This window comes from Crinia signifera, chromosome 5 (assembly GCF_055691185.1).
Source record: "Crinia signifera chromosome 5, ASM5569118v1, whole genome shotgun sequence".
NCBI lineage: Eukaryota > Metazoa > Chordata > Amphibia > Anura > Myobatrachidae > Crinia > Crinia signifera.
Window position 1 is genome coordinate 162,554,432 of NC_139221.1, and position 1,153,433 is coordinate 163,707,864.

General features: G+C 44.4%; 4 protein-coding genes, 1 long non-coding RNA gene and 1 pseudogene across 10 annotated transcripts; 3 read left to right on the forward strand and 3 right to left on the reverse strand.

The window, feature by feature from the left end:
* Nucleotides 1-12,203: 12,203 nt before the first annotated feature.
* On the reverse strand, nucleotides 12,204-14,460 carry LOC146079586 (uncharacterized). The gene is made up of 3 exons (XR_014474626.1): nucleotides 14,338-14,460; nucleotides 12,415-12,527; nucleotides 12,204-12,251 (listed from the first exon to the last, which is right to left on the reverse strand). It is a non-coding gene; the product is annotated as an uncharacterized LOC146079586 (long non-coding RNA).
* Nucleotides 14,461-152,879: 138,419 nt separating this feature from the next.
* COBL (cordon-bleu WH2 repeat protein) lies at nucleotides 152,880-635,483 on the reverse strand. Of its 5 annotated transcripts, XM_083188208.1 has the most exons (16): nucleotides 635,170-635,483; nucleotides 633,929-634,064; nucleotides 516,827-517,027; nucleotides 490,316-490,526; nucleotides 479,845-480,073; nucleotides 448,897-448,991; nucleotides 440,558-440,641; nucleotides 384,082-384,276; nucleotides 321,610-321,727; nucleotides 313,464-313,637; nucleotides 263,574-263,850; nucleotides 204,217-204,323; nucleotides 180,310-182,441; nucleotides 176,833-176,940; nucleotides 174,168-174,419; nucleotides 152,880-158,163 (listed from the first exon to the last, which is right to left on the reverse strand). In XM_083188208.1, the coding sequence occupies exons 2-16, from the start codon at nucleotides 633,955-633,957 to the stop codon at nucleotides 158,128-158,130; spliced, it is 4,248 nt and encodes a 1,415-aa protein (XP_083044334.1). In that variant the 5' UTR covers nucleotides 633,958-634,064; nucleotides 635,170-635,483; the 3' UTR covers nucleotides 152,880-158,127. The 5 variants fall into 5 exon arrangements, with proteins under 5 accessions (XP_083044334.1, XP_083044335.1, XP_083044333.1 ...); XM_083188209.1 differs by lacking the exon at nucleotides 635,170-635,483 and having other exon boundaries at nucleotides 633,925-634,053; XM_083188207.1 differs by lacking the exons at nucleotides 633,929-634,064; nucleotides 635,170-635,483 and adding an exon at nucleotides 533,156-533,325.
* LOC146006012 (5S ribosomal RNA) lies at nucleotides 387,958-388,076 on the forward strand (annotated as a pseudogene).
* Nucleotides 521,655-524,778, forward strand: LOC146080684 (uncharacterized). The gene is made up of 2 exons (XM_083188206.1): nucleotides 521,655-522,582; nucleotides 522,955-524,778. The coding sequence occupies exons 1-2, from the start codon at nucleotides 521,943-521,945 to the stop codon at nucleotides 523,752-523,754; spliced, it is 1,440 nt and encodes a 479-aa protein (XP_083044332.1). The 5' UTR covers nucleotides 521,655-521,942; the 3' UTR covers nucleotides 523,755-524,778.
* On the forward strand, nucleotides 569,723-571,790 carry LOC146079587 (uncharacterized). Its single transcript, XM_083186301.1, has 3 exons — nucleotides 569,723-570,295; nucleotides 570,788-570,856; nucleotides 571,149-571,790. The coding sequence occupies exons 1-3, from the start codon at nucleotides 569,995-569,997 to the stop codon at nucleotides 571,340-571,342; spliced, it is 564 nt and encodes a 187-aa protein (XP_083042427.1). The 5' UTR covers nucleotides 569,723-569,994; the 3' UTR covers nucleotides 571,343-571,790.
* A 183,449-nt stretch (nucleotides 635,484-818,932) lies between the features above and the next one.
* Nucleotides 818,933-1,061,670, reverse strand: STAC (SH3 and cysteine rich domain). 2 transcript variants are annotated; one of them, XM_083188212.1, is made up of 11 exons: nucleotides 1,061,166-1,061,670; nucleotides 964,490-964,766; nucleotides 912,257-912,357; nucleotides 908,685-908,766; nucleotides 902,717-902,832; nucleotides 876,099-876,177; nucleotides 864,398-864,468; nucleotides 848,711-848,793; nucleotides 843,771-843,822; nucleotides 842,906-843,043; nucleotides 818,935-822,460 (listed from the first exon to the last, which is right to left on the reverse strand). In XM_083188212.1, the coding sequence occupies exons 1-11, from the start codon at nucleotides 1,061,271-1,061,273 to the stop codon at nucleotides 822,362-822,364; spliced, it is 1,206 nt and encodes a 401-aa protein (XP_083044338.1). In that variant the 5' UTR covers nucleotides 1,061,274-1,061,670; the 3' UTR covers nucleotides 818,935-822,361. The 2 variants fall into 2 exon arrangements, with proteins under 2 accessions (XP_083044340.1, XP_083044338.1); XM_083188214.1 differs by lacking the exons at nucleotides 964,490-964,766; nucleotides 1,061,166-1,061,670 and adding an exon at nucleotides 962,327-964,472 and having other exon boundaries at nucleotides 818,933-822,460.
* Nucleotides 1,061,671-1,153,433: the final 91,763 nt, after the last annotated feature.

Consider the following 1,153,433-nt stretch of genomic DNA (forward strand, 5'->3'; position numbering starts at 1 on the left):
CTTTGTACAAACTTCTCCACCATTCCATCCAGGACCTCTGGTAGTTTTTCTTGTTGACTCACTATTCTGGCCGCCCGTAGCATCTGTGACTTAGGCAAGGCCTTCCTCAGTGCCATGGGGTGGAAGCTATTTGCTTTTAAGATATTGTTCTTGTCTGTTGGTTTCGTGTAAAGATCGGTGTTGATTCTTCCACCTTCCAGACAGACCAGGACATCCAAATAGCTGATTGCTTTCTTGGAGGACTGGTAGGTGAATTTGATGTCGGAATTTCTCCCATTAATTTCCGCCATAAGGGTCTCAAACTCGTTTTCACTGCCGCCCCAGATCATAAACAGATCATCTATGTAGCGGGTGAATGTAATGATCTTGTCCCGAGCCAAACAGTTGTTAAAAAACATGGATCGTTCTTCCTTGAACATAAATACATTCGCGAAGGAGGGAGACACATTGCTACCCATAGAGCAGCCAGATAGTTGTTTATAATACTTCCCATTGAACAGGAAGTAGTTTTTAGTTAGTGTCATCCGTAATAGGTCAAGGAACAGATCTAGGTCGAGTGAGTCCATGTGGTTTGTGAGCAGAAAATCATTTATAGCCTGCCATCCCTCTTCATGGGGTATGCTGGTGTAAAGGCTATTTACGTCCATAACACAGAGTAAAGCATCTTTCGGAATCTCTGGTAAGGTCTTTAAGATATTCAAGAAATCCGTTGTGTCCTTGATGTAAAACGGTTGCGCACAGATGATGGGTTGAAGTATAGAATCTAAGAATTGAGAGATTGGCTGAAAAATGGAGCCCTGGGCCGAGATTATTGGTCGCCCAGGTGGGTCCGATAACCTCTTGTGGATTTTCGGGAGGGTGAAGAAGGTTGGAACTGTAGGGTTTTCTTGTGTTAAGGCCCGCAATAGTTGATCTGTAATGTGTCCTTGTCTCAGAGCCTGTAGCAAACAAGAGTCCAATATCTTTTTGAATAAATCTGTTGGATCATGTGCTAGGCATTCATAGACATCTTTATCCCCCAGCTGTCGATCACATTCTTTAATGTAGGAGGTTAGGTCCTGAACGACTAGGCCACCCCCCTTGTCTGCGGCCCTGAAAACTACATCTCTGTATTTACTCATCTGTGAGAGAGCCTTTTGTTCAGACTTGGTTAGGTTGCTGTGGGTCGGATGTGGCGCCATAGCAAATTTCGTGATAGCAGAGTCTAGTAGTCGTGCATAAGTGGGGATCACCGGATTCTGCGATTGCGGGTCGAAAGTTGATTTGCTTTTACTCTTAATGAAGTTTTGATGAGGGACCTCGCTGGTCTTGTCGGCTCGATGTTGAAAGAATTCTTTCAATCTTAAATTTCGGGTGTGCCTGTGCAAATCAATTTTCCATGTCAGATCATCATGGGGGGTGGTGGGGACGAAGGACAGTCCGTGTTCAAGAACTTTAAGTTCAATGTCGCTAAAGGAGCGACTGGACAAATTATAGACTAGACAGCTTACTGTTCTGGTGTCTTTCTTGATGAGGCGCGCTTTCTTCTATTTTCTTCACTGCACACTATCACTGTAAGTAAGGACTGTCACGCTATCACCATCTGTGCTGACATGGCTAAATCCAAGCAGACGCCGTCCAGAAGCGATCTGAGTGACCCCGCAACCTCTTCTAGGAACACCCCAGGGTTCCAAGGTATCACTGTTGACAGGGGTGAACACTTCATATTCTCTGAAGATGATACTGAAAGACTCCTTTTTAAACAGAGGTTACATTTGATGGATGAGCAACCCAGTCTGGAAGTGCTGTACAAACAATGGCATTGCCCAAAGAAAAGGGAAATTGATTTTCTACTGCACGGTGTATCATTGTCAGAATACCATCGGGAGAGAATGATCCCCAGGGGTTTCCGGGTGAGGAACACCCCGACCATCGGACGACATAACCCAGAGTTTTGTCGCCGATGGATCGGCATCTTGAATAAATGCAGCCATGACCTGATACTCCTTGTAATAGAGGAAGCTGGGCATGAGCTTAATGCAGCCAAAGAGGCAAGCAAGGAGTTTGAGCATAAACATAAGGCTGAGTTTACCCAAGATTCCACACAAGACTGGCTTGGGAAACTACACACACAGGTGGCTAACTACCAGAAGGATCTCCTCAAATTCAAGAGGAATAAATACTATACTGTGAAGGAGGAATATGACAGTAATCGTGTTTATCGCTGGTTCGCGGGTGTTGACACTGAGAACCGTACTTACAACAGGACCCAGAAACACCGCCCCTTCAGAAGAGCTACAAGCAACTATCACAGCAAAAATCAAGCATCATCTAATAGTGATAGTGAATTTAATGTTGATTCCGACACCGCCGACCAATTGGCCCCTTTAGGGACCTCCAGGGGGGAAGAAGAGATCCCACCCAGCACCAAGAAAAGAGGAGGCGGTCGACCACCCGCAGGGGCGGGCAAGGGGCTAGCCTCATCAAGAAATACACCAGAACAGTAAGCTCTCTAGTCTATAATTTGTCCAGTCGCTCCTTTAGCGACATTGAACTTAAAGTTCTTGAACACGGACTGTCCTTCGTCCCCACCACCCCCCATGATGATCTGACATGGAAAATTGATTTGCACAGGCACACCCGAAATTTAAGATTGAAAGAATTCTTTCAACATCGAGTCGACAAGACCAGCGAGGTCCCTCATCAAAACTTCATTAAGAGTAAAAGCAAATCAACTTTCGACCCGCAATCGCAGAATCCGGTGATCCCCACTTATGCACGACTACTAGACTCTGCTATCACGAAATTTGCTATGGCGCCACATCCGACCCACAGCAACCTAACCAAGTCTGAACAAAAGGCTCTCTCAAAGATGAGTAAATACAGAGATGTAGTTTTCAGGGCCGCAGACAAGGGGGGTGGCCTAGTCGTTCAGGACCTAACCTCCTACATTAAAGAATGTGATCGACAGCTGGGGGATAAAGATGTCTATGAATGCCTAGCACATGATCCAACAGATTTATTCAAAAAGATATTGGACTCTCGTTTGCTACAGGCTCTGAGACAAGGACACATTGCAGATCAACTATTGCGGGCCTTAACACAAGAAAACCCTACAGTTCCAACCTTCTTCACCCTCCCGAAAATCCACAAGAGGTTATCGGACCCACCTGGGCGACCAATAATCTCGGCCCAGGGCTCCATTTTTCAACCAATCTCTCAATTCTTAGATTCTATACTTCAACCCATCATCTGTGCGCAACCGTCTTACATCAAGGACACGACGGATTTCTTGAATATCTTAAAGACCTTACCAGAGATTCCGAAAGATGCTTTACTCTGTGTTATGGACGTAAATAGCCTTTACACCAGCATACCCCATGAAGAGGGATTGCAGGCTATGAATGATTTTCTGCTCACAAACCACATGGACTCACTCGACCTAGATCTGTTCCTTGACCTATTACGGATGACACTAACTAAAAACTACTTCCTGTTCAATGGGAAGTATTATAAACAACTATTTGGGGGGATAGGGGAAGGGGTTGGCGACCAGTGCACAAGTTTGAATCAAATATGGCAATTATGATACAGTATGTGGATCCACAATAGTCAAGGTTAATTTTTAGGGGGTAAATTCCCTCCGTGTTTTTTTATTTATAGAAGCTGTGGAGGTGCACCCAGGAGAGTAAATGTTGCTGTAAAGAAAGGAAGAAAAAAGACTCTCTCTTTTTTTGGGGCACTCTTTAAGACTGATTACTCAAGGTAATCTGTAAATTTCTAGTGGTAGTTGTTAATCCTAGTTTACATCGGCTATGAGGTACCCACCATCACCCTTGCCCTTAATTAGGCGTGATCGCAGTTTGAGGCGGGCCACTCCCATGTAGGTTGACCCTAGTAGCAGTTATACCGGGGTTAAAAGTGTTTCACTAGTCTTAGACAAAAGTGGGGGGGAGCCGCCCTGAAGTGGGGTTCCCCTGATGAATGTGGTTCCCTAAAATGTAACTTTTAATCGTTTATTAATTAAAATAATAGACTAGACAAAACATTTAAACAATGACACACATTACACATAAACATATATGACAGTGAGATGGTGTACCAGATAGAAACTGTATCACCTTGTAATCCTGAACAAGGATACTGAAAAGATACTGTGTCACAGATTATTACATACAGTTAAATGCTTACCCTGTCCAGTTACACTTATTACCAGGAAACCCTGGATGGGCAAGTTTCAAGTGTATATAGAAAGTCACAGTGCATCAATACCTTTTTCATGCGCCACGAAGGGCGTCAACATCACCATAACATTTTCCAAGTGAAACTTGGAAAATGTTATGGTGATGTTGACGCCCTTCGTGGCGCATGAAAAAGGTATTGATGCACTGTGACTTTCTATATACACTTGAAACTTGCCCATCCAGGGTTTCCTGGTAATAAGTGTAACTGGACAGGGTAAGCATTTAACTGTATGTAATAATCTGTGACACAGTATCTTTTCAGTATCCTTGTTCAGGATTACAAGGTGATACAGTTTCTATCTGGTACACCATCTCACTGTCATATATGTTTATGTGTAATGTGTGTCATTGTTTAAATGTTTTGTCTAGTCTATTATTTTAATTAATAAACGATTAAAAGTTACATTTTAGGGAACCACATTCATCAGGGGAACCCCACTTCAGGGCGGCTCCCCCCCACTTTTGTCTAAGACTAGTGAAACACTTTTAACCCCGGTATAACTGCTACTAGGGTCAACCTACATGGGAGTGGCCCGCCTCAAACTGCGATCACGCCTAATTAAGGGCAAGGGTGATGGTGGGTACCTCATAGCCGATGTAAACTAGGATTAACAACTACCACTAGAAATTTACAGATTACCTTGAGTAATCAGTCTTAAAGAGTGCCCCAAAAAAAGAGAGAGTCTTTTTTCTTCCTTTCTTTATTATAAACAACTATCTGGCTGCTCTATGGGTAGCAATGTGTCTCCCTCCTTCGCGAACGTATTTATGTTCAAGGAAGGACGATCTATGTTTTCATTACATTCACCCGCTACATAGATTATCTGTTTATGATCTGGGGCGCCAGTGAAAACGAGTTTGAGACCCTTATGGCGGAAATTAATGGGAGAAATTCCCCCATCAAATTCACTTACCAGTCCTCCAAGAAAGCAATCAGCTATTTGGATGTCCTGGTCTGTCTGGAAGGTGGAAGAATCAACACCGATCTTTACACGAAACCAACAGACAAGAACAATATCTTAAAAGCAAATAGCTTCCACCCCATGGCACTGAGGAAGGCCTTGCCTAAGTCACAGATGCTACGGGCGGCCAGAATAGTGAGTCAACAAGAAAAACTACCAGAGGTCCTGGATGGAATGGTGGAGAAGTTTGTACAAAGGTGTTATGACAAAAGATCTCTGTTGGAGCAAAAGAAGGAGATTATCAAGATACCAAGAGAGTCTCTGCTGATTCCTAAGAATGACCCGTTGAGGGAAGGAAGGATGCAAAGTGCACTACCATTTGTTACTAAATATAGCACATCAAGCTATGTACTACCAAGAGCCTCCAGGGCTCTGTGGCCAATTATAAAGACTGATGAGAATCTGCCCTCCTTGAGAAACAAGACACCTCTTATCTGCCACACGCGGGGAAGAAACATTAAAGATATGTTGGTCCGAAATGACATCACAGGAAAAGTAATGGATGTTACAAGTGCATTAATTGCACAACGTGCCAACGGGTTGGGATCATTTGGTCTATTGCATTATGGTCGAAAGTCATTAGGTCGAATCCATTAGGTCGACATGCTAAAAGGTCGACATGACTCTAGGTCGACATGGGAAAAGGTCGACATGATTCTAGGTCGAAAGGTCATTAGTTCGACAGGTCATTAGTTCGACAAGGTCATTAGTTCGACATTGTCTATGTCGACATTCACAAGGTCGACATGGGGTTTTTCACTGTTTTTTTACCTGAATGTCAACACAGTCGACATGGACACAGTTTAAAGTGCACTGCATCCCCTCGCATCGCTCGCTGCGCTCGCAATGCGTCGGGCACGGTGCCTCGCTACGCTCGGCACACTATTTTATTCTCCCACCACGCCCTAGTGGATGGTAGGGCATGAAATACCGCCTGTCGGCACATGTTGGCTCAAAAAACAGTGAAAAACTCCATGTCGACCTTGTGAATGTCGACATAGACAATGTTGAACTAATGACCTTGTCGAACTAATGACCTGTCGAACTAATGACCTTTCAAACTAGAATCATGTCGACCTTTTCCCATGTTGACCTTTTAGCATGTCGACCTAATGGATTCGACCTAATGACTGTCGACCATAATGCAGTAGACCAAATGACCGCATCCCCATATATGTTATACAGTGCCCATGTAATTTAATTTATGTGGGTAAAACTGTTAGGTCTCTCAGAACCAGGATGGCTTTACATAGATCAGCGATTGGCAAAGCACTGTCTGGCAAGGACAATGACCAGCCGGTAGCGAGACATTTCGCTGCAAGTTCCCACCGACTCTCTGACCTGAAACATACCATTGTCGACCACATACCAGAGACACAAAGGAGAGGCGACAGAGATGGAGCACTATTAAAAAGAGAAGCTACCTGGATACACCGTCTGAACAGCATTAAACCACATGGGCTCAATGACAAGCTCCCTTTGAACATCTTTTTATAAAGTGTTCTGGAGCAATTGAGAGCCTATATATATGTGTTAGTGCACACATTAGAGTGTCGCCACTTATAGCGAACATTCATGATATATGCTGTTCTTCAGACCAATCACTGCCCTGACAGGCTGATCGTTGTGTGCTTTGTCTTCATCTCCGTCTCATCTTCCTATCCTTTCTTTTCCATTGTCTCATTGTTATAACTATGTGAACTGCTTTCCATCATGTAGCCTCTATAGGCCGATCGCAGTGTGCTTTGTCTTCATCTCTGACTTACTCTCTATCCTATCTTTTCCAAATTTGAGTGTCTTTTTCATGTATGCAGATGTAGTACATCTCGGAATATGGCCTTCCAAGGCCAATCACAGTGTGCTTTGTTTTCATCTCCAACTTGCTCTCTATCCTATCTTTTCCGAATTTTGAGTGTCATTGCCATGTATACCGGTTTGGGACTGACCCCACACATGAGGCCTCTTAAGGCCGATCGCAGTGTGCTTTGTTTTCATCTCTGACTTATCTCTCTATCCTTTCTTTTCTCGTATTTACTGTTATTGATATGTAATGAAAGTGCCCTAATATGGGACTGACCTCACACCTGAGGCCACTTAAGGCCGATCACTGTATCTCTCTATTCTATCTTTTTCCTGTTTTGATCGTAATTACAGTGTCCTAACATCGGGCCCTTGAAGGCCGATCACAGTGTGCTTTGCTTTCTTCTCGGACTCATCTCTCTATCCTATATCTTTCCATATTACTGTGTAATTTGAAAGAATCCCTGATGCCAGTGCCCATACATGATAGTTGTGTTAGAAGACTGAACACTGGATATAAACCCATCTAATGATGCCCAGCAGCCCACAGCGATCAACACCGTCCACAAATGGGGAATGTGTCTGATACTGAACACTGGGTAAAGCCTATTGATGGATGCCCACTAGCTCACAGTGACCAACATCGCATATTTGCGTTTGTGACACCCTCATTTGTTACACCTAGAGCCTGGCAACTTGTTTAATTCCGAATCCCATTTGTCTTATATTGATCCATATATCAACTGACCCAAATCACACTCGCTTAGGCAACAAACCCATTCTTCTGCCCGTGTCAGCGCAGCCATGTACTTTTTTCACTTACCCTTACACACTACACACAGTGTATATATTTTATTTACACAGTTCATTGAGACACAACACAATTTTGACATGTATTCACGGGACCTAGGAGCCCGCGATCCTAGCAATGTTTGTACATAATTTTAGATGATATCTGTAATGGCACTGTGTTGTATATTTTTTATGTAACCAGGATGTCCCCCAGCCGCCGGATGACCGCTCCCGGAGTGTAGTAACCATAACTACACACAGGAGCTTGCGTTCCAGACGCTCCGACGGTAACACTGCACTGACATCCGGCGCCCGGCTTCCGGCGCTGACACATCACACGGTAATTATTGTTATGCACCCCCCTATATAAGTTGGATTTTTTTATTGCACTTGTTTGTTTTCACCTTGACAAAGGGGCTAGTCCCCGAAACGTTGGAGATTCTTTTTCTGCACATTAAAAAATTCCTTGGAGTGCCACCGCTTGCTTGCTGTTCCTCTATATATATATATATATATATATATATATATATATATATATATATATATATATATATATTGGCAGGACCGGCACTCCACGCTGTAGTTGTAGATAACTGTCGCCGGTGCCCTCACAGCTTAATAAAGCAAATGCAGGCTGGAACTTGGTGCGGCACTCGGCTATATAATAATAAACAACAATACAGTATCGATTTAGAACATCATGTACAGCCTATATGGGATGCGGTCATTTGGTCTACTGCATTATGGTCGACAGTCATTAGGTCGAATCCATTAGGTCGACATGCTAAAAGGTCGACATGACTCTAGGTCGACATGGGAAAAGGTCGACATGATTCTAGTTCGAAAGGTCATTAGTTCGACAGGTCATTAGTTCGACAAGGTCATTAGTTCGACATTGTCTATGTCGACATTCACAAGGTCGACATGGAGTTTTTCACTGTTTTTTGAGCCAACATATGCCGACAGGCGGTATTTCATGCCCTACCATCCACTAGGGCGTGGTGGGAGAATAAAATAGTGTGCCGAGCGTAGCGAGGCACCGTGCCCGACGCATTGCGAGCGCAGCGAGCGATGCGAGGGGATGCAGTGCACTTTAAACTGTGTCCATGTCGACTGTGTTGACATTCAGCTAAAAAAACAGTGAAAAACCCCATGTCGACCTTGTGAATGTCGACATAGACAATGTCGAACTAATGACCTTTTCGAACTAATGACCTGTCGAACTAATGACCTTTCAATCTAGAATCATGTCGACCTTTTCCCATGTCGACCTAGAGTCATGTCGACCTTTTAGCATGTCGACCTAATGGATTCGACCTAATGACTTTCGACCATAATGCAATAGACCAAATGATCCCAACCCGCCTATATATATATGCACCATGCTGATCTGTTTCTGCTGAACTGATGCAAATGTTTGACTACTTCTGCCTATGCTCCTTGATAAAGGTCCAGATGTAGGACCGAAACGTCGGGGCTCACAGATTTTGACACAAGCTGTTGATTTCCTCCTATGAAATTAAAGACCAATTGTGAATTTTATCAGAGCGTTTATTTTTGATAGTGTGGCGAGTGCACATTCCCGGATGGGAGAACTTTTCTACATTTGACGGCACGGATTCTTCCTGTACCCTCTATGCGCACCCCACCAATACTCTATTCCACAAGTGAGAGTGCGGTCAACCCACGGAACTATATATATATATATATATATATATATATATATATATATATATATACATTATATTTTATAAAATACCCAAAACTTGAAATTTCCATGTAGCATTGTTTTGAGAAAGTATTTTACATTTCAATTGAGTGTTAATATGTCCATTGCATGTAAAACAAAACTTTTTGCAGCCTACACTCTCATAGGTTGTACAAATGAGCCATGTCTCTAATAATATAAACCTTAGTCAGACTTGGAATGCTTGGAGAGCTGATTTTGGTGTATGGTCATATCCTAAATGTAATATGGCTGCTATGCAGGATAAAAGTCATCAATGATTAATCAGTTGTGTCATACCAGAGATTCTTGTGGCTTTGGCGCATATTCTGCAAAGTTAATCTGTAGTCATATGACTAGTTGGAATACAAAATAACTGTATTTCTTAATAATTCACAATCAAATTTCTCAAATTAACAAAAAAGCATTTAAATCTCCATCAATTATTTACTCACCACATAGACAAAAAAGCACTGTATGGATTTATAAAGGCTTACAATGTGTCAGGCATATACTGTACTTGATTTACAAAACACTTACTGTTGCAGGCCCATGACCCCTTGTAAATGACTGCCGCATGTCAATCATCTACTTTTCTGTCAGTGTGCAGTGCTGGTGTTTTGCATGCCCAGATCAGTAACCACCAGAGATGTATGTCAGTCATCAAGTTTCAATACATCTGTGAATTAGGCCCAAAGTGTACAAATGAATTTAGACATATAGGGCGAGATTTATTGTGTTTACCGTTTTTCAGAAAATATGATTTTTGCTCAAATCGCCCTGTATCGCCGTTTTTTGAAATCGCATTTTTTTCCAGAAATCGCGTATGGAATGGCTGGCGTAATGCCGCATGAAAAGTGCGATAGATGGCGATAGACGGCGATATGGTGCGAATTGAGTCGATGTAATACGCCATAAAAGTGCAATTTCCGGGTTAGGTCATGTGCGTATTTGCGGCCAACCGGAATGCGATTTACACCAATACACCTGATCAACCCATACAACATGCTAACCTATTGGCCCACTTAGTCCCTTGCAATACGCATCACACCCCTATATAAAGGGGCTCAGACGCCATTTTACCCTTTGAAAGGGAGTAAGGCGTTTGAGATGGAGAGGAGAGGAGCAGTGATAAGGTGCAGAGGAGGCAGAGGGACAGCCAGCTTGGGCCCAAATACCCCAACCACTGGGAGAGGTAGGGGAGTGAGAGGCAGTACTGCCAGAAGCAGGACAGGGAGAGCCAGCATGCTCCCAGCAAGAGCTGCGCCAGGGAGAGGCCACATGGTGGAAGCTGAGCAGGTGGCTATGGAGGATAAGGAGGAAGCAGGCACAAGCCATGTGTCCTCACAGGAGGAACAGAGTGCCAGGCACACAGAGGAGGAGCTGCAAGAGGGTGATTTTTCAGAGGTGGACTGGCCTGTGCAGGAGGCAGATGAAGCAGACTTGGAGGTGCTGGGGGAAGAAGCAGGACAGGAGGAGGAGGAGGAGGAGGAGGAAGAAGAGGGTGAGGCTGAAAATGTGGAGGAGGAGGAGGATGATGCAGCTCGTACAGCTAGTGGGAGGAAAGTCAGGTTCTCATATGAGGAGAATATGGCCCTGGTGCGTGCGCTCTTGCCCCTGTATGACAGCCTACTTGGTCCTCACCATCACTGCACAAGTGTGGTAAGAAAGAAGGGGATGTGGGACAATATCACCTCCGCGGTAAATGCAGTTAGCACACACAAGAGGAGTGTGCGCAATGTCAAAAAACGATATAATGACATCAAGCGCCTCCTCAAAGCCAAGCTTGCCCTGGAGAAGAAAGAGGCCTGTCGCACAGGAGGTGGCCCTAGGCAGGAAGTCCGCTTTAAGGCCTATGAGAGGCTGCTACGCCGAATCATCCCACCGGAGGTGCTTCCCGGCATCCACATTGCCGACACAGACAGGCCCCCCACTCCACCGCCAACTGGTAAGTGTCCACACATGTCAATGTAACATTTTGCTATGTCATGTGCGCATGCTATTATGGTGGTATGCTTTATGTGTCCAAAAGATTGCTGTGTGTGGAACTACATATCCCAGCAAAATCACATTTTGCTAGGGTGCATTGCTAAATAATGGACTGTGCATTTTGCTGGGTTATGTAGTTCCACACATTCCAATTAATGTGTGCTGTCCTAATCACTGTAGGGCTGCAGTGTACATGATTGTTAATCCATATCAATCCTCTGGGTAGTTGGAAAAGCACTTTACAGTCACTTTTACATGTGTAATCTGCTGGTCTTTCCTGTTATTAGCAAGTGGATTAAAAATATCGTTCACAGTCATAATACTGAAATAACCACTTCAGTTCAAAGTCATCACATTCTTTATGTAATCGGTACTTATGTAATATCTGGGCTCCCGTTTTTCTTATGAGACCGCGTCCCCTTGCGGGGCTCGCTGCGCTCGCCACGCTTCGGGCACGGTGGCTCGCTGCGCTCGCCACACTATATAAAATCAACTCCATGCGTAGTTGGATAGTAGGGGTATGAAAAAATGGGGTGCATTTAACATGGGAGCCCAGATAATACATAAGTACCATGTAATCATATCAGAGTAAAAATGTTTGATTTTGGTAAAGTTTTTATCAGCATATTTGAAAAAGTGCCAGTTAGGTGCAAATGATCATTATGGAAAATGTCTTCTTCTTTCAAACAGCTCCATCTCTGGAGTCCCAGACTGCTGTTGAGCAACATCAGCCACATCCGATTGTTCACACTGTCCAGTCTGCAGGTGAGATATCATACTGTTACACAAACACATTGCACATTTCACACATGGCTGGCCCCACCACAGTAGCCTGTGCCAATGCATAATGCATGAGCAACACCTCACCATTCCAACTAAGGTAACATGACCCACCATACACCAATCTGCATAGCATACTTACCACTCTTTTCTCATTTGTAGGACCTTCACAACCGATGCCTGAACCTACGGATCCCATGCAAAATATGGACGACATGAGTGAAATCATCCTTGAGACGGTGCCATCGTTGGAACCTGCACAAAACCAAGCACACCCAGTCAATGAGGCCCCCTATACGCAGTCACATAGGCAGAAGTCCCCAATCATTGCAGCCACCAACACCCCCACTAGTGCGGAGGAGTTGGCGCAATCCATCCATCTTTTCAAGGGGAAACAAATAGCTTTTATGGAGGTGCAGACCACCCAACTAGAAACCATTAAGGGGTATGTGCGTAACATAGCTCTGCAAATTAGACGAATTTCTCAAAGTGTGCGTGCTAATGTAGGGACACAAATTCGTCTGGTCTCCACATTAGACACACGCTTATCAGAAATTGGCCAAGCCATTCAGGGCCAAACTACTAATTTTAGAGCACTAAATGCCAATATGGTTGAACAGACCCAAGCTATTAATGGGCAAACAACTGCGTTGATGTCCCTACAAACGCAACTCAGCCTCAGTGCAACTACTTTGTTAGGTCAGCACCAAACCACATCTACCCAAAGTAGTAGTGTGTCCTGGACCAGGACAAGCTGATCCCTATTTGTGACCCTCCATTCAGGACTCTCTATACCCTGGGCCGCTCATCTCCACCCCAAGAGCCCTTCCACTTTTGCACATTGCAGCAGCAGGGCACCATTTCTGGCACAACGCTAACCAGAACTTCCAGCAGGAATCAAGGTTGGCTTAACACGATTGAGATCATGACCAGCCGGTCTTAAGCCACCAACCCTGAGGACACCTGCCTATGGTCATTCCATTCCTTTTGGAGCCTCTAGCGACGTTGGAGACATCTACAGCCACCCATCGGCTACCCACCCCACCACACCTAAGGGGTTTTGGACCCTCAGAGGTCCCACAGTCGCATCTATTTGAGGACCATTACAAAACTTGTGAAATTGATGACAACGGCCACCAGTGGTAACTATCAGCCCACAGGGTTATTTGAACCTCAAATTAATTGAAATTCCTTTCCGAACTGTACTCATTGGGTCGACACGCATCCAGCTTCTGGTCCAGTTAGATCGTTTTATATTATTTTATTTTTACATGTATTTTTTCATTGCACATGTTTTAGGTTAATTTTGTATACAATTGCTACATGCTATGTCGTTTTAAATAACATTAAATTTATTTTTTGATTATTTCATCAATATCAGCGCCACTTCCTTTCTTTTGTATTTTGACATTTTGGGGCTGACTACCCCTATATTAAGTGGCTGCTCTTGGCTCAGCACCCGTGGTAGCGCCTGTCCGTGCCCCTTAGGGAGCACCCCAGCATCCAGTGTGTCCTCCACACCCATGAGTGGGTCCCCCACTACTCCCCCACGGCGTAGTGTCCGTACTAGGGGTGGTGGTGCCACTAGTGGTAAGGGTGCTAATACCCGGCCTGTAGTCAAAAATGATTAATGTTGTTTGCATTTACATGTGTATCATGTTCTTCTTTTTTTTCCTTCACTCATGCAGTGAATGTTCATGTAAAATTTTTATATGGTATGGGCTATGCCTAAATGTTTCAGCAAGTAAAAATTATTTGCATACAGCAAGCTTGTTGTCATTCTTTACAAATGATTACCCACACTGTTCTATAATGTATTGTCAAATAGTGACATTTTAGCAGACACGGGACTTTGGGTTGTGTGTGCTTATTTGTCATGGAATTTTAAGGAAATAGTCACATTTGAAGGGGATAAGCATTGGGAATTGCATACTGTATGTAGGCGCCACTTGTTTTGCTACATTTCAACCACCTCAGATCAATGATCCATGTCACCTCCATCCATTCAGCCTATGTTAATTTGTATTTGCAAACATTTTTACACAGAGAAAACTACAGTACTTACTTGACATTGTTATAGGTGTTATCATGTTGCCAGGCATAAAGTATGCTGTGGTGGGGTAGCTTGCAGGTGTTGGCCATTATTGTTGGTCTGCTTCTGGGCAATTAACATGGACAGGGAAAAATGTAATATTAACAATGTATGTGTGTTACAGGTTCCCCTTTACTTTTCATTGTACACACAAAAATTACCTGTGAAATGCTGAAGGATCATCTGTGTACGAACCACATCCCCCCTCCGTGTACTTCGCACTACAACATCAGTAGTTTGAGCTTCCTGCACGACTGCTGCAGTGGCCACATCTACATAATTTGGTTGACCCAAAGCTATGTTATGCAGCATGCAGCAAGCCTGGACAACCAAAACCACTTTGGCAGGGTGGTATAGCAGTGTACCTGCTGACCTGTCCAAACACCAAAATCTGCTTTTCAGCACCCCAAAGGTGCGTTCCACTACATTGCGGGTAGCAATATGTACAGCATTGTAGCGGTGCTGTGCAGGGCTTTGTGGGTTCCGCAGAGGTGTCATGAGCCACGAATGACACCCATATCCTGAGTCACCTAACGTGTAAAGAGATTTGTGTGGTCACATATCATGTGGGTAATTTGCACATAATAGTAGCAGCCTATACTATATTGTTTGGGCTGGTATAAACAATTACAACAGAAATGACTCTTGAATATAAGGTTACACACATGGATATTAAAGGGAAAGACATAGGTTAGCAGACATCATGTAAACAGTGGTAAGTGACTTACCAAGTAGCCAGCCCTCTGGCATGGTGTGGTTGTGGGAACGGTCCCAGAGAGCTGAGTGCCGCAGGATATAGGCATCATGGCAGTTCCCAGGATAGCCTGCGACCACAATGATAATTCTGAGGTTGGCATCGCAGACCACCTGCACATTGAGGGAATGTCTGCCCCTGCGATTCACATAGACATGCTCCCCCACGTGCGGGACCCGAATCCCAATGTGGGTGCAGTCTATGGCTCCCAGCACATTTGGAAATGCTGAGAGCCGATAGAATGCCACCTTCAGGTCCTGCCACTCGGACTCACAGCGTGGGAATGTGATATATGTGTGCCACAGCTTCTTTAATGCATTTAACACTTGAGAAAAATGTTTAGAGAAAGTGGCTTGTGACACCCCCAAGGCCCATGAGCTCAGACTGAGTGGAGCCTGTGGCAAACAAGTGGAGGGCGCACATTAATTTCTGCAGCCCAGACACTGCATAGTTGGCCACCCCCACAAGGGTCCAAATTATCTCTCACCTGCTCATATAAGTTCAACAGGTTCTGTCGGTTCAACCTAAACATGTCCACCACCTGCTAATCAGAGAGGGAGTCCAGGTACACCCTAACACGGTACCGACGAGAAGCACGGAGTGGTCGGGGTACCTGGATCTGGTGGGCAGCATCATCCCTCCTGCGTAGCTCCTCCAAACGCCCCAGCTCACACACTAGCACCTCCAGTCCACTCTGCAACATCTCCATCTCAAACAGCCTCACAGGTGTCCATAATCATGTGGCGGTATATGTAGGGGAGTTAGTAAGTGCTATGTGGGTCACCTGTGAGAGAATTAACCTTTTCTACGCTCAAACGCTGGCGATTTTGAGCAAATCGCCACCCTCTACTTGGTCTATTTTTTGGGGGGGGGGGGGGGGGAATCGCATTTTGCTGCCGATTTCCAAATGCGGCAGACATTAAATTAGCGATTTGTATATTTTTCAATGGGAAAACATCTGGATGCGATGTTGTAAATCGCCACTTCAGAAAGTGCGAATTAGCGGCAAAAAGTGCGATTTATGCCGCAAATCGCCACCCATTAAGTAGTCGATTTGGGGAAAAAATGAAAAAACGGCCATTTTTGCGCCAAAAACCCAACATCGATCTCTAATAAATGTCACCCATATGGGTAAGATTTAATAGAATGAGATATTCAGAAAGTTAGAGATTTGGTAAGAAATCTCCAGTTTTTTTTAAAGTGGCAATCATTTACACTGCAAAATCAAACTGGTTTTGCAGTGTAAATGATTGCCGCTTTAAAAAAAACTGGAGATTTCTTACCAAATCTCTCACTTTCTGAATATCTCATCCTATTAAATCTCACCCACTCAGTTAGTTTAATTAGTTACAGATTGGTTTGCAATTTATCATACATAAATATGTACCTAATATTTGGTCTGAAGTGTGTAATCGTGTGTGCCAGAGCAGTTTGTGTGTCTGGAGACAAAGATTTGGTGGGTGGCAATACTGCATTTCCTGGGAGTGGCTCGGACAATGCCTGGACCACTCAGTGTGAGCTACAGGAGCGGTGTACCGATCAGCTGCTGTGGCTGGAAACATGTTCGGCCTGCGCTTTGGCTTCGCACCTGGGCTGCACCACGAGGGGGCAGCCAGTAATGTGAAAGGGCTTCGGTGTATAGTGAAGTGCTCACACTTTAGCAATGTACCCTGCAAAACTTTGCAGGCACATCATGGCAAGGGACAGGCTTTCTCTGTGCTGAGTGCCCCCACTTTGTGCTGGCAGTTTAGCATAAATGCTGGCCTGAATCAGGCCTTTTATTTGGAAATGAGGTTGGAGATGTAGAGGTGGGGTGAGTAGCTGAGAATTCTGTAGGTAAGAAAGAGTGAGAATTTGATTCTGTATATTATAAGGTGCCAGTGGAGGGACTGGTAAAGAGAAAGCAGAGCTTTTGTGCTGAGAGAGGGAAATGAGTTGAGCAGTGCTGTTGAGTATGGCTTAAAGAGATCCAAGGAAAACAAGAGATAGACCAGAGAGAAGTAGGTGACATGAGTCAAGGTCAGAGTTATGAGGACATAAACAATAGTTATTTTGGCTTCAAAGGGAAGAAATGATTTGTACTGGAAATATGACTGAGGGAAAAGTGTCAGGAATGAGGATTTGCTGAATTTCTGAGTCAAAAGAAAAGGCAGAGTCAAGGTTGACATCCAAAACAGTGGACATTGGCAGAGGGAGGTGTTGTTGATAGAGAAGGACAGGTGACTTTGATGGGCAGAAATACAATAAATATGTAGCACCCAGGTACTAAGATGTGTTTACGGGCCAGATGACATGAAGCACCTTTGTTTACCAGCAGGTATTCTTTGACTGCAGATACCACATGACAGAGAGGCAAGTGTAGTTTCTCCCCTTATTTAGCAGACACAGACCAACTTGATGCAAAAGGTACAACACAATTTTATTACATTAACAGGTTTTGGGCTATAACGAAGATATAGATATTATATACAAATAACAAAGTAATTTCCTCTAGTTTTTAAGTTTAAGATAAAGACAGAGGATAAAAGTATACAGGAGACAAGCCTTCATAAAATGATAGAACACAATTAGCAAATATATCAGAAATTTTAAATATTTAGCAAACTGGGATGGGATTATATCCCCATCAGAAGGATGATACTTGTAGTGGTGTGCCATAGCCGTAAGGCCCAGATGTGGGAGGGACCAGATGAGGACTATTTGCTTCTGAGACCTCAAGTCTGCATTTCTGAGCATGCACAATAAAGGGGCCATGTGTATGAAATTCTGCAGAGCAAGGGACTATTGGCCTAATTCAGACTTGGTAGCAAAGCACATTTTTTTCTCAAATGGACAAAACCATGTTGGACTGCAGGTGAGGCAAATGTGCAGAGAGAGTTAGATTTGGGTGAGTTATTTTGTTTCTGTGCAGAGTAAATAATATCTGCTTTATTTTTACACTGCAATTTAAATGTCAGTTTGAACACACCCCACCCAAATCTAATGGAGAGAATACTCTTACCACTCAGGAGGTCTGTGCAAGAAGCCAGCATTGCCGGGTCACACCTGCGCATTGGACAGGTATAACAAATTTTGTGTTTCCAGAAGCAGGCAATAAAAATTTAATATTTTGACCAAGATATATACATATATTTATTAACCAATTAACTGCAGATGACAAACAAAACAAAAATATACCTTTTACACCAGTCCTTTGCATTTGCAGCATCCAACAACAATAGTTTAAAATGCCCCTTTATTCTTTCATAAACAGAGCATGGACAAGATGTAATAGGGTGGGAGTTTTTAGTCTGCAATTTATAAACCATGTTCCAACTAATGAAAGAGGTGGCGATCTAGCTAAGAGATTGCTACAGCTGGAGACCTACTGGATCCATAAATTAGGAACTATAAATCCGAGAGGCTTAAATGAGCAATTATCCTACAATATGTTTCTTTAATGTTCTTTCTTCTTCGTGATGTTTATATATTTGTGTAAATGTATTATGTTCCATATATATATATATATATATATATATATATATATATATATATATACACAATTACAGGGACTCAACACTCTCCATAATGAACTAACTCACCTTAGTATACAATTAATCAAATAAATAATGGGGTTTTAGTTCATGAATTGATCAATGCATTTAAGCTTGCAGCCCATCGCCAAGGGACCCCATTTCACTGCAATTTAGTTAGTTCATTATGGAGAGTGTTGAGTCCCTGTATTTGTATTTATTAGAGCATGTGGTCACAGGCCACTTCACCCCAACCTGGGAATGGCGAGTGCTGCTTGCACCCCATTCGCAGGGATGGCGAGTGTTGTGGTACTCTGTATGTGTATATATATATATATATATGTATTGTTTTTATGTGGAGTACTTTGATGTTGTTTTTGTTCCCTCAGCGTTCCATTGTGTACCGGGTGCTAGGCAACCAGTTACAGCTCCGGAGAGACGCCAACGCGGTGACGTCATGCAGAGGCCGTGTGGGAACCCGGTAGTGACAGGCAGGCCGGGCGGACCACGGGCGATGGGCGCATGGAGGTGGAGCAGGACAAACATTTGGTATATAGGTAAGCACTATGGTTGTACACATTTGGCTCTGTGATTTTGACAACAGAATAACATCTGAAACGTTAATCACTGCTCGTGCAGTGTCGTTATTGGAAGTCTGTGTGAGTGCCGCGATCCCACCGCTATCTTACCCCTATGTGAGCCCCCGGCAGGAACTATTCTTCAAAACAGAGTACCAACACAATCGCCATTTCTACGAATGGGGTGCAGACAGCACCCACACTTCCCAGGTTGGGGTGCAGTGGCCTCTGACCACACACTCTAGTAAATACAAAAACAGGGGGCTCAGCATTGGTGAACGAAGTGGTACGCCACGAGCGGCATATGTTTAAAACAGTTGTCATCAGGGGAGATCCCAGTTGAAACAGCTGTCGGGACAGCTGCTGTTGCTTCTCCTGCACATGGAATAGACACCTTTTCTTCAAAAACTCTGAGTGCCGGTCTGAATCCTTCTACAGGGGGGCAAGTGTACAAGTCAGTGAAGAGGAGCCCTCAGCCGAGCAAGCTGGGACTCTGTGGAAGCGTCAGTGTACTGGAAGGTGAGTGGATGGCTGAGGGGAAGAGTGGCGGGGGTTGTGCCGACAATGGATGAGAGAGGAGAGCCTGCTGCATGTCAGTGGTTGCTGCTGGCTGTGCTGCGCTGCGCCTGTCAGTGTATGTTTATGATTCACAGCACAGCAGTACCGGCAGCTTGAAAACCATCTCCTCTCTCTCTTCCACTGCCGGCGCCACCCCCTCTGCCATCCGTGGGCGGCATCTGGAGGGTGGACCGGTGGGCATGGAGTGTGCTGCCGGGTGCCCTGCTAAACTTTGGTGCTCTTGCTCTGCTGGCTCCACCCTCACTACACCCCTGTGTATACATTATGGTAAGGTGGGAAAATGTGTAAGGGGTTATTTATTATTTACAATGTTATAGAACCAATAAATATAATTTCTTATCCCCACTGTTCATGACACTAGGACATTCTTAGTGTATTGAATATCACAGGCAGCCACAAGGTTCCAATAGCAGCTAATCCATGCAATGTCTCATTTAAAGTAATTGTGTCAGTGATGACTTTACTTTGTGCTGTGGGCAGTGGCGTAACTATAAATTTTGCTCCCCCCTGCTAAAAAAATTGTGGCGCCCCCCCCCCCCCCCCCACACAAAAAAAAATATATATATATATATATATATATATATATATACTGGATGGGGAAGGGGGTAATATATTTGCAGGGCACTGGCCTGGATGGGAAGAGGGGCAGTAAAATGGGGATGGAAGGGGCAATCACTAGTCTGGGAACACTGTGCGTGGGGCACTGTAACTGTGGGCTAGAACAGGGCAGTGGGATGGGGTCAGTTATCCCACCGGGAAAAGAAGGAGGGGGCCGGGTGACAGACACTGGGATGGGGGGATTGGGGGGGGGGGTGCTGTGCTAAATAAAGGGCATTGTTAGTTAGATAATGGGACACTGAGGTTGGGGTGACGGGGGATGGCAGCACTGACCTGGCCCATGCACATGCTGCTGCTTGGAGACTGCCGGTCCGTCATCTGTCACTGCTTACTCTCCTGCCCTCTGCGGTGGTACAGATCGAGGGGGAGAAGAAGCAGATGTTGCGAGCCCCAAGCAGCCAGTATTGAATGGAGAGGCTGCTTGAGGAGATGGTCCGTTCCCATGTGGAGGTCTCCTGCTCCCGATCAGCGTGCGGGGGTGGGCGTCGGTGCGGAAGTGGGGATGCAGACAGTAGCGGGACGCAGGTATCTCCAGTCCAGCAGCTGCATCTTCTCCTGCCTCCTCCTGTACTCTGCCGGCTCGGGATGTGACGTGCTGGCATCACACCGCGCTCTCCCCCGCCCTGCGCTGTACTGACTCAGGAGGAGTACAGCGCAGGGCGGGGGAGAGCATGGTGTGACGCCAGCACGTCACATCGTGAGCCGGCCAGACGAGCATTGATATGGGTGGGCTGAGCCAGCCACCAGTTGACGGTCGGTGGGACTGGACCGGAATCTATGCCGGGGATGCGGGGTGGGCAGCGGCAGTATAAAGTGCTGAATGCCGGCGCCCACACAGACAGCGCTGCCACTCGCTCCCCCAAGCATTGGCGGTGGCTGCCTTAGTGTAGTTACGCCCCTGGCTGTGGGACATACAGTGCATGTGCCAATGACATATGTAGAATGGGTGCAGGGTGTGCAGTGCACTCAGGCTCCTGGGTTTCATTCTTGTAAAGGCACCTGGCAGCAGAATGGTTAATAGGTGAACTTGTTTCTTATTTCCTGATTTCTGTAAAAAGAATGACTAATAATTGACAGAATACTCCCCAACAATATTCAATTGCATAAATCAAAAAGAATGAATAAGCAACACGAGGAACTGTTCCCAGCAAGTCACGTGATTTATGATACCAACCACATTAAGCATTGTGCAATAATACACAAGAAGGGGTGGGGGTTATTATATGAACGTGGTTTCTGGAAATTTCTGCGACACTTCCATCTCATGCTCTGCAATCCTGTGTGCTGACTGAATTGGTGTCTGCAGCAATGACTTCAGGTCTCCATTTTACAAGCACTACTCACACACAGATGCACTCTGTGGCTGGGAGCCAACACTCATAAAACATTGATGTCTGTAGTATTAACTGTTCTAGAGCTATCTTAAAAAAAAAAAAAAAAAACTTAACCACCTTTAAGGAAAACATGTTCATTCTTTAAAAAAAAAAAAAACCTTTGCTGTTGTTCACGGGTTCTTTTATTATTTCACTATTTGCAATCTCTAAACATAGTAAAGTAAACACAATTGCTGGATACACACTAATAGATATATCTACAAATGGATTAGGCAGCTTGTTCTCCATATACGCTGCCCGATCCGTCGGGACCGACATCCATGCTGTCAAACATTGGGGGATCTCGGTACGGGTGGTCGATGGATCGCCGGACATACAACGTTATGCGCCGATATAGCTTTAGATATCTCGGGCATCAGCCGGGTACACAGGTGGCGCGATATATCTGTGAACGTTGTCGTTCACAGATATATCGCTCATACACACTGGCCAATGACGCATCTATATATCGTCTACTTAATCAAATGGCCGATATATCGGCCAGTGTGTACGCATCTTAAAACACATTTTAGAAATAGTAATGTTAAGTTCTGTCCAGTCTAAAGGCCGATTAAGCTACTGGAGCTGGATAGTGTTGTCTTATTTTATTAGTAGGTTTGCTTATAAACCTATGCATGTCATTAAAAGCACATCAGCCAAGCTGTAACCTTAAAATAATAATATACTGTAGGTTTTGCAGTATTGTACTAATATTTTCCCCAAAAACTATACCTGTACTTTAAAGTGCTTTCTTCTACGGGGGAGAGATCCACCATCCCCCAAATAAACATGAGAGGAGATAACATGTACGGCCAAATGTAAGTGTTAATAATCTGCAAGTAACGGCAAGTGCCAAGATTTGACAGCTGAAAGTTTTTGAAGGCAAAACCAAGTAACTTTAAGGAATTGCAGCTTTAAATGTAAAGGTTAAATCACTGAAATCTGCTGCAATTCACACACTGTTACATTGGACAAAATATATTATATTCCCATTTTTATTTGGGGGATAAGGGATGTAACCAACCAATAAATCTCTATCATAACTGTTTGAGTGCCAACATTGCGTGAGAGATCCTCAAAGTATGCGCTAAAAATGCCAGGGCCGGTCACAGTCAATTAATTAATTGACTTGGCTGTATTTCAATGTATTTATATTAAATCAACAGTCACTGTGGGCGACGCTGGCATTCTTAATGGATATTTTGAGGATTTCTCACAGCAACGTTGGCACTCAAAGTGTTAAGCTGGGTACACATTCTTGATCCTCAGCTGCTTGAGTTTCAGACTCTTGATGAGCCAAGCGGTGTGTATATAGAGTGACCCCCAGCAGCAGTAGTGATACAAGCATCTTCTCTATTGGATTGGGTGGATGGCTTTGAAGCACCTAAGATACGACCTCCATGTTCTGGCCATTGCATAGACTCATGCTGTGAATCGGTACTGCAGACACACTTATGCAATCGTTGCCCGTTTATGAGATACAGGGAGAATGGCCCAATGATTGTTTAGGAGTGCATCTATGTTTAGATTATACTGCAATAGCATGGGTAGTTTTGTGCAATGTATCCCTACCCCCAAATTGATCATTTTGATAAAACTTTGCCTATGTTTTGTTTAGTATATCAAGTACTTATTTGAAGTTATTGCCCGTTTTGACTCTATTGTATTTAAAAAACACATGCTGCTATATTGTTTTGTATATTCTTAAATTTCCCAGAATTATGTAATGGTCCATGTCAGGACTATCAATAAACAATAAATATCATTCTACATAAGCTGGACACCAGATGATGTGTATCCAGCACAACATCGCGGGCAATGTGGAGACTACAGTTACCTGCATACACACTTGCTGAAGCAGGGAGTGGGTAAGCGACAGAGGCAGACATGCTGCATTCGTCAGCTTGGCATCACTAGCAATGTCTTTTTATTGACCTTGCAGAAGAAGTCACTAACAACCATGGGAGAGCACAGAGAAGGTATACACACTGGACAATTTGAATGGTTTGTCATTCTGATCAATCAGAATTGTGCAAATCAATCATAATATTGTCTTTTGTGCTCCCACTTTATAAAGAAGTGTATTTTTGTAGAGTGTGAAAGGATAAGCACAGACAGCGTTTATGCACGGTTAAAAAGGTGTACAGTATGAAGAAGCAACATATAAAAAGTAAGTGGTATATTGGTTGATGGTGCACCAAGCATTCAGAATACATAACTGAGTATATGGGGGTGGGGGGCATTTGCAGAGACGCATGCAAGACAAATTTTCTTTTATGGTGCAATCTTATTGTAATAAATAATGTTAAGTAAAATTAAAAATGTACTTTTATTAGACCTCCTAAAAAACAAGGCGTCACATACGATTAAACAAACACAATTAGCTCTTCAGTACTGTAAATTTAAAAAGATAGAGCAGTAGTCCTAAAAGGGACTGGGGTGTATAAAACCCCTAATAGATAAGTGAAGATGTTTAAATTCCCCAGATTTGTCTATATGGAGACAATACCCCATGAATGGAATGGAATGAGGGTAGAGGAAAAAGTTAAGGTCCCTTGTTTCTGCTGTTTGTATGTTGAAGAATTCGATTTTACAATAATCAGTATTTCCGGTTGTCTCCAAAACAGGTACTGGCTGATCCTTATACTGATTGGCTGCCAAGATCGGTGGGTTTGGGAAAACCAGTATAGTGTGGTAGTAAAATTCTTGCTTCCCACAAATGAGAGCGAAAGGAGCTTTCTGGAAGATGAGTACCGTTGAGAAAGGTACTCCTGTTTTTCCCTGCTCAATAAGTGTCACCACTGTTACCTGAGCATTGCAGGGGTGAAGTGCAATCCGGCATAGGAATGAGAAGGCAGCCAGTAGTAAGGAGCAAGATAATGAGACCAGCTATGAGTTTCTGTCTGCTATCTGAAGCCATTGGATGGCAGCTGAGAGAGACAGATGTGGATACTCATGCACCCAGCTGGTATCAGGTTAAATGCCAAAGTAAGGACAGGGTGTCATAGAAATGAAAATGAAGGTGTAAAAACTGTAAATGCAAATCATATACAGCCAGAGTGGTGGCAAAGTGTCACAGTAATGAATGAGCAAGTTATTGAATCTGTGAACACAGCTCATACAAAGTTTGATGGAAAAGCGAGTAACACATATTGTGTATCATCATCAGAAACAGTTATATGTCTGTATATTCATGTGTCACTGGGACATACATCAGTCAACAGGACAACATTTCATTCCTTCAATTGCAGGAAGAAAACATGGAAAATAACAGTATATAATGTAACTGTTCACCAAAAGAGACATTTAAGGGGAGACATGCTTTACATGTACAAATATATCAGGGGTCAATATAAGGAACTGAGGAAACATTTTCGCTTTGAGAATGGACTCTAGGACATGTAATATGAGTTTAGACTAGAGGAAAGAAGATTTTACCCTTAGAAGAAAAAACTTTTTTACGGTCAGGGCAGTTAAATTGTGGAACTCTCCTCCTGGAGAGGTGGTGTCGGCAGACACAATAAATTATTTAAAATAAGGTTGGACAATCATCTGTTGGGCAAAAACATCCAGGGTACAAGCAAAAGTCAGAGGGCCAGATGTATCAAGCTTCAAAAGTAATAACATTGAGAGTAATAAAAAAAACAGCCAATCAGCTCCTACCTGTCATTTTTCAAACCCAGCCTGTAACATGACAGACATGAACTGATTGGCTGACTGTTTATCACCCCCCCCCCCCCCCCCCCAATGTATCACTTTTTGAAGCTTGATACATCTGGCCCAAAATCTGTATATAATTAAATCAGATTTCAGTTTATATAAGGGATGTAGCAAATAGATCATGCACTGTAACAAAGGTTGAACTTGATGGATGTAGGTCTTTATTCAGCCTTAACTACTATGTAACTACAGTATGTAACTATGTAACTATCACTTATGCACCATTAAATATAATAAATCATCAATGCTGATTTTCACTGTATTAGTCAATGACTAAGGAACGACAGAACCACAATGAGCTCCCTCTAAATAAACGGGGGCATGAAAGAACATTAACACAGACCTCCCTGCATATTGATTAATGCCAGAAGCTGGCTGCCTTCAGTATAAGTATTTAATCTGTAGAGAAAAATCATAGAGAGGGTGAAGATGGTAACAATTCTGACTTTCACAAAATCAGAAGTGCCTACATTTAAAAGAGCTGTCTAATTTTTTTAAATGATTACACCCCTTAAAATTATTTTGCATATGATCTCTATGTACACATAAGGAGGTACTACTTGCCCTATCAGATCCATAAGGACCACTGTAATTTTATTTATTTATTAACAGTTATTTATATAGTGCACACATATTCCGCAGCATTTTACAGAAAATATTTGAGCATTCACATTTGCAATCAGAATGTCTTTTTATGTTAGGAATCTGCTATTCAATATACATCAGACACCTTGAGTACCAGTGAGGGTATTCTCCATACAACAGATGCAATTGTTCCTTTAGTGTATTACATTCACAAGGGATACTTAGGAGGCAACCAGGTCCTTAATCTTAAGCAGTAGAGGCTGATTACAGTTGCTGTTGACATTAACTACAACTCAGAAAAGCATCTCAATAGTCAGATGAAGCATGAATACACAGTTTTACACCACAACTAAGAATGCATTTGTAATGGTTAATCAAAATGCCTTCTGCTTTTCACAATAGATTTCCACAGTGAGGGAGATATTTATTTATTTATTAACAGTTTCTTATATAGCGCAGCATATTCCATAGCGCTTTACAAAGGAGACAGTGATACAACAAACAGGGTATACACAGCCATCATTTTTTAAGCAACAATAGTAATACAGAGTGAAACATATAAATCACAATTGGAGACTATGGCTGAGTCATATGTCTACTTTGCACAGATATCCAGTAAATATATATATGTAGAAATTAACCAGGAATTCCAGCAGATATCATTGACCAATATTGTAGGTGGGACCCTTGCACGGCAAAAATGCCACTGTGCCCGGCATCAGTCAGTGGGGAAAGTTAAAACCCGGCGAGCGCTTTCACATCGCACATGCGCCGGTTTGGGATGCCGGAGGCAGGGATGCGGCGCCTTGACGTTGATGACGTTGTGACGTCATGGCGCTGCATCCCTCCCTCCGGAGTCCCAAACCGGCGCATGCGCAGTGAGAGCGCTCGCTGGGTTTTAACTTTCCCCACTGAATGATGAGCGGGGGAGCCGGCGGCCCTAGCTATGCCTCTGTTCAAGACTGCAAAGGTCTTTTCACAAGGATATACATGTAAGTTATATCCTGAATGCAAGATTTCGGAGTCTTGAAACATTGATATGTGGCAATAAATTGCTGTTTGCCTTTTGCCACAAAGTACCACCTGATGCATATATATATATATATATATATATATATATATATATATATATATGTATATACACACACACATATATATATATATATATATATATATATATATATATACACACACACAGACACACACACACACACAAAGTTGTGCTCATAAATTTACCCTAGCAGAATATGTGATTTTTCTCGCCATTTGTCAGAGAATATGAATGATAATTCACAAACTTCTTTCACTCATGGTTAGTGGTTGGGTGAAGCCATTTATTGTCAAACAACTGTGTTTACTCTTTTTAAATCATAAAGACAATATAAACTACCCAAATGACCCTGATCAAAAGTTTACATACCCCAGTTTCTAATAACGTGTATTGTCCCCTTTACCATCAATAACAGCTTGAAGTCTTTTGTGGTAGTTGTGGATGAGGCTCTTTATTTTCTCAGATGGTAAAGCTGCCCATTATTCTTGGCAAAAAGCTTCCAGTTCCTATAAATTTTTGAACTGCACGTTTGAGATCTCCCCAAAGTGGCTCAATGATATTGAGGTCAGGAGACTGAGATGGCCACTCCAGAACCTTCACTTTATGCTGCTGTAGCCAATGACAGGTTGACTTGGCCTTGTGTTTTGGATCATTGTCATGTTGGAAAGTCCAAGTATGTCCCATGTGCAGATTCCGGGCTGATGAGTGCAAATTTTCCTCCAGTATTTTCTGATAACATGCTGCATTTGTCTTGTCATCAAATTTGACCAAGTTTCCAGTGCCTTTGTAGCTCACACATCCCCAAAACATCAGAGATCCCCCTCTGTGTTTCACAGTAGGAATGGTGTACCTTTCATCATAGGCCTTGTCGACTCCTATCCAAATGTAACATTTATGGTTGTGGCCAAAAAGTTCAATTTTGGGCTCATCACTCCATGACTTTGTTCCAGAAGCTTTGAGGCTTGTCTCTGTGCTGTTTGGAATATTGTAAGCGGGATGCTTTGTTGCATTTGTGTAGTAATGGCTTTCTTCTGGCGACTCGACCATGCAGCCCATTTCTCTTCAAATGCCTCCTTATTGTGCATCTTGAAACAACCACACCACTTTGTTTCAGAGTCCTGTATTTCAGCTGAAGTTATTTGTGCATTTTTCTTTGCATCCCAAACAATTTTCCTGGCAGTTGTGGCTGAAATGTTTCTTTGTCTACCTGACCGTAATTTGGTTTCCACAGAATCCCTCATTTTACACTTCTTAATTAGTTTGAACACTACTGATATATATATATATAAATATACATTTCGAGGGCTGGTGGCACTCCAAGCACGATTGTAGCCACTTCAATAAGCGGGTACAGGGTCGGCGGCACTCGCGTTTTGAGGTCGGGTGACCTCTTTATCAAGGTGCATTAAAGTGAGTAACCTCACTTACTCACTTTAATGCACCTTGATAAAGAGGTCATCCGACCTCGAAACGTTGATTAATCTGCCTGGTGTGGTCTTTCATTTACTGCGAATGCCGCCGACCCTGTACCCCTATATATATATATATATATATATATATATAAATAAAAGCTGCTAAATGGACAGAGACAGTTATGTGTATAAAGAGCACTTATTGTGAATATTTTGTCTAAGGGTACTACTGCAGTAGGCATTATGTGTATAAGCAATACTACTGTGCGCACTATGTGTAAGCAACACTACTGTGTGGAGTATATGTATAAGGGGCCTATTGTGTAGCATCATTTGAATGTGGGTCACTATGTGTCATAATGCGAATTGCGGATACTATTGTGAGACCACTGCCCCTTTATAAGGTATGGGAGGTATGGCACACATTTTGTAGTTTGCAGGGGTTGTTGAAAGCCCTTACAGCTCCACCTAATGGGGGAGAGATGGAGGATAAAGGCAAGTGAAATTAGTTCCACCTTCTCTCCCTGGTCTCACCCTGGTCTCCATTATGTTTTGTTGAAAAAGTATGTGAAACACTATGATTCAGTAGTTTCTTAATGATGTTGGGTCTATGTTTTCTAAATCTTGATCCTGGTAGCCCTGCATAGGGAGTATGAACATTGTAAAACATAAATAAAATAGGCTGATTCACAATGAATACATTTTTTCATTTGATGGACAGGATAATCAATGTTCTTTTAACCATTGCTGCAAGACAACCAAACAGATTTATTGCAACAAAAAAATCCAAAAGGTTTCCTAATCTACAGTATACTTAATTCAGGAATCCTATTGTATCCTGTTTCGGGATCTAAAAGTTATATAAAATGATCTTCTTCATTTCTCTAGGCTTAACACTGAATTTAGAATTAAACAATATTGAATCTTTAAATGGGGAAGTATTATCTGGAGATATTTCTTTCGGATTATTATTAGGGTTGTTTTGTCTTAATATGATTTTTGGAGTGGTTAATAAAAGTAGAGTTTGTTTGAAGATAGAAGAATCAAGAACATATGCAAATTCTATCAAATTATCCTGATAACCTCTCCTCTTAAATTGTTTTAACATTTTATCCATTTGTGATTTTTTTGATACAGCTTTATATATAGTTATATTACTTTTAACAGAGTTAACAAATTTGAGTACTCCTTACCAAACTCCTTTCCAAACAATAAACAAGCTGTCTATGAAACTGCCATAGAGGACCAGGGTCTCTATCCAGGTGGCTCCAGACAGATATATTTTTAATCAAAACTGCCCTCATAGAGTTTTGCAAAAGTAGGTGCAAACCTGGTCCCATGGCCATTCCATGTAACTAAGAAATATTTATTGTTAAATAAAAAAATATTAAGTGTTAAAATAATCATGAAGTCAATACTACATTCTGATAAAGTTGAATCAGTATTTAAATTAATGCATCACTGCTTCTATACTCCCTTTGTGTGGCATGTTATTATAAAGTGCCTGGACTTCAAGGGTGAGAAACCGGAGGCCAAATTCAGACCAGATCACAGAACAAATATCCTGTTTTTACACAGTAGCTGCATATGGGATCACAGCTCTGAATGCATTAGTGTACAACTTTGAATTAAGCCCTATGTTTCATCAAAGGGGTGCAACACATTTTTATTCTTTGTACATGGAGGGAAAACCCCAACTGCTTTTGCAGAGGCTTCACCCCTTTGCCAAAGACTCAGCTCAATATCCCCTTCCTCCCTCTCAAATAGTTAGAAGTCACTCTCTACCCATATGACCACCCTACAGTATAAAACACTGTGGTGACTGCCATATAACTGAGAAAGAGACTATCACAGTGACATTATACAATTCATATATCATCACAGTGAGCATTGCAGTGACCACAATATAATGAAAATAACTTCAAATGGGACTATTATATACCATACAGACTGCCATATAATGCATCTGTGATTGCCATACATTATTTAAAGTATCAATGACTAACATATAATACAATACAGTGCAACTGCCATACAATACACAGATTTCTGATCTCCTGACAATATCATGCCTTAAACAATAATAAAAATCAATCAATAATCACTCATCCTGAAAAACTATAAACTAATTCAGCATCATCATTACAACTCCATTAAGTGTTAATATAAAATTAGAGACAGCGCTGATTCAAGTTTTTAAACAATATACACAATTTATTAAAAATTCTTAGTATTTAACAATTACACATTAATCACCGGCTGGCAATATATAGAAAATAATTAGTCATAAAATTGAAAATAAATATATTATAAAAAGAGGGGGAAGAGGTTAATTAAGGGACAATCCCTTTAGGGAGTGCTTATTGTATTATCAGCCCAACTTGGATTAGTATGCTCGCATTCTTGTAATAGCCTATTGTCACAACTGAAGGGCTGGATGAAGTCGTGTGGTGTGTAGCAACTGGAGACGGACCAGAGGATGAAGGATTAAATCGTGCAGGTTTAATAATAGAATTCATAAATGGGAACAATACACACTTGAATACTTTCTTAAAGTGGCAGTTAGTGATAAACAATACTTGAGCCAGCAAGGCACTTTAGAAGAAGAAAGTTCATTTGAATAATGACAGTTCAAATAGCATAGGACGGCAGGCTGGGGTCTTGAAGAATAAGAGGATCCGGAAAGAGAATGTACTTGATGGTAAATGAAGGATCCTTGAAGACTGGAAGAAGATGAATGATGAATGAAGATTGAAGAATTGCTTGGAAGCAGGAGACTTGAAGGGCTAGGCCAGGAAGCTCAGGGATACAGGCAGAGACCAGACTGTGGAGAGAACTGGCAGCGATGGGGTTAAGTAGTAACCTAGACCAACACAGAGCACGAGCAAGGCACCAAGGTCAGGAGAGGTGAGTCAGAGAGCCGGAGTCAGCTGGGAGCTGTGAACGCCTCTGGAGACTCTTTGCACTGACGCTGAACAGCCCTAGGCAGATCCCCTATATCCCAAGAGGGCGGCTGCCATTGGCTGTCAGGTCAGTATGGGAGGAAACCTCAGACCTGGGCCAATCTGCTATTTTGCCCTTAACCAAGATGGCGGCACCGGCCTCCCGGCACCATTACAGCACACACTGCTACACCTGTCGGCGTCCCACGCTGCCTGCTGCCCACTAGACTGTCGCTGCCCGTTGCCGCTGACCCGGAGACCACTACACGCTAGCCGACGGCGGGCGCGGACGGGTGAGTAATATGCCCGCCGCGCACCACCGCGGCTGAGTGTGACAGTACCCCCCCTTTTCTGGGTGACCCCAGGACACCTACGCACCTTATGTGGGTTCCTTTGAAAGAATTGCCTCACCAGACGGGGAGCATGGAGATCTGCCGCATCAACCCAGGAGTTCTCCTCAGGACCGAATCCAAGCCACTCCACCAGATACTGCAGATGGGCATTGCGACAACGTGAGTCGATGATGCGTCTCACTTCGAACTCAGTCTCTCTTTCAGAACCAATCTTGGGCGGTTTGGGCACCTTCTTTTGATATAAGTTCAATCTCAAGGGCTTTAGAAGAGACACATGAAAAGAATTTGAGATCTTCAGGGAAGAAGGAAGCTGTAGTCTGTATGCAACAGGATTAATAACTTGCGTGATTGGGAACGGTCTGATGAATCGGGGAGCCAGCTTCATGGATGGTAACCGAAGGCGTATGTGGCGGGTAGACAGCCACACTCGATCTCCAACCTTCAATTTGGGAGCCGCTCTTCTTTTCCTGTCCGCCATCCTTTTGTATCGAGCTGATGCTTTGAGGAGAGCGGTATGAACATCTGACCAGATTTTCGCAAACCGTTGTAAAGAAGCAGCAGCTGCAGGAACATCGGATGAAGATAAGTCTGAGAAATCTGGAGATCGGGGATGTTTGCCAAAAACAGTAAAAAAGGGAGTGGTGCCGGAGGATGAATGATAAGAATTATTGTGCGCATATTCCGCCCAAGGCAGAAGATTCACCCAGTCGTCTTGAGAAGAAGAGATGAATAAACGAATGAAGGCTTCCAAGTCTTGGTTGACCCGTTCCGTCTGCCCGTTGGTTTGTGGGTGGAATGCAGTGGAGAACTTGAGTTTGACTTGTACAGCGGAACAGAGAGCCCTCCAAAACTTCGCAACGAATTGCACTCCACGGTCAGATATAATCTCTTTGGGCAACCCATGAAGTTTGAAGATTGTGGAGATGAAGAGCTGAGCCAGAACTGGAGCGGATGGAAGACCTTTCAATGGGAAGAAGTGCGCCATTTTTGAGAACCGGTCAACCACCACCCAGATTACCGTATGCCCTTTGGAGGGAGGAAGTTCACAGATAAAGTCCATAGACAAGTGGGACCATGGTTCTGTAGGAATGGCTAGAGGTAGAAGAGGACCGGCAGGAGATGTTCTGGAGGACTTATGCTGGGCGCACTTTACACAGGAAGCGACGAAGCTGGTTACATCTTGACGAATGGTGGGCCACCAATATGAACGTAACAGGAACATTAGGGTCTTCTGTGCACCAGTATGTCCTGCAAAACGGGAAGCGTGTGCCCAGGACAGCACTCTTTTGCGAAGATTGAGGGGAACAAAGGTTTTGCCCGGAGGAGGTGAAGGTTGGACCGTAACTTGAGCAAAAACCAGAGGGTCGAGGATTGGTCGAGGAGGAGTCTCTAGGTCGGCCGGAGTCTCGAAGGAGCGTGAAAGGGCATCGGCCTTGGCATTCATCGACCCGGGTCTGAATCTGATCTGGAAATCGAATCGTTCGAAGAACATGGCCCAGCGGGCTTGACGAGCAGTAAGACATTGGGCATGTTTGAGAAATGAGAGATTCTTATGGTCAGAGTATACCGTGATCTTATGTCGTGCCCCCTCCAGGAGGTACCGCCACTCCTCCAACGCTAACTTGACAGCTAGTAACTCTTGCTCCCCAATGGGGTAATTTTTCTCCGCTGGAAGAAACTTCTTAGAGTAGAAAGCACAGGGGTGAAGTTCCTGGTCCTCCCCTTTCTGTGACAAGATTGCCCCGACTCCCTCTGAGGATGCGTCCACCTCGATAATGAAGGGTTTGTCGAGGTTCGGCTGAAGAAGAATTGGAGCAGAGACGAATGCATTCTTTAGTTGTTGGAAAGCTAACGAGGCTTCGGGTGGCCACTGACTTGGATCTACTCCCTTGCGTGTTAGAGCTGTAAGGGGTGCAGCAAGGGTGGAGAAGTCCCGGATGAAGCGACGATAATAATTTGAGAAACCCAGGAACCTCTGGATACCTTTGAGCGTGGTAGGCGCTGTCCAGTCTTGGATGGCTCTTACTTTCTCTGGGTCCATCTCTATCCCAGTGCTGGTGAGGATGTGGCCAAGAAATGGAATGGAAGTGACCTCGAAGACGCATTTGTCTAGCTTGCAGAACAATTGATTTTGGCGTAGACGGCGCAGGACTTCAGATACAGTTTGACGATGGAGATGAAGGTTAGGAGAGAATATGAGGATATCATCGAGATACACCACGACGGAATGATACAGTAAGTCCCGAAATATGTCGTTTACAAACTGTTGGAAGACGGCCGGGGCATTGCAAAGGCCAAATGGCATCACCAGGTATTCGTAGTGGCCATCCCGGGTGTTGAAAGCCGTCTTCCACTCGTCACCGGAACGGATTCGGATCAAGTTGTACGCCCCTCTCAGATCCAGTTTGGTAAAAATAGACGCCCCTCTGATCTTATCGAAGAGTTCGGTGATGAGGGGTAATGGGTAGCGGTTCTTGATTGTGATATCGTTGAGACCCCTATAGTCGATACATGGCCGGAGAGTCCCATCTTTTTTTTTAACGAAGAAAAACCCCGCTCCGGCTGGCGAGGTGGATGGACGAATGAAGCCTTTATTCAAGTTTTCACGAATGTAGTCAGACATAGCCTTGGTCTCGGGTAGAGATAAGGGGTAGATACGACCCCGTGGTGGAAATTTCCCGGGTACCAACTCTATCGGACAGTCCCAAGGACGATGAGGGGGCAGAGAATCGGCACCTCCCTTGCTGAAGACATCAGAAAAAGAATGGTATGGTGGGGGTATAGACAAGGGTGACGCTGGTGAAGACGGAAGACTGGAACCTCCCTCTTCTTGAGGATTCATTTGATTGAGTGGAATGATACGAGTCATGCAAGTGGTTAAACAGTTCGTACCCCAGGCCTTGATCTCCATGCTGGTCCAATCAATATGAGGATTGTGTTTAGCGAGCCATGGTAGACCCAGGACCACCTGGTGTGATGACTGAGGAAGAACTAAGAACTCTAGAGTCTCTTGATGTAGAGCACCCACTAGCACTGTCACTGGATTGGTTTGAAGGGTGATTTGCCCACTACAGATACGACTCCCATCCACTGCAGTGAGAACCAGGGGATGGGTCAAGGGTTGTACTGCCAGGGAGTGTTGAAAGACGAAAGATGAAGAAAGAAAGTTTCCTGCCGCTCCGGAATCCAATAGGGCCTGGACTTTATTTTCCCCTTGAGGGCACACAATGGTAATTGGAATGGTGGAAACAGTTGAGGAGGGAGATGAAAGCAAAACTCCTAACCGGGCCTCCCTCGGGGAGGTTAGGAGCGGCCGTTTCCCGGACGCAATGGACAGGAGGACAGCAAATGGGCAGAAGACCCGCAGTACATGCAGAGATTCTCCCGTCGTCTACGGGACTTTTCTTCCAGTGAGAGCCGAGAACGATTGATCTGCATAGGTTCATCAGGTGGTGTAGTTGTGGAAGGACTTGGTCTAGGAACGGGAACAGCATTTGGAGTGAAGCGAGGGCGAAGGCGATCAGAGCGATTTCTCTCTAGTTGGCGTTCCTGCATCCGTAGATCTACTTTGTTGCACAGAGAGATGAGCTCGACCAAGGTAGCCGGGAAGTCACGAGTAGCTAATTCATCCTTGATACGACCTGCCAGCCCATTCCAGAAGGCGGAGAGGAGAGCCTCTTCGTTCCATTTTAATTCTGAGGCCAGGGTCTGGAACTGCACAACATACTGTCCCACCGATCGGCTACCCTGGCGAATCCTCAGGATTTCAGTAGCGGCAGAGGACACTCTGCCAGGGTCATCGAAGATGCGACGAAAAGAGGTAATAAAAGCTTCATAGTCATTGAGCAGGGGGTCAGAGCGTTCCCAGAGAGGGGACACCCAGTCCAGAGCTGACCCTGCCAGGAGAGACACAATATAGGCCACCTTTGCCTTGGAGGTTGGGAAGTGAGATGACTGCAAGGTGAAGTGGACATCACATTGGTTCAGGAACCCACGGCATGCCTTTGGCGAACCATCATACTTGCTGGGAGTAGGGAGTTGCATGTGATGAGGAACTACGGATCCTGGTGTGGAAACAGGAACTGGAATCTCTGGTGCTGGAGCCACCGACACTGAGGGAGCCGCCTGGGGCGGGGACAAGGCCTGAAGAAATTGAGCCACTTGGCGTTGGGTAGTTTCCACTTGTTCAAGACGAGCCACGATACCTTGAAAGACGTCCGTCATGGAAGCCTGTACTTCACCCGACTCCATCTGGTCAGTGCAAACTGTCACAACTGAAGGGCTGGATGAAGTCGTGTGGTGTGTAGCAACTGGAGACGGACCAGAGGATGAAGGATTAAATCGTGCAGGTTTAATAATAGAATTCATAAATGGGAACAATACACACTTGAATACTTTCTTAAAGTGGCAGTTAGTGATAAACAATACTTGAGCCAGCAAGGCACTTTAGAAGAAGAAAGTTCATTTGAATAATGACAGTTCAAATAGCATAGGACGGCAGGCTGGGGTCTTGAAGAATAAGAGGATCCGGAAAGAGAATGTACTTGATGGTAAATGAAGGATCCTTGAAGACTGGAAGAAGATGAATGATGAATGAAGATTGAAGAATTGCTTGGAAGCAGGAGACTTGAAGGGCTAGGCCAGGAAGCTCAGGGATACAGGCAGAGACCAGACTGTGGAGAGAACTGGCAGCGATGGGGTTAAGCAGTAACCTAGACCAACACAGAGCACGAGCAAGGCACCAAGGTCAGGAGAGGTGAGTCAGAGAGCCGGAGTCAGCTGGGAGCTGTGAACGCCTCTGGAGACTCTTTGCACTGACGCTGAACAGCCCTAGGCAGATCCCCTATATCCCAAGAGGGCGGCTGCCATTGGCTGTCAGGTCAGTATGGGAGGAAACCTCAGACCTGGGCCAATCGGCTATTTTGCCCTTAACCAAGATGGCGGCACCGGCCTCCCGGCACCATTACAGCACACACTGCTACACCTGTCGGCGTCCCACGCTGCCTGCTGCCCACTAGACTGTCGCTGCCCGTTGCCGCTGACCCGGAGACCACTACACGCTAGCCGACGGCGGGCGCGGACGGGTGAGTAATATGCCCGCCGCGCACCACCGCGGCTGAGTGTGACACCTATGTGAGGCAGTTTTAGTCCAGTTAGTATAGGTAGCTCTCTCACAGCTCCTATGAATTAGTAGATGTTAATATACAGTGTCCAAAGAATACTTGCTAGTTAGCAATAGCATTAACCATATTAGTAAGGTTATTTTGGGGGTAACTTGCCAAGCTTCAGTGTAGCTCTCGGGCTTCAGCTGCAGATTCTCTGCAAGTGCAGTGCAGCCAGGCGGACTCGTCCACGCTCCCGGGTTAGTGGCAATATCAAAGAGTGACTTCCAGCAATATATGGTACCGGTACCGATGGGTGGCTTCTTACGCGTTTCTCCGCCTCGGGGTTCAGCGGCTTCCTCAGAAGGATGTATGTAATATATTAACCATTTTATCATATACTTACAAGATCCCCAATATAAATTAGTACCCACATCCAGTTGCAGTTACACAGCATGCAGCTAGTATCAAGCACACCCTCCAACTGTACAGATTTATCCGGTCTGTACCGGCAAAAAATGGATGTACCGATTGTACCAGTTTTTACCAGTCTCAGTGGCGGAACTGCTGGAAGCAATGGAATCACCACTTCTCCATTGTCTCTGGAATCCGGCTCCTGGGGTTGAAGAAAGGAGGAGTGGAGCTCTGCTCTGTGATGCTGACTGCGGGTACTGGTGCTCTAGTTTATGGTTGCATGCATGACGTGTCATCCATCCATGACCACAGAGGTGCTGAACCTATCTGCTGAATGAATAAATGAGCTCCAGGTGTTTTTTTAAAAAGAGCTGACAGGTGAATGAAGCACTCCCCTCATCCCAGACATCCACCGGAAAGCAGTGCATGTGGGGTTGTGTGCGTGTGGTGGATGTGTAGGGTGGGGGGTGCCAAGAGGCATCTTGGAAAAAAATGGGCAGTACACATTCAGAAAGGGGGTGTGGCCACGGCCCCTTTCTTAAAGTGAAACGATGTCTGCCCTTCAGATGTTGGTGGGTATGCAAACAGCTGCCTGTCAGACAGGTTCCACGAAGGCTGTTGCTGTCAGTTACAAGGAGGTGAGGCCATACAATGTCAGGAGCCATCTATTACTCTGGACATGAAGATATGCTGTCCTGCTCTCACTTCATGCTTTCCATGATTGCAAATGTTGAAGCAGGTGGCACAGGGGAGATGGAGCTCCTTACTCTGAATCAACCCAATAGTATTAAGATAAGGTGCATTGAGCTTATATTAGTTAATTGTTGTTCAGTGATCAGCTAATGCATTTCATATCCATGTTTAATATACTTTAGCAGTTAACAGTATATATTAGTATAACTGAAACAAGCTGGTGAATGAGGATCATGCCACTATTGTTAAACTTAAAAGACATTGGCATGATGAAAACATATGCTGGCTAACAGGCTTACGGAAAGTTGGAGAACGTAACAAATGATGTGCTAGAAAACGCAAAGCAAAGGGTGTGTTCATGAAGACAATTTAGCAATATCCAATGAGAACAGATCATTTGTCTTCATTTCAGACATACATTTAGCTTCTTTGCCAATATACATGTTACTAATTATAACGCACATGGTCTGTAAAAGCCAAGGGTCTGTTCCCTTTAGCTCAGCTGGCAGTACACATTTGAAAAACATTGTCAATGAGAAAGTATTAAAAGTAATAAGTGAAATAAAGAAGTTGTAATGCTTTAAAATTAATCAGTGCACAATAACATTTAAAACTTGATAAACAAATCTCTAAAGAAAGTCAAAAAACAAAAGGTTCAGTTTGCTAGGATATCATCGGTCAGAAGACCAAAGTGGGGAGTGGGGTTAACTGGTGGGGATAACCTAGATGGTAAGGCATGTCATAGAGCAGTGATTCCTAAACATTTTTGAATCACGATTCATGGCACCCCTATCAGAAATCGATTCATGGCACCCCTAGGCCAAAATTTTCTAATTGAAAAAATTAAAAATATGCCATTGTAAATTGTGTTTTAAATGTCATACTTAAGGTTGGTGGTGAGGGATTGGATTAGCTGCTGTTTCTTCAAATATTTTATAATATGAAGCCACAAACAGAGGTGGACTGGGCTGGGGGGCAGGGTGCCACGTGCCCCGTGGGCCACTACTTTTTTAGCTCTCCAGGGCAGCAGTCGCAATCAGTGATAAAATATAGAATGCCGGCCGCTCTGTCTGTGCTACAATACAATCAGAGGCTGCATCTCCCTGAGATTCTCCCTCATAGATGCATCTATGTAACAGCAGGACACTGCGGAAGAGAAGGCTGCTGTGAGGAAGAAGCTCAGGGAGGCGGAGCTACAAGCTGCAGCTTCCAATTGTATTGCAGCACAGACAGAGCTCCCATAGCCTGCTGTGCTGAGGCTGCTCCCCCTTTGCCCCCTGCAGCTGCAACTGCCAGTGCCGCAGAGAAAACAGCTGCCGCTTGATGACTAGTGCCCCCCCCCTGCCCGGCGCTGCATCCCACCCACTCCTGCAAGAACACTATTTGCAAGTTCCACTGCCGAATGGTATTAAATTCAGCACTCCTGGGACCATGTCACTGTCTGCTCCTTGTCAGGAGACACAAGTCTTGCAGCCCAGCACAGAGATACTCATCGTGGAAGAGGGGGAGGGATTGCATATAACTGATCTTTATATGCTGTATTAAAGTATATGTGTACAGTTTGTGTCGGTGTGCCCCTGGACTGGTCCCTATACAATACATATGTGTGTGCCACCCCTGGTCCCTATACAATGTATGCTGGTGTCAGTGTGCCCCGGGCCCCTATATAATGTGTGTGTCTCAATTTGCCCCTGGTACATTTACAATATGTGTGCGTGTGTGTCAGTGTGCCCCTGGCCCCTATACAATGTGTGGTGGTGTCAGTGTGCCCCTGGTCCCTATACAATTTGTGTGGGTTTCAGTGTGCCTATGGTCACTATATAATGTGTGTGTCAGTGTGCCCATGGTCCCTATACAATTTGTGTGTGTGTGTGTCAGTGTGCCCCTGGTCCCAATAGAATGATGTGTGTGTGTCAGTGTATCCATGGTCCATGTATAATGTATGTGCTTGTGTGTCCGTGTGCCTGGGTACCCCTAGTCCCTTTGCAATATATCTGTGTGTGTGTTGTAGTGTGGGAGAAGGAAGCAGCCACCCCACGCTGCAGCAAAGTATGCCCCAGCCTTTTTCTCTGATGCTGTTTCTCTTCCTTTCCCTCTTTTTCTTTTTACACTGTCTTGTTCTCTCCCTGATACTGTCTCTCTCTGATTGACTCTCTCCCTGATACCCTCTCTGTATCTACCTGACACTCTCATTTCCCTCCCTTTTTCTCTCCTGCCCCACCTTCTCAACCCTTTCTTTCTCTTTCTGGGGGAGATTCTGTAAACTAAAAATGCGGTAAAAACCCCGTTATCTGGGCTTCTACCGTGTCCCACCGCCGCCCCGCACCAACCCCCGCCACCCCGCACCGACCCCCCCTCACCTGTGTCCGGGCAATACAGAGCTGTGCTGCCCGGACCTGTGACTTCCTCCTCCCTGCACTGTAATCCTCTTCCGGGTGCAGGGAGGAGGAGAGCCTGGCACAGCAGCAGCCCCGGGCAAGGGAGGGAAGGGGGAGCCGCCGGATCCCTGTGGGACCCGCTGTCTCCCACCGCAAAGGACAGCTCTTAACGCAAGAGCTGTCCTTTGCCATAATTATCGCATATGTTAGTGCATATGCGATAATTATGAATGTGATGGGCGGCGAAGGGGGAGCTAAGGTGCGGACGTTAGAACAGCCCCCCCTCTCCCTGTACCTCTTTCTCTCTCATTTCCTCTTTTACCATGAAATCTCTCTTTCCTTCCTCCCTGACCACTTCTCCATATTATTCTCACCCTTCTCTCACCTGTGTCTCTCACTCTCCTCACTTTCTTTTCCTCTCTTACTCCCCTAACGGACATTGTAAAGACAATGGGGTAGGGGGCCCCATCACAATTTTGCTATGGGGTTCAAAGAGTTCTAATTACACCCCTGCACTTATATGTGACTGCAGCTAAAACCATCCATATTGAAGGTGTGTTTGCAGGCGGTGGGAGGTCAGACGGATTGTTGTGAGAAAGGCTGCCTAGGTCTCTTACCTAAGAGGTGGACAGCACTATATGCTGCAGCAGGAACACAGCCTTACTGTTGCTGCATTTTGCCCTTGCACTGGTAGAAATCTAGACCACCAACCCGAGGCACACCTGCACATAGTTTGGGAACCACTTCAGGATTCTGGGGAAACCTTGCTTAAAGGAGAAATGCATTAAAAAGAAAGGAACACCCTCTCAGAGCCAGCCCTAGCCTAAATGACGCCATAGGCAAGATTTTGGCTGGTGCCCCCTAGCACCGCCACTAATTCCGCCTCAGACCCTGCTCCCCTTTCCCAGCACCATCAACCCTCATCATAGCAGTCATCATTTTGGTGCTCCTACCCACAATATTTTAAATAGAAACAGTGCACACATTCGGTGCGCAGCCCAAACAGGGGTGTGTTCTTGCTGGGAAGGGGCATGGCCACCCAACAGTACCCACAATTCAAATTCTGCCACACAGTAGGGAAACTTATTATGCCACACAGTAGTGAAACTTTATTCACATTATATCATGCGATGGTGTCCCTTATTCACATTACATCACACAGTAGTACCACTTTACCTTATGTACATTACTCCTCACATTATTCACATTATAACCTTAGAAAAAATTCCTTAGAAAATATTGTATTTTTAAGCACTTCCATGGCCACACTGCAACCCAGCACAAAGCAGTGTGTGCTGGGCAGAGGAGAAGAGCTGCAGCTGCTGCTGTCACTTAAGGGGAGGGGGCCCGGGGCCCCCACTGGGCCCTTCCATCAAACTTTGGCCTGGGTAATTTGTACCCCCTACCCCTTTCTCTCGGCACCCCTGATAATACCACACAGTAATGCCCCTTGCACATGACACACATTATTAATGTCCTTATAACCATAATGCATTACGCCAACCTTAATTAATGCCCTTCATACACATAATGACACACATAATGCCCCTTACACATATGTTGCACATTCTTAATGCCCTTATACACATGACACACATAATGCCCATTACACATATGTTGCACATTATTAACGCCCTTATACACATGACACACATAATGCCTGTTACACATATGTTGCACAGCCGCTAACACTGTGACCTCTGCCTCTGCTTGGATACAGATGTTTCCTCATACATCTTGACTCAATAGGCCATGCAGCTCCTGACCAGTTCTGCTAACGTTGGGTGCATTTTTTGCTGAAAATTCGTCTTATTTGCATTGTTATGACAGCACACACAAGGAGCTTCCGATGATTAAAATTATATGTGGCATGAATATATTCTGTGTGCGACTGTGGCTGTACCTGCATACATAATGCTATGTTACAGTGATTTCCATGTTACAATGATTTCCATTAACTATTTCATATGCGGATACAGCCTCACTCACACACAGAATATATGCATGCTGCATATCATTTTAATCAGCAGAAGCTGGTGATGCCCCTAGGCATTACAAATGCCCTAGGCAATTGCCTAGTTTGCCTATGCCTATGGCCGGCTGTGCACCCTCTGCTAGCATTGTGATCCAAGCGGTATACCTCCTACACCCACCTTGTATACACTTTTGATACAGATGAGTGCTATTTACCACCATCCATTGCAAAGGACTCCAACTGGAATAATTTGCCGCTGTCCAAATTGGACTTTCATTAAGGAGACAGCTGACAAGTGCCAGAGGCTTTTACCCAGCACAAGTGTTCAGACAGTACAAAAGGGAATGCCGCTGTGACAGCTGGTCCCAGCTGGCGGCAGCGACCGCACATCGTGCATGGTTATACCACAGACCTGCCCTGATATCGTCACCTGATTGTCCTCTCAGTGCTGTATCATCTGCAGTAGTGCTACGCCTACATCTACCCTTCATCAATGGGTCCTGGCCGGAGGCAACATTGATTTCTGAGCTGCTGATCAACTAAGGCCCATCTGGACTCCGTGGTTTATAATTTCCATCACACTCAGTGGCGTAAGTTCGTTCCAGTTGCCCGGAGGCAAGATATATATTGGTGCCCCCCCACACACATACAACCCTATATAACCTTATATCAAATATATATTTCTGTTCAGATAGATAGATATAGATAGATAACACATATATATTTTAGAACTCAGCCACAGAAGCAATATCGTTGGCTTTTAATGACTGATTTAAACTTCCAGGGGGAGGAGAGGTGCCCCCTTGGGAGCAGGAGCCCGGCGGCAGATGACTCCATTGCCTCCCAGAGTTCTGCCTCTGATCACACTGCTAACATCAGCAGTTTGTCTAATGCTGTGTACACACGGTACAATCTAGCATGAGATTTTGACTATATAGTCAAATTCGTATGCAGATCGTATGCAGATCTTATGCAGATCGCTCAGGTTTTTTACCTTTGCGATCCTGATGCGCGCTCCCGTGACAGCACAAATCGAAACCAGATAGACAGGGCAGCAATGACTATATAGTGCAGATTGTATGAATTGTATGTAAAAAGTACAGAGATAGCAAAGATTGTATAGCACTTGAATCTTAAGTCGAATAGCAAGGGAATATCACTGTGTGTATACAGCATTACACTGCATCAATTATATTTGCGATACCTCCCAGCCAGGAACTTTTATATCCATTAAGGCGATTACCCTGCCCATGGACTCATTGGGGTAAGAATAATGAGACCTAATTTTGGTACTATAACTATTATCTATCCATGAATGCTTGGAATTGATTCCAATGTGAATATTAAAGGAGGCTATTTACCGCTGAATTAATGAATGGACATATTCCAATTTACACCTATTAAGAAGATGTTTCATCAGAAATACTAATTGGTGTTTTTATATATATTTTTATTGTTATATATTGTGTTGAATATTAGAGAATTATCAATTTATTGTGTTTATAATGGGTCTTATCACTCATTTGATCACTATGTTATTTTAATAAATTGATATGTTTATCCATCAACACAGTGCGCTCTCTCAATTACCTGTTTATTTCATACAGTAAGGTGTCTCACACACACACACTTGGGATCACACACACTCACACACACACACTCACACTTGGGGTTACACAAACTTACACACACACACACACACTAAAGCTATGTACACACAGGGCGATTTAAGCATTATCGATGACTAAGAAGAAAAATACAGATACACGCGCTAGAAACAATCTATAAAAAATATTTTTTACAATTTATTAGACAAATATATTTCTCACTGGCCAATGGTACTGATACATATTATAAACCAATATGCATATATTAATAGTAGCTAAACATTAATAAAAATAATACAAATAAAAAATGGCCGGTGATTTTGTTAGTGTGTGGCCTCCGTAGGGTGAATTATATCCAGATATTATTGAATATGACTTGTCGACAGTGTGTCGACCATTTTTCGAGACACTGGTTAGTGCACAAGAAAGTTCTATAATGTCCACTGTCTGGCCAGACAACATCAAACCATTGGTTGGTATGCAGTTAAAAAGAAAAAAAACAAGAAAACATTTTTTCCTTTAAAAAAATATATAGAAAGATCCCAGTAATTGCTGGCTGCCGACTGTCAGGCTGCTTATAAGTGCAGTGCTGAATTATAGTTTGACAGTACTTGCTTTTCTTGCAGGCAGGTGGGGGATCACGTTCTGAAGCTCCAGAGGAAATGTTGAGGTAGCATGTAGTCATATGACGCGTTTCTCCGCCTCCTGTAAGGTGTCAGCAGCTTTATCAGATCATTATCGATGACTAAGTGGTTGCTGAGTGACCATATCGCCAGTGTGGTTTTTGTGTTGTGGGAGATAAATCTCTAGGAGCATGCTCCTGCAGCCAGCCCTCAATGGTCGCTGGTCGCAGGAGCATTATGGCGGAAAATTGCTAGTCACTGATGCACAATGCTCTGCGCACCAGCGACCAGCAATTTCTAGTCAAAATGAGACAGAATAGCTTGCAATTTTCAGCCAAAATCGCTGGTCACTGAGGAAAACAATATATTGTTGAGAGACAGTGGTATATTTTGTAGGAAAATAGGTTCAGGAACTGTGGGTGGGGCAGAAGTGGGTGGTGATGTGGGTGGAGCTAACAAAGGGGTGGTGCATAATGCCCTCAGCAGTGCAATATATACATAATGCCCCCCGCAGTGTCATATATACACAATGCCCCCAGCAGTGCCATATATACACAATGCCCCCAATACCCACAGTAATGGCAGATACACAATGCCCCTCAGCCAGTGGTGCAAGTCCAAAAAAAAACTTAGTGCTACTGTGTATGCACACCAAAGGTGTGCACCCCAAAAAATGGGTTTGGCCACATGGGGCATAGCCAATGAAAATGGGAACATAATACACATATGCCCCCAATAGTGCAGTGCCAGATACACATATGCCCCCCAATAGTGCCAGATACACATATGCCCCCCAATAGTGCCAGATACACATATGCCCCCACATTGCCCGATACATATATGCTCCAACAGTGCTAGGTATGCCCCCACAGTGGTGCCAAGTATGCCAACACAGTGGTGCCAAGTATGCCCCCACAGTGCCTCCAGGTATGCCCCCACAGTGACAGAAACACATACAGTATGCCCCCCACAGTGCCAGAATTTCCCAACAGCAGCAACTCACCATTGTTATTGCTTCTACCACCACTATCTGCTGCTGCTTTTTTTTTTTTTTTTTCGGGGGGGGGGGGGGGCAGTCTGGTGTCCGCCTGCTGTCTGTCTCCTCCTCTGCTGCCACTGCTGACCCCGTTGCCACTTCCCTTCAAAGGGGAGGAGAGCACATCGAGCGTCTCTCCTTCCTGTGACTGGGTCATCAGCAGGGCAGGCCGCAGAGATCCCGGAACGCCGTTCCTGATGACGTTATTTTACAAAAGAGCTGCAGATAAGAGCTGTCCCTTGCGATGCGGTGCCGGCACTGGACTTCCAGGTCTGTGGCCCGGGAGTCCGTCTGCGCATGCGCAGAGTGACGGCGGCGGCGGGGGGCATGCCGGAGGGATCCGTGACGGATCCCTCACAGTAGCGCTGCGGTAAGATGCCCATACAGAAATGCGGTAAATACCCTGATAACGGGATTTTTACCACATTTCTGCTTTAGAGAATCTCCCCCAGTATCTCTTTCTCTCCCATAACTAAATAGTGATACACTGCAGCTGTGGGAAAAGCATGCACAGCTGAGTTTTTTTAAATCTCACGCTCTCCATTGAATCGCCTGCTAATGCCATGTTCACACTGCTAGTGTGAAATACCCGGCTTTTACCCAGCATTTTAATGCTGGGGACTGCAGTGCTAGATCCCATTCTCACTGCTAAGGCAAGTTTCCGGGTGAAGCAGTTCTACCCGGTAATTTGCCTTTTAACATGGGTATTTTTGCAGTGTAAATGGGTCAACCCATGTCTGCATACCCAGGTCTCAAACCTGGGTAAAAATTAGGGTTGGACACACTGAAAAAAACCTGTGTTAAAAGGCAATTTACCGGGACGACGCGCTAGATCACAGAATTTGCCTAGCAGTGAGAACTGGGTATAAGTAGTTTTTCCCCTGTAAAACCAATGCTTATGGCACTTTGAAATATAACAACGCTGTAAACACTATGCACCTTACTTCATCAGGAAATGGGTCCTTCATTCACTGCCAGCATTGTCTTCCCAGTGACATTTAGGAAGATGACACTAGAGAGCATAGACTCACTGCAAAGCTGGTGCCAGTCATATCTATACATTGGAGATGGTAATTAGTACTCACCGCTCTCCTCGATGCCATTGCCTGTTACCTTTCCAGCCTCTTCTTCCCTCTCCACTCAATGCCAGTTTTAGGGCGAGATGTATCAAATGGAAAATGCGGTAAAACCCCGGTTTTACCGCATTTTCCAATGTATCAAAAATGATACCGCACTGAAGGGTATCGCCACCTTTGGGTGGCGATACCCTATAGAAGCCTATGGGCTTCTTTTGCCGCCGCCGCCGCAAACCCGCCGCCTCGCCGACCCCCCCTCTGGCTTACCTTCCTGAAGTGTCCTCCTGGACCCCGGAAGGTAAGCCCTGCCTCCCCCTAGTGAAGCAGCCGGACATCCTTCCGGCTGCAGGGGGGAGGAGGAAGCGCCGGGGACAGCATGCATAGCTGTCCCCGGAGTGAGGGGAGAGCGTGGCGGCAGGGAGGTGACGGAGACCCCCCACACACCAGTGTACAGGTATCGCGGGGGGCCTCCGTCGCCGCACCGCGATGCCAGCCGCATATGTTAGTACATATGCGGCAGCATCGCGGCAGGGGGTGGCGAAGGGCGGCAATGTATTTTAATACATACCGCCCTTACACTTCTACTTCCTGCTTTCCTCTTTCATTGCCTGCTGCCTTCTCTCTTTCTTAGCACCTCTCAAGAACTGATTCCTCTCTAACCCATATCCCTTCTTCCCAATACTCTCTCTCTCACCTCTCTATCACCTAGCTACACTCTAGAAATTGGGATAGAGATATCTCTGACTGTGTCACAGGGCAGTTTAAAGAGGACAGAAACAGAGTGCCTTTTCTTGGTGCACCTAGAGAAATAATACTTTAGTAAAACATCACTTTTATTGAGTTCATTTAAAATAGTTGCGAAGATATAAAAGGACTGGACAACACATAAGACAACAAATAGTGATTTTAAAAAGGATAAGAATCCTTACCTAGCAGGACCCCACTACCCGTTATCACCGTTATTATTTATAATAGATATAGTGTGGCACGGAAGACTTGTTTATATTACCAAAGTCATGTAATGTGGATGAGTCAGGTTTGTAACTTAATTATATACAATGTATCACAATAGTCCTGAGGCTCTCTTAATGCAGCCACCAACACGCGCTTGAGCACAGATGTAATGCCGTTTCAGCGCTGCTGTTAGGCTTGCTGGAGCCAGTAGTTCCACGACCTGCGTTCCAACCGCAGAGCTAAGTCTGAGGTGTGCCTGTGTGCACTCCCTCGCTCATGCGGATCTAGAAAAGGCAGGGACACACACGGCTCTGGCGCCAGAGACCGTGTCAGTGTACTGATTGGGGACCGTGTCCAACGGAAACCCCAATGTAGCCAACAACAAATATATATACAGTTTGTAAGTGGGGAGGGGAAAGTGGGGTATTAGACACACTAGGTGTGTAGTTAGTCGAGCGTACGCTTTCGCAAAAAAGCTTCCTCAGGACCACTGGGCAAGCAGCCGGAAGCTCCTTAAATACCGGTTCCTCCATGCATATTCATGATATGCAAATTAGGGTGGGAGTGGATTAACCAACTCCTTTGTGTTTATCGATTGTCTGGGTTGGTAGTCAGGTTTCCATATGTATGCGCATTTGCCTATGGGATAATTCATCAAGGTATATTAGAGACTTGTTGTGAGCACAGAGTTATATTAAGTTTGGCAGTGTCGCCGTAGCGATCATCTCTCTGCACATTTTAATATGCTGCGAGTAATTCCCTAAGTTTCAGAAGGCAGCCAGATGTTTGGTACTGTATGGCAATCATGATAAACATGCATAGAAAAAATGATGAAATTTTATTGGACATTCCATCAAATTGATACATATGTCATATGTATTTCGAATTGCCGATTGCTTATTTGCCAGTATCTAAATGTTTTAAAACACATCCATTAGTTGTGATTGATGTCTGATCACTTGTAAGGGCTTAGCGGTAATTTCGCATGTCCTGTCCAGTTTTTATTGGCGTTCATATTATAATTTTGACAGATCGTCTGATACGATCAGCATGCTATTAGTTGTCTGAGTTGGTGGTCAGATTTCCATGTGTGTGTGCATTCATCTGTACAATATTTTGTCAAAGTATAGTGCAAATTTGTTATGGGCGCAAAGTTTTATTTTATTTGACAGTGTCACTTTGGAGATCATCTCTCTACGCTTTAAATGCACTGTGAGTGGTTTCCTGAGTTTTTGGAAGATAGCCAGAGGTACGATACCATGTGGCAGTCATCATAAGAATACATTGAAGAAATAATGATAATGAATTAAGTTGAACATTCCATCAGATTGATACATATTTCATATGTATTTTAGATTGCCAGATTGGCTTACCTTCCTGAAGTGTCCTCCTGGACCCCGGAAGGTAAGCCCTGCCTCCCCCTAGTGAAGCAGCCGGACATCCTTCCGGCTGCAGGGGGGAGGAGGATGCGCCAGGGACAGCATGCATAGCTGTCCCCGGAGTGAGGGGAGAGCGTGGCGGCAGGGAGGTGACGGAGACCCCCCACACACCAGTGTACAGGTATCGCGGGGGGCCTCCGTCACCGCACCGCGATGCCAGCCGCATATGTTAGTACATATGCGGCAGCATCGCGGCAGGGGGTGGCGAAGGGCGGCGATGTATTTTAATACATACCGCCCTTACACTTCTACTTCCTGCTTTCCTCTTTCATTGCCTGCTGCCTTCTCTCTTTCTTAGCACCTCTCAAGAACTGATTCCTCTCTAACCCATATCCCTTCTTCCCAATACTCTCTCTCTCACCTCTCTATCACCTAGCTACACTCTAGAAATTGGGATAGAGATATCTCTGACTGTGTCACAGGGCAGATGTGGAGGCAGTTTACACTTGACACTATGGGGGAAATTTACTAAAGAAAATTTGTAAAAAATAGGTTTATTTGTATCCAGAAATACACTTATTTTTGACATTTACTATCCCGAAAATACAGCCATTAGTATTTGTATTGATAGAACATCAATACGACTACGAATTGCTGTATTTTCGGGATAGTAAATGTCAAAAATAAGTATTTTTCTGGATACAAATACACCTATTTTTTTTTACAAATTTCCTTCAGTAAATTTCCCCCTATATGTGAGTCTTGGCTCGTAGACTGTCAGGCACTAATGAATCACCCCCTAAGGGGGGTATTCAATGTCAGGGGTACCTGTCCCGTTCTCGCTTTGCTCGACTGGAGCTCGGCGGTCGGGATTCAATGTCCCGGCCGCCAAGCGTCGAGAAAGGGGCGTGGCCGCGAGTTGAGGGTGGAAATAGACGAGCTCCGGCCGGAAGCTCGCCTATTTCTGGCTTTTCTCGGCAGAACGAGCCCGACAGCTTGTGATTTCGGGATCGTTCTGTGGAGAAACCCTGCTCAATGCTGTCGGGGAAGACAGCATTGAATAGGGCCCCACAGCCATCTCCCCCGTCGGGAGATGGCTGCGGGAGCACGACAGTGTTTGAATACCCCCCTTAGTGTAGTACTATTATTTATGATCTGTACTCAAAATGGATTTAAAAAAAATTCTAGCAGTCATGAGTTGTGTGAGTGTCATTTTGGGCCTTATTCTGGTTGGTGTGTTCATTTCCGTATAATTTCGGATGCCGTTTTTTAGCCGTCTGCGCATGTGCGGGGAACACTATGCGCATGTGCTACGCATGGTCTACGTACTTGTACTCACTAATACCGCACAGAAATGTGCACCGCAATCACTCGTGAAATATGGGCGTATTATGGGCGTCATTCGGAATGACACAGGGGCGTACTTTCAAAGTGGGCTAAACTGGGCGGAAACATGGGCGGACACGGGGGAGTGCACTTATTTTGGTAGGCGTGCATTCGGACAGCACACTGAATGCACGCGAACAAAAAGGCAAGAAATATGCGGTGTCCATAAGCAAGTATTGCTTTGCGGACACCACTCGGTCATGCGCTAGGCAATCGGAACGCCTAATCACTACAACCAATGTCAGGTGAACACAAAACAATCCACTCCTTTACTCATTCCTTGTTAATTACACGCTTGTCACTGCTTCAATTGGAACCATTGCAGCTTAAATGGAACATTACTAAACACACACATATATGCTGCACTTTGCACACACTTTTACACTGCAAATAATGAACACCACTTCATACAGATAGGGCAGGCCTTATGCTTGCTGGCGAATCGCCAGCAGCATGCTGCTGGCGATCCGCCAGCAACACGGCGCGCCATCTGACTGAGACGCGCGTGCGTCCCCCACGCACGTGCGTCTCAGTATCCGGGCGGCCGGCGGGCGAGGCGGACGCAATACTGTCCGCCTCCCGCTCGAGGGGGGCTGGGGGGACCCGAGGAGGCTGTAGGGGGGTGCGGGCGCCCGGTGTGGGCACCGGGCGACCGTCGGAAGGGGACGGCAGCACCGTCGGAAGGGGACGCGCGCGCACCTCGTGCGCGCGCGTCCCCTTCCGACACACAGATGGCGCGGGAGCAGGGAATGGCGAATGGTGTCGCCATCGCCATCCCCTGCAAAGATGAGCCCGGCCCCATCTGTATTAATAATACAAATACGGAATGGGATTATATGGTCGACGAGTATTAGATCGACGGAGTTTTGGACAAAGCCGTTAGTCAGACTGTACGGTTTTATCGAAAGTGTATAGATAGACAGTAGCATATGGTCCATCATAGTTAGATCGAAATATGCAAGGTCTTACGGCAGAAAGGTAGACCGCTATTAGGTCGACCTGTATCTAGGTCGACCGTTTTATCGACAAGTACGAGGTCGTTAATCGCTAGGTCGTCCGCTATTAGGTTGACCGGTAAATATGTAGACCGTTTCAAGGTCGAAAATGACAAGGTCGATCAACAATAGGTGGCCCGCTATAAGGTCAACAAGTGCAAAGTCAACTGTTTATGATTTGAGCACATTTAGGATGCCTTACACAAGGTTCACCGTTAATAGGTTGACACATAAACCACGTTGTACAGCAGTATTCTGACGTGGCACCACAAGTGCCACAATGACCTGGCACTGTGCAGCGCTGCAAACACCCATTACACCGTCACCCATGAAGCTCTCCACCCCTGGGATCCCTCCATCTCCCTAGCTTCACCCATTAAATACGGCACACCTATTGCTGGCTAAATGCAGACTCCCCAAGTCTCCCCATAGAGTCACACAGCCTCCCGTCTACATTTAGAAGCTCAACTCCACTCTAGCGCATTGCCGGGCCCTATCATGACTGCGGCGCCCAGTAGGCAGCTGCCCAGGGTGCCGGGATCTCGGGGGGCGCTAAAGTCTGCCTATCAAATATTCGCGGATTTCTGTGGAGGATCCCTGTTGTACTTAATGCAGCTGGCTGCTGTGGAACCTCTGAGACCTCCCCCACACTTTCCCTAGAGGCATACTTCCCTACTTTGGTGCCTAAGAAGACTTATACCGGCCCTTGTGGCACCACAAGTACCACAATGACCTGGCACTGCTCAGCGCTGCACACCCCCATTACACCGTCACCCATGAAGCTCTCCACCCCTGGGATCCCTCCATCTCCCTAGCTTCACCCATTAAATACGGCACACCTATTGCCGGCTAAATGCAGACTCCCCAAGTCTCCCCATAGAGTCACACAGCCTCCCGTCTACATTTAGAAGCTCATTCCACACTAGTTGATAGCGCTTTGCCGGGCTCTATCATTACTGTGGCACTACAAGTGCCAGAATGACCTGGCACTGTGCAGCACTGCAAACACCCATTACACTGTCACCCATGAAGGGCTCCACCACTGGGATCCCTCCATCTCCCTAGCTGCACCCAATAAAGACGTCACCCCTAAGCACCCCTATACCTGACTAAATCCAGACTCCCCAAAGTCACACAGCCTCCTGTCTACATGTAGACCTCAGCTCCACGCTAGTTGATAGCGCTTTGCCGGGCTCTGTTATTACTTGTAGTGCCACGTCAGATGATTAGTGCAGAGTATTGAGAGTGTCAGGGTGTCATTACCGTCATGAATAGGTGCTACAAGATTGCCGATCATGTTAATGTCGAACTTATGTTACAATCGACCTATAAGGTTTCGATGTCATGTAAGTCTCGACCTTTACAGTGTCTGTGAAGTGGTGGCGACCTAAGTTCGTTCGATTTTCCCGTGATCGACCAAATGACCGTATACCACATTAACATATACATTTCATGTCTGACCTCAGTTTTATTTGGTCATTGGTGTACAAATCTACATTTACCTACTAAATCAGACTTACTAAGTGTGGCTGGTTTTTTTTCTATAAATTTCCGCAGCTAGGGGCGTGGACTATGCGCCGCACGGTTGACGCTGCCGTACAGAACGCGGCCGTACGGAACGCAGGGTGTCGCTGATGTACGCCAATTACAGAAATAGGATATAAAGGTGTGTTAGACCAATGCAATGTTGTTGCACACATGTCTGCATCTCTATCTGAGGAAGAGCAGGAGTGGCAGGACCTATTTGCCCGCATGGACTCCAGCACCACCTATGTCCCCATCAACCCAGACCAGCCATTGGGGGAAGAGCAGCCAGATGGGCCATCTACATCAGGCCAATCGGCAGCTGGCCCATCTTCAGCCTTAGCAGAATCATTGGGAACACAGCAGGTGGCTTCCCAACAGAGTAGCCTGGCCAGCACTTCGAGTACAGCGACAGGTGGCCGTGGCAGTGGCCGTGGCAGTGGCGGTGCCAGTGGTCGTTGCCGTGGCCGAAATAGGGCAACAGAGGAACCAACCACCAGAAACATGGCATTCGAACCACAGGAGCTTGCCATCCTGGTGCCCCGCGCACGGGATTGGATCGAGTATCCACAGGACCGGTTGACACACACAAGGAGATGGAAGATCTGGGAGGACATAACGGCGGAGATTAATGCGGTGGCTCCACAAGTTCGTGAGACGGAGCACGTTAAGAAGAGGCAAGTTTATGTGTGTTACATTTGAGCAGTACAAGACCAGTAATGTTTACATTAGATATTAGATGGAGTTGGTCAATGGGCGGTCACGTTGCTTGGAGGCACATACATGTTTGCCATGTCATTCAATTGATAGTTATTGTAGGGTGAGTGTGAGTGTATCTTCTAAGGGTTGGTTTTCAAATTTAATATAATCTAAGTTTGGTGTCATGAGGCACATGTTGTATTATGTTGCAGATTGCACTGGGTGCTACAGCAAACATGAGGAGTGACATGTATTAGGGAAGCGGTCATCTATTGGAATGAACTTAGGTCTACAGTCATTAGGTCGACCCCACTAGGTCGACTGGCAGGAAGGTTGACATGAGGAAGGTCGACTGGTCATAAGTTCGACATGGGGTTTTTCACTGTTTTTTGAGTCGACAGGTGCCGACAGGCGGTATTTCATGCCCTACATCCACTAGGCCCTGGAGGAGGTTATTAAAGCTGTGGCGAGCGAAGCGAGCGATGCGAGGGTCCGAATCTCATTGCCAACTGTGTCCATGTCGACTGTGTCAACATTCGGATCAAAAAACATTGAAAACCCCATCTCGACCTTATGACCAGTCGACCTTCCTCATGTCGACCTTTATGTAAATTCGACCTTAAGTCATGTCGACCTTGGCCCATGTCGACCTTAAATCAGGTCGATCTTCCTGCCAGTCTACCTAATGGGGTCGACCTAATGACTGTAGACCTAAGTTCATTCTGACAGATGTACCGATTGGTATGTAGTACAAATGACAATACCCATTCCATATGTAAATCCAGTCCACCACTTAGGCAATAGTAATCAGTGCTAGCATCCAGAGTAAAGGGTAGAGGGGAAAAAACAGGCTTTCCATGTAGTATGTATGCATGTATGTATAGCTGTATGTGTCATATATATAGTTAGATATGTGTCTATATACATATATATATATATATATATATATATATATATATATATATGGTCGATCTTCCTGCCAGTCTACCTAATGGGGTCGACCTAATGACTGTAGACCTAAGTTCATTCTGACAGATGTACCGATTCCATGTATTAATATGTAAACTTTGATTGCAGGTGGCACGACTTCAAAACCAACCTCAAGAAGAAATTGACCCAGCGGTGGGAACACAGCCACACCTCTGGGGCTGGCCCCATGCCAACAAAGCTGCAGCTCACCCCCCTGGAACAGATGGCCGAGTGCTGCATTGCAGTCGAGGAGGTCCGGGGGGTGAGCACCATGGACAGCGAGGCCCCAGCGGAAGTCATGGCTTCTTTGCTTGAAAGTAATTATTTGCCATGCCATAAGTAGCTGGTTCTAATTTTGCATGCAATGTGTTGTAATTGTAATGTTCTCTTTCACCAGCATCCCCACCGCTTGGTCAAGAAGCTCTTGAGAAGGTTGAGGAGTCTGTGCCACCTGCCACCAGTACCAGGCCCCTGCAGCAGCAGCCACTGACCATGGCTGAATTGGCCACGTGGGGGCAGGTGCTTGGCAATATTCACCAGCAGGGAGAGTCGGCATCAGAGCGGGTGCGTAGGACCAAGGAGGTGTTGCAGGGTTTGGTCAGCAGCCAGCAGACTATCGCTGGGAGCCTGCAGGCTATTGCTGAGGCCCAGCAGGCCATGGCTGGCACCCAGCAGTCAATTGCTGCTAGCCTGCAGGTGCTGTCTGATCAAGCCCTGCGTCAAAATGACCTCCTCCTCCACCATAATGAGCTTATGGTGGAGCTAGTTGCCAGCAATAGGGTCCTAATGTCATCCGTTTCTGGTGCATTCCCACCATCAGCACTCCCTGTTGCCAGAGGGGGAAGACGATCCACCCCCTCCCCAGCATCTGCTCCACCTGGCCCACCATCTGACCGTGGCTGTGGCCGTGGCAGAAGAGCTGCTGCACGTGGCAAGGAGCCTGGCAGGGGCAAACGTGCCCGCAGATGAACTTATGTCCGCATTAATCTCCACCCTTATGTCTTCCCAAATCTTTCATTGAGCTGTGTGTGTCAGCTTCCTGTGTCCAATTCCGTGCAGAGGGTGTTGCCCTCTTTCGGCTACCATTACTGTCTGCTGTACTTGAAGTGTTGGTGCTATACTTTTGTTGTGAAGCCACCTGATGTGTTCCTAATGATTCTGCTGTGGCTATGTATGTCTAGAATACATGTATTTATTATATATTATTTTATTTTCTTCCTGCTATGCTACCTTTTATTTTGTGGCGATTTCTAATTTATTTTATAAGTTAATTTAATAAATGTTTTTTTGTTGCCCCCAAATGTGTGGTTTAATTGATACAAATCCCAGTCAGGGTTGAAGTGGCCTGCAGAGGGAACTAGGTATTAGGCTGTTCACTTGAATTATACATTATATATATATATGTTACCTCATACTGCACAGGACTATGGTGTAGCTAAAAGGCAAATGGTATACGGTCATTTGGTCGATCACGGGAAGATCGAACAAACTTAGGTCGCCACCACTTCACAGACACTGTAAAGGTCGACACTTACATGACATTGAAACCTTACAGGTCGATTGTAACATAAGTTTGACATTAACATGATCGGCAATCTTGTAGCACCTATTCATGACGGTAATGACACCCTGCCACTCTCAATACTCTGCACTAATCATCTGACGTGGCACTACAAGTAATAACAGAGCCCGGTAAAGCGCTATCAACTAGCGTGGGGCTGAGGTCTACATGTAGATGGGAGGCTGTGTGACTTTGGGGAGTCTGGATTTAGTCAGGTATAGGGGTGCTTAGGGGTGACGTCTTTATTGGGTGCAGCTAGGGAGATGGAGGGATCCCAGTGGTGGAGCCCTTCATGGGTGACAGTGTAATGGGTGTTTGCAGCGCTGCACAGTGCCAGGTCATTCTGGCACTTGTAGTGCCACAGTATTAACAGAGCCCGGCAAAGCACTATCAACTAGCGTGGAGAGGTCTACATGTAGACGGGAGGCTGTGTGACTTTGGGGAGTCTGGATTTAGTCAGGTATAGGGGTGCTTAGGGGTGACGTCTTTATTGGGTGCAGCTAGGGAGATGGAGGGATCCCAGTGGTGGAGCCCTTCATGGGTGACAGTGTAATGGGTGTTTGCAGCGATGCACAGTGCCAGGTCATTCTGGCACTTGTATTGCCACAGTAATGATAGAGCCCGGCAAAGCGCTATCAACTAGCGTGGAATGAGCTTCTAAATGTAGACGGGAGGCTGTGTAACTCTATGGGGAGACTTGGGGAGTCTGCATTTAGCCGGCAATAGGTGTGCCGTATTTAATGGGTGAAGCTAGTGAGATGGAGGGATCCCAGGGGTGGAGAGCTTCATGGGTGACGGTGTAATGGGGGTGTGCAGCGCTGAGCAGTGCCAGGTCATTGTGGTACTTGTGGTGCCACAAGGGCCGGTATAAGTCTTCTTAGGCACCAAAGTAGGGAAATATGCCTCTAGGGAAAGTGTGGGGGAGGTCTCAGAGGTTCCACAGCAGCCAGCTGCATTAAGTACAACAGGGATCCTCCACAGAAATCCGCGAATATTTGATAGGCAGACTTTAGCGCCCCCCGAGATCCCGGCACCCTGGGCAGCTGCCTACTGGGCGCCGCAGTCATGATAGGGCCCGGCAATGCGCTAGAGTGGAGTTGAGCTTCTAAATGTAGACGGGAGGCTGTGTGACTCTATGGGGAGACTTGGGGAGTCTGCATTTAGCCGGCAATAGGTGTGCCGTATTTAATGGGTGAAGCTAGGGAGATGGAGGGATCCCAGGGGTGGAGAGCTTCATGGGTGACGGTGTAATGGGTGTTTGCAGCGCTGCACAGTGTCAGGTCATTGTGGCACTTGTGGTGCCACGTCAGAATACTGCTGTACAACGTGGTTTATGTGTCAACCTATTAACGGTGAACCTTGTGTAATGCGTCCTAAATGTGCTCAAATCATAAACAGTTGACTTTGCACTTGTTGACCTTATAGCGGGCCACCTATTGTTGATCGACCTTGTAATTTTCGACCTTGAAACGGTCGACATATTTACCGGTCAACCTAATAGCGGACGACCTAGCAATTAACGACCTCGTACTTGTCGATAAAAATGCGGTCGACCTAGATACAGGTCGACCTAATAGCGGTCTACCTTTCTGCCGTAAGACCTTGCATATTTCGATCTAACTATGATGGACCATATGCTACTGTCTATCTATACACTTTCGATAAAAACGTACAGTCTGACTAACGGCTTGGACCAAAACTCCGTCGATCTAATACTCGTCGACCATATAATCCCATTCCGATGGCGCAAATTAATTTATTTATTTTTTCCAAAAATTCTATGTTTTTTAACCTTAATAAATAGTTAATTACAGTTCGAAGTTGTCTGTGTGTTTTTTTTAAATGGAAAAGTATATGTGTAACTTGTTTATAATCTTTTAAATAAGCAAACTGTACATACTGTATATAGATTATGTTATGTTCACATGCTGTAAGGGTTAATGTGTGTAATGAATATAGTAGTAATGTGTTTCAGTATATATTAGGATTTCATTGATTCAAATAGACAACAATCCCTTTTTAATGAGGTTGTCTAATTGCATAAGTGGGTCATGTGTTCGCTGTGTGTGCTCAGAAAAATAGTGTTGTATTTGAGCGTAAATACTCCGCATCGGTGCCTACGGCCAGGTTCCCGTACGTTCTAAAGCGGTAATACCGTGCTTACGCTGTAAGACCGTGCAGATCTGTACGTGTCCACCGCACACGCAAGGTTTTTAGGTCGTCCGTACACACGCCCTGTTCTTAAAGAGTGAGTCCGTCCGAATGCGGAGGCTCAATGGGCGTTTCGACGGACGATGTCCGCATAGCGTAGTGTGCGGCCCGCTCCGTAAGAAATCGGGAATGTACGCACCGATCAGAATAAGGGCCTTTATAACTCACTACCAGGTTCCTGTAGTAATTATAAAGAAGTTACAAAAGAATTCCAAAGCGATTCTATTGCAACAGGGACAAAATAATGACACATGGCTACAGAAACATTAGAAACATTGCTTTTTAGAACAAGAGGCACTAACATATGTTTTAATGGGTTAAAAATGTGTAAAAATAAAAAAAACAATATCAGTGGTATGAGCCTTAGCCCTGATTTTTTACGAAAATGCTAACTTTTCCTGTATTTGTTAATAAATGTGTCCTAATGTTACAAAATCACTGTCAAAATGCATTTCAGTACTTGACACTCCTGAACTCCTTGTGAACCTGTGAGTTAACTGCTTCTCTTTGAACAACTAAGCATGTGTAAAACAGTGAGATCATCATATACATTCTGCTTTTTGCGTTTTTTCTCCAGTCTGAACCCTCTGTACATATTTAGTTCAGAAATTCACCCATAACAGGTTACTGTTAGGGTCACTAGGAGTTCAGGATTTCCACAGAACAAAAATAGGCAATTTGATTCATTTTCAACAAAGCTCTCTTGTAACATTTCAGCAAAACAGTATGGAAACAGACAAAATCAATAGAAACAGTAGTTAGCAGTCTTACAGCCTTAAGCTGGGTACACATATATACAATTGTCGGGCCGTTCTTCCGTTCTGGGTCGGACAGCCGTTCAATTGTATATGTGTGTACGCTGTCCCGTACGAGCGATAAACGGCAAAAAACTGTCTTGTCCGTCCATACTCGGTCGGTCGATGGTTCTTTGCAGTTTAATTTTCATCCGACAGGACGGCCTCATATCGGAACAAAAGTGCAGTGTGTACGCACGTTCGATCGATATGCTGCCGTCCTTGCGACTATACTGCCAAAGCTGGAACGCCCATGTGGGCGTTCCAAAGCTGCATAATCTCTCCTACAGATATAGTTACAATATAATAAGTACATTGCATTCAGAACGCACACATGAATAAATCATGTGTGGAGGTGACAGGGTTAATGTAGTTCACGGAGCAGCGGCTCCGCTGCTCATGATATATCAGGCTGTCACAACATAAAGGAATTTGAGAGGCACAAGCAGACCGACAATAGCCCTTAAAATGAAGGATAATACAAGGCACAGTTGCTAATATTTCAATATGCATTACATAATGTGACACACGGAGCACCAAACTTCTATAAAGCCGGGTATGCGACTAGTCAGTTTGCGGTAGTCACCCTGCCAAACTTCTATAAAGCCGGGTATGGGAGTATAGTCAGTTTGCGGTAGTCACCCTGTAGTCGCATACCCGGCTTTATAGCAGTTTGGCAGGGTGACTACCGCAAACTGACAAGTCGCATACCCGGCTTTATAGAAATATTGAACTACAATATTTCAAATGGGGATTAGTGCAGCGCTCTGCTCCTAGGTGTATGTGTGTGGGAATAAGTTGAGTGGTACAGTGTTGTTTAAAACTTTTACTTCAAAAATAATTCAGATACAATACAGTGTAGATACAAAGTATAACATATACAAAATTCATACAAATTAACGTTTCTGTGGGGATTGTAGTAAGCAAGAAGTAGCAGAATGAAAATGTCTGTCTGTCACAGAAGGCTGCAACACAGTGCTTCCTTGCTTCCTTGCTCTCTTACTACTGGGATTTCTGGGGGGCACTTTATGGGTTGGTGCTGGGTGGGTTGGGGTATCAGGGTGACAGAGTCCAGTAACGGTGCACGGTGGCGGCGTCCCGCTCGTCCGTGATAATTAGTGCGGTCCTATGCGCTTGATGGTTGATGCGCTCCGGCTGGTAGTTGGTAACTGATTCCTCCACGGGGGGGGGGGGGGGTTTGAGATCGACGTGCTCGTTGGTGTGGTACGGCAGCGAACGGGTTTTCAGTGGTGGCAGTGGGTCTGGTCACTCCTTGTGTCCCGTCGTGGCTGAAGTGCTGCTTAGGTTTCGGGTTAACAGCCCTCTGCCTTTGCAGTCCTGTGCCGCGGTCGGGGACGTGGAGTGTCTGGCAGCGAGCGCGGGTAGGAGGCGGCTTGGGTAACCCCTTCCTTCCCGGTGCCTGTCTTACGGACCCCCGCCTACTCACCCTGGCTTGCTTCTCGTCTCTCTCATACGGCTCTCCCCGTGTGTCTTCTCCGCTTGTTGTTGGTCGCGTCTCGGCCGGTGCTGATGTTCTGCCGTTACCGCTGTCAACCATCAAGCGCATAGGACCGCACTAATTATCACGGACGAGCGGGACGCCGCCACCGTGCACCGTTACTGGACTCTGTCACCCTGATACCCCAACCCACCCAGCACCAACCCATAAAGTACCCCCCAGAAATCCCAGTAGTAAGAGAGCAAGGAAGCAAGGAAGCACTGTGTTGCAGCCTTCTGTGACAGACAGACATTTTCATTCTGCTACTTCTTGCTTACTACAATCCCCACAGAAACGTTAATTTGTATGAATTTTGTATATGTTATACTTTGTATCTACACTGTATTGTATCTGAATTATTTTTGAAGTAAAAGTTTTAAACAACACTGTACCACTCAACTTATTCCCACACACATACACCTAGGAGCAGAGCGCTGCACTAATCCCCATTTGAAATATTGTAGTTCATTATTTCTATAAAGCCGGGTATGCGACTTGTCAGTTTGCGGTAGTCACCCTGCCAAACTGCTATAAAGCCGGGTATGCGACTACAGGGTGACTACCGCAAACTGACTATACTCCCATACCCGGCTTTATAGAAGTTTGCGACTACAGGGTGACTACCGTAAACTGACTATACTCGCATACCCGGCTTTATAGAAGATTGGCAGGGTGACTACCGCAAACTGACTAGTCGCATACCCGGCTTTATAGAAGTTTGGTGCTCCGTGTGTGTCACATTATGTAATGCATATTGAAATATTAGCAACTGTGCCTTGTATTATCCTTGGCCATTTTAAGGGCTATTGTCTGTCTGCTTGTGCCTCTCAAATTTAACTGCGGGACCAGACCGGCATTTCTATACTGAAGTTTAGTAGACGCGTACCCCGTCACTTTTGTTTAGGTTCTGTACTCACGCCTCTTTGTTTTGGTATGGCCTTAACCCAGCCCATTATGATAATTTTGTTCATATATATCGTGTCAAAAGCCCAAATCGAGAGAGTGTGTACGGTGGTACAATCTTTTTCTTGCGACTGTTTGGACGGGAGTACATCGGACGTCGCAAGTAAAATTGTACAGGTGTGTACGCGCGTGATCGGCTGTTGTTTGTGGACGGTCCGACGGGAGTACAGTCGGCCAAACGGTTGGATTGTATATATGTGTACCCAGCTTTACCCACCACGTGTATTGTATATATCCCCAAATGTCGGCTCTGCATTTGTAATAAGCTGGATGGCATGCAAACACACTTCGGTCCCCAGCATGATCGCACCGGGAACCAATGTTTCTGCCCTGCATAAATTCTCACATGCACATGTGCAGGGCTCCTGTGTGGGCGCCTTCCCCGACCTGCACTGCCGGCGTAGCGTTTGCACAGGGGAGGTAGGGGGGGCGGGACGGTTGCAGTGTTGGCTCTCCGTCATGGGAACGCCTAGTGATTCATGGGAGTACCCATTCAAATGCTGGGCATTCTCATGGAAATGCGTCTGTGACGCGGTGTGCCGGGGCAATTGGCTGACGTCACATGGAGTCAGCTGTCCGGACTGTCTTCGTCCCGGAACCCACAAATATAAATCAGTCTCCACTGACATATTTGCCAGCCCAGGAGAAATCATTCGATGGTAGTGACCATCGAATGATTACGCCTGCTGCGGGCAAATTTGAAGGGATGTGTTTTCATAACACATCCCCTCGCATTGTTGCAAGGGGATATAGCCATGGGGGGTGCGTTTATTCAGCGGAGCGGGCACTCTGGGACTCCGTAAACTGCGATCTTGGCAGCTTTCCGAGTCAACCAGAATCAGACCCTGTAGTAGTTAATTGCCAGCAAAAATCCTTGTGGCGTCGGAAAGGCTGCCAAACCTCTGAATACGCCTTTGGATGGAATCCAGGGCTTGGACGTGGCTGACGTTTTCTCTGCAGAATAGAAGCCTATGGGCTTCTATTGTGAGTCCCTGCCGTCAAGGATCACACCAGATCCCTCCCAGCATCCCCCACAGCACCTGCACCACTTGCCGCCTGTACAGATAGGACGCTGGGTACTAAGCCCAAAAATCCTATCATCACAAAGGGGGGCTCTTGCTGCAAGAGCTGCCCTTTGCTAAAATCACCGACTCACAGGAGACAGTTATTAAGGAGGTGGCAGACATTTTGGGACAGACATTTTTATTCGGAGCAGGAGTGTCAGACTCAGTGGCAGTGACAGCTGGTGGGGGTAGAATAACCTGACAATAATCAGAACCACTGTCACAATGAGCAGGACATGAAGGGGACGGGGTCATGAAACTTTTGTGCTGGGGGGGGGCAGGTTTACAGTTACACCGCTGCTAGCATTGATATATGCATTATTGCCATTTTTGCATTCGCCTCCTGTGGTAGAGGGGGGAGCCTGGATGTTATAGTGGGGGCAAGGTCAGTGGGTAGAGGGGCAGATTGGTGCATGGTTGGAGGGTAGGTGAATGGATATGGGTCATGGCCATATGATCGCTTCATCGTGGCTTGGCCCCCTGCAATTTAGCACTGTACAAACAGGTGCTGTATAGCGGAGGAAGAGTTACGATGACCTAATTCGGTGCAAATTGTGTCATCGGGTCCTGACAGCCTATCCACTAATGTTCTGTAAGTGGGAAGCCAAGGGAGTGTGTGTCTGCGTGTGTGTGTGTGGGGGGGGTGTTTAGGGGGATCGCAATGGACTTGCCCACCTTTCCAGAGGGTGGGAGGTACTCCCGATATTGCGGAGCCTCGCGGTCGTTCAGAGAGGGCAGCAAGTATGGATATACAATTATACTTTATACAGTATTTTTTTAATGCTAATATGTATAATGTACACATGATGAACTTTTTTTCCAGAATGTATTAGAAAGTATGCTAGTTAATTGTACAGTACATAATGTATTGGATTCTAAGCATTAGCAGTTGGTGTTATGTCACTAACATGGATTTTCTTATGCAAACTCCTTATCTTACATTATTTTCCTTTGCTGACATTGAAACTACTTACTGAAAGCATGACCTCATCTACTATAGAGATCTTTTAGGACGAACAGTTCCCATGAGAGCTCACAATATGATCAATTGTTTGTATTCTGTGTGTTCTGATTTTTATTTTATTGTAAAGTCTACTACTTTCTTTGTATGTGCTCTTACTAACAATCCTATAGAGGACATACCATGTTTGTTTCCATTAATAAATAGGTACAGTGTACAGTAGCCTTTAACCTCCTACATTAATATACCCAGGCTCCATTTCCTATTTTTTAATTGAATAGAAATGTACTGTATGTTCATGCTTGTTATCACTAGTACCAGTCATCTGCTGTTGTGTGCTGGAACTTGCAGTTTTACAATAGCAAAATAAATAAATGTGACTCCCCTATTTAAATTTTAAACTGTGCTGCAGTCCCACCTCTGGAGATAGCACTGTTGGGAACCCACCTGATTAGATCACCTGGCTGTGGTAGGTGGGCCCATGTTGGGGAGAAAAACAATGTGAAGAACCTCAATTTTACTACACATTAAATTGCAGAGTATTTTTTATAATTGTTCTGATTGCCAGTGTTCTTCGTGTTTAGAGTGTGCATCAGCATTTTTTTTTTATTTTTCTGTGCGACATTACAAGTTTCAGCACGGTAGCACCTCTTATTATGTTTACAATTAGGGTGTGCAGTCTAGCCCCCCCCCACCTCAACCCCCTCCCTCCACATATATTGTAGAGGATGTCATCATACCTGGTGCACCAGTGTAACTCATCATAGTGTGCCTTCACCATGGTAACAGCATCTGTGTAAATAAATATGAAAAACGGCCAATAATCATGCTACAAAGCACAATTCTCGGCCAGTGCACCACAGGTTTCCATCTTGGTGCGTGTTCACCGAGAATGGGACATGCTTGCGTGTGAGAAGCTTACATGCCCCATTTGCAGCAATGGGAGGTGCGAGCGTGTAAGACACTCATGCATCCACAACTCGGTGAACGGGCACGGAGATGCCAAGCTGTGGTGCATCAGCCAAGTGAATGAGCGTGGCTCCATTTGTATACTGTATATAGCCATTAGATGCTACAAATATTGCCACAGCAGGGTATTTTCATAATAAAAAGAACATAATATTGTATTTAAACCATAAACAATGACACAGAAAAGAATATAATAGCTCAACACATCTGTAGCAAGGGAACACAGTATCAGCTATACTCTAAACTACACTCAAAATGATTAAATTATTAAATACAAACACAAAGGAGGTTATTCTGATCGGTGCGGCCAAACGTGCGTACGTTCGCAATTAACGTACGCTAGCCGCACGCGGCCGTTGGGGTTAAGTCCACCCACAACTCTGCCGCATACGTACGGGCATAAACAACGTAGAAGGGGAGTGGCGTACTAATGAGCGTACGCCAACGTACACGGACGGGCCAGCCCTTACACTCCGTCAACTGGCGTACAACTGAGCGTACGCCGCCGTTTACGGACGTCTCTCGTCCGTCTTCCCACCGCCTTCTTGCGGAGATCTGAGCGTACGCCAGCTTGCACGGACGGGTCCCTATTGTTTTCAATAGAAAAGTCAGCTTATGTCACCGCTCGTGAGAGTGAGCGTACGTCCGTGTACGCTGACATACCCTTCATATATATGGACCTGCAAATGTTGCCTTTCAACTATAATTATGAAAATTAATTAATTGATTGAATTAATTAATGTGCAAAATAGTGGCCATGGGATTAAAACATTGCTGAAACATCCTTTGTAGGTGTTAGATGTGGTTTATGGTATTGTATCATAAATACAAAACCTATGTTTGTATTAGAGTGAACACGTCGATTGAGTGTGCTACTGTGTAAAGTCTATGAAAGCACGTAGTGAATGTGTATAACTGTTTAACAAATACCTACCTTAGCATATATAAGCAGGTCTTACAAAGATTCTTACCTTAAATTAAACAAACCTTTAAATGTAGAGAAGTATAGAAAGATAAGCTTCCAATGTGTTAGAGTGATGTGTGTGGCTTGCAGGTAGTGAAATCATGGTTTGGACTTAATAGACTGCAGCATTGCTTATTACATTCAGGTGTATGTGTTTGGTAGTAATCCGCGTAAATTAGCTAACCCAGGCGCACGCTGGCATGCGGTATCTGTAGGGGTGGTTTGAGATGGCGGTTGGCGGCCGCCTGTTTTGTGTCCGAAATGAACGGTGCTTTAGTCGATCGTGCGGTAGTAACACCGCTCATTTTTGGTGCACACCCCCGTGTACGCCCATATTTACGCCCATTTTCCCTCATTATTTCGGCCGCTCCCCTCAACATGCCCCTATGCCGCCCCCATTACCCGTACACTCGCGTACAGGTTTTTTCGCACGTAGAGACCCGTCCGTAAGCGTTATGGAGTGTTCGCGCCTGCGCATTAGCGAATGTACGCATGCGCAGATCATTAAAAACCCCGGGACGTGCGCGTACGGCCCGGCCGCTCCAACCAGAATAAGGCCCTTAGTCCTAATTGTTCATGCAGGTTCCTAGAGACCATTGTACCTAATTGATGTATCCACCTGGTCTCACTTTTTATTATTTTTTGAGACCCATTCCCATTTGAAATGGACATGGGAATATGGTCAATCATTCAGTATAACATGGAAAGGGGGTCTCTGGCTGTCATAATCTTATGGGTGGATTTAGAGGATGCAATCCATACTTGAGGAATTGGTAGATACTCACTTCAGAGGTTCAGAGTCTAACGTGCCAGTGGTGTTCACCAGGGACCCCTGCAAGGAGGATTGGACTTCACTGCACCCCTCATGAAGGTCATGGCCATCTGATTTACTCTGGAGCTGGAATAACTTATTGTAAGATGTTAACAGGGTTATGACTTACACAGGGCCGAACTGGAGGGGTAGGCTAGGAGACAACACAAGAAATTCAGGAATATGGAACGGAGCACTGGGGAGGCAGGTGTAGAGCACTGGGAAGGATAGGCAAGGAGCAGTGGTACAGTGTACAAAGGCAGAGCAATGGTAGCACAAGGCTAATCACTGTGGCAAGATTTATGAGTCTATACTTTGGCACTGTCTTGTGTTCAAAGACTCCTTTTTATAAGGAGGGTATTCAAATCTCGCCCCAAGCGTTAACACTTATTTGGAATATCTATCCATTTTACTAAGGTCGGCACATGCAACCATAGCGGAACCATACCTGCCTGCACAGAAACTCTAGTGCCTGAAAAGGGCTACACTGATGGCTGACCTATTTGCAGCCATAAGTTCTTTAAAAGACCTTTCGGTCTTACCAAACTATGATAATCCACATGCGCACAAAATCTGATAAATTACATAACACTTACAGGTCTGTAAACATCGGTTATAACAAAAGATGTGCAGTTCAATATCTTTGAAATCAGAAACCACCCGAAATCCCCGTTTCCTAGCATTTCCAAGTCTTGGTTCGATATTTCCTGACAGGCTTGGATCCAAAAGTAATGCAAAAAAAATCATCCCGGACTGGAACAGGTATAAAAAGTGGCTAAGACACTGCAAAAATAACATCCAGTAGGTGCCACTATTACTAATCAGTCAATAGAAAGCAGAAGCAGCAGTGTCACGCCTCGGGTTTAAACTTGGTCTGAGGCTAGAACGTAGTGGGAGCTGGAACTTTTGATAAACTTTACTCACATATGTGGGAGGACCTCAGGGAGTTAGGTAGAGCCCAGAACCTGAAGGCGTGGCTGACAAAAAGATGTACGGTAGAGGTAAGTATACATTTATTAGAGAAGAATACAAAGTCTGTGAGTCAGTTAGGACTAAATGATGACTATGACTGGATCAGAACCGGAGGGATACTTGGAATATACTCGTAAAATATACAGTATTTTAAACACTTCTGTTTATTGTCTTTAATTGTGGCAGTTTACTTTAAACATGAATTGGTATGGAAAACAGTTTTGGATCCCCTATGCTGGGAAGATGATTGGGCTGCATCAGAGCATATAATTATGCAAAAGATTAGCCAATATATTAACAGTTAAATATGTTAAAGGCATTATGCTCTAATAAACAAATACATCTAATGTTTAGAAAAATAAAATCAAGAACATTGATTCAAAAATAACAGGTTTAAAAGATGTTGCACATACAGTACTGTCTTCTTATTGTTTTTTTATGTTGTGTTTTTAGTTGTTTTATACAAACCACTTGTGATTTATGCCCACTATTATTAGACTGTTAAATTGGATCAGTAAGCACATAAAAAGGAAATAAAGTATTGCTGATCAATTGTAAGGAATATCCCTCACTATGCCCCCCCCCCCCCTTCCCCCCCGACCACTAGCAGTTTCTGTATTTGGAAGTTTGCCCTTAGTTTCGCAATTTTCCAAGATGGTCCGTTTGGAATCAAAGAGAAGCCATCTTGGATCCTGTTTCCTGTTTAGGCCTATAAAAGGCACTTCCTGGATCTATTCCCTGCTTGAGTATTCTGCTTGCTCAGATCTTGCTACCTGCCACACCTCTCTACATCTGACTACCATCCTGTGTACTGAACTGGCTTACGTCTGACAACCCTCCTGGTTATCGAATCGGCTTATGTCTGACTACCCTCCTTTGTACCGAGCCGGCTTACGTCTGACTACGCTCCTGTGTACCGAACTGGCTCACGTCTGACTTCCCACTTGTGTGCCAAACCAGCTTACATTTGGCTATTCCCTGGTATATCTGCTCGGCCATTGGACTTCAGGTAATACCACCAGTATCGTTACATCAATCCTGCCTTGTAATTAACACAGTGATTGGCATATACTGTATGTATTGCTTGACACCACTGATAGAATAACTCTCAATATCATATCCAGTAAACTTTGTTATTATTTTCAATACACATAATTATCCTATTTTTCGAATTCTTGCTTGACAGTTGCTGTGTCAGATTTTTGCATAGCATATGGGTGTGGTATGACTTGTCGACAGTAACCATATTGACATTCAGGGTGAGATTTAATACGATGAGAGATTCAGAAAGTGAAAGATCTGGTAAGAAATCTCCAGTTTTTTTAAAGCGCCAATCATTTAAACTGCAAAACCTGATTTTGCAGTGTAAATGATTGCCACTTTAAAAAACCTGGAGATTTCTTCCCAAATCTCTCACTTTCTGAATCTCTCATCCTATCAAATCACACCCGCAGTATGGGGGTTATTCTGCTTCACTTCTTCTGGCAAATTCCTTCTTTAAATGGACAAAACCATGTGCACTGCAGGGGGGCAGATGTAAAATGTGCAGAGAGAATTATATTTGGGTGAGTTATTTTGTTTATGTGCAGGGAAAATACTGGCTGCTTTATTGTTACACTGCAATTTAGATATCAGTTTATAGTACAAACCCCACCCAAATCTAACTCTCTCTGCACATATTACATCTGCTTCCCCCTGCAGTGCACATGGTTTTGTCCATTTGAGAAGGAAATTGCCAGGAGTGAACCAGAATAACCACCTATGTCTTCATGGATATGTTGACATGATGAACTGTCAACAAACCATCCCTGGTTGAATAGTGATCTCTTACCATTTCTCAATGGCAGCTCCAGCTTCTCAGTAGAACTGTAATGCTCTTGGATTCCAATGAGTATCTATCCCCCAGTGCCAAATTGACCACTTTGCTCTAAAAACTATACATAGAAGTAAAATATTGTACCTAAATAACAGAGCGTAATGCATTGTTTACTGTAGCATTCAGTAAAGAGTTGGACTATAGAAGACACAGAGGTGCACTATTCTATTAAGGGCAAACAAAAGGGATTTACCCTGATTTTTTGTCCCAAGTTTTTTTTTGGGTCACTTCAATTACAGAGCATCCTCTCCAAAAAAAAAAAAACACTTTTGGGTGAACACACAATATTCATACTTTCGGGTGAAAACACACAACACAGTATAAAAAGCTTGTACTCTTTATACTATGCTAAAGTATATTAATGAACCACTCCTGACATTGGCCCTTATTTTGATCTGAGCGGTACGGACCGCGTGCGGCCGTACCGCCGATGTTTACACTCTGCACATGCGCAGAGGTCACTCTGCGCATGTGCAGGGGAATTCGCCGTGTAAAAAATTTAGACGCCGCAAAGGGGGCGTATAGGGGTGTGAGGGGCTTAATAGCCTCATTACCCTATGTATACGCCCAGCGTTTCATGGGCGTTCCCATGCAAACGCGGGGCGTATGCATGGTAATGAGGCTATGACGCCAGTGATGGGGGCGGAAAGCTGACATCGCCGGATGTCAGCTGCCCGCCCCAATACAAGCTTTCACACGGACGATTGTCCGTGTGCTCTAAGCTTGCGTGAGCGGGGGGAGCGTGCGGCCCTGCCTTCGATGGTCATCGAATGCAGGGGGCAGCTCCCAACATGGTGGAGGCGTACGCCCCGCCATTTTCATGCGGATCGGCAGCCGTCCGTGTACGGACGGCCGTGCCGATCCGTCTTGTAGGCGGGGATTCGTCTGGTGCGGTCGGAGCCGCATATGCGGCTCGACCGCACCAACCAGAATAAGGGCCCTTATTTTAACTAGATCGGAGCATCTTCATACGTTTCGTTATTTTCATCTAAAAAGTGAAACTTCAGGGGCCAAATGTAATAGGGTGAGAGTTTCAGAACGTGAGAGATTTTAAGAGAGTTTTACCCTTTTTTTAAATCAGCAATCAATTACACTGCAAAACCAGGTTGATTTTGCCATGTATTTGATTGCTGCTTTAAAAAACATAGGAAAACTCTCCCAAAATCTCTCACTTTCTGAAACTCTCACCCTATTACATTTGGCCCACGTGTCTTGCCGGAAAAGAAGATATTGACTTGCCGCTTTTGCACGTTTCTTATTCAGGTCAAGTCACTACTTTTCCACACTAGCCGATTCTGAATATCTCAATTTCAACTTTTTCACTCCGCCCTAATGGTTATGCCTTGGAAATTAAACAAAAACGGGTACTTGTGTATTTTGGCGGCGCCCCCGATGTCCATCGTACGATGAACGTATCGCATCACATCGCATGCCATGTACACGATGGCATGCGATGCGATGCGATTTTGACCCCCTATACGATAGAAAATCGTATAAGCACCCTAAAGGGTGCTTTTGAGCACCCTAATGGGTGCTTACAATGTTAAATGCACCCCCACGCCACCCCCCACTATAAACGTGAACCCGAAGCGTGGCGAGCGCAGCGAGCCCCCGAGGGGCGGCGGTACGCATCCTACGACCTTTTCATACCCCCACTATCCACGTCGGCTTGGAGTTGAAAATAGAATAGTGTGGCGAGCGCAGCGAGCCACCGTGCCTGAAGCGTGGCGAGCGCAGCGAGCCCCGCGAGGGGACGCGGATACCCTCACAGGTAAACGCGTCCCTTCGCGGGCTTCACAGGTATCCGCTTCCCCTCGCGGGGCTCGCTGCGCTCGCCACGCTTCGGGTTCGGTGGCTCGCTGTGCTCGCCACACTATTCTATTCTCAACTCCACGCCGACGTGGATAGTGGGGGTATGAAAAGGTCGTAGGACGCATACCGCCGCCCCTCGCGGGCTCGCTGCGCTCGCCACGCTTCGGGTTAACGTTTATAGTGGGGGGGTGGCGTGGGGGTGCATTTAACATTGTAAGCACCCATTAGGGTGCTTAACATTGTATAAGCACCCATTAGGGTGCTTATACAATGTTTAATCGCATCGCATCGTATGGCATTGTATGCCATGTACAATGGCATACAATTTGAAAATTGTATGCCATCGTGCACTATCGTACGATATCGCGTCGCATCGCATACCATCGTATGCGTTATGGTATGCGATGCGATGGGCGCCGCCAAAATACACAAGTACCCAAAAACGCCTCCTCCTGGATGTGGAATTATTTTTTCCCAAATCCTGACATTTGTGAAGGCATCTGTGATGCCAAAGTTTGTGGCAGTAGGGCGTTACCATCTAGGCACCTGTTATATAATTTGCAGTAAGTTCACAATATGTATTTAAAAGAATTTTGAATAATAGTAGAAAACAGGGTACTCTTTACCTAGAACGACGACCATCGCGACCATCGCATGCACTAAAAAACGGGTGCGATGCGATGCCCGCAATGGCCGCGATTTCCCATAGGGATCAATGTTAAAAGTGTGATTGGACGCGATTTTAGTGTTCAATGGCTCAATGGCCGCGATTTTTCCATAGGAAACAATGTTAAATGGGCCACAGAGCCCAAATAGTCACCCTAAAGTCAGAAATGGCCCCCACAATTGTTAACGCCACCCCACGATCAACGTCAACCCGAAGCGTGGCGAGCGCAGCGAGCCCGCGCGGGGCGGCGGTACGCGTCCTCCGACCTTTTCATACCCCCACTATCCACGTCGGCGTGGAGTTGAGAATAGAATAGTGTGGCGAGCGCAGCGAGCCACCGAGCCCGAAGCGTGGCGAGCGCAGCGAGCCCCGCGAGGGGACACGGATACCTTCACAGGTAAACGCATCCCTTCGCGGGCTTCACAGGTATCCGCGTCCCCTCGCGAGGCTCGCTGCGCTCGCTACGCTTCGGGCTCGGTGGCTCGCTGCGCTCGCCACACTATTCTATTCTCAACTCCACGCCGACATGGATAGTGGGGGTATGAAAAGGTCGGAGGACGCATACCGCCGCCCCTCGCGGGCTCGCTGCGCTCGCCACGCTTCGGGTTCACGTTGATCGTGGGGTGGCGTTAAAAATTGTGGGGGCCATTTAAGACTTCAGGGGGACTATTAGGGCTCTGTGGCCCATTTAACATTGTTTCCTATGGAAAAATCGCGGGCATTGAGGCATTTAACACTAAAATCACACTTTTAACATTGATCCCTATGGAAAAATTGCGGGCATCGCGTCGCACCCGTTTTTTTAGTGCATGCGATGCCCGCGATTTTTTACCCCCGATGACCGCGATGGACATCGTGGGTGCCGTTCTAGGTAAAGAGTACCGAAAACAGTGTAGTATCAACTACAAGCAATTGGACCATGACATGCAATCTACACCTCCAACACCCTCATTATTATTAACCGTTTTGTTAGTGAGAGATTGTAGTCCTTCCAAATATATTGTTTTCTGAGACCCTAAACAAACCAAGCACTTCAGCCACAATAGTGTCAGATATATTGCAGTTTATTAGAATTATTGTGATTAGCAGTGTTTAGTATTTGCAGTGTGTTCCTGCACTGTTTTTTTCTGTGTGGGACTACAACTCTCAGCATGGTAACAACTCTCCGTATATTTAGAATTAGGGTATGCAGTCCAAGGCATCCCCCTCAGCATAGAAACATAGGGTGACATTTAATAGGAGTCGATTTGTGTTTTTTTTGCAAAATTTTTGCAAAAAACGTCCGAAAACCCGTTTTCACATATCTAATGAGATGCCAAAAACGTAAAAAATCGCAGATTTTGCCGCGAAATCGCTCTTTTAGACAGTGCGATTTTATTTCGCGCCGGAACTCGCATCCAGATGTTTTCCCATTAAAAAGTATACAATTTGCATATTTAATGAGATGCGAATGTGGGAAATGTGTCTTAAATCCGCCAAAAAATCAGACCAGGTTCTTATATACGAGTTGGCCAGAACCCTGCACAGATCTCTGAGATCTGTGCATGGTCCTGGGGTAAAAAATGTGTTAAAGTGTTTTTTTTGGAAAAAAATTGCGTGGGCATAACCTGAGCATAACCAGCCCCGGTCTCATTGAGCCAGACCCGGTTCCAAAAATACAGGGGACAAAAAATGTGGGGGTCCCCCGTATTTTGAAACCAGCACCAGGCTCCAACAGCCCGCAGTGTCATGCCACAGCCGGGGGACACTTTTTACATAAGGTCCCCGGCTGTACCATGAGCACCGTGGCTGGTCAGCCTTGGACGGGGTACCTGGAGGAGTGGGGACCCCCCCAATATAGGGGTCCCCCCCCCCCCAAGCTTCACCCGTCCAGGGCTGAAGCCCGGGGCTGGCACCGGTGTCCCCGGCCAGTGGACGCCGGCCTGATAGAGTTAAATCTTTTAATCCTAACATTGCTTTATACAGGAGAACTACAAGTGCCACCAGACCTACCCTGCAGGCTGGGACTTGGAGAACCACAAGTCCCAGCATGCGGGGCATTTTACAAACACAAAATCGCACATTACCCCAAATTCGTACATTTTCATGCCTAAAATTTGCAAATTTTCATCCTGAAAATTCGCACATTATCGCACTAAATCGCACTTTTCTTGCCGGAACACGCACCTCATTAAATATGCGAATCCGCTGCAAAAATGCGATTTTAAGAAAGTGCAATAATGGGCGAAAAACTGAAGTGCGAAAAACTCTCATTCCATTAAATGTCACCCCTAGAATTTGATGGCAGATAAGAACCACTTGGCCCCTCTAGTCCACCCCTTTTTTAAACATGTTACCTCAAACCATATTTGATCCTTATTTTTTTGTAAGGATATCAATATGCCTATCCCAAGCATGTTTAAATTGTACTACTGTATTTGCCTCTACCACCTCTGATGGGAGGCTATTCCACTTATCTACTACTCTTTCTGTGAAGTAATTATTCCTCAAATTTACCCTGAATCTTTCTCCCTCTAGTTTCTAGTTTCATTCAGTGTTCTGCTGCTCCTCTTCCTGTGAAGAATGTCTCCCACCTGTACCTTGTTAAAGCCCTTGATATATTTGAAAGTTTCTATCATGTCCCCCTTTCCCTTCTCTGCTCTAAAGTATACATATTAAGACCTTATTAGTCTTTCCTGGTACGTTTTGTGATGTAGGCCATGCACCATTTTAGTGCAAATATTTAGTGCATATATGGTATAGTTTTAAATTATGATCTGACCATTTAATGGGCCATATGTTTCTTAGAAATATTATTGACACAATTGCTATCTTTGGAGGACCGATGAAGCCATGGTATGAATGGGGCATTGTTAACTTTTTCTGATAAATAAGTTGATCTCTCTCTATACACATTACCTGATGCTTAGTATATTGAGATATACAGGGTCATAACAACTGATCACAAATATTTCTGTCATATCATTCACATGGGTTTCAGCCAGTACTGGATCTGAATAATGCACAATTTTAATGTCAATAGATGAATCATACAATAAAATGAATTGTTCAACCTTGAACATATAGATGTTAACAGACAGTATGATGGGGCCACATTAGACCCCAGTGCACAGCTGTTGTCATAAAATCCAAATGAGTTCCTTCATGCTGTGAATAGTGTAACAAAAAAATTCTGAAACCAATAAACCGCCACTGTGTGTAAAAAAAAAAAAAAGTTTATAAACTGATAACATCCATACTACACACTCAAATCTCATATTCCAGTGTAGGTATCTCATGTTGTCGGATACAAGTTGCATAAGAGTACGTACCAAGATTTACAGCAGTGGATTGGTAAAGAGACCCACTAGCAGCTGTAACTGACCATCAAGTTGGGTCAATTAACAACTTGTGTATTTGGGGATCAGTGGGAAGTGTTCAGCAAATGTTACTACTATGGGGGATATTCAATCTCCCGCCACCATTCCCGACGGGTGAAATGGCAGCGGGGCCCTATTTAATGCTGTCTTTCACAAGAAGTCGGACACGTTCTGCTGAGAATGGGCGGGAAGTGTTGAGCTCCCGGCCGCAGCGCGCAGATTTCTGGCCTCTTCCCGCTACCACGCCCCCTTCTTGGTGCTTGGCAGGTGGGACATTGAATCCCGCGTGCAAAATAACTGTCGAGCCAGCTAAGAATGGGACAGGGTAATGGCTGTTGGGCCAGCCCGACAGTCGTGACCCTACAATGAATACCTACTGGGGACATCTGTAACTGGCACTACTGGGGACACCTGTAACTGGCACTTCTGGGGACATCTGGTACTGGGTCTACTGGGGACATCTGTAACTGGAACTACTAGGGACATCTGTAACTTGGGACATGATATGTACCTGCCACTACTGGGGACCTCTGTAACTGGCACTACTGGGTACATCTGTAACTGGTACTGCTGGGGACATCTGTAACTGGCACTGCTGGGGACATGATATGTAATTGGCACTAAATATGTGCAAGAGAATGATTGCTTAGCATTCAAATTCAGTACATGAGATAGTACAAGGTTTTTAACCTTGTTTCATGCAAAAAATAAAATATATTTTGTGTGTTTTTCATGTTTTTGATGTGTTTATACAACATAAATGGATTTTTTGTTCACAGATGGGTCCCATCTTCAAGATACCTCATTGAAATATAAACATATTCCGAAATATGGAATAATCATTATCCAAAATGCTTCTGGTCTCGAGCATTGTGTATAAGAGATACACCTGTACTAATGTTTGTAATGCCATATGTTCATCTTTACTTAAATTGCAGAAAATGTGTGGTAAATGGGTATCTTCAGCATCAACTTCAGTATTAGGGCGAGATGTACTAAAGGGAAATGCGGTAATTATGTCTAGTCACATAAATATTTTAATAGACAAATTAAAAGGTTAAGGATCAAATTGTGATCTAGGCTGTGAATTATGTAACTTTAGAGGTAACTGGTCTATTTAGCTATTAATGTAATGGGGTATTTTAGCAAAATGTTTTTTAAACTTTGGTTGGTATTGTAAGCATTGATTTTGCACTTGCCATTGTAAAGCATTGAATGCAGCCGTGAGTACAAACAAATGTCCTTTTCTCAGTAGCTTAGTGATGGAGAGGACATGCTAACATTTAAGTCTTTTGTCTCAGTGGTGTCTTTCCACCATGTCCTTTTTCTATGCCCTTGTGTATCATCTTGGGTATCATCTTCACATCCTTCTTCCCTTGAATGGGTGGTCAAACCCCAAATAGCGCTGATTAACCTTAGCCCAACCTATGGGTTACTGCTCTCTCAGAGTCACTGCCTGAGGATTTAGACTCATTTGAAGACTCAGTATCCAAAGTGTTTCTACCAGTTCCTCCTAAAACATTGTTTTCTGTTAGTTTTTTTGATGTTATTACAGGTTGAGTATCCCTGATCCAAAATGCTCAGGTAAGAGTAAATAAAAAATGGTAGCTGTAGTAACATTAGCTTACAACTTTTATTAGGGCCCATAGTTCAGTATATAGGGAAGCGCTTCCAACATTTCTGCTCCTCATTCTCTGCAATTTTGCATGAGATCCAGCGGTCAGGCACTTCCACTGAATTTAGGGAAACTCCTGGTGCTATAAACTGATCTTTGTGCATGAAAAATATGCACTAACTATTTTTATGTGAGTGAAAACTTCCATTTATCACTTTCCATGGAATTAGGTGTTCATTTGTTTTGTTTATTGAAGCAAGAGATTCAACTGCTAGTCAAACAATATTGTGGCTTATGTTCCATCCACACCCCCATGACTATTGTTAAAGTGAGAAATGAAAAAGATTTGTGTCTTCTGTTGTACTGTACATGAAATGACATTGTTATATTGCAGAGGCCCAGGACAAAGGTGTTTTTATTTCATGTACAGTGGCAGCCGAAAGACTCCAACTAAAGGGAAGGTAAGTAGGTGGTTATCTAGATGAGTAACAAAAAATACACATTTAACTTGATACATAGGGGGACATTTACCAAAATGGATTCGTAGAAAAAAGGTGTATTCGTAGGGAGAAATACACCTTTTTTTTACGAATTTGTATTTTCGGGATTTACAATCCCAAAAATACAACATTTCGTAGTCCTAAAGATGGAACATTCGTATTTGTAGTTACAAATACGAATGCCCTACACCATCGATAGGATACGACAGAAATCACCATTCAAAAGAATGGTGGTTTCTGATTTACTAAGCAGCCGTACTGATAATACGGCTGCTTAGTGGTGTAAAACACCCACGCAAATGCGACAGGAAAATAGAACACCATTTTCCTGTTCTATTTGCGTTTTAGCCTGCACGGATCAGTCAGATCCGTGCAGGCTACAGTGTAAAAAAATAGAAAAAAAAATAAATAAAAAAAAAAACCGGCGTGGGGTCCCCCCCACAGCCGAAACCAGCACCAGGCTGAAGGAGCCGGGGCCGGTAATTAAAAATCAGGGAACCCGACAAATAGGGGATCCCCGATTTTTAACAACCAGCCCCAGGCTCCAGGTCCGGGGCTGGTTCCCAAAATACGGGGGACAAAATGACTAGGGGTCCCCCGTATTTCAAGAACCAGTCCCAGGCACAACCAGCCGGCAGGGTAATGCCACAGCCGGGGGACACTTATGATATAAGGTCCCGCGGCCAAAACATTAACCCTACCGACCAGTCAGCCTGGCCAGGGGCCCTGGGGGAGTGGGGACCCCCCCAATGAAGGGGTCCCCCCCCTCCAGGACTTACCTGACCAGGCTGAAGCCTGGTACTGGCCCCGATGCCCCTGGGCGGTGGGCATCGGGCTGATAAATGGTGTAAAAATAAGGTTAAACTATTGTTTTTTACTGTGGCACTACAAGTGCCAGCAAGCCTCCCCAGCAAGCTGGGACTTGGAGAACCACAAGTCCCAGCCTGCTGGGCATTAAAGGGCCCGCTGGGTCTTGTAGTGCCACAGTTAAAAAAATAGTGCACAAAACACACTGATACACTTTTACAATAAAACTTTATTACATACAAAGCCCACACATACTGATACTTACCTATCTTCTTTCCGTAGGTAGCCCTGATGTCCTGTGTCGGCGTCTTCTGGTCCTGTGTCGTCTTCTTCCTCCATGTCGACCGTCGCTGTCGCCGTCCGGATCCGACGAAATCCATTTGGGAAGCTGTGGAAGGAAACCATACTCACCTGTCCCAGCGCGACGTAGTCCAGGTAAGGGTCTTGGCAAAAAAACAAAACGAACACCCGAATCCAGCCGGACACGGAGACGCACGGTACTGTGTGTACATCGTGCGGCTCCGCCTCCCGAATGCCGCTATTGGCCGCCTTGCGGCCTAGCGGCTCCTGATTGGCCGCAAGGCGGCCAATAGCGGCATTCGGGAGGCGGAGCCGCATGATGTAAACACCGTGCGGCTCTCAGTCCGGTCTGGATTCGGGGTGTTCGTTTTGTTTTTTTGCAAAGACACTTACCTGGACTACGTCGCGCTGGGACAGGTGAGTATGGTTTCCTTCCACAGCTTCCCAAATGGATTTTGTCGGATCCGGACGGCGACAGCGACGGTCGACATGGAGGAAGAAGACGACACAGGACCAGAAGACGCCGACACAGGACATCAGGGCTACCTACGGAAAGAAGATAGGTAAGTATCAGTATGTGTGGGCTTTGTATGTAATAAAGTTTTATTGTAAAAGTGTATCAGTGTGTTTTGTGCACTATTTTTTTAACTGTGGCACTACAAGACCCAGCGGGCCCTTTAATGCCCAGCAGGCTGGGACTTGTGGTTCTCCAAGTCCCAGCTTGCTGGGGAGGCTTGCTGGCACCTGTAGTGCCACTGTAAAAAACAATAGTTTAACCTTATTTTTACACCATTTATCAGCCCGATGCCCACCGCCCAGGGGCATCGGGGACAGTACCAGGCTTCAGCCTGGTCAGGTAAGTCCTGGAGGGGGGGGACCCCTTCATTGGGGGGGTCCCCACTCCCCCAGGGCCCCTGGCCAGGCTGACTGGTCGGTAGGGTTAATGCTTTGGCCGGGAGGACTTGCATAAAAAGTCTCCCCCCGGCTGTGGCATTACCCTGCCGGCTGGTTGTGCCTGGGACTGGTTCTTGAAATACGGGGGACCCCTAGTCATTTTGTCCCCCGTATTTTGGGAACCAGCCCCGGACCTGGAGCCTGGGGCTGGTTGTTAAAAATCGGGGATCCCCTATTTGTCGGGTTCCCTGATTTTTAATTACCGGCTCCAGGCTCTGTCAGCCTGGTGCTGGTTTCGGCTGTGGGGGGGACCCCACGCCGTTTTTTTTTTATTTATTTATTTTTCTATTTTTTTTTTACACACTGCAGCCTGCACGGATCTGACTGATCCGTGCAGACTGCTAGAAATAATTTGTATTAGCAGCCGTATATACGGCCGCTAATACGAATTGTTACACCATCGGAGGGTTACAAAGCAGTCGTATCTGACTGCTTTGTAACTGATCCTCCGGAACACGAGTTTGCATACGACTTAAACAGTCGTATGCAACCGTAGGGAAAATACGAATACGAAAAACTAGGTTTTTCATATTGGTAAATTTCCCCCATAATGTATATTTGACAATATTTGTAAACCATTTTTACCATATGCCTTTTGAAAATGATAAGGAGTTATCGTAAGGCCCATACACACTGGGGGATTTTGAGCTGCTGTAAAAGTAGATCACTTGTGTGTATGGACGAGTGATGAGCGGTGAGCACTGATGCATGCCTCGCCGGCCACTGCTGTTCATGGCTCAGCATTATAGGACAAGGGAACTACTTTCCATAGTCTCCTTTTCTGGAAAAGGTTTCACCACCTGGAAATATTGCTGGGCCAGGTGAAAATCGCACAGTGTGTATGTACTGAGTCATTTATCGTCCAGCGATTTTCATAACATCATGGGCAAAAATGCCCAGTGTGTGCCAAATGTATTAAGCCTTAACAAGTGATAAAATGGAGAGTCATAAAGCACCAGCCAATCAGCTCCCAACTTCCAAGTTATAGGCTGTTTGAAAAACGGCAGTTTGGAGCTGACTGACTGGTACTTTATCACTTGGTAAGTCTTAGTACATCTGACCCACAGTCCTAATTAAAATTGGAAACTGTTACATTACAGTAAGTTAAAACTTTTATTATATGCAGAAATAAGTTTTATGTGAGAATTATTAACAATCAGAACAAATGTAGGTAGCTTTTACACATTTCAATTAGAGTGCCAGAGCAAGGAGAAATACAGAGATATTTCCCTTGTATGGAACTTATGAATAATAATTAAGTAGAGAGCTGAAGGCAATTCAGGTTCTGCCAATATCTCTGTGTGCCACACATCTCTAAAAATCTGTATTCTATTTCATCTCTTCCCTAGTAAGATTTTAGAAAATATTTCAAAGATGTCATTATTTTTTTCTTCTCAGGGGCCCTGGTTCTTTTCTTTTTATCAGCAATTTCTGACTTTTTCAGATTGTTGGCTGAATAAGTTTTGTCAAACTTTTTGTTTTGACAAACTTTGTTATCACTAATGCTGTGTACACACTGGGTAATATGATTGCTGGGGATATATTGCTAGCAATATATCCCCAGCAATCATATTGCTCAGTGTCTCCTTTTCATCAGCGATGAAAAGGAGACACTGCTACGGGGCGGAGGGGGAGTGCAGCAGCAGCAGACGCTGCTGCTGTCACTTTGATGGGAGGAGGGAGCAGCAGCACGGGGCTGGGGAGATCAACGTTGATCTTGCCGGCGCTGACCTCCCGGCACAGCATTCGCCGGGGAAAGCCGCTGGTCGCAGGAGCATGCTCCTGCGACCAGCGACCATTAGGCAGTGCACACGGGATTTATCGCCAGCTGCGCTCCAAATCACTGGCAATATGGTCGCTCAGCGACCATATTCCCAGCGATTTTACATGAAATTGCACCCGTGTGTACTCACCTTTAGGAATGAGTTGTATTGGCTGGAATTTTTAGGAACAACGATCCTGCAAGTCACCTGTGGGAAGTTAATTTAGACAATATGTGAGTGAGTGAATCAATCTGAATCACAAACTATGAATGCACTCAAGGGAATTTAAAGTGTACATATAGATGTCCACCCAAATTACATCCTCATCAACATATTATCTATCAGTAAATCAGCTGCTGAGGGTGAGCGGGACAGAACACATGTATGATGTGTTTGTTGGAGGTGCCTGGTGAGACCCAGTTCAGCTGCTGAGGTAAACTTTTTCCTCATGTACAGGACTGCTAAAAGGTACAGTTGTCCCCCTTTGCAGTATTATTACAGTTTTTTTTTTTTTGTGTGTAGCCATGCCTTATGGATTTAGCTATGCTCGCCATGCTTTGGGCACGCTATTATAATCTAACTCTATGCCCACTTGGATAGAATAAGTCGGTTTAAATAAAATCACAAAAATACATGTCGACCTTTTCCCACATAGACCTTTTGATGTCAACATAATCCATGTCAACTTTTCAAGAAGCCGTGCCGTACACAGGAGTTTACAATGGTTGGGATAGCCACAGCCCGGCAGCCGTCCTTTTCAGTGGTGACATGTGACTGCAACCGTGACCGTCCCATGTGAATGGACACAATCCTGTCCATTATTAACTACTGTGTACGGCACGGCTTTTGTCTGTGCAGTGTTTTACCGCTGGAGCATGTGAAACAGCCCATAACCGGATATAGCTATAGTCAGATTGGTACTTGTTTCTTAGCATGGTGCCCGTCGTAGGTGATCGCATACCTTAATTTAAGGTATGCGACCGACGCGATTTTAGGGCTATTTTTTAGCCTTTTCCCCGACAATGAAAAAATCAAGTCCATCGCGTCCATCGCATGCCTTAAGTTAAGGCATGCGATGCGACCGATGCGATGGAACCGATCTTACATAGGGAACAATGTTAAATGGGACAATGGACCCGATTTTTCATTGTATACCCACCCATATGGGTATTTTACATGACAAATGCCCCCCCCCCCCCATTGTTAACGCCACTCACGATGAACGCCAACCCAAAGCATGGTGAGCGCAGCAAGCCGCAAGGGACGGCGGTGCGCATCCTCCGACCTTTAATACCCCCACTATCCACGTCGGCGTGGAGTTGATTTTATATAGTGTGGTGAGCGCAGCAAACCACCGAGCCCGAAGCGTGGTGAGCGCATGCATAATATCTGTGAAGTAATGCGCGGCCGCTCGCCACACTTCGGTTTGGCGTTCATCGTGGGGTGGCGTTAACAATGGGGGGCATTTGACCCATCAGGGTTGGGAAACAGTGAAAATTGGGGTCTGGGGGGCATTTAACATTGGGGCCAATGTAAAATCGGGTCTCAGGGACCATTTTACATTGATTCCAATGTAAAAATTGCGATTTGGTTGCATGCGATGCGATCAACGCGATTTTTGGGGTCCTGATGGATAGAATTTTTTTCGCTAGTGCCTTGCTAGGAAACAAGTATCATCAGATTCTGTTTGCTCCATTCCTTCATTTGGAATTTGGATGCAGGAAAGATTCTGTTTATATCTTTTCAGATATTTAGGGCCTGATTCTGGTTCATTTGCAAAGCAAATTCACTCTGTAATGGATAAAACCATGTGCACTGCAGGGGGAAGCATGTGGGGGAAGCATGTGTAGAGAGATGATGTAACATGTGCAGAGAGAGTTAGATTTGGGTGGGGTTTGTACTATAAACTGATATCTATATTGCAGTGTAACAAAAAAGCAGTCAGTATTTGCTCTGCACAGAAACAAAATAACTCACCAAATGTAACTCTCCCTGCACATGTTACATCTGCCCCATCTGCAGTGCAGCATGGTTTTGTCCATTAGTGAGAGCTTTGCTTTTGCAAGTGAGACAGAATCAGGCCCTTAGCTTCATGGCTCACATGCCTTTTATAAAACAAATGATACATTAGAACAGGCATGTCCAAAGTCCAGCCTGGGGGCCAATTGCGGCCCGTGCTGTCATTTTAAGCGGCCCGGAGCCTCCAGCCAGAAGCGGGTGGAGCATCAGATGCGGGACACACAGCACTAAAGGTGGGGTCCCGGCGAGCGTGCCTTTACCTTGCTGTCTGCAGCAATGAGGAGGTGCAGGACGCCACAGTGAGATGTGTTTGCTGTGTTTTAGGTGAGTATGCATCCAACCCCTGCAGCTGCAATTGTATATCACCCTCCTCTGCAATCACAGTGACAGCAGTGTGTGGGGAGGGGGTGCAGCAAGGGGGAAGCTTGCTCCGCTAACATGCAGAGTGGAGGAGGGCGGGAGCCCAAGCATCTCCTCTCCTTGCAGTTCCTGGTTTGCCTCTCTGTCCTCCGGCTCACACAAGGGGCTGGGGAACATACAGAGAAAGGAGGGGGCAGACAGGGGGACATACAGTCAATGGGGGCAGAGTGGGAGACATACAGTGAACGAGGGTCAGGCTGGGGGACATACAGTGAATGGGGCAGTGATGGACATTCAGAGAAGGGGGGCAGGCTGTGGGACATAGAGTGAATGGGGGCAGAGTAGGAGACATAGTGAATGGGAGTCATACAGTGAATGGGAGTCATATAGTGAATGGGGGCAGATTGGGGGACATACAGTGAAGGAGGGTCAGGCTTTGGGACATACAGTGAATGGAGGCAGTGATGGACATTCAGAGAAGGGGGGACAGGCTGGGGGACAGAGTGAATGGGTGCAGAGTGGGGAACATACAGTTTATGGTGGACATACAGTAAAGGAGGAGCAGGCTGGGGGACATACAGAGAAGGATGGTCAGGCAGGGGACCATTCTGATGTGATTAATGATTCAAAGAATGTCAGGCTGAATGGTCGGCCCTCCACATTTTCACCTCACCAAAACTGGCCTTTGTTGCAAAAAGTTTGGACACCCCTGCATTAGACCTATGTATAATAGTAAAGTGACTCTGCATATGCCTGTAGTTATTACCATAGGAGCCAGCTATTTGGGTGCTATGAGAAAATTCTTGAATTTTCATGCATCCATGTAATTTCCAGTCATATGGATTTGGGAATTGTGAGCATGCCAACATATTTTAAAATGTTGGTGACTATGCCTGTTACAAATTGAGTTTCTTTTGCTGCTAGCCAGCTACATTCCACTATGTTTCCACATTTCAGGTGGTTAATTGGGCCGGAAATACCTGAGATAATGTTGTGATTTCATACCTCCCAACATGATCCTCTCCAGGAGGGACACAATGCTCTGCTCCTGGACTTCCCTCTTAAGTAATGATTACACTCACCTGTGATGAAGCGCCTTTCTTATCAATGAACCTGCTCAAAACAGGTGATGGCAATCATATATTAAGAGGGAAGTCCAGAAAAACAGCATACTGTCCCTCCTGGAGAGGGTCATGTTGGGAGGTATGAATCTGATTTGTGAGGAAGATTTTTTAACTAAGCACATAAGAGTTTCAGGCGTTAAGCAAGCGAGGGACTACAGACATTGGGGTTTATTCTGGTTCATTCATTCCTCCCTGTGCGCACGCACGGAGGGCCAATGTTTCAGTTGTGCTCATGCCCATTTATGTGCATGGGCATGCGCCAGGTGCGTGCAGCCACAGCGCACAGAGTGTTCCACTGGCGCACGCACCCAAGACTACGGGCATGTTGGGGGGCTGAGGCGGTGGGCCGGGGGATTCGGCCAGCATTTCATGGGCGTTCTCATGAAAATGCTTGGTGTTCCCATGCAAATTGCTCAGTAACGGGGGGCAGGCATGGATGTCAGATACCCGCCCTGTGTTCCTGTCAAGGGTGCACGTGGATCATACTTGCCTACCTGACCCTCTCCATGAGGGAGAAAATGCTCTGTTCCTGGACTTCCCTGGTCATGTATGATTAATATCACCTGTGGGGAGCTAGGTAATTGATAAGAAAGGTGTTTCACCATAGGTGAAGTGAATCATACATGACCAGGGAAGGCCAGGAACAAAGCATTTTCTCCCTCATGGAAAGGGTCATGTAGGCAAGTATGACGTGGATGGTGGCAGTACGGACAGTGTAATGGTTAGCATTAATGCCTCACAGCACTAAGGTCATGGGTTCGCTTCCCACCATTGCTCTAACTGGGCAGAGTTTGTATATTCTCCCTATGCTAGCGTGCACGTGGAGAATATACATTTCATGGTCGGAGACCATCAAATGATGTGGGTGTCGCCCCTTTGGCTGCAAATGGATGTTTTGCAGAAACGTCCATTCTTAGCCTTGCGGGCAACCTGGTGTGCAAGGGGTGACCTGTGAGTGGCGGCCGGCTTTTAGGCCACACTCAACGCTGTGAAATTCGCATCATTGCGCGTGGACCAGAATAACCCCCATTGTATTTGAGATCCTGGCATGCCTGATAACATAGTACAATAGCATGCATTCAATTTGTCAACAAAAATATTCAAGATTTCTTAATCTTTAGGAATATATTTTGTTGTATTTTCAATTTAATTAAAAATAAAGCTGACATTGCTCTGAAATTTTGCATAACAGAATTACCATTTATAGTTAACATAAATAGTTATCATTTTCACAAAATTTGGAATGTTATTGGAATTTAACATTACAATAGAAATGTTATAAATTCCTTTCTGTATAATGGCTTTCCCTAGCCCTAAAATTGAATTTCAAGTCTACTTGAAAAACATGTTATACATATTTTTTTAAATGAGAACATACTATATTTTACTTAATCTATACTTTGCACTGCATTATGTGCAATTCTTATACAAGTTCCCTGAACAAGTTGTAGGTCAGCAGTGTAACCACAGCATGCTTCATCATTCCCATGAAAACTATGTATTATGGACCAATAACAGCTGAGGGTCAGGGGTCATGTGAAAATTGAGTCAGAAAGTGGCTTGCTAGGTTCAAGTGGTCAAAATACTAATGTGACTGTTTCTATGAAAAAATAGTTTGCGGAGTGTCAGATAAGAACATGTATAACGGTGTTCTTTGCTGGAAATGTTTCCAATTACACTGTAGTTGGTTTATTCTACAAAGCATGGCCCATGAAAGTCCAGCCATATTGTTGTTTTTCTGAGCAATGACTATTCAGCAGTGGCGGCTCTTACTCTTGCGGAGGAGGGGGGCTGCTGCAATGCGGGCCCCCAATCCGCTGCTGCCGGTGTGCTCCCCGCTGCTGCGGGTCGCCTGCACGGGGCCAGCGCATGCACAGAACCTTCATGAATACTGCGCATGCACTGGCCCAAGCCTCCATGGGCTGCCTTTGCACGTTGGCCCTGTACAGTAATTCTCACAGGAAAGCATTCTAGTTTGCAGGGGGATGCCAAAAACCCTTCCACTGGCCCTTCTCTGCCTAATGGGGGGGGGGGGGGGGTAATAAGGTGGCGTAGATATATACATTCCCCCACCTCTGCATGACCACTTTAAACTATGGATAGTTTTTGGTCAGAAGCCAATTAACCTACAATTATGTTATTATAGACTAGTAGAGGAACCTGGAGTACCCTGAAGAAACCCGCGCAAATACCGATGTACTATCAAGAGTGGATTGGGAACTAAACGTTGCCCTGGAAAAAGTTGTAGAAGTGATCTCACATCGGCAACACCAGAGGTGTAGCATGTAGTCATTGCAGAAGTACACCTCTCTCCTTAGGACAATACACAGATATAGAATAACAGAATGAATGGGAACAAGGCACCGTATTAATGTAATGAGTGCTGCTGGTCTGTCTAACGTGAGGGGAGGAACCACATGGCAACAAACAAAACAAGCCCCACAGCACATCAACCCACCAGGACATTTACTTATAAGCCCTATGGCCAATCCTTTCCTGTATACATTTATTTCAGAGGTGTAAGCTCATCACAGACGCCCGGAGGGAAGCTGGAATTTGGTGGACACCCCCCACCCCCCTTAAAAAAAAGGTATGAGCAAGCTATTCTAAAGATTGTGAAATATAAAACATATTGATTGTGGACACAGTCGACATGGACACTAAAAAAGTACACTGCAGAACCTCGCTGCACTCAACATGCTTCCAGCACGGTGCCTCGATATGCTCACCGCACTCATTTTTTCTCCTTGTCACATGTCAGCTCAAAAAAGAAAAGAAAAACCCCATGTCAACCTTTTGACTTTTGACCTAGCCCATGTCAACCTAGTGCATGTATTGAACTAATGACCATGTCAATCTAACCCCATGTCGACCTTCAGACATGTCAACCTTCATGCATGTTGACCTTCAGTGGTCAACTCAATGCATGTCAACCTTCCTCTTGTCGACCTAGTGACCATATACCGTTATTATGGTTCTATTGTTTCCTCATGTCATGCAATGCTTGGGGACATGCATAATTCCAGTGGGGGAGAATGTGGTATGTCAAAACAGTAATTAAAGTCAATTTGTAAACAAACAGTACATTGTGCAATTGTAAATGAACAATTTCTCAGAAGGGGAGAACATAGTCTTTCAAATAGCACCTCATTTATCAATTTTGGTTAAGTATGAAGGAAGAAGTAAGCTGAGTGGGCGCTGTTTAAGGTGTCAGGTGGGGGGACAGAGACTGCACAGTGGTCTGGTAGAAGCAATGGTGATAATGTAGCAGTGCTGCTAGTCTTATTAGCGCATGGAATCCTAAGAAGGATTCCATACACTTATTGGACACAGTGCAGCGGAAAAGTTGAGCGGGTAAACAGGATATTATCAATTTTTAACTTAGATTTGTAAACAAACAGTACAATGTGCAATTGTAAATTATCAATATGTTAGAAGGGGAGAACATAATCTTTCAAATGGTACCTCATTTATTGATTTTGGTTATGTATGAAGGGAGAAAAGGGGAGCCTCACGAAAAATAACCTTTTATAAATAATATATATGGTGATAAAGTTTATATCAATAAACAAAGCTTTACTGGAAAAATAAAAACATTCATGTCCAGAAAGAACATTTGCATATTTCTGTATACAGTAACTGTATTAGTGGTTCCGAAACTGGATGCCATGGCACTCTGGAGTGCTAAATGGCACTTGAAGAGGTTGGTCAAGAGAAAATTAAATGACTTAAGGCCCCCATACACTATGCGATTTTCGGCCGATTTCATCCGATTTCGGCCCTTTGGGCCGATAAATCGGATGAAATCGGCCGAAAATCGCATGTGTTTGACATCTGATCTGATCTGATGCGCGTTCCCGTGCGCATCAGATCGGATCAGGGCGTCGGACCTGCTGAACATCAGATATATCGGAATCTGACCCATCATGGGTGCTTTATAGCACCCACGATGTTTCAGATCCGATATATCTCCGTGTACCTCCTTCCGGCGCTGTGGACCTCCTCCTGCCCCCAGTGTAGAAGCAGCAGCAGCCGGAACTTATGTCACAGAAAGTGACAGGCAGTCAGGCACCACGCGGCAGAGAAGAGTGCAGAGGGCGGCGCGGCAGTGAGAGTCTTCTCTGCTGGCTGCTGCTAGATGACAGCTCACTGAGCTCAGCATGCGCTGCTGCTAGAAGACAGCACGGGCAGCAGATGAAAGCACAGGCAGAAAAGCCCGGACCCCCCCTCCTCTCCTCTTCTAATGCTGGCCACACATCAGACCAACTTTCCTCCAACCATCCAACTAGTTGCTTGGATGGAATAAAAATATGGTACTGGATGGGAGCAAATGTAATATTTACTTCAGAAATTTGCTCCCAAAATCAGAAAAAGGAAAAAAACTGTCGCCCGAACGCGGTACTGTAGTTGAACCTGTTTGATTTAAACGATTTGACTGAATGTTTTTGTCCATTTTCCTGGGTTTGTGAGAACATTTCTGCTTGTCCTTTGCTCACATCCAGTACCATATTTTTATTCCATCCAAGCAACTAGTTGGATGGTTGGAGGAAAGTTGGTCTGATGTGTGGCCAGCGTAAGACAGTACGGGCAGCAGAGCCCGGACCCTCCCCCCTCTCCTCTGCTAATGACAGTACGGTCAGCAGAGCCCCCGGACCCTCTCCTCTGCTCCTAGATAATAGCACAGGCAGCAGAGCCCTCTCCCCTGCTGCTGATTTTCAGCTTGGTCAGCAGAGCCCAGACACTACAGTGGGAATTCTGTGTGTGCTCTACCCCTATTATGTGTGACTGGATGTAACAACACAGGTGTAATCCACACCTGTGTTGTTACATCCAGTCACACATAATAGGGGTAGAGCACACAGAATGGTCAGCTAATGGATGACAGAGAGGGTTGTGTTTAGGGAAGCCAATCCCGGGGCATTTTTTCAATCCCGGAATTCGGGATTGAAAAATGCCCAATCCCGGGATCCCGGGATTGGCTTCCCTACTATCAAAAACCCACCTCGGCCGCCCCGCATATTTACTTACAGATGCGTGGTGCGGCCGGGTGGGTGGGCGAGATGGGGTGATGGAGCCCCGGGCTGGTCTGCAGGTGGCCCGGTGTGCCGGCAGGTCCACTGCTGGGCGGGCGGGCTGGTCCAGGGACAGGATGGCTGGGCAGGCTGATCCGGGGACAGCCCGGGCTGGTCCGCTGGTGCCCCAGTGTGCCGGCAGGTCCGCTGCTGGGCGGGCGGGCTGGTCCGGGGACAGAATGGAGGCAGACAGCCTGTGCGGCCTGAGCAGCGTGACCTCTGACGTCGTCACGCTGCGCAGAGCCGCACTGCCCGGGACGGGAGAAGCCGGGCAGCTGCTGAGCACCCGCTCAGACGCTGCCCGGCATTAGACTGCGCATGCGCAGTCTAATCCCGAAATCCCGGGATTGGAAACTCCAATCCCGGGATTGAAATCCCGGTGTTTTGGGGGCCAAATCCCGGGATCCCGCGGATCCCGATCCCGGGATTGGCCACCCTAGTTGTGTTGGTAATCAGCTTTATTATTCAAACGTGCTGTTAAAGGCCAATCAAATAATAAATACAAGATGCATATATTGGATCAGACCACTATGCAACTAGTGGTGATGATCACAGCAGGGCTTATATTTCTAGTTTTGTTTGAAGGGGGGGGGGGGGGTTTGAGGGGGGAATATATATAATGTATGTCCAATCAATATCGCACCATCAGTCTTTTTATATATGAATAAAGATCACCAGGACTATGCCTTTAAAGCGACGTTTCGGGACTTCTTTATTGTCCCTTATATATATTTATACGGTAGAGGCACTCCTAGGTCTGTATCGCACAAACAACACAGACACAGGGGTCTGAAAGCAATGTTTCGTTTTATTTAATGACCGTTTTCAAGCTCATACAAATAGTAAATGGTACATACCTAAATAATCTCCACCAACACCACGCCCAGGTCGTCAGCTCCCCGCTGCGTGTCAAAGTCCAATGACCTCACCATCCATACCGGCCGGTATGCGTCGCTGGACGGTGACGTCATTGGACTTGGACACACTGCGGGGAGCTGACTACCTGGGAAAAAATTTTAAGAAACAAAACAGTTCCCTCCAGACAGCAGCGCTGTCGCTATGTAGAGTGGGCATCAATGTACAAAAAGACACCAGACATGGAGTATAAGCCAACATTTCAGAGCCAAGTGGCCCCTTTATCAAGGTGCAGAGAGAATCGAACCTCTCTGATATAAATACCCCAGTGGTTTGTTCGTGTCTTCTGCTGCAGCACCATGGGCCTTATTTTGGTTCATTCTTTCTGACAAAATTCTTCTTAGATGGACAAAACCATGTGCACTGCAGGGGGGGGCAGATGTAACATGTGCAGAGAGAATTAGATTTGGGTGAGTAATTTTGTTTCTGTGCAGGGAAAATACTGACTGCTTTATTTTACACTGCAATATAGATCTCACTTTGAAGTAAAACCCCACCCAAATCTAATTCTCTCTGCACATGTTACATCTGCCCCACCTGCAGTGCACATGGTTTTGCCCATCTAAGAAGGATTTTGTCAGAAAGAATGAACCAAAATAAGGCCCCATGTCTGGTGTCTTTTTGTACGAGTGCCAACACCCCCCGAACTATATATACAGGAATCTGCTGCGCTATATAAGAAACTGCAAATAAATAAATAAATATACCACCATTCTCATTTTCTCAGAACAGTAATACCTGCAAGGTATAGCACTGTTCAGGCCACTCCCTAGAGCCATCCCATCAGATAAATCTCATGGCACATCCAATTTGCGTCAGATAAATTGCGTGATTAATCACATGTGATAAATCACATGTGATTTATCTGACGCAAATTGGATGTAAAAAATGGCACATCAAGTGTCAAATTGTATGTAGGCCTCCTGGGAAGTTGCCAGGGAAGTTCAGGGGAAATCAGATGCAATTTTACAGGTCAGATAAATCTCATAGTGTATGGGGGCCTTTAGGGGCAGATTTATTAAGCTTGGAGAAGAGATAAACTGGAGATAAAGCGGAGAAAAGGTAAAAGGAGATAAAGCACCAGCCAATCAGCTGTGTTTGAAAAAGACAGTTGGGAGTTGATTGGCTGCTGCTTTATCTCCTTTTACCTTTTCTCCGCTTTATCTCCAGTCTATGGCCCTTATTTTGATCTGAGCGGTACGGACCGCGTGCGGCCGTACCGCCGATGTTTACACTCTGCACATGCGCAGAGGTCACTCTGCGCATGTGCAGGGGAATTCGCCGAGTAAAAAATTTAGACGCCGCAAAGGGGGCGTATAGGGGTGTGAGGGGCTTAATAGCCTCATTACCCTATGTATACGCCCAGCGTTTCATGGGCGTTCCCATGCAAACGCGGGGCGTATGCATGGTAATGAGGCTATGACGCCAGTGATGGGGGCGGAAAGCTGACATCGCCGGATGTCAGCTGCCCGCCCCAATACAAGCTTTCACACGGACGATTGTCCGTGTGCTCTAAGCTTGCGTGAGCGGGGGGAGCGTGCGGCCCTGCCTTCGATGGTCATCGACCATCGAATGCAGGGGGCAGCTCCCAACATGGTGGAGGCGTACGCCCCGCCATTTTCATGCGGATCGGCAGCCGTCCGTGTACGGACGGCCGTGCCGATCCGTCTTGTAGGCGGGGATTCGTCTGGTGCGGTCGGAGCCGCATATGCGGCTCGACCGCACCAACCAGAATAAGGGCCTATCTCTTCTCCAAGCTTAATAAATCTGCCCCTTAATCACAATCTACATCCTCACACACAATCTGGTGTGTGAGGATGTAGGACCCGTTCCGAATCAGGACCAATAATAGTGGCAGCTGTATTATTCACAAAATCTAAACAATTGTTTGTCAATAAATGGTATAATAAAAATTGCATATTTGCTGCTATTACTGATATACAGTATTTCATAAATAAAGTTCTGTAGAGCATGTTGTTTAGTCATCAATAACTCGTAAAAGCCCTAATTATTATTATGCAATTAATATTGCTATTTTTATAAATCAAAGTTACCAGCACAAAGGACTAGGTTTACAAAGTCAAGCTTACTGTACAACAAGTTAATGCAAAATTCAAGGAAATTCAAGTTGCAGGAGATTGCTTTCTATGGAGGTTGGCTAGATTGAACATCTAAGGATAATTCTAATGTCAGTGATTCAATGTGTCTCCACGCTTTCTTTGGACCCAAACAATGGGCCTTATTCTGGTCTGTGCGGACAGAGCCGAATATGCGGCCGGGACCGTGCGTCCTAAACCCCGCCTTTCGTATGGATCGCTCACTCCGTCCGAATGCGGTAAGAAGCTGTCCGAACGGACCGCATGTGTATTTCTCATGAATACACCTCCTCCATCTCAGGGAACCTCCCCCATCATTCGATGGTCGCAGACCATCGAATGCAGGACCGAGTGGTCAGGCAGCTCCCGCAACCTCAGACCACTCGGGCATTTCTCAGTGCAAAAGCAGGGATCTGGGCGGGCAGCTGACATCCGGCAATGTCATATGTCCGCCCCCTACACGTGCGTCACAACCGCATTACCATACGTACGCCCAGCGTTTTCATGGGAATCTCCCATGAAACGTGGGGTGTAAACATATGGTAATGAGCCCAAACAGCCCTTCACGCCCCTCTCCACCCCCTGTTCGTAGTGTACACATTTCATGCGGAATTTGGACGTGCGTCCTGTTCGCACATGCGCAGAGACGCCTCTGCACATGCGCAGACACAAAACATCGGCGGACAATATGTTGTAGATGCTTCATATACAGATAAACACTGCAGAGACGATTGTTAAGCCACTGGCCAATGTCGAAGAGCTTGACCCACAAATAATTAGTACTTTGTCAAGTTTAAGTTAACTCTTTTTCTTAGAGTTGCTAATATTCTTTTGGTCTTTATCATTTGCTTTCTGATTGTTTTTGATAAAGCAATACAAACTGCTGCAAAGAAACAAGAAATCACCAACCATCTAGCAGACGACACTTCCTTACCACTGTAACGCTGTACACTGTAACACACTGGCTTATTTGTAATACCTGCAGTTAATAATTGCCCTTTTCAGAGTTGTTTCCTATATGGACAGTTATATTTTTGAATTGTATTAAAATATAGTTTCAGGAAATAATTTGAACAACAATGTAACATATTAATAAAATGATAAGTTATATTCTAAACGTAATTATGTTTAAGTTAGATATTTTTATAGTAATGAGATTTCTACCAAGAGAATCTACTATTTGAAAACAACACACTGAATATTAATTTATTGCATTTATTAGAGAACTATATGCTTTTTGGTTGTACTGTTAGAAAAGCAGCGTTAAAATGTAAAGTATAGTTTTACTTTATTGGAAAAGCATTCATCAACATATGTGTCATTGTTAAGGGCCCCATACATCAGCAATTAATTGTGACAATTTTCAGATATGGAGATGATTGCCACAATTAATTTTAGATGTGTGGGCTCCCCCTTTTGGCAATCCCAATCACAATCGCCAATCGATTGCTTAATCAGGTTTTTAAACATGCTTAATAATCTGGTATTATCTGCAGATCGTTTTTAGATGTGTGGGCATTCCCAATTCGTTTTCTTCATCTATTTACATTATGAACAGCTGAAATGACAATCGATTGGGGCAATTTCCAGATATGAAGATGCAATTTCCAGATATGAAGATGCAATAAATCTGCCGATCACTGAAATAAATCTGTAATGTGTGGGCAAAGTCGGATAGATCTGAAAATCCATTTATCTGGCCAAAATATCCCAATATCTGAAAATCCATAAATTGTGATTGCTGATGTATGGGGCCCATTACCTTAGAAGTACAGTATCTGTTGATCAAGTCAATAAATCCTCACTCTGACAGGTCCTAATCTCCATTGTAGCAGATGAGGCATATTTACAGCATCTCTTCCACAAATACTTTCTCTTATGTTTAATAGAATGGATAATCGTGTATTGCCTACTAGAATGTCTCTGTCCTCTTGGTGCACCTAAAATATTGTCAATATTCACTTAAGCAAATACAGAGCAAAATTTATTGTGCCTCAGTAAAATGTATCTTTGGCTGTGTGGCAAGCATTGGGATATACAGCAGCCAGACTATGCCCAGGTATTTATTTTCTAATGGGCTTGAAAAGGTCCACACTAAAAGGGAGAATCCCAGGCTCAGACTCCCCCAGGTATGCTTACACCTATTACCATCAGGCTCAATATGGGTAACTAGAACACAAACACTGGCTGTATGGGAAAGTATTCTTTCTTCCACAGAGATACAGCAAGTCTGGGTTGGGTTTTAGAGCCACTGGTAATCACTTCACCATTTTGGGGACTACCATAGGCGAATCTAGAATTATGGTAATGGGTGGTCCCAGACCTAGACACAATAGCAGGGGGACCTTTGCGCGGCGCAGCCGCGCTGCAAAAGGGGGTGTGGCCTCATGGGAAGGAGGCGTGGCATCACAAAAAGGGGTGTGGTATTACACTTTAGACCATACACAGTAATGCCCATTACACATTTTGGCAAACTCCGTAATACCCATTACACATAAAGCCACACGCCATAATGCCAATTACACATAAGGCCACACACCATAATGCCCATTACACATTGTGCCACACATCATGATGCCCATTACATACTATATAACAAACCGTAATGCCCATTACATATTTGCCACATAAGTGCTGCTTACCTACGTGCTCATTCCTGGGGGTTCTTGCTTGATGGCACCATAGTACCCATTACACATGATGCCGCACACCATAGTACCCATTACACATGATGCCGCACACCATACTACCCATTACACATGATGCCGCGCACCATAGTACCCATTACACATGATGCTGCACACATAATGTCCCTTACACATGATGCTGCACATATAATGCCGCTTACACATGATGCTGAACACCGTAATGCCCCTTACACATTAAGCCACACATTATGCGTAATGCCGCCACATACCGCCACTTGTAGCGTCCCTTAAGCAATGCCCCCAAAAGTGCCACTTACTGTAAATTTTTATATGAGCCTTCGCTGCTGCTGCAGGGAGAGATGGAGAGCGGTGCAGCTGCTTCTATGGGGAGAGGAGCAGAGCACAGCGCAGAGCATGCTCCCACTGCCCTCCTGGTGTCCCCTCTAGCCGAGTGGACATTTGAAATATTGTGCACGCGTTTGTTGTGCATGACGTCGGGGGAGCACGCAGGGCGCCGGCACCACATGATTAAAGGGGGGGCTGGCTGAGGTGAAAGTGGGGAGAAGAATTGGAGCGGAAGCTGCAGGGGTGACAGTCATTGACAGCTGGGAAGAGAGCAGGGGGCTGCCCGGCTGTACTCAGAGCACTGCAGGTCACGGCTGTTTGAAATAATACCCCTTTCACAACAGAAAATGCAGGGATTTTCCCGGGAATATAGTCCCAGGATCATGCAGGGACATTCCCAGGCTGACCCCCTATACACCAGCCTAGTCCTTGCATTTTCTGGTGTGAGGGGGAGAGACAACCACTCCCCTCTCCCTATCCCCCTTTAACCAACCAGCTATATCTTCGGAACCAACTGACTCATTTACATGAGACCAGTATCATATTGAAGAACTTTTGAGTTGGCTTTAAATGATTTTGGACCCGTGAAACTGGGCTGTTTGGTTCCAGAGAAATCTGCCCTCAAAAAACATAAACAGTCATGAAATTACATTTAAGAAATGAAAAAAAAAAAAAAAACGGTTTAACCTCAATATCCCTGGAACTAACCCATATGGATCTAGCCTGGTATCAGATTGAAGGCCCAGTGATTTGGGTTCGACTGAGATCAACCTCGAGCTTCAGTGATGCCGAAGGGGGAACTGGCAGCCGTTGAACTGGGTGGGGGTCGGAATTAGCGGGTCCCATGTTATCCTATAGGGGAAATGTTCCAGCTTTGGCTGGCCGTATCTCCGGTTCCCAGGGGGCTAGAGACACGGGGCTGGGCTCGTTGGAAAGCTAATGGGTGGTCCTGTGCACCCCCGGACCACCCCCTAGATTCGCCTATGGGGACTACATAATTTGAGTCAACAGTAAACTTACCTACCTTTATTAACCCGATTTCACTATAAAGAATACTCTGGCCACTCTTGAAGTTTTCACTGTACGCATATTGTAGGGTTCTGTATGTCTAGCACACTTTTGGGGTTATTCATGTGCAGTGGCACCTGTAATATCAGGCACAAAATACTGATGTATGGTGGGGATGCAGTCAATTTACCTACAGTCAAAATCCTGACGGTCAAAATAATGACCATCATTGATCAAAGGTCAAAATTCCAACACGTTCAAAATACCAAATTCATTATGCAATCATTGCCAAAATGCCAACACGGCCAAAATACCAAGTCAACATGAGTTTTTCATGATTTTTTTATTTTTTGTTCGAAAACAGGTTTTTCATACTTTACCATCAAAGTGGATGTGGAGAGGGAATATAATAGTGTGCCGAGTGCAGCAAAGCAGAACTTATTTGGTGTCCATATCAACCTATGTCGACATAGACACCCAAATAAAAGTTGCAAAAAACAACTGTTTTAACTGTTGACATTTTAAATGTTGGCATTTTGACAATGTCGGTATTTTGACCATTGGCCAAAGGTGGTCGGTATTTTAACCAACAGGATTTTGAGTGTAGGTAAATCATACTGAACTCGCTTGGTGCTTTTCGCATGTAAAGGACCCATTCTGCGTGTGCTCGAATGAGTTCTACGTCTTCAAAAGCAGGAAGGTAGCAGTGATTGAAGCCCAGGACTCAAGGCAGCGGGCTCAGCGCACAAAATTGGCCCACAAGGCCATTGTAGGCCGATGGCCTGTCCACCCCTGTTCTGGTGTCTTCTTAGCTTGTGAAGGTACATGTGTGGTTGGATAATGTAACACCTAGTGCCTCATTGATGGGATTTGTTAACATACCAAGGATATTGATAACCATTATACTGTTTGGGCGAACTTCAGAGAAGTTATTCAAATGGAACTACTGCTGAGGGGAGTAAGGGTATTGAGGACCCAGATAACTTGTATATCTGAACATTGGGATCTGCCAAATAATAACAATAACTTACAGCTCAAGGCATAGTGCCAATTGGTTCCGGAGATTATATGGTCATATGGGCTGGCACACTTCTTCTCCCTTATCACTGATTAATACATTTACCCCTCAGTACGGCTTTGTTATACAGGTAGAACACTAATAATACGGCACCCTGGGTTCCAGCGGGTGCCGGACGGGGTCCCGACAGTCATTTACCCGACGTCGGGATCCCGACTGTTAAAACACCGACAGACAGGTTCCCGACGACCACCGGCTATTCTCCCTCATGGGGGTCCACGAAGGAGAATAGAATAGGTGGCAGCGTAGGGGCTTTGTTGCACTTGCCATGCTGCCTGAGTCCGGCCAGCCGGGATCCACGCGCGACTTAGTTGATATTTATTTCAATCCACTAATTTTATATGTACAGTATACTATTAATAAAGAATGGTTTATTAAATGACTAACCTTGCAATATAGTAACATATAACATTGCTATTTCCCATCAAATTCACCTAAATAATAATTCTATAGAGATATGCATGCAAGAGCAATTTATTCTAAAAAATTGCAACCAATCAACCAATGATAAATATAATCCACAGTGTTCATTAATCTGGTGTGCAAAATTATATCTATGGTATTGGGATTATTAAAGACACACTGCAGGAGGCTTACCACTAGCAATATGCAGTGTGTAGAAAAACATTAGTTATCAAGATAAAAATCATGCAAAACACTTTCCTAATATAGGGGCTAATTCAACAAGCCCCACAGTTTCCCCAAAATTGCAGTAAACTGCGCATGCCCTTAAACTGCTGTCGCGGCGTGACCACAGTTTAATTAGCGACAGGGTGGCAATGGGTGGGGATTTACCATTGTGGGGGGGGGGGGGGGGGGGGGGCGAGGCAGCATTTGTGCACAGTTACATGCAGCCGCTGCGAAAACAAACATGGCCGGCCTGCTCTTGGCTGCGCAGCCAGGGGGCTGCTTCCAGGAGTTGTAATTTTGCTAAACTCCGCAAAATAATAACTCATACTGAATTAGGTCTATAACCCATTTCATTGCAATGTATCCAATTTTGAGTTACATGTTTAATGAAGGAGATCTGTATTTCTAAACCCTATAAGTCTGGTGTAAATCAACTTAAAGATGATGACTGTCACATTGGGGCTAATTCAGGTGTGATTGGAGTTCGTCCGAAGCAGCAGTGATAGCTCTGTGTGGTGATGCAGCAGGAATCATCTATTACAAGCAGATGCTGCAGTAGTGATCCGCCCTAGGGCACAGCATGGGATTATCATCACATGGTGCCACGCAAGCCACACATGACAGGGATCACAACATCTATGTACAATGACAGAGACCCCTGTCCTCTTCCCTCCCTCTGAACATCTGCAACACACTTCCATTATCACAAACAGAGGCCAACAAAACAACCTTGAAACAGCATCAGTCTGCAATCACTGACAGTCTGCTGGCGTGTTATTTGCTACTTTGCTGAACCGATAATATATAGAAACAATAACCGACCTGAATGAGGTCAATTGTGACATTATAGGATTACATTTTTATCATGCTCCCTTCAACATACAGCAATATGCACTATATTATGTAGGAACTTACTTAAAAAAATGGTAAGCATAATAATATGTTTGCTACAGCTAAATAAATTCTACATAAGTTTCGTGTCTATATATACTGTACTTTGGTACCCTCCTTGTGGCTATTTTTTAGCAAACAACTGTAATACAAAGAGATTTGTCTAGGTATTATACTCCTATAGCATATAGTTTGATTAATTCGCTAATGATAAACTAGGGATGTGCACCGGCCACTTTTCCTGTTTTGGGTTTTGGGTTGTGATTACCTTCAGATTTTGGGTTCTAATGGGTTTTGCCAAAACACCCCCAAAACGTTTTGTGTTTGGATTTTCAGGTTTTGGGTTCTGATTTTTTTTTTTTTTTTTTTTGCTCATACGTTATTATTAACCTCAATAACATTTATTTCTACTCCTTTCCTGTCTATTCTGAACACCTCACACCTCACAATATAATGTTTAGGGCAAAAGGTTGCACTGAGGTAGCTGGATAACTATGCTAAGCCACACAAGTGTGCGGCACAAACACGTGGCTCATGTAAGAGTGGCAATGAGGCGGCAGACAGGATGGCAATTTAAAAACTAGGCCCCAAAAAGTCCCCTATCTGGCTTGATCGTGCACTGTTTACCATGTCAGGCAAGGAGCGGTGGGCGTTTTGTGCAGCACAGAGTTTGTCTGCAAGTGTGTAACTGTTTCGATCAGTTTAACATCCAACAAGACCCCTATCTGGCTTGATTGTGTGATTATGATTATTAATTAATTTAATCTGATTGTTTAATTTTGTGATTATTATTCATTTATTAGCAGTCATCTCTTAAATCATTGCCTAATGGGTGGAGGGGAGGGGGCTAATCAATTTTAAGGTGGCAGATGGAAGAGTTCCTCCACCTCTCTAGGACCCCTGGGTTGGAGATGTATCGCTTTTCAGCAAACTTACTACCTAACCATACATGTACGGATAAGCAGCCAACAAGACCCCTATCTGGTATGTGAGGGTTATCTGGCTGCTACTTCTCTCTCACTCAATTGATCGCTAGGGTGGATTCAGCTATCTGGCTCTCTAGGCTGGTGTTTCCTTTCCTCCCTCACCGCTTCACATGCGTCAGGTGCAGCCCCGCTCCTCTGTCTATGTCGTAGGTGGCCGTGTAGGCTTCAATGGCCTTTTGCTGCTTCTCCATCCTCTGCAGCATATAGAGGGTGGAGTTCCAGCACGTCACCACCTCTATTTTAAGCTGATGGCAGGGCAGGGCACGATGGCAGCCCCAGTGGACTATATATAATTTAATTCATTAAATATTAATATAACAGCCTAGTAGGTAGAGAAACTACTAGGTAGGTAGGCAGTAGCACTCAGTGGCACACGTCAGTGCACCAGCAGCATGGAATTATAATTATTTATTACAGTTCCACGCAGCACTGCAGGACAGGTATTTTTTAATTAAATTATATATAGCAGCCTAGTAGGTAGGTAGTACTACTAGGTAGGTACACTTAGGCAGTAGCACTGCCAGTGGCCTGAGTAAATAATACTACCTCTATTCAGTGCAGGCAGCACCAGTGGACTATATATATAATATTAGGTACAGCCCAGCACCAGAGGTAGGCCCCAGCACAGAGGAGACAGTAGTACTACAAGTACACAGTTAGACTGTCCTCCTTGCTAGGATGATCCCACCCTAAGCAGAGAGGAGAACAGAGTACACAGCAGCACTGAGGGAAACAGCTCCAGCGAATAAAATATTGCATTCAAGCTCAAGTTTAAGCCCCAGCAGCAGCACCAACACACCCTTTCCCAACCCACTACTAGACTGGAGTGAAGATGGTGGGCGCGGGAGACACTATTTAAAGCCTCGCAAAATCTGGCGCCGGGCGATGACGTTTTGCCCGCACGGCCGGACCCGAGTCAGGCAGGAATCTCTGAGCGCTGCTCGGAACCGTGCTCGGATTGATGACGTTCGTGGGGGCTCGGATCTCTGGAATCCGAGTCCACGCATCTCTATGATAAACACACCTGAAATTTTGAATATTTCCATACCTCCCAACTTTTGCATCTGTTAAGTCGGCACCTGCCACGCTGAAGGCAGTTGAGCATAGTCTCCAACAGGGTGTGGCCTGGGCAGCCCCCGGCACCATCCCTGCACTGAAGCGATGGTGGGCCCAGCCTAGTGGAAACTGACCCTGTGTCCCAATCAGCCCCTGCGCCCCAATCTCTACAGCACGCAGTGCGGAAGGGGGAGTGGAGGCCACAGCGAAAGGGCGCAGCCGGCTGGCCACACAGGACTCCTGTCTCAAGCTCTGTTAGAGCGCCGTGACCCCCCCCCTTCCCACCACCACTAGTGCTGCTCTTCTTTGGTGTATGTTAGACACCATGATGAGTTTGTGAAGGAAGTGAACATGCTGACTTCGTTGATGTGCCTGGACATTTCACAGAATCTTTAGTGAGAAATTACAGTTCACAACCAGATAGTCAGATTGTGTCTGATCTTCTTATACACGGCACATCTAGATACTTATAGCTAACCACTCTTATTTTAGATCTGATTGTATAGTGTGATAAGTTCTGATAGATCTGATTGAAGCAAGTTTTTATACGGTCAGATAGGTACATACAGTACGGTAGGTTAGATTAGTTAGATCACGTCAACTGCAACAGCTGGCAGCCATATTCTGCATCATCCTCTCACCGTGTTATGTCAAATAAAATGACCTTCTAAGGTTGGTTTTGCCTTTTAAATGATTGTCCCTATAAAAATATTGGAAGACTGGACAGAATCACACCCTTATCTGCATCTTCTAGGCTATTATATATGTTCCTTAGGCCTGCTGACTTTTGTGGGTATAGTTAGTGATATTCAGATGCTATTCTGGTTTCCTCAAAACCTAAGTGGGTTATAAATAAGTATTCCATTTACTCCCGGTGTGATGGAAGTTAGCTAAAGTCTTGTAGCCCACCACATCTAAAGTGGTGGTGTGGGGGAAGGTACATATATTGACAGGCCTAATTGGAGGAGTGCTGTATTCCCAGACATATTTATTATGTACAGTATTTATTCTCCAATGGTCCCAACACTTTGCTACAGTCTATACATTTTCCCATTAAACCTCAGCAGTTTATTCTTAGCATAGTAATGCACCACAAAAATGTATCTGTCACCGATTTTCTTCGTAGATTGTATAGGATTAAACAGAAGCTGAAAATAAAGGCAGCACTATATACAGCTGGACGGTGTTACCTACCAATAATACTAGTTGCTTTGATTCGGTCTCTTTTTAAATTAATTACCACTTTCCAAATATCACCCACAAATAAGGAGAACACACCCACCAGATGAAACAGTCTATTCCAAAATACAGGTACTGTAATATTTGGGTCCTCATTTGAATATCTAACAAAAAAACAGATGTATCTAGTTTCAAAAAGTGATAAAGTGGAGAGTGATAAAGAGCCAACCAATCAGCTCCTACCTGTCATTTTTTGAGCCCAGTCTGTAACATGACAGGTAGGAGCTAATTGGCTGGATACATCTGGCCCTAAATGCCTTGGGAGGAAGGGGAAGGGGGTACCTTACACCCAACATGAGGATTAGCTAAGGGCAGTAACAACAGCATTCTCCATGGTTCTTTGATATCCAGTCAATAGCAACATTTTTTTTAAATCACACAATTCATTATACTCATCTGTATTAAATAATATCTTTGTGGTCACCTGAAAACTGTGTATGTTACTACTTCATTGTTTATAATACTTCATTGCCTGCCATGCAAACAGTAAGTGCAACACTGCATAAAAATTATTTAGTCTCTTATGATTATATCCTACTTTGTGATCTGCTTGGAACACAACAAAAGAAAACTGTCATGTGGATAAGCCCTTAAAGTCCTTTCAAGCCACTGATCGCAAAGCAGCCATGGGCCACAAGTAAGCTGTCTTGGACTGTAAGCAGGGGCGAATTGGGGACTAAAAGTGGCCCTGGAAAATATCTGGAAGTGGCCTCATGTGGGCGGCAGCAAATCATTAATGGGCGGAGCCAGCATAACAGTAGGCGGAGCCACATCCACCAGCACTGGGCCTTATATTTACTGCAGTGTATGGGGAGAAGGATGTGGGGTGGCAGGAGGTGGGGTAGTGGCCAGAAACAGGCAGAGAGGATTACAGCAGGCAGGAGAAGGTGGGGCCACATCCAGCAGCAGGGCACTGCGTGGTGTTGCCGCCGCTGATACATTGCCCGGCAGGATTGGATCCAGAACAAAATGACAGGGGGGCACCATAACAGGGAAAGGAGGGGAGATATTTGAGCATGTTCCCAAAACAGTTGGCGTTGCCTCAAAACAAGGGCATGGCCTCAAAGGGAATGACGAGGAGAGACAGTGGGTAACAGTGAACAGATGATTGAGAGAGGCAGAGGGTGATATCTTGGAAAAGAGATAGTGCCAAAGGGGAGAGGTAGATGGTGATGCAGTGGATGATGGGGAGAGATAGAGAGACAAAAGGTGGCTACAGGGAGAGACATAGGGAGCTAGGGAAGGTGAGAGACAAAGAGAGGGGGTGAGAGTAAGTGAGAGACATAAAAATAGAGGGGAGAGAAGGAATACAGAGAGAATGTAGAGAACGAGGTGGTGCATGAGAGGGGAGAGTAAGTGAGAGGGGGTGAGAGATGTGGCAAGAGAAAGGGGGTAGGTTAGAGGAGGAGTGTGAGAGAGGGGGAGAGAGGGATTCGGTGAGAGGGGAAAATAAGTGACAGGGATAACAGGAGGAGGGGAAGTCAGAGAGAGGAGGGATAGTGAGAAAGGGAAGAGAGAGAGAGAGGGGGCAAGAGTGGTGGCAAAGTAGAGAGTGAGGGGGGAGAGAGGTTGGGTGAGAGGTTAAAGTGAGTGATGGGAGGATAGTAGGGGGAGGGGTGAGTGAGAGATGGGCAGAATGAGAAAGGGAAGAGAGAGAGAGAGGGAGAGTGTTTGAGGGGGAGAGAGAGGGAGATGAGGGTGACAGTGAGTGACAGAGGGAAATAGAGTGGAGGGAAGGGAGAGTGGGTGAGAGACAGAGAAAGAGGGGAAGAGTGAGAGGGAATGGAGATAGAGAGGGGGAGTGAAAGAGAGATGTGAGGAGAGAGGGAGGGGGAGGGAGGGGACGAGAGTGGGGGGTGTGGGTGAAAGAGGGGAGAGTGAGGGAGAGAAAGTGGTGGAAGGAGACCGCCCAAGACCACCAACCTCCAGCTCCTGGCTCCTTTGCGCAAGGCTTCCGGCTCCCTGCTCCTCTGTGCGAGACCTCCAGCTCCCGGCTCCTCTGTGCAAAGCCTCTGGCTCCCTCCTCTGCAGGTATGGGGCTCCCGCAATAAGTATTTTGCAGGTCTCGTCATGTTTCTTGGTGCGCACCTCCCCAGGGGATCCCGGGAAGTGACTATACGGTACCATATGGATAGGAGGAGGCAGGGCAGCGCCGGGAGTGGAGGACAGTGGGTGGGAGGACATTAGCCGGGAGGAGGCTGAGCTGCATCCAGCAGCGGCGCTGCTGCTGAATGATACAAGGGGAGGGGATGGCCGAATGACTTGGAGAGACTCACAGTCCGTGCCATCTTAACAGCATTATAGGCCCCTGGGCAAAGAAGTGCCTTGGGGCCCATACCTACACAACCACTCACAGAAATAAAAATGTAATTTATCAAAACAATGAAGCTCATATTTATAGGTACCAGCAAGAAAATCCATGTTTAAATATATATAAAAAACAACAACATGCTGCACAGTTTAGAATAATCCACATAAATGTTTGGAAAATATAAGACTTATGCCCCTTTCCCACTGCAGCTAAAAAACGGTAAATTGCCGATTTTCAGCGCAATTTACCGTTTTAAGGCTGCAGTGGGAAAGTGACAGAGTTGAAATACTGTTTAAAGTTAAATGGTATTTCAACCCGTTTTTAAAGCAGAGTCCTACATGTTAAAATAACGTTTAAGAGGCAGTGGGAATACCTCTTAAACGTTATTTAGCCTCCAGGCAGTCCCAGTGCCTGATGAGACCTAGTAGTTCTCACTTTGGGCATGTGTAATGAGTGCACGTGCATAATAAAGAGCCGCTCATTACATATGCGCATATGTAATGAGCGGCTCATTAGTATGCACGTGCACTCATTACATATGCGCAAAGTGAGAACTACCAGTTCTCATCAGGCACTGGGACTGCCTGTACCCCGCATGGACCCCCGCTGCCTCCCCACTGCCCTGCATCCCCGTGCAGGTAAGTACAAGGGGAGGGGAGGTGGGGGCACAGGGCAGGTAGAGGGGGTTAGGCACTCTTTACACTTGGGGGGGGGGGGGAATTAGGCACTCTTTACACTGGGGGGGTTAGGCACTCTACATTTTACACGGTTCACTGCAATGGGAATGGTACTTAAATGGTATTTAAAACGGTAATCTGCTGCAGTGGGAATGCTAATACCGTTTTAAATACCATTTAAGATTACTAGTACTTTAAACTGGTCTGCAGTGGGAAAGCAGCATTAAAGTTAAGCCCCATACATACTAGGTGATATTGTTAACAATATTGCTCAAAAAGGGGCTTCTAAGCGATATTGTTCACAATATTGTCTAGTGTGGATACTTAATATCATTAACGATGAATGATATTTAATGAACATGCAGGTAAATTTGGCAATATAGCGAAATGACCTGCATTTTCAGTGGTTCCAGGTGACGTCTCACTCTATTTGTCAACTATGTCACTCTCCTTCTAAAGTCTTAAACAAGCATCCTAAAATGGTCTATGAGGACTTGAGGAGAGAAGCTGCTTGTGCCATGAAAAATAAGCTTTAATTCCAACCATTAGTTTCCTGGTCGTGGAGCAAGCAGCTCCTCTCCTCAAGTCCCAGATACCATTTCAGGATGCTTGTTAAAGACTATAACTTGGTGTTGCATACCTGATAAACTCCACCGACCACTACACTGATGGGACAGCAAGGGAGCAGGATGCCAGACACAGGGACTGACTTATACCCCTTTTCCATCTGCAAGCCGGGTCGCACCCGGGATTTTGTACCCGGCTACAACCTGGGTGCGACCCGACTCGAAAACCGGTTCACACTACAATCCCCACCTGGCATAATGCCTGGCGGGTGACGTCACCGGGAGGTGGGGTCGGGGAGGTGCTGGCAGCATCTCCCAGCACCGGCTTTTGCACTGTAGAGAACGGGACACGGGTTGCATCGACCCCGGTTACCGTTTACACTACACAGTGACCCAGGCTGAACACGTGCTCAACCCTGGTTGCTACCTGGGTAGAAATGTCGGGTCTCACGGCCCGGGTTGTTTCTACAGGGAGCGTTTCCACCTGCCTAAAATCACGGGTTTTCCACGCTCCCGTGCAAAAACCCGGGATATTTAGGCTAGTGGAAAAGGGGTGTAAGGTGGGCTGCCTTCTGCTGACCACTGCCACTCGACTTTCTCAGCAGAGACGCACACTGGGACTTCACTGAGGGCCTGCCGCTGGACTGGCAGGGCATGATGACACGTAGCTGACGCACGACCAGCATCACAGCAGCCCCATTGTACCATGGGACCACACAGTGGCTGGCTGGCAACTTTTAGCCTGGGGGGGGAAATGTATGAAAGTGGCCCAGGTGTTTCTATGAGCTTGCAGTAATAGGAAAATGTGTGTCAACTAAGCATACAAAACTAAAAGACATGCAGAGTTGTACGCATTTGAAGGGCATCTCCACTTATTAATGAAGGGGCATAACCAGTGCTTAAAGTGGTCCTGGGGAGGTGGTGGAACTCACTCCCCCCCCCCCCCCCCCATGTCACAGTCAGGGTGGTGCTAGGGTGTTTGGCGCCCCCCTGCATGCTTTAAAATTTATGGCCTATCCTACACACCAAGAACAATGTGGGCCACATATTAGCACACCTAAATCAAATTATGCAGAACAGTGCGAAACAACCTACAGGCAACACTACGCAAAGAAACGGAACAGTGCGCGGCGTAGGTGTGCTGCAAAAAATTCCCAATTCCCTACATCACGCTGCACATCTCCCATACATCACACCGCACATCTACGTACTCTACATCACACCACCTACATCACGTCATATGTGCTTGTCACCCACATCATGCTGTAACTCCCAGTCTCCCACATCAGGCCACAGGTCCCCATCCCCATACATTACACCACCTATATCATGTTCCCATCCCCTACATCACAAAACACGTCAATGGTCCCTAAATTACGCCGCACATCCCTGCCCCTACATAACGCTGCAAGTCCCTGCCCCTACATCACGCCGCACGCCCCTGCCCCTAAATCAAGCTGCACCTCCCTGTCCCCACATCACACTTCACGTCTACAGACTCTATCAAGCCAACTACATCACGCCACACATCTCCACCACATACATCATACCACACATCCCCATCCCCTAAATCACACCGCACAACCCCACATCACACTGCAAGGTTCCGTTCCCTACATTATGCTGCATGTTATGTACCCTACATCACACCCCAATATGACATAATTTGCAGAATGAGGACACAGTACACAACATTGGCACATGTGAAAAAGTGACGCAATCATAAAACCAATAATATAATGGCTGGCACAGGGCCCCTCACCTTGATCCTCTTCAGGTAGGAGGTCTGCACATAGCTTGTTTCCCTGCTGCAGCTGCTGGACATCCACCAGTGCAGGTTACATTGCTCATGGTCATTCTAGAACAGATGCCGCTGCTTCCCTAGCTCCTGCAGAAGCTCCGCACTGCTCTCCACTCAGCTGTTGGCAAGTAAGGATCTCAGCCCGGGCAGCTACTTCTGCAGTCCCAACCCTGGGCCTCTCATCTATGCTGCAGTCCCTGCTCTTTCTCTGCTGATGTGGTCTGCAGTGACTGGACACTCTGAGCCGGCTGTGCATTACTAGGCGTCATGGTCCAGGTGATGCTGCTCTGCAGAAAGGTCAGCCCTGTGCATACCTGCCAATTCTCAATCCGACACCCCTGCCAGCAACACTAGAGTGCTGGAAAACCCGGCTGTCTCAGAGCACGTCGTCCATCCCTCCGCGGGCGGTGCGACTATTTGAAATGACGCGCAGCCCGGCTGCCAATCTATGTGCAGTCAGAGGAGACGAGGCCACACGGACCTGTTCTATGCAGAGCGCGGGAGGAGGTGGGGCCACACGGGAGAAGGAGAGGCGGCAGAGGTCAATGAATGTGAGCATCTGGAGGGGGCTGGGCCGCCACTCGGGGACATGGGCTGCCGCTGAGCCATATAATGGGCGGCGCCGGCTTAAAGTTAATACACCTGCGCAACATCTTTCGGCCTCACTGACGTCGGCCTCCCGGGAAACCTCCCGGTAAATATAATGGCCAATCCGCCCCTGACTGTAAGGATATTACCTAATTTAATTTTACATTTGTGTAATGCTTAAAAACCAAAGTGTCTGCCCTGCCTTGTAATCAAGGGGTCCTACTCAGCAAGGGCGTAACTAACACAGGTGCAAGGAGTGCAGCTACTATGGGGCCCAGAGCTGAAGGGACCTGATCTTTACTGTCTACGTAATATGTTTTACATACATTTGTCACCACCAGTTGCTAAATAGGGGGCCCTTAAAAACCTTTGCTATGGGGCCTACGAATATCTAGTTATGCCCCCGTCACTCAGTATTGGATAACTAGAATTAGGATATCTAGTACTGTGAAATATACAGTATCAGGAAAGAGATCCCTAGGCAGTAACAACAAAGGCATTGAATGTAACTGAGGTGGTATTATCCTAGTTCTGTGATAAAAGAAAATGAGTAACCTTATCTATTCATTTTACGCACAACATTGTAATTAATGGCATTCTAAAAAGGGCAATTAGGGAGTTTAGATGAAAGCAATATATAAGTGAAAATAAAGAGCACAGTGATACCGATACCATTACGTTACTTGGTTACTAAACGAACCACTGTAGGTAAAGGAAAGCTAAACACACAAATCTATCAGATATGTATTTCTTGATGCTGGCTCAGTGTGGGAGTAATCAGTGACTTAATAAATTATGTCAGTTATATATTGTGTGGTTAAATGTAACCTGGCTTACCTTTGCCCACTGAAAAGAACCTGAATATCTTCACCTGGGCCCTTATTCTGGTCGGTGCGGATATATCTGCGTGCGTTCGACCCGCCGATGTTTTGTGTCTGCGCATGTGCAGAGGCGTCTCTGCGCATGTGCGAGCGGGGCGTACGGCCAAATCCCGCATGATATGTGAACACTCCGAACAGGGGGTGGAGAGGGGCGTGAAGGGCTATTTGGGCTCATTACCATATGCATACGCCCCGCGTTTCATGGGCGTTCCCATGCAAACGCTGGGCGTACGTATGGTAATGCAGCCGTGACGTACGTGTAGGGGGTGGACATATGACATCGCCGGATGTCAGCTGCCCGCCCAGATCCCTGCTTTTGCACGGAAAAATGTCCATGTGGTCTGAGGTTGCGGGAGCTGGTGGACCACTCGGTCCTGCATTCGATGGTCTGCGACCATCGAATGATGGGGGAGGTTCCCTTAGATGGAGGAGGCGTATTCCGTGAAAAATACACGTGCGGTCCGTTCGGCCAGCTTCTTACCGCTTACGGACTGAGTTGGCGATCCGTATGGAAGGCGGGGTTTCGCACGCACGGTCCTGGCCGCATAATCGGATCCGGCCGCACCGATCAGAATAAGGGCCCTGGTTGGACAATAATATATATAAAGACAAATAATCACAGGAACAATTCAATAGAAAAATATGCAAAAGCCGCCAAAGACATCTAAAAAAAAAAACACCGGCCAATACCGGCTTCTCTGATCTGAATCAAATAAGCAGCGTTGGATACACATTGCTGCTATTGGTTGCAACACTGAATTTAATTATTTTTTTTCAAACTCGCAATGCTTAAGCAGTTGAGGTGAAAAAGAAGGTGAAATCTTCAGAGGTTTCTGCAAGTGGTGTCAGTGCTGTATTTTCTGTAGGGAAGCGGTCATCTATTAGAATGAACTTAGGTCTACAGTCATTAGGTCGACCCCACTAGGTCGACTGGCAGGAAGGTCGACCTGACTTAAGGTCGACATGGGCCAAGGTCGACATGACTTAAGGTCGAATTTGCATAAAGGTCGACATGAGGAAGGTCGACTGGTCATAAGGTCGACATGGGTTTTTCACTGTTTTTTGAGCCGACATGTGCCGACAGGCGGTATTTCATGCCCTACCATCCACTAGGGCATGGTGGGAGAATAAAATAGTGTGCCGAGCGCAGCGAGGCACCGTGCCCGAAGCATTGCGAGCGAAGCGAGCGATGCGAGGGTCCGATTCTCATTGCCAACTGTGTCCATGTCGACTATGTCGACATTCGGATCAAAAAACAGTGAAAAACCCATGTCGACCTTATGACCAGTCGACCTTCCTCATGTCGACCTTTATGCAAATTCGACCTTAAGTCATGTCGACCTTGGCCCATGTCGACCTTAAGTCAGGTCGACCTTCCTGCCAGTCGACCTAGTGGGGTCGACCTAATGACTGTAGACCTAAGTTCATTCTGACAGATGTCCCGATTCCTTTCTGTAACAGTGGATCTGAGGTGTTAATGCAGCAGGAGGCATCTATTGTAAAAAGACACCCAATGTACATGAAATGTGCAGTGCATACAGGGCAATGCATGTAGGTGGATATTCACATGCACAATGATGGTCAAATGGCATGTTATGGGAGCAGGCATGTTGCTAAACTGATCGTGTACTCAGACACTTAATCAATTATATACTCTGATGAATAATCTGCACCCACTGTAGCAGGGCTGTAACTAGGGTGTGCTTCCCTCTGGGCAGAACCAGCCGCATCCACCCGCAATTGACAATATTCAGTCTGTGTAATGTAAAGCCTCTGGCAGTTTGCGATGTCATAGTAGTGGTATGACAGGCTCGTTCTCTGCACATGCACTGCTACACTATTATAAACTGCAGAAAGCAGAGTTGCATTTGGGGGGTGAATAATGTGCATATTGTGTACAAGGAGTATGACTGTGTGATGTAATGTGTATAAGGGGTACTATTGTGTGTTGTAATGTGAACAATGGGTACTACTGTGTGATGTAACATATACTAGAGGTACTACAGTGTAGTGTAACATGTACAAGGGGGGCAAACTATTCTGTCATTTTAATTGGGTGTACTATTGTGTAACTGTGATGTGCTGGACCAGTGCTGGGGCAGCCTATCTGTTTCCACACATCTGCGGGTAATGACACGGACAGTGCTACATTCAGATTTGGCACCATTTTGGCAGCCAAATTGGCGTCATTCACCAGTCATTCGCTGCATGTGAATTGGCATTCTCTAGGAAGGGGCAATCAGAGCTTGCCCCTCCATACCATATCCAGTCTGTGGACTGGGTAGGAGCGCGGGAAAGCTCCTGAGAGAAAGATGACGGAGGCGGCCAAAGGAGCTTGTGAAGTCACCGAAGAGACCAGAAGATGCAGGTATCAGGAAAAAATTTACTCTGCGCCACTGGTAGAAGAAAAGAGGAAAAGGCGCCACTGGTCAGGACTGGCCAGCGGAAATAAGGATAGATGGAGTTTCTGTAGCGCAAGCAGCTGAAGTATAAGGTGAATATGAGCAGAAAGGGATCACCAACCCTTTAAGAGATATGTATGTGACAAAAAATTGCCCTTCACCTATTGCAACGCGCTATAAATACATTACTTCCCTGGTTCGAGTTGAGGTCTGGTATGGTCCTTCTAAATTTCTCTTCGTTAGTATATTAAAAACAAGAGAGAGAAGGCTTCCAGCCTTGTGTAATGCTGATATAATTATATGTTCTGTTTCATCACTTCAAATTGTAGGACTAGTAAACAGAGATATGGATTCGGGGGTTTTCCCCTTTCAGGGTACTCACGCTAGTGGTGTGGAAAAGTACATATCAGGAGTTCTCAAAATAAATTTAGGTTTCCACTACAGATATATATAAAAGATGATCCTTTATTATAAATGGGTAATAGTATACAACAAAAAGAGAGCTAGGGTACTCATCTCATAGATTCAGGATTTCCAGCAGTCCAGATGGTATTGGGAAAAAAAACGGGGCCCCGTTTTGTCCTCCTGGCAAATCCTTCAGTCCCACTAGATGAGGTCTGCTTCTCCCCTTGTGCTGCGTCCACCAATGCGTTTCAATCCTATATGAGGATCTTTTTCAAGTTGCTTAAGCTCAGCATTGAATGGGGTTTATATACCCACCTAATGAGTCTATCATCTGCACGTGTCCTAATTATGTAGATTACAACTTCCCCCTTTGGTTTCCTATATAAATATGTCTTATACATGTTCCCAAACAGTGGCGTAGCTAGAAATTTTTCTCCCCCCTGCCAAAAAAGATTTCGACCCTGCCCCCCCCCCCCCCACCTCCCCCCAAAGGAGAAGTGATGCGATGGACTATGGGCACCGTAGTTACATATGCACGGGGCTGGGACCTGCTCATTCAATATGCACCGCACTTGGTCCCCGCTCATTAGATATGTACAGGGCGGGACCAGCTCAGGGCTCACTGCTGCCTGGGTCACCTGTCAGTTCAGCCAGCGGCGCCCACCACAGACCCTGCTGGCGCTGCTCCCCCAAGCCACCGCAGGGTCTGCCACATATGTAGCTACGCCACTGTTCCCAAACACTGGCGTATTCTCTCTATTTCCATCACCGCGGCCATATTGTTTACGCTGGAAGTGACTCGGTGGGATGTGTCGGCCGCCGGAAGTGACCCGGCGCGATGCAGTCACGCGGCCATCTTCTTCCTCCCACATCTAAGTCCTCTTGCGGCCATCATTGTACTCCCGGAAATAGCCCGGCTGGATGATAACATCTCGTGGTCATCATGATCTTCCCGTTCTCCATCCTCTCGCGGCCATCTTTGTACTCCCACATCATATTCCGCTGGCGCCCATCTTTGTACTCTCAGGAAATGGCTTGCTTCTAATCGTCCTTTGCTTTCGGCCATCTTTGTCCTCTCACAATCTTTTCTTTCTACGGCCATATTTATAGTTTGTAAATGACGTTTGTTCTCCGATATTTGAGTCTGAAAAAATATACCTTTTCTTTATGGTTTCACTATAAAGGAAAGGATAAAAGGTAGCAGCGGTTGTTTGGACAAATTAAATTCATTAAAAAAAGTTTTCTAATAAGGGTGGAGTTAAAAATACAGAAAAGTGTAGCATTAAAAAGGGGATTATTTATAAAAAAACATTTAATTTAAAAATCTTTATTTAGACCATTTGGCTCTAAAGTTTTCAAATTAAAAATAAATTCCATTTCTTTCTTGGCCAATCTTTTCGGTAGGTTTTTGTCTCTTTCTGTAGTCTGAACAAGTTTGATTCCCCAAAAACCAATAACATGTTGAGTTGAGCAGCTATGGATTTTTTTTAAATATGCCGCAAGTGGATGAGTCTCAATGCCCTTTTTAACATTTCTAAAGTATCCTGCAATCCTTTTTTAATGGTCGGGTTGTTCGACCTATATACCACTTATGGCACGAGCATTCCACTGCGATTATCACGTTAGCCGTGCTACAAGTAAAAAAACTCAGTGATTTTTATTTGGTGTCCATTAATAACCAATTCCTCTGTTTTTGATGAATACATAAGGAAACTCAAGTTATTTTTAACAAAGGATGCCGGGTACGAAATAGAGGAAGGGTCCACTTCCATATTTCGCCCATAAATCAATACCGATATAAATATAACCATATTCATCTGGTTATATTTATATCGGTATTGATAATAAATAAATGGATTCCGATAGATGATAGCCCATCTATCGGAATCCATTTATTTATATATGCAAAGTATACTTAATTTATTCAGGCTGCACGTGATCAATAAGCGAATGTCCAGAAATATGATCAATGAATATTATTTATGAATGCAAGCGAATGAAAACTGCATCAATGATAGTACAATATGAGGAGACAGATATTACAATTTTTACGTTTATAATACCAGCATCCTTAATACAGTTAAGCTCAGTGTTGTTATATGTGTATACAGTGGTCGAAGTGGAAATTTTGAAGTGGGGGTATGAAAATTTTGAAGTGGGGGTATGGAAAAGTAAAGAGTGAATATAGTGCGCACCTTCGGACACCCCCCTGTCCATCAACGTCCCCTGCCAGACTGCCCCGTTGTACAGGGGTATTACAAAAGCACAATATGCGCTGCTGAGTGATCAGAGAGCATCCTGAGGGGGATTAAAGTGGCGGTATGGCATACCCCCGTATACCGCCCCACTTCAACCACTGTGTGTATATGTATGTACAGTGCTGGAGGCATGGCTATGAACGGCAGCCATTTTAAGATAACTAACAAAGATGTCCACCATTTTGGATTCAGCCTCATGTAACACAAAGGAACCTTATCGCACTGACCCTCACCGTGCCGCATGGCAAGCAAAAATAAACTGACTGCACATTCACTCATCTGTCCACAACATTACTCCAAATTACCACTAACCGGCATTTGAACCTAGCGAGCTCGACCGGACTGACATTCCTTGTGTTTACTTATATTGTTATGGCTGATTGTGTTCTGTATCTGTTTCTTTTTCTTGAGTCACTTCCGGCAGAAACACGGTGTCCGCAGTGCCGGTAGAGAGAAGACGCCGGCATTTGGGAACATGTAAGACATATTCATATAGGAAACCAAAGGGGGAAGTTATAATCTACACATGGTAGAAATAATTAAGACAAATGTGCAGATGATAGACTCATTAGGAAGGTATATAAACCCCATTCAATGCTAGGCTTAAGCACCTTGAAAAAGATCCTCATATAGGATTGAAACGCATTGGTGGACCCAGCACAAGGGGAGTAGCAGACCTCATCAAGTGGGACTGAAGAATTTGCCAGGAGAACAAAACGGGGCCCCGTTTTTTTCCCAATACCATCTGGACTGCTGGAAATCCTGAACCTATGAGATGAGTACCCTTACTCTCTTTTTATTGTATACTATTACCCATTTATAATAAAGGATCATCTTTTATATATATCTGTAGTGGAAACCTACATTTATTTTGACCTGCGGGAGAACAAGAGAACTCCTGATATGCACTTCTCTCTCTTGTTTTTCATATACTAAGAGAAATCCAGAAGGATCATACCAGATCTCAACCCGAACCAGGGAAGGACTGGCCAGCGGCAGAAGAGAGAAGAAGATAACTGAAGATGCCTCTAGGGGAGGAAAACAAAAGTGTTAATAAAGCCCCCCCAAGCATTTCCCAGTGGACAGGTAGACACCTGTCACCTTACCTGCCTAGACCACCATGGATTGGGAATTAGTCCCATGGAGTCAGGCTACGGTCTGTGGCCATAATAGGCAGGCATTATACCTGTGGGGCAAATCCAGGCTACAGCCTGAGCCACAATAGGCAGGGTCCCTTGGCCCTGGGTGCAGGGATCAGGCACTAGGCACATGTCCACATACAGGCATTAGGCCTGGGTACAGTAGGAGGCAGGCCACCCCCTTTCCCATTTCATATAGGAGGAGACTATTGGTGCTAGGCCAAAGTCACATTCTCCAGGGCATTGTTAGGTGAGCACTAGGCCTGAGACCCCAAGTCAGGCATTAGGCCTGTGGGTGATTGGGGCATTAGGCCCACAGTAGAGGTGGGCCTACCCCCCAGGTGAATAGAGTGATCTGGGCACTAGGTCCAGGTCACTCCAACTGGTTGTAGTTACGTAGACTCACAGGCCTGAGCCTATCATACACAAGGTGACCCTGGGCACTAGGCCCATGTCACTGACAGGCCCAAATTAGGCAGAACGACAGGCCTGAGCCCATAATAAGGGGATCCTTAATGCTAGGATTAGTGAATTAATGGATTTCCCATGGGTAGTTAGGTAAAAAGGTGAACAGGCTGTGAACTTTTCCAGTTTCCCCTCTTGAGTTACCAGTGGTAGTGGGAATATTCACAGCTTGCCAGCACTAGCTGAGTAGGTAGGTATGGACTGAAAGGAACGGCACATTATTTAATCTTGTAATGTGGTGTTATGGTGTTTGATGTTGCCGAGCAGTGCAAAGTTTTATTGAACCGTTAGAGACACACCCCTTCCACACAAGGCTACACCCCCTTAGGATGTGCACCGGAGATGCATTTTGTCTCTATTAAAAAAAAATGCTGGGATGGTGGAACCAGTGGTCTTTCTGGCATAGGGCACCAAATGTCTAGTTATGGTACTATGCCGTAGCATGAGGCTGGCTAGCATTAGCATAAAGTAACAGACATGACTACAGCATAATATGCTAAAGTGGTCTTAGCAGCCTGTCTGAATCAGCCCCTGGTGTAAACCTGGCGAATGCACTACTACTCTCGCAAAAAGTTGGTTATCTTATCATAGTGCACGTTCACAGCCCAAAGTCTAACTACAGGCAGCATGCTGGCAGAGCTGCTCTCCGGTCACAAGTCAGAAGTTCCACAGTTACATAAATGTATGTTATAATTGTAGTTGTCACTTTATTAACCATGTGGTGATATTTTAACTACTTAAATTATATGGATAACAAATTGTTTTCTGACCCAAAGCAACTTCTTTACTAGATGTTATATTAATAAAGCAAGCACTTTTAATAAGAAGTTAACTTGGCTTTCAATAAATTAGCAAAGTACATAGGACATGGAAACGTACTGTTCCCTCCTAGTTCCAAAGATAACAGGTATATTGGGACAGGGCAAGTGGAAAAGTAATGGGTAGAATGTAATCCAGGCACAGAAATGAGATGTCACAACTACTGTAGTCACTTTCGACTCATCAATTGGGTGCATAGAAGTGATAAAAAGAAGAGTGATAAAGTACCAGCCAATCAGCTCCGAACAGCCATGTTACAGGCTGCGTTTGAAAAATGACAGAAGCTGGTTGGCTAGTGATTTATCACTCGCCATTTTATCCCTTTCCAAATCTTTGTACATCTCGCCCAATATAAGCAAGGAATAGTTATATATAAACAAAAAGTACATTTGTACAAATCATTTTACAAACTCTTTCCTTCTTTACCAGCAGCCTGCTTCTTATTCTTAGTGAATTTTCCAAGAAAGAAATTTGGGTACTTGTGTAGTTTCACAGCAGCAGTTACGTAGTTAGCGCAGCATACCTGTCAGAATAAGCATAGTGTTCCCCTGGCTTGCTTAAGTAGTTAGCATAGTCAGTCAGGCGTCCCGGTCAGTATCAGCGTCGTCTTCCCGCTTATGTAGTTAGCGGTCAGTCAGCATTACGCAGTTAGCATAGTCAGTCAACGCTTATTACATTGTGGGGGAACCATTGACCATTTTAACCTGCCTGACATAACAGGTGTGAATGTACTCCTGAAACACCCCCACTATCCATGCCAGCCCGAAGCGTGGCGAGCGTAGCGAGGGGACACAGTACGCATCCTCCCGACTTGTTCATTCCCCCACTATCCATGTCAGCATGGAGTTGATTTTATAAAGAGAAGGGGGATACACGCGCTAGAATCAATGTATATAAAGAAATAAAAATTATATATATAATGTAAAAAATTTTATTTTATATATATATATATATTGCACTGGCCAGTGGCAATCAATTAGTAAAAATACAATTACATATAATAAAAATTATAAGTAGGTATAAAACACATTAAGAACTGCACATTTTAAAAACATAGGATAATCATGTCTAGGCAGACTTGTTTTGATGCTCCACAGCAGTTCTTAATAGCTGATATCTGGCCAGACAGAAGTGAGTAAAAAATGAAAAAAAGTTCAAAAATGCAAAAAAAACGGAGTAGAGGAAAAAAAAGAAAATATAAATATATTGGTAGTCAATGATCGATTGAAGTCTCTGGGTCTCTTTTTTTGTTCTCACACTAGGAATTGGCTATTCCTTTCCACGCTGCCTGAACCCTGTGCACACGGGGGATCAACTTTAGACAAAGTGTCTTATAACCTTTTTTCCTCTGAGTGCAACTTGGTATAAAATTAAAATCTGATTACCAAACAGATTGATACAAATAATTTTGGGGCAAATAGAGCAGAGCGCCATTTGTTTTCTTTACTTAGTCGTCTGATTTTATAAAGTGTGGCAAGCGCAGCGAGCCACCAAAGCCGAAGCGAGGGGGATGCGAAATACACGTGAACAAATCGGTGTCCGCTCGCCACGCTTCGGGCTCGGTGGCTCGCCACACTTTGTGAAATCAATATATTGGATATTGGGGGTATGAACAAGTCGGGAGGTCGTGTACCGAGTCCGCTCGCCATGCTTCGGGCTGGCGTGGATAGTAGGGGTTTCAAATGGAGGCATTTGCCAGTATGTAACATGGAGCACTGGCAAATGCGTCCTTTATTGTGCATGAGACGCACTTGCGCACCACACCCCCCACTACGAACCCCTAACCCTGTCCGTAGGGTTGCCGTACCCTGCAGCTATCGTTACTGAGACGCTCCTGCATCTCATAGACGGAGCAACTCTCCGCCGGTGTCCGCCAGCTCAGGGGAACTAGCGGTTATTGGCGCTGTGTAAGTGGCGCTCACTACGCTTGCCAGGGACGCCGGAGACAGAGCTGCAGCTCCCGGTGACAGTACGGTGACTAGCTGCCTGACAGGGACACTAAGCTGACTACCCAGGGCTGCCGCGGAATCACTACGCGGACATCGTAGCTTAGCCTATGCTGAAAACGTAGCGTAGCCTGCCACCGTGAAACTACACAAGTACCGAATTTTGGACCAATACAGTAGTACAATAGCAGGCTTACAGCTTAATTCTAATTGAAAGCTTCGCTTACTTTGCATGTACACTGGTGTAGAATTTGTTTAGAAATGATAGACTCTGGTGAAGTTTGTATAGCTGTTTGTTCATGCCTGTTTTTTTCTATTCTTTTAGAAAACTCAACAAAAAGTATTAGAAGACTTTTCTTGGTTTTTAATTAAACATTGAACTCTTTTCACCAATGCTCCAATACCTCTCTACTTAGCCATTTATTTAGTTAGTTAGCTACCTAGGCTGGCCGGATCGGATTGTGAATAGAGGCTCTGTGTGTGTTTCAGGAGGGGTTCTCAGTTTAGTAACCTGTCCACATAGTACAGCAAATTTCAACCTATTGTTTTCTGATTACTTAGGCATCTTGCCAATTAATGCTGACAAAATGGACTGATTGAACCTGAATCACACAGAGCTAAAGAGGGTTCAAACCAGGCAAAGAGGTCATACTTCCACACGAAAAGATAAAAACGTTATTATTCTTTTTTTCTACAATATGTAAGGAATTTCTGTAAGGTAAAAAATTAACAAATAGAAAAATTAACATTAGTTCAATAATGTTTATCATATCAACTATATTTTTGTTATACTGCAGAAGTATATAATAAAGAAAAAATAAAGTTATACTTTATCTGCTTGTCTATAACAGATCACTAGCGTATAAAAGAGATGAATACAATGGGTGGAATGCATCATCTAGAAAAATGTGGCCAAACCTCTGAAAATGCTGTTTTGTAAAGTTTGTCCGCTTTCCTCATATGCACCAAGCCTCAGAATACAATAAAGTCTGGTGCTTGAACGTGGTGTACAACACCATCTTCAGATGGCATTTAATATAGAAGCTTATGGGGTTCTGTTGCATTTCCCTGCTGAGAGGGATCCATTCTTGATGCATCCCACACAATGGGCCATTTAAATTACAACTGATTTGACCTGCCTCATGATTACTCATTTATTGCATTGTTAATGGTGCTAAATATGTATTTTAGCCATTGGCCTATCTACAAGGGATGCATGGTCGTCCATACTGCACACATACTGCATACTGCACACCATGGGTGACATTTAATAGGATGTGAAAATGTGATTGTGATTTTTTCGCCAAAAACTGCCAAAATCACACTTTTTCCTGAATTCGCATATTTAATAAGATGCGAAAAACGTCAAAAAAACGCTGATTTTGCCACAAAATAGCACATTCTGAAAGTGCGATAATTAGTCGCGCCAGAACTCGCATCCAGAGGTTTTCCCATTCAAAAGTATACAATTCACATATTTAATGAGAAACAAATACAGGAAAATGTGTCTAAAAATCGCCAAACATGTAGATCAGGTACTGACAGGCAAATTGGCCAGAACTCTGCACAGATCATTGAGATCTGTGCATGGTCCTGTATAAAAAAATGTGTGAAAGTGTTTTGTTTTTTAAATGGCGTGGGGTCCCCTCTCCTGAGCATAACCAGCCCCGGGCTCATTGAGCTGGACCTGGTTCCAAAAATACGGGGGACAAAAAGCGTAGGGGTCCCCCGTATTTCTGAAACCAGCCCCGGACTCTTGGACCGGTCCTGGCTCAACAAATCTGGGGGACAAAAAATCTGGGGGACCCCCGTATTTTGAAACCAGCACCGGGCTCCAACAGCCCGCTGTGTCATGCCACAGCCGGGGGATGCTTTTTATATAAGGTCCCATGTCCGAAACATGAGCACCGTGGCTGGTCAGCCTTGGACAGGGTACCTGAATCAACATATTTGTTGATTCAGTTACAGTATGGCCCTGATTCTAATTTTGCGTGTTCACACAGGTGACCGATGTTGAAGCTGTGCATATGCACATGTTCTCAAATGTACAGGGCTTCTGTGCAGGTGCCTTTTGCCGACCTGCACAGTCAGAGTAGTGCTCGCACTGGGGGGTTGACGGGGGCGGTGCTGGGACATGGGAGAGCACAGCGTTTAATGGGTGTCCCCATGCAAATGCTGGGCATTCCCATTCAAATGCGGCCGTGACACAGTGTTCTGGGGTGGGCAGCTGACATCACATGACGTTAGCCACCCGCCCTTTCTTCGTCCTGGAGCCTGCACATATAAGTCAGTCTCCACTGACATATTTACAAGCCCAGGAGAAATTATTTGATGGTTGCTGAACATCGAATGATTTCTTCTGCTTCGGGCACATGTGTGGGGGAAGTGTCTTCATAACACATACCCTCGCATGGGGATACATTGGCGGGGTGGGGGGGGTGTGTGTGTGCATTTTTTAGGACTCAGTAAGCTGAAACCAGAATCAGGCCCTATGTGTGAGTATGCTTGCAATAAAAACACACTGACCATAGCTCTGGTTTCCTGGTCAGATTAAACCTTTGCAGGGCCTGGGTCATTTTATACAGGGGGCCCCCCTCCCACTTGTCATTACTGGCCGCAAACTGCATGGGAAAATATTACAGTGTCAAATGCAGAGTAAAGGCAGTATAAACGTGGTCAATGGGTAACTGCAGGGGGCGGGATTAATATATATATATATATATATATATATATATATATATATATACCACATGAAAAGCCTGTGTTTTTCCCTCTGTGCATTACTCTGTAGGAACCCTGACATGCTCAGCGCTGTCTCTGATTAAAAACCCTCACATGACGAGGCCACTGCTGCTGCCCTCCATGGGCCTGAGAAGCATATGATGAGCTCCACCAAGTAGAGCTCAGCACAAGCCTCTCAGCTTCTGATCTCTTATGCAAAATCTCATGTGACTTAGTCATCTCCCAGTAATGCACTGCAAACTTGTGCAGTCAGTGTGCCTTGGCTTCCGATGCTCAGCACCATTAATCATTGTCACATTGGCAGATAGGTGAAGCTGCAGCACTACCCCACTCCCATGCACAAAACCTTTAGTTACTGTATTTTTTTTTTTTAAATACATGCGAACCACAGGGGGCCCCTAAATAAAGGGGGGCCCAGGGGTACTTAATCCGGCCCCGGACAGCTACTTACATGGACCTTAGACCATGTCCTAAACAATTACAGTGACAATATAATAGCACTTCAATGACTCACTGTCTGCCACGCAATTGAATGCAGAGTGTACCTGGCATTCTATGAAGTGTCCTGTTAGATAGATGACCAGAAACTTCAGCCGCCCTAACCCTGATATAAAGTAGCTGCAAGTGCTTCCAGTCTAAGTTCTCCTCAGCATCTCCCAGCATTGCACACACACATAAACCACATGGTTTATATTTAGCCCACTGGCTGCCCAATACGCTGTGTGGAAAAACATGTGTCACTACAATAGGTGTCAGTAATGAAATTAAAGGTATTCTGTCTGAATCAGTACAACTGTATGCTGAGTGCTGACCCACAAAGGGGGTGATTCAGATTTGATTGGACGGAGGCGAATTCGTCCCAGTTCCAATGGTGGGAGGTCTGCGCATGTGTGTATTTGTGCATGCGCAGACCCCGGGAGCGACCATCGAATGATTTCTCTTCCCTTCGGCCACATTCGGCAGGGCGGCAGACGGGGCTTACCTGTTCACTAATCAGTGAAAGAACGCTGCTTAGCGAGCAGGTCTGAATCAGGCCCTAAAGGGAGATGCTGCAGTGATTCTAGTGACACCGAGCACAAAACATGAGGTAGCATGAAGAAACCACTGACAACAAGCAAGAATTGTAAAAGTAGCCATACTTTAGGGCATAGGGGGTTATTCTGATTCACTTGGCACAATCACTCTGTAATGAACAAAACCATGTGCACTGCAGGTGGGGCTGATGTGCAGAGAGATTTGGATTTGGGTGTTTTATTGTTTCTGTGCAGGGTAAATACTGGCTGCTTTATTTTTACACTGCAACATAGATATCAATTTGAAGTACAAACCAAATATAACTCTCTCTGCACATGTTACATCAGCCCCACCTGCAGTGCACATGGTTTTGCAATATAGATATCAGTTTGAGGTACCCCCTTCACCCCCCCAAATCTAACTCTCTCTGCACAAGTTACATCAGCTCCACCTGCAGTGCATATGGTTTTGTCCATTAGAGAGTGATTGTGCCTTTCCGAGTGAATCAGAATAACCCCGATAATTTGGTATCCTGGGTATTACTGAGTGGGAATTACTGTGTGGGGTATATTCTGTTGTCCTGGGCATTACTGTGTAGGGCATATTCTGGTGTCTTGGGCATTACTGTGTATGACATAATATGGTGTCAGGGCACATAACTGTGCGGGGCAAGATATGGTACTATTTTATGAGGCATAATAAGGTGTAAGGGGTATGTAATGTTATGAGGCATTACAATGTGTGGCATAATGTGTAAGGTTTCCTTCAAGGCCACACCCATTGCGGCAATTTTGCTATTGATGCATGCAGTGAGATTTTATACACAGTGATTTGACAGGGAGTGGCGTAAAAAAAATGTATCATGGCTGCTTCGGGGCATGTATCTGCTTTCACCTGAGATCATATGCAGTATGCAGATAAATATGGCACCAGCATTGCTAATGCCACATTCAGTCTGCAAAAGAATAGGCCCACTCAGAAAGTTGATGTTCCTTCTTATTGTGTTGGTGCTGCATACAGTATATCTATGTAGTGAATAAAGACCAGAGCCGGCCTTAGGCATAGGCAAACTAGGCAATTGCCTAGGGCATTTGGAATGCCTAGGGGCATCAGCAGCTTCTGCTGATTAAAATGATATGCAGTATGCCTATATTCTGTGTGTGAGTGAGGCTGTATCTGCATATGAAATAGTGTAATCATGGAAATCACTGTAACATAGCATTCTGTATGCAGGTACAGCCACAGTCGCACACAGACTATAGGCATGCTGCATATCATTTTAATCATCGGAAGCTCATTGTGTGTCCTGGTCACAAAACAATGCAAATAAGAGGAATTATCAGCAAAAAATGCACCAAATGTTAGCAGAACTGGCCAGGAGCTGCATGGCCTATTGAGTCAAGATGTATGAGGAAACATCTGTATCCAAGCAGTAAGGGGCATTATGTGTGTCATGTATAAATGCATTAATAATGTGCGACATATGTGTAACAGGCATTATGTGTGTCATGTGTATAAGGGCATTAATAATGTGCAACATATGTGTAATGGGCATTATGTGTGTCGTGTATAAGGGCATTAATAATGTGCAACATATGTGTAAGGGGCATTATGTGTGTCATTATGTGTATGAAGGTGCTGGGAAAGGGGAGCAGGGTCAGAGGTGGAACTAGTGGCAGTGGGGCAGATGTATTAAGCCTTAACAAGAGATAAATGCAAGTGTGATAAGGAGAGATAAACGTCCAGCCAATCACCTGCCAACTGTCATGTTACAGGCTGTGTTTGAAAAAAGTCAGTATGGAGCTGATTGGCTGGATGTTTATCTCTCCTTATCAAACTTGAATTTATCTCTTGTTAAGGCTTAATACATCTGCCCCATTGTTTGGGGGCATCAGCCAAAATCTTGCCTAGGGCATCATTTAGGCTAGGGACGGCTCTGATAAAGACTTTGTGATGGCTAGTGGGCATGTATATTCTTTTCTTGGTAGCAGCCGCAATTGTGATGATAATCTCATATCTTAAAAAATTGCAGATATGCAATCCAAAATAAATTACAAATAATGCCTCTTTCAGACCGCACATATTACCCAGCATTTTTCCATTTTTTTACCGTTTCAAAACAGTAATATGTGCGCTCTGAAAGGTCCAGAGTGAATTTACCATTTCCAAAAAAATGGTATTTGGACACAGTAAAAAAGCAGGGTCCTACCCTTTCCTGTGCAGTCTGAACGGGTCTGAAATGGTATTTAGGACCCAGCCAACAAAAAGCACTGAGCTGGTCCCGCTCCATGCATATCTAATGAGCGGGACCCAGTGCAGTGAATATTTAATGAGCGGGTCCCCGCCCCCTGCATATGGAATGAGCGGGACACGCTCCATGCAGTGAATATTTAATGAACGGGTCCCCGCCCCTTGCATATCGAATGAGCTTTTAATTTCTAAAAGTCAAATCTGTTTTGTCAGCTCCACACCTTTTTCGAACAATCTGCAGCCGTTTTTCACCGATCTGCAGACTCTCCCCCCTCTAGACAGTTGGAATATTGAACTCTGTTTTACAAGCAGTGGTTTAGGTAGAAGGACTTCCCTTCCCATCTTCTGGTGTTAGACATGCTTCATTCTTGTTTTTTATCCTTTTTTATGACTGTGGGGTTTTTGTATGTTTCCATTGGATCCTAGAGTTAACCTTTGCCTGATTGAGTACCATTTTTTTTGTACCAATGCTGTATAAGTGTTATGATACACATGAACTGATTACATGAGACCCTTAGAGTCACAATAACTGAGATGTACTGTACTTAGGTGACCAACTGGATTTATGCTCGGAACAGTAATGCCTAATGATCCAGACTGGTGATCACAGAGTAGCAGAAAAGGGGACTTTTGTAAGAACTTATCATTCGAATCCCTTTCTCTGAGTTCATCCTGGTGACACAGCTTACCATGGGATGTAGGAGGGTCTGCAGGAGCAAGGCACCTAGGAAGACTTCTTTGAGAGGCAGGCTCCTCCCTTCTGCATCCCAGAATTCATCAGTTCAACTTCTAAAGCACACTAGGATACATTACTCAGTACAATGCCTGAACATATTAATATGCACAATCAAATAATAACCAAATAACATGATAACACATGAACGGTATAAACTTACTGAACGTACGGGAGGGATTACTGTCTTACCAGGATGGACTCAGAGAAAGGGGTTCGAACGGTAAGTTATTACAAAAATCCCCTTTTCTCTGTCGTCCATCCTGGTGACACAGCAAACCATGGGACGTTCAAGAGCCGGTCCTTTGGGAGGGTACGCTCAGGTTTTCAGTTCTCATCACTGCTCACCCAAATGAAGCGCCCTCTGACGCAAACTCATGAAACCTGTAGAATTTGGTAAAGGTATGGACAGAGGACCAGGTGGCAGCCCTGCATAACTGCTCCGCTGTAGCCCCATGACGCACAGCCCAAGAGAAAGCAACCGACCTGGTGGTATGGGCATTAATCCTGGAGGGAATCGATCTGCCTACCTCAGCGTAAGCAAAGGCAATTACCGACCTTAACCATCTAGCAATGGTCTGCTTAGAAGCAGGCCACCCTCTCTTATGTACGTCATATAGTACCAAAAGCAAATCAGTTTAGCAAATTTCCTTTACTTACATATTTACATGGTAGGTGAGACTGAATAAAGACTTGCGTCCATCGAGTTCAACCTAGTAGTACGTATATTATGTTTTTATATTATAGATTATGTCTCTTATTCATACCCCTGGATGTTATTGGGCAACAAGTGCTTATCCAACCTTGTTTTGAACTAATTTATTGTAGAAGCCAACACCACCTCTCCGGGAAGAGAGTTCCAGAGTTTGACTGCTCTGACTGTAAAGAATTTTTTTCTACTAACTGTACGAAATTTTTTTTCTTCTATTCTGTATTCATGCCCCCACGTCCTTGCTTCCTTTCTAGTACAAAAAGGGTGTTTGACAGTTCCTTATATTGGCCCCTGATATATTTGTACATGTTGAGCATGTCTCCCCGATGTCTCATTTCCAATGTAAATAGTCCCAAATTGGATAATCTCTCCTCATAGGTTACATTTTCCATTCCCCTAATAAGCTTTGTGGCTCTTCTCTGGATTTTTTCCAATTCAGTGATGTCCTTTTTATAGTGTGGGGCCCAGAACTGTACTCCATATTCGAGGTGAGGTCTAACCAATGATTTATAGATGGGCATAATTACTTTTGAGTCCCTAGTTTCCATGCCCCTTTTTATGCATGCTAGAATTTTGCTGGCCATTTTTACTGCTACATTACATTGGGCACTACATCCCAGGTTGCTATCTATTAGGACTCCCAGATCCTTTTCAAGTAAAGACTTACCCAGTTCCTCCCCGCTCAGATTATAGCTTGCACACTGGTTGTGTCTCCCAAGGTGCATGACCTTACATTTATCCACATTGAACTTCATCTTCCACTCTTTAGCCGATTCCTCTAGATTTGCAAGATCCTTTTGCAAAATAGATTCTCTATCAACATAGATGCACAAAGCGTGTACTACCTCCAATTTCCTCAACTTGTCCCTATTTCTGGCCTCCTCTGGAGGGCAAAACATGGGAGCACAATCTCCTGGTTTAAATTAAAATTTGACACTACCTTAGGTAGAAACTTAGGCACTGTTCTAAGCACAGCCCTGTCATCATGGAAAACAAGAAATGGAGACTTGCAAGACAAGGCCCCCAATTCTGAAACCCGCCTAGCCGAGGCTATGGCCAACAAAAAAGAAAGATATTTTAGATCAGCAGACCTTAAAGGCTCAAACGGAGGTTTTTGTAGAACTGACAAAACCAGAGAAAGGTCCCAAGGTGCCACCTGCTGCCTATATGGATGTTTAAGTCTCGAAACTCCCTGCAAAAAAGTCTGTACTTCTGGCAAAAGAAAGAATATGGATAAGGCCAACAGCTGTACCTTTAAGGAATGCAGGCTAAGCCCAGCTGAAAACCCATCCTGGAGGAACTCCGATAGTTTAGTGACCTTGAACCTAAAGGTGTGTACCTTCTGACGTTCACACCACCTGACATAGATTTTCCATAGCAAATAGCTGCTTAAACAGGCTTGCGAGCCCTAAGCATAGTTTGGATAACAGCATCCGAGAAGCCTTTCTTCCTTAATACGGAGGTTTCAAAAGCCAGGCCGTCAAATTGATACGAGCTAGGTAAAGGTGTAGAAATGGTCCTTGTTTGAGTAAGTCTGGCCAAAGAGGAAGACGTCAGGAGCCTGTTGACAACCTCAGTATGTCTGAATACCACAACCTCCTGGGCCAATCTGGAGCAATCAGTATGACTTGCACTTCCTGTGTCCACACTCTCTTTAGGACCCGAGCAATCATAGGAAACGGAGGGATCATATAGGCGAGGGTGAAACGCCATGGAACTGCATTGCATCCACTGCCCACGCGGTCGGATCCCAGGTCCGTGAGCAGAACCTGCGGACCTGACAGTTGTGTCTTGACGCCATCAAGTCTATCTCTGGGAGCCCCCAAAGAGTTACTATTTCCTGAAAGACCTCGATGTAGTGCCCACTCTCCTTCCAGCAGCTCTGCCCTGCTGAGGAAGTCCGCTTCCACATTCCGGATTCCCGGAAGGAACACAGCCGACAGACTAGAAATGTTCACTTCTGCCCACTGAAATATCCGTGAGACTTCCTGCATACCCATCCTGCTGCGAGTACCGCTTGATGATTTAAGTAAGCCATGGCATTTTCTGACTGTATGCATAAAGGGAGACCCGTTCGTGACGACCAGCCAATCCCACTAGCGAAGGAAACGCCCCATTTGCAGAAAGTCTAGATCCGTCCACCAGATCAAGGAGTTCCTTGTCTCCTGAGACAGTAACAGCTTTTCCTGTTTCATAGTTTTTGGATTCCCCGAACAACAGGACAGAATGTTCCACTGAAAAGTCCTTGAGTGAAACCTCGAAAACTGCAGAGTCTCGAAGGTTGCCACCATCTTGCCTAACAGATTCACAGCCTGCCATATTGATGGATTTGGTGACTGGAGAATCAACAGGACCAACTGGCGAATGTCCACCACTTTGGACTCTGGCAGAAATACACAATGTAGATGTGTATAAAAGATCACTCCCAAAAACTGAAGCCTCTGAGTGGGTGTTAAATGACTTGCCAACTCCGCCTTGAACAGGAGGTCATCCAAGTATGGGATAATCACTATTCCATTTAACCTGAAAATCGCTGCCATGACAGCCATCACTTTTATGAAGACTCTCGGCGTTGTGACCAAGGTAGGGCCTATTGTGAAACACAGTAAAGACTGATGTCCCCTGCAGATAGGCACATAAAGATAAGCATCCTGTATATCCACCGATGCTAGAAACCCAACTTCAAATTTAGAATGGGTCTGAAAGACCCGTCTGGTTTGGGGACCAAGAAAATAATGGAGTAAAATCCCTTCTTCCTTTCCTCCTGAGGTACCGGGACCACCACTCCCTTTTCAAGAAGGGACGTTGCCGCCCCCAAGAGGACTTTCCACAAGCGAGCTTCCCGTGGCAGGGGTGTTGGGAGAAATCTCTTTGGGGGAGCACCCCTGAAATTTATCCTGTAACCCTGAGAAATGATGGAGAGAACCCAAGGGTCCAGGGTGGAGCTGTTCCAAATATCTCAAAACTGCAGGAGGGGACCCCCCACTCTGATTCCAGAATTTATCCTCACTCCTGGAAGGGTAGGGGGGTTTGTGTGAGACGGAGTGACACTGAATTTGAGACACTCCGAGACACACCTCCTGGCGCTCGGCAGTTTTATAGTTAAGTTCAAGTGAACTAATCAGCAGTCAAAAATATATATAGGAGTTTCCCTATATATATCAATCCCTCAGCTGCTACACAGAGGAAGCGTAAGCCATTCAAACGCTACCGGCAATTAGCCGCTTCACGCCTCACGCCGCCCGGGCTCATTGCAGCACAAACCCTCCCTCCAGGCTCACCGCCGGTTGTGCACTCATCTTTCAGCTGAAGTGCGGCTCTTCTCCATCCTGAGCTGCCGGCCATCAGCTGTGCACAAACCAACCATCGCCCACGCTACATCAAAGGGACCTGGGTCCACCGCAAAGCGGAATACTTTGCCCATCAAGTCATTCCTTATACCGCCGCAGCCTGAACGGTGATTCTCATCTAACTGCGGGCAGGTCACACCGGCGTGCTGCCGAGAGGAGTGACTATTCCATCTCGAAGGAATCCCAATTTCCAACTACTGGGACCGCTTGTAGGAGACCCCTGTAAACCTGCCTAAAGGGAGCACCATCATTTTGGGTGAGCATATATTATTGTGACTGCTTATTACCTCCACAAATAAAATCGACTGGTCAGTCCATATACAATATACCCTGTATAAACCGGACTTTTCTATTCCCCTCATTTGATACTGCAGACTACCGTCATCTGCAGATCTTTCTGCATAATTCTGCCTAATTCTGCTGAGCTAAAGTGTATTGCTGTGAATTTACTAAAAGCTAATTAGCTAATTAATTGGGATCCCAACTCTCGCTATATTTTATATTGTTTTTATATATTGTATGTTTTTTGTATTATTATATGTTTTTTTCAGATAAAGATTTATATATATAAAAAAGCTACAGTGTGTCCGGAACTCATCTTTATTCAGCCAATCAGCGTGTACTATTGTAAAATTATTTGTAACCAGCAGCGCAATTCACTCCAACCCCCCCTCTCACTCCTAGAAGGGTGTTTCTTAGCAAAGGCCCCGAAACGGGATCTGGGTGCCCTCCCCTTGCTGGAGGGAAACTTTCCGCTTCCTGCTTATCCTCTATTGGATGCACCCCCTCGAAAGGAGGAGCGAAACAATGGCCTAAAAGCCCCAAACTTAGACACTGAGTGCTTAGACGTGGTGGGCAGGTAAGTGCCCTTTCCACCCGTGGTTTCTTTTATAATGGACTCAAGTTCTGCCCCAAAAAGAAGTTCTCCCTTAAAACCCAAAGCCTCTAGAGACTTCTTGGATTTGCTGTCCGCCTCCCAAGCTTTAAGCCAGAGACCTCTCCTCGCTGACACGGAAGTGGCCTACACTTTTGACGCCATCTTGGTGCCTTCTTCCCCAGCTTCACTTGGATACGCAAGCAGAGGCAATAATAGGGCGTAGGGTAAAGCCCACCCCTTCAAACACAGCCTTAAGACAACCCTCAATCTTCTTGTCCACAGGGTCCTTAAACGCAGCACCCCCTTGAACTGGTAAAGCCGTGGATTTAGACAACCTGGAAACAGGCGCATCCACCAGAGGGGTCTTTTCCCATCATTTTACATGCTCCTCTGGCATTGGATAAATGTTTGCAAATCTTTTAGGCATGGGGAGCATCTTATCAGGGGTCTTCCATCCTTCTCCAAGCTATCAGGCCCTCACCAAGGGAAAAGTAACTGCGCATTTTCTTGAATACACAATGAGCTGTCACTTTATCCTCATCTGATAGATTCAAAGTCTGTTTAACTGCAAGGAGCAAAATCCTAAATACCAGGGACAGAAGATTCAACTTCTTCCCTATGGTCCAAAACAACATCCTCAGTGCACACACCTTCCTTATCAGAATCTAAATTCAACAGAGGAGGTGTAGATAAGGGGTGTCTGGGAGAAGTAACTTAGGGGCCTTGGCAAGCTGTTCCATAAATGCATTCATTTTATGAACACTCTGTGCAGTGTAATAGAGCCCACAGACGGTTGAGAGGGGGAAAAAGGGCCAGGAGATTTTACAAGATCATCCCTTTAAAGCCTATTTAAAGCCTACACCAAATCATTCATAGATCTCCCCAAGGCAGCCGCCCATGCGTGTTCAGGCTGCTCAGACCTTTGGGCTTGAGCCCCACCGGGCACAGACTCACATGAGGGGCACAAATCCCCCTGATCCATCTGTTCAATTGTTAATTTAACACCACAAAATCTGCAGTTAATTAACATGACAGGTGCTCCGTCCCCAAGGGCACAAGAGCAGCAGCACTACACCTTTCTGTCATAATTACACACAGTGCACAATGTCAGGCATTTGCACAGAATAATGTAACATTGTACTTATCTGTCTGCGCTGCTGCAATGGTCCCTCAGCGGTCACCAGGGAAAGCATTGCCCTGGAGAAACTTTTCACTCAGTCTCAGAACAGAGGTTGCAGCTGGAGAAATAGGCAATCATGATGGTACATGGCTCCCAGAGAATGCTATTTTGCTGAGTATGTAGCACTCTCAGGGGGCTAGGAGAATGAGAGGGGTGGTATTGGCATACACTCTGGCTGCTAGAGAATCTCAGCCAGTGAGGAACAGAGCAGTGTGGGTGACACTGAGGTATCCTGTCAGAAGGGTTGGAAGGTATATAGTACAGTATGTAACAAGTAGGAGGTACACAGGGCCTCTGGTTTTCACAGACTCCTTAAAATGGTCTCTGGATGAGTGGGGAAGGCTCTGCACAAAACCTCCAATTGACCTGCAAAGGGTTGTATAGCCAAATGTATACCACACGGTCACCGGGGGGGGGGGGGGGGGGGGATGGGTCGCAGGGCCAATTGTAGGCACAGTGCAGCAATCCCTGGGAAGCCCGCAAATACAGTCCAAGGCTTATGGAAGCAAAGGGGGCCACTACTTGTGGGCAGGCGAGAAGAGTCTCTCCAGCCCGTACATTCAGAGTCCCACCCTCCTGGCTAGATGAAGAGGTAGGGGAGAAAGGGCAGAGTGCCTACTGTTCGGGAGGACAATGCTTTTGGGTTCTGGTGAACAATCCCCCTCCCCCTTAGGGCTATATCACAATCTCTGGCTCCTGCTGGGCGGCGAAACCCCGCACGGCCAGGATGCCGTGCCGCACACAGCAGTTTACAATGGTGGGGATGGCCACAGCCCGACAGTTGTCCCTTCCAGTAGTGGGATCCAGCTGCAACCGTGTGAATGGACACATTTGTGTCCATTATTATCTACGGTGTGCGGCGCGGCTTTTTGCCGCGCGGGGTTTTGCCGCCTGGCAGGAGCTGGAGCGTGCAGCACACCGTAGTTAATAATAGACACAAATGTGTCCATTCACATGGGATGCCACGGCCCGGCTGCCCGGTTACAGCCAGATCCCACCACTGGAAGGGATGGCTGCCGGGCTGTGGCCATCCCCACCATTGTAAACTGCTGTGTGCGGCACGGCTTCCTGGCCGTGCGGGGTTTTGCAGCACGGCAGAAGCCGGAGCGTGTGAAATAGCCATTACAGGGCGTCAGAGGAGCCGGTACCCGGAGCAGATGGGCGGGTAAGGTGGGGGAGAAGCAAAGTTTACCTCCGGATACCAGCTCCCAGGCATTTAGCAGCGACAGACCTCCATAATTTGCCGTGATTCGGATCACGGAGCCCAATCACCGGCAGGACAGAAACTTCAGCCCGCGGCTACCCCTGGAGGCAGGGCCACAACCCGCAGGGAGGAAGCACTCCGTCCCCTGGTTCCGCAGTGCCGTGCACCTCGTTCCGGAGGGTCCCGGCTAAGCAGTACAAGGGTGCTCAAGGTACAGTAGGAAAGGGCTCGGGAAGGGTATAAAAGTACTCTGTAGAGCAGACTATAGCGGAGCTCCAAAAGAACAGGTCCTGCAGCTGCTCCGTGTTTAGCTATGCCACGCCCCCACAAATAACCTTTTTTTGATGTACTGTCTGGCTTCTCCCGCTGAGTTCCTGTATAGGATGAATCTGTATCTTCCTTTCTAATAAATGATTGTGGTTCTAGCATCTAATCTGGGATGTTATTTATGTTTGTTACACAGCAGCCTAACTCCCTAATGCATTTTGCTGTTTGTCTACTGTGGATTCAATTGGAACATGCTAAACATTTTGGAAGACCATTCAGACCAAAATGTCTCTGTCTATGATATGTGTACCTTAAAGGGTAAACCAGGTCACCAAGAAGGATATTCCAAACATTCACATTAAAAATACATTGAAGTAGAACAAAGAAATTGACTAATATAACCTTCCCTATTTTCTTTCTGGAAGGGAAATTGATTGATTGTAATTGGTTTATACAGTTATATAATGTGCCAGCGAATGTGCCAGAATATGTACACATTATAAGCCAAAGCCCACAGCCCAGCATGAACACCACTATGAAGGTACACTGCTGAATAATTTCTAGGCATGAACCCTTCATGGTTTTATTGACAAATCTGTCTTTCCATTAAACTGGAGACTATGTGATATTTTTAGATGTACTCAAGTTACCAAAGTCAATAAAGCCATTACTGGAATTATAAAAATAATGGATAACCTTTACCTTATAGTATATTATTAGAATTATATTAAAACCCCTTTTTTGTGGTTCGAAAATACAGTATTAATCTTAACTAGTTCCAAAATATTACTTGGCTAGCAAGTTAAAAACTGAATATTTCGCCTTCTCAAGACACATTGAGAAGAGTGTTGCATTACAATAAGTTTTAAATAAACAGACACTGATATTGTATGCAGGACATACGGATAGCCTGCACAGCAGCCTAGCTAGTACCATGAATTTTTAGTGTGGTATTTCTCTTCTAAACAATGAAATGTTTGGCCCAGGTGTTTTCTTATTTCAGTTACAAATCTGGCTCATAGAGGTATCTGCTAAGTTGATGGAGACCTGAAACATGGGTTATACCCAAATCAAAGTAACCAGATTGAGGAGAAGATTTATTAAGCCTTGGGAAGTGAAAGGGCGCTGGTGAAAACACAACAGCAAATCTGCTTCTAACTGTCAAGTTACTGGCTGGGTTTGAAAAATTACAATAAGGAGTTGATTGGTTTGTGTGTTATCACCAGGGCCACTGACAGGGGGGTGCCAGGGGTACAGCTGTCCCAACCCCCGGCCTCTGGAGGGGCCCAGGCAGCTGCCCACAGTGACACGGCACCATCCCCCCGCACCCACACAAATCCCCCCACCCGGCGCCGGTGGGCAGGCGTGCACAATACATACACAGTGCAGCCTGCAGAGCGCCGAGCCTAGGATACAGAGGGACACCCGGGTTTATGACCCGGGATCCCTTCTGTGCATGCGTCTAGTGACACACGCACCCCTAGCTGTGCTGCAAGGGAGCCGATTGGATCTTTTTGAGAGGGGGGTGCAAAGAAAAACCCACTGACTTCTATTGAGCAATGTGTTGCCCACTACATGCAAGCTCCGCAATCTATCGCATTACAATTATCAATTGCAATGTATGCAATTATCTATACTTATGGCATACGGCAGTGCATATGCCGTAAGTGGCCAAACTCAGAAAATAGAATTTTATGGGGTTTGGCTGCAATTGAAAGCTTCTGAGCTTCAGGGACTCACCATATGCACAGTCTGATTTCCCGGGCTCTGCATCTTAATGAGCTAGTGGCCCCCTTACCACTCATAGCTGACATTACATTTCACATTTCTTGTAATGACAGACGACAGCACTGTCTCCTGCTGGTCCCTTGTTGCTGATAGTTTACACTGGCAGATGCTGCCTCCCATATTAACTTTTGTACTTAAATATTTGAATAGAAGATTAAAGTTCCTAAAGATACATACTATGAGGAAAAGCACACAGTGCAGAACAGAAGTTTCATTCATTTAAGTAAAATTAGATATATAGTTTAAGACTAAAACTGTTATTTTTTACAAAATTAGCAATAAAAAATGTTCCTGGAAATGTTAATGCTCATCTTTCCTAGCAAGTGAAAATATAATTTTATAATGGAAATCCAGTTAAATAAAGTACTTAGCACCTCACTTGTAGTGTAATGAATACATAATGTCCTGCCTTGGCATGGTGTATATGTCCATGTATACTGAATATGTCTACATTCACAACTTTAACAATGTCAGAACTTTGACTTAGCGAATGTTGACAGACACTATTTAGACACATAAGGCCAAATGTAATAGGGTGAGAGTTTCAGAAAGTGAGAGATTATGGGAGAGTTTTCCCATGTTTTTTAAAGCAGCAATCAGTTAAATGGCAAAATCCACCTGGTTTTGAAGTGTAATTGATTGATGCTTTAAAAAAAAGGGGAAAACTCTCCCAAAATCTCTCACTTTCTGAAACTCTCACCCTATCACATTTGACCCATATTCCTTTGAGTGCCGAAATCTCTCATAGAGATGCACAAAATGTCTGCTAAAAATTAGAGATGTGCAGGCTCTGATTTACTGATTTCAAAGCAGGATCTTATTGGCTATCCCAAATCACATGACAGTTGTTGACAGTTGATAGCCAATAGGATCCTGCTTTGAAATCAGAGTAAATCAGAGCCTGCACATTTGCACATCTGTGAGAGATGGTCAAAAAAACATCAACATCTTTGTGAGAGATATGCTGAATATCGGCTAAAATTGCCAGCGTCTCTTACATTTGTTATATAAATTCAAATTAAAAATGTTGTGTGAAAAAAGATTACTGTATATTTCCTTTATAAGATAAACATGACAGGTCATTGTGATGAATAAAAATGTTTGCTTAGCAATTTTCACAATTTTGACAAATTCACTTGACACTCAAAGGGTTAATTTCCCCCCCAGCTTTTACATTTAGGATTTTGGTTGCAGTTAGAGTTAGCTTTACAGTTAGTTAAGAGCCCTATGGGAAACCACATGGTTGACATTCTAGCATGTTGACATAATGTCAATATCAACATTTGACATGTCAACATCCCATCCATGTTTACATACTGAATGTCGACATTCAGACTGTGTATTTAAATAATTCCAAGTTTAGCTAATAACAAGGGGAGAGTTATCAAATCTTGAAGAGAGATAAAGGGAGTTAGTCAAATTTGATGGCACACCCTGGAAATCTCAGGCAGGGTGATAATTAAAGCGCGCATGCTCAAGGCCATCGTGCAATAAAATCTGGATGACAGTCTTTGAGGAGTTCGCATGGGGGGGCGGGCATTGGGCGGAAAGAAGGATGGCGCATTGGGATGCCAAGTGTTTCCTGGGCATGCGCACAAAAACGGTAGGTGCTTCAAGGAATACATTGGGTTTCCCCATGCAAATGCATATGTGGTGAAGCCTGCACGGGATGGGCAAATAGCATTACATGATACCAGCGCCCGTGCCCTGTTCGGCCAACTCCAGCCAAGATAAAAGTCAGTTCAGACTGATGGATGGCGACCATCAAAAGATTTTGCACCTGTAGGGCTGTACCCGCATGGATGTGCCAGTGAACACATCTATTCACATGCAAATGCAGCCATTCGCTTGGGGAAGGGGGGGCAGGAGTTCACTTGCCTGGCGGGCAGCATTTACCCACTCAGAAAGCAGTGAATTTACAGTGGTTTCCGAGCCATGCTGAATCACGCCCATTGTTATAAAGCACTGTATGTGCCATGCTGAATCACCCCCAGTGTTATAAAGCACTGTATGTGCCATGGTTTTCCTACCTTTACTTACCAATACTCCTGCAAATCTGTAGATTATTCCTACCATGTATGCAATTTTGCCAAGTAACCCCTAATAATATGTTCTAGATATCTCATTTCTTTCATAACTGCCTACCCTCCCGCATCCTGCAGCAGGTTCCCATTTGAATTATATATCTCCTGCTGTCCTACATTTACTTCCTAATCTCCTGGATTCTTCGGATTCTGCCAGGATTGCCACAAAAGAGTTTCGTTACAAGAACAGTCATCCATTTTCTGTAATAATCACTGTGATTTGCTGTAGCTGCTCAGGTCAACAGCCTCTGCTGGCAACTTTCATTGGGTGGGATTCTCTAATAACCCCGGCCGTACATCGCCGGCATTCGCGTTGTTAATAATCACATATGCAGTAACATATGCGATTATTAATGCAAAAGCGATGACGGGCGATGTGCAGCGGGTCCCCCCTCCCTCCCTGAACCCTTTACCAGCTGTGAGGGCTCCGCTTCCTCCTCCCTGCACCCGGAAGTGGTTCAGGGTGGAGCAGGTGACTGGTCCGGGCAGCACAGCAGGAGGCTGCCCAGACACAGGTGAGGGGGGCCGGCGCGGATCGGCGGGGCGTGCGGGGTGGCATGGGACGCGAAGGGAAGCCAGTGGGCTTCCATGGGGTTACGCCATCTAGAACTGGTGTAACCCCCCGCAGTGAAGCCCCGGCGGTGGGCTTTTACGGCATTTTTTGTTTGGAGCATCTCGCCCATTATCCCCACTTGCGGGAACCCCTGACAGAAGAGTGAGACAGCAGAACAATAATCATACAGGAACTTTATTATCTGGGCTTGTGTGTACTGATCTTAGTTTGTTGCTGCTGGAAAATAATTTCTGCTAGTAATCTTTCTTTAGTTAAACACATTTGTTTAACTAGAGGATCTGGTGTCCATACTGTTTTGGCTAATGCTATAATGGCATAGAAAACAGCACCTACAATAGATATAGGTAGTGTCTACAAGTTCCATACAGTCCAGTGTTCAGAATAAACATACTTATAGGCTTGTCAATTAATTCACACAAGGTCAAATTGCATTTGAAATTCATTGCATAGGCATCACATTAATCATGTATATTGTGGGAGTGAGAAGAAAAGAGATACCATGGCACATTTATAATCACAAGCATGAACCCCCATATTGCAAGCAGAAATGTTAGTATCAATCCTTCCTAAAATATTTTGGGGCAGATGTATGAAGGTGCATTATGGGGGAGAAGGGGTATCAGCAGATGTTATGTGCACTGACACCACTTTTCCCCCATGTATGAAGCAGCCAGTGAGCGGCGGCGCTAAATGACAGGGGCGCTATGCTACCTGTCCATATCGGTGCTGCTATCTAAAGGACATTGCCGGAGGGGGGACTTCGGCAGACAAGATGTTAATACATCTTGTCGATGTCTCTTTCTGCTTCACCTCATTAAGGAGGTGAAACAGGAAGTATTATAATGGAGTGCTATAATACATCTGCCCCATTGTTACTAATGGTATATAGAAATATCCTTTATGTGAAGCTAGAGCGGAGCGTTCCACACTTCCTGTCACAAACCGCAGATCTCACCATCGGAAACATCGGTCATTACCCTCTCGATGGTCCGTCTTGCGTGAAAGGCCTGTCATCCGCATGGCATCTGATGTGTGGCGTGATGTCCCCAGTGTCCCCGCGGGCCGTTGCCATGGTTCCCTGCCGGGTGCACGCCGTTCCCGGGCAGCATGGGCGCCGCCATGACACTCAAGGTCAGCTGATCATCCAGACCAATCCCCACTGACCATTTGCTTCACCTCTGACCCGCACACCTGTACCTGAATCAAGGTGTGTGCTCCATTTCCCAGTGTTGATTGGTGCTGCAGCCGGCAGCCAATCACAGACAAGCAAGGGGGATAAATCTGTCCTTCCTTCCTTGTCTTGAACAATTGCTTATCTGCTCTCAGTGTTCTCCTGTGTCAGAGAAGTTTCCAAGACTCCGAGATCTCCAGGCTCCCCTGTGTCTCACTCCAGCGTCGCCTGCACCTGCGATACTTACCTGGTTCTGTCCATCTCCAGAAGACTCCTGCCATTCCATCTCTGCAGTCGAGTAACCGGTGCTCCGCTGATTACCATCATTGGCTCCCGAAGCCATCAGTGACATTCTCCATCTTGTCCTGAACTACCGACAGGCTCCGTCGACTCCAGGGTTGACACTCCTCTGCTGTGTATCATAGTGACTTACCATCCACGTCCTATTGCTCCAGCATATTACCTGAGCCTCCCACCAGCTGTCGGCACCACAGTCGACACCATTGGTCGACATCCCTTGCTATCCTCTGCAATCCTCAGATTGCATCTTCTCCGCTGTATTCTCAAACCCCTTTCCAGTCTCAAGTATCATCGCCCTAGCCTGCGTCCAGAGGAACAGGGCAGGGGGCCGCGACCTTCCTGTCAGACGCAGCTAAGTCCAAAGTTCCTTGCGGGGCTCCCTGGTGAATACCGCTGGCAGGTTAGACTCCGCGCCCCTGTTCCTGGTCTCCGCCAACACTCTGGTTCGCTGTGCCCTGATCTTCCTTGTATGTCCTACATTAAGCCTTCTGCCTTTGGCTCTCCAGCGCCCTCCACTGGTCCACCACGGTCACAGCCGGGAACACAAAAACCGCCTGCGCTGACAGTTTGTTCAAGATCGATGGACTCGGTCATCCAAGATGTTACCGCCCGAATAGAGACTCAAGAAGCCACTCAGCAGCGAGTGATAAAGTTCCTTCAAGAGGTATCCAATCGATTGGACACATTGCAGCAATCATTGCCGACTCCTGTGTCAACTGCCCAGGGGAACCTGTCATCACCCGCTGCTTCACCTTCTCGACTTATGCTACCGGTTCCCAGCAAATATGACGGCGATCCAAAACTCTACAGAGGGTTTATCAACCAGTGCCAGATTCAGTTCGAACTCCTACCACACAATTTCCCTACCGCCAGAATCAAGATAGCCTACATTGTTTCCCTGCTAACTGGCGGCGCCCTCAATTGGGTATCACCTCTATGGGAGAGATCTGACCCCCTGTTTTCAGATTATGGCAAGTTCATACAGACTTTTCGCCGTATATTTGACGTACCAGGACGCTCCACTTCAGCATCCACAGATTTACTATGGGTCAGACAAGGGTCCCGATCCATGGGACAATATGTGATCCAGTTCCAGACTTTGGCATCTAAGTTACAATGGAATAATGAAGCTCTGACAGCTGCGTTCTGGCTAGGGGTGTCAGACCGCATTAAAGACGAATTGGCCACCCGCGATCTCCCTGATTCTTTGGAAGACTTAATCTCCTTGTGTGTAAAGATTGATCTCCGCCTCAGAGAAAGAGGTTTAGAGAAACAAAAGAAGTTAATTCCCAAGTTTACTCCTCGAGTACGTTCAGAGTCCCCTGCGAGTGAAGAACCAATGCAAATAGGTAGATCACGCCTGACTCCTGAGGAACGTTCCCGTCGGCAGCGCAATAAACTATGCATCTATTGTGCTGCTCCCAGTCACTTCATCAATGATTGTCCCGAGCGATCGGGAAACTCCAAGGCCTAACCTGTAACGGAGGAGTTAGGTTAGGTCATGTCTCAAAGTCTCCTCCCTGTACTGATTTTACCCTTCCAGTGTCTATTGAGACCCCTGCTGGACTTAGATCAAGCTCCGCCCTGGTCGACTCCGGGTCGGCAGGGAATTTCATTTCTCAACACCTTGTCACCAAGTTACAAATTCCCGTGATGCCTCTACATCCTCATCTCATTGTCACAGCAGTGGATGGCAGTAAAATTCCGGGCAGTGAGGTCCGTTCCTGTACCAGACTGGTTCATCTAAAAGTGGGCACATTACATCAGGAGCAGATTAAATTCTTTGTCATTCCCAAGGCGTCTTATGATATTGTGTTGGGTCTCCCCTGGCTCAGGCTCCACAACCCTAACATCAATTGGTCACTTTTGCAACTAAAGCAATGGAGTCCCCATTGTCATCAGCTATGCATTAATCCTGTGATACCTGTGCCCTCTGCCACCGCCACCTCTTTGCCTGGCCTCCCAGAAGTTTATAGAGACTTTACTGATGTGTTTTGCGAACAATCAGCCGACACACTGCCACCCCACCGCCATTGGGATTGTCCAATTGATCTTCTCCCTGGGAAGACTCCTCCCAAAGGACGTACGTACCCATTATCGGTCCCCGAGACTCAAGCCATGTCAGCATATATTCGTGAGAACTTACAAAAAAGGGTTCATCAGGCCCTCAAAGTCCCCAGCGGGCGCAGGATTCTTTTTTGTAAAAAAAAAAAGATGGAGGTCTGCGACCATGTATTGATTACAGGGGGCTAAATAACATTACAATCAAAAACAGCTATCCGCTCCCCTTGATTACAGAATTATTAGATCGGGTGAAAGGCGCCACCGTCTTTACCAAACTGGACCTCCGTGGGGCGTACAACCTGATACGAATCCGTAAGAGAGACGAGTGGAAGACTGCATTCAATACGAGAGATGGCCACTACGAGTAGTTAGTGATGCCCTTCGGCCTCTGCAATGCCCCAGCAGTCTTTCAACAATTCGTTAATGAAATCTTCCGGGACATGCTGTACGTCTGCCTTGTGGTCTATCTGGACGACATTCTAATATTCTCCAGAGATTTGCATTCCCATCGCTCCCAAGTCAAAGAGGTGCTCCACCGTCTCAGAAAAAATCAACTCTATGGCAAAATCTCCAAATGTACATTTGAGGTTCCCTCTGTCCCATTTCTAGGATACATAATTTCCGGGTCACAACTGAGCATGGATCCCGAGAAATTGGAAGCCATAACTGGGTGGTCTCAACCCACCACGTTGAAAGCCGTGCAACGCTTTATCGGCTTCGCCAACTATTACTGAAAATTCATTCGAGGTTTCTCTACTCTGATCGCTCCTATTACCGCTCTCACCCGCAAGGGAGTTAACCCGTCTGTCTGGTCCCCAGAGACTTTATCTGCATTCCAGTTGCTGAAACAGTCATTCATCTCTGCGCCTATCCTGTCCCAGCCCGATATGGAACGACCTTTCTCCTTAGAGGTCGATGCCTCTAATATGGGGGTAGGAGCAGTACTGTCCCAGACATCCGAGGATGGGAAGCAGCATCCCTGCGGGTTCTTCTCACGTAAATTCTTACTAGCAGAGAGAAATTACTCCATAGGCGATCAGGAGTTACTTGCCATCAAATTAGCACTCGAGGAATGGAGGTATCTCTTGGAAGGAGCCAAGTTTCCAGTTACTATATACACCGATCATAAGAACCTCCTGTACCTACAATCGGCTCAGTGTATGAATCCTCGTCAGGCCCGGTGGTCCTTATTCTTCTCCAGATTTTCTTTCAAGATCCTGTATCGTCCTGGTACCCAGAACGTGAAGGCTGATGCCTTATCCCGCTCCATGGAAGAGGATCCTTTAGTACCAGAAAGTCACCCCATCATTGACCCCATCGCATTTGCTCCTACGCAACTTTCTCCTGTGCCTCCTCCTGGCAAAACTCTTGTGCCCCCTGAGCTTCGCCAAAGACTGCTGTCCTGGGCTCACAAGTCCTTATTCTCCGGACACCCTGGCATCCAGGGTACTCTCGAGATTCTCCAACGGTCTTACTGGTGGCCCCAGATCAGAAAAGACGTCAAAGAATTTGTGGCATCATGTCCTGTATGTACCCAACATAAAACTCCTCGTCAAATCCCTGCTGGGAAACTTTGCCCCTTATCTATCCCGACGCGTCCGTGGACGCACATCTCAATGGACTTTATCACAGAGTTACCAAAGTCCCAAGAATACAACACCGTCTGGGTGGTAGTTGACCGTTTTTCGAAAATGGCCCGATTTATACCCCTCTCCGGGTTACCCTCTGCTCCTAGTCTGGCGCAATTATTCGTACAGCACATCTTCAAGAGCCATGGTCTGCCTACAGAAATCGTCTCTGACCGAGGAGTGCAATTTGTGGCACGCTTTTGGAGGGCACTGTCTTCAGCCCTTCAAATAAAACTGAAGTTTTCGTCTGCCTATCACCCGCAGTCCAATGGCCAGACGGAGAGAGTCAATCAGGACCTTGAGACCTTCCTGCGGCTGTATGTCTCGTCTTCCCAGGATGATTGGGCCAAACTACTCCATTGGGCTGAGTTTGCCCACAACTACAGGTACCATTCTTCTACAGGTCACTCTCCCTTCTACATTGTCTATGGTCAACATCCTAGACCACCCAGCTTTGAGGCTTTAGCCACTACTGAAGTCCCAGCAGCTACTGCAGCCCTAAAACACTTTTCGCAAATCTGGAGAAAAGTGCACTTCAACCTGAAAAAAGCCTCTGTCCATTACAAATTCTTTGCTGATCGTAAGAGGCGTGCAGTGCCGGAATTACGTCCTGGTGACAGAGTGTGGCTTTCTACCCGAAACATGCGGCTGAGGGTACCATCGATGAAGTTTGCGCCCCGATTCATAGGTCCATATGTCATCGAACAAAGGATCAATCCGGTAGCGTACAAATTAAAACTACCCAAGTCCCTGCGCATTCCCAACTCGTTTCATGTCTCCTTGCTACGACCTCTAATCTTAAATCGATTCCAGTCCTCCTCTCCAGTATTACCTCAAGTCAGAACTGAGCGAGGAGTAGAATTTGAAGTAAATAAGATCGTGGACTCCCGCCACCGTTATGGACTCCTTCAGTATCTCATTGACTGGAAGGGATATGGTCCTGAGGAGAGAAGTTGGACTAATGCCGAAGACGTTCATGCTTCCCGCTTGAGAGAGAAATTCCACCAAGAGAATCCTTCCAAACCAAAAGGGTGTTCGGTGCCCACCCTAAAAGGAGGGGGTACTGTCACAAACCGCAGATCTCACCATCGGAAACATCGGTCATTACCCTCTTGATGGTCCGTCTTGCGTGAAAGGCCTGTCATCCGCATGGCATCTGATGTGTGGCGTGATGTCCCCAGTGTCCCCGCGGGCCGTTGCCATGGTTCCCTGCCGGGTGCACGCCGTTCTCGGGCAGCATGGGCGCCACCATGACACTCAAGGTCAGCTGATCATCCAGACCAATCCCCACTGACCATTTGCTTCACCTCTGACCCGCACACCTGTACCTGAATCAAGGTGTGTGCTCCATTTCCCAGTGTTGATTGGTGCTGCAGCCGGCAGCCAATTACAGACAAGCAAGGGGGATAAATCTGTCCTTCCTTCCTTGTCTTGAACAATTGCTTATCTGCTCTCAGTGTTCTCCTGTGTCAGAGAAGTTTCCAAGACTCCGAGATCTCCAGGCTCCCCTGTGTCTCACTCCAGCGTCGCCTGCACCTGCGATACTTACCTGGTTCTGTCCATCTCCAGAAGACTCCTGCCATTCCATCTCTGCAGTCGAGTAAACGGTGATCCGCTGATTACCATCATTGGCTCCCGAAGCCATCAGTGACATTCTCCATCTTGTCCTGAACTACCGACAGGCTCCGTTGACTCCAGGGTTGACACTCCTCTGCTGTGTATCATAGTGACTTACCATCCACGTCCTATTGCTCCAGCATATTACCTGAACCTCCCACCAGCTGTCGGCACCACAGTCGACACCATTGGTCGACATCCCTTGCTATCCTCTGCAATCCCCAGATTGCATCTTCTCCGCTGTATTCTCAAACCCCTTTCCAGTCTCAAGTATCATCGCCCTAGCCTGCGTCCAGAGGACCAGGGCAGGGGGCCGCGACCTGCCTGTCAGACGCAGCTAAGTCCAAAGTTCCTTGCGGGGCTCCCTGGTGAATACCGCTGGCAGGTTAGACTCCGCGCCCCTGTTCCTGGTCTCCGCCAACACTCTGGTTCGCTGTGCCCTGATCTCCCTTGTATGTCCTACATTAAGCCTTCTGCCTTTGGCTCTCCAGCGCCCTCCACTGGTCCACCACGGTCACAGCCGGGAACACAAAAACCGCCTGCGCTGACACTTCCACTGTAATCTCCCTGATTTTAGTTTGGAAAAGTATGGCTTATTTCGCTATTATAGTAAACTTGCATATACAATTACATTTATATAAGTGAACTTGCCTAAGGTTGAACCAGGTTTAGATAAATGCTGTGGTTCCTGGGCTGCCGGGGACCAGAATGCACTTGGAGGGGAGAGTGAAAGTAAATCTCCTGGTCATCCTACCAATTTCTATTTCTCAAAGTACTTATATGTATCTTGAGTTATATTATCTCTTAAGGTCCCATTTTTTATATGTGGCATTGTATAATATGGTGTGAATATGTGAAAATAAAATAATAAATGTAAATGAAAGTTTTCACGCAATACTGTAAGAGCCCATCTCTGTAAAGTTATGGAAGCAGAGGGACAGCTTATGCTATCATGCTATCCTGCCTCCATGTTCGGCATCGGCGCATATAGTGTGCATGTAGGCTGCTATGGACCATTATGCTTTGTGGATATTAGCAAGGTCTAACAGGGAGCTCAGCAAACACTTGTACGAATAACTTGTGGCACAAACATACCAGGAAAAGGGGATAAGTCACATGTTTTAAAAGGCTGCGTCATTTAAAGGCTTGTAATTTGATAAGCAGTGAGCAACCTGATTAGCGATCCAGAGATATCTGCAGCAGGGCCGTAACTAGGTATGTTCCAACGGTGTCTTGCCAACAGCGATTCTGCACTGTGGGCGCACCGCTGTCACACAGCTAGGGCCAGTCAGCAAGGCATGCTTCCCGCTGCTGCAGGCTGCGGCTTTCACACTGTATGACAGGCAGCAGCAGTGCTGGCAACACAATCCCCCTCCCGCTCCTCCCTGCTGCCCCTGACAACCAGGCTGCAGTGTTGCCATGCCACGCCGATCCATCCCTCCCATCAGTGGAAGAGCATACATGCTCCTTCCCCTCTCGGCATCCAGCTTCCTGTTATACACAGGAGGTCAGGTGCTGCAGTGGAGGAGCACCGCAGACAGGAGTAGCTGAGCAGCTTGCAGAGCAGCACTAGCATCCAGCCACCCCACAGGAGTAGAGGCCCAGACAAGTCTTGCTGGGGGAGTCAGTAATGTGTGCTGGAAGGGGGGTGGTCATTAATGTGTGCTTTGAGGGGGGGTGTCAGTAATGTGTGCTGGGAGGGGGATGTTGGTGTCAGTAATATGTGTTAGGAGGGGATGTACTATGTGGTTACACCCCTTCCCAATTAAGCCACGCCCATAAATTTTTGTTGTGCGCCTTTGGTGCACACTGTCCCTATTTTCTCTATGGGTGGGAGTGTGGGCACCAATTAATTTTCTGGCACAGGGCACCAAACTTTCTAGTGATGGCACTGGCAGGAGGTGTCTGCTTGTAATGTGGTCTCATGGTGCATCACCATACAGAGAAAGCATACAAGAAGCACAGTAGCAGTTATAGCAACTCCAACCACATCTGAATTAGGCCCCAATATGCCTATGCCCTACATGTGGCAAAATACGCAACAATGATTATTCTCATTTTGTAATGAAGTCATCCATGAATTGTTACTGTAAAATCTATGTCCTACTCATATTGGAGTTGTTATATGCGTGTTCACAGCGAGAGGATGGTTTTAGAGACTTGTCAGCACTTTTTTCATTCAATTGCTTTTTGATCCTCTAACTTTTGCATTTTACCATGGTATCTCTTGGCAACGCTTATGGGAAATGTTGCATCCAAGCTTATGTCAATTTCCATATGCCCATATGCTTGCAATTACAATACACTTTAATCTGTATTTCGTAATGTTTTCGATTTTTCTATAACTTAACAACTAATTGTTCAGTTTTATGTAGCGATAAATGACACTCGTCTCTCAATATGCAGAATTGCGGTGGTGAATGATTATCGGCCCATGGCGATTACCCTGATTGGTACTCTTTACCTAGAACGGCGCCCATCGCGACCATCGCGACCATCGAATGCACTAAAAAACGTGTGCGATGCGATGCCCGCGATGGCCGCGATTTCCCATAGGGACCAATGTTAAAAGTCAGATTGGACGCGATTTTAGTGTTCAACGCCTCAATGCCCGCGATTTTTCCATAGGAAACAATGTTAAATGGGCCACAGAGCCCTAATAGTCCCCCTGAAGTCTGAAATGGCCCCCACAATTTTTAACGGCACCCCATGATCAACGTCAACCCGAAGCGTGGCGAGCGCAGCGAGCCCGCGAGAGGCGGCGGTACGCGTCCTCCGACCTTTTCATACACCCACTATCCACGTCGGCGTGGAGTTGAGAATAGAATAGTGTGGCGAGCGCAGCGAACCACCGAGCCCGAAGCGTGGCGAGCCCCGCGAGGGGACGCGGATACCTTCACAGGTAAACGCGTCCCCTCGCGGGCTTCACAGGTGTCCGCGTCGCCACGGACACCTGTGAAGCCCGCGAGGGGACGCGTATAACTGTGAAGGTATCCGCGTCCCCTCGCGGGGCTCGCTGCGCTCGCCACGCTTTGGGCTCGGTGGCTCGCTGCGCTCGCCACACTATTCTATTCTCAACTCCACGCCGACGTGGATAGTGGGGGTATGAAAAGGTCGGAGGACGCGTACCGCCGCCCCTCGCGGGCTCGCTGCGCTCACCACGCTTCGGGTTCACGTTGATCGTGGGGTGGCGTTAAAAATTGTGGGGGCCATTTAAGACTTCAGGGGGACTATTAGGGCTCTGTGGCCCATTTAACATTGTTTTCTATGTAAAAATCGCGGGCATTGAGGCATTTAACACTAAAATCGCGACCAATCCGACTTTTAACATTGATCCCTATGGGAAAATCGCGGGCATCGCGGGCATCGCGTCGCACCCGTTTTTTATGTACCCGCGATTTTTTACCCCCGACGCCCGCGATTCTAATCGCGGGCGCCGTTCTAGGTAAAGAGTACCCCCTGATTATTATGAAGTGTTTTGAATGTTTGATTTTAGGGTATTTAAAGGCTAACCTTTCGCCTACTCTAGATCCATACCAGTTTGCACATTGCAAAAATAGAAGCACGGAAGACGCAGTTTCCCTGCTGATACATTCTGCATTAACACATTTGGATATAGGCAATTCATATGTTCGATTACTGTTCATAGATTTTAGTTCTGCCTTTAATACCATTATTCCAGTAAAATGAATTACAAAACTGTTAGATCTAGGAATCCATGATAGTTCTATGTGTAACTGGATCATGAATTTCCTGACTCATTAGTAATAATGATGAGACAGCTTTAAGGGAGGAGATACGCAGAGCCGGCCCTAGGCATAGGTAAACTAGGCAATTGCCTAGGGCGTTTGGAATGCCTAGGGGCATCAGCAGATTCTGCTGATTAAAATGATATGCAGCATGCCTTTATTCTATGTGTGAGTGAGGCTGTATCTGCATATGAAATAGTGTATTCATGGAAACCACTGTAACATAGCATTCCGTATGCAGGTACAGCCACAGTTGCACACAGAATATAGGCATGCCACATATCATTTTAATCATCGGAAGCTCCTTGTGTGTGCTGGTCATAACAATGCAAATAAGATGAATTTTCAGTAAAAAAGGCACCCAACGTTAGCAGAACTGGCCAGGAGCTGCATGGCCTATTGAGGCAAGATATATGCGGAAACATCTGTATCCAAGCAGAGGCAGAGGTCACAGTGTTAGCGGATGTGCAAGTGCTATCTGCGGGTGGGTTGCTTGTGCAAAAGTGTTCGGCATATGTGTAAGGGGCATTATGTGTGTCATGTATAAATGCATTAATAATGTGCGACATATGTGTAACAGGCATTATGTGTGTCATGTGTATAAGGGCATTAACAATGTGCAACATATGTGCAAGGGGCATTATGTGTGTCATGTGTATAAGGGCATTAATAATTTGCAACACATGTGAAAGGGACATTATGTGTGTCATTATGTGTATGAAGGGCATTAATAAAGGTTGGCATAATGTGTAAGGGGAATTATGTTTATAAGGACATTAATAATGTGTGTCATGTGTAAGGGGCATTACTGTGTGGTATTATCAGGGGTGCCGAGAGAAAGGGGTAGGGGGTACAAATTACCCAGGCAAAAGTCTGATGGAAGTGCCCAGGCCCCCTCCCCTTAAGTGACAGCAGCAGCTGCAGCTCTTCTCCTCTGCCCAGCACACACTGCTTTGTGCTGGTCTACAGTGTGGCCATGGAGGTGCTTAAAATACAATATTTTCTCAGGATTTTTTTTCCAAGGGTATAAAGTGAATAATGTGAGGAGTAATGTACATAAGGTAAAGTGGTACTACTGTGTGATGTAACGTGAATAAGGGACACTATAACATGATATAATGTGAATAAAGTTGCACTACTGTGTGGCATAATTTGAATTGGGGGTACTATTGTGTGGCCATGCCCCTTCCCAGGAAGAACACACCCCTGTTTGGGCTGCGCACCGAATGTGTGCACTGTTTCTATTTAAAATATTGCGGGTAGGAGCACCGAAATGACGACTGCTATGATGAGGGTTGATGGTGCTGGGAAAGGGGAGCAGGGTCAGAGGCGGAACTAGTGGCGGTGCTAGGGGGCACCAGCCAAAATCTTGCCTAGGGCGTCATTTAGGCTAGGGCCGGCTCTGGAGATACATCACTTGGCTACTTGGTGTAATGAGAATAATCTGGTTCTTAATGTCAGTAAGACGAAAGAGCTTATCGTAGATTTTAGGAAATCACTGAAAACTCAACATGAACCTGTTCAAATTGATGGAATGGATGTTGAACGGGTCTCTAGTTTTACGTTTTTGGGAACCCACATCTCTGACGACCTGACTTGGTCTGTGAATGTCGGGAGTTTGGTTAAAATGGCTCATCAACGCTTTTTTTCCCTGAGAAAAAGACACCGCTTATCGGTAGATATATTGAAGAACTTCTATCTCTGCACTATGGAAAGCATCTTAACCAGCTGCGCTATGGCATGGCATGGGAGCCCCGGAACCAATGCACCGGAACCAAGGCACCGGAACCAGACCCTGGGACCCACAAGGTAGGTAAGTATCAGTATGTATGGGCTTTGGATGTAGTAAAGTTTTATTTTTATTGTGTGTTTGTGTGTTTATTTGACTATTTTTATTACTGTGGAACTACAAGTGCCAGCGGGCCCTTTAATGCCCCACATGCTGGGACTTGTGGTTCTCCAAGTCCCTGCATGTGGTGCAGGCTTGCTGGGACTCATAGTTCCACATAGGGAAGCCAATCCCGGGGCATTTTTTCAATCCCGGGATTCGGGATTGAAAAATGCTCAATCCCGGGATTCCCGGGATCCCGGGATTGGCTTTCCCAATAAAAAGACTGCCCCAAAATTACTCACATTTTGAGGGGTTGCTGGGTGGGGGACGGGTCGTCAATGCCGCTGGGTGCGGGCTGGCGTGTTGGCTGGGTGGGCGGGTGGATGCGCTGGCTGGTTGGGTAGGCGCGCTCTGGCTGGCTGGGCGGGCGGGCGAGCGGGTGGACGCGTTGGCTGTCTGGGTGGGTGCGCTGGCTGGGCGGGCGGTACGGCATTACAATGCCGGGCGCGACCTCTTCCTGCGCAGCGTGACCTCTGATCTCACGCTGAGAGGTCACGCTGCGCAGTGCTGCCGGGAGAAGTCGGGCAGCGTCTGAGCAATGCTCAGACGCTGCCCGGCATTAGACTGCGCGCATGCGCAGTCTAATCCCGAAATCCCGGGATTGGAAACTCCAATCCCGGGATTGAAATCCCGGCGTTTTGGGGGCCAAATCCTGGGATCCCGCCGATCCCGATCCCGGGATTGGCCACCCTAGTTCCACAGCAATACTCATTTTGTCCCTCATATTTTGGGAACCAGGACCGGCCCTTGAGCCTGATGCTGGTTTAATAAAATCCTGGGGACCTCTATTTGTTCAGCCCCGTGATTATTTGAAACTAGGACCGGCTCTTTGAGCCCGGGGCTGGTTACGCTCATGAGGGGGGACTCCACGCGTTTTTTTTTTACTTTTTAATTTAACTCTTTTTTTTTTAAAACCAGAACCATGCACAGATCACAATGATCTGTGCATATTTCTGACAAATTCGCCAGTCAGAACCTGGTCTATTTTTTTGCCGATTTTTGCACATTTTTGGGGGGCGATTTCCAAATTCGCTCCCCATTAAATTTGCAAATTGTATGTTTTTCAATGGGAAAACATCTGGATGCGCATTGAGAAATCGCCACTTCAGAATGTGCGAATTTGCAGCAAAAAGTGTGATTTTTGCCACAATTCGCATCTCATTAAGTTGTCGATTTCTCAAAAACGTCCGATTTCGGCCGTTTTTGCGCTAAAAATCTCCAAAAGCAGCAAATCACTCCCTATTGAATGTCACCCTAATGTGATCATGGGGGATATTTAAGTGATGCATGGTATCATGCATATCACACTCAATATGCACCAAACTAAAAGTTCCATTTCAGTGCTCAAATGGTTCACTCTCCGTTCAGCTCCCACCCCATGAGGGGTGCAAAATGAAGTTCAGGCACCATCTGCTGGCTCCTGGCACGCACACAATTGAATTCCTCCCTACTTGCTTAAATGATGGCAATTCATTATTTCAGAGGAAGCCTTTCCGTCTTCTGACTGATTATATGGAAATAAATGTAGTTTATCCATTAAGTGCTGTGCAATTTAACAAGAATTCTATTTCAGTGCTCATGCCTTACAGCTAAAGTTCTGCTTATGGTCTAAAGCAGTGGTTCCCAAACTGTGTGCCGTGGCTCCCTGGGGTGCCTCGGGACACTTGCAGGGGTGCCTCGGGTTGGTGGTACAAGACCATCTAAAATTATTTATGGCCAATTATTTATGGACAAAACCAGTTCTGGTGACTGCCAATCATAAAATATGTGTGCAAACAGAACCCTTTACAATATAACTGAACCTAAGGATCACATATAAACACAATTCACTTAATTTTATTTTTCTTTTCTACATTTTTTTGGCCTAGGGGTGCCGTGAAAAAACTTTTGTATTCGAGGGTGCCGTGATTCAAAAAAGATTGGGAACCCCTGGTCTAAAGATTTAAAAAAAAAAAATGTATCTACATTTTAAGGCTTAGATTAGAATATGTAGTTTTTAAATTCTGTAAGACTTTTATTTTTTAAAGTAATGTATTTAATGGCAATTAAGCATTTCACAAATCTTGAGATGATCTAAAAAATGTCATGTATTCTAGACAAATTGGCACAGATCCATTACTAAGGTGTGAACTACCCACTGCATTACTTGGGAGAAAGAAAAGGCCTATATGCTGATTTTCAACAAATGTGCTGTTTGTACTTTACTTGATTTCTTTGGAGGAAAGTCCTTCTGAGGCTATGCAATCTTTCAATATATCAAAGCAATCATCTATAGCAGTGGTTCCCAAACTGGGATCCATTGCTATAGATGAGTCGTGGCACCCTGGAGGTCCTGTATGCACTTTTAGGTGTTCCTTGGGTTAATGGTACAGGACCAATTCAAATTAATAGGCAAAATTAGTGCTTATGGCTTCCTATCATAAAAAAATGTGGACAAAGAAACTAATCCTGTCCCTTACCACATAATTGAACCTCAGGATGACATTTAAACATGTTTTGCTTAATTTAACATTTTATCTGAATTTCTCAGGAAATTTAGGAAACTTTTGAAGGAAATTCGGATACTCTAGAACACAGGTCTTCAACCTGTGGCCCTCCAGATGTTATGGAACTACATGTCCCAGCATGCCCTGACAGTTTTGGCATGCTCTTATAGGAAAAAATGTGGCACTGCATGTTGGAACATGTAGTTTCACAACATCTGGGGGGCCACAGGTTGAAGACCCATGCTCTAGAATGTTCTGATTCAAAATAGTTTGGTAACCGTTGGTCCATAGTAATCACCAATAGCCTAACAGTAATCTGCACTACTAATAACTGTACAGAAATGGTAAAATGTTAATAATTTATTTTAAAAATAATTATAACGATAATAATAATTCTAATACACAGTTTGTCATGATTATTTTAATTTGTGGCACAATACACAAGAAATAATATGAGTCAGTTCCAATATTTGGCTAATATATTGCTTTGCTCCACATTTTATACCTTTCGAATATTACAGTAAATCTAAAAATAATCTGTAAGACATAACTGCAGACAAATATATATATATATAATATATAGATACATTTCCAGACCTCATTTTCTACTATTTTAGTTTAACAAAAATAACTCATTACTTTTTTAACTTTTAAGTTATGCTTTTTAATTTATTGCATTTAAAATATATACATCTCTGTAAGTTGATTAATAAAATTAACAACAGCAAAGAATACTGTTAACACTTTGACTAGTACAAGATACAGCTAACAATAGGAAGAAGTGAACAAACATTAAGGACGCAAAAGTTTAATACACTGTCTGCAAAAATATACAGGTATGGTCAGAAATAAAAGGGAATGTTTGGGAAATAATAGTTCCTGTTCGGTTATGTAATACAGTATAATGAGCAGGGTATGTCACAGGCAGTGTCACAGGCAGTGGTTTACTAGGTACTGCAGGGGGAATGTTTCAGTCCCAGGCATTGTGAGCAGTTGGTCCCATTCCTGTACATGGGAGGTTCTTGACAATTTCTAAAATGTACATTTTATACATAATGTAGCACACAATTTTGTTTCTTTATAAACAGGATATTACAATTACGCTTTTTTTCTTTGTCTGCATGGCATACTCATTACAACGGGATTTAACCTGCTAAATAACTGCTGCTATGGTACATGATCGGGATCATCGATCCCAATGGAAAATGGACAGACACTACTTAATTAGAAGAACACACCTAATGTACTGAATCTGTGCACGCTATTGCATGGGTCATTATCCATTGTTCTTTGTAGCAGTTTTGTTTTCTGAGGATTCATGATTCCCCATACATACCTATATACATGCAAGTCATGTTGTATATATAAGAGAGACTGTGCAGAGAAAATACCCCATTATAACACAGTGTACACCTGCTTTAAGTGGACTGGGAAAATAAAGAGAATGGCAAAGTGAACAAAGTTCCTTCATTGAGATGGCTCTTAGCTCTGGCTAGTGACCCATTATGGGCTCATTCCTTTAAATACTTACATATATTTTAAGAAGTAATTGTACTATATGGCCAGTTATACTGTACATCCCTCTGGAAATGGCACATCGGAAAACACAGCTCTAAACATATTAAAATGATTTTGTTGTAAATGAAAAGTATAGAAATAACTCTAAATTTTGTCTGTTGTCTGAGAACATAAATCATAAAGTAGACATCAATACTTTTAAGTTTACATTAGGAATAATCATCACCTACAATTGTAACCATCATCTAATAATCACTTACAGTGCTAACAATACAAATTGTCTGCGTATTGTCTGTACCCTTACCATTCATTAAGAAGCTCATCAGAATAAGGGGTATGCTAGGATTCAGTCAGTCATATCTTGTGATATGACATACTTCATATTCCTAAAAACTGTTGCTGTGTACATATGTATATTTGTATTTGGTTGAATGTTATCAATGTTTAAATGAGTATTAACCAACTAACATTTTACAAGTACATGTTATTTTTTTATTTACCCTTTAGGCATTTTTTCAGTAACCTAAACAAGGCAGCCATTTTGTAAATGGATCAATTCAATTCACTACAAACCAGTTACATGACTGAAGGAAAGAATGGCTCAGAAGATGCACTGGTTCCCAGTAAGCTGCTAGCTTGCATTCACATTAATATTATCTACAGCTACAAAATGGCTCCTCAATTGTCTGTAGATAACACAATCTAAGTTCATTGGTACAGTAATTGTAAATTGGAGAACTAAATTACAATACAGTTCTCCAACTGGCAACTCTGCCAGGTACATTAGCTGTGCTCTTTAGAGTATTTACAGCAAGATGTATCAAGCATTGGAGAGAGATAAAGTAACAACCCAAAGGAGCTGATTGGTACTTTTTCTCCCAGGCTACAATTAAACTGTATGTTTTAAACCATTCCTATGCAAAATATCAAGTACAGTATATTATGATATAACTAATTCCATTGGGAATTTCCTCCTATACAACTAAGCAGAAATAATTAGTTAAATATAGGTCTACAATAATAATTAATATTATTATTTACATATCATAGCACAATTTTATTGGTCCTAAAATCCTATTTACAACATATACTATGAAAGTGTTGTTTTGTAGACCAAAGTAATACACGTGTATTACATTTATTTTTTTATGTTAATTTAATGCAATATTTTAATTATGGTAAAACATATGTGGGAATGCTTGAATCTAGTTAGTGCATACTGCTTTAAATTAGAGATGTGCAGGCTCTGATTTACTCTGATTTCAAAGCAGGATCTTATTGGCTATCAACTGTCAACAACTGTCATGTGACTTGGGATAGCCAATAAGATCCTGCTTTGAAATCAGAGTAAATCAGAGTAAATCAGAGCCTGCACATCTCTACTTTAAATAACCATTTAGTCATTATCTCCTGAAATCTAATTTTGAAAGTAAGTCAGCAAGATCAAACAGTGCACTCCATGCAATCCCGAGAATAAACTCTACAGTGATTCTTCAAGTAAATAGTCTTATTAGAGAGCCAACTCAATGTCTCAAGCGACACAATGTCACAAACCTGAGTATGTCAAGATTAAATGAAAAACTGTGCTTAAATGGAAAGAAAATATGTCCTTACATGGATATTTATTCCTATTACATCCAGGAACTTCTAAATACCTTGCCTGCTAAGAACTGTATAATGATAGATACTAAAAATGGTTCAAATGATTCAGTGTTTTGTGAAAAATTTTCTAGTAAACAATTATTGAAAATAAGGATAATTATGTCATCCTCTGATAAAGGTGCTATAGGAAGTGATTGCTACTAAATATTTTCTCACTACTCTGATACACCTACAGTATATACACAGTACAGAGCTAAATTCTGTATACTGAATCCGTAACTCTCTAGCTGTTGTTAATGGAAAAATCCCACCATGATTTTTTGGATCTTGTAGTTTACAAGTCATGTCCAAATAAATTTCTAATTGTTTTTTCACATCTAAATATACAAGGCTCCCACCAATGAACACTTGTACTGTTTAGCGATGACATTTCATATGACACCCAATAAATCATAGAAGAATATGTTGGTGCTGGGTGCCTGTAGCTCTTTTTATTTTCAACATCTGAGGCAATATTTCCTGGCCATTGAGGAGTCTTTTACCCTTAACAGACCCCTCCTCCTTACCAACGCATGCCGTACACGTATGTTTGCTATACAACAATATGGTGGAATACTATATTGGGGTGGTTTTTGTAACCAAATACAAAACCTATTTATTTGGAGGCATTTACCAATCCCAGAGAAGAAGGTTTTGTTCTTAAGGGCGACCTTCTCAAATGCAGAATATTTATAATATAGCTCAGCAGGTTCTATATATTTGCTGTGGTTTTCTGCTTTGTACCATGTACAGGCTTCTTGTACTGTACAGTACTCATATGTCTTTTTATTTAAAGTTGAAGATGTCACAAAACAACTAAGAAAGGTCACTTTTCTGTGACATTATGTTGAAGCTACTGTAAGTACTGAGGAGTCTCACTTACTGTAGCAACACAATATGAAAACAGTTGCACCATTTAAAGTTAAAAAAAGTAAATGTTGTATCTTCATATATATATATATATATATATATATATATATATATATATATATATATATATATATATATAATCCTGTTGTTATGCCCTCTTTTTTACAGACCTTCTATACAGTACAGTATTTCCCAAGTCATCTTTGTTCATTTGTTCATATGTGCTAACATTTTCTGAGCCCCCTCTTGGAGAGGTTTTATCATGGGACTGAGACAATGGTCTTTGGCGAGGTGTGACGGAGAGAAGTGCTAATAGCTCACCGTCACAGCTCGCAGGTCAGTATTCAACTGACCCCCTGCACTCGCCATTTCCACCTCACTGGGTTTTTACAGCAAGGTGGAAATGTGAGTACAGCCATCAAAACGGCAAGCAGCGGGCTTGCTGCATTAGTGGACAACCTCGCCATCCTCCGACAGTGAGGAGTCCCCTGGAACGTTGAATAGGGCGCGAGACTGACGCGGGGGTTGAACAACGAGCATGGCTTGTTTTCAGAGATCCTCGCTGAAAACAGGGCCCCCCTCGCCAGCGGCATTGAATACCGCCCAATGGGATGGTGGAATCTTTGGCCTTTGGTAAATCTATTGCCTCTTAGCAATAGGCAAAAAAAAAAAATCACTTATTGCTGCAATTGCTTTCTTGGTTTGTTCCAATTAAAAAGCAAATATAATAAAATATCTAAAAATATATGTTAATCATTTGTAAAATATTTACCATTAAAGAATTTTTTTTTATTCAGGGAACAAATACTCATTCATTCTCTTTCTGTACTGTTTGTTAAATGGGCTTACTATATATAACCTATATCAGGGAAAACACTGAGATGGAGTGCACAGCAACAGAGACAGTTTTCTAGGTACACACTGCAGATGGGAATAAGTATAGATATGAGTATGGATAACATGGATAAGTCACTATGCATATAAATGCCCCGGTCTACATTATCATTGCATAAAAAGATGCCTAATGAAAAACCGTGAGTACTGTTAGGCTTCTAGCACTATAGAGAGCTCTTAATATTTTGCAAATTTCAGGTAAAGTTGTCCTTTAAATAATGTTTCCCCATGCTCTAAATTTGGAAGTGGATCAAAAATTCTAATTTGTATGGATCAAATTTAGTTAAAAAATGAATTTGAAGATGAAGTGCACTACTTTATGGATTAGGTGTGATTACATTTGCCCATGTGTTCCAGTTGTTTGCTGGCATGCATGGTGACAGTCACAGGTCTTGTTAAAGAGAAAAAAAAACATCTAATGAACAGCGCTGTTCTCTGCAAAGGTTGCATTGTTTAAATTCTGGGATTTTCTGCCTATTTCACCTGCCAAAAAGAATCTTTTATTGGCAATCTCTGAATGCATTTCAAGGCAAAACACATTTTTCTTGGCACACACATAGTACAGCATAGCAATACATTATTTTCCCTTTTGAACCATTATTTTGAAACAGAAAATTAGGTGAAAAATATTTGGCCACTTGACTAAACAATCAAGACGGACTGGCTGTTCTGGACTTCTCAAGTGTGTCATTGTCTGGGCATCTCCTGTAGGTAGAGCTGCTTTCCTCAGTATTTTCTCTTACGCTGCACTGGAGCAGGGACCTGTAACAAAGGAAATCTACAGTCAAGCCAAGCGTGTTCAATTTAAGTTATAAACAAGGAACTGAACCTCTTAGTTTCATCATTCAGGTTAACATTAGCAATGATTAACTAACTGCACAATACAGAACTGCTTCCAAAATAAAATTCAACATAGTTTACAGATGTAAGTCCTATATTACAATTATGCAATCATAAATTTATTACAAACAATAATAAGGGGTATGTTTATGAAGGAATATGTGTGGGATACCTGGTGTTAGCATATACAGGTTTAGTATCGCTTATCTGAAGTGCTCAGAACCAGGAACATTTTTGAAAGGGGATCATACCACGGTGACCACCAGGTCCATCTTTTGAGACATCCAAGGTCCCAATGATGCATTGTGCAGGTTCGCCGGTGACATCATGATGTCACCGGCACACCCGTGCTATGCATCCTTGGGACTGGGAATGCCTCTGGAGACGGATGAAAAATAAATAATGTAGGTGCTGGGGGTTAAAAAAAAAACACCAAAACCCTGGGATACTCCAAAAACCTACAGTTATTGATATCTGGATAAGGGATATCTGACCTGTAGTAGCCCATGAGCTATTGTAGTACAAATCCAAGAGCATCCCACCCATCGGCTCCTTCTGGCACATGGACAGGCTGGTGGCCGTACATGTACAGTGTACCCTATGGAGCTAATCTATCACTCTGCTTCCAGCTCTTCCAGGGGACAGGTGCTTATATGGGCCTGGGTCACAGCAAGAACTTTAAGCTAAATATACATGAACTGTTTTATTTTAACATTGCTGATTTAGGTGAAAATATAGTGTCACTTAAAATTGCAAACTGGGATATCTAGGGCCAAAAGTCTTTACAAAACCCCCATTTTTATTTACTGAAGACCAGTAATGTCTTAAAGTATCTACAATGTTCTAGACCACTGCTGCTCAGTATGTACAGTAGATACTTATCCAGGGGCTGTCTAATGACTGAGGAACCTTTTGTGGTGACTTGCCATGGGTCCACAGCACTGATCTGTAAAGAAAAGCTAATTTCAAAGTTCTACATATAAAAGTAATTGTCCAAAGAGGATTGAGTAATTACTATATGGCATTGGTCCTTGGCATCAGAAACCTGACAGTATGGACTGGAGTGATTACTCATAGAGTACATGGAAATGTATTGTAGACAAGTAGAAGCATGGAAGAAATCATATGTGCATGAGTTTCTGAGCATGTGCACTACCTACACATTTACATAAGACACTCTACAGTCTACTTAAATGGACTGATAGTCAACTTCGCACCAATTTTGGCAATTAATTGGTCGCGCCACGAATTAGATTTTGTTCCCACCGAACTTCTGTCAAATGCAACTGAATATTCAAGCCGTTGTCGACAAGGTATTCCCAAATCTAAAAACCAACTACAAAAATCCAGATTCGCTGTGCGAACATGCAATTTTGGCACCAAAAAATGATGATGTCAACAAGCTCAATGAGCAAATTCAATTGAAACTGATCGGCAAAACAGTCAAATACAAATCGTTCGACACAGTAATGGACGAAGAACAAGCCGTCAATTATACGATGGAATTTTTTAATTAATTGGAGCCACCCGTAATGCCACCGCACGTATTAACATTGAAGGTTGAATCACCGGTGATGCTTATTCGCAACTTAAACGCACCAAAGTTGTGCAACAGAACCAGATTGACCATCGGCACTAGGGAAGCCAATCCCGGGGCATTTTTTCAATCCCAGGATTCGGGATTGAAAAATGCTCAATCCCGGGATTCCCGGGATCCCGGGATTGGTTTTCCTAATAAAAAACTGCCCCACAATTACTGCCCCAGTCAGTAATTACAATGTAATTACTTACATTTGATGGTTGCCTGGTGGGGGGACGGGTCGTCCATGCCGCTGGCATGCTGGCTTCGCGCTGGCTGGGTGAGCGGGTGGGCGCTTGGGCTGGGCATGCTGGCTGGGCGCTTGGGCTGGGCACACTGGCTGGGCGAGCGGGCGGCTGGGCACGCTGGCAGGGCGGGCACGCTGGCTGGACGGGAGGGCGCGCTGGCTGGGCGGGTGGCGCGGCATTACAATGCCAGGCGCGACCTCTGCCTGGGCAGCGTAACCTCACGCTGAGAGGTCACTCTGCACACAGTGCTGCCGGGAGAAGTCGGGTAGCGTTTGAGCGATGCTCAGACGCTGCCCGGAATTAGACTGCGCGCAAGCGCAGTCTAATCCCGAAGTCCCGGGATTGGAAACTCCAATCCCGGGATTGAAATCCCGGCGTTTTGGGGGCCAAATCCCGGGATCCCGCCGATCCCGGGATTGGCCACCCTAATCGGCACTGTACTTATAGATATCTGCTAAAACGTTGTCACATGACCGCCCCCAGCCATCCACCAGAAGTCATCTGGCTATAGATAATTAGTGCTTCCTGTGCGAAGCCGGGGCAGGGCGCTAGTTTACCATACTGATTGTTTTATTGCAACAGCAACTTGAATCTGAGTTGTAGCACCTAATTCACAATGGATGACATCGCAGTTTAATGCAATCACAAAGCTGCTTAGCATATGTGATCCTTACTGAATCAGGCCCTTAGGCTCGGAAAAATTATCTATTTTATTTACATCTGCACCAATATTTTTGCATAAACTCTACACTACAAGTTTAATTTTGCTTAATAGGGTGAATGCATGCCTTTATATATAAAACTGCATGCTATTTGTTTCTATATTACCAAGAGCAGAGTATTTTACTTAATTTCAATAGGTAATCATACCTCCCCAGTACGTTCTCCCCTATAGTCCTGATTAGAACAGATGCTGCAAGTTCTGCTACCTGGAAGCTTTGTTGGGCAGACTATTTACAGGGTATGATCTGAAAAGTCATCATTTAGAAGAACCACATTCAGAATATGACATGGTCTTTAGGTCAATAATTAAAATGTTGACATTCAAAAAGGACGACATGGTTAAAATGTGGGCATGTTCATAATGTAGACATTTAGCATGTCAACTTATTTTTTTGCTTATTTTATTCCAACCCTAATCCTAAACTTAAACCTAAGTCTTAAGGTGTGTACACATGGTACGATTCAGGCTAATGGCCAATTTGGACTATCCTATTTCTACTCTATTTCTCTCCTTTTTTAACTATGCGATTTTGGCTAACTGCATGTCCTATTTTGACTATCTTGCTATTTGGCCCTAGATCGAATACATTCTACAGATGACTTAGGGTCTGATTCAGACAGGTCCAAATTCGTCACTGTACCTGATGTTTGGGGTCTGCGCATTGTGCGATTATGCACATGTGTAAAACCCAGCAGCAAGCCTTATTTTTTTGCCATGCGATATCGATGTCACAGGCAGGGCCGTCTTTTCGTATGGGCTTAATGGGCACAGGTGTATAAGGGTCCTATCCTGAGAGCTGAGGATTCCCTTTTTCCAGGGATACCAGAATTTTGAAAATCGGCCCTGGGGAAATGGAGATATCCAACTTCAAAGCAGCAGTCCACATCCTACCTGGTAATTGCCCTTCCCAGTCAGATTTCTCAGGTTCTGTCTGACTTAGAGTTTTTCTGAGAGTACTGTATACTGTATGCCAAAAGCCGTGACTCTTCCCTTTCTGTGGACACTAGTGACTTGTCTCTATCTTGCCCAAAACCAGAGATATCAGCCTTCCAGCAGCCCTGCTCCAGCTCCAAATGTCTGGTGTACAGTTTTATATTTTTGTCAATGGATTGCTCTGGCTCAGTCTTGATCTCTGATCCCCAAGTCCCCAGCACCTCCTGAAAGGTGGGAGACTAGGTTTTTATACTATTGAAGGCTTAGAAATCTTTTTCCAGATAATGGAGATACAGTACGTACAGTATCTGCAGTCAAACAAGCTGTACTTCCACCGGAAAATGACGAATATTAAGCCCACTCCATTATCCAACCCTCCACTGCGTATAAAACACCCCCTACTGTACTGTACCTCCCTGGAAGTCTTTTACAAGGTACCCTTCATTCAGCTCAGTGCCCCCTTCCACACGTTAGTGTTCTCCCTCCCACCACCTTTGCAGTAAAGGAGTAATTAGCAGAAGTTACTGCTCCAGGTCCTACATGTTGAGTGGAAGATAGAGCACCCCCTGCCACCCGTGGGACATCAAAGCTGCTGCTGATAGCACCCCCCACCCCTAGGAGGGGAGAATGGGTAAGGGCCCCAGTGCATTGCTTTGCCCAGGGGCCTACACTGCTGTTAAGACGGCCCTGGTCACAGGGCTGTGCATCGGTATCACAAGCCTCCTAAACATTGTGCGATTTTGGCTAACTTACTATCCTAATTCTATCCTATTTTGGTCAAGATTGTAGCCAAAATTGCACAGTGTGCACACCATTACAATCAACAACAAAAAAAAGTATGTTGACATTGTGGTGTTGACATGGTAAATGTTAACATCATAAATGTGTCGACATGTAAACAATGTTAACCTTTTTATTGTAGACATATTGGTTGTCGACTAAAATTCAATGTTGACATTGAGAACGACGACACTGAAACCAGATTGCGTTTTACAGGATCTTTCCTACTGTCAAAACAAAACTTGGAGACTGCATTTCTCTAAATCACCAAAGAGATCAGGTACCAGAAATTATAATTCTCTACCAAGGGGGGTTTTTTTGGGGGTCAATCGCACAAGACTGAGATGTGAAGAGGACCCCTATGTATTCATCAATTTAATGATCAAGAGTGGGGTGTGCTACCCTTGGACACGTTTGATTAAGGACAAAAACGAAGAAAGAGAAGAGTGTCCTTTGGGTGGGTGCACCTTAAGGAAAATTATGAACCAACTAATAAAATTTAACCTTTATTATAATAACTTTAAAAAGGCTGCGAAATATCTTAAAACCATATAACATACAGGGGTGGGTAGACACACTTTAAAATAAGGTGGCAGGCAGTGGTTGCTGTTTGGGTTTATAATGATAAGGTAAGTGGTTGAGGCGCGACGTGTGAGAAGGAGATAGCTTCAAACAGTGGGTTCTGCAATTATTATATGAGCACGACACCCTCTTCTGTTATGCTAATTCTCTTAAAGGGCTGGATTCACGGTCTGCAGTCCCAGATGTATTTGAGTACGTACTCCTAGAAAAGATCTATTTAGCTCATGTATCAGGTGCCGTGATTAGGTGTATCGTGATTAGCATAAACACGGCACCTGATACATGAGCTAAATAGATCTTTTCTAGGAGTACGTACTCAAATACATCTGGGACTGCAGACCGTGAATCCAGCCCTTTAAGAGAATTAGCATAACAGAAGAGGGTGTCGTGCTCATATATATAATTGCAGAACCCACTGTTTGAAGCTATCTCCTTCTCACACGTCGCGCCTCAACCACTTACCTTATCATTATAAACCCAAACAGCAACCACTGCCTGCCACCTTATTTTAAAGTGTGTCTACCCACCCCTGTATGTTATATGGTTTTAAGATATTTCGCAGCCTTTTTAAAGTTATTATAATAAAGGTTAAATTTTATTAGTTGGTTCATAATTTTCTTTAAGGTGCACCCACCCAAAGGACACTCTTCTCTTTCTTCGTTTTTGTCCTTAATTCTCTACCAAGGGTGGATCCAGGATAAAATGACAGGGGGGCATCATGATAAAAGAGGGTTTAGGTGGGGGAGGGGCAGTGTTAGTGGTGCCAGTGTACATGTTAAGAGAGAGGCAGAGAGAGGATGGGAATGGGATTAAAAATAGGCCCTGGCATTTAAAGTACGCAGGCCCACCATGGCGACAAAAGTGAAAGATGTAGTTCTGCGCGCACCGAAAGCACGCTCCGGAAAAGGGTGTGTGGCCACTCAACAGGGGGCGTGTCCTTGAGTGTAGTGTACAACACCATAAACAACTTCTACACATTATGCAACAAAATACTAGACCCCATTATACTTGCCCCTTACACATGATGCCAAATGGATTGAGCCAAAATTCACATAATGCCACATGGATTGTGTCAAAATTCACATAATGCCACAGGGATTGAGCCAAATTCATAAAACGCGATACGGATTGAGCCAAAATTCACATAATGCCACACGGATTGAGCCAAAATCACATAATGCCACACGGATTGAGCCAAAATCACATAATGCCACACAGATTGAGCCAAAATTCACATAATGCCACATGGATTGAGCCAAAATTCACATAATGCCACACGGATTGAGCCAGAATTCACATAATGCCACACAGATTAAGCCAAAATTCACAATACGCTTCATAAACAGGGACATGGTCCACCAAAGGCGTGCATTAAACATTTACACCATAATGTCCATTACACGTTAAGTTACACGCCATTATGTCCATTATGTATTGTGCCAAACACGATAATGCCTATTAAAAATTATGCTACATAAGTGCTGCTTATCTACATGCTCATTGCCATGGGATCCATGCTCGTTACCAGAGGTTCCATGCTCATTGCCATGTGGGATTACATGCTCATTGCCAAGGGGGAATACATGCTTGCGGTAAATGGGGGACAGCCACCGCCAGGCAGAAGTGATAGCCACTGACAGTGGCAGAGCCTGGCTTTATTCAGAGCACTGCAGGTCCTGGCATTTGAAATAATACCCCTTTCACACCGGAAAATGCATTCCCAGGTTGGCCCCTTTTACACCAGCCTAGTCCTTGCATTATCTGGTGTGAGGGGGAGAGAAAACCACCTCTTCCCCCCTTTAACCAGTTATCTCATTTAACCGGCTATATCTTCGGAACCAACTGACCCATTTACATGACACAAGTATCATATTAAAGAACTTTTGAGTGGGCTTTCAATGCTTTTGGTCCAGTGAAACTGGAATGTTTGGTTCCAGAGTAATCTGCCCTCAAAGAACATGAACAGCCATGAAATTACATTTCAAAAATAAAAAAAATTGGTTTACACGCAATATCTCTGGAATCAATTGACCACAAGCTTCTATGATGCCAGGGGGGAACTGGAAGCTGTCGGAACCGGGTGGGGGTTGGAATTGACGGGTCCCATATTATCCTATGGGGAAAAAACTTTACAGCTTCGCCAGGCGATTTCTCTGGTTCCCGTGGGGCTAGAGACATAGGGCTGGGTGCCCTCCCCCTGAAACCGCCACTGTCTCTACCTCTACTTTGTGTCTTCTCTGAGAACAGCCTGAGAACTCCTACTGGTTGCTAGAGTTGGCTGGTGTATAAACCTCCGGTACAATCAATGACAGCACCAATAGAAGTTACGTAATGGACAAGAACTACATAAACTGCTCCCTATAGGTGACATAAATGTGGTTCTCATGTATTTTTTCAATATACGTTACATACTGGTCATATGTTGTCTGCAGTGCAGGACTAAAATTAAATAAGTGAAATATAAAAAATGTACAACTGTAAAACATTCTCATCCTATTTGTGTTGTGTTGTGTAACTGTACATTTGCACAAGGATATATGACTATATAAATCAGAGATATGAAATAAAAGAACAGCTCTTTCTGCACAATACACCTTTGTCTGCTACAATCAGTGAGTCACCTGATTTTGCAGGTTGCAGAATAGTGAACAGTAGATGCAGATGATAAAATAAGGATAAATTATGATCAAATGCTACAGGGTGTCTTTTAAATATGCATTTTGAAGCTAAAATTATCATTATGTACTGTATCTAGGATAAATGTGTTTTTTTATGTTTGTATAAGCATAATAGCACATGGTCTTATGTTTATTTTTCTGGTCGGTGGCTGAGAAGCGCTTATCTGCAGAATGACGTACGGAGAAGACTGCTCTTTTGGACTCACTATATTACTAACATCACTAACATTCGTAGTCAATAATTACTAAACAGCAACACAAACCAAGACCAAAACATTATGTCTCTGTGAGGATAGAACATGCATATTTATACTGTACACCAAGCTTTTAAACACTAAGTAAGAAAAAGAACCAGAAGGTCAGCTCTGTTAAATTTCTATTAATTAATCCAGGGGTTCCCAATCTTTTTGAAACTCGGCACCCTAGCGTTTTAGAATAATTTCACGGCAGCCCTAGGCAAAAAATAAAAGCAGAATAAATATAACGCTATAAGTAGATAGGGTTCATACAGATGGAGCGGGTCTCTCCCGCCATCTGTATCTGCGAAAGGGGACGCGCGCGCACGATATGCGCGCGCGTCCCCTTTTGCACGGTTCTCCCGGGTCCCCGCCGGCTTGTCGGCAATCCCACAGGGTCCCCATCGCCTCCCCGCACCCCCTCTAACCCTGTCCGTCTCCCTGAAGCGGAGATTGACAGGGTTCCCGTCGCCCCACCGCCCGGAAACTGAGACGCGCGTGCGTCTCAGTCAGATGGACGCCGGGCTGTTGGGGGATCGCCAGCGGTGACGTTCTGGCGATTTGCCAGCAAGAGGGAGCCCGGCTCCATCTGTATGCGAATCTTAGGATCAGTTATGTGGTAAAAGGCAGGGTTTGCTTCTGTTTTTACACATTTTATGATTGGCAGCCACTAGCACTGGTTTTGCCCAGAAATAATTAACCATGAATAATTTGAATTGGTCCGGGACCACCAACTCGGGGCACCCCTGCAAGTGTCCCGAGGCACCCCAGGGAGCCACGGCGCACAGTTTGGGAACGACTGAATGAATCCATTTCTTGCTTTAGTAGATGTGCATGCATGTAACCATTTGACCTGTTTCTCCTCCATTATGTAATTCAACAGGTGGGTAAGAGACCGATACGTACATAAAATCATTGATCTCTATAGACATAAAGATCATTGAACTCTATAGAAAGCTGTGTGTCTAGAAGCATGTCTTTCCTGCCAAAGCAGATAGACAGAGTAGGGGGTAAAGGTTGTGGAACATGACTTAGGGCCTGAGCTAAAGGTGGACTCTGTACCAACATTTGCGTAGTTGAGCGATAATTTGGTACTGCGCTTTCTGCAAGCCAAAGTGTGTGGTAGCAAACACATGTGTATCTGACATCTCTATTACTTGAGATGGCTTTCTGCATTCAATGAGCAGCTCTGGGTGGAGACTGGGAGGTGACATAAAGTCTTTGCAATAATAAGAAGTATCATGGTCATGGGTGTGTCATGGGTAGAGTATGTTATGGGAAAGTCATGGGCGTTTGGCTATAATCTCATATGCAGCATGACTGCCACAGTGGCTATATCTTAAGAAAGTTACAGGGAAGCAGGTTCTGCTACTGGAGTTATGCTGCGAGCGATGGTGTGTCGATGGATCCAACAGCGCACTTTAGCTTAGTGGGCATGGTAGGGGTTTCTCCGCCTGTCACATGGAAGTACACAAGAGGAATGCTTAAAGTGGCATATATTTGCGTTTAAAAATCGGTGACAAATCACAGCCACACATGATCGGCATGCAACTCTGAATTAGCACCATCATTTATTCCTATTCCTATTACATCATCAACTTTTCTAAGAGCAGCCTGTACAATGCTTTACATAAAGACGAGCATGTATTTTTACTATATTCAAATCTCAAAATGCTGCAGAGGAGTAATTGATTAAAAGATGCTGATGTCAGCACTTTGCACTAGCCAATTGCAAGATGGATCCAGAATGCATCTTTTTGTTTTAATACTGTAATATTCCCACACAAACTTTTTTATTCTGTTTACATTTAAGGGCTTATACAGTAATAGAATATTAAATTCATGTAATGCAATCTACAAATTGACGATCTATTGACTGTTGACCCTTTATAACATAATTGTTTCACTTTACACAGTTGTTGTTGGTAATGGCCAAATTTGTAATTTTGATTCCTGTAGACACATGGATTTATAGAACATTGCAGTTATGCTAAAATCTTCAAAACAGAAAATCTTTCTAAAAACAGTTTTTAAATATACAGTACTCATTTAGTTTATTCTGAAAAGAGGGATAAAGCCTTTCCTATCCTGGCCAATTGTTTTTACATGTGTGTTTATGGTCTGCCACTTTAGTCTCCTCAGAGTGGTCATGATGCTCCTGAAGAGATTAGGCTGGCAAAAACCGTATTCTGTAAAGACAATGTTTACTAGAAGCCTGTGACTTCCGATGGCACATTCTGTCCTGTGCAAGTATTTTACAATCCTCATTTATTTAAAAAATAAGAAGGGCAAAAGGACAAGGCTAAACAATGTTATGATCAAGCTTTTAGTGGTGGGAAAATGACCATCTGTGCTTGTAAATAACTTGGGAATTTAATATCTAATATATATAAATGCAGGTTTTTGCATATGAGGACTCCACATTAGACAACAGATTAAAGGGATCAGATGTGGAGCAGGATGCAGGCGAAACGCAAAGATTTTTTCAAAGGGTCAGTCATCCAAAAGGCAAAATCATGCTCTTTTAAGTTTGGGTAGTTATGTAGTAGTTGAGCGCCCACTAAGCAATTTGCTTTGATAGCTATTCTGCGTAAGGAAATCGCATCGCATCACATGACCAGTTTAAGTGGCATACGATGCGTGTGATGCGATATTACTAAGCAATTTATTCACTGCTATATTTCCGCTGGCTTATTGCATTGCATTGGACCTCACGATGTGATGCGATCTTACTAAGTAAATTATTCATTATTAGCCATTTTTAGCCACCCCCCCGCTATCCACACCACTCAAAGCATTGCAAAAGCAGCGCTCCCCCACTATCCACGCCACCCCGAAACGTGGCGAACCGACGGCGGAATGTGTCCTCCTGACCTTTTTATACCCCCACTATCCACGTCGGCGTGGAGATGATTTTATATAGTGTGGTGAGCGCAGAGAGCCACCGAGCCCGAAGCATGGCGAGTGTAGGGAGCCCTGCGAGGGGACGTGGAAAACATGTAAAGTAATCCGCGTCCCCTCGCGGGGCGTGCTGCACTCGCCACGCTTTGGGCTCAGTAGCTCGCCATACTATATAAGATCAACTCCATGCCGACGTGGATAGTGGGTGTATGAAAAGGTCGGGAGGACGCGTTCCGCCGCCACTCGCCATGCTTCGGGGTGGTGTGGATAGTAGGGGTATGAAAAGGTCGGGAGGACGCGTTCCGCCGCCGCTCGCCACGCTTCAGGGTGGTGTGGATAGTGGGATCGCATGGCACTAAAACGGGACATGCGATGTGGTGCTATTTCCTTCCTCAAGCATAAGTATCTAAATTGGGCACCCGGCTACTACATACAGTAAGTACCAAACTTTGTCCTGCATCCTGCGCGGCCGCCCTCTTTACACAAAATTGCAGGAGTTATTCAGACAGATCGCAGGGCTGTGAATTTGCAGCAGGAACGATTATTATCGCTTACAGATTGTAACACGCATGCACGAGGCCATCCTGTGATAAAATCTTGCATATTTTTTAAACGCAAGCCGTGAACTAGTTGACTAACACAAAGCTGGCATTTGGGGGTGGTAACTGGCTGTGTTCTGGGAGTGTCAGTGTTCTGGGAAACTGCAGGCATTCTAGAGCGTTTTCAAGGAAGGCATGTAACGTCAGCTCCGGTGCCGATCAGCTTGTTTCTATCGCAACGGCCAAGTAAGTCCTGTGTTATGCACAGACTGCACACACTGGGAAAATCATTCAGTGGTGAGTGAGTTCAAATGGATTTACAGCTAATCGCTGATCTACAATATTTTCAAAGACAAACACAACCATGCACAGGGCGGGATTTCACTCTGGCGGGACATTGGCTATCTGATTTCAGGGCTTTGCAAATTAGCAGAGAAGCAATCAGGTCTGATGGTCCAGCGACATCTCCATCCTCGGGTAACACATATGCTATTAATGGCAGCCTACCACTGCTGTATCATGTGCGATAGCCAGTCTGCATATGTGTATGACACTTGTAACCAGTGGGGATTCGGCAGTGCCTGAAAGGCAGCAATGAAGCCAAGAAGTTTGTAGCTGGCTCCCCATGGTGACCATAAATGGCCATATACAGATGTACATGTGGTGGACCATGGAACTCAGTTCCAGCCAGTCCTCCCCTACTTTAACCCCATGTTGTGCTCTATATTATCAGACTAAAAACCTTCTCTGTAAAACCAAATCTCACAGGGATGTTGGAATTTTTTTTTTAAATATATCGCCATCATGTGCTTAATAATTAATTCACATATATCCTAACTTTATTAAAATGATGTTCCCTTGTGTAATGGTTTGCTGAATTAGTGACTCCAATAAACACCTACAGTACATTGGATATGAGGTCAGTCCACATTGATAAATTGCTCCTGAAGTCAATGTTTACCAGCAGAATCATGGACTTTGGCTTTGCTCAAAATGAAAAAGGAAATCACTAATCCTATTTATCTACAGTAAGTTAGAATGTACATGAATACCGGTTAATAGGTTATGGAAAATAACTTATCATGAGAGATATAATAGAAACATCTGACCCATGATAAAGGGGAACTAAAATTGTTAAATGAATAATTTTTCTAATGACCATTATTTACAAACATATAAAAGGGTGACTGGGCTATAATTCACCTGTGTGACACATCAGATATTATCTAGAGTAGTTCTAAACTTACAGAATATCAAAGGTATTCCTTGGCCTGTAAAGCTGCTCAGAAAGGTCCAAGTCTCATACTAGAAAGCTTTTGGAATTCTTTAATTGCCTCTCTTTCACTCTTACAGTGCATACACACTTGGTGTTTTTGCCCAGAGTGTATGAACAGCAATCAGGGGTAAAGTGCTGGGCTGAAAATCGCTCAGTGCATATACAGTAATCGATTTTCGACAGTCAAAGCATTTTTTGCAGGAGTGGACAAAAAAAGTCATCCACCCTGTTGATCATCTGCTGTTAATACCAGCAGATGAGTGACATATCAGTAAAACTTGAACCAGCCCAGTGGTACTGTAGCTGCAGTTTCTCCACCGGTACATGGCCACCTATGTGACCAGTTGGACATGCATAGACAAGCCTATGACACAGGAGGCTGCGGAGGGAGCTGCTGCCACCAGTAATTCACCAGGAGGAGGGATGTCTTTAAAAGCCTACACCCACCACCACCACTGAAACCCACCCCCATTACCTCAGTCACTGCCGCCCCTTATTATTTAAATTTAGATATTTCTTGCTTTAGGCAAACTCTGAATACTACTATCCTTATTTATTTGTTACAATTTCTTAGATAGCGCAGCAGATTCCGTTGTACTTTAGCAAAGTTCTTCTTGTTGTTGGCACAAGTTGGCATGTCATATATAAATCATTTAAAACAATATTTTAAAAGGAACTGGTAATAGCAAGAAGCAGAAAAAGGAAAACTACTAATTGTCTTAAGCCCTCGCCCTAAAAGAAAAGTAATTAATTTACTTGTTTTTTTCTGAGTTAGGAAATGCATGCTGAGAAACATTGCTTTCTATTGCCTGCAAGGCGGTGGAAGAAAACTAATCATTATAAAGCAGAATTAATGCACCTGCCGATGAAACAATTGCTGCATATTTACCATTGTCTGACAGTTGTCAGAGCCCATTGCCTTACTTCAAAGGCACTTACATTCTGATTTCACAGACAAAGTGACACTTTTAATAAAACAAATGAATTTGATGTCATATATTAACACTGAAACAAAGTTTTAGGATTACATTTACTAAGCATTGGCTTTGCCATCAATTCAAATCATACAGGCTTCATGGTGGTTTAGTGGGTAAAGTAACAGTATTTATTATAAGAGTGGTGTACAAACCTCCATATTTTGGTTTTGGTTCTAAACCATCATCATATTATAGGTTTTGGTAAAACCACCTAAGTGTTTTGGTTTTGGATCTAGATTTGTTCAGAGATTTAAGAAAAAGAACTCAAATCATGTACCTTGGATGTTAGTATGTATTATTACAGCACAAACTGCAGCCTACATCCACGCCATAAACTCTCCTGTGTGAAATGGCACCTAAACTCACGATCCAGGGACTTACATGAAATCCAAATAACGCAAAATCCGCTTTTAAGATCTGAAATCGGAATCTAGTGGGTGTACCAGAGCTCGGACTCGGTTCTAATCAGAACACCAAAGTAATGTGAGCCAGGACTTAGGCCCTCATTCTGGTTGAATCAGAATAGGGCGAATCGGGCCTCATTACAATGTTTGCGGGTCTATGCATGCATATTTGCGCATGTGCCAAATAAGTGTATATTTGCACATGTGCAAAACCCGGCAATTAATGGCCTCAGCGAGTTACGGGGATCGCCCATGGGAATGCCCGGCATTTAATGGGCATCCCCAAGAAAACGCTGGGCGTTCCCATGGGTATGCGAATGGGCCTATGCCTGGGGGGGGCAGGCAGCTGACAAAACAGGACGTCAGCCGTCCACCCCATCTTCGTCCCTGTGCTTGCAAATTAAAGTCAGTTTTAACTGACTTCTATTTGCGAAGCCAGGAGAAATCAGCGGCAGAGGGGCTGGATATTCGGCGGGTCGGCGCCTCAGGTGCTCGGTAAGCCGAGATGTTCGTAGCTTACCGAGCAAACCTGAATCAGGCCCCTAGACTTGGAAATCCAAAATTCAGGTATGATCAGTTTTCCGCAAAACCAGACTGCTCTCCTCTATTTAATACGTATCGGTTTCCACTACTGTTTAAGATGCACCATTGACGCCCATATGCCCAGTATCAGATTTAGATCTCTGTGATCTGTGTAGGCTTTGCAATGCTCTAATCTCACTGTAAAGTGATGGCTTCTACTTCTTCCGAACAAACTATACATGTGGAGATGATATTCAATTGTGTTCTAAAGTAATATTTGATGGTGGATTCCTTTTTGCCTTTAAAAATCAGATCTTCGCAAAAATGCTAGAAATCTGCCAGTAATCCTAAAACAACACATAAATAAACCCTTTACTATGCAATGCATTTCTCATTTGCAGAAGAGATTTACTACAGTATGAAAATGCAAACCAACAAGTTAGACATGAGAAAAAGAGGCAATGTCACCATGACGATGTTTTAAAAGTACTGCAAAAACATCATAACTACTGTGAGATTATTACATTTCATGATGATCAGTTTGAATAAGGAAGAAGAAAAAGCTTAGCGCTGGCAATACACCCATGTACCACAGTATGAAGAGTATTTTACACACAACCACAATAACTTAAATCTTTCTGATTAAAATAAGCATTTATTAGGGTGGAGGAAATCTTTTATCTTGTTTTGATTGGGTGTGATATAGCTCACAGTCACTATCTAGGTCGACAGCATAAGGTCAATATGCACAAAATGTCAATGTGGAAAATGTAGACACATGAAAAGATCAACAGGAGTTATTCACTTTTTTTGTGTCAAAGTTGACACCTGGACACGTGGACCCCTAGTTAGTGTACTGTGTCCCCTTACATGGCTCCCATCGCTCATCATGTTTTGGTGCAAGGTGCCTTGTTCGACTAATTGGCACAGCACACTTTACCGCTCCCAATCGAAGTCCAAGCAGATGGTTTGAAAATGTAATAAAATAATGGCAAATCCCCCAAAAAACTCATGTCAATGAGTTTGTTACAACTGTTAAGAAACTGATAATAAATAAATAATAAATAAATAAATAAATAAGTATAACTGCTTAGTTACACATTCTTCACTCTAACTCTTTTAATGTTTGCACTATGGTATCCTATAGTATGAGGTCTAATTAATCTGTATGTCAATTATACATGAAATTAAGCAGGCCTTGCTAGATTAACAGTGCAGCTGGGGCTGTTGCTCAAGGGCCCCTCACCACACTAAGTTACACAATCAGTTTAGGGGGGCACTGTGGCATAATGTACACAGGATGATATGTGTGGCATAATGAGAACGGGGGCATACAATGTGTTCAACACATCTGCAGTGCTGGGAGTATGTACACATTATACTTTCTAACACCACCACTATATAGTTTATTTTATTATTAAAGGCCCTCATAAGTTAGTTACCCTGGGGCCCTTTACAAACATTAACTGGGTGTATAGTACTTTGTGTAATGTACATATACTATATATTCAAACTCAAATTATGTGATGCAATGCGTGCATAGATACCTTTTTCAATCCTGAGGCAGCTGCACCAGACCGGATGGCTTCCATTAAGGCTTCTCTTGTATCTACTGAGTTATTTGCAAAGATCGGTGACTGCTTTGGTGCAGCAACTAGTCCAGGAGGTGGTGGAGGAGGAGGAGGCATGAGTGGTGGGGGAGGGATAGATGATGTTTTAGATGTTGCAGGATCATCATCTTCAAATGATGATTCTTTATTTCTTGTGGTCTGGAGTTCATCTGCTGCAGTGGAAGATATCTATCAGAAAAAAAACACATACTCATTTAAAAAAGTTTAGATAATGGATAGTAAAATGCAGTGGGATGACGTGTATTATGTGGGTCATAATCTCATTGACCTCTGTTTACAGATAAATCATTATCGTGAAAGTGAGATAAAACATATCACATGCAACTTTATTTCTGCAATATAACCATAAAACTATATTCATTTTGCTAACAGAATCCAACACTTTATAACATGCATTAATTTAGCCACAGCAACAAGGGTGCAATTATGAATGCTTCTGAATTTGGAAGGTATTCACCTATGTAATGTTGTAACCACTAGAATGGACGACTTCCTCTACAGCTGCAAATAGCTGACATCAAGAGAATTCTCACATGACTCACAATGGGTCAGGTACACCAAGCTTCAAAATGTGGAGAGTGGTAAACAACCAGCCAATCAGCTCCTAGTTGTCATGTGACTGATTGTGTTTGAAAAAAGGACAGTTAGTAGCTGATTGGCTAGTTGTTTATCATTCTCCACTTTATCACTATTAAAGCGTGGTACATGTGGCCCAGTGTGTCCAAAGTAATGATTGGTTATTGTTCTCAAACCAATAAAGGCCATAAAAGTGCCAGAAGAATCATCTAATAGAAAGCCATGTGGATGGTGAGTATCTACTGATATATGCTGTCATTTTATTGTACGTAACTGTTAATATATATATATATATATATATATATGTGTCCTGATTTATTCATGCTCCTATTGCAAACTTAGTTCAGTGCTCTTTGCACCAAGGTCAGTTTCCTATACCACTAAAGAAAGCAATTCTCAGAGATCATTTAAAAAAAAAAATTTGATCCTGACTGCATGACCAGCTGCAGACTGGTATCAAACCTTCATTTTCTAGGAAGGTCACCATGACAGTAGTTACAACTAAAAACCCATCTGTCAACCCATTTTATTTATGATCCAATCCAATCAGGAATTAGGAGAAGACATAGCAATGAAATATCCCTGGTATGTATGCTTAATGGTCTTCTGATGGCAAGAGACAGAGGTGACGGCTCAATCTTATTTCTTTTGGATCTCTGCATAATTTGATACCAAGGGCCATGGGATTCTAGTTGATAGTGGACTGGATAGTACAGCCCTTAGCTGTTTTAATTAATTTCTAACTGACAGGTCACTGAGAGTACAGTATCTTCTGGATTAGGGTTCCATACGATCTCCAATAACATTTGCAGAATACATGCTACCATTGGGTTAAATAATCAAATGTCATGGCAGTAACTTGATGTTGTCTGGGATGGCAACAAAAATCAGGTATCAGCCACTATCAAATCCCCATCTGAGGAACATAGCCAAAAACAACCACTTCATTCCCTCGGAAGACCTGCCAAAAGTCATACATGCATTTGTATCATCAAGCTTAAACTACTGCAGGTTCCTCTACTATAAAACAATTGCACTGATTGCAGCTGGTACAAAATGCATCAGCCAGGCTATATCTACATGATCATGGTGCAGGGTACATAAAGCAGCTCCAGATTTCTTTCTGCCCAACTTGCTTATTGTAATCAGTTGAAGTACTGGTAGCAATACCGAGAGTATCCATTATCTAGTTTGTTGAGCTTTTAGCTTTGTGTCTCTGACTCTCCATAACTGGCTTCCTCGCACAGTTTAGGTGGTCCTAACGCTAGAATCCATCAAAAATAGACTCAAGACCTACTTGTTTAGTCACACATTTCACTAATGTCTCTTTAGTTCCTACAAAAAAATAAACCTCCATGCATTGTTCAGTTTCTGTATCTTGTGTTTTTAAATGAAGGTTCTTCTGATTTACTATTGGATAAATAAAACCACAGGCAAGAAGCTACTTTCATTCCTCTAATTCGGGTTTGTGAACATCTACGATGGTGGGGCTTTTTACGCTAATAACAAATGATTCCTGCACAAAAGCTACAGCAAATGCAAACATCAGTACAGTATATCCATTTACTTTTGACACACTAGTGATGTGAAAAAGATGCATTTTTGTGAAAAAGTCTCTAGCAGGATGTATCGCTAGGCTAAGTGCCAATGTCAGTGGTGAGCCAAATGGGGCTATTTGGTACAATTTGGGTTCGGTTTATGTGTAAACATTTCTATATACAGTATGTAGAGTTTATTATACTACTCCAACTATGTATGCTAGCAAATTCATTATTTATAGACTTCTCTAGTCTTGCTTTCTCTGTGCTTCTGTTCATCAATGTTTGGTTGTGTCTAGTCTGGTGGCCTTGTTTATAAGACATACATATGTTTTTAGGATTTCTTAACTTTCACTACAGAATGACAAAGATGTATTAAATGCCCACAATGTTCATGGACACATTTGTGGATGCTGAATATAGCCTGCTACTGATACAGTTGTTGGACTGAGCGTGTTTCCACTTGCCTTTTTCAGCCTTGAGATGCCATTATGACCCCGAATAGCTGACAGTAATGCAGATCTTTCATTCTCTGGCTCAGCGAACTTCCTGTCTTCTCCATCTGTTGGTGAGCTCTAGTGTAAATATAAAACAGAGTACATCAACATTTCCAACTCCTGGTCATTTAGAAGACCTACAATGAAATGATTAGTGAAGAATACCCTGATGCAGCTTCAGATAACCAGTCTGTAAATTATGAAAAGTTACTTTAAATACACTGTGGCGCAAAACAAATAGAGCTTTCTTATATAAAAAAAAAGGTAATTATTAGCTGGAAAAAATTATTGAATTAATTAATTGAACAAATGAAATAAATATAGGTTATGGAATTCAGTTGTCGTATTTTAAGTTAGAGGAATGAGGACCAGATGTATCAAGCTTCAAAAAGACATTAAGTGGAGAGTGATAAACAACCAGCCAATCAGCTCCTACCTGTCCATTTTCAAACCTGTCCTGTAACATGACAGTAAGGAGCTGATTGATTGGCTATTTATCACTCTCCCTTTAATCACTTTGTGAAGCTGGATACATTTGTCCCTTACTCTCAATTGGATGTGTTCAGTATCCCAGCGTTAGGGATTCCGGCATTAACAATACAGACGCTGGCATCCTGACTACTGTCACAAGACCGGCACCAGAATCCTGACATCCATGAGGTTGCTGGTGCTGGAATCCCAACCGAATACTGAAAGTATGCGGGTAAGATTAGGTAAGGGGGTGGTGTTAGGTGAAGGTGCTAGCTAGGACAGGGTTATGCTGCAGGGGGGAGACTAGGGTTAGGCTGCAGGGAGGGTTAAGGTTAGGCACATTGAAGGTAAGTTTGGCCGCATGGCGGGGGGTTAGGTTTAGGTGGGTGTTTAGGGTTATGCTGTGGGGAGGGAGGGTCTGGGCTAGGGGGAGGCAGGAGGAGCTTAAGTATTTGTGACTTAACACTTTCGGGATTTTCATCCAAGCGGCCGGCGTCAGTATTCTGAAAACCGCCATCCTGACCGCCAGTAATTTCTATTATATGTATTCCATTTTAATACTCAATAACAATCACTAGATAAATTGGTTCTCCAACAATTCAAACGTTTTTATTACGGTTTTTATAGATGAAATAAACTCTCTTGTCCACTGATAAATCCTGATAATGCTCTAGACCAGCAATGGCTTACCTTGATGCTCCAGCTGTTGTTGAACTACACATCCCAGCATGCTCTGCATCAGTTTTGGCATGGCCAAATAGCAAACTGTAGCAAGGCATGCTGGGATGTATAGTTGAACAACAGCTGGAGTGTCAAGGTTAGCCATCAGTGTTCTAGACCCTCTAGTATCTATTAGGTAAACTCATGCATTATATTGAAGAGTGCTCCTCTGCTGTACAATGGATATTAGAAATAGCATGGAAAATCCATAATCTGCATCTCTAAAGATGGTCATGGGCTTTTCCAGTGACTTTATAATCCTTATACTGTATAGTAGGAAGCGAATTATCACATGTGACAAAAAGCCTTTAGCGTTGTCTAATTATTGAGGACTTTTTTAATAATTGACCACACCATTTTATGGAGAAGAAAAGCAAAAAGCCTGCCTCTCAGTCATAAGTCAGGCCAAGCTTCTTCCTGAATTAGTAAAATAGGGTGTTAAATGAATGTTTTATTCCTGACTGGTGTCTTTCTTCTAGGACTGAGGGAAATATCCATCATCCCTATTGGGCCCTTTCCAAATGATGAAATGCTAGCTTCTGCATGTTTTAATGGGCCCATTCATTATAAGGGCCCAAAGGGCTCCTAGTATTCTGCAAACTCTAAAACGGAAACTTTGGAGTTGGCCTGTGGGAACCTATGCCTTTAGTACTAAATCTTCATAATCAATACCAAGGTTCACAAATGCACATTAAAACTTCTGAGTCAGAAGTATTTACTGCTACAGAAGTAGCAGTGATAGAGATTGCAGAGACAACTCATTTTGGATTCGCCATGCCCTCACTGGTGCCATGTTAAATTGCTATCTACCTGGCACCCTGTGATGAATAGGCCCTTAGATAATCATCACCGAAGAATGACCAGGAATGTAAATCTAAAATGTTTTGTAATGAATGCAGTACATGATTTGGATAAGATATTGATAAGTGTTTTACGTTCTCTACCCATGCAACAACAAGATTGATGGGTGCGCTACTATCTGCTGCTGGTACTGGGGTTGTCAGGCCCTGAGAATGTAGGAACAAAGGTGAATGTATGTATAAGCGCAAGCTGTGGGAAAAAAGCTATAATAGAACGGTATCTTTTACAATATATTAATTAATAATAAAAATAGCTGTATTTTAAATTCATGGAATTCCATATAAATAAGAACATAAAATTAGATTGTACAATTAAGATAAATGGACATTCGTTAGCTCAGTTTTTGAACACTTACATAGACATATATTGTATGGATATATTACCAATCGGACATCAATGCAATTGTCTCAGGAAGCTGGGAGGTTAATCCCAGGGAAACGTGTTGAGCTCTATACTGGACATTCACTCCAACCATCACTACAAGGCTTTTATGGACCACGGACAATACCAACCCACTTGCTCCATCTAATCTCCAAACAGTAATTTATCCGGAAGAAATTATCCGAGGCAGCTCCAGACTCATTCCAGTCATCCAGGTTTACCATTACCCTGTCAGAGGAATCCTAATTCCATCTATGGACTCTGTGTTGGGACTTATTGGCCACCTGAGAATCATCTGCTGCTATACTGGGAGACAATTGCATTGATGTCCGATTGGTAATATATCCATACAATATATGTCTATGTAAGTGATGTTCAAAAACTGAGCTAACGAATGTCCATTTATCTTAATTGTACAATCTAATTTTATGTTCTTATTTATATGGAATTCCATGAATTTAAAATACAGCTATTTTTATTATTAATAAATATATTTTAAAAGATACCGTTCTATTATAGCTTTTTTTTCCACAGCCTGGGCTGGTACATACATTCACCTTTCTACCCATGCAACCAATGGTGTACTTAAAATTAGTATTATGTAGCATATGATATAGCAGATATTATTAAACACCTATGACCTATACCAGCGGTTCTCAAACTGTGGGTCCTGACCCCAAAGTGGGTCGCGACCATCTCAGCATGGGGTCGCGACTCCATTTTGCTGACCGTCACACTGATGAATTTCTCAGTCAGTGATACAATCAGTCTGAGAAATCACATTGAATTGGCTGTTACTTCAGAATCCTTGCATTATTTTGTGCCAGCACAATGCTGCCATGCATTTGCCCTTTGCTTACCACAAGTATGTGGTAACCTTCTGGTAACTTGCTGGGGTCCTTTAAATATTATTATTGTCTGATGGGGTCCCAGAGCAAAATAGTTTGATGAACCCTGACCTATACAATCTGGCAATAATCACCAGTTATAATCCCCACAATAAATTCTCTTTACCTGTATTTTGCGAAGCCTCTCTTTTCCTCCCCCAGACTGTATAGCTCCCATTAAGGCACTGTGCAATGAGGTGTTTTGCTGTATCGGCTTCTGGACCACTGGGCGAAAATTTGCTTTTGGTCCGAAACTAATATTGTTGCCAGAACTATCTGGCTCATCTATTACCGTAGAAGGTATAAAATCAATATCATGTTTGTCTTCCTTCTGTGTAACTATTCCAGGTACTGGTGGTGCTTTTATGGGTCCAATTAAGTTGGCCTGTTCTTTTTTTTGAGATTTTTCTTTTACAGCCTTTAAGAAGGCATTGTATGGGATGACAGATGGCGATGGAAGAGGATGGGCGGACTCAGTTGGAGCAGAAGGGTTTATACCAGTAGACTTTACAGAGTTTTCCACTATAGCTACTGTAGTATTTCTCCTTAGACTTTGAGAACCATTGAAAGTCTGTTCCTTAGTAAATGGAGGGTCATTTTTAATATTAATCTGTAGCTGATCATGATCACTAATGCTCTTGGTTATTGTTTCCATTTTGGGATTTCTGTTTATCACTAGGCCATTGCTATTGCCAAGATTTGTTCTCAAATGTGTACTAGTTTCTTGCTTATTGATAGGCTTATTTTCTGCTTTTGGCGCATCTACTGTAAAATTCCTAGGGGTTTTGTATGTGGAGGCCAAAGGAAAATTCCTGTTGATGCAATTTGTCTCCTGTTTGGCCTCTGCAACTTCTACAGATTTTTTATTTAAAGGTTCTGTATACTTGGATATAGCAGATGCAACATATTGGCTTGATGTCCTATTGGATGGTTTTAAAAATGGCAGATCTTTTCGCTCCTTGTTAGTTTGTTCTATGATGAGTCTTTCTTGAGAAACTGTTGGAAGCAGGGCTGGTTTGGTCTGTTGTGATTCTTTAACATTGTCAGGTTGCAGGAAAGGTTTTCCCTTAATTGAGTTTTCTATAATAATCATATTTTCATGCTGACCTTTCACTGCTTTGTTATGTTGTAGTCCAGTAACCCTTTCGTTTAAGACTGGCTTCAAAAATGGCATGTCCTTTTTCACTTTGCTTGTGTTCTCTAAAATAATCATCTGGGGAAGAGCTGCTGGTACTGGCTTGGTCTGCTGTAATCCATTGTCCCTGACATTTATCTTATTGACAGGCAATGGTAGGGTTGAACTTAATGATGAAGGAGAATTTGGTTTGTTCTCTTGATTTGGTTTCTGATTCTTCACAGACATGAACCTCCTAACAGATGACTCCTTTGAGTCTGCAGTTTGTGAATCTATAGAACTTGATCTCCAAAACTCTTTAGCTCTCTCAACAAGTGGCCCTTCTGTTTCATTTTTTACATTTTCTTGTTCCTCTTTCTCAAAAGAAGACTGAGGACTTATTAGATTTCCCAGATCATCTATCTTGATGGCACTAGCTGTAAGGGAAACATTTCTGTCATATTTTTTAACATCTGGTTTTGGTGGAATAACTGTAAATGTGGTCATACCCACTTTTGGTTCATATGTCTGTTGTCGCCACAGAGTTGGTTTAGCGGGCTCCATTGCTTTATTCATGTTGTGTTGTGCACTCCGACTGTCTTTGATTTCCTCTTTCTGTTTATGGTCAGGAATTATGTATGCTTTGTCTTTAATTGGTCTTACTTGATTAGATGCTTTGATAATGGGAGCTGACATGGATTGAGGTGGCAATGGATATTTCTTTATATCATTTTGCTTATAGAATGCATTGGTGCTGTAATCATGTTTAGATGTACCTGATCTGAATTTATTTGTAGACCATTCAGAACTGTCCACACTGGATTTTTCTATGTTTAAACCAGGTGGGAGAGTGTTATTGTATGTTACATTTGTTTTCCTTACTACACTTTCTTCATCCGTAGAGACACAATTATTCTCTGTGTTGCTCACAGCAGGGGTTTGTTGGATCGCATTGTATTCCTTTGCAGGTGGAATGATGTGTGATTTTAAACTGTAGTTGGTAATCTCAGGAACCTCATCTATAATGGTGACAGGAACAGAAGCACCATGTTCTCTGGAGTCTTGATATGGATTGGTTTCTTCGCTTTCATTACTTGACTGAGAGCTGATAAGATTGCTGTCATCATTGTCTCCATCATCTAGATCTGTAAAATAAACATTGACTCTTATACAGGCATCTTATCTGCAGCTAAGTGACATCTGATATGTTCATAAGACTCATTATATATTTATAGCAAAACTCTACAGCAAAGCACAATACACCAAGTCATAGAAATGTGTGGCCAAATACTTGTAGCATTATGAAGGGTTCATCTAATGATATCCAAATTACTGTAGCTCTCAGTGTAATGGGCAGAACCGATGGTGTAATGGTTAGCATTACTGCCTTACAGCACTGAGGTCATGGGTTTTATTCCCACCATGTCCCTAACTGTGGGGTGTTTGTATATTATCCCTGTGCTTGCGTGGGTTTTCTCTGGGTGCTCCGGTTTCCTCCCCAAATCCAAAAATATACTGGTAGGTTAATTGTCCCCAAACAAAATTAACCCATAGAATTAATGTGTGTGAGTAAGGGACTGATATTCTCTGTAAAGCGCTATGTAATATGTATGCACTATATAAATAACTGGTAATAAATAATAATAAATAGGACTCAGTCAGCAAAGGAGGAGGGAGGATCATTTACATTATGCTGCATTGTACTTAGAAAAAAAGGAATCAACATAATACTGTATATATGAAATATTTATTCTGACAGCTCTTTCCTTTTTAGTGGTGTACCTCTTCCTACAGTGCGCTACATTTTTACTGTTATATTATACATTGCAAAATAATAATGTGACTAAACTAAACAGCACTGCTAATAAAGTAATTTAGAGTAAGTGGGTGTAGAATTTTCCTTAAGAAATACTAACCATAAGTCTGTTCAGTGTTTAGTTGTGCCAAACACAAGGAATGTGAATGCCAAGCATAATCCCTCAGGAAACATTTCAAACACATTTTTGCACCCTTGGGTGCCTTGGGGTATGTGCCCTGAATTGGTGGTCCACGACCATTCAAATTATTAATGGTTAAAGTAATGAGCAAATCCAGTGTTTGTGGCTTGCAATCATAACATATGTAAACAAATAAAAGCAAATCTGTCAGGAATGGTGTGTTAGGTGAATCCGAGTCGTGAGCTGTGGGGTCGGTGCTACTTTCAAATAATAACCGACCTGGACTGGTATGAAAGTCCTTTTCATGGGTTTATTAACAACTAGGTGATTCATTGCGCCCTACGGGCGCTCTTCACACCGTCGTAAGGGGCTGCGCTCCCTTAATTTGTGAACGTTTGTATTGTGAGAAATATGGTTAGAATTGTATGAAAGATTGCAACTTTTGGTGAAATGTGTTAAATAGAGAGCATATGATGTGGAAGGGGGTGTGTATTGTTTTGTTAAATTAAAAAGCGGTTACAGAGAAAGATGTACATTGATAGTGTGGATGGTACAGTGACATTTGTGGGTGTGTGTGGGGGGGGGCTGTGTGTGCATGTTGTTTAGGTGTGTGTGTGTGCAATAGTATAGTAGGGTGTTTTTGAGTCAGCGGCTCCCCACTGGCGGAGGTCACGACACAGGAAAACAGGAGGCTGGGTAATGATAGGGGTGTGTGGGAATAAGGGGGACTAAAGAGGAGGGTGGGAGATACTGTGCAGCTTCTGCCAGTGGGTGAGGGTCCAGCGTGGCAGTACAGGATGGTGGCCCTGAGTCAGTGTCTCCTCCTACTGGGTGGGAGTTAGGGTGCATGAGAGCAGGAGGCTGGGCTATGAGGCATGATATGGGCATGTGGGCAAAACAGCGTCAGCGACTCCCCAGTGATGGAAGTTACGGTTCAGGAGAGCAGGAAGCTGGGTAGTGATAGGGGTGTGTGAGTATACGGGGGACTAAAGAGGGGCTTAGGGGTGCCGTGAATTGCGGGAGGGGCACGGGGGTGCCATGAATCAAGGGAGGGAGGGGGCGCAGGTGTCCGCGAATCGCGGGAGAGGGCGGGGGTCCGCAAAGCGCGGGAGGGGGCATGAGGGGGGGTAGCGAATTGCGGGAGGGGGGTGCGCGGGGGTGACTTGAATCGTGGGAGGGGGGCGTGAATCGCGGGAGGGGGGGTGCGCGGGGGGGTCCGCGATTTGCGGGAGGGGGGGCACGGGGCGCGATGAATCAACCTAGTTGGTTATATATTCTTGTAGAAGGATGGTAGGATGTTGCGGTCATTCAGAATACATTCACATAAACAGTAATAGTAGCAGTAAAAGATCTGACTTAAAGCACCTACAGTAAAACAGAACAGGTGTTATATATTATACAAAGAATTGGTTGATGATGTCTAGGTTGACGTGCACATAGTTGTCACTGGAAAAAAATTGCCACAAGAAAAAATCAACACAGAAAGGTCAACACATGTAAATGTTGACATAAGTGTGACACCTCATTGGTGTCCATGTCGACACATGAGAATGAATATGAAAACATTCAAAAAAAGAAAAATAAATCTTTAAAAACTCATGTCAACCTTTTTCATTGTCGCCCATAGCCGTGTCAGTGTTTTGCATGTGCCATTTAATCCTGGGGTTGCCGTGAATCACGCGCCGGGGGGGGGGAGGGAGGAGGTGAGGGGTGTCCGTGAATCACGGGAGGAGGGGTCGTGGGTGGATGCCGTGAATTGCGGGAGGGGGGGTCGCGGGGGGTGTGGTTGCCGCGAATTGTGGGTGGGGGGGCGCGGGGGGTTGCAGTGAATCATGGGAGGGTGGGTCACAGGGGCGGGGGGTTGCCGCAATGACAGGAGGGGGGGTCGGGGGGGGAATCACGGTAGGGGGGTACCACGAACCGTGGGAGGGGGGGCCCGGGGGGTTGGCGCGAATCGTGGGAGGGGGGTTGCAGGGTGCCGCGAATCGCAGGAGGGGGGGTGTCACGGGGGCCGCGAATCGCGGGAGTCGCTGGGGTGCCCCGAATTGTGGGGGGTGTGCTGCGAATCGCGGGAGGGTGCAGCAAATCCCCACAAGAAAAAATCAACACAGAAAGGTCAACACATGTAAATGTTGACATAAGTGTGGCACTTCATTGGTGTCCATGTCGACACATGAGAATGAATATGAAAACATTCAAAAAGTCACCGGAGGGGGGGTCTTGGGGGCTGGGGGTGCCACAAATTGCGGTAGGGGGAGTTCGCGGGGGCGGGGGAGCGCGTGAATCATGGGAGGGGCCCCGCGAATCCCGGGAGGGGGGTCGTGGGGCCAGGGGGTTGCCGCGAATAATCACGGGAGGGGGGGTCAGGGGGGGTGCCGCGAATCACGGGAGGGTTGCGGGGGGGGGGATGGGCGCAGGGGGTTGCAGTGAATCGCAGAAGGGGGGGATGCGGGGGGTGGGGTGCCCCGAATCGCCGGAGGGGGTGTCGTGGGGGCTGGGGTTGCCGCAAATCGTGGGGGGTGCCGCGAATTGCGGTAGGGGGAGCTCGCGGGGGCGGGGGAGCGCGCGAATCGTGGGAGGGGCCCCGCGAATCCCGGGAGGGGGGTCATGGGGCCGGGGGGTTGCCGTGAATCACGGGAGGGGGGGTCAGGGGGGGTGCCGCGAATCACGGGAGGGTTGCGGGGGGGATGGGCGCGGGGGGTTGCAGTGAATTGCAGAAGGGGGGGATGCGGGGGTGGGGTGCCCCGAATCGCCGGAGGGGGGGTCGTGGGGGCTGGGGTTGCCGCAAATCGTGGGGGGGGGGGTGCCGCGAATTGCGGTAGGGGGAGTTCGCGGGGGCGGGGGAGCGCGCGAATCGTGGGAGGGGCCCCGCGAATCCCGGGAGGGGGGGCGCTCACCTGGTGTGTCTGGTGAGTAGCTGTGTCTTTGCTGGGTAACATGGGGAGGCAGAGGGTGTTTGGCATTGTGCATACATCCCAACATGACCCATGCCAGGAGGGACACAATGCTCTGCCGCTGGACTTTCTTCCTAATGTATGATTACCTCCATCTGTGTTGAACAGGTTAATTGATAGGAAAGGTGCTTCAACACAGGTGATGGCAATCATACATTAAAAGGAAAGTGCAGGAGCAGAGCAATGTGTCCCTCCTATGACTGTGGGCTCACTGGGCTGGTTCTCTGTCATGTGAGTCAGAGGCTCCACCCAGCGTTAGAGGGTCAGACACACTTTGAGTGACAGATGTAGCCAAATATATAAGAGATAATTTAGCAATCAGGCAAGACTGAGACAGCTCCCAAAGGCCAACAGGCTGGAGTGCTCATAAGGTCACTGGTAGTGAGGCCAAGTCTGGAACAGAGATCCGGAAGGAGCAAGATGACGTGGCTATCAGGCAGAAAGCAGCAATACACACTAAGCAGATGCTGCAGAAAACCAGATCACTGGCAGAGAATCAGCTGTTGGGTAAACTGTGATACAAAGTACCTAACTGACTAGAACATAGCACTTGGAAAGATGATGTACTAGCAGCTACTGCTTGAGGAGAGGTCAAGAAATACCCCCTGATGCTCCCTGATTGGCTAGAGGCAGCAACAGCAGCAGAAGGAAACAAATAAGTAATCTGCCCAAAACAAAGATGGCGGCTGCAGCACTTCGGGTTTTCAAACGGACGCCCATCTGAGTCCAGAGATCCCTGACGGCCTGCCAGCCACTCCTGCCAGTTGCCAGTACCCGATGCCCCCACTAGAAGGCCTTCGCCAGAGTGCAAGGACTGGTACAGTAAGTGTGGGCGTTCCTGCTGTCCGGACCGTGACAAAATCCTGTCAATCACCACATAATGGAACCTACATATGACATATAAACACAATTTACCTAATTTTATATTTTCTCAATGTGAAACGTTTGGCCTAGGGGTGCCCTGATTCAAAAAATTTGGTGCACTACTGGCCTAATCTGTCATATTTTCAGACCTTTATACATCTGGCTACTCTTCCCAGTGATATGATATCTAATGCCTGATGATGTCAAATATGCCTCAAGTTTAGGCCATGTCATAAAGCTATTGCATACTGTGAGGCTTGCTTTTTCTCTTACACTCCTAGAAAACAGATGGTTACCACCCTCAAACGTTGGCTTTCTGTCAATCAACTTACATACGGCCGATGGGAAACATCAACTGCTCGAGTAGGTCTATAGCGATGCAGACTGACTATACCAGTGGCAATGCAGATGCCATGGTTTTGCAGGCTAGGATTTGTAGCTGATATCAGACACATACCCTAAAAACCACTTCCCACTAAAAAAATGTTGACACTCCCGAACAGTCACTTCCTGTCAATCACTTTGTGGAGGCATCCTCATTGTGTGCAGCTGCATTCTACTACATGGCCCTCATTAGCGATGTGCTCAGTACATGTGCAGAGGAAGGCAGAGGTACCAATGGAAGTGCGCATAGTTCATTGTTTGATGCATACACACTCCTATAAGGGAGACAAACTGTAAAGTTAAGATAAAATAAGACATAGCTTCTATGTCACAATTGAAGGATTAGATGGAGTCCTGTGGGTTTCAGTAACTGCAGACGAACCAGAAGTAGAAGGGTTAAAATGGGCTGGTTTAGTGAATAATGTTTTCATCAATGGGGATAAACAAAGAGGCACTCAAATACTTATTTGAGAGTAAATGAGGGGTTAATTTAAATATGAGGCAAAAAGTTCTTGCGTGGACAATTGAAGAAGATGACGAAATACTGTAAGAAGACAAGGGCTGGCGAGAAAGACAATTGGATCCAATAGTTGAAGAACGGAGAAGACTTAAAGATGAATTGAAGCTGAAGACTCTGGAAATGGAACTGAGAGCTATCAGCTTAACTGGACCAGCAGGAGCGGACCGGTTTGGACTAAGTCGACTGCACATGGAGCTGGATTCCTGCCATGGAGGACGGATAGCTGGACTGAGGACTAGCAGCAGGCACTGAATTAGTCAGGAGTTCTACCAAAGGTACAGCAAGCTCAGAAGACTTTTTGCACTGACATGGCTTTGCCTATGCAGCTTCTCTAAGTACCCAGGGAGTGGCTGCCATTAGCTTAGAAGTCAGGGAGACAGGAAGGACTCCTAACCTGGCCAGAACAGCCTTCTGCCCACATCAAAGATGGGAGACCAGCGCCGCCTGGGACTTCTCCTCCTCCTGACAGCGCGCCCTGCTCCACATGCTGCCAGACTCTGCCTGCCACCCCTGTCACCTAATGCCAGCCCCTGTGACCAGCTGCACACAAAATCTGTTTTATGGTGTTAACAGCTGTTAATTCTATCCATCTATTTGCCCAAAATGGAATTAGTAAGTCAGTCATACAGATGAAATGCAGTCAAAATACGAATCGATATTCTGACAGGAACCCGACAGCTAGATTCATGACAAATCCAGGAGGTAAATAATGGGGGTTGGGGGTAGGGTAAAGCACGAAGCAGATGGTTAGGCTGTGGAAGAAGGCAGTTAGAGTTAGGCTGTGTGTGTGTGTGTGTGTGTGTGTGTGGTTTAGGATTAGGCTGTGGGATGGGTGGGTTAAGGTAAGAATAATGGGTACTGTAAAAATACATATCGGGATGTGTCTGGATCCCGATAGCTGGTATTTCATACCTAACCCATACAGATTTATCCATAAAAAAGTTGCAAGACAGTTTTATAACTTGTTTTATAAGAACATAGACACACTCAGATGGAATTTCTGAGTACCCAGGCTCACACTGGCCTAGTTACATAGGAGAAACCCCAGGTGGTCCCCGCTGCCTGGGGCCGCACATCCTGGCATTCTCTACTAGTTAGGCACATACTAATAAGAGCTGGCCACAATCCCTCTGGAAACTGACCACACCCCTACCACTGCATTCCCTGGGTGGGCCCTATCCTATCCCCATCCATTCTGTAGCCCATAACATTGCTGCTGATGGGCCACACATGGTGGGTGACTTACTATCAGGGGCACTCCTCCTCATGCAGTAACTATTCAGTGGGGATTTAAAAAATTAATGATATGTCATAACATTGTTAAAAAGTACATACAGTATATATCCATACAAAAACTGTAACTCTGAAAAGTATTAATTTAGTTTAGGTAGCCCATGCTAACCCTCAGATGGTGGCTGTACTGCTCCCAATTGTGTGGGGGAGAGGCAAGCCCTTCCCCCTGTTCCAAAAACTATGGATGAATGTTTGAACAACTTTTTGTGCTGAGGAAGAGTTCAGCTTAAGGCCAGAGAAGAAAAAGAGCAATAAAAGTTTAGTTCTCAAGAAAGAGGAAGAAGTATAGAGGTAAGGAAAAATGTATAATAAAAAAAATAAGGCAGGAAGGCTTTGCACAAAATCAAACAGTCTGGTTAATGTAGACCTTATATGCCATCAGAACGACGGTATGTGTGTGGGGATCAATTTGTCACTATAGGGGGAAAGTTAGTAGGTCTGGGGGATTGTGGCAGACCTGATATAAAATATACATATAATATATATATATATATATATATATATATATAAAAAAAATTTTTAAACGATACCATTTGGAAATCCCCCTGGGCCAGCTGCTGGGGAAAGGGGGGGGGGGGGTATTACTCCTTGTGCATCACACGGCACATAGTATTTACTATTATGATTTTTCCAGAGGGCCCTTTCAGTATTCTTAGCATTGTGTACCAGGATGTTCCCGATTTACTATTACTATTATTAACTGCGACTCTTCTTGTTTCTGCTGAAGAATGTGGACTACGCTCCATGTAAATTAGCTGCATGAGCGACACTTTCCATCATGCTGCGGACTTAGTTGTGGTTTCTGTCCTCCACACTTACTGTACCTTGCTCTTTTCTTATCATTTTATTTTAAGTAAAGACAACTAAAGCAAATAAATTAGAGGTCTGTTCATAAAAGACAGTTAGACATACAGTTGCCTACAGTATATATCAATCCCCACATGCAGTGGTGGCCGTTGTCAGCTATTACAGGCTATGGCCTTACAGTGGATCAAATCATGGTAGTTTCCCCAGGAAAGGCATGGGTAAGATATTTTTTAGACAAGGAATAGACCAAAGTACTTAGGCGCTTATCTAGTTTTGTTCTTTGAAAAAAAATTATTTAAAAAGTGGGACGTTTAACCCCTTCAGTGGTGTTTTTTTTTTTGGGGGGGGAGCGCTCCCCACTGGGCGAGTTTTTTATGGGGAGCAGTCCCTTAAAAAAAACACCACTGCCTCCCTGGGTCCGGGCAGCGCCGCTGCACTGTCAATCAGCGGCTGCCCGGACCTGCGCCCGCCACGCAGCGTCCCTGTCCCCGGCAGCCGACTTGTCATAAGCCGTCGCCGGGGACTTCATACAAAACCTGGAGGGGAGAGGGGAGGAGGAGGGAGCCGGAGGCGCCATAGAGGGGAGGGAGCCGGGCAGCGCTGAAGCTGCCTGAGTTCAGTGATTGAACTCAGCAGCGCTGCCCGGCTGTTAACAGTGGCAATCCCGAGAATTTTCCGGGCTTGCCAGAATGGGCACTGAGGCACAGCCCGGAAAATTCTCGGGATTGCCACTGAAGGGTTAAATAATATTCAATACAGCTGCGGGGTTCTGGCAGACTGGTGTCTCCACGCCCAATAATTTTAACTCTGCTCTGTTCACCCTAGGTGAACAGGACAGAGTAAACTAAGATATAGGACAAAGATGGAAGCACTGCACTCATTTCTTATACAAAAAAAAAAAAACTAGTACCATTGGCTGATACACATGTACCAATATATAAAAGATGTTTTATTAAATAAGCAATGCTAATAAATAAACATATAATAATGATGTATATATATATAGTTCTGAGGTGGCCACCTATCAGTTTATAAAAATTATATTAAACGTACATATATCAATTTCATATATTACAAGCAAAAAATAAATATATAAATTAACAATAATGTAAATAAAATAGAATGTCTCAGTATCTAAACATTACTTTGTTTCCAATATAATGTGCCCTCTGCACAAAAATGTCATTCCACTGTGACTATGTGTTACTTGCCAGTCAGCTGAATGAATACTGAATCCTGTACTGTGCAGCTGGTGTCCGCTGTGGTGGCGGGATTCGACACTCCACATCAGGGGTCCAAATAAACAGAGCTGGCAGGGTGTAGGCAGGCAAGTGTACTGGGGGTCAGGGCGGTGTCTCACACCCGCCGCATAACAAGATGATGGTGTCCCCGGTAGACAGGACACAGCGTCTCTCACCCGCCGTGTCACGATACATGTGCTGCTGCACTGGTACGGTAGATGGTGAGTGTAACTTGCCAGAGACAGGTGCTGCTGACGGATTGCGAGAGGCTGTGTCCTTTACCTGCGGTGTGATGATCTCTCCCTTTACTCCAGGTATAAGCAAGTGGACTTCGCTTCCAGCGACTGATTATTACAGGTGTCCCAATAAATGTGATGTCTAAGGTTTGTCAGCAATGCAATAAATGGCAGTAGATTATAGCACAGGTATCAGTAATTGACCAGGAAGTCAAACAAAGCTGCATAAATTCTTTAAATAATTCCTCTATCATGTTTCACTCAAAGGGAGATTTTTCAAAGAGAAAAATTTGAAAAAGAACCCTGTAAGTGAAACATGATAGAGGACTACTTTAAAGAATTTATGCAGCTTTGTTTGACAATTACTGTTCCCTGTGCTATCATCTACTGCTATTTATTGCATTGCTGATTAACCTTAAACACCACATTTATTGGAACACCTGCAATAATCAGCTGCTGGAAGCGAAGTCCACTTGCTTATACCTGGAGTAAAGGGAGAGATCATCACACCGTGGGTTAAGGACACAGCCTCTCTCAAACCATCAGCAGCACTTGTCTCTGGCATGGTACACTCACCATCTACGGTATCTGTGCAGCAGCACATGTATCGTGACACGGCGGGTGAGAGATGTCCCAAAAAAACATGACTGTCCCGCGAAAAATGGCACAGTTGGGAGGTATGGTGTAATAGAAAATAGGGTGAGCGTGGTGGAGAGAATGATTTAGGGATTCTCTCTACGATCCATCTCTCTCTCTGTGATCCCTCTTTTTCCCCTCTCTGTGATCTCTCCTTATCTGCAATCCCCCCTCTTTCTGCGACCCCCCTCCAGTCTCCATAATCCCCCTCTCTCTATGATCCCTCTCTCTTTGCAATCCCTCTCAGCGATCCCTCTATCTCTTTCTATTACTGCAATCCCTCTCTCCCTCTGCAATCCTTCTCCCTCGCTCTGTGAACACCCTCTCTCTGTGATCCCCCCCTCTCTCTCTCTGCAATCCCCCCACTCTCTCTCTGCGATCCGTCTTTCCCTCTGTGCGATCCTCCTCTCTCTCTCTCTGCGATCCCCCTCTCTCTGCGATCCCCCTCTCTCTCTTGCTCTGTCTTTGATCCCTCGCTCTCTCTGCGATTCCTCTCTCTATCTGCGATTACCCCCTCTCTCTCTCTGCGATTACCCCCTCTATCTCTCTCTTTCACTCTGCAATGTTGTTTTTTCTAGGGGGCCGCCTGAGACTTAAATCTGGCACTGACCATAATGCTCACCCCTGTAGCCAGCCTGCACCTGTTCCACCTCTATTACGCCCGACCCTGTTTTTGCTGTCACATTTTCCCCCTATTCCTCCTCCCACGTCTCCTCCCATTCCTCCTCTCACATCTCCCCCTATTCCCCCTCTCACATCTCCCCCTATTCCCCCTCTCACATCTCCTCCTATTCCCCCTCTCACATCTCCCCCTATTCCTCCTCTCACATCTCCCCCTATTACCCCTCTCACATCTCCCCCTATTACCCCTCTCACATCTCCCCTTATTCCTCCACTCATATCTACCCAGGCAGGAGTATATGCCAGGAGCAAGATGCTGAGGCCATGTGGGCCTGTGTGCTTTTAATGGTAGGGACAATTTTTAGGCCCAGCCCTATAATGTGCGGTACAAAGCAGGAGAGGGCTACTACTTTTGAGAAGGGGCTTCCCTACCTTCCTTCCTCCTACATGGCCCACAGAAGGCTTCACCCCCTTTATTGGCCCCACCCATTTTGTAGGACTGCATTCCCAGATTTCCCGGGCTGGTTTTACATCCCAATCCACCCTTGGTTACCAGCCTGTATCACTGAGGCACTGAGCATGTCTAAATAACCAATACTTTCTATCACTACAATAATTAATATGTTCCCAACATTAATGAGGCTCCTGAAACCGTAAAAAAAAGATAACATTTCCATTTAAATTTTAAGAGGATAAAAAAGTTGGACATATAATAATAGTACTCATTACACATTTTGAATCCAGGGATAGTTATAACTAGTTTGCTACCTGAGGCAACAAATACAATTCCACCCTATACCATAAGTTTGCATCGGTGGGATACATGGATGCTATTTTAAGTCAGTGTTAAATGTCTAATAAATAATAAAATACAACCATTGATTTAGATGTTTGAAGAGGTTATATTATTTAATACATTTTCTTGCTACCCTAAACCTTGGCATACAATGTAATACATAATTCCTGTCGAAGGGAAAAAAGTCACTTTTAATTAATTAATTAATTAATTAATATTAATATTATTTAGGGCCATACATCTACAGCCTGATCCACAAACAGGGCTGGATTAAAGCAGGGGCAAAAGGGGTCAGTACCCCCTGGGCGCCCCTCTAACTAGGGGCCCCCTGTGGTTGGCATGTATTTTATTGGGGTAGTGCTGCAGCTTCACCTATCTGCCAATGTGACAATGATTAATGGTGCTGAGCATAGGGTGCCAAGGAACACTGACTGCATAAGTGTGCAGTGCATTACTGGGAGTTGACTAAGTCCCATGACACTTTGCACAAGAGGGCACAGGCTGAGAGGTTTGTGCTGAGCTCAGATTGGTGGAGCTCATGACATGCTTCTCAGGCCCATGGAGGAGAGTAGCAGCAGCCTAGTCATGGGAGGGTTTTTAATCAGAGGCAGCACTGGGACTGTGAGGTCTCCTACACAGTAAGGTGCAGAGGGACAAACACAGGCTTTTCATGTGGTATGTATGTATGTATATTATTATTAATCCCCCCCCCCTCTGCAGTTACCCATTGACTTTGTGTTTTGAAAGTGTAATATTCTCCTATGCAGTTTGTGGCCAGTAATGACAAATGCCCCGGGCCCCCCGAAGGCTTAATCCGGAACTGTCCACAAACAATGATAATAAGCAACAAATCAGTGTGTGGGGGGGGGGGATTAAGGATTTTCAACATATTGGAATTTGCAGATTAGCAGGCCCTCATGTTGGGATAACAGTGGTGCACACTGGGGGGGGGGGGGGAGGGTGTTCTGGTTGCCCAGAAACCCCCCTGACAGGCCAAGTAATTTTATTAATTGGGCAGCCACGTCCAGTCGCTGCAGCTTTCATGTGCCCGCGGCTGCTTATTGCATGCTGTTCCCCTTCAGCGCTGGAGTGCCTGGCTGCTCCTCAGCGCTGAATGAGAACAGCAGGCAATGAGCAGCTGTGGGCACATAGAAGCAGCAGCCGCTGAATGTCAGGAATGGCGGCAGGAGTTCTGCAGGGAGGGGGGTCGCACGCAGGGTCCTGGAGCACTGTGCATGCTCCCTGATGCTTACCAGAGGCGGAACTACCAGAACAGATTCTTCTGGTGGCCTGGAGGAGAGGACGGGACCCGCTGCCGCCGGAGCCGAGAACAGGACCTGCTCTGCCACTGGACAGCAGCCGCAGAGGAGTTTGGACTCCAGGGTTATTCAGCAGCAGGAGGAAGAGGCAAAGGCAGAGCAGTGGTGGGGATGTGCCAGGCCGTCTACTGACCGACGCTGAGGGTGAGTCCAGTTTATGAACTGTGTGTGTGTGTATTGGATCACAATGTGTATGGGGTCAGTGTGTGTATTGGGGCACAGTGCATGTGTTTGTCGCACAGTGTTTTACATATATATATATATATATATATATATATATATATATATGTGTCTCGTAGGAAGGAACAGACAGCGGCAATCCAAGGGTTTTCAACAGCGTGTATTAAAGCAAACCAACGTTTCGGGGGTATCATTCACCCCTTTATCAAGGTTTAAGTGCAGTAACCTTTTGGGTTTTTTGCCACATTTTCATATGCAGTAAAGCCCACTGCCGGGGCTTCGCTGCGGGGGGGGGGGGGTTACACCTCTATGGTCTTCCTTTTGCGACCCATGCCGATACGCGCCGACCCCCTCACCTCTGTCCAAGCAGCATCCTGCTGTGCTGCCCGGACCAGTGACCCTCTCCTCCCTGTACTTCTTCCGGGTGCAGGGAGGAGGAGGCAGAGCCCGTCAGCGGCAGCCCCTGCAGACGTCTGAGCAGGGGGTTGCCGGGAACAGCAGGCAGATGAGAGCCGCAGAGACCAGCTCACCCCCTGCCTGCTGCTTCGCAAAGGGCAGCTCTTATTGCTTAGAGCTGCCCTTTACGATACTAATTGCATTTGTTAATACATATGCAATTAGTATTATTGCTATGTTTGGCGAGACAATACTGCTTGGTACATCCCACCCCATATGTTTATTGGGAATACATCCGAAATCCTGGCGTTCAAAATCCAGACGCTGGAATCCCGACCGCCTAAATCACGACAAGGGGAGGACGTGGATCACCCCCCCCTCCTTGCGGGCTCGCTGCGCCCTTTTATAATATTTTAGATTTTCAACTGTTGCTAGGGGTAAATTACTAAAATGGGAGTTCCTTTGAAGATGGGAAGATGCCCAGAACAACCATCAAATTCTACTTACCGTATATACTCGAGTATAAGTTGACCCGAATATAAGCCGAGGCACCTAATTTTACAACAAAAAAACTGGGAAAACTAATTGACTCAAGTGGGACCCTCACTCGAGTATAAGCCGAGGGGGGGTTTTCAGCATAAAAACTGTTCTGAAAAAGTAGGCTTATACTTGAGTATATATGGTATTTATTTAGCACCTTCACAGCTGTTGTGAAACTACAAGTAAGTAAGTAAGTTTAATTTATATAGCGCACTTTCTCCAACAGGACTCAAGGTGCTTCCCATCATGCCTTGCCACAGCTTTGCTATAGGAAATGCTAACACTATGGCAAGACATGCTGGGATATATAGTTTCACAATAGCTGGAGGGCCACAGTTTGAACATGCTGGCCGTGCTGCTTGATGGACTATAGCTGGGCTGATCCTGGGAGCTAGCAGAGGAGTCAGCACGGAGGTTGCGGAGCTGTTGGACACTGAAAAGTGAGACATTGTCACTGCACCCTGCTGGGGCTGCAAACTCCGATTACCCCTTTTATTGGTAGGAGAAGCCTTGGCTCTCCAAGTGGCAACTGCACAGGAGAAGTCATCTTAGAGACTCCAGCATGAGGGGTGAGCTTACGGTTTTCTCAATCCTGTGCAGCCAGCACTATGTCCTGATTGGGGAGGCCCTGACCGGGGACCCGTTGCAGCAGCCGCTGTTGAAGAGGATTTCCCAGAGCTAAGGAGTAAGTTCTGCAGAGGTCCTCTGATCTGCAGGTAATGGTCTGGCTGCTTAGGGGGGTTGTAGACCAATTTTTGTTGCGTGTCTTTTGCGCACAGCACAGTACCACTAAGACATTTTTTTCTACTTGCACCACTGAGTAATGTATAATATACAGTATGGGCAGATTTAGCACCATGGTAATATACAGCTGTTTGCACTTCCATTTCTTATCTGTAACATTCTGTTACAGCATGTAAAGGCAAAATGCTCCTATCTGACCCTGTATAGAATCGCCCTCATACAGTTTAATATAAACATTTACTGCACAATATCTGTAATGTAAATTTAAAAAAAATATCTATTGATTTAAAAGTGGGAGGAAATATTACCAATGTCTCAATGAGCCTTATTCTAGTTCAGTCTTCCTGACAAAATCCTTCTTAGATGGACAAAACCATGTGCACTGCAGGGGGTCAGATATAACGGGGGAAATTTACTAATATGAAAAACCTAGTTTTTCGTATTAGTATTTTCCCTACGACTGCATACGACTGTTTCAGTCGTATGCAAAGTCGTGTTCCGGAGGGGGATTTACAAAGCAGTCATATACGACTGCTTTGTAACCCTCCGATGTCGTAGGAATTCGTATTAGCAGCCGTATATACGGCTGCTAATACAAATTATTTGTAGGCAGTCTGCACGGATCAGTCAGATCCGTGCAGGCTGCAAGGTGTAAAAAAAAATTAAATAAATAAATAAAAAAAATAAAAAACCGGCGTGGGGTCCCCCCCACAGCCGAAACCAGCACCAGGCTGACAGAGCCTGGAGCCGGTAATTAAAAATCAGGGAACCCGACAAATAGGGGTTCCCCGATTTTTAACAACCAGCCCCAGGCTCCTGCTCTGGGGCTGGTTCCCAAAATACGGGGGACAAAATGAGTAGGGGTCCCCCGTATTTTAAGAACCAGCCCCAGGCAAAACCAGCCAGCAGGGTAATGCCACAGCCGGGGGGAGACTTTTTATGCAAGTCCCCCCGGCCAAAGCATTAACCCTACCGACCAGTCAGCCTGGCCAGGGGCCCTGGGGGAGTGGGGACCCCCCAATAAAGGGGTCCCCCCCTCCAGGACTTACCTGACCAGGCTGAAGCCTGGTGCTGTCCTCGATGCCCCTGGGTGTGGGCATCGAGCTGATAGCGGTGTTAAAAATAGAACAAACTATTGGGGAAGGTTCCCGGAGACCTTACAATATTCTTGCCATTCATCAGCGGTCAATTCCTTTTCTAGAATTGATTTGGCCCTGGTAACTGATGAGGTAATTCCCTATATCCAGGATATCGCTTATTTGGCAAGGGGCATCTCTGATCACTCTCCCCTCCTCCTCAAATTAATAATAGGTGGGAACAAAGGATTCTCTTATTGGAAACTTAATACATTTTGGCTAACGCAGCTTGATGCGGGGGGTAAATTTGAGGCGTCATGGAAGGACTTCTTTGAGTTAAATGATAACTCCGCCACAAAAGGGGTGATCTGGGACACATTTAAAGCGTATATTAGAGGAACATTAATTAGGGAGATAGCGGGCCTAAAAAAATCTTATAAGAAACAGGAGAAGGACCTAGAATTAAAATGTAATAATCTCGAAAGCGGATATCTCCTGACCCTAAATGAGGAAAATAGAATCAGATGGAGTCAAGCGCAAGATGAATGGAAGAAGTGCCTACTAGAGAAAGAACACTATAGGCAGTTATATGCAGGGCACCGCAGATATATGGAAGGCGATAGGCCGGGGAGTTTTTTGTCTAATATAGTTCGCCAGGATAATAACACTAATGTAATATCTGTAATTAGGACAGTGGACGGGCGAACACTCCACTACACCCCAGATATAGCGGAAGAGTTCAGTCAATTCTATGATAAAATATACCAGTCACAGCAAAGTTACCCACCTGCAGAAATTCGTGAATACTTAGCTAGTATCGAACATACACCATTAGCCACAAATCTTAAGGAGATCCTCGACGCCCCGATTTCTGAAAAAGAAATAGAGGAGGCCATTGCCTCTATACCAACGGGCAAAGCTCCCGGTATGGATGGAATTCCACATGATTTATATAAAAAATATAAACAATTCTTTATTCCCAGGTTCCATGCCCTATTCAATGATATATATGAAAATAAGATCCTCCCGGACTCTATGTCCGAGGCGCTAATAACAGTTATCTTGAAGAAGGGCAGGGATCCTGGTGAGGTGGAATCCTACCGCCCAATCTCTCTCTTGAATAACGATGTTAAGGTGTTGGCTAAGGTTCTGGCCGGGAGACTAAATGTGGCATTAGGTGAGATTATCCATGGCGACCAGACGGGGTTTATTCCCGGTCGATCTATAACATCTAATATTAGAAGGCTGTATACACAACTACAGGCTCAACATGATTCCTCAGAGGCTGCTATAATATCACTCGATGCAACAAAAGCCTTTGATACAATTGAGTGGTCATACCTCTGGGAAGCCATGGAATGGGTCGGTATTGGTCCAGTTTTCACTAACTGGATCAAGGTGCTATACGGGTCTCCAGTGGCCAGAACCTCGGTCAATAAATATATATCGCAGAGATTTGAGATTGGTCGGGGCACCCGTCAGGGATGTCCATTGTCCCCGGGCCTCTTCCCTATTGCCATGGAACCTCTGGCTTGTCTTATTAGAAAAAGCGAGGAGATCCAGGGGATTAAAATTGGAAATTCGGAGGATCGTATTGCGTTATACGCCGACGACATTTTGCTTTTTGTAAATAATCATCTGGAGGCAGTACCGGGGCTCATCAAAATGCTGGGAAAATTCGGGGATTTCTCTGGTCTCCGTATAAATTGGGAGAAATCATGTATACTCCCCATAACAGGCCCTTGCCCACCAGAGGTACATGTCCAATCACCCTTAAAATGGGCTACTGACTTCCAATATTTGGGTGTCAGGATCTCAAGTGATATGGCCAAATTCATCTCTTTAAATATTACCCCACAACTAGAGAACCTCAAATCTAAGATAAGTGCATGGGGACGACTCCCACTAATGCTTACAGGCAGAGTTAATTTGGTCAAAATGCTAGTTCAACCTAAAATTGTTTATATACTACAACATTCCCGAATCTATCTCCCGAAGATCATTTTTAAAAAATTGGAGGGATTAATATCCTCTTTGATCTGGGCCAAAAAGAGACCGCGTATTAGACTAAAAACGCTGTTCAGGAGTAGGCGGGTTGGAGGTCTGGCACTCCCAGATCTCCATCTCTACTACTTATCTACACAGTTGGCCTCTATCAGGAGCTTGTTGATCCCGGGAAGAGAAGATGGGTTAACAGAATTAATTAGGTTGAATACTAAGGGCCATACTCCCCTTCAAATGCTATTAGCAGATAATCAGCGGAGGATTTGGCCGCCAATAATACAACAAATGAACCTAATATGGAAGCAAGTAGAAAATATTCTTGGGAGCCGGGGGTTAGATCCTGAAATTCCGTTATCTAACGCTAGTATGTTATCAGAGTTGGGGAATCTACAAATGAAGAACATCTGGGGGGAGAAAGGGATTAATACATTAGGTCAACTGGTGTATAATGGGGAATTCAAATCATTCAACTCACTGAAGGTCACTTATTTTCTTCCTAATAACTATTTTTTTAGATATATTCAGCTTCGTCATGCCTTCTCTGTACAATTCAGGGATCTTAACCTAATGTTAGAACACTCCTTATCTAAAAAACTGCTTCAGAGATGCCCGATCAAGCATGCGATCTCATACATTTTCTCGACCCTCAGCCAAGAACTAAATAAAGGAAACCTCCCTGAGACTAAGTTGAAATGGGAGAGTAACCTAGGCCCATTGACCGATGAGGAATGGTTAGAAGCTTTGGAGAACATTAGATGGGCCACAGCGCAACTCAGATTTCAACAAATTCAGTTATTTATAATTCATAGAACATACATGACCCCAAAACTACTCTTTAGCTGTGGGGGTAGGGTGAACGACTGGTGCCCTAGATGCCCCTCTGTTACAGGCGATTATTGGCATCTCATATGGGAATGTCCAGAGGTGACCAAATTCTGGGAAGAGGTGTTTAAAGATCTCCAGAGATCAGGTATTCCCCAGGAAGTTTGTACAACGAAAGCTAGTATTTTGGCGATATTGGACAAGAATAGGTACGATAAATACCTAAGACAATTTCTTATTATTGCATTTACCCTCGCCAAGGTATGTATTGCCAGGAAGTGGCTGGCTAAAGAAGGTCCTGCAATAGAAAGTTGGAGGGCTTTAATAAAGACAACTAAAGCCAACGAAAAATATACCTTTTTATCCCGAGGTACCCTACACACGTTTGATAGAATCTGGGAAAATTGGATAGCAGATTAAACAAGATAGCGATATAGATATTGCAATTAGTTGAGTGTTCTCTTATGTATTTTATTTTTATTTTGACAGTGCCGGGGGAGGAGGGGGGGGGGACGAAACGGTAGGGGGGTTAGGATAAGGACTAGGCAAAGGTTGGATTTGGAGGTAAGGGGGAGGCAAGAATCACGGCCTGATAGGCTGCGATGTAAGCATAAGGCACCTGTACAGGGAATTAGATTAAAGGGAGATTAATAGTAGGTGAGGAATAGTCCCTTAAAATTAATAGGGGGAAAGACAATTATGTCCACTATACGTAGCTTTCACAATATAATTTACTAATATGTTTCACTTTCCGCTTTCCCCTTCACATTGTATACACTGGGTATTATATAGAAGGTTAAATAATTATGATGCAATCGAGATTCTTATTGTTTGAAAAATCACTTCTAACTAAAGGGATTAGAAAATGTTCTGCTAGGCACGGTATTAATATTTGATGACCTGATATTTCTTAATAGATGCTTTTGAATAGGTAGCATTAAGTTATCACTAGATAGGAATTAGTAATATGCACTTAGATTAATATAAGCTGAAGATAATCTGTTTTCTCTCTTCTCGTAAGTTATTATTTTGCTCTTAAAGAAATGCCACTAGTTTTAACAGGTGGGGGTTAGCCACGTGATATTTTCGATGTCTGGGGACCTTTTCCTGTAAAGAGATTAGTATCTACCCTGAGATAACTAATTAACTTGAATTTGTTCAATATGTACTTACTAGAAATACCTCCCCTTATGTCTGTAACTGTTTTACTGTTCTTATTATTCTATATGCCATGTCCTTGTCTTTTTTATCTATGAACTTAAAATTAAATAAAGTGGAAATTGAAAAAAATAGAACAAACTATTGTTTTTTACTGTGGCACTACAAGTGCCAGCAAGCTGGGACTTGGAGAACCACAAGTCCCAGCCTGCTGGGCATTAAAGGGCCCGCTGGGTCTTGTAGTGCCACAGTATAAAAAATAGTTAAATAAAACACACTGACACCCATTTTAAATAAAAGTTTAATACACACATTACATACATACTGATACTTACCTTTCTTGATCCCGTAGGTAGCCCTGGTCCTGATGTCCTGTGTCGTCCTCCAGGTCCATGTAGGCTGTCTGCGTCGTCCTCCAGGTCCATGTCGACGGTCCGTGTCGTCCTCCAGGTCCATGGCGGTGTCCGGGTCCGAAGAAATCCATGTTGGAGCTGTGGAAGGAAATCCTACTCACCTGGTCCTGGCTGAAGAAGTCTTCTCTTGATCCGACGTAATCCAGGTAATGTTGAAGCTGTCGCCGGTCCCCGTTGTCTCCGCTGTCTCTGCATCTCGCTGAGGAGAGATGCTGAGATGTTTCATATTCGGCGCCTCTCCTCAGACTGAATTCTATTGGCCGCCTAGCAGGCCAATCAGGAGCTGACTGCTAGGCGGCCAAAAGAATTCAGTCTGAGGAGAGGCGCCGAATATGAAACATCTCAGCATCTCTCCTCAGCGCGATGCAGAGACAGCGGAGACAGCGGGGAGCGCCGACAGCTGTGAAGATTACCTGGATTACGTCGGATCAAGAGAAGACTTCTTCCGCGCAGGACCAGGTGAGTAGGATTTCCTTCCACAGCTCCAACATGGATTTCTTCGGACCCGGACACCGCCATGGACCTGGAGGACGACACGGACCGTCGACATGGACCTGGAGGACGACGCAGACAGCCGACATGGACCTGGAGGACGACACAGGACATCAGGACCAGGGCTACCTACGGGATCAAGAAAGGTAAGTATCAGTATGTATGTAATGTGTGTATTAAACTTTTATTTAAAATGGGTGTCAGTGTGTTTTATTTAACTATTTTTTTATACTGTGGCACTACAAGACCCAGCGGGCCCTTTAATGCCCAGCAGGCTGTGACTTGTGGTTCTCCAAGTCCCAGCTTGCTGGGGAGGCTTGCTGGCACTTGTAGTGCCACAGTAAAAAACAATAGTTTGTTCTATTTTTAACACCGCTATCAGCTCGATGCCCACCGCCCAGGGGCATCGAGGACAGCACCAGGCTTCAGCCTGGTCAGGTAAGTCCTGGAGGGGGGGGACCCCTTTATTGGGGGGTCCCCACTCCCCCAGGGCCCCTGGCCAGGCTGACTGGTCGGTAGGGTTAATGCTTTGGCCGGGGGGACTTGCATAAAAAGTCTCCCTCCGGCTGTGGCATTACCCTGCTGGCTGGTTTTGCCTGGGGCTGGTTCTTAAAATACGGGGGACCCCTACTCATTTTGTCCCCCGTATTTTGGGAACCAGCCCCAGAGCAGGAGCCTGGGGCTGGTTGTTAAAAATCGGGGAACCCCTATTTGTCGGGTTCCCTGATTTTTAATTACCGGCTCCAGGCTCTGTCAGCCTGGTGCTGGTTTCGGCTGTGGGGGGGACACCACGCCGGTTTTTTTTTTATATTTAATTTTTTTTCTATTTTTTTACACTGAAGCCTGCACGGATCTGACTGATCCGTGCAGGCTTCAAGCAAATACGACAGGAAAATGGTGTTCTATTTTCCTGTCGTATTTGCGTGGGTGTTTCACACCACTTAGCAGCCGTATTATCCATACGGCTGCTTAGTAAATCAGAAACCACCATTCTTTTGAATGGTGATTTCTGTCGTATCCTATCGATGGTGTAGACATTTGTATTTGTAAATACAAATACAAATGTTCCATCTTTAGGACTACGAATTGTTGTATTTTTGGGATTGTAAATCCCGAAAATACAAATTCGTAAAAAAAAGGTGTATTTCTGCCTACGAATACACCTTTTTTCTACGAATCCATTTTGGTAAATGTCCCCCAACATGTGCAGAGAGAATTAGATTTGGGTGAGTTATTTTGTTTCTGTGCAGGGTAAATACTGGCTGCTTTATTTTTACACTGCAATATAAATCTCACTTTGAAGTAAAACCCCACCCAAATCTAATTCTCTCTGCACATTTTACATCTGCCCCCTGCAGTGCACATGGTTTTGTCCATCTAAGAAGGATTTTGGCAGAAAGAGTGAACTAGAATAACCCCCAATGAGACATTCATTTTTATATTTCATACTTTTCTCTTTACTATTTACAATAAGCATAATCAAATACCTTCTGAATCTTCATCCAGCTCTGCCAGTGTCTGTTGGAACTGTGTGGCAATAAAATGATCTTCTTCTCCATTCCTAACTAAGGTCACTTCATCTGCTGTGATAGGACTGAAAAAAAAGAAGTTTTGGTGTGTTTATTTTTGCTTTCAAACACAAAAATAGGGACTATTTCAGCATGTATTGCTAATTATGGTGCCCATACACTTAAGTGATCAGATGCGATGCGACATTGCATCGCATCTGATCGCATCTTTTGTGGTGAACAGTGTTTTTTCCAGCACCTGATGTCGCATGCCATCTGCGATGAGACATTGGGGGCTGGAAGAGGGGTGGCAGTGAGGTGGGCACCACGGCCAGCTCTGGGCCCCACACCAGCCCGCTCCCCGAACCCGCCGCATTTTTAAGTCGAATGTCGCCTTAAATATGCATGCAATCATTCAATTTACCGACCAGATTGCATGCAATATCTCACATATATATGGGCAGCATTAGAGAAAACGCAGTGAACTGCGAGCAGAAAACTGCTGCCCAGACAGAAATAAAAAATGGCCCTTGGAAAATTACCATGTATTTGCAGATCAATTCGCATGAACTAAACCATCAAAGAGTTTTTTCCATTTGTGCCCGTCTAGGGCTTCCACTAATCTGCTCAAGAATCAGGCTGGAAATGATCATCGTGTACAATACAAAGGGAAAAAACTAGGTAACCAGGTTATTAGCTAACAGGTCAGCGCATATCTTGGATATCAGCACAGTCCTTTCCTTTTCTTCTTTTGGAAATGATCATCACTGGCATCAGGGACCTACCAGAAAAAAATGCCTGGGCTTGCCTGCATTTTTTACAAACACACCCAGAAAACACCATGTTTCTGCTCCTAACTGTTAGCTTCCTGTCAATCAAACAGCGGCTACTCTGCAACTTCTATGCATAAAGATATTTTTTGGCTGATCGCCCCTAAGTATGTGCAATGCAAACACTGCGCAAGCGAAACTGATCGATAATAAAAACCGATTGCGGATTCTCTGATAAGTGAGCCATGCTGAATAAGGTCCATAGTGGCAGATGTATTAAGCCTTAACAAGAGATAAATGCAAGGGTGATAAAGAGAGATAAATGTCCAGCCAATCAGCTCCTTACTGACTTTATTCAAACACAGCCTGTAACATGGCAGTTATCTCTTGTTAAGGCTTAATACATCTGCCCCATAGTGAGATGAGCATGCGCATACCCCCCATTTTTCCATCTATTATTCCACTTTCCACCTACCTCCACTCTGACCTTATCCACATATCCCTCCAAATCCATTGACTCTCTCTTTATTCGTACCTATCTTTCATCTCCATCACCATCACCACCAGGGCTATTTTTCAGCAGGCTCCAGCAGGAACTGAGGCCCTTATTCTAGTTCACTCTTTCTGACAAAATATTTCTTAGATGGACAAAACCATTTGCACTGCAGGTGAGGCAGGTGTAAAACCCCACCCAAATCTAATTATCTCTGCTCAAGTAACACCTGCAGTGCACATGGTTTTGTCCATCTAAGAAATATTTTGTCAGAAAGAGTGAACTAGAATAAGGGCCTCAGTTCCTGCTGGAGCCTACTGAAAAATAGCCCTGATCACCACTAAATACCACCACCTTTAATACATAAAAATACATGCCCGCAAGACTTCATTCATATCCTCATCCACTCCACCCTACCCTACCTTCCATTCCAACCAATATTAAGCTTTAAGAAAATGGTTGGACATGTATGCAAACGATTCTTTTTAACTTTATTTTATTTTATAGTGCAGGAAAAAAAAAGAGAAAATAATCCCAGTATGTTCCAGGATCCACTGTTTGCCACCTACTAAGGAGGCTTCAACTGGCCCCATAAATGAAACCAGCTGATGTCATCCAGCTTCTCCTTTTTCATCATCACCCCTACCTCCTATAAAATAAGACCCACCACTGTCCTAACAGGGAGGATCTTTTGTCTTAATGTAATATGACACCATGCATTCCATGTGTGGTACCTGACTGCTAAACTAATCAACAAAAATGTCCTAATTTCCCTGGTGGGCCCATCATGCTCCAGTCTAATGCTGGCCACACATCAGACCAACTTTCCTCCAACCATTCAACTAGTTGGTTGGATGGAATAAAAACCTTGTACTGGATTGGAGCAAATGTAATTTGTAATTAAGTCATTTGTTTCCCAAATCGGAAAATGGACAACAACTGTCACTCAGACAATGTACTGTAGTTGGACCTATTTGATTCAAACAATTTCACTGAATGTTTTCGTCCATGCTCCTGAGTTTGTGAGCAAATTGCTAATTGGCATTCGCCCCCATACAGTACCAGATTTTCAGTCCAACCAACCAACTAGTTGGATGGTTGGAGGAAAGTTGGTCTGATGTGTGGCCAGCATAACAATGCTACAGTACCTGGAAAATTAATTATATACCTGGCTGCTTAAACTGATAACCTGAAGCTGAGCCAGAGGGAAAGGTGGGTTGGAATACATTGATGATGTCACCATTATTTGCTCCACCATGGAGGAAACACACGGAGGAAGAAGAAGAAGAAGAAGTATGGTCCTGATGCAAAGAATGCGAATGTCTTTGTGATTTAGTATGCAGCAACTGTGCAAAATATCCAAATGTTTCATATTTTGTGTTCAAGATGAGACCATCTGACATACATCAGTCAAACACCATCCTTCTGAGTATCCCTATGGACATACCACGGCAAGTAAGATACCAAAGCCATGTTTGCTGTGCACAGGATCCCAGTCGAAAACTTTGGCATGTAACCAAAACGTTCCGACATACATGTTTCAGTTGACCCCTTACCTCTCACAAACTTTGTGAATGAATCCATGCTGCACTCGCGGTCACAAGTCCATCACCACACAAGTGCATTGAGACTTATGGTGTGTACACACAGGGGCAATATGGCTTCCGATGTTCCCGATATAGTGAACATCGGAAGCCATATCGCATATTAATTGTCGGCTTTTTAGGGCTAACGAGCCCAATGCGCTGCCGATGCGCGCTCCAAAGTGAGCGCAAATCGGCAGCGATACAGTGAGGGCAGGCAAGACTATATAGTGCAGATCTGCACTATATAGTCTAAATTGTCCCTCTGCAGCATGCCGTGCTCTGAGAGTCCCGATACCATCTGATCGTACCGGGACTCGCATAGCACGGCACATCTGCCGTGCGTACACACCATTAGAGACATGCGCAGTGGCACTCCACTGCAAACAACCATTCATCAACATTACATCCAGGGCCTCGTTAAAGCTGGTGGGGCAACAAAAGTGTGAACCCCACCACAGCAACAGAGAGACACGCACACACATTGTGCCTCTGTGAATTGTGGGTGTCCCTAAGCAAGCATATCCCCAATGCAAGTAGTTTCTCATGGAGAAATATCCTCCAGAAGCTGCCGCCATTATGGACAAAACCATGCTGCACTGCAGGTGGAGAAAATGTAACATGTGCAGAGAGAGTTAGATTTGAGTTATTTTACTTCTGTGCAGGCCAGGGTATATATTGGCTGCCTTATTTTTATACCTCTAATTAGATTTCAGTTTGAACACACCCCACTTAAATCTAAATCTATTTGCACGTGTTACATTTGCCCCACCTGCAGTATCACATGGTTTGGTTCATTTGAGAAAAATTTAGCTTTGCGAGCAGTTCTGAATTAGGCTCTAGAGCCACAGCCTGTGAGCATCTCAGTAGACCACTCATGACCTGTAGCATTAGTATAATTTTGCAGCCATTACTGCATTAGCAATCACCTCTGAATCAGCCCCAAAATCATTAGAAATTAAATTCCAGACACCAAATAACTTTCAGGTGTCTCCTGATTCCACTTTTCAGCAGAACTTTACTTTAGGATTGACTGTACATTAAGAATAAAGTTATTTGAATAATATTTAAGAACTTATTTGTCTTCATAAGGGTTATACTTAAAATGTTGAAGTGCCAACCACATTTATTTCTTACGCTAATCCATCCCGCCTCATTATATATTGTAATACTGTAATTATAATAATGATAATTTATCAATAAATAAAAAGTTTGAACAACAGTGCATGTAGGCACTTTGTTTATCCTATTTTTTTTTTGTATAATCATAAATATATCAATAAATAAAAATGTTTTGGTTTATTTTTTCATTTTGTTAACAGGTTTCTAGATTAAAGCATCACACACACTGTCTTGTGCTCAGAGTATTTAGTAAAGTATTTTTCCCTGGTTAATGTTGTTCATTTAACTGGCTGTAAAATTATATTCATTTAAATAAAAAAAAAAATCCTTTAAAATCCTAAAATAGAAATGAGATAAACCATAGTAAGATATTTCACATCAGACTGTACATAAACATGTTATCATGTGTCCGACACATAAGGAAGGATAATGAAGCATTTCTAAGATAATACATTCCTGACATGCTGGCCATTTCTTCTAGTAAAGAGTTTAACACTGGAGTTAATTGTATTGTTGCCAACATCTACAGTTTCACTGCAGGATACAGACTGGATACAAACTTTGGTAAAGTGGTTTGTCGAGGAAGCAGTGGCCATGGTGTGAAAGTATTATGGGCTAGAAGTACATAGCACAATTGTTTTACTTATATCTAGAGATAAGTAGAGATTACCCAAATCATCAATAGTGTTTGCATAATATCTAATTATATACATTCAGGAAAGACATTTTTACGTTTTGTTGCAGATTTTGTTTTTACATGTTCCCAGTCCCTAACAACCGCAAGAAGAAACAAAATAATTTGAGCAGTGTCTTCATAGCCCTATTTCCCTAAAACGGCATCACAAGAATGATGCATCTCTGCTAAATTTCATCAAACATTTTGGACTTCATTCTGGTCCAGATGCAATGCTGCGAAATGGCGTGTGGATGTAATGCCGCCCTATGCCCGCAGGACCACCAACCCACCCTCGCACACTACGATCCCCCGCAGGCACGCAAATGGTTGTTTAGCATAAACTTCCATTCACAGCCTTGGGTGCGGGGGCTAAATCATTCAATGGTGTCTTACATTTGTTAGCACCCTGTGAGGGATGCGTGCTGGCAGCTGACATTCTCTGCCCCCGAAGTTTGCCCTGCCCGCTCGCACCCAGCATCTGCATATGCGCAGGAATGCGCATGCGCAGATGCTGAACATCACTCCCCTGCATGTACACGCAGGGGAACGTGTAAATAATAATCACCCCCTTTATCTCTACTGTGGTCTAATGTAATATTTTTTATTAAAATGACGAAGTTATGAAATTATTTTTCATTATTATAAATTAAAAAAAAACGAATAAAATATGTTTTAGAAATGATATGTGTTGTTGTTGTTGTTAGAGATTAAATCTAAGGACTATTCGGTACTTATGTTAGTTAGTACGCTCATACCCCCACTATCCATGTCCGAGCCCGAAGCGTGGCGAGTGTAGCGAGGCCCTCGAGGGGACGCGTAAAACTAAGCAAATAGCTTAGTGGGCGCCCAACTAACATATAAATACCGACTATTCTTATGAAGTTAAATCAGTTTACTTATATAACTCATATTTGCCAAATACAATTGCCAGATTATGTAATAATTTGTTAGGAAAACTGCCAAAGGACACCGTTTTGATGCTATAACAGGTTTGTTGCTTCATTCAGCAATTAGCAACATTTCAGGCCCACTATGAGCTTTTCTCAAGCTCAAAGTATATCTATCTATACATTCACCAACCAATGGCACAAGACTATAGCAGGACGAAGGAAGCGGCACTGCTGGGAAAAGGGGTGTGGTCTCATGTGTTGGAGCATGGCATTGCTGTAGGCCTGGAGATTGCCTTGGCCAGAGTGTAACATTAATTGCTGAACTCACTTGGTCTCTCACAGTGGACCTCCTCACTCTCCCATGTGAATGGAAGCTCACTTGATCTGGTCTTCACCTACCGTTGTGATATTTCTGATTTCTCCAACGTCCCATTCCCCCTCTCTGACCATCACCTGCTCTCTTTTACCTTATCTCTCTCTGCCTATCAACCTCCACCTCATAAGGCTACCATCACTAAGTGTTACATTGTGGCTACTGACACTGCCTCCTTTTCCTCCTTCTTTGACTCACTTCTCTCTCCTGGTCTCTCTCTTGTCATGAACAAGCCACTTCACCATATGTATCCATCTGTTATATCTGCTCTAAATTCTGTCACTCATTCAACCACTATTCATCGTCACAACTTATACCTCAGCCCTGGCACACCAAATGCACTTGATACCTGCATAAATGCTCACGTACTGCTGAGCGACAGTAGAGGAAATCACACTGCAATACAGACTTCCTCCACTTCAAACTTATGCTCTCATCTCCTCCCAGTCTAAAAAACCCCCAGCACCTCTTTACCACTGTCAACTCCCTTCTCTGTCCACCTCCACCGCCCATCCCCTCAGGCCCTTATCCATTCCCCCTCCTCACCATCTCCCCATTTGACCCTATCCCCCCCACTTCTCCACTACCTCTCTCCCTCTGACTGTTCCCATCTAGCCCACCTCCTCAATCTCTTCCTCTCAACAGGCACTGTCATCTCTACCTTCAAGCATGCTCATCTCCCCAATCCTTAAAAACCCACCCTTGACCCAAACATCCTCCCCAACTACCGACCCATCTCTCTCCTCTATTTTTCCTCCAAACCCCTTGAGCATATTGTCTACAACTGCCTTTCCCTCATCCCACACCCTACTTAACCCATTCCACTCTGGCTTCTGTCATCTCCACTCCACTGAAACTGCACTCACAATGGTCTGCAATGATCTCCATGCTGAAAAATCGAAGGGCCACTAGTCGAGTACTGGTCGCTGGTCGGAGGAGCATGATCCTGCGACCATCGACTTTCTTCTTCAGTGACTCCGTTTTCATCAGCGACCATCGCTGGTCACTGATGAAAATGGGACACTCAGCTATTTGATAGATGAACGATTTATCACTGAGCAATAATAACCCCTTGAGTGGTATGCCCAGAATTTTATGGGCTCTGCTGCGCTGCCGCAGCGGGCTGTCCCAGAAAATGTCCAGGCATACCACTAAGATGAAGGTGTGCGCCAGTAATGCCTGCAGCTGTGCACCACAGGCGCATCACCTGTCCGGGCACTCCCCACAGTGGCCCATCACACCCCCTCACCTCTCAACTCCAGCGAGTGAATGCCGGATCTCCCCTGCCCCCACCACCATTAGTTCTAGTAATAAGCAGGTGGCAGGCTCGGGGTGTGTTATCCACACATTATTTGTTTACATACGTATTGTAATTGACATGTGTACCAAGTTTGGTGTAAATTGCTCCAGCCATTCCAGAGTTATGCTCTATGCTGAAATACTACATGCTGCTGGGTGCAAGGGGTGTGTTACCCCCACAATATTTGTTCACAGATTGTAATTGATATGTGTACCATGTTTGGTGTAAATTGTTCCAGTGATTCCAGATTTATGCTGTCTTCTGAAATACTCTGTGCTGCTGCCTCACCCCATGGAGTGTTAGGGGTGTCTTACCTTCACAGTGTTTGTTCCCAAATTGTAAGTAATATGTGTACAATGTTTGGTGCAAATTGCTGCAGTTATTCCGGAGTTATGCTGGAATATACATTTGAGCATACAGCAAAAATTGTGGGTTTTTTATTAATAAAAAATTTACTGTCATTAATTTTGATTTGGAATTTTTTAAGCTGCCTCTGCTGTGTTTTAATAAGCTCTCTTGTAAATTGTGGATTTGTATAGAAAGACAGAAGGACAGACAAATTTTCACTTTTATATATTATAGACAGTGCCGGTGCAAGGCGCCGGAGCGCCCCAGACGGGGGGGGAGGGCGCCCCGGCGCTCACCCACTCCACGGGTGGGGGGTGGGGAGGAATATGGCCGGCGCGCTGATCTGGGGGGGGGGGGAGGGATACGGCCGCCATGCTGTTCCCTCCAGTGCATATATAATTACTCACCCGGGTCTAGCTCATCGGGCGGGAGGGAGGGAGAGCTGGAGGTCTGGCTTAGCGGGTAGGAGGGAGGCCTCGCAGTTCAGTCCCGGCGCAGTGTGACTGACATCTTCCTCCACCCGCACCGTTTACAGCCGCTCAGCCGGGCAGCACTGAGCACTTGGCTCACCCTCAGACGCTGCCCGGCTGAGCGGCTGTACGCGGTGCGGGTGGAGGAAGATGTCAGTTAACATGCACCGGGACTGAACTACAGCGCAGCGAGCCCTCCCTCCTGCCCGCTAAGCCAGACCTCCAGCTCTCCCTCCTGCCCTGCTCCCAACTACCGCCCCCCAGTGTCAAATGCCTAACACTGGCCCTTATTCTGGTTGGTGCGGCCGGAGCCGCACACGGTGCTCCGGCCGCACAAACCAATCCCCGCCCACGAGACGGATCGCCACGGCCGTCCGTACACGGACGGCTGGCGATCCGCATAAAAATGGTGGGGCGTACGCCTCCACCATGGTGGGAGCTGCCCCCTGCATTCGATGGTCGTCGTCCGTGTGATAGCTTGTATGGGGGCTGAGAGCTGACATCCGGCGACGTCAGCTTTCCGCCCCCATCAGTGGCGTCATACCCTGATTAGCATGCATACGCCCCGCGTTTGCATGGGAACGCCCATGAAACGCGGGGCGTATACATAGGGAAATGAGGGTATGAAGCCCCTCACGCCCCTATACGCCCCCTTTGCGGCGGACGAAATACGTCTGCGGCGAATGGGGCTGCACATGCGCAGATTGACCTCTGCGCATGTGCAGACTAAAAACATCGGCGGTACGGCCGCACGCGGGCCGTACCGTCCGATTCAGAATAAGGGCCACTGCCTGGTGGTGGCGCCGGCCCTGATTATAGAGAGATAGATAGATGCAACCCTGAATCAGAGATTATTGGCAAACAGTGCATCGGTCTGAGTCGCACTGAGCATATATTGTGATGGGCTTGTATCAGTGGGTGTGATCGGTGATCTTAATAATCGGAATGAGTGTAAAACAAAAATTGTGGTTTTTAATTAACTAAAAATTAACTAATTCATTTAGATTTAAAACATTTTTAGTTGCCTCGGTCATGTTTTCATATGTTCATATGTAAAATTTCACGATCTTGGCATGTAAACTGCCGATTTGTATAGAAATACTAACAGAAGGACAAATTTTCGCTTTTATATACAGTAGTAGATATAAACAATTTTGAGTCTCCTGCATGTAAAATTCTGAAATGAAGAATTTTACAAAATACAGATGTTTTTGAGCGCGACTGACATAATGACATCTTTGCTTTCTGTTGGTCCAATGTACACAAACTTGGTTTCCTGCCAAAATAAATTATTTAGGATATTGCATAAATTTACACTCAGGTCTGTTTAAGGTCATTTGTGTATGAAACGTAAATGCATTTTGTGTTTAGAATGGATTCAACAATCCAGTAAAAAGCCACCAATCAGAGACAAAGTAATTAGCAAGAACACAGATGAAGCTGGAAGAAGTGGATTACTAATCTCAAGGAGCTGGACACATGGCTAGGAAAATTAGCTGTCCGTTAGCTAAGATATATTACTTCATCCAGTAGAGCTACAGTCTCTGGTATCATTAGCTTTGAAGGTGTGCAGGGCAGCCAACCGGTTCTGATTCCTGCCTTTAATGATAAGCAGGAATGCTTGGAGTTGCTGTTTAAGAAATGTTATTTTAAGGAAACCAGCCCCAATTAAGGAATGTACATAGTGAGGATAGAAGAGAACAGTGTATGTCTCTTCACGGGCTGACAAAGGACAATGAAAAATGTTCCTGTAGATTTTGGAAGAGATGGAGCTGGTAATTCCAGGCAGCTAAGACTTTATTGGCTTTCAGTAATTCAAATCACCTTCATTCAGGAAAACATTGGAATTACTCATAAAACTTGGTGGAAACTGACTGCTAAAAATAGATTTACTCATTGCTACACTAGCCAACTTGTGCTTAGTATAGGAATCCTCTCAATTTATAATTGTTTACTAAAAGGAGTATTGTTATTTTCTTTTACTATTATTAAAGCACCATAGAACTCTGCAGAACATATATACAATAGGGACATACAGTACAAGTTACACAAAGTAAGTGCTGCCATTACCAGGAAAGCTCGGAAGGGCAATGTTCATGGGAGCTTAAAATCCAGGCCAGAGAAAGAGGAGTATGTTAGGTCTCAGAGTGGGGCCGGTACTAGTTTGAGTAGTAAAAAGGTTAAATTTCACAGAATAGGTAAACATTTAAATACAGAGAAAACATCAAATCAACTTTCTTTAATCAAACTCAGGGGAAACTATTTTTCTACAGCATTCCTCTCTGTCCCAACAATCAAAGTTGAAGAGTTCTTTTACTGCCCCTAATAAGCAAATTACTCAAACTGAATTTAGTGGGGGAGTGATCAAAGCTTGAAAAGACAAAGCGGAGAGTTGAAGTACCAACGAATCAGCTTCTAACTGTCATTATACAGCTTTTAAAAAGTCAGAAGCTGATTGGTTGGTACATAAATTCTCTCCTATTTATCTCTTTCCAAACTTTGACAAATATACCCTTAAATAGGAGCCTTTCACCTGGGCTCGCTTTAACTTCTGACATCAGGTTATAGAAATACTTTATTCAATTAGCAATGTTACATTTGAGAATACTTGAGAGTCTGAAGCAATGAAGCAATTCAACCTTATCCCTTACAATCCCTTAAAGTCTCTTCCAATTTAGTGTGACTGAAAATATTTAGCACTGCTGGGCATATGGATGGCAGTAATATTGATGACATATGCTGGCATAATACTGATGGAAATACTAGTGTCACTGCAACTAAGAGATATGGGGTCTGATTCAGGACTGCTCGCATAAGCAGTTGTGCAGTTTTCTGATGACCAATAATTTGCACATACAGTATACAGGAACCATTCTGCTTATATGCAGGATGGGCAGGGCCACCGAGAGGGTGGGTACAATTTACCTGGGCCCAAGTCCGGGGACACACACACTTCTTTTTGTTGCCGTTGGCGGCGGGTGCATGGGTGATGCGACTGGGCCCCAGGACTGAAGGAGTGCAGGGTCAGCTGTGTAGCAGCTGCTAAGCAGTGGATGGAAGGCAGGGAGTGGCTCTCCCCGCTCTGCATCCCATCTGCTGTGTAGTGTTTGTGAAGACTCCTGGGCTCATGGGTGCACGTAGGGACCTAGCGCTCATATCCGCCTTGAGAAAGGCAGTGTTTACAGCATTGCACAGTCACGGGAGAACTTCGGTTCGCGGATCACACAGTAAGGCCACAACAGCGAAGGTACAAGACGCACCTTTATTTCATATTATCAATGGATATGAAAACCATAACCCCACCACTAATACTACACAATACCAGTAGCCTACAATATACACAGCACACACTAACTAACTATATCAGAACCACACAAAGGTGAACACCTCCCCTTCCCTTCCACAGTCAATAGTCACCTTGGGCAGTCTCTGAGCTGAGGCTGGTGGAGCCTCGGTGAGGGGGGAATGCAAAACCCCGGTGGAGGTACGGGCTCCACTGAGCCAGGGCCGATACCCGCTGCCGGTCCTGCAGGTGATGAATCCCAGCCGCTTGGCCTGTGGGTGCCGTCGGGGTGCTGGCACGCTGGATGCAACCGCTGGCTGTGGTATGGGATCCACTGCGCCAGGGCCGATGCTCGCTGCCGGTCCTGCAGGTGATGAATCCCAGCCGCTTGGCCTGTGGGTGCCGTCGAACCCAGAGCTGCTGTTTCAGCCCCTTTTATCCTTGAGTTCTTCGACCGGATTGGTCGTTGCTTGAATCCTGAGATGTAAATGCCCCTGAGTCCTGTGTAGGGATTGGCTGCGGCTGGAGCCCTGGAAACTGGTTGTTCTCTGGGACTCTCTGGCCTCCTGCTGGTCTGGTGCCGGCCAGTCTATAACAAGTCCCCGGGGAGAACAAAAGGCCAGGAACCATTGCTGATAAGGGGGCGGCCCAGGTGTGAAGTCAAAACAGACCATATTGTAGATTGTAAGGTCTCAGTCTATTCAGCTGGCTGATGCTTCCTGTAGGAGAGAGGGGGGATGAGATAAGGCATCTCCTGCTGGATTCAGACACCCTTAGAGAAATAGTACAGTTCTGCCTCCAGCCTGGCAGTCTCAGGCCTGCAAAGGTCTGGTAGTCACTGGGCGCTGTTTAGGAATAGCTGGGTGCCTGCCCCCCTGTGTTGGGGTGCAAGCACGGTAGGCCTTTAGGGGGGCTACCCACTGACGAACTGGGGTGGGGCATCCGAAGGTTCGTCACATTCCTCCCCCTTCCTAAACCCGGTCGGAGGGGCTGGCTCTTGGATCAGGGCCAGTCGGGAGGATCGGGGCCAGTGGTTTCCTGGGAGCGGGATCCGGCTCCTCCTGTCGGGACAGTCCATCCGCATTGGCGTGGTCCTTCCCCTTTTTGTGAGAAATAGAAAAATTATAAGCTTGGAGGGCAAGGCTCCACCGTAGTAGCCTCCCGTTCTCTCCAGACGTTTTTTGAAGCCAGCTCAGGGGGTTGTGGTCAGTCAGGACAGTGAACTCCTTCCCATAAAGATATGGTTGGAGCTTCTTTAGGGCCCACACATGTCCAGGCATTCCTTTTCGATGGTGGCATAGGCCTTCTCTCGCTCCACCAGTTTCCAGGACAGGTACACTATGGGGTGGTCTCGGCCATCTGCCCCTACTTGGCTTCAGATGGCCCCCAGCCCATGGTCTGAGGCATCGGTCTGAACCAGGAACCGTTTGTCAACGGGGGAGCTGGCTAGGGCCAATTTGAGTTGGGAGAAGGCATGGTCACAGGGGGCTGTCCACGCTATCTGTTTGGCATGTTTCTTTTTAGTCAAGTCGGTCAGGGGCTGGGCTATGGTACTGTATTGGGGTACAAACTTCCGGTAGTACCCAGCAGTCCCCAGGAAGGCGCGGACCTGCTTCTGGGAGGAAGGCCGGGGCCAGTTTAGAATGGCCTCTACTTTAGCGGGCTCCAGGCGCAGCTGCCCGCTTCCCACTCGGTGTCCTAGGTATTGGACCTCAGCCATTCCCATGTGGCACTTGTCGGGGCGTATGGTGAACCCGGCTCGCTGGATCCGGGTCAGCACCTCCCTAACGTGAGTCAGATGCTCCTCCCAGCTGTCACTAAAGATAGCTATGTCGTCCAGGTAGGCGTGGGCAAACTCCTGGCACCCCTCCAGCATGTTATCCACTGTGCGCTGGAAGGTGGCAGGGGCATTCTTCATCCCAAATGGCAGCATCGTGAATTCGAAGAGGCCACAGGGGGTGGTGAATGCAGAGCGCTCCTGTGCTCCGCTGGATAGGGGTATTTGCCAATACCCTTTGCTCAAATCCAGGGTGGACACATAGCGGGCCCCACCTAATCTGTCCAACAGCTCATCCATTCGTGGCATGGGATACGCATCGGTCACCGTTACCTCATTGAGCTTCCGGTAATCCACACAGAACCGGGTGGTACCATCTTTCTTCGGCACCAGCACCACCCCGGCTGCCCAGGGGCTACGGGAGGGAACTATTACTCCAAGTTGCAGCATCTCTTCTATTTCGGCCCGGACCTGTCTCAATACTTCCGGGGTTATTCTGTACGCCGCCTGTCGGCAAGGTTTGGCCTCCCCGGTGTCCACATTGTGGGTGGCCAGTGGGGTGCAGCCCGGACGGCAGGTGAACTGGGCTTCATGCTCCCGGAGCACCTCCCCCAGTTCCTGCTGCTGTTGGGGTTCCAGCTGGGCGCCTATCTGCACTGCCTCAATGCCCTGGTTTTGTCGAGCTACCTCTAGCAGGTCAGGGAGGGGGGCTAGCTCGGTCTCACCCATGGGTGGGCAGCACACCACCATCGCCCCTAGGTGCCTCTCCACGTACCCCTTAAGCCGGTTTATGTGGAAGACGCGGCATTGCCGGCCCCCTTTGTCTAGGGATACTAGGTAAGAGACGGGACCTTTTCTCTCCATGACGGTGTAGGGACCTGCCCACGTGGCCTGGAGCTTGTTATGCTTCACCGGTATTAGGACCATCACTTTCTGCCCCGGGACCATTTCCCGGAGGCGAGCATGCTGGTCATACCATCCTTTTTGTTTGTCCTGGGCCTGGACTAGGTTCTCTCTGGCTAAGCCCATCACCCGCTTCAGTCGCACCTGCAGTTGTTCAACGTACTGCAGAACCGGCTGTTCTGGGTCTCGGAAGGTCCCTTCCCACCCTTCCTTGACTAGGTCGAGGGGTCCCCGTACTGAGTGGCCATACAACAGCTCAAAGGGGGAGTAGCCGGTAGACTCTTGCACCACCTCTCGGTAGGCAAACAGGAGTTGCGGCAGCGCCTTCTCCCAGTCCTTCCCCTCTGAGTGGACGTATGCTTTGAGCAGGGACTTGAGGGTCCCGTTGAACCGTTCGCACAACCCATTGGTTTGGGGGTGGTAAGCGGTGGTCCGGAGAGCCCTCACCCCCCCACTTCTCCCTCAGGGTCTTCACTAGCTCTCCCTGAAATTGGGATCCCTGGTCTGTGAGCACCTCCTGGGGGTACCCCACTCTGCTGAAGATGTCCACAAGGGCCTGTACCACGTGCTCCGCATCTATGGAGGCGAGAGCCACTGCCTCAGGGTAGCGGGTGGCCACATCTACCAGAGTGAGGATGTACTTTTTGCCAGACCGACTGGGCACCTTAAGGGGGCCTACAAGGTCTATCGCTACCCTTCTGAATGGCTCCCCTATGATGGGCATGGGCAACAAGGGGGCTTTGGTTGGGGAGCCGGCTAACGACTGGCAGGTGTCACAAGAGGCGCGGTACTCTTTTACCGCACGTGACACCCCCGGCCAGAAGAAGTTCTTCACTAGCCGGTTCCGTGTTTTACGGGTGCCCAGGTGGCCGGCGGCCGGGATGTCATGGGCCAGGGCTAGGAGCTCGGGTCTATAGGCTGCGGGGACTATCAGTTGTTTGGGTGAGGTGCCGGGCCCCAGGTCAGGCCTTACGGGGACTATCTTATACAGCAGCCCCTTTTCCCAGACTATACGATTCCCTCCCCGGTCCAGGCCCCCCTGTTCGGCGGCCCGGCGCAACTCGGCCAATGAGGGATCCGTAGCCTGGGCCTTCCTAAACTTCTCTCGGTCGCCCTCCCCCAAGTCAGGTACAGTCGGGAGGTCATGGTTACTTGGTTCACTCACCCTCTCAGGACCGGGGCCTTGTTCCAGGGTTGCACGCCAGGACGGCGCCTGGGTTGGTGTCGGGATCCGTAGTCGGGGGCTCGGGTCTCCCCTCCCTACTCCCCGAGTTTGGCTTCTGGTAACGGGTTGCACAAAATGGGTCACGATTCCTTGCCCAAGGTCGTTACCTAAAATGACCTTGGCGGGCAGTCCGCTGAGCACGCCCACTTCTATGGTTCCTTGCCCGGCCTTCCAGTCCATTCGAACCCGGGCTACAGGAATGTCCCGCTCCTGGCCTCCTGCGGTGCGGATGGTCACTCGCTGTTGTTGCAGAAGGAGGCTGGGAGGGATTAGGTCGGGCTCCACCAGGGTTAGAGAAGCTCCAGAGTCTCTGAGTCCAGTTACTTCCCGTCCCTCGACCCATACTGGCTGCATGTGTCCCCGCATGTTTTTCGGGGCAGGTGCCCCCGGGTCGCCTTCCAGGTCAATGGCATAGACTCCCTCATTGTCCTCATCCCCATCGGTATATAGGTCCTCCTCCTCTTCACCGGGCCCCTTTGCCTGCTGCCCGTAGACAAGGGCTACGGGGGTGGGGCGGTCTTGACCCCGGGGGGCAGTTCCTCTGCAGGTGCCCCGGCTGTCCACAGCGGAAGCAGTCCCGAGGTCCAATTGGGGTTCGGGACCTGGGAATGGGTGGTGGGAAGTTGGCTGCCAGGGCTCTCGGGGGCTCCCACCGTGGGACCAAGGGTTTGGTAGGGGGCTTCCCTGGCGGGGAGCCCTGAATGGCTCGCCGTAGCACGGTGGAGGGGGTAGAGAGCGTGTTCCTCCATCCCGAGCGGTTAGCCAGGAATTCTTCGGCTAGGCTGGCGGCCTTCCCCGGGCTGATGGGGTCGCGATCCGCCACCCACTCCCGGAGGTCCACGGGTAATTGGGCCAATAATTGTTCCATTACCATCAGATCCGCAATCTGCCCAGCGCTGGCCGCCTGCTTCCCTTCAGTCCACTTTCGGTAGAGGCTCTGCAGCTGTGAGCCATACTCCATGTAGGAGCTACCTTCCTTCTTCCTAATACTTCGGAAGCGCTGGCGGTAGGTTTCAGCAGTGATCTGGAACCGGGCCAGTAGTGCCTTCTTCAGCTCGGCATAGTTCCCACAGGCCTGTACACTGAGTCCTTGGTAGGCTTCCAGGGCCTTCCCGGTCAGGCTCGGCCCTAGGTACTTGGGCCAGTCCTCTGGACCTACCCGGTGGACTCCCATCAGGTTCTCAAACATCTGGAGGTGCGTGTCAATGTCCGTCTCGGCCTCCCAGAATGGAGGCACATCCCGGAACCCTAGGCGGGGCCCCCGGTGTCCCAGCGTGTCCAACGCTGCAAGGAGTTGGGCCGGGAGGGTATCCATCGCCGGCTGTGCAGAGGTCCCCGTGCCGGAGTCCTCCGCAGGGCTTGTGGCAGTCTCGTCGTCGGGGCCGGCCGGATGTGTGCGTACCCACTCACCGAGCCGACCAATGAGGACTTCCCGGGTGTCCGTATCCACAAAGGCGATGTCTTTGGACTGGCATAATACCTGCAGCTCTGGCTTGCGGGCCCTACGGTAGGGATGTTCGCGCTCCTGTCGAGCCCACTGCTCCTCATTCTCCTGCATTTTAGCCTGCTTAGGGTCTGGCTTACGTGTTCCTCCCTGTGTGGTTCTATACTATCAGGTTATGGGCTATTGTGCCAACAGAACCTGGCCGTATAACGATACGGGCCCCTGGTTCTGCCTGGTGTACAGGACTGTGTGATCCCCACTGCTTGCCACCAATTGTGAAGACTCCCGGGCTCATGTTTGCACGTAGAGACCTAGCGCTCATATCCGCCTTGAGAAAGGCAGTGTTTACAGCATTGCACAGTCCCGGGAGAACTTCGGTTCGCGGATCACACAGTAAGGCCACAACAGCGAAGGTACAAGACGCACCTTTATTTCATATTATCAATGGATATGAAAACCATAACCCCACCACTAATACTACACAATACCAGTAGCCTACAATATACACAGCACACACTAACTAACTATATCAGAACCACACAAAGGTGAACACCTCCCCTTCCCTTCCACAGTCAATAGTCACCTTGGGCAGTCTCTGAGCTGAGGCTGGTGGAGCCTCGGTGAGGGGGGAATGCAAAACCCCGGTGGAGGTACGGGCTCCACTGAGCCAGGGCCGATACCCGCTGCCGGTCCTGCAGGTGATGAATCCCAGCCGCTTGGCCTGTGGGTGCCGTCGGGGTGCTGGCACGCTGGATGCAACCGCTGGCTGTGGTATGGGATCCACTGCGCCAGGGCCGATGCTCGCTGCCGGTCCTGCAGGTGATGAATCCCAGCCGCTTGGCCTGTGGGTGCCGTCGGGGTGCTGGCACGCTGGATGCAACCGCTGGCTGTGGTATGGGGTCCACTGCGCCAGGGCCGACTGCCCACTGCTGGTGTTCTGGTGGGGTCTGGAGGGACCTCAGTTTCCCCCCCTGGGATCCTGCCTCGCCGGGTCAGGGATCCTGGATGGATGCAGAAAGTAGAACCCAGAGCTGCTGTTTCAGCCCCTTTTATCCTTGAGTTCTTCGACCGGATTGGTCGTTGCTTGAATCCTGAGATGTAAATGCCCCTGAGTCCTGTGTAGGGATTGGCTGCGGCGGGAGCCCTGGAAACTGGTTGTTCTCTGGGAATCTCTGGCCCCCTGCTGGTCTGGTGCCGGCCAGTCTATAACAAGTCCCCGGGGAGAACCAAAGGCCAGGAACCATTGCTGATAAGGGGGCGTCCCAGGTGTGAAGTCAAAACAGACCATATTGTGGATTGTAAGGTCTCAGTCTATTCAGCTGGCTGATGCTTCCTGTAGGAGAGAGGGGGGATGAGATAAGGCATCTCCTGCTGGATTCAGAAACCCTTAGAGAAATAGTACAGTTCTGCCTCCAGCGTGGCAGTCTCAGGCCTGCAAAGGTCTGGTAGTCACTGGGCGCTGTTTAGGAATAGCTGGGTGCCTGCCCCCCTGTGTTGGGGTGCAAGCACGGTAGGCCTTTAGGGGGGCTACCCACTGACGAACTGGGGTGGGGCATCCGAAGGTTCGTCACAGTGTTACTGCCAGTGCCAGCTGCCGCAGCCTGAGCCTGACACACCGTGTGTGTAGACTAATGTGCAAGGGGCAAGTATAAGGGGGTCTACTATTGAGTTGCATAATGTGTATAAGGGGTATATGGTGTAGTACACTACATTCAAGGACATGCCCCCTTTTGAGTGGCCACCCCCATTTTCTGAAGCGGCGTACACATGATCATAGCCTTCACTTTTCCATACCCTCACTCCAAAATTTCCTCTTTGACCACTGTATATATGCCCTCCTATGTGTTAAACATGCCTCAAAAAATTATGTGGTCACACCCCCTCCAGGGGGGCCCTGGGAAGTTGTTGTACCGGGGCCCAGGATTTCTCTTGGTGGCCCTGAGGATGGGTCCTGCTATTGCATCTTAATTTTGTGAACCCTTCTACCTGTCAGTCAGAGTCGGAGGCAATTGGGGAGAGTCATAGGAAACACCAGCGCATTGACTGCATTTTATGGGAGTGGCCAGGCCAAGTACTGCGCCATGAGGTACAGTTTTCTTGGTCTCACAAGCCGCCCTTCGACAGGCAGCCTGAGTAAGGTTAAAACTATTGTAACCTTCCACTTAAACTGTGATCGCATCTCCATTTTCAGCCGATCACAAATGCACCTCCTCCTGCACGTGCATTGCTATGAATTGCATATGCTAAGTTGTTGCATGGCCATAGTTCTGATGTAGGTAGTAAGTTGGAGAAAAAAAAGATTCTGGTTCACAATCTAAGCACTAAGAACATTGATAGTCAAAACATATATAACATTTCAAATAACATAGTATACTGTAATTAAGGTTCTTAGTGCATATTTTGCCAAATATATATAGTATGTGGGCAGTTGGTACCTTTACTGATGTTGGCAGTATACTACTACTGGTGGCCATAGAACAAGGCATAACTATATGTATACACCAGTGTCCCATTACAAATAAAGAACCTCATTTAAAGTTAGAAATGAATAATACTAGAAGGTGCAGAGAAAGAACGTGTTAAATGTGAGGCAGTTTAAATGTTGGGAGGTCGACATGTCCTAGCCTAACTAAAACCTTGGAGTCAAAATGAAGTTGTCAAGTACCTTTATCCTACAAAAAAGCAGACAGTACAATATTTTCCTGCACTGCAAAAATGTATAATGGTCTGAAGTCTCGTGATTATGAGTATGTGGCTCAATGTCTTCTTCAGGCCATTTATGTTTCAGCAAGTAAAAATGTTTCAGTTGTAAAAAGCTTACTAGTCATAGTCAGGGATATTTTGATACATTAACTTGCCGGAACATATCTCATTTACAAATGTAATTTACCAAGGTTATTTTGTTTTTTTAATATTTTAGATGGTAATTTACTCTTAAATCTTGGAACGAGAAATTCAATTTAAGTTAATTTTTCTTTAAGGTCAATTCCTGAAAAATATAGTACAACAAAGCATTGTTTTGGCTTCAAAATTCAGCACATTTCATGCAAGTCTGGGCTTAGAGGGAAACCACAGAAAGTATGTTTTTCTTCTTACGAGAACACATCGGCATGGTTATCTTTGTTGACAGTTCGTCTTTGGTTGGCTCTCAGGAATAATGTGTGCTTTATACTTCTATCAAGTTTAACATATGAAGTAATAGAGATGGCATTCTCTCCATTTTTACAAAAACAACTGTATTTTGGAAAAATTAACTCTTTCATATAGGTGTCAAAGTGAATAACAAATGATATGTCAATCTTCACATTAAAACATATGCCCTTATTCAGATCTGATCGCAGTACAAATTTGTTTGGAAAATGGCCAAACCAAGTGCACTGCAGGTGGGGCAGATGTAACATGTGCAGAGAGAGTTCAATTTGGGTGGGGTTTCCATTTTCCAAAAAATTTGAACTGCGATCAGATCTGAATAAAGGCCACAGTTTGGCACAACAGCAAGGTGTATGATACACGTAATCCATACAAGAAGTCACAGGTCTATCAAGGCAGTATATATGTGTGCGCGCATGTGTGTGTGTGTGTGTGTGTGTGTGTGTGTGTGTGTGTGTGTGTGTGTGTGTGTGGGAAATCTTTTGATTTACATATCTAAAAAAATAATAAGAAGGTGGCACTACATAGCACATATAATATTTATTTAGGGCAATATAAAATGGTCAACTATAATGCACAGACTACAAACCTGTGAGGCTGTGACCCATGGAGGGTATTATATATTGCATATTGTTAATTTGGTATGAATGTAACTTGCTCTGACTGTTTTATATTGTTACAAATAAGGTTACCAAGCAATATGCAATGCCCCAATGCTCTGACTACCACCTCCTGCATCTGCCTCCTGCTCCAGTTCTCCAAACGCCACGGCACACACCAGTGCCCGTGGCTTGTAAACGATCCCTGGCAGCTATCTGGTCAGCGTTAGATGCTTATGCCTGGTTATTGTATATACATATCTTGTGGTAACCAGCCCACAGAGTTTTTCAGTTTGGTATGAGCAATTTTATTAATTGTCATGGATATATTGTTAATATCCGAATAAATCTTTTACACACTATGGAGCGCCCCTTCTCTTGTTTCCATTATATTTATATATATATATATATATATATATATATATATATTTATTCTGCATATAACAGCGGCGCACTGTCCCCTTAATATAAGAAGTTTCATATTTACACAACGCTCACTTCCTTGTATTATACGTAACCTTGGACACCTTGGAGCGCAAACTGGCACGCAGCACGTGATCAGTCTGACACCCGGAAATCAGTAACAATAGTTAGACGGATTCACCATACAGCCTTGGAGCCTACCCATACGTGGTGTACGTAAAGTTAGACACACACTCCCTCCCTCACCGTTGCGTCCAGCCGTCTATCGGATTAGAGATCCCACCCACGTGACCAGCTGCTTTGATAGAGGGCTGGCACGTAATATTGGAACGCACAGCGCGCGAGGTGAAGAAACGCCCACCCCTTTTCACTGTAGCGCCCAGCCACCTATCAGAAGGGGCTCTTACACACGTGACCAGCCACTCAAACAGAGGGCTGACGCGCAAAGTGGAACGCACAGAGTTCCCGGATATGTGTTATTTCACTTTACACGGCTTTTAGCTACTTGCGTTAACCTAGAGAGCCGAGGATCTCCTAAGTGGAGATATATTAAGCTATATCACCCTGTGCCCTTCACTTAGTATCCCCCAAAAAACCCGTTTATATCATTACTCACATACCGAAAAACCGGAATTGAGGTCATTTAGAGAGGGGTATTTAAAGCCCCACATAACAGAGGGAAATCATCTCTCCCCACGCTGACTGTGACTGAGGCTAACTGATTCACGTAGGTTGCACCCAATTGGCCCTGTATACCTTTGATTACTGCTTGTTATGGATCTGTTCACTGTACATATTTTGTTGGACATGCATCGTTGTCCACATAGGACATAGGACTATGTATTATTTATATGCACTGGTACCTCAGAAAGTCTGTGCGGGGCATACATAAGACTGTGTGTTACATATACAGGTCGAGTATCCCGTATCCGAATATCCGTTATCCGAATTATTCCGAAATACTGACATTCCAGAAAGTGAAAAAAAAATTATTTTTTTTGCTAAAAACTCACTGGGGACATATGTAACAGCATCACTGGGGACATGATATGTAACTGGCACTATATATGTGCAAGACAATGATTGCTTGGCATTCAAATTCAGCGCTGAGATAGTACACACATTTTGTTTCACGTTTTGAAACCTTGTTTTTTGAACAATTAAAATATGTTTGTGTGTATTTTATGTGGTAATAAAATATATTTGTGTGTATATTATGTGTTTATACAGCATAAATGCAAGATACTTCAAAATACATCATTGAAATATTAAAATATTCCGAAATACGGAATAATCCGTTATCCAAAATTCTCCTGGTCCCGAGCATTTTGGATACGGGATACTCAACCTGTATATATTTTTTCAGTGAATCTCAGTTTTACCATATGCTGATGTTATTTACCACTAGTTGTATAGTGTAAGGATTGTATTGTAACCCATTATTGGGAACCAGCTGGCCTATACCGGTATTTTGTGTACCATTATACGAATGTGTTGACTATTAAGCCAGCGGTCATATCTTCTAGGTTGACATAGTCTAGTCAGCTAGTGTTATCTTCAGGCTTAACGAGTATCACATATATCTATGTATAAACTTGTAACCCACTGTTATCCATCAACATTTAGAATTGACTGTACAGTTGGGAAAATAAGTAATCTGTCGGAGAGGTGTTTTATTGTGCTTCTTTTTCGGTATGTACATTTTTTTTTTTTCTCTATTGTATCTCACTTCAAGTACCTGTATTACTAATCACATACGGAGATGTTGTACCGTACTGTATGTTCTGATATGTACATTTTTGTAACTGTACCCCACTTTAACTATTGGGCCCCTTGTAAAGATGCTTATATGATCGTAGAGACATATTATATGCAATATAGCCTTCATTATGTAATTATCGGAAAACTGGACCCACCAGCAATTAAGTTACACATATTTATTTATTTGCACTGTATCAATTTACAGATTCCATTATAGTCATCACTAAGTGGAGCATCACAGGGTCACCGGAATAACAACAGTGACCACGTCTCCCTTAATAACTCCTAAAAGTGTTACCCAATATATTTACATATATATCGAATCAAGGTATATAAAGTCTATAGGTATATTCATATTTTACCCCTGTCTCTCACTAGGGTGGTTCTGGGAAATCCCGACTTATACTTTTTCTATAGTTCCCTGGGAGGAACTACCCACATTTCTTTCCCCTTGCTCTCCTCATTTCTTTCCTCTTGCTCTCCTCATTTGTCTCTTCCTCTGGTTCCTCATGTTCTGAAATTTCCTTTTAATCAGTTTTTATAAAAATTCCATCTCTTTACGGCATTGTTTCACCACCTCTTTAGATCCTGGTGTATTACCCCTGAAGAAGTCCCTAGTGGACGAAACGCGTAGGGTTCTGCGTGATCTTTCGACACCTATGATCGAAGCTGTATTGAATTACAATGACACACCAAGAAATTTTGTAATTGATTTCAAACAAGAAGTATTTTTAGAAAGTATTTTTAAATTGTCTTACTGTATGGAATAAATGTTTTGTATTCTTCCAATTGTGGACTAGTGAAACTATCTTCTGAGCGCACCTCTACACCTTTTCTCTTTATTCTTTATGTCAGACTCCCAGTAGCGGCGGAGCCTCAAGAGTCGTGCTGCTCACCCAATAGCGCAGGATAGGGTCACAAATCCCCCATTTTTCTTCATATATATATATATATATATATATATATATATATATATATATATATATATATATATATATATATATATATATATATATATATATATATATATATGGAGGATGCGGCCCGGCACTCTCCCTCCAATGAAAATGGTATAGGACGGAAGAAAGGATGGCACTCCAGGGTCTTAGGTCAAACGTGCTGTATTTCAAAGCAAATTAGCCAACATTTCGGGGGTGGTCCCCCTTTGTCAAGGCGTGTGGGTGATAACCATATATATATACACACATACATAGTGGGGCAAAAAAGTATGTGGACAGCCACCGATTGTACAAGTTGACTCACTTAAAAAGATGAGAGAGGTCTGTAATTTCCATCATAGGTACACTTCAACTGTGAGAGACAGAATGTGGAAAAAAAAAACAGGTCATCATTGTTGCATGATTTGTAAACAATTTATTTGTATATTCTTGTGAAAAATATCTTGTAGAACTATTTGGACAATCAAAAAGTTAAACTCAATACTTTTTAATATAGCAATTAGCAATTACAGAGGTCAAACGTTTCCTGTAGTTCTTGACCAGGTTTGCACACACTGTAGCAGGTATTTTGTCCGACTCTTCAATGGAGCTCCTCTCTAGATCTGCCATGTTTTGGGGCTGTTGCCGAGCAACAAGGACTTTCAACTCCCTCCACAGATTTTCGGTTGGGTTGAGGTCTGGAGACTGGCTAGGCCACTGCCGAACCTTGAAATGCTTCTTACGGAGCAACTCCTTAGTTGCCTAAGCAGTGTGTTTGGAGTCATTGTCATGCTGGAAGACAAAGCCACGTTCCATCTTCAATGCTCCTACTGAGGGAAGGAGATTTTTGCCAAAATTTCACGATACATGGCCCCATTCATCCTCTACTTAATATGGATCAGTTGTCCTGCCCCCTTTGCAGAAAAGCAGCCCCATAGCATGATGTTTCCACCTCCATGCTTCACAGTGGTTATGGTGTTTTTCCCTCCAAACACGGCGAGTGGAGTATATAACAAATAGTTCCATTTTGCTCTCATCTGACCATATGACATTTTCCCAATCCTCTGGATCATCCAGATGGTCACTGGCAAACTTTAGACGGTCCTGGACATGTGTGGGTTTAAGAAGGGGGACTTCCGGGCACTGCAGGATTTGAATCCATGACAACCTAGTGTGTTACTAACGGTAACCTTTGTGACTCTGGTCCCAGCTCTCTTGAGATCATTGACCAGGTGCCCCCGTGTAGTTCTGGGCTGATTCCTTACCATTTTCAAGATCATTGATACCCCAGGAGGTGAGTTCTGGGCTTATTCCTTCCATTTTCAAAAATTGCAACAGTTGATCTTCTTGCATATTGTCAAGTAGCTCATCCCGGCCTTTTGCAGCTCTACAATTTTGTCCTTGGAGTCCTTAGACAGCTCTCTGGTCTTGGCCATGGTGGAGAAGTTTCAGTCTGACTGTTTGAGGATGTGGACAGGTATCTTTTATTTAGATAACCAGTTCAAACAGGTGCCATTAATACAGTTAACGAGTGGAGGATAGAAGAGCTTCTTAAAGAAGTACAGTAACAGGTCTGTGAGAGCCAAAAAACTTGGTGGTTGGTAGGTGTCCAAATATTTATTTTCCACAAGAATACACAAAAAAAAATGTTTCAAAATCATGCAATGTGACTTCCTATTCCCCTCCCCCCCCCACATTCTATCTCTTACAGTTGAAGTGTACCTGTGATGTAAAATTACAGACCTCTCTCATATTTTTTAAGTGGGTCAACTTGCACAACTGGTGGCTGTTCAAATACTTTTTTGCCCCACCAGAAATCTTTATTCAGATCTGATCGCAGTACAAATTTGTTTGTAAAATGGGCAAAGCCATGTGCACTGCAGGTAGGGTAGATGTAACATGTGCAGAGAGAGAGTTAGATTTGTGTGAGTTATTTTATTTTTGTGCAGGGTAAATACTGGCTGCGTTATTTTTACCTGCAATTTAGATTTCAGTTTCAACACACCCCACCCAAATTTAACTCTCTCTATGTATGTTACATCTGCCCTGTCAGATCTGGGGTTAGTGATGTTCCCGGTGTTGGTGCTTGTGGGTCAGTGGTGGAAGGAAGGATTAGTCGTGGAGGCGAGATGAAGTTTCTGCGCATGTGCGCTGGTATTTATTATTGAAGATGCAGACAGGCAATATGGCAATTGAAACAAATGGTAGGAGTAATGGAAATAATCAGCGTGGAAGCTGAGAGTCCAAACAGTAAGGCAAGCAGTATAAGTCCAGTAAACAACACAGGAAATGCCAGTAATGCTGCAGCAGTATAAACCAGGTTTGCTTGGCAGGAGACTTACACTGATAATCTTCAGCACCAGATGGGTTAACAGGCTGGATAGCTCAGGTTGTTGCTCAGGTGCTTGCTGGTGATTACACCTGCTGGAAGTCTCTGCTGCACTTGGAAATGGCAGCTTGTACTGCAGCTTGGAACCTGGAGTCTGGTTGCTGGGAGCAGTAGTTCCACGGAGGGTAACTGGAGCAGAGAATCAGGAACTTGGAAAAACCAGCAGGAGATTATTGACTGGAGGAATCACACAGGGAGACGAGCAGGAACAGGTAACTGTGTCAGAACAAGGGAACTGAACTGAGACAGAGCCAGGATACTTGTTGCTGGTAGCGACTTGTAGTCCAAGGCAAGGCTAGCTGGGAATAGCTGATCTTTGTACCAGAGGGTTTGCAGTCATTGGTGGAGCGTATCAAGGGGGGCGTGGCCATGCTCAGCACCTAAGCAACAGGGACACTAGGAAGCAGGTGAACTGGAGTGCTCCAGCGTGAGAGAGGTAACAGTGCTGTATGCCGGTTCATGACAGTACCCCTCCCTTTAGGGGTGGACACCAAACACCCACGCGGCTTGGAAGGATTAGACCTGTGGAATTCTTTCACCAACCTGGGGGCGTGGACATCTGTAGCATCAACCCAACTCCTCTCCTCAGGACCATACCCGGACCAATCAATAAGATACTGAAGGCGACCATACCGGATCCGAGAGTCTACCACCTTCTCGATCTCGAACTCGATGCCCCGTTGAGTTTGAACTTTGGGACCAACAGGAAGAGTTCTTTGGAAGCGGTTGAGTACTAGAGGTCTGAGGAGAGAAATGTGGAAGGCATTGGGTATCTTTAAGTATTGTGGTAACTGAAGCTTGTATGCCACCGGGCTGATTACTCTAACCACTGAAAAAGGCCCAATGTATCTAGGAGCGTACTTCATTGAAGGCACTCGGAGACGAAGGTTATGGGTGGACAACCAGACTCTATCACCGACTTTTAGACTGGAGACTGCACGTCTCTTGCGATCAGCGAATAACTTGTAACGCTGGGAAGCCTTTTTGAGGGAAGTATGAATCTTCTTCCAAATCTGAGAGAAGTGCTGGAGAGCGGAAGAAGCAGCTGGAACATCGATGGCTGGAAGGTCTTGAAAATCAGGAACTCGGGGATGTTGACCATAAACAGCAAAAAAGGGAGTGGTCTCAGTAGCAGAATGATAGCGGAAATTATGTGCGAACTCAGCCCATGGAAGGAGGCTCACCCAGTCATCCTGTGAAGAGGAGATATAGAGTCTTAGAAAAGTCTCAAGATCTTGATTCACTCTCTCTGTCTGCCCATTCGTCTGAGGGTGATACGCAGACGAGAATTTCAACTTAACTTGCAGCGCAGAACAGAGAGCTCTCCAGAATCTTGCCACAAATTGGACTCCGCGGTCAGATATGATTTCTCTGGGTAGACCGTGGAGACGGAAGATCTCTTTAAGGAAGACTTGAGCCAACTGGGGAGCTGAAGGTAGACCTCGGAGAGGGACGAAGTGGGCCATTTTCGTGAATCTATCTACGACTACCCAAATGGTGTTGTAGCCATCGGATGGTGGAAGCTCAGAGATAAAGTCCATAGATAAATGAGACCACGGGCGAGTTGGAATGGACAAAGGTCTTAATTGCCCAGCAGGAGCCTGACGTGAAGTTTTATGCTGAGCACACTTAGGACAGGCAGCAATAAAGTCTTGTACATCTGCCTTCATTTTCGGCCACCAGTAGTTTTGAGACAGGAACTTATAGGTGTTCTGGACCCCGGGATGCCCATTGAACTTGGATGTATGCGCCCAAGAGAGGAGACTGGAACGGAGATCAGGAGAGACAAACGTTTTCCCCGGAGGTGGAACTGGAGATACTTGAGTAGAGGCGAAGACAATTGGATTCAGGATGGGGTGTAGGACTGAATCGGAAGATTCTTCATCTGGAGCCATTGAACGAGATAGAGCATCTGCTTTAACGTTTTGTGAGCCTGGTCGGAACTGAAGCTTGAAATTGAAACGAGAGAAGAATAATGACCAACGAGACTGACGAGGGTTGAGACACTGTGCGGTTTTCAAATAAAGTAGGTTCTTGTGATCGGTGTAAATGGTCACGGGGAATTTAGCTCCTTCCAAGAGATACCTCCATTCCTCTAGAGCTAGTTTGATAGCCAGGAGTTCTTGGTCTCCTATGGCGTAGTTCTTTTCTGCAGGAAGGAACTTGCGTGAATAGAACCCACATGGATGTATCTTGCCATCGGTACCCACTTGTGACAAAACGGCACCAACTCCAACTGTGGAAGCATCCACCTCTAGCTCGAAAGGCTGGTTGACGTTAGGCTGAGCAAGGACCGGAGCCGTAATGAAGGCGTATTTGATCTTTTGGAAAGCAGTAAGGGCCTCCTCCGACCAGTTGGTAGGGTCTGCCCCCTTGCGAGTGAGATTGGAGATGGGAGCGATCAAGGTGGAAAAACCTTTAATGAATTTTCGGTAATAATTGGCGAATCCAAGGAATCGCTGGATGGCTTTCAGGGTATTTGGAAATGACCAGGACTCAATGGCTTTGAGTTTCTCAGGATCCATACGAAGATTTGTACCGGAAATTATGTACCCTAGGAAGGGTATGGATGGAACTTCAAAGACACATTTCGAAAGTTTTCCATACAATTGGTTCTGGCGAAGACGTCGCAGAACTTCTCGGACATGCTGTCGGTGGGACTGGAGATCTTGAGAGAAGATGAGGATGTCATCAAGGTAAACGACTACATACTTATACAGCACATCTCGAAATATTTCATTTACGAAGTGTTGAAACACTGCGGGTGCATTACTCAACCCGAAGGGCATGACCAGGTACTCGTAGTGACCGTCACGGGTGTTGAACGCGGTCTTCCATTCATCACCACTACGGATACGGATCAAATTATAGGCTCCCCGAAGATCTAACTTGGTGAATATACGAGCCCCTTTTACCCTGTCAAAGAGTTCGGTAATGAGCGGCAGTGGATAGCTGTTCTTAATAGTCACATCATTTAGACCCCGATAGTCAATGCAAGGGCGTAATCCTCCATCCTTCTTTTTAACGAAGAAGAATCCCGCTCCGGCAGGAGAAGAAGACGGACGGATAAACCCTTTCTGGAGATTCTCTTTAATATAGGTACTCATAGCCTCAGTCTCTGGTACTGACAAAGGATAAGTTCGTCCACGAGGAGGATTTTTAAGAGGGATGAGATCTATAGGGCAATCCCACTCCCGGTGAGGAGGCAGGTTATCAGCTGCCTTTTCACTGAAGACGTCAGCGAAGTCTTGGTAGGCTTCTGGGAGACCTGATGACAAGGACGTACCGGAAGATCTCACTGGAATAACTTGAGCTAGACAGGTATGGTAACAGGATGGAGACCAGGATACCAGCTGAAGAGTTGACCAATCAAATCGTGGATTATGTCGCTGGAGCCACGGCATCCCCAGAATGACCTCATGTGAAGCTTTAGAGATGATGAGGAACTCAATGAGCTCAGAGTGAAGGATTCCTATACCCAGTACGACAGATTGTGTTTGCTGAGTAATTGGGCCCTCTTGGATGCGACTTCCATCTACCGCAGTTATGTAAATTGGTTGGGACAGTTTTGAAACTGGAAGACGGAGACGGTCTACTGTAGACTGCGTGATGAAGTTGCCGGCAGCACCACAGTCGACTAAGGCCGACACAGAGTAAAGTCCAGAATTGGTCTCAATAATAGCTGGTAGAACAAGATCTGAAGAAGGAGGAGATTGGTGGAGTGAACCTAACTTGACTCCCCCATTACAAGTTAGGCCCGGTCGTTTCCCGAACGTACAGGGCAGGAATTCAACTGATGACCAGGAGCCGCACAATATAGACACAGTCTTCCCTGTAGTCTTCTTGACCGCTCCTCAGGAGTGAGTCGAGACCTATTTATCTGCATAGGCTCATCCGAAGTTAAAGACTGGGACTGTGCCGGAGGCATAGGCCGCAACGGTGTGCGGAGATCACTGCGATTCTTCTCACTGTTCCGTTCACGTATACGGGAATCAATTTTAGTACACAAGGAAATCAAATCGTTCAGCTGCGGAGGAATATCTCGAGTGGCAAGTGCATCCTTAATGCGATCTGAAAGACCATGCCGGAAGACAGTCACCAATGCCTCGTTATTCCACTCAACCTCTGATGCCAACGTCTGGAATTGGATAATGTATTGACACATACTCCGGTTGCCTTGTCTGAGTTGAATCAAATCTGAAGAGGCCGAAGTTGAGCGCCCAGGTTCATCAAAGATGCGCTTGAAAGTTGAGAGGAACTCTGGGTAATTACTAAGCAAAGTGTCTGCACGCTCCCACAAAGGAGAAACCCAAGCCAGGGCAGGACCAGTCAGCAGGGATATTATATAGGCGATCTTAGTCCGTTGTGTTGGGAAGTTGTGGGGTAGCAGTTCAAATTGTATTTCACACTGGTTAATAAACCCTCGACACAGCTTGGGATTGCCATCATACTTGGCGGGTGCAGGAAGATGCAGGTGAGAGACTGGAGTCAGAACTACTGGAGGAACGGACTCGGAAGAACTGAAAGCTGGCACTGGAGTAGGCACTGGAGGCACAGAAGCAGTAGGAAATGATTGTTGCAGACGATCCAGACGCGACGACATTCCTTGCAGAAACTCGATAACTTGTCGTTGGGCGGCCTCCTGACTGTCTAACCGAGAAGACAAGCTCTGGAAGGCCCCTGTACCCACATTCTGACCTCCGTCCGGGTCCATGGGCCTTGGACTAACTGTCAGATCTGGGGTTAGTGATGTTCCCGGTGTTGGTGCTTGTGGGTCAGTGGTGGAAGGAAGGATTAGTCGTGGAGGCGAGATGAAGTTTCTGCGCATGTGCGCTGGTATTTAATATTGAAGATGCAGACAGGCAATATGGCAATTGAAACAAATGGTAGGAGTAATGGAAATAATCAGCGTGGAAGCTGAGAGTCCAAACAGTAAGGCAAGCAGTATAAGTCCAGTAAACAACACAGGAAATGCCAGTAATGCTGCAGCAGTATAAACCAGGTTTGCTTGGCAGGAGACTTACACTGATAATCTTCAGCACCAGATGGGTTAACAGGCTGGATAGCTCAGGTTGTTGCTCAGGTGCTTGCTGGTGATTACACCTGCTGGAAGTCTCTGCTGCACTTGGAAATGGCAGCTTGTACTGCAGCTTGGAACCTGGAGTCTGGTTGCTGGGAGCAGTAGTTCCACGGAGGGTAACTGGAGCAGAGAATCAGGAACTTGGAAAAACCAGCAGGAGATTATTGACTGGAGGAATCACACAGGGAGACGAGCAGGAACAGGTAACTGTGTCAGAACAAGGGAACTGAACTGAGACAGAGCCAGGATACTTGTTGCTGGTAGCGACTTGTAGTCCAAGGCAAGGCTAGCTGGGAATAGCTGATCTTTGTACCAGAGGGTTTGCAGTCATTGGTGGAGCGTATCAAGGGGGGCGTGGCCATGCTCAGCACCTAAGCAACAGGGACACTAGGAAGCAGGTGAACTGGAGTGCTCCAGCGTGAGAGAGGTAACAGTGCTGTATGCCGGTTCATGACATGCCCCACTTGCAGTGAACATGGTTTTGCCCATTTTTCAAACAAATTTGTACTGCAATCAGATCTGAATAAGGGCCAGTATATATTGATAGTGGTACACAATTACATTCTCTTTGACAATACATTTTTCATCCAATTAAGAGGTAGTGCGATGGGATCGCATGTCGCATCTTTCTTATATATACATGTTTCAAGTTGGAAAAGCATTTTCCAAAAACATTTGTTTTTTCTGTCACTACATTGACAATATATTGGTAGTGCGGAAGGGCAGTGCCACTCAATTTGAAAATGCCGTAAGTGAAATCAAATCAGATGAGTCAGACCATTAAATTTACCCACACCTACAGCGACAAACTGAACAACTATCAGATTTTTTCATCAGTTGGGATGGCCTGAAATTGTATACTAGCATCTACTCAAGGACTTGTAAAAGGTCCTGAATTGCACGTATTATAAATTGGTGGTAGATCACAAGAAAGACCGCAAGAAGAAACTCTTCTCTGTATAGTGTCACAAACCGCGGTGCGCAGCCCCGTTTGTGACCGTGTCCCTTACCATCACGATGGTCCGCCCTGCGCTCCAGGTCCAATATCTGTGCTTCCTCCATTGATGGATCATGGTGTAATGTCCCCTGTGCCTCCGTGGGCACTTGGCGATGCCCTCTGCCCATCTCATGCCAGACCCGCGCGGCGTGGGTGCCGCCATAACACCCGTGACCAGCATATGCAAACCAATCACACTGACCGCTGGTCTGAACCCTGACCTGTACACCTGTGTCAGAACCAAAGGTGTACACTGATACTTCCTGGTTCTGATTGATGCTGCGGCTTGCAGCCAATCACGAACAGGCAAGGGGGATATAGATCAGGCCTTGGGCCTAACTTCCTTGCCTTGAACAATTGCTTCTACCTGTTCCCTGAGTGTACTCCTGTGTCAGAGAAGTTTCCAAGGCTCCTGGGTATCCAGTCTCCAGCGATACCATCTCCAAATGTCCTGCTGCTACTGCTGCTACTTACCTGGTTCCGTTCATCTCCAGAGACTCCAGCTAATTCCATTACTGCGGATGAGTGAGCAAGCTATCCCCTGCAGAGGATACCGCTGGCACTGGCTAGCAATCCCCACTAGCTCCCAGGCTAGACCCCTTGGCTCCCAGGCCAAACTACTTTTAAACCATCAGTGACTTTTACCATAACAGTCCTGATCTGTCGGCAGGCATTGTCTACCTCACAGTCGACACTCAGCTTCTGCCATCTCTCCTTGACTAACAACATCTGTGTCACCCCTGACGTCCATCAGTTGCTGCATCCAAGTATTGTCGCATGATCATCTGTTGTCGACATTGTGTCAACTGTTTTCCAAAGTGCCTCCAGAGACTCTGCCATTCTCTCCTGGTTGTCGACATCGTGTACCAACACTTCCCAGGTCGTCACCTCCGGCTTCCAGGCCATCCTGCAGCTCCCAGGCTGCCAACTGTCATCACCGGCTCCCAGGCCGCCTAGCAGCTTCCAGGCTGCCAACTATCACCACTGGCTCCCAGGCCGCCTAGCAACTCCCAGGCTGCCAACTATCAACTCCGGCTCCCAGGCCGTCCCACAGCTTCCAGGCTGTCTACAATCATCCCCGGCTCTCAGGCCGTCTCAAAAGACATTCTCTCATACCTCCTGTGTCCTCACTCCCAGTCGGCGTCCAGAGGACCAGGGCAGGGGGCCGCGACCTGCTTGTCAGACGCAGCCAAGTCCATAGTTCCTTGCTGGACTCCCTGGTGAATACCGCTGGCAAGTTAGACTCCGCGCCCCTGCTTCTGGTCTCCGCCAACCCTCTGGTTCGCTGTGCCCGGGTCCCCAGTCCATGTCATATATAAAGCCTCCTGCTTTCTACTGGTCCACCACGGTCACAGCCAGAAACACAGAATACCTCGGTGCTGACATATAGATTGTAAGCTTTTTTCAATTGTAAAGTGCAACGGAATATGCTGCTCTAAATAGAAAACTGTAAATAAATAAATATCACTGTCTACAATTGTAAAGAGCAACAGAATCTGCTGCGCTATATAAGACACTGTACATAAATAAATACTAGTTCTCACAGTACACAATTCTTCATACAGGAAGACCACTGGAACAGATTTAAGGGAATGTGACTACAGATTCTAGTAGTATTTATTTAAATGTAAACTACTGTAAGACTTCAGCCTAGTACAGAGCATATGGATCTTCAGGATAGCTAGTACAAAGTTTAGTAAGCTCACAAGGGCCAGATAATCGTTCTGTCTAGTGGTGCATACTTGGGTCAGTGCCAGGCTTGGAATGCAGCCACTGACTATGGTCTACTGCAGTGCTTGATAAACTATTCCCTGAAATAGCTACTTCACAAGTGCCCGCGCATAAAGATTATTGTATCATGTACTCAACATGAACAAAAGTATGTGCAGTAGAGTGCATAGAGCAGTGAGTGCACTGCATTGTAGCTTGATGTATGGATCTATTTAGATAGGTATGCTGGCTGGTTCCATTATATAGTTAGTTAAATGTTGGCTTCTGCAACATGCTTATTTATTTCTGCTATCATAATTTAGCACATTACAATCAAGAGATAACAGAGATTAGAGAAGCAGGGCTGCCACTAGAAATCGTGGGCCATGGGACTGTCAAAAATAGACAGGGAATTACTTCAGGGAGACAGCCTGTCCCCAGAAGAGTGGTTAAGCGACCCTCACAGTGTAGACCCGAGCACGGTGTTGCCAAGTACCTGCTTCTCCTGCTGCTGCCCAGTGCTCCACTCAGCTTCACTATCTCCCATCATATGTTGAGCAGTGCACTCTGTCAGAGGTGCTGGCTGCACCGATCATGGCTGAGGGCCAGGCAGCAAAGACACAGGTGCCAGGGTGACTGAGGAAGGAGAGCAGTGGGTGGATTGAGCAGCCTGGGCTCTTCCCTCTCTGCCAGTGGTCAGGTGCCAAGGACCAGGACAACTAGATGCCACCCACTGCCCGCACAAAAATCTGGACTCCAGAGTCTCAAGAAAACATTAAATATCTGGTGGATTGTGATGGGTTTTTGGTCCTGAAGAACTGTTCAGTAAATTTTTAAGATAACCATGCCTCCCAACTTCAAAAATTCAATAAGAAAAGTCCACAAAATCTATTTAAGGTCGTCCAGTGCCCACTCGTACAGGTGATTTTACAGCATGCCAGAACCTGGCATTCTCTTACAGGGTCCAGAGGCTCTAGTCTCCTGGGTATGCAACAGTTGGGGGGTCAGCACAACACCTCCCTGGTGGCTCCACCATCAATGATAACAGTAATTTACAGGTTCAAGCATGCCCAAATGTGACATCACCTTGGTGCCAAGCCACCACCTAATAAGGTTCTGGACACTATCCTTTGACAGAGTGTAGGCTCCTAAACCATTCAGCATTACAACTTCTGTGCATCCTAAAACGTTCCTAGGTGAAACTCTGTCCCTAGATGAAATTTTATCACTGATTCCTGTCATTTCTGAATCTTCTTCCCTGCCTGTTACCTGTGCTTGTGTTTTCCAATCTAGTTTCAATCCAGTCTGATGATTACAGTACTACATCATACCTTACAAATTCATGTCTTATGCGGATGCCGCGGCCGCAGGCCATGCCCTCATTTTTGCCACTATAGGGTTATGGCCAGTGCGGTGTTAGCAGCTGGCCATGCCCCCAGCCCTTCTGCCAGAGCAGTGGTAGGCTGGGGGGACTCCCAACTGCCCAACCCCCACACGTGACAGTCCCCAAAAAATGGGACATATCTCATGGCAAATAATCCGTTTCCATTTCCAGTGTATTCCAGATCCATACTTAGGAACCCAGAAGACTGAAACCTGTGTATAACTGTAAAGGTGTGTGCCCAGTTAAAGTCAGAACTTTCACTGTAAACGCTTTGTGTACAGCCAGCAGATAATTCGTTTTCTATCTGAAGTAATCTATATAATAAGTTGAAGAATCTGTGTGCGTGTGTGTGTGTGTGTGTGCGTGTCCGGCGCATTGCGGACACACCGAGGCACTCAGAGACACCAAATTCAGCAACAAGATACCTCTGGACCCGGTGGTGTGCACCTCGAAGCCGTTTTTGGGAAATTTCACTTAGAAATTTAAAAAACACCAAGTTGTAATTTACCTTCATTGATGTTCTGGGGAAAAGATTGATGATCTGGGAAACCGTTTGCAAAGGAACAACTCCACACCTGATTTCATTGCTGTCATTGAGTATGAATGACACATTCTAACATTATGGTGAAGGCTTTTAACAATTAGGAAATAATTGAGGATATACATAGACCACACAACACACACACATACACATTGTACATGCACACACACACACACACAGTACACCACATACGCACACAACACACACATTTATACGTAGAGCACCTCACACACTTACACATTGGACAGATACACACACACACACACACACAACACACCACATGCAGTACAATACAAATCCATGCACACTACAACACACACCCAAAAACAGTACAACACAAACACACAGAACACACACACTTAAACATTGCCAGGATACGCAAAGAACACTACACACACATATATACGTAGCACAGATCACAAACTTACACATTCGGCAGATACACACAACACTCACAGTACAACACACACCCACATTCACTACAACACACACCCAAAAACAGTACAATACACAAAACACACACTTAAACACAGATACACACAGCACACTACACACACACAGATTTATACATAGCACTCCTTACGCACTTACACATAGGGCAGATACACACAACACACACACATAACATACCTCTAACTGCACAACACACACACACATTCACCACACACACCCAAAAAACAGTACGACACACACTTAAACATTGCACAGATACACAAAGTCACAACAAACACATACTGTATACACGTAGCACACCTCACACACTTACGCATTGGACAGATACATACAATACAACACACACAACCACATACACTACAACACACACACAAAAACAGTACAACACACACAAGCACACAGAACACATAAAAAATAATTTGCCGTTTATTTAACCGTCTGTACCGGCAAATAAAAACTGTACCTAATGTACCGTTTCTACTTTGTTCCCCATATCCGTCTCTCCAGTCCTCCAGCCTGTCACTGCGCTCCCCGGCCAGTTGCACTGAGAAATCTTTGTCCTGGCCAATGCACCCATTGATCAATACAAAGTGGGTACACTGCACTCACCCTGTTAGTCAGTTGGATATCAGGCACAGCTCTGCCTTAAGGGTTTCTCAGACTCTTTTGGTTCATAGATAATGTTTGGTCGATGGGCATGAGCGCTGCATGCATTTGTTTGAATGTTATGAGTGTAAGAAGTTGAAGAATAAGACTGAGATGAAGATTTGTCACGTTATAGTGTACAATTTACTCAATAAATCGTGAAAAAAATATGTGTACATAGAAGTACAGTACAATCAAGAAATGAAAGTAGGATTAAAAAATTAATTCTGATTCAAACTGATAATTATTTGGATGGTAGTGGGTTGCGAAACAAATCTATAGGTGGAGGGGGTATGGAGATTGTGGGCATAATTGGTGTTTGGTACACCTACAGGGGGTCCCCAGTTGATGAGAAATTCTCACTACAGTGTCACCGTAGGGGGATTTCCAATTGGGGTTCAGGTGGTCTTTTAGGGACCCCTTTACAATCCCGTTGGTCTCTTCTCCTGGAGCCTACAGTCTCCCTCAGTGATTGACTATCATTAAGGGAGACTGTAAGCTCAAGGAGAAAAGACCTTCAGGATTGTAAAGGGTCCCAAAAGACCACCTGGACCCCAATTGGGAATCCCCCTATGGTGACACTGTGACCGTGACACTGTAGTGAAAATCTCATCAATTGAGGGCCCCCTGTAGGTGTAACAAACACCAATTATGCCCACAATATCCATACCCTCACCTATAGATTTGTTTCACAACCCAACCCATCCAAACAATTATCAGTTTGAATCAGAACTTATTTTGTAATCCTTCTTTCATTTCTTGATTGTACTTCTATGTACACTTAAATTTTTTTCACGATTTATTGAGTAAATTGTACTCTTTGTAACATGGCAATTCTTTTTCTCAGTCTTATTCTTTAACTTCTTAAACTCCAAACCTTATCAATGCATCCATTGATGATTGTGATGGCTGGATCAGTGGATTGGCCCGGTGGGTGTAGGGAAGAATTTTGCCCATTGCACCCATTCCCAGTGGTGCATTACAGTGGTGCGGATAGTGTGCATCGCGTCATGACATCATTTGGCCAGGCCCGCGGACCTGCTCCCACACTCAGGGGCTGCCCCACTGTTTGGTAGAGATGCTCGGTGCATGTGCTTTACAGATCCCAAGACCTCAGAGACTGCTGCAGGCAGGTTCGGTGAGTGGCAGGGAGCAGTGAATTTTTAATTAATTATGGCGCGGTAAGTAACGCCCACCCCGGACCCCACGCACTCAGCGCCTGTAATTACACACCCTAGAAACTGTACCATTGAAAGTATAGAAATTGAGGTGTGGACATGTCCCTTTCTGATTTTGTATCGATTTCTGACCCTCAGAAGGTAGGTGCTAAATCTCAGGAGTGGATGTGGATGTGGGTGCTAAATCTCAGGAGTGGATGTGGAATTCATCAACACATACAAGTTTTCAACTCAGAAGCGTTGTGTTTCAAACAACAACACCACACCTGATTTCATTGCCATCATTGAGTATCAATGCAAACACATTCTAACATTATGGTGGAATCTATAACAAATTACAATCTTAGGTCTTTGTCACAGCATACTGTAAAATTACATTTTTCAGCAATTTTGGAAATAAAGAAACCCAAAGGTTTTCCCGGGCAACGCCGGGCGGGTCAGCTAGTCTATATAATAAGTTGAAGAGTCTGTGTGCGTGTGTGTGTGTGTGTGCGTGTCCGTCGCATTGCGGACACACCGTGGCACTCAGAGACACCAAATTTGGCAAAAAGATGCCTCTGGACCCGGTGGTGTGCACCTCGAAGCCGTTTTTGGGAAATTTCACTTAGAATTTTAAAAAACACCAAGTTTTAATTTTCCTTCATTGATGATCTGGGGAAAAGATCGACGATCTGGGAAACCGTGGTCGAAGGAACAACTCCACACCTGGGCCCTTATTCTGATCTGTGCGGCCAGATCAGAATATGCGGCCAGGACCGTGCAGGCGAATCCCCGCCTTCCATACGGATCGCCACCTCCGTCCGTACGCGGATATGTGGCGGTCCGCATGAAAGTGGACGGGGATACGCCTCCTCCATCTTGGGAGCAGCCCCTGCATTCGATGGTCGCCGAACATCGAATGCAGGGCCGCACGCTCCACCAGCGCCCGCCACCCTAGACCACACGGACACTTTTCCGTATGAAATCATGTATGGGGGCGGGCAGCGATGTCAGATGCCCGCCCCCTACACATGCGTCACGGCTTCATTACCATGCATACGCCCTGCGTTTTCATGGGAACGCCCATGAAACGTGGGGCGTATGCATAGGGTAATGAGGCAAAGTAGCCCTTCACGCCCCTCTCCGCCCCCTGTGCGGCGTATAAAGAATAGGTACGGCGAAACCGCCTGCACATGCGCAGAGTGACCTCTGCACATGCGCAGTCGGAAACCATCGGCGGTCCGACCGCATGCGGGAAAATCCGCACCGATCAGAATAAGGGCCCTGATTTCATTGCTGTCATTGAGTATGACAGACACATTCTAACATTATGGTGAAGGCTTTAAACAATTAGGAAATAATTGAGGATATACATAGACCACACATAACACACACACACGTACACATTGTACGCGCGCACACACACAGTACACCACATACGCACACATAGCACACAACACACACATTTATACGTAGAGCACCTCACACACTTAAACTGTGTACACACGGGGGAGATAGGGGCTGAAATCGCTGGAAACACACCGCATGCAGTACAATACAAATCCATACACACTACAACACACACCCCAAAACAGTACAACAAACACACAACTCCTGACTTCAATCAATTCTATGGAGACGGACCACGATAAAATGGCCGCCCCATAAAGCAGACAGTTCCCTGAAACTAAAGAACAAGGGGGTGGTTGGGCACTGTGTGGGAGTGTCCACCAAGGGGCGCTGAAATGAGCAAGGCAGCTGCACTAGCGGGTTAGTTAGGCCCGATCAAAGACAAGAAAAAACAGGGTATCAGAACTAAGTTCTGTGGCAGCGCTGGGTGAAATATGTTATGGTACAGCTAATTAAGAGATTGGATGATCTGTACAGATAATTTTATTAAATTGGACAGTCTGTCCATATATAAAATGAATATGCAAGAATTGGCATGTACATACACTATAAAATTACAACAATGAAAATAGAAAATAAAAAATATATATAAAAAACACTCTGCCTGCTGGTTTTCATGTATACATGATTGCAATCGGTATTAAGGGGGAAATTTACTAAAGGAAATGTGTAAAAAATAGGTGTAAAAATAGGTGTATTTGTATCCAGAAATACACTTATTTTTGACATTTTCTATCCCGAAAATACGGCAATTCGTATTGATGTGCTATCAATACGAATTGCCATATTTTCGGGATAGAAAATGTAAAAAATAATTGTATTTCTGGATACAAATACACCTATTTTTACACCTATTTTTTACACATTTCCTTTAGTAAATTTCCCCCTAAGTATCTGGTATAGTTACCAATCCTGGTGACAGGAAAATGTTCCAGATTTCAATATTAAAAGATTTGATCGATGGGGCCCCAGTGGGCTGATGAGATGGCGCAAGTGATGCTGGACCGCACAGCCAGTGATGTTGGATCCTCTCTAGTTGGTGGCCTGGAGTGATGTGAAATGTTCCGTGGCCACTGGAGGTCTTTCCAAGCGGAGTTGTCACTGATGGATATTTTCGGTCATGGATGTACTTGCTAGGCTCCTGTACAATATTGGTGCAGCCTGATGGTGAGCCCGTGGGGCCAGAGGTACCTCCCAAGGGTGGGGAGAAGAAGATTGTTGGGGGATCCTCTCTAAGGATAGCCGTATCGGACAGTTGGAAATGAGTCCACGGTTCCTATGGAGGAATGGATTCCTGGTGGTTCCCAATAAGGACAGGACTGGGAATCAAGTCCTATAGTGGGTTTTGCCAGAAAAGCGGGGTCCAGTGAGTGGTGGAGTCTAAAATGAGACTTGGGGATAAGTCCAATGGTGGACAATACCAGCACGGCAGAGTGCAAAGTCCAATGATAGACAATACCAGCACGGCAGAGTGCAGTGTGTGGTGGGGTCTCCAACACGTTTCGCTGCTTCCCACAGTGCAGCTTTGTCAAGGATAATTTCATAGTAAGGCAAACTGCCTTATATACCCTTATAATTAGTACAATAGATTGCACCTGGGTGCATAGATCATCCAATCTTGTCAAAAACATTTCAAAAGGTATTAAGTTTGAAAAGGAGACAGTGAATTGTATATATATAAATTAATCATGCTAAGTTAAATGAATTATAAGCACAATCAAAGAGATAACTTACATTTTTATCGGTTGGTATGTTTATCCCGATCACATGATCGGAAAAGGGTCCAATCGCGTATCACCGTATGAAAGGTGCACATGTTAATATGCCCCCGTTTCCTCCTGGTGTGTACGGTGTTGTGTCCCCACTTCCGGGGTACACAGGCAGTGGGGACGCGAGATGCCGCCACACGCATCGCGCGTCACCCATGTGCGGTGTCTGGTTGGTGTGCGTCGCGTACTAATGACGCACTCACGCTGCCGTCTTAGGTCTACGGCTCCTATTCTGACTATAGTTGCGGTCACGTGTTACATACACGTGAGCGTGATGAGGACGAATCGGGTGTGTATTTTACCCTGTGTCTTAGTCACATGACCTGTCGCTAGGTTACGTAGTAAACCTTATGGATTGTATTTACCAAGCATTGGCAGATAACCATATATACGCGAATATATGTGTTACAGTCATGTTACAAAGATACATATCAAATAGACACACGGTATGTGGGATATTCGTGATTTATATATAAGAATAATCGCTATAACATATAGGTGGATGGTAAATTCATATATTTATACACACAATTAAGGGTTAAATCAAGAACAGAGGTATGGGAGTTTAACTATTAGAGAGTATATGCGTATTCATGAAACTGGACAAGCTTTAATTAAATGGCCACATATATACAAACATGAACATATATAACATAATAGGTATTTGCATTTAGTATTAGGCTATTAAGCATTCGTATGGAGAATATATGCATATTAGGCCTAACGTCTTTAGAGGAATTGTTTTCTAAAAGGTAGAGGGAAAAGGGGGGGGGGGAGAGGAAGAAGTGAGGAGGGCTAAACCTAGAATACCATATTAAGTTCTACTGCCTCGTTGAGGCCAGAGGGATAGATGGATCCTAGCTGGTGCATCCAGAATATTTCCTGCCTGCAGAGCTTTCTAAATCTATCTCCACCTCTCCTGGTGGTCTCTATGTGTTCTATCCCTATAATTTTGAGGTCCTCTGGGTTTCCTTTGTGAAATTCTGAAAAGTGACGTGATACACTATGAGTGGCCAGCTGTTTTACTACATTTCTTCGGTGTTCTAGAAACCGGATTCGTAATTTGCGGGTGGTGCGGCCAACATAATGTAGACCGCAACTACAAAGTAAAATATAAATAATAAAAGAAGAATTACAATTAATAAATCCATTAATTTTATATTCTTTATCTTTGATTTTTATTGTTTCTGTTTGTGTATGGGAGGTGTGAGAGCAGGTGATACACTTATTTCCACCGCATTTAAAAAAACCTTTTGGTTTCGGGGGGAGCCAGGAAAGTTCACAACTACTTGGGATGGATTCAGAAATAGGTTTTAGAAAACTGGGTGAGGAATTCTGGTAAGGAATTAAGAAGAAGAGGATCCTGTTTAAGGATGTTGTAATTTTTCTTTATAATAGTTTTTATATCTGAACAGTGATTATGGTACGTGGCTATATAAGCTAATTCTCTTTTAGTAGAGCTGTTTGTTTTATTTTTGGATTTTAGTAATTCATTCCTATCTAGTGAATTTACAGTTTCAAGGGCTTGGTCTAGGATGTGTTTGGGGTATCCTCGATCTTCGAAGGATCCCTTCATCCTGCCAGCCTGTTCCTGGAAGGAAGCTGTGTCCGAACAATTACGTTTAAGACGTAGAAATTGTCCCTTGGGGATATTTTTAACCCAAGGGCGATAGTGTGCACTTCGAAAATGCAAGTAGGCATTTGTACCAACTTCTTTTACATGATTAGTGGTAAATATTTGGTTTCCGCGAATTTCGAGGGCTATATCGAGAAACGTGGTCTTGTGAGGGTGAAAAGAATGGGTAAATTTTAAATTAAATTGATTATCATTTAAGTGATTAACAAAGTGTTGTGCTGAAAGTGAGTCCCCATCCCAAATAATAAAAAGGTCATCAATATATCTGCCATAGAGGACCAGGTTCGCCTCCCAGTCGCCCCCCCAGATGTGGCGGTCCTCGACCGCACCCATATAGAGGTTGGCATAACTGGGGGCAAACCTGGTCCCCATGGCAGTACCCATAATCTGTAAATAAAAAGTGTCCAGAAATAAAAAATAATTGTGTTGTAATATAAAAGCAATAGCATCAGTAACAAAGTGTTGGTGGTCCAGACTCAGATCCCCATCCGAGAATAGTCTGTCAGAAATGACCTTTAAACCTGTTTCATGAGGAATGTTAGAGTACAAACTCTGAACATCCAGGGTCAGAAAGTTATAAGATTCTTTCCATATTTGGTTCTGTATAATTTGCAGAAAATGTGTAGTATCTCGGATGTGGGATCTGAGGGTGGGTACTCGGGGTTGCAAATAAGAATCAACATAAAACGAAAGGTTGGACGTGAGTGAATTAATACCAGAAATAATAGGTCTCCCAGGAGGTGCCGTGAGGGATTTGTGTATCTTGGGTAGGTGATAAAAAATAGGGGTAACCGGGTGTTCAAAGAATAAAAATCTGAGCTCGTCTCTCGATATAACCCCCTGTGCTTCCGCTCTGAGCAATAGATCTGACAACTCTGAGATAAAAATATTAGTAGGGTCAGAGGGGAGTTTTCTGTAGCATACAGGATCGTTTAGTTGTCTATATGCCTCGCTAATATATTCTGTTCGATCCTGAAGCACTATCCCTCCCCCTTTGTCTGCCTCTCTTATGACCAGACTTGTGTCCTTTGTTAATTTTTTCAAAGCTTTTAGTTCTTGTTTATTCAAATTATTTTTCTTAAGTTTATTTCCTTGTTTGTGTTCTGTTTGTATTTTTGAACAAAGATTCCTAAAATCATCTAGGGTTGTCTTATAAAAGCTTTCGATATTTTGGCCTTTTGATTTAATCGGAAAAAAATCAGATTTTATACGAAAGTTTTCCCTAGTGATATCAAAGATTTTTTGTTGTGAGGGTGCAAAATTAGATTGGTTTTCAATTAGCAGTTCATTTAATGTATTGATCGCTATCTGGTCACCTGTGTCTAAAACAATTGGCATGGCATTTTCTTGCTTCTTATATAATGTCTGTCGTGCGAAGAATCTTTTTCGACATAATGTTCTAATGAATCTGTTTAATTCTACAAATAGTTCAAAAATATTTGGTTCTGCCGAAGGGGAAAATTTTAGACCACGGCTCAATAATGATTTCTCTGCTTCAGTGAGCTTTTTGGTGGAAAGATTAAAGATACATTTCTGATTGTTATCCTTTCTTGTTTTAGCTAGTTTCTTATAAATCTCTCTTCTTCCTCCTCTTCTTCCTCTATACTGCGTCTTCTTCTTTTGGGTGTGCACTGTCCCTTCTCTTTGTTGGTGAATAGTGAGGTTCTGGGTAGGCGTGACTCTAAAAAAACCCTTTTTTCCTCATGGGTGTTACTACGACCTGTTGCTATTTCATGTTTATCCTTCGGTCTAGCTCCCGAAGGGTCATCCTTATGAGGGGCATATTTTGAGGGATAGGACATGCGTGATTCTATGTATGGTGCTTGCTCCAGTCGTTTTGGTCTATATTCCTCTCTGGATTTCCAATGAGGTCGGAAACCTCTAGTATCCTCCTGATCTGAATATTTTCTGGGTCGATAATTAGATCTGCCTCTCTGATCTTGTGGGGTATTAGTTCTTTCTATATAATTTGTCCCTCCTCCTATTCTATATCGGGGGATATTTCGGGTTTCATTAGTTCTTCCCAGCGGTTCATTGTGTCTAATAGGCTGTTCTTGATTTTTTGATTTTACTCTGTAGGACCTAACTTTCCCTTCTCGATAATCCTCAAGGTCCCTTTTAAATTTTTTACATTTGGAATCTAAGAGTTTGTTCGAATCTATCCAATTTTTCCATCGTTATTTTGTCTCTTTCTTTGAACTCTTTTGTTTGGTGATGTGGTTCTAGTTGTAATTTAATGTTTTCTATTTCTTTCGTTAACTCTTCTGCCTTCTCTTTCCTATACCTTATAACAATTTCCATTAAAGAGATAGAGCAGCGATCCAAAGTGGCTTCCCACTCTGTTTGGTATAGTTCATCAAACTGGAAGACTGATGGTTTGAATAATCGCAAACCCCTTGGTATAATTTTTTTGTCTAGATATTTCTGGAGATTAACTCCATCCAGCCAATGCTTCATTTCTGATTTAAGAGAGTCTTCCAATTTGAAGAACTCATCCTTCAGGTTAGATGAGGTTTTATCCGAAGTGTCATTACTTGGGACCTCCCATTTAGATAGAAAATTCTGTCTCCTTTTCAATCTATCATCAAAATTTGAAAAACAACTCATGATAGCAGCCCCGAAACAACTGGTACAAGGTAAAGAACAAGGGGGTGGTTGGGCACTGTGTGGGAGTGTCCACCAAGGGGCGCTGAAATGAGCAAGGCAGCTGCACTAGCGGGTTAGTTAGGCCCGATCAAAGACAAGAAAAAACAGGGTATCAGAACTAAGTTCTGTGGCAGCGCTGGGTGAAATATGTTATGGTACAGCTAATTAAGAGATTGGATGATCTGTACAGATAATTTTATTAAATTGGACAGTCTGTCCATATATAAAATGAATATGCAAGAATTGGCATGTACATACACTATAAAATTGCAACAATGAAAATAGAAAATAAAAAATATATATAAAAAACACTCTGCCTGCTGGTTTTCATGTATACATGATTGCAATCGGTATTAAGTATCTGGTATAGTTACCAATCCTGGTGACAGGAAAATGTTCCAGATTTCAATATTAAAAGATTTGATCAATAGGGCCCCAGTGGGCTGATGAGATGGCGCAAGTGATGCTGGACCGCACAGCCAGTGATGTTGGATCCTCTCTAGTTGGTGGCCTGGAGTGATGTGAAATGTTCCGTGGCCACTGGAGGTCTTTCCAAGCGGAGTTGTCACTGATGGATATTTTCGGTCTATAAATATATGAATTTACCATCCACCTATATGTTATAGCGATTATTCTTATATATAAATCACGAATATCCCACATACCGTGTGTCTATTTGATATGTATCTTTGTAACATGACTGTAACACATATATTCGCGTATATATGGTTATCTGCCAATGCTTGGTAAATACAATCCATAAGGTTTACTACGTAACCTAGCGACAGGTCATGTGACTAAGACACAGGGTAAAATACACACCCGATTCGTCCTCATCACGCTCACGTGTATGTAACACGTGACCGCAACTATAGTCAGAATAGGAGCCGTAGACCTAAGACGGCAGCGTGAGTGCGTGATTAGTACGCGACGCACACCAACCAGACACCGCACATGGGTGACGCGCGATGCGTGTGGCGGCATCTCGCGTCCCCACTGCCTGTGTACCCCGGAAGTGGGGACACAACACCGTACACACCAGGAGGAAACGGGGGCATATTAACATGTGCACCTTTCATACGGTGATACGCGATTGGACCCTTTTCCGATCATGTGATCGGGATAAACATACCAACCGATAAAAATGTAAGTTATCTCTTTGATTGTGCTTATAATTCATTTAACTTAGCATGATTAATTTATATATATATATACAATTCACTGTCTCCTTTTCAAACTTAATACCTTTTGAAATGTTTTTGACAAGATTGGATGATCTATGCACCCAGGTGCAATCTATTGTACTAATTATAAGGGTATATAAGGCAGTTTGCCTTACTATGAAATTATCCTTGACAAAGCTGCACTGTGGGAAGCAGCGAAACGCGTTGGAGACCCCACCACACACTGCACTCTGCCGTGCTGGTATTGTCTATCATTGGACTTTGCACTCTGCCGTGCTGGTATTGTCCACCATTGGACTTATCCCCAAGTCTCATTTGAGACTCCACCACTCACTGGACCCCGCTTTTCTGGCAAAACCCACTATAGGACTTGATTCCCAGTCCTGTCCTTATTGGGAACCACCAGGAATCCATTCCTCCATAGGAACCGTGGATTCATTTCCAACTGTCCGATACGGCTATCCTTAGAGAGGATCCCCCAACAATCTTCTTCTCCCCACCCTTGGGAGGTACCTCTGGCCCCACGGGCTCACCATCAGGCTGCACCAATATTGTACAGGAGCCTAGCAAGTACATCCATGACCGAAAATATCCATCAGTGACAACTCCGCTTGGAAAGACCTCCAGTGGCCACGGAACATTTCACATCACTCCAGGCCACCAACTAGAGAGGATCCAACATCACTGGCTGTGCGGTCCAGCATCACTTGCGCCATCTCATCAGCCCACTGGGGCCCTATCGATCAAATCTTTTAATATTGAAATCTGGAACATTTTCCTGTCACCAGGATTGGTAACTATACCAGATACTTAATACCGATTGCAATCATGTATACATGAAAACCAGCAGGCAGAGTGTTTTTTATATATATTTTTTATTTTCTATTTTCATTGTTGTAATTTTATAGTGTATGTACATGCCAATTCTTGCATATTCATTTTATATATGGACAGACTGTCCAATTTAATAAAATTATCTGTACAGATCATCCAATCTCTTAATTAGCTGTACCATAACATATTTCACCCAGCGCTGCCACAGAACTTAGTTCTGATACCCTGTTTTTTCTTGTCTTTGATCGGGCCTAACTAACCCGCTAGTGCAGCTGCCTTGCTCATTTCAGCGCCCCTTGGTGGACACTCCCACACAGTGCCCAACCACCCCCTTGTTCTTTACCTTGTACCAGTTGTTTCGGGGCTGCTATCATGAGTTGTTTTTCAAATTTTGATGATAGATTGAAAAGGAGACAGAATTTTCTATCTAAATGGGAGGTCCCAAGTGATGACACTTCGGATAAAACCTCATCTAACCTGAAGGATGAGTTCTTCAAATTGGAAGACTTAAAATCAGAAATGAAGCATTGGCTGGATGGAGTTAATCTCCAGAAATATCTAGACAAAAAAATTATACCAAGGGGTTTGCGATTATTCAAACCATCAGTCTTCCAGTTTGATGAACTATACCAAACAGAGTGGGAAGCCACTTTGGATCGCTGCTCTATCTCTTTAATGGAAATTGTTATAAGGTATAGGAAAGAGAAGGCAGAAGAGTTAACGAAAGAAATAGAAAACATTAAATTACAACTAGAACCACATCACCAAACAAAAGAGTTCAAAGAAAGAGACAAAATAACGATGGAAAAATTGGATAGATTCGAACAAACTCTTTTAGATTCCAAATGTAAAAAATCTAAAAGGGACCTTGAGGATTATCGAGAAGGGAAAGTTAGGTCCTACAGAGTAAAATCAAAAAATCAAGAACAGCCTATTAGACACAATGAACCGCTGGGAAGATATAATGAAACCCGAAATATCCCCCGATATAGAATAGGAGGAGGGACAAATTATATAGAAAGAACTAATACCCCACAAGATCAGAGAGGCAGATCTAATTATCGACCCAGAAAATATTCAGATCAGGAGGATACTAGAGGTTTCCGACCTCATTGGAAATCCAGAGAGGAATATAGACCAAAACGACTGGAGCAAGCACCATACATAGAATCACGCATGTCCTATCCCTCAAAATATGCCCCTCATAAGGATGACCCTTCGGGAGCTAGACCGAAGGATAAACATGAAATAGCAACAGGTCGTAGTAACACCCATGAGGAAAAAAGGGTTTTTTTAGAGTCACGCCTACCCAGAACCTCACTATTCACCAACAAAGAGAAGGGACAGTGCACACCCAAAAGAAGAAGACGCAGTATAGAGGAAGAAGAGGAGGAAGAAGAGAGATTTATAAGAAACTAGCTAAAACAAGAAAGGATAACAATCAGAAATGTATCTTTAATCTTTCCACCAAAAAGCTCACTGAAGCAGAGAAATCATTATTGAGCCGTGGTCTAAAATTTTCCCCTTCGGCAGAACCAAATATTTTTGAACTATTTGTAGAATTAAACAGATTCATTAGAACATTATGTCGAAAAAGATTCTTCGCACGACAGACATTATATAAGAAGCAAGAAAATGCCATGCCAATTGTTTTAGACACAGGTGACCAGATAGCGATCAATACATTAAATGAACTGCTAATTGAAAACCAATCTAATTTTGCACCCTCACAACAAAAAATCTTTGATATCACTAGGGAAAACTTTCGTATAAAATCTGAATTTTTTCCGATTAAATCAAAAGGCCAAAATATCGAAAGCTTTTATAAGACAACCCTAGATGATTTTAGGAATCTTTGTTCAAAAATACAAACAGAACACAAACAAGGAAATAAACTTAAGAAAAATAATTTGAATAAACAAGAACTAAAAGCTTTGAAAAAATTAACAAAGGACACAAGTCTGGTCATAAGAGAGGCAGACAAAGGGGGAGGGATAGTGCTTCAGGATCGAACAGAATATATTAGCGAGGCATATAGACAACTAAACGATCCTGTATGCTACAGAAAACTCCCCTCTGACCCTACTAATATTTTTATCTCAGAGTTGTCAGATCTATTGCTCAGAGCGGAAGCACAGGGGGTTATATCGAGAGACGAGCTCAGATTTTTATTCTTTGAACACCCGGTTACCCCTATTTTTTATCACCTACCCAAGATACACAAATCCCTCACGGCACCTCCTGGGAGACCTATTATTTCTGGTATTAATTCACTCACGTCCAACCTTTCGTTTTATGTTGATTCTTATTTGCAACCCCGAGTACCCACCCTCAGATCCCACATCCGAGATACTACACATTTTCTGCAAATTATACAGAACCAAATATGGAAAGAATCTTATAACTTTCTGACCCTGGATGTTCAGAGTTTGTACTCTAACATTCCTCATGAAACAGGTTTAAAGGTCATTTCTGACAGACTATTCTCGGATGGGGATCTGAGTCTGGACCACCAACACTTTGTTACTGATGCTATTGCTTTTATATTACAACACAATTATTTTTTATTTCTGGACACTTTTTATTTACAGATTATGGGTACTGCCATGGGGACCAGGTTTGCCCCCAGTTATGCCAACCTCTATATGGGTGCGGTCGAGGACCGCCACATCTGGGGGGGCGACTGGGAGGCGAACCTGGTCCTCTATGGCAGATATATTGATGACCTTTTTATTATTTGGGATGGGGACTCACTTTCAGCACAACACTTTGTTAATCACTTAAATGATAATCAATTTAATTTAAAATTTACCCATTCTTTTCACCCTCACGAGACCACGTTTCTCGATATAGCCCTCGAAATTCGCGGAAACCAAATATTTACCACTAATCATGTAAAAGAAGTTGGTACAAATGCCTACTTGCATTTTCGAAGTGCACACTATCGCCCTTGGGTTAAAAATATCCCCAAGGGACAATTTCTACGTCTTAAACGTAATTGTTCGGACACAGCTTCGTTCCAGGAACAGGCTGGCAGGATGAAGGGATCCTTCGAAGATCGAGGATACCCCAAACACATCCTAGACCAAGCCCTTGAAACTGTAAATTCACTAGATAGGAATGAATTACTAAAATCCAAAAATAAAACAAACAGCTCTACTAAAAGAGAATTAGCTTATATAGCCACGTACCATAATCACTGTTCAGATATAAAAACTATTATAAAGAAAAATTACAACATCCCTAAACAGGATCCTCTTCTTCTTAATTCCTTACCAGAAGAACCAATATTTGTTTTCAAAAAGAACACTTCCTTGAAAAATTTACTGGCACCCAGTTTTCTAAAACCTATTTCTGAATCCATCCCAAGTAGTTGTGAACTTTCCTGGCTCCCCCCGAAACCAAAAGGTTTTTTTAAATGCGGTGGAAATAAGTGTATCACCTGCTCTCACACCTCCCATACACAAACAGAAACAATAAAAATCAAAGATAAAGAATATAAAATTAATGGATTTATTAATTGTAATTCTTCTTTTATTATTTATATTTTACTTTGTAGTTGCGGTCTACATTATGTTGGCCGCACCACCCGCAAATTACGAATCCGGTTTCTAGAGCACCGAAGAAATGTAGTAAAACAGCTGGCCACTCATAGTGTATCACGTCACTTTTCAGAATTTCACAAAGGAAACCCAGAGGACCTCAAAATTATAGGGATAGAACACATAGAGACCACCAGGAGAGGTGGAGATAGATTTAGAAAGCTCTGCAGGCAGGAAATATTCTGGATGCACCAGCTAGGATCCATCTATCCCTCTGGCCTCAACGAGGCAGTAGAACTTAATATGGTAATCTAGGTTTAGCCCTCCTCACTTCTTCCTCTCCCCCCCCCCCCTTTTCCCTCTACCTTTTAGAAAACAATTCCTCTAAAGACGTTAGGCCTAATATGCATATATTCTCCATACGAATGCTTAATAGCCTAATACTAAATGCAAATACCTATTATGTTATATATGTTCATGTTTGTATATATGTGGCCATTTAATTAAAGCTTGTCCAGTTTCATGAATACGCATATACTCTCTAATAGTTAAACTCCCATACCTCTGTTCTTGATTTAACCCTTAATTGTGTGTATAAATATATGAATTTACCATCCACCTATATGTTATAGCGATTATTCTTATATATAAATCACGAATATCCCACATACCGTGTGTCTATTTGATATGTATCTTTGAAACATGACTGTAACACATATATTCGCGTATATATGGTTATCTGCCAATGCTTGGTAAATACAATCCATAAGGTTTACTACGTAACCTAGCGACAGGTCATGTGACTAAGACACAGGGTAAAATACACACCCGATTCGTCCTCATCACGCTCACGTGTATGTAACACGTGACCGCAACTATAGTCAGAATAGGAGCCGTAGACCTAAGACGGCAGCGTGAGTGCGTCATTAGTACGCGACGCACACCAACCAGACACCGCACATGGGTGACGCGCGATGCGTGTGGCGGCATCTCGCGTCCCCACTGCCTGTGTACCCCGGAAGTGGGGACACAACACCGTACACACCAGGAGGAAACGGGGGCATATTAACATGTGCACCTTTCATACGGTGATACGCGATTGGACCCTTTTCCGATCATGTGATCGGGATAAACATACCAACCGATAAAAATGTAAGTTATCTCTTTGATTGTGCTTATAATTCATTTAACTTAGCATGATTAATTTATATATATACAATTCACTGTCTCCTTTTCAAACTTAATACCTTTTGAAATGTTTTTGACAAGATTGGATGATCTATGCACCCAGGTGCAATCTATTGTACTAATTATAAGGGTATATAAGACAGTTTGCCTTACTATGAAATTATCCTTGACAAAGCTGCACTGTGGGAAGCAGCGAAACGCGTTGGAGACCCCACCACACACTGCACTCTGCCGTGCTGGTATTGTCTATCATTGGACTTTGCACTCTGCCGTGCTGGTATTGTCCACCATTGGACTTATCCCCAAGTCTCATTTGAGACTCAACCACTCACTGGACCCCGCTTTTCTGGCAAAACCCACTATAGGACTTGATTCCCAGTCCTGTCCTTATTGGGAACCACCAGGAATCCATTCCTCCATAGGAACCGTGGACTCATTTCCAACTGTCCGATACGGCTATCCTTAGAGAGGATCCCCCAACAATCTTCTTCTCCCCACCCTTGGGAGGTACCTCTGGCCCCACGGGCTCACCATCAGGCTGCACCAATATTGTACAGGAGCCTAGCAAGTACATCCATGACCGAAAATATCCATCAGTGACAACTCCGCTTGGAAAGACCTCCAGTGGCCACGGAACATTTCACATCACTCCAGGCCACCAACTAGAGAGGATCCAACATCACTGGCTGTGCGGTCCAGCATCACTTGCGCCATCTCATCAGCCCACTGGGGCCCTATCGATCAAATCTTTTAATATTGAAATCTGGAACATTTTCCTGTCACCAGGATTGGTAACTATACCAGATACTTAATACCGATTGCAATCATGTATACATGAAAACCAGCAGGCAGAGTGTTTTTTATATATATTTTTTATTTTCTATTTTCATTGTTGTAATTTTATAGTGTATGTACATGCCAATTCTTGCATATTCATTTTATATATGGACAGACTGTCCAATTTAATAAAATTATCTGTACAGATCATCCAATCTCTTAATTAGCTGTACCATAACATATTTCACCCAGCGCTGCCACAGAACTTAGTTCTGATACCCTGTTTTTTCAGTTCCCTGAAACTGTTTGCGGTATGGGGGCGGCCATTTTATCGTGGTCCGTCTGCATAGAATTATTAATTGAAGCCAGGAGGGGAGCCGGGACGCTCAGACAGGTAAGCCTGCGGCGAAGGGGGGGGGGGGTTGCACCGGCGGCCGGGGTGGGGAGGGGGGGAGGCGCCCCCCATTAACGGCGGGGGTGGGGAGGCCGGCAGGGAGGGGGGGAGGCGCCCCCCCATTAACGGCGGGGGGGGGGGGGGCCCCAAACCGAGCTACGCCACTGAGAACACACACACTTAAACATTGCCAGGATATGCACAGCACACTACACACACATATATACGGAGCGCACCTCACAAACTTACACATTCGGCAGATATACACACAACACAACACACACACATAACACACAACTCACAGTACAACACACACCAACATTCACTACAACACACACCCAAAAACAGTACAATACACAGAACACACACTTAAACATTGCACAGATACACACACATAACATACCTCTAACAGCACAACACACACCCACATTCACCACACACACCCAAAAGCAGTACAACACACACAAAACACACATTTAAACTTTGCACAGATACACAAAGACACAACACACACATACTGTATATACATAGCACACCTCACACACTTACGCATTGGACAGATACATACAATATAACACACAAAACCACATACATTACAACACACACACAAAAACAGTACAACACACACAAACACACAGAACACATAAAAAATAATTTGCCGTTTATTTAACAGTCTGTACTGGCAAATAAAAACTGTACCTAATGTACCATTTCTACTTTGTTCCCCATATCCGTCTCTCCAGTCCTCCAGTTGCACTGAGAAATCTTTGTCCTGGCCAATGCACCCATTGATCAATACAAAGTGGGTACACTGCACTCACCCTGTTAGTCAGTTGGATATCAGGCACTGCTCTGCCTTAAGGGTTTCCCAGACTCTTTTGGTTCATAGATAATGTTTGGTCGATGGGCATGAGCGCTGCATGCATTTGTTTGAATGTTATGAGTGTTAAAAGTTGAAGAATAAGACTCAGATGAAGATTTGTCATGTTATAGTGTACAATTTACTCAATAAATTGTGAAAAAAATATGTGTACATACAGTAGAAGTACAATCAAGAAATGAAAGTAGGATTAAAAAGTTAATTAAGATTCAAACTGATAATTGTTTGGATGGCAGTGGGTTACGAAACAAATCTATAGGTGGAGGGGGTATGGATATTGTGGGCATAATTGGTGTCTGGTATACCTACAGGGGGTACCCAGATGATGAGAAATTTTCACTACAGTGTCACCGTAGGGGGATTTCCTATTGGGGTTCAGGTGGTCTTTTAGGGACCCCTTTACAATTCCGTTGGTCTCTTCTCCTAGAGCCTATGGTCTCCATCAGTGATTGACTATCATTAAGGGAGACTGTAAGCTCAAGGAGAAGAGACCTACAGGATTGTAAAGGGTCCCTAAAAGACCACCTGGCCCCCAATTGGGAATCCCCCTATGGTGACAATGTGACCGTGACACTGTAGTAAAAATCCCATCAATTGAGGGCCCCATGTAGGTGTAACAAACACTAATATCCATACCCCCACCTATAGATTTGTTTCACAACCCACCCCATCCAAACAATTATCAGTTTGAATCAGAATTTATTTTTTAATCCTACTTTCATTTCTTGATTGTACTTCTATGTACACTTACATTTTTTCACGATTTATTGAGTAAATTGTACACTTTGTAACATGGCAATACATTTTCTCAGTCTTATTCTTCAACTTCTTACACTCAAACCTTATCAATGCACCCATTGATGATTGTGATGGCTGGATCAGTGGATTGGCTCGGCGGGTGTAGGGAAGAATTTGGCCCATTGCACCCATTCCCAGTGGGGCATTACAGTGGTGCGGGTAGCGTGCGTCGCTACATGACATCATGTGGCCAGGCCCGTGGACCTGCTCCCACACTCAGGGGCTGCCCCACTGTTTGGTAGAGATGCCCGGTGCATGTGCTTTACAGATCCCCAGACCTCAGAGACTGCTGCAGGTTCGGTGAGGGGAGTGGCAGTGGCAGGGAGCAGTGAATTTTTAATTAATTATGGCGGGGTAAGTAACGCCCACCCCGGTCCCTTTGCACTCAGCGCCTGTAATTACACACCCTAGAAATTGTACAATTTGAAAGTATAGAAATGGAGGTGTGGCCACGTCCCTTTCTGATTTTGTACCGATTTCTGACCCTCAGATGTTGGAGGATATGTCATACAGTAGGTGCTAAATCTCAGGAGTGGATGTGGAATTCATCAACACATACAAGTTATCAACTCAGGAGCGTTGTGTTTCAAACAACAACACCACACCTGATTTCATTGCCGTCATTGAGTATCAATGCAAACACATTCTAACATTATGGTGGAATCTATAACAAATTACAATCTTAGGTCTTTGGCACAGCATACTGTAAGATGACATTTTTCAGAAATTTTGGAAATAAAGAAACCCCAAGGGTTTCCCGGGCAACGCCGGGCGGGTCAGCTAGTCTATATAATAAGTTGAAGAATCTGTGTGCGTGTGTGTGTGTGTGTGTGCGTGTCCGGCGCATTGCGGACACACCGAGGCACTCAGAGACACCAAATTCAGCAACAAGATACCTCTGGACCCGGTGGTGTGCACCTCGAAGCCGTTTTTGGGAAATTTCACTTAGAAATTTAAAAAACACCAAGTTGTAATTTACCTTCATTGATGTTCTGGGGAAAAGATCGATGATCTGGGAAACCGTTTGCAAAGGAACAACTCCACACCTGATTTCATTGCTGTCATTGAGTATGAATGACACATTCTAACATTATGGTGAAGGCTTTTAACAATTAGGAAATAATTGAGGATATACATAGACCACACAACACACACACATACACATTGTACACGCACACACACACACACACAGTACACCACATACGCACACAACACACACATTTATACGTAGAGCACCTCACACACTTACACATTGGACAGATACACACACACACACAACACACCACATGCAGTACAATACAAATCCATGCACACTACAACACACACCCAAAAACAGTACAACACAAACACACAGAACACACACACTTAAACATTGCCAGGATACGCAAAGAACACTACACACACATATATACGTAGCACAGATCACAAACTTACACATTCGGCAGATACACACAACACTCACAGTACAACACACACCCACATTCACTACAACACACACCCAAAAACAGTACAATACACAAAACACACACTTAAACACAGATACACACAGCACACTACACACACACAGATTTATACATAGCACTCCTTACGCACTTACACATAGGGCAGATACACACAACACACACACATAACATACCTCTAACTGCACAACACACACACACATTCACCACACACACCCAAAAAACAGTACGACACACACTTAAACATTGCACAGATACACAAAGACACAACAAACACATACTGTATACACGTAGCACACCTCACACACTTACGCATTGGACAGATACATACAATACAACACACACAACCACATACACTACAACACACACACAAAAACAGTACAACACACACAAGCACACAGAACACATAAAAAATAATTTGCCGTTTATTTAACCGTCTGTACCGGCAAATAAAAACTGTACCTAATGTACCGTTTCTACTTTGTTCCCCATATCCGTCTCTCCAGTCCTCCAGCCTGTCACTGCGCTCCCCGGCCAGTTGCACTGAGAAATCTTTGTCCTGGCCAATGCACCCATTGATCAATACAAAGTGGGTACACTGCACTCACCCTGTTAGTCAGTTGGATATCAGGCACAGCTCTGCCTTAAGGGTTTCTCAGACTCTTTTGGTTCATAGATAATGTTTGGTCGATGGGCATGAGCGCTGCATGCATTTGTTTGAATGTTATGAGTGTAAGAAGTTGAAGAATAAGACTGAGATGAAGATTTGTCACGTTATAGTGTACAATTTACTCAATAAATCGTGAAAAAAATATGTGTACATAGAAGTACAGTACAATCAAGAAATGAAAGTAGGATTAAAAAATTAATTCTGATTCAAACTGATAATTATTTGGATGGTAGTGGGTTGCGAAACAAATCTATAGGTGGAGGGGGTATGGAGATTGTGGGCATAATTGGTGTTTGGTACACCTACAGGGGGTCCCCAGTTGATGAGAAATTCTCACTACAGTGTCACCGTAGGGGGATTTCCAATTGGGGTTCAGGTGGTCTTTTAGGGACCCCTTTACAATCCCGTTGGTCTCTTCTCCTGGAGCCTACAGTCTCCCTCAGTGATTGACTATCATTAAGGGAGACTGTAAGCTCAAGGAGAAAAGACCTTCAGGATTGTAAAGGGTCCCAAAAGACCACCTGGACCCCAATTGGGAATCCCCCTATGGTGACACTGTGACCGTGACACTGTAGTGAAAATCCCATCAATTGAGGGCCCCCTGTAGGTGTAACAAACACCAATTATGCCCACAATATCCATACCCTCACCTATAGATTTGTTTCACAACCCAACCCATCCAAACAATTATCAGTTTGAATCTGAACTTATTTTGTAATCCTTCTTTCATTTCTTGATTGTACTTCTATGTACACTTAAATTTTTTTCACGATTTATTGAGTAAATTGTACTCTTTGTAACATGGCAATTCTTTTTCTCAGTCTTATTCTTTAACTTCTTAAACTCCAAACCTTATCAATGCATCCATTGATGATTGTGATGGCTGGATCAGTGGATTGGCCCGGTGGGTGTAGGGAAGAATTTTGCCCATTGCACCCATTCCCAGTGGTGCATTACAGTGGTGCGGATAGTGTGCATCGCGTCATGACATCATTTGGCCAGGCCCGCGGACCTGCTCCCACACTCAGGGGCTGCCCCACTGTTTGGTAGAGATGCTCGGTGCATGTGCTTTACAGATCCCCAGACCTCAGAGACTGCTGCAGGCAGGTTCGGTGAGTGGCAGGGAGCAGTGAATTTTTAATTAATTATGGCGCTGTAAGTAACGCCCACCCCGGACCCCACGCACTCAGCGCCTGTAATTACACACCCTAGAAACTGTACCATTGAAAGTATAGAAATTGAGGTGTGGACATGTCCCTTTCTGATTTTGTACCGATTTCTGACCCTCAGAAGGTAGGTGCTAAATCTCAGGAGTGGATGTGGATGTGGGTGCTAAATCTCAGGAGTGGATGTGGAATTCATCAACACATACAAGTTTTCAACTCAGAAGCGTTGTGTTTCAAACAACAACACCACACCTGATTTCATTGCCATCATTGAGTATCAATGCAAACACATTCTAACATTATGGTGGAATCTATAACAAATTACAATCTTAGGTCTTTGTCACAGCATACTGTAAAATTACATTTTTCAGCAATTTTGGAAATAAAGAAACCCAAAGGTTTTCCCGGGCAACGCCGGGCGGGTCAGCTAGTTTTGAATAAAGAAAAAAATAATGAAAACTTCCATGGTATCTTCAGATTCATGGAGCTGCAAGTTAATATCAAGAGCAAACTGTTCAGATTATGAAGATATGATGTTCTCTTTCTTACTGCAGCTCTTACTTACAACCACAGTTCTGACTGCCAGAAACGGGATAGCTGTTTGACGCAGAGGTAAAGTATGTTTGTTCCAGAAACAGGCCTCAGAAAGACAAGTAGATTATGTTCATTGCACTCAGACTGAACAAATACTCCATTACTGCAGTGTACAAACATTAGTAACTAAGCCCTCCTGTTGTGGAACACTTTCTGCCTAGTCAGTGATAGAACAATTGATGAGTCAATCTCTTGATGCAAAACTATGTTATGATTGCATTCTTTGTCTGAGAGGAACAGAATGTTGAAGTGTTCTATGAACCTTACTTAGTCCTTCAGAAAAAGCACGCTAAGTCAATAATACATCAAGATAAGCACTTAAGGGCTAGCGACAAATTCAAGAGACAACGTGATGCATCTGCATGGTGTAATACAAATGCTTCATTGTCAATCAAGATGTAGGGTAGTAAATGGGATAACTACATAGGTAAGGAAAATAATATTTTTAGCTTTAAAATGTATTTAAATATTTTGGGGTCAAATGAAAGTTTCTAAAGTATGTACCTTGTATGTAAGCTCAATGAGTCTTCACTGGTAAAGGAGTCAGCTCTGTTAGGGTGAAGAGTTTCTGTGTAGGTTTCATCTGCTCCAGAACCCTTCTCCTGACTCAGGTCTTTTTCCCTCCTTTTTGTGCCGTCGTTTTGCATATCTATAGAGACAGTGTCCGATGGAGAGCTCACAATGCCCGAATCTTCTGTGTAGCTATTTACAGATCCAGCATCATCAGTCATCGACACTTCATCCGATGAAATTCTGTTCCAGCGACTTAAGCGTTTCTCACCTGCATGGTAGTGATCAGGGGAACAGTATGTTAGTGCTATGAAATACCCCAAACCAAATCTTAAAAATGCTGTAATAATATTAATAGATTATGTAAAGCAGATATCTTTCAGGTAGCAAAAGAAACAATACATTTGCTGTATAGTATATTTACCAACAATAATTGTGATAGCTAAAATGTCAAATTTGACATAGTTTAGATCATGGGTATTCAAACTGTGGCCCTAAAGATGTTCTGAAACTACAAATCCCAGCATGCCTTGCCACAGTTTTGCTATAAGGGAGTGTTAAAACTGTGGCAAGGCACGCTGGGATTTGTAGTTTCACAACATCTGGAGGGCCACAGTTTGAAGACCCATGGTTTACTTTAGATCAACACATTTAGTGGTGAATTTACTAAGGTACAGGTGGAGATGGTGTCCATGCCTTATGACCACACATGCAAATGCAAAAAGCAGTGCTCGAACCGAACCCAAAAGTATAGTGATAGCATTAGCTTTTATGCCTTCAGTGGGACAGTTGGGTTTGGAGTCTGTGTTTCAGCGTCTGCCTCTTGATAAAACTACCCTGAAAATGTTTTGATCATCCCTGTGATATGTGGAGATTAGGGGGAAATGTAATAGGATGAAAGATTCAGAAAGTGAGAGATCTCCAGTTTTTTTAAAGCGGCAATCATTTACACTGCAAAATCAAACTGGTTTTAAAAGTGTAAATGATTGCTGCTTTAAAAAAACCTGGAGATTTCTTACCAAATCTCTCACTTTCCGAATCTCTCATCCTATTAAATTTCCCCCTAGGAATGTTATTTTCGGGAGCAAAATCTTGACAAATAGGCACCAAATAGGCACCCAAGATGAGAGTTCTATTAAAGATAGCAACCAATGAGATTATACATCTTATTTATTTAGCATCTTCTAGAAGATAAAATACAGAATCTGATTGGTTGCTATGGGCAACATCCTATCTTCAATAAAACTCTCATCTTAGTATATTTACTCTTATAAGATATTTCTTACAGATATGTACAATAATGAAATCATTAACTATATTATCATGCATATCATCGACTCTAGTGTGAGCTGACTATATCGTTAACATGCAGTGAATTCTGCCTATGTTATGACTAGGTGCATATCATTCAGTGTGTATAAACAATAACAATGTAATTTCCTAAAACCAGATGGTCACTGGTAAAGCAAACAATATATTCAGTGTGTATACACTTTATCATTAATTCTAGAGTTCGGGGGAAATTGTTAACAATATCATGAAATGGGCATATTACATAGAGTTTACCCAGCTTAGATCCATGTACACACTATCCAACTAACAGTACCCCGATATAGTCAGTGGTGTTGGTGCAATAAAGGCCGTTCAGTTGCGTCGTGCTGACAATATAGTCAGGTTGAGCTGCATGCACAGACGATGGGGGGTGGGGGGGCATTATCGATGCATGGAAGCAAGCATTGTTAGTGATACTGAGCATACACACTATAAAAATCCGGATTATTCACAATGTTTATCTGTGTGTGCAGTAGGGATCCAAAGATCACTTCAGTGCTAATAACACAATGCAAGGGCTGTCCCAGTAAAATATAGAAGTATGACAAAAATGACAGATTGGAAATTGATGATTTGTTTGTGCTTCTGGTCACTTTGCTTTTTAAATAGACCCCTATACATAGATGATAGTCCCATATACATAGATGATTTTTGTAAAATATATTGCTCAATTTGCCTTTCTGAGCAAAATATTTTGTTTGTGCAGGATGCTCAATGACTATGGGCTCAATTCAGACCTTTTTGCGCAGCTGTGAATTTGTATCTGATAAAATCCTGCTACTTTTTTTTATTGCTGGTTGTACACAAGGTGATTGACATGAAGCCAGCATTTGTGACGTTTTCTGGGTGTGACCAGGCATTTGTAGGGAAGGCATGTGATGTCAGTTCCCCGATCTGACTGTTTCTTTCACATCCGCCGAGTACTGTAAATCCTGGGCTACTGTATGCACAGACTGCACATAGTGGAAAAAACATTAGCTGGTGAGCGGGTTGCTAATGGATTTGTAGCTAATGGCTGATCCAGCTAATTTTCACAAGACGTGCTAAGCAATTTGCAGGCTTGTACAGGGTGGAATTTTACACTGGTGGGGTGGTGTATTCCTGATTGCAGGGCTCCCAAAATTAGCACAGTGATCATGTCTGAATTAGCCAATATATCGTCAATTTAGCAGCTGGGGCCATTAACTGCCCCCATAGCCCGTCTGAGTGGCCTGCCCACCCACCGGGCGGCTTTGCCGGGAGTCAATTACAGAGGAGTTCTCGCGAGAGGTCAGTAGTTCTTGCGAGATTCCTCTTAATCAGCAGCAGCCAGAAACTGTGAGTTCTATCCAGCAGCAGCCACCGGAGTGTGGGACGGCTGCAGCTGAACAATTTGTAAGTAACATTTTTACATATGGCCCCCGAAGGATTTTTTCCCCCATACAAACAGTCCTTGGCACTCATTTCCACTGATTTAAAATAAAATAAAAAAAATTCTATAAAAAAATTTAAACATTTCAAAACATTCATTCATGTCATATGGCAAAAAATAGCCAACCTTGCTGTCAGCAAAGTTACTACCATGTGTAGCACTGCCACGGTCAGTGTTATCACTTTGATGTATACGGTGAAAGAAGAAAAAGTCAAGTGACTGTGATCACTGGCAATACAGTCTTTTTGGCCTTCGGTAGATCTGCCGCTAAATCCTTGAACAAATGAATACTATAGTCAGTATCATACTGCTGGCAGAGCTTTTTGCAAGTGAGACCACTGTTATCCCTGGTAGAAACCCTTTCATTTATAGGGCAAGTACAAAGGCAATTTCTGTTTTGCCTGACAATGGATATATCTGCCTCTAAGGGAGGAAAGTTTTCTTTGGTTGATTGCATTAGTCAAAAAGCAGAATACTGTGGATGAGATCAAAGCTATGAATGTCTTATGAACATTTATTGTTAGTATTTTGGCAACCTGAAAAGATCTAAATGTGCATATGTTGCCTGCAATTCTACCTCTTTTCATATAAGAACACTACTTTTGTTATACCTGGGAAGTGTTTTAGAAGACTATGTGCATTATGAAATTATGGGCGACATTTAATAGGATGTTATTTTTTTTTGGCCCCACGTTTTCCGAAAATCGCACATTTTATAGGATGGGAATTGCTGCAAAAAAATCACACTTTTTGCCAGGAATCTGCACTTTCTGAAGCGGCGATTTTTACTCACACTTCAATTCCAATCTAGATGTTTTCCCATTATAACGTATACAATGCGCAAATTTAATGGGGTGCGATTTTTGACAGGCAAATTTGACAGAACCATGCAGAGATCATTGTGATCTGTGCATGGTTCTTTCTAAAAAAAAAGGTAAAATAATAAAAATAAAAAAAATGGGAAAAAAACGGCGTGGGGTCACCACTCCTGAGCATAACCAGCCCCGGGCTCAAAGAACCGGTCCTGGTTTCATTAAATCACGGGGGAAAACAAATAGAGTTCCCCAGGATTTTATAAAACCAGCACCAGATCAAGGGCCGGTCCTGGTTCCCAAAATACGGGGGACAAAATGACTAGGGGTCTCCCGTATTTCAAGAACCAGTACCGTGCCCAACCAGCCACAGGGTCATCCCACAGCCGGGCGAGACTTTTTATACAAGCCCCCCCGGCCAAAGCATCATCCCCCTGACCGGTCAGCATGGGCTCCCCTTCCAGAACTTACCTGTCCATCAGGGCCAGTGCTAGGGGTTTCGGCCCCCTCCTGCAAACTATACATTTGTGCCCACCCAAGCTTTACAAAGGGACAGTGCACACAGAAAGAAAAACGTGTGATCTCACAAGGAAGGGGAATGGCCAAACAATAGTACTCCCACTCTCAATTACACCACACAGTAGCACAATATTATTCACATTACACAGCTGTAACTAGCCATTTTGGTGCCATGAGTTAAAAAACAGGGAGAGTTTGCGCCGTAGGCATGTGCAAAAATGTAGGAGCATGGCTTCATGGGGAAGGGGCGTGGTCACATAAAAGTACCAATTACACCGTAATCCCCATAATACATTATGCTTCACACCTCAATGCCCATTACACATTATACCACACACAGTAATGCAAATGATACATTATGCCACACAACATGATGCCCTTACACAATATGCCACACACCGTAATTCCCCTTACAAAATATCCCATGCACCATAATGCCCATATGACATTGACACACATTATGCTACACATAATGCCCCGAGTACTCCTGCATATGCCCACATTTGTAGCATTGCTTATTCATAATGCACACACCAGTTGCCAAAAGCAGTTGCTCTGCTTATACGTAGTGCTCACACCAGTTGCCAACATTAGTAGCACTGTTTAACCATATGCACACACCAGTTGTCGATATTAGTAGCACTGTGTAACCATACGCCCACACCAGTTGCCGACAGCAGTTGCGCTGCCTATACACCTTGCCCACACCAATTGCCGACAGCAGCAGCACTGCCTACACATGTGCCCACACCAGTTGACAACATTTATAGCGCTGCCTATACAAATACTCACACCAATTGCCGAAATCAGTAGCCCTATGTAACCATATGCCAACACCAGTTGCCAACATTAGTAGCACTGCCTATACAAATATGCCCACACCAGTTCCCGACTGTAGTATACAAGTGCCAACACTATTTTCCGACATTAGTAGCACTGCCTATACAAATATACCCTCACCAGTTGCCAACAGAAGAAGCACTGCCTATACACGTGCCCACACCAGTTGCCGTCATTAGTAGCGCTGCCTATACATAATGCCCACACCAGTTGCAGACACTAGTAGCGCTGCCTATACATAAAGCCCACACCAGTTGCCGACAGTAGCAGCACTGCTTTTACACATGCTCACACCAGTTGCCGACAGTAGAATCACTGCCTATACACGTGCCCACATCAGTTGCCGACATTAGTAGCGCTGCCTATACACGTGCCCACACCAGTTGCCGACATTTATAGGGCTGCCTATACATATACTCACACCAATTGCCGAAATCAGTAGCCCTATGTAACCATATGCCAACACCAGTTGCCAACATTAGTAGCACTGCCTATACAAATATGCCCACACCAGTTCCCGACAGTAGTATACAAGTACAGACAAGGGTTTTTGGATCCGCACAGACTCTACTCGTTGATTGTACTATTTTACAGAAAATCATCCATAAGACCAATATGTTGGACTACTTGTCACGATTGTTGTAGTCTGGGATTGGTGGTGCGCCCAACACATTCAGTATTGTGACTGAATAAGAAGGGGTTTGTTTGCTGAGGGCAAACTAAAAGACAAATGTGCCTTTTTGGGCGCACTCTTGTGTATATCAATTAATTGAAATGGTTATTAATTTAAGACATCACTTTTATTGGACTCAACACATAAAAAATTTGAGGCAATTCATAGCTATTTGGTTGTACGGTCAAATCCGTAATATACCTCTACTATCGAAGAAATGAAAATGAAGACACTAGGTAATTATTCGAGTAGACTCGGATTTGGGTTAGACTTGGCACCTCTCTATGGAAAAATTATTTATTTTCTTATTATCATTTGCTAGCTGCCTTAGTCTGTCCCAAATAAAACCGGTCTATAAATTGCACATACTTTTTTATTTTTTATTTTTATTGTTGTATATGCATCAAATTACATCTTTATAAAAAGAAAAGATATACAAGTGCCAACACTATTTTCCGACATTAGTAGCACTGCCTATACAAATATACCCTCACCAGTTGCCAATAGAAGAAGCACTGCCTATACACGTGCCCACACCAGTTGCCTTTATTAGTAGCGCTGCCTATACATAACGCCCACACCAGTTGCAGACACTAGTAGCGCTGCCTATACATAAAGCCCACACCAATTGCCGACAGTAGTAGCACTGCTTATACACATGCTCACACCAGTTGCCAACAGTAGAATCACTGCCTATACACGTGCCCACACCAGTTGCTGACATTAGTAGCACTGCCTACACACGTGCCCACACCAGTTGCCGACATTAGTAGCGCTGCATATACACGTGCCCACACAAGTTGCCAACGTTTGTAGAGCTGCATGTACACGTGCCCACACAAGTTGCCAACATTAGTAGCGCTGCCTTTACATGTGCCCACACCAGTTGCCGACAGTAGTAGCACTGCCTATACACGTGCCCACACCAGTTGCCGACAGCAGTAGCACTGTCTAACCATATGCGACACCAGTTGCCGACAGTAGTAGCACTGCTTATACATATGGCCACACCAGTTACTGACAGTAGTATCGCTGCCTATACACGTGCTCAAACCAGTTGCTGACATTAGTAGTGCTGCCTATACACGTACCCACACCAGTTGCCAACATTAGTAGCGCTGCCTATACACGTGCCCACACCAGTTGCCAACATTAGTAGCGCTGCCTATACACATGCCCACACCAGTTGCCGACATAGTGCACTCACACTCTCCTGTGTCTTCAGCCTTGCTCCCTCATAACCCTGCCCCTTCTGTTCCGTGTAGCCCCACCCCCTCTGACCATGTAGCCCCGGCCCCCTCCACCTGTTTAGCCATGCCCATTTGTGTCCGTACTGCTGGCCTGATGTTTTGGAGCCTGTTGGGAGCTCTGTGCCTCCGGTGCTGCTGCGTGCCCTGTGGTCCGGGAGAAGACCTGAAGACGTCTAGTTAGTATGTTTTCTTTCAACCGGATACTACTTGACAAAGGGACCGATTCTTTGTGTCAACATAGGTGAGTATTGGATGAATGGGCTCCGTGTGTAATGTCTACTGTGTTATGCAACTATGCCATATATTTCTTCCCTGACCCCCTTTGTGTAGTGGCTGGACCCCTTTTTGTACCCCCGGGACCACCACTGGGTCAGGATTCAGGGTCTTAGTGGCCATGAACCTGATCTGGAACCAACCTTCTTTTTTATCTTAAACCCCATGTCCTTTGACCCCCCTCTATGTTATGTAAATTTGCCATATCTTGCTTCGCTGACCCACTTTGTGTAGTGGCCGGACCCCTTTTAGGTCCCCCGGGACCCCCATGGGGTTGGTATTAGGAGTCTTAGTAGCCATAAACCCAAACAAGCCACCTTGAATTGATTTAGTCCAAATCGGTCCAACAGTGTCCGAATGTATAACTGCCAAACAAATAACAGATGACACATATGTATGACATATATGTGTTGCAATGTATTATGTGTGTATGCTTTGATATGTTGAAGACACTGTACACGATTCATTGTGGCTCAACCTCACAGAAAACACACTATGAAAAATGGATCCGCTGTTATTCCAGCCAACAGACAAATGTTGAGGCATACCGGCGGGAATACAAAACAGCTGTATAATGACTAAGCAGATCTTTTCTTGTGTGAAAGACATGGCCACGATGAGCACATATAAGTAAGGGCAATATCATAATTGATGTAAATAAAATCATAGGCTGTAAATGGAGTCTGTATTCTACTTAGAAAGTAAGAATAATCAGCAGCGATTACGCAATGCTGTTTGGCAGCACAATTCTTTGCTGACAACAGAACCAATATAACTTATTGAGTTACAAATCACTCCTACAACGGCAAATGCTGACAGACACTGATATTAATGGCTGAGAACATTAAACATGTCCCATTGTGACTGATTATAAAAAAAAGGTTATTACACTGGGGTCATTTCAGAACTTTTAAGTGTCACTATGACAAGAATAGAACAGTGTGCATTAATGTTGTTAATCAAAGACTTGTATGAGTTAAAGTGTGAGGAGTCACTGTGTCATAATAATGAATATAATCAAAAGGCAGTCCTAGACCATTCTGCACTCGGAGTAAAAAAAATGCCTATGTAAACAGTTCTATAGCTACATCTAATAGTAAAACTATATTCTTTTTCAGAAGTGTACTGTATATTGCAATGCTGCCTGCTCATAGTGGCAACCCAGAGGAGCTGGTATAGCAGGGATAGGAGAGGCTTGTGCGCTCACTACCCATGAGTTTGCAAGGGGAAGGTGGGAGGGGATACAGCCAATAGGTTTACAAGCATTAGTTCGACACGACTGAAGGTCGTGTGGACCAAGTAGATTTAGTGTAAAGTGCGCCAAGGTGTATCGTACCGGTATTAGTAAAAAAGATTCAGTCCTATGCACGGCAATACCCTAAATTTGTGGGGTGTCAGCTAAGTCCAGAAAACAGTGGTGGGCTGTTTGCAAGGTAGCTTTGTTGAGAGATGTGGTATGGACTTGGATAGCGACTGGTGTGCATGAATTAGATTATCATGGAACAGTATTTGTAAATAATAAGTTCACAATTTATTATACACAGTGGAAAGAATACATAAAAAAGGAGTGTATATATACATACATAAGATTGGGGGGGAGGGGGATGTACCAATTGAAGAGACATCAAAAAGAGAAAAAAACTAATTTTAAAATGCATGGTATGTTACAAAAGGTATATACACCTAATGTATAATAATAAAGGAGAAGGAAAAATATATATATATATATATATATATATATATATATATATATACATATAATATATAATAAAATTTTTTTTAAAGATTGCTTATCTTAGGCAGTGCGGTGAGAGACAAGTGACCAAAGTTTTCCCAACATGTTTGTCCACCCGGACTTCATCAGGGGTGATGTCCGGGTGGACGAAACATGTTGGGAAAGCTTTGGTAACATAGTGGTTGCTGCTTTTCATATACCCATACTGCAAATGTACTAACATGGGAGAAAGTTATCACTGCTTCATAAATCCTTACTATTTGGTTTTACGAGTGAATGCTGTTTTTTAGGTGAGAACTGTAATTGACTTGACACTTTTTACCTTTATGTTAAAATTAATCCTCGTTACTGTCAGTCTAGCAGAGGGTTGTCACCTAAATCAGATTTTACAGTGCAAGGTCTATGCCTTGTATACAGTACATGGAATACATTTTGTAATAACATTGCACGCAGTACATTTTTAACAAGGACATCAAATCTTTTCTTGTTTAAATAGCACTTTAGCAGCTGAATAACCGTAAGCCTCAAACTAACAAACCATTAACTTATCTGTAAATAAGTTGACAGCCTTTTTCCTATATTTACTATTGATATAATCTCCTTTACCAAATATAAAAAATAGCTGCTCCAAAAAAAATATATTCAATGATATCAAAGACAATGACAACTGTCATTAATGGGTATTTTAAGGAACAGGGGCGGATTAGGAATGAAATCAGGCCTGGGAACAGTAGCCCGGGGGGAGGGGGTACTGACTCTACAGCCCGGGGGGGGGGTAAGAGGTGGAACAGGTACTGACCAAGGTGGGGGGGGGGGGGGATCGGACACTAATCACTAAGCTTGCATATATCCCTACATAGGATGATGCCAGCTCTGGAAGCATGGTAGGCGGCCCAGCCAGAGGGAAATCTGGACTGGCCCACCGGGAAATGGCCCGGTTTCCCGCTGGGCCAATCCGCCTCTGTTAAGGAAGTACCAGCAGGGGTGATGCAGTGTGCTATATCAGGTAGGATCGTGAGAGAGGTACAGTATACAGTACCTATGGGCCCTTATTTTTTTTTTTTTACAAATTTGTTCTCAAAATGGGCAAAACCATGTGCACTGCAGGTGGTGCAGATGTAACATGTGCAGAGAGAGTTCTATTTGGGGGGGGGTGTTGAAACTGAACTCTAAATTGCAGTGTAAAAATAATGCAGCCAGTATTTACCCCGCACAGAAACAAAATATTGCACACAAATCTAACTCTCTCACATTCCCCCCCCCCCCTCCTGCAGTGCACATGGTTTTGCTAATTTTAAGAACAAATTTGTACTGCGATCCGATCTGAATAAGAGCCATTATCTATTATATTATGCAGTATATAATAAAAATATTATATTTGTCTGTAGTGGCATTATGCAAAAACTACAGGATGAATTTGGATGGATAGTGACCTAATAAGAAACTGAGGTACATAATGTATTGTGTGGATGTAACATGTGGGAGAGGAGCAATAATATAAAAAAAACTAGATGCTTAACACTCGTAATGTCCAATGTGCAGGCTCCTCAAGACCACAATGACTATATGTATATAAAAAAATATACATCACTGGGGAGAAATGTACTTCTAGGAACTGTTTTTGAACTATGGAGATGGAAAAGATGACAAATGCTAGTCTCTATATTTTTTTTGTCAAAATATTTAAAGATATAGGACCTATTATCCAGCAACCAATAATGTGAATAATGTGTTTAATGTGAATTAGTATGATCATGTGACCACACCCCTTACCTTTAAGCCACACCCCTAATTTTTGTTGCACATGCCTTAGGCACTTACCATCCTTTGCCACCAATTACCTATTTTGCACAGGGCACCAGAAGGTCTAGTTACAGCACCGGTGTGAAGTCTGGGGCACCTCCTCTATATATGAAAAAATACTGACCGAAAACTCACTTATGCTGCTTTCCCACTGCAGACCAGTTTAAAGTACTGGTAATCTTAAACGGTATTAGCATTCCCACTGCAGCAGATTACCGTTTTAAATACCATTTAAGTACCATTCCCATTGCAGTGAACCGTGTAAAATGTAGAGTGCCTAACCCCCCCCCCCCAGTGTAAAGAGTGCCTAATCCCTCCCCCCCCCCAGTGTAAAGAGTGCCTAACCCCCCGTACCTGCCCTGTGCCCCCACCTCCCCTCCCCTTGTACATACCTGCACGGGGATGCAGGGCAGTGGGGAGGCAGCGGGGGTCCGTGCAGGTTCCATGCAGGGTACAGGCAGTCCCAGTGCCTGATGAGAACTAGTAGTTCTCACATTGTGCATATGTAATGAGTGCACTTGCATACTAATGAGCCGCTCATTACATATGCACATATGTAATGAGCGGCTCTTTATTATGCACGTGCACTCATTACACATGCACAAAGTGAGAACTACTAGGTCTCATCAGGCACTGGGACTGCCTGGAGGTTAAATAACGTTTAAGAGGCATTCCCACTGCCTCTTAAACGTTATTTTAATGTGTAGGACTCTGTTTTAAAAACGGGTTGAAATACCATTTAGCCTTAAACGGTATTTCAACTCTGGCACTTTCCCACTGCAGCCTTAAAACGGTAAATTGCGCTGAAAATCTGCAATTTACCGTTTTTTAGCTGCAGTGGGAAAGGGGAATTTGTCAGTAGGTATCATGATTATACATGTTGCTGAGCATGTACAGTATCAATCAATTAGGTGTCACGACTGAAGGGCTGGATGAAGTCGTGTGGTGTGTAGCAACCGGAGACGGACCAGAGGAGGAAGGATTAAATCGTGCAGGTTTAATAATAGAATTCATAAATAGAACAATACACGCTTGAATACTTTGTTAAGTGGCAGTTTAGCAGTAATAAGAATTGAGCCGGCACGGCACTTTGTAAAGAAGAAAAAGTTCATTTAAACAATGACAGTTCAGGCACTGCGGACTGCAGGCTGGGGTCTTGGGAAATGGAGAAATCCGGAAAGAGAATGTACTTGATGGTAATGAGGGATCCTTGAAGACTGAAAGAAGATGGATGATGACAGAAGAATGGGAAGTTGCTTGGAAGCAGACGACTTGAAGAACTTAGGCCAGGAAGCTCAGGGATGCAGGCAGAGACCAGACTGTGGAGAGATCTGGCAGCGATGGGGTTAAGCTGAATCGAGACCAACACAGAGCACTGAAGCAAGGCACCAAGTCAGGAGAGGTGAGTCAGAGAGCCGGAGTCAGCTGGGAGCTGTGAACGCCTCTGGAGACTCTTTGTACTGACACTGAACAGGCCTAGGCAGATCCCCTATATCCCTAGAGGGCGGCTGCCATTGGCTGTCAGGTCAGTATGGGCGGAAACCTCAGACAAGGACCAATCTGCTATTTGCCCTTAATCAAGATGGCGACGCCGGCCTCCCGGTGCCCCTACAGCACATACCGCTACACTTGCTGGCGTCCCACGCTGCCTGCTGCCCACCAGACTGCCGCTGCCTGCTGCCGCTGACCTGGAGACCACTACACGCTAGCCGACGGCGGGCGTGAACGGGTGAGTAGTAAGCCCGCCGCGCACCGCCGCGGCTGCGTGTGACAGTACCCCCCCCTTTCTGGGTGACCCCAGGGCACCTACGCACCTTGTGTGGATTTCTTTGAAAGAACTGTCTCACCAGACGAGGAGCATGAAGATCTGCAGCATCAACCCAGGAATTCTCTTCAGGACCGAATCCAAGCCACTCTACCAGATACTGAAGATGGGTATTGCGGCAACGTGAGTCGATAATGCGCCTCACCTCGAACTCTGTTTCTCTTTCCGAGCCAATCTTGGGCGGTTTAGGCACCTTCTTCTGATATAAGTTCAAACGCAAAGGTTTCAGAAGAGACACATGGAACGAATTTGATATTTTTAAGGAAGGAGGGAGCTGTAGTCTGTAGGCCACCGGATTAATCACCTGAGTGATCGGGTACGGCCCGATGAACCGAGGAGCCAGCTTCATGGACGGTAACCGAAGGCGTATATGGCGGGTAGACAGCCATACTCGATCTCCGACCTTCAACTTAGGAGCCGCTCTTCTTTTCCTGTCCGCCATCCTTTTATATCGAGCGGATGCTTTGAGGAGAGCTGTATGGACGTCTGACCAGATCTTTGCAAACCGTTGTAGGGAAGAAGCAGCTGCAGGGACTTCGGACAATGATAGATCTGAGAACTCCGGAGATCGGGGATGCTTGCCAAAGACAGTGAAAAAGGGAGTGGTGCCAGAGGAAGAATGATAAGAATTGTTGTGCGCAAATTCCGCCCAAGGCAGAAGGTCTACCCAGTCGTCTTGAGAGGAAGAGACGAACAAACGAATGAAAGCCTCCAAGTCTTGGTTGACTCGTTCTGTCTGCCCGTTGGTTTGTGGGTGGAAAGCAGTGGAGAACTTGAGCTTGACTTGAACAGCAGAACAGAGGGCCCTCCAAAACTTTGCGACGAACTGCACGCCACGGTCAGAAATAATCTCTTTGGGCAACCCATGGAGTTTAAAGATGGTGGAAATGAAGAGCTGAGCCAACACTGGAGCAGATGGAAGACCTTTCAATGGGAAGAAGTGCACCATCTTTGAAAAGCGGTCGCCCACCACCCAAATTACTGTATGCCCTTTGGAGGGAGGAAGTTCGCCGATAAAGTCCATAGACAGGTGGGACCATGGTTCTGTTGGTATGGCTAGAGGTAGAAGAGGACCGACAGGAGACGTTCTGGAGGACTTATGCTGAGCGCACTTTACACAGGAAGCGACAAAGGAGTTTACATCGCGACGGATGGTAGGCCACCAGTATGACCGCAACAGGAACATTAAGGTCTTCTGTGCCCCGGTATGCCCTGCGAAACGGGAAGCGTGTGCCCAGGACAGCACTCTCTTCCGGAGATTGAGAGGAACGAAGGTCTTGCCTGGTGGAGGTGAAGGCTGGACTGTTACTTGAGCAAAGACCAGAGGATCGAGGATGGGTCGAGGAGGAGTCTCAAGATCAGCGGAAGTTTCAAAAGAGCGTGAAAGGGCATCGGCCTTGGCATTCATCGTCCCGGGTCTGAATTTGATTTGAAAATCGAAGCGTTCGAAGAACATGGCCCAGCGGGCTTGACGAGCTGTAAGACATTGGGCCTGCTTGAGGAATGAGAGGTTCTTATGGTCGGAGTACACCGTAATTTTATGTCGTGCCCCCTCCAGGAGGTACCGCCACTCCTCCAACGCTGATTTGACTGCCAGTAACTCCTGCTCTCCAATGGGGTAATTCTTCTCCGCTGGAAGAAACTTCTTGGAAAAGAAGGCACAGGGATGAAGCACCTGGTCCTCCCCTCTCTGCGACAAGATTGCCCCTACCCCCTCTGAGGATGCGTCCACCTCAAGAATAAAGGGTTTGTCGAGGTCTGGCTGGAGAAGGATTGGGGCGGAGACAAAAGCATCCTTTAGTTGTTGGAAGGCTTGAGAGGCTTCAGGTGACCACTGACTTGGATCAGAACCCTTACGGGTTAGAGCAGTAAGAGGTGCAGCAAGGGTAGAGAAGTTCCGGATGAAACGACGATAGTAATTTGAAAAGCCCAGGAACCTCTGGATGCCTTTGAGCGTGGTGGGCGCTGTCCAGTCTAAGATGGCTCTTACTTTCTCTGGATCCATCTCTATCCCAGTGCTGGAGAGGATGTGGCCAAGGAATGGAATGGAGGTAACCTCAAAGACGCACTTGTCTAGCTTGCAGAATAATTTATTTTGGCGAAGGCGCCGCAAGACCTCAGCTACTGTTTGCCGATGGAGATGGAGGTTCGATGAGAAGATGAGAATGTCATCGAGGTACACCACAATGGAATGATACAATAAATCTCGAAATATGTCATTTACAAATTGTTGGAAGACGGCTGGAGCGTTGCAAAGACCAAAGGGCATCACCAGGTATTCATAGTGGCCGTCTCGGGTGTTGAACGCCGTCTTCCACTCATCTCCAGATCGTATACGGATCAAGTTGTACGCCCCTCTTAAATCCAGTTTAGTAAATATGGAAGCCCCTCGGATCTTGTCGAATAATTCAGTGATCAGAGGCAAAGGATAGCGGTTCTTGATCGTGATATCGTTCAGGCCCCTGTAGTCGATACACGGGCGGAGGGTTCCATCCTTTTTTTTCACAAAGAAAAACCCCGCTCCGGCTGGCGAAGTGGACGGGCGAATGAACCCCTTATCCAAGTTCTCTCGAATGTAGTCAGACATGACTTTGGTCTCTGGCAAAGACAAGGGGTAGATGCGACCCCGTGGTGGGAACTTCCCAGGTATCAACTCTATCGGACAGTCCCAGGAACGATGAGGCGGCAGGGTATCGGCACCTCCTTTGCTGAAGACGTCAGAAAAAAAAAGATATGGTGTGGGTAACGACAAGGGTGGAGCTGGTGAAGACGAAAGACTGGAACCTCCTACTTCTTGAGGATTAGTTTGATGGAGTGGAATGACACGAGGCATGCAAGTAGTTAGGCAGTTCGTACCCCAGGCTGTGATCTCCATACTGGTCCAATCAATATGAGGGTTGTGCTTAGTAAGCCATGGTAGGCCCAGGACTACCTGGTGTGAGGACTGAGGAAGGACAAAAAATTCTAGAGTCTCTTGATGTAAGGCACCGACGAGAACTGTCACTGGATCGGTTTGAAGGGTGATTTGCCCGCTGCTGATGCGACTCCCATCTACTGCAGTGAGAGCCAACGGATGGGCCAAAGGTTGCACCGTCAAGGAATGTTGAAGAACGAAAGAGGAAGAAAGGAAGTTCCCGGCTGCTCCGGAATCTAGTAGAGCCTGGACCTTGATTTTTCCCTGAGGGCACACAAGAGTAACGGGAATGGTGGGCACAGTTGAAGAGGGAGATGAAAGCAGAACTCCTAACCTGGCCTCCCTCGGGGAGGTTAGGAGCGGTCGTTTCCCGGGCGCAGTGGGCAGGAAGACAACAGATGAACGGAAGAACCGCAGTACATGCAAAGATTCTCACGACGTCTACGGGATTTTTCTTCAGAGGAAAGCCGAGAGCGGTTGATCTGCATGGGTTCGTCTGGTGGTGTGGTTGTGGAGGACCCAGGTCTAGGAACAGGAACAGCGTTGGTGGTGAGACGAGGGCGGAGACGGTCGGAGCGATTTCTCTCTAGTTGACGCTCCTGCATCCGTAGATCTACTTTGTTGCACAAGGAGATGAGTTCAGCCAAAGTAGCAGGAGAGTCACGGGTAGTTAATTCGTCCTTGATACGACCTGCCAGCCCATTCCAGAAGGCGGAGACGAGAGCCTCTTCGTTCCACTTTAGTTCCGAAGCCAGAGTCTGGAACTGCACAGCATATTGTCCCACTGAGCGACTACCCTGGCGAATTCTCAGGATCTCAGTAGCGGCAGACGACACTCTGCCAGGTTCGTCGAAGATGTGACGGAAAGAGGTAATAAAAGCTTCATAGTCATTGAGCAGGGGATCAGCACGTTCCCAGAGAGGGGACACCCAGTCCAAAGCTGACCCTGCTAGGAGAGACACAATATAAGCCACCTTTGCCTTGGAAGTAGGAAAGTGAGAAGACTGTAAGGTGAAATGCACATCGCATTGGTTCAGAAACCCACGGCATCCTTTCGGAGAACCATCATATTTGCTGGGGGTTGGTAATTGCATGTGATGAGGAACTATTGGTCCAGGTGTAGGAACAGGGACTGGAACCTCTGGAGCTGGAGCCACAGAAACTGAGGGAGCCGCCTGGGGCGGAGCCAAGACCTGAAGGAATTGGGCCACTTGACGTTGGGTAGCCTCCACTTGCTCCAGACGAGCCATGATGCTGTGAAGTGCGTCCGCCATGGAAGCCTGTTCTTCACCCGACTCCATCGGGTCAGTACAAACTGTCACGACTGAAGGGCTGGATGAAGTCGTGTGGTGTGTAGCAACCGGAGACGGACCAGAGGAGGAAGGATTAAATCGTGCAGGTTTAATAATAGAATTCATAAATAGAACAATACACGCTTGAATACTTTGTTAAGTGGCAGTTTAGCAGTAATAAGAATTGAGCTGGCACGGCACTTTGTAAAGAAGAAAAAGTTCATTTAAACAATGACAGTTCAGGCACTGCGGACTGCAGGCTGGGGTCTTGGGAAATGGAGAAATCCGGAAAGAGAATGTACTTGATGGTAATGAGGGATCCTTGAAGACTGAAAGAAGATGGATGATGACAGAAGAATGGGAAGTTGCTTGGAAGCAGACGACTTGAAGAACTTAGGCCAGGAAGCTCAGGGATGCAGGCAGAGACCAGACTGTGGAGAGATCTGGCAGCGATGGGGTTAAGCTGAATCGAGACCAACACAGAGCACTGAAGCAAGGCACCAAGTCAGGAGAGGTGAGTCAGAGAGCCGGAGTCAGCTGGGAGCTGTGAACGCCTCTGGAGACTCTTTGTACTGACACTGAACAGGCCTAGGCAGATCCCCTATATCCCTAGAGGGCGGCTGCCATTGGCTGTCAGGTCAGTATGGGCGGAAACCTCAGACAAGGACCAATCTGCTATTTGCCCTTAATCAAGATGGCGACGCCGGCCTCCCGGTGCCCCTACAGCACATACCGCTACACTTGCTGGCGTCCCACGCTGCCTGCTGCCCACCAGACTGCCGCTGCCTGCTGCCGCTGACCTGGAGACCACTACACGCTAGCCGACGGCGGGCGTGAACGGGTGAGTAGTAAGCCCGCCGCGCACCGCCGCGGCTGCGTGTGACATTAGGATTAAAGTTAGCAAAGAGGGGATGAGCTATTACAAACAACTCCTGTATAATAGCTATAGATCAATCACCTATAACACCTCCAGTCCAAGCTGTCACAGTTCTAATTTAGCACAAAATGTGAAACTAGAAAGGGAACTTGCCATATGCTGTGCCGCCTCATTGTGCCACATCCAGCAACACAGCTCTAGCATGCCCCTTTTCCCAGCTTGGTCTTGCCTTACCCCACTGCTCCCATACTTACCAGTTCCTGCCAGCCTCCTATCTCCTCCTGCTAGCTATAACCTGTCCCATCCCCAGCAGTTGGAGCCATTCTGCATGTTGGAGATGGGAGAGACCATAGCACATTATTATATACAGTAGATCATATGGCTTAAGACCTGCAAAATCCAGATTTAGCTGTATTCTGTATTCTGTATTCTGAATATAACTAATGAAAAAATGTAGAACATACTGTAGGCACTCCAGAAGCAACTTTTAGCAATCCCGATACATAGCACTCAGTAAGACCAGACTGGGACGAGAGTGACCAAGAGAGCTTAAAAGAATTAGTGATAAAACAAGATTTTCTATTAAAATGTGTCACGTCTTTTCAGTATAATGAAGAGGACTGTGACAGAAATAAAAGTAATTAATAATGGTAATGGGCCTTCAAATAATGTCCAAAAGTGAGGGACCTGGTGGACAGACACTCACATCAATTATTTGGACCTGGATAGAAGCCTGAACCAGCCCATAGGACACCTCTACAATTTCTCCCCAACCATTTGGACTTTGTGATATCCAACCCTTCTGGCTCAATTACGAAACAACTACACAAAGGCTCAGGTTCCACATCAATCCTACTATGGCCCCAGTGGACATTCGGTGACTCTCCCTGCTTTGGGACGACCACATGGAGTTATAACGGATCAGGACACCTGCCAGTAATCTTGGGGTGGTCACTATTACTATTCATTGCCTATTGGGGCGTATATAGGATTTAGTGGGTACATTACCAATTTTTGTATTGTGATATTATGATATGCTTTTAATTGTTTAATTTAAAAATGATTCATTATTAAAATATTAATATCACTCTATGTAAAGTCAATCCAATCGTTCTATTTTTAACTTTGGAATGTATTAGCGCTGCTAGCTTTCTTCTTTTTTAATGTCCAAAAGTGTCTGCTTGGCTTTATAGGAAGATATTGAGCCAACCTAATTATAGAAATGTCCCCCCCCCCCCCCCCCCCGCCAAAGGAACCCTCTGCTTGAAGGTGATCAACTGAGAATGATAGACTGTGAGTGTACAGTATGAATGAGCTAGGTGTACAGGGCATTATTGGCTTTTTCACATGATAAGTACTACATATTACGGGGCTCTACATTGATTGTTAAGGGATCATCCACTGTGTACCAGTGATATGTTTGTAAACAGCGTCGATCACAGACATATTGCATTAACTGTGCAATACAGCTGATAAGCGATATATCTAAAGATAGATTGGCACAATGTGCTGTGTGTATGTGCAATCCGCAGACCGCCTGTACACCCACACAAGGAGCTGGCAGTGACTGACAGCTCAACTAGGTGAGTGCATGTAAATGTGCCTGCCCTCTTGCGACCTAACTCACAATGGATCAGGCCGTATGTATGGAGAACACTTTGCTCAATCCATCCAGAGATTTATCTGCAGATCAATTGATATCTATCTGCCAGTGTGTACCCAGCTTAAAACTACCACAACTTTTGCAGTGGCAACAAAGTATTACAGCAATACGAAGAGAAGAATGATGATAAATTGGTCTATACTCCTTTTACACAAGTAGTTTTGTCTGAAGTATCTGCATGTGAATACGTATGAATGAACCTGAGATTTCTGCAAGTGTGAAAGGAAACAAAATGGGAGCAAGTCCGAGGTTCATGATCTTGCGCTTCCAACCAGGGACCCAGTAAATTCCCAGGTCACGTGTTTGAAAGCAGCAATAGTGCCGGAATAACCATTTCAGTATATCTAGTTAATATATTGTAGAACAAGCAACTGGAGATGAGGGAGAACTACAGGTATTATTAATAACAACTGGAGTGCCTGAAATGAGAGACATAGGGTGAGATTTAATAGGATGAGAGATTCAGAAAGTGAGAGATTTGGTAAGAAATCTCCAGGTTTTTTTAAAGCGGCAATCATTTACACTTCAAAATCGAACTGGTTTTGCTGTGTAAATGATTGCCGCTTTAAAAAACCAGAAGATTTCTTACCAAATCTCTCACTTTCTGAATCTCTCATCCTATTAAATCTCACCCATACTGTATATTCGGACACAACATCACAAATGATCTACACAAAATGTGCTTTCCCATTAAGCTAAGTTTAAAAAACATATTTATTCTAGCTGTGTGGAAGCCAATTCTTGCATCTTGCCTTATGCACAATTGCATGTAACAGATCATAATATCTTAAATATGTACTTTACCTTCCTTTCTTATAACTCAAGGGAATTATTCATCTATATATATCTATATGTCTAGTGTCCGTGAGTCTCCGAAACACCGCCGTCTGATGGCAGAGAGTGAGACTACATCTCTTTCTCACACATGCACAGAAGGTAGCATACTAGCTTTCGAAGCTTTTGCTTTGAGTGGGCTTTCTAGTTAAAAATATGTATGTAGTCAAAGCAATATAGACTGCACAATAAGTGCAATTCATCCGTATTGACTTGTATGAGATGTTTTCAGATTAATTAATACATTTTCAGCTTAATTATTGCTGCAGATTGTGTGGGCAGGCAGAATTTGGTTTCCTTTAGCATAGGGTAGATGCTAAATTGTAGTGGGCTAAAGGACCTTCAACACCCAGGGGGAGGAGCATGGTCAGGGGGCTTGCTCCTTCACTAACCACACCACCACTGGTTGGTGGACCCTTCTTCCGACCTTGCTTCTCCTCTCTCCTCCCCCTGTGATGTCACATTTTAGACCTAAGTTTTAGCATAGCTCTATAGGGCTCACACAGCTACCATTCATTTCCTGGCTTCAGGGAAGTGTCATCAGCTGGTTGCCTTGATTGAACTGTGTAACAAAAAGGAGAGGTACAATAACAAAGGGTAAGGCTAGCCAGCCTGTTGCTCAGCACCAATTAACAACTGTTTTAACATGTAACCATTAATTAATGTTTCCGTGGTTTTATTTTGTTTTTGGAACAACTTTTAATAATAAATAGTACAAATGAAACTGTAGCATAAAATGTGTTAAGGTCTGTTCTTTTCTTCACAGTACAAATGACTCATTGCCACAAGTATAATACAAAGAAGGCCCGTGGTCATTTTAATGCACTAATAAAATGCAAATGCAGATTCAGATGCTTAGGAGTTGCAGATCTGGGGAAACAAGCTTCATAAGAATTCTCTCCTGCAATCCCTCCCTCTGGGGATAGAAAATCACTCTATACTATGGGCCTGATTCAGACTTGATTTCCAGGCCGCTTTTTTCGGAGCACAGCAATCAGGTAAATGCCGCCAGCCAAATGCATATTTGCAGCTGTGCACCATGTGTACGGCTGCAAATATGATCTCACCGTGCACATGAGGGGAAAACCATTCAATATCACTCACCATCAAATGGTTTTCCCTTCTGTTTGCAGCGCTGAGTAAGCCACGGCTTACACAGTGCTGCACTGGCCGTAGGGAGAAGAAGGTTGTTGCTGATGTCAGCAGCCCTAACTCCCAATGGCCGGAGAATGCCTGCATTTTCTGGGACACACCCAGAAAACACACGGCTACTGCCCCCAAATACAGTAGCCCCAGGTGTCATACACCCTGCGAGCAACCAGAAATTTGCACAGCGATTCACACTACGAGGTAATGCAATGGGAATAAAGAGCACTACAGTGTGCCACAATGTGAATATGGAGCACTACGGGGGTAGTAGGAGCTCTATGCGTCCCAGTCTTTCGGCGGCTGGGCAGTGGCATCCTACCCGTCTCCGCTTCAGGGAGATGGACAGGGTTAGGGGGGGTCGGGGTGGCAGTGGGGACCGACGACGGGGAGCTCCGTCTCCATGGGGCACGCAAGCATCTTGTGCGCGTGCGCGCCCTGGTGAAGGCTGGTGGCTGATGGGGGCTAGCAATGGAAGTGCCAGCCTCTGCAAGAACGAGTGGCGCTCCATCTGTACTGTGTAAATTTAAGTTACCAGTAAAACATATAGGCTCCTTTTTTTTTACGTGCACATTCAATACACACTGCCCCTTTCTAAAAATATGAGGGATGGGGTGCCAATGCTGTTGCCCTCACAGGACACCAAAATGAGGATTCTATGGGTGAATCATGTTGTTGGCTGCTGCTGTGATCTGTGCTGAAGGGTGATGCTTGCTTTGGTGAGAGAGGGCTTAGAAGTGGAAATAGCAGCATTGCTAAGGGGCAGCAGGAAAAATATTGCACAGGACATCAAACTGGTTAGGGCCGCTCTGTTACACTATACAATTATTTGGTGGATACAAAAACATTGATTAGTCAGACCTGCCAGATCATGCAGCAATCCATCCAATGCAATATTTTAAAATTGCAAGGTGGCTGTCTCAGGCAGGGAATGCATTGCAGCGGCCGACCGATTCCACAGGGGATGAATGCAAATATCGGTCAGGAAAGTACTATAAATTTAAAAAGATTATAATTCCTGTCATTCGCTCCCCCTTACTGGGAAAACTGCAGTTAAGGATAATAGTTTGTAGTAGAACATGTTTCAGATCCAAGAAATGTTTAAGCATCTTCAGTTCACTGAACCTGATTCCAAGAATGGTATGACTGCTAATGTAGCAACAGACAAACGAATAGCTGATAAGAAGTAGCTGTCCCATGAAAACTAGGAAAAGATAAACTGATTCTAGTTCTTCATATGTTATTAACGTAGGCTGCTGTAGAGTGTAGAAGCTGGGAAGACGCGGCACAGTATATACTGTAGTAAGGTTATTATAACATATACAATCTCATTGCCTGGCAACAATGCCGCAGCAGGGAAACCTGGATTTAATTGAATACATTTTCTGGCTATAACATAGGATCAGCAGGCATTAGGTCCCACTATTGGTAGACACACATTAGGTCGACACGCATAATAGGTCAACATAAGCAAAATGATGTCATGGTAAAAGGTTGACACATAAAAATTACATCATGAGTTTTTTCGATTCTATTTCATTTTTTATTTTTTACTTATTCACGCTTTACCGTCCATGTGGACTATGACTGGGGGCAGTAAAGTGCAGCGGTAGCAGAGTGCGGCACCTGGCAGAAGTATGGGGAAGCAGTCCTCAAATTTACAAATTAACACCAAAAAAAGTGGAAAACTCATGTTGACCTTTTGATGTGTCAACATTTCCATGACAACCATTTTCCCATGTTGACCTTGTGCATGTCGACCTATTGGGGTCAACCAAATTACTGTCGACCCTATGATCCATACCCCTATAAAATAGCTCTCCTCGCCCATTCTACCTGGCAGCCATGGGTAGCAGCAATGTTCAAAGAAAATCACCATTTTAAATGCATTCATTAGAAGAAGTAATATTTCCCTTAGGGCTTTATAAAAACCATAGCTACACCTCATACCCTAATTGTATACATACTGGACCATAAACCAATAAGGTAAAGGATCTTTTTATGAAAACTGAAACACAAGAGAGCTGTACATGGCGAGACACATTCCCGGACAGTATTAGACATACAGTATGTCACTTTGATATTGCCACCACGGGGCTTGATTCCAGGGACGTGCAGTCAGGGGAGGCAGGGGAGGCAGAGCCTCACCTGTCGTAACTGATAAAAAAAAAAATAATACAAAGATGATATTTATTTCATATATGCTGTTATAAATATCTTATTTGATTTTTTTTTTTAATTAGTTAACTTATGAGGTGGGACTGGACACTGTGGGAGGCTGGGCGGCAGCGGGAGCTGTGCCTCCCGCTGACAATTGAAAACTGCCCTGCAGCGGGGGGCGGGAACAACGAGCAGGGGAGAAAAGATGCGGAGAAGCCCATTGAAATTGAATGGGGAAGCGGCATCTACTCCTCTGCCTCAGTAACAGGGACGCACGCCCCTGTCACTGAGACAGATGTGATAGGACAGCGGAGAAGGCTGTCACTCACTGACAGCCTGTACCCGCTGCCCCTGAGCTGCACAGTGACTGTTTGTCAGTGTCTGCTGCAGGGACCTGATCAGCAGCATGTAAGTGTTTAGTTAATTAACACTGCGTGCATTTACACACAGACATGACACACATTATAATATGATCTATCATATTAAAAATGTATCCCGACCCCCTCCCAATTTCCCACACACTCACACTGGGTTTTATTTATTTCACACTCACACACACACACTGATTTTATTTTATTTTACATTTTTTAACCAAGGGGCTGGCGGGAGAAGGGGCAAAAGCAGCCCTGGCAGGAGCAGGTTTAGGGGGAGCAGCGGCGCTTGCAGGAGACTGGAGTAGCGGGCAACACCAGCAGTGAGTATCGCTAGTACTGCCGTTGCCACTACCAGCCTGCCGCCGCAGGGGTCCGTGCAGCTGATACTGACACAGCTGTAATGTAGGTGGTAGCGGGCGGGCGCCGGCGGTAGTTATGGTAGCGGGCGGGTGGTAGCGGGCGGGCGCCGGCGGTAGTTATGGTAGCGGGCGGGTGCCGGCGGAAGTTATGGTAGCGGGCGGGCGGGTGGGTGCCGGCGGTAGTTATGGTAGCGGGCGGGCGGTAGTTACAGTATGGTAGTGGGCGGGTGGCGGGTATTTCATCTGCGGCTCAAAGCCGCGGGATTCAGCCGCCCACAGCCCAGCGCCTCTGCCAAACTACCCCTTCTCCGGCTGCCCGTGGTCCCTTGTCGGGTTAGGTGCAGCCGGAGCTTTCAGTGCTCTTCCCCGCATGTGAAGCGGGGAAGAGCACAGGCAGGGAAACTATTGGCTGTACAGTGCTGGGCGATATAGATAGTAATTAATAATTTTTGCACTACAAGTCCCAGCATGATTAGTCAATTGCTGGGACTTGTAGTGCAAGAGTAACGCTAACTACTATTTATATATATCTCTATATTGGAGGCGGCAGTGGGTGAAATATTTAAAATTTAAAGATGGCCGCCGGGGGCCAATCAGAGTGCGGCATGTCTTGGCTCCGCCCCCTCACACAGTTTTATAAGAGGGGGCGGAGCCAGTGCCTGACAGTCTGCCTGCAGGAATGGAGCAGAGAAGAGCTCCCAAGAAAGAAGACACTGGGAAGTCCTAGTGGGCGGCAGCCTTGCAAAACAGCTCAAAAAAGGCTGCTGCCCACCAGGTGAAGATGCTGGAAGCCCTGGCAAGGCAGCAGCCGTGCAAAAGAGCTTATTGGCTGCTGCCTGCCAGGTGAAGACACCGGAAGCCCTGGTGCGGCGGCAGCCATGCAAAAGAGCTTTTTGGCTGCCGTCCACCAGGTGAAGAAGCCGGAAGTCCTGGCATGGCGGCAGCCGTGCAAAAGAGCTTATTGGCTGCCGCCCGCCAGGTGAAGACTGCTGTGTTAATAAAACTTTACTTTACACGGTGTGGGTGTTTTATTGGAGTATTGGTTCTGCTGTGGGACTACAAGTCCCAGCGGGCCCATTATTGCCCTGCATGCTGGGACTTGTGGTTCCCCAAGTCCCTGCATACAGGGTAAGGTTTGCTGTGATTTGTAGTTCCGCAGCAAAACCCAATACTTAACTTTTTGTGTACACTTATTTTATCAGCCCGGCGTCCACCGCCCTGGGACGTCGGGAACAGCCCCGGGCTTCAGCCGAGGATGGGTGAAGCCTGGGGGGGGGACCCCTTTATTGGGGGGGGTCCCCACTCCCCCTGGTACCCCGTCCAGGGCTGACCAGCCAGGGTGATCATGCTTTGGCTGGGGAACCTTGCATAAAAAGTGTCCCTCAGCTGTGGCATGACACTGCTGGCTGTTGGAGCCCGGTGCTGGTTCCAAAATTTGGGGGATCCCTATTTTTTTTGTCCCCTATATATTTTGGAACCAGGACCGGTCTAAGAGCCTGGTGCTGGTTTCTTAAATATGGGAGAACCCCACCATTTTTTTCCCCCATATTTGGGGAACCAGGACTGGCTCAATGAGCCCGGGGCTGGTTATGCTCGGGAGGGAGGACCCTACGCATTTTTTTTTTGTTTTTTTTTACTTGTGCACACTTTTCTAGACAGAACCATGCACAGATCTCACTGAACAGTGCATGGTTCTGTCAAACTTGTGTGCGATATTTGGTAATGTTTACCAAAAGTCACACGATATTACGATTTTGATGTTTGCTATTAGAAAACTTCTGGATGCGATTTGTATTTTGCTATTTTTTAAATATCAAAATGTGCGATTTAAATCACAATTTGCACAAAATTGTGATTTTTTTTTTTAAAACGTCTGATTTTTGCCCCCTTCTGTCTAAAAAAACCCTGCAAATGACAAAAAAAAATCGCACCCTATTCCACTTCGTCCTATTTGTGTGATGGAGGAGTCAAGACTGGGAAGGGGAGGAGTTGGGACTGGCAAGGGGAGAAGTCAAGGCTGGAGAGGGGAGGGTCAAGATTAAACAGCAAGCCACCCCCCCTCCCTCCACCCCACGACTTTCATCCCTGGCAATCATCTCTATTGAGACAGAAAGACTTCTAAAACTAAAAGAAAATAGAGAGGATTTCTATAGCAAGGTCACTGAAATATTTGTCCAGAAGGATAGGCGAATGGACTTCATATACAAGTAAGCAGCTACAAGAATGGGCTGTGTCCTCCCCTCTACAGCCTCTGCCAGCACCGGGTAGGCGCCCTTGGCCACCTACCCTCAACCCTCCCTATACCACCAGGGTGTGTGGCTCTCACCACTGACAACATGCTATTGGCTATAAGTACTTATTTTCTGTAAATCCTGTTGAGATGCAGGGAAATGTACTGTACATATGTTATTGTTCAATTTCAATTAAATAGTAAACCGATCTGGTCTATACTGTATGTGTGTAAATCTGGCTCTGATACTAGCCAGTGCCTCACCAGTCACTGACCTCACCGCACGTCACTGCTTGATTCAGATGTGGTTGGAGTAGTTAATGCTGCTGCTTACATGGAAGTGGCAGCGATAGCACTATTATGGCATACTGTCCTTATTACAGTGTGGACACAGTGGACCACAGTATCACACAGGCAGGGAAGGGGATTCATTGATACAGCTGCTCCACTATGCAAAGCAACTGGTGATCACTCATCACATGCTGTTTAGGGAGCACTGGACATGCCCCCAAAATGATGAAAAAGTGTGATCACTTATGCTCCTCCACCACCCCTGTTTGGACGCATAGTTAGTTATTTATTTTTTCAAATGGCTGTTGCCACATTCCCAGGATTTGGTCACTCCTCCCCATCAGATGGGCCACCATTGTTCTCCATAGCTCTGCTTATTGAGTTGTATTGTAATCCAGCTCAATTTGGTGGTTTTATCTACTGGGATAATTCTGATTTTTGAACAGTTTATACATATTAAGATACCAACATAGCTGTGGATATATCCAGATATATAAGTTATGTCCCTATTTAAATAAAAATAAAAAACAATGCCAAACTGAGCAGTAAAATGCAAATGGAGGAAACTGCATTCACAGCCAAAGTTGCCGACTCAAACTTTGTTAGCATCTGGTTTTCCTAGTTGGTGTCCAGAAACTCAGCAGACTTCACAGTAAGTCACCTGGGTTTGGCACTAGCTAATTGGTGATGGTACTGAAAAAAGTAACTTCAGTCAGAGGTCTATGGAAGTGCCTAAAATGATCTAAAGGCCCCATCCACTAGTGCGATATGGCCACTTTTCATCTGATTCCAAGCTTCCGGAATGAGGGACTGAATGAAAAGTGTCCATATCACATGCAGTTTCCTCCAACTCCGATCCAAGGTGCGTTCTCATGCTCCTCGGATCGGAGTCGCAGAGCATCATGGCTGCCATGAATATTTATTGTATTCCACAGCCATGATTGGGACCGCATACAATACATCATATGCAAAAAAGACTGCTGCCTGGGAGTTGCCGAGTGAGATGGCAGGGTATTGCATGTGACGCTTAGCACTTAAGACTGCACTCAGGCAGACACCCAGCCTCTGTTCCTTATGTTTGTCAGTCTACCAAATGTGTTTTTTATTGCATATTTGAGAACTGCTTCTATTGCCAGTCTTGTGCAATTTTATTGCCTCTGATTGAGTGTTTAATCATATTTACACTGTTGCTCACAGATTAGAGAGCAGACTACATGGGCCAAGTGGTTCTTATCTGCCATCAAATATTATGGGTGAGATTTAATAGGATGAGAGATTCAGAAAGTGAGAGATTTGGTGAGAAAATTTTTTAAAGCTGCAATCATTTACACTTCAAAATCAAACTGGTTTTGCAGTGTAAATGATTGCCGCTTTAAAAAAACGGGAGATTTCTTACCAAATCTCTCAATTTCTGAATCTCTCATCCTATTAAATCTCACCCAATGTTTCTAGATTTCTATCATAAATGCCAACTTTTGCACAGCTAATATATACAGTACTAGTGGTAGTAGTAATAGTAGTAGGTGGATTGAGGTCATTGTTATGCTTCTGTGCAGCACCAGAACTGCAATTAAATATTAACTTTGCAGTAAATATACAAAAATGTTGTACGAAATGTGTAGCTACAGATGGATCCCCTCTGATTATTGTCCAGCTCTCGCTAGACCGTCCTGACCGTCCCCGCTGGCACGCACGTGCGTCCCAGTCTCTCGGCAGCCGGGCAGCGGGACCCTGCCCGTCTCCTCTTCAGGAACACGGACAGGGTTGGGGGGGTCGGGCGGCTGTATTGCATATTTAAATTATTTCCTATTTTGCAGAGAAGCATTGATGCACTTAATCACTTCATGGGGGCATGGCCAGACTGCAAATAGCTGCCACTGCCCCAAAATGTTGCACTTCATGTGTCCACAGGTAGAAGGTGGAGCTAAATTACACAAATTTACATCTTTAGCCCCACCCCCTTCATTTGGCTTCCCCTGTTAATCTTTATATCCTGCCCTCTTCACTAGGAAGTAGATGCGGAAGATATGAGCACTCTGGGCTGCCCCAACTTGCGGGAGAGTAGGCAAGCATGATATTCATATATCCATATTGTATAGATAGGGAATACAGAGGACCTGAATTTGAGTTGTGTGCAAAGCAAAAAAGAGCTGTGCGCCTTGGTAAACCCATGTTGCACTGCAGGTGGAGCCGACAAACTGTAACATGTAGAGAAATTTCTATTTGGAAGGAATGTGTCCAAACTAAAGTCTAAATTACAGTGTAAAACTGTAGCTGTCCAGCATTTGTGGGCTACATACAAAAGTAGCCAGTATTACCCTGCACACAAAAACAGTGTGCAGTATGTACAGTATTTGTACCCATTGCATTGCAACATGGTTTGACCAGGTACACTGTTAGTTACTTGCTCTTTCGTTATTCCCAACAGAGCTGCATGAACTGACAAAGCCAAGACAGCGCCGGTAATCGTGGGGAGGAGGAGGCCCACATTGGGGTTTGCAGGGAAAGGGGGCACCGCTTCGGGGATCACAGGGAGGAGGAGGCCATGTTACAGGGATCTTGGGGAGGAGGAGGTCCGGTGCTATGAGGAGAAAGCCTGGTGCCGCGGTTTGTGGGGAGGAGGCCCAACACTGTGGATCGGGAGGAAGCCTCACACTGGGGATCAGAGTAGGAGGCCCAGCGCAGAAGGAGCAACAATTTCAAATCCCTGCTCTCCCTCCACTACAACCTCCCTCCTACAACCCCCCTCTCTTTCTCTATCCCCCACCCTCTCCTCTACACCCCCTCTACTCCTCTTCTCCTCTTTTCTGCTCTACAACCCCCCTCTCCTGCTCTACAATCCTCTCCTCCTCTACAACCCCCCTCTCCTTCTCTAACCCTGTCTCCTCCTCTACAACCCCCTCTCCTCCACTACACCTTCCTCTCCTTCCTACAACCCCCATCTCCTCCTCTACAGACCCCTCTCTCCTCATCTACACCCTTTTCTTACTCAACACCCCCTCTCCTCCTCTAACCCCATCTATTTCTCTAACCCCATCTACTTCTCTACAACTCCCATCTCCTCCTCTACAGCCCCCCTTTTCCTCCACTATACCCCATTTGTTACTCAACACCCCCCTTTCCTCCTCTTCAACCCCTCTCCTCCTCTACAACCCCCTCTCCTCCTCTACAACCCCTCTCCTCCTCTACAACCCCTTTCCTGCTCTAACACCCATCTCCTCCTCTACACCCCCTTTCTTACTCAATACCCCCCTTCTAAGCCTCATCTCCTTCTCTACAGCCCCCCTCTCCTCTTCTGGACCCCCTTTGTTACTCAACACCCCCTCTCCTACTGTACAACCCCCTGTCCTCCTCTACAACCCCTCTCCAGTACAACCCCTCTCTCCTTCTTCTCTAAACCCTGTCTCCTCCTCTACAACACCTTCCCCCCCTATTGTAGTGACAATGGGAGGCGGACTCTTTCAAAATTTTGCTACGGGGCCCACAGAGTACTAGTTACGCCCATCAGGAGGGACTGTATGAGAGCCAATTCATTAACATTCACACTATCAACAGTATATCGCCAACGGTAATTCATTGTGAATAGTTATGATGCCAACATGGTTAAAGAGATGAAAATCAGAACATCCCCCTCCCCTACTCTAACCCCATCTCCTCCTCTACAGCCCCCTCTCTCCTCCTCTACACCCGTTTCGTAATCAACAACCCCCTCTCCTCCTCTGCAACCCCCCTCTCCTACTCTAAGCCCATCTCCTCTACAGCCCCCTCTCTCCTCTTCTAGGCCCCCTTTGTTACTCAACACCCCCCTCTCCTACTGTACAACCCCCTGACCTCCTGTACAACCCCCCCCTCCTCCTCTACAACCCCTATCTCCTCTACAACCCCACTCTTCCTCTACAACCCCCCTCCCCATTGTAGTAACAATGGGAGGGGGACTCTTTCAAAATTTTGCTACAGGGCCCACAGAGTACTAGTTACGCCCCTGTCTAGGGGACTTCATTGTGAATAGTTATGATGCCAACATGGTTTAAAAGATGAAAATCATAACATCCACAGGTTTGTCATGTATCCTATAATTATGCCGAAAATAATGTCAATTGTTACATACTATAGGATTGAAAATGCCAACTTAGACAGTGTCTTCATAATGCATACTATAATACTGTCGAAGAACAGATGCTACTGCTACTGTTGTGTTTTTATTTTGTGGTAAGAAAATGGAGAAGAGATACACAGTATATGATTGCTCTACACCAGTGGTTCCCAAACTGTGTGCCTAGGCACCCTGGGGTGCCTCCGGACACTTGCAGGGGTGCCTTGGGTTGGTGAACCAGGATCAATTCATATTATGAATGGTCAATGTAACAGGCAAAACCAGTGCTGCTGGCTGCCAATCATAATATATGTGCACAAACAGAAGCAAATCCTGTCCCTCACCATATAACTGTGACACTGTGACTCAATGCACTAAATGTAATATATTTTTCTGAAATTTTATCGATGAAAAGCATTTGGGCTAGGGGTGCCTTGAAAATGTTTTGATGCTCTAGGGTGCCGTGATTCAAAAAAGTTTGGGAACCACTGCTCTACACAGTATTATAGTTTATACAAATGTTGCTGATACAGTATATAAATAAAGCTTCTGCGTATGAGACTTGTGTCATACTTTTGTTTTGGGATTGACTGTTTTTGGAGTTGCTCTACCAACATATTGGGAGCAACCCATTTGGAGTTAACCATTGCAGTAGTGTGTAAATACTGGCAAGAGCAGTGCAATTCCTCCCGCGTGCAGCTCGATCTCACCCAGGAACTATGGATTTTTGTACACAGCACTAAGGAGCTGCAAAAAACAATGTGCAAGTGTGGCAGTACTGTTAGTACCGCATACAGCTGCACTTACTCACACTGCAATGAACTTGCGGTTAATTGGATTGACCTTATAGAATGTGCTAAAACACTTTTCTGGATTTCTTAATAGAGCTACACTGAACTGTTTACACAAATGTTTTTAATCCAGCTGCACGTTGCCCAATGCATGCAAGCAAAAGGCACATGTAAAAAGAGAAAAAAGTAGTTTATAGGTCTCACATTTTTCTCAAATATATTCTTAGCGCACATCCAAACAGGATACCTGTGACTTTCAATGATATCCTGTTCCTTCACTTGGAACAAAATATATTCAAAAGGGACACCTACTGTATTGCTGTTATATATGGGAGGTGATATATATTTTCTGGCACAAAAATAAAATAAATAATCCAGTGAATTATGGGTGTGGAAGGAAACAAAAGACGCCTGACAGAGAAATAAATGATCTACCTTGTTTAAATTGCTGGCACCTGTATATCTCCCATAATTCTTTGCTGCAGTATGAAAACTGACATAATTTAATCCTATTTTATGTAAGAGTTATACAGTATGACTTTTTTGAGATTTGAGAGGGATATGAACATCTCATGCACATGTTAATAATACTGTATGAAATAGTACAGATTTTTTTTCCAGGTACTTGTTTCCTAGAACGGCCACAATCGTGAGTGATCGTGGCTCTTAATTAAGGGACACGATCCTCACGATGTGGCCGATTTTTAACAATTTTTTCACTTTGATTGACAGAAATCGGGTCAATCGGTCGGTCGCGACCAATTAAAATCGGCCGCGATGCGACCGACCGATTGACCCGATTTTTCCATAGACTTCAATGTTAAAAAATCTTTTAACATTGAAATCGGTCGGTCTTGTGCCATTATAATGGCACAAGATGAGATGGACTTGATTAAGTCCATCTCACATAGGGAAAAATGATAAAAAAGGTGAAATGGGCCAATATGACCCATTTCACATTTTTTATGTGCCCGCCATGACCCCACGATAGACGTGAACCCGAAGCGTGGCGAGCGCAGCGAGCCCGCGAGGGGCGGCGGTGCGCGTCCTCCGACCTTTTCATTCCCCTACTATCCACTAGGGCGTGGAGTGAGAATATAATAGTGTGGCGAGCGCAGCGAGCCACCGAGCCCGAAGCGTGGCGAGCGCAGCGAGCCCCGCGAGGGGACGCGTATACCTGTGAAGTTAAACGCGTCCCCTCGCGGGGCTCGCTGCGCTCGCCACGCTTCGGGCTCGGTGGCTCGCTGCGCTCGCCACACTATTATATTCTCACTCCACGCCCTAGTGGATAGTAGGGGAATGAAAAGGTCGGAGGACGCGCACCGCCGCCCCTCGCGGGCTCGCTGCGCTCGCCACGCTTCGGGTTCACGTCTATCGTGGGGTCTAGCACACTTATTAACATTTGGGGGGGCAATTTAAAAAAATCTGGTGAAAAAAAAAAAAAAATCGGGTGAAAAATCGGCCGATCGGATCGGTCGCATCGTATGCGACCAAATTGCATGCGATGCGATCGATCCGATTTTTTATCTTACGACCACAACGATCTAAATCGTTGTGGCCGTTCTAGGAAACAAGTACCTTTTTCCATTTTCCATTCTTTCCATTTACTTGAGTTGCGTTACAAAAAACATAGAGATACATTTACTAAAGCTTCTAAAAATGAAAAGAGGTAATGTTGCCCATAGCAACCATTCAGATTATGGAAGTAATTTAGGTTCATACTCACTGTTGCGAATTTGCAACAGTGACCGATGTTTCGCGACTGCGTATGCGCATAAACATTTATGCACATGTGCAGCCGCTTGGTGCGAGCGGCCCCCGGCAAGTTGATTATTCGCAGGCCGCTCACATACAGCAGTGCAGGTGGGGGGGCATGGGGCATCGGGCCATGGTAGCCCCATGGGAACACCCAGCATTTCATTGGCGTTCCCGTGAAAACATTGGGTTTTCCCATGGAATTTTGCCCATGAAGTGGGTGCGGAGGATGGGCAGCAGATGTCTCTTCCCATACAGAGAGTGTCTTAGGTCTGAGAGTGCTGTAAAAAACATTAGTTGGTCTGCGACCATCAAATGATTTCACCCCCCGCACGCAAGCTGCGAATGGCTGTTTATGCTAAACATCCATTTGCATGCGTGTGGGTGCAATCTGTGTGCTGGCGGTGGGGGACCTTTGTGCGGGCGGCATTTAGTTAGCTTGCAAAGCTGTGAAATTTGCAGCTTTGCGAGTCATCCTGAATGACCTCCTATGTCTTATATTTCTCTATTGCATTCTAGAAAATGCTACAATCTGATATGGGCAACAATGCCTCGTTTCCCTTTTTTTAAATGTACTCCTTATTGTGACTAACTTACACTTAAGAGTAAATCTACTTAGAAGGTGCACTTTGTCAGACTGGTTGAACCACATCATGTTGCAGGTGCTGCTATATTTTAAATGTGCAATTTATGGCTTTCCACTTATCAGCATTTTTAGTGTAGAACCTTATGTATTATGTTTAAAGGTGCCCCCAGTAGGTGATGGGCCATCAACTGGTACTCTGAGATGCATGTTGCCTGAAACCCAAAGTGCCATGTGCCCCTGGTCACTCACACCTGGGCCAGGGGTACATGAAAATGCACCGGTGAGGGAGGAGCGCACTTCTGTACTAGAAGGTACTTTGCAATTCTTTTTCAGGAAACACTATTTTTCCTTTGCCCTAGCTTTCTTTACTTACAGCATCTCCAATAAATAAATGGGGTGTAACTTAAAGTTGCGTCAGCCCTACCCATACACATCAACTTTAATAGTGAATTATAGAAATCAGTGGAAACTCACCAATGGAGTATTAAGCAAGTTGGGGGAAAAAAATTAGGGAATCTTGGGTACAAAGGGAAGACAGATTTAATTTGATAAGAATATAGTAATTTTAGCTCCAACAGACCGTCACATAAATCGCATAGTTTTGGAGCAATGGGGCGGGGCATTAATAACGTGGAGAGTCTGACCCAACTACAAAACTATTAACACCTTCTCCCTTTGAGATGATATATTTGGGAAGTATGTACTAGCCTACCCTCCTGGAACTTCAAGGAGACTACTGAATCTTGGGTACCTGACTATTTGTGTGCCCACGACATTTACCTCCCTTGTCCAGTGATGGACCTGATATCCTGGTGGCAGGTGCACCGCTATCTTTTCTTCACCATCAGTTTCATATGCCATTTTTGTTATATTTGTTTCCTCTTTTCTTATTGCATATTCTTAAATACTGAGCTACAGTATGATCCATAATTCTTGTGCCAACTGGTCTGCACACTGTATTTTTCACGTTGCGCATTGTTAAATTATTCTATTTTTATTGTTTATCTGCTTGCAATCTAATTATTACTAAATCATTTCTGTAAGCACTGTTTCCCTTTATTCTTAAAGTCAGATTTACAGTTGGAATAGGACGCACCCGTGCACAATTCTAAATCAGTGTATTTCCATTACTACATACAAAACAAGGCAGTACGCCTTGATTTGCAATAATTAAGCACATAAAGGAGAATACATTTTCTGTGCTGGCTGCAAAGTGCCCCCCAGACCAGTCAGGCGAGGGTTCTTTGCATCCGGAAGCATCACTAAGTTTCTTTCAAATACTACAGAAGTCCCTGCTCAAGAAAAACTGAGCGCTGTTTGGCTGATATAAATAATATACAGTGACCTGCACACAACATTGTGTCTGCACATTGCAGAATATTGTATCGCCATCTTAGTGTGTCTCTTTGCATTCATCTTAAAGAATATCCATCAGTAACGGGACAGTTTCTATCGTGACTCAAGTGAAAGTTTCTACTTTTCTTAGGTGTTAATCCATTTACTTTGACAAATTACAACTAGTCAACAACTGCACTTTCCGGCAGGCCAAACATGCGCAAGACTGGTCTTTTAGGGCTTTGAGCGATGTGGATTAGAATCAGGCCTCTAGGAGTTTGTTATTGCGATCTCATTGTATTGAAATGCCATGGCACCCGGAGGTTGTACCTTTCACATTTAATTGGATTGACCCCTAATACTGATTTTCTAATCAGTAACACTTTGAAATGTACTTAATATCATGACCAATAGAAAGCCCACCAAACTTGCCTTAAGCATAGGTGTATAAGTAGAGGTGAGTGGATTTGCAGTGCAATTCTGCACAAAGTGAATAGCACAGAGGTGCAAAGTTCATGTTATATCATTTTTCACTTTCTGCATATGTTTCTCCACCCTACAGAATGCTGTTGCACACTGTACTTGTATATTGTACATCCCGAAGAAATTCTAGTCTACAAACACAGCTGGGATAACAGCAGTATAATCTTATTGTGCTCTGTCCTGTGCTAGAGCACAATAAGGGACAAGGGCAAAACAGAATAAAGGGGGTTATTCTGGTTGACACGCAGCGCTGCAAAGTTTGCAAAGATCCGTGTCTTGTTAAGGCCGCCCTCCGTGCCGCCTGCCCCCCTTCACACACCCTGCACAGCTGCGAATGGATGATTTGCATAAACATCCATTCGCGGTTCAAGGGGCGACACCCACATCATTCGATGGTCGCTGACCATCGAATGATGTGGTGTGTACACGCAAAACTAAGACAGACACTCTCAAGTGTGTGTTCTTGTGGGGACAGCTGACATGGCTGCCTCCACCGGCCCGCCTTCCCACGCTCCCCACCCACAGTCTGTTCGCCGTGGTCTCTCACACACCGATATGAGCGTCCTATTTGCAGGCACACTTGCTGCACCAAGCGTAGCATGAAGAAAATGCTCAGCAGGATAGATAAGCATGGCTAAATCTGTAGCTGTCACCATTATTATCTGCACTGAACCCATTCTAGATGGGAGAGATCCTGGATTTGTTGTGCATATACACATATGAGAATACCGAGAAACTGGCTACATGATCCTCACATGCCTCAACTCACCCAAAAACAGTTGTATTGCATGCGCTTTCATTGCTGCCACACATCTGCCATTCAGAAATGCCCAATTAATGATCGCACAGAAAAGATAGAGATGTGCAAGCCTCTGAATTAATTGTATCATTATTATTATTTATCATCCCAAAGATGCATTTGCAGCCTGTAACACATGCAAAGTTTGCTAATAAGTGCTAGCTGTGGTCAGGGCTGTAAAGAGCTGTGCTAGACCTCCCGTCTGCAGCTCCTGCCAGCAGCATTCTTCTTCGTGCCCCGCTTGTGTATGCATTTGAAAAAAGTGTGTTTTTTCCAACAACTATACCCCATCACTATAGTTTCAGTCATAGGGGTCCATCCTTTTAAATTAAAGGGCAAGGAACCTGATCTCATGCCATTTGCGGGCTGGTTTCCGCAAAATTGCAAATTCTGGTTGTGATAAAGTGCGGCTTCTGCCACGATGATTTCCACCTGCATAATTTTTCGTTTCATAGAATCAACCCCTATGTGTAAAAATCATAGGGATAAAAATCTCTATTAGCAACACCAGACATTATCAGCTTGGTGCTGACATAATGCCAACTTACCCCCATCCTATGGGAAACTAGTACTCGGTCCCTTTCCGATACCCCTGAGCAATGGGGTTGGGGTAATAAATATAATTAAAGGCTAAAAAATATATCCTTTTACTGTCTCACTATAGTTCCATGAAAGCACTGCCATGTGTAATTTAAATACAAAACAGAAATGTAAACTTGCTGCTGGCACTTTAATCAGTAGCTGCAATGTCTACTTTGAATGTCTGCCAGGGCATTCTGGCACTTAAAGAACCACATTTGTCAACATTCCTTGACATCCAGGTTCTGTTGGAACCTCCAAAAGAAAAAGAAAAAAGACTCAGGACCTTCTCATATACCCATTTATTTTGGACAAATATGCCCTAGAAAGGCAATTTTTTTTACGGGCTGCAGGGCCGACCATGTAGTGCAGGGGGAAAACACTTAGCACATGTACAGTATATAATATGATTGTTGGATGGTTCCTCGGGGGATCTTCAGCACTGTAAACACTGGGTGCCCGGCAGCTGGGGGGGGGGGGGGGGGGGCAAGGCAATCCCCTGCACCCTCTACATTTTTTTAAAATTTTTATATACTTATCCCTGATGATGGGTATCAACAGTGGGAGGAGGGGGAAGCAGAGCCGACAGATTCAGAATCTGGAAGTGGTGCAGGTGGTGTGTGGCTGTTTAATTGAATTTGTAGTCTGTCAGCCGCACACACCCAGCGCCGCTACAGCAGGCGAGGCTGCTGCTGAAGAAGGAGAGGAAGGGGATACAGAGTCTTTTTCACAGGGGAACCACAGGAACAGGGAGAGAAGCTTCTGCGGTTGGGGGGGGGGGGGAAGCTGCGCTGCAGGGGGAAGGCGGTGCCAAAGGAGTGGAGACTGGAGAGAGGCAAGGCTGCTGTGGAAGAAGCCGAAGAATTTGAGGGGGAGAAGCTGCTGCGGGGAGATGGAGGCTGCTCATAGGAGGGGGCCTTTCGGCCTGTAGAAGTGCTGAAGGCTGCTGGTGCAGTGGTGAGGCTGCAGTAATGATACGTATTTGCAGGGTCCTACTCCCCCAGCATATCTATCCACGTCATGGCCAAAGCCCTGCTAGAGTCTGGAGCCTCTGCGAAAACTACCTGGTATATTGCTGTTTAAACTATAGTGCTCTGTCTATTTATATGTCCGTCTGTGCCCCCTCCTGCCCTTCCACCCAAAATATGTCCCCACCCATCTAGGTCCGTCCATCTGTCTGTCTTTCTATGCCCCCTCCCATCCATCTCTCTGTCCATGGTTTGTCATTCCGCCTCTCTATGCCCCCTCCTGCCCCATCCACCTTTCTATGTCCCCTCTAATTTGTCCATCTATGCTACTTCCTTCCATCCGTCTGTCAATCTGTCTATGCCCCTCCCGTATGTCCATCTATGCTCCATATGGTACTCTGTCCATCTATATATCCTTCCATGCCCCCCTTGTCTATCTGCCCGTCTATGCCTCTAACCCCTGCTCACTCTGTATAAATGCGCTTGCCATGCTTCAGGCACTATTTTATGCCCACAGGGGTGATGGTGAAATACAGATGGAGTCGGTCTCTTCGTGTCTGGCGGATGGCAATCCGGCGGATGTGGACGCACCAGTATGGGGCGTGCAAGTGTCTCCGATGTGTGCTAGCCTGCGCTCTCTCCATCGACACGGGGGGAGCCGATTAGAAGAGAGTGGCTCCATCTGTATGAACAAGGTTTTTTTTTAAATGAAAAACTCATGCCGATCTTTTTCCATGCTGACCTTTTTTCATGTCGACTTTTTGCTTGTGTCAGCCATTCAATCATGTCAACTTAATGCATGTCGACCTTTTCCATGTGACAACATTTTGACTGTCGTCCTGACGTCCTTTGATGCATCCCCTGCATATGACAATCATAGATCCTATCATTCCCATTAATTAAATGGTGCACATATTGGTCAGAGCATCAGAACAGCCAATATGCATGCCAGTTTGGGTCTATGACTCTATGTCATTTGCTTTGAGGTTCTCCAGCATTATAATAGTGTTTTTAGGTGTTTTTTTGCCAAGCCAGGACCTAGATGCTACTTGCACCAAAAGGATCTTCCCAGTGGATTATGAAAGTAATGAACCTCCCTAGAGAATACAGCTCTTGGTTGACATTATGGCAGGGACCATTAAAAGGCTCCATGGTGACATTGGTGATTAGCATACTGTGAAGTGCATGAAATCACAGATGAGAAACTGTCAATGGTTTCATATATCGATAAACATCACTGATATGTGACAACCCAGGACACAATCAAATCAGGGGAGAAAGCCAAAACAGTAGCTTAGCAGGACGGCAGAGATTTCAGTAGTTTTGCAAACCTGACATTTAGTATATTTTCTATATTTCACTTAAATAAATTAATGAACAATATACTGTAGATCGACTAGACGATAATTCCAATGTGATGAGGAAAGTGTCCACATGGCACTCGCAATACTGGAGAGACCTGCTAAAAAATTTCCGCACCCAAATACAGAAACAGATGAAGATTCTCTGGAACAGTTTTAAGTATTTCACTCATCTAATTCAAGGCATTATTCTGTAGTTAAATACATTACCAAAAACATTTACTGTATTTTAGCAGAAAACATCACTTGTTGCTGTGAACACAGATCTAATTCACTTCAATCAAGAGGATTTATTGTTTTGTTTTTTAAAGAAAAATCCTGGCAGATAAATGAATCATGCTTTCACCAGTAAATAAAATAATAGCTGGCAGTCATATGTACGTTGGCCATAATTTGACTTAGTCACTGTTACTTTGAAACGTTTATAGAGTGGAGAACAGTCCAAAAATAAATTATATGCACATATTCGATAGTTAAAAAAATACACATTACAGGAAAAATGTGTGTCACGAAAATGAGAGAGAGGAAAAGGCAATACAAATAATGAAGGGACACATTCATTCCATGTGATGCTCTGAAGTCCACCAATCTGAAAGAAAAGGATAGAAACAGCAGAGATCAGGTGAGACGTGAAATGAGTGACAGCCATGTGGAAAGTGTCTGTTCAGGAGCGCTTGGTATGTGAAGGGAATGATGCACAGCAGTAAACTGTAGGAAACAGAAACAGAAAAGAAAAAAGAAAAGAATGCAGAATGAGTAAGCACAACTGCAAGGGTCAGATCAGGCCAATGTTAGCACTCTGCCCTCAGGAAATCACACACATGCAATGCAATCACAAAACAAAAATTTCACAGCAAACCACTGATGGTTAGTTGGGTTTGAGTTCTGAAGTCAGAACATTCCAAAAAACACAGTGGTATGAGTAACAGGAACTGGAACAAAAGAAACAACCTTACACAGGCGTATGGGAGGAAGAAACTGTCAGAGATTAGCAATAAGTCACAGAGGAGAAACATGCAGGAGCTGGGAGCAATCTGATCCTCATAAAAGTCCAGAGAGCAGTGTCCAAGATATTTAGCATAGACTGCGTCATGGGAAGATATGACCTGTGGCTTTCAGAAGGATGGTGACACTTTTTCATTCAGTGTTTTCTCTGGGATTGTGGCCACAGGAACGGTACATTTTGTTCTTACAAATCTACGTGTGTTAACTGAAGTCATAAAAATAAGAATAATGATAAAACAAATACATAACACAAAGTCCTCTCGAATTTTAAACACCAAAATGTTCTTCATTGACACCATTAAAATTCTTGGATGGCACATTACAGTAAATGTACCATACCTCACTGTATTGATTTTTTTGGGACAATCGTGATTTTTTGTGACTGTCCCACGTCACACCCACAGGCAGTGGTGGTGGGGGGACAGCTAGGAGTCCCCCTGTCCCTTGCTGATTTGCAGCAGTGAGTAGACACTGTGCACATGTGCACAGCATCTATTCGCTGGGAGAGGCTATGCACCCACAGTGTTGAAAATGGTGGTGTGGCCTCAAGGTAAGTGCTGCAATCACAGACCACGGTTCCTGGCCTTGAGGTTATGGCATCTATTTTTGCGGCGTGACAAAGGAATGCGCAGTTGTCACTATTTACTGTGATCAAAAGTTGGGCGATATGGGATACAAGTATGTTCGCAAGTCACTGTGCAGGTCTCCCAGATGGTCAGCTTTGTGTAAACCCCCCCCCCCCCCCAATTTCACAGAGCCTGCTGGCATACTGCCCATATCCCCCCTTCTCCTCGCAATGTCACCCTTGCTGCCTCCACAAGGCTTAGGGGGCAGCCTGAAAGTAACCAAGTATGCATCCATATACTATGCTAAGTATACTGTAACCATTTAGTACAGTATTAGTATTATATAAACTATTGGTAGCAGCAGGTCCACAAATATTATTATTCTGCATTACCACATACAGTACCACAGCGGTAAGGAATCCTACTTGAGTGGCTAGTTAAGGAAAATATATGCTGTGACAGTTTCTCTGAAAAGTGCCTGTCCCAGCAAAAAGAATGCAGTAAAATGGTAACCATCACTAGACACTATGCATGTACTGTATATGCTCATAAAGCTGTGTCTGTGCAAAGGAAAATCATGATAGCACACACAGGATCGCGGATGTGACAGTGCGGTCCCAATGGCCCTGCTCCTCCCTCTGGGTGTGAAAAGTCCTTTAGCCCACTAGGTCCTGGACTTACAAACTACAGTCTATAGGGGAGGGTGTAGAAGATTTCTGGCACTATGTCGCTCAGCTCAGCTCATTTTTAGAACTGCCCGTGCCAGGCCGATCCATCCCCACAGCTGCACCAATTATTATTATTATTATTATTTGTGTCTATGCTTATTGTTCCACCCCAGAGCTCTGAACAGCCTGTAATCAGAGCTTCCTTGCATACATTGCCATTCCCTGTATACACTAGTAACCATCACAGGTGACACATGCTTTATATGCCACTACCACTAATTACTATAACTCAGATATAATTATTGTTATTCATTTTTCTGCCCCAGCCTTATATAGTAAAGCAACCCATTGCTACTCGTGCATTGACTGACACTATGGTTGTGTCAGACAGATTGCTTGTGCTGTCTGATACCTTCATAAATGATCACAACTGATTTATATATTAATTAAGCATTAACGAAGTACTGTATAAAGTTTAGAAAATAATAAAAACAATGGTACAATTGTACAGAACCTCAAAACCTCTGGCTGCTGCTTGGTAACTATATTGGATATGTGACCCACATGTAACACATGTAACCCACATTAGGTGGTCAAGTTGCTCTCAAATGTACCAGCTGTGTTTAGTCTTACATCATGTCCTGCGTCAGAATGCCAAGCTGCTGTTACTAGGTGGTACAGCACAATGGGCCTTATTTAGTATCAATTCAATTGTATCGCAGAACCAGAAAATAAGGGTCAACGCCTACTACCTGGCTACAAAGGCAGTCATACCCACACCATATTTGTCTTTGCTCCAAAATAGTCCACACACGCCTGCATTGTCCAGACCATTCATTGGCATCTGTCTCTATCAATCACAGTAAAGGGCCATACACACTGGGCTACTTTGAGCTGAATGCAGCTCACTTTAACCGTTTGAGCTGCATTCAGCTCAAAAGCTGCCCAGTGTGTTGAGCGGTGAGAGCTGAAGTGCGCTCCAACATCATCACCGGCTGCCACTGCTCATCTGCTGGTATTACCAGCAGATGAGCAATGGGGTGTACGGCTTTCCATAGCATCCTGCTATGGCAAGCCATTCATCTCAGGGAAAATCGATTAGACGGGTGAAAATCGCTCAGTGTGTATGGACCGTAAGACGGCATCCCTCTGGGATGCGATCACACTTTGAAAGGTTGTACACGCACGCCGTGGCCCCAGCACATGTGCAGAAGAAGAATAAAAAATGGCTGTGTGTAAGTCTTTGTACTTCTGTGTTTGCTACTGTCTGAGGGCCTATAGCCCCTATGCTACCAACAATCCTCCTCCAAAGTCAACTTGATATTTAAAAATCTGAAATTGTAAGTACTCATTCACACCTATGCCCTCACATACATACATGCTGATTTCAAAGTGCATTATATTTAAACCAGCATTCACATGATAACAGGGAGGAGAGATTGCCTAAAGGATAAATGATCCCCATGCCTGCCAAATATTTTCAGCTGTTTAAAATGTGCGTTGCCTGGAAATGCATAGATGTGGGATGGGCTTGAAATTGAATAATATATTTTTGTTCAGATTCTTCAATATAACATACAGGGTCTGATCAGAGGTGGACGGTTGTCGATCTTTGCACAATGGGCCAATGGCTAGTGACCTGTGCGTGCACAGGAGCCACACTGGTTTTGCCTTTTAAAATATTGTTGCTATAAATCTAGGAACTAAGCCATTGAATTCCTGCATTACTTAACCTGCATAGTTTATAAAATAACTAAAAATGAATAATAGTAATGCATGGTAATTACAGATACCATGCACTCAAGCTCTGAATTGGGTCTTACACAGGGTGCCGGGTGTTAATAATAGCCTAAATTCAGCTGTTATATCGCACGGCTGCTAAACGCGGACGCTAATACATCTGGCCCTCAAACCCTGCAATTGCAGTTCAGGTTTTAAGGAAATCCATGTCAGTCCAGATGGATAAATCAAACTGACTGAGGTGCTACTTAAGTCACCTGTCCTCAGGCATGGATAACCTTAAAATCTGGGTTGTAATGGTGAAGTTGGGAAACTGTTTTAACAAAATAATGATGGTCAGTGCTACAAGTTATCTGTTCCAGAGCCAGGGCCGCTGACAGCTTTGCAGGGCCCCAGTACTTTAAGGGGGCTTGCCTAACATAGGGAGATTTGACTAGGTCCCCTCTGTGCAAACAATATATATATAGACTACAGATGGAGCCACTGTCATCTATCCCTATAATAGGATTAAGTGAGTAATTGGATTACTCTGCTAATTCCCTACTGTATTGTTCTACTGTATGTATTGTATTGCAGCTGAGAACAATAGGATAGCCATAGCTAGCCATGCTGAGCCATGGCCTAAGGAAGATAGATGAGATGGGCTCCTACTGTATATTCACAAAGTGGAGGCAGGTGCCACACAGGCTAATCACCAGGTGAGTATGAACCAAAGCTCTGGTCTTCAAATTATGCTTAAGGATAGGGACTGGATTTAGGACCTTATTTTGGTCCACACGCAAAGTTGTGAATCTCAGAGCTTTGTGTGTGGACGCCGCCGCCTGTTTGCGGATGGATCTGCGAATACGTGGCTATTACATGGCTATGCCTTCACAATATTGCAAGGGGCAGTTATTCTTTCTATCTGGGCGATGGCTTTCTGCTCGCAGTCCACTGCATATTCTATGATTAGCAATCCATGCTGAATTCGGCCCTATGTTCAATAATCCTTATAGATTATGGTGTATTTTCTATAGCATAGCCATGTAACACATACAGTATACAAATGCTATTTGATTTCATGCTTATGTACAAGGTAAAGAAAGCCATACATAATATTTTCTGTAACTGGCTAAGGACAGAGAGCATATCGTGTTCACAACCTAGAAAGAGTTCAAGGTGATAGGAATTAAACACTTCTACGTCAGATGATATCTCGGAGGTTGAGCGAGGTGAAAAGTTTGTATTTATTACAGGAGAATCATTATACAAATTATTTTCCAGTTGTGTTTCGCAATTCAACGTGATCAGTTTCTCAGAGTATCCAGTCAACAATCAGTAATACCTGCTTTGCCATGTAAAGTCATTGCGGAAACATCCTAAACACATTATAGAGAACCGAAAATCAGCCTGAGAGGGAGATATATCAAGTCTTCTAAAGTGTGGAGAAGTTTCTCACAGCAACAAAGTAGCATTAATCAAGTACTTTCTATCAAATAGAACTTGTCCCCTCTTTAGAAGGTCTAATTTACTGTATATACTAGAGTATAAGTCTATCCGAATATAAGCCGAGGCACCTAATTTTACCCCAAAAACATGGGAAAAATGATTGACTCGAGTATAAGCCTAGGGGAGGCAGTGGTGGCCCCTGGAAGGATGGAAAGCTCAGGCTGCAGCTGTCTGAAGGGGACCCAATGGGCCACAGTAACCAGGAACTGCACAGTGAGTGACCACATGGAGGAAGAAGGCATCCAAGCATGTCCAGCACCAGGGACAGAGGACCAGCACCCACTGCTCACCACCGGGGTTAGAGGACCAGTACCCACTAAGGGTCCAGTATCAGGGACAGAGGAGAGGACACCTTACACTTTGAGGGACTAGAGGGGGTACCCAGCACCAGCACTAGAGGCCGACAAACAACACCTAGAAGTAGAGGGGGATACACAGTGAGGGAGCAGCACCACAGTAGACCCCTGGGGCACAGGGCAGGGAGCAGAGCCCAGCTCGGGGAACAGTAGGTGGGTCGGTCCCCTCCATCTCCCTGACATAGGGATCAGCAGCACTAGGGGAACAGACTCCGGCAGCACCCACCTGGCACAGGAGACACCCGCCGGCGGCCATTTCAGGACGGTGTGAAACACAGGCAGTCGGGGCCCCAGGAAGAGAAGGCCAGTGAGAAGATGCTCCAACATCTTTGTCACCCCGACCGGCGTGCAGCGGGAGGTGGGCGAAAGGTAGATGGGAGGCGGGCTCCCACGGACGGTCGCTGCTGGTCTGGGCTGTGTGTTGGCTGTTCTTAATAGTGAGCATGCGGTTTTACGCATCCCTGTCACACATCCCGGCCCCGCACTTCCGGCAGTGGCAGCTGCGTCCTCCCTTCTCTCTGTGGCCCTGCAATGTAACCCTCACTCGAGTATAAGCCAAGGTGGGATTTTTCAGCACAAAAAAATGTGCTGAAAAACTCGGCTTATACTCGAGTATATACGGTAGGTCCCCAGAAGTTTTTAAAACAAAAAAGTAAAATTAATAGAATCAAATTGTTATATAAATGATTAGATAAATCATGTTATAGAGGGTACACACAGTGAGTTATGCACTATTTTTCTATTCCATTTTGTTATGAAGCAAAATCAAATAGAAAATCGAATGGTCATCGAATGGTTTTCTTACATTCAATGCAGATTCGATCCCAATGCGCACTCCCTTGTAGTGTAAATCGAATAGAAAAATAGTATTGACAGGCAGGACTGATTGACAGGCAGTACAGATCTGTACTACAGTCAAATTCTAATGTGAATGCTAACCAACCCATATCTAGATACAGACCCAGATCGAATAGGGTTCGAACAGAAAGTGAAATCTCACTGTATGTATGCACCTTAAGTGTTTGCTTACTATATTTACAGTATGATACATATTTATACTTGTCATATAGCAAACAGAACACTCCATTTCTTTTTTTTTTCACTTTTCACTTTATGGTTCTGTTTTTTATCCTTCCTATTTGATTCCAAATTAAGAACCTTCTTTTACAGCAGTAAAGGAAGTATAAAGACTACATTAATAATCAGTAGCTGGTGGCTAGTCAGCTAAGCTCCATAGAGCAGTTCATTCCGGTGGTCTCTGGACCTTAAAAATAAAAGAATTTAAAAGTTTTTTCTCATATGAAATCATTTAGTGGATATTCACATGTGTACCAAGATAAAATGCAGTGTGCACTGTGTACAGTTAATGCAATTACAGTACTCAAAATGTACAAAAAATATTGTGCCTTAAATAATATTTCACCACTGTCTGACAGAAGTGTCACTGCAACAATGTCTGTGCAATAGCGTTATAACACTATTGAATGAAAGAGGGCCATAGAACCCTAAATAAGGGGTAAAATGCAAGGCAATTTCAACATGGGTGAATTTTCAATAAAACAGCTTATTACTCATTTACCTAGAATTATGTACACTCTGTACATTCATTTACAGTAGATCCCAATGTCCACCAGTGTGATTACATTGTAATAAAATCAATAAACTTTGAGGGATCATTACTAGGGTGACCAACTCATCCCTTTAATCCGGGACACATATTAATTACACAGGTTCTGTGGCAGTTTAAAACCAGGTGAAATGGAGTCTTGAGGTGTGGCAGTTTAAAACCAGGTGAAAGCCAGCCACAGAACCTGTGTAATTAATATGTGTCCCGGATTAAAGGGATGAGTTGGTCACCCTAGTCATTACACAGAAAAACTAAACAAGATAAATAAGATAGTAGTCACCATAGAAACAAAGAATTCAGAGTGGAGATAGTACGGGATGCAGTTACAATCCCGGCGGTCGGGATCCCGGCGTTCAGAATCCCGACGCCGGAATCCCGACCGCCGAAATGCTGACACATTCTCCCTGGAGGGAGAATAAATTAGTGTGCCGAGCGTAGCGAGGCACCGGGCCCGCTGCGTGGCGAGCGCAGCGAGCCCGCAAGGGGGGGCGATCCACGTCCCCCCCTTGTCGGCATTTCGGCTGTCGGGATTCCGGCGTCGGGATTCTGAACGCCGGGATCCCGACCGCCGGGATTCAATACTGAATCCGATAGTACATGCAGTAGAAATCTGCTAATGTTTAGCTAGACAAGGGTATTTTGTTCTATTTTCTATTACAATATTATCACTCTATTTATTATTTATATTTTGAGATCCAATTACCTGGGCCAACTATGTACAACACAGTATGTATAACTCTTGCTATTTCTTTATTTAATAATTAATTAATTCAAAAATGAAATATTTTTATAATGCCAACTATAATACATATAATACTAACTATTGTTAGCTTCATCTTATATTAACACTAAAATCGCTCCTAATATCCTCCAGACTTATTTCACATTTTCTTCTATTTATGCTTTCCACAAACCATTTAAGATTCAGTGGTCTTATAAACAATGCAATCGTGTCGAATGTCACTGAGATCTATGTGCTTGCCCAAATCATCCATCATTCTGTAACAGCAGTTTTACCTGCCAAAGTTAAAATCAGTGTGCGCTATTGTATTTTATTTCTCTCCCTTCCTGGGGACCCATGGAACATATTCCATATTCCAAAGAGATGACATTGTTGCACAGTCAACCAGTGGTAACAATGGTAAAATATTGTCAAGGGTGCATTTACTTTTTTTTAAAGGTGAGGTTATTATTGCACATCTGTATATCATCAGTTGTTTACTCTCAGTGCCCACTATGCATCTTGTCTTCTTTTTACTCAGCACATAATAGTATAGTCACTAATTGAGGCTACCCATTGGACACAAGTAAAACTCCATCACGGATGGCGTAATGTTTAGCATTACTGCCTCACAGCACTGAGGTTATGGGTTCCATTCCCACCATGGCCCTAACTGTGCGGAGTTTGTATATTCTCCCTGTGTTTGCGTGGGTTTACTTCAGGTACTCCGGTTTCCTCCCACAATCCAAAAATATACTGGTAGGTCAATTGGCTTCCAACAAAATTAGCCCTAGAATGTGTGTGTGTGTGTGTGTGTGTGTGTGTGTGTGTGTACATTTATTTATTTATTTACAGTTTCTTATATACAGTTGGAGCCCCTCTAAACTTTGTTCCTTAGATCATGGCACACGGCACACGGCCATGGCTATCCTATTGTTCTCAGCAGCAATACAATGCATAGAACAATACAGTAGGGGATTAGCAGAGTAATCCTATTACTCACTTAATCCTATTAAAGGGCTAAATGAGGAGGGCTCCATCTGTAGCGCAGCATATTCCATTGTGCTTTACAATTGGAAACTTGTGGTAGGGAATATAGATTGTAAGCTCCACTGATGTGAATGTTCAACTATTCTCTGTAAAGCACTGTGGAAAATGTGTGCTCTATATAAGAAACTGTTAATAAATAATAAATAAAACATCCAGAGAGCACCATAATAACCTTCTTTTTTCGCATTCATTATTAACTTACAGATATTCTGAATATAAAGGTACTGTATCATACTGTAGCATACTTGCCAACTATAACGGGAGATACAGGAAAGTCATGAATTTGGTGGGCTCTCTTGACTTCCTGACAGTTGTGATAGATACTGTAAAAACCGGGAATGCTTTTGTGAAGTATGAATGGGAGTAGTGAATAAAACATATGTTAAAATTATATATATTAAAGTATTGCTAGAGTGGTGAAAAAAATAGCATGAGATGTGTATACTAAAAAAATGCTTTAGGTGTGTGTGGTCTTAACCAAATTACAAATGTGTTTATGGTAAATGATATGTGAGTAACCCTGCCTGGGGATATCAGATATGGATAATGTGTTAGCATAGACGTGTAATTGAATAAGCAATACAAACCCATGCACACATTCATATAATGTTTCCAGCTCTTGAGAAAGAGTTTTTGCGTGGGAAACCTTTGTTGATGAGCAACGTAGGTGCGTACTCTCACTCTACCTACTCCATCTCAGGCTTAACTACTAGTTGGATCATGGAAATATGCCCAATAACATTTTCGGTTTGCCCTGCACTTATAATGAGGACTGTGAGTACTGTTAGCGCAGTGTTCATCATATTTTCTGGATAAGTAGTTCTAGTTCCAGTAAATGTAATACTGTGATCTCAGTTTACAAATATTGCCTTTTATATTCCTCAAGGATCCCAGATTTTGACCTTTCAGGGTTATTTCAATGACTGCATCATAAAAGCATACTAAGGAAAGCCTACCAGTATGTTACACTTGGATAAGTGGCAAACAAAGAGCTTTACTCATTGCATCAATAATGTAAGTACATGTTATCTTAACCTAATAGCCATCATAAATACATAGCAATCATCATTATGGAATAAGAAGTCATTTGAAGACTTTAAAGATCACTGTTCCATTTATATGGAAGCATGAGCTAAATAATGCAGTTCTCTTCCAGTGATCTGTTAAGACCCCTATAGCTTAAGTGCATAAGGAAATAGAAAGGAAGAGTGGTCATATAGACTATAGGAAAGGGGAATAATATAGAAGTAAAAGTGGAGCTGACAGGAGCATATATAAGCGTAGTTTGGTTAGAACCTACGTTTAGCAGGTATGGGTCTGGTTGGTCCTGTTACAGTAGCTCCATTTTGAAAGACAGGAGGGTCCATTATATCATTATCAGGTGGAGGGTAAGGAGGTGGTGGGGGAATAATTAACTGGGGTGGACTTCGGGAGCTTCCTCTTGGAGGTTTTTGTGGTACTTGTCGTCCATTACCTATGTGAAGGATGATACATGGGTTATTTCATTTTAAAAAAATTTAGTATTAACTTATCCAATAATGTTTTCTTATTTCTATCACATTTTCTACTTATTTTATTGATTGTTGCATACAGTAAATACAAAAAATGTACTATTATATTTTACATTGGCAAACTACATTATGCTAAAGTACGATTTCAAAAGCAAATCCTTTGGATATTTGATCTCATATGCAAACTTTTTGCAGTAACTTACAGTCAGGCCCAGCTTGATAAACAGCACGCCAGAGACAGATCTCTGCCATCTCTCTGATGCCAGCATTTTCAGCACTGCTTGTTGTGTAAACAGGAAGCTGGCAGTAATGTATGTGGCACTTCCTTTCGTCTCTCATGAGCCCAAACATGAAGTCAAGATAAGGGTGGGACAAAGATTCCAACTTTACCTTCCAGTAAATGTTTTTTTTGTTTGTTTGTGAAACAATGATATATCTTTGCAGTTGTTGCATTGATAAGGTTAAGCTAATACAATAAATACATACTTCTGCACATGTGGCAGGGAAGCCGCTGGATACAGTATGCTTTTCACTTGGTGATAACACTTCTCTGGATTAGAAATAAAACTTCTCTGTTTTAGGAATAATTCACTATAAAATCATCAACATGGCTCTTGGCACAAGGGTGCTTGAGAATAAATATCCAGGTAAATTATATATTCGCTTTCAAATAAGGAAATAATAAAAGTTTTTAAGGTATATAAATGGCTGCCTTTTTACGGGAGCCAACCCTGACCAATGTGGACATAGGCTATAAAGCAACAGTGGAGCAGTACGTTTAAAACTAGCTATGGATCCATTGTAAATGACAGCAATTACCTAAAATGATCATGCTACCACCTGTTTGTTCTTAGGTAGCAAGCTTCGAAATACACTGAGGGGATGAGGCGGTAAAGTATTACTTCCCTGCCGAGCAGACACGTGCATGCTTAATGGACTGCACATGGTACACCAGTTACATTAGCTCATACTTGAGGATAGAAGATGCTGTGTCACTGTGACAGACTACAACTGAACAAAGCCCTAAAAGTGAAGAAGACCACTAAAAGAAAGTAAAGAAATAAACCTGTCAGGCAGGTTTTACTTGCTTCTACCTTAGGCTCTGTGGTTACATATCCCCTTTTGTCTTCTCCCTGCTCTGGGTATTTACAGAGACAGACACAAAAGCACAAGTTAGCAAGTAGATATGCCTTAATATTTCTTTGACCAAGGGATGCTTGCTCAAGTGCACTGTGATCCTACTATGAGCCATGATGAGGAATGCCATCTGTAGATTGTGAGGCTGAGAAGGCAACTAGAACTTTCACTCATCTAAACACCACACACTTCATAAGATTTAAATGACTGATGATGCCTTAGCAGCTAAGACACTACCAGTAAATTACATGGCAGACATTGGACTGTGATCACACGGTGAGATGCAGGAATTGACACAGCCTTCCACTTTCATTGCAAAGATGAGTTAGTGTTATGTACTCACTCAGTGCAACAAGTTAACCCAACATTCTTTACACCAGATATGTAAAGTATGTAGCTGCCATTTCTATTGTCAGTTGCAAAAAATATTGATACTGAGCCAACACTGTCCTAACAAAGCATAGAGGAGAAGGCAAATCTGTTTGCTCTGTGAAATCCCTGTAGCCTCTAAAGTTGCCATGTTCAAAGCTATCAGAAGAGATGCCCTCAGTGTACACCAGACCTTTCATAGAGGGAACAATTTATTGTAGGTTGGTTTCTACTCTTCATTTCCTTAAACTGAATAACCCTAACTACAATATATCACCACAGGCATGTCGCCATTATAGGTCAGACTTAAAACTTCCATCGAAATGGTTTACACAATAGATGGCAGGTCTATTTCTCTAAAACAATCAGGTTTTCTGATTACAGGTCATATATTCCTGAAAAAATGTGCTATAATACTGCAGAGGTGAAAAAAACAGTCCTTGAGATCTACCAACAGTTCACGTTTTCTAGACCACCCAGCTGTTGCACAGGTGTAGTTATTAGTGTTACATTTGGCCTGGAAAGCATGAACTATTGGTAGATCTCAAGGACCGATTTAGCATTTTAAAGCCTTAAGGTGCCCATACACGTTACAATTATTGTATACAATATCGAACTTCAAGAGTTCATATGGTTTTTTGTATTTACTAACAGTATTATAGTCATTAAGGTGAATTGTGAACTACTTTTTTTTTCATTACTTCTAATTCTTCAATTAAATGGAAAATAAGTATTTAAGGTGCCCATACACATTACAATTATTGTATACAATATTGTATACAATATCGCATCTCATCGCATCTTGGTTTTGCGATGAGATGAGATCTAGTACAAAAAGTATGTGCAGCACATACTTTTTGTACTAGATCTCATCTCATCGCAAAACCGAGATGCGATGAGATGCGATATTGTATACAATATTGTATACAATAATTGTAATGTGTATGGGCACCTTATATACTTATTTTCCATTTAGTTGAAGAATTAGAAGTAATGAAAAAAAAAGTAGTTCACAATTCACCTTAATGACTATAATACTGTTAGTAAATACAAAAAAAACATATGAACTCTTGAAGTTCAACTAAGGATAGCATGGATAATGTTATTTAATATCCAGATAATAATTATCTCAATCTACAGTGTAAACGTATGCTTCTAATTGCTGCCGCTTCATTTAACTAAGTAGGTCAGGGTTGTTTAGGGCCATCAGGCTCTACCTACTGTTTCAGTTACACATGACATACAGGTGTATCTCTTGCAGATCCTATGTGTGCTTGGGGGAATTCTTCAAAATGCACCAAAAATGCATGGTAAAAGGAGGGAGGAGATCACCTGGAGCAAAGGTTTTTCCCTTGGAAACAAAATATACCTGTCTGTTGACATCAGTAATAAACACGGAAGATAACATCCCACAGCACGAAAAACTACTGCTATAGTCCCAAAGTTTTACTAGTTTATTATAATCCGTGAATTCAAAATGTTGTGTTCAACATCTGTGACTTCTTAACTGCTATGAGTGCTATATACTGTATTTATTTTATTTACTTTAGAGAGACTCTCATATATACTGTATAGCATTTGAGTATTCAGATAATGTTCTTTTTTTTTTAATACTTGTGTATACAGTAAATGTAGTAAAAGGGAATCCAGAATTAAGACATTTTTAAATAATCTTTCTTTACCATAGCACACTTAGGGGTTTTTAGAAGTAAGATATGTTTCCCATAGCAACCAATCAGTTTCTACTTATAATTTATGTAGCACCTTTTATAGGATAATAGCTAGATTTAGATAGGTTGCTATGGGCAACATCTGTCACTTCTAAAAACTTTTCATTTTGTAAATTCAACCCTTGTAGTTCAGAATATGGGCCTAACTCACAAAGCACATTTTTTTCCTCTAATGGACAAATCCATGGTCACTGCAGGAAGGACGAATGTAAAATCTGCAGAGGGAGTTAGGCTGTGTACACATGGTGTAATTTTGGCTTCTGGTTTATGGACTATGTCAATGTGTACAGTGTATTTGGACATAGGCCAAATAGCCCATAGTCAAAATCGTAAGTGTTTAGCTTCTTGAACCACTTGCGGAGCAATCTAACTAGATATTTACTACATGTGGTCAAGATCTGAGCAGTCGATGGGAGATGCTGGTCCACACATTGCAACCGCTCGTGGCATACACAGGAAGCGGTACATGCTTAGGACCTTATTGTGATTTATTCGGTCCTCCATGTGTTTGGTTGAAGGACCAATGATGTGCATCTGCCCATGTGCAGACGCAGGGTGCGCATACACCCACGGCAAATGTTCTGCCCGCCGGGTGCACGCATCCAACACAGCGGCCGGGGGTCGGGCAGCCGCATTAAGTGGGTGTTCTCAGGCTAATGAGGCTGTGACGCTGGAGCGGGCAGCTGACATCACCAGATGTAAGCTGCCCTCCCTGTCCATATAGGTGTCTCTGAACAGCAAGCGCTGGAGAAATCATTTAATGGTCGCCGACTATCGAATGATTTCTCCCCGCCTGGGAATGGATGATTATGTAAATCATCAATAAGCAGGTGCGTGTGGGGGTCGTGCTTGCGAGGGTGGGCGGCTGGCACGGCGGGCGGCCAGCATTGTCTGAAGGACTCGGAAGGCTGCGAATTTCGCAGCCTTGCGAGTCAATCAGAATAAGGTCCTCAAGCTCTAAACAGATCGCTTACTAAATGGGATAAAATCGCCCCATGTGTATGCCCCCTAACATTTGTTCTACCTTTCATTAGAGAAAAATTCAGGCTCTATATTAGGTTTTTTCAAATGTATTAATTAGCTATACAGAAAGTGTCCTTTTACTTTTGGCAATGCCTTTGCACTCCTCTGCATATAGACATGAAGCTACATTGTGATTTCATTCATTTTAGTTTCCCATATATCAATTGGTGTAAATCTTCCATTATAAACAGATTACATGCAATTAGGGCTTAAATTCTTTAAATCTTACACAAATTGAATCAATTGTTCATTTAGTGAACTTAGCATTTAAAAAAATGCATAATATGCTGTATATTTGAATAATAATACAAGTACAGTAAATCCAGTTTGATTGGCACAAAAACTTTGGCACTGTAAATCCCACTCTATACATTAGCCACACCTCTATTAAATATAACAACATTGCTCTATAGTGTGACTTGCCAAACAATACAATGTACTGTATTATGTCTGTCCTGCACTATTTATTACCTGTTTAATGAAATAATGTATCTCATGTACATATCCTCCCCACTGAGGTTACTTAAAGATCCTAATAACGTTAAATGACTTTTTAGCTAATAAAAATAACTGAAAAAGGAACATGATTACATTATAGTCAAAAAGTAAATAATAATACTGTATCAGAACTATGCCATCAATTATGTAGCTTTCACATCACATAAAACATTTTGAAACGTTTTGAAAAACTGTAATTTTAAATGGTATTTTAAACGGGTCTAGTGTTCATATTGCAGCAGATTACCATTTAAAAATACAGTTTAAGTACCATTCACATCACCAGCCAAGCCGTTTAACCTCTGAACACGTTTCTACCCACAGCTTATTTCCTGGTTCAGGGAAGGGACACAAGACAAGGGACAGCCTATCACAGTGCTCTAACCTTTATTTTTTACTAAATACCATTTCAGTGCCATTCAGACAGCACAAAAAACGGCTCTGAATTGGCTTTAAAACGGGTAGGACTCTGCTCTTTAAACGTGTTGAAATACCAGTTAACTTTAAATGGTATTTCAACTATGACACTTTCACACTGCAGCCTTAAACGTTTTAAAAGGCAAAAAAACGGCAATATACCGTTTTAAAAGTGTGATGTGAAAGCTACATTAGAGTAAGTTCCCAATATGTACTAACTTGTAAATGTAACTTGTTTCAAACTCTCTTATATAAAATCTGCCTATGTTGATGTCTATATTTATAAATGTAATATGCACAGTAGATATCAGCAACACTGTTGTGGACAGTCTGGTGGATGTCTGATGACAGGAAAAGAATCATGCCATTTGGTTCCTGGTTAGTTACTTAATGCAGACTGTATATAAAGTGATTAGCTGTGCAGGAATGTTGGGAAGGATGCGCTCCTGTTGGGGTATCCCATCAAGGATACCATATTTAGTATGACAAATTCATTGTGCTGCATATTTTCACCCTGAATAGCACACACATACACAGACAATCATTTCTTAAATGTTAAAAGTTGCAAACACACTAACTAAAGGTTTGTGTGCAGCCTCCTCCATCTGGGCCACCGCCTCTCTGTCGGCAGCAACAGTGGCGGAACTTGTGGGTTGTGGGCCCAGGTGCAAATATATAATCTGGGCCCCCTCCTCCACCCCAACCCAGGTTCACAATAACTCATTGATGGTTTTATGCAGCAGTGGGCCCCTTAGTTGTCAGGGGCCCGGTGCAATGCACCTGCTGCACCAATGGTAGTTCCGCCTCTGGGCAGCAATGCTGTGCTGTACAGTCTAAGCCCTAGAGAACTCAAACTCTAATGCTGTGTACACACGGGGGAGATATATTGCTCAGCCATATATGGCTGAGCAATATATTGCTCAGTTTCTACTTTACATCAGCGACCAGAGATGGTCGCTGATGAAAAAGAAACTGCCGGGGGGAGCCCGGCAGTGGTAATCAGCTGGTTGCAGGAGCATGTTCCTGCGACCAGCGATCACCACAGGGGCAAAAACGGGAGCGCGCACCCGGCGATATATCGCCGGTGCACACTCCCATTGCGGGCAATATGGTCGCTCAGCGACCATATTTCCCGCGATTTTGCACAAAATCGCCCCTGTGTGTACGCACCTTAATGTGCATGTACAGACCTTTGGAAAAAATGGCTAAGCAGCCACTTTTCCAGTCATTTTCACATTACTGTTGCCATTGTGGGACTCCGGAGGGGTAAATATAAAAAAAATGGGTGCAGCATGTGCATTGTGGGCCCCCTGGACTCAGGAGCCCGTGAGCAACCATTATAAATATGGCAATGTATACGGCCAATGCAACAAAATCTAATAAAAGGGATATTAAGTGAATTGATTAAATAGTATACTCTGTCATTATACAGATAACTAAAAATAAATGAAGCAATAGTGTATAACAACCAGAACATTGATTTATTAAATGTCACGAACCTGGGTATTCCAGCTTACATGGTTTGCATACCTCTCAACATAACCCTCTCCAGGAGGGACAGAATGCTCTATTCCTGGACTTCCCCTTAATTTATGATTGTTATCACATTTGGTGAAGCACCTTTCTTATAAATTAACCTGTTTAAAACTGGTGATGGTAATCATATATTAAGAGGGAAGTCAGAGCATTTTGTCCCTCCTGGAGAGGGTCATGTTGGGATGTATGGGTCATGGTGGAAGGTATGGGTTCTTGATATTGCTCTGTTCAGCTCAGCCCTGCTTTGCTCTGACTGTTTCATGTTGCCAATCAGTCCTGTGTAGCTCTGAGCATTGCTGACGGATAGAAGCTCCCGAGGGAATCCACCCTGCAGCATAGATCTTCTGTATACCTTCACTGTCCTGTACCTTGCCATTCACCTGTCTAGTCCTGCCCAAGATCTCCTGAATCCATGCCTTGTTGATCACCCTTCCTCCTGTCATCCAATCTTTGCAAGACAGGGAGGATAAATATACTCAAAACCTGAATACCTAAATAATTCACGTAGACAAATAGTACATGCCTAGAAGCTTTGGGGTGTAACATTGAACTTTACTCAGTGTTTCAATACATGCCACTGAATTCTACATGATGCTAAAACTTGCATACATGCTTTATATTATGCACACGGCACATAGAATAAATAGCATATTATGTTCATAAAACATGCAGTAACATAAAAAAAGTGTTAGTCTAATGTTACAAACAGTGACTCAATATCTACAGTATATATATATATATATATATATATATATATATATATATATATACATATACACACACAAATCCTGAGACTAAAAGGCACACATAAAATTCAAAACCGGAGTGCAGAGGCTCAAACATGTAATAATACAATGAAGTATTAGAAGCCAGCAAAATCCATTTTTAAGGAAAGTGAAAAAATTATTTTAATGACATATCAAAAGTGCTAAATCAGACATATTAAAAACAGCAACAAGGAAGGACAAGCACTTAGCAAGATAAGCATGACCAACGGCATAAGTGGCCCACAGCAGCCTTCCTGTATGTGGTCAAACAGCCGACAGCTGTTTCGGTGCTAAGGTATGCACCTTCATCATGGAAGGCTGCGTTTGTAGGTGGTAACTGCCCATTTTCTGGGAGTGTCAGGGAAAACACAGATGTGCCCAGGCGTTTTAGGGGAAGTCGTGCAATTTGCAGGGGTGGTATTTTACTTTGGCATGCTCTCTGTGCTCAAAATACTCACCCATCGAGCTTCTCCTGTTCTCCAGGTCTTCAGTTTTCTCATTTGGCATTTGAAGAGTTGGCGGCGGTGGGGCCTTTCTTTTAGTTTTCTGTTTTTCCTTGTTAACTGTGGCATAGATCTGAAATAAATACCAATACCGGGTCATATTTAGTGAATCGCTTTATGAAAGATGAGTCTAAAAAGGTTCTACAAACCAGATTTTTTTTTACTCTCAATACAGGAAGAAGCAATGCATTGGAAAATGATTTATCATTGTAACTACATAGTTTTAAATTCAACACTACAATAGAGTGAGCTTAGAAAGCTAGATTGTACCAGTTACATTCTTGTATTATATATGAAAATCAATATATCAGTGCCAGGAAACAAACATTGTACAGTATGTACCACCAACAGCAGTAGGTTTACATGGGCACAATACACAACATACATCAAGTGCTCTTCAATAGAGCAATTACCTCCCCACATTGTAACATACCACCTTTCCCGCATCACTTGGCCAATATGTCAGAACTGTAAGCAAAATGCTCTTCAATGGCACCCAGGATAAACATGTAGCCCCTATGCCATGTATGTTTTTTTTTTTTTTTTTAATTGTGTAATTTTTATTTGAAATTTATGCAACTTACATAACCATGTTCAAAGGGCATAATAATGGTGGCGGTACATAAATGTAAAGTAGAGATGGGCACAATTAGACATTATCAGCTCTGGGTGCATACAAAGGGGGAATAGACAGCTGAGCAAAGGTCGCAATAGCACATAGAATAACACTCCGTACTTAGGATAGATATAAATATTCGAAATAAACCCGAAGGCGCCATTCAGGTAGACATTCAAGGAGAGGAGTGTCGGAGGTAAGAGCTGTACATATATCAATGCAAGTGCACCCAGACATTTAGGATAAATAAAAAAATAAAAAAAAAAACCACCACAGTAAAGTATCGTAATGACATCAGGATATAGAAAAAGGAAAAGAATAAAGTAAAATTATGCCCCTCCGGATACTTGACTAGATTCTAAATATGAAAACAAACCTCTCCAACCTCCCACTAAACCCAAAATAAACCTCCCCATAACCCCCCACCCTGTATGACCTAACCCCAACTCTAGGTATACCTGGATCCCGACCAACTAACTAAGCTAACTAACTCTAATATCTACCCCTCTAGCTGCAATATACTATAAGGGGGATTAAATCAGTGGCCTTTAGCTAACGCGTGTTAAGCTAATCCTTGCCAAAAAACTAATTTACCCCGACCACCCACCCACCCAATTAACTAACTAACGAGGATTATAGATCGGAGAACTGACAGGGGCTATATTAATGGCTCTTAATCGGATATGAGAAGCCTTGCTAGGATTAATAGACATCCCAATATAAGAGATAATAACATGTATAGAAATATAGTAATATAGCGAGAAAGAGACCTTATAGGAAGGTAAAAAAATGCCATGTTCAACAACTCTTGGAATAGTAAGGACAGATAGATTACTTGGATATACATGTGACAGAATATATATTTCACAAGCGGAAATCAATAACAGATATAAATCAGGACATAATCCAAGATACTGTAGATCAAGTGAAAGTGTCAGTCTGACCAAAGTACATAGATGAAGTTAGCGCTCCCTCCCCCCACCCCCCTCCCCCTCCCCAGGCAGACGAGGTCCTGCAGTAGTCTCGTTGGCACGTGGGTGAGACGTGAAAAAATATACAAAATCAGAACAGGGACACGATCTTTGTGTCGAGTAGCAGAAAACGGCATGCCTGAGGGGCGACAGTCGCGTATTCGTGTCCATAGTGCAGGTCGTCACAAGATGAGACATAAGGAGGGCCCCGGCACTATAATAGGATCTTTGTATGCAGTCCATATTGCCGGTGTCCCCGGCCTGGAGCGTATTAAGATCCGTAGCAACTGGGTAGAATCCCTCAGTGGGATGGCATACAATCTCACACCTGTGGGTAATCTTTGGTGTAGCTAGATGCAAAGGGCAGGCAGGCTCAGGGTATTGTATGGTGTCAACTAAAGCAACAGACGAGGCCCCCTGCGCGGACCCTACAGCTACTTGATGACAGGGAAGTAGAGCAACATCCCCATTGCCAACAAGCACAGGAGCTTTAGGAGATGTATGAGGAGGCAAGGTGACAGCTTGCAAATCAAATCTGTCCATCATCCTTTTTGTAGATGCAGAGATAGCCTGCAGGATGGTTTGTAGTGAATCAGCCATGGCCACTGAAGAACGAGCACAGCAAAAGGTTCAGCCCTCTATTCAGAGTGACGGGGCTAGCACACCGCCACTCAAGAGATGTCTGTAGATTGCAGACAATATGTGGAGCTAGAGCCAGCAGGGTTAACAATGTCTTTGCACAGCAGATTCACCGCATAGGAGGATCCAGACAGATTGCTTTCAAGATGGCCGCCGGAGCTCCAGGCAGAGCACACGAAGCAACCCGGAAATAGCTAGGGTCCAAGATAGGGCTCGACACCGCTCCCCCACGTGCCGGTCACCAGCCGTAGCGGTAGTCCTCAGTTAGGCAGGATAGATGGTCCCAACAGCCCGGTCAGCAGTCACCCCTGCCGCCGCATCCGCCCGGTACCATCACAAGTTCAACAGGCAAGCAGAGAGAAGACCGGAGGCAAGATGGCGCCCGGGATCCCAGAGCGCGGCAGACCCAGCGCGGCGGATCGGCACCTGGAGGATTCACAGGAGATCAGCTGGTGATGCAGGAGACACAGGAGAGGCTCCGGAGGATAAGGGGGTAGGAGGAGATATACCACGGTCCCTGGGGAAGGATCAGTAACAGGATTTCTGCGGAGCTCTCCCCGGACACGTCCTCTCACCGCCATGTATGTTTAATAATGAGTTTTATCCCTTATTGCATCTATATACAGACAAATGTTTTATAGATTGTTTTATAGGGGCTATCTGTCCCCAATATAACTGGCATCGTTAACTTGTCTACATGTCCAAAATGTGCTCATTTGGATGAATCCCTATATGGGACTGTAATGTCATTAAAAGGTTTTGAGGTGATAAGATTTGCGTTAGAGGACCGGGGTACTTATCTTTCATTGACTCGAGAATGGGGGGTGTTAGGATATCTCCCAGGAATTATTCCTATCTCCAAAGGTGGCAGGAAATTGCACAGTAAATTTTTTTTTTTTAACAATGGGTTTAACCAAGCCCCCCCCCCCCCCCACACGCGTCACTATCTTTGTTTAAAGAGAAAATAGGATTGTATAGATCCTTCCATTCATAAAGAAAAGGAAGCAGAACATTTTTTTAAATATGGGAAAGCTTTATTGATAAAAACACAGAAACAAGATTTGGTAAATCATGTGTATTTTTATAAAGATTAAAGATTGATTTGTGAAATCAATCCAATTGCTAGATTTGATTTTATTCACATCGCTGCTATTGGTTAATTTCTTCTTTTTCAAAAGCTTTATTAAAACCTTAAATAAAGATATTAAAAAACAAATTCAACAGCACTTTAAATCAACACAATGGTATGAAACCAGAATGGTGATGCAGCATCCTCCTATAATTTATTCTTGAGATTAGAGAATGTGTTGGGAGCTAGGCGGAGCGACCTGATGCTGGCAGCATCATACCCTCTCATTGCTTAAAGGGTGGAGGTAAGTAACAGGCGGTTACTGATGTTAAGAGTGAAACCCCTATTGGCCAGATACTGTGAGACCCAAACCTAGTCTGTGATTGGCAGGCTTGGCGCGGGCAGCGAGGGCCTGTCCAGTTACACTGGGCTTTGCATAACAGTCCACTCTAAGGGGTAAATTTATAAAGGGCAGAATTCTATTGAATATGGGATGTAGCCCATAGCAACCAATCATATTTTACTTCTTATTTATTTAGCAGCTTCAAGATAATAGTTAGAATCTGATTGGTTGATAAGGTCATCTTCAAGAGAATTCCACCCTTAGTAAATTTACAACTCAGCAAAGTAAAACTGGACAGCATATTGTGAGCAAGAGACAGCACAACGTGGACTTTAAATCAATGACAAGCATTACTAGTGCAGCTAGCAGCATTCAGTGGAGAACATGTCTATCTGCTGACCTTCACAAATGGCCTTTCATCAGAAAATGCAAACCTTCCCGTACTCTGCACATGCCACCCGTGTTACTTTATGCATCTTGTATGCATGTAGGGAGTGCTTAGTGGGCCTATAGTGTACGCCAAACTAAAACACCCTGGAAGCTTAAATCCAGCAACTCATAGGCAGTAACATAAATTTAGGACACAATTCTGTCTGTCCCCAGGTTGGGGTGACTATTTAGGAACAGACAGAATGTCTGCAAATATGCATTACTTTCACAATCATCCTGAAATGTTGTTTTTCAAAAGTAGACAAGTAAAGATGTGTCCACAAACGTTGTGCAGTCAAACAGCCGTACTAGTCGTGCCATGGCATGGCTTGACAAGATAGTGCGAGTGTCTTTGTGTGCAACTTTTTCCATTACAATGTGATATGAATAGGACACACAAGCAGCTTTTGCTGATTAACATGATATGTGGCATTCCTATAGTCTGTGTGCAACTGCAGGTGTATCTGCATACATAATGCTACTTTGCAGTGTTTTTCAGTAAAACTCATGAGTTATGTGTAACACGACTTGTAGCGCATGGAGGATAGATGTTTGTGGACACATCTGTATGTTTTTTTATGTCAAAATTGAAAACAGAAAAACAAACCATTTATTAATTCAGTAATTTAACATTCAGTCCATTAAAAGGTAAGCTTATGGTACATTACAGTACTTGGAACAAGTGCATATGGTAAGGATCCAATTCTATAATGTACACTGTATGAGCATAATAAATATTTTAATAAATGATCTACCTAAAAGTAAACATGCCATGCACTCTTTGACATTTCCCTGTATTTATGTTGTGTTTCATCTAAACGTTTAATGTAGCTTTCACATCACACTTTTAAAACGGTATATTGCCATTTTTTTGCCTTTTAAAACGTTTAAGGCTGCAGTGTGAAAGTGTCATAGTTGAATTACCATTTAAAGTTAACTGGTATTTCAACACGTTTAAAAAGCAGAGTCCTACCCGTTTTAAAGCCAATTCAGAGCCGTTTTTTGTGCTGTCTGAATGGCACTGAAATGGTATTTAGTAAAAAATAAAGGTTAGAGCACTGTGATAGGCTGTCCCTTGTCTTGTGTCCCTTCCCTGAACCAGGAAATAAGCTGTGGGTAGAAACGTGTTCAGAGGTTAAACAGCTTGACTGGTGATGTGAATGGAACTTAAACGGTATTTTTAAATGGTAATCTGCTGCAATATGAACACTAGACCCGTTTAAAATACCATTTAAAATTACAGTTTTTCAAAACGTTTCAAAATGTTTTATGTGATGTGAAAGCTACATAAGAGTGGCACAGAAAATGCATTTCTAACTTGAATGTGATTCTATAAGAAATAATTTATAAAACTCCAGCTACAGGCAAGAAAATGAGGATTGCCTTATATTCCTGGCTCCTGGATTCAGTGTGAGAAGAAATACTAAAACGCCTGAAGCATTTATCATGAAAAATAAAAGAGGTAATAAGTATCAGTCTGGTTGTAGCCTAAAGCTGTTTGTTGAAGGAGAACATGACCAAAGACTGTGAAGTTGCATAGAGTACACTTAAATTGGAACTCGCTGATGCCTGCAAGTTTCAGGTTATTATATAACCGCACAATCTGTTAAAACACATTTTCTTCTTTAGTTTTCTTTGAGGAAACTTTGGGAGAGAACCATACTTGCCGAACTTTGGGCTGCCCTATCCAGAATGCAGCAGCCCGGTTGGCAAGTGGGAGGTGTAGGGAGTGTGGTGATGTGATTGCATCATTGTGGTCATGCCTACTTTTTGACCATATCACATTTACAGAAACTGCAATGTGGGGGTGTAGCCCCGATGACACAATCCTGTTCCCATAACTTCACTTGGGATGTGGTCGGCCACAGTCAAGCAGCTTTGGGAGATTTTGGGTCCAGGAAAGTATAAGGGATTGCATTGCAGCAGCATATGAGATTGACAGTCACTATGTTGATTTTGGAATCTTAGCAGCAACTGCATGCATTTAATAACATTAAACTGCTCAATACTTTAAAACACTACTTACTCTGTAACATGTACTAAGAATACAGGAAGCACTGGTTTATAGGTTGACAGCGTCTAGGTCAACCACAATTGCTCGACAGGCAATATGTCAACACATGAAAAATGTTGACATGGACTAGGTTGACACAAACAAAATGTTGACATGTGATTGATCAACACAGAAAAAGGTTGACACAAGTTTATAATGATTTATCTTTTATAACCAACTTGTTCTTACTTCACAACATCCATTGTGGGGACAATATTAGAAGAAATAATAAGAGATAGTATCCAAAATTTCTTACAACAGGAGAAAGTGATAAGTAAGGCTCAGCATGGGTTCGTCAAAAATAGATCATGTCAGACTAATTTAATTAGCTTTAATGAGGAAGTCAGTAGGGGGCTGAACTTAGGGAAATTTGTTTATTTCACTAAAACTTTTGACATAGTGCCTCATAAAAGGTTATTAATAAAACTAGGTAATTTAGGGTAAGCAGATAAAATTGTAATTGGATTAAAAACTGGTTGCACAATCAGGGACAGAGAGTGGTGGTAAATGGCATACATTTCAGCTGGGGTAAGGTCCAAAGTGGAGTCCTACAAGGATCAATATTGGGACCCACCTTGTTTAATATATAAAATTGCAATATTTGTGGACAACACGAAATTGAGTAAGGAAATTTACTTAGGAGAGGATGTGGATACACTACAAAGTGATTTAATGAAAATGGAAAGGCGGCCAGAAAGGTGGAAAATGCAGGATAACATTGATAAATGTAAAGTAAGTCATTATGGTAACAAAAATGAACAAGCTACGTATAGGCTAAATGGAGTTATTATAGGGAATTCTGCTGTAAAGGAGGACTTTGAGGGGTCATCATAGATGAAACATTGTGTAACAGTGCACACTGCTCAGGTGCAGCAGCAAAAGCAAACAGGACACTGACATTAATTAAAAGCATAGGCAAACGCAGGGGGGGGGGGGGGTGTTCTGGTTGCCCAGAAACCCCCCACCTCTTGCCAAGTGCCTTAAATTATGACCACAATAGCACTGGTATATAACAAGATCAATAGAGCTGCCACCACATCATGCAGTGTAAGGGACAAAGCAGAGCTGCTGCACATGCCTAGTATACCAGCTTCTTCTACCACATTTACTGTATGTGTGAGTCTGAGACCTCGAACATCACAATGGCCCAGAGAGCAGCTGGCAGGAGGAAGAGACAGGAGCCTTACCATGAAGTGGCAGATTGTGAGATTAGAAAGTTCAGTACTGTTTCTGTTATGTTTGTGTATTTATTATATGTTTAACCTTTTCCTGACCACTTACCTTATTTAAATGTTTGAAACAGCCTTTACTGTTAAATATTAATACTGTATTCCATACTGTATCCAGTGTATGAAAAGACCAATTTTCAAGGCTGTTACCAATGCGCTACAGAGTGGGAGATTTTGGATTACATTTGGAAACCCCCCTCTAAAAATCCTGAGTTTGCCACTAAAAAGGGGAATGGATTCAAGGGATGTTAATGTGATAGTGCCTCTTTACAAGGCATTGGTGAGACCACACTTGGAATACGGTGTTCAATTCTGGGCACCGCACCTTAAAAAGGACATAAATTAATTGGACGGGTACAGAGAAGGGCGACTAAGCGTCTCGATTCACTAAAATACTAAGATAGGTTAACCAGGCTGAATACAGTGTCTTTACATTGGAGAAACGGAGGATGAGAGGTGATATGATTAGCATGTTCAAATACAGGATTGGGAATCCTTTAGAACTGGGAGATGATTTTTTCACTTACAGGCCTGTACTTAGGACACGTGGGCATTTACTGAGGCTTGAGAAAAATAAATTCTGTACTGAAGTAAGAAGAGGATTCTTCACCATTAGAGCAGTAAAATTCTGGATATTTTCAGAATGATTATTAGTAATTTTCTTATCACTACTAAGATATTACCCCTCCCCTCTTCCTTCTCTTATCTCATATATATATGATGATAGCCCAAACACATCTAGAATGCAAAATTTTTAGAGCAATATATAATCATATGAGTTCTCTATATACTATCCCTCTTTGTATTGTATGATTCTGTGTTCTTAAAAACTGTTAACTAACTTTGCTGATGTAACATAATAATATCTATACGGCAAAATTTACTAAGGGTATGACTACTATTTTGGATACGACTGAATACAAATGAATTACGACTGCATCGGTAATGAATTTGTATTTGGTAGTTGTATTCTTTTTCCAAATTTACTAACCTGTCGTATTTTTACCATTTGTTTTTTTTTAATGGCATATTTGGTCGCCTGGAGTTGTATTTTTGTTTGCATATTCGTGTTCGTATTTTGGTTTTCGTACATATTTTTTATGTTTTTATGCCTTGTTTGTGTGTGTTTTATACGTACGTATTTTGCTTCACAGAAAGTAACTTTGTGATTGGCCATATTAAAAAAAAACATATACTTCCTAGCTCCTTGGGGGTTAGATAGGCATGGTGTGGAGAGTGTATGAGAGGTTGGAGTTTTCTGAGTTAGCAAGTGATTGTTGAGTGGTTTATTGTTTAAAAGTTGTCTTGTGGTTTGTGTTGTAATTTAATTTTGTTTTAAGTCTTTATTTGTGAGTGAAGTTTATATGTTACTGGATGAATAGGATAAACAATGTCCTGCGCTACCTTCTTGTAAGGCTGCCTTAGGTATTTCACTTAGACCTTAAGATATTTCCCTGATTTTATCTTCTGGCACCCGGTATATTTGTCACACCCACAAATGCCACTGAATTTTATATGTGTGTGTGTGTTTGTGAGACGTAAGGAGCTAAGGGTTTTCTATGTTTGTTTGTCTTTTTATTTTTCAGTGTGTTTTCTGTTCTTGTGTGTGCAATGTCTGTGCCTGACAGTGAGAGTAGTCAGGTGGGGGAGGACTAAATGAGGGATAAGCAGCCTCCGAGGAACCTGCACAAGCTGCTGCTCATATTCTGTTTCAAGACACCGGCGTCTTCTTCGATGCATGTGTCAGGACATCAGGTATCCCACAGCCTACAATGAAAACTTCTCAATGTATAAATAAGTGCCCATCTCTGTTCGTAACAAGCAGAGAAGTGTGTTTGTGTGCTTAATGGGCTTTTATAAGGCTGTGGGCTAATATCTGAGTAATTTAACATGTGAAAATATTGAAAATGTGAAATACGTCTGGAAATCGTGGAGTGTTTTTCAGTCATATTCTTTTACGATTTGTACTTGTTTACACCCAGTATACGTATGTATTTATAGATACGAATTGTTAGTATATTTCAAACTAACTGACCCGCCTGGCGTTGCCCGGGAAAACCTTGTTTTTTTTTAAATTTCCAGAATTGCTGTAAAATGTCATCTTGTGCCAGAGGATTGTAATTTGTGAAAACCTCCACCATAATGTTAGAATGTGTTTGCATTGATACTCAATGCCAGCAATGAAATCAGGAGTGGTGTTGTTGTTGTTGTTGTTTGAAACGCACCACTCCTGACTTGATAGCTTGTGTGTGTTGATGAATTCCACATCCACTCCTGAGATTTAGCACCTATGATGCATTTTTTTGTGTGCGTTTGTGTGTGTTGTACTGTTTTTGTGTGTGTTGTAGTGTATGTGGGTGTGTATCTGTCCAATGTGTAAGTGTGTGAGGTGCGCTATGTACAGTATATATGTGTGTGCAGTGGTCGAGGTGGAAATTTTGAAGTGGGGGTATGGGAAATTGAAAGCTGAAATTATGTGCACACTCCAGAAAAAGAGGGTGCTGCCACTCAAAAGGGGGCATGTCCTTTGGTGCAGTGTACCATGCCATATGCCCCTTATACACATTATGCAAAACAGTAGTAGACCCCCTTACATTTGCCCCTTAAACATTATGCCACGCGGAAAGAGCCAAAATTCCCCTTAAGCGACACAGAATGAACAAAATAATTCACATGGAATGAGCCAAAATTCACATCATGCCACCCAGATTGAGCCAAAATTCACATCATGCCATCTAGAATAAGCCCAAATTCACAGCATGCCTCCCGGATTGAACCAAATTCACATTATGCCACACTGAAAGACAAAATTCACTTTTTGCCACACAGATTGATCCAAAATTCACATTATGCCACATGGCGGGGTGACGCATGGACAGAGATAGTGGGGTGATGCATGGGCAGAGATGCTAGGGTGACACAGGGACATGCACCTCTATGTCACACTACATGTCGCATTCCTCCCACCTGCTACCTGTCACATTCATCTGAACCGAATCCTGTTTACATCAATTGGGGAAGCAGCATCCAGCGGTCAGTATGGAGGTTGGGCAGTGTTCGCACACAGCCTTTGCTGCTGTCTGCTGTACTCTGTAGACAGCAGCGGAGGCAGGGAGGCGGTGAATGGATGCCTGGGTGCAGCATCCATTCACCTCGTGGATCTAGGCTGGGGGAGGGGTGCACAGGGGCTGAGGGCAGCCCAGCAGCTTACCTTGGTGCTGGGCTTGCCCCCAGCGAGATGATTGGCAGTCCCGGCAGGGGTGATCACGGTCCCAGCACTTGGAGATGATGTCATCTTCAAGCACCACCTCCGTCTACACTGCAGGTATGCACCACAGTGTAAACGGTGCAAATCCCGGATCCAACCTGGTTTGGATCAGTATTCCAAATGCTGGGTCAGATCCGAGATTTTTGTTGTAAAAGGGGTATAAGTGTGTGTGTTCTTTGTGTTTGTTTGTTTGTTGTACTGTTTTTGGGTGTGTTGTAGTGTATATGGGTGTGTGTTGTACTGCTTGTGGTGTTTTATGTATGTGTGTTGTTTGTACCTGTCCAATGTATAAGTGTGTGAGGTGTGCTACTGTACGTATATATATATATGTGTGTGTGTAGTGTGCTGTGTGTGCGTATATGGTGTACTGTGTGTGTGATGTGTGTGTGTGTGCAATGTGTATATGTGTGTGTGATGTGTGGTCTATTTCCCCTACAATTATTCCCAGTTGTTGAAAGCCTCCACCATAATGTTAGAATGTGTTTGCATTCATACTCAATGACAGCAACGAAATCTTGAGAAATCTTGAGAAAGGTCTACGACCGAAACGCGTTGATGAATTGGAGAGGAGTGAACAGCCACACAAACCTTGGATGTATGTATCAGACCTAGCTCTGTTTTGTCTTTGTTTTTAAAAATATTTTTTTATATTTTGTTTTTACACCGTTCTGGTGCCATATTGGATTGTTACATTGGACTGTTTTTAACTTTTTTTGAGCCCATAGTGGGCTTTTCTGTTGTTCTTGCATTTTCTGGATTAAAAACCTTTTTGATATTTTTATAAAAATACTCGTTCATCTGGCATTTGTCACTTTGGGAGGATAGAAAGAAACCGCTACAGGCTTGGCGTTGCCACCTAAAGTGGTGAGTAAGGTACGCCAAGATCTCTTGGTTTAATAGATTCCTATATATACTAAGGAGACATCTACATTGGAGATATACCTCTCTCTCTTTATATGTTTCCCGGATGATATGTGGTGAGAAAATCTAATAGTCCCACACCTTGGTGGATTTGAAAGAAACCTTTATAAGTGGACTGCCCAACACACGAAGTGTGAGTCTGGGTACGCCCACCAATAATTACTATATCTTCCTTTCCTGGCTGTTATTGTGGAGTGAGGATTAAGTTCTGATATCTTATCAAACTCTTGTTCCGAGATAAACCGGAAAATATCTACATTACTACTGGAGGAGGAGAGAAAAAGATAGAAAAAAAGATACCTTTATGCGCCTGGACAACTCCTTAAACATCGTGAGTTGGGGTACGCCCGTCTTTTAGTTAAAGAAACCTTTATGTATGTTTTCTTCTTCACTTTTGGGTGAGTGAGGTACGCCAATTAAAGCACCTCACACACAAAAAAAATTTTCTAAAAAATTCTGTTGCCACACAACGGATCTACACATTGCACCTTTTTTTTTGTCTTTTCCTTTTTCCGAGTATATTTTGAATAAAAGAAAAAAGGAAAAGAAAAAGGAGAAAAAAATCACTTGCTTCTAGCGAACACTTTCTGGAGAATCACCAAGAAAGATACCTTTATGAGTTTATATTGTCGTATACAAACGTGAGTTTGGTACGCATATACCACTTTGTTCCAAATACACATATACTTTCCAATGGAATAATTTATTGGGACACTGTACACATTGTAAAAATTGTTTATTTGCTTTTTTTTTTGGGGATCAATATTGATATCGGATAAAAACGACCCCAAGACCACTGAAAAGAATTCTACTAGCAAAAAGGAAGAACAAACCTTGCTATATCTTTAAGTATCATTTGCGCCTCACTCTATATCGATTTCACATTTTTCTGTTTGTACAGGTGTGGTGTTGTTCCTTTGTATTCGGTTTCCCAGATCGTCGATCTTTTTTCCAGATCATCAATTAAGGCAATTTAAACCTTGGTGCTTTTTACATTTCTAAGTGAAATTCTCCAAAAACGGCTTCGAGGTGTAACCCACCAGATCCAGAGGTACCTTGTTGCCGAATTTGGCGGCTCTGAGTGCCATGGTGTGCCCGCAATGCAACAGACACGCACACACACAAACACACACACTCTTCAATTTATTATATAGATTAACATGGGAGTAAATTACAAGTCGCATTCTTTTAAAGGCATATTTATTTGTATAAATACAGGAATATGAATACGACTGGTAGTATCGGCATTAAAAAGGCAAAATACTAACATACCTTTACATTAGTAAATTTCAAAAAAACGAATATGTGCCCGATTACGACTGAATACGACTGAATAGGAATACGCCAATTCCTACCGTACATTTCCCCCATAGTGTTCAGTTTGGGTACATAATAATATTCTATATGTGTCTATAAATCCTCTCTTAAAAAGTACTCTCTAAAAATAACAATGTTAATATATTAACATGGTATTGAATCTGTGTTTTGAGAGGTCTCTGCTTGCAGAGTCTTGCGCTCATCTAGATAAGCCAAGGCTCTAACCTCTTAAGAACTATCCTATCTCTTATTAAGATCAAACTTTATAACTAAAATATGTGTATTATAAAAAAGAAAGTCTGAAAATGCCAGTCTCCTCTATACATATGTTCTTTTACATGTTTTTTTTATATTTATATCTACTTTATAATTAAATGTATTTATTTTTATATGTAGCAATCATTCATAAATAGAATTGTTACATCTATTTATTTATATTATAAAATGTATCCACCACCATTAATTGCATATATCCTGAATAGAAAGGGTTATATCCCCACAACTGAATCCTCTGATTATCAACTAACACGGATTGGCTGACAAGCCCTTTAAATAAAGGTCCACAACTGACCCCCAAAATATCTTCTGAGGAAACCGCTACACCTATATGGAGGAGAAAAGCATTAGAATTGGGGTTTACACCTGCCCATCCATCCGGGATATATGCACAGAGCAACTTTTACTGCAGAGCACTTTACATCCTACAAACTAACTACTAAGCTACCAGAAACTTTCACACAGCTGTCCCAGCAATTACTGTTTCACCAGCATGAGGTCTCGTCATACGGTGGTGAACCTGGTCCTGAGGTGACCGGGAACCCTCAAAATCACTACACCCATTGCCAGGTCAGGCAAATACAGCTATTCCTGGAAGGAGAGGGTCAGGTAGATGCAGTGCAGCTGTACCCAGTTATACAGAAATGCTGATTTGTTGCCATGGGCAAGAAGAACAGTGCTAGTAATATCATCTCTTCATGTCTAATCTGGAAACTGAATGCAGCACCAGCTCGCTACCTACGGCTTTAACACCGAGGAAGCAAGCCCAGTGCAGGGGAAAAAAAGGACCATATCCTAAGCTAAGGGGAGAATTCGAGAAATCCATCCTCGACTCAGAGGCAGAGAAGAGGAATGCCACTTGTCTAGTAGGGACGTATTATTTCTCTACTCGGTGTGCGCCGGTGGAGGGGCCACTTCATTTTTTGTATTTATACACTAACCTTTGATATTCTTCATATGAGGTGTGGGGACACCTAGAAGGGGATCCTACCACTGGCTGCATAAAGCACATTTGCGCTCACTAACGGAAGTTTTTTCAATCCATCCAAGCTCTCAACCAGAACACTGGTCACGCCTCCACATTATTAGGTGCTGGCCACAACCCCAATTATTGCGCATATTAGGCCCTTGATAATTTTCAGCTCCAGGCCCATTTAAACCTTAATCTGGCACTGTCCGGAGGTAACCGGGAATCTGCAACATCACCGCACCCGATGCCAGGTCAGAATCCCTGATTATCCCCGGCAGGGACATCCTGAGGGGATCTATCACGTCAACATAGAGCTATTCAACCCTGCTGTACTGAACAGGAACTTTTCACTCTGGGCAGCATCCTATCTATCATTGTACCCAGATAATATACTGTGGGACCTATAAGTGAATATATCATTTCCACTAACATAAATGGGACTTAACCACTAGGAGGTTGAGTATACAGATGGAGCCCAGCCCATCCAGCCTTCTCTGGATAGCCATGGTGAGCCAAGGCCTATTGTTCTCAGCTGCAATATAATACAAAGAAAAATACAGTAGGGGATTAGCAGAGTAATCCTATTACTCAATTATTCCTATTAAAGGGTAGATGAGGATGGCTCTATCTTTAGTGTTCATCAACCAGTATAATGTGCTTATTCAATTTTGTAGGTGATGCTACAGTATATGCCCTATTGTAGAATTTGGGTTCTCAGTTTAGAGTAAATGTTGTCTGTCAGGATTTCAGGCTTCTTTACAAATGTATTTTGTCAGCTTGCCATCAAATATAAAAACAGCTTTCAAATAAATGATTAAATTGTTTTGGGTGTAGTTTGCATTTATTTAACCTACAAATCTGTTTTGTTGGCCAAATCCGTGAGCCAAACCCCAGCAAAGTTTGACTGCCCTTTTACTGTATAATGGGAGTTTATAGCATTATGATTTATTTCCGAAATACCACCATGCTTGGCAGTACAAAGTAATAATACAACACCCATGTAGGACAGAAATGTGCAGGCTAAAAAGCGGGACAGAAAGGAGCCACAAAAAATATTTTGGCTCGTATTAGTTGCAATCACAACAGACATCGTATTTCCTTTATTACAGTAATCTATTATTCATACACAAACATGTATTCTGGAATTTCAGGGTCTCCACATTCAGACCCATTGGCCTTTACTCTATCTTCTAGCACATACACACTGAACATCTAATTTATCAGTGACGTCACTCCCCGTGCATGCATTGTGACTAAATATACAACATTAACCTACATGTAAAGACAATGGGGGTCGATAAAGATGTGTGGAAGCATGCGTCGTTAACGACATTTAATGTACACACTACTGGATTTGCACTCTCTCGTTAACAATATAGATATTGTCCAGATCAGTAACTATGTATAGCCCAATGTGTACCCAGCATTGTATACCATAAAATTATAAGGACATGATGATGCTTTTAGCACAAGTTAGTCATAACTGTTACCACTTTACTTCGCATGCAGAATTATTTCTTGAAAAAGCTACATATCGAAACGCGTCGGACTTACAGCAGACCTACCCACCCATTGCCACCCTGCCGGCCTATTAATTATTGTGACCGGACCAGCTCCCATATTACTCCAGCAGCCAACGTCCATTGGGACTACAAACAGCCAGCAATTCTAAGGCAGGAGAGCACAGTCTCTCCCTAAATAGAGCCCCTGGATTGGAGAATATCTGCGTCAAATATTGGGACACTAAGGGAAGCACACTAGGAACGGACACTGGAAAGGAGGACAGCTTTGGACTGTGGGTGACTATATATCTTTTAAATGGAACTTGCTCAACAATAGCAGTACCTTTTATTATCTAGCAATTTAATATTGCCTTTTAATACCAAATGTTTTTGATACCACTTTATATTCACATGCAGAATTAATTTGGTGGTTCACTTTTGTCCTGCTTCTTATTTTGTACACTTGTGGGCATTATAGCTTGTACATTTGCATAAGTAACTTTTGTGGTGCACCTGCCCTATATCCAGTTAGTTTAATACTCATCATCATCATCATCATCATCATCAGGGAGCACTTGAACAACCTATACTTGGTAAAAATGGTACACCTGCCCCCCCCCCCCCCCCCCCCCCCCCCAGTATATCCACCACCCAGCTCAGAGCCAGTGAAGCTAGATGTAGTCCATGAGATTAACAATGACTTCCTATTAGCTGTTCTACCTGGCAATCACCCGCATGACAGGCAGAACCATTATGAGGTGTTTCCTCCCTCTGGCATAGCCAGTCCAGGCTGAGATAAACAGACAGCTCTCTACCTGTAGAAAGCCGCACCCTGCCTTTTACACAACCCTAGCCGGATACTATGGGCTGCAGCCCACAGATACCAGCCTTTTGCACATTTGTAATACCGTCACAACTACTGCACATCCATTGGGCCTGGCATCTTTCAATTACATTATACAGGTGCTGTGACCTGGCAGAATAGCAGATGCAAGGCGGCAGGGACTCGGCAGAGTGGCCACGTGGCAGCCCCCTCCTATACCCAGGAAGTGACCGTATACTGTCTTCTCACCCTTGTCAAGAGTTCACCTTGTTTTTTTTTCATTCACCATATCTATTTTTTGGACTCCTAAGCAGGTGACTTTAAGGTTGGATCTCAGTTAGGATTAATTGATGTCTATGGAAAGATGACGGCATCCAGAAAATACTGATGTTGACATTCTATTGTGAAATAACAACTGATTGTACAACACCCACCGCATACTTGCTTACTTCTGAAAATTACCTTCAGGAAGATTATAGTTGGAAGTAGGATTTTTCACAGTACTCCTTTGAGGGGGCGTGTCATTCTCCACTGAAAGGGTGTGACTAGCTCCATATATGGGTGTATATGCCCTTTAACGTTTGTTGTAAGATATTACTATAGAACATTATTAACTATATATTTTTTTAAATGTATTAAGTATTGATAACAACATATAGCATAACATATAATTTTATGTTTACTTCAGAATTTATCCATACTAAATTTTTGACCTAGGGGTGCCGTGAAAAGAATTAAGATACTCTAGGGTGCTGTGATTCAAAAAGTTTGGGAACCACTGGCCTATGCAATCAATTACAAATGCAATTTAACCTTTATGATCATCTCTTGTTAGAAAATGGATTTTAAAACTTTGTATCATCTTTTTTGTATATTTAACTAAAGACCAGATAGGAACAAGTAGTTATCTGCTGTCAAATTCCATGTTTCTATTACTAATAAAGCATTCTTAACCTCAGCAACAGCTTACACTAATTAGCAGACATCGCCATAAGTAGAATGCTGTTCTGGGCCCTACACACTGGCCTACATTGAGGCATTTTCTGAGTGATTTTACTAAATTGCTCAGAAAATTCATGAAAACACATTTAAATCGCTGTGTGTATGTGTAGAGCACACAGTGGTTTAAATGTGCAGCCCCGCCAGTCTGAATCCGGCGGCGATTAATAACCTGCACACAGGTTATTAAATGGTCGGTGCCAGTGTTCTCAGCAGAGAACAATGACATTGATGCTGTGTGCTGAGAGATACTGAGCATTCTGAGCTAAGTAGGTTCGCTCAGAAAGCTTGTTGCCTCTTGTGTAGGGCCCATTACTCAGGTTGTGTTTTCTGCTGCATTGGGAAGATGAGTTTGCTTAGATTCAACATTTGGGACTGCTGTGCACAGATAGATTTCATAGTGACTGCAGCCAATTACTGTCCTTGCAAATGTCTTTGTGGTACCCTAGCAGGAGTAAGCAATCCAGGAGATTTGATTTAGGATGCAGGGCAGCAGGAGATAAGAACTTCAAACAGGACTCTACCGCAGGATCTAGAGGCGGGGCAACTATGACACCCCAGCAACTCTGAAATTCACAATGGAGTTGCGGGTTCTGAAATCAATTATTTAACTGAAATGACTATAAAAGGCCTTAATCATTTATTATTTATTCAAATGAAAATACAATTCCATATATTGGGGAATCAAAAGCCTGTGTTCATACAATCGCACCACAAAGTCCTATAAAGTAAATTACAGAGCCCATACCGATATGCCTCTGGAGTCTGAAAATCAGGAATGTCCCGGCAAAAGTAAGATATATTGATGATAGCTGTATATACAGTATGTCATTTATTTAGGGAACTGTCAACTCTATAAAAAGAGGATTGTTTTTTTTTTTATTTAATTTTTTATTTGTTTTTATTTATCTTTCCTATGCATTTTATGAGCTGAGGCAGTAGGAGCCATGCTTTGTCCCTTGTATTAGCTCTATCACATAGTGATCCCCAGTGACAGTGATGTAGAAATAAGGCACTGAGATTGCTGGAATTGATTGGCTCTGCATACCCATGTCTATCCACAACAACTCCATGATTCACAGCCTGTGGAAGGCAGGCACAGACACTTTCAGGAGCTGGCTGCAACCTGATAACATCTTATGCATGCAGTCAAAACAGAAACTGAAATGAATATGTTTTCACGCTGCCCTTAAAAAACCCCAGACTTAAATCAGCCATGGCATATAATAAATGATGGTCTGACCTCATAGTGCTGTGAATACCTGAGAACAAACGTCATAATAAGTTTTACTATTGTGAGCAGACAGTACAATATTTAAAAAATAATATTCGAATTGTCTTTTCTACTCAGCTGATCTATAGCGGAATACTGGAAACATTCGTAACTATCACATAGCCCCCAACTTCCCACCATTTCCTGGTTTCCATTTTTGATAAGTCCCTGACAATGTCCCTATTTTTAATTATTCACCAACTGTGCAAAGAAGTGCCTTTGTCCCTCATTTATTTCTGTTTTAAAGTCATAGTTACCTACCCTCCTGCATTCTGCAGGAGACTCCCTGAAATAGCAGCAATCTCCATCTCTCCTTGATTAGTCTAGCAATCTCCCTCATTTCACCTAGCCCGCATTACACTGTTACATTTTTGGGCAAAAAAGAAATGAGAGACAGATACATTTACATTGAATCATCAGCACCATTCCAGCATTTGTGATAAAACACAATGATCTCTCTGGCTATATGCATTTATTGTGGCCATTTATATGGAACCACGTGTAAGACACAATAGATGAACAATCCCTGACGTTTCAGTGACTTTTCTGTAGCAAGTATAGTAACTTTTACTAACTGTTTTGGGGCACATCTACAATGGGATATGTAATTTTAAAAGATTCCTCTTAGAAATAACAGTACACACCCATGCGTCTCGGTCTCTCCATATATGGAACTAGACACGCCCTTTGGGTGGAGCATGACATGCCCCCTCAATGGGGCGCTGTGCAATATGTTACTAAAAACTATAATCTCCCTGAAACTAGCTTACAAAAGTAGGCAAATATTAAAGTTAATATTTATTGAAGATTGAGGGCCAGATGCACTAAGCTTTAAAAGTGATAAAATGGAGAGTGATAAACAGCCAGACAATCAGCTCCTACCTGTCATGTCACAGACTGTGTTTGAAAAATGTCAGTCAGGAGCTGATTGGTTGGTTGTTTATCACTCTTCATTTTATCACTTTTGAAGCTTAGTACATCTGGCCCGGAGACTGAGATTGTTATAATGAATCGGAGGAAGCAAGTAAAATAGTGGTTTTGAAAACTCATATACAGTAGTTAAAATATCAGAAAAAGTAACATATATTAAAGAAAGATTTATCTCCTTGTACATTAATAGTTATTGGGAATCAAAGATGTGTGCTATTGAAATACAATTCCATAAAACTGAATAAATTCCCTGAACAACTAAACGCCCTCACCCAGGGGCATATTAAGGGAAGAGGGGTTGAGATCCCTGCACACCTCCACTTAAAAATGACTTCCTGTTTCTACCCAACTTCAGCGAGTGTCCCACTTTCTGCACTATTCCACCCTATTCCCTGAATTATATAATATTGTAATGATAGTCCAGGGATGCACTAAACAGAAGAAGACAAACAGAGACATTAAACATTACAGCAGTACTCATCTTTGGGCAGACATGGCATTATGGATGTATGCATGCCTTCTTTCTTGAATAATCTGGCAGATCATGTAATGCAGGGATGGGGAACCTTCGTCCCTCCAGATGTTGTGGAACTACACATCCCAGCATGCTTTGTTACAGTTTTGCTATGTGGCCATGCTACACCTGTTGCAGGGCATGCTGGGATGTGTAGTTTAACAACAGCTGGCAGGCCGAAAGTTCCCCATCCCTGATGTAATGAAACAGCCCAATTTACAGATATTCAGATTATTATTCAGGAATAACAGAAGGCTAGTAGTACTAGTAGTTTGTTTATTTCTAATGCGCCACAAACTGTCCGCAGCGCCGTGCATAGCAAACAAAAAACAAATTACAAGGTGACGTACAGGGTGTGTTGATAAAATACAGCGGCTAGGCATGCGCGTGCAAACTTCAGAGTAGTAGGACACTTTCAATCCGGATTGGATATTTAAGAACAAAGCCAGGCCATGACACCTTTTTATTAACCACATCCATTATGCACTAGGGCATACTCTTTGGTCTGCCAGAAATCTGGACTTTTCTAAAATGGGAAATCGTTAGGTGGAGGGATAAATTTAAAGCCCTGTATACAGTAGGCGATGGGAGCCAGCGTTGCTGAGCATTTTGCTTAAACAAGATCGCTCAGCACACATTGCTGCACACCCAGTCAGCACCCGCGATGTCTGCTTTGTGATCTGTTCCCACTGGGGTTTTGCCTATGCTTTTAAGGGGCATACACACGGGGAGAGTTTATCCCCATTTCTACTGAGATAGCTTAGAACTGGAGCACGGAGTAACCGTCCGTGTTCTCTCTATTGCTCTGCACAAATCTCCCATTGGCCCTAGTATACAGGGTTTTAGGCAAAGCCCCGCAAACTTAGCAGGGGCCCACTGTCTTTCCCTGTGGGCAATGATGACACGCATCGCCATTGCTGGGGAGGGGGGGGGAGGCATACACATGTATCGATCCATGCATTTCTGGTCAGATTGCTTAGAAATGGGGCTGAAATAGTCCCGTAGGTATGCTCCTTAAGACTGTATAGTTAATTAATTTTCCTTATATAATAACACTTATATTTTCTTGATCTGTTTGAGGTTTGATGGGTTCTAATGAAAGCAGCAGTATTATACATAAAAGCACATTTTGCAGATGATTTTACACATGGTTTTGTATTCAGTTGCAATTCCAGCAACAAATATAACACTACAGAAAGACCCCAGCTTATGCAGACACTCAGCAAGATAACCACAGAGTGCCTGTAGCACGCAGAAAAGCCTGCATTATGATGAATGGTGAAGGACAGTTATGGCTGCCAGCAGCTGACTGTTAAAGATTTCTACAACTGGTTCATGTTTCGTGTCTCTACTTCTGCTGACTATACTCATTTCTTCTGTGCTAAACTATGGATATCTGCACACAAATGCCAGTCCCCAGCCCCTAATTCAAAGGAGACTGACAATACAGCTGCCTAACAATAGCATCGGATACTTTCCCCACCTGCAAATGCAATTGTTATGCCACTACCTTTGTTTCATGTGTTTCCCACTTTTCTATGATTCTAAACCCATTTGGGCAACATCATCATTACCTTGTGTATCATGTCCTTGTATGTGATTTATTTGTGCCATGAAATGTACAGTGCGGCAACAGTAAAGTGCAACAAGCGCAGTGGTATAGGCTCCTGGCCTGCAGCATGGAAAGCAAAGCGACACTGACACAAAAAAAGTGAAAACTGCATGTCGACCTTTTCATGTGTCAACTATTTGCCTGTGTCAACATAGAGTCTATTCACTGCAGAGAGGGGATAGCTCTCACAGCATTGGCCATGTTCCCAACAGCGGCAAAAATTGGGAACTTGGCCTCGCGGGAGCACAGCTGACATGGGCCACACCAGTGGCGTCACTAGGCAGGTGCGGGGGGTGCGGGCAGCCTGAGTGGACTGTCAATCACTGCCGGTGTCTCCCCCTCCTGCTCTGGGGATTGGCCAGCCAAGGATGGAGGAGTTACCCGGATAGCTTGGGTGTGCACTGTGCAGGCTGTCATTTAATGGGGGGGATCATCTTCTTGGCGGGTAATTGAATCGGCAGCCGGCGATGTTTTATGTTGCGCACTGCGCAGCAAGTTCAAGTTGAGTTCTTCTGCTACTCCATCCAGCCTCCTCCACCTCCTGTCCCAGTGACCTGAGTAAGTTAGGACTGGAGGAGTCCTAACCAGCCTGCCTGCTTCTTCTGTGTGGTGGAATGACAAGTCGGACACTGGCACTGCTCCCTAAACCCTGGACTGGTCTCTGGTGCATCTATTTTGTTGGTGAGTGACTAAGTCTGTCTTTGTCTGCACTGCAGCAGATAAGTAAGTTAGTACTGGTTAGTGAGTCAGGGTGTGGGGCCTGGAGGAGCTAGGTATAATAATGTATGCTGCGCTGGAATATTTGGCACTGTGGGCCAGGGGAATATATGACACCATGGGGTATATGTCTGGCACTGTGGGGGCATATCTGTGTCTGGCACTATGGGGGCATATGTGTAATGGGCATCATGGTGTGGGGTGTAATGGGCAGCATTACGGTGTGGGGAGTATTGTGTAATTGCCATCACAGTGTGGGGTGTAATTGGCATCACGGTGTGTGGCGTATTGTGTAATTGGCATCACGGTGTGTGGCATAATGGGCATCATGGTGTGCGGTGCAATGAGCAACACGGTGTGTGGCGTATTGTGTAATTGACATCATGGTGTGTGGCATAATGGGCATCATGGTGTGCGGTGTAATGAGCATCACAGTGTGCGTCATAATGGGCATCATGGTGTGCAGTGTAATGGGCATCACGGTGTGCGGCTTATTGTGTAATTGGCATCACGGTGTGTGGTGTAATGGACATCACGGTAAGTGGTGTAATGGGCATCACGGTGTGCGGCTTACTGTGTAATTGGCATCACGGTGTGCAGCATAATGTGTAATTGGCATTACGGATAAACAGTGTTTAATGATTTAAGTAGTCTGTAAAAATGAAGGGGAGAACTAAGCTGGACTGATCAATCAATTAAGCTATACAGCACTGCTACAATACTGGAAAATTGGAATAGGTGCGCTGACACAATCTGCAGGTACACAATACAATCACGGTACAGGCCACGTGCCCCTTCTGATAGGCCATGCCCCCAATTTTTCGTCGCGCACCAGAGGCACACACAAGCATCCTGTCTCCAGCTTCTGGAAATTTGGGGGGGTGACACCATGAGTTACTACACCGGGTGACACCAACCCTAGTGATGCCACTGGGCCACACCCCCTTATTTTGTGCGATTATGTCCGTCCTCCACTGCCACCAATTTTAAGTGGTATGCTATAGCTCCTTAATCACTGGATCTACTTTCTCAGTCGCCCTGCTCCTTTAGACTGTAAGCTCTCATAGTCATGGCTCCCTTCCCTCATGTGCTGCTTCTTCCCTTATACCATCATATCCTCCCCTCTGAAAACTGGGGTACCGAACCAGTTCAGTTAGTGCTGCTTTTGTGGGCACTCTGATTACTTGTACAGCAATAGATAAATACTTGTATGTAATATACTTGTATGCAATGTTTCGTAATATAAGTCCTTTATGGGTAAATTATTTTTATGTACTGTGTAAGGCAATGTGGTTCCTTTGCACCATAGAAGTATAGTAATTATAGACACAGTTAGCGGCAGCAACACTACTGGGGTTTCTCAAGAAGCCGTTAGACAGCACAACTTGCTTTTATCATAGGACACGGAACCTACATTGATTAAAAAACAAGAGTGCCCAGTCAGGTGACAGCATTGTTAGACATGGTAACAAGAAAACACACTTTACTTTTGTTGGCTACACTGAAATAAGAAGTTATTTCTCCACTGCCTGCTAAATATAGTTGCAGCTTTTAATCACAGACACATGCACAACTTTATGACCTAGAATGACCCAAGCAAACATTACAACAAGCAGCAGCATTATGAAGAAGGTATTGATTTTAAATATATATTAAAAAGTCCTAAAATAAAAGTAATTCAACAGTATAAGAGTGGCTTAGATTGATGTTAATAAGAAATTAAATCATTTGCATATAGTGTATGCCTATGTGATTCAATGTTGTTAGTAATATTGGTACTTGTGTAATATCTGGGCGCCCGATTTTTTCATTGTATTACATTGCATCGCATGCAATATAGTGGCATACAATTCATGCGATGCGATTTTTCATTGTAAAGACCCGATTTTTAAGTGTATACTCACCCATGGGTGATTTTATAACCCCACTATCCAACTATGCAGGGAGTTGATTTTCCATAGTGTGGCGAGCGCATGTAGAATACATGTAAAGTAATCCGGGTCCCCTCACGGGGCTCGCCACGCTTCGTGCTGGGTGGCTCGCCGCGCTCGCCACACTATATAAAATCACCTCCATGCGTAGTTGGATAGTGGGGGCATGAAATCACCCATGGGTGACTATACAATGAAAAATCGGGTCTTTACAATGAAAAATTGCATCGCATCGCATGCCTTAAGTAGTGGCATGCGATGAAAAAATCGGGCGCCCTGATAATACACAAGTACCGTAATATTACTGAATTTCTTTTGTGTCATAGCGTTGTTTAAAATGTAAAGGTCCATACACATTGGGTGATTTCGCCCAGTGTGTATGCTGACTGATAGGGAAAGTCGCTGGGCTGAAAAATGCTCAGTGTCCCCCTGTTTTAGCAATTTTCCCAGAGTGGACGACTTTTCTTAGCAGGACGCTATAGAAAGCCATCCACTCCATCGCTCATCTGCTGGTAATACCAGCAGATGATCGGCCGGCCATCGATGATGCGGGAACCACCCGTACACACTGGGTGGCTTTCGAGCTCAAAGCAACTCAAGGGCCAGATGTACTAAGCTTCAAAAGTGATAAAATGGAGAGTGATAAACAGCCAGCCAAACAGCTCCTACCTGACAATTTTCAAACACAGTCTGTGAAATGGCAGGTAGGAGCTGATTGGTTGGTTGTCTCCCAGTGTATATGGGCCTTAACGTGTGCAAAAAGAGTTAGATTTGTGTGGGGTGTGTTCAAACAGAAATCTAAATTGCAGTGTAAGAATAAAGCAGCCAACATTTACCCTGCACAAAAACAAAATAAACCCCCCAAATCTAACTCTCTCTGCACATGTTACATTTGACCCACGTGCAGTGCATGGTTTTGTCCATTTTGAGAACAAATTTTTCCTGCAATCAGGTCTGAATTAGGCCCAAGGTTCCAGACTGTGCACTAATACTGTACATGTTACATTACATTGGACATGATTATTATAATAGTTCATTGGTCTTTGTTGGAGGGATGGCTAAATGTCATGCACATCCATTACCATGCTACTGGGCTACTGGGCACCATGGATGGTGTAATGGTTAGCATTACTGCCTTACAGCACTGAGGTCATGGGTTTGATTCTCACCATGGCCCTATCTGTGCAGAGCTTATATATTCTCCCCGTACCTGCGTGGGTTTCCTCCCACAGTCCAAAAATATACTGGTAGGTCAATTGGCTCCCAACACAATTAACCCTAGAATGTCTCTGTGTGAACATGTGGTAGAAAATATTGATTGTAAGCTTCACTGAAATGATATTAGCTATGAAAATATGCATAAGATCACTTTGTTTTTAAATTGCCCACTCAGGAGGACCCCACGCAATACTAAATTAGCAGTTGTGCCCCAGCTTGCCCAGATATTCAATGTGTAACAAATGTAGCAAATGGTCCATTGACAATTAAATCAGGCACTTCAGTAAATAAGTTACATAATAAACCTGAATGCTAGAGCACGTTCCTCTATATCCACAGCTGTAAAGAGGTCTATTCATGATTAGCAGCCAGTGGCACCATGTCATGTAGCCAACTTGTGGATACCAATGTACTAGAGCAAATCAGTATTGCACTAGTTGTGGGAGAGCTGATCCAAAAAGCAGCTGCCCACAGTACTTAAAATTCACAAAGATGTGCAATGTTAATAAATTTACCCCAGTGTTACCAATAAAAAGCATGCAAGAACAGTGAGAAAATACACACGATACATCTGCATTCACTTTTGTATTGGCCCCAATTTTTCATTGTTTTCATGAGCACCAAAATGGTACCAAGCTATTAAAAGTAAAAGGCCACTATCTTGTCTTTGGAATCGTCCCCACAAAAAGGGTGATGTGCCTATATTTGTGGATATGTGAACATTTCAGAAAATGAACATTGTATAAAACTTGATGACACAGTCCAGCCTGTTACATGACCGTTGGAAGTTTATTGGCTGGTGCATTATCCCCTTCCACTTTATCTCCAGTTTATCTCTTCCCCAGGCTTAATACATCTGCCCCAGTATTAGGTATGTGATAATCTACCAATATACTCTTGTGCTTCAATATCAGACCCTTATAGCATATCACCAAACAATGGCACCATTTACTCTCCTTCTGTTGTCACTAAACTTCTCCTTACATGTGATCTGCTGGAAACTAAGGGGGTCCATTTACGAAGATGGGAGTTCTATAGATGATGGGATGCTGCCCATGGCAACCAATCAGATTCTACTTGTTATTTATTTAGCACCTTCTAGAAAAAAGAGACATAATCTGATTGGTTGCTATGGGCAACATCCCATTTGCACTAGAACTCCCATCTTCATAAATTTACCCTTAATACTTTATGTATTAGCAAACAGGAACTGTTACTGAAATGAGTGCACATTTCCTAGGTAAAATAACATTTGTTCTTCTTACAATGGATAATGGAAAACAAAATATGGCTCAAAATATGAAACGTGAAGTGTGTTGGTTACTTATTTCTGGTTGTAACCAACACTTTACAAGTGGCTCTCACGTGACAACCTTTATAAATCTTAGATGAAAAACAAAACTAAAGACAAAAAAAAAAGAAAAGCTCAGGGAACATAATATTTACTTTCTGCAAAACTGTCACTCAATACAATAGAACCAACACAAAGTAGTTAGGGGTCACTGCTTCTTTCGCACAGGAGAACAATTTAACTTTAAAGTAGAACTGTAAACAAAACAAAAAAATCTGCTGTCAGCTGCATTGCTTTAGCTGGAAACCAGGGTCGGTCTTACCTAGAGTACAATGTACAGTAGTCAGATCTGGTTCCTGCAGACTCCATCATTTTCCACTCTATAGTCGATGCTCCTCCCCTGGTCAATTCCCAATGTATGCAAATAACCCTAGTGCTAGGTGAGGAGCATCAAATGTAATAGTGCACTCCTATCCATACACTATCACATAGCAGATTCTAACAGGCTGTGCAGTAACAGACTGTTGGAATGGGTGCTTCAAAGACCTGGTGGATCAAGTGATTATAAGCAACAGAAATACATGCAAGTAAAATACAGGATCAATACTAGAATCGCTTATTATTTCATAAAAAGTGAAACATTTATAGTGGTGTGAAATAATAAGTGGTTTCCCATCTTAAACAAATTACTAGTGTCCCCATAATGTAATTATTATATGATGTTGCAGCCCCTTTTAAATACATTGAATCATTTATTTATTATTTAACAGGTTCTTATATAGCGCACACATATTCCGCAGTGCTTTACAGAGAATATTTGAACATTCACATCACATTCACAGTGGAGCTTACAATCTATATTCCCTACTACATGTACACGCACACACATTCATTCTTGGGTTCATTTTATTGTTGCAAAGCCAATTAACCTACATATATATTTTTGAATTGTGGGAGGAAACCAGAGTACTCCGAGTAAACCCACTCAATCACAGGGAGAATATATACGAAAGCTGCACAGTGATGGTGGAGCTATGAGGCAGTAATGCTAACCAATACACTAACCGTTACACTGTCTGTGAACCCATGACCTCAGAACTGTGAGGCAGTATTGCTAACCATTACACTGCCCGTTCTGCCACGGATGGTGCATATTACCCTCTTAATATAATCAGCAGCAGTGACACCATGAGGAGTGGGATCATGTACTCTTTAGTCGGGTCCGATAAAAGGGTTTGGACCCGCTATCGCCTCCCCTGAGAGCCAGGCAGTGCAACACAGCCTCTCTCCCCAGTCCAGCGAATGCTGCTCAGTGCTGTGTACTGAGCAGGTGAGAGAGGCAGCTAAGGCGGCAGCTGAGGCGGCAGTCTGTCCTCTCTCTCCCCGAATGGGTGTGCAATCCCACTGCTGGTTTTAAAGTTATGCTCCAAAGCTCTTCATAGTAAATACAGCGGTTTGGAGATAAATGCCATGGTGCTGTGTGGCTGTTTTAAAAAAAAATGGAAAACATGATTCTAAAGGTCCATACACACTGGGCGACTATGCCCAGCATGTATGGACAGCGATGGTCGCTATCATTGCTGGGGAGAAAGCCGCTCAGTGCATACACACTGAGCGGCTTTCTCCTTGCCTGGTGCCATCAGCAGGGAGAGGACGACTTTGCATAGCACAGTGCCATGCAAAGCCATCCTGAAAGCTGCTCATCTGCTGGTAATACTAGTAGATGATCGGCTTTCCCGGCGATGAAGCGGGAGCACACAGCAGCGCTAACCGTTGATCGCCGTGTCATACACACTGGGCGGCCTTGAGCTGAAAACCGCTCAAACCTGAAACTAGAGGGAGGAAGATTCAGGGGAAATGTGAGGAAGAATTTTTTCACAGAAAGAGTACAGGTTGAGTATCCCTTATCCAAAATGCTCGGGACCAGGAGAATTTTGGATAACGGATTATTCCGTATTTCGGAATATTGATGTATTTTGAAGTATCTTGCATTTATGCTGTATAAACACATAATATACACACAAATATATTTTCTTACCACATAAAATACACACAAATATATTTTAATTGTTCAAAAAACAAGGTTTCAAAACGTGAAACAATGTGTGTACTATCTCATCACTGAATTCGAATGCCAAGCAATCATTGTCTTGCACATATATAGTGCCAGTTACATATCATGTCCCCAGTGATGCTGTTACAAATGTCCCCAGTGAGTTTTTAGCAAAAAAAAAATTTTTTTTTCACTTTCTGGAATGTCCGTATTTCGGAATAATTCGGATAACGGATATTCGGATACGGGATACTCGACCTGTAGTAGATAAGTGGAATAGCCTCCCAACAGAGGTGGTAGATGCAAATACAGTAGTACAATTTAAACATGCTTGGGATAAGCATATTGATATCCTTACAAAAAAATAAGGATCAAATATGGTTTGAGGTAACATGTTTAAAAAAAGGGGCAGACTAGATGGGCCAAGTGGTTCTTATCTGCCATCAAATTCTATGTTTCTATGTTCTATGCTGTTTTGAGCGTCTTTCAGCTCAAAGTCCCCCAGTGTCTATGGGCCTTAAGTACTCTGCAATATCATAGAATACATCATAAAAAAGAAAGTATAACCACATACAGTAGATAAATATTATATTGGTGGTTGCATCTCTAAATATATATAACCTGTGACATTAGAAGAACATGGGAATGTGATCATAATCAAATCAACAATGTAACGGATGCTGAATAAAATGGGTGTAAATTTCTACAAAAAATAAGTGCTTGCAAAAATTGTATATTTAAAACTGAAGTATACTGTATGCCTCTGTGTCACTAACATACGCCTCCATTTTACAAGTCACCATCACTGGTGTGTATTTGCACTTGCCCTATTGCGGGGCCTCCTAACAGGTGTATATATGCATAACTGCTGCTCGGCATAGACTTTAGTCACATGATCACATCCTTTTCAAGAGTGGATTAAGGACCCCATGGACCTGGGACTGAAAAGGTTTAGGCTTATACTGAGAAGAGGAACTGGGGAAGGGGAGCATAGGGGAACATATGCGATGGGTATGGGTCATAAGGTCGATAGTAAAAGGGTCGACAGTCAATAGGTCGATCACTATTGGTCGACATGCCATAGGCGACACATGGGAAATGTTGACATAAATTAGACCGACATGGACAAAAGGTCAACACGCACAATATATCGACATGGGAAATGTCAAAATGAAAATGTCCACATGAATTTTCATTTTCTGTTATTCTCCCTCTAAGTCCACTTGGATGTAAAGTATAAAAACATTTCGGTACTTGTTTCCTATCTGGGCGCCCAGGTTTTCTACGTACGGCACCGTAATGAAATCGGATCGCATCGCATCGTACACATACACGATATTGAACGATGCGATGCGATGCGATCCGATTCGATTTCCCATAGGAAACAATGTGAAATGGCTCAATTTAGCCAAATTCTCATAGGAACAATAGTAAATGGGCCAAAAACACCCCTGAACATTGAAATGTCCCCCCAAAAGTAGTTGACGCCACCCCGCCATCAACGTGAACCCGAAGCGTGGCGAGCGCAGCGAGCCCGCGAGGGGCGGCGGTACGCGTCCTCCGACCTTTTCATGCCCTACTATCCACGTCGGCGTGGAGTGAGAATAGAATAGTGTGGCGAGCGCAGCGAGCCACCGAGCCCGAAGCGTGGCGAGCGCAGCGAGCCCCGCGAGGGGACGCGGATACCTTCACAGTTATACGCGTCCCCTCGCGGGCTTCCCAGGTGTCCATGGCGACGCGGACACCTGGGAAGCCCGCGAAGGGACGCGTTTACCTGTGAAGGTATCCGCGTCCCCTCGCGGGGCTCGCTGCGCTCGCCACGCTTCGGGCTCGGTGGCTCGCTGCGCTCGCCACACTATTCTATTCTCACTCCACGCCGACGTGGATAGTAGGGCATGAAAAGGTCGGAGGACGCGTACCGCCGCCCCTCGCGGGCTCGCTGCGCTCGCCACGCTTCGGGTTCACGTTGATGGCGGGGTGGCGTCAACTACTTTTGGGGGGACATTTCAATGTTCAGGGGTGTTTTTGGCCCATTTACTATTGTTCCTATGAGAATTTGGCTAAATTGAGCCATTTAACATTGTTTCCTATGGGAAATCGAATCGGATCGCATCGCATCGTTCAATATCGTGTATGTGTACGATGCGATGCGATCCGATTTCTCTACGGAGAATAGCATGGTGCGCAATTAACTTAGCGGGCGCCCAGATAGGAAACAAGTACCAACATTTCCTATGCTGACCTTTTTCTTGTGTCGATTATTTGACTATGTTGACCTAAGGTTTGTTGACCTTTTTCATGTGATGACCTATGGCCTGTCTATCAGTAGCAGTCGCCCTATTGACTCAAATAACCTCTCGTAAACCAGGTTCAACATCAGAACAGATGGATAGGACCAGATTCAGACCTCTTCGCATGTCCACAAATTTGCACACTGGCCAATTATGAACTGCGCATGCATATTGACCGCAATGCGAGACCCAGCAGCAAACAAGTCCTGCAACTTTTTCTGTAAGCTGGCCGTAGTGGGCGTGTGGGAGTTGGGAGCAGGTTATTTCATGGAAGTTCCACAAAAAAAAGCTGGGCGTGCTGAAGAAAAAATCCCTGCAGAAATAGTCTCAACAGTCGAGCGGAGTAATATTTGTTTTGCTCGACAGGCAAAATCCAGCTAGCCTGTCCCTTGGCCTGTCTATTCAAAGTGCCGTGCTGCGGAAATGCCTCCTGTTGACCAATGCGGCGAGCTGTAGGCATCTCCCCTTCCCACCTTGGCAGATAGTACATAAACCCCTTCATCACGTAGGTCTGTGTCATTTTGTCTGATCGCATAGTGTGGGTTTTGGTTTGGCAGCGGAGCAGAGCCGCTTTGTGACGCACTTATATTTTTGGCACAGAGCTGTAGCTGAGGAACATTGTGAGCGGGACCAGAGTCAGGACCCTAATCAAGTTGAGGAGTGCAGCCCTTTCTTCTTTGGGACTGTGTAGGAGAGCAGTAACAGGTTTTTTTCAAGTTGTCTTTCCATAAAGGTAAGACACAAGCGTTGTTTTCTAGAATTTGGAGAGCATACTGTATTTCCGCTTATTGTCTTTGTTTTTTTGAGCCACATATTAGGGGAGAGGCGATCAATTTATTTCCATTTCATAGTAGATGTCACAAAAATAGGGAAATAAAATCAAGGGAACATATGAATGCAAAGGGAAAGAAAACATAGCAGAGTGTATATAGAAATCAGAGGATGATTTCTTAATTAATCCTCTATATACAGTATAATTGCACGTTAGAGTATGCTTACAATTATAATGGCCTTGGGATTCAAGAATAATTTGTAATGCTGGAAATGGAAAACTTAGCAAGAAGTGAGGACCCAAAAATAAGATATCCTCCAAAAGGTTTCCCTGCATTTTCAAATAGAGATCCAAACCCAGGGTAACCGCTTCGTACATTAGGGAAGCATGGGTACATGATTTACACAAATAAACAAAAGTGTTGCCCATGAAACAAAGTCAGACTACCCAGCCCACGACAAAGAAAACAGTCTAGTTGAAATCGTTGGAATAGTGACTAAAAGCAGTCGACATCAAGTCGAGAATTCGACATTGAACAGGTTTGAGGAACGAGCTCGACAGTTTCGTCCAAAATCAGCTCAACAATACGAGAAATCTCGACACTCGAGAGAAACAAAAATGAAAATCAGGAAAGCTCAGATAGACAGTCGAGAAAACCAAACAATGAATAGGCGATAGAGATACGATTAGATCACTTGTCGGGAAAGCTCCAAACTTCGACAAAATAAAGATCTCGACCGGGATTGAATACCGCCCTAAGCCTGTGAGGGGAGGGTTTCATATGTCAGCATCTGCCTGTTTTGCATCGCAGCGCCTGCTATGACTTGGCATGGCCAGTGTAATAATCCTTTGATGGTTATGGACATATTGGCATCTGTACACATCCATTCGTAGAGCGAGCACATTACCGGTAATTTGAAAGGTGGAGTTTCCATGGTGCAGGGCAGCGGAGTTACTGAGCGCTGGCCGCTGCAACAGCATACCTCCCAACTTTTGTTGTCGCCGATGCGGGACGCCGTTCCTTCGCGCGGAGGCGCGGCAAAATTTCCGGGGGCGTGGCCTAATTTCGGGGGCGTGGCCTATACTCACGGCTCCCACGCGAGGCCACGCCCCAATTTTGCCGCTATGGGGGCATGACCCAGAGGCTCTGTGAGCCTCTAGCCATGCCCCCAGCCCCCTGGCTGCGGGAATAGACGCTGTGCGCATGCGCACAGCGTTTATTCCCCGCTGCTAAGCAGCTGACAGGGGGGACTCCCAACAGCCCCCCCCACACCGCGGGACACTGCCGCCCGCGGGTGGGACATCGGGACAGGCCCTGACAATCGGGACTGTCCCGATAAAATCGGGACTGTTGGGAGGTATGGCAACAGGCCTGAATCGGGCCCATAGTACTATGGAAATAAGCTTGAAAGAACAACCACAGGAAATTAGTACAAGAAAAATCTTCTCTGTCTGGTCCATAAGGAGCTGTGGTTTAATACTGATCTAGAAGTGCTGCTAGGCTAATAAATCCCTTTTCTGCTCAGCACACTTCATATATTAATTGTGAAAAGCAAGCGTCTAGTCCTCCTCATGAAGAAGTAAAGTGAACATTATGTTTCGGCAGTGTAAGATAGTACATATAGTTTAGTTCTAAATATAACAGCTCATTGCAACAAATGTCGCATGACCAGTCTGTTACTGTATATGAGTTTAGCTATTCAGAGTTCACCTTCAAACATAAGAATGCTCTTAGTGACATGGAAAATCAGTAAGGGCTGAGCCACCCTAATTTAAGGCTATACAAGTGATCCGTACCCGATAACAAGATTTGCTAACATTGTTATTTATTTATTTATTTAGTTGTTGATTTATAATCAGAAACAACATTTCCAGTTATCAACAGTAATATACATCTGACAGATGTAAAGGTCCATACACACTGGGCGACTATCGATATCATCGCTGGGGGGCAAGCCGCTCAGTGCATACAGGCGGAACGTCTTTCCCCTTGCCCGGCGTTGTCAGCAGGGAGAGGACGGCTTTGCATAGCACAGCGCTATGCAAAGCCATCCTCAAAGCAAATCATCTGTTGGTATTACCAGCAGATGAACGGCTTTCCCGGCAATGATGCGGGAGCACACAGCAGCGCTCACCGCTCAAAAATGCTGTTTTGATAGCTTTTCAGCTCAAAATCGCCCAGTGTGTATGGGCCTTAAGTGTGAAATCAACTAAAAGTAGATCATCTATTTGGTATATAAGCATTATAAAGGAACAAAGGCTTGTTGAGCTGCATGCATTTATGACAAGTTTATAACACAGATGCCATGTCTCTAGTCAGCGTTTCTGAGCAAGAACTGTACTTTCAAGCAATTATCTTTCAACTATTTTATTGCTTTCTCACACTCTGAATATATAGTATGTAAAATGCCTGAGGCCAAACATATAGCAATTTTTGACATTATTTCATAATGAAGGATAATGTTGGCTTCTCTCTCAAAAGAAGCCTGATTTACTGCCTTATGTAATGTGAGAATCTGCTGGACTTATGTGGGGGTCTGTGTATGTGCAAGCAGAAACCTGCGCCACCCACTGACTTTACATCATCCATCAATAATGTCATTAGTACAGGGTTGCCTATCTTTTTGTCAGATAATTTATTTATTTATTAACAGTTTCTTATATAGCACAGCATATTCCTTTGTGCTTTACAAAGGAGACAGTAATACAACAAACTGGGTATTTACAGAGGTATAAAGGTATGAGGGCCCTGCTCGCAGGCTTACAATCTATAGATGATGAATGAATATGGTCTTTCTTAACGTGTTTAAAATGTCCCGATGTATAAATCATTCTGAAATTATGTTTAAATTAATCCACGGACATTATCACACTCCAGAAAAAACACAAAATCAGGCCCCAACCCGATGGTTGTGGGACTGTGCATGGTCTTTTATGCAAATGTGCAGGTACCCTTGCGAACGGCTTTGGTGACTTGCATAGTCGCAGAGCCGTTCGCAGGGATTGGGGCAGGCCAGGGCGGTCAATGGCGGGGACAGCGGTCACCCATTAGAACACCGAGCGTTTCATGGGCATCCCCATGAAAACTTTGGGCATTCCCATAGGGGTGTCGGTGGGATGATGTGGACCAGGGGCAGACAGCTGACATCACAGGACATCAGCCGCCTGCCCTGTCTTCATCCCGGCACTCACTAATAATAGTTTTCCATGACTTTTATTTGCAAAGCCAGGAAATATCATTCAATTGTCAGGAACCTTATTTTCCTGTTGCTTATATCGGTCTTCCATTGTGAATTAATTGGATCCTCAATCTATCAATAACTTACTTTTATTGGATTTCGCTATACTAGAAATTTATATATTGGGCCAGATGTATCAAGCATAAAAGTGATAAAATGGAGAGTGATAAATAGCCAGCCAATCAGCTCTTACCTGCCATGTTACAGACAGGGTTTGAAAAATAAAAGGTAGGAGCTGATTGGCTGGCTGTTTATCACTCTAAATGTTATCACTTTTTGAAGCTTGATACTTCTGGCCCACAGTGCTAGTTTTCAAAATTTTAACTAGGTATTTTATGTTTTTTTATTTCATGAAATTAAAATATTGATTGTCAGAGGTTTCATTTAGCATCACCCCTGTCTTGTGTCCCTTTTACTTTTTCTTCTCCCCATCTCTTTATTTATTTCTGTTATTTTTTAATTTTATTTCAATCTAATTTAATTTAGTTTTGTGTGTTTTATGTTAAATGCAGAACTGTTACGTATGTATTATTGTTTTTGCACACTTATCTGCATATTTTGCAATGAAAAATGTATTTAATAAAAATATTCAGTTAAAAAAAAACCACAGGGTTGCCTTCCCCATACTCATGACGGAGAATAACATACACTTCTACAACACTCCCATGGCACTTATACAAGTCCATTCACTTGCACTGTTGCTGCCCCAGAACACCCATAACCAGGCGGATTTGGGCAAATTTTGGGTACTTGTTTCCTAGCACGGCCACACCGATTTGTATCGGGGTGATCGTGTAGGAAAAACTGCGTCGGTCGCATCGCATGCGACCAAATCGCATACGATGCGACTGACGCGATCGACCCGATTTTTACATTGAATCAAATGTGAATAGGGCCCCTGGGACCCTATTATACATTGGATTCAATGTAAAGTAGTCCCCAGACCCACAATTTTACCCCCTCAACGCCACCCCACGATTGACGCCAACCCGAAGCTTGGCGAGCACAGCAAGCCCGTGAGGGGCGGCGGTACACGTCCTCCAACCTTTTCATACCCCTACTATCCACGTCGGCGTGGAGTTGAGAATACAAAGTGTGGCGAGCGCAGCGAGCCACCGAGCCCGAAGCGTGGCGAGCGCTGCGAGCCCCGCGAGGGGACGCGTATAACTTCACAGGTATACGCATCCCCTCGCGGGGCTCACTGCGCTATTCTCAACTCCACACCGACGTGGAAAGTAGGGGTATGAAAAGGTCGGAGGACGCGCACCGCCGCCCCTCGCAGGCTCGCTGCGCTCGCCACGCTTCGGGTTGGGGTCAATCGTGGCCTGACGCTCCCAATGGGGTTGGTTAACTTTTTAACCATGACGGGGCCATATACAATATGAAATGGGTCATATTGGCCCATTTCACATTGTTTGCTATGTAAAATGGACTTAATCAAGTCCATCTCATCTTGTGCCATTATAATGGCTCAAGACCGACCCGATGCTCCCGATTTCAATGTTAAAAATATTTTAACTTGAAGCCTATGGCAAAATCGCGTCCATCGCGTCGGTCGCGTCGCGGGCCATGTTAATGCCCGCGACCGACGCAATGCTCCCGATTTTGCCTTTGCTGGCAAAATGGACCTGATTTCAAAGGAAATCGGGTCCATCGCGTCCATCGTGTACCTTAACTTTAAGGTACACGATGGACAAGATTGTGGCCGTTCTAGGAAACAAGTACCAAATTTTGTTCAAGGAAATAAACAGAAATACCTACATATATGACAGATCTCCCCAAGGTGGCCTGTTGACATCTCTTATAGTATAGGCCAGTGGTCGCCAAACTGTTGCTTGCGAGCGATTGGTAGCTCGCAGTAGCGATCCAGGTGGCTCGTCCACTGCAGCAACTCCCCAAGCCTCCCTCAATTGCCTCCTGCTGCTTTCCTTTTGAGGCGAGGAGAACACATGGCATGTCTCTCCTTCCCCTTATTGTGTATCCCTGTGACTGGGCCATCAGCCAAGCAGAGCTCTGGGGCCGGCAACCAATCAGGAGCCGGCCCGCAAGCTTTGATTTGCTTACGACCCAGTCATAGGGAAGTGAGGGGAAGGAGAGACCCGCGATGTGCTGTGCTCTCCTGCCCTCAAAAGGGAAGTGGTGGCGGCGGCAGAGACAGAGGAGATAGACAACCAGCCAGCAGGGGGACACCGTACTCTCCTCCCCCCAGCAGCACAAATTTATAAGGCGCCACAAGTGTTTCGCAGCGCCGTACAAAGGAACAATACAGGGAGACAAAGCTTGGCATAACATTGAATAAATATCAAAAATACAATACAAATAAACAGCGCCACAGATCAATACACATTACAGCTTAAATGTAAGTAGTGAGGACTCAATCAACATACAACTAGAGGCTTGAGGCCAATGATGGAGATGAGTATGCAGACGAAGATGGTCACTGAGTGTTGGAGTATAGGAGAGCTGTGAGTGAAATGTGAAGAGAAGTGGGCTTTGACAACAGGAGGGAAGAGGGCCCTATTCGGAGGAGTTTACAATCTAGTAGGAAGGGGAGACAGACAGATTACAAGAGGTGCAAGCGAGTGGGTGGTGGTTTGATAGCAGGATGTAAACAGGCAAGGGGTCGGAGAACCAGCTGGTTTATGCAGTGGAAGGGTATGCTTTGATGAATAGGTGAGTTTTCAGTGCCCGTTTGAAGCTTTGCAAGGTCGGGGAGAGTCTAATGGAGCGAGGGAGTGCGTTCCACTGAAGGGGTGCAGCACAGGCAAAGTCCTGTACTCTAGCATGGGAAGCAGTGATCAGGGTGGAGGAGAGACGACAGTCGTCAGCCGACCGTAGAGGGTGGGCAGGTGTATGAATGGAGATGAGGTTAGAGATATATGGAGCAATGGAATTAGAGATGGCCCTGTATGTGAGTGTGAGGTGTTTGAAGAGGATTCTGTAGGGGAATGGAAGCCAGTGCAGATTTTGTTGAAGGGGAGTGGCAGAATTAGAGCGGCGGGAGAGAAAGATAAGCCTGGCTGCAGCATTGAGGACAGATTGAAGAGGAGCCAGTTGGGATTGAGCGAGGCCGGTGAGGAGAGCATTACAGTAGTCAAGCCGTGAGATGACCAATGAGTGGATGATCAGCTTAGATCAGGTGAGTTGTGCTGCTGCTGGCACAGTGGGGGCATATCTGGCACCATGGTGGCATACCTGTTTCTGGCAGAGTGGAGGCATATCTGTTTCTGGCACTGTGGGGGCATACCTGGCACCGTGGGAGCATATGTGTATCTGGCACTATTAGGGGCATATGTGTATCTAGCACTATTTGGCATATGTATAGCTGGCACTGCACTATTGGGGGCATATGTGTATCACACCAACATTTTTATTGTCCGCAGCCCATGTTGAGACACCAATTGTTTGGCGTGCAACATAGGTGCGCGCACACAGTAACGCCAGTGTATTTATTTCAACAGGCACCACAATCGAGCGGGAATTGTTTATCTGGCACAGCTGGGGGGCAGCAGGTATTGGGGGGCATTGTGTAACTGGCACTGCTGGTGGCATGTGTATATATGGCGCAGTGTCTATTCAGAGAGGTTGGGGGCATGGCCAGCAGCTCTCAGAGTGGAAAAAATGGGGGATATGGCCTTGCGGGAGTGCCACGATAGCAGGTCATGCCCCCTAAGTTTGGGCAGGCGAAGATGTCCCTTCTCCTCTGCTTTCAGTGTTGGGAGGTATGTATGCTACATATTGGACATTGTAGTATGTGGCAAATTGTGTCTGGGGCATTGCGGTATGTGGCATAATGTGTCAGGGGCATTACTGTGTGTGGCATAATGTGTAAAGGGCATTTTTCAATTATTATGCAGATTTCTTTTTATTTAATTTTAGTAGCTCTTCATGCGTTTTATTTGTCTTGAGTAGCTCACTCCCCAAAAAAGATTGGAGCAGGGCAGGCGACAGGGGGGGGGGGGGGTGTCAAAGGGGACACCTGTACCAGGCCCCAAGCTTGTTAGGGGCCCCAAGGTTCTGATGGGCTCAGGGGCTGTAAGCATACCTGCGGCAGTGTAGTTCCGAGCAATGGTTCATAAAGGCACCCCCCTGGTTCCTGTAAGGGTACTTACTCGGATCCTCCTCCGGTATTAGTGTAAATTAATTATGTTTCTTTTGTAACAATAAAACACATTCAATATGCAGTATACTAAAAATGTTTTGCTCAAGGGGGCGGGGTTAAAGGGGGCCCATCAGATATATCAATGTACCGGGCCCCAAGATTTCTGTTGCCGTCCCTGGGTTGGAGACCACTGGTATAGGCAGTAAGCTATATAGGCAGGGCATAAACAATTAACCTTGTCAGCGCTGACCAATTAAATTAGCTCCTAATACCCACATTAATTAACAGAGGATGCACATGGTAAAATGTGCCTCTAGTAATTAGAGCACAGGGAAACCCATTAGATACCCCATTTCATTCAGAATCAGGTAGGACCGCACATTAAGTACCAGAGGTTTTACTGTGCTGTGAAAAAAAAACTGAACCGGTAAAACTTCCACCTCATTCGATATTTCCCTAAGGTATTTTTGATGAGGAGCAATAGTACATAGTTGCCTACCCTCCTGCATTCTGCAGGAGACTCCCTGAAACAACAGCAATCTCCCTCTCTCCCTGATTAGTCTACCAATCTCCCTCATGTCACCTTGCCCATATTACACTGGTACATTTTTTGGGGAAAAAGAGATAGATATATTTGCATTGAATCATCAGCACCTTTTCCCAGCACAAGTATAGTAGCTCTTTCTAACTGCTTTGGGGCTCATCTACATTTGTATATAAGTCATTTTAAAAGATTCCTCTCAGATGTAGCAGTAAACACCCACGCTTCTAGGTGCCACGTTCACAACCTCTTTTCACAATCTCTCCATATATGGAACTAGACACACCCTTTAGGTGGAACATGACACGCCCCCTCAATGGGGTGCCTTCCAAAATTCTATTACCTACAGTATATGTACCATACTACAGTATAATCTCCCTAAAAATAATTTTTAAAAGCAGGCAAGTTTGCAATAGTGAATAACATTTTACTTTGCCCTGTTGGAAAACTAAGCACCTTCACAACTTTTTTTGCAGCCACTTTATGTTATAATGGAGTGTTTTATGATTTATACTGTTTTCGGCAATTATTTTTTATGATAGTAGAAGGCTGTAGCACCCGTTACACTCTGCACACAATATAATATATAATACAATTATTATTTTGACACTACAGTGGACCTCGTGGTTATCATGGCTGGTATTCAGCGCTGCCCGGCACTCAGGATGAGTGGACTTTAAGGTGTATAAAAGCATTAATTTATATTAATAATTTTTCTGTGTACAGCTTGGTCGCATGTTAACATATCAGGCCCTGTAAGTTAAGTAATGTACAGTTAAAGCTATGCATAATGGACTTAAACATTTTATACTTTTCACAAGAACACAGAATTTTTTTTATGTTTTAAGCTCTATAATATTTTTTCTTTCTACTAGCCCTGGCCTTTGCTACGATTTTTTTTTCTCTCGCACACAATCAGGCTTAGAAATTAAGGGAAAGGTTAATTTTCTTTCAGTCACAACTGTTCTCATTCCACAGGCTCTTGCTAATATGTCAAGGTCAGTGGCTGTTAAAAATTAACTCTAAATATTAAACTCTAATATTTATCAAACACTTTGCCAAGTTAAACTGGATGTGTCAGGTAGGAAGTTACCCATAAACAAGACAGGGTTATTAAATGACTGAAATATCTGAGATTTCCTATACTTGATGTGTCCCACTATTTCCTTGCCGTCTACATCCAGATGAGGAAGTCCGTCTGTGTGGTGCTTTCACATCCTTGCCGACAACAAGCAAAGAATGTTTGTTTTGACAACTAAACTGACTTCCTCTAGCACTGCCAATACAATAAATCTGGTCTTTTTTCTCCTACCTGTTATTGTGAGCACGTACCTATGCAACAGTATACAGTAACAATAATTTCAGTATACTACAGTATATTTATCATTATTCCACAGAACTTCATAAGAAAGTACAACATTCTTCTAGATCAGCCGTGGCCAACCCGCGGCTCGCGAGCCGCATGCGGCTCTTCTCTTCCCTATGTGCGGCTCCCTCCCTTGCCTCCTGCATCCGGCAGCACAGCGCGATGATGAAATTGGCACAGTAGATCAAATATAATATGCGGTTCAAATGCGCTCCACAGCGCAGTAAAACACTTCCGGACTGTGCCTCCTTGTTATGTCCCCTCCCTTGTACATAGGGTGCCCGAAGCAGATCCCTTGTGCTGCGTCTACCGGTTTTTTACCCTGGTGACGAACGTCCGGTTCCGGTGGCGTGCGTTCCATCTTGCGGTCCACTGGACTAATGGCAATCCGCGCAGCCGGCTATGGTACGTTTTATGCACTGACACTTTCATTGTTTATATATGCTGCTATTGTGTATAATGGATTATAATGTATTTCATTTATACTCATGTATATCACCTTAATGTGTTTATGAGATCCTACAGACTCATATGTATATATATATATATTTGTATACATATATATATATATATATATATAAATAAAAATATATATTTATGTATATTTATATATATAAGCTTAATGAGACCAGTGTACTCTTCATATTACTTTATTTGCTGCACTATAAGACCTGTGAGTGCCTCCCAACTTTTGAGATTTTATTTATATATATATATATATATATATATATGAACACACAGGGGAATACCTAAACCGCGCCCAAGGTAAAAAAATAGCAGCAACTCTAATGGACCACTGTTAGCCGAGTCCAAAATGACAAATAGAGATACAGAAATAGTTTAGAGTGCGCTAAGGAAAACACAACAATTTAAAATTGAACATTTAATAAGTAGTCTTCAAAAAGACTTCAATCTTTAAAATATAACAGGTCTGTTATTGATACAGATGATGTTGCAGGCCCCATTCAGAGATATAAATATATATATTTATCATTTAAAAATGGAGAGTGGCCTTCTGGGCACTAGGCCACGCCCATTTTCAAATGGTCGCGGCTCTTTGTCTTAACAGGACAAATTATTTGGCTCTTTGTCTGGGTAGGCCACCCCTGTTCTAGATAATGTACATCTGCACACTTTTTGAAGGAACTTGGCAGGGAGATTGTTCCAAACATAGGGGCTGATTCATTTGTTATGGGCCCATTTGGCCTCATCCCTGATGTTCAGGCCCGGGAGGCAACGGCTTCGGCGAATTTCACGCTCACTGGGCCATTCGCTCAGGGAAGGGATGGCCGGGGGCAGCAGTTGGAGAACGCCTAGTGTCCCCATAAAAAGACCAATGTGCATTGGTACCACCCCCCCCCCCCTCTCTCACATCACATGACCTTGGGGATAGGATCTACAGGTAATGTACATTTTGTGGGTGCTATTTTCCCTGTGATTTCAGTACACAGATCTTCAGAAAAATGGCACCTGTTTCTTGTTCCTCATTATATCTGCAGCACCAATGTAGAAGAATTTTAAAATGCGTGTTGGACTCAGGGGACCTAGTGCACCTCATACCCTTCATCTATTGTAGACATGCCCATGATCACTTCTCACTTCACAGTGCTACATTAAAATAGAATTATCACCTAGTAAAATATGGTGGTGTAGAGGCACTAGGACCTGGCCCCTTCCCTCCCTTACCCCAAGACTTGACGTTCCTCCTTATCTGCAGCTGAAGGCCCAGTGATATATACAGTTGTCTTCTCAAGTATCTAGTTAATCAGTCCTGTCCGTGATTTTCCCAGCCACCTGACTGCAACTTTTATGTCAGGGTCTGATAGAGTAGTGTATGACCCAACTTGTTCTTATTTGATCTTGTGCAACAGTTTCACACACTGTTATCAGAAATTTGACTGTAAAGTTCAGCCACTTTTTAGGCACAGTTATGTAGCTGACATCTTCCGGTTATGTCTGTGTTAAGTGTTGTTAGAATAACATGTCATAATTGCATTATAGCCTATTTTGAAACTACTAAAAAGACTAAGATAAAAAAGACTGAGTTATCATTTGTGTGGCAAATATCTACAAACCTGCTTCAACATGTCCTGATTCTCAGTCACACGCTGTTCGTGTGCATGTGCATCTTAAGTCAGTATTGCTTCTACAACTTTATGCAAATACTGTTACTCGTTCTTTTCTTGTGTACATCTGGGAAACTGTATGCCTATTTTTAGAGCCCTTAAACACTTGAAAACCGCTAGGTGAGTATATAAATGCCAGCATTAGTCACACCATCAAAACTTGGACCAGCTCCATGCTAGTGCATATTCTCCATCAGAGAAAGATATGAGTGAATATGCATCTGAGTTCGCAACCACTTCAGCAACACACCCACGATAGGATGTTGCTATGGGTAACCAAGCAGATTCTAGTAATTATTTATTATATTCTAGAAGGTGCTAAATAAATAAGTAGATTCTTATTGGTTACTATGGGCAGCATCCCATATTTAATACAACTCCCAATTTAGAAAATAGCCACTTTTGGTCACCTCCCAGGAATGCCCAGCACATTCCAAATACATTTGATATTTTAAAGACATATTGGGTGAGATTTAATAGGATGAGAGATTCAAAAAGTGAGAGATTTGGGAAGAAATCTCCAGTTTTTTTTAAAGTGGCAATCATTTACACTGCAAAACCAGTTTGATTTTGCAGTGTAAATGATTGCCGCTTTAAAAAAAAAGTGGAGATTTCTTCCCAAATCTCTCACTTTCTGAATATCTTAATATCTTAATTGCTTAATCTTTCCTCGTAGCTTAAATTCTCCATTCCCCTAATAAGCTTTGTTGCTCTTCTTTGGATTTTTTTCTAATTCTATGATGTCCTTTTTATAGTGTGGGGCCCAGAATTGTACTCCATATTCGAGGTGCGGTCTAACCAATGATTTGTACAGAGGCATAATTACTTTTGAGTCCCTAGTTTCCATGCCACTAAGTGACACTATTTTAACTAAAGGTTTTTTTTTGGTGTGGGTCTTGCTTAGGGTGCAAATGTGTTACCAATAAATTTGGGAACAAACTCACTGAACTATCAATCAATAGCAACAATGCAATATGAAGGGTTTTTTAACATTCCATTCTATAATTTATATGAGCGAATATTCATGTGGGAAACTTTATATTGGACGTACAAGCAGATCATTGAAAATTAGAATAGATGAACATCTACGTAACATTAAAAAAGGCCTTGAGACTCATGCACTTTCGATGCACTTTAAACAAGAACATAACTGTGATCCGCAACAGATAAAAAAATTTGAAGCAATAAAGAAGATCACTATTGGAGATAGAGGGGGCAACATCTCCACGAAATTAGCTAAAAAGGAAATGAACATGATTTATCAATACAAAACACTAGTCCCAAATGGTCTCAACAAAGACTTTGAATTAAAATGGTTTTTGTAGGTGTTGGTAAATATTATAAGTGTTTCATTGTCCTCCCCTTGTTGAGACTTTTACTGCCGCAATTTTATTGTTAATTTTTCATCTTTTTTTAAGAGAATTTTCCCTGCATTTTTTATCGCATTTAAAAAAATTATATGTGCATATATAAATGTAGATGATATTAATTGTTTCCCTTATGATCTTTCCACATAATAATACCAAATGATGGTCTGTGATCATATCGAATGGACAATAAAGTTATCTTACATCATCCACTGCCGGCAAAATGGCGGTGGAATGCAAGGAACTTCCAGTTACACAGCAATGGAATGCATGCCGTTTCTGGCGCCGCAGAAGTGACGGGACTTCCGGTTGGACAGGAACACGTGCCGCTTCTGGTGGCACGCAGCTCACTTCCGGGAGGGAGATTTGGCGCCGAAATCAAGCAACATATGAGGGAAGGGAAGAAGCCCTCTCACAAATCCAGGAACCGGTATTTATCTTGTATACATGTAATGTGTGTAGGTATTAGAAGGTTAGCGAATCCATGTCTGGAATTAGGCAATGCTTTGTGAAGTGGATAGAGGAGTATAAATACCCTCTTATGGGATTCAGTCTCTATGCCTTGAGGAAGGATAAACTTTGTTTGAAATGCGTTGGCAGCAGGGACTTGCAGACAGCGGACTTATCATCAGGACAAACATCTACACCCAGCATCCAGGGATGCCTGTGGTTTTCCATCTATCGCTGTTTTTGTCTGCAGTTTTGTGGACAAATAATTCTGGTGAGAGTCCATTGTATGCACCCATATTTGTATTTTAACTGAATAAAATGGTATTTCACTATTGGAGGCAAATTTTCATTTTCTCCTCATGGTGATCGCTTTACAAGTGACATATGATCGTGGTCTGGAGTTGATTCCTCCCCCATTGAGCCTAGATTATCTACTTAAAATCAGTGGACAACAGCAGAGGGTATGGTTCCCCACTTGGGGATTTCATGTGTTTAGTCCATATAAAATTAAGATATTACACTATGTATGGTTTTTTCTCTTCTATGTATACTGAGAAGTATCAGTAGAAACCGTATTGGACAAACAAATTGAAAGTGACGAGCGCATGAACAAAACTGTCAGTATTTTTCTTGCATCTATGTTTCTGTATATGTGGTGACATATCAACTGTATAGTGTCAGGCAGCCCCCCAGCGCATTAATTTATTCCTGAAACCAAAACTCCAAAGACACAATGTCTTAGATGACACTTGGCCTGGAGGAGAGACAATATAACTCTACAAGGAATCTCTCACAGAGTGATAGCGAGACACAATGAGGGAAAGGGATTGCACTTATCTCAACCTCCTGGGTAACGCAGGGCTGGGCAGAGGGCACAGGGCTGGCACTGGACTCAGAAACAGGGACCAGCAGCAGACAGCAGATCCAACAGCAAACAAAGGCAATGCAGCTGCACATGGAGTCTGGACAGCAGACCCACAGTCGGGAACTAAGGCTGGAACACTAATAAACAGACAGGGAGCAACTGGTCAGAATCCCTAATGAAGGGTAAGCCATTAATGAGAAACTCAGTTGAGAAACCCAGTTTAGGTTGCTTAGCAACAGCTAAATAACCAAAGCAACAGCAGTACACCTAACAGGGATCAATTTACCAACCTATATCGACTTTTTGGGATGCACATTTAAATCCTTGTGTGCAGCTCGGTTTGAGTCTTGCCTTAAAAATACCAATATGCTAATTGATTGCCTGCAGAAACTGGGGCAGTTACCGGCAAACACTATCATGTGTAGCGCAGATGTAACACGTTTATATATGTGCATCTCGCATCCCGGGCCAGTGACTACACAAGTCACGTGTCTGCTCGCACAGATGGGCTGCACATGCGCATAAGCGTATATATGCATGCGCAGCCCATAGACCTCCTAAGACCACAGCACATTTGCAGTCTGCCAATAATCACCCCACTGCGTGATAATTGGCCATTGCATACAAGCATGAATGAGGCCCTATGTACTAAGCCTTGAAGAGAGACAAAGTGGATTTGGAAGTGGAGATCATGTACCAGCCAATCAGCTCCTAGCTGTCATGTTCAAAAATGACATTAAAGCCTGTCAAATAAACCAAACTCCTAAAATTTCTAAAATGCATTGATGTTATAATAGCAAAATAAACTTAATTTTCTTTCCACCAAATGCTTTAACTGTCTCTTACTAACAACAATGTCTGTCTGCGGGCCACAGACATGTCAGATTAACTGCCTGTCCACTTCACTTTAGTATTATACGTTTGTTACATTAGATAATAATTTAAGATGATAAATGCCTCTCTTGTAGTCTTTTGGATTTGCTACAGAAAATGATCAATACAATTAAAAGATACATAATTGTAGGATTTATTTATTTTCGCTTTTAAAAGTTGGCAATGCTTCCAGTAATCCTTTATCTTATATCAGGATGCTATAAAAAAAGGTTACATCATGGTGGCCCATGGCAGTGATCTCATCGCTGAGTTTAAATACTGTATCTGCGCTTGGAATAAGCTGCACTGAAAGGAAGAATTTAGGAGATGATTCTAGAAACCTGAAGCTCAGAGTAATATGGTGGATAATGTGATATTCAAAAGCAACTGGCGTATTCATAGAAAACAAAAACTAATCAAAACAGACATTTAGAAAAAATATAAAATATTAATATAAAAAAATTAAAATACACCCTTTTGTTTCAAAAACTGCAAGAAATGCGAAAACTGAATTAGATTCAAGATGGGGCACATGTTCGGTACATACCCTAAAAGATAACCCACCTCACCCACACCTTGCAATACCATTCAAGTTTTCCCATTTCCTGCAGTTTTTGAAACAAAAGGGTGTACTGCAACTTTTGAATCATCCTGTACTACAACATCATTAGACATTTGTATTAATAATTGTACACAGTACATGTATGTGAATTAACTAATTATTTTTGCTAATTTATGCAGGCCAAATGCAGAGCGGATCAACCCAAACAATAGGATATTTTTCAAATCTGAGGGCCTGATTCTGGTTCACTCGCAAAAGCAAATTCACTCTCTAAGGTAAAAAAACATGTGCACTGCACATGTTACATGTGCAGAGAGAGTTAGATTTAGGTGGGGTTTGTACTTCAAGCAGCCAGTATTAACACTGCACAGAAACAAAATAACACCAAAATCTCTCACTCTCTCTGCATATGTTACATCTGCCTCTCCCCCTCCCCTTTGCGGTCCACATGATTTTGCTCTTTATAGGGAGAATTTGCTTTTGCGAGTGAAACGGAATCAGGCCCATAATTGGAGCTTCAGATATTGTGCTAAGGGGGAAATTTGCCTATATCAGCATTGAAATAGATGTGTTTTTGTGGACATTATGGGGGAAATTTACTAAAGGAAATTTGTAAAAAAAAAAAAAAAGGTGTATTTGTATCCAGAAATACACTTATTTTTGACATTTACTATCCCGAAAATACGGCAATTCGTAATCGTATTGATAGCACATCAATACGAATACGAATTGCCATATTTCCGGGATAGTAAATGTCAAAAATAAGTGTATTTCTGGATACAAATACACCTATTTCTTATACAAATTTCCTTTAGTAAATTTCCCCCTATGAATCATTTGATACTTGGGAGCTTCTATTGATTTGCTTGGCAGTTGAAAAATAATAATTTGTAAACTTGGTATTCCCGAGAATTTTCTGGCTATGCTTCAGTGCCCAGACGACCAAACCCAAAAAATTATCGGGATTGCTGCTATCTCCGCTGCTTAGTGCTGGGCAGTGCTGCTGAGCTGATCGCTGAACTGAGCTTCAGTGCTGCCCGACTCTGGCTGCACCTCCTCCTCCCCCCCACCCCGGCTGTGTGCGACAAGACCTTGTACCGTCACACCGCTGGGTTGCCGGGGTCAGGGCCAGGCAGCAGGTGATATAGTGCTCAGTGGCGCTGCCCAGCCCCAGTAGAGACAGTGGTGGGGTTTTTTTAGGGGGTGCTCCCCCTAAAAAAACTCACCTAGCGGGGACCGCTACCTAAAAAACACCACTGAAGGGGTTAATGGAGTGTGATTTGCTTACATTATTGCTGATCAGCAATTCACAAAAACACTATCAAACAGGGGCCCTTATTCTGGTTCACTCACAAAGGCATATTCCTTCTCAATCTCAAACTCAAATCTAAATCTCTGCAGATGTTACATCTGCCCCACCTGCACTTCACTTGTCCATTTGAGAAGGAATATGCCTTTGCGAGTGAACCAAAATCAGGGCCATGGTGTATAAAAATGATCAATAATGGTGTTAGGGATGCCACCAAGATGATATAGGTGGCACTGTTGCACTTGCATAGCAGTCCTTAAAGCCTCCTGCAGGCTAAGGCTTCAACTATAACAGCCACATTTGTGAGGGCGAATTAGGCCCACCCCCACTCCGGTGCTGCCAGGTCTTACAGAGGGACAAGGCTGCTATAGGAGGCTGGGCAAGGCAAATGCAGGACTGGTGTCAGACTGGGACACAAAAGAAAGGACCAGATACACAGGACAAACAGTGAACAAAGATATACTACAATGGCATCAGACCACTGTGGTGGATGTTACACACTAGTGATACTGTACTGTAGATGTTGCTGTAAGTACAGAGTAATGAACCGCAATGCGTCTAAGTGTTGTACTAAGAGACAACACACTGGCAGACAAACAGACTGGTTATGGAACCTGTAAAAGCGCAAAAGACACTTAGTGACACACAGCGAGACCAGACTGTGGCACATTACTAGTCTCAAACAGGACACAGGAATAATCGCAGGATACAAACAGAAGCTCCTCTGGAGCAAGCAACAGCTGAGAAAAACAGGACCAAACACAGCACAGACACATGAAGGGTTAAACGAACTTTGGGAAACAGGATCCAGGTAGGTGAACACAGGGTATTCAGGCAAGGACTCAGAATGTTCTGCTGCAATAGCTTGAAACAAGCAGTATATGTAGCACAAAGCTTAGAACAGACTGTTTAATATAGGGAGCCATGTCCAATCAGAACTGCTAGAATGGACAAGCCCCCTTAATGAGGAAAGTCACTGCAGATGAGCAGCCTGACACACTAGGCAGAGTGTTAATTGCCTAATTATATGACAGGTTAAACTGAACACAGAACAAATACAAGACTCACGCTGCATTTGCACAGACCCGCCAGAGGCGGCTCGAAACAGATGGAGGCATGCTGATACTTGAAGTGTCAATCTAATTGGCACCATCATCATATTAATTAATATGACCACAGTTTACAATAAATTGATTATTGGCCCTATTATGTTATTTTTAAGAAATAGTGGCCCCTAAAAGTTTCCGAAATATGATATTGTATGTGTAACTTAAAATTTTGTATTTTTTGAATATATTTTTGTTATTTAGTATTAACAAATAACTAATTCAATAATTGTGCCCAAATCATATATTTTTAAATAGTTTGGACTGGTCAATTAAGTATTAATAAGTAACAAAGACATATTTATGTTTAGTTTGCTCTTTTATTATTCATAGTTAGACAGATAGAAAGGTTTAAACAATCTCACCAGCAAGAATAATTTTTGCCTTCCAATAGAATTGAATTGGCATTCAATTGTAATAACATGCTTGTTCTCCAATCTAAAGTGATGGGAGATCATGGGGCTATATTCAATTGATCTTTTTATATCACGCACATCACGTTCATTATGGTTGGGTTTAGCGACTAAAACTGACCAAACTAACTGATGGGACAAGAAAAGTCATATTTACCGCTCAGATGAGTCAAGCTGAGATACCGGAGCTATTGAACAGCTCTATCAGGCACCATCTAGTGGCGGCCAGCGAAAAAAACCTACTTAACACTACTCAGACTGCTTTACATTTGCCTTTACAGCACAAAATACAAAACAAGCTTTAAAGTACATATATGTGAAATGCTTGGATGAACAGGAAAGTCAAATCTATTTTTGAAGAATTCAAGATTGGAGGCCTCTCGGACTGTCCAGGGAAGAGAGTTCCATAGAGTTGGAACTCCAAACTGAAAACTTGACCTCTAAATTAATTCTGGGAGATTAAGTACTTTTAATAGTCCTTCATTTGCAGATTGCAGTAATCAAGTGGGACAGTAAGGAATCAGAAGCTGCTTCAAGTACTTGAGAGCTGGTTATATAGGGCTTTGAAAGTGAGTAAACTAATCTTGATAGAGATTTGACATCTTACAGGCAAACATTGAAGGCAGTAGGGATATCAGTATACATCTAGCATATCTCCCAACAGTTGAAGTTAGTGGGGCCAAAAAGGGTGTGTGACCTGTCCCTGCGATGCTGCCACGAGTCCACGCCCCGTTTCTGCCTCTGTGGGGGCATGCCCAGCAGCTCCGTGAACTGCTGGCTATGCCCCCAAACCTTCTGCCTGCAAGAATATGAAGTCTATTCACGCTCAACGGGGGGGGGGGGGGGGTAGGAGACGACTGTCAGCCACGGGAGGGATGCGGGAACGTACCAAAAAAAACCGGAATGTTCCCACGATAAGCGGGACAGTTGGGAGGGGTATGCTCCAGTGTATGGGTGCTAAAATCACATTCTATTACATTTTCCCCTAAGAGTGTGCAGTTTCACTTGCATTATAACATAATTCACCTTTCACAACTAATTCTTTATCCTAACATCAAATTACTTGTAAACATTTCTACATACACAAAGCTGAAATCAGCCTTAGAATGTTTTCATTATGTTAGTTTGCTTTAAAAAGAGGAAACAATAATTAAGAATCTTTTGACCTTCACATAGTTATTTTTTCTCATGCGTCACTATAAATATAAACTTGTCGCTCTCTTCCAGGATTTTCCTGTTAGCAACAGTAGCAGAAAAATGTCCCAAACAAACATGTTATCTTCTTAAGGAAGCCCCACTAATAAGGAATTGACGTTTTTCCCTACGATAAAAAAATATTGTCACTTCCCATAAATTAAGAGTCTGTGCTGCCACAATTTATGTGGGCAAACTATGTGGAAAAAGAATAGAATTTGGTTTAACAAGGAATATACTGTACGAGCAGCAGCTGTGCATTAACTACTGTATATATATATATATATATATATATATATATATATATGAGCCAAATCTCCTAAATTAACGCTAGATTCTATTTTATTTCTGCCTCAATAATCCCAATCTCACTAAATTCATTGAGTCATGAGTGGAATGATTCTATTGACACCCCCCCCCCCCCCCACCACCACCACCACCACCACATGCAATCATATCCAGAGCTCTGCCAGCAGCTCCTCTTCCCGTAGGAGTCCTGTCCTATGAAGTTCCTATCCCCTCTCTTTGTGCAGATTACACTGCTACAGGTAGTCATGTCCGGAGCAAGGGGCAGATTGGCCATTGGCCCACCGGGAAACCATCCCATTTCCTGGTGGGCCGGCACATTTTAGTGAAGAAGTGGCCGCCATCCTCCCTGGATGGGCCACAGCGTGCCGAACTACCATCCGTGTGGTTAGCGGCAGTGGCAATACGCCCTAATGGAATATGGCCGCGGCCAGCCTCGGCTGTGCCCAAAGTTAAAATGGCCGCAGGAGGGCTGGTGCGCATGCACGGGCACACACAGCTGTTCCCGCAGCCTGGACTCCAGAGAAAGGATGGCTACTAACATGATGTACCCCAGCGGAAGCTGGGGAGCCGGCTCTCTGATGGGCGGCGGCGGAGGCAGCAACTTAACAGATCTGAGGGTGGCCACAGGCAGGTACACTCAGACTGAGTCAGTCTGCCTCAGTCTATATATATACCTTCCTCAGTATATGTATATATGTGTATATGTATATATATATATATATATACATACTGTATATATATATACATATTCACATATATATACATACATATACATATATATAGACTACACACTAGTGGTACAGTAACCGCACAGGAAATGCATGGCATAAGTACCAGCGGACGATATATCACCATTCCGAGGAGAACCAAGTAGCTATATATTTGTGTGTTTATTAAAGATCCCTTATTTTATTCATGCTAATAACACGTTACATTGGTTCACGTAGATATGCACCTTTATAAGGGTGCATTATTTGCATCATGCACAGTCTGACACAGGTTGTTTATGCATCAAACCATTTTTTTCACAGTATTGAATCACCTTAGATTACCCTAGGTGTCATCCATCACTCAGTTTAATGTTTGGTACTTGTTTCCTAGCACGGCCACCACGATTTCTATCGTGGTGGTCGTGTCGGAAAAAAAATAGCGTCGGTCGCGTCGGGTGCATACCAAAACGCACACGACGCGATGTACCCGATTTCTCCATTGGCTTCAATGTTAAAATAATTTAACATTGAAGCCTATGGAGAAATCGGGTCCATCGCGTCCATGGGATGCGGTCATTTGGTCTACTGCATTATGGTCGACAGTCATTAGGTCGAATCCATTAGGTCGACATGCTAAAAGGTCGACATGACTCTAGGTCGACATGGGAAAAGGTCGACATGATTCTAGTTCGAAAGGTCATTAGTTCGACAGGTCATTAGTTCGACAAGGTCATTAGTTCGACATTGTCTATGTCGACATTCACAAGGTCGACATGGAGTTTTTCACTGTTTTTTTGAGCCAACATGTGCCGACAGGCGGTATTTCATGCCCTACCATCCACTAGGGCGTGGTGGGAGAATAAAATAGTGTGCCGAGCGTAGCGAGGCACCGTGCCCGACGCATAGCGAGCGCAGCGAGCGATGCGAGGGGATGCAGTGCACTTTAAACTGTGTCCATGTCGACTGTGTTGACATTCAGGTAAAAAAACAGTGAAAAACCCCATGTCGACCTTGTGAATGTCGACATAGACAATGTCGAACTAATGACCTTGTCGAACTAATGACCTGTCGAACTAATGACCTTTCGACCTAGAATCATGTCGACCTTTTCCCATGTCGACCTAGAGTCATGTCGACCTTTTAGCATGTCGACCTAATGGATTCGACCTAATGACTTTCTACCATAATGCAATAGACCAAATGATCCCAACCCGCGTCCATGGTGTGCCGACGCGATGGACCCTATTTCTCCATAGGCTTCAATGTTAAATTATTTTAACATTGAAACTGAGTACATTTAACATAAAAAAAAAGGTAAATGGCCCAATATGGGCTATTTCTCATTGGGTATGGCCCCGGCATGTGTGTAAAAAATAATGGCCCCCCATTGTGGCCGCCACCCTCACGATTGACGCAAACCCAAAGCGTGGCGAGCTTAGCGAGCCCGCGCGGGGCGGCAGTGCACGTCCTCCAACCTTTTCATTCCCCTACTATCCACGTCGGCGTGGAGTTCAGAATATATAGTGTGGCGAGCGTAGCGAGCCACCGCGCCCGAAGCGTGGCGAGCGCCCCTCGTGGGCTTGACAGGTATCCGCGTCCCCTCGCGGGGCTCGCTGCGCTAGCCACGCTTCTGGCTTGGTGGCTCGCTACGCTCGCCACACTATATATTCTCAACTCCACGCCGACGTGGATAGTAGGGGAATAAAAAGGTCGGAGGACACGCACCGCCGCCCCTCGTGGGCTCGCTGCGCTCGCCACGCTTCGGGTTCGCGTCAATTGTGGGGGTAGCGGTCACAATGGGGGGCCATTATTTTTTACACACATATTTTTTCCTATGTTAAATGCACTCATTTTCAATGTTAAAATATTTTAACATTGAAGCCTATGGACAAATCGGGTCCATCGCATAGGCTTCAATGTTAAAATATTTTAACATTGAAGCCTATGGAGAAATCGGGGGCATCGCGTCAGACGCGCATAGGCTTCAATGTTAAAATATTTTAACATTGAAGCCTATGGGGAAATCGCGGGCATCGCGGGCATCGTGTGCCTTAAAGTTAAGGCACACGATGCCCGCGATTGTGGCCGTGCTAGGAAACAAGTACCTAATGTTTTTTAGTCTGCAACTATGTTTTAATGTGACCTTTCTCCCCTTTCAAGCTGTACAGAGCTGCCGGGACAGCATTAACCAGGAAGGAGGCACTGGTCGCCATGACAACCTCCTAGCTTGCAATCCATGAGCGTTCCAAAGCAATCCTCCGATTACAGCCGTTCCGGACAGAGACATCTTCCGGTTTCCGTTAACAGCGTGAACGGAACCTGCTTCCCACCCTGCTTCCCCCCTCCCTACCTGAATCTTCCACCACCCCACATCTATGCCACTCTGCATCTCCCCTCTGTCACCCCACATCCTATGCCACCCTGCATCCCCCACCACTTTGCGACTCCCCTCCCTGCATCCTCTGCCACTCTGCGTTCCCCCTCCTACCCTGCACCCTGTGCCACCATGCCCCCTCACACCCTGCGTCCTGTGCCATCCTGCGTACGTCCTCCTTTTGTCCTCAGCCAACCTGCATCTCCCCTCCCAGTATTCTATGCCACCCTGCATCCCCCTCCCTCCCTGCATCCTCTTCCACCCTGCCACTCTACTCTCACCCCTTGTCACCCCCTTGTCACCCTTCATCACCAACCCCTCTCACCCTGCACCAACCTCCTCTCACCCTGTGTATTCTCATTCTGTTGTATAATGTGAACTTTAGCTCATACTGTTTGGCATAATGTGATATTTGTCTCATAGGGTGCTGCATAATGTTATTTTCTGTGTGACATTTTGTGAATTTTGGATCAGTCCATGTGTCATAATGTGAATATTGGCTTATACTGTGTGGCATAAGGTGTACAGGTTTTTCGATAGAAAAAAGGCCCTCTTGTTATGGTGCATAAGGTGTTTAAGGGAGGTGGCCAGGCTCGGACTGGCCTGGGGGGGAACCGGGGAATCCCCCGGTGGGCCCCGGTGATTTTGGAACCCGCCCACTTGTTTAGGGGGGCGGGGCTATCACTCTTTATCCCCCCTCCCCGCCGCCGCAATAGCAAAGGCACGGCGGCTGCAAGCAGGGCTGAGGAGCTGGAACCCTGTCGCGCTGTGTCATGACGTCAGACGCCACAGTGACAGTTGTCCCAACTCCCGCCGGCGCAGCACATCAGGCCACCTGATTCAGGCGGGTCTGCACAGGATGGGAGCAGCCACCGCCGGGGCCCCAAACAACAGCACGATAAGAGCTGCGGGGGTAGAGAGAAAACTGCTTTTGTTCCCCGTCTGCAAACTGGTAGGTAACTAGCCTAACCATTTGCAGTATTAACTTTTTTATATTCTGTGTTGTTGTTTTTTAGGGGTATGCGCTGTATTGTGTATGTGTGTGTGTATGTATGTATATGTGTGTGTGTATGTGTATGTATGTGTGTGTGCGCCATATTATCTGTGTAGGGAGGATCTATGTAATGTACTATATTGGGGGCCTATGTGCTGCATTATTTGAGTGGGGGGACCTATGTAATGTATGTTATTGGGGGGCCTATGTGCTGTACTATTTGAGTGGGGGGACCTATGTAATGTATGTTATTGGGGGCCTATGTGCTGCACTATTTGAGTGGGGGGACCTATATAATGTATGTTATTGGGGGCCTATGTGCTGTACTATTTGAGTGGGGGGACCTATGTAATGTATGTTATTGGGGGCCTATGTGCTGCACTATTTGAGTGGGGGGACCTATGTAATGTATGTTATTGGGGGCCTATGTGCAGCACTATTTGAGTGGGGGGACCTATGTAATGAATGTTATTGGGGGCCTATGTGCTGCACTATTTGAGTGGGGGGACCTATGTAATGTATGTTATTGGGGGCCTATGTGCTGTACTATTTGAGTGGGGGGACCTATGTAATGTATGTTATTGGGGGCCTATGTGCTGTACTATTTGAGTTGGGGGGACCTATGTAATGTATGTTATTGGGGGCCTATGTAATGTATTATATGGGGGGGCCTATGTGCTGTATTATTTGAGTTGGTGGGACCTATGTTATGTGTTTTTATTGGGGGCCTATGTGCTGTACTATTATCTGAGTGGGGGACCTATGTAATGTATTATATGGGAGGGCAAAGGCGAATCTAAGGGGTGCACCGGACCACCTAGTCTTAAGGTGTGTACAGATGGTAGATATGCCGTGCTATGCGAGTCCCGATACGATCAGCTGGTATCCGGACTCGCATCGCACGGCATGCGGCAGGGGCACAATTTAGACTAAATAGTGCAGATTTGTGCTCACTTGGGAGCGTGCATCGGCAGCGCATCGGGCTCGTTAGCCCTAAAAAGCCACCAATCAACATGCGATATGGCTTCTGATGTTCACTAAATCGGGAACATCGGAATCCATATCGCCCCCGTGTGTACACACCATAAGGAATTGCTTGTTGCCAAGGAGGATGTCTCACGCCGCTGAACGCACCTAATTGAAATAAATGACAGCCGGGCAGAGAGCGCTGTGCGCTGCCCGGCTGTAGTCTAAGCAGTGGCATCGATATTTTCAGTTTTCCCTCTGGACCGCCGGCAGCCAATCAGGAGCGGCATTGGTGGCATTGGTGGTATTGGTAGCTGCTCCTGATTGGCTGCCGGACCTCAGTGCAAGAACTGAAAATATCGATGTTACTGCTTAGACTACAGCCGGGCAGCGCACAGCGCTCTCTGCCCGGCTGTCATTTATTTCAATTAGATGAGTCTAGCGGCGTGAGACATCCCCCTTGGCAACAAGCACTTCCTTAGACTAAACAGCCGGCTCTCTGCCCGGCTGTCATTTCTTTAGGTGCATCCAGTAGTATGACATCCTCCTTGGCAATTAGCAATTTCCTCCCCACCTTGGCAACGAGCAATTCCCTCCCCCAATGGGCATTACGTTGTGGTCTAAAGTGTAATACCACGCACAATTTTGTGATGCCACGCCTCCGTCCCATGAGGCCACGTCCCATTTTCGCCGCGCGAAGGTCCCCCTTGCTTGTGAGTTTGGATTTGGGAACAGCCATTACCATATTTCTACATTCACCTATTGGGGGGGGGGGGGGGGGCGCATTGTGCTGTACTATTAACTGAGTGGGGGACCTATGTGCTGTATTATGTGTGGGGACCTACATGCTGTACTATTATCTGTGTGTGGAGGACCTATGTGCTGTATTATATGTGGGGGGACATACGTGCTGTACTATTATCTGTGTGTGGAGGACCTATGTGTTGTAATATCTGGGGGGGTGGTATTTGCTGTATTATCTATGGGACCTATGTGCTTTATTATCAATGTGGGGGATTTATGGATCAAATGTCACACACCTGTGATTTTGGGCCAATTTTGCCTGATTATCGGCCCAAAGTGCAGAAATCGGATGAAATTGGCCCACTCCTCTCTGGTCAGATGGCCACACCCCTTCAAAAAGACCACGCCCCTTGGTGGGCCCCTGTGAGTGCATTTCCCTGGTGGGCCCTTCGTGCCCCAGTCCGACACTGGAGGTGGCCCATACTCAGTGTCCCACAGTGTGGGTGGGGGTTAGTTGGGAGACCCCCTGTCACCCCCCTGTCTTTTGTGGGTTTCCAAGGGAGGAAGAGAGAGAAAGAAACTCCCCCCCCTGTCTCCCCAGCCCCAGCGCGCAACAGGTCCACCCTGCATTAGGGCTGCTTCCAGATATTTCACGGGCTGCTTTTCATTCCCAATCCGCCCCTGTCCGGAGTTCCTGTTAGCCCCCCCCCCCCCACTCCCTACACATAGATTACACTGCCACTGTGGGCAGTCATGTCCTCCGGAGCTCCGGACAGCCGTGCCCCCCCCTCCCTCCATGCAGATTATACTTCCACTGCAGTCATCTTGTCCAAAGCTCCATCAGTTGTGCCCCCACCTCCCTGCCACTGCAGTCACTCATGTCCGAATCCCCGCCAGCCACCCCCCCCCCCACGCAGATTACACTGCCCAGTGACCAGTCGTGTCTGGATTACACTGCTACCTCCCTGCCATCTCTATAGATGATCTTGCTGCCATGCTCCACAGATTCCCCAGAGATGGAGCCGACACAACCATATGGCTTCTACAGAGATCCAGCCTTTGACCCAGGTGCGACTGTGTGAGGGTTGTACTGGGGAAGGGGGGGGGGGGGTGGAGGGAGGAGGAGGAAGGGAATTATGTGTATAATTTTACTACAGTGAGAATTGTCATGTGTTTAAGAGCCACTAGTATGTTTCGGAACCTGAATATGGGTCACTACCACAAGAGTAAGAGTCACTCACATAGTGTATTTGTAATATGGATCAATGTGTGGTACAATGTGAATATGGATCATTACTGGTGTTGTACTGTACTTGTATATTGGTCACTGTGTGGTGCAATGCGAATATGGGTCACTATTGTTGGTGTGACATGAATATGGGTAACTACAGATGGTGTAATGTAAATATGGGTCACTGCATATAGTGTAACGTGAATATGGGTCACTATGGGTGGTGTGAGATGAATATGGGTAACTATGTGTAGTGTGATGTGAATATTGTTAGTATGTGTGGTGTAATATGAAAGTGAGTCACTATGGGTGGTGTGAGATGAATATGGGTCACTATGAGTGGTATGATATGAATATGGGTCACTGCAGGTGGGGTTATGTTTATATGGGTCACTGCGTGTGGTGTAACTTGAATATGGTCACACATGTGGTGTAACGTGAATAAGGGTCACTGTGTGTGGTGTAAAGGGAATATGGGTACTGCGTGTGGTGCAACGTGAATATGCATCACTGCATGGTGTAATGTATATAAAGGTCACAGTGTGGTGCAATGTGAATAGGATTGTTTTCCTCTGTGGCATAATTTGAACAGAGTATACTATTGTGTTCAACTTTGGGTTGCACTGTTCCTCTATAGATTAGTGAGGTAAGACACAAATTTATAGTTTGTAGATGGGCACGAACACTATAACATCAGCCCTGCCTAATAGAAAGTTTGGACACATTGGGGCAGATGTATTAAGCCTTAACAAGAGATAAATGCAAGTGTGATAAGGGCCCTTATTCTGATCGGTGCGGCCCGATCAGAATATGCGGCCGCGACCGTGCAGGCGAATCCCCGCCTTCCATACGGATCGCCACCTGCCGTCCGTACGCGGATATGTGGCGATCCGCATGAAATTGGACGGGGATACGCCTCCTCCATGGTGGGAGCAGCCCCTGCATTCGATGGTCGCCGAACATCGAATGCAGGGCCGCACGCTCCACCAGGTCCCGCAACACAAGACCACACGGACACTTGTCCGTGTGAAATCTTGTATGGGGGCGGGCAGCTGACATCCGGCGATGTCAGATGCCCGCCCCGTACCCACGCGTCACGGCCTCATTACCATGCATACGCCCCGCGTTTGCATGGGAACGCCCATGAAACGCGGGGCGTATGCATAGGGTAATGAGGATAAGTAGCCCCTCACGCCCCTCTACGCCCCCTGTGCGGCGTATAGAGAATCCTTGCGGCGAAATCGCCTGCACATGCGCAGAGTGACCTCTGCACATGCGCAGAGGATAAACATCGGCGGCCCGTACGCAAGCGGGAATATCCGCATCGATCAGAATAAGGGCCGAGAGATAAACGTCCAGCCAATCACCTGCTAACTGCCATGTTACAGGCTGTGTTTGAAAAAAGTCAGCCAGTAGCTGATTGGCTGGACGTTTATCTCGCCTTATCACACTTGAATTTATCTCTTGTTAAGGCTTAATACATCTGCCCCATTTGTTTGAAAAAAGTCAGTAAGGAGCTGATTGCCTGGACGTTTATCTCTCCGTGGGGCAGATGTATTAAGCCTTATCAAGAGATAAATGCAAGGGTGATAAGGAGAGATAAACGACCAGCCAATCATCTTCTTACTGACTTTTTTCAAACACAGCCTGTAACATGGCAGTTATGATGTGATTGGCTGGACGTTTATCTCTCCTTATTACCCTTGGATTTATCTCTTGTTAAGGCTTAATACATCTGCCCCATTATTACTCTATTTGTTGTCTGGCGTTCAGTTAAATGCTCTACACATTGGGGCAGATGTATTAAGCCTTAACAAGAGATAAATGCCAGGGTGATAAACGGGCAGATGTATTATAGCAGCGCTTATCGCGCCGCTATAATACTTCCTGCTTCGCCTCATTAACGAGGCGAAGCAGGAAGGGACATCGGCAACATCTTGTCTGCCGAAGCGGGGGAGCGCTAACTCCCCCCTCCGGCGATGTCCCCTCCTGGAGATAGCGCATCAGTTTACACTGATGCGCTGTCTCCTGTCCCCCGGCCGGCTGCACTGGGCATGCGCGGGATCTCGCTACTCACGCGAGATCCCCAGCGCAGCCCAGAACTAACAGCAGGGACAGCGCTGTCCCTGCTGTTTAGATAGGGCTTCGCCAGCCTGATGCTAGCGAAGCCAAAACCAGCAGCGGGCGGAACGGTCAGCATCGTTCATACATTCGGCCTGCTATCATTTAGATAGCAGCTCTGATATGGACAGGGGCGCATCTCGGCTCCTTCAAACATGGGGGAGAAGCGGTGACGTGCGCTGATACCCCTTCTCCCCCATAACGCCCAGTCATACATCTGCCCCAAAGAGAGATAAACGTCCAGCCAATCAGCTTCTTGAAAAAAGTCAGCAAGTAGCTGATTGGCCGGACGTTTATCTCTCCTTATCACACTTGAATTTATCTCTTGTTAAGGCTTAATACATCTGCCCCATTTGTTTGAAAAAAGAATACTGGTCAGAATACTGATGCCAGCATCCCAATAGCAGTATGGTAAGTATACTTACCTTCCCACTGCCCCCTAACCCTCCTTCCCCACAGCCGAATTCTAACTCTCATACATCCATGCCTAAATGTAACCCTGCGCCCTGCACCCTAACCCCCTCGCCCCTCTAATGCCCCTTTCAGACCACACTTATTACCCAGTATTTTGCCATTTTTTTTACTGTTTCAAAACGGTAATCTGTGCGGTCTGAAAGGTCCAGAGTGAACTTACCTTTTTAAAAAAATGGTATTGCAAAACGGTAAAAAAGCAGGGTCCTACCCGTTTCAGACCCATTTTTTTTTGCAGTCTGAACGGGTCTGAAACGGAATTTAGTACCCAGGCAGCAGTGAAGCACTGAGCTGGTCCCACTCCGTGCATATATAATGCGCGGGGACCCAGCGCAGTGCATATTTAATGAGCGGGTCCCCGCTCATTACATATGCCGGGGGGGGGGGGGGCGGGGATCCGCTCATTAAATATGCACGGGAGCTGTGTCCTGCTCATTATATAGGCACAGAGCGGGGCCTGCTCATTATAAATGCACGGGAGCTGGGTCCCGCTCATTAAGTATGCACAGAGAGGGACCCGCTTATTAAATATGCACGGGAGATGGGTCCCGCTCATTAAATATGCATGGAGCGGGACCTCAGTACTCACTGCTATCTGTCAGAGGGGTGGGGGGTGCACCGAACTATTTCTATAAACTATTTCACCACATCTGTTTTCTATGGGTGAAACGGTTCAATGGTGAAAGGTTCAAAAATTGTGATTAAACAGTAATATACTGTTTACAACATGCGATGTGAAAGGGGTTTAACTAGCTTCGACTCGTTTTAAGAAACTTTGTAAATACCGGGTCTAAGCAGGTTTTGCTATGTGAAAGCAGCATAAGTGCCTAACACCCACCTCAGCCAAACCGCTATTCTTATTCACTGAAATGCTGAAAGGACTGAAGCAACAGACAAAATATATTATTGCAATGTACTATTCATTGAAATTTGCGATTGAACCAGTTAAATGTAAAGGATAACCTACCGGCTCTGCTGTGTGGGCTTCCAGATTTTTCTCAGAATCATTTACTTGGACAGCTGCTTTTGGAGGTGGAGGTGCTTTGCGCTTCTTCATCTCTCTTCCAGCACCAATGCCAGATATATTGCTAAGTGACAGTGATGCACCCAGGGTGACAGAACGTGAATTCACAGTAGGGGAGCTTGGAGCAGTTGAAAAGCCCTGTAAAAAAAAATATATATATATATACTGAGGAAAGTTGAATAAACTGAAAAGTTGATCACAGCTGTGGCGTGCCACGCCTAATTTATTATTCTTCAAAGTCCTGTGAGTGCCACTGACATTCTGGTATATATACTGTGTATATATATATATATATATATATATATATATATATATATATATATATATATATATATATAGCTTACAGGTGAATGAGGCCGGCACTCCGATGGTGACCAAGGGATACTTTCCCCGGTGCCCTCCAAGGTATGAAAATACCAAAATACAAACGTGAGCTGGTAGGGCGGCACTCGAGGGTCCTGGTATGGAAAGAATAAGAGTCCAAACTGTGGGTTCCTTATCGACGTTTCAGTCGGTTAAGACTTTTATCAAGAACAGGATATCCTGTTCTTGATAAAAGTCTTAACCGACTGAAATGTCGATAAGGAACCCACAGTTTGGACTCTTATTCTTTCCATACCAGGACCCTCGAGTGCCGCCCTACCAGCTCACGTTTATATATATATATATATATATATATATATATATATATATTCACCTGTATAGGCCAGCACACCTTATCAGCAGCAGCTGCAGCGTTGCCTTCCCCTGGTTTCCGGCAGGATTCCAGTCTCTACACTGTTATCCCACATGATCAGGGACTGTTGGCTGTCAGGAGACTTGTACATAATAATACTCTATACAAAGGTCCCAATATTGACTTTTTTCTCTTGTTGTTTAAACTGTTTTAACACACAACTATTTTCTGTATAACGGCAAGTTCTTCATACAAACGTCAGGTTGTGCGATGGGGACGAATTTCGCCCCATCGTACGCCAACACGTTTATGCTGCAAATAGAGAATGATCTATTTTTGTCCAACATCGATGTATCTGGCAGGATTGTATTCTATGCCAGGTACATCGATGATCTGTTCTTAATTTGGAGTGGTGGGGCTGATGAATTGGCCGACATCATTCAGAAGCAGAACTCTAGCATCAGCCCAGTAAAGTTGACATATACAGTCGATACTGAAAAAGTTAGCTTTCTTGACGTCCTGATTACAGTAAAAGATGGACATGTCACCACTGGCGTTTTTACCAAACCCACTGATAGAAATGCATTTTTACATGTGACAAGTTTCCATCCTAAAAGCCTAAAATTTGGGCTTCCTTACTCGCAGTTTGTGAGAGCCAAAAGAATTTGCAGTAACGACACATTAGCTGAAGAAGCCATAGATGTGATGCTTAATAAATTTCTGGCTAGGGGGTATAAGCTACCACTGTTATAAGAGGCGAAGGATAAAGTAATGTGCCTTGACAGAGATGAATTACTGAAATATGGCAAAAAACCAGAGGGCCCTAAAAAGTTCCCATGGGTAACACATTATAATACACTGAGCCCTACTATTAGTAGAGTGATTAAGAATCTTTGGCCCATGATTCGATCAGATCCCTCTCTGGGACTTGAGAATGTGAACATTAAGAACTGTTACACTAAGGGTAGAAATATTAGAGATCTCGTCATGAAAACAGATGTGACCAATTTGCACCAAGCTACTAGTGAACAGTTCCTCAGACCCCGAAAGGGATGTTATAGGTGTTTAGACTGCACTGCTTGCCGGTTTATGTCCACAGGTCCTTATTTCTTACACCCAAGATCTGGTAAAAAACTTTTCATACAGCATCGAGTCACTTGCACAACTAAGTTTATCGTCTACATGTTGACATGTCCCTGTTCCCTTAATTACGTGGGTAAAACCGAAAGGACCCTTAGGGAAAGATTAGCAGGACATCGATCAGCCATAAAGGCTGCCTACGAGAAGGGTGGTAGTGACCAGCCCCTTGCTAGACATTTTTTCGAGGCAAAACATAGTGTGGCTTCACTGAAATCGATTATTATTGATCATGTACCCACCTCTTTGAGACGTGGAGATAGAGCTTCCAAATTACTAAAAAGTGAGGCGTGCTGGATTCAACAGCTGAGAACATTGTCTCCCGGTGGGTTGAATGAGGCACATGGACTACACTGCTTTTTATAATAGTGTCTTACAATTGTATATAATTCTTTTCAGTGAGCTCTGTTACTGTTATTTTCTGTTTGATACATATTATCTTTATTTGGTACACTGTATTAGTATAAATGAATTGCGTAAATAATTATCATATAGCTCTATGTGCAGATATGTATTATGTTATATGATATGTGATATGCTCTCTAAACATGTTTCATTCTAGACAGTACAGATTGTTCCTTGTGTACATATGACTGCTTTTGGGCTTGAAATGCTCCTATTTATCATTTATTTTGTAAAGGTAACCTTGGGAACCAGATGCAGGATGGTATTGCGTGACTGACGTATCGCACGCGCGCTGTGTCCAACGGGTGCCGTGGCAACGGGCGCGTGTTGATGAGGTTTGTTCGCGCAACATCCGGCATCAGTGCAACGTTACCGGTGATGTACAGTATGTGACAAGAAAAATACTTATTACACACTAGTTAAAAGCCTGTCAAACTTACAGAATAACATAAATTAACAGTAATGTTTGTGTCGGAAGCGCGGCCAAATGAAGCAACACTTGAATTGCTCTGTCAGGTGCTAACTAGTGAAAATCGGCGCGCAAAACACATGAATTCCTCCCATAGAGGCAGAGGAACTTTTGCTGAGGAGGCCCTTGTACAGACTCTGCCTCGTCCCCCTTATCTATGCTGTAGACTCTGGACACTAGAAGACCCTAGCGCTGTTCCGGGGACTACTGAACAGATCTCCGGGAAAATGGCACTGCTGACATTTTACCAGGGATTTTCTTACTGTGCATGTGAGAAACGACAGGAAAGATCATTTGCCAAAAATTTACTTATCGTGTAGATTGACTTTCCTCATATATATATATATATATATATATATATATATATATATATACCTGGATCTCAAAAACAGCATTTTATTGGCGCTCCACTCTCTTTATACAAAATAAATCTGGAAAGCTAATTTGGGCAAAAAACATCTTTCCTTTATACAGGATGACAGCGGGACGGCTGAAAGACAACTCCGTCTCCGTATGGAGTTGTCAGCCGGCACTGGTGGGGGCGGTGGGCGTGACCACGTGCGTCCTAACACGTGTTTCGCGTGAAGCTTGGTCACAGGGGTGTGTGCGGATGGGAGGGTTAGGAGGTGGTATTAATTGTATGAGTATCCAATGGAAAAGGTAGAGGCGGGTAGTCAGCCTGACGTTTGCGTGACTGCGTGCAGTCATGATGACTGATGGGATGGCTGCGTAGAAGCAAAACAGACCAATGGGACGGAGGTGCCTTGAGAGAAAAAGGACGCCTGCGGGTTGGCATGGAGACCAGCAGTGTAGTTAATTTTTCAAGCACCCAGGGCATCTATTCCTTCATCCCTCCCCTTTTCATTTTAGAGGAGCTGTCGCATGATCCTCTGACTCTCATCAAATCATCCGATGCTAGCATGATATTTGACAGCAGAGATGAGGGTCCTGTTTGTTAGCACCTCCTACCACTAAACTATCCATCTTTCGTGGCTCTCTCATCCACCCAGCCAGCACAAGCACTCCTGCAATGCTATTTGAGTAACAGGTCTGCCTTGATCTGAACGGTTTGGACAGCAGAAGCTCACCTTGGCTCACCTTCCAAATTGACATCGGAAGTAACCAGCAAGGGCTATACAGCCATACTTCACTGGACCGCCTGTAATCCATCCGAACACAGAAGCTAAGCAGTGAGAGGCTGGATAAGTACCTATATGGGGGACCTATAGGGAATATCCAGTGCTGTATTCATCCACTGGGGCAGTACGCCTGTTAATACTGCTGAGGTGCGGCCACAACAATCTTATACCCCTTCCTTCTCTTTTCCTCTCATGCCCCAACTGTCCATACCCATCTTTGCCGACACTGGGGTGGACAACTTAGTGGTGGTGCGCAGTGACCTGTGTCTTGTCCGATTGCCGATACCGTATATTATATATAAAAATTGGTACTAGGCAACATTTTATCTAAACATTTTCGCTCTTGTTGAATTATTATTGTTTGATATTATCACAAAAAAGTGGTCGGGAGTCCATCACGCATGGTGCCCCCCAACAATCACATAAACGGTGTGTGGATATTGTTATATGAACCTATTTTACTATTCAAGCTTTCAATTAAAAGTTAAGTTTTATTGCTATTTCCATTTGTACATCCATCTAATTGTTTATTATATTAAGTGTGCCCCAAAAACCTTGTTGGTTCTTCTTTAGTCTTCTTCTATAGGCTACCTCCATTCTCAGGGTTGGGGAAGGAGGCAGCACTAAGGTCCCATTCACTTCTATGGAGGAGGCAGCAGCGTCACCTTAGTGCTACCTATTCCCCGACTATGACCGTATTTTTTTTAGATTCCAGTGCTTAGTAAAGCCTAGAGAAGATGTATAAAGTAAGTCACTCTACACATAAATTGGAAACTAGGGGTGTGTCACTTTTCGTGTTTCATGTTTTGGGTCTGTATCTCTGGCTGTGTTTTGGGTCTGTATCTGTTCCAAAACACTTTTCATGGTTCCTGTTTTTTGGATCTGGATGAAAAAAAACCACATAAAAAACGCTAAAATCACAGAATTTGTGGGTTTTATTTTTGCTCCTACTCTATTATTAACCTCAATAACATTTCCACTCATTTCCAGTCTATCCTGAATACCTCACAATGTTGTTTTTAGGCCAAAATGTTGCACCGAGGTAGCTGGATGACTATGCTAAGTGACAGAAGTGGGTGACACAAACACATGGCCCATCTAGGAGTGGCACTGCAGCGGTAGACAGGATGGAAGTTTGAAAAACTAGACCCCAAAGAGCACATAATGCCAAAAAAGGGGTGCAAGATGGAATTGTCCTTGGGCATACTCAAACACCCTTATGTTGCGTAAGTAGGACATGCACACTGTCTTTAACAAACCAATAATTTCAGCGTCAGGGTCTGCCAGGATGAGATATTCAGAAAGTGAAAGATTTGGTAAGAAAAAAAAAACTGTTTGATTTTTTTCAAGGCGATGGCAGGGCAAGTTCAGGAGGTTTTGATGATGCTCCAGTCTTCAGCAGGCAGTGTCAGAATGGTGAAAGTGTCCCACAATTTTGCATGCCACCGAAAACATCTCCTGCATGCCCCGTTCACATTTTAGGAAATGCTGCACCACCAAATTTATTGTGTGGGCAAAACATGACACATATTGGAATTTGCCCATATGTAATGCCTGCACAGTGTTACTGGCATTGTCTGATACCACAAATCCCCTGTAGGGTCTAAATGGGGTAAGCCAATGTGCGATTATTTCCTTCAGTTTCTCTAAGGTTGTGCCTCTTAGTGAAACCAGTGATACACAGCATAGTCTGCCTTGGAAGGAGCTGGTGTTTTGGTGATGCTGCTGCTGTTGCTGCAGAAGGCAATGCATCTACCCAGTGGGCTGTCACAGTCATATAGTCCTTAGTTTGCCCTGTACTACTTGTTAACATGTCTGTGGTTAAGTGGACAGTGGGTACAACTGCATTATTCAGGACACTGAGGACACTTTTTTGGACATCTCTGTACATCCAGGGTATCGCCTGCCTAGTGAAGTGGAATCTAGAAGGGATTTATTACCAGGACACAATACCTCCATCAATCGTCTAAATGCCACTCCACTAATGTCAGATAACGGACGTACGACTAACATGATCATAGGTGTCAAGGCCTCAGTTATCCGCTTAGCCATAGGATGACTGCTGTCATACTTCGTCCTCATCGCAAATTACTTTTGGATGGTCAATTGCATTGTGAAAGAATAGTGGTGTTCCGACTTCCCTCTGGGATGATGAACCACCCACAGCAGCAACAGCAGCAGTGGCAGCAGTAGGCATAGCAATGTAGGATCCTCTGGAGGAATACTGGATGGAAGAGGAGTCAGTCATGCCTGTGACATGGCCTGCAGGACTACCTCCTATGATCCGTACTGAGAAGGAAATTGACAAGGAGTGACTTGCTGGTGTGGTTGTCAGGTGCTTGGATACAAGGTGTCACTGGACTGCTTACGGTCATAGCCTTCATTTCTGAACTAAACAGTTACTTATGAATGAGTTTCAGGTGATGCATAAGGGAAGATGACCCTAGGTGGCCGACATCCTTACCCCTGCTTATTGCAGCTTTATATAAGCTACATATGGCTACAAATGTTGTCCGGATTTAGATAAAAATTATGCCAGACCATTTTTTGGTCTTCTGCTCAAGCATGGCGATGGGCTTATTCATCCCATGGACAATAACTGTCTTGCCCCCGATGCCTCATTTAAGCAAACCACATCAACATCAGCAGCATCCTCCTCGTTAACTTCTTTCTCAGTACCAGCTACATCAATATCTTGTTCCAGGTGCACTGTGGGTACTCCTTCCAACATATGCAGAGGGTGTGCAAATGGTGGAAGAAGCCACCTCTTCCTGTACAGTGATGGGAAGGTCAGGCATCACAACCACCCTTGGGGATTTGTGGAACTTGTTTTTAGAAGGTACAGTTGTTTGCTGTGTTTTTGATGACAGCTTAACTCTCTTAAATTTTCTCACGAAGGGAGGAGGAGGGTGTAGATCGTCGTGTGAAGCTGAACCACTAGTCATGAAAATAGGCCCTTGCGGTTCTCTAAGCAGTTCCTTGTCACTCTGTTTTTTAAATGGCATATTGGCAAGCTTTCTTTTCTCCTCAAATGATTTACATTTATTTTTTTTCTTCCTGTTACTGAACTTTTTAGATTTTACATGACCTCTACGATGACATTGGGCATCGGTTTTGGCAGACGACATTGATGGCTTTTTATCGTCTATGTCATGACTAGTGGCAGCAGTTTCAGTGCTAAGAGGATGTGATTCTTGTTATTTCTCTATTTTATCCAAATATTGGTTCTCCATTCTGGAGTATCACTGGACTGGAATTATACAGCTGTATCACTAGACTGGAATTATGCAGCAGTATCTCTAAACTGGAATTATGCAGCTGTATCACTGGACTTTAATGTCAGTATCAGTGGAATGGAATTATGCAGCAGTATCACTGAACTGTTATTATGCAGCTGTATCACTGAACTGGAATTATGCAGCAGTATCAGTGGATTGGAATTATACAGCAGTATCACTGGACTTTAACGGCAGTATCACTAGACTTTAACGACAATACCAATGGACTTTATCGGCAGTACTACTGAACTGAATGTATGCAGCAGCAGTATCACTGGACTGGAATTACAGCTGTATCATTGGACTGGACCTATACATAGTTACATAGTTACATAGTAGATGAGGCCATATCCATAACCATATCCAGCCCAAGGCCCCTTGAGCCGGCCCTGGTTTCCCAAATATGAAGGGGGGTTGTTGGGATCCCTCTGTATTTAGAGAAACCGGCACTGGGCTCTTGGACCGGTCCTGGTTCCAAAAATATGGAGGACAAGAATAATTATTTATAGCAATTGAACTGTTTCAGCATTACTGTATAATTCAATGGTGCCCAAATTTTCTTCAATCAGGACGCCCTAGATTTTCAGCATATATTTCACGGCACCCCTAGGATAAAGGTTTTTTATTGATTCATTTGTAAAAAAAAAAAATATTAACTTAAGTAAATTGTGCCTATCTGTCATCCTTAGGGTCAATTACATAGTAACATAGGGTACTTGTTTCCTAGCACGGCGCCCACGATTTTCAATCGTATGGCATCTTATGCATTGTATCACATCGCGGTACGCGTCCTCCGACCTTTTCATACCCCACTATCCACGTCGGCGTTGAGTTGATTTTAGATAGTAAGGCGAGCGCAGCAAGCCACCGAGCCCAAAGCGTGGCAAGCGCAGCGAGCCCCGTGAGAGGACGCGTATTACTTTACATGTATTCCGCGTCCCCTCGGGGGGTGCTCGATGTGCTCACCACGCCTCGGGCTCGGTGGCTCGCTGCGCTACCTACACTATCTAAAATCAAATCCACGCCGAAATGGATAGTGGAGGCATGAAAAGGTCGGAGGACGCTTACCGCTGCGCTCGCCATTCTTCGGGTTGGCATTGATACTGGGGGTCGCGTGGGGGTGCTTTTAACATTGTAAGCACCCATTACGGGGCTTATACAATTAATAATCTTATAGGGGGGCCATTTAACATTGAAAACACCCATTAGGGTGCTTATAAAATGTAAAATTGTATACCATTGTATATGGCATACAATGGCATATAATGCGATGGTATACGATTTTAAATTGTATAACATCGGGTGCCATCGCGTCACATCGCATCGCATACCATTAAAAGGCTTATGGTATACGATGCGATGGGCGCTGTGCTAGGAAACAAGTACCTAACATAGTAATTAAGGCTAACTTGTAACTATCTAATTTGTAACTACAGCCTTGAGTAAGTCATATCTATAGGATTCCCTTAGTGGCCAAAAATGTATCCAGTTTTGATTTAAATTCATTAACAGTAGTTGCTGTAATCACCCCCACCGGCAAGGAGTTCCAGAATTTTACTGCTCTAATGGTGAAGAATCCTCTTCTTAATTCAGTACAGACTTTTTTTTCCTTGAGCCTCAGTACATGCCTGCATGTCCTAAGTATAGACCTGTAAGTGAACAAATCATCTCCCAGTTCCATATGATTCTCAGTGGTAGATTTATTAAGCTTGGTGAAGTGATAAAGTGTCTGGTTTTTATCACCGGCCAATCAGCTCCTACCTGCCATTTTTCAAACCAAGCCTGTAACTTCAACTTTATCACTTCACCGAGCTTAATAAATCTGCCCCTCAATCCTGTATTTGTACATACTAATCATATCACCTCTACACAATCTATAGATCCATGTGGTTGTGTGGATCTATAAATTGTAAGCTTGCAAGCAGGGCCCTCCTACCTCTTTGTCGGTTTGTTTCTACCACTGTTGCTTTCAATTGTAAAGCGCAATGGAATATGCTACACTAGAAACTGTAAATAACTGTAAATAAATCTGTCCACGTGTTTTATAAATGGCAGAAACTAATACTAGTTTAACTATCCATTTGACCATAAATTATTTTATTTGGTCTTAGACCACAATCCTGAGGCATCTCTGAAAGAATCTCACAGCACCCTAGTGTGCCTAGGCACACAGTTTGGGAACCACTACTGTAACTTAAAATATGAGGTTTAACTTCTGTAACATGTAACTGCATAATGCCAATATGGTTATAATGCTTTTAATAACATTTAAATAACATTAATACCATATCAGCATTCTCATTACACTGTCAAAATTCTGACTGTCATAAATCATACCAAACCCCTAATTTAAGGTTTCTTGATATAGTAAGTATATCCCATAAAGTTATACAGTAAGTACTGTATATATTATTTGTATTGCTGCTTTACATTTGTATGCCCTATCACAATATTTAGCATAATACATAAAGGGACTGCTCAGGACAAAGCAATGGAACGATGTGAGACGTTATATAGAACTAGTTAAAAAGTCTGTCAAAATGAGGGCTTGCGCAATGTACTTTCAGTTTGAACTGTGGCAGTTTTTACTTTAACTTTTGAGCGGTGACAGTTTTTAGCCCAAAAATTCTCCACCCAGTCCATATCCGCTACTACCTCTAATATCTGTCTTCACAGCTCCCTCTCTTCATATCAAGCAAGACTGAAACAGAGCAGTGTCCCCGCAAATATCGCTTTCACTTTCTGTTATGACATATTTTAGTACACAAAAGAGTAATTTGGTCCGTCGAGTGGCCTCTAGTGTTCAGTGGCGGTTATTTACCTCATAGAGGTGAGGAGTAGTTAGCACGGGCCAACATATTGTATTGGAGGTACACACCATAACAAGGTAAGGAATGATGGACCATTTCCATCCATCCTTAAACTGCACTGGGATCTCGCAAGTGATATCTTCTGATAAGCCACGCAGCAGGGCCAGCTGGAAGGTGTTGCATGCGACCTACAGAATGCCCATTTGGGCATATGCACTGCCCAATTTGCACAATATGTCATTCTGTTTCAGCCAAAAACAGCATAATATGCAGATCATCGAAACTGTTTGCAGGATAGAGAAGATGGCCTGCTCTTCCAGACGTCCAGGAGAACTCCCTAGAATTCATCCAGTACTTGGAGAATACAGTCAACTGGTTGCATCATGATAAATGGGGTCAAGGTTTCCTACCAATCTAGTTAGCACTAGGATTTATTTCCTTGTACAATGTACATAACAATGTATGGTTGACGGGGCACATGAAACATTTATTCATTAGCAGTATATGCAGTGGCACAGCAATAGTCCCCACAGACCCTGCAGTGGCTTGAAGGCTCTGGGTTGCTTGTGGAGTCATGCCGGGCCTATTGCTACACCCCTGCCAGGACCTGCAGGTACTGTACTTGTCTATGGTCCCATCACACCTGCCCCAATTAAGAATGTCCCTCTCAATATGGCCACACCTCAGAGGAGACACTTATTTAGGAATGCCAGCAGGAATGCCAGCAGGAATGCCAGCAGGAATGCCAGACCCAACAGCAGCCAGAGGGAGGGGAATCACCCTGCAATGAGCAAAACATGGAGAAGACCTGCGGTGGAAGCCAGGAGGATCCCCTGACAATGAGCAGGTGTAATGGTTAGCATTACTGCCTCACAGTACTGAGGTTGTGGGTTGGATTCCCACCATGGGTCTAACTGTGTGGAGTTTGCTTTTCTCCCATTCTTTGCGTGGGTTTCCTCCAGGTGCTCCTGTTTCCTTGTACATGTGGTAGGGAATATAGATTGTATATTCGTACAGTTTCTTATATAGCACATACATATTCCGCAGCACTTTACAGAGAATATTTGAACATTCCCATAAGTCCCTGCTCCAGTGGAGCTTACAATCTATATTCCCTACAACATATACACGCACACAAACATTCTAGGGTTAATTTTGTTGGGAGCTAATTAGCCTACCAGTATGTTTTTGGTTTGTGGGAGGAAACCAGAGTACCCGGAGGAAGCCCACGTAAGTACAGGGAGAATATACAAACACCACACAGGGCCATGGTGGGAATCAAACCCATGACCTCAGTGCTGTGAGGCAGTAATGCTAACCATTATACCATCCATACTTTTGAAGAAAAGGTCCATACTGTGGCTACCTTGCTGCTTGTCCTATACATACTGAAGAATTGAAATACAGATCAACTATTAGAAAATGCACACAGTGTTTTGTACTTATATTATTATCATAGTGCATGTCTAATTTACAGGGTGGACAGTGCAGACAATGTACGATTGCATTACTAGCCAAGATGTGTTCCTAGCTCATTGTTTACTTAGGCACAAACAGAATCTCCCAGAGCCAAAAGATATTGTACACTACGCAAATTGCTGAAGAGATCTCTCCTGGAACAGACAGTGGGAAGATAAATGTTCCTTATCTACTTCCAGAAGTAATGTTGCAAGAGAAATACATATTCTAGGACATTGCATTATTCAGCCTTTATTGGTGCTGATACGGTACCATTAAACAATGATTGGGGTTACTATGACGGCTACTGTTGCATTATATCATAATATTGTTTATGATGAACGATATGCACAATGTATTTCACAATCTTATAAACTTTTGAATCATGTACAGTATGTGACCACCATGAAGTAGAAATGTGCTGCCCCAATGATAAATGTATTTATCCAAAGAAATCCTTACACAATACAGAACTTGTATAAGTTGCTAGCAGCAGCTTATCATATGCGATCCTTAAGAAATGCAAGTGCAGAGATTTATACTACCATGTCTGCATTCGCGATCATATCGAACTGTGTATCCAGTCGTGACCCCCTGTGAGGAGGCAGCAGCAGCAGCAACAGTAAGGTTAGCATCTCCTCAAAGGAGATTGGAAGGTCTGCTGTGCCACACATAAAATGCTAACTCATGGTCCTGACAAGGGCCAGATTAACAATCACCAGACAAACACACCAGCTTGCCACATGGCAATTACATTTGTATTTTTATTTTCCACACAAAATAATGCATTTTTTGTACTTTCATATATTTACATTGGGCTTTATAGTACATGCCTGGTCAACCCACGGCTCTCCAACTGTTCTGAAACTACAAGTCCCATCATGCCTTGCTACAGTTTTGCTATGGCAAGACATGCTGGGATCAGGGCCGGAGCCACCACTAGGCAGCCATAGGCATTTGCCTAGGGCGCCGGCCACTGGGGGGCGGCACCAGGGGCGGATTTAGGAGTGAGTGCTCCCGTAGGCACAACAATAATGTCCGCCCCCCCCCTGCCTAAGTGTATTATTTGTATTTATTATTTACAAGCCCTCATTTGAGAGAATAGAATAAGTAGGACAGATTACAGGGACAGTATCTGCATTCCCTATCCATGTACACTCTATACAAGATGGAATATGGAACAGTACAGTGGATATTGTGCAGTTACTGGTACATTTCAGGCTGGCAGCACCAACAGAAGCATCCAAGTGCCGCCCCCAAACATGTGCCGCCCCTAGGCACGTGCCTCACGTGCCTAATGGGAAATTCGGCACTGGGCGGCACTTGGGAGCCCCCCTCATGGAGCAAGTTGAGAAGTAGTGCCGCAGTGGCGCCCACACCATCCCCACCCCCCGTGGAGCCGGGTGAGCACAGCGGCGTCCGCACCATCCCCAAACCCCCATGGAGTCTGGTGAGTTAGCAACACCTGCACCATCCCCACACCCCGCCCCTCGTGGAGGGACTTGGCAGCGGCGGCCGCATCCCCTTCCTCGGCTGTAAACTCTCCTTCTTGTGGAGCGTGTGTGTTGGGGAGAGGTGGAGTAACCCGCCGCAACTCTCCTCCTCCCCCCCCTGTTGTGGAGCGACTCAGCGACCACATCAACCCCCCCAGGTGAGCGGCGGGAGGCGGCGGGGAGCTCCCCCCTGCCTGGGGCGCTTCCATACCTGGCACCGGCCCTGGCTGGGATGTGTAGTTGCAACAGCTGGAGAGCCACAGGTTGGCCAGACCTGTTATAGTGTATGGGTTTTGCATGCCTAAATGGCATTGGCCTCATTTGCTCCACTTCTCATAAGAGGACCTTAAACATTTTCAGCTCCAGATCCTTAATCTGGACCTGTCTTGAAGCAGGAGCGCTATAAGCCATTTATGGGCTAATGCTCCTGTATCAGTGCTGCATACACTTTACAATCTGTTCACCCGATATACCAAGAACAGGCAATATGTATATAGGTGTGTACCCAGCTTTATTGGGACTTGTCTGCAAGCACCCACAAACCAAAGATGTTATTGGTGGACAGTGGATCATTTTATATTCCAATTTGGGAAGTCTTTAACTACATCATCTTCAGTTACATGCTAGTATGGTTGTCAACAGGAGGCTTGGCTTGTAAATAGCCATTTTGTCAAGATATTAAAATCATAGTTGCCTACCCTCCTGCATTCTGCAGGAGACTCCCTGATATAGCAGCAATTTCCCTCTCTCCCTCATTAGTCTAGCAATCTCCCTCATTTCACCTAGCCCACATTACACTGTTACATTTTTTGGGGAAAAGGAATGTGAGACAGATACATTTACACTGAATCATCAGCGCCATTTCCCAGCACTTTACCAAGTATAGTATCTCTTACTAACTGCTTTGGGGCTCATCTACATTTGGATATAAGTAATTTAAAAAAAATCCTCTCCGATGTAGTAGTACACACCCACGCTTCTAGGTGCCACATTCAAAATCCTTAGGGTCAATTACATAGTAACATAGGGTACTTGTTTCCTAGCACGGCGCCCACGATTTTCAATCGTATGGCCTCTTATGCATTGTATCGCATCGCATGCCATATAGCTGCATGCGATGCGATGCAATTTTGGCCCTCCTATACAATTTTTAGTTGTATAAGCACCCTAATGGGTGCTTACAATGTTAAATGCACCCCCATGCCACCCCCACAATGAACGCCAACCCGAAGCGAGGTGAACGCAGTGAGCCTGCGAGGGGCGGCGGTACGCGTCCTCCGACCTTTTCATACCCCCACTATCCACATCGTGTATGGACACCTTAACACTGACTTATCAGGTATCAGGTCTATAGATGCGATTGTTGCCTCCACCAGAACATTTAATTTGCTATGGTTATAGACCAGAAGCTGGCTTGGACCATGAACTAATTTGCATGGCTAGCACTTCCTCAAATACTAGTATTCATATATACTGTTAACAGCAATATTACAGTGAAATAATTTTATGAATCTGCAGTCCAAAGCAGAAATGGATCATAACCGGTGGGGATATTTATAATAAATTAATAATACATTGACTTGAACAATTAAGGTCCAAAATAATACTTGTGTAATTAACAACACTAATTAGTGGCACAATGTCTTCTACACCAGGCATTGCCCACCTCGGTCCTCAAGGCACCTAAGGGGAAAATGTACTAAAGCTTATAAAAATGAAAAGAGGTGGTGTTGCCCATAGCAAACAATCAGCAACCAATCAGATTCTGACTATCATTTCTATATTCTGTCCTAGAAATTGATAGACAACATCTTTTCATTTTTAGAAGCTTTATTTAATGTATCAGTAGCAGTCCATGTTTTACTGATAACCATGCTTGACCACAGGTAACTTAATTAGTATCTCAGTTAGTTTTATTTAAGCATCTGTGCTGAAGCCTGGATAACACTAAAACCTGCACTGTTAGTGTGCCTTGAGGACCGAAGTTGGGAATGCCTGCAGGGCCGCCAACAGGGGGGTGCCGTGGGTGCAGCTGTCCCGGGCCCCGAGAGGGAAGGGCCCGTGGCCCAATACTACACATTCTGCCCACTGCATATCCCCCTCCCTCCATGTGCTTCTTGCACTAAGTGCAAAGCAGGATTACTGGGGATGAGTACCCCAGGCACCCTCTCCCCACCACAGATCGGATGTATTACCGATCCGCTATGCAGTGCTGCGCACATGAAAGCTGCCGGCGCCAGAGTGCAGGACTTGGGATGCCGAGCGACGGTAGCCCAATCAGACAGTGCATCTGCAGCCTGCGGCTCAGCTATTGGCTGCGCGCTGAGTTTGACTGCAGTGGACAAAGAAGCAGGATCCCTGAGGTGGCTGAGGCTCCTTGTCAAGACTGGTGTTGTGCTCAGTGGAGCACGAAACAGCACAAATGTAATCACTGTGCTTTACCGAGTGACACAGCCTGTCTTCACAAGCAGTTCATGAAAGGTAAAACAGGCTGTGTTTAAACTTTTTTTGTTGTAACAATTATTTATAGTCTATATACAGTCTATAACTGTGGAGGGAGATATATATATATATATATATATATATATATAGGGAGGGGGGGGGGGGCTGGACTGGAAATCTGTCCTGGACCCCACAATCCCTAGTGGCAGCCCTGAATGCCTGCTCTACAGTTTGGCAGCTCCTCTTATTACAGGTCGAGTATCCCGTATCCGAATATCCGTTATCCGAATTATTCCGAAAACCAGACATTCCAGAAAGTGAAATTTTTTTTTTTTTTTTTGCTAAAAACTCACTGGGGACATTTGTAACAGAATCACTGGGGACATGATATGTAAATGGCACAATATATGTGCAAGACAATGATTGCTTGGCATTCAAATTCAGTGCTGAGATAGTACACACATTTTGTTTCATGTTTTGAAACCTTGTTTTTTGAACAAATAAAATATATTTGTGTGTATTTTATGTGGTAATAAAATATATTTGTGTGTATATTATGTGTTTATACAGCATAAATGCAAGATACTTCAAAATACATCATTGAAATATTAAAATATTCCGAAATACGGAATAATCCGTTATCCAAAATTCTGCTGGTCCCGAGCATTTTGCATAAGGGATACTCAACCTGTAATAATAAGGCTCCTTCAACTCTCAAGCATTGCCGACGTCCTTCCTTTTATATAATCTCTTGCTGGTGCTACTGCTCAATTCAATACCTCAGTCTCAGACATACGCCAGATGTACCAAGCTTCAAAAAGGGATAAAATGGAGAGTGATAAACAGATAGCCAATCGGCTCCTAACTTCCATGTTACGGGCCAGGTTTGAAAAATTACAGATTGTAGCTGATTGGCTGGTTGTTTATCACTATCCACTTTATCACTTTTTGAAGCCTGATACATCTGTCCCAAGGCATGTAGGGCTTATACTATTTTTGAATAAATTGATATATTTGAGTGTAATTCTGTAATATGCCTGATTTGTCATTTACATAAAATCCAGAAACATTTCATAACGATATATTTTTTACTTTCTCAGAATATTTTTAAAATTAGCATCATTTTTTTAAAATTTCCATCTAAAATGAAACACGATAAAAAAAAAGTGATTTAAGGTTGGCAATGCCATTACTGCTGTATCCCATTAGTGGCATTATGTACAGTAACTGCATGCGTCACAGCAGGAAAGGTCAGGGATATAGTTATTAGTTGGATGTGTAAATAACACGAGTAAGTGAAATGAATATAAATCTCTCCTAACATTTATTAGAATACAGGGAAAACATACATTTACAGATTAATTCATTAATATGAGAAGGTGAAACCAACAATTAATGAATACAAGTTATTCACGTTTCAGTATTTTGTATAGTAGTGTACATAGCTTATAATATGTTAGCTGGATAATATAACAAAAATAATAAATTCATTGGTTGCCAACACTGCTCTGTATCTAAAAATCTTTAGAATACTATAGCACCTTGTGTATATGGGTTACTGGCTTTTGCAAATTACATTAGAAATGAGCGAGTTTAGTTGTACTCGGAATTTACTCAGATCTTAAAGTGGGATCTTATTGGCTACTGAAAACACGTGACAGCCGATAACCAGAAAAATCTGAAATTGCAATAATTTAGCAATAAGAACAGAACAGAGTAAATCTAAGCAAAACCAAACCCGCTCATCTCTAAATTATAGCCACAGCATCCATAATCTTTACTACAGCAGGTACTTTTCAGACTTGCGGCCTAATTGCTGGAGGCATGGCCAGACGCCATACACAAATTTATGAAGATAAGGTAATTTCAGTGCCACAAAGCGCAGGACTGGGGGTGCCATTGTGCCCCTCAGCATACACCCCAACTGTCCCGATTACAGCAGAACAGTCCTGCTAATTAGAGACTGTCCCGCTGTCCATGGCCACCGACAGGGGGGTGCCAGGGGCACAGCTGTCCTGGGCTCCGGCCTCTGGAGGGGCCCGGGCAGCTGCCCACAGTGGCACGGCACCCCCCCCCCCCAGCACAATGCCACCCGGCACCAGCGGCAGGCACGCACAATACACAGTGCAGCCTGCAGAGCGCCGAGCCTAGGATACAGAGGGGCTCGGCGCTCTGCAGGCTGCACTGTGCAGTGAGTGCTCCGTCCGAGTCCCGATGCCGGGAGGGAAAAGATGCTGCGCTGCCGCCGCCACCGCAGGTAAGTAAACGTAATTGGCTGGGTGCCGGCACGTGAGGGGGGGGGGGTGCCAGCGTGCGCGAGGGGGGGTGCCGCTGGGGGCCTGGGCTGAAGGTCAGTCCCGGGCCCCAACATTACTAACTGCGGCCCCGCTGTCCCTCCTTGGGTACCAGTGTGCTGCTGGCAGGGGGGGGGGGGAGTTGGGGGGCTGCATTTGCATGAATGCAGTCTGAAAGCCCCATAGACACTAGTCGATATGCTGCATGAGAGATGTTAGCAGTGTTTTCCTTTGAACTCCCAGCTAAATGACATTGAGCATATCCACTGAACGATACAGGTAAACAATATCAACAGTGATGTCACACACACACACACCCATCCTACTGCTAGCATGCCTTGTTGATGATATAGGGCCTAATTCAGCATGGATCGCTATTCAGAGAATCTGCAGTGAACTGCGAGAAGAAAGCTGCCGCCCAGAGAGAAAAAAATTGGAAGGAATAGTGAATGGATCGCTAATTGCTATGTAGTTGCAATTCTGATGCTTCCACTAATCTGTGACTGAGACAAAGTGGTGAGCGTTGATGACACAGACCCTGAAAAACATGTGGGCACGCATGTGTTTTTTCAACCACACCCAGAATATGCTAGGTTTCCACCCCCAAATGCCGGCTGCCTGTGAATCATGCTTGGGCGACATTGTGTTTACGAATCATACGCATTTTCAGTCACTATGCATATGGTACGCATGAGCAGTCGTTCAGTGATTTGCAAATCCTCTAATTAGCAATCCATGCTGAATTAGGCCCATAGTCAACATTGGGCATACACACTTAGCGATAGCGCTTAGAATGGCAGAAATAGCGATATCTTAAAAAAATTGTTTAGTGTGTATGGGTTTACTGAAAGTTGCCTATGTGAGTGCACACCATTTACTGTACCTCTTGGTTAAGATAAAGTGGTTCACTGTGCATTTACAGCGCAATCATGCAATATATTTATTTTAATCATCATTTAAAAAAAAAAAAATCATTTTGGGAAAGCAGGTTCACTGAGATAAATCTGGCACTGGTCCAAATGTATCACTGAGCAGGAAATACTAAGTAAAGACAAAGAGATTGGTCAAATATTTCAAAGATCTAATGTTGTCTGGAACTGAATAGAAGCCCTGACAAGTCAAAACACAGATCTATTTCAGTCTTCAGCTATACCTCAAGGTGAGCGATCACTGATGTTTCTTTTGTGGGAAAAGTGTGCATTTTCTCGAAGTTAAATTCTTATATTTCACTTCTATGCAGGTGATAAGTAAATGAACAGGACTGTCAGTGAATGGCATTGGGTATTTTAGTACAAAATAGCATAACTTATGCGCAGACACACACACATACACAAAAAAACACATACACACTTGTACATAATCCTTGTTTCTGTACAAAGCCAATTTTCACAACCGGCAAAAAACAATTGAAGAATCTAAACTTATTTGTTATCAAAATACTTGTCCTCTCATAGCTCTAGTTACCTTGATCCTTTGTGTGTTTACATCAGAAGGGAACAACACCTATTGCTTACACTGGCCTTACGACACCACAGAAATCAATAAAATATTTTCCAAATGTCAAGTCCTCTGTAAGGGGGCACTGGGTGTAGGACTTTCCTCTGCGGCTGCCAGCCAAACTTTTACAAACCATGTTAAGCTATTACTTGGTGGTTTGCCCTTTACAAACCTTTCCATGGAGGAAAGGTCATAATGTGGCTGCTTTATGTTAACTGTTGTAATACAAAGCACAAAAGTGCCTCATGGTATCTATAAAGGAAAAACATCATGTAGTCAGAATGAACATAACAATGTGTACGCATTTATATGCTGTGCCTGTAAAATAAATAAGCTTTGCTTAAAATCACAATAAAGAAGGGAGATACAAGTGATTGAGAAAGAAGAAATAGAACCTATTGGGATAAAATATGCGGTTAGAATAATTTATATGGAGTATAAATCTACAGGCCTATCTCCTTGTGATGATCTGATCCGGCATTCCGGTCCACTGATGGGTGGACAATGTTTATTGGTATCCCTTCGAGGAATTGTCAAAAACTAGCATGTTAAAATCCATGATTTACTGATCCGTTTTATTTTATTTATTAGGGAAGGGGGAAGGGTTGTTTGTTCAGAATTGCGATTTAAGGATTTCCAACATGTTCATAGGCGTGCGCAGCCCATTTCCTTAGGGGGTGCACCATTGGAGGCATGTGTTCATCACGCCTACTGGGCGTTCCCATTACACATGTTCGTAATGATCCATATTCACAGCACAAACCCTATTCACATTATACAGGGGTTTCACTTGCTAAGCAGCAAAAGATTGCTACTTAGTGAACGATCCTGAATCAGGCCCCTTGTTCCCCTCACTTCATTCTCACACACAGCGCACTACTCCCTCACAGTATACAGTATGTCACACACAACCTTATTCACTTGTCCCCAGTCTCTGCACACATTACCTGTCTCCACCCGAGCACAGGACATGTCAGGGGCGTGGCCTAATCACGGACCTCCGTGGCCACGCCCCCTTTTAAAAAACTTGTGCTGAAGGAGCCCAGCCACTGCAGCCAGGCCATCGCAGGTACTGCTAGCCAGTCGGGGGAGGGGGCACTGTCGCTGACCGTCATTAGAGGTGCTTCAATTGTGCGGGGGTGCCGGTCATTAGGAGGTGCCTGTGCACCCCTGGCACCCCCTGTGCGCACGCCTATGAACATGTTGGATTTCACCAATCTCCAAACTCAGGCATCAGAAGAGCAAGGATTGACCTAATGTCTGCCTCATGTGTGGGCCCCTTAAGGCTGTATGAGAGAAATACCTGTAAGCATGAAAGACACACATACAAGTCCTTATAGAAAAAACTGAGATACTGGATGATGCTTTAATAAGAAAGAAAAAATACTGTATGCTCATAAAGATTTGTGGCAAATCTCTACATTTCAGCTATTCTATTACAGAACCATATGCAAGTTCCACCATAATAATATTTGAATACATCAACAGAGTGGGGCAGATGTATTAAGCCTTAACAGGAGATAAATGCAAGGTTAATAAAGAGAGATAAACGTCCAGCCAATCACCTGCTAACTGCCATGTTTGAAAAAAGTCAGGAAGGAGCTGATTGGCTGGACATTTGTCTCTCTTTATCACTCTTGTATTTATCTCTTGTTAAGGCTTAATACATATGCCCCAATGTAACTTACAATGAAGATAGTAGAAAAAGTAAAATCATCATTATCTAAATACTTATGGACATATAGGATGTCATGTGACTGTTCTGCTGTAGCTAGTCAACAATTAAAGGGCCTCTATGAGTCTACGCCCATACTGAACAGAACATTTTGAGAATGTTCCTGCTGTGTTGTATGACACTGTGGGCACAGTGTAACTTTATTTCTATGGCAGAGACTATTTCATTTTATTCTGGCAGAACAGCCATTACCACATATGTGTGTAAATTTTAATATGCTTGAATAAAAATGTTGTATCCGCGGTACCTTATGCTTATATCATTTACAGAATTTTTTTTTAGAAAATTATAGTGGAAGTAAATATTGGCTGTGTTTCCAAAGTTGGCAGCAGTAAAACACAGTATCTGATTTGGCAGTTAAATGCCCGATCCCATGTAGAAATGAAGTTTCAAGTTAGCAACAAAATTTATCTTAGCAGTCATTGCAGGAAGTATTACAAGGATGCTACTGAACAAACAAAACCTGGGAGTAAATGAAGTCTGAGAATATAGAGGAGACCTTAAATGACCCACAACTAAGGTTACTCAAGTATTTTTCAGTTCTCAAGCACATTTCTAGCTGCCATAACCAATTTTATCCTTTAATTTGGGTTATGATAAGCTCTTAATCTCATGACAAACTGAGTTTACTGTCATCTATTAAAGTCACCACCTAAAATCCTGAGACATTTCTGCTCTTTTAATACACCCAACTGTGTTAATACTCTAGCTGTTTTTAACATACTGATCTAAAAACCACCACACTTTTAATCTACTGATGAAATCACTTCATCATGATACTGCTGCTGTCACTTACATTACAGTGACATTTAAGACATAATAGTGTTTGCAGAATTTACAGAGAATATGGTCACACTTCCCAGTTAGGATTATAAGAATAAAGTATTCGATGAAATGGTTTATCTTTGACGTGGATATTCCTATGAACATACAGTACGCTCCATCTTCTATCTACAGCTTTGTGTTATATGAGTAAAGGTAACATTGTATAATATTCAGCATAGTAGAGGTTAAATGTTATCATTTTACTGTGCACTTAAAAATGAAAGTGAATAATAATGACACTTACCTATTATGACACTATATATTATGGCATTTATGAGTCTAGTGGGGAGGTAGGTGTGGGAGGCTACAGAGATAGAAAGCATTGTACAGCAATGTACAGCATTAGAATGCAAGGTGGGTCAATGATTTCAGCAATTGACGTGGGCATTATCATCAAGACCCCAAGACTGCCCAGTTTACTTGTAAAGTGGACAGCATCTGGGAGGCTGGATTGCTCTCTTGGGAGTCTGGGGACATTCTAGAGGAGTACATAAGTATGACCAACAAAAACATCATCCAATGTGAGAGAACTTGGATTTCTACACCGTTGCACTAATTCCTCTACACCCTTGTGCTTTAATATGGTCACAAAAAAAAACATAACTGTGTGGCTGTGAATGACTCTCAATTTTTAAATACCCGACATGAATAATATTTTGTATCATGGTGTATACTTAAACCACCTTCATTTTAGCATACTAACCAGAAAGTGGCTTGATAATAGCAGTTGTACACCTGGAAAAGAGTTTTGTATAACTAAAATAGCTGTTAGAACTCCTCCCCATCCCCCACACATTGACTTTTGTCCATGTAGTGCGGAGCCGCCATAAGGGGGGTGCTATGGGTACAAATGTCTGGCAGAGAGGAGAGGGCCCGGGCCATTTTTTTTGCACAGTCACTGCCAAGCCGACAATCGGTCACAGCCCGCTTCCCATCAGGCTCCTTCACTTAACAGTGCAGGCCGCTGCAGTAGCCCGCTGCACACTGCCAGCCAGCCTCCTTCATTTACCAGTGCCAGAGCGCAGGTCATTTGCTGCCCACTGCTCAAGCAGGCAGTCAAGCCGCCAGCCACAGTAAAGCCTCCGCATAAAGCTCCTACTACTGTGTGATGTGACGTAATACCGCCAAGCCGCGACAGGACAGCCCTAAGAGGAAACGCCATTCTGAGGAGCAGGGAGCTGAGCAGGCTCTCTCAGTGTGAGGCTACGATGCTGTCTACAAGGAGGAAGGAGCACAGCACACAGCAATGAGGGGGGATCGGGGAGGGGGGGGGGTGTTGCTCTCTAAGCAGGCTTATGTTGTATGAATATTGCCTGCTGATTTCTGTGACTGTGTGCAGGCTCAAGCAGGGCTGTAACAAATTGTAAGTAATTACCTAAATTGAAAAAAAAAAAATATTTACAGTGTTTCACCCTAACAAAATAAAAACCTGTAGCAGCATAACGCTGCAATGCCTGGAGCAATATACACCAAACTTGGTAAACATAGGATTTATCATCTGGGAAAAAAATATTGTGGGGTAAGACACCCCTAGCACACCCATGGGGCTCCCGGGGGCCAAAAAAGGGGTCCAGCTATTACATAAAGTGGGCCAGGGAAGCAAGGTATGGCAAGGTTGCATAACATAGAGGGGACATTGGTTCAGATTAGGTTCACAGCCACTTAGACCCCCAATCCCGACCCGCTGGGGGCCCATAAAGGGGTCCAGCCACTACACAAAGTGGGTCAGATAAACAACATATGGCAAAGTTGCATAACCTAGAGGCGGGTTAAAACATTGATTGGGTACAGTTTAGGTTCACAGCCACTAACACCCGCATTCCAGACACTGCTGGGGTCCTGGGGCCCAAAAAGAGGTCTGGCCACTACACAAAGTATAGATGGTAGAGTTGCATAACATGGAGGGGAAGAGGACATTGAGTTTAAGTAACAAAAATGTGCTCAGATCCGTTAGCCCACCACAGACAGATGTGTGCCGGTCTCACCATGGGCATGCCAAGCGGTTAAGCGTAAAAAAAACAAGTAATGCTTATTGTACAACCAAACCCGAGCACCGCCGGGTACCTCAGCTAGTAAATAAATAAATATGCATCTCAATGCTTTTGGTAATGGCAGGACAACAGTAATAACAATGATGTACATTTTGCTGAGAAATAAACAGCAGCAAGACATTTTACTGAAAGCTGCAAATGTTAAAGGGTGATCTGTTCCAACACAGTACAAGTTAATAGTATTGCCAAATGCAGTGCTTTTGATTGTGTGTTTCTTTTGTAAGTGAACTGGTTTTCCCTGACTATTAAATGCAAGTCATAAAATTCATATGACTCCTGACCTATGACAAAATAGAACGCAGACCTTCACAACTAAAAGCACAGTGCAATTAGCAGGCACAACACCCCTGGCGCCTTATCTCTTCCATTAACGAGCAGGACAGTAATGAGCCTGCTCTTTCTCAAGACCTGCCGAACTCTGCATTCAATTGCTATGATATCACAGGAAGCTGAATAAGACTGGTTTGCGGGAAAAGGGTATTTTAGATTTGCTGACATATTTAAAACATTATCATAAATTAATTAACACAGTCATCACATTTAACCAGGATTTTGTAATTATGTTTGTTAATTTAAGATTTGTGGATCCTGCTGTTATTATGATTAATACATTTACAATGTCCTCCTGCAAGGAATATGTGAAATTATATTGTTTTTTTCCCAACATAAACTGTCATCTACCATACTGTAATATGGTTAAAGGAGACCTATTATAAAAAATAACCATTTTGGGCCTGATTCAGAGGAAGGACGTGGTGTCAGTGTTTGTGCAAATGAGCAATTATTTGCTACTGTACATGTGCAAAAAGTTACTACAGCAAATGCGTTACCCTGACTGTACAGATCCGTATGCTGCTATGTACAGGAGCGCTGGCATTGCTGGGTGGCGACTGAAGTGAACTCTTACAAGGGCTGTCACATGAGCGTTTTATGGGAATGCTGTGGGTATGTCAGTGCAAGTGGCTGCTTTCTCAGTACTGAAGCTACAGATGATGGAGTTCAGAGGGAGACAATGTGGCTGCTATAGGACATATTGCCTACTTTAAGTGTCTCCTGTCTGGGAGAAGCCCGGGTGGTAGACTATATGCAGCTTTTCCAGGGGTGTAGCTTTCTGTCATTAAGCCCCACCCCCTTTCCAGTAAATGCCATGATTCGCGACTCGTCTAGAAGGGGGTGGTACTAAATGGCGTGATTTGCGTCATTTTAGCCCCGCCACTTCCCCATATTTGACCGGCAGAGGGAGGGGCTGTGGGGCGGCCTGCTAAATACGGGAGGCTAAAAAGTGATTAAGGGGAGTATATAAAAGTGCATGCTTCTAACAGATACCCGCATCTGCAAGCAGGGCCATCTTACCATATATGCCCACTAAGCAGCTGACAGGAGCCCACAATTTTATGGGCCTTTGAGCAGAATAGTGTTCTCACAGCCTGCAGCCAGCATGGCGGATGATTGAAGCAATCTACAAATGCACCTCATTGCATATTTTTTTCTTTAGAAAGATCCTCAAGATGCAGTAAAGCTAGAGCTATGTAAGCCCCACTGAGGCAAGTGACCCATTGGCCACTTTTGAGGATAAAGTTTATAATGTACTGTAAGATTAATAATGTACAGATGGAGCCTTCTTCAACTATCCTTCTCTGGAGAGCCATGGTGAGCCATGGATCAAAAAGGATTATTATCATATATTGTTCTCAGCTGCAATACATAGGACAATACAGTAGGGGATTAGCAGAGGATTAACTCTGACAGCTATGGCTCACGTAATCCTATTAAAGGGTTAGATGAGGATGGCTTTATCTGTATGTGTGTGACTAATTATTCTCTGTAAGGGCTACACTATAAAAAGAGAAACAAACAGTGATGTTATTTGCAGTGTCTAGTACAGTGGTTCCCAACCTTTTTTCTCTCCCGTACCCCTTGTTTAGGCTTTTCATTGATAAGTACCCCCTCCTCTCATTTGGAAATATGGACAGTACTTAGCGGTATGCAGATCCTTTTGCATGTCCTTATATTAAGGAGGAGCGGAGGAGTAGTATACAGCCAGGAATCATGCCCTTCTGTGTCTAGACACTGGTTGTGTATTATTTCCAGGATTCCCGCTAATACCGGTAGGATTAATGCCACTGCTTCCTCCACCTTTGTCAGTGCTGGGCAGATGACTGCTGATGTCTGAGGGCAGCATGGGAGGCTCCCAGTGGATTGCTGTTCAGGCATATGACACAACATGGTTTGTCTCCATGGCAATGGGTCTTCTTCAGCCATCAAAAGACCTTTTCATCGTCCGCCATTACCAATATTATTTTCAAGTACCCCCAACTGGTCTGCAGAGTACCCCCAGGGGTACTGGTACCCCAGGTTGGGAACCACTGGTCTAGTACATCAGAGTCATACTAAGGTCCTAATTCAGGATGTTTTCAAAAGCAAACTCTTTTTTTAATGGACAAAACCATGTGCACTGCAGGTGGGGCAGATGTAACATGTGCAGAGAGAGATACATTTAGGTGGGGTGTGTTCAAACTAAAATCTAAATTGCAGTGTAAAAATAAAGCAGCCCGTATTTACCCTTCACAGAAATAACATAAATTACCCAAATCGAACTCTCTTTGCACAAGTTACATCTGCCCCACCTGCAGTGCACATGGTTTTGTCCATCTAAGAAGGATTTTGTCAGAAAGAGTGAACTACAATAACCCCCATAGTTTTGTCCATTAAAGAAGGAGTTCGATTTTGTTAACCAACCTCCTAAGATATTATTTTAGTATTTGCTAGCAATCAGTAGGAGAATTGCATTATTAATTTTTATATAAGCCACTTAATACTCTATTTTCTGTGACATTGACAAACCACTATTCAATCAGATCTAGGGCAGCAAAGTGTTGCCGTAGAGTGCCAGTGTCCTATTTGTGCTGAGTTTGTATGTTCTCCCCACATTTGTGTGGTGGTGCTCCAGGTTCCTCCCACAATCCACAGAATTAGCCTACTGTGTATGGGTGATAGGGAATTTAAATTGTAAGTGCCTAGGACTACATATCGTCTGCACAGGGCTACAGAATTTCATTAGTGATATATAAAAACAAATATAAAAAAACTAATATAAAACAGAACATTTTTATTTTAGGTACTGTAACATATAGTGTTAATAAAAAAATAATAATAATGATCCAGTGCTAAGAAATGCGTTAGTTGATATCACTAGATAAATGTATTTCTACATACATTTATTGAATTGTAAATATGAGTTTTGGATTGTGGCCAATTATCTAGTTTATCTGCTGTAGCTACACTGAAAAGCTGCATGCCTGTTCATACATGTTAGTGCCACAGTATCGCAATAAGACACGTGTCTCTGCAAGAATGCAAAAAAATATATATTTTTGGTAACATTTACAAATTCCCACTGAGATTATCAAACAATCATTATCATTCACAGTAAATCATACAGTTTTCTACCATTTAAAAAGCCGTTGCGAGAAATTTACTAAGACTACGAATACGACTCATATTCATATTCTTAATATTCATTCATTAATTTTCCTAATATGAATGAATGAAAACGACCGCCAACAGAAGTATTTTTCCCAAAATATGAATAGTAATTAGGGCCAATTTACTAATCTGTCATATTTACTGATTCATATTTGGCCAATGGCATAGACGGGCTTATTCTGACAGTTTTGTATTCGTATTTAGCGGGCGTATATACGGCCGCTTAATAAAAAGACGAGTCGGCAGCCTGCACGGTTCAGTCAGATCTGTGCAGGCTGCAGTGTAAAAAAAAACAACAACAGGCCCAACCAGAGTAATGCTACAGCCCCGGCCAAAGCATTTACCCCCTGACCGGTCAGCCTGGGCAGGGATCCTGGGAAAGTGGGGACCCCCTCAATCAGGGCCCTCCCTTCAGAATTTATCTGCTCAGGCTGAAGTCTGGGGCTGTCCCCGGTGCTCCAGGGCGGTGAGTACCGGGATGATGGTGGTGTAAAAAATATAAAAAACTATTGTGTATTGTTGGGGAACTATGAGTCCCAGTAAGCCTGCACCGCATGCAGGGACTTGGAGAATCACAAGACCCAGCATGCGGGGCATTAAAGGGCCCACTGGAACTTGTAGTTCCACAACAGTACAAATAGTTAAATAAACACACACACACACATACACACCAGTAAAGTATAACTTTATTATATACATCACATACATATTGATACTCACCTACTTTGACATTTAGGTATTCATCCGTCCGCTGGATAATCCAATTGGGTACCTGTGGAAGGAAACCATACTCACTAGGGTCCTCCGACATAGATCGCATCCTCTTCAATCCATGTAGGCATCCACGTACTTGGCAAAACAAAAAAAACACCATGTACACTATCCCTACACACACTGAAGAGAAGCCGCAGAAGGTTTGTTTACTTTCTGTGGCTCCTCCTCCCAAATAGTGTTATTGGCCACCTAGCGGCTCCTGACTGGCTGCTAGTTGGACAATAGCACTATTCGGAATCACCACTTGAATGAATAGTGATTCCTACTCATATTCATTCGCTGGTGTATACATTCCTATTCGTAAATACAAATACAAATATGCCATGAATACGAATTCATGTACTTTCGGCATAGTAAATGCATATGACTTCCTACGAATACGCCTAAAATAGGCGTATATGGCTTAGTAAATTTTCCCCATAGAACACTGACTTTTTACAGTTTTTAATATTGGATTTAAGAAAAACAGTGTGAGTTATATTACTGATGCATGTTGACACTAAAAAGATATATCCTTTTTAATATCAATTTTACATCATGGACATACTGTATATATACTATTTTCAGTTTTATAACTTTATCTGTAACAGAAAATGATGAACAAAACAACATGGTATGCGGTCAGAATGGCAGCTGTCAGAATGTCAAAATGGACATTAGGTCGTCAATTAAAATGTTGACATGGTCGAAATGTCGGTATGTTCACTTCGACAGATTGTTGAGTTTAGTTTAAGGTCTAGGGCCTTGATGGCTAACCTCGACACTCCAGCTGTTGTTGAACTACACATGCCAGCATGCTCTGCATCAGATTTAGAATGGCCAAATAGCAAAAGTAGAGCATGCTCGGATGTGTAGTTCAACAGCTGGAGTGTCAAAGTTAGCCATCAAGGGTCTAGGGGGTCTTACTTTGGATTTGCAAAGCCGATGGTTTACATACAACGTTCGAAGGGGAGGATCTTCATCTCTTTTTTGTAGCTTTGCCGACCCCATGGTCTTGGTTGGTGGATGCGCCAGTTCCCATGGCCTGCAGGGATGCGGGGGAACTTTATAGCGTATCTAGTAAAAGTATGGTTTTTAATACCAGTGGTTAAGTGGACTTAACATTAATGAAGACTGAGCTATCAGCAAGTTGATGAATACTGAGAATGATGATACATATGTTATTTCCAAACTTTACATCTTTACATTGATAGGAATCTAAAGGAATCATAATTCTAAATTGTTCTTAACATGCTTGGGTTATGATTATTACATTTCCACAGTACTTGAGACATGTTCGCTATTTCTTAATAACAAAGCGACTACCCTTTTCACCTTTACTTATGCAATAAGATGGTAATACTAGAAGAAAGGGTGCAATAATGCCAATTGCTGATCTTTAAGAATGTAAAGTAAACGATATAAACCACAGGGCAGAAACATACAGATCTGTTTATCTTAAATCCCTGAAGCCAAGACACAAGAGTAAACGAAGGCGAGACGGGTTATTGAGCAGCTGACGATGACATCATTCTTGACCTGACTGCAAACATCTCAATTTTCAAAGCTGTAAAACTTTACTGTATATCATTACTATAATACCTGCAGAATACATTTACATTTTAATCATGATGGGACACATTATATGATACTTTATATACAAGTCATGGGTCTCCTGATCGCATAAATGTGACAACAAATTGTACTAACAATAAATCTCAGGGTATTTTAGATAAAGAGCCTTTACAACTTACAAACTCATGAACCTGATCTTTAACAGTAGAACGCCAAAACCCATTTTGATTCCAAAGATGTTTTTGGTTAATTATATTTGTATTTATGCTGTATTGTGAAAGCAGTTATTTTACAGTTATCCTGTATTATATATAATTTATTGTACCCTACTGTAAATTATCAATGATTAGCTAAGTTTCCTAGTATCCTATGTTTGCAAATAGTTTTCCTCTTTAAAAAAAAATAAGAAACGTTAAGCTTCATATGCTTTATACATAACTTCCAACTGTCCTGATTTTTGTGGGACAATCCTGATTTTTGGGACTGTCCTGCATGTATTCACTGTAATGGGGGCTGGGGGCATGGCCAGCATCTCCCAGAGCATTGGCCATGCCATGTCAGAAACAAAAAATTGGGAATGAACTCGCGGGCAAATTTCGGGTACGCGCATACCAGCAGGTGAAAGTTGGGAGGTATGTTGACGTATAGCACATTTCCACAATTCATATTGATGGGAACGCTATTTTAACATTAGTTTACACTTTAGACCAGGGGTCCTCAAACTACGGCCCGCGGGCCAGATGCGGCCCGCTGAAGACTTTTATGTGGCCCGCCTGGTTTGCCGCTGCCCAAGCGCTTGCGCGGCAATCACTCTCACTTTCTCACTTGCCGAGAGCCGGGAGGATGGACGGGCAGGCTGGCTGGCGAATGGACGGGCGGGGGCGTGGCCTGGGATGACAGGGGAAGCAGCAGTGTCTGCTGGCCTGACTCGGCTCCCTGCTTAAGCTTATCCTATGCGTGTGACGTCATCACGCCACACGCTGCGACTGAGAGGAGGGTAGCTGAATCCGGAGAGAGGAGCCGGACGAGGGAGGGAGCAGTGAAGTCGGGAGTGCATATTATCTTTCGGGTGAGAGGAGGCCGTGACTGGTTGAGGGTATGTGGAGATATTACATGGCAACACATCAATTATGAAGGTGTAACGCCAGCACCATGTGGCTGTGGCCCACCATCCCCCCACATCATGGCAAGGACTCCTATACAATGGATGCACATCTCCCACATCATCATATACAGTATATATCAATATTTTTAAAATGATATATATATATATATATGTACACTGCGCAGCATGCACTGTACATCCCCCGCCCCTGTCTGTTGTGGTGGCTGCCGTTACTGTGTACAATTATACACAGTAAAGGCAGCCACCACAACAGACAGGGGCGGGGGATGTACAGTGCATGCTGCGCAGTGTGTGTGTGTATATATATATATATATACATACATACATATATATATATATATATATATATATATATATTTATATACATACACACACATTTTAAATTTTTTTTACTATAGTCTGGCCCTCCAACAGTCTGAGGGACAGTGAACTGGCCCCTGATTTAAAAAGTTTGAGGACCCCTGCTTTAGACCTATACATATTTTTTCATTGTCTTCTTGTTCCTATAATAACATATTTTCATACAAGGATAACTGCTAACTTATTATTGTTGCTATAGTATAACAAATAAATTGCACAGAAACAATTATCTTCCTAAATGACTCAATACAGGTAATCAGGGTTATTCAGACTTGATCTCATGTCTGTGAATTTTCAGGTAGAGCGATTATTGTTAAACTGTGCCTGTGCACATATCATAGTACGCATCAGTGAGGCCATCCTGCAATAAAATCCTGCCGATTTTTTGATCATTGGCTGCTTGTAAGTTGATTGACAGGATGCCAGCATTTGATGGTGGTAACCAGCTGTTTTCTGGGAGTGTCAGGGACAATGCTGGCATGCCCTGGCATTTGAGATGAAGTCTTGTGACATCACCTCTGGCTCCAATCCATCTGCTTCTATCACAGGTGCAGAGAAAGACCTCGGCTACACACAGACTGCACACAGTGGAAAAACCATTAATTGGTGAGTGTCTTGGATTTGCAATGAATTACCGATCCAATCACAAGCCTTGCTAAGCAACCTGATCACAGAGCTCTGCAATGTAGCAGAGCAGCAATCAGGTCTGAATAACCCCCAACAAGGACATTGGGGGTTATTACATGTGCACAGCATCTATTCACAGGAGACAGAGGGACAGGGGGCATGGACAGGAGCTCTCTTCATGATCACAGACATTTCTGCAAAGTCAAGCCCACTATACACCGCGTAAGTGTCCCAATCCTCGTTTGCTTAAAGTTTTGAGGTATGCAAATGTGTGTATGCTGGTGTATTTCGTGTAGGCTTTGTGTGGTGACGGAGCATGCTGGGGGGTTAGTTATTTTTAGCTGCTACCAAAATATAAAAGTCAACTTTTTTTCCAGTGCTATTTTTCAGCAGGAACCAGCAGGAACTTAAGGCCTTATTCTAGTTTACTCTTTCGGACAAAATCCTTCTTAGATGGACTAAACCATGTACTGCAGGTGGGGCAGATGTAACATGTGCAGAGAGAATTAGATTTGGGTGAGGTATTTTGTTTCTGTGCAGGGTAAATACTGGCTGCTTTATTTTTACACTGCAATATAGATCTCACTTTGAAGTAAAACCTCACCCAAATCTAATTCTCTCTGCACATGTTACATCTACCCCACCTGCAGTGCACATGGTTTAATTAAATATCAGGAACTGGGTTCCTGAACCAGTTGTGGGCCAAAATGTACTTTTCATAAGATCATTTTTATTGTAAAGTCACCTGTGAGTGCCTTAGTACATAAATATATATATATATATATATATATATATATATCTTCCTCTCTCTCTCCATAGGCAAATGCAGGGGGAGGGTGTGTGGTTGCCCGGAAATCCACTGATATATGATATGATCTGTAGAGCTACCGCCACATCATGCAGTGTAAGGGACAGAGCGGAGCTTGCGCCACATGCCTAGTGTACCAGCTTCTTATACCACATTTGCTGTATGTGTGAATCTGAGCCCTCAAACATCACAATGGACCAGAGTAGCTGCCAGGAGGAAGAGACAGGAGCTTTACCATGAAGTGGGAGATTTAAAGTTTAGAATGTGCAGTACTGGTTCTATTATGTTTGTTTGTGTATTTATTTGTTACATGTTTAACCTTTTCCTGACCACTTATCTTATTTAAATGTTTGAAACAGCCAATATTATAGACCATCTGTACTGTTAAATATTAATACTGTATTCCGTACAGTATCCAGTGTATAAAAAGATTAATTTTCTAGGCTGTTACCACTCACCCAGACCATACTTGCCTACTTTAAAATTCTCCTCTCCATGAGAAGCCCGGAGAGGAGTCTGTCAGCATCATGTTTGGGGGCAGGGGCCTGATGTAGATGTCATCAAGCCCCGCCCCCAGCACTGTAAATCTTCCCGATTTGCGGGGCCTCATGGAGGGGTGGGGCTTAATGATGCTATTTGCATATTTAGTCCAGCCCCTCCCAGCGAATAGCCTCGAATCGCGGTAATTAAATGATTCGGCCAGGAGGGTGAGGCACAATCCGGGAGGATTTCCCACCTTTCCGGGGGCCCGGGAGGGGGACCTGATTTCCGGGACCCTCCCTGACCCAGACCCTCCTATTACTACAATGCGCTGCAAAGTGGGAGATTTTGGATTACAGTACATTTGGAAACCTCCCTCTAAAAATCCTGCATTTGCCACTGCTCTCTCTATTTTTATTTAAATCGATCCACCCCCAGACCCGGAGTTCCTGGAAAAATAGTACTGATTATATTATATGTTATGTTTTATAAAGTATTTTTATTAACAAATGTGGAATAGATTACATTACTATTGAAGCATGCACAAATGTTATTCTTTGCAGAAGCAATGATATCTATTCAACATTGCATTACATGACAGCCCCTGTAAAAGTCAAATAGAAGCAGAATTACACATTGTTGGACCACACTCTGAAAGGTTCATATGTTCAGAGGAGGCTCTACAGAAAACATCACATTTCTTCACAGAGCACAGCTTTGGGGGCTGCTTATCAACAAGTGTTAAAGGCCGTATTCAGAGTGTGAATTTGCAATCCTATCCATATTCAAATGACTGCTCATGCGTATGGATTGTAAAGCGCATGTACGAGCCAAAATAGGGACAGAAATAGCAAAAATATCTAGTCGCAATCCCTCCGCAATTTGACAGATAGGGAATTACCCTTTGGGTGTGGACAGCTGGCATTTTTATAGAGTGTCTTAAAAAATGCAGGCATGCCCAGGCATTTTCAGGCATTGTTTTTGCCATCAGCGCCTATCTCGATAAACCGGTCTCTGTTGAGTTGCGGAAGGGTCAGACTTTCTCACATTTGCACAGACTGGGAAAACCAATTTATGGTGATTGAATTGTGTATGGACGTCCATAATGAGGACCCTTGATTTCATATGAATAAATCACCACCTTGACATACCTACTATTGGCTGCTGATGTAATGTAACATAACAAAAAATCTATTCAAATTATATAAAGCAATTTACAGGATATGTATGCATTTTTTGATGTATGTATGTGACACCCACAATTCATGCTGGGTGGTGTACTGGTTAGTACCATGGCCCTAAATGTGCAGTTTGTATATTGGTTCCTGACAAAAATGATCCCTAGAATGTGCATGTACATGTGTGTTGGGCAGACTAGATTGGACAAATGGTTTTCATCTACCATCAATTTGTATAAAATGCCGCCCAAGTTTGGTGGCAGTGCAGGATGCCGGACAAATTCAGACTTTTTTTTTAAGGGGCAATCACTTACAAGGCATAGTTATAATATTGAATATGTTAAAGTGTGTTTGTCCACATGCAAGCCATTGCTAAATTATGATCATAAAAACTAATGTATACATCAACACGACAAGAGCTATTGTGTTCGCAAATTCCTGCAAACAGAGAGTTCTTATTAAACTTTATTTCCAATTTTTTATATGTCTGATCTTAAAGATCACAAGCCAATGACATCTGACACAATATTAATGAAGAAAGTTCATTAAGGCTGTGCAATCCCAGCTGCTCAATATGTTATGATCCTTTAGTGCCCTCTGATGGCTAGTCTGTGTCAAGCATCAAAAATCCTTTATTCAGACAATTACTACAAAAACTATATTCACCAATAAATTGAATGAAATCTCATCACTGCTCAGCAGAGAGGGGAAGGGGGGTACTTTTTTCCCGGGCGTGTGAAGGGGGCCCGGATCCACAAACCTAGAGGTCCTAAGGTCCTAATGGACCTCTAGTGTCTGACAGGTGAGCACAACCTCTATGTACAGCACAACCAGGAGTTTCTGGATTTTGGGAGCGGTAGCAAGCTGTTAACTCCCTGAGAAAAAGCATGTAACCCCCTGCAAACGAGCAAGAAACCCCTGGCAACCAGCAAGAAACCCCTGGCAACTAGCATGTAAACCACCTGGCAATAGGCATGTATATTCTATAAAGAGCAATTAACCCTTGGACATTAGCAAGAAACCCCTTCGGCAACACGTAGGTAAAAATATATACAGATGGAGCGGGTCCTGCACCAAACAGCAGATGCTGTTTGGTGCAGGAGATGTGAGCATAGCCATGACTAAATACTGCTTCAGGTCCGAAACGCTGGCATTTGGCATCAATGTACAATGGATATAAATAAATAATCATCTAATTTGCAATGTGGTGAGTGCTCTGGATTATTGCAGTATATATATATATATATATATATATATATATATATATATATATATATATATATATAGTTTTTTTGTAGGAGGGCACTCACCAATTCGCAGATAAAAACTTCAATTTTATTCAATCCATTAAAATATTGAACTTTTTAGATTGTCAACGTTTCGGTCCGCATTTCAGACCTTCTTCAGGACAGGCAGTAGGCAACAAGAGATCTTACTCCAACAGAGACCTCTTGCGGACCGAAACATTGACAATCTAAAAAGTTCAATATTTTAATGGATTGAATAAAATTGAAGTTTTTATTTGCGAATTGGTGAGTGCCCTCCTTCAAAAATACTATATTATGGTCTTGTGCCTTGGAGTGAGCACAACCTGGATGAACCAGTGAACTGTGTGCGGATTCCCTTTTTTATTGGTACATAAAAGGAGTTTTTATTATAAATTTCATCACAGTATCAGTAATACGGTTTATACAAAGTTTAGTTCACTTTTCAATACAGATCACAATATTGTTCAAATAAATAGTGTCAGATCCAACTTCATGACGTGTGTCACTTCTTAGGATGCGAAACCCTACGCGTTTCGTCCCTTTAGGACTTCATCAGGGGTAAAATAAGGATCCAATCTGAATTATATCGTGAAAATTAATTATTTCCGGAAATGAGGATAGTTTTGTAAAGGGTTACTGACCACTTTCAGATAAAATCTCTGTCCTGCAGAGATATGGGACTTCAAAAAGTCCAATTTTCGCTGATAATAGTGAAACTGTTCTGCAGAAATATGGGACTTCAAAAAGTCCAATTTTCGCTGATAATAGAGAAACTGCTCTACCACAGAGGTCACTTCCACATATGTGTGGATAGAAAACGAATAGTAGTGAACATCCAACTTCTGTGGGTAAGCTGCTCGCTGCTTACCCACAGAAGTTGGATGTTCACTACTATTCGTTTTCTATCCACGCATATGTGGAAGTGACCTCTGTGGTAGAGCAGTTTCTCTATTATCAGCGAAAATTGGACTTTTTGAAGTCCCATATTTCTGCAGAACAGTTTCACTATTATCAGCGAAAATTGGACTTTTTGAAGTCCCATATCTCTGCAGGACAGAGATTTTATCTGAAAGTGGTCAGTAACCCTTTACAAAACTATCCTCATTTCCGGAAATAATTAATTTTCACGATATAATTCAGATTGGATCCTTATTTTACCCCTGATGAAGTCCTAAAGGGACGAAACGCGTAGTGTTTCGCATCCTAAGAAGTGACACACGTCATGAAGTTGGATCTGACACTATTTATTTGAACAATATTGTGATCTGTATTGAAAAGTGAACTAAACTTTGTATAAACCGTATTACTGATACTGTGATGAAATTTATAATAAAAACTCCTTTTATGTACCAATGCATGATTGTTAATGCACTAAAGTGGTGAAACACACAGAGCGCACATCTATCTCTTCTTCTTATATATATATATATATATATTTATATATATATATAATCACTTTTATGTATACGTTTACATTTTCAGAAGAAGTGTAACCCTACTTTAGGTTATACATGTATAGTGATGTATATGTATGTATATAGAATATATTTAATGGTGTACATATATTATATGTATTGTATACTGGCATGCTGGCTTAAAGACTTGTAGAGCAACAAGCACAGCACTGGAAATTTCCAGAGCCCCATGAGACTCCTTAGGCTGTCAATCAGTGAGAACAAGGACTGTCCTTGAGCCAGGCAGTTGACCAGGCAGTTGACCAGTGAGCTGACTCTGTGAAGGGCTGCCAGAAACGCTGCTGGCTTTAGACTGACAGTCTCCCTTATACAGCACTTACCTTCTCCGCATAGCTGTGAACATTGAGAGCTGTAGATATTTAGGCGCTATACTATGTGGCTGGGGAAGTGAGCCAGGAAGGAGTTACTACTTAGCAGAGCACCCCGCTCCCTGTCCAACTAAAACGCAAGCTGCAGCATCTATCATCCGGTGCAGGCAGGAGGACTGTGGCCTAGTGCTATAAGTTGGGGAAGACAGAGGAGGCAGAGCGGTGACTGACAGTATTGCTCTGCCAAAGCTCGGAGGGAGTGTCAGTCCCTAAAGCAGGAGGTACTAACATCATCACAGCAGCAGAGCCGCCCAGCCAGCAGAGGAGCCACTGAGCCGCAAAAATAAAATGTCATCATATCCCACTCAAGTGCAGCAGAGAAAGAGTTAAGGAGCCAGCAGACAGAAGGGTGAGATAAGACTAGTTCACACTTCACTTAAGAGATTCGACTGCAGCTTAATTGTAAGGAAAGAGGAAACTACAGAGCTAAGGAGAGTATAATTAAAGGACACCTTGTCTTACTCTCACATGCCACTCAAAATCCAGATTTAAGTAACTGGAAACATTGTATATAAAAGAACTCTCAGAGACAGAGAAAAGGTTTGATTAGATTGGATACATACATTAGTATCCAATACTAATACTTTTCAACTTCTACATTCAGATAAATACACTTTTATTAGTTCAAAGGAAGACTGAACTGTATGCTTACATTGGGCCCCAACATGCGCATATATTATTCCTTTAATGCTGGCCAGCTAAGGTGTTTTTTTGTAATGCATGCAAGTATTTCTGTATAGGATTTGGGAGGATTAGAGGGTACTGTATTGTATTGTATTGTATTAAGAGCATGAAAATGTATTGTATGTTATTATTGATATGTTCCTGTATGCTTATGTATTGATAAATAGAAATTGTATTAAACTTACTTATTCTATTGACGGGTTAGCCAGGTTCATTAGGGAATAACATTATAGGATAGGCATATACTTAATTAGATGAGTGTTTCCCAGACGACACTAATTAAATAAAGTTTGGGTGGAGGCACTTAGTTACTTAGTTCTAACCTTTATATAGTAAAAGATTAAAGGGGTTACAAAGTGGAGGCACTGCTGAGATGGAAGGACACATGGAAGAAGCCTTATCTGGGAAAGATATCTATGAGTGGTGTTTAAGGAAAGGAAGGGATACAAAGCGATGTCTAGCTGTAGGAGGAAATTTTGCTGAATTCCTAGACAGATATATTGTAGAGCAGATAAGCAAGTTGTGTGGAGTTATTAGACCTAAGATAATAGATCGATGGAGAGGAGACTTGTCTAATATCATAGCATATTTATTAGAGACTGATGAGGATTTAGATACCAGTTTAATACCTGCAATGATAATTGCAAACAGGGAGACTGGGAGGCGATGGCACATCATGTGGCCATTAGCCCCTGTTGAGGAAGCCACCAGTGCCCCTATACCATCAGTTCCTGATACAGGTGATGGTGAGAGAGGAGGCTCTGGAAAGGGAGCAAATGTAGGAGGAGGACAATTTGAAACCATAATAGATAGAGTAGTGTCGCAAATAGAAAGATGGCACTATGAAGGTAGCTACAGAAGGTTGAGAATTTTTTCAGGGATAATCCCTGTGCCGGTAGGAGAGGAAACATATGAAGCTTGGAAGGAAGCAGCAGTGCAGCAAGCAGAGGAATGGCAGTGCCCAGAAAAAATAAAAAGGCAGAGGGTGGTAGAAAGCTTACGGGGGCCAGCTATGGGAGTTATTCAGGCGGCTAGGAGGAGTAATCCCCAAGCTACATTAGAGACCTATTTGGAAGCTTTAGATTATGCTTACGGCACATTAGAGGATGTAGGGGAGTTGTTGTCCCGACTCCATCATACCTTCCAAGAGATGGGTGAGAAATTGAGCACTTATATAATAAGGCTGGACAAATTAATTTACAAAGTAGTTGAAAAGGGAGGTATCCCAAACGAGGAAGTGGATAAGAGCAGGGTAAAGCAGTTGTTACGGGGAGCTTTGACTACGGATTATGTAGCGCAGAAGTTAAGGTGTACCGGGTTAAGAGAACCTTTCCCTACTTTTAATGAATTGTTAAAAGAAATCAAGCAAGAGGAGGTACTGATAGAGATGAGGGAAAAGTCAGTGAAAAAGGTGGTAAAGGTGATACAACCGACAGTTGAGACCAATGTTTTTGAAGAAAAAATATTAAAAATGATAGAGGAGCAAAATAAAAAAATAGATCAAGTAGTAGCTACTCAAAACAGTACTGTGCGACCTACTAATAATGCAAGATTTAATTCCAGTGTGGCGGTTAGAGGCATGGGAAGAGGCATTAGTAATACCAATAGAGGATGCTTTAAATGTGGCAAATTGGGACACAAGGCTTTTGAGTGCAGTAATAATCGACCTATGAACAGGGCTAATAATGCAAATGCCAACCCAAATTCAGCAATGGGGAGATTTTGGTGGAATGGTAGGATGATACCAGATGGACTTATGGGACCTGTTCCCCTGGTATCAGCCACTATAAATGGGCGAGAATGTAATGTGTTGTTAGACAGCGGCTCACAGGTGTCTATTATATTTGAACCATGGTACCATGACAACATACCTGATGTACCCATACAGCCTATTAGTGGATTGGTCATATGGGGATTAAGTGTGGATAAATATCCCTATCTGGGCTATGTGGAGGTAGATATAGAGTTCAGTACGGGTGATATGAACTCATTAAAAGTTCCCTTTGTCGCTTTGGTTTGCCCTGAGATAAAAGGGGAAAAGGAGGAATTACCCATAATTGTGGGGACTAACACCCAATTGTATCAGAGTTTATCAAATTGGTGCCTGAAAGAAAAAGGGAAAATTTCAAATCTTAGTTATTCCTTTAATGTAGATGCAGGGAAAGGAGTCGTCGCTGAGTCAGAGAACAAGTTTGAACTGTGTTTTCAAGGAAGTGATATTTCTGATGAAGAAAAGGGGAAGTTGATAGAGGCTTTAGAGTCTAAGGGGCCAGCATTTTCCATTGGAGAATGGGACTTAGGAGTTGCAAAAGGGGTGGAACATCAGATAAATCTTACGGATAATAGTCCTTTCCGAGAGCGTTCTCGTAGAATTGCTCCTGCAGATTTCGAAGATGTGAGACTACATTTAAAGGGGTTACTGGAAAATCAGATGATCAAAGAATCCCGAAGTCAGTATGCGTCACCTATAGTTATTGCTAGGAAAAAGACCGGGAAAATTAGAATGTGTGTGGACTATAGAACCTTAAATGCCCGCACAATATCTGACCAATACACAGTGCCCCGAATAGATGAAGCGTTGGATTGTTTACTAGGGAGCAATTGGTTTTCAGTCCTTGATCTGCGTAATGGATTCTATCAAATCCCCATGAGGCGTGCAGATCAAGAAAAGACCGCTTTCATTTGTCCCCTGGGGTTCTTTGAGTTCTTGAAGATGCCACAGGGAATCAAAGGAGCCCCAGCCACATTTCAAAGGACCATGGAAAAAACCATCGGGGATATGAATTATAGAGAAGTATTAGTATACCTCGACGACATAATTGTCTTTGGCACTACACTGGAGGAACATAACAGCCGTCTCCTGAAAGTTTTAGACCGACTCATTGACGGAGGGTTGAAATTGTCTCTAGACAAATGTATCCTTTGCAGATCTTCAGTTAAATATCTTGGACATATAGTAAGCAGAGAGGGGATAGCTACAGATCCTGCCAAGGTAGAGGCCGTTAAGACTTGGCCTAGGCCCACAAAACTCAAAGAGCTAAGATCTTTTCTGGGATTCTGTGGGTATTACAGACGATTTGTCTCCAATTATTCTCAGATTGCAAAACCACTAACTGATTTGACAAACGGGTATCCTCCCGCAAACAAGAAGAGAGTTACAACCAGTGATGCTGCTCATAAAAGTTGGTACAAAACAGGGGAGTTATTTGGTGAAAGGTGGGATCATAAATGTGAGATGGCTTTCCAAATGCTTAAAGAAAAATTGACTGATGCTCCGGTGTTAGCATATGCTGACCCCACTATTCCATATATACTTCATATAGACGCTTCTCAAGAGGGGATAGGGGGTGTACTATATCAGCGTCACTCAGCTACCAAAGAGTTGAAACCACTGTCTTTCTCAAGTAGAGGCTTGACTGCTAGCGAAAAAAACTATCCCACTCACAAATTGGAATTTCTGGCGTTAAAGTGGTGTGTAGTAGAGAAATTCCATGATTACCTATATGGGGTGAATTTTGAGGTACACACGGATAACAACCCCTTAACTTATATTCTCACTACAGCTAAACTAAACGCAACAGGACATCGTTGGCTAGCGGCGTTAGCCTTATATGATTTTTCATTAAAATACCGCCCAGGGGTAAACAATATTGATGCGGACTCATTATCTAGGATACCTGGTCAAAAGACTACAGAAAGAGAAGAAGAATGGATTGAAATTCCTATGGGGGACGTAAAAGGAATGTGTCACCAAATGCAGATAAGAGAATCTTTATGTGGAGAACGGATAAGTGCTTTGGGGGCTACATCTAATGCTTTACCCCTATCCTATTGCTGGTTGGGCAGACTAGAATTAGAGGGATTGCCTAAACTCAAACCTATGCAAATAAAAAAAGACCAATTATCTGATAAGGACATTAAAGACATTCATTACTTGGTAAGCCGAGGAAAGTGGGATGATCCGAAGATACCATTGGTTACTGAAAAGGCAAAAATCTTGAAAAAACAAAGAAAACTGTTACAAGTTCGGAATGGGATACTATATAGAGTCACTCAACAAAAGGATGGTAGAGTCCTGCATCAAATTGTCTTGCCTGAAAAACACAGGATTACAGCATTGCAGGCACTACATGATGATCATGGACATCTAGGGTTTGAGAAAACGTTAGGTTTAATAGCCCCTAGGTTTTACTGGCCTGGGATGAGGCGAGAGATAGAAAGTTACTGTCAAAATTGTGGGAGTTGTGTGGTGAGAAAAACAGTAACCAAACAGTGCGCACCTTTAGTGTCCTTTAAAAGTAACGGTCCTATGGATGTGATTTGTATGGACTTCTTAACACTTGAAGTAAAAGAGGGAAAAAAATGTCATATACTGGTAGTTACTGATCATTTTACAAGGTATGCGCAGGCATACGTGACCCCGAATCAGAAAGCGTTAACAGTAGCAAATACCCTTTGGAGTAAATTTTTCATTCATTATGGGCTGCCCAATAGGTTACACTCTGATCAGGGAAGGGAATTTGAGAGTAGGTTAATTAAAGAGCTATGTTCTTTATGTGGGATTGTAAAATCTAAAACCACTCCCTACCACCCTCAAGGGGACCCTCAGCCCGAACGATTCAATCGGACCTTACTTAATATGTTGGGAACCTTAAGTCCTTTGGATAAGCAGAACTGGAAAAGACATATTGATCGCCTAATTCACGCTTATAATTGTACTCTAAATGAGTCCACAGGATTTTCTCCTTACTTTTTAATGTTTGGAAGAGAGGCAAGACTCCCAATAGATATTAGTATGGGTGCTCCAACTAGTCATATCTCTCCAGTATCACACAGCAAATACGTTGAAAAACTAAGAGAAGATCTGCAGGAGGCATACGCAATTGCTACTAAGGCTGCAGAAAAGTTAGGGCTGAAAAACAAGAGAATATACGATAGGAAAGTCCGGGAACAAGATCTTGCCCCGGGTGATCGAGTACTGTTAAGGAAATTTGGGATACCAAAAAAGTTCAAAATCTCTAATAAATGGAGGGAAGATCCTTTTGTAATCATTGAAAAGTTTCATGACCTGCCTGTGTATAAGATCAAGCCAGAGTCAGGGGAGGGAGTTGTCTTAACATATCATAGACAGCATTTGTTACCGATAGGTCAAGAAATACGGTTGGAAAACCTTACTGAAAGTCCTAGCACTAGTGTAAGTGTGGAAGGAAATAAAGACAGGGTCACTGAAGTTAATAAGCTGCCCGATTTAAATGAATTAGAAGGAGACATTGAAAGTCCAGGGTGTTATTATAAAGATGCCGATATGAGTATTCCTGAACTTAAGTGTGGTAGAAGTAACCAGGATAAACAGAGGGAAGATGAAGGGAGTTATGAACCTCTAAATAGAGCAGGAATTGAGATGTCTGACGATTCCAACACAAATAGCACTAATAGCTCTCAAGACGGTAGTGAAATGTGTAATGAGGAGGGTGATGTACAATATGCTGGAAGGCCAAAAAGGACATGTGGGCCCCCTTCTATTCTCACTTATGATAGAATGGGAGAGCCTAGTATAGTACCCCAAATAGTCTATCCCACCATGTGTACTTGGCCATATTTTCAATGCTCAGCTATATATACATAGATATGGGATGATGGCGATCTAAGATGATGAATTACTTAGACCGCCAGGGGAAGAGAATGTAACCCTACTTTAGGTTATACATGTATAGTGATGTATATGTATGTATGTATATAGAATATATTTAATGGTGTACATATATTATATGTATTGTATACTGGCATGCTGGCTTAAAGACTTGTAGAGCAACAAGCACAGCACTGGAAATTTCCAGAGCCCCATGAGACTCCTTAGGCTGTCAATCAGTGAGAACAAGGACTGTCCTTGAGCCAGGCAGTTGACCAGGCAGTTGACCAGTGAGCTGACTCTGTGAAGGGCTGCCAGAAACGCTGCTGGCTTTAGACTGACAGTCTCCCTTATACAGCACTTACCTTCTCCGCATAGCTGTGAACATTGAGAGCTGTAGATATTTAGGCGCTATACTATGTGGCTGGGGAAGTGAGCCAGGAAGGAGTTACTACTTAGCAGAGCACCCCGCTCCCTGTCCAACTAAAACGCAAGCTGCAGCATCTATCATCCGGTGCAGGCAGGAGGACTGTGGCCTAGTGCTATAAGTTGGGGAAGACAGAGGAGGCAGAGCGGTGACTGACAGTATTGCTCTGCCAAAGCTCGGAGGGAGTGTCAGTCCCTAAAGCAGGAGGTACTAACATCATCACAGCAGCAGAGCCGCCCAGCCAGCAGAGGAGCCACTGAGCCGCAAAAATAAAATGTCATCATATCCCACTCAAGTGCAGCAGAGAAAGAGTTAAGGAGCCAGCAGACAGAAGGGTGAGATAAGACTAGTTCACACTTCACTTAAGAGATTCGACTGCAGCTTAATTGTAAGGAAAGAGGAAACTACAGAGCTAAGGAGAGTATAATTAAAGGACACCTTGTCTTACTCTCACATGCCACTCAAAATCCAGATTTAAGTAACTGGAAACATTGTATATAAAAGAACTCTCAGAGACAGAGAAAAGGTTTGATTAGATTGGATACATACATTAGTATCCAATACTAATACTTTTCAACTTCTACATTCAGATAAATACACTTTTATTAGTTCAAAGGAAGACTGAACTGTATGCTTACATTGGGCCCCAACATGCGCATATATTATTCCTTTAATGCTGGCCAGCTAAGGTGTTTTTTTGTAATGCATGCAAGTATTTCTGTATAGGATTTGGGAGGATTAGAGGGTACTGTATTGTATTGTATTGTATTAAGAGCATGAAAATGTATTGTATGTTATTATTGATATGTTCCTGTATGCTTATGTATTGATAAATAGAAATTGTATTAAACTTACTTATTCTATTGACGGGTTAGCCAGGTTCATTAGGGAATAACATTATAGGATAGGCATATACTTAATTAGATGAGTGTTTCCCAGACGACACTAATTAAATAAAGTTTGGGTGGAGGCACTTAGTTACTTAGTTCTAACCTTTATATAGTAAAAGATTAAAGGGGTTACAGAAGCATAGTGAATGTTACCTCTTCCTCAGTTCCAGCTAGCCTCATTGTGATGTAGTTTTCCAGCAATGGCATGCCAAACCCCTAAAGATACCCCTCACTACAATTTCTTACTACATGGCAATTGTCACTGTGGTATGTCTGCCAAAAAATTTTAAGGCCAGTGTAGCCAAAAGCGGTGTAGATAATTGACTATGCGATTTGTAACCCATTTCATACATGTTCAAAAATTATATTTAGGTCATATTGCACATATTTTTATGGGTTGGGAGCTTTTTATAAGCGTATGCATTCACCCCATAGGCTTTGGTTCTCAATAAAACAGTAGCATAGGTGAATCTAGAAATATGGTAATATGGTTCCCAGAATTAAGTACAGCATGAATCTGCATGCGGCGAAGCTGCACCCGGTCCAAAAAGGAGTGTGGCCTCGTGTGAAGGGGCATGGCTGGCACTTCTACAAGACATTCCCCCATTTGTTTCGTCCCTGTAAGGACATGCCCAGGACTCTGTGAGCTGCTGGGCATGCCCCCAGATGAAGTTATTATATATGCCTCTGTCCCCCATGCACCTTTCCTTCACCCTTTCACCTCTCTGTTAACCCAACTCCCCTGTACCTCTTCATTCCCCTGGCGGGCAGTGCAGTGAGCGTCAGGCAGCAGCACCAGCAGCTGCTAGTGTCACAACCCACGTCGCAGCGCCACCTACCACCCCCTCCCCCTGTGGAGGCACCTTTCTTTTCTATAGGTAGAGGAGGAGAAAGAGAGAGAGAGAGAAGTAGGGGGAGAGAGTACTATCTGACTCCAGCAGCAAAAGAGGGCTCATTAAGTCACCTCCCCGAAATACCAAGGAATTGCGGCACTCAGTGACGTAGCCGTCGCTCTCACTATAACCCTTCCATACAGCTGCAGCCTTGCTGGGAACTGGATGGGGGGTGAGGTTTATGTTGTGGCCTGTTGGAGGCAAACTGTGACTGGTTGCAGAGGAAAAAGCAAGCCCCCAAAGCAGTCAGGGCCCTATAATAGCTGCACCATCAGAAGTTACACTACTCAGTTGGGCAGACCGATACAAGACACACAGATAGGAGTGCACAATATAAGAACACAGATATCGGCGGTGTTATACACTATTGTACAGGACAGACAGATGAGGGGATGGGAAGGGCACATAACTGGCCACACAAAAACCCCACCTCCTCAGCATTAGTGAAGAAAGTGGCTTCACTGTGACTGGCAGTGTCTACCTATTGGATGTCCTACCTGCGAGTCACCTGCATGACAGGGAGTCCCATTGGGAGATGTTTCCTCCCTCCAGGACTACCATTCTGGGCTGCGATAGGCAGAGAGCTGGCTTCCTGTAGGAATCCGTGCTCTGCCTCACCATAGGGGATGGAATATAAGATTACATGTAGTACAGTTGGAGGGATATTTGGGGGATCTGATAGGCCTTACAAGGGCAAGTGGGAAATACCTTTGCCTGGTTTCTAGTTAAAATTTACTTTTATCTTTGGAGTACAAAATCACTCAGTTCAAGCTTGCTATTACCTAGTCAAATGAGCTCCCATGGACCTTTTCCTTTGTGCTCATCATCTATATATATGCCTAGTGTCCGTTTGGGTGTCAAAACATTGCCCTCTGTTGGCAGCGAGTGAAGCTACATCTCTTTCTCTCTCACACATGCACAAACACAGAGGCAATCACAATATAGCAGACTAGCTTTCAAAGCATTTGCTTCAAGCGGGCTTACTAGTGTAAAAATATGTTGCCAAATGTCTTAAGTATTGTAATTAGTTTCTCACCTCTAAAATGTTTGCAGCACTGACCAGCTTTCCATACAACTATACAAGTGTTGCTACTAAAATTACAATTATACAAATTCATTTTTTATCTCTTCTCCAACAACCCTTAAATAATAATATACGAAGATCACTTATATAGAAGGAAAGTACATTTTTTCTGATATATTCCTTTGTAAGAATGTGAGCTTTGTCTTACAATTTAAGCTATTCACATTTAATTAGAAAGTAAATAATTTGTGGACATATAAAGGTATCAAAGTCAATGTGTGCAGGAATCTAGAAAAAAAAGTACACATAACAAATAAATATCTCCAATACAGTATAAATGTAACATTTTATAAAATGAACCACCAGATGGCTCCAAAGTACCATAGTGGTTGATGTGGGAACAGCATGCCAAATGCATACCACATAGGGGGTTATTCTAGTTCATTCTTTCTGACAAAATCCTTCTTAGATGGACAAAACCATGTGCACTGCGGGTGGGGCAGATGTAACTTGTGCAGAGAGAATTAGATTTGGGTGGGGTTTTTCTTCAAAGTGAGATCTATATTGCAGTGTAAAATCATGCAGTCAGTATTTTCCCTGCACAGAAACAAAAAAACTCACCCAAATCTAATTCTCTCTGCACATGTTACATCTGCCCCCCTGCAGTGCACATGGTTTTGTCCATCTAAGAAGGATTTTGTCAGAAAGAATGAACTAGAATAAACCCCATAGTATTTACTTACAGTTTCTTATATAGCGCAGAATATTCCGTTGAGTTTATAAAAGCAATAATCTGTATAATATGTCAGCTTTTTATAAATAAGCGATGAAGATGATAAAAATTACAGTCATTTTGAAAATGATATAGTTTCTAGTACAAATTTTATTCTAACTGTCCAACAGCTTACATTAAATAGAATGAATTTTTTTTTCTATTCAATTCATCTCCCACCTAAGATTGGAAAATTAGAAGTTACAGTATTGGACCTCTGTCTTTTGCATTTTACTCAGATCACATATTTTTGCCCCCATATTTTTAAGCCTAATTAGCTGTTGGTGGGCCTGTCATATTTGTACCCAATCCTTATAGTTTATGTGCAAATACAATGTTTGGGAGTCCGCACAGGTGTAGAAGGGATGCGGTCATTTGGTCTACTGCATTATGGTCGACAGTCATTAGGTCGAATCCATTAGGTCGACATGCTAAAAGGTCGACATGACTCTAGGTCGACATGGGAAAAGGTCGACATGATTCTAGTTCGAAAGGTCATTAGTTCGACAGGTCATTAGTTCGACAAGGTCATTAGTTCGACATTGTCTATGTCGACATTCACAAGGTCGACATGGATTTTTTCACTGTTTTTTGAGCCAACATGTGCCGACAGGCGGTATTTCATGCCCTACCATCCACTAGGGCGTGGTGGGAGAATAAAATAGTGTGCCGAGCGTAGCGAGGCACCGTGCCCGACGCATAGCGAGCGCAACGAGCGATGCGAGGGGATGCAGTGCACTTTAAACTGTGTCCATGTCGACTGTGTTGACATTCAGGTAAAAAAACTGTGAAAAACCCCATGTCGACCTTGTGAATGTCGACATAGACAATGTCGAACTAATGACCTTGTCGAACTAATGACCTGTCGAACTAATGACCTTTCGACCTAGAATCATGTCGACCTTTTCCCATGTCGACCTACAGTCATGTCGACCTTTTAGCATGTCGACCTAATGGATTCGACCTAATGACTTTCGACCATAATGCAATAGACCAAATGATCCCAACCCGTGTAGAACAGGCCTTGCAATATTGCTTGTAGCCCTCTGTCAGTCACAGCATGACTAACATGCTGCAGGATTCAGAGGGCAGAGTGGGGGCAGCACATAGCGCCATTCTTGAAAATGGGGGCATGTCACTGTGTGTTGAAGGTGTGACTTGTCCGAGGTCTGTGTTGTTGCACCATCAGCCATACCATCTCCTTATGCAGAATGTTCACAATTACTATGGCAACAGACATACAGTAAGAGCAACAATGCCACAACTGTTGCTGCTTGCTACCACCCAACGAGAAACACCCTTCAAAATTACATGGATCCTCATGCAATTTCTATCACTGACTGTGGTAATTCAGCTTGGATCACTCATGTGAGAATTTGCAAATCGAGCAATTATGGAATGACTGCGCATGCGTACCGTACACATCATGCAATTAGCGACAGAAAATATGTATGGATCATAAATATAATCCTCTCGTAGTTTGACTGATAGAAAGCCGGCAATTAGGGGTGGTAACCTGCCATTTTATGGGTGTGTTTGAATAAACACATGCATGTCCAGTTGTTTTCTAAGGAGGGTATGTGACATCAGCAATGACCACTTCCACCCAGAGGCGTAAGTTAATATAAAACTCCCGCAGGTGAAATACACTGGGGTTTAGGCTGTCGGGGGGAGGGGGATCAGGGGTTAAGATTAGGCATGTGCAGATCCAGATTTACCTGGGTCTCAAAACAGGATCTTATTGGCTATCAGTTGTCACATGTTTTGTCTCCATCAAATGTAACCTACAGTATTGCAGCACTAATTCACTTATAAGTCCAAGGAACCCGTCCTATCATGCACTCCTGTGTGCTGCCTGCAGTACTAAATCACAGTATAAAGGAGCAGGTCATACTTTGCACTCCTATAACAGGCTTGCCTACCCTCTCAGAATTGCCGGGAGGCTCCCGAAAATTGGGTCCCCCTCCCAGCCCCCTGGGAAGGTGGGCAATCCTCTCACAATGCTCTGGCAGCCCCTCGCAGCCCCCTTCATTGCTGCACAAAATGCCGGTTTCCGCGGGTCCGCGGCGAGAGGTGGGGCAAAAATGACACAAATCTCGTCACTTTGCGTCATTTTAGCCCCTTTCCCAATTTGCGGACCAGCAAATTGCATTGTTTGATGACCATGGGGGCGGGGCTTGATGACATCTGTCCGCCCCGCCCCCCTGACATGCTAATATCGGGTCCCCTCTCCGGGCTTCTCTGGAAAGGAGTAGACAAAAATTGGCAAGTATGTCCTATAAGCTGCAGCAATAAATCACAGTATAATGGGCAGGTCATACTCTGCACCCGATAGTGCATACATACCTCCCAACTGTCCCTCTTTCCGCGGGAATGTGCCAGTTTTTGGGGACATTCCCGCCTCTCGCCTGGGGCCTGCAGTGTCCCACGGCAGGGGGGCAGTTAGGAGTCCCCCCATGCGCACAGCATCTATTCCCGCAAGCAGAGGGGCTGGCCAGCAGCTTACAGAGCTGCTAGCCATGCCCCTGCAGCCGTGAAAAACGGGGGCATGGCCTCGCAAAATGACGCGATTTGTTGGCCACCTAATTTTGGCAGCGCACCTTCAGCGTGCAATGATGTCCCTCCCTGGCTACAATCAAAGTTGGGAGGTATGCTGTATATACTGCAGCACTGGTTTAATATATAGACCACCATGTGAAAGGAGCAGTCCCCTATACAGCAGCAAATTATATACACACGCACACACACAGTTTTGAGGACTTTTTCTTCTCTCTGTGCTGGGGCTTGAGTACTAGGAGCTGGAAGCTTATCGAAACACTGACACACTTGGTTGCTCTACAAGCTGAGCAATGACAGCAGTGGCTGCATACAATGTATCAGCTCATTTCATTAGTGATCACTGTTATTGGGTTCTCAGTAGCCCCCCTGACACTCCCCCCTCATAGTGACTGCACCGTCCTCCTGCTTCTACAACCTGATCTTGTGACTCCCGTCCAGTGACAATTAAGCCCTGTACACACGGTGTGATTCATTTTCTGTTCAATCCTGATTTGATCAGATCTACACTATGTAGTCTTGCCTGCACCGTCTATTTTTCTATTTGATTTCAGTGCCGTGGGGCCACACATCAGGATCAAACCATAATCGAATGCGGCTGAAAACCATTTGTTGTCTTTTCGATTTCGACTATATATTCAAAATCAAATCGAAACCTAACCCTAATCCCACTTACCACTGTGTGTAAGGGGCATTACATCTCAATGATCTATTACAGTGGAGAGAACATGGAACGGGGGGACAATGGATGAGGTTCCCCCTCCAGGACAGGTAGTCTCCATTGTCTCCCACAGTTCCTCCAGGGTTGCCGACCCTCCCGGAATTACCGGGAGTATCCCGAAAATCGGGTCCACCTCCCGGCCCCCCGGAAAGGTGGGCAACCCTCCCGGATATCGGGGGACCCCCACGCCACCCCCCGATTGCGGCGTCTTCCCCCATACCTTTGGATTGAAATGCATCAATCCGTGGGTCTCAGAGGAGGGGGCGGAGCTAAAATCGTGTCATTTTAGCCCCGCCCCCTCCACTGAGATCTGTGAATTGGGGTATTTAAAATCCGGGGGGCGGGGCTTAATGATATAAAGCTCAAGCCCTGCCCTGCAGCTGGAAGTCTCCTCTCCGGGCTTCTCCCGGAGAGGAGACAGAAAAAGTCGTCAACCCTGAGTTCCTCCCATGCTTCCTCCCTATCTCAGTCACAGATTAGTGGAAGCCTCAGTGCTACTCACATCTGCACAGACAGTAAAATCTTTTTGATGGTTCAGGAGTTGCGTATAAAGATGGAGCCACGCTCATCCATTGCGCCAGTATGCCTAGGCAAGGGCTTTGGCAGGCACACTGGCGCTGAGGTGCACAATATGCATGCAATACACTTCACCACCGCTGGGTGCATAATGCTCCACTAATCCAGTGGCAGATTGATATACAGTACAGTACAGATGGAGCCGCATCATTTGCCAAGAATGGGGTACGCTTGCGTCTGAGATACTTGTGCATCTCATTCTAGGTGAACGGTGGAGCGTTCGGGTCACCTAGGCAAATAATTTCATAAACATGTCCTACAGCAGTGGTTCTGAAACTGTGGATCCTGACCCCAAATTGGGTCCCGACCTTCTCAGCATGGGGTTGCGACTCCATGTTGCTGACCATCAGGCTGATGACTTTTCTCAGTCAGTGATACAAGGAGTCTGAAAGATCTGTTGAATTGTCTGTTATTTTAGACTCCTCCCATCATTTTGTGCCTCCATAATGCTGCCATGTATGTGCTGTCTGATGACTGCACATGTGATGTGATGACTTTCTGCAGTAACTTGCTGGGGTCCTGTAATTATTTGTATTGTCTGATGGGGTCCAAGCGCAAAATAGTTTGAGGACCCCTGTCCTACAGTTCTCTTAGCCTATGAAGTATAACGTAAGCATAAATGATGGCATGAGATCCGTCTGTACATAGACTCATAAACTCAGGTCGCTATCAAGAGGTGTCGTAGGCTAGTGGATAAGTGTGCCACTCACCATGCTTGGAGACCCAGGTTTGATTCACTAAGTGGCAATTTTTTTTTCTCTCTCTATGTTTTTAGTCTAGCAGTCATATATTTATATACTACTTTACTGTACAATACTGTATGTTAAATAGACATTTTTCATCTCAGAAAATACTATTGCATAGGTAATGCATGTACTGTATATGAGTACTTCTGTACGTACATCTCATTACGCTATTTAAAACACATAGGTGCTAGGGGGATAGAGCAAACATACAGTCACCATACTTTCAGTAGCAGGCCAGAGTCAGGCACCGAGTGGGTTAACAAAATGGCTGCCAAGCCTGAACCACGGCTTTTTTGAAAGCAACATCTATGGAGCGAGCAACGGCATAGGTTTTACATGTCTAAGAGGAATGCTGAATTTGCGTCTCATAAAGCTAACACACAGGGGCTGCTGACAAAGGCATAGGCGCTGCAATGATCAACCCCCTGCTCTGATCCCCTACCCGCACCACTATTTAGGTTTGTGCGCACCTGCTGTGCAACAGGGAGCTGAGGACCTGGCAGCAGCTGAACCACCTGAGCCAGGATTACTCACTGTCACCTCCCTGCAGTCCGGCAATGGTGCCCTGGCTGCAGAGGAAGCCAGAAGCCCCTGCAAGCTGGGCAGACAATTGGAGGGGACCCCGCCCGTGGTTGCTTGCTGCTTCCCTTGCCAGTGTCAATAGTAGTTAGTCTGCACCAAAAGCCAAGAGTCTCCTCTTTCATATGGTACACTTATAATTTTGGGTGTTACCCCACTGCTGTGACCACTGTTTAGGATGGCCTAGATCCTTTAAGAACAGTCAAAAAGTGAAACTGATTAACAGGGGCCTGACTGTGAAAGACACTAACTAATGGCTCCTGAGTCAATTCCAGGGCAATGAATAAACAAAACATATAAGTGACCTCGTCGCAAACCAAGGACGACCTAGTCGCACAAGCACAATATTACACCACAAAACAAGACACAGCAAGCAACACAAAGGTATGGGAAGTATCGTAAAAAAAAAGAACCCCATTGGGTCCATGAACGGAAGGACCATCCAACCAGAAGCAGAGGAAGACTGCAGGAAAGCCCAGAATGAGACAGCCTGGGAACCCAGCAATGAAGCAAGGAGAAGGCGTGTGCCTGCAAGTGGGAACTATCACCAGGAAGAGAAGCAGCAAGTGTGACGACACAGCCGGCACCTCGTGTCGCACAGTGTTAGATGACTGCGGTTACTTTCATAGCCCTGGTCCTGCTCATGGACTCCACTTAATTATAATATGTTATTAGTTATATTCTGTATAATATTATATTGTATAGCTATATTTTACCTGTTATATTTGGAATATGTACTTTAATTGGTTATACTGTGCTTAATGTAATTGTTAATATGATTAAGTCTAGGCCAGAGTGTTATTTACTATAGGTTAAGTTGCCCATTGTTCTAAGTCCCCTGATTATCAGATGTGATTAACATAAGTAGTAACCAGTGTATGTTTGGAGCTACAGGTAATCTGATCATGTACACCCCATTGTATACAGGAACTCAGACAGTTCGTCTCTGCATCTCATCAAACTCTCTAACATCCTGAATGAACTGGCTGGGTTATGAATAGACAGGGCTGGGTATAACAAGAGTGAGCTTTACTGGGGGAGATCAGCACAGGAGGTGCAGAGAGAGGAGTTGGACTTCTGACGTACAGAAGAGGACTAGGCATTGCGGTGCCATCAGTGCGGACAATTCATGGCGAAGGGCACTGTGTGAGCTGGTATCCCAAGCCAGGGGACACAGAAATACTGCCAGCTTGTAGTAGCAAAGGAACACAAGCATCGGTAATCTTATACTATGTGGGGACTTAGTAAGTAAGATACCTTCCTGGCTGGTAATTGTTACTGTGCACTGTGTGTATATATTTACAATAAAGAGCTTTTGCCATGTTACTAAACTGTTTACCTGAGTGATCAGAGAATCCATAACTTCACAAATGGTGGCAGCAGTGGGATCACTCAGTCCCAGTTTACCCTGGGTAAGGTTGTGAGAGGTGTCAGCGGAGGACACCTAAGAGCCTTGTAAACATTTTGGCACACAGTAGCCAGGTATCTTGCTGAAAAGTTGTTGTGAGAAATGTCACAGTACGTTTGGAAAGCCAGCATTATGGAGGCAGGAACAGAAGCCTACAAAAGCCTGAATAAGCGTGCCCTACAGGTAATCTGTTGAGTAAGAGGCATTAAGCAGAAGGCAATGGATGTAAAGGAATCCCTAATTGCAAGATTGGTGATGAGGGCTCTGAGGAGTCGGACGAAGAGGAGTACGTTACAGAATGGTTGAGACCTGCAGCCGGGACATGCGATGCCAAGAACCGCAGCAAGAGCGGAGGATCGGAGGTGAGATCCAGAGGGTCAGTGCAACCCCGCCTGAAAGCCCTTGGAGTGAGAAATGTTGGGAACAGTTTGAAAGGACTCCAGAGGTATTACAGGCCCATCTAGAGGCGCTGGGAGATGACGCAACACCTGATGATCTGATGATCGGATGTGGGTAATACAAGAGGTCCTGGTAATACCAGACAACATTTACAAACTCTGGCACCAGAAGCTTCCATTCTTCAGACCCCCCTGGTCCATCACAAGGTACCTCAGGGAAGGTGCCAGCAACACAACATGACATTTGAAGGTTAGGGTCCCCTCCAATTCTCTGTCCAGCTTGCAGGGGTTTCTGGCTTACCCTAAAGCAAGGGCGACATCGCCGGACTGTGGGGAGGTGATGTTGAGAAGTACTGCGCTGAGGTGGGTCATCTCATGCCAGGTGCTCAGCTCCCTTTTGCACAGCAGGTGCTGAAACCTTTACAGGGACTGTGGTGCAGGTAGGGGATCAGAGCTGCAGGCTGGCTGATCATTGCAGCATCTGTTCTTTTGTCAGCATCCCCTGTGTGTTTTAACTAGCGTAATAAGACGCAAAACCTATGCTGTTGATAGCTCCATAGATGTGGGCTCCCATGAAGCCCTGGCTAAAGCCCGGTAGCCATTTTATTAACCCCCTTGTTGCTCGAATCTGGCCTGCTCGTACTGTATGACATTCCTAGTGTAGTGTAAATCTGTGTTTAACCAGTGTAGTATAATGAGACGTACAGACAGCAGTGCCCTTACACAAGTGGAACCTGCAGTATGGACAGTTGTCTTTGTTGCTTTCGCGACGCAGCGCCCTGCCTTGGTGTGCCGTTTGATGAGAATTGGATGCACGAGTGTCTCACATGCACCAGCACAGCATTCTTGTCGAAAGTACTGTATAATAGCTCATTTATGCCTCTAGCCCATTATAAATAGCGTAATGCAAAAGTATTTTAGGAAAAAATCCTAACATACTGAACAGTACAGTAATGTACAGTAAAGTAGTTCTTGTGCTACAATGTGTTTCAATGGACAATGCATGCACAGGCAGTCCAGGTTTTTTTGCTATAGCTTTGCATTAGACACCTGACGCATGCGCAGTGGTTATTTTCAAAATCGATATCGGGTGGACTATCACTGGTATTGCACTCATCCGGTAACGGACCTAATTAGGCCCTACAGATGGCCTATGCCCCATGCGCCATCCTCCACCTGCACCGTCTCCCTGAAGTGGAGATGGGCAGGGAAGCACCCGGCCCCCGCACCACACCACCTTGCTGATGGGACGCGTGAGTGAGTTAGCCGCTAGCGCATCCCCATCCGCCGGCCATACCCCCTACCAGCCTCCACCAGAGCTATGGATATGTCACATTGGTAGGCTGGCTCTATCTGTATGTTATTTGATACAGATAGCACAGTTATACTATTGTTATACTGTGTACCAATATCACTACTACTTCTGAACTGTGGAAATGGAAAATAAATCTAGATCACCAACTTTAAATGCCAGATGAGGGCACTATTGTATCAGATGTAATAAATGAGGACAGACACTGCATGCTAGTTTCAAGTAGCCATGTTAAACAGGAACAGCAGTAACCGCAAACTGCACCCCCAACTCCCATGGCAACACTAGGTGTGGCCAACTACATAAGATTGACATTACACAAACAACTATGAGGACCAATCACAAAAAAGAAAAGAGATTGTGCCTTTTCATTGGCCCTCCCTATCTTTCCTTTCCACTCCAGTCAAAACTAAAATAACTGAATTAGAGGAAGTATAATGTACTTTAATGTAAATTCCATATGACAACCATTTTTCTGTAAACTTGTCCAAATGTGCTTGAATGGAATGACCAGCAATATGGCTAAGGACTGCTTATGTGTTATATTAAGTTATGTTTCCTTATAGTGTTTCAGTTTGCATTTGCACTTACCTCACACCTGTTTCCACTTGTAGATGCACTTTTGAAAACCTCCTCATAATCATCATTATCCAAATTTGCTACGCTTCCTTCATTCTGTTGAAAACAAAAAAATTATAGTAACAGACTTCATTATTTTAACACAACTATACATTATTTACAATACAATACTGAAGGGGTAGAAGAAGAAGCAAAGAAAAGAGAAAATTTGCGTAACGGCATAATGGTTGGCAGGGTATACATGGTTGGGGAGGAAAATTAGTTTTGTTATTGCATTCAAGAAGGAAAATCTTAGGACTAAAAAGCATTTAGCAAGAAGTAATAACGATTACTAGGCTTTATTATATAGCACTAACATATTACACACCATACAGAGAGAAGCTGCACGGATGTTTCTGAGGGTGAAGATTAGGGAATGATCTTGGTGATGAACAATTACAACAATTTCCAATTAATTTTTGTGGTACAAAAACAGATCATGGTTGAATATGCAAATCAAGGGAGATAGACATGTCATAGAAAACCCTGGCATTTACCTTAGTGCAGTGGTAGCCAACTCCAGTCCTCGAGAGCTGCCAACAGTTCACATTTTCCTGGCAACCTAGCTGCTGCAAAGGTGTAATCTTTACTGACTGACACATTTTAAAAGATCCTCAGGTGGAGCTAATTACTTCACTTGTGATTCTGTGAGGAGATCTGGAAAACATGCACTGTTGGTAGCTCTCAAGGACTGGAGTTGGCTACCCCAGCCTTAGTGTAATAACAAATCCTATAATGCAGATTTTGGAACAAATTCTGTTGTAGTTTTGTTGCTTGTCCAGACCTGTTCTTCACAAGATATCTCCCAGTAGTCTCTTCCTAACTTAGATACATAACACAGGACCTAATTCACAGATTACGCCAATGTGGCTGTTTACCTACAGTGTCAATGTTTGTCAGTCTGCTTATAATGCTACATTGCCTACTGCACATTGGACAGGGAATTCGTTTATCAGTTGACATTTGATCATGTACACATTCAAGGGAGTGCCTGCAGTGTAAGAGAAAGCAAGAAACACGCCTTACATGCTCTATAAATACCCTTTACAAAGCAATTACCTTACCTTATCTGCCGTACTAATAAACAAGTGATTTCCATATAGGGTCAAATATTCTGATCAGCTAATACTAAATGCTTATTAGCAATGACCTTTCATTCACTTTTGTGCTTGAAATACGCCAACTTCCCAGAATTACACGGTACTGTTTAGCGTGTGTCCTAATTGTAACTGTAATAAATAAACGCAGTATGTTTGCGAATGGATCTGCAAATACATGGCTATTTGTGGCGCATTCACAATATTGCAAGGGGTGGAGACTTTTTGATTGTAGGCAACAGCTTTGTCTCTAATTACCCATCCATGCTGCATTAGGCCCAAAAGTCACTTTGTAACTGTATATGAATTAGGCCAATTGTCATTTTAGAATTTTGATGGATTATTTTATAGAAATGTAGTACATTTTAATGTTTTAATGGTGCACATGGCTCACTAGAGTGTATTATTGGAATACTTTTTTTTTTCTTGGATACAATAACTATATCTGTCTGTCAGATGGAGGCAGGTATTCAATGTAATTTCTAGCGCTGTGCAGCAAATCCTGTTTAGTATTCGCTGCACACTTGCAGGGTTCCGGAGGGCTGCAGCATTCGCTGCAGCCCTCCCTGTCACCCTATCCAACGCTGCAGGGGCTCGCTGCCCCTGACAGCGATTTTTAATCCCTGTGGCGAATGCCGCAGGGAGCCGGGGGACGGCGGCTGGCAGGGAGATGGAAGCCTCCCTGCCTGCCCCAGAATGTGTGGGGGAGAAGGAGGGCTCCCAGGGACACAGGCAGCAGAAGCTGCCCCCCCACCCAGGAGAGCTGGCAGGGGACACGGATTAGGGAGCCGCTTCACTGGTCCCACTCCTGCATATGTAATGAGCGGGACCAGTGTGAAGTGAATATATAATGAGCGGCTCCCGGCCCCCTGCTGGCAAATGTGTAAAAAAAAAATGAACAAAAAAATAAATACAAATTAAATATATATTCGTGTGCTGCAAGCGAATCCCAGTGAAAACCCTATTGAAATACACCAGCGAATTGCAGCGACCATGAAACGGAGAACTGGTCGTCATTCACTTTTCACTTTCGGCGAACAGTGAACATTGAATAGGGTGAATCAGATTTTCAGTGAAAAAGATTCACCGTAAGGAATGAAAACAGCCCGATTCCCCGAAAAAAAAAAATTTGGTGAATCGGGAGCATTGAATACTGCCCTGAGAGTAACCAGTTAAATCCCTAAAACACCAGCCACAAGTCATATACACAGAAGAATGTCTACCCTCTGTCATCGCTTTTTCTACCACAATTTTAGAGGCACTGCTTGAAAGCTCAAAAAAAATCTAAAGTAAAGGCCATCATTCAGGGCTCTTCATACGCTGTCCTGACAAAGTGTATGAAGGGCTTCATCCACAAGAGCTACATGCTTTGTGGAATCTCAACGCTTTAGCTCCTCATTCACTTTCTCCATCTGCTTCTGCAACAGCCTGATTAAGGGAATGACATGATTCAAGCTGGCAGTGTCGGAACTAACTTCACGTGTGGCAAGTTCAAATGGCTGGAGAACCTTGCACAACATGGAAAGCTGTCTCCACTGTGCTTGATTCAGGTGCATCCCTGCTCCTTTGCCTATGTCGTAGGTGGCTGTGTAGGCTTGAATGGCCTTTTGCTGCTCCTCCATCCTCTGCAGCATTTAGAGGGTGGAGTTCCAGTGCTTCACAACCTTTTGTTTGAGGTAACGGCAGGGCAGGTTCAGGAGTTTTTAATGGAGCTCCAGTCTTAGGCAGGCAGTGGCAGAATGGCGAAAGTGTCCCACAATTTTGCGGTCCACTGTAAACATCTCCTGCATGACTGTCACTTTTAAGAAAATGTTGCACCACCAAATTTATTGTGTGGACAAAACATGGCACATGTTAGAAATTGCCCATATATAATGCCCTCACAATGTTACTGGCATTGTGCGATACCACAAATTCCAAGGATAGTCTAAGTGGGGTAAGCCACTTTGCAATGATTTCCCTCAGTTTCTCTAAGAGGTTGTCGGCATTGTGCCTCTCACTGATACACAGCATAGCCTGCCTTGGAAGAGCTGGCATTTTGGAGATGCTGCTGTTGCTGTGGAAGGTGATGCATCTACCCAGTGGGAGGTCACAGTCATATAGTTCTTAGTTTGCAGTGAACCACTTGTCCTCATGTCCGCAGTGAACCACTTGTCCATACAACCGCACTTTTTTCAGGGCACTGAGGACACTTTTTCAGACGTCTCTGTACATCCTGGGTATCATCTGCCTAATGAAGTGGAATTTAGATATGATTTGGTACCGGGGACACAATACCTCCATCAATCGTCTAAATCCCACTACACTGATGGCGGCTACCAGAGGCAACGTCTAACACCAACATAGCTGTCAAGGCCACAGTTATCCGCTTTGCCATAGGATGACCACTCTTGTACTTCCTCTTTATCGCTAACGAATGTTGGACGGTCAATTGCTTAGTGAAAGACGTAGCGGTGTTCCGACTTCGTCTCTGGGGTGATGAATGACTCCCATCAGTGAAGATGGTGTCTGGCTGCCCACCCCTTTATAGGGTCCGGATCTTGCGAGATCCGATGGCGGGATCTCACGAGGTTTGGAGACCCGCGTTCCGAGTCTGGGTGGGAATTTACAAACAGGCACATCCTTATTCAGTACTGGAGTCAAGTGGCCAGATTTGCACCATAAGTCCAACTTCAATTAGATAACAAAGAACACACAGCTGCATAGTAAGTATATTTTAAAAAAAAATATCTAAAGTTTTGTATGTTAAATCTGCAATACCACCAAGAAAAGGTAAAAGTGCCAAGCTTCTCTCTATGGCAAGTTTCTCTCTATTGTGATCAGATTCTACTTTTTATTTGTTTAGCTCCTTCAGATAATAGATAGAATCATATTGGTTGCTATGGGCAACATCCCATCTTTAACAGAACTCCATCTTAGTAAATTTTCTCCCATAGCAGTTACTTTAGCAAGTCTTTTTTCCATGGGCTTCTACACCCAACTGAAAATCCTCAAAAGGCAAAGGTGAGAGCAGAAGGGCCAATCTCAATCTATAACACTTTTTCCACCACCATGTCAGCAAACAGCATTAATTTGTTCTTTATTTATTTCAGAACCAACAGAGCCCCCAAAAATGTACCAGCCCTCATGATAGTACGTTAAAAGAAATAATTTGAATATTACATCAGTTATTTTATATTTTTAAGTATCGCTTTAAAATAACAATAGAAAACACAGCAAAAAAAAATGGGCCTCTGACCTTATCAGAGGGCTACGAATGCTCAGGCTGGGCGATTATCGATAGACTGAGCATGCATACGGATTGTAGGAAGCATGCGTGAGGCCATCTTGTGATAAAATCTTGCTACTGCCCGCAGAGCCGGCCTTAGCCTAAATGATGCCCTAGGCAAGATTTTGACTGGTGCCCCCTAGGACCGCCACTAGTTCCACCTCTGACCCTGCTCCCCTTTCCCAGCACCATCAACCCTCATCATAGCAGTCATAATTTTGGTGCTCCTACCCGCAATATATTATTTATTTTTTTCCATTCAAATTTTTATTGAAAGGTATTGTGTAACAAGAATAAATCACAAGTTACAAATTAGCATATACAACTGAATCTTTCAATCAGGTAACTTGCATAAGATCAATGGTTGCCATAACAATCAAATGTAAAGAATTATGGTAGAAGCGTTGGCATACATTCATATCTTTTTTAGACAAACTTACTTCACAGTACCAGAAAAATTCGGAACAAAACAACGTACGTATCTGATAATGTCGTAAGAAAAAGGTTATAAGAGGTATGAGGTGATAGGGGGAAAAAGGGAGGAAAAGGGAAGGGATACTACCCGGGTATGTTGTGGCAGGCTAACCACATATCTACTATGTTACATTTATGTCCTAATATGATTTAAGTAGGAAATTTAGTCTTTGAAGGTAAGCCACGGTGTCAAAATTTCCTGGAACACCTTGGAAGCAGAGGGGCCAGCTAGAGATAAGTCATCCATGGACATGTAGAACTCAAGTCGTGTGAACCACTCTAGTATGGTTGGGGGGATGTGGACCTCCAGTGTACCGGAATGACTGCTTTAGCTGCACTGTTTAGGTGTTTCAATAGTGATTTTTTTATATGTGGAAATAGAGCAGTCTATTTTGTTAAGAAGCCAGAATGTAGGGTCGGAGCTAACATCTTGACCCATAATTTCTTTAGTTAGAGAGAGTACTGAGCTCCAAAAAGGACAGAAGATAGGACAATCCCACCATATGTGTAGAGGTGAGCCTAAGGCTGTGTTGCACCTCCAGCATGTCGGAGATACGCCAGGGTACATCTTAGCTAATATTGAGGGACATCTATACCATCTGGATAGTACCTTGTATTGTGCCTCTATTACTGAATAGCTCAATGAGCACGACAAAGTGACCTGGAAAACTTTTCCCCAGTCTTCTGGGTCTAACTGTATATCTAGGTCCCTTTCCCAGTCCGAGGTGAAGCGTGGTAATGTAGGAAATGTGTCCTCTATGAGGAGTTTATAGCCTACTGAGAGAAAGTGATGGGGGGAGGATTCAGCCTGACATGAGGCCTCAAAGGATGTGGGGGCTCTACGACTTGCCTTGCGGTATGGTTGTTTGGAAAGGAAGTGTTTGATAGGTAAGTATCTCCAGATTTCCGAGGGTGGCAGGTTCCAAGTCTCGCTAATTTCTGGGAAGGGCAGCACCCCCGTAGGAGAAACCAGTTGGCTGGTGTGCAGCTCCCCCGCCCGCATTCAGCGGCGATAAGAGGAGGGGTTCAGCCCCGGAGCAAAGTCTGGATTATTTAAAAGTAGAGTCAGCGGAGAGAGGGGGGAAGAAATGCATGGTCTCTTCCGCAGGGACCTCCAAGTTGCCATTGTTTGGCCTACTGTAGGGTGAATGACCAGGGGGAGGGTCCTAAGCCATGCTGCCATCCCGAGTCGGATCGGCATTCCACAGCTCTCCAGCGTCACCCACTGCTTGTCAGGTTCTTGTCTGGTCTATTCCAGTACTCTATAAAGTGACACTGCCTCGAAATATGATATGAGATGTGGAAGCTGTATGCCACCTAGGTGTCTACGGCGGAAGAGCACATCATGGCGAAACCGCGGTCTATTGGTACCCCACACAAAATTCCTGGATCAAACCTTGGATTGTTAGGAACCATTTCCTTGGTATGTGTATTGGGATAGTTTGAAACAAGTATAGTATTCTAGGAAGTACATTCACTTAAATTATACTTGCCCTCCCTAGCCACGAAAGTGTGCCTCTACGCCATGTACGGAGTTCCCCTTTGAGTTTTGTTAAAAGCGGTGTAAAGTTATCTGCAAATAGTTGAGATAAGACTCTGTTTATCCACACACCTAAGTATTTGATTCTGCATGGGTGCCATGAAAAGGGGAAGGAGCTTTTACAATTGTCTACTGAGGAGAGAGGGGCAGTGAGGTTGAGTGCAGTGGATTTGGAAAAATTATGTATGATAGTGTCCCGAATGTGTGGAATTCAGAGATAAGGTTAGGAATTGAGATGGAGGGATTGGTCAGGACAATCAACAGGTCATCTGCAAACAGTGACAATTTGTATTCCCGTCCAGCAAAAGCCAGGCCGTAAATATCAGGGTTTAGCCGAATTGCCCCAGCCAAGGCCTTCATGCACAAGACAAAAATGAGGGGTGACAGGGGGATCCCTGTCGAGTGCCGTTGGAAATCTTAACCGGGTCCGAGAGGGTGCCATTTATTTTGATGCGGGCTGTAGGGATGGCATACAAAGCCAGAATTCTATTTAGGGAAGCTGTGCCCAACCCCATGTGTGTCAACACCCCCCTCATGAACATCCAATTTATTCTTTCGAATGCTTTCTCTGCGTCAGTCCCGCAATATTTTAAATAGAAACAGTGCACACATTCGGTGTGCAGCCCAAACAGGGGTGTGTTCTTGCTGGGAAGGGGCATGGCCACACAATAGTACCCCCAATTCAAATGATGCCACACAGCAGTGCAACTTTACTCACATTATATTATGCGATGGTGTCCTTTATTCACATTACATCACACACTTTACCTTATATACATTGCTCCTCACATTATTCAAATTATACCCTTAGAAAAAAATCCTGAGAAAATATTGAATTTAAGCACCTCCACTGGGCCCTTCCATCAGGCTTTGGCCTGGATAATTTGTACCTCCTACCCCTTTCTCTCTGCACCCCTGATAATACCACACAGTAATGCCCCTTACACAATACACACATGTATTACTGTCCTTATGAACATAATGCCCCTTACACATTATGCCAACCTTTATTAATGCCCTTCATACACATAATGACACACATAATGCCCCTTACATATATGTTGCACATTATTAATGCCCTTATACACATGACACACATAATGCCTGTCACACATGTCGCACATTATTAATGCATTTATAAATGACACACATAATGCCCCTTACACATATGCCGAACACTATTGCGCAACCAACCCACCCACAGACAGCACTTACACAGCCGCTAACACTGTGACCTCTGCCTCTGCTTGGATACAGATGTTTCCTCATACATCTTGCCTCAATAGGCCATGCAGCTCCTGGCCAGTTCTGCTAATGTTGGGTGCCTTTTTTGCTGGAAATTCATCTTATTTTCATTGTTATGTGATCAGGACACACAAGGAGCTTCTAAGTATTAAAATGATATGCAGCATGCCTATATTCTGTGTGCGACTGTGGCTGTACCTGCATACAGAATGCTATGTTACAGTGATTTCCATGAATACACTATTTCATATGCAGATACAGCCTCACTCACACACAGAATATAGGCATGCTGCATATCATTTTAATCAGCAGAAGCTGTTGGTGCCCCTAGGCATTCCAAAGTCCTAGGCATTTGCCTAGTTTGCATATGCCAGGGAAAATTGACAGACAGCCGATGTTTGGGGGTGGTAGCTGGCCGTTTTCAAGGAGTGGCAGGGAAAATGCAAGAGTGCATAGGCTTTTCAGGAGAAGTCATGTGATGCCAGCTATGGCCCCGATGCGAATGCTTCTATCACAGCCCCCGAGTAAGTTCTGGGTTACACGCAGCTATCTAATTGCAGGGTGATCACAGAGTGCTGCTAAATCACGCGGCAGCAATGCGGTTTGAATAACCCCCAATGTCATTTAGCTCCCTGACAAATAACTGAACATTGCTATTGCTATATACACCAGTGATTGTTAAACTCACCTTGTTTCCTTTCTTAAAGCTCCTAAAAAACCCAAATATTCCTTTTTTCTCTTTGTCTGTTGTATCACTACCAGATGAAAGATTCCGATTATTTTCTGTAAAAAAAAATATAAATGTAAGTATAACAAAACAACATACATGCTAAATCTATTTTTCCAAATCTGTGAAAACAAATTTGATTTAAATAGAGAAACTGATTACCGACTACAAAGAGAAGCATACCTGGGAGCTCTAGTTTGCTTCCACACTGCCTAACAGTATGAGCACCTTTTACTGTACTCTTGCTACAGAGAAACTAAAATAAATCAGGTATAAAGCAAGATCCCATTGGAAATGTGTGCCTGCAGTTTTGCAAGCTGGACTTTGCTATGTTATATTGGTGCACATGCTAAGTGCAAGGTCATCAAGCAATAAGTTTATTGCCAATGCTATAGTTTTGTCATATTACGTCAACCTTTCTGTAAATGCTTTAAGACATCTAACAATGTTACATACTTTTAAATTCAAGCATTTGTCAGTTAGTTAATGTTTAATCATAAGCAAATAGTTATATATTTGGGCGTTAAAGTCACTATTTTTTTACAAAGACAACTCTAATAATACTGTATATATGTAACTAACTATACAGGAAATACCAACTAAGGGGGATGTTCAATCCTGGACAAATTTTTTACCAGGAAAAAAAAACGGCAAAGATTCACCCAGTAGTATTCAATAATGGGCATTTTCCTCTGTTTTTTAGTACATTTTTCCTCATGATATTTTACTTTTTCTTGGCACACGCATGGGAGAAAACGGCCACAAAAACAGCATTGTAGGTCCCGAGCAAAGCAATGCACTTGCGACCCCTCCACACCCATTCATGCGAAAAAAGGAAACAAAAAAATATCATAATACACCCCTCCTGTGGTCCAGCGCCTTCTCTCCCTTTTCCTCCATACAGAGAATGGCTGTCAGCACTCTGATTGGTAGATAGCTCTAGCCTTCTACCAATCAGCATGCTAGCAGCCATTCACTGTTTTGCTGTAGGCTGGGAGGCAGGTAGAGAATGTTGGTGGATAGCTCCATCAATCATCCAATCAGCATGCTTACAGCCATTCACTGTCTAGCTGTGGGCCAGGAGACAGGAAGAGAATGCTGCCTGGCTGCTCTCATTGTGTATAAATCACAATCAGAGCAACCAGGCAGCATTCTCTACTGCCTCCCAAGAAGCTCAGAAGGCAGATGCCCACAACCAAATCTGCCCCAGCTTGAAGGCCCCTAGAATTGGTGGGCCCTTGTGCGGCTGCCCATTGCGCTCATTTTTTTTTTTTGGGGGGGGGGGGGGGGTGAAGGGGGAGGTATTGACTTCCTCATAAACATCCAAAATTAAAGATGTCTATTGGGAAGACATCCTGGTTGTACTTAATGCAGGCGGCGGGTGTGGAAAGTGGGTATTAGTGGCAGTGTGGGGTTGGGGGGGGCAGTAGAATTTCAGTTTGCCTAGGGTACAGCAGCCATGGTGATGCAGAGTGCATACCTATTTAAAATGTACTCATTCTAACCCAATGCTACTGCAGACCACATTGAACAAACATCATAAACAGTAACTGGTTCCGGTTTAAGATCTACAGTGTCTAGAAAGAAGGTCAATAGGTCAAAACCAAAATGTCGACATGCAATAGGTCTACATGATCAGAAGGTTTTTGGTCCATATTCGACATGGACACCATGAAATGGCTAAGGTTGGAGGTTTTGCAGCAGTCCCTACTGCAGTTACAAAACCTCTTAGCCAAAAGTTTCCTGGTCCTCTCTGTGGTTATTGATGCTCTATCTACTCCAAATGAGACCCTGGCTAAAAAAGTTGTAAAAGTAAGTCCTCATAGAAGTTTTCTACGGCCGATGCTCTCACAGGATGAGCGAAGAGACTTCAATCTGCGTCTTTATTGTGGGGGTTCAATTATGTCCAGGTTTGTGAATTACATAAATCTGGTGGTGGCAACAAGTTTTTTCCTCAGGCCAAGTTGAGCCAGGTTATAAGATCTGTGCCTGTCTCCACTGTGGCAGAGAAACTTGCCCTTAAACCACCCATACAAAGCACTCAGACCTATAATCAGAGTCATAGGATTAGGGAGCCCCATTGTAGTTTCTGGAATCGGAAGAGAGACATCTCTCTTCTACTAAGATTCCTGACAAAAAAGACATTGGATGTTATATTCCCAGAGGGAACTCAATGTTCTTTCATTCTAATGTTCTTTCTATGTTAGAGTTGTTAACCCCAGTAGGGGAGTCTCAGGAGTTACCCTAGAAGGGGACTCAAGTGGCCTAACCCCAGAGGGGGTCCCAGAAGCCATTACTCAGAAAGGGCTTCAAGTGGCTTAACCCGAGAGGTTGCAGCTCTATTCTGTGTAATTATTCTGCACAAGACTGTCCCTTAATTATCTCATTACCTTAGGTCTCAGCTGCAGTAATTTGTGCTTTAGGAGGCCTGTGCCTTTCCAGCAATCCTGAGTGGTTCTTGCTCCCTTGATATTCTCTGCAGACCCAGACCCTGAAGCCACTTATAGCTTCAGCTTCATGTGACTGCAGCCAGCATGCAGTCAGCATCCAGCTTCCATCCTAGCTAAATCTCCTGCCTCTCTTCAGATTCCACTTGCTCCTGGCTTCTTCTGCTACTGGTATAATTCATTGCCAGTCCTGGTCCGGTTCCGGGTAATCGTAAGTTCTCCACGCTGGAGACCCGGTTTCATTTCTATACTATTTGTCCTCTTTTTATTTGGTGGACCGTATTTTTCTTTATTCAGATAGTCCCTGCTGGTCTCTAGCCCTCTGGGATCTCCTGAGTTCACTGCAGGTCTGCGCCATTTGTTTATATTTACCCCAGTGAGGTGATTTACTGCTTACGGTATTTCTCCATATCTTTGTGTGGTTTTGCTGTGCTTTTGTGTGGTGTAAAATTGTGTTTTGTGTGGTGTCATCTTCTTATGTGTGCAACAAGGTCGCACATATATGTGTGTGTGTGTGTATATATATATATATATATATATTGTGGTAAGTGGGGCACTCTGCTCTTTCAGAAAAAATAGACAGTACAGTGTCCGTATTATCAATGTTTCAGTGCTTTATTGTATGCACTATCTTCAGGATCTGTATCCTGAAGATAGTGCATACAATAAAGCACTGAAACGTTGATAATTCAGACACTGTACTGTCTATTTTGTCTGAAAGAGCCGAGTGCCGCACTTACCACAATATATACCTGCTTCCTTCCAAGCTGCGAGGGCACCGGCGGCTGATACCCCACGGCAATAGGAGTGCCGGTCCACCTGCAAATATATATAAATATATATATACACACACACGTGTGTGTGAATATATATATATATATATATAGATAGATAGATAGATAAACTTTATTGAAAATAGCGGCGGACAGGGCAGCCGCAGCTAAGCCGGGTAGAGCAGGGAGCAAGCGGGTTAGGGCGAAGATCGGGTGGCGGGTGCAGGCTTAAGACCCCTTGGCAACAAGCTTTTTAGCCCCCTTGGCAATGAGCTATTTTAGTCCCCCTTGGCAACAAGCACTTTCAGTCCCCCTTGGCAACGAGCAATTTCAGTTCCCCTTGGCATTGAGCAATTTCAGTCCCACTTGGCATCGAGCAATTTCAGTCCCCCTTGGCATCGAGCATGAAGCCCCTGGCATTGAGCATGAAGTTCCTAGCAATGAGCATGTAGGTAAGTGGCACTATGTGTCAAATGTGTAATGGGCATTACGGTTTGTTATTTAGTATGTAATGGACATTACGGTGTGTTGTATAGTATGTAATGGGCATTACGTGTGTTATATAGTATGTAATGGGCATTACGGGTTGTTATATAGTATGTAATGGGCATTACGGTTTGTTATTTAGTATGTAATGGGCATTACGGTGTGTTGTATAGTATGTAATGGGCATTATGTGTGTTATATAGTATGTAATGGGCATTACGGGTTGTTATATAGTATGTAATGGGCATTACGGTTTGTAATATAGTATGTAATGGGCATCATGTGTGGCCTTATGTGTAATTGACATTACATCATGTGGCTTTATGTGTAATGGGTATTACAAAGTTAGCTAAAATGTGTGTGGGGGGCGCAAAACATGCCCTTGCTTCGGGCACCGTGGCACCTAGCTACACCAATGATTATAATATGTTTGTACCCCCTAAAGCCAACTCCATTATATTCAACTACATGTTGCTGTTTCTATGTGCTATATTCATTAAATGTGGTGATGGAAATTAAAAAAAAAATAGTTGTTTGTACCTCTTATATGTCATTTCAGATATTTACTATTTGCATTTGTCTATGTATGTAATATATAAGGTTCAATAAAATATATATTGGAAAGAAATTAGCATCTTATTCATTTTCCAAATTAACTAAGTCCTTGACGCCAGGGCTCCGACACAGAGGGCAATGCCAGCAAATTTAAGCTTTTGAGCTTTTTTTTGCCTTTATAGAGAGGGATCCCATTGGATCCATCCCAGCATTCCCTGAATCTACCGTTTCCTTATGCGAATATGCAGACAGACTCCCAGGTCATAAACCTAGAAATCCATTGAGTGGGGCTGATCTCAAAGAGCAGCTCTTATCAGGAGAGCTTCCCTTGTCGTTGCTAATGGCATATGCTAGTACATAAGCGACTAGTATAAGAGCAATATGTAGCTGGATGTACCGCAAGAGGTTAGGACATCTTGGTAATATTTTCACCAACAACAGCAATACCCCGCTCTATGCACACACTCACACTTGTCAATCATAGACAACAGAACATTCTTCCCATGACCCTATACATACTGTACATCTTTGAATATCAAAGGTACAGTATTTCTGGACAAACAAACAAAGAATAACTAAATATGTTAGTACACAAATGAGCATTTAATTTAATTGAGGAAAATACAATATGCATTTATCGAGATCAAAGCCCCATGACTTGCTGTGATATGATTCATGAATGACTACAAACCTTGGTTACATCAAACAGGTATCAAAGAAATACCTTCAAAAGAAAAAAAATGAAATAATTTGTATAATTTATTTTCATTATGATATTCTGTATTACTATTTATAATATCCATTACTCATCTATTACCGTATGTGGGATAACCATTACAGTCTAAAAATGGATGTTTGCTTGCGAAAGCCCTGCACTTCCTGGGCGTACCCACGAAAATGCTGGGTTTCCCCATGCGAAGGGGAGTGGTTTCCTGCCTTTCGGGGAGCATTTAAAAATCATTCAGGCCCACATGCAAGCCTGCGAATCGATGTTTATGCAAATGACGACCGATGATGATGGCCTGCATATACGCATGTGCCGAAAAGTCGCTGTGACTTTTATAGTCACTGGGCTGTTAGCACGTAGCAGTGCAGGTGGGAAGAGTGGGGCAGCACACATGGGTCGTGCCCATGGGAACGCCCAGGGTTTCATGGGCGTTCGAATGCAAATGCTGGGCGTTCCCATCCTAATGGCCTTGTGAGGCCATCACCAGATGTCAGCTGCCCGCCCTCTTCATGTACCAGGGTGCCACAAATCTGAGATTAGATTTGTGAGTGCTGTAGAAATCACTTGATGGTCTGCGTTTAGTTGACTCAAAAAGCTGCAAATTTCGACAGTTCGACCCATTTTAGACAGTTTCATTTTTACACTGCAATTTAGATTTCAGCTTTGACACACCCTGCCAAAATCTCTTTGTACATTATATGTACAGTACCTACCTACAATGCAACATGATTTTGCCCAGATGTGTAGTTACTTTTTATTTGTTTGATTAACTTCCATATAAGGATGGATATCACTGTGTTCAACATCAATGTTTATTATCTACAGTGAACCTGTGAGTGACCATAGATGGTAGCAAGCTACGCTATGGAGGACCATCAAAGATTTCACCTAACAATGGTCATCACTGCTCTTTCTCTGAATGGCCCAAAATAATTTGGGGTGTAGCCTCATGGATGAAGCTAGGCTCCATGTCCCAGAACCAACTATGAGAGCTGGGGAAAGGACCATCGGAAAGAAGGGGTCGGTTAGAGGGGCTTTCATAGATGGTGAAAAACCATTGGTTATCCACCATCAATGGCACAGTTATCTAACACTGGCATTAAATCATCAATGGTTTGTGGCTCTATTTCCAAATCAGAATCAGGCCAAATACTGTACATACTACACATTGGGCTTGATTTTGAGCACAATACAAGCAAATAATCCCATTTTGCACTGCAGGCAGAGCCGGCCCTAGGCATAGGCAAACTAGGCAATTGCCTAGGGTGTCTGCAATGCCTAGGGGCGGTTCATGTAACATTGGTGGTTTGTGGGGCACCCGCTGGCGCTGACTGTCTGAACTGAGATCAGCGGGCAGCCAGCAGTGCAGCGCACACAGCTGTGCACCTTTCCTCCCGCGATCCCTGGTGACCACCCTGCTCTGAGCGACATGATTATTACTGATAGAGTGGAGCCTCTGCACTAAGATCTCCCAGAGCTAGTGCCGAGGCACCACTTGCTACAGTAATAAACATGTCATTCTGAGTGGAACGGCAGCCAGTAGTATACACTCCCTGGACCCAGCAGGAGGCCCCTGGGGAGCAGTAGATGCCCGGCGGCAGGGCAGTAAGAGCAACCCACAGAGCAGCAGAACACTAGTGGCCTGGCGAGCAGGGGCAGCCTGGGAATCAGCAGATGCTCATAAATAGAAAAAAGAAGAAAAAAAGATAACTCTCTTTTAGGGGCACTAACTTTTGCTGTTAAAATTATTTAAATTTTATTCATATATGTTAAAAGATAGTACACTGTACAGCAAAAATATGGCCTGGCAAGGAAGGGGGAGCGGGAAGAGAAGGTGCACCCTCCGGACTACATGGCAGCCAGTGACAAGTATTATCTCAGGACCTTATCCCCCCTAATTGTCTGGCAGCAAGCGGCACTGATCTCGCTGCCCGAGACATGTCCGGTTCCCATGGAAACCGCATGCGCCCCAAGCAGCGGAAGTCGGGCGGCGCTATGCGTTCCAAGGACCGGAAACTCAGACATAGACAGACGCCGCTGACAGCCACACACCCCGTGGGGAGGTTCATTCATAAATTTGGCTCACTCTGAGGGTATTTAAATCCGGGACCCGGCGGCAAGCCAGTAGGTCACTGGTAGCTGTTGTGGACGGACCTATTCACCGGATTCTCTGTTGCCTTTTTTGAAGCCTTTTACTTGCTGACTACCTCCTTGATAAAGATCCAGGTTATTGGATCGAAACGTCTGAGCTTTTTTCTTTGGCTTACAGCTACACTTGGTTTGTGTTTTTTTCTTTCTATTTTTTGCAAAATAAAGCATAATTATAATTTTTACCAATAGTGGAGAGTGCTCCTTTGTCCCCTTCCAGGGACGCTGGTGGTATATTTGACACACTCAGGTGTGTCTTTGGGGCACCTCACCTCGCTGACAAGGTTGTGTACGAGTGCAGGTACACCAAATATTATATACATACATATATATACATACAGGGGCGTCAACAGCAGTGTAGACCCCTGGGCATAGCAATGTATTGGGGCCCCTACCGATCCTCCAGCGGTAGGGGTGGGGGAAGCTTTGATGTCCCGCGGGTGGTAGGGGGTATTATATCAACCGCTCAGCATGTAGGGCCTGGATCAGTAATTTCCACTAATTACCCCTTTACTGCACAGATGGTGGGAGATGGGGTGGGAGAAGGGGGCATTGGGCTGAATGAAGGGGCCGTGATACATAACTTCCAGGGTGGTAGAGAATGTTTCATATGCAGAGGAGCGGTGTATAGTGGAGTGGGCTTATTATTCATAAGTTTCTGGTGGGAGGACAACTTGCTTGACTGCAAATATCTCCAGTTCCCGGAAATAGATTTCTTAGCTTTTAATGGAATTAAAAACAAGAGAATCCCACCTACCAAATGGTATTAGGGACTAGGGGATCAGAGTTCAGGAGGCAGAGCAATCTGCCAACGAGTATATAATACTACATACCAGGTGTGTGGAGCTGGAGCAGTAACCAGCTGCTGGAAGGCTGGTATCTCTGGTTCTGGGAACAGTAGAGACAAGTTACTAGTGTCCTTCAAAGGGGAGAGTCCCAGCTTTTGGAATATACCCTCAGAAAAACTCTAAGTCAGACAGAACCTGAAATATCTGACTGGGAATAGCAATTAACAGGCTTGGATGGGGACCACTGATTTGAAGTCAGATATCTCCGGTTCCCAAGGGCCGATTTTTAAAATTCTTATACCTATTGAAAGAGGGGACCCTCAGCTTTCAGCCTAGGGCCCTTAGACTCCTAGGGGGTTTCTGGGTACTCAGAAACCCCCCTGCGTGCGCTATTGCCTACCCCCCTTTAACCAACCAGCTATATCTTTGGAACCAACTAACCCATTTACATGAGACCAGTATCATATTGAAGAACTTTTGAGTTGGCTTCGAATGATTTTGGTCCCGTGAAACTGGAATGTTTGGTTCCAGAGAAATCTGTCCTCAAAGAACATAAACAGTCATGAAATTACATTTAAGAAATGAAAAAAACTTTTTAACCTCAATCTCCCTGGAATCAATTAACCCATATGGATCCAGCCTGGTATCAGATTGAAGGCCCAGCAATTTGGGTTTGACTGAGATCAACCTCGAGCTTCAGTGATGCAGTAGGGGGAACTGGCAGTCGTTGAACTGGGTGGGGGTCGGAATTAGCGGGTCCCATGTTATCCTATAGGGAAAACGTTCCAGCTTTGCCTGGCAGTATCTCCGGTTCCCAGGGGGCTAGAGACACAGGGCTGGGCTCGTTGGAAAGCCCCATCTCTAAGCTACAAAATGGACTAATGGGTGGTCCTGTGCACCCCCGGACCACCCCCTAGATTCGCCTATGGAAGAGAGATATTGTATTATGGCGATGTTTCCAAGCTCAAATCTAAATTCAGTGTAAATAATAACAGTCCAGCATTGTGGGTTACATGCATAAGCAGCCAGTTGAATGCCAATATATATATATAAATGTATTTGCAATCCTTTAATTGCAACATGGTTGGTCCAGATGCAGTTATTTGCTCTTATTTCCTTACTACCATCTTAGAATCAAGCCAGACTGGTCTAGTCTCCTAGGAAAGGTCAGGTAGTTCTCGAATCTCGAGTGGTGCTCTCAACCACCAGGAAAAGTTTTCAAGTGAAGCTGAGGGTATGGGCCATAGTTACCTCCCCTCCTGCATTCTGCAGGAGACTCCCTGAAATAGCAGCAATCTCCCTCTCTCCCTCATTAGTCTAGCAATCTCCCTCATTTCACTGAGCTCACATTACACTGTTACATTTTGGGGGAAAAGAGGAATGAGAGACAGATACATTTACATTCAATCATCTGCACTATTTCCCCAGCGTTTTAGCAAGTCTAGTATCTCTTACTAACTGATCTGGGGCTCATCTACATTTGGATACAAATCATTTAAAAATATATCTTTTCACAGTCTCTCCATATATGGAACTAGACACACCCTTTGGGAGGAGCATGACACGCCCCCTCAATGGGGTGCTGTGCAAAATTCTATTTCCAACTATAATCTCCCTAAAACTAGTTTTCAAAAGTAGGCAAGTATGGTATTGGCGGCAATACCATAATTCATGTTGTACTTGGTGGTAGCGCCATGATGCCACGATCATGCAATCATGGCCCCCACCACAGCGGTGCCAGGTGTCCTTTTCCAGAGGGGCTGCCATAAAGCCGACAGGTACAAATTATGCCCCCTTGGGTATGGGTGGGTAATATGTAATCATTTACACAAACCCCTTCTAATGTTTTTGGAATGTAGGAGGGAACAGGTTCACATGTATATATACATCCTCCATAGGTTAAATCCATCACTGCATATATATGAAACCCATGCAAAACGCAGAACATACACACTTCATAAAGACAACACTGCTAACCACTATGTTGTGCTGCAGTAATGGCAGGTTTCCTTTAGTTTCCATTTAAAATAATATTTACATTAGCTTTACTATTCACATAGAGGAACCCATATACTGTACAGCCCAAAAACAGAAAGCATTACATGTACACATGAGAAATTTTGCACACAAATAAGGAACAAGGCAAACATTTTGCCAACAATTTTCAGTGAATGCACAGGAATTTTTTGTTCACATGTATATTAAAAGAGGACAGCAGAGGGCAATATTGCTATGACTTTGAAACTACTGTTACAAATGTGACACAATGGAGTAAATTTGTAAACTGAGTGCATGTTTTTGGCAGTATTTGTAGGTCAACACTGGTTATGTAATGCAATCTTAAGGTGCCCATACACTTATCCAACTTGGACTGATTTCACCTGATCTCGAAGAATCGGGATGACAAATCGGCCCAAATTGGATGCGATTAATATCCCATCCGACCCGATGCATGGTTTTTAGCACCCATGATGTGTTGGTCAGATCCGTAGGTGTGTGCCAGCGGTGAAACACTGCTGGCACACACCTATGTGCAGGGGCAGGCAGCGACAGGGTCCCGGCTGAGCTAAACGCCTGTGCTGTGGTGGGACGGGCAATATCCGGGAATCGCTGAGCAAAGTTTACATGTGATAAATCGCATGCGATTTGGCACATCAAGTGCCAAATCGTTAGTGAGCTTTCCCGGGGAGCTGCCAGGGGAGCTCAGGGGAAGTTGGGTCCGACTTGTCCTCAGGACAAGTCGGACTAATGTATTAGGTTACAGGTATCTTCAATATGTTACTTACAGAGCATAGACAAGTGCAGGGGATGTACCTTGCAGTAGCCTATCACCAGAACACTCAGCACTGTACTATGTACTGTACAGGTTGAGCATTACAGATAAGGGATTTTTCTGTTTTTTGGAATATTTTTTTTTTCACATACAGATGTAGCGGGATTCATCTTTGCAGGTGATGGCGATGGCGTCGCCATCGCCATCTCCTGCCCCGCCGCCATCTGTATGCCGGAAGGGGACGCGCGCGGACGAGGTGCGCGCGCGTCCCCTTCTGACGGTGCTGCCCTCGGTCGCCCGGTGCCCACACCGGGCGACCGCACCCCCTTCGCAGTGCCTCGGGTCCCCCCCAGCCCCCTCGAGCGGAAGGCGAACAGTATTGCGTCCGCCTCGCCGCCCCGCCGCCCGGATACTGAGACGCGCGTGCGTGGGGGACGCACGCGCGTCTCAGTCAGATAGAGGCGCCGTGTTGCTGGCGGATCGCCAGCAGGATGTTGCTGGTGGTTCGCCAGCAACAACGAGGCCAGATTCATCTGTACTTACCTGTCCCCTGGTGGGTCCCCGATGGTCCCTCGGCGTCCATGGAGTCCTCCGGCATCCATGGCAGAGCTTCATCTCCAGCGTCTCCAGCGGTCCCAGGAGTGCATTGCGCGAGTTCCCAGGCGTGCCGGTGACCGGCGCGCCTGGGAACTCGTGCAATGCACTCCTGGAAGAAAAAATCAAACTATTAAAAAAAAAAAAACGTTTCGGATAATGGATATGCGGATACGGGATACTCAACCTGTATGAGGCTGCACACTGCAGGGATCTGGTTGATAGGTCGATAGTGTACTGGTGAATAGTCAATAGGTTGACACCAAAAGGTCAACATGCACAGAATCAACACTGACAAAAAGGCAAAATGCAGTAGGTCACCGTTTGCAAAGGGTCAACACAATCAAAGGTCAACCTGGCAATGGTCGACACACGAAAAGATTGTCAGTAGCTTTTCAAGATTTTCCTCTTTTTTGGACTTTTTCATATTTTAACATCCACGTGGACTCCAACTGGACCCAAATTACTAAAAATACAGCTTTGAATAAGCAAGCTTCCCAGATGTACTGCCTGTGCCCAAAAATGCAGCATAGAGTATTCAATTGCTTTGTTTTTAAAGCCGCTCCCCAGCTCCTCCCCAATACGCTTGAAGCCTGTCATGTGTGATCAGCAGATCACATGTGTGAAGTAGTACGCCCATGTCCCAAAGGACCACATGGTATCCACCGACTTTTGGCCTTGTGGGGGTCGAACTTTTACACCACACACGATAATTTTATTGGGTGTCGGAGGACTCACCGGCAGTCGGGATTCCGACAGTCATTACCCCGACGTCTGAATCCCGACTGCTAATAGCCTGATACACGAGCAGTGGATATTCTCCCTCGTGGGGGTCCATGACCCCATAGAGGGAGAATAAAATAGGTGGCGAGCATAGAGAGCCACTGTGCCCGCAGCGAGCCCGCAAGGGGCTTCGTTGCGCTTGCCCCGCTGTCTGTGTCCCCACAGCCAGGATTCCGAGGTCGAGCTTATGACTGTCAAAATCCTGACTGTCGGGGTGTTATACCAGACCCTAATTTAACTCCCCCCCCCCCTTGGGTTTTGCTTTGCTATTATATGTAATGCCATTCTACACCATACTGTATATTTATGTTTTAGCTCTTTGCTCTTGTTCTCTACTCTATCCATACCATCTTGTATTTTGTCTCCAAGGCTATTCAGAAACGTTGATACTGTATGGTCACCCTTATCTTGCATACAGGATAAACTAGCACTAGGCTGCCTCCATTAGTTTCAAGTTACCACCACTTGTCATACATATAGCCTTGTCCTACCTAGTCAGTAGTTTAACTCTAGTTTTTCCCTAGATATGTCAACTTGTTACTATGAATTTTTCTAGGGGCATTGAGATGTTGTGGAATTGGTAAAAATTTCCTATGCTCTATTGGGTCATGGGAGTGTAGGGAGATTTCTAGAATGTCCCCTGCAATGCTGTGATCATATTTACCCTTGTGCGCACACCACAGCGGTGTACATCATAGGCATAAAAACCATGATGGAGTGGAATGCGTTCAGCATCCTGGCATATGGGATAACGGCTGACACTATGACAAATTCCATGAGATTAGTATCGGAATGCTGACACTAGAATACAGACTACTAGCATCCCAAATGTAAGTGTGCTGGGAGCGGTAGTGTTAGGGTGGGGGGGAGGCATAGCCGGCCCTAGCCTAAATGACGCCCTAGGCAAGATTTTGGCTGGTGCCCCCTAGCACCACCACTAGTTCCGCCTCTGACCCTGCTCCCATTTCCCAGCACCATCAACCCTCATCATAGCAGTCATAATTTTGGTGCTCCTACCCGCAATATTTTAAATAGAAACAGTGCACACATTCGGTGCGCCAGCCCAAACAGGGGTGTGTTCTTGCTGGGAAAGGGCATGGCCACACAATAGTACCCCCAATTCAAATTATGCCACAAGTAGTGCAACTTTATTCACATTATATCATGCGATGGTGTCCCTTATTCACGAGACATCACACAGTAGTACCACTTTACCTTATGTACATTACTCCTCACATTATTCACATTATACCCTTGTACCCTTGAAAATATTGTATTTTAAGCACCTCCATGGCCACACTGCAACCCAGTACAAAGCAGTGTGTGCTGGGCAGAGGAGAAGAGCTGCTGTTGTCACTTAAGGGGATGGGGCCCGGGGCCCCCACTGGGCATTTCCATCAGACTTTAGCCTGGGTAATTTGTACCCCCTACCCCTTTCTCTCTGCACACACATTATTAATGTCCTTATAACCTTAATGCCCCTTACACATTATGCCAACCTTTATTAATGCCCTTCATACACATAATGCCACTTACACATATGTTGCACATTATTAATGCCCTTATACACGACACACATAATGCCAGTTACACATATGTCGCACATTATTAATGCATTTATACATGACACACATAATGCCCCTTACACATATGCCGAACACTATTGCACAACCAACCCAACCACAGACAGCACTCGCGCAGCCGCTAACACTGTGACCTCTGCCTCTGCTTGGATACAGATGTTTCCCCATACATCTTGACTCAATAAGCCATGCAGCTCCTGGCCAGTTCTGCTAACGTTGGGTGCCTTTTTTGCTGAAAATTCATCTTATTTGCATTGTTATTACCAGCACACAAGGAGCTTCCAATTATTAAAATAATATGTGGCATGAATATATTCTGTGTGCGACTGTGGCTGTACCTGCATACAGAATGCTAGAATGCTATGTTACAGTGATTTCCATGAATACACTATTTCATATGCAAATACAGCCTCACTCACACACAGAATATAGGCATGCTGCATATCATTTTAATCAGCAGAAGCTGCTGATGCCCCTAGGCATTCCAAATGCCCTAGGCAATTTCCTAGTTTGCCTATGCCTAAGGCTGGCTCTGGGGGGAGGGATGGATGAGGTTTAGGCTCTAGTAAGGGGGACTTGGGGTTAGGATGCAAGGGAGGAAGAGTATGCACTTATAAAAAGGGGGCTAGGAACCTCCTAAAGGGGGCAGGGTGAAAATAAGTATACTTACATGACCCAGTGGGATTCCGTTTATTGAGATGTCGATGTCCATATTCTAACCACTGGCATCCCCACTGCTGATCAGCCATACTGTATGTATCCTGATGGAGAATAGCCACACCCCTCCAATGGCAAAGTACCCCAGTACACAGATGTTTCTAATGTCTCAGTGGTCCTGTGTATGCCATCTGCTAAACATCAAAAACAATGTATCTAAAAATAAAAGATACTAATGAACCCTTTGACATAGCTGTAAGGATTATAGGTAGTTCCTTCAGCAGTATGATACAGTTGAGATAGTTCCGGCTCTACTTAAGGCCACATGAATTTTTTTTTAAAAGTTTGTTTCCAAATATCTAATGAGCTGAATAGTTACAAAATTGTTTTGAAAACTTCATTAATCCATACTACAAACTCGGAATTTTCAGTGGCTACTACGGATACTGTAGTTTGTATACTGCTTTCCAATTATTCACTTAAAGAAATGATCATAGATATGCAACATGCAGTAGTTACTTACAACACATTGTTCTTCAACAAACTAATAAAACAAAGATTCCTGGGGACTAAAAGTAATATGGCGAGAGGTCGGTTGTAACAGGTGGGGCAACACCAACCTGATTTTGCCTTGTAAATGATTGACGCTTTAAAAATATGGTCACTCTCAGTCAAACTCCCACACCTCTCTATTCTTGCACCCTATTACTTTTACCCCCTGGTGTCCACAGCATTTTCATCACCTTCTGGATGGTGGCGGGTAGTAAATATGCTATACTGTACTGTCACCCACTATTATCCAGAATGCACACATTCCTTTAATATATATATAAATCATCAGTAAAAGTATTGCATAACTTATATAAACTAACCAATTTTGATCAAGGACAATAGTACCTTAATTATTCTGGAAATTTGTATATTAGCTTTAGTTGTCCTTTAGTATCCAAATGCATCAGCCAAGCACCAACAGTAGTCCTTGAAATTATTTTTGGCAGTCATTTAATGTTCCTCACAGGGAAATGGCACACATTCTAGCAGCCGGTGTGGCGCGTGCACGATAAATAACTGATTATCATACATATAATGAACACAGCTTAAAAAGGAATGCATGTGAAGTAAACTACACCCACAAAGTAATTCTTTTGCAATTGATGCTGGCTATAATACATTTTAGTTATGCTACATGTACAGCAGAATCCTAAGCAGTGTTTTTTACTGTACATCATTTGAATATAATAAAATAAATACAATACAATGTGAGAAATGTCACAAAAGAGAGTATTCTGGTCACACCATCACCCAAGCCATAGAGAAAGTGAACGATATTCCTAGAGAGGTGGCCTTACAGAAGAAACAAACATCATCAGATAAAACAGAGGGTTGGATAATACAGCCGATTATTCAATTAAAAAAATAATAATAATCTTTGTTCTATTTTGCAACAAAGAGTTGAAGAACTTAAAACATACTCTGATAATGCCCTGTTACACACGGGCATGTTCCATCAGGTATATGCTTGTCAGGACAGACATTTTCAAGAGAAAAACCCAGAAAGTGCAATCAAAGTCAGGAGGATGTTATAAATGTCTGGGTTGCACTACTTGTAGTTACATGACCACTGGAAGGTCCTTTTTTCATCCACATACAGGACAAATATACAACATATAATTTCCATTGACCTCTACAAGTTTTTATGTCATCTATTTAATCAAGTGTCCTTGCAGACTTTGTTATGTGGACAAAATAATTAGATAATTTAATGAAAGAATGTCCCTTCAAACCTCGGCAATAAGAGCTGCTTTGATCAATAAGCTCAAAGCAGCTTGCAATGGCCAAACATACGCTTGCTTTACTTAGATATACTAGTCTATTATTGATCACATGCCTAAAGACATATGGGCAATCATGGAAAATATATTCTAACTACCAAGCCCACTCAAAGCAAATTCTTCGAAAGCTAGTCTGCCACCTTGTGATTGCCTCTGTGTTTGTGCATGTGTGAGAGAGAAAGATATGTAGTTTAACTGATGGCAGTGTTTGCGAGACTCATGGACACTAGACATATATATAGAGAGAGAGAGAGAGAGAGAGAGAGAGAGAGAGAGAGAGAGAGAGAGAGAGAGAGAGAGAGAGAGAGAGAGAGAGAGAGAGAGGAAACAAAGAAGCCAGCACATCCAGTCCAAAGGAAAAAATAGTTTTTTATATGAGGCAAAAAGAAAAACGATGGGACACACCATGAAGGATATAGTTCAACAGCATAATTGCAGTCCATGTATAAGGTGACCACAGTCCAGTAATGCAAGCATGGTGGTCCACTTTCAAGCCAATAGGGTGTATTCCCTATTATTGATAGAGGATTCTAAATATTTTTTCTGAGGACACAGGGGGGAGAAAAAGAAACTCGGGTGGGGTGCACTCTGAGTCCCCTATAAATATTCAGCGCTATTACTGGTAACCGGACCCCCCGCCAGAATCCGCGGCTAGCAACCACATAGGCTGCCGCTGGCTCTGAGTGGGACAACGGTCCCCCACTGTCCTATGGTCCTCCTTATCTGTTCCAAAACCCCTCTTCCATGTATAAATATTGAATGTAATGCTAACCAAATACCAATTGCGGCATTGAAGCAGTGGGAGAGGTGCTGCCCTAATTATTGATTTGTTTCTCTGTGCAGTTTTCTCCATGTGATTCTGTGTAAACTTGCAGCCGTGGGCTGGTTACTTATTGTAGGGATCAGTCTTCATTAATCCTTGGTAGATAGCTGTTGATTTGGCAACATACAGATATTTGCTTGCTATCCTACAACAATTGGTCCAAATTTCTGTGTATGGACGTATGTATTTGGCAAAATTATAATGTTATTGGAGCAGCATGCTAGGGTTTGATAGCAGTAAGTTGACTATAATTATTAGCTATCTATCTGGCATCTTCCTCATACATATTTAAACAATTACCTCACCTATTCTGTATCTGGGTACGTACCAGACTATTTACCTAAGGGTGAAAGTCTATGTCCTTTTTGAATTAGTGAGTACACACCATCCAATCACTATTTTAAATAGTTAACAGTGATTACCCAATTACATCTATAATAGAATCTGAATGGGGCATATATTGATAGAATATCTATGTTTAACATGCGCTAATATTCCAAAAACATATCAAGGGCACTAGTATAATAATTTTTGTATATTGGACATAAGGAGGCTCAGATTGAGGCAGATATTGTACAGTGTGTATATATGTAAATACTTTGTTTGTCTATTTTTGTCATTTTTTGCTTTGACCAATGATTAGACCCCTATCACTTATCTAAGTGACACCCATAACATCAATGGTGTATGATTGATGGGGAATATGATGGTCATCATTTTTTTGCAAAAAATCTGGCAGACAAACAAGTGCTGACTATACCAGTACGCAATGGGCATGAAATATTTTCGCAGGAAATATGAATAAAAGCACACAACTAAGTGTTTCATTTTAAAGAACTATTTATTTATATATTTTTCTCACAAATGATATAATTTATGCACAAGCAGACAAAAAAACATAAAAAAATAAAAAACAATTTTTTTTTATTCTTTCAGAATAACTTTATAGGGGACTCAGAGTGCCCCCCACCCGATTTTCTTTTTCTCCCCCCGTGTTCCTTAGACAAACTTGTTATAACTCAGGGTGCACCACTGAGCATCACTTATAGAACATAGAACCCAACAGGGTCAAGGTCACTAGGTGATGTTAATTACAAAAATTAAAGTATAATTATTATCAGATGAGTCCCCTTATCATAAACTAATACCTAAATTGTAGTACCCTTATCAACTAGTGCAGTTCCCCATTCCCATTCGCAAAAAAATAGTATCCTCAATCAGAAGATACATTCTGCTGTCAGACACCTTTTTACTGTAGCCAGTCCCTGCTGTCACAGACATCTATCTGCTGCAGCCAGACCCTGAATTTACAATATCAGGTACTCCGCCGAGGGAACTTTACCCTCAGAAAAAAATATTTAGAATCCTCTATCAATAATAGGGAATACACCCCTCAAACTACCTAATACAGGATTCTAATAATAAACTTTTGCCTCCATAACGATCCCCAGACTACAGAGCTTCAGGCCACACTGGGTGTACATTGTTTATTTAAGACCCCCAGAGGGGGAATCATCCTTCCTATCAATTAAATACATCCCCCAGTGCATAGCATATATTGTAAAGGCTCACTGCAAAAGGGACGTTTTCTACTTATTTAATCTTATTTTATACGGAAGGCATATTTGTCCCATTGATCTTAAAGGAACATTTAATAAAAGTTACGTTTTAAAACTTCCATTTGACATATTAAGAGTGCCCCACAAAGAGAGTCCTCTTTTCTCCCTTCCACTGCTATTGTACATTTGGACTCAGGGGAGCACCACCAACTCTTCAAAATAGCTGCACCCAACTTGGGAAAAAGACACTGTTTTTTGAGACTTGGTTATAGGCTACCCAGGCCGCCCCCCACCACAGGCGAGACTAGATCTCTCTTGATCTCTCTCACCCTAGGTGCGGAATCCAAAAACCATACCCCTATCCATTAATTATTTGTTGTCAGCTATTTCAGGTAGTATGTTTTATGCTTTTTGCATATTTACTTTTTCATATATTTATTTTTTCACTTAATATAATCATTTGTGATTTCTTAAAACTTCAATTTTATAATTCTTATTATAGAGTTTTTTTGCACACTGTCACCTTATGGTTGCCCCAGCAATGGAGATGTTGTCTGGACCAGACGGCTCCTAGTGTTACCCAGCATAGGAGACAGGAAAAAAGATGTGACATTAGGTCACTGAGCCGAACTTCTGTGTATCCCCGGCCAGGAGCGGTAGGCCGTCGGAAGACAGCATATTGACGTGGAGGGTGGACCCTTCTTTAAATGCTATTTAGGTAAGACTGTTATGCTTTGTACATTTGAGTGCACTTTTTGTTTGATAAAGGGGGTAAAACCCATAAACGTAGGCACAATTACCACTGTGTTGGCTATTCGATATTGGAGTATGAGGAATGCCACTGTTTATGGAGAATTTAAAATAAATTATAATAAAAAAAGAAAAAAAAAAAAATATATATATATATATATATATATATATATATATATTAAACCACCCATTTGTTTTGTTAGTGTTATATATATATATATATATATATATATATATATATATATATACACATACATACATACAGTGCCGTCAGTGTTCTAAGATGGCAAAAATTGCTGTAAAAATGCACAGCTGCTGCTCCTTAGGGAAACACCCGTGCAGACTCACTTTGTTGGCTGGGTTACACTGACACACCTCTTATACAAAGTCCAGGGCACATTTTACTGACAGCTGTTCGCCTACACTGGCCGCATGCCTGACAAGTCAAGTTTATTTGCAAACAAAAAAGTATTACAGCTGCCAGCATGTATAATATTCTGTGGTTAGAAAATGTGTGATTCTCTTTCTGTGTATTACATTAATGGAGAAACCAGGTCATATTTTATATTTCCTATGATTCTTAAGTTAGGTTTCTGGACATATAAAATATAACTTCATATCATTATGTAGTTTTCCGTGTGATATCAGCCAAACAGCTGGTTGTTTCATTCTACTGCCGAATATATAGAACCATAAAAGGTAGAAGGTCATACCTCGCAATTGCCTTCTCTCATGAAATAGAGTACAACTGCTTATACAATGGAAATACACACTTTTTTCCTAGAATCAACTGTGTGTGGTAAATGTACTAAGATGGGAGTTCTATTGAAGATGGGATGTTGCCCATAGCAGGGTTTCTGGTGCCCGGGGCAAGACATACATTTAGTGCCCCCCCCCCCCCCCCCCCCCCAAAAAAAAATAAAAATAAATTATATATATATATATATATATATATATTTTATTTTTATTTTTTCAGAAGCAGGCACACATTTGGCATTTGGTTTTGCACAGAAAGAAAAACATTAATCAGAAGCCATTTATGTGCTTACAGACAGCAGAAGGGTGACATTAAACAGGGACAGTGCGCGACGAGGGCGCGCGCTAAAAATTTAGGGCATTTTTTGGGGGGAGGGGGGGGGGGAAGTGGTGTGGTCACATAGTAGTATCAATTCACATTATAGAACACACCGTAATGCCCAGTACACATTACAGCACACACCGTAATGCCCAGAGCACATTACAGCACACACCGTAATGCCCAGTACACATTCCAGCACACACCGTAATGCCCAGAGCACATTACAGCACACACCGTAATGCCCAGTACACATTCCAGCACACACCGTAATGCCCAGTACACATTCCAGCACACACCGTAATGCCCAGTACACATTCCAGCACACACCGTAATGCCCAGAGCACATTACACCACAAACCGTAACGCCCAGTACACATTATAGCACACACCATAATGCCCAGTACACATTATAGCACACACCGTTATGCCCAGTACACATTATAGCACAAACCGTTATGCCCAGTACACAATATAGCACACCATAATGCCCAGTACACATTATAGCACACACCGTTATGCCCAGTACACATTATAGCACACACCGTTATGCCCAGTACACATTATAGCACACACCGTTATGCCCAGTATATATTATAGCACATAAGTGCTGCTTACCTACATGCTTGATGCCAGGGGTTATATGCTCCTTGCAGGGGTTACATGCTTGATGCCAGGGGTTACATGCTTGATGCCAGGGGTTACATGATTGATGCCAGGGGTTACATGCTTGATGCCAGGGGTTATATGCTTGATGCCAGGGGTTACATGCTTGATGCCAGGGGTTATATGCTTGATGCCAGGGGTTACATGCTTGATGCCAGGGGTTATATGCTTGATGCCAGGGGTTACATGCTTGATGCCAGGGGTTACATGCTTGATGTAGGGGTTAGATGCTGGTTGGTGGTGCTTGGGGATCACCATAAGGGGCGGGGGCATTTTATGGCCGTTGCTGGGGGGAAGGGAAGCATTTTGTGCTCGTTGCCCAGGGGTTGGAGAAGCTGGCATGTTGCTCAGCAGGCTGTCAGTGCGGCGGGGGACTGGATGTGGCTGTAAGAGCTGACAAGCTGCTCTTCTAGCCACATCCAGGCCCCCGCTGCGCTGAGAGCGCGCTCACCTCTTCTTCTGAGAGCGGCTGTCAGATTTCATAGCCGCATCGCGTCCCGTCCCCCCGCGCTCAGCAGTGGCATAGACTTACATTGTGGGGGGCGGGCGGCCAAAGGACACACGCACGAGTCTGTGTGCGACTGTGACAAAACCTGCAGTGATTGGCTGCCGGGCGGCCACTGAGCAATGATTGGGTCCCCGGTGGCCGCTGCAGTGATTGGTTCAGGTGCAGCACAGCGCGTCCTCGGGGACCCCTTCAGTTTTAAAAACTGAGTCCCCGGGGAGAGTGACAGTATTGCGCCCCCCCCCCCCACCAGCGCCCGGTGCTCGTGACCCCCTAGCCCCCCCTAGTTACGGCCCTGCCCATAGCAACCAATCAGATTATATCTATTACCTTCTAGAAGGTGCTAAATAAATAAAAAGTGGAATCTGATTAGTTGCTATGAGCAACATCTGATCTTCAATAGAACTCCCATCTTAGTAAATTGACCCCTGTGTGAGTGAAATAACCATAATTATACTGTCAGTAATTCCCTTCCCCTCTTCCCAATCTTTTAGACAATAAGATTCAATACAGAGCGAAGATATGTCATACATAAACTGTGGCATTATAAAGCGTGTCCTGGGACAGTGATGACATGATTTACTCAGTACTCACTGACACCAGGGCCCGGATTAAGGGAGGGCACAGGGGGTCAGTGCCCCTGGCCCCCCTCTATCTAGGGGCCCCTTGGTGTTGCCATGTATTTATATATATATATAAATATATATATATATATATATATATATATATATATATAAATATATATTTTTTTATCTAAAGTGCAGGCTAAAGCCAAACACGACAGGAAAATGAAGTGTATTTTCCTGCCGTATATGGCAGGCCATTCGCGGCCATTTTACATCAATTAGCGGGCGTTTTTTTAATACGGCCGCTTAGTAAATCAGGAATCACTCCTGGTCCCGAGTATTTTGGATAAGGGATACTCAACCTGTAGAGAGATTCTATGGGCTACAGTAGGTGCAGTCCATAGAAACTGGGGTTTGCATATCCTCAGTCTCCTGCGGGATCCGTTGCACAAATGACGGGGCTGGCAGCTGTCTCCTCTCTGGGCACAGGGGTAGCGGCAGCGCACCTGCCAAACGTAAGTAATAGCTGCCACGGTTAGGATATTTTTTTTCAAAGCCACCTCTGGTCAATTTTTTCAAAAGGCAAAAGTAATTAATGCTAAATAAGCTGTTTAAGCGTGAATTACTTTTATCCTTTGGAATCCAATTGTCAAAACACCATGTAATTGTCAGGTTTTAAAAGCTGCATCTTATTAAATCTGCCCCATGGTGCATCAATTCATGCAGTCATGGCCTTCGCAGAATTGCCGAGCCATGGACAACAGTGTCATCATGACACAATATACAGCGAAATGACCCTGGCAGCTCCCGCTTCTACAAAGATTTACAAATAGGAGAGTATGGTATTAACTGTTCTCTTACATTGTTACATAGGGGGTTATTCTAGTCCATTCTTTCTGACAAAATCCTTCTTAGATGGACAAAACCATGTGCACTGCGGGTGGGGCAGATGTAACTTGTGCAGAGAGAATTAGATTTGGGTGGGGTTTTTCTTCAAAGTGAGATCTATATTGAAGTGTAAAATCATGCAGTCAGTATTTTCCCTGCACAGAAACAATATAACTCACCCAAATCTAATTCTCTCTGCACACGTTACATCTGCCCCCCTGCAGTGCACATGGTTTTGTCCATCTAAGAAGAATTTTGTCAGAAAGAATGAACTAGAATAAACCCCATAGATAGGTAAGAGGGAAGAGAGAGGTTTGGGGCGCATACAATTAATAATAAGTGATAAAGCAAAAAATGAAGACTATCAGAAGAAATCAATGAGTGTGTTACTATAAATCCATAAGTAGTAATTGGAGAGTCTGGTTATGTACTACCTCCCTTATGTAAGAGCTAGTGTGGGAGAAAATGTTACAGATTCTAAATATGAATTAGTAACAAAAATAAGTAAGCAAGAACTTAATACAAAGGGCAGTATTCAATGAGAAAATGTTTCCATGTTTTATGGCGAGTTTGTGCTTTTCTCACGTTGGACGGAGACTTTTGCTCTCAAAAAGCGAGCAACCCTATTCAACGTGCACTTCTCGCCGTCTTTCTGAGTGATTTTCGCCGTGTCTCTCCGTGTAGCAATTCTCCAAGTGGAAAGTGGACTTTTAAAATAAAAGTTTTTTTGTTTTAATTTTGGTGTCAAAAAATCAGGAATTTTATTCTGTGAAGGGGCATGCTATTTTTATTCATGTGCTTATAGCACATGAATATATATTTAATTTGCAAAAAAATATTATTATTTTTTTTACACAGAGTAGCCAGCAGGGGGCCGGGAGCCGCTCATTAGATATTCATATATTCACTGCACCCGATCATTACATATGCACGATCGGGTGCAGTGAATACCTGCTCCCCTGCTGGCTCACCCGGGGGGCAGCCTGTGCTGCCTGGCTCCCGGGGAGCCCACCTCGCCTCCACATACATTCTGGGGCAGGCAGGGAGACTTCGATCTCCCTGCCTGCCACCGTCCTCAGGCTCCCTGCGGCGTCACCTCATACGCCGGATTGGCTGAGACTCGCCGCAAATACAGTCACATTGAATACTCTCTAAAGTGCCGTGACGGAGAATCTCCAAACATGGAGAATCTCCGCAAAAACACGGCGTGTGCATGGCGAGAGAAAAAACCTCTCGCCATGCACAGAGAATATTCTCATTGAATACTGCCCAAAGTCACAATTGTGACTCTGGCTTCATATCTGTATTGTTTTCTTTGCTCAAATGTAATAGGGTGTGAGAATCATATATATTACAGAATCATTTACAGTGCCAGCGATTTACCTGGCAATAGTGTAGAAATATGCCAGCAATGCTTCTCCACTACTTCCAATGCTATTTCTCTGGTTTCCTGATTTAAGATTGTGTTATCACTAGGCAGGGTGACAGCCTATTACCTCTTGTGGCACAGTCTTGTGTTCAAAATACCGGGTCTGAGGCTTTCACACTGCAAAATGGATTGGCTTTGAACTGTGTAGGATCTATCTTTTTAAATGGGTCCAATTACCGGGTTTTTTGACCCAGAACATTGACTCTGGAGCTTGCACACTGCACCTAGAACCGAACTGACACGCTTAAAAATCGGCAATATACCGTGTCACAGCTGTGTTGTGAAAGGGTAGGAGAGATTTTGGGAGAGTTTCCCATTTTTTTTTAAAGCAACAATCATTTACACTGTAAAACCAGGTTGATTTGCCATGTAATTGATTGTCACTTAAAAAAAGGGGGAAACTCTTCCCAAATCTCTCACTTTCTGATTCTCACAACCTATAACATTTGGCCCTGAGTCTCCCATATCAAAAATGCTTGAGACCACAGGTGATACTGTAGGTAATAGGGTGCGATTTTTAGGTAAAAAACTGCAGAAATTGCACATTTTCTGAAAACTGCACATGTAATAGCGTGCAAATTGCAGTCAAATGTGCATGTTTTGACCTGTTTAAAAAATTGCAGGGTACTTGAGGGAGTGTAGACACAGGGTATCCCGCTGACCTCTGTGCCAGGGACTCTGCTCAGCCATGTTTGGCTGAAAGCTTCTCCATGGAGCTATAGGATAGAAATAGTATAGACACAGTGCGCCTCAGGCGGAGTCAGCAAATACGTCAGTGGTGATAAAGGGGTATTCCCAAATTACCCCAGCAGAGTACACGTGAAAAAGAAAAGGTTTAACACCAAAACGTTGTCTGCGCCTCCACCTTTACATGTATAAATAAAATAATTATACAACCCTTTTCTTCACAGCTGCGCTGTGGAAGGTACCTCCAGTACACAAATCACAATGGTGTTCTCATCAAACGGATACCATATTCATATGGAAATAAAACAGAGAGTGGATCATAGCGTAACACAATTTAATACAATATAATAAAATCCAGTATGATGCTTCAAGCTCCCTCCTGGGATAACAAAACTTAAAGCTCAATTACCAGAATAAAATGAGAACCTTAATGAAAAGAGTTCTCAAACAAGCATAAAATAAATGACAGCCTTGGAATCAACACAAATCCTGAGGTAGGAGAAAAGTCTGCAATTACCCAAAGGTGTGGAGAACTAGATGGAATTAGTTCTCAACAAAGCATTTCAGGAAAGAACAGCTTGGTGTTCAAGTTACCAGTCCTGGACCGCTGCAGCAGGTTCCTGGCTGATGTCTTCCTCCCCAGAAGGTGTGGAGCTCCTCTTGTGGCTGTAGTATCGCTGCCAACGCGTTTCAACCACTACTGTGGTCTTTTTCAAGGCTGATGTAAAAACGCTAATGTCCACTGGTTTAAAAAGGCTAATAATCAAGTTCTGAGCTAAAACAGCTGATTCCATTGCCGTATAAAACGGCCTGCCATTGGTGCTCCCAGCGGTCACGTGACCCGATGCATGGGAGTGTTTCATTCACTACTGGCGTCATAGCGCCCTTATCCAAAATGGCGGAAACCATACTTCCGGTCCGCACACAGCGCTGTTCATAGCAGGTTATTATGATGATGTGTATTCCTGGCGTGGCACCCTTAGTAAAGATGGCGGAATCTATACTTCCGCATACAGCGCTATAGATCACAGTAACAGCTCCCTCTCATCGTGATCACGTGATCGCTCGGTGCTCTAAACAATAACAATGCACATCTGACAGTTGTATCCATAGAATCTATTGGAAAAGAGAAAAAACGGGTTTTATTTACAGATAAACTTTTCTACAATAAACACTCTATCCCCATACCTTAGTGCAGGAAAGAAATGAGACATATATAAGGAAGGGAGTTTTCACATACAGTGCAGGATTACAAGAACCATTTAATTTCGAAGTCAGAGTTTAACCCCTTCGGGATCAGGGTGTCAAACTCATAAATCATCTCCATCTCCTTTTTAGCCAGAAGGGTGGAGATGTTTTTCTGTCTTATATTAGTTTTGACCATCTTTAATCCTACAAATTTTTTAATTGCAAGTGTGGAGCAATTATGTACTATTCTGAAGTGATTAGATAAGGAGTGTGTTTCCAGGCCTTTCCGTATGTTCCTGAGATGTTCTCCCAGACGGACTTTTAATGGCCTGGATGTGCGACCTATATAATTGAGGCCACACGAGCACTCAATCATATAGATGATGTTACTGGTATGACATGTAATAAATTCTCGCACAGTGTGTTCCTTATCATTAATCATGATTTTCTCAACTTTTTTAGTACCGTCACTTTTTACTCCCCGGCACCCTAAACACGTTCCACATCGATGGAAACCCTTAGTTCTAATGTTGCCATCTCTTTGTGGTGGAAGAAAGGCACTCTTAACCAACGCGTCCCTCAAATTGGGTGCTTTTTTATATATGAAGGATGGTTTAAGTGGAAGGGCCTCACCTAACACTGGATCCTTTTTCAGGATATTCCAGTGTTTATGAAAGGATTTTTCTATCTTTTTATGTTGTATGTTATATCCTGTTATAAAAGCCCACTCAAATTTATTATTCTTTATGGTGGAATTACTTCTTTTTGTTAAGAGGCTTTCTCTATCAGTTGTTTCTACTTGTGTGATGGCTTTCCTTATAGTATCTTTCTTATATCCACATTTCTCAAATTTGTCCACCATCTTTTTGGCCTGTAACTGATAGTTCTCATTTTCAGTACAATTGCGTTTTATCCGTTTTAGTTGGCCGCTGGGTATTGAGTCCAACCAATTATGGTGATGGCAACTATCATAATGGATGTACGTCCCTGAATCGGTTGGTTTAGAGTATGATCTAGTACATAATTTGCCATTCTCTACAAATATTGTTAAATCTAAAAAATCAACACTTATCGTACTGATATTGTATGTGAGTTCGATGTTCCAATCGTTCACATTAAGTGCTGAGCAAAAAAGATCCAATGATTCTCTATCACCCTGCCAGATAAACAATATGTCATCTATATATCGTTTCCAAGACACCAGGTTCACCCCATGCCGATCTTGTGGCCATACATGTTGTAGCTCCCAGCTGCCCATAAACAAGTTGGCATAGCTGGGGGCGAACCTGGTGCCCATAGCTGTCCCCGTCTGTTGGATATAATAGCCATCACCAAATAAAAAATAATTGTTTGATAAAATGAAGCGGACACCATCTTTTATAAATTCCTGTGCTCCAGCTATGGGCACCAGGTTCGCCCCCAGCTATGCCAACTTGTTTATGGGCAGCTGGGAGCTACAACATGTATGGCCACAAGATCGGCATGGGGTGAACCTGGTGTCTTTGAAACGATATATAGATGACATATTGTTTATCTGGTAGGGTGATAGAGAATCATTGGATCTTTTTTGCTCAGCACTTAATGTGAACGATTGGAACATCGAACTCACATACAATATCAGTACCAGTACGATAAGTGTTGATTTTTTAGATTTAACAATATTTGTAGAGAATGGCAAATTATGTACTAGATCATACTCTAAACCAACCGATTCAGGGACGTACATCCATTATGATAGTTGCCATCACCATAATTGGTTGGACTCAATACCCAGCGGCCAACTAAAACGGGTAAAACGCAATTGTACTGAAAATGAGAACTATCAGTTACAGGCCAAAAAGATGGTGGACAAATTTGAGAAATGTGGATATAAGAAAGATACTATAAGGAAAGCCATCACACAAGTAGAAACAACTGATAGAGAAAGCCTCTTAACAAAAAGAAGTAATTCCACCATAAAGAATAATAAATTTGAGTGGGCTTTTATAACAGGATATAACATACAACATAAAAAGATAGAAAAATCCTTTCATAAACACTGGAATATCCTGAAAAAGGATCCAGTGTTAGGTGAGGCCCTTCCACTTAAACCATCCTTCATATATAAAAAAGCACCCAATTTGAGGGACGCGTTGGTTAAGAGTGCCTTTCTTCCACCACAAAGAGATGGCAACATTAGAACTAAGGGTTTCCATCGATGTGGAACGTGTTTAGGGTGCCGGGGAGTAAAAAGTGACGGTACTAAAAAAGTTGAGAAAATCATGATTAATGATAAGGAACACACTGTGCGAGAATTTATTACATGTCATACCAGTAACATCATCTATATGATTGAGTGCTCGTGTGGCCTCAATTATATAGGTCGCACATCCAGGCCATTAAAAGTCCGTCTGGGAGAACATCTCAGGAACATACGGAAAGGCCTGGAAACACACTCCTTATCTAATCACTTCAGAATAGTACATAATTGCTCCACACTTGCAATTAAAAAATTTGTAGGATTAAAGATGGTCAAAACTAATATAAGACAGAAAAACATCTCCACCCTTCTGGCTAAAAAGGAGATGGAGATGATTTATGAGTTTGACACCCTGATCCCGAAGGGGTTAAACTCTGACTTCGAAATTAAATGGTTCTTGTAATCCTGCACTGTATGTGAAAACTCCCTTCCTTATATATGTCTCATTTCTTTCCTGCACTAAGGTATGGGGATAGAGTGTTTATTGTAGAAAAGTTTATCTGTAAATAAAACCCGTTTTTTCTCTTTTCCAATAAATTCTATGGATACAACTGTCAGATGTGCATTGTTATTGTTTAGAGCACCGAGCGATCACGTGATCACGATGAGAGGGAGCTGTTACTGTGATCTATAGCGCTGTATGCGGAAGTATAGATTCCGCCATCTTTACTAAGGGCGCCACGCCAGGAATACACATCATCATAATAACCTGCTATGAACAGCGCTGTGTGCGGACCGGAAGTACGGTTTCCGCCATTTTGGATAAGGGCGCTATGACGCCAGTAGTGAATGAAACACTCCCATGCATCGGGTCACGTGACCGCTGGGAGCACCAATGGCAGGCCGTTTTATACGGCAATGGAATCAGCTGTTTTAGCTCAGAACTTGATTATTAGCCTTTTTAAACCAGTGGACATTAGCGTTTTTACATCAGCCTTGAAAAAGACCACAGTAGTGGTTGAAACGCGTTGGCAGCGATACTACAGCCACAAGAGGAGCTCCACACCTTCTGGGGAGGAAGACATCAGCCAGGAACCTGCTGCAGCGGTCCAGGACTGGTAACTTGAACACCAAGCTGTTCTTTCCTGAAATGCTTTGTTGAGAACTAATTCCATCTAGTTCTCCACACCTTTGGGTAATTGCAGACTTTTCTCCTACCTCAGGATTTGTGTTGATTCCAAGGCTGTCATTTATTTTATGCTTGTTTGAGAACTCTTTTCATTAAGGTTCTCATTTTATTCTGGTAATTGAGCTTTAAGTTTTGTTATCCCAGGAGGGAGCTTGAAGCATCATACTGGATTTTATTATATTGTATTAAATTGTGTTACGCTATGATCCACTCTCTGTTTTATTTCCATATGAATATGGTATCCGTTTGATGAGAACACCATTGTGATTTGTGTACTGGAGGTACCTTCCACAGCGCAGCTGTGAAGAAAAGGGTTGTATAATTATTTTATTTATACATGTAAAGGTGGAGGCGCAGACAACGTTTTGGTGTTAAACCTTTTCTTTTTCACGTGTTCTCCATGGAGATGCCTACAGCCAATCAGGCTTTAGCTAATCCCTGATTGGCTGTGGCGTCTCCATTGAGCCACCCAAGGGCTGAGTGGGTTCTCCAGCATGGAGGTCAACAGCATTCCCTGTGATGTCAGTCAGAGGGTCTCCGCTTACAGTGCCGCAGACATCTCTGGAACCTGGAATGGTGAGTATGTGACATGAGGGTGTGGGAGTGTATATAAAACTTTTACTGTACTATGTGTGGCTGTTTTTTTCTACACTGTTCTCACAGTAGAACTACAAGAACCAGCGGGCTTATTAACGCCCTGCATGCTGGGACTTATAGTTCACCAAGTCCCAGCATGCGGGAGAGGCCTGCTGGGACTTGCAGTTCATCTAACAATTGCACATTTCTGTTACTAAAAAATCACCGGAAATCTCATGTTCTAAAAAAATCATACCCACATTTGCAAATTTTGGCCAAAAATCGCAAATGTGACATTTGCAATATGGCACGATATTTTTAGCTGTCTAAAAGATCACACCCTATTACATTTCGCCCCCACGAGTATTTTGAGTATTTCATTTGTCCTATTTCGGAATATTCACATATACATAATGAGGTATCTTGGGGACGGGACACAAGTCTAAATACAACATGCATTTAAGATTAATATACAGTACACCCTACACAATATTCATACAATATTTTAATAATTTTATGTGTGAAATAAAGTTTGTGTACAGTGAACCTTCAGAAAACCAGGGTGTCACTGTCTCAGTCACGTTAAAAAAATTCAATTTTTAGGAATATTCCATATATTTTGGATATTGGAAACACAAACTCTATAATTTAAATGTAAACAACATTGTGTTTTGACCACTTACCTATTTTGCTGTTCCAGGCATAAAGCTCTCTAATACCCAAGTCATTCAATGACTGAGACATGTCAAGTTCTTCTTTGCTGTTTGCGTCTCGTAATAAAGTGACGTTATCATGATTAAATTCACACTTTTCGCACACAGCTGGAAGGATGTTCCGCAAAGGCACTGCAGGATTCACTCTCACAACTGCTTTCTGAGTACCGAGGAAGTTCACAACAAGTCGGACAGTTTTCTGGGAAAACAAAAGCCAAAGTCCAAATGATTGGAATCCGTCCTCCCTGCCAGGTCTTGGCTATCGTGCAGTGTGTTGGAATGTACAATGGGCTTTCTCATTTTCACCTGATACCTTTCATGTGGATCCAGTGACTCATTAGCATTTAGCTTCAAAAAGGTGGGTGGACTAAGTCAATTGGAAAAGAAGCACGCTTGTTCAGCACACAAAGCTGTGAGGTGCTCAGCAAACAGATGAAAACTATCACACCTGAATTTTTGACATTTCCTATAACTGACAAGTTGACAAAGGGTTTAGTGAAAGGATTCACATGAGTGCAAGTACAGCTTGGTAAGCCTATAGGTTACAAAGTCACAGCACAAAATTAAGTAGCACAAATAAGGATTACAGTGCCTAATGTTATTACTGTTTGTGATACGCATGTAGAAATGTATGCCATTGTTGCTGATTCCATCAAAAGGCCTTTGACAGATGATAGAATGCTACAGTAGAGCGGTATGGTTCTCAAACTATGCCTATATCAGGGGCGATACAAAGACTGACTACTTCTTTAATGTTTTCACAATAAAAAATAAAAATATAGAAAAGTTTTTTGCCAACATCCCCTCCAAGAGAAAAGCAGCTGAACCAGCACACCACTTTAAAGATTCAATAAACTTTTAATCCATGCTAAAACAGGAGCTTAAAGATACAGACATATAATCACCCATCCATATCCATAAGCAGGGGCTTATCTCTAACGCAGGGCCGGATTATAATGGGGGCACAAGGGGTCAGTACCCCTGGCCCCCCCTCTAGCTAGGAGCCCCCCTGTGGTTGGCATGTATTTAAAAAAAAAAATAGCTAAAGATTTTGTGCATGGGAGTGGGGTAGTGCTGCAGCTTGACCTATCTGCCAATGTGACAATGATTAATGGTGCTGAGCATCAGGAGTCAAGGCACACTGATTGCACAAGTGCAGTGCATTACTGGGAGTTGACTAAGTCCCATGAAACTTTGCACCAGAGGGCAGAGGCTGAGAATTTTGTGCTGAGATCTGATTGGTGGAGCTCATTACATGCTTCTCAGGCCCATGAAGAACAGCAGCAGCAACCTAGTCATGGGAGGGTTTTTAATCAGAGGCAGCACTGGGACTGTGAGGTCTCCTACAGAGTAAATTGCAGCGGGACAAACACAGGCTTTTCATGTGGTATGTATGTATGTATACAGTATATATATATATATATATATATATATATATATATATATATCCCCTGCAGTTACCCATTGACCTAGTTTATACTGCCTTTACTCTGTGTTTTGACAGTGTAATATTTTCCTTGCAGTTTGCAGCCAGTAATGACAAGTGCAAGGGGGCCCCCCTGTCTAAAGTGCCCTGGGCCCCCAAGGCTTAATCTGGCACTGCTCTAACTATGTGTCATAACAAATGATCCGGTGAGGGCCCACTACGCATGCGCCAGTTCGTGCTTCGTGGATTTCAGGCAGCGCACAATTGAGTATGCACATTGAGCGCTCTCCCCCTCTTGATCTAAAAGACTGTACCAGAGAAGACCCCAGAGAGCAGCTTTGCTTCTTTGAAGCAGCAGTACTGATGTCTCTGGTGGCCTGTCAGCTGCCTCTTCCATGCTACCTGCCGGCCGGGCTGTGTGTTTGATGGCTGCTGTGTGTGACCACTCGGTGAGTGAAAGTGATGTAATTGAGTGCTGGGGAATGTGCGGGGGAATGTGATCTGCCTCCAAGCTCCAAATGGGAGCCGACGAAGGGCTGGAAATGATGTACTGCAGGGAGCAGATGCTCTATTGAATGTGAGTGCCAGCCAGCTGCTATGTCCCAACTGGGTGGGGAGGTGGACATTGGTTCCGGTGGCTGCCAGTACTGAGTCATGTTGGGAGGTATGGGGTAAGCTGCAGGTACTGTAACAGTTATGTACTCCATTATGGCATACAGGGTAAGCTGCTGGTGGATAACAGCTATGTACACTAATATCACATACAGGGTGCTGCCATAACAGAGTAAGCTACAGGTAATAGTTATGTACTCCATGGCATACAGGGTACTGGCATACAGGGTAAACTGCAGGTAACAGTTATGTACTCCATGGCATACAGGGTACTGGCATACAGAGTAAGCTGCAGGTAACAGTTATGTACTCCATGGCATACAGGGTACTGGCATACAGGGTAAACTGCAGGTAACAGTTATGTACTCCATGGCATACAGGGTACTGGCATACAGAGTAAGCTGCAGGTAACAGTTATGTACTCCATGGCATACAGGGTACTGGCATACAAGGTAAACTGCAGGTACTGTAACAGTTATGTACTCCAATATGGCATACAGGGTAAGCTGCTGGTGGATAACAGCTATGTACACTAATATCACATACAGGGTACTGCCATACCGAGTAAGCTGCAGGTAATAGTTATGTACTCCATGGCATACAGGGTACTGGCATACAGGGAAAACTGCAGGTAACCATTAAGTACTCCAATATGGCATTCAGGATAAGCTGTGGGTTGATAACAGCTTATGTACTCCAATATCGCACACTGGGTACTGGCATACAGGGTAAACTGCGGGTGGATACCAGTTACAGTATGTACTCCAATATTGCATACAGATTAAGCTGCAGGTAGATACCAGTTATGCACTCCAATTTTGCATACAGGGTAATGGCATACATTAAGCTGCAAAATATTGATAACAGCATCCCGACAGGAGATGGCGCCTGATTGTCATCATTATGACAATGATACGGATGCTGGAGTCGGAATCACAACTGCTGGCATGTTGAATTCAAGTATGCAGCGAGTGGTAGCGAGGGTGATAGGTTTAGGCACCAGGCAGGACTTAAGGTTAGGTTGCGGGGAAGGGAGGGGAGAGAGGTTAGGGTAAGGCTAAGGGGTGGGAGGGTTAGGGTTGGCACTTGGAAGGGGGATTAGGGAGAGGAGAGGGAGAGTTAGGTTTGGGCGGAGAGGTATGAGGGTTAGGCACTAGCGGGGAAGATTAGGCTGCAGGGGGAGAATTAGGCTGTGAGAGGGGAGGGTTTGGAGAGGGCAGGGAGAAGGTAAGTATACTCAGGGCTATTTTTCCGCCAGAACGCAGTTCCTGAAGAACTTCAGGATGAAAAATGATGTCATCAGTAACGGTGGGGTCTGTGGCGGGCACCTGCGAAGTGCAAACTCTGCAGGCAGGAGATGCCCGGTGTGCATCTTGATACGTATGCTGTACAGGGGCATGGCCTTGCTAGGGCCCGGAAAAGACATGATGTGCTGTATCTTCATTGTGCTCCTTGAGTAGAGATGGGCAGAGTGACTCACTAAAGAGAGCGGCGACCACTCGATCACTCAGTGAAAAGATCTAGTTCTTTTGGAAGGCTCACTAGCTCACTTTGGAGAAAATGAATGGGTATTTACGGTTTCAGTGTACTAAGTGTAGTATTGTTCATTTTATTTACCTTTCAATTGATTCTAGTAATGTAAAGCGAATTTCGTACATAAATCTCACAGGTGGTTATTTTCACTTATCTTTCTATTTATCCTGCTGAACACCGATAAGATCCCATATGCCGCCGGACCCACTTGTACAATAAAGCAGCTAAAATGATTATCTCCACAGCGTCAAGCCTCAATGTGTTCAACATCGCACACACAAGTGTGTAAATGAAGCCAGACAGGGGGGACCATTTGATACCAGAAAATGATGTAGCACACAGCTGTTAGTGGACCACTGGTGTAATAGAGGTGTCATACACCCGATCAGGAAGAAAAGCAAGTGGGAGACACAAACAGATGGAGCCCACACAGCAGGGGCAAACGCAGGATTTTCAGAAGGGGGTTTCCAGAGCGGCGGAGATGGACACTTAGGTGACCCAGTATGTGCAGCGTCAGTTAAAGTATTATAGATAGACCAAATGTATATAAATAATAATAATAATAAAAAATTGGGGCCCCTACCGATCCTCCAGTGGTTGGGGTGGGGGAAGCTTTGATGTACCGCGGGTGGCCTGGATCAGTTGGGCTGAATGAAGGGGCCCTGATACATAACTTCCAGGGTGGTAGAGGATGTTTAATATGCAGAGGAGGGATGTATAGTGGAGTGGGCTTATTATTCATAATTTTCTGGGGGGAGGACAGCTTGCTTGACTGCAGATATCTCCAGTTTCCGGAAATAGATTTCTTAGATTTTAATGGAATTAAACACTAGAGAATCCCACCTACCAAATGGTATTGGGGACTAGGCGATCAGAGTTCAGGAGGGAGAGCAATCTGCCAACGAGTATATAAAACTGCATACCAGGTGTGTGGAGCTGGAGCAGTAACCAGCTGCTGGAAGGCTGATATCTCTGGTTCTGGGAACAGTAGAGACAAGCTACTAGTGTTCCTCAAAGGGGGAGAGTCTCAACTTTTGGAATATACCCTCAGAAAAACTCTAAGTCAGACAGAACCTGAAATATCTGACTAGGAAGAGCAATTAACAGGCTTGGATGGGGACCACTGCTTTGAAGTCAGATATCTCTGGTTCCCAAGGGCCGATTTTTAAAATTCTTGTACCTATGGAAAGAGGGGACCCTCAGCTTTCAGCCTAGGGCCCTTAGACTCCTGGGGGGGTTTCTGGGTACTCAGAAACCCCCCCTGCGTGCGCTACTGCACAGCACAGCAAACACAGATGTAATAAATAAAGAAAAACACTTGCACTGCCTAGCCAAGTGTGTGAGTCATGCTACTCACCTTTCTGTGATACTATGCTGCTTCTGGTACCGGGTACACTCATGTGATCAGCATACAGCTGCATCAAATCCTCTGCTGGGACCTGTGGTGCTTCAAGTTCTGCAGCAGCCCTATTATTCGGGACTCAGCAGCTCCAAAGCAATAATATCCGGAGTTAGTACATCTCAGCTGCCGCAGGTGGCAGTGCTGAGCTCAGACATGGGGTGGATTGGACTCTGCAGAGCTGGATGAACTACAGCCCTGAGTCAGTTAGTACAGTTCCTCTAAGCTACCATGTGTGGCACTGCTGTGTATTGAAAAATAAACTGAACTGAAGAATGACCATTCACCTTTTAATGAGCAATGGCTCACTGTCTCTTTAAAAGGAACCATTCAAAAGATCCATTTCACTCACGGCCGACCCATCTCTATCCTGGAGTGCGCCCTATATTTTAGTCTCTATAACCCACATAAGACTCATTCAGCCCTCAGCACTGTCCTCTTACCCAGTGAGGACCATTTGTGCCAGGGTGGTCAGCACTCCGGAGCCGGGGGGAGAGAGTAATCTCACCCTGCGGGTTGTGGCCTGTCCTTACCTCCCCGCCAGCTGGACGTGCGCCAGGATCTGATCCTCTTGCTGCTGTCTGCACTACCCTCCTTGTTGCATAGGCTCCTGAAAAAGACCCCGTTGCCTACCTAAATTAGCGGACCTCAGATACCCCTCTATTCAGACATAGCAGCCATCAGCACAGATAAGCCTATACTATTCTTCACCTACTTATCAAGTACCTGGCAGGTCCAGGATTTGGGGTACCTCAAAGGCTCCTCAACTTTGTCACTTCTGCCCAGGATTCTCTCCATCAGATGACCGGCAGTGGAGATGACAGCCATCAGAATACTGACACCATCATCCCCACCGCTGGTCATCAGTATGTATCCTGTTTAAAGGGATGCTGAATCCTGTATAAAATCCAGGAATGCTCTAGCACCAGTCCATTCCTCCAGAGTGGTAGTTAAGGTGCAAGAGAAAGCTCAGTGTTCAGGTTCAGTAGAGCCTCTTTAATTTCACTTCTATTCTTGTTAAGTTTAACAAGAAAATGAATGATCATTTGTTGCTCTAATTAAAGCTCCATCATTCTGGAGATTGCACACCAAAACACACACACGGTAAAACACTACATTTTATCATTTCTTAGGACCACTGCTTTTCAATGCAGCATGAGGAGAGGGCACATTAATAGGACATATTCAGACCTGATCGCAAAGCTGCTTTTTTAGCAACATGGACATGCTGCACTGCAGGGGGTAAATTTACTAAGATGGGAGTTATTTAGCACCTTCTAAAAGTTAATGGATAGAATATGATTGGTCGCTAATGACAACCTCCCATCTTCAATAGAACTTCCATCTAAATTTACCCCATGGGAGGAAAATGTAACATGTGCAGACAGAGTTAGATTTGGGTGAGTTATTTTGCTTCTGTGAAAGGTAAATACTGGCTTGTCACGCCTGTGGTTAGATCTTGGCTGGAGGTAACCACAGGCATAGGGGCTGGCTGGTACTGGAACCTAGGAGCCTTGATAAGTGTACTGTGTATGCCAGAAACCCTCAGACAGTAGCTAGACGTGACCACAGACTAAAAGATAAAATCTTTACTGACCACAGAAGACAATGGGCCATATTCTCTAAGCTTTAAAAGTGATAAAATGGAGAGTGATAAACAGCCAGCCAATCAGATCCTACCTGCCATGTCACAGACTGTGTTTGAAAAATGTCAAGCAGGAGCTGATTGGCTGGCTGTTTATCACTCTCCATTTTATCACTTTTGATGCTTAGGGAATCTGGCCCAAAATCATAAATGGTACATTTTGGATAATGGTAAGGTATTGCAGGTAATCACAAGCAGTGGAAGATACAGTAAGCATTAATAGAAATAGCTTAGATGGTAATAGCTGCAGTGTAGGAACACTGATGAAGTACAACATATACAGTAGCATAGATGGTAACAGTAGCTGGTGCAGTGTAGGAACACTGAAGTAGTCCAGAATGTAATAACAAGAATGCAGATGGTAAGTCAGTGATGGAATACTGACCACTGTGGACCTGAAGACTACCATGGAAGCTGGGTCATGATATGGAAGCACTGATGGTGGGAAACATCGACCAGATGATCACCAGAGAAGGGGAGAGTCACTGATGCAGCACCGATGGTGATGGATATTGATGGAGAACACCAATGGTGGTAGATTTCGATGAAGGATGCACCTTTAGAGATCAGTCGTAATGAAGAAACATTGATGTTGAGGAGGGTAGATGAAGAACACACCGATGGAGTTGAAGTGTTGATGACGGAGCACTAATGGTGAGAAGTACCGATTGTGGAGTACCAATGATAAGACTTACCAATGGCAGAGCACCGATGGTGAGAGTACCAATGGTGAGAAGTACCAATGGCGGAGTACCAATGGCAGAGCACCGATGGTGAGAGTACCAATGGTGAGAAGTACCGATGGAGGAGCACTGATGGTGAGTAGTACCGATGGCAGAGAACAGATGATGAGTAGTGTTGATGCCAGAGCACCAAGGGAGCTAGGCAGCTGCTTGCTGGAGATGACACAGGGCCTGGAAGGAGTGGAATCCTCAGGAACTTGAAAAGCAGCTTAGAACACAGAGAGACACCATGAAGGTAATACACTCAGGTTCAGATCAGTAGCACTGGCAACTAGCCTTACTTACCCAGCATAGATATAGGGAGGTGTGGAAGGAGACTGGCTGGGTAAGTAGCCAGACTGTGGAATTGAGAGGATTGGCTGTGAACAGGCCATGTGACAGGGAAAGACATGGCTGCTCCCATGTCTGGGAAAGGCTATTTGTTTGGCACATGGTCTGAGGCCTACAGTAATAAAGGTGGTCTGGAAGCTGTAGGAGACTGAAGCTGGGCATCAGAGATGACATACAGGGAGCGGAGTGCAGCCGCGGGGATAGCGGCACCAGGAGACTGCTGGTGACCCCTGCGGGCTAAGCGCACGCATCGCTAATAGAAACTATATCTGGAGCACCGCGTCAGTCTTCTCAGGCAACTGGATGGTAAATATGTCTACAGTAATACCTGCTTTAATACCAGGAGGACACAGACACAGGGCAATTTTTCCTTATTTGCTAAACGATCTGGCTAGATCATTTAAAATTTACGCACACATCGACCCATGTGTATGCCCAAAATCGACGGCGATGCAAGGTCTCCCTCATCACCATAACCCCCTCAGATCTTTAGCAAATGCAGTAAAGATGTAGATAGGTCACCTGCAGGTGCTAAAGAAGCACTGGTTAGCACAGATTGTTCAGCAAACATTGCTATGTACATGTATGGGTGCAGGGGCATAACTAGTGCTTTAAGGGCCCCATAGCAAAATCTTGAACAGGGCACCCTCCCCCATTGTCACTACAATACCCCTTAGGGTTTCACAGAGTGAGGGAAATGAGCAACAAAGTAGTCTATATAATTCAGTGTGCTGTGAATAATGATGGGAGGGAGCTTCTGGGGCTATTGAAATCAGTGCACTGTTATGTCGGAGAATTTCTTCACTCTAAGGTGTTTAGTCACAAGTACCGTTATTGTCCAACTAAAGTGCCCTACCACAATGCTGTTTGTGCCGCACTAGGGCACACACAGCATTACCAAGATAGTTTTGTCAGATTTGGACTTACTAACGTGCTTATTTGAATTGCACCAGGGAGTTCTCTCGAACCCAGTGTCAGAGAGTGGTGCGAGCAAGTAAAAGAGAGAGAGAGAGAGAGAGAGAGAGGGTAGTTATAAAAAGAGAGAGTGCTTCATAGAAAAAAAAAGGAATGAGAGAAAGAGGGTGTCAGAGAAAAAGGGGAAGGAGCAAGAAATAAAGAGAGTTGCGAGCTGTAGTGAGAAAGTCGAAGGGAGGGAAAGAGAAAGATCGGTGAGAGAGGGGTGAGAGAAAGAGAGTGGGCAGGGATAAGAGAAATAGAGGAAATAGGGTGAGCGGGGTGAAGGACAAGAGAGATGGGTAAAGGATGAGAGAGGGGAAGAGAAGATGAGAGGGGGTGGAAGTAGAGGATTCCATAGGTATAGAGAAGGAGAGGAAGGGGAGTGAGAAGGGAGAGCAGGGGACTGAAAGCTTGTGACAGCCATCACTTCCCATCCCTATTGCAAAGCCATTTAAAAAATGGCGCTGGCTAATTACATGAACCAATCACAGCTCAAAGTCAGGCAGCCAATCACTAATCTCAGCTGCCGAACCGTGAGCTCTGAATGTGTTGCCCTGGAGCCAGCTCTGCTTGCAATTGTTCGCCACTGCACTCAGACTGGGCAGTGGGGGGAGAGGGCCGTGGCAGCAAGAGCTGCTATGGATGCCACTTTAGGTGGGAGGGGAGTGGAGGAAGAGGCTGTCACTGTAGCAAGGGTGGCAGGGAGAGGAGTGACTGCTGCTGAGGCAGAGAACAGAGTTAGTGCATTGGAGAGAAGAGAGGCTACTGCTGTGGCAGCCTCTTTGGCTGGGCGTTGGGGAGAGGAGAGGCTGCTGCTGCAGGGGGAGATGAAAGACTGTTGCAAAAGGCAGACTAGTGCCAGAGTGGCTGGGCGGCAGGGAGAGTAGAGGCTCTTGCTTCTCTTATCTCAAAATATCATCCAACACGACCTCTACGCTCCTCCCAAGATCTGCGTCTCTCATCCACACTCATTACTCGCTCCCATTCCCGACTGCAGGACTTTCTGCGGGCTGCACCCACTCTGTGGAATGCCCTCCCAAGCCCAACAAGACTCTCCTCCAGTCTCCAAACCTATAAGCGTTCCCTAAAAACTCATCTCTTCAGGCAAGCTTATCAAATTCCAGTAATAGAACCTTGCGTTCTGTGGAATCGATGCAATAAAGAATACAGTATCTATCCTTATGTATCAATGCCTATTTCCCTATAGATTGTAAGCTTGCGAGCAGGGCCCTCCTACATTTTGACTGTCTGTAAATACCCTGTTTTGTTGTATCACTGTCCCCTATGTAAAGCGCAATGGAATATGCTGCGCTATATAAGAAACTGTTAATAAATAAATAAATAATAATGACAAAGAGTGGAACCAGATGCTGATGCAGGGCACCCTCTACAGGTTTTGGCTCCTGGACCTCACCCTCCACTGGAGCCACCATCCCTACACCCCTGCCCACATGTAATGCAGCATGGCTTTGTCCATTTGATAACAAAGCAGCTTTGCTATTAGATCTGAATAACCCGCATAGATTCTGAAATGATGTATAGTGTACTCATATGAATTGTAGAGAGTGGAATGGAAAGATAAGCTTCAAACCTTCAAAAAAACATTGTTGTTAAGACAATTTCTTTGTCTTCACTGATTGCTATGTAAACCCCTTACATTAATCTTTAAAATCACTGATTTAAAAGTGGTCAAGTCGGCATACAAGGAGGTACCGCAGTGTATGGTTGTTATATTGTTAGCAACAATTCTTCACCAACGTTTTCACGTTCATTGAAAAACTGTTAGTATTACTGACCTCAGGAATCTTGGGGGGTGGTTTTCGGACTTTAACCTCTGTGACTTTCTCCTTCAGAAACACTGCTTGTACATCCAAAGTTCCAATGAGAGTGTTTGGCCTTAATGTAAAGGGTTGCTGTGATGCTCCGGAGCGTGCCTCTAATGTATACTGAGCAGGATTTAAGTGGTGTTGGCTGCACAGGTCCACCAAGAAGTCCATCACCGCTTTACTAAAAACAAAGAATGATGCAAATGTGTTATTGTTTATGGCAATCAGTGGGGTGTTCTAAGAATAGCAAAAGCTTTTGGTTTGGTAATAATGCCCCTACATCAATAAAAGAGCACCAATATGAAAGGGTATGGAAGGGTATAAAATTTGGACCTGCGGAATTAAAAGCATATGCTGATGATCTATTCTTATATTTTTCCAATCCTCAAATACCTTTTCCTAGTTCTGTTGTCTGATTTGAGAGTATAATGTGCAAGTGGGAAAATGTGAGCGTCTTGTTTTGTATACATGTTGCTAAGCAACATGGCCGGCAAGTAGCTGTGACGTCACTAATTATGAGACACTGAGAAGCCGCGCGGATGGGACGGATGGCTGCAGCGTGCTCCACACACATGTTGTGAGTAAGCATTTTAATTGTATCTGCGATTTTATTGGTTGGTGTGCTGTATATATGTGTGTTTGTTCTATGCATTATTGTTGTAATATTCATATGTCATGCCCAAACCAGTGTTAGGCAAGGCAAAATACATGAGGGTCATATGCAATGGTCTTAAGTGTCATATTTTTTGTCCAAGACTCATTAACTCTTGCAAAACTGCAGCTACAGTACATATTCAAAATAGTAAATCATAATATGGTGTATGTGCCCACTTTGCCAGCGTATTTCATGCCCAAACCAGTGTTTGGCAAGGCAAAATACATGTGTGTCATATGCAAGAGACCCCCATCTGTTGATTTCAGGTGTCAAATTTGTTGCCCAAGTCTCATTTACTCTTGTAAAACGGAATGTTCTGAATAAGAAGCTGGCCGAATAAGAAGATAACTTCAGCCTTGTAGTCCTATGTGGGTATATATTGCTCCTGCTTACTGCTGTTTCTGACTGTCAGCCTCACAGCCTAACTCACCCGTCTGCCTCCCAGGTCCTCAGGCTCCCTCTCACTGGCTCGGGTTGCAGGCGGACTTCACGTGACTTCCGCAGAGCAGTAAGTCCAGCCAGGTGACAGTAGCGGAGCAGAGCTGCATATGACAGCCGGGAAGCTCCTCAGATCAGAAACTTCAGTAGCAGAGAAATGGCAGGATGGGAGCCAATGGAACATCACAGACCCCATCGACACTGGCTCCCCAAGCCACCGCGGGGTCTGCGGCACCATTGTTACGCCACTAGCAGAACCTTTTAAGGGATGGGATAGAATATCTTTAGGGATGGGCTTCAAACAGTGATAGGTAGATGCAAGGATAGAGGGGTTTTGAAGGGTTAATAAGTGCTACACTCGGGGTTCGGCCAGTCTATGTATGTGGAGAACTACCCATAGATCTCCTTAATGGTACAGTAAAAAAGAAGGGTTTTGATACTCAGACCAAGGCGCTCCCCTTTGTGGACACATGTGAATATGGATAATAAATGTGTTATACTCTGCTTTCTGGGTGTGTCTTCCTTTTCTTTCCTCTCCAGGTCCGTAATGTACGTCGAAGAAATCACGATTTATATATGTGAATAAAACTCAAGGTATATGTACAATAGGTGAATCTGTATAAAACTCTCAGGTTTTCAAAGATATCTCTCTTTTGAGGCGAGATGCGTACCAAAACTCACATGAGTGATGGTGCGATTACGTTCATAAAGGTATCTTCACTGAAATCAATGGCGTACCGGTACTCACGATATGCGGTGCAATGATACTCCCATCAAGGTTTCTTTTGATTTCCCAAGTAGGAACTTTTTATTATAAAATGTGTGGTGTGAGGGATGTAGCAGCGTTACCCTGGGAAACCAAAGATCCGGATCTGGAATTCCTAGGCACACTACAGTAGCGCACGCAGGGGGGGGGGGGGGGTTCTGAGTACCCAGAACCCCCCCCAGGAATCTAGTTTGAAAGCTGAGGGTCTCCTCTTTCCATGGGTACAAGAATCTTAAAAATCGGCCCTGGGGAACCGGAGATATCTGACTTCAAAGCAGTGGTCCCCATCCAAGCCTGTTAATTGCTCTTCCCAGTCAGATATTTCAGGTTCTGTCTGACTTAGAGTTTGTCTGAGGGTATATTCCAAAATCTAGGACTCTCCCCCTTTGAGGGACACTAGTAGCTTGTCTCTACTGTACCCAGAACCAGAGATATCAGCCTTCCAGCAGCTGGTTACTGCTCCAGCTCCACACACCTGGTATGTAGTTTAATATACTCGTTGGCAGATTGCTCTGCCTCCTGAACTCTGATCCCCTAGTCCCCAATACTATTTGGTAGGTGGGATTCTCTAGTTTTTAATTCCATTCAAAGCTAAGAAATCTAGTTCCAGGAACTGGAGATATCTGCAGTCAAGCAATCTGTCCTCCCACCAGAAAATTATGAATTATAAGCCCACTCCACTATACTGTACACACCTCCTCTGCATATTAAACATCCTCTACCACCCTGGAAGTTATGTATCAGGGCCCCTTAATTCAGCCCAGTGCCCCCTTCTCCCACAATCTGTGCAGTAAAGGGGTAATTAGTGGAAATTACTGATCCAGGCCCTACATGCTGAGCGGTTGATATAATACCCCCTACCACCTGCGGGACATCAAAGCTTCCGCTCGTAGCACCCCCCACCCCTACTGCTGGAGGATAGGTAGGGGCCCCAATACACTGCTATGCCCAGGGGTCTACACTGCTTTTATGTGTGTGTATATATATATATATATATGTATATTATTATTTATATACATTTGGTCTATCTATAATACTTTAACTGACCCGGCATATACTGGGTCACCTAAGTTCCCATCTCTGTGCTTTGCTCCGCTCCTCTCTGGAAACCCCCTTCTGAAAATCCTGCGTTTGCCCCGGCACTAAACCTCTACTCACCCAGAAGCTTCAGCCTATTTCTAGATCTAAGAACTGAGTATGGTCATCAACATGTTTTTGAGATGTCTCCAATCTTCTTCCTCTTCCTCAGGATGCCTGATCTTTGGTTTCCCAGGGTAACGCTGCTACATCTCTCACACCACACTGAAGCCTTCACTAGATTTTTATTTTATCTTTGTTATTTGATTTTACACATTTTATAATAAAAAGTTCCTACTTGGGAAATCAAAAGAAACCTTGATGGGAGTATCATTGCACCGCATATCGTGAGTACTGGTACGCCATTGATTTCAGTAAAGATACCTTTATGAACGTAATCGCACCATCACTCATGTGAGTTTTGGTACGCATCTCGCCTCAAAAGAGAGATATCTTTGAAAACCTGAGAGTTTTATGCAGATTCACCCATTGTACATATACCTTGTGTTTTATTCACATATATAAACTGTGATTTGTTCGACGTACATTACGGACCTGGAGAGGAAAGAAAAGGAAGACACACCCAGAAAGGAGAGTATAACACATGTATTATCCATATTCATGTGTGTCCACAAAGGGGAGCGCCTTGGTCTGAGTATCAAAACCCTTCTTTTTTAGTGATAGGTAGATGCTCTGCCCACTACTGGGCCAGGCTCTTATTGGAATAACTGAATAAGATTACTAATTATTTTGCCCGGGAAATCATTTATCACTGTAATATGTGGTGATAAAAGTTATGTTTTATGGGGATGAATTTATATATTTATTTACTACAACAATATGTAGTGCAAGAGAGATTTTTAGTCAATGCTTCTTGGGAATATAATTAAAATGATATGCAGCATGCCTATATTCTGTGTGTGAGTGAGGCTGTATCTGCATATCATATTAATCATCAGAAGCTCCTTGTGTGTGCTGGTCATAACAATGCAAATAAGACAAATTTTCAGCAAAAAAGGCACCCAACGTTAGCAGAACTGGCCAGAAGCTGCATGGCCTATTGAGTCAAGATGTATGAGGAAATATCTGTATCTAAGCAGAGGCAGAGGTCACAGTGTTAGCAGCTGTGCGAGTGCTGCCTGCGGGTGGGTTGGTTGTGCAATAGTGTTTGGCATATGTGTAAGGGGCATTATGTGTGTCATGTATAAATGCATTAATAATGTGCGACATATGTGTAACAGGCATTATGTGTGTCATGTGTATAAGGGCATTAATAATGTGCAACATATGTGTAAGGGGCATTATGTGTGTCATTATGTGTATGAAGGGCATTAATAAAGGTTGGCATAATGTGTAAGGGGCATTATGGTTATAAGTACATTAATAATGTGTGTTATGTGTAAGGGGCATTACTGTGTGGTATTATCAGGGGTGCCGAGAGAAAGGGGTAGGGGGTACAAATTACCCAGGCCAAAGTCTGATGGAAGGGCCCAGTGGGGGCCCCGGGCCCCCTCCCCTTAAGTGACAGCAGCAGCTGCAGCTCTTCTCCTCTGCCCAGCACCCACACTGCTTTGTGCTGGGTTGCAGTGTGGCCATAGAGGTGCTTAAAATACAATATTTTCTCAGGATTTATTTCTAAGGGTATAATGTGAATAATGTGAGGAGTAATGTACATAAGGTAAAGTGGTACTACTACGTGATGTAACATGAATAAGGGACACCATCGCATGATATAATGTGAATAAAGTTGCACTACTGTGTGGCATAATTTGAATTGGGGGTACTATTGGGTAGCCATGCCCCTTCCCAGCAAGAACACACCCCTGTTTTGGCTGTGCACCGAATGTGTGCATTGTTTCTATTTAAAATATTGCGGGTAGGAGCACCAAAATGATGACTGCTATGATAAGGGTTGATGGTGCTGGGAAAGGGGAGCAGGGTCAGAGGCGGAACTAGTGGCGGTGCTAGGGAGCACCAGCCAAAATCTTGCCTAGGGCGTCATTTAGGCTAGGGCTGGCTCTGGGTCCCTGCCTGGGCTGACCAATCAGAGGATAAATGTTTTGGCCGCGGAACCTTATATAATAAGTATCCCCCGGCTGTGGCATTAATTACCCTGTAGGCTGGTTGGGCCTGGTGCTGGTTCTCTACGAGGGACCCTTAATCCCTTTGTCCCCTGTATTTTGTGAGTCTGGTGCTGTTTTTTTTTTTTTTTAAGAGAGTGGGGGAAGCCACACTCCTTATAACTCTGGTTCTGTTCAATAAAATTAAATGAAATAATTTATAGGATATTATTACAACTAGACTCAGCTGCTGCAAGTGTAAAAAGGGGCTTGCTGGGCTCCAAATTAAGACAATGAAAAGGTTAAAAGAATGAATTAAACTGCACTATTTTAGTAGTATATACTGTAAGTGTATAAAATTTACATAAATATTGTAAGCGTGTCCTGTGTCATTGTACTCAGCGTGGTATGTCTATTATTTTTGAATTTACTACTCAAACAGCGCAGTGTAATTCATTCTTTTAATCTGGTTCTGGTTTTAAAATTTCTGAGGAACCTCTACTTGGATTGTTCCATGAATTTCTAGAACCAGGACCGGGGCTGGTTATGGCCATGAGAAAGGACCCCAGGGGCAAACGCAGGATTTTCAGAAGGGGGTTTCCAGAGGGGCGGAGCAAAGCACGGAGATGGACACTTAGGTGACCCAGTATATGCCGGGTCAGTTAAAGTATTATAGATAGACCAAATGTATATAAATAATAATAATAATAATAATAATAAATATATATAGTGGAGTGGGCTTATTATTCATAATTTTCTGGTGGGAGGACAGCTTGCTTGACTGCAGATATCTCCAGTTCCCGGAACTAGATTTCTTAGATTTTAATGGAATTAAAAACTAGAGAATCCCACCTACCAAATGGTACTGGGGACTAGGGGATCAGAGTTCAGGAAGCAGAGTAATCCGCCAACGAGTATATAAAACTACATACCAGGTGTGTGGAGCTGGAGCAGTAACCAGCTGCTGGAAGGCTAATATCTCTGGTTGTGGGAAAAGCAGAGAAAAGCTACTAGTGTCCCTCAAAGGGGGAGAGTCCCAGCTTTTGGAATCTACCCTCAGAAAAACTCAAGTCAGACAGAACCTGAAACATCTGACTGGGAAATGCAATTAACAGGCTTGGACGGGGACCACTGCTTTGAAGTCAGATATCTCCGGTTCCCAAGGGCCGATTTTTAAAATTCTTGTACCCATGGAAAGAGGGGACCCTCAGCTTTCAGCCTAGGGCCCTTAGACTCCTGGGGGGGTTTCTGGGTACTCAGAAACCCCCCATGCGTGTGCTACTGGACCCCATGCCATTTTTTTTATTTATTATTGTTTTATTTCTTTTTACTCTTTTTTATTATACTGAAGCCTGCACGGATCTGACTGATCCGTGCAAGCTAATGGCAGATGCACCTAAAAAATGAGTTGGATTTTCCAGGTGTATTTTTGCCGCAATTAGTTTCCCTTGTTTGGCTCCATTAGTGCAGGGTTGGTTACAGGGGTGTAACCAGAACTTTCAGGGGAGACATAACAATATACTGAATGGTCCCCTGTCCCAATGATTGTTGAGAGAGACCTTTCAGCAGTAGTTATTGACTTCTTGTTCATGTTCTGAACTACAGTTGTGCCATATTTAATGTTGTGCCCAGGGTAAGTGCTACGGTGTTAACACCCCCCAGCAAACTATAAATTTGCACCGTCCTGCAAATATGTTTTCTTGACATGTCTCTTTACAATGCTTTATATGTTGAAATGTAAAGTGCAATATGTTGGAGGGGGTGACAAGGCCCAGACGCAAGTCTGTCAGTATTCAGACATGTTCTTACTGTGCATTACTCATATTCCTGACTATGATATGGTACAGACTATGCAGAATTATTATATATGTGCTGTATAGCTTCACGGTGTTCTAGTAGCAGAAACCAATGTTGTTATCTTAAAAAAAGCTGTTAGTGTTGCACTACTGTAACTCACAGGGCTGGAATGTAAATGGCATTTTCCAAAAATATCTCTTCTACTTTTGGAGACACTTATTTGTGCACTTATTTATGAAAGACACACAATTTGTTTTGCCTTTGACAGTGCAGTAGAATTATAGAATCTGCATGATGATTAAAATCTTCATATGTCTGCCAGTTATTCTCAGCAGCATTCTGTAATCAGCCTCTGAGCCCTCTATCCATTATTTAGAGGCTGATACTTAAAACTCAGGCTTTAAAAGTAAAGAACTGGCTGTTAAGTTCATACAGTAAGCCCAGGTACTGTAGCTGATAATACATAAATATATATTGTGTGTGTTATACTGTAACAATTTCATTTTCTATTGCATTATCCATCCAACTATGTGTACTATGAAGTCTTGTGAAAATAAAGAGAATACAAAAATCAAAAATGAATTAAAAGGAACAAAAAACTCTGTTCTTTAACTGATACAACTGGGAAGAAGGCCATAAATTCTGAATAAATGAGGATGTACTAGTAGCTTTGTGCCAAGGCTGCATGCAAATTAAAATGGAAATAATCCTGATTTCGTTTTTAGTTGTAAGCCAAACTTGCAAAATAAATGAATGGGTGCAGAGGCAGATTTTGACCTCATGGGGCCCTAGGCAAGATACCAGTTTGGGGCCATTTCCCTTAACAATCCATAACACTATATTCTTGCTGCTGATTGCAGACAGCATCAATAGAGAACCTTCGCTCGTGCACAGTCTAAAAATAAATGCTCAGTTGTGTAACATCAGCATTAGTAGAAATCTGAATCAGGCACTAGGTATTTTGGAAGTAGAATTAATACCAGTGTCACATGTAAAGAAAACTGACTGCCCACATAAAATGTAAATGAAACCATTTTGTGGCCCAAACTATTTTTATCCAATCAAAGTTCATCAAAGGGGCGTTGGGAGTGTGTGCAGGTCTGTGTGATGTTATGACATCACGGGCCAAATGTAATAGGGTGAGAGTTTCAGAAAGTGAGGGATTTGGGAGAGTTTCCCCATGTTTTTTAAAGCAGCAATCAATTACATGGCAAAATCAACCTGGTTTTGCAGAGTAATTGATTGCTGCTTTAAAAAAAAGGGAAAAACTCTCCCAAATCTCTCACTTTCTGAAACTCTCACCCTATTACATTTGGCCCCACATGTTATTCACATAATCCTTCTCTGGAAACTTTTTGAATGTCCAGGATATCTTTATGGGGCCCCTTGGGACCTATTGGGCCCCCCCAGCCTAGAGACGAGCTGCTCCATCACCACATGACAAGAGGAGGACGGAGGTGAGGGAAGTGGATGATCCAGGCACGGTTAGCAACAGGCGGCAGAGCAGCGGCCAGGGCCCCCAGCCTCAGTGGCAGTGACGGATGCCCTCGGCATGGACCCCCCTCCACCCACCTGTGGCCAGAGCCCCCCCAGCCTCAATGTAAGTAACTGACGCCTCTGGCCTGCAGCCAAAGGAGGACAGAGGTGAGGAGGGAAGTGGATGATCCCAGCATGACAGGCGGTGAAACAGCAGCCATGGCCCTCAGCCCCCCTCCCTCTTACTCCTGGGTACAACCACGTGGGGAGCCCCCCAGGGAGGTGAGGGCCCAAAACTCCTAAACAAACCGCCAAGTCTTGCCCCTGGCCTCACTGACTGACTCTACCCCCTCTCCCTGCACGCTGGCTCCCCCCCAGCTACAGCTCCAGCCAGGGCCCTGACACACGGCCCACCCAAGCCTACAGCCTTATGTCCATCCTGTGGAGGGCTGTAGGAAGATGGACTGTTGAGCCCTTCTGCTGCTGCCCGCGAGCAGCATGATCAAGATGGTGCCGCTAATGGCTACCTAGGAACTGTGCACTCAGCCATATGTACTCCCATGTCTCTGCTTATATTGGGGCAGATGTATTAAGCCTTAACAAGAGATAAATGCAAGTGTGATAAGGAGAGATAAACGTCCAGCCAATCACCTCCTTTCTGACTTTTTTCAAACACAGGCTGTAACATGGCAGTTAGCAGGTGATTGGCTGGATGTTTGTCTCTCCTTATCACCCTCGGATTTATCTCTTGTTAAAGCTTAATACATCTGCCCCACTGTTACCTACCTGGCTGTTGCGGCGACCAGTGGCGCCACTGATGGCTGCCTAGGCGCTGTGCAGCTCAGCGGGTATATGTTCCCTGTGTGATAACTGTACTGTCTCTGCTTGTAGTGTTACCTACCTGGCTTAGCTGTCTAGGCGCTGTGCAGCTCGGCAGGTATATGTTCCTGTGTAGTGTCCCCGCCTGTACATGTCCATCACCCTTCTAAGGGTACATGTAGTGTATACCTGTATGTGTTCATGTATATCTGTACTACATCTGTTACCTACCCGGCTGTTACACAGATAAAATTCCTAGTATATGCAAATATACCTGGTCAATAAAGCTGATTTGGATTCTGATTAAAAACATTAGAGTTCCCTGTAATGTCTTTGATATAGCATTGTAATGGGTAACACAGACGCCATAGGTTGTACTGCACTGAATGATATTGTAAATAATACATGTAAATATCTCATAAATGCATTACGTCACTATTGTCATCTCAGTTTTAGCCTCACAGTTAAACAATAGATAGCTATGCACAGGAAGGGTGTCACGGCAACCTGCAGCTCACTAATAAGGCACAGCTATACTGCATGTACAATGAGCAAGGATCTACACACAATGCTGTAATACTGTATGTCATTACATCCTAGGGGTAACTATTACCATAATACAGTAAGTAAGTCTGAGCTACAAAATTAGCATTAGGTTTACATAATAAACAAATAGTGAAGGGAAATATAATGCACATAACCATTACAGCAGGCATCTGAATGTTATTTGTGCTTGTGTGTAACTGGAATACATTAAATTAAGTAACAAGGTGTGGTGCCGTATGAAGTGTAGCACCCATGATTTGATTTGCATAAGCAAAATTGTTTGTTGCCATTTGTTTCAAAGGAACAAGCCTGAGTAATCGGAAACAATTTGTGAAACGTGAAATTCATGAAACTTTATAACTCACAAGGGCCTCCCACTTCAATTACATCCATAAACAACACCCACATACTGTCCTTTTTATATGTGATGTATTGCATGCGACCTGTTGCTCCTCAGCTAGGAGGGGGGCCAAGTCGGAGGTCACACAGGAAACAGGAAGCAGATCCAACATCCGGTTCAGGTCCGATGCGCATCGGACCGAGGGGATGTCAAATACTTCAGATTTGATCCAATTTCTCTCGGACTAGTGTATGAGAACCTTTAAGCTAATGAGTACGCCTTTTCACAACTGCTACTTCTTTCAGCTTACAAGGGAAAAAAAGACTATGCAGAAACTAGGACAAAAAATTCTGCAAACCAATCCCCACCCCAATACAATAAATGAATATATCTTAGTTTATGATAGGTGTAGCAAGACATATATACCATATATACTCGAGTATAAGCCTACTTTTTCAGAACATTTTTTATGCTGAAAAAGCCCCCCTCGGCTTATACTCGAGTGAGGGTCCCACTTCAGTCAATAGGTTTTCCCAGTTTTTTTGTTGTAAAATTAGGTGCCACGTCTTATATTCGGGTCGACTAATACTCGAGTATATACGGTAGTATTTCTACTGACCCCTCTACACCCTATATGGCATTACTGACCCTTCTATATCCTATACTACATCACTGACCTCTCTATATCCTACACTACATTATGCATACCCTCTAACATGACACATTCCATTAGGTACAAATTGCTCTCTTCCTGGACGTCCCTGCCAGTGGCAGTTACAGAGGTTGGACTCCAGCACAGTCCAAAATTCAAAGAGGGGAGTCACATCAGCTGTCAGTGAGTCCAGGACAGAGATGTTTGAGGTGGCAGTAGGTGTGGCTCCCCTTTTTGAATATTGGACTGTGCTGCAAGCTCACATCTGTAACTGAAACTGGTAGGGAAGTCCAGAAACAGATCCCTTTTGTACCTAATGGAATGGGTCATGTTGGAGGGTATGCATTATGTATCCCTTATATCCTACACTACATCATTGACCCCATTATTCCCTACACTACATCACTGACCGCCCTATACCCTACACCAGTGCTATTTTTCTGGAAAAAATATGTTCAGAAACTTCAGGGCTGGAGGTGGGTGCCCTGCCACCACTGCAAGGTAGTGTTCAATAAAGTATCAGCGGGTCCAGATTTATTTGTAGAATAATAGCCTGCCCCAATGCTTCGGGCCACTAGGAACCTTTGTCAACCTTCATCTTAATAAATATAAATATATATATATATATATATCAAAAAAGGGGGGTTGTGTCCCTATCCTGCGCCTATAGGTGAGCAGCACTTCTCTAAAGGCTCCGCTGCTATTGGGAGTCTGATGTGTAGGATAGAGAGAAAAAGGAGTAGAGGTGCGCTCAGAAGGTGATATCACCAATCAACAATTGTAAAAATACAAAATTTATTAAATTTATTTCGTACAGTAAAACGATTTAAAATACATTTATGAATGGTTTACAGAAATAATTGATGAATCGTTGTACTTCATAATGATTCCAAACAAAGGTGTAGAGTGAGCATGCGAGATAACCCTACGCGTTTCGTCCACTAGGGACTTCCTCAGGGGTAGTACACCAAGATCTAAAAAAAAAGGGGGTAATGGGACAATGCCGTGAAGAAAGAACTTAAGTGGATATAAAAGATAATTTAGGGCTTAAAAAGCTAGAAGGAAGAACAAATGCGAGGAACAGAAGGAAGAGAGAGGAGGTGGGCGGTTCTTTATAAGGAACTAGTAGTGGAAATGCAGACCAGAATTTCCCAGGTCAACCTTAATGTGGCAAAAGTAGAGAACAAGTAATACACATACCTATGGAATCTTTATATATTAACATACAAGTATATAGAAGCAAACTCTTTACGAGTTTTATACGGAAGGTGTGGTCACCGTGGTGAGTCAGAAGACCCTGTAGTGCTTCCACTATAACAAGCAACGGTATCTGCAGGTTTAATATAATATAAGTAAAAAATCGGATGTGTATAAACCAATCGCATATCAAAAGGTCAATTTTTTCACTGTTACAAACCGGGGCAAATAAGCTTTACAATGTAGATACAATACAGTATGAGTACACCAATGGATCACAAAAGGTCAAGATGAAATAATAAACTGCTAGAATGGTTCTAATTAGGAAGATAATCAATGGGAGCATATATACTTATCAGAAACAGGTGAGTCTCATCTGCACACAATAGTGTCATAGTAACGGATTTACAGAACAATACATTTCTTGAACACAGATATTATGGATAAAATACAGCAATGGATGGTACATACCAGAATAAAAGGCGAAATGGCACACCTCTCCGACTGATGTCTATTTCAGATATATAGTTGATTCTAAATGTCAACACATATGTCTGTTAGACAATTTACAGGTGTACAAATAGTGCTGTTTAGCACGACAGATGGAGGTTGAGATGTAATACTCTCTAAGGGTAATGGTGGTTGGAGCAATTAGGTAACTGATATATATCGGTCTCAAACAGATAATCTAAGCCTACCGGTAAAAATATAAAACAAAAAAAGGCTGTACATAATAAAACAAAAAAGGCTATACATAACGCCTAGGTATATGGTGGCCAAACAAGTGCCTCTGTGTACTGATTTACATAAATAAAGATTACAGCGCTCTTACAATCAACACACCTTTAAAATAGCAAGTTTTATTCCCATGAATATTCACTTGTTAAAGTGCCCCATTACAAAGATGTGTAACACACTGGAAGTGTGTGACCACTAGGTGGGTCCAGTATCACAGCAGAGCTTCTCTTTTAGAAAATGCAGTTCATACTATATAAACAACGCTTTTACAATAAGACACAGTTAAGGTTAGATGTATATACATGAAAAAATGCCTTGACATACATAAGTAGTAATTATACAGGACCAACGTCATTCTAGAAGCACTATTAGCCCCAGCCCCAGTAACCCAGGTAACCAGGGAACGCTGGCAGCGCCATTAGCCCAGTCCACGTTACCTTGGTAACCCTGTTACATACTCCACGTAGCGCTTAGACATAGACGCTAATGGAACGCACGGCGCTCTAATTAGCCTGTACTCCCGGACGTCCGCCCTCCCAGAGCGAGGGTTGAGACGCAGTTGGAACGCACAGCGTTCCCGGAAGTAACGACTTCCCGGAGCTATTTCTATAGTATAGGCGGACGCCGCTTATCTCACACTACGCTCATTATCATCTCCTAATGCCCGGCTTACCATTATTCTATCCATATCCCCGCTAGAGGCCCTTCTACTGTATAAAAAGGTTTTTTTCCTATAGCCGAATACCGGAAGTGAGGTCACGCTATGACCTGTATATATAACACCACAGAGTAGAGGTTAATTATCTCTCTCCCTGCTTGTCCATACTGCGATAGCTGATTCGGGTAGGTTGCACTCTATTGGTCCTGTATAATTACTACTTATGTATGTCAAGGCATTTTTTCATGTATATACATCTAACCTTAACTGTGTCTTATTGTAAAAGCGTTGTTTATATAGTATGAACTGCATTTTCTAAAAGAGAAGCTCTGCTGTGATACTGGACCCACCTAGTGGTCACACACTTCCAGTGTGTTACACATCTTTGTAATGGGGCACTTTAACAAGTGAATATTCATGGGAATAAAACTTGCTATTTTAAAGGTGTGTTGATTGTAAGAGCGCTGTAATCTTTATTTATGTAAATCAGTACACAGAGGCACTTGTTTGGCCACCATATACCTAGGCGTTATGTATAGCCTTTTTTGTTTTATTATGTACAGCCTTTTTTTGTTTTATATTTTTACCGGTAGGCTTAGATTATCTGTTTGAGACCGATATATATCAGTTACCTAATTGCTCCAACCACCATTACCCTTAGAGAGTATTACATCTCAACCTCCATCTGTCGTGCTAAACAGCACTATTTGTACACCTGTAAATTGTCTAACAGACATATGTGTTGACATTTAGAATCAACTATATACAGGTCGAGTATCCCGTATCCGAATATCCGTTATCCGAATTATTCCGAAATACGGACATTCCAGAAAGTGAAAAAAAATTTTTTTTTTTGCTAAAAACTCACTGGGGACATATGTAACAGCATCACTGGGGACATGATATGTAACTGGCACTATATATGTGCAAGACAATGATTGCTTGGCATTCAAATTCAGTGCTGAGATAGTACACACATTTTGTTTCACGTTTTGAAACCTTGTTTTTTGAACAATTAAAATATGTTTGTGTGTATTTTATGTGGTAATAAAATATATTTGTGTGTATATTATGTGTTTATACAGCATAAATGCAAGATACTTCAAAATACATCATTGAAATATTAAAATATTCCGAAATACGGAATAATCCGTTATCCAAAATTCTCCTGGTCCCGAGCATTTTGGATACGGGATACTCAACCTGTATCTGAAATAGACATCAGTCGGAGAGGTGTGCCATTTCGCCTTTTATTCTGGTATGTACCATCCATTGCTGTATTTTATCCATAATATCTGTGTTCAAGAAATGTATTGTTCTGTAAATCCGTTACTATGACACTATTGTGTGCAGATGAGACTCACCTGTTTCTGATAAGTATATATGCTCCCATTGATTATCTTCCTAATTAGAACCATTCTAGCAGTTTATTATTTCATCTTGACCTTTTGTGATCCATTGGTGTACTCATACTGTATTGTATCTACATTGTAAAGCTTATTTGCCCCGGTTTGTAACAGTGAAAAAATTGACCTTTTGATATGCGATTGGTTTATACACATCCGATTTTTTACTTATATTATATTAAACCTGCAGATACCGTTGCTTGTTATAGTGGAAGCACTACAGGGTCTTCTGACTCACCACGGTGACCACACCTTCCGTATAAAACTCGTAAAGAGTTTGCTTCTATATACTTGTATGTTAATATATAAAGATTCCATAGGTATGTGTATTACTTGTTCTCTACTTTTGCCACATTAAGGTTGACCTGGGAAATTCTGGTCTGCATTTCCACTACTAGTTCCTTATAAAGAACCGCCCACCTCCTCTCTCTTCCTTCTGTTCCTCGCATTTGTTCTTCCTTCTAGCTTTTTAAGCCCTAAATTATCTTTTATATCCACTTAAGTTCTTTCTTCACGGCATTGTCCCATTACCCCCTTTTTTTTTAGATCTTGGTGTACTACCCCTGAGGAAGTCCCTAGTGGACGAAACGCGTAGGGTTATCTCGCATGCTCACTCTACACCTTTGTTTGGAATCATTATGAAGTACAACGATTCATCAATTATTTCTGTAAACCATTCATAAATGTATTTTAAATCGTTTTACTGTACGAAATAAATTTAATAAATTTTGTATTTTTACAATTGTTGATTGGTGATATCACCTTCTGAGCGCACCTCTACTCCTTTTTCTCTCTATCCTACACATCAGACTCCCAATAGCAGCGGAGCCTTTAGAGAAGTGCTGCTCACCTATAGGCGCAGGATAGGGACACAACCCCCCTTTTTTGCTCTATTTTGTGGACCCAGGTCCAGCTGCTAAGTGTACCCCACCTGCTGCCAATTAAACATGCCGTTCTACGATAGATCAAAAAGATCCAATAGAGTTAAAAATATCTGGTACTCTTTACCTAGAACGGCGCCCACGATTGAAATCGCGGGCATCGCGGGTAAAATCGCGGTAATCGCGGGCATCGCGGGTAAATCGCGGGTAAATCGCGGGTACATCAAAATCGGGTACCCGCGATTACCGCGATTTTCCCATAGAGAACAATGTTAAAAAGCCTGATTGACCGCGATTTTAGCGTTAAATGCCTCAATGCCCGCGATTTTCCCATAGGAATCAATGTTAAATGGGCTACAGAGCCCAAATAGCCCCAATTAACCCTTAAATGTCCGCCCAAATTTTTAACGCCACCCCACGATCAACGCCAACCCGAAGCGTGGCGAGCGCAGCGAGCCCGCGAGGGGCGGCGGTACGCGTCCTACGACCTTTTCATGCCCTACTATCCACGTCGGCGTGGAGTTGAGAATAGAATAGTGTGGCGAGCGCAGCGAGCCACCGAGCCCGAAGCGTGGCGAGCGCAGCGAGCCCCGCGAGGGGACGCGGATACCTTCACAGTTATACGCGTCCCCTCGCGGGCTTCACAGGTGTCCGCGTGGCCACGGACACCTGTGAAGCCCGCGAGGGGACGTGCTTACCTGTGAAGGTATCCGCGTCCCCTCGCGGGGCTCGCTGCGCTCGCCACGCTTCGGGCTCGGTGGCTCGCTGCGCTCGCCACACTATTCTATTCTCACACCACGCCGACGTGGATAGTAGGGCATGAAAAGGTCGGAGGACGCGTACCGCCGCCCCTCGCGGGCTCGCTGCGCTCGCCACGCTTCGGGTTGGCGTTGATCGTGGGGTGGCGTTAAAAATTTGGGGGGACATTTAAGGGTTAATGGGCTCTGTAGCCCATTTAACATTGATTCCTATGGCCAAATCGGGTGGATTGAGGCATTTAACACTAAAATCGGGTCCATCGCGGCTTTTAACATTGCTTCCTATGGGAAATCGGGAGCATCGCGTCGCGGGCATCGCGGGTACGTTTATGGCCGGCCGCGACGCGACCGACGCGATTTTTCAGGTTTAACATGGTTTTCAATGGGAAAATCGCGGGCATCGCGTCGGTCGCGTCGCGGGCAGGCATAAATGTACCCGCGATGCCCGCGACGGGCGCCGTTCTAGGTAAAGAGTACCAAATATCTTTCTGGAGGAAGAACAGATGATCGAAACGGAGGAGGACGATTACTACAACTATCTGAATACAGTGGAAAAACTCACCCTAAGGGAGCTAAGGAATTGGTACGATATCAATACCTTAGAAAAATACCTGGAAGTTGGACGTATCCCAAGAGGGTTAAGAATCAACAAAACGCCCACAATGGGTAACAATAATGAAAACTTCCTGACACATTGGAATGCTATTTTGGACGAATGTTCATCTAAACTTATAGCACTAATTGTAGATGAAAGAAAGAGGGAAATCCTCAAAACGGAAGAGGAGCTAAATAGAATTGAGAAACTACTGGAGAAATTCGGTGAGAGCGAGGAATTTAAACGAGATGTCGCGGACATCCAGAGTAAATTAGATGAAGAAGAAAATGACATCATTCGTAGAAAACAGAAAAAATTCATACGCGACAAAAACGACTACACCAATGGGAAGATAAGAAATTGGTCGAACTTTGATAAAAGGACAGAACAAAACCAACTATATACCAGACCCAAAAACCCCGAAGGGTATAGATATTCCAATTACCATCAAAGGGATTCCCGATATATTGATGAACCCAAATATCGCAGGAATACAAGAAGAGACTTTTATAATGGTTGGCAACAACCAGTGTTCAATCAAGAAACCCGAGGTTCTAAATATATACACCCTCGAGATCGATCAGGTCCGAGAAACCCCAGAGATCATTCTGGCCATAGGAATTATAGGGGTAGATCAGACCCCAGAAGACCGCAAATCCATCGCAATCGAATCCCGTCTGAGCACAATTACTACAGAAGCCAGCTAAGATCGCCTTCCCCCGCCCTCCAACACTCCAAACGTTTTTTAGGAGGGAATATGGATCTCCAACGACCCATTTTCCAAAGAGAAGAAGAACTTCATCGTTTGATAGACTCCCCTCAGGGCACAAAGAGAAACCTCAATGGAGAAGACGAGGATGTAGAGGCGGAAGAAAGAAGCCCCAAAAAAAGAAAAGCAACACAGGGTGCAACATCACTGAAACAGGGGTTATTGACCTCACTGCGCGGCAATTACCTGCAACGCAGATCGCAGTTCTAAACAAGGGCCTGAAATTTGCTCCGAACTCCCATGTCAAAAAATTCGATCTGTTTATAGATTTAAATAAATTTATAAGGAACTTAACACTACAGCGACATTTCATCAAAAATCCGACTGTTGAGATGGAAGAAGGTAATAAAATTCAATCCAGAGTGGCCCCCACGTCCAAGTTCTATCCAGTAGAGTCTAGAGGGAGCCACATTGATATTTTTTTCGACTCTGTGAATGATGATTTTCGGAGAATTAAAATAACAGATCATAAATATGATAACAACTTGAACACCCAAGAAGAAAAGGCCATTAAAACCCTGAAAAAAGACAAGGAAATTATTATTAAAGGGGCGGACAAAGGAGGAGCAGTGGTTCTATTAACCACTGAGGCATACTTAAAAGAAGCGTCAAATATTCTTGATGATCAATCCACATATATAAAACTCCAGGAAGACCCTACAGCCAAATTTCAGGAAGAATTATACATCTTACTGACAAATGCATTAAGGAATTTATTGATCACGAAAAAAGAATTTGACTACTTATACGTCAAACATCCTATTATGCCTATATTCTATCACCTCCCTAAAGTCCATAAGGACAAAAACAAACCCCCCGGAAGACCCATCGTGGCGGGTGTAGATTCTCTTAGTGCTAATCTTTCACATTTCGTGGAACTCCTTCTTCAACCATATGTAACCCTCAATAAATCCCATCTAAAGGATTCGACAAGTATTCTACAGAAAGTCCAAACCATCTATTGGCAAGAAGACTATCATTGGCTCACTGTGGATGTGCAGGCATTGTATTCATCCATTCCACACTCAAAAGGAATGGAAGCTGTGAGATGGACTCTCTCCAAAGATCCAAAAATGTCCAAAAATGAAGTGGATTTTATCATTGAGTGTATTAGCTACATACTTACACACAATTACTTCGAATTTAACGGCACATATTACCTCCAACAGAATGGGACAGCAATGGGGACAAAATTTGCCCCCTCTTATGCAAACCTCCTAATGGGGAGATGGGAAGAGCTATACATCTACGGCTCTAGATTTGAACAGCACATCAAATTCTTCTATAGATATATTGATGATTTGATTTTCATCTGGCAAGGGGATGCTTTAAGTATTGAGGAATTTAATTCCTACCTCCAGGTTAATGACCACAATCTAAAATTCACCTCTAAGGCTAACAACAATGAAATAGATTTCCTAGACCTTACTCTCAAGGGAATACCTGGCGAGTTAATCAACACAAAAACTTACTTCAAGGACGTCGACGCAAATAGCTTCATTCCCTACAACAGTTGCCATCACCCAAAATGGAAGGACGGAGTCCCTTATGCACAGTTCTTAAGACTTAGGAGGAACTGTACGGAAATTCAAGACTACACACAACAATCAGAAATTCTCAAAAACAGGTTCATCGAACGGGGCTACGATAAAGTAAAACTTGAAGAAGCTAGAGCAAGGGCAGAAAGATCGGATAGACAAATTATGCTGCGTGATAGAGTAAAGAAGGTCCAAAAAACACCTTATCGCCCATTTATCACCCAGTTTAATAAGGAAAATCGCCAGATTAAAAAAGTCCTTACCAAGCATTGGCATATTCTTCTGAAAGACCCGATCTTGGGCCCAACATTACCACGCTCACCTAATGTGGTCTATAGACGAGCCCCGAACTTGAGAAGCCTGATAGCCCCCAGTCATTTCTGCTCAGAAAAAACCACGCCTAAACCGGGGAAACATTTTCTGAACGACACCATCAGATGTACTCCATGCACCAAGTGCAATTGTTGCAAATACATGGAAAAACAACCATTCATGTGGAAAACAGCGGAAAACAAATCTTACACTTTAAACCAACCTTGTACATGCACCTCCAACTACGTGGTATACAGAATCACATGCGGGTGTGGCCTATATTATATAGGCAAGACCAAGAGGATGTTAAAGTTGAGAGTTCAAGAACACCTGAGAAATGTTAAAAACAAATTGACCTCACACAACCTGCCCCGTCACTATCTGCACAAACATGGGTCCAACCCCGAAAAAAACTTTTCATTTACCGTCCTTGAACACATCCCTCTGAACCCCAGAGGAGGTAATAGAGATCTTACTCTATCCAAACGGGAAACCTTCTGGATATACACCCTGGGGTCCCTTTCACCCAATGGCCTCAACGAAAATATTGACATAGTCTCCTTCTTGTAGTCATTATCCTTCTTTTTCTGAATCTTCTTGTGCTTCTTTCTCTATTTGTGTTTCATTTTATCCACCCTAAATTGGAGCACTCACATTGGTAGTCCTCCAAAAAACTTTTGTACATACAGGACCATTGGAGTTATAAACCTTGCTGTTTGAACATTGATCAATTTTGATTGATCAATGTTCACCATCTAAATTGAAGTAGGCCAGATTCACCTAATATAAATTTATTTTTCCCCTTTTTTTTTTTTTTTTTTTTTTTTTGTCACAGCTTTAGGATATATGTTTATTCGAGGTGGTTATCCGCACCATTGGACTGATCCTCTTTCCCTTTATCCATATTATCTTCACACACGGTACCTATGTTTAAGTATATGCTTCTCTAAGACCACATATTTAGTATTGGCTCTGTTTACTTTACACTATGGCTATATCCCTTAAGGGGTTTGCCACACCCCACCTCCAAAGGTGACACACACCTCACATCATTATCTCCCTTAGTTTGATATTTTGTTTTCATACCCTTAAGTACTGTATATGGCCCACCATATTCTACACATTATTCTTCCACAGTTTTACCACTATTATTGGTAAGGAAATTGTGGCCCTTAGGCTATTCTGCACTTATTAATATTTCCCACCTTGCATTCAAGGGTGTACACTGACTCACTCTGTCATAGTATTACCATCTCTTTCCTTTTTTATATTATCATTTATTAATGATAGAGCATTCTGCACTGATTAATTCTTCCCACCCCTTGGAATTATGGGACTACACGGATTCACTATATTATCATCACTTTTGAATATATAGGCTTCTAGCTAGTTATTCCTATTAATGTTGGCCAATCCCCTCTTATGCACTTAGTTTTGAGGGTTCCCCCCGTTTATATTAATTAGTTACCATATCTCCATAGCGTTGTTTCTCCCATATATATTGGCAGGACATACGCCTACATTCTTAGCGTGTTACTATAGTGATCCAAAAGCTGCCACCCTTTATTAAGCCACACGTCATTCTAGAAGCACTATTAGCCCCAGCCCCAGTAACCCAGGTAACCAGGGAACGCTGGCAGCGCCATTAGCCCAGTCCACGTTACCTTGGTAACCCTGTTACATACTCCACGTAGCGCTTAGACATAGACGCTAATGGAACGCACGGCGCTCTAATTAGCCTGTACTCCCGGACGTCCGCCCTCCCAGAGCGAGGGTTGAGACGCAGTTGGAACGCACAGCGTTCCCGGAAGTAACGACTTCCCGGAGCTATTTCTATAGTATAGGCGGACGCCGCTTATCTCACACTACGCTCATTATCATCTCCTAATGCCCGGCTTACCATTATTCTATCCATATCCCCGCTAGAGGCCCTTCTACTGTATAAAAAGGTTTTTTTCCTATAGCCGAATACCGTAAGTGATGTCACGCTATGACCGGTATATATAACACCACAGAGTAGAGGTTAATTATCTCTCTCCCTGCTTGTCCATACTGCGATAGCTGATTCGGGTAGGTTGCACTCTATTGGTCCTGTATAATTACTACTTATGTATGTCAAGGCATTTTTTCATGTATATACATCTAACCTTAACTGTGTCTTATTGTAAAAGCGTTGTTTATATAGTATGAACTGCATTTTCTAAAAGAGAAGCTCTGCTGTGATACTGGACCCACCTAGTGGTCACACACTTCCAGTGTGTTACACATCTTTGTAATGGGGCACTTTAACAAGTGAATATTCATGGGAATAAAACTTGCTATTTTAAAGGTGTGTTGATTGTAAGAGCGCTGTAATCTTTATTTATGTAAATCAGTACACAGAGGCACTTGTTTGGCCACCATATACCTAGGCGTTATGTATAGCCTTTTTTGTTTTATTATGTACAGCCTTTTTTTGTTTTATATTTTTACCGGTAGGCTTAGATTATCTGTTTGAGACCGATATATATCAGTTACCTAATTGCTCCAACCACCATTACCCTTAGAGAGTATTACATCTCAACCTCCATCTGTCGTGCTAAACAGCACTATTTGTACACCTGTAAATTGTCTAACAGACATATGTGTTGACATTTAGAATCAACTATATATCTGAAATAGACATCAGTCGGAGAGGTGTGCCATTTCGCCTTTTATTCTGGTATGTACCATCCATTGCTGTATTTTATCCATAATATCTGTGTTCAAGAAATGTATTGTTCTGTAAATCCGTTACTATGACACTATTGTGTGCAGATGAGACTCACCTGTTTCTGATAAGTATATATGCTCCCATTGATTATCTTCCTAATTAGAACCATTCTAGCAGTTTATTATTTCATCTTGACCTTTTGTGATCCATTGGTGTACTCATACTGTATTGTATCTACATTGTAAAGCTTATTTGCCCCGGTTTGTAACAGTGAAAAAATTGACCTTTTGATATGCGATTGGTTTATACACATCTGATTTTTTACTTATATTATATTAAACCTGCAGATACCGTTGCTTGTTATAGTGGAAGCACTACAGGGTCTTCTGACTCACCACGGTGACCACACCTTCCGTATAAAACTCGTAAAGAGTTTGCTTCTATATACTTGTATGTTAATATATAAAGATTCCATAGGTATGTGTATTACTTGTTCTCTACTTTTGCCACATTAAGGTTGACCTGGGAAATTCTGGTCTGCATTTCCACTACTAGTTCCTTATAAAGAACCGCCCACCTCCTCTCTCTTCCTTCTGTTCCTCGCATTTGTTCTTCCTTCTAGCTTTTTAAGCCCTAAATTATCTTTTATATCCACTTAAGTTCTTTCTTCACGGCATTGTCCCATTACCCCCTTTTTTTTTAGATCTTGGTGTACTACCCCTGAGGAAGTCCCTAGTGGACGAAACGCGTAGGGTTATCTCGCATGCTCACTCTACACCTTTGTTTGGAATCATTATGAAGTACAACGATTCATCAATTATTTCTGTAAACCATTCATAAATGTATTTTAAATCGTTTTACTGTACGAAATAAATTTAATAAATTTTGTATTTTTACAATTGTTGATATCACCTTCTGAGCGCACCTCTACTCCTTTTTCTCTCTCTCTCTATATATATATATATATATATATATATATATATATATATATATATATATATACATACAATACTGTAATTGCGCAAATTCCAAACTCTTATGCAGACTCATCCTGATTATAACCATCTGTATGGTGAAGCTCACTCCAATTAAGGGCTTACCCCAGAAGCAGAATTCATGTGGAAACCAGAAGCAGAAGGAGTGCACAATGAGCAGTAGTTCAAAATTTTTACTAAGTGTAAAATGCTCACATACATGTAAATAAAGAAATATCAGCATGAAGTGCAGTCACCGATAAGATTGTAGTAACGACTTTCCAGAATGTTAGATCAGCACCCGAAGGAATGTGGCAGGACATCGATGGCAGCATGCTGTCTCAGCACACAGGAGCATCAACACCAGACGGACAGAAAGCGGCTCGGCAGGACTGGAAACCACATCCCAGCGCGTTTCACGCAGACTTAGAAATATATATATATATTTCTACTATATATTTCTATATATAAAATTTGTATTATTATTTAGAAAAGAAGGCACTCAAAAAGAACTTTAAAATAAAACTTATTTTACGGAAAGTACATTCTGTCCCAGGACACGTTTAGCAGCCCAGTTCCTGATGATTTCATATTTAATGAGGAGAGTAAGAGAAAAGAGGGTGTCAGGGAGAGAGAGAGAGGGAGGTGCCAGGGAGAAAGATAGAAAGTATTATGAACATGAGGTAATTAGGGATAGAGGGTGTCATAAAGTGAGTGGAGCACAAGGTAGGGGTGCGAGCATTAGTTTGAGACGGTGTCAAGGAGGGAGGGAGATGGAAAGAGAGAGAGACTGTCGGGGGGAGAGTGTGTGTTCATTGGGAAGGTCAGAAAGACACAGAAGAGAGAGGGAGAGCAAGAGACAATGGGCAAGACGTAATAAAATGGAGAGTGATAAACAACCAACTAATCAGATTCAGAAAGTCTGAGATTTGGTAAGAAATCTCCAGGTTTTTTTAAAGCGGCAATCATTTACACTGCAAAACCACACTGGTTTTGCAGTGTAAATGATTGCCGCTTTAAAAAACTGGAGATTTCTTACCGAATCTGTCACTTTCTGAATCTCTCATCCTATTAAATCTCACCCACAGTCTGGGACATGGTTGTTTTTCACTCTCAGTTTTATGACTTTTGAAGCTTAATGCATCTGACCCGTCAGGAAGAGTGTCAGAGAGCAGGGGGGAGAAAAGAGTGTGTATCAGGGAGACGGGGGAGGGAGGGGTAGCGAGTGGAAGGACAATACATATATTCACTGGTAGATTGGGTACTTAATGTGCTCCAGGACAAATATCACTGAAGGTGGGATTGTATTTAGGAGAACGAGGGAAACACAGAGGAGGGTGCGGGGACACATACACAAAGATAGAAGCTCAATAGAGAATAGTCTATGTCCCAATACACAGATGTGAACTATCCACAGAATACAAATCATATAACCATATATAAGTATCCACACAAATATTAAGTACAGGTTGAGTATCCCTTATCCAAATATCCGATATCCAAATTATTCCAAAAACTATAGTTTCCAGAATGTGATTTTTTTGTGTGTGATAAAAGCACCACTGGGGACATCTGTAACTGGCACTACTGGGGACATCTTTAGCTGGCACTACTGGGGACATCTGTAGCTGGCACTGCTGGGGACATCTGTAACTGATGCTCCTGGGGGCATGGTATGTAACTGGCACTACTGGGGACATCTGTAACTGGCACTACTGGGGACATCTGTAACTGGCACTGCTGGGGATATTTCTGTAACTGGCACTACTGGGGACATCTGTAGCTGGCACTACTGGGGACATCTGTAGCTGGCACTGCTGGGGACATCTGTAACTGGCACTACTGGGGACATCTGTAACTGGCACTGCTGGGGATATTTCTGTAACTGGCACTACTGGTGACATCTGTAGCTGGCACTACTGGGGACATCTGTAGCTGGCACTGCTGGGGACATCTGTAACTGGCACTACTGGGGACATCTGTAACTGGCACCGCTGGGGATATTTCTGTAACTGGCACTACTGGGGACATCTGAAGCTGGCACTACTGGGGACATCTATAACTGACACTACTGGGGACATCTATAGCTGGAACTGCTGGGGACATCTGTAACTGGCACTACTGGGGACATCTGTAACTGACCCTCCTGGGGGCATGGTATGTAACTGGCACTAATGGGGACATCTGTAACTGGCACTACTGGGGACATCTCTAACTGGCACTGCTGTGGACATCTGTAACTGGCACTACTGGGGACATCTGTAACTGGCATTACTGGGGACATCTGTAGCTGGCACTGCTGGGGACATCTGTAACTGGCACTACTGGGGGCATGGTATGTAACTGGCACTACTGGGAACATCTGTAACTGGCACTGCTGGGGATACCTGTAAGTGGCACTACTGGGGACATCTATAACTGACGCTCCTGGGGGCATGGTATGTAACTTGCACCACTGAGGGCATCTGTAAGTGGCACTACTGAGGACATGATATGTAGCTGGCACTAAATACTGTGTGTGCAAGAAAAAGATTGCTTACCATTCAGTACACAGACTTAAGGGGTTATTCAAGCTTGTTCAGTCCTGCATGCACGCAGTACCGATGTTGCGCGTCTGCGCATGCGGGTTTCTGCGTATGTGCAGACGTATGGTGTGTGCACCATAGGGCGTGTGGGGGGCGTGCACCATGTCGGCGTGTGGGGGGCGGAGAAGGGCGGCGGGCTGCCTCATTACCATATGAGAATGCCTAGCGTTCTCATGGTAATGAGGCCGTGATGCAGGAGCTGCAGGAGATGCAGGAGCAGGGGGCGGGCATCTCCTGCAGCTCCGTGCCATATCCGTGCCAGAGTGCACGCATATATAAGTGACTTAAAAGTCACTTATATATGCGTGTACCTTCCACATCTTTCGATGGTCGCCGACCATCGAAAGATGTGGGAGGTTACCCGCAGGCATACGAATGGATGTTTATGCTAAACATCAATTCGCAGCCTGTGCGGGCGAACCCACACTGCGAGAGGGGGCGGGTGGGTGTTCATTCGCCAGGCAGGGTTTGGTGGATTTGCAAGGCTGCAAATTCGCAGCCTTGCGAATCAACCAGAATAACCCCCTTAGTTTCATGCATAAATAAGTTATATTTATGTGTACAAGATGTGTTCGATGTGTTTGTACAACATACATGCAAGATAAATCATTGAAATATAAAAATAATCCAAAAATATGGAATAATCCGTTATAAAAAATGCTTCTGGTCCTGAGCATTTTGGAAAAGGGATATTCCAACCTGTTTAATTTAATGACATAGCAAGCATATGGACATACAGTACATTCATTTACCTTCCATCCGCAGTGACTGCTTTTTGCTGACCATCTGGGAAACATACTGTAAGATCCACCTTTCTATGCAGAAGATTTTCTTTCGATTCCTCCATACTTTGGTTTCCCATGCCATCGGATTCTGAAGATGACATATGTTCCATCCCTGGTTTGGAATTAGAGTGTACTGGTGGCGGAGGGGCACGGGCTTTCATTTTCTTACTAAAATAAGAAGTATAGACAGATTACTATGATACTAGCAAATGTATTTATTTTATTTACTTTTTATAACAAGTACATTTCTGTATGGTGGGCCTGATTCAGACCTGACCGCACGGCTGCACAGCAGTTGATTATTTGCACAGCAGTTGATTATCGATGTGTTACACATGGGTACGGGCCGCATTGCATGTGTGATCAAGGGCGGGATGTACCAAGCAATTGTGGTAAATCCCGCTGCACATCGCATTGATACTATTTACATATGCACTAATGTGCAATTAGTATCACAAGGGGCAGCTCTTGCGATAAGAGCTGCCCTTTGAGAAGCAGGGGGAGGGGGTGAGCGGGTCTCCCTCTCCTCCTGTGCCCAGCAGTCTCCTGCTCAGATGGCTGCAGGCACTGCCAGGCTCCACCTTCCTATACCAGGAAGGTGCTAGGGAGGAGGAGGTGACGGGTCTGGGCAGCACAGCAGGAGGCTGACCGGACATCAGGTGAGGGGGCCGCGGGCATTGCAGGCTTTTTACCACATTTTCCGATAACTGGTTTTTACCGCATTTTCAGTTTAGTACATCCCACCCCAGAGTCTGTTCGCTGGCTGTGCGCACGTTGAGTAACAGGGAGCAAATTTATTCGCAAGGTGTGATTGCACTGCAGTGGGGCGGAGGCTAAACTGATCGCTGGCCGTGCTAATCTGTGTGGTACGATCAGGTCTTAGTCAGGTCCGGTATGTAATAAATGTTCTAATACTACATTTTAACCTAAGACATATACAGACCTCAGGCTAGATGCACTAAGCTTCAAAAGTGATAAAATGGAGAGTTATAAACAGCCAGCCAATCAGCTCCTGCCTGAAATTTTTCAAACACAGCCTGTAACATGGCAAGTCGGAGCTGATTGGCTGGCTGTTTATCACTCTCCATTTTATCACTTTTGAAGCTTAGCGCATCTGGCCATTCATCAGTTAGGCATAAATACACCTAGAAAGTGCAATTGTACATGGTAAAACTACTGTATGTTGCACTGCTGCTGATGAGCAAATGTACAATTGGCCTAATTTATGTCTGTATGCAAGGGCTGATTATCACGCAATGGAGTAATTATTGGCAGACTGAGTATATGCAGTTTTAGGACACATCAAGGATCACTAATGCAAGCAGGAGGCATCTGCTTACCATACTGGTGCATCATTGTTGTTTATAAGAAAGCAGAAACAATGCCACCTCCAACCACATCTGATATCTGATTGAGGCTAGGAATGATCATTTACCATCAATGATTTATGGACGATGAAGAATAGTTTTGCCATCGATCGAGGACAACCAGATAGTTCCTCTCTATCGATAACACAGCAGAACTGAATATTTATTTTTCCCCAAGGTGCAAGGACACAGAGCATAACTTTGCCCCTGACACCTGTGAAGCCCTGCCCCTAAGTTCTGATTGGTCCATGGGCCACTCATTTATACAGTTCCAGATCATAAATGATGTTTAATACCGGAGGCTTATAAATCAGTGTTTTTTGGGGGGGGAAATACTGTACAAAGCAATCCAAATACATAATATGTATTGCTTGCTCAATTCCAGGTACAACATATATATCCCTTGTGTAATCTTACTAAATTTATAACTAATTTACAAAATTACTTGTAATTGGTCCCAAATGTGTCAATTAAAATAAACCATCTTTCTTGCAGATGTGGCACATATTATCTGAATATACTAGCAGCACATATTTGTAGCATATGTTTTACTGCTACCTTGTTATGACTCAATAAAAATGCATGGGGTATTCAACTTTTTTCAAATAGCCCCAAAATATGGACAGTTTTTAGTAATTTTTTGGCATGGATTAGCGAGTAATTTGCTGATCCACGCGTTTTTTTACTGTGCCAAATTTTTTGACAAATTGGAAAATCAGCACTTAATTTGAATAGGTCAAATCTAAATTTGACTTAAAACACCATAAAGTGTTTATTTGACTAGTCAAAAAAAAGTCCCTTAATTAAATACCCCCCACTGTATGTTATACAAAGGGGCTGATGCAAAGCAGAAACTATCTTACAATATTTGCTGGTTGGCAATGTTACTGTAGCATATACTGTAGTCCATGCCAGGCGTTATTCATATACACTTACTATGTCACTTATTACACACGAGTACACAAGAGCAATGAAGAAATCACCAATAAGCTCTAGCAGAGATTTGCCAATAGCCAATCACAATTGCTTTTCCAGTGATGCAGAATGTCATAACCATCATTTACTATTGGCAATAACTTCTGCTAGTATATAGCTGAGACCCAGGAACACCAATGCAGGAGTCAACAAAAGTGAGATTTGATGGGCATCCAAAGTACAACTGTTAACATGATGCATGGGTTAAGAATTTTTGAAAAATATAAATCCTACATATAACAATTGCCAATGCTATATCAGGAAAAAATGTGTCCTATGCCAAGCACTAAGGAGAAACGGAGTCCCTGGAAAGGAACAAGTTCAGCGCCCAGTGCATCCTAAGAATGTCCCAGGTCCAGTGGCTTGTGTCTTTCTAGGCTGTAGGATGCAGTTCCTAGCACCCTTCATTCCATATCAGGCTTGCAAAAAAGTGATACACCAACAAGCTGATGAACAACCTCTGAGCCAACAACCCCGTGGCAGTCTGAAAAGGCATGTAAACCATTAATAGCTATAAGAAAGCCCAAATACTGACTGCAATGCACCAGGAACTGGCTGAAAAGCTTAACAAGTTCTAGTGTAAATTCGAGAAGGAAGTCCCATGCATCAGCCCTCTCCCTGATCATGGCAAAGTTGCTTCACCTCCCCATCACCCTGGCCATCACTCCCAGGTCCTTTAGGTGAACCAAGGTGGGGTAGAAGCATTGTTCAAAAGGGTCAAACTAAAGAAGGCTGCGGGCCCAGATCGAGTGTCGCCATCTACTCTAAAGACTTGTGCTGCGCAGCTTTCCCCATCTTTACTGAGATCTTCAAATGCTCAATTATTGTCCCGGGCCCCAAGAAGTCACCTGTGAAGGACCCAAATGACTACAGGCCAACATCAGGCTAACATCAGTGGCCATGAAAGCATCTAAGAGAAGCAACTTACACCCATCTCCATTCCACTGAGCGATCAGATGCATCAACGATGCAGTCAAGCTAGGGCTGCACTATATTCTACAACACCTGGATCACCCAGGCACCTACAGGGTCCTATTCATCGACTTCAGCATTGCATATAACACAATCATCCTCTGTATCCTGCAGCCCAAACTTCTCTCCCTAGGAGTCCCAGAATCAACATGCTCCTGAATTGTGGAATTTCTGATGGCAAGGTTTCACGTCCAGCATACGTACGATCAGCACTGGTGCCCCCCAAGGATGTATCCTCTCCCCACTGCTCTTCTCTTCTAACAACTGCACCTTGACTGAGCAGTAAGTAAAAAAAATAATGAAATTTGCAGATGACGCCTCCGTCATCGGCCTAAACAAGGATAGAGATGAGTCTGTATACAGATATGAAGTGAACAGGCTAACACTTCACCCTCGCCCAGGAACCCCCCCTGCATGCACCACTGGTTTAGGCTATGGGGGGATTGGTGTTAGGGTCTGGATGCAGGAAGGGAGGGCAAAGGCCTCCATAAACTAGTCAGATTTGGCCACTTTGTACCCGATTCCGACGAATCGAGCCAAGAATTTGGGTGAAAAGTGGCCAAATGGAATTGTGATTGGCATTTGATCGGATGCACGGCTCTGTGCGCATCAGATTGGAGCGAGATCACATGCAATACGTCAGGTGCAGAAGGACCTTATACGATACATTCTGCCGCATGGAATGTACTCAAAGATGATCAGATGGCCATATAATGCTGTAAAAAATCACAGTAGTGCATGGCCATACCTTCAGGATTCGGGTGTTGGGGGCAGGGAGTAGGTAAATATAGTTAACGACTTCTGTCCGGATTACACCATCAGGATGCTGGCATCAGTATTCTGACTGCTGGCATCCCATTCACCGGTCATAATAGGATTCCATTTTTCTTCAAATAAATAATATCCTCTAATAGCACAAGGTACCTCAACATGAATTTGCACACCTCAGTATTACATTAGCAAATTATTTGTAATGTGCAATAAATGACATCTATCTTGTGTCCTCAATAACACATCAAATAAGTAAAAGACAACCTTACTGTATACTGCTAGCACAGAAAATCAGCCACAGGTGTGGCTAAATAACTCATTTTATCGTGGAAGATCAAGAAATAACTATAGTTGAATATACTTCAGGTCCTGTAAACACTGTATTTATATGTAATGTTTCACTGGTTTATAAATAGACCATGCATAATTTCAATTTCTCAATGGTAGTAAATTACTCCCTGCCCTGTTGATACACCCTTTTTTACATTATTGCTGTTTTAAGTTACGGATTACTCATTTACAGTGGTAAATGCTCCATGCTTTGTTGAGAAAATGCAATATCACCTACCCATTAGCTTTAGTGAAGCAAGTCCTGGTGAACAGGGTGCAAGAACTCTAGAAGTTTAAATCATAGATGATGCAATGTAAAGGTCTATGAACTCTCATGTTACCTGGGCAGACAGTAAAGACTTATACCCCATTCTCATTGCCTAAAAAACCCGGGTATTTGGCAGGGCGAGCGGTAATTTCCCGTGTCGTGTCTCAGTGTGAACGCGTCCTTTTGAAATTCCCGGGTGTTATGCCCCGGGAATTACACACGGGTTTTTTGCAGGGTTTTTCCTGGGTAAAACACGGGTGTACTTCAGTCTGAACAGCGCAGACACGGGTTTTTCAAACATGATGGAAAAAAAGAAGCTCATTGGCGGATGTGATCAGGTGACGTGACGTCCATTTCATGCTGCGTCTGACGTCCATATGCTGCGTCGAGGAGAGCAGACATGTCGCACTGGAGGGATGAGGAAGTGCTCGAGCTGCTAGCAGTGAGAGGAGAGGAGGAGATAAAAAAGCAAGTGACCGGCACAGTGAAGGACTCCGTTGTTTACTACAACATCGCCAAAATCCTGTCTGCCCGTGGCATCGTCAAAACGCAGCAACAGGTAGTGAATAAACTCAAAGCCCTGCGGAAGCAGTATGCTAAGGTCCATGACCTAAACAGGAGGAAGAGTGGTGGTGCCCGTATGGACTGGCCATTTTATGACCAGTGTAATGTCATCTTTGGGAACTCTGCACTGGCTAATCCCATATCACTGTCCTCCTCCAGCAGTTTTGCTGGCAGTGCAGCAAGTGTCTGTGAAGAAAACGCAGTAGCAGCAGCAGCGTCACCCATTGACCTTGAGGCCACAGACAGTGAAATGGATTCCCGCTCTGTCCATGGTGAAGCCCAATGTGAAGTTCTGGATTCATCATTTAACTCCCACAATTCAGCTGTAGGCCCCACGGCATTCTCTTCACCTGTGCAGCATCCGCCATCACCTTTGCAGCGACCACCATCAACGCCTGCATCATCACTACCTGCTGAAGGAAGTCCAGCCTTTGAAGCATTGCCACAGAGTGCACGTCCAAAGTTGCGGACCAACAGTAAGTTTATAACTTTTTACACACACCATTATTACACAGTACTATATTTTTGTTTATTAAAGAAATATGTCGCAGCATGTAGCAAGAGTGCAGGAGGGAAAAGGCCTCAAGCATGCATGTGCCAACACTGCTTTTTTATTTAAGTATTTTTGAAATTTAACATCCACATGCATCTGTGCAGAGGGGATCTGATTCAGGCCTGTCAGCAACATTGCTAACACGTCTGAATGAGAAGTTAAGGTTTTACTGATATCTAGCCTTCAGCACAGATGGTTTTCCAAGTGCATGGGCACCAACAATGTCTTTTGGGTAGAAGGAGAAGTAACATTATTATAGTCTTGTATAGTAATGTGTTGTTTGTTTTTCCCATAGTTTATAATGTGCCACTGAGAAGAAAGAGGTCCACTAAGATGGAACAAGCCACAAAAGCAATGACCACCGTAATGCTTGAACACCTGAAGGAAATGGATAATTCGATGCAAGTTCATGAAGATGCTCGTCTGCAGCGATTTATGGACAATGAGCGTGACCTACAGAACACGTTCATTACTGCCATTGTTGGTATGCATGAGCGTATCAATCGAGAGAACCGAGATACGCAGATGGAGTTCCTTAATAGTCTATTTAGGGCACAAGGCCATGCACTGCCCCAGCCACCACACAATAATTTTCAGTATGGTTATCCAATGTATAGCGCAGGCCAACCAAATTTTGTAGGCCCAACCCAGGGGAACATGGTGCCATACAGCACACCTCACCCACCACCAATGTCACACCTTTTCCCTGAGTATGCTGCTGGGACTCCTCAGCCTCAAGCAAATGACCTCCATTTCCCTGAGCGTACAGCAGGTCCACCTCAGCCTCCCCCAGTTCCACCGCACTCCTCAGAGTATGCGTCTGGGACACCACAGCCTCCAGCAAATCCTCGACATTTCCAAGAGCGTACAGCTGGTGCACCTCAGCCTCCACCAGTTCCTCCGCAGTGCCCCGAGTATGCTGCTGGGACACCTCAGCCTCCAGCAAATCACTGCCATTTCCCTGAGCGTACACCGGGTGCAACTCAGCCTCCCACAGTTCCACCACACTGCCTTGATTATGCGGCTGGTCCACATAGTCATGCGGAGAATCGAACGGCTCCAAGAAAGGAAAACCCCCGCTACCATGTGCTGTAGAGGTGTTTATTGACTTTTTGTTTATTTGTCTGCCCACCCGGCCTGTACAGAAGTTATGTAAGGCATTTGGGTATTGTCATTACAGTTTTATTATATTTTTCTATGTGCATTTTTGGTACACTTTATGCTATTTAACTAAAAAAATATATGTTGTACATATGAATAAAATATGTACAAACAAACAGAAATGTTTTTGAAGTTTATTGAAAATTAAAAACTATAGTACACTAGTGGGTTAAAGCAAATATGTTATTGGTAATGGTGTTGCGAATGTCTTCTGCACATGTGTTTGTCCCCTCATACATCTCAGAATCTGCAGAGTGATCTGATTCCTCAGGCTCCAGTACGGTCCATTCTGGTAGAAACTGTTCTTTCTTAAACTCACATATGTTGTGCAACACACAGCAGGCAGCAACTACATGAGGCATGAAGCTGGTATCAATGTCATTGCGCTTCATTAAACAACGCCAACGGCCTTTTAGACGGCCAAAGGCATTTTCTACCACCATTCGTGCAGAACTGAGGGTGTGGGTGAAATCAATTTGTTCCGGGGTAAGTTGATGGCGCTGGGTGAACCCCTTCATTAACCATCGTCGTAATGGGTATGCTGCATCCCCGATTATATGTACTGGGATCTCCACCCCATCGATGATCTTCGATTTCTGCAAAGTAAAATAAGAGTTACAATATGGAATTCTTGGAGTACAAGTATGCTATTCAGATTGCCACTTTTCTCTACCGGTGTAAAGAGAGACATTGAAAAACAACAATACATGTGGTACGTTGGTTATACATACATGCATACATAACACTAAAAATATCCCAACTGCAACATGCAAAAACATATCTTTACCTCTCTAGGGAACAACCAGCCATCCTGCTTCTCCTCAGCAATAAGGTATAGGTCCGAATTTGCTAGAACCCTTGCATCATGGGAACGGCCAGGCCAGCCAATGAAGACATCAGTGAAGCTGAAAATATAAAGTGTTAAGATTTCTGTTTAGTTACCCTAGCAATACGCAAAGTACAGTTTAATTTTATCATAAAAAAATGTACTTACCAATATTTGTGGTCCACTACAGCCTGTAGAATTATGGAGTGCCAGCCTTTGCGATTAAAGTAATCCGCATGGTTTTCTGTGGGGGCAATAATAGGAATGTGTGTACCGTCTATAGCTCCAGCACACTGTGGATATCCACGATGCAGGAAACCAGCGATGATGTCGTCCAACCTTTGTCCTTGAGGTAAGGTGATGAAACGACGGTAAAGTCCTTCCAGCAAAGCCTGCGTCACCTCATGGACTATAGTGCATACAGTGGATCTCCCCACTCCAAACAAGCAGGCGACTGTGCGGTATTCTCCCGGTGTAGCATACCACCATAGCGCTATCGCTAGTCTCTTTCTAGGTGAGATGGGTATTCTGCAGTTTGTGGTCTGTCTGGAAAGTGCAGGGGTTAGAAGGTCCAGCACATACTGAAAGGTCCCACGTGACATGCGAAAATGCTCCATCCACTGGTCTTCCTCATAACCCTCCACTGTAGACCAAAATACCTCGCCATGAGAGCAGTCTCTGGTCCACATTCGCCGGGTACTGGATGTGCTGAACCTCAATATGGAGGTAACGCTGGAGGTGATGAAAGCTCTTCTCCTTCGCACATAATGAAGGCGAGCACTGTCTCTCTCAGCAAGAAATTGCGCTCTCCTCCTCTTCAAAGTGCATTGTGCAAGGTAGCACAATGTAAGCAGCTGCAGCAAGCTCTCATTTGCTGCATGAAACAGCAAAATGGTGCAAAACAAAAGCATCTCATCAGCCATGATTCCAGCAATGCAGTGTGCTTGGAAAAAACAGGCCACTTTATATGACATCATCCTCAGCCAGCCAATAACAGCTGCTTTCTAAAACAGCCAATCACAGCTACTTTTTCAACAGCCAATCAAAGCTGCTTTTATATTCACACACTTGTTGGCAGGGCAGACCAGGGGAAGCAGTGTGAACGCGTCATACACGGGAATTTCCCGGGTTTAAGGTGCTGTATGAACGGGGTAGAAAAGTATCCATTCTCTGTGCCCCGCCAAAAACCCGGCAAGAAAAACCCGGGATTTTGCAGGGGCGGCAATGAGAACATGGTATTAGTCAGTATACACACAACACAGAATCACTGGGGGCAGTGGCGGATCCACCAAGGGGCGACAAGAGGTGGTCGTCCCGGGGCCCCCACACATCAGGGGCCCCCACACTTCCACTGGGTGGGTGGCAGGCAGTGAGGTACAGGCAGCGCATCCCTGGTGTCCGGGCAGCGCAGGGCGACCAGGGGGTCACTGCAGCACCTGGACAGTCAGCGACCTGCTCCCTTGTCACACTGTCTCCGGGGGGACCTACCCCGCTCTACCTGCCTGATCACCCCGTGTCCCGGGCGACATGAAGCGGCCGTGCCTGTGCAGCAGCTCCGACTCCGATAGGCAGCGAGAATAACTACTCTGGTGAGTGCTCCGGGTGAAGGGGGGGTTGAGAGGAGAGGATGGGGGGGTGGGGGTGAGAGGAGGGGGCACCCCACAAATTGTGTTGTCCAGGGCCCCCACATACCTTAATCCGGCACTGACTGGGGGTGATTCTATGGTGACTCCTTCTTTGGACAAAACCATGTGCACTGCAGGGAATGGGATCATTCGTCAGACTGCATTTAGGTCTACAAGCATTAGGTCTACAGCATTAGGTCGACTTGCATTTAGGTCGACCTGACTGAAGGTCGACATGGGTTAGGTCGACAGGGTCATTAGGTCGACATGTGTTAGGTCATCAGGTGTTAGGTTGACAGGGTCATTAGGTCGACAGGTATAAGGTCGACAGTGAAAAAGTCGACATGTTTTTTTTTATTTTTTTGCAAAAACAAATTTTTTTCATTATTTCAAGCGTTGACAGAGTCAGCATAGCACCGCGTCCCCTCGCATGGCTCGCTGCACTCGCCATGCTTCGGTTACGGTGCCTCGCTAAGCTCGGCACACTATTTTATTCTCCCACCACGCCCTAGTGGATGGTAGGGAATGAATTACCGCCTCTCGGTACATGTCGACTCATAAAACAGTCAAATGACCCCATGTCGACCTTTTGCCTGTCGACTTTCCCTATGTCGACCTAATGACCCTGTCGACCTTATAAAAGTCGACCTAATGACCCTATCTACCTAATGACCCTGTCGATCTTCAGTCATGTCGACCTTCAGTCATGTCGACCTAAATGCAGGTCGACCTAGTGGTGTAGACCTAATGCTTGTAGACCTAAATGCTGTAGACAATATGACCGTATCCCCACTGCAGTTAGGGAAGATTTAACATGTGCAGAGAGAGTTAGATTTGGGTGAGTTATTTCTGTGCAGAGTAAATACTGGCTGCTTTAGTCTTACACTGCAATTTAGATTTCAGTTTGAAAACACACCACCCAAATATAACTCTCTCTGCACTTGTTACATCTGCCTAACCTGCAGTGTACATGGTTTTGTCCTTTAAAGACCAAACCAACCTGAATCACCCCCAATGTTTACAGTGTTTCTATTTTAATTTGGTTATTTTGATTTATTTTTGTCTGTTATTATTTATCTATGTAGTTTATATTACTGTTAACATTGTGACCCCATACTTTACATGTATATATCATTTCTGTCTCTTTTTGTAAGCTATTGCAATAATTTGGCAGTGGCAAACGCAGGATTTTTAGAGAGGGGTTTCCAAATGTAATCCAAAATCTCCCTCTGTGCAGCACATTAGAGGGTACTTGTGTATTATAGCGGAGCCCCCGATGTACATCGTATGATGAATGTATCGCATCGCATCGCATGCCATGTACCCGATGGCATGCGATGCAACGTGATTTTGACCCCCTATACGATTAAAAATCGTATAAGCACCCTAAAGGGTGCTTTTGAGCACCCTAATGGGTGCTTACAATGTTAAATGCACCCCCACGCCACCCCCCCCCCCCCCCCCACTATAAACGTGAACCGGAAGCGTGGCGAGCGCAGCGAGCCCGCGAGGGGCGGCGGTACGCGTCCTACGACCTTTTCATACCCCCACTATCCACGTCGGCGTGGAGTTGAGAATAGATTAGTGTGGCGAGCGCAGCGAGCCACCGAGCCCGAAGCGTGGCGAGCGCAGCGTGCCCCGCGAGGGGACGCGGATACCTTCACAGGTAAACGCGTCCCTTCGCAGGCTTCACAGGTATCCGCGTCCCCTCGCGGGGCTCGCTGCGCTCGCCACGCTTCGGGCTCGGTGGCTCGCTGCGCTCGGGGTGCATTTAACATTGTATGCACCCATTAGGGTGCTTAACATTGTATAAGCACCCATTAGGGTGCTTATACAATGTTTAATCGCATTGCATCGCATCGTATGGCATTGTATGCCATGTACAATGGCATACAATTTGAAAATTGTATGCCATCGTTCACTAATGCAGCCCACACACGCACCGATGCCGGCGGTGCGATGCTGTACGATGGGGTGCGCGCTCCCGCGGCACCTCATCGTACAGTACAAAAAGTATGTGCTGCACATACTTTTTGTACTAGCTTTTTCAAGCACAGAATCGCATCGCATGCACATCGTATGCACAAGGCATACGATGCGATGCTGTGTGTGCTAGTTAAGCCCACAACGCACGCTGGAATCGGTGCGTGTGTGGGCTGCATAACCAACGAAATCGCCTCGCATCGCATACCATCGCATGCGTCATGGTATACGATGCGATGGGCGCCGCCAAAATACACAAGTACCCATTAGAGTAATGGTCCATACACACTGGGCGACTATGAACAGCGTGTATGGACAGCGATGATCGCATTCATCACTGGGTGGAAAACCGCTCAGTGCATACACACTGAGCGGCTTTCCCCCTGCCCGGCACCGACAGAGGAGGGAGGATGGCTTTGCATAGCGCAGTGCTATGCTATGCCATCCGCAAAGCCGCTCATCTGCTGGTATAACCAGCTGATGAGCGGCTTTCCCGGTGATGATGCGGGAGCGCGCAGCAGCGCTGGGAGGCTTTGAGCAGAAAGACACTCAAACCTGCTGTTTTGAGTGACCTTCAGCTCAAAGTCGCTCAGTGTGTATGGGCCTTAAGTGCAGGAGTCTGGGGGAGTTGTAACAGCCCTGAAAATCAATATTTTTATACACTGGATACTGCATGGAATACAGTATTAATATTTAGCAGTATATAGTATAGGCTATTTCAAACATTTAAATAAGATAAGTAGTCAGGAAAAGGTTCAACATGTAATAATAAATAAATACATAAACATAATAGAGCCAATACTGCACTTTCTAAGCTCACAATCTACCACTTCATAGTAAGGCTCCTGACTCTTCCTCCTGTCAGCTGCTCTCTGGTCCAGTGCAATCAGAGGCGTAGCGAGGGCGGTGCCGGTGGAGCACCAGCTCCGGGCGCAGGAAGGTATCATGGCGCCGGAGCTGTGCCGGCACCGCCAACTCGCCCGCTCCCCTGCCGCGGCCATCTCCCTCGCTGGCTCCCGGCTAGTCCCCGCTGTGGGAGACCGTGACGTGGTGCTATTTAAAATTCACCTCTCCCGCTGGACCGCTAGCCAATAGGCGCTTGCGGTCCAGCAGCCAATCAACTGGTGTCTGCTGGACCGCGAGCGCCTATTGGCTAGCGCGGTCCAGCGGGAGATGTTAATTTTAAATAGCAGTGCATGTCTCCTAGCCAGGCATCCCAGGCATAGGCGTGCGCACGGAGGGAGGGGGAGGGGGGGGAGACTAGCTGCAGCCCGGAGCCGCGCGGTGTGTGGGGTGGGGACTAGCCGCACTTCTGACGTCACAGCCAGCTGTCAATCAAAGGGGGCACCTGCTGGGAATGTGCTTAAAGGGGGCACCTGCTGGGAATGTGCTTGTCCACCTGGCAGAGTGGTGACAGACTCGCCCCGATACCCTAAATCACTTCACCTGAGAAGTAGCTGGTGGGGGATAAGCATTCTGCCCACACTTCTGCCCACAGCCTCACCATGAAGGGGGGAGAAGAGGGAGAGGACACACTGCTGACGCCTTTGCTTCGCACAGGGAGGAGGAGCCACTGCCATTGTCTGGTGAAGGAGAGAAAGTAATGGTGAGCATCCTAGCATCTGTTTGTCTTTGCCCCCCCCCAACTCTTCCATCTGTCTATGCTGCCCCTCCATCCATCTGTCAGTCTGTCCCCCAACATGGTACTTTGTCCCCATCTGTCTATGCTCCCCTTGATCCATCCATCTGTGCTCCCCCTCCCCTCGTCCATCTTTCTATCTATGTTCTATCTGTCCATCTTTGCCCCTGTCTGTCCTGTGCCATATAATATGTAATGGGCATTACAGTGTGTCAAATAGTATGTAATGGGCATCACGTTGTGAGGCATAATGTGTAATGGGCATCATGGTGTAAGGCGCAATGTGTAATTGGCATCACAGTGTGGGGCGCAGCATTTAATAGGCATTATGGTGTGTGGCATAATGTATAATGGGCATTATACTATGTAATGTCTGTGTGACGTTTAATAGGCATTACGGTTTGTTATATAGTATGTAATGGGCATCATGTGTGACCTTATGTGTAATTGGCATCACAGCATATGGCTTTAAGTGCAATGGGAATTACGGTGTGTGGTATAATGTTAGGCCGCATCCCCTTTTTGCAAGAGCCCTGCCTACTACAAATCGGGAAAGGGGGGCGCGAAACATGCCCTTGCTCCAGGCACCGTGGCACCTAGCTACACCGCTGAGTGCAATGTTTGAGGGCTCAGATCCTCACATACAGTAAATGTGGTATAACAAGCTGGTACACTAGGCATGTGCAGCAGCTCTGCTGTGTCCCTTACACTGCATGTGGTGTAAACTGCATGTGGTGGCAGCTCTATTGATCATATTATATACCAGTCCTATGTTGTCATAATTTTGGGCACTTGCCAATAGGAGGGGGGTTTCCAGGCAACCAGAATGCTGACCCCCTGCGCTTGCCTATGAATGTGTATATTACACAAAGACACTAAATGGGGGTTTCATTGCATACATGAAGTCTGTCAACCTAATTAAGATTCATGTAAAGTAGTTCAGTCCTGCTACCAAACTAGCATGAGCACCTAAAAACTAAGCCTACATACACTTATGCCACATACTGTACTTAGAGGCATATTTACCATAATCCATACTTCAATTGTGGTCGTAGTATGAAATTATGGTTCCTGACAACATTGCAGTCATGTACATTAAACAGTGTATATAGAATACCAAATGTCTCTCTCTCACACACACGCACACACATACACACACACACACACACACATTGCCAGCATAATATGTTACATCCGTATATATGTTGTTCCTATAAAAATACTTGGATAAACACCCTTGTACAATATCACACAATGGCTATTGTAGTAATCCTTAGTATGTATAAAGAGGTATGCACACGTTGCACGCTGGCATCTAACAATAACTGTTTCTTGTTGGCACAAGCAAGTGCTCCCTGATATGTATGTGTTACAAGGGCTTCCCCATCAGACTGTCGTCTGTCTGCCCCTGCTGCCCAAAGTGATAACAACTCCAGGCTGCAGGTAAGATGATATCCTTCTCAGTAACAATAAGTAGTTCATACTGTACGTGGTCATGGACAGAATTTCATCAACCTAGTCGACTTTCACAGGTTATATGTGTTCAAGCATATCTCTGCGTCTATTAAATCTCATCTAGACTTTATATTTCTAGTCTTTGTTTTACTTAATACAAATAAAGTAATCAATCAACAAATCATTTGTCAATGAATCACTTTTCATAATTGGACACTAGCCATGGATTGAAGCTGCTTGTTTCTGTTAATCCCCGGTGCAAACATTTTGGTTTTTAATCTATAAACCCCCTTTAACAAAACGTCATCCTAATTTCCTATATATAGAACTCCTATACTCCAATTCAATCTAATGGTGTGTACACATGGTGAGATTCGGGATAATGTAAAATTATGACTATCTGGTTTTGGCTAAATGCACTTAAAAGTGGGTACACACGACTCGATCCTAGCGGCCATCGATACCGATACGATATCGACGGCTGCCAGGATCCGGCGGGTTGCCTGAACAGGAGAGTGGGAGGGAAGAGAGTGGGGAGAGGGAGGGACGAATGCTGCATAGAGCATCTTCCAGATCGAAGCAGAAATAGACTTGCCAGGCAAGTCTATTTCTGCTATTGATCCTAATGCCACGTGGCCTCGCATCAGGATTGAATTTGCATTGAAGGACTTAACACACTTCGATACAAGGTCATTTTTCAATTAGATTTTGCTTCTATAAGCAAAATCGAATAGGAAGATAGTGGAAATCTCACAGTGTGTACCCACCATAACATTTACTTTAGATTTACACTATCTCTATTTGGCCCTAGAGGTGCCCACACATGGTGCAATGTGTGTGGTATGCGTTTTGTACTAGATCGCATCGCATCTAGTTCAAATTGCATGCGATATTCTAAAACTGCTTCCTCATACTTTATGTACTTTGCAATATGTGATGCATGGGTGCGAGCATCGCATCACAAGCCATATAGAAACATTGTGCGATTTGAACTACATGCAATGTGTTTGTTTGGAACTAAACAGTTAAAAAACGCATGCGACCATAGGCCAAATACAGTGCATTCTGCAGGCTTGCCTGCACAGTCTTTTTAGCCCTGTGATAATGATGCCACGGGACTCCGCATCGGGATCACATGCAGCTGAACTTTTGACTAATGCCCCTTTCAGACTTAGTTACTACCCGAGATTTCACTTCCAGGTTCGATCCACGGATTTTAGTGACCCGGGTCCAGTGGCGTAACTAGATACATGTGGGCCCCATAGCAAAAGTTTGGAAGGGCCCCTATTTATCACCTAATGCTGAAAAATGTATACAGCACATGTAACTTTAACAAGCAAAGTGGGCCCCTCTCAGCTCTGGGCCCCATAGCAGCTGCACCCCCTGCACCTATGGTAGTTACGCCCTTGCCCGGGTCTATTGCAGGTGTTTAGGATTTGGGAGTGTAATCCCAGGTAGACCCTTTCAGATATACGCTAGTCCCGAGTTTATGCGCGTTCATGTGAAAAAACCCTGGATTTTCGCGTATGTCTGAAAGGGGTATAACTTGCTATGCCATTTTGACTATAGAGTCAAAATCAACAATCAACTTATCAATGATCAGTAACAAAAATACTGCAATACTGTTCTAATGTTATATACATTGATGTAAGCATAAATTATTACAGTGATTAAAAAAATATTTATCCTTTTTTTATTTTGAATCATTAGATTTATTCAGGAATTCTTTCCATTGATGAACAAAAATACTCTATAATGTCAGATAAATATAAAACTATAAAGCTGTTTTTTATGATATTAGAAGTACCTGGAAGTAATGATATAAGTTCCCAGAGAAACTCCTATGTTCCGAGCCTTCATCTTTTCCTTTGTCAGATCTCCAAGTGATTGGGAGAGTTTTTTTGCTCCAGATAATCTGGGCACAGCAAGCTCTGGAAGTACATCGTTTGCTGGTTGCCACCGCACAACACATGACATTGCAGCACACGGCTGTCAGAAAGTCAAAGTCCTCAGAGTGGTCGTTTCAGATAGTTACTCATTAATGTCGGTATAAAGCGATCTGACTGCAGTCCTCCTTATCCTAAGGCAGCAGCAGGATTCTTATGTAACACCTACTGTATGAGTAACTTGTTTCATCCTAATAATTATAATTACACTACAGCGCATAATTTCCCAGCCCATCATTTCTCAAGAGTCATGACATTAAAAAGTTTGTTAGGGTACAAAGTCACGGTTAAGTACTTGGTGGCTGACATTACGTTTTTTAAACTTTCTCACAGCCCTTTGTTTAGTATGTTTCAAATAAAACTGCAAAAGCTGGAATCCACGTAGTGCACAGTCGGAAGACTTTCCTTGGGGACATTGCAACCCTCTATTACGCAATGGTTCCCAGGACATTGTCTTACAAGAGTGCCAGGGGCTGGTGGTCCAGAAAGAAATCTATTTATTGTCAACGTGCTGGCCAAAACCATTTATGTTGGCTGCCAATCATAAAATCTGTGGACCAACAGAAGTGCAATGCTGTCCACCAGCATGGAACTGAGCATAAGGAGAACAATTAGCAAAAAATTTTTATAAAAAACTTTTGACGTGTGAGTGCCGTGACAAAAATGTTGATTTTTTTTGACTGTTTGAGTGCACTCTATTGCAGTATAATGGTATACGGTCGTTAGGTCGACAGCACTAAGGTCGACATGCATTGAGTTGAACAATGAAGGTCGACATTAGTCAAGGTCAGCACATGGGAAGGACGACATGTCATTAGGTCGACACAAGCATTAAATCGACATCAGCTAGGCCAACAGTCAAAATTGGGGTTTTCCCTTTTTTTTTGAGCCAACATGTGCCGACAGGCGGTATTTCATGCCCTGCCATCCACTAAGGCATGGTGGAAGAATAAAATAGTGTGCCAAGTGCAGTGAGGCACCGTGCCCAAAGTATGGCGAGTGCTGCGAGCGATGCAAGGGGAAGCAGTGCACTGATACGGTGTCCATGTCAACTGTGTTTACATTCGGGTAGAAAAAGTGAAAAACTCAATGTCGACCTTTTGACTGTCGACTTAATGCTTGTGTCAACCTAATGACATGTCGACCTAAGCCCAAGTCCACCTTCCCATGTGTCAACCTTGGCTCAAGTCATCCTTCAGTGGTCAAACCGACCCAATGTATGTCGACCTTAGTGCTGTCGACCCTATATCCCAGTATAACAGGGTTGTTATGGAAATGATGTATTATAAACAAGCAATACAGTTATGTAAGTGGTAGCTGTAAAATGAAGGGTAAAGTTTTATTTGAATGCAGGACACAGATACTGGACAGATTTATTTTTACACTGCAATTTAGAGTTTGGCTGGGACACACCCCTTCCCATCTGGAAATCTGCCCAATTGCTAGATGTATTTGATGTACTACTAATAAAAGCATTGTATAAAACAAAACAGCAAAGCGTGGGGAACTTCTGGCCCTGCCAAGGCAATCGCAGGTGAAACTTGAAATTCAGTGGACCAATTTTTTTTCTCTTATTATTAAATGTAGCAGAGTGCAGACACAATGCACTAGAGCTGGGCTGCTTCCTTATATTTACAGTATACTGCAAGTCTGCTGGCTGAAGATAAGAGAAAGCTGCAGCTGGGCTGTCAGGGCGTAGCCGTGACTGTGATTGACACTGCAGGCACGTGTCAGGGAATTTGGAGGGGGCGGGGGGGTTGGTTTGGTGTGGGGGTGTTAATAAATGGAGCTGGCTGGATGAGCACTCCCTGACCTGGCAGTCATGGCATTTCTACACTGTCACTGCATCTTGCACACCACGCGGCCTAGTACAAGCTAGACAGGATCCCAACCGTTTTTTGCTTAATATAGGGATTCTCACAGTTTAACACCTTCTCAGGGGTAGTGACTTGAAATTTGTGGTAAAATTACTGAGAATCTGTTTTTGTGGATAACTGAATAGGCAATAAGTATACTTACCGAACTGAACACAGTATTTCAAGTGTGGTCTCGCCAATGCCTAGTAAAGAGGCACCATCAGCTAGGGTTACCACCCGTCCGGGATTACTCCGGACAGTCCGGTAATTGAGACCGGCGTCCGGAGTCCGGACAGGTGGCTGACCCGGACTATACAATGTCCGGGATTTGCTTCCCCGCCCGGCGCCGCCTGACATTTGGACGCTGCATCTCACTCACTTTTACAATCTGCCGCGGCACGGAGGAGGGAGAGACTGTCATATCTTCAGTTCATCATGTGCTTTCCGGCTCCTCCTCCTGCGGCGCTGCGTGACGGCGGGCGCGCCCCAGCGTGAGCCAATGTCGTATTGAAGTTGTGCAGTAAGTTATCTTTCCGGGCAGCCAGCAGTCCACCTGCCGCAGTCTTATATATGCTTAGAAGGGGTGTTCCTCATGTGTGTGTGTGTGGTCCACTGGTGGGTTGCTTCTGGCAGTAGGTGCATTGCTCCAGTGTCAGCATGGCAATCTTCATACAGTGTAGCTTCGGAGATCGCTTACTGCCAGCCCCCGCACCCCAGACTGAGGAGGGCACAGCATTCATCATCTGCGAGGGACTGACAAACCTACGTGGGACGCAGGGAACAGTCCTGTCAAAAGGTAAACCAGGGGTGTGTGCACTGCAGGGAGTAGGGACGCCAGCTCCCTGCAACACACCCCCTGGCATTATTACACAACAGCCCAATACTTTATACATTAAAGAGGGACTCCCCTGGAGATATATTGAACTATTGCATGCATGCCAACCCCCCCCCCCCCTTTTTTTTTTTCTTATATCCCCTTTTTTTGTTTTAATTAATTTGTGAATACATATTGTCACCTCAATTGCAATATTAAAATGTATGCTTTTCCCATATATTGCTTCAAGTTAATATATCATTTCAGTGACACAGAACCACCTAGTGGTGAGCAATACATTGTCATAGATATTAGAACACACATCTCTATACATATAGGGGGAGCACAGCACCCATGTAATTAAGATAGTGGCAGCGCCAACCTTCTAAGCATATATAAGTTATCCACAGAGGATTGGGGAAATCCTTTTGGTTGAGCAGCACCGGCTTAGATATACATGTAAGGTGAGCGCAGTACAGTCCCTTTTCTGTCAAAACACCTGCCGCAGTCTGTCTGCAGTGGGAGTCACACTCCCCTTCTGTAGTCAGTGATAGTCCCCTTCCGCGCCGCAGGCCACAGTCAGAAGATTTGTTTTTCTTGCAAGTAAATAAATTATTAATGCCTGGCCTTACCGCTCCCCTTGCCTGGCCTTACCACTTACCCTGCCAGTACATGGCCTCACCTCTCACTCCCCCCATGGCAATGAGCATGTAACCCTTGGGAGAGCATATAACCCCTGGCATAGTGTATGTACTCCCCTGGCACAGAGCATGCAATCCCTGACATTGAGCATGAAATATGAAAGCCGTAGCAATGAGCATATAGCACTTATATGTAATAGGCTTTATGGCGTGTGGTATTATATATAATGGGCATTACAGTGTGTGGCATAATGTGTAATGAGCATTACGGTGTTTGCTATAACGTAGAATGGGCATTATGGTGTTTGCTATAATGCATAATGGGCATTATGGTGTTTGGTATAATGTGTAATGGGCATTACGGTGTGTGGCATAACATAATGGGCATTATGGAATGTGGTATACTATGTATTGGGTGTGTGACATAATCGGCATTACAGTGAATTTTTTTGCTGCGCGCCTTCGGCGCACACTGTCGATGTTTTCCCTACTTTAGAAAAAATTTCAGTCCTGGTATAACAAGTAATGGGCATAATGTGTAATGGGCATCACAGTGTATGACATAACATGTAATGGTCATTATGGCATGTGGTATACTATGTAATGGGTGTGTGACATTTAATCGGCATTTCAGTGAATTTTTTTGCTGCGCGCCTTCGGCGCACACTGTTGATGTTTTCCCTACTTTAGAAAATTTTTTAGTCCTGGCATAACACGTAATGGGCATAATGTGTAATGGGCATCACAGTGTATGACATAACATGTAATGGGCATTATGGCATGTGGTATACTATGTAATGGGTGTGTGTTATTTAATCGGCATTACAGTAAATTTTTTTGCTGCACGCCTTCGGCGCACACTGATGTTTTCCCTACTTTAGAAAAAATGTCAGTCCTGGCATAACAAGTAATGGGCATAATGTGTAATGGGCATCACAGTGCATGGCATAACATGTAATGGGCATTATGGCATGTGGTATACTATGTAATGGGTGTGTGACATGTAATCGGCATTACAGTGAATTTTTTTGCTGCGCGCCTTCGGCGCCCACTGTCCATGTTGTCTCTACTTTACAAAATATTTGAGTCCTGGCATAACGAGTAATGGACATAATGTATAATGGGCATCATGGTGTGTGGCATAACATGTAATGGCCATTATGGCATGTGGTATACTATGTAATGGGTGTGTGGTGTGTCGGCATTATGTTGAAAATTTTGACGTGCGCCTTCGGCAAGCATTGTTCATATTGCCCCTCATTTGCAAAAAAATTTGTTGAGTCCTGGCATAATGTGTTATGGCCATTGCGGTGGCGTAACATGTAATGGGCATCACGATGTGTGGCATAACTTGTAATGGCCATTAATGTGTGTGGTGTAACATGTAACTTGCATTATGGTATGAAAAATCAAGAATGAAATAGAAGCAAAGGTTAAAAAAATCAACATAAGGCAGGTCAAAGGGCGGGGCTGGGGGCGGGACTGGGACGGGTCAGTGGGTGTGTCAAGGGGTGGGCCAATGTCCGGGAATCTCTCAACAAAAAGGTGGTAACCCTAACCATCACGTTGGCATCCCTTGAATCCATTCTCCTTTTAATCCATGCCAGTGTCCTGTTTGTTTTCGCTGCTGTACTTGAGCAGAGTGCACAATTTATCATCTATGATGACCCCATTTAGCCTATAAGTATCTTGTTCATTTTTATTCCCATAATGAATTACTTTACATTTTCCAACGATAAATTGCATTTTCAAACTTTGCGCCCACCTTTCCAGTTTAATTAAGTTGCTTTGTAGTGTATCCACATCCTCTCCTGAGTTAATTACCTTACTCAATTACCTTATTGCAATCTTATGTGGGGTACACACCACGACGACCTGCTCACGATGCACATTGTGATCGGGTCGTCAGTGTTTCTTCAGACCCGCTCAGGATGATGTGGGGGGGCACGACCCACTCACGATGTGCACTGTGAGCAGGTCCGATTCGATGGCGACCCGCACCCGGCAGTATGGTCGTTATTCAGATCCTACCTGCAGCAGGTAGGATCTGAATAACGACCGACCCGCGGGACCGCGCATCGGATCGGTATCGGTCCACACCAGGACAGAAAAGGGCCCAATCACCACACAATCTACATCCAATTGGTCGGATCTAGATTGAGGGGATCGGTCCCTAGTCGGGCTGTGGCTATTACATGATGCCACATAAGTGTTGCTTACCTACATGTTAATTGCTAGGGCCTTCATGCTTGATGCCATGGAGGATTACATGCCTGGAGGGCCCAGGAGGACTCTGGAACAGGGCTGGAGCCTGGAGCACAGTAGCACTGCAATTGCCATTGACTTAATGGAGCTGCAGACTGGGCACACTGGGACGGGCTGGACACATCCCATAACTGCCTCCCTGCCCCCCTCCTCATTTCCCACATCACCCATCTTTGCTGGTCCCCTTCTGATTTGTACATTGCGGTAGCCGGGCGGGATGAGGTGACTATTTTCTGCAGCCTGCGCAGGTTGCACAATCACTATCACAGACAGCATTAAAGTCAGCTGTCCCCTACCCCTGATCACTTATGGTTTGAAGCCCCATAAAGGGATGTGTTAGAAATAATAATAATTTTAAGGGCTACCATGTGTACGACATACTCATACTGTGATGGTACAGCTTATTTCATAATAAGCTGTACCACTACCAGAACAGACATCAATGTGCAGTTTGTTGCACAGATAAAATCCTCCCCTCTATAAATTAGTTGTTTTCCCCTGATTTTTGTCATTATGACAGTCATGTGGGCAGCAGCAACAGGAGGACTCCTGTTACTATCGTACATACGGCAGCAGCAGTGGTGGGGATGGTGCAGCTGCAGACTTGAAGAGTCAGGTGGTAGCAGTGTCAGGAAGTGTTGCCATGGAGACCCAACAGCAGGCCCAGCATCAGCCGCTGACGCCGCAGCTACCGTCCCCGCGCACGTCACGTCCCCCTTACTACCTCTGTACTTTTGTGTGCACTGTGCAACTCCGGTGCCGGCTCTGTTTCATAGATGCCGCAGCCGGTGTGTGAGGGGCCGGGTTGTGATGGTGTAGCCGCATCCATAGCCCTGCGCGACAAACTTTAATATAAAAAAAAGACAGAAACGTCGGCAATCGTGCAGGGGGTGCCGGTCATTAGGAGGTGCCTGTGCACGCCTGGCACCCCCTGTGCGCACGCCTATGCCTGGCATAATGTGTATAAGCTATGCTACCTGGCATCATGTGTATATGCAAATTTACCTGGCATCATGTCTATAAGTGACTCTATCTGTCATCATGTCTACAAGTGATTCTACCTGGCATCATGTCTATAAGCATCTCTACCTGGCATAACGTATGTTATGGGCTCTACCAGGCATAATGTGTATAAGCAACTCTACCTGGCATAATGTTTATAAGTGATTCTACCTGGCATAATGTGTATAGGTAAAGGTACCTGGTATAATGTGTGTTTTGTGTTCTACCTGGCATAATATGTATAAACAACTCTACCTGGCTTAAGGTGTATAAGTAACAGTACCTGGTATAATATGTGTTATGGGCTCAAACTGGCATAATGTGTATAAGTGACTCTACCAGGCATAATGTGTATATGCAACGCTACCTGTAATAATGTGTTATGATCTCTACCTGGCATAATGTGCATAAGTGACTACATGGCTTAATGTGTGTTAAGGGGCTTTACCTGGCACAATGTGTGAAAGGGGCTTCACTTGGCATAATGGGTATAAGTGGCTCTACCTGGCATAATGTTTGTACTGGGCTCTATCAGACGTAATGTGTACAAGGGGTGTTAACTGGCATAATGTGAATACGCGTAGCTACCTGGCATAATGTGTACAGGGGGCAACTCACTACTCCTTAGAGTTCCGTTGAGATACAAGTGACTGGTCAAAGATGCTAGGGGTAAAAGTGTAAAAAAGGCTGCAACTGCGTCCAACTCAGAATCAGGCCCTATAAGGAAGGCTCCTGTCACCCTTGACTGACCCTACCCCCTCAACTGACACCGCCCCTATTAGGGCTGCATCCATCAATTTCCCCGGCTGGTTTTCCATCCCAATCCGCCTTTGGCGCAGCATATCCCGATTTGGCACCCAGGAAAGGAGGTATGCATTTCACTACTCTACATATTATAAAGTACAGTTAGAGAAGACAATTTATGCCAGCTAACTGTAATAATCACATTATCACGCAGTTTTTCACTCTTAAGGTGCCCACACCCGCACCGATCCCGGCGGTGCGATGCTGTACGATGGGGTGCGCGCTCCCGCGGCACCTCATCGTACAGTACAAAAAGTATGTGCTGCACATACTTTTTGTACTAGCTTTTTCTAGCATAGCATCGCATCGCATCGCATGCACATCGTATGCACAAGGCATACGATGCGATGCTATGTGTGCTAGTTAAGCCCACAACGCATGCCGGGAACGGTGCGTGTGCGGGCACCTTTAGGTTTTTTCATTTGCTTTTGTCTGAAATATCACTACAATACACTGCTACATCCACTGCTCAGACTTTTTTTTTTTAATTGGGCTGTGGCACATACAAAAGCTTCCCAGCCATTCTGCCTCATAAAGGAGTCTGACAAATGATGAAACAATACATATATTATAGAGGAGAATGCTGCTGTAATGCTTATTGAGGTCACATTGTTTAATCAGTAACCAAGGCAGACTTTTTACTATTTTCATAGCAGTCAAATATGACACATTTTATTATGATTTTATAACGTCAGCCTTTATAGTGTAAAACATCTTTGTGTTGCAGTCGACTTAAATACCCAGTGCATTTATATTGCCATAAATGTCTTACTTCTATACCTCTATAATCAAACACAGAGGGGGAAAATGTAAATGTTTTATCGTGTCTGATTGACGAGAGATCACAGGGCGATATTCAAATGGTGAATTTTATCAGCCATTTGATGCCCATTAACTTTGGGTTTAGGCGTGCAAAGCTCCGAAACCAACCCAAACTAATGAGCGCAATGAGAAAAGTCCTGTTTGGCCCCCCCCAATGCATCACGGTGCAAAGCTGTACCCTTATAACAACTGCTGGCTGCTCTGTGTAAAAAATATATATATATATATATATATATATTTTTTTTTTATTAAATATATATTCAAGTGCTATAAGCACATGAATGAAAATAGCATGCCCTTTCACAGATTAAAATTCCTGAACTTTGTGAACAAATCTCTGTGGGTATGTGCGATCAAACATAGCGACAGAAATACAAAAAAAAAAGGGTACTTGTTTCCTAGCACGGCGCCCACGATTTTAATCTTATTACATCGTTTTTATCGCATCGAGGATGTGGAGGATGTGTACCACTGCCCCTCGCATGCTCACTGCGCTCGCCACGCTTCGGGTTGGCGTTAATAGTGGTGGTGGCGTTAACAATGGGGGTGCATATAACATACTAATCACCCATCAGGGTGCATGTACAATGAAATAATCTTTTTGATCGCATTTTAATGGCATGCGATGCGATGCGATTTTAAAATTGTAAAGTGCGGCTCTTAGGACCCGAAAATCGGGTCCCATCGCATATCATCGCATACCACTAATTAAGGCATGTGATGGTATGTGATGGGCGCCGTATAAGGAAACAAGTACCAAAAAAAATCTAATGCCAATCCTTTTGCAATTTGACGGACAGAAAGCCACTATTTGTGGGTGGTAACTGGCTTTTTCAGAGAGTGTTTGAAAAAATGCAGGCATGCCCAGGAGTTTTAAGGGAGTGTGGGCAACATCAGTGCTGGCCTTCATAAACCTGAATCTGTCACAGAATTGTGGAAGAGCCACACTTTGGCCCTCATTCTAATCCCCTCGCTCCCTCCGCATGGGGGACCATTGGTTATGGCATGCGCATAATTAGTTATGCGCATGTGCAGGCCTCCTGTATGAGCACCCTCGCCGACCTGCACTGTTGGCGTGGCGCTCGCATAGTGGGGGGTGGGATGAGGGTGATGGTGGGCGGACCAGGGTGGTGTTGGCGAGGGGGCATGGGAACGCCCAACGTTTCTTAGGCATTCCCATGCAAACGCTGGGCATTCCCATGCTAATGATGGCGTGACATGGGGTGCTGCGGGCGGCTGACATCACATGATGTCAGCGGCCCGCCCTGTCTTCGGCCAGGCCCATACAAATATAGTCTCCACCATTGAATGATTTCTCCGTCAGCAGTACATGCGAGGGGATGTGTCTTCATGACGCATCCCATTGCATGATTACAAGGGCATATGGTGGCGTGGTGTGCCCTCTGGGACCCGGTAAGCTGCAAGCTTCCCAGATACAAAGTCAACCAGAATGAGGGCCTACATTTGCCTACATTGTCACATTTACAAAGACTGGATCATTCAATGATGAGTGAATTGAGTATGTGCATCAGGATAGCGGATTACGTACGTTTTGCTATTCACTTGCAGATATACAGAGAGCAGGTTTTCTTTCTGCCTGGGCTGCGAACAGTTGCGTCAATAGGGGGTGCAACACGCACCCGGATTTCACACTGGTGAAACCAAACAGAGCGGCACTCACCCCAGCAGTCCAGGATATGGACCAATATTAGAACCACTGTATGTTTAATCCCCTGCCACACTGACTTCGTATCACCAGATTCCCTAAAATGACATTCAATTATTTTCCAAATAGGCCACCTTAGCCAATCGAATGCCCTTCTTAAATTTGAGCGAGCAATCGTATATGCTACTGTACACTTATCTTTGGATCTTAACAGGGAACGAACCTCACTATTCATCCAAGGCTTCTCATTACAGAATAATTATATTTTAATTTCCCAAGTTACTGTATGAGATGTAGAGATTAAACAAGGTTTAAGGTACATCAAACCCATGAACTAATGAATCTACGTTAATGCTAGAATCAACTGTTGCTTCCGTAACAAACAAGTTCCAGTCCTACAAACTTAATAAAGCCCCATCAGGCCAAACCGGTATATTCCTAATAATTTGCCTAGATTCTTTAACCACTGGAAGATAGTTCAGGATTAGAACCAAAGAAGAATGATCCAATTGCCCAAAATTAGGGCACAAGATAAGCATCTCTGATATCCATATATACATGGTCCAGAATTTAATTACCACGTATGGGGATGACCATAATCTATTTACATTTTGGAAGAACAGTTTTCAAGTTGGCCAGGAGAAGATACCTTGCAATCATGAAGGCAAACTCTGGATTTGCAGTCTGAAATTTGTAAACTGCAGCCATAAAAACCATAAAAAACTCCTGAGGTAGTTAGAAGGGCCGACACCTTAACAAGATATACTGTATTCCAAATCGGCCAAGCAATAGATCTCAATCAATCCCACATGCGAACACCAGTTGTTATGGGTGTATACACAAAAGCCTCCACCTTTTTTCTTGCCGAACTCTAATGTTCTCTCAGCTCTAATGACTGGTAGCAATCTATCCTGAGCCTAATCTCACCCCTTTTGTTAGGAAGGGATCTAACATTAGCTAAATAAACACAGGAAGCCGTGTCGCACACAGTAGTTTACAATGGAGGGGATGGCCGGCTGCAACCAGGCGGCCGGGCCGTGGCCGTTCCGTGTGAATGGACACATTTGTGTCCATTATTAACTGCTGTGTGTGGCACGGCTTCCTGGCCATGTGGGGTTTCGCCGTTCGGAGCATCTGAAATAGCCCTTAGGGGTGCTGGTCCAGTAAGTCTCTTAAAATCCCTGTTACCAACGCCTTGATGTTTTAGTCGGCACTTTTATTGTGGACCTTTCCAAAGGGTGAGAGTCTGGTTTACCTCTTCAGTTTAAATAGTTTTTATATCTGTCTGACGTTACTACACTATGGAGATGTGGCTTCTTCCTCGTATGGTACTGAGTTGATATGGGAGATCGAGAATTGCATGCATTTAAAGGCCGGGTTCTTCTCCCTACATATGTGATTTCTGTCTACCTTGTATGTAGACCAACAGCTGTGGCATGAGTTGTGGAATACCAGTTCTTATTGGATACTTATTATAAACTGTGTAGTAGCAATATTACTCTATTGTGTGTTTTTATTTTTAAGTTTTAATCTCATGGGTATTTGTCTATGGATGTAAATTTTGGAAGACCCCAAGGAAATTTGTGAATCTCTAGTGCCCGTGGATCCCTTTGGTGAAACCCTTTTTTTGCTATTTGCACTTGGGTGTTTGGTGGCACCTTAACCAAAGGAACCACTTGATGGCTGCTGCTTAGCATGAGATTAGGTACCAAGAATCCCCATTCTGCTGTTCGCAGATTATTGAAAGCCTCAGAGCTACTCAAATGTGCACATACTGCCAAATCCTATCAATGGTTCACGAATTGCGTATGGATTTGGGAGTCAATGCCAGTTAGCAATCTATTCACAATTCATTTGCTAATTTACAAGGGTGGTTTTCTTATTGCCTGGGTGGCAGCTATCTACACGCAAAGAACTACAATTTTAGCGATCCAAGATGAATTAGGCCCTTAGTTTGCCTGCAAATATATTTAAAAAACAGTAAAATTATGTAATGTCAAAGTTAGTTTGATATGTGTTTTAAGATCATATGTATGCTGCTTATAAAACATTCTTTGAATAGCTGGTATCAGATTCCTCTGAAATAATACATGGCCTGTACTTTATTAGCTGCACATAGTGGTGCGATGAGAGATTTCAGATGGTTCTGCTATGAATCAGAAGGCTTCAGTCACTTGGCAGATTAGTTTACAGCTGCGGGTGTGACTGCAACAGAGTGTAATCCAGCAGCTGACTCCAGGTAGCTCAGCAATTATAGTAATAGCAATAAGAATACAGAAACATAAACTATGATGACTGGGTACAAAAGTAAAATACTATTTTTATGGCAGGTAATAAATAATTCCTAGTATATATTCAGTTTTGTGTCTATTCCACTGCCTAAAGTTTGGAAATTCTAGTTGTGATACGACCAATTGATATTGCATGCAAACTCTTAAAATAAAATACATTGTCCCCCCTCTCCCCTTTGAACCCCCTTCCCCTCATTACGATTTAGGGGTAAATTTACTAAGATGGAAATTCTATTGAAGATGGGATGTTGCCCATAGCAACCAATCAGATTCTATCTATTGTCTTCTAGAACAACGGTTCCCAACCTTTTTTTCTTTCCTGTACCCCTTGATTAATCAATTCATTTATAAATACCCCCTTCTCTCAATTTGATATATCCACAGTACTTATGAGTGGAGTGAAAGTGAGCCATTCTTCTACCATTACCAGGAATAATTTCAAGTACCCCCTACCGGTCCGCTGTGTACCCCCAGAAGGTGCTAAGTAAATAAGACGTAGAATCTGATTCCGTCAATAGAACTCTCATCTTAGTAAATTAGACTTCATTTTCACTCTCTTTCCTACTACAATCACATATATTTTCCCTGTGTCCTTGTACCTGTAGCAATTTCTTGATTTGCTTAATTTACTGTTTTCTTTTTTTTTCTTCAGTATTTCATTACCGTGTTATGTTGCTTATTTGCACCCTAATTAGTTAGACATTGACAAAAGTTGGATATGCAAACTAACATCAATATCCCAACAACCAAATTTTTTTTAAATACTGACTTGTTCATACTTTACCATTCCAGTGGGCATAGAGGGAGAATAGACTAGTGTGCCGAGCGCAGTGAGACACTATGCCTGAAGCATGGTGAGTGCAGCAATTATACAGTATCCATGTACACAGTACACATATTGATTTTCCATATCAACATTTTACTTGTGTTGTTACTTTGTCACTGTCGGACTAATGCATGTCTAACTTTTGTCAATGTCTAACAAATGCATGTCTAATTTGTTTTATCCTCCTATTGACTCCCTGACTAGACAATGGCCATTATTCAGATCTGATCGCAGTACAAATTTGTTTTCAAAATGGGCAAAACCATGTGCACTGCAGGTGGGGCAGATGTAACAAGTATAGAGAGAGTTAGATTTGTGTGAGTTATTTTTTTTCTGTGCAGGGTAAATACTGGCTGCATTATTTTTACACTGCAATTTAGATTTCAGTTCAACACACCCCACCCAAATTTAACTCTCTCTGCACACGTTGCATCTGCCCCACCTGCAATGCACATGGTTTTGCCCATTTTGAGAACAATTTTGTTCTGCGATCAGATCTGAATAAGGGCCATTGTGCGTGAGCAATACCACACCCATTTTTATCGTGTGAATAAGTATCTAATTGGATTCTGGCCTAGGTGTGTGCTTTTATTTTTTAATAAACTTCCTTTGCATAAAAAAGTATTTTACAAAATGAAATATAAACTTCAACATAATTTTATTAATGTTTCAACACATAAAACTATTAACCCCTTCCTGACACAGCCAGTTTTTGCCTTCCTGACAGAGCCCTTTTTTTCAAATCTGACATGTATCACTTAAGTGGGGATAACTTTTTTTTGCTTTTACTTATCCCAGTGATTTTGAGATTGTTTTCTCGTGACACATTGTACTTCAAGTTAGTGGTAAATTTGGGTCGATACAGTCTGTGTTTTTTTGTGAAAAATACCAAAATGTCGTAAAAAAATGGAAAATTTAGCAATTTGCAAAATGTTAAATTTTCTGCTTGTGAGACAAATAATCATACCACTCAAAATAGTTAATAACTAACATAGACCATATGTCTACTTTATGTTTCCATCATTATTTCAACTTCCTTTTAATTTTTTTGGACACTAGGAGGCTTACAATATGAATAGCAAATTCTCAAATTTTCAAGAAAATTTCAAACACTGATTTTTTTAGGGACCAGTTCCGTTCTGATGTGACTTTGAGGGACTTGTATGTGAGACACCCCCATAAATGATGCCATTTCAAAAACTGCACCCCTCACAGTATTCAAAACAGCATTTTGGAAGTTTGTTAACCCTTTAGGTGTTTCACAGGAATTAAAACAAAGTGTAGGTGAAATTTCAAAATTTATTTCTTTTTGCAGATTTGCAATTTTAATACATTTTTCTAAGGAACACAGTAGATTTTACTAGAGAAATGTGACTAAAAATTGATTCCCCCAATTCTTTTGTTTTCATAAATATCCTATATGTGGCCCTAGTGTGCACGTTGACCAAACCACAGGCTTCATAATAGAAGGAGCACCTACTTGATTTTGGAGCCTCCTTTTTATGAGATTATTTTTAGGCACCATGTAGGTTTCTAGGCACCATAAGATGCTAAAATTTAGGAACCCCCCCACAAGTGACCCCATTTTGAAAACTACACCCCTCAGGGAATTCATCTAGGGGTATAGTGTACATTTCAAACCCCCAGGGGTTTCACCAATTGTGGTACAACTGGGCAGTGAAAATGAAAAATTAAATTTTTTACACAAAAATGCAGTTCTGGCTCAAAATTTTTCATTTTCACAAGGAATGAAGGAGACAAAGCACCCCAAAATCTGTGCCCCAATTTCTCCCGAGTACGGCAATGCCTCACATGTGACCAAAAAATACCAGTTGGGTGCATGGCAGGACTCAGAAAGGAAGGAGTGATTTTTGGATTTTGCAGCTCAGATTCTGGTGGAATGTTGGTGGGTGCTATGTCACATTAGCAAGACCCCCCAAGCACCAATACAGTGGAACCCCCCCAGAAGTGACCCCATTTTGCAAACTACACCCCTCAGGGAATTCATCTAGGGGTATAGTGTACATTTCAAACCCCCAGGGGTTTCACCAATTGTGGTACAACTGGGCAGTGAAAATGAAAAATTAAATTTTTTACACAAAAATGCAGTTCTGGCTCAAAATTTTTCATTTTCACAAGGAATGAAGGAGACAAAGCACCCCAAAATCTGTGCCCCAATTTCTCCCGAGTACGGCAATGCCTCACATGTGACCAAAAAATACCAGTTGGGTGCATGGCAGGACTCAGAAAGGAAGGAGTGATTTTTGGATTTTGCAGCTCAGATTCTGGTGGAATGTTGGTGGGTGCTATGTCGCATTAGCAAGACCCCCCAAGCACCAATACAGTGGAACCCCCCCAGAAGTGACCCCATTTTGCAAACTACACCCCTCAGGGAATTCATCTAGGGGTATAGTGTACATTTCAAACCCCCAGGGGTTTCACCAATTGTGGTACAACTGGGCAGTGAAAATGAAAAATTAAATTTTTTACACAAAAATGCTGTTCTGGCTCAAAATTTTTCATTTTCACAAGGAATGAAGGAGACAAAGCACCCCAAAATCTGTGCCCCAATTTCTCCCGAGTACGGCAATGCCTCACATGTGACCAAAAAATACCAGTTGGGTGCATGGCAGGACTCAGAAAGGAAGGAGTGATTTTTGGATTTTGCAGCTCAGATTCTGGTGGAATGTTGGTGGGTGCTATGTCGCATTAGCAAGACCCCCCAAGCACCAATACAGTGGAACCCCCCCAGAAGTGACCCCATTTTGCAAACTACACCCCTCAGGGAATTCATCTAGGGGTATAGTGTACATTTCAAACCCCCAGGGGTTTCACCAATTTTGATACAACTGGGCTGTGCAAATGAAAAATTACATTTTTTACACAAAAATGCAGTTCTGGCTCAAAATTTTTCATTTTCACAAGGAATGAAGGAGACAAAGCACCCCAAAATCTGTGCCCCAATTTCTCCCCAGTACGGCAATGCCTCACATGTGACCAAAAAATACCAGTTGGGTGCATGGCAGGACTCAGAAGGGAAGGAGTGATTTTTGGATTTTGCAGCTCAGATTCTGGTGGAATGTTGGAGGGTGCTATGTCGCATTAGCAAGACCCCCCAAGCACCAATACAGTGGAACCCCCCCACAAGTGACCCCATTTTGCAAACTACACCCCTCAGGGAATTCATCTAGGGGTATAGTGTACATTTCAAACCCCCAGGGGTTTCACCAATTTTGATACAACTGGGCTGTGCAAATGAAAAATTACATTTTTTACACAAAAATGCAGTTCTGGCTCAAAATTTTTCATTTTCACAAGGAATGAAGGAGACAAAGCACCCCAAAATCTGTGCCCCAATTTCTCCCCAGTACGGCAATGCCTCACATGTGACCAAAAAATACCATTTGGGTGCATGGCAGGACTCAGAAGGGAAGGAGTGATTTTTGGATTTTGCAGCTCAGATTCTGGTGGAATGTTGGTGGGTGCTATGTCGCATTAGCAAGACCCCCAAAGCACCAATACAGTGGAACCCGCCCACAAGTGACCCCATTTTGCAAACTACACCCCTCAGGGAATTCATCTAGGGGTATAGTGTACATTTCAAACCCCCAGGGGTTTCACCAATTGTGGTACAACTGGGCAGTGAAAATGAAAAATTAAATTTTTTTACACAAAAATGCAGTTCTGGCTCAAAATTTTTCATTTTCAGAAGGTATGAAGGAGAAAAAGCACCCCAAAATCTGTGCCCCAATTTCTCCCGAGTACGGCAATGCCTCATGTGTGACCAAAAAGTGGCAGGACTCAGAAGGGAAGGAGTGATATTTGGATTTTGCAGCACAAATTCTGGTGGAATGTTGGTGGGTGCTATGTCGCATTAGCAAGACCCCCAAAGCACCAATACAGTGGAACCCCCCCACAAGTGACCCTATTTTGCAAACTACACCCCTCAGGGAATTCATCTAGGGGTATAGTGTACATTTCAAACCCCCAGGGGTTTCACCAATTTTGATACAACTGGGCAGTGAAAATGAAAAATTACATTTTTTTACACAAAAATGCAGTTCTGGCTCAAAATTTTTCATTTTCAGAAGGTATGAAGGAGAAAAAGCACCCCAAAATCTGTGCCCCAATTTCTCCCAAGTACGGCAATGCCTCATGTGTGACCAAAAAGTGGCAGGACTCAGAAGGGAAGGAGTGATATTTGGATTTTGCAGCACAAATTCTGGTGGAATGTTGGTGGGTGCTATGTTGCATTAGCAAGACCCCCAAAGCACCAATACAGTGGAACCCCCCCACAAGTGACCCCATTTTGCAAACTACACCCCTCAGGGAATTCATCTAGGGGTATAGTGTACATTTCAAACCCCCAGGGGTTTCACCAATTTTGATACAACTGGGCTGTGCAAATGAAAAATTACATTTTTTACACAAAAATGCAGTTCTGGCTCAAAATTTTTCATTTTCACAAGGAATGAAGGAGACAAAGCACCCCAAAATCTGTGCCCCAATTTCTCCCCAGTACGGCAATGCCTCACATGTGACCAAAAAATACCAGTTGGGTGCATGGCAGGACTCAGAAGGGAAGGAGTGATTTTTGGATTTTGCGGCTCAGATTCTGGTGGAATGAATGGTGGGTGCTATGTGGCATTAGCAAGACCCCCGAAGCACGGTGAAATGATGAACCTAATAATCCATAGATGTGTGGTATATTTTAAAACACTCCTTTATACATAGGCCGGGTTTGTCGGGGCAAGTGTCACACTGGAAAATAGTTTGCTTTCTTATTCCCTTTTTATAGCAAACTTTGCACCTTTTTTGTGTCCTGCCCTTTTTTCCAGTGGAGGGGATTTCATCAGGAAAATGCTGCCCTGGTACAATACGGGGGCCAGTACTAGAAGTACTGGGGCCCTCTGCCTGCTGGTTCCCAAATATTAGGCCCTTTATGACTTCCTCTTGAAAGTGCATAAATGTCCCCCTCTGGCCGGTAGAACGGAATAGCACGTAAGCGTTATAAAGTGCCATCTGGATGATATACACGGCCAGCTTCTTGTACCAGATTTTTGTTTTCCGCAGGGCACTGTACGGCTTCAGTACCTGATCTGAAAGATCCACTCCGCCCATGTACCTATTGTAATCCAGGATACAATTAGGTTTTGAGGTGTGGGTACTGGTACCTCGTACAGGGACGGAGGTGGTACTGTCTCCGTGAATTGTTGTCAGTATAAGGACATCCCTCTTGTCCTTATATTTGACCAACAACATATTTTCGGTGCATATTCCCCTGCTTTCACCCCTTCTCATTACTTGGGCAATGTGCGTTTTTGGGAGGCCTCTTTGGTTCTTGCGCACAGTACCATAAGCTGCTGTACCTCTTGAACCAAGGGCCTTAAACAGGGGGATGCTAGTGTAAAAGTTATCCACATAGAGGTGATAACCTTTATCCAGGAAGGGGTGCACTAAATCCCAGACAATTTTTCCACTAACACCTACGAGGGAGGGGGGGCATTCTGGCGGTTCAATTCTTGAATCCTTCCCTTCATATACCCTAAACATGTGGGTGTACCCTGAGGTGCTTTCACACAGCTTATATATTTTTATGCCATACCTTGCCCTCTTACTGGGAAGGTACTGGCGGAATTTAACCCTTCCTTTAAAATGTATAAGGGACTCGTCAATACAAATAAATTTTTCAGGGATGTACATCTCTGCAAATTTGGCACTGAAATGATCAATGACCGGCCTGACTTTGAATAGCCGGTCAAAGGTGGGATCATCTCTGGGTGGGCACTGTGCATTATCGTTGTAATGCAAAAATTTAAGGATCATCTCAAAACGAGCCCGAGTCATGGCCATACGGTAAAATGGGGTGCTGTACAGAACATCTGTACTCCAATATTGCCTAATTTCTGGCTTTTTTACTATGCCCATATGAAACACCAGACCCCAAAACGTCATCATCTCTACTGCATCTACAGGGGTCCACCTAGCAAATGATGACGTGGGGTTTTGAGCAATAAACTGCTGGGCATATAAATTAGTTTGGTCCACCATTAAATTTATAAAATCATCAGAGAAAAATAATTTGAAAAAGTCAATTTCTCTGAGACCTGTGGAATCAAATTGGATTCCTGGCATGGCCAAAAACTCAGGAACCTGGGGCTCAAAATTGTCTGGTGGTGGGGTCCATACGAGATCAATTATTGGGGGGGGGTCTCAGCTGCTCTACGGGGGCGTCTTTGAGGGGGTCCCTCATCACCAGAGGAGGAAGAGGAGCTTAAGACGAAGCCTTCAAATTCCCCGCTTGCATCACTGGCTGTGTCAGAGTCAGAGGCAAGCAAAAAAAAAAAGGTCCTGCGCCAAAAATTGAGCACAGATGTTGGTCAGTAACGTCTGTCACTGAACAGCGCTCAAAGGCAACAGGAATTTGATCAAAAAAAAAAAAAAATAGATCAACCCTGTGCCGAAAAAGCTGATCAGTGATGTACGTCACTGATCAGCGCACAGTGGCCACAGGACACCCACAAAATCACAGTGTGTGTAAAAAAAAAATTAAAAAAAGACCCCACAGCACCCTCAAAAAAAAAAAAAGGTGATCACTGATGCGACACTGATTACCAGTGAGGGGCAGCAGGTGCACAACCTTTGGTGCAACTGACAGTGCAACTGGCAGCAACTGACAGGTATATATATAAAAAAAAACTCTGCACCCCCAAAAAGTTGCTGATCACCTCAGATATAGTGATCAGCACAAAAGGCGGGGGCAGCAGACACAAAATATAGCACTCTCTATCACTCTCTGTCACTATCTCTCTCTATCTCTCTATCTATCACTCTATGACACTGCAGCAGCAGCACTGACAGTTATATATATAAAAAATAACCCCTGCACCCCCAAAAAGTTGCTGGGGGTGCACAAAAGGGGGGCAGCAGACACAAAATATAGCACTCTCTATCACTCTCTGTCACTATCTCTCTCTATCTCTCTATCTCTCACTATCTATCACTCTATGACACTGCAGCAGCAGCACTGACAGGTATATATATTAAAAAAAAAACCTGCGCCCCCAAAAAGTTGCTGATCAGTTAATTTATACTGATCAGCACAAAAGGGGGGGCAGCAGTCAGTTATATAAAAAATATATAGCACAATCTGTCACTATCTCTCTATCTCTCTCTATCTCTCTATCTATAACTCTATCACACTGCAGCAGCACAAAATATAGCACTCTCTGTCACTATCTCTATCTCTCTCTATCTCTCTCTATCTCTCTCTATCTATAACGCTATCACACTGCAGCAGCACAACACAGAAAGTCACAAGTAGTAACAGGATCCAGGAAGCATCCAGCACACTACAAGCAGTGATCAGGTAAGTATTTGCAAGGATCAGGTCAGTATACTACGGCAGATAGGCACGGTGACCGCACTGCACGCAATTCCAGACCGGAATGGCGTCTGCAGTGCAGTCACCGTTAGTTTAAATCCCCCTCCATGGCTGTGATTGGTTCGTCGGTCCGACGAACCAATCACGGCCTTTGGGGGCGGGCGGGGTGAGGTGGGGTGACACCAGTGTCACCCTTACACCCCGTGGTGATTGGTGCTGTACTTTACAGCACCAATCACCTCCGATCCCTGTGTCACCGGCGAACGTTATTCGCCGGTGACACAGAAAACGCTGTAATTGGCTGTTCACACTGAACAGCCAATCACAGCGATCGCCGACGGGGGGGCGGCATCGCAGCCCCCCCTGGGCATGCAGGGACATGTCTGCTGTCAGGGACAGCAGACATGTTTAAACTGTCACCGCGTCTATAGACGCGGTGACAGTTTAAAGCCATGACGTACATTTACGCCATGTGTCGGGAAGTACTTCCCGACCATGACGTAAATGTACGTCAAATGTCGGGAAGGGGTTAATATAATAAAACTGTAGGGGCTGTGCCTGTACATATAATTTTTTTTTTTTTTTTTTTAGAAACATTCTAGGGACTTTAGGGACTGTTTGTTCATCCCGGCATCATGCAAAAACTACTAGAAGAGTTTGGATTGCGTTTTCACTACTGTTCAGCTTATACCCCTTTCAGACCACACTCTAAACCTGGGTTATTGCCAGGGCATTACATCACCAATCTATGTCGAGGTGCAATGTGAAAGGGCTAACCGAGGTCGAGCAACCCGGGAGTTAAACCCTTGTCAGGACCCCGTCCACCGATGACGCACTGTCACTCAGCTCCGCGTGACATCAGCGGACGCAGAGCTTTCAGGACCGCAAATGACGGGTTGCTTCTGGGACGGTATTAGTGACCAGTGCCAGATTAAGGTCTATATGGGCCTGGAGCTGAAATTTGTGAAGGGCCTATTGTGTGCCAGTGTGGTGTCTGTTCTATGCAGGGGGTGTGGCCTGTACAGTGGGTGTGCCAACTGTGGAGGGCATAGATGATGTCCAAATATAACCATTTTATAGTGTAGTCATAACAAGAAAATGTTAAATGATAAAAAAAAACTACGATGGCAATGCTTTTTAATATCTTTATTGGTGATATTGAGGGTAAAATGTGCCTTTTTGGAAATTAAACAAAGGTATGCAACAGGGTAGACACACCAGGAGGGGTAAAACAAATGATTGATTATCTAGGTAGATTAGAGGAATGGTCAAGTGCATGAAAACTACAGTTTAATGCCAAAAAAATGCAAAATCATGCACTTGGGTCTCAAAAATCCAAACACTAAATATAGTATAAATTGCACTATAATGGAAACTACTGAGGAAGAGAGGAATCTAGGTGTCACTATTTCAGGGGACTTAAAGGCAGGTAGGCAATGTAACAAAGCAATGAAGAAGGCAAGTCAGATGCTTGGTTGCATAGGAAGAGGTCTAGGTCGATAGTCAAAGGTCGACATGGGGTTTTCCACAGGTTTTTACCCAAATGTCGACACGGTCGACATGAACACAGTTTCCAGTGCACTGCATCCCCTTGCATCACTCACTATACTTCGGGCATGCTGCGCTCTGCGCACTATTTTATTCTCCCACCACACCCTAGTGGTTGGTAGGGCATGAAATACCGCCTGTCGGCACATGTCGGCTCAAAAAACAGTGAAAAACCCCATGTCGATCTTTTGACTGTCGACCTAGACCATGTCGACCTAATGCTTGTGTCGGCCTTATGACCTGTCGACCTAAACCCATGTCAACCTAGACCCATGTCGACCAAGAACCAATGTTAACCCCTATCATGGGGTGACAGGTGTACATGTCCCATCTGGAGGGTCGGGAGTGCTGGTCTCACCTTGGGTGGTGGGGTGCCTGTCTCGTCTGGGGTGGCAAGGATGTCTTCTCCCATGGGATGGTGGGGGCACCTGTCTTGCCCAGGGTTGACCCAATTAAAGGGTTGACAGTGTCTAGATAAACAGTCAATAGGTGGACACCAAAAGGTTGACATGCACAAGGTCGACATTGACAAAAGTTTGACTTGCACAAGATGAACATTGACAAATGGTCCACATGGAAATGGTCAACACATGAAACTGTCGACATGTGTTTTTCGTGATTTTTGGGTGGCAAGATGGGAACCTGAGCAGATGGATCCCCAATTACTGTAGTGCGTACCATTGCATGGCTCAACTTTTTCCATGTGTCTACCTTTCCATGTGTTTAACTTTTATCAATGTCAACCTAGTGCTGGGGTAGCCAACCCTAGTCCTCGAGAGCTACCAACAGTGCATGTTTTGCAGGTCTCCTCACAGAATCACAAGTGAGCTAATTAGCTCCATCTGTGTATCTTTTAAAATGTGTCAGTGATTAATGAGTGCAGCTGTGCAGCAGCTAGGTTGTCTGGAAAATGTGAACTGTTGGTAGCTCTCGAGGGCTAGGGTTGGCTACCACTGACCTAGTGTATGTTGACCTTTTGTCAATGTCAACACTGTACATGTCAACCTATTGACTGTTTATCTACAATAGATATTGTCGACCTATCATCCAGATACTACTGAGGCATCTGTCTCCAAGGGTACCTGGGGTGCTTGCCTTTCTAAGGGTAATGGTGGCATCTGCCTCTCCAGGGGGGTATGGCCTTGTGCCTCTCCCATTGTGGTAGAGTCACTTGAATCCTAACGGCAATATTTTAACCAAACTAGGTGGAGCTTTGCAGAATGAGGTGGGCTTATTTTGTTATACTGTATGCATACTTGCCTACCTCACCCTCTCCATGAGGGAGAAAATGCTCTGCTCCTGGGCTTCCCTGGTAATGTATGATTGCCATCACCTGTGGTGAAACACCTTTACCTAGCTCCCCACAGGTGATGGCAATCATGCATTACCAGGGTAGTACAGAAACAGAGCATTTTCTCCCGCATGGAGAGGGTCAGGTAGGCAAGTATGACAGTATGTCATATGTCTGAATGCTGTGTAACATTTTTTCGGTAAGGACCTGGCTATGCTGCTCCAGATTTCAGGGGTGACCTTGATAAAGCCACAAAAGTGACATGTGCACTGGCTGGAACACCCACTGTGTATTGTTATGGTAACAGTGAAATGTTACTGTGTGTGACTTCACTGCGAGCCATAGAATAGATTACTGCTAAATGCTGATTGGATATACTGACACTAAATAAGGGAATGGATCCTCTGGTCTAAACAATTATATACTGACTAAAGGAATAAAGAGACAGTTACAATTAAAGCTGATTAGGGTGGGATGTACTTAGCATCGCATCCACCACTTACAGCTGACATACTAATTGCATATGTACTTACATCAGTAAGCTCTCCCAATAAGAGTAGCCCTTTATGATGTCGGGACTCTGGGATTCAGGACATGGGAGTTCTTCTGCGCATGCACAGAGGGATGTGGTGGCTGTGGGTGGTGCTGGCAGGGATACAATTGGAAATCATAGGCTACTATTGGGTAACGCCACCCAAAGACGGCTTTAACCACGGGCTCCAAGCTCCGGAATGCAGCACATTTTGGAGCTTAGTTATAGAATCACAATCGGGCGCAATTATTAGACTAATACTATTAACAATACTGTTCCACCAATTCAGTGTTTAGGTCAAAGGATCTTTTTAATTGATACTCTTATCACAACATTATTAGGCTGCTCCCATCTGCAATACGGAGATTGCCAGATAGCTAGAAACACAATATATACTTAACTATACACTTTAATTTAATATATTTAGAGGTATAATAAGAGAGCGCCACACATTGGAACTACCAATTACACTTTTTTAATAATAAAAAAATAATAAATAATAATTTTATAAACCACACAATCAATAAAGATAAAAAACACAATATTAAAATACACAATAGTATGTGATTCTCCCTAGTATAATCTCTTCGAGTTTTGGGCAATAATGTCCAGCTTGGTACTTACAGTATGTGGAAATTTGGTTAAAGACCTGAAAATGTGAATTTACTGATTTTTACCTCATTTTAGACTTTAGTGCACCCTATTGTTGTTAGATCTTACAGCAATCCTGAAAAACTTATGCTTAGAATTAGTGTATAGTTATCCTAGTTTGTATTACTTTTACAGTGTTTTTTGTATGTCAGATGCAGCCTTTCATACAAACAACTTATTCTGATATTGGAATTCAAATGATCTCACACTATAGTATAAATGTTCCATGCCCTGATAGGATTACCATCTTTGTGTTGAGAGATTCCCGGACAGTGGTCTGCCCCTTGACCCACCCACAGCCCACCCACTGACCAGCTCCAAACCTCGCCTCTTCACCCGCCTTATACTGTTGTGTTTTTTTTTTACATTTGCTTTAATTCTATTCTTTATTTTGCAATCGTAGTGTCACTTACACATTGGCAGGTATTCAATGCCGGTGCAAGCGGCCGGCGAGGCAGTTAAACTGCGAGGATCACAGAAAACCAGTGATCCTCGCAGTTTAACCCCCGAGCCGGCCGCTCGCACTATGCAACGTTCCGGGGGAATCCTCGCAGTCACAGAACAGCGAGGATTCCCCTAAACTGCGAGAGCCGAGGCTAGTGCAGCAAACTCGCTGTAATTAGCCTCGATTCTCGCAGTTTTTGGAGGCACATTCGCAAATTCCCCCTCGCTCAAAAAACGGAGCGAGGGGGAATTTGCGTATGAGGGGAGTCAGTTGAATACTGACAGGGTGAGTGGTGACAGCGAGCAGGAAGCCCTGCTCGCAGTCACCGCTCGCCCACGGCATTGAATATATGCCATTATGTCACACATCGTAATGCCCATTACAAATTTGGACCTTATTTTGATCCATACACAGCGCTGCGAATTTCGCAGACCTTTTCTGATACAGCCAGCTGACCACCACCACAACATCATAGTGTGTGCCCTAATGTGTAAAGGGCATCATGGTGTGTGGCATAATGTGTAATGTGCATCACAGTGTGTGACGTAACGTGTGTCATTGCCGTGTAAAACTCAAGAATAGGATTGAACCAAAGGTTGAAAAAGCGGTATAAGAAGGAACAAGAGGTAGGACTGGAGTGGGTCAATGAGTGGGCTTTCGGTGGGTCAAGAAGGCGGGCCACTGTTAGGTGATCTCTCAACACAAAGGCTTTAACCCTAGCTGCCTATAATGCATTGTAGTTTATTTATGCCGAGATACTGTATATTTACTGGTTTCAAGATGGGAGGTCAGAATTTAAGGGGGGGGGGGGGGGGGCAGAGAGAGCAGCCTCTGTTTTCCCAGCCTTCCCCAACCACCAGCCAGCTGGTCATTCATCTGTAGTGTCCCCTCCTCTACATGATCTGTATGTGTATGACACAATTCATACATGCATGCTTTCAATGTCAGAAGAATCACATTGATGTTGTAAATTGCAGCAAGATGCCATGCATACCTCAGCACTATGCAATGAAATTATTAGGTTTAATGGTCCATATCACATATTCAATCTAATGCACAAAGCATAGCTGACAGAAATAATAACTCTAGAAAGTCTAGTCTATGTCAGTAACAATGCTGTCTAAACCATTCAATCATATAAAGACTCAAGTTTGATTAATTGAATTTCAAGTAATTAAAATATTACCACAGTAGGTCCTATATACTGCATGTTGTGTTACTGCAGTGGCGTAACTACGCAGGGTGCAGGGGATGCAATTGATATGGGGCCCGGCAGGAGCTGGCTGGCAACTTTTAGCCTGGGGGGCAAGTCCAGAGCACCGGCCCATAAGTAACAGCGTATCGTTAAATGGAGGTTTTTCGTATATGTATTAATAAAAAATAAAAAAAATAGGATACCACAGGCTGCTCCCCTGTATAATATCAGGAGCCCCACAGGATGCTCCCCCTGGCTAGTTATGCCAGAACCAGTGGCATAACTAGCCACTTTGGTACCCTGTGCCAGAAATTGGTGCATGCCCCACCACCACACTAAAAATAGGATAGTGCAAAATGTAGGAGCGATACTTCATGGGGAAGAGGTGTGGCCATATAAAAGTACTAATAACATCATAATGCCCATAACACATTATTCCACACACAGTAATGCCCATTATGTATTATGCCACACAGCGTAATGCCCCTTACACAATATGCCGCACACTATAATGCCCATATGATATTACGACCCACAATATGCTCCACGCAATGCCCCGAGTACACCTGTATATGACTACATAATGGCCCAGCATTACCGACAGTAGTAGCGCTGCATATATATATATATATATATATATATACTAGGTGATTCATCGCGCCCTACGGGCGCTCTTCACACCGGCGTAAGGGGCTACGCCCCTTAATTTGTGAACATTTGTATTGTGAGAAATATGGTTAGAATTGTATGAAAGATGCCCTGTATTGCAGCTTCTGGCAGTGGGTGAGGGTCCAGCGTGGCAGCACAGGAGTACCGGACGGTGGCCCTGAGTCAGTGTCTCCTCCTACTGGGTGGGAGTTAGGGTGCATGAGAGCAGGAGGCTGGGATATGAGGCATGATAGGGGTATGTGGGCAACACAGCGTCAGCGATTACCCAGTGGTGGAAGTTACGGTTCAGGAGAGCAGGAAGCTGGGTAGTGATAGGGGTGTGTGGGCATACGGGGGACTAAAGAGGGTGGTGGACACTGTGCAGCTTCTGCCAGTGGGTGAGGGTCCAGCGTGGCAGCACAGAAATACAGGAGTCAGTGTCTCCTCCGACTGGGTGGGAGTTAGGGTGCATGAGAGCAGGAGGCTGGGCGGTAAAGCATGATAGGGGAATGTGGGCAACACAGGGTGAGCGGGTCTCCACTGGCGGAAGTTACGGGGCAGGAGAACAGGAGGCAGGGCAGTGTCCTCCCACATTGATGGCAAAAGTATTCAACATCGGCCATAAACCATCGATTATTTGAAAATCATTGATGGTCGATGGGCATCCCTAGAACTGGAGGAGGGTGGGGGACAGTATGCAGCTCCCGGCAGTGGGTGAGCGTCTACTCCCACTGGGAGGGAGTGAGCGTGCATGAGAGCAGGAGGCTGTATAATAGTGGTATGTGGGCAAGACATTGATAAAAGTTGTGGCGCTGGTGCAGAGGGCAGTGGGGAAACCTGCAGTGCGGCAGCCAGGGCCGGATTTCCCACCTAGGGGCGGTACCTGCTTGTGGTGGTACAGGATCCCCCATTGTCACGGGGGTACGTGAAACGCGGGAGCAGGGGCCGCGGTGATCCGCTGGGGGGTGGAATTGCCGGAAGGGGGTCTGGGGGGTCTGCAAATTGCGGGAGGGGGGGTGGTGTGTGGGGATCCGCGGTTAGCGGGAGGGGGCGGGGGTCCGCAAATCGTGGACAGGGGCGCGGGGGGGCTTGAATCGTGGGAAGGGGGGTCCGCAAATTGCGGGAGGGGGGTTGTCGGGGTTAGTGAATTGCGGGAGGGGGGTTGCGGAGGTCCGTGAATTGCGGGAGGGGCGCGTGGGGTGCCGTGAGTCAAGGGGGGGTGGTGCGGGGGTCCGTGAATCACGGGAGGGGTCATGAATCGGGGGAGGGGGGGTCGTGGGGGGTTGCGAATCGCAGGAAGGGGTGTGTGGGGGGGTGCCGTGAATTGCGTGAGGGGGGCATGAATCGCGGGAGGTGGGGTCCCCGAATGTGTGAATTAGGGGGCGGTCGCAAATCGCGAGAAGTGCCGAGGGGGCCCGCAAATCGCGGGAGGGGGGCGCTACGGGGGGTTCTGGAATCGCGGGAGGGGGCGGCGCGAATTGCGGGAGGGGGGTCGCAAATCACAGTAGGGGGGGGGGTGCCGTAAATCGCGGGAGGGGGGGTCGCGGGGGGCCCTTTTAATGCCGGGAGGGGGGGTCGCAGGGGTCCGGCGAATCGCGGGAGGGGAGGATGCAGGGGTCCTGCGAATCGCGGGAGGGGGCTCGCGGGAGGGAGGGGTCGCTGGGGTCCCACGATTTGCGGGAGGGTCGCGGGGGTCCCGCGTTTCGCGGGAGGGGGTGGTTGCGGAGGTCCAGCGAATCGCGGGAGGGGGTGGTCGGGTCTGGGACGGATATTAGACAGCACTTACATCGACAGCCATTACATCGACACCATTAGTTCGACAGCTCAATAGGTCGACATGGTTTTAGGTCGACATACCATTAGGTCGACATGTCATTATGTCGACAGCTCATTAGGTCGACAGCTCATTAGGTCGACAGCTCATTAGGTCGACATGTTTTTAGGTCGACACTGCCATTAGGTCGACAGAGTCTATGTCGCCAGTCAAAAGGTCGACATGGGTTTTTTCACTGTTTTTTTTGGCCGAAATGTCGACACAGTCGACATGGACACAGTTTGAAGTGTACCGCAGCCGCTCGCTATGCTTCGGGCACGGTGCCTCGCTGCGCTCGGCACACTATTTTATTCTCCCACCACGCCCTAGTGGATAGTAGGGCATGAAATACCGCCTGTCGGCACATGTCGGCTCAATAAACAGTGAAAAAACCCATGTCGACCTTTTGACTGTCGACATAGACACTGTCGACCTAATGGCAGTGTCGACCTAAAAACTTGTCGACCTAATGAGCTGTTGACCTAATGAGCTGTCGACATAATGACATGTCGACCTAATGGTATGTCGACCTAAAACCATGTTGACCTATTGAGCTGTCGAACTAATGGTGTCGATGTAATGGCTGTCGATGTAAGTGCTGTCTAACAATAGTCCGGATACCGGGGTGGTCGCGGGGGTCCCGCGAATCGCGGGAGGGGGGGTTCGCGGGGGTCCCGCGAACCACGGGAGGGGGGGTCGCGGGGGTCCCGCGACTCGCGGGAGGGTGGAAAGCGGGGGTCCCGCGAATGGCGGGAGGGGGGGTGCGGGGGTCCATCAAATCGCGGGAGGGGGGGTCGCGGGGGTCCCGCGAATTGCGGGAGGGGGGGGTCGCGGGGGTCCCGCGAATCGCGGGAGGGGGGGTCGCGGGGGTCCCGCGAATCGCGGGAGGGGGGGTCGCGGGGTCCCGCGAATCGCGGGAGGGGGGTCACGGGGGTCCCGCGATTCGCGGGAGGGGGGGGCGCGGGGGTCCCGCGATTCGCGGGAGGGGGGGGGCGCGGGGGTCCCGCGATTCGCGGGAGGGGGGGTCGCGGGGGGGCCCGCGGATCGCGGGAGGGGGGGTCGCGGGGGGGGGGCGCAAATCGCGGGGGGTCCCGCGAATCGCGGGAGGGGGGTCGCGGGGGTCCTGGCAGAGGGTAGGGATGTGCAGGAGTAATGGTGGATGGTGGCTGTGGAGTAATGGTGGATGGTGGGCGTGTACTGTAGCCCTGGCTGGGCGGGGGGAGGTGATGTCAAGGGGGTGGAACGTCATACACATGAAAGTGAAACTGTTTTACACAGGAACGTCATACACATGAAAGTGAAACTGTTTTACACAGGAACGTTCTCCACAGGGGTTGAGTGACAGATCTGGCTAAATATATAAGAGATAAAACGCACACAGTTACCAACAGTAGCAGCGCAACTTATACTTATACTGTCAGTTGCCGACAGTAGTAGTATCACAACTTATACATAATGCCCACACCAGTTGCTGACAGTAGTAGCGCTGCTTATACGTAACACCCACACCAGTTGCCGACAATACATAACACCCGCACCAGTTTCTGACAGTAGTAGTGCTGCTTATACGTAACGCCCACACCAACACCAGTAAGCGTCCTCCGACCTTTTCATACCCCCACTATCCACGTCGGTGTGAAGTTGAATTCATATAGTGTGGCGAGCGGACGCATAATACTAGTGAAGTAATGCGCGTTCCCTCGCAGGGCTCGCTGCGCTCGCCACGCTTCAGGCTCGGTGGCTCGCTGCGCTCGCCACACTATATATAATGAACTCCACGCCGACGTGGATAGTGGGGGTATGAAAAGTTCGGTGGGCGCATACCGCCGCTCCCCCCTCGCTGGCTTGCTGCGCTCGCCACGCTTTGGGTTGGCGTTGATGGTGGGGTGGCGTTAACAATGAGGGGGCATACAAACAATGGGAGGGCCTGGGGGGCATTTCACATTGACCCTAATGGTCTCAGGGACCATTTGGGACCATTTAACATTGATTCCTATGGAAAAATTGCGTCGATCGCTTTGCATGCGATGCGATTTGGTTGCAAGCGATGCGATTGACGCGATTTTATTGGCCCAATGAAAAAATCTGGCGCCCAGATAATACACAAGTACCGTGGGTATTTTTTTAGACTTATGGTGACATTTAATGGAATGCGATTTTTAGTAAAATTTTGAAATCGCACCTTATTGCACTTTTTAAATCACATTTTTTCCTTCAAAACCGATTATTTAATGGGATGCGAAAATGCTCCCAAAAAAGCGAGATAAAGTGCGAAGAGATGCGATGTGGTGCGATGTGATGCGAATTTATGATTTATAAATGTGCGATTTTCCCCACCGGTCATGTGCGACTTTAGGACCAGCCGGAATGCGAATTACAATACTGCCTCCACATGCCAAATAACCCCCAAACCTATTGGGCCACCTAAGTCCCCTACAATATGCATCACACCCAGGCGCCATTTTGACCTTTGAAAGGTAGTAAGGAGCATGGAGAGGAGAGGAGTGATGTTTGGTAGAGGAGTGGCAGTCAGTGCAGGTGGCAGAGGGAGCAGTGGCCCACTCACAGGCAGCAGCAGCGCCAGAGGAGCCAGGGGGAGAGGCAGCAGAGGCATGCTGAGAGGCAGCACATTGAGAGGGAGAGGCAACAGTGTGCCAGGCAGCATGGCCACAGCAAGGCCTGGCCCAGCCCGGACCCTAGAGGAGCAGGCACAGCAGGAGGAGGTGGAGGACCCTCATGCATCCCCATCTCATCCACTCACACAGGACCTGTTCAGCACACAGTCCGAGGAGGAGCAGCAGGAGGCAAACATGGTTACCGGACAGTTTCCCGACAGTCGGGATCCCGACAGTCATTACCCCGACGTCGGGATCCCGACAGTCAAAACCCAGACACTCGGGGACCTGATGGCCACCGGCTATTCTCCCTCGTGTGGGTCCACGACCCCCATAGAGGGAGAATAGAATAGGTGGCTCGCCACCGCGCCCATAGCGTGGTGAGCGCAAGGAGCTTTGTTGCGCTCGCTATGCTGTCTGAGATCCCGACGTCGGGCTAATGACTGTCGGGACCATATTCCACACCCTCCCCACATGTCTGATGCTGACTGGCCTGAGGTGGATGAAGATGGAGGTGAGGAGGAGGAGGGTGAGACTGCCCTGAAGGAGGAGGGGGACATGGGCGCAGAGGAGGTGGAGGAGGATTCAAAAAGTGGTTGTACCAAAAGTGGCCGTAAGGTGTGGTTCTCATATTAGGAAAATGCTGCACTAGTCTGTGCTATAGTCCCTGTATATGACCGGCTGCTGGGCAAACATAATAACAGGTCCACTGCGCAGCGGAAGAAGGCCATGTGGGACTTTATTACAGGGGCCGTGAACGCAGTAAGCAGCCACAAAAGGACAGTGAGAAATGTCAAGAGATTTAACGACATAAAGAGGCAACTTAAAACCAAAATGGCCACCTAGGTCAAAGAGGCCATCCGTACTGGAGGAGGAAGCCCCAAACCCGTGTCTTAAGGCCCCCATACACTATGAGATTTATCTGACCTGTGAAATTGCATCTGATTTCCCTTGAACTTCCCTGGCAGCTTTCCAGGAGGCCTACATAAAATTTGACACTTGATGTGCCATTTTTTACATCCAATTTGCGTCAGATAAATCACATGTGATTTATCACATGTGATTTATCGCGTGATAAATCACTTGTGATTTATCTGAAGCAAATTGGATGTGCCATGAGATTTATCTGATGGGATGGCCCTAGGGAGTGGCCTGAACAGTGCTATATAAAGCAGGGGCCCTTTTAACTTTCTGCACACTCTGCTTTGTAACTAGTGAGGCACTCTTGTGTACTTGCACATGCGCAGAGGAAGAACGGGTGGCCGCCGCCGCCGCCGCCAGGATGTGCACGCATGCGCAATAGAGCTATACCTGATGCAATTAATAATAATGTTTCTTCTGCGCATGCGCGCGCCGTGCATGTACCCGGGATGGGTGCGTGTGCTGCGCGCGCATGCGCAGAAGAAATATTATTATCCAGCACGTCAGGTTAGTTCTGTCACACATGCTCGCACCTCCCGGCCGGGCACATTCTTCCTCCTCTGCGCATGCGTAAGACTCCCGGCTCCCACTATGCCGTGGTGGGTAAAAAAAAAAAAATATTTATATATATATATATATATATATATATATATATATATATATACTAGGTGATTCATCGCGCCCTACGGGCGCTCTTCACACCGGCGTAAGGGGCTACGCCCCTTAATTTGTGAACATTTGTATTGTGAGAAATATGGTTAGAATTGTATGAAAGATGCCCTGTATTGCAGCTTCTGGCAGTGGGTGAGGGTCCAGCGTGGCAGCACAGGAGTACCGGACGGTGGCCCTGAGTCAGTGTCTCCTCCTACTGGGTGGGAGTTAGGGTGCATGAGAGCAGGAGGCTGGGATATGAGGCATGATAGGGGTATGTGGGCAACACAGCGTCAGCGATTACCCAGTGGTGGAAGTTACGGTTCAGGAGAGCAGGAAGCTGGGTAGTGATAGGGGTGTGTGGGCATACGGGGGACTAAAGAGGGTGGTGGACACTGTGCAGCTTCTGCCAGTGGGTGAGGGTCCAGCGTGGCAGCACAGAAATACAGGAGTCAGTGTCTCCTCCGACTGGGTGGGAGTTAGGGTGCATGAGAGCAGGAGGCTGGGCGGTAAAGCATGATAGGGGAATGTGGGCAACACAGGGTGAGCGGGTCTCCACTGGCGGAAGTTACGGGGCAGGAGAACAGGAGGCAGGGCAGTGTCCTCCCACATTGATGGCAAAAGTATTCAACATCGGCCATAAACCATCGATTATTTGAAAATCATTGATGGTCGATGGGCATCCCTAGAACTGGAGGAGGGTGGGGGACAGTATGCAGCTCCCGGCAGTGGGTGAGCGTCTACTCCCACTGGGAGGGAGTGAGCGTGCATGAGAGCAGGAGGCTGTATAATAGTGGTATGTGGGCAAGACATTGATAAAAGTTGTGGCGCTGGTGCAGAGGGCAGTGGGGAAACCTGCAGTGCGGCAGCCAGGGCCGGATTTCCCACCTAGGGGCGGTACCTGCTTGTGGTGGTACAGGATCCCCCATTGTCACGGGGGTACGTGAAACGCGGGAGCAGGGGCCGCGGTGATCCGCTGGGGGGTGGAATTGCCGGAAGGGGGTCTGGGGGGTCTGCAAATTGCGGGAGGGGGGGTGGTGTGTGGGGATCCGCGGTTAGCGGGAGGGGGCGGGGGTCCGCAAATCGTGGACAGGGGCGCGGGGGGGCTTGAATCGTGGGAAGGGGGGTCCGCAAATTGCGGGAGGGGGGTTGTCGGGGTTAGTGAATTGCGGGAGGGGGGTTGCGGAGGTCCGTGAATTGCGGGAGGGGCGCGTGGGGTGCCGTGAGTCAAGGGGGGGTGGTGCGGGGGTCCGTGAATCACGGGAGGGGTCATGAATCGGGGGAGGGGGGGTCGTGGGGGGTTGCGAATCGCAGGAAGGGGTGTGTGGGGGGGTGCCGTGAATTGCGTGAGGGGGGCATGAATCGCGGGAGGTGGGGTCCCCGAATGTGTGAATTAGGGGGCGGTCGCAAATCGCGAGAAGTGCCGAGGGGGCCCGCAAACCGCGGGAGGGGGGCGCTACGGGGGGTTCTGGAATCGCGGGAGGGGGCGGCGCGAATTGCGGGAGGGGGGTCGCAAATCACAGTAGGGGGGGGGGGTGCCGTAAATCGCGGGAGGGGGGGTCGCGGGGGGCCCTTTTAATGCCGGGAGGGGGGGTCGCAGGGGTCCGGCGAATCGCGGGAGGGGAGGATGCAGGGGTCCTGCGAATCGCGGGAGGGGGCTCGCGGGAGGGAGGGGTCGCTGGGGTCCCACGATTTGCGGGAGGGTCGCGGGGGTCCCGCGTTTCGCGGGAGGGGGTGGTTGCGGAGGTCCAGCGAATCGCGGGAGGGGGTGGTCGGGTCTGGGACGGATATTAGACAGCACTTACATCGACAGCCATTACATCGACACCATTCGTTCGACAGCTCAATAGGTCGACATGGTTTTAGGTCGACATACCATTAGGTCGACATGTCATTATGTCGACAGCTCATTAGGTCGACAGCTCATTAGGTCGACAGCTCATTAGGTCGACATGTTTTTAGGTCGACACTGCCATTAGGTCGACAGAGTCTATGTCGCCAGTCAAAAGGTCGACATGGGTTTTTTCACTGTTTTTTTTGGCCGAAATGTCGACACAGTCGACATGGACACAGTTTGAAGTGTACCGCAGCCGCTCGCTATGCTTCGGGCACGGTGCCTCGCTGCGCTCGGCACACTATTTTATTCTCCCACCACGCCCTAGTGGATAGTAGGGCATGAAATACCGCCTGTCGGCACATGTCGGCTCAATAAACAGTGAAAAAACCCATGTCGACCTTTTGACTGTCGACATAGACACTGTCGACCTAATGGCAGTGTCGACCTAAAAACTTGTCGACCTAATGAGCTGTTGACCTAATGAGCTGTCGACATAATGACATGTCGACCTAATGGTATGTCGACCTAAAACCATGTTGACCTATTGAGCTGTCGAACTAATGGTGTCGATGTAATGGCTGTCGATGTAAGTGCTGTCTAACAATAGTCCGGATACCGGGGTGGTCGCGGGGGTCCCGCGAATCGCGGGAGGGGGGGTTCGCGGGGGTCCCGCGAACCACGGGAGGGGGGGTCGCGGGGGTCCCGCGACTCGCGGGAGGGTGGAAAGCGGGGGTCCCGCGAATGGCGGGAGGGGGGGTGCGGGGGTCCATCAAATCGCGGGAGGGGGGGTCGCGGGGGTCCCGCGAATTGCGGGAGGGGGGGTCGCGGGGGTCCCGCGAATCGCGGGAGGGGGGGTCGCGGGGGTCCCGCGAATCGCGGGAGGGGGGGTCGCGGGGTCCCGCGAATCGCGGGAGGGGGGTCACGGGGGTCCCGCGATTCGCGGGAGGGGGGGGCGCGGGGGTCCCGCGATTCGCGGGAGGGGGGGGCGCGGGGGTCCCCGCGATTCGCGGGGAGGGGGGTCGCGGGGGGGCCCGCGGATCGCGGGAGGGGGGGTCGCGGGGGGGGGGCGCAAATCGCGGGGGGTCCCGCGAATCGCGGGAGGGGGGTCGCGGGGGTCCTGGCAGAGGGTAGGGATGTGCAGGAGTAATGGTGGATGGTGGCTGTGGAGTAATGGTGGATGGTGGGCGTGTACTGTAGCCCTGGCTGGGCGGGGGGAGGTGATGTCAAGGGGGTGGAACGTCATACACATGAAAGTGAAACTGTTTTACACAGGAACGTCATACACATGAAAGTGAAACTGTTTTACACAGGAACGTTCTCCACAGGGGTTGAGTGACAGATCTGGCTAAATATATAAGAGATATATATATATATATATATATATATATATATATAGCGAAATCGGATGCCATCCATCGATGGCATCATACTATTTGGCTCTCGACTATCGATGTCCAAAACTTCGGGCACTAGGTCCTGACCATCGATGTTTGTCCCGACCATCGATGTTTGTCCCGACCATCGATGTTTTGGAAACATCGATAGCCGATGGCCATCCCTACACAGAACACTCACCCTCCCCCAGTAAACAGTATGCTCACTTCTGCCGGGACTGACAAACTCCTGCAGCACGAAGAAGGGAAGCTTGGAAGAGGAGGGAGGAGGGGGCCCTGCTGCCCACAGCAGCAGGGGAGATGTACGGGGAGACTAGGTCTCTGCAGCACAGGCTGAAAATAAACTGCAGCAGGACGGGGGAGGGGGGGAGGGGCTGGCTTCGGGCTGCTGCCGGAGCTGAACATAACACCCAGCAGAAGGGGAGAGGTAGGGGAGTCGGGCTTCTGCTGCACAGGCGGAAAACTGCAGCAGGATGGGGCAAAGCTGGCTAGTGTTACCATGACACCCAGGATCAGGGGAGAGGGGGAGTCGGGCAGTGATGCTCGCGCTGACAGTTCTGCCCACAACCATATTTGGGTCTTCCCTCCTCTGTCACTGGCTCTTGAATGTGGGACGGACGCTGCTGCTGTCTCCTCTACCCCTGTCACTGGCTTTTCTCCCCCATTGCGCCTGCCCCCTCCGGTGACGTGTGTTCCGGATGTAGCTACTGTGGAAGCGCCGAACAGGTACACACAGATATATCGGATCTGAAGCATCGTGGGTGCTAAAAAGCACCCACGATGTGCCCATGATGGGTCAGATTCCGATATATCTGATATGCAGCAGGTCCGACGCCCTGATCCGATCTGATGCGCTCGTGAACGCGCATCAGATCAGATCAGATGTCAAACACATGCGATTTTTGTCCGATTTCATCCGATTTATCGGCCCAAAGGGCCGAAATCGGGTGAAATCGGCCGAAAATCGCATAGTGTATGGGGGCCTTTACACCTCCTTCGAGAGAAAACTGAAGCGTATCATCCCACTAGAGGTTCTTCCTGGGCTCCATGTGGCGGACACAGATAGGCCACCAACGCCACCCCAAGCTGGTAAGTGTTCACACATTTTCATGTACATCATACATTGCAATGTTTTTTAACTAATGCTCTCTTTTAATGTTAGCATAACAATAGTGCTGCTGTGGAACTACATATCCCAGCCAGGTGAACTTAGGTAAAAGTCATGGTCACAGATAGAAATTTTTGCTGATGCTGGGCCATGTAGTTCCATAACTGCTGGTTTGGGACAAATGTATATCATATTATGTTACAGTTTTAAATGGCTCTGCTCCCAAACATACTTGTCATGTTCTCAAAGCTAAAACGCCTCCATACTGCATTAATCCAGGCATTTTGGAGACAAAAACATTTTTGTAGATTTGTTTTAATAATATATAAAAGATTGCAAAATAATATCCATAAGTAATTGGTCCCCATGACCCATGTGTGTCACAGGGGGTGAAAGGAGAAAACATCATGCATGCTGGTAATAAATGCTGTCCATGCAAGGTCTGTAACGCCTGTCCACCATTTTGTTTGCAGATAAGCAAGGGCGAAGTGCTCACGCACCACAACGATCCAGACGCATTGGTCCTGATGCAGAGCCTGCAGGTAAGCAAAATGAATGTGACACCATTACACCTACAGTACACACACCCATGTAACATCCACAATAGCCTACATTACATTCCTCTCCTGCCACTACATACCAACGGAAATGAATGTAATGTGAAACACCCATCACTGTTATTAGCACTCTAAGCATTAAATAAAGTCCAGGGGTACATGTGTAACTGAACAGTACCCATTGTTATGTGGCATAACCCACAACACACATTTAAAGCAAAAGGACACATACTGCACTATTATGGTGGAATACTTACCCATGTGTTTGTTTACCCAGGATCACAGCTACTGCAGCAACCCACAGAATCAGTGCAAATGATGGGACACAGATATGGATATCATACTCCAGCCCGTGGACTCGTTTTACCTGATGAAGAAACCAGTGCCACATCAGTGACTGAAAGGCCAACAACTGTGGTGACTCCCCGCAAAACCCCACCCAAATCACCCCAACACACCAACCACCCCTGAACAGGTTGCACAGTCATTACACACATTTAAAAGCAAACAGATAATAATATTGGCAGCTTAACTGAAAGTGTACATGGCCAAACACAAGCTACTGTATATCAGCACAGACCAATGCCTTGATTGCCATGTAGGGTCAGTTAAATCATCTTGAGTTACATTTATTAGGGACAGCTACATCCACTATTAGTAGTGTGTTCAGCACACCAGTTAATGGATCACCCACTCCACCCCCACATCGGAGTGTGCGAACCAGGGAATGGGCTGGGGTCAGGGGCAAAAGGGGATGTGCACGTTCACAAGCATCTAAAAAATGACTAAGTTGAACATGTATATTGTTTTTCTTGTACATTTGTATGATGCAGTTTTTTGGGGGGCAGAAATGTATGGCCCAGTAAAAGGAGCCTATTTATTTTCCTTACATGAGTAAAGACGTTATTTTACATTCAAATGTGTCTGTAGTTTATTATATCCTAATATATATTTCTTAAAACTGAAATGGTGTAAGGCACTATGGTTATGTGCAGTTAGGGAGGTGATTAAAAATTGTGGGTTTGGTAATTACTTCAAATGGCATTCAGCATTGTAATAATGTACTTACCAGCATGTAATCAGCAAGGGATACCTCAGGTGACGCAGCTTCTGCCATTGGCCTCTGACTACTCCCCTAAATATTGGTGATAATGTATGGGAAATGCTTTATGGTATGTAAACACACTTACACCAAAGGTACATGGTTAGTTTACACATGCAATTACCTGAGAAATAGCACCTGGCACTATAGTACAGGGTACACTTACTGTTGATAATTACTGGTTTAAAAACAAGCAGAGACATATTTTAGGCAGACTGACTGCACCTTTAAAAAGGTAATGAAGATTTCATAGAGTTGTGGGTACAGTTTACACACTATTGGGACACTACACAGGAGTGTAACAATTGTTTAGTATGTAAACTAACACATTGTAGCACTATACATAATGGCCAAAACAGTTCTATATATTGAAATGTACTTACCAAGTAGCCAGCCCTCTGGCATTTGGTGGTCCAGGAATCGATCCCAGAGGGATGAGTGCCGCAGAATATAGGCGTCATGGCAGTTCCCTGGGTAGCCTGCAACTACACTACGGATTTTCAGGTTGGCATCACATACCACCTGCACGTTCAGAGAGTGATGCCCACGCCGTGTGACGTAGACGTGTCCCCTCACATGCAGTGCCCGAAGCCCCATGTGGGTGCAATCTATAGCTCCCAGCACGGTTGGGAATGCTGAGAGCCGATAGAAAGCCACCTTAAGGTCCTGCCACTCGGATTCACAACGTGGGAATCTGATATATGTGCACCACAACTTCTTGAAAGCAAGTAACACTTGAGTGAAATGTTTAGAGAAAGTGGCTTGTGAGACCCCCAACGACCATGACGTCACAGACTGAGTGGAGACTGTGGCCAAAAAGTAGAGGGCACACATTAATTTCTGCAGCCCACTCACTACATAGTTGGCACCCCCATAAGGGTCCAAATCATCTCTCACCTGCTCATATAAGTTCAACAGGTTATTGCGGTTCAGCCGAAACAGCCCCACAACCTGTTGATCAGAGACGAAGTCCAGGTACAGCCTAGCACGATACCTACGTGAAGCACGCAGTACTCGGGGTACCTGGATCTGGTGCACAGCTTTCTCCTTTCTCCTGCGCAACTCCTCCAAACGGACAAAATCACAAAGAGCCAACTCCACACCACTCTGCACAATCTCCATCTCTCAAACCCTCACAGGTGTCCTTAATGATGTTGGGGTATATGTAGGGGAGTTTATGAGTAAAATGAGGACACCTGTGTGAAAATTAACCATTTCTGCACTTGACCAAAGTTGCTTCTGGGTCAATTTGCCCCTCAGACCTGGTCTGAAACATTGGTGATTTTTAGACACTTTAAAAATGCGAATTCCTTTTGCGCATCCCAATAAATAAGCGATTTGTATACCTTTGTATGGGAAAACATTTGGATGCGATAAAAATGCGAATTAAAACCGGCAAGTTAGAAAGTGTGAGTTATCGCATAAAATGTGCGAATTACGGCACTTAATGCACCCTATTAAGTGAGCTACTTACCATTTGTTAAGAAAATAAACATACATTTGCATTCAGCTAGCTGTCATATGTAAAGGTCACCTACTCATAGTGATCCGTTCCTGCCTCCCCTAACATACGTTTTGCTAACGCTTAATCATACTGTAGGTAAAAAAAAACAACTAGGATTTAGTGAAGGGATAACTATGAGTAGGTGACCGACCTGACCTCAGTTTCTCCTGTCAGCAATGTGTGTATAGCATTATGCAGGGATAGTTTCAGTGGCGTAACTATGGACCCGCAGACCCCGCCATGGCTTGGAGGAGCCAGCGTCATTAGGGTCTGCGGTAGGTGCCGCTGTAATGATGCTGCTGAGCTGGGCGCAGTCTGACACATCACTGGACTAGCGGGGTGCAGTGCCGGTGAATAACTGTAAGCCAGCATTGTGCTCTGGCTCCGTGCTCCCTCCCCGTCCCCCACAGTGCTGACTGACAGCTGAGCCGCCACCAGTGGCCTGTAGCAGTACAGGGCACCCGAGTGATGGCTCAGCTGTCCAGTAAGGCTGCCTGCGGCTCAGTCACACTGGCTGGGCTCACAGGCTGTGACTGTGTATGAGGAGGGACATTAACCCTGATAGCACAGCGCCGAGCATATGGAGTGAAGTCGACTGTGTGGAGGCAGTGACCTCTGTGTGACTTCTCCAGTACTACTGCTGGCTGCAAGTATAAAAACAAGTAAGGCAGCCAGCTTCAAAGTAGTAGAACTTTTAGGCAAACTCTGGGTTGTATATGTATATATACAGTATATATGTATGTGTTCCCAGGAATCGGTATGTGTTTATGCACTTGCCAATGCCAGCACGCCATTGGGTCATGTCCCATCATGAAGTGTGTACCCAGCTTTAGGCCCATGCTGTCTCTTATATATCCGGATATTCTTGTGCCTCTGCCCATAATGTTCTGCTCATCTACTGGCTATCTGGTTCTTCCTTCTGCTGCTGTACAAGAGGGAGAGCCGATAATATCAGTTTGATCTGAAAAAGTAGTACAGAGTACAGTGTGCCCTTTAGCAAAAACCGAGATTCGATGAGATGTGATATTGTATAAAATATTGTATACAATAATTGTAACGTGTATAGGCGCCTTAACTCCTTGTGGCTGCAAGCCCCTCCCCTAACATGTTTCTGCAAAATAGCCATTAAGTAAATGGTAATAATTAGACTATTGCACAATAAAAGTTGTAGAATCAATAGTTACTTTTTGTATGGTTGCTTATGTGATTGTTTATAACTAGGCCATAGAATATCTATTAATCCAGCTTCACTGCCCCAAGACAAAGGGACTTTTGTTTGTAAGCAACATGATGAGCAGAAATAGACTCAAGAAAAATGCAGCACACTATTGAAACGTGAATGTGTCTCATTTGCATGAAGGAAATAAAGTGGCATTTTGTCTTTCACTCTCAGCTGCTCACTGGAAAATCTGTATTTTATTACAGAATTATTAGTATGTTCTTTGCCAATGATACATAAAGGGTGCACACGAACAGAAGTATTAATATATTCAGTTATTACATACAACACTAGAGTTTGCTACAATGTAAGGTATTAAAGTAAACGTATCCTAACAATATCCTCTTTCACATCACGGCATTTAAATAAAGTATACTGTGATGTGTGTGTTTTGGATCTAAGATCAGACACACGTAGACATGCAATATGATGCTATGTAAAATGATGTCAGACACACATGCAAGCACATGTCTTGTTAATTTGAAGACTTGTTATTTATGGATTTTACTTTAAAAATATATATGTGTATATTATTAGATCTGTTAAATCACACAACTCAGCACAGCAGTGTCCGAAGTAAATCAGTAAAGGCCACAAGTCAGATTTTAAAGTCCTATGCTTAAAATAAAGTGCATGGCTTAAATCTCATGTTATTATAGAAGAAAGGGATAAAGGTAAATGTAGTGGCTGCCAGTACTTTTGCTTAATAAGCAACAATAAACTTCTATGACATACTTGTCTGTTCTGCTGAAATGTCTTGGAAGTGGTTGAATGATTTTCAGGGGTTTTGATCAGGCCACACCGAGGGGGCTTAGGAGGTATCCCCCTAGCTACAGATGCTGGAGGCACCCAATGCTTACGGCAGGGGTTCCCAATCTTTTTTGAATCAAGGCACCCTAGAATATCAGAATATTTTAACGGCACGCCTAGGCCAAAAAAAAGGCAGAATAAATATATTAAGTAGATTGGGTTAATATGCAATTCTTATGGTCAGTTATGTGGTAAAGGGCAGGATTTGCTTCTGTTTGTACACAAATTTTATGACTGCCAGTCACAAGCACTGCTTCTGCCTATAAATAATTAACAATAAATCATTTGACTTGGTCCTGAACCACCAACCGTGGGCACCCCTGCTAGTGTCCCGAGGCACCCCAGGGAGCCACGGCACACAATTTGGGAACCACTGGCTTACGGTAATACAGCAAATTTAAGAAAATAAATTATTATAACTCAGTGGCGGCATTGCCACACCCCTGCTGGCATAGTCACTCCCCCAGACAGTCACAGCCATGCCTCATTGCCAGATTCTACAATCCTAAATGTTAAGAGATAGGGGGTGAAATTGAATAGGATGAGAGATTCGGAAAGTGAGAGATTTGGTAAGAAATCTTTGGTGTAAATGATTGCCACTTAAAAAAAAACAAATTTACTGGTTCGGGCACCTTGACACAGAGTTGTGGAAGTGTCAGAGTTAAGCACAGACAGCACAGACTGAAAAAATCATTCAATGGTGGTGAGAATCAGTGTTTAGGTCCATACACACTGGGCGATTTTGCCCAGCGTGTATGGACAGTGATGATTGCTGTCATCGCTGGGGGGGAAAGCCCCCTGCTCTGCACTGTCAGCGGAAGCTGATTGCTTTGCATAGCGTAGCACTATGCAAAGCCATCCATAAAGCCACTGGTTATACCAGCAGATGAACGGCTTTCCTGGCAATGATGAGGGTGTATGCTTTACTGCTCACCAAGTTTGAGTGGCTTTCAGCTCAAAATCACTCAGTGTGTGTGGTCCTTTAGCCTTTTATAATATACTAGGTGATTCATCGCGCCCTACGGGCGCTCTTCACACCGGCGTAAGGGGCTACGCCCCTTAATTTGTGAACATTTGTATTGTGAGAAATATGGTTAGAATTGTATGAAAGATGCCCTGTATTGCAGCTTCTGGCAGTGGGTGAGGGTCCAGCGTGGCAGCACAGGAGTACCGGACGGTGGCCCTGAGTCAGTGTCTCCTCCTACTGGGTGGGAGTTAGGGTGCATGAGAGCAGGAGGCTGGGATATGAGGCATGATAGGGGTATGTGGGCAACACAGCGTCAGCGATTACCCAGTGGTGGAAGTTACGGTTCAGGAGAGCAGGAAGCTGGGTAGTGATAGGGGTGTGTGGGCATACGGGGGACTAAAGAGGGTGGTGGACACTGTGCAGCTTCTGCCAGTGGGTGAGGGTCCAGCGTGGCAGCACAGAAATACAGGAGTCAGTGTCTCCTCCGACTGGGTGGGAGTTAGGGTGCATGAGAGCAGGAGGCTGGGCGGTAAAGCATGATAGGGGAATGTGGGCAACACAGGGTGAGCGGGTCTCCACTGGCGGAAGTTACGGGGCAGGAGAACAGGAGGCAGGGCAGTGTCCTCCCACATTGATGGCAAAAGTATTCAACATCGGCCATAAACCATCGATTATTTGAAAATCATTGATGGTCGATGGGCATCCCTAGAACTGGAGGAGGGTGGGGGACAGTATGCAGCTCCCGGCAGTGGGTGAGCGTCTACTCCCACTGGGAGGGAGTGAGCGTGCATGAGAGCAGGAGGCTGTATAATAGTGGTATGTGGGCAAGACATTGATAAAAGTTGTGGCGCTGGTGCAGAGGGCAGTGGGGAAACCTGCAGTGCGGCAGCCAGGGCCGGATTTCCCACCTAGGGGCGGTACCTGCTTGTGGTGGTACAGGATCCCCCATTGTCACGGGGGTACGTGAAACGCGGGAGCAGGGGCCGCGGTGATCCGCTGGGGGGTGGAATTGCCGGAAGGGGGTCTGGGGGGTCTGCAAATTGCGGGAGGGGGGGTGGTGTGTGGGGATCCGCGGTTAGCGGGAGGGGGCGGGGGTCCGCAAATCGTGGACAGGGGCGCGGGGGGGCTTGAATCGTGGGAAGGGGGGTCCGCAAATTGCGGGAGGGGGGTTGTCGGGGTTAGTGAATTGCGGGAGGGGGGTTGCGGAGGTCCGTGAATTGCGGGAGGGGCGCGTGGGGTGCCGTGAGTCAAGGGGGGGTGGTGCGGGGGTCCGTGAATCACGGGAGGGGTCATGAATCGGGGGAGGGGGGGTCGTGGGGGGTTGCGAATCGCAGGAAGGGGTGTGTGGGGGGGTGCCGTGAATTGCGTGAGGGGGGCATGAATCGCGGGAGGTGGGGTCCCCGAATGTGTGAATTAGGGGGCGGTCGCAAATCGCGAGAAGTGCCGAGGGGGCCCGCAAATCGCGGGAGGGGGGCGCTACGGGGGGTTCTGGAATCGCGGGAGGGGGCGGCGCGAATTGCGGGAGGGGGGTCGCAAATCACAGTAGGGGGGGGGGTGCCGTAAATCGCGGGAGGGGGGGTCGCGGGGGGCCCTTTTAATGCCGGGAGGGGGGGTCGCAGGGGTCCGGCGAATCGCGGGAGGGGAGGATGCAGGGGTCCTGCGAATCGCGGGAGGGGGCTCGCGGGAGGGAGGGGTCGCTGGGGTCCCACGATTTGCGGGAGGGTCGCGGGGGTCCCGCGTTTCGCGGGAGGGGGTGGTTGCGGAGGTCCAGCGAATCGCGGGAGGGGGTGGTCGGGTCTGGGACGGATATTAGACAGCACTTACATCGACAGCCATTACATCGACACCATTAGTTCGACAGCTCAATAGGTCGACATGGTTTTAGGTCGACATACCATTAGGTCGACATGTCATTATGTCGACAGCTCATTAGGTCGACAGCTCATTAGGTCGACAGCTCATTAGGTCGACATGTTTTTAGGTCGACACTGCCATTAGGTCGACAGAGTCTATGTCGCCAGTCAAAAGGTCGACATGGGTTTTTTCACTGTTTTTTTTGGCCGAAATGTCGACACAGTCGACATGGACACAGTTTGAAGTGTACCGCAGCCGCTCGCTATGCTTCGGGCACGGTGCCTCGCTGCGCTCGGCACACTATTTTATTCTCCCACCACGCCCTAGTGGATAGTAGGGCATGAAATACCGCCTGTCGGCACATGTCGGCTCAATAAACAGTGAAAAAACCCATGTCGACCTTTTGACTGTCGACATAGACACTGTCGACCTAATGGCAGTGTCGACCTAAAAACTTGTCGACCTAATGAGCTGTTGACCTAATGAGCTGTCGACATAATGACATGTCGACCTAATGGTATGTCGACCTAAAACCATGTTGACCTATTGAGCTGTCGAACTAATGGTGTCGATGTAATGGCTGTCGATGTAAGTGCTGTCTAACAATAGTCCGGATACCGGGGTGGTCGCGGGGGTCCCGCGAATCGCGGGAGGGGGGGTTCGCGGGGGTCCCGCGAACCACGGGAGGGGGGGTCGCGGGGGTCCCGCGACTCGCGGGAGGGTGGAAAGCGGGGGTCCCGCGAATGGCGGGAGGGGGGGTGCGGGGGTCCATCAAATCGCGGGAGGGGGGGTCGCGGGGGTCCCGCGAATTGCGGGAGGGGGGGGTCGCGGGGGTCCCGCGAATCGCGGGAGGGGGGGTCGCGGGGGTCCCGCGAATCGCGGGAGGGGGGGTCGCGGGGTCCCGCGAATCGCGGGAGGGGGGTCACGGGGGTCCCGCGATTCGCGGGAGGGGGGGGCGCGGGGGTCCCGCGATTCGCGGGAGGGGGGGGGCGCGGGGGTCCCGCGATTCGCGGGAGGGGGGGTCGCGGGGGGGCCCGCGGATCGCGGGAGGGGGGGTCGCGGGGGGGGGGCGCAAATCGCGGGGGGTCCCGCGAATCGCGGGAGGGGGGTCGCGGGGGTCCTGGCAGAGGGTAGGGATGTGCAGGAGTAATGGTGGATGGTGGCTGTGGAGTAATGGTGGATGGTGGGCGTGTACTGTAGCCCTGGCTGGGCGGGGGGAGGTGATGTCAAGGGGGTGGAACGTCATACACATGAAAGTGAAACTGTTTTACACAGGAACGTCATACACATGAAAGTGAAACTGTTTTACACAGGAACGTTCTCCACAGGGGTTGAGTGACAGATCTGGCTAAATATATAAGAGATAAAGATGAATTATACTAAGCGTATAATCAGGCGCAACAGATCTTAGTAATAATAATAAAAAATATATATTATTTATGAATAAAAAGACCACAGCTTCTATAATGCTGCACCCAAAAGATAACAATCTACCAAGAAAAAAATATTTAAACAATAAGAGAGCGCACTGTGTTGATCTAATTATAAGTTTATTAAATAAAGAGTATAGAATTAATCAATTAAAGACATACACACAAAATATATCTATATTCAAAGAACCAGTTCATGGAACAATTAGGTAGTTAAAAAAACAATTAATTAAAACAGTCCAACAGTATCCAGTTTTAATCCTATAAATTGATTAGTCTCCTTTGGATATTTTTAACTATTTTAGCCTTGAACAGATTTATGTTTTTGCTGGTGGGTGCTCAAGCCAAAAATATAGAGGAGTGGCTTCATGGGGAAGGGGTGTGGCCACAAAATAATACCAATATATTATTATGGAGCACAGTTGTCTCCAATATTCAAATTATGGCAACAGAGTTCCACATACATAAATGCCCCCACAGTGCAGGTACATAAATGCCCCCACAGTGCAGGTACTCCGTGACAGAATACACTTCCTGGCATACTGTTTCCCAGGTGGCGGGTCTGGCGATGTGGGTGCTGCAGCCGTAAATTAGCAAGTTAATATGGTGGCCCAGCAGCGGGACTCGGGCCCGTTAGTGCTCATCAATTTCCGTAGGTGCTCGGGCCCTTGAGCACCCACAGAATCGGCACCTATGTAAGGGGCTCCCAATTGATTCTGTCGATTTCGGAAATATGCTTAAATATTGTGGGAGCAGACACAGTGGTGTCAGAGGTGGTGATGAGTCCTGCTGACAACCAGCGTAGCTCCGGTGGATTGGGAGCCAGAGCTGGGAGCTGACTTGGTCACACGATGTAAGTTACCTCGCACCGTCTGGATTAAAGCAGACGCCAATCACCGCAATTTGCCGGCCGCCTTTTGCTCACAAAGCCACCACAGAATTTTCCTTTTTTGTGCCGCTGGTCAGGCAGGAGTTATCGGGCAAAGTGGATGGTCCAAACCAAAGGAAGGATTTGGTAGAGGAATAGTGGATTTCCTGGATACAAATAAGACCTTGACGCATTTCTCCATCCCAACTATACTGACGGTTTTCTAAGAAGACACAACATACGCTTTAAACCAAGGATCGAGCACGGTGGCCAGAATGTATTCGTCTGACTTTAACAGACTTACCACCCTCGTATCCTGGCAAAGCGTATGGAGGGCTTCATCCACAAGAGCGACATGCTCTGCGGAATCGCAACGCTTTAGCTCCTCCTTCACTTTCTCCAGCTGCTTCTGCACAGCCTGATCAGGGGAATCACCTGACTAATGCTGGCAGTGTCGGAACTGACTTCACGTGTGGCTAGTTCAAACGGCTGGAGAACCTTGCACAACATGGAAATCAGCCTCCACTGCGCTTGAGTAGGGTACAGCCCCACTCCTCTGCCTATGTCTTAGGTGGCCTTTTGCTGCTCCTCCATCCTCTGCAGCATATATAGGATGGAGTTCCAGCGCGTCACCACCTCTTGTTTAAGCTGATGGCAGGGCAGGTTGAGGAGTTTTTGCTGCCACTCCAGCCTTCGGCAGGCAGTGGCAGAATGCCGAAAGTGTCAGCAAATTTTGTGGGCCACCGCAAGTATATCCTGCACGCTCCTGTCACTTCTGATGAAATGCTGCACCACCAAATTTATTGTTAGGGCAAAACATGGCACCTGCTGGAAATTGCCCATGTTTAATGCCCGCACAATGTTACTTGCGTTGTCTGATACCACAAATCCCCAGGAGAGTCTAAGGGGGGTAAGCCACTGGGAGATGATTTTTCAGTTTCTCTAAGAGGTTGTCGGCGTTGTGCCTCTTCCTGGAACCGGTGATACACAACGTAGCCTGCCTTAGAAGGAGCTGGCGTGCAGGAGATCCTGCTGCTGCGGAAGGCGATGTATCTACCCTGTCACAGTCATATAGTTCTTAGTTTGGCCTGATCCACTTGTCCACATGTTCGTAGTTAAGTGGACAGTGGGTACAGCTACATTTTTCAGGGCACAGAGGACACTTTTTCTGACGTCACTGTACATCGCAGGTATTGCCTGCCTAGTGAAATGGAATCTAGATGGGATTTGGTAACAGGGACACAATACCTCCATCAACCATCTAAATCCCACTCCACTGATGGCAGACACCGGATGCACGTCTAACACCAACATAGCTGTCACGGCGGCTGTTATCCGCATTGCCATGAGGAGGGAGTTGGTGGTGTGCTTTTCAGGCGCTTGGCTCCAACAGGAGGACCAAGGGATTTAGGTGTCCCTGGACTGCTAGCCACAGTTCCTAAACTAAACACTGATTTATGTAGGGTCTTCAGGTGACGTATAAGGGAGGATGTTCCTAGGTGGGCAATATCCTTACCCCTGCTTATTGGAGCTTTACATAAGCTACATATGGCAATACATTTGTTGTCCGGATTTGGAAAAAAAAATTCCGGACCATAGAGGTTGATTTATTTGTCCTCTGCATGACGATGTGCTTTTTTATCCCATGGACAACTACTGTTTCCCCCCAGGTGCCTCATTTAAGCAAACCACCTCAGCATCCTCCTCGTCAACTTCCTCCTCAGCGCCAGCTACATCAATATCCTCCTCTTGGTCTACAACATTGATACCTTCATTATCTATATCAGGAACTGCACTGTGGGTGATCTTTCCAGCACATGCAGAGGGAGTGCTGAAAATGGTGGAAGGAGCCGCCTCTTCCCATACAGCGATGGGAAGGTCCGGCATAGCAACCACAAACATCCTTGGACTCTCCTTGGGGGTTTGTGATAACATGTCTTCTTTAGTAGGTAGAGATGTTTGCTGTGTTTTTGATGAAAGTTAAAATCTCTTTAAATTTCTAAAGGGGGGAGTAGGAGGGCTTGCATGATCATGTGTAGTTGAACCACCAGTCATGAATACAGGCCAGGGCCTTAACCGTTCCTTGCCACTCAGTGTTGTACATGGCACATTGCCAATTTTAGATTCTCCTCCAATGATTTGAATTTATATTTTTTGTTCCTCCTTTTAGCTTTGGCTTTTTGGATTTTACGTGCCCCGTACTTTGACACTGGACATCGGCCTTGGCAGACGACGTTGATGGCATATCATCATCTTTGTCATCATTACTACTTGCATTTGCAGCACATTCAGAAGTAAGAGGAAGCGGCCCTTCATCTTTCCTTAATTGATTCTCCATATTTTGCATCTCCATTATTTTTGTGGAGTTATGCAATATAATATTAAACCACAGGACAGCACCACTGGAGTGCAAGTATATATGGCAGTAGATGCACCAATAGAGAGGTATTATATATACGATTATATGGTACTCAATCAATTAGGCCCCACCTAATATACGGTAGTCAAATAATTACGCACCACCAGAAAAATATACGGTAGTCAATTAATAATTATGCACCACCAGAAAGATATTCGGTAGTCAATTAATAATTACACACCACCAGAAAAATATACGGTAGTCAATTAATAATTACACACCACCAGAAAGATATACGGTAGTCAATTAATAATTACGCACCACCAGTAAAATATATGGCAGTCAATTAATAATTACACACCACCAGAAAGATGTATGGTAGTCAATTAATAATTACGCACCACTAGAAAGATGTACGGTAGTTAATTAATAATTACACACCACCAGAAAGATATACGGTAGTCAATTAATAATTACGTGCCACCAGAAAAATATATGGTAGTCAATTAACAATTACGCACCACCAGAAAAATGTACGGTAGTCAATTAAAAATTATGCACCACCAGAAAGATATGCGGTAGTCAATTAATAATTACGTGCCACCAGAAAAATATATGGTAGTCAATTAATAATTATGCACCACCAGAAAGATGTACGGTAGTCAATTAATAATTACGTGCCACCAGAAAAATATATGGTAGTCAATTAACAATTACGCACCACCAGAAAGATGTACGGTAGTCAATTAAAAATTATGCACCACCAGAAAGATATGCGGTAGTCAATTAATAATTACGTGCCACCAGAAAAATATACGGTAGTCAATTAATAATTACGCACCACCAGAAAAATGTACGGTAGTCAATTAAAAATTATGCACCACCAGAAAGATATGCGGTAGTCAATTAATAATTACGTGCCACCAGAAAAATATATGGTAGTCAATTAATAATTATGCACCACCAGAAAGATGTACGGTAGTCAATTAATAATTACGTGCCACCAGAAAAATATATGGTAGTCAATTAACAATTACGCACCACCAGAAAGATGTACGGTAGTCAATTAATAATTACACACCACCAGAAAAATATACGGTAGTCAATTAATAATTACACACCACCAGAAAGATATACGGTAGTCAATTAATAATTACGCACCACCAGTAAAATATATGGCAGTCAATTAATAATTACACACCACCAGAAAGATGTATGGTAGTCAATTAATAATTACGCACCACTAGAAAGATGTACGGTAGTTAATTAATAATTACACACCACCAGAAAGATATACGGTAGTCAATTAATAATTACGTGCCACCAGAAAAATATATGGTAGTCAATTAACAATTACGCACCACCAGAAAAATGTACGGTAGTCAATTAAAAATTATGCACCACCAGAAAGATATGCGGTAGTCAATTAATAATTACGTGCCACCAGAAAAATATATGGTAGTCAATTAATAATTATGCACCACCAGAAAGATGTACGGTAGTCAATTAATAATTACGTGCCACCAGAAAAATATATGGTAGTCAATTAACAATTACGCACCACCAGAAAGATGTACGGTAGTCAATTAAAAATTATGCACCACCAGAAAGATATGCGGTAGTCAATTAATAATTACGTGCCACCAGAAAAATATACGGTAGTCAATTAATAATTACGCACCACCAGAAAGATATACGGTGGTCAATTGATAATTACGCACCACCAGAAAAATATACGGTAGTCAATTAATAATTATGCTCCACCAGAAAAATATATGGTAGTCAATTAACAATTACGCACCACCAGAAATATGTACGGTAGTCAATTAAAAATTACGCACCACCAGAAAGATATGCGGTAGTCAATTAATAATTACGTGCCACCAGAAAAATATACCCTAGTCAATTAATAATTACGCACCACCAGAAAGATGTACGGTAGTCACTTAATAATTACACACTACCAGAAAAATATACGGTAGTCAATTAATAATTACACACCACCAGAAAGATATACGGTAGTCACTTAATAATTACACACTACCAGAAAAATATACGGTAGTCAATTAATAATTACACACCACCAGAAAGATATACGGTAGTCAATTAATAATTACGCACCACCAGAAAAATATATGGCAGTCAATTAATAATTACGCACCACCAGAAAGATGTACGGTAGTCAATTAATAATTACGCACCACTAGAAAGATGTACGGTAGTCAATTAATTACGCACCACGCATATTATATATACGGTAGTATAATTAATATGCACCAGAGATATTATTTTATTTAGTAGATACACCAGTACACTGTTCATTTATTAATATTTATTTATGTCAGACTCAGTAGTACAATAGATGAGCCAGCAGAGAATATGTACTAGTTATGTAAGGCTGTAAAAAATACACCAGCAGGGGGGATATTATTAATTATACAGCAGATGCACAAGCAGACTGGTATACAAGTGGTTAATAAGTTTAACAACAGTGCTGCACACTGCAGTCAAATACACATGCCTGATGTATAAGCCAAGGCTGTAAAAAATACACCAGCAGGTGGGTATTATTAATTAACTACACAGTAGATGCACAAGCAGACACAAGTGGTTAAATACTTTTACAACAGAGTGCATGTACGATTGAAGTGGCCAGTTAGAGGTACTGATGGGCTGGCAGCCAGACAGACACACACCACCAGAGAGCAGACAGTGGCACTAGTAGGCACTGGCAGTAAACACAGCTCATAAGCCTAACGTAACTAACTAAGCTCCGCACACAGACTATCCTACTCTCTCTAACCAGCTCAAATCACAAGTGAAAAATGGCGCCGGATACTTGCTCTTTATATAGCGTTCCGGATCTAGTGAGAATCCAGCGCCGGGCAATGACATTTTGCCCACGCGCCCTAATCCAAGTCAGGCGGGAAGCTCCGAGCTCGGATTGATGATGTTCGTGCGGGCTCGGATCTGGGAAATCCAAGCCTGCACATCTCTAATATCTACCCACACACATTTATATATATATATCTCTTATATATTTAGCCAGATCTGTCACTCAACCCCTGTGGAGAACGTTCCTGTGTAAAACAGTTTCACTTTCATGTGTATGACGTTCCTGTGTAAAACAGTTTCACTTTCATGTGTATGACGTTCCACCCCCTTGACATCACCTCCCCCCGCCCAGCCAGGGCTACAGTACACGCCCACCATCCACCATTACTCCACAGCCACCATCCACCATTACTCCTGCACATCCCTACCCTCTGCCAGGACCCCCGCGACCCCCCTCCCGCGATTCGCGGGACCCCCCGCGATTTGCGCCCCCCCCCCGCGACCCCCCCTCCCGCGATCCGCGGGCCCCCCCGCGACCCCCCCTCCCGCGAATCGCGGGACCCCCGCGCCCCCCCCCTCCCGCGAATCGCGGGACCCCCGCGCCCCCCCCTCCCGCGAATCGCGGGACCCCCGTGACCCCCCTCCCGCGATTCGCGGGACCCCGCGACCCCCCCTCCCGCGATTCGCGGGACCCCCGCGACCCCCCCTCCCGCGATTCGCGGGACCCCCGCGACCCCCCCCTCCCGCAATTCGCGGGACCCCCGCGACCCCCCCTCCCGCGATTTGATGGACCCCCGCACCCCCCCTCCCGCCATTCGCGGGACCCCCGCTTTCCACCCTCCCGCGAGTCGCGGGACCCCCGCGACCCCCCCTCCCGTGGTTCGCGGGACCCCCGCGAACCCCCCCTCCCGCGATTCGCGGGACCCCCGCGACCACCCCGGTATCCGGACTATTGTTAGACAGCACTTACATCGACAGCCATTACATCGACACCATTAGTTCGACAGCTCAATAGGTCAACATGGTTTTAGGTCGACATACCATTAGGTCGACATGTCATTATGTCGACAGCTCATTAGGTCAACAGCTCATTAGGTCGACAAGTTTTTAGGTCGACACTGCCATTAGGTCGACAGTGTCTATGTCGACAGTCAAAAGGTCGACATGGGTTTTTTCACTGTTTATTGAGCCGACATGTGCCGACAGGCGGTATTTCATGCCCTACTATCCACTAGGGCGTGGTGGGAGAATAAAATAGTGTGCCGAGCGCAGCGAGGCACCGTGCCCGAAGCATAGCGAGCGGCTGCGGTACACTTCAAACTGTGTCCATGTCGACTGTGTCGACATTTCGGCCAAAAAAAACAGTGAAAAAACCCATGTCGACCTTTTGACTGGCGACATAGACTCTGTCGACCTAATGGCAGTGTCGACCTAAAAACATGTCGACCTAATGAGCTGTCGACCTAATGAGCTGTCGACCTAATGAGCTGTCGACATAATGACATGTCGACCTAATGGTATGTCGACCTAAAACCATGTCGACCTATTGAGCTGTCGAACTAATGGTGTCGATGTAATGGCTGTCGATGTAAGTGCTGTCTAATATCCGTCCCAGACCCGACCACCCCCTCCCGCGATTCGCTGGACCTCCGCAACCACCCCCTCCCGCGAAACGCGGGACCCCCGCGACCCTCCCGCAAATCGTGGGACCCCAGCGACCCCTCCCTCCCGCGAGCCCCCTCCCGCGATTCGCAGGACCCCTGCATCCTCCCCTCCCGCGATTCGCCGGACCCCTGCGACCCCCCCTCCCGGCATTAAAAGGGCCCCCCGCGACCCCCCCTCCCGCGATTTACGGCACCCCCCCCCCTACTGTGATTTGCGACCCCCCTCCCGCAATTCGCGCCGCCCCCTCCCGCGATTCCAGAACCCCCCGTAGCGCCCCCCTCCCGCGATTTGCGGGCCCCCTCGGCACTTCTCGCGATTTGCGACCGCCCCCTAATTCACACATTCGGGGACCCCACCTCCCGCGATTCATGCCCCCCTCACGCAATTCACGGCACCCCCCCACACACCCCTTCCTGCGATTCGCAACCCCCCACGACCCCCCCTCCCCCGATTCATGACCCCTCCCGTGATTCACGGACCCCCGCACCACCCCCCCTTGACTCACGGCACCCCACGCGCCCCTCCCGCAATTCACGGACCTCCGCAACCCCCCTCCCGCAATTCACTAACCCCGACAACCCCCCTCCCGCAATTTGCGGACCCCCCTTCCCACGATTCAAGCCCCCCCGCGCCCCTGTCCACGATTTGCGGACCCCCGCCCCCTCCCGCTAACCGCGGATCCCCACACACCACCCCCCCTCCCGCAATTTGCAGACCCCCCAGACCCCCTTCCGGCAATTCCACCCCCCAGCGGATCACCGCGGCCCCTGCTCCCGCGTTTCACGTACCCCCGTGACAATGGGGGATCCTGTACCACCACAAGCAGGTACCGCCCCTAGGTGGGAAATCCGGCCCTGGCTGCCGCACTGCAGGTTTCCCCACTGCCCTCTGCACCAGCGCCACAACTTTTATCAATGTCTTGCCCACATACCACTATTATACAGCCTCCTGCTCTCATGCACGCTCACTCCCTCCCAGTGGGAGTAGACGCTCACCCACTGCCGGGAGCTGCATACTGTCCCCCACCCTCCTCCAGTTCTAGGGATGCCCATCGACCATCAATGATTTTCAAATAATCGATGGTTTATGGCCGATGTTGAATACTTTTGCCATCAATGTGGGAGGACACTGCCCTGCCTCCTGTTCTCCTGCCCCGTAACTTCCGCCAGTGGAGACCCGCTCACCCTGTGTTGCCCACATTCCCCTATCATGCTTTACCGCCCAGCCTCCTGCTCTCATGCACCCTAACTCCCACCCAGTCGGAGGAGACACTGACTCCTGTATTTCTGTGCTGCCACGCTGGACCCTCACCCACTGGCAGAAGCTGCACAGTGTCCACCACCCTCTTTAGTCCCCCGTATGCCCACACACCCCTATCACTACCCAGCTTCCTGCTCTCCTGAACCGTAACTTCCACCACTGGGTAATCGCTGACGCTGTGTTGCCCACATACCCCTATCATGCCTCATATCCCAGCCTCCTGCTCTCATGCACCCTAACTCCCACCCAGTAGGAGGAGACACTGACTCAGGGCCACCGTCCGGTACTCCTGTGCTGCCACGCTGGACCCTCACCCACTGCCAGAAGCTGCAATACAGGGCATCTTTCATACAATTCTAACCATATTTCTCACAATACAAATGTTCACAAATTAAGGGGCGTAGCCCCTTACGCCGGTGTGAAGAGCGCCCGTAGGGCGCGATGAATCACCTAGTATATATATATATATATATATATATACATACCTCCCAGCAGTCCCGATTTCCGATTTCAGCGGGACAGTCCCGATTATCAGGGCCTGTCCCGCTGTCCCACCCGCGGGCGGCAGTGTCCCGCGGTGAGGGGGGGCTGTTGGGAGTCCCCCCTGTTGGCTGCTAAGCAGCGGGGAATAAACGCTGTGCGCATGCGCACAGCGTCTATTCCCGCAGCCAGGGGGCTGGGGGCATGGCTAGAGGCTCACAGAGCCTCTGGGTCATGCCCCCATAGCGGCAAAATGGGGGCGTGGCCTCGCGGGTGAGCCGCGAGTATAGGCCACGCCCCCGAAATTAGCCCCCCCCCCACAAATTTCCGGCGCGGCAGCAGTGTCCCGCATCGCGCATGTCAGAAGTTGGAAGGTATGTATATATATGGGTGTGTGGGCATAATATATATATTATATCCTGGCTCCCCGCTCTATATATGTGTGTATATATATAAAATATATTTATTATTTGTGTGCGGCCCTCGAATATTTACTGGAAGTGTTAAGCGGCCCCCCAGCCAAAATAATTGCCCACTCCTTTTTTAGAAGGTGCTAAATAAGAGGTAAAATCTGATAGGTTGCTATGGGCAACATCGTATCTTCAATAGAACTCCCATCTTAGTAAATTTACACCCTAGTGTTTAGTTTTTAAATATGGGAAGACTACCAAATATAAAATGATGATAGAGGCTGAAGACATGTAGACTAAAAATAATCAATGAATGTCACATAATACAGCAAAGCAGTACACAGTTTTGGAAGCTGAGTCTACACCCAGAGATCATATATCTGAGCCATGACCTGCAAGTGAATGACCTCAGTTTACACTTTGATGATTGTTAGAACCAGATACCGAACACATTCCAAAATCAGTAATGTTTTAGGCAAATAGTTTGAAGGAACTACAGCAAAATGTTTCCCTTATTTATTATTTTGTATTCTTTGTTGTAATAACAAACTTAATGAAAAGCTGTATCTCTATAGATCAGGGATGGGCAGTTAATTTCTGTAGGGGGCCACATAAAAAATCTGACCTGTGTGAATAATTATTTTCTCCCATTATAAAAAGCAGCAAATGATATATTTGGATCAGATGCTACTGGGAATCAGAAGTTTAAAATGTATAAAACAAGGGGGGAAATTTACTAAGAATCCGAAAAATCATATTTGTATTCTTAATACGAATGGATATGACTGCATACGGCTGTTTTAACTATATGCAAATTCGTATTTTGGAGGAAAATGTATTAATCAGTCATATTTGACTGATTCGTATTTTTCAATGTCATATCCATTCGTATTGTAGCTGATAAGAATTCGTATTTTAAATACAAATTCATATTTTGAAATACGAATTTGTATTGGCTTGAGTGTAATTTTTTTTTTTAAAATCAATAAATTATTATTTTTTTAAACGTTGTGGAGTCCCCCCCACTCCCCAACAGCCGTGATCAGCACAGGCTCAAAGAGCCGGTCCTGGTTGTAAAAAATCAGAAAACAATTTGAGTAGGGTTTCACTGATTATATACAACCAGCACCAGGCCCCAGAGCCGGTCCTGGTTTCCATAATACGGGGGATAATACGAGTAGGGGTCCCCCGTATTTTGAAAACCAGCCCCAAGCCCAACCAGCCAGCAGGGTAATGCCACAGCCGGGGGGAGACTTTTTATACAAGTCCCCCCCGGCCAAAGCATTCATCCCTACCGACCAGTTAGCCTGGGCAGGGGTCCTGGGGGAGTAGGGACCCCCCAATTAAGGGGTCGCCCCCTCCAGAACTTAACTACCCAGGCCAAAGCCTGATGCTGTCCCTGGTATCCATGGGCTGTAGGTACTGGGCTGCTTGAAGTGTCAAATATATAATAAACCATTGGGTTTTGCTGTGGAACTATGAGTCTGGAATGCGTACTGGGACTTGGAGAACCACAAGTCCCAGCATGCTGCCCATTAATGGGCTTGCTGGGACTCTTAGTTCCAAAGCAAAACCAATAGTTAAATAAAAGCACACTGACACATGAAAAATAAAACTTTATTTCATACAGAGCCCATTCATACATACTTACCTATGAAGATCTGATTGAAGATTGTCCAGTAGAATTCCATTAAGGGTACCTGTACAGGCAAACCATACATACCTACATACTACTTGGTGTGGATCTGGTCCTCTTCGTTCCATGTAGGCTCCAGGGGGACTTGGCAAAAAAACAAACCGAGAACGCCAACCATGACAAACTGAGTAGGAGCCGCATGCTGTCTTGGTTTACATCGTGCGGCTCTGCCCACGAATAGCGCTATTGGCTGGCTTGCGTCCTATCGGCTTCTGACTGGACGCTAGGCCGCAAGCTGGCCAAAAGCGATATTCGGGGGGGCGGAGCCACACAATGTAAACAATGACAGCGTTCGGCTCCTGCTCAGTTATCCATGGTTTGCGTTCTCTGTTTGTTTTTCTGGCAAGTCCCCTGGAGCCTACATGGAACAAAGAGGACCAGATCTATGCCGGAGGAGACTTGTAAGTATAATTTGCTTCCACAGGTACCCCTATGGATTTCTTCAGGACCGGCCCACGATGGACGGACGGAGGGTGACCTATCTACGATCTCAACATAGGTAAGTATCTGTATGAAAGGGCTCAGTATGTAATAAAGTTTTCTTTTTATCGGGTTTATTTAACTATTTGTATTGCTGTGGAACTACAAGTTCCAGCGGGCCCTTTAATGCCCCGCATGCTGGGACTTGTTGTTCTCGAAGTCCCTGCATGTGAACGAGGATTGCTGGGACTCATAGTTCCACAGCAATATACAATAGTTTCATTCTACTTTTTACACACTTTATTCAGCCCACGGGCCGTAGTTTGCCACTCCTGCTAAAGATGTTGAGTCTCACCATGACTTAATACTGCAAGTTTAATAAATACATATGCATGGCTGCTATAAAAAAATGCACTCTCCCTCCTCTGTATTAAAATCACAAAAACATAATTACTTTTAAAGTAATGAGGATGGCAGCGCCGGCTCATTGTGACTCGTGAGACACCACTGATCACCTCCCAGCCACCCGCATTTGGCAAGGTCCTCACTTCCCACCACACTGTCAGCCAGGAGTCAACAGTAATGGAATGGCCTCTGCTGCTAATCTATGGCCACTGCCTCCCCGTCCATTGGTGGACAAGAGTAAGTCGGACCGTGGTAGGAGCGCACAGCGTATTTATCCTGGCAGCAAGAGGGGGCTTGTGAAGGCTAATCGAATGTTCACCGTCACCTGCCCTCCTCCACCCATCAAAATATCCACTCGCACCCCTCAGGCCAGAGTTGGCTGTCTCTCTCGGTTAAATACTGTCAGTCACGAGGTCATGAGCCTGAATCTGTCAGCTCCATGTTGGGAGTTTGATATGAGGTTCCCTATTTGGATCGTCCCTGCTGGTGGGGGTCTGCACATGCACATAGTTGCTCATGCACAAACCCCTGGAGCAAACGCCTTTGGCGGGTTTTACACTTGCTGGGGCATTAGCTAAATTATGGGTAGGCAGGGGAGTGGTCGCTGGGGTCCAGCCACTGTTTTATGGGAGTGCCCATGAAGGGAGGATGCTGAGTGACCATCAAATTATTTTTCCTCTGTGTGACAGCATGCAAGCGGACATGTAAGCGTACACATGAGCTCGCATGGTAGCTTGGGAATTCGGGCGGCGGCTGGGGGAAGGGGGGGTGTGCATTCCTAGCAAGCAGGTCTGTATTACCCATTAGTCACTTTTTACTACAAAAGTGCACTTCCTTCCTGGCCACTGTATGTGGATCATCATCCGATGAACTTGTGCCAGGAGGGCACAAGGAGAATTAGAGGGGGAAATATACTGCTACAAGCTGTCATTCATCATATGTCCTAGTAGCCTAGGAACAATGTTATATGCATGGGCGTGTGCAGCACATTGTATTAGCGTGTGCACCACTGGAGGGGAGTGTCTACTCTCTAGCACCACCCATGGACATGTCTAGCACTGCTGTTGTGGAGGTTCATTCCCATTTCCGAATGGGGACCTAAAATTTCAGGGTCAGGCTCCACCAAAAGCAGAGACCGGAGATATTGGGTACTCAAAGGGACCCCAATTTACCCATAGGCTATAATGGGAAAACAATGGAGGGGGACCCAAGTCTGCGGTTTGTTGCTTTTTCTCGAGAAATGCAACTCTTCAAAGCCAAGTGTCTCTAGCTCCCCAAAAACCAGAGATATCGGGGACTTAATAGAACCCCATTTTCCCTTAGACTATAATGGACCCGCTAACTAGCTGTTTCCCTTTGAGAGGCCACATGGGCATTGGCTTAGTATCCCCCATAACCTAAGAGCCCCCTCTTCCCAGGTCAGTGAGGATCAGACCAATTAGAATTAAGCCCAGAGTCTCCCCTTTCAGAAATCATCTATTCAAAATTACAGACGCAGGATGTTATACCAGCAAGGGCTAGACTAATGGCCACATCTAAAAATGATCAAGGACGTACCAGGGCCGTAACTCGGAGTGTGGCAGTGGTGCATTGCACACAGCACATATTCACTGTGGGCGCTATCTGCTCATGGAGCTCAGCAAAGAAGGTAGGCGCCAGCCTGGAGAGGCGCTCCCCCATCTTTGCTGCTTACTGCACCTGTCAGCTGAAGGCAGCGGCAAGCTGAAGCCGAGCAGGATCAGTGCGATCCCCCTGTCCTGGTCTTCCCTCAGAGGGGGACAGTGCTAGGTGAGAGGAAGGTGGATGGTAACTAAGGGGTTTATTCTAGTTCATTCTTTCTGACAAAATCCTTCTTAGATGGACAAAACCATGTGCACTGCAGGGGGGCAGATGTAACATGTGCAGAGAGAATTAGATTTGGGTGAGTTATTTTTTTTCTGTGCAGGGAAAATACTGACTGCATGATTTTACACTGCAATATAGATCTCACTTTGAAGAAAAACCCCACCCAAATCTAATTATCTCTGCACAAGTTACATCTGCCCCACCCGCAGTGCACATGGTTTTGTCCATCTAAGAAGGATTTTGTCAGAAAGAATGGACTAGAATAACCCCCTATGTTATTCAGCTGAGAGCCTGAGGGATATGGCTGATTAAAGGTGTAGTAAAGAGGGCTTTACAGGATGTAATCTCAAACACAGGGGCCCCTCTTTCCCTTTATCACAGTAGTGAAACCTGGTGGTTGGGCCCCCCTCCTCCACCCCAACCCAAGTTCATAATAATATGCAACAAAGAAGTGGGTGACAGGGAAACACAGAGAGTGACAGGTAGGTCGTGACAGGGGCAAGAGTGGGCCCCAATGCACCTGCTGCACCAATGGTAGTTCTGCCTCTGCTATATCGACTTGTTTGCCTCTATTCCCTATATCCCCCTGTGTGCCTCTAATCCCTATAACCCATGCATGCCTCTTTCCCTTAAATCTCCATGTGTGCCTCTAATCCCTACAACCCATGTGTGCCTCTTTCCCCTATATCCCCATCTGCCTCTTTTCCTATATCCCCATGTGTGCCTCTATTACCTTATCCCCATGTGTTGCTCTTTTCCTATTTCCCCATGTGTACCTCTATTACCTTATCCCCATGTGTGCCTCTTTCCCTATATCCCCATGTGTGCCTCTTTCTCTATATCCCCATGTGTGCCTCTTTCTCTATATCCCCATGTGTGCCTCTATTCCCTATATCCCCATGTGTGCCTCTATTCCATATATCCCCATGTGTGCCTATATTCCCTATATCCCCATGAGAGCCTATGTTCCCTATATCCCCATGTGAGCCTATATTCCCTATATCCCCATGTGTGCCTCTATTCCCTATATCCCCATGTGGCCAACTGGGCAGCTCAGGGCCGGCCTTAGGCATAGGCACACTAGGCAATTGATTTTTTTCTAAGGGTATAATTTGATGAGTAATGTATATAAGGTAAAGTGGTACTACAATGTGATGTAACATGAATAAGGGACACTCTCATGATATAATGTGAATAAAGTTGCACTACTGTGTGGCATAATTTGAATTTGGGGTAAAATTGTGTGGCCATGCCCCTTCCCAGCAAGAACGCACCCCTATTTGGGCTGCGCACCAAATGTGTGCACTGTTTCTATTTAAAATATTGCAGGTAGGAGCACCAAAATGATGACTGCTATGATGAGGGTTGATGGTGCTGGGAAAGGGGAGCAGTGTCAGAGGCGGAACTAGTGGCGGTGCTAGGGGGCACCAGCCAAAATCTTGCCTAGGGCATCATTTAGGCTAGGGCCGGCTCTGGGGCAGCTTATTATCATCATCATACTGTCACAATGATGAGCCAATTTTGATGTGGAGGCCTGGAGCTGTAGTCTGACTGCTACATCGCATCGCATCAGTTTTGTAGTACATGTGATGCGATGTCCATTAGGTAAATATGAACTAAAAAAAAAAACAGGCTAAAATTGCATCGCACCCGCACATTACAGCAAATCGCATCACATCCCCCTACAAAAGCAAAAATCATACGGCACAAATGAAGTTCAAAATGCACAGCACACATATCGCACCTTTAGAGTCACAAGCAGCAAACAGTAAATCAGTAGCAGACACAGGGCAGGATGTACCAACCTCTTATGGTACATCCCGCCACATAATTGCACCAATACTAATGCAATGAGGGCTGCTTCCTGGACTTTCAGGTTCATGACCTTGGAGTCCATCTGCTCATGGTTTATTAGGATGGAGCAGCCACGGTGGGTGCTGGTAAGGATCCAATCTGATCCCTCTGGCAGCATGGATGCAGAAAGAAGCCCATAGATTTCTATAGGTCAAAGCTACCAATAGCCAGTGTCACGCTCTGCACTGTAGCCTTGGTGTCTGGAGCTCAGTACATATGAGAAATGCGGCCATAGCCCGATAACAGGCTTTTGCCTGCATTTTCCAGTTAGCATATTCCACCCACAATGAGCACATAAACACTAAAAACACTATTACAGGCAAAATAATCCAGATATTTCTTTAAATCAGTTTGCATTAATAAGAAAACAGAATGAGACCATCACCAGACAGCAATCGTCTGGCTTGTCCACATAACAAACGCGTTTAGCTGGTTTTGCCACCTTACCTTTTAAATACAGAATTGCCCTGTATTGTTTCTTATACAGGGTGCAGTCTGATACCGAGATGCGCCACTGTGTGTGGTGACACCTGGTGCACACTCTGCACTGTCACCCACATCATACCTGAAAAGGGCTTGGACTCATCCTTGGAGATGCTGGTCGACCCTGGAGGGCTGTCTTCAATGGTACCCAAGTGACACCCAGGTTCAGGGGGTGCAGACCGCACCCAGTTGTCACCACTAGTCTGACCCATATTTGGTTTGTGGAGTTGAGAAGCTCGCAGGCTACACAATTGTAATTTGCGGTACAGTGCCACTGGTGACTGTGGGGCAGATTTATTAAGCCTGGTGAATTGATAAAGTGGCCGTTGACAATGAACCAGCCAATCATGTTACAGTCTGAGTTTGCAAAATGACAGATTGGTTCTGATTGGCTGCTGCTTTATCACTGGCCACTTTATCACTTCACCATGCTTAATACATTTGCCCCCCCCCCTCCCCTGCCTGTGTGAGGTTGAGCTCCGGAGTGACAGGCTCAATCTCTGCACACTGCTTAAAACATGAAAGTGCACTTTGCATCAGGTTGGGCTTGTTGGAGGGGCCCAGGTCAGTAACTGAGGGGAACTTTGTTCCCTCTGCTGATGGGACAAAATCTATATTTTTGGATTTTTGGGAGGTCCCCATACTCTCTTGTATTTTACCACAACAAATTTGGCAACCTTGTCTACATTTCTGAAAACTGCTCTAAAAGCCCTTTAATACATTCAGGTGATACTAAAATAATGTGAATGGGGTATGAAAGCACCCTTTTCACAATATTTTAGTAAAAATATTGGGTACTTGTGTATTATCTGGGCGCCCGATTTTTTCATCTCATGCCATGTGGGGGCGCCGGGGGCTGCGGTGCTATAGTTACCCCCCCCCCCCAATCCCCCGCAGACTTACGTATCTCGCTGGTCCCGGCGGCTCCGTTCTTCTGATGAGGACTACCACAAAATGGCCCCCCCATATAGCACACTGTTCTCTGAAACTGTCTGCTGTATGGGGGCGGCCATTTTGTGGTGGTCCTCAGCAGAAGAACGGAGCCGCCGGGACCAGCGCAGCGCGATAGGTAAGACTGCCGGGGAGGGGGAGGGGGTTAGCATAGGCGATGGGGCGGCCGGTGGGGGGGGGTGCTTGACGGGGCGGCAGGGGGGTGGGTATGGGCGCCCCCCCCCTAACGGCGGGGGGGCGCCCAAAACGTAGCTACGCCACTGGGGTGATGTCATACCCCCACTATCCAACTACGCACGGAGTTGATCTTATATAGTGTGGCGAGCGCAGCGAGCCACCCAGACCGAAGCGTGGCGAGCGCAGCGAGCCCCGAGCGGGGCCGCGGATTACTTTACATGTATTCTGTGTCCCCTCGCCACGAGTCGGGGTCGGTGGCTCGCTGCGCTCGCCACACTATATAAAATCAACTCCATGCATAGTTGGATAGTGGGGGTATGAAATCACCCATGGGTGACTATACAATTAAAAATCTGGTCTTTACAATGAAAAATCACATCGCATGAATTGTATGCCACTATATTGCATGCGATGCGATGCAATACAATGAAAAAATTTGGGTGCCCAGATATTACACAAGTACCAAATATTGCTAATAAATACATTTGTGTATATTACATACTGCACTTTTTGGCACATTCTACATATGAGAAAACACAAGACAAAGCACTGAGCAGAGAGCAGCAGGGATAATGGGTGTGCTGAATCTCTACTGGCAGCATTCTCTTTTATTCATGTATGAATAACCTAACTGAAATGAGAGATGAGTAGCAGAACATAGCCATGATTTGTGTTATGTGATCTCAGGCAGATTTGTTAACAATTTCTTGCACTGCTCATTTATTCATCTTAATCCTCTTGAGTTAGAAGTGCCTGAAAATTGTACTTCTTGTTACCTAATTCTCCTGTGGGAATTTCTGCATTTCACGCAAGATCAGGTTGTTCTCAGTGGAATGAACAGAGGGACGTAAATCAGGAAGGATTTCTAAAAAAGTACCTTGATCGGTAATTACATTGCAACAATGTGATACCTTTCCCTACTTAACAATAGCAAGCAAGAAATGCAGAATTACATGTAAACTAGAGATCCCATGTGTTTCCATTTATTTAAGACAATTCCCATCCAAAATCTTTACTTAATGATTATTATTATTACATATATAATTATTACTACATATTATTACATATATAAATATAATTAACTTAAATGAATAAATATAATATGGTAAAAGAAGTGGGAACAGGTTCTTATATCTGATTACACCTCTGTTTAGAGAATATATATATATATATATATATATATATATATATATATATATATATATACTATATATGAAGTAGATAGGGTTATCCTGGCTTCTAAATTCAAAATGTGTCAGTATTCTCTACTATTACAGTATCATTAATCCGGTACTTATGTATTATCTGGGCTGCCATGTTAAATGCACCCCATTTTTCCATACCCCTACTATCCAACTACGCATGGAGTTGATTTTATATAGTGTGGCGAGCACAGCGAGCCACCGTGCCCGAAGTGTGGCGAGCGCAGCGAGCCACCGTGCCCGAAGCGTGGCGAGCGCAGCGAGCCCCACAGGGGGACGCGGTCTCATAAGAAAAACGGGAGCCCAGATATTACATAAGTACCATTAATCCTTCTCTCTCTCTAAAATAAATATTTAGCACATATGTGTAGTATATTCTTGTGAACCACTGGTTGTTATTATTTTTATAACAGCTCCTCGGGATAGCTTGTTTAAGATATGGTACTTGATTTGCCAATTTTACATGCAATAAATCACATGTAATTTGCTCCCTGGGAGCAGCATGTGGGGGCAGTGGCGTAACTATTTTTTGCACGCCACCCCAGTGGAAATTTTGGCTGCCACCCCCTTAAAATAAAGCTCACCTCCCGCCTCCAACCCCGCTACTTACCACTGGAACCGCTGCCGCCTGGACCCGCATATCTACTTTTCTTTTGTCTGTGGTCCCGGAAGGCTCTCCTCCTGGCAGACTTGTTAATGAATATGACCCACAAAAAAATGGCCACCCCCTAACAGCAGACCGTTTTTGAGGATGCTAGAGGAGGCGTCGGCCTCCTCAAAAAGTGTCTGCTGTAAGGGGTGGCTATTTTTTGAGGGTCATTTTCATTAACAAGCCTGCCAGGAGGAGAGCCTCCCAGGACCGCAGACAAGAGAAAAGTAGATCTGCAGGTTCAGGCGACGGCGAACAGAGGGGCCCCAGCAACAGTGTAGCACATGATAGCCCTGCAAACCCCCAGCGCCCACACTTAATCAGCGCCTCCCGCGACCACAGGGTCTGTGGGGCTATTGTTACACCACTGTGTGGGGGACAGGTGAATAAAAAACATCAAAAAGAATGAGTGGCTGCTTATTGGCTGAGAGAACGCTGCACAATTGGGATGCTGAGCTGGGGGAGGTGTGTGCCAGCAGTGCGGAACCGCTGGAACTTGTACTGACAAGTTCCTATATGTGAATATGAGTGCATACTTAACTACCCTTTCGAAAATCGGGTCCCCCTCCTGGCCCCCTGGGAGGGTGGCCAATACTCCCTCATTTAGCAGGCCTACATGCATATGCTGCTCTTTGGGGGAGGGGTGGGGTTAATATAACGCAAATCGTGTAATTTAGTACCACCCCTCCCCAAAGAACCGTGAATCACGACATTTACCGGGATAGGGATGGGGCTTAAAGGGGGCAGGGCTTAATGATGGCAAGCCCCACCCCCGTAAAAGCTGCAGAGCTGGGTGACAGCATTGGGCCCCTTAGTTCTTATAGTTAGGGGACTAAGTGCAATACACCAAAAATGGTAGTTCCACCTCTGCATAGACGTTTGCTGCACTTAGATGTCGATATTTATTTTTAAAAAAAAATAGTTTTTGTCTATTGCATTTTTACAGAAAAAAATCTAAAAATATATTTGTTAATAAAGGCTCTTTGTTGATATATACAGAAAATCTACTTAAAATGTGAACAGCAAACAATTACGCTATTAAAAACATTGCTGCTATTACAGAGCCTAAACCACACTGCTCTTTCTTGCATTAATGGGATTTATTGAGCACTGCTTAATGACATATGATTGTCAACCAAAGGCACAGAGCTTTTAGGAGGGATTTATGCAGACTGGCTGACTGTCACAACTACAATGTATTACATCTTCTATCTTGACTCTAAGGTTTTCTTTCCATAGTCTTGTTTATTTAAAAAAGAGAGAGAGAGAGAGATTTATCAACCCTTGGGGAGCAATACATTGGAGAGGTAAAGTACCAGCCAGCCATCACTAGCAGGTCCTGCGTAATTGTCTTGCCATGGGCTATTCTATTAGCTGCAAACTTGTTTCACTTGCCCCCAGCAAGTGAAGCAAATTCCCCCAAAACAGCCACATTTTTGGAAGAAAGCAGGTTTTTTTCTAGGCGAAAACACACAGGTTTGAACTGAACCGGGCAAACATTTTTTTATTCCTGCACACAATGTTTTTTTTCGGGCCACATTGAATACACCCTAACAATTATAAATTAATGAGTTATACAATAACACTTAAGGTGCCCATACACAATACACTTGCTCCCAGGGGCGGATTGGCCCGCCGGGAAACCGGGCCATTTCCCAGTGGTCCGGTCCAGATTGCCACCTGGCCGGGCCACCGTAGTGCCGTCCCTCCCACCCCCCGGCAGCAGCGGTGGCGGACTGCTCACACTCCCCCCCGGCAGTAGGCGAGCAACCCCCGGCCCGGGAACAATTTGCAAGCAGCACCCGCTGTAATCATTTGCACTGCATAAAGCGGTAATCATTTACACTGCAGAATCAAACTGCTTTTGCAGTGTAAATGTGAATGATTGTTGCTTTAAAAACACGGGAGATTTCTTGCCAAATCTCTCACTTTCTGATCTCTCACCCTATATTTTCTATACAAGGTAAACATTACAGGTCATTATAATTAATAAAAATGTGTGCTTGGCCATTTTCACACAGGAGATGCCAATCATATATTAAGATGGAAGTCCAGATAAAGAAAATGTTGTCCCTCCTGGAATGGATCATGTTGAGAGATATGTACAAGGTATCATGCAGCTCCCCTAACGTCCCCCCCTCGCTTTACCCTGACCCACTGTCTTAAGTCCCCCTGACGCCCCCAAGCCAAAATATGGCCCTGGATTCACAGACCAAACTCATCCTCTGCTTGACAATACCTGCCAACCGTCAAGATTTCAACAGACAGTCATGCTATTTAGGGTGTCGGGAGAGGCTGAGGCAGACTATATGCATCTGAAGTGCTGGGCTGCCCCATAGCATGATGAGAATGGGTGCATGTCCCTAAAACGGCACACCAGGGGGGGGCCCTTGTAGATGTGAGAAGACTGCGTTGGATATCAGAATTAGAAGTTACCGTATATACTCAAGTATAAGTCGACCCGAATATAAGCCGAGGCACCTAATTTTACAACAAAAAAACTGGGGAAAATGATTGACTCAAGTGGGACCCTCACTCGAGTACAAGCCGAGGGGGTCCTTTTCAGCATAAAAAATGTTTTGAAAAAGTAGGCTTATACTCGAGTATATATGGTATGCTATCATTTTAAGTAAACTTTTATTGCATATTAATAAATGCAGCTTTAGAACTTACTTATTATAGTATCATAGTTATAGACTGAAATTATTAAATTAGTATTAACATTGTGCTTTATAACTATACTGTTTGGATAATGTCAGTCAGACAGAGGACTAAAGGTGCCCATACACGTTACAATTATTGTATACAATATTGTATACAATATCGCCTCTCGGTTTTGCGATGAGATGAGATCTAGTACAAAAAGTATGTGCAGCACATACTTTTTGTACTAGATCTCATCTCATCGCAAAACTGAGATGCGATATTGTATATTGTATACAATAATTGTAACGGCAACTTTAGGGCTAGATAAGCCACATTCTGGAAAGCTTATGAGGTGTATAATTGTGTGTGCTGTTCCCCTTTAACAGTATAACAAATGTTCCCTAAGATAAATTGTTTGCTATTTTCCACTCTGAAACTGTCAGCTGGTCCTTTGCCAATGAAACTCTAAAGACGTTTCATGCATTTATGAAAGGGACTCCAGGAAGAATCTGGCTGCTGCGCTATAACAACAAAATTATACTTAAAATGGTTTTTCCTTTTGCAGAAAGGAAGATAGAGCAACACACCTTTCCACCTGTTGTATTAAACAAGGCTCCTTTATTCTTCTACACATTTATTATCCTCACGGTATACATAGCCAGTGTGTATTCAAACAGTAACTTACTTTGTGTGTAATCTCTGCTGTCATAAGGCTATGCAACCATAGGTTACTAAAAGAAATACCACTGGGCTGCTCACGCACATAGAACAATGTAGCAACTAGAACTCACTGACAATGCTGGGTTCAGACCATCTTGGGCTCAGATCGGTAAAGTATTCTAGAAAAGGGCTAACTTCAGCATTATGTATTTTTAAAGTACAGTTTGTACTGTTACCAACTGTCACCACAGGTCAATCATTAACTGCGTCATGCAGGCAGCAGTGATCTGACAGGTATATTGCTAGATCACGCATGAGTAGAGATGAGAAATAACTGCAGGGAAATGTATCTTTTGCCTAGTTTCAAACAGGCTGTTCTGTAGATGAACTGTTGTTTGAAGCTGGGTAGACGATGGACAATGCGCTCCATGAGCAACATCAAAGAACGATTTCCCTTGAACTTCCCGGGGTCCTAGAAAAATGATATTGTGTTACACACTGAATATATATATATATATATATATATATAGATAATTGAAAGACTGCGCTTAGCTGTTAGACCCTCAGGGTGCCAGTATGGAAAGTCCCTTATGTATGTCACGAAGGGATGGGGTACACCAAAGTCCAGTTTTCTAAGGACCTGCAAGCTCTTCTCTCTCAGGAGGCACAATACTCTGGAATCCACAGAGCCAAAGATATCTAGAAATGGGCAGAAAGAAGGCGCTTCATGGTGTAATATTTCAAAGTATGAAATTTATTAAAAATGTTTTCCCGGATGTAGGCAAGATAAAACTCGTACCACATATAAAAACACTGTGGACTGGGTACCACAAGGCATGGGTTTTAAAACCAATGGCATAAGCTGCTCACACAGTACCAGGACCAGGACCTCGCTTGGACTCAAAACGCCGCAGAGCTGGGTTGCAGGGAAGCGTAGAGATTCACAGCACGTCGGGGACACCAGTAACCAGGGCAGCTAGAGCGTCGTAGGCCACGCCCTGACGCGTTTCGTCACTTGCGGACTTCGTCAGAGGGCGTGGCTACAACGTACGCTCATAATGTTTATATAGGGATAATCCTGTCATAAAGAGCGGGTAAATTGGAGGTAATGAGAATCAAGTGTAAGGGGGCGGGTAGGTGGCGTGCGCGTAATAGCGTTGGACGCAGGTGGGAGGTATCTAAACCACCAGCGTGCCACACTACAGGACAGGGAAAGGTACAGAGCGGCAACGTCATAGCATGACGCGTAGCTGTAGCGTGATAGGCCTAACGGTCATCACGTGGTAGATGCTGTCCTATAGAGCAGGGAAAGAACGGACGCGTCAGCGTAATGACGCGTGACTGTTACGTGATAAGCCGTTCGGCATCACATGATCGCCGGGTCAGCACCCCATAGGGCAATGCTGATGGCGGCTAAGCGTAAGCATAAGGGGCAATACACAGTTATTAAAGTAATACGTTGCCATAACAACAATATAAACAATGGGGAGCGCAACTTGGTAATCGGCATCCACTCCCCACTGTCTAGTTCTAACATTGAAATAAATATGCACTACGTACAAAATGGGCTATATAATTAAGGAAAAACTGTAACAAGTGAATATAGAAAATAATATATAAACCGCTCGTTATCCAACTATAGGGCTACAGAGAGCCTCGTTGCCATGGTGACAGCATGTCCAGTGACATGCGTCAAGTGGGAGCTAAAAATCTATAAGTAGCTTTTAAATGAAAATTAGACTTAATAATTAAATTAGAGGCCGGGCAGTACAGTTAACAGAGCCACCGGAAAAAATACATAAATATAAAAAATATATAGAAAAAAATGTGTGTGCACAAATTTAATACATGGGGGGACACAGGAAATTTTTTTTATATAAAAAGTCCTTATATGTGCCAGCAGCATATCTCACTGGTGTACATAATAAATTAAAAACATATATATCGAATCCCAGTACATGAAAATATAAATATACATCAATTTCATCTAGGGAATACAAATATCAACAGGTACATATATCCAGTATATAATATACTACGTATGATCACATATACACCATATAGGACATTTTAATGTCCATACTGAGTTCTACAACTCTTAATCTCGTATTGGATCACCTTAAAAACGGTACAAGAAACACGGTACAAAGAGCATGATACAAAGAACACCGGAAGGGAAATCCATTTTTTAGTCCTATTTTTCTAGACCCTAAGGTAAATTCGAACAAACATATAAAGAAACATATATATGAAAAAATATATATATAAAAAAATATATATATATATACAAGAATACAGGGAACAATGAATCCATAAGATAAATATACAAACATATGCAGATGCGGGAAACACTAATTTCGAAAGGGAACATTTGTGAGAGAACTGACCATTTTAGTTAATGAACGGGGTAATTTCATACCCTTCGTTCAACCCATTGGGTACCAATGTATTCAGCCTCAGTATCCAAATGGTTTCCCGTTTGAGCAAAAATTTGTCGTGGTCACCCCCTCTTTTGCTGTGTTGAACTAATTCGATACCTTTACAGGTTAACGATTTGGGGTCACAACCATGACTCTCTTTGAAATGCAGAGGCACGCTGTGGTTCATGACCCCATGTTTAATATTCCGGAGGTGCTCCAATACTCTCACCTTGAAGCACCTCTTAGTTTTGCCAACATACTTCAACCCACACCCACATGTGAGTAGATATACCACCGAAGTGGAATTACAATTTATAAAGCTATTGACCTTTATATTAGTACCTTCAATTTCAGGGCCTTTTTGCATATATTGGCAAATTTTACAGCGGTTACACGGGTAACTACCCTTTAAACTGAGAAATGTCTGCGAAGGTGGATTCACATTTTCCAGTTGGCTTTTGGAAATCAAAGTTTTAAGGGTTTTGGCTCGACGGAAGACCATTTTGGGGTTCTCTGAAATATGGTCACCTAAAATGGGGTCCAACTTCAGGACACCCCAATGCTTCCTAAAGATGTGTTTAAGTTCTTTTTCGTGTGAATTATATTGAGTTACAAACATAATGTCATTACCAGTACTGGACTCAGGTGCAGTAGTTAGGATAGGATTTTTTGGTTGGAACAATTTGTTCCTATCCAACAGACGTGCCCTTTTAAGGGCCCCATCAACAACACTATGTGGATATCCCTTCTCGTTGAACCTGTTGACGTATACTGCTGCTTGTTCATCAAACCGTGCGATGCTAGAACAGTTCCTCCTTAGTCTCAAGAACTGTGAGTAAGGGATGTTCTTCTTCCAAGCGCCCAAATGGCAGCTTGAATATTCAAGGTAGCTGTTCGCATCAACACATTTGAAGAACGTGGAGGTTTGGATAGACTTCTCCACAGGGAAATTGCAAACATCGAGAACAATATCCAAGAATTCAATACGGGTGCGATGAAATACTGATGTGAACTTCAAGTTATATTCATTAACATTAAGGCAATCAACAAATTCATCAAAGGAGGATTTCTCTCCCTTCCAAACAATAATAATATCGTCAATATACCTTTTTATGAAAATGACATTGGTACTAAACTCATCTTTAATGGTGGCAGTTTCCCACTCAGCCATATACACATTGGCAAGGCTAGGGGCACAAATCGTGCCCATAGCCGTGCCACATGTCTGCAGGTACCAGTCACCCAGGAATTCGAAATAGTTAAATTGAAGTACAAATCTAAGACAATCACAGATGAATTTTTGTCTGGGGGCAGATATTTCAGGGTCCAGGCTCAGGCGGTTAGCAACAGCCTGAATCCCCTTCTCATGGGGAATACTTGTATAAAGAGCCTGCACATCTATCGTGGCAAAGGCAAAGCTCTCTTCCCACTCAATATCTGCAATCATTTCCAAGAGATGGGAAGAATCACGTACATAGGTGTTGATAAGGGGTACATATTTTTTTATATACGTATCCACGTATTCAGAGACACGAGAGGTTAGTGACCCCACCCCGGCCACAATAGGGCGACCAGGAGGCGGCACCAACCCTTTGTGCATCTTGGGCAAGTGGTAAAACGTTGCCAGGTTGGGGGTGTTGTTAAACAGATATTTGAATTCATTCTGACAGAGAATTCTCTCTGACAGACCCCTCCTAAGAATAACCTCCAGATGGACAAGGTATTCACTGGTGGGATCAGCTCCCAACTTAGCATAAGATTTATCATCCAGCAACAGTTTATATGCCTCGGATATATAAACATCCCTATCGAGCACAACAACTCCCCCGCCTTTGTCGGCGCTCTTAATAACTATTGAGCTATCAGTTTGTAAGCTTTTGATAGCTTGACTTTCCTTAAAGGTAACATTTGATTCATTGTTATTTTTTACATTTAGTTTGTGAAGGTCTTTTTTGACCAATTCAGTAAATAAGTCGACATATGGTCCACGGGATTCTAGTGGATAGTATGTCGACTTTAATTTCAAATTCGAATTTAGAGGGTCTGAAAGTACATCCAACGTGGCCTCGGGAAGCGGTTTCCTAAGGAAGTGGCGCTTCAATGTTAAACGCCTAGCAAATAAATTGAGGTCAATTTGTAAATCCTCTTTGTTTGCTCCACTAGTAGGTGCAAACGATAGTCCTTTCTGTAGGACCGACATTTCAGTGTCATTCAACACCCTTTTTGAAAGGTTAAATACTCCTCTAATATTGTTGAGGGGGTCGGGGTTAATTCTCTCTGAGGCACTAGATGAAGGGTTAACTATTGGACCATCCTCTGTTTGGCCTCCCTTCTTGGAATTTCCTTTTCCTCGCCTTCCCCTAGTCTTCTTTTTAACCTTAGGGGAGTGCGATTCGGTGTCGACACCTGTATGGCGTCGTACTGGCCCACATCTAAAAAACGCCCATTCTCATATTCAGGGCGCAGGGCATCAAATCTATTCCTAAAGGGGCCTTTCTCCTGGGCATTCCTTTGGAATACTGGCTCATCCCACCTATTTTTCGGGTGCCTATTTTGTCGGTGGTAAGTATTTCTATTATTACGGGATTTAAGAGGCACTTGCTGCCAGTGCTCATGTCTCTCGTCATTATGGTCCTCCTGAAACCTCTCGGAGCGGCCATCCCGCCTGTAACCGGTCCTAACTGGTGTTATGAAGGAACCACGTCTTTGTCTAGAATTTTGCCAATTTTGTTTTGAATTTTGTTTTGGAGGGTGTCTATCAATGGGGACATTTGAATGATTAGTTACACCAACCTTTGTCGGCTGCCAAGATCTTACTTTATTATTTTCATAATCACCCCTATCCCTGGCAAACTTTCTTTGTTTGGTATCTACAATTTTAGATTCAATATTTGATACCTTTTTATCAATCTCTGATTTTGCCTCAGATAATGAATCTTTGGAGTGGGAGGCTTCAAGTATGGGAACAAGAGCTGCCAACTGTTGTTCTATATCATTAAACATTTTTTTCTTTTCACTAATGAGCAGTCTCATCAGGGACATGGAGCACTCATCCAGAATGCCGTTCCATTCCCGGATGAACTGCTCATTCTCAATGTTTACAGTGGGATTTTTTACTAGCCTCAGGCCCCTAGGGATCCTACCGCAGTTGACATAACTGTCCAGGCTTTTTATGTCCCACCATGTCTTTGCCTCCTTGATCAGAAGACGCTCTAAATCAAGGAGGTTACTATTATTCTCATTACCAGCCATTTGTGTTTATATTGTTGTTATGGCAACGTATTACTTTAATAACTGTGTATTGCCCCTTATGCTTACGCTTAGCCGCCATCAGCATTGCCCTATGGGGTGCTGACCCGGCGATCATGTGATGCCGAACGGCCTATCACGTAACAGTCACGCGTCATTACGCTGACGCGTCCGTTCTTTCCCTGCTCTATAGGACAGCATCTACCACGTGATGACCGTTAGGCCTATCACGCTACAGCTACGCGTCATGCTATGACGCTGCCGCTCTGTACCTTTCCCTGTCCTGTAGTGTGGCACGCTGGTGGTTTAGATACCTCCCACCTGCGTCCAACGCTATTACGCGCACGCCACCTACCCGCCCCCTTACACTTGATTCTCATTACCTCCAATTTACCCGCTCTTTATGACAGGATTATCCCTATATAAACATTATGAGTGTACGTTGTAGCCACGCCCTCTGACGAAGTCCGCAAGTGACGAAACGCGTCAGGGCGTGGCCTACGACGCTCTAGCTGCCCTGGTTACTGGTGTCCCCGACGTGCTGTGAATCTCTACGCTTCCCTGCAACCCAGCTCTGCGGCGTTTTGAGTCCAAGCGAGGTCCTGGTCCTGGTACTGTGTGAGCAGCTTATGCCATTGGTTTTAAAACCCATGCCTTGTGGTACCCAGTCCACAGTGTTTTTATATGTGGTACGAGTTTTATCTTGCCTACATCCGGGAAAACATTTTTAATAAATTTCATACTTTGAAATATTACACCATGAAGCGCCTTCTTTCTGCCCATTTCTAGATATATATATATATATATATATATATATATATATATATATATATATATATATATATATATAGTTCAGTGATGTCATCCTGTCCCCATGCAGTTGTTGATAATATAGTCAAAATTGTTCATACAAAATTGTTAACGATATTGCAAACGATATCGCTCAGAAGGGCCAAAATGAGCAATATTGTTTCAAATATTGGTGAAGCTGCATACACACTGGGTTTTTGCCCAGAATGTATGTACAGCGATGATGGGGAAAAAAATCGCTGGGCTGAAAATCGTTCAGTGCATAAACACTGTCGACCACTAGGGGTCAACAGTGACTAGGTCGACACCTTGAAATGGTCGACATATTCAATGTCGATATTGACAAAAGGTCAACGCAAGCTTATGGTCGAAATAGATATGGTGCTAGGAGGTAATAATGCTACTCACTATAACAACAGTGGTGCTTATTACGGACCTTATTCTGGTCCACACGCAAATCTGCAAAATTTGTTGCGTGTGGATGTAACACCTCCCGTAGGGCCGCCTGCCTGCCCTCGCATGCAGCGATCCCGCGCACGGCTGCAAATGGTTGTTTAGCATTACAAATCATTTGACGGTCAGCGACCATTGAATGATTTCTCCAGCGCTCACAGAGCTAAGATACCTCTCTGGTGTCTTACCTTTGCGAGCGCCCTGTGCGGGAAGACGGTGGGCAGCTGACATCCGCTGACTTCAGCTGCCCGCCCCTCGCCCCCCTGTCACCAGCCCATTTGCATTGGAACGCCCAGTATTTTCATGGGAATACCCATGAAATGCTGGGCTTTCCCATGGGCTCTGCCAACCCCCCCCCCCCCCCCCACACACACACACACACACCCCTTGCCACCTCCCCACACCGCTAGGTGCAAGCGGGATGGGGTACAGGCAGTTTGCCGCGCCTGCTCACACCAAGCGTCTGTACATGGGCTTACGCTAAAAACCGGTCCCCTGTGCAAATGCGCGGAGGAACGATTACACCAGAATAACCCCCTAAATGTAAAGTTTGACTCTTCCGATATAAATGGTAGACAATGTCTAGGTCGACAATCACTAGGTCGACAATGACTGAAGGACAACACAAGCAAAAGTTCGACAATGAAAGGTCAACAAAAGTTACCTAGTTGGACACAGATTGTTACCTTTGTTATACAAAACAAATCTGCCCTTGAAAGAACAGAATAACCAAAATATACAGTATGGTAGCTACAGACAGCTTTACATTACAACCTGGGGCAATAAACCAACTATACACCCACTGAGAACAATTCATGTTGCTTTTGGAGAAAGATTTCAAAAGAAACCCACACAAGCTCTCTGGGACAGAATCACTAACTGGCAAAATGTCAATGGTAAACAGTAATAGAAAATCAGGGTACTTATGTAGTATCTGGGCGCCCGATTTTTTTATTGTATGCCTTAAGTTAAGGCATACAATCAGATGCGATGCGATGCGATATTGCATCGCATCGCATGCGACCATCGGATGCGATGCGATGACCCGATTTTTCCATAGGAATCAATGTTAAAATGGTCTGAGTCCATTTTAACATGGAATTCAATGGGAAAAAGGGGTCCTTTTCATACCCCTAATATCCAAGTGGGCACGGAGTTGGATATAAACCTGTGGCGAGCGTAGCGAGCCACCGAGCCCGAAGCGTGGCGAGCGAAGCGTGGCGAGCGGACGGTAGTCTCTGTCCCCTCGCGGGGCTCGCTACGCTCGCCACGCTTCGGGCTCGGTGGCTTGCCACAGGTTTATATCCAACTCCATGCCCACTTGGATAGTAGGGGTATGAAAAGGACCCCTTTTTCCCATTGAATTCCATGTTAAAATGGACTCAGACCATTTTAACATTGATTCCTATGGAAAAATCGGGTCATCGCATCGCATCCGATGGTCGCATGCGATGCGATGCGATGTGCCCGATCCGACCCGATTTCTAAATCGGGCGCCCAGATACTACATAAGTACCAAAATCAGTCTTCAGGGGCATACAAACAGGGCAATTTCAGTGCCATATCTAAGTGTTCTGACTAGATTGCTTAGAAATGGAGCATGGATTGCTCCGTGTGTATGCCTCCCAGCGATGGTGATGCGTGTCCCACTGCTAAGATTGCAGCATTTTGCCTATTAGCATAGGCAAAACGCTGCTCCACACAGATCGCTCAGCACACATTGTGGGTGCGCAATGATGTGTTCTAAGCTATCCATGCTTAAGCACATAGCTCAGCACCGGCTCCCCCGTCGGTGTACGGGGCTTTAGTATTGCTGAATTTTAATTAAAAACTCCTTAAGACCAGATAATGAAAACTAGCTCACAAATGTAAATAAATGATTTTTTTTCAACTCTTTCACACATATTACATTTGGATTCACATCTACACAGAAATAAATTCCAAAAAGTGCACATGAAATACTAGAAATCCCATAAACAGTGAAGCACGATAAACAGAACTGATGAGAGAACGCCCCATACTGAAGAGAAACCAAACAGGATCAGCACAACAATAAAGAAGATAACATAAAGGACATGTTTTAATTTCACATGAAGCAGAATAAACTGACAGAACACAATCAAATTATCACTGCAAATTATCACTGCACAGGAAGTCTTCTCAAACCCTGGTAAATCCAATTAGCCCCAATAAGTATTTGGACACAAAAAATTTACTTTTCTGCATTTTGGGACTGGTTCAGACCCGCTCACTAGGCAGTTTACACTCGCTGTCTTTCGAGCGGTTAAAGCCTGAGGAGCTGATTCTCCCTGTTCCAATGAAATCTGAATCAGGCCCTTTGTTTCTTTGGACAATTCAATTAGAGGTAGTTTTTTTTTGCGCTTGCAAAATTAGCTGTTATAGGTAAAAAAAAAAAAAAAAGTCAGAGCACATGTAATAGGGTCTGAGTTTTTTTAAAGTGGCAATCATTTACAGGGCGAAACTTGCTGTGTAAATGTTTGCCGTTTTTAAAAACGTCTGAGATGGGCCGGCATTCCATACCTCCGGAAAACTCAGACATTGCCTTCTAATCGATTGCCACTTTAAAAAAAAAAAAACAGTCGGCCGTTATCCCGCATCGATCGTCATCTGGCAAACTTCGATCCTACCACGAATGCCCCATAGAGTCCATGAATAGTGCAATAGTGTTTTTTTCACTGCCCGATGTGCGAAAACAGGCCAATTATATGGGATTTCTTTTGCAAAGCTTGCTGGGGTCCCGACATCTGTGCTTCGGGGTTAATCCATAAACTACAGCATGACTTTAGAAGCACAAATTAAATTTTATGTGGAAATTAAGTCATCTTCAAAAGTTGAATATATAAATTTTGACTTTCACTGGGGAAACTTTCAAATTAAATATGTTATAGCAAATTGCTATTTAGAAAACATATTTTGTTGCACACATTGGGCCTATTAGACATAATTTAAGTATTAGTAAAAAGTACATTGTACAAAATGAAAGCCTTTTTCTAAATATGCAGAGCTGGACGTAAATGTGAAATGCAACCAATTCTATATAGGCAGCAACAATGCCTGTCTCTCTCAGCGAATCATAAGAGCAGGGGAGGAAGGAATGTGACGGGAGGTGTGGCTACACTATGGCTCATATTCTGGTTGACTCGCATGGGGAATTTCGCAGCCTTGCAAGTCCGCCAGACGCCACCCGCACAGCGGACACTCCTGCACCCGCGATCCCCCGCACGGCTGTGAATGGATGATTTGCATAATCAGCGACCATCAAATGGTTTCTCCAGTGCTTGCAGATCTGGGACACCTCTGTGGTGTCTCTGAACTGCGGGTGCCCTGTGCTCTGCTGACATCAGCTGCCCGCCCCCCACACCATCAGGGAATTTCCATGGGAACAACCAGCATTTTCATGGGATTGCTCATGGGTGAATCCCCCGTGCCCGACTTCAGTGTGCAAGCGCTGTTGGCGCTTGCACACAGTGACTACATATGCGCATAAATAACAATGCGCAGTCGCCAAAAATCGGTTTGCACAGGGGGACCGATTCAATCAGAATCACCCCATGTGTTCAATCTGCTGCTAGAATCAAAAAAAATATACTGTAGTGCTATGGATTGTTTGAGCACTAGGTAAACCACTAATGGTTGACACCTAAGAATGGATGGCATAAACTAGGTCGACAATGACAGAAGGTTGACACAAGCAAAAGACTGACAAGAACATGGTCGACACCGGAAAAGGTTGAAGCAATTCTTCATGTTTTTGGTGTCTATGTCGACATGGACACCATATAAGTGTATTCTCAGGTGTCAACCTAATCACCATTAGTATTTGACCTAGTTAAAGTCGACCCAGACATTGTCAAACTGTTGACGGATACCCTTGCTAGGGCGCCTTGGGATGGTGGTTCAGATGCGCTGCTGCTGCTGCTCAGAGTCTGTTCTCTTCTCTTTGTGGCCAGAATTCCATGTGCAACAATGTCACTCAACGTGACATTGTGCCTGCTTCAGACCCGTTCGCTGGGCTGTAAATTCTCAAACCCGATCGATTATCGGACTACAGCACATGCGCGTGGTACACAGTGCAGATGCGAGAACCGTCTGAGCGAAGGCTAGCCTTCGCTCGCTGCTTATAGGATGATTGACATACCCTGCGGGCGTTTGGGGCCAGTAAAGCAGCGTTTTCTGAGAGTGCCCCAGGAAATCAGACAGAAGCCGGCAGGGTGACTGTGCCTCACCCCCAGGCAAAAACACCCAGGCAATTGCCCTGCTTACCCACCACTAACACTAACACTGTCACTAATTCATTATACATCTAAATGAAGTTCTCATGTGCTATTCTGGCAGGGCCGGCGCCACCACTAGGCAAATCTAGGCATTTGCCTAGGGCGCCGGCCACTGGAGGGCGGCATTTTGCCCCCCCCCCCCCTGCCGCCCGGGTACCTGTCCTACGGCGCTGTGTATTTAAATCTGGCGGCGGAGGCAGTGGGGGTCCCTGCAGTCCATTAGAAATAATGAGCGCTATCCACTGGGCTATACGGAAGCGCTTCTGTTGTGAAAACACTGGCAGCACGGCGCACGCTGATCTCAGCCAATCAGCGTGCTGCCAGTGTTTTCACAACAGACGCGCTTCCGTATAGCCCAGCGGATAGCGCTCGTTATTTCTAATGGACTGCAGGGACCCCCGCTGCCTCCGCCGCCAGATTTAAATGCCAGATTTAAATACACAGCGCCGCAGGACAGGTACACCCCCCCCCCCCCCCCCCCGCACCGGGGCGCCCCAACCCCGACTCGCCTGGGGCGCTCCGGTGCCTTGCACCGGCCCTGTATTCTGGCCATGCAAATATCCAGTATAAATATAAAAGGGGGAATTCAATTGCAGGTGAAGCATCAGTGCGGCAATAGTCACGCTTTACAGCAGCCAAATATGCATTGTGATACCCCATAGACCATCTTTTGTAATATAAACATATGTTTTATAAATAATTTGCAATGTTTATACTAACATATTCTCAAACAGCTGTTCTAATAACAAAGCACTGGGACATATTACAGCAGTGATTTTCAACCTTTTTACCTTGCAGCACACTAAATAAGATTTTTACATTTCCAAGGCACACCATGAGATTCCCACAGGGCAAAACACATTGGCCCACACAGGAAAAAAAAAAAACTTATTGGCCCCATATAAAAAACAATCACACTAGTCCCCACAGGTAACACAAATAAAATACATGGGCCCTTTACATGAAAATAAGAGACCAGTAAATAACAGTTGCACTGGTGTTGGCTGTAAACTTGTTTGAGCATCTCTAGACCTGGGGGCACACTTGAGAACAGCTCAAGGCACACTAGTGTGCCACGGCACAGTGGTTGAAAAACACTGTATTACAGTCTACACCCCATGTCCTTATGTGGAATCTCTGACATATCTGTTCTAATTTTGGGGGAGGCTTAAGAACTCAACAACTGAGGAGAACAGGTGCAACTACTACATATGTCTGCTGTATTCCACACAATGTCTTCTTTGTTTCTTAAATAGGTTTAAGTTATTTCTGTATCTGTTAGACAATATGCACTTCAAGCACTCGCAACCGTTACAGCTTTTTTAGTAAGCCTGGTGATAATGTGGAAGGTTATAAATCAGCTCTTAACTGTAATTTTTCAAACCCAACCTAGGAGCTGTTTGGTTGGTACATAATCGCCTTACTTCATCATTTCACCAGGCTTAATACATCTGCACCAATGTGCATAAAAAAGAAAAACTATTGACTGATCAACAGTGAACAATACAATGCTATGTACAGTATGATTTATTGTCATTTGTTTATTAAAGTTGTCATGTGTTTTAAACTAAACCTTGTTTCTGTAGATCTTCAATTTCTGGTTATTGTGGAAACAAATATTTGAATAGAACATTGTTGTTTTAACCCTTTGAGTGCCAAGGGAATTTGTCAAAATAGGTGTGAAAATTGCCAAGCAAACCTTTTAACTAGCCCTTTGAGTGCCAATATTGGGTGCAATACTAAATTCAGTGCTTAAAGTGGTCCTGGAGAGGAGGTGGAACCTACCCCCCCCCCTGCAAGCTTTACATGTATGGCATATCCCAAAAACCCATTAAAAGTTTAATGCACAGTGTAAAGCAACCCAACACCAGAACAAAACAGAACAGGCATGCCGCAAAATATAGGGCATGGCTTTGTGGGACTGAGGATTATGTACACTGTAATGCCCATTACACATAAGTCCCGCTTACCTACATGCTCATTGATAGGGTTTTCTTGCTCAATGACAGAAGTTTCATGCACCGTGCCAGGGGTTTCCTGCACAGTGCCAGGGTTTCATGCACAGTGCCAGGAGTTTCATGCATGGTGATGGGTTATATGCACAGTGGAAGGGGTCTTATCTGGCTGGCCACAGAATTAAGGGGAAGGATCTGGCTGCTCTGTGAACACCATTACTAGAAATTCAAGAACCACAGTGCTTGTAGCAAGCAATCCCCCAGGATAGGGTAGTTATAGGCCAGGAGGGTGGGAGGGTGTCAAAGTCTTGTTGTTTGTTGCAGCCAGCAATCCCCCAGGAGAGGTTAGATTACCTATCCTCTCCTGGAGGATTAGTGCTGGCTGCAAGCAGTGCAGTTCTGTAGTTATTATACAATGAACAAACAAACCTCTGACACCCCCCAGGAGTATAATAACTACAGAACTGCACTGCTTGCAGCCAGCACTAATCCCCCAGAAGAGGATGCATCATCTAGTACTGTGAAAGACAGCCCCTGAGTGCGGGAGCATGTCCGGGGGCCTGGCCGCGTGATGTCATGATGCGACGCACACTGCCGGATCCGCAATGCACTACTGGGAACAGGTGTACTGCCAGGCAAGAATTTCATCGCTACACCCAGCGGGCCCCATCCCAATGCATAGCAAGCTAGCCAGAGTGTTGAACAGCGGGGCAAGGTGAGCACATTGAGGTGGAACCGTTCCACCTCCAAAATGGAACCGCCGAAATGCAGTTCTGCCCTGTTCCGGCTCACTTTAACCCCTGACTAAACTTCAATTAATTGACTTGGCTGTATCTGTATTTATTTATTTATACTGAAAGAAGTCGCTGTGATCGATGTTGGCATTTTTTGTGGATATTTTAAGGATCGCTCACAGCAATGTTGGCACTCAAATGGTTAAATAAAACTCAAAGAGAAATAAAGTACAGGTTGAGTATCCCGTATCCGTGTATCCATTATCCGAATTATTCCAAAAACCGTGGGGTTTTTTTGTTTTGTTTTTTTTACCCCCCTAACCCTCTTTTCATACTTACCAAGTCCCAGGGCGTCCACAGCAGGCCTCCGGCATCTTCTCCAGGGCTTCCAGCGGTCCCAGGAATGCATTGCGCGAGTGTGCACGCGCGCCGGTGACGTCACCGGTGCGCGCGCACACCCGTGCAATGCATTCCTGGGACCGCTGGAGACCCAGAGAAGATGCCGGAGGCCTGCTGTGGATGCCCGGGGACTGCGTGGACACCGAGGGACCACCAGACACCATCAGGGGACAGGTAAGTAAGCCTAAAAAAAATATTCTAAACACCGAAAAAATTCCCTATCCGGAATGCTCATGGTCCCGAGCATTTCGGATAAGGGATACTCAACCTGTACCAACCAATCACCTTTATTTCCTTGCATTTTTATTCTCAGAAAATATAGCTACAGTAGTGAGAACGGATCTAATGTACTGGTTTTTACAACTAAAATAAAAGCAGGGAAGATTTGTTGCCAGGGCTGACTTCACATACATGCCTGGGTTTTCTGTTTCAAACATTCTTGCAGTGCTGCAGACTGGTTATTGTGATTTGAATATGCAAATAAATGTTCTTAAAACTTATGATGAAACAGCATGGATCACTAATACATAGGCTGCTATTTCACAACTACATACGAAGACTACACTTCCAGTCCACAAGTATTAGTGGTATACTATATTGTCGATTTTCTCCACATGTACAGTGGCTGACAAAAAAAAAATGCAATTGTAAAGGCCCTCATCTAGTTGTGCGATTTGGGCCCTTCCATCTGATTCCTTAGCATCGGGCTGAGGTATCGGCTGAAAAGGACCCAAACAGCACGTGCTAACCCTCCAAACACGCTGTGATGTTGTCTAGCAGCGGCAGCACAGAGTACGTTTATTATGTCCGTCATTAAGACGTTTAGACATTAAGTACTCTGCAAAAACGTTTTTTAATTTGTTTTTAGTTGCACTTTTTGTTTGTATAATAGCCCTGTAATGCCTTGGTATGTGATTATTACCGTTATTAATGTGTGCCTTATTGTCCACACACTGCTAGGCAACATCACAGCGTGTTTGTATGGGCAGAGTGATGTCACCATCCGGCGCCGCCAGCTCGCACTAGTGAGCTAAGATGCAGAGCAGGAGAAAGCTACTTCCGGGTTTTTCGGCAGCGCTGGACAGGTAAGCTCACTCATTTTTTTTTAATCTGTGTCACTGTTTTGGCTATATATTGTGTGTTATGACAGTTGTATTTTATCCTTGAGCTCCTGAAGACAGGGGATCTTTCCCCGAAACGCGTAGGGCGTAATAAAGGAATTTTACTTGAATTACAAGCCTGCTGAGTGCCGCTGATTTATCCATCCCATATCTGGACTGATACAAAGCCCACGGAGGGCACCTGCAGCAAGGTACACTGGATATAATAGGAGTGCCGGGTCTACCCATATCTGTTTAACTTTGGTCCACCAAGTAACACAGTGGACACTGATTCACCAAGGCACCCAGATCCAAGTTTCTTTTGGCCGTCCAAAAGTGGATTACAGTTTGTTAGCACTGGTATAGTGCTTATTGCAGTACAAGGTACGCGAATACTGTGGACTTTATTGCAAACTGGACTATTGGGCGATTTAAGGTACTTGTCTTTACACACAATGGCTTAAATTAAAGCAAAAATAATGTGGCTTTCAGTATAATAGCATCTTAGTAATCAGATCCCACTGGGATTTCGGATCCACAACATGCCCACCATCGCCAGATTTAATGTCAACTTCTGTCGACGGTGGGTATGGAAAACACCTATGGAAACTCGAGTCTTATCCTATGGACTATCATTTGTGCCTACAACTTCAGTGCACAGTTTTTAACAGAAAGTGGAGGTATATAAGTTTACCACCACAATTGAAGAAAATCCAGCCTCGTTCAAAATTTTATCCCGTGAGTAACAATACAACCATCAAGGCATTTACTAAACTTATGGAACATCCTTCCATTACATGCCCACCATCCATTAATACTAAAATACATTCCAATCTGAATCGGATATAATATAGCATTAAATTAATTGGCGGATAGGACAGATATTATAATCAGGGGGGCTGATAAGGGGGGTTCGGTAGGGGTGCAGGACGTCTCCGAATACCATCAGGAGTGCATGAGTGCATGAGACAACTCTCCGACTGCACCACATACCACCCTCTGACAGGTGACCCCACTAATTTATATAAAAAAGAATTAGAAACTGTCCTACATGCAGCTCGCGACCAGGGATTTATTACAGCAGACTTGTGAACAGCCTTGAAAGTAGACTATCCACGAGTTTTACACCGTGCCGAAAGTGCACAAGACATTGGATAAACCCCCAGGAAGACCTATCGTGTCTGCAGTTGAATCTTTGTTTCAGCCGATGGCTATATATCTAGACACCATTCTTAATCCGTGTATCCAGCATATTCCTTTATATGTTAAGGATACCACGGCAGTACTCCAAGCTTTGGACAGCAAGGGCCCAGTGCCCAAAGATCTCAAGATGTGCAGTGCGGATGTCACTAGCCTCTACACCTGCATCCCACATCGGGCAGGTGTGGAGGCAGTGCGCCGTCTGGTCACAGATAATGTACATTATGTCATCTTGATTTACTGATGATGGTTCTGATGCATAATTATTTTATTTACAATGGTAAATATTATTTACAGGTGGCAGGTTGTGCGATGGGGTCCTCAGTGGCCCCATCGTACGCTAATGCCTTTATGTATGCGATTGAACAGGACTTATTTTACTGTAACAACATCCTTATGTCAGAAGTGTATCTTTATTTAAGATTTATTGATGATTTGGTTATTTTTGTACAGGCTCTAAACAACAACTTTGTGCATTGTTAGATAATCATAACCACACAGATAGTGTGGTCAAACTAACTTGTCATTAGTGACCAGCACATCCACTTTTTAGACATCAATATTAAACTACAGGATGGCAATATTAGCACATCTATCTATGTAAAACCTACAGATCGAAATACCATTCTCAAATTAAACAGTTTCCATCCGGTTTCCCTCAAAAAGGGACTCCCTTACTCGCAGCTATTGAGGTCCGACGCATCCCTTCGGAGCCCATAGAAACGGTAACAGCATTAGACCAAATGGTCACTAAATTTGTGGAAAGGGGTTATGACCATCAGGAACTTAATAAGATGAAAGCTAAAGTATTGGCCATCCCTAGACAGTACACCATGATAGCTCGTCTAAAGAAAAATATGGGTACTTCCATTCCATGGGTAAATAAATATACCACCATCACGGACACAGTTGTTCGTCATGCTAAAAGATGGTGGCCCATGGTCAACACCGATAACGATTTACCCTCCCTTAAAAACTTTAAGCTTTTACCCAGCTATACCAGGGGTAGCAATATCCGCGATAAAGTAGTAAAACTTGATGTAACATCATTACTTAAAAAACAACACACTCATTTCCTAACTCATAGGATAGGCTGTTACCGATGTCTGGGATGCACAACTTGCAATACCCTTATTCCAAGAAAAACTTTCAACCATCCCCATACAGGTAGTAGCATCACTATTAAAACAGCAGTAACTTGTACCACCTCGTACGTTATATATACAGATGGAGCAGGGCTCCCTCTTGCTGGCGAATCGCCAGACTGTCTCCGCTGGCGATCCGCCAGCAGCGAGGCGCTCCATCTGACTGAGACGCGCATTTGAGATGCACGTCTCAGTTTCCGGACGGCAGGGCGACGGGAACCCTGTCGTCTCGGCTTCAGGGAGACGGACAGGGTTAGGGGGGGGGGTGCAGAGAGGCGGTGGGGACCCCGGGTGACCGCCGACAAGCCGGCGTGGACCCGGGGGAAGCGGCGGGGACCCGGGGGAAGCGCGGTCGGAAGGGGACGCACGCGCACGAGATTCCCATATCAGATGGCGGCTGGCGGGGGATGGCGGCTGGCGATTCTGCCGCCATCCCCTGCAAAGACCGGGCCGGCTCCATCTGTATGCTCACATGATAGTGTGGGCTATCATATGTGGGAAAAACCTTCGGGAACGCATGGCACAGCACCGTAGTGCCATTAAACAAGTGCTGAGCACGGGACATAGTGACCAGCCAGTGGCCAGGCACTGTACCCATCAAAAACATAGCATTCCCAGTATAAGGGTAATTATCATAGATCATGTTCCTCCCACAGCACGAGGTGGCAATAGAGCAAGGATCCTATTACAGAAGGAGAGTAAGTGGATATTCACTTTGAATACCATCGTACCACGCGGGCTAAATGAAACACTAGGATTACAATGGCCCTTATTCTGGTTGGTGCGGTCAGAGCCGCACACGGGGCTCCGACCGCACAAACCAAGGGCCGCCCACCGGACGGATCGCCACGGCCGTCCGTACACGGACGGCTGGCGATCCGCACAAAAATGGTGGAGGCTACGCCTCCACCATGGTGGGAGCTGCCCCCTGCCTTCGATGGTCGACGACCATCGAAGGCAGGCCCGCACGCCGCGGCAGCTCCCGCAAGCTCAGACCACACGGACAATCGTCCGTGTGGGAGCTTTTAAGGGGGCTGAAAGCTGACATCCGGCGACGTCAGCTTTCCGCCCCCATGTCATGGTAATGAGGGCGTCATGCCCTCATTACCATGCATACGCCCCGCGTTTTCATGGGAACGCCCATGAAACGCGGGGCGTACACATAGGGAAATGAGGGGCTGAAGCCCCTCACGCCCCTATACGCCCCCTTTGCGGCGGACGAAATCCGTCTGCGGCGAAGGGGGCTGCACATGCGCAGAATGACCTCTGCGCATGTGCAGACAAAAAACATCGGCGGTACGGCCGCACGCGGGCCGTACCGCACGATTCTGAATAAGGGCCAATGTTTTTTGTAAACTAGCCTACGTATTCATATTTCTACTAAATTCATATTTGTATATTTCATAAGCCTTAATTTCCAGTATGTTAACATCAGGCACCAGCCAAGGTGGTCTGCCCATGTGCAAACCCTGGCACCGAACGGCTTCACACTCGCCAGGCCATTTGTTTGGGGAGGGAGGGCCTGGGGTGGAAATGGGGATGGCAGATCACACACCGCATTACGATAAATCGCATGTGTTTTCAAACTACATGCAATCGCACATGCAATGTGATTTTATATGCAGCACATAATATCTTGAGACGCGAGAATCGACCAATGTGCCCATGCGTCGCTTCGGATGACACATGCGATTGGCACGTGATCCATGCGATTTGTTGCTGCAATTTATCAAAATGTCATAATTGTACCCCATACAGTATCTCACAAGTGTATGGGTTGCATAAGTGTGAGTATGTGAGTGCGCATGTATGCTTTATTAGAGCTGATTACTATGCATATTTCTTTATTTTAATATTTCTTTAACAATAGAACTACAGGTACCAGAAGGCCCTTTAATAATCCACATGCTGATACTTGTAGATACTTGTAGTTCTCCAAGTACCAATATGAGACAATATAATTTCTATTTTATTAAATGCGTTGAACTTGGCAAACACCGACCAGTGGTGCCAAGCATAGCACCAGGCTTCAGCTCTTGCCTTGGATGCCCAGGAGTGTGGGTCCTTTTTTGGGGAGGTCACCACTTCCCCAGGAATCCCCAGCCAGGGCTGACTTGTTTTGGGGGTTTGCTATGACTGCAAAGACCAATATAAATGTGTCTCCTGTACAGGGTATGGATCATTAGGTACCAGCATTATGGTCAACAAGCATTAGGTCAACACCATTAGGTCAACATGCATTTAGGTCCACAGGACTTAAGGTCAACACGACTTTAGGTTGACAGGGTCCTTAGGTCAACATGGGTAAGGGCGACATAGAAAAAGTCGACTTATTTTTTTTTTTTTACACTGGAATGTCAACAGTCAACATAAGCACTAATACGTAGCACCCCGTCCCCTCACATGGGTCGCTGCGTTCGTCATGCTTCGGGCACTATTTTATTCTCCCACCACGCCCTACTGGATGGTAGGGCATGAAATACCGCCTGTTGACATGGTCACCGAAACGTACCACCGCGTCCCCTCGCAAGGCTTGCTGTGCTCACCATGCTGTCGACCTAATGACCCTGTCGACCTTACCCATGTCTACCTAATGACCCTGTCGGCCTTCCTGCATGTCGACCTTAAGTCATGTCAACCTAAATGCATGTCCAGCTAATGCTTGTCGACCATCATGCTGGTGACCCAATGCTCCCCAGCTAGTAGGATCAAAAAAATCGTCTTTTTCCCTGGTATATGGGAACCAGGACCAGTGTTGGTTGTTAAAATAGGTCCCACTCTCATTTCTTTTCTCCTGTTTTTTTTTTAAGAGCCCAGGGTTGGTTATGCTTTAGTGGGATGGGACCGCACATCATTTATGGAATTTGGAACTATTTGTTATCTTTCACAAATAGAAGCATGTATGGATCTCACTGACCTGTGCATGCTTCTGTGAAAATGCGCGCAATGTAATGAAACTCACATTACAAGGTGCAAGTTTACTGGCAACAAAAAAAAACAACTTGCCCTACTTTCACAATGTACAGTAATAGCATTGAGCTTACAAACTCGCAGGCTAATACATTGTGCGAGATAAGCTTGCACCTTTAATGTGCGAGAAGGTGCAAGTTTGTCCCACATAATACACTTGGACGGACCCTATGATATCCTGCCACTATACTCGAGTCTATACAAATGCTGCTGACCCCAGGCATTGCTGTGACTGGATCATGCAGCCCACCAAGCAACACTGCAATCTGTCTGGACCAATTTGTAATACGTAAACATATTCACATATGTCAAATACCTATTTCCCTACAGAGTATAAGCTTGCAGTCAAACCTTTTTACTTTTTTTGGCTACTATTACTTGGTTTTGCTTTATTTCCAATTGTACAAAACAATAGAAAATAAATGTTAATTTAAAAAAATAATAATACATAATAGCATCCCCAGAAATACAGTAGTTCAAGGGTTAATACCGATAAATCCACACTTTTATATACACATAGTTATTCAACTCCTTGCTGAGGTTATACTGTGTATATACAGTATGAATCACATGCAGTTAGTTCATTGAATGCATTTGTGTGTAACCACATCAAATTGGAGTTTACTTAATTTATAGACGAATTCCATATTTTAAAAATATATACATTTTCAAATATTTAGGGCCCATCCTTCATTCCCTAAAGTAAGTGAAAAGATTATTCTGCACCTAATGTTGTATGATGTTGTGTACAGGGCTGTACCTTTGGAGAGGAACGCCACTGTGTATGGTTGCACTAGTTGAGTAAATTAACAAGGCGATGTATTAAATATTTAATGCAGGGGATATCACTGGCAAATTCTGCTTACTAGCAGCCACAATGCTGCAAAGTATTCGGACAGGATCAGGGCTGGGACCTTCATTCATCAAACTCCTACACTTTGACTGTAATTTACTCCATGTTCATATGGTGTTGGTTCCCAAAGTGCCTTCTGGCCCTGCATCCCTACGGTCACTGCACATGCATGAATTCAGTACACACGTGTACAGTAGCTCTGTTGGGTCAAATCTAGCAGTGTAATGTGCCCTAACTAATAAGTGGCGGAGTCAGTAGTTGTAGGGACTGGAGCAATACCAAAAATGTTCTGTGCGTTTAGTATGTGTTGCTACAACTCCCAGCTAAATGAATTCATAACTAGTGAGGGCATAGGCGAATCTAGAATTATGGTAATGGGTGGTCCCAAATCTAGACACAAAAGTAGGGGACCTTTGCGCGGCGTAGCCGCGTGGCAAAAAGGGGCGTGGCCCCATGGGAAGGAGGCGTGGCATCACAAAAAGTGGTGTGGTGTTACACTTAAGACCATACACAGTAATGCCCATAACACATTTTAGCAAACTCCGTAATACCCATTACACATAAAGCTAAACGCCGTAATGCCACTTAAACATAAGGCCACACACCATTATGCCCATTACACATTGTGCCACACATCATGATGCCCATTACATACTATATAACAAACCGTTATGCCCATTACATATTTGCCACATAAGTGCTGCTTACCTACGTGCTCATTGCTAGAGGGTTCTTGCTTGATGGCACCATAGTACCCATTACACATGATGCCGCACACCATAGTACCCATTACACATGATGCCGCACACCATAGTACCCATTACACATGATGCCGCGCACCATAGTACCCATTACACATGATGCTGCACACATAATGTCCCTTACACATGATGCTGCACACATAATGCCGCTTACACATGATGCTGCACACCGTAATGCCCCTTACACATTAAGCCACACATTATGCATAATGCCCCCACATACCGCCACTTGTAGCGTCCCTTAAGCAATGCCCCCAAAAGTGCCACTTAGGGCTGTTTCACACAGTACGGTTCCTGCCGCACGGTGAAATCCCGTACGGCCAGGGAGCCGTGCCGCACTCAGCAGTTGTGAATGGACACTATTGTGTCCATTCACACGGGACGGCCACGGCCCGGCCGCACGGCTGCAGCCGGATCCCCCCACTGGAAGGGACGGCTGCCGGGCTGTGGCCATCCCTGCCATTATAAAATTCTGAGTGCGGCGCGGCTCCCTGACCGTACGGGATTTCACCGTGCGGCAGGAACCGTACTGTGTGAAACAGCCCTTACTGTAAATTTTTATATGAGCCTTCGCTGCTGATGCAGGGAGAGATGGAGAGCGGTGCAGCTGCTTCTATGGGGAGAGGAGCAGAGCACAGCACAGAGCACGCTCCCTCTCCCCTCCTGGTGTCCCCTCTGGTGTCCGAGTGGACATTTGAAATATTGTGCGCGCTGTTGTTGTGCGTGACGTCGGGGGAGCACGCCGGGCGCCGGCACCACATAATTAAGGGGGAGGGGGAGGCTGAGGTGAAAGCGGGAAGAAGAATTGGAGTGGAAGCTGCAGGGGTGACACTCATTGACAGCTGGGCAGAGAGCAGGGGGCTGCCCAGAGCACTGCAGGTCACGGCTGTTTGAAATAATACCCCTTTCACAACAGAAAATTCAGGGATTTACCCGGGAATATGGTCCCAGGATCATGCAGGGACATTCCCAGGCTGACCTCTTATACACCAGCCTAGTCCCTGCATTTTCTGGTGTGAGGGGGAGAGACAACCACTCCCCTCTCCCTACCCCCCTTTAACCAACCAGCTATATCTTCGGAACCAACTGACCCATTTACATGAGACCACTATCATATTGAAGAACTTTTGAGTTGGCTTCAAATGATTTTGGTCCCATGAAACTGGGCTGTTTGGTTCCTGAGAATTCTGCCCTCAAAGAACATAAACAGTCATGAAATTACATTTAAGAAATGAAAAAAAAAAAAAAAAACGGTTTAACCTCAATATCCCTGGAACCAATTAACCCATATGGATCCAGCCTGGTATCAGATTGAAGGCCCAGCGATTTGGGTTCGACTGAGATCAACCTCGAGCTTCAGTGATGCCGAAGGGGGAACTGGCAGCCGTTGAACTGGGTGGGGGTCGGAATTAGCGGGTCCCATGTTATCCTGAAGGGAAAACGTTCCAGCTTTGCCTGGTCGTATCTCCGGTTCTCAGGGAGCTAGAGACACGGGGCTGGGCTCGTTGGAAAGCCCTATCCCTCAGCTACAAAATGGGCTAATGGGTGGTCCTGTGCACCCCCGGACCACCCCCTAGATTCGCCTATGAGTGAGGGGCTTTATGCACATAATGATGAATATGCCCTTTAGCAATAAGTATAAGCTATTTCCATGTGACACTCCGACCTAGTATAAAGCCTTGGACAAATAACTTAATAGAGCTACTATTACATTAAACTATTCCAACTGTATAGCAGCATGAAATGTTAGAGCAGTAATACCTTGCAAGGCTTTACCTACCATAATAAGGTAGTACACAAGGACACATTTCAGCATATTACTTTGTATGAAAATGCACAAAAAACATTATATTGTCACAGAACACTATTTCCAACAGACAATCTCGGGTCCTTATTCAGACTTGTATGCAGACCAAATGATGGGCATGTGCAGAACGGGTCCTATAAGCTCTCATGGAGTGTCATGCTGTGGGAGTTATAGAGTGGGTGTGCAGGGCAGCATTCTTTAAAATGGGGGTGTGGACAAGCTGGGGTTATTTTCTTTCCATGCAAACTTCCTTACCCAGGCTAAGCAGTTCCATCTGTCACTTTAAGAAAGTTGGGGATTACTCAGATGACCAGGGCTGCAGCCATCATGGCCGATGCTGCTTCTTCCGGCACAGAACTCAGATCGCAGATGCTGACAGGAGGCAACTTTTTCCTATGCCTCTTAATGCATTAGCATTTTTACAAATCACTACTGCTTCCATCTATTAATCAGACCATCAAATATGTCAAACTGAATGTGACACTTATAGGGGTATATTCAATTAGTGTCGATCCATTCCGACATTCATTTGCTGAAATGGATCCGACACTACCTATACAATGCAGCGGCCAAATTCAAAAGCCAGATTTGCCCGCTGATTGATGATCACCCTGCTAGTGCCGGGACCAGGTGGGCGACTGGAGGCCTAGGAGCCCATGCGCCCGTGAGCCAGCTGTATGCAGCAGGGATGGCACCGGGTGAGCTGCTGTCATCTGGGCTGGCGACTGGATAGTAAGAGAGGTGGGACGGTGAGACGATGGCAGATGGGAGGACGGCGCTGCTGCACACCCGTGCCGTCCTCCTTGCCTCAATCCGACACCTTTTCAAGTTGCCTGGAACGGGGTAAAAACCTGTTGGATTTGGTTGTGTTTCCGTCTAAATCATGGGAACTGCAGCACCTTCCCAAGCTGACTACACAGGTGCAGAGAATCTTGATTGCAGTCAAGATTCTCTGCACCTGTGTAGTCAGCTTGGGAAGGTGCTGCAGTTTGGAGAGTGGTGTGCACAGCAAACTCTAGAATCCCTAGAAAGCCTGCAAAGGATCATTTTTATTTGCCAAGCGCTGGAGCCCTCCTGTCAGAGGACGCGACGGACCCCTGCCACACCTACAGTGATACTGGTTTATCCCATTTGGAAAAATCCCTAAACCCTGGGAGAACTTCACCACCCTTTGGATTTACACCGCATCCATCATTGAGGCCCATTCCAATTATTGGGTAAACATTGCCCTAATTTGAACAAGGATTTGAACACCTCCAGCGGTCCTCCAGCCAAGTGGTTTCCCCAAGGACTGAACTTAAGGGACACATGCCCGGTCCAGTGCAGGTTATACCAATTTGATAAGTCCAATATCAGCCATCATTGTTTACTTTTTTAACCATATCCGGATTAATTGCGTTTTATGTTTATATTGTGCCATTAAATTGTTACTTCTTTTAAATTGATTCACTTGTGAGAACCAAATTCATTTTTATTTTTAGCGCAGCTAATACCCTCTTTTTTCTTGTTTTTTTCACAGCATACCTAGGCCAAAAATGTCTTATTGTGAAATTTTTTTTTCTTTTAATCAGTTATGCAGCACTCAGTAGCGCACGCAGGGGGGGTTTCCAAGTACCCAGAAACCCCCCCAGGAATATAAGGGCCACTGTCTGAAAGCTGAGGGTCACCTCTTTCCAAGAATACAAGAATTTTTAAAATCGGACCTTGGAAACCGGAGATATCTGACTTCAAAGCAGTGGTCCCCATCCAAGCCTGTTAATTGCTGTTCCCAGTCAGCTATTTCAGGTTCTGTCTGACGTAGAGTTTTTCTGAGGATATATTCCAAAATCTGTGACTCTCTACCTTTGAATTACACTAGAAACTTGTCTCTACTGTTCCCAGAACCAGAGATATCAGCCTTCAAGCAGCTGGTTACTGCTCCAGCTCCACACACCTGGTATGTAGTTTTATATACTCGTTGGCGGATTGCTCTTCCTCCTGAACTCTGATCCCCTAGTCCCCAGTACCATTTGGTAGGTGGGATTCTCTAGTTTTTAATTCCATTAAAATCTAAGAAATCTATTTCTGGGAACTGGAGATATCTGCAGTCAAGCAAGTTGTCCTCACACCAGAAAATGATGAATAATAAGCCCACTCCACTATACACCCCTCCTCTGCATATTAAACATCCCCTACCACCCTGGAAGTTATGTATCAGGGCCCCTTCATTCAGCCCAATGCCCCCTTCTCCCACCATCTGTGCAGTAATGGGGTAGTGGAAATTACTGATCCAGGCCCTACATGCTGAGCGGTTGATAGCGGTTTGATGTCCGCGGGACATCAAAACATTTACTGGGTCACCTAAGTGTCCATCTCCGTACTTTGCTCCGCACCTCTGAAAACCCCCTTCTGAAAATCCTGCGTTTGCCCCTGAGCACTGGTTTTGCCTATTACATTTACCATGAATAATTCAAATTGGTCATGAACAACCAATCTGTGCCTTGAGGCACCTCAGTTTGGGAATCTCTATCATAGTCAATTAATAGAGAACAGCTTGGTGAATAGCTAACATAACTCTGAGAACACAGGTTTGGCTGTAGCTAGTACAACATTTTTACCACAAACAGCAATACATGGTAATCATCATCATCAATGGCTGCCAGGCTGTGTGCGGGGAATCGGTACATCTATTAGAATGAACTTAGGTCTACAGTCATTAGGTCGACCCCACTAGGTCGACTGGCAGGAAGGTCGACCTGATTTAAGGTCGACATGGGGCAAGGTCGACATGACTTAATGTCGAATTTGCATAAAGGTCGACATGAGGAAGGTCGACTGGTCATAAGGTCAACATGGGTTTTTCACTGTTTTTTGATCCGAATGTCAACACAGTCGACATGGACACAGTTGGCAATGAGAATCGGACCCTCGCATTGCTCGCTTCGCTCGCAATGCTTCGGGCACGGTGACTCGCTTCGCTCGCCACAGCTTTAATAACCTCCTCCACACCCTAGTGGATGGTAGGGCATGAAATACCGCCTGCCGGCACATGTCGGCTCAAAAAACAGTGAAAAACCCCATGTCGACCTTATGACCAGTCGACCTTCCTCATGTCGACCTTTATGCAAATTCGACCTTAAGTCATGTCGACCTTTGCCCATGTCGACCTTAAATTAGGTCAACCTTCCTGCCAGTCGACCTAGTGGGGTTGACCTAATGACTGTAGACCTAAGTTCATTCTAATAGATGACGTCCAGGCAACTATTAGTATCAGTATTTCAAGATGATATAGTGACAGTCTGTGCAATTTTTTTTTCCTAGACTAGTCATATATAGGTATACCTAGACAGGAGCCTATAACCAGGCAAAGAAACTAAGGACCGCAGCGGCAGTACAGATTGCGCGCTGCTGAGATGGCCTGATGCACTGCACTTCGTCAGGTCCTTGTATACTACAGTACTGCCACACCCACAGCCAGGCATGCATATAGTATATATATATATATATATATATATATATAGATTCTATATGCAATGAAATAAAATTCCTGGGGGTAATGGACGGTCGCACTGGCGAGACACAGCCGGACATGCGTATAGATTCATAGGCATGCCCAGCTGTGTCTCGGCAGAGCGACCTTCCATTACCCCTGTTCCCTGACCACTGTTCTATATCCACATGGATAGCTAAGTATGTAAAACCACCTTAAAAAAAAAAACATGAAAAATGCATGGCAACATTTTCCATGTTGACCTATTGCTTGCATCAACCTTTTAACCATGTCGAACTTTTTCATATGTCGACCTAGTGACTGTCAACCTAATTACTGTCAACCAATCAACCGCATCCCCGTTAGAGAGAGAAGTAGCTAAACAGAAACCAAACATTCAAATCAACAAGAATAAAATCTTTTTTTTTTGTCACTTTATAACTGTACGAGTTTTCAGTTCCATAACACAGCAATTCTATATGCAATGAAATAAAATTCAGGCAAGCCTATCATATTTAAGTTCTACATGCCTAACCTTTCGAGGCACTTATGTATTATATAGCTTCCCTTCTGGACTTGTAACTGCTATGCTATTACTGGTGCCTGTCCTTGTGTTTCCCCGTTGCCCAGTTTGTCTTATCACTGTCTACTATTGTAAAGCGCAACGGAATCTGCTGCGCTATATAAGAAACTGTAAATAAATAAATAAATAATTGTTATAATACTCAGTTTACACCAAAGTACCAGGTCTGATCCGGGATTTATTACTCCGTTCCAAACCAGGTCAGAATCAGGACAGACCCCTTTCACACTGTGGCATCATCCAGTGTTATTCCCAGGTTGGCACTATTCACACTGCACACGGGTGTATTGTGGGCACTTGGAGGTGACATCATCTCCTTGCATTGTGAGTGTGGCTCTCTTGATGCTGTGAACGGGACACAAGTCGGATGACCCAGGTTACCTGTTCACTCTGCCACCTAGCCGTGTACTGTACTTCCTCGGACCAACCCTGCAAGCTACCCAAGTTGGACTCCTGGGTTACTAGACCTGGGTTAACCTTTCTACATGAAGCCATGACCCAAGTTAATCTGGCAAGAACCTGTGTGGAAAGTTTGGTGTAAAAAGGGTTTAAAAAATTTATCACATGTCCCAAAAGACTAGCACAGTGCATGAAATAAAAATGATGATCTCTATAACAAATTTTAACCCACAGACTTCATATTATTTTTACATATAAAAAGTATTTTTTATACATAGAATTTATAAAAAAAACACACAAGCAAAAAAACGTGATAGCCAGAGGAATAACATGTAATCACAGTACCCCATAGCAATGTTTTTGGGAGCAAGTCAATATTAGCTTTTCTAAAACTGTGTGGGGGTTGGCCCTTTTGCAGAGTTGCAGAACCATTTCTAGAACTGAGAAGCCCAAACCAGCCACACTACATTTCACCAGCTCAAAACAAACAGAGGCCACTGAAACTGAAGCATAACTTGCTCAAGCAGCAATTACACCGATGCTTATAGAAAAGCATGTTAGAAGGTCATCAATACAGCTGTACAAAACAAATCAAATATTCTACAATAAAGGAGTAGAAATTGAATCATGTGCTCTTTTACATTTATTTAAAGCAGCAAAAAACTTCAAAGGCACATACAGGCAAATGCACATTATGGGGTTCCAGCTGCCCGGCAACCCCCCTTCACCGTCCTGCCAGAGTAAAAACCCACCCTGTCCAAGGCTTTGAAATGCTTGCGAAAATATTGCAGATCGGCGATTAGCTGTTAATCCATTTGCAACTCAATCACCATCTAATGATTTTTCCAGTGTGTTCAGTCTATTCGTAACCCAGGACCGACTCGTCCAGTATGGTAGAAACTGGCTGATCAGGGCCAGAGCTGATGTCACACACCTTCCCCGAAAATGTTCTGACACTCCCAGAAAACGGGTGGTTACCACCCCCAAACGCCGGCTTCCTATCAATCAACTTGCAATTCAAAAAGTTTGGGGGTTTAGGAGGTTTTGACAATTGGGAGTAATGCAAAATTTAGTCTGGATGCGTTTTTTTGTGTCATTCAAACATATATTATAATGGTAACAGTGTTTATTTTTCCTTAATACATATGTTTGATGTTCAAACATAAGAGTGCCACTTACAGTATAGTAAAGATAGCCTCCATGTCCGTCCACACACTCTGAGTTTAAAACATTAATTATGCTGGAATGTTCCTACATGTATAGTAGTAGGCGGTACTAAGTGAACCATGTACGTTTCCAGAAACATTTCGATAAGCATGGGAGAGATAAATAGATGCATATTAGAATAGCGCATCACATGACCACGTTATAAATGAGCCATTAAGAAGAGCCAATCTTTGGTGATATTTATGGGGCATTAGTGGTTATAATAAGTATCATCAAGTTCAGCAGATTTAAATGACAACAACAACCTTATGACATCCAGACTCAAGACTTTAGACAAGGGGCGAATTTCAGCAGGGATCTCTAATTAGAGAAAAGGCTGTTGCCTGTGATCAAAAAAATCACCACTCTAGAATAAGCACCCATTGCAAATATTCCATTGGCTCCAGTCTAAGGCTTCCACTAACCTGCTAAAGAACCAGGGTGGAAGTTGTCATTGCTGTGGTCATCAACCAGAAAAATGTCTGGACACACCTGCGTTTTCACAAAACACACAGAAAATGCCATGTTTTCACCCCTAAACGCTTGATTCCGGTTAATAAAACTGCAACCACAATGCAACTGCTGTACGTATGGATATTTATTCACAATATGCGTACATGCAACATTGCGAATGCTATTCATTCCTTTAATAATCGACCAGAATGGAAAATCTCTTATTAGGGATCCATGCTGAATAACCCTCAAGGTTAAGTATAAAAGAAAAACCATGATCACAACTAGCAAGACCCCTTGGGTTCCTCAGCCTTACCCACTGTGGCACACAAAGAACAGCTCTTCCTTGTTACTTCTATGACTATAATCTGTATTCAGTCCCAATAACATAGCCGGCAATGTGTGCTGGGTTATAGGCAAGTTGAATGCATCCGATAGCATGGCTGCAGCAGCCACATTTGAATTTACATTTCTCTACACTTTTGGTATTTAGATTAGATTAGATTAGATAGATTAGATACCTCTTTATTGTCATCACCCCAATTAGGGTGACAAAATTCAGTTTAGCATCCAACCAGATACAACAGCAATAAAATACATGGTAATTCCACAACATTTACATAAAAACTACTACCACGCCCAACCCCTACCCCATGTCGGAATTTAATTCTAAAACTACTTTAGAACAGAGACATAGAGGATATAAGATTTCTTGAGAATTTCATTCATTTAGAACACATTATATACCGTACATCTGTTTTTTTTTTTTTTTATTTTATGGTCAATTAAAACATAAACATCCATAACGTAACCACTTTTAAATAAACATTTCAGCTTATTTTGGAAATATAAGAATATATTAAAAATATATATATTTTGCTAAAGTGTATTTGATTCATGTAGAACACCATTTATAACTCTAGAGTAATAAAATATGGTATCATTAATTTTATAGTTATCCAGAGTTTAATATCAAATTATATTAATCACAAGCATTGGAGCATAATAGTTATTTGCAGTGATAACTGATGAGGTACTTACGTACCCAATAGGTGGCTTCTGGGGGATTTCCATGGATACTTCTAGTAAAATCCTTTACTTAAATTCTGTCGTAAACAATCACCATAACATTCCTTTCTTTTCAACTGGTCTGCTCCGTTACCAGATAGTTCATCCCTGAGCTAAGAAAAGGACAAATGAACTGTTATAAATCAGAGATGTTACATAAGATGAATGTAATGGATAATGATAACGCAAAACTGTCTTTGTGCAATAACTTAATCACTTATTATAGTTTACTATACTGTAGACAATTGAAACAATCTGATATCTGAAGCTGAAACAGTATGAAACAATCACTGATATACAGTAAGAAGTTGAAATAATATATTGGTGGTATACTACACAAGGAGGTGTATAATAACATAAAGATCTCTCTCTGCTTATATAAACTCTAATAATATCAGTCATTCTTTCCAAGGGTACCACAAATGTGACATTTCTGAGAAGTGTATGACAATGGTCACAACTAGTTTAGATAACAGCAAATGTAGCAGCACATTATTTCTTAAATGAATCAGCGAAGCAGTCTTAAGCTGGCCATACACCTAAAGATTTGACAATAAGAACATATTTTCTTATTGCCCAAAAACTCAATGTTTAAAAAAAAAAACTATTTTATTAAACATGTATTATCATTCTTGACTTTACATGCAATAATTTTTAGATGTCTATGTCACAAGAATACAATAAAAAAAAATATAAATTAATCAATCAAGTAGTATATCAGTGTGCAATTTAGAGTCATTCAGTTTTTTCTTGTCAAGTCTAAAATATTGTATCCTAAGCTTTGCTATTACACAGAACAATGGTCCACTGGTGCATAAAAAATGTATATTTGAATTTCATATGGGAAGCGTTTTGCAGTAATAAATACTACGTTATTGTTTTATTTTCATTCCACTTTCTGTACATGTACTATAGCCACGCATGGTATACTGTATATTTCCTCTGATCACTTCTACAGCTGCTGTCATGCAGAACTCCATCCTAGTCAGCAGCACACAAGAAGAGAGACTACAGTACTACCTGCCCCCAGCAACCCTGGTGCCAGAGACAACACAAGCACATGGTAACAGGACACCCAACACACACACACACCCCCTTGCACAGCCAGTGGACACACAACACACCAGCAGCGGCTACATGAGCAACAGGCTTCTGATGTGCTCTGTATTAACTTTTCCTGCACACACAGTACATGATATGGAGCCCCATGGCACCTACCTGTGAGCAGGATACAGACAGAGCAGCACTGTGGGGTGGAAGCAGTTACTGGTGATTCCCGGGGGTCAGTAGCAGGAATCCCCTCAGCTGTCAGTGGTCAGGGACTAGTCAGTGGTGGTTGGGTGCTGGTAACAGCCCGGGTCCCCCCTCCCTACTCGTACTGTTGTCTCCCTGTAATCTCAAGGGACTGTGTGTCCCATCCCCCGCCCCTTGGCAGCAGCTGCCAGCCCTGTGTAAGAGCAGCTTACTTTCCCAAGCCCTCCCCTCCAGGCTGAGCTCCGTGTGTTGCCCGCTAGCAGGGTGTCATGGGAGGGATCTGCGGGCTGCTGCATGCTTTGCATTGGAGCCGGTAACCATACTGTATGCAAATTGCAAACGCTGTCCAAGCTGCCGGGGCCGGCTACACGCGGACTCCGGGGCACTGTGCTATTCTGGACAGTAGGAAGACGCCTGGGAAAGTGATAGCGACCTCACAGACTAATGTCTTACTGAGCCAGGAGTTCCACACATCACAGTTTATAGTATGTGTCATTGTGTATGTAGCATATGCTGTAGCCTGTTTCTAAATACCAAAAGCACAGTCAATAAAAAAACATGGAGAAACAGACTGAGTATAACACACTGGTCATAATAAACCCTTCTATACCATAAGGTCCTGTACAGTTGCCAACCTTTTAAAATATACTTTTCCGGTCATTTTAGCCCCTAAATAGGTGCTTGATTGCATCTGACCCTATGATGATCTGTATTGTCTGGAGGGACCTGTCACCTTGGGAACCTAAAATCCCCATTCAGGGCTTAAAAATATAATCATTTGCACTTAAATTATGCATTTCATATAGTGTTCTCCACTGAAAATGTATGTAATCCAGTAAACGGAATATGAGGAGTATGTGATCAGTGTAAATACATAAATAAATAAATGGACATGTCATTCAAGGGACAAATATTTAAAATTATAAATGTTTAAAACTTATGTAGGGTATACACCAGAACGACCATGATCGTGCAATGATTTCCTTGAAATTGTACAATGGTCGCACGACCCATTGGAGCACACGATCTGCCCACGATTTGTACCCAATACAGTGTAGATGACGAATCTTTAGTGCAGTAGGTAAAATCTTCAAAACAACCATACAATCGGCTGGGACGAGCATAAGATCGGAATCGCATTGAAAACATGCCCAATTCTGCTCTTTTTACATACAATTGGTCGAACTTGCATCAAAATTGGGGTAATCAAGCCAAAATTGTTCTGGTGTGTACCCAGCATAAGGACTGCAGCTATAAAAGCAGGACAGGGGGGAGTCAGGACCATAGGAAAACATTTTATGGTACTTATGTAGTATCTGGGCTGCCGATTTCTAAATCGGGTACATCGCATCGCATCGCATGCGACCATCGGATGCGATGCGATGCGATGCGATGACCCGATTTTTCCATAGGAATCAATGTTAAAATGGACTGAGTCCATTTTAACATGGAATTCAATGGGAAAAAGGGGTCCTTTTCATACCCCTACTATCCAAGTGGGCATGGAGTTGGATATAAACCTGTGGCGAGCGTAGCGAGCCACCGAGCCCGAAGCGTGGCGAGCGTAGCGAGCCCCGCGAGGGGACACAGAATACCGTCCCCTCGCGGGGCTCGCTTCGCTCGCCACGCTTCGGGCTCGGTGGCTCGCTGCGCTCGCCACAGGTTTATATCCAACTCCATGCCCACTTGGATAGTAGGGGTATGAAAAGGACCCCTTTTTCCCATTGAATTCCATGTTAAAATGGACTCAGTCCATTTTAACATTGATTCCTATGGAAAAATCGGGTCATCGCATCCGATGGTCGCATGCGATGCGATGCGATGCGATGCGATATCGCATCGCATCGCATCTGATTGTATGCCTTAACTTAAGGCATACAATCAAAAAATCGGCAGCCCAGATACTACATAAGTACCCATTTTATATATGCTGCTCTCCGCCACTGCATCTCTCTCCCTATTTGCCCATCCCTTTTCCACTATACAAGCTGGGTCGTGGGGCCAGGGCGGCGCTGGGTGATGAGAGCATCTCCCAAAGGCGACATTTACATTGCAGTGAACAGGACCCGGGTCATATTGACCGAGTTAACCATTTCGACTGCCCCTGGACAAGGGAGCATCACTAGTCCAACCCAGATAATTATATCCCGGGACACTTGGATATTTCCTGGGGACACGTTTCGACTAGGAAAATTAAACAGGTCAATGCGCTTCCCTGTGAAAAATCCTGGGTTATTTTTGCTAGTGGAAAAGAGTATAAGTCACAAGTCTGGATGCAGTCATTAGTCGACAGTGTCTAGGTCGAGAGTCAAAAGGTCGACTATTATTGGTCGACACATCAAAAAGGTCAACATGCATTAGGCTGACATGGTGCAAAATGTCGACATGGGAAAAAAGGTCAACATGAGTTTTCAGGATTTTTTTTAAACCATATTGTTCATACTTTACCATCCCAGTGGGCCTAGAGGGAGAATAAAATAGTGCCTGAAGCATGACGAGTGCAGCGGGACATAGTACACACCCTTACAGTGTCCATGTCGACTAATGTTAACATAGGCACCAAATAAACATGAAATGTATGTTGTTCTTTCCCATCTAGAAATTTTGCTTGTGACGACCTTTTGACTATGTTGACCTTTATGATGTGTGGACCTTTTGACTGTCACCATTTTTACTGTCAACCTAGACACTTTGGACCTAGGGACCTATACCCCACTAACCTCCTGTATCTCCCATGTCTGCCTGCCCCTCACCTGTAGGTTGTAAACAATTACAAGCAGGGCCCTCAACCCGTATGAGCTCTTTCTTTCTATAGGCTTACTATCACCCCCTCTCCCTTGTCAACAGCGGTACTGGACTTTCTGATTCAGATAATGCACCTTTTGTGGGTACAGTGTGAGAAGTGTATGTGCAGTAATGTTAGTATGGATTGTATTCTATTTTTGTATTGTTAAAACTGTAAAGGTACCCATATACTGCTACGATTTGGGGAATTTTCACCTGATTCCGATGCATCGGGCAAAGATATTGGGTGAAATGTGCAATCGTATGTACCTAAACTCCGATTCCAATCAATGCACACAGGGCTTGGAGAGTGGGAGATCACATGGGTGGCATTAAGGATTTTCTGGATCCTGCAGCCTTTGCTGGGATCGCATAGGATACATTGTATGCAAAAGGAGCACATACAATGTATAATGTGTGATCCTGCTGCCAGGGAGCCTCAGGGCCGCCAATAGGGGGTGCTGTGGGTACAAATGTCCTGGGCCCCAGCCTCTGGAAGGGCCCGGACAGCTCATTTTGCGCGCTGCAAACCCCCCCCCCCCCCGACTGCCTCCGCTGCGCTGCACTCAGTGTGCTGAACAGAACAGGTCCCGGAGCGCAGGCTTATTCAACCCAGGACGCCGGCAGCCAATTAAAATGCTGCACCAGCTTTTGAGCCAATTCGAGCTCGCGTAGCGTCAGCCAATCAGAGCGGCTGCTGGTATGTGAGTTCTTATTGGCTCACCAGCCGGTGCTGCATTGTAATTGTCTGCCAGCACCAGTTGAACAAGCCTGTGCTCCCGGACCTCCGGGCTGCAGTTTAGCAGAAGAGGAGATGGGGGAGCAGGAGCCAGGTTCCGGTACAGTATGTCAAGTGAGGAGGGAGGGGGCCCGGACTGGAAATGAGTCCTAGGCCCCAAAATTCCTGATGGCATCTCTGGGGAGCCTTGCATCTTCCAGGCGGGCAGTTGACAGGGAATCACATGCAAGGCAGGCATGCGATATTTCACATACTGTAAGTGTATGGGCACCTTAAATATTCACACTTTATATCTTACTAGTCCGTCAAAAATACAGAACAACATAACAGTAATGTCAGAGCTGTCAGCTGTGCATACTTGAACACTTAAATTGCTCTGTCAACCACTATCTAGTAACTACTGGCACGCAAAACATTTGAATTCCCCCCTCAGAGGTGAGGAGCAATGTTGGATGGCTTTTCCACCCCCTGGGAAAATTTCCCCATCATCGCTGTCCATACATGATGGGCAAAAATTTCCAGTGTAAACTAGATGGAACATTGGCAACTTGACAATACCCTTCACCATACCATCCAGCATATCACACTTAGGGCCTTATTCTGCTTGTTGCGGTCCGTTCCGAATTCTTTCTTTGAAATGTGCACCGAATTGGCTCAGGAAATATGGGCGTAATATGGGCGTAATATGGGCGTCATGTGGGCGCACACAAGGGAGCGGTTTCAAAGTGGGTAAAACTGGGCGTAAATCTGGGCGTACACATGGGAGTGCAGGAACTGTGGTAGGCGTGCATTCGGACAGGACACTGACTGCAAGCGAACCAACACGCATGAAATATGCGGTGTCCATAAGCAAGTTTCAGTTTGCGGAGAGCACTTGTTCATGCGCTAGGCATTCGGTTCGCCCAATTAGTACGCCCGCACCTGAAGCACTCTCAGCTGACCACAATAGAATCCACTCCTCTACTCATTAGTGATTAATTACACTCTTTTCACAGGTTCAATTGGAACCACTAAGACAGGTAAAGGGGCAACAATGAAGTAATACCACTTAACATGATGTAAGGGTTAATCTAAAGTGCTAGTAATGTGTTTAATTATCTATTAGGAATTAATTGATTACATTTACAAATAAACCATTTTGGTACTTATGTAGTATCTGGGCTGCCGATTTTGTGATTGTATGCCTTACCTTAAGGCATACAATCAGATGCGATGCGATGCGATTCGATGCGATTTTGCATAGGATTCAATGTTAAGAAGGTCCTGTTCATTTCCCCACTATCCAAGTGGGCATAGAGTTGATTTTATATAGCGTGGCGAGCGCAGCGAGCCACCGAGCCCGAAGCGTGGCGAGCGAAGCGAGCCCCGCGAGGGGACGCATATTTCTTAAAAAGTATTCTGTGTCCCCTCGCGGGGCTCGCTACGCTCGCCACGCTTCGGGCTCGGTGGCTCGCTACGCTCGCCACAGGTTTATATCCAACTCCATGCCCACTTGGATAGTGGGGAAAGGAAAAGGACCCCTTTTTCCCATTGAATTCTATGTTAAAATGGACTCAGACCATTTTAACATTGAATCCTATGGAAAAATCTTGACCATCGCATCGCATACGATTTGGTCGCATGCGATGCGATACGATGCGATGCGATCCGATTTCTAAATCGGCAGCCCAGATACTACATAAGTACCACCATTTTTTATGAGGTTTTCTAATTGCATAAGTGTGTCATGTTGCAGATGCATGAGTTCCGAATAGAGTAGTGAGAAGTCCCTGGTGTGCTGGTTGTTCAACGTGTTTCAGCATCTTTTTTAGCATCCACAAATAATAAAAGACCTTATACACCACAGGATAAGACGCATGAGTGACCATGTTATTTATATCATTGAGAAATCCCTCAGGGCCATAAGACAGAAGATACAGTATTGTGTGTATTGATTTTAAATATTGTCAAGTAAAAAAATAAAATACAATCCATTTTATGAAAGGTGCTATATTTTGTAGTGTACAAAATATAAGTACGGAGGAGAGGTATCCGGACTATTTGTAGACAACAAGTAGATAGACAGCCATTAGGTCGACACCATTAGTTCGACAACTCAATAGGTCGACCTGCTTTTAGGTCGACATACCATTAGGTCGACATGTCATTAGGTTGACATACCATTAGGTCGACATGTCATTAGGTCGACACTGCCATTAGGTCGACACTGCCATTAGGTCGACAGTGTCTAGGTCGACAGTCAAAAGGTCGACATGGTTTTTTCACTGTTTTTTGAGCCGACATGTGCCGACAGGCGGTATTTCATGCCCTACTATCCACTAGGGCGTGGTGGGAGAATAAAATAGTGTGCCGAGCGCAGCGAGGCACCGTGTCCGAAGCATTGCGAGCGAAGCGAGCGATGCGAAGGGCTGCGGTTCACTTCAAACTGTGTCCATGTCGACTGTGTCGACATTTCGGCCAAAAAACAGTGAAAAAATCCATGTCGACCTTTTGACTGTCGACCAGGACACTGTTGACCTAATGGCAGTGTCGACCTAATGACATGTCGACCTAATGACATGTCGACCTAATGATATGTCGACCTAATGACATGTCGACCTAAAAGCATGTCGACCTAAAAGCATGTCGACCTATTGAGTTGGCGAACTAATGGTGTCGACCTAATGGCTGTCTATCTACTTGTTGTCTACAAATGATCCCACATCCCGGAGGAGATGAGGACTGAGTTGAGTGATGCTTTGCTACTGTGTGTGTGAAACTATTACCACGCTTGCGTTAAACAGAGCGTAAACACAATGGCGCTGTTGCAATTGAGACATACAGTATAAAAGGTGTCTTGGAAAATTGCTGAGTAGGACCGGGAGGTGGCTAAACAGATGCACGGAAATGGTTTTTCTCAGGGGTGTGGATCATTAGGTCACCAGTATGTTGGTCGACAGTCATTAGGTCGACACCATAAGGTCAACATGCATTTAGGTCGACATGAGTCTAGGTCTATATGAAGGAAGGTCAACATGAGTTTAGGTCGACAGGGTCATTAGGTCGACAGGGTCAAAATGTCAACATGGGTTAGATCGACAGTCAAAAGGTCGACATGGGGTTTTTCTAATTTTTTGTCCCGAATGTCGACATGAACATTGAGACGCAGCACCATTTCTGCTCGCCATGCTTTGGGCATGGTGCGTCGCTACCCTCGGCACACTATTTTGTTCTCCCATAAAACCCTAGTGGATGGTAGGGCAAGAAATATCGCCTTTCGGCAAATGTCGGCTCAAGAAAAATATGAAAAACCCCATGTCGACCTTTTGACTGTCGACGTAGCCCATGTCTCCCTTATGACCCTGTCAACCTAATTACCCTGTTGACCTAACCCATGTTGACCTAGACTCGTGTCGAATTAGACTCACGTTGATCTAAATGCATGTCGACCTAATAGTGTCGACCTAATGACTGTCGACCAACATGCTGGGGACCCAATGATCGTATCCCCTTCTGAGCATTATGGGAGATTTACAGGTGTCTAAAATGCTCAGGGGACTATCCAATTAGCTGTGAAAGCAATACCTTGGAAAGCAAAAAAGGCATCTTTTCCGCAACCTGCTTTATTGCGGCTATATAATTACTCGCATGCAATAATTCTCCATAGGGTTTACCAGGAATTTCTCTTAACCTACTCTGGGCGTGTGAAAATCCTTTTTTTTTTATGTTGGAATTTTGGGGGTTATTCAGCCTGCTTGTTGCAGGCCAAATTCGTGCCTGCCCCCCCCCCCCCCCCCCCCCCGTCTGATGTTAGATATGCACATGTGCAAACCCTCAGAGCGTTACACATTCGCCAGGGCGTTTGCTCGAGGGTGGGAGGGCAGGGTGCAGAAAGATGGGAAACCGCTCAACGTTTCATGGGCATGCCCACACAAGCGGTGGGGGCACCCATAGAAATGCTGGGCGGACCCTGTGAGTGCAGCCGTGTCATTGCCTGCTTGGGGTGGGCAGCTGACATCACATGACATCAGCGCCTGTCCCAAATTCGGCCATCTGTGGGCATGGGCATAATTAAAGTCAGTCTAGACTGCCTTTTATATTAGCGATGGGGGAAAAAATACTTTATAGTGAGGGACCATGGAATGATTTTTCTTCCGTTTGGCCGCATGCGAGCGGATGTGTATGTGAATTCATCTGCTTGCATGCTAGTGAGCAGATTTGGGCTGCAGAGTGCTAGACATTTGGTGGGGCGGCGTTTACCTGCTTGCTAGGCTGCGAAAATATGCAGCCAAGCGAACAGGTCTGAATCACCCCTTTTTCATTAAGGGGTGTAATCAAGGGGTTCTGAATCATTAGGGACTTTGAAAATTGTAATTATTTTAGATGTCGGTTTTGGAGTAAAAAAGTGCAAAGTGAAGGAAGCAAGCTAATTACCATAGGTGCAAGGCAGTGGTGTAAGATTGTTGCCCGGAGGCAAGATGAATAGGGGAAAACTCTCCCAAAATCTCTCACTTTCTGAAACTCTCCCCCTATTACATTTGGCCCACAATGTTATTCAAAATATATATATAGTCTGTTATAAAATATATATTATATACTGTATATATATACAGAGAGAGAGAGAGAACACATATATATTTCAAAACTCAGCCACATAAGCGATTATGTTGGCTTTCAATTAATGGTTTTAAACTGGCAGTGGTAGAGAGGTGCCCCCTTGAGAGCAGGAGCCCGGTGGCCGATAACTCCCAGAGTTCTGCCACTGGTGCAAGGGGTTCAGCTGCTATGGGGTCCAGAGCTGAGGGGGCCATCTTTACTGTCTAAGTAATCTGTTTTACATACCCCCCCGTCCCGCCCGTCCCGCAGTGATCTCATTCAGCAGCTCTCGTCATTGCTTTACTCAATCTGAGCCTATCCATACTTACCTGTTATTCCCTGGCTCATCTAGTTTACCAAAGTCTCCATCTTCCCCTGTGAGGGGTTCCTCCACAGACTTTTAGTTCTCTCTATGCAATCTAAGTTTATTAAAGAACCCAGCTTCCGTTATAATCCAGCTCCAGTCCAGAGTCACCCCTCAGATGTGACACTCATAGGCGCGCACAGCACATTTTATTAGGGGGTGCACCACCTATTGTGCATGTCTAACAGCACCCATTGGGTGAGTCTACCACCATCTATTGGCACTCACTACAATATAAAAGTCTCTCAGCCACAACATAATCTCCTGCCTATTTCAGTCAGTTTTTAATCTTCTTATTACTCTCTGTAACAGTTCATGCAAATAAAGTCAAAAACATACAGTATATGGATGACACAGGTACAGTATGTAGTGATATGACAATGGTCTAGTACAATTAACAATGCAAACACACATTATTGAATGATGGGTGCTTCTTTTAATAGAATACAGTTCTAAAAAGCAAAAGTCTTTGGTAAAAGGTATTGCTGGTTGCTAGCGGCAGGGAGGTGTTTATAAGGGCAGGCACAGCATTAGGGGGTGCTGTGCACCCCTAACACTCTATGAGCGCACGCCTATGGTGACACTACTGATGTGAGGATCTTCTTGCTGCATCGCATGCATCTCTTCGCTTTATTTTTAGGGACATTCCTTTATAGATTAAGCAACATATACGCATCAGTGCTAAAAATATTTGAAATTGGTTTGATACAACTTTTATGAGATCTATTGATTTAAATAAACAAATATTCCCATTGTTTCTAATGTAAATATTTGTGTAAGGTCTCAGCGGATATAATATCAAGTGAGTATAGATATATGTTTTATTCCAGCCTTCCACATTTACCTTCATTCCATATAAACTGCAATAAAACTTAGCAGATAACCAATTTTGTTATCTCTAACTTCATACATTAAACGTAATTATAGCCAAAAGGATACACAGGCCAATGCAACCAAATCATTACTCTTCTTAAACACTTGTACAGACAGAACCATGTACATATCTCACTGATCTGTGCATGGTTCTAGCAAGCTTGCGAGGCTGAACCATGTCTATTGTTCTGGCGATTTTTGGTAGTTTAGGGTGGGAATTGAAAAACGTATTGGTCACGGAAAAACGTGCGATATTTATTTACCACAATTCGCACACTATTACATGTGTAATTTGCGATTTTGTATGTTTTGGACCAAAAAACTTACACAGGTCTAAAATTCGCACCCTATTACATTCCGCCAATAGCCTTTTACATAAATGTTTGTAATATAGGGTGACATTCTATGCTTTGCGCTAAATGCGCATGTTTTTATCGCGCACCACATCGCCGCAAATCGCCTTTTTTCAATTCGCACTTTTCAGTCAAAATGCGCATATTTAATGTGATGCGCATTGGAGGCTGAAAAGTGCGAAGAGGGGCGATTTTCGGCAAAGTGGTGCGCTGTCTTTAGTCCTAAAAATGTGCGATTTTCATGTCTGAAAATCGCACGTTTGCAGGACAGCGCAAAGTAACCAAAAAAAAAAAACGAGCGCGGGGTCCCCCGCCCGAGCATAACCAGCCCCGGGCTCACTGAGCCGGTGCTGGTGACATAAAATCAGGGTCCCCGACAAATAGGGGTCCCCTTGATTTCATGAAACCAGCACCAGGCTCAAGGTCCGGCGCTGGTTCCCAAAATACGGGGGACAAAATGACTAGGGGTCCCCCGTATTTTAAGAACCAGCACCGGACACAACCAGCCAGCAGGGTAATGCCACAGCCGGGGGAAACTTATTATATAAGCTCCCGCGGCCAAAGCATTAACCCCCTGGCTGGTCAGCATGGGCAGGGGTCCTGGGGAAGTGGGGACCCCCCCAAATGAAGGGGTCCCCCCCTCCAGGACTTACCAGCCCATGCTGATAGTCCGGGGCTGTCCCCGATGCCCCTGGGCGGTGGGCATCGGGCTGATGGCTTGTGTAAAAAAAAGAATTAAAACTATTGTTTTATACTGGCGAACTATGAGTCTCAGCAAGCCTACCCCGCATGCTGGGACTTGGAGAACCACAAGTCCCAGCATGCGGGGCATTAAAGGGCCCGCTGGCACTTGTAGTTCAGCGGTACAAAAAAATAGTCAACAAAAACACACTGACACACTGTAAAATAAAAGTTTAATACACACAAAACACACACACACTGATACTTACCTACCTTGAGCCCGTAGGTCGGTCCCTGGATCCTGGGTCTGGGCTCCGGGGCTCCAGGGCAGAAGAGTCCGGTTCCGGGGCCTTGGTCCTGGTTCCGGGGCTGGTCCTGGGGTTCCGGGGCTCCTGGGCTGCAGAATCCGGGGTCCGGGATCCGAGGTAGTCCCCAGGGGTACCTAAGGAAGCAAATCCAACTCACCTGGTCCCCGGCGACGACCTCGGAATCCTCTCCGGTGACAGCGCTGCTCCCATCTGGTACCCGGCTCGCAGGACTTTCACAGGCGCAGAGATGTTTCCTCCTCGGCGTCTCTGCACAGAATGATTTCTTGGCCAATCAGGAGCCGAGAAAGTCGGCTCCTGATTGGCCAGAAATCATTCTGAATACAGACGCCGAGGAAGTAACATCTCTGCGCATCTAGAGCAGAGATGTTTCCTCCTCGGCGTCTCTAGTTAGAATGATTTCTGGCCAATCAGGAGCTGACTTTCTCGGCTCCTGATTGGCCAAGAAATCATTCTGTGCAGAGACGCCGAGGAGGAAACATCTCTGCGCCTGTCAAAGTCCTGCGAGCCAGGTACCAGATGGGAGCAGCGCTGTCACCAGAAAAGGATTCCGAGGTCGTCGCCGGGGACCAGGTGAGTTGGATTTGCTTCCTTAGGTACCCCTGGGGACTACCTCGGATCCCGGACCCCGGATTCTGCAGCCCAGGAGCCCCGGAACCCCAGGACCAGCCCCGGAACCAGGACCAAGGCCCCGGAACCGGACTCTTCTGCCCTGGAGCCCCGGAGCCCGGACCCAGGACCCAGGGACCGACCTACGGGCTCAAGGTAGGTAAGTATCAGTGTGTGTGTGTTTTGTGTGTATTAAACTTTTATTTTACAGTATGTCAGTGTGTTTTTGTTAACTATTTTTTGTACTGCTGAACTACAAGTGCCAGCGGGCCCTTTAATGCCCCGCATGCTGGGACTTGTGGTTCTCCAAGTCCCAGCATGCGGGGTAAGCTTGCTGGGACTCATAGTTCGCCAGTATAAAACAATAGTTTTAATTCTTTTTTTTACACAAGCCATCAGCCCGATGCCCACCGCCCAGGGGCATCGGGGACAGCCCCGGACTATCAGCATGGGCTGGTAAGTCCTGGAGGGGGGGGACCCCTTCATTTGGGGGGGGTCCCCACTTCCCCAGGACCCCTGCCCATGCTGACCAGCCAGGGGGTTAATGCTTTGGCCGCGGGAGCTTATATAATAAGTTTCCCCCGGCTGTGGCATTACCCTGCTGGCTGGTTGTGTCCGGTGCTGGTTCTTAAAATACGGGGGACCGTATGACTAGGGGTCCCCCTAGTCATTTTGTCCCCCGTATTTTGGGAACCAGCGCCGGACCTTGAGCCTGGTGCTGGTTTCATGAAATCAAGGAGACCCCTATTTGTCGGGGACCCTGATTTTATGTCACCAGCACCGGCTCAGTGTGCCCGGGGCTGGTTATGCTGGGGCGGGGGACCCCGCGCTCTTTTTTTTTTTTTTTTAACCCTTTGTTTTATTTTTTACAGCAGAACCCTGCACAGAACATTGCGATCTGTGCAGGGTTCTGGCTAATTCGCCAAACAGACCCTGGTCTGAAATAAGTGCGATAATTAGGCACCGAAAAAATGCGATGTGCAAATGCGCATTGCATTAAATAAGCGACTTCTATACTTTTGTATTGGAAAACATCTGGATGCGATAAAAATGCGAATTAATCTCGCACTTTTACTCAGCATACCTTAACGCACATAATATGCGATTTCAGTCCCTTAACGCATCACATTAAATTGGCGATTTTATGGAAAAATGCGATATCGCCATTTTCTGCTCTAATTAAAGCAAAAAAAGCCAAATCGCAGTCCATAGAATGTCACCCATAGACTGAAAGGAATTAGATTACAGGGTATATACTGAAAACATTGCTGCATACTGTAGGTCTCAGACATAACAGACTGTGCTGTATATACAGTATCTCCCTAAATCATTTCAGCCATGAGATTTCATTGTTCTGTATGTATAGTTATAGATAAATCATTTTTTTGCATTCCAAGGGTCTTTCTGTCCTACAGATAATAGTATCCAACCTGTCTATAATAATATCAGTGCTGTAAGTAGGCATTATAGTGCCCTGTGCCAGAAAGTGAATTGGTGGCCGACCCCCCCTTCCCCATACTCAACATAAGAACAGTGCATGCCAAAGAAGCGCACCAAAAGTAGGGGTGTGGCCACATAATAGTACCAATCCACAGTACACCACGTAGTAGAGTCTGTTAGTCACATTACACGACACAGTAGTGTGAAAGATATGTGAATACAGATGGAGACGCTCTCATTTCAGCGGCTCCCTTCACGACGACCACAAGCCTGCGCTGGCAAATTGGGCACGCACACGCCGGAGACGCTCGTGCAACCCACTCTCGACAATAGACTCTCAAACGTGTGAGGTGCTTGCGTGTCCACATCCACCGGACCGCCATCCACCAGATACCAGCGGATGGCGTGCCGATGGACATACCGAAGGCGTCTCCATCTGTACTTGGGTTTAATTATAATAAGAAGTAGATTAATGACTAAAATACTGCTAGAATGACACCCTGACTGGATCTAGAGTGTGTGTTGGAGGCTGCACTTTAGAGTCTGAGGATTGTAAAAATCTGTCTTTTATTAGTGTATGTGGATCTGGATTAATGTAGGGGAGCCAATTGATACTCCACCCACATAGTAGCTCCACCCACAATATCCACAGTGAGGGATGCTAAAATCTACTCTACAGTATGTTTGCTTTCCAAATACTTTAGCCTTGGGCTGGCCCTGGGTGTATATTTCACTTGAATATGCTGCGCTATATAAGAAACTGTAAATAAATAAATATGTCACCAGGATTATGGTGAGATGTACTAAGCCTTGAAAAGTGATAAAATGAAGAGTGATAAACCAGTAACCAATCAGCTCCTACCTGTCATTTTTCAAATACAGCCAGTGACATGGCAGGTAGGAGCTGATTGGCTGGTGGTTTATCACTCTCCATTTTATCACTTTTCAAGCTTAGTACATCTGGCCCTATGTAAGAATCAGAAAGTGAGAGATGTTGGGACAGTTATCACATTTTTTTTTTAAACGGCAATCAATTACATGGCAAAATCAACCTGGTTTTCAGAGTAAATGATTGCTGCTTTAAAAAAAAATAGGAAAACTCTCCCAAAAACTCACTTTCTGATTATCACACCCTATTACATTTGGCCCATGGACTAAAATATAAATTAGAATATTAATTGCTGACAATGACAGCCTTGTTAGTATAAAGAATGATATTTTAGCTGTCAGGGTCGCAGCCATTGCTTACAAGACAATTGCTCTAAGTATAGTTGGGGACATGGCTGTGATACTAACCATTCCCCCATTCTATCTCCTTGTATTGTCACACGTCCACCTCATCACCTGTGATTGGCCACACCCCTGCACTGACCCTCAGCTGAGCCGACCCGGCTGCTCTCTCTGGGGGCCAGATGCACTCAGCTTCAAAAGTGATAAAATGGAGAGTGGTATCAGCCAGCCAATCAGCTCCTACCTGCCATGTCACAGACTGTGTTTGAAAAATGTCAGGCAGGAGCTGAATGGTTGGTTGTTTATCACTCTCCATTTTATCACTTTTGAAGCTTAGTGCATCTGTCCCCCAGAGAGAACAGCCATATGTACTAAGCCTGAAGAAAGATAAAGAGGAGAGAGTTAAACTACCAACCAATCAGCTGTCATTTTTCAAACACAGCCTGCAATAACATGACAGTAAGGAGCTTATCGGATCTGCGGTTATCTTTATTCACTTTATCACTCTCAGCACAACTCACAGTGGGGCAGATATATTAAGCCTGGGGTAGAGAAAAACTGGAGATAAACTGGAAGGAGAGAACATACCAGCCAATCAGCTGTGTTTGAAACATAACAGTTGGTAGTTGATTGGGTGGTGCATTATCTCCTTCCACTTTATCTCCAGTTTATCTCTCCGCCAGTGCTGTCTTTCCCATTGGGCATAATGGGCAGTTGCCCAGGTGCCCAACTGTTCTAGGGGCCCACCCCAATGGGAAAGATGGCACTGTCTTCCCCAGGGAGCATTTGCGGAGGCGGGTTGCGGGCAGCGGCAGCTGGGAGCTTGTTTCAGCCCCAGCAAATACTGATACAAGCTCCCAGCGGCATTGACGGACAGTCCTGTCGCACAGCAGCTGCTTCATGGACTTGCTGTCCAGGCACACACGGCAGCTCATCAGCACCTTATGTTTGCCCGCATCGGCCAGGCTGCTGATCAGGAAGGGGAACAGCTCCAGACTGGGAGGGCTAAGAGGGAGCTCTCCCGTCCCCCACTGGGAGCTGGTATCAGGCAGCCTGTGCTGTTTCCCCGGGTATAAGGGTGGCAGCTCACCCATCAGCTCGCACTCCACGTAGTACACGGGCAAAAGCACGCTGCACCTCATCTTGGGCTTGTGCCCCCCAGAGCTGCCCATCACCGAGTACCTTTAGGGCGCCCTCTCCTCGCTTTCTGTGGCCCTGGTCTGTAGGGGGGGTCCCCGCTGTACTCTCCCCTCGGGACACTGCTCCAAGCTGCCCACTGTCTGCAATCTGGCACACCGATCATAGTGTGCAGACACAGGGGCTCAAGCTGTAGCGCCCGCCGCCATCATCCTCCCAACCCAGTCCTGCTCCTCCTCTCTGCCGGCGGAGTGCACGTCCAGCTGGTCCCCCATCCCCAGCACCATGACCCGCACACAGCTGCATTAACAGCCGCCATTGACTCGCTATTGTGCTACCGAGTGGCCTGTGGCGCCCCAGCTGTGGATATTAGGGGGGGCAGGTGCAGGGAATGATGCCCATACCCCACGCTGCCCAGGTATCACCTTGCTTCCCCCTGTATCCTTCCTGGACTGGGATGGGGGGGCAGTGAATTTTTTGCCCGGGGGCCCAAGATTATGTTAAGACGGCCCTGCTCTCCGCCAGGCTTAATACATCTGCCCTAGTGACTGTTAAAGGTGAAACATTAGGATGTGTTGTTTTCTAGAGCAGATTAAGCGAGGGCTGTGTAAGCATGAGGGCATTTAAGAGCCTGGGAATTTTTGTGATTGTTTAATAAAGTTAGTTGAAGAGTTCTCTTACCCCAGAATCCATGGTCGTTGCGTGTAGCCAATCAGGTGTAGAAAGGGTAGTAGCTTGAGCAGGGGTATTTAAAGGGTAGTCAGGTGAGCCTACTTCCTCTTTGAGTCTGGATTTTGCTGGGGCTGATCGGCTGGCAGCGTGCAGAACAGTTAAGTGCCTTACAGTCCCCCACCTAGTTGGCTGGCAGAGTCAGCCCGCACTATGTCAGTTGCCGCTGCACGCGGTGGCGGGCGGCAGGCGGGACACTTGTCCTCATACACGGTCCTGTCTCCTGCCTGCCCCGCTCAGCCTCCTGTCACCGCCGGCGCATCTGCGTCGCCGGCGGCAGACTTCATCAGCGGGTCTCTCCCCAGCCTCACTCATCCCGGCAGCTCATGGCGGGGGACGGGCAGCACACACGGTTGCGCCTATCCATTCCCCTCCCCAGCCCCGCTGCGGCCCGTGATATGCGGGACCCGGCGGTAGCTGCTGTACACCAAGGCTCCAGGGGCTCCGGGCCTTCCGGCCCCACAGGTGGCTCCCCTGTGCCGGCCCTCAGGTCTTCCACCCCTGGGGGGAGGGCGGCATGTTGGTCATTCAAGGGGGGTCCAGGATGCCCCGATACCAGGGTTTACTGGACCCCATCCAGGTCATATTTCCCACCAGCTTGGGGGTGCTGCCATCTGCTGGTGGGTTTTCTACAGGTGTCCCACAGGGCTCTGCACCTGTAGACAGGTGATCTCAGCACCTTGTACACAGCCCCCGCATCTCAGACACAAGGGGAAGTGGGTTTGTCATATGTACCAAGTGCGTCACTAACCTTTGCTGCTTCTCTCGAGGTCTCAACGATTCAGCGGCCAGCGGCCACGTAGGCGGAATATCCAGCAAGTGAAGACAGGGCATCCAATGAGACCAGCACAAGAGCAAGGTCGGAGGGCCGAAGGACGGTCGCGGCACCCGCTTCACCTGCCAACGTGGGCTTGCGGGCCATACCAGCTGCTGCAGGGACGTCCCAGGAGGCCGGGTCTCTGGAGGCGGTTGATCTTCTGGGAGATGGTGAGCACGATGATGATAACGAGGATGATACCTCTGGGTCTTCTTCTGGTCATTCCTCTGATTGCAGCGATGAGTCAGGGACCACTAGGTGCCCCCGTAAATTTGCCAGGCTTGTAGCGCGCGCGGTCGCAAAGAAAGTGGGGGAGGGTAAGCGGGCTGGTAAATCTAAGCCCCCTGCTAAGTCGCAGCCTCCCTCTTAAAAAGGTCCACTGCAGTAACACCGCAGTATCCCGGGGCCTGAGGAAAGGTATTAAGGGTAAAATCGCAAAGGGGAAGTTTTTAGATGTTTTCACATTAACCAGTGACATAAAAACAGACTTCGATAAGGCCAAGAAAGCTGCCGGTACAGGTGATAACTCCTACCGGAGTTTTCACCACTGGCTCAAGGGGTTCCTTATATTTGCCTCTTGTTATTTAGACACCAGACCCTAGGAACACAGCAATGTCCTCCGGTATATCTTCCTCGTAAACAAGACTTTTCTTGCTTACAAGGGCACCGCGTGGAGGGATTATGACAAAAGTTTTGTTTAACCCATGACGGCACCCGGGTCATGCCCATGGGGCTCAAACATGTGGAGATATGGTTGGAAGTCATTGGCAAAGGCCAAGTGTGTGAGCCCCCGCTGTGGATCTTGCTGCTGTCATCCTCTCCAAGGTGGTGCATCCTGAGCCGGCATCTGGATTCGACCAACCCCTGCTCCCTGGTAACATCGTGGGTGAGGAGGGATACTTGGATAAGCCCAGCAGCATTTGCCCAGTGGGATCATTTTATGGTTTATATACTGTATCTCTCTTGTTTGTGAGTGTATTTTTAGGAATAAATTATTTTGTGTTTACATCAGACGTATTGCACCAATTATTGTCTGTATTGTCTCCAATCACCAATATCTCTTGGTTGAGGGTGTTTGGAGACGATTTTGTATTGTTTCAGGTCTGAAACCAATTGTCCTGTGGACTACTGATATTCTGGAAAACCTATGTATTAGGTCATGTATCATGTATTGTGGTGTGCACCTTAAGAAAACTAGTGGTAGCGCTAATGGTTGGACAATACTTTTTCCCAAATAAAGGCCATGCCGCCACCGAGGCCCATCCCAAAAAGCCATGTCCCCCAGGGAAAAAGGGATCTAAACCAGCAGCAAAAGGCAAGTGTTTTGCCTTTAACGATTCAAAGTGCGATAGAGGCGTCAAAATGCCATTTTCGCCACAAATGCCGTAATTGTGGGGTCAACCACCCAGCTAAGGCCTGTAAAGCCGCCGGCACTGGCGACGCCAGCGCCGGCTCTAAATAAGGCACCATCCCCCATAGTCCTGGCCGAGTTGGAACTTTGTTTGCGTTCCTACCCTAACAGGGAGGATGCCCTGTTTTTGTTACAAGGTTTTAGTTACGGTTTTAGTTTACCCATCCCCGACGACGTTAGGGTAGTTTCTCGCAGGAATTTGAAATCGGCGGCGGATTTTCCCGAGTTGGTGAGACAGAAGGTGCAAGCCGAGATAGCACTGGGAAGAATGGCTGGCCCATTTGCTGCAGAGCCTTTGCCCGGCATGTGCTTTTCTCCCTAAGGAGCGGTTCCCAAGAAGGCGCAGAGTAAATACCGGTTGATTCAGCATCTGTTTTACCCTCACGGGGAATCCATCAACGATGCTATTCCTGATGAGGTTTGCAGCATGAGGTATCAGCTGTTTGATGAGGTACTAGGCTTAGTCCGCAGTTTTGGGCGGGACGCTCTCATAGCGAAGTTGGACATTGAGTCCGCTTTCATCCTCCTCCCGTTACACCACAACTCATTCCGCTTTATGGGCTTTCGTTTGGACGGGGGTATTTTCTTCGACAGATGCTTGCCCATGGGTTGCTCGGTCTCTTGCTCCTATTTCGAGAAGTTTAGCACATTCTTACATTGGTGCATCCAAGACGTCACGAGGTGCCAGGGCGTGGCACACTACCTGGACGATTTTCTCTTTGTGGAACCAAGAGACAGCAGCACCTGCTCCTTCATATTGTCCTCGGCAACCAGGGTATTTCAGGCGCTAGGGGTACCGGTTGCCGACGACAAGACAGAGGGTCCCACTTGTGTCATATCCTACCTGGGGATAGAGATTGACACGGTGGCCGGCTGCTGTCGCCTACCGGCTGACAAGGTCGACAAGGACTGCTTGCCCAGGAGGAAAGCTAAGCTTCGTCAGGTAGAGTCATTACTAGGGTCCCTTAACTTTGCGTGTCGGGTCATCCCTATGGGCAGGTTTTTTTTTTTTGCAAGCTAGAACAGGCTACAGTGGGGGCACGGGATCCCCATCATATGGTTAGGCTGTCCCGGGAGATACGCGACGACCTTGTCGTCTGGTCCTCTTTCCTGGTGGACTTTAACAGGGAGCTTCTTTGGCCCTCAGAGCCTTCCCCCAATGCTAGGCTTCAGGTATTTACGGATGCCGCTGGGTCCACCAGTTTCAGGGCATTTTTCCAGAGCGAACGGTGCGCAGCCCCATGGCCTCAGTCATGGGTAGAGAGGGGTTTCACGGCCAATTTACTGCTACTGGAGCTTTTCCCCATTATTGTAGCTGTGGAATTATTGGCTCATAGATTATCAAACTGGACGACAGTGTTCTGGTGCGATAAACTAGGAGTGGTGCACACCATTAACAACCAGCGCACCTCTTCCCCCACGGCCCTGCATTTGCTGATGCTCTGTCGCGGTTCAACTTTGTGAAGTTTTGTGAACTGGTACTGAGGGCATCGCCCCTGGGGCTCACTTGTCCATGTTCTGTATGGCAGATCATAGAGCAGACATGATGGGACTAGCCTTGCGATCCCTGGCCCCTTCCACCCGTAGGGCATATGCAGCTGTGCAGCAGGACTGGGCGGCCTTTCAGGAGTCCCCGGTGAACAGCGGTAAGTCGGTTGATGACCGTTTGCTGGCTTTCGTGTGGGGGCACTATAGCGCGGGACTGTCGAAATCTGTCATGGCAGCAGCTTTGGCCGGGATAGCATTCCACGCTTAGTTATGTGGAGAACGGGAACCCACCAAATCCTTTGTGCGAGCAAAGGCTTTGCGTGGTTGGGCGAGAGAGCGGCCAGTGGCAGCGGATTCTTGCAAGCCAATTGATTAGCAAATGCTGCGAAACTTGATAGCCTGTGTTCAGGGTGTAGCGGAGAACGCAGAAGAGACGTCGCTCTTTCGGGTGGTGTTCTCTTTTGCGTTCTTTGGGGCTTTTAGGGTCTGCCACTGATTCAGGTTTGCGGTTCAAAGACATGGTCTTCCAGGACGGGCTCGTCCTTTGTAAGCTCCACCCGTCTAAGACAGATCAGTTAGGCAAAGGCCGCTTGATATCCCTAAAGTCCCAGCCGGAGGGGGATGTATGCCCCGTACGACTGGCCGGGGCGTATCTGCCTTAGAGGCCGGCTGCGCCGGTTCAGTTCCTTGCGCATGCTGATGCATCGCCATTAACGCGTTTTCAGTTCACTGCTGTATTTAAGCATTGTGTAGCTGCGTTGGGTTTGGAGGTCTCCGACTACGGGACGCATTCGTTCCATATTGGTGCGGCCACCAGCGCAGCTGCGGCTGGACTTCTGGTGAATGCCATACAAGAGCTCGGCCACTGGAAGTCCTCCGCATATAAATCTTACATACGTTTAGATAAGGTTTAGCACGCGCCTGTTGCGCGGGATCCAAAAATGTTGTTTAAACTTGGTTTTGGAATGGCAGCGTTCCGGAATCAAGGGTGTGAAGGGAATTTTTTACTTTTTCCTCCGATTGTGGGCTAATTTACAATTGGCTTTCCCCCCCCTCAATTGTAAAGGTTTTCACCTTCACTGGGGTCCTAGTTATACTAATTCATGTTGTGCATTACATGTCCTAACCTTAAGTTGTGTTAACTTACAGTTTAAGTTTTCGATGCTAACTGGTTAGGTTTTTATTTTTTCAGCCCCTTCCCCTCCCTCAATGACTCATGCCACTGTCTGGTTCGTCGGGCATTCCTTCATTTTCTGGGCATCCAAACATCAGTTAGCTGCCAGGGCTCACTTAACGTTAGGGGCAAGGGCAGTTCATTGGTTTGGTGTTAGGGGGCTCCGGTGGGACGGTTTGTTAGCATTGCTGTTTGAAAAGAAACACAGGTGGGGCCGCCCTGATGCGCTAGTGATCCACCTTGGTGGTAACGACTTAGGCCAGAAGACCAGCTTTGGCCTCATTTTGAGGATTGAGGCGGATCTCAGGGCACTGGTTAGCCATTGGCCGGAGTTGTGGATTGTTTGGTCCGACATAGTGCCTCGATTTACTTGGAGAGGTTGCTGGGATTCCAAGTAAGGTGAATTTTGCAGTCTCCAAGGTTGTCACGTCATTAGGCCGCATTGCGATCAGGCACCCCTCTTTAGTCCGGGAGTCCCCATCTTTCTACAGGAAGGATGGCGTACATTTGTCAGACACAGGCATGACGGTTCTTCTCCAGGACCTGTTTAGTGGTTTCAGTTAGGGTTTTTGTTCTTCATTTTGGTTTACCATAGGCTATTGTTAGGGTTGGCGGGTGGCGGTTCTGCAGTAATTACCTTTAGTGGTAATTTTGAACCTAGCTGTGGCGGGAGGGTGCTCTTGACCAGTGGTCCAGTTTGAGGTGCAGGAGGTCACTGTGCGGTATTGCCACCCTCTGCCAGAACAGCTGGTGAGTCCTGCCTCCCGAGGGGGGATGATGGCCACTTCCTTGAACTGTCCTCACCATGCAATAGGAGGGGCGGTAAGACCGTCACAGTGTGGGCTGTGCCTTGAATTCAATGGGGGCGGTTCATCACCCTGGTTACAAGTTGGGGCGTTGTAGTCGCCGTCATTGTTAACATTTGTGACTTAGCTGGTCTCCAAGCGCTCTCCTGGCCATCCCTTTCAATAGGGTCATGCCAACAATAAATACTGTTGACCTTTTAAACTTATGCAGTTGTTGTCCGTGTGTTTATTTTTAGTATAAGGTGTCCGTGTGATTTACTGTATTTCTAGGGGTAATCAGAGTTAAGTTAAGGTAAATGTCAATCGCAATAATTCAATAGGCGCCTTATTGGCTTCTGTCTTTGTTGGTCATAATTAGTCCGCATGCTCAGGATCCAGATCTTGATGCTGGCTGCAGCAGCCTTGTTATGGCCATTTTCTAAAGTAAAGTGGACAAGTCACAATACGTTTTTGTTTCCTGATATGCATAATGCTATCATCAACAACAAGACTGCACAATCTTGGAATTACCCTCTGCACAATCACTGCAGATCACTACTTCCAGTTTGCTGCCTTTCTATATATTTTTTAAAAGGAATGGATGGCAGTGTTAAGTGGCCAGTTAATCAACTAGACCAGTGATGGCTAAAGGCCCCCATACATTAGGTCGACTTGTCCTAAGGACAAGTCGGACCCAATTCTCCTGTGAGCTGCCCGGCAGCTCCCCGGGATGCTCACATACAATTTTGCACTTGATGAGCCAATTCTACATGTGATAAATCGCTTGCGATTTATCACATGTACGGGGAGCTTCAGCGGGCGGTGAGGAGCAGGGGGCGGGCGGTGATCCTCATCAGGGGGACGCCAGAGCGGGCAGCGGGTCCTGACGCTTTAACTAGCTGGTGGCGCCGGCAAGTGCTGACCTGGCCGGGCGGTGTGATCAGCAGCGCTGCGGGACGGGCAGTGCAGTGGCGGGTATTAGATTTTTAAAATACCTGTCAAATGACTGGTCGTTCTCTGATTGGCTGAGAGCTCTCAGCCAATCAGAGAACGGCCAGTCATTTGACAGGTATTTTAAAAATCTAATACCCGCCAGTCCGCCACTGCACTGCCCGTCCCGCAGCGCTGCTGATCACACCGCCCGGCCAGGTCAGCACTCGCTACTGTCACCAAAATAAAACTGGATACTGGAGCTATAGTCACCTCTGCTCCAGAAATAACAGCAACATTCCGTGACCATTTCTCTCAGGTATACGACTCTAAGTTGGTCCATGATGACAGTGATATTGAAAGGTACCTAAATGACATCACTCTTCCAACTCTCTCCGACGACGATAGGTGCTTATTGGATGCGCCTGTCTCAGCCGAAGAAGTGGTAGCAGCAATCAAGTCCCTCCCGAAGGGAAAAGCTCCCGGAGTAGACGGGTTACCCAGCGAGTTTTACAAACAGTTTGCTGAAACCCTTGCCCCAAAGCTTTTACAATTTTTTGCGGAAATGGAACAGGAAGGTAGACTATCTAGCTCTATGACAGAGGCCATTATTACTGTCATCCCTAAGAGTGGAAAGGACCTGGGGTTGGTAGACTCGTATCGCCCAATTTCCCTGATCACGACAGACGCTAAAATCTTTGCTAAGATTCTTGTTGGCAGATTGAACACCGTGATCAGGAAAATTATCCACCCAGATCAGGTCGGATTTATGAGCGGGAAATCCACTGTCATCAATCTTAGAAGACTGATTATGTTTATGCAAACAGCAGATGCATATGGACTTAATGTAGCCGTGGCGTCATTCGACGCCAATAAGGCGTTCGATTCGATTGAATGGCCATATTTAAGAAGAGTACTGATGGCTTTCGGTATAGGCCCTAGGTTCATTAAATGGGTTTTTTTTACTATATCAGTCTCCTAAAGCTAGGGTTTTAGTCAATGGCTTTCTGTCGGATCCATTTCCACTCTTTAGGGGTACGCGTCAAGGCTGTCCCCTCTCTCCCCTACTGTTCGCCATGGCGATCGAACCAATAGCATGTAAGTTGAGAGCTGTGTTGGGAATAGAGGGAGGGACACGAGGGCGGCTTAAGAATATTATATCTTTATACGCGGACGACTTATTGGTAGGGATGACTGATCACCATGGTCAACTTTCGATGGTTATTGATAACATGAGAGAATTTGGGGAGTATTCCGGACTGACGATCAACTATAATAAATCACAATTGCTATTCACTAACAAGGCAAACATGGGTAGTCTGGAGGATAGCTATAGCCTTCCCCAGGTTGAAAGGTTTAAATACCTGGGCATAGTCGTATCAAGTGACCCTGCGGAGTTTGTTAGACTTAATTTAGACCCAGTTATTGAGGAAATTAGGACTAGATGCAAAAATTGGCAGAGTCTTCCACTAACCTTATTGGGAAGGGTTAACTTAGTAAAAATGGTAATTCTTCCCAAACTGCTCTACATATTTATGCATTCCCCTATCCTAATTACTGAAGTTAGTTTTCGTAGAATTAACCAACAGATTTCGTCCTTTGTTTGGAGGAACAAAGCCCCGCGCATTAAAATGGCAACTCTGTGTAGAGAGCGTAGCACTGGGGGTCTTGCCATGCCCAATTTTAAAATGTACTATTATGCAGCCCAGATGGTCCACCTCTCATCCTGGTTGCGCGAAGATGAATATTATGAGGAATTAAAAGGATATATTAGTAACATGCTCCCTGGCAGTACCCCGTTGCAGGTTATTCTCATGCAGGGAGGAAATTCCAAGTTACCTCCATTCTTTAAACAGCTCCGCTCGGTTTGGAGATGGGTTAGCAGCAGGATTGGTTACATAGGTACGGACCCCGATACATTTATTTTCACTATGCCTGCCTTGGCTGGCCTAAACTCGTGCCAGGGTGGGAGAATATGGGGACAATATGGGGTCACGTCTATTGGGCAAATCTTTAATGATGGTGAGGTGAAGCAATATTCACAGCTCCAAATGGAATTTACACTCCCAAAGGGCATGTTTTTTAGGTACCTACAACTGAGGAGTGCTTTACACCAGCAGAACAGCCAAAATCGCATTTCATTAATAGAATCCCCCTTGAAAAAGTTTATGAAAACATTGTCTGAGCACAAACGGTTGTCAAAGTGTTATAAATATCTTATGCTAAACACCCAAATTGACGACACGGAAGCGCGTATGGAAAAGTGGGTGATCAACATCCCAGAACTTACAACTGAGAACTGGAGGTCGGCTGTAGGTGTCCCGCGACTAGCTACTAACTCTCTGAGAATTCAGCAGATCCAATTAAATATCCTTTATCAAATATATCTAACTCCCGATAAAATCTGCAGGTTTTCGCGGGATAACTGCAGCCGATGTCCAAGATGCCAGCTACAGGGGTGTGATTTTTGGCACCTAATTTGGAATTGTGAGACCCTACAGAAATTCTGGCAAGGAGTAAGGGATGTATTAGTCAACATAGGGCTGAGAGCCCAAAACTTTTCTCCCTTGGGAGCGATATTGGGGGTGTGGCCTAGTGACATCTCGGCGGATTTAAAGCAACTTCTTATTAACCTTTGTGCTATTGCCAAGGTCATTATTGCCCGAGGCTGGATGGCTAAGAAGGCCCCATACACCCGGGAGTGGATTGCCCTGGTAAATACCAACATGATCCACGAGAGGTATGTGCACTTCTCCAGGAACTCGATTGATAGGTTTTTTGCAGTATGGGAGAAATGGTACTATTCGGAGTATAATAGCACCAATAATTATTGAATTTTTAATATCTAATTGCGTCTTTTTTAATTGTTTTAGTTATCTTTTTTTGTCTTTTTTCTTTTTGCAAACACATTAACACAGACAGGATATGCAACAGGCACGAGTAATATTCCCTTTTCAGTTAGTAGCCGGCACTAGGGAGTCACCAGCAAAGCACGGCAATAATAGATTTGTAATACTAAGTGGCATAACCGCTGGTTCTCTCAATACCCTATTTACACGCATAGGACACGCGTCACATGCACAAATAAGTTTCCTGTTTATCCAACACGTAGGTAGAGTGCACTATTGAGTTGTTAGCAACGTGAGAGTAATAAAAGACTTGAAACCACAATGAGCACAATCACCGGTACTTAATGACCGTGAGGCACCAACAATAGCATAGTAATAAAAAGATTTGAAACCTTAACTGGCACAAATGTTGACACCTTGGGGGTCGCAATCGGGGTACTATACCCAATCAAGTGCCGACACATACACATTTTTTACACATTTTTCCATTCTCGTACTTATCTTATGTCTTTTGACTTTTTTTTTTCTTTTTTTTTTTTTTAATTTTTTTTTTTTTTTTTTTTTGGTTCTCCCCTCCCATATTCTCTCGAGTTAGAGGTAACATATACGAGCAGTGACCAATAAGGGTCATCGTAGAGTTCCTGGAGTAGCGCCCCTGCCTTTAATATAATAGATTATAAACTGTTCTTGTATTCCCCGTCAATGTACCTTCCTGGAAGAAGTATATAACCAGTCTATAATATTCTGCAATAGAAATGACTAGTTTACGACTGTAACTCACTCTGTACGCACAGAACTGTATATGTATGTTGTCTTGTCTTGTTGTTGTGTTGATATGAAAACCTCAATAAAGATCATATTAAAAAAAAAAAAAAAATCTAATACCCGCCAGTCCGCCACTGCACTGCCCGTCCCGCAGCGCTGCTGATCACACCGCCCGGCCAGGTCAGCACTCGCCAGTGCCGCCAGCTAGTTAAAGCGTCATTACCCGCTGACCCCACTGCTCCCCAGGTCAGTCTGTATGCATATGCCTGTCATGAGGGCAGGCATATGCATACAAGGAGGTCGGACGTGATCATATGTGCTGACCGTCCGACCTCCCTGATCCGATGCGATGCGCATGGGACCGCGCATCGGATCAGATCAGATGTCACACACCTGCAATTTCACCCGGTTATCGGTCCAAAGCGCCTTTACCTTGATACTCCAGATATTGTTGAACTACACATCCCAGCATGCCCTGCTACAGTTTTGCTATTTAGCCATGCTAAAACTGATGCAGGGCATGCTGGGGTGTGTAGTTCAAAAACAGAGTGTCAAGATTAGCCATCACTGAACTAGACTATTTCTCAACTAGTCTTCAGGGGAAGGTGCATATGTTCCAGTTCAATTCACATAATCACAAGTGAATAATTAACACATTTACATCTTTTAGAATGTGGAAGTCAATAATGAATACACCTGCTCTCTCATGAAGATGAGGAAAGGAGTAGGAAAATCTACATTCAATAACATTCAATAACATACCTCTCAAACTTGGCCATCAGAGAAGCGGGACCTGCCTTGCCAGAGGTGTATCTGCACTCAAAAGGAGGGGTGGACATGGCCTCTGGTGGAGGGTCATTGCCTAGTGCAGCGGTTCTTAAACTGTGGGTCCTGACCCCAAAGTGAGTCCCGACCTTCTCAGCTTGGGGTCACGACTCCATGTTGCTGACCATCAGGCTGATGACTTTTCTAATCTCGGTTAACGATTCAAGGAGTCTAATAGATCTGTTGATTTGTCTGTTATTTTAGACTCCTCCCATCATGTTGTGCCTCCACAATGCTGCCATGCATGTGCTGCCTGCTGACTACACATGTGGTCTGATGACCTTCTGCACTGACTTGCTGGGGTCCTGTCATTATTTTTTTGTCTGATGGGGTCCCAGAGCAAAATAGTTTGAGGACCCCTGGCCTAGTGCCATGACCTCCAAAATTCATAATTTTGAGGGCATGCGCAGCAGCTGCCTAGGGTACCGGGATCTGCCTATCAAAAAATGGACAATGTCTCTGAGGAAGACATTCTCGTTGTACTTAATGCTGGTGGCATCCGTGGAACTTGTAAGATGAATTCCTTTTTTTTTTAGGCTGGAAAGTGAGCACTGGTGACAGTGTGGAGTTGGGGGGGGGGGGTAGTAGGTTGCAGCTTTGTCTAGGGTTCCTAAAAGCATTACACCAGCCCTGCCTGCTTGCAAGATTTCTTTGGTTAAGGTAAAGTGGGTTGGCTTTAAATACAACCATAGAATGGTCTCATTCACATCAATGGCACTTGGTATTTCCCAGCTCACTACTACTAAATAATAATAATAGCACTGCACTATTGACTAACTCACCTGGAGCAAGTACCTCTGGCACAAGGTTGTCCATAGTGCTGCTTAGAAGTGTTAACTAGTTTACTGGGAATCAATACAGACACTTGTTCTTATAATCCAGTGGTTCCCAAACTTTTTTGAATCACGGCACCCTAGAGCATCAAAATATTTTCAAGGCACCCCTAGGCCAAATGCTTCTTATCGAGAAATTCAGAAAGAAATATTAAATGAAGTGCATTGTGTTTATATGTTACAGTTATCTGGCGAGGGACAGGATTTGCTTCTGTTTGTCCACATATATTATGAGCACTGGTTTTGCCTATTACATTGGCCATAAATAATATGAATTCATCTTGGTCCACCAACCCAAGGCACCCCTGCAAGTGTCCTGAGGCACCCCAGGGTGCCTAGGCACACAGTTTGGGAATAACTGTTATAATCTATTATAATGCATCAGACAGACCTGCCCACAAGGGACACATACAATTGATAGTCACCAGGGTCATTCTGATCAACTTGATGGTCTTGTCACTGCACATAGACACAGACAGAATATAGAAAACTATTATTTAGGCAAAATACATATCAACTTCCTACCTTTAATGGTAAAATGACTGCTAGAAGGACTAGTGACTGGGTGGCAGAGATGACTGCTGGTTCGCTATGACTGTGGACCTGGTCAGCACTACCTCACCTTACTTACAACTGCTATTTTGGACTGAACCACCTCTGGATCTTTCACTGTATATAAACATGCTCCCTCTGATTTGGCCACCCCCCTTCCCCTGAACATGTGCCTATTGCTGCTTTAGGTGGTTAGAATAATGTTTGCCTATATGGATATTTGGTTCACGGCCACTAACACCCCCAATCCCGACCCAGTGGCGGTCTGGCCACAACACAAAGTGGGTCAGGGAAGCAAGATATGGCAAAGTTGCACATGGCAACCACAGAAAGGTGTATGCCAGGCACACCATGGTCATGGCCTTCCGCTGGATGGATATGGATGAGAACTTCAGAAGGTATGCTTCAGAGAGGGATGGCAAAAGGTCTGGGATGCCTATTGGAGTGGCCAAGACCTCTGCCCGAGGTCAAGTTGTGTTCTCCGGGCAGACCTTTGACTTGGGGAGCGCATTCTCGGCCTTCCAATGGATTTTGATGGAAATGTCACAAACAGTTGATAAATGGTCTGGCCTGCCTAATTAAGTGGGTTCCTGGTGTGGCTTCTAACAAAAATATTTACAGAATGCAAAGAATACCCCCCCCCACAAAAAAAGACTCCAAAAATAATACAAATGACATTGTTAAAGACATGCAAAAAAAAACTTAAAACAAGAGAAGGATAAAGTTCAAGTAATGCTAATTGCACAACCAAACCCGAGCATAACCGGGTACCTCAGCTATTATTACATATATAATTTACAGTAGACAAGACTGTGGGAAATATTCCTCAAACAAGAATGAACATGCAAAAGAACCGATTTTTCAGTGTGACATTAAATCAATATGTGTGAGTCAACAATTTCCTGTGAGAAAATTCCTCCATAGGAAGTAGTTTGCTTGGATACAAATCTAATGGGAAGTATGCTGACCTGAACTTGCAGCATAAATGGGGCAAAATTGCAATGAACAAATAAAAATAGGCCACCAATAAACACAAATGCAAACTTTTACATATCTTGTTCTTGCGTGAGTATTTGCAGCAGATCCCCAGGAATAAAAACATTTTTTTTAGGGGTATTCGCAAATATTAAGTATCACCCTAATATACCATTGAGGTGCTACACTGGATATCTACTTATGTGCCGCAGTCCATCTATTTTGGACAGAAGCTGCAGACCCCATAGATTTATATGGGCGATATAAATATAAAGCTGTCAGATTTACCAAGCTCCAGAAAGCAAAGATGGCGTTGACGCATTAGCCTGCTTGTGACATTCCATAAAAGTTACCAGGAGAAGGTCAGGAGACCAGGTATGAATACACCCAGGGGAAAGCTTATTTGTTATTGGCATAAATAGCGGTGGTGGAAAACTACATTTATTGGGTCTTAAACCCAATAATTGATAAATATGCCAGTTAGTCATTTATTGCCATTTTAGCTATGTATCAGCCCCACTGATTCTGGGATAGGGTGGCATCTTTATTTTGTGTTATTTACCTAATAAAAACTGCTGAACGTATTTTCATTACTGAAATAATTGTAACTTTTATAGTGCAGTAATAAAAAGCTGCTTACACATAGCAGAAGCAACTCAGAAAAGATGTATGTGAAGGAAAGAATGGCATATTTTGAATGCCTGCAAATGTACAGTAAATCATTTATAGAAGCAAAGAGTACAAAGAAAAAAACTGTGGTCATTAGCCAAGCTTCCATGCAAGATAAGCTATGGAATGTGTGAGTGATAACATGAAAAGCAACACAAATCTCTAATAGAAAGTATTAATCAAGAAGTAATGCAAGGCGTTAGAAGATGAAGGGCAACAACTGGCCTCCTTCACATTAACTAAATTTAACATAAAATAAAAAAAGGAGTATACTTCTTGCATTAGCTTTCTTTTATCTTCAGTAACCTGTTCATGTTTCAGGTTTACGCCATTTCATGATGAAGATAACTAATGTTGGTACTTGTGTAGTTTCCGATATATCGGATGTGATATCGGCCGATACATCGGATGCGATATCAGCCGATATATCGATGTTCATAACGCCACTATCCACTACGCATGGAGTTGATTTTATATAGAGTGGCAAGTGCAGTAATCCACCCCCTTGTGGGGCTCGGTGGCTCGCTGCGCTCGCCACACTATATAAAGTCAAGTCCATGCGTAGTGGATAGTGGGGTTACGAACAGGTAAATAATCACATAGGATCGCATCCGATATATCGGCCAATATCGCATCCGATATATCGGCCGCCATGAAACTACACAAGTACCCTAATGTTTTCTTTAAACATCCTTGCATCTCATGTGCGACCTCTAGTATATATATACATTCGCATTTCTTAAACTTACAAACTAAACCTGAAATAAAGACTCGGAGACTTAGGTTCGGCAAAATTTTTTGCTGATTTATTCAAAGCACTTTAAGCTAGATTAATTTATTAATAATTCATTAATTAATGGTGGCCCAGAAAGAATGGCCAATTAACTAAGCTCCACCCCACAATCTGCATACGTAATCAAAACCTACCCTAACAAGCGGTATCCACTCGACCTGCTGCATTTACTACCCACCCCTCTGGGTGGGGTCGCTGCCCCCGAGCGGGTGATCCAGTGAAGGGCTAAGCCAATGAGAGGCGAGCGCACCGAAAACAAAACATATATGTTGCATCATCAATTAAAGAAGAACTAATTCCATTAACCTGCCGTTCTTTCCCGCCTATCAGCCAACGCAATTAACACCCACCCGCCACAGGCCTTTAAGGGAGGGAGGGGGGTAAAACCTTCAGGAAAGATAGGAAGACTCTTCCTGTACTCATATCCCAGCTAACACTGCCATCTCTGAATCCTTATTGGGCAACCGAGTCACATGCTTTCCAAGGTACACACAGCCTTTGATGTTTAACCCACTCCATGCCTATTGCAGACATTACATTAATCTAAACATTCTAGCATCTGATGTGCAACCTCTAACATGTATATGCAGGGGGAGGGCAAGGTAATGGAAGGGAGTAAGGGAAACGGGGTGTACTCGGCTGGAGAAAAAATGACTGGACCTGTTGAGGAACTCTTAATTGGGGCCTAAAGCCGAATCAGAATAGTCAAATTCAGTCCGTCAGTTCAGATAAAAAGCAAGAAAACTCCGTAAGCTGGCCCAAGAGCAGAGCATAGTTAATCCCCAAGAAGGATGGACATAAGGGCAAGGTGAACAGAGGACATCAATCAAACACAAGAACACACAAGCACAAGGACCCTCAGGGCAGGAGGTGGGGCCTAATGTACTTTTGTTAACTCGCTGAATGCCATCTCCCTATGGATTTAATGTCTGCGATCGGCCATCCTGCAGCTGCGGCAGACGTGGCGGCCCCAATGCAAAACAAATGGGTTCCAAATTCCCGAGGGGAAAAGCCCAGTCCCGCTAGGCAATGGGGGAGGAGAGACCCCCGCATCAGGAGTACCCACGGACCCTGTCATGTATCCGGAGTGCCCCCCCACTCGCCGGAACCCTCTGATGTCCCCCCAGCTACTCCTACATGCTGACAAGCAAACGCTTGTTCCTCCTGAGGCAGGGCCTCCCTGTGGTCCCAGCTGGGCCTATAGTCGTCTCAGGCCTGAGACCCACTAGCCACTGCAGCTCCATGGTGCCCCTAAGCTGCTGCACCCCCGCAGCACCGGATTCCCCAGGCTGTGCTGTCCCACGCTGTCCCACGCTGTCCCCTAGCTTCCAACACCCGATGCCTGGCTCCAGAAGCAGGCCACGCAGCTGGGACCTCCAAGGCCTCTCCAGCTGCTGACTGCCCATGACCGACCGACCGACACGTGAGTGGGGACCGGAGACGGGGATGCAGTGTCACGGTGGGAGAGCCCTGATGCTCTGTGGCCGCCGTGTGACATCACCCCGCCCGCTGACACTACAGGCCGGGAAGCGCTGCAAATGACCGCCATGGTCTGTGGACCGGGACCAGCCGGCAAAGCCCTCTGAGCCAGCATGCTGGGGTAGGAGGTGAGGGAGCCACGGTAGCCGCCGTGATAGGTTCGGATGACGTGCCGCCGTCGTCATCAATTGCCGCAAAGCAGGCAGGAGGCCGGGGCGCGCAGCACAGGCGGGGGGTAGCCACAGAAGGAGAGCGGGACATGCTGTTAGCAGGCAAGACTAAGATTAACCACAGTTAAGAAAGGCTCACTAGCTAAGGCCAGAGTGTAGGAGAACAGGTCCACTCACCTCAAAACTTTTAGGAAAGAGAGGAAGACTCCTCCCCTTCCTGTACCCATATTCCAGCTAATACTGCCATCCCTGAATCCTTATTGGGCAACTGAGTCACATGTTTTCCAAGGTACACACAGCCTTGGATGTTTAACCCACTCTATGCCTATTGCAGACATTAAGTTAATCTTAGCAGCACATATTATATTATCACTGTGTGAGGAAAACATACGATTTTCCTTAATTTCATCTGCATAGATAGATACTGCTATTATTAAATATATTTCACCAGCGCCATTCTCACTGCATGATGTATTTGCAGAGCCTTTGGAGTACCAGGACATTAAAAAACATACTCTCCAAAATGTACAATAAATCTACAAAAGGAAACCCTGAAAGTTCATGAGGGAGAGACTTTGGTACTGCTGGGTACCATCCAACTTTAAGTCCCATAACTGCTGCACCCCTTATACCCATGGTAGTTATGCACTTTTGTTATTTCCCATAATTCCTCAAATACCTCATGATGACAACAAAGACACTTCTAAGAATCAACCAGTTAACAATATCACAACATAATCCATATCCAAAAATGTAAAGGAATATAGAAATAAAGAAAAAAGGGCAGAGACAGATGTAGGAACATTCCAAAATGTATAAATGGCATAGATGGAAAGGAAAAAGTAATGCTAAAGATAACCAATATCAGGGATTCTCAAAATGTATTGCTCTGGGACCCTGTTAGATAATAAAAATGATTACAACTTCCCAGGATGGTCGTCACACGTGTAGTCAACACACCGCATATGAATGACATCACTGTGGAAGCACAAAATAATGCGCGGAGCTTGAAACAGACATGTCAACATATTTTTGAGACCCCTTGGATCATTGACTGAGAGATTAGAGAAGTCAGCAGCCTGATGGTCAGTAACATAGAGTTGTTATCTCATACTGACACTGTCGGGACTCGCTTTGAGGTCAGAACCCACAATTTGAGAACTGCTAATCTATATGATAAAATCGGGTGCTGATAAAAATGTCATCACGTTGAAGAACGTATTAATGTTGGATCCTAACACACATTGCACATACCTACCTGCTGAGTTTTGTCAAATATAATCTGAACACTTTGAGAACCTCCCAATCATGCACTTATCCCCCTAATAAAATACTTCATATTTGTACACTAGCCCTCTGTAACAATTAGCCAGGTTTTATTTAAGGACGAATGAGTTCAGATCCTAGAGATCCGAATACACCTGAATTTACCGGATCCGAAGCGTTTCTGATCAGCTTGCTGCCATCCCGCCAATAATCCAAGTAAAAAACGAGGCTGAACATCATCTTCCTGCTGTTGGATTCTTGCAAGACCCAGACTCTATATAACTTCCAGTCATAAACGCCATCTTCATTCCCGTACTTGATTGCAGACAGCACGGATGTGTCCCGAGCTGTCTGCTACATAGGGCTGTGTAATGGAGGCTGAGAGGGGGCTGCTACAATGGGACTCATATGAGGGACAAATACTATGGGGGAAACTAGTATACTATGGAGGAACTACTATGCCATGTGTCATGTATAACTCCAGGGGTGATTCAAGTGTACCATATCATTTATGGGGTGCTGCTAGGTTTGTCGTATCAGTCCAGGGGAGATGCCCTTTTTTAAAAAAAGAATAAAAAATGTTTTTGATATTTTTTAACATTTGTGCAGTATAATTCCATGTGTACTGTGTCAGTCCAGAGGTGCCGCTATGTGTCATGTATAATAACAGAGGAGCTGCCCTTTTTGTTATAAAAAAAAAAGGTTTATCGCTTCGGGTTCGGTGGCTCGCTGCGCTTGCCACACTTTATAAAATCAACTCCACGCTGTTGTGGATAGTGGAGGTATGAACAAGTCCGGAGGACACGTAACACGCCCCCTCTCGGGGCTCACGGCACTCGCCACTCTTTGGGCTAGCGTGGATAGTGGTTGTTTGAAAAGAAGGCATTTTCCAGTATGTAACATAGAGCACTGGCAAATGCCTCCTTTATTGTGCATAAGATGCACTTGTGGACACGGGCAGGGTTGCTGTACCCTGCCGCAATAATTACTGAGACGCAGGATCGTCTGAGACGCACCTGCGTCTCAAACAGCTGGAGCTCCTCTCCGCCGGCGCCAGCATGATCCCCTGTCCGCCGGCATCCGCCAGTGCAGGTGATCTGGCGGTTACTGGCGCTGTGCAAGAGGCGCTCATTAGGCTTGCCATGGACGCCGGGACAGAGCCATGGACGCCAGGGACAGAGCTGGGCTGCCGCGGAGTCTCTACGCTAACTACGCTAGGCAGCAGTTGGGCTGCCGCGGAGTCACTATGCTAACTGCGCTAGGCAGCCGTTGGCCTACATTGACAGCGTAGCTTAGGCTATGCTGAAAACATAGCATAGCCAGGCACCATGCTAATACACAAGTACCCTCTGTTTATACAAATCAGTTCCAGGTCATCCTGCTCTCCTGTCCTGTCCCTCCATCACTCAGCAAAGTGCCCCACCACTGCTGGATGCGGCCTGTCCTCCTCTCTCACCCACTGACCACTGCTCCTCCTCCTCCTCTCTGACTCTCCATATCCATACAGTTAGTGGCATCACTAGGGGGTGTGGCCTGCACCTGGATCACCGGGTGTCACCCTTCAAGGGCGTCACACAAAAAGAGCCGCACAATACCCACGCTGGCAGATTCCGCACATCCTGGATCTGTGTTAATCTTCTGCATACAACAGCTACAGGCAGCTCGGGCAGCAGTGAGGACTCAGAGGAGGCCAGGGAGACAGACAAGGCGGAGCCAGGGAAGCCATCCAAGGCTTGTTTCCGATCACAGGCTGCACTGGCGGTCAAGCTCTTCGAGCCTGGGACCCAATACAATAAACTGAGACAAGCAGCTCCTGTGGGCCCCCATCAAGGAGGTAATGCCCCACTAAGGCCAGAGCTGGTGCCACTTACTATTGATGACACTAGGGCACTTACTGCGGGTGATCTGAGGCACACCTGAAATGTAAACACAAACATATTTATAATCATGTGCATTATAGTGCATTATAAAACATCAATCGTGTATAGACCATCCAAACTGATGGTAACAGTATATATAAAAATTGCTTAGATCGTGAATGTGTTACATAATTGTGTGTCCAAATGCCTGGACAATTTCTCCACACTATCTAGAGCCTTACTGAATAAAAACAGAAGGCGCTTCTTTTTTTACACTCTTGTGTTACCAGAATCTGTGGTCTGGTGATTACTGGCGTGCTCCCCTACTTATAAGTGCATCTATAATTTTTGCGAAAAACCTATTATACCACATGTTGACATTAGTGAATTTAAATAAGGTGCTTAATGCTGAGAACAATTTCTCTAAAGTGCTTAAGTGCTAAAGAAAAGAAGGGGCCGGGGTGTTGCCGGGAAAACCCAGCATCCCAGGCCCTGTGCAAAATAGATTAATACTAATATTAAAAAGCTGATTTGAGCTATTCCCATCGACCCATGTCAAAAGATGTAATAAATGACTGGTGGGAAACCTTTTCACTAATATCTTTATGGGTAACACGGTAGGCTAAGATGTCTCATCTGCCCACCCCCCTTGAGTGGACACCTCAACACCCCAACATATCCAGTCCAAACCAGTGGTTACTATTTAAACCGTAAACATAATGAATAGGTCTATTGTTCTAAAGAAAATTAATCAACCCCAGGGACTCATTGAGTCCTTTGGGCTTCAAAGTTTCCAACCTGAAAATCCAGCGGGACTCCAATTGAAGCAGAGCTTTGCCTCTGTTGCCCCCCCGGAGGCTGTCAGGCACTTGGTCTATTATTTTGTATCTCAACGTGGCCATGCTATGTTTCATGGCCACGAAGTGCCGTGCCACCGGTTGCTCGCTGGTCCCTGTGTTCAGGGCCATGCGGATGGCTTGGCGGTGCTGCGCCATGCGGACCTTAAACTGGCACTCGGTCTTGCCAATGTAATAAAGCCCGCATGGACACATCACCGCGTATACCACGAATTGGGACGTACACGTGAGGGGCCAGTTGATTTTAAACCTTTTCCCTGAATGGGGATGGAGGATATCCTCACCTGTGGCCATGTAACTGCATGTACGACAGCCTAGACATCTGTAGCAGCCATTTCGTCTGCTAAGGAAGCCAGCCCTAGGGGCTGTTTTGCTGAATTGTGAAATGTCAGTCTTGACAACGTAATCCTTGATGTTCCTGCTTCTGGTGTGGCATGGCATCAGCCGTGTATCTCTGAGGAACTGTAATTCAGGATCCGTTGTCAAGATTGGCCACAACTCCTTAGCCTTTTTATTTGCCTTGGGGCTGTTTGTATTGAACTGATTAACCCACGGGTATACCGATGTTTTTTGTTTTTTCTCCCGCCTGGTTATCAGATCTACCCTGTTTTGTTTACGGGCCTTGAGTTGGGCTTCCTCTAATTCCTTAGCAGGGTACCCCCGTTCTCTAAATTTGTTAAACATTTTGGTGAGTTGATTTTCCAATTCAGCTGGGTCGCTGGTGACACGGCAGACCCTTATGAACTGGGAATAAGGCAGTCCACGGACTGCTGAGCGGGGGTGATGGCTATCACCCCCGCTCAGCAGTTGGTTTGGAATAAAGTGAGGTGACAAATTTTCCTGCCTCAACTTTCAATAAGATGTCTAGGAAGCAAATTTCTTTTTTTGTTGCTGGTAAGGGTTAATTTAATAGGGCTCTGTGACCTGTTTTGTGATTCCACAATGTTGTGTAATGTCTGCTCTTCTCCGGTCTACAGTACGATCAAATCATCTATTTACCGGAAATACATGAAAACCTTGTCTGTAATTTCAGGTTTCTCAAAAAAGATCCCTCTTTCGGTCTCCCACATATAAGAATTGGCAAACGACGGGGCCACTGGGGACCCCATCGCACACCCTGTCTTCTGGTGATAAAAATGGCCATCATATAAAAAATAGTTGTGGGATAAAGTAAATTCCAATAGACAGATAAAAACATCAACATCAGGACCACAATAATGTCCATTCCCTGTGACCAGCCTCCGCACCGCTGCTAACCCCTCCACGTGTGGGATGCAGGTGTAGAGACTGGTCACATCCAGTGTAGCCAACACTAATTCCTCAGGGATATGTCTTATGTCCATGAGTCTCTGTAACAGCATACCTGAGTCCCATAAATGAGTAAAAGTATTCTGGACACATGGTTGTAGGTATGCATCCAGAAAGATGGCAACTGGTTCGCACAGTGACCCCCTCGCCGAGATGATAGGGCGGCCTGGGGGGCACTGTGCGTCCTTATGGATCTTGGGTATGCTGTAAAAAATGGGCACTTTAGGGAATTCAACATATACCGTACCTTCAAGGACCGCCTCATCCAGAATTTGCTTTAATTCATATTGGTAACGGGCAGAGGGGTCATGCAATAACTCTTCATAGGTACTTACGTCCCCCAATAGCCGTAGGCATTCCTTGGAGAAGTCCGGGGTGCTCTGGATCACAATAGAGCCCCCCTTGTCTGCTCCTCTGATTATAATATCCTGGCGTTTGCTCAATGACTTGAGGGCGTCCATTTGTTCACGGGTTAGATTGGAATTCCCATCAGCGTGGTCTGGTAGGGGCCCTCTTGTTCCAGCAACCGGGAAAATGTCATGATCGATGAATTGTGGGACTGGGGGTCAAATCTGGATCTGGGTCCTAACTTCTGGATACGCTCTGGCAGGTTGGATTCTTGGTTTGGTGCGGGATTCTTATGGAAGTGTTCTTTAATCTTAAGTGAACGATGCAGCTTAAATGTGTCTATCTTCCATTGGAAGGGGTTACCCCGACATGTGGGGATAAAGAAAGGCCCTTGCTCAAGACCTGCTCCTCTGCCTCCGTCAACGGTACTGTAGACAAGTTGAATATCAGGCTGTGGGTGCTCGCGGGGTCTGCCGCCCTTTCTACCGCTTTGTCTGACCCCCCCTGCGGGTCTGCCTCTTCCTCGGCCCCGGGTTGTTGTAACGACCCGGGTGTCGACCCCTAAAGGGAGGGAACCAGGGAGAGTGCTCCAGATGCCTGGTCTTCTGTTTCACATGCTGATGTGCTTGACTTGTGATAACCAAACTGTTGTCTCCGAAATCTCGGGCCTGGAGTCTTCTTTTGATTGAACTGGGTGTTATTAAGCCAGTTGTAGACTCGATGGGTGGCATAGTCTTGCTGTACTTTATGAAACTTTTCACGTTTATAGCACAATAATTCAATGCAATATTGTTCCAACTGCTTCTCCAATTTAGGCATCCAATTAGGCTGCTGGGCTGCCTCCATGGAGATCTTGTGTTCATTTTGGAACAGAATTATTTTCTCACGTGTAGCCTCTTGCTCCTTGGTAGCCTCCTCTACCACCAGTACTATCAGGTCCATTGCGCATTTATTAAGGATAGCGATCCAACGTTTACAAAATGATGCGTTATACCTGCCGATGGTCGGCATATTGTGGACTCTAAACCCCCTCGGGATTTGCTTTGCACGGTGGTAGTCAGAAAGCGTTCGGCTGTGGTACAGATAATCCAGCTCCCGTTTTCTTAACTTGAGCATTTCCTTGTACAGGTCATCCTGCGTCAAGTCCTCAATGGCGTCAAATACTAGTTCTTTGTGTAAAATGGACACTATTTCTGCATCTGAGAACGTGAGGGTGTCATAGGTGTCGCACTGCTGTAGAAAGGACATGACGTCCTGATCACCCTGTGATTGTGACGCCATGTTTGTCATGTTCTCCTTTGGCGTGGATAAAAAAAGTCACAAAATCAGCTCGGAAGGCGTGTGGTGGAATTGGCCTTCACTTGGTCCACTGAGGCTAGGATGAGCTGTATGAAGAATGCAGAAAGGATGTCTGGTGCCCTGGTGTCTCCTGGCAGTCTCGTAGAGTACCACAGGATCACAATAGCAGTCTTGGTTAGCCCGGCACTCAGACCCCCCCACGGGGTAACTTGCTCAGTTGCCCTCCTGTGCTGGCTAAGGAGCCAGGAATATGCAAATACTGGAAGAAAGCAGCGGCACTCTGAGTCTTCAAAACGGTGCAAAAAAGTGAAAACTTTACTCGTCTACAGTTTCGGGGATATCATCCCTTGATCAGGACAAATACATGGTGCAAATACAATCAATAAATACACTCCAAACAACTCACCCACGCCCCCCGGCGTTCCCGCGTCTCCGTGGTCCTGCCCCATACTTCCGGCCGTCTCCAGGTGTGTCATGCTGCGGGGCGGACGTGCGTCAGTTGTTTACTGCCGTCGTCCGGACGACCAGAGGACTCTCACACCTCTGACGTCTCCGGCTTCCGCCTTCCACACTAGCCCGCCCCTCCGTGACGCTGGTGGTTACCCTGGCAACCCGTAGTCTCTCACTCTACTGGCTAGCCCGGCCCCCATCCTGCGTCACCGCTCCTATACGCTGGCTGCATCCCACACGTGGAGGGGTTAGCAGCGGTGCGGAGGCTGGTCACAGGGAATGGACATTATTGTGGTCCTGATGTTGATGTTTTTATCTGTCTATTGGAATTTACTTTATCCCACAACTATTTTTTATATGATGGCCGTTTTTATCGCCAGAAAACAGGGTGTGCGATGGGGTCCCCAGTGGCCCCGTCGTTTGCCAATTCTTATATGTGGGAGACCGAAAGAGGGATCTTTTTTGAGAAACCTGAAATTACAGACAAGGTTTTCATGTATTTCCGGTACATAGACGATTTGATCGTACTATGGACCAGAGAAGAGCAGACATTACACAACATTGTGGAATCACAAAACAGGTCACAGAGCCCTATTAAATTAACCCTTACCAGCAACAAAAAAGAAATTTGCTTCATAGACATCTTATTGAAAGTTGAGGCAGGAAAATTTGTCACCTCACTTTATTCCAAACCAACGGACCGCAACACACTGTTGCGGTTTGATAGCCATCACCCCCGCTCAGCAGTCCGTGGACTGCCTTATTCCCAGTTCATAAGGGTCTGCTGTGTCACCAGCGACCCAGCTGAATTGGAAAATCAACTCACCAAAATGTTTAACAAATTTAGAGAACGGGGGTACCCTGCTAAGGAATTAGAGGAAGCCCAACTCAAGGCCCGTAAACAAAACAGGGTAGATCTGATAACCAGGCGGGAGAAAAAACAAAAAACATCGGTATAGCCGTGGGTTAATCAGTTCAATACAAACAGCCCCAAGGCAAATAAAAAGGCTAAGGAGTTGTGGCCAATCTTGACAACGGATCCTGAATTACAGTTCCTCAGAGATACACGGCTGATGCCATGCCACACCAGAAGCAGGAACATCAAGGATTACGTTGTCAAGACTGACATTTCACAATTCAGCAAAACAGCCCCTAGGGCTGGCTTCCTTAGCAGACGAAATGGCTGCTACAGATGTCTAGGCTGTCGTACATGCAGTTACATGGCCACAGGTGAGGATATCCTCCATCCCCATTCAGGGAAAAGGTTTAAGATCAACTGGCCCCTCACGTGTACGTTCAAATTCGTGGTATACGCGGTGATGTGTCCATACGGGCTTTATTACATTGGCAAGACCGAGTGCCAGGTTGCGCAGCACCGCCAAGCCATCCGAATGGCCCTGAACACAGGGACCAGCGAGCAACCGGTGGCATGGCACTTCGTGGCCATGAAACATAGCATGGCCACGTTGAGATACAAAATAATAGACCAAGTGCCTGACAGCCTCCGGGGGGGCAACAGAGGCAAAGCTCTGCTTCAATTGGAGTCCCGCTGGATTTTTAGGTTGGAAACTTTGAAGCCCAAAGGACTCAATGAGTCCCTGGGGTTGATTAATTTTCTTTAGAACAATAGACCTATTCATTATGTTTACGGTTTAAATAGTAACCACTGGTTTGGACTGGATATGTTGGGGTGTTGAGGTGTCCACTCAAGGGGGGTGGGCAGATGAGACATCTTAGCCTACCGTGTTACCCATAAAGATATTAGTGAAAAGGTTTCCCACCAGTCATTTATTACATCTTTTGACATGGGTCGATGGGAATAGCTCAAATCAGCTTTTTAATATTAGTATTAATCTATTTTGCACAGGGCATGGGATGCTGGGTTTTCCCGGCAACACCCCGGCCCCTTCTTTTCTTTAGCACTTAAGCACTTTAGAGAAATTGTTCTCAGCATTAAGCACCTTATTTAAATTCACTAATGTCAACATGTGGTATAATAGGTTTTTCGCAAAAATTATAGATGCACTTATGAGTAGGGGAGCACGCCAGTAATCACCAGACCACAGATTCTGGTATCACAAGAGTGTAAAAAAAGAAGCGCCTCCTGTTTTTATTCAGTAAGGCTCTAGATAGTGTGGAGAAATTGTCCAGGCATTTGGACACACAATTATGTAACACATTCACGATCTAAGCAATTTTTATATATACTGTTACCATCCGTTTGGATGGTCTATACACGATTGATGTTTTATAATGCACTATAATGCACATGATTATAAATATGTTTGTGTTTACATTTCAGGGGCGCCTCAGATCACCGTGGCAACCAGCCCTGCAACCTACGGGCAGCCAGCGTATAGGATGCTGCGGGAGCGGTGACGCAGGATGGGGGCAGGGCTAGCCAGTAGAGTGAGAGACTACGGGTTGCCAGGGTAACCACCAGCGTCACGGAGGGGCGGGCTAGTGTGGAAGGCGGAAGCCGGAGACGTCAGAGGGGTGAGAGTCCTCTGGTCGTCCGGACGACGGCAGTAAACAACTGACGCACGTCCGCCCCGCAGCATGACACACCTGGAGACGGCCAGAAGTACGGGGCAGGACCACGGAGACGCGGGAACGCCGGGGGACGTGGGTGAGTTGTTTGGAGTGTATTTATTGATTGTATTTGCACCATGTATTTGTCCTGATCAAGGGGTGATATCCCCGAAACTGTAGACGAGTAAAGTTTTCACTTTTTTGCACCGTTTTGAAGACTCAGAGTGCCGCTGCTTTCTTCCAGTATTTGCATATTCCTGGCTCCTTAGCCAGCACAGGAGGGCAACTGAGCAAGTTACCCCGTGGGGGGGTCTGAGTGCCGGGCTAACCAAGACTGCTATATATATATATATATATATATATATATATATATATATATATATATATATATATATATATATATAGATACAGAAGTACCAACACACTCGCCATTCCTAGGAATGGGGTGCAAACAGCACCCACATCCCAGGGTGGGATGCGGTGGCCTGTGACCACACACTCTAGTAAATACAAACACAGGGGGCCCAGCACTCACTATAACAAACTAACTCACCTTAACATTCAAATAATCAATAAATAAATAATGGGGTTTTAGTTTATGAATTGATCAATGCATTTAAGCTTGCAGCCAAGGGACCCCATTTCACTGCAAGTCCTACACTAGCAACTGGTTTTCTTAGAAAGCTGGCACCTGCTTACACATCATAGCTAAAATGAACATGTGTTTTTTTCCTGGGTTAATGCTCAACTGCCAAGTACCTTTTGGCTTTTAAAGGTGAGACAATCCCAAACACAGCACCTGAATTAGTATTAAGGGGGCAGCTGTCACAGATTTCAGGTAAATGAGCTTATCTAGGGTGCATGAGAAAGCTATGATCACAGTAACAGAGGTTAATTAAAAATCAACCAAAATATATAGATACAGAAGTACCAACACACTCACCATTCCTAGGAATGGGGTGCAAACAGCACCAACATCCCAGGGTGGAGTGCGGTGGCCTGTAACCAAACACTCTAGTAAATACAAACACAGGGGGCCCAGCACTCACTATAGCAAACTAACTCACCTTAACATTCAAATAATCAATAAATAAATAATGGGGTTTTAGTTCATGAATTGATCAATGCATTTAAGCTTGCAGCCCATCGCCAAGGGACCCCATTTCACTAGCAACTGGTTTTCTTAGAAACCTGGCACCTGCTTACACATCATAGCTAAAATGAACATGTGTTTTTTTTCCTGGGTTAATGCTCAATATATATATATATATATATATATATATATATATATATATATATATATATATATATATATATATATATATATATATATATATATATATATATGGAAAGGAGTTGAAGGAGCGCACAAATGAGCCAAATATTTAGATTTTACTGTAAAGCATAAATGCAAGCTCATACATAACAATAGACAATAGCCGGCAAGAGAAATAGTCACCAACAGTATTGCACGCTACAGGTACGGGATCTGGGGACTCCAGCCACTCCGACCAAGTTGTAACAGCGGCAGCAGCGTTCTTAGTACAGCAAGCTTGAGGTACGGGATCTGGGGACTCCAGCAACTTCCGACCAAGATGGAACAGCAGTGACAGCGTTCTCAACACACCACGCTGAAGGTACGGGATCTGGGGACTCCAGCCACTCCGACCAAGTTGTAACAGCGGCAGCAGCGTTCTCAGTACAGCAAGCTTGAGGTACGGGATCTGGGGACTCCAGCAACTTCCGACCAAGATGGAACAGCGGTGACAGCGTTCTCAACACACCACGCTGAAGGTACGGGATCTGGGGACTCCAGCCACTCCGACCAAGGTAAATCAGCGGCGGCGGCGTTCTCAGCGCGGCAAAACAGCAGACGGACGATAACCAGCACAGGTGATCAGATACGTCAGAAGGACACACCCCAACGCGTTTCATCGTGGGACTTCGTCAGGAGGCGTGTCTTAGGTAAGTATGGTCTCGGTTATATAGCCGGCTCATTAGTGTCAACATAAAACAGCTTGTGCATACTAAGTGCTTAATCGACTCAGTTAAAATACATAGAATGGAGATACAGAGACTGCAAGGAATTTAACATATTCAGACCAGTGGACAATAAACTTCACTGGCTGAAGTTACAAAATATGAAATATTATAATAGCAGCTATCTAGCTTTAATATGCATGAATATAATAATATACATAAACAAAAACAATATTAAAAACTATTTTAGTTTCATGGGTGTTCGCATGTATAGTAATGTGGCCGTAACGCACGTGTGGGGGTGGACAACTGACGTAGCCGGATGTCAGCTGCCCGCCCATATCCCTGCTTTCATATAGAAAAATGGGTACTTGTTTCCTAGCACGGCCACAATCGGGAGTAATCGTGTACCTTAACTTAAGGTACACGATTACCCCCGATGGACCCGATTTCCTTTGAAATCAGGTCCATTTGGCCGGCTAGGACAAAATATCGGGGGCATCGCGTCGGTCGGGACCATTAACAATGGTCCCGACGCGATGCCCGCGATTTCCCCATAGGATTCAATGTTAAAAAATATTTTAACATTGAAATCGTGTTGGGAAAGGTAAAATATCGGGGGCATCGCGTCGGTCGGGACCATTAACAATGGTCACGACGCGATGCCCCCGATTTTTCCATCGGGTTCAATGTAAAAATATTTTTTTACATTGAAATAGTGAAAAAATGTGAAAAATGTGAAATGGGCCAATATGACCCATTTCACATTATAGATGTCCCCGTCGTCACCCCACGATAGACGCCAACCCGAAGCGTGGCGAGCGCAGCGAGCCCGCGAGGGGCGGCGGTGCGCGTCCTCCGACCTTTTCATTCCCCTACTATCCACGTCGGCGTGGAGTTGAGAATAGAATAGTGTGGCGAGCGCAGCGAGCCACGGAGCCCGAAGCGTGGCGAGCACAGCGAGCCCCGCGAGGGGACGCGGATACCTTCACAGTTATACGCGTCCCTTCGCGGCCTTCGCAGGTGTCCGTGGCGACGCGGACACCTGTGAAGTCCGCGAAGGGACGCGTTTACCTGTGAAGGTATCCGCGTCCCCTCGCGGGGCTCGCTGCGCTCGCCACGCTTCGGGCTCGGTGGCTCGCTGCGCTCGCCACACTATTCTATTCTCAACTCCACGCCGACGTGGATAGTAGGGGAATGAAAAGGTCATAGGACGCGCACCGCCGCCCCTCGCGGGCTCGCTGCGCTCGCCACGCTTCGGGTTGGCGTCTATCGTGGGGTGCGCTGTACGCCGTTACATTTGGGGGGGTTGGGAATATTTTTACATTGAATACAATGTAAAATCGGGTCCCAGGGACCCGATTTACATTTCATTAAAAAAAAAAATCGGGTCCAAAATCGGTCGGTCGCGTCGATCGCATCGCATGCGACCAAATCGCATGCGATGCGATCGACCCGATTTTTCCGACACGACCACCCCGATGTAAATCGGTGTGGCCGTGCTAGGAAACAAGTACCGAAAAATGTCTGGAGCACTCGGTGCTGCCTGACCGCTCAGCGACCATCGGAGGATGGGGGAGGTTCCCACAGATGGAGGAGGTGTTCACATGAAACATCCACTCGCGGTCTGTACGCTCTGCGTCTTACCGCATTCGGACGGAGTGAGCGATCCGTACGCTAGGTGGGGCTAACAACACTCGGTTCCTGTCCGAGTCAACTAGAATAAGGGCCAATGCGTAACAGGTATTACTGGTAGGCATAATGTGTAATGGGCATTATGGAGTGTGGCATAATGTGTAATGGCCATTACTATGTTATTATGATTGTTATGTGGCGACGCCTCTTACCCAAGAAGCCACGCCCCAACTTTTTGGCGCGCGTCTACGATGCGCACTCTCCCTGCTTTCGGGGAGACTGCTTGGTGGTAGGGGGGTCACTGATTCCCTTTCTGGCACAAGGACACCAAAATGGCTAGTTACAGCACTGGTGCTGTGTAATGTGAATATGCAATGTCCCCAGCCATCCCCGCGTATCAACAGCAGCACTGCACAGTGACCTGCTACTGGATGCGCCCCCTCCCCTCGCCCGCTGTCCTCCTCTCTCCCCACTGTCCTGCCTCCTCTCGGCCATCTCTATATATCATGAGCAAGTCTCCATACAGTAAATACATTGACTCCCCGAGTCAGTCCCCAGCCGTCCCCGTGTATCAGCGGCAGCACCACACAGTGCCCAGCTGCTGTATGTGGCCCCTCCTCTCTCCCCACTGCTGGCCGCTGCCACGCCTCCACCTTCCGATAGAGTAAATATAAGTCCCCTACCGATAGCTCGTGAGCGACGGGTTGACGACCACTGAAATAGAGTATTCATATTTAACAGTACAGATGGTCTATAGCAGTGGTTCCCAACCTGGGGTACTAGTACCCCTGGGGGTACTTTGCAGACCTGTTGGGGTACTTGAAAATAATATTAGTAATGGTGGAAGAAATCTCCCATTGCCATAGACAAACCACATTGCGTCACTTCAGGTTCCGTCAGCAGCATCATCATTATTTATTTATTTAACAGTTTCTTATATAGCGCATACATATTATGCAGCGCTTTACAGAGAATATTTGAACATTCACATGAGACCCTGCCCCAGTGGAGCTTACAATCTATATTCCGTACCACATATAAACACAGACATTCTAGGGTTAATTTTGTTTGGAGCCAATTAGCCTACCAGTATATTTTTGGATTGTGGGAGGAAACTGGAGTACCCGGAGGAAACCCACGCAAGTATGGGGAGAATATACAAACTTCGTACAGTTTGAGGGGAATGGAACTCATGACCTCAGCGCTGTGAGGCAGTAATGCTAACCATTACACCATCCGTTCTGCCCATCATTAGCATCTCCTCCTGCTTTTGCCTGACCTGCAATCCACTGGGAGCTACCCGCGGCTGCCCTCAGACCTCAGCGATCTGACCTGGGTGGAGGAAACAGTGGCTTTAATCCTACAAGCCTTAGGGGAAACCCGGACACAGCCAGGGGCCAGACACAGAGGGAACAGATTCCTGACTGCACACTGCTTCTGTAGAAAATAATTCAATGGTGAATGAGTTGTGAATGCATTTGCAGCTAATCGCCAATCTGCGATACTTCCATGGACCTTTTACAGCCATGCATAGGGCGGAATTTCACTCTGGCTGTGTGCCGGCTTTCTGATAGTAGGGCTCTGCAAATTAGCAGAGAAGCGATCGTGTCTGTATAACCCCCCCCCCAATAAATTATATTCTAAACGTGTTGTATTGTACTGTTTTAAATCCTCTTTGTATTTAATTGAATGTGTAGAAAGGTTACAGAGAATATGCTTTTATTTGGGATATTATGGATTAGGATTTCACACAGAAAACAGGCTGTTTACTTTCAAGAAAGGTTGCAAAATTCTATATAATAAAACATTGCTTCCTCACCTTTAGAAGATAAATTCATAGTGCCCGACAGAGAAATTAAAGCATTGCTACGTTTGGGTGCCCACAGACAAATGATATTCTTACTTAACGTTGTACCTGAATCCTTTTTTTATTTCAATTCTTCTCACAGAAACGACACAACAAGGTATTGTTACACCTTACCACTGTGTCAGGTTGACCTACGCACCCATATAATAATCTATTATTATAAATCTGTCACTTTTCTTATATCATTCCCAGGTGCAAGGGTAACTCAAACATATTTGCAGTGTTAAAGCACTTGAGGTTACAGCTGTAAATGAGCCCCAAGTAATAAGAATGAATGGGCTTAGCTATATTTGCTTGTTAAGCCGTACAATAGCATTAAGAAAGCTTTCACAAAAGGACTTCCGGTGGGCGGACCAAGCTAGTGGCCGCATTTTAGAGAGCTCTCCAGCCCCGGGCCCTAACTACTAAAAAAAGGAAGAGAATACCAACCCAGGAAGACCCAGGACCCTGTGGGCACACGCAGAGGAGACAGAGGTGGGCAAGAGACTTAGCTCCGGCTCCCCACCGAACCAAATACCCCGGAATCAGCGCCAGAGATCGGGCGCTACACAGGAGCGGGCGCCATCTTGGAAGCGCACCGCTCGTTCCCCTGGCTGAAAGGATCGGCGACTCCCGCTCAGGGGCAGAGCTTACCCCCAGACAGACATCAGCAGCAGCCCCAGGTGCCTGGCGCCGAGCCGCGAGAGATCACAGCGGCGGCGGGGACCGGAGACCGGAGGATCGTCAGGTCCCGGACGCCATCTTGGAGGTGGCAGGCGGCGACGGAGAACTCGGCGGCAGACAGAAACCAGGTAACAGGCAGAGGAGTGAAGGGGCTAGAGTGCTGGCAGGAGTCCTCAATACACCCTGCGGCTCACTGCGGAGTACACGCAGCCTCCTAAGGTCAGCGAGCCTAAATTAAGCACAAACGGGCGCCATCTTGGAGCCTGAAGCGCATACAAACAGCCCCTGCCACAAGTACCCAACAAATCCCTGCATGAGAGAGTGGGGTCTTACTACACCTGCCCTCATCGCGGTGAGAGTCACCCAGACAATACCTGCTGCACTGATCGATAATTACCACACACCCCCGGCCGCCATATTGGAGGAGGCAGGCCCTGAGAAGACAGGGTATCAGCTAATAAGACTCTGAGACTGCTGACCCTGAGAGAGACCTCTGGGGGACTCTACTGCTTCGTATACCAATACCCCCCGACACAGGGACACAGCAGCAGCAAGGCTTATCTAGAACAAGGCTAACTAATCTGGGAGCCATACTCACGTTGCCCCCTGGTGGATGGTGACAGAACTCCACCCTGACAGCATAAAATATTGCTTACTAGCTGCATTACCTGGACTGACACTGAGATACTGCACGGCTGCAGTGAATAAGATACTTTTTGGAGAAACTGGGTGGGACACTAACACCGCGCCAATTTAACACCGTGACCCAACACAGAACAACCAAGCTCATAGGTCGCCGCTGAATGCTCAGTCCAGCGATGGACAAATATGTAGGAAAACCGCCCAGGGGAGGACGGAGCGGAACTGCTGCTAAAAACAGGGATACAAAAATCTCATCCACACTTGCAGCCAGCCCCTCAGCATCACCAGCTGACAAACAAACATCTCAAGTGATGAGTCCTTCAACTGAAGATTCCTCCTCCGCAGCACGAGCCAAAGAAATAGCTGCAATACTTTCGCCCTTGGTAGATGAAAAATTATCTGGAATAAAAAAGGCCATAGAGTCCGTGGTCTCACAACTGGGCGAATACGGCTCACGATTTGAAGAAGCAGAGCAACGTATATCCAATGTTGAAGATGACCTCCTGGCTGCCAAAAACACAATAGCATCACAAGAAGCCACCATCCTAGCCATCCATGACAAATTAGAAGATATGGAAAACAGGAATCGTAGGAATAATTTACGACTCATTGGCCTGCCGGAATCGGTAAAACACCGGGAACTGATGCAGTTGGTCTCTAAATGGCTACCGGAAGAACTCAAGTGTTTACCACCTACTGGCATAATGCAAATTGAAAGGGCACACCGAATAGGCCCAGATAACCGAGACAAGAGGCGTCGACCACGGCCGGTCATCTTTAGATTCCTTAACTATCTGGATAAGACAGCAGTGCTGGAGGCCTATCGCAAAATGGGAGATCTACAATATCAAGGTGAACGTTTGTTACTGTTTCAAGACTTTTCATACCAAGTAGCGATGAAGAGAAGAGAATTTGCCCCCATCTGCAAGTCATTATTTGAGGCAGGAATTCGGTTTGCCCTACTTTATCCTGCGAAATTGCGCATCCACCGGGATGGAAGACAACACTTCTTTGCCACGGTCAACTCAGCACAGAACTTTCTGGACTCTGTTACGAATGATCCTTCACCTATGTCAGACGCTGATTGATCACCTCTACCAGGAATTTGCAAGTATATAGCCATAATAGCGATGTTATAATGTTGACATGGTTGGTTTATTGTTTGATCCAGTATACTATGTTTAATAATGCGGCCCTCCTAAGGGGCATTGACCAGCTGGTGCCAAAAAGGCACAAAGTTTCCCCCCTCCTAAACTTTATTCTAGCCACTTATTATAGCACTAGTTACAACAGGCCCAGTTGGCCTGACAATTGGGTTCCAAAATATATAAAAAATGATAGAACTGTTAAGATCCTTATAAAGGTATTTAGTGGGTCACATACAGGAATTAGGTACGGCACACATAACGTGGTTAAGCCCCGGCTTGCTGGGACTGGGGTTCCCACAAATCAGTTGCTCGTTTCACTCGAAGTGTTTCCTCAAGCTGGTATAGGTTGAAATGAGCACAAGAGATACTGAAGCACTTGTTACACGCACACGTATAAGATTTCTGTCATGGAATATTGAGGGTCTGAATACTCCACTTAAAAGGAGAAAGATCTTGCAACACTTGAAACGGTTAAAACCAGATGTAGCCGTGTTACAAGAAACACATTGGAGAGAGAGTGATCCCAATACTCTGAGAGATAATTGGTTCACAGAATTTCATGCAGCCTCCTACACAAACAAACAACGGGGAGTCCTTATTATTATTAATAAGTCCTTACGATATGAAGTGATAGACACCTTAAAGGATCCTGAGGGCCGTTATCTATTTTTAAAACTCAAACTGGAGGGGGAACTATTCACACTCGCTACACTGTATGCACCTAATGGCCCTAATGCGAAGTTCTTTACAGATCTGTTTGTACAGCTACAAAGTTGGGCGGAGGGTCACATAGTCTTAGGGGGAGATTTTAATACTACCCAAAAACAATCGTTGGATAGAAGTAATAATGCACATGGGGACACGCCACCCCCTGCCCTAGACTTACTGATACGCTCTCTAGACCTCTCAGACCCATGGCGTTTCTTACACCCGGTTGAGAGAGACTATACCTTTTATTCACACCCCCATCATACCTCTTCGAGGATAGATTTTTGGCTACTCCCCACGGCACTACTCAATAGGGTCACAAGATCAAAAATTGAATCCATACTGGTCTCGGATCATGCTCCCACATGGTTCGAGTTAACATTGCCCACCCCTTTACAACACTCATACAACTGGAGGTTTCCATCTTACCTAGCAGACTCCCCAGATTTTCAGCTTGAACTAAAACAGCATTTCTTGAATTATGTTGATGACAACTTTCAACACATAGATAATATTAACCTGTTCTGGGCCGCATCCAAACCCGTGGTGCGTGGACATGTCATAGCATACACTGCAACCAAAAAGAAAAGATTGAACTCCCGACTCCTAGAATTAAGTGCAACTGTCTCAGACTCCTATGCAGCCATGCTGAGAAATGATACCCCAGCCAATAGGGAAAGTTACACAGACGCTAAAGCATTGTACGACACTTTATGCACGGAAAAAGCACAGTGTTCAATAGACTTCCAAAAACAACGTTATTTCAGGTGGGGAAATAAATCAGGCAAATTACTGGCCTCCATAGCCCGAGGACAACGCCCACAACCACATGTAAATAGGATCATTGTAAACCAGAGACAACACACCACCACGGCAGAAATTGCTGATTCCTTCCTAAACTATTATACAGATCTTTATTCCTCCCCTGCTGATCACCCAGCATTAGGGATGGAGTTTCTGAGGAAAGCAGCACTCCCAACCTTGACCCAACCAGAAAGAGATGCTTTAACAACGCCCATAACGGAACAAGAACTAGAACAGGTCATAAAAGGCCTCCCAAAAGGGAAATCACCGGGACCAGACGGACTAGGAGCAGACTATTACAAAATAGTATTACCACACCTTAAAACACACTTATTGTCCCTATATAACTCTATATTAGCCGGTAATGCTTCACCTCCTGATTTTAACCAGGCTCGAATTATAATATTGCCAAAACCAGGCAAGGACCCAAATCTAGTCAGCTCCTACCGTCCAATATCCTTGTTGAACCAGGACCTAAAAATACTAACCACCATCATAGCCCATAGGTTACAGGTGATATTACCAAAGCTGCTCCATACATCCCAGACCGGCTTTGTGAAAGGAAGGTCGTCAGTGCACAACATTAGACAAGTGGTAGCAGCCATAACCAAATCCCAGATGATGAAACATGGAAGTTCATTGCTAGTAAGTTGTGACGCTGATAAAGCTTTTGATAGGGTGTCCTGGTCTCATCTCCTACGGGTGTTACACACTCAACAATTTGGAGTAGGCTTCATCTCCTTTTTCCGTAGACTCTATGACAACCCCAAAGCAGTCCTTACTATAAATGGTCTGAACACCGCCAGCTTCACGCTAGCTCGTGGCACCAGACAGGGGTGCCCACTTTCCCCGTTGCTATTTGACCTCGCCATTGACCCACTAATTAGATTGTTTCATCTACAAGAGGACTGGCATGGAATACAGCATGGGGGGGCAGAGCTGAAGGTATCGGCATACGCAGATGACCTGCTACTTTATTTTACCAATCCACAGGAAGCGTTTCCTAGTTTCTTAAAAACGTTAAAAGAATTTGAGGACATCTCTGGTTTTTTGATAAACAAAACAAAAACTAAGGCTCTGGCATTACATAGGGGGGCTACAACTGGTTGGCATGATGGAACCCATTCCTATGGGCTGATGGCTCTTTAACATATCTAGGTCTAGAGATACCGGTGAACCCGACCCAGTTGTATGCAGTGAATTACCCACCACTGATAGCAAAACTGCTGGCAGATCTTCGATCTTGGCGGTCTCTACCTTTGTCCTATTTAGGAAGATGCCACATGATTAAAATGATTTCCTTCCCACGATTGCTGTACGCCATTCAGATGCTCCCTCTTTTAATATCTGAACCTGATCTACGTATAATAAACACAGCATTCAGTAAATTTATTTGGGACGGGAAAAAACCCAGGATCTCCATGTTTAAATTATCACAACACACGACATTGGGAGGTATTAATCTACCTTGCGTTAAGAGCTACATGCTAGCGGCAAATTTCAGGTATGCAATTGACTGGATACACTCCACCAATCATTATGCCAACACGGTGCTTGAGCAAACCATGAGCCCGAATGTGCCATTGCCGAGTCTTCTTCACATGAGACCAACGGACTTTCCTTCTGAAGTCGCAGGGAATTTATTACTAACTACCACATGTAAAGCATGGCGAATGACACGCTCTAGACTTAAATTATCTACACATAATACGATATTCAATAACATTTATTACAATACTAACACTAAGAGACAGATAATCCAAAATAATAGATTAATCAGGCACTGTGAGGCAGGGGGTCTTAGATTGATATGTCATTTTATGGGTGATGGAGATGATCCAATCTTGTCCTACCAACAAATCAGTGATAAATTCCCAGATGTGAACATACCCATATATGTATACTACCAAATGAAAAGCTATGTATCTAGCCAAGCCAAACAGATTCCGATAACTGACAAGTCTGCAGGCATAGATATTATGATCAAACATGCTCAGAACAGACCATGTACTACCTCCCTGTTATACTTACATATAAAGAGACGTATTGATGTGGACACTCTAGACTCGGGGATGGCGAAGTGGGCTGTAGACCTGCCCAATGTATCATTGTCCTCTCTTTTATCTGCATTTGTAAAACTTAACAAAACAATGGTGTCCGCCTCGTACATGGAAATGCAGTACAAACTGCTACATAGAGCATACTATACCCCGAAACGAATGTTACTAATGGGGACTGCGGACAATTCATGTTGTTTTAAATGTAAAGCACCTAATGCAGATATACTGCACTGCATGTGGAGTTGTCCAGAAGTGAAGACCTTTTGGGACACAGTGTGTAATCATGTCAGCTCACAATATAACATCACATTCACAGCCACTCCTGAGTGGGCACTGTGGGATATATATCCAATACCTAACACGATCCGCCAATCAGCAGGGCAAAGAATATTTTTATCAAAAATAGCTGCTGCAACACGAAAAACCATTTTATCCCAATGGAAAAACTCCAATACATTATCCATATCTTTACTGATACCCCGGGTGTCACATCTATTCCAGATGGACTGGCTTGAGATGTCACTCAACAAAGATGCTAAGGCTAAAAGGTTTTTTGCTATTTGGCTACCACATGTGAAATCCCTGCCAGAATCCACAAAAGCTAATCTTAGAAAGGCTGTCCAATTAACGTCCTGGTATAATCTAATGCTACTACAACATAATATACCTCCCTTTTAACAAAACCCTCAATTGCCTATCGAAATGTATACCGGTGTGCCTATACTGTACTTTGCCAAGAGACTGTATGAAATGACCCACTGTAACAGGAATTGTCTGTATTGCAAAATGAATCAATTGACAAGTTATTGTGTTATTGAATTTCCGTTTATTCATTGATCTTACATTACGTATATAATGATTGTGACAGTGTTTTATGCACAAATCTATACTACAGATATGCAATGTTTTGTACTGTACAGTTCTTCAATAAAAATTATAAAAAAAAAAAAAAAAAAAAAAAGCTTTCACATTAGCCTTTATCTGTACAACATAATAATATATGGAAGTGTCATGTATACAATAGAGAATGGTGTTTTAAAAACTTTTTACAAATGCAAAAGTAACATTTACTATATAAAATGTGTTTAAATAATAACATTTATTTTTCCCCTTTTGAAAATAATTTGTTTCACACAACACTGTCCAAACAAAAATACTGTAAAATATAATTTATACATAATATTGCAATTACGCTGACAACATATGTACAATAAGCTAGAGGGGTCAAGCTGTGGTCAACAAACAGAAGTACCATTAGTATCAATACAGTAGTAGTACAGTCATGAGGTACCATTATACCAGCCCTCCAGTACCATCAATTTATATACAGTACCTAATCACAGGTATATCTGCTTTTTACACTTACTCTCTTCCTTGACCTTATTTACACCCTCGCTCCAGCTGCTGTGTCTAAATTGACTCGAGTCAGTAATATATCTGTAAACAGAATTCTATATAACATTAACCATGATGATTATTTTGATAAATATAATTGTTGTTTGCACAAGCAGACAATTTGAACAAAATTGAATCTACCCCCCAAAAGTGTCCTATTCAGATAATTAGTAAAACAGATTCATAGCAGAAAACAATTCTATTATAAGGTATTGGACACTGTTGTGCTTCTATCTGTCAATGGGCCAAATGCACTAAGCTTCAAAAGTGATAAAATGGAGAGTGATAAACAGCCAGCCAATCAGCTCCTACTTGACATGTTTTAAACACAGTCTGTGACATGGCAGGAAGGAGCTGATTGGCTGGCTGTTTATCACTCTCCATTGGAATCCACCATTACAGGTCCCTCTTTAGTCTCTAAGAATGTCGATAACAAGTTATTGTGTAAGGTGCCTATCAAATAAATTGCTTTAACCAGCTGCAGCACTGCAACAAATAAGGGGTGTCAAGCCCCTGCCAGAATACAATAAAAAAAAAAAATGGGCTGCGCTAAATACTTACAATACAGTGGATTAGATATAATAAATATTAAATAAACATACAGTAATAATAACAATAAAAATCATACCACTATGATCATAATTCGGTTTTATTTTCGGATCACGTGACAAGCCTGTACACGTGACACGGAATATTAATGACAACAAACACAATTCCTTCTATTTAACAATAAATATTATGTATACAGATGGAGCACCTCTCAGCCAGCGCCGGGGCTCGCCAGAATGCCCCCCGCTGGCGAGTGCTGCTCCATCTAAGCTAGGGCGCTTGAGTGTCTCTCATGTGCATCCCAGCTTCTGGGCATCAGGGGCAGCGATCCCTGCCCGTCTCAGCTGCAGGGAGACGGGCATGGTTAGGGGGCTGCGGATAGGCGGCGGCAATCGGCGGGGAGCTCCGTCGTAAGGGGACACGCGAGCATCTTGTGTGCACATGTCCCCTTCCTGCAGGTAGCGGGGGATGGCGGTTGCCGATCCAACCACCAGAGCCCCGCTGAATGAGCCTGGCTCCATCTGTATGTTATCTTCCCCTGTGCATGCATTTTTTATAAGAATATTTAAGATTTGATGTTATTTTGTTGTGTATTTATTAAAATTACCTTTCTTAATCAAATCTGGGATTAATCCCCTAATAACCTGAGGGTATATCTACCCTGCAAGGATCAGTCATTCCAGCTCCTGATGAAGATGCGTGAACATGTTGAAATGCGTTGAGCCCCTTGCATCTTCATTTGTACATCTCTGCACTTTTTGGAAATATGAGACTGCCTTCTTCCAATATTCCGGACCAGTCTTTACATCACCAGAGGACCAACCCATCTCAGATCCTCATGCAGCCAACAAGCCACATATTTTTATGCCAACAAGACTGCTCATTTCTATCCTGGTATTTCTGAGAGATCCTCTACTGGACATTTATACGGGACTCTGCAATACCTTCATTTCCACCATAAGGAAACATCTTCAGCAATTCTGCATATACAACTCATCAGTCTGGCAACCATAATATACCCATGTGCATTGAACTGTTGCATTTCTTTCATCAATTGAAGCAATATGCTAGCTATTTTTTGTTATCAATTTCCTCTATTTTTTTTCTACTAAGAATTCGTAATTTTAGTATCCATACGTATACTTATGTCATTATTGTTTAATAAATGTGTATAATTTTATTCATTGATTCATTTATTTATTCAGTCAAACCCAAGCACTGTATATATGGTGTTTTTTTTTTAGCCCTGCTGCGGCATGTCAGCGCCGCGGGGTTGCACAAAAAAGGTAGGTGCATTTATAAGCTTAAACACCAGGCTGGGCGCAGTACCCTGCAAAAGAAGCCTAGGGAAGGGAGGGAAATCCAGGTGTGAATGCTAAGTGCAGAAATTATATTATAATAATAATTTGTTTGTCTCTGTACAATGAAATCTGTTCTAACAAAAGCCCCTGGTTAAAAAAGAGTGATTTTGCACATTAAAGAGCGATATTGCTCGGCACCCATTGAAGCAGGAGGACATGCTGCTGCCTTAGGTAATGGCTTAGGTTCCGATACTGGACTCAAACATGCTCTAATATGAATGTTTCTGCACATAACTTTGCTTGTGTGTATATATATTCATATGTTGTGCCTCTTTTTAATTCATTATTTTATATTATTTTATGTATCTTTATGATCTTAGCTGAGACTGGTTGGTCATGTCACCTACAGTATACAACTTGGGTATATATATCCAGTCTCTGAACAGGCCGCTACCCTCCTTTGATAAAGTTACCTAGCATAGCGAAACGCGTCAGTGGGCTGCTTGGACACCCACAATCTGCACAGAACCCCAGATTGTAGCCCAAACCAACCTCTTGGGACTCATACCACCTGGATCCTCCAACAGCTATTAAAACCAGCTACAACTTTATTCCTGGATATTACGCCCAGCTTGGAAAAAGGCAGATCCGCTATTCCATCTGCAGACCATTGCTGTAAATACATTTCCGGTGGACCTACGGTTATTCATAGCAGCTTTTGGGCCGACCACACGGATACAAGCGTACGTTTTTTATACTCAATCCAGGGTGGTAACTATTCCTCCATACCAGGGTTTTTACCGCATGTTCAGATGCACTAAGGCACCACCACCGGGGCTTTGCTGTGGGGGAGCGGGTATGGTTTTTTCCTGACCCCCGCCACCACACACCGCTCCCATCTGCCTCGCACTGCCCATGTTGCCTACACTTCACTGCCTGGACCAGTGACCTCCTCCTCCCTAGCAACAGAACATCCTGCTTCAGTGGTCCCCGCTCACCTCCCTTGCCGGCTGCATCACCAAGGGCAGTTCATTTTACAAGAGCTTCCCTTTGCGATACTAACTGCATATGTTAGTACATGCATTTAGTGTCTATGTGATGTGTGGCGGGATGTAACGCAGTTGCTGTCAGGAGCCAGGAAGTTGTGGGGTTAACAGGTGACTCAGTTTGGCTGCTGCAGCTAGCAGCTGCGTTTAACTACTCAATCAGTCAAATTGTTGCAGTGGTTGGTGGACTCACACATTTAAGGAACTTTATTTGAGCCCTTTTATGCTGGGTATAGCTTCTTTTAGCCTGTTATTTTGCCTCCTGTGGTTTCTGCTCCAGTGGATTCCATGGTCAGTTTCCAGTTTCTCCAGACCTTGTTCCATGGATTTTATTGCTGATCTTCCTGTCTCCTCAGGGTGCCAGGTTATATGGGTGGTAGTAGACTGGATTAGCAAATTGGCTCATTTTGTTGCTTTAGTGATTTGTCACTTCCAGGAAGTTTCTACGAAGAGTCATCAGGGGTGAAGCTCCTGTGGATGTTTGGGGCCAGCAACAATTCCTGGTGGAGAAGGTGTTGGATTCAAAGTGTTCTCAGGGGCAGCTCTATTTTCTGGATCATTGGTATGGACCAGTACAGAGGTCCTGGGTCTTGGTTAAGGATTTACATGCCACCTTTTTTCAAGAATTTCCTCATAAGCCCGGGTTTAGGGGTTTCTTAACCCCTCCTCAAGGGGGGTGGTAATGTCAGGAGCTGGGCAGTTGTGGGGTTACCAGGAGACTGATACCTCTTTCACACTGCAGATCGTAACTGGTATATTGCCGATTTGTAAGCCTTTTAAAACGGTTAGAGCTGCAGTGTGAAAGCACCAGTCTGCAATTACCGGTACAAAGCAGAGTCCTTCACAGTTCAGAGCTGTATTTCATGCAGTGTGAATAGCTCTGAACCGGTATATAGGACTCAGGCAGTAGTTAAGAGTGTGCAGTGCATATGTAATGAGCCGCTCATTACATATGTACATATGTAATGAGCAGCTCATTCGTATGCACTGCTATCATTACATATGCGCATATGTAATAAGCCGATCATTACCGGGGCAGCCGAAAGGTATGCCGGGCCCCGGTAAAATGTATGGCCTAATTGCAGGAGGCCATGCCCGAAATGTTTAAGGTGGGTGAAAAAAACTGTCTAAAGTTGTCCCTCACCCCCCCTCCCCCCTCCGCAGCTACAGTGTGTGCTGTGCTGACAGCAGGCTCAGCATGCTGTAGGTGTGTGCTGCTGCTGCTGTCTGGGAGGGACAGCGGGGGAAGGTATGGTGGGGGTTGGACCAGGGCCCCCGCCGGGCCCCTCCAGTAAGCCTGGGCCCAGGTCCCCCCCTCTCAGCTGCCCTGATCATTAGATATGACATATGTAATGAGGAGCTCATTCGTATGCACTGCGCTCATAACATATGTGTATATGTAATGAGCGGCTCATTACATATTCACTGCACTCTCATAGCTACTGTCTGTCCTGCTTTTACACTGCAAACATGCTTGAGACACGGTATTTAGGTGCGGTGTGAAAGGGGTCTCAAACGTTTTGGCAATGTGAAAGCAGCATCACTCAATCAGGCAAAATGCTGCAGTGGTTGGTGGACTCACACATTTAAGGAACTTCCTTTGAGCTGTTCCCTGCTGGTAATAGCTTCTTGTAGACTGTTCTCCAGCCGCCTGTGTTTTCTGCTCCAGTGGATTCTCTGGTCGGTTTCCAGTTTCTCCTGACCTTGTTCCCATTGACGGATTCAAGGGGGTGAAGCACCCGGACACATGCCTCCTCTGTCATTTCATTTTATAGCTGAGGACCAGGGCTTTCCAACGAGCCCAGCCCTGTGTCACTAGCCCTCCGGGAACCGGAGATATCGCCTGGCAAATCTGTAACGTTTTTCCCCATAGGATAATATGGGACCCGTTAATTCCGACCCCCACTCGGTTCCGACGGCTGGGGGGGTCGGAATTGTGGTTGATCTCATTCAATTCCAAATCGCTGGGCCTTCAATATGATGCCAGCTCTTGCATTAAACCAAATTTTTTTTGCCAGTCTCCCCCACTTATATTTTCCCTTCATGTCCCAGTGAACCCTTTCAGCCCAATTTACCCCCTGTACTCCCTCATATAGAGACCAGATACCCTCTGCTCTCACACACTGCCACTTACTACCTCTCCCTTTCATCCACTGTCCACCCTCTGCCTCTCCATGTCACCCTCTGCTTCTTCCTGTCACCCACTAGTTATGACCCTCTCTGTCACCCACTATTGTTCACCCTCTCCCTATTTCCCACTGCTTCTTTCTTTCACATCTCCGTCTGCCTGTTACCCTCTCTTTGTCCTCCACTGCTTGTCATTCACTCCCCGCTTGTCCTCCTTTGTTTCTCTCTCTCTCTCTCGCTCTCTCTCTATTACCCATTGCTTGCTCACGGCATCTAACATGGTAGGGAGTTGATCCAGGGGGTGCTGCACAGCTCTCAGGGAGTGGTGCTCATGCTCCAAAATGACTATAATGTGGGTCGTGCCACAAGGCCCCACCCTCCACACAAGGCCTTCACATGAGGCCCTGTTCTCTTTCCGCCTGCAGGCACATCAGGACCCACATTGCTACCTTCTAAAGTTCGGAGGTATCCATAGCAGCTAACTCTGTCTGAAAGTAACATTAAAGGGCTACGCTCCAAAAAGTTCAGCTATTCGTAGCTTTGTAACTTGCCCAGAAAAAAATGGGATTTCTATAGTCTGCATTACTTAGTTACATTGCATTGGAGACATCTATTCCTGTGCTCAGCATTTGGTACTGTAAAAAGCAGGCATAGATATGATTTCTTAGGAAAAAGCTTTAACAAATCCCTATAATTAAAGGCTAAATAGATAACTTGCCCGGAGCTAAAAAGAAATATAAATGTACTTCGCCACCTAGTGACTAAGTGTATAAAGTGCATAATAATTAGTAAATTTGTTAATACAGATGGTTTAACCATAAATATATTTACAAATTGCAATAGAACTTTACCATGCTTCATTTCACACTATTCAAGTTTGTCTGCAAGAAATACATCAATTTTATTCAGTCCTTGACTAAGAGCCTCTAACACAAATCATACGTTCACAAAAACTGGGAAATTTACAGGATCCCAATACTTTAAATGAGATAAATGGACTTTTCCTACTTAGTCTTTTTTTAATGTAAAAGGAATAGTATTTTCCACCACCTCTGAGCCAGAGACGGATTTAGACCTCATAGGTCCCTAAGCAAGACCGCATTTTGGGGCCCCATATCCTCATTTAATTCATAGCACTGTATCCTGTCATTAATGCCCCTGCCTGTGCCTGCTGCCTTTGTGCCTCCTCCCCTCTTCATACCTCCATAAGGTGGCAGTAGCAGTGCAGGTCTTGCAGTGGGGGCAGATTCCAGTGCCCCCTCTTGAGCACATTGGTGATTTATTCTGCACATCTCCATCCTCTGCCAGCAGCTCTCCTACAGCCAGGCCTCTGCTGGTGGCGGAGGCTGGAGACATGTAGAATAGCCCCTGAACAACAACAGCAGCGGTAATCAACACTTTTATTTTAGGGGAGCTGTCTATGGATAGCACCAACTGTGAAAGGTTTGTGTTGTAGAAATAAGGGCGCCAAAGGGGGCCAATAAATGTGATTTAGGAGGTAGCAGTAAACACTTAAGAAGAGGAACAGAGTAAGGTGTAAATTTGCTTAAGAATCTAAAAATAAAGAGGTTATGTTGTCCCTAGGATCCAATCAGATTCTGTCTATTGTTTTTTAGGATGCAGTAGAGAAATTGTATGCAGAATTTGATTGGTCGCTATGGGCAAAGTCATCTTTTAGTTTGTAGAGGCTTTAGTCAATTTAGCCTTAAAGGTGCCCAAACACTTTTACTATTTGGGCACTTTTCATCCGATTCCGACAGATCCGGTCGATGAATCGGATGCAAAGTGGGCAAATCGTATGTGCTAAGCTCGGATCCGTGTGCATCAGATCAGAGCCGAACATGGGCTGCACGTAGGATCTGAGATTGCATATGATACATCATATCCAAAAGGATTGAATTGCTAAGTACGGCTTGTAAAAATGAGTGTTTTCGTCAATTAGCCGGAAATCCATACGTAAACCACTCAAATGATTTTTCCAGTGTGTGCACATAACCCAGGACTCACTCAGCTGGTGTGATGGAAACTGGATGATCAGGGGTGGAATTGACGTCACATAACAATAATCATCCGGCCTGCGAATTCACAGCCCTGCTATCTTGTGTGAATAACCCCTTGAGTGCAGATTGTCTTTCTCCTAACACATGATTACAGCCCACTCGTATTGGAGGGTGACTCATCACTGCCACTGCAGGGAGGAGAGGGAGACTGGAAGCTCTGCAATGATATAGATGGAGCTGCTGCAACTGGAGTGCAATTAAGCTCCCTGTCGGCCATCTTCCTTCATCCGATGCACTTTAGGCTCTGACGGATGAACAGAACTTTTTGAGGAGCTGCTGCACATGAGCGGTAGCTCCGGTTCATGTTGCCACTGTAAAAAAATTGGGATGGGTGGGGGTTGTTTGAGCAGAGTGTGTAGACTTCACTGCTACACTGCTTACTGGATGATGCGGTGAAGCTGAGCTCCGCAGCAATGTGGAGACTAGCCACAGTGGCTGCTGGAGAACAATCTAGTATTCTGATCGGCAGTGGAAAGGAGACACTCAGAAAAGGCTGCCTGGGAAGCTGGGCCCAGAGGCAGTCACAGGGAAATCAGCCTTGCAGCAGTAAACTATGTTCAGAAGTATAGACACTGGGGACAGGGGGAAGATGGGATCCAGAGGCTTCCAGAGGATAGGGGCTCTACTCATCCATCCTGATTCTTGTGTCAGCTAGGGACCACTCTCCCTTGTCGGCATTCCACGGTCATGACATTAGCAGCCCGGGCTCCGTGGTCATTAAGTTGGTGGGTTGGGCATCTGCATCTCCTCATGTGGTCAGCACATTAGGGGCCCTAGCTTCTGCATCACACGTTCTCCCCTCTCCGTGATCAGTACTTTAGCGGACCATGCTCCCGCACACCCCCTCCCAGGCCGGAACATTAATACACACACACACCCCACCGCAGGCGGCAGCAGCCGGGCCCCTGGGACCCATCGGGCCCTAGGCACCTGTCTGGGTTGCCTAGCAGCAAATCTGTATCTGCTCTGAGCTACTGGAGAAAGGGGGTTTGATTCTGAGGTGGGAGTAAATCCAAATAGATAAAGTACTGTAACTGCACCTAAAGGTGCCCATACACGCACCTATCCTGGCGGTGCGATCTGTGCTTTGAGGTGTGTGCTCTCGTGGTACCTCATCGCACATACTTTTTGTACTTGCTTTTCATCGCATTGCATGCACAATGCATGCACAAGGCATGCAATGCGATGCAATGCTATTTTAGCCCAGAACGCACGCTGGGATTGGTGCGTGTATGGGCACCTTTAGTAAAACTATATAGCAAAAGGCATATGGGGATGATTTAAATTATTCAGATTTAGAATTTAAATTTAGAATTGGAGCCACTTTGGGAAGGGGGCAGGACTAAAGTAATGGGAATCGTGTCATTTTGCATCAGCTAAGCCCATCTCCTGTCCGTGGACCCACAAGAGTTTGTGTCTGGTGGGGTTTGGTGATGCCATCGTCGTCACCACTCCCCCTCAAGGTGTGGTATCTGGTCTCCTCTTCGGGAAACAATCAAACGTAAGCAATTGTGATCTGTGTATATATTTAAAAACTGCTATTTTAAAGAAGTGTACTTTAAACTGTATATATTATATGCTTTCTACAGTATTTCCTACAACTGAAGTATCCCTGGCATAAGTAGACAATGATCTAGTGACAGTTCAGTATGATGAAACAATATATCCAGGGTGAAAATTAATAAGATGAGAGATTCAGAAAGTGAGAAATCTCGGGCAAGATCTAATGGGATGCGATTTTATTGCATTTCACAAAATCTGACCAGATCGCACCTTTTAAAATCGCATTTTTGCCGGAGTTTCACATATTTAATGAGATGCGAATTCGTGGCAAAAAAGGTGTGATTTTTAGTTAAGAAAATGTGCGAATTTGAGGACATGTGCGATTTTGTGTTAAAATATGTGGGGACCCCCCCCCCAATAAAGTTGGGGTGAGCTGCTGCAGGAGTCAGAGGGAGACAGCACTGAAGCATGTATTTTGTGAGTATAGGTGTAAAATTAGGTGTGTGTGAAACAAAGTTTTACTTTTCTCTGTGTGTTTTTTTTTAACATTCTTTTTACAGGTGGACTACAAGGGGGGCCATTAATGCCCCGCATGCTGGGACTTATAGTTCACCTGTAAAAAGCAATGATTTATTTTACACTTTAACGCATCATCCTGGCATCCACCAGCCCCGGCGTCCACCAGCCCTGGGCTTCACTAGCCACAGTGAGCATAATACGCCCGGGGGACCTTATGTAAAAAGTATCCCCCAGCTGTGGCATGACACCGCTGGCTGTTGAAGCCTTGTGCTGATTCCAAAATAGGGTGCAACCCCACTTTTTTTTGTCCCCCGTATATTTGGAACCAGCACCAGTCCAGGGCTGGTTTCAGAAATACGAAGGAATCCTACGCTTTTTGTCCTCCATATTTTTGGAACCAGGTCCGGCTCAGTGAGCCCTGGGCTGGTTATGCCCAGGAGGGGGACCCCACACCATTTTTTTACACATTTTTCATGAAAGAACCATGCACAGATCTCAATTATCTGTGCATGGTTCTGTCAAATTCGCCTGTCAAAAAATGGTCTATTTGTTTTGTGATTTTTTAGTAACGTTTACCAAAAATCACATCCCATTAACCCCTTCAGTGGTAATCCCAAGAATTTTCTGGGCTATGCTTCAGTGCCTAGACTGGCAAGCCTGGAAAATTCTCGGGATTGCCACTGCTTAGCGCCGGGTAGCACCGCTGAGCTGATCACTGAAATCAGCTAGCTTCAGCGCTGCCCGTCTCCTTCTGCTCGGCCGTACCTTCTCCCCTCCCTCGGCTGTTGTGTTACAGTCTGCGACGGGACTGTAAGTACACACTCGGGGGCAGGGCCAGGTTGCCGGGGGCAGCGGTGTAGCTAGGTGTCACAGTGCCCGGAGCATGGGCATGCTTCGCGCCCCCCCCCCCCCCCCCCCGATTTGTAGCAGGACGACACCTCCCTGTGTATTATAATAATAATAATACCCCACAGGCTGCTCCCCCTGTATAACAATAAAACCCCACAGGCTGCTCCCCCTGTATAACAATAATACCCCACAGGCTGCTCCCCCTGCATAGTCTTAACTGATTGCTGGATGCCAGACACCGGCCAGTGGCAAACGCAGGATTTTAAAGGAGGGGTTTCCAAAATACCACCTCTTCATACATTTTCGCCCAAGTCACTATAGATGAGCGGCACCATCTGTGACTTGCTAACACACATCTCCCTCTTTTTTTATATATTATCCGCAGTTTATAAATTTATTGCTGACCTCACAGGTACATGTAGGACGGGATTAATCCTTAACTGTAAAAGAGAACATTGTTCTCTTTTCTTCCAAGTCAAGTTCCAGGTGCATGTAGAGTTAAACACAAGCTCGGTCCTCAGGACCCCACACAGTTCACGTTTTCCAGGTCACCTGGCAGGTGCATTCATCATGTACTGACTGATTTCACTCGTGATTCTGTGAGACCTGCAAAACATACACTATGTGGGGTCCTGAGGACCGAGTTTGTGAACTTGTGCACTAGAGACTCAAACTATACCCCAGAAAACCTGTGATCACCCTTTAATTTATTTAAGCAGTATGGTTACTTTCAAAACTATTTAAGTCAGGGGTGGATCCAGAAGTAAATCACAGGGGGACACTTTGATAGGGAAGGGGTTAGCAGTCACAGGAATATTTTTGTGTATCTCAGGTACGTACGCTCCCATGAGAAGGGCATGGCATTGATACAGTGTGGGGAAAGTACTGCTAAGGGTATGCCCACCTGGGTTTGTCATAAGTACAAGGGATACACACAAATAGGATAAGTGACACCCCACACAATCCATTCCACCCATAAAAGTTACCAGGAAGGCTGCTGCTGCCAGCCAGATCTCACAAGTCACGCTGAAAGTAAGGGACAGTCTGCAAACTACTTCCCACAATAAAGTGTAGTCATCAGTGTTTGAATGCACTTAAAAAGTGGCAAACGTTTTGCAGACTATCCCTTACTCCTAATGTGAGCTTATTGTAGGGGCCTGACTGTCGGACTCGTTCATGCGGGCATTAATAAAAATAATGATGCAGCTGGTGTAAAACTTTAATTTAAAGCTTTGTATTGGACTGCAGTACAATCCACACACACACACTTCTCCCAGTGGGACATTACTTTTTGTTAGCCCACTGGCCCCCAAGTCAGACAAACGATGCAGTTAGAAATAGTGTAGCCCACACACACCTCACACCTGACTACAATAAACTTCTGAGGCTATCAGGAGTCAGGGCTGTTTGTCCCCTTGTCTGCCCGACCAGCACAATATAACTACCCCTACATGAGACACTCACACTACTCTACTGTTATTACTCACTGTCCCACGACACCCAGCCAGCCCAGCACTGTCAGAAAGACGAAGAGATGGGAGAACTGAGAGGAGCTGCACACTGTGCACTAACGCTGCAGCCCCCCCACTGGCAGACAGTGGCTGACCAGTCTCTCTCACGGAGAGAGAGATGCTGCTGTCAGCCAGCAGCAGAACAATACGAGGCAGGCTTTCATAAAGAAAAAAAACCATTGATCATCACCTCAGCAGTTGTATCGGCGGGCAGGGGGGTTTCTATGTATTCGGAAACCCCCTTGTGTGAACGAGGCGGGTAGCGGGCTGCAGTGAACTGTAGGTAGATAGAGAGCTCACAGCAGGCAGCGCAGCAGCCTGTGATCATCACAGACTCCAGCTACCTCTCCCTATGTACCGGCCTCCTGCACTAGACATGTCCTCAGTGCAGGAGGCCGGCGGCCATTTTTCTGTAGACTGACTACTACTGTACTGAGAGAAGACAGCGGACGGCATAAATGGCAGGGGGATGCGGTGTGCGGATCAGGCGCCAAGTCAACTTTCTGCGCCCGGAGCGGGTGCTCCGCCCGCTCCGCCCTAGCTACGCCACTGGCCGGGGGCAGGGCCGGGCAGCGGCTGACATAGTTCTCAGACAGCGTGGTGGGTTTTTGTTTGGGAGGGATTACTGATTACTGGAGGGATTACATTTGCAAATTGTATACTTTATAATGAGAAAACATCTGGATGTGAATTAAATCGCCAGGTCAGAATGTGTGAATTTAAGGCAAAGTGCGATTTCCCCCACAAATCACATCCTATAAAATGTACGATCCCCCCCCACCCCCGATAAATCACACCCTACTAAATGTCACACCTACAGGTTTTTTTGAAGCTGCATTCATTTACATTTCAAAAATCAAGCTGGTTTTGCAGTGTAAATGATTGCTGCTTTAAAAAAACCTGGAGATTTATTTCCAAATCTCTCACTTTCTGAATCTCTCATCCTATTAAATCTTACCCCCTATTGTGAACACGTTACAGTGTCCACCATAACACATACATGCCTACCCTCCCGCATTTAGCGGGAGGCTCCAGACTTTTACATCAGCCTCCCACTGCCCCGCAAACCTAGCGGCACTTCCCGATTTTTTATGTCAATCCGGGCTGCGAATGCGCGCGAGGGGGCGGGGCCTGCCCGCTAACATCAAAGCCTGCCACCGCAGGGTTGTGGATAGTGCTGCTGCCACAGTCAGGAAGTGTGTGGAAGGGAGGAGCAGTGGAGTAAGCAGCAGTCAGGGCTTCCGAGGTTGGCCACGCCCACCACCACTGCTGCTCTCCCTGCTTTGTCCTCCTGTCTCCGGCTGCCCTATGCTGCCTCCCCCGTCACTCACCACACAGACTGCTCCCTCACCACCCTGCAGGCTGCCCTATGCTGCTTCCCCCTCACTACACAGACTGTTCCCATCACCCTGCACGGTCCCTGCACTCCCCTGGAAGGAGCAATACAGCCAGGTGAGTGCTGGGGAGTGGGGCTGTAATATGGGGGAATAAGTGTGTGCACATTGTGTAATGTGTTTGTGTGTGTGTGTGGGGTGTATTAATGTACATTAATAATGTAATATGGTGCTATGTGCTATATGTGGTGGCTGTGAATAATGCAATATGGGCCCAATTCAGACCTGTTCACTACGGTGCGTATATTCGCAGCCTAGCGAGCGAGCTGGGCACCCGTCGCCATGCCACCCCCACCCCCCCTACAAATCCCCACATTAGCATGAAAGTGGATGTGTACTCTCAGACATCCGCTCACATGCGGCCGCACCATCAAATGATTTATTTTCCTCTTCGCAGATATAACAGTGCACTGATTGACTTTTATCTTGGGTGGAGATAGCCGAATTCAGGATGGGAGCCTAGCGGCCAATCAGGAGCCGCTAGGCCGCAAGGCGGCCAATAGCGGCATTCGGGGGCGGAGCCGCACGATGTAAACAAACACTGTGCGTCTCCCTGTCCGGCTGGTTTCGGGGTGTTCGGTTTGTTTTTTTGCCAAGACACTTACCTGGACTACGTCGCGCTGGGACAGGTGAGTATGGTTTCCTTCCACAGCTTCCTCCATGGATTTCGTCGGACTCCGGACTGCCGACAGCGAGGACGACATGGATCCAGAAGACGTCGACATGGACCAGAAGACGACACAGGACCAGGGATACCTACGGAAAGAAGATAGGTAAGTATTAGTATGTGTGGGCTTTGTATGTATTAAAGTTTTATTTTAAAAGTGTGTCAGTGTGTTTTGTGTACTATTTTTTTAACTGTGGAACTACAAGTGCCAGCGGGCCCTTTAATGCCCAGCAGGCTGGGACTTGTGGTTCTCCAAGTCCCAGCTTGCTGGGGAGGCTTGCTGGCACTTGTAGTGCCACAGTAAAAAACAATAGATTAGTCTTTTTTTTACACCATGATCAGCCCGATGCCCACCGCCCAGGGGCATCGGGGACAGTACCAGGCTTCAGCCTGGTCAGGTAAGTCCTGGAGGGGGGGGACCCCTTCATTGGGGGGGTCCCCACTCCCCCAGGGCCCCTGGCCAGGCTGACCGGTCAGGGGGTTAATGTTAATGTTTTGGCTGCGGGACCTTATATTATAAGTGTCCCCCGGCTGTGACATTACCCTGCTGGCTGGTTGTGCCTGGGACTGGTTCTTGAAATACGGGGGACCCCTAGTCATTTTGTCCCCCGTATTTTGGGAACCAGCCCCGGACCTGGAGCCTGGGGCTGGTTGTTAAAAATCGGGGAACCCCTATTTGTCGGGTTCCCTGATTTATAATTACCGGCCCCGGCTCCTTCAGCCTGGTGCCGGTTTTTTTTTTTATTTATTTAATTTTTCTATTTTTTTACACTGAAGCCTTCACGGATCTGACTGATCCGTGCAGGCTTAAAGCAGATAGAACAGGAAAATGGTGTTCTATTTTCCGGTCGTATTTGCATGCCTGTTTTACACCACTAAGCAGCCGTATTATTAGTACGGCTGCTTAGTAAATCAGAAACCACCATTCTTTTGAATGGTGATTTCTGTCGTATCCTATCGATGGTGTAGACATTCATATTTGTAAATACAAATACGAATGTTCCATCTTTAGGAATACGAATTGTTGTATTTTTGGGATTGTAAATCCCGAAAATACAAATTCGTAAAAAAAAGGTGTATTTCTCCCTACGAATACACCTTTTTTCTACGAATCCACTTTGGTAAATGTCCCCCTAAATGTCAAAAATAATTGTATTTCTGGATACAAATACACCTATTTTTTTTACAAATTTCCTTTAGTAAATTTCCCCCAATATATCACTACAGGGGTAATGTTATGGCTGGCATTGTCCCACCTGACATACAGCACATCACATAGGGAGATACATCCAGATACTGTAATTTATCATACAATGAATACTATACAACAGTCATTAAGGGGGAAATTTACTAAAGGAAATTTGTAAAACAAATAGGTGTATTTGTATCCAGAAAAACACTTATTTTTGACATTTACTATCCCGAAAATACGGCAATTCGTAGTCGTATTGATGTGCTATCAATACGACTACGAATTGCCGTATTTTCGGGATAGTGAATGTCAAAAATAAGTGTATTTCTGGATACAAATACACCTATTTTTTACAAATTTCCTTTAGTAAATTTCCCCCTAAGATCCCAATATAAGTAACATAGTTTTACCAACTTTACTTTTCACTTCTCCCCACAAGATGGCAGTATAAGACTTGTAGAATTGATCTCAACAACACTCATTTCTATAGCACTTGTATTGAATATTTAATACTTGTAGAATCTGAGCTCAGAAAAAAACAAAATTTCTCATTGCTCTGGAGCCATTGTAAATGTTTAAATCCTTCGGAGGTTAAACAGTACACATCTCATCACGGTCACCAGAATGTTTTCAACTTGAGTGGGCGTAGAAATAATTTAATTTTGGTGCCCCTATGATGTCAGCTTTCTCCAATAATTCATCTGTGAAGAGAAAGCTAGTACAGAAGGGACACAGTACCCTGCAGCAGCACATTGCTTTTAAAGAAGATGCCATTGTGGGGATTTGGAGGTAAGCACTCTCTCATGACCGTGTCTCTGTCATGTTTAGGGGGGTAGGCAAGCTGAAAGTTCCTAGACATCAGCAGAATTCTGTTTTCACATATGTGAAACCTTTGCCTGTTTACATCCTGCTATGTTTACATCCTGCTATCTAACCACCACCCACTCGCTTGCACCTCTTGTAATCTGTCTGTCTCCCCTTCCTACTAGATTGTAAGCTCCTCTGAGCAGGGCCCTCTTCCCTCCTGTTGTCAAAGCCCACTTCTCTTCACATGTCACTCACAGCTCTCCTATATTCCAACACTAAGTGACCACCTTATATGGGATCCAGAGAGGGGGAAACAGCATGCTCCTCTGGCGCACTGAGAAGGGAATGAAGAAACCGCCACTGGTATTTAGCGGAGAAACGCGTCAAGGTATAAACAGGGCACAGACCACCTTGCTTGATATCTGCCCGGATCGCCTGACACCCCTCACGAGCAGCCGCTCTACCACTACCACAGTATTTCGTCGCTGACGGATCCCCACCTGCTAATTCTTGGAAGCTGCAAAACGGAGCACCTGTAACAACATCTCAGGTTAGTGTGGCTAACTCCCTGCTGAATCAACATCGGCGGCCAGCCAATCATAGCTGACTGCCCGGCGGGTTGTAGTTAGAGCCGCACTGAAAAACATCCTCCTGGCGACCGCAGGCTCTTGGAGTCCGTTAAAAAACCAAGGTATTGCTGCAAAAATCATTTGAGGGTCCCTCATTATCCACCCATTGACTGGAAATGTCTTTCTTTTTATCGGATGAATAGTGGCTTATAATTCTTGCTGTTATAAAAAAACTGACACACAAAAAATTGGTTCAATTTAATGCCACAATTACAAAGACTTTCTGATATATCAATTTACCGGCAGGCACCAATCTGGAGCTGATTCAGCTTTTTAAAAATTCATGAATATCCTTTCATGAAATATTAATAAGGAGTTTATTATGCTATATTGTTGTTTTTATGTGTATTGATTTTTTTATTATAGTAACATTTATAATAACGAAATTCCTCTCTTTTCATTCACTCATATATATATAGTTGTGAATATTTTTCCTTTTACATGAATATATAAGTGACTTTTAAGTCCGCTGGCTCGGATATGGGCGGGCAATGGACATCCGGTGATATCATCTGCCCGCCCCCCGCTCCTGCGTCACGGGCTCATTACCATGAGAACACCCAGTGTTCTCATGGGAACGCCCATGGAATGCTGGGCATTCTCATATTGTAATGAGGCAGCCTGGCACCCCCCATCCTTATCCGCCCCCCACACTACGACATGGTTGCATACACCCGGCGAACCAAAACTTCAAGCGGCGGGACTCAGCAGTGGCAGCTTATGACTTTGAAACACTGGATGGCCCTCTGATTGGCTGAGGCCGCTGAGAGAGAGCTCTCTCAGCCAATCAGCATCCGCCTGAATGTGAGGCCGCTGATTGGCTGAGAAAGCTCTCAGTCTCAGCAGCCTCGGCCAATTAGAGGGCCGTCCAGTGTTAAGGGGTATATAGCCAGCTATTTGGGTATAAGCGGGTTATATCTGTAGCAACCCACTAACCCTGACACACTAATGTTGACACACGGACAGATGTGGACACAGTGATGCCTACACACAGACAGATGCTGAAACATGGGCATTAACACAGTAACCCTGACATTTTGACACACTGATGCCGACATACAGACAGATGCTAACAAATGGACACAATTATGCTGACACATAGACAGAAGCCGACACGCTGATGCCAACACACAGGAGCTCACACAGCCAAAAGACACTGACACATTAACCCCAAACACGCTGACACACTGATTCTGACACACAGACAGATACTGTACTAACAATAATAACATACCGACACACCAATGATGACACATAGACAGATGCAGACATACTGATGCCGACACACAGACATATGCAGATACATGGACACTGACACAGTAACCCTGACACATGATGACACATGGATGCCGACACGCATACATATGGTAACACACTAACACAATGATGCCGACACACAGACATCTGTATTACACATACAATATACTCAGTGATATCACCAACATATCACTGATCTGCTCTATTTTATTTTTAAGTAGTACATAAGATATTACATTACACATCATATTCATATTATTTCATGTACAGGCAGAAAGTGGAATATCTAGTGTATGTGTTGTACATATAATATGTAGACAATCTATTTCCTAACATACACATCTAGTACCATGATAGCAGCAGGGATCTGCATGGGGAACTCGCTGTGTGAGAGATTTGACATCCAGATTGAAGCAGGGAGGAAAGTCTTGTCACTGCTGCCCTCCCATCGCGCCTGCCCCTTCCTGTGACGCTGGCTGCTGCTTCTACACTGGGGGTTGAAGGAGGTCCACAGCGCCGGAAGGAGGTACCCGGAGCTCTATAGATATATCGGATCTGAAACATCTTGGGTGCTAAAAAGTGCCCATGATGGCTCAGATTCCGATATATCTTATGTTCAGCAGGTCCGACCACCTGATCCAATCTGATGAGCACGGGAACCCGCATCAGATTGGATCAGATGTCACAAATATGCGATTTGGGGCAGATTTCACCCGATTTATCGGGCCAAAGTGCCGAAATCGGGTGAAATCGGCCCAAAATCGCATAGTGTATGGGGGCCTTTACCCAGACCCACTGGTCATTTATATGTGGACATGGAGACCGTCATCACAGTCCGACTCCCCACTATGCAATACCCACATCATTGATTTAGCGTGAATCACATCAACAGCCTGCCCTTATTTTGTCTCTGAGTGTACAGATGGAGCCCCTCTCTGTCATTGCCGGCATTTGCCAGAATCTCCCTGCTGGCAAGCGCTGGCACAGAGGGACTCCATTAGACTGGGACACGTGAAGGTCTCACACCCACGTGAGTACCATTCAGTCTGCGGCTGGGCGATGGGACCCTGCCTGTCTCTGCTTCAGGGAGATGGACAGGGTTAGGGGGGGGGGGGGGAACGGGGAAGTGGGGGCAAGTGTTGGGGACCGGCAGCTAGGTGGCAGGGACCCAGAAGGAGCTTTGTCATAACAGGGCATGCAAGCGTCTCGTGCATGCGTGCCCCCTTTCAACGGCTGGCTGGGCCTGGGGGCTGGTGATGGATTCGCCAGCTCCTGCAAGCATGAGCCACGCTCCATCTATATGTGTTGGGGGGCTACAGGGAATGTTGGGGCAACAGTAGATTTTCCCACTGTTCTGTGGGGCACAGGAGTGCAGGAGCCTCTCAACCAGTCCAGGAGTCCAATAAGAGTTCCCGATGGATCGCTGGAGGTGTCCCAGTCTACGAGAGACTTTGCTGTTGTTAAGGATCCCCTCTAAAAGTGCGCATTCCTTAAGCGTGGGGTAGGTACTCCAATTGATAATGCCAGTTTGTAAACCCCAGTCCAAGAGCTTGTATGAGGCTCTTTTTAAAGTGCACTGTGCCAGGTATTCAAGAATTCCAGGAGATTTTAAAGTCCAGAAGATTAAGCAGGTGGTGGATGGAATATCCACTGCAGGTCCTATTAGATCACCAACGCGTTTCGCTGTCACTAGGGGCAGCTTTTTCAAGGTGACTGGCATTGGATTAGGGCCTGGTATAAATACCCCTGTCAATTAAATCTGGTTGACCTCATGATACAATCACATTGCATATAATAAATCAAATATTGAATAAATACCGTGTTTCCCCGATAATAAGACACTGTCTTATTTTTGTGGGGGGACAAAAAACACCATAGGGCTTATTTTCGGGGTAGGGCTTATTTTACAGCCACCATGCTCCCAGTCCTGCTTTTACAGCCACCATGCCCCCAGTCCTGCTTTTACAGCCACCATGCCCCCAGTCCTGCTCCTCACCTACAGCACTTTCCTTTTTCTTAGGCTTTCCGCCGGCGCCGCTGCGATTTACTCCGCTACCGCCGTGTTCAGAAGCCGCTTGGGTGTGCGTGATGACATCATGCGCAATGCGCAATGCATCCCTGGGACCGGGAGGTGGAGTCTTCAGTGGTACACCGGCTGATACAGTACTACAGCAGCATCCCTCAAGCAGGGAGGCGGTGAGGGGGATAGCGGGGGTGGAGCTCGGGGCATTGTACCGGTAATTTAGTGCACAAACTCGGGTAATGGGGATTTTGATAGGGCTTATATTCAGGGTAGGGCTTATTTTGGACTAGCTTCCAAAAGCAAGGGTAGGGCTTATTTTCAGGGTAGGGCTTATTATCGGGGAAACACGGTACTAATAAAAATACTCGGAGACAGACTTGGGACTTCACTATTAGTAACTAATACACGTTTGTAAATGGTAAAACTCATAATTTTGAGCAGAAACATCCAAAAGACCTTTGTATCTGGAAGTGTATTAAATCACTTCCGGGACGGATAGGGGTAATAATATACGGCTATATGTATATATATAAATGACACTTGTGTTTTAAATGAACTTTTTGTAAACACCTGGATTAGATCTCAATAATATAAGCCAATGCTGTCTTATTTTGATCACAATTGCATTGCGATCAATTCCGGCATATTGATAGTCTTATTTCTGCCGATACGTCACTTCCGTCCTTTTGACACACAAAAGGCGGAAGTGTCATGATGGACAAAAGGCTGATATAACCCCCATGAAATACAATCTGGGGAATTCGGTGCCGCATTAAAGCGTGCTCGCTGGACCGCGAGTACATGCTTGAGAGGCATCCCAAATGGCAGCTAGTAGCCGCAATGCAATATGTGATGTGTTATATAGAGTCACGTCACTTCCGCCCTTCTGGTACGCAAAGGGCGGAAGTGTCGGGACAGACCCAGCCTCGATATATGGTGTATATTAACCTGCAAAATGAATGCGTTACATCACTTCCGGTGCCCCTATATTTTGGTCCCTGGCACTTATGTATCTGAAACGGGATCTACTGATTGGTTCCTATTATATAAGGGGCAAAGATGGATATTGGTGATAAAAGTTATATACATGATAGTAATCTATTATATTCATATATATGAAGGGATTCATTGTTTGGGGGAAATGTATACATATATAAACTTAAAGCAAATAGAGAATATGATAAGGGGGAGAGACATATGAAAATAAAGGTCATTGACCCATTAGCATATACACATAAAAAATCAGGAAAAATACAAAATGAAAAATGATGATATGATGATAATACACATGATGAAGAATACATAATGGAAAATACAGAATACAAAAAAAATGTATGAAAAATTACAAAAAAAAAATATAAAAATATATGTATAAATATATAATGATGAATAATTTGAAAAGCCTTGGTTCGCAAAATATGATATGGTTAAAGAACCGTATTTAATTCCAGCGATTCATTCAGACCTCTGGGGAATAGACAGTCTAGTTTGAAGATCCAATAAACCTCCTGTCGGCAAAGTATTTTAAACCTGTCTCCCCCAGGTTTGGTAACATCAATGTGTTCGAGGCCTACTACTATGAGATTCTTGGGATTACTATCGTGACATTCCATATGGTGTCGTGAGACGCTATGCAGCAAATTTTTCTTAATTGTATTTCTCCTATGTTCCAAGAATCAGACACGAAGAGGTCTCGTGGTCCTCCCCACGTATTTGAGGCCACAACCGCAAGTAAGGAGATAAATGACATAATTTGGGTCACAATTAATAAACCCTTTTATAGGTTTGGACAGACCTTCACAAGAAATTTCTAATGTTCTATTTTGGATATGTCTGCAGGTTATACATGATCCCCTACCACATCGAAAACAGCCTTGGGTTTTGGGGGGGTAGCCACGTGGCCTGGGACACCTGGTTTCTACTCCTGGTTTCTTCTCTCAGAACACTGGGAGCTAGAATTGATTTTAGGGATTTGTTCTTTCTAAAGATAAATGATGGTCGGGGGGGCAAGAGGTCACATAAAACAGGGTCCTGTTTAAGGATACTGAAATTTTTTTTAACAATTTTTCTTCTCTCATTTGATTGTTTATTGTATACTGAAATAAACGATAGATTATTAGAAACCTGTCCAATGGTTTTCTTCTTTTTGTTATTAATGCCACCATTTTTTAGCAAATCTTCCCTATTGGTGCCTCGAGCTTGTTGTATAGCTTTGTTTATAAGTTTTGTTGGATAACCTCATTCCTGAAAAGTTTGAGAAAGTTCTAGAGATTTTCTATCAAAAGAGTCTAGGTCCGAACAGTTGTGCCTAATTCTCAACACTTGGCCCTTAGGATATTCCTCACCCATGATGGATGATGGGCACTGTCATATCTCAAGTATGAGTTGGTGTTAACCTCTTTCTGGAAGGTGCTGGTTATAATATGATTATCATGAATGGACAAACTGATGTCCAGGAAGTCAATCTTGGTCGGATGAAAATTAAAAGTAAATTTCAAATTAAAAGTATTAGCATTAAGGTGTGAATCAAAAGCTTGTGCAGAAAGGTGATCCCCATTCCAAATAATAAATAGATCATCGATGTAACGGCCATAGAGGACCAGGTTCGCACCCCAGCCGCCTCCCCACACGAGGTGGTCTTCGACCTCCCCCATGTAGAGGTTGACATAACTGGGCACAAACCTGGTCCCCATGGCCGTCCCCATCTGTTGTAAGTAAAAAGTGTCTGAAAAAGAAAAATAATTGTGCTGAAGGATAAAACGAATAGATTTGAGTAGAAAATCAATATGTCCCACATTGAGATCCTTATCGTTCTCTAAACGTTTACCAATTGAGTCCACACCCAGATTGTGTGGGATGTTGGAATATAGGCTCTGGACATCCAGAGTCAAAAATTTGTATTTTGTTGACCATTCAATATTGTGAACCAGATTTAAAAAATGAGTTGTGTCTTTGATATGGGATCTCAATGTGGGAACCCGTGGCTGTAAAAAAAGTGTCTACATAGTGTGATAAATTAGAGGTAAGAGAATCCACTCCCGAAATAATAGGATGACCAGGGGGTGAAGTGAGGGTCTTGTGAATTTTGGGGAGGTGGTAGTACACCGGGATTGTGGGGTGTTCCTCAAAAAGAAAACGAAACTCATCCTTTGAGATAATCCCTGCTGTCAAAGCTTCTGTTAAAAATACTTTAAGTTCAGTAACAAAAGAAGAGGTGGGGTCTTTTAGTAATTTTTGATACACATTGGCATCATTCAGTAATTCAGTAATTCAAGACCGTACGCATTATGTTCAGGAGGCCCTCAGACAGTTCAACTGTCTGAGGGCCTCCTGAACATAATGCGTACGGTCTTGAATTACTGAATTACTGAATGATGCCAGTGTGTATCAAAAATTACTAAAAGACCCCACCTCTTTACTGAATTTAAAGTATTATTAACAGAAGCTTTGACAGCAGGGATTATCTCAAAGGATGAGTTTCGTTTTCTTTTTGTTGAAATTTCGTTTTCTTTTTGCATGCGCACATCGTCTATTCACGGATGACAGGGGGGACTCCCAAATGCTCCCCCCCACTGTGGGACACTGCTGGCGGCGGGAGGCACGTGGCAATGTCCCAAAATACCGGGACATTCCCGCGATAAGCTGGACAGTTGGGAGGTATGGAGATCAGGAGCCAGAGCAATCCATTGACAAAAATATAAAACTGTACACCAGGGGCGAAATGTAATAGGGTGCGATTTTTTAGACATGTGCGATTTTTGGTCAAAAACGGCCGAAATCGCACATTTTCCGAAAATCGCACATTTAATAGGTTGAAAATCGCGGTAAAAAATCGCACTTTTTACCGCGAAATCGCACTTTTAGAAGTGCGATTTTTAGTCACATTTCAATTCGCATCCAGATGTTTTCCCATTATAAAGTATACAACTCGCAAATGTAATAGGGTGCGATTTTTGGTAAATGTTACCAAAAATCGCAAAAAAAATAGACCAGGTTCTGACAGGCGAATTTGACAGAACCATGCACAGATCATTGAGATCTGTGCATGGTTCTGTTAATAAAAAAGTGTAAAAGTGTTTTTATAAAAAAAAAACGGCGTGGGGTCCCCCCTCCTAAGCATAACCAGCCCCGGGCTCATTGAGCCGGACCTGGTTCCAAAAATACGGGGGGACAAAAAGCATAGGGGTCCCCCGTATTTCTGAAACCAGCCCCGGACTCTTGGACCGGTCCTGGTTCCAAAAATACAGGGGACAAAAAATCTGGGGGTCCCCCGTATTTTGAAACCAGCACCGGGCTCCAACAGCCCGCGGTGTCATGCCACAGCCGGGGGACACTTTTTATACAAGGTCCCCCGGCCAAAACATGAGCACCGTGGCTGGTCAGCCTTGGACGGGGTACCTGGAGGAGTGGGGACCCCCCCAATAAAGGGGTCGTCCCCCCCCAGGCTTCACCCGTCCAGGGCTGAAGCCCGGGGCTGTCACCGGCGTCCCTGGCCAGTGGACGCCGGCCTGATAGGGTTAAATCCATCATACATATCATTACATTGCTTTTTACCGGCGAACTACAAGTGCCAGCAGACCTCCCCCGCATGCTGGGACTTGGAGAACCACAAGTCCCAGCATGCGGGGCATTAATGGGCCCGCTGGGACTTGTAGTCCACCTGTAAAAAGAATGTTTATAAAAAACACACACACAGAGAAGTACAAGTTTATTACACACACACACCTCACTTTTACACCAGCGTTACTTACCATTCCTGGATCCAGCGCTGGTCTGGCTGCTTCACAGCCGGCTCCCCCCGCACTGACAGGCAGCGGGGAGAACCGGCTTTCTCCGTTGCTTCTAACAGCTTCTGTAGCGCTGTCCGAGTGCTACAGAGGCTGAGAGCGTGATTGGCTGAGCTACAGTATGCGTCTCCATGGAGACGCATAGCTCAGTCCTGATTGGCTGAGCTATGCGTCTCCATAGAGACGCATACTGTAGCTCAGCCAATCACGCTCTCAGCCTCTGTAGCACTCGGACAGCGCTACAGAAGCTGTTAGAAGCAACGGAGAAAGCCGGTTCTCCCCGCTGCCTGTCAGTGCGGGGGGAGCCGGCTGTGAAGCAGCCAGACCAGCGCTGGATCCAGGAATGGTAAGTAACGCTGGTGTAAAAGTGAGGTGTGTGTGTGTAATAAACTTGTACTTCTCTGTGTGTGTGTTTTTTATAAACATTCTTTTTACAGGTGGACTACAAGTCCCAGCGGGCCCATTAATGCCCCGCATGCTGGGACTTGTGGTTCTCCAAGTCCCAGCATGCGGGGGAGGTCTGCTGGCACTTGTAGTTCGCCGGTAAAAAGCAATGTAATGATATGTATGATGGATTTAACCCTATCAGGCCGGCGTCCACTGGCCAGGGACGCCGGTGACAGCCCCGGGCTTCAGCCCTGGACGGGTGAAGCCTGGGGGGGGACGACCCCTTTATTGGGGGGGTCCCCACTCCTCCAGGTACCCCGTCCAAGGCTGACCAGCCACGGTGCTCATGTTTTGGCCGGGGGACCTTGTATAAAAAGTGTCCCCCGGCTGTGGCATGACACCGCGGGCTGTTGGAGCCCGGTGCTGGTTTCAAAATACGGGGGACCCCCAGATTTTTTGTCCCCCGTATTTTTGGAACCAGGTCCGGATCAATGAGCCCGGGGCTGGTTATGCTTAGGAGGGGGGACCCCACGCCGTTTTTTTTTAAACTTTTTTTTTAGCACAAAATCGCATTTATGAAAATGCGCACATTTTCATGACTGAAAATGCGCACATTTTCATGACTAAAAATCGCCCGAAATCGCGGCAAATCGCATTTTTTTGCCGCAAATTCGCATCTCATTACATATGCGAATTCGCGGCAAAAAATGTGATTTTTAAAGGTGCGATTTGGTGCGATTTTTTTTTAGTCTAAAAAATCGCACCCTATTACATTTCGCCCCAGATGTTTGGAGCTGAGCTGGAGCAGGGACCGGCTGCTGGAAGGCTGATATCTCTGGTTCTGGGCATGATAGAGACAAGCTGCTAGTGTCGACAGAAAGGGGAGACTTCCAGGTTTTGGAATATACTCTCACAAAAACTCTAAGTCAGAGAAATCCTGAGATATATGACTGGGAATTGCAATTAACAAGTCAGGTGTGGACTGCTGCTTTGAAGTTGGATATCTCCAAAATTCTGGTATAAGAATTTGGCCCTTATACACCTGGAGCCCCTGGGCAAGTGCCAATTAAGCCCATACGAAAAGACGGCCCTGACCTGAGTGACAACACAATCTGATTGAGCATCTTTCCAACAAATGTGTTGTATGTATGTATGTATGTATGTATGTATGTATGTATGTATGTATGAGGGAGGCAGTGAATGTATGTTTGTACAGTATTTATGAGGGAGTCAGTGGATGTATGTATGTATGCATGTATGAGGAAGGCAGTATATGTATGTATTGTGAGACTTCATTCTCACCCATCTCTCCGTCTGTTTGTATGTCTGTCCATCTATGTCTCCATATCGTGCTTTGTTGGACCATCTATGCCTGACTGATTCTCTCTCTTTCTTCATGACTTTTTGTGTCTCCCCGACTCTCCCTCCCTGTCTCTCTCTTTCTGCCCATCTCTCTCTCCCTCCTCGACACTGTCTCTCTCCCTCCTAGACTCGCACTGTCTGTGTCACTGACATCCTCTCTCTCTCTCTCCTTCTCTCTTGCTCCCCTCTCTTTCTCTCTCCCTCCGTTATGCACTCTCTCTCACTCCCCACATTTCCCCCTCTCTCTGACACCCTCTCTCTCTCCTTGATGTCCTCTCGCTGTCTCATCCCAAGGCGATTGGGGCCTTGAAAGATTTTGCTATGGGGCCCTTAATGCTGTAGTTACGCCCCTGCATTGTAGTGATAAAGCTGAATCATGAGGTGTCACATTTATATATTTAACTTTCTAACAATATTTGTTGCATTCTTGCATGAAAAGTTTCCTGAGATATTTGGTAGGATAACTTAAAGGCAACATCTGCTTTTAAACAGCAGTATGTTCTCGTCATCATTTTGCCCCAAGATATAACTATAATCTTATGGTAACATAAGGCAATGCCAGATGTCATTGCCTTCAGTAAAGGACACAGATTACTGGAAAAAAATCTGAAGGAATAGCTAATAATAAACCAAATATCATTTGTTCATACCTTTTTAAATACAATTTTATTAGAATTAAACATTAAACTTTTTATGTAATCAGAGAGCATTACTTCTGTACAGTAGATGGAAGTTTTACTAGATTTTTGCTCAGCTAGAATAGATTATAACTGAGATAACACTCAGATGTCAGGGTGGAAGAGAATTACTTGATGTCTGTTGCTGCGTAGTGGTGAACTCCTAGCTAGGGCCGATTCTACCATTGGCAAGCTTTAGGCATCTGCCCAGGGCACCAGAATTGGGTGGTAGGGTGGGGCAACACCAAGTCTGTCTTTGAGTGCCAAGGGAATTTGTCAAAATAGGTGTGAGAATTGGCCAGCAAACTGTTTTATTTAAATCCTTTGAGCGCCAGCGTCGCTTTGAGAGATCCTCAAAATAGCCATTAAAAATACCAGCATCGCTCACAGCTTTTTTGGGTCAGTATTTAACTTCGGTGATGGTCCCTAGGACCAGGGGAATGCTGGTAAGTGGGTGGTCCTGAGGCTGAATTGCTACACTAATATAGTGCACAGCACAAATTCACTAGCGGCACAAGCAATACATGCACTGTAGACATTTTTAAATTAAAGTTTTTCCGTATGATTATTGATAAGACTAGCAGTAGCCTGTTATGTCCATTTAAAACAGGTTGTCACATTTATATTTTTTTTACGGTTTTTGTTTTGCAGTGTATTGTATTTATGTAACTCCCAGCTTGTACTCCAGCCTCACCCGGAGTTGCGACATGTCACTTCCGACAAGATACCGGAAGTTGACACAGACGGCGCCAGACGGAGGATGGAGTTGCAGGCGGTTTTGTTATTTTCACCTAAAAAGTGAAACTGTGACATCAAAGGTTTATTGGGTGAACCGACGTTTCAGGGCTCCAAACGCCCTTTTTTCAAGGTGTCACCTTGAAAAAGGGGCGTTTGGAGCCCCGAAACGTCGGTTCACCCAATAAACCTTTGATTTATGCACCAAGACCGCTGGAGTGACAGTGCCTGTTTGAGCTAAGGACTATATATATATATATATATTTTATATTTTTTTTTATCCTTTTATTTAAGAAATGTAAATAATTGTATTGGGGGGATGCTTTAAGGTTATATAGTGCTGAATAATAACGCTGAAAGCATACCGCAATTTCCGGTGTTTTAAAGCAGAGTGAATTTGTGTCGTTCTTTATCTTGCTTATAAAAGAAGCCGCTCTTTGAGCTTTAATAGCCTGGGCAAGGAGACGGCCTTGTTTGTTTCCCCATTGGTAAAATTTCCTATTGCATTTGCGTATGTCTAATCTAGTACGTTCAGAAAGCAGTTTGTTCAGGGTGGCTCGGGCTTCAGTCAGGTCAGCCAGTATCTCAGGTGAAGCGTTGGATTTGTGTAAGTTTTCTAAAGTGTGAATCTTGTGTAGTAGTGTGAGTATTCGCTCTGACTTTTGTTTTTTTTATAAAGGTACCAAGCTGAATGAATTTTCCCTTTATGACACATTTATGAGCTTCCCACAGAGTTATTGCGGATGTGTCTGCTGTGTCATTAATGCTGAAGAAGTTAGATAAGGCTCTGTCTATTTCAGCTTTGCAATATGTATCTTGTAGTAGGGACTCGTTTAGACGCCATGTCCATTGGCCTGGTTGGTGTTGGGATGTCGCTATAGTCATTGAGATTGGGGCATGGTCTGACCATGTAATAGAACCTATAGATGTATCAAGAAGCAAAGGGAGGTGTTTGTGGCTTAAAAACAGGTAATCTAAGCGGGAATAGGATTGATGGGGATGTGAGTAGAATGAGTCTCTGCCAGAAGGGTTTAGTATTCTCCAGGAGTCTGCTAGTTGGAGCTCATGGAAGATTTTCCTAACTTTTTGGTATTTGCGATTAGGGAATCGGTGGGATTTGGTGGATGTGTCCAGTGTTGGGTCAATAGTCCAATGTGTCCAGTGTTGGGTCAATAGTCCAATTTAGGTCCCCTCCCATTATCACCGTACCCTCAAAAGAGGAGTCTAAATGAGCTAGATGCGTTTGGAAAAATGTGTGTTGGTCTTGGTTAGGAGCATATATTACCACAAAAGTGTAGGGTTGTGTGAAAATTTTTCATTTGACAAGGAGAATTCTACCAGGGACTATCTTTTTTATTGACACATTGGATAATTGGAGATTTTTGGAGAACATAATTGCCACCCCCTTGGTTTTACTATTAGGAGTATTGCAGTAGTAAGCGAAGGGGAAGTGGCGGTTGGAGATAGATGGGTTACGAGCAGAGATTTTGAAATGTGTTTTTTGGATTATAGCCAGGGCTATTTTTCAGCAGGCTCCAGCAGGAACTGAGGCCCTTATTCTAGTTCACTCTTTCTGACAAAATATTTCTTAGATGGACAAAACCATGTGCACTGCAGGTGAGGCAGGTGTTACTTGTGCAGAGATAATTCGATTTGGGTGGGGTTTTACACCTGCCTCACCTGCAGTGCACATGGTTTTGTCCATCTAAGAAATATTTTGTCAGAAAGAGTGAACTAGAATAAGGGCCTCAGTTCCTGCTGGAGCCTGCTGAAAAATAGCCCTGATTATAGCGATGTCTGCTTTTTCAGCTCTAAGGGTTCTGAGTAGGTTGGAGCGTTTTTCTGGGATGTTAAGACCTTTTACATTAATTGAAAGATTTTTAAGTTTACCCGGTGTGGACATATTTCTTTATGGGTGGGTTATAGGTCAGAGTCTTGGGAAAGGTCAGGGAAGAAGAGGATAGGAAAGGAGGTATGGGGACATAGAATAGTGTGGCACCCGCAGTGTACGCTGGGTTGCTAGGCAACCGCAGCGTGGAAGAACCCCGACGCGGCACTCAAGGGGTTAACGACGGGGACAGGAGGCAGGAGCCAATGAGGAGAGGGCAGGAAGGCGGAAGAAGGGGAGAGAGCGGGGCGGAAGCAGGAGGACGGCGTGGAGAAGACAGGGGAGCGCGTGTATGCAGCGGAGGACGGAGAGAGACGCCGCCATGCTGAGGACGGCACCACACCCCGGGAAAGCGGTGAAAGGAGCCGAAGACGCCGGAGAGACACGCCGGCGCAGAGGTCCTCCCCACTGAAAAGCGGCCCAGAGCAGGAGCGGCGCGTCTGGGTGCGGCAACGCTGCAGTAGCAGCGCCCGCACTGGAGTGCCCCTGCACAAGAGAGGAAGCCAGCGCCAGCCTGACAGATGGCCAGAGGACCAGTCGAGATGGGCAGGAGCCTGCACCTTGGTCCAGGATACAGGTACTTTTCTTTACAAAGACCCCAGGCTGGTTCCCCACGCTCCACTCCCTGCCACCAACGTCGCGCTGTGTTAAATACTAGGAGCCCACTCTTCAATCCCTGTCACTAACCTGATTCATGGCTGGAGCCTCAGGGACTCCCTGAAAGACCCTCTTTGCCCCCCTCAGCGTCTGCCTGCCTGCCGCTCCATGGAAGCGGGTATAAAGTACTTTTGATTTGAACATTCAGCTGACTGTCAGGGAAAACCCATTCAGGAAAACTTCACAAGTTCCTGCATTACTTTGTCAGCTTTGGAAACACTGCCATCTTGTGGTGAAAAGTGATTATTACTGTGACTCGACTTTCCTTTGACTTTCCTTGCTGGATTACCTTTACTCATCAGGAACCCTTTTCTGATATTCCCTCTGTGTTACATTAAATGTATCTGGTTGAATGTTATGCGATAGGTTATAATGTGTCTGTCGCCTGTAACAGTGAACACCCTGTATATGTACGTACTTGTTTCTAGAGTATATCAACACTATTAGAGTATTAATCTGCTAGGCGGCTATGAAGTGTTATTCGCTAAACGCGGATGGTAGATCTGCATTAAATAAAACGCAAACCGTTGTACCTGCTGAACGCCTTGTTGAGTTCTTAGGGTGGTGTAGTCCCTGCAGCCAACGAAGAGAAGAATAGGTGCGGAACCACGAGTATCCAGCAACTCAAGGTAACACATACACCCCTGCCGTTGGCGTGTCACACTTGGCGTCAGACCGAACAGGATAAGAGTCGGCTGAGAGAACAGTCAAGCAAGGAAGATGGAGCAACAAGCCGCACAACCGGCGGTACAAGCACCGGCGCAACCAGCTGCGCCAGCACAAGGCGGAGAGATACCAGCGCCCGGGGGTGAACAACAGGGGCAAGCCGTTGCTGCACCAACCACCCCAATCACACTCCCGTACTATTTTGGGGCGTCATGGTTACCCAGCTACAGTGGAGACAAGAGGAAGGTGCCGGGAACCACATTCGAGGAATTCAAGAGGGGGATGGAGTCAACAAGCTTATTGTACACCCTACAAGAACAACAGAAGGTTCAGATACTGATAGGACAACTTACAGGATCTGCCCTCCGGGAGGTCAGGTCATGGGCACCCGAACACAGGATGACGGTAGCACAGATACTGAAGAAGCTATCCACCAGACGCGAAGTCTCCCAGAATTAAAATTGAAGTTGTACGGAAGGAAGCAACGAGTGGGCGAGACGTTACGGGATTATGCCCTCAGCCTAATAGAATTAAGTAAGGCAATACAAGCCATCGACCCGGAAGAAATGAGGAACGTGGACGAGACACTGATAGTTCAGCTGATCGAAGGGGCCAGACAAGAGAACATACGGGCACAACTGAGGTTGTTGCGAAGACAGATGGTGGGCGTAACCTTCGCCGACTTCAAAGACGCTGCTCTTGGGGTAGTCGGGGCGCAAGAGGAAGAGGAGGAGGAATACACCGAACTGTTAGGATTCCGTGAGCAACAGTACCCACGGAGAGCCTCCCCTACAAACCCAGAAGGCGCAAAGAAGAACAGAGACACGGTCATACAGGCTGCACAGAACCTGCCAGATGACCAGTTCAAAATGCTACAAAAACAAATCGAGAACCTCACAGTCGGCATGGCCGACATACAGAGGGAAATGCGGCAGCGACCCAGAACACCAACGTACAATGAGAGAGAACCCGGGTGGCGGGCCGAAAACCGCAGGGAAGCGGGTAACCGGTGGGACACCCCCAGAGAAAACGGCCGTTGGAGCACCGACCAATTTGATGGGCAAGGGCGCCCCATCTGCAGACGGTGCCAGGAACCGGGGCACGTGGAGCGAAATTGCTACCGTCCGGAGTCTTTAAACTTCAACGCCCCGAGGCCAGGGCCCGAACCTCGGGGAGAACACCGGGAGTAGACCCAGACCCGGAGGACTGGTGGGCCCAATATGTAGGACAGTGCCCGAGGACCAAGGTGTTGATCAACGGGATAGAGACGGTAGCCATGATCGACACCGGGTCGCAAGTATCGATTATACAATTACCCACTCTCCAAAAATATTGGGGAAAAGAAGTACCATTTAGACCACCCCCCACGCAGGTGAAAGTCGTTGCTGCCAACGGCCGAGAGGTCACCTGCAACGGGTACTGGGAAGCCGACCTGAAGATCGGACGAACGCACTTATCCAAACAGGGATATCTGGTGATCACCTGTGGGGAAGGAAAGGTTTCCCCCATCATCCTGGGCATGAACATCTTAAGACATTGCCCCGAAGAGCTGATGGCGACACTTAAGCAGGAACAGGTTAACCTGGATCAGGATGAGGAGGTAACCCTGCAACACATCATCTGTGTCCAGAGGAGTCAGGGGTGAAGAAAGTGCTGGCCACACGGGCACAAGGAACTGTCAAGTGGTTTAACGTCCGAAGGGGATATGGCTTCATTAACCGAAATGACACAAAAGATGATGTTTTTGTCCACCGGACGGCCATAAAGAGAAACCACCCGCAGAAGTTCCTACAACGTGTCAAGGATGGCGAGACGGTGGAATTCGATGTGGTAGAAGGAGAAAAGGGTGCTCAAGCGATAGACATGACGGGCCCAGGTGGGGTACCAGTAAGAGGAAGCCGGTTTGATTCCGACAGGCGTCGTGCCCGCAGGCACTACCACCGGAGCCGAAGTGGGCGCTGCCACAGTAACGCCGATGCCCCCTCCCGCTTGCCTCTACACACAGAGGGAGAGGTGGAGGATAACAGAGAGCAGATAGAGACACCCACTTTCATTAATCCAGTACCGTCCCGCTGGGAACCATGTGCACCCTGGGTGCAAGAACATCAGCCCAGATTGACTAACACGAGAGCCTTGGGCGACCAAAAGTTGGCGCAAAGTAGAGACCGCCAGAAGATTCACCCTGACCAGAAGGCCCACGCTGACCGCATACCTGTTGGTACCCCGGTGTTCAAAAGAAACAATCGTCACAAGAGTAAATTTGATGCGAAGTGGGAGGGTACCCACTCACAGCGGACCCATCTTAACCGGATCAAACCGTATCCGACTCAACCCCTAGTTCTTTTCAAGTCAAGCAGCAAAGAAAGCCTGGACAACGATTATCCTGCCGCAAGATGGTCCATGCCATTCTCTCCGGATGTACCGCCGCAGACCAGTCTGAGGATCGATGAACCTGCTCCGGAACTCGTTGAGATTGCGCCCCCGGGGACTGGAGCGAGGCGTTCAGTTACAGACACGAGGGGTTTGCTACCCTTGCGGTACAGGGAATAGATATGTTGTACATAATGTCCCAATGTTGTGTACTGTACATTTTGGGATATAGAACTGTAAATGTGACTTGCGTATGTGGCCTCTTCCCGAGGACAGTGAAAATTTGGGCCAAACCCAAGAGACTTTTCTCCAGGAGAGTCTGTTACCTAGTTCGATGCCCGAGGACGAGCATCCTTTAAGTGGGTGGATATGTGGCACCCGCAGTGCACGCTGGGTTGCTAGGCAACCGCAGCGTGGAAGAACCCCGACGCGGCACTCAAGGGGTTAACGACGGGCAGCAGAGGGCACGAAAAGGAGCCCTCGGTTTGAGGGACAGGAGGCAGGAGCCAATGAGGAGAGGGCTGGAAGGCGGAAGAAGGGGAGAGAGCGGGGCAGAAGCAGGGGGACGGCGTGGAGAAGATGGGGGAGCGCATGTATGCAGCGGAGAACGGAGAGAGACGCCGCCATGCTGAGGATGGCACCACACCCCGGGAAAGCGGTGAAAGGAGTCGAAGACGCCGGAGAGACACGCCGGCGCAGAGGTCCTCCCCACTGAGAAGCGGCCCAGAGCAGGAGCGGCGCGTCTGGGTGCGGCAACGCTGCAGTAGCAGCGCCCGCACTGGAGTGCCCCTGCACAAGAGAGGAAGCCAGCGCCAGCCTGACAGACGGCCAGAGGACCAGTCGAGACGGGCAGGAGCCTGCACCTTGGTCCAGGATACAGGTACTTTTCTTTACAAAGGCCCCAGGCTGGTTCCCCACGCTCCACTCCCTGCCACCAACGTTGCGCTGTGTTAAATACTAGGAGCCCACTCTTCAATCCCTGTCACTAACCTGATTCATGGCTGGAGCCCTCAGGGACTCCCTGAAAGACCCTCTTTGCCCCCCTCACGTCTGCCTGCCGCTCCATGGAAGCGGGTATAAAGTACTTTTGATTTGAACATTCAGCTGATAGTCAGGGAAAACCCATTCAGGAAAACTTCACAAGTTCCTGCATTACTTTGTCAGCTTTGGAAACACTGCCATCTTGTGGTGAAAAGTGATTATTACTGTGACTCGACTTTCCTTTGACTTTCCTTGCTGGATTACCTTTACTCATCAGGAACCCTTTTCTGATATTCCCTCTGTGTTACATTAAATGTATCTGGTTGAATGTTATGCGATAGGTTATAATGTGTCTGTCGCCTGTAACAGTGAACACCCTGTATATGTACGTACTTGTTTCTAGAGTCTATTGACACTATTAGAGTATTAATCTGCTAGGCGGCTATGAAGTGTTATTCGCTAAACGCGGATGGTAGATCTGCATTAAATAAAACGCAAACCATTGTACCTGCTGAACGCCTTGCTTGAGTTCTTAGGGCCGTGTAGTCCCTGCAGCCGACGAGGAGAAGAATCGGTGCGGAACCACGAGTATCCAGCAACTCAAGGTAACACATACACCCCTGCCGTTGGCGTGTCACAATAGGTGTATGAAGACATATAGTAACAACAACTGTATTGAAATTCCAGCAGTGGGGTAACTGGTGTCTAAGCGCGCCAGTGACCCAAATGGCATATTAGCCTTAAGCGGGTTGGGGTTAAGGGAGTCACCACTTTTGAGCAGTATATTATAAACATAAAAAAATGCACAACAAGAGAGGGGTGCAGCCGAGACAAATAGCAAAGGTGAGAAAACCTATAAAAAGAAAAGAAAACATTCCTAAAAGGTACCAATAAAGAACATAATAATCTACTTTCAGTTTGGACGGGGAAAGGGTGGAGAGGATACTTGGGAAAATTGTATAACATTATTATCACAGTGTCCCAGTAAATTAGAATATTCACCAATCCTTCCGAGTGGTCAAACCGGGGTCTGACAGGCAGCCTTCTGTTGAGGGGTTTCGGATGTTCACGGAGGATCAGCGGCGTGGGATGCAGAGTCAGAGCCCGGCTTCTTTTTTGAATGGCGAACGTCCTGCCAAGGCTGATCGTGTCTAGGTTGGCGGGTAGGGGGTGGGTCAGGGTGTGTTGGGGATGTCGAGAGGAGGGAGGCCCAGGTTGGTGCAGAATGAGGAGAGGTCGGAAAAGGAGTTCAAGAAGTGAGTTTTCCCAGCGAAGGATACTTGTAGGTTAAAGGGAAAGCCTCATTTATACTTCAGTTGGCGTTTACGGAGTTCTGAGGTCAGAGGTTGAAGCATTTTCCGTTGTTGGAGGGTGTGCCAAGATAGATCTTGATAAATCTGGATAGTCGAGCCATTAAAGTCCACTCCCTCTAATTGGCGTACTTTGCGAACAATTTTCACCTTCTGTGAGTAGTAATGGAGACGGCATATCACGTCGCGTGGGTGATCTGAGGGTGCGCCTCTTGGTTTAAGAGCGCGGTGAGCTCTGTCGAAGGTTATGGTGTCAGGTGGGTCATTTCCCAGTATCTCGTTGAAGATCTTAGTGAGAGCGTCTGTCAGTGCGTCCTGGGTGATGTCTTCGGGTAGACCTCTTACTCAGAGGTTTTTTCTCCTCCCTCTGTTGTCGAGGTCTGTCAGGCGTGTTTGAAGTGAGTGAATTTCTGCCGTCTGAGCAGTGAGTATTTCAGACAGGGAGTTACAGAAAGCATTCGTCTCGTCTTGGCGAGCTTCCAGGGCATTCGTGCGGTGAGAAAGCTAGGCAATGTCCTGTCGAACGAGGGCTATTTCCTGTCGGATGGTGTCTTGCATATCCCGCTTAGTAGGGAGGGTTTTAATGTAGGAGAGGGCCTCCTTCAATTATGATAACTCCGAAGTGAACAAGGAGATCTGGGCTTTAGATGGGAGAGTAGATGGTGAAGGTGGGAGGGGCGAGGAAGGGTTAGATTCTGGTGAATCATCCATTTGTCAGGACGGGGTGGGTTGTAGAAACTGTCTCATGTCTGTTTGGGACATGCTTTCTTTGGGAAGAGGAGTGGTACCTTTTTGAGAAGCCTTCCTTCCCTTGACACATAGATGGTGAGTAAAGAGGTTTTTCTTCCATGGAATGTGTATTCACAGTGAAATGCCTATGTTTAGTTATGTTTAGTGCACAGTTAATATCCTCGAGTGCAGCAATAATATAGTAGAGGGGGTGATCTTTTCAGTGTCACTTTATCTCTGTTCACTATTCAATATTCAATATCCCCGGCAAGGAGAAGGGGGTCTGAGCCCTCCAGCGCAGCAGTACCGCTTTCAGGCAGGGGAGGATGTTGTCTCAGGCGTCAGCCTGCACTAGATTACGCCGGCTGACTCACTGTGTGCTGTGGCCGGGAATCCAAGATGGCGGGTGCGGCACTCACCGATCGTCCTGTGGATCAGTGGGATTCTCCTTGTAGCCAGGCAGGTGAGAGCTGGGTGGATTGGGGTTGGGCTCCGGCTGTAGGGGCTGTGCGGGTGGTTTTCCAGCCGCAGCACTGCAAGGCGGCGGAGGAGTCCGTCCCCGCTGGATTCGGCCGGCCTCACTAATTGAGGTCCTGGCTTGGGTGACGGAGCAGGCCGCAATCCGCGGAGGGGCCTAGAGCCTCTCCCGATTCTGCGGGGTCTGTCTCCTGTGGCAGAGCAGGTGCCCGGGCACGTGGAGGTGTCTCCGGTCTAGATACTGAGGCAGCAGATGGGATTTTAGGGGTGATTCAGGGTGAAAGGGACAGGAGCCACGGGAAGATGTGTGTTCCATTAATGTCCGCCAGGCCACGCCCCTGAAATGTAAATAATTGTTTGTCTGCTTATATGTATTGATTTTCATGCTCTCCTACCCATAAAATAAATGTATATTTTTTGACCATTTCATATCGCTCTCATTTGAATGAATAATAGAGGACAATTAAACATTTTTAAAATTGTGGTACTTGTGTATTTTGGCGGCGCCCCCGATCTCATCGCGCGATGTTTACATCGCATCGCATGCCATGCACCCGATGGCATGTGATGCGATACGACGCAATTTTTGCCCCCTATGCGATGAAAGATTGTATAAGCACCCTAAAGGGTGCTTTTAAGCACCCTAATGAGTGCTTACAATGTTAAATGCACCCCCACGCCACCCCCTCCCACTATAAACGTGAACCCGAAGTGTGGCAAGCGCAGCGAGCCGTCGAGGGGCAGCGGTACGCGTCCTCCGACCTTTTCATACCCCCACTATCCACGCCGGCGTGGAGTCGAGAATAGAAAGTGTGGCGAGCGCAGCGAGCCACCGAGCCCGAAGCGTGGCGAGCGGACACGGATACCTTCACAGGTATACGCGTCCCCTCTCGGGCTTCACAGGTGTCTCTCTCTCTCTCTGATACTGTTTCTCTCTCTTCCTCTCCCTCCCCCAGTCATTGTTGTTCGCTCTCTTTGAGAGTGTCTCTCCACTAACTCTTCTGCCTCTTTCTTAAACTTTCTCTCTCCATCTCTTTCCCTTCACTCCCTTTCGTTTCCTCTGTATCCCCCTCTCTCCCTGGGTACTCTCACTCAATTAATTATATCTCCCTGACATTGTCTCTCTCCTCTCTTACTGAATCTGCCCCTCTCTTCCTGTTCCTGACACTGCCTCTCTCCCCACAAAACCCCTCTATTTCACTCACTATCTCTCTTTCTCTTTGTCTTTCAATCCCCTAACATGGTCTCTTACTCCCCTAAGGGACATTTTAGTGACATTGGGAGGTGTCCCTTTCACAATTCATTCATGAAGTTCTGGTTCAGCCCCTGCTATCACGCACAGCTTGCGGAGTTGCTATATTCAATATACGGTACTTGTGTATTATCACGGCACCTGATTTCATCTAAAACGCATACGATTTAGCGACCAATTTTTGGCTGATTTTCCGCGAATTCCTGCCGATTTGCATGGTATTCCATCCTTGCACATCTCCACTATGCGTGGCGAGCGGACGCGGTATGCATACTTGCGACCTGTTCATACCCCCACTATCCACATCGGCGTGGAGTTGATTTTATAAAGCGTTGCGAGCGCAGGGAGCCCCGCGTAATACACGGCAAGTAATCCGTGTCCACTCGCGGGGCTCGCTGCGCTCGCCACACTTTGGGATCGTTTTCCGCACCCGCTCGCCATGCTTCGGGGGTATAAAATCAACTCCACACAGACGTGGATAGCTGGGGTATGAACAGGTCGGGAGGACACGTACCGTGTCCGCTCGCCATGTTACGGGCTCACTTGTATAGTGGTGGTGTGCAAGGATGGAATAGCATGCAAATCGGCAGATAATCGCTGAAAATCGGCCAAAAATCTGAGGCAAAATCGTATCCAATTTTTGCATGCGATTTGCGGCAGATTTCGCAGGCGCCGTGATAATACACAAGTACCCAATATACTGTATACCTTATCCACATATGCTTTGTAATATTACAAATACAGTACATGTTAAATGTTTTGTGAATGTGAATTTTAGCATTTTTACTGGTAGTATCTGTACTCATTTTATTTACACGCATACAAATGTCATCTATACCAACCAATAATCAGAAACAAAGTGCACATTTATTCAGTTATCACATACCTTTGTGCTCTATTTTATTATGTTTAAGTCATGTCAATTTGGGTACAGAACACTCCCGGAATAAGAGCAGCAATGATTCTACAACTCATATTATCTGGATACTCATATTAAACATAGTTCTACTTGTTTTATAGATCTGTTTGTGCTAGAAATAGAAGAGACTCATATTAATATATTGTGATTATTAAAATTGATTTGAAGGGTCAAGTCGTGCCTGTTACCCAGAGGGAGGTTATTTAGGTTACTTTAGGTCTTATTTACGTCTTGGCCTTTTTCTAGTGCAGGTACTTAAGTTTCAAGTGTAATTTCTCCCATAATGGAAACCACTCAAATGCTCATTGCCAGCTGCTAAACAAGAAATAAAAAACATCAAATGTACCCTAGTCAAGAAAACTCATCTTCTCAGGACTGCAAAGGGGCCTTGAATTGGAGAGGATTCTCTTCAGAGGCAGAATTTCAATAAGGATGTTTAATAAAGATTTTGAAGAAAGTGGCTTAGCTGCCGATATATTTAATGAAGTATATTTGAACTCAAGCACTTTAGCTCTAATGTTTAGCTGCATTTCAAGTTAGTCGTGATTGCTCAGAGATTGTAAATGAGGAGGCAAAGTATAGTATTCTGATCTCATTTATTTGATTTTAAGAGGAATTGGCAAAGTATAGCCTTTTTTTCTTGCCGAAAATAAAATTATATTCTGTTTCTCTTGCATGTATATGTCTTGTTGTGTATTAACAATGATAAAACATGGTTTGCGTTTCATGGCAAAACTATGTGCCGTGGCACCCTGGGGTGCCTTGGGACACTTGCAAAGGTGCCTTGGGTTGGTGGTCCTGGACTACTTTAAATTATTTATGGTAAATGTAACAGGCATCACCCCCCAACACCCCTACCCCCTGTGGGACAGTCACACAAATTTGTCGTGCAAAAAACTAGACAGTTACGAGGTATGCTACACTACAGTTGCTGAAACATGGGCTTCAGAAGAGCATTCCTAGCAATGTAAAGTGATTATTTTAGCTGTAAATGAAATTAGACATTATTCTAATATTCTTATCAATCTCAATGTATTTGGTGTGATCTTTTGTTGGATAAATAAAACTCATTCATTTTCATGCAAGTGTACTGTTCTGTGTTAATAACCTGAACAGGGTTCCAAGTCTTTCTCCTAAGGCCCCCCCTTTCAGACAGTTCACATTTAAAATACAAAGGTGATTTGATAACATTGAGTACTTATGCATTGCATTATTATATAGTATCAAAAGGATTTTTGAAGTTGCAGAGATCGAGCTTTCAAGAACCTCTGTTCTGTTAAATAAGAAATGGAGGGCTTACTGCATCTGCAATGTCTTTATTTGCTGATGGATCAGTGTGCACATGTGCAGTTAAGTGAATACAATTACTTTAATCCATGTTCTGCTGCCATAGTACAGCTACTCTTGTAGCCGACATTGGAGATGTTGGCTCCAGGATCAGCTGTGCTGGAAGGCAGAGAAAGAAGGATCACAGAAAGGTCAATGCAGCACAGACATCAGCACAGTCATAGACAGGTAGACACAGCACTGGGATCAGCTGTGTTGGAATTCAGGACAGAAAAGAAGAATGGGGCCGGGGCTTCCAAATATCTCCTCCTTTCTCTCTGAAAAAAAATGGACCAAAGCCTATATAACACCATCTGAAGATAGCGCTATATACAGTAGGTCCAAAAGATTTAACAATTGAAGCTTGTTAAATCTGGGTCAGCCAGGTATAGGAAATGCAATCAGCATGTTGGAATGGATACGAATTTTAGGCATGGATGAGATTTAGCAATTTTTTCCCAAAAGCCCATTGATAAATATATGAGAAACCATACTATACATATCCTGCGATCGCGACAGGGGGCTGGGAACGGCAGCGGGAACTGGAGTCAGGGACCAGCAGTGGTGGCAGTGGAGGGGGGGGGGGGGTGGCATTGCGGTAAAAGTCGCCACTGTTAACAGATTATGGAGGACACTGTCAAAAAAATGTATCATATCCTTGGGTACACTGTAAATACAGTATGATGCCTAGAAACTCTGTTGCTATACTGTATAGAACTGGCAGAACCTCAGGTTTTTATAAACTATTGCATTAACATAGTTGTATATGTACTGTAGCAATATTTAGAAATGCGCAAGGCTGCGCACTTTGTACTTAGGGCCTGATTCAGACCTGATGGCTGCTGGGCGATTTAAAAATGGCTGAGTGACACTCACAAATGGAGGTTTCCTGTCAATCAACTTGCAAACAGTTATGCTGCTTTCACACCGCAAAACCTGCCTTAGACCAGGTATTTAAAACGTTTTTTAAAACGGGTCAGAAGCAGTTTACCCCCTTTCACACCGCACCTAAATACCTGGTCTAAAGCAGGTTTGCGGTGTGAAAGCGATGTTGATAACGGTAAATTCGGGGGGGGGGGGGGGGGAGGTGGGCAGCCCCCGGGCAGCCTCCCCTCCAGACAGATGACAGTGACAGATGATTTGGATGACACCTGGGCAGCCTCTCGCCCCCCCCCCCCCCCCCAATACATTAATCATTTGTGCGGGAGGACCCGCGGGCAGCCTCTCCCCCACCCCAATACATTAATCATTTGTGCGGGAGGACCCGCAGGCAGCCTCTCGCCCCCCCTCCCCCAGAGATCGGAGCACGGACCGGCCACAGTGCACGGGGAGCAGAACAGAATGAGAGCCCCCGAAACACTCACCGCAGGAGCCGGCTATCTGCAGCACTCCGGTCTCCGACGATACAGGCGAGAGGACGCACAGTATGGACACGGGGGGGGGGGGGGTGGTGGCGGCGAGGGGGAGAGAGGCTGGACGGGGGTCCTCCAGCCCGCAGCACGGATCCTACCTGGGCAGCGCAGCGCAGGGGGTCCCTACAGTGTATGTTATATCAGTGGCGGGGTCCCTGCAGTGTATGGGAACTAGTAACTGCAGGGACCCCGCCACTGATATAACATACACTGTAGGGACCCCCAGCGCGATTATTCCCCTCCCTGCGCTGCCCAGGGGGGGCGGTGGGGGGGGGGTAGGAATCCCGTTTCAGATCCGTTTTGACACCAAAAAAAACGGGTAGGACCCTGCTTTTTTACCGTTTCCAAAAATCGTTTTTTTGGAAACGGTAAAATCACTCAGCACCTTTCAGACCGCACAGAATACCGTTTCAAAACGGTTAAAAATCGGCAATATACCGTTTTTTTAGTGCGGTCTGAAAGGGGCATTAGTGACCAGAATAGAGGCTGAACTTTGATGCTGTTCGGCCTCACACATGAGCACTATGATCATTATGCGTGCGTAGTCATTTGCAAATTCACACAGCAGTGAGCAGGTCTGATTAACCCCATTAGCCAGGCATCTACCTATGTAAAAAAAAAGAAGTAGAGCACAATAAAGTCAGCCAAAGATTAGCCAGTACCGGCAAGTACTATTTCTACTCCCTTTGTTTTTCTATATTTTCTTAAACCTACTGTACCATCACCTGTCAATCAAGTTTAGAAGCGGAAACACAACTGGGTGTAATTAGTATTCATCTCCAGATTGCAGAATTAAATCCTTTGCTAGAATATATTCAAATTGTGTTATTTATAGATTGTAGGAAGCCTGATGATGCTGCTGATTAGCATAGTTACCAGAAATAGCTGGCATGCCGCAAGATAAGAGTGTCATTCTATGAATGGATCTAACACCTGCAGTATATTGCAAATTGGGTGAATTGTTCTTTTTTTAGACTATGCTCTAGGCATATTGCATATTTCATTTGCACATCATTTTCTTCTTTGAATGTGTAGAAACATAACACAGCTTCTGGTGCAAAGACATTCTGAAACACACATTTTCTAGATATCACCGAGATGATGTAGTAGAAGCAAAGCTGTTTTAATTAAAACAGGTTTTTATAAATCATTTCATTTGGAGGATTTATCTGTAATGGATTATGGAGATTATTATTTGACACTATATAAATGTAGTGTCTCTGTTATGATATACTCAGGAACCACGTCAGTTAGCCAGACACAAGCAGTGTGCAATGACATCTGCAGTTTCCAGTTTTGCATAGTCTTAAAGATATTGTAAGCCTTTTGGCAGACACGGTAAAGGCCTAGGTTGTTGGTGTACTCCAGGGTCTTAGGGGTGAACAGGTAATTAACAAGGATTGCTGGGGAGTTTTGTTTATAATTTGCATCCATTCTAGAAATGAGGTTATATATGGGGCCACTGAGAGCAGAAAGAGGTATGGGTGCTTGGGGACTGCGTAGCAACAACCCCTCCTATACAGCAGCCCTGAAAAGGAGGATGTCTGCCCAACCTTAGTAGTTGGCCCAGGCCTCGGCCAGGCCCTTCATACAACCCCCGTCTTTGTGCCCCTTTATATTTTCAATGAGACTTTTCTTCCTATTGCTTGTCTGTGTGGATACCACAGACTACTTTGGTGTCTGTTTTTCCTGCCTGGCTTTGCCCTGATTTCTGTTTAGTTCTTTGTGTTTCTCATTCGTCTGCTTCTGCTCCATAATGTTCCTTTTGTTTACATTTATTTCTTTGTCTCTCCCCATTCTGTTTTTATCTTTCTTTTTCACCTCTTGTATGTTTTTTCTCTTTATTCCCCATTTCCCCTTTTGTATCTTTTTATCCATCCCTATTTCCATCACTCCCCATCTGTTCCCCAGAGCAATGTTATCACTGACCAGCCCTCCAAAAGGATGATACAACATTTTATCTTAAAAGGAATATCAAACGTGTATAAATAAACTATCACATAACAATTAAAAAATGGAAAATGAAAGACTTACTGGCATATGTATGAAGCCTTGGAATTTTATAAAAGGGAACGAGATAAAGTACCTACCAACCAGTTCCTAGCTGATATTTTTCAAATATAGCCAGTTAGAAACCGATTGGCTGGTAATTTATCTCTTCCCAACTCTTGAAAGCTTAGTACTAGTACTAGTACCACTTGCTGGTGGAGCCCCCAGGAGTTGCCACTAAGAATATATTTACACTGGGATTATCTCTTGCTATTGGAAGGTGTGGAGCAATGGGGGGGGGGGCGGCTAAGTGCACATGTGGTCGTGTGTGTGTGTGTGTGTGGGGGGGGGGGGTATGCATAATGTTTTTCAATTATCAATATATCAATACAATTTGAAAAATATGTTCTAAACTAAAAATATAACCAGTTAGGTGGTTTGTCCTCACAGATGCCTGTATAATTTAACTGTTCTCTTTTCTACTTTATTCATGAATTAATGTTATTCAGTAGAGAATGTTGAATCTGACCATTCCAACATGATTGTAAATACATAATTATGAGGGCAGACAAAAATAGGTCTGTATAAGTGCAAGTTTCTTCTGCACTACAGAGATCAGCTAGTATACATGTATTTAATAGACTTGCAGATCCTCTGACCCATCACACTCAGTTCCTGGCGGGATGTACCAAGCATGGCAGTTTCTGTTAAGGAAGTCCAACTGCGCAAGAGAAGCTGGATCCCTCACACAGCATCTCTGCAAAGAGAACTGCATCTTATATCAGTCATACTGCCCCAACATCAGTTGTAAGGTGGCCGGCTGGGGAAACATGGTCAAACATTGAGGTGGGTAGTGTGATCAAATTTATGCACCTAAAGAGCACATCATCACCTGAAGTGAATCGCCGACTTGTTGATGTGCGCAGTGAAAACATCAATGATAAAGTATTGTAAGCTCCAAACTCAGGACCCGCGCATGCGCTAAAGTTGGGGATGTGGCCTATGATTGCAATGCTTCCATGTGGCCACAAACCTGTTTTCGCATGGGGGCATGGCCAGTGGCTCTGTGAGCTGCTGGCCATGTTCCAAACCCTCTGTCTCGAGGAGTAGAAGCAGTGTGCCCCTCCCCCAACTACCCCCCCTCACTGGGGGCCAGCAGTGTCCTGCAGTGTGTGTGTTGGGGGGGAGGCAGTTGGGAATACACACTGCTTCTACTCCTGGAGACAAAGAGTTTGGGACATGAATGCGGGACTGGAAAATTGGGAATGTGGGGAGCAATGGAAGAACTTGTGGGAGGTGAGCCCAGGTGAGTGTGACAGGGAAAAACAGTGGGAGTCAGGAAGAGAGTGACAGGGGCATCAGTGGGCCTCTTAGTCCTCAGGAGCCACGGTGCACTGCCCCAGCTGAACCAATGGTAGTTCTGCCTCTGGTTAGGAGGTACGGGTTTGGCCCACTGCCTTTGATAACAGCAGAACAGATGTTCAAGATAAGCAGCAATCCTGCCAGCCGAGCACATTCACCATAGGCAGTGCACCAATCCTGTTTTCTGTGACGGTACTATCACCATACATCCTGACAAGTTGGCAATGAATTTCAGCTGCTGATGTGCCTTTTAGACAGAGAAATATCAAACACATCTCTAGGTTTGACTATATTTCTGCTGGTTCGACCACCTTACAACTGATGTCAAGACATGGGGAAAATTTAATAGGATGAAAGATTCAAAAAGTGAGAGATTTGGTAAGAAATCTCCAGCTTTTTTAAAGCGCAATCATTTACACTGCAAAACCAGTTTGATTTTGCAGTGTAAATGATTGCCGCTTTAAAAAACCTGGAGATTTCTTACTAAATCTCTCACTTTCTGAATCTCTAATTCTATTAAATTTCACCCATCCTGTCTAATATTAGAAGAAAACGGTACAATGTTTGGGCTGGAGAGAAATTGTTATCTGCTAGGAAACTTAAGTTTCAGTCACTGATCTTTAATCTGTCATTTAAAATGTATGTAGCATCCAGCTACTGATCAATAAGCAATTACATTCCAAATGTATTAATCCATTACTAAAAATGAATAGCTAACCATGGAAGTACCAATTATAGTACCAAGAATATTTAATGTAAAGTGCACTGGTTGTATTTTAGAAAATATTTTGGGACAATCTGTGGAAAACATGCAACAGAAGAAACCCCAAAAAATCTTAGTAACACCTATGCATTTAAAGCAACTCTGTGTCTATAAAGTAAAGATACATTTAAAATGTGTCCTTTATTTTATATATGATCAGCGGCAGTTCCTATCTTATTGATACCAGCACCCCCTGCCGCCAACACTGCCCCCCCCAGCCCCAACTAGTTGCGGCGCTGTTTTAACTATTTTTGTCAATTTACAAAAAAAAAATTGTTTTGGTAAAACCAAAATTAAAACCAAAACACAAAGTCGATAAAGATTTAAAACCAAAACACAGGGGATGATGTGCTATATGGGTGCAACATATAGCACTTAAGGAAAAATCAATAGATAAAGAATAAATGGTGAAATACAGATTTGGACCTGGACAAATATGCATTTTCGTTACAAGTCTTGTGTGCAGCCTAAAGCCTTCCCCAGAGAGCATTCATGTACAGTCTAAAAATAACTACACTGATAATTCCTTTCTTTCAGCAATTCAATCACTGTTGTATAACTATGAGGACGGCATTCAGTCAAAATAATTGCTTAGCACATCCCCTGTTTTAAAAATAGCATTGGACTACATTTATGTAAAGATCCTCCTTTGCAATTAAGAAGTGTCAAGGGACTGTGCTCGTTATAAAAAGCAGCACTTTATATATCTCCCCTGCAATTACCTCCGTACATTACAGTATTTTACCATTTTAACATTTATAATTAGTGTCAGAATCTTGGTTATGAAAGAAATTTGGAATGGAATTAAGCATCTAATGATATGGAAAGGTGCTCAGAGAAAAGCCTGGCTTTTGATTCATGCATTTTATATAATGCTAATTCCAGCTTAGTCTGCCATTTAGGAGTGTAGTATAATAAATGTGCTACACGATTCTGTCATTATATATACTGTTATTTATATACCTGGCATCGTGTTCTGATTTTATTTAAGCAAATGCTAACATAGATAATATTATTATTTTGTTAATTTCATAAGAAAAACAGAAGGTCAAATATGTCATATCAATGTACTGTACATCCCATGTTCCTTTTTTTAAAATATTTCATCAGTTAATCAGCTGATAGGTTGACCGTGTCTAAATCAACAGCCAATAGGTCAACACAATATGGTTGACATTGGCAAGATCGACATAGATAAAACGTCAACACAAGCAAATAGTAGACATTGTAATGGTCGACACATGGGAGGTTATTCTGGTTGGATCGGTTCTGTTCGCATTTCGTACAGAACACGGGTTTTTTCATCTGCGCATGCGTATCATGTGCGACGACAGCACACCGCTTGCGAACGGACCTCGCCGATCAAAAAGTCCTGTCTGCTCACAGATGGACAAAGTGGGCGTAATGTGGACGTTTTTAGGGGAGAGGCCAGAAAATAGGGCAAAACTGGGCGTATACCTGGGCGTAAACGGGGGGGTGTACTCAAACTGCATGGAGGTGCATCCGCCTCAGTCGGAGAGTGGTCGGGACGCTTCTGGGCCAAAACCATGAGTACGCCAAAGAGTGTTCCATACCACTCTTAGACCATCCGCCTGAGTACGGCTGCACTCAGTCGGTTAATTAACGCGAAACACACCTAAAATACTTACACCTGAAGGCAATATTAAGCAATGCTGCAGGCAATTTAGATAACTAGCTCTTTTGAGTACCTGCAATCCATATATATATAGAGTTTACTTGTGTTCGATGCGCACAAATTGTAAATGGCTGCCTGCTATTTTCCCATGGGAGGGATACCGTCCTCCTTTAACTGTATACTGATATAAATGGATATGGGATAGCTTGGCGCACATTCACAAATAAAATGTGAGTGCGTCCTTTCATAAAGTGTCCAGGTGCAAATAAAGTGCAAGTGCACTGGCAGATAGTTCAGCAACGCTTTTCGGAGAAAGCTTCTCCTTCCTCAGGCTGTATACAAATTGTGTTGGTGAACCTTTTCACTGATAGCTTAGTATTCATTAAAAAGTGACCAATAATCTGTTTCATTTATAAAAATCTAATTTCATTTTTTTGGTTCCCAACAGATTTTCACCAGGAGGACTTGGCGAACACAGTGGCAGAGCTGCAGTGGGCATGCCTGTACATTGCCATGATCCTTGGCTGCCTGCATGGCCTAATTTTATTTTTCTTATAATATATTATTAATATTATTTTGTTTTTCATAAAAAAGTTAATGAAAAGTTAGAAGTTGTCTGTGGTTTTTAAAGTAACATGTTAGAGTGTTTCTGAGGGCAGATGGACATAGGTACATATACACATGTGTAATGTAACTTATATATGTAATTTAAAGTAAAGGGTAAGGAATGAATGTTGTGTGAATGTGTGGCTTGTAGGGTTAAATAACACATAATGTAATGGCATGAATGTTAGTTGTTGTTAGAATAAGAAAACACACATATCATTAGGGTAGGGAGACATGTAAATAAATCTGAACTTAATAATTATTCACATTACTTACAGCATGCACACAAACACCCACATCAATTTAATAAAAACAAAACATTGGGGAGACACATAGTTAGTGAGGAAAGTATCACATTAGAACAGAAGAAATATATATGTAATGAGGGTTCAATTGTAGATTTATGAAGGTAGACAAATGAGGTAATAGAAATCAATCAAACAATCACACTTAAGCTGGGCATACATCAAGGCGATTTGGTCTGATTTTGGCCGATTGCGACCAATCGGCCCGTTAAATCGGACCAAATCGCCTCTCCCTGACATGTAGTCGGGTCCGATGCGCGGTCCCGTCCGACCACCCGTTCTGGGAAGGGCGCTAAGCAGTGACGCATGCAATCCATCACAACGAATCGCATGTGTCCCTGCCACCGGAAGGTCCCGGCGGTTTGCAGTCCATCGGGTGTCCGTACACTGCAGCGAGGCGTCCTTTAGAGCAATTGGGTCATTGTCAAAGGTTAACTTAAAAGGGAATATTTGCTAGAGCATATATGTCAAGCGTATGCCACTGTGCTCGGATGGACGCTTCCTCTTACGATCGGGGAAACATGCTCAGTCTCCATGCGAATAGACTGAGATCCGTCCGAGCACGGTGGCGTACGCTCATATGCACGCCATTTTCCATTGTCGGTTTATCCCACTGTCTGTGTGGGGATGTTCTGTGGGTGGACTCGCGCTTACCGAAAGAATGCGGTCACCCGATCCGACCAGAATAAGGCCCCTGAATTGGTTGACATGAGGTTTTAGGCTTTTTCATACTTTGCCATCCACAGGAACGCGATAAACTAAGTAGGGGTCCATGTGATGAAATCTACAATTTGACACAAAAAGACTGAAAAAATTATGTAATCAGTTTCATGCGCTGACTATTTTCATGTCAATATTTTGCTTTTATAAATCTTTTGTCTATGTCAATATTGTGCATGTCGACTATATGGAGTCAACTTAAACAGTATTGACTTTATACCATAAGCATTTAATCAGGAAAAAAAATGGTTTACTATGTTACAGTGCATTGTGAATGCCTACAAGTCAGGGATTGCCAAATCTAGTGCTGAAATATAAATAACAGGTCAAGGTTTCAAGATTTATGCCTCTGGATACAAGTGGGATAATTACCGATCAACCAAAATGCAAGTAGATTAACACACCTGAGTTTCCAAACCCGGGATTAGACTGGAAAATTTACTAAAATGGGAGTTCTATTTCACATTGGTTGTTGCTAGAATGTGGTGTAGTTTCTGATTGGTTGCCCAGATCAACTTCCCATTTTACATAGAACTCTCATCTAAGTAATTTCTCCCCCTAGTGCCAAATATTATTCAGAAGCTGTTTGCAAAATGATAGTTCACTAGATGGTTTTAAAGAGGAATGACACCCCATACGGTATGATAGCATTACAGATAGTACGTTTGGGAGAAGAGGCACTATCAAGTGGTTGATACACAAATATACAGTATATAAAATATAACAGCATGACAAAAAATGGGGGGTGTGTGGGGGTGGGTAGGGTTGGGGGATGAACTGAGATTGTCCAAAGAAAACACACAATTATACAAGCAAGAACTGCAAGTTAAAGTATGGCGTCAAAAGAAAGTTACTCCCATTGGACCTCTACTCTATAAAATATATTAAGGTAGGAGAGAATCCCCAAGTAATACCGTATGGATATCTTCTTTCATTGTATTTCTATTGAATACCGTAGTTATAGGAGGAACTTTTTTTCCACCAACGTTTCTAGTTATTTCAGGGATTATGGACAGTTGTTACATTTTAATTACAGCATTAGTTTGTCATGTTATGTTTATTTTGAACAATCTCTCCAATCATTATCACTAATTAATGCTTGGAGTGGCTCCAGTGATGCCATTGCTCCTAAATTACTTCTCATGCATATGTGTATAGAATATTACACTGGGGATTATAATTAAACGATAAATCAGTGTCATATATGATTGAGAATTTAGTGCATTGTCTGTAATGAATATAGCACATCTTTAATTGTTAGTTTAATAGGGTATTGAGGCTGTTGTTTTGCTGTTCAAAAGTTGTTTATCACGTTATTATATTATATCATATTACAGTAATGATAGACAATGCTATGTTAAGCTTCACTGTGTCCTTAAATAAGATGGGGAGTACATGTTAAATAAATGTAAAAGTGTTCCTGAGGTTATAAAATTTCTGAAGCAAGCACAACAGTAAGCAATTACAACGTCTGCAAAATAGTATGCTTTAAACATTTCCAAATGCTAAATTTGGAAAAAAGCTAAATGTGTCATATTATAACATGTATGTATGTTGTGATTTGTCTAGAGGTGAAATCATGTGCATAGCACATATTCCCAGCTGCTCACTGAGCAGAGTAGCAAGTGACAGGAGGACTCCCAGCTTCCCCTATACTGCGGGACACTGCTGGCCATGGGTAGGACAGTGGGACTGACCCCTTATACTAAAAACGCTACATTACTGAACCCTCTATACCCTACCCTACATCACAGACATCTCTATACCCCACACTACATCACTGACCCCTTTACACCCTACACTACATCACCAACCCCTCTTACCCTACACTACAACACTGACCCCTCTATACACTACACTACATCACTAACCCCACTATACCCTATACTACATCACTAATCCCTCTATACACTACACTACATCACTGATCCATATATACCCACCAATACAAATTTTGGTTATACCTGCGCACTGAAAAATTCTGGGTGATGAGCTGCAAAAGCACTGTCGGATCTGACTGTATCCCAAGGGTTAAATTCTATAGTCTGGGGGTAGTGCTGCGCTAAATCTTTGGATAAAAGTGTATGTAATGCAGACGGATCTGAACTGTAATTCAATGGATCTGACACAATGTTTAATCTACCAAATTTTACTTAAAATATTGTCAGGTATTGAAAAAATACAGGCATGCAGTACTGTCGTCTTAATACTCAAAAAATGCACTAGTTGTCAGCCACTGTGCACAATCTGTAGTGATTATCTCCCAGTCTGTATGCTTGAAAAAGGTCTCAATGTCCCAATGTCAATAAACCTGCACAATTTGCAGTACAAAGGTCTCAGTTTATATCTAAACTATGTTTGCGGTGTCCCGTCAAACAGTAGTCTAGGTTTGCAAGGTATAACAAGTCTTCGGGTACCCCTTTTGAAACGTGATTTTTCAACGGGTTTTCGGAGGGGGGACGGGGACTGGTGCAGCTTAGGGTGCCGGTGTCTGGACCGCTGCTGTGCGGGATAGCGGCAGTGATGTATGAGTGCTGTGGCACTCAGTACCTCACATGCCGCTCTCACTCGTTCGCTGCGGTGACTAAGGGCAGCGGGGTACGGTGTTTGGGGCAGCTGTTCGCCGCCGTCGACACCGCCTCAGCCGCCGTCGACACCGGGCGGTTAAGCGAGGCGGTGTCGATGGCGGCGAACAGCTGCCCCAAACACCGTACCCCGCTGCCCTTAGTCACCGCAGCGAACGAGTGAGAGTGGCGTGTGAGGTACTGAGTGCCACAGCACTCATACATCACTGCCGCTATCCCGCACAGCAGCAGTCCAGACACCGGCACCCTAAGCTGCACCAGTCCCCCCCCCTCCGAAAACCCGTTGAAAATCACGTTTCAAAAGGGGTACCCGAAGACTTGTTATACCTTGCAAACCTAGACTACTGTTTGACGGGACACCGCAAACATAGTTTAGATATAAACTGAGACCTTTGTACTGCAAATTGTGCAGGTTTATTGACATTGGGACATTGAGACCTTTTTCAAGCATACAGACTGGGAGATAATCACTACAGATTGTGCACAGTGGCTGACAACTAGAGCATTTTTTGAGTATTAAGACCACAGTACTGCATGCCTGTATTTTTTCAATACCTGACAATATTTTAAGTAAAATTTGGTAGATTAAACATTGTGTCAGATCCATTGAATTACAGTTCAGATCCGTCTGAATTACATACGCTTTTATCCAAAGATTGAGCGCAGCACTACCCCCATACCCACCAATACATCAATGACCCCTCTATACCTTACACTACATCACTGACCTCACTACAGCCAACATAAAATCACTGACCCCTCAATACCCCAAATTACATCACTGACTCCTCTAAACACTACACTACAGCACTGATCTGTCTATACCCACCAATACTTCACTGACCCCTATATAGCCTACACTATATCACTGACTTTTCTATAACCTACACTACATCACTGACTCCTCTATACCCTACACCACACCACTGACCACTCTATACCCACCACTACATTACTGATCCCTCTATACTCTACACTACATCAAGGGCATCTCTATAATCTACACTACATAACTGATACTTCTATACACTACACTACATTTCTGATCCCTATATACCCTACACCACACCGCTGACCACTCTATACCCTACACTACATCACTGATTCCTCTATATATTTTACTAGATTACTGATAGCCCTATACCCTATGGGGGAAAGGCTGGCTTGGAGTTGGGGATGTGTGGGGTAAAGACTGGCATGGAGTTGGATGTGTGGGGGAAAGGCTGGCATGGGTGGCAGAAAGCAGGAAGGAAGTGGTTTTGTTACATGCAGACAGGAGAGGCAGCTGCAAGCGCTGTCAACTGAGAAGAGTACCTGCTATGAGAATTGGGGAGAGGCAGGAATCTCGGAGAAGCGTCTGCTGTGCGGCCTGGAGGATGCCTGTGCTTGCAGAGCTGTGGAGGAGGCTGCTGCTGGCTATCAGGTGAGACCCCCAGCAAAAGTCGCGGCATGTGTAAAGACTTCTTAACTTTGTGTCTATGCCAGGATCCAACTCTAGCACTCCAACTCTGCGGTCGAGCAGCGGTGAATAGACGGTGTGCACTTGCAAATATGAAAAGGTCAGGCGGATGCGTAACATCCTAACGGGGATCGCTGCGCTCCCCAGCGCTTTAGGCTGGCGTGGATAGTGGGGGTGTTTCAGGAACACATTCATACATATCATACACCTGAGACAATAATGATGACATGTTACCTGGTAACTGGATTTTAGTTAAGATTAAGAAAAATGATGAAATGACAATACAATGAATAATAAGAATAAAAAAGACACAAAAAAATGAGAAAGTACCCGGTTGCATGTGCCTCTCAATGGCAGCCATGAGGGTGCTGGCATCACGTCTCTCGACTGCCGTAACAAAGCACTCTCCGGTCTCCCTGGAGATGCCCATGAAGATCCACTGCTGGGGCAGCATGCGCCCAACGTGGTTCTTTCATTGTACGAAGAGGCTTTTGTCGACTTCCACGATGGTGCATGGGCCACCAATGCCTCGGAGAGGCTGCGACATGAGGTCGACGATGCAGGCCTCCCTCATCAAATTGTTGTAGAGGACGGTGATCTTCTACGAGATGGACAGCTGTCGCTCACAGAAGCGGATGCTGGTCAGCTCCTCTGCCCAACAGAACACGAAACGGATCAGGGTGACAAAGGTCAGATGGCTCCCTCTGAATCATTGCGCTGACCTTCTTTCTGCAGCTGCGGATGTAGCAGTGCCACATCCGCTCCCTGACATTTAGCCTCATAGGGTGGTCATTGGGGCAGGTCTGGGTGTCAGGAAGAAATTTGTGGCTTTGTAAAAAAGCCAACGACTCCTCCATCTGTGGTAGGTTGAAAAGAGTGAGCTTTTCAGCACCCATGACTGAAATGGGTCTGAATCTAACAGGTGAATGACAACGCTAACTGCATACCGCTCAATCTACCAGCTGACTGACTATCCTACGCTGTCCTCTAGAACAAGACGCTGTTTCTGACAGTGAAGCTACGCTCACTACGTAGCTTCCTACGCTGACTATGCTGGTCGCGAGAACACAGCACGCTACTTCTGACTGACTATGTTGGTCGCGAGAACAAGATGCTGTTTCTGACAGGAACGCTACGCTAATTACGTAGTTGCCTACGCTGACTATGCTGGTCGCGAGAACACAGCACGTTACTTCTGACTGACTACGCTGGTCGCGAGAACAAGACAATGTTTCTGACAGGGACGCTACGCTAACTACGTAGTTGCCTACGCTGACTATGCTGGTCGCGAGAACACAGCACGCTACTTCTGACTGACTATGTTGGTCACGAGAACAAGATGCTGTTTCTGACAGGGACGCTGCGCTAACCACGTAGTTGCCTACGCTGACTATGCTGGTCGTGAGAACACAGCACGTTACTTCTGACTGACTACGCTGGTCGCGAGAACAAGACAATGTTTCTGACAGGGACGCTACCCTAACTACGTAGTTGCCTACGCTGAGTATGCTGGTCGCGAGAACACAGCACGCTACTTCTGACTGACTACGCCTGCTGCGAGAACAAGACGATGTTTGTGACACATAAATGTGTTCTTTGACTACATTGGCTAAAGTATTTATAGATAGGGGGTAGTTTTCCCCAGATCCCCCTAGCAGAGGCGTAGCGAGGGTGGCTCTGGCGGAGCACCAGCTCCGGGCGCAGGAAGATCAAATGGCGCCGGAGCCGTGCCTGCATCGCGTCCTAGCCCTGCACCGCCAGCCGCCCTACCTGCTCCCCCAGCCGCTCCCGCCTCCCCGCTCACCACTGTGTCGGCCGGGTGACAAGCAGGGCGCCGCCAGCCCTACCTGCTCTGCCGCCCGCTCAGCATTTACCGCTGTGCCGGGGCCCGGGTGACATGCAGGGCGCCGCCAGCCTTGCACTTCCCTGTACCGCGAGTCAGTGAAGGAACCGCCGAGTTCCGTGGAGGACCTCACCCCGGCGTCTGCAGCAGAAGGACAGCCCTGGACAAAGTGCGCAGCCTGGAGCGGTGCTTGGCATCCCGGGCAGCGCTGAAGATCACAGCAGCTGGAGATCGAAGGGGGCAGATGCGCCACAACAGAGGGTAAGACTCCACATGCCCTTCTGCTGCACCACTCTGCCCTTGTTACCCCTTCCGCTGCAATACTCTGCAAATTCAGGACACATTATACGGGCTGGGCTCCCCTCTTTATCCTCCCTGCCCCGCTGTTAGTTTAATAAAAGAACTCGGAGTGGCAAACATAGGGGGTGGGCTCCCCTTCTTCTGCTGGCCTGTAATAAGGTGAATATGAGTGTATACCTGTCTGCCCTGCTGCTGCCAAGGGGGAAATGGGGGTAACAACCACAACCATAATGGGGTTATTACAGCAGTGATACCCCCACAAGTGTGTAAAAGGAGTATCTACTATGGGGCTATTACACATATAACCCTCTGGGCAAGGAGCATGTGAGTCCCAATGGCAACGAGCATGAATTTCCCATGGCAACGAGCATGAAACCCCTGGCATCGAGCATGTAACTCCTGGCAACAAGCATTTAGGTAAGCCGCATTTGTCTGGCATAATATATAATAGGCATTACAGTGTGTGGCATAATGTGTAATGGGCATGATGGTGTGTGGTATAATATGTAATAAGCATTACGGTGTGTGGCATAAGGTGTAATTGGCATAAGAGTGTGTGGTATTATATGTAATGGGCATCACGGTGTGTGGTATTATATATAATGGACATTACAGTGTGTGGCATAACGTGTAATGGGCATTACGGAGTTTGGTATAACGTGTAATGGGCATTATAGCGTGTTGTGTAATGTTAGGCCACACCCCCTTTTCACTGCGCAGGAGCCTCACCTACTACAAATTGGGGGGGGGGGCGCAAAACATCCCCTTGCTCCGGGCGCCGTGGCACCTAGCTACACCGCTGCCCCCTAGTATATATACTGTAAGTGGAGGGCATTACTTAATGAGATTGCTCATCATGAGAGATTGATGTTTAAAAGCCGAGGATCTACAGTATGTATAAATTCTTTGAAAAATGGGATAGTGTAAAGTACTTCTTAATTGGGTAGGGATGAAGAGAATTGGTTGAATAATGTATCTTTATAAGAGACTGGATTCACATGGAATTTTGATATATGGTATAAACTTGAGGTGTATATAATATTATGATGATGTATGAAATGAAGACGTTGCATAAAAAAATAATACTCAGTACCAACTAGATGTGAAGGAATGGGAAAACATCAAGACAGTACGAACTATGAATATGTATCGTAGATGTACAATACCAAACACGATTATTGGATAACTCCCAAGGCGCTAGATGTGGGTTAAATTCACTTTCTTTCCAGGATATTGGATATTGGATATAGCAAGGGCCTCTGAATTGTCCTCTGTCACCTCTCAAGCCGACCGGTTTCAATACATATAGTATATTTCTCACGATGCCTTGAGAAAGATACTATATGTATTGAAACCGGTCGGCTTGAGAGGTGACAGAGGACGATTCGGAGGACCTTGCTATGTACCAGCATCCTGTTATATTTGTACATCACGGTGTAATGGTTAGCATTAATGCCTCACAGTGCTAAAACGCTTGTGTCTGCTCTCACACAGCAGACACAAAATTTTGGTACAGATACATTTTACCCTCATTGTAATAGAAAGATCCTGAATGTCCACAGTGTTGCACTATTTTTCTCTCTTTCTTTTTTTGGGGTCCAATACCCTGGAAAGAAAGTGAATTTAACCCACATCTAGCGCCTTGGGAGTTATCCAATAATCATGTTTGGTATTGTATGTCTTTATTGAAGTGGTTCTTCAATTTATTGGTATAGCACCCATCAGGGGCATAACTTGATATTCATAGGCACCATAGCAAAAGTTTTTAAGGGCCCCCTAGATAGCAACTGATGGTGGTACCTGTATGTAAAACATATTACTTAGACAGTAAAGATAGGCCCCTTTCAGCACTGGGCCCCATAGCAGCTGCACCCCTTGCACTTATGGTAGTTACGCCCTTGGCACCCATAGCTGCTTTTAAGCGCATGGTATATTTGTCTAAATCTTTTTGCATGTACCGTAGATGGTTTATAGATGGCATGTATTTATTTAATTATGGCTTTAAATCTTTTGTTGTTGTCTGTTTCCTTTTTTTCTTAGTGTTTTTGTGGGTTCTCTTTTTTTGTATTGTAAAGCATTTATTGTATTGATGTAAAATAATAAGAATGAAAAATATGTGATTTTTAAAAAATAAATTATAATATATGAAATATAAATTGGGTCCCATCATCAAGTTTCTATGGTAGAAAAATAGGTACTTGTGTATTATCACAGAGCCCATCGCATTGCATACCACTAAATAAAGTATGCAATAGTATGCGATTTTCCCGTCTAAACTGAGAAATGTACAATTAAATATCACATCGCATGCCAGCAAATGGCATGCGATGCGATCGCATGTGATTTTTATTTGTACTAGCACCCTGATGGGTGCATACAATGTCAAATGCCCCCAGAATGTTAAATGCCCCCCCCCCCCATTGTCAACGCGACCCCCACTATGAACGCCAACCCAAAGCGTGGCGAGAGGAGCGAGCCTGCGTGGGGCGGTGGTACGTGTCCTCCGACCTTTTCATACCCCCACTATCCACATCGGCGTGGAGTTGACTTTAGATAGTGTGGCGAGCGCAGCGAGCCACCAAGCCAGAAGTGTGGCGAGCGCAGCATGCCCTGCGAGGGGACGCGGAATACGAGCCCGAAGTGTGGCGAGCGCAGCAAGCCGCGTGAGGGGACATGGAATACATATGAAGTCCTCCGACCTTTTCATACCCCCACTATCCACGTCGGCGTCGAGTTGATTTGAGATAGTGTGACGAGCCACCGAGCCCGAAACATGGCGAGCGGCCGTACAATATGAGCCCGAAGCATGGCGAGCGGCCGCGCAATACATGTGAAGTCATCCGCGTGCCCTCGCAGGGCTCGCCACGCTTCGGGCTCGGTGGTTCGCTACGCTCCCCACACTATCTAAAGTCAACTCAACGCCGTCGTGGATAGTGGGGGTATGAAAAGTTTGGAGGACGCGTACCGCTGCCCCTTGCCCGCTCGCTGCGCTCGCCACGCTTCGGGTTGGCGTTGATAGTGGGGGTGGCATTGACAATGGGGGTGCATTTAACATTGAAAGCACCAATTAGGGTGCTTGTACAATTAAAAATCGTATTGCATCGCGTCCATGACTACGGGGTGCACATGCTTATGCACATGCACTCCATAGAAATACATGGGGCTGTGGCTAGAAACAGTCTGCTGTATTAAGCCACACCTGTGGCACAAGCACCCATGCCATGGGATAGGTGTGGCTCCATCTGTAAATGTTTGGAAATGGAACCTTAGGTGACATCTAATGATATTGTCACTGTGTGCAGTCTTTGCTTTGCCCAGGACTTACTCGGCCAGTACGATACAATCAGCGTGATGGAGGCCGGAGTTGACATCACACACCATCCCTGAAAATGCCTGTAAAAAGCTACAAAATACTAATAATTGTCATGAGTATGATTCTAACATTTACATTTTATTACCAGATGTACCAGAAGTACATTAGCTTGATAGTCTTTTAGTGTATTCCTCTGAGACTTTTGTGACTGCACAGAACATTAACAAATAATGATTTGTGGAGTTCCCCTATTCTTCCCTTGCAGACAAAATGTTGACTTGTTTACTCGCTGCTGCCATGTTGCAGTACATTACTTGCCAATTAACATGACAGTATTGCCAGGGGGCTTTTTTTGCGCTGTCTCATTTGAATTAAAGTTCATGTATCTGAACCTTACTAAAACTAAGAGGAAGTGATAAACAGTTCTGATTGTTACATTATTATCTAGGCTAAATTAATATGTTACACAGTATGAATTTGACATATCACGAAAGCTTATCATTTTTCTTGCACTGTAATTCATTTGTTGGTTTCAGAATTCAATGGATAAATCAGAATAATATTGCTTTAAATTCTGTATCTTATGACTTTTTGGTGATTTTACGTAAATATCTCCCTTAATAGATAAAAGGAAAAACTGTAACACCATCATGTTTGTTGCTCTCCTACAATGGGATAACATCATTTTTTTTAAGAACTATCACTTGGAAGGGCCCTTCTGAGGAATATTTTTAAAAACACATCTAGGCCCTTATTCTGGTGGACTCGCAAGGCTGCGAATTTACATTTATGTTTAACATAAACATCCATTCGCAGCCCATGGGGAAACACCCACATCATTTGATGGTCGCCGACCATCGAATGATGTGGAGGGTGCACGCACTTAGATTTGCTTGCACACTCAACAGGAACTTCACACCTTGAAAAAGCCTCTTTTACAGGCGAAACGCGTTGATGGAGGAGAGGGAACCAACAGTCCCATACAAATTGCTGCAAGCATTGGGAGATTTGTTTTGAGTCCGAACCAGCCTATCTCGAACTACATCTTTGTCCTTCCCTTAAGTTTTGGAGGATTGGTCCTGAGTCCACTGAAGCGGACTCCTTACCATCTGGCCGGGGATTGCTACCCCACAAATACATCGCCATCCTTATCAGGAACAGGACCCCCCATATAACGGGAATACATAAAGGACATCCCAGAAGGCGTCACAGGAACGGATCTCATACTTTGCTCCCTAAAGAAATACGATACCGTATGGACTGACCATATACATTTTTTTCCTCCCAGAAGCTTCATTAATTCAAGTACCCATTGCCACCTATTGCTGTTATTCATGTTTACCCATTTTTATTGATTATATTCATTTTTATTGTGCAATAATACATTGTTTTTATCTGATCAATATTGGCACCTACCTATTAATTCAACTGTAATCTATATCTACTAGCGCAGTGTACACCTTCCAATCGCTTTGTCCATTTTTACGGGTTGGACCACCCATTTTCAGTACACAGCAGCTTTTATAAGGCAGCTCATTTTTTGCGCCCCCCACCCTGTGATAACTTGTTATCCCCCACCACCATTGTACATATGGGGCAGATGTATTAAGCCTTAACAAGAGATAAATGCAAGGGTGATAAGGAGAGATAAACATCCAGCCAATCAGCTCCTTACTGACTTTTTTCAAACATAGGCTGTAACTTGGCAGTTAGCAGGTGATTGGCTGGATGTTTATCTCTCCTTATCATCCTTGGATTTATCTCTTGTTAAAGCTTAATACATCTGCCCCACTGTGATCAACATCGGTGAGAGGGGCGGCGATGTATTTTAATGCCCTATGAGTGTGATACTGGCTGCGTAATATGGTATTAATACTAGCTACATTATTAGGAATGATACTGATAGCATTACAAGTTTTGTAGCATTAATATACTGTATATGGGTATAATACTGGTATTGATATTTTGAAATGTTAGATCTGGCTGCATTATGGGAGTTTAATATAGCATTGGTTAGAATGTTGAGGTTTGATACTGGGTGAATTTTATAGATATTATCCTTATTTAGGCTTGACACTGGCTACACTATGGGCCTTATTCTGATTGAGTCACACAGTTGCGTATTTCGGACGTGCACCGAGTGTTCTTAACCTCGCCTTTCGTAAGGATTGCTCACACCGCCCAAATGTGGTGGGACACCAAGCGAATGGACGTTTCATGTAAACACCCACACAGACCATCGAATGACAGACCGAGCGGTCAGGCAGCCAGGGGTGCTCCAGACCACTCTGACAGTTATCTGTGTGAAAGCAGGGATATTGGCGGCCAGCTGACATCCAGCTATATCAGCTGTCCACCCCCCACAAGTGCGTCATGACCAGATTTCCATACACACAGAATGCCCATGAAACGCAGGGCGTACGCATATGGTAATGAGCCCAAACAGCCCTTCATGCCCCTCTCCATTTCCTGCTCGGATGGTCCCGTATGATAGTTTTCCGCATGGAATTCACGCCGAGTTCAGATGTGCAAGACGTACACACATGCGCAGAAGCGCCTCTGCACGTGCGCAAACACAAAACATCAGCCATCCGACCGCACACGCAGTTGTCTGACTCAATCAGAATAACCCAATTTATATGGAAATTATTCCAAATTAATTTAACCCCTTCAGTGGCAATCCCGAGAATTTTCCGGGCTGTGACTCAGTGCCAAGTCTGGCAAGCCTGAAAAATTCTAAGGATTGCCACTGTTTAGAGCTGGGCAGCGCTGCTGATTTCAATCACTGAACTCAGGCAGCTTCAGCGGCCCCGCTCCCTCCCCTCTGCCGCACCTCCTCCTCCCCCCTCCCCTCTAGGTTTTCTATTGAAGTCCCCGGCGCCGGCTTATGACAAGCTGGCTGCCGGGGACAGGGATGGGGTGCGGGTCGCAGGTCCGGGCAGTGGCTGATTGACAGTTCAGCGGCGCTGCCCGGACCCAGGGAGGCAGTGATGGCTTTTTTTAAGGGAGCTCTCCCCATAAAAAACTCACCCAGTGGGAAGCACTCTCAAAAAAAAAAACACCACTGAAGGGGTTAATGCAGCCAGTATCAACCTTATATAGTGCAGCTATTGTCTAACACCTGTAATGCAGTAAGTATCATATATAATTACAGTATAGCATATAATGCAGCCACTGTCTAACACCTGTAATACAGAAAGTGTCATATATAATTACAGTATAGCATATAATGCAGCCACTGTCTAACATTTGTAATGCAGTAAGTATCATGTATTATTACAGTATAGCATATAATGCAGCCACTGTCTAACACCTGTAATACAGAAAGTGTCATATATAATTACAGTATAGCATATAATGCAGCCACTGTCTAACACCTGTAATACAGAAAGTGTCATATATAATTACAGTATAGCATATAATGCAGCCACTGTCTAACACCTGTAATACAGAAAGTGTCATATATAATTACAGTATAGCATATAATGCAGCCACTGTCTAACACTTGTAATGCAGTAAGTATCATGTATTATTACAGTATAGCATATAATGCACCCCCTGTCTAACACCTGTAATGCAGTAAGTATCATGTATTATTACAGTATAGCATATAATGTAGCCACTGTCTAATGCAGTATCATATATAAATACAGTATAGCATATAATGCAGCCACTTTTGAACTCACATAATTAAGCCAATGTCAAACCCATATTATGCTACTACAGTAGTTTTATACAGATGTATTAGCACCAGTATCAAACCTATATAATACTACAAGTGTTATTCATTTATTTACAGTTTCTTTTATAGCGCAGCAGATTCCGTTGTACTTTACAATTGTAAACAGAGATAAAACCAACTGGGTAACAACATACAGTCTTAGAGGTAAGAGGGCCCTGCTGTAAGCTTACAATCTATAGGGATATAGGAGGGAAACACAAGGGCAGGCACCAGTAATAGAATAGCTTGTAGGTCCAGAAGGGAAGCTATATAATACATAAGTGCCTCCGAGGGTTATGCGTATGGAACTTAAATATGATAGGCTTGCCTGAAGATGTGAGTTTTCAGGGAACGCTTGAAAGTTTGGAGGCTAGTGGAGAGTCTTATTGTGCGTGGAAGGGCATTCCATAGGGTGGGAGCAGCCCGATGAAAGTCCTGTAATAGTGAATGGGAGCTGGTGATCCGTGCAGAAGAGAGACGCAGATCTTGTACAGAGCAGAGTGGTTGAGATGGGAGATATTTTGAGATAAGTAAAGAGATATAAGCTGGTACAGTATGGTTAATAGCTTATATGCTAGCATTTTAAATTGAATACAGTAAAACACAGGTAACCAATGGAGGGACTGGCAGAGTGGATCAGCGGATGATAAGTGTCTTGCTAGGAAGATCAGCCTAGCAGTAGCATATAGAATGGATTGCAGTGGCGAGAGTCTGTTCTTGGGAAGACCAGTTAGGAGACCATTGCAGTAATCAATGCTGGATATAATGAGTGCATGGATAAGAGATTTAGTAGTGTCTTGTGTGAGATAGGGTCGTATTTTGGATATGTTTTTTAGATGCATGTAACATGATTTGGTGACAGATTGAATGTGGGGAACAAAGGACAGTTCAGAGTTGAGGATGACCCCTAGGCAACGAGCTTGTGGGGTAGGTTAGATTGTCGAGTTGTCAACAGTGATGGAGATATCAGGATGGTAACTGTTCTTAGCTGGTGGGAATATAAGTAATTCCATTTGGGATATTTTGAGTTTGAGGTGGCGAGAAGACATCCAAGATAAGATGGCAGAGAGGCATTCAGAGACTCGGCCCAAAACCACTGGTGACCACTCTGGGGTTGATAGATAGATTTGAGTATCATCCACATATAAATGATACTGAAATCTGAAAGAGTTGATGAGTTTGCCAAGAGATGAGGTATAGATTGAGAAAATCAGGGAACCTAAGACTGAGCCTTGCGGAACACCAACTGACAGAGGTAGTGAAGAGGAAGTAGAGTTAGAAAAGCGAACACTGAAAGAGCGATCAGATAGGTAAGATGTGAACCAGGAAAGGGCTGTATCATTAAAACCTAGTTAGTGCAGTGTTTGTATGAGAAGAGTATGATCAACAGTGTCAAACGCAGCAGAAAGGTCTAGAAAAATAAGTAGTGAGTAATGGCCTTTAGACTTGGCAGTTACCAGATCATTCACCACTTTAGTCAGTGCTGTCTAATAGGGCGTGAGAGTTAAGAAAATGTGTGCGGCGAGAGTTGACAAGTCTCCCCAGAAGCTTGGAGAGGCGTGGCAGCTGAGAGATAGGATGGTAGTTAGAGAGAGAGTGTTAGGGTCAGAATTGTGTTTTTACAGAATGGGAGTAATCACTGCATGTTTCAGCAAAGAAGGAAATGTACCAGTAGCAAGACAGAGATTGCAGATTTTACTTAAGGTTGCGATAAGAACAGGAGACAGAGTTTTAATGACTTTTTCAGGTATAGGATCAAGAGGAGAGTTAGTAGAGTAGAAGGATAATAAGAGTGTGGAAACTTCCTTTTCATTTGTGAGCTCAAAAGAAGAGAAAGTGCCAAAGGGTTCAAGTGGTGAAAAAAGTGGGTTAGAGGTTGTGGAAGAGCATACCATTTCATTTCGGATGTTATCAATCTTGTCCTTAAAGTGGGATGCAAGATCTTTTGCACTGATGGTAGCCGGTGTTGGAGGAGAGGGAGGGTACAGAAGAGACTTAAATGTGTTAAAAAGTCACTTAGGGTTGGTGGCATGCGAAGAGATGAGAGATTGGAAGTATGTTTGTTTAGCAGTGTCCAAAGTGGAGTGGAGGATAGACTTAGGTGTGAGGAAATCAGTCAGATTACGAGATTTACGCCATTGGCGTTCTACTTTACGTGACTGAGTTCATAGTTGTCTTGTCATTTTGGTGTGCCAAAAGCCTGGGGGGGGGGGGGGTTAATGGGTAGCTGTAGCCACTTCATCAAGGGCTGTTTCAAGAGTCTGGTACAGGTGGGAAACAGCAGTGTCGGCAGAGGCAAAGTTAGGAATAAAGGAGTCGGACCACTGGGAGAGGCCGGGAGAGGAGGTTAGAGAGTGGAGTTTGGAAGCCTGCAGAGATTGTGGACTAGCAATATTGAAGTCACCCAGGATGATGGTGGAGATGTCAGAGGATAAGAAGTTGGGGGGCCAGGCAGAGAAATCTTCCAGAGATTTGGAAAGCTCAAGTGGGCGACAGATAGCAGCAACACGCAGAGAGAAAGGGGAAAAAATCCTAATAGAGTGTACTTCAAACGATGAGAAAGTGAGTGAAGGAACTGGTGGTAGAACTGAGTAATTGAAGGATTGTGACAGTAATATACCAACCCCACCTCCTTTGCGGTTACCAGGCCTGGAGGTGTGGGTGAATTGGAAACCACCATGTGACAGTGCTGCAGGCGAGGCCGTGTCAGAGTGTGCAAGCCAGGTTTCTGTAATGGCCAGCAGGTTGAAGTTGTGAGATATGAAGTGATCTTGGATGGATGTTAATTTATTGCAAACAGAGCGTGCATTCAATAGGGCACATTTAAGTTGCTTGGTGTGTGGTGGGAGGCATATCATATATATGAGGTTAGCTGAGTTTCTATAAAGTTTGGAGACAGTTACTGTAAATCTGAGTGGTACAGGTGGTTGGTGCCTGGGTTTGGTGATATGTCACCAGCTAATAAGATTAGAAAGGAGAGATAGATATAGGTGGATGTTTGTGTTTTTTTATATTGGTGGTGAGATGTGTATGTGAAAGTAGAGAAGTAAGTTATGAGCTCATGTGTGTTTAGAAGAGGGGAGTGATTAATAGAAGAGGCAATATGGGGCCATGGCCCTACCTGTGCGGAATTTGTATATTCTCCCCATACTTGCGTGGGTTTACTCCGGGTGCTCCTGTTTCCACCCACAATCCAAAAATATACTGGTAGGTTAATCGTCTCCTAACAAAATTAACCCTAGAATGTCTGTGTGTGCATGTACATGTGGTAGGGAATATAGATTGTAAGCTCAACTGGGGCAGAGGGTCTGATGTGAATGTTTGAATATACTCTTTAAAGCACTGCAGAATGTGTGCGCTATATAAGAAACTGTAAATAAAAAAATAAATAAATAAATATGCACAGAGTGGTGAGTGTCAGGGAGATTATAGGATGGGTGAAGTTTGGTGAGAATTCCATGTAATGAAATGAGAAGTAGAAGTTTGGTGAGCATGATGTGATTGTGTGTATGGTAGAGGTAGTGTTAGGTAGAAAGGATATCTTCTATATAATAAGTTGAAGAATCTGTGTGCGTGTGTGTGTGTGTGTGTGTGTGTGTGTGCATGTCCGGCGCATTGCGGACACACCGTGGCACTCAGAGACACCAAATTCAGCAACAAGATACCTCTGGACCCGGTGGTGTGCACCTCGAAGCCGTTTTTGGGAAATTTCACTTAGAAATTTAAAAAACACCAAGTTGTAATTTACCTTTATTGATGTTCTGGGGAAAAGATCGATGATCTGGGAAACCGTTTGCAAAGGAACAACTCCACACCTGATTTAATTGCTGTCATTGAGTATGAATGACACATTCTAACATTATGGTGAAGGCTTTTAACAATTAGGAAATAATTGAGGATATACATAGACCACACAACACACACACATACACATTGTACACGCACACACACACAGTACACCACATACGCACACATAGCACACAACACACACATTTATACGTAGAGCACCTCACACACTTACACATTGGACAGATACACACACACACCACATGCAGTACAATACAAATCCATACACACTACAACACACACCCAAAAACAGTACAACACAAACACACAGAACACACACACTTAAACATTGCCAGGATACGCAAAGCACACTACACACACATATATACGTAGCACACATCACAAACTTACACATTCGGCAGATACACACAACACTCACAGTACAACACACACCCACATTCACTACAACACACACCCAAAAACAGTACAATACACAAAACACACACTTAAACATTGCACAGATACACACAGCACACTACACACACAGATTTATACATAGCACACCTTACGCACTTACACATAGGGCAGATACACACATCAATACAAAGTGGGTACACTGCACTCACCCTGTTAGTCAGTTGGATATCAGGCACAGCTCTGCCTTAAGGGTTTCTCAGACTCTTTTGGTTCATAGATAATGTTTGGTCGATGGGCATGAGCGCTGCATGCATTTGTTTGAATGTTATGAGTGTAAGAAGTTGAAGAATAAGACTGAGATGAAGATTTGTCACGTTATAGTGTACAATTTACTCAATAAATCGTGAAAAAATATGTGTACATAGAAGTACAGTACAATCAAGAAATGAAAGTAAGATAAAAAAAATTAATTCTGATTCAAACTGATAATTATTTGGATGGCGGTGGGTTGCGAAACAAATCTATAGGTGGAGGGGGTATGGATATTGTGGGCATAATTGGTGTTTGGTACACCTACAGGGGGTCCCCAGTTGATGAGAAATTCTCACTACAGTGTCACCGTAGGGGGATTTCCAATTGGGGTTCAGGTGGTCTTTTAGGGACCCCTTTACAATCCCGTTGGTCTCTTCTCCTGGAGCCTACAGTCTCCCTCAGTGATTGACTATCATTAAGGGAGACTGTAAGCTCAAGGAGAAAAGACCTACAGGATTGTAAAGGGTCCCAAAAGACCACCTGGACCCCAATTGGGAATCCCCCTATGGTGACACTGTGACGTGACACTGTAGTGAAAATCCCATCAATTGAGGGCCCCCTGTAGGTGTAACAAACACCAATTATGCCCACAATATCCATACCCTCACCTATAGATTTGTTTCACAACCTAACCCATCCAAACAATTATCAGTTTGAATCAGAACTTATTTTTTAATCCTACTTTCATTTCTTGATTGTACTTCTATGTACACTTACATTTTTTTCACGATTTATTGAGTAAATTGTACACTTTGTAACATGGCAATTCTTTTTCTCAGTCTTATTCTTCAACTTCTTAAACTCCAAAATTTATCAATGCATCCATTGATGATTGTGATGGCTGGATCAGTGGATTGGCCCGGTGGGTGTAGGGAAGAATTTGGCCCATTGCACGCATTCCCAGTGGTGCATTACAGTGGTGCGGATAGTGTGCATCGCGTCATGACATCATTTGGCCAGGCCCACGGACCTGCTCCCACACTCAGGGGCTGCCCCACTGTTTGGTAGAGATGCTCGGTGCATGTGCTTTACAGATCCCCAGACCTCAGAGACTGCTGGAGGCAGGTTCGGTGAGGGGAGTGGCAGGGAGCAGTGAATTTTTAATTAATTATGGTGCGGTAAGTAACGCCCACCCCGGACCCCACGCACTCAGCGCCTGTAATTACACACCCTAGAAACTGTACCATTGAAAGTATAGAAATTGAGGTGTGGACATGTCCCTTTCTGATTTTGTACCGATTTCTGACCCTCAGAAGGTATGTGCTAAATCTCAGGAGTGGATGTGGATGTGGGTGCTAAATCTCAGGAGTGGATGTGGAATTCATCAACACATACAAGTTTTCAACTCAGGAGCGTTGTGTTTCAAACAACAACACCACACCTGATTTCATTACCATCAATGAGTATCAATGCAAACACATTCTAACATTATGGTGGAATCTATAACAAATTACAATCTTAGGTCTTTGTCACAGCATACTGTAAGATGACATTTTTCAGCAATTTTGGAAATAAAGAAACCCCAAGGTTTTCCCGGGCAACGCCGGGCGGGTCAGCTAGTATATAATATAAGAAAGATGTGTAATAAGTATTGTTTTTACCTTGCTTGATGTTGTTCAATGTTTTTCAACTGTTTTTTTAACTGTTCTTTTAAAAGTAATTTTACTACTTTGTGATTTCTACTTCGTATCTTTTCTAACTAGACAACTGCCATGGCAGACAACTGCCCTGACTGTGCCAATGAAACCGCATAGTGCAGCCAGTGTCAAATCCAGATATTTTAACCAATGTGTATATATTACTACCAATATTATACCCATACATTGCAACCAGTATCATGACCAAACGTTGCAGCCAGTATCAAAGTCATACAGATGATTTCTGCAGTATCAAACACTTCTAATGCAGCCAGTATAAAACTCAAATCCTTTGGCCAATACCAAACAATGGCATTTGTGTGTGCAAGAGTGCTTGTCTGTTAGTGAATTTCTACTGTAAGCTCCTATATGGTAGAAACTGTATATAGTAAATTCTCTGTATAGCACTTTATAAATTGGTGATGATATATAATGAAACATTACTAAAAATAAGAATAAATATGCATGTAAAGCAGGAACAAAATGTGAGGTCAAATGTCCCTTAGTCTACATCTCTGGACAATTCATTATTAATAATAATTACTGGTAATTCCCAGGCAAGACTCTAGTTATAGACCTGTTGAGGTGTGTTAATGCATTCGGTATGAAATCCCGACAGTCAAAATCCTGACAGGGTCAAAATCTCGAACGGGTCATAATACCGATAACAGGTCGCGAGGTCGACATGGGTTTTTTCACTGTTTTTTGACCTGAATGTCGACACAGTCGTGATGGACACAGTTGGAAGTGAACCGCATCCCCCCGCATCACTCGCTTCACTTGCAATGCTTCGGGCACACTATTTTATTCTCCCACCATGCCCTAGTGGATGGTAGGGCATGAAATACCGTCTGTCGGCACATGTCGGGTCAAAAAACAGTGAAAAAAACCCATGTCGACCTCGCGACCTGCATTCTATATGTCGATATTTTGACGTTGTCGGGATTTTAAATGTCGGGATTTTGTCCTTGTCAGGATTTTAAATGTCGGGATTTTGACCTTGTTGGGATTTCGTCCTTGTCGGTATTATGACCCATTCGGAATTTCGACCCTGTCGGGATTTTGACCGTCTGGATTTTGACTGCATCCCGTGTTAATACCTACCTGGTATACATTCATATTCCATAATGTGTATGAATACTATGGATTTTTGTAAATTGCTTGTGGCATGGCCTTTGTGATTATACACAACTAGCAAGAGAGAGAAAAGTATGTCTCTTGCTAGTTGTTTATATCTCTGTGTCCAGTGGTAGCACACCCCCGTGAGAAACACATCCTATGTGTATATACACATATTAGGGGTCCACCAATTCTCCTCAATGTATTTGAGGGTCCTGTGCGAATAGCAAACCCACCTCTGTTTTCCTTTGTGATTATACTGTTTGTCTCATTTTTATTTACACGTGTGTTTTTATGCACCAATACTTTTTTAAACCCTATATCCGTGCTGTGTACTTTCTCACAGTTTTGCTACTTTGTCTCAGTTTTTCTCCTCTTTCATTGAGTTTGTATCTTACTGGTAGTGTACTAGGTCCTTTGGATTAGTATTTATGTAGCAATGGAATTGGTATGAAGTTGCAAATTAAGCATAACAGTGCATGGCTTGTGTCACATTATCAGATCGGTCATTTGCCATTTTACTCCAGATTGTGTACTTTTACCTCAGTTTGGCAGTTTTTTCCTAAATTATTAACATTAGCTTGCTTAGAGTATACTAGATGCCCAGGATTATACATTTGACACTGCAACATATGTAATGTGCTAATAGGGGATATTTGGCCCAATTTAAGGATAGGTATATGTGGACACATCTCTAATGCATTTATTTTTTAACCAGTTTTAACCTCACAGAGTATAATGAAGCAGTATCAAACTGTTATAATGAAGGCAGTGTGATATCCCTATAATACAGCCTCTATCAAACTACTATAATTCAGGAGATATCAATCCAATTTAACCCCTTCCCGACATTTGACGTACATTTACGTCATGGCCGGGATGTACTTCCCGACGCATGGCATAAATGTACGTCATGGCTTTAAACTGTCACCGCGTCTATAGACGCGGTGACAGTTTGGAGATGTCTGCTGTCCCTGACAGCAAACATGTCCCAGCATGTCCAGGGGGGGCGGCGATGCCTCCCCCCCGTCGGCGATCGCTGTGATTGGCTGTTCAAATGTGAACAGCCAATTACAGCGTTTTCTGTGTACCGGCGAATAACGTTCGCCGGTGACACAGGGATCGGTGGTGATTGGTGCTGTAAAGTACAGCACCAATCACCACGGGGTGTAAGGGTGACACTGGTGTCACCCCACCTCACCCCACCCGCCCCCAAAGGCCGTGATTGGTTGGTCGGACCGGCGGACCAATCACAGCCATGGAGGGTGATTTAAACTAACGGTGACTGCACTGCAGACGCCATTCCGGTCTGGAATTGCGTGCAGTGCGGTCACCGTGCCTATCTGCCGTGATATACTGACCTGGTCCTTGCAAATACTTACCTGATCACTGCTTGTAGCGTGCTGGATGCTTCCTGGATCTTGTGACTTCTTGTGACTTCCTGTGTTGTGCTGCTGCAGTGTGATAGAGTTATAGATAGAGAGATAGAGAGAGATAGAGAGAGATAGAGAGAGATAGAGAGAGATAGAGAGAGATAGAGAGAGATAGTGACAGAGAGTGCTATATTTTGTGTCTGCTGCCCCCCCCCCTGTTGTGCTGATCAGTATATCTGTGCTGATCAGCAACTTTTTGGGGGTGCTGTTTTTTTTTTTATATATATACAGCTGTGCTGCGTGTGCAACTGACTGCTGCCCCCCCTTTTGTGCTGATCAGTATAAATTAACTGATCAGCAACTTTTTGGGGGTGCAGAGTTTTTTTTTATATATATACCTGTCAGTGCTGCTGCTGCAGTGTCATAGAGTGATAGATAGTGAGAGATAGAGAGATAGAGAGAGATAGTGACAGAGAGTGATAGAGAGTGCTATATTTTGTGTCTGCTGCCCCCCCTTTTGTGCTGATCAGTATATCTGTACTGATCAGCAAGTTTTTGGGGGTGCAGAGTTTTTTTTTTATATATATACCTGTCAGTGCTGCTGCTGCAGTGTCATAGAGTGATAGATAGTGAGAGATAGAGAGATAGAGAGAGATAGTGACAGAGAGTGATAGAGAGTGCTATATTTTGTGTCTGCTGCACCCCCTTTTGTGCTGATCAGTATATCTGTGCTGATCAGCAACTTTTTGGGGGTGCAGGGGGTTTTTTTTTCTATATATACCTGTCAGTTGCTGCCAGTTGCACTGTCAGTTGCACCAAAGGTTGTGCACCTGCTGCCCCTCACTGGTAATCAGTGTCGCATCAGTGATCACCTTTTTTTTTTTTTGAGGGTGCTGTGGGGTCTTTTTAAAAAAAATTTTTTACACACACTGTGATTTTGTGGGTGTCCTGTGGCCACTGTGCGCTGATCAGTGACGTACATCACTGATCAGCTTTTTCGGCACAGGGTTGATCTATTTTTTTTTGGATCAAATTCCTGTTGCCTTTGAGCGCTGTTCAGTGACGGACGTTACTGACCAACATCTGTGCTCAATTTTTGGCGCAGGACCTTTTTTTTTTTTTTTTTTCTGCACTACATACACACTACACACTACATACTCCCCCGGGTTGAAATAAAGTTTGTACCCCCCTACACTATACACGTGTTGAAACATTTCACTACCAGAAACACAAAAATAAAAATGGCATCCCAAATGTCATAATGTCCCTTAGCGCTTTCAAATGGACTTACACTCAAAATAGACGGGTAAGTGTCCTTCACATAAAAAGTCTGTCATACACCTTCACACTGAATGTAAGGGTTAAAATCCTCCAATGTGCGCCACGGTGTGTCCACAGTCAGTACATGGAGGAAAATATATCCTTAATGAGTGGTTCTAGAAAAGAACAAGAAATAGTGCAATACCGCTTTGCTAGAAAGGGATAACAATTTTATTATTGCACTCACAATTTAAAACTCATAAAAGACATATAGTCACCAGCCGGTGAAGTGATGGGGAGGTTACACCCAAATTCTCTCCTGGATGAACATAAAGGCTCCGGAACCTCTTCAGTCATATAAGGGATTTAGGGCGAAAAGTAGGTTTTTTCTCTCCTCCTCCAATGGAATAACAACGTAATTCAGCCAGCCACGGGAACCACTTGCTTAATGCATTTCGGACCTTTGGGTCCTTCCTCAGAAGCATAATGCCTCCCATGGCTGGCCAGGTTTAAATAGCTAAAAAAGGCGCCAAAGGAAACTCACGTTTCCAGGCGCAGCGATCAAACAGGGAGTATACGCGGCTACGGGTGGTATGCGTTCCACCGCGACTTCCTGTTTGCGTTCCATCCAAACGGAACGTCATTTCCGGGCGGGTCTCCGACATAGCAGCAGGGAGGAGCGGGAGGCAGATCTCATTGCGCTCCACCGCTTGTACTTCCTGCGTGTCAGCGCCCGGAAATAGCAGCATAGTATTAACATTGCACATCTCCCAAATATTGCACATTATTTACAGAAATACAGAAATTCATATAAATTCTGGTACAACGCTTTCTTTCAGATTTTTGCCATCCTCATGGAATTGATTCTTCCTTATTCCTCTTGCAAACGTCCATTCATTTTAATAGGATGAAAAAAGTCCATATAAAAAGCAAGTAGAAAACAGAGGGGAAATAGGGATATCAGTATCGATTAGGTGCAAATACATACATAATAAAAAATGGATAAAAATTCATTAAAATACACAAAGGATTATAAAAATTATAAAAACCATTTCAGCTCGAATTCACTATTGAGGCCGTTTGGCACTAAAGTGTTCAGTTTAAAAATCCATCTCATTTCACACTGTGCCAAGCGTGTGTCAACAGTTTTGTTGCGCCAGGTGGCTGTGATCACTTCCAGACCACCAAAAGACTTAATACAACATTCCTTCGAATTATGAGTCTTCTTAAAGTGGGCCGGAACCGTGTGGGTTTCCAAACCCTTCCTAATATTGTACACGTGTTCCGCCAGACGCGTTTTTAAATTTCTGGTGGTTTTGCCCACATAAAAAAGGCCACACTCACATTGTAAAAAATAAATAACATTTTTAGAATTACATGTTATAAAATCATTTACTTTAAAACTGTTGCCATTAAAAGTGAATTCTTTGGTTTTGCTAGTGCCTTTGACTGTTCTACACATGAGGCACATACCGCAGCGATGGAACCCCTTTGTGCGGTCACTAGTGCGGGGTATAACATCTAAACTGCTCTTCACGAGTTTATCTTTCAGTGAAGGGGCCCTTCTGTAGATAAAACCTGGACGACACGGAATGGTTGGGCCTATTACTGGATCACTTTTTAAAAGATACCAATGTTTTCTAAAAATAGCCTCAACCTTTTTAAAATCTGAATTAAAATCTGTAATAAAAGACCATTCGTTACTATTTTTGGGTTTCTCTTGTGTATCACCCAGAAGGTCTTGTCTATTTACAGAGTCTGCTTTTTGTTTTGCAATTGCCAGTTCCTTTTTCTCGTATCCTTTTGCAAGGAAACGATTTGACATCGCCATTACTTGGGTTTCATATGTGTCATTCTCTGTGCAATTACGTTTTACCCGTAGGAATTGCCCATACGGTATACCTTCAAGCCAATTTTTATGGTGCTGACTGTTCCTTTCTATGTAGCTATTGGAATCAGTAGCCTTTGTATGGTTTGAGGTGCAGATCTTATTACTCTTAATATATATATTCAGATCTAAAAACACAATTTGTTCCATGCTCCAGATAAAAGTCAAGTTCAAATTAAAATCATTCAAATTCAATTTGTTAAAAAATGATAAAAGAGCAGCTTCATCACCCTTCCATACCATAAAAACATCATCAATGTAACGTTGCCAGGAGACCAGACTTGCCCCCAGCTCTGGGCCCGACCAGATCATAAGCTCCTCCCAGTATGCCATATATAAATTAGCATAGCTGGGGGCAAATCTGGTCCCCATTGCAGTGCCCACCATCTGCAAATAAAAGCTACCATTAAAATAGAAAAAAATATTTTCTAAAATAAAAGTTATGCTTTCCAGGATGAAATTCTTTAATTTTTCTGACATGCCTGTTTTATCAAGAAAGACTTTGACTGCCATGATCCCTTTTATGGGGTCAATAATAGTATATAATGTGGAGACATCACCACTAACCAAAAAATGGTCAGTTTCCCATTTAATTTTATCAATTTTTTGTAACACGTCTTTGGTGTCTTTTAAATAGGCTTTGGTTTCTCTCACTATAGGTTGTAAGTGGTAATCTACTAAAGCAGACAAGTTGGAAGTCAGGCTGTTTGTCCCCGACACGATGGGCCTGCCGGGGGGTTCCGTCTGACTTTTATGAACCTTCGGTAATATGTACATTGTAGGTACCGAAGGTTCTTTGATCACTACAAAATCATGTTCAGCTTTTGTGATCACTTCATCTTGTAATGCTTTGTTGACAAAAACATCAAACGATTTTTTAATACGTATTGACGGATCTGACTTCAATTTTTTATAGGTGTTACCACTTTCTAATTGACGGTTTATTTCTTTAATATAATCATCTTTATTAAGAATAACCACCCCACCCCCCTTATCGGCGGGCTTGATAATAATTTCTTTATCTTCTTTCAGGGATTTGATGGCGTTGATTTCTTTTGATGTTAGATTAAGGTTTTTCTTTTTTTCCTTTTTATTTTTTGTCATCATGCTCAATTCCTCCGTGACAATTTTGTTAAAGCTGTCAATAAAGCAGCCCTTGACATGGGAAGGGTAAAAAGTGGATTTACCTCTGAATCCTGATCCGGATGGTACTCCGGTTTCAGGTTCAGGTTCCACATTTTTTTCACCAAAAAATTTCTTTATGGTAATTTTACGTGTGAACTTTTGTAAGTCTACATAAAGTTTAAAAGGGTCTGTTTCATTAGTCGGAGCGAATTTCAAACCTTTTTTCAAAATTCGATCCTCTTCGGAGGTTAACGTTCTTTTACTGAGATTAAAAATCTTTCCTTGTTCTCTTTCTAAAGTCTGTATCGGAGATTTAATCTTATTCTTTTTGGGTCTGGTTTTTTTGATACCACCCCTTTTCCCCCTTTTAGTTTTTTTATCTATCAATTTCGGTAACGGCCCCTCATCTTTCCTCCTCTTTCTAAAAAAGGAGTGGACTGGGCTTCTTCCCGAGTTAATGGGTCAAACCTGTTTCTTGTGTGATACCTGTGAAAGGGAGTTCTTTCAGAAGGTGGAGAATTTTCCCTATATAATTCTCTGGTATCCATATGATGGTTAATCCCCCTTTTGCGCTTTGGCGGTATCACATATGTATTATCAGGTAAAAAATTATTTCTTTGAATATATTGATTTTTATTTTGACCTATTTTCTCTTTATTTATTCTTTTTTTAGTTTGTTTCCTCCATCTGGGTGTCTCAGTTTTTTGTTGTACTGGGAGGGGTTTTTTAGGAGTTTTGGGGATTTCTTCTACTTTTTTGAAAAGATTATCTTTGATTTTTAGATCTCTTTGATACTTTTTTAATTTTTTATCCTTGAGGTCTTTAGTTTCCTTTGTTATTTTTCTAAGGATTTTTTCCTCACTTTGTTTATAATCTTCAAGGTTCATGAAGGGTTTAACTAGTATTTGTAGATTGTTAATTTCTTCATTTATGGTTTTTAAAAAATGACGTCTCTCTTTGAGAATTAGTTCAACTAGACCCAATGAACAATGGTCAAGAATTTTCTGCCATTCTTTGCGAAATTCGACACTCTCAGTGGTAAACGATGGAATTTTTTCTATCTTTAAACCTTTGGGTATTAAGGCTTCTACTTGATATTTTTCGAGTGTGATGACCTCCCACCACACCCGATTTTCTTTAAGGATTAGTGTCTCTAATTTTTGTAATACTGAAGTTAAATCCTCATCATTACAATTGATTTCATTGGTATCTGTATTAAAGAGGAAGCCGCCGACAGATACGCAAGGCGGAGAAACGCGTTTTTGAGCTCCACACTGCTTCACACACCTTTGTCATTTCCAGCCGAGCCGAGTCACATCCACAGTGGACAGCTGTTATCCAGTCAATATACTGGTAAGGGAGGACCCGTGACGTGCCATCTACAGAATTTCATCTGTTCCAAGAGGCATCCCCATGCACATATTCACTGCTGGAGAACACTGACTGTGACCTGGACTGGTAATTATACCATGGATTACAAATTCTAAAACAAAATGAATATCTCATGCCATAAAGCCTGCTAAATTGCCTCTTAAACATCCAGCCAGCCATTTGTGTTATTTGTTGTTTGTTATGTCTGTGGATTTTATGTATTATTAATTGAAATTGTTGAAGTGCACTTCATAATAACTTGTAAACTTTTTTAAATAAATACAAATTTATTAATACAATGATTGTGTATACTTATACTGGTAAATAAGGCAGTTCTGCGCTTCTTAAAGTGACAGCGTCCCGGTTTCTGGGATTAAGTCACTCCTTGTTTATCTGTATTAAAGAGATCTTTCAGGAGTTCCCTCCTAGAATCTCTATATGTGAACATCTTGCAGCAAAAATTACAAACTGGTGAAACAACAAAATACAGTAAAACAATTGGTTAGTTTGATATTCTTGCGCTGACAAATGAATGCAGCTGGGGATTTTGAAAAAAGAAGGTTCCACCCCCTTCCAAAGTAACACAAAGTACAAAGAAAGTTCAAAATGTCCCTTAGCGCTTTCAAATGGACTTACACTCAAAATAGACGGGTAAGTGTCCTTCACATAAAAAGTCTGTCATACACCTTCACACTGAATGTAAGGGTTAAAATCCTCCAATGTGCGCCACGGTGTGTCCACAGTCAGTACATGGAGGAAAATATATCCTTAATGAGTGGTTCTAGAAAAGAACAAGAAATAGTGCAATACCGCTTTGCTAGAAAGGGATAACAATTTTATTATTGCACTCACAATTTAAAACTCATAAAAGACATATAGTCACCAGCCGGTGAAGTGATGGGGAGGTTACACCCAAATTCTCTCCTGGATGAACATAAAGGCTCCGGAACCTCTTCAGTCATATAAGGGATTTAGGGCGAAAAGTAGGTTTTTTCTCTCCTCCTCCAATGGAATAACAACGTAATTCAGCCAGCCACGGGAACCACTTGCTTAATGCATTTCGGACCTTTGGGTCCTTCCTCAGAAGCATAATGCCTCCCATGGCTGGCCAGGTTTAAATAGCTAAAAAAGGCGCCAAAGGAAACTCACGTTTCCAGGCGCAGCGATCAAACAGGGAGTATACGCGGCTACGCGTGGTATGCGTTCCACCGCGACTTCCTGTTTGCGTTCCATCCAAACGGAACGTCATTTCCGGGCGGGTCTCCGACATAGCAGCAGGGAGGAGCGGGAGGCAGATCTCATTGCGCTCCACCGCTTGTACTTCCTGCGTGTCAGCGCCCGGAAATAGCAGCATAGTATTAACATTGCACATCTCCCAAATATTGCACATTATTTACAGAAATACAGAAATTCATATAAATTCTGGTACAACGCTTTCTTTCAGATTTTTGCCATCCTCATGGAATTGATTCTTCCTTATTCCTCTTGCAAACGTCCATTCATTTTAATAGGATGAAAAAAGTCCATATAAAAAGCAAGTAGAAAACAGAGGGGAAATAGGGATATCAGTATCGATTAGGTGCAAATACATACATAATAAAAAATGGATAAAAATTCATTAAAATACACAAAGGATTATAAAAATTATAAAAACCATTTCAGCTCGAATTCACTATTGAGGCCGTTTGGCACTAAAGTGTTCAGTTTAAAAATCCATCTCATTTTCACACTGTGTCACACTGTATGGTTATTCTTAATAAAGATGATTATATTAAAGAAATAAACCGTCAATTAGAAAGTGGTAACACCTATAAAAAATTGAAGTCAGATCCGTCAATACGTATTAAAAAATCGTTTGATGTTTTTGTCAACAAAGCATTACAAGATGAAGTGATCACAAAAGCTTAACATGATTTTGTAGTGATCAAAGAACCTTCGGTACCTACAATGTACATATTACCGAAGGTTCATAAAAGTCAGACGGAACCCCCCGGCAGGCCCATCGTGTCGGGGACAAACAGCCTGACTTCCAACTTGTCTGCTTTAGTAGATTACCACTTACAACCTATAGTGAGAGAAACCAAAGCCTATTTAAAAGACACCAAAGACGTGTTACAAAAAATTGATAAAATTAAATGGGAAACTGACCATTTTTTGGTTAGTGGTGATGTCTCCACATTATATACTATTATTGACCCCATAAAAGGGATCATGGCAGTCAAAGTCTTTCTTGATAAAACAGGCATGTCAGAAAAATTAAAGAATTTCATCCTGGAAAGCATAACTTTTATTTTAGAAAATAATTTTTTCTATTTTAATGGTAGCTTTTATTTGCAGATGGTGGGCACTGCAATGGGGACCAGATTTGCCCCCAGCTATGCTAATTTATATATGGCATACTGGGAGGAGCTTATGATCTGGTCGGGCCCAGAGCTGGGGGCAAGTCTGGTCTCCTGGCAACGTTACATTGATGATGTTTTTATGGTATGGAAGGGTGATGAAGCTGCTCTTTTATCATTTTTTAACAAATTAAATTTGAATGATTTTAATTTGAACTTGACTTTTATCTGGAGCATGGAACAAATTGTGTTTTTAGATCTGAATATATATATTAAGAGTAATAAGATCTGCACCTCAAACCATACAAAGGCTACTGATTCCAATAGCTACATAGAAAGGAACAGTCAGCACCATAAAAATTGGCTTGAAGGTATACCGTATGGGCAATTCCTACGGGTAAAACGTAATTGCACAGAGAATGACACATATGAAACCCAAGTAATGGCGATGTCAAATCGTTTCCTTGCAAAAGGATACGAGAAAAAGGAACTGGCAATTGCAAAACAAAAAGCAGACTCTGTAAATAGACAAGACCTTCTGGGTGATACACAAGAGAAACCCAAAAATAGTAACGAATGGTCTTTTATTACAGATTTTAATTCAGATTTTAAAAAGGTTGAGGCTATTTTTAGAAAACATTGGTATCTTTTAAAAAGTGATCCAGTAATAGGCCCAACCATTCCGTGTCGTCCAGGTTTTATCTACAGAAGGGCCCCTTCACTGAAAGATAAACTCGTGAAGAGCAGTTTAGATGTTATACCCCGCACTAGTGACCGCACAAAGGGGTTCCATCGCTGCGGTATGTGCCTCATGTGTAGAACAGTCAAAGGCACTAGCAAAACCAAAGAATTCACTTTTAATGGCAACAGTTTTAAAGTAAATGATTTTATAACATGTAATTCTAAAAATGTTATTTATTTTTTACAATGTGAGTGTGGCCTTTTTTATGTGGGCAAAACCACCAGAAATTTAAAAACGCGTCTGGCGGAACACGTGTACAATATTAGGAAGGGTTTGGAAACCCACACGGTTCCGGCCCACTTTAAGAAGACTCATAATTCGAAGGAATGTTGTATTAAGTCTTTTGGTGGTCTGGAAGTGATCACAGCCACCTGGCGCAACAAAACTGTTGACACACGCTTGGCACAGTGTGAAATGAGATGGATTTTTAAACTGAACACTTTAGTGCCAAACGGCCTCAATAGTGAATTCGAGCTGAAATGGTTTTTATAATTTTTATAATCCTTTGTGTATTTTAATGAATTTTTATCCATTTTTTATTATGTATGTATTTGCACCTAATCGATACTGATATCCCTATTTCCCCTCTGTTTTCTACTTGCTTTTTATATGGACTTTTTTCATCCTATTAAAATGAATGGACGTTTGCAAGAGGAATAAGGAAGAATCAATTCCATGAGGATGGCAAAAATCTGAAAGAAAGCGTTGTACCAGAATTTATATGAATTTCTGTATTTCTGTAAATAATGTGCAATATTTGGGAGATGTGCAATGTTAATACTATGCTGCTATTTCCGGGCGCTGACACGCAGGAAGTACAAGCGGTGGAGCGCAATGAGATCTGCCTCCCGCTCCTCCCTGCTGCTATGTCGGAGACCCGCCCGGAAATGACGTTCCGTTTGGATGGAACGCAAACAGGAAGTCGCGGTGGAACGCATACCACGCGTAGCCGCGTATACTCCCTGTTTGATCGCTGCGCCTGGAAACGTGAGTTTCCTTTGGCGCCTTTTTTAGCTATTTAAACCTGGCCAGCCATGGGAGGCATTATGCTTCTGAGGAAGGACCCAAAGGTCCGAAATGCATTAAGCAAGTGGTTCCCGTGGCTGGCTGAATTACGTTGTTATTCCATTGGAGGAGGAGAGAAAAAACCTACTTTTCGCCCTAAATCCCTTATATGACTGAAGAGGTTCCGGAGCCTTTATGTTCATCCAGGAGAGAATTTGGGTGTAACCTCCCCATCACTTCACCGGCTGGTGACTATATGTCTTTTATGAGTTTTAAATTGTGAGTGCAATAATAAAATTGTTATCCCTTTCTAGCAAAGCGGTATTGCACTATTTCTTGTTCTTTTCTAGAACCACTCATTAAGGATATATTTTCCTCCATGTACTGACTGTGGACACACCGTGGCGCACATTGGAGGATTTTAACCCTTACATTCAGTGTGAAGGTGTATGACAGACTTTTTATGTGAAGGACACTTACCCGTCTATTTTGAGTGTAAGTCCATTTGAAAGCGCTAAGGGACATTTTGAACTTTCTTTGTACTTTGTGTTACTTTGGAAGGGGGTGGAACCTTCTTTTTTCAAAATCCCCAGCTGCATTCATTTGTCAGCGCAAGAATATCAAACTAACCAATTGTTTTACTATCCCAAATGTCATCCCAAATGTCATCCCAGTCATCCAGAAGAATGTATTCAGCGGAGGAGGCATATGCCATGCTTGCCTCTGACTCTGACACAGCCAGTGATGCAAGCGGGGAATTTGAAGGATTCATCTTAAGCTCCTCTTCCTCCTCTAGTGATGAGGGACCCCCTCAAAGACGCCCCCGTAGAGCAGCTGAGACCCCCCCCCCCCCAATAATTGATCTCGTATGGACCCCACCACCAGACAATTTTGAGCCCCAGGTTCCTGAGTTTTTGGCCATCCCAGGAATCCAATTTGATTCCACAGGTCTCAGAGAAATTGACTTTTTCAAATTATTTTTCTCTGATGATTTTATAAATTTAATGGTGGACCAAACTAATTTATATGCCCAGCAGTTTATTGCTCAAAACCCCACGTCATCATTTGCTAGGTGGACCCCTGTAGATGCAGTAGAGATGATGACGTTTTGGGGTCTGGTGTTTCATATGGGCATAGTAAAAAAGCCAGAAATTAGGCAATATTGGAGTACAGATGTTCTGTACAGCACCCCACTTTACCGTATGGCCATGACCCGGACTCGTTTTGAGTTAATCCTTAAATTTTTGCATTACAACGATAATGCACAGTGCCCACCCAGAGATGATCCCACCTTTGACCGGCTATTCAAAGTCAGGCCGGTCATTGATCATTTCAGTGCCAAATTTGCAGAGATGTACATCCCAGATAAATTCATTTGCATAGACGAGTCCCTTATACATTTTAAAGGAAGGGTTAAATTCCGCCAGTACCTTCCCAATAAGAGGGCAAGGTATTGCATAAAAATGTATAAGCTGTGTGAAAGCACCTCAGGGTACACCCACAGGTTTAGGGTATATGAAGGGAAGGATTCAAGAATTGAACCGCCAGAATGCCCCCCCTCCCTCGTAGGTGTTAGTGGAAAAATTGTCTGGGATTTAGTGCACCCCTTCCTGGATAAAGGTTATCACCTCTATGTGGATAACTTTTACACTAGCATCCCCCTGTTTAAGGCCCTTGGTTCAAGAGGTACAGCAGCTTGCGGTACTGTGCGCAAGAACCAAAGAGGCCTCCCAAAAACGCACATTGCCCAAGTAATGAGAAGGGGTGAAAGCAGGGCACAATCCACCGAAAATATGTTGTTGGTCAAATATAAGGACAAGAGGGATGTCCTTATACTGACAACAATTCACGGAGACAGTACCACCTCCGTCCCTGTACGAGGTACCAGTACCCACACCTCAAAACCTAATTGTATCCTGGATTACAATAAGTACATGGGCGGAGTGGATCTTTCAGATCAGGTACTGAAGCCGTACAGTGCCCTGCGGAAAACAAAAATCTGGTACAAGAAGCTGGCCGTGTATATCATCCAGATGGCACTGTATAACGCTTACGTGCTATTCCGTTCTACCAGCCAGAGGGGGACATTTATGCACTTTCAAGAGGAAGTCATAAAGGGCCTAATATTTGGGAACCAGCAGGCAGAGGGCCCCAGTACTTCTAGTACTGGCCCCCGTATTGTACCAGGGCAGCATTTTCCTGATGAAATTCCCTCCACTGGAAAAAAGGGCAGGACACAAAAAAGGTGCAAAGTTTGCTATAAAAAGGGAATAAGAAAGCAAACTATTTTCCAGTGTGACACTTGCCCCGACAAACCCGGCCTATGTATAAAGGAGTGTTTTAAAATATACCACACATCTATGGATTATTAGGTTCATCATTTCACCGTGCTTCGGGGGTCTTGCTAATGCCACATAGCACCCACCATTCATTCCACCAGAATCTGAGCCGCAAAATCCAAAAATCACTCCTTCCCTTCTGAGTCCTGCCATGCACCCAACTGGTATTTTTTGGTCACATGTGAGGCATTGCCGTACTCGGGAGAAATTGGGGCATAGATTTTGGGGTGCTTTTTCTCCTTCATACCTTATGAAAATGAAAAATTTTGAGCCAGAACTGCATTTTTGTGTAAAAAAATGTAATTTTTCATTTGCACAGCCCAGTTGTATCAAAATTGGTGAAACCCCTGGGGGTTTGAAATGTACACTATACCCCTAGATGAATTCCCCGAGGGGTGTAGTTTGCAAAATGGGGTCACTTGTGGGGGGGTTCCACTGTATTGGTGCTTTGGGGGTCTTGCTAATGCGACATAGCACCCACCAACATTCCACCAGAATCTGTGCTGCAAAATCCAAATATCACTCCTTCCCTTCTGAGTCCTGCCATTTTTTGGTCACACATGAAGCATTGCCGTACTCGGGAGAAATTGGTGCACAGATTTTGGGGTGCTTTTTCTCCTTCATACCTTATGAAAATGAAAAATTTTGAGCCAGAACTGCATTTTTGTGTAAAAAATTTAATTTTTCATTTTCACTGCCCAGTTGTACCACAATTGGTGAAACCCCGGGGGGTTTGAAATGTACATTATACCCCTAGATGAATTCCCTGAGGGGTGTAGTTTGCAAAATGGGGTCACTTGTGGGGGGCTTCCACTGTATTGGTGCTTCGGGGGTCTTGCTAATGCGACATAGCACCCACCAAAATTCCACCAGAATCTGAGCTGCAAAATACAAAAATCACTCCTTCCCTTCTGAGTCCTGCCATGCACCCAAATGGTATTTTTTGGTCACATGTGAGGCATTGCCATACTCGGGAGAAATTGGTGCACAGATTTTGGGTGCTTTTTCTCCTTCATACCTTATGAAAATTAAAAATTTTGAGCCAGAACTGCATTTTTGTGTAAAAAATTTAATTTTTCATTTTCACTGCCCAGTTGTACCACAATTGGTGAAACCCCTGGGGGTTTGAAATGTACATTATACCCCTAGATGAATTCCCTGAGGGGTGTAGTTTGCAAAATGGGGTCACTTGTGGGGGGTTCCTAACTTTTAGCATCTTATGGTGCCTAGAAACCTACATGGTGCCTAAAAAATAATCTCATAAAAAGGAGGCTCCAAAATCAAGTAGGTGCTCCTTCTATTATGAAGCCTGTGGTTTGGTCAACGTGCACACTAGGGCCACATATAGGATATTTATGAAAACAAAAGAATTGGGGGAATCAATTTTTAGTCACATTTCTCTAGTAAAATGTACTGTGTTCCTTAGAAAAATGTATTAAAATTGAAAATCTGCAAAAAAAATGAAATTTTGAAATTTCACCTACACTTTGTTTTAATTCCTGTGAAACATCTCAAGGGTTAACTAACTTCCAAAATGCTGTTTTGAATACTGTGAGGGGTGCAGTTTTTGAAATGGCATCATTTATGGGGGTGTCTCACATACAAGTCCCTCAAAGTCACATCAGAACTGAACTGGTCTCTAAAAGAATCAGTGTTTGAAATTTTCTTGAAAATTTGAGAATTTGCTATTCATATTTTAAGCCTCCTAGTGTCCAAAAAAATTAAAAGAAGGTTGAAATTATGATGGCAACATAAAGTAGACATATGGTCTATGTTAGTTATTAACTATTTTGAGTGGTATGATTATTTGTCTCACAAGCAGAAAATTTAACATTTTGAAAATTGCAAAATTTTCCATTTTTTTACGACATTTTGGTATTTTTCACAAAAAAACACAGACTGTATCGATGAAAATTTACCACTAACTTGAAGTACAACGTGTCACGAGAAAAAAATCTCAAAATCACTGGGATAAGTAAAAGCAAAAAAAAGTTATCCCCACTTAAGTGATACATGTCAGATTTGAAAAAAAGGGCTCTGTCAGGAAGGCAAAAACAGGCTGCGGCCGGAAGGGGTTAATGCAAGTAACAAGGTCATATAATGCAGCAAGTCTTAAACCAATATAAAGCAGGTTTTATCAACCCAGAGGCGTAACTACAATTTTGTGGGCCACATAGCAAAATTTTTTAGGGGCCCCCAACGAATGACTTCACCAGTCACCAGAGTGGGTATGGCTAGTACAAGAACCATTGTTAGTGTTACCTATGAATTTAACACTAGCCCACAAAGCAACTTACTGCAGACTTTTTTTAACTGTAATTTTGTATTAAAACATACATCGCTCTCATGCATACACCTCCACTCTCATACATAGATACACCACTCTCATACATATACCACCACCCTCATACAGACACCTACAGTATCTCATACAAACACTGCCAATCTCATACATACATACACCACCACTCATACATACATACATACATAAATACACAGCCACTGTGGTACATACACCACTCAAAGACCTACATACACCCAGGGCCGGCAACAGGAATCTTGGGGCCCTGTACAATGATATTTATGGGGCCCCCCACCTAATCCCAAATCCACACAAGCCTCATTTAACCTTTCGCTGCTCCAGTTCCTGCTTTCAGGTGCAGACTTCTGTTGTTCTCAGTCCTGCTGGCCTCGCATGCTCAGTAAAAGTACAGGATTCAGAGACTGAGGCTACAGTGCCAGCGGCAGGTACGTCTGTGTGCCTGGGGCCCCAGGCCGTACGCACACACAGAGTAGATGGCTCTGAGCGTTTAGCGGCAGAGCGCACACACAGTAGTCGGCAGTGGCACACAGTGAGTCAGTCAGACTCAGCCACACACACAGATGGTGCACAGTAGATGGCTGAGCCGCGAGGATCACTGACAGGCCAGCTAGTACATGTGACGGCCATGCTGAGGCATGGAAGCTCTGGGGCCCTTTAGATTGCTAGGGCCCATCAAACTTGTCACCCTTGACCCCCCCTGTCGCCGGCCCTGCATACACCGTTCTAATGCACACTCCTGCCACCCTCATGCATACACCTACAGTGCTCCTTGGCTAGGAACTGGGCAGCAGATCTGAGGGCGCAGTAGAGTTGGGAAATTCTGTTTTTCATACATACACCACCCATCATACATAAATACATACGTACATACATAGCCACTCTGGTACATACATACATACATACATACATACTGTACATACATACATACATACACCACTCACATATATACATACACACACCGTTCTAATACATACTCCTCCACTCTCATACATAGATACACTGCTCTCATACATACACCGCTACCCTCATACATACGCCAATCTCATACATACAAACACTGCTGCTCTCATACATACATACATACACCATCACTCATACATACATAACCCTCCTGGTACATACATACACCGCTCTCATACATACATTAAGGTGACCAACCATTCTCCTTTAGGGAGGACAGTCATTCTTTGGTAAGTTATGCCCTCTCTTGAAAAGTGCTCTCCTTTATGTCCTCTTTTATTGCCTTTAATAACATTGCTGCGGTAGCGGCTTCTGTAATCAGACCTCTCTGATAACGCAGTGCTTGGAGATGGGGGCAGCAGAGAATGGGGAAGGTGAGGTGGGGGGAAAGATGTCAGCCCTAATGGGGTTGGCTTTTATTTTTCTCTGACTTTGCCACCAGGCTATGCCCCCAAATTTCACCACACTACAGCACCCATTGATGTCCCTCCTGGATTAGATGTGTATTAGAAGTTTGGAGTTATCAGTTGCTGGGGGCCCAAAGCATGTGCTTGCACCTGGGCCTACGAGTTTGTTCCGCCACTGCCAGCCCTGCTAGTCTAGTTAGGTTTGCTCCTTGTTTCTTTTATTTACAATATTTTTCTTTCCAATTTGTTTGTGTCCTCCTTTTCATTGTAAAAAAGTTGGTCACCATACATACATACATACACTGCCACTTTCACACACACATACATACATACATACATACATACATAAATTCATACATACACTGCTGCCACTCTCATACATACATACACTGGCACTCTCATACATACAGTACATACACTGCCACTCTCATACTGTACATACATACACTGGCACTCTCATACATACACTGACACTCTCATACATACATACACCTCTCTTTAACATACGTACATGCATACACTGTCTCCATTCATCCCAATCCTCTCCCATGCTAGAGCACACACCAGACAGCCACTTCTGCAGACATCCACCACCCTGACAATTAATATGGATCTTACTGCTGGCCCGGAGTGACACTGCTGCAGATCCAAGGTGCTCCTGGCGAGTAGGTGGGGGAGAAGGAGTGAGGAGCTCTGCTGGAGGTGATGCCGTCTCCCTACATATGGGGGTGTTTTCTGGGTCTGCGGGCCCCTGGAACGGCCAGGCCCCGTATCAAGTGCACCCCTGTACTCTTTATAGTTACATCACTGGTTATGATACATCAATTATAACTTTTTATTATTTGATAAAAAGATTTACTGGCAGATTTATTAAGCTTGGAGAAGAGATAAACTGGAGATAAAGTGGAGAAAAGGTAAAAGGAGATAAAGCACCAGCCAATCAACTCCCAACTGTCTTTTTCAAACACAGCTGATTGGCTGGTGCTTTATCTCCTTTTACATTTTCTCCGCTTTATCTCCAGTTTATCTCTTCTCCAGGCTTAATAAATCTGCCCCTCAATGGATTTGAGAACCCAATGCCTAAGTTCTAAAATATTTAACAGTGTACAGTTATAAATACGTCTACATTTTCCTTTTAAGATTAGATTATTGATACAGCACACTTTGGGCTGTTTGATTATATATGAAAATGTTTAATGGAAATAGTCGGATTAGTAACATAATGAACAGGGTAGAAGTTAAGAAATAGCACTGTGTGGATACACAAGAATAACTTGATCCCTAAGGCGACTTGTGTCTGCATTAAGTACTAAGTACTAATGTATAACAATTTGCAGTGGTGTCCTAATTTCCATTCTGTGACACATCATTGATGTGTCCCACTTTTAAAATGAATGTTACCTAAGGAAAGCAATTAATTATTGGGTGTATAATATACACTCGGGTATAGTCTTCTTATAATACAGGTTTTGACAATGAATATACTGTACGCCTAAATAAAGTGCATTTCCATGGCAACTGCTGTGTTTTTCAACTAATGGAAAAATGTAGGGCATGAAAAAAACCTTTGCCCTCATTTAAATGTACAGTAACTGCTTATTTTGCCGACCAAAGTGAAACGTATAACTTGCTGAACTTTACATTTAGCCCATTTCATTATAAGCAGGGGTATAGTTATGTACAGTGCTATTTTTCAGCAGGAACCAGCAGGAACTCAGTTCCTGAACCTCTAATTAAATATGACATCATCAGGAACTAAAAATGTACTTTTCATCAGATAAGTTTTATTTTAAAGTCACATGTGAGTGCCTTTGTTTCTAAATACAATATATACATCTATCTCTCCCTCCCTCTCTTTGTATATATTATTTTTTATTTAATTGGTCCACCCCCCAGACCTGGAGTTCCTGGACCTATTTTTCCAGAAAAATAGTACTGGTTATGTATAATATGTGCCTAAGTCAGGCGTAGGCAACCTGTGACTCTACAGCTGTTGTAAAACTTCAAGTCCCATCATGCCTTGCCACAGTTTTGCTATTAGGCATACTTGCCTAATTTTAAAGTCTCCTACCCCCGCTATCCACGTCGGCGTGGAGTTGATTTTATATATTGTGTGCGAGCGCAGCGAGCCCCGCGAGGGGACGCGCATTACTTCACAGATATTATGCGTCCCCTCACGGGGCTTGCTGCGCTCGCCACGCTTCAGGCTCGGTGGCTCGCTGCGCTCTCCACACTATATAAAATCAACTCCACGCCAACGTGGATAGTGGGGGTTTGAAAAGGTCGGAGGACGCGTACTGCCGCCCCTCGAGGGCTCACTGCGCTCGCCACGCTTCGGGTTGGCGTTCATTGTGGGGTGCCTTAACTTATGGCATGCGATGGACGCGATGGACGCAATTTTTTCATTGTCGAGGAAAAGGCTAAAAATAGCCCCATCGCATACCTTATCGCATACCTTATCGCGTCCATCGCATACCTTAAGTTAAGGTATGCAATCACCTACGACGAGCGCCGTGCTAGTAAACGGATCCGATACGTAATCCCGGCGGTCGGGATCCCGGCGGTCGGAATCCCGACACTGGAATCCCGACCGCCGAAATCCCGACATGGGGGGGACGTGGATCGCCCCCCCCTTGCGGGCTCGCTGCGCTCGGCACGCTATTTTATTCTCCCTCTATGGGTGTCGTGGACACCCACGGAGGGAGAAAGTTTCGGGATTTCGGCGGTCGGAATTCCAGTGTCGGGATTCTGAACGCCGGGATCCCTACCGCCGGCAAATTGACCGCATCCCTAGGAAACAAGTACCGTCAATTGCATATGACCCACATGTTTTTAACATGGCCGTCTATGATGGGAACCGCCAGGTTAAATTTTAACATGGGCTTCTATGGAGTTGCGAAAAGCCAATCAGTCATAGAGCTCCCCCAGAGATCGCTGCTGATTTTCTGGGGAAGGACCCAGTGCCTAATGTCACCAACTAATCCCCCAATTCAGGGGTGGAGCCCCAATTGTAAACTCACTTGGCGCTTATCCAGTTCGTAGTGGTATTGGGACAGTGTTTTTTGTTTTTTTTTTTACCCCTGGATGATATATGTAATGAAGAGGATTGGATTGTGAGTACAATTTTGTGGTGGATACGCCTGTGACGCGCATGTTGTATGGTGTGTATGATATAAAGAAGAATAATTGTCTTCCATCTTGTGCTACAGCAAGCCATAACTTTCTTATGCAGGATGGGTTATTAAAGTTCAAACCTACAAGAGGCAAAAGCTGTTAAAACTAGTTTAAACCAACAGTACAGTATGATGCGTGGTCGCAAGATGTTTGCTCGAGGCGACACTAGTTAGTTAATAGTTCGTTAACTAAAAGTTAGATATATAAGATTGGCTAGTTAGTTAATAGTTCGTTAGCTAAAAGTTAGGTATATAAGGTTGGGGATTTCTACGGGGAATTTGGAATTCATCTTGGACGCAGCAGACGTGCTACGTGAGTCCCGGTATTTCCCCGTGCTGATTGCTGGAATTCCCCAATCAAGGACAAAGCTTCGGGTGATGTTACAATATCCGGTGATGTATTGATGCTTTTAACTGAAAACTTGTACCAATAATCTCTAGACTGTTAGATCATAAGAATTATATTGTATGATGTTTTAGCTTGATACTTGTATAATAAACTAAGGAGTATTGAGTTAATTCATGTCTTGACTCTCTTTAAATTGAGTGCCTGTTCAGTGAAACAGTGAGCGTTGTATGTAGTGACTTAGTGTCACAATTCTATTCTGTTGAGGCAAGACATAAATTGGCGACGAGGATGGGATGTATCTTGTAAATGTATTGATGTATTGAATGCCAACAGACTAGCGGTCTTATGCTTCCCAATCTCCTGGGATAACGCTACGTGAGGCTTCATATTTAATACATCAAATTCAGCGATTAGACTCTGTCTGCTGCACGTGGCAGCCTATCGCAAGTGTGTTGATAAAACAATATTGCCACCATAGTTTTAAAATATGTTTAGAAAAGCAAAAAAGGTAGAAAAGTCCGAGGTAGAAGTGCCCGGCTGGACCGAGGCACCCTACCACCAATTAGGACAGGAATTTTTAAACGCAGGGCTAGCAGAGAATTGGGATAGGCAGTTAAAAGAGTCAGAACCTCTCGATGTTGTTAAAGTACTCGAGAGTCTCCCTGTTAAGACAGGTGATGCAGTTGCTTTAGGCAGACGCTGCTGGATATTGTTGTCCGCATATCGGCAGAATTGGGATAGGCAGTTAAAAGACTCAGAACCTCTCGATGTTGTTAAAGTACTCGAGAGTGTCCCTGTTAAGACAGGTGATGCAGTTGCTATAGGCAGACACTGCTGGATATTGCTGTCCGCATATCGGCAGATACATAGGGAAATACACCCCAAAGCTAGACAAAAGATCTTAGATTTTGCAACACCCAGGGATAAAACAGAGACACAATCTTACATAGGATTGTTCGCATTTTGGAAACAGCATATACCTCATTTAGGACAGTTGTTGGCTCCCCTGTACAAGGTAACTCGGAAGAAGTTTGAGTTTACCTGGGGAGAGGAACAGCAAGAAGCTTTTGATCAGACTAAATTGGCAGTACAACAGGCAGTAAACCTGTGGCCCCTTAAGGAAGGCCCAGTAGAGCTTCATGTGACTGTACAGGACATGTATGCTACATGGTCCTTGTGGCAAAAACAGGAGGGAAAACGAGTGCCGTTAGGATTCTGGAGCAAAAAACTGCCAGAAGCAGGTGACAAATATACCCCCTTAGAACAGCAATTGTTGGGGTGTTATTAGGCACTAGTTGACACAGAACAGTTAACCCTAGGACATGAGGTACTGATGAGACCTAGGATCCCAATAATGAATTGGGTAATGTCAAATCCAAAATCAAACAGGATAGGACATGCACAGGAACAGAGTATTATAAAATGGAAATGGTACATATCCCAAAGAAGTAAAGCAGGAGAGGGAGGAGTTGCTACACTACATGAAAAGGTAGCAGATGCACTTGCATATGACAGTCAACCCAAGGGTAAGACACAATTAGAAGAGTCACCTGTGAGATGGGGAATACCATATTCCCAGTTAACAGAAAAAGAACAAACACATACATGGTTTACGGATGGTTCAGCCAGGTACGTTGCAGGATCCAGAAAGTGGAAGTCAGTAGCTTTAAATCCTAAGTTACAAAAGACTTTGGTGATGAAAGGAGATGGCAAGAGTAGCCAGTATGCTGAATTGTATGCTGTATTCTTGGCATTAAGACAGGAAAAAGGAGGACAGTGTTATGTGTATACAGACTCATGGTCAGTGGCAAATGGTTTGGCTACTTGGATGATGAGCTGGAAAAGTCATGATTGGAAAATTCATGGGAAAGAGATTTGGGGTTCAGAGATATGGAAGGAAATTGAAGATATTGTGAAAAGTACTAAAGTGACTGTATTTCATGTAGATGCTCACATGCCTCTGGACTCATTGGAACGTTTATTTAATTCCCAAGCAGATGCCCAGGCAGCCATTAAACCCAAAACTGCTACAGTGGCTGAAACGCAAAATAGCGAAGAAACACAAATGTTGACCCCTGATCTAACTATCAATACTGTCAAAATAGACAGTTTGATATATTGTAAAACAGACAAACAGGCAAAAGAACCATTTAGAGCTACCCCTTACTCAGCAGGGGCAGATTTGCATGCACTACATTCAGAAGTTATAGTACCATCAGCCACTAAGGTGATTCCCACAGGGATAGGATGCAAAATACCAGAAGGGTATTATGGTCAATTATCAACCAGATCAGGCATGGCCAGTAAAGTACTTATGGTTGTAGGAGGAGTTATTGACCAAGATTACCAAGGAGAGTTGAAGGTAATCTTACATAACTCTGGAAAAGAGCCTTTTATAGTAGCAACCGGGGACCGTATAGCCCAGTTGCTATTGATCCCAATATTAATACAAAATTTGATGGAGGGAGAAGCCCCCACAACCTTGACTGTAAGAGGAGACAAAGGTTTTGGGTCCTCTGACACTGTCAATGTAGGAGCCAAAATTTGGGTCCAGAAGACTCACGGTCCGCCTGAGCAAGCTGAAGTCATTGCAGTAGCAAGGACCGAGTCTTATTGGTAATGAAGCCAGGTCAGGAAAAGTGGGAGTACGTTCCACAAGAAAAATGTTACTTACGTGAATAATCAGACCTGTTTACATTACAGATACCTACATCCATCTTTATACCCCTTGGAATCCTTGATATGCTGTTACTGGCTGTAAACGTTGGCGAAGCTTGGACGCCCGGAGTTCCGGTGGAACAAGACAACGCTTCTGTGACCCATTGGGGATGGAAGAATGATTCCAAACCACGAAAGCAGGACAACTTTACCTGTGCCAGCAATACAATGTGCTTTATTGCCAATTTAACTTTCGGAGGAACTCGATGGAGTGGATCGGTGGCTGATAATACAGGATACCGTCCCACATATGCTTTGCATAATACAACAGGGACTATCAACATAACATCCAGTGTAAATATTAGTTGTTGCTCACGAGGGTCAACCTTTCCATATTGGCCCCTGCAGGATCGAGTAAGAAGTGTAAGAAATTGTTCCCTAGAACATAAAGGACAATATGAATGGAAATTTAATATTACAGAAATTGATACTTTGGTGTGTACTAATGCTACAGTAATTGATAATCGCACATCTTGGGGACAATATCTGGTGTTTATAAGCATTGACTCTGCTAAAATAGATCCAGGCCAAGTCAAAAGACTGCCAGATACTTGTGAACGTGTTGGAATCAATGCACAAAAGACTGTAATATTAGCCCAAATTGTGTTTCCACCCTCCAATGTAGAATGTTTAGCTAGGAGAAAACGAGCATGGTATGACACTTTGTTGGAAGGGGTGGGAACAGTAACTGGAGTACTCAATAGTTGGGACATTGAAACTTTAGCTAATAGAATGCATAATGCTGGAAGTAACATCAATAATGGACTGACTTTACAGGCACAATGGATGCCAACTATTTTTGAACCAGCAAAAATATCAGCTGGTGTACATACATTGACTAACCAATTGATTTCTGCCTCATTGTATTTTGATCAAGGTTTTGACACCAATGTTACTAAGTTTGTTAATTGGACAATATGTACTCTGAAGACTATGATTGAACAGTCACAAAAGGTGTCAATGCAAAGCATGTTGATGACCGGTAATGAACAGATTTGGAGACAAATGTTTAACAAGACTATCATGAGCAGTTTTTGGGTACATATTGACGCTCAGAAAATGCAATGTAATGATACAATGTGTATGGGAACAGTGGTAATGTATAATGTAACAAAACAATCAGTAATGTGTAAGTATATAGTCCTGCCATTGCTTTTGGGCCCTCCAGGTCATCAGTGGTACTGGATGCCTAAAATGAATGGTATGTATTTAGATGAGAAAAATAGAACACATAATTTAGATATATGCACACCATCTTTAGAGGGTAAGATTTGTAATATACAATCAGCAGCATATGAACCATGTTTATTGCAGCAAGGAATTAATGTTTGTCAATGGACTATATTACCTCTTGCTTATAGAATGATGATTGAGATTGCTCCACAGCAGGTATGTTTGGTAACTGACCAAGTGGCTGTTCCAGGAATGAAAGTTCCTTTTGTAGGATGTTTAGCAAATATATCATCCCTAATTTGGGAGAATCAAACATATATGTTGTTTGAAGAACAACATGAGAAAGTAATTAAGTTTTGGAGGCCACAAGATACTCACATACCTACTTGGGATTTTAATCTAAACAAACTGAAATCTTTGCTTAATGAATCAGAACATATTCAGGCACATATAAAATTATTAAATACTAGTATTAAGGAACATCAAGTGACCACGACAATCATTGCTGGAAAACTGATCAAAATCGGATCTGACATTCAAGATGCAACTTCGCATCATTGGTGGGATGCATTTACTGGCCTCTCACCCTCTGCCTCAAAGCTGTTTGAAGTTTTAATACACCCTATCTTAGTTATATGTATTTTGATGTTGGTAATCACCATCTGGAACTGTGTGGTTTTTTACAAAATATGTTGTAAAGGGCCAAAATCAGTTATGACATCGTACGTCACATGATGGAAACAATTAAGGACCGATTGTGGTGGATACGCCTGTGACGCGCATGTTGTATGGTGTGTATGATATAAAGAAGAATAATTGTCTTCCATCTTGTGCTACAGCAAGCCATAACTTTCTTATGCAGGATGGGTTATTAAAGTTCAAACCTACAAGAGGCAAAAGCTGTTAAAACTAGTTTAAACCAACAGTACAGTATGATGCGTGGTCGCAAGATGTTTGCTCGAGGCGACACTAGTTAGTTAATAGTTCGTTAACTAAAAGTTAGATATATAAGATTGGCTAGTTAGTTAATAGTTCGTTAGCTAAAAGTTAGGTATATAAGGTTGGGGATTTCTACGGGGAATTTGGAATTCATCTTGGACGCAGCAGACGTGCTACGTGAGTCCCGGTATTTCCCCGTGCTGATTGCTGGAATTCCCCAATCAAGGACAAAGCTTCGGGTGATGTTACAATATCCGGTGATGTATTGATGCTTTTAACTGAAAACTTGTACCAATAATCTCTAGACTGTTAGATCATAAGAATTATATTGTATGATGTTTTAGCTTGATACTTGTATAATAAACTAAGGAGTATTGAGTTAATTCATGTCTTGACTCTCTTTAAATTGAGTGCCTGTTCAGTGAAACAGTGAGCGTTGTATGTAGTGACTTAGTGTCACAATTCTATTCTGTTGAGGCAAGACAAATTTCCTTTCAGGTACTGTACCCTATGAATTCTACAGGAGAAGAGGACTGGCTGGAAGAGGACTGTGTGCTATATGGGGGTGGCCATTTTGTAGTGGTCCTCAGCAGAAGAACGGAGCCGCCGGGACCAGCGAGATAGGTAAGTCTGCGTGGGATTGGGGGGGGGGGGGTGTGTGTGTGTGTGTAAATATAGCACCGCAGCCCCCGGAGCCCCCACATGCACAGCGCCCCCCACGGTGGCGGGGGCTGCGGTGCTATAGTTACGCCGCTGCAGTCAGGGGTTAATGCTTTAGCTGGGAGAACTTATATAAAAACATTCCCCCGGCTGTGGCATTAGCTTGATGACTGTTTGGGCCCGGTGCTGGTTGTCAAGCGGGGGGAGCACTTACTGGTTGTCCCCTGTACTTTGGGAACCAGGAACCAGGACTGGCCCATGAGCCTGTTACTGGTTATAGAAATATGGGAGGGTCAACATTTTACCCTGTATTTCTGGAGCCCGGGGCTGGAAATTGCCGGGCGGGGGGATCGCACACTGTTATTTAATTTTTTTATTTTTTTTTACACTTAAAAGCCTGCACAGATCTGACTGATCCATGCAGGCTTCAGCCAAATAAGCCTGGAAAATGAGTAGTATTTTCCAGGTGTATTTTCAAGACTATTACCAGCCATATTTTACATAGGCCTGGTAGTAAATTTGGAATCACCATTTAAATGAATGGATTAATTCCATTTATAATCTTTCTATGGCATATGCATTTGTTTTCCCAAATGCAAATATATCTAGAAAAAGAATATGACTAGCCATATAGTGGCCTTTGTAAATGTGATTTGATTTTATAGCCATATTCGGCTACGAATGGGTACGCATATGGGCATTCTTACCCATTCCTATATTAGTCAATTTCCCCCTTATTGTCTTCCTCTGAATTAACCTGAAAGCATATATTAATAGAGAGCAGTTTGCCTGTCACTAAGGCCCTTATTCTGATCGGTGCGGCCGAATCCGATTATGCGGCCAGGACCGTGCGTGCGAAACCCCGCCTTCCATACGGATCGCCAACTCCGTCCGTATGCGGTAAGAAGCTGGCCGAACGGACCGCACGTGTATTTTTCACGGAATACGCCTCCCCCATCTAAGGGAACCTCCCCCATCATTCGATGGTCGCAGACCATCGAATGCAGGACTGAGTGCTCCACCAGCTCCCGCAACCTCAGACCACACGGACATTTTTCCGTGCAAAAGCAGGGATCTGGGCGGGCAGCTGACATCCGGCGATGTCATATGTCCGTCCCCTACACGTGCGTCACGACTGCATTACCAAATGTACGCCCAGCGTTTGCATGGGAACGCCCATGAAACACGGGGCGTATGCATATGGTAATGAGCCCAAATAGCCCTTCACGCCCCTCTCCACCCCCTGTTCGGAGTGTTCACATATCATGCGGGATTTGGCCGTACGCCCCGCTCGCACATGCGCAGAGACGCCTCTGCACATGCGCAGACACAAAACATCGGCGGGCCGAACGCACGCGGATATATCCGCACCGACCAGAATAAGGGCCTAAATGACATTGTACAATAGACACACTGACAAAAATGCAAAAAAAGGGTTTGTTTCCTATTCATACATCTGTCCTTAAGTCACCTGTGCATGGTATTAAATAAATCTTGAAAACATGAGCTGTGAAGGACATGAGGTCTGGATTTTGGAAACATTGATCTATAACCTTACATTTTTTTAGAATGTTGCTATACCATACATTCATGTTATTCTAACTCTCTAATGTGTTAATGAATGTATGATATTTAAAACAAAAACATGATTTTTTTAGGCATGTGTTATTTTAATTAGACAGGTGTTATTGGGAGCAATTAGCTTTTGCATAAGAAGGATTGGTCTGTTGGCAGAAAGCCATTCAGTTCTAGCTGAGACTGTATCAGTGTGTTTTCTGCTTTATAACTGCTGTAGCGCAGTAACTTTTCCTCACACGGAATTAGGCAGCTTTTGTATTACTGAAGTGGGCTTTGGAAAGAATCTCTCTGGTTAATTACAATGTAGTCATTTTCTTAATCACATTTTTTTGGACTGATTAAATAGAGTATGCAAATGATAATGATATATCAATAAACTATAGTACAGAAAAATACTGTATAAATCAGCACACTGTAAAAAGCATATCATTAAAACATTATGGATCTTCTTGTGTGTGTCATGTCAAACTTAAGTACTCTAACCCTCTATTATTTATTTTATTTTTCTTTAGTACTGGTCTATACAGGTTCCATTGTTTCCTTATCTTATCTGGTGCATGTTGCAAATTACAGGGAGAGTGCGCAACATATGCATGGGCGCACCTCCCCTGAACTCCCTAATGGCTGCAGACTTTCAACAAAGAAATGAAAGCCATGCCAATCAATTGGAAGACCTGGATTGAAAATAACATAGCAGCTTTAACTGTTCAGAACAATCACATGCAGAAAGGTTCCAGAAGGTCTATCTAAAACTGGTGCAGAACAAAAAAATAGAGTGGGTGAGGGCTGCATAAGCCAGAAACCATATAAGAGCCCTGACTTAGGTTCATAGAAAGTTCAGCAAGAGAGAAAAAACTTAGGGCCTTATTCTGGTTGGTGCGGCCGGGCCGTACGCGTACGTTCCGGGGTTTTTTATGATCTGCGCATGCGTACATTCGCTAATGCGCAGGCGCGAACACTCCACAACGCTTACGGACGGGTCTCTACGTGCGAAAAAACCTGTACGCGAGTGTACGGGCATTGGGGGCGGCATAGGGGCGTGTTGAGGGGAGCGGCCGAAATAATGAGGGAAAATGGGCGTAAACATGGGCGTACACGGGGGTGTGCACCAAAAATGAGCGGTGCTACTACCGCACGATCGACTAAAGCACCGTTCATTTCGGACACAAAACAGGCGGCCGCCAACCGCCATCTCAGACCACCCCTACAGATACCGCATGCCAGCGTGCGCCTGGGTTTGCTAATTTACGCTGATTACTACTCAAACACATACACCTGAATGTAATAACCAATGCTGCAGTCTATTAAGTCCAAACCATGATTTCACTACCTGCAAGCCACACACAGCACTCAAACACATTGGAAGCTTATCTTTCTATACTTCTCTACATTTAAAGGTTTGTTTAATTTAAGGTAAGAATCTTTTTAAGACCTGCTTATATATGCTAAGGTAGGTATTTGCTAAACAGTTATACACATTCACTACGTGCTTTCATAGACTTTACACAGTAGCACACTCAATCTACACAAGTCGACATGTGTCAACGTGTTCACTCTAATACAAACATAGGTTTTGTATTTATGATACAATAACATAAACCACATCTAACACCTACAAAGGATGTTTCAGCAATGTTTTAAGCCCATGCCCACTATTTTGCACACAATCTTTGTATAGTACCCAAAATACAGAACTGTACCACTATCTGATCTGCTATGAATTGGATTTTACTACACTCTGGATGTAAGATGCCACCAATCACATTATTGCACTCACATCTCTCTAACAAAGGATTCCTACATCTGCTTATGACACTGTAAAATCATATATATTTAAAAAGTTATACATGTTTGTTCACAAGCAATTTTCTCATGTTTGGCCGATTCACACATCTTTTTTTAGGGAGGACACATATGCATTCCTACACAAATGTACCTTTTGACCCTTGTTTGTCTGCCTCACCCACTCCATGAGGAAAGCATTGTTCTGGACCTGCTTTTACCTACTACTGTAGGAGCTACCTCACCTGCACACAAACTGCTTTCTCACCTATTAAGTTGCTCTGCACATGTGCTGACACAAACTAATTAGCAGGGAAAAGTTGGATAGGAACATGGGAATGGCCATGGAGAGGGTTACACATGGGAAACTTCGACCACACTTCAACAAATGTTCAAAAATACCCTGGTCAGTAAGTACACATAAATGTAGTATTTGTTTCACACAAGAAATTACACATACAACAATTTTGTTTTAATTGGTAAAATAAATTTATTTGCTGTTCAGCATCACAGCTTATTTGACACTTTCATGTCATAAATCAAATAAACAAATAAAATAGACACAAAAATAAAAAAACAGCCAGAACAAGAGGTTGCATATCTCCAAACATGTGTTACCCTGCAAATGCAATGGTGAAAGAAATGGGGACACCAGAATACGTACTGCAACAACCAGGGTGAATACTAAGCAAAATACACACCACCAAAAATTTATCCTGCATTTGTAGAGGTCAAAATAAGAACTTTAATGCCCATGGCACGAAAATGGATCGATGGCCAACTCAGGAAGTGGATGTCCAGTGCAATTTAAACATTTGGGGTCCAACCACAGAGGAAGTGAACCAGGTCTCATTATTTGGGCCCTTTTTTCCCCCTTTTAGATGGGGCCTTGGGGACAGGGGCCTTTGGCTCAGATGGCTTGCGGCGTCTTCCCCTAGTGGACACAGGAGGGTCAGCAGAGGTGGAAGGTTGGGGAGCAGCTTGGGGTGGGCCAGCAGATGGGGGATTGTCCCTTAGGGACCTGGCGGTGGTCAGCAGCTCCGCAAGAATGTCATTCTGGCGGCTGAGGTGTTGGCCAATGCTTTGCATGCCAGCCGCCAGAGTGTCATTCATGCGGTTGAAGGCCTCACACTGCTGCCTGTTTGTGGCCTTCCAATCCTCCAAAAATTCCCCAATCTGCTGCTGACGGAGCGCAGCATCCACCCCTTGCTGCTCGATCCTCTCCAGCATCACCATCACGCTCTCATCCCATGTCTCCTGTGGCTGGGGCTGGGGGTGTCGTCTTGGTGGAGGCTGGACCACTTGCTCCACCTGTGGCTCTGCAGAGGAAGATGCTGCCGGTTCATCCTGGGTTTCTGCTTCTGCTAGGATAATAATTGAAAACAATGTCACCATCACATACGCACTAAAAAATATCTTTCAAAATACAATGCATTACTGTGACTTACCATCAAAAGCAGCATCAAAGACCTCCGCCGGGAGCTCACTGTCCATATTGGAGATCCCCCTGACCTCGGCCACATCAATGACGTCCAAGGCGTCCTGCTCCAGGGGGGTATACTCCAAATTATCGGGCATAGGACCTCTCCCGGTGGACATGCTGTGGTTGTACCGGTCAGTCATCTTCCTCTTCAGTGTCGTTTTGAAGTCTGTCCACCTACAAGTTTAAAAATACAAATATCACCATGAGATATGTGCACCACTGTGCTAGTGAACATCATGACTACGTTACATTTCCTAGTGTGGGTGATCTTATGTTTTTTAGCCATATGTGTCCCACACACACATTAATGTCTCCATTAGGAGGCATTTCAGTGTCTCATCTCATTCATTAGGCCACTAAATGCACATACATAGATCACTATGCAGAAATGACATCATCCATGGCCAAATTAGGCACCTCCACCTGTTGTGAAACTACACATTCCACCATAGCTTGACAGTGTGGTTATTATGGAGTCATTTAACTATGGGATGGCATACTGGGATGTGTAGTTTCTCACCAGCTACATGTGCACAGTTTGCTCATTCTTGTTTCAGTTGCATCATATGGAACATGTAAAGGTGCCCATACACGTTACAATTATTGTATACAATATTGCATCTCATAGCATATCGGTTTTGCGATGAGATCAGATGAGATGAGATCTAGTACAAAAAGTATGTGCTGCACATACTTTTTGTACTCATCGCTAAACCGATATGCTATGAGATGCGATATTGTATACAATATTGTATACAATAATTGTAACGTGTATGGGCACCTTTACAACAACTCTTTCCAAAACACACTTTCTCTTGTCCCATCACATACTTCACATACTTCACATGAGCAGAACTGTGCCCATAACCTCACATCACACCAATGGTGCATGTTTCATATATCAATGTGGGTTATTAGACATGGTTGTGTTCACATGTGACATTGAAGTGTAGCACTATCTACAAACACACCTTTCTATTATTCTCAAAACATACATGTAACATATGTACACACATATGACATTATCAGGGGGACAAACACACTTGCCTTTTCTTCACCGCTAGCCAATCTCTGACCACTGGTGACACCTGGTTCACTTCCTCTGTGATCTTGTCCCAAAGGTTTCTCCTTGCACTGGCACCCGGCTTCCTGGTTGGCAATTCTATCCATTCGCGTGCTCTGGGCACTAAAATTCTTAATTCTGCCTCTACAAATGCAGGGTTTCTCTTTTTGGTGGTGGTATCCTGCTCAGTCCTCACCCTAGATGTTGCAGCTCGTTTTCTGGTGGCCCCAGTTCTCTCAACATGCACCTGCTGGGTCACACCTGTTTGGAGAGATGCAACCTCTTGTTCTGGCTGGTTGCTTGGCCCTTGTGGAGCTGGTGGAGGTTGAACAGGGCCTGTTAGTGAGGGGCCCGCTTGGTCTTGCAGGCTACTTCTCTCTTGAGCCCTCCTTCTCCGCTCCTGTTCCCTCTTCTGTAAAGCTTCAAGCAGGGATTCTGCTTGTGCTCTCTGTAGAGCGTCCTCAGCTGCGGAATCGTCTGAGTTAGACATGTTTGCAGCAATTCTGGCCTGCATCTGACTGAATATTTATATGTTAATCTCCCGCCATGAACAAGGGGGCGTATATTTTTCCCCGCAATGTAGTTGCTAATTTACGCCGATATTTCCCGACGATAATTGCCGCTTAAATTACGCAGGTCTCCACGCACCTGATCAATCACCTGTATATGCACATACACAGGTTGTGGAGCATTGTGTGCTACATCGTGAAATGTGTGCACCTGTCATTCCAATGATGAGTGTTGTCAGCTGGTATCTGTTGGAGTTCGTGTATGCTTTGTGAGTCACATTTCAAAACATCACGTTATAATGCTTTCCTTACATATGTAATGAGTATGAAATTGTCATACACCAACATGTTGCATTGTGCCCCTTTTAGCAGCGTATTTATTAGTAGACGGTTGCGTGTATTCTTTTACGCACACTGTATATACAGTACGTCTCTCCATGGAAATGGGTGTATTGTGTCCCTTTTAGCAGCGTATTTATTAGTAGACGGTTGCGTGTATTATTTTACGCACACTGTATATACAGTTCCTCTCTATACATTGAATGCATGCTGTTGGTTATGGTGTGTGTATATCGGAACGGTCCGCGTAAGTTTCTATTCGCATCCAGTTTGTTCATGTAAGAAGGATTAATAAAGTTAATACTAAACAAACAATTTTTTACACCAATCAGCAAGCACCAAAAGTGATATATGTACCTGCAATTAATAACTGCGCCATTGCCACTATGACTTCAACCAGGGCTAGGGCGTTTTCTACCCAGGAGCTGTTGGCCTTGGTTGAGGTCATGGACCGGCGCCTGGGGCCCAGGGGCCCATATGTGTCCAATATGGACAAGCGGCGGGCGTATAATGCTGCCCGCCGGCTAATCTTCGCCCGGACCGGCGTCCGCAGGAGCCTGGCCCAAGTTGAGCGGCGTTGGTCTGACCTGCGCCGGCGGCAGCCAGTGTTGCTTTCGACACTTCGCCGCCATATTGCCCGATGTAAGTTTTTATTTACTAGTATGTCTGCGTTTTTTTGCAATGTTTTCTGTACTTTTTATAAATATGTTCCTGAGTATGTGGGTGTATATGGGGTGTATATGGGTGTATATGGGGTGTATATGGGGTGTATATGGGTGTATATGGGGTGTATATGGGTGTATAGGGGGTGTATATGGGGTGTATAGGGGGTGTATATGGGGTGTATATGGGGTGTATATGGGGTGTATAGGGGGTGTATATGGGGTGTATAGGGGGTGTATAGGGGGTGTATATGGGGTGTATAGGGGGTGTATATGGGGTGTATAGGGGGTGTATAGGGGGTGTATATGGGGTGTATAGGGGGGGTTTAAGTAGTTGCTCAGTTTTTGGGTGTAGCATATCAATTAGTTTGCATGATAAATGTCTGAAATATAACAGCAATGATAATTTGGAAGGTTATGAGCATGACTAATGTGAATTTTTCTTTCCCCCTTTTTATGAACCCCAATCTTCGATTTCTATACCATCAACATGAACATTTCAGCACGGGCAAGGGCACGCATAGAAGCCCGGGAGCAGGCAGCCCGGGAGCAGGCAGCCCGGGAGCAGGCATCCCGGGAGCAGGCGGAAGAGGAGGAGGAAGAGGAGGAGGAAGAGGAAGAGGAGGAGGAAGAGGAGGAGGAAGAGGAGGAGGAAGAGGAGGAGACAATGGGTCAAGCTGGGGCCCACCAAATTTCCCCATCCCCTTCCACCAGCCACTCCCCAACCCCCACCCCCTCCCCCACCCCCACCCCCTCCCCAACCCCCACCCACACCCCTTCCCCAACCCCCACCCCCACCCCAACCCCCACCCACACCCCTATCCCCACCCACACCCCTACCCCCACCCCCTCCCCAACCCCCACCCCCTCCCCTACCCCCACCCCCTCCCCACCCCATTTCCAACCCCCCTACACCTCTCCACCACCCACCCCCAAACCTCTCCAATCCCCACTCACACCCACTACCAGTATCCAAAGTCCTATCCCATCCCCCTTGCTCCTGACCCCCCCAACCACCGCACACCCAACCAGCGGCGAGCAGGATGGCTCAACTAGCCGTAAGTAAATAATGTGTCTAATGTTTACCTACACATTTCTACACATAAACAATCACAACAACCACATATGTGTATCCAACATCAACATTAGTTGCAACATATCACTGCAGGGCGACCATGAGGTGTGGCCTGTCCTTCTCCAGGAACAAGGGTCCCCTTGGTGGTTTTTTGGAGTGTGGCCATGCCTCACCCCTTGAATAATTGACATAACAGTACATCCAATGAGATATCCGACATTAGTGGTGTTGTAGTTATGTGGCTCCAGGTGTTGGGTAACTCCACTTCCCAGCATGATGTGCAACATAAATTTATCGATTGTTTTGTTAATAGTGTGTGAGGCCATGCGGATGCATGCTTTACAAACATAGCTTTAGGCCTATAATTTGTAGAGCAATGTCCTAAATTTAAAATAGTAAGGAGTGCTTAAGCCGCAACAATGTCATAACCCTTAAATAGCACAGCCTAATTGTGAGGTTAGAGGAGAGTCCCCCAAAACCAAACTACCAATTGGGATACAGCATACATTCATCCAAGAAGGAGTAATTTAATTAATGTTATTTACTATGTACAGTATGTGTGTGTTAACATATTATTTTTTAGTACTGTGTTTACAGCAGACCCATCTTCAATGTAGTTTAAAAATGTATGTGCCCTTCACACATAACTCACAACTTTTTATTATGTACAAATACAACAAACATTTGTGTATGTTATATATTAATTTTTTTTTTTTTATCCCTTCACTACAGACACTGAACAGCACCAGGAGGAGGTGGCAGCGATTATTCGGGAGATCTTCCTGACCCTCCTGTATTTGCAGATCCTTTTTGCCCAACTGGAGGCCCGCATTTAATTTATTTTTATCCCCCCCCCCCCTTATTATGTTTGTTCAAAATAAAAGTTTATATTCTGTTAGAAATTGCCTGTGTTGTTAATAATAAATATGTTAGAGGGCTTGTAAGGGTAGGTACATACAGATGTGTAATGTAAGTTATATTTGTAATTTGAGGTGAGGGGTAATGATTGATGTGTGAATGTGTGTGTTTTTGAGTCAAATAACACATAGTGAAAATGCATGAATGTTTAATGTTGTTAGATTAAAACATCACATCAGGGTAGGTATACATGTTACACATTTTGGACAAACTAATTATGGACATAATTTAGTACATATACAGAAACACCAACATAACTTGATTTAAAAGTAACAGCAATATGGGGACACATAGATAGTGATTAAAATGCCACATTAGAACATAACAAATATACATGTAATGAGGGTTAAAATGTTGTTTTATTAGGGTCTTTATTAAGGTAGACAATTGAGTTAATAGAAAACAATAATTGAATAACAATTAGAATAATTAATTAATTGTCTGATTTGTAGTTGAAAGGCAAGATTTGCAGGTCCATATATGTGAAGGGTATGCCAGCGTGCACGGACGTACGCTCACTCTCACGAGCGGTGACATAAGCTGAGTTTTCTATTGAAAACAATAGGGACCCGTCCGTGCAAGCTGGCGTACGCTCAGATAGCCGCAAGAAGTCGGTGGGAAGACGGACGAGAGACGTCCGTAAACGGTGGCGTACGCTCTGTTGTACGCCAGTTGTCGGAGTGTAAGGGCTGGGCCGTCCGTGTACGTTGGCGTACGCTCAATTGTACGCCACTCCCCTTCGACGTTGTTTCTGGCCGTACGTATGCGGCTGAGTTGTGGGTGGACTTAACCCCAACGGCCGCGTACGGAGAGCGTACGTTAATTTGGAACGTACGCACGTTTGGCCGCTACGATCAGAATAACCTCCTTAGTCTGGCTGTTCTGCCTGGATACAAGCTGGTGATCAGGCAGGGACCTATCAGGGATCTAGGGGGAGTAGCCAGTCAAAGGTTATATAAGTTAGATGATCATGTGACCTCATCCTTCTTTTGCCATTTTTGAAGTGCTGCAGTCCTGCGCGGATCTGAGGTAAGAGATTTTTATCCTTGTCAATTCTAATTGTCATAAGGTCATGCCCCGTCCGAGACGCTCTGCGCCCCCTCCCCGCCGCCTTGTGGATGCGGCCCGGCCGTTATCTGCGGCGGGGTAACGCCGCCCACGGGTGAGGGTGATTGGGGCGCAGGAAGCCTCTTTAATCGCTGGGTCTCCTGAGGAGAGCCTGGCGGCGGGGCTCATACTGCCTGCGGGCAGTCAGGTTTCCCCGGTGAGCGTGGTCAGCGCTACACCGGGGGTTGGGCTTGTGGCTGCCTCCGGGGGTGAGCCGGCAGGGGGTGAGACCGTCGAGGTCCGGGCCTTGCCGGGTCCCTCGGCGGGAGTGATTGTAGCCCCGCTGCCTCAGGTCGAGTCCGTCATGGACGCGACGCTGGAGGCCTCCGGTCCGGCACCTGAGGTCCTCACTGACTCTCAGGCGGCGGACGGGTCGCAGTGGACGGCGCGGGCCTCAGCGCCGGCTGGCGCGAGACCCGTTCCGGAGTCCCAGGCAGAGGGCGGGCTGGTAGTAGCGTCGCGGGCCCTGGCACCGGCTGGCGCGGGGCTCGCGACATCGTTGGCGGGGTCAGGCGGGTCTCCGGGATGGGAGCAGGCCCCGGCGCCGGCTGACGCGAGCACAGCGTCATCAGTGCCGGACCCGGGGATCCAGGCGGCTCCCGTCCCGGCAATACAGGCCGCAGCGTCGGAGGGCGCGCGGCCTGTTATATCATCAGGCATTGGAGGTAGTGTGGTTTCCTCCCTTGCGGGGGGAAGCCTGAGTGGTGGTGCTGCTCGGGGACTGTTTAGTAATGATGTGTCAGGAGGCAGGGGGGGGGAGAGGGGGGATGATGCGCTGGGAGCTCCCAGTGCCTGCAGTGGGTTGGGAGGGGTTCTGTTTACAGGGATGACAGGGGAGCCTGCAGCAGCAGCTGCTGCCGGCTCTGGTAATTTTGTACCCAGGCCAGCAGTCAATACTGGCCTGGAGGGTTTTAACATGCCGCCCCCAGCTTAAGGGCCAAATTCCATGGGCCCCGTGGGGAGGGGTTTAGGGGTCAATCCGGCCTGGAACCCATTGGTTTTATCAGCAGGCATGCCTATTGGCGCGGGGGGTCTGGGGCAGATGGTATACTCCAGGAGCACAGTAGCGACGTCCGTGCAGTTGCAGGGTCCCTCCCTAGCGGCGCAGCCCACATCATCTTGGGGGGGGGGCTTGTCCACACCTTCATGGCAGGGGGCTCATCCAGGTTTTTTGGGACAGGTTTCCCCCGGCGGGGGCTTCCCCAGGCAGTGGCCCCCTGTGGGGTCCCTGTATTTTCAGGCCCCTTTGGGGGGGGGGTTATGGGGCGTGGCCGCAAATTGCACCTTGGAGGCACCAGGCGGTCCCTGCAGTGGTGCCGCAATTCTCTTCAGGTTTTCAGGGTGTCCCTACCAGTCAGCCACTTCTGTGGTCCACGGGGGTATGGTTGGGATCAGAGTTTTGGCCCTCAGGGGCTCTGGTCATCCCCAAGGGGACAGGGGGGAACCTTGCCTCATGTTGGTGGTAATGCTTTGGGAGCTCAAAGTGTTTTTTCTCCAATGGGAGTTCCCCCGTTGCCAAGGGGACCTCCACCCAGTGCCACAGTGTCAGCTCCACCTCCCCCACCATTGGATTCACAGGTGGGGACAGGAGGTGGGGGCAATTTGTTGTCTTCTTCCCCCCTCCCAGTTGTGTGTTCACAGGAAGCGAGCGGTGCTGGTGAGTGTGCAGTTACTTATTCAACATGTGATTCCTCTGATAGCGATAGCACCAGCGTGGGGTCGGATTCCCCGCGTCGCCCGCGTAAGCTGGCTAGGCTCATTGCGCGTCATGTAGCAAAGGCAACTAGTAAGGACAAGGTTGCGAGTTCTGCGCCACCTCCCACGGACCCCTCTTTGTTTACCGAAATGGTGCATTGCGCGAATACCGCGGTGACTAGGGGGCTCCGTAAGAGGATGAGGGAGAAGATTAAAAAAGGGAAGTACGTTGACATGTTCACCCTTACGGAGGACATGAGGCAGGCATTTGATAAGGCGAAGAAGGTTGACGGCATTGGGGAAAATGCTTTCAGAAATTTCCATCAGTGGTTAAGGGGTTTCTTAGTTTTTGCAGCCTGTTATGCGGAAACCAGGCCTGCCGAGTATCCCAATGTTGTGAAGTATTTGTTTTTGGTACATGAAATGTACTTAAAAACAAAGGGTTACTCCTGGAGGGATTACGACGAAAAGTTTCGTCGTAAGCAGGATGGGAATGCGGTGTTGTCCATGGGGTTTAAGGATGTTGAGGTCTGGTTGGAGGTTACACAGCAGACCAAGCCCCCGGGGGAGGGTGCGGCCAAGAAAGCGGTGGTGGCGGCATCTCCGGCCGCCAAGATAGCGGGGAAGGGCAAATGCTTTGCTTTCAATGACGGCAAGTGCGCAAGGGGGGTGAACTGTCGTTTTCGTCACTCATGCAGAGTCTGTGGGGTAACCATTCAGCAAAGGACTGCTCCGCAGCCCCAGCGGGTAAGTCAACTGACGCCGGGGAGGCCGGAGGAAGTCACAAGTAAGGCGTATTCGCCGGTGGTGGTTTCTGAGCTTGTTAAGTGGCTCAGGGGGTACCCTGATGCCGTGGTGGCTTGTTTTTTATGGGAGGGTTTCAGTTCGGGGTTTCGGTTGCCCATTAGGGGTTCAGTTCATGTGGTGGCATCCAGGAATTTGAAATCTGCTAGGGATTTCCCCCACATTGTTAGGGAGAAAGTTGTTGCGGAGATTAGATTGGGGCGCATGTGTGGCCCTTTTAGTGTTCCTCCTTTGCAGGGTTTGTGTATTTCCCCAGTGGGGGTGGTTCCCAAAAGCACCCCTGGGAAGTTTAGATTAATACAGCATCTTTCACACCCACATGGGGGCTCAGTTAATGATGCCATACCTGAGGAGCTCTGTAAGGTCAGGTACCAGTTGTTTGAGGAGGCACTTAGTTTGGTTCAGGAGTGTGGGCGGAATGCATTAATGGCAAAGGTGGATATTGAGTCAGCTTTCAGGTTACTTCCGATCCACCCAGATTCTTTGCGGTTTCTGGGTGTTAAATTTAAGGGGGAGTTCTTTGTTGATAGGTGCTTGCCTATGGGATGCTCAATATCCTGTGCGTATTTTGAAAAGTTTAGCTGTTTTCTTCATTGGTGCATTCAGAGAGCGTCGGGTTGTCAGGGTATTGCGCACTATCTTGACGATTTCCTCTTTGTAGGCCCCGAGGGTAGTCCAGTCTGCAAGAGTTTGTTGGAAACTACGGAACAGGTTTTAGGGGTGTTGGGGGACCCTATTGCAGAGGGTAAGACCGAGGGGCCCACGCACTGTCTGTGTTACCTTGGGATTGAAATTGATACGAGGGAAGGTTGTTGTCGTTTGCCAGCTAGCAAGGTGCATAAATGGTTGGGCCTTATACAGGACTGTCTGTCAAAAAGGAGGGTGAGGCTGAAGCAAGTTCAGTCCTTGCTGGGTTGTTTTAACTTTGCATGCAGGGTTATCCCCATGGGTCGAGCCTTCAGTAGGAAGTTGGAACGGGCGACCGCCGGAGTCGCTAGGCAGCATCATTCGGTGTATTTGTCCAAGGAGATCAGGGACGATTTGCGGACTTGGTCTTCTTTTTTGGAGTCATTTAACAGGGTGGTGTTGTGGCCAGCCCCTCCTTGCTATAATAGCGCGTTGCAGCTTTTCACTGACGCATCAGGCAGTGTGGGCTTTGGAGCATTCTTTGGGGTGGAATGGTGCGCCGAGGGGTGGCCCGACTCATGGGTGGAAAGGGGTTTCACCAGGAATTTATTGCTGTTGGAATTGTTCCCAATTGTGGTAGCCTTGGAGTTGTGGGCCCGGGATTTAGCAGACAAGCAGGTTGTTTTTCGATGTGACAACATGGGCGTTGTGCACACCATCAACAATCAAAGGACTTCGTGCCCTTTGGCCTTGCGGTTACTTAGGCATTTGGTCTTGCAGTGTCTGCGTTTTAATGTGGTTTTCTCAGCCTGTCACGTTCCTGGCATTGACAACAAGATAGCAGATGCCCTGTCCCGTTTCCAGTGGGGTAGGTTTAGAGAGTTGGTGCCGGATGCATCGGACGTAGGTTTACCTTGCCCACCTTATATCTGGCAGATTATCGAGCCGGTATAGTGGGATTGGCCAGAAATGCCTTGGCGCCTTCCACGCAGAAGGCTTATGACGCGGCTTGGAGGGATTGGCAGGCTTTTCTGAGCAGGTATGGTCAGGAAGGTGAGTCCTTGGAGGATAGGTTATGTGATTTTGCTTGGGAGCATTTCAAGGCAGGGAGAGCAAAAGGGGCCATGTCCGCTGCCCTTGCGGGCATTGCTTTCCATTCGCAGATACGGGGTCAGGAAGACCCCACGCGGTCTTTTGTCCTAAGAAAGGCAATGAAAGGTTGGGCTAAGGCTGTTCCGGTGGGTAAAGATGCAAGGCGGCCTATTGATTTGGCATTATTAAGGGATTTAGTGAGGGTCTTGGCAGAAGTTGGCGAGTCCGATTTTGAGATACTGCTTTTTCGCACTGCTTTTGTTTTGGCATTTTTTGGGGCTTTTAGGGTCAGTGAGCTGGTGGCCAAGAGTAAGACGGATGGTAAGTCTGGGTTGCTTTTCAGCGAGGTGCAACTTTGCAGCGACAGTGTGTGCTGCAAGATAGCTAGATCCAAGACGGATCAAGCTGGGAGAGGTAAGTTGGTTATTTTGCAAGCGCAGAGCGAGGCGGAGATTTGCCCAGTTCAGTTGGCGCAGTCTTATTTGGGGATCCGACCAGTAGGGGTTGGGGGGCAGTTTTTGTTGCATAATGATAAGTCTGCACTTTCTAAATTTCAATTTGCGGCTGTGTTAAAGCGTTGTTTGAGTGTGTTGGGGCTCCCGCCTCAAGAGTATGGTACCCATTCCTTTCGGATAGGGTCAGCTACACAGGCTGCGGCAGCTGGGTTGTCCCCAGGGGCGATCCAGGCGCTAGGCCGGTGGAAGTCTGATTCATATAAGAGTTATGTTAGATTGGATAAATTGTAGTTGCGCCTGTTGCGCCAACCCTAAAACGTAGTTTACTCCCGGTTTTTGAACGACAGCGTTCAGAAATCGTGGGTGTGAAGGTTGCTTTTACTTTTTCCTCCGAGGGGGCCTTAATTCAATTGGCAAACCAAGGTCCACGGGAGGTTTTTTAAGTTTTCTCCTTCACATGGGTTGAATATTTAAGTTTTGTAATATTGATAAGTTACTGACGGTTAGGATTCTTCTTTTTTCAGTTTCAATGGAATCCTCGGGGCAGATATGGCTCATTGGCCATTCCTTCATTTATTGGGCAGGGAGACACCCAATGGGAAGGAGGTCACATGATTATTTAGGAGACAGGACAGTCAGGTGGATAGGTGTGAGGGGCATGCGCTGGGGTGAGTTCTTGAGCGAGCTTTTCTGGCATGAGAGGAATTGGGGCCGTCCCCAGTGGTTGGTCATCCACCTGGGTGGCAACGACATGGGTATGGTCAAGGGAATCGACTTGATTTTAAGTATCAAGTCCGATTTGGTGGCCGTACGGGCGCATTGGCCCGAGGTGAGGATAGTTTGGTCGGAAATTATCCCTCGGTTCCATTGGCGGGGTGCTGTCCGGACCTCAGCCATTGAGAAGGCAAGGAAAAAGGTGAACTCTGCCATAGGAGTTTTTGTTAGAGCTATGGGGGGTAGTGTTGTAAGACATCCTTCATTGGTGCTGGATAACGTGAGGTACTATAGAGAGGATGGGGTGCATCTTTCCCCTGCGGGAAACTGCATGTTTCTGGAGGACATCTACCTTTTGTGGGCCTGAATAGTTGCATAGGTTTTTCCCGGTTTGTTATATTTTTCTTTTTGGGATGGCGGCTGTGGTTAGTTAACCTTGTGGTGGCGGGAAGTCGCTACCAGCCAGCGGTCAAAGGGGGGCACAAGCGGTCATCGTGGGGAACCATCCCCTTCGTAGGACGGCGGGTGGTCCTTCCCGTGCGGGTGGACAGGGGGCGTTCCCCTGCGGGACCGTCCGCTAAGGGCTCAGCCAGGTTAGGGGGTGGTGAGACCTTCACGATGCAGGTTGTGCCATTAGGAGGCGGTGGTGAACCCCTCCTGCAGTTTTCTGTTTTTTACGTATATCAAGTTGACTGGGCTGGCGGGTTGGTAGCGGCTTAGTCTTTGCCATCCTCCAACCTTTAGTTTAAAAGTTAGGGACTCAAAACCCAAATTCAAATCCAAATTTTCTAGTTAGCTTACAAGGTCTTCAATAAATATTTCTCTGACCTTTTTAAACTTAACTCTCGGTGTCAGTGTGGTTATTTCTTGTCCGCGTGAGTTATTTGGTGTCGTCTCAATTATTTTAGATAAGGGTTTTTGGTTAAATAATGTAAAGGTATTTTAAGTTATGGGCTACTTAGAGTGGGTGAGGGCTGCATAAGCCAGAAACCATATAAGAGCCCTGACTTAGGTTCATAGAAAGTTCAGCAAGAGAGAAAAAACTTAGTCTGGCTGTTCTGCCTGGATACAAGCTGGTGATCAGGCAGGGACCTATCAGGGATCTAGGGGGAGTAGCCAGTAAAAGGTTATATAAGTTAGATGATCATGTGACCTCATCCTTCTTTTGCCATTTTTGAAGCCCTCCCTCCCTTCCTCCCTCCCCATGAACGGGCTCACTAGAGTGATGGTTTATCCCGGTGAGTATTTTTGGTGGTCTTTGCAGAAGCGTTTCTGCAAAGAATTTTATTTTGTGGCTTTCCAGCCAGCATGGCGGGAAGTCGCTACCAGCCAGCGGTCAAAGGGGGGCACAAGCGGTCATCGTGGGGCACCATCCCCTTCGTAGGACGGCGGGTGGTCCTTCCCGTGCGGGACCGTCCGCTAAGGGCTCAGCCAGGTTAGGGGGTGGTGAGACCTTCACGATGCAGGTTGTGCCATTAGGAGGCGGTGGTGAACCCCTCCTGCAGTTTTCTGTTTTTTACGTATATCAAGTTGACTGGGCTGGCGGGTTGGTAGCGGCTTAGTCTTTGCCATCCTCCAACCTTTAGTTTAAAAGTTAGGGACTCAAAACCCAAATTCAAATCCAAATTTTCTAGTTAGCTTACAAGGTCTTCAATAAATATTCCTCTGACCTTTTTAAACTTAACTCTCGGTGTCAGTGTGGTTATTTCTTGTCCGCGTGAGTTATTTGGTGTCGTCTCAATTATTTTAGATAAGGGTTTTTGGTTAAATAATGTAAAGGTATTTTAAGTTATGGGCTACTTATTGATTACTGAAGTGCCCCATCCCAGGGACCAAAAGTATCTCTATCTGATACTAGCACTGTGCTAGGAAAATAGCGGTCAATTCTCCGATCTGTGTCTATGTCTGCTGGGGAGGGGGAAATTGGGGGACACAGGGCAGACTATAGATAGAGTTACAGCTACTTTATGTAATTGTGAAAAGAATAGAAAGAGGCTGGATGTTTTTGAACATGTTGGAGGTTAGGATAAATGAGTCCTTCCCATCTCACATAGGGAATTCAAGGATTAGAAAAGGACAGGGACGGGGGCGTGGCCTGGCACGCAAGCGGTGAAGACGTGTCCCTCTGGAGCTCCTGCTGAGCCCCAGGGTTTTTGCCTTATACCCTGCCCTAACCCTATCTACACTCTCTCCCTACATCCACTGCAGCTCACCCTAGACCTCTGCCTACCTCGGACCACGGCTGCGGAGCCGGGCAGCACTTTTCAGAGCTGCCGCGGGTTGCGGCCTGGTCCGGGAACGGAAGCCGGGGCCTCTATTTTGGAGCCGGAAGCTGGACGGCGGTTCAGCGTGCACCGCCGCGGACGTACCTGGGAGCTGGATATCTCCCTGCTTCTCCCCCGCCGGACTCGGACTCCTGCCGCAGCCGCCCTCTCGCACTACAGACGGCCAGAAGCGGCCGCGACGAGGACGCGCATCCCCTAAGGCGGCCATTGTCACGGCCCGGCACCCCCCGCAGCGGCGCCCTGCACGGCCCGGCACCTCCCGCATCGGAGCCTTACACTAATACCACCAACGCAGTGAGTAGGTCGGGTAGCGGGGCTATACTCACCCGCCCGCATACCCCTAATTACTGGCTGTGGCTGGTCCCAGCCATACATACCCCCCGCACGTGGCCACCGCCATTTTCCCTGATACCCCTACAAGCCTGCAGCCCACAGTGAAATCTGCCCTGGGGACCCCATAGACCCTCTGTTGCACCTGCCTACATATACCAGAGGCTGGGTCCCAGAGCAACAGCTAGATTAACAACAGGTCTGGCTTACTTGTTGGCCCCCAGTCCCTGTTGTGACACCCAGGGCCTGCCCCCCTCCCTCCAGAACCCCAGCTTACAAGACCCCCTGGGGTTAGAGCTCGTACCAACCAGCAGATCCACCATCAAGCAAGTGGGGTTACTCCCCCCCCCTGGCTACTACAGCTGCTTGGGCACAGCTTAATTTCAGACACCCACTGCTCTGACGCAGTACAGACTAGGGTGTCTCTGCATACAGTTCCTCCCTTACTAATCCAAATGTGATAATTCACCTCACATGGCGGCCACTCAGTGACGACCTTAACCTGACCCTACACATGTAGGACTGCCCCACTGCATATACCCCCACGGTGCCTTACTCCATTACACGTCTGCTTTATAGAACGTGCCTGATCTGATTATGCCCCCAAAGAAGCCCAAGGACGCAGCCCCTGCTAAAATAACCATGCCAGTCAAGAAATCCCCTCAGATCCCCTCATCTCAAATAAGCCCCGCGAAACAGGGGTCCAGTCCCCTGGGAACGCATGCAGAGATAAATCCCCTTTCCGGGATGACGGGAATAGATGCAGACTCAAATGAGCCTGTGACGGTGAAGTCCCTCTGCCAGGTTTTCTCTGCTTTCCAAGCAGAGTTAACCAAGGATCTAAAGCTGGCCATCCGTGAGGTCAAAACCGAGTTGGTGGCGATTGGCGATAGAACGGACCACCTAGAGAGGAAAATGGAGGAGCTGGTCACCTCTCATAATGACCTTATATCGTCTTATGACCGACAGCAACTCGAGATTACACAATTTAAAACCAAACTTGCTGACCTGGAGGACAGGTCTAGACGGAATAATATCAAGATCAGAGGCATTCCCGACTCCGTGTCGAACTCTGAACTTGAGGACTTTGCCACCTCCCTGTTCCGCAGGCTCCTCCCCTCTACTGACCCCAAAGATCTCCTCATTGACCGAATTCATCGCCTACCAAGACCCAAAACCATCCCTGCTGACCTCCCCAAGGACACCCTCCTCCGGGTCCACTTCTTTACAGTTAAAGAACAGCTCCTGAAGGCAGCCCGGGAGGCAAAGAATTCCGGCACACTAGGCGGCCTCCAGCTATTCCAGGACTTCTCCCCTGCCACCCTGGCTAGCAGAAGAGCGTTTGCTCCCATCACCCTGGCACTGCGCTCTCATGATATAAGGTACCGCTGGGGGTTTCCAGTAAAGCTGATCATCCACCATGACGACACCACCTACAGCGTCTCTTCCCTAGAAGCAGGAATGAAGCTGCTACTAGACTGGGACATTTCGATTTCGGGATCCCAGGGGCAGAAGCGCCCGCCGCCCATCCGTCAGGAATGGGCCGTTGCCTGATCACCTATGTGTCGTCACAGCCATCCTTACTCCTCGATTGACTGCCCAGACCTCCCCGCCTTGCTCACCTCCCCAAAGCGGGTAGAGGTTATAGCGATAAGTATCTGTTTTGTTATTTGATAGATACTGCGGGGTTCTGGGTTTGGATAAAGGAACTATGTTACCAGATGTTAAGAGTTGTTTATAGTTAATCTACCAGAGGTTTCTGTTTCCCTGAGTTAAAGTTTGCCTATTTACCTAGAAACCTACATACTTATTCTGACAAGTTACTCATAATAGTATGGTTCTTTTTTCTTATGTTTGTTTTCTCCCTCCTGGGCTCCACAGGTGGAATGTTAGTTCAAATTGTTATGTCTTATTTAAAAATTGTCGTTACTAGAGAGGCAGCCTCCCCTTCTCTCTTTCTCTAGAGATACCAGGCCACCAACCCCACACTTTCCCACACTACTGCATGAAAATCCCATTCCTTTCCCCTGCAGTAGTCATGCGGGTCCAAGTTGACGGACCCTTTTGTTTTGCCTTTCCCTTTACCTCCCTTTTTTTCTTTTCTTCTCTCTACCTGTCCTTCTCCCCCCCTCCTCCCCTCCCCCCCCTGGACCGCATTACCCATTACCAACCCATCCCTACCAATACCCCCCCTTTGGATTTACTCAGTGTACCCCCAGCACTTCCTAAACCTGTTTCATGCCCAAGCTAATCTCATTAAATGTTAAGGGGTTGAACTCCCCAAACAAGCGTAGGTTGGCCTTGTCATACTTCCACAAACAGAAGGCGGACATAGTAGCCCTCCAAGAGACGCACTTTGCCTCCCCTAACCCCCCCACATTTAAAGATACGAATTACCCAACGGTTTACTATGCTAATGGCCCCTTTAAGCGTAACGGAGTTGCTATCCTGTTTAATCGCCATACCCCCTTTTCCTGCCACTCCCAAACTGCTGACAAGAATGGCAGATACCTGATCCTCACTGGCCTTCTGGAAGACAGATTGACTACTATTGTTTCTTTATATGCCCCCAACACAAATCAAGTAACATTCCTCCGCAAACTTTTCTCTCTCGTACAAAAAACCTCAAAGGGCTCCCTGATACTAATGGGCGATTTTAACCTAACGCTAGACCCCATGCTCGATAAATCCCGACTCCCCTCTAGTCACCAATCCCACTCAGACAACCAATCTACAGCTTTACGTAATCTTCTTTTAGAATTTGATTTGTATGATACTTGGAGAACAACCTACCCAACTGGCCGAGAATATACTTTCCACTCCCCAGTCCATAACACCTATTCTAGAATTGATTTCATCTTATGTGACAAATGGTCCCTGCAACACTCTACTGGAGTTGATATCCTTCCCATTACATGGTCGGACCACGCCCCCGTTGTGTGGCTCTGGAACTTTCTCCCATCTAAAATTCCCCCCAGACCATGGCGTCTGTTAGCCCACCTCCTTTCAGACCCAATAGCTAAAGACATCATCTCTAAAGCAATAAATGAATATATGTCTAATAACCAGGTAGCGGATACCTCTGTAATCAACCACTGGTGCGCATTCAAAGCAGTCACCAGGGGGGCGGCCATACAAGCAGGCGCCAACCTGAAGCGTATGGCCACCGCAACCCAAAAATCCCTCGAATCCAAACTAATAGAACTCGAAAATAAGAACAAAAAGTCCCCTTCCAACTCCCTAAAGACTGAGCTGGCCTCAATACGTAGTCAACTACAAAAACTGCTTTCAGCACGCACCCAATCAGCCCTAAACAGGCTGAGACACAGATTCTATCTCGCTAGTTACAGATCAGGCAGAATGCTGTCCCGAAAACTGCGGGCTCAACAAGCCAGAAATAGGATCAAACATATAATTTCCCCCAATAAAGAGAAAATTAGCAATCCTAAAGACATCGCAAATCAATTCGCCGACTACTATTCTAAACTCTATAACCTCTCCCTAGACTCCTCCATAGTCCACCCCACTAATGCCACTATCCGTGATTTCTTAGAAAGTTTACACTTTCCATCCCTTACCCAAGAGCAGCTAGACTCCTTAAACGCCCCTTGGTCACAGTTAGAAATCATGGCGACTATTGGTTCACTCCCTCGCAACAAAGCCCCAGGCCCCGACGGGTTCATAACAGACTTTTACATCTCCTATAGTGAACTGTTATCTCCTTACTTAAAGGATTTGTTCAATGAACTATCCTCTACGGGACACGCTCCCCCGGAATTATTAGAAGCCCGAATAGTGACCATCCCGAAACCCGGTAAAAACCCTGCCTTGTGCCAAAACTATCGCCCGATAGCCTTACTGAACAGCGACATCAAGATTTTCGCCAAACTAATGGCGTCCCGAATTAACCAGTTCCTGCCCTTGCTGGTGCACCCGGACCAGACGGGGTTCGTCCCGAGGCGACAGGCCCCGGATAACACTAGGAGGGTGTTCAACTTAATTGACTCTCTATCCGAGGAGCAAGGCCTCCTGCTCCTATCTCTCGATGCTGAAAAAGCATTTGACTGTCTGAACTGGCAATATATGAGAGAGGTCTTAACACGCTTCGGTTTTAAGGACCGGATTCTGTCGTCAATCATGTCACTTTATAGCGCCCCGTCGGCCCGGGTGTTTAGCAACGGCTTCCTCTCTTCCCCATTTTCAATCTCCAATGGCACAAGGCAGGGCTGCCCCCTCTCGCCCTTAATATTTGTCCTTTCCATAGAACCATTAGCTATGTCAATTCGAAATAACCCTAACATTCCGGGTCTCCGGGTAGGTCCCACCAACCATAAACTCAGTCTATTTGCGGATGATGTTCTGCTCTTCGTGACGGACCCCACCAATACCCTCCCGTTTATCCACACAACACTAGCCTCCTACAGCGCTGCATCTTATTATAAGCTCAATACGTCCAAGACCGATGCCCTCCCGATTAACCTCTCAACCTCTCTCCCCACATTGAAGGCCACATATCATTATAACTGGCAGGCAAACTCTATAAAATATCTGGGTATCCACATCCCCCCTAATATGAGATCTGTTTTTGATGTCAACCTATCCCCCCTCTTAACCTCCCTTGCATCTCTCTCCAGGTCTTGGCTAACATTTGAGGTTTCCTGGATGGGTCGGATGGCAGCATTTAAGATGTCGCTGTTCCCCAAGTTAATGTACCTATTTCGCACCATCCCCTATACCTTCCCTAAAAAGTCCCTCCAACTAGCTACCTCCATCCTGATGAAGTATGTCTGGTCAACTAAACCTCCAGCTATGGCCCGTTCTAAAATGTCAATACCAAAGGCATTCGGGGGACTTGACCTGCCTGACCTATCCCAATATCAAGCAGCCTGCCTTCTTGCTTCGACTAAATACTATTTCGAAAGAGATGCACCCGTGGCGTGGGTGTGCGTTGAGCAGGTTTACTCCCCTCAAATTCCTCTCCCTGACCTACTTAAGATCCCAAAACACATTAGACCCCCACTAACTGGCCTCCTCCCTGCAACTGTCGCCACTCTCCATATGTGGGACCAATTACTAACCACCCTCCGTGCCCCTACAGCCCTTATTAATACTCTGACCATTACCACAGTGGCAAAACTGATACCAAATCTCAACCTGAACCGCTGGAAAAACTGTGGGATTAATTCTTTAGGAGACGTATTGGACGCCCACTCAATCCTTCCCTTCGCCTCCCTGCGAGAAACATACTCCCTCCCCCCCCAGGAATATCACCACTACCTACAACTGTCCCATTGGTGGAGTGCCCACTTCTCCATCCGCTCTGCCCCAGAACCACATTGCCAGGCAGCCCTCTCCCGACCCACCCAGACGACATCCAGGGGGGACATCTCCTTTTGGTATGGCACCCTGACTACTCCCCTTGAGTTCACTAAGACCTCCGCCCATAGAAAATGGGAAGCAGACTTAGGCATACAGCTATCTGCCCCTCAGTGGCGTAAGATCTTTTTAACCTCCTACACTATGTCTCGCTGCATCAACCACTCGGAGATGCACATCAAACTAATCAATCGACTTTACTTGACGCCAGATCGCCTCCACACCTTTTGGCCTACATGTTCTAATATGTGCTGGCGGCGGTGTGGGAATGTGGGCAATATATATCACATCTTCTGGTCCTGCCCCAAGCTCAGGGAATACTGGGGAGAGGTCTTTAAGTTAATCTCCACGGTGCTCCAGATATCCCTTCTCCCTGACCCACTCATAGCCTTGCTCCATATGTACCCCCAGGATCTCCCTGCAAGGAACACATATGTCCTCGGTCATATCTTGATTGCGGCACGAGCAAATTTAGCCCAACTAAGGAAACAACCCTCCCCCCCGTCCCTCCTTCAGGTCATTTTAAAAACAAACCATCATTATTATATGGAAACTGGCTTTACCTCCTATTCGTCTAAACCCTCCTCACCCCACTCCAGATGGGCCTCTTGGTGTAGCTATATGACAGATGGAGCAGGTGCCGGCCCTTCTACCGACAGCCTCCCTGGACAGACGTCACTGTTTAGCCTGAATGAACCCCCAGACCCAGACCCACCCACGCCCCAAGTACCTGATCAGTGACCACCCCCTCTCTCTAGGGGTGATAGCCGGATCAAGGCGGAGGCCAACAGAAGTGCTACCCTTAGACACAAGTTCCCAGTTACCAACACCAGCTTGCTGGTCATATCTCGATGCTTTATGTTATACTGTATGTAATATGTCTTATGTTCACCTCGCTCTGCGTAGCGACAGGTTCTCGCTTTGACACATTTGATACGCTTGCTTTATTTACTGTATTTACTATATTGTTCTCACTATTGAATGTAGTCCACCCCTCCCCCCCCCCTAAGTACCCCCTTTCTCTTTTGTACCCCTTATAAAACTTGTGCTAATAAAAATTTATTGATGGAAAAAAAAAAGAAAAGGACAGGGACAGATTAACAATGGGGCAGATGGAGCTGCAGTTCCAGGCATCCATATAAAATTAGGCCCATTGCTATGATAGAATGATGATCAACAGACAGACACCAGCAGGCCACATGGTTGGTCATAAATCATGTGTATCAGAATTGCATTCCTAGCTTACATATTTATGCAACTTTTGTTCTGTTATATATTTAGAGAGGCACTGGGGAAAATTTTACTGAAGGAAATTTGTAAAAAATAGGTGTATTGAAATACACTTATTTTTGACATTTACTATCCCGCAAATACGGCAATTCGAATTCGTATTGATAGCACATCAATACGACTACGAATTGCCATATTTTCAGGACAGTAAATGTCAAAAATAAGTGTATTTCTGGATACAAATACACCTATTTTTTTTTACAAATTTCCTTTAGTAAATTTTCCCCATAGTGTATGGGTTCTACACATGCCTACATGGCATTGGCCTCTCCTCCATTTTCCACTCATTTTCAGTTGGTAGGTCCAAAAGCCATCGGGATCACATTGCAAGGTAATAGCACTGCGTGTAGACACTTATGACTGATTAAAAATCAATATCCAGAAAAATGCAAATATTGCAGATAAACTGTTATATTCCTTTGGAATCATGTTTTAGATCTCTTTTACATATTTAGGTCAAATAGCAGACTGATACTACCAACTAGACTATGGGCCTGATTCTGGTTCACTTGCAAAATCAAATTCACTCTGTAGTGGGCAAAACCATGTGCACTGCAGGTGGGGCAGATATAACATGTGCAGAGAGAGTAAGATTATGGTGTTATTTTGTTTCTGTGCAGGGTAAATACTGTCTGCTTTCTTTTTACACTGTAATATATATATATATATATATATATATATATATCAGTTTGAGGTAAAAACCCCACCCAAATCTAACTCCCTCTACACATTTTACATCCTCCCCTCCTGCAGTGCACATGGTTTTGTTCCTAGGCCCCCACCCACTAGTCAGTTCTGGCCTGTTTTCTTCAAATTCAAATGGATCTGGCAGACCCATCTGACGAAAAAAGGCCAAATCTGAGCTCCCTCAGATCAAAATTGCTGCTGAGTCTCAGATCTATCTGACCAGTGGCCATACACCTACACATTTATCTTCAGATCAGGCTGGTTGGAACAAAAACATGGTTACGGATGAGAGCAAATGACAGTTGAGCATTTGCTTGTAAATGCTGGAAAACTGACAAACTGCCATTTAGAAAATACCAGATTTTTGTTCCAACCAGCCAGATGTGAAGATAAATCTGTAGGTTTATGACAGGGGTCTATCGAACTGTAGGTCTGATCAAATGTATCTGAAATGAACAGAGTGAAAATTTAGCCCAGGGTCAGATCAGAAAACCGGGAGAAGTCAAGGGAAATCTGAAGAGATCAGTAGCTTCAGATATGTCTGTGTAGTGGATGGGGGGTTTAAGAGAGATCATTTGCTTTTGCGAGTGAACTGGAATTAGGCCTTTATTCATGAAAATGTCATTTTAAATTTTAAAGAAAATCTAACTGTAGTAAATATAACCTTTACTCTGTTGATACAGTTATGCAGATCAGTTGTGTTTTCTTGATGCTTTCAGCTGTATTGATTGGACAAAAAAATGTATATTTAAAAAGCTTTATTTATAAAGCAACCACTGTATACATCAAAGTGAAGAACGTCTTTATCATGTGTTATGTTAATATTACCTTATCAGCAAGTTTCTAAAAGAAAAAAAAAAAAATAACTATAGACAATACTGTAGTATACTCCCAAGTCAAGAAAAAGATATTAAGAACCATTGTGCATCTGTGAACAATTGGGAAACAGAATCTGATTGGTTGGTATGGGCAACATCACCTCTTTTCATTTTATGAAGCTTTAGTAAATTTATCATAAATCTGAATGCTCATTATAAATTCCTGATGTCGTCTGCAACGCAACAGCATGGTTGAGCCAAGGTGTAGATTTGTTCTGCTTTGCTCCTTATAAGCAAGATGTTCTTGGGACCAGGTAAAGTGGTTCTACAATTCAGATTGTGATTCAGGTCAGTGCCCAAAAGGTCCATGGATATGTGAAGATGGCGGCCCAGCAGCTATAATCAGGGCAGCAGGGACAGTTTTTGCTAAAAGTCTCTATTGGCTAACTCTTAATCACAGGCTACACATCAGATGTCAGAGGAGTGTGTGAGCCCTTACTGGAAAGAATCTGCAGATGTACATTAAGCATGGTGTTCTTTAACTTTAATTGGGTTTTACAACTGCACAATTATTTTAGAACTGCTGACACGATGTACACCTGCACACTAGGTTATATCATGTCCTTTCCAATTGCATGAATGTCAGAGCTATGGATTAGTACATGCTAGTCAGCTCTTCCTGTAAATAGATTTATCATATGCAACTCCCAGGGAGCTGCAAGATGGAGGGAGCAGGGGGGCAGCGGACATCGAGGTGGCAGGCAGGAGATGCTGCGAGGCGGCTGGCGGGGGACACTGCAAGGCGGCTGGCAAGGATGCTACGAGTAGGGCATGGGACGCTGTGGGGTGGGGGACACAAAGGGCTTTTTTTCCCCCTTGCAGCAGTGGCAGCTCCCTGCTATGGCTCCCCCTGCCCGGCTCTCCGATGCCCTTACCAGCATCCGCCACCTCTGTGTGCCCCACGCCTGCCCTCCTCGCAGCCTCCCCCGCCGCCTCTGCCCGCCTCGCAGCATCTCCTGCCTGGCTGCACATAAGTTTTACAACAGGTCGGACGGGGTGTCTAGACATGCGAATTGGTCCGATTTCACTGCCCGATCCATCTGAATTGGGTGAAATCGGGACCAAATCGCAGTACACCACGCACTTACAGCCTCTTGTTACACTTATATATCTATAATTTAAATAAGTAAGGGGCCCATTTACTAACATTATTTTTACTAAAACAATGTGATAAAGGGTGTTTTCACATCCTTTTCACATTATTTTATATTCACCTAATGTACTAAAGGGCTTTTGGAGCAGTTTTAATGGCAGTGGCACATGCACAATACTGCATTTTTTTTTTTTTATGATAAATACCCAGATGGTGCTGCGGAGACCCATTGCAGGGACAGAGCTTTATCGCAAGCTGTCCCCTGGCATGTGATAATTGATACATCCGTACAATGTATCCAATTATCACATTGCGAGTTTGCCCCATATTATCACATCACATTCGCATCCGGATGGTTATAAATGGGCCCCTAAATATGATGTTCTCTACAGATGACAATACATCCTGTATTTTACAGATGCTATAGAGGACGATTCCAGCAGCAATTCACATAATGTAGCATAGCAGGACAGGTGTATTCATTACCTTCACCTCACATGTGAGCAGCACAAATGGTGTAATGGTTACTGCCTCACAGCACTGAGGTCAAGGGTCACATCCCCAAAAAGTATACAGATGTAGCACCCCTCACGCTTGCGGGGGCTGGCTACAGAATCCCGAGTCCCCGCCAGCCGTCGGAAGGGAACGCGTGCGCATGAGATGCTCGTAAAACCCCATTCCGATGGAGCTCCCCGCTGCCTCCTGGCCCCCATCGCCTCCTCGCACCCCTCCCTAACCTAACTAGAGATGGTAGAAAGAGAACTGATAACAAGATATCAGGTAGGGGCGCAATTCCTAGACCTGGTTAGCAAAAGAAAAAGCTGCAGTACAAAAAAAGGGGGTTGTCACTCCCCTACAAGAAGATACCAGAAAGAAATACAATAGACTGCGCTAATTATGAATAAAAGATAATTAAAAAATGCCAGTAACCTAAAATTTAAACATGATTTAATGTAGAGATGAACATATATAGCAGCTCAAGTTAAAAACAAAGATAATTACATATATTGTGCACATAAAAAACAATGGGTATATTGCATTGAAAAAATAGGGGGAATTGATTTTTCCTAAAGTGACTGAAAAATGTGTCCATACGGTACCGTATATTTTGGCAATGAGTCCAGCTGAATGGGGGCAGAGAGTGATGTGCCCGCTTGGATCCGTTCCTATTATGCCTCAAATATGAGGGACCTGGATGGCTGGGGGAGGGAATCGCAGCTTGATGTTATGGAGTGAATATAACTCCTGCTGTTCCTTGGGTGCCAGGGAAATAGCCTGGTTGTAGGTCTTCTCCCCAAATTGGGGCCAAAACAAGGTTTGGAGGCTGGTCCGGTCTCTCGGGTGATAAAAGCTGTAGGGGTCTTGTGATGGAGGTCAGTCACTTAGGTAGAGATGGGCATGGTCATGTCGCCCAGCCGCCGAGTGACTGGGACGCGCGTGTGTGTGAGATGCTCGGGCATCCCAGTCTGATGAAGTTCCTCTCCGCCAGCGCTCACCAGCGGGGACATTCTGGCGAGCACTGGCAGTGAATGAGAGGGGCTCTATCTGTACTGGTAGATTAATTGGCTCTGAACAAAAAATTTACTCTGGCATTATTGTGAGTGCATGTATATGTGGTAGGGAATATATATATATTGTAAGCTCCACTGGGGCAGGGCCTGATGGCAGAGCCGGATTAAGGGGGGTTATAAGGGGCACGTACCCCCGGGCCTCTGTCTGCAAACTCTCTCCCGTAATCCCTCCAGCAGCAGATCTGATTTTAAAAATATTGTCCACCCCGTCTCCATATACCTGTGTAGGTGCTCAGAGCCTGTGCTACAAGGTATGCAACTCATGCAGAGCAGGGAGGCCCAGACTAGACAGGCGCTCTTCCTGCATTGTTCATGCTACTGCTGTGCTGTTGCCCGGAGCATGAAGCGCGGCCTGGACAATCCTAAAGGCCCATCCAGAATAGTTCTGAATGCCCCTGCCGCTGCACCATGAGGCGGATCTACCCCAGGCCCAGCCACTGCAATTGGTAAGTGGCTATAGTGCATAGCAGCCTCTGAAAAGCCTCCAATGAGTGGTCGGAGCTCTCGGTAGAATGTTTGTGCTCCGGTGCCTTCTACTGAAATAATTATAGATCATATAGAACATTTCTGCACCTTGAAAAAGGTGGGTAATACAGACCCCAAAATGTCAGTAATCATGCACTTTATTGACGGATAAAATTATTTGAACCTAACCAGCCTCTGAGTGCCGCTATTACTATGGGTCTATGTATATATATATATATACACAGTCAGGTCCATAAATATTGGGACCTCGACACAATTGTCATATTTTGGGCTTTATACACCCCCACAAATGGATTTAAAATTAAACAAACAAGATTTGCTTTAACTGCAGACTTTCAGCTTTAATTTGAGGGTATTTAAATTCAAATCAAGTGAACAGTGTAGGAATTACAATGGTTTCTATACGTTTCTCCCACTTTTTCAGGGACCAAAAGTAATGGGACAAACTAAACAATGCTAAATCAAACGGTAATTGTGTATTATCACGGCGCCCGATTTGATCTAAATCGTATACGATATCGCATACGATTTAGCGGCCGATTTGCGATCAATTCAATCCGCGATACAGTTTCGTGGCCGATTTCCTGCCGATTTGCATGCTATTCCATCCTTGCACACCCCCACTATCCAAGTCAGCCCGAAGCGTGGCGAGCAGACGCGGTACGCGTCCTCCCGACCTGTTCATACCCCCACTATCCACGACGTCGTGGAGTTGATTTTATAAAGCATGGCGAGCAGACACGGATTGCTTGACATGTATTCCGCGTCCGCTCGCCACGCTTCGGGATCATTTTCCACGGCCCCTCGCGGGGCTCACTGCGCTCGCCACGCTTCGGGCTTGGTGGCTCGGTGGCTTTAGCATTCTTTCCCTGCAAATTACACTATGTCGGGAAGACCATCAGGACCATCCGGGAGCGGATGGCCCTGCACCTCTCTGCAATCAAAGCAGCCCTGACCACGGGTAAAGCCGACCAGCCTTTGGCACGGCACTTCAGGAATCATAAACACTCCCTGCAAGACTTGAAATTCATGCTCATAGATCACGTCCCTGCGTCCCACCGAGGTGGAGACAGGGGGGACGCATTACTGAGAATGGAGAGCAAGTGGATCTATCGCTTACAAACGGGCGCAACGGGCGGCCTGAATGAGCGAATGAACTGGACTGTTTGTTTATAACACTTAGTTTCACCACACGCCACATTGCTAATCTGCTGTAATGATGTCTTAATGCTAACTTTATCTTTATGAGGCACATTTATTCTTATTGTCTATATATTTTTGCTCCATAGATTCTCTCCTATTGAGTCTGGTATTGGTTGCCGGGGACGCCTCCGGGCTAATGCAGTGAGTGACTATGGCAACGCGTCTGGTTGCCAGGCACACCTGTCCAGCAAGGATGACGTCAGAGGACGGGGACGCAACCGCGTGCGGGAGCGGAGACCGAGCCACACTCGGCAGCCAGCCATGACTCTGCAGGACTGTAAGTATAAAAGTTACCCGCTTGCAAGCGGGCTGTTATATGGTTTTTATGTGCTAGGCGCCTTGAGGAAAATACCCGCCGTGGTTTTGAAACGTCGGCTATGCCGCACATGCTGTACCTATCTTTGACCGATTAAACCTTTGAACACAAGACCCAGGAGTGACACTTATTCTCCCACAGTACCTATTTAAGTAGTGGGCACCCGGGCAACTTACATCACTTTGAGAGTGCCGGTTCAACACCACCTCTATATATATATATATATATATATATATATATATATATATATATATATATATATGTTGGTAAGCTGCTCAATCAGAGGTCTGTCACTCAGGTGCCAAAAGGGAGGGGTAATTCTGGTTAGGAAAACAACATTTTGTATCCCAATTGCACACTGAGTGAGAGATATCTACATAATAATCAGATAATACAGAGTTCTTGGTTGCATATATCTGCAGATATAGGGCTAAGCCCCCAAGCCGTACGTCAAGGCATCTCTATCACTGGGGATCCCTAATACTGGATATGGGTCTGAGGTGTGGGCCCAGAACATGCCGACACAGGCTGAGTACTCTAGGGCTGCACACAAATGAAAATTAGTAGGGGTTTATTAACACTTATTTTTTCCTATCACATTGTATATATTTTGTATTTTAATCACACCTTCACTTCCCTATATAGCACTTATGTGCCTATTATTTACCCCTACTAATTTTCATTTGTGTGCTGCCCTGGAGTACTCAGCCTGTGTCGGCATGTTGGGGGCCCACACCCCAGACCCATACCCAGTATTAGGGACCCCCAGTGACAGAGATGCCTTGACGTATGGCCTGGGGGCTGAGCCCTATATCTGCAGATATATGCAACCAAGATCTCTGTATTATCTGATTATTATGTAGATATCTCTCACTCACTAGTCCATTCTTTCTGACAAAATCCTTCTTAGATGGACAAAACCATGTGCACTGCGGGTGGGGCAGATGTAACTTGTGCAGAGAGAATTAGATTTGGGTGGGGTTTTTCTTCAAAGTGAGATCTATATTGAAGTGTAAAATCATGCAGTCAGTATTTTCCCTGCACAGAAACAAAATAACTCACCCAAATCTAATTCTCTCTGCACATGTTACATCTGCCCCCCTGCAGTGCACATGGTTTTGTCCATCTAAGAAGGATTTTGTCAGAAAGAATGAACTAGAATAAACCCCTCAGTGTGCAATTGGGATACAAAATGTTGTTTTCCATATATATATATATATATATATAAATATGTATATACATATATATATATATATATATATATATATATATTTTCATGTATGTGTCTATATATTTATCTAGAAATGCCACAGATGAGATGCTGAGAGTCAGAATGCCAGTTTCCTGACTAGCGGCCAGAAGACCAGCGCTGGAATGATAACATTGAAAAGGATGGTATGCCAGAATCCCAACAGCGGGTATTCCGCACGTACATATGTAGGGTAGGTTAGCGTTTGGCCAGGGAGGGAGGCTTATTGTAGGATATTTCGGTACTTGTGTAGTTTCACGTGCTACTTCCGGGTTCTACGCTCGCCACAAACTATTTTTAAAAAAGTAACTTACCTCCATGCCAACATGGATAGTTCATACCTCCACTATCCATGTTGGCATGGAGTTCATTTTAAATAGTGTGGCGAGCGTAGCGAGCCATCGAGCCCGCAGCGTGGGCAAGCAAAGCGAGCCCCGCAAGGGGACTCAGACGCATGGCGCCATGCTGGCGCTGTGAAACTACACAAGTACCGATATTTCTATATTTACCCCTGTTTTAAGTGCCCCGGGCTCCCCATAATCCATCTGCCTGTTAGGAATGTCAAATATTCTGCGCTGCAAAATATGTGTGCCCTATATAAATAACTGGTATTAAATAAATAAATAAATAAATAAATAAAAAATGTCTATTAACTATTTCATTGCTCGGGTTATATGGTGTAGAATCACTACTTCATACCATGGAAGGCTATTTGTGAAATACACGTTTTATTGCTTACTGCAGAATATCTTTGTCTATTGATTAGATATGTTACATTTGCAGAATAGACAGAAAAATAACATTATAAAATGGAAGCAATACACAATGATTTGGTGTGTAGCATAACAACAAGAGTAAATGACTGGCTTTATATAGAAAGCAGCGTGGTTTATACTGACTGAGTGCGGCTTTCGCATTTTTACCTCTATCCTGCTGGGAAGACCTAGCCTGCTTTGTAAATAAAGCCTGAAGTCAGAGAGACAAAGCATAGGCAGAAAGATGTGAAAAATGTACAGTGAAGCAAAGAAAATAAAACAATAATATAAGCTAAGCAGTCAATAAAGAACAGAAATTGAATATACTATATGACATTGACATTTGTTAAATAAGGATGACCGTTATATAATATACAGTAAATAAGAAATATAGGGAGCATAAACTGTACAACTATTTATCAATATGTTTCCCAAAACTCTAATACATAGGGGGAAATTTACTAAGATAAATTCCTTTTAAAAAATTGTATTTTCATAGTAAAATACGATTCTTTTTTGGGGCGTATTCGTATTTTCGGCATTTACTATGCCAAAAATACAATCATTCGTATTTGTATTGATGGGACATTCATATTTATATTTTCAAATACGAATGAATACACCATCAACAGAATACGAACAGGAAACACAGCATATTATTTATTTATTTTTCTATATTTTTTTTACACACTGCAGCCTGCACGGATCTGACTGATCCGTGCAGACTGCTATATGAATTCGTATTAGCGGCCATATATACGGCCACTAATACGAATGAATACGCCTTCGGGGTTTACAAGCAGTCGTATTTGACTGCTTTGTAAATGAGTGTCAGGAAAAATGCAGGAATGCCCAAGTGTTTGGAGAGAAGGTTTGTGATGTCAGCTACGGCCCCCCGATCCAACTGCTTATATCACAGCTGCCGAGTAAGTCATGGGGCGGTATTCAATGAGCCAGAATCGCCAAGTTTTATGGCGATTCTGTGTTTTTTTCATGTGTGCCGGCGATTTTATGAGCTGTATAAGCGAATCACCCTATTCAATGACCTATAATCGCCGTTGAGGACCGGTGAATGAAGCACCAATCGCCAAATGTAATTCTCTAAAAATCGCCGTTTTTAGTCTATAGGATTTTGCATGGGGAATCGACGGTAGTCGAGGGGAATCGCCAAAAGTGTATTCAATGTGAAGTTGGCGATTCCTTTTTCTTGTTACATATCGCCGTTCCTCACCGAGTGTCCCTCGTCATTTTTTTCTGGTGAACTTTGATAGGAACATGTCAAATAATTGGTTTTAAGTGTTCTATTTAACTGTGCAAGTGTAATGTATTATTATTTGCTGCCCTTGTGTGATGTGATGGTCGTAGAAGTGCTATACAAATATATATTTAATTTTTTGAGGTATTTTTTTTTTCTCCCACAAAGCACTGTTCTTACCCATGGTGCACCTCACTTACCCATGATTCTCCTCCCCACCTCACTCCTTCGTTTGCCCTTTGTGCAGATTACCCCGATTTTGCCGTCTGCAGTATTGGAAGCGTTTATTCAGGGTAATTTGCATTTCTCTTGCATTTCACTGCATTTTTTTAAACACTGACGACATTACTGACGCTGTTTTGGGAAACGCAGGGTTGGCTGAGAATCACCGTTAGGGCCGGCGATTCTCAGCCACGTTGAATAGGGTGACTCGGCGACTCCACACGAATCCCCATGCATGGCGATTGGCAGCAAAAAAACGGCGATTGGCAGGCGAATGAAAAAACTGAATCGCTGTGACAAACGATTCAGCTCATTGAATACCGCCCATGGACTACACCTACAGACTGCACACACTGGAAAAATCATGTGATGGTGAGCGGCCAATAACCAATCCAGCTAATTTTCGCAAGCTGTGCTAAGCAAATCACAGGCTTGCATGGGGCGGGATTTCCCTCTGCCTCTGTAATTTAACAGTCATGGCATCATGTCTGAATAACTCAGACAGACAGACAGACAGACAGATAATATTTCTATAGTAGATGATCTGACTGAACTTATGTGAATGATAAGCTCTACTAGCTGAACTTATTAAGCTAATATTAATAAAGTTTTTGTCACATGGCTCAAAAATAAATTATGTGCATGCAATATAGCTAGTAACAGAATTGATTACAGCTGTAATGTAATGTATATCATTGTAATACTGACATATAATTATAAAAATAATAATACAAATAATAATAATGATTCCATCGTGTGGTGGAATGAATTCTGGAATGGAAGGTACAGTAACTTAACAATTTCCAATTGCATACACTTATAAAAGTATCTAGACATATTTGTAAACTGGTGCCAGGTTGTAATTGGATATTTTTCATAAAGAAAATATAACATGACTTGTTATAAGAAGTATAGAAAAATCTGGCATATAAAGCACATTTTCAACTCTTTCACATTCACATGGTATATGCAATAATAATGTCACATTACCTTTGTAAAAGTTATCACTAATTTACTCCATGATTTTGGTGTAGGAAAAAGTTTTTTAATAAATTAATAACTGCACACAAAGTAAATATCTCAATGGTAAATGCTATAGAAGGAAAGAGACGGTGGTACATATAATGTAAGACCTGTACATTAACATTACATTTTCTATTAGATTTTTTTCAATATATCAATGAATCAATCATATGTTACACAGCACTGTACAAGAAATGTTTGCAGGCACAATTTCTGCCCCTTGGAGCTTACAGTCTACTGTGTGGGTAGAGGGAGGTAAATTGATTCATCTCAAAATTACAAAATAAGTTGTGGGTTTCCAACCAGGTTCAACCCAGTAAAGGCAATGGTATAAGCTGTTAGAATGTCCTTGAAAGCTGTCCTTTATTACACAAACACTGGGTTTAACAGTTTATAAGACATAAAGAGAGGCTGGATCTCCAATACTAATCTTTATTATCACTACTGCAGCGTTTTTATTATCCCTCTTGAGAGGATTCAAAATCATTTATGCTTAACTACTTAGTTGATCATTATCTCTGGTCAATACTAATAACATTCCAATACTTCTCCTTCATTTCTCACACACCTGCGCACCCATTTCATAGTGGCACACCTTGGTCACATGATACCATCCGATGCACACCTGCATCCTCACAAAAGTTGGATTGTAGTAACATGCATATCCTCAAGTCAGATGTTCTCCAAAACATTTATAGGTACAGAGCCGGTTTTCTTTCCACTGATCACTTTGAGAAAACCATTGTGTTCCTTCTCAGAACTTGCACATATCTAAAATGGAAACAAAGTGATATAATAAACACTAACACATTAAACTAATTTACTGTTAATATTTATACATTGACAAACATTACTATTTTTGAACAGTTATCTTAACACCGCAAATGCTTGCACATAACACTGTACAGAGCAAAATGTACAAAATCATTTTTGTAAGATTAAGGGAAGATTTATTAAAGTTTCGATAAACCCGAATTGTTATTCTAATCACAATCAGATTCTATAAATTCTGTACTGCATCATAGAATATGGTAGACATAATCTAATTGGTTGCTATGGGCTACATCACCACATTTTTATAAGCTTTAGTAAATCTACAGTACTCCTTAATGTCTAACTGACTAGTTCTATTAAGCAAAAAATTAAGAATATAGTTTATATGTGACATGAAGAATTCAAATAGTCTATTACTATATGTACTACAATATGGGGTGATTCAGAGGTGGACACAATATCAGTGGTTCCACAGGTGAGTGATTATTTGCTCCTGTGCATGAGAACAAAGTCCTTGCAGTAGAGTTGTCATTGGAATGTCCCATAAAGTATGCAGCTCCAAAGTCATGTTCAGCGGAAATCGAGATGACAACACTGAGCAGACCATAGGCTGTTAACATAGGGCCTTATTCAGATCTGATCGCAGTATAAATGTGTTCTCAAAATGGGCAAAACCATGTGCACTGCAGGTAGGGCAAATGTAACATGTGCAGAGAGAGTTAGATTTGTGTGAGTTATTTTGTTTCTGTGCAGGGTAAATACTGGCTGCATTATTTTTACACTGCAATTTAGATTTCAGTTTTAACACATCCGATCAGATCTGAATAAGGCCCAGAGTGCGCATTGCTGCACCAAAGGTGGAGTGTTCAGAAGCACCAACACAGTTGCACTGTCCATATACACCAGGGACTTGCAGTAAGGGGAGGCAGTTATGACCATAAAAAATATTAAATAAATGCAAAGAAGATATTTAGAACTTTTAAACATCTTGAATGTATTATTCTACTAAGTTTCATAGTCATATGTCACCAAATGTGTTGTGTTACCCTGTGTCTCTCCATTCTGTGTATTTTCCTGTGCTATGTGCTACTGTGTGCCCCTGTTGCACATATACCGTATATACTCGAGTATAAGTTGACCCGAATATAAGCCGAGGCACCTAATTTTACAACAAAAAAATGGAAAAACGTATTGACCCAAGTGGGACCCTCACTCGAGTAAAAGCCGAGGGGGGCTTTTTCAGCATAAAAAATGTTCTGAAAAATTAGGCTTATACTCGAGTATATATGGTAAATTTACATGTAATGCCAGGGATCTGGCAGTCCCACTGTGTTTCACCGAGTTGCTGTGTCTAGTACTCAGCATTTAGCTTCACCTCTCCCTCCGCTATAAGAGCCCTCAGACGCTTATGAAACTAACCAATAGGAGTCTGGGAGTGAGTATATAGAGAACGGAGAAGCAAAGCTGAATGCTGAGTTCCAGGTGTATCCAAATCTCAGTGGGTGCTAGGTTTAGGAATCAGATAGGAAGAGTAAGGGTTAGGGGTATGGGCCCTACAGGGGTGCATGAAAGTTTGTGATACCTTCAGAATTTTCTATATTTCTGCTGAAATTTGGCCTAACACTAACACAAAATTTTCACGCAAGTCCTAAAAGTAGATAAAGAGAACCAAATCAAACATATGAGACAACTTTTATTATTGAGGAAAATGATCTACTGTATTGTGCATTTGGAATATTTCAATTATGTCCTACCTCATTTAACAAAATGAGTAATCTGTCAACTGTATATCACCAAAATTATTTTGTCTATTAATTTTAGATTTAACCGCTTTGGTGGTATGGCCGGAAATTCTCCAGGCTCAGCTGCGCTGCTGCAGCAGGCTTTCCTGGAATATTTCCAGGTATACCACAATACAGTATGTAGGTGCATGCCAGTGGTGCCTCCAGCACTGGCGCGCACACACATACTGTCCACCTGCCCTCCCCCGCTCACCTATCACGTGACCTGCCACCGCCACAGCCGGGTACTACCCATCTACCCATCGCCGCTGCCACTGATCACTCCCCTTCACCGCCGCCGAGCCCTGGGGGCCGCTGGGAGCACTCCGGTGCTCTTGTGTTCAGGCGCCTGAACACACGAGCGCCCGAACACCCGAGCACACTTCTGGCTGCCGAACAATCTATCCCTCCTGAGTGGCCCCGAACTTTTCCAGAAAGTAATAGCTGCAGCTTGAGCAGTGGGTTTCCCTGGGACAGGACAAACCCACCACTCAAGGGGTTAAAGGAGATACTATAGGTGGGATGCACTAACTGTCATTTTAGGAGCTTCCCCAAACTGTGCAAAACTTTCTAGAGCATGTAGTCAATAGGCAACACTTGCCTATAGATGCCTATAGGCTTCTATCTGAAAGATCCCTCTCTGTGCCGGCCTTCTGTGCATGAGTAATCTGAAGTCACACATGCACACGGCCACAGAACAGTCAGAGCAGAGGCTTTGGAGGGATCCACTTGGATCTTTCTTCACAACCTTGGACTTCCTTCCCATAGGAAAGTGTTGGGCTCCAGGAATCAACGCAATCTGAAGATGGCATTGATTCCACAAGCAAACTCCAAATACTTTCATTTTCAGAGCTTACCTAATACTATACTGCCCCATCAGCCCACTACTAATGATTGGGCCCATTAATGAAAACATGCAGAAGTTAGTGTTTTCCCATGGACCATTAGTGATTTTGACTATTCCCCTATAAGAGAAATAGGTACTTGTGAGTTATCTGGACGCCCGATTTTTTGATTGTATGCCTTAAGTTAAGGCATACAATCAGATACGATGCGATGCGATATCGCATCGCATCGCATCGCATCGCATGCGACCATCGGATGCGATGACCCGATTTTTCCATAGGAATCAATGTTAAAATGATTCCTATGGAAAAAGGGGTCCTTTTCATACCCCTACTATCCAAGTGGGCATGGAGTTGGATATAAACCTGTGGCGAGCGTAGCGAGCCACCGAGCCCGAAGCGTGGCGAGCGAAGCGAGCCCCGCGAGGGGACGGTATTCCGTGTCCCCTCGCGGGGCTCGCTACGCTCGCCACGCTTCGGGCTCGGTGCCTCGCTACGCTCGCCACAGGTTTATATCCAACTCCATGCCCACTTGGATAGTAGGGGTATGAAAAGGACCCCTTTTTCCCATTGAATTCCATGTTAAAATGGACTCAGTCCATTTTAACATTGATTCCTATGGAAAAATCGGGTCATCGCATCGCATCGCATCGCATCGCATCCGATGGTCGCATGCGATGCGATGCGATGTGCCCGATCCGACCCGATTTTGAAATCGGGCGTCCGGATAACTCACAAGTACCGAGAAATATGATACACTTACTGTATATTCTTGCTACGTCACAAATCACAGCATCTGATATAGCTGCTTTTGTATTATCACTATAAATTGTGGCTTTTTCAGTCTGGTTTATTGGCTTTTTCCAAATCAGGACTACAGTATGCATAAAGCAAATGCATTTTTAATTCACTACAAGTAGTTTGCAATAAATTTAAAAAATGATACCTTACAGCTTGACAAAAATAATTAGTGATTGTCAGTAATAAAATAAACATTTTATTATCTCAAAACTCATATTGTCCGTTTAGTATGTAACATGTAAAAAGAGTGACATGCAGTTATGCTGATCTAGTGTTCCTTATTGCAAAAATGACTTTAAACCTGACAATGCCCCATTGCTATTCTTCCGACAGTACTGTAGCTTGTGTCCCAGACTCCTAATAGCTGTCACAATGAATGAAGAGCTTAAGCAGCAAGAATCTCAGCTGTGCTATAGTAATGCCACAGCTGCCTTGAAAATATAATGCGAGTAAAATAGATGGCAGGTAATAATCCAGTGATGAAAAATAATAACGTGCGCGGTTTAAAAAAAAATGAAACTTGACACATTTTTCCCAAATTGGAACTACAGACACAGATACTCCAGACTTGTTGGATGGATGTTAGAAGATGTCAAATTGAGAAGGATATTAGACATCTATGAACTGAGTCACAGCTGAATAGCTGCCAGGGGTTTACACTTATATATGCCCATGGCATTGTATTTTGAAGGGAAAAAAATTTATAAAATAATTTTGAAAGTTTTTATATTTTTACACTTTTAGTGCAGGTGACTATCTTGAACATTGAAGCATAGTTAAAAAACAAACAAACAAATATAAGTAAAAATATAAACAGACAAAAAGGCCATACAGTACTTATAAGTCCATATTTAAATTTGAATACAAATATATTTTGTATTAATTCTGCTACTGTTGAGAAACCTAGATCATGCAAAGACTCTAAAGGTGCCCATACCATACACGGTACAGTTTAACAGATGTGATGCAATGTGTGTTCCCATGCACGTGATGTGCACGGGAACGAACATCGCATCACATTGTACAGCACAAAAAGTATGTGCTGCACATACTTTTTGTGCTATATTGAATCTCATTGCATTGCAAAATGTATGCGATGCAATGTGATCTAGTCCAAATTGCATACAATAATTGTACCGTGTGTGGGCACCTGGTTTGGAAGCATATACAGTAGAATAGCATATAGAATTAAAAATTAAACTATACTTGTAATGTGTGATTTTGGGGCAAGAAGGGATACCATGTGATAAAAAACATTTTAGAGAGAATCAGATGCCATAAAGTAACTTTCCGTTACTGCCAAGTTTAGTACACTATGATTGTGTTTAAATTGTCTGTAGGTTTTAAAGATATATATATATGTATATATACACACACACACATATATATCAGTGGCGTTTTTTACCTATAGGCTGCAGGGCTGCAGCCCCCCCCCAGGTAAAATCCGCCACTGTAGTGTGCACTAGCTTCACTGTGACCGGCAGGTGTTCCCTCCCTCCCTCCGGGACACCTTTCTGCAGGCTGCTGTGCAAAACCGCCAATTGGGCATGCGCAAAACCCATCGCGGTACTGCACACGTTGGTCCTGGTGCCTGTCATTTGTATTGTACAGGCGCCGGGACCAAGATTTCTTCTATTGGCTGTTGTCGAAGCAGCCCATAAACGCTGGCAGCATGCGCAGTATATATGTTTGTACTGCGCATGCGTCAGTCCCGGCACCTGCAATCATAGGACAGGCCCCAGGAAACAGAGGAGAGAGGCAGCGGCGGTGGTGACAGGGGGAGGGGGGTGCCTGTGGTCACTGATTATTTTTCAAGACCACCTTGAGAAGTAGAAGCATACACCATATTGCCAACTGCGTGTTTACATACCCCTCCAGCTGATCATCTCACACACCACACCATGGAAGTCATCTCACATGTAAATAAATCATATTAGCACTAGAGATGTGCGGCGGCCACTTTTTCGGGTTTTGGTTTTGGTTTTGGATCTGGATCTCCCTTCGTGTTTTGGATCTGGATTGGTTTTGGCAAAACCACCCTTGCGGGTTTTGGTTTTGGATCTGGATTTATTTGGAAAAATGCTAAAAATTGCTAAAATAATAGTTTTCGGGCCTGTTTTTGCCCCTAAAGTGTTATTAAGCTCAATAACATTAGTTTCCACTCATTTCTAGACAATTTTGATCACTTCACAGCTCACAAAATCGTTTTCATATACTGTAGTAGGGCCATAAGGTTATCCCAAGGTAGCTGGATGACTAAGCTAGGCGACAGCAGTGGGCATCACATACATGTGGACCTTACACTTCCAACCTGGCACATGTTGGAAGCAGAGCAGCACTACAGGGGCAGACAGGGTGGCAGTTTAATAACCCCCCCCCCCCCTTGTAGCTGCGCTCCTCTTTTAGAACCTCCACACCATTAGCAAGAGAAGAGAACATTTGATTAGTTTAATATCTAACAAGACCCCTATCTGGCGTGAGGTCACGTGGTTTGTGAAGTTACCTCCTTATCAAACTTGATCAGACAGGCTAGGCGTGCGTTCCATTTCCTCCCTCACCACTTCACCACATTACATGTGTTCCTCCCGAAGCCACGCACTTGGTTTAGTACGCTGACCATCAGCAGCTGTTGGGACTACTTCTTCCCAAACATTTATCAATCCATCCATACTATCCCAAAAGGAGGATAAATACTCTAGATGACACAGGATATATGTCGTCACAGTGGACACAGGATATATGTCGTCACACTGGACAATGGATATAGGTCACGCTGGACACAGGATATATGCTGGCACACATTACATGTCACACTGGACACAGGATATATGTTGTGACTTGTGACACTGGACACAGGATATATTGTCGTCACACTGGCCACTGGATATATGTCGTCACACTGGACACAGGATATATGTCGTCACACTGGACACAGGATATATTTTGTCACACTGGACACAGGATATATGTCGTCACACTGGATATAGGATATATGTCGTCACACTGGATATATGTCGTCACACTGGACACAGGATATATGTCGTCACACTGGACAATGGATATATGTCACGCTGGACACAGGATATATGTCGTCACACTGGACACAGGATATATGTCGTCACACTGGACACAGGATATATGTCGTCACACTGGACACAGGATATGTCGTCAGTCGTCACACAGGACAGGACACAGGATATATGTCGTGAGTGACTCGTGACACTGGACAATGGATAAGATATAGGCCGTCACACTGGACACAGCCCCTTAATGCTGCCCCTGTACACAGTGTACTACTCAGCAGCACTGCAGCCCCTGCGTGTGAGCACTGCAGCACTGAGTTAGTTAAATCACAAAAAAAACACAGGGTTCAGGGCTAAATAAAATAAATCACAACACAGGGCTTAGGGCTAAATAAATCACAACAGGGCACGGGCGACAGGACAGCCCCTGGACAGTGGACACTGCAGCCCCTGCGTGTGAGCACTGCAGCACGACACAGGATATATGTCGTCACACTGGACACAGGATATATGTCGTCACACTGGACACAGGATATGTCGTCAGTCGTCACACAGGACAGGACACAGGATATATGTCGTGAGTGACTTGTGACACTGGACAATGGATAAGATATAGGCCGTCACACTGGACACAGCCCCTTGTATTAATGCTGCCCCTGTACACAGTGTACTACTCAGCAGCACTGCAGCCCCTGTGTGTGAGCACTGCAGCACTGAGTTAGTTAAATCACAAAAAAAACACAGGGTTCAGGGCTAAATAAAATAAATCACAACACAGGGCTTAGGGCTAAATAAATCACATCAGGGCACGGGCCACAGGACAGCCCCTGGACAGTGGACACTGCAGCCCCTGCGTGTGAGCACTGCAGCACCTAGTTAGTTAAATCACACTACAGGGCTCAGGCCACAAGTCTACAACACAGGGCAGTGAGGGCAGGTCACGGAGCACAGCACAGCACGGAGCACATGGCACGGAGCACAGCACAGGGCAGTGAGGGCAGGTCACGGAGCACAGCACGGAGCACATGGCACGGAGCACAGCACAGGGCAGTGAGGGCACAGGTCAGGTCACGGAGCACATGGCACAGAGCACAGCATGGAGCACACGGAGCTTCCCAACCACCCTCTTCCCTCTCCAAGATTGGAGTGAAGATGGCGGGCGCGCGTGCGTCTTTTATAAGATCCCGCTCCCGCGAGAATCCGACAGCGCGATGATGACGTTCGGCCTCGTTATTGGTCCGGAATTCAGGCGGGAACACCCGAGCCGGCTCGGATCTGGCCCGGATCCCCGATATTCGGATCTGTCGGATCTCGGGGATCCGGACCCGCTCATCTCTAATTAGCACTCTAATCCATCTCCTATACATGCATATCATACTACCACAGTAGAAACGCTGAGCTTATTTCATATTACAAATCAATTCTTTACTTACAGACTGAAGAATCAAGAACTTAGCTACATGTCCGTGATGTGCGTTCCACAGCGCTGACACGCACGCCAGCGGAACCGCATCATTAGCGTACACCATTACAAAACTCGGCCAGAACTATATCATCACTCATCAAGCGTTATATGAATGCAAAACACCTTTTGTACTCTGTTAATCACTCCAGCTACAAGGAGCCGTGTCAAAATACATTTTTAATAAATGTTTTTTATGTGAACAAATGAAGTGTTTTATGTGAGACTGTTATTGGGCGCTTAGAAAACACTATTGGTAGTGGAGATTTAGTGGTAGTCCTTACTAGTAGAGGGCGAAGTGTTGGAAGCGACCACCATAACAGTTTAGTGCAATTTTAGAGATATTGTTGTTGATATATATATATATATATATATATATATATATATATATATATATATATATATATATATTACTCCTTTACTGTTTATGTGATGTACACCGACTAGCTCCACTTTTACAGTTATTTGATATGTTTTCCGGTGGATTGAATTGAGTGGCACAATAAAGAAACCTTTATGTGCTGTTTTCTTGTTCTAAGTGAGTAGGATTTGCATTTTTTTTGTATTCATCAACAACAAAATTATGCCCCCTACAATATACCCAAATCTACATTATTTTATTTTACAAACCTTAAATGTTGTAGATATTGGGGTTCTTTAGATTCATCTAAAAACTGAACTTTCAGAAATTATGTTTTCATAATGGGACAAAATAAGAACAAATATGACCAACAGAAGGTCAAATGTAATTTTCATTATGTATGAATTCATTTATGTGTCTAAGGAATAGCATATGGGTTGCAGTCCTGCAAATGTGGCTTAGAAAATACAAAAATGTCTATATATGATACCATACAGAGGAAAGATTGGCCTACATGGTGGCTTTATAAGGCTAATGACATGGGATGGTCCGTATCTCTGGACACTACACTTGATGTGTATTGTAATGCCCATTTACCATGTGTTCTGGATATTTTTTTAAAGGGTAATCACTTGTCCATGCCTTGTAAGTGATTGCCCCTTTAAAAAAGTCCAGCTCATGCACTACCGATATCAGTGTGGCATTATATCCCACCCATGACTGTTATTCCTCATGTAAGCCTGGGTTATACCACACTGATGCACATTTAGGCTATTCACACACTATATAACTGTATGTCATTCCGATAAACGCTCCAATGCAATGGAGCAATTATCAGATTGGTGTGCACCCTACACATGAGCAATTTCAATGTGTGCTTCCTTCTGATCTCTAAGGGCCAGATGTATCAAGCTTCAAAAGTGATAAAATGGAGAGTGATAAACAACCAGCCAATCAGCTCCTACCTGTCATGTTACAGGCTGGGCTTGAAAAATTACAGGTAGGAGTTGATTGGCTGGTTGATTTTCACTCTTCATTTTATCCATTTTGAAGCTTGATACATCTGGCCCTAAAACTGGTTCTGGAGCATTTTCTAGTTAAGGGACGGGGCTTTACAATGAGCCCAGCCCCACGTTGCTATCCCCCTGGGTACCGGAGATACCACCAGGCAAAGCTGGAACATTTTCCCCATAGGATAACATGGGACCCACTAATTCTGACCCCCACCCGGTTCCAACAGCTGCCAGTTCCCCCTCCAGCATCACAGAAGCTTGAGGTTGAACCCAAAGTCGAACTCAAATTGCTGGGCCAGAGATATTGCGGGTAAACCAATTTCTGAAATGTAATTTCATGGCTGTTCATGTTGTTTGAGTGCAGATTTCTCTGGAACAAAACGGTCCAGTTTCACTGGACCAAAATCATTCAAAGTCCACTCAAAAGTTCTTCAATATGATACTGGTCATATATAAATGGGTCAGTTGGTTCTGAAGATATAGCCTGTTGGTTAAAGGGAGGGGGTAGTTCTCTCTCCCTTACACCAGAAAATGCAGGGACTACTAGACATTTTCTGGTGTGAAAGGGGTATTATTTCAAATAGCCAGGACCTGCAGTCCTCTGAATACAGCTGGCCAGCCCCCTGCTTTCTGCCCGGCTGTCAATGGCTGTCAATGGCTGTCACATCTGCCGGGCGGCTGTCCCCCAGTTACTGCGAGCGTGTATTTCCCCTTGGCAATGAGCATGTAATTCCACATGACATGAAGCATGGAGCCACTGGCAATGAGCATGGAACCCCTGGCCATGATCATGTAGGTAAGCAGCACTTATGTAGCATACTTTTTAATAGGCACTATGGTGTTTGGCATAATACGTAATGGACATTATGGTGTGTGGCTAGGGTGACCAACTCATCCCTTTAATCCGGGACACATATTAATTACACAGGTTCTGTGGCAGTTTAAAACCAGGTAAAATGGAGTCTTGAGGTGTGGCAGTTTAAAACCAGGTGAAAGTCAGCCACAGAACCTGTGTAATTAATATGTGTCCCAGATTAAAGGGATGAGTTGGTCACCCTATGTGTGGCTTAACATGTAATGAACATTAAGGTGTAAATTTTTAATACACGCCTTTGGCGTGCAATGCCCCTGTTTATGAAGCATATTGTGAATTTTTGCTCAATCCGTTTGGTATAGTGTATATTTTGGCTCAATCCATGTGTCAAAATTTGAATTTTGCCTTAAACTGTGTGGTATAATGTGAATTTTGAATTAATCCATGTGCCATAGTGTGAAGTTTGGCTCAGTCAATGTGAATTTCCATTCCATTTGGCATAATGTGTAAGAGGCAAGGGGGTTACTATTGTGTTGCATGATTTGTATAAGGGGTATATGGTGGGTAAACTTAGATGACCACATAAAAGGTGCGGTACTCTGAAGTTTTGTATCCAAACCAAACAGAGGTTTAATTGTGCAAGTGGCAACATTTCGGGGCAGCGCCCATTTATCAAGCCAAAAAAAACAACAAGTGCCGACAAAGATATTGGGGGAAATTTACTAAGATGTGTATTCTACTTCACAAGTGTTGTTGCTATGGGCAACAAATCAAATCATGTCTACTATCTTCTAGAGGGTGCTAAATAAATAAGAAGTAGATTCTGATTGGTTGCCCATAGCAACATTACATGTGAAGTAGAATACACATCTTAGTAAATTTACCCTGTTGTGTGTGTGCGCGCGTGTGTGTGTGTAATTATGTATGTATATATGTGTATATGTGTGTATATATGTGACTTGAAAACAGTTAATAAACTAAAACATCGTCAGAGGGAGTAGTCATCACCTGTATTCGACCCGTTTTGTTAGTCTGAGTGCCGCACTTCTACCTTGACTATATATATATGCCATTGCACTCTTTGGCTGGAGGGAGTGTGCATATATATTGTCCGATGCTCTCAGTGCTGGCGATACATGGTCGGCACTGCAACCCAAAGTCTGCAGCTGCCACTGGAAGCTAAGTATACCTGCAGCTTCTATTTTCCCTCTTTTCTGGCCCATGTATATGCCAACCGCTTTGCCATTTTTCACTCTATACTAAACCCTTTGCATTTTTCCTATGCCAGACCCCTGCCTTTTCCAGGCATATATAATATATAATTAGTTGAAAGTATTTACACAAATAGAGACACACCCATGAGCAGACCACCCAAACAGAACACTGGTCATGCCCCCCACATTATTAGGGTGCTGGCCACAACCCCTATTATTGCACATAATAGGCCCTTGATCATTTTCAGCTCCAGGCCCATTTAGACCTTTATCTGGCACTGTTCTGGAGGCTGGGAACAATATAATGTGTGCACATGATAGATTGTTCTCTCACTAGCATTTTGAGAATGTTATCAACTAAAAAGTTTTAATGCTCTTGCATACACAATATCCAATTATAATTGGCTTAGCATATCCAACTTTAGTTACATTTCGGGATGTGTCTGGTTGAATATTTGTTGCGATCATAGGCGTGCGCACGGGGGGTGCCGGGGGTGCACAGGCACCTCCTAATGACCGGCATTCCCTCATGCGATTGCAGCGCCTCCTAGTGACAAACAGACGCAGCCTACACACCTCGCTCCAGTCCCCGCTGCCCTGACTTGCTGAGTGACAGCTGAGCCGCCCCGGGCCGCATAGCAAGGCAGCCAGCAGTGTTGTAACTACCATACAGCAGCCACCGTGGTGGCTTGGAGGAGCCAGTACGGGGTCTGTGGGGAGCGCCGACAATAAATGAAGTGCTGCTCTTCACATCCCCTGATGCCGTTCGTTGTGTGCGGTGTGTGAGGTATGCACTACCTGGGGCGGAGCTGTACTGTTGTGCTGTGCTGCTGGCACCAGCAGCTGCCCAGCTCTGTAAGAACAAAAAGTCTAATGCGGTAAGCTCGGGTGGTTGGGGCGAGGGGAGAAGAGGAGGAGACAGGCTGGTGCGGATTTACTACAGGGCTGTCTCGCTCCTCTGCCCTGTCACTCACAGCTAACGTCTTTATTAGTGCGCTGGCCTATGCTGATCGGAAGTCAGCTCCGGCCTCATCACATACAGGCTGGAGAGAGACCTTGGCCTCCTATACTTACAGTGATTCCTCTCCTGACTGACATTGGGGCTGGCCACATCGTCTCTTCTCTCAATGAACCTGCCGGTGTGCACAGCGTGGCAGTGTGACTGGCAGGCATATGATCAGCCTGCCAGACCCCCCCAGCAGCAGACAGACTTGCTCAGGAGGCTGTGTAAGTGTGCAGTGCTGCTGCAGGCATGCCAAGAAAAAAAATACCAACAGCAAACACAGGTCAGTGCTCCTATCACATTGTCTATCATTGTTCCATTCCAGGGTCTCCCACCAATGCCACCATTACTGTCCTCTCCATGCCAGCCCAGTGTCTTCCCTCCCCAACCACCTCAAGGCACCTACCCAGTCCAGTCACAATGCCCCCCCCATCCTTTCATTCAGCTCATTGTCCCCTTTCTTAGGCCAGTTGTCCCCTCTCCCACCCCATCTCACTGCCCCTCCTTTCTTACTAGCCCATTGTCACCCACAACCTCACCGACCCCCTATCTCATTGTCTCCATTTCCATCCAGTTCAGTGTCTCCCCTTTCCCCTCCACTGACTTTGCTGCCCAATAGGCAGTGATGGACACACCCAGTAGGCGGTGATGGACACGCCCAGTAGGCGGTGATGGACACGCCCCTCAAATAGTGCACCCCCTAAGAAAATGGGCTGCGCACGCCTATGGTTGCGATTATTCATGTATGTCTTTCCTTGATTATATTTAGTTGGCACATGCATTCAATAGTTTACAGTTGTTTCAGTAAGACAGTAAGACCGACATTCAGGTTTGTAAGGGGTAATTTGCTAGCTGTAAGGCAACATAAAGCCTTATACAGTATGTTATCTTTTTTTCACAACTTTCACAACAGATTTAGATACTTCGGGGGACATTTACCAAAATGGATTCGTAGAAAAAAGGTGTATTCGTAGGGAGAAATACACCTTTTTTTTACGAATTTGTATTTTCGGGATTTACAATCCCAAAAATACAACAATTCGTAGTCCTAAAGATGGAACATTCGTATTTGTAGTTACAAATACGAATGCCCTACACCATCGATAGGATACGACAGAAATCACCATTCAAAAGAATGGTGGTTTCTGATTTACTAAGCAGCCGTACTGACAATACGGCTGCTAAGTGGTGTGAAACACCCATGCAAATACGACAGGAAAATAGAACACCATTTTCATGTCGTATTTGCGTTTTTGCCTGCACGGATCAGTCAGATCCGTGCAGGCTTCGGTGTAAAAAAATAGAAAAATTAAATAAATAAAAAAAAAAACGGCGTGGGGTCCCCCCCACAGCCATAACCAGCACCAGGCTGACGGAGCCTGGAGCCGGTAATTAAAAATCAGGGAACCCGACAAATAGGGTTTCCCCGATTTTTAACAACCAGCCCCAGGCTCCTGCTCTGGGGCTGGTTCCCAAAATACGGGGGACAAAATGACTAGGGGTCCCCCGTATTTTAAGAACCAGCCCCAGGCAAAACCAGCCAGCGGGTAATGCCACAGCCGGGGGGAGACTTTTTATACAAGTCCCCCCGGCCAAAGCATTCATCCCTACCGACCAGTCAGCCTGGCCAGGGGCCCTGGGGGAGTGGGGACCCCCCCAATAAAGGGGTCCCCCCCCTCCAGGACTTACCTGACCAGGCTGAAGCCTGGTGCTGTCCTCGATGCCCCTGGGCGGTGGGCATCGAGCTGATGGTTTTGTGTAAAAAATAGAATAAAAACCATTGTTTTTTACTGTGGCACTACAAGTGCCAGCAAGCCTCCCCAGCAAGCTGGGACTTGGATAACCACAAGTCCCAGCCTGCTGGGCATTAAAGGGCCCGCTGGGTCTTGTAGTGCCACCGTAAAAAAAATAGTTAAATAAAACACACTGACACCCGTTTTAAATAAAAGTTTAATACACACATTACATACATACTGATACTTACCTTTCTTGATCCCGTAGGTAGCCCTGGTCCTGATGTCCTGTGTCGTCCTCCAGGTCCATGTCGGCTGTCTGCGTCGTCCTCCAGGTCCATGTCGACGGTCCGTGTCGTCCTCCAGGTCCATGGCGGTGTCCGGGTCCGAAGAAATCCATGTTGGAGCTGTGGAAGGAAATCCTACTCACCTGTTCCTGCGCTGAAGAAGTCTTGTCTTGATCCGACGTAGTCCAGGTAATCTTCCTGCTGTCGCCGGTCCCCGCTGTCTGCGCTGTCCGTGCATCGCGCTGAGGAGAGATGCTGAAGTTTCATATTCGGCGCCTCTGCTCAGACTGAATTCTATTGGCCGCCTAGCAGGCCAATCAGGAGCCGAGAAAGTCGGCTCTTGATTGGCCTGCTAGGCGGCCAATAGAATTCAGTCTGAGGAGAGGCGCCGAATATGAAACTTCAGCATCTCTCCTCAGCGCGATGCACGGACAGCGCAGACAGCGGGGACCGGCGACAGCAGGAAGATTACCTGGACTACGTCGGATCAAGACAAGACTTCTTCAGCGCAGGAACAGGTGAGTAGGATTTCCTTCCACAGCTCCAACATGGATTTCTTCGGACCCGGACACCGCCATGGACCTGGAGGACGACACGGACCGTCGACATGGACCTGGAGGACGACGCAGACAGCCGACATGGACCTGGAGGACGACACAGGACATCAGGACCAGGGCTACCTACGGGATCAAGAAAGGTAAGTATCAGTATGTATGTAATGTGTGTATTAAACTTTTATTTAAAACGGGTGTCAGTGTGTTTTATTTAACTATTTTTTTACGGTGGCACTACAAGACCCAGCGGGCCCTTTAATGCCCAGCAGGCTGGGACTTGTGGTTATCCAAGTCCCAGCTTGCTGGGGAGGCTTGCTGGCACTTGTAGTGCCACAGTAAAAAACAATGGTTTTTATTCTATTTTTTACACAAAACCATCAGCTCGATGCCCACCGCCCAGGGGCATCGAGGACAGCACCAGGCTTCAGCCTGGTCAGGTAAGTCCTGGAGGGGGGGGACCCCTTTATTGGGGGGGTCCCCACTCCCCCAGGGCCCCTGGCCAGGCTGACTGGTCGGTAGGGATGAATGCTTTGGCCGGGGGGACTTGTATAAAAAGTCTCCCCCCGGCTGTGGCATTACCCGCTGGCTGGTTTTGCCTGGGGCTGGTTCTTAAAATACGGGGGACCCCTAGTCATTTTGTCCCCCGTATTTTGGGAACCAGCCCCAGAGCAGGAGCCTGGGGCTGGTTGTTAAAAATCGGGGAAACCCTATTTGTCGGGTTCCCTGATTTTTAATTACCGGCTCCAGGCTCCGTCAGCCTGGTGCTGGTTATGGCTGTGGGGGGGACCCCACGCCGTTTTTTTTTTTAATTTATTTTTTTTTCTATTTTTTTTACACCATGCAGCCTGCACGGATCTGACTGATCCGTGCAGACTGCTAGAAATAATTCGTATTAGCAGCCGTATATACGGCCGCTAATACGAATCATTACACCATCGGAGGGTTACAAAGCAGTCGTATATGACTGCTTTGTAACTGATCCTCCGGAACACGACTTTGCATACGACTTAAACAGTCGTATGCAGTCGTAGGGAAAATACCAATACGAAAAACTAGGTTTTTCATATTGGTAAATTTCCCCCTTCATTCCAAGGAAAAGGATATCATAGTGATTATTAATTAGCACATGCAGTGTTCAATTAACAGATACATTCTCACCTACTTACATCAGTTGAACATACTGAAAGTCAATACAATACTGTATGTGTTATTGAAAAATCAGCAGCAATTAAATGTATGCTTTATATTGAGAGACCATGGGCCAGATGCACTAAGCTTGAAAAGTGATAAAATGCAGAGTGATAAACAGCCAGCCAATCAGCTCCTACCTGCCATGTCACAGGCTGTGTTTGAAAAAATGTCAGGTAGTAGCTGGTTGCTTATCACTCTCCATTTTATCACTTATCTAGCTTAGTACATCTCGTCCAATGTGCTGTAATAGTTTATTACAAAATTGTAGTTGATTCGCTTTTTTCCAACACTAAATTAATTTAAGATGTGGGGAAAGAGAAAAATGATCAGCAGGAAGACTCACATCTGTACGAGAGAGAGAGAGAGAGAGAGAGAGAGAGAGAGAGAGAGAGAGAGAGAGAAAATCAAAAAGGTAAAATAATCTTAAATGACTACATAAATAGTACCCATATCCCACATATAGCATTGCACATGTGGGGTGTACTGTATATAGTGTGATGGTGGGTGCAGCTGGGGTCATCTTCTGAAGAAACCGCCAAAATATATGATGGAGAAACGCGTCAAGGACCCTCTATTTGACTATTGATTTGCCAGTGGGTATGGACTTTTAAATTGCACAACTTCAAAGCTCCAAATCACCGCTTTTATTGGACCCGCCTCACAGTCAGCCCGATATAGGAGAGGTCCTCAAACCGCATTGACACAGAGAAGTGGGAGATCCCCATGCAGCAGTGGCGGATTCAGGGGGGGGGCACCTGGGCACGTGCCCCCCTGTCATTTCATTTTGTAGTTGAGGACCATGGCTTCCCAATGAGCCCAGCCCCGTGTCTCTAGCCCCCGGGAACCGGAGATATCGCATGGTAAAGCTGTAACGTTTTTTCCCCATAGGATAATATGGGACCCGTCAATTCCGACCCCCACCCGGTTCCGATGGCTGCCAATTCCCCCCCCTGGCATCACAGAAGCTTGTGGTTGATCTCATTCAATTCCAAATCGCTGGTCCATATCGGGCAATCAGTTCCAGAGATGTGTGTAAACCGATTTTTCTATAATTTGAAATGTCATTTCATGGCTGTTCATGTTCTTTGAGGGCAGATTACTCTAGAACCAAATGTTCCAGTTTCACTGGACCAAAATCATTCAAAGGCCACTCAAAAGTTCTTCAATATGATACTTGTCTCATGTAAATGGGTCAGTTGGTTCCAAATATATAGCCGGTTAAATAGATAACTGGTTAAAGGGGGGGAGGGGTGGTTTTCTCTCCCCCTCACACCAGAAAATGCAGGGACTAGGCTGGTGTAAAAGGAGCCAACCTGGGAATGCATTTTCTGGTGTGAAGGGGGTATTATTTCAAATAGCCGGGACCTGCAGTGCTCTGAATACAGCCAGGCTCTGCCACTGTCAGTGGCTATCACTTCTGCCTGGCGGCGCCTGTCCCCCATTTACCGCGAGCATGTATTCCCCCTTGGCAATGAGCATGTAATCCCACATGGCAACGAGCATGAAATCTCTGACAATGAGCATGGAACCCTTGGCAATGAGCATGTAGATAAGCAGCACTTATGTAGCATAATTTTTAATAGGCATTATGGTGTTTGGCATAATACATAATGGAAATAATGGTGTGTAACTTAACGTGTAATGGACATTATGGTGTAAATGTTTAATGCGTGCCTTTGGTGGACAATGTCCCTGTTTATGAAGCGTATTGTGAATTTTGGCTTAATCTGTGTGGCATTATGTGAATTCTGGCTCAATCCGTGTGGCATTATGTGAATTTTGGCTATATTCATGTGGCATTATGTGACTTTTGGCTCATTCCATTTGGCATCATGTGTAAGGGGCAAGTATAATGGGGTCTAGTATTTTGTTGCATAATGTGTAGAAGTTGTATATGGTGTTGTACACTACACACCAAAGACACGCCCTCTGTTGAGTGGCCACACACCCTTTTCCGGAGCGCGCCTTCGGCGAGCGCACAACTACATCCTTCACTTTTGTCGCCATGGTGGGCCTGCATACTTTAAATGCCAGGGATTATTTTTAATCCCATTCCCACCCTCTCTCTGCCGCTCTCTTAGCATGTACACTTGCACCACTAACACCGCTCCTCCCCCACCTAAACCCTCTTTTATCATGGTGCCCCCCCTGTCATTTTATCCTGAATCCGGCCCTGCCATGCAGCAGTGGCATTAAGACTGCCATCATACGAGTGTCTGCCCCCAGCTGAGCGTGAGTGGACTACTTGCAGATGCAGTTGGAGTGAGCTGGTCTCACGCTGCGGTCTGTCGCTCTATGCAGCAGCCACCATCATCACACTGTTCTCTGCGACTACCCATCAAATTGGTATGTAAAAATCTATTTCAGGACAGTAACTTTCGGGCAATCCTTTCAAAAAAGTTACATTCTGCTACCAATTGTAACAATTCATCATAAGACTGTGAAGTGAGGACCTGTGGTTCTATACCGGAGCATCAGTTCAGTGATCACATTAATGGGAGTAATTTGCTTTATGAAATATTTGATTGCTGGATACAAAAATCAAATTATCAACAACCAAAGGTCCTATAAAAGAGGCCATACTCTCAATTACAATCCTAATAACGGATACAAAAGGGCTGATACCATTTCCCACAGCTTTCATTGTCTTTTTATATGATTTTTTATTACTATGAATATTATGACTGTTCATTATGTGTTATATCAATAAATTGAGAATACTGGTTAAAATCCAATAGTGTCACATGAGAGACACAGATTTCCTCATTTGAGAGCTGCAGGTGACACTCTGATTAATTGATACCTGTTCTTAATTACATTGTGCACCCGATTTAGTGGTTCTTTCTCCCCTCTCTTTCTGTGGGTCGTGAGACTGTGTGTCTAAATATATCACACATTTCTTGTGACGCACAGTGACAGGGGAATTGGGAACACTAGTTCTGTTTTTTCTTGTACTGCATATAGATCTGTACAAGGGTGTGACTTCCATGGCAGCACAATCAGCACATCTACAGGGCTCCACATGGGTTGTCACCCATGCTCCTTAGGCTCCTTGTTGAATTTAATTTTAATAAACAAGTGCTTCTTGCAAGTATATTTTACAACATTTGTCAAACATCAGCCCGGCAGGTGAGATTCAATGTCCCACCTGCTGAGCGTCAAAAAGGGGCGTGGCCATTAGCTGCGGCCAGAAATCATCGAGCTGCAGCCGGGAGCTCGTCAATTCCCGACCGTTCTCGGCAGAACGTGCCCGACTGCTTGTAAAGTCGGGCATGTTCTGCCGAGATCCCTGTTTAATGCTGTCAGGGAAGACAGCATTGCATAGGGCCCCGCCGCTATATTCCCCGTCGGGATCAGTGGTGGGAGATTGAATACCCCCCCCCCCCCATAGTTATTGATTTTTTGTTTAATTATAATTATATTATGTGTGAACAAATAAAAGAGGAGGAGGATGTATAAAACTTGAAATATTGGACAAGTGGGCAAGTTGCCATAGCAACCAATCAGCTTTTACCTATTATTTTATAGAATACACTTGACTTCTCCATTCTCTGGAAGTGCAGATACTAGGGTCTGTGTCTTCTGATGCTGATTCCCTGCCCTAGGCTACTGAGCTGTGACAGCCGGTGTGACCTCAGACTAAATCACACAGTCAATGTGATCCTTGGGTGCAGCAGTGGGTTAAAGAAGATGTCAGGAGACGTCTATTTACAATAGACGCCTCTTGGTGCTTTAGCATTTTTTACATCACCGCTGGGTTAAAAAATGCAGCAGCATTCATCTCTGAATCAGGGCCTTACTGCACATGTAAAGCCAGCTCATTCATCATTGTTGGTGCCGGAGATGGTGAATTGCAGTAGCCCAGCTACTATAGGCTAAAGCTGGCCAGTCTACAGATTGATTGTCAGATCTGGCTGGATGGAACAAAAACCTAGTAATATCTGAATGACAGTTTTTGGCCGTTTTACAGCATTTCAAAGCAAATGGTCAATTGTCATTCTCTCCCATAAATTACCAGATTTTTGTTCCAGCCAGCCAGACAGGACAATACATCTGTAGAAGCAGCCAGCTTTGCACCATCTACAGATAGTGTGATCATTTGCATCCCAGTGCTTGGTGAATCCATCACCAGAGCTCTGGGGGCAATAGAAGCTATGGGGGCTGCTTTGTAGTCGGAAATTGAGGGTCTGTGGCAGATATTGTACCATGGTACATCCATGGAAAGCTGAATATTGCGGACAACCCCACAAAAATGGGTGTATTTAGAGGATCTTCGGCAAATACGTTTTAATAAATTTGTCCATAATAGTGATATCAATCATATTAGTTTGTTCATAGATGCCATAGACAGATTATATACCTGATTTTCTTTCAGTGTTATCTGCCCTTGTTCTTTGTTCCCAATGAATGTTCTTGTACAGCGAAAAAGTCTTTCATTGACCTGGACCTTTTGTACAAAATTAGCAGGGAAGAACCCGATTCTTTCTTCTATTTTACCCTGTGGGAAACAGCTGGTGTGACTTAACACATTTTTAATTGCAATTTTTATTGAAGTCATGACTACAAACAAAATAAAAGGATGTACTCAACTGTATTTAATTATTCACAATTGCTACACATTGAATATAAAGCTGCCATAGTAACTAAGATTACAGCCTTAAATAGTTCTATATAGATGCAAGGGAAATGAAAAGAAAATTTAAAGCATGAATCTATCTTGTGTTTTGAAACTTGCAAAACGTGACATTTTTCAGTTTTGTACACTGGGCATGGGGGGGGATAAGAGGTGGCCCATGTACAACTTCCATACTAGATATTCAATAATCATCATCATCATCATCATAAAAATAATATTTTTATTATTAATATACAATATTATACGTAATAATAATAATAATAATAATAATAATAATAATAATAATAATAATGTAATAATGTAGTTTCCATGCACTAGACTAGATATTCAATAATATACTTGCATGGCATCATACCAGTCTTCACTATAGTTTTGGGTTATACACTTTAATAACCCATTTCAGCAAATGAATGAAGAAGAAACTATACATCAAAAAGTCAGCTGTATCAACTTGGCTTTTAGAGATAAACTGATAGGAGCATAGAACGCGTAAAATACTACATCTATAACCAAATGCAGATGAAACTGCTGAATGCATTTCTAAGTATGGCAACGTTACAGGTGTTGACATATTTATAACATACAGTACCTTCCACCAGTCTTCATTGGAATCATCTAGTATAGTTATTCTATCACCCGGTCTGCAAAATATAAAATAAAACAGAATAAAAAGCTTAAGAGCCAGATGCACAACTAATCAGCTCCAGCCTGACATTTTTCATTTGATTGGCTGGCTTTTTCTCACTCTCCATTTTATCACTTTTGAAGAATAGTGAATTTGGGCCTAAATATTTTAAGTAATTTAAATTATTGTTTGCACTGTAAAAGGAGCCAAAAATGTTTTTACTGGGGGATTTTCCAATGACATCATACACGGGTCCGCCGCCAGTCAATCAGGAGCGGGTTCCGGGGAAGCTCCGCAGCTGATTGGCGGTTTGCAGCTCCTCCAGTTTGTTTTGGTGCTGGGACTGTTGGTTTGTTAGTTTTTAACCCATGGATGCCTACATGGAACGAAGAGGATGCGATCTTCATCAGATGACATGTTGAGTATCATTTCCTTTCCCAAGTACCCTAATGGATTACTACTGGAGTAGAGGACTAACCTATGGTGGAACCTCTAGGTAAGTATGTACTGTATAGATGAATGTAGTGTGTATTAAACTTTTATTTTCTATGGTGTCTGTGATTTATTTCACTATTGGTTAAGTTGTAGAACTACAAGACCCAGCGGGCCCTTTAATTCCCCACATGCTGGGACTTGTGGTTCCCCAAGACCATGCATGCGGGGTAGGCTTGCTGGTACTTGTAGTTCCACAACTTAACACAATAGATTTTATTCTATTTTTTACACATTTATGGCTATCAGCCCAGTGCCCACTGCCCACTGCCCAGGGGCACCAAGGACAGCCCTGGGGTTCAGCCTATGGCAGTGGGTGCCCTGGAGGGGGAACCCCCACTCCCCCAGGGTCCTGGCCCAGGCTGACCAGTCAGGAGTTAATGCTTTGACGGGGGGAGCTTATGTAAAAAGTATCCCCTAGCTGTGGCATTAGCCTGCTGGCTGTTTGGGCACGGTGCTGGTTTACAAAATACGGGGGAATCCTACTCATGTTTACCCCCATACTTAGGGAACCAGGACTGACTCATGAGCCTGGTGCTGGTTAAATAAATACAGGAGGACCCCAACTTTTTTCCCTCCTGTATTTCTGCAACCAGGACTGGCTCAGTGAGCCCAGGGGGTTGGTTACTGCCGGGCGGGGGGGACTTCACGCCATTTTTTGTAATTAATTTTTTATTTCTATTTTTACCCAGGGCAGCCTTGTATGGAGCCGTTAAATACAGCTGCCAAATACAAATGGCAACGCCATCAGAAAATATGATTCCAGTGAATACGGCAGATTAGTAAATTTGCCCTATTCACAATTCATATTTTCGTCAGAAAATGGACAATCCTGGTCGTATCCATTCATACCGGGGACCGGCCGTATTCCGCGGTTCATAGTAAATTTCTCCCATATTCTTATGTAGAAGTTGCTAAATGAAGCATGCCTCATGACTAGCTGTAAATCACATACAGTGACTGGTTATTAAGTGGATTCTCAAAGAGCACTGACGTCACAACAGTTGTATCTTTAAAGTTTACCGGGAGAACATAAATAGTAATTTAAAGTAATATTGATGAGGCCTGTGTATTATAGTCAGTATGTAATATCAGTGTAACGTGTATATAGGGATCAGTATGTATCAGGCAAGTGATATCTGTGTGACCTTTGTATAGTGATGATTACTGTATGTGCCAGTTGTATGGATATAGACAGGGGTTGATTGGCAAAAAAAAAAACACAGGGAAGATTTCCGGTGGGCCGAGAGAGAACACTGGTGGTGTGGCTGTATTACGGGGTAGAGGGTGGTATATTCAGGTGTGCGTGTAATTGAGTAGAAGTTTGCAGGCTGGCACTGTGGGCATATAAGAGGGACACTTTTAGGGAATTTTTCCTTGGCCACTTTAAATTTTCAATCTGCCCATGACACCAGGGAGGGGCATTGGGTACTTGTGAGTTATCTGGACGCCCGATTTTTTGATTGTATGCCTTAAGTTAAGGCATACAATCAGATGCGATGCGATGCGATATCGCATCGCATCGCATCGCATGCGACCATCGGATGCGATGACCCGATTTTTCCATAGGAATCAATGTTAAAATGGACTGAGTCCATTTTAACATGGAATTCAATTGGAAAAAGGGGTCCTTTTCATACCCCTACTATCCAAGTGGGCATGGAGTTGGATATAAACCTGTGGCGAGCGTAGCGAGCCACCGAGCCCGAAGCGTGGCGAGCGAAGCGAGCCCCGCGAGGGGACGGTATTCCGTGTCCCCTCGCGGGGCTCGCTACGCTCGCCACGCTTCGGGCTCGGTGGCTCGCTACGCTCGCCACAGGTTTATATCCAACTCCATGCCCACTTGGATAGTAGGGGTATGAAAAGGACCCCTTTTTCCCATTGAATTCCATGTTAAAATGGACTCAGTCCATTTTAACATTGATTCCTATGGAAAAATCGGGTCATCGCATCGCATCGCATCCGATGGTCGCATGCGATGCGATGCGATGTCCCGATCCGACCCGATTTAGAAATCGGGCGTCCGGATAACTCACAAGTACCGGGCATTGTAGTGGTAATCATAAAGTCACAGATACATCTGCAGGAAAAGACACCAGGGTGGCTGCAACTGTGTCCATCTCAGAATAAGGCCAGATGCACTAAACTTCAAAAGTGATAAAATGGAGAGTGATAAACTGCCAGTCAATCAGCTCCTATCTGCCATGTAACATTATGTGTTTGAAAATGTCAGACAGGAGCTAATTGGTTGATTGTTTATCACTCTCTATTTTATCACCTTTGAAGCTTAGTGCATCTGGCCCTTAATGAGGAAGGATCCCACCCCTTCAATAGGCCACACCCCCTCAAAAGATGAGAGCTCCTTCTGGGGCTGGTGTTCCATCCCAATCAACCCCTGGATATAGGTGTGATCTGTGTATAATGATCAGTATGTATCATGTTTGTTTAATCAGTGTGACCTGTGTATAGTGATCAGTTTGTATCAGGTGCGTAAGATATGTGATCAGAGTTAGCTGATGAGTGTGTTTCAGTTGTGTGATATATAGTATATGTAACCTGTGAATAGTGATCATTGAATATCAGGTGTGTGGTATCAGCAAGGGCAGATTTAGGGGTCAGGTCAGCCCACAAATGTATTATTTTTATTTTATGATTTTAAACATTCCTTTGGCAATTGGTAGTTTAATGTTTCGTGCACCTAATGAAAAATTAACTACTGGATGTCAGGGTGGTCTATGTATAGTAATCATTAAATATCAGGTGTGTGATATCAGTGCGGCCAGCATGTATCAGATGATGTCAGCGTGACCTACAGTAAGAGGCATCCCCTGGTCAGGTGACACCTGATCCTCACTCTGTATCTCCTTCATGTGGCTGGAAAGGGGGCGTGGCCTAAGCTAAAGGGGTCGTGACATCAGCAGTCATCCCAATTACATCACTCCAGTGGCAGCTCAGCATATCCTCAGAGAGGTTGTTCTTCTGCGGAGACTAGCACCAGCACTGTTGGCTACTTCTCTATGACAGGAGCTGGGTGCTTCTGGAGAATATCACACTACAGCTGCTGTCAATATGGATAAGCCAACATTTTGGTATCACCCCTCCAAGGGTGACATCTGGGTGTGGACCGTATCCCCACACCCTGTTGATGCCACTGCCTACTGTATGTGCCCTGGGCAAGTCAGTAGTTCTCAACTCCTGTCCTCAAGCATCCCAAACAAGTCATGTTTTCAGGATGTATAAAATAATATTTTATGTTTCACTGTATTTAATGGCTTATTACATATCTAGCCATACTCACCTATCCTGTTGTCCCATCATACTGCACTATACATCTGTATTTTTGTATTTAGTAGGCTAAATAACTTTTATTACATAATAATATCATATTATACGCCAATACAAAAGTGACATTAAAACATACCTCCCAACTGTCCCGCAGTGGTGGTGGTAGTGGTGTGGGGGGGTGCAGTTAGGATTCCCCTGGTCTGTGCTGATTTGCTTAGCAGAGCAGCAGGGAATAGATGCATGGCATGCGCATAGCGTCTATTCACAGAGACAGAGGGGTTGGGGGCATGGACAGCAGCTCTTAGGGCACTGGCCATGCCCCAACAGTGACAAAAAGGGTGTGTGATTGCAGCATTGCTGTGAAGCAATGTCTCCTTTCCAGAAGGCAATGTCCCCTTCCCAGGAGCATGCAGCGGGGCCATGCATGGGGGTCCCACCAGGAGATGGTGAAATGTTGGGAGGTGTGTTAATATAGGTATATATGCTATAAAATAATATTTCCATATATGCTTAATTATTTGACTTCATTACTTTTGATCAGTAAGATATGATGTAATAACTTTGAACTAGGGTTAATTAGAAAAACCTGTTTAGTTAAATCATAATGAACACTGCACTGTAAAACATTCTGGATATTACAGTAGAAGGGAACTCAGAAGCTTCAGTGTCTTCTAATAAAAAATATAGTTTGCAATGACGGTATGTTATCCTGCATACAGTATAATACACTCTACAGTGTAAAGAGTTTTACCCTTTGAGTGCCAACATCTCTATGAGAGATGTGCAAAAAATCTGCTAAAACTGCCAGCGTCGCTCACATTTGTTATATAAATTTAAAGAAAAAAAAGTTGTGTAAAAATAGATTATATTTCCTATATAAGGTAAACATTACAGGTCATTATGTTGGCTAAGAATGTTTGCTTGGCAATTTTCACACCTATTTCAACAAATTCACTTGGCACTCAAAGGGTTAAAGTGCCTCTGTACCTGTCTTGCAGCTTACTGCATGCACAAAGTCACTGGTGCCAACATAAATAGTAACTGACAAATACTGTTACAAAGAAAATTGCCAGACATGCAGAGCTCAGTGGATCTTTTGAAGTGACATTTTATGGAACTTGTTTTACCTCATTGCTAAGTCTTGTTGTTCTTGTGGTACAAATTTGTACAAGGCAACAAAATTGTCTACTGTATCCTGAAATAGAGTCACCTGCAGAAAAAAAAAACATATACATCATAAAACAATTGCACATACTTAAAAGTATTTATTAATTTTATTTATTTATTTACAGTTTCTTATATAGCGCAGCCGATTCTGTTGCACTTTACAATTGTAGACAATGATATAACACACTGGGTAACAACCTACAGACTTGGAGGTAAGAAGGCCCTGCTGCAAGCTTACAATCTATAGGGACATAGGAGGGAAACACAAAGACAGGCACCAGTAATAACATAGCAGTCCCACCAAGTTGAAAAGACAGAAGAAAAGCTATATAATACATAAGTGCCTCATTATGCATGTTATGCATGTCAAATTTAAATACGCTTTCCTGAAGAAGTGAGTTTTCAGGGAACGCTTGAAAGTTTGGAGGCTAGTGGAGAGTCTTATAGTGCTTGGAAGGGCATTCCATAGGATGGGAGCAGCCCAATGAAAGTCCTGTAGTAGTGAATGGGAGCAAGTGATCCGTGCAGAAGAGAGACACAGATCTTGTGCAGAGTGGAGTGGTCGAATTGGGAGATATTTTGAGATAAGTAAAGAGATATATGCTGGTGTAGAATGGTTAATAGCTTTATATGCGAGTATAAGTATTTTATATTGATTACGGTAAAATACAGGCAACCAATGGAGGGACTGGCAGAGCGGATCAGCAGACAATGAGCGTCTTGCTAGGAAGATCAGCCTAGCAGCAGCATATAAAATAAATTGCAGTGGCTGGAGTCAATGCGGGATATAATGAGTGCATGGATAAGAGATTTAGTAGTGTCTTGTGTAAGATAGGGTCATATTTTGGAAATATTTTTTAGATGCATGTAACAATATTTGGAGTCATATAGAATGCGGGGAAGAAAGGACAGTTCTGAGTTGAGGATGACCCCTAGGAAACAAGTGTGTGGGGTAGGGTAGATTGTCGAGTTGTCAACAGTTATGGAGATATAAGAATAGTAACTGTTCTTGTCTGGAGGAAATATAATGAATTCCATTTTGGAAATATTGAGTTTGAAGTGGCGAGAAGACATTCAAGATGAGATAGCAGAGAGGCATTCAGAGACTCGGCCCCCAACCACTGGTGACAACTCTGGGGTTGATAAATAGATTTGAGTATCACCAGCATAGAAGTGATACTGAAATCCCAAAGAGCTGATTAGTTTGCCAAAGATGAGGTACAGCTTGAGAAAAGCAGAGGACCTAAGACTGAGCCTTGTGGAACTCTAACTGACAGAGGTAGTGAAGAGGAGGTAGAGTCAAAGAAGTGAACACTGAAAGAGTGATCAGGTAAGTGATCAGGTAAGATGAGAGCCAGGAGAGGGCTTTATTATTAAGACCTAGGGAGTGTAGTGTTTGTATGAGAAGAGGGTGATCAACAGTGTCAAATGCAGAAGAATGATCTAGAAAAATGAGTAGTGAGTAATGGCCATTAGACTTAGCAGTGATCAGATCATACACCACTTTAGTCAGTGCTGTCTCAGTGGAGTGTTGGGAACTAAAGCCTGACTGAAGTGGGTCTAATAGGTTGTGAGAGTTAAGAAAGTGTGTGAGGTGAGAGTAGACAAGTCTCTTGAGCAGCTTGGATAGGCATGGGAGCTGAGTGATGGTAAAGAGAGAGAGTTATGGTAAGAATTGAGTTTTTTCAGAATGGGAGTAAGCACTGCATTTTTGAACAGAGAAGGAAAAGTACCAGTAGCAAGAGAGAGATTACAGATTTTAGTTAAGGTTGAGATAAGCACAGGAGATAGATTTTTAATGAATTGTACAGGTATGAAATCAAGAGGAGAGGTACAGCACACAGTTTGGGAACCACTGTAGTACAGTATGTAGGAATTAAATAGCTCCAGCAGCTGCTTTCCGGCATTATTCAACTGGCTTTGAATTTAATCGACCCCTATATGAAAACTTCAATGCTACATTGAGGAAAACGTAGTCAAAAGTGCACAACACAGGAATGCATACCTCCCAACATGAACCATTCCAGGATTCCAGTTATCTATTGATGTAGCAGTGAAAAATGTTTCATTCCCTTTAACAGGGCTTTTCACTGCTATCTTCATTTCACAGAAGGAGTTATCGTGGAGAAATCTCAGACTTATCCAGCAGTGTCCCTGCTTTGTATCAAGATCACTTCCCTGTAAACTAGTATGGGGGCAGCTTTCTGTTTTGCGTAGACAGCCTCCTCCCTGTTCTCTTTGCCCCCGTCTCTGCTGCTGGCCAATCAGGGGACTCCATGGCAAATGCATATGCCGTGTCTTCTTCTCCTGACTTCCTGCTGCCCCAGTGCACTCTCACTGTGATGACCTGACATATGTATAAGTATATGTTAGCAAGGTGACCCCACTTGTGCCGGCGGGTCTTCTGTTGACTGCCTGTTATCTCTTCACTCAGTCTCCACCTTGCTCTGCCTGCTGTTGTATCACTCACCCCATCACAGCTCTGAACTGTGCCATGCTGCCATGAAGAAGAAGATGGGATTGTCAAAGTGCCAGATACCATCTTAATTTATAATTTCCCTCACATGTGAAGCAATTAATTAAGTAGCTCAACACAGGTGGCATCAATCATAAATTAAGAGGGAAGTACAGGAATAGAGCATGTTATCCCTCCTCTAATGGGTCATGTTGGGAATGTATGAGGATGCATCTGTAACTCTGCATGGAAGGATATTTATTAAAGCATATTTAATAAATATGTTAATAAATATTAGGCATCTCCTAGATTAGTGGCCCCCAAACTCAGTGGTAAATGTATTAAATGTCATTATAGGGGCAAGTAGTATCAATTCACATCATGTGCCCTAATACTGCTTTACCTAAATATGCGAGATCTTGTATGGAGACACAGCTGATGTGCTGTGTGTTCTGGTGGGGTTTGCCAGAGGAGTGAGTTTTCAAATCCCTGCTCCGTTAGACAAGGTGATCACACATCTTGTTGATGCAGCGATTCTGCCTTATATTGTGTTGGGATCTTTGGTCTACAGCAAAACGGTTGACAAGCATTAGATCGACACCGTTAGGTCGACATGGTTCTAGGTCGACATGAGTCAAGGTCGACATAGGTCTAGGTCAACATGGGTTTAGGTCGACATGTCAATCAGTCGACACAAGCAATAGATCGACAGTGTCGAGGTCGACAGGCAAAAGGTCGAAATGGTTTTTTTCACTGTTATTTTACCCGAATGTCGACACAGTTTACAATGCACCGCATCCCTTCGCATCACTCGCTTCACTTGCTATTCTTCAGGCACAGTGCCTTGCTTCGCTCGGCACACTATTTTATTCTCCCACCATGCCCTAGGGCATGAAATCCCACTTGTCGGCACATGGCGTCTCAAAAAACTCAGAAAAACCCCATGTCGACCTTTTGACTGTCGACCTAGACAATGTCGACCTAATGCTTCTGTCCACCTAATGACCTGTCGACCTAGACCCATGTCGACCTAGAACCATGTTGACATATCCCTACGGTGTCAACCCGATGCTTGTCGACCAACTTGCTGTAGACCCAATAATCGTATACCATTATATTACACCTTCCCCTCTGTCCTCAAGGACTCCTAATAGTCCAGGCTCTATAGGTCCACATTCTACATCAGGTGTACTGTGTATCACCAACCGTCACATTTAAAAATTCACATGGCCTTTTGGCAAAATTCAGGGCTATGGTTGAGAATCACTGCTGTAGCTGGATATGTATGTAAATAGATGGGTCATACACAGGATCAGGGCAGCCGAGACGTATGCCAGGCCCTGGTAAAATGTCGGGGCGTGGCCTAATGTGGGAGGTGTAGCCACCCGCACACATAGGCCACCCCCCCCCCCAAAAAAAAAATGTTTAGAGGGAGGTGGAAAAAAACTCTCAACTCAGCAGCAGCACACACCTACATAATGGGCCTTATTCTGGTTGGAGCGGCCGGGCCGTACGCGCACGTCCCGGGGTTTTTAATGATCTGCGCATGCGTACATTCGCTAATGCGCAGGCGCGAACACTCCACAACGCTCACGGACGGGTCTCTACGTGCGAAAAAACCTGTACGCGAGTGTACGGGCATTGGGGGCGGCATAGGGGCGTGATGAGGGGAGCGGCCGAAATAATGAGGGAAAATGGGCGTAAATATGGGCGTACACGGGGGTGTGCACCAAAAATGAGCGGTGCTACTACCGCACGATCGACTAAAGCACCGTTCATTTCGGACACAAAACAGGCGGCCGCCAACCGCCATCTCAAACCACCCCTACAGATACCGCATGCCAGCGTGCGCCTGGGTTAGCTAATTTACGCGGATTACTACCAAAACCTTTCACCTGAATGTAATAACCAATGCTGCAGTCTATTAAGTCCAAACCATGATTTCACTACCTGCAAGCCACACACAGCACTCTAACACATTGGAAGCTTATCTTTCTATACTTCTCTACATTTAAAGGTTTGTTTAATTTAAGGTAAGAATCTTTGTAAGACCTGCTTATATATGCAAAGGTAGGTATTTGTTAAACAGTTATACACATTCACTACGTGCTTTCATAGACTTTACACAGTAGCACACTCAATCGACACAAGTCGACATGTGTCAACGTGTTCACTCTAATACAAACATAGGTTTTGTATTTAGGATACAATAACATAAACCACATCTAACACCTACAAAGGATGTTTCAGCAATGTTTTAATCCCATGGCCACTATTTTGCACATTAATTAATTCAATTAATTAATTAATTTTCATAATTATAGTTGAAAGGGAAGATATGCTGGTCCATATATGTGAAGGGTATGTCAGCGTACACGGACGTACGCTCACTCTCACGAGCGGTGCCATAAGCTGACTTTTCTATTGAAAACAATAGGGACCCGTCCGTGCAAGCTGGCGTACGCTCAGATAGCCGCAAGAAGTCGGTGGGAAGACGGCCGAGAGACGTCCGTAAACGGTGGTGTACGCTCAATTGTACGCCAGTTGTCGGAGTGTAAGGGCTGGCCCGTCCGTGTACGTTGGCGTACGCACATTTGTACGCCACTCCCCTTCGACGTTGTTTCTGGCCGTACGTATGCGGCTGAGTTGTGGGTGGACTTAACCCCAACGGCCGCGTGCGGATAGCGTACGTTAATAGCGAACGTACGCACGTTTGGCCGCTCCAACCAGAATAAGGCCCTATGTGCTTTGCTGAAAGCTCTCACGCTGTCAGTGAGATGCTCATGCTAAGCCTTCTGTCAGCACAGCACATGCTGTAGAAGTGTGTTCTGCTGCCCAGAAGGGACGAAGGGGGAAGAGGGGGAGGGGTTAGACTAGGGCCACCGCTGAGCCCCTCCAGCAAGCGCCCCCCCCCCCCCGGCTGCCCTGCACACAATGTTATTTAGTCCATATGGGTAGAAAACATAGAACATATTGCACCATACGTATACAGCTTACGATACCGATGCAGGCCCCTGCAGGCTCGATTACGCAAGAAAAAACAGACTGTGCAAGCAGCACAATTTTGACTACAAAGTATACAATCTCTAGTACAGTATAGTCAAAATTGTACACAGTCGAAATCGTATATAATTAAAATTGTACGTTCAGTAGTCAAAATCACAGTGTGTGTAGACAATATCGGTGGTTCTGTTCTCCAGGGAGTTCCAGGGAAATTGTACATAGTTAAAATCGCACTGTGTTTGTAATTTAAGATGTGGAAGAAAAATACATTATACTGTATACAGTAGTACATAACCTTACATCATACTGATGAAAACTATTGTTTTATTTATAGTAACATTACAGCTTCCTTTACTAATTCAAACAAATAAATGACAAATTCAATAAAATTAGCACATGGCATGTCCAAACAGATCACTACTCTGCATGGTTTAATTACAAATGATGGTATTTCATGTCTGTCTAGTCTAAGCCGTTGATAGGAAGGCTGAGTAATTCGTCCCTTGATTTCACTCTGAAAGAGTGATTGCATTGTAGATGACAATACTCAGATGTGACATACATGTCAACTTAAATATCCGATTTAGCCTTCCTGACACTGCCTACAAGAATAGGTTAGCTATGACCAATGTGAATGTAGCCTGCAGACAAACTCCTTGTCATACAGTCACACAGTGTTAACTGCTGCATTAATTCTAAGCAAAATAAAATTTGCAGGTTCATGCTGTAACATAACAGTAAATGCACCATGGTCTTTATTCAGATCTGATCGCAGTACAAATTTGTTTGGAAAATGGGCAAAACCATGTGCACGGCAGGTGGGGCAGATTTAACATGTGCAGAGAGAGTTCGATTTGGGTGAGTTATTTTGTTTCTGTGCAGGGTAAATACTGGCTGCATTATATTTACACTGCAATTTAGATTTCAGTTTCAACACACCCCACCCAAATTTAACTCTGCACATGTTACATCTGCCCCACCTACAGTGCACATGGTTTTGCTTATTTTCCAAACAAAATGTACTGCAATCAGATCTGAATAAGGGCCAATATCTTTTGGCTGATTAGTACAGTTTATAAAAAATACTCATAGAACAGCATATAGTATACTTGCCTACTTTTGAAAAATAGTTTCAGGGAGATTATAGTTGGTAGTAGAATTTTGCACAGTGCCCCATTGAGGGGCCGTGTCATGCTCCACCCAAAGGGTGTGTCTACTTCCATATATGGAAAGATTGTGAAAAGAGATTGTGAACGTGGCACCTAGAAGTGTGTGGGTGTGCTGCTACAGGAATTTTAAAAATTACATATAAATATGTAGATAAGCATCAAAGCAGTTAGTAAGAGCTAATATACTTGCTAAAGAAAAGTCACTGATACGTGTCAGGGATTGTTCAACTATTGTGATTAACACGTGGCTCCATATCAATGGCCACAAAAAAAGCATGTAGCCATAGGGATCATTGTGTTTTTTTTTCCAATGCTGGGAAATGGTGCTGATGATTTGAAGTTTTTTTCCCCCAAATATGTAATAGCTACATAATGTGGGCTAGGTGAAATGAGGGAGATTGGTAGTCTAATCAGAAAGAGAGGGAGATTGCTGCTTTTTCAGGGAGTATCCTGCAGAATACAGGAGGGTAGGCAACTGTGGCATATAGTATTATTTTATAGTTATAGTACCATCACCATACATAGTGTATTCTTATTTCTATAGTTTTTTGCTGTTGTTTTCTATAGTATACAGTAGGTATAGTATATCACAAATGAAATAGTATCTGTGTTGTTTTGAGTTAGGTTTTTTTTTAATTATATGCTTGTTTATACTTAAAAGACTAGAAAATTGAAGTACTCATTGGTAAGAAAGTCCTTAAAGCTGGCCATACACTTAAGCGATTTGGCCCAATTCCACTTATTATATTCCAAGTATTATATACAATAAGGGAATTAAGTATGTAAAAATGTAGCCCCAACGTGGCTTTACAGTCTACTGTAGTTTCAAATGCAGGTGGAACGTATAATTAATAAACCAAAGAATTTGGTTTAAGATTTTTTTGATTTTAGGACAATTCCAGAAACAGTGTATGAATAATGCATTTGGAGTTCCACATTTCAGGCATTTGCCTGATGCGGTGGGAACAAGGGCCCTCATTCCAATCCATTCAGCCCCCCGTCATTCGCACAGGGGACCGATGGTTGGGACCAGCGCATGCGCGTAATTAAATCATTCAATGATCGGCGACCATCAAATAATTTCCCAAGCAGCGGAGACATGCGAGGTAATGTGTCTTCGTGACATATCCCCTCGCATGGTTGGGAAGGGATACGGTGGTGGGGGCAGCGATTCGACGGGGCAGGCTCTCTTCGATTTTGTAAGCTGTGCGCATTGCAGCTTACAGAGTCAACCAGAACTTAACCGCTCTCACGGTGAAGAAACCTCTTTTTAATTCCGAGCACCCTACACCAGCGCTTCAATAACCATAAAAAGCAAAGTACTTCCCTTATAATTTGTAACCAGGGAAGATTTCCTCAGATATTAAACGTGGTTTTAAATCCATATGTAAAAGAAAGCATGGTCATAGCATAATACAGTTAATGACACATGAATCTTAATACATACAATTAATAAAAAATCCAACAATACACAGAATAGCACACAACATAAAGTATACCCGATGGTACAAGAGAAAAGAGAAAAAGTATGTCCTTGATATGGTGCACCTAAATTCTTAAAATGTAACTTTTATTAAGTAATTGTAAATTTAGCTGCGAAATATAAAAAGAAAACACATTCAGCATCAAGTGATATGAAGACAAAGACAATAACGTGTTTAAAATAAGGTGGTGAGCAGGTGGCACACTAAAATAAACACTTTTAGCTTACATTGTTGTTTGTTGGTTGTGAATTTGCTTAGCTGTGACGAACAATATATTTTACTGTGTTCAAACGTATTCCCTTTAATAAAGGCTACATAGCCTGGGACTTGTCTGCAACATTTTGAAACATTTTATTTCTTTTCTCTTGCATTTTTGTCACACTTTAATAGAAGGTCCAGTTTTCTATCCTAATAACCAATTAAAAATATTTTTGTGTCCTGTGCGATTGGCAAACCCCCCCTTTTTTATGCTTTTTATACCCGATGGTAGAAAGATAGCTGAAAAACTTTTACCGGAGATGGTGGAACTGAGTGGTTAAAAACAGTTCAAATAGAAATTGAAACATAGGATAGCAGCCCGGGCAGCCAGCAACTGGAAACAATCCCCTGGTATGGTAGTCTGCAGTCTGGCATTCCCTGATAGACTGGCGCTGGTGGAGGGTTCTCTGAATGTTTGTTTGCTTTCATTTTGTTTCTGAGTGCAAAAGAACACTCTATCTTTAGAGCACACATCTCAGCTGCCTCATTTGCGCAGTACCTGATATACCCACCCTTGTTTTTATCACTCTTTAATTCCATATGAAATTTTGTCTCTTTAATTCTTAGTGCATGCCCCCGCGTCCTGATTATGGTCCCAGGTTCCCAGGTTCAGCATTCCACCACTTCCGGTCAGCAGCCATCGTACTTCCGCAAGAAGTGACGTCCCACAATTCCCGACTATTTACAAATGTTCCACAGTCACTTTCTGTTGGCGACCATTTTGTTTCCGTGATTTCTGGCCCTCCACATGCGTTCCAGGCTTGTGTTTCATCTGGCAGACCAGTGGCGTAACTATAAATTTTGCTCCCCCCAGCCAAAATATTTTCTGGCCGTGAGGAGTGGAGTCGGACTGTGAGGAGAGAGGAAGTTAATCATGAGGAGGAGGTGAGGTCGTGACACAGGAGGGGAGGGGTCACCCGGGACTGCAGCTCCATTGGTGGCTGGTCCCAGGGGAGGGGCTGGCCACAACAGGATTGTTGCTACGCTGTGTCTCTGTTCCGACTAGTCCGACTTCTTTCTGCAGGGGGGGTATTTGCGGAGGGGGCTGCGAGGCTCCTGCGCCCCTGTGGAACTGGCTCCCCCCCCCCGCGGCCGCTGGGGCTGCAGAGGCTTATTTACGCCACTGTGGCAGACATCTTTTCTTTCATCTTTTACTTCCCAAAGTGTCTTTCCTTTGGTTAGCACAAACTATGTTGGTATTCTTTAATGGTATTATTGTATTATTAATTCTAAGGAGAAAAAGTTACATTTAGTAGCATCGGATGTAGCTGGAGGTAAATTTAGCAGCAGATACTGTATAAGCAATTCCATAAAATATAAATTATAACAATTATTTAAAAAAAATTGTGAAATTTAAAACGATAAAAAATATTGAAAGATCTGATATTGATCTCAAATAATATAAATAAGTGTTCTATTAATTAGATTACAGGCTTCTTGGGAATAAAGAGGGTTAGCATGACAGAAAGGAATAAAGATATTATGAAGTTACTGACTCAGGCCGAAATGAAATGCATTTTCAATTACAAAACCCTCTCACCTAGAGGAAAGCAGGATTTTGAGACTAAGTGGTTCTTATAAATCCGGGTGGTTATTGTCTATTTAGAACTTCCCATTTATATTATTTGTATACGGATCACTGGGGGTTTTAATTTTTTTTTATAATTTTTTATAATATTTTATGAAATTGCTCATACTGTATCTGCTGCTATATTTATCTCCACCCAAGGCCGATGCTCCTAAATGTAACTTTTTCTCCTTAGAATTTATAACAGAAAACTACCATTAAAGAATACCAACAGAGCTTGAGCTAAATAAATGAAAGACTCTTTGAAAGATGAAAGAAAAGATGTCTGTCAGATGGAACGCATGTGGATGGCCAGAAATCTCGGGCCATCACTTCCGGCGCAAACAAGATGGCCACCAACCAGAAGTGACTGTGGAACACATGGATTTAGCAGGGAATCACAGGACATCACTTCCGGCGCAAAAAAGATGGCCGCCAACCGCAAGTCACTGAGGAACGCATGGAATTAGCCAGAAATCACAGGATGTCACTTCTGGCTGAAGTCTCTGATGATCTCCGAACGGAAGCGGTGGGACGCTGAATGAAACTTTGCGGGGGGATATGCACAAACAGAGACTAATATGCTTGGGGACCTAATTGTAGACACCTTTGAAGAATCTTCTAATCAAGAGGGTATTTTAACTGTTTCAGTCCCTGGGTCCACTACACCTTGAAAAAGATCTATTAAGAGATTGAAATGCATTGGTGTGGACCAGTGACTGGGAGGAGGGAACTTACCTTGGATACGGGACCTTATTCATGTCCGTTCGCTGTGGGTATGCGGTTCTCCGATGTTTTTGCAATGTGCATTTCTGCGCCTTTGCATATGCTGGATGTGTGTGGCCACGGCAAACAGACTGTATGTCCGGTGCACGCAACCAACAATGCAGGCGGGGGGGTGTATGGGATGTTAGGCCAGGGTTCTCGTCCATGGGAATGCCCAGAATTTCATGGGCATTCCCATAGAAATCGCTGGGTGACGGGGCGCCGGGGGTGGGCAGCTGACATCACCAGATGTCAGCTGCCCGACGATTTGTTCCCGAATGTGCACGCATATATAAGTGACCTGAGAGTCCTTTTATATATGTGTGCACGCATTGAATCTTTCGATGGTCGGGGATCATCGAAAGATGTGGGAGTTTCCCCACTGGCCTGCGAATGGATGTTTATGTAAAACATCCATTCGCAGGCCATGCGAACATGCACGGCGTGCGATTGGGGGATGGGCAGACGGCCTGCCATTCACAAGGCAGGTTCTGGTGGATTTCCAAGGGTGCAATTTCACAACCGAGCGAGTCGACCAGAATGACCATTCCAGTAATGGATCCCCGGTTTTGTGAACACCATGTGATACCTTGACTGTTATTCATAGATGAGAATCCCTCCTCATTTTTACTTTTAACCGCTATTATTGATGTCCAGTTCTGGAATAAAGAAATACCATTCATGTCTAACCTCAGTGTCCACGGAGTCATCTATCACTGTCTATCACTGTTAGAAAAGGTCTCTGGACACCTAAGAGAGTTGCAGACAAATATGCTTGCGATTCACCATAATATTGTAAGTAATTGGAGGAGGGGTTTGTACCCCAGAATCCTGAGAGAGCATCACGTTCGTCATATATATTTTTTTATGCCTGTTTACATTTTTCACATTGTGAGTATTTGAAGGAGGGGTTTGTACCCCAGAACTAAAAGAGAACATATATTGAACAGAATTGTGTGTGCACTACCTTTTATTGTTTATAAGAACACCTTATCACACGATGATCTGTATATCTCTTCTCTCCCTAATATGCTCATTAACTGGACGAAAGAAAGACGACACCTCAGACGGTTTCCATACTAGGGAAGTACTATTCTTTGGTTAACACCTTTACATGTAGCGCCTGGAGGTCTATTTTTCACACTTTTTTAATACATGTTATGCATTGTTGGTGTTTGGTGTTTAACTTCTGTGCAAAAAAGGACAAAGGGCTGCTTCCATTTGCACAGACTTTATTCCACACTGCATCTTGCTACTTAAATTTTAGTGGCATCAGAAGGGGAGGATGCATAATTTTGGTAAGCATCAGTTGGTTGATGCTGGAGTAATTTACAGTATATGATGCAGAATATTCCTTTTTCCTTTGAGTGACATATTGAATAATACAGCACCTAGTCACTGCTTCGGAAGATTTCCAAAAAAGGAGGGGATCTAAATCTACAATAAATAAATGATCAAATCTGAACTCCTCCCAAAACAAATCTATTTTGCTGTGAAATCCCAAAGAAGAAGAAAAAGGAATATGAAAGCACCATCATTTAGAACAGCCAATATATATATAGAGGAATAAAAAGACACCCATATAAGGGAGTGGTCTGAGAGGAACATAGGTTCAATTTGTGCATCAATAACATTTGGAAAGATAGAGTCAGAGAAGATACTGTAAGCGATCCAGGAGCAGTTATCAGTCCCGTATATTCCTGGTCAGTAGGGTATAAGGACCTTAAAGCATCAGTCAATGAAAGCTGGTCTGTGATAAACAGTACACCTAACCTAGGAGGTAGCCTATTGTGTGAGAAATAATACTAAAGTCACCTAAAATTAAATTACAAGATCTATAGAGGCTTAACTTTATCAATAGTGTACAAAAAAAATCTGTTGGAGTAGGTATTGAGGGCATAGACAATACAGATAACATAAAAAGATGGTGAATAAATGTAAATCTATTATTAAATATCTGCCCTCTGGATCTATACCTGTATGTAGTGCTTTTAATTAAATCTGGGATTTTTTGACAGCAATACCACACAACGTTCTGTATAGGTATATGGAGCAGCAGTCACAACTTTCCACCCAAGAGTGGATAAATTAGCTATTTAGCTATTTAGCCCACTAATTGCATTCCATACAAAAGAACTACAGGTAGGTGTTAATTATGTTTTTTATAGAGAGCAGTGATTTATTTTGTTTAATAGGGGAGTGGATTCCGCCTACATTCCAGGAGCCAATGCTAACAGAAGACATGCATCACATAGTAATATATAATATCCCTGAACTAGAATCTGTAAGCACTACAAAAACAAGCAACATAAGGGGAAAGAGGGGGCAAACGTAAACAAAAATAGAATAATGAAAAGTAGAGACCAGTAAACATACTCTACAGACATAGGGCCTGATTCAGATGTGTTCGCTAGACATATATATACTCACAGCCTATAAAACAGGTCAGCACCGCCCCACCAAACATTCCTTGTGGACATAAATAAGGCACTTGAGCAAGGCCATACGTGGTCTGGTAGAGGGAGAACTGCACATCTGCCCGGTTCTATGGGCTATTTCTATGACAAGGTGAGAGCACGCGTCTTGGATTTACAACAATTCAGGATGGGTTTGCTTTAAGAAATGATACAATGCGGACCCTTAAAGAGTCTCTGGGAGACCAGGTTATTTCTGAGCGATCTGTTCTCTAAATCGTCTAACTTTGCCCAGACTTGCACATCTAAATTGTGTAATTGTGACTTGTAGTGCAGAGATAGCTTAAACATTTCCTCAGCCGTATGTTCAATGAATGCTTATATTGGCTCTTAGTCAGGGTTTAAAGTGCTCCTGGAGAAGTGGGGGAATTTATTTTCCTCTGCCACAGAATTACCCCCCTTTACCTCCCCCCCATTAGGCAGAGCCAGGTAAAGTGGTAGGGTTTTTAGCACCCACCTGCAAACTATATGTTTTTGTGTTAGAATTACTGTGCAGGGCCAAGGTGGAGGTTGAATTCGTTTCTATTCACCATTAGAAATGGTGGAACTCAGTTCCACCCCGTTCCCCCCACTTTAACCCTTGCTCTTAGTATTAGTGAGTGCCTGTTAGCAGCAGTACTTTTCAATTTTTTCAGGGATTTTTGTGGATACCTTTATCTAGATTACCATTGCATTAACATAACAGTACATGTGTTTATATACACTTTATTTGCTTTATACTGCTCAATAAAATCCTAGATTCATGGCAAACATTGGTATGAGTTATAGACAGCAGACAGTGTTACTATACTTTAGGAAACTTGCTATATAAACACACCATACTGTATATAAGAGCTTGTATTCCAGTACTGTTCTACTGCAATGGCGATTCATTTGAAAATATGTTAGTTGCTGTATGCTGGTAATGTAACGAAGTATATGCTGAAACAAATAGCTGAACAATAAAATGCTACATCTGTACTCGAATAAATTTCACACACACACACACACACACTCACACACACATAAAACTGCAGTTTCAATGGCAATAATTTTTTTTACCATACACTGATTTAAGAACATTTTCATAAAGCTTTAACATTTTATTACATGTGCTATTTCTACTATTTTAATAGTTAACCACAGTATACACTACTTTCATTTTAGGGTGTGTTTGTATTAAATACACCCTAACGGTCGTATACTTGATTGACTTAGCTGCAATCTGGAGTACAAATGATATGTAATACACGTTTCCCATTATTATAATGCTATATCACAAAATAAAGCACAGATCATACATCTACTCTTTTCGAAATGAATATACAGATGATTAAGAATAACTTTTAATAGAAGTTACCTAATTAATATATTGTTCAAAGAGAATGCCACATGCAAACATCACACACTTTAACTGTAGAAGATGAATGGTGAATTGACTATATCTTATGGTAGTCATTCAGCGTCATGGCTGAACAAACTTGTACCATGCATGTGAAATGATGCAAGTAAAATCTTATTGCAATTACATGATTTTTTTCTATAAATGTACTATATATATTAATTCCAACCTACACATAGATGAAATATACCATATGCCTCTCTATTAAATACATAAATTATTATTATTATTATTATTATTGTTATTATTATTATTATTAGTAGTAGTAGTAGTACTATTATTATTACTAACATCATAATTAAAATGAGAAGAATCGTTAAACCAGCAAGCATTACAGTATAAAAGAAATATACAGATAGACGGCGCTAATGGACAGAATTACAATAATTCAGTCTTGATTTAAAATACAATATATATTTTTTATTTTTGCGATATCTAAAAAACAGGGCACCGGCCGGTGGGACCAAATATCAATACATTAATTATGCATAACACAGACAGTGCAGTGCATAACACTTCTGCATAAACTATATGCTAATTGTGTGCATGACTGAGCCACTAACAAAAGTTATTCACTAACCAATAACCTCAAAACGGATATTTCTGCTTATGCTTGCTTGCCTACCAACTAACTGTCATTTATTCCTGCTGGACAGGATGAAGTATTAACCCCATGTATGCAAAAACCAAGCTAACAGCTTTTATAGCTCTTTTCTGCTGTAATTAAACCTACAGCAAGTCTGCTCAGTGAGCAAGTGATATTATTCTTTTTGTGAATGTCGGAATTAGTGTGCCATTTTCATTGTATTTGTCTGTGTTATGCATAATTAATGTATTGATATTTGGTCCCACCGGCCGGTGCCCTGTTTTTTAGATATCGCAAAAATAAAAAATATATATTGTATTTTAAATCAAGACTGAATTATTGTAATTCTGTCCATTAGCGCCGTCTATCTGTATATTTCTTTTTTTCTGACTTTGAGAAGGGTTGAGTATCCCTTCTAAGACGGCAGCTGGGACAAATTTTTGGTTTCCTGCGCTTAGTTATACAAACCAGTGCTCTTACAGTATAAAAGATAAAACATTTGTACCGTTGAATCAAGGCCCTCTTGTTCCTGATCTTCACTAACGACTTCTGTGCCATTTTCTAAGTAGCTGAAAACTGTAAAAGAAAAGGACATTTCAGGAGTTGAGGAGTAGGCCATAGACTAATGTGAGGAAGCTCCTTTATTAATAGATAAACAGGCACTATAGCATATAAACACACAAAAAACAATTAAGATAAGATGTCAGAACGTATCGATCATTCAATAGTTTATCAGCACAAATATAGTCATTTTTTCAGACTACATTACTGTACAGTTCCTTGTTAGACAAGCACCAAATGATTTGAACATCTTACCTCTTTAATCACTTTATTTTGGCAAGCAAAGTTGCCAAAGTTAAAATTAAGGTGTAGACTGTTTCGTAATGGAAATATGAAATGTTCCTGGCAAACAAGACCTTTATTGACATAAGTAGACAGTAAGTAGATTCTCTAGAGCCTTATGTGAAACTTGTGAATGGAAAAAACATTAATTAAATTGCTTGGCATGTGCAACATCTTTCAGATGAGCTGTGAGTAGAGATCTTGAAGTAGCAAAGACTATGAACGGATAAACACTGTTTTTTGCTACAGATGTGTCAAATAGCCCCGTTTGGTAACACACTGCTTATTCGCATCCCCAATACAAGAAAAAATACTACCATGACTGCTAAGGCTGCCATTCCATGTACTTCTGTAAACAAGTCATTTGCTAATCTGGGTAAAAAGGCAAAGGTCTAATTGTCACACGCAGCCGCGGCGGTGCGCGGCGGGCATATTACTCACCCGTTCGCGCCCGCCGTCGGCTAGCGTGTAGTGGTCTCCGGGTCAGCGGCAGCGGGCAGCGGCAGTCTGGTGGGCAGCAGGCAGCGTGGGACGCTGACAGGTGTAGCAGAGTGTGCTGTAATGGTGCCGGGAGGCCGGCGTCGCCATCTTGGTTAAGGGCAAATAGCAGATTGGCCCAGGTCTGAGGTTTCCGCCCCTACTGACCTGACAGCCAATGGCAGCCGCCCTCTTGGGATATAGGGGATCTGCCTAGGGCTGTTCAGTGTCAGTACAAAGAGTCTCCCGAGGCGTTCACAGCTCCCAGCTGACTCCGGCTCTCTGACTCACCTCTCCTGACCTTGGTGCCTTGCTCGTGCTCTGTGGCTGGTCTAGGTTACTGCTTAACCCCATCGCTGCCAGGCCTCTCCACAGTCTGGCCTCTTCCTGTATCCCTGAGCTTCCTGGCCTAGCTCTTCAAGTCTCCTGCTTCCAAGCAATTCTGCAATCCTCATTTCATCATTCATCTTCTTCCAGTCTTCAAGGATCCTTCATTTACCATCAAGTACATTCTCTTTCCGGATCCTCTTATTCTTCAAGACCCCTGCCTGTCGTCCTGTGCTATTGAACTGTCATTATTCAAATGAACTTTCTTCTTCTAAAAGTGCCTTGCTGGCTCAAGTATTATTTACCACTAACTGCCACTTAAAGAAAGTATTCAAGTGTGTATTGTTTCCATTGATGAATTCTATTATTAAACCTGCACGATTTAATCCTTCCTCCTCTGGTCCGCCTCCGGTTGCTACACACCACACGACTTCATCCAGCCCTTCAGTTGTGACAGTTTGTACTGACCCGATGGAGTCGGGTGTTGAACAGGCTTCCATGGTGGACGTCTTTCAAAGCATCGTGGCTCGTCTTGAACAAGTGGAAACTACCCAACGCCAAGTGGCTCAGTTTCTTCAGGCCTTGTCCCCGCCCCAGGCGGCTCCCTCAGTGTCGGTGGCTCCCGCACCAGTGATTCCAGTTCCTGTTTCCACACCAGGATCCGTAGTTCCTCATCACATGCAACTGCCAACTCCCAGCAAGTTTGATGGTTCACCAAAGGGATGCCGTGGGTTCCTGAACCAATGCGATGTTCATTTCACCCTGCAGTCGTCTCACTTCCCAACCTCCAAGGCAAAGGTGGCATATATTGTGTCTCTCCTGGCAGGGTCAGCTCTGGACTGGGTGTCCCCTCTCTGGGAACGCTCTGACCCCCTGCTCAATGACTATGAAGCTTTCATTACCTCTTTCCGTCGCATCTTCGACGAACCTGGCAGAGTGGCTTCTGCCGCCACTGAAATCCTGAGGATTCGCCAGGGTAGCCGATCTGTGGGACAGTATGTTGTGCAGTTCCAGACCCTGTCCTCTGAATTAAAATGGAACGAAGAGGCTCTCGTCTCCGCCTTCTGGAATGGGCTGGCAGGTCGTATCAAGGATGAATTAGCTACTCGTGACTTTCCTGCTACCTTGGCCGAGCTCATCTCCCTGTGCAACAAAGTAGATCTACGGATGCAGGAGCGCCAACTAGAGAGAAACCGCTCCGATCGCCTCCGCCCTCGCTTTACCACCAATGTTGTTCCCGTTCCTAGATCAGGTTCTTCCACAACTACACCTCCTGATGAACCCATGCAGATCAATCGCTCTCGGCTCTCCTTGGAAGAAAAGTCCCGTAGACGACGGGAGAATCTTTGCATGTACTGCGGTTCTTCCGCCCATTTGCTGTCCTCTTGTCCATTGCGTCCGGGAAACGGACGCTCCTAACCTCCCAGAGGGAGGCCCGGTTAGGAGTTCTGCTTTCATCTCCCTCCTCAACTGTTTCCACCATTCCAGTTACCCTTGTGTGTCCTCAAGGGAAAATCAAAGTCCAGGCCCTATTGGATTCCGGAGCGGCAGGAAATTTTCTTTCTTCTTCCTTCGTCTTTCAACACTCCTTGACAGTACAACCCTTGGTCCATCCCCTGGTTCTCACTGCAGTGGATGGGAGTCGTATTTGTAGTGGGCAAATCACCCTTCAAACCAATCCAGTGACAGTGCTAGTCGGTGCTTTACATCAAGAGACTCTAGAGTTTTTAGTCCTTCCTCAGTCATCACACCAGATGGTCCTGGGCCTACCATGGCTCGCTAAACACAATCCTCATATTGATTGGACCAGCATGGAGATCAAAGCATGGGGTACGAACTGTCTAACCACTTGCATGCCTCGTATCCTTCCACTCAATCAAATTAATCCTCAAGAAGGAGGTCCCAGTCTTCCAGCTTCACCTGTGTCTATACCCACACCATACCATTCTTTTTCTGATGTATTCAGCAAGGGAGGTGCCGATACTCTGCCACCTCATCGTCCTTGGGACTGTCCGATAGAGCTGATACCCGGGAAGTTCCCACCGCGGGGCCGTATCTACCCCTTATCTCTACCCGAGACCAAGGCTATGTCTGACTACATTCGTGAGAACTTGAATAAAGGCTTCATTCGTCCATCCACTTCGCCAGCTGGAGCGGGGTTTTTCTTCGTAAAAAAGAAAGATGGAACTCTCCGGCCATGTATAGACTATAGGGGCCTAAACGATATCACTGTCAAGAACCGCTACCCATTACCCCTCATCACCGAACTCTTCGATAAGATCAGAGGGGCTTCTATTTTTACCAAACTGGATCTGAGAGGAGCATACAACTTGATCCGAATTCGTTCCGGTGACGAGTGGAAAACGGCTTTCAACACCCGAGATGGCCACTACGAATACCTGGTGATGCCATTTGGTCTTTGCAATGCCCCGGCCGTCTTCCAACAGTTTGTAAACGACATATTTCGGGACTTACTGTATCATTCCATCGTGGTGTATCTCGATGATATCCTCATCTTCTCCCCTAACCTCCATCTCCATCGTCAAACCGTCTCTGAGGTCCTCCGGCGTCTACGCCAAAATCAATTATTCTGCAAGCTAGACAAGTGCGTTTTCGAGGTCACTTCCATTCCATTCCTTGGCCACATCCTCACCAGCACCGGGATAGAGATGGACCCAGAGAAAGTAAGAGCCATCCTAGACTGGACAGCGCCTACCACACTCAAAGGCATCCAGAGGTTCCTGGGCTTCTCAAATTATTATCGTCGCTTCATCCGGGACTTCTCCACCCTTGCTGCACCCCTTACTGCTCTAACCCGTAAGGGAGTAGATCCAAGTCAGTGGCCACCCGAAGCCTCTCTAGCCTTCCAACAACTAAAGAATGCGTTTGTCTCCGCTCCAATCCTTCTTCAGCCAAATCTCGACAAACCCTTCATTCTCGAGGTGGACGCATCCTCAGAGGGAGTCGGGGCAATCTTGTCGCAGAAAGGGGAGGACCAGGAACTTCACCCTTGTGCCTTCTACTCCAAGAAGTTTCTTCCAGCAGAGAAGAATTACCCCATTGGGGAGCAAGAGTTACTGGCAGTCAAGTCAGCGTTGGAGGAGTGGCGGTACCTCCTGGAGGGGGCACGACATAAGATCACTGTATACTCTGACCATAAGAATCTCTCTTTTCTCAAGCACGCCCAATGCCTTACTGCTCGTCAAGCCCGCTGGGCCATGTTCTTCGAACGATTTGATTTCCAGATCAGATTCAGACCCGGGTCGATGAATGCCAAGGCCGATGCTCTTTCACGCTCTTTCGAGACTCCAGCAGACCTTGAGACTCCTCCTCGACCAATCCTCGATCCTCTGGTTTTTGCTCAAGTTACGGTCCAACCTTCACCTCCTCCGGGCAAAACCTTTGTTCCCCTCAATCTTCGCAAGAGAGTGCTGTCCTGGGCACACGCTTCCCGTTTCGCAGGACATACTGGTGCACAGAAGACCCTAATGTTTCTATTACGTTCATATTGGTGGCCCACCATTCGTCGAGATGTAACCAGCTTTGTCGCCTCCTGTGTAAAGTGCGCCCAGCATAAGTCCTCCAGAACGTCTCCTGCCGGTCCTCTTCTACCTCTAGCCATACCCACAGAACCATGGTCCCACTTGTCTATGGACTTTATCTGCGAACTTCCTCCCTCCAAAGGGCATACGGTAATCTGGGTGGTAGTTGACCGGTTCTCAAAAATGGTGCACTTCTTCCCATTGAAAGGCCTCCCATCCGCTCCAGTTTTGGCTCAGCTCTTCATTTCCACAATCTTCAAACTCCATGGGTTGCCCAAAGAGATTATATCTGACCGTGGAGTGCAGTTTGTTGCAAAGTTTTGGAGGGCCCTCTGTTCCGCTGTACAAGTTAAACTCAAGTTCTCCACCGCTTTCCACCCACAAACCAACGGGCAGACGGAACGCGTCAACCAAGACTTGGAAGCCTTCATTCGCTTATTCGTCTCTTCTTCACAAGACGACTGGGTAGACCTTCTGCCTTGGGCGGAATATGCGCACAATAACTCTTATCATTCATCCTCCGGCACCACTCCCTTTTTTACTGTTTTTGGCAAACATCCCCGATCTCCAGATTTCTCAGACTTATCTTCTTCCGATGTTCCTGCAGCTGCTGCTTCCTTACAACGGTTTGCGAAAATCTGGTCAGACGTTCATACAGCTCTCCTCAAAGCATCCGCTCGATACAAAAGGATGGCGGACAGGAAAAGAAGAGCGGCTCCCAAATTGAAGGTTGGAGATCGAGTGTGGCTGTCTACCCGCCACATACGCCTTCGGTTACCATCTATGAAGCTGGCTCCCCGGTTCATCGGGCCATTCCCAATTACTCAAGTTATTAACCCTGTCGCCTACAGACTACAGCTTCCTTCTTCCCTGAAGATCTCAAATTCTTTTCATGTGTCTCTTCTAAAGCCCTTGAGATTGAACTTATATCAGAAGAAGGTGCCCAAACCGCCCAAGATTGGCTCAGAGAAAGAGACAGAGTTCGAGGTGAGGCGCATCATCGAATCACGTTGTCGCAATGCCCATCTGCAGTTTCTGGTAGAATGGCTTGGATTCGGTCCTGAAGAGAACTCCTGGGTTGATGCTGCAGATCTTCATGCTCCCCGTCTGGTGAGGCAATTCTTCCAAAGGAACCCACACAAGGTGCGTAGGTGCCCTGGGGTCACCCAGAAAAGGGGGGGTACTGTCACACGCAGCCGCGGCGGTGCGCGGCGGGCATATTACTCACCCGTTCGCGCCCGCCGTCGGCTAGCGTGTAGTGGTCTCCGGGTCAGCGGCAGCGGGCAGCGGCAGTCTGGTGGGCAGCAGGCAGCGTGGGACGCTGACAGGTGTAGCAGAGTGTGCTGTAATGGTGCCGGGAGGCCGGCGTCGCCATCTTGGTTAAGGGCAAATAGCAGATTGGCCCAGGTCTGAGGTTTCCGCCCCTACTGACCTGACAGCCAATGGCAGCCGCCCTCTTGGGATATAGGGGATCTGCCTAGGGCTGTTCAGTGTCAGTACAAAGAGTCTCCCGAGGCGTTCACAGCTCCCAGCTGACTCCGGCTCTCTGACTCACCTCTCCTGACCTTGGTGCCTTGCTCGTGCTCTGTGGCTGGTCTAGGTTACTGCTTAACCCCATCGCTGCCAGGCCTCTCCACAGTCTGGCCTCTTCCTGTATCCCTGAGCTTCCTGGCCTAGCTCTTCAAGTCTCCTGCTTCCAAGCAATTCTGCAATCCTCATTTCATCATTCATCTTCTTCCAGTCTTCAAGGATCCTTCATTTACCATCAAGTACATTCTCTTTCCGGATCCTCTTATTCTTCAAGACCCCTGCCTGTCGTCCTGTGCTATTGAACTGTCATTATTCAAATGAACTTTCTTCTTCTAAAAGTGCCTTGCTGGCTCAAGTATTATTTACCACTAACTGCCACTTAAAGAAAGTATTCAAGTGTGTATTGTTTCCATTGATGAATTCTATTATTAAACCTGCACGATTTAATCCTTCCTCCTCTGGTCCGCCTCCGGTTGCTACACACCACACGACTTCATCCAGCCCTTCAGTTGTGACACTAATGTGTCTTGTGCCACACATTGATGCGCTTAATCTGTGACTTTATGCTAGGTGTAGTATAGGTCACAGAGGAGAGCACCAAGCTGATGCTGATCGGCGCTCCTTCACCTCTACATGGAAGGCAATGGAGCAGGCAGCACTGACTGAGGAGCTCCAAGCTAGCCGGGAAGCAGACAGGGAGTCAGTGCACTCTATCACTGAACACAGATGACGGAGTCAGGAGAGCAACATATTAGGTGACCCACCAAAGCTGTCACTTACACAGGGCAGGGCTCACACATGGGGACTGAGGACAGGGCTGACACTGGGGAAAGGGGCATGGCTGACACAGGGTGGAGAGGACAGGAATGACACTGGGGAAGGAGGATATGGCTGACACAGGGTGGAGAAGACAGGAGTGACACTGGGGAAGGGGATATGGCTGACACACGGGAAGGGGACAATAGGGAGGGGGCCTGCCTATTTTGTCAGTCCCGGGCCCCACAATTTCTGATGGCAGCCCTGGACGCAGCTGCATCTTTATGCTAATGCTGCAACTGATTCTGAGCATACTGAATTGCACGATATCTGTGTGCATCTTTAGACAACCATTGCTACACCATCGGTCGCAACATGGGAACTTGTTCCAGCCCTAATGGCAATTTCTCCATCTGAACATGGCCTTCAGTGTCAGTGCTGCTGCATCCTTAGAGGTGGCATGCCTACATCTGACTAGCCATCTCATTGTTACCTTCCAGCAACGCCGACTGAAATCCAGGGCTCTTGCATGCATATCTGTTTCCCAATGGACACATGCGCAGAGTGACTCAGATACACGCACAGACTGCAAAAAAGTATTTGCTTGCACCTCTCAATCAGGACCTTAATGAGGTTGCGTAAAGATAAACTTCAGACTTTTATAAATAAATTTTTTTATCCGGAGAAAGAATATATGAACCCCCCCAGGAGCATCAACCAGCCTAATCTGTGGGGGATATTCAATCCTGACTCAGTAACACAATGTTATATATAATTACATCCATCCAATGGTTCTGTCAGTAGCAGTAGCTTCTCCAGGCAATAACATTGAATTGTTCTACCTCGTAGAGAAAAATCCTATTCATAGCTGTACAAACCATAGTGTCATCTGCACATAGAACACTTTACTTCTAAAAGATTATTAATAAAAGTACTGAACAGGGCCGGTACTGATCTCTGATTCACCTTTCTCAATATGTTCCATTGATTACAAGCTTCTGCTTTCAGTTCCTCAGCCTGTTATCTTCCTATGTTCATTTCCCCCCTGTTCCAGTACTTTTGTCCTATGACAGATTTTCCCACATGACAGATGTTACCAATCTGTTATATGGAACTGTATCAAACGCTTTTACACAATCCAAATAAATCATAACAATTACAATGCCAAAATACATTTTGCTGCTGGTCTGTATAACAACTGATCAGTTTGATTTGATAAAGCCATGTTGAAGCTCTTGTCTCCTCCCCATGCACATACATACTGGAGCCACAATAGACTGTCCCAGGACCATTCTGCCAGTGTTTTAGCAGTCACCTGGAGTATAGGTTTAAGCAGCCACCTATTGTTCTTAAACAGGGCCAGGTGTGATATTTTATTCTGGGATTTAGAGCCACATGGGCTGGGGATTGACAATGATCAAAGGCCTAGTGTGAGAAGTGGATGACACTATCAGTCCCAAAGTTCCCCGAATACAGTATGTACAAGCAAAAATATGCATTATTATGTGAGGAAAATGGACATACAACTTGAAAACACTTATGGTTTATGGACAAACATGTGGATAGGTGGTGGCAGTTCATTATCATGCTTCCCTGATGATTGGACTACTTTTATGTGGAAGCCTGTGTCCCACCCATCCATTGAAAATCATATTCTTTCTGTAAAGACAATAATGATGGTTACACGCTAGACAATCAGGTGACATAGTCGACGGTAAGATATGTCAGTCGTCAATAAACACTAAATGATATAGTGCACGATCATTCATGGCCACATTCAGCAGCATGATGTCGCCCATCAGGTCTTCCCATTCTCCATGCACCAGAGCCGATGGGATGTCCCAGATGTTGGCAAGCGGGAGAGCATGATGATGAGTACACACTATCCAATGAACATGATATGTTGGTCCAATCCACTTGATCAGACAGCCTATCGCCTAGCATGTACAGTGCTTAATGAAGCTGGAAGCAGTGGGTGTGGTATACAGTAGCTCACGAACAATGAAAAGTCAGACAGTCAATAGTTTGACATAAATTAGATGTGCATTAGTCCAACAGTGCCAGAAATAGCAAGTGAAATGTCGACATGAAAAACCAATATGTGTACATGGACTCCGCATCCCCTCGCATGCTCGGACACTATTCTCTTTTCCTTTGCATGTACAGTAAAGTCGGTTTAAAAAAAAAATCAGTTGTTGGGTTATTAAGGCATTGGCGTATCATACTAATGCATGTCTCACTAATGCATGTCTAACTTTTGTCAATGTCTAACTAATGCATGTCTAACATTTGGTGTCAACCTATTGCCTGTCTGACTAAACATTGTCTGTCAGATATCTGGAACCCAGAGGGGGTTAATCAGGGAGTAACTGGTTATCCCCCACCATCGCCATGAGATAAATTACATCAACATTTCATTGTTCTCTCCTAGTATTGTCTGACATTGTTGCACACAACAGCAGGAGGTAGCTCATCTAAACCAGGGCTTGACAATTTTTTTAGATCTAGGAGTAAGGATGAAAGTGTAGGAGCCAAACAAACTAAGGATACGATGCGCACTGTGTGTTTTGATTTAGATCACAAATAGGGACATTGCGCTCCAAAAATGTAGGGCTTGGCCAAATAATAGTACCAATTCACATTACACCACACAGTAGTGTCTCTTAGACACACTGCGCCATTACACATTGTTCCACACACTGTAATGCCCATTGCACATTGTTCCACACCATGATGCCCCTTACATATTATGCCACATAAGTGCTGCTTACTTAAATGCTTTTTGCTATAGGTTTCTTGCTCAATGCTAGGGGCTTCATGCTTGTTGCCACAGGAGATTACATGCTCATTGCCACTGGAGATTACATGCTCATTGCCATGGGAGATTACATGCTCAGTGCCCACGGGGGGGAGTGAAATGCTTGTTGCCACATGGGGAGTGAAATGCTCATTGCCATGTGGGGAGTGAAATGCTCATTGCCAGAGGGCAAGTTAAATTATCATTGCCACTGGGGAGGGGGGAGTGAAATGCTCATTGCCTGGGGGAGGGGAGTGAAATGCTGCCGCTCGCAGTAATGAAGAAAGCCACCAGCTGGGCATAATTGATAGTGGTTATTTTGAAATCTCGTGAGCCAATCGGAACTTGCGGTCCGATAGCCAATCAGGAGCGACAGTGGTGGCTCCTGATTGGCTGCTGGACCGCAAGCTTCAATTGGCTTGCGAGCCAGCACAAATTTTGAAAATAGCTGCAGACCTGCTTTGAGTCTGTATACAGACAGGCAGGGCACCACTGTCTGCACTACTGCTGGTCTATCAGGAGGGGTCGGGAACTGCTGCGCGTGCTGCCGCTGATCTGCACACGACCAGATTCTGCTTCCTCCCTCCCTGCAAAAAAATCTGGTTGCCAGGAAGCAGATTCTGGTAGCCATGGTGACCTGGCCCCCGGGATAAGTCGAGCCCTCATCTAAACCATGGGACTACTCTTTTTTATAGCCCCTTATTGAACTTTACCAATTACACAAGACCTTTTTCTAAAACCTCCTTTTGCCGGATGGGAGTTGATGCAAGGTGTGTATGTTTGTATGTATGTATGTATGTATGTATGTATGTACAGTATGTATGTATGTATGTATGTATGTGTGTTTGCTTGCTTATGAAAGATACAGGTTTTATGGTCTTAGCTTTCACTAGTGAGAATTTCCCTCTGTGTATTATGGCTACTGGATTACCAGCTTTTCTTAGAATTGCAGATTTGTTTCCTCTGGTTGGCTTATGTTATAATGGAAGACTTGCAAACTTGTTGTTCTGAACGGAATCTCCAGCAGACTCCCATGGTCTTAAATAATTACACTGTATTCGGATATTAATTCCAGACAGTGTGGGAAACTTCTTGGGAGTCTATAGGTAAACAGTTTTTTATTGGAAACTGTCGTCCACAATTCCAACGTTAGGCGATTTTGTTTTGCTACTCTGTGTGCGTGCAATTCCCAATTCTATGGCACACACTTTATACAGCGTGTACGCATAAATGAGCTGTAGTGATTGAGACAATGGTATAAGGAATGTCCTAAAACAGAGATGGGTGGTTACTGAGAGGTGGCTTAGTCAAAACATGGATATGAGCTTATGAGCCAATTCCGTAGCATTATAGACAGCTATGTGACTGCACCCACTCAGGGTCAGTGTAATGCTTCTTGGCACCCTATGCAAAACTTCAACTTACGCCCCCAACACCCCCCCCCCCCCACCACCACCACCACCACCACCACCACCACCCCAACACTGCCACCAATACATATTTTCTAGCCCCTCAAGTAAAAGTGTGGATTTGATGTGACGTCTTAAATGTTTAACAGCTCGGCTGTGCTCCCCTAGGTCCCGGTGCCCGAAGCAGCTGCATAATGATAGAGCTAGCCCTGCACCCACTTTACACCAAGTATTTTAGAACCTTGGGGCACTGAAGGGCTTTGTAGTAGCATTTTTGGGGGAATTGTTGATCGGCAGGTACCAACGGACTGTAGCTCCGTCCACTTCTGAATCAACCTCATGGAAAACTCATGTCGTCCTTTTCACATCGACCTTTTCTGCATCGACCTATTGTTTGTGTTGAGTGAAAATACTCTGCACAAACTGGTGTCCAATTACTCTGCACCAACACAGATATGCCTCTCCCTGAGGAGGTTTCCCATTGTCCAATAACAGCATCCATTTAAAGAAAACCCCAAAACTCACCACTGTCACTGCGTTGTCTGTTTATATCCAATAGATAGGATGCATCACCTTCCTCTGGTACTTCCGCCAAATCTGTTGTCTGGAAAAGATTCAAAATAGAAACACCTTTATTATACATTTCTAAAATGTGTTTTGATAAAAACAAAGCATTGTAAAAAATACACAGTGACACTCAATATACTGTACAACTCCATAATAGTAATTGATTGTAGGGACCTGTTATGGTTTAGTAAAAGGCATACTGTAGTTTCTCATTACTTTGTGATTAGAAAAGTTTTCTTGAGTAGCATTTAATATGGTTTTCAGCTGAAATTTGAGGCACTTTGCACAACCGTGTTCGCTACCCCATAGAGCTTCCGGCTGGCCGAGTGAAGGTTGCAAGAAGGGTTGCCACTACTGATGTTTAAATGTAGCGGAAACAGCTATTTGCATTCGTCATCCGGAATTGAATCCCCACTAAATCTTTTTTTTTTGGGGGGGGGGGGGGACGGGGACGCATAGGTCCACACAAGGGGATGATGCTGGGGGATGTAGTGCAGCCAACTGGAATGTGAGAGGATGTGGTGTCATGATGATCAACATTGTAAAATGACTATACAGAAGTGAGTGCCCTGTATAAGATATGCATACTCTATCGGGCATCTTGGAGAGCCAAATGAGATTATGTCCAGGGTACCAAACTAAACGCAGATGTATTAAGCCTTGTATTGTGATAAAGTGATGAGAAAGTGTTAAGGTGCCCACAGACGCTACAATTGTACTGTGCTATGCGTTTTTGACTGTACAATGGTTCTATACAATTTTTCTTCCAGCTTGCTATGAGATGTGCACTTGGATGCATGTGATGAACCCATGTTTGTAATGTTAAATTTCAGATGTAGTCTAAAAAGTACGTGCAGCACGTACTTTTTTAGACATACAATATCGGGCTCCCGGGAACGCGCATCGCATCGCACAAGCTTATAAACACCATCCAATAATTGTACATAAGATGCAATTTGTGCTTAAAAAGTACAAAACGCATTCGATAATTGATGCGTCTGTGGGCACCTTTAGGTGATAATAATGCATCAGCTTTGTTTGAAAAATGACAGTTAGCAGTTTATTAGCTGGTGCATTATCACCATTCACTTCATCACTTCACATGGCTTAATACATCTGCCGCTGGGTTTATTTAATGCCCTAATTCTGCTTTCACAGCATAGAACTGTATTAATGTATCACCTAAAACAATAAAATGTATGGCTGTGGTTCTTGTATGTTATTTTGAAGTTACATTACCACATAAGTGATAGAACAGCGCGATTCTCTATCACAGAAATGCGGTAAAAACCCTGTTATCAGGGTTTTTACCGCATTTCTGTATTCTCTAACCTCCCTCCGCAGTGTCACCGCTGCGGAGGGAATCGCCAGAAAAAGCTGGCGGTTCCCTGCAGAAGCCTATGGGCTTCTTACCGCAGCGGTGTGTGAGGGATCCGTCACAGATCCCTCCCAGCATGCCCTGCGGCCGGCGCGTCAGTCTGCGATGCGCAGACGGACTCCCGGGTTATAGTCCAGCAACGGCGCCGCATCGCAAGGGACAGCTCTTACCGCAAGAGCTGTCCCTTGCGTTAATGACCGCATATTTTAGAGAATATGCGGTCATTAGAAATGCGATGCCGGGCGAAGAGGGCTGCGGATTTTAGAGAATCCCGCCCTAAGTTTGAGGAAAGAGTGGGAAGGGGATGACCACTTTAGCTTCAAGATTACTTGATTTCAACTTAGATCTGTCTCCACCAGGATTTTTTATGCTTTTTAGAAATGTTGATTAAATATTGAAAGTAGCCTATAACAAGTGTGCATTACTAATTGGAAAACAGTGAATGCATGTTTTGAGGGCCATAATTAGCCAAATTAGGGTATAAGAGCATTCTGCCGGTGCCTCTTGGCTTTTGTTTCTTGCATGATATGGCACCCTGCCATTTATTTATCTGCAGCAGTGCAGCCAGAGCTCATAGAGTCCCCAGAATGCATTGGACTCTGCTGCACTTCCCAGTACTGGTGGCCATGTCCCCTCTGCCGGATATTATGATGTCATGCACTTAGGGAGTGAGGCCGGCACAGGGTTCTTGTAATGGCACTGCATGCGTGTCTCCTCTCCCACCCACACCACAAAAACACAACACACTACAGATTGTTCTCTGTGAGGTTGAGGGAGCTTAAAGTACAAAATAGTGTCAATGGCACTGTAAGCCATTTTTTAAAATGACACCTAGACACCAAAGGGTCTATACCAGGGTTGCCTACCCTCCCGGAATGGCCGGTAGGGTCCCGGAAATCGGGTCCCCCTCCTGGCCCCTGGAAAGGGGGGCAACCCTCCCGCATTAACCCCAATCCCCCGTGATCCGCCCCTCGGCGTGGGGGTCCGTGAGTAAAGTGACGCGATCGCATCATTTTAACCCCACCCCCCGCCGTGCAATGCCTGAAATACCGGCATTGCACGGCGGGGGGCGTGCCTAAAATGACGCGATCACTGTAGGCACGCCCCCCAACAGGGAAGCCCGTATGTGGCTCCGCCCCCAATCTGCCTCTTTTAAGCTCCCGTTGATAGCCCCGCCCCCCTGTATAACAGAGCTGTCTGCCCTCTCCCGGAAGGCAGCCAGCAAAAGTCGGCAAGTATGGTCTATACACACTGATTTCAATGCGCCAGATAAAGAGCTGGAAGTAAAACAGGCATGTAGTGCTCAAAGGAAGTGTGCATGGAAGAAATGTGCATAATCTCCGATATATACGCACATCTAGTCTACATGCACACCTATCATACTGGTCATTATCAACAGTGCAGTATTGTACCTGACTTACGGTGCAATAGATATACTGTAGGTATTGTTTCACTTAAATCAAATGTAGCTCTGAATTTGAAAGAACATGTTCTCATTCAGCTTTGCTTACAGCAGGGGAGGATTGGCAATAGAAGTCACAGGGAAGATTCCTGGTGGGTCGATGTACCAGTGGATCCACATGTGGCTGCAGGGGCAAACGCAGGATTTTCAGAAGGGGGTTTCCAGAGGGGCGGAGCAAAGCTGGGTCAGTTAAAGTATTATAGATAGACCAAATGTATATAAATAATAATAATAATAATAATAATAAATATATACTGTATAGTGGAGTGGGCTTATTATTCATAATTTTCAGGTGGGAGGACAGCTTGCTTGACTGCAGATATCTCCAGTTTCCGAAAATAGATTTCTTAGATTTTAATGGAATTAAAAACTAGAGAATCCCACCTACTAAATGGTATAGGGGACTAGGTGATCAGATTTCAGGAGGCAGAGCAATCTGCCAACGAGTATATAACACTACATACCAGGTGTGTGGAGCTGGAGCAGTAACCAGCTGCTGGAAGGCTGATATCTCTGGTTCTGGGAACAGGAGAGACAAGCTACTAGTGTCCATCAAAGGGGGAGAGTCTCAGCTTTTGGAATATATAAGATATCAGATATCTCCGGTTCCCAAGGGCCGATTTTTAAAATTCTTGTACCCATGGAAAGAGGGGACCCTCAGCTTTCAGCCTAGGGCTGGTTGACTCCTGGGGGGGTTTCTGGGTACTCAGAAACCCCCCTGCACGCACTACTGGGCTGAGAGAGGGTAGAGGGTGACAGGCTAGTAGTGTGGGTGTATTAAGAGGTAGAGGGTGGCAGGCTGGAGTTGTGGGTGTGTTAGTAAGTAGAGTGGCATGTAGGTGGGGGGGTGTTAGGGAATAGAAGTGTGTGCAGGGCAACTTCATGCAGGTGGGCTGCATTTCCCTCTGCAGGTGGGCATGGGTCTAAATTAAATACATTGATATGAATGCACTTACATATCTAAATGACTAGTGGCTTAATTATTTAATTATTAACATGTAAATCCACAAAAAAAAGCAAATAACTGTGCACCTTGGTAAAACCATGCTACAGGTGGGGCAAATGATACGTGCAGAGAGACTTTTGCTGGTCATACATTAGACCATGTGCCTGATTCAGACCTGTTCGCTGGACATGTGAATTTGCAGTTTACTTGATTACTGGATGACCACACATGCGCACGGTATGCACGAGCCATCCGCCTGAAGGCAGTGAGTGATTGACACCTTGCGGGCATTTGAGCGCATGCTTCCTGTCCACAGCTGCCACAGCATTGCAGACACAATCGGCATCCGCAATGCCGACACAACTGTCTCCCTCGAACTGTATACTGTATCCAACACACACTATATCCCGCACTGTATCCAACCTATCCTATATCCTGCACTGTATCCAACCCGCACTGTATCAACACACGCTATATCCCTCACTGTATCCATCCTGCTCTATATGCGACCCACACCATATCCCACATTGTATCCGACGGACACTGTATCCAACCTGCACTGTATCCGACCCACAATGTAGCCCGCACTGTATCAGATCCACAGAGCAGCTGCAGTGGAATGTGGACAAGTGGCACAGTGTGGAATAATGTGAATAACAGACTCTACTGTGTGGTCTAATGTGAATTGATACTAATATTTGGCCACACCCCTACATTTCCGGTGCGCATTATCCATTTTTTTGAGTATTAGGGTGAGGGCACCAATTCTGTTACTGGCACGTGGCAACAAAATATCTAGTTATGGCACTGTTCCCTGTGAACAGTGTGCTCCCTATGCAGAGTGTATTATACATGCTCCTTATCATAAATTCAGTACGATGCATTGGAAAAGTGTGTACTGTGCAACACTGGACTTTCAGGCTTGTGCACCAAGAAGCATTTCAGATGTGCAAGGAATGATTGATCAATAATAAAAATAAATTAATGGCTTCATGATTCAGAATTATAGGTGTAAAATGTAAAAGTAATATAACGGAAAAATAGCACATTGCTTTGACAGTATTGGTGTCACGTATTCCCAGGAAGGATGGAGGTAACACACAAAGCTAAATAAACATTAAGGGGCTGATGCAGAGCTTTGGCACTGTATGCACCAAAGTTGAGCATTCTGTATGCAAGTATGACTGCTTCAGAACCATACAGATTTTATCTTCATCTCCGCTTGCTCGTTATTGGATTTTCTCATGTACACAAAGTTCAATGATAGCGCCAAGGATAGGGTGGTGCAAAGTGTATGCACTAATGAAGATAACTATGAGCCCAAATAGGGGCAGTGGTTGAGTATGCTCTTATTATTTCTCTGACAGCAATGTGGAAGTAATTGCTACCAACTTGCATGCAACCCTGCACCGGCTCCATAATCATCACTTATCCCATACCTCCTAACTGTCACGGGACCATCCCAGTTTTTTTGTGGGACCATCCCATTTTTTTGGGACGGTCCTGCATCTCACTTGGGGCCCGCAGTGTCCCGTGGTGGGAGAAGGGGCAGTTGGGAGTCCCCCTTCCTACCCTCTGCAATAGATGCCGTGCGCATACCGACACAGTGGTAAAAACAGGGCATGGCCTCGTAGGAGTGATGTGATTACAGACCTCCTGCTAGACCACGCCCCCACATTTCAAAAGGCGCATGCAGGGGTCCCACCGGCCTTGTTCCAAATGTTGGGAGGTTTGCTTTTCCTTACAGGTACTGCTATATGGTGAATTGCAATTTCTAGTGGTAATAAAATATCTACTCTTATAAAATCATTACAGTTCTGACACATCATAGTAATGGTGACATTTTGGCTGTGTTCCTGCCCATTTGTGACAGATGGTGTCATTTATGTTAGTAAGGGGGAATCTACACAAACTGCTTGTTTTGATGAAAAAACTGTTTCATAACACTGACGTGTAAGCAGCATATAAATGAATCGTGTTCAGCTATCACTGTACTCCCTCTTGCATAACTATCAGCCGTGCGTGTTTTTATGATGTCAGTACATTATTAGTTATCGGTAAAATGAATCATTTATGAAACCAAACACTCTACTAATAAAAACCTTTTTTTGAATGTTGTCATTTCGTGCTATGGGGCATATTAATCACAATCCGCAAATGTGTTACATATTTTTAAAATTACTATTTTCAAGCAAATTTTCTAAAAAGCTTTTGGCAGGAGTCAGGCTCTGGTGAGAGCTCATCCTGGTGATGACCAGAACTACCGCCAGCGCCTGATTAACCAATAGGCTGATTAGGCTGCAGCCTAGGGCGCCAGGACTGGGTAGGTGGCACCTTGCAAATGACAGCCGAGGAATAAAAGGTCTCATTTATTCCATGCTTCTTAGCTTTCATTTGTCCTGGCGTACTGTGGGGGTAAAGGGGGTTATTGTATTTGATTTGGTCCCCCCGTGCATGTGCACACAGTACCGATGGTTTGCATCTGCGCATACGAGATGCATTTCTGCACATGTGCAAATGCAGGGTGCGAGCGGGCACAGCGCCTGCATGGCCAAAGGTGGGCAGCCATGCAGGCGGCTTTTGGTGGACTCGCAAGGCTGTGAAATTCACAGCTTTGCGAGTCAACCAGAATAAGGTCTAAAGTTCTTAAGGTGAGTGCCAGATGGCTGTGCTAATGTAACTCTCTGAAAAAAAACCCATTAGTTTATGTTCATTATGATACAGCGCCAGCTGGACTGCCTAAAGCCAAAGCCTTCACAAGCATTAGATCCTACATACTGTACCAGTTGTATAACCTTTGTTACATGCACATAGGCAGTATGACTGGTGAGTCCCTGAGCGTTTAAGCATGTTTGTTTAGCAGCATTACAAGGGGAGCGACATGTGTATTAGCCTAGGGCACCTTGAACCTTTTATCAGGCCCTGACTACTGTATTCAGTAATGCTGTCATAAACCCTATTTATGTTTTTCCAGTTTCAGAATTAATTAAAAGGTATATACACATGGTACAATTTGGTTGCTCAGCAATTTTGGCTTAATATCTCTTAGCAATATATTGCTCAGTGTATCGTTTCCTCAGCGACCAGCGATTTTGGCTGAAAATTGCAAGCTATTCTGTCTCATTCTGTCTCTAACTCATTTTGACTAGAAATCGCTGGAGAATGCTCCTGCGACCAGCGACCATTCAGGGCTGGCTTTGTGAGTGCGCTCCTAGCGATTTATCGCCCACAACACATACAAAGCACGGGCAATATGGTTGCTCTGCGACTATTTAGCCAGCGATATTGTGTTTTCAGGGCTTTAATGTGGTTAAATGTGTGCTAAAAGAACCCTAAGCGTAGATATTGCCTGTAGCCGCGCATGCTTTACCTTGGCTACCTTGTCTAAATGGCATGTGCTTCATTTGAGTACAATGCATTTGTACGTGATGCCATTGACTGCGACAGGATCCAACAAATTCTTTTTGCAGCCATGGCAATCTCTGCATCTGATCCGACGTACCTGGGAGCACTCATCGGATAGGATTTGGAGCAACACACATACTATATGGCACTTTTCACATTATTTATTTATTGGCCTGATGGGTCAAAATCGTTTGAAAGAGGCCATATGGTATAAGTGTATGGGCACCTTTAGATTCCTGCTTTCTAGATTTCATATGTCCTGTAAGCAATATCAGAAGTGAAATAAATATTTCTAACAGGTTCAAAAAAATATATGAATGACTATGCTATGGTGTGTGCACATGGGCTGATGAGGCGGCCGTGAGCATTGGCCAGCAGGGAGGGAAAGGAGGGACAGCGAGGGCCAGTCTGCATTCATCAGCCTGGCCCTCATTCCAAGATAGAGGCTTCTGGAATTTCTCTGACCCAATGAACCCAGATGTCTGTAAGAGCAGGGCCGGCTCTACCATTAAGCAGCTTTGGGCAGCTTCCTAGGGCGCCAGGCTCTGGGGGGGGGGGGGGGGGGGGGCACCAAGTCTGCCGATCAAAAATTAAGGATGTCTGAGGATTCTTGTTGTACTTAATGCAGGTGGCTGCTGCAAAACTTCTAAGACCTCAACCCCATACTTTCCCTTGAGGCTTACTTCCCTACTTTGTTGCCCCCTCCCCTTTGTACTCTGTTGTGGGTGGCAAAGGGCGGCCTCCAGGAAAAGCAGGAAACTTGCCCACCTTCCCAAGGTGGGGCTGGGAGGACCATCTAATTTTTTGGGAGCCTAAAAAGCCTTTCCAAAATGTTTGTCAATTATGGGGTTGGAAAGTGTGTATCGGTGGCAGTATGGGTGAGAGAGGGGTGCAGTAATGAAGTTTTGCCTAGGGTGCTGTGAAGCCTTAAGCCTCTGTAAGAGTGCAGAGGTACTGAACAGTCCTTCAGGTTGATGTCACTACATGAACTTCCCATACGCTGCCTGAAACATACAAGTGTTACAAGCAGTGAGGAGAGAGTCGCTGTGCTCTTACAGATATTGGGTGACATGTTGGGCATAATGGTAGACTTCAGGTAATATTAAGTATTATTCTTCTGTGACTCCTTTATCTGTCTTTTTTTACTATTCTTTGTATGACAAATGTGAATGATTATGTGATTCCAGCACTTAGTGTTATAAGTACAGCAGAAGCTGCACTCCCATGTACAGTGTGTGCGCTTATTCCATCTCATATTCCTCTCTTGGGATTGCCTGATGAATATGGAATCAAGTTAGTACTACTGTATAATAGTATAACAACCTGGAAGGATAGTTATGGTGCCAAAATTGGACAATGTGAAAATGTACTTGTCTTATGCGAGTTCTCATTTTGTGTTCGTAGGAGTCAGAACTTTACAAAAGTGCAAACCCAGCAATTCATTCTCAAGGAAATATTGTCAGCTAGATCAAGAAAGCAAGTGTCTGCGTTAACTGCATGATGGGGGTTATTCATGTCACGTTCGCAGTTTGCCTGTGTTGTTATATGCAGGTTGCGTGTACACTACACAGTGGGCGGGGGGGGGGGGGGGCAGAGAGGGGCTTGTGCGCTGGCCAGCCCCATTAGCATATTGGAACGCCCATCAACGAATGCGGCAGGATGGACAGGTGGGGGGCGGCCAGTTGAAATCATGTGTCAGCTTCCTCTGAACGTGCACGCATACAGTATGTAAGGTTGCTCAGAGCAACCTTACATATGTGTGCACCTTCCACATCTTTCGATGTGCGTAACAGCCATTCACATGCCCTGGGCCATGGATGCCCTGCGCCAGCCAACCATTAGCAAGGCGGAGTTTGGTGGACTAAATAAACCACAATAACCCCTGATATGTATATAGTAGTGCTTAGCATATCAGCACATTGTAATAAGATACCCTCATTGCATCATTTTCATTCTGTGTATTGATCTGATTACAGGTTCAAGTGGAAATATCTTAATATATTAGTCACTATCTCTCTGGATGTCCCTTGTTAATGTGCCTAACTGTTGTGTGACTTTTATACAGTATATGATTTGCCACCCATCTTTACCTAGTATTGCACCCCCCAGCTATACAAGTATCCCCAATGCCATTTTTTTTATACTATTATTATTTCTATAGTGTACAATTTTAAAATCGCATTGCATGCCATTACAATGGCATGTGATGCGATGCGATTTCTAATTGTACAAGCACCCTGATGGGTGAATACTATGTTAAATGCACCCCCATTGTTAACGCCACCCCCACTATCAACGCCAACCCAAATCGTGGTAAGCGCAGCGAGCCCGCGAGAGGCCGCGGTACGCATCCTCCGACCTTTTCATACCCCCACTATTCATGTCAGCTTGGAGCTGATTTTATATATTGTGGCGAGCGCAGCGAGCCACTGAGCCCAAAGCATGGCGAGCGCAGCGAGCCCCGCGAGGGGACGCGAAATACATGTGAAGTTATCCGCGTCCCCTCGCGGGGCTCGCTGAGCTCGCCACGCTTCAGGCCCGGTGACTCGCTGCGCTCGCCACACTATCTAAAATCAACTCCACGCTGACGTGGATAGTGGGGGTATGAAAAGGTCGGAGGACGCGCACCGCCGCCCCTCGCGGGCTCGCTGCGCTTACCACGCTTCGGGTTGGCGTTAATAGTGGTGGTGGCGTTAACAATGGGGGGGCATATGACATACTAATCGCCCATCAGGGTGCATGTACAATGAAATCATCATTTTGATCGCATCGATCGCATCGCATGCGATGTGATGCGATCGATGCGATCATAACAATGTATCAAGATTAAAATCGTAGGTGCCATGCTTGGAAACAAGTACCGAGAAATATATTGGCTACCAAACCCATCAGCCTTCCTACTATGAATACACTGTCTGAAGTCAGAGTTGTATTAAACTAGGTGTAAATCAACAATGTTACGGTCAATAGTCTTAAGGGTAACATCAAATGTTCGTCATGCATTAGGATGACAAGTAAAAAGGGTCAACAGTACTTAAGGTCAATATGTACAGAAGGTCAACATGGTCAAAAGATTGACAAATGATCAACACTTTTTGTGGGGGTTTGATTAGGACAAATCTTGTATATTTCATGTTATGTGACTATCATTAGTACAAAAGTGTACCCTTACGGGTTCGCTTCGCTTGCCATGCTTTGGGCAAGTGTTACTATTCCCAATAGATGTGCACGTGTGTACTAAATGAAGCATAGGAATACATGAAAAATGTAATAAAACATATAGCATATACCTTTACACACCATGGCCTTATGCACTGTGAGCTTTTTTTACCTGTTGGCCTAATGCTATCCATCTATTGCCTGTCAACAAGTATATTATTGATCTATTATTTGCATATCATTAAACAAATATCAGAAGAACAGACAGTGGTATTTATAATGCTTTATAAAATGCATATTAGACAAAAAAAAGCAATTCAGGCTGGTAACTACGGTTGGGTAAGCGGTGCCACCCACAGGGTGTAGGGTACTGTTGCTGGCCTATGGCATCTGTATTTGGCATGCAGTGCCAACCTAAAAAACTGCAGCCTGGACTGGTTTTAGGATGCTGCGGGTGCCCAGCTTCTCCCTGGGGTCACACCTCCTCTTGATGTGCTGGGGCAGAGTAAGGCTGCACAGGAGATACTTTTCCCATGCTGCAGTACAATCATATCTTAAAGTTGGGTTCAGCTATTTTATAGGAGGAGCCCATATTTGCCGATACCAGTCTCAGCAGTTACACTTTTTTTGTGGGGGATATTTCTATTCTATTTTCTATTTCATTTTGTTTTTAGTGGCAGTGCAGGGTATGGGCGGGATGTATTAACATACATCGCCGCCTTTCGCCGCCTGGCCGCCGCGATGCCAGCGCATATGTACTGGCAAATGTGACCGAGGCCCCCGCGATACCTGTACTGTGGTGTGCGGGGGTCTCTGTCATCTCCTAGCCACCTACTGATCCCCTCACGCCAGGGACAGCTCAGTGTGGCTGTCCCCAGCACCTCCTCCCCCTGCAGCCGGAAGGATGTCCGGCTTCCTTGCTAGGGGAAGGAGGGGTCTACCTTCCGGGGTCCACGAGGACGGCGAGGCATCGGGTTTGCGGCAGAGGTGGCAAAAAAAAGCCCATAGGCTTCTATAGGGTATTGCCACCCCAAGGTGGCGATACCCTGCCCGGAAGTAATGGTGCGGCCGGGTGTTAGTACATATGAAAATGCGGTAAAACAGGGGGTTTTCAGCTTAATACATGCCGTCCAATGTGTTCAAAAGTAGCGAAAAAGCAGCCACAAAGAGTATGGCATATGACAGACCAGGCATGGTATTAAGCTGAAAATGCGGTAAAACACCCATTTTACGGCATTTTCATATGTACTAACACCGTGCAGGGTTACCGCCGGGCAGGGTATCGCCACCCTTGGATGGCAACACCCTATAGAAGCCTATATGCTTCTTTTCGCCGCCCCCCTCCTCCGCCGCAAATCCGCCGCCTCGCCGCCCCCCTCCTCCCCCTGGCTTACCTTCCTGCTGCAGGTCCTCCTGGACCCCGGAAGGTAAACCCCTCCTCCCCCTAGCAAGGCAGCCGGACATCCTTCCGGCTGCAGGGGGGAGGAGGAGGTGCCAGGGACAGCCACACTGAGCTGTCCTCAGCATGAGGGGAGCAGTAGGCGGCTGGGAGGTGACAGAGACCCCGCGATACCTGTACTGTGGTGTACGTGGGGTCCGTGATGCCAGCCACATATGTTAGTACATACAGTATGTGCTGGCGACGCAGCGGCCGTGCGGCGATGTATGTTAATACATCCCACCTTATGCCTTCTACCATGCCCTTACTTCACTTGGGCCACACCAATTTGGCCCATCCCTTTACAAATCTGCATCTGCCTGAGACCTGCTGTAATACTGTATAAAAAAGTACATTCTCACTTCCATGTTATATTTACTGTACAAGCCCATGTGGTACTTTTTCATGCCATTGAACATATGCTCCTCCCCAACAGGATTGAAATAGATCTGCAGCCAATGACAACAAAATTATTTCAGCTTGAAACCAGCATCTCTCCCCACCACCCAATGGTATACAATTATTAGGTCGACACCACTAAGGTCGACATGCATTGGGTCGCTCACTAAAGGTCGAAATGGGCCAAGGTCGACACCTGAAAAGGTAGACATGGGCTTAGGTCGACAGGTCATTAGGTATACACATAAACTAGGTCAACATGAGCAAGGTCGAAAGTCAAAAGGTCTACATGGGGTTTTTCACTCTTTTTTGAGCTGACATGTGCTGACAGCCGGTAATTCATGCCCTATCATCCACTAGGGCACGGTGGGAGAATAAAATAGTGTGCCAAGCCATGCGAGGGGAAGCGCTGCACCCAGGGCCGGATTAACAATGGGCCTGATGGAGCTACAGCTCCAGGCCCACTCTCCAAATTTTGTAGCTGTGGGCCAGGGCTTTCCAACGAGCCCAGCCCTGCGTTGCTAGCCACCTGGGAACCGGAGATACCGTCAGGCAAACCTGGAAAGTTTCCACATAGGATAACATGGGACCCGCTAATTCTGATTCCCGCTAATTGAGGTTGATCTCAGTCGAACCCAAATCGCTGGGCCTTCAATCTGATACCTGGTCCATATGGGTTTATTGGTTCTAGAGACATTGCAGGTAAACCAATTTTTTTTTTCATTTCTGAAATGTAATTTCATGGCTGTTCATGTTGTTTCACGGGACCAAAATCATTTGAAGCCTACATGTAAATGGGTCAGTTGGTTCCAAAGATATAGCTGGTTGTTTAAAAGGGGGCGGGGGTGGTTTTCTCTCCCCCTCACACCAGAAAATGCAGGGACTAGGCTGGTGTAAAAGGGGCCAGTCCGGGAATGTCCCTGCATGATCCTGGGACCATATTCCCGGGTAAATCCCTGCATTTTTTGGTGTGAAAGGGGTATTATTTTAAATAGCCATGTCATGCAGTGCACTGAATACAGCCGGGCAGCCCCCTGCTCTCTGCCCGGCTGTCAATGGCTGTCATTTCTGCCCGGCAGCAGCTGTCCCCCAGTTACCGCGAGCATGTATTCCCCCTTGGCAATGAGCATGTAATCCCACATGGCAACGAGCATGGAACCCCTGGCAATGTACATGTAGGTAAGCAACACTTATGTAGCATAATTTTTAATAGGCATTATGGTGTTTGGCATAATATGTAATGGAGATTATGGTGTGAGGCTTAACATGTAATGGGCATTATGGTGTAAATTTTTAATGCGCGCGCAATGCCCCTATTTGTGAAGCGTATTGTGCATTATTGCTCAATCTGTTTGGTATAGTGCAGGCATGTCCAAACTGGGATGCAGTTACAATCCCGGCGGTCGGGATCCCGGCGTTCAGAATCCCGACGCCGGAATCCCGACCGCCGAAATGCCGACACTTTCTCCCTCCTGGGGTGTCCACGACACCCCTGGAGGGAGAATAAAATAGCGTGCCGAGCGTAGCGAGGCACCGGGCCCGCTGCGTGGCGAGCGCAGCGAGCCCGCAAGGGGGGGCGATCCACGTCCCCCCCTTGTCGGCATTTCGGCTGTCCGGATTCCGGCGTCGGGATTCTGAACGCCGGGATCCCGACCGCCGGGATTCAATACTGAATCCGTCCAAACTATGGCCCTTCAGCTGTTGTAAAACTACAAGTCTCATCATTGCCACAGTTTTATGGGGGAATGCTAAAACTATGTCAAGGCATGCTGGGACGTGTAGTTACACAACAGCTGGAGGGCCACTGTTTGGACATGCCTGGTATAGTGTGTATTTTGACTCAATCCATGTGGCAAAATGTGAATTTTGCCTTAATCTGTGGGGCATAGTGTGAATTTTGGCTCATTACATGTGGTATAATGTGTAAGAGGCAAGTACAGTATAAGGGGGTTACTATTGTGTTGCATGATTTGTATAAGGGGTATATGGTGTGGTAAACTTAGGTGACCACATAAAAGGTGCTGAAATGTTGTCTACCAAGTTCCGGCTTTCAGTATTTTTTTATGACTGGAGTGCCACCTCACCCGCAAGTATTTTAGGACATCGGCATCCTGCGGGTGCACCTTTGGAGTGCACCCAGCAATATATATCCCTGCATTTTTCCTATGCCAGCCCCCTGCCTTTTCCAGGCATATATAATTAGTTGAAAGTATTTACACAAATAGAGACACACCCATGAGCAGACCACCCAAACAGAACACTGGTCACGCCACCCACATTATTAGGTCCTGGCCACAACTCCTATTATTGCGCATACTAGGCCCTTGATAATTTTCAGCTCCAGGCCCATTTAGGCCTTAATCTGGCTCTGGCTGCACCGATAAGTTATCCATGTCGACTGTGTCGGCTTTTGGGGGCAAAAAAGTGTGGGGGGGGAAAAACCATGTCCACCTTTTGACTGTGGATAGGTCTAGATCCTTGTTGGAACAAGGGCCTTTGATTTCATAGGCAGAGGAGCAAGGTCCAAACATGGGAGTACAAATGAAGTCCAAACACGGGAGTACAAATGGCCCTTTGCAGGCTATGCTAGCCACCTGACTACTATAGGCAGCAGATGGTGGTGTGGATAGTGACAATGCAAGGCCACGGTCATTACTTGGTGGAGATGCAGCCATGCTGAGCCACGACTCCTCCCAGTCTGCACCTCTGTCAAGCTGATCCGTGATACTAAACACCCCCCCCCCCCCCCAGTCTGACGCACCTGTCTGCAGCTCCAAAGACTGTTCACAATAAAGGTGCACCATGATGCAGACAGACCAGCCATGGAAGGCCAGTTGAAACCAGAAAAGTGGTCTGTGGACTGAAAGCTGGTGCCACTTTAACATGTAAAAAATGTTTTTGCATGTCTGCATAAGCTGCAATTCAATAAACATGTCTTTGCTGTTCTCAGTAAAATATGCCATACATAATTGTACTGTATATAGGCCCTTATTCAGATCTGATTGCAGTACAAATTTGTTTGGAAAATGGGCAAAACCATTTGCGCTGCAGGTGGGGCAGATGTAACATGTGCAGAAAGAGTTAGCTTTGTTTGGGTGTGTTGAAACTGAAATTTAAATTGCAGTGTAAAAATAATGCAGCCAGTATTTACCCTGCACAGAAACAAAATAACTCACACAAATCTAACTCTCTCTGCACATGTTACATCTGCCCCACCTGCAGTACACATGGTTTTGCCCATTTTCCAAACAAATTTGTACTGTGATCAGATCTGAATAAAGGCCATAGTTTGTTCCATGGACATCAGGCCCTAAATTTGTAAATTTGAATTTTGTGAAAGTAATCTATGAATAGAGCTGTATTATTGTTAATTAATTGTTGTGTGGAGCACTTGAAGTAAACTTGGGAACTAACCGTAAAATTCTGTTAGCCAAATATGAAAAAAGAAATTGCAGAAGGTAGAACTGCGCACTCGAGTTGATTAAAAATATCAAAAAACTGTGCCAAAATGAAGAATGAAGTGAATATTTCACAAAAATGTTTTTTTTTGTAAGAGGTCATTCATCTCTTGGCAGATATTTTTGGAGATAGTACTGTAGCTCTAGACAGATTGCTAATACCCCTTTCACACCGGCCACCCGGCAATTACCTGGTATTTTTGAGTGCTGGGTCATTTTGCCTGGTGCAGCCTGACCTCAATTCACACCACCCGCAAATTCCTGAGTTAAAGCTTTTAAAACCTGTGAATTTGCTGAAAAACCCGGGTTTTTCTGTGGTGTGAAAGGGTCAACACGAGTCTTAAATCCAGGCACTCCGACCCTGCTCTTGACCAGGGTCGGTGAGCCGGGATTTAAGACCCATATTGACCCTTTCACACCAAAGAAAAAACAGTGTTTTTCAGCAAATTACCAGTTTGAAAAGCTTTAATCCAGTAATATGTGTGAAAGGGGTATTAGAAAAGTGCCCAAACTCACCCCATGTGTATGTACCTTTAGTGCATTGCACTTTAAAGAAATATGGTATATTATAATTATTATAGTACAGTATGTTTATGTGTTAGCTACATTTAAATGAGATTGGATTGCAAGTTTGTGTTTGTGCTAAGTTTTGTGTTCAAAGCTAAAGTGACATATAACCCTTACTAATCAAACACTTCACACTAAATATATAAAGAAGAATTCTGGATTTGATAGAGTGTATAATGCTGCGTTCTCATTGCCGCCCTTGCAAAATCACAGGTTTTTCTTGCCGGATTTTTGGCGGGGCACAGAGCTTCTCAGCTCAACAGACCCCCTTCATACTGCACCTCAGACCCGGGAATTTTCTGTGCCTGCCCCTTTCACACTGCTTTCCATTGTCTGCCTTTCAACAAGTGTGTGGAATTTGATTGGGTGTTGGGAAATTTGTACAAATTGCTGTGAGTGGCTGCTTAGAAACCATGGGGATTTACAAAGCAGTCATATACGACTGCTTTTTAACCCTCCAATGTCGTATTAATTTGTATTAGCTGGCCGTATATACGGCTGCTAATACGAATTCCTACAGGCAGTCTGCACGGATCAGTCAGATCCGTGCAGGCTGCAGTGTGTAAAAAAAAAATAGAAATAAAAATAAATAAATAAAAAAAACGGCGTGGGGTCCCCCCCCCCACAGCCATAACCAGCACCAGGCTGAAAGAGCCGGGGCCGGTAATTAAAAATCAGGGAACCCGACAAATAGGGGTTCCCCGACTTTTAACAACCAGCCCCAGGCTCCAGGTCCGGGGCTGGTTCCCAAAATACGGGGGACAAAATGACTAGGGGTCCCCCGTATTTTAAGAACCAGCCCCAGGCCAATCCAGCCAGCAGGGTAATGCCACAGCCGGGGGGAGACTTTTTATACAAGTCCCCCCGGCCAAAGCATTAACCCTCTGAGCTCTGACTCAGCCTGGCCAGGGGTCCTGGGGGAGTGGGGACCCCCCCAATAAAGCCCCCCCCCCCCTCCAGAACTTACCTGACCAGGCTGAAGCCTGGTGCTGTCCTCGATGCCCCTGGGCTGTGGGCATCGAGCTGATCTTTGAGTAAAAAAATAGATTAAAAACTATTGTCTTATACCGTGGAACTATGAGTCCCAGCAAGCCTCCCCTGCATGCTGGGACTTGGAGAACCACAAGTCCCAGCATGCGGGGCATTAAAGGGCCCGCTGGGTCTTGTAGTTCCACAGTACAAGAAATAGTTAAATAAACACACTAAAAAGCCAGAAAAATAAAAGTTTAATACATACATTACACAAACACACTGATACTTACCTATCTTGAGCCCATCGGTAGGTCCCTGGGTCCGGTCCGGTGGCTTGGTTCCGGGGCCTTGGTTCTGGGGCTGGTCCGGGTCCGGGGGCTCCAGGGCTGAAGAGTCCAGGGTCCAGGATCCGTAGTTATCCAAAGGGGTACCTGTGGAAGGAAATCCTACTCAATCCTACTCAGAATGATTTCTATTGGCCGCCTAGCGGCCAATCAGGAACCGAGAAAGTCGGCTCCTGATTGGCCGCTAGGCGGCCAATAGAAATCATTCTATTGTAGAAGCGGGGAAAGATGAATATCTCTGCGTCTCTCCAGTGTCCGAGCGGAGCGGGTACCAGCAGCCGGGAGAAGCGCGACTTGAAGAGAAGATGCCGGGATGGTCGCCAGAGGACCAGGTAAATAGGATTTCCTTCCACAGGTACCCCTTTGGATTACTACGGATCCTGGACTCTTCAGCCCTGGAGCCCCCGGACCAGCTCTGGAACCAAGGCCCCGGAACCAAGCCACCGGACCGGACCAAGGGACCTACCGACGGGCTCAAGATAGGTAAGTATCAGTGTGTTTGTGTAATGTATGTATTAAACTTTTATTTTTCTGGCTTGCCAGTGTGTTTATTTAACTATTTCTTGTACTGTGGAACTACAAGACCCAGCGGGCCCTTTAATGCCTTGCATGCTGGGTCTTGTGGTTCAGCAAGTCCCAGCATGCGGGGGAGGCTTGCTGGGACTCATAGTTCCACGGTATAAGACAATAGTTTTTAATCTATTTTTTTACACAAAGATCAGCTCGATGCCCACAGCCCAGGGGCATCAAGGACAGCACCAGGCTTCAGCCTGGTCAGGTAAGTTCTGGAGGGGGGGGGGGGGCCTTTATTGGGGGGGTCCCCACTCCCCCAGGACCCCTGGCCAGGCTGACTGGTCAGAGGGTTAATGCTTTGGCCGGGGGGACTTGTATAAAAAGTCTCCCCCCCCGGCTGTGGCATTACCCTGCTGGATGGTTTGGCCTGGGGATGGTTCTTAAAATACGGGGGACCCCTAGTCATTTTGTCCCCCGTATTTTGGGAACCAGCCCCGGACCTGGAGCCTGGGGCTGGTTGTTAAAAATCGGGGAACCCCTATTTGTCGGGTTCCCTGACTTTTAATTACTGGCCCGGCTCTTTCAGCCTGGTGCAATTACAGCTGTGGGGGGGACCCCACACTGATTTTTTTATTTATTTATTTATTTTACAATTTTTTTTAACACTAAAGCCTGCACGAATCTGACTGCAGGCTTCTGCCAAATACGACAGGAAAATAAAGTGTATTTTCCTGCCGTATATTCGTGGCAGTTTTACACTAATTAGCAGCCGTATTTTCAATACGGCGGCTTAGTAAATCAGGAACCACCATTCTTTTGAATGATGATTCCTGTCGTATTCTATCGATGGTGTAGACATTCGTATTTGTAAATACAAATACGAATGTCCCATCAATATGAATACGAATATATGTATTTTGGGCATAGTAAATGCCAAAAATTCGTAGGAAAATACGATTTTTTTCTACTAAATCATCTTTGTAAATTTCCCCCAATATGTACACAAATTATGCAAATGACTTAATGAACAAAATAGTGTTGTTTATTAAAAATAATGTGCAAAATATTCCTGCACTAGGCCAAAGCGTAAAATCGGAATTTGGTACATTCAAAGAAAAATGTAATTGGAAAAACAGAATTTAATTGTCTTCAGTAAATATATTAAGTAAACACCATCTTTATTAATATTATTATCAACATACACTTTTGTTTCCTTGAAACACATTTTATTATGTAAGTATACAGTTAGATACAAATATATAAATACATTAAGGCGACCAGAAAACAGCTATGTCCATCCCCTTTGCTAAAAGCACATACTGCTGTGTGAATCTGGAGGTGCAGTAGGTTTCTCAGTACACAAATGGAGCGGATCTACTACATACAAACAAATACAAATATCTGCTAGAAATTAAATATTCAAATGTCATAAGAAAATATTGTGACAGCTGCCAAACCTGTGTTGTGTTTTTCATCTAAAAAAGTATACCAATCACATAAAAAAGAAAGTTGGAAAGGGAAACATAGATAAATATATATATATATATAAAACAAAACAACAGTATGCTAAATCCACAAAAGATAACACTAACTGAACTAATGTAGTGAATATGATATTAGTCAAAGTGTTAATAATTCCCTAGTGCTTACTCTCCTACACATTTTCTGTCATAGAACTCCATGATTACTGTAGCAGTAGGATATAACATTATGCAATATAAAGGGCAGAACTGAGCAGCTGCACATACTGAATACAGTGGCATCTAACAAGTCTGCCGTGTGAGGGGATCTGAGGCCCCCATACACTACGCGATGTGGCCCCAATTTCACCCGATTCTGGGGGATTGGGCCGAGAAATCTGGTGAAATTGGCCAAATTGCGTAGGGTATGACATCTGATCTGATGCGCGGTCCCATGCGCGGTCCCATGCGCATCGGATCAGATCCGGATGTCGGACGGTCTGCACATAAGATAAATCATGTGCAGCCATCTGGGGGAGCGACAAGAGCAGGCTGGGAGTGGGGACCGGTGCGGGGGAGCGGCACGAGATGTAGCGGCCGGCAGGGAGCGGGGACCGCAGATGCAGATCAGAGACCGGGGGTGTGGTGGGAGAATAGAAAAAAATCCTGTTCAAAAGACTGGACGGCCGCTGATTGGCTGGGAACTCAGCCAATCAGGGGCCACCCAGTCTTTTGAATAGGATGGTTTCTATTCTCCCGCTGCTCTGCGGTCCCCACGGCGAGCCGGAGAATAAAAACCCTCCTATTCAAAAGACTGGGCGGCCACTGATTGACTAAATTCCCATCAGCGGCCAATCAAGTCTTTTGAATAGGATTACTTTCTATTCTCCAGCCGCACCCCCAGTCTCTGCTCTGCACCTGCCTGCCGCTACATCTCGTGCTGCTCCCCCAGACCGGTCCCCACTCCCAGTCTGCTCCTGCCGCCCCCCCCCCCCCCCCCTCGGACCGCTCCCACGGACCGCTAGCTCTCCCGCAGGTCCCCGGATTTTTACATGTGATAAATCGCATCCGATTTATCACATGTAAAAAATAGCACATCAAGTGCCAAATCTTATCAAGCTCCCTTGGGGAGCTGCCGGGGAAGCTCAGGGGAAATCGGGACTGACTTGTCCTTAGGACAAGTCGCCCTAGTGTATGGGGGCCTTTAATCAGTGCACTGGACCTACAGTACTCAATCTTGGTCTGACAACTTGTTTTATTTAAAGGAGATAAATATGTTTGATATAGAAAGTTTGTTTTTAGACTCTCTCCCATACATCCTATAACAGTGATGGCTAACCTTGACACTCCAGCTGTTGTTGAACTACATGTCCCAGCATGCCCTGCATCAATTTAGTGTGGCCAAATAGCAAAACTGTAGCAGGGCATGCTGGGATTTGTAGTTCAACAACATCTGGCGTGTCAAGGTTAGCCATCACTGACCTATTATGTAGACCACCTACAGTATATTGTTTATTATTAATAATCATGCAATACCCAGTACATAAGGAGAACAATAGTAACATATATGTTCTGATCTGGTGCTAGGTTCTTCTGCTGTTCCCCTAGACCAGGCATGGGATACCTGTGGCTCTCCAGCTGTTGTAAAACTACAGGTCCCAGCATGCCTTGCCACAGTTTTGCTATTAGGCAATGCATGCTGGGATGTGTAGTTTCACAACAGATGGAGAGCCAGAGGTAGCCTATGCCTGGGTAAACTCACAGACTTGCTCTAATGCTCTGCATTAAACTGGTCTGTCTCACTGTTATGTCACATCTAACTACTTAATGTTATTGTTTACTGATTTATTTGTTTATTGACAGTTTCTTATATAGCGCACACATATTCCGCAGCCAATAAACCTACTAGTATATTTTTGGATTGTGGAAGGAAACCAGAGTACCCAGAGGAAACCCAAGCACGGGGAGAATATACAAACTCCACACAGTTAGGGCCATTGTGGGAATCGAACCCATGTCCTCAGCGCTGTGAGGCAGTAATGCTAGCCATTACACCATCCGTACTGATGTCTAATCGCTGTTTTAATTAATATTTGTAGCCATTCTGTTTGGATGTATAAACCCCACTGATTGAGGTAGACCTGCATGTTTTTGTTGGTACTCTTTACTTAGCACGGCGCCCATCGCGGCCATCGCGGGCATTGAATGCACTAAAATATCGGGTGCGACGCGACCGACGCGATGCCCGCGATTTCCCATTGGGAACAATGTTAAATGTCTCAATTGACCCGATTTTCCTGTTCAATGCCTCAATTGACCCGATTTTTCTATAGGAAACAATGTTAAATGGCCCACAGAGGCCAAATAGGCACCCTGAAGTGTGAAATGGCCCCCACAATTGTTAACGCCACCCCACGATCAATGTCAACCCGAAGCGTGGCGAGCGGCGGCAGTACGCGTCCTACGATCTTTTCATACCCCCACTATCCACGTCGGCGTGGAGTTGAGAATATAATAGTGTGGCGAGCGCAGCGAGCCACCGAGCCCGAAGCGTGGCGAGGGGACGCGGATACCTGTGAAGCCCGCGAAGGGACGCGTTTACCTGTGAAGGTATCCGCGTCCCCTCGCGGGGCTCGCTGCGCTCGCCACGCTTCGGGCTCGGTGGCTCGCTGCGCTCGCCACACTATTCTATTCTCAACTCCACGCCGACGTGGATAGTGGGGGTATGAATAGGTCGTAGGACGCGTACCGCCGCCCCTCGCGGGCTCGCTGCGCTCGCCACGCTTCGGGTTGACGTTGATCGTGGGGTGGCGTTAACAATTGTGGGGGCCATTTCACACTTCAGGGTGCCTATTTGGCCTCTGTGGGCCATTTAACATTGTTTCCTATGGAAAAATCGGGTCAATTGAGGCATTGAACATGAAAATCGGGTCAATTGAGACATTTAACATTGTTCCCTATGGGAAATCGCGGGCATCGCGTCGGTCGCGTCGCACCAGATTTTTAGTGCATTCAATGCCTGCGATGCCCGCAATTTTTTTACCTGCGATGCCCACGATCAAAATCGTGGGCGCCGTGCTAAGTAAAGAGTACCTTTTTATTTTGTGAGCCCAACTCCTCTGGAAAATTCTACTGAAGCTTGTCTAATATTAGTGTTGGCGTGACTGGTTTGCAGGGCAGGACATATGATTTTATTAATTTCTTCTTCAAACAGTTAGGATACATTACAATCATTATCATTATATATCTGTACACAGGAATTAAAAAGATGCAAAAGATAATCCTGTGGCTAATGGCCATGCAGCCTAAGCTAAATACATACACCAGGGGTTCCCAATCTTTTTTTAATCACGGCACCCTAGAGTATAAGATTTTTTTTTCACGGCACCCCTAGGCCAAATTTATTTTAATTAGATTGGGTTTATATGTGATTCTTAGGGTCAGTTATGTGGAAAAGGGCAGGGGTTGCTTCTGTTTGTACACATTGTATGATTGGCAGCCACCAGCACTGGTTTTGCTTATAAATAATTAACCATTAATAATTTGAGTTGGTCCTGGACTACCAACCCAGGGCACCCCTACATGTGTCCCGAGGCACCCCAGGGAGCCACGGCGCACAGTTTCGGAACCACTGACATATACAGTAAGTGTAGCAAGACCCCACTGTACATAATTCCTGCAATCTGTTTCTTCAAGTATAGGGGGTGACAGGTTCACATTACATTAAAGATAAAATCCCACTTTGACATACTGCACACACTATTAAACAAGGCTGATTTCTCTGCAGTTGGAGTTTGAATAGAAATTAGGCCCAATGTGAAACAGTTAAACAATGAATGTAGGGACTGTAAGCCAAGCTAGTGCATTACCATTCAGTCACGATCCTATTGACGTACTATATAGAAAGTGAAAATGACAGCAGAATAACAGGACATTATCCTGATAAGAGCTCTCGTCAGAAAACTGCACTACTCAAGACATACAGTAAAAGAAAACAAAGAAATATACTGTAATCAAAGCTACAGTGATTGTATCAGGGAACTATTTTGTTACAAAAATTCTATTTATCTTTTGCAAGAAAATAGTAATTACTCTTTTGAAGATGATGATCAGTATTCAGTATCTATTTAAATGAAAACTGATTAACTGTGCAGGCTTTTATGTATTTTGTATACACAGTAACTGAAAAAGAGTAATTGAATTACAATGCAAAGAATAGGTGTGCCTTCTTTAGGTTCCATATTAGAGGAAAAATGAGCGCCTGTGCTTTGAATTAAATTTGGACCCTTTTTCAGAGCATTGCATCAGTCATCGTGTTGTTTTATTGATCTTTTTAAGTACATGCCATGAATTAATTAGTGGGTTATACACACACAAAATAAAAATGGCTTCAGTAAAACAGTACTGGAGCTATATTGCACTGTATGTATTTTATGTATTTTTTTTTTTTGGGGTGGGGGGGGGGGGGGGGCACCTTTCTTAGTCATTTATTCTAATAGGTATGGTATAGCTCACAGGCAATGTATAATCAGATAGTCAAAAGGTTGACAACACATGTTAGACCTTGAAAAAAGTTAGACATGCATTAGTTAGACATTGCCAAAAGTTAGACATGCATTAGTTAGACATTGCCAAAAGATAGACATGCATTAGTCAGACATTGACAAAAGTTAAACATGCGTTAGTTAGACATGAATAAAAGTTAGACATGCATTTGTTAGACATTGACACAGGTTACACATGCATTAGTTAAACATTGACAAAATTTAGACGTGCATTAGTTAGACATTGATAAAGTAAGACGTGCATTATTTAGACATTACCAAAAGTTAGACATGTTTGGTTAGACATTGACACAAGTTACACATGCATTAGTTAAACATTGACAAAAGATAAGCGTGCATTAGATAAACATTGACAAAACACATGCACATGCATTCGGGCATGCTTCGGGCATGGTGCCACACTGTGCTCGGCACACTATTCTATTCTAACTGTATGTCCACTGGGATGGTAAAGTATGAACAAGTCAGTTTAAAGAAAAGTCGGTTGCCGGGATATTGAGTGTGTTGGCATGTCTCACTAATACATGTCTAATGTATGCAGGTCTAACTTATGTCAATGTCTAACTAATGCATGTCTTACTTTTTTCAATGTTTAACTAATGCATGTCTAACTAATGCATGTCAATGTCTAACTTATGTCAATGTCTAGCTAATGCATCTCTAAATTTTGGTGTTGACCTATTGACTGTCTGACTAGACGTTGTCTGTCAGCCGTCTGAAACCCTGTGCTAATATGATGCATTGGCTTTAATAGATGTCGGCATCAACATAGTTCCAAAACAAAAGCACATTCACGCAGTATTAGCTTTTGTTTATTTTTTTTATTCAAATACTGTACTATGCATTTTCCCTTTGGTAGAAAGCAATCAACAACAAAAACACTAATAATTAAAATATAAACTAGCTTTCACGTGCACAAGAAGGGCAGCTAAACTGAGTCAGCCATTCAAATCTAAAACCACATCAGGACCGCTAAAGAACCATGGCCCTTATTCTGATCTAAGCGGTAACGGCCGCATGCGGCCGTTCCGCCGATGTTTTCGCTCTGCGCATGTGCAGAGGGCACTCTGCGCATGTGCAGGCGAAATCGCCGCACAATTTTTTTTAACGCCGCAAAGGGGGTGGATAGGGGCGTGAGGGGCTACTTAGCCTCATTTCCCTATGCATACACCCCGCGTTTCATGGGCGTTCCCATGCAAACGCGGGGCGTACGCATGGTAATGAGGCTGTGACGCATGTGTTGGGGGCGGGCATCTGACATCGCCGGATGTCAGCTGCCCGCCCCCATACATGCTTTCACACGGACAAGTTTCCGTGAGGTCTATGGGTGCGGGAGCTGGTGGAGCGTGCGGCCCTGCCTTCGATGGTCGGTGACCATCGAATGCAGGGGGCTGCTCCAAGATGGTGGAGGCGTATCCCCCGCCATTTTCATGCGGACCGCCACATGTCCGCGTACGGACGGCCGTGGCGATCCGTATGGAAGGCGGGGATTCGCCTGCACGGTCGGAGCCGCATATGCGGCTCCGGCCGTTCCAAGCAGAATAAGGGCCCATGTGTGGAATATTCTAATGGATGGATTTTTGAAAAATACATTTTCACTTCTCTACACAAGCTAGAAATAGATTTCCTGCTGAAGCCCTCTCCCACAAATATTTAAGATGTAGTATTATTTAAAAGCTTAAAAAGTTTTAGTGTGAGAAACGGATAGTACAAGTAAAGAGCGGAAAGTACCTGTAAAAAAAGACGTTAATAGGTTTAAAGGGTTTACACTCTCTTATGAGTGGATGGAAAGTCTGTGAGTCTAAGCTTACCCTACCTCTAAACACTCATGGGCTGTTTGGGTGACTGGACGGTGGTAAGGGAATCCAGCCGCTGTTTTCTTCACGTGGCCCAGCTCTCTTAAGCGGTGGCATGCGCCGGCCAATGACATCACCACACCCGTCCTCAATCTCCACTAACAGCATCAGTGAAGCTTCAGTGCCCACACAGCCCATGAGTGTTTAGAGGTAGGATAAGCTTAGACCCACAGATTCATAAGAGTGTAAACATTTTCAACCTCTTTTTTTACAGGTGCTTTCCGCTTTTTTCTCTTACTATCCTTTTCTCACACTAAAACTTTTTTAGTGCTCATTTTATAAATATTATTGTATCTTTAATCACTGAGTAGCTTTCACACATAGCGCAGTGTGTAATCCCTATTATTATTTAAAAGCTGACTACCTTGTCATTGCACAATTAAGACCAAACTATAATCCTCATGGCAAAAAAATAAAATATTTTCTTGTATATCCTGCTTGCATAAATTCAAGTGTATCAGTATAATAGCAAATATAGAATGCATTCAGAAATTGTAAAGATCATCTACAAAATCAGCAACATTTCTGTATATAAAGATAATTTATCTAAAAGTACACTGGTTATAGTTTAAAATATTAATAGCTTAATCAAAAGATAACAGATGTCAAGATGCAGCATTAAAAACCGTATCATTAATTAAAACAAACTATTACAGAGCTCCTATTGGGCGATTCGGACCCACTTCCAGAGCTGCTCTTCTTGGTTTTCTGTGCCAAAGAGGTTCCAAACCTGAGGGTTTCATACACAGGATCAACTTTGTTACCACAAGCTGAAAAATACAATATTCATTTTCATAATTATTACATTTATAAGAAAAATGTTAGATACAAGTTAGTTTAATTTATGTATAGTAGTTATAAAAACAAACTTCTAAGCAGGCACATTATACTGTATATCGGTTGATTTATCAAGTGATGAAAAGAGTGGAGTAGAATACCAGTTTAAAAGTTACCCGCAGCAACCAATCAGCTTTCAGTAAGCAGTATCAAGTACAGGCCCAGATGTATTAAGCCTTAGAAAAAGATAAACACTAGGGTGATAAATGTGCAGCCAATCAGCTTCTAACTGTCATGTTATAGGCTGTGTTTGAAAAATGGTAGATACGAGCTGATTGGCTGGGCGCTTATAACTATCACGTTTAACTCTTTTTAAGGCTTAATACATCTACCCCAGTCTATAAAATGATAGGTAGATGCTGATTGGTTGCTATGGACAAGTTCTCCACTGATCCACTTCTCCACTGTTTTCACTCATGGATATATCAACCCCTTAGTACTGTGTATGACATTTATGAAGTTACTGTAAATGAGGTAACTACCACAAAGGTGTTGAAGTTTAGAAAATGAAAACAAGCTACTACAGTAATTGGGTGCTCTGCATTGCAGAAGTTTCCTTCACATTTACCCAAGTAAGTATTTTATTTTAATAGAACAAAAAAACAAAGGAAATAAAGTACAACAAATAAGGTTACATCAGGTGCCTATATATATATACAAACACTGTTGTACTGCAAAGAGTAAATCAATGCATACCACATGGATCAATAACAGAAAGATGTGTACAGGTTATCGTATAATCAAATTACAAACAATACAACAACAATAACAGCAGCACTAATTATATAAGAAAATAAAGTAAATGGTGGGAAGATGTGAATATTCACATAACAGTAATATTCGGGATCCTTAAGGAAGGAAATACAGGGTGGGAGGGGGGAGGCAAGGCGGGTTGTGTCAAGTCGGAGATTACAATACACGCCAGTACAGTCATTACAGCAAGTCTCAAGACAGATGAAGAATATTTGTTTTCGGCCAATAGTCTATGTAAATATCATGTTGTATTCTCCAAGAACTTATACACTTTGGACTCGGTTTCCGGTTTAAGGTAAGATATATACATTTCCCATTTCCTATGAAATTTAACAATCCATTTATTCACTTCTTGAACGGTGGCAAGGCTATAAAAGTACAACAATTGCAAAACCCAAAACAATCTCTTTATCATAAATAACATAAGGGTGGGGGGGGGGGGGGGGGGCTATGTACTGGAATTCCACTGGAGTAGGAAAGGTTTTTTTTTTTCACACACTGTCACCACTGCTGTTAGTAAAGTTAGGGCATCCTTCTTATGAGGACCCAATACCCAAGCACCCATGTTAGTTATTTTATAAATGTCTCCCATGTGTATTAATGTCAGACCAGTGTAAAATTGAATCTTTAGAAGTTTATACATTAAGATTACAATTGGGATTCAGGTCTATTTTTATTAAAGGGGCGAATGCATAGTTGTCTACCTGAGCACACCCTTTTTGAGACTAGTTTAATATAGAGTTTCCTGCTGCCTCAGAAAGTTAAATGTATCTCAGGAATCCGGACTCTCAGACATCTGGGTACTTAAGAGTTTGGTAAATGCACAGAAATAAGCATTGCCAGATCAAGCCTTCGGGGGGTCCGGGGCACTTTAGACAGGGGGGCCCCCTTGCACTTGTCATTACTGGCCGCAAACTGCATGGGGGAATATTACACTGTCAAAACAAAGAGTAAAGGCAGTATAAACTTGGTCAATGGGTAACTTCAGGGGATATATATATATATATATATACATACATACATACACACACATACATACATACATACATACATACATACCACATGAAAAGCCTGTGTTTGTCCCTCTGCACCTTACTCTGTAGGAGACCTCACAGTCCCAGTGCTGCCTCTGATTAAAAACCCTTCCATGACTAGGCTGCTGCTGCTGTTATCCATGGGCCTGAGAAGCATGTAATGAGCTCCACCAATCAGAGCTCAGCACAAACGTCTCAGTCTCTGCCCTCTGGTGCAAAGTGTCATGGGACTTAGTCAACTCCCAGTAATGCACTGCACACTTTGCTCCCAATGCTCAGCACCATTAATTATTGTCACATTGGCAGATAGCTGAAGCTGCAGCAATACCCCACTCCAATGCACAAAACCTTTAGCTAAAATTTTTTTTTTTTTAAAGACATGCCAACCACAGGGGGCCCCTAGCTAGAGGGGGGCCCAGGGGCACTGACCCCTTGTGCCCCCATTATAATCCGGCCCTGGAAATAAGGTTGCTGCCTATTTCGAGCAGTGCCAAAGTCAAAAAGTCAGTGGCTTGCAGCAGTCAGGCAGTGTCCTCTTCTCCCCCATGAATTCTGAACTGTATGGAAACGAGGCAGTCCATCAAAAGGTGCTGAAAATAAAAAAAACAGATCCAGATCTGACATAGCCCCATTCGCCCATCTGAGTGTAATATTTATATGCTTTGGGTGCACTATGGCACTTCTGCATTATGACTAAGGAGAGAGTGCCACAATGTACTAAGCAAGGATAAGATGAGAGATGGACGCAGAAGGGTGGTATTACTTTTGTGCTGCATCAATGTGATTCCAGATTGGTGGCTGGGTAGGTGTTGCATGTCAATCTGTAGGATGTGCTGACTGTAAGCTCCATCTGCCTGCTATTATGAGGGATACGTTTGTTAGTTGTTTCATTTTGTAGACACCCTGAATTTATTTATTTTTACAATACTTACAGAGATGCGGGCACTCAAAGGGTTAACAGAAGTTAATAGGGTAAACAGAAAAACAATGTGTAGTTTATTTTTTCTCCAGCTCCTCTACTGTATAACGCAAATAGTGCAGGTTTTGAGAGTGATTTGAGAAATGACTCATTTTGCTAGATTTTTAGTCACACACAATAATGCCAGTGGTAATATCAATTAGCTATTTTTTGGCAACTGCACATCTAAATCTCTAAAAAGTGCATTTAGCACAACTTTTTTCAGATCCAGAGAGAGAGAGAGAGAGAGAGAGAGAGAGAGAGGGGAGAGAGGGAGGTTATTTTTCTGTAAAAAGCCTCCTCTGTGTTATGGTCCATTAGTGGCTATATGTGTATGTTCTCTTTTTGAGCCTTGAGAAATGTGTCACAGATGTTCTCCCGAACCTCAAACGTTTTACAAACATAAAAAAAGAAATGTCAAAATTTGTTTTTTAAAAACGCTCCTTTTCAGTTACACAGCTGTTGCAACTTGTGTGTGACATTAGTGGGACATTTTTACCAGCGATATACTGTATATTTCATAAATGTCATCACGCATCTGCAGGAGCAACAATCAAAATGATTTTTTTAGAAATTGTCTTGCATTGTTTTCTGGTGTTGAAAACATTGGCACAAAAAACCTTTATTTTTTTATGTTCAACTTGACAAATTTGTATTTCACCCACAACCAGAATCCGTATGTTCTCTAGGATATATAAGCACAGAAAAAATGTTAGAGGTAAATTTGGAAGGGGAATGATCACATAATAAATATCTAATATAAAAACATTGTTGATAATTAATAAAACAGATTTTTTTTATAAATCAGACTTTGCAATAATAGGCCTGTTTCAGAGATGGACGAAATGCAGTAGCGCCTGCTACTTTTCATGCAGCTGCTACTGTGAAATTACCAGTGGCGGTTCTTACATATGGGCTGCAGGGCTGCAGCCCCTCCATGGCGCGGGTGTTGGAGCATAGGGAATAGGAGGGACAGCAATGCAGTCCAATGGGGAGCCGCAGGCATGACGAAAAGATCACAAATGCGGAAGTGCGGCGATGAACCTTAAGGAGAGGAAGAATAGAGAATATGCGACCAGCGGAACGGCGCTGATAAGGGGATGACAGCGCTGCGGAGAAGGTTAGAAAATCCCCCCCCCCCAGTCTGTGAGACTGCACTGACTTCACTGTGACTGGCAGTGACTTGGAAGTCCGACCTGCCAGTCACCAAGGCAGTCCCATTGGGAGGTGTTCCCTGCCTCCGGGAAGTCTTTCTGTGGGCGGCTGTGTAAATTCGGCAATTGCGCATGCGCAGTACCTTTATCAGTACTGCGCACACGCTGGTCCCGGTGCCTGTCATTTATATTGTACAGACACCGGGACCAAGATTCCTTCTATGGGCTGTTGCCGAAGCAGCCCATAGAAGCTGGCCGCATGCACTTTACAGAGGTTTGTATTGCGTATGTGCCAGTCCCGGTGCCTGTCATCGTAGGACAGGAGCCGGGGACAGGAAGAGAGCAGCGGCAACAGGGGGAGGGGGGTGCCTGTGGCAAAAAGGTAGGAGCTGCCACTGGAAATTACTGTATGTCAATGTTGCAGCCAATACGTCCCACACACCCATCACTCCCAACACATTACCAACACAGGTAAGAAGTTGATAGTTGTTGCATCTGCTTACCAGTGGCCAGAGCTCAAGGGGGAGTTCAATTACAGCAGGTGTGATGTCAATGATTAGTGTGCACTTCTTGTGGTAAGCCCCAAAACTGCGTATTTTAATACGCACTCCATTGAGTGGAAAAGCAAAATGCATGATTTAGTAGCAAATTTGGGGCAATATAGAATGCCACTGCAAAACCACATTTCCCACAAATTGTCCATCATTAAGTTGACACAAATGAATAGGAAGTTCCCTTAAACTAGCACCAGCCCAGTTTGCCTCCTGATAGGCATAATTCATACGCATTCGCAGTCTATCAATACTTGCCTGGCCTGCAAATTTGCAGCTCTGCAATCAGGTATGAATAATCCTCATTGTCCCTAGATTTGATAGCACTTGTAAGTACCTGGTACAAATGTGCTGTACTACAGAGCAGCCACTGAGGGATGGCTTTATTAAAGGACTTGTAAGCCATCAGTTCATTTTTATTTATTGACTTTTTCACACTGGGCAGAAATTTGACATGATTGTTTACCTTTCTAACTTATTTTATACTTTCTACCTATGTCTTTATATTATCAGATAGAGCTATTTATATTTGCCGCTCCTACATAAAGCATATCTCTGTGCTGGATTTGGGAAAGAAGGGACCACTGGGGAAGGCTGTGGTAGGGGCCTTATCTTAAGGGGTGTGGACAACAACCAGAGGGCGTGAGGCCAGCCACTATAAAAACGTAGCTAACCCTTAGGCAAATCTTGGTGTAGTTTCTATAGAGGAGAACCAAGCATACACGTTTATTTGTGGTACTACTCCAACGAGTAAAAGACCCTTTAATGGAGTAACAATTAATAATTTGAGTGCACAAGTTGAACCGGACCCCTACAGGAGGGTTGTGCCCTCAGGCCATGGGGCTCATCTGGGAATTCCCCAGTACCCCAATGGGCCAGTCTGACCCTGGTTTTCAGCATTAGGTAACGTTTTATCAATAAGCACCTTGGGCTACATTTATACACAGGGTTATACAAAGCTGCTGCATCCTTACCTTAGAAGTTTTGTCACTGAATTATATTTAATACAAAATTTGAATGTTATAACGTCTGATACAGTTGAAAATGTGGTGATTTAGAAAAGCAGCACAGAGCAAACAAAGACCAGGAGAACAAAATATAAGCACCTTGCCTGGTTATATACTGTATATAGATGACGAAAAAGCATGGGAGAGAGCAACACGGATAAAGCAATGTGTCTCGTAAACATCACAAGGAGGGAATGACACCTCATTAAATTGAATGTCAGCTGGTGGTGAATAACTTGCCTTCTTCTATAGGAAGAAAACATTCATAGCAAACTCTCATGATCACATGTTAGAAATATAAAGAGGATTATATTGAATGAATACTCACCAATAGGCATTACTTCTTTAATGCATCCAAACTGCTCATGAATAAGTAATGGAGAGCTATAGTACCGTCGAAAACCTTTTGGCTAGATAGTATCATTGATAGAAAAAAAAGAAAAGAATTGTAAATAAATAATAATGTTATTTATATAGTGCTTTTCTCCAGCAGTACTCACAGCCGCTGTACAGACATCAAACACTCATATTCAGGGTTGTATAATATTGCTTATCTGCACAGAAGCAGCTGTGCAATACTGTATAGCTATTACACTAATGCAGCCACTGGATCACTCTGCGGGACTACTAGTCATCTGAGTAACCTCAGGTGATTGCGATTTATGGCTCAGATTCAAAGCCCAGGTCAGTCAATCTGCACTGGCGCAGACACTAACCGTGACACTCCCTTAAAACAGGGGTAACATGCCTCCATTCTGAGGAATGGACCTGGTCGCTGCCCCTGCCCTACCCCAAATGCTCTTAGCCCAGGCAGGGGTTTAGTGGACTCAGGACTGCTCCGCAGATGCACAAAAAGCTCCTGCCCATGTGCATTGTAAGTAAGATATATTTATAGTATATAGTGCACTTTCTCCAACAGGGCTCAAGGTGCTTGTCCCCATCATCGGATGTGTCTGCTAATTATCGGGTCTGATTCAGGCCCATAGTACAGAGTACAGACAATTAGTAGTACAGGAAGTAGAAAACCATAGAGATTTAAAAGAAAAGAAACACCTAGATAGCACAACAAACATAATGCAGGGTTGCTGCAGTCATGTTGAGTAATACATTCTACAGGTTATACATTGCACCTATGAAAGGAACCAGACAAGGAAAACATCTTGTGTATTCTATGTAGGATTACCATGGGTGGAACAGGTCTCTAATATTAGAAGAAGTGATACAAAATGGGGTGTTTGCAATGGTCTAACGCAGGGGTCCTCAAACTTTTTAAATCGGGGGCCAGTTCACTGTCCCTGAGACTGTTGGAGGGCCGGACTTGGGTGTGTATGGCCATTTTTTTTAAACAGAAAGGCGAACGCAGGAGGGTTGTATCAAATCAATACAATTGTACACAGTAACGGCAGCCACCACAACAGACAGGGGCGGGGGATGTACAGTGCGTGCTGAGTGGTGTACATATATATATATCATTTTAAATATGTTAGTATAAAAAAAAAACGCACCTCTAACAATAAGAACACAGTCAAGAGTAGACTGTGTGCGGACTGGGACACTGTCAGTGTCTGCTCAGTCAGTGCCACTGCTCCCTCCCTGCTGGCTTCTCGTCCGGCTCCTCTCTCCGGATTCTGTAAGCTACTCTCCTCTCTGCAGCCGCAGTGTGTGACGTGATGACGTCACACGCATATGAGAAGCTTATGCAGGGAGACAGGACGGACCAGCAGACACTGCTGCTTCCCCTGACGTCCCAGGCCACTCCCCCGCCCGTCCATTTGCCAGCCAGCCTGCCCGGCGTCCATCCTCCCAGCAAGTGAGGCAAGTGAGAGTGATTGCCGCTTGGGCAGCGGCAAACCAGGCGGGCCGGATAAAAATCCTCAGCGGGCCGCATCTGGCCCGCGGGCCGTAGTTTGAGGACCCCTGGTCTAACGCATAGCAGCAGGGTCCCAAACTATTTTTGCAGGGACACTGCTTTATTTCAAATTTGCTGTATATGCAGAGAAGGAGCTGTGAAGATAAGAGATTGGAGGTAGGAGCAGATAGGGACTTGGGGTGGGGTGGAGAGTTTGTGGCCTAAAATCGGTCACAGCTCAAAGTGAAAGTCTGTGACAGGATCCACATAGCATTGCCATCGACTACTATTGCTATATTACTATTAACACCCTCAATTATGCTATCAATATTGATGGGTAATCGTTCTCAGCATCTCACAGAGCTCTGGCCATACCCCCAAGGTGGAGAAATGGCCTTGGGGGCCTTGTGGCGCCCGGACTCCCACTCTGCATGTCTTCAAATTTGGGAAGTACACTGACAACCTATCTCAAGTACAACTCATGTACATGTGAAATAATGAAATGCAAATGTATTTTATATGTAAAATACAAGGTAATATAAAAGATATACATTAACATTTAAAAAGTAGCGCATTGAGCAAATACATGATTGTGATGTGGGTTATATGAAAATAGATATAAAAAGGTCAAAGCACTAGCGGGTAGGCCCATTTAACTTCCTGTTTCATTATGTGTTATCCTATTGTTTCCTGTCATAGGTTCAATTCATTCTTCCAATAGTACAACTCTTTGGAATATGTTGGTTTATAAATAAAAGATGATAAAATAACCTACTTGCCCCCTCCTCCTAACCTCCACAAGACTCCCAAATTATGGGGACCCAGAAAAATGAGCAAATCTCTTGTAAGACACATCATGGTGGTACCTATTCTGCCACCTAGCCAGTTCTCTCCAGAGAATTCCTAGACAGGAACTTACCAGAAACAGCAATTATGATTAATAATACTATACTATTAACCGCAGCACATGGAAAACAGGGATTTCAATGATTTTATCATAGCCACAATGTTTGTTCTATACACTTTTTACAGTAGACAGATTGGCTTTATGGGTGTATTTTTCCTCACAGGAAAAGTCTGCATAAAAATATACACTATGGATGTGGTGCGAAACCCATAGATTATGCATTTTTATGTGGAATGTATGGTTTTCTGAAGTTACCTGAGGGTTTCCTAAGCTTTCTTCCATGTTTTGATCCCAGAGGCAATTTTTTTTTTTTGGGGGGGGGGGGGGGGGGGGGGGGGGGATGGGAAAAAAATGGGCTACAATTGAAAACTACATCAGACAAAAAATCTTGGTGAAAGTCTGTTTTTTTTTCATCAGAAAATTTGGAAATCTACTCCCAATCTTTTAATCTTTTAATCTTAATTACATAATTAAAAAGTATATATATATTTTCATGAAAATGAATGTGACTTGTGGGGTTACTGTATCTGTGACAAGATGCTGCATCAAAGGGATTGTAAAACTACAGTAATTCTGTTTGTATTTGTTATCAGTCTAAAGCTGGGTACAAACTAAAGTTGTGTACCTAGTGTGACAACAGGGGTGACCGACCTGGCTGTGAAGCATTTCCATGTCTCTTAGTACACACTAGATGATATTTAAATACTGTCATTCTGACCCATTGGAATCCACACAATTGATAGAAATATCTTCTAGTGTGTGCGCAGCTTAACTGAGGTAAATTTGAAAGAGTAAGGAATGAGAGATTGTTAAATAATATTTTAACAAATGTAAAGTATATTATCTTCATCACTTTCAAATTTAACCCTTTGAGTGCCAAGAGAATTTGTCAAAATAGGGGTAAAAATTGCCAAGTAAACATTTTTATTCATCATAATGACCTGTTATGTTTACCTTATATAGGAAATATAATCTATTTTTACACAACATTTTTTTAATTTGAATTTCTATAACAAATGTGAGCGATGCTGGCATTTTTAGCAGATATATCAAGCATCTCTTACAGAGATGTTGGTACTCAAAGGGTTAAAGATGAAATATCTCTGAGGAGACAATCACAATAAGAATCCAATTTTTTACTCACCAATTTTCCCATGCAGCGTTGGGAGCTGATGGTTTCTGTACATTTGTGATGAATGCTCATCTTGCAGGCTTTACATCGCAGGCCATGTTTTGTATTAGTCCCTGTCAACGAACACAGATTTTAATTAAACCAGATCAATAGTTTCCATGTATCTGACAACAGATCTGTTTTAAAAGCAGTTTTACGCAGCCTACTATAGTGTTTTTTTAAAAGCAGATTTGATACACATAAAGCTTTTTGGGAGATTCTATTCAACATACAGTACAGTTGTATTGTTTGATATGTTAAAAATGACTGCTGTTTTTATGCAATTAAGTGAACAACTGGGATACATCAGATTTATACATTGCTTTGCATTGTCTCTTCAAATATTGGACTGTAGAACAAACATAAACTAATGCTGTTAACAATTGCCCAATGATCAACAGAGTGTTTAGTCCAGGGGTGGGGAACCTTTTTACTGGCAAGGGCCATTTGTAATGTAAAAAAATCCTTTCGGGGGCCATATATAAAATATCCACTTACAAATTCCGTCGGCTCACCCGTCCCATGCTGCTACGGCAGAATGACTCCACCCCACTCTCCACTGCCAGCGCTGCCGCCGCTAATTAATGGACTACCGGAGAAGCAGTCGGGCACGTGGGCGGGCCAGTCGGACTGACTACAGGGGCCGTTTACGGGGTTCCCCGCCCCTGGTTTAGTCCTTGTGGAATGCTCTAATCAATGCATATTTAATTGTATTCGTCCCGGCTCCCCTCCACTGCGGTCCCGGCTCCCCTCTTGGCTTGTTCTAATGCTTTGGAGACGGACCATCATAAAATGTCCGCCCCCATATAGCAGAACTTTCTGCTGTATAGGGGCGGACATTTTGTTATGTTCCGTTTTTCACTGCAGAAGCCAGGAGGGGAGCCGGGACTGCACAGATGAAAAGTTCTGCGAGTCCCTGCTGCGCGGAGAGGTAAGGCAGGGGGGGGGGGGGGTTTGCAGCTTTAATGAGGGGCAGCAACGTGGTACATTGCTCCCTGTTGCTGGCCATTGTCCCGCCAACACAATTTATTAATTTAGTAACAGTTTCTTATGTAGCACACACATATTCTGAAGCGCTGTACAAAGAATATTTGAACATTCACATCAGTCCCTGCCCCAGTGTAGCTTAAAATCTATTTTCAATACCATATGCACACACATTCACTCTAGGGTTAATTTTGTTGGGAGCCAATTAACCTACCAGTATATTTTTGGAATGTGGGATTAACCTCTTGAGTGGTGGGTTTTGCTGGGGCAGGACAAACCTACCAGGGCAGGTTTGTCCTGCCCCTGCAAAACCCACCACAGGACGTTGGAAGCCTCCCCCCCCTCAACTCCACTCTGGCGTTGGTACGCCGGAGCTTCATGCCGCCACTGCCCCCACTGCCTTATCCGCCTGTCACATTCAGCAGTGACATCGGCGGCAGGCTGGGGGATGTTCGCAGCGGCCCGGGAGGATTCGGGTGCCTGAGCGCTTCTGAGTCCCCCCGAGCCGCGCCGAACCTACCCCAGCCTGCCACCGACGTCACTGCTGAAATGAGTGGCAGCTGGCAGCTGGTTCAGGGGAACTCTGGCCCACGCCGGAGCAAAGGTGATGGGGGGGAAACGGGGGGGGGGTGGGGGTTGTGATGGGGGGGGGGGCTCTAGAGGTGCTGCGTCAGTGGTGCACACCACTGGCGCGCACCTATTCTATATTAGTGGTATGCCGGGAAATTGATGTAGACTGTGACTACATTCGGGTAAAAAAACTGTGAAAAAGCCCATGTTGACCTTTTGACTGTCAACCTAATGAAATGTCAACCTACACCCATGTCGGCCTAAACCCAGACCTTTCTGCCTGTCGACCTAATGGTGTCGACCCAATGCATGTTGACCTAACCGTTGGAGACGTAATGATCCATACCCTAGTAGACAGTGTAATAACAATCTTAATCTCTAATAAATGACCAAACTGACAACAAGGGGAAAGTGAGCAGAAATCAATCTGAGGCCCTGCAATACAGCAGTAGGTATACGGTTGTTGGGCCAACACAGTTGAGTCCGACATGCATTGGGTCGACCACTGAAGGTCAACATGCCTTAGGGCAACACCTGTAATAGGTCCACATTCCTGAGGTCGACATGGATGGAATGCAGACACAAGCATTAGGTCGACAATGGCTAGATTGACAGTTAAATGGTCGACATGGGTTTTTCGCTTTGTTTGAGCCGGTATGTGCCGACAGGCGGTATTTCACTATGGCGTGGAGGGAGAATAGAATAGTGTGCTGAGCGTAGCAAAGCACCGTGCCCGAAGCATGGCAAGTGCAGCAACCTTTTGACTGTCTCCCTGATCTTTGCCCTAACTATCGAACCCCTTGTAGCCTACATCAGTCAGTCCGTGACGATAAAAGGGATACAAGTAGGCCCGAACGACTACAAAACTTTGCTGTTTGCTGACAATGTACTGCTCCCCTAATTTTCACCCCTTACATTACTCCCTAACCTATTTAATATTCTTAACATATACGCTAATTTATCTGGATATAAGGTTAATCGTACAAAAACAGAGGCTCTTCCTTTTTACTTGCCCCATGATCAATTTTACCTCCTCCAAATAAAATATGACTTTGCATGGAAGCCAGTACTTATAATTCTCTGTACAGTGCCAATTTCCCCAGAATTGTCTCTTCTATAAAACTGTACCTGCTTTGATGGCAGTCCTACTATATCGCCTGGTTTGGAAGAATAATCGCTATTAAAATGAATATTATAACACACCGTCTCTACTTATTTCAAACGCTTCCAGTTCGTGTCCCAATTCAAGTCCTCTCCCAACTTCACAAATGGTTCATACAATTTGTCTGGAAGGGAAAAATCCCCAGAACCATTTTTTTTTACTTTACGAAAGGAGACTTCCTGTGGTGGCCGTGGGTTTCATGATATTAAACTATATTATACAGCTACACATCTCAGTCAGGCGGTGGTCTGGTTTGCACCTTCTTCAGCTCCAAGTTGGGTCGACCTCAAACTTACTGCCTGTAGAACTATATCTCTCCCTTTCATATAAAGCCCTGTACACACACATCGATTTTCTTTTGATTCGATGTTAGATTCTATTTTCTATTATATCTTTCCATTAGATCTGTTCATTCGATTTGGCATTAGTTCTGTACTTTTGCATTAGATATCGAATTCGATATACATTCATGGTACATTGTACACATTCTATTTACCAGATCAAATTCGATATTTCCTTGGCTGCACAGTAGATTTTTCTGTTCGATTTTGTGAAAACGGGAGCGTGCATCTAATTCATGGGTCCTCAAACTGCGGCCCTCCAGATGTTGTGAAACTACAAATCCCAGCATGCCTTGCCACAGTTTTGCTATAAGGGAGTGTTAAAACTGTGGCAAGGCATGCTGGGATATGTAGTTTCCCAACATCTGGAGGGCCGCAGTTTGAGGACCCATGATCTAATTGAATGTAGATCGAAAGTGACACAAAAACCATTCGATTTCATTTAGGATTCGATTCGATTTTGCTTCTATAAGCAAAATCTAATTAAATATCGGGAAAAATCGATGCATGTGTACAGGGCTTTAATGATACCCTCGAAGAGCAGTCCACCAGAGGTCTCCTCCTACCCTGTAATTAATTTCACCTACTCAATATGGAATCAGGGGATTCTGAAATTTAAGTTGCACATAACTCCCTCTCCCCTTACCCCTTTATGGAACAATCCTTTTTTTGTTCATTGGTAGTTTACCTCACTTGCAGCAAAGTGGATTGCCAAAGGAATAAGTTTTGCCGCATATATTCTCCAAGTGGGTATTTGCATGAGTTTAGGTGATCTGCCAGATACATTTTTCTTTCTGGAATTGAACACTTTCACATATCTACAACTAAAACACTTTGATTCCTACACTGCCCTGCTGAATTTCCCTTTAGATCTCCTCTGGAGCGGTTCTGTTTAGATGATTCCCTAGTGAAAGAAATGATCTCTTCTATTTACTGTATCATTTATTAATACATTCAACAGATCCCCCTACCCCCAAATTTGAGCGACAATGGGAAATGGATTTGGGAGCCCCTTCAGAGGAAGATTCTTGGTCCCTAATTCGTGAAAGAGTATCTAAAACTTCAATCTCTACTCTGGGTAAAGAGAGCACCTATAAACTTTATTATCGCTGGTACTTGGTACCTGTTAGACTAAATTGAATATATAGCTCTGCTTCTCCCTTATGCTGGAGAGGATGGTACTCGTATACACATATGGTGGACATAACTTTGATGTATAAACAAACAATGCAATTGTAAATGAACAATTCTTCAGAAATGGAGAACGTTATCTTTGAAATAGTATCTCATTTATTGATTTTGGTTAAGTATGAAGGGAAAAAAAGGATCATCGCCAAAATCACCTTCTAGAAGTAATATATATGATGATTATATAACAAATGTAACAGTTTATACAATAGTTTTGCAAGAAAGTGTAATTGATAGAAATGTTTACGACCGTGCCCTTACCCTTATAATATATAATCTAATTATATGTGATATATGACTGTTTATTGCTTAAATAGGAATAATAAAAATAAAAGCTATTTTATAGAGTTATACTGTAATTCATCTGCAAAGACTGCCATTTCCAAGTATGCTGACGTCCTTAAAGTATTACCAAGACACACAAAAGCGATGTACTTTAAAGCATGATTTCCATGATAGTAATAAAGTAAAAACATACACCAGATGAACACTAAAAAAAGCCTGTATATAGAAGATGACAGTTTTTCCACTCACTTAAATGGCTTGCAAAACTATTAGATTATTTATTGCTTGTCAAGTAATAATCTTGCTGGAATGCAAGTGTTGTCTTTGTAAACATGAAATGCTAATAAATTAAACTGCACTGCCAGCAATCACTCATTTTCCACCCTTTGTAATTTGCCTTTTATTTAATAATTTATTGAATGGCTGTGCAGCTACATAAAGAAGGCACTGAAATGTTTGGCCTATAGCGTAACAAGATAACTTCAGGAGAAACAAAGGCTATTACTGAACTGCAATGGAAAACAAATGATTCTTTATTAGCAATCAATGTTTGGCTTTCTTGTATCGGGTGCCGAACGGGGCCCCGACAGTCGGGATCCCGCCAGAAGGGATCCCGCCGCAGCGTGGCGAGCGCAGTGAGTCCAGCCAGTCGGGATCCCAAAGTCAGGCTACTGACTGTCAGGATGCTGACTGTTGGAACCCTGTACCACACCCCTTGGGGGTTATTCTTATTCGTTCGTTCCTCCATGCATTTGCATGGAGGACCGCTGTTTCTGCGCATTTGCGCATTTGTTTCTGTGAACATTCTGCTCACCAGGTGCACGCATCCTAAAAGGCGAGCGGAGGGGGTGGGGCTTAGAAGGGTGGGGGCGCCGGGCGGCCCCATTACCATATTGGAATGCCCAGCGTTTCATGGGTGTTCCCATAAGAACGCTGGGCGTTCTCATGGTAATAAAGCAGTGACGCGGGTGTGTGGGGCTGGCAGCTGACATCACCGGATGTCAGCTGCCCGCCCATATCCGTCCCAGCGTACACGCATATGGAAGTGACTTGAAAGCCACTTTTATATGCGTGTACCTTCCACATCTTTCGATGGTCATCGACCATCGAAAGATGTGGGAGGTTACCCGAGGTATACGAATGGATGTTTAGGCTAAACTTCCAATTGCAGCCAGTGCGGGAAAACCCACGCTGCGAGGGGGGACGGGCTGCCGGACATTCGCAGGGTGGGGTTTGGTGGATTTGCAAGGCTGCGAAGCAGCCTTGCGAATCAACCAGAATAACCCCCTATATGGACAAAAATATTTGGCCACATCTCTTAATTACTGAATTCAGGTATTTCAATAAGAACGGTTGTCACAAGTGTATAAATCTAGCACATAGCCATGCAGTCTCCATTTTTTAAAACATTTTTGATACTGAAGAACTCGATGATTTCAAGTGTGGTACTGTGAATGGATGCCACCTTTGCAATAGCACGAAGAAGTAACGCGACCCGGCTGGGCGGACATGGCATTTCTGGAGCTGGCGCCGCCGGGCGGAAGTACCTGGGCCGCCCTGCTCAGTGCCGCAGCAGCACAGACGTCAGTGCTGCTTACAGTTTATGTATTTAAATATAATGTTATTACATTCCATGATAGTGTAATGGTCAGACATCTTTGGTACTTTTGGCCATACAGTGTACATTATATACTATCCAGGTTTTTATATGTATAGTTTTTTTTACTTTTTATTTTTAAATTTTTCATATGCACACTTAAAAAAGTACAACAGCGTATATACATTTTGCATTATTAATGTTAATTACATTTGACTGTAATTGCATGGCTGAATAAGTATACACACATCATTACTAACATTACAATACTTTACAGGACAAGACAACAGAAAAGGAAGACACTGCGATGGAATTATTATTACTACATGTATATACCCTTTAGCAAATGAGGAGACAAGGCTTTAGATAGGATAAATTTTTAACCCTTGCTTTAAGGTGCACATGTCAAGCAGTACATAGGTGCTGTACCCTGCTGCATGGCTTGGTTCGATCAACAAGATCCGATTGAGTTACATGATACAACTATTCAAGTTTAGGAAAAGGGAGAAAAAGAAAAACAAAATTTGTATATATATAAATACATGTTTTAAGAAAAAAAGGTAAAAAAGTGAAGGAGTAGTGAGTGAGAGAGAGGAGAGAGAAGGAGAAAAAAGGAGAAAAAAAAAAAAAAAAAAAGGGGGGGGGTGGAGAAAAAAAAGGGAAGTGAAGATGAGGGGGAAACAAAATCCCCCAATTATAAATGTTGTGTTTTAATTGTTATAATAACGTGTTAAAGTTTTGCACCCTTGGTGATACAGGCTGTAAAGGTATGGCGTGAAGCTAACAGTCTAATTAACTTCTCAGATACTGAAATTGACCATCCGCTATCAGACTATGGGAAATTTGGTGAGTTAATACTCTTGCAGCCTGATACCGTTTGGGGCCCATATGGGGTGGTAGCGATTAGCCAACTCTATGAATGTGGGGTTCTAAAGTCCTATACAAACTTAGCGGCAGAATTTCTACTCCCAAAATCTTTTTTTTTTAGGTTCCTACAATTGAGATGTGCACTCGAAGCCCAATTTAAAAATAACATCCCAACCTTCTCCATATCCCCAACCCCAATAAAAAGGGAATTATTAAAGGAGGGGAAAAAAAAAATGGTATCTAGATTGTATAATATTATTGTAGACTCATTTAATGCAGGTGGACTGGATTCACTAACCCAGAAATGGGTAGAGAATGTTGGTGAACTATCGATTGGCGAATGGGAGATGGCTCTAGCCTCTGTTCAGTACGCTACCAATACAATAAGAGTACAACAGGTGCAGCTGTATGTTCTACATAGATCTTATATGTCTATGACCAGGTTGGTCAAGATGAAGGCTAGAACTTCTCCCCTTTGTCCAAAATGTAATAGAGTGCCCGGTACGTTTTGGCATTTATTATGGGAATGTGATGTAGTAAAGGACTTTTGGTATAAAGTGTTGCAAACCCTGGTGCAAACCGGTATTCCGGAAACTTCTCTTAATCCAAAAAGTTGTATTTTATCCATTTGCACGGACAGTGCCTTGAGTAAATACGATAAGCTATACATATATAATATTTGTGCATTGGCCAAAATGATGATAGCAAGAACGTGGTTATCAAAAGATGGCCCTGACCTTGCTGCATGGCTCGCATTGGTTAACTATACGAGTACACAAGAGAGATATATATACCTGGGTAGGAAAAAGTTAAACACATATCTTAATATATGGCACAGATGGTTGGAGTCAACCTTTGCAAAACTTTAACACGTTATTATAACAATTATATGTATAGTTTTAACTTCCCAAGCAAGTTTTACTTTCTTTAAATCTTGGAAGCAGTTGAAGGACATGTTTTATTATTCACTGTTGTTTCACATGTGCATTATATAAACTGCTTTCAATAATTTCCAGTGATAAAAAATGAGTGTAGCCAAAAAGTTTAAGGGTATGCTATTTACAGAGCAGTTGAATTTGCAGTTTGTGATGCCATTATTTTACCCCCACCACCATGTCACCATTGGCCACATTAAGCAGTGTAGGCTTCAGCACCATTATACATTTTACAGTGAATTACATTATCAAGCTTAAGGACTGCACATTCAATCAATGAACCTAGTCTACTACTCTCCCTGAAGTACTGTATGGGAGTTATTCACAAAATTCAGGAGTGTCCTGGACATTCTAGGACAAATATGTCTGATGTGCCTGTTATTAGCAAACTGCTGTTTCAATGAGCTATCATCAGGTAAAGCAAATCCTCATCCAATCAGGAAAGAATACATACAGCATACTATTGTTGTGGCCAATATACTGTACAATACAGAGGACCGTCTAGCTTTCCACTATACAATGTCTATCTCAGCGATTCTCAAACTGTGGGTCCTGACCCCAAAGTGGGTCCCGACCTTCTCAGCATGGGGTCGCGACTCCATGTTGCTGACTATCAGGCTGATAACTTTTCTAATCTCAGTCAGTGATTCAAGGAACCTGAGAAATCTGTTGAATTGTCTGTTATTTTAGACCAGTGGTTCCCAACCTGGGGTACTAGTACCCCTGGGGGTACTCTGCAGACCAGTTAGGGGTACTTGAAAATAATATTGGTAATGGCGGAATATGAAAAAAAGAATTTTGATGGCAGAAGAAGAAGAAGACCCATTGCTATGGAGAAGACCCATGTTGTGTCACGTATGGTTCTGTCTTCAGCTTCATCAGCGTCTCCTTGTGCTTTTGCCTGACCAGCAATCCACTGGGAGCTACCCATGCTGCCCTCAGACATCAGGGATCATCTGCCCTGCACTGACACGGGTGGAGGAAGCAGCGGCATTAATCCTACAGGTGTAAGTGGGAACCCTGGAGACAATACACAACCAGCGGCCAGACATGGAAGGGCAGGATTCCTGTCCGCTACTACTTAATATAAGGACATGCATAAGGATACGCATACTGCTCACATCCACTCCACTCATCTAGTACTGTCTATATTTTAAATTGAGAGGAGGGGGTACTCATCAATGAAAAGCCTAATCAAGGGGTACGGGAGAGAAAAAAGGTTGGGAACCACTGCTTTAGACTCCTCACATCATTTTTGCCTCCACGATGGTGCCATGTATGTGCTGTCTGCTGACTACACATGTGATGTGATAACCCTATGCAGTAACTTGCTGGGGTCCTGTAATTATTTTTACTGTCTGCTGGGGTTCCAGAGCAAAATAGTTTGATGACCCCTGGTCTATCCCAATCTTTTCTGGGCAGTAAACAATACAGATGCCAGTACCACTTTCCCTGTTGTCTTCTCAATGCCCTCCATTTTCCTACTCTATAAGCCCTGCTTCTAAGGATATAATTGAGAGAATACCATAAGAACTAATTATAGACCTGTTTTATTTGGCAAATTCTTTCATGTAGCATCCTGGCTGTAAGAGTCAGTGGCATCCCAGGAGCTCTTCGCTATAAGACAGGGGCAGTCTATTGGGATCAGAGTATTGGAAAAGATTTAGCTACAGTATGTACAGGAAATAGTAGATGTAGAATGATGCACTAAAATACAGATTCACTGTAAAATGACCAAATGTGATGGTCAGTATTTACAGGATTAGGACAGAGGGGCGGGGAAGGGTTTGTCACTTAAAGGTCTACTGCCGGATGAATGCAAATAATGGTGCAGTAGTATCAGGCCAGTACCATTAGGGCTGCTGTATAATATAACTATGTCACACGTATCTCTGTCACCAGGAGACCAGCAATAAGTAGGGTCCCTATGAGTGTACTCAATTATTTATTTACCTGTACACCATAAATTCTATTTCTCCCGAAAATTGTTAGGAGACTCCTGAATTTGTAGGAATTCTCCCAAGCTCATAATGATTAGACAACCCTCACAGATAACACTTTTAAGGTAAAATGGGCAGGGAGGGCCAGTGTCAGTGATGATGCGATTAGCTTTGAATCATGGCCTACCTGCAGCAATACTCCCTAGAGGAGGGCACAGGGGTGCGATGATACAATTCACTGTGCCATTCCCTCAAACTACCACCTGGGCATCTGTGCATTTGAATAACAATTAGCAATTGTTTTTTTCACCTTGAATTAATCAGATATAAAAATATATTTTAATGCAAATGTCACATAATTAATCATAAACAATACTAAATTATACTGTATGTTGTGTAAAGTAATTTGACATTAAATTAGTTCCACTGGTCTTTTACTGTACATTGTACAACGTGTAGAACGTATCATATCAAGTGACCTGAATTCCTGTCCTTGTAACACTATACGGTTGCAGCCTGTGGCAAGCACAGGAAAAGAGCTGGATGTATACCATTTTATCATTGTGAGCGTAAAAAACCTGTCAGGTGGAAATGAACATTCCGCATCGGTGGCCTTAACCTAAATCAGGGAGAGGTTATACAAAGCTTATATAAATGAATGTGCTTTTTACTTATACGTATACCCTTGACAAGATCAGTGTTTATAAGAAAAATACCACCAATCACCTACAAGCAGGACTGCATTTAGTAAATAACTAAAGATAATGTAGGGATCCCATGTATCCTGCAGATACATGGGATCCCTGGGATTTCAGTTCTACCAAGTGTGAGTGTATTGGATTAAATCCAGCACTCAATGATCTGAGATGCCTTAAGTATGTGACCATAATTTAAAACAAACATAGTGTACGTGCTCTGTACTCAATTAATAACACTCCGCACTGTATATAATTTAAATCCAGGGAATGTTTGCTCAAAAATATTGCAATAAATTGTATAGCCAGACAGTTCTGTCAAAGCCTTACCTCCTGGTCTGTCCCTGCACTGTCTCACAAAGACATAAGAATTGTACTGCATTCAGTGCCACCTGGCTGGAATCACACAGATTCTATACACACGCTATGCTTTTTTCATGTGTTGAGGTCTGAGAGAGAGTGTGAACCATTCCTCTGGTTCTACTGTTCTTCTGTCATGCACTAGGGACTTAAAGCTGTGCTGCTTAGTTGGCTCCTGGTATCCCATGGGCAGCTGCTTCATGGACTCCCCACAATCCTTCCCGCATTCCTCCCACACTGGTCACTGCCATGTTGGCTCTGGTCAGACGACTTCTGATCCACTAATCGTTGGTCCTCAGTCAGGTCACCGTTTCCCAATCGCTGTACAACAAGGTGGGATATAAGGATTATCCAACAGCCATAGCAATTGCTCACAACAATTTTGTTGTCTCTGCTGAATTTAGGCTCCAGACTCCTTCATACAGTTCTCTGTTCCAAGTAGACCTGGTACCTTATCACACATTTCGCAAGTTCTAACATGTGATTTCTTTCTGCTATTGCACAATGGCCCTTATTCTGGTTGAAGCGGTAACGGCCGCTTGCGGCCGTTCCGCCGATGTTTTCGGTCTGCGCATGTGCAGAGGCTACTCTGCGCATGTGCAGCCGAAATCGCCGTACACGTATTTTGTCCGCCGCAAAGGGGGTGGATAGGGGCGTGAGGGGCTACGAAGCCTCATTTGCATATGCATACGCCCCGCGTTTCATGGGCGTTCCCATGCAAACGCGGGGCGTACGCATGCTAATGAGGCTATGACGCGTGGGTACAGGGCGGGCATCTGACATCGCCGGATGTCAGCTGCCCGCCCCCATACAAGATTTCACACGGACAAGTGTCCGTGTGGTCTTGTGTTGCGGGACCTGGTGGAGCGTGCGGCCCTGCATTCGATGTTCGGCGACCATCGAATGCAGGGGCTGCTCCCCCCATGGAGGAGGCGTATCCCCGTCCACAATCATGCGGATCGCCACATGGCCGCGTACGGACGGCCGTGGCGATCCGTATGGAAGGCGGGGATTCGTCTGGTGCGGTCGGAGCCGCATATGCGGCTCCGGCCGCACCGATCAGAATAAGGGCCAATATGACTTTGCAGCCAGTATTCTATCCTGACTACAGAACCTGAATCCTGTTCCACCTTTTTAAGTCGGTTAGTGCTAGTTATACAATTCAGTGCAAGATTGGCTCCTGTTCCTGGTACTAATGATTCCAGTTTTGCCAGCGCAAATTAACCAAGTCAGTGCAAGTCTGAATCCTGATTCGGTTCCCACCGGTTCCGATCTGGCCAGCTCTAAGTCTTTTTCAGCACCTAATGGCATGTTACACGCTGTGTTTGAAAATTTACAGGAACTGGTTGGTTGGTGGTTTATTACTCTCCATTATATCATGATCATGTCAGACTAATTTAATTAACTTCTGTGAGGAAGTCAGTAGGGGGCTGGACAATGGAAATCTGTTGATGTGATACTGCTATATTTCGCTAAAGTTAATTTAGGGTTAGGAGATCAAATTTGTAATTGGATTAAAAACTGGTTGCACAATCGGGGACAGAGAGTGGTGGTAAATGGCATACATTCCAACTGGGGTAAGGATCAAAGTTTCATTATTGGGACCCACCTTGTTTAATATATTCATTAATGATATGTAAAGTGACTTAGGGTGGGATGTACTAAAGGGAAAATGTGGTAAAACGGGGGTTTTACCACATTTTCCTATGTACCAATACCCGTCCACCCCGTCTTCACCTGTCAGGGTATTGCCACCCTCTGGGGCTATGGGCTTCTATCGCCGCCCGCCGTCTGCCGTCCGTGCCCCCCCCCCCCCTCCCGTCCTCCTTTGATCTCCTCCCCCAGCAGGTGTCACAGCCGGGAGGACATCCGGCTGCAGGGGGAGGAGAAGACGCAGGGGGACACTGGCAGCCGCCGGGATGTGACGGAGACCCCCGCAGACCACATCACAGGTATCGCGGGGGTCTCCGTCACCACAACCCTATGCTAGCCGCATATGTTAGTACATATGCGGCAGCATCGCGGCGGCTGTCAGGCGAAGGGCGGCGATGTATATTACTACATCCCGCCCATAGTGAGTAAGATTGCAATATTTTGCGGATGACACAAAATTGAGTAAGGAAATTAACTCAGGAGAGGATATGGATACACTACAAAGTGACTTAAATACACTGGAAAGCTGGGCGGAAAGGTGAAAAATGCCGTTTAACATTGATAAATGTAAAGTAATTAATTATGGAAACAAAAATTAACAAGCTACTTATAGGCTAAATGGAGTTAGTATAGGGAATTCTGCTGTAGATAAGGACTTGGGGGTCATCATAGATGAAAAATTGGGTAATAGTGCACACTACTCAAGTGCAGCAGCAAAACCAAACCTGGCATGCTTTAAAAGGGGTATGGATTCAAGGGATCCAAATGTGGTAGGGCCTCTTTACAAGGCATTGGTGAGACCAAACTTGGAATATTGTGTTTAGTTCTGGGGACCGTACCTTAAAAAGGACATGAATTGGAACAGGTACAGAGAAGGGCAACTAAGCTAGTAAAAGGTCTTGAATCACTAGAATACAATGATAGGTTAACCAAGCTGAATATGTTTTCACTGTAGAAACCGAGGTTGAGAGGTGATATGATTAGCATGTTCAAATACAGGATTGGGAATCATATGGAACTGGGTGATGATGTGTTCACTAAGAGGCCTATACTTAGGAGACTTAGGAGCATGTACTGAAGCTCAATGAAAATAAATTCCGTACTGAATTGAGTACCACCCCCTCCTTGCCGGTGGGGGTGGTTACACCAACTACTGTTAATGAATTTAAATCAAAACTGGATGCATTTTTGGCCACTAAGGGAATCCCATAGATATGACTTAGTCGTCAGTAGTTACAAGTCAGATAGGTTGAACTCGATGGCCTAACGTCTTTTTTCAGCCTTAATTACTATGTTACTATGTTAATATATCACTTTTCAAAGCTTAGTACAGCTTGCCAATATTGGATCTTTGTCACAATGTAGTGTCACATGCAAGGAGACTTTGCTGATGCATATGATATGTTACTTATATATTTGTGTGGGACTGAATGCGAAGTTCTAAGTTGCTTTGTAGACAGATCATTAGTCAGCACAGTCTTCTTTTGCATCCTAGTAGCATTATGTTGACATTAAAACACCAACAAATAAAAAAAGACACCCAACAGTAATGGTGTTACATGGCACCTGTCAGCTCACTCACACTAGGCATCTTCCACTACCTGATGTATTGAGGCTAGATATACTGTGTGTGGACCATTTTTTTTTCTTTGTCATGATTTTATGTTATTTGTTATCTCTGGTCATTCCACTGTGTTTTTTTTTTATTATTATTATTTTTCATATATTAACTTTGTAAATGTTTTGTTGTGCTATATGCATTTGATATGATACTATATGCATATACATTGTATTGTTATTACATTATTGCTCATTATTTTTGTTATATTTAACAACTTTTTTCAAATAAGATGCCAGCATGGAAGAAACTCTGCCTTCATTTTTTGTGATTTTCTCATTTTTGGAATGTATAGGGAAAGCTATTAATTAGAAAAAAACGTAATGATGTGCCATCATTTTAGATTCTAATAATGTGTGTTTGAAGGTGAACGGGATGTCAAGAGAAGTATTGTATTAAGTTTTTAAATAAGAAGTTGTAAGGGAAAAGTGCTCATTTCAGGAAATTATATGACTGCAGTGCTATGAGGTGTATTCTATCACATAGTGGATGTTATGGATAATGGAAATAATGGATAAAAGGATATTATAGCACTGACGTAATATTCAACTATTATAATATACACAAATTGTTCTGCAAAGTATATTTCGAATGTCGTCTTTCACTCTTTATGTACTGTATGTGGGTATAAATAGAGACATTCACTCTTTTGTTAACTTCAATTTTATGCAGATGATATGTATATTTTAAATGTGTTCTTTCTTGTTTTTGTTTGTGAACGAACATCATTATCAAAGTTAAGATGGTGATTATTATATTATTTCATTAATTACATCATAACATTTTCTCATTCATTGTTTGTGCTAGCATGTCAGGATTGTAATATTGGTAAATTATCTCTTGGATAATTAAACTTTCATGAAGAGATCATACACAACATTCAGGAGTTAAAAATAAATAAGTACAAGCAAGCAAAACAAAAATATAAACATAATAAAACTATCAAGCTTCTCAAAAGGTATCCAGGTTGAGTATCCCTTATCCAAAATACTTGAGACCAGAAGAATTTTGGATAACGGATAATTATGTATTTTGGAATATTTTTATATTTGAATGAGGTATCTTGCATTTACGTTGTATCAACACATCAAACACATGAACTAGATAACAAATAGATTTTATTTTGTGTATGAAACAAGGTTTTAAAACATGAAGCAATGTTCGTGTACAAGATCAGGCACTGAATTTGAATGCCAAGCAATCACGTCCTTGCACATATTTAGTGCCAGTTACATGTTATTTCCCCAGTAGTGCCAGTTACAGATGTACCCAGTAGGTTTTTAGCAAAAAATAAAAAATAAAAGTAAATTTTGGAGACTATGGTTTTCGGAATAATTTGGATAACGGATATCTGGAGGGATACTCAAGCGGTATTACCTATTATCTTTAATTTAAAAAATGCATAACAAAATTATTAGCACAGTAACACAAGAGTAGGTAAAATACTGAAAATAATTTAATTACAAATGATTGGCCTATAGAAAAAAAACAATAATTTGTGTGTTGGTCATTAGACAATGCCTACTTAGTGGGTGAATCAAATTAGTGATTTCTAAGAGCCAATAGAGGAGAAAATCTGGCTATTACAATACCGATTACCCATCTCTGGGTAATGTTTGTGTGCAGTTATGAGTACTATGAGTTATGTTACTGTTTGGTAATCACATATTGTATGATCTCTAAACAGTCCTAAAGAAACGCACTATTTGTAAGTGGGAGTCCCCCCTTTTTTAAATGAAAGTACATGCACGTTATTTCATACTACTCTCCCAGAACCTGCATAGACTCACAATTTTTTTGGGATAGGCCCATGTACCCCAAAGAGTGGACATCCCTCCTATATAACGTTCACTTCGATTTTTAGGTGATAATTGTACATAACACACACACACATATATACACAGATACAACACTAATAATCCTGCACCCTCTGTTCTGGCACTGTGCTGGATTATCTGCTTTCCGGAGTGTCAGTGGTATCACCTGACATCCACAGCAGAGCCCCGGTAGAGCTTACAATCTATATTCTCTACCACATATACATGCTCACACATTTATTCTAGAAGAGAATATACAAACTCTGCACAGTTAGGGCCATGGTGGGACTTGAACCCATAACCTCAGTGCTGTGAAGCAGTAATGCTGCCCAAGTTGTAATACTGTCAAATGTCCATCACTTTCATTATCCATGAAACCACCTCTATATATACTGTATATAAAGTTGTTCAGTAACAAGTAAGAAACGACTTGCATAAACAAAGTAGTGTGTATATTGGCAAACTCACTCACTATAAAAATAATAAAAAAAAACTTACAAGATGTATGGTGGATGTAATGAGCTAATATGAAATGACATTTTACTCACGTCCAGTGCTGAGAAAATAGATTCAAAATATTCTGTGCCCAGAAGGCTCTGTATTGTACAACCTGTTCATCCATATGCAGTAAAATGCTGCTTTTGCAAACATCTGCTACACGATTCTTCTATCAAGCAATGTATGCACGTAAAACATCAAATAGAGTCAAATGAAATATATTGAATGTAATAGGGTTATCAAATTTACATCTGCCATCTGCATGTTCCCTAAAACATGGCAAGAACTGATGATGTGCAGAGGTGTTTCTCCTTGAATAATTATTCTAATGTAATGAGTGAGCAGGTACTTGACCGTTTATTTTAATACTTCACGATTAGGGTGGCCAATCCTGGGATCGGCGGGATCCCGGGATTTGGCACCCAAAACGCCGGGATTTCAATCCCATGATTGGAGTTTCCAATCCCTGGATTTTGGGATTAGACTGCGCATGCACAGTCTAATGCCGGGCAGCATCTGAGCCCTCGCTCAGAGGCTGCCAGGCTTCTCCCGTACCTGGCAGTGCAGCACTGCGCAGTGTGACCTCTCAGCATGACGAGATCAGAGGTCACGCTGTGCAGGCAGCCAGAGCTCACAGTATGAAGCCGCCTGTCCACCCACCCAGCCAGCAAGCAACCCAGCAGTATGAAGCTTTCCGCCCCCCACCCTGCAACCCGGCCATACGAAGCTGCCCACCCGGCAGTATGAAACTGAAGCAACCCAGCCCCTGGCCACAGCTACAAATGTAATTAAATGTGGGGCGGTCAGGGCATTTCTTTTAATTAGGAAAGCCAATCCCGGGATCCCAGGAATCCCGGGATTGAGCATTTTTCAATCCCGAATCCCAATTCACGATCATGCGGCAGACCAGTTGATAGGGACAGGAGAACCAACTGACCAGTAGATGAAGCACCTCATTTTGCTTTAGCCAGTGACTTTGTCTTTGCCTTGTGTTTTGGATCATTTTCATGTTGGAACGTCCAAGTACGTCCCATGCGAAGCTTCTGGGCTGATGAGTGGAAATTTTCCTCCAGTATTTTCTGATAACATGCTGCATTCATCTTGCCATAAATTTTGACCAAGTTTCCAGTGCCTTTGTAGCTCACACATCCCCAAAACATCAGCGATCCACCTCTATGTTTCACAGAAGAATGGTGTACCTTTCATCATAGGCCTTGTTGACCCCACTTCAAATGTAACATTTATGGTTGTGGCAAAAAAGTTCTATTTTGGTCTTATCACTCTAAATGACTTTGTTTCAGAAGTTTTGAGGCTTGTCTCTGTGCTGTTTGGAGTATTGTAAGTGGGATGCTTTGTGGTATTTGCGTAGTAATGGCTTTCTTCTGGCGACTCGACCATGCAGCCCATTTTTCTTCAAATGCCTCCTTATTGTGCATCTTGAAACAAGTCCTGTATATCAACTGAAGTTACTTGTGGATTTTTCTTTGCATCCCGAACAATTTTCCTGGCAGTTGTGGCTGAAATTTTTGTTGGTTTACCTGACTGTGATTTGGTTTACACAGATTCCCTCATTTTCCACATCTTAATTAGAGTTTGAACACTGCTGATTGGCATTCTCAATTGCTTGGATATCTATTTATATTCCTTTACTTTTTTATACAGTTCAATTAACTTTACCCACAGATCCTTTGACAATTCTTTTGCTTTGCCCATTACTCAGAATCCAGACAAGTCTGTGCAGCACTAGATTAAAGATACAATGGTCTTTCAGGAGATCAGAAAATCACTGACCTTTTCTACACTTACACACACACACTGATTACAAACAGATCACAGATGAGGATGGTTACCTTTAGTAGCCATTCAAACCTGTTTGTGTCAACTTGTGTGCATGTTATCAGGCCAAAATCTCCAGGGTATGTAAACTTTTGATCAGGGTCATTTGGGTAGTTTCTCTTGTCATTATAATTTAAAAAGAGTAAACACAGTTGTTTGACAATAAATGGCTTCACCCAACCTCTAACCATGAGTGAAAGAAAAGTTTGTGAGTTATCATTCATACTCTATAACAAATGGCCAGAAAATCACACATTCTTCTAGGGCATGTAAACTTATGAGCACAACTGTACATTAAAGGTCATTATGATGAATAAAAATATTTGCTTTGCCATTTTCACACCTATTTTGACAAATTCACTTGGCACTCAAAGGGTTCAACAGTGGGGCCACAATTACAAGCATACCGGCTATACTAAATATGGGTACTTATACTGTATGTTAGTTGGGCGTCCACTATAGCTATTAGGCTCATACCCCCACTATCCATGTCGGCCCGAATCGAGCCGAGCGTAGCGAGCCCCGTGAGGGGACGCGCACAACTAAACAAATAGCTTAGTGGGCGCCCAACTAACATACGTACCTAAAGATGGCCACCAATGGCCATACGTAGGCCATACCACCATCCATCTGCTCTTGGACTAGGCCAGAGAGGCCTAGTTTAATAGACAGCATGTTTGCTCCCTACTTTGCATAATGTACACGTGTCCATATATATGTAGTCACCTACTATGGCGTGACTTGGTAAAACAGCGTTTTGCATGAGACTTTACATTATAATTGTACAAGCAGCTTCTGATGATTAAAATGATACACACCATGCCTAGATTCTTTGTGTGACTATGGATGTATCTGCATAAGAAAGTTGGGTACTTATGTACTAACTGGTCTGCCGATTTTGAAATCGGGTCCATTTTGGACTGAGTCCATTTTAACATGGAATTCAATGGGAAAAGGGGTCCTTTTCATATCCCTACTATCCAAGTGGGCATGGAGTTGGATATAAACCTGTGGCGAGCGTAGCGAGCCACCGAGCCCGAAGTGTGGTGAGCGTAGCGAGCCCCGCGAGGGGACACAGAATACCGTCCCCGCTTCGGGCTCGGTGGCTCGCTACGCTCGCCACAGGTTTATATCCAGCTCCATGCCCACTTGGATAGTAGGGGTATGAAAAGGACCCCTTTTTCCCATTAAATTCCATGTTAAAATGGACTCAGTCCATTTTAACATTGAATCCTATGGAAAAATCGGGTCATCGCATCGCATCGCATGCGATATGGTCGTATGTGATGCAAAGCGATATCGCATCGCATCGCATCTGATTGTATGCCTTAAGTTAAGGCATACAATCAAAAAATCGGCAGCCCAGATAATACATAAGTACCGAAAGTTGCTAAATAGAGAATGTCCAATCACAGCCAGAAGTTGGATGAATGATGGTGTGTGGATTGGACAGATTTAAAAGCCAAACTGAATGATGACTCTGTCAGCTGCTTTCAAGCTGTGTGTGGAGATCGTACAGTACCATACTGTAAAACTAATTGTTTAGACCAGTCAGTTAGTTGTTTTGCATGATGATCATGCAGTGTATTTTTTTTCTTCAGTAAAAAAAATAATATTGTATGACATTATTATAAATTAATATTGTTATTATTCACTATTAAAAGAGTATAATATAAATAGTGGTTTCATTTTCTAATATTGACATAGAAATTATATTACAAACCTGGCTCAAAAGACTGAAGGGGATCATGCTTGTGACAATTTCTACAGACAAAGTGCACACTGAGTAGGACAAGTAGGTGGAAACGATTCTATGTATTAAGTATGAAGTGAGACAACAAAAATTGTCAAAGAAAAAAAAACATACCAGAGGGAGTGTTGTAAATATAACACCATCTTCAGATAGCATTATGCAGGCTTTTTAGCATCTTATCATGTACATTCATTTAGTTTTTATTACGTCAAAATAATTGTAAAAAAAAATGGTTTGGGTTAGTTTGTGCTTTTTCCTGCTTTACTAAAAAAAGCTGCAAATCACCATACCATCCAGTACGTCTGCGCAGATTATATTATTAGATCAGCCATGAAAATATCAAATATCACAAATGATCAGAGAGTTGAAAGTGAAATTGACATAACCTACAAACATTTATAAACAAAATAGATAGTTAGATAGATAGATAGATAGATAGATAGATAACTTTATATACAGATGCGTGTACTTTAAAGCTATTCTTTATTCTCCCCCACAAAATAGAAAACAATGCAGTCAGAGCTGACAGTGACTGGTACACCTATTAGTCATCATGAAATATACATGTTCTTATGATTCAGAATCAGCTTTCACTCTATAAATAAATCATCATTTGAATGTAATAATGGATGAATCCTTTTATCTACCAGAAATAGTAAAAGAAAGGAATCTATAGCATTATGTAGAGGGCTACATAATAAAGCATAAAAAGGACTACTGGTAGGTATGATGGATTTAAATTTTAACCATTTGAGTGCCAACATCTGTGAGAGATGTGCAAAATATCAGCTAAAAATGCCAGCATCCCTCAAATAAGGTATATAAACTCAAATAACATACTGTATGTTGTATATATAAAAAAAGGGTACTCTTTACCTAGAAGGGCGCCCGTCGCGGGCATCGCGGGTACATTTATGTATGGCCGCGACGCGACCGACGCGATGCCCGCGATTTCCCATTGAAACCAATGTTAAACATGAAAATCGTGTCGGTCGCGTCGCGGCCGGCCATAAATGTACCCGCGATGCCCGCGACGCGATGCTCCCGATTTCCCATAGGAATCAATGTTAAAAGGCGCGATGGACCCGATTTTACTGTTAAATGCCTCAATCCACCCGATTTGGCCATAGGAATCAATGTTAAATGGGCCACAGAGCCCATTAACCCTTAAATGTCCCCCCCAATTTTTAACGCCACCCCACGATCCACGCCAACCCGAAGCGTGGCGAGCGCAGCGAGCCCGCGAGGGGCGGCGGTACGCGTCCTCCGACCTTTTCATGCCCTACTATCCACTAGGGCGTGGTGTGAGAATATAATAGTGTGGCGAGCACAGCGAGCCACCGAGCCCGAAGCGTGGCGAGCGCAGCGAGCCCCGCGAGGGGACGCGGATACCTTCACAGTTATGCGCGTCCCCTCGCGGGCTTCACAGGTGTCCGTGGCGACGCGGACACCTGTGAAGCCCGCGAGGGGACGCGTCTACCTGTGAAGGTATCCGCGTCCCCTCGCGGGGCTCGCTGCGCTCGCCACGCTTCGGGCTCGGTGGCTCGCTGCGCTCGCCACACTATTATATTCTCACACCACGCCCTAGTGGATAGTAGGGCATGAAAAGGTCGGAGGACGCGTACCGCCGCCCCTCGCGGGCTCGCTGCGCTCGCCACGCTTCGGGTTGGCGTGGATCGTGGGGTGGCGTTAAAAATTGGGGGGGACATTTAACGGTTAATTGGCCCTATTTGGGCTGTGTGGCCCATTTTACATTGATTTCTATGCCCAAATCGGGTCCATTGAGGCATTTAAGTGTAAAATCGCGGTCAATCAGGCTTTTTAACATTGTTCCCTATGGGAAAATCGCGGTAATCGCGGTCATCGCGGGCATCGCGGCCATCCCGATTTACCCGCGATGCCCGCGATGACCGCGATTTTTACCCACGACGACCGCGATTTCAATCGCTGGCGCCGTTCTAGGTAAAGAGTACCAAAAAAAGATTATATTTCCTATATAAGGTAAACATTACAGGTCATTACGATGAATACTAATGTTTGCTTGCCAATTTTCACACCTATTTTGAAAGCTTAACTTGGCACTTATAGGGTAAATCAATTAAAATATTTGATCATTACAAAACTGCTATGAGGGGTTATCTCTTAAACTACAACCAGCCAAATCTGGCAGTTTTCTCTAGAGAGACAAAAGTAATTTAATTTAAGCTGGTAGGCTGAGCCCAGTGAAATGCTTTGAGCGTGTTTATTTACTCTGCACAAAATACCCTTAAGCAAGATCATTTATGGACTGTATGGACATTTGAACTCTCCTAAAAGGTTTCTTACCATCAGCAGTGTAACTATAGCCCTGCATACCGCGCAGTGGCGAAAGTGTGGGTGCCGGGGTCTGCGGGGGCTATCGCTGACCTGACCTGCCTTACCCAACCCCCCCCCCACAAGGAAAGTTAAACCACCTTACCCTCCACTTGCTGCCGCGTCTGTTGCCGGGACCAACAGATCTACCTGTCTGCGGTCCTGGTGGTCCTCCTGGCTCCTGCTGCTAATGAAAAGTCTCCCTCACAAAAGTTCAGCCCACTTACAGCAGACAGCGGCCCCCTCTAGCATCCTTAAAAATGGTCTGCTGTTGGGAGCAGCCATTTTTCATTAGCAGGAGCCAGCAGGAGGGCCGGGGACCGCAGACCGGTAGATCCTGTTTACAGACACAGCAGCAAGTGGAGGGTAAAGCAGGCTTGGGGTGGTTTCACTTTTCTGGGGGGCGCTGCCAAAATGTTCGGGGGGGGGGGGGGGGCGCAGATTTTCTAGTTACACCACTGCTTACCATCCAAATCCAGAAGCTTTTCTGAGCCAGCAACACACATGCACAATCATCTAGGTTTACCTTATACCCATCTACAGTATGTGAACTTGCTGGAATTCCATTCCTTATCTCTGAATTCTACATTGGGACTTTGCTGGCTACCTGGTAATAATTTGTTGCATTTTGTTATCGGAGATGTCCTAGTCCAGCCAATATAGATTCATGGTATTGTGCTTTAAGTGATTTTAATTATCATTATTCCATATATATTTATTTGAACCGTATCATTAACATTTGTTACTTGCGTAGTTTCACCGCAGCACCTCCCAGCGGATCACATGCAAATCGTATGCAAATCTCATGCAATATTTGTATACCATTTGCATATGATTTGCATACTATTCGATCTGCGATGCGGTTTAGCACACCCCCACTATCCACGTCAGCCTGAAGCGTGACAAGGGGACACAGTAGGCGTCCTCCCGACCTGTTCATACCCCCACTATCCACGTCAGCGTGGAGTTCATTTTATAAAGTGTGGCGAGTGCAGCGAGCCACCGAGCCTAAAGCATGGCGAGTGCAGTGAGACCTGTGAGGGGCCGCGGAAAACGAGCCCGAAGTGTGGCGAGCGCAGCTAGCCTTGTGAAGAGACGTAGAATACACGGCAAATAATCCGTGTCCGCTCGCCTACGCTTCGGGCTCGTTTTCCGCATCTGCTCGCCACGCTTCAGGCTCGGTGGCTTGCTGCTCTCGCCACACTTTATAAAATCAACTCCACACCAACGTGGATAGTGGGGGTATGAACAGGTCATGAGGATGCGTGCCGCATCCCCTTGCAGGGCACGCTGCACTCGCCATGCTTTGGGATAACGTGGGGGTGTGCTAAATAGCATTTTGGATCAAATCAGATGCAAATCAGATGCAAAGCATATGCAAATTTGCAATATTGCATACGATACGATCCGCAGGGGAGTGCATCCTTGAAACTACACAAGTACCTAAAATTTGTTTAATTATAAAAGAAACCATTCCTATTGTATATAATTACATATAGTCTACCAGCCAGCGCTGGTACATTTTTGCTTTTCTCTTGTGATGTAATATTCGGGGCTGACAACCTCTGTACCAGCTGCATATAGTAGCGCACCCATCTCCTCCCTCTTTCTTAATGGTATTTACAATTCTGCTTTTGTCCCCCAAAGTTTATAAGTAAGATTTAGATATAATGCTCAAATAAAATATGTTCAGCAATATACAGCACCTTATTGAATGTTAAAATAAATATCAGTTCAGATAAAGCATTAATATATGGGCAGTATGTACTTTCTGTATGCCCCACATATTTTGGAATGTAATATACACCACTGTCAAGAGGGCTGCAAATAAGAATTCCATCACACGGGGAAAGGCAGTAATCTTGCTCTGCTCCATCTGCACCTATCCCCCCCCCATGAATCTTAAAACAATGGGTCCTCTTGGTACAACAGAAGGACAGGCAGACACACAGCAACCAGGAGCAGGCAACACACCAACCCTTTGAGATTCTGTAGAGTTTCCCATGTAGTTCATACCTCCCAACCTTTTGTCACTTTGGCAGTGTGCAGCGAGCAGCTGGACATCCCTCGGCTCCCTCCCCGCACTTAAAAGTTGCCATGCACATGAGCAGTGCAGTGGTGATTATCGGTTCCCACAACTTGCCCCCCCCCCCACTAGCACCACTTGCGGGACACTGTGATGCACAAGACTGTCTGCTGTAATCAGGACAGTTGGGAGGTATATATTGTTATTGGAAGCTGTTCCTGCTCATTATACACAGAAGCCATTCAGTGATAAATTGCCATACCGACAGTGCTTCCATGGGCTGCTGTCTGTGCAGACCAGAAGCCAGCTCACTGCAGTAAGCATGTTTTAAACTTCAGTGAGTCACTCAGTGTGATACAGCTAAAGCTAAAGCGGGCGCTTGAACAACTGTCTTTTAATCATCGTTTGAATCAGAGTTTTTTCTCTAGAAAATAGATTATTGTTTGGAACTTTTGCTGTATAATCTGATGTCGCTCGTTGATATCTTGAGCAGCTTACAAAGTGTTGGCCATGCCTCCATAGTGAAAAAAAACAGAGGCATGGATAGTGATTGCAGCATTACGTCAAAGCCATGCAGCGGCAGAGGAGCGCATGGTGGCAAAATTGTATTTTCAAAATTGTGGAGTTGCTGGGATGTGGCTTGTCACAGAGATGCACTGTATTATGTGAGTGTTGCTGGTGTGTCACAGAACTGATTGTGAACAGCGTGGCTTAGGGCCTGTTTCAGAGACGCACGCAATGCCGATGGTCAAAGAGTTTACTGATTTTTTTTTTGATACTTTGCATGTGCAAAAATCCATTAAAACTCCTCTGATGCTTGTGTTACACTGAGTGTACACACAGAGGCGCTGTTGGGGTTGGGACACACAGCATCAGAAATGTATTGGAAAAGAGAGGGTTCTGCTAGTTATTGGTGGTATAAAGTGTGCAACCAGCAGTAGCTAGGCATCTGGCATGACACATGTTACAATAGAACGACATAAGAAGTGAGGGTTTTCAAACCTGCTCTTGGAATTATTTTTACAATATGATTGTTATACTATAAACTAATAAGAAACTAAATTTATGATTGACTTACAAACAATAAAATTAATTTTAACCAAACTACTTATAATCAATTTTGACATGTGACATATTATATATGAATGTGACTCACGTTACATTTCTATCCCCAGAAATAAATAAATGGTACTTGTGAGTTATCCGGGCTGCCGATGTTTCCATCGCGCCCGAAAAATCGCGGGCATCGCGTTGGTCGCGGCCATTATAAGGGGCCGCGACGCGACCGATGCGATGCCCGCGATTTCCCATAGACAGTAATGTTAAAAGACCCTATGGACCTGATTTCCCATAGACAGCAATGTTAAAATTATTACAGTAATGTTAAATGATGTGCAAAATAAAATGACAATGTGAAATGTGCCAATATGGCCATTTCACATTGGATATGTTTTAAAAAAAAAAATGTTTCATGGCCCCGTTAACGCCACCCCGCTATTGACGCCAACCCGAAGCGTGGCGAGCGAAGCGAGCCCGCGAAGGGCTGCGGTACGCGTCCTCCGACCTTTTCATACCCCTACTATCAATGTCGGTGTGGAGTTGAGAATAGAAAGTGTGGCGGGTGCAGCGAGCCACCGAGCCCGAAGCGTGGCGAGCCCCGCGAGGGGACGCGGACACCTGTGAAGCCCGCGAGGGGACGCGGATACCACGCGTCGCCACGCTTCGGGCGCGGTGGCTCGCTGCGCTCGCCACACTTTCTATTCTCAACTCCACTCCGCCGTGGATAGTAGGGGTATGAAAAGGTCGGAGGACGCGTACTGCTGCCCCTCGCGGGCTCGCTGCGCTCACCACGCTTCGGGTTGGCGTCAATAGCGGGGTGGCGTTAACGGTGGTGGGGGGCCATGAAACATTTTTTTTTAAAACATATCCAATGTGAAATGGCCATATTGGCCCATTTCACATTGTCATTTTATTTTGCACATCATTTAACATTACTGTAATAATTTTAACATTGCTGTCTATGGGAAATCGGGTCCATCGCGTCTTTTAACATTACTGTCTATGGGAAATCGCGGGCATCGCGTCGGTCGCATCGCGGCCCCTTATAACGGCCGCGACCGACGCGATGCCCGCGATTTGGGGGTAAAACGCGGGCATCGCGTCGGTCGGGTGTCCTTAAGTTAACTAAACTTAAGGACAAAATCGGCAGCCCGGATAATTCACATGTACCAAATAAATATATACAGATTTTCAATTATCATACAAAAGGCCTGATTCACCTTCAGTCAGTTTTATTAGATTAAGTCATTTTTATTCATTTTAAATAGAAAAGCAGCACAAGAACAAGATGGATAAAAAAAAGAAACATAGTTATGAATATTCACAGAATTCAACATCAGATAATAAATACAGATAACAATGGCACAACTCATATTAGACATCATTGTCATTAACAATATGGAGACAAAAAAGGTATGAAAAGTAGTCACAACAACATACTAACAATAATAATATTATACACAGAATTATAATCTATTAGATGGAACCAGTAGCTACAGTAGGGAGGTGTTCCTCCTTATTGCTGACTGTGCAAATCTGGATTCCAGCCAGCGATCCCATGTATGAAATTTGGACTCCACCCTCCTAACCACGTAGATGTATCTTTCATGTTGGATTGTAAAGCGAACCAAATATAGCCAAGCAGCCACTTCTGGTTTGTCAGAGGCCATCCACGACATAGCAATTATTACTTAGCCAATGCACAGACATAAAAAAATAATCACTTTGCTGTACTTATCGATGGAATCATCAATAAATATTCCTAAACAGCAGCCCTGTGAGGTAAGTATAGACCTGGGAACATCTCACTCAGAGAGGACTGATCGCACCTGATCCACAAAAGCAGAGGTGTAACTAGATATTCACAGGCCCCATTGCAAAAGTTTGTAAGGGCCCCCTATTTAGCAACTGATGGTGATAAATATATATAAACCTATTACTTAAACAGCAAAGCTCTGGGCCCCATAGCAGCTGCACCCCTTGCACCAATGGTAGTTACGCCCTTGCACAAAAGTACTAGAGGACAATCCCATAGCAAATGACAAAATAAGCCTACCCTGTACTACATTTGGGACACATATTAGAAGCTCAGCCCCCAGCCCCTCCACATTGCTCTAAATTTCCCCATTATCTCCCCATCCTGTCCAGTTCACAAGGAAGCAAGAGTTCTGTATACTATTGCAGGAGTGCATGGAACTACCCCAAAAAATTGTGAGTCTGCTACTTCCAGGAGGGTAGACTTGTTTGGTACAACCTGCTAACACACTAGCACACACATCTCACAGCCCCATCTTAAACACATTGGGGGTTTGTGTGGGGAAGGATGGTTTGCACCACTCTCCACTTGCTCTTTTAAATTGGTGCCCTAGGGCTCTAACTGGAGTGATAAGCAGCATCTGAAATATTATAGTACAGTACATGTAGTGCAGCTTTAATTCTGAAAGCAATTTGTTGTCATTCATTTTACAAACTCGCATAATTTAATGCTATGCCAATATATAACAGGTTTATCCCTGTTGCAATTCAACGTAATATGTGGAGGAAATACTTTCATATAAACTTCTGCAATTTCTTATTTTGGGAATCTTCAACTCTATTGGGAAATAGCAGGATCCATTTAGTTTATCTCATCTAAATGTAATTCTCCCTGGATACCTACAGACAGAAGTGTAGACAATAATGTTTTCCTTTGACTAAATATAACCTTCCCAAGATACCTAAGGATAATCTAACTTGCCTGCCCTATATATGTGTATTTGTAGATACCTTAGGAAGTAACATATTAGCATTGGCTTCCATCCAGAAATATATCCTCTCAGAGATAACGTAAAGCCTTGAGGAGTTTGAATAAGTGGCAATGTCAGCATGAGTAAAGGAAGATAAATATTACCAAAGAAATGCAACCTAATTATAGGCCAATATACAGGATCTTGTTGTCCTGATACAGCACTTGTTTGAGCACATATCACATTGGCAGTTTATTTGTACTAACAAGAACCTTTTAGGAGTATATTCAAGAAGCAGTGAAAAGTATGGAGCCAGTTTAGAAGTTGCCCATGGCAACCAATCAACTGCTATAAATACCTTTATAGAATGCACTTGATAAATGCCAAGGTATAGAATAATGGAGGCAGATTTCTGACAGTCGAAATTTAATACTATCATTTATAGACACTGGCCTTGGTTTACCCTTTGAATGTCAAGGGAATGTGTCAAAATAGGTGCGAAAATTGCCAAGCAAGTATTTTTATTCATCATAATGACCTGTAATGTTTATCTTATATAGGAAATATAATATTTTTTTTTTTTTACACAACATTTGTTAGTTGAATTTATACAACATGTGAATTTTTTAGCAGATCTCACAGAGATGTTGGCACTCAAATGGTTAAAAAAAATAAATTGAATAATTATTTATGGTTTGCATACACTAATATTAATTAATGAGTGTTTATGGTATAGGTCAGTGGTTCCCAAGCTGTTTGCCATGACACCCTGGGGTGCCTTGGGGCACTAGCAGGAGAGCCCTGGGTTGATGGTCCTTGGTGGTCCAAGTTTCTTATGTCCATTATAATAGTCAAATTGTGAACAAACAGAAGGGAATCTTGTCAATTACCCCATAACTGATCCTAAGGATAAGATATAACTTAACTTAATATTTGTTTCTAACTCTCTCTGGGCCAGATTCATCAAGCTTCCAAAAGTGATAAAATGGAGAGTGATAAACAGCCAGCCAATCAGCTCCTAATTGCCATGTAACAGGCTGGGTTTTGAAAAATGATAGGTAGGAGGTGATTGGCTGGTTGTTTCTCACTCTTCACTTTATCACTTTTTGAACTGACCCTCAATGAGAAACCTTTAGCCTAAGGGTGCCGTAAAAACATTTTTGATGCTTTGGGGTGCCGTGATTCAAACTTTGGGAACCCATGGTATATGTTCTTAGCATTTAACATCTTATTCAATTCCTTGACTTCATTATCCATAACACAGATAGGTAAAAATCAGTTTACATATGGCTCTTCGGAGCAAGGTGCACCTAAACCCTTGTGACGGGTTTCACGGGCAAACTGCCAAATTCCTTAGTCTGCGTTCATATCAATATCTGTTTGTGTTTCACCTCTACCTAATGAAATCCATGTTCTTATATTACCTACAAATCAGGATCTATATACCTGTTCCTGTGCTGTTGAAGCATCTGGTGTACATCTATGGTTACTAATAAAATATGTAAAATGATTAGAACACTAATTTGTATTAGTTAATAATATAAATTAATAATAATATAAATGAATAATATAAACAGAATATTTGTTTTTGTGGTTACTAATACCATTCTAAATAATCAATGAATAAAATTACCATGACTGTAACTTTGTGTTAGTAGCTGAGATCTACACATTGTAATTTATTTTTTTAATTACTGTGTTTATTCCACTTTGCTAATTGTTTCAAAGGAAACATAGATCTTGTGCATTTACTTGGAATACATAAGTAATTAGGTAAACGTTAAAAGAGAGTCGATAATCCTGGAAGTTACAGTAATGAGAAACCTATAAAATACTGTAGGAGTCAAGATATTTTATCTATTGCCCAATATAATCTAAAAAATCATTCTATTGAAAAAATGCTCAACATACTAGAATATGCTAGCCTTTCCTGTAACTCAATTAGTTTTTTAGCCTAGCAGATAAAAAATTGTCAAAAACATCATTCATTTACTTTTTACATCAGTGACCAACCACAGTTGCAATGTACAGGTATTTAGTAAATTTCAACTTTGAAGAAGGAATTGTATGAGATAACTACTTTGGGTTAAATTTACCAGATGGCAGTTTAGTAAATTTCCCGATTTGCATCAAAAGCTTTAAAAAACATGTTTAAAAGGCGCATTGTTGTCCTGGTTTTTTTTATCATTAAAACTATACAAACCACCAGACTTAGAGTCTGATTCACTTGCAAAAGCAAATTATCTCTCTAATGGACAAAACAATGTGCACTACGGGGGGGGGGGGGGGGGGGGGGGGGTGGCAGATGTACAAAGACAAGAATTAGATTTGGGTGGGGTTTGTACTTCAAACTGATTTCTATATTGCAGTATAAAAATAAAGCAGCCAGGGTACTTGTTTCCTAGCAGGGCGCCCACTAAGCAAATAGCTTAGTGTGCTATTCCGTGTAGGAAAAATCTATAGTGCTGTGCGATGCGATGTGATGTCCATGTTAACTGCACAGGAGTGTTTATACAATGAAATATCACATAGGATCGCATGGCACCAAATGCGATGCGATATTTCATTGTACAAGCACCCATGCCATGAGATGTGATGGGTGCTTACAATGAGATGTGATGGGTACTTACAATGAGATGTGATGGGTGCTTACAATGAGATGTGATGCTATGTGATGTGTGCATAGTATGTGATGTGATGGGTGCTTACAATTGTAAGCACCTGCTCCTACGCCATTGTTTAGCGCCAACCCACTATCCACGCCACCCCGAAGCGTGGCGAGCGGCGGCGGAACGCGTCCTCCGACCTTTTCATACCCCCACTATCCACGTCGGTGTGGAGTTGATTTTACATAGTGTGACAAGCGCAGCGAGCCACCGAGCCTGAATACATGTAATGTAATCCGCGTCCCCTCGTGGGGCTCGCTGCGCTCGCCACGCTTCGGGCACGGTGACTCGCTGCACTTGCCAAACTATCTAAAATCAACTCCATGTCGACGTGGATAGTGGGGGTATGAAAAGGTCGGAGGACGCGTTCAGCTGCGCTCGCCACGTTTCAGGGTGGCGTGGATACTGGGGTTGATGCTAAACAATGGCGTAGGTGCAGGTGCTTACAATTGTAAGCACCCATCACATCACATACTATGCACACATCACATAGCATCACATCTCATTGTAAGCACCCATAACATCTCATTGTAAGCACCCATCACATTTCATGGCATGGGTGCTTGTACAATGAAATATCGCATTGCATCGCACACATCGCACGGTTAAAACGTACCATGCGATGAGATGCGATTTCACTATGTTTGCGTACGTAAGAAATCTGGGCGCCCTGCTAGGAAACAAGTACCGCAGCCAGTATTTACCCTGCACTGAAACAAAATAACTCACCCAAATGTCTCTGCACAAGTTACATCTGCCCCACCTGCAGTGCACATGGTTTTGTCCAAGAGAGAGAATTTGCTATTGCCCCAATTCTAACCCTTACCCCACTATCATACCTTCAGGATTCATTGTGATTCTGACCAGCAGGATCCAGCTTTGTATTCTGACTGAATCTGACCATACTGTAGGTAAGACCTTACTAAAGGTAAGTAGATGGGTAAGTAATCTATGGCAAATGTGACAAGAAACAGTGTACCACTCTTTTTTTTGTTTTTTTCCCTTTTTTTGCAACATTGTCAGCAGAGATGCAGCTGGTCTGTCCAGGGGTGGTACTGGACTCCTATGTCAAAATGTTGTGTTAGTAAGTCCACAGGAAGAGGGTAGGGCTACAAAATGCATTATGTCATTTCGCCACGCCCCCTTCATACTTGATTGTGAAACTAGGAAGTGGGCAGGATGCGGGATGATAGATGCACAACATCCATTCGCAGCCGTGTGGGGAACTCAGTGAGCAAGGGGGGAGGGTGGGCGGCGTTTTATCCACATTGCTGCGAATTTCAGTGTTGCTTGTGGACCAGAATAAGGTCCTATATCTGATTTTACTAATGTATAAAAAAATCATACTGTCAAATAATATAATATAATGCCCTTTAATTATTTTAATAAAATAGATTTCTTTTCTTTTGTTACATTTGGGTAACCTGAAATTCAAACACTTTAATTGAGACAAAAGATTAGCTTACATAGAGTAAACATTAGATTTGTGTTGCTTAAACTGCTTTATAAATATGCTTAAACCAGAACTAATGTTTATTAAAATTTCACTTGATTGTTTAGCTAAAGTTATTCTCATTGAGACAAGCTTCTAAAATCACTACTCATCCAACACTATTAGCAAAGCATCCTAAACAGAGATGGTCACTGGTAGATCGAATAATACAGGTAGAGTCTACCGTATCCGGAGGGCTCTTATCTGAAATATTCAAAAAACCTTGATTTTTTTCCACCCCTGCCCCTTTTTCATACTTACCAAGTCCCCCGATGCCCACGGCGGCCTTCAGGATCTTCTTCAGCATCTTCAGCGGTTCCAGGTGTGCATTGTGCTGGTGCACGTGTGTGCGCCAGTGACGTCACTGGTGCACCTGCAAACTCGCGCAATGCACCCCTGGGACCACTGAAGAAGTTCCTGAAGGTCGCTGTGAATGCTGGGGGACGCCAAGGTCGCCAGGGGATGCTGTGGGGCCAGGTAAGTATGTAAAAAAAAAAATCTAAAAACCGTAAATATCCCTTATTACCATGAGCATTTCAGATAAGGGATACTCAACCTGTAATGAAAATCAAAATATTTTGTCCTTTACATTTTTTTCCACAAAAATGTTTATTGTGGCTTGTTACAGAGATTAAGAATTGTGTGATGAGATTCAGTAAAATGTAAAATTATTCACAAGGTACAGTATGTACACACGAGTCGATTTGCTTTAGATTCGATGTTCCATTAGATTTCACTTTAGTTCTATCCATTCAATTTGGCATTAGATCTGTACTTTTGCATTCAATTCTATATTGAGTTCAGGGTGTACTCAGTGTGCACATTTGATTTACTAGATTGCATTCGATATAGGCTTACCTGCAGTCTATTTTTCTATTCGATTTAGATAAAACGGAAGCGCGTATCGCACCAAATGCTGAATCAAAATTTGATTTCGATTCGATATTGCTTCTAGAACCAAAATCGAATCAAAAACATGTCAAAATATAAGCATGTGTACAGTACACACACTTCAATTTTGACAAGTTTTCTATCTGAAATGGATAGAAAAGGATAGAACTAAAGCCAAATCTAATGGAACATCGAATCTAAAGCAAATCAAAGCGTGTCTACATACTTTGTGAATAGTTTTTTCATTTTGCTGATCTGAGGTGCTGAGATTACATATTGCACCCAGTGAAGTGTTTCTCGGGGTTAAAGGAAATGTTCTTGTTGGCTATTACTGACAACAATATAGAACTGTGAGTGCTACAATAAATGGAGCATGCCCAGGTTGAACCACCCACACACCTGAAAACATTTGCATAGTGGGTCTTATTCGGATGAGTGCGCAAACCCAATAGTTCACATACACATCTGACAATGGGGGATTCCTGCGATCACGCTTGCAGTACTCAACAACCGCAGCCTGATTGACAGCCTGTGGCCATTTGGGGGTGGCGTGGAAGTGATGCTGGCCAGCGTGATGCCTCTGTGATCAGAGAGTAATGAGGACAGGGTATGCATCTGCCGACACATATTTCCTGGCCTCATTTATGGAGCTGCGGTGACCGGTCTGTGCAACCTGAAGATTACTCCTCAGATGCAGCAGCGGGTCACACTTGCTATTTACACCAGACATGTCCTGTTGCATTAGCAAATATTAGTATCACTGTAGCATTGAAGGACACAGCAGCAATGCTAACAGTGGCCACACTGGAATCAGGCCCAGTGCTCCTATCACTCAGCATGAAATTAGTATGCGCAGCAGATGGATAGCACATATATCAATGGGAGAGACAGAGAGGGAACTGGCGGATTCTGTCCAAAAGAGCAGTTATGGCCTAAAATCATCTTCAGATGCAGAGGTGTAACTATATACTGTCAAAAGTACTTACACCCTTGTTGAGATGTATGAACAGCTGGGGCCAAGCTCTGGAATGTTTTGCATTCTGGAGCTTGGTGAATTCCACAGCCCATGTGAAGACTTATTTGTGGAAATGAAGGACTGTGGCAGACATCATCTTCCTTCTTAAATCCTGGGGATCTTTAATAATTGTGTGTACCCCTATTTATCATCCTTTATGGGTCCCTTTATGGATCGTGGAAATGCAGGAGGTAATAATGCAGAGAAGTATTACCATCCCAGCCAAAAGCACAGTGCTTCAGCCTAGTGCTGTACTATGTCTTATCTCCACTGCATGCACAAGATGTTTGCAAGGTCTCTCATGTGCAATTGGCCTCTAGTAGGCACCGCAGCTTAGTACTCCTGTAATCCTGTCAATATGTGAAATAAACATTAAACAAAAATGTGCTTATTTTTTTTCAATAAAATCTGATGTTGGTACATATTGGCAGATAACGTAAAAAAGGTGATTTTTCTGTCATCTGCTTTCATACACATTAAGGTTCAATGTAAGCGTCAAATAGTGCTGAATATAGTGCATTAGACATTTACCACTTCTTACATCTCATACTAAGTGATAGCCAGCTAAGAGAGTAGAGTGTTTCGTTATTGTACCATCACTGCACATCAAAGTTTGAATTATTATTACTATAATTATGTAATCTCGCTTCTTCAAGGTTCAAGTGAATTCATATTATGCTGCAGCTAATCTTCTTACAAGTGCCTTCTCTAATTGTAACTGTTAATCTGTGTGAATCATTGACCTATCACACACTGCAAATGTTACTACATTTCTTGAATTACTTTCTATGCCATTCAGGGACCGGAATGCATGTTTTGCAAAGGATCTAACTGAAGGGAAGACCATTCAGTCTAGTAGAATTAGGACGGTTCCACCTCAATTGGGATAGTATGGATGTTGATTTATTATCTAGCACATTGCAATAAACATGTGAATTCCTTGACAATCTTACTGTAGTCTAAGTAAAAGTTGCTGTTGTTAAAGCTCCATAACTTCAATTACAACTGTGGTTAATACAAATGCACACAACAATGACCTCTTGTATTTTGTAAATAATTTTGGCACGCTGTATATTATTCTATAATACGATTATACTGTCTTCAAATTTTGCATCTACTCCCTGCTCACCTATTCCAAATGCCAATGTTCTTTTGTTCTGCAATTTAGCCCTTTGAGTGCCAAAATCTCTGTGATAGATGTTCAAAATATCTGCTAAAATTGCCAGCGTCGCTCACATTTGCTATATAAATTCAAATAACAAATGTTGTGTAAAAATATTAGTACTTGTGTAGTTTCACGGTGCCGCTGCCCCGCGGATCGCATCACACGCAGATTGCATGTAAATTGCTTGTGATTTGATCGTGTGCGATCCAGCGCGATGCGATTTAGCACACCCCCAGTATCCACGTCAGCCCGAAGCGTGGCAAGCGGACGCGGTATGCAATACGCGCCCTCCAGACCTGTGCATACCCCCACTATCTACGTCATTGATTTAATAAAGTGTGGCGAGTGCAGCAAGCCACTTAGCCGGAAGCATGGTGAGTGGCCATGTAAAACGAGCCCGAAGCGTGGCAAGCGCAACGAGCCCTGCGAGGGAACGCAGAATACACGTCAAGTAATCCGCGTCCGCTTGGCACGCTTCCGGCTCGTTTTCTGTGGCCACTCGGCATGATTCAGGCTCGCTGGCTTGCTGCGCTCGCCACACTTTATAAAATTAACTCCACGCCGAAGTGGATAGTGGGGGTATGAACAGTTGGGGAGGACGGGTAATGCAACCGCTCACCTCGCTTCAGGCTGACATGGATAGTGGGGTGTGCTAATCGCATTGCATCGGATTGCACGCGATCAAATCGCTTGCGATTTGCATACAATGCGATAGCGGGGGTGTGCTAAACCATATCGCAAAATAACTTATATTTCCTATATAAGGTAAACATTACAGGTCATTATGATGAATAAAAATGTTTGCTTGGCAATTTTTACACCTATTTTGACAAATTCACTTGGCACTGAAATGGTTAAATCTGGAAACCACTGTATTCCTAAACCTTGTTCATATTTTAAATGTATTGACATGTTGAAATCATGTAATTAAAGTTACACAAGCCAGTTAAAAGGGCCTTGCAAAAAAATCTGAGAGCTATCTAATATAGTAGGGACCAAATAAAGGCAAGGTATCATACAGAGAGATGGAGAAACATACAGAGGTGCATAGGCGTGCGCAGAACATTCAATTAGAGTGTGTAATGCAACAAAAAATATTTCTAGCCCTGCATGGGGGTGTCTGAAACCAGTAAGGGTCAGATTCTAGAATTATCTTAACATAATTAAACCCCTGACAATTACAGTAAGCTTAATGTTCTTGACACTTCGGGGTAACACTATACACGCAGTGGTGTAACTATAAAGTTTGCACCCACCTACCCTCCATTGGCATATTAGTGCGGCTTTCACATAATGCCACAGTAGTGCCATTTACACACAGAATGCCCCCAGTAGTGTCAGTTACACATAGAATTCACCCAGTATTGCCATTAACAGATAGAATGCCACCAGTAGTGACATTTACATAATGGCACACACACACAAACATTGTAAGGGCACACTGACACGCAGATAAAGGGACCAGGGGCCCACTGCCTACACTGCTGCCAAGCCTCTCTCTCCCTGACAAACAGTACCTATGTGCAGCGCTGCCCTGTGGGTGTTCCAGCCTTGGTTTGTTGCTGTACGCAGACTTTGCCTAATGGGTGGCCCAGACAGTCTTGTGCACGGGAATGAGGGTAGGGTGGCTATGGTAGCCAGCATCAACTCTCCACAGTGGGCAGGGAGGGAGGGGCGCTGGCAAGCTGTGAGGGAAGGCAGTGAATGTGGATGGGTGGCAGACATTAGGGTGTGCTTGGGCACACCAGGCACACCCCGTGCACACACCTATGCAAAGGTGTAACTATGGTTGAAGGCACTGATGGCCAGGACTATTTTTCAGCAGGCTCCAGCAGGAACTGAGGCCCTTATTCTAGTTCACTCTTTCTGACAAAATATTTCTTAAGGTGCGTACACACAGGGGCGATTTTGTGCAAAATCGCAGGAAATATGGTCACTGAGCGACCATATTGCCCGCAATGGGAGTGTGCACTGGCGATATATCGCCGGGTGCGCGCTCCCGTTTTTGCCCCTGTGGTGATCGCTGGTCGCAGGAACATGCTCCTGCGACCAGCTGATTACCACTGCCGGGCCCCCCCCGGCAGTTTCTTTTTCATCAGCGACCATCTCTGGTCACTGATGTAAAGTAGAAACTGAGCAATATATTGATCAGCCATATATTGCTCATCAATATATGGTTGAGCAATATATCTCCCCCGCGTGTACACAGCATTAGATGGACAAAACCATGTGCACTGCAGGTGAGGCAGGTGTTACTTGTACAGAGATAATTAGATTTGGGTGGGGTTTTACACCTGCCTCACCTGCAGTGCACATGGGAGGTTATTCTGGTTGGTGCGTACATTTCCGAAATCTTTTGCAGCGGTCCGCACGCCACGCTGTGCGGACATCGTCCGAAGAAACGCCCACCGGACCTCCACATACGGACGGACTCACACTAGAAGAACAGGGCGTGTTTACGGACGACATCCAAACCTTGCGTGTGCGGTGGACACACACATATTCTGCACGGTCTTACAGCGTTTGCACGGTCTTACCGCGTCAGAACGGACGGGAACCTGGCCGTACGCACCGATGCGGTGTATTTTCGCAAAAATCACCACTCTTATCTGAACTCCGAAATCGGTCACATGACACACTTATGCAATTATGTAACCTCATTAAAAAATGTTTGTTTGGAATTGGAATCAATTAAATCCTAATACATACTTAAACACATTACTACCACATTCATTACAGACATTAACCGTTACATCATGTGAAGTTCTATTTATTCATTGTCACCCCTTTATCACCCCTTTATCTAGCTGCCAGTCTGCAGGTGCTGGCAGATCAAGCCCTGCGCCAAAATTACCTCCTCCTCCACCATAATGAGCTTATGGTGGAGCTAGTTACCACCAATAGGGCCCTATTGTCATTCGTTTCTGGTGCATTTCCAACACCAGCACTCCCTGCTGGCAGAGGGGGAACACCATCATCTGCTCCACCTGGGCCACCATCCCAACGTGGCCGTGGCCGAGGAGCTGCTGCACGTGGCAAGGGCCCTACCACGGCCAAAAAGTCCCGCAAATGAACTTGTGTCCGCATTAATCTCCACCCTTATGTCTTGCTTGCAGTGTAAATGTGTGTCAAAAATGCAGCATATATTTGTGTGTTTACTAATGGTCCATTTAAGCTGCAATGGTTCCAATTGAAGCAGTGACAAGAGAGTAATTAATGAGTAATGAGTAGAGGAGTGGATTGTATTGTGTTCAGCTGACATTGGTTGCGGTGCGCCTGTACTGATTGGGCGTTCCGAATGCCTAGCGCATGACCGAGTGGTGTCCGCAAAGCAATACTTGCTTTTGAAGACCGCATGTTTCCTGACTTTTTGTGTGTGCTGTCCGAATGCACGCGTACCAGAATTAGTGCACTCCCTCGTGTATGCCCATGTTTACGCCCAGTTTAGCCCACTTTGAAACTACGCCCCTGTGTAGTTCCGAATGACGCCCATAATACGCCCATATCTCCCGAGTGAATGCGGTGCACATTTCTGTACGGTATTAGTGCAAACAAGTACGGAGACCATGCGTGGCACATGCGCATAGCGTTGCCCACGCATGCGCAGACGGCTAAAAAACGCCATCCGAAAGAATTTGGGAAAGTACGCATCGACCAGAATAAGGCCCATGGTTTTGTCCATCTAAGAAATATTTTGTCAGAAAGAGTGAACTAGATTAAGGGCCTCAGTTCCTGCTGGAGCCTGCTGAAAAATAGCCCTGCTGATGGCAAATAAAGGAATGTGAAAGCTTCTCTCTAAAAATCGAATAATTGGTATAAAAAAAAAAATACACACTGGGAATGGGTTGGGATCATTTGGTCTACAGCATGATGGTCGACAGTCATTAGGTCGACACCATTATGTCGACGTGGGAAAAGGTCGACATGGGAAAATGTCGACATGGTTCTAGGTCGACATGGTTCTAAGTCAAAATGTCATTAGTTCGACAGTTCGTTAGTTCGACAGGTCATTAGTCATTAGTAAAAAGATCGACATGGGGTTTTTCCCTGTTTTTTTTAACCTGAATGTCAACACCGTCGACATGGATACAGTTAAAAGTGCACCGCATTCCCTCGCGTCGCTCGCTGCGCTCGCAATGCATCGGGCACACTATTTTATTCTCTCACCACGCCCTAGTGGCTAGTGGATGGTAGGGCATGAAATACCGCCTGTCGGCACATGTCGGCCCAAAAAACAGTGAAAAACCTCATGTCGACCTTTTGACTGTCGACCTAGACACTGTCGAACTAATGACCCGTCGAACTGATGACCTGTCGACCTAGAACCATATCAACCTAGACCCATGTCAACCTATTCCCATGTCAACCTAATGGTGTCGACCTAATGACTCTCTACCATAATGCTGTAGACCAAATTACCGTATCCCCTGGGAATTAGGGAAGTGGAAGAGCTAGAGCAAAACATCAATATGATATAGAATACAGGTTGAGTATCCCTTATCCGTGCATCCATTATCCGAATTATTCCAAAAACCGTGGTTTTTGGAATAATTCTTTTTTTTTTTTTTTTACCCCCCCCTAACCCTCTTTTCATACTTAGCAAGTCCCAGGGCGTCCACAGCAGGCCTCCGGCATCTTCTCCAGGGCCTTCAGCGGTCCAAGGAATGCATTGCGCGAGCGTGCGCGCGTGCCGGTGACGTCACCGTTGCGCGCACACCCGTGCAATGCATTCCTGGGACCGCTGGAGACCCAGAGAAGATTCCGGAGGCCTGCTGTGGACGCCAGGGGACTGCGTGGACACCGAGGGACCACCGGACACCACCAGGGGACAGGTAAGTATGCCTAAAAAAAAATATTCTAAAAAACGAAAAAATCCCCTATCCGGAATGCTCGTGGTCCCGAGCATTATGGATAAGGGATACTCAACCTGTACCATGTGCCCCAAAACAGGAAACCACTTAATATACAATACAATACAAATAGAATTTGATTTTGTCTTGTCAGAAGGTAAGTCCTACACCACTCCTCTACACAAAAAAAAAACAATGAACTTTTCAGCACAGGTTGGGTACATGAATCTATACTGAGTACCAATGATCCTTAAAATACACAGTACTGAACAATACAGAGAAAATCCCAGGGTCCACAAACAATACAGACAGCTTTCAAGATTTGCCAGTGAAGTGACCATTATAAAAAAAAACTCAGCATCCTAGTATCCACCACATGATACAGAAAGCAACATTGTGACCAATAACTAAAGACCACAAGATAATACAAGGAGCATGCAATATCAACAGCATTGTGGCTCGTTGCCATTAAAATACCACCATAGAATACAGAGAGCATCCTAGTGACCACCATACAATAAGGTGAGTATCCTAGTGTCAGAAATACAAAGCAGAGTGCATTTTATTATAAATATTCAATATAGACAATACACTAGTGATACATATGTATGCATAAAGCATGCAGTAATGAGAATTGTGGGACGATACTGTATGTCAACATGTAAGGTACTCCCCAGCTGCGGGAAATCCAGTGTTAGCTGAAACCTGTAGTCCTACAAGCCACGGTTACCTGCAACTTGCATACTTGTTTTCCTGTTTGCTGACCTTTGTTGGATGAACTGGGCCTTGCTACGTTCAGATCATGGGGGTTATTCTGGTTCACCCGCAAAGGCACAATCACTCTCTAATGGACAAAACCATGTGCACTGCAGGTGGGGCTGATGTAACATGTGCAGAGAGAATTAGATTTGGGTGTGTTATTGTTTCTGTGCAGGGTAAATGCTGGCTGCTTTATTTGCATACTGTAATATAGATATCAGTTTGAAGCATACTTGCCTACTTTTGAAAATCAGTTTCAGGGAGATTATAGTTGGTAATTGAATTTTGCAATGTTCCCCCCATTGAGGGGGAGTGCCATGCTCCACCCAAAGGGCGTGTCTAGTTCCATATATGTTCCATGTACAAGGATCACACTCTCCACTAATAGTCCAGCAGCTGCCGGGTGTCAGCTCAGGAGCACCAGATTACTCTGACAGTCCAATATAGCTTGCAGAAAAAATTGAGGACACTCACCGGACTTTCAATTCGGATGTTCAATTCTTTTTAATCCATCTCAATCCATCAAAGTATAAAGTGCAATGTGCATGACAGGGGGCCACGGGCCAATGTTTCGGTCCACCTTTGGACCTTTCTCAAGGCCCCACTCTCACCTCCTAAAGTGCATATATGGAGATTGTGCCTTTGAGGGTGAACCAGAATAACCCCCTATATCTTGTGGACTTTTCAGTGAGTGTGTAATCTGAAGCCCTTATTGGCCTTTCTCCCTGAGTACTGCATCATTCTTTGACATGAGTGACAGACCTGTCAAGGGTTGAATCAAATGGGAGGGACAAGCTTTATCCACATGGCACATATAACAAGTAGAGTGGCCATGGACAGTAAGCCAGGAAGTAGATTTAAGTCTGGGTTGGTCACTGATAGGCCTGGCCAGCCCTGACAAACTTATTTCAAATCTAGAAATAATAATAGGGGGGGAAAGTGCAGGTCCTTAGTTTTTTTGTTTTAACAAAACTAATAGTTTGCATCGTATTATACTGTATGTCACTTGTCTAATAGGAATTAATGCTACTTGGTCATTATGAATGAGGGAGGGAAGCCAACATTTTCAAGAAAATATAACATTATTTATTGGGAACAATAGTAGTAATAATAGTAGCTAGCACAGGAACTAGGATCTCTAACTGGTCTTATTTTCAAAGTCTTATAACGAGTTTATCATTAATAAGTTAATTCTTACTATTGCAAGTGGGAAGCAATAATGGGTGGAAAATTTAATAATAAGTAGCCAAGAAGCCGTCTGGACCTGAGACTACTTATATACTGAGTACTTTTACATAGTGAGCATTTAAGTGCTATTTATAGTTCTTTCAACTGTCTTGCCAGATTTGGATTTTTTGGAATACGTTCTCTTGGCAATGATCTAAAGCAAAATATTCCTCACGTTTTAAGTAAAGTACAGTATGGTTAATACACTTGCATTAGGTTCTTGAAGTAGACATTCATTTTAAATGCCATGAAAATGAAGGATGACAAGCCCACCAGATCCACTGACATAGAAGCATAGTCCAACCAATTCATTTGAGAAACATGAATATAAGTTTGCTGATACCAAATAAGCCTACTAAAATCATGGCAATCCTTATATATAGATTATGCACTTCAGAGAAAAGGTGAAAACATATTTATTCAGATTTACCACACACCACAAACCAGGTAAACAACAGTTTCTGAGTAGGGTGAGTGGTTTGGATGATCATCCATGAACTGCAGATGGAAATGGAAATGGCGAATTATTCAATGTTTAATATTGGTTCTGGTTGTTGGGTCCACAGCCAATAGGTCTTCCATTATTGGTAGACAGGTAAAAGGTCAACATGGTCAAAAAGTCGACATGCAATAGGTCAACCTTGACAAAAGGTCATCACCAGCAATAGGTTGCCATGACAATGGTAGACATGAGTTTTTCAAGTTTTTATTCATTCACATAATTTGTTCATACTTTACCATCCACATGGTCTACAAATGGGAACCATAAATTTGTCAAGCGTGGAGAGCAGTAGGGGGTCATGTTGACAATCGTCAACATCATAATTGTCTATAGATAGTTCGCAAACAGAGGCAATAATATCGGTATTTTCCATTAAATATTCCGTTTGGAGTAAAACTTGTAAAATAAAAATAAAAACACACAAAATCTTTTGCTGTATTTATTTATAAAAAATGCTTGTGCAGCATAAATTAATATATTCATTGAAAAATTTATTAATTTTCTGCACATTATGACTTTAAGTACATAACATAAATAAAAAACAAATAAAAATTATTTCACTTGGCATATATAAAAAACATTCATAAAAATTAAAAAAACTTTTTTTCGAGCAGCTGAGCAATCTTAGATTGGGGAATAAGAGTGCACCCCACCCGAGTTTCTTTTTCCTTTTTTGTTTATTAAATTAATCGTCAGATGTCGACATAGACCCAAAAAAGGTTAAAAACTTACAGTATATTGACCCTTTTCCTGTCAAACAAAGCTGTGATAATTAGCAATGGGAATAAATAACCCCTCTACCAGATCAAGCATTATATCTGGTGTTCTTACTGCTATTACTTTACCAACCTGAGTCTAGAAATGTGCACTGAATAATTACATTCAATATGAAGCTACTTTCAAAACTCCTTTTCCATTCTACAGTAGCAGATACAACATGCAACACAGAGGATAAGTGCCCAAATAAAATCAGAGTGTGAAATGTACATGACCCTATAATCAAAAGTAATCATACCATCTGACCTTAACTAAGCAATGCTAGTAACTTGTCAGTTTCTCAATACAAACATTATCAGTATGGGAAATAATTGATGAACTTTTTGTTTTGCAAAGAAAACTGTTGAATTGGACATTAGTGAACAATCTGGGCTCAAGTTATTGATACAATGAATTGACAAACACTGTCAGGGGTGAATGTGGGGTAAGCCATTTTTACATCCACCCTGAAGATAAATCCAATTTTCATTTGACAAGCTGAATGCTTATTCTGTTGCAGTACATGTTGTTCTGAGCTTGTAAATTCCTTCAGCTTGACAGTTAAATCATGATACCTTTCTAAATGGCAATAACAGCTTCAGTTTCATGGCTTCACTTGTATGTAGGCAATACCAGATGGCTCATACATACTGGCCTTTGTTTCTATATCTAGCTTGTAATGTATCTGTCATCAGAATCAAAAATACTTTATGTACGTTCCTCAGCATTCCAATGATATTATTTTAGTCTTCTGTCCAGAAATAAAATCAATAATTACGATGTCTTAGGGCTTTGCATGAGCTGCAGTCATAGTGATCGCTTGTCACATGACAGTGAAACACATTCAGCACACCGTCTTCCAGGAGCATTATAGTATAAACAGGCAGCACTGTAATCACTAGGATCAAGCCCTCAGATACTCTAAAGAGTTTGTTTAGGCGTACTTCACTTAATAAGATATGTAACAAATGGAGGTACTCGGTATACTATATGGAAATGAGTTACCTTAAGTTCAGAGTCTTTAGTGCTCAGGACAAGTCTGACTCATGCTCAGCATGTATAGCAAAGCATGCTAAATACAGTGCTGCATGTACGTTACTCAAGTACTTATCAGGCACCCGCCCGTCATTGGTTCCGGTGGGTGATAGATCTACAGTGTCTACATAGTCATAAGGTTTACCCCAAAAGGTCAACAGAGTCAAAAGGACAACATGCAATAGGTCGATCTGCCATAGGTGGACAGGGTCAAAATGTCAGCAGGGTTGACATTAAAAAGGTAGACATGAGTTTTTCATATATTTTTTTTTAACTGCCTTGTCATACTTGCCTACCTCACCCTCTCCATGAGGGAGAAAATGCTCTGCTCCAGGGCTTCCCTGGTAATGTATGATTGCCATCACCGGTGGGGAGCTAGGTAAAGGTGTTTCACCACAGGTGCTGGCAATCATACATTACCAGCGAAGCCCAGGAGCAGAGCATTTTCTCCCACATGGAGAGGGTGAGGTAGGCAAGTATGTGCCTTGTTCTTATTTTATCATCCATGTCAGCATAGAGGACGTTATGGAAACCCATACACTCCACTGCGTGAAACGTGATGATGCGGGAGTACGCATCAGCACTCACCGCACATTGCCGGGCCATACACATTTGGCGGCTTTTCAGCTCAAAGCAGCTCAAATTGTAAAAGTGAGCTGCTTACAGCACAATGTGTATGGGCCTTTAGTTGCAATTCTATAAGATTAGTATGCATCAGGAGACTGGGTTGATTCATTTGATATGAAACACCTGTATATTTGGGTGCGTTCAGTCTATGGAAAATGTGCTAAAAACCCCTTCATCTGTGTTTTTACCACATTTGCCACATCGCAAAGGACAGCTCTTGTCGCAAGTGCTGTCATTTGCCTTAATAATTGCATATGTTAGTGTATATGTGATTATTAAGAATGCAGTAGCCAACTATGTTGGAGGGGGTGTTAGTGCACCCCCCTATTTATGAATCACCCTAGAACAATAGCATGGAAAACCCCCATTGCTGCTGCATTGTAGTATTGTGTATACAGATTATACTTGCCAATATTTAATTTCTCCTCGGGGGTGGGGGAGGAGGGAGGGGAATGGAGCCCTGCATCATCAAGCCCCTCCCCTATTACAAAAGATACTGCGATTCCCAAGTGTCTGTGGAGGGGACGGCCCTTTCTGTGTACACCCACAAATGCCGGTATTTGACTGGCGGAGTAGGGGGGGAATCCAGGGGCATGCGGCAGGCTTGCCCACCCTTCCAGGGGGCCAGGGAAGGGGACCCAATTTTCGTGAGCTTCCCGGCCATTCCTGGTGGGTGGGCAAGTATGAGACAGATTGAAAGACTCAGTTGCACAAGTGTCACATATAAAATGGATCAGCACACCCTCCTGGTGCATCTAAGATGCCTTTTCAGCAGAAAAAGACACCTGAGGCTAGCAGAGTTGTACAAGACCTAGCTTGCTAAGAGGGCCTCATTGCTGTCACTGCAAAAAGTTGTATGAGGACACATCTTTAGTATGCACAGTGTTTTTTAAAGGTATACATAGGTAAAAGAGCAGATCATCTATATGGAGAGAGAGAGAGAGAGAGAGAGAGAGACAGAGAGAGAGAGCAAGAAAGAGAAAGAGAGATTATATTCTTCTTATACAGTACCCTTTCATCACTGTCATGCTCCAGCAGTGATAACACAGCCTATAGATACAGTATCACCAATGGCACTCTCTCAACAGGTTACCTAATGATCAGCTTTTTTTCTTCACCTTTTATTTGCTAGAAAAACAAATATTTAAAATATTACAATACAGCAGCTGCAGTACAATGTAGGACCCATTGCCTTATGGTATCATGAACATTTTCAATAGTCCATAACCTTCTTTGCACCATCTAAAGCTGTGTAAACAATAAACATTAGACCGGTGGTTCCCATACTGCCTAGGCACCCATGCGATGACACAAGGCTCTTGCAGGGGTGTCTCATGTTGGTGGTCTAGGACCTAATCAAACTATATATGGTAGGCAAAACGGTACTTGTGTATTGTCACGGTGCCCACTTTTACTATGTACGCAAATGTAGTGAAATCGCATTGCATGCCGTTATGGTATGGCATGCGATGCAATGTGATTTTGACGCTTATAATGGCATTTAATGTACTATAGCATTAAATGACATATAAAATCATTTATTAATGCCCCCTCCCCCCAGTATCGATGTGATCCCGAAGCATGGCGAGCGGCGGAGGTACGCGTCCGACCGACCTTTCCATACCCCCAGTATCCACGTCGGCGTGGAGTTGATCTTATATAGTGTGGCGAGTGCAGCGAGACACCGAGCCTGAAGCGTGTCGAGCGCAGCGAGCCCCGCGAGGACGTGTATTATGTTATGCATCCGCTCGCCACACTATATAAATTCAACTTCACGCCGACATGGATAGTGGGGGTATGAAAGGGTCGTTTGGACACGTACCGCCGCCCAGCTCGCCACGCTTCGGGATGACGTGGATAGTGGGGGGGGGAGGGGCAAAATAAATGACATTATGGGTGAGATTTAATAGGATGAGATATTCAGAAAGTGAGAAATTTGGGAAGAAATCTCCAGTTTTTTTAAAGCGGCAATCATTTACACTGCAAAACCAGTTTGATTTTGAAGTGTAGATGATTGCCGCTTTAAAAAAACTGGAGATTTCTTCCAAAATCTCTCACTTTCTGAATATCTCATCCCTTTTAAATCTCACCCTATATGTCATTTTACCATTAAATGGCATTATTCTAGGTTCCATCAGAACCGATATCTCATTGCATCGCATGCCATACAATAATGGCATGCGATGCGATTTTTTATCGCATCCTATCTTTTTAATGGATTCACTGACACAGAGCAGTGAATACATTACATAGGAAAATCACATCGCATGCCATATAATATGGCATGCAATGCGATGTGATGCGATTTCACTACCCTGAATAGCCCTCTACGCAAATGGAGTAGTGGGCGCCGTGATAATATACAAGTACCGGCAAAACTAATGCTAGTCAGAGTCGTCTTTTCCATTGGGCTCAATGGTCAGTTTCCCAAGGGCCTCAGAATTCCAAGGGCCAAAGACCTGTTGTAGAGGTGCAATCTGCACCTGTCTCCTAGCAACCTCAGCTATGTGGTCTCTTTCGCTCCCCTTCATAGTGTGTGGGCGGTACCCAGCTTCCAGCGCGCTGTGTCCGTTAGTGAGAGCGCACCTTCAGCCTGTGTGTCAGCATGCCTTTTATCTTGAGAGAGTGTGCCCCGTGCAGTGCCACCCTGACAAGAAGAGAGGAGATCCTGAGCTGTACAGCCTCGCCATTACCCGCAACGCGTCCTGAGCCCCAGCACAACTACCCGGAGAGTGGAGCTGTTAATCACCGCCGATGGCTAGTTCCCTTCATATAGCACAGCAGCACTAGAGCCGCTGTCAGCCCTCAGAGACTTCAGCTACAAGTCTGCACTGCTGTGTAGACTTCATCCACTGCACAGAGAAACCTTCATCCAGCATTCCATCCAGCTACAGGATGATAATTACTTGCACCATACCTGTGTACACCTGCCTGTTATACACTGCTGTATTGTCCATTATGGGCTGTCCTACATTTTTGTATTAATGGTGGGGAGGAGTGAATTGTTTTGCCCAGGGGCCTGCACTGCTGTTAAGACGGCTCTGATGCTAGTGGCTTCCAATCATAAAACAGAAGCACACCTGTACACCAACCACTGACCTAGGCTAAGACTAACAGGTAGGCCCACTTTTCTCTATTACTTATTTTATTTTCATACTTATTTTTTCTAAGCATATACCGTATTTTTCGCACCATAAGACACACTTTTTCTCCCAGAAAAAGTGGGGGGAAAAGTGTGTGCGTCTTATGGAGCGAATACTGAAAAAAACTCCTGGATGCTGGTGCCGCTGCACCAGAATTTCAGGAGCTGCAGCAGAGCCCGATCCCCCCCCTCCCCTGGTACTTGGCAGCAGCGGTCTGGGCAGCAGGGATTATGCAGTGTGCTGTGGGGTGGTGTTACTAGTTCCCATTTGCCGCAGGGACCCCGCCGATGATATCCCATTCGCCGAACGGACCACACAGCACACTGCATCAGTGGCATAACTTGGCTTTCTTAAAGCATCGCGCACGGGCAGGGGGTTGTCACTTCCCAGGTCCTGATGCCGCCAGGAGAAATGGTGTGTGCACTGTTTGCACATTTAAGGGGCTCGGACGTTGCTCGGACTAGACATCACTGTCTAGTGACCACTGGCCAGCCCCGGTGAGAAAAACGGAAGCTCTGCCCTGCTGCTGCTGCTACTGCTGTGCACCGACTCTGGAGAGACAAAGACCCGGAGCCGCTGCACTGACAGAGACGCAGAGCTGCCTGCGCACAGGTGAGTGGAATACTGGGCACACACTGCCAGTGTTGGAGGTACCCACCCACTTCAACTAAAGGGGGAAGTGACACACGCACAGTCCGACCATACCTGTCCTGATGGGGGGGAGGGTGGATGGGGGACAGTGCTACCTGTCCTGATGGGAGGGAGGAGGGACACAGTGCTAGCTTTTCTGTACTCGCACCCCCATCTCCCTTCTCGTTTTACTTATCTCCACCTGTCCCCTTCTTTTCCTATCCCCCATACCTTTCTCACCCCCCTTTCCACCCTTTTATATCACCTTTCTCCTCCTCAGATTCAGAATATTTTTTTTCTTGTTTTCCTCCTCTAAAACTAAGTGCGTCTTATGGTCAGGTGCGTCTTATAGAGTGAAAAATACGGAAGTTAAATAAATGTTTATCCTAGGGGTGTGTGAAATAATGCTGATATTCTATGGCACCGTGATTCAAGAAAGTTTGAGGACCACTGTATTAGACAATTTTGTGGATCATTCGCATTGCGTGATCCCATAAGTCATTCACCGTGCCTTTAGGTCGAGCTGCAGCTCAATCTGATCATATCGACAACGACAGCATACTCCTAGATGTGTCCACTGATAATATATTGTTTGGTCATTTGTAATATTGAATAGTGTGTCTGCGCTATATCATTTGTCCAGGGGCTCCAAGGAAATCATAGATGACATTGGTGTTGTTTGCACATTGTCTTATGCGTACTCACCGTCACATGCAGAACCCTAGTGCAGGGCTGTGGGGTAACCATATATGTACAACATGCAGGGCTCTGTCATGTAATGCCTATCAATTTGCACAACAGTCAATAGGTCGACACCAAAACATCGTTATGCACTTGGTCGACTTTGACAAAAGGACGACATGCACTAGGCTCTAGACTGACAAAATGTCAACACAAGCAAATGTTCCACGTGGCAAAGCTCGAAATGAGATTTTCGTGTTTTTTGGTGTCAATGTCAATCTAAACATGTGTACCCCCAATTAGTGTAGTGCGTACCCTCGCATGGCTTGCTTAACTCACCATACTTCAGGCCTGGTGCCTTGGTGGGCTCAGCACACTTTGCCATTCCCAGTCGTAGTCCACATGAAGCGTAAAGTACAAATAAAGTCCAAAAATTGAAGAAGAAAAAATAGAGAAAAATGGATGTTGACCTTTTGCAGACACAGTGCATGTCAATCTTTTGCCAATGTCGACCTATATCATGTCAACCTTTTGTATTTTAATGTTCAGTGGCCTTTTCTCTTACTTTCCCTATGATTAGTTGATCTTAAATTAAGAAAATAAAACTTTTCTAGTGCGATCTTTTGTTTATTTTCTTCATATTTGTATGTATTTTAATAAGCAATAACAATGTAATCTGCTCCTCTAATGTTTAGCTGCATCTCTCTGTACAACAATTACAGTTGAGAGTCTGAAATAACAGATAATTGACAACTAGAGTAACATCTAATTGAAACCATTATCCACCAACATTTCTGCAGTTCCTTACTCCATTCAATCATATTTTATGGATATTTGCAAAACGCTGAATTCAAAAGTCCCAAATCACAGACAATAAACCAATTAACCACATTTAGCCATCTAGCGTGACATAATCCAAATCTGTTCTACTGGTATCCAGCACCATTAACTATGAGCACAATAAAGTAAAGAAGGCTTCAGTAAATATTAAAAAAGCATATACTATTAATATTTTAGCAGTATATCTTATATCTGACTAATAAGACATAAAAACTGGGCATTCCAATGTAAAAGAATCAGCAGCTTTGAAAATAAAACCGCACTGTACTGTAAATACACAGGATTTAACACCCCCCCCCCCCCACACACACACACACACACACATTCAATTACGAGTGTGACGCCCGGAGCGGAGCGGGAGGCAGGACTGTGTAGCAGGGCTGGGGTGCCGCAGAAATCGGGTGACCCGGTGCGCGATACACGTGGGGATGGCGGAAGTGGGCGGCCGGTAGTGATGTGGCCTGCGCAAAGTGACCTCTGACTGTCACGCTGCATAGAGCCGCAGGCTGGGCATCGGGAACAGCATGGGCAGTGTTTGAGCAGGTGCTCAGATGCTGCCCGGCATTTGACTGCGCATGCGCATGTCTAATCCTGAAATTCCATGAATGGATAGTCCAATCCTGGGATTAAAATCCCGGCAGTTTTGGTGCCAAATCCCAGGATCCCACCATTCCCGGGATTGGCCACCCTAGCACTGAGCCAGTCTGGTTTGACAAACTAACTTGAACATTTTTGGTTGAACCAACCTACAGCATAAATGTCGAAATTGTGCAGTTAGTTCCGTTTGCTTAATCTACAGTGTCTAGATAGAAACTAAGTAGGTTGACATGCAATGGGTTGACATGGTGAAAAGGTAGACACAAGAAAAAGTTGACATTTTTCACAACTGTTTTCACTTTTTTAACTTTTTCATTCTTCACCATCTACGAAGTTAATTACAGTTGCCCGGAAACAAGGTGAAATTAGGTGTCCCCCTAAAAAGCACCGGCGATGTACCACTGATGGGTTTGATCTGATAAATCCTATGTGCAGGAGGTTCGATCTAAACCAACATTGGATATTAAACACATGCAATTTGGTCCGATTTATTGGACAGATTCTTTGTAAATGGGTGAAATCGGACAAAATCGCAGTAGTGTGTGGGGGCCTTTACTCTGCTTGTAGATATTGAATACTTTTACTGCTCACATAAGGTCCAAATTCAATTAGCAGTGGTAATTTGCAGTGAAAAGAATAGAGAAGCCAGCCAGTGGACAAGTTGCCCATGGAAACCATCAGCTTTCGAAGTAGCATTTATCAAAATTATACACACACAGGTTATTGGTTGCAATGTACAACTTGTATACTGCACACTTCACCACTCTTCCATGCTTCATAAATCTACTCCATCTAGCTTCCTCAGGCATCAATAGAAATCTGCATTGTCTGTAGCCTGCAGACTGCCGCAGGCTATAATTGAATAGCCTCTGCAGATCAATTAGTGTGCAGTCATTAACCACAGCTAATTGGAGTCGACCTACTGTATAATCTATTACTTAAATATCAAATTGAGAAAATGCACATCTAAGTATACTCCCATTTTCAATGCCAGGGACTAAAATGTACAAACAGTGCACCCAAGATATATACTACTTCTTACATTAACCATTGTAGAAGCCTTACCTACGATCATGTGGTTACATACATCACAGAAAGTGGGCTTTTTAAAGACATGTTCCTGGAAAACGTGTGCCTTGCTGTCAGGCGGATGTGTTACTTTGGTAGGGGATGATGACTGAGTCTCTGAACTTTGGATCTGTCCGACATTGACTGGACTGTCTTCTGGCTCCAAATCTACTTGGAGTTTCATGTCGCTATTAGTTCTTTGGAAGAAGTTGTCAGCACTTTTACTCCGTACACTCTTGGTCTTGAATGAGAGGGATTTCTTTAGTTTCTGGAGCTGCAAACAATAAAATGATTTAGTTGTGACACATCTGGCAATTATATTTTGAATTATTTGAAGTACTTTCATAAGCTATTACATTAAATGTGCTTGCTTACCCTCCCAGAATAGCCTGAGAGGGTCCCGCAAATCGAGGAAGGAGCGCAAGTCTCCCACATCACTCCCAAAGCCCCCGTGTCCCCTTCCCCACTGCATGAAATCCAGAATTTCACGGGTCTGCGAGAAGAGGGTGGGGCTAAAATGTTGTGAATCATTTTAGCCACTCTCCAATCAGTGGACCCACAAATTAACGCTGCTGACTATCATGAGGCAGAGCTTGGTGACAGCAGCCTCGTCCCCCCCTGACACATTGCCTCGCCTTGCCTCCCTTTCACTCCTCTCTGGGCGAGTGATAAAAAGTAGGCAGGTATGACATTGCAGTATATAGTAAGCCTCTCTTACACTTTATAAAATTAGGGTACTTGTGTAATAGCACGGCGCCCATTACGTAGTTAGCGTAGCGTCCCTCTCAGAAACTGCGTAGTGTTCGGGCGGTCAGAGTAGTCAGTCAGAAGTAGCGTAGTGTTTCTGCGGCCAGTATAGTCAGCGTCCCTGTCAGATTCAGCGTAGTGTTCCTGTGGCCAACGTAGTCAGTCAGCATTACGCAGTTACCCTAGTCAGTCAGAGGTGAAGTGACTGCATTATTTCTGCCGCTGATAATTAGGAATGGCTGCAGAAACTCTCAGCATATTTAACCTGACGCAGACAGAGGAGGAGTCGGTGGCTTTTTCTCAGCAGCACCATTTGCTGCCACTGACACAATCCTGTGTTAATGGACACCCCAAGCGCTTGAGTATGAAGGAGTGCATGTGGCACTGCCACATTAAAACCTGCTGTAAGAAGGTCCGTCTCTGTGCGGCACATTGGTTCCCAGGGTGTCGTATACCATTTCTTCCCCTTAATTCGTTTTATTTATTCATGGGCAGAGGAGCTCACAAGCATATCTTTTTGTGAGCGACAACTAAAGTTGTCGAATAAAACCACTGTGCTGTACAATACCCTTATCCGGCAGCCCCAAAGCCGGATTGGTGGTCCGGGAAAATAGTGGAGGTGGATGTGGATGAGAGTCTGTTTGTACAGAGGAAAAGTCATGTCGGATGACTGCTGCCACAACAGGGGCTGTTTGGAGGCATTTCCAGAGACACCGGTGACTGTTTCATAATGCCTGTGGAAAGACAGGACGCCAGCACCCTGATGGCCGACATCAACAAATATATAGAACCAGGGACGACTATATATTCGGATTGCTGGCGTGCATATAACACCGAACAGCTGGAGCAGGCAGGGTACCACCATGCACGGGTGAGCCACCGCTATAATTTTGTTGATCTGAACACTGGGGTTCACACCCAAAACATTGAACGCCTTTGGGGATTGTGTAAGTTGCATAACAAACGTCAAAGGGGCACTGCGCACCAGAATCTGGACTCCTACCTGCAGGAATTCATTTGGCGAAAGACTGTTGGCGCAGAAAACGCTTTCCAGCGTATACTTTATGCCTTAACTCACAGGCTGACATAGTAGACGACACAGATGCAGACACAACTGCATCATCTTCAGCTGCAGTTTCTGTCAATGCTGAATCAGAAGAATAACCGTTTAATTTTTTTCAAATTCCGATATTATTGTACTTTGTTAAGTTGCTTTCTTCTTCTTCTTCTTCTTCTTCTTCTTCTTCTTCTTCTTCTTCTTCTTCTTCTTAACTAAATCCCAGTTACCAGTTAACACATGTTGTCATTACTGTCTCAGATGTATGATATGGCAGGTTTGAATGTGTTCCTGAAACACCCCCATTATGCACGCCAGCCCGAAGCATGACAAGCGCAGCCAGCCCCACAAGGGGACGCGTTATGCGTCCTCCCAACTTTTTTATACCCCCACTATCCACGTCGGCGTAGAGTTGATTTTAAAAAGTGTGGCGAGCACAGCGAGGGGACGCAGATTAATTTACATGTATTCCATGTCCCCTCGCGGGGCTCGCTGCGCTCGCCACACGTTATAAATTCATCCGCACACGATGTGGAAAGTGGGGGTATGAAAAGGTCGGAGGACGTGTAACGCGTCCCCTCATGGTGGTCGCTGCGCTCGCCATGCTTCGGGCTGGCGTGGATAGTGTGGATTTCAAATGGAGGCATTTGCCAGTATGTAACATGGAGCCCTGGCAAATGCCTCCTTAATTGTGCATCAAACGCACTTGCACTCGCATAACCCCCTTTGTGCAGAAGACGCACGTGCTACTGAACCCCTTAACCCCGTCTCCCTGAAGCAAACACGGGCAGGGTTGCCGCACCCTGCCACAATAATTACTAAGACGCAGGAGCCTGTCCGCCGGCGCCCGCATGATCCCCTCTCCGCTGGCGTCTGCCAGCGCAGAGGATCTGGTGGTTATCGGCGCTGTGTGAGAGGCGCTCACTAGGCTTGCCATGGATGCCGGGGACAGAGCCATGGATGCCGGGGACAGAGCCATGGACGCCAGGGACAGAGCCATGGATGCCGGGGTCAGAACAGACAGACAGAGGCGGGCTGCCGCGGAGTCACTATGCTAAGTACGCTAACTACGCTAGGCAGCCGTTGGCCTGCCGCGGAGTCACTATGCTAAGTACGCTAACTACTCTAGGCAGCCGTTGGCCTGCCGTGGAGTCACTGCGCTAACTATGCTAGGCAGCAGTTGGGCTACGCTTACAGCGTAGCTTAGCCTACGCTGAAAACGTAGCGTAGCCGTGCGCCCTGCTATTACACAAGTACCAAAATCAGCAATGACCAGCAATGTCCTGCCAGCTGCTATCTAGCACAGCAAGTACTTGTATTCACCTAAGTAACATACTGGGGGGAACTCAACCTGATCGCACAGCCGTGAATTTGCGCGGCAGCCAATTATCATTACACTGCACATGCTTATGGCCTGTAGTATGGATAAACAAAAGTTTGTAAATTAAAATGGGCAGTCAGTTTACTTTAAATGTGGCACAGAAATTAATTCTATTTCCAAAAGACCTAGAGCCTGATACAGATTTGTACACAATGCAAATGTTCACGCAGCTCAGCATTTATCGGTAGGCTGTGCACATGCCAAGGTACTTAATCGATGCCATCTGCATTCAGCAGCAATAATATAGTGCTATGGATTGTTGGAAGGAGGAGAGACCCAAATCGATACCTTTCCTAGTGCCCCACGAGTTCTAAATCCATCTCTGATTATGCATGCAAGGCATCTTACTATCTTTTCTATTTGCAAGCCATTCGCAATGTGATTGACAGGAAGTAGGCGTCTTGAGGTGGAAACCAGACATTTCATGGGAATCTTAACAAAAATGCAGGCGTACCTAGGAAACCACTGGGAGTGTCCAGTGAAAATGCTATGTGTGCCTGTTGGTTATAGGGCAGCGTGTGTGATGTCAGCTCCAGACCGGATTTTCTTTTTTTCCACTGCACCGCAGAGTAAGTCTCTAGCGACTCTGAGCCTGCTATGACTTGAACCCAGTGTTGAGCTTGTTACAATGTATATTCGCTCAGCTGCAAAAAGATTTGTAGCCATATACATCCATTTGCACAGGGAACACATTCATTTGGGAGGCTGGATTTCACTTGCTAGACACTGGAAATCTCCCTAATTGTTCAACCTAAATTTGAAATTGTGTTTTTTTTCTAGTTGACGTGTCACCTACATTTTGTGGGAGTGTCGAGACCAGCATCTTCATTTTCCAGCGCAGCTTCACTGGCCCCATACTGAGTAACGTGAGTGGCCAATGTCCATGCAAAATATCTGATGCTAAGATTTTGGAAACAGCAGCAGATAGCATTAGTATAATTTATCAGTAGTTATGCTAAGCGTATTAAAAGGAGTCAGGCCAGAAGTGTTTTGAAGAGTTTTAGGGTCTAAAACAGCTAACTAGAGAATTGCAAATTGCAAATTGAACAATTATTGAATGGGTGTGCATGCCTACCCTTCACATCACACATGCGCCAGGGGAAATGGTGCAGAAACCTGCCTTTTTCTGAGTGTGGTGGACAAATCTAAGGCATGACCAGGCATTTATGAGAAGGGTCTGTGATGTCAACAATGACCACTTCCAGGGTGTCTGATTCGCAGATTAGTGGAAGCCTCAAACCTACTTACATTTGCACAGATGACAAAAACTGTTCTATGTTTCTGGAATTGTGTATGGATTTGTGAGTAAGTAGCAATTGTTGTTCCATTTGAAATTCTCTCGCAATATAGGTGGTCTTGGCAGTGCCTTTCTCATCGCAGTCCACTGACGCCCTTAGATCTATGGCCCATATTCAATGCGGCTGGCGAGACGGTTAAACAGCGGGGATTGCAGAAAACAAGCGATCTTCGCTGTTTAACCCCCGCACCAGCCACTCACTCTATTTAACGTTCTGGGGAATCCTTGCTGTCACAGGACGGCGAGGACTCCCCCTAACGGCAAGGCTCGTGGCTAATGCAGGGAGCCCGCTGCATTTAGCCATGAGTCTCGCTGTTTTAGCAGGCACATATGCCGATTCCCCCTCGCTGCAAAAATGGAGCGAGGGGGAAACAGCATATGCAGGGGGATCAGTTGAATACTGACCCTGCAAGCTGTGACAGCGAGCAGGCAGCATTGCTCACTGTCACAGCTTGCCCGCAGCATTGAATACTGGCCTTTGAGTTTATTTTGTCCTGATGAGTTTCATTATTTGGCAAGGCTGATTCCCCTAGGAAATACAGCTTCTTGCTGAACAGTATGGAAATGTATCTCACTGTAATAGGGAACGCCACGCTGAGTCACTGTTGACAGGAGTTTATTTAGATGTTTCCACCTATGGTTTATTTGCAATTACGCTCAACCAATAGTTGGCCACCCCTTTTCCTCCACTGCTTTTTTTTATCTCCACATGTAAGGAGTTTAAGTAAAAGAAGTAGCCAAATCTGGATATATATGATGGTATATACTATATATATCTATAATATGAAGACACGAAACATAAATTAGTATTGTCAGGGCTGTAACTAGGCACAAAAGGTCTGTCCATGCTATACTGACAGTGACTGCTGAAGGGATAGTGAACAGTAAAGTTGCTCCGTGGCCCAGGGAACAGGGAAAGTACTGTAAAATGCACAGCATCTCCCAGAGGAACAAGAGGGCAAGAGGAGTTGTGGAAGGAGCATTTATGAGGATTCAAGGAAGGTATTTGTGTGTGTGCGTGTGGGGGGGGGTGTATTGGGGAGGAGTAGAAATGATATGTACAAATGAGGGGCTGGAATGTTGAGGAGGAGAAGCAATGAGGAGAAGGTATGATATGCATAGCACCAGCGGAGGGATAATGGGGAATGCAGAGAAGTATGAATGAGGAGGACTATCTCTACTGTTGAATAATGTGTATAAGAGAATCTACTGTGTTGAGTAATGTGTATAATGGGTACTACTGTGCGGTGTAACTAGGGCTGGATCTACCATTAGGGAACTGTCTAGGGGCTCCAGAAGACGAAGGTGCCCATGAGTCAGACACACAAAATAAAGTATAACTCTGAGCAAGGCATCCTTATTGAACTTTAAGCAAACGTTACCTTCACACTTTCTCCTGAGGTTCTGGAAACTGTATTAGCGTGTGGGTGGTGGAAGTAGTAAGCAGAGGTCTTGCCTAGGGTGCTAAAAAACCTTGCACAGGCCCTAGGTGTGACATGAACAACAAACACACTGTGTGGGATAATGTGCATAATGTACACTACTGCACTATGTAATGTGTATAAGGAATACAACTTTGCAGTGTAATGTGAATAATAGACCATACTTTGTGGTCTAATATGAATTGATACTATTTTGTAGCCATGCCCTTTCCCCATGAGGCCATTCCCCTTTATTTTTAGTGTGACCGAAGGGGCCTCCTCCATCTTCCCAGTGATTTTTCAGGAAAATGATGCATGCACACAAGGGAGCAAAGGCCTGAGTCTCTGCTTTCAATGCAAAGCACTACTTTCCTTAAGATGTCATTGGGGAGATGGTGCCACAGAGGAAGAGAGTCCTACGAGCACAAGAATAAATATACTCTGGTTGCGCGGTGTGCTGTGCAGGGTCTTCCTGGACTCCAAGGCTGCACTTATTATAAATATGCCTATGGCCCTTGGCATCCACTAGGCATCAGAGATCTGCAAAATCAATTGAGACCACTGAGTGTGGAAGTGATACTGACTGCTCAGTGCAGACAAGGAAAGGTATAAAATGGTATACAGTATGAGGGTGGATCCAAAAGTCTGTGTCCTGGCATATTAGTAGATGTTGCGCTGTATTGATTTTCTGTATGTATATACTAAAAGTCTTTATAGAAATAACACTGTGGAAAATTAAATCACAATTCTTTTTCTTCTTTGAAAACCAGACTTTTTCCTGAAGTTTTGCTCTTTTAATATATTTATTTCCAAATGATGTGCAGATTAAAGGTGGTCATACATCAGAAAGACCGGTCTGGCCCCCTTATTTTGTCAGAGTTGAGCCAATTCAGATGGATTGGGCCAATTTATCTGACAAAATCTGATGTGCCTGTCTGACAAAATCGGATGCTGTAGGACCCGATGCAATTTCCCGTGTGCATTGGGTCTAACCAAGAGATTGATCCTCCTACACATAGCATAAATCTCAAATCAATCAGGTCCCTCAGACAAGTTGGACAAGTGTAAAGGGGCCTTAAATCATGATTGTGTCCAATTTCCCTTCAACTCTTCGGCAGTCCTTGGTGGTTTTTGGACACACAATGTACTCACAATCTGTCATACAATCCCTCATACAGTCCATCTGCTGTATGATTGTACAATTGAAGCTTCATTTAAATAGGGGGCTGGCCTACTAGGATCAAAAGTATAGGAGTACCAAAAATCTTTTTTTTTTAATTTACAGGTTGCCAGCAACTACCTATCTGCTCACATCTGCTGCGTTATGCCATTATTAAATAGCCATAATGCAGCAATCCTCTGAAAACTGTTTTCAGAGTAGTAACAGAATTGTGCAAAAGGACGTCCACCGCTCTCTTCAGCCGCCCACACGTCTACCGCTTGGAAACTTCTACGGCTCCCAGCATCTTCACTGCCACGAGTCGCCCAGAAGCTGCACCTCACTTCTCTGCTAGTCAGGAAGGGAGTGTCACATGACTCTGGTTGTATGAGCCATCTAAAGACAAATTGCATGTGCTTAAAAGCACATGCAGTCTGCTCCCAGTCCCAACTGATCTGGCATGCAGCACGTCAGATCAAAGGACCAATCCTCCAATCTCCCAGGGTCGGCATTGTATGATTGTGTGCACACGATGTGCACACAATCTGCATACAATCCATTTTACAATCCTTTGAGATTGTATGATTGGGTGCAATGTCTTTCTGATGTATGGCCACCTATACTCAGTACAAAAATAAATGTTTACATTTTAAATGTATCAGAAATGTATTTTATATGTTTGAGCGAGTGAATAGATCTGCTACAAATGTTTCAAAGAAATAGATCAAATTAAATATTTTCTATACAGTCTATACGCAGCTCTTCATTTTCTCTTCTAGAATACTTGTTGTCTCTTTCCGCAAGGGTTAGCACTCCTTTTTTAAATGAAGCTTCAGCTCACACATAGTGGATAATATATATAAGGTATTTATATTGCATAATTTACATTTTCCTTTTAGATTATGTACACATCACAACCAGCGCCAACACAGATTGGAGCAGTATATTTAGAGGGAATTCAAGCTGTGACGATGTTTCCAGCACTTTTTAGACAATATTTGGTCAAATTTACATTCAACCTATTCAAGCCAAGTACCATTCGGAAAAACAGGGTTAGAAAATACGTGAATTAACAAATTTCTCGCTGATACACATTTTTCAGTGATTTAACTATTTAACCATTTAACTATTTTACGTGGATGCAGATCTGACTTTAAACAAAGTTTAACCTGCATTGGCAGAAAAGCTAGCCAAAATATCCAGACAACATTGAATAACCCACTTTGTTGAACTTACATTTACACTCGGTTATTCATGGTCAGGACACCAAGTTTTGGATCCACCTTTGTATATAATGGGTATCTAAGGGGCTCAGTATGAAATAATATCATACTTGCCTACATGTCCTTCTCCATGCGGGAGAAAATGCTCTGTTTCTGTACCACCCTGGTAATGTATGATTGCCATCACCTGTGGGAAGCTAGGTAAAAGTGTTTCACCATAGGTGCTGGCAATCCTACATTACCAGGGAAGTCCAGGAGCAGAGCATTTTCTCCTGCATGGAGAGGGTCAGGTAGGCAAGTATGAATAATATCAATGCTGTGATCATTTGCTCTTCATAGAAAACAAAAGATACTCAAGCAGATATAGTTAACTGTAAATAAGTTCTGTAAGTGCAACCCTAAATGCCCCCATATACTAGTCCGACTTGTCTGAGGCACAAGTCAAGTGGCGTAGCAATAGCAAGGCAGCCACCGTGGTGGCTTGGGGGAGCCAGCCGACGGTGACTGCGTGCAGGGCGAAATATAAAAGAGGCTGCAGGGACAGGCATTGCGGCACGGCGCTCCCGGTTCCCTGCTGCCGTGTGATTGACAGCTTCCGTCCCCGACAGTCCCGACTCCGGCCTAACTAGAGGGGAAGCGCCGATCAGCAGCAGCTCGGCGATCCCCTCTGTGACCTAGACTCAGGGCTCAGTACTAGGCTGCCGCTGCACTGTGCCTGACTGAGGAGCTGCTGGCAGACATAGGGCAGTATTCAACGTGAAAAATTCTCTGTGCATGGCGAGAGATTTTTTCTCTCGCCATGCACTCGCCCTGTTCCGGAGGGCTCGCTGCCACTCCTGCTCCCACTATTCAATGTGGTTAAGACTCGCCGCCACTCGCGGCGAGTCTTAACCCCTGCAGCGGACGTCCGCGGCAGGGAGCTGGCAGGGAGCCGGGGGACGGTGGCAGCCAGGGAGATTAAAGTCTCCCTGGCTGCCCCAGAACATATGTGGAGGGGAGGTGGGCTCCCCGGGACCCAGGCAGCACAAGCTGCCCCCCCCCCCTATAGCCAGCGGGGGACCCAGTATTCACTGCACCCGATCGTGCATATGTAATAATCGGATGCAGTGAATATATGAATATCTAATGAGCGGCTCGATCGCTCCGGCCCCCTGCTGGCTGCTCTGTGTAAAAAAATTAAATATATATTCATGTGTTATAAGCACATGAATAAAAATAACATGCACCTTCACAGAAAAAAAATCCAGATATTTTGACACCAAAATTAAAAAAAAAAACCTTTTAGTTTAAAAGTTCACATTCCAGTTCTCCATGAAAAGATGGAGAATTGCTACACGAAGAGACACGGCGAAAATCACTTAAAAAGATGGCGAAAATATCACATTGAATAGGGTGGTTCACTTTTGGAGAGCAAAATGCTCCTTCCAACGCGAAAACAGCACAAACTCGCCATAAAACAAGGCAAATTTTTCTCTTTGAATACTGCTCATAGAGCAGCAGGGAAGAGGGAGCTGCGGATGTCAGTGCGGGACTGAGGAGAGCAGCAGGGAGGAGGGAGCTACGGATGTCATTGTGGGACTGTGGAGAGCAGCAGGTCCCGGAGCAATAGTGGATGCTGCCAATCCAGAGTAAAACGGTATGTGACCCAAGGTGAGGGGCTATCACTTTCCCCTATCACTTACTCAGGGGAAAGGAGGTTTTGATTTTCCTATCGGCGCCAATGTGTTTGACTATTTTCATGTGGTGGCCTATATACATATTATTTTTCTATCAGTGCTGATGTGTTTTATTAATTTCATGTTGGGGCCTTTTTGTGGTGGCATATGTGTTTTATTATTTTTCAATCTGTGCCAATATATGTGTTTTCAGAGATGCAGTCTAGGGTGTAGAGGGGTCAGCTGTTCAATCAGGTTTCACAAAGCAGCCTGCGGCTCAGTGATGGGCTGGGCGCGCAGGCTGCAGGGATATATTTAATATGTGTGTGTGTAATGTGCATTACAGTGTGTGGCCTATAGTGTAAGGGGCTCTACGGTGTGTGGCGTAATGTGTAAGTGGCATTGGGGCAGATTTATTAAGCTTGGAGAAGAGATAAACTGGAGATAAAGCGGAGAAAAGGTAAAAGGATATAAAGCACCAGCAAATCAACTCCCAACTGTCTTTTTCAAACACAGCTGATTGGCTGGTGCTTTATCTCCTTTTACCTTTTCTCCACTTTATCTCCAGTTTATCTCTCCTCCAAGCTTAATAAATCAGCCCCATTATGATGTGTAGTATAATGTGTAAGTGGGATTACAGTGTGTGGCATATAGTGTAGGGGGCTGTGACAAAATGTATAAGGGGCATTACGGTGTGTGGCGTAATGTGTAAGTGGTGTTACTATGTGTGCCGTATAGTGTAAGTTGCATTACACTGTGTGGTGTAATGTGTAATTTGCATTATGGTGTGTAGCGTAAGTTGTAAGAGGCATAAAGGGGGGGGAGGGGGCGCGCCGGAAACTATTTTGGCAGGGGGGAGCAATATTTAAAGATGCCACTGCACAAGTCGGAACTGAGTTACTGTGAACTTCACCAGAAACTCCCTGGAGGTGCTTCCAACTGAATTGGCAGTTGATATGCCAATTTTACATGTGATTTATTGCATGTGCTTTATCGCATGTAAAAGGACTCCCAGGGAGCTGCAGGAATGTGATGCATCAGATGTGATGCATTGCTGGTGCTAAAAAGCACCCAGGATGTGCACTGATGACTACAGATCCGATTTATCTTATGTGCAGCATGTCCAACCTCCAACTCTGAGCGAATGAGCATGGGCCGCGCAAGGGATTGGATGGGATGTCAAACGCATGCAATTTTGCCATTTTTGACATGATTTCTCATCCTGAAACGGGTGAAAAGTGGGAAAATCGCACTAATGTATGGGCACCTTAAGTTTCACTTACAGTACATTACATGTGGACTAGCTGTATACAGCCCTATAGGCCTGCATCCAAAAATCCACAAGTCTGGAACAGGCAAGATAAATTGAGCTTCTAGTATATTATATTAAAAATATAATGTGCTATTTCCATCACACAAACCCAAAAGGTCAAGAGTTCCATCTAGAACATTTGCAGAGAAAACACATGTGTTTGGGATATTAAGATGAGCCTATTAAAACACGCTACTAAATAAAAAATGATTTGTCAGTTCATGTGTGCTATAGAAACTTCTTATGACATTTTACTTAGATAAAGCCATAAATGATTTACTGCTGAGAAATTCAAGTGAAGGTTACAGCCAAATCCAGATGAATCCAGTGAGTAATATGTTAAAATATTTTACAGTTGGCTGTCAAATAAATATACAGTATGGAACACAGAGGGTAACCCTTTGAGCACCAACACCTCTGTGAGAGATGTGAAAAATACCTTCTAAAAATGCCAAGTTCGCTCATATTTGTTATACAAATTCAAATAAAAAATGTATAAAAAAGATTATATTTCATATATAAGGTAAACATTACAGGTCATTATGAAGAATAAAAATGTTTGATTGGCAATTTTCACACCTATTTTGACAAATTCACTTGGCACAACAAAAAGTTAAAAGTACATTTGTGAGCCATATTGCTTTAAACAAAAACCAAACCTTCTTAAGAAAATAAACATTAAAAAAAAGTACACACAGTGGTGCTGGTAGCTGTGTCGGGCCCAGCTACTAGAGGTGGGTGTAGACAATCTGGGGAAGTGTGGCCAGCCCCCCTCTTTAGGAAAAGTTAAACATGGGAATTTTTTTACAGACCAGGAGGCACCAGCTTTGGGGGGGGGGGGGGGGGGGTGTCGCAGTGTCATGCAGGTGGAGGGCAGGTTGAGGGAACTGGTGATCACTGTTGCTGTGCAGGGAAAGGAGCAGCTCAGCTTGACGGGGAGTTCTGGGCATGCCCCCAAAATTATGAAAATGGGTGTCGCAATGCAAAGCCATGGTTACTATACATGAGGCCCTGTCTGCTTGTGGATCTGTCCCCTTTTCAGGCAGGTCGCACCTCTGGCACTGAAGGTCACGATAATAAAAAGTCAAAAGATGTGAAGTACGGCTTGGTGTATGCATATCCTCACCCGCACATCACCCAGGGATAGAAAGACTGATTGCTCTTATAGCTGCCTCTTGCCCCAGCCCAGGACACAGCATTTTGCAACGGATAAGAAGGGGAGGGGGGGGGGGGGGGAGGCAGCCATCTCGGCATCACTGTATATACAAATGTACTTATTAACATTTTATTACTGCAAGATTTTCTCACTGGGAATCCAAATATATTGCACATAAACTAGTTAGGCTCAGTGGTAATTCTTACAAAATGTAAATAATACAGCCATTATTATTATTATTTATTTATATGGTGCCACAGAATATATAAATGAGCAAAAAAATAACGGCTTACATTACATGCCAATTTAGGACACGTACATGATTAATAGATTCAGGGGATATTTAATTGAAGTAATTATTAGGGTGTCGGAGAACTACAGTTGTTGAACGGAGTAAGGAGTAAAATATATATACTGTATATTTATATTCCAAGGAGGGCCCTGCTTGTCAGAGATTACATTGGAAATTGGAGGGGCAGACAGACAGAAGTGACACGGATGGGGTAGAATTGAGCATAAACAGAAGAATAAGATGAGAGATGGCTGGGTGTAATGTAGAAGTGGGTCTTTAGAGACAGTTTAATGTTTTGTAGAAAGGTGAAGACCCAGCTGGTTCCCTCAGAAGATTCCTCCGCAGGCAGAATGTGCTTTGTGTTGAGGTTTCCATACACTGTATATCATTCTTCTACTACACAAGTATCCGCTTTCCCATATCTGCATTGGGCCCTGGTATGACTCACCTCCCACAGTCTATAAGTAGTGCGAGAAAGAGAACCAAGTTGGTCCCGGGCGCCAATAATGGGCTGATTTTCACTAAAGCAGCTGCTGGAAATGGGGCAAAGTCAGTCCCCACAATTGATTGTAGTGCACCCAAGATGGCTGCCTCACCTGGTACCTTGTTAGGTGGAATACACAACCCGCAGAAGTTATTTTACAAAACGCACCAACACTGCAAATTGCTTACTGTGCTCCCAAGGCTTTCTTTTTGTCTGCGTGACTTGTCTATTACTGTACTACCTTAATCCTATGTACAGTACAGTATTACGTATATTGTTTTTGATGTCTGTAAAGCACCTTGGCCTTTATTCTGATCGGTGCGGATATTCCCGAATTCTTACGGTGCGGTCCGCACGCCACGCTGTGCTGCCGCGTGCGGCCATCGTCCGTAGAAACGCCCACGTGTCCTCCGCATTCGGACGGACTCACTCTTTAAGAACAGGGCGTGTTTACGGACGACATACAAACCATGCGTGTGCGGGGGAAACACTCCGATTCTGCACGGTATTACAGAGTATGCACGGGAATCCCGCATCCAAACGGATGGCAAGCGGTGCTTCCGCACGGAAGCGGTGTATTTACGCAAAACTACTCACTATTATGTCTATTCTGCAATACATCACATGACCCACTTATTCAATTACCTATCCTCATAAAAAAATGTTTATTTGGAATTGGAATCAATTAGATGCCAATATATCCTTACAAGCATGCCTAACACATGCATTGCACACATTAACCCTTCCAGCAATTGAAGTGCAATGGTTTCAATTAAAGCACTGACAAGCGTCCTATTAGTGAGTAATGAGTAAAGGAGTCGATTGTATTGGGTTCAGGTGTTAATGCTTGTAGTCATTAGGCGTTCCGTTCGCCTACCGCAAGACCGAGTGGTTTCCGCAAAGCAATACTTGAGTTATGGACACCGCACATTTCTATCGGTTTTGGTCGCGTGCATTCGGAGTGCTATCCGAATGCACGCCCCCCAACATAAGTGTACTCCCCCGTGTCCGCCCATGTTTCCTCCCAGTTTTTCCCACTTTGAAACTACGCCCATGTCTCATCCTGCATGACGCCCATAATACGCCCATATTTCCAGACTGATTGCGGTGCACAGTTTTGTACGGGATTTGCCCGAACAGGTACGGAGTCAATGCGTGGCACATGCGCATTGCGTTCTCCACGCATGCGCAGACGCCGTAAAGACGCTATCCGAAAGTATGCGGAAAAGTACGCATCAATCAGAATAAGGGCCCTTGTGCTATATAAATAAAACCTGTTTACTTACTTCATAATTGGAACATAAGATTCCACCAGTATTATGAGAGGTGTAATGGAAAAAAGTTGGGAAACTGATAAAACCAATACCGGTACATGGTGTTAAGGGGAGGCCATCCTAGGTACAAGGGAAAGTTGATGTAAGCATTCTGGGAAACAAGATACCAATGGATGTATACTTTATAGGAATGCTCCTTGATGTAGACACTTATAGAGCATTTAAGTATGCATAAACGATCTGCCTCCCAGGTGTCCTCCCCCAAAGTTGTGCCTAGATCCTTTTTCCACATAAATTTATATGTGGCCAGAGGTGGGTGAGTTACTGTATATTGGCATGGTAACACTGGGAAATGAAGCCCCTGTCCATGATACAGAGATACAGAGGTGTTCCAGCACCATGATGTTATGGAGGGAAACAGACGATGATTCGAACCTCTGAATTTGAAGGGACTGTAAACAACAAGCACGTGTTACAGTAGGTGATGTCTTTCCTGTATCTCCAAAAATGATTGTGGGGGAAATCAGCCATGCACATCACAGAAGTGAATGATACCAGCTGCAGTCCATTTTGAGACCATGTTGGATGATAGGCCGAGGGGAGGAAAGAGAGTATGCACACTGTTACATTTACCCCAATTGCAGTGCACATGGTGTTGCCTATTTTAGGAACAAATTTGTCCAGCAATCAGGTCTGAATTATGCCCAAAATTTAGCAGAGGTGATAGCGTTGATTAATGGTAGGGCACATAAAGACAGATGTGACAGAGATTGCTATGGCAGTCTGTTGGGAAGTACGATCCCGGCATTCTAAAGGTGAAGGGAGTTCTTTTTATTTGTGTAAAATATAAAAGTTCTTAGTCTATGGGGGAAATTTACTAGCACCCGCAAATACGATCGGTGCTGAATACGAATTCATACAACCGGAATCAGTCATATTTTCGGGAATAGTATTTACCGATTCATATTCTCCCAATGGCGTAGGCGTCCGTATGCCGCCGTATTGTATTTAGCGTCCATATATACATATATATTTGTATATATATATATATATATATATATAGAGAGAGAGAGAGAGAGAGAGAGAGAGAGAGAGAGAGAGAGACTGTGGTGGTAGCTGCGACACTTCAGAGACTATATATATATATATATCTTACATAGACCTCTGTGGGACTGATTCACACCTGCACGTTAAGCTGTCAGTTTTTGTAGAGCAGCCAGAAGGTAAAGTCCACCTCATGCCACCCCGCCTGAGTGAAATCCCACCCATGTGCTCAGCTGCAAATGCATTTACAGCCATGCGTACGAGGAAAAACCATTCGTAATCACCATCAAATGGATTCCCCCCTTTCACAAGCACTGAGTAGGTCTAGACTTCTCAGCGCTGCGAAGGCCATGGGGAGAAGGAGGACGTTGATGACCTCAGTGCCCCCCCCCCCTCCCTCCAAATGGCCGGGGAACGTCCACGTTTTTGGGGCACTCCCAGAAAGCACATGTTACCGCCCCCAAATGGCCACAGGATGTCTTCGTACGGACGACTTGAGCATGCACACAGTGTACCGTTTGCATGCACGGTTGTCTGATAATCGCCTTGCTGCGAATTAGCAGCAAAGCAAACAGGTCTGAATCAGGCCCTGCGTCTCATCTAAACCTGGACACAAACATATACATATTTCAGGAGATTTATATCTTGTGAGAGCTGGAGGGTTGGTGCTTTGCGAAACAACTATGATGATGATGCAGCACTACCAAGCCACTTGTGATTGGCTGATTGTGGGTCCACCTCACTTAAATCATTAGTGTGGCTGCGTTGCAATAGTAAACCACTGCAGTCTTTTCAGATTAATTCTACTCTGCCTGGGACTGGGAAGAATATTCCAAATGGATATTTGGATGTATAAAATTGCAATTGTATTTCTGTGTACCATTACATATTATATGCTAAATCTGGTTTTCATATTAAATGATGGTATTCAATGACATACAGTATCATCATATACGTATTATTTTCTACAATATGGCATTCAATGTCACATTTGGTACTAACAATGTTAAGGCACATCTCTATACTTTCTCTACACTATTGTGTGGCATTACAGACACTTGTTACTGAAAGGTTGCTTGGCTGTAATAATGCCTCATTGTTGCACTTAATCATCCAGCATTACCCAGGTACACTCATACTCATACATTACACAGCACAATTACATACATTGTACACCTCATATGCATATGCATTCGACACAATGTTGTTAACCCAGCACTGTAACTGAGTGTCCTGGTGCCTTACACTGTGCATATCCCCTGAGCGCATTGCATCATTGCATTATGTGCCGCGGTGTGAATGTCAGAAAAAAAACATCCTAATAATGCTCCAGGCGACTCTGCAGTGCCATTCCAGTTACCCACCTAGCCATGGGGCAGTGGCGATGCAGCACACACACAGATGGTACCACTCACATACCTTTAGCTGCAGTACAACTCTGGTTTAATATGAGGTTGGATCAGTGACAACGCTGTGAAATGTGTGCCACTGCTGCTGGGTCTAGTAAGTGATTATTTTTTAAAACATTTATTCAGCATCTGTTCAATTCTTAAAAGTTCCTCTATGTAAGATGTACTGCAATTAAATATTTTAAAGATTTTCTCCCCAACATAATGTTTGATAAATAAATGATAAAAGTATTTGCCCAGAACCCACAGCAATGAGTCACCTTCTCTTTGCTCCTAAAAGGGTTTTCTAATGGCTTAGCAGGGGATGTAGCAATCAAACCTCATTAGTGCATCTAAGGAAGGAAAATTATAGAATCATGAAGTGTCAAGAACGACATTCATTATTGATTTGACGTGTAATTTAGAAGAGTTGCTCTAAGCCAATTAAATCACATATATTATGTTATTTTAACCTGACACTTAAAATAAGTTTAAAGTATTCTCATAACCAGATTTTAATATTTATATTAATCTATAGCGAAGAATAAATGGTTACTTATTAAGCTATTATTATAGCTATAAAATGCATTTTGAGTCTCTGTTTGCCAGAGGAGCCATCATGGTAGTGAGATAATTAAATCAATTTGATGTTTAATACTGAAGCTCAGGGAATTTACTATATATAGTATAGTTATAACAGTGCATGAAAATGTGAACTGTCCTTTAGTTTTCTTGATTCTTAGAAAAGCCTGATTTTCACTCAGTAAATAGTTAAACAAGTACATGTTAGACACTAGGGGTGACATTTAATAGGATAAGAGATTCAGAAAGTGAGAGATTTGGGAAGAAATTTCCAGTTTTTTTAAAGCGGCAATCATTTACAAAATCAAACTGGTTTTGCAGTGTCAATGATTGCCTCTTTGAAAACAATGGAGATTTCTTATCAAATCTCTCTGTTTTTGAATCTCTCATCCTATGACATTTCACCCCCTCTCTCTCTTGTGTGCATGGAACCTGATTTTGAGGGGTAAATTTACTAAGGTGGTAGTTCTATCTGTCCCACCTACATTGCAACCTGGCTTGCAAAGGTGCAGTTACTTACTCTTTTTTTGCTTTACTCCCAACTCAGAATCAGGTGTTATATCCAGTTACCAGTTTTTTTTTTACGGGCGATCTACAGTAGTTGGAAAAATAGGATTAGAGACACAATTTTGAAAAATCATCTGTTTTTCGCTTCCAATGTTTCTTTGGGAATAATTAGAGACCCACCATAATTCAGACCCGATCCTTAATCTGCAAAGTTACAGATGACTGCGAGTAGATAGTCACCACCCAGACAGAAAGAAAATCCACCACGTGTAAATTTGCAAGTGAAGTGTGAATGGATAACTAATCTCTATCCACATGCAAATCCATACGCCAGTAGTTGCCAAACATTTTTCATTCACGGCACCCTTGAATATCAGAATTTTTTTCATGGCACCATAGGCCAAAACATTCCTATTAAGAAATAAGGAAGTAAAATCAAATGCAGTAAATGGTGTTTATCCAGTATCTTATCCTTAGGTGAAATTATATGCTGAAGGATAAGATTTGCTTCTGTTTGTCTACATAGTTTATAATTGGTAGCCACCAGCACTAGTTTTGCCTGTTATATTAAATAAAACCACCAAGTCAAGGCACCACTGCAAGTTTCCCGAAGTACCCCAGGGTGCCACGGCATAGTTTGGGAACCACTGCCATATGCAATTCCAAAACGGTTTTGCAGTCTGTTTAAATGTGAGTAGCTCTGACCCTTCCTCTAATCTGTGACTGACAGAGCCGGATTAACAATGGGGCTGACGGAGCTACAGCTCCAGGCCCACAGTGAAAATAGGCCCGCAGCCTCTGCAGTGATTTTCTGCTGCAGATGATAGGGCATTTTTCTCCCTTCTTCTGCAGCCTCCTAAGTCCGGCCCCCGTCCCCTCCGGTCTCAACAAAACTGCCCCTGCAATCACCTGTGTGTCAGTGTGGCTTTATACATAGTGTGTCTGTGCGCTGGCTAGGCTGTCATGGCGGCCGCGGCGCAGCAGCACAGTGTAAGGCTCTTCTAGTCCGCCTCCTCCCTGCGCCGTGGCCTTAGCTCCTCCTTGAACATGGTGACGTCGTTGCGTATGACGTTGCCATGGAGGCCCCGTCCCGACGCCGCAGTCAGCCGCTCCCAGGCACGTGAAGCAGGGCAGCGCCGTCACGCACTTAAGCTCCGTGAAGGCGGCCTGCTCTGAAGACTGGCTGGGTCACTCACCGTATGAAAGATTGTCCTCCTCTCCTCCTCATCCTCCTTTCTAATAATAAGGTGAGGGGCCAGGGCGGTCAAATGAGTGCCTTTGTCATGTAGCTACTAGCTGTGACTGTCTTGCTAGTGGTAAAGATGCCTGCATCCTGGCCATCGGACTGTCCTGTAATCTGGAGGGACTGCCATGATATATATATATATATATTATTATATATATATATATATATATATTATATATATATATATATATATATATATATATTAATATATATATATTATATATATATATATATATATATATATAAATATATTATATATATTGTATATATATAAATATATTATATATATATATATATATAAATATATTATATATATAATTTATATATATATATATATATGTGTGTGTGTATATGTATATATATATATATATATATATATATATATATGATTGATGAGATGATGCCGGCACTCTGATCCTGAACGGTGTATCTGTGCCCAGTGCCCTCACTTTAGCGTGCTTCGGCAGTGCTATAATACAGAGTTATGCGATGTGCGGCACTTGGGTCTTATTATGAAATAAATCAACATGTAGCCACCTCCATTAGGTAGTGAGAATAGCCCTCCACCGCGGCCACCGCACATGGCGGCTTACGGCTTCTCCCCGTTGTTCAGCGGCCGTGGTGACCATGGTGGAGGGCTATTCGCACTAGCTTATTTAAGACTCCTGAGTGCTATTGCATTTTTCTTGCATTTTATATATAAATATATATATAAAAACAAATAAAATCGGTACTTGTTTTCTAGCACGGCGCCCATCGGGTCCCATCGCATACCATTAGTTAAGGTAGGCGATGCGACCCGATATTAGGGTTTTAAGAGCTTTCTGTACAATTTTTAAATCGCATCGCATGCCATTACAATGGCATGCGATGTGACGAGATCAGACCCGATTTTACATTGTACAGCCAACCTGATGGGTACGTGTCCTCCGACCTTTTCATACCCCCACTATCCACGTTGCCGTGTAGTTGATCTTAGATAGTGTGTCGAGCGCAGCGAGCCACCGAGCCCGAAGCGTGGCGAGCGCAGTGGATTACATGTGAAGTCATCCGCGTCACCTTGTGGGGCTCGCTGCGCTCGCCACGCTTCGGGCTCTGTGGCTTGCTGCGTCTTGATCTCTTTCGCTCTCTCTCTCTCTCTTCAATTGCATGCCTACTATTTGACCGTTAAGGCACTATACTTTGGCTTGATATCAAACCAGCCTAGAAAATATTATAGAAAGTAAACCAGCCCATCAAACAGTATGTCAGGCTCTCTTTAAGTTGATATCATGCTATATAGTTCACTTTTACCCATTTTATTTATTAAGATGTTATTATATTGATGCATGTATCTGTATGTTTAAAAGCATTCTTTTACCATCACAGTGATACTGCCCTTGAGGGACGGCTATCCGTCTGCCATAGCGGGCCGGCATCCTCGTGGCCGGAAGCGCAGCCAGACGTGGCAGAGCTGCCTCCCGAATGGGACCTTGTACACCGTACTTGTTCAGTACTTAAGGTAGGACACTCTGTTTTATATTTAGACTTGCACATTTTTACAAATGGTTCACCAGGCAACTTCTTCGAGCGTTATTACTAGTGTATATATATATAGATATCTATATATCTATATCTATATCTATATCTATATATATATATATATATATATATAGAAAGCACTTACCCCCCCTCCCCCCCCCCCTTAATTGCAAAAGGATAGGGACCGGCACATGGAGGATGATGAAGAAAAAGTTGCTTTATTGTACAAACATAATTGCACACGACAGCTGCACACCTGACAGCCGTTTCAACCGTATTGGACGGTTTTCATCAGAGTACGTATTCATCCAATACGGTTGAAACGGCTGTCAGGTGTGCAGCTGTCGTTGTGTGCAATTATGTTTGTGCAATAAAGCAACTTTTTCTTCATCATCATCCTCCGTGTGCCAGTCCCTATCCTTCTGCAACTAAGGGGGGTAAGTGCTTTCTCTGTTCTAAACCTTATGTTCCTGGCACCGGAATTCCTATTGTATAGAGTGCCATCCTGCAAACCAAACATATATATATATATATATATACACACACGTTGTAGTCGGCGGCACTCCACCAGCGTGCAAAATATTGTGTGCAAGACGGCGGTTCCTTCCAAAATTTTGGGTGTCGGCGAAAGCTATTGTAGTCGGCGGCACTCCACCAGAAAACAACGTTTCAAAGCTTCAATTAAAGCTTTGAAACGTTGGTTTAAAAGACCTTAGTGGGACTATTTTTTTCTGGTGGAGTGCCGCCGACTACAACATATCTCTAACTTGGGTCCACCGAAAGTTTTGGAAGGCACCGCCGTCTTGCATACAATATTTCGCACAAGGACTGGAGCTGAGTGCTGCTCACCACTGTTTCCTACACATATATATATATATGCTTATTCTGCAACTGACGACGGAGCCTGCGAGCTCCGAAACGTTTTGACTGCTGCACATGGAATAAAGATTCCAAGAGGTTTACACCATTTACAACAGTCTCTGAGTGCCGCTTATTCCTGTGCTATATATATATATATATATATATATATATATATATATATATATATATATATATATATATATATATACATACATGCGTGTGTGTGTATATTAAGTTGAATACAAATCCATTCAGTATGGTCAATTAGCAGTGTGCCTTTGCTCAAAAGTATAATCCCCAAAGGTAAAGACAGAAATCCAATCACCAAGATTTTAGGGCCACATGTACTAAGCTTTAAAAGGGATAAAATAGAAAGTGATAAACCATCTGCCAATCAGCTCCTAACTGCCATGTTACAGGCATTGTTTGAAAAATTTAAGTTAGGAGCTGCTTGGTTGGAGGTTTATCACTTTCCATTTTATCACTTTTCAAGACTTAGTACATTAGTATGCTGTGTGTAAGGAGTAAAAAGTAAAAAAGGGGATAAATTGAATGGAAAGTATCTAATTTGCATCACCTCTGCTGCGATGCGCAGTCCTGTGCGCATTGCAACAGAGCCTGAGAGCCACATTAGCTGCATGAGAGAAATGTTGGACCGCAGCTAAGCCAGGCAAGCTTTTCTTGGATCGCATGCAATATATGGGACAGTACGGACAGTGTAATGGTTAGCATTACTGCCTCACAGCACTGTGGTCAAGGGTTCGATTCCCACCATGGCCCTAACTGCAGAGTTTGTATTTTCCCCCCGTAATGGTGTGGGTTTCCTACCACAATCCAAAAATATACTGGTAGGCTAATTGGCTCCCAACAAAAATTAATCCTAGAATGTGTGTGTGCGTGTACATGTGGTAGGGAATTTAGATTGTAAGCTCCACTGGGGCAGGGACTGATGCGAATGTTAAAATATTCTCTGTAAAGCGCTGCGGAATATGTGTGCGATATGTGAGAAACTGTTAATAAAATAATAATAAATAATAAACGCAAGAAAGGTACCAGGCAGCTTAAGGGGGGTTGTGCGACTTCTGCAAGGGGAGACGTTGCACAAGTGTATGCCCAGCTATACCTTATAGCCCCATCTCTTCATTCTACTCACAGCATCCTGTGGATGGGCCTTATGCTGATGTTCATTTTTGCTTACAAAAACTAAAAAAAAAAAAATAGTCTGAAGTGCCGTGCATGGATTAGATCAATTCCATTGCCACTGTGAACTATATAAAATATAGGTGTGTGTAGTTAGATGGTGTGTAAGATTTGTGGGCTGTAACAATAGCCTCTTTGTTTCGGTATGCCCACCCACCTTTGCTTATTAGTCACGTCTGTGTGTTTTTTTACATCAGCTATTTTCAGCAGGAAAGAACAGCAAGTATCTGCTTCGGATGCAGATTTGGTTGTTGATTAATGTTATGGTTTATGGTGCTTACCGTCATTGACTTGTTTGGTCGTCGGACCACCCTGACAGGGATGGTGTTATTGAGCCTACCGGGTGGGTAGTCATGTTAGAGGGTAGAGTGGATACCAATTGTTGGTAGCTTTTGAGATTTATTGGTTTGTGTGCACCTTGGGCAATATCAGATGAAATTTGCAGGTTGCTAATTGTTTAGCGTATGATTTGAATGGAATACGTAGAGCCGTCCTTTTTCTGCCACCATACTTCAGCTGAATTAAGCGGATTTAAATATATGCTCCTAATAAATTCAAATTTTACTGCCAAATCTACAGCTGAGTCTTTATTTACATTATGGTTTTAATTTAGGAATGTTATAATCATATGGTGTATCAGCGGGAGACCACTGAGGCGACTGAAGGATTATGATGTTTCTTGGACTATTAGGGATGATAGTCAACTATTAGAAGAAAGTGTTGTAATTTTTCTATTTAATCTGTATATTTAATTAATTGATTTTTTTGGAAAAATATTTGTTCATTTTAAACAATAAGGTTTACCTATTTTTAAAGCACACACATAAAATACTTGTGATAGAGTTGAAAACTATATTTATTTTGCTATATGTGTAATACATTGTAATAAACTCCTCTATGTATATTCCCTCAGCCGTTAAATCCTTTGGGAATCTGTACAGTTTCGGAGGCTGATACCCTTTTCTGTCTATCCTACTAAACAATACAAAAGTATTTGTCAAGCAGCTGTAAGTAGAGATCACACATATATCCATACAGATGTAGCCATCCTCATCTATGCTGCTGTGCACATGCATGGGCATATGCATCGCTGCATACAGTACCACACTATTTTTCAAGCTGCGACTAGTCGCAGTCTGGCAGTAACTGATAAAAGTGGGCACACTAATTTACAATTCACTGACACATTAGTTGCACCATCCATGGCGATGGATAAGCATGGTTACATCTGTATACTGTATATTGTAATGTTATATATATATATATATATATATATATATATATATATATATATATATATATGTGTGTGTGTGTGTTTGTGTATATTATTATTTATATAGTCATAGTTTCATATTCTAAGTAATATCAATGACAGCAGGGAATAGGTCTTCTCTATGCAGAGCCTAGTTTAATTGAAGATGAAGTAGTAGTTCTGATTTGGATATAAAGTATCTGTAGTTACCGGTAGTTGTTAAAGTCTAATTTACTACCTTATGCTAATGTGAGTTTAGTTTCCATTCAACTAATGCAAAAATCTGCTACCCCCTATTTATTTGTTTAGAGCAGGGGTGGGCAATAAGCGGCCCTTCAGCTGTTGATGAACTACACAGTCCAGCATGCCTTGCCTTAGTTTTGCTATTTGGCCATGCTGATTCTGATGAAAGGCATGCTGGGATATGTAGTTCATCAACAGCTGGAGGGCCGCTTATTGCCCAGCCCTGGTTTAGAGCAAAAAGCGTCACCATTAGTATCAGTATTGGCACAGTAGGTGCAAGGGATCATCTAGAACAGTCTTTACTTTCTTCATATGCACGACTCAGAATAACATAGACCTCTAGCTACTGTACTGTATACTAACATGTGAGAGAACAGTAGTGTTCATTCTAGCACCCGCTAGCTTTGAAAATCCATGCAGTTCCTCTTCCCTGCCTGGGGTGTCGCTGTTTGCTGTGGTGTTTCTAGCATAGGTCTGGTTTGCATATCAGTGCTGATATACAGACCACACTGTGCTAGAAGCACCTCAGCAGACAGTGACACCCCAGGCAGGGAAGAGGAACTGCATGGATTTTCAAAGATGGCGGGTGCTAGAATAAACACTAGATCAGTTCAGTGAGATCACATTGCCACTGTAATGATCTGACCCGACAGACATAGAATAGAGCTGAGAATAGCAAAAAAAAAAAAAACAGTTTTGCGCATGCATTGCTTGGTAAAAGGTGTTATTTTCATCTGTGCAAAGAGATTTGTCCATCTCCAAACCACTTCCAAAGTGTTTTACACAGTTAAATCATAGCTTAGTATAGAATAAGTTAGATAACTACGTTACGAGTAACAATTTACTTGTCATTCAGGTTAACATGAAAAAACAACAGAGTGGATGGGATAAACTAAAAGCCAAGAAAGAGGAACAGAAAAACCTAGAGAAAGTATTGGCTAAGACCAAAAAAATTACTGAATTTTGTTCAAGAAAAACTCCATCTGGTTCCTCTATAGTAAGTCAAAGTACATCCACTGCCAGAGAGTTTACAGCTGGTACAAGTGAAGCTGGTGCAAGTGAAACCAGTCCCAGTGCATCTGCTGAGCATGCAGACATAATAGATCTCCAGACTGAAACCAGTGAAACAGTTGAATATGACACAGAAATTGTGGATGTGCATCCAATAACAACATCATTTTCAACTGATGTAGGAGAGTGGCAGGTTTCAGAAACTTTGCGGGAATATGTGTGTCATAAGGGGGTTGCTGATTGCCACTTCATGGACAGTGATTTTACAAATACCCAAAAAATATTCCCTGGTGAACATTTTGTGCGCCATTGTACTAAATCATTGTTTTATCGGGAACAAATGAATGGTGAGAAAGTTCAGCGTGATTGGCTTTGCTATTCGCCAAAAACGCTTAAACTCTTTTGTGCTCACTGCAAATTATTTTCATCAGATGCCACAACACTGTTGGCAAATGATGGATATTCAGACTGGCGACATGCAAAAAGAGATTTAAGCAGCCATGAAAGTAGCAAAACTCATGCCGTTTCTCTTGAGAAACTTATTCGAAGAAAGTTGACTGGAGAACGTGTAGACAAATCTCTTGTGATTCAATACGAGGCTCAAAAACAGTACTGGCATGAAATTCTTCGCAGAATTTTAAGTACTATTAAACTCCTTTCATCAAGAGGTCTTGCCTTTCGTGGAAATGATGAAATCATTGGCTCGGTGCACAATGGTAATTTTTTAGGGTCTCTAGAGTATTTGTCAGAGTATGATCCCTTCCTTACTCAACATTTTCGGATGCATGCAAACAAGGGGCGAGGACACGTATCATACCTGTCCTCAACAATTTGCGATGAGTTTGTTGAGGTAATTGGACAACAATTACTGCGGCATATCATGACAGAAATAAAAAAATGTAAGTACTATTCTGTAAGTGTGGACTCAACACCCGACATTTCAAACACTGATCAGCTAACACTTATAATTCGTTATGTGCTTCCAAGTGGACCTATTGAGCGTTTTATCAAATTTATTCCAGTACGTGGACATACTGGAGAACACTTGGCAAACACCCTTCTTCTTTTTCTTAAGGAAAATGGGATTTCCATTCTAGATTGCCGGGGCCAATCATACGATAATGCATCAAATATGAGTGGAAAATACAATGGAATGCAGGCCTTGATTTGTCAGAAGAACAAGCTAGCTGAATATATTCCATGCTTTGGGCATTCTTTGAACCTTATTGGACAAAGTGCTGTAAAATGTTGCCCTGAGGCAGTTTTGTTTTTTCGCTTTGTTCAGAAGTTGTATGTGTTTTTTTCTGCCTCACCATATCGTTGGAGTCTTCTGATAGATGTCTTCAAGCCCCTAGGTGTACCTACACTGAAAAGCCTTTCAGATACACGTTGGTCTGCTCACCATGATGCACTTCATTCCTTAAAGAAAGGCTATCCAGCTATCAAAGGTTTACTACACGATATGTCAAATGATACAGCAGAAAGGGAAGAAACGTGCTCGGAAGCGAAGGGACTTTATGCAAAAATGTGTCAATTGGAAACTGGAATTATGGTGCAACTCTGGTCCACAATACTGAGTCAGTTTAATAAAACCAGTAAGTATTTACAAGATTCAAGGATGGATCTGAACACAGCAACTGACCTTTTGGAATCCTTAAAAATGTTTGTGGAAAGCCTCCGTTCACAGTTTCCAGAGTTTGAAAGTCAAAGTAAAATTGTTTACTCCTGCAATGATTACAAACAGACAAGACACATTAAAAGAAATAAAAAATGGGACTTTGGTGGTGCTGCAGATGCAGCTGCTGAATTTACACCGTCAGACAACTTGAGAGTAGACACTTTTCTTCCCATAATTGATCAGCTATTGTCATCACTGCATCAAAGGAAAGCAGCATACAGTGTGATTCGAGACAGATTTGGATTCCTTTCAGAACTATGCTCTTTACCATCAGATGACCTACGTGCTAAGGCCACTGCATTGGTAGGAGTATACCCAGGAGATCTTGGCCCAGAGTATGCAGATGAAGTAGTACAGTTTGCTGCTTTATTTCGGATCTTTATTTCATCCGATGCAAACAAAAATACACATGAGAGCCAAGAAATCAAAATGTATACATTTTTAATTAGAGAGGCACTGGTTGGTAACTTTCCAAATGTTGCCGTTTCACTCCGCATGTACCTTTGTATGATGGTTACCAACTGCAGTGGAGAGCGCAGCTTTTCTGCACTAAAGAGGGTAAAAAGTGCACTGAGGTCCTCCATGGCACAACAGTGCTTAAATGCTCTTTCTCTTTTGTGCATTGAAAATGAACTATTAAGAGAAATTGACGTGGAATATCTAATTAAAGAATTTTCTATTCAAAAAGCAAGAAAAGTTAATGTTTAGTAATATTTGTTCACTATCCTCAGTTTTTTAGTTGTCTGGTTGCTGTTTACCATTTACATTTTTATAAGCTGAAATTTAATATCAGAGTTAAAGAGTGCTATACATGATTAAGCAAAAAGTTTTTGCATTTCTTTCATTATCGGTTTAAAAGTTTTAGTGTTTGCATACTATACAGTTCTTTATTGAGCCCAATGGATGGTACCTGTCTGCTATAACAGTCTATAAGGGACTATATTATCTCTGTCTCATTAATCATAGGCTATAGTATCTCCGGTGAAAGGGGGTCTATACAATTAATAGTGAGGTCCCTTGAGAATTACTTTATTATGGAGCAAAATAGCCTATAGTACCCATGATTTTGCATGCAGCAAGGTCTTAAAAAATGAGCAGGTCACTTATTTGCAGTAACAGTTCACATATTTTAGTGTTATTTAATATTTATTTTGTATTCTTTATTCTGTTTTCATGTTCTGCACCTTGTAATTTAAATATTGGAAAATGAGCAATTTTCAGGTATTTTTCAGTAAAGCACTTTATAAATAAAAATTGTTGCATTTTATTCATAAACCATAGTTTGTGTTTTTTTATGTATTTATATATTCAGTGGTCAATGACATGGTGTATGCTTTTTATAAAGCGAAGAGAGGAGGGAGATTGAGGTGGTTAAAGGTAGGTGGGTAGCTAGCTATGCCCTCCATGGTGCCAGCTACACCCCAAGGCATAGACCACACCCTTATATCTGTAGCCACACCCCCACCATGCTGGTCACGCCCCTTGTGGCGGCACACAATAGGCCCTTCATAAATCTCAGCTCCAGGCCCTTGAAGGCCTTAATCTGGCTCTGGTGACTGAGCTATCAGAGACCCTCTGGTATCAGTAAGATGCCTCATTAAGAGGGTATAAATACCTAATCAGGTACAATTCAATTCTACCTTTAATAAAGCTGCTTGATGCAGTGAAACACATCAAGGAGAGATTGCACTGCCTCCTACTGTGACCCTTCAGGTGGATGACTGCCCGAACTAGCCCTGGGTTCATTCCATTAAGAAATCTGGATTACAAGGTATTTAAAGCTGCATAGCAATTACTGCAGGTGGCGTAAAGGCAAAGTCTGTTCATGCTTGATCTGCAAGTGGCACACTGGACATCATCCCTATTGCCAGCGATTGACACCTCCATGCCAGAGGAACAGAGTAAGCAAGCCCCAAGAAGAATGGTAACTACTGCATCGTCTAACCTTCACAGGCTTCCAGAGACTGCTTTTTGGTAAGTACAGTACGCAGGTACAGATGGAGCCGGCCTCTTTCTTGCAAGGGCTGGCGATTCTATCGCCAGCCCCCGCCAGCGGACGGCTCTTGCCAGGGGTGCATGCACCCCGTGGCTACGGAGCTTTCTCTGCCACCTCCTCCAGTGCCCCTTGCCGCCCGAGCCCTGCCTGTCTCCCTGAAGTGGAGACGGGCAGGGACCTGCAAAGCCGCTGTCAAGAGACTGAGACATGCGTGTGAGACACACGCACGTCCCAGTTCAGTGTAGCCCCTGTCCGCCAGCGCTCGCCAGAGGGGAGGATCTGGCAACCCCCGGCCAAGGATGGCAGGGGCTACATCTGTATGATAGGAACAGACAATTTGGACAACAAAGTTTTAAGGGGTTCACCTACAGTGCTTGAGGGTGTATTTATTATCTGCATCTGGTTCAGTGTTTGATTTTATTATTTTGTATTTAATTTATTGTAAAGTAATCCAATCCTTTTTATATGTTTATATTTTAATGGTATCATCTAAGGATATTAGTGCTGCCCTATTGTGTTTTCTCTTTGAATTACAGGTTGAGTATCCCTTATCCAAAATGTTGTGACCAGGAGAATTTTGTATAACGGATTATTCTGTATTTTGGAATATTTTTATATTTGAATAAGGTATCATGATGTATTTTGCATTTATGTTGTATAAACACATCAAACACATGAAATACACACAACGATATCTTATTTGTGCCTGAAACAATGTTTTAAATCATGAAACAAAGTTTGTGTACAATCTCAGGCACCAGAGGCAGAACTCTGGGAGGCAATGGAGTCATCTGCCGCCGGGCTCCTGCTCCCAAGGGGGCACCTCTCTTCCACAGCAAGTTTGAATCAGTTAACTAAAGGCCATTAATATTGTTTCTGTGGCTGATTCCTTCTCCTAATATTTTGCAAGTGTCACACCCTGTATTAGAAGCCATAACCTGTCTTATGGGAGACAATCCCCCTTATGGAGTATGCTATTTGGGGGGCATCAATATATATGTCTTGCCTCCGGGCAACTGGGGCGAACTTACGCCACTGTCAGGCACTGAATTTAAATGCCAAGCAATCATGTCCTTGCACATATTTAGTGCCAATTACATGTTGTTTCCCCAGTAGTGGCAGTTACAGATATATCCAGTAGGTTTTTAGCAAACAAAAAGAAAAATACAAGTACATTTTGGAGACTATGGTTTTCGGATAACGGATATTTGGATAAAGGATACTCAACCTGTAATAGTTTACTTAAAGAAGGACAGTTCAGAATCAGGCCTGAATTTCAGGATACAGTGTTGCTGAATACTTATAGGATTGGAAACTTATGCAGGTATTCAATGCTGTTTGCGAGTGGTGACAGCGAGCAGGGCTTCCTCGCAGTCATCTCACGATTTCCCTGGCAGCTTTCCAGACACACGATATATCTTATGTATGTAAGTTAATTTCCCATAAGATCTATTGTAGGATCTGCAACTTCCAGCATAATGGTCGTTAGCAGCATCTTCAGATCATTATGTGCAGCACACATGATCTTAAGGCCCCCATACATTAGGCCGACTTGTCCTTAGGACAAGTCGAACCCAATTCGCCTGTGAGCCGCCCGGCAGCTCCCCGGGAGGCTCACATACAATTTGGCACTTGATGAGCCAATTCACATGTGATAAATCGCTTGCGATTTATCACATGTAACAGGGAGCTGCAGCGGGCGGTGAGGAGCAGGGGGCGGGCGGTGACTGTGAGGGGCAGGGGCGGGCGGCGATACTCAGCAGTGGGACGCCGGAGCGGGCAGCGGGTCCTGACACTTTAACTAGCTGGCGGTGGCGAGTGCTGACCTGGCCAGCCGCTGTGTGATCACAGACATCAGCAGCGGGGACAGGCAGTGCAGTCACAGTAGATTTTTAAAATACCTGTCAAATGACTGCCCGTTCACTGATTGGCTAAGAGCTCTCAGCCAATCAGAGAACGGCCAGTCATTCGACAGGTATTTTAAAAATCTAACACCCGCCACTGTGACTGCACTGCCCATCCCCGCTGCTGATGTCTGTGATCACACACCGGCCGGCCAGGTCAGCACACGCCGCCGCCGGCTAGTTAAAGTGTCAGGACACGATGTCCGCTCCGGCATCCCACTGCTGAGTATCGCCACCCCCCCCCCCCCACTGCTGAGTATCGCCGCCCGTCCCCGCTGCTGATGTCTGTGATCACACACCGGCCGGCCAGGTCAGCACTTGCTGGCGTCGCCAGCTATTTAAAGCATCAGGACCCGCTGCCCGCTCCGGTGTCCCCCTTATGAGAACTGCTGATCCCACTGCTCCCCCAGTCAATCATGAGGTCGGACGTGATCTTATGTGCAGACCATCCAACCTCCCTGATCCGATCCGATGCGCACGGGACCAAGCATCGGATCGGATCAGATGTCACACATCTGCGATTTTGGGACGATTTCACCCGGTTATCGGCCCAAAGTGCTGAAATCGGATGAAATCGTCCCAAAATCGCATAGTGTATGGGGGCCTTTAGGATCCACCTCATGACTCTCGGGACCTCACATCTTATCTATACACCTCACAATGTGCACAAATAAAACACATACAATGCATCACATGGCCCATCAGTCAGGTTATGCATTCGGCATGAAATCTTTCTGATGTATGGCCAGCTTAAGAGACAATAAAGTCAACTGAGCAGAAAAATGTCTATCCAGGTGTTAGAATCTCTTCTGTGGGAAATGTTAATGTCATTTGAATTGATACAGTTGTGCTGCATTCCACACTTCCTGTTCAACTGCTAGTGTTTACCGCAGTCCCAGGTCATGGCTAATGGTGGACACTTACTGTGCGGTTTCTCCAGTTCCTGCCAAAGGTGGTCTGGCTGCGGAATGTGTGTTATAAGCTGAGGTAAGTCTGATGTTAAGACAGGGGAGTATGCAGTTTTGTGGTCCTTGCTGACCTTAGGTTGTGGATGATTCAAATGTGGACCCTCATGGCAATCAATATGTGGCCATCAAATCTATCGATCGTTCGGTACCTCTCTTAGGCCCTTATTCTGATCGGTGCGGCCGGATCTGAATTTGCGGCCAGGACCGTGCGTGCGAAACCCCGCCTTCCATACGGATCGCCAACTCCGTCCGTACGCGTAAGAAGCTGGCAGAACGGACCGCACGTGTATTTTTCATGGAATACGCCTCCTCCATTTCAGGGAACCTCCCCCATCATTCGATGGTCGCAGACCATCGAATGCAGGACCGAGTGGTCCACCAGCTCCCGCAACCTCAGACCACACGGACATTTTTCCGTGCAAAAGCAGGGATCTGGGCGGGCAGCTGACATCCGGCGATGTCATATGTCCGCCCCCTACACGTGCGTCACGGCCGCATTACCATACGTACGCCCAGCATTTGCATGGAAACGCCCATGAAACGCGGAGCGTATGCATATGGTTATGAGCCCAAATAGCCCTTCACGCCCCTCTCCACCCCCTGTTCGGAGTGTTCACATTTCATGCGGGATTTGGCCGTACGCCCTGCTCGCACATGCGCAGAGACGCCTCTGCACATGCGCAGACACAAAACATCGGCGGCACAAACGCACGCGGATATTACCGCACCAACCAGAATAAGGGCCTTAATGCTGAAGGTCCCAGTATATATGTGTGGAACCCAAAAGAAGAAATTAAAGGCAAGGTCGACAACAGAAATATTTCCCCCTCCCCCCAACCTTGTTACCCTTGAGCAGTGGACTTTTATTACATTTCATATTGAATGTGATTTTTTTTTTTTTTTACAAATATTCACTATGCAGTGTAAGGGGTAGGGCAGATGTTATTGTGCAGCATTGTGTGTCGTACAGTTCAGTGCATTGCCTGATTGCACTACATTTATTAGTATGGGTAGCTGGACAGGTGACCAAGTCCAGGTGTTTTACCAAAGAGGGGTCTGAATAAGTTCCCTCTCAGGAAACCAGGCATGCGGGCAGACAGGTGGCTTGCCAGCCATCACATTTATAAACCATAGCGCTGCATGCTTACAGACCCTCAGAACCTTGAAGCCCCTCACAAGGTAAGGGCACCGTACGGGTGTCCACATTGACCCCGTCACTAATCCTGGTTACGAGAGTGGGCCACTCCTGAGAGGAACAGCTGGATCAGTACTTATGCTACATGCACTGCTGACAGGACATATCTGAGGCCCCCTGTGGAAATTTATAAGAAGGGGGAACCACGGATCATTTGAGTGGGCCCTGGGAAATAACAGTCAGCAGGAGCTGAACAGCGCAGAGATGGTAATCTCTGACTGCAGTTGATGCCTCTGCAAGGACAGTGGCTGCGTTAGTGAGTAAGTATGGAGGAGACTGAAGGGCAAACACAGCATATAACATGGGAGTTAGGAGTTTATTGGAACTTTATCACATTCCACTTTATCACTTTTCAATGCTTAGTAAATATGTTTGCCAATGGCTGTAACTAGCTCCAGGAGCCATGTCTGTGCATGCCAATGGTCTTAGGTGACGGGCCCCTTCTTCTCCTCCAGTCTGACAATGGAGAACTATAATGAGTCAATCTGACTCATTGTTAGTACCTGCCTGATCTGTTTAATGCACCCTTAATTGTGGCAGACCCTGGTGCAATGCACTGACACTAATTCTTCCCCTGCTCGGGGACCTCAATACACACTGTGAAATGATAATAAATGGATATTAGAATACCATGCTTACAGACTCGTCATTTTTCAGGCACTCCCCTAAATCCCAGAAAGAGTGGGACACTCTCCTGCATCCTGCCCACTTTCTAGTGGAATCTCAGTGTCTGCCAACACCTATCGTCTGTTGAAGCATCTCCTAAGTTAAAGCAGGTAAGTATGCCACATACTTTGCTTACCTGCTTTAACTTATGAGATGCTTTGACAGTAATTGGTGATTAAGGCAATATACCTCCCAACATGACCCTCTCCAAGAGGGGCATAATACTCTATTCCTAGATTTTCCTCTTAATTTATGATTGCAATCACCTGTGTTGAAGCACTTTTCTTGTCTGTTAACCTGTTTAAAACAGGCGAGGGCAATCACACATTAATCGGTAAGTCCAGACACAGAGCATTGCGTCCCTCCTGGAATGGTTCATGTTGCGAGGTATGTGTTTGCATACTCAATGACAGCAATGAAATCAGGTATGTTCCTTCGTCATCTGTTTCCCAGATTGTCAATCTTTTTTCCAGATCATCAATAAAGGTAAATTGAACCTTGGCGTTTTTTACATTTCTTAGTGAAATTTTCCAAAAGCGGCTTCAATGTGCACACCATCAGGTCCAGAAGTACCTTGTTGCCGAATTTGGCGGCTCTGAGTGCCACAGTGTCTTCAACTTATTCTATAGATGTTAGAAAGTTATGATAGTATTATCAGTCATTGTCTAGTTTAAATCTAAGACATAACTGCATGGGACAGCACCAAGGGCTTCAGCTAAGGAGGGAAGCCACCCTGAATCAATATTTTCCTACATTATAAATGATCTTTCAGGAACTCTTACAGATGAGTACTAAAAGGTGCCCATACACGGGGCGATGTTCTCCATACTTCGCATCGCATCTAGTATAATAAGCATGTAATGTGCTACACAGTGGTGTAAGTTTGTCCCAGGCAATATAAATATTGGTTCCCCTAAATAGATCAATGAGTAAGGTGTCTGTCTCCAGTAAGACAGGTCATGGGTGTGGCACTTGCAAAAATGATGTTAGGAGGGGGAGTCAGCAACAGAAGAGATATCAACAGCTTTCAATTAACTGATTCAAACTCTCAGGGGAGGAGCAGTGCCCCCATTTGAGCAGGAGCTCGGCGGCAGATGACTCCCTTGCCTCCCAGAGTTACGCCTCTGGTGCTACAGCAGCATGCTTTTTGTACTAGATACGATGAGATCTAGTACAGAAAGTACTGACTGCACATACTTTTTGTGCTTCTCACGGGGGAAAACGTGTAGGGGCATCTTAATCAAACGTCTGTGTGATTTTATGCTTCAGTGATAAAAGTACATTTTTTTTAGTTGACTCGCATTTAATCTTTGGCAATGTATTTTTAATGTCTTCATTGTGTCTGCAGTTGTACATCATTACCACATGCATTAATTTGCTACACCTGTAGAAAATATACAGTATACAGCAATTACTACTTGTTACAGCTGAGTGCTTCTACTTAAAGCCACTTCTACTATTTTGTTGACTAAATAATTGCCTTTTTTATTAGATACCAATATAATCCCCCATATATATATATATATATATATATATATATATATATATATATATATATAAATATATATATATATATATAAATATATATATATATATATAAGTATATATTGCAGCCAACCTTACTATGGTGTTGCTTAGCGACCTACATAGAAATTTGCCATGTGAGGAAGGACAATGGATTACAATCACCTTTCCCAGCTGAGTATATTTGCAATGTGACATAGCTATACCTAAAATATACCATCAGAGGCACACGCTATAGAAAGATTGATTTGGATTAACATTTTATTTTACAGTGTAATGGGCCCCATACATCAGCAATCACAATTTATGGATTTCCAGATACAGGGATTTTTTGGCCAGATAAATGGATTTTACAATCTATCTGACTTTGCCCACACATTACAGATTTATTTCAGTGATCGGCAGATTTTCCCATCTAAAGATTGTATCTTCATATCTGGAAATTGCCCCAATCGATTGTCATTTCAGCTGTTCATAATGTAAATAGATGAAGAAGACGAATTGAGAATGCCCACACATATAAAAAAAGATCTGCAGATAATACCAGATTATTAAACATGTTTAAAAACCTGATTAAGCAATCGATTGGCGATTTTGATTGGGATTGCCAAAAGAGGGAGCCCACACATCTAAAATAAATTGTGGCAATCATCTCCATATCTGAAAATTGTCACAATTAATTGCTGATGTATGGGGCCCTTATGTTACATAAGTGCAAGAAAAATGTTAACTATATGCATTCATATTTAGTTTTGATGGTTTATAGGGACATTAGTTATCAATTAACAAATCCTGTTACAAGTTTTAATGTTTAGGGACCTGTTAAAGTATATTTTCCTAAAAGATCCACAAAGTATTACATCTTATCAATGCAATTTATCATGATGTCATGTAAAGGCAGCGCCTCTGCTAAAAGACCATCCCAGCAATGACTGAATACAATTGTGAGTTCGTTAACGAAAGAATTAACTTCTGGGTCCTGACCTGGTAGCGGCCATCGGTCAACGTATGTGCACAGTCCAGACAAGCTCCAAAAAATTACTTTTCTCAGAGCCTGATAAATTGCTTTATATTACAGTGCTGGTGTAAAGGGACTTCAGTGTTACCTTGCTGAACACGCTAGATATCTCTGAGTAATGCTGCCGCTAAATAACCCTGATGGTTAAGATTACTGTAACTATCGCCACCTGTTTCCCTATTCAATCATCATCACCACTGTTTTGTGCTTTATTTAAGGCTATAGGTCCCTTATATTTTACAGTATGTGGAACGTTTGAAAAACTTCTGACCCCAAGGGCGTATTAATAGGGCCTGTGTGCAATCTCCATCCGGGCCCCTCCTTTCTGGCTGCAGTGCCATAGACTTTATCAGCACTAGGGCTATTAGTGCATGTCTAGGTTTCTGGGGAAATGGTGGACATCTTCCCCTGGTATTTGTTTTTGCACATGCATGTAACACAAGGAAAGTGGCAGCTACGCTGTTTTCCTGGTTAAATTGTGGGACTCCCGAGCAGTTAGTGTTGAAGAAATGGGAAGGTGCAGTGGCGGAACTCCCGGAGGCAATGGAGTCATCTGCCGCCGGGCGCCAGCCTTAAAGGGGGCACTGGCTCCATTGCCTCCCTACATCATTATTAAGAAGGCCAACCAGCGCATGTATTTCCTGAGGAAACTGCGACTGGCTGGTCTGAGTGAGAAGACCCTGACCAATTTTTACTCTTGTGTCATTGAGAGTATCCTCACTTATGGGTTATTGGCCTGGTTTGGTCCCTGCTCGGCCGTGAATCGAAAGTCCCTTCAGAGGGTTGTGTCAACTGCGGGTAAGGCAGTGGGTGTTGTTCTGCCAAACCTGCACGACATCTTCCTGAGTCGACTGTCTCTGAAGACAAAATGTATTTTGAGTGATTTTACCCACCCATATAATGACTTTTTCTCCTTATTACCATCTCATAGGCGTTATCGATCAGTTTTATGTAGGACAAAGAGATTTAGAGAGAGTTTTTTTCCAATAGCTGTTCGGATTTTAAATAACTGTAAATCTTAGGGGTGAATAATGTAGGCATGTACAATGTGGTTGTCTGTTATCACTGTCTTTTTATGCCTTTGTTGTATATATGTGCTGTATGCTCTTTTATTTTCATTTAATGTTCACTGCATGTGGACATTTTATGACAATAAAGATTCTGATTCTGATGTTCCGTGCCAGCAGGGCGGGAGACTCTGGAGAATTGCCCCGGCCCCAAAACAAGCAGACCCATGCTGCGCTGGGTCCCCGCGAGGTAGATATGCACGGGGCGTGGACCCGCTAAGCAGTGATGTAACTACAGGGGGTGCAGCTGCAATGGGAGCCTTGCTGATCAAGGGTCCGCAGCTCCCCCTGCCCCCAATCACTGGCTGCCTCCATGTCACTGCATCTCCCGGCAAGATACTAGGATTTGCGCTCCACTTCCCTGTCAGCCGCTTACAGCGTCGCCGTCCAGAGCTGTGTGCGGATGATGTGGCCAGCCCAGCACTGTGCAGCGTGTGCTGAAGGAAGAGCGTCCGAGGCTGTAATACCTAGCCTGCTGCTGATAGCGTAATGAGATGCACGTCTATGCAATAGTATTTTTGGAAAAAAGTGTCTATTTAACGAACTGAACAGTACAGTCATGTACAGTAAAGTAGTTCTTACACTACAGTGCATTTCAATGGACACTTCACACACAGGCATGCATATTATTCTTATAAAACACCTTTAACATGACTTAAATATTACAAAATGTATTTAAAAAGTAACAGAGCGCACTTCCAGCAAACTACATACAATTATACTTGATATTCCATGCTTGTAAATTATCCAGTCTCTTCAAATTCTTGCAATGAAGAAAAAAGCATCAAAATGTGACCAACGATAATAATACAGGCCAAAGGGACTAGTCTACTGTCAAAATATACATTTACCTCAATAGTAGAATAGTTGTACAAATTAGCGAATAATGGGGGTTATTCAGACCTGAAGTTGCAGGCCCGGCGATAATCATACGACTGCACATGTGTAAGGAACCTCTTTTTATAGAAAAAATAGTACTGATAGCAAAAAAACATTAATCGCCCAATTCATGTGAATACGGGTACTATATAACTATATATCAGTTAGAAAATCTATAATAAAGGTAATTTTATTTCTTCTCTTTCTCATATTCTAAACTAGCATTGGTGGATTAAGTATCACATGGGTATGAAAAAAGTGGAATTTTAATGTATCAGTACATAGAAGAATGCAGGGGGATGAGATACGTGTAGGCTGCTGCCTTCAGCTTTTTACTATGTACAGTGATTGGGTGATCAAGATTCAATTGTTTGTCACAGACAGGTACCTGATATTGGCCCTTATTCTGATCGGTGCGGCCCGATCAGAATATGCGGCCAGGACCGTGCAGGCGAATCCCCGCCTTCCATACGGATCGCCACCTCCGTCCGTACGCGGATATGTGGCGGTCCGCATGAAAGTGGACGGGGATACGCCTCCGACATCTTGGGAGCAGCCCCTGCATTCGATGGTCGCCGACCATCGAATGCAGGGCCGCACGCCCCACCAGCTCCCGCCACCCAAGACCACACGGACACTTGTCCGTATGAAATCATGTATGGGGGCGGGCAGCTGACATCCGGCGATGTCAGATGCCCGCCCCCTACATGTGTGTCACGGCTTCATTACCATGCATACGCCCTGCGTTTGCATGGGAACGCCCATGAAACGCGGGGCGTATGCATAGGGTAATGAGGCTAAGTAGCCCCTCACGCCCCTCTCCGCCCCCTGTGCGGCGTCTGAAGAATACGTGCAGCGAAATCGCCTGCACATGCGCAGAGTGACCTCTGCACATGCGCAGACGATAACCATCGGCGGGACGACCGCATGCGGTAAAATCCGCACCGATCAGAATAAGGGCCATTGAGATACGTTCTGCCATATAGAATCGCTGTTTATGCATATGCTTAGTACTTACTGTAGCTTCCTTAGTCACCAGTGTTTTACAGGTTTATTGCAAGTAAAATATCTATTTAATTAATACAGCCTTTGATATATGTTAGAAAAAATATAAATATATATATATATATATATATGATATATATATGCAACGGAAGTAGTGGTACTAGAGCTATGAAAAATCCCCTCTATTTTGGGTTACAATTATGAGTTCTGTCCTGTTAGAAGTAGCACACTGCTCTCTACAAATGAATGCACAGTTCCTCCTTCCTTCAGAGTGGCAGCTCCTCTCCTGATGGTTCCTGTTCAAGGGAACCTCTCGGTAGAGATCTGGAAAAAAGATGAGATGGGCGCCTCCTAGTGCAATATGTTTATATATTACAGTGAACCCCTTCACCGTCCATGAGAAAAGCACCCCAAGAAATTCAGGTGTACCGTTAATAGTGGTCTCCAACCACTATAATATGGGCAAGGCCTCGACTCTCAGGAATACTTGCTTCCCTTAGATCATCCAGAGTATTTCTCAAAATATTCACCTTGCTGAATGACTAGCACCAGAGGACCAGGTCCATTGCTAGTCACTCAGCAAGGTGAATATTTTGAAAAATACTCTGGATGATCTAAGGGAAGCAAGTATTCCTGAGAGTCGAGGCCTTGCCCATATTATAGTGGTTGGAGACCACTTTTAACGGTACACCTGAATTTCTTGGGGTGCTTTTCTCATGGACGGTGAAGGGGTTCACTGTAATATATAAACATATTGCATTAAGAGGCGCCCATCTCATCTTTTTTCCATATATATATATATATATATATATATATATATATATATATATATATATATGCAACAATAGTGTCTTCAGCACCCTATAGATGTAATGTCTTAAATAAAAACAGTTAAATATACATATGTATATCAAGAAATATGCTTGTGGCTTCTTTTCTGAAGAATATTTTTATTTTCAGATAGCATCACTCAATACCCGACGCGTTTCGTCTCCCTCAGAGACCCCATCAGGGTTTTTTAGTTTACAATCTAAAAAATGCAACATAATTTACATACAATTGAAGGAAAGAATTAATCAACATCGTAAAATGGAGCTTTATATTTACATGAAAAAGGATGGAGGGACCACAGAAGAAAAGAATGTATAAAAGTCACATTAAATTCTAATAAAATATAAGTTTTTTTAATATAAGCACATATTGTCCTTTTGTTGTTCTTAATTGTAAGTTCCACAAGGTACATACCTCGAATATTAATACTTGTGCTCAGGGCTATTTTTCAGCAGGCTCCAGCAAGAACTGAGGCCCTTATTCTAGTTCACTCTTTCTGACAAAATATTTCTTAGATGGACAAAACCATGTGCACTGCAGGTAAGGCAGTGCAGAGATAATTAGATTTGGGTGGGGTTTTAAACCTGCCTCACCTGCAGTGCACATGGTTTTGTCCATCTAAGAAATATTTTGTCAGAAAGAGTGAACTAGAATAAGGGCCTCAGTTCCTGCTGGAGCCTGCTGAAAAATAGCCCTGCCTGTGCTAATTCTGAATCGGACACTTTTCTGGTCTTACCAATTGGGAGTCTCAATATATATGACCAGAAAACTGTCAGATTCAGGATTAGCACAAGTATTAATATTCGAGGTATGTACCTTGTGGAACTTACAATTAAGAACAACAAAAGGACAATATGTGCTTATATTAAAAAAAACATATATTTTATTAGAATTTAATGTGACTTTTATACGTTCTTTTCTTCTGTGGTCCCTCCATCCTTTTTCATGTAAATATAAAGCTCCATTTTACGATGTTGATGAATTCTTTCAGTCAATTGTATGTAAAGTCATTTTGTGATGAATATATTGTAAAGAAAATCTTTGTATGTTGCATTTTTCAGATTTAAAACTAAAAAACCCTGATGAAGTCTCTGGGGTAGACGAAACGCGTTGGGTATTGAGTGATGCTATCTGAAAATAAAAATAAAAATATTCTTCAGAAAAGAAGCCACAAGCGTATTTCTTGATATACATATGTATATTTAACTGTTTTTATTTAAGACATTACATCTATAGGGCGCTGAAGACACTATCGTTGTTGCATCTTTTGTGTGGGTTCTTGCTAGTAGGGAACCAAGTGTCCACAGCGACCGCCTACTTTTAATAACGCAACTTCAGAGATTGTGCCATATATATATATATATATATATAGGGGGATGTGATCGTGGCACACTCCGGACTGGACACAAAGGCAAGGTACACCAGGTACTGTGCAACGTTTCGGGGATTTATTCCATCTTCAAGGCATAAGAACAGTTGTTCTTATGCCTTGAAGACGGAATAAACCCCGAAACGTTGCACAGTACCTGGTGTACCTTGCCTTTGTGTCCAGTCCGGAGTGTGCCACGATTACATCCCCCTGCATACCATACCTGCATGCAGCACCCCGGCAAATTATCTTTTGGTTTACTTGGAGTGCCTTCATTCAAATCTCTCTCTCTCTCTCTCTCTCTCTCTCTCTCTCTCTCTCTATATATATATATATATCATATATTACAGATACAAGGAAGCCAAAACATTCTGTTACTAATATATTTATTGCATTCTGCTCTAAACCCCTAGCTGTCAGCCAATGACTAATTGGAAATACTTTAGGATATCTGCCACTATTTTTGGCTTTTAACAAAAACTATTTTTAAATTTTTTTGATATGTTTGGGGAGCCAGTTGCATTTTCCAAATACATAGGGCAGTGGTTCCCAACCTGGGGTACTCATACCTCTAGGGGTACTCTGCAGACCGGTTGGGTGAACTTCAAAATAATATTGGTAATGGAGGAAGAAGTGTCCCGATGGAGACAAACCACGTCGGCAGCGTCATCAGCGTTTCCTAATGCTTTTGCCCCGACCAGCAATCCACTTGGAGCTACCTGCACTGCCCTCAGACATCAATGTTCATCTGCCCTGCGCTGACACAGGAAGCAGCAGCATTATTCCTACATTAGCGGGAACCCTGGAGACAGTACAAAGCCAGACACAGAGGGACCAGATTCCTAATATTTGGATATTTCAAATTGAGAGGGGGTACACATAAATAAAAAGCCTAATCAAGGGGTACGAGAGAGAAAAAAAAGTTTGGAAACCACTGCATTAGGGCAATCTCTCCCCTTAGGGAAATTGCCTGCAATCCCCTCTTGAGCCATCCAGGAAAGTCCTGGATGGCAGGATCTATCGCATGCGGTCATTTTGCCTGTGATATAATGCATGCGATCCAAGTCAGGCCTGCCCAGTTTGCAAGAAATCCAAGATATTGCTTGCGCAGCTGGTGTGACTCACGGGCTCTGGTGCGATGTGCACAGGACCGTGCATCATATCGGACCTGCTGTAATTCAATTGCATTTTTTGCTCTATACTGCAATTGATTACTGAAATCGCAGGAAAAGATCCCAAATTGCAGGTCAATTGCCTAGGGTATGGGGGCATTTCATTAGAGAAAGGTTCTTCTGCCTATTTCTATTATACATATAGTTTTTTTGTGTCAATCTACAAATTTGGAATTCCATAAGGAAACTAAGAGGGATATCCTATTAGCTGCGGCAAATAACTGAATGAAATGGAATCCCCCCCAGGCTATCCTCTTAGCCCCATTATAGGCACTTACCAGGGATTATATAACCTAGCAGGCTCTGAAAAAAAAAAAAAACATATTTGCGGCGGTAGCACATGGGTCTGGAAGCATAACCCGGGCCTCATTTGTTATCGACTGATATCAGGTAGCTTAAGGCTGTCTACAATAGGATAGCCTGATAATACCATAAGACTAAAATTGTGAAATTAGCCAGTTTTTTGCCATGGGGTAAACTACCCACTAAGCGTTTAGCTTTCTGGGAATTGGTTGTTTTCTCAGGGATTTTCAGTATAATTTTATAAATTATGGCACTTTCTTCTGGATAGCATACATCCCCCAATACCCCTCTGTGGGCATTATAGTTGCAGGTATTCCCTTGTAAATGGAACAATTTATTAATATATACACTGCTCAAAAAAATAAAGGGAACACTAACATAACACATCCTAGATCTGAATGAATTAAATATTCTTATTAAATACTTTTTTCTTTACATAGCTGAATGTGCTTTTGTGTGAACAAAATCACACAAAAATTATCAATGGAAATGTATTAACCCATGGAGGTCTGGATTTGGAGTCACACTCAAAATTAAAGTGGAAAAACACACTACAGGCTGATCCAACTTTGATGATGTCCTTAAAACAAGTCAAAATGAGGCTCAGTAGTGTGTGTGGCCTCCATGTACCTGTACGACCTCCCTACAATGCCTGGGTATGCTCTTGATGAGGTGGCGGATGGTGTCCTGAAGGATCTCATCCCAGACCTGGACTAAAGCATCTGCCAACTCCTGGACAGTCTGTGGTGCAACGTGGCATTGGTGGATGGAGCGAAACATGATGTCCCAGATGTGCTCAATTGGATTCAGGTCTGGGGAACGGGCGGGCCAATCCATAGCATCAATGCCTTTGTCTTACAGGAACTGCTTACACACTCCAGCCACATGAGGTCTAGCATTGTCTTGTATTAGGAGGAACCCATTGCTCCATATATCTCTAACCTCATCTCCATTCATACACCCTCCCGCCCTCTACAGTCGGCTGACGACTGTCATCTCTCCTCCACCCTGATCATTGCTTCCCATGCTAGAGTACAGGACTTTGCCCGTGCTGCACCCCTTCAGTGGAACGCACTCCATCGCTCCATTAGACTCTCCCCGACCTTGCAAAGCTTCAAACGGGCACTGAAAACTCACCTATTCATCAAAGCATACCCTTCCACTGCATAAACCAGCTGGTTCTCCGACCCCTTGCCTGTTTACATCCTGCTATCTAACCACCACCCACTCACTTGCACCTCTTGTAATCTGTCTGTCTCCCCTTCCTACTAGATTGTAAGCTCCTCCGAGTAGGGCCCTCTTCCCTCCTGTTGTCAAAGCCCACTTCTCTTCACATTTCACTCAGCTCTCCTATACTCCAACACTCAGTGACCATCTTCGTCTGCATACTCATCTCCAACATTGGCCTCAAGCCTCTAGTTGTATGTTGATTGAGTCCTCACTACTTACATTTAAGCTGTAATGTGTATTGATCTGTGGCGCTGTTTATTTGTACTGTATTTTTGTTATTTATTCAATGTTATGCCAAGCTTTGTCTCCCTGTATTGCTCCTTTGTACGGTGCTGCGAAACACTTGTGGCACCTTATAAATAAAATTATAATAAAATTATAATAATAATAACCCAGGGCCAACCGCACCAGCATATGGTCTCACAAGGGGCCTGAGGATCTCATCTTGGTACCTAATGGCAGTCAGGCTACCTCTGGCGAGCACATGGAGGGCTGTGCGTCCCCCCCCAAAGAAATGCCACCCCACACCATAACTGACCCACCATCAAACCGGTCATGCTGGAGGATGTTGCAGGCAGCAGAATATTCTCCTTGGCGTCTCCAGACTCTGTCACAACTGTCACGTGCTCAGTGTGAACCTGCTTTCATCTGTGAAGAGCACAGGGCGCCAGTGGCGAATTTGCCAATCTTGGTGTTCTCTGGCAAATGCCAAATGTCCTGCACAGTGTTGAGCTGTAAGCACAACCCCCACCTGTGGACGTCGGGCCCTTATACCACCCTCATGGAGTCTGTTTCTGACCGTTTGAGTAGACACATGCACATTTGTGGCCTGCTGGAGGTCATTCTGCAGGGCTCTGGCAGTGCTCCTCCTGTTCCTCCTTGCATAAAGGCAGAGGTAGCTGCTGGGTTGTTGCCCTCCTACAGCCTCCTCCACGTCTCCTGTTCTGGCCTGTCTCCTGGTAGCACCTCCATTCTCTGAACACTACCCTGACAGACACAGCAAACCTTCTTGCCACAGCTCACATTGATGTGCCATCCTGGATGAGCTGCACTACCTGAGCCACTTGTGTGGGTTGTAGACACCGTCTCATGCTACCACTAGAGTGAAAGCACCGCCAGCTTTCAAAAGGGACCAAAACAGCAGCCAGAAAGCATAGGATCTGAGAAGTGGTCTGTGATCACCACCTGCAGAACAACTCCTTTATTGGGGGTGTCTTGCTAATTGCCTATAAGTTCCACCTGTTGTCTATTCCATTTGCCAACAGCATGCAAAATTGATTGTCAATCAGTGTTGCTTCCTAAGTGGACAGTTTGATTTCACAGAAGTGTGATTGACTTGGAGTTACATTGTGTTGTTTAAGTATTCCCTTAATTTTTTTGAGCAGTGTACATTTTATGTACTTAACCAATAAATAATACACTATGGGGCAGATGTATTAAGCCTTAACAAGAGATAAATGCAAGGGTGATAAAGAGAGACAAACGTCCAGCCAATCAGCTCCTTACTGACTTTTTTCAAACACCGCCATCTCTCTTTATCAACCTTGCATTTATCTCTTGTTAACAGGGCCGGCGCCACCACTAGGCAGCTTTAGGAATTTGCCTAGGGTGCCGGCCACTAGAGGGCGGTAAAGAGCTGCAGGAGAGCAGGAAGAAGAAAGCTCTGCGCTGCCAAGTACGGCACCTGACCTAGGAGTTCGTACCAGCAGGGAGCAGGTGAGCCGTATGCCACCCGCCCTCGCCCCTGCCTGCATCACGCCCGTGGAGCAGTGTTAAGCCCGCTGCCCCCCCCCTGTGCTGGTCGACAGAGTAAAGTAAATCTTCGGCGGGGGAAGCGCCCGCACACATCTCCCTCCCCTGGAGCTAGTTGGCAATCAGCGGCAGGCGCCGCTGCACCCCCTTCCCTGCTAGACAGCAGCAATGTGCTGCAGGCGCCCGCTGCCCCCCCCCTTGCTAGTCAGCCGCAGAGAGGCACACACCCCCCCTGTGGTCCGGGTCAGAGCGGGTGAGGGGGGGGGGGCGCTGGGACGGCAGGTCGCCTGGGGCGATTACAGGGCTTGCACCGACCCTGCTTGTTAAGGCTTAATACATCTGCCCCTATGTTAGATAATCAAGGAACACAGCAAATCTGCACTTTTTTTTTGAATAAAATTATGTAAATAATAGCTAATAAAACTAGAGATTTCCAGTTTGGATTCACTCGGAATTTCTCTGTTTTACTTGGGTATGACTGTCGATTCAGCTTCACATGCTGAAACCGCGATTTTTCACACTTCTTCACATGCGTTGAAGCATGCATGCACGAATCCTGAAACTGTGATTGCATGCGGCGATGGACCCTTGCGTTAGCATTTTGTGGATGCAGTCTGAACCATAGGGGGCTGTGTGATGTTTCACAGTCGCTGCAACCCTAAACATGGCGGCCCAGCATCTGCCTTAGCTGCTAGGCTGTGTATGCAGGGGCTGTCCTTAAAATGCGAGAGATCCACATTTTAGCAGGGGGGAGGTTTAGGTGCACATTGGCCGCTGTGCCCAGGGGGGTCCACACAGCACATGCTGTGCCCATTTTTTAATACTTACCCGGAGTCCCCGGAAGATGGCAGCAGCACTGTGGAAATCACTGGAAAAATGGCTGCTGAGCCATTTTTATGAAGATCTGCACATGCGCATTACAGTCTGAATTGAATCTTAAAACGCACCTGAAGCCTCCCTCGATCTTAAAAAGTCCATGGGTTCTCCCTTTAAAACTATTATATAAGTTCACAACACTATCGGGAGTGAACAGAACTTTATAATTGCTTCACTGACCACCTGCAATGAATCTTTTTTTAAATAAAAAATTCAGTAGATTATTTACATACCATTGACTACTGTACTTCCCAGTAATTCAATTTATACACCTGTATATATTATCAACTAAATACACTGACAGATGTTTTCTAAAACTGCCAATATTTGACATCTTCAAGATTACTTCATAATACATCTTTATACATGAAGGCGCACACCATGTGATACTGGCTCATAATGTTGACTGCCAAAGCTACTGTCATACATCACAGGACAGTGTTATTTTCTCACTCTGGCATTAATTATTCCTTTGAACATCAGATCAAACACCTTTACCATTGGTTCATTTAAATTATATGTAGATTTGTTTAGGCTAGAACAATTGCAAGTTTTAAATAAAATGCACATAATATTAAAGTTAACATTGATTTACAGCAGCAAAATACTGCTCGTTTGCAGTTCTTTTATACTTTTTCTTCATCTTTTGATACAATTTATTTATATACAGTATATAAAAAAAAAAAAAAAAATTTATGAGGAAGAAATGAGAATAAGCTCATGCTTTCAATTATGTTCTGGAGATTCCAGATGATTGGTATGTAGTTTTCAAACCACCAATTTTTAGCAAATCAATTACTTTTTGATACAGAGCTAATGTCATAAAACAGACACAAAATATAAAAGATAATTTCTAATGTAATAATATGTAATTATTTATTTACACTTCTTCTAGAAATTATTAATTCAAAGAGTCCTATTTATCAATCCCATTTTTTCTAATATATTGCAGAAACAGCAATTTCTGCATTATATTATGAATTCTATATAATCTATCATCCTAATGAAGAAATGTTCATCGAATTCTCCTGTAAACCACAGTCCCCAGTATTATCAATGGGGACTACTGTCGAATCCCTATGTACACAATTCCCAAAACAAAATTTGGCCTCATAAATGTACTTTATCCTCAAATAGTCTGTTAATAATCACGGCAGGGCTGAGATTATTAATACATAGACCCAAAAATAATTACAATATATATTTAAATTTATATATATATATTTTTCCTGCATATCCCACTAAGAAATCTGTTACATATGTATATCACCAAGCAGACAACCCTGTGATATACCATACACAATATACCGTATATACTCGAGTATAAATCGACCCGATTATAAGCCGAGGCACCTAATTTTACAACAAAAAAACTGGGAAAACTTATTGACTCAAGTGGGACCCTCACTCGAGTATAGACCGAGGGGGGCTTTTTCAGCATAAAAATTTTTCTGAAAAAGTAGGCTTATACTCGAGTATATATGGTATATTTAAAGTTCCCACTAATCCAATCTTTCCTAATAAGGAAACTTCCTGCATTTTTTTCTAGTTTATTTAAAACTTCTGAACTTGCCAAAAAGCTGTTAAATGTTATATTGTGCCAAACCATTTCACACATCACTACTGCTGGCCAATACTGCCTAGGGATGAACTTTAAAAAAATTTTTTTTCTAAACTATGGAGATGTAGGCATATACTGTACAAGGGAAACAATAGACTGCCATGAGATGGGCCAATCTCCTTTATGCATACATAAGAAGGTAGAATTACATAAAACAGCCTAGAAGTATTTGTGGATAAACAGAATTATAACAATTGAAGTTACAAATACATAGGAAATGCAACAATTGTAATATAAGCTAGGGGCTATAGAGTCTTGAACCCACGGGTTGGGATCGTTGGGTCTACAACAACTAGGTCGACAAGCATTGGGTCAACACCACTAGGTCGACATGCAGCAAGGTTGGCATGGGTTAAGGTCGACATGGGCCAAGGTCGACATGGATCAATGTTGACATGGGTCTAGGTCGACATGGAATTAGGTCGACACAAGCATTTGGGTCGACAGTCAAAATGTCACAGTCGACATGGACACAGTTTGAAGTGCACCGCATCCCCTCGCAACGCTCGCAATGCTTCGGGCATGGTGCCTCGCGCACTATTTTATTCTCCCACCACGCCCAAGTGGTTGGTAGGTCATGAAATACCACATGTCGGCTCAAAAAACAGTGAAAAACCCGTGTCGACCTTTTTGACTGTCGACCTAGCCCATGCCGACCTAATGCTTGTGTCGACCTAATGTCATGTCGACCTAAACTCATGTAGACATTGACCCACGTCAACCTTAACCCATGTCGACCTTACTGCATGTCGACCTAGTGGTGTTGACCCAATGCTTGTCAACCTAGTTGTTGTAGACCTAATGACCATATCCCAAACCCACCAGAGCCTCTATCATTAAATAGTTTTTAATATGTCTAGCTTCAGCCTGTAATGAAGCCAAATAGTGGTGCCCTTACATGCCCACATTACCACCCTACCACCTTTTAACCACTAACACACCCACACCAACATGTCACTCTCTGCCCTCTAGCACACCCACATAACCAGTAGGTCACTCTCTATCCTTTTCAGACACAGCAGTCCCCATAGGTATGTTGGCCCACCGAGAACCTTTGCTTTGGTTTCTATTGCCAATCAGCCACTGGATAAATAATAGCCAACTGATCCAATTTAGATTAGACTTAACTAATCAGAGAGGACTAGACATGTTTCCAAAGGTCAGAGCATTTGTCCTAAGGTTACAGCTCTTCATAGTGATGGGGTGCCACCTGGTCCGCTGGTACATGTGAAAATACAAAGGTCTCTTTCGCAAAAGGTAGAACTTTTGGAAGAGGGCTAAAACTTTGAAAGGGCTCGTTATAACATTGGTGATGTGACACTACCCTTATTGTGTAACAAAGCCCCAACATGACCACCCCCTTTTTAATATTAAATTTAAACTGGAACCAAAAGTGGGATGTATGGATATTCATATTAATATCAGATTTACATTACAGTCTTTACATTCTCTCCTGTGAATGATATTTGCGAATGATGATTCTATCAGAACATAAATTGAATTACATTTCTCATAATATTCTTCACAAACTAATCCCAAATAATTGGTGGTTTGCATCTTTCAATATGTGCATTGCGTAAATTATTGGGGATTTTGCCAAATGGTTTATGGAGGTCATTCTGATGTGATTGCTCCCCCGTGCGATGTTGAGCGACTGCGCATGCGAATAAACTTTTATGCACATCTTGCACTTGGTGCAAGAGGGTGTGGAGGACTGCTTGTTCACGGTTCCGTCCCCACCTAGCAGTGCGGGCAGGGGGCATGGTGTTGCAAACTCGGCCATTCCCATGAAAACACTTGGCGTTCCCATGACACCGGATGTCAGCTGCCCATCATGTTCCTGTACAAGGTAGCCGCAAATCTAAGACACTCTCTGGTGTCTTGCATGCACCTTAGAAATCATTCGATGGTCGTGACCATCAAATGATTTCCTCCCCGCACGCAAGCTGCGAATGTTTATGCTAAACAACCATTCGCACGCATGCGGGGGAACTCGGTATGCGAGGGGGGGCAGCGTTCATGTGGGCGGCGTTTAAAGCACACGCACGCTGCTGATTTCACAGCTTTGCGTGTGAAGTAGAATGACCTCCTATATGTAATAGGTTTTGAAACCTCATAACTGGCATGGTTTATCGAACAATGTATTGCAAGGCAAAACCGGCCTTATAACAGATTAACACCTTAAATGTAATCTTCACAGTAGAGCCTGTTGTTTTATTAGCCCTCACAGAAAATGAAACAATAGGAATTTCAATCATCTTATACACCTTTTCTACCATAAACCCAGACTCGGGGATGTTGGCAGCGGCTCAGGGTGACTCGGCGCCTGAACTCCTGAGAGCTCCCAAGTCCCCCGAGCCGCCCGAACATCACTGAGCCTACCGCCTTCATCACTGCTGTGATTGGTGGCTGGGGAAGCGACAGGTACGATCGCCGGAGCGGAGGTGATGGGGGGAGGGGGAGCAACAGGGGGTGCCCTAGAGGTGGTGCGCCAGTGATGCACAGCAGGATGCACCACTGGCGCGCACCTACTGTATAGTGGTATGCGCGGAAATTTTCCAGGACAGCCCGCTGCTGCACCCAAGAGGTTATTTCTGTTGGCATACTGTGCAGCTGGAAATATTATACCCCTAGCTTCCAGAACTATCACTCACTCATTCTGGTGACTGGCCAATAAATGCGTCCCAATATTACCTGTGCACCTCTCATACACTGTCATTGAGATCTACACAATGGACCTTATTCAGGTCTGTTCGCAGTGGCCGCTCATTCGCACGGGGCACGATATTTTGTTAGTGTGCATTGCATGTAAAGGGGAGGGGGGCGGCAGGCTGGGACATTAGCATATGAGAATGCCCAGTGTTTCATGGGTGCTCCCATGTAAACACTGGGCATTCTCATGCTACAAGTCGATGACGTGGGTGCGGGGATGGGCAGCTGACATCACCTGATGTCAGCTGCCCGCCCACTTCCCCCTGAGCGTCCATGCATATAACAAGTTACTTTAGAGTCACTTTTATTTTGCGTGCCCCTTCGCCATCATTCAACAGTTGACGACCATCGATCAATGGGGACGGATACCATAAGGATGCGAATGGAAGTTACTGTGTAACTTCCATTCGCCAGCCCTGCATGCAAATCCACCTTGAAAATGGGTGGCACAGTGGTGCAAGTTCATCCCAGTTGCCTGGAGGCAAGATAAATATTGGTGCCCCCCCCCTCCCCCCCCCCCCACACACACACACTGTACCACCTTATATAAATAGATGTTACAGTATGTATATTATGTTTAAAATTAAGAGAGTGTCACATATATGGTCCTGCTAGGAGGGGGAGTCAGCCACAGAACTGTTATCGATGGATTTAAATTAAGTGATTCAAACTTGCAGGGGAGGAAAAGGTGCCCGCTTGGGAAAAAGAGCCCCGGGGGCAGATGACTCCATTGCCGCCCAGAGTTCTGCCTCTGGGGTGGCGGCCAGCCACCATTTGCAAGGTGGGGTGGCTGGGCGAATTTGCATCCGAATGAGTCAACCAGAATAATCCCCAATGATCAGGTCACCAATCTGGCAAACTCTTTCCATTAGCATAAACAAAGTGTTGCAACCTGGAGGATACAGCCATATAGGCCAGTAAATCTTTAAGCAAATAGTGAGTAGTTGTTACAAACTCCAGGTTTTGTCAGGCTCTCACATATGTATACTAATACAGCAGTAACTCAAATATTTCACCATGCTCTAAAAACCCTTTTTTATTTCTTGTATTGTTATTGTTTCACAGGTGCTTTAAATCTGAAGTGTCGCATCTCAAAGGGAATCAGCCAACCCTGCAGAATGTGTGATTGCATTTACTGTTTTTATATCAGACTTTGAACAGATATGCTTCTTTGAAATTGGAAACATATTTTGAACCAATCTATTATTACTGGCTTTAGAAATCATGGCGAGGAAAGACTCATTTATACACTCAGGCAGTCACCATTGCACAGAAAGGTTACTTGATCTAATGCGCTCAGATCATTAGTCATAACAGCAACAACTAGTTTCTTTGTCAGCCATTCATCACCTTTCCCTTTTTCATGGGAAGAAGAATGAGGTGCACTCTTACTGAACCATGAACTTTCATAGGTATCTGTTGTTGTTTGCTTGTTGAGAATAGTCTCACACATGGGACAAATGTACTGTTTCATATTAAATGGCACCTTTTAAATGCACTGTAACTGTGTCTGGCTAGCTCATCTTTCGTAATATAAACACTAGCAGCATGAGTCACAAAGGACTGAAACTGATATTGTCCAGAATAGATCTATTACATAAGGATGCTGGCAGTAGGACAATGTTGATGATTCCAGTCTATGTCGCAGTCACTGATATTCATTGATACACAAAATTGCGCAGATTACCTTCATGGGCACTTTCCAATTTAATTTGCTTCCACGGCTGCAATACACCAATAACAAAGGTATATCAAAGGATAAAATCCAGGTGCTTAATAAACCAAGGCATACAATGGTCTATTCCCAATAGGAAAAAAGCCTTTGGGAACTATGCATGCAAGTAGCAATAAGATCTGCCAGGTTTTGTTGCCCATGTCCTAGACCTATGCAATGGAGATAGCAATGAGCTCCTTCTTAATCACCCTCCTTGTGACACATGCATAGTGGGCTTGATTCAGACTTTGTTGGGGTTGCTTACACGGAAGAAGTAGTGATAGCCTCCTGCATACATTACTGATCTGAGCTACATCCTAACATGTAGCATGGTATCAAATGCAACACCGTTAGCTAGCTGCTTGACCCATGTGGTTGCGTAAGCCAGCTCAGCAGATACAACAGAGAGGACAGGAAATTTCGGTCCTCCCATTGAGATTCTGGCCTTGTCCTTTCCCCACAACAGCGGCTAAAACAACTCAGTTTTGGGGACCGATGGCCCTCCTCTCCCCCAAAACCAAGCAATGTATCAATCACTGACAGTCCTCTAAGGCCCAAACTAAAAATGAGCACTATGTGCCTGGTGCATATGCACAGTACTAGAAACCAGTACCTTCCAGCATGCGCCACTACTCCATGCACATCTGAATTCCAATAGGGCCTGCGTACCTCAGGAAGCAGTTTCACTATCACACTGCTACCAGCTCTTTGCAAGGACCTGCTCTCATCGGAGACTGAAAATGTACTTGAAAATAGGAATTTTTACTTTGCAAATTCATTGGCAAAATACTGATCGCATCAGCAATAAAAATGCTGATTGTGATAAATATATATATTCATGTTGCACTTGTCTGTATGTATTTGCAAACCGTGCAAGTTGTCATACTACCCCAAAACATCTGCAGCAGTCACAAAAAGAACCTGCAATATAACTGGAGAAAGGCTTGCAAGGGCTGTAAGGAGGGGTATGTGGGTGCCCTGCTACAAGTGTGTTGTGATTTAAAATTAGGGATGTGCACCGGACGCTTTTCGGGTTTTGGGTTTTGGTTCCTGATTATATTTGGGTTCTAATGGGTTTTGGCAAAACACCTCCTAAGTGTTTTGTGTTTGGATTTTTTGGGTTCTGATTTTTTTGTTAAAAAAAGCATAAAAACGGCTAAAATCGCAGCATTTTGGTTTTTTTTTTGCTCCTACGCTATATTAACCTCAATAACATTCATTTCCACTAATTTCCAGTCTATTCTGAACACCTCACACCTCACAATTAGGGAAAAAGGTTGCACGAGGTAGCTGGATAACTATGCAAAGCCACACAAGTGTGCGGCACAAACACGTGGCTCATGTAAGAGTGGCACTGCAGCGGTAGATATGGCAGTACTAGGCACCAGACAGGTAGATACGGCAGTACTAGGCACCAGACAGGTAGATAAGGCAGTACTAGGCACAAGACAGGTAGATACGTCAGCAATACTAGTATATGTGCTCCAGCAGATTTTATAATAATTTATTTAATTATTAGGTACTGCTTGGCAGTGGCACATGTCAGTGCACCAGCAGCATGGAATTATTTTTCACAGTGCCACGCAGCACAAGTATTAGTTTTTAAATTAAATTAGATATAGCAGCCTAGAATGTAGTTGTACTACTTGGTAGGTACACTTAGGCAGTAACACTGCCAGTGGCAACAGTGGACTGAGTAAATAATACTGGCAACCTCTATTCACAGTATTCAGTGCAGGCAGCACCAGTGATAATTCAATCAATTAAGTATTAATAATATAGCAGCCTAGTAGGTAGAGCAAATAAACTACTAGGTAGGTAGGCAGTAGCACTGCCAGTGGTCAACACAAATTGTAGTTTCACATCACCAGTAGCTTTACGCAGTGCACCAGCAGAATTTATAATTATAATTATTTTTATTATTAGGTACTGCTTGGCAGTGGCACTCAGTGGCACACATCAGTGCACCAGCAGCATGTAATTATTTTTTACAGTCCCACGCAGCACAAGTATTATTTTTTAATTAAATTATATATAGCAGCCTAGTATGTACTAGGTAGGTACACTAGGTAGGTAGTAGCACTGCCAGTGGCAACAGTGGACTGAGTAACTAAATAATACTGGCAGATTCAGTGCAGGCAGCACCAGTGGACTATATATATAATATAATTAATTATTCATATAATATATATTACAGCACAGCACCAGAGGTAGGACCCAGCACAGAGGAGACAGTAGTACTACAGGTACACAGTTAGACTGTCCTCCTTGCTAGGGAGAGCCCACCTTAAGCAGAGAGGAGAACAGAGTACACAGCAGCACTGAGGGAGACAAAATAATTACAGCACAGCACACCAGAGGTAGACCGCACAGAGGAGACAGTAGTACTACAAGTACACAGTTAGACTACACAGCAGCACTTAGAGACAGCCCCAGCGAATAAAAAATATTGCGTTCAAGGTCAAGCTCAAGTTTAAGCCCCAGCAGCAGCACCAACACACCCTCTCCCAACCCACTACTAGACTGGAGTGAAGATGGCGGGCGCAGCTGCCGCTATTTAAAGCCTCGCAAAATCCGGCGCCGGGAGATGATGTTCTGACCACGCGGACGGACCCGAGTCAGGCGGGAATCTCTGAGCGATGCTCGGAACCGGGCTCGGAATGATGACGTCCGTGGGGGCTCGGATCTCTGGAATCCGAGTCTGCACATCTCTATTTAAAATAAATAAATAAAACTTGTTTTTAATTCATGATCCATGTCAGAGTAGAGTGAGATTATACTAGTTTGTCCAAAGCATGACGAGCGAAGTGAGCCATGCAAGGGATGTGTTACACTATTTGGGGGTCCATGTCTGCACAGAAACAAAAAAAAGGCGAAAAACTGGTGTTACCCTTTTCCTGTATAGACAATTTTCATGTTAACCTTTTGCCAATGTTGTCCTATTGCATGTCGACTTTTTACATGTGTCGACCTATTGCCTGTTGACAATTAGTGGTTGACCAAGACACTGTCGAACTAACAACCCACACCCCGAATAGCTATACCCTAGAATAACACATTAATCTGAAAATAAGAATGACATTGTGTTCTGACGTAACCCTATTACTAAACATAACTGGTAGAAATCAATTTTCTATTTTTAAATACAAAAAAAACCTAAATGAATTAGCTCCATTGTCATTGTGCTTATTGTAAATTCTTATATTCCTAAATGGAGACTTTCAGTAGCACTCTCCGTAGGTATAATGCATTATAGTTATTTATGTCTCCCACGCTTCACAAGTCCTTTGAATCTCATGCGTTTCAGGGGTTCAAAAAGCAAATCATAATGCAAAGTTCTCGAGTGCTCTTTTGCTTAAAGTGCATTATATTTTCTGCCTTATTTTTAATTGGATTAAGCTTAAAAGGAAATGTGTGTCCTTTATGTATACTTGTAACGCTATTACTTCACAGGTGACTTGTTTTTTTGTTAATTGATTCCCCAGCACTGTAGCTCATCATACAGCAAGCGCCATCACTGGGACTAAAAGATTGTTCTGGCAATTTGTGAAGTCAAAGTACGGGTATAACAAGGATTCTGTGGTGCCAGAAGTGCTACTGTCATGTGGTCAGCTGCCTAGTGACACCACAGCCTTTAGCTAAAATGTACGCTAGCTTTTTTTGTGGTTGTTGTTTGTAGGGGATGGGTCCAGACACAAATATACCCAAATATAATGTGTCCATTAAAGATCATCTGATCCTTTACGATATTGTAAATAAACTTAAACCAGATTTAAGACTTATGTTATATACTAGAAAGGAGGGGTGTGTGGGTGTCCTGTTATAGAACTGGGTGAATTATATCAACATTTTGAAGTTGATGGGTAATCAATTATAGTCCCATGTCCCCTTACTTTTTCTCTTCACCATCCGTGTCACTCAGAATATGTGATAGCCATCCATGGACACTCATCTGTGTCTCTACATTGTGATTATTTACTACTAAGAATGTAAAGTCAATTATCTATCTTTCATTTATGGAAATATTCACACCAGGCACACTGATAAATCATGCACAAAATCATAGAGCTGTGTGTTTACTAAAGGCCTGATTCTGATCTGCTTAGTAAGCTTCACCTGCCCTCACAAATAGAAGTCAGTGGAGACTGACTTATATTTGTGGGCAGCAGGACGAAGAGAGGGCGGACGGCTGACATCATGTGACACACTGACACACTGTCCCACCTGCATTTGCATGGGAACGCCCATGAAACGCTGGGCATCCCCATGCCCCACTGCCCCCGTCCAGCCCCGGCCGCCATCCGCCCCTCATGCGAGCCCCATATCGACTGTACAGGTCAGCAAAGCTGTCCCCACAGAAACCCTGCATATGAGAATATGCACATGCGCTGAGGCATACCATCGGTCCACCGTGCGAACACGCGGGGGACCGATTAAACCAGAATCAGGACATATGTATTCATATTAAGAGGTTCTAGAATTATATAACAAGATTTTTTTTCTTCATGCACTGCAGAAAACCAACAGAATTTGGTATTAGAAATGTTCATCAACATATTTAAAATGTTTTCTTTTTGCCCATTACAAAATAATTTCAGTGGATTAATCTATTGCCACTGTGTTCCATGTCACTAAGGGCCTTATTTTAGTTCACTCTTTCTGACAAAATCCTTCTTAGATGGACAAAACCATGTGCACTGCAGGTGGGGCAGATGTAACTTGTGCAGAGAAAATTAGATTTGGGTGGGGTTTTACTTCAAAGTAAGATCTATATTGCAGTGTAAAAATAGAGCAGCCAGTATTTACCCTGCACAGAAACAAAATAACTCACCCAAATCTAATTCTCTCTTCACAAGTTACATCTGCCCCCCTGCAGTGCACATGGTTTTGTCCATCTAAGAAGGATTTTATCAGAAAGAGTGAACTAGAATAAGGCCCTAAATGACAAAGGTCCTGCATTACTGTAATAGCTAATATTTCTTGCTCTCCTTTAATACTGACAATTCACAGGCTTCCAAAAACGTTTAGTTGAAGGATACTGTAAATTGTGATATTAGGAACACATGTTCTTAAAAATATTGATTTCTTTCATGCTCAATATAACTAGCTAATCCAGGACCCTGTGTCACTGCACAAAACTGCTGGGAGAATTTATAACTATAAAGCATCCAATATCTCAGTGATTTTCAACCTTTTTCAGCTCGCAGCACACTGGACAAGACTTTAAAATTGCCAAGGCACACCATCAGTCCCCCACAGGGATAAACAAAAAAAACACATTAACCCCAATGGGAAAAATGCAACACATACACTGGCCCCCACAGTAATAAAACATACAGGCCCCCCATACATTGGCAAGTAATTTCACATATTGCCCCACAGTGATTTTTTTTTTTTTAGTTACCTACATGGTTTTTTGTATTTTTTTTGTATTTTTTTTCAATGCCAGGGGTTACATGCTAATTGTCAAGGATTTGTTGCTTGTTGCCAAAGGTTACATGCTCGTTAGCAGGGCTTACATGCTGTTACATGCTTGTTGCGGGGGGTTACAAATCTGTACTTTTGAAGAAAGCACTCCAGCTAGGGTCACAGGCTCAGTCACTTCTACTTACTGCTTCCCGAATTGCTCCCTAGTCCACACAGTGCATCTCCCTCTTCCATTATTCGGCTCCTCAGTCAGGCCAGGGTCGAGGACGGCGGGACGCTATGTAATGTCACGTTCACGACCAGAGCAGGCCACCAGGCAGACCACCAAATAGGAGTGCCGCTGATGCTGATCGGCACTCTACTCTGCAATTGAGGCAGCTAGATCCCCTTTAATTGGAGGGCCGTGACGACCATCAGCAACAGTGCAGGACGGAGCTGCGGAGCGCTCTGCCTCACACTGTCGGCAGACCCCACTGCACACCACTGATGGTAGCCTGTTTTTTTTTTTTTTTTTTCAAGTGCCCCCCACAGACCAATGCTGGCAACCAGGCAGCGCATCTCTTGCGGCACACCAGACCACCGAAAAGTAGATGTAATGACTGATGCAAGAGGTATCAATAACAATACCCAAAGTCAATCAGCTGCCAACTGTCTATGGCCAAGCATATGGAGCCCTAGCCATAAAGCAGCCTCATGGAGAGACAGCAAAATATTGGTTTCACCATCTGTAACCACTATTAACTTGGACAGGAACAACATAACGTAGTTGAGGTCACTGGAAGGTGGAAATTTTGACAAATTTTTCAAGACTTCCTTTGCAAAATTAGGAAACACAAATATGATTACGTTTCAGGCCACTTAGTGCCGGTCATTCACAGTATCTGCTGCATTTTAGCAAAGGAGACCATTTTGTATAGTCATGTTAGTTTATCCTTAATCTATTTATTGCAGATTGTTTTAATCAATAAAAAGAATGATAATAGTCATTTTGTGTAATGAAATGGAAATAATTACTGACAGTAAGGGTTATTTAATAAAGTTAAAATATGTGATTATGCAGGACTTTTAGTTTTGTGCAAGCATAAGAATATGAGGGTTGATGTTCACATTCCGCTTTTAGGAACTACCCCTTAGATTGATTATACTGTATGTGCTTATTTTGGTAACAAAAATGTGTTTGAGTTTCAAATGTCAAAATCCTGCCGTCATCTGTGTGAACTACCAACAGTATATAAGTAGCAAAATTACTTGGAACCTGTCCTTATACATAGCAAATACATTAGAGTGTTTTGGGGGGGGGGGATACACAATTGTGATGGCTTGTGCACATTTGGAGCTATATCGCTACAATTGCGATATGATGTGTAGGTCCGCAGGACTTGAGATGGATTCTATGATCTTACGTTCTGTTCATATGATCTGCCTTGACCTGTTACATTGTAAGTACATAGTTAGCACATCGTGTGTCAAAATACAAAAAATTGTGAGGAAGGGAGTTCCAGGGAAATCATTAGTTAATTTCAACAGTTGCTGGTCTTCCTAATAGCACAGCACCCTTTTACCTAAAAGTGCAACAGAATGGCTGCATAGACATGGAGTGTATTAAACAGACAAGGCTGGGTGTGTACCTCTGGTCAGCATGTGACTCGGTGTAGCCAATAAGGGGCATCAGGTTTGGCCTGTTAGCTGAGATAATAGTGCAGGAGTGGGAGGAGTTTTCCTCTTTCTCCTGTGAAGTTTCTGTGAGTAGCTGTGTGCCCCTGCGCTCTGCTCCCCCTTTAGCTTTGCTGTGTTTTTTGAGGTAAAAGTTTCTGTTAAACCACTGTAGGCTGTTAACAGGTTATTGTACTGTGCAGTTATAGTTTTACCAACATTGCTGCGATGCCCAGAAGTGCTCCCCGCCGCCCTGCCCGCTCCATTAGGCCTCCTGCCCGTTATGCCTCAGAGGAAGGCCCAGGCTTAGCAGGCGCTGACGCACCTGAACTCCCCAGTAGGACTCAGGCGCTGGCTTCTGGCTCCGGGACCCGTCGGGCTGCCGGGGCTGCTCCTAGAGCCGGCCGCTCTACCCGTGCTGGCCTGGCTCGGGGGGTGGCTTCCGTGAGGCCTGCGGCGTCGGAGCAGAGTGCCGGGCGCCGGGGTGTGACGTCGCGCGGCGGGCGTTCGTCCTCTGGACGCGCTCGCCGTGGGGATGGCGGTGCTGTCGGCGGCGGCTCTGGGACAGTGCTGGGGGGTAGCGGGCGGCCTCCAGTTGGTGCTGGGACTGCAAGAGGCGCTACACGCCGCCCACCAATGGCGGACAGGCCCGGACGCGCGAGGGGGCGGGGGTACCTGCAAACTGGTCTGCAGCGTGGACGAGGTGTAAGCAGAGCCCAGGACAGGATTGTCACTGAGGCTCCTGCGGTGGTTGCGCCTGCGCCTGACCCTGAGACACCATTTTACGGGTACAGACCCTCCTGGGAGCAACAGGCCACTGACTCAGAGGCCATTCATGGTGATGTTGATGCAGGTGGGGAGGGGTCACGTGGGAGACGGCCGTCGGCCCGCGGTGGTCGCCATGGGGCTAATACAGCACCCCGGGGGGCCAGGGGGTCTGGTTTTGCTGCTCCTGCATTCGACCCTGCACTGCTCTCAGCAGCCCTGTCATCCATGGCCGGGGCTCTGGCTCCACTGGTTGAAGGGGTACCTGGCGGATCTGGTGTTGCGGGCGGTAGTGGGCGTACCACTAGGGGACAGAGCAGGGAGCCCATACCTGGCTGCTCTGAATTTGTTAGAGCATTTGGGGGGCGTAGGCCCAATGATGAGCAGTATCCCGGAGGCAGCAGTGAGGGGCCGGCAGCTAGGCCCAGGCGTTTGCCCACGCGGTCCCCAGGTCCCCCTCCCTATGTTTCCACAGGTGCTGATGAGCAGGATGTCATATGGGACGAGGAGAAAGCGGGTATTGATGATGATGATGTTGATGACGACACCTGGGAGGAGGAGTTAGACTCGTCAGGTGAGGCCTCATCAGATGGGGACGATACAACTAAGGATGATTCTGGTTCTGGGGATTCTGATTCCACACATCACTCTTCCTCCTCATCCTCCTCTTCTGCTGGGGGGTCTGATACGGGTAGTAAGGCCAAAGCCCGTAAGAGGGCGGCTAAGTATGCAAAGAAGGAGGCCGGCAGACTCTCCAGCAGTAAGAAGCGCAGGAGAGCAGCGTCTTTATCTAAGAGGGAGCGTAAGAGGAGAAATCTCCCGGGTATGGTACACTGTGACTATACTGCTGTCCTGAGAGGATTGAGGGAGAGCTGCAGAAAAAAAATTGAGAAAGGTGACTTTGTGGACCTTTTCAGCCTGACGGATGAGGCCAAGAAGGCTTTCAAGGTAGCCAAAGGGAAAGGAGGCATTGGTGCTGAAGCCTTCAGGTCATATGATAACTGGCTGTCAGGTTTTTGTGTCTTTGCCGCATGCTATCTTGAGGATAGGCCTGATGAACATATGAACATCATCAGGTATATCCACATGATACACGACATGTATAGAAAGTATGGAGGAGTGGCGTGGCGAACATATGACGAGCAGTTCAGGCGCAAGCAGGACTGCTTGCATATTATTGATTTTGGTTGCAAGGATGTGGAAGTATGGATGGATGTGGGGAGGACGCACACGGTTGGGATTGAAGGTGCTCATCCGGCTCCTCCTCCCGCTTCTTTGCCCCCAACATCTCAGCGGGCCATTACAGATGTTACATCGGCTAAGCGCTTTCCCCAGGGGAATAGGTTTTTTGCACCAGGGTCTGCAAGAGGGAAGTGTTATGCATTTAACAACTCCTCTTGCAACCTAGGGCAACGCTGCAGGTACAAGCATATTTGTATTAATTGCTCTGGGAATCACCCGTCCTCGGGTTGCTTTCGGGGAGGCCGCCCCGGTAGAGGGGCCATCACCCCGGCGGCCGCACGTGGCACCCCAGCTCGTTAGAGCACCAACCCCGGTTCAGGTTGGTGCCATGGGCCCATGGCTCCGGCTGTATCCGGACAGGGAGGCTGCTGATTTCCTGTTTAAGGGTTTTAAGGAAGGTTTTCACCTACCTATACAAGGTGATGTGTTGGGCGGTTCTTTTAGAAATTTGCAGTCGGCTCGTTCATTGGCCGCAGTTTTAAGAGAGAAAGTGGAGAGGAAAGTGCAGTTGGGAAGGATGGCTGGTCCTTTCCGGGCTCCTCCATTGGCGAATTTGATCATCTCGCCGGTGGGGGTGGTACCCAAAAAGGTTCCTGGAAAGTACAGGTTGATCCAGCATTTGTCTTATCCTGCGGGGTTTTCTGTGAACGACGCCATCCCAGTCGAATGTTGCTCCGTGAATTATCAGTCATTTGAGGATGCATTGGAAATGGTACAAGCTTACGGGAGGGGGGCTCTGATGGCGAAAATCGACGTCGAGTCCGCCTTCCGGCTTTTGCCTCTGCACCCTGATGCATTCAGGTACATGGGCTTCCGCATTGGTGAGGAATACTTCATCGACAAGTGTTTGCCGATGGGGTGTTCTGTATCCTGTGCCTTCTTTGAGAGGTTCAGTACCTTTTTGCATTGGTGTGTAGAGAGGCATACAGGGGTGAGCGGGATCGCTCATTACCTGGATGACTTCCTCTGTGTAGGCCCAGCAGACAGCGAACAGTGTGCAGATCTTCTGTCTGCTGTGCGTAGTCTGTTTTTGCAATTTGGTGTCCCAATTGCAGAGGAAAAGACGGAAGGTCCTGCTACCTGCTTGTCTTTTCTGGGGATTCAGATTGACTCGGGGCTAGGACATTGCAGTCTCCCGCAGGATAAGGTGACTAAGTTGAAGGAGACAATCGCATGTTGTCACTCGGCGCGCAAGGTAACGCTACGCCAGGCCCAGTCACTTTTGGGTCAGCTGAACTTTGCGTGTCGAGTGATTCCCATGGGCCGGCTTTTTTGCCGCAGAATGGAGCGGGCAACCGCTGGGGTAGCCAGACCTCATCACTTTGTGCGTTTGTCCGCCGAAATTAGGCGTGACCTAGCTGTCTGGTCTTCCTTTTTGGAGGATTTTAACGGTATACGCATATGGCTGGCCCCGGTGGTTGACAGCTCCAGGCTCCAGCTATATATACCGATGCAGCCGGTTCCACCGGTTTCGGTTGCTTCTTGAATGGTAGCTGGTGTGCTCAGGCCTGGCCTGAAAGTTGGGTGAATGAAGGCCTCAACAGGGACATGCTTCTTTTAGAACTCTTCCCAATCATGGTTGCTATGGAGGTTTGGGGCACGCGTTTGGCTAACCGCAATGTGCTATTCTGGTGTGACAACTACAGCGCAGTGCATGCAATTAATAACCAGAAGGCCAAATCGCTTCTTGTGTTGCGAGTTCTGTCACAACTAACCTTGCAATGCTTGCGTTATAACATCCTGTTTAAAGCTAAGCATGTTCCTGGCGTGCAAAACGAGGTGGCTGATGCGCTGTCGCGCTTCCAATGGGAGCGCTTTAGATCCCTGGCGCCCAATGCTGATGCTGTTGGGGTCTCATGCCCGCTTTATGTTTGGCAGGTCATCGGGCCGGACTGGAGGGGCTAGCGGAGTTGTCGGTGGCTCCGGGTACTCTTAAAACCTACCGGCAGGCTTGGTCGGAATGGGAAACCTTTTCCGGAGGGTCTGCACACTCAGGTAGGCGGAGCCAGCGGCTCTTGCTGTCTTTTCTATGGGGCTTATACAGCGCTGGCAAATCTAGGGCATTAGCTTCGCGGTACTTGGCAGGTATAGCATTTTTTGCGCAGCTTAAAGGGCTCCCCGATTTTACAAAGGGATTTCTGGTGCGCAAGGCTATGAAAGGTTGGTTGCGGGCGGCCCCTGCCGCTCCCGATCATAGGCGCCCCATAGTAGTTTCCATGCTTCCTTCTCTGTTAGAAATGGTTTATAGTTACGCAGAGTCCGCGTTCGAGGCTCTTTTATTTCGTTTAGCCTTTTCTATGGCGTTTTATGGAGCTTTGAGAATTTTGGAATTAGTTGCCCAGTCTAAACACAAAGATGCAGCGCTGCTGGATACCGATGTTCGCATAGAGGAACAGGTGCTATGGTGCAGGATCAGGTGCTCCAAAACAGATCAGCTAGCAAGAGGAACTTGGGTGTCAATGCCCCCCGTGTTGCCCGCATCTGTTTGCCCTGTGGCTTTGGCAAGGCAGTATGCCCAGGTTAGACCGGTTGTGAGAGGGTCATGGCTGCTGCATTATGATAAACTGCCATTAACTAGGTACCAGTTTAATTGGATGATGAGGCATTGCTTGAGCGGGTTGGGCCTTTCACCGGGGGACTTTGGCACCCATTCCTTTAGGATAGGCGCAGCAACATCAGCGGCTGGAGCAGGTTGGCCGGTGCAAGATATCAAGGCTTTAGGTAGATGGCGCTCGGCTAGCTATAGGAAGTACATTCGTCCGCATTTAATGCTATGTTAATTCTGCGAATGTATGGTTTCCAGCTAAGTGGTTGTACTCCTGTGTTACCCCCCCTCCTTTCAGTCATCCTACTCGGGGATTAGCTACGCTCTGTTGTTGGGCCAGCGTCCGGAGTTTTCACGCTTTTTTACCTGATCTGACGGACTGAATTCGGCTTATCACTAATTCGGCTAATTCGGCTCCAATTAAGAGTCCCTCAGCAGGTTCAGACGTTTTTTCCTCCGGCCGAGTAATTCCCTGTTTTCCTTCATCCCCGTCCATTACCTTTCCCTCCCCCTGTTCGTCATCATACCTTTTGTGTCTAGGAGTGGCTTCAATGTGATTGAATTAGTTCTACCGCACCAAATTTGTGCACCAATTCAGAAATTTTTTCTTTTTGGCAGATCCTCATAATAAAATGCATTTACCTGTCCTTTAAAACAATATTAACAGTCTTTATACAATTCTTTCCTCCAGGTGTGGGCAATGACAATCGTAAAGTCTGGGTGGTAGGTCATTCCTTCATCTACTGGTCGGGTAGGCTCGTGGCTTCAGGGGATAGTCCTTTGTTAGATCGTTGTCACCTGGTGCGATGGCTTGGTGTGAGGGGAATGTCCTGGCGCAAGCTAAGGTCTTTCCTTCTGGAGAATGTGAGGCTGTATGGTTTGCCAGAAATCTTGGTGCTGCACTTAGGTGGCAATGACCTTGGGAAAGTGTCCCAGTTGGAGTTGCGGGCCTTGATCCTGAGTGATCTGGCCGCAATTAAAGCAGCATGGCCCAGGTGCACGTTGGTGTGGTCATATATTGTCCCTCGCCTGTGTTGGAGAGGAGCTAGGGACTGTAGGGCTGTTGATGAGTCCAGAAAAAAGTTGAATGCTGCCATTGCACGTTGGGTCCTGCAGGCTGGTGGTTATGTAGTCCCACATGAGCGTATTCGGTTTAGACATCACCAGCTTTTCAGGCCCGACGGGGTTCACTTTGTGAGGGCAGGTTTATTCCGGTTTGTTGAGGATCTGCTAGAAGTAATCGCTGGGTTGCTTTAGTTTGGTGGCGGGGCGAGGACTCCGGGACCGGTGTCCTCGCTTTGGCGGGAAAGAACGGCAATTCCATAGATTTTAAGGCTTGATTAAGTTAGGTTTCCTGCATATTTGCCTTGTTTTAGGTGCGCTCACCTCTCATTGGCTTAGGCCTTCGCTGGACTACCCGCCCGGGGGCAGCGACCCCCACCCGGATGGGTGGGGTTGTCAATGTAGTAGGTAGAGTGGAGACCACTGTTGATGAGTTAGGCTGAATTATGCAGGATTAGTTTTGGGGTGGAGCTTAGAGTTAGAGCCGTTCTTTCTGGCCACCAAATTAAATCAAATTAATTAAATAATAAAACAAAACAAAAATTAGCTTAAATGATTTCAAATAAAATTCAGCTAACAAATTCTGCCAAACCTATGTCTCCGAGTCTTTATTTCTGGTTCTGAGTGTTTTATTTGTTAACTTATCATCTACACATGCCAGGGGTCACACATCTGCCGTTAGAATGTTTAGTGCAACAGAATGGCTGCATAGACATGGAGTGTATTAAACAGACAAGGCTGGGTGTGTACCTCTGGTCAGCATGTGACTCGGTGTAGCCAATAAGGGGCATCAGGTTTGGCCTGTTAGCTGAGATAATAGTGCAGGAGTGGGAGGAGTTTTCCTCTTTCTCCTGTGAAGTTTCCCCGCCCTCCCTCCCTATAAAAAGTTGTTTTTCTCTATTTTGGGGTGGGGTGTTTTAAGCGCGTTAGCTGACAATCGGGAAAGAACGGCAATTCCATAGATTTTAAGGCTTGATTAAGTTAGGTTTCCTGCATATTTGCCTTGTTTTAGGTGCGCTCACCTCTCATTGGCTTAGGCCTTCGCTGGACTACCCGCCCGGGGGCAGCGACCCCCACCCGGATGGGTGGGGTTGTCAATGTAGTAGGTAGAGTGGAGACCACTGTTGATGAGTTAGGCTGAATTATGCAGGATTAGTTTTGGGGTGGAGCTTAGAGTTAGAGCCGTTCTTTCTGGCCACCAAATTAAATCAAATTAATTAAATAATAAAACAAAACAAAAATTAGCTTAAATGATTTCAAATAAAATTCAGCTAACAAATTCTGCCAAACCTATGTCTCCGAGTCTTTATTTCTGGTTCTGAGTGTTTTATTTGTTAACTTATCATCTACACATGCCAGGGGTCACACATCTGCCGTTAGAATGTTTATGTGAACAAAGGTAACTCTGGCATATCTAGTTTGTTTCAATAAATTTGGGCTAAAAAAAATTCTAGATTTACATTAGAAAAGAGGGTCAAGGGTTATGGTAAGACTGAAGTTTGCATTGATTTAAATTACAGTTTTTATTTGCCATATGAGAATGCAAATTTTTACACAAGGGCCTACTTGTCACATTAAACTAATATAATTTGGATACGAGTCTCTTTTAGGACAATATCCTATTACCAGCAATTGCTTATCGCGAGTAATAATCTCTTTTGGGCCTATCCTAATAGACCAACAAGCTGGAAGGAACCGCAGCCTATCGGGGATTTGTTTCTTCTGCTTTAGCATGTTCATAGTGGGGTTGCCGTGGGGGTGCATTTAACATTGTAAGCCCCCATTAGGGTGCTTATACAATTTAACATCGCATTGCATTGTATGGCATTGTATGCCATATACAATGGTATACAATTTTAAATTGTATACCATCGGTTGCCAATCGCATCGCATCGTATACCATCGCATGCCTTATGGTCTGCCATGCGATGGGTGCCGTGATAGTACACAAGTACCAAATGGCTGTTTTTCACTCCGGATGTTTTAGCAGGGGTAATAGGATAACCCCTGGGAGTTTGACATGGGATGTTGCTATGGGCAACCCATCCGAATCTACTTATTTATTTAGCATCTTCTACAAGATAATAGTATGTGATAGGTTACCCATTGCAATATGCCATCTGAAATAGAACTCCCATTTTAGTACATTTCCCCCTTCAATATACATCCTAAAATACATTCTTCTATCTCTGTACTTTGGTTGAAGACAATTATGTTAAAAGAGGAATTATCCTTATTTAGGTCAAATAAAAACTGATGGAAAAAATATATACGTTAACCCCCACATAGTTTAATCTGAACCCTTAGACTTTGTTTGGTCTGACGACGGCTCCCTGTCTTCATAGTCCCCGGGTGAATATAAATTTGCTCTATTGCAGTGGTTCTCAAACTGTGGGCCCTGACCCCAAAGTGGGTCCTGACCTTCTCTGCATGGGGTCACGACTCCATGTTGCTGTCCATCAGGCTGATGACTTTCTAATCTCAGCAGTGATTCAAGGAGTCTGAATAATCTGTTGGATCGTCTATTATTTTATACTCCTCACATCATTGTGTGCCTCCACAATACTGCCATGTATGTGCTGTCTGTTGACTACACATGTGATGTGATGACCTTCTGCAGTAACTTGCTGGGGTCCTGAAATATTTTTTTATTGTCTGATGGGGTCCCAAAGCAAAATAGTTTGAGGACCCCTGCTCTATAGCATCCAATAAAAGTCACTGTTCTGGGGACCGTGACTCAACTTTGGCAATAGTTTACATGGTTCAAGGCAAATCTCTGTAAGTTTAAGAATGTTCCTATTTGTAAAATAAGGAATGGCAGGAGCGTAACTTTATTAAAGTTTCTTGGAACTAGGAAAAGTTTACCAACAACAAATATAAATAAACTTAGACCACTTTCAAACAGATCTAACAGAGCTTGTTAATCAAATTATACCCCATTTTACCGCAAATGCCGGGGTCGCTCCTGGGATTAGTACACGGGTCCATTCCAGAGGCAACTCAGAATTTGCAGTCTCCAAGCTCCCTGTGTGTCCTGCTTATTGCTGGGTCAGTAATGTCACACGGCAGCGGGGCAGTGTTTGGAGCTGACAATGCCTATTCCTCCATACTTTGAATGGGACCCGGGTCGCTCATCCCTTGTTACCCATTCACACCGCACCATACCCTGGGAACATTCCAGGAGCAACCCTGGTAGCCAGTGGTGTAGCTAGGTGCCACAGTGCCCGGAGCAAGGGCATGTTTCGTGCCCCCCTCTTCCCCAATTTGTAGTATGCTCTTGCACTGCAAAAAGGGGACGTGGCCTAACATTATACCACACACCATAATGCCCATTGCACATTTTCGCAAACTTTGTAAAACCCATTACACATAAAGCCACATGCATCAATTTAGCATCAATAGGGTTATCCATGTGAGGGCTGATTAAAAGTTATTAACTCAGTTACTAGAGGAGGATGAAGAGTAACACATGCACTGTCCCTTTGAGCTAAAAGAAATCTGATGTCCAGATCAGAACTTTTTAGTCAGATATATATATATATATATATATTAGGCCTGACACCTCTGGTAACCATTGTGCCCACAGTCCGGTATTGGCAGGACTTATGATCTGTGGATGGTGGTTAATTACCTGCTGTATGCCAGCGAATTCTGTGGTGCTGGCCAAGTATTATTAAATTAAATTATTGCACTGGGTGCTAGTAAATACTGAGTAAGAGATGGTTATTAAAAGAACCGAACAGTGCCATGAGGACAGTAAAGAAGCAGAGAGTGCTTTGCAATGGACTTTGAAGTGTGACGTGCTGCGAGGTGGACTGTGAGTGATGTAAAATCGGCAGATGAGCAGAAGGCTCTCCGGGGTGTGTGCGCTTACCGCTCTGGAGAGTTCCTGAGGCTGGGTTACTCACGTCCCGGCATCTATAGCAGTGCGGGCGGCAGTGCTAGCAGGGTTTTGGGTGCTAGGAGCGCTAGATGACAGAGAACAAAACTAAATAAAAGTAAATAATAAAAAAGTAAATAAATAAAAAATAAATATAAAAAATAAAAAATATATAAATAAAAATGATTATTGTTATAAATAATAAAATAAAAATACCAGGATACAAAAGAATGTGACCTGTGAAACTAAAAGTTAGTTTGCAATGTTTACACTCCTCTGGAGTGGTGGAGTGTCCGTCCCCTAACTTTCCCTGCTATGCGGCTAAGTTACCTTCAGCCGCGTGTCCGTTCTCCAGTCCTAGAGATTGACAGCGGAGATTCAAGAGTGTCTTCTGCCAGAGACTGTATTCGCGGCAATCTGCTTGCGCTGCAGCTCCTGGGGGCAGGGGTGTAACTAGAACTTTGTGGGCCCCCCAACTCAGGTCCCCACTAAAGTCAGCATGTCTATTGCTGCACAAGAAGTGTGATAAGGGTTGCCAGCATTTTAATGTTGGCACAGAAAACAACCCACTCCATCGTGAATATATATATTTTTTAATAGTTATTCTTTATTAAAACGCTCTCATATATACAGTCATACATACACTGCTTCTCACATACATACATACATACATACATACATACTGTACATTCATCCACCCACCTTCTTTCTTATATATACAGTACATCCATCTACTGTATATATCTATACACTGCCTCCCACATACATACATACAAACATACATAAATACATACATACAGTCAGCATCCTAGTGGTCCTGATGCCAACGTTGGCATCAGGACTGTATTCAGATGGAACTGCATACTGACAGACGGCATCCTGAATGGTAGTATACGGAAAGCGGAAGGCTGGGAAAAGGGGGGACTGGTTTAGCTACTAGTGGGGCAACTTAGGCTGTGGGGGAACGTTATGGATAGGCTGCGGGTGTAGGGGAAGGCCAGGGTTAGGCTGTGGGACTAGGTTAAGACACTTCAAAGGGGGGGGGGGGGTAGGTTTTGAAAGTGTGGTGCATGGGTTAGGTTTATGCACTAGTGGGGAGGGGAAGGGTTAGGCTGATGCATGGGAGGGTTAGAAGGGGTAGGGGAAGATGTTAAGGGTGCTACAGAACCCGTGTCATGATTCTCAGTTTCGGGATGCCGGGGTCAGTCTTTTGACCGCCAGCATTCTAAAAGCCAGGATATCATAGGTATCCCGTCATACACTGCCTTCCACATACGTACACTGCCTTCCTCATACATACATACATACGCCACCCACATACACTGCCTTCCTTATACATACAACATACATACACTGCACTGCCTTCAACATACATACATACATACATACAGTGCCTCCCACATACATCAATCCATATATACATAAATATACTGACTCCATACATATACTGTATACCCCCAAAGTACCCCCACTGCCATCCCTTTGGGGAGTTACTTCAGGGAACCACGGGTCACAAAATGATAAAAAACAACAAAGGTCAGCTTTCCGCTGGTTGCAGGTGCTTATGCTGCTGCCAGCTCCGGGCTCACAATGCTGCTGGCCTGGTGGTTGGTGCTGCTGCCGGGCGGGGACCCTGAGACTATCGTTGACACTGTAGTCCGCTCCTATTAGCGGGCAGCACACTGCTGCTGTGTGGGGGGTTGTGCATCTCCGTTCACATGTTCCGTTATGCACCGTGCTGCTGCTGGGACTTGGCCCTGTCACTTCCGCTGGTACTATGGTCCTGCTGCTGGGCGGGTGCGGGGGGGGAGGCGTGTCTCCTGTCACATCCTCCTTTGGCGGTATGCACTGCGCTGCTGCCGGGTGGGGGCCCTGTCACTGCAGCCCGTGCTATAGTCAGCTGCTGGCAGTCGGCTTCTGCCTCATCTTGCCAAAAGAAAAACTTCAGTCTGGGTGGGCGCTGCTGATGGCAGGGGGCTTCTCCAACTGCTCCAACCGCTAGCAGGATGGTTGGTCAGTCTGTGCTCCAGCGAACTTCCTGGGGTAGAGCAGGGCGGGGGGAGCCGGCGGCAGAGTGCACAGCTCCGGCGCCAGGTGACATTTCGGCGCCTGGAGCATGTGCTCCGCCGGCTCCACCGTAGCTACGCCTCTGCTGGTAGCTAGCAGGGGTGAAATGCCAGGGCATTTCTCCCAGGATATTGGATCGGGAACCCATTCACACCAGCACTATGCCCAGGTTGTTGCCGGAGCTAACTCAGGCAAAAAGGTTGGTGTTAATGGGTATTAATAAAAATAAATGGATATAGATAAAAAAAATAGTTTGTGTTCATAAAACACCTGTTAAATTACTTTTTGGATTATTGTCTATTGAGAGGTGGGTTTTCCTGAGGCAGACCTTACAGGACCCCAGAAATACTCACCACAGAAGGAGCAGCAACTGGTGCCCCGGCGTATGATCTTTGAGGTAAGTGACGGGTGGGGGGAAGTGCTGGAACTGCCAAATGGTGTGCCAGTGGTGAACCGCTGGAGGTACAACTGCTTATCCGTGGCATGCCCTGAAACTTTCCCGGAGAGCCCGCTAATGCAGAGCATCTCAGCATGGACAATTTATGGGAAAAAATACTAAAGTGGTTAATGTCTTACACAGCTCTTTTAAGGTTCTTGTTGGCTCCTAGCTTCTGGACTCTACATTATTTTGAACTTCCAAATCCTAAAATAATCTGCAGGTGTATTTAAAACTTAAGTACAGTATTTGAAACAACTTGAAGGGATAATTTGTTTAAATGAGAAGGTTAGTCTGCATAATTGTCATAATAGTGCCATGGACAGAGCATACCAGAGATAGTGAACACTGCAAAGCATATAAATTGACAATAGCCAGGCTACACTAGAAGTGGTAGGTTTAAAAGGAAGACATATTAAATCATTAACAGCCACATACATTTTCCTTTTTCCACCAGGGATACTAATACGGTATACATAAAAAGCCCTTAGACTGACACCAGCAGTTTATCATGTGCTGAGGTAGGCAGGAGTGCAGAGAGCCTTGGCGGTACCCGGGTATGGTTTAAGGGGCGTGGCATAATTCCAGGAGGTGTGGCCATGTCCCCTTATACAATTTGTTGGGGGTAGATTTGAGGTTGCCATCCAGAGAGGCGATTGATCAGTGTGATAGGGCGGAATGCACAAACATCCGCAACCCATTACCAACCCCCTCCGCCAGCTATAGCAATGATACTAATCGCATATGCTCTGACATATGTGATTAGTATTGCAAAGGGCAGCTCGTGCGATAAGAGCCACCCTTTGTGAAGCAGCCAGCGGGGGTTGAGCGGGTCCCCGCACCTCTCCCTCTCTGAGTCTGCCCATCTTCTTCTGGAAGAGGTGCAAAGAGGACGTCACTGGTCTGGCCAGGTATGGGGGGATGGCGGGGGTCGTGCAGGGTGGTGTGGCATGCGGTAAGAAGCCCATAGGCTTCTATGGGGTATCGCAAGTATTCTGCTGGCGATACCTCCCCACAGCGGAGACCCAGTGTTCGGGTTTTCTTGCATACCAAAATGTGGTAAGAACCCTGATAACGGGGTTTTTACTGCATTTCCCAACCGGTACTTATATGTTAGTTGGGTGCCACTAAGCTATTTGCTTAGTATTCCGCGTCCCCTTGTGGGGCGCCCAACTAACATATAAGTATCAATAATAATGTATAACTGTTTTTCCTAAGTAAGTTATTAAACAAAATGTTTGCTTACTATTACTATATTGTTTTTGTTTTTTCTATTATTATTATTATTATTATAGAAAGTACAACAGGAAGCGAAAAGTGGTTCTGTAGTACAGGTTGAATATCCCTTATCCGAACTACTCGGGACCACGGGTAAGTATAAAGAAAGGTGCGGGGGGAGGGGAAAAAAAACCCGAAACCCCCAAATATTCTGAAAACCTACGGTTTTCGGAATATTTTGGATATTGCATATCCGAATAAGGGATACCCAACCTGTACTTTGAAAGGTTGGTGTTTTTAGATGTAAATGTGCACCTACAAAAACATGTGCAGTGTAGCTGCCTGTTAACATTTCATATTCAGATGATTAATAATAAAATGTTAAATGAAAATATATATATATATATATATATATATATATATACACACATATACAATCCAGCTGGTTGGCGGCAAAATCAAAGAAAAAAATCGCTTAAGGTACATAGGGCAAAAAACGTGTATTGAAGCGCCAAGTGCTATATATATTTATATATATATATAGGTACAGGTAAGGAACAAGCAGTGGCACTCCGCGGGGTAAACTTGTAGTGAATTTAATCAGGTTTATCAAGGTGTATCCATCCCCCGAAACGTTGGTCACCTGATTAAATTCACTACAAGTTTACCCCGCGGAGTGCCACTGCTTGTTCCTTACCTGTACCTGCATCACCCCACCGGGAGGCACCCGTGGCTGCTGCAACATTAGAGGAGTGCCAGGCTGAAACTGTCTCTCTATATATATATACACACACATATACAATCCAGCTGGTTGGTGGCAAAATCAAAGAAAAAAATCGCTCAAGGGACATAGGGCAAAAAACGTGTATTGAAGCGGCAAGTGCTTTCGGGGGTACATGGGAGATCATGCCCTGAGGACTGGGGTAACCCTGAAAGCGCTTGGCGCTTGTGTATGTAAATTTAGGGAATGCACCCTTTTGTGGCTTGTTTTGGCGAGTGCCAGCATACTGTGGATATATATATATATATATATATATATATATATATATATATATATATAATTTTATTTTTTTCTAAGGATAAAGCATATTTAAACAGTAATAACCTGTATTCTGAGATGGTGGACATGATACAAGGCATGCTGCTCATGCTGCAGTCTTCGACTGCATTACATCCTGTCCGATGTTTCTGTGGTAGCAGATCTTGTTCTTTTTTGTCTCCTCTATGGAAGCAGCCCAGCGAGAAGATGCAGCAAGCTATTTTAGGAGGAGAAATGGCTGCGATCTGCAATTTTTCTGGTAGAGGTGGGGCTAGGTGGTGCAATCATGTATTTTAGCCCTGCCCCCTTTGCAATGTTGCTTCATGTCCAGTGCGTTTATCTTCATCTTCTCAGCTTCACTAGGAAGCAGCAGGATGAGGGTACTGCACAGGGCAGGCAACAGAAATGTTGGGGCCTGTTACACTGATATCTCTTGGACCCCCTAACCCAGCCCTCCTGCCCTGCTGATTTCTATCACACTGCATATCGAATGTGTTTTCTATTATTATTCACTATTCATTGTTATAAATTGACTATGCAATAAAAATCATGTGCTTTGATATTACATTTACATTGCATAGTCAATATTTAACTATCTGTTTGTGGTTGGTTGGTTGGGTGGGTGGGGAGGGGTGGTCTATAAATAATAACTGCCTATTGCTAAATGAAACATGAATGACAGCCCTTCCACAATGCCACTTTTACCAAAGCACCTCCCTGGTACCATCAGCGACGCTATCCAGGTTCCATTCCATGCTGCCTGAGTTTCTCATGTAGTCCTGCTCAGCCTAGGTGGATTGACCATCAGCATGGGCAGATGGGAGGGCACATAGAGTGGTGCGTGGAGAGGTTCATCGCATCATGTGATGTCACTAAGCTCATTAGGACGGGTAACCGGACAGGTGACCAAGCCCATGGGGGATCCAGGCAAGCGGGTAGCTTGCTGGCGCCTTTATAAACATTGCTAGGCTCTGCACGTGCACAGCCATGCTTACAGGGGAGCCACAGGTCGAAATTAGTTGCATGTGGCTCAAGAGCCCCGGGTTGGCCACCCCTGCTCTACCAACTAGGGAACTACATCATTAGTGGAGGATGAGGTTACAAAGACATCAAGGGCCAGATGTATCAAGCTTCAAAAAGTAATAAAGTGGAGAGTGATAAAGAGCCAGACAACCAGCCCCTAACTGCCATATTACAGGCTGAGTTTGAAAAATTACAGGTAAAAGGGGATTGGCTGGTTGATTATCACTTTCCACTATATCACTTTGTGAAGCTTGATACATCTGGCCCCAAATCAGATTGTGGTGGTAGGGGACTCTATCATTAGGAAGACATAAAGAGCAATCTGCTACCAGGACCAAGATCGCCATACAGTCTGTTATCATCCGGGTGCTCAGGTATGGAATATTGTGGATCGGGTAGAAAGATTACTGGGTGGTGCTGGGAAAGACCCAGTGGTCATGGTGCACATGACCGAGATAGAGGCAGGTTGGGTGTCCTTAAAAATGATTTCAGTGTTCTAGGACGTAAACTAAAGGCAAGGACATCCCGGTAATTTTTTTTACAAAATATTCCTGATGCCACATGCTAGGCCAGGGAAAGAGGGAACTTGGGGAGATAAATGCGTAGCTAAGGGAGTGATGCAGGAAGGAGGGGTACAGGATCATAGAGCACTGGACAGACTTCAGAGATGGACTGCACCTGAACGAGGGGGAATGGATGGTAAGAAGTTTGGATGAATCTTTTTAAACTACTGGAAATGATGGGGGGAATAGTAAGAAAATATCGGTTAGTACTAAAGAGTAGTTAGAAGGGATAGAAAGAGACTGGGGGGGAGGTTAAGGGGGGTTGGGGAACAAAACTAGAATAAGAACAAATATAAAACAGTTACAGAAAAAAATATACCAGAGCCAAGAAGAAGGGGGACACAAACCAGAGTTACTTGATTGCCAACGCAAGAAGCCTCTCAGGCAAAATGGGTGAACTAGAACTTCTATCTACAAAGGACCATTTTGTCATAATAGGCATCATGGAGACATGGGGCCTGATTCACACCAGATCGCTAGGCAGCATATATTCGCTGCCCAGCAAGAGGGTAAGCGCTGCCCCCTACCACCAAATCCCTGGTCAAACAATAAATATAAAAGACAGTGTTTAGAACAGAGGTAGCCAACTCCAGTCCTCGGGAGCTACCAACAGTTAATGATTTCCAGATCTCCTCACAGAATCAAGTAATTAGCTCCACCTGTGGATCCTAAAAAATGTGTTAGTCAGTAATGAGTGCACCTGTCCACCAGCGACGTGGTATGGAAAACAAGAACTGTTGATAGCTCTCGAGGACTGGAGTTAGCTACCCCTGGTTTAAACTATATAAGGCCAATGGGGACAAGCAGGCATCTCCTGATGTGGGCACAAGCAATGGGAATGTGTCTTCGTGACACATCCCCTTGTATGGTTGCGAGGGGATATGGGTGCGGTGATTCGGCAGGGCAGGCCCTTTTCAACTCGTTAAGCTGTGAGCTTCGCAGCGTACTGTGTCAACCAGAATCAGGGCCTAAGTTAGGCGCATACCCTTTGCATTCCATATGTGAGCAATCATTTTCATCAGGTATGGTACCAAGGGACTGCAGATTAGCGGAAGTAGTACAGATTTTTTTTTTTAAAGCTAATAGAGCAGGCCCGACAATTTTAAACTAGTAAACCAACATCGGTCGTAGGAAAAAAATATTTGAGGGAATATTAAGAGATGGTATCCAGGAATATTTAGTGCTAATTAATATAATCAGCAGGAATCAAATGGGTTTGAAAGAGACAACTTGTGCCAAACTAACCTGATTGGATTCTATGAGGAAGTCAGTATGCACCTTGACAAAGGCACTGCAGCAGACGTGGTATACCTGGATTTTGCAATCCAGATCAGCCACATAAGAGGGCTTATTCTAAAAATGGAGGAATGGAGACTAAGAGGGAAAAAAATTGCATCTGGGTAAAAAAAACTGAATGCTATACAGAGAACAGAGAGTGGCTATAAATGGAACTTTTTCAAATTGGATACCTGTACTAAGTGGTGTACCCCAGAGTTTGGTGCCAGGACCTCTTCTATTTAACATATTTATCACGATATAGAGCATAGACTACTAAGGTGTCCATCTTTGTGGATGATACTGAATTGTTCAGGGTCATTAAGACAAGTTAGGATGTAGCCATACTACAGAGGGACCTTAACAAACTGAGGAGTGGGCAAATAAATGGAAAATGCCTTTCAACATTGCTAAATACAGTATAAGGTCATGCACCTTGGTAGAGATAACCAGGGTGCTAACTACACACTAAATAGGGTAGAGTTAGGTAAATCGGAAATGGAAAAGGACCTAGGAGTACAAATGGATAATAAACTTGGGTGCAGTGCCCAGTACCAGCGAGCACCAATTAAAACCAATAGGATACTGGCCTGTATAAAAAAGGGCATGAAAACAAGATTACACTGGAATTGTGCCACTCTCTAACGCACTAGTTAGGCCTCATGTAGAATACGGAGTAGAATTCTGGGCACCACACTACAAAAAGACATTGTAGAATTGGAAAGGGTTCAGAGAAGGCAACTAAACTAATAAAAGGGATGGATAACGTGTTATGATGACCGATTAGCCAAACTAGGAATGCTTACACTTGAAAAACGACATTTATGAGGTGATATGCTTTCCCTTTGAGTGCCAACATCTCTGTGAGAAATCCGCAAAATATGAGTGCCAACAGCTCTATGAGAGATATGCAAAGTAAACGGCTAAAAATGCCAGCGTCGCTCACATTTATTATATAGATTCAAATATAACATGTTTGCTTGGCAATACTTCACACCAAATTTTACAAATTCACTTGACACTCATACAATGTTCCCTCTAATTTCGCGAAGGCTGTGTGCGGCTTAAGATTTTGGCTGTGCCCCTTTGGAAGGAAATTACAATTTTTGTGCGTCACATGTTGTTCAGCATTTGTGTTAACTTTACTTCTAAATTATACTAAACATTTAAACATTCAAAACACAGCACACAATGTAGGTAATGGGTGAGACACACATTAATTGAGTTCACAACTGCAAAAAGGGTCCACTGCTGATTTGTGCACTCTGTTGTAATGCCTGTGCGCACACTCGTCGAGTTGTGTGGGCGCGCACGCGCGCACAGCTTAGTGGGAACACTGCACTCATAGGGTTAACATGTATAAATATATCAAGAGGCAATATAAGGAACTATCAAGCACTCTCTCTAACTCGGGGCAGCATGGACAGTGTAATGGTTAGCACTACTGCCTCACAGCACTGAGGTCATGGGTTCAATCCCCACCAGGGCTCTAACTGTGCAGAGTTTGTATATTCTCCCCGTGTTTGCGTGCGTACTCCGGGTGCTCTGGTTTCCTCCCACAATCCAAAAATATGCTAGTAGGTCTATTGGCTTCCAACAAATATTAACCCTAGAATGTCTGTGTGTGTGTGTGTGTGTACAGGTGGTAGGGAATATAGATTGTAAGCTCCACTGGGGCAGGGGCTGGTGTGAATGAGCAACTATACTCTGTAAAGCGCTGCGGAATATGTATGCGCTATATAAGAAACCGTAAATAAATAATAAAATAACTTAAGGTCAGTGACCAGGACAGGTGGGCATCTGCTTAGACTGGAGGAGAGGTGGTTTTGTACCCACAAAGGAAGTTTTTTTTACTGTGAGGGCACATCTTCACTGCAGACACAATAAATCCATTTAATAAAAGGTTGGACAAGTACTTGATTGATAATAACATCCAAAGCAATAATCAACCCGTTATGGTTTAGTGAAGAGAGCAGTGGGCATAATCAAGTCAACACAACTCACTAACAAACCGGTTAAACTTTATTCAACATTACCTACAATGTTATTACTATGGATGTATCAATGTTATTACTGTTATATTAGTATTATATTTGTCTAGTACAGTGGTTCCCAAACTGTGCGCCTAGGCTCCCTGGGGTGCCTCGGAACACTTGCAGGGGTGCCTCGGGTTGGTCGTCCAGGACCAATTCAAATTATTTATGATCAATTATTTCTGGACAAAACCAGTGCTGGTGGCTGCCAATCATAAAATGTGTACAATCAGAAGCAAATGCTGCCCTTTACCACATAACTGAACCTAAGAAGCACATATAAACACAATGTACTTCATTTGATATACATTTTTTGGGACCTAGGGGTGCCGTGGAAAAATTCTGATACTCTAGGGTGCCGTGATTAGAAAAAGATTGGGAACCCCTGGTCTAGTATATAAACTATAGCTTGTTAGCAAGTTTTATTATACTGTAACTTACTGTATATAGGCAGAATTCTATTAACTGCGGTAAATTTTTCAGTTAAAAAAATAGTCTCTTTGCAATTTTAGGCACAATTTTTTTTTTTATGGCCAGTCCAATAAATGCCTGTTTTTTTGTTGCGAAAAAAACTTTACACTTTCACATGAGAAAAACGGCGGTACTTGTGAGTTATCCGGGCGCCCGATTTTAGATCGGGTACCATCGGATCTGATCGCGTCGCATCGCGTGTTAACCAAATGGCATGCGATGCGACGCGACGAGATCAGCACCCGATTTTAGCAGTGTACCCGATTTTAACATTGGAATTAATGTAAAATGGTCCCTGAGACCCGATTTTACATTAATTTCAATGTAAAAATGGCCAAAACCCCCAAAAAGTAACAAAACTTAAATCCCATCCCCATTGTTAATGCCACTCCACTATTGACGCCAACCCGAAGCGTGGCGAGCGCAGCGAGCCCGCGAGGGGCGGCAGTACGCGTCCTCCGACCTTTTCATGCCCTACTATCCACTAGGGCGTGGAGTGAGAATAGAATAGTGTGGCGAGCGCAGCGAGCCACCGAGGCCCGAAGCGTGGCGAGCGCAGCGAGCCCCGCGAGGGGACGCGGATACCTGTGAAGCCCGCGAAGGGACGCGCTTACCTGTGAAGGTATCCGCGTCCCCTCGCCACGCTTCGGGCCTCGGTGGCTCGCTGCGCTCGCCACACTATTCTATTCTCACTCCACGCCCTAGTGGATAGTAGGGCATGAAAAGGTCAGAGGACACGTACCGCCGCCCCTCGCGGGCTCGCTGCGCTCGCCACGCTTCGGGTTCACGTTGATAGTGGCCTGGTTGTGAACATCCAATATCATTCATCAATATCATTCATATCTGACACATTAAGGACAACAGAATTTAAGGAATAACTGTAATCGCGTCGCGTCGCATCGCGTGGCATTGTATACCATACAATGCGACGCGATTACGACGCGATTTTGGATACGATGAAATTTCAAGGGAAATCGCGTCGCATCGCGTCGCATCGTACTCTTATTGTACTGACATTCAATTTCAACATCGGGCGCCCGGATAACTCACAAGTACCAAAACGGCATCCAGGATACCGAACAAATGGTACTTACTATATTACTATACCAAAGATTTTGTTTCTCCTGTATAAAACAAAATCTCTCTGCATCAACTGAATCAGCCCTGCAACAACAACAGTATAACCACGATAATTTACTGAGGCTAATTGAATTCCCCCCTTAATCTCAAAATAATAGTGCTAGTGACTTTTTAGTACTGTTTGTTGATAAATGAAGGAGCGATTTTGTCAAACTGCATGCAATTGTAAGCTACTACACAGCACTGTAGTGATGTCACTATGCAGCAGGCTACTGCATATTGGGCCTTATTCTGGTTCACTCCTTCTGGCAAATTCCTTCTTAGATGGACAAAATTTGGGCCTTATTTTAGTTCACTCTTTCTGACAAAATCCTTCTTAGATGGACAAAATCATGTGCACTGCAGGGGGGCAGATGTAAAATGTGCAGAGAATTAGATTTGGGTGAGTTATTTTGTTTCTGTGCAGCGAATATGCAGACTGCTTTATTTTTACACTGCAATATAGATCTCACTTTGAAGTAAAACCCCACCCAAATCTAACTCTCTCTGCACAAGTAACATCTACCCCACCTGCAGTGCACATGGATTTGTCCATCTAAGAAGGAATTTGCCAGAAGGAGTGAACCAGAATAAGGCGCATAGTTTTGTTTCTATTGTAAACTCTGTTGCTAAATAATAAGAAACACAATTGAGCTGTATCATAATAAAATCATTCTTTACTATACAGCTGGAAGCCAGGAACTGTTGCTTTAGATTACTTATGCATAGTATTAGTATATAGGCAGCATCCCCTGGAATCCATCTGTTCTTCTTATCCTCTTACAATGTGACATCATAAGGGTAACCATAGCAATCACAGACAACATCAAAGAAAGAGGATTTCTCCTGTTTTCAGGTGTCAATAGAAATTAGACTGTACTGTCATTGTCAATTTAATAAGACCATTTTCAGCTACCAGACTTCATAAAACGTAATTGAAAACCATTATTCTCTGATGCACACGTAGAATATGTGTCATCTACTTAATAGATGACACAGACCCTTATTTGCATCAGAGATAGGAAAAATACATTTGTGATGCAAGAGGATACAATCTATAAATAAAACTATGCTGTATAGATTTTACAAATTAATTTAGGAAGTTATTGTGGAAAAAATTCCTCTCTTGAAAAGATACCTTGGGCCAAATGTAATAGGGTGAGAGTTTCAGAAAGTGAGAGATTTTGGGAGAGTTTTCCCATGTTTTTTAAAGCAGCAATCAATTACACTGCAAAACCAGGCTGATTTTGCCATGTAATTGATTGCTGCTTTAAAAAACATGGAAAAACTCTCCCAAAATCTCTTTTCTGAAACTCTCACCCTATTACATTTGGCCCCTTGTGTGCAATCTAAATAAAATGCTAGATATTATACAAAAATGGTGGATGCAATAGTAGGAAAAGCATCTGACTGTGATGCTGTAGCTTTATGCCTAGTCTGATGGTGCCCTCTCACCTAATCACCTCCTCCCACTCCCGTGTCCAAGACTTCTCTCGCGCTGCCCCCCTGCACTGGAACAACCTCCCGCCACCCATCAGGCTTTCTGATTCCCTTACCTCCTTCAAGCGCTCCCTCAAAACCCACTTTTTTCGACTAGCCTATCCCTCCTCCTAACCTCTTTTGATCCTCTTATCCTGCCTCCGTTCCCCTCCGTTCCTACTTATCCTATTGTTTTTCGTTCGTCCACCCACCTATTTTTAGTATGTTAACTCTTATGAGTAGGGCCCTCCTTCCTCACGTACTCACCCTACCTCTTTACCTCACCTGTGCTCCTGTCCTGTTCTTCCCTTCCTCTACTTCATCTTTAGTCTCCTTGACAATTTTGACACCTACTTCTGAACTGATGCTGATTTTAGTTCTACCAGCTATACCCCCATTTATACTGTATTTTTCAACACACCCTGTACGTTACCTCGTCATTTTTTTTTGTTTGCTATGTACGGCGCTGCGGACACTTTGCGGCGCCATATAAATAAACGTACTACTACTACTACTAGGTGCCATGCCATTTTGCCAGGTACATTAATTGATATCACTGGTTTGTCTTGTAGAATAACACTTGTCAGAGCTGTGTTATCAGTTATATAGCACACACACATTCAGGCCTTATTCAGATCTGAGCTCAGTACAAATTTGTTCGGAAAATGGGCAAAACCATGTGCACTGCAGGTGGGGCAGATGTAACATGTATAGAGAGAGAGAGTTAGATTTGCGTGAATTATTTTGTTTCTGTGCAGGGTAAATACTGGCTGCATTATTTTTACACTGCAATTTAGTTTTCAGTTTCAGCACATCCCACCCAAATTTAACTCTCTTTGCACAGGTTACATCTGCCCCACCTGCAGTGCACATGGTTTTGCCCATTTTCCAAACAAATTTGTACTGAGCTCAGATCTGAATAAGGCCCATTATACAGCGAGAAATATTTAGTCATTCACATAGTTCTCATCAGGGAATGCCAATGTGATAGTGCCTCTTTACAAGGCATTGGTAAGACCACACTTGGAATACTGTGTTCGGTTCTTGGCACCGCACCTTAAAAAGGACATAAATGAATTGGAACAGGTACAGAGAAGGGCAAGCTAGTAAAAGGTCTCAAATCACTAGATTACAAAGATAGGTTAACCAGGCTGAATATGTTTTTTTACTGGAGAAACAGAGGTTGAGAGATGATATGATTAGTATGTTCAAATACAGGATTGGGAATCATATGGAACTTGGAGATGATTTGTTCACTAACAGGCCTATATTTAGGACACGCGGGCATGTACTGAGGATCCGATACGTAATGCCGGCGGTCGGAATCCCGACACTGGCATCCCGACCGCCGAAATCCCGACATGGGGGGGACGTGGATCGCCCCCCCTTGCGGGCTCGCTGCGCTCGCCACGCAGCGGGCCCGGTGCCTCACTATGCTCGGCACGCTATTTTATTCTCCCTCTATGGGTGTCGTGGACACCCACAAAGGGAGAAAGTTTCGGGATTTCGGCGGTCGGGATTCCAGACCGCCGGCAAATTGACCGCATCCCTGTACTGAGGCTCAAGGAAAATAAATTCCGCACTGAATTGAGAAGAGGATTCTTCACCATTAGAGCAGTAAAATTCTGGAACTCCTTGCCGGGGGGTGATTACAGCAACTACTGTGAAAGAATTTATATCAAAACACATTTTTTGGCCACTAAGGGAATCCTATAGGGATATGGTCATTGGGTCCCCAGCATGATGGTAGACAAGCATTAGGTAGACATGCATTTAGGTTGACATGACTTAAGGTAGACATGCAGGAAGGTTGACATGACTTAAAGTCGACATGTGTTAGGTCGATAGGGTCATTAGGTGGACAGGGTGATTAGGTTTACATGGGTAAGGTCGACAGGGTGAATAGGTCGACATGGTTTTTTTACTGTTTTTAGACCCAAAAATGTGCCGACAGGCGGTATTTCATGCCTTACCATCCACTAGGGTGTGGTGGGAGAATAAAATAGTGTGCCAAGCATATTGGGGCACCATGCCCGAAACATGGCGAGCATAGCGAGCCATGCGAGGGGATGCAGTACTACATTTTAGTGTTTATGTTGACTGTGTTGACAATCCCAGTAAAAAAAAAAACATGTAGACTTTTTCAATGTCGACCATACCCATGTCGACCTAATGACCCTGTCAAACTTACTCATGTTGACCTAATGACCCTGTCGACCTAAAGTCATGTCTACCTTCCTGCATGTCGACCTTAACTCATGTTGACCTAAATGAGTGTCGACCTAATGACTTGATCCACACCCATCCTATAGATATTACTTACTCAAGTCAGTGGTTACAAGGCAGATAGGTTGAACTTGATGGACTAACGTCTTTTTTCAGCCTTAATTACTATGTTACTATGTTCTCTGCCCCAGTGGAATCTATACTCTCTATCACATGTACACACATATACACTAGGATTCATTTATGTGACACAGCAAAGTAACATAGCAGTATGTTTTTGGCGTGTGTAAGGAAAGCCATACAAACAGGGAAATCACACAAACGCCACACAGATTGGCCATGACTGGGAATTGCACTGATGAACTAAGGCCCTCATTCTAATTATATCGGCCCCCCTTGTGTTCGCATGGGGGTCCAATGTTTGTGCCATGCGCATAATTGTTTATGCTCATGTGCAGGGCTTCTGTGCAAGTGCCTACTCCTACCTGCACTGTTGGGGGGTGGGATGGGGTTGGTGGCAGCCGTCCTACATGGGAATGTCCAGTGTTTCATGGACGTCCCCATGCAAACGCTGGGCATTCCCATGTAAATCCAGTCGTGGCTGCTTACAGCCCCTCTGTAGACTGGCCACACCCCTAAACATGGGCCCCTACCACAGCATTCACCATGGTGGGCCCTTCATGCCCCAGTCTGACACTGTCCAGAGTACTCTCAGAACAAGGGTTTTAGCTAGTCATCTCTCTATTCAGGTTGGACATTCCATGGTAACTCACATTGTATATGTACAGTTCTGGTCAACATTATTGGTACCCTTTGATTTTAAGCACAACCTGTTAAGGTACCAAATTGATATATATTTTTTTTCTTTTCTCTGCTTTGTACATCTGGCCCTTAGTGTGCTATTTTTAAGCACATTTGGCAGTGAATGTTCTCGCAACCCTCCATTTTGTGAGTGGATTAAGGGCCTAATTCATGTTTGTATGCACATTCCTACACAGCTGCCATTTTGTTAGGTTATGGAACTGCTAAATCATCACCAGTGAAGCTGCTTCCCAGGAAAGGCAACAAACACCCACCAGAGCCATCACAAAGTACTCTGCAATTATGTTCATTGAAACATTGAATCCTCGAGTGTGTCTATGGTCAGACAGACTGGCTGTGGCAGTAGCAGCTCTGGTGCCATGTTTCTCTATGTACATGGTAGCAGCTGAATGCAGGTACATGCTTCCAAAACGATCATGACACACCGAAATGGTCTTCTTCTGTTAATTACTCTGTGTGTATAACATGCCAGTTCCAGCACGATAGCAATGCACTCTGGCACGCAGGCAGTGCAATCACAGCATATACACAGTATGCTGATAATCATTGTGAGAATATCATCATTGCATACAAACATGAATTAGGCCCTGAGACAATACCAATTTACTGCCCTTTGGCGGGATGTACTAAAGGTAAAATGCGGTAAAACACCCGTTTTACCGCATTTTCCTATGTATCAATACCCGTCCACCCCGTTTTCGCTAGGCAGGGTATCACCTCTGGGTGGCGATACCCTATAGAAGCCTATGGGCTTCTTTCGGCGTCCGCCGTCCGCGCGCCCCCCCCCCCTCCTTTGATCTCCTCCTCCCCCTGGTGTCACAGCCAGGAGGACATCCGGCTTCAGGGGGGAGGAGGAGACGCAGGGGGACGCTGGCAGCCGCCGGGAGGTGACGGAAACCCCCGCAGACCACATCACAGGTATCGCGGGGGTCTCCGTCACCGCAACCCGATGCTAGCCGCATTTGTTAGTACATATGCGGCAGCATCGCGGCGGCTGCCATGCGAAGGGCGGCGATGTATATTAATACATGCCGCCCCTTTTGAGAATGATTAGCAGGCAATGAACTAAAGAGGTATTTTTGAATCCATCCTGTAATTTTTATCACAGGCAGATTTTGAGATAATGCTGGAAATAGGCAAAATCCTATTTCTGCTGTATCCATTATTCAATTACTGTTGGCTTTGCCATCTTTATATCAAGGCCAGTCACCAGGCAACCAAAGCAGCCCCAACCTCAAGCACAACAATCCACTGCCAGCTACTTTTTACTTCACTGGTGGCAAAATAAAAAATACTTTGTACTGCCAAAAAAAAAAGGAATCATACAGCTTCCAGGCAGCTACAGTACTACCCCTGTGGTTTTCAGGCAGCTCTATAGGTGCTTACACATGGGGCAATATGATCGCTGGCAATATATTGCTAGCAATATATTGGTCAGCAATCATATTGCTCAGTGTCCCATTTTCATCTGCGACCAGAGTAGGTCGCAGATGAAAAGGTCTCACTGCAGGGAGAAGAGGCAGGGGAAGTCGCGACCATTCAGGGGCTGAAAACGGGAGCGTGCATCCGGCTATTTATCACTGGTGCACACTCCAATCACTGGTAATATGGTTGCTCAGCTACCATATTTCCAGCGATATTTGCTATAATCGCCCCCATGTGTACGCACCCTATCTGTCCTTTACTATTTATAGGTTTATACTTTAATGACAGGTTATGCCTCCTATGCCTGCATCTGTGAATCTGTATACGCAGCTGCTTCCACTAACACGACCATGACAAACCATAACACACCCACTGAATGGACAAGATTTGTGTATAAAGCACCTCACAGTCACCATCCAGGAGCGCCCATCACTTTCTGATACCGTCCACCTTGATCGCGCCAGCATGCGCAGGCTGTGTAATGTATGTTTTATAGATATTTACAATTTTATAAACATTTTCTCAGTTTCAGTTTCAAAAAGTCGCTGAACTATGTGAATATCAGGATTGCATGCAGCAGTGGCGTAACTAGATACATGTGGGCCCCATAGCAAAAGTTTGTAAGTGCCCCTATTTATCACCTAATGCTGAAAAATGTATACAGCACATAATACTTTGACAGGCTAAGTGGGCCCCTCTCAGTTCTGGGCCCCATAGCAGCTGCACCCCCTGCCCCTATTGTAGTTACGCCATTGGCATGCAGATTTAATGTGACTTGGGCCTTTAATATTTTTTCAGATTTATAGTTGTGTTGCAAATAAATTCAATATGGCTCATTTATCAATGGAGGGGGTAACAAGGAAGGTGCTATTTTTTCACACTTCATGTGGCAATAAACATCAGTGTACAGGTCTAAATGTTGATTGTGGGATGAACACATTTCATATAGAATATGGGATAAACATTGAGGCAAAAACTAGATATGGATTTGTAGGATGAAAGACTACTGAGTAGTGTAATACTAATAACATGTTGCTAGTTATCCTGTAAGTCATCAGGTCAACATGATCGTTCTGTCAATATGCAGCATGTTATCATGTTGACGTTCATCATGTGTACCCAAGTTATATGTCAGCATGGTAGACTGCTTACAAACTGTCCCTGGTTGTCTAGTGGCTTCTTACACTCACCTGGTGGCATTTCTCCACCTTTCCCTAACCCTAATTATCCCCCTGGTGCCTAACTTTAACCTCACCCTGCAGTCTAACCCTAGCCATCCTGGAAGTGTCCGACCCAAATAAATGTTGGCACCCTAAAAACTGAATTTAGCAGGAATGCACAGAGACATCTTAGCCCCAAAAACCAGGCAGTTAAACACTACCTCCGCTCCGAGGGCATCTTTATAGGAGCTTGGTCACTATTTCCTACAGCAAGCCAGTCTAACTTCATTTTATGGAGGCAACTCTTAAGCAGATGCACATAAGAAAATCTAACCAGAAAGAAACATTTTAAACTGATTACATGTGAAATGGGTGTGGATTATAACTTCAACAGTACCTAGGTCTACAAATGGCCGACAGCAAAAATGTAACAAAGGTCGGCATGCACTAGGAAAAAATGCCCTAGGACAAAATATGGTTAATGGGGGGGAATTCTTGTTTACTTGCAATACAGCGAGTTCAGCCCCATCCCGATATTTTGGGGACTGCGCATGGTCTATTATGCGCATGTGCAGCCCCCCTTTGCAAATGGCTTTAGCGACTTGCATAGTTGCCAAGATATTCAGGGCAGACTAGGGGCAGGTGCATGGGGATGCTTAGCATTTCCTGGGCGTACCCACAAAAGCGGTGGGTGCGCCCAGGAAAACACTGTGCATCCCATATGAATGCAGGCAGCCATTGCTTGCCGGGGGCGGGCTGCTGACGTCACCGCCCAATCTTCCTCCAGGCATGCTCAAATAAAACTCAGTTTTCACAGAAGGCAGGAGATATCAGTTGCTGGTCGTGACCATCAAATGATTTCTCCTGCAGTGGAGGCATGCGAGGGATGACTTCTTGTTACGCATCCTCTAAAATGTTACTGAGGAGATTCAGCGGTGTCAGGTGTTCAGACGGGAGGCAGGAGGCGTCTCAGGTGCCGCAGCTCACCGAAGCAACCTGAATCAGGCCCCAAATGTCCACACAAGCAAAAGTGTCAACATGAAAAAGTTTGCAAGATAAAAAGGTCGACATGAGTTTTTCTCAATTTTGGTGTCTCTGTTGACTCCAATTAGTGTAACGCATACCCTTGCTTCTGTTCTCAATTGTAGTGGATCATAAAGTATGAACAAGTTATCTGAATGAAAAAAAAAAAACTGTGAAAAATTTGACCTTTTCATGTGTAGACAATTTCTATGTCAACCTTTTGTCAATGCAGACCTACAGTAGTGTATGTTGACCCATAGTGGTCAACCTTATTATTGTCAGCCTAACAACCAAAACCAATTTGAAATAACTCCAGTCGCCAAAATTTCATGTACCACATACCGTATAAATGATGATTCGAGCAGTATTTTAGCAGAAATAAAAATGATCTAAGATAATTAAGTGTAGGATTAACTGTGAGACAATAAGATGCTACATGTGTGTTCAACCAAGTAGACCATGGCAATATTTTACTGTGCTGAATAAATATATAAATGCAGCTGCACACATTTGTGGTCCATAGCTGATCACTACAGTACAGTATGTCTGTGTCTTCTTCTTCATACTGTACTTGTACTGGAAGGATGAGACACACGCTATGACACAGCCCATCTAATCTACCTTAGGTACATACAAATATCATTCAAGCAGATATTGTTCTAGATCCTTATATTGCCAAATTATGATGTATGTTGTATGTACAGTAGGAGCAATTCAAAACACTGAAAGATTTTGATAGATTCTGTTAAAGGTTTAGTATCTGTGGCCCTCAGCAGGCAGATATTTATGCTTCCTTAGAATTCTTATCATCTCAATTCCTCTCAAGTCATTAAATCAAAGGTTAAACGGATACACCTTATTTGCATCCTAATTGCTTTCTCTAAAAGCACAAACATAAAGATCCCCAGAACTGCTATTGCCTTCATGTTGACAACATAATGCAGGTCTACTCATTGGTTATTCCTCCTTTATCAGGACATGGGCACGTTTACCCCATTAAACAGGCTTGATATTTTCATACTGGCTTAGTGTCACCTGTTACATATTAATCTATCCCATATATAATATGTACCTGTATCTATGAAATTGACATTTACTGAACATAAGAATACTGTATATCTCCAATAAGCACACTTTAATAAAAATATACACATACAAGAATTACATGCAATTTGCAGCAGCTGGCCACATCACAGATAGCAACGCAGGCAATGAGCCACTGAAATAGCAAAGGACTGCTTGTAATGGTGGCACAAATACATTGCACATCACTTAGAAATGATACAGTGATCAGGTAAATGCTGCCCCATGCTGCCCTGCATGAGTTAAATCCCGCACATGTGCATGGCTGCTAATGCATTTGCAGCCTTGCACACAGTGAGAAATCCATTTGTAATCACTCACCAGCGAATTGACCCCTTGTGTTCTCAGCTATTGAGTAAGTAAAGACTTACTCTGTACGGTGAAGGCCCCCCCAATGGTCAGGTGCCGTCTGCGCTTTCTGGGGCACTCACAGAAAATGCTGGCATGTTGCCCACAGACGGCCGCCGGCTGTCAATCATGCGTACAGACAGCGAAGGGAAGTGAAAAGGGGTGGGGAGGGGGAGGAGCCACATGGGTGGCTATTTACTTGTGGGCGTGACCAGAACGATCGTGCTGTTTTAGCCAAGCCCCCGACGTGCAATGCCATTTGTAAGGCATTGCACTGCGGTGGGCAGGGCTAAAACGGCGTGATTCACGTAATTTGAGACCCGCGGACATACAAACACCCCCCCCCCCCCCGCTGAGGGGGGTTCGCCTGTGCCAGCGGGGGGGAGCCGTCGGTTTTGCGGGAGGGTTGCCCCGTCTTTCCGGGGGGCCGGGAGGGGGACCCTATTTCCGGGACCCTGCCGGCCATTCCGGGAGGGTAGGCAACCCTGATCTGATTGCAGAACAAATTTGTTCTCAAAATGGGCAAAACCATGTGCACTGCAGGTGGGGCAGATGTAACGGGAGACATTTACTAAGATGTGTATTCTACTTCACATGTGATGTTGCTATGGGCAACCAATCAGATCCTGTCTACTATCTTCTAGAGGGTGCTAAATACATAAGAAGTAGATTGTGATTGGTTGCCCGTAGCCAGTGGCGTAACTATGAATTGGGTGCCCCCCCGCTGTTAATGGGGGGTGCCCCCCGCCGCACCCCCCACCCGCAGCCTTACCTGTCTTGCTGGTCCCGTCCCGGCTCCCTTGCTGGCTTCATTCTTCTGCTAGTGAGACGGACCAACACAAAATGTCCGCCCCCATACAGCAGACAGTTTCAGAGAACTGTCTGCTATATGGGGCGGACATTTTATTGTGGTCCGTCTCACTAGCAGAACAATGAAGCCAGCAAGGGAGCCGGGACGGGACCAGTGAAGTCAGGTAATGCTGCGGGCGGCGGATGGGCGGACGGGAGGGGGCTAACTATAGCACCACAGCCCCCCCGGCGCCCACACATGCACAGCGCCCCCCCCCCCCCTGTGGCCGCGGGGGTTGCGGTGCTATAGTTACGCCTCTGTCCGTAGCAACATCACATGTGAAGTAGAATACACATCTTAGTAAATTTCCCCCAACATGTGCAGAGAGAGAGTTAAATTTGGGTGGGGTGTGTTGAAACTGAAATCTAAATTGAAGTGTAAAAAAAATGCAGCCAGTATTTACTCTGAACAGAAAGAAAATAGCTCACCCAAATCTAACTCTCTCTATACATGTTACATCTGCCCCACCTGCAGTGCACATGGTTTTGCCCATTTTGAGAACAAATTTGAACTGCGATCAGATCTGAATGAGGGCCTACTGTATATGTAAAACAGTGTAGCCCTCGGAGAAGAGGAAATTAAATCTGTATATTAGACAATGGTGTACAGGATATTAAGCAGGTGTATACTATTGGTCTACATGCTGTCAGAGCCAAAATAATATTAATAAAAAATAAAAAATGGCAAGCCAAGCAGATGGTTCAGGCTACCCGATTCTGTAAAGCTACTAGCTTTTAAGAGCAATGGATTAAAGAATAAGCTCCTGTCTATTTATCCTCACTTTAAAATGCCTTGATTGCCATTAAGTAACCATTATTAATCTTAATTAAACTTCCATTCCTCCTAATTAAACCTCTGCAGTTTGTAATGTTTTGTCCACTGACTGTCATAGTAGCTACATGTGTAATACGGTTGGTAGGTTGATAGTCAATGTCAATACCATATGGTCGACATGCTTATGGTCGATGTGTTCAAAAGGTCGATTTATATAAAAAGTTTGACTTTTTTGTTTTAATTTCCTGTATTATACATTACCCGCCCTCTGGACTGCGACTGGGAATGTTAAAATGCGCCAAGCGCAGCAGCAGTGGAGGGAAGCACCTGGCCTGAACCATGGCGGTCGAAGCAACCCATGCCAGTTCACTAATTGGGGGCCAATGCGCTCAGGTGTTGACATTGACATCTAATAAAGGGAAAAACTCATCTCAACCTTTTCCTCACCTTCCATGAGTTGCAGTCAACCTTGTGGGTGCTGAACTTTTGGTGTTGACCTAAAACTGCAACCTCTACATGTAACTTTAAGTTTTATTTTTGACAAATAAAAATCCCTAAAGGTACCCATGCACTGCTGGAGTATGGATCATTAGGTCACCAGCATTATGGTCAACAAGCATTAGGTTGACACCATTAGGTCGACATGCATTTAGGTCGACCTGTAGGAAGTTGGACATGACTTTAGGTCGACAGGGTCATAAGGTCGACATGGGTAAGGTCTACAGGGTCATTAGGTCGACATGGGTAAGGTCGACATTGAAAAAGTTAACTTTTACCGGAATGTCATCACAGTCAACATAAACACTAAAATGTAGCGCTGCGCTCGCCATACTTTGGGCATGGTGTCTCGCTATGCTCAGCACACTATTTTATTCTCCCACCACGCATGACCGTATACCCACTGCTGCAGTGTACAGCCACCCGATACACCGCGAGACCTTCCCAGACGGCAGTGATGGATCACATGCGTCCCAGCTCACCACCGGGAGGGAGGTCCCAGGTCAGGTGGTCAGACAGCCAGCAGATCCGACCACTGACTCGGGTCTGATGCACACAGAGGGACATCAGAGGGACATCAAACTGACCCAATTTGGTCCGATTTGATGGAATCGGACGAAATGGGCTCAGTGTATGGGCACCTTTAGAAGAGTTGATTCAGTATGTGCAGTAAGCAGGTTTGTTCATATGTACTATGTTTCAGAAAGGAACAAATAAGGTTCGTAATGTCCTGTACAACTTTACTATTACTATATAATTCTATACTGCTGTCTGCAAACTAGCCCTAACCTTCGTGGACTGTTTTAAAAGGTTCCCATACACTAGGGTGATTCCACAGCAATTTGGTCATCGATCATCTAATTCCGGCAAAAAATAGAATGAAAAGTGTCAAAATCGCATTGGAGTCTTAAAATCGCAAGTGCTTCACTATAAATAAATTGCATAGCCAAGCATCTGGCAGGCTTGGCTGTAATTGCATAGCATGAAGTCAATCATATGCGATTTTCACATCTTGTACAAAAGAACTGCATAAGGTGTATGGTATGCAGTCCTGCTGCCCGGGAGGTGCCCAGGTGTTTCAGGGGGGATCGCGGGCAACAGCTCCTGGAGAGATATCTCCAGAGTGTATGTTCACCAATAGTTTTGTTCTTCTGGATGTTCATTATTCTTCAGTATTAGCCAGCTAGCAGCATATTTTTGTTATTGTGTATATGCTGTAATATAGATTTTTCACAATACTTTCCTGTTCCTTACACTATATTAAATATAATTTACTAAAGAGACATGATACAATAAAACCACAATCACTAAACATTTCCTGGGGATTAATGTGCACCAATGTCTGCCAAAACTGATCTGAGCTCTATGCACCTACCAACAGCCCTTTTCTTTGGAAATGATGTATAGAAAGTACCGGAATAAACATTTTACAAATACAGTACATTGCTATTCATTATTTGATGTTGTTGTGCTCACAGATCTAAATCCACATACTGTATTCCTCATCTGGCCATATCACTATGCTTGCTTTCATAGCTGTTATCATTGTCAGAAAGAGCTGTCTCACAACAGGTGTAATAATGCATACAGTATACACACAACTCAACATGCAACATACACAACACAAACAGACATGCCTTCAAATATGCAACAATGGAGCATACTCAAGTAGCTGCAGCTTTAACTACAGCTTCTTCCAATTCAATCAGTGGGAATTAAGCCACGTGTTATTTCCCGAGGGTTTACTTGTCCTCACAGCTTCAGGAGCTGCAAGAAAAAATGGGAATAACATACAGGGACACCCCATTGGGGTAAATTTACTAAGATGGGAGTTCTATTAAGGATGCGACATTGCCCATAGCAACCAACCAGATTCCATTTCTTATTTATTTAGGACCTTCTATAAGATTATAGATTAAATCTGATTGGTTGGTTGCTATGTGCAAAATCCCATCTTCAGTAGAACTCCATCTTAGTAAATTTACCACATTGATTCCACAGTTCATGCAGAATCAGAATAGAAGAATAGAATAGGTGGCGAGCGTAGCAAGCCACCGTGCCCGCAAAGGGCTTTGTTGCACTTGCCCCCCTGTCTGCGTCCGGCCAGTCGGGATCCTGCCGTCAAGCTAATGACTGTTGGGATCCCAACTGTCGGGTCCATATACCACACTCGAAAAGTCCTGGCTGCTGCATAGTAGCACTTCATATACAGAGTCAGACTCAGACACACACAAATGTATAAGAGAAGCTTCCACTCTGGAAACATTTCAAAAATAGACTCAAGACTTTCCTGTTCACCCAAGCATTTCACTAATGTTCTTTGTTAAGTTGTTAGTTTGTTTGGATTTTGTGCCGTAAAAGGCTAATACAAGCACTTCGAGTCCTATTAGGAGAAAAGTGCTATACTGTATAAATAACATTATTATTTTTTATTATTAGGGTATGGGTGAAAACCGGACCATGACAAAACCCCCGGACCGCCGGGTGTCCTGTCCGGGAGTGTCCTGTCCGGGGGGCTGCCTGTGACACCTGTCACCAGGGAGAGGAGTAGGGATAGAATAAAGCCTCCCTGTATGGTCCGGGCATGTAGAAAACCGGGCGGTCCGGACCACACGGGGAGGCTGTAATCTCCCCTCCCCCATGTCCCTAGTGATAGCTATCACAGGGACCCCCCCGGACAGGACACCCCCTGGACCGGACCCTACAAGCTCCGGACTGCAGATTTTGATGTCCTCTCCGGCACTCCGGAGTGTAGTCCGGTCTGGTTTTTACATAGTCCCTTAGTATTATTATTATTATTATTAGTTGTGCACATTAAGTTAATCTGCTGCAATGTAGTTGTGTGCTTCCAAGTTTTTTTTCTTATGTGAATACGATGCATATTTTAACCCTTTCAAGTCCAACGTCTAGTCAGGCTCAAAAGCCCTAGTGCTAGTAGCAGATCCAATGGTGAGCCACTTTAAAATAAGAATATTAACATGGTTCAACATTCAATGTAGACCATTTTTTTTTCATTAAAAAAAAAGACAATTAATTTAAACATTTAAACCAGACTGTTTGAATTGCAAAAAAGAATTTGGACTGCAAAAGGTAAAGGTGCGTACACACGGGGCAATATGATCACTAGTAATATATTGCTCAGCAATCATATTGCCCCGTGTCCCGTTTTCATCTGCGACCAGAGATGGTCACAGATGAAAATTTAAACACTGTTGGGTGAAGAGGCAGGGGATGTCGCTGGTTGGAGGAGCATGTTCCTCCGACCAGCGACCATTCATGGGCTGAACACGGGAGCGCGCACCCGGCGATTTATCGCTGGGGCACACTCCAATCACTGGCAATATGCTCGCTCAGCGACCATATTCCCAGCGATTTCTGCCCCTATCGCCCCCGTGTGTACACAGCATTAATGTAAAATGATGCTCGGTGCAGCTGAGTCTTGCTGTACCTGGTGCACAGAGTAGGGACTATTTGACGCGACAGTGTAAAAGGACACATCTGTTGTTCTAAGTTTTCATTTTTTTTTTTTTTTAGGCTGGTTGTTTAGGGACATAATTTATCTTGGGGTTTGTGCATATCATCTTTTAAATATTCAGTGAATTCAGTAAGCTATGTAACTGTATATGTTGCAGAATTTGATTTCCTTCCATCAGGTTTCCACACACTGCCCCATTAGTGCATAGAAGTCTGCTGTATAAATTCTCTTGGCTGCATAAAGATAGACTGCTGTTTGGATGGAATCGTGCTATATATCATAATGCACAGCACAGCATCTGGATTATAAAGCAGGGCTAGGCTGCTGTGCACAGAGGCTGACCTAAGTGCACACATCACTGGCATCCAGACATCACTGGCATACAGTACATTCCATGCCCACCCTCTACCTTGCATTGTGCGTGCACACATAATAACATTTCAAAGCTGAATCCAGCCTGACAGGATAACCTGAATATCTGGATTGTATCTCCAAAATTGGTAAGGTATGCTTTTCAAGAACATTAAGCCCTCGTTTAATCTAATGGCACAGCAGATGTATATTAAACATGTTATACATTATTCTATCTTTCAATGAAGTCACGGAGTGTATATTAACACAGTCCTATGATCCGAGTGTAATACTGTGTATAGCTTGCAGACAATCCATAGAACAAATACATCACAATAACAAGTAGCTGACAGTACCAGGAGGTAAGGATAAAATAAATAGTAATTTCATCAGCAGCAGTCTAACAGGAGCCCTTGCACCGGGGCAGCTTAGCTGCTCACACAAGAGCTGTCATGCTTCTGTTGGTGTATGTAACAACCTGTAGTAACAAGCTGTAGTAACAACCCATAGTAACAGTCTGTAGTAACATCACAAAGCAAATACAGTACCTTTGATTCTTGGCTACTGGTGGAAGCTGGCGATTGAGGCTGTTCAGTATTACCAAGTTCATCCTCCCTGTCTACACTGTCTCCCATGGTGCTGCTTGGAGGTATCATTCTCTGCTGTGTAAGAGCTGATTACTATGTCAATTAAAGTGGGGGAAAGTACAGTAGCATTGCATGGAACACTGGCTGCTACTCGCTTCTCCAGTTAGCAAAGGTCTTCATGTTGGGGCTACTGTATCTCCTGCAGACAGCAGCCTCCCCCCCCGGATCAATCTCTCCCAGGCAAGTTGTCTCCTGAGTAGAACGGCTTCTGTAGGGCTGCGCAGCGTGTGAGTGAATTGTCTTCTCCCTTTATAGTAAAAAGCCTGGAGGTATGGGACATGGAGCTGTGGCTGTCAGACCTGGTGATCGGGATAGAAGTGAGCTGAAGCAGAAATCCTGGGCTGCTTACACATGAGGCATGGGAGGGAGGAGCTGGCTACAGCCACACTTACTGTAGGAAGGATAATAGCTTGTATAGGCATGTGCTGCTGCTGTCATCTACTACTATTGCACAGGGAAACTCAGCTGAATGGACCAGAATTGAAAAGCATTTATTTCATTGGTTAAACGAAATGGATTAACAATGTCTAAGGAAGAGCAGGTTTAGTGTGAAAAAAAAGATGCTTACTGGAAACAAAGGGTGAGATTTAATAGGATGAGAGATTCAGAAAGTGAGAGATTTGGTGAGAAATCTCCTATTTTTTTAAAGCGGCAATCATTTACACTGCAAAACCAGGCAGTGTAAATGATTGCCGCTTTAAAAAAACTGGAGATTTCTCACCAAATCTCTCACTTTCTGAATCTCTCATCCTATTAAATCTCACCCAATAAATCTATCAGTTTTAAATATTTTACAAAGTGTTTTAAATGACTCCCTTGTAAAAAAAATAACCAATGTTTAAAATGTGATCCATAAAATTTGATTATTACAGTATGTGGATTCCTAGACAACAGGTGCAGTTCTCAGGAACTTTCGCTCCTTGAACCGCAGCAGGTTTCTGACAAGGCATCTGCTTTTGCATTGAACCCGGTCTGTGGATAATAATACGTTTGAATTGAGCAATAAACAAAGCCCGGTGAGCTTTTCTGTAATTCAACCTATTGGCAGATTCAAAATAGGTTATGTACTTATGGGCCATAAGGACGATCACCCAAAACCCTCCAGCCAATGCCTCCACTCCTCCAAAAGTAATTTAATAGCCAAACGTTCACAATTTCCCACATCATAAATAGCCTCTGCTGTAGAGAACTTATGGGAGTAGAATGCACAAGGATGAAGCTTCCCGTCCTGCATGTTCTCCTGAGAAATAACTTCTCCAACTCCCCCCTTGGAAGTATCCACCTCAACAATAAAAGGCTGGGCCCGCAGAGATCAACAAGCAGTGTCAGATTCTTTTTTAGGAATAAATAAGGTTTTTATCTCAAAGGTTTTTATTTGCAAAGCCTGAAAACCTTTGGATGGCTTTTAGACTGGTGGGCTGCAAGAAATGTTTTGAACCTCAAATTCACACTTCTTGAGTTTATCAAACAGAGCTAACATACCTGCGATGTTCCTCAGTAGATCTGAAGTAAATTAGAATATCATAAGTATACCACAACAAATACCCCCAGAAACTCATGAAGAAAATAATGTATACAATACTGAAATACTGCAGAAGCATACAACAACCCAAAAGGCATTACCATAATATTCATAATGGCCTGAGTATTGGCAGAGTGTATATAAGTACGTGCAGTGTGGTTGTTAGACCTCACACTTAGAAGATATAACCAGTTTGAAGGGTTTATTCAAGTGGCAGGCTTGTAGGTTACAACAGTACTTTAGTAGTTAACTTCAAGCAGTAATACAACTTGTACATTTGGTAGCGACAGTCTCTGGTTGTTACTTAGCTGTAGCGTTTTGGCGCGTGCAGGGTAAATGACAGTCTGCTGGTTTACGCTGCGGTATCTCTCCCAGTCTCGCTGCTGCCAATGATGACTGATCTCCCTGTGCAAAAAGGTCAAGCTGGTAACGGGATTACAGCGGGGACTTGCTCCTATGCGCTCCGGTGCACGTGGAGCTACAAACAGCATGGACGGAGTCACATACGCTCTGAGGCACACACCAACGCGGGGACTTCCTCACAATAAAGAGGAACGCTGCCAGCAGGGTCAGGGGTCTCTGCCCTGCTATTCGCTTAAGCGAGCTGTCACTCAGGGTGACGCTTAACTACGTTGGCTGCAAGGGGAAAAGGAAGACTGTAAGTCTTACACTAAACAGTGTATGCGGAGACAGGCGCTGAGCGCTGCAATCTAACACTCCCCCTCGCTCAAGGCTGTCTTCGGCTACATAAAAGAACTCAATACAGTGCTTTGTCCTTTTGTGATACCTGTAACCGAAAACATGGTTAGAGAGAAGAGACATTTAGAACATCAAAAACTTCAAATCAACATTTTGAACTTAGACAAGTCCACAGTCCTTCACGAACTTAATAAGCAAGTTTCTCGACAGTCCTTTAGTAAGCATGTCAGCGACATTCTGTTCACTTGCAATGTGTTCAACATCGATGGACTTGCTCTCTACTAGTTCTCTGATGAAGTGGTGTCTTATCGCGATGTGCTTCGACCTTCCATGGTGCTTGGTAGTACAGGAAAGATCTATTGCTCCCCTGTTGTCACATGCGATACTGATAGTCTCTTCTTCATAAAGTAGACCTAACTCACACAAAGTCTCTTTGATCCAGAGTGCTTCTTTCGATGTCTCTGTAAGAGCCATGTATTCGGCCTCGGTTGTTGAGAGAGCAACTGTTGGTTGTTTTCTACTCGCCCAACTAACTGCTGCTCCGGCCAGTGTGAACAGGTAACCGGTGTGGGAACGACGATCATCTTCATCTGCTCCCCAGTCGGCATCGCAGAAGACTTTCAAATTTGAATTGCTTGTCTTGGCGAATTTTAATTTCAAGGAACTTGTACCTTTTAGGTATCTCAGAATCCTCTTCACCGCAATCCAATGTTGTCTTCCAGGATTTATTGCAAATTGGCTCACCCGACTGACTGCATGAGTGATGTCTGGACGGGTTCCAATACTTGCATACATAAGACTTCCAACCACGTTCTTGTAAGGAACATCTTGCATTTCCTCTGCTTCTTCTTGTGTGGTTGGTGACATACCTTTTGTAATCTTGATGCTTTTGTCAATTGGTGTATTCACTGACTTGGAGTCTGCCATCCCATACTTCAAGATTGTTGCCTCGATGTACATTCGTTGGTCGACTGTGACTGTTCCCTTTTGCAAGTCTTGAACAATTCTCATGCCCAACAGATGATTGGCTGGACCTAAGTCTTTCAACTTGAATCTCTGTTTCAGTTGATCTCTCACACTTGTGATGTGATCTTCGTGACCTGCTATAAGTATATCATCCACATAGACTGCTATGATGAACAACTTTTCTCCCAGAGTTTTGTGATAAAGGCAGTGGTCAGTCTCTGATCTAATAAAGTTCATTTCAAGTAGTACTGTGTCCAATTTTATGTACCAGCAACGACCACTCTGCTTTAGGCCATATATGGATTTCTTCAGAAGACACACCTTTTCTGTCTGAAGTTCATTCTCATCATAATGATCTGGTGATTCCATATAGATCTCTTCAAGTAGTTCTCCATTTAGGAATGCTGAATCGAAGTCTAGTTGGTATAGCAGTAAGTCTTGTAAGGTGGCGACTGCAATTACTAATCTGAGAGTGTTATACCTCGCAACAGGTGAGTATATCTCCCCATAGTCAATTCCGGATCTCTGTGTGTATCCCTTAGCAACAAGACGGGCTTTGTAACGGGCAACTTCTCCGTCTGAATTTAACTTCTTGCAGAAGACCCATTTGTTCTTGACTGTCTTGCGGTTGCTTGGCCTATTTACTATGGTCCAAGTATCGTTCTCTCTCAGTGCTGATAACTCTGTGTCTATTGCAGATTTCCATTTCGCCCAATCACTGCACGCTTTCGCTTCTTGAATACTCTGAGGTTCACTGAAAGCAATATTCGCATATTCTTCCTCATATCTTCTGGCTGGTATGCCCTTGTTCCTTCTTACAGAAGCTCTGTTTGTTGGTTCGCTTCCTTCTTCACTATTTTCTGTTTCAGGTATGCTTTCTATTTCACACACCTCTACTAGTGCTTGCTTTTCTTGCTCTTTTGCTTTTGTGGGTGATGCTGTTTCTTGAAATATCACATCTCTTGATTTCAGAAGACGTCTGTTCTCTGCATCCCAGAGCCTGTACCCTTTGCTCTCCTCACAATAGCCTAGCAATATGCACTGTCTTGATTTTGGGTCAAGTTTCTTCCTTCTCTCTTTTGGTATATGCGCATAAGCTCTGCTCCCAAAGACACGAAGATGACTGATGTCTGGCTTCTTCCCAGACCAGGCCTCTAAGGGGGTTTTTCCCTTCACGGCCACTGTAGGTGTTCTGTTTTTCAGGTATACTGCAGTAGATACAGCTTCTGCCCAAAAACTCTTCTCCAGGCCAGCATCGTTCACCATCGCTCGTGCTCTTTCAACGATTGTTCTGTTCGCCCTTTCACTTACGCCATTCTGTTCAGGCGTGTAGGCCATCGTCAGCTGATGTTTTATGCCATGTCCTTTTAGGAAGTCGGTTAGTACTTCATTTTCGTAATCTCCCCCATTGTCGGATCTCAGGACCTTTAGTTTTAGGCCCGTCTGAGTTTCCACTAGGTTCTTGTACTCCACAATTTTCTTGACCACCTCACTTTTCTTCCTTATGAAGTATACGTGTGTCATTCTTGTGGCGTCATCGATGAGAGTTATGAAGTACTTGTAACCACTGGTTGACTCCTCTTCCATTGGTCCGCACACATCTGTGTGCACCAGAGCTAATTGTGTTTCTGCTCTGCCTGCTGACTTGGGAAATGGGTTGCGGGTCTGCTTGCCTTTTATGCAACTCTCGCACACAGGTCTTCCGGTGTCTTTCACTGTGATCCCTGTTGCCATCCCATCAGCTAATTTCTGGACATTATCATATCCTAAGTGTCCCAAACGTCTGTGCCAGAGCTCCATTGACTCATTTTCAGCAGAGGCTGCCAAAGCTACACATTCATCTGTATCTAGGACGTATAGTTGGTTGCATCGGGTTGCTGAAGCAATTACAGTCCCTTTTTCATTATGCACCATACACTTGCCCTTTGCAAACTGGACTCTGTAGCCTTTTGCCTCGAGTACGCTGATAGCGATGAGGTTACTTCCCAATTCTGGTACATACAGGACGTCTTGGATATCTGTGACTACTGTCTGTCCCTCAATTCTTAGTCTCACTGTGATTGTCCCAACATTTGAAGCAGTAAGGACCTTTTCACCAATCCCGGTAACTGTTGTGGGTGTACACTGTGTTAAAGAATTGAACCACTCCTTGTTGCAGCTGAAGTGCCTAGAGGCTCCCGAGTCCATGTACCAGAGATCCCTCCTTGGCTTGTCTGTTACATTCAGTGCTGACTCGTTCTTCTTGTCATGCCGCTTGTGCATGCCACTAGTGTTCTTCAGCCTGCATTCTGAAGCCTTGTGCCCTACTTTGTGGCACACATAACATTTGAATGTGCATTTCTTGGGTTTTGCACCCTTTGCTACTAAGGCAGAACCCTCAGCTATGGCATCCTTGTGGATTCTCTCTTGGAACTGTAGTAGCTTGGCTCTCACAACTTCAGTTGTAAGCTTGGTTTCATTTGACTCTAGTGCGACAACCAGAAAGTCAAATTCTTCTGTCAAGTTCTGCAGCATTACCATCGCCACTTCTTCCTCATCCACTTTTGCTCCTACACATGCCAATTGCTGAGCTATCGATAGTATCTTATCAATATAGTCGTTCATGTCCTTGCATGCATTCAGCTTTGTTCCATACAGTGTGCGTCTCAGACTTATCCTTCTCATTAAGCCTTTATTTTCATAAGCACCTTGTAGAGTTGTCCACATGTCCTTAGCGGACTCCTTCCCACAGATAGTAGAATAAACATGCTGCTCCACAGCCAGGCCTATTGTGCCAATGGCCTTGTCTACCTCTTCTGGGTTTGGACTATCTCCTGGGGCTATTGTGACTTTCCATAGCTTCTCCCTCTTAAGCTGCATTTCCATAGCGAACTTCCATGTAGTATAATTCTCTGAGCCTTTGAGCTTTGGAAAGTTCATGCTATGCCCTGTACTGTGCATTCTCGTTAACTCTTCCACAAATGGCAATTTAGAAATAATTCCTTTGTGTTCTTTTATGTACTGCGCTAGCACTTTGTCTTCAGGGGGTTAATCTTCGCGCACGTGACGTGCTGGGCCCATAACCTATTGGCAGAGTGTATATAAGTACGTGCAGTGTGGTTGTTAGACCTCACACTTAGAAGATATAACCAGTTTGAAGGGTTTATTCAAGTGGCAGGCTTGTAGGTTACAACAGTACTTTAGTAGTTAACTTCAAGCAGTAATACAACTTGTACATTTGGTAGCGACAGTCTCTGGTTGTTACTTAGCTGTAGCGTTTTGGCGCGTGCAGGGTAAATGACAGTCTGCTGGTTTACGCTGCGGTATCTCTCCCAGTCTCGCTGCTGCCAATGATGACTGATCTCCCTGTGCAAAAAGGTCACGCTGGTAACGGGATTACAGCGGGGACTTGCTCCTATGCGCTCCGGTGCACGTGGAGCTACAAACAGCATGGACGGAGTCACATACGCTCTGAGGCACACACCAACGCGGGGACTTCCTCACAGGAAAGAGGAACGCTGCCAGCAGGGTCAGGGGTCTCTGCCCTGCTATTCGCTTAAGCGAGCTGTCACTCAGGGTGACGCTTAACTACGTTGGCTGCAAGGGGAAAAGGAAGACTGTAAGTCTTACACTAAACAGTGTATGCGGAGACAGGCGCTGAGCGCTGCAATCTAACACTGAGTAGGTATTAAAGGCCGTCACTCTCTCTTATATGAACCAAGTTATAAGCTCCTCGAAAATCAATCTTATTTGATATATTGGACGGCAATAATACGCTGGTATGGATGTCTGGTCAATGTTTCAGGGCTTTTTTCTTATTGCCTGATAAAAGGACTCACTAGACCATGAAACATTGACCAGAGAACTCCAGTGACATATGATTATTGTGTTTAAATCTCTTGAAAGGCATCCAGTATATCGAAAAATATTAACTTGGATGATGAGCACCAAAGACAGTTGCTTTATTGAATGGGGTATTTTCTTGCAATTTTAATTTGTTTGCCTGCCTCATTAATAGACCCCCTCCTCATTGTCTTAATCTGGCCTTGCCCCCAGTTTTCTCCACCCCCTTTGCTTGCTGGTTCTTACAGCTCCCTTTTACTTTAGAGGCCGTGTCAGTGTTCATGTTACACTCATCTGTACACTCCAGTAGCCTTATTCAACTTGGATCTTTTCTGTCGCTGCGGCTGCATGTGACATCTTGTGTCTGCCAATGCCCCTCCCCCAACCGATCCAGACGTAAGTGCATTGCCTGTACTGTACCCCAGCAATGCTTAATTGCAGCCCAACAAATGTTAAGTCATTGCCACTACACCGCCCTCCGTCCTTAGACTGCAGTTTGCACATTGGCAAAAATCTAAATCTTAATAAGGCCCTAGGAACCCAAGCTCGTCCCAGTCACCTGGAAGCAGGGGAACCAATCCACACACCACACACCCTGCATGAATTTATACATTCCTCTCCATCATCCTGGCACCAGCAGAACAGTGGAGAAAAATCATGGAAAATTGCTGTTTCTGCCAGTTTCTGGTGTTTTGCACATGAGCATTAGATGTGTCCTCAGGAACATGTTGTGGGTGCCATGTTCCCAGGGATCTGCGCATGTGCAGTAGATTCTGACACAATGGCGTGGGCCCAATCAGAGACTGCACATGGGCCCTCTCCTCTATTAAGGCGTACCTGGTAAGTACACTTTTTGGTTCATCCGTTAAAACGTATACAGAAACTTTTAACATTACAGTAAATGAGGTACAAATAGCAAGAAGAAATTAAATGTATTTGAAAATTTTGCAAACGCTGACATACTTTCTACATTAGAAATATTATTATAGTATCACCTTTAGAAAGAGAAATATGATCATTTGTACTAAACAGGGACCAAGACTAGAGTCTCAAATTCTGTGCTACAAGCCTTTTTCAGAATATATGATTCTACATGCCAGCTGTAGGGGGGCACATGACAAATGAAAAGAGTTTGTTGCCCATAGCAACCAATCAGATTCTGTCTATCATTGTCTTGGATGCAATAAAGAAATGATAGACAGAAGCTAGAGCATTATAAAATACTGTATACCCCCTAGATCTTGGCTGGGTGAGTTATTTTATCTTTTATTTAGCCATCCACACACAATAGGTTGGATTAGTTATTGATTTTTATTGTTTCTGATATTTCAATAGCAAATACTGAAGTAGCATGTGGCAGACTATTGCGGGGCATAGCAGCTTATTAAACAGGCTTGAGATTGAGAGGGGTCTCTGTGATAAAATTGGAAAAAGCTTATCTCTTAAGTCTAATTTAATACTGACAGAAACAGCAACAGCAGCACAAACTAATAGAGCTGTCTTCTGTGTCCTCACTGACAGTTTATACAAGCACAGACTGTGTCCCTTAAATTCACTGTTTCAGCTTTACACTTAAATAGCTTAGTTAATAAATAGAATAATCTTCACTTATAAAATCAAGGAGTTCATTAAGAATAACTGCCATGTCTACCTGTCTTCCCTGATTCTTTCTGTTCTCAATGGTCTTTATACTCCTTTATCTCCACGAGGGCTAGCTTTCTCCTCCACCTCTCACATGCACATGTGGAAAAGGCGCAGAGTGATGGTCGGCTGATCAGCTTATTTACGTAGTTGGAGAAATGAAAGCTGTTGGTGAGTTAATGATAAAATAGTGAGTATATTAATAAAATAGGTATTAACAAAAAGCAGTAGAGGCTATTTAAGCAGGGGCTTAGTGACCACTGGGGGTTATTCATATTAATTGGTTGCATCAATGTTCAGTGTGATTGGTGGTAGTTATTCATTTTTGTTTTTAAATATGTTTATTGTGTTTTTCAATAATACATTTTACAGACAGAGATATGTTTAAAGTTATTTCAACAGGTAACAGTTGCTGGATATGTGTCGTTCAAGCATCTATGAAGATATACTGTAGGTACATCCATAGGCGAATCTAGGGGGTGGTCCGGGGGTGCACAGGACCACCCATTAGCCCATGTTGTAGCTGAGGGATGGAGCTTTCCAACGAGCCTAGCCCCGTGTCTCTAGCCCCCTGGGAACCGGAGATACGGCCAGGCAAACCTGGAACGTTTTCCCTATAGGATAACATGGGACCCACTAATTCCGACCCCCACCCAGTTCAACGGCTGCCAATTCCCCCTTCGTCATCACTGAAGGTTGATCTTAGTCGAACCCAAATCGCTGGGCCTTCAATCTAATACCAGGCTGGATCCATATGGGTTAATTGGTTCCAGGGATATTGAGGTTAAACCGTTGTTTCTTAAATGTAATTTCATGACTGTTTATGTTCTTTGAGGGCAGATTTCTCTTGAACCAAACAGCCCAGTTTCACAGGACCAAAATCATTTGAAGCCAACTCAAAAGTTCTTCAATATGATACTGGTCTCATGTAAATAGGTCAGTTGGTTCCGAAGATATAGCTGGTTAGTTAAAGGGGGTAGGGAGAGGGGAGTGGTTGTCTCTCACCCTCACACCAGAAAATGCAGGGACTAGGCTGGTGTATTAGGGGTCAGCCTGGGAATGTCCCTGCATGATCCTGGGACCATATTCCTGGGTAAATCCCTGCATTTTCTGTTGTGAAAGGGGTATTATTTCAAACAGCAGTGACCTGCAGTGCTCTGAATACAGCCGGGCAGCCCCCTGCTCTCTGCCCAGCTGTCAATGACTGTCACCCCTGCAGCTTCCGCTCCAATTCTTCTCCCTGCTTTTACCTCAGCCCGCCCCCCTTTAATCGTGTGGTGCCGGCGCCCGGCGTGCTCCCCCGACGTCTTGTACAACAACAGCGCACACAATATTTCAAATGTCCACTCGGCTAGAGGGGACAACAGGAGTGGAGTGGGCGCGTGCTCTGCGCTGCGCTCTGCTCCTCTCCCCATAGAAGCAGCTGCACCGCTCTCCATCTCTCCCTGCAGCAGCAGCGAAGGCTCATATAAAAATTTACAGTAAGTGGCACTTTTGGGCGCATTGCTTAAGGGATGCTACAAGTGGTGTATGTGGGGGCATTACGCATAATGTGTGGCTTAATGTGTAAGGGGCATTACGGTGTGCAGCATCATGTGTAAGCGGCATTATGTTTGGAGCATCATGTGTAAGGGACATTATGTGCGCGGCATCATGTGTAATGGGTACTATGGTGTGCGGCATCATGTGTAATGGGTACTATGGTGTGCGGCATCATGTGTAATGGGTACTATGGTGTGCGGCATCATGTGTAATGGGTACTATGGTGCCATCAAGCAAGAACCCCCTAGCAATGAGCACGTAGGTAAGCAGCACTTATGTAGCAAATATGTAATGGGCATTACGGTTTGTTTTATAGTATGTAATGGGCATCATGATGTGTGGCACAATGTGTAATGTGCATTATGGTGTGTGGCCTTATGTGTAATTGGCATTACGGCATGTGGCTTTATGTGTAATGGGTATTACGGAGTTTGCTAAAATGTGTAATGGGCATTACTGTGTATGGTCTAAAGTGTAATATTACACCCCTTTTTGTGATGCCACGCCTCCTTCCCATGAGGCCACGCCCCCTATTTGCCGCGCGGCTACGCCGCGCAAAGGTCCCCCTGCTATTATGTCTAGATCTGGGACCACCCATTACCATAATTCTAGATTCGCCTATGGGTACATCTTGTATCATTTCTGAGTCAGAAAATAAAAGAAAGCTCATGCAATAAAACAGATTAAATAAACAATATGGCAAAACATGAGAGCCTGTTGAAGGAGCACGGCACCAAATGTGTATGTATATATCTATATAATAAGTTGAAGAATCTGTGTGCGTGTGTGTGTGTGTGCGTGTCCGTCGCATTGCGGACACACCGTGGCACTCAGAGACACCAAATTCAGCAACAAGATACCTCTGGACCCGGTGGTGTGCACCTCGAAGCCGTTTTTGGGAAATTTCACTTAGAAATGTAAAAAACACCAAGTTGTAATTTACCTTCATTGATGTTCTGGGGACAAGATCGATGATCTGGGAAACCGTTTGCAAAGGAACAACTCCACACCTGATTTCATTGCTGTCATTGAGTATGAATGACACATATTCTAACATTATGGTGAAGGCTTTAAACAATTAGGAAATAATTGAGGATATACATAGACCACACAACACACACACATACACATTGTACACGCACACACACACACACAGTACACCACATACGCACACATAGCACACAACACACACATTTATACGTAGAGCACCTCACACACTTACACATTGGACAGATACACACACACACAACACACCACATGCAGTACAATACAAATCCATACACACTACAACACACACCCAAAAACAGTACAACAAACACACAGAACATACACACTTAAACATTGCCAGGATACGCAAAGCACACTACACACACATATATACGTAGCACACATAACAAACTTACACATTCGGCAGATACACACAACACTCACAGTACAACACACACCCACATTCACTAAAACACACACCCAAAAACAGTACAATACACAAAACACACACTTAAACATTGCACAGATACACACAGCACACTACACACACACAGATTTATACATAGCACACCTTACGCACTTACACATAGGGCAGATACACACAACACACACACATAACATACCTCTAACAGCACAACACACACCCACATTCACCACACACACCCAAAAAAACAGTACGACACACACAAAACACACACTTAAACATTGCACAGATACACAAAGACACAACAAACACATACTGTATATACGTAGCACACCTCACACACTTACGCATTGGACAGATACATACAATACAACACACACAACCACATACACTACAACACACACACAAAAACAGTACAACACACACAAACACACAGAACACATAAAAAATAATTTGCCGTTTATTTAACCATCTGTACCGGCAAATAAAAACTGTACCTAATGTACCGTTTCTACTTTGTTCCCCATATCCGTCTCTCCAGTCCTCCAGCCTGTCACTGCGCTCCTCGGCCAGTTGCACTGAGAAATCTTTGTCCTGGCCAATGCACCCATTGATCAATACAAAGTGGGTACACTGCACTCACCCTGTTAGTCAGTTGGATATCAGGCACAGCTCTGCCTTAAGGGTTTCCCAGACTCTTTTGGTTCATAGATAATGTTTGGTCGATGGGCATGAGCGCTCCATGCATTTGTTTGAATGTTATGAGTGTAAGAAGTTGAAGAATAAGACTGAGATGAAGATTTGTCACGTTATAGTGTACAATTTACTCAATAAATTGTGAAAAAAATATGTGTACATAGAAGTACAGTACAATCAAGAAATGAAAGTAGGATTAAAAAATTAATTCTGATTCAAACTGATAATTATTTGGATGGCGGTGGGTTGCGAAACAAATCTATAGGTGGAGGGGGTATTGATATTGTGGGCATAATTGGTGTTTGGTACACCTACAGGGGGTCCCCAGTTGATGAGAAATTCTCACTACAGTGTCACCGTAGGGGGATTTCCAATTGGGGTCAGGTGGTCTTTTAGGGACCCCTTTACAATCCCGTTGGTCTCTTCTCCTGGAGCCTACGGTCTCCCTCAGTGATTGACTAACATTAAGGGAGACTTTAAGCTCAAGGAGAAAAGACCTACAGGATTGTAAAGGATCCCTAAAAGACCACCTGGACCCCAATTGGGAATCCCCCTATGGTGACACTGTGACCGTGACACTGTAGTGAAAATCCCATCAATTGAGGGCCCCCTGTAGGTGTAACAAACACCAATTATGCCCACAATATCCATACCCTCACCTATAGATTTGTTGCACAACCCACCCCATCCAAACAATTATCAGTTTGAATCAGAACTTATTTTTTAATCCTAATTAATTTCTTGATTGTACTTCTATGTACACTTACATTTTTTTCACGATTTATTGAGTAAATTGTACACTTTGGAACATGGCAATTCTTTTTCTCAGTCTTATTCTTCAACTTCTTAAACTCCAAAACGTATCAATGCATCCATTGATGATTGTGATGGCTGGATCAGTGGATTGGCCCGGCGGGTGTAGGGAAGAATTTGGCCCATTGCACCCATTCCCAGTGGTGCATTACAGTGGTGCGGATAGTGTGCGTCGCGTCATGACATCATGTGGCCAGGCCCGCGGACCTGCTCCCACACTCAGGGGTTTCCCCACTGTTTGGTAGAGATGCTCGGTGCATGTGCTTTACAGATCCCCAGACCTCAGAGACTGCTGCAGGCAGGTTCGGTGAGGGCAGTGGCAGCGAGCAGTGAATTTTTAATTAATTATGGTGCGGTAAGTAACGCCCACCCCGGACCCCACGCACTCAGCGCCTGTAATTACACACCCTAGAAACTGTACCATTGAAAGTATAGAAATTGAGGTGTGGACATGTCCCTTTCTGATTTTGTACCGATTTCTGACCCTCAGAAGGTAGGTGCTAAATCTCAGGAGTGGATGTGGATGTGGGTGCTAAATCTCAGGAGTGGATGTGGAATTCATCAACACATACAAGTTTTCAACTCAGAAGCGTTGTGTTTCAAACAACAACACCACACCTGATTTTATTGCCATCATTGAGTATCAATGCAAACACATTCTAACATTATGGTGGAATCTATAACAAATTACAATCTTAGGTCTTTGTCACAGCATACTGTAAAATGACATTTTTCAGCAATTTTGGAAATAAAGAAACCCAAAGGTTTTCCCGGGCAACGCCGGGCGGGTCAGCTAGTCTATATAATAAGTTGAAGAGTCTGTGTGCGTGTGTGTGTGTGTGCGTGTCCGTCGCATTGCGGACACACCGTGGCACTCAGAGACCCCAAATTTGGCAACAAGATACCTCTGGACCCGGTGGTGTGCACCTCGAAGCCGTTTTTGGAAAATTTCACTTAGAATTTTAAAAAACACCAAGTTTTAATTTTCCGTCATTGATGATATGGGGAAAAAGATCGACGATCTGGGAAACCGTGGACGAAGGAACAACTCCACACCTGATTTCATTGCTGTCATTGAGTATGACAGACACATTCTAACATTATGGTGAAGGCTTTAAACAATTAGGAAATAATTGAGGATATACATAGACCACACATAACACACACACGTACACATTGTACACGCGCGCACACACACACACACACACACACACACACTACACCACACCACATACGCACACATAGCACACAACACACACATTTATACGTAGAGCACCTCACACACTTAAGCTGTGTACACACGGGGGAGATAGGGGCTGAAATCGCTGGAAACACACTGCATGCAGTACAATACAAATCCATACACACTACAACACACACCCAAAAACAGTACAACAAACACACAACTCCTGGCTTCAATCAATTCTATGGAGACGGACCACGATAAAACGGCCGCCCCATAAACCAGACAGTTCTCTGAAACTGTTTGCGCTATGGGGGCGGCCATTTTATCGTGGTCCGTCTGCATAGAATTATTAATTGAAGCCAGGAGGGGAGCCGGGACGCGCAGACAGGTAAGCCTGCGGCGATGGGGGTGGGGGGGTGTGGCACCGGCGGCCGGGGTGGGGGGGAGGCGCCCCCCATTAACGGCGGGGGTGGGGAGGCCGGCGGGGAGGGGGGAGGCGCCCCAAACCAAGCTACGCCACTGAGAACACACACACTTAAACATTGCCAGTATATGCACAGCACACTACACACACATATATACGTAGCGCACCTCACAAACTTACACATTCGGCAGATATACACACAACTCACAGTACAACACACACCAACATTCACTACAACACACACCCAAAAACAGTACAATACACAGAACACACACTTAAACATTGCACAGCTACACACACATAACATACCCGTAACAGGACAACACACACCCACATTCACCACACACACCCAAAAAACAGTACAACACACACAAAACACACATTTAAACATTGCACAGATACACAAAGACACAACACACACATACTGTATATACATAGCACACCTCACACACTTACGCATTGGACAGATACATACAATATAAAACACAAAACCACATACATTACAACACACACAAAAACAGTACAACACACACAGAACATGGATAATTAGCAGATGCGATAGTATCCTCCAAGCAAATTTAGTAAATGCAGGAGCAGTCACACGCAGCAGAGGTTCACCAATGTGAATGCATTCACATTGGTGAACCTCACACTAAATTTGCTTGGAGGATACTATCGCATCTGCTAATTATCCTGAATTGGCTAAAGCAAATTAGGAATAATTTTCATTTATTCATTTTTTCTGATTGCCGGAAGCATTTTTTGGACTGTCTCTGAGACACGTGATTCCTATGGTATTTATTATATTGAATTTCCATAGTGACTACTGCCCCTGATGAAGTCTTGTCTAGACGAAACGCGTTGGGCCTTGTATCTGCGTTTATGAATTCTCTGAATTGAGCAAATCCTATCGAAGTTCACCAATTGTTGTATTGTACATGTTTGCTTATTTGCATGATTGTAATACCCCTGAGAAGGGTGTTTTATTGTACATAATGTATATGTGTACTTTTTATATTTTGTATTAAATATACAACCTTTTAAGTGACATTTATTGTTCTTCAGCGCACTCTGATCCCCCCCCCCTTTTTTTATGTCTATTTGATTGGGTCTTGTCTAGCAGAAGACTCTTCAGAGGTGCTGCTCTTGTTCTATAAGCGCAGGAAAGGGTCTCTCCTTTGTATATATATATATATATATATATATATATATATATATATCCAGGTAAGTATGTGATACAACGGGGCTGCACTCGAACGGATTTCTCACAAGAAATGATTGCAGACCGACAACTGCTTAGGTCTGACATTTCGGTAATTTTATTACCTTTCTCAAAGAAAAAGAAAATTACCGAAACGTCAGACCTAAGCAGTTGTCGGTCTGCAATCATTTCTTGTGAGAAATCCGTTTGAGTGCCGCCCCGTTGTATCACATACTTACCTGGCTATATTCTTAAGGAAGGCACCGCGGTAGCTGTATTATCTTGTTTTGAGTGCCGGATTCCTGCCCTATCTATATATATATATATATATATATATATATATATATATATATATATAGCAAAGGAACTGTAGATGGCACTCTCAAGGTTGTACAAATTCTGCGCGGCGGCAGCAATGATGAAATAAAAGAATCAACACAGGCTTGTGTGTCATGTTCGACACACAAGCCTGTGTTGATTCTTTTATTTCATCATTGCTGCCGCCGCGCAGAATTTGTACAACCTTGAGAGTGCCATCTACAGTTCCTTTGCTACATCTTTTCTTCTGAAAATTGAAAGGCACCTCAAGTATTTGCACCTACAAGGACGAGTGCCGGGACCCCCTTGTCCTATATATATATATACTAGCTGACCCGCCCGGCGTTGCCCGGGAAACCCTTGGGGTTTCTTTACTTCCAAAATTGCTGAAAAATGTCATCTTACAATATGCTGTGCCAAAGACCTAAGATTGTAATTTGTTATAGATTCCACCATAATGTTAGAATGTGTTTGCATTGATACTCAATGATGGCAATGAAATCAGGTGTGGTGTTGTTGTTTGAAACACAACGCTCCTGAGTTGATAACTTGTATGTGTTGATGAATTCCACATCCACTCCTGAGATTTAGCACCTACTGTATGACATATCCTCCAACATCTGAGGGCCAGAAATCAGTACAAAATCAGAAAGGGACGTGGCCACACCTCCATTTCTATACTTTCAAATTGTACAGTTTCTAGGGTGTGTAATTACAGGCGCTGAGTGCGAAGGGACCGGGGTGGGCGTTACTTACCCCGCCATAATTAATAAAAAATGCACTGCTCCCTGCCACTGCCACTCCCCTCACCGAACCTGCAGCAGTCTCTGAGGTCTGGGGATCTGTAAAGCACATGCACCGGGCATCTCTACCAAACAGTGGGGCAGCCCCTGAGTGTGGGAGCAGGTCCACGGGCCTGGCCACATGATGTCATGACGCGACGCACGCTACCCGCACCACTGTAATGCCCCACTGGGAATGGGTGCAATGGGCCAAATTCTTCCCTACACCCGCCGAGCCAATCCACTGATCCAGCCATCACAATCATCAATGGGTGCATTGATAAGGTTTGAGTGTAAGAAGTTGAAGAATAAGACTGAGAAAAAGAATTGCCATGTTACAAAGTGTACAATTTACTCAATAATTGTAAAAAAATGTAAGTGTACATAGAAGTACAATCAAGAAATGAAAGTAGGATTAAAAAATAAGTTCTGATTCAAACTGATAATTGTTTGGATGGGGTGGGTTGTGAAACAAATCTATAGGTGGGGGTATGGATATTGTGGGCCTAATTGGCGTTTGTTACACCTACAGGGGGCCCTCAATTGATGGGATTTTCACTACAGTGTCACGGTCACATTGTCACCATAGGGGATTCCCAATTGGGGTCCAGGTGGTCTTTTAGGGACCCTTTACAATCCTGTAGGTCTCTTCTCCTTGAGCTTACCTTAATGATAGTCAATCACTGAGGGAGACCATAGGCTCCAGGAGAAGAGACCAACGGGATTGTAAAGGGGTCCCTAAAAGACCACCTGAACCCCAATTGGAAATCCCCCTACGGTGACACTGTAGTGAAAATTTCTCATCATCTGGGTACCAAACACCAATTATGCCCACAATATCCATATCCCCTCCACCTATAGATTTGTTTCGCAACCCACCGCCATCCAAACAATTATCAGTTTGAATCATAATTTATTTTTTAATCCTACTTTCATTTCTTGATTGTACTTCTATGTACACATATTTTTTTCACGATTTATTAAGTAAATTGTACACTATAACATGACAAATCTTCATCTCAGTCTTATTCTTCAACTTCTTACACTCATAACATTCAAACAAATGCATGCAGCGCTCATGCCCATCGACCAAACATTATCTATGAACCAAAAGAGTCTGGGAAACCCTTAAGGCAGAGCAGTGCCTGATATCCAACTGACTAACAGGGTGAGTGCAGTGTACCCACTTTGTATTGATCAATGGGTGCATTGGCCAGGACAAAGATTTCTCAGTGCAACTGGAGGACTGGAGAGACGGATATGGGGAACAAAGTAGAAATGGTACATTAGGTACAGTTTTTATTTGCCAGTACAGACTGTTAAATAAACTGCAAATTATTTTTTATGTGTTCTGTGTGTGTTGTACTGTTTTTGTGTGTGTTGTAATGTATGTGGTTTTGTGTTTTATATTGTATGTATCTGTCCAATGCGTAAGTGTGTGAGGTGTGCTATGTATATACAGTATGTGTGTGTTGTGTCTTTGTGTATCTGTGCAATGTTTAAATGTGTGTTTTGTGTGTGTTGTACTGTTTTTTGGGTGTGTGTGGTGAATGTGGGTGTGTGTTGTCCTGTTACGGGTATGTTATGTGTGTGTAGCTGTGCAATGTTTAAGTGTGTGTTCTGTGTATTGTACTGTTTTTGGGTGTGTGTTGTAGTGAATGTTGGTGTGTGTTGTACTGTGAGTTGTGTGTATATCTGCCGAATGTGTAAGTTTGTGAGGTGCGCTACGTATATATGTGTGCTGTGCATATACTGGCAATGTTTAAGTGTGTGTGTTCTCAGTGGCGTAGCTTGGTTTGGGGCGCCTCCCCCCCTCCCCGCCGGCCTCCCCACCCCCGCCGTTAATGGGGGGCGCCTCCCCCCCACCCCGGCCGCCGGTGCCACACCCCCCTCCCCCATCGCCGCAGGCTTACCTGTCTGCGCGTCCCGGCTCCCCTCCTGGCTTCAATTAATAATTCTATGCAGACGGACCACGATAAAATGGCCGCCCCCATAGCGCAAACAGTTTCAGAGAACTGTCTGGTTTATGGGGCGGCCGTTTTATCGTGGTCCGTCTCCATAGAATTGATTGAAGCCAGGAGTTGTGTGTTTGTTGTACTGTTTTTGGGTGTGTGTTGTAGTGTGTATGGATTTGTATTGTACTGCATGCAGTGTGTTTCCAGCGATTTCAGCCCCTATCTCCCCCGTGTGTACACAGCTTAAGTGTGTGAGGTGCTCTACGTATAAATGTGTGTGTTGTGTGCTATGTGTGCGTATGTGGTGTGGTGTAGTGTGTGTGTGTGTGTGTGTGTGCGCGCGTGTACAATGTGTACGTGTGTGTGTTATGTGTGGTCTATGTATATCCTCAATTATTTCCTAATTGTTTAAAGCCTTCACCATAATGTTAGAATGTGTCTGTCATACTCAATGACAGCAATGAAATCAGGTGTGGAGTTGTTCCTTCGTCCACGGTTTCCCAGATCGTCGATCTTTTTCCCCATATCATCAATGAAGGAAAATTAAAACTTGGTGTTTTTTAAAATTCTAAGTGAAATTTTCCAAAAACGGCTTCGAGGTGCACACCACCGGGTCCAGAGGTATCTTGTTGCCAAATTTGGGGTCTCTGAGTGCCACGGTGTGTCCGCAATGCGACGGACACACACACACACGCACACAGACTCTTCAACTTATTATATAGACTAGCTGACCCGCCCGGCGTTGCCCGGGAAAACCTTTGGGTTTCTTTATTTCCAAAATTGCTGAAAAATGTCATTTTACAGTATGCTGTGACAAAGACCTAAGATTGTAATTTGTTATAGATTCCACCATAATGTTAGAATGTGTTTGCATTGATACTCAATGATGGCAATAAAATCAGGTGTGGTGTTGTTGTTTGAAACACAACGCTTCTGAGTTGAAAACTTGTATGTGTTGATGAATTCCACATCCACTCCTGAGATTTAGCACCCACATCCACATCCACTCCTGAGATTTAGCACCTACCTTCTGAGGGTCAGAAATCGGTACAAAATCAGAAAGGGACATGTCCACACCTCAATTTCTATACTTTCAATGGTACAGTTTCTAGGGTGTGTAATTACAGGCGCTGAGTGCGTGGGGTCCGGGGTGGGCGTTACTTACCGCACCATAATTAATTAAAAATTCACTGCTCGCTGCCACTGCCCTCACCGAACCTGCCTGCAGCAGTCTCTGAGGTCTGGGGATCTGTAAAGCACATGCACCGAGCATCTCTACCAAACAGTGGGGAAACCCCTGAGTGTGGGAGCAGGTCCGCGGGCCTGGCCACATGATGTCATGACGCGACGCACACTATCCGCACCACTGTAATGCACCACTGGGAATGGGTGCAATGGGCCAAATTCTTCCCTACACCCGCCGGGCCAATCCACTGATCCAGCCATCACAATCATCAATGGATGCATTGATACGTTTTGGAGTTTAAGAAGTTGAAGAATAAGACTGAGAAAAAGAATTGCCATGTTCCAAAGTGTACAATTTACTCAATAAATCGTGAAAAAAATGTAAGTGTACATAGAAGTACAATCAAGAAATTAATTAGGATTAAAAAATAAGTTCTGATTCAAACTGATAATTGTTTGGATGGGGTGGGTTGTGCAACAAATCTATAGGTGAGGGTATGGATATTGTGGGCATAATTGGTGTTTGTTACACCTACAGGGGGCCCTCAATTGATGGGATTTTCACTACAGTGTCACGGTCACAGTGTCACCATAGGGGGATTCCCAATTGGGGTCCAGGTGGTCTTTTAGGGATCCTTTACAATCCTGTAGGTCTTTTCTCCTTGAGCTTAAAGTCTCCCTTAATGTTAGTCAATCACTGAGGGAGACCGTAGGCTCCAGGAGAAGAGACCAACGGGATTGTAAAGGGGTCCCTAAAAGACCACCTGACCCCAATTGGAAATCCCCCTACGGTGACACTGTAGTGAGAATTTCTCATCAACTGGGGACCCCCTGTAGGTGTACCAAACACCAATTATGCCCACAATATCAATACCCCCTCCACCTATAGATTTGTTTCGCAACCCACCGCCATCCAAATAATTATCAGTTTGAATCAGAATTAATTTTTTAATCCTACTTTCATTTCTTGATTGTACTGTACTTCTATGTACACATATTTTTTTCACAATTTATTGAGTAAATTGTACACTATAACGTGACAAATCTTCATCTCAGTCTTATTCTTCAACTTCTTACACTCATAACATTCAAACAAATGCATGGAGCGCTCATGCCCATCGACCAAACATTATCTATGAACCAAAAGAGTCTGGGAAACCCTTAAGGCAGAGCTGTGCCTGATATCCAACTGACTAACAGGGTGAGTGCAGTGTACCCACTTTGTATTGATCAATGGGTGCATTGGCCAGGACAAAGATTTCTCAGTGCAACTGGCCGAGGAGCGCAGTGACAGGCTGGAGGACTGGAGAGACGGATATGGGGAACAAAGTAGAAACGGTACATTAGGTACAGTTTTTATTTGCCGGTACAGATGGTTAAATAAACGGCAAATTATTTTTTATGTGTTCTGTGTGTTTGTGTGTGTTGTACTGTTTTTGTGTGTGTGTTGTAGTGTATGTGGTTGTGTGTGTTGTATTGTATGTATCTGTCCAATGCGTAAGTGTGTGAGGTGTGCTACGTATATACAGTATGTGTTTGTTGTGTCTTTGTGTATCTGTGCAATGTTTAAGTGTGTGTTTTGTGTGTGTCGTACTGTTTTTTTGGGTGTGTGTGGTGAATGTGGGTGTGTGTTGTGCTGTTAGAGGTATGTTATGTGTGTGTGTTGTGTGTATCTGCCCTATGTGTAAGTGCGTAAGGTGTGCTATGTATAAATCTGTGTGTGTGTAGTGTGCTGTGTGTATCTGTGCAATGTTTAAGTGTGTGTTTTGTGTATTGTACTGTTTTTGGGTGTGTGTTTTAGTGAATGTGGGTGTGTGTTGTACTGTGAGTGTTGTGTGTATCTGCCGAATGTGTAAGTTTGTTATGTGTGCTACGTATATATGTGTGTGTAGTGTGCTTTGCGTATCCTGGCAATGTTTAAGTGTGTATGTTCTGTGTGTTTGTTGTACTGTTTTTGGGTGTGTGTTGTAGTGTGTATGGATTTGTATTGTACTGCATGTGGTGTGTTGTGTGTGTGTGTATCTGTCCAATGTGTAAGTGTGTGAGGTGCTCTACGTATAAATGTGTGTGTTGTGTGCTATGTGTGCGTATGTGGTGTACTGTGTGTGTGTGTGTGCGTGTACAATGTGTATGTGTGTGTGTTGTGTGGTCTATGTATATCCTCAATTATTTCCTAATTGTTTAAAGCCTTCACCATAATGTTAGAATATGTGTCATTCATACTCAATGACAGCAATGAAATCAGGTGTGGAGTTGTTCCTTTGCAAACGGTTTCCCAGATCATCGATCTTGTCCCCAGAACATCAATGAAGGTAAATTACAACTTGGTGTTTTTTACATTTCTAAGTGAAATTTCCCAAAAACGGCTTCGAGGTGCACACCACCGGGTCCAGAGGTATCTTGTTGCTGAATTTGGTGTCTCTGAGTGCCACGGTGTGTCCGCAATGCGACGGACACGCACACACACACACACGCACACAGATTCTTCAACTTATTATATAGATGTATTGTATAATCCGGTGCTATACTGGTCTGATTGCTGCATTTTGTCATTTTTTACATTTGTGTTGGAAGTAGGTAGGGGAGGGATTCCCGGGGGCTGACCCGTGTGTAGCGGCTCAGCTGTTGGAAATCCTTCCTATCACTGGTGCGCAGTGTCGGACTGGCCCACAGGGGTACAGGGGAAACCCCCGGTGGGCCCCACTGCCTGGGGGCCCCACCTCCAATTATAGGGATCAGATTCCAGACTGTGCACATGAATTATACATTATACAAATGTTACATTATACTGCAAAGGACTATGGTATATCTTCTACCGAGCACTGTTGTTACTAATGTGGTACATTATCATGCATGCACAAGCAAAATTTACTAAACTATTTACTTTACAGGTTTGCCAAACTTCTTTGACAGCTGGCCACACCTCTCTGGAGACTGGCCCCTATAACAAAATTCCCCGGTGGGCCCTTTATGCCCCAGTCCGACACTGCTGGTGCGTCAGGGGCCGGTACTTTGTTGCCATCTGATGCACGCACCTTACACCTGTCTGCTATTTATAGGAGGTATTTTGTACCTCACTTTTGTATTGAGCCTGAAGATAATACACATGTTTTAAAAGGTTGCTGAGCACAATAAATTTATTGAAGTTTGAAATCTGGTCTGGAGTGCCGCGTCAATCTCTCGTCTGTATACCCTGTGGATGAAGGCACCCGACAAGGAATTGTATCCAGGTGGTGTGCCCGGCGCCAAACAAAGTCTATATATATATATATATATATATATATATATATATATATATATATATATATACTGTATATATATATATATATATATATATATATATATATAGTGCTTGCAGAGAGAAACGCACACCAATCCTTAGACTGTCGAGTGCCAGGTCAAAAACAATAGTATAATCATATATCACGGTACCCAGCAGAGCATCAATGATAGGACCGGCACCTCAATTGAATGAAAAAATGTCACAAGTTTATTTCATGGATAAAAGGCCATATTACCTCCTCCACGGGCAGCACGCATATAGGCAGACATATAAGCAGACCTGTTACGTAGGCATGGACCAATAAATGCAGCTATAAATGGCCGTGGAGCTGATTCACCCTGACGGGCCGTTTCGGCGTGTGAACGCCTTTCTCAAAGGGTGCAACACAGTAAGGTGGACTGAGGTCAGCCTTAAAAGAGAGCAGAATGCACCATACTTACCTACAGGAGGGGTGCACCCGACGCCATCCCGTCGCGAGTTGCCGCCATCACCTCTCAGCGCTGCGATCCCATTCACTCGCTCCAGCTTCCGGACATACGTCACCGGAAGCGGAACTAAAGTCAAGGGATCACTTAGCCGGGGAACAGATTAGCCGCACACCCGCCGGATGTTGTCATAGAAGCACTCCGTCACCATGGTAACCTGGCGCTGCCTTCATTTATACATTCCAAAATAATAAAAATGCACACATAAATAAAGAAAATCGAATGGATACACGTCCCCCTGCGAACGATCACTCCCCAGGGATTTCAACATAAGGATATATATTATATTTCATGCGCTGAATCATGGGCGCTATATCATAACTGCAATCCCGATAAGTCCAATATCATAGGTGATCATCACACAGGGAACGTGTTATCAAACAACTAAATATAACTACAAAGCATATATAATAAAGAAAAATAAATAAAGGAAACCTATGGAGCTAGCATAGTACAGGAGGTACAACGTATTACATTTAGCTGGAAGGATCACATTTGGTCAGACCGAGACCAAATTCTTAAGGTCCATCAAGTATTACCCACATGCTTTAGATGAAGACGGACATATTTAGTTCCTCATTGAGGCCATGAGGGGCAAGTGTCTGCAGGTCATATATCCATTGGCTTTCCCTTTGGAGCAATTTCTTATGTCTGTCTCCTCCCCTCCTTAAAGGGGGAATATGATCTATTGGCATGAACTTGAAGTCACACATGCGATGCTTCTTGCTTGCAAAGTGTCTTGCGACAGGGGGGGTGGTGTTATCCACTTTTATCAGCACTTTTTTGACCGAGGAGCGATGAACTGCAATCCTCTCTTTTAATGTCCTGACTGTTTTGCCTACGTAAACCTTCAGACACGGACAGATGACAATATAAACGACAAATTTCGTGTCACAGTCCATCCGATGTTTTAATTCATATGTGCGGCCTGTGGTCTTATGCTGCCAGCTGCTGCCCGTGATAATATGTTTACAGTTGACGCACCCAGAGCATCTGAATGCACCCTTCCGCATGCTCAACCAACTACCCACTCTGTCCACTCTAGGACTTATGTCCGAGTATACAATCTGTTGCTTGATGTTCCTGCTGCGTTTATAGCAGAAAAGTGGGGGTCTTTTGCATTGTTCACCAAGGATCGGGTCAGAGCTCAGGATGTGCCAGTGGTTAAGTATCGTAGACCTCAACTTCCCCGAAGTGATGGAGAACGTATTGGACAATACCATCCTCTCAATTTTGTTATCCTTTCTGCTCACATTCTTTAAGAGGTCAGATCGGTTCAAAGTCAAACATTTTTGTTTAGCATCATAGATCTCCTTAGGGCCATAGCCCCTATCAAGAAAGCATTTGCCCATTTGCTCCAACACCCTTGGAAGGTTTTTGAACCTTATTTATGCCACTGGCCCCAGTGGTATAGGAGAGTGGTTGATTTACCTATGGAGGATCTAACTGGAACAAAGAGGTTCACTGACAAGGATGTGTCTAAAATCCTCTTTAGTGATACTGCAACTTTGGCCTTTGATCAGGACAGTCCAGGAGAGATCTATGCGGACTTACTGAAATTACGCAAACGGCTAGTGGAGCTGGAATTACATGGCTTAACGTTGTCTCAGTATCACAAGGACAATCTGATACCAAGAGGATTCCGAGTTCGGAACCAACCCACATTGGGCCGATCGAATAAGGAGTTCTGTACCCAGTGGTGTCAGATTCTCAATCAGTGTAGTAAAGATCTGATGGTTCTTGTCATACAACAAGTGAATAAAGATATCTCCCATGTACAACAGGAGATAAATGTATGTGAGAGTAATGGTATTACATGCCTTAATGCGGATGCTTCTGGGGAATGGCTCACCAGGCTCGAGGAGGCTGTATTGAAATTTAGAACTGAATTACTTGTTTTCAAAAAATCTAAATATAGAAAAGTGAAAGATGATTACAAGGAGGCTAGAGTTTACCCGTGGTTAACGGGACAACCAGCTAGACGTTCTTGGAGAGGGAATTTTGGCAATAGGAGGAGAGAGGAGGTGGAGTTCACGGATGTTGACTCCTCACAGAGTGAGACAGACCAACCATCTAGAGGGGCAATAGCTTCTTTTTTAGGAGAGGGCGCGTTCACGCGCAACAAGGTGAAAGGAAAAAACCCTGCAGGAGGGGGGGGATTAAACACAGAAAAACAAAAAGGACGGAAGGGGAACAGGAATTGATGGTATTCAACCTCTCCAGTTATCAGCTCACACAGGCCGAGACGAGTGTACTTAACAAAGGCTTGACATTTGTGCCGACCTTTAAGCAAAGGCCGTTTGATTGTGAGACGGAACTGTATCGTTTCCATAGACAGTTGAGGTTGAAAGACTATTTTTCTAAATATGGGAGTAGTCCACAGAGTCCTGTTGTAAACCCCTTTAAGACACGGTCCACGTTTGACCCCCCCAGCAATAATGCCTCGATAGAGACATTTATGAGATTAGTCCGCAGGGACATTTTACCTGAAGTCCGTAATGGTCATATTTACCGGTCCAACTTGACACAAGATGAATCACATGCTATAAAATCATTACGTGAAAATAAACAACTGATCATCCGCCCCGCCGACAAGGGTGGGGGCGTGGTCGTGTTGGACCGTGATGAATATGTCAATGAAGTATTACGTCAGCTAAACGATGACACATGCTATAAAAAACTGCGATTTGATCCCACGGGCAATTATAAAACGGAGATCGACTCCATTGTTGGTTTGGGGCTGTCCAATGGGTGGATAGATGAGGGGATATCAGACTTCCTTGTACAGGAATTCCTGCGGATACCCCTCATCTATGTATTACCCAAAATACACAAGTCGCTTGTGTCTCCACCTGGGAGACCTATAATCTCCTCCATAGGGTCCTTATGTCAACCCATCTCCCAGTTCGTCGACTTTCACCTTCAGGGTGTTGTACAAAGCACCCCCTATTGGTTGCGTGACACTACTCCCCCCATGAGCATGCTGGTGACCATGGACGTCACCAGTTTATATACTAACATTGGCCACGAGGAGGGGGTGGCGGCAGTCAGGCGAGTCCTCTCGGCAAGCTCTCACTACACCGGTCCGACCATTGAATTTTTGATGTTACTTATTGAAGTTATTTTACATAAAAATTATTTCTTATTTGATAATACTTTTTATTTGCAGCTCAGAGGAACTGCGATGGGGTCAAACATGGCCCCATCGTATGCCAACCTCTTTATGTTTGATTTTGAGAGTAAACACATCATGTCGGATATTGATTTCTCTAAATTTATTTCTTTTTATGTGAGATATATTGACGATTTGTTTTTTGTTTTGACCGGTGGTGAGAGCTTGTTGTTGGACTTTCTTGTGTGGCTTAACTCCCTCCCGGGGTCCATCAGGTTTACCCACATGGCGAGTAGTAGTACATTGGACTTCCTGGATGTATCCGTATCTATTTCGGATGGGAAGTTCACCACGGAACTTTTTAGGAAACCAACTGACAAAAATAGTCTGTTATTGGCTACTAGCTTTCACCCCCAACCCCTTAAGAAGGGGCTTCCGTACGCCCAACTGCTGAGGGCAGTACGGATTACCTCGCAACAACAAGACCTTCCAAGGGTGTTGGAGCAAATGGGCAAATGCTTTCTTGATAGGGGCTATGGCCCTAAGGAGATCTATGATGCTAAACAAAAATGTTTGACTTTGAACCGATCTGACCTCTTAAAGAATGTGAGCAGAAAGGATGACAAAATTGAGAGGATGGTATTGTCCAATACGTTCTCCATCACTTCGGGGAAGTTGAGGTCTACGATACTTAACCACTGGCACATCCTGAGCTCAGACCTGATCCTTGGTGAACAATGCAAAAGACCCCCACTTTTCTGCTATAAACGCAGCAGGAACATCAAGCAACAGATTGTATACTCGGACATAAGTCCTAGAGTGGACAGAGTGGGTAGTTGGTTGAGCATGCGGAAGGGTGCATTCAGATGCTCTGGGTGCGTCAACTGTAAACATATTATCACGGGCAGCAGCTGGCAGCATAAGACCACAGGCCGCACATATGAATTAAAACATCGGATGGACTGTGACACGAAATTTGTCGTTTATATTGTCATCTGTCCGTGTCTGAAGGTTTACGTAGGCAAAACAGTCAGGACATTAAAAGAGAGGATTGCAGTTCATCGCTCCTCGGTCAAAAAAGCGCTGATAAAAGTGGATAACATCACCCCCCCTGTCGCAAGACACTTTGCAAGCAAGAAGCATCGCATGTGTGACTTCAAGTTCATGCCAATAGATCATATTCCCCCTTTAAGGAGGGGAGGAGACAGACATAAGAAATTGCTCCAAAGGGAAAGCCAATGGATATATGACCTGCAGACACTTGCCCCTCATGGCCTCAATGAGGAACTAAATATGTCCGTCTTCATCTAAAGCATGTGGGTAATACTTGATGGACCTTAAGAATTTGGTCTCGGTCTGACCAAATGTGGTCCTTCCAGCTAAATGTAATACGTTGTACCTCCTGTACTATGCTAGCTCCATAGGTTTCCTTTATTTATTTTTCTTTATTATATATGCTTTGTAGTTATATTTAGTTGTTTGATAACACGTTCCCTGTGTGATGATCACCTATGATATTGGACTTATCGGGATTGCAGTTATGATATAGCGCCCATGATTCAGCGCATGAAATATAATATATATCCTTATGTTGAAATCCCTGGGGAGTGATCGTTCGCAGGGGGACGTGTATCCATTCGATTTTCTTTATTTATGTGTGCATTTTTATTATTTTGGAATGTATAAATGAAGGCAGCGCCAGGTTACCATGGTGACGGAGTGCTTCTATGACAACATCCGGCGGGTGTGCGGCTAATCTGTTCCCCGGCTAAGTGATCCCTTGACTTTAGTTCCGCTTCCGGTGACGTATGTCCGGAAGCTGGAGCGAGTGAATGGGATCGCAGCGCTGAGAGGTGATGGCGGCAACTCGCGACGGGATGGCGTCGGGTGCACCCCTCCTGTAGGTAAGTATGGTGCATTCTGCTCTCTTTTAAGGCTGACCTCAGTCCACCTTACTGTGTTGCACCCTTTGAGAAAGGCGTTCACACGCCAAAACGGCCCGTCAGGGTGAATCAGCTCCACGGCCATTTAAAGCTGCATTTATTGGTCCATGCCTACGTAACAGGTCTGCTTATATGTCTGCCTATATGCGTGCTGCCCATGGAGGAGGTAATATGGCCTTTTATCCATGAAATAAACTTGTGACATTTTTTCATTCAATTGAGGTGCCGGTCCTATCATTGATGCTCTGCTGGGTACCGTGATATATGATTATATATATATATATATATATATATAGACATTGTAGGGGCTCTGCACACACTAAATTAATGGATAATAAATAGTGGAGATTTGGTTCATGAATTGATCAATGCATTTAAGCCTGCAGCCCCCTTTACGGGACCCCACTTTTCTGCAGGTCCTAACACTATCAACTCGATCAAAATGGCTACAATACACAAAGCTATCGCATCAATGCTTGATTCCAGGCATGCTATCTGGTCTAAAGCTCACAGCAGACTGTGCTTTTATAGGTGAGCAGTTACCAACACACCTGTCACTAATCATCTAGGGAAATGGTTAACATTTATGCACTATAGGTTAAAACAGGGTGCATGAGAGAATGTGACCATAATAAGACTAATTTTAAAAAATAATCTAATGAACAATATATACACTAAACATCTGCACTCACCTTTCCTAGTTTTGGGGTGCCCTATGGCTTGTGACCACATTGTTTAAACAGACATTGTAGGGGCTCTGCACACACTAAATTAACGGATAATAAATAGTGGAGATTTGGTTCATGAATTGATCAATGCATTTAAGCCTGCAGCCCCCTTCACGGGACCCCACTTTTCTGCAGGTCCTAACACTATCGTTTAAAATGGCTACAATACACATAGCTATCACATCAATGCTTGATTCCAGGCATGCTATCTGGTCTAAAGCTCACAGCAGACTGTGCTTTTATAGGTGAGCAGTTACCAACACACCTGTCACTAATCATCTAGGGCAGGGGTTCCCAACCCTGGTCCTCAAGTACCCCCAACAGTGCACGTTTTCCAGGTCACCCGGCAGGTGCACTCATTATTCAGGCACATATATTCAGGAGACCTGGAAAACGTGCACTGTTGGGTGTACTTGAGGACCAGGGTTGGGAACCACTGATCTAGGGAAATGGTTAACATAAGCTATGCGCTATAGGTTAAAACAGGATGCATGAGAGAATGTGACCACAATAAGACTAATTTAAAAAATTAATCTAAATATAGATATAGATATATCCTATATATATTTAGCACAAGTCGGCACTCAGGCTGGTTTAAATGGTGAACAGAGCATGCATACTTATTCAGAATAAATATGCATGCTTTGTTCACTGCTTAAACCAGTCTCTAAGTGCCGCCTTTACTTGTGCTATTTGTGGAGTGGCCATATATATATATATATATATATATATATATATATATATATATATATATATATATATACTCAGTAGAATAATATTCCTCAGACAATAAACATCAGGAATATGCATCCTTATCCGTGTACTGACATTTTATAGAAAACAAGAAAGAGGTGGGATAGAGTAGAGAACGATGGTGGGGAGAGTAGGGAATGGAAAGTACTTTCGTCTTTAACAATATACTAAAGCATACTTATGGGTTGATTGCATGACTTCTTCAATTTAGCATGAGACAATTTGTAATAAATGGTTTCCTGGTAGAGTTTTCTCAGCCAGGGGATCAATGCGGTGCATTAATCAATTGTTGTGTCAAGGGATCTGTAGGGCAAGGTTGTCGTGAATACGTTTTTGAAAAGCAGCTGTTTTTGTTTGGATAAATGATTCTCATTTACAAGAGAAAGTCGACGACAGTGAGTGATGAGAATGAATAATATTGTATCTATCATAATTCATATATTTCAGTAGTAGGCCTTCTATGTATATCATAGTGGGGACATGTTTATCTAGAAAAGAACTTAGGATAGCTTTTTCGCTGTGGTTAGAAGAATAGTTAGGAACAGGATCAAACTCCTTTGTCCATCATTGATTTCCCAGACATCAAAGTTAAGAAATACTGTAGTAATGGTACTGGGATAAGTCAAACAAAAAGAATAGAATGTATTTATGTAGTTGACGATTTTGTGCCAAAATTTGTTAATGTATCCACAGGACCAAAGATTATGAATAATTGTTGCAGAATGAAATCCAAACGGGAGACACCTACCCAACTTATCTGTATCTAAATAACCCCACTGTTTCTGAGAAAGATATGCTCTATGAATTGCTTTAAAATGTACCTCCTGTAATACAAAGGATTGGAGAATTTTCATGTAGAGTCATAGTATTTAAATATGATTGAGTTATCCAATAAAAGAATATCCTGCAGCCATGAGTTTTTTGTCTTATTTATTAAATCATGAGGACCCAGTACAGTGGGTCCTCACGATATTGTGGGTGCTCCAGAATGCAATAATCGTCTGCTGGAGGAAACCTCTATTGGCAAGTCCAAATCCCCTCAAAATAATGCACTTGGAGCATTTTGGGAGTGATCAGCTGGAGGGATCACAGTGGACTGGATGATGCCTGTATATGGTCCTCACTAAAGTGCGGTGAATAGGAAGGGACACAGGGCACACTGCACTGCTTATTCTAGCCGAGAAGCCCAATGAGATGAAGTCAGCCCAAACCCCAGTACATGAAGCCAGTGGCGTAACTATTAATTATGCGCACCCTGCTGAAAATTTTGCTAGCGCCCCCCCCCCCCCCCCAAGTAGTGTTAACACCCCCCCCCCCCCCCATAGGGTTACCCCCATGCGGACGGTACCTCCTGCCACATCTGTTGTGCGGGTCCCGGCTCTCCCGGGCTTACAATCTTTAGAGACAAAGGAGGGAAACACACGGGCAGGCACCAGTAATAGCATAGCAGTCCCACCAAGTTGCAAGTCCAGAAGAAAAGCTATATAATACATAAGTGCCTCAGAGGGTTATGCTTGCGGTATATAAATATGATAAGCTTAACTGAAGAGGTAGATTGTCGAGTTGTCAACAGTGATGGAGATATCAGGATGGTAACTGTTTTTGGCTGCTGGGAATATAAGTAATTCCGTTTTGGAAATATTGAGTTGGAGTTGTCGAGAAGACATCCAAGATGAGAGATAGAGACATTCAGATACTCGGCCCAAAACCACTGGTGACAACTCTGGGGTTGATAGATAGATTTGAGTATCATCTGCATACAAGTGATACTGAAATCTGAAAGAGCTTATTAGATTGCCAAGAGAGGAAGTATAGATTGAGAAAAGCAGAGGACCTAAGACTGAGCCTTGCGGAACTCCGACTGTCAGAGGTAGTGAACGCAACAGCTCTCAGGTAGATACGTCTCCCTTATTCATACTGAGGAGGGGGCAGGATAAGAGATTAGGGCAGTGATTTATGTTTTACCTGTTAAATCTCTTTCTTCGAGGACGTCAGGGGCCACATGGACAACAGTGGGCAGAGAGCGAGGTCAGAAAGGCCAAACCTCCCGACCGCCCCCAGGACAGCCCAGCCCCTCCACTCCACCCTGCCTCCCAGGCCAGCCACCCTCAGCTTGTACCAAGCCAGGCAGGAGACCAGATAGAAGGAAGAGGAACCCATACAGAAACACATTTAAACATATATATGTTTGTGTGGTCCCTCAACAGAGAAACCGTTACTGTAACATGTATAAGTACCCTCAACGGAGGAACTATTAACTAAGTTCACTCAACAGAGGAACTATGAACTTCAAGACAAATGAAGCAGGTGCTGCAGGGAGGGATCCATGTGACAAATTGTTCCCAATATTACAAACTACATGTTTTGCAAGCTGCCACCAATATTTTCTTGTCTTGTTAGGGAACTAACATTCTTATCTGGAAGAAACCACAGAATAGCAAAATGACAATTAAAACAAATGCCAATACCTTTCCGTTTTAGGTGTTACCGTGTCTTTAACACTTAAAACCACTTATTGATTAATTTCACTGATTCTTTATTTTCTCTCTCATCCACATAACAGCCATCTGGCTTCCAGCCCCTATTAATAACAGTAGGAGGATATCATGGGGGAAGTAGCCAAGTTTCAAGTACACATAAACTAATTATGTTTATGTAAAGCAATAATGTTCCATGTTGGGTAAAGTTCCCATTCTAACATACTGTACTAGCTTCATTTAGGCATCCTATAAACAAGTCTGTTGTTTTGCACAAGACACATTTAGTTATAAGTAAAAGTTTCTCTTCAGCATGAAATGTATGGGGGCAGGTGTAATAGTAAGTGAGGATCACTGTGAATTTAGTTTGCGTAGAAAAGGTTTCAGTATGTAAAAGCTGAGGAAGAACTCGCCTATAAATTAAGATAAGAGATCATGATACAAGAACAATAAAACTAATCCAAACATTATTGCAGCTTACTGTTGATACAGCAAAAATAAAAATGATGTTATACGATAACAGGTTTTCATGCACTCATGAGTCATGTGTAGTCAATTGTGCTTTCATAACACGTGACCGTGAATTTATCAAGTGGCAAAAAATTGTCAATAAAGCAATATTTAACAAAAAGATTGCACATATCCAGAAAAGTCAACTTGAACTTAAGAAACTGGAAAACCAACGTCACAAAAAAAGATAATAGTGGGAAGTTAAACCATTGCTAAAATGCCTTTCAACCGTTACAATTAAATATATTTAAAGCACCTCCCCATACTCACCAAAGTTCCAGAATGGCCAATGTAGGGGATAAGTGGGGAGGGGGTATGACTATGCTAATGCCAAATCTCACTGGCCCAATGCTTTTTATCTAATTAATTTGTATACTGTATGTGATCACTTTTTTAAATAACTGTGTATAGATTTTCCCTTGTTTTTAATAATTATTTAAAATTGTGAAAAAATCCCTAATGATAGAGGGTCTTTGACATAGTGTCTTCTCAGAATCAGCAACCTTAGAGGTGTTAAACTGGGACAGGGTCCATGTGATGGTTGCAGACCAGGCTGCACTAGTCTGAAACCTATAACCTTGACTTTGAGAGCCGTCATAACCAGATTAAAAAGATCTGGAGTATGAGAATTTCTAACCACTTAGGGCAGTATTCAATGCCGTGGTGAGGGGGTTTTCTATGACAAGGATGGCTTTTTTTCGGCGAGGAAAAGCCATCCTCATCATCCAACCCCTTCGCCATATTCAATGTTTGGCCGGAATCCTTGCCAGCCTCGCCATCCAACCCCTCACCATATTCAATGGACTGTGAGGATCCCCTTAAACGGTGAGGTGCGAATCTGCTGCATTTTGTGGTGAGCCCCGCAGTTTTAATGGGCACACTCGCCATTTCCACCCCGCTGAATGAAACCATCAAGGTGGAAACGGGAGTAGAATACTCTAGGGAGGGAGTAGAATACTCTGACGGGGAGCTATCTGCGCTGCTTGCCATCATACCTCATTGTCGGGGGCATTAAATACCCCTCCAAAGTGTTTCTCTAGGCTTCCAACACATCCAAGAGACTCCATCGCAGTGTTCACTCAGCGGTTAATCCGACATCTGGTTGGCGTGACCCGCAGTCATCCAGCTGCACTCATCCTATCACTGTGCTGCACACTCCTTTGCTGCAGTTATTTGGTTCAGACTGTACTCCACAATACCCGTCTCTCCGCAGCCATGCTTCCACCACACTGGGATTCTCTTTAGTTTCCAGACATGGGCGCAGCCATCTTGGATTCAGTCACATTACATTTCCCAACCAACCCTGTGACTCCAATACTGACATCATCCTGCTACGGCTGTCCAGAGACGCTGTAAGTATGCTGGGCGTAGACTCCCAAGCTGCCAGTGGATTGATGTCACCAATGTAGCTGTATCCTGTGTATCTGCTCATGTGAAAATCCTGGTGTGAAAGAGAAAACTACAAAATATATATACAAATAATGTTGCAATAACATATACAGGTTGAGTATCCCTTATCCAATTATTTGTCCCTTTTTTTTACATCTGTAACAGCACTACTGAGGATATGATATGTAGCTGGCACTAAATATGTGAGATAAAATGATTGCTTGGCATTCAAAGTCAGTGTCTGAGATAGTACACAAACTGTTTCATGTTTTAAAACATTGTTTCATGCACAAATAAAATATATTTGTGTGCATTTCATGTATTTGATGTATTTATCATCTATATATATGTCTAGAGTCCGTGAGTCTCTGAAACACTGCTATCTGCTTGGAGAGAGTGAAACTACATTTCTACATCTCTTTCTCACACATGCACAACACAGAAGGTAGCAGACTAGTTTTCGAAGCTTTTGCTTCGAGCAGGCTTACTAGTACAACATAAATACAAGATATATTAAGATATCTCTTTCAAATATAAAAAATTTCCGAAATACGGAATAATCCGTTATCCAAAATGTTTCTGGTCTTGAGTATTTTGTATTATTAAAAAAAGAGCTGTCTGCACAGATATGCTGCCATTAGATATAGGATAGTCACCTGTTTCTCTAAGGAGGGACCCAAATACTAGAGAAACAATAACAGCACAATAATTATTATTCATGGTGATTTACGAATTACATATTGTTAGTGTTATTCTATTTCTGTTTGTGTTTAGATTTATATACAATAAATATCCTTTATTAATATATTATCACAAATACATATGGATGACTGGTGGTATTCTGATTACTGGCATCACTCAGAAGGAAATTCCGACAGGGGTCCGATAAGTAAACCAACCTTCGTACCCTCAGCCTAAACATTCAAATATTAAACCACATCATTAATGGGTGTAACTATAGTGGGTGCCATTGCTTTGGGATCCAGATTCTTAGGGCGGCTTGGAGCCAAAAGTTATCCATTGTCCAGCCTGAGTTGTGTTACATTACATTTTCAGAGACAGGTGTGTGTAGAGGATTATATGATAAGGGGGCACTGTAATGTGGCACAATATGAACTGGAAGCCACTGTAATATGTCATCATCTGATCGGCTCATTTTAATGTGGAGGGCACTGTACTGTTACATAATAAGAACTGCGACATCTGGTGCATAATTGCTGGTATTGCACTCATCCAGTAACACCATAGTGTACTTATTTCACTGCCGTGCGACTTGGCGCACTGTAGCGAGTTGGCGGGCCAAACGCCATAGGCAGGATAGATAAGCGTGGCTCCATCTGTATTTTCGTTTACCGGATGGTGTGTAATATGCATTACAGGTATATCAATTTAAAATATGTACAGGCTGAGTATCCCTTATCCAAAATGTTCGGGACCAGAAGAATTTGGGGAAATGGATTATTCTGTATTTCAGAATATCTTTATATTTCAATGATGTATCTTGCATTTATGTTGTATAAACACATCAAACACATGAAATACACACAGATATATTTTATTTGTGCATAAAACAAGGTGTCAAAATATGAAACACAGTTTGTGTACAATCTCAGGTACTGAATGTGAATGCCAAGCAATCATTTTCTTGCAGATATATAGTGCCAGTTACAAATCATATCCTCAGTAGTGCTGTTACAGATGTACTCAGTAGTGTCAGTTACATATCATCCTCAGCAGTGCTGTTACAGATGTACTCAGTAGTGTCAGTTACATATCATCCTCAGCAGTGCTGTTACAGATGTACTCAGTAGTGTCAGTTACATATCATGTCCTCAGTAGTGCTGTTACAGATGTCCTCAGTAGTGCTGTTACAGATGTCCTCAGTAGTGCTGTTACATATCATGTCCCCAGTAGTGCTGTTACAGATGTCCCCAGTAGTGCTGTTACAGATGTCCTCAGTAGTGCTGTTACATATCATGTCCCCAGCAGTGCTGTTAAAGATGTCCTCAGTAGTGCTGTTACATATCATGTCCTCAGTAGTGCTGTTACAGATGTCCCCAGTAGTGCTGTTACAGATGTCCTCAGTAGTGCTGTTACAGATGCCCTCAGTAGTGCTGTTACAGATGTCCTCAGTAGTGCTGTTACATATCATGTCCTCAGTAGTGCTGTTACATATCATGTCCTCAGTAGTGCTGTTACAGATGCCCCCAGTAGGTTTTCGGAATAATTTGGATAATGGATATTTGGATAAGGGATACTCAACCTGTATTTTATCAGCATTTCTGTTTGAGATTACTTGTTGTTTGCTTAAGGACTGAGCATTCCCTTAATAATAGCACTGGGGTTATTCTGGTTCACTCCTTCCGGCAAATTCCTTCTCAAATTGACAAAACCATGTGCACTGCAGGTGGGGTAGATGTTACTTGTGCAGTGAGAGTTAGATTTGGGTGGGCTTTTACTTCAAAGTGAGATCAATATTGCAGTGTAAAAATAAAGCAGTCAGTATTTTACTTGCACAGAAACAAAATAACTCACCCAAATCGAATTCTCTCTGCACATTTTACATCTGCCCCCCTGCAGTGCACATAGGCCTTATTCTGTTTTTCGTTCCGTCTTCTTTCGGAAATGACCGAATGCCACGCCGTGCGGACATTCTAAGAACACACGCCCACAGGTCGTCCGCATTCCTTCGGACGGACTCACTAAGAAGAGGGAGTGTCTTTGGACTACATCCAAACGTGCGTGTGCGGTGGTAACACAAAGATTCTGCACGGTCTTACAGCGTCCGAACGGAAGCTGGTCATACGCACCGATTTGGTGTATTTCCGCAAACCTCACTACTCTATTCGGAACTCATGCTTCTGCAACATGACACACATCCAATTAGCCAACCTCATAACACATTGATTATTTTAAAATGTAATCAATTAATTCCTAATAGGTAATTAAACACATTACTAGCACTTTAGATTAACCCTTACATCATGTTAAGTGGTATTACTTCATTGTTGCCCCTTTACCTGTCTTAGTGGTTCCAATTGAACCTGTGAAAAGAGTGTAATTAATCACTAATGAGTAGAGGAGTGGATTGTATTGTGGTCAGCTGAGAGTGCTTCAGGTGCAGGCGTACTAATTGGGCAAACCGAATGCCTAGCGCATGAACCAGTGCTCTCCGCAAACTGAAACTTGCTTATGGACACCGCATATTTCTGGCGTGTTGGTTCGCTTGCAGTCGGTGTCCTGTCCGAAAGCACGCCTACCACAGTTTGTGCACTCCCATGTGTACGCCCAGATTTACGCCCAGTTTTGCCCACTTTGAAACCGCGCCCTTGTGTACGCCCACATGACGCCCATGTTACGCCCATATTTCCCGAGCCACTTCGGTGCACATTTCTAGACGGTATTGGCGAGAACGAGTGCGGAGACACTACGTTGCACATGCGCATTGCGTTGCCTACGCATGCGCAGATGTCTAAAAAGTGCCCTCCAATAGAATTTGGAATTTACCGCACCAAGCAGAATAAGGCCCATGGTTTTGTCCATTTAAGAAGGAATTGGGCAGAAGAAGTGAACCAGAATAACCCCCAAGGTTTTTTTTTTCTGACTGTGGATGACAGGTATCCTCCTGTTACTAATTCTCTAATTTAGTAGGAGAAGCTAATCACCATTCCACCTAACCACCATTTTCCATTAACTCCTGATTATCAGTGTAACTTTGTTTTAAAAAATATATACATAGAGTATCTATATTGTATTGCTATACATGGTTTACGCAAAACATTTAATACTCTGTTCTCTGAACGAATGAAGGACTTATTATTGTGGATAAGATTATTTGTCACTGTCTTTGGTTACTGCAGTAAAACAAGGTATTCCTGAGTAGTTACAGAATTTATCTTACAGCAGCCAGTTTACGATGTGAGAGAATACTTCCCAGAGGATTACCAATATTTCAATGGCTATGGCTTCAGGAATAAAACATGTCATTCTAAAAAGCAGAACTTCAGTAGATCTTAACAAATCTTGAACTTATCCACTGTAATAGACATAATTCAAATGGGGAAAAGCTTTAGTGTATGTGCCAGCATTTTTAACAACTAGGAACATTGTAATGTAATTGTTATTATTGTTATGCAATGCGATCATATAAATCCAAAATCTTTATCATCTATGTTGACATTGTGCGGCTCCTCCTCCCGAATGCCGCTATTGGCCGCCTAGCGGCTCCTGATTGGCCCGCTAGGCAGCCAATAGTGGCATTTGGGAGGAGGAGCCGCAAAATATCAACACAGACACCTTGTGGATTCTTCTAACAATCCGGCTTGGTTCAGGTTATCGGTTAATTTTTTTGCCAAGACCGTGGATGCTACTTGGAATGAAGAGGACCAGATCTATGCCGGAGGACTTGTAAGTATAATTTGCTTCCACAGGTACCCCAGGGATTTCTTCAGGACGCAACGATGGACGGACGTAGACCTACCTACAGGCTCAACATAGGTAAGAGTGGGCTATGTACAGTATGTAATAAAGTTTTATTTTCAGTGTGTTTATTTAACTATTTGTATTGCTGTGGAACTACAAGGTCCAGTTGGCCCTTTAATGCTCTGCATGCTGGGTGTTGTGGTTCTCCAAGCCATTTTTTTTTTTAATAATAAATTTTTATTAGATCTCCAAGGAAGGAACATTATACAAATACAGACCGTATATTAAGGTAACATATTGTACACTTCCATCAGAACAAGTGGTACTACTATCAACTATCAATCTGAGAATGGAGACCTATATTATAAACAATAAGTGTTGGGGGTATTACAAACAAAGAGGGAGACAAACATATAAAGCTAAAAAAGAGCAAAGGAAAGAGAGAATGAGAGGAGAGGGGGGACAGACACATAGGGGGGGGGGGGGGGGGGTTCACGTGAATTCTTAAAGATCATTATTCCATATGTGGAGATCATGCACAGAGCTCATCCAGAGGGTAGATATAAAGGGTTTCTCATTATACGTTAGGTGTGTGTGGGGGGGAATTAAGGGCCAAAGTTCCCCAAGAACTTTCATTAGATAGAGAGAGGTTATGGGACTCCCTAAACTCACACCATTTGAACCACTTAAAGTGTATCGATGAGGCCTCAGAGGAGTATTTAACATTCGCAGTCTCAAAGAGGAAATGATTATGAACCTTGTTAGCAACCTGGCCGACTGAAGGTATCTCTGTGGTTTTCCAGAACTGGCCAATAGCTGCTTTAGTTGATATTAACATATGTCTCAGAATGTACAGGTCTCCACCTTTCAACTGATCAGTGTGGTGTAATAATACTAATACCGGGTCAGGCGGGACAGTTATTCTAAGAACCTCACTAACAAGGGTGCAAATTTCCGTCCACATAGGGCGGATAACTGGACAGTCCTAGAAAATGTGACATATAGAGCCCACTGAACCGCAGTTTCTCCAGCATAAGTTAGAGACAGTCGGCCATATAGCGTGTAGTCTTGTGGGGGTGAAATATGTCCTATGGCAAAGTTTATAAAACATTTCAGCATGTTGTATACATTTAGACATCTTAAATCCTGAGTATATAATAGAGTCCCATACCTCCTTCGCTAAAGGTGATATTCAGATCAAGTTCCCATTTGAACTGAGCAGGTAGTTTGCCCTGCTTAGAGTTAGTTATCAGGTAGTCGTACCACCTAGAGATGCCTCCTTTATGCGCCTGGGGTGACAGTTTGGAAAGTAATATTTTAGGAATGGGAATAACTACAGCGGGGTCTTTATGAGTAGCAGAAAGCCAGTGTCGGATTTGCAGATACTTGTAAAAGTCATTTTTAGATAGGCCAAATTTCTCCTGTAATGAAGAAAATTGATGGAGGGTTCCCCCCTGCACCATCTGGCTAAGAGAGGTAATACCTGCCGCCACCCATGAGTCTAGATTTAGATTTGTGATAAGCCTAGAAATAGATTTAAGTGATAAATCTGCACTCGGCAGGGCAACGTCTTTGTTGTCTGCGGTCGCTCTTCCCCATACTTCTAGAGTTGCCTTAATGGCTGTACCCAGCCCATGCCCACCTGGGATAGCTCGAGAAGGGAGCCATAGTATATCCGTAATTGGGGAGAGAGAGCGCTCCAACACTACCCATGGTTTCGGGAACTTTGGTTCAAACCAGTCTCTGGACTGGCTAAGCAAGCAGGCCATATGATATTTATCAATGTCCGGGTAACCCAGTCCCCCCATACACTTTGGCAGGGCCATGATCGCCCTGGACAATCTGGGCTTAGATCCCTTCCATATGTATTTTGAGAATAAAGAGTTTATTTTGCAGATTAAGGGTCTTGGAGGTCGTCTAGGTATTGCCCGGAATAGATAAATTAGTTTGGGAAGAAGAATCATCTTAGAGGCTGCCAATCTGCCCAACCAAGATATTTTGTGTATGGACCATTCCTTTATCAAAGTTTCAAAAGATTTAATAAGCGGCATAAAGTTACATTCAAACAGGTGTTCGTCTCTTGCTACGTACACTCCCAGATACTTAATTGATCTAGATTGCCATGCATATCTGTATTGGTCTTTGAGACGTACTACCTCTCCAATTGGGATGTTTAATGGGAGGGCCTCCGTCTTAGAGGTGTTTAGTTTATAGTAAGAGACGGAAGTATATTCCTCTAAAACCCCATGTAATGCAGGGAGTGAGCTCTCAGGCTCCAGAAGACACAGGAGTACATCATCCGCGAACAAACTAATTTTGTGCGACATCTCACCAATGTATGGTCCTTTAATTTGTCTAACTGATCTGATTTTTTCAGCAAGTGGTTCCATAGCCAAAACAAATATTAGTGGGGCTAGGGGGCACCCCTGTCTAGTGCCATTGGTAATTGCAAAGCTGGAAGAGAGGCAGCCATTTACATACACCTTTGCGGAAGGACATGAATATAAGGCAAAAATGGAGTCTAAAATTCTGCCTTCGAAACCGAATTTCGATAGGACCTCCCGCAGGTACCCCCAGTGTAGCCTGTCAAACGCTTTCTCAGCGTCTAGTGAAAGGAGCAGCAAGGGGGTCCCACTACGGTTACATACCTCCAGAATGCCCAATACCCTTCGTGTATTGTCCGGGGCCTGTCTACTTGGCACGAACCCCACTTGGTCTGCCGCAACCAGTGAGGGGAGCAAAGGTGCCAGTCTGTTGGCTATCAACTTAGCGTAGAGTTTCAGGTCTGTGTTCAGTAAGGCAATAGGTCGGAAATTTTGAACCAAAGTGGGGGGCTTACCAGGCTTGGGGATAGTGACAATTCTTGCCTCGAGCATTTCTTTTGGGAAGCTTTTAGTCGAAGAGGCTTCATTAAAGACCGTTGTTAATAGAGGGCCTAATTCCGATTTAAAGCATTTAAAGAAGTTGGAGGAGAAGCCATCGGGGCCAGGGGCCTTGTTGTTTGGTAGACTATCGATAGCGATCTCAACTTCGGATATCGACCATGGGGTGCACAGAGACTGACAAACCTTGGGGGCCAAAGCATGTAAGCTAATACTGTTTAGGAAAGCCTCTATGCCCGCTTTTGAGGGTTGGGGGGTGTGAGGATCTGTGTTGAGGTTATATAACCTCGAGTAGTATTCCGCAAAGGTGTCTGCAATCTGGAAGGGTTCAGCTACGCTAGTACCATTAGAGTTGATTAAGAGATTGACTTTGGCTTTAGCCCTTTTGCCCCTCAGTTTCCTCGCCAAGAGGCGACCTGCTTTATTACCAAAAACGTAAAATCGCTGATTCAATCTAGCAATATTTCTTTGTATTTCCCGAAAGGAAGATGAGTTTACCTTATCCCTAGCCTGAGCTAGTGTCTTATATAGGGTCCTATCAGAGGGATTAGCCTTGTGGGCCTCTTCTAATCTAGAGAGTTCTTCCTCAGCAGCTATGAGGTCTTTAGTATTTGCCCTCTTCAGTCTGGCCGCCGCCTGTAATGCGGAGCCTCTAACTACAGCTTTTAAGGCGCACCAATGGGTAAATACTCCTGTGTCTTCTGGATTGTTAGTGGAAATATATAGGGATAGAGAGTCCTGAATGGCCTGCTTTGATTCTAAATGAGATAGAGCTGAACTCCCCAGTCTCCAGGGGCCTGGAGGTGTTCTAAAAGACCCCTGATCCCACACTAAGAGCAACGGGGAGTGGTCTGACCATGTTATAGGCAGAATGTCCACCTTGCATAGGGAAGCTAAGGTCCATTTGTCGGTGAGAGCTAAATCTATCCTTGAGTACGTCTGGTGAGGATGCGAGAAGAAAGTATAGTCACGAACCCCAGGGTGTCTAGCTCGCCAGGCATCGTGGAGGTCGAACTTGTTAATAATCTGCCTGAATTTGCGGGAGAGATCTGGGAGATGTGGGACTCTTTGTTTAGGGGGTCGAGACCTATCCATAACTGAATCTGGGACTATATTGAAATCACCTAAAACCAGGAGGGCTCCCTTAGCATATTTCTGCATTACTGAGAAAAATTTCCTACAGAAAGGGACTTGTTTGGTGTTTGGGGCGTAACAGGTGACCAGGGTAGTGTCAACTCCATCCATCTGCCCCACTAATATCAGGAATCTCCCTTCAGGGTCAGCGTGCTGCCCTGCGACCACGAAGGGGCAGTCAGCAGATATCAATATCGCTTCTCCTGCTTTCTTGAGAGGCCCGTTTGCTGTAAAACAATGTGGGTGTCTATTATCACAGAATCTAGGAGGGGCTGACTTGCTGAAATGCGTTTCTTGGACTGCTACTATGTGGGCTTTCAGCTTATGGAAGGAGGTTAGTGCCAATTTCCTTTTCTAGGGTGAGTTGAGCCCTTTCACATTCATGGAGAGAATATTAACCATTTTCTAAATACAAAGTAGGTGAATAATTGGCGCTGTGTGGAACTCCACACAGTAGAACGATACATACATATTCATACTGGTAATAATGGAAGGGAAGGTAAGACACATAAGGGAAGGACAAGGAGAGAAAGAGAGAGCCTATTTTTATTTTTACACACTGCAGCCTGCACAGATCTGACAGATTTGACTGTGCAGGCTGCCTTTACAAATTCATATTAGCGCCCGTATATACGGCCGCTAATACTAATGCACACGACATCGGTTAATACAAAGCAGTCGTATTTGACCACTTTGTAAATTACCCTCCGGTAAATGAATTTGTCCGTGTTTGAGCAGTTTCCGGTCAAGGATGTAGATACGAATCTTAAGTAAACTACTGTGTTCTAAGATTCGTATGCAGAATCCCTGTTGAGTTTGGCTGATGGTGTACTCATTCCTACATGTGTGTTCTGCTGTGATTTTAACTGGTATTTGAGCAAACTCTGCTGTGTTTTGCATGTACTGAACTACAGTACCAATTCGCATTTTTCGGCCAAGATTTCATCGGTCAAGTTCCTTCGATTTAGTACATTTTGCCATTACAATCTGAAAACGCAGCAGGCAAAGATTCAGACAGAAGTCGATTGACTTAATACTAGTGCATAAGGGCAAAACTTCTGCTGGTTATAATGGACTATTTTATATCCATTTCCATCTTCTTTCGCAATACTGAGGACATCAGAATCATGACATGGAGTGTCCTTGATGATGCAGTGTTTTAAAATCCAATTTACTGGTCATTTGATTTTTTTTCTCAGCAGATACCTCATACTGACACTCCTTATTAAAATACAATATACCCTATATGGACACCACTTACTGGCAAATACATGCAGAGACACCACTTGCTGACACAGAAACAACTTTCTGACACACACACACACACTAAACATACTAAACATACTAAACTTACTGATACAAACACACGCAGACACTTGGTAACTGCAGTCAAGTGACTATTGCTGAGGCTTCCATTGGTTGAATAGTGGTCAGCTAAACAGAATGTCATGGCGGTGCCCATATCTGAGATGGCAGGAACTTCGTGAGGTACATGCTGGTGGAACACAAGGTACAGCTGTGACAGTGACAGCACAACAGAAAACGTACACAAACTCTGCGGCAAAAGTACAGCATTCAGGTAAATAACTGTGCGTTACAGTATGCAGCCATTCCTGACAGACACTCTTTACACACACAAGGTATTAATGTGTCTATACCATCTCTGTCTTAAATCCCCTCCTCATTAGTGTAATTATTGGCTTTAACACCAACTACTTATGGAGCACTATCTGAACACTTTCCAACAGACGTAATGTAGACAAGTTACAAACTGATTATTTATATGGCTACCTTTATATCACATATACAGGCAACAGATGGTAAATTCAAAGCCCCATACCTAATGCAGCTGCTCCAACAGCTTGCACTTCACAATGGAATGCAGACATCTTCACATTCGCAGTGCTCTATGGGTGCACCCTGCTTTCACTTTCTGTCCTGCCCTTCATTTCCAATTGGATGGCACCTGGAGACACCTGTGGGATAGTCCAGACTGAATTATACACAGTTTGTTCTGGCAACGTGAGCTCCACAGTGGAACACAAATGCCACAGGTCACACCCCCTCTCCTCTGTGTTTATAGATTTGGCCAATAAAGCCCATACATAGCTCTCTATCATTTAAATACAACATCTGTCAGCTGCGGGGATGAATCAGCAGCGAGGAGACTTCTAGGTACTCATCTGCAAAATGTAATACTATTGGCCCATATCAAGATTTGTTCTTTCCATTTCCCTGGCAAAAAAAAAAAAGGTTTGGTACCGTGTTAGCCAGTTGATAAGAAAAGTTTTATTGTTCCTCAGTGAGAAAAACAAAATAGCAATCTAGCAAATATGATACCTTTTGATGGCTAACAAAAATAAATGTTGTTAAAATGCAAGCTTTCGAGACTCCTCAGGTCTCTTCCTCAGGCATGGTATAACAAGGTGTGTGAAGAACCACATATATATACACAGCAGAGTAGGAACAAAATGTGATAGATGGACATTCTTAAGATCAAAACAAAACAAAATAACAGAATGAGCTTGTAAATTGAGTCCTTAATTAGTTTGTAGATAAGTAGTGTGAAAGTTTTATTGTCTCTAAGTTGATGACAGACCAGAGTTAGAGCTCCGATGCCCTCACTCTCTCTGGGCCAGATTCCTCAGATGTTGTAGTGGGCCATAAATCCCTCGGATAGATTCAGTCCTGTGTTAAGGGTGTCAAAAGTTGTCATTAATTTGTATTCCCAGACCCTCCTGTCTCTTTGTGATTTGAAATTTCCTTTTAGTATAATCACTTTCATATGATCCTGATTGTGTCCTGGGCTGCAGAAATGTTTGGCCACAGGAAAGTGTGTCTTTTTTTCCTTTATTGTGTGGCGATGGGACCTCATCCTTGCCTTAAGTTTTTGTCCTGTTTCTCCAACATACAGACCCCCAATAGGACATTTGGTGCACAGAATCAGGTACACTACATTGGCAGTAGAACATGTGAATGTCCCTGGGATCTTATAGTCCTGTTGTGTGTTGGGGATCCGTACACTCTCTGTAGTGAGGATATGGGCACAGGTTTTGCAGCTCCTTACATTGCAGGGATAGGTTCCTCTTTGTGTAATGGATGGCAGTGAACTTCGGATTATAATATTTTTCAGGTTTGCAGGTTGCCGGTAACATAGTAGTGGAGGGTCTGGGAATATTGTTTTCAGGCGGTCATCTTTGTGTATGATGTGATGTAGTTTTTTTGCAGTTTTTCTTAGCACCTCAAGCTGTGGGTTGTAGGTGACTACCAGGGGTACACGGTTGTTTCTTTCTCTTTCTTTATATTGGAGAAGTTGATTTCTGGGTATCCTGATGGCTCTGATAATCTGATCGTTGATAGATGTGGGATGATATCCCTGATTTAAAAAGGTCCCTTTAAGTTGTTTTAAGTGGACATCTCTATCTGCTGGGCTGGAGCAGATGTGATGATATCTGATGGCCTGGCTGTAGACAATGGATTTTTTTATGTGTTTCGGGTGGAAGCTGTCCCATCTGAGGTATGAAGGCCGATCCACGGGTTTTCGGTATAGGGTTGTCTGTATTGCGTTGTTTTGAATTGTTATAGTGGTGTCAAGGAAGTTTATCTCGGTATATGAGTAATTCATTGTCAGGTTTATCGTAGGATGAAATCTGTTAAATTTTTCATGGAAATGTATGAGTTCTTGTTCAGAATCAGTCCAGATGATCAGGATATCATCGATGTAACGGAAGTAAGCCAAGGGTTTGATTGAGCAGGATGCCAAGAAGTCACTCTCGAGTTTTGCCATGAACAGATTGGCGTATTGCGGTGCCATTTTACTGCCCATGGCGGTCCCGGTGCGCTGTAGAAATATTTCTTTGCCAAAGGAAAAATAATTGTGTGTAAGGATGAATTTTGTAAGCTGTATTGCAGGACCAGGAGCAATCCCATTGGACTCAAGATATATCTGGCATGCTGTCAGTCCATCTTCATGGGGGATATTGGAATATAGGGATTCCACATCCATGGTGGCAAGGATGGCTCCATTAGGGAGGGGACCTAGGGTTGATAATTTATTCAGTAGGTCCGTGGTATCTTGGAGAAAGCTGGTTGTATGTCTCACCAGTGGTTTCAGGACACCCTCTACCCATCCTGAGATTTTTTCAGTGAGGGTTCCCACGCATGAGATGATTGGCCTCCCTGGGTTGCCGGGCTTATGTATTTTGGGAAGCATGTAGAATATTCCAATTCTGGGACTGTCGGGTATCAAGTCCAAAAGTTCTGTAGACTCTGCTGACAGCCCCCTGACAAGCCTTCTCAACTCCCTTAAATATTTTTGAGTTGGATCTTTGTCTAGTTTGGTATAGTATTGGATATCCATCAGCTGTCTATTTGCTTCCTTAGTATAGTCCGATGTGTCCATGATGACTATGGCCCCACCTTTGTCTGCAGGCTTGATGGTGATTTTCTTGTTGTTTCTTAAGGTGTGAATAGCTCTTCTTTCTTGCACACTGATGTTAAAGTATTCCTTTTTATGTCTTTCCAATATTGTTGACTGGACCACATTTCTAAAAGAGTCAATATATAGGTCCAAAATGGTACTGCGGCCAGGTGGTGGTGTCCAGACAGAACTCTTCTTGTGGACTGGTCTAATTTGTGTTTGGCTATTTGTAGGTTCTGTCTCCTCTCTGTCATGGAAGAACTCCTTCAGTCTTAGTTTCCTAAAATATTCTTCCATGTCACTACATAGTTCTGTTTTGTCGAGAGGCTTGGTCGGACAGAATGTAAGTCCTCTAGATAGCACACTGACTTCTACTTTAGTGGGTTTGTGAGATGACAAATTAATCACACAGTTAAATTTACCTGTGTCTTGCTGGGAGTTCTGTTCTATCCCTCCAGACTTGGGGTGGACTTTCTGTGTGCTTGAATAAAGTCCTGCTTTTATGCGAAGTCTGTGAAGTTTCTTTTTCTTGTTATTGATTAGACATAGCTGTAGTGTTTTATAATATTGTTGTAGTATCTGTATTGAGTCCTTTGTGAGGGAGCGCTTTAAAATTTGTATTTCCATTTGGACATTTCTCTTGGTGCTGTAGAAGACATGAATAAGGTGGTTTCGCAGTCTCTCAGAAGTCCTGTAGCAGAGATGATGTGCATATTGAGTTTTGTAGGTGTGAAGAATGGGGTTCTTAAGGCAAAGTCCTTTGGGGATTAAGTGTTCCTTCTTGCATCTGGTTAGAAAAAATAAGTTGCTGTCCAGTTGAGCCAGTTTCTTCAATAAGCCTTTTAGTTCCATAGTCATCATGGACACATCGGACTATACTAAGGAAGCAAATAGACAGCTGATGGATATCCAATACTATACCAAACTAGACAAAGATCCAACTCAAAAATATTTAAGGGAGTTGAGAAGGCTTGTCAGGGGGCTGTCAGCAGAGTCTACAGAACTTTTGGACTTGATACCCGACAGTCCCAGAATTGGAATATTCTACATGCTTCCCAAAATACATAAGCCCGGCAACCCAGGGAGGCCAATCATCTCATGCGTGGGAACCCTCACTGAAAAAATCTCAGGATGGGTAGAGGGTGTCCTGAAACCACTGGTGAGACATACAACCAGCTTTCTCCAAGATACCACGGACCTACTGAATAAATTATCAACCCTAGGTCCCCTCCCTAATGGAGCCATCCTTGCCACCATGGATGTGGAATCCCTATATTCCAATATCCCCCATGAAGATGGACTGACAGCATGCCAGATATATCTTGAGTCCAATGGGATTGCTCCTGGTCCTGCAATACAGCTTACAAAATTCATCCTTACACACAATTATTTTTCCTTTGGCAAAGAAATATTTCTACAGCGCACCGGGACCGCCATGGGCAGTAAAATGGCACCGCAATACGCCAATCTGTTCATGGCAAAACTCGAGAGTGACTTCTTGGCATCCTGCTCAATCAAACCCTTGGCTTACTTCCGTTACATCGATGATATCCTGATCATCTGGACTGATTCTGAACAAGAACTCATACATTTCCATGAAAAATTTAACAGATTTCATCCTACAATAAACCTGACAATGAATTACTCATATACCGAGATAAACTTCCTTGACACCACTATAACAATTCAAAACAACGCAATACAGACAACCCTATACCGAAAACCCGTGGATCGGCCTTCATACCTCAGATGGGACAGCTTCCACCCGAAACACATAAAAAAATCCATTGTCTACAGCCAGGCCATCAGATATCATCGCATCTGCTCCAGCCCAGCAGATAGAGATGTCCACTTAAAACAACTTAAAGGGACCTTTTTAAATCAGGGATATCATCCCACATCTATCAACGATCAGATTATCAGAGCCATCAGGATACCCAGAAATCAACTTCTCCAATATAAAGAAAGAGAAAGAAACAACCGTGTACCCCTGGTAGTCACCTACAACCCACAGCTTGAGGTGCTAAGAAAAACTGCAAAAAAACTACATCACATCATACACAAAGATGACCGCCTGAAAACAATATTCCCAGACCCTCCACTACTATGTTACCGGCAACCTGCAAACCTGAAAAATATTATAATCCGAAGTTCACTGCCATCCATTACACAAAGAGGAACCTATCCCTGCAATGTAAGGAGCTGCAAAACCTGTGCCCATATCCTCACTACAGAGAGTGTACGGATCCCCAACACACAACAGGACTATAAGATCCCAGGGACATTCACATGTTCTACTGCCAATGTAGTGTACCTGATTCTGTGCACCAAATGTCCTATTGGGGGTCTGTATGTTGGAGAAACAGGACAAAAACTTAAGGCAAGGATGAGGTCCCATCGCCACACAATAAAGGAAAAAAAGACACACTTTCCTGTGGCCAAACATTTCTGCAGCCCAGGACACAATCAGGATCATATGAAAGTGATTATACTAAAAGGAAATTTCAAATCACAAAGAGACAGGAGGGTCTGGGAATACAAATTAATGACAACTTTTGACACCCTTAACACAGGACTGAATCTATCCGAGGGATTTATGGCCCACTACAACATCTGAGGAATCTGGCCCAGAGAGAGTGAGGGCATCGGAGCTCTAACTCTGGTCTGTCATCAACTTAGAGACAATAAAACTTTCACACTACTTATCTACAAACTAATTAAGGACTCAATTTACAAGCTCATTCTGTTATTTTGTTTTGTTTTGATCTTAAGAATGTCCATCTATCACATCTTGTTCCTACTCTGCTGTGTATATATATGTGGTTCTTCACACACCTTGTTATACCATGCCTGAGGAAGAGACCTGAGGAGTCTCGAAAGCTTGCATTTTAACAACATTTATTTTTGTTAGCCATCAAAAGGTATCATATTTGCTAGATTGCTATTTTGTTTTTCTCACTGAGGAACAATAAAACCTTTCCTGGCAAAAAAGAATCATCTTAATCTACAATAGATCTATTGCTGTATATAAGGCAGTCTAGCATGTATTACCTCTTGGCTGTGCTACATCAATGGCATCCTGATCATCTAGGAACACTTCACAAAGTGTTAAAAATAAATTTACCTCACTTATTTCACTTCCTTCAGGAGACACCATAGGCATGCATGCATTGTCCATGCTGCATGACTAACACATGACTAACACAACATTTTGGGGACATTTACACAGAAGATAACAATTCCACTTATTCCACATTGTAAGATACAAAAACGACTATATGTGTCAGTTTCACATCCGTTTAGCAATTATGCTATACTATTACTTATACTAGGGATTCAGTAGATTGTAAACACTTTTTAAACTGAACATTATATATATAGGGACTCTCTCTGTGGCCAATAAAGCCGGATATGTAATGTATACCTGAGAGCATGTTTCTCCAAACTGTTATTGCCATGTGATGTTGGGACTTTGGCCTTTTTGAAAATGGATCCTTTTCATGGAATATAAATATTTTTACTGGTGCTGGTTTGTCTGAGGACTTGTGAATGCATTACTTGGATATGGAATTCTACTAATACTAACCTGGCACAGTTCTATCTCATTGGAAGCGGGTGCGGCATAACCCTCATATATATATATATATATATATATATATATATATATATATATAAGTCCAATAAGCGGATGGCACTCCATGCAATAACGACACAATAGTCAAGTTGACTATTGTGTCGTTATTGCATGGAGTGCCATCCGCTTATTGGACTTATATTAGATTGAATTTGGAAGGGCACTGTAAAAGTTATCTACACTGTGGAGTGCCGGTCCTTGGGGTCTATATATATATATATATATATATATATATATATATATATATATATATATATATATATATATGATCACAACCATTTAATCGTGTGTTAATATACCATACAGTGTACCTCATATTGCTAGAATGGTATAAAGCTGAAATGCAGGTGCCAGCAGCCAATCATGCTTCAACAGAGCTACAATTGAATAGCGCCATGGTGCAGTGCGCTAACAGTTGAATTCCCCACTAACAGTCTTAAAACTGAAACTTATTGACACTGGTTCTGTTTTATCCCAACAGTTAGATATAGTTGTTAGAGCTGTTTGCATGTCTGAATCCATTAACTGAGATCGTGCCGAGACACACTTACAAGGAATGTAGGAAAACTAAATGGAAGCTAAAAAATAGGTTCTACACAGTAGGGAAAACCACTGACCTACTGTATTTAAATAGTTTTCCTATAAAAAGAAATATAGTTAAGCTAACTCATTATAATTTAATATACTGCCTAAGGACAAATCCACTACACTAGGTCAACAATCAGATGTATTTGGAATCAGACATCTGTGCTGCATGTACATGTATTTAGATAATATTAGGAGCTTATTATTGCTTTGGTAGGGTTGTCGTTTTTACCTGCATACTGTCAATCATTTATTTTATTTTTGCATGCAGAGCACATCACTAACATCAATGGCAAGGTCCAATACAAAAAAGGATATAATAAACACATTTCACATTATATGAGTATTGGAAAAATGAGTATTGGGAAACCTAGAGGATCTATTGTTGGATAGTGGAAGATCAGCTGTAGTTATGCTTGCCTAATTCTAAAAATTAGTTTCAGGGCGGTTTAGTTGGGAGAGCAGTTAGCATGGTGCGTCTTTTAGAATGTGTGGGGCATGTCTAGCTCTACATACAGTATGGGCATGTAGTGTATGTGAGATATTTCTGAACAATTTTTTGGGAAATTTTGCAAAATTGCTGCCTTTTTGGATGTATTTGCCGTGATAATTATCTTCCTCTCATTCAGAGCAACATACTTGATAATGTGATGCCTATGCAATAAATTCCATACGCAATTAAAATTCTTACTTCTATGATCATCTCTTGGACAAAATATATATATATGCAGGAAAGACCGAATGTCCATTTAAGATTCGCATGGCCCATCATAGATTAGCTATCAGGACAGCGCTACAAAATGGCACAGGATACCAACCGTTCGCCAGACATTTTGTGGAAGCCAGACATGGGATGGCCACATTAAAGTACAAAATCATTGACCATGTCCCAATGTCACTGCAGGGAGGGGACCGCTCAAAAAGATATTTACAGTTAGAATCCAGATGGATTTTCCATCTGGATACTCTGCACCCCAAGGGTTTAAATGACTCATTGGGGCTCATAAACTTTGTTTAGATCCTAACTGGAATCATAACTGTTTTACTTAATTAGATAGGTTATCTGTTAATTGTCCACAGCAGTAGCAATGATTAAGCTAGTATGAAGTTAATTGATGGCATGACATTGTTGCAATTTCTTGTTGCTTTTTTTAAAGATAGCATTTTGACATGTATGTATTTTGTTTTTACATTGTACCACGGTCAAAATACACAAGTCACTTGATATGTTTCGGCACTTTGCACTTTAGACCTGTCATTATAGGGCAGATCCTTCTTGTTCACTGTTAGTTGTTGCACGTTTTTATTGTGTATTGTGCATGTTTTTCCAGTTATGACAGGCATACGGATGCTGACCAGGACCGGAAACGGAAGTGGAGTGACGCGACGGGGCTGCAGATGGCGTTGCCGTGAAGGAGGAGGATGATCACTCTCTGATGGTAAGACAGTATTTATTTCATTGCTGTAACACATTTTTGTATCCTGAAGGGGAGCACGTCCCAGAAACGTAAATGCCTATTCATGGATTAACCTCCCCGGGAAGGTGCCAGAGCACTTTATCCCCTTGGGGACCCAGTTGAGCAGGAGCATGATTTGGATTGTATATATATATATATATATATATATATATATATATATATATATATATATACAAACAGTTAACTTCCTTGATGTCAAGGAAGAAAAGAACCAGCACACGCAGGTAGATCAAGAAAAACAAAGTGTATTAGCGGTACATTACAGTTTAGTTGAACGAGGTACACAGCGGCTGTCCCGACAGCCGTTTCAACTGGCAGCCAGCCAGTTTTCCTCAGGGGTACAATGAATGCAGGACGTGTGCAGGTTTAAATACCTGTATAATTGGCGCCAAGACCTCCTCCGTGACAGGTAAGGGTGCGCTGTCACTCAGCACCGCTGGTGCTGCTGCGTGCGGCTAACGGGGAGTGTGGAGAGCGCGTCATAGGGAATCCCCTGTGTGACCAATCAGCACGTCCTGCGCTCGTAGCGCTGTGACACCTAGTGCTGTGAAGTGAGTGCAATCAAAGGACGGGGGGTGACAATGCAAGCAGCTTCTGTGACACGGAATGTGCATAATGAGCATGGATAGTGTGCTTAATACCGGACAATGGGCTTAGTGATTAACGGCTGGTACGTGTGTAATGGTGTGCCACATACTGAGAGAAATATGGCAATGTGAATGGTATAACAGCCGGTTACTGGGGGTCTACAGGACATTATCAATTGTCAACAAAACACACTCTCCAAGTGAGAGTGAATGTAGTGCCAAATCTCACAAAGGCACACGGCGGTGCAGCAAGATTAAGAAGCACACAGCGGTGCCCGTTCATTAATTGACACATAAGTTGTGTCAGCATTGCAGTTTGAAGACAGTGATACTGTGCACACGGCGGTGCTGTTGACATGGCATCAGAATGTCGATACAGTGTAGATAATGACTGTGGGATACAGTATGGCAAGATTCACTATGGAATCGTATGTAGAATAGACCACCCATTGTTGGTTAGAAGCATACAAAACAGTAATGCACTGAGGCATTGTGCGTGTGTGAGGCTGCGTTTAATCTCTGTATGGCGCACTAATTGGTAGTACACTAAGGTACTGTATGTGTGTGACAAGGCCAACAGTTAAATAAAGCAGCCCATTTTGAAATCCTCATTAAGCCCTAGGGGTGCTAGGCATTGTAATCTGTGGATCCATCTCAGTTCGCGCTGCAGTAGAAGTTTATCCCTATCACCTCCCCTAGTGAGTGGGGGTATGTGATCAATAAGATAACATTTAAGTCCTCCAATCTTGTACCCTTTTTCCAAGAAGTGTCTTGCAACCGGCAGAGATCTTAAGTCCAATTCTTGCCTGCTGGGAAGGAGACTTTTCTTGATGGACGATCTATGTTGACTTAGACGTTCCTTCAACATGCGTGTAGTTTTGCCTACATATATGAGGTTACATGGACATTTGAGAGCGTAGACAACGTACTTGCTATTACAGTCAAGACGATGTCGAATCTTGTACTTTTTGCCATCTTGCGGGTTAATGAATTCCCTGCCTGTGACAAGGAACGGACAGTTGGAGCATCCTGGACAGTTGAATACTCCATTTTTCATGGAAAGCCAATTTTTTGTTTGCGGTTTGCAATGTGAGAAGTCTGTAACTACCAGCATATCTTTGAGATTTGGACCTCGGCGGTATGCAAATCGTGGTGGTTGTTTAAGAATTTGGGGTAGAGTAGGGTCACTGGCAAGTATGTGCCAGTGTTCAATTATCTTCTTCTTGATGTGACTAGATGCCACCGTGTGTGTGCTACAAAAATTGATTCGCATATTCTCCTCTCCAGCAGTTGTCTGTTTTGGTTTGAGGAGGTCCTCCCTCTTGAGTAGTGCAATTTTATTCAGTGCATCATTAATGTCATTTTGCGCATATCCTCTCTCAAGGAACTTCTGTCCCATTGTAGCCAATGCTTCTGGTAGGCGCTGTGGATCTGAATTAATTCTGCATACTCGCACCATCTGTGAATATGGTAAGCCTCTTTTGAGGGCAGTTGGGTGGTAGCTTGTAGCATGAAGTAAGGTGTTTTTATCGGTGGCTTTTGTGTAAATTCTAGTTGTTAATTGTCGGTTTTCGAGAAGTACGGTAACGTCCAAGAAATTGATTAATGTTCTGCTCAGGTTCATTGTGAATCGGATGGTACCTTGCAGGGAATCGAGGTGGTCTACAAACGATAGCAACGTTTGTTCTCCACCTGTCCACATTAAGAACAGGTCATCTATATACCTTACATACAGGTATATGTGCTTATTGTATTGGGGATTGTTGTAGATATTTTCCTGTTCAAATGCCGCCATAAATAGATTAGCGTACGCAGGGGCCATATTCGACCCCATCGCAGTCCCGCGGCATTGTAGATAGAATCGGTTCTGAAACAAGAAGTAATTTTTGTTTAAGATTACTTCCATGAGTAGTGATAAATACTCGACCGGGGGCCCAATGTAGTGGCTGCAATTGGTAGCAGCTTCTTTACTTGCTTCAATCCCTTCAAAGTGAGGGATATTGGTGTAGAGTTTTCTTAAAAAGTCTGTGGTGTCCTCGATAAAGCTTGTGGTTTGTCGCACAACTGGCTGTAGAAAAAAATCAACAAGTTGGGATAATGGCTGGCACAGTGACCCTCTGGCCGATATTATCAGTCGTCCCGGTGGAGCAGAGAGGGATTTATGCACTTTTGGCAAAGTGTATAAGATTGGGATTTTAGGGCTGCTCTGCGTGAGAAATTCCGCAGTTTCCTTATTTATGTATCGGTTAGCTATGCCCAATTGAATGATCCCATCGATCTCCTTCTTATAACTCCATGTAGGGTCTCGATCCAGGGGTAGGTAGCAGTCTTCTTGTGTCAGCTGGTTAAGTGCTTCCTTAACATAGTAGTCAAAATTGAGTAATACAATACCACCTCCCTTGTCCGCGGCTCGTATGACCAGATCCTTGTCATTCTTCAGTGATGCAACGGCATCTTGTTCATCTTTGGTAAGATTGTAATAGGAGATTTTTTGACGCTCAATGAATGGACAGGTGTCCCGTTTGAGCAGCCGCATGAAGGTGTTCACAGAGGGGTTCAGGGTAGGGGGGTCGAAAGTACTTGGCTTTTTTAAAGAGTTAGCTGTGTTAGTAGGTGTCTGAGGCATGGGGTTCCTTTGAAAGAAATCTCTCAGCCTCAGCTGCCGCCCAAGCTTGAACATGTCGACCTGCCAATCAAAAGGGTCTTGAATCAGAGTAGGTACAAAGGAAAGTCCTCTTCCCAGTAAGGATTCCTCAGCTGTGGTCAGGCAGTGGTTCGAGAGGTTGAACACTACTGATTTTGGGGGTTCTTGGGTCCCCGCTTTTTTTCTCTTTCGCCCACCTCTGCGGGTGGGTAAAGAGGGTTTTTTGGCGGTTTACGCTGTCTCTGCGAACGTGCCAGGTATTGTGTCCCCTGGGATGTTGCTGGTGCGTCTGAGTCACTTGCTGAGGTCTGATTCGGGCTGTCAATGTCCGTGAACTGGGCCGTGGGTCTTCTGCCTCCTCCTCTCCTGAATTGTGGGCGGAAGCGTCTCGGCTCAATTCTTGAGTACCATGGATACACTTTGTTTTCTTTATAATCAAGTTTTACTTGTTTGTATTTTGTTTTCTTAAACTTGAGGAGATTGTCTTTAAACTTCTCAAGGTCTTGGTTCAGTTTGTGCAGGAGGTCGCAATCAGGTTGTAACAGTGCCTGATATGGTTCTGCAAGTTTTAGTTCTGCAATTTCCCCTTTGATGTATGCAAGGTCCAGTCCAGTCTGCTCAATTACAAGGAGCATAAGGTCTTGGGAGCATTTATTGAGTATATTGCACCACTTAGTGCAGAATTCATTACTATGTCTCCCAAGTGTTGGCTGGTTGCGCAGTCTGAATCCTCGGGGTATTAGTTGCTCTTTGTAGTATTGCGACAGCATTAACCCATGTAGCTGCAATTCGATTTCTCTTCTGCTGAGCTTCAGCAGGTCCTGGTAAGCTTCCTCTGGGCTGTCCTTGTTAAAGGCCAGGGAATCAGTGTCCGCAAAGAGGATTCTGTTCTTGTCCTCATCAGTGAATTGTAGGGATGAGGTAATGTCTGCTCCAGTGGCCATGGACATTTGGATAGACTTATTAGATTGTAACACACATTAAATCCACTAGCACCACGTGAAAGAAGAAAAAAATTTTGGTGAAAGAGAAAACGCAAAAAAAATATATTTACAGTCAGTATTGGCGTGCACAGAAGGATCCTGTGGGAAATCCTGCTGTCTGCACTGTTACTTTCTGGTGCTCAACCTTCATAAAGTGATAAGTATATTGGTTGTAGCAAGGTGGCACACAGTTACAGGGTTGCGGTGCAGGGTTCGTAATATAATTGATACAAACAGTTAACTTCCTTGATGTCAAGCAAGAAAAGAACCACACGCAGGTAGATCAAGAAAAACAAAGTGTATTAGCGGTACATTACAGTTTAGTTGAACGAGGTACACAGCGACTGTCCCGACAGCCGTTTCAACTGGCAACCAGCCAGTTTTCCTCAGGGGTACAATGAATGCAGGACGTGTGCAGGTTTAAATACCTGTATAATTGGCGCCAAGACCTCCTCCGTGACAGGTAAGGGTGCGCTGTCACTCAGCACCGCTGGTGCTGCTGCGTGCGGCTAACGGGGAGTGTGGAGAGCGCGTCATAGGGAATCCCCTGTGTGACCAATCAGCACGTCCTGCGCTCGTAGCTTCAGGACCCGTTTTGTCTTACCTACATACTTGAGGCCACACGGGCACTCAAGCATATAGACCACCCAGGTAGTATTGTAATTTACCAGGCTTCTCAACTTAAAATCCTTAGTCCAATTAAAATTACTAAAATTCCTATATTCGGAATGTGCAAATTTGCAAATGTTGCACTTGTTGCATTTATAGAAGCCTTTTGTCCAATCCCATGGGTTCCTCATCTGGGGTTTCTTCTGTGGGAGCATGCTGGGTGCCAAAGTGTCCTTTAGATTTCTTGCTTTTTTAAAAACAAGATCCGGTCTCTCAGGTAAAATTTTATTTAGGACAGGGTCTGTATGTAAAATGCACCAGTGTTTATTTAAAATCTTCCTAATGTCCTGTTCCTGTGTGTTATAAGTTGTTATAAAATTCACGCGGTCTCCCATATAAATTTTCTTTTTGTATTGCGAGAGGTCACCCCTATTTCTACTCCTGGTTCTTTTTATTGCATCTTCAAGGATTTCTTCTGGATAATTCCTCTCCAGAAATCTGTTTTTGTAAATTTCCATTTGCTCCTCACAGTCCTTCGTTTCCGTGCAATTTCTCTTGATTCTTGAGAATTGTGAGAGAGGGGTATTTGTTTTCCACTGTTTTTTGTGATTGCTATGATAGTGGACATACGAGTTTGAATCCAATGATTTCACAAAATTCTTTGTGGTGACCCTCCCTTCTTTATTGGACAGGATGAGATCTAAATATTCTACCTCTTCACTGCTGATCTTGTATGTGAAGGTGAGGTTATAATCATTCCTTCCCAAAGTATCCATAAATAGTCTAAAATCTTCCTCTGTGCCATCCCAAATCATTAAAATGTCATCTATATATCTGTTGAAAAGTTTAATACGACTTAAAAAGGGGTTATTTTCATATATCACTTTTTGTTCCCAGCTCCCCATGTGCAAGTTGGCGAAGCTGGGTGCGAAAACTGTCCCCATAGCTGTTCCGCATGTTTGCAAATAAAATGATTCATGAAATTTAAAATAATTATGGGTTAAAATGAATCGAATGAGTGTGCAAATAAAATCTCTATGTCCTGTTTCCAATTCATGATCGGCATTCAGGAATTCCATACAGGATTCAATTCCCTTATTATGGTCAATTGACGTATAAAGGGCTTGCACATCTATTGTGACCCATTTATATTCCTCTTTCCATCAATAACCCTCTAATTTTTGCAAAATGGCTGTTGTGTCTTTTGTATATGATGCAAGGTTAGGCACATATTTCTTGAGGAAGATTTCTACATATTCGGATAGCCCTGATGTTAAAGAATCTATATCCGAGACTATTGGTCGTCCCGGGGGTTTGTTAGACCCTTGTGGATCTTGGGAAGTAAATAAAAAATGGGGATAACAGGTGAATTTCTTATAAGGTATTGATACTCGCCTTTCTTAATAATCCCTCGGTGTAATGCGTTGACTAAAATTGGTCTCAAATCCTCCAAAAATTCTGGTGTGTTGTCTGTAGGCAATCAACAATTGGACTTCTCATCCCCCAGGAGTCTCATCGCTTCCTGCTCATAATCTTTCCTATTCATTAGGACTAGGCCTCCGCCTTTGTCCGCACTCTTCAATACTACATCCGTGTTGTTCTTCAAGGTTTTTAAGTAATGATTCTCGAAATTCGTTAAATTACCGGTCTACTTTCTTTTCTTTGTACCTAAGGTTTCAAGATCCTTTTTTACTAGTTGGTAGAATGTCTCAATTTGAGTGCTCCTTGATTCCAAAGGGTAAAACTTTGATGCAGGCTTTAAGCCCGATTTTGAGCCTTGGATTTCGACCCCTGGGCCCTCTTTTTTCGAAAAATGTCTTTTTAGCGTGAGTTTTCTCACAAATTTATTAAAATCTCTGAAGATTTCAAACTGGTCCATTTTTGAGCTTGGGGCAAAAGACAGGCCTTTATTCAACAAGGTGATTTCCATTTCTGGTAAGTCGTAATTCAAAAGGTTGAAGATACCACCTTCCCCCATTTTTAACCTCTCCCTGCCTTCTCTTAGCTTTTTATATTCCTTCTTCTTTTGTATTCGCTTAAGGTATTCCATCTGCTTCCTCGTTTTCTGTTAACCTTCTTTTTAGGGGGGGTGCCCTGTTCACTACTTCTTTTACTTCCAGTACCCTCCTCGGTGGTATTTCTGAGGCTGGTCTGGATAAAAAACTCTCTGGTCCTTTAGCACCTTTCTGGTGGCTCAACACTGCAAATTTATTCTTTGTCTCGAAATTTGTTCTTTTTGGTGTTTGTTGGTTTGTTCTGTTTGGTCTCTGTGGTACTGTTCTCCATTCCCTATATTGACTATATCTGGAGGTGTCCCTTTGTTCCACTCTCCCTTTATTCTTGATGTTCCAATTCTTGACCCTGTTAAGGTGGCCATACACACGCAGATTTATCTGCAGATCTGTCTGGTTGGAACAAAAACATGGTTATGGATGAGAGCACATGACAGTTGACCATGTGCTTGGAAATGCTGGAAAACTGACAAACTGTCACTCATCCATAACCATGTTTTTGTTCCAACCAGCCAGATCTGAAGATAAATCTTACTAGTGTATGGGCATCTTTAGAGTCATAATCTGTCTTATCTCTTTTGTGTTTTCTTTTTTTTATATTCAAAACTTCCTCCTCAATCTTTTCTAGTTTCTTTACCAAAACTATTTCATTAACTTTATATGCTTCACTATCTTTATGTTCCTCTAGTTCTGCCTCCTTATGTTTCAGTTCTTTCTCTATTTCTATCAGATCCCGTTTTTTTTCTTCTATTATTAATCTCATAAATCTCATGGAACAATCATGGAGGATGAAATCCCACTGCTTTGTGAAGTGTTCATTGGTACTCACAAAAGTTGGTTCCTTATGGACTCTTAAGCCCCTTGGCACTCTTTCCTGCTTAATGTATTGTTCCAGGCTGGCAATGTCCCACCAGGTTCTGATTTCCCTTGCCAGGGTTTTTTCTATGTCCCAGAATTTGTAATCTAGAGTCTTATCAACCTCTTGTACTATCTCCGTACTTGTACTATTGAAGATTTTTTTGACAAATGTCCATTCTCTTGGACATCCCTGGTCTGATTCGAAAAGGGCTCATTGTTTGTTTATAATATCCTTAGGGAGGAAAACTGCTGCTGTGCGTACCCAAACGAAACTCGTATGTGAAAATAGATTGTGGTGGTACTAGCGCTGTTTTTCTCCCACTGTCTGGATCTATAGGTCCTTAAACACACTGTTCTGTGCTGGTTTTTAGAGACACTCCCCCTCCTTATTTGGGGTGGCAGCTCCTTCTCCTGTGGGTTCCTGTTCCTTGGAACCCTATATAATGGATCTGAAAGAAAAGGTGAGATGGGCGCCTCCTAGTGTAGTATTTTGGAATATTAATTAGTATCCCTTCACCACATATAAACACATACGGCACCCCGATGTCAAAAGATGTACCGTATAGAGTGGCCTTCAACCACTTTTTATGAGCGTATTTCAAATCAAATTCCCAGGGATCTCCGGACCTCCTTCTGACCTCCCTTTCTCTTTAAATACTCCTCTCACCGGTGATACACACCAATGTATACACATTTAAAGTAGGAGAAAAGAGGAAAGCAGACTAGTGTAATAAAGTCTAACACATTTAATAGTCACCGCAAATGACACAATAAAAACTCATACAATGTTAAAAAAAGATTTGAGGCTCATCTGGTGGTATTATAGGTGATTTTATCAGCCATCCACTGCAGTCTGGAATAGATCCCCTCAATGCATTTCATCCCTCTGGACTTCTTCAGGAGTGGTATTTTGGAAGGCTCCCTGTCCTCCATTTATAGCATGAAGACTGGTTCACTAATTAGCTGTGTTTTCCCGTCCTTCTCTAGGCATAACTTCCGTTTTTTGTTAATGGAACGCACTGTTTAGCGTTCTGTGGAACGCATACAGTGGCTATAGCGGAAGGCATACCTCACATGGCTTCCGTTGTTATAGGCAATTCATAGCATATTCTAAACGGAAGCCCGCACATCGCGTGGCTTCCGCTCAATGGAGCGCATGGTTTCCTCCTTCAGGAAGGTATGGAAGCTCGTATAGTAATATACTCCCACCGCACTTCTGTGTGCGGCTTCCGGTGATTGGAACGCTACTTCCGGTAATGCGTGACACACACGCTACTTCCGGTGTTCGCGTCATGATTTTCTCCTTATTCCAAGCCATAAAGGTGTTTTAGCTTGGTTACCATGGCGATCTCTCTCAACTTTATATGTGTATACATTGGTGTGGGTCACCGGTGAGAGGAGTATTTAAGGAGAAAGGGAGGTCAGAAGGAGGTCCGGAGAACCCTGGGAATTTGATTTGAAATACGCTCATAAAAAGTGGTTGAAGGCCACTCTATACGGTACACCTTTTGACATCGGGGTGCCATATATGTTTATATGTGGTGAAGGGATACTAATTAATATTCCAAAATACTACACTAGGAGGCGCCCATCTATCCTTTTCTTTCAGAGATATATATATATATATATATATATATATATATATATATATATATATATAATTGTGCAAAAACGCTGGCACTCAACTCCAGAAGGAAACTTATTGCCCGGTGCCTTCAGTATAAGTACAGGCAATGCTGTCCCATGTAGATAATAGGAGAAGACTGCGTCACTCGGGACTGGTTCAGTAACAAACAACTCATAGCCAGACAATGGTTAAGTTGACGTTTCAGCCCTCAGGCTTTTATCAAAAAAGCTGTTTTGATAAAAGCCTGAGGGCTGAAACGTCAACTTAACCATTGTCTGGCTATGAGTTGTTTGTTACTGAACCAGTCCCGAGTGACGCAGTCTTCTCCTATTATATATATATATATATATATATATATATATATATATATATACTGTGGCACTCTGGAAGATGAAGGGCAACTCCCCGGGGTGCCTTACTGGCACAGCAGATAGAGACAGTTCTTTGTAAGGGAAACAAAGTAAGCCGGCACTCCACGGGTTAAGAATGGATACTGTATTCAATGAAAAATATACATTACAAAGTGCTCCAGCGTCATCAAAGTTTCATGGCTATCCAAGCCATTTCGTCAGGATGTGGGCTGCTAAGTAGAAAGTGCAGGTGCAGGGACAGTTTTGTGTGAGTGTGGGAGAAACCTTACGGATATCATCATGTAAACTAACCTATCTCCTACTGCACCATCCCAATTGTTTAACACCCAGACTAAAAATCCTGGATGTTATAAATGCCCATCCTGCACAACATGCAATTACCTGGAATCTGGTTCGGACTACACACATCCCCACAATGGCCACAAATACCAAATAAAACATGTCGTTAACTGCACAACACAGTTTGTAGTGTACATGATAATGTGCCCTTGCGGGCTATATTATATCGGACTGACTACACTATACCAGAGCACCACTACATCGGTCGGCCATAAAAGCTGCACTAAGTGGCAAAGACAATGACCAACCAGTCCCCAGGCACTTCAAATCTGCAGGCCATCCACTTACCAGCTTGAAATACAAATAATACCACCATTACCGAGAGAAGGAGACAGACATAAACTGTCTATAGTTATATCATATGACTTGAAAACAGTTGAAATAAAAAATTAAACGTTGTCTTCAGCCATTGTTTGCTGAGCATTAATTGCACTTTCATCAAACCCGAGTGCCGCACCTCCAACTTCTATATTTACTCCTTTGCGAAGGCACCGGACGAAGATACCATTGCTTATTGCCGGACCCCTGTACTACATTTATCAGCTGGCCTTCTTTGGAGAGACCAGAAGCACTACAAGAGATTATGGGGGAAATTTACTAAAGGAAATTTGTAAAAAATAGGTGTATTTGTATCCAGAAATACACTTATTTTTGACATTTACTATACCAAAAATACGGCAATTTGTATTTGCATTAATAGCACATCAATACGAACACAAATTGACGTATTTTCGGTATACTGGTAATTTTGGTTTCAGTATTGCGCTCTACCCTAGAGGTTGTGTATTGGTGCAGCAAATCTGGGTCTTGTCCAAAGACCTGGTAACATAGATATTGTATTGGGGGTAGAAATGCACACTCTGTGGCTTCTGATGTGTGTGGTTTGTAACAGAGTATAAATGTACTGTGAGACTGATGTGGTGAAACAAATAATCTTTATTATCACTGGTGCAATTTAGATAAAGGGGGACATTTACTAATATGGATTCGTAGAAAAAAGGTGTATTCGTTGGGAGAAATACACCTTTTTTTTTTTTTTACGAATTTGTATTTTCGGGATTTTCTATCCCCAAAATACAACAATTTGTAGTCCTAGGGATGTAACATTCGTATTTGTATTTACAAATACGAATGCCTACACCATCGATAGGATACGACAGAAATCACCATTCAAAAGAATGGTGGTTCCTGATTTACTAAGCAGCCGTACTGATAATACGGCTGCTTTTGTCCACGAAAATATGGCAGAAAAATAGAACACCATTTTCCTGTCGTATTCTCGTTTTAGCCTGCACGGATCAGTCAGATCCGTGCAGGCTGCGGTGTAAAAAAAATTAAATAAATAAATAAAAAAACGGCTTGGGGTCCCCCCCACAGCCGAAACCAGCACCAGGCTGACAGAGCCTGGAGCCGGTAATTAAAAATCAGGGAACCCGACAAATAGGGGTTCCCTGATTTTTAACAACCAGCCCCAGGCTCCTGCTCTGGGGCTGGTTCCCAAAATACGGGGGACAAAATGAGTAGGGGTCCCCCGTATTTTAAGAACCAGCCCCAGGCAAAACCAGCCAGCAGGGTAATGCCACAGCCGGGGGGAGACTTTTTATACAAGTCCCCCCGGCCAAAGCATTCATCCCTACCGACCAGTCAGCCTGGCCAGGGGCCCTGGGGGAGTGGGGACCCCCCCAATGAAGGGGTCCCCCCCTCCAGGACTTACCTGACCAGGCTGAAGCCTGGAACTGTCCCCGATGCCACTGGGCGGTGGGCATCGGGCTGATTCAAGTGTAAAAAAAAGATTAAACTATTGTTTTTTACTGTGGCACTACAAGTTCCAGCAAGCCTCCCCAGCAAGCGGTCGGTAGGTCCGGTGTCGGTGGCTCCGGTGTTGGCGGCTCCGGTGTCGGCGGCTCCGGTGTCGGCGGCTCCGAGGTCGGCGTCCTGTCTGAAGAAAATCCATGGTGGACCTGTGGAAGGAAATCCTACTCACCAGGTCCTCCATGGATGTTCTTGTGTCTTCTGTCTTCTTTTCCAGGGCTTATTTCTTTCTTCTTTCTTTACGCTGCCGGCAGCTCACGGGACTTTCAGAGCTTCAGAGATGTTTCCTCCTCGACGTCTGGACTAAGAATGAATTCTAGCCAATCAGGAGCCAACTTTACTGGGGCATCGGGGACAGTACCAGGCTTCAGCCTGGTCAGGTAAGTCCTGGAGGGGGGGACCCCTTCATTGGGGGGGTCCCCACTCCCCCAGGGCCCCTGGCCAGGCTGACTGGTCGGTAGGGATGAATGCTTTGGCCGCGGGGACTTGCATAAAAAGTCTCCCCCCGGCTGTGGCATTACCCTGCTGGCTGGTTTTGCCTGGGGCTGGTTCTTAAAATACGGGGGACCCCTACTGATTTTGGCCCCCGTATTTTGGGAACCAGCCCCAGAGCAGGAGCCTGGGGCTGGTTGTTAAAAATCAGGGAACCCCTATTTGTCGGGTTCCCAGATTTTTAATTACCGGCTCCAGGCTCTGTCAGCCTGGTGCTGGTTTCGGCTGTGGGGGGGACCCCACACCGTTTTTTTTTTATATTTATTTATTTTTCTATTTTTTTTTACACTCTGCAGCCTGCACGGATCTGACTGATCCGTGCAGACTGCTAGAAAAATTCGTATTAGCGGCCGTATATATGGCCAGCTAATACGAATGGTTACACCATCGGAGGGTTACAAAGCAGTCGTATATGACTGCTTTGTAATTTCCCCTCCGGAACACGACTTTGCATACGACCGAAACAGTCGTATGCAGTCGTAGGGGAAATACCAATACGAAAAACTAGGTTTTTCATATTGGTAAATTTCCCCCCAAAAGTCTCTTAATGAAGGGTGGAATGGGGGTGGTCAGCCTGGGGGTGGGCGTCACTGGGGCCAGAGGTGTACTGTGGATCTCACTGTTGTGTCTTCCACAGGCTCTGGTATGTGTGTCGGCCTCCCTGTGTAGGCTGGGGGACCAGTGGGGACTCCGTGCGGGTGGGGGCACTGGGGTCCCGCTGATGGGGGTGGGGGAAAGTCTGTGATGAACACTTGTGGGTGTGTGGTGGGGCGCTTGAACTGGGGGTTCACCGGCTGGAGTCTCAGTCCGTGCAGGTGTACAAGTTCCTGGTGGTCAAGGCAAGTGCTGGGTGGTACCGGGGGCTGGCGTCCCTAACCCTCCGGTGGTGCACCTGGACACTTACCCGATACCCGGCAGTTGCTGCGGCGAAGATGATCTCTGCCTCGCGTCCTCTTCAGTCTTCACCGGCGTCCGCACTTCCCGCGGTGCTGCCGGCTGCAGGTCCACACCACTGCTACAGTCGTTCCTTCCACTTCCGGGTTCGGCTGGCTTGCGTCACCCGGGGTGTTAGGGCGGCTGGAGCGGCGTGCGCTCGACTCCTCCTGGAGGAGACTTGTGTAGTGCTTGGTGGGTGCAGGACTGGCGTCCTGAGGTCCTACGCGTTTCGGCACCATGTACCTTTCTCAAGGATTTGCATATCTGTATGTACAGGCCTCCTTATATGGCCGCCTTGTATTGGTTAGGTGACGTCATCGGGGGAGTGGTGTCTGTAGCAGTGCTGCCGTATTGATGTGGATGATTTGAGGCATGTGTGATCGTCAGGCTCAGCTGTGTAGTGAGTCTGATAGGATCTTCTATGGCACCTCATAGTGATATACGCTGTGGTTGTTGACACACTGTTGTGTCGACCATGTCCTGGTACACGTGTTTATGGCTCCTTAAGTCAGTGGAGATGCTTATAACAGTACCATGTGCGATTAGTTTACACTGGCACCTCATATTGAATGTGTGCTGTGAGTGTTGACATTCTGTTGTGTCGACCATTTACTGGTGTAAGCATTCTTGACTCTGTAAGTCCGTGGAGATGCCTGTAACAGTATGGGGATGGTCCTTTTCAGTACTATATATGTCATATGCGCATTTTGACCTGGCAAATTTTGGTCACACTTCAATTCGCATCCAGATGTTTTCCCATTATAAAGTGTACAACTCGCAAATGTACAGGGTGCGAATTTTGGTTATCGAAATTTGCAAAAAAAAGTAGGTGTGATTTTTTCGCATATGATTTTAAAACATGACTAAAAATCGCATCCTATTATATTTCACCCCAAATGTCCAGAAAATTTGTTTAGGTAAAAAGACAGAGGCAAAGTTGAAGTACAAACCCATGGTCAGATTCACTAATATTCAGCAGAATGTAGACCATTTGTCTATGTTGATTTTGTGTTGACAATAAGATGCTGACCAGATACCATGCAAGCATACTGTTTTTGGCACAGAGGCAAATAGCAATAGTTTAAATGTAATATACAGTAAATTTCCCCTTTACAGGTCAAATTCAGGATTTCTATGGGGGGCTTCCAAATATGTGCGGACACAAATTAAATAAATTAATGAATTAATTTATCAATAAAAAAATGAAAGAAATAAAAAAATAACCAGATTACAAATATATAGGAAAAAAGGGCACTACATGCTGCACTACACTACATGCTAAATTACACTACATCCCCCTACATCCTGAACTATACTACACATTAAAAAACAAACAGGGAATCAGGTGCAACCACAAATATAGATAAAAATCCTAAATTCTCAGATATTTGAATTTGCTCCTCCCATAAGCAACTTGGATAACTACTTATTAAACTGAACAGTGATAGATTCAGAGAGCGTATTTTCAATTAAAAAATATTAATCAGTTTTTTATTAAACATGAAATTCACTAGTAACTGCCTTAAATCATAAGTTAATATAGCACATAAAACATAAAAAATGTGCAATACATAAGTAATTTCGAATCCACACTAGCACAATAGTGCAATTAGAAATTTTCTAGAAACAATTATTCCAAAGGCTGTACCACCATTTCTTGACAAACCAGGACCTGTAACTCTGGGATGACTTCTAGAGCACGTAGGGCTCCCTCCAGCTGGAGATACCACACCAGTCCTCCGTCAGGCAGTACAGTACTGTATATCAGACTTTTTACACCCCAGCATTTACACCAAGAGTTGCTTAGCTCCCTCCAGGTGCAGGTGGTTAGAAGATAGCTATATTACCATCCTATAAATCCGATATTTAACATCCCGGATGAGCCACATTTGAGAACCCTATGTAATCTAAACCAGGCAACAACATAACCCCTGGTTACACATCTTCATAACTCTGTATTCACAGAACTGATGTCCTTTGGCAATTAGTCGTCTTTTTGAACCTACATGGGATTTTTATTGAGGAGGTTGGAATAATTGTTTCTAGAAAATTTCTAATTGGGCTAGTGTGGATTGAAATTACTTATGTATTGCAGATTTATTACATACATTACACATTACACTACATCTCCCTACAATTTTCACTTTACCCCACACTACTACTATACACACAATAATATTCTAACATCTCACTCACATAGGCTGCTGGCGTTAATCTCCACTCTTGTCCTTGCTTGGGCCCGGTGCGCTCATACAGTAATGTAGCGCTATCTGACAAGGGCTGGTAGTCCCCCGTTTGTGCAGGCAGCACCCTGAGGAGGAGATGAGGGAGCCAGAGGCGGACCTGAAGACTCATCAGACTCTGTGTGCCGGGAGCAGCAGCATGAGGTGGCACTTAAAGACAAATAATGCTGATGATGGGAACTTGCCAAGGAGCCACGGCACACACACACACACACAACTCCGATCCTGGCTGCAGCAGTCACTGTCACTATCGCTGTGACAGTAAAGGCCTGTCAGGGGGGTTTCTGGGTACTCAGACCCCCCCCCCCCCACTGTGTGCGCCACTGCTTTACAAAACTCATTCCCTGTGTATATTTGTTATATTTAATTTTTTCTTAAACGATGCATAAAAGTCTTTCAGGGATGTTCAGGTTACATAGTGAGATTCATTTTTAAGAAATAGCAAATGGCTTAGCTTGAAAATAGAAACTAGAACAATAATAGCAGTAAGTAGGAAGACAGTCTTATTATAATACCGTATACAATTATTCCTTGTAAAGTGAACACTGTATCTTGCTCAAGTAAACTGAAGCAAATTCATCACTACAGTATCTATGTTCTCAAATCCCTGAAGCAAAATGCAGATTTCACCTCTGTTACTATTACTGAGAATTCTATTGCAGTCTCTATAAGGAATAATTAGCACCATGGGAGATTAAAGTCACACATTTTAGATGTGTACAAGATCTTTTCAAACTGAAAAATGCCCGATCAAGTTATGTTATTTCAACATAAGTGCACAGAATTACATTCTGTTCTCTGTAATTTAATCTTTTGGATTTTTTGTTTTAGCAGATCCAGGGTCCATTTTTTTATGTTATTGATTGCTCTACTTACTGTACTTACCTTGAGGCTTCTCGTGGGGTATCAGGCTTTCAACATTCTCCAGAGCAGAAGCGTGCCTCTATACAGGGAATGGATGACGAAGATGATGGAGGAGCCAACCCTCGACTGACAGATATTGAAGCGACCGACCGAGGAAGTGGCAGTGAAACCGTGCATCACGTGGCAGCGGTAGAAGGGATTGACCGCATGGAACCGCAGGGCTCAGAACCCATTATGCCACCGTCTAAACCCAATGTCCCTACAGAGAACACAAAGGAAGCTGAGAAGGCCGAAGCCCAGCCTAAGGAGGAGAGGCCTGGTAGCGAGTATGAGTACACAACGATTTCGAGTGAAAAATTCCTATTCTTGATGCAACAGGCCATCAACAGGTCAAAGAAAAGGCAGAGAGGCGGAGGAGCAGGGAACCCGGGGGGGGGGGGGGGGACGGGACATGCCTCTGCACAATCCAGGCCCCATAGTTGACAGGCTTTTACCAGGCTTAGGTAACCCGACCTGAATGTAAATGCTTAAATGTAGAAATATTTTATAGTTTATTGGTAATGTTACCTTGGAATGCTTTGTTTCTAAATGAGAGACTGTACCAGGACTTTTGTTACTTCAGCCGCCATGCCCAAGGACGGGCATTCTTCCAGCGGGGAAGCATGCGGCAACCCAGAATTGGGGTACCCCTCTTTTATGCCACAGACTTACTGGTGGCCAGCACTAACTATGTTTGCACATAACTGCAGCCCATGCTGCTCCCAGGAACTGTTACAAATTGTGCTGCAGGTGTTAGCTCCCTGTAGTAGGTTGCTAGGCAACCGCCCTTCAGCTGCACTCACCACAGGGCTTAGGGATCCAGAGCCTACCTGAACTCCCTGAAGGAAAAGGATTATCTTCATTGGTGGCTCAGCGGGCGCCAAAGTGAAGGGGGCATCTCTGCCTGTTGCTGGGCAGAGGCGTATGTAACAAGAGGAGAGAGGGTGAGGAGTTAGGAGGAAGCAGTTGGCTCAGGGCGTCTGTTAGGAGAGTAGCGGTGCCCGTCGGGAGAGACAGCATCTGACAGGAGAGCTGTGCCTAGTGAAAGGGAGCAGAGCGGGGCGCGCTGAGCAGAAGTGCGGCCCCTTCAGTAGTGTCCGGCGGTGACTGAGCGGAGAAGGCTGGACGGAGTGGTGACGCGGCGGGAGAGAGAGACGCAGCCGCGACTCCCCCAGCAGTGTGCCCGGCGGTGATTGACAGCCGGTGCGCGACGGAGAAGAGAGGCGCCCGGAATTCTACAGACCCACTGGGATGGCGCCGAGGAGAAGGAGAGAGGAGATGCCACGGCGGTGACCCGAGAGGCTGCAGTAAGACAGGGCAGCTGGGATCCCTTGCCCACTAACCCTGGAAGCCCAGCAGTGATCCCCGGCAGCCATCTGGAGAAGGAGGTGTGCGACATCCCCAGCACCCAGACCCGCAGCAGCAGTGATCGATGACCAGCAGGAGCTGGCAACCTGTAGGAGAGTCCAGGTATTTGGTGCCCGCACAGTAACCCTCAGCCCCGAGCCGTGCCCCGCTGGCCGCCCCTCCATCTTATCCCAGCAAGGGCCGACACATTAGGAAAAGGACTGCCTCACCGTCCAGTTCTGCTCGGCCCCATCTGTTACCCATTCCAGGAGAGATCTATAAAGGAGACGGTACCCCTTCCCTGTTGGGATTCAGTATTGAATCCCGGCGGTCGGGATCCCGGCGTTCAGAATCCCGACGCCGGAATCCCGACAGCCGAAATGCCGACAAGGGGGGGACGTGGATCGCCCCCCCTTGCGGGCTCGCTGCGCTCGCCACGCAGCGGGCCCGGTGCCTCGCTACGCTCGGCACACTAATTTATTCTCCCTCCAGGGGTGTCGTGGACACCCCAGGAGGGAGAAAGTGTCGGCATTTCGGCGGTCGGGATTCCGGCGTCGGGATTCTGAACGCCGGGATCCCGACCGCCGGGATCTTAACTGCATCCCCCCTGTTGATTGCAGGCCGATTGGGCCATTTATGAGGAGCAGGGTCTTTGCTGCAAGTACATTCCCCAATGGCAGTTGTGCCAGTTGTTACGATACCTTGGCCTGGGCACCAGGGACAATACGGGTTCCAGACGGAGAGATAACAAGGCGTGAACCCACAGCCGGGACCGCCGGTTAGGACGGCCACAGCGGATCCTACACTCTCTCTGTTGAGTCCCCGAGGCAGATGGCAAACCCTTGCGGAGCTAGGCTTCACCTGTGGCCGCCGCGTTCGAAGGAGCGAGTTAGGCCCGCTCCGACCCCGATGCAGCCAGGTCTTATGTGGTGACAAGGGGTAAGCGATCGCCACGGGGAATACTCAAGAGGATAAGCTGACTAATGGACTTACCTGGAAACAGGCCCCTAACTGCCGGCACCTGGCCAAGACGGGGAGTGCGACCAAGTCGCAGACACCAGTGGATAGAAGGGAGTCCCCAAAAACACTCCAAAGGGACCGTGACTCCCAAAACAGGGATGAGGATGAACGGTGACACTCCTGCCTAACCAGAACACTAATGACGGCCGGGGGCAAGGGAACAACTGCCAAAAGACAGGGACAAAGAGACAAAAGAGGATAACAAAAGGATAATCCCACGGAGGGGCTAGGCCACGGTGGGCCAGGGAACCAAAGAAGAAATAGACCAGGGCTCCACTGGAGCACTTACGTGACCCACGGAAGATGGAGGCTGTGGGTCCACTGCAGGCTCACAGGCTGAGGATGGAATACAGCAGAGGAGTCCAAGGAAATGCAGGAACACTGGAATCCAAGGGCAGACACCAGCTCTGTTTGTCCATTGGCCTGTGGATGAAATGCGGAAGTGAGGCTAATCTTAACCTTCAAGGCAGCACAAAACATTCTCCAAAACTGAGCCACAAACTGTGGACCCCGGTCGGACACAATATCACTGGGAAATCCGTGCAAACGAAAAATGTGCTGAAGGAATAGCGTGGCCAGTTCTTTAGCCGAGGGTAACTGCCTTAAAGCCACGAAATGCGCCATTTTAGAAAATCTATCGACGACGACCCAAATGACTTGACAGTGTGATGAAACTGGGAGACCCACAATAAAATCCATGGCCAGATGGGACCAAGGCCTGCCAGGAACGGACAAAGGCAACAACTCTCCCAATGGTCGAGAACGTGGAACTTTATGTCGGGCACACTCTGGACAAGACAACACAAAGTCCTTGCTGTCCCTGGCCATCCCTGGCCACCAGACCACTCGGGATAATAAAGCAAGGGTTTTATATACTCCTGGGTGACCAGAAATCTTAGTATCATGGCATTCTGCCAACACTCTGCGTCTCAATGAAGGAGGAACAAACAGTTTATTCTCCGGAGTTTGGGCTGGAGCTTGTCCTTGAGCTTGCCGGAGAAGACCCTCCAAGGTCTGGCTAACTCCGGCATGGATACAGGACGAAGAAATGATGGACCCAGACTTGATCCCACCCTCTTGTTGAGGAACGATACATCTGGAAAGGGCGTCTGCCCTGATGTTTTTCGATCCAGGGATATAAGAAATAATGAAATTAAATCTCATAAAGAAGAGTGCCCACCGGGCTTGGCGAGCGTTCAGTCTTTTGGCTGATTCAATGTATTGTAGATTCTTATGATCAGTTAGGACAAGAATCTGATGAACAGCTCCTTCCAGCCACTGTCGCCATTCATCAAAGGCCCACTTAATGGCGAGTAACTCCCTGTTGCCCACATCATAATTGGACTCAGCTTGAGAAAATTTTCTGGACATGTAGGCACAGGGGTGGAATTGTGAAGACTCCGGATCTCTCTGAGAGAGAACCGCTCCGGCCCCAACTTCGGAGGCGTCGACTTCCACCACAAATGGCAGCTCAGGGTTGGGATGTCTAAGGATAGGAGCCGAGATGAAGGCTTGCTTCAAGGTCTTGAAAGTCTGTTCTACCTGAGGAGTCCATGCTGATGGATCCGCACCTTTCTTGGTCAAAGCCACCAAGGGTGCCACAATTGAAGAAAAGGCATGAATGAATCGCCTATAATAATTGGCGAACCCAAGAAATCGCTGGACTGCTTTTAAATTGGTGGGTTGCACCCAATCTAAAATGGCTTGTAATTTCTTGGGGTCCATTTGGAACCCTTGCGAAGAGATTATATATCCCAAGAAAGACACCTGGGTCACCTCAAATTCGCATTTCTCTAATTTAGCGAATAACTGATTCTCGCGCAATTTCTGCAGAACCTGACGAACTTGTGTCCTATGCGAGTCCAAGTCTTGGGAAAAAATTAAAATATCGTCTAAATAGACAACCACAAACTTGCCCAAGAATTCCCGAAGGACATCGTTAATAAAATCCTGAAAAACGGTTCGGGCATTGGATAGCCCGAACGGCATTACCAGGTACTCATAGTGCCCCGTCTGAGTACTGAATGCCGTTTTCCACTCGTCCCCTTCCAGGATTCTTATGAGGTTATAAGCCCCCCTAAGGTCAATTTTAGAAAAAATGGTAGCGGAACGTAGTTGATCAAACAGCACCGTAATTAAAGGAAGGGGATAGGTGTTTTTCACCGTAATTTTATTAAGGGCACGGAAATCTATGCACGGCCTCAAAGAACCATCCTTCTTTTCCACAAAGAAGAAGCCGGCGCTGAGCGGAGATTTAGAGGGCCGAATAAACCCCTTGGACAAACTTTCTTGGATGTACTCATCCATGGCCTTTGTCTCCGAGAGAGACAATGCATAAAGTCTACTCTTGGGCAATGACGCGTTGGGGACTAATTGGATGGCACAGTCGTATGGCTGATGTGGAGGTAAGTTGTCGGCCTTACCCTTTGAAAATACGTTTGAGTAGTCCTGGTAGGGAATGGGAATCCCTGCTAAAGAGGTGGACTTCACAGGGAGCGAAATATGAAGGCACTTCTGTTGACAATTGGGGTTCCACTGGGTAATCTCCCCTAGGCGCCAATCAATGATGGGATTGTGTTTTTTCAACAAGGGGAAACCCAATACGATGGGTACCGAAGGACATGAGGTTAACAAGAAAGTGATCTCCTCCTGGTGAAAAAGACCAATGGTCAACTGTACGGGTGGAGTCTGAAATGTAACGGCCCCATTGGACAGAACCCCACCATCTAAGCCCTGTAAGGTAATGGGGATAGGAAGCTGGAGTTGAGGAATCCCCAAACTCTGGGCGAGGGAAGAGTCCAGGAAATTACCAGCCGCGCCGCTGTCAATAAATACTGACCCTGAAAAATTACCCCCTTGAAAAGAAATATGCCCCGGGATTAGTAAGGAATCTAGAGAGGAAAAGAGCTGGAGGCCAAAGTGAACCCTCTCTTCGTTCACTTGGCCCAGCCTTTTACTGGCCTATTGGGGCAATTTCTCAAGATGTGACCCTTACAGCCACAGTATAAACACAGACCTGAGCTTAATCGACGAGCCCCTTCTTCCGGGGAGATGCGAGCTGCCCCAAGTTGCATGGGCTCCTCACTTTCCTCAGGGGTCATCGGAACATAGGGAACCACCCGAGTGAGCGAGCCCCGTTCCGACCTCCGCTCACGGAGGCGACGGTCAATTTTAATGGCTAATTCCATTAACTTGTCCAATGTTTTAGGTGCCGGGTATTGAATGAGGCAATCCTTGATCTCATCAGAAAGACCGCAACGAAACTGACTGCGTAATGCAGGGTCGTTCCACCCGCAATCATTCGCCCATCGGCGGAACTCGGTACAATAAACCTTGGCTGGGTCTTTCCCTTGCCTAAGGGTTTAAAGATGAGTCTCTGCTGAGGCTTCACGGTCAGGATCATCATACAATAACCCGAGAGAACTAAAGAAACTGTCTACGGAGGCCAGGGCTGGGCTGTCCGAAGGCAATCCAAAGGCCCAGGTCTGGGGGTCACCCTGGAGCAAAGAGATAACTAGTCCATTACGCTGGGCCTCGAATGAGAAGGAGCGTGTTTTGAGCCAAAAATACAACTTGCAGCTCTCACGAAAATTAAAAAAGGTTTTGCGGTCTCCAGAGAACCGATCAAGCAAGTTCATTTTGGGATCTGAACCCCCTGAGTCTGGAGGCCGCGTCCTCTGCTCTTGGGACGCTACCTTCAAGGACAATTCCCGGACCATCTGAGTAAGCCCTTGAAGCTGATCAGAAAATGTCTGGGAAGGGGTACTCATAATACCAAACGACACAAATAACTACCCCTCCTGGTATTTGACAGAGGAGACCTGTCTTTATTCTGGCCGGTTATAATGTTACGATACCTTGGCCTGGGCACCAGGGACAATACGGGTTCCAGACGGAGAGATAACAAGGCGTGAGCCCACAGCCGGGACTGCCGGTTAGGACGGCCACAGCGGATCCTACACTCTCTCTGTTGAGTCCCCGAGGCAGATGGCAAACCCCTGCGGAGCTAAGCTTCACCTGTGGCCGCCGCGTTCGAAGGAGCGAGTTAGGCCCACTCCGACCCCGATGCAGCCAGGTCTTATGTGGTGACAAGGGGTAAGCGATCGCCACGGGGAATACTCAAGAGGATAAGCTGACTAATGGACTTAACTGGAAACAGGCCCCTAACTGCCGGCACCTGGCCAAGACGGGGAGTGCGACCAAGTCGCAGACACCAGTGGATAGAAGGGAGTCCCCAAAAACACTCCAAAGGGACCGTGACTCCCAAAACAGGGATGAGGATGAACGGTGACACTCCTGCCTAACCAGAACACTAATGACGGCCGGGGGCAAGGGAACAACTGCCAAAAGACAGGGACAAAGAGACAAAAGAGGATAACAAAAGGATAATCCCACGGAGGGGCTAGGCCACGGAGGGCCAGGGAACCAAAGAAGAAAAAGACCTGGGCTCCACTGGAGCACTTACGTGACCCACGGAAGATGGAGGCTGTGGGTCCACTGCAGGCTCACAGGCTGAGGATGGAATACAGCAGAGGAGTCCAAGGAAATGCAGGAACACTGGAATCCAAGGGCAGACACCAGCTGACAGGCTGGGAGACCAGGAGGACTGCAGCAAGGAAGAAACAGCAAAGGATACTGGGACCAAGGACCCAGGGGACCGGGGAGCAGAGCACAATGCTTTAGAAAGCAAAATGCTATAACCGGCGTCTGTGCCCAGCAGACGCCGGCTATTTATTCAAATTTTGCGCCGCCTGACTGACGTCAGGCGCGCGCGTTGCTGGCCGCCGGGCGGAAGCTCGGGGACGTTGCCTAGCAACGCCCCGACGCTTAGCCTCAGAGTGAGGCTTGGGATGCTGCCCGGCAACGTCCCCCGCCGCGTCAGATGACGCTGCACTCGCCGTCCGTCCGGGTGCAGGGATACCCGGACGGCGTGCAACACCAGTACGCAGGACACCCTTTTGCCTTGGATTACAAGTTCTTTATTTAGTGTTCACCCAACAAATACGGTGCACCTAGGCCAAAAGGTACCTAGGACTAACAATTAAACTGCAGTTCAGGGACTCATGCTTTAGTGCCTGGATACTTAATGTTATGAATACGAGGTATGACCTATTGCATATTACTGTCATTCATTCAAATGTGATTGCAAGTCTGTTGATTTAAGGCTGGAATTGTTTGCAGGGTAGCCTATTGGCATAGTGATATTGGTGATGCGGTATACCGTGTGAATTGCGGCCCACCGGTGTGAAGGGTGGCCCCATCGCGCACGATATCCTCCTTACAGAACAGTTTTACTTTATTGCCTTTCCTGTATTGATGTGTTGAACGCTGTATAGCATTTACTGCAGTGTATTGTGCGAAGTGAGGCCTACGTTGCCGCGGTGACCCCATCGCGCACAATATCATCAGGGAGAATCATTTTTATTCATATACTTGCAGGTGTTAGCTCCCTGTACATATACTTCCGATTATCATTCTTGTTATTGCATTGTTTAGTCATTTTCGTAGCGGTGATCCACAGTCCTTTTTGCTACCAAAAATAAATCCTTTTGATCACCATCCTAACGTGTGGTGACCATTCTGTGTGGTTGTTTTGGGGTATTGCTTTCCTGGGGTGCCTTTGTCCCTCCGCCCTCTGAATTGCAGGCGAGTGAAGCAGGTAGGTCGCAGCCAAGCAGTGCCGAAAGGAGAAGAGAAACATCAGATAATGGTCACACACCTGCACTCAGTCTGACGACATCACAGCCCCCCTCCCATTTGCGCTGCTGCTCCCCCTCCTGTTTGTGCTGCTGCTCCCCCTCCTGTTTGTGCTGCCACTGTGGTCTCTGTCTGGCTGCCTAGGCTCAGCTCCCGCTGTCAGTCTTGTCTCTGCTGGGTGCCCTGGCTCTAATATCACTGCCACTGTGGTCTCTCTTGGGGTGGGCCTCCTCTCTTTCCTCCAGCCGTTGGATCCCCCGCCAGGTGGCCCAGCCGCTGTGGTCTCGGTCATCCTCCTGAGGTGACCCGGCACACCTCCTCCCACCTGCAGTGGTTACCTCTCCCACCATCACTATGGTCCCTGTTGGGCCCCTATGTTGAATGGCCTGACTCTCCTCCAACCTGCCACCCAAAGCTGGATCCCTGTCAGGTAGGCTGGCCCTCCTTCCACCACTGCTATGGTCCCCGCCAGAGTCCCATGTAAGGTGGGGTGGCCCGGCTCTCCACCCTTCCTCTGCTGTTACTCTGCCCCTGCAGCACACTCTCTGCTGTCACTCTCTCTGCCCCTACCATTCTTCACACTGCGACCCCTATCCCTATGACCCTGCTGTCACTCTCCCCATGCCTCTAAATGCCGTCCCTACCCCTGCCATTCTTCTCCCTATATGTCTCTGCAGTCCCACTCTCTGATGTCTCTGCTGTCAATCTATCTGTCCCTCTCTCTGCCGTCTCTCTTGTTGCCTTCCCTGTCACTATGTCCCTGCCATCCATTTCAGTTCCTATCCCATCTATCCCTCTCCCAGCAGTCCCTCTCTTTGTCACTATGTCTCTGCTGTTCCTCTCCTTGCCCTCCCTGTCACTGTGTTCCTGCTGTCCCTCTCTCAGTCCCTGCTGTCCCTCTTTTGGTCCCTGCTGTCATTATCCCTGCTGTGTCTCTCAGACCCGGCTGTCACTCCAGGGCCGGATTTCCCACTAGGCCCGTGAGGCACGGGCCTATGGGCGGCACCTGCTGGGGGCGGAAAGCAGTGGCATCATTTTTTATTTTTGTCACTTTTTTTTTAAATGACTTTTGCGCTGCGCGGCAAGTGCCGCCCCCCTCCCCTAGCTCTGCTGCAGTGTCTGGGAAGTTGTATACCGGCGCTGTCATGTCAGTGACAGGAGCGTAGCACTTTCGGCGCTGGAGAACGAATGGTGCTGCTAAGCACCTGGCGCTGGGGAAAAGCAGCCAGTATAGTGCTTCCAGCGCTAGGGATCGAGTGAGGCTGCTCTGCGATGGCCCCCTTCCCCACCCGTTTGCCTGACCTTTGCTGAGGCAGGAGTGGGGACCCCTCGGCGGCCAGATAGGGACTCAGGAGCAGGCGTCCCAGCGCTGTGTTTACTGTGGTTGCGGCAGCTAGATGGGGATTGGGCCCCGCCCTCGGTTTTGTGCTGCCAGGGATCGACCCGGGAACTGCAGCCCTGCGCTGCTGAAGGTATCGCTCTCTCTCTCTTGTTCTGGGGGTGGCAAAAAATGTGGTGCCTAGGGGCGCTATGGCACTGAACTACGGCCCTGTGTCACTCTGTCCTGACCACAGCCTCCTCCACACTGCCGCAGATCACAGCCACCTCCGCACCACTGCTTTATCTGACCACAGCCTCCTCTGCACCGCTGCCTATAGCCTTCTCTGCACCATCGTTTCCACAAACCACAGCCTAAGGTAATCTTACCCTGCTGCCTTTCTATCTCCTATTTGTATATGACTGTTGTCACTTTCTCTATCCTTGCTGTCTCTGCTGTCACTCTCCCTGCCATCCCTCCCTCTGTCTTTCTGTCCCTGCTGCCCCTCCCTGTCTTTCTATTCCTGCGGCACCTCCCTCTGTCTTTCTGTTCCTGCCATCCCGCCCTCTCCCTGTTGTCCCTCCCTCTCCGTTTCTCTGTCCATGCCATCCCTCACTCTCCCTCCCCTGTCTCTATCACTCTTCCCAACTCTGTCCCTGCTGTCAATCTCCCTCTCTTTATCCATATGACCCTGCTTTCCCTCTCTATGTCCTTACTGTCACTTTCTGTCCCTAAATTTTGGTTCATACTGTGTGGCAAATATGAATGTTGGCTCATTTAATGGAAATTATGCATCATTCCATGTGTATATGGTGTGATACATTACACTTAAGGACATTTTTATTCTTTCCATACCCCCACTTCAACATTTCCACTTTGAAGACTGCCCGTTACTTTGATAGCTTTATGTACAAAAGCAGAGTAATATTCAACAGGAAACAACATAAAACTGGTGGCTGACTACAAAGGGAGTTATACTTGTCAAATCTCTGTCTCCGGAAGAATCTGCAAGAGGAGATGCAGCTGGCCACTTTGGTAGTGGGTGGATGGACTCCAGGGACGTGCAGTGAGGTAAATGGCTCAAGAGTCCCTGGCAAGTAACAGAGCCAGATATGCACACAATATATGAGCCATGGGGTACATGCCGGCATTATACACATGTGCAGCAGTGTACACTGCTAGAAATTCACTGAGTTTTGATAAGAGATGTGCAGAAAAGGTAGCCAGGTGCGGAACTGACTCACCTGCCATAGACTTTTTGCTCCAGAGTTTTGACTATAAAAATAATTAAAATAATAAAAATAAGATTTTGTTTATATATTCTTTGTACATACTTTAGTAATTCAAAATGCGGGGATTTACACTAGTATGACAGGAAAGGCTGTGCCTCACCTGCCTCACCCCACTGTACGCCACTGATGGACTCACATAATTAGGCTCAACATGCCAAAATGGTGTGATAAGATTTATTTAACTAATACCTGACCCACAATTGTTTTGACGTCATTGATAGCTTTGTACTTTACGCTATACTTTTAATAATACACGTACACATGTGAACAGCACAACTTTATTACACACTACAATCATCCACTCATATGTGGATTCCCACGTTGGCCTGTCCTCATCTTCATGTAGAATAAAATTTAGGTTCCTGTGGAAAGAAATTATTCTCACCAGCCATATTCCATAACAATATATAATAGTTTAAATCTATTTTTTACAATGTCAGCAGCCTGGTGCCCACCGCCCTGAAGCACCAGGAACAGCCTGGGCTTCCTCCAAATACGGCGGCATATGACCACCTACGTCATTGGGGAAATATGAATTCATAAATAGGGCAGATTAGTAAATCTACCCTATTTACAAATTGTATTTCTCTGAAAATACGACCAATGCCGGTCATATGAATTTGTACCTGCATCGGTCGAATTTTACCATCTTAATAAATTTCCCCTGTATGGTCTATACTCTGTTACTAACACATCTTTAAAAAAAAAAAAGATAAATAGCCCCCACCCTCAAGAATGGTGATGTGGTGACGGTTTTTCTTAGAAGTCATATTTAGAGGGTTTTTTAACCCATGTACATTGCACACGCTAACCCATTAGAGGTTGTCAGTCACTTGTGGGGTGGTGGCACAGACTTCTATACACTAGCACTGGTATTGTATACTGTGGGGGCACAAGTTAGTATCTATTCTAGAGACACAGACAGGTGTGTGGAGGCCCTGTTATAAAGGGCAGTACTTGGGGTGGTGCCAGTATGTGGGAGAGCTAGTAACATTTTTCAGTTAGTGTGAAGACATATGCTGGTTTATTGAGAACTATTATAAGTGGGAGGCATTGACTGATATGGTTGGCAATAATGTAGTGATTCTGGTATAGCGTGAGGTACAGGCTAGTATCAGGGCCGGCTCCAGGTCTACAAGTGCTGTGTCATCATTTTGGAAGGCACCCCCAATCCAAGAAAACCCCCACACACATTGGACACCACAAGGGTAAAAGAACACACATTATGCCAAGGCAAATCTACATAATTGCTAGTGCATTCTAGACTGATAAAGGAATTTTTTTATATATTTAATATGTATAGGAGGATCTGCCATTAGGTGGAATTTGTTTTTGTGGCAGAGACAGCTTCTCTACACAAGAGAGTAAAGCTGGGTACACATATGTACAATCGTCGGGCCGTTCTTCTGATCTGCGGACGAACGGCCGTTCGATTGTATATATGTGTACGCTGTCCCGATCCCTTCGTTGCGATCGATAAACGGCCAAAAACGCTCTTGGCCGTCCACGGTCGGTCGCAGGTTCTTTGCTGCTTAATATTCTTCCGACAGGACGGCTCCATATCGAAAGAAAAGTGACATGTGTACGCACGTTCGATCGATATGCAGCCCGTTCCTGCGATCATTCCTCCCAAAAGCAGCACGCCCATGTGGGTGTTGACTAGCTGCGTCATCCCTCCATCAGCGCAGCATGTAAACAACAGGAAGTCTTCTCCCCCGTACTTTCCGCGCCATGCTGTTAAAGAATATTCGTTGTGTGTGCATTCCTTTTGAAATAAATAATCGTTGTGTGTGCATTCCTGACAGATATAGTTATAGAAGCCCATTATGATAATGTTGTGTACATTTTTATCGTGCGAATAGCCAGAACGGGAGAGTGTGTACGGTGGTACAATCTTTTTCTTGCGATTGTTTGGACGGGAGTACATCGGACGTCGCAAGTAAAATTGTACATATGTGTACGCGCAGATCGGTCGTATGTTTCGGACGGCCGAACGTGAATTCGGTCGATCGAACGGTCGCAAGAAAAATGAAATTGTACATATGTGTACCCAGCTTAATGTAGAGCAGTGGTTCTCAATCTCAGTCCTCAAGGACCCCCAACAGTGCACGTTTTCCAGGTCTCCACACACAATAAAGGGGAAATAATTAACTCCGCCTGTGATCTTTTAAAATGTGTCAGTGATTAATGAGTGCACCTGTTCACCTGCCAGGTGACATGGAAAAGTGCACTGTTGGGGGTCCTTGAGGACCGAGGTTGAGAACCACTGATGTAGAGGATCCAGACAGGGTTTTGGAGCAGTAACAGACACATGATTGGGTAATCAGCAGCACCTGTGCTCTCCTGATAAAAGTGTTTCCAGGGCAGGGAGTAAATGCTCTTGATGGTGGATTAGCTGCCCAAGTGCTAGGCTTGGGTGAGGGCTACAGTAGGGTCCAGAAGTGCTTGTACTATGCTGTGACCTGCTGCAAATGCTGTAACCAGTACTATGCTGAATATGTGGTGTGCTGTTTTCCTGCTATGAAAAATAAAGACCAAGATTTTATCTGATCCAGTGTAGTGCTACATTCATCACAGTATGCACTATGTAAACTTTTCATTAACCTGCAAAACAGTGTGCTACTGTACATACCATTCTTTTTAGAAGTGAACAACTACCTATGTATCTGATTACAGTCTCATGCAGTGATACAGTAATGGGTCCTACACATGTAGTGATTTCAGGTAATTTTCTGAGTGATGTTACTTAATTTAAATAGATCACTCAGAAAATGGCCCTACATTGCTGCGTGTGTAGGGGCCATAGGGATAGCGATGCGCGGACCCATGCATCATTATCACCCACTGGATAAATCTATAATCGCCTTCAGTGGCACATCGCTATGTAGTGCTGTGAGCTGGGCGATGATGAGCGATCTAGCATCACTCAGAACGCTCAGGTAGCACATTACTATATGTGTAGGCCCCATTAGAATCCTATAGCTGACTTCCTATGCAGACTGTAATCCTCTCAGCTCTGTCTGCTGGAACCTGGAGGCAAATTTCTAGCTTTGACCGTGGCCCAGACCCAAATGATGTTTCAGCTGCTGGTGGATGGTGATCAGCATTCCCAGCGGTAGCAACTGGACTACTACTATGGTATGGCAGGCCATTTGACTGCACTGGTTAAATAGCCCTCTTGTCAGACCTTGGCTGGCATAGGTTGGACTGTTATAGTGTTTTCGGGAAACAAAGTATTAATGAGACACAGAAGGAGGTACTAGTCCCAACAAATACAGTTTATTAAGCAAAGTAATTTATACTTAGCTTGTTCTGAGTGACAGCATAATATTCAGTCTGCTTATACCAAAGAGCCTCACACTTTCATCAGTGTCTGGAATCAGGTTGATCAAATCATGTTATCTATTTCATGTGGACACATGATGCAGGATTTGCCCCAACACAGAGGCTACTTTTACCCTTGTATACTGCAGTTTATACAGTATAGTCTGGTCTCTGAGAAAAACCTCCTGAGTAAGCATTTTGAAAAGAACAAAGGCTAATCTAGAAATTATACATGGAAACTAGCAGATTACAGGATTTTCATTGGGCTGCTCCCACCCTATGGAATGTACTTCCACGCACAATAAGACTCTCCAATAGCCTCCAAACTTTCAAGCGTTCACTGAAAACTCACCTCTTCAGACAAGCCTATCATATTTAAGTTCTACACGCATAAACCTCAGAGGCACTTACTGTATGTATTATATAGCTTTCCTTCTGGACCTACAAGCTATGCTATTACTGGTGTCTGTCCTTGTGTTTCCCTCCTATGTCCCTATAGATTGTAAACTTGCAGCAGGGCCCTCCTACCTCCAAGTCTGTCTGTTGTTACCCAGTTTGTCTTATCACTGTCTACTATTGTAAAGCACAATGGAATCTGCTGCGCTATATAAGAAACTGTAAATAAATAAATAAATAGGAGCACTGTTGCATTGTTATAAGGAACAATATTGCTTTACAATGTGTATATGGATTAAGCGACAAGGCCACAAATAGTGATCTATCTGAAACCCAAATACTTGTCTGTCTGGTCATTTAGCTAGTCCATGATCTTTGTCCTTTCCTGTGGAAAACACGTCTCTGTGAAAAACACCTTTAAAATTAGTATGCAATATAAGCACATAGCCAGGGCTGCCAAGAGAAAATCTGGGCCCTGGTACCAGTGGCGTAGCTTGGTTTCGGGTGCCCCCCCCCTCCGCAGTTAATGGGGGGCGCCTCCCCCCCCTCCCCGCCAGCCTCCCCACCCCGGCCGCCGGTGCCCCCCCCCCCCCATCGCCGCAGGCTTACCTGTCTGCACGTCCCGGCTCCCCTCCTTGGGCTTATTGTACAGTGTTTTGCTCTTGATGTGTGTGAGCAGGCAGGGAAAAATTATTATTCGCCTGCCCGTTTGCACCTAGCAGTGCATGGGGGGGGGGGGGGGTCCTGTTGCTGCACACTGCATTAGTGCCCATGGGAATACCCAGCATTTCATGGATGTCCCTATGAAGATGCTGGGAGTTCGCAGGAAAGTTCGCTGATGACGTGGGGGAGGGGGGCGGGCAGCTGACATCACTGGCGCCACAGAACTAAGTCAACAGAGACGGACTAAGATCTGCGAGCCCTTGAGAAATCATTTGATGGTCAGCGGCCATCGAATGATTTCTGCCTCGTACGCGAGCTGCGAATGGATGATTATGCAAAACATCCATTCGCATGTGTGCGGGTGTAATCTGCGTGCAGGCGGGAGGTGTATGTGCAGGCGGCGTTTAGATGACCCGTAAAGCTGCGAATTTGCAGCTTTGCGGGTCAACCACAATTACCTCCTATATTGCTTATTATCAGTAAATGTTATTTTACAGTATGAAGATCAATTAGCCCATGATAACCCTGGCTATACACATGGTCAATCTGTTCAATACAATAATTCTGAAGTTATCTATGTACTGTAGCTGGATTGCAAAGCTTTCAATGTGCTCACAGTGCATCTGGCAACCTCTGCTCATCTCCTCAGTGGTTTTCCCAAACGCTTTGTTTCTCCTAAATAACCTTTATTGCTTGATATTGACTCGTGTGGGTGGTAGTGACTCGGCTTACTGTACTATAAATACTACAGTACTGACCCTAAATAAGAATGTATCCCATTCAATAACTAATTTTCTCCCTATGGGGAATATTTATCACAATCCACATCTCAGATGCGGATGGGATGTTATAAAAATGTCCAAATCCACAGTGTGATAATTAAACACATTGCAGGTATGTATCAATTGTCACATGCAGGCAGGGAAAGAGCTTGCAAGAAAGGTCTGTCCCTGTGAATCCACTTATTTTTAGTGTTTTTCTTCATGAAAAATTCTGAGATTGTGTCATGCACTGCCGCCAGTTTCTTCACTAAGCAACCCTCCTCTTTGAATCGGCTCCTGATTGGCCGCTGGGCGGCCAATAGAATTATTCAGAGGAGAGGCGCGGGAGATTAAACATCTCTGCGCCTCACCTCAGTCCGATGCGGAATCACCGGCATGTGACAGAAGACCAGGACTACGTCGGTTCAAGAGGACAGATCTTCGCAGGAGGACCTGGGTGAGTTGGATTTCCTTCCACAGGTCCCCCATGGATTTCTTCGGACCCGGACACCGACACAGACGCCACTGACATGGAGCCGAACGCCGACATGGACCAGGACACCGGACCAAGACCCAGTGACCTACCTATGGGCTCAAGATAGGTAAGTATCCGTATGTATGGGCTTTGGATGTATTAAAGTTTTATTTTTATTGTGTGTCAGTGTGTGTTTATTTGATTATTTTTATTACTGTGGAACTACAAGTGCCAGCTGGCCCTTTAATGCCCCGCATGCTGGGACTTGTGGTTCTCCAAGTCCCAGGTTGCGGGGGAGGCTTGCTGGGACTCATAGTTCCACAGTATTAAACAATAGTTTTATCTTTCTTTTACACTGAAATCAGCCCGGTGACCACCGTACAGGGTCACCGGGGACAGCACCTTGCTTCAGCCTGGTCAGGTAAGTCCTGGAGGGAGGGGGACCCCTTTATTGGGGGTTCCCCATGTGGCATCCTACAATATGATTGTATATACGTGTAAAAAAATGAAGAAACCTTTTATAAATGTACTAAAGATGTGTCTTCCTCGCAGAGGGGAAAATATTGCATTATTTATGTGATGTTTGGGAAGGACTTTATTGGATTGTCAGCAAGTGGCGATTATTGTGTTAAAGTGTCCCCATAGACTTGTCACAGTATACAGATGTCTCGCTGATGGCTGACGGTTGTCAAGTGGGAGATTATAAGAATAATAAAGTTGGCTGGAGTGTGGCTGGCACCAGGACAGCCGTCATTACCTGGCAGTTCCCCTCAGAGACGGGTAGTCAGCAGAGCTACGCAGCAGGCAGGGCGGATAGCGGTGCTGTGGAAGGCCGGGACACTGACAGCATCCAATATGGGGAGTGGTGAGTGTTGAACCCTGCCCCGGCAAGCCCAGCACTGCCTTATATGTTTAGTGACGCCCAGGATTACCTACACCTTGAGAACAGCCAGTAGAAGGGGACTAAACCCGGCCGGCTTACCTGGCCTGGGGACGTCCTTACAGAATCGTCATTCTGCCATTTAATAAATAAAGAGCACACAGTAACAAGCTAAATCCAGTGAAAACACCGGGGGACGCTCCAAACTAGTGCTAGTTATACTTCAGGAGACTTTCAGAGATAGAGAAAGGCTTGACACATTAAGTAAGAGGAGAGCTGCTATCGGTCCTATCTGAGTGGCAGGCAGTTAAAGGACAGTTGCAGCAGCCATTTTGGTGACACGGAGAGGAATAAATCTGCATCATCACACCTTTAGTGTTACCAGAAGCGTTATTAATAGATTGCTCTGGATGACCACAGAGAGTGCAGCATATCAGAGTATCCGACTAGCCTAATTTGCAGAGAGCCATGGATGCCTGTATAGACGTATAAAATATCTTCTGACGCCGCGCTGAGTATGGAACTGTGTTAAATTCTTATTAATTTCGAGGTCAGTAATCTCTACATCAACAGTATCTGCAGCATGGATATAATGTTATCTCTTCATTCCAAAGGAAAGTTTATTATTACAGGCTGTGCTGTATAAATCTTTAAGGAAGGAAAGAACTGAGCTAAACTGTGACTCACCTGTAGTTGTATCCCGGATTGTTGAAAGGGGACTGTAACGTTGAGGACAGTGGCCACCGGGAGGGACTCTGTGTAAAACAAAAGCGCTATTGAGTTGTTTAGGAAAGGTAACAAATTATTGCGCAATAATATAATAGTAATTATTTAAAGGAGCAATTATAAGCAAAGTGCAACTGTGTTAAAGTAGATTCAGGAATTCAGTTCTAGATAGCTAACGTGAATTATATGCATGTTCATACTTTTGTCTTTATTATGGTATGTAAGGTAAGTTAATATATTGTTAATGTGCTAAAAGGACTGGAACCGGAGCGGAGCCCGGAGGAGTGAATTCATGTTCCAGTAAAAATAAATCGGTTGTGTTCTTGTGAAAGTGCTCATTTGTTTACTTTGTTACCTTACAAAACAGTACCAAATTGTAATTTGAGTGTTGTAATAAATGCAGTTCAATTAATCGGTGTTGCTGTATTTCACCTGAGAAGAGAAGATCTCCGGAATCCATACTTACCTATCCTAGGAGAATTCTACACCTACCTAGAACGCTCAATAAAATTGAAGATAATACTTACCAACCCGAGGTAAGGTCACACCCACTCCACCAGGGCCCCTGGCCAGGCTGACTGGTCAGTAGGGTGATGTTTTGGCCACGGGACCTTATCTAATTAAGTGTCCCCCGGCTGTGACATTACCCTGCTGGCTGGTTTGGCCTGGGGCTGGTTCTTAAAATACGGGGGACCCCTAGTCATTTTGTCCCCCGTATTTTGGGAACCAGCCCCGGACCTGGAGCCTGGGGCTTGTTTCAAAAAAATCGGGGAACCCCTATTTGTCGGGTTTCCTGATTTTTTATTACCGGCCCCGGCTCATTCAGCCTGTTGATGGTTACGGCTATGGGGGGGACCACACGCAGTTTTTTTTATTTATTTATATATTTCTCTATTGTTTTACACTGAAGCCTGCACGAATCTGACTGATCCGTGCAGTCTAAAGCCAAATACGACAGGAAGTGTATTTTCCTGCCATATATTCCCGGCTGTTTCACACCAATTAGCAGCTGTATTTTCAATACGGCCGCTTAGTAAATCAGGAACCACCATTCTTTTGAATGGTGATTCCTGGCATATTCTATCGATGTTGTAGACATTCGTATTTGTAAATACAAATACGAATGTCACATCAATATGAATACGAAAATTCGTATTCATATATTTAGTAAATGCCAAAAATACGTATACGCCCCAAAAAATCATATTTTGTAAGAAAATACGATTTTTTTTTCACTAATTTTTCTTAGTAAACTTCCCCCTATATATATATATATATATATATATATATATATATATATATATATATTATATATATTGGGAAGGAAATGGAAAAACTGAATACTCCAATACCCAGAGAAGTATGGCACGGACCTGACTGATTCGTGCGATGCCGGTAGGTCATTTGTATTTGGCTGCCGATTTACCAAATGACTTCACCATTGGAAAATAGGAATCCAGAGAATATGGCAGCTTTGTAAATCAGCTGTATTCTCCCTTTGTATTTTCGACCTTCTTAGTAAATTCCCCCCTTAGGGGTTGATTTGGACCTGTTCACTAGGCTGAATGTATTCCTAGCCTAGCAATCAGAGAAACGCTGCCCGCCAAACGTTGAGTCCACCCCCCCCCCTGCGCCGGCCGAATTTGTTCGCTAGCATGTGAGCAAATGTGTTCATATACACATCCGCATGCATGTACCCGAACAGGGGAGAGGAATCCTTTGATGGTGGCTCAATAACCATCGAATGATTCTCCTGTTCACTAAGAAAAGTCAGTTCCGCCTTCAATGCTGTTGGAAACGACAGCATTGAATAGGTGCCTGCCGCAATTTCCCATGTCAGAAATAGCGGCAGGGATTGAATACCCCCTTAGTCTCTAGCTTGCTGTAGAACTGTAAATATACCATAGACTATTTTGCGGAAAAAAAAACAGTTCCTTAAATAGATCCCTCCTATTGATTATTAGCAACTTTATACTAATAAGGTTCGTACAGTATTAGAAGCTTTCTATGGGTTGACTGTATTAGGTCTTAATTTCTGAATAAGAAGTGTTAATTCTCAAGTAAAAAGAACATATGTTCTGTACATTCATGTCTGAGCAGAAAAACTTTATAAAATGATCTATACAATGTTATTGTCACGATCCGAGCTGTCAGACAGACTTTCTTACCGGCTAAGTGCCTCCGCAGGTTCAGCTTGCGGTCCAGACGTCATCCCTGCCGGCGTCCTGTCTGCCGTGCGCCATCACCGCTGCCATCCTCCGGTCCTCTCAGCGCTGCTGAGTCCGCGGCTGCGCGGCGCACCGCTCTCCTGTCTCCCAGTGACAGTACCCAGTGCACGGCAATCCACCTGTCCGTCGCCAATGCTCCCAGTATTCAGCATGGCGTGCACAAACACACTTTCCCGCCATAGCAGACATGGAGGCTGCCATGTTCTTCCCAGTCACATGTCTGTACTGTCCAATCCCAATGGTTCTGATCTCCCTGTCATACCTGCCCGGCCAATCCTGGCCACCCAGTGGGTATAAGTATGCAGGGAGCTCTCAGAACCATTGCTAGTGCTTCAGTTGTCTCCAGTGTATGGTCAGCTGTCCTTGTCTCCGTGCAAGTGTATTTCTCTGCTGGTGTTGTCTTCCATGCTGCAGTGTATTCCAGGTTATTCCATCTCCTGTGAAGTCCAGGTTACTCCATCGCCTGTGATCCTGCCTCTACAGCCCAGCGACCAAGCCTAGCTCCGGGACTCTGGTCCTCCGATGCTCCAGCATCATCCACCATCGATGTTCCCACATCATCATCGTTAGTCCGATATTCCGGATCTCCAGTCCAGCTTCCGTCCGTCATTCCGGACCCACAGTCAAGCTCCAGCTTTCCGTCCGTCACTCCGGACCCACACCTTCCATATCCGATATCCGGATCCGATGTTCCACCATCAATACCATTCATCAGATCTGTAAAGTATTGCAATCTGCATGAACTGTCATTACTCCTGCATACTTTACTGCCTGTACCGTTACAACCTTCTGCATAATAAATCTGGTTGTACTTTTACCTCTGACTGCTTATTGGCTCTGGGTGCACTGTCGCGCAGTTCATGCGCAAGGGTCCTCTCCAACCTCCCCGGTTCAGGTACCGGTCCAGGTCCCCACCAGAGGTCTCAGTCTTGTCGACTAAGCCCCCTGGTGTGACAGTTATGGATGTAGTGAAATTAAGAAAAGTAGTAAGTTTAACATAAGAATTTCCACATCAGCAAATTACTAATATAATGTTTAGCTTTAGCTGTAATCATTAGTAATCTAGTTAACACAGTGGAAAATAGCAGTTGAGCCTTCCAGCATTCTATGACCTTTTCCAAAGATGCAGATGATAAACATGGCAAACATTTTAAATGTATCAGACATTGCTTTACAGTCTTATCTCTGGCTTCCTATACACCAATACTGGTTATAACAGTATCTGTCTCATGATGTTGGCCTGGGTCCCTCAAAAGAGCAGGAATACAGCAATGGTAGCGCAGGAGTCGGTGACACCCATTGGGGCCAATAGCACCCCCTTTGTTAGCAAGTGAGGTAGCCACCCAGAAATGAAAAGAGACACCCACCAGAGACATCACAAACTCATTCGCAATAGCATACATATTTGCAGCCTACACACAAAACAAGGAGCATCAAGGCTACGAGTAGGCCTAAGGCTGCGCAGACCAGATATGGCAGTAGTGATGCAGATATCTTGTTTTTGCACACATGAACTCGCAGCTTACAGATATATTCCCAGAAATTGGCCAGGACACTCATTTGTTGTTATCAGTTGTCCTGGAGAGGTGGTGGAACTCATTTGCCTTGCTACCAAACCCCCACCCCCACCCAATAGGTGGAGCCAGGATTTTTGGTACCCCTTGCAAACTATACATTTGTGCCCTACCTCCCATGCTTTATACAGTGGTCTCAAGAGGAAGAGGTGTTGGCAGACAATAGGCACCCAATTTAAATTACACCTTACAGTAGCATAATCATATTCACATTACTCTGCATGTAATGCCCCCTGATTAATTTTACACCATATTGTAGTGTCCCTTATTCACATTATGACAAATAGTAGAGCCTCATAAAGTTACACAATAAGTACCCCTTAAACAAAATGTCCACAGTAAGTACCCCTTAAACAAAATGTCCACAGTAAGTACCCCTTACACAAAATGTCCAGAGTAAATTCCCCTTGCACATACTACCCAAAGTAGTGCCTCTTATACACATAATGCCCAGAGTTTTGCTCCTTATACACATATCTATTGTTGCTTCACCAATTATACGCCCTTGACCTGTTTTTCTCCAGCAGCTTCCCCATCTCTGTGTTCAACCAGCCCCCACTCACCCTGTATTCAGCATGAACAGAGCCTGTTCCTCTTAGAGGCTCTTCTTCACTTCACCGACGGAGAGGGCATAATATCACATACACCGTGATA

Excerpts from the sequence above, each read along its gene's own strand:
- LOC146080684 (XM_083188206.1), top strand. The coding sequence starts at position 521,943 with ATGTCGCACTGGAGGGATGAGGAAGTGCTCGAGCTGCTAGCAGTGAGA. Across the intron at positions 522,583-522,954 it reads TCCAAAGTTGCGGACCAACA|TTTATAATGTGCCACTGAGA; the intron begins GTAAGTTTATAA and ends TTTTTCCCATAG.
- COBL (XM_083188207.1), bottom strand. The coding sequence starts at position 533,325 with ATGTCATGTGTTGTGCGGTGGCAACCAGCAAACGATGTACTTCCAGAG. Across the intron at positions 448,992-479,844 it reads TGCCTGGAACAGCAAAATAG|AAAATAATCGGAATCTTTCA; the intron begins GTAAGTGGTCAA and ends TTTTTTTTACAG. Across the intron at positions 158,164-174,167 it reads CTGCCTCAGGATTGAAAAAG|GTCCCTGCTCCAGTGCAGCG; the intron begins GTATCTATGCAC and ends CCTTTGTTACAG.
- LOC146079587 (XM_083186301.1), top strand. The coding sequence starts at position 569,995 with ATGATGGGTCAGATTCCGATATATCTGATATGCAGCAGGTCCGACGCC. Across the intron at positions 570,296-570,787 it reads ACCAACGCCACCCCAAGCTG|ATAAGCAAGGGCGAAGTGCT; the intron begins GTAAGTGTTCAC and ends TTTTGTTTGCAG. Across the intron at positions 570,857-571,148 it reads TCCTGATGCAGAGCCTGCAG|GATCACAGCTACTGCAGCAA; the intron begins GTAAGCAAAATG and ends TTGTTTACCCAG.
- STAC (XM_083188212.1), bottom strand. The coding sequence starts at position 1,061,273 with ATGATACCTCCAAGCAGCACCATGGGAGACAGTGTAGACAGGGAGGAT. Across the intron at positions 864,469-876,098 it reads CAGACAACGCAGTGACAGTG|TTTTCAGCTACTTAGAAAAT; the intron begins GTGAGTTTTGGG and ends TTTCTTTTACAG. Across the intron at positions 843,044-843,770 it reads CCAATGAAGACTGGTGGAAG|GGTAAAATAGAAGAAAGAAT; the intron begins GTACTGTATGTT and ends TGTTTCCCACAG.